Genomic DNA, 1,153,433 nt, shown 5'->3' with positions numbered 1-1,153,433 from the left:
GACGACAGCAGTCCTCCCTCAGCAGCAGCGGGAGCGAGCAGTGGGTACCATCGATAGCAGATAGCGGCCACAACTGTGGCATGGCTGCGGATAAGCGTAGAAGTTTCAGCGGAACTCACCATCGATAGCAGCAGGGCCAGTAGAAGCAGGTACAGCGGGTACCAATGGCGGCTACAACTGTGGCATGGCTACGGATAGCGTTGCAGTTGCTCAGCAGTTGGGCCAGCGTATAGCGGCCACAGCTGTGGCATGGCTATGCATAGCGTAGCTGTTGCAGCGGGTATATCAGCATCGATAAGAGCAGGGTCAGCTGATGCAGCGACACTCCCTTCACTAAAATGCTGTTTCAGTGTGGTAGCGGGAAGCATCAGCAGCAGGCTTGCATGAAGTGAATACATCAGCCAGCAACTTTCTCGAAGGCCTCTGCCATAGTAGACGCGAAAAGCGGCGCGAACCGATTCGCTCGGCCGTAGGTTGATGTACAGCTCTACTGATGGCTGTACATTAACCTACAGCTGAGCGAATCGGTTCGCGTCACTTTTCGCATCTATTATGGCAGAGGCCTAATGGGAAAGTTGTATCAGTTTGTTCAGAAGAATATTATTGTCGGTAATATTAAAGAGATGCGATTGCGTAAATCCGATTTTGAATTGAACATTTGTTCTTTTGAGAACAAATAAAACACTTATTTGAAGAGTTAATAGCTTTTGGTACCAATAGCAGTATAGTGACAGCCTCAGCGGTAGATGCAGATGCAGCCGGTGCTGCCCTGAGGCCGATGTTAAGGTAAATGGGAGCAGCACGGCGAAACAGCTCGGGTAATGCTTAGACGCGCGTCATTTTTCGTTCTTGATATTCCCCACATGAAACGACAAGCTTTCGTATGATAGCGGTGGTATTAGCGGTAGATGCATTTGCCAACACTTCCTCCAGTAAAGCCGTCTCTAGTTTTCAATGTGAAAACACCTTTCTCATTGTGTTGACCGTGCGCCTTAGCCCTCACTATCAATGATAAATTGAACAATTGTCCTTATAAGGACAACAAATGAATTAATGAAGATTTAATTTTGAATTAGAATACATCTCTCAGGAAGTTCGGCTACATAGGGATGTACAATGAAAATCTAAAACTGAGTAAAGTGAGAAAAATTTCAAATGCTAATAAATCGGTTAGTATTCGATGGATTTCCTTCGTTTTTGCAGCAATCGATTAGAAAATCTTCTAAGATTCCTACCAAATGCATGAAATTGCAATTTTATCATTCGAACTACTGTACTATTGAAAACTCTTAAGCCTTGTCAAAACACAAAATTCGACCTCTGATTGGTCGTTATACCGCGCTTTCCCAAGCACGGTCGGCAGAGTTATGGACCTAGTAAATTGGGAATGCATCATTTGGCCTATATAAGAGCTTCATCAGATAATAAACAAACATTTCATCGGATATTAAATTGAACAACTGAAATTTGAAGAACACAAGTGATTATTTGAAGAGTTAATATTTTCTCGTTTGGCGCTATAATCCAAAGTTAATTATCTTCATCTACATGCATACTCTGATTATTATTACGTGTTTGCGTCGCTTAGTGTTTGGCTACGGTCATGCAGAACGCAAATAACGGCGCGATGCGATTCGGCAAGACGAAATCTGTTGAAATGTATAGCTCTACTTCGCCTTAAAAAGAGCTGTACATTTCACCACGGTAAGGCGAATCGCATCGCGCCGGCATTCGCGTTCTGCATAACCGTAGCCTTTGTTCCCTTCCCGTTTAATGATGTCGTATTAAATGTGCATATTACAATTCGGCAGCACCTCAACTTCTCATTTGCACAAAATTTAAAAATATTCAATGAACTTCATTCAAAATATCAGACAAAAAGAAATTACAATACCGCCAATGAACGGTCAACGTTTATTTACTAGAAAAAATGACTGACGCTTGCGGAAGAGCAGCCAGGTTATCTTTCTTGTAAAAGTATTCTACTTCAACCTTGCGGTCGTGGCTTTGCATACAACCTTCTTGTGATTTTTCTACTTCTTATGAGTTTTTACAATTTTCCACTTTTTTACGAACATTTTCTTGCTTCTCGATTTGACCCTTTTGTATTGTTTCATAATATAGGGAGTGGCTACGAAGCGGTGATAATAAGAGATGAGCAACTAGGTATATTATTCGGTGCTACAGTTCTGCTTTCTGGTGGTCGATCCAGTTCACAGTAAACCAACCTTTTGTAACAGTTATCGAATATACCGCCGAGCTATCCGCTACTGCTATCCGCTGCCGCTGTCGCTACTGCTGCCACCCGCTGCTACTTAGTTAGGATCGTCCTAGCGGCCATCCACTAGTATGCTGATTGGTTTGAGCAAATGCAGGCTCTTATACAATCCAAAGGGTGCATTCTCGGTTAACTCTATTCCCGTTTTTTTTTCAGAGACTTGAATGAGTTTCCTCGGAAACATAACATTAAAGCGACGAAACCGGCGAGCGATTTCGATACGACACTCTCACGTAAGTTGACACGTTTTGGTAATGCCTAGGGGCACCAAAATTCATAGGAAGGCTATAATCTTTCGTTTAATTTTTTCATTTTGTCGATCAGTGTATTTAAGGCTTGACAATTTTCAAGGCTTGATTATGCTTTTTAGTGTTGTAGGGGGGGCAGATAACAGAACATACCGGATTCAGTTATGCAACATTTTGTTACGCTGGTGTTAGGTGTTGCATACTGCAGAAGTAAAAGAAAATTCAGTTCGTGCTGAGAGCTTGAGCTTGACGACCGCACATTTCGTACCTGCTCCTTCATGATGGATTTGAGCTAGTGAAGTTGCACAGGGAACCCAGCAAATGGCAACTAGAGATTAGTTTGCTATCTTCAATGTACAACAATTCAGTAGCTTCCGCTTTGTATAGATCCATAACGGCGCCAGCCACGTTCTTACGATCGTTAGGGTTATAAGGAAGGAGTTGTAGCAGTCGTTGCAGTCGGAGACCAAGTTTACTTCTGCATCTCCACGATTGCGACGGAGAGGAAGGGTTGCGTCATCGTGGTAAGTTACGGAATCAAACGATGTTGCGCGCGTAGTTAGCTAATTACGAAGGCGAACGAGGTATCTTTAATGTCAAACACCGCGAAAATACACAAGCGGCGCTAGCGTTAACTGTCCACCACCCGAAGAATCCAAATTTTAAACATTTGTTTATGTACAATTTCGAATGCTCTCGAGAACGCAAACGCACTTCGGAAGACGCTATTTTTTGATAGGTTTACATTGCGTAGTTATTAGATCAGTCATATATAATGATGTGTAATGAATGAACAAAAAAATATTGACTCTCTAATTAAGTGCTTAATTTGTCCTCAAAAGAACAATTTTGTGAACAAGTCAATATGAAATATGATGCTAAATTCACCTTTGTGGTATCTACGACAATGGGAATAAACTCTTCTGATAACACAATGTTTTCACAATGAAAATTTGAAAGATTTGTATTGCCAACACCCTCGTTTGTGTGTTGCCGAAATCCGGTATCTTTTCGCTGAATGAAGTAGTGCCGCTGTCGCACAAAGGTAGCTTTTAACTAGAGAAAGTGGTGCCGCTAACGTTTCTGATACAAATAGTGCGTGTCGACCGTGTTAAGGAAAGCAAGCGTTCAGCGATCAATCAGAGGACGAGATCTGTGTTTCAACAAGGCTCGAAAATTTCCAATACAGGTCGGACTCGATTATCCGGAATTCGATTATCCTGAATTTTAGACTCGATTATCCGGAATTTTTTTTTTTGTGTCCGTTTTCAATTTTTATTCCGAAATTTTGCCTTTACCACCCCTTCTGGCATATTTGTTACATGTTCGAATTAAGTAAAAATAATCAATGTCCAATTTATTTTTTTTGCTTCTTAAGATTTTACCCCCTTTCGCCTCAGAAGTGACTTGTGGTTACGCCACTTCGTCATACAAGTAACATAAAGAAAAGAAATATTTATTCTATGTTCGTTAATCGCAAAACTTCAGTATTTCAACAATTTTCTGCATTTGAGAGGGTGTATAGAGGATTTTTCAATCGGTTGCTATAAGAATGAAGGAGATCGGTTGAAACTTACCGAGTATTTAACATTCTAAAGTGTACAATTTTCATGACCCCTTGGATATTTTTGGTTTTCTCAATTTGTACCCCTATATATGTTGTCGTAAGACGTTATTCTACGTCAAAAACTTATTTTTGCAATCGTCGCCTGCTCAGCCCTGCTGCGCTGCAAATAGCCAATGAAGACTAAATTTCTGCATGCTAGCTTCCATACGTGGCCAGTTATGTTTTCGCAGGGCGTGTCGTTGTGTACTCGAGTGGCTGAAGAAACAAAACAAATCGCTTATAAAGTCAAATCCTTTGTATACTATAGTGTCGGCTGCAGGGGAAAAATGTACTGAGCGATGACATCTGAGAGCGTCCCTCTATGACAGTGTTGGTATTGGCAAAATGAAGACAGCCGGCAAATAAAATACTATCACGTTGCCGTCCAAATCCCCATACACGAATGTTTTTTTTCTTACCTGTTCATTTTGTTCCCATGTAGCATGTAGAATAGCATGCATGGTTGTATATGACATTCGGTATGCGATACACACATCCTTCAGTCCATAGCCGCTCTATTGCAGAGTTTGCTTTTCTTTGCACGAAGGCTGTCGGTACGGTGCCGAGCAGTCCTTACGCTCCTTCTTCGCACTGCCTTTTTTAACAGCCCTCACATGACATCCATGATAGGCAAATTAAAAAAAAGAGAGGGAAAATGTCTCCGGTGGATGCGGGCTGTTATCGAAACGCGCTGTTTGTGTAGTGTGGTTTTATACAGTCTGTATAGAAAACAGCTTCTTCTTTTTTCCTACATTCGCAATCCCGAAGACATTCTCCAAATATTGCCGAATCGACACACGGAGTACATTTTTCGTTTCTTTGTGTGATGCTCTGTTACCAATACGTTTGCAATGTGACTACCAGCGCGGATAGGTATCGCGAAAAAACAGTAACAGAAAAATATCTCCGGAAGACAGTAAAAAAAGACTATATCATTGGGATGCCTGTCTATGACTTCCCGAAATTGCTTTATTGCGTTCGAAAACATAGCACAACTGACAGGCAATCAACACCATGCATATTTGTGAGTGTATAGAGAATACACGAATTGAACGGGTAAAACACGCACTCGAATATATAAAACACGGTTTAAGTTCTGCTTATTGATTTGCTTATCCATTGACAGGAAACGTTCCAGGCAATTTTGGGAAAATTTGATACTTGATAGTTTTGTGTGTTCATTTTCTGAACTCGTAGGATCAAAAAATGTTTTACGTCAACCTATTCTGAACTTTCGACTTCATATGATATTGGCGTGTTATTTTGTTTAAAAAAAAAATCCACTTTCTGGGACTTGCAATTTTTCGAAAATATTTTTTTTTTCGAGGTAACATGAGATCTCGAGGTTACAGGCATTTCTAGGGCATTTGGTATAGAAAAATATTTTCGATTTCGACGATTTCGCGAACTACTACCTGTGCGATTTTTCCATCGATCAGAAACCGTTTTGAGGCACGTGTCCCCAGAGTCCGATTTAGCAGAAATTTGTGCATGAAAGCTTTGTTTGACATGACGAAACTTTTGAGTACAACTTCTAAGCAAAATTTGAAAAGTCGATTGTCATTGACACCTTTTTATATATACTAGGGGCGGCTGAACCAAAAACGGAAACGGAAGGCAAACAAACAATGACTCCGGGCTACACCGGTCGTCTCCATGTAATTGTAGATGAAGCATTATGAAAGAAATATGTATGCGGTTGTGGGGTGCTATTTTTCATTCGTTGCGTGCTGAACCGAAGACGAGCAGTAAGTATCACTGTACGTGCTTCGCCAAGTTTTCAGTTAAAAGAGGTTGTTACGAATTTTTCAGAAAAGTTTTACTTTCGAAGTATAGAAATAATCTAGGTTCATAGAAGCAAATATTAGTTGGCTTGTTGGAACGGGGAGGTTATGCCAATTTTTTTTTTGAGACTAATATAGAGGATATCACAGCAGACGGTGTCTATTCATGACGTCTGTACTAGGTGTGCTCGCGCGTGACTGGTTCATTGTTTGCGGAAATTCAACCTTGGAAGTCTTTTCGCTACTGAGTTAAGAAGTTATAATGATAACTGGTTTGTCGTAAAATTGTGCTTCGCCTTATCTTACCAACGACTTATTGACGTTGGACTAACGTCTATATCGAAGTTAGGCACCTGAATTTGAAAATCTAGTAATTCAACAGGGGAAAACCAGGGAAAAGTGGTCAGGTTTTGAGCGCTTATATATCAGTCATTTCTTTTCAGAATCTCGAGGTTTTGGTATCAACCGATCAGAAATTCTTTTACGGTTGAATTTATGTAACAGAAATAACCTATTGTTCGAGATACACTATTGAAAAATTGATAAATCACATCGATTGTCTAAATCATACCGAGCAACCAATCACCACCTCTCTTCACAAGCACAGTCGACACTAACGGATACAACCGATCTGACTTTGTAAACAGTCTCACAGCTTTCAACCAATAACGAGCTCGCTTTCGGTAGCTGCAACAGGTGTTTCAACACCGTTTTAAAATGCTTCTTTTATCATTACCACTGAACAGATTCTAAACACCAATGGCTTGATTGATAGGGGAAATATTGCGCAAGATTGTCATATAATAATTTAAATATGTTTTCGATACTAAACTAGTTAAAAGTTGTGTTAAAAGTCGTGCACATTCAACCAATCACAAGCTCGCTTCTTGTTTGCTCGCGGATGGATTTTTGCTTTGGGCTATATAATAGCCTGTGTCGTCTCATAGCAGTCATCAGTTAACAAGTGAAAGGCCACCAGGCCGGTCTTGTATAATCAGCAGCGGTGGCTGATTCCAGCGGCCAAACTGAGCTGCAGCAGAACCAGAGCGGTGGTTTCAGGCAGCAGCGGCGGAGGTAGTGGGAAGCTGCATTTCTTCATTCAGTTCGGTGCTCCTTCGATCTGAGTTGGACCCCACCAGCGGTAATCCAATTCAGATATCGTTGGGTGAAAACGTTGGGTGTGTGTGCAGTGTGCACATATAGCGTATGTGCATCTGTATTGCTATGACATTTGCGATGATAGGGATGGCGCTGTTGCGTGTGTATGGCTAGCTATAGCGTGTGTAAGACACTAGCATGTGTAGCATATTATGGCTATTGCGTGTATATCTTCAGCGTGTGTACGGATAGTTATAGCTCGTGTGTGGATAGCTGCTGCGTGTGTAATGATTAGTTATAGCGTATGTATGGATAGTAATAGCACATGGTTGCATAGCTTATGCGTGTGTATAGATAGTTGTATCGGATGTATGGAAAGGATTAGCGTGTGTATGGATAGCTATAGCTACAGCGTGTGTATGAATAGTTTTACCGCGTGTTTAGATAGTTATAGCATGTGTGTGAATAACTATAGCGGGTGTTTATCGAAGATTATTATTGTCATTGAAAATATTAAAACGTCTTAACGAACACAGTTGTGAATTTGATTTTACAGCAGCGATTTTAACTTCTTCAGCCAGTCTTTATTCATCGAGGAAAAATTACTACCTATGAATGATCAACACTTATTTACTAGAAATTTGATTTAGATCAAAACGGGTTCTTTTGAGTATCATAAATTATTGGTAAAAAGAGTTGCAAGTTTTCTCAATGAGCATTCATTAAATTTTCGTTTTTGTTTCTCGGTGCGCGGTTTTGATTTTGTTTCTCGCACACAGAGAAAGAAACAAACTTGTCGCTATCGTGAAAAATAACAAAACAATTAGAAATGCTCTAAATCACAACTGAAGGAGTTAAGATATTTTCCTGTCACTCGCCCAAACCTTGATAACAACTACCGAAAAACGTGTGATTGAGCTCTTGCTATATTGAGTTATTGAACCAAACGTTTTTTTTTTTCAAATACATGAAGTTATATGCTGGGCTGGAACTAATCTAGCATGAGTTTTATCGATTAAATGTCAAACAATTTTCAAATTTAAAATTTTCGGTTGAATCGTTCGGGCTCCAATTTCAGATAGTTTCGTAAAGTTTGCTTTTTGCTTAGATAGGAAAATTTTACCAATTCGCTCGATTAAATGATTGTCTTGGTAGTGCAGCAAACAAAGGGTTGATTCGAATATGTATGAAATGACAGTGATTAAATAAAAGATATCCATTCTTTTAGTATATATTATTATTTATAACGTTTTAACGTCTCAGCATTCAGAAATGCACTGTTAGATAAAATTGCAGCAAATACTAGAGTTGCAATTCTCTCTACTATTTGTTTTAATGGAATATAAGAATACCGTAGTCCAACGTCATGCGGTCGTGTCTTGAATACCACCCTCCTACTTTTATTTATCAAAATCCATTGTTTTTTTTTATTCTCGCTTATTTCCCGTGACTGGTTCATGGTTTGCGGAAATTCAACCTCGGAAGTCTTTTCGCTACTGAGTTAAGAAGTTATAATGATAACTGGTTTGTCGTAAAATTGTGCTTCGCCTTATCTTACCAACGACTTATTATTTATCAAAATCCATTGTGTTTTTTTTTATTCTCGCTTATTTCCCGTCGGTCTAGTTCCGCCACTGTTGTTTGGGTCAATCATCAACACCCGGATAGGCGACTTCACTCAGGACCCTAATTTACGACCCGTTGATTAATGGACCGGCGCACAGTGTGTCCAAATCGAGAAACGGCAACGGCCAACTGAAGTTACCGATTTTTACATGCATTTGTGTGCTCTTCATAGCACAAAGGCCGGCGCGTACACTACGTGTCCGTTTCTATGCCCAACGAACAGACATCACAATGGGGCTAAATCTAGAAACGGACGAAAATAGGAATTTTAGAGTCCAATGTTATCAGTATCTTCTAGAAAGTTGTTTCGTACACTGTTGTCCTTTATATGCTTCAATGCAACCCACTAGAATCATCACCATATAGAGGGCGCCACACCTAACTTTTGAACGTGACTTGATAGACGAATGGTTCCTTCTGCAAAGTTGTGCAGAATTTTATTACAAAACTGTTTGCCGAGTAACACGAACCTCTAAATATTGAGGTTTGTTTTTAAAAAAATTTTTTGTGAAAGGTACTGTATCTCCAAAATATCAATTCTTAGAGGTTTGAGTTACTCGGCAAACAGTTTTGTAATAAAATTTTGCAGAAGAATTTTTTCATCTAGCAACTCACGTTCAAAAGTTAGGTGTGGCGCTCTATATGGTGAAAATTCCTTCGTCCTTTCTAGATTTAGCCCAAGTGTGGTGTCTGTTCGTTTGGCATAGAAACGGAAACGTAGTGTACGCGCCGGCCTTTGTGCTATAGAGAGCACACAAATGCATGTAAAAATCGGTAACTTCAGTTGGCCATATATTCGAAACTACAAAAAACCAACTGTAGTTTTGTGTTTTTCTGTTAGTCAGAAAGGTACTCTATCTGATGGCTTCATAGAATCTTGAATTCGTTTGCGCCTTTTCGAGTTTCAACTTAAAACAAAAAAGCCTTTAAAACACTTTTTTCCAGTTTTTATTCTTGAATACTGTATATAATAACCAATATATCACTAGAAATTGTTCATCCTCATTTACCACGTCACTCTCATTTTTTTAACAGTCATGTTTTAGGCCTTAGAGTTGAACATATGGATGAAAAACTGCTTTAAAAAGAATTTTTAGAAAAAGTCTTGTAGTTATTCAGATCTAATCTAACATTGAGCCAGTTTCGTGTCCACTGTTACAGAATGCGGCACAGTATAGAAAACATAGACGTAGTCTTACGTCAAAAAGAAAGGGTTTTTTTTGAAAGCTTCAATGGTTTTTTTGATCGCTTTCGGCAACGTTGTAGATGCTGTTAACAGTTCAGTCCATCCGATAAATAATATTTACCATAAAAAAATTAAAGAAAATGTTTTTTTTTTAAATTTCTGACGTAGAACTACGTCTCTCAGGAAGTTCGGCTACATAGTGATGTAAAATGAAAATCAGAAAAATAAAAAATATGTCCAATTTCAGATGTTAATAAACCGGGTAATTTTCGATGGATTTCCTTCTTCCTTGCAGCAATCGATTGGAAATTATTCAATGCTGAAAGGATGCATTGCATCAAACTGTAATTTGATTACTCGAACTAAAGGGTGATTTTTAAGCTATTTGGTTTTTCGTGTATTCAGATTTGACAATTCACACGGGAATTCTGACAGCTGTCAAAGTATTAGACTACTCAGTTTGGTTTGCCATTTTACCATGAACAGACTTACGCCTGAACAACGCTTACAAATAATCGAATTTTATTACCAAAATTCGTCCTCTGTGAAAAATGTTTTTCGCGCATTACGACCATTTAATGGTCATGTCGTCATATTCGACCTACTGAGTAAGCTATTCAAGCTATTGTGACAAAATTCCAAACCAGTTTTACTCTGTTGGACATAAACCCACCAGCACGTATACATAGAGTGCGACCATGAAATGTCAATTCGACGCCGTTCGCAGCAATTGGGCTTGAGTTATTCGACTACATGGAAGATTTTACGAAAGGATCTTGGTGTAAAGCCTAACAAAATACAGCTCGTACAAGAATTGAAGCCGAACGACTTGCCGCAGCGTTGTATTTTTGGTGAATGGGCCTTAGAACAACTTGCCGAAAATCCGCTTTTTTACCGAAAAATTGTGTTCAGTGACGAAGATCATTTCTGGTTAAATGGGTATGTTAATAGGCAAAATTGCTGCATTTGGAGCGAAGAGCAACCAGAGGCAATATAAGAATCGCCAATGCACCCAGAAAAATGCACGGTTTGGTGCGGTTTACACGCTGGAGGCATTATTGGTCCGTTCTTCTTCAAAGATGATCAAAATCGCAACGTTACGGTCAATGGCGCTTGCTATCGCGCGATGATTTCTGATTTTTTTTCGCCGGAAATGGAAAAGCTGAGTCTTGTCGACATGTGGTTTCAACAAGACGGAGCAACGTGCCACACATCGCGCGAATCAATGGACATATTGCGGAATGAGTTCGGTGAGCAATTCATCTCACGAAATGGACCGGTGAATTGGCCGCCTAGATCATGCGATTCAACACCGCTAGATTATTTGTTGTGGAGCTACGTTAAGTCTCTCGTCTATGCGGATAAGCCAACAATGCCAGGCTTGGTAGACAACATTACACGCGTTATTTGCGAGATACCAGCCGAAATGCTCGAAAAAGTGACCCAAAATTGGACTTTTCGTATGGACCATTCAAAACGTAGCCGTGGCCAACATTTGAATGAAATTATCTTTAAAAAGTAAATGGCATGAACCAATTTATCGGCTCAAATAAAGATTTCATACAGTTTTGTAATTTTTATGCGTTTTTTTTAAAGAAAAACCAAATTCTTAAAAAATCACTCTTTACTATTGAAAATTGCCAAGCCTTTTTGAAACGCAAAATTCGACCTCTAATTGGTCGCTTAATGCTTACTTTCTCGAGCACGGTCGACAGAATCATAGACCTAGTAATTCGGGAATGTACTTTTTGGCCTATATAAGAACCTGCTTCAGCCTAAACTGGTGATGTTAGTACTAGACAGCGACTACAACATTCTTTTTTAGCAGCAACTGCAGTTGCAGCGGGTATAAGCATATAGTGGCAGGGCCAGCTGAAGCAGCAGTACTTCTTCTAGTGAAAAGCTGCATTTGTGCGGTAGCGGGCATCATCTCTAGTAGAAACATCAGCCGGAACTTCCACCAATGAGTAGATTCCTCATCAAATTTTCACCGTGAAAAAAGTTTGCATCAGAAGAAAGACTTATACGCATTGTCAGTGATGACGTAAAAATGCGGTCGGCGTCATATCCGATGTTGAATTGAACAACAATTGTCCTTATAGAGCAAAATCATTTCAAATCGCCTGAAAATACGCGGAAATTTAATCGACCATTTTTGATTTGAATGAAACTTTGCACACGTATTTGGCTTAACAAACTGAGCATTTTTCACAGGTGGAGCGATTTTTTACACCCATGAGTTACATTCTAAAAGGGCGTATGCCTTTTGGCATAGGTTTTATTCGAAGCATTGTAGCCCAGAAACCGTTGGTTGTATAGAAAAACAGTCTGAGAATGAGCTGTAGCGAATTGAAAATGCATCATAAAAAAAATATACACTGTACAAAAAAAAAATTTTAAACAAAAAAAATTAAAAATAAACATTAAATTTCAATTTAAAAAAAAGGGTTGAATTTTTTTTTGTTTTTTTTTTTTTCTAAAGAAACTTGACGTTAATACGCAACTTTTAAAAAAAAGTCCAGGATGAAGAAATGAAAAATAATTTTTTTCTATGGTAGATTAATTTTTTTATAAAAATTCTAATTCAAACATTTTTCAAAATATTTGTATTCTGATGATTTTAAAAGATGAAGAGAGTAATTTTAAATCAAAAAGCTTTTGGTAGTAAACATTCTAAAGGCATTGGTTTTCGAGTTATTTCTAATTCAAGCTCGAAAAATAATGATTATATAGGAAAATACACGTTTTTCTTAATTTGTCCATGATTCTCCAGCAAAAACCATACGTTCATAGAAATGCTTGATCAAAAATATATAATTCATTCTTTGACAACAAAACGATTGGGCGAACGGTTCTCAAGAAAAGAGTTAAATGTTCTAAGTGATATAAATATATACAAGAATCAAATATTTATTTTCGAGTTTTATTATCTTAGGAACATATTTGTTTATGACATAGATACTTTACAGAACTAGTTTCACCTTATATTTTATATACATCATAAGTAAATGATCCGTCATCTTTTGAAAACAGCTTCGTTTGTATCTTATTTTCTAAAAATGGAACAGAAGAGTAATACTTTTGTGCGGCAGCTATTATTATAGATTTTTTGAAAATATTGCTCCATTCTGTTACTCATTGTTCATATTCTTCATATGATACCCAACTAAATGACATTTTTGATGAATTTTTATTACTTTTCTGATTAGACCAATCATACATTTCTTTTGCGCTTGTAATGGGATGTTCATGTTCTTTAGCTAAACTTTCATTTCCTGCCATTCGTTTTAATATGCCACCAATTGCATCGCATGGGCCTTTACCTTGAGAAGTCGCAAAAAATGCCACTCTGCATCGACGTTATATTTTGTTTTAAATTTTCAAAGACTTGCAAAGTTTTTTCTATTTTTATATTGTGAGGCAGCTCCATCAGACATTAATATCGCTTTTTTCAACTCTATTGTTGTTTTCAAAAAACTCATTATTTGGCAATGAACACCTGAACCGCAACAGTATCATGATGGAGTACTTCCGATATTATGATGAAGCTGATATTCTTAAGTGTTCCAGATTCTGAATAGTAAACAACGAAGGGATGAATGGTGGCTTGACTATCATTCCAATAACTACACGAATCACAAATTGATAAAGACGTATTAAAATGAGCTTGACTGTTCAATATTTTTAATTTTGCAAGAAAGTTTTCGTTTAATTTGCGTAAGCTTGATGAGCACCGATGATCAGGAAAGGGTTTACAGCATTTGGGCTTGGTGTACTCCATTTTCACTTTATTCATCTTCACAAAATGCAAACTGTTACTAACACATCTGGAGTAGTGCAATCGTATTTATATACGAAAACAGATGTTATAGGTAACCCAGTAGTTATTGGTTGCGTACTTTACAAACAGTTATTATTAGTAAACAAGTAGGTAGTGTTGCACGACCAACATATTTTTTTATAAAACATTCGGCAAGGGGGAACGTGTAGGTAAGCTTTGTGCACTATCAGTAGAGCTGCGCTTCGCCATCAGGCAAATTATAAATCTTATCTCACACGAAGCCAATGCTAACTGGTTTGCTAGAGTAGAAGAAACCTCCTTCCTTTTTTATATTTTATTTTGAGGACCCGTAGTTTGTCACGTTTTGTTGCCAGAGGTAAACGAGTAAGAGCACAATACATTCGAGTTATATTGTTTCTAATTTGGGGAGAGCGTCTATTTTTTGATTTAGCAGTAGTTTCACAACGTCAACGTTTTGCAATCGAATCCCAAAAAGTGTTGCTAAGAAAGTTTTCTTATGTGATGCTCTTCTGTTGACAGACTTACAGAATAGATTCTTTGTTTAAAGATATTCTGCAGACTCCTTTCCGACGTTAACAAAATTAGTCAACCGAGCTTCAACCAACCTTCGTAATCAGTGTTTAATTTACTGCTGGATTGCAATGGCAAAAAAACGAGCTAAAACATCCGCAACAATCTGACCTCAATCGGGCAATGTCCATTGCTCACCTTTGAAGTGCATGAAAGAAATACCTCAGGGTATACGTTTCTCGTATTTCAAAAGAAAGTCCACCCGGATACTTTCCTACCTTCAGGGAATTGAAAACACGTAGTTTTTTTTCCTTCGTTTCCGCTTTCAATGGCTTCTCGAGTAGCGTTCGGTAAGCCAAAAAAAAAGGGTGCAACCTAAGTTTTTCCTAACTTTCAGTATTCTGCTGCTGGTGGGTTCGCATTTCATTGTGTTTATTTTTTCTCACCATCGAATGAAGAACGGTGTGTTTACAGTGATTTGACGTGTAGATCGAAACAGTGCCCGGTGCTGGCCGTGATTTATGGTTTCCTAAACCATGTTTAGCGTGGCACCTTTTTTTTAACTGATAGAGTAGTGAGGGGCAAAAGTACGCACTTAATTGTTTTTGAAACAGAACTATTGCAAACAACTATTATAAAATTCGGTTTTGTTCCCAAGCGGTACATGAACCTTTTCTCTTTAGAATGTATTACCAGAGTTTTTCGAATTTGGTTTGTAGCATAAGAATTTCACTTTTTAGAAAAAATACTCAAATGCGAACTTTTACCCAGCATGCGGGGCAAAAGTACGCAGTTTACGGGGCAAAAGTTCGCACTGCATGAACAGTGTCTTTTTTACACTATCCTCAATAAAGTTAATTGTTTTTTGCTAGTTTTGCACTGATTCTTTTAAGCTGCGTTGGAGCGGTGCCCCTAAACAATTTTCTTATTTCCGGAAATCTGGTTTTCGGGGGATATGTTCCAAATATTAGAAACTTTATGAATATTTGAACAGAATCTTACAATTATTGGTTCAAAGGTCATAAAATTACTTTCACAGGCCGGGTTTTGAGTGTTTTGGTGATTTGCCCCGAAAATGGGCCATCCGGAATAGATTCACTGGGCCCGAATACGACACCAATGCCACCCTATATGGGTATTTCTGGAATCGAATTGTTGCTCTGAGGTTAAAAATCAATTTCAGACGCTATTTTCAAATTAAAGATGGTGACTTCCGGTTTGCGGTCAACAGTGAAAAATTGACCAAATACCACCCCATATGAGTTATTTCGGATTCGAAATGATGCCAAGAGACCTGAACACGACACCAGACGAACCGAAAGTCACCATCTAGAATTTTAAAATGGCGTCTGAAGTCGATTTCCAGTCTCAGGGCATCAATTTATTTTCAGTAATACACATATTGGGGGGTACTCGACCATTTTGGGTTGTTCAGTCCAACCTGTTCGAACTGAAGCGACAGAGTGGCAGCGAGCGAACGCTTTATATCCACTAATTGCGTCGCAGTAGGTAAACAGCGGTGTGAGATTCAGCCCCGCCCCTTTGTATACTTTAGCACTGCGGAATGATATAAAAGAGCAACAGATGCGGCAGCATTTATTAGTATTTTTCCAACCGCGATACGATAAGCAGTAGAAAGCAGACAGTGAAAGGAGAACAATAGCAGCAATAACAGTAGCTGCAGTAGCGGTAGCATCGGTGGGCAAAGTTGCGTCACCGCGAAGAACTTTAACGCGAAGAATAGATATTAAGAATAAGAAGAAGAGAAAAATGAATAAGTTCGTGTAAACAGTAGTTCTGTGTTTGCACCTGACCGCCGAACATTCTGTCCTCCGTCTCCACCCGTAAGAGTTAATTGAAATTGAAGAGTTTTTTGAGAGTCTTTTTCAAGGCTCATATCTTCGAGTTTGATTGCTGCTAGCCAAGTGGGCTAGTCCAGGCCAATCACGTCGCGGCTTCATGAGGCGAAGCCGATCAAAGGAGTCCGGCCAATCTAGTTGCCCTCCTGGGAAGGAACGAAAGGGTCCTGCTCCCATCCGGCTTGGTTCCCGCTGGGAACGCAAGCAACGTTTACCGACCGGCGCAGTCACAGTCCACTGCAGCCCCAACATATTTGTTGGTCCTGCGAACCGGATACTCAACCGTGAGCGTATTCGGTTCATCTTTTGATTCGTCACCCGGCGATTGCGAACTGTTACATCGGAGTGTGGGATGGATGTTGGAGGTCGGAGGCAAACACGGAGATTGCAAGTGAAACAACGCTAAAAACACTCAAAGAACTCATAAGTGAAATTTAAACAATCAAAGAGACTAAAAGTGAAGTGTGAAAATGACGACGTTGCAGACGCCAGCCAAAACCAATAAGGGCAATGAAGAGGCAGAAGCTGCATTGAATACGCTGGTCCACATGCGTGGAATGGCTCAAGGAAATGTCACTCGAATCAAGAACATCTTGGCTCGAGCCGAAGCGGATCAGACTGAACTAACTCCTGCTCAAGTAAAGGTCTATATCAAGAAGGTGGAAACTGCATACACCGAATATCACCAGTTACATCAGCAAGTTGTGGCCAGTCTTCCAATCAACAAACGAGAAGAGCAGGATGCAAAGTACTTGAGTTTTGAAGCGTTACATGAAGAGGTATCAACTATTCTCGAAACCTGGCTCGGGAATCTGACAGCACCTCCACAGAATCAGCTCCAACAAATGGCCCCAGTCACTGGGAATCAGCAACCGGTGGTAATCCAGCAGTCCCTTCCTCGTGCGATTCCCACGTTTGACGGAAGATACGAGAACTGGGAAAAATTTAAAATCATGTTTCGCGACGCCGTGGACCGTACCAACGAAGCACCACGCATAAAGCTGTACCATCTTGAGAAGGCTCTCGTTGGTGACGCAATGGGGCTTATCGATGTGAAGACGATTAGCGACGGGAACTACGAACACGCCTGGAAACTTTTAGAGGAGCGTTTCGAGGATAAAAGGCGAATGATCGACATTCACATCGCTGGCTTACTCGGAACAAAGAAAATACCGAAGGATGATTATGCCGATCTGAGAACACTGGTCGAAAGTATTAGCGGTCACGTGGAGAATCTCAAGTTCCTCAACCAGCAATTCACAGGTGTGTCGGAGCTAATTGTCGTTCATCTTGTCGCTCGTTCTTTGGATGCGACAACGAAGAAAGAGTGGGAATCAACAATAAAGCGAGGCGAGCTTCCCACCTACGAAAACACCATCAAGTTTTTGAAGGACCGCGTCTCAGTTCTGGAGAGATGTCAGGGTTCAAACGAAGAATCTCGGTCCCAGCGAGGAACAGCCAAACAACTAACAGGGAAATTTGCAGTTTCGAAGGCCAACACCGCAACGGCCTCTTCGACATCGGATCCACATTGTGAGATGTGTGGAGAAAGACATCCTACGTTCAAGTGTTCGTCGTTTAACAGCCTTTCCACGAGTGAACGGCTGTCCAAAGTTAAAGAGAGGAACATCTGTTTTAACTGCTTGAGGCGTGGACACAGCGTGAAGAACTGTCCATCGAAGAAGTCTTGCTTTAGGTGCAACAAGAAGCATCATACATTGTTGCACTTGGAGGGTAATGCCAGCTTAAACTAAACGACGACCTACCTAGCCTTCATGACTCCCAACTGGGATGGTTAGTGGGTGGTAAGCTGCTCGAGAGGTCCTGTTCAAACCTTGCGATGAACTCCTGCGCTGTTAGCGTCGATCCAATGGAAGAGCTTATGCATAAATTTTGGGAAGTGGAAAGCGTTTCACCAGAGATGGTTCCTTCGAGCGAGAAGGAGCAGTGCGAAGCACACTTCACTGCAACATATCGTCGAGACGACAGTGGTCGTTTTATCCTCTATCTACCGCTGAAGGACAACGCTCCCCAGCTGGCAGATTCTCGTTCTATGGCCTTGCGGAGATTTTACATGTTGGAATCGAAGCTACAACGTAACCCAGATTTGAAAGTCCAGTACGACGCCTTCTTGGATGAGTACGAGACTCTTGGGCATTGCCACGAGATCAAGGAGCATGATGACCCCCCTGGAATATTGAAGTTTTATCTTCCTCATCATGCTGTTTTACGTCCCTCAAAAACGACTACCAAATGTCGAGTTGTGTTCAACGCATCGGCCAAGGTGTTTGGATTATCACTCAATGACGTGATGATGGTCGGTGCTACAGTGCAGAGCGATTTGCTGTCCATAATTCTTCGCTTTCGAAAGTTTCGATACGTTTTGAGTGCAGACGTATCAAAAATGTATCGTCAGATGCTGATCGACCCCGCCTTCACTCCATTACAGCGGATTTTCTGGCGGAAGTCCCCTCAAGATCCTCTGCGAGTCCTCGAGTTATCAACAGTGACATATGGTACAGCGGCGGCCCCATTCTTGGCAACGCGGGCTCTTCTTCAATTAGCTCGCGATGAACGACACAAATTTCCTCTCGCAGCGATGATCGTGGAAAGGAATTTCTACAACGATGATGCACTGTTTGGTTCCGACGATTATGGAGAAGCGTGTGAACTTCGGGACCAACTGATAGGCCTACTGAAATCCGGTGGGATGCATCTACACAAGTGGTCTTCCAACGATGATAGCCTTTTGGATCCTATTCCCAATGAAGACAGAGAGCGATGCGTTCCACTTGGTGACAGCGGTATCAACGACATTATAAAAACATTGGGTTTAATGTGGAACCCTTCTACTGATGAATTCCTGTTCCGATCGCAATCTCCAGAGAAGATCAAAGAACCAACAAAGCGACAAGTTCTGTCCGAAATCGCCAAGATTTTCGATCCTCTTGGTCTTATTTCTCCTGTGGTAGTAGTGGCGAAGATTCTGATGCAAAATCTATGGATTTGTAAGCTGAAATGGGACGATCCGTTGGACGATGGCCTTTTGTACCAATGGGAAAGCTTTTTGACATCGCTGCCATCTTGTGAGCAGATTCGGATTCCACGCCAAGTTATATCAAGCGAAGCTATCCACTACGAGCTTCATGGGTTCGCCGATGCCTCCCAGAAGGCATACGGTGCTTGCGTATACGTGAGGTCGATTTTTCCTGATGGCAGAGCATCATTGAGGCTAGTCAGCGCGAAGTCTAAAATAGCACCGATCACACCTGTGACGATTCCGAGAAAAGAGTTACTAGCCGCTCGACTTCTAACAAGGTTAAATAGTAAGGTTAAAGAAGCATTAGAAATGAACTTCACGTCTACGATATTGTGGTCTGATAGTCAGGTTGTACTGGCATGGCTACGAAAGCCACTTGATAGTCTTCAAGTGTTTGTTCGCCACAGAGTTGCAGAGATTACGTCCCACAAGCATATTGTCTGGAAGTACGTTCGGACCGACCAGAATCCAGCGGACAGTGTGTCACGAGGACAAGCTGCCAAGGAATTAGCAGAAAATGACCTCTGGTGGAATGGACCTCACTTTTTGCGTACCGTCGACTACCAAGAAGAGGAACCAATTACTCTTACGGATGTCGAGATTCCAGAGTTGAGGGTCCAGCTGGCAGCTTTGCCAGTGATGAACTACGAAGAATTCCCACTCTTGACAAAGTATAGCTCCTTCCGGAAAACGCAGCGGATTTTGGCATACGTGCTACGCTTCATATCGAATACTAGAAAGAAGAAGGAAGACCGGTTGCTTTCAGCGTACCTCACCTTACCAGAACTTCGAACGGCATTGCATTTTATCGTTGGAGCTGTCCAGCATCAGGAGTTCTCCAAGGAGATCGAGTGCATTAGGTCAGGAGAGTTCAACCATCGTCTAAATAACTTGAAACCGTTTCTGCACAATGATCTACTGCGAGTGGGTGGTCGACTTAGCCATTCTGATCTACCATTCGAAGTGAAACATCAGTTGATATTACCTGACAAGAGTCCCATCGTTCGTGGTTTAATCGCCGATATACATCGCGAGAATCTCCACACTGGATGCAGCAGCGTTCAATATCTTCTACGACAACAGTTTTGGTTGATCAACGCAAGATCTACCATCAGAAAGGTGTTGAGAGGTTGTGTCACTTGCTTCCGAATGAAGCCTACTACGATCGATCAACAAATGGGGGATTTGCCGTCATACCGTGTCACCTCTGCACCAGCCTTTGAGAGAGTTGGACTTGACTTTGCAGGTCCAATCTACGTGAAGCAACCTGGACGGAAAGCCACTTCAATAAAGGGTTACATCTGTGTCTTTGTATGCATGGTCACGAAGGCCATGCATCTGGAAGCAGTGGAAGATTTGTCAGCAGATTCATTCCTGGCCTCATTTCAGCGCTTCGTATCCCGGCGAGGCTTTCCGAAGGAAGTGTTCAGCGACAACGGAACAAATTTCATCGGTGCAAGATCAGCTTTGCGGGATCTGTATCTACTCTTCAAGGAGGAAGCCACCCAGAACAAGATCTTCGAGTACTGTCAAGCGAAGCAGATTGACTGGAGAACGATACCCCCAAACGCGCCACACTTTGGTGGGCTTTGGGAAGCTGGAGTGAAGAGCGTAAAGACAGTACTAAAGAAAGTGTATCAATCTACTTCATTGACACTCTTCGGACTTTCCACCCTGTTATGTCAGATTGAAGCAATACTGAATTCGAGACCATTGTATTCCTTATCAAGCGACCCAACGGAACCGGAAGTGCTAACTCCTGGACATTTCATCATAAACCGTCCACTTTTGGCTATTCCCGAACCATCATTGATGCATCTTCCGACCAATCGACTATCGCACTGGCAGCGCATACAGCAGTTGCGCGAACACTTTTGGAAGCGATGGTCTAAGGAGTATGTCACCGAGCTGCAAGTAAGTGGAAAGTGGACCAACAAAAGGAACAACATTCGACCTGGAATGATTGTCGTGCTAAAGGAAGATAATCTTCCCCCTCAATGCTGGAGACTGGGACGTGTTGTGAAGGTTTATCCTGGAGCCGACGATTTGGTAAGAGTGGTTGATGTCCAGACAAAAACGGGTACGTTTCAAAGGCCGATACACAAACTTGCGCCTTTGCCGATAGCTGATAATGAGTCTTCTTCTGCAATTTCCACTTCTTGCCTGGGGGAGAATGTTCAGTCCAACCTGTTCGAACTGAAGCGACAGAGTGGCAGCGAGCGAACGCTTTATATCCACTAATTGCGTCGCAGTAGGTAAACAGCGGTGTGAGATTCAGCCCCGCCCCTTTGTATACTTTAGCACTGCGGAATGATATAAAAGAGCAACAGATGCGGCAGCATTTATTAGTATTTTTCCAACCGCGATACGATAAGCAGTAGAAAGCAGACAGTGAAAGGAGAACAATAGCAGCAATAACAGTAGCTGCAGTAGCGGTAGCATCGGTGGGCAAAGTTGCGTCACCGCGAAGAACTTTAACGCGAAGAATAGATATTAAGAATAAGAAGAAGAGAAAAATGAATAAATTCGTGTAAACAGTAGTTCTGTGTTTGCACCTGACCGCCGAACATTCTGTCCTCCGTCTCCACCCGTAAGAGTTAATTGAAATTGAAGAGTTTTTTGAGAGTCTTTTTCAAGGCTCATATCTTCGAGTTTGATTGCTGCTAGCCAAGTGGGCTAGTCCAGGCCAATCACGTCGCGGCTTCATGAGGCGAAGCCGATCAAAGGAGTCCGGCCAATCTAGTTGCCCTCCTGGGAAGGAACGAAAGGGTCCTGCTCCCATCCGGCTTGGTTCCCGCTGGGAACGCAAGCAACGTTTACCGACCGGCGCAGTCACAGTCCACTGCAGCCCCAACAGGGTTGTTTCCCAAAAACCGGAATTCGATATCTTGGAACCCAAAATGGCGTCTGGTGTCATTAAATAGTGTCAGAGCATCGTCCCGATTCCGAAAATACCCATATTATTTTCCAGAAATTGGAAGTCGTCTCTTGAAATCCGAAATGTCGTTATCCACGCTCTGGACATCATCTCGGTTACGAAAATACACTTATTGGAGGGTATTTGACCATCTTAGGTTGTTTTCTAGAACCCGAAAGTTGACATCTTGAAATTCAAAATGGTGTCTTGGCCATTTTCCGATCTATGGGCATCATCCCGATTGAGAAAATAAATATTGGATTTGACCTTGTTTTTTCATTGCTTCTATGGTTTCTAAAAGCCCCAATCTATCGCGGAAGAACCATTCTGAAAATCAACAAAATCATTAAAATGGTTGAGAGATTCTATTAATTAAATCCTAAAACCAAAATTTTCCTTAGTTTCGTAGCATATTCGCATATCACTGGTTATTCTTGAGTAATTTCTGTACAAAAACATATTAAACGCATTTTTTCATTACGGTTAATGGCACTTAGTGCGTACTTTTGCCCCACGCTCAATGTGTACTTTTGCCCCACTATGAGTTTTCCAACTGGTATGAGTTTTATGACAAACTTCAAAATATTTTCGTCAAAACCAATTCACACTATAAACCACAATTATACAAGAGTTTTTTGGGTTCTGTTGATTTCAAGTTTCTGTAGTTTTCCAATAAGTCAATCATAGTTCACAAAACTAAGAAAATCAGATCAAAACAGCTCAAAACACAATTTTCCCCATAGCTTTGCACCATTTAAACGGAATCTTATGTGTTTACATGTGTGATTGCCTGACGTTATAATATTGCTAATTCATACAATGTTGCCAGTTTATTTCGCTCGTATGTTTCGAAAAGGCCAATGCGTACTTTTACTCCTTGCGTACTTTTGCCCCTCATTACTCTATTGATATACTTTCACGCTCCTGCGGCTGCCCAGTAAGCCAAACAGATAGTTTGAATGGCAATCTGCGAGAAGATGTAGGGGAAAGTACGTAAAGAAGGACACTGCGGGTAAGATGGACACTTTTAATATTTCACAAACTAGAATGTATTATGATAGTTTAGTGATGCAAATACCTTCTTTATAGTGTGTTAATGCTTTTGAGTTGCATTATCGGTTTTCAGCAAGCAAACTGTCAAATTTGTAAGTAAAACAAAGAATATTTTCGTGAACGCGCAATTTGATGTAATTTTTATACCACGGAAAATAGTGAAAAACTCGTGAAATTTACGTGTTTTCATTTGTTCACAATAGTAAAGTGATTAATTAATCTTTCCTCGGTTTTCTAGTGAAAATCCAGCAGATTTTTGATGTTTCGATGAAGAGCTACGATCGTTTGAAAAATTTACAACCAGGTCGGGCAAGACGGACACACTAAGGTAGGGAAAGATGGACACACGGATTTTACAAGAATTTTCACATGTAGCATCTGTTGTGTACTACAGATGTTCACAAGTACACTCGCGAGAGAAACCAGCAGATATTAATCACTTAGCAGTTAGAACAGGCCATATAGGCGAAGAATTTTCGCCTTCATCGAAACCCATCCTCTCAAACTGTTCACGTGATGTATAGATGGACTCTAACAACGTAGAGTAATGTATGGCCATCACTTAACACATAAATCAAAAGAATACTTAACGTACTACATCTTTTTTGTGAGTGTCCACCGTTACCTTCGTAGTGTCCATCTTACCCACCCCAAGTGTCCGTCTTCCCCAACCATGTCAAAAAACAGCAATTTGTAGTCTTATTTTTGAAGACCCAAAACACATGAAACTTGGAGGAAGTTCACTTATACCAAAAATGATTATGAAAACAAATGACCTTAAGTTTCAATTTGTATGACTACTGCGATCTAAATAGCAATACCTAAGTGATTATTTAGATTAAACCTTAGGGTGTCCGTCTTTACCTACTTTCCCCTATCAGTAACAACTTTAGCGAATCGTAAATGTGAATAATGATAGCTTAAGTCTTGACTGATTCCATCACTTGGCAGCCCCTTCGTATCGTTATTGTTTGTACACTCACGACTGAACATTCGAGGCAAACGTTGAATGCAATGCAACTAAGATGGATGGAAAATTTTTTAGCCATTTTAGAAACCAATTCGATTCGATAAACACTACATTTACTGCGTTGGGCACCGTGGGGAAATCAGAACAAAACACCTGTGCAACGCAGCGGATAAGTACTTGTTGATAACTGCTCTATCTCCCATTGATTACTTATGAGTGTGAGTTCGACCCGCACTCATTATGCATTCATTTAATAAATATCAAGTTCATCGTTGAACCGTACCGTTCAATTAAACCGGGTGCTGTAAATTTCACCGCTTCGTCATTTGCGAAACACAACGCATTCCTGGCCCCTCACCCTCACACAACACAGACACTGCAACCACATATAAGCACGAACGGATAATTGCCTTCAATTACCATTAAATTCAGTTGCCATGCCATGCGGAGACAGAGTCGAGTCCCAGCCATCGGCAGTCGACCGTAGGGAAGAAGAGCCCTTGTCCGGGGCAATGCAGCGTGCAGCAGCTATCGTGTTGATTATCAGCTTGTATTTAATTATTATTTTCATCTTCTCTGCACTCGTTTCCAGCAGCTAGCCAAAACTCTTACTAACATGGTCAACGTTAGTGTCCGGCTCGCGGGTGAATCTGATGGATCCGTTATCCGCTCGGATGGACAAGTGGAAAGGCGAACGGAGAATAATCAATCGTGAATTTGTGAAGCGTTATCCCTCCGATAAATTGCCAACCTTGATCCAACATCAAAGTTGAATCACATTCCAATTTATTTTCACCATTCCGTTCACAATGCTGGAAAGCACGTCTGGGATGATATAAAGTTATGCCAGGATGCTACACAAGCATCCGTATACGTATTTTTATTCCCCCGGGAGCTGCCATGGCAACCTTTCAAGTGCCCTTTCTTCCTTCCGCCCGCGATAGCAGCTGATACTAATTACCTCCTGTAACACTGTCTACTTGCCAGTTCCGATTGCTCTCTTGTGTGTGCAATAAAAGCGTATAATTTCTTATAAAGGCGTTAATTTGACTTCCTCACATCGACACCGAAGCGTGGAAGGGCCTGCCCTGGAAGCTCGGGCATGCCGTCGCGATGTTGCCCGCTGCGTCCAATTTGATAATATGGCACGTCCCGAGAGTGGCTTCACACATAAGTGGCGTGCGTAGTTTCCGGCATTCATTAATGCATAAATTACGTATATTACCTCAGCTCTGCGACGAACGATGGCGATGCTGCTGAAAGACGTCATACGGTATGCTGATGGCGGTGCAAAAATAACAGCTACCAATGCGGACCTCTCCCACCCCCCAGTAAGATCCTGTAACGTGACGAGGCGGAACAGTTTTCGCGCATCAAGATGAAAGTGAGTCAGGGAGATTGATTTTATTTTACGCCAATTATTACCGCTCGTGTGGAATGATTATGCTTCAAAGTGAATGTAACGAAAGGTTTGACAATATCGCTTCCGTCAATATTACACCACTGCGTTGGATATCTTAAGATGACACAAAAATATTAGCTAAAAATTTAGGAATTCTGAACTAAATCAAAATTTATCACTTATATTCCTAGTTGTAAATAAAAAAACCTAAATTAATCCACTTAGCGGTCAGACCCAGCCTTTCTCATTCAAATTTTATTTGGAAAAATAGATTTAATGGGATAATGTTTCATTTCGTTTACCACCCACGCTGCCATTTTTTCCATCGGTGTGGAGACATTTGATGAAATTGGTCTCATTGCTAACGGGTTTTTGTTTTTTTTTTTCGGTAAGCAGTATAACGAAGCAACCTTTGGTTTGGATACGAGTAATCGTCTTTCTAACTTTTCTTCCCCCATTAGGTGAGCAGTTCTTTGGCGAGTGATGTTTGCACCTTCGATCATCGCATTAAGTGGATCTTTTGGTTTTCCATTTTTATACAGGTATTCCTCATACGGACCTGAAGCAATCATCTCATAGACACGCGTATCATAATCTCCTTTATCCACAATTACTACAGCATTACCTTTATCTGCTCGAGAGTAGATCACATCTCTCTCTTTAAGTTGTCGTATAGTACACAACTCACCAGGCTCAGTGCGTTTTTTGCTGTTCTGTTTGCTTTCTGTTACTTAATGCGATGATCGAAGGTGCAAACATCACTCGCCAAAGAACTGCTTACCTAATGGGGGAAGAAAAGTTAGAAAGACGGTTACTCGTATCCAAACCAAAGGTTGCTTCGTTATACTGCTTACCGAAAATACACAAAAACCCGTTAGCAATGAGACCAATTTCATCAAATGTCTCCACACCGATGGAAAAAATGGCAGCGTGGGTGGTAAACGAAATGAAACATTATCCCATTTCCCATGGCGCCAGCGTGAAAAACTCGGTCGATTTGGTTGAGCAACTAGAAGGTGTAGAGTTGCGAATGGGGGAGATACTAGTGTCGTTTGATGTCAAAGCACTGTTTCCAAGCGTACCAGTACCAGATGCCATACAAAGCTTTCGTGGACATTTAGAAAGAAGCCAAGCTTCATCCATTCAAATTGAAGCCTACACATCGATAGTGGAGCGATGCATGGACCAAAATTTCTTCACCTTCAGGGGGTAATTTTACCGGCATGTATTTGGTCTTTGTATGGACAGCAAATTGTCGCCACTCTTAGCGGAGTTATTTATGAGTTATTTTGAGGAAAAATTTAAAGAGAAAAAATTTTTTCCCCGCGTGTGGAAGCGGTACGTCGATGATGTTTTTGCCATCGTAGAAGAACGTCATTTAGAACAAACACTAGAGCTGCTAAATACTCGACATCCGAAGATCAAATTCACCGTCGAACAGGAAGTGGATAAAAAACTTCCCTTCCTAGATTTGATCATATCTAGGAAACCTGACAACTCGCTAAAATTTGGCATCTACCGGAAACAAACATCCACGGACCGGTACATTACTTCGGACTCTAACCATTGTGGAGCCCAAAAACAAGCGGCTTTTCACTCCATGGCCCATCGCCTTGTTAGTGTACCGATGGAGAAAGATGAGTACACGATAGAGAAAGGAAAAATTAAAAAAGCGGCCAAGTTAAACGGATATGACGAAGATTTTTTGGAAAAAATTATCCGCACACACGAACGGAAACAACACAAACGCGAAGTCACCACTCTGCAACCAGAAAAAGAAAATTTAGAGAGGATCAGCATGCCATTCTACGCAAAAGTTACAAACTGGATCTAAAACGCCCTTAAAAGGCACGGCTACCACGTAGGTAATTCACAAAAGTAAAAACAGACTACGTGATCTTTTGTGTAACGCGAAAGATAAAATTCCGCTTAATGAGAAGTCTGGAATCTACAAAATTGAATGCCAGGATTGTGCAGCTGTGTACATTGGCCAAACACGGCGCAAGTTCAAAGTTCGTTTAAAAGAGCATAGGAAAGCTGTGGCCAACAAACGAGCCAACGAGTCAAGTGTGGCAAGTCATGCTATTTCCCTCCAACACAATGTCGATTGGGACAACGCGAAAATTTTGAAAAATATTAGGAAATCGTCGCAACTTAATGCATGGGAGTCGATGCATATCATGACACCGGAACAGCCGCTTATGAACGAGGATGATGCTCCCATACTATCGCCTCTCTTCCACCTCACCAAACTGAAATTGTAACTCTCTCCTACTAATTAGTTGGACATCGCCCCGTAGATGGGTAAAAGCTTACCCGAAACCGGTAGATAAAAAAGGTAATTTTTACATTGTAAGAACCATAAGTGTTTGTGTCCCGTTTAATATTTATTCGCGAGTACTTACGTTGCACTAAAATTTAAAATTTAAAGCAGTACGGTCTGTCTGTTTAACTACGGAACCGATCGATGTGAAAATTTGTATGTAGGGGTTTTTGGTGCCGATAAAGGTTCCTTTGATAGTTTGAGATCCCTCCCTCTTCTGGAAGGGAGGGGACCCATACAAATGAAACATAAATTTCTACACAACTCAAGAACAAACCAAGCAAACGGAACCGAATTTGGCATGTGGATGTTTTAAGGTGTAACAAATATGTCCATAATAGTTGGAAGCCCCTCCCTTTTCTGTAAAGGAGGGATGCTTTTGGAAGGGAGGGGTGTCATACAAATGAAACACAAATTTCTGCTCATCTCGAGAACTAACCAACTAAATGGAACCATATTTGGCTGGTAAATGTTTTTAGTGGTAACACATATGTTCCATAATCGACTTCAGGCAACATTTTGGATTGTAAGATTGCAAATTCCGGTTTCTGGAAAATAGCCAAAAAAAGTCGATTTCTACCCAATATAATAATATCCGGATCTAGAATGATACACAGGAGCTAAAATCGACCACTACTAATTGGAATTCTAAGATGGCGACTTCCGGTTTCTGAAAAACTGCTGAAAATGACCAAATACCACCTAATATGAATATAATCAGAATTTGTATTTGTATTTGAATTTGTATTTGTCTGTATTTCATCTGACATGGGTAGTGTCTTAATGAATAAATAAAAATTTACAAAATTGTCGAACGTGAAATCTTATTTCTAAAACGACTAGAAGTTTCACTAAAGTCGTAGTGATCCTCCACAAGCATGAAAGTCCGAATCATTGAGGGTATCGCCGCATCATATGCATAGGCAGTACGGTGGAATCTTTCCTGCAGCAGTGACCGGTACCGGAGAGGACGTTGAGCCACACGAAAATCCAGCATGGAAAGTAGTCGAGGGGAGTTAACTTCTCCATTGAGCAACTTCGCAACGAACAACGCCTGTTGAATTTTTTTCCAAGTGTGTCCATGTTTAAAAGTTTGCATCTGTTTTCATATTCAGGAAGAGCTAGGGGATTTCGCCATGGAAGGTGACGTAAGGCCAGTCGAATAAATCTTCGCTGAACGCCTTCAATTCTATCGATCCAGCACGAATCAACAGGATTCCAGACAATGCAAGCGGTCTCCAGAATTGGTCTTACCAACGCACAATACAAGGACTTCAAACAGTATGGATCATTGAAGCCTTTGGCAACTTTCGAAATTAAGGCGATGTACAGAAGCCAAAACTCGAGGAAGTTGTCATGTCGATAAAACCAATCATTTCAAACGATTTGTTACGAATTGAATTTGATCATATCCTATGGCCGATTTGTCGTGCATTTGCAGACTTTAAACACATCGCAAGGAACGTTCAAATAGTACGATACCACATTTAAATTATGTTGAGGCCACATATATCGATCAAAGCAGGTATAGTTTCAAATTGTCTTTGAATTTCTTTTCTTTCCATAACATTTGAGCCACATTGGTGATTGGTAAGTTTGAGAGATGACTCGTTCGTATGACACTAGTTATGTTCAAATAAGTCATACGATTATAATCGAATGAAATGGGAACGTATAGGGCAGCCAAATTTTGAAACCACGTGTTCAATCATAATTCATCTGTTAACCCTTAACTAGCCCGCTCATCTGATAATAATATTGATCAAATCGGTTGTGCAGTTTCTGAGATAATGAAGTTTCGTGATTTTCACATTTCGGTACATTACAGACGAAGTTACAGTTCGATTACAATGAAATTCAATAGGGTATTATGAGGCATCTAGACTTATTAATTGATACTAATTATGTGGAAATCGGGTCAGCCATCTCTGAGAAAAGAGAGTGAGTTAAGAATTCTTTGGAATATGTTCCTTTTCATAGCTGGATTTCACATTTTTAAACATAACAGGCCAAGTAATATTCCGATTGCAAAACAAATCAATAGGGTCTTATATGGCAACTAGACCTTCCATTTGACATTGATTTTATGAAAATCGGTTTAGCCATCTCTGAGAAACATGAGTGAGATTGAACAGTCTTCAGAACACGTTTCTGTTCATAACTTTTGAACCACAAGTTCAATCTTTATAAAATTGAAAAGTTAAGGGTTTTTGCGGTAGCCCGTTCATTTGAATCCAACTTTGTTCAAATCGATTATGTGGTTTTAGAGATAATGATGTTTCATGATTTTTACATTTTGAACCATAACCTCTAAACTAAAAATCCGATTACAATAAAATTCAATAGGGTCTTATGGGACAACAAGATCTTTTATTTGCAATTAATTTCATGAAAATCGGTCCAGCCATCTCTGAGAAAAGTGAGTAAGAATAAAAATCTGCACATACACACACACACATACACACACATACAGAAAATGCTCAGCTCGTCGAGCTGAGTCGAGTGATATATGCCATTCGGCCCTTTGGAGCACTTTAATATCTTCGGTTTTGCAAGTGATTGCTATACCTTTCTATGAGAAAAGTAAAAATATGAATATTCATTTAATTTTCGTAAATTATATTTGCTGTTTGTTAGTAGCTGGTTTACCTTATAAAATTTTTGTTTTGGTCATAGAAAACGTATTGAAAATTGCTGGAAATTCCATAGAAAATACTGAAAAAAATAGGAAACGCATTGAAAAATAAAAGTTTTACAAATTGAAATTGATTTTAATACGAAACCTATGAACAGTTTATACAATCACGTCCATTCATTGCAAAATGGATGAAGATGTTTGACTAATCGAAAAACGATATTTTTCTATGAAAAAACTTTTTTTGAAGTAGAATACTTCTCACGGGAAGTTTGGCTACATAAGGATGTGGAATGAAAATCTAAAACCGAACAAAGTGGAAAATATGTCCAATTTCAAATGCTAATAAATCGGTTAGTATTCGATGGATTTCCTTCGTTCTTGCAGCAATAGATTGGAAAATCTTTTAAGATTCTTCCCAAAAGAAGATAATTGTAATTTTATTATTCACACTATTGTACTATTGAAAATAGTCGAGCCTTGTCAAAACGAAAAATTTGACCTTTGACTGGTCGTTATATGATTGCTTTCCAAGCACGAACGACAAAATCATATACCTTGCAATTTAAAACATGCTATTTGGCCTATAAAAGAACCTGTTTCCGAAGCCGAAGCCGAAGCCGCTCATAATAGTTCTAGACAGCGACAGCAGCAGTCGTCCTCCCTTAGCAGCAGCACTAGCAGTGCAATGGATACCAGCGATGGCGAAAAGCGGCCACAGCTGTGGCGTAGCAATGGATAGCGCACTAGTTGCAGCGGATTCCAGCAACGATAGCAGCTGGGCCAGCTGATGCAGGGACAGTGGATACCAATGGCAGCGTATAGCGGCCACAACTGTGGCATGGCTATGGATAGCGCACTAGTTGCAGCGGATCTCAGCATCGATAGCGGCTGATGCAGTTAGGCACTTTAGTGGAATGCAGACCCTGTACGATAGTGGGCACTAGTAAATGCATTCAATGAAAAGTTGACTCATTTTGACAACACTTGAGCCGTCTAGTTTTGAGTGTCATATCAGCATTTCACTGTTTACTTTATCACAACGAATACTTTGTTCGCACTGTCAGTGATAACGCAAAGATGTAATCGGCATCTTATCCGATACTAAATTGTCCTTTTCAGGATGAAATTAAAACCTGATGATTAAAGCGTTAATGTTTTCTCTCGAGTTAATTTACATTTTTAAATTTGTAAAAGTAATAAATTTTACTTTATTTCCGTGTCTCAGAAGGTACTGAATTATCTTTTCCTTCAGTCATGAGCACGACATCCGAAAAAACTTCATCTCAAAATTCAAAAATTGTCAAGCCTTAACCATGACAAGCAATCTACTATATTATTGAAAAAGATCAATCCTTGTTAAAGCGCAAAATTCGATTGATCTGATTAGTCAACGTTTATTTACTAGAAAAAATGACTGACACGCAAGCAGCCGGGTTATATTTCTTGTAAAAGTATTCTACTTCAACCTTGCGGTCGTGGCTTTGCACACAACCCTCCTGTTATTTCTCGACATAATCTCCACCTGGAGTAATTAACTCACTGTAGAGGTACTCTAACATTTCAAGTTCTATAGTGCTGCGCGTCAAGAAGGATTAATAGGCACCAACCGTATGCTGTTATATTCTTTATATCAGTATCAGAAACAAATTGACAGAACCTTCCCGTCCCAACAGGTCAACAGGTGTTTGTTTCCATGAGCCCAGACTATTGTAATGTTTCGAAAGTGAAACTTTGCTGAAAATTTCGTCACAAACTCCTTCAACAGAAAAATTTATGATATGCTTTGAGAATGAAACTGATGTCTTGAAAGAAAATATGGCGTGGTACTTGCTGCTCGTCTTCGACTCAGCACGCAACGAATGAAGAGCAGCTGTCGTTGTGTTCTATAAACAGTTACATAAAGACGTCCACTGTGGTTCCGAGTCATTGTTTGTTAGCGTTTCTCCGTTTTGTGCCACTTTGGTAAATCGCATACCCTAGAATATGAATAATATCGAATTCGTGCTTGTGGTGTAGCTTCGCCACTTTTACACTGCAGCTGATCGTTTCTAGACTTGTGCCTGGAGACGGGGTCTGTTTCTAATAAGTTGTTCATTTACTAAGATTAATTAGAGGCTTTTAGTATTTTTCCTGCCACAAATAGAAACATTGAAAATCTATTAGAATTTTTTTTCTTAGCCTAACAAAAAATGTATCTATATTAGTTGCTTGCATAATTCACGTGAATGTAGTCCTAAGAAAATTGCAAAAAAACTCATTCGACAAGTTTGAAACATTACTACGGTTGTTTGTCGGGATTTCACGGTAATTTTTTTTCTACATATCTTCGAATGTTTCTGCATAGTAAGCCTATGTGGGCGCTTTGAATTTATTCTTCATTTTTTTTTGTTAGGGAATAAGAATTACGTTGTCCATTGTGAACTTTTGTAAAATATCCCAGTCAATCGCTATACGTGTCCCCTTGCAATATACAATGACCACTATTGTTGAGTGATCAGGTACCTGCACCGCCACGCTCCCAGTCAGGTGAAATATGGTTTATGAAGCCAATCACCTTCCCAGGATTCAAAGACCAAATCTCTTTGGGCTGTAAACAGCCACTGCCAAGAAACCTTGATCTGCGTTTAAGTTTTGCACAGCAGATGTTCCGATGTCTCGCTTTCCATATTACAAAAGCGACAGATATTATCCTGAACCCGGCCAATGTTCTTTAAATGATATCTACTCGGACAGTGCCCCGTTACTAGGCCGACGTATGTACAAAGAGCTCTTTTGTTGAGCTCTAGGAGCTTTTTCAAATGATTCTCGTTTGGTGTTATAAATCTTTTAGATTGGGAACACTTTTTGACATCCAACCAATTGGTTATCACCTTTTGTTCCTCCCAGCGTTTAAGCTCCATTTTCACTGCACAGTTTGATATACCGCAGAAAGGTTCTGGGCCGATAAACTGTGAGTTAGATCCTTGTTTTGCAAGTTCGTCTGCCTTTTCATTCCCACCAATGCCACAATGTCCTGGAACCCAATACAAATTTACTGAGTTTGTTTGACATAGCTGTCGCAATGTGAGAATACATTCCCAGACAATCTTGGATGTACATTTATAAGCATCAAGTGCTTTCAGTGCTGCTTGACTGTTAGAGAAAATACAAATATTTGCATGTTTGTATTTCCTAGTCAGACACACATTCGCACATTCAAGGATTGCAAAAATCTCTGTTGGCCAGTGTCCCATTGCCACTGAAACATTAATTCCAGGGCCGAAGATTCCCGCACCAGTTTTGTTACCTATTTGAGCCATCTGTGAAAAATATCGTTGAACCGGGACGGACATCAGGAACTCCGACTTCCTAGTCTGTACGCGACGTTTCGCATACCTTGTAGGGAATATCATGATTGTCCTGAGGTGCCATCCAGTCTTTATTCATACACATCACTGGCCCTCTTTTGAAAATGTTCAGTATAGTCAGGTAACCCACAGATCACCTGACAAGATAGTTTTCGTTTTTTTGAGCCTCAAGGCACTCTTTTCTGCTTCTAGTTGCACTTATTCGTACAACAGCAGTAGATGAAGAATTGCATCAAGAGCTCTTGACGGGGTGCTTTTCATTGCTCCTGTTATATGTAGCAATGCACGCAAGTCGTTGAACTTTATTTAGCTTTGTTCTAGCGGTGGACTATTTGGTTTTGGCCACCACACTAACGCAGCGTAGGTCAGTTTTGGACGTATAATAGATGTGAATATCCAAATCACCATTTTCGGTCTCAAGCTCCACTTTCTCCCAACGGTTTTGGAGCACAACCATAATGCACTGGTCGTCTTGTTGATTGCGTAGTCAAGATGTGCATTTCAGTTTAGCTTGGCATCAAGGATAACTCCTAAGTATTTAACCTGTTCACTGAATGGAATTTCTACTCCTCCAAGCTTGAGAGTTTTCAGATTGAATTTCCTCTTTCTAGTGAAAGGTATGATAACAGCTTTTGTTGGATTAATACTGAGACCCTCTTTTTTACACTAAGACTGGGTATACTTCAGAGCCTCCTGCATTCTTTCCGAAACTATGTTGTCGAACTTTCCTCTTACCATGATGACTATGTCATCTGCAAAGCCCACAACTTCGAAACCTTTTTTCTTCTAAGCTTCCAGCAAACCATCAAAGACCACATAAGTGGCGAAAGAACACCTCCTTGCGGACATCCTTTCGTTGCCCTTACTGTAATAGACGAACCTCCCAACTCAGAAGTGATTTCTCTTTTTGCAAGCATGGTATGAATCCAGTTTACAATACTCGTGTGAAATCCTTTGTTCTTCATTGCACTAGACATTGAAGAATAGGACGCATTATCAAAAGCACCTTCAATATCCAAGAAAGAGCACAGAGCAAATTCTTTAGCTGAAAGTGACTTTTCAATTTTCATGACCAGCGTATGATGCGTTGTGATAGTGGATTTTCCAATTTGACAGGCAAACTGGAACATTGAAAGCGGTTTTGTTTGCATGTAAGATGTATGAATGAAATCATTCAGCACTTTTTTCATTGTCTTCAACAAAACCGGAGAAAGACTTATGGGTCTGAATGATTTAGGATGCGTCTTATCACGCTTCCCAGTTTTAGGTATGAAGATTTATCCTACTACCCTCCATTTTGATGGAATATGATTCAACCTTAAACTGGCCTTGAAAATCTCAATGAGAGAAGGAATTAGTATTGCTTCACCTTTTTGAAGCAATGCTGGAAATATTTTATTTACACTTGCAGACTTGAAAGGCTCAAAGTATCGCATAGCACTTTCCACCCTGGTTCTCGTAAAAATTTCATCCGCCACATCTGATACAGTACTTTCCGTTTTAGTAGACCCAGAGCTAGTCTGCGTAGAACAACTCTTTCAACTTAATCAGAGATGGCTGAGTCCGTCTTTTCAATAGAACCGGGAAAATGCGTTTCCATCAATAGCTTTAAGTTATCACGAGGACCACTAGGATAGATTCCGTCGTGGCGCTTTAGATTGCCAAGCTCGATGGTATGATCCTTGGCAAGAGTCTTTTGTAATCTGGAAACAACTGGAATCCTTTCTATAGATTCACACATTTGAACCCAAGACCTTCTTTTAGATTTCCGGGTTTCATTGCTATATTCAGTTAAGGCTCTTCTATATTGAGCCCAATCTGAAGTACGTTTTGCTTTATTAAAATGTTTCCGACTATTTTTTCGAAGACTTTCTAGCTTTTTGTTCCACCATGGCACGTCCCTATTTGAACTATAATTGAATTACAATTTTATGCATTGCATGCGTACTTAATTTTTCCTTCGAATGCTGCAAAAACGATGGAAATTCGTTAAAACTTAACCGTGTGATAAGTATTCGAAAAAGGACAATTTTGGTCTCCTGTTCCGTTCCCGTTCTTCGATCTTCTCAGACGAAGTTCTATATCAAAACGATACATATCTAGCAACGGTGGTTATCTCAATCGATAATGCTTTCAAGGAGCTGTGGTCAGTCTTTATTAGTTAAACTTGGAGGATTACACTGTTGAGGGTCTACGCAAACAAATTATTTTACGAACGGACGGTGCGACGGACGGTCATATCGTTGTAGCAGCAGCAATCTTCCCATTCCTGTCAGTGTCGTTAAGCACTTGGGGGGCTATATAAAACTGTTTTAGGTCAAAGAATCATTTCACTAGCGGATGGTGTGACAGACGGTCAGATTTTAGCAAGAGATGAAACAGCAAACTGCCCATCTCAGGATAACCGAACAATGCATTGAAAGAGCTATGGTTATTTTCTGTACCTACTGGTTTTGTGCTAGCATTTCAGCTTGCAATGTGACTGTTAAAGTTTGTTAAATAGTTCTATATCAACCTTGCGATGCTTTGCGAGCAGCCCTTCGAGAATTTAATTAAATACAAACAATACCCAATATCGATATACCAAATCTTCGATTGTCGGTTCTTCTTCCAAGTCATCTTCGTTGTGGAAATTTTTAAAGACTGATTTTTTTCCTGCTGTAGGCGAGTGGTTTTCAAACAACAAGTTGCGCGTATTTTGTCAGTATGATTAGGAACAGTTGTGGAGCTAATTGATGAAAAGTATGCAGCGAGCTGCGGGGTCATGTTCGTGAGTTTTGAATTTTTTCCGCTTGGAGTGATTAATTTTTCCAAAAAAATAACGCAAAACCGAATCTTTTCGCCCTATTTGCTGTAATTCTTCTGCGTTTTCAGGGAATTCAAAACTTAAGCACCAAATGTTAATCTCACAACAAAGTTGTCAGAATGCGTGATATATACTCAAAATATTTTTCACGTTATTGTTGTTGCCATTTCCTATACTTGTTCATTCTCCGTCATTTTGCCTGATATATGTGACAAACATAACTTCCACGTGAAAATCACATGTATACCATGGTTTATCACGTACCATCTCCGTGAACTTGATAACGTCAAACAGGATGCATCTCGTGATTTCTTTGTGCGAGAATATCCAGAAATCAAAAAAGGCGAAGACTGTTTCAGTGTCAGAACATAAAACAGAATTTCTCGATGGCTTGCCAATAAGTTAATTTTACGAAAAATCTATTATTATGATTTTTCGTAAAATTAACTTATTGGCGAGTCTTGAACTCACAGGTTTCACACAGCTTCAGTTCCGAGGTGGAGGAGTTACCTGAACACAAACAGTTGCAGCGAACAGTGACAATCGCCGACGAATGTCGTAGTACTTATAAGTTTTTATTCATTTACGAATTCGCACAAATTTGCATAATTGCTGAAAACCATTTCCTATCTCTTAAAAATTAGAGAAATAATTGAAAATTTTACGTTGCAATTAGCTTGATAGCTATCAGATACTCAAATCCTTCATTCAAACAGGAGATGAATTCTACGTGAGACTCACATGAGATGTACATAACTGCTGATAGTTATCAACAGGTCACGATGAACTCAATTGACAATCATATAGAATCGACGCGAAAACGAGAGTTTAAAATATTCACTTAACTTTTCCCGGTAACTATAACGTGAAAAAATTTTTGAGTGTGACATCTCAGCATATGGCTACTACGTTGATCGCGCGGTGTGCCTTAAATATTTTGCTACTTAGCTCGAAAACTAGGATCAATTGACGAGTGACACTGATGCTCACCTAAGTTTTTCTTGCATCTTATTTCTCAGCTTTCCAATGCTAGTCTCAGATCAAAAATCGGTAGTAGCGAACACGGTCAAAATCGCATTTTTCCGATATAATCCACGATGGCGGCCGAAATCAAGATGGCGGCCAAAATTCTGATCTTTCCTATTAACAGAAAAGTGTTATTGGTGACCGAGGGGCCAATAAATTCGATCGAACAAAAATGGCAATATAATTTTTTCTCTATTTCTAATAACTATGTGTAATTATATCGAATTTGAGCGAGAATTGCTCTTCTAAACAGTATGTGATGATGACTTTGATACTTTGAAAAAAAAAAAACGGACGACTTCGAAAATTCACAGGCCAAAGTTTCACTTCTTATTTTAAAAGCAATAACAAAAAAATCCCTTTTTTGTAACAAATTTGTTACCTAAAAGGTGTTACGGTCAAACATTGGTCAAACAGGATTGTGTGTAAATTGGGCTTTTTTTTATTAAAAAATCAAAACATGTTTCTTTGTCAAGTTAAATTCGTACAGAATAAAGGAAAAATATTGACTCAAGTTTCCTTTTTAGCGAATGCCGGACCTCTCATGACTCTTTCCATCAAGCTTTGCACAGCTTTCTTGGTCACTTTATTCGCCGCCCAAGGCTAGTTAACCTTGAACTGCGTTTCCTTGACAACTGTCAACTCCGAGTCTTCTTGAGGTTCAGGGGCGACGCTTTGATGTGTTGGGAGGGTTCATGTCCTTTGGCACCACCTGGGCGTTGCTCGCGTCATACCACTCCATGGCATTTTCCCGTAATGGTAAGATGCCAAGTCCGGTCAAAACAGAACGGAACAACTGTGTTGCTTGAGGAAGGGCAAAAGATGTTTTTAGGCACTCCTGCGCATAAATTTCCTGGTTGACGGAGCCTTTCGCGATGAAAATGTAGCTCTTCAATACAGGAACAGATGGCCTGCCACACGCGATATTTCTTTGCAAACTTCGACTGATAAATGTCTTTGAAAATCTCTGACACCTTTCCTCTTCCAGTTGCCGTATAATGTTTCGGTTCAGGAAGCTGTTAAAAGTCTGCCTTGACGTAAGTTTCATCATCCTGTAGCACGCAATCTAACTTCGCCACCATCAGCGATCGTTGTCTGGCAGACTTGATTTGCTTATCGTCATGATTTGGAGTCACCATCTTTTTGTAAGTCGGCAGCCCGGCTCGTTTTTTTGCTAGATTAACAGTTGTAGACGACACTCCCAGTTTGCTTGCGGCATCTCCTACGAAAAGGTTATGATTCCGCTTGAAGCTTCTGGCCAATAGTTTCGTCGTTTTTTTGCAGTTTTCGGATTTCGATTTTCCCCCGATCCTGTTTTTCTGGCATACTCCAAACACTTTTTATTACGTTGGTGACGGTTGATTTGGCCACATTCAACAATTTGGCCAACTTGGCGTGTGAGTAGTTTGAATTTTCGCAAATTTTGATGCATTACTTTTTATGCTTCGACGCCATTTTCACAATTAAAGAGCGAATGTTTACATCAAACATATGGCATGATACTGTATACACAACTTTAAAATGAGGGGTGCTCAGTTTTTTTTCTGATACACGATAAAAAGAATACGACAAATTGCTGCTGACCATATGTTGACCGTAACAACCTTCATTCAAAGAACTTGATTACAAAACAAGCATGTAAAAATATATCATACGTATTGTGTAGATAGTACCGTGGTTTATATTTTCAAAATATTGAGTTTTGTAGCACTAAACTTTGGTTCACATTAGGGTACCGTATGGAAAAAAAGTGACCAGAAAATTTAAAAAAAAAAACCCTTCACCAAATGTTCACCTGCACGAAAAAACACCCTGTGCAAAATTTCAGCTCAATCGAACTTAAAATGGCGTGGCGCAAAGCGATTGAAGTTTGCCTTTTTTGAAAACCGAAAAATCACCCAAGGGGGAGGGGTACATGAATTTTGGGGTTTCGAAATTTTTTTTGATGCCAAATGACTAATAAACGCATGAAACGTCGAGAATTGGTGTCATCTGAAATTTTTTTTTTTGCAAAAGTCGACTCTCTGGGACTTTTTTCAATTGTGGAAGGCGGAGCTCAAAATGTTAAGAATTTATCTTTTGAAATTGATCACTAGTCTCTCGAAATAGCCTGTATAATGATGTACACTGTAACTAGCAACGAATGCATTATGTTTCATTAGGGTGGTTCATTTATTCGACATAGGGTAGTGTAAAAATTAGTATAAAATAAAAAAAGGACTTCGGTTCGTTTGATTGGTGTGACGTCTTCAACTAAGTTGTAGATAAACTATCTTTCCAAAAAAATTACACTCAAAAAAATTGTTTATTCAAAAAAAAAAATTAAAAGGAAAATTAAAAATTAATTATTCAAAAGGGCTCATTTTTTAAAAAAATTATTTTTTAATAAAACCTACAAAATATTACCAAAACAATGAAACCAGTTCGATCATTTAGAAATAAAAAAAAAGTTATAATTTTTTGAAAAAAAAAAAAGAAAATTTTTAAAAAAAAAAAGAATATTTTTCCAATTATTTTTTATAAAAGGCATATTTCTTTGGAAGGACAAAATATTAGACAGAGTAGATTTTTGCAAAAAAAAAATTTAGATGACACCAATTCTCGACTTTCATGCGTTTTAAAATCATTTGGCATCAAAAAAATTTCGAAAACCGAAATTTCACGTACCTCTCCCTTGGGTGATTTGTCGGTTTTCAAAAAGGCCAAACTTGAATCGCTTTGCGCCACCCCATTTCAAGTCTAATTGAGCAGAAATTTTTCACAGGGTGTTTTTTCGAACAGGTGAACATTTTGTATAGGTTTTTTTTCTGAAATTCGAGATGACCATTTTGGCTGGCACCCTGGTTCACATCAAAAACAGTTTTTAGAAATTTCAGAAAACGGAAGACTTTCATTTTTTTCCCGTTGAATGACGGAACAATTAAATCGAATAGAACTCTAAAGGTGGCATTCTCTTTAAAACGCTTTTAAGACGTTGAAGTCCCAATTAACAAACATGTTGCAATTTCTGAACTTTAATTATTACCAGGAAGCAAAAAGTTTATAAGAGAACAATATTATTTACAAACAGTATGGTAAAACTTTGAAACCTTACATCTACGGGACTGTTACGCGCCAAAGTTTTACTTCTTGCATTAAAAGCAATAACGAAGAGAGTCCCCTTTTGTAAGAAATTTGTTACTTAAAACAGTAAGATTTATCTCCGGTTCAGTAACAACACATAAGGGTGAGCGGGTTGAGACCGCCCACTTGAGCAATTTTGTTTATAGAAAAAAAAGTTGGGACTGCAATTTCATTTTTTTCTTCGCTAAGAGGTTCTTTTATTCAATACCCGCATAAAAAAAAGAACTGAAATATTTTTGTTTATTTTCCAGCCTTTTTTTAAATTTTTAAAGTTAATTGAAAATGTGCAGATCTTTTTCATGAGGGGTAAGCCCGCCCACTGACAGGGTAAGATCGCCCACCAGTTTTTGAGGATAACAAATATTTTTAAGATCAGAACGGTTGATTGTATCGGTATATTGTGTTTGACAAATTTGTAGATGGTATATTTTTTTCTTTAAAAAAAATATACACTGTGACAAATCTGAAGAAAAAAAATTCACACCGAAGTATTCTCCATTCAAGCTATTTCTCGTTCTTTCTCGCTGTCTTCGTTGCTCGCATTCGCTCCCTAGATCATATGCACACGCGCGCGCTACTCTTTTACTCGCGTGTAGTCCCCTTCTCGCGAGCACAACCAGCCGAGTACATTTGTTCCAAGATGCATTACAAATTGTAATTTACGATAGGGGAACTGCTCCATTATTCATCTCATTAAGCCGATATTCACGAAAAATGCACGGATTAAACACCAAGTTTTCACGAAATCATTGAACAAATAAGCTAAATATGCTTACGTACTCTTATGGAATCGTTTAGCATTGTATATTTAGTAAAATTAGCTGAATTTATCCTGAATTTTGAGAAACAAACCATTTTTCACAACGCTTCCATATCCATCTCGAAACTTGAATCACTGCTCAATTATTCATCTCACAATGCCACTATATTCATCTCACTGTTAATCATGAATGAATCACATTATATTGAATGAACGTAGCCGCAGCCCGTCGTAGTAGGTTACCTAGATATCCGCTGCAGTTGTTTACGTGAAAAACTGGTTACCCAGGTAACCACTACAGTGCTGTAGATTTATGTCAATTATGTCGGAATAATCCAACATTTTCAGTATGATTTTTTCGTATTAACTGAAACTGATTTGGCAACTCTTGATTTTCTTCAACGCAGTGAAAACAGATGAAAATACATACAGTTGAAATTCAAGAATTGCAGAAACTCATCTCATATATTTCTGCTAATTCAAGCTTGTTTTAGGAAATTTGAGGTGAACATTTCAAACATTTCAAAGATTAAAGTATTCTTAGTGTAGTGAGTGATTTTGTTTAGTGATTAAAATGAAAAGTGGTCCGCTAGTGATAAAAAAAAAACTTTAGTTGGCTGCTGAACTGCGGATTTTGTTTTCTGAGGTAGGTGATTGAATTAAATGAGTTTACTTTAGTTTACGTTTAATTAAGTTTACGGAGAAAATATGCTTTTTTTCCTGTTTTCAATTGTGTTTACATGTTGAATGAGATGAATATACGGGCTGAGATGAATAATGAGGCAGTAGTTGCGGCGGGACAAAAAAATTATTTAATAAGGTAACGGACTACTCCGGTAGCAGTTTGCTTCGGCATTAGACTGCTATAAAAAAATTACCAAATAAGTCCGGTATCCTACACGTTCCAGTATGCGATACTTTACAGATTCTTCCTCCACGTTCGGCTGTTGGTGCACGAAGCAAAACTGGGTAGATAGAGAAAGCATTTTTGTTTTCGAGTTTTTCAAGCATTCCTAGTCGAGCAATTTTAGTCGAGTACTCCAACTCGCTTGCAGGAACTCGCGTACTCTTTTACAGTCACTGAGTAGCAATACAAAAAAGTAGGAGGGTGGTATTCAAGACACGACCGCATGACGTTGGACTACGGTATTGTTATATTCCATTAAAACAAATAATAGAGAGAATTGCAACTCTAGTATTTGCTGCAATTTTATCTAACAGTGCATTTCTGGATGCTGAGACGTTAAAACGTTATAAATAATAATATATACTAAAAGAATGGATATTTTTTATTTAATCGCTGTCATTTCATACATATTCGAATCAACCTTTTGTTTGCTGCACTACCAAGACAATCATTTAATTGAGCGAATTGGTAAAATTTTCCTATCCAAGCAAACTTTACGAAACTATCTGAAATTGGAGCCCAGATCGATTCAACCGAAAATTTTAAATTTGAAAATTGTTTGACATTTAATCGATAAAACTCATGCTAGGTTAGTTCCAGCCCAGCATATAACTTCATGTATTTGAAAAAAAAAAAAACGTTTGGTTCAATAACTCAATATAGCAAGAGCTCAATCACACGTTTTCGGTAGTTGTTATCAAGGTTTGGGCGAGTGACAGGAAAATATCTTAACTTCTTCAGTTGTGATTTAGAGCATTTCTAATTGTTTTGTTATTTTTCACGATAGCGACAAGTTTGTTTCTTTCTCTGTGTGCGAGAAACAAAATCAAAACCGCGCACCGAGAAACAAAAACGAAAATTTAATGAATGCTCATTGAGAAAACTTGCAACTCTTTTTACCAATAACTTATAATACTCAAAAGAACCCGTTTTGATCTAAATCAAATTTCTAGTAAATAAGTGTTGATCATTCATAGGTAGTAATTTTTCCTCGATGAATAAAGACTGGCTGAAGAAGTTAAAATCGCTGCTGTAAAATCAAATTCACAACTGTGTTCGTTAAGACGTTTTAATATTTTCAATGACAATAATAATCTTCGATAAACACCCGCTATAGTTATCCACACACATGCTATAACTATCTATACACACGTTAAAACTATTCATACACACGCTGTAGCTATAGTTTTTTATACAAACATGCTAAAGTTATCCATACACACGCTATTCCTATCCATACATCCGATACAACTATCTATACACACGCATAAGCTATCCAACCATGTGCTATTACTATCCATACATACGCTATAACTAATCATTACACACGCAGCAGCTATCCACACACAAACTATAACTATCCGTACACACGCTGAAGATATACACGCAATAGCCATAATATGCTACACAGTCTAGTGTCTTACACACGCTTTAGCTAGCCATACACACGCAACAGCACCATCCCTATCATCGTAAATGTCATAGAAATACAGATGTACATACGCTATATGTGCACACTGCACACACACCCAACGTTTTCACCCAACGATATCTGAATTGGATTACCGCTGGTGGGGTCCAACTCAGATCGAAGGAGCACCGAACTGAATGAAGAAATGCAGCTTCCCACTACCTCCGCCGCTGCTGCCTGATACCACCGCTCTGGTTCTGCTGCAGCTCAGTTTGGCCGCTGGAATCAGCCACCGCTGCTGATTATACAAGACCGGCCTGGTGGCCTTTCACTTGTTAACTGATGACTGCTATGAGACGACACAGGCTATTATATAGCCCAAAGCAAAAATCCATCCGCGAGCAAACAAGAAGCGAGCTTGTGATTGGTTGAATGTGCACGACTTTTAACACAACTTTTAACTAGTTTAGTATCGAAAACATATTTAAATTATTATATGACAATCTTGCGCAATATTTCCCCTATCAATCAAGCCATTGGTGTTTAGAAACTGTTCGGTGGTAATGATAAAAGAAGCATTTTAAAACGGTGTTGAAACACCTGTTGCAGCTACAGAAAGCGAGCTCGTTATTGGTTGAAAGCTGTGAGACTGTTTACAAAGTCAGATCGGTTGTATCCGTTAGTGTCGACTGTGCTTGTGAAGAGAGGTGGTGATTGGTTGCTCGGTATGATTTAGACAATCGATGTGATTTATCAATTTTTCAATAGTGTATCCCGAACAATAGGTTATTTTTGATACATAAATTCAACCGTAAAAGAATTTCTGATCGGTTGATGCCAAAACCTCGAAATTCTGAAAAGAAATGACTGATATATAAGCGCTCAAAACCTGACCACTTTTCCCTGGTTTTCCCCGGTTGAATTACTAGATTTTCAAATTCAGGTGCCTAACTTCGATATAGACGTTAGTCCAACGTCAAAAGTATTTTCGTGTTGGTGCACACTTGCTGCTACTCAGGGGAATGCATAAAGAAGAAAGAGTATCTCGAAAGCGTGTGTGCAACAGACTAGAGAAGCGTCGCAGATGTCCCGTTCTAGAGCAGAAAGGGGGAAACGGTTTTGCTTCTCACTCGCTTTACAATGTTGTTGATTTCATGCTCATTGACAGGGTCAATTTTCAATAGAGAATAAACTATATTAGTCAATGTCTGAATTTGTATACTCAATAAATGGCTTGGTATGATATTCGTCTCAATCGATCGACACACGAAGTTGAATCAAATGCTGAAAAACATCGAAAATCAGTTATTTTGAGGTCAAACACTAACACTTGCTTTTTCCACCCATTTGTACAAAACTTAAAACAATGATAATGGTTTAATAGGCCAGCATAGGTAGAAAAAAAAACTATATAAAATCATGTCCAAGATATTTTTCTTCTAGAGGAATCAAAAGAAATCGTTTAAAACGTTCAAATACCTAGTGAAGATGAAGAACCAAAATATCTCCAATATTCGGTTCTAAAGACAACAAATATGAAATATGGGATGTGACTTCGAGCTTGACCTAGTATCAAGATTCAGAAATCAGACATTCTTGAAAAAATGTGATGATGCAGCAGTGCAGACAAATAAAAAATAGTTACAAACTAGGCCCAGAGTCATCCAAAAATGCTTCTAATGACTAGCAAGGTAAAAAGAGTATTCAATGTACTCAAAATCAGTTTTAAATCTAACTTTGGTTAGACTGCCAAAAATGTTTTGTGTAAAAATCGTAATAATGAGAAAAATGGCTCAATCGTACCCTGTAAGAATAACCTTGATATGGAGTAACAGGAAAAAACTATTTTTGTTCCGTAACCTTTCGCCTTAACATCAAGTCTGATAATTAACTATGCCAATAAACATTTTATAAAACTTCCCGTATGTCGTGGAAGATGCTCGACCTATCCAATGAAGAACTCGTGCATAAGTTCTTCTGTAGACAGTTTAGTGGTTGGTCTGAACAATCCAATAACATTACCGGATGGATATATTTTTTACTTCGTTTTGACCAGCGATCGATAATGAAACAAATAGTAAACAAAAAGATAAAAAGATGCGATCCAACATTTGATTGCTTCATTCGGGAGCTCCTCTGCCAGCCTTTCTCTTCCCAGGCTCAGTAAAAAAAAACAACAATGAAGTCTATATTTCCGCGATAATCTGAATGCAAATTCAGACTCGAAAATATATTATTCGATTTGTTATGGTTTGGCAGCAAATATGCTGCGGTTGTGGAGTTTGGACCGGCACCGCTGGGGTTAATTTTTTCCGACCGGAGGAATAAGTTGGAAAACTTTTCCTACTTTGTGACCCGGTCAGGAATGGCTCGGTGAAGGTTCAAAATTGCGAACACCAGGTTAAACTTCCCTCCGACCATCCCTGCTCCATTTTGGGTGGTCGCGAAATGTTGATGGAATTTTGCAAATATAATTCTCGATACGATTGACTTGATTCTTCGCTTGATCTCCATTCAACGGTTCAAGGGTGCTGACTTTTAGAGTTCTTTCTGTATTTGTGTCTTTCATTATTTTAATCGAGTGGAAGACACAGAGAGTATTTTAATATCTTCAACTTTCAGCTACAAGACTGTTGATAAACAGATTTTGTAGTTGAACATACCGGATATACTCAATTTTCCCACATCCACAGAACAAGATGAGGGTGATTTCACCAACGATAACAGATTTTTATCTTCAACTTCAAGGCCAATAAACGACCACAACTGCTATTATTACTACCTGAAATCAAATCGTTCAGACCATCAACAGTGCGCCGCCCGAAGGCCCGCCTTGAGAAGAGGCTTTTATGTTACCCGAAAGTGAGCGACTTTTTCGGCCGTAAATCACGAATCCTTCGAGCGTGCGGAAGAAAGTTAATTTTACATTCGTTCGATGATTTATGTGTGACATAAGCTCTACCCCTGGTGCCTTCTGGCGTGCAAAACGCGAGCCAAAAACCACTTGCAGGACGTCGACGGAGTTGATGTTCGCCAAGCACTTTCTTCCACGGTGGTTATTAGATTTATGCTAATTAAATTAGGCGAACGGGTTTTCCGCTTCGAAAAAGTTCCGGATCAGGAGCATAATTTCGTGTCAGTCGCCAGTCCACCGAGGGGCGAGCGATTTGTTCCGCGGGGAAAAACCAATTGTCGAAAGTTGGAAATTTATTCCCGCAAAGTTTATGAACTGGAGAAATTAGTGTCAATTTTAGAACGAGGTGCTAATGAATGAAACTTTTAGTTTTTCTCTGTGCGCAGTATTTATACTGCATTCGTCGCCAGCTTCATTTCTGTTTTTTTTTTTTAATTTTCAATTAATTTTGCGTATGCGATACAAATCCGTTTTTGTCGTTGAGATTTGAAGTTGTAAAACCAACATTATCATTTAACGATGCAGAAACCAGTTTTGGTCATTCCTAAAAAATAGTTCCTCGTAATGGCAATCAAATAAAAGCGTGAAATTAGCTTTGCTTTGAATCGAGACGGGCGCTTAACTACATCGTGACACTTTCATTGTAGGAGAATCCCCCAGCGAAATCGGGCAATTCTATCCTATTTCCCGGCAAAATCTTTATCATCACGATGAAATTAAATACCGCTTTAGCTTACTGCCCTGTTGCCTCCTTTCGAGTCGGGCTTAAATCCGCATTATATCCCGACAAAGGGAGGGAAGTTGGGCGAAGACGTATGAAACTCGTTAAAATTAAAACTAGCTTTGGCGGGTGCTTTCTGCTTTCCTTACACTTTGTCACGGCGGTAATAATCAGCTTGTCATACGGCACATGCGGACAAAATCCGGAAATGGAATGGAATGCTCAAATGGCTCGCCATCTTCGTCAGCCTTCGTCACCAAGCGGGCGCTACACGCTAAACTGTTCGTGGGATTTTTTTGCTTGGCCCTGGAAGCTTGCTTCCAGCAAAGAATTTTTCGCGTGTGGATCACATCAACATCAGTGGCAATAGTTCTTCGCTGCTCGACGGAATGCAAATAAAACTTTCAGTTATTCGACGCGAGGACGCAGTTCGGGGGCGGGACGGCGAAAATGTTTGCTAACTACAGGTATTAACCGATTTGAGAAACCCTTAACGTGTTCTAATGTTCATAATTGTGAATCAGAGGTGAAAATGAAAGGTTGATTTTATTTCGGCCATTCTAAGCTCAATTTGTGATCATTCTTTTTTCGGCCTTTTCTGGCCTTTAGAAGGGGTTTTCGACAATTCTGAGCTTAATTTAGGATCATTTCCTTTTTTGGCCATTTCTGGCCTTTAGAAGAGGTTTTCGGCCATTCTGAGCTCAATTTGGGATCATTTCCTTTTTTGGCCGTTTCTGGCCTTTAGAAGGGGTTTTTGGCCATTCTGAGCTCAATTTGGGATCATTTACTTTTTCGGCCTTAAGAAGAGATTTTCGGCTATTCTGAGCTCAATTCGGGGTCATATCCTTTTTTGGCCTTAAGAAGGGGTTTTAGGCCATTCTGAGCTTAATTTGGGATCATATATTTTTTTGGCCCGTTCTGGCCTTATGAAGACATTTTCGGCCATTCTGAGCTCAATTTGGGATCATTTCCTTTTTCGGCCTTTTCTGGCATTTTGAAGAGGTTTTCGGCCATTCTGAGCTCAATTTGGAATCGTTTCTTTTTTCGGCCTTTTCTGGTCTTTAGAAGGGGTTTTGGCCATTCTGAGCTTAATTTAGAATCATTTACTTTTCTGGCCTTAAGAAGGGCCTTTTGGCCTTTTCTGACCTTTAGAAGAGGTTTTCGGTCATTCTTAGCTCAATTTGGGATCATTTCCTTTTTCGGCCATTTCTGGCCATTAGAAGGGGTTTTCGGCCATTCTTAACTCAATTTGGGATCATTTTCTATTTTGGCCTTTTTCGGCCTTTAGAAGGTGTTTTCGACCATTGAGGCTCAATTTGGAATAATTCTTTCTTTTGGCCATTTCTGGCTTCTAGAAGGGCTTTTCGGCCATTCTGAGCTCAATTTGAGACCATTTCCTTTTTTCGGCCTTTTCTGGCCTTTAGAAGAGGTTTGCGGCCATTCTGAGCTCAATTTGGGATCATTTTCTTTTTCGACCTTTTTTAGCCTTTAGAGGTTTCCGGCCATTCTGAGCTCAATTTGGAATAATTCTTTCTTTTGGCCATTTCTTCTAAGGGGTTTTCGACCATTCTGAGCTCAATTTGGGATCATTTTTTGTTTCGGCTATTTCTGTCCTTTGGAAGGGGTTTTCGGCCATTCTGAGCTCAATTTAGAATCATTTCCTTTTTCGGCCTTTTCTGGCCTTTAGAAGAGGTTATCGGCCATTTTGAGCTCAATTTGGAGTAATTTCCTTTTTTTGGCCTTGTCTGGCCTTTAGAAGGGGTTTTCGGCCATTTTGAGCTCAATTTGAGTTCATTTACTTTTTTGGCCTTTTCTGACCTTAAGAAGGGCTTTTCTGCAATTCTGATTTCAATTTGGACCATTTTCTTTTATGGCATTATTTTCTTTAGAAGGAGTTTTCGGTTATTCTGAGCACAATTTAAGATAATTTTCTTTTTTGGCCTTTTCTGTCCTTTAGAGGGGGTTTTTGGCCATTTTGAGCTCAATTTTATTTAACCATAGATCAGATAACAAGAATGCAAAGGTTGTAGAGAGTTTTGACAAATAAATTTTTCTGATGTTTTCCGGTTTCAAAACTTATTCTTAGTGCTAAGCAACATGAAATATTAAAACTAACAAGCAAACCATTTATATAGTACTTCGAATGATGAATCAATATATGAATTTATTGCCTGTCGGTAATTTCAATTAAAAATCTTGGAATGGCATTTGATGGAAATAAAAGAGCTATTGTAATTAGTTATTAAAACTAGTTCTGGTTGAGGAAATCGAAAAACGCCTGTATGTTCTGCGTTCTCTTGGACCCTTGAACCGTTATCAGTTGCTTCCACAAGCCCAGAGCCAGGCGCCACCCGGGCCACTTTTCTTTGCTAATGTTAAAATCATTGGACAATGAAATTAATACCCAAGCTATCGGGTCGAAGCGAGTGTACTTTGTGCTATTCGGTGAATGTTTGTGTGAAAGTGGAAATTAGCATTTTCTGTAGGAACGTTTCTATGCATTTTTTGATTATTACCATTGGCCCGAGATGACTATTGCGAACGAACAATATATTAATATTAGTGTTGCAGTGGATGCAGTTTTTAAATGGCTTTCTATCTTAATAGAAGAACGTGAGCAAAATTCATGAAAATATCTCAAGATTTCTCTCCATCGTCTGTGCTGGTAGTTTGATTTGTGAACTCAAATAGAGGGTAAGTTTAGCCAAATTGTAATTAAGACAGCCCATTCCGGAGTTCCATTTGCGTCATCGGATCGGTGGGAATTCAGTCACCCGGGCGAGAAACGTCACAACGTTGCGCAACATTAATCCGGACAACAGCATGATGATCGCATTTGGCCACGCAAAGCGAGCCCCGTTTGACAGCCGACAACGACACAATTTCACGCTCCTTTTAGCTACGGATGAGGCGTGCCTGCCGAAGTGCGCTGGCTGGTTGGTTCCGGGCACTATTTTGGTCAACCATCCGATATAAAAAATAATTTATTTCATTACCTAGGCTGCTACCGATATCGATGAAACCGGCAGCCTTGGCTGCGTAAAGCTTGCCGGGTTCTCTCGTTCAACGATCCGGACAGCTCCGGACGACTGGTGGAAATTCCATAGCATTACCATTTAATTAGATTTTTGCTCCCTATCGGGTTGTTGATACTAAACACAATATCTTTCTTTTCGCTGGTGCTGTTACTGGTGATGCTGATGTCGTTCTCCACTCTTTACAGCAGTAGCAGTAGCAGTAGCAGTACCAGTAGCGGAAGCGGTCTAGCCGGTACGTCCTTCGCTAGGTGCGCGGCTAACGATGAGCCGCCAGCACTGGTTAATATATGCGTAATTGTTACTTCCTTTCCTCCACGTCGGTTCCGGGGGTTTTAGGTGTGTATTAACGAGTGGTGGCGCAAGAGTTGCCCGACTCGACTCATCATCGACGTTGAGATTCTCATCGAAGGCTGCTGATTTCCATAAACGTTGCTTATATTGTTGTCTAATAATAGCTGGTTTGGTTCTGCAGTCTGAGGTCTGATAACGGGGAAGACTGTGGAGGCCTAAAATTACTCTCGCTTTTATGAAATTAAGCGAGATCCTGTTTCCGATAAGAGGTTTTTTATAGACAATATTCAAAACGAAAAAATGGGATTTCCTTTAGTCTTGTGTAGAAAAAAAGTAGGAGGGTGGTATTCAAGACACGACCGCATGACGTTGGACTACGGTATTGTTATATTCCATTAAAACAAATAATAGAGAGAATTGCAACTCTAGTATTTGCTGCAATTTTATCTAACAGTGCATTTCTGGATGCTGAGACGTTAAAACGTTATAAATAATAATATATACTAAAAGAATGGATATTTTTTATTTAATCGCTGTCATTTCATACATATTCGAATCAACCTTTTGTTTGCTGCACTACCAAGACAATCATTTAATTGAGCGAATTGGTAAAATTTTCCTATCCAAGCAAACTTTACGAAACTATCTGAAATTGGAGCCCAGATCGATTCAACCGAAAATTTTAAATTTGAAAATTGTTTGACATTTAATCGATAAAACTCATGCTAGGTTAGTTCCAGCCCAGCATATAACTTCATGTATTTGAAAAAAAAAAAAACGTTTGGTTCAATAACTCAATATAGCAAGAGCTCAATCACACGTTTTCGGTAGTTGTTATCAAGGTTTGGGCGAGTGACAGGAAAATATCTTAACTTCTTCAGTTGTGATTTAGAGCATTTCTAATTGTTTTGTTATTTTTCACGATAGCGACAAGTTTGTTTCTTTCTCTGTGTGCGAGAAACAAAATCAAAACCGCGCACCGAGAAACAAAAACGAAAATTTAATGAATGCTCATTGAGAAAACTTGCAACTCTTTTTACCAATAACTTATAATACTCAAAAGAACCCGTTTTGATCTAAATCAAATTTCTAGTAAATAAGTGTTGATCATTCATAGGTAGTAATTTTTCCTCGATGAATAAAGACTGGCTGAAGAAGTTAAAATCGCTGCTGTAAAATCAAATTCACAACTGTGTTCGTTAAGACGTTTTAATATTTTCAATGACAATAATAATCTTCGATAAACACCCGCTATAGTTATCCACACACATGCTATAACTATCTATACACACGTTAAAACTATTCATACACACGCTGTAGCTATAGTTTTTTATACAAACATGCTAAAGTTATCCATACACACGCTATTCCTATCCATACATCCGATACAACTATCTATACACACGCATAAGCTATCCAACCATGTGCTATTACTATCCATACATACGCTATAACTAATCATTACACACGCAGCAGCTATCCACACACAAACTATAACTATCCGTACACACGCTGAAGATATACACGCAATAGCCATAATATGCTACACAGTCTAGTGTCTTACACACGCTTTAGCTAGCCATACACACGCAACAGCACCATCCCTATCATCGTAAATGTCATAGAAATACAGATGTACATACGCTATATGTGCACACTGCACACACACCCAACGTTTTCACCCAACGATATCTGAATTGGATTACCGCTGGTGGGGTCCAACTCAGATCGAAGGAGCACCGAACTGAATGAAGAAATGCAGCTTCCCACTACCTCCGCCGCTGCTGCCTGATACCACCGCTCTGGTTCTGCTGCAGCTCAGTTTGGCCGCTGGAATCAGCCACCGCTGCTGATTATACAAGACCGGCCTGGTGGCCTTTCACTTGTTAACTGATGACTGCTATGAGACGACACAGGCTATTATATAGCCCAAAGCAAAAATCCATCCGCGAGCAAACAAGAAGCGAGCTTGTGATTGGTTGAATGTGCACGACTTTTAACACAACTTTTAACTAGTTTAGTATCGAAAACATATTTAAATTATTATATGACAATCTTGCGCAATATTTCCCCTATCAATCAAGCCATTGGTGTTTAGAAACTGTTCGGTGGTAATGATAAAAGAAGCATTTTAAAACGGTGTTGAAACACCTGTTGCAGCTACAGAAAGCGAGCTCGTTATTGGTTGAAAGCTGTGAGACTGTTTACAAAGTCAGATCGGTTGTATCCGTTAGTGTCGACTGTGCTTGTGAAGAGAGGTGGTGATTGGTTGCTCGGTATGATTTAGACAATCGATGTGATTTATCAATTTTTCAATAGTGTATCCCGAACAATAGGTTATTTTTGATACATAAATTCAACCGTAAAAGAATTTCTGATCGGTTGATGCCAAAACCTCGAAATTCTGAAAAGAAATGACTGATATATAAGCGCTCAAAACCTGACCACTTTTCCCTGGTTTTCCCCGGTTGAATTACTAGATTTTCAAATTCAGGTGCCTAACTTCGATATAGACGTTAGTCCAACGTCAAAACCAAGTGGATTTCCTGATGTTCGGTAAAAACTATTCTAACAGTTATAATAATTTAGTCATTGGGTTATTTTTTTATGGAGTTATTTGAGCTTTTATCTTATTGATGTTAGCTCAGTGTGAAGAAAAATAAATTTCAGCAATCGTAAGCGAAAGAAATGAAGACTGCGTAACAGGCCGTTTATGGCTGTCGTAAAGCCGTAATATAAACGATTAGAGCCAGTTTGTTTTTACTTACCAAACCGCAATTAGTCCTCTTGTGTTTTGTACTGCTTGTTAAAAGTGGGTAATGAAATAAAATGGAGAGTTTTGCATAACTTTGCTTTAGTAAAGCTATCAATTATTCGATTCAATTTTGCACTCATTGTAAATTTGAATTCGTGTTATAGCATTATCATGTGGCAGGGTTAACTTATATTACGCAATACTGCGATGACTTGTCAGTTTTTGTTGGTCAGAGCATATGTTATATTTAAATTGTCACCCTTTTCAAATTTTGTTACATAAATTTCTTTATACTCTCCTGCCTTCAATCTCATACATTTCTTTGAAATATTGTAAAAAAATGTAAACGAGCAAAAACAACATATTTAAGGGAGGATGAAAACTTCAACATTACCTTACATATTAGTAGTTTTTTAACCGAACAATAAATATCGAGACTAATAGATCATTCTACCTCACATATAACGTACATTGACAGTTGGTTGGTTTTAGCTCAGTGTTAGAGTTATGAAATTGCATATTTACCCTTATCGGTGGGGTTGGAATTTTTATGAAGGAATGTCATCCAAAAATATTAAGTTAAGTAAGATTGTATATAGATTGTGTTAGTTTTATTAAAATTTCAGTTATTTCAAATATTCACGTTTTTTTTTAATTTCTCATTATTCTTAAGTAATGACAAGTAATCTTTTGTGGGAGCTCTCAAAGTGTGGGGACCCGGAGACCATGAGACCTTCTCTCAAAACAGAGATTGCTAATAACAGCAAAAGGAAGGGTAACCTAGGCGATTTTACAAAAAATCATTGTCGCAGTAAATGCTTCCACATAGGAAAAATGCCTATTAAGCGTTTTATGTGGGTAGTATCAGGAGTCTATGTATTATCGCCCATGGTAATTAAGCAAATTAATTGATCAAATTCTAGAAGGATTGTAATTGTAGAACGGTTGATAAAATAACAAATAATAGGAATGGCCCAAGGTTGCTTCTCTGAGGTACCCCCAATAAATTAATACTAAGGGCAAAATCTATTATTTTATGATATACGGCCAAAGGGCCTGATGAATCCAAAATTATTATCGGTTAAGAACCAGTAAAACAATGCTCACTCTGTAGTGGACCTTGCACTTCACATATAACCTATTAAGAAAGGCACCTATTATTTTTAACGGTCACATTCAAAATCAAAGGGTTTCATGATCTATGAATCCAGTCATTTTTCGATGCCCTCATATGAACAGAACTGCCGATCAGCAGCGACCATGTGCCATCGAACGGAACAAGAAACAATTGGACGGTGCAATATCTGGTGAATATGGCGGTTTAACAACTTTGTCAATATGAGGCCGAGTGTTCTCATGCAGTAGAATCACTTTTTCCTGTCTCTGCTCGTATTGTGGCCGTTTTTCACGAGTGCTTGCCTTAACAGCATCACTTGAAGTCTATACCGTTCCTCAGCGATGGTTTCGCTAAGCTCCTAATAATCAACACCGATTTGTTTCTACTAAATATACAGCATAACGTTCGCAGCGTGTTTATGCGGCCGAACCAATGACCTAGAAACATGGCCGCGCAGTTTTCATGACGTTATTTTCTTTGAGTTGATGTAATAAATCCATTTTTCATAACCCGTCATGATCAAAGAGGACAACCGCCGTTCTTTTTTTGCCGCTAGAGCATTTGTTCACGGATACAAACGGCATTCAACATCCAACCATAGAACCATTTCCAAAGCCTGCAATCGTTTGGAAATACTTTGGTGAGTAACTTCTAATAGTGAAGCAAGCTGTTCCTGCGAGTAAGTCTTCTGATTCAGCGACTTCGAAGGTTCTTAGCCTTCCTTTACGCGAACAGTGTTCAACATCAAAATAACCGTCTTCAAAGTGACGGAACCAGTGACGCTACAATGTTTCAATTAGAGTGCATTTCCGTCGCAGTTTTTAACTCTCGATGCGCTACAACTGCCATTAGCATTTAATGAAATTTGAAAAGTATGAATCACTTTCCAGAAATTAAGGAAGCCAGAGGGGTTATTCAGCATAGCACGACCGCATAACTGACGTAGAACTACGCACACTATTAACAAATGCATTGTTGTAGGTGTTTCATTAATGAGTCATAAAGTCTACTAATGCTTGCTTTGTGCTGCCTCAATAGTGGGGTAATAAAGACACTGAAAACACGAGCTGTAAAAGCTGTTTCCCATTCTGTAAATTAGACGGCTGCTACAGATTTAAATTGCTACTATCCAGCACAGATTGCTCGCTTGAGTTGTCAAAAATTATTAACTTTCAATGACTTGTTTATTTGCCTTGAAAAAGGCATTTTGCTGTTAAAAATTGGATTAGCTGATGGCAATCTTTATGCTGTCCCAACAGTGGGGGAGTAATGGCAGTCTGGCGAGACACGCTAAGAAGAACCGCGCTGCTACTGAGTCATGGTGACCAACCACAGCGCAAGTGATTTATTTAATTTGAAGGCAGCCACAGGTGCAACCCGCTGTTACTTCTGAGTGCTGTATCTGCTTCTACTGCTGTCAACGTTATGGACGGTCCATCCAGCTCACCTTCTGACTAATGAATGTAGCTAGTTTTCCCAGAAAAACTCTTTTATAGCCGAAGGGTGCTACGTAATAGGCCACGCCTTTCAGTTCAGTTGTCACTTTCTCTAATCTTTTTTAGACGAATTATTCCACAATTCACGTTTGATTTTTGTATCCAGCTAGTAAACACCGATGGTGCTCTCACACACGCAACGATATTACCCCTATCGTATTACGGCTTGTAATATCTAGCAAGCGATTTCGTTTGTCGCTGTCACGTGTTGCATCATGTTGCAACTGAGCAGTTGAGAGACGACGCAATTCTGTTCATGCTGATCGATAGAATCGACTTTATATCAGTACTGCATATTCGCATTAACTGCCTTTGTGAATGCGTTCTAACAGGGCAGTTTGTTATTCAAAATCGGTTATGTTGATCGCAGCCTTTGTGCTGTCGCAACAGTGGGGGTATTACCTAAATAAACTACAACAGAATTTGATTGCTAGGATCCCACGAAGAATGTTTGCTTGAGTTGATACTAGGAAATTTTCACCCTTCAATTACTTGTTTGTTTGCCTTGAAAAAAGGCATTTTGCTGTTCAAAATAGGATTTGGTGATGACGATCTTCATGCTGCCCTAACACGGGGGAATAATGGCAGTCTGGCGAGGCACGCTGAGTAGAACCGCGCTGCTACTGAGACATGGTGACCAACCACAGGGCTAGTGCTGCTGCTAGGGAAGGACGACTGCTGTTGACAACTTGTCGCTGTCCAGAACTATTATGAGCGGCTTCGGCTGAAACAGGCTCTTATATAGGCCAAATAGCATGTTTTCAATTGCAAGGTATATGATTCTGTCGACCGTGCTTGGGAAGCAATCATATAACGACCAATCAGAGGACGTAATTTTCATTTAAACAAGGCTTGACAATTATCAATAGCACAATAGTTTGCATAATCAATCTATTTTCTACATTTGGGTGGATGCGTGTATAATTTTCCAAACAATTTCTGCAAAAATGAAGGAAATCGGTTGAAAACAAACCGATTTATAAGCATTCAAAAAGGGACATATTTCGTCCCCTATTCGTTAATAGTTTACATTTACATCCCTATGTGGTAGGCTAAAGAAAAACGTAGTTCTACGTCAAAAATACCCGCCAACACCACCCAGAACCCTAATTTACGACCCGTTGATTAACGGACCGGCACCAACAGCTTTACTTCCTCATGCTACGGAAGGCGTGATCCCAGAGATTTTTGCCTCAGAAAATCATCCGGTATCGGCTAGCATTAAATTTAGACAAGTTTGGTTGGTTGTGCCACCCTACAATCATCGACAATGGCATTGGGATTCGAACCCAGGCCACCAGCTTGGTTGGCGGAGATGCTACCTAGTACACTAGGCCCCCCGCCTATTTTGAAACTTTGTTAAGGGTAAAATTAGTTTCAGTTTGAATTGCTCAAAACATGGAATTTTTCTCCAACACGGCGTTCAAAAGATCGATTATTACCTGTTGCAGAAAAGATAGCTTACTTGCCGTAATGGGTCCCAGGTAGTTGATATTAGAAAATATATTCTCAGTAGCAATGCTAGTTGAGTTACCCGACGTATTTTTGTTTTCCACATTTTTTGTTGATCTACATTAACGGTCTTTTTCGAACTAGCATTACGTTCGAACTACCTACAATATTTGCATATGATTGGTGGTCCAGAACATTAGTAAAAAATTAGGCGATACAACTGGTAAAATTGGGGAACTAGCACTATGTTTTGATTTGGAAATAGAATTTTATTTACCTTGCCTTGCCTTCACAATGGCTAAAGGAACAGGGCATTTGTAAAAATTTGACAAATGGTTGCCGTTACAATTGTAACAGTGAAAATTTTTGCTTAATTTCACATGACATGTGCTCTTTTTATGAGAAGAGTTTCCACAATAAAAGCATTTTTGGTCCATGTTACAGAATTTAGATCCATGATCGTTTGCAAACACGGCATTAAGTGATCTGCTTCTCACCCTCGCTAAACTTCCGATACAACTCCCACCCCAGTCCACACTAACGACATGTTGGTGATCTTTAAGGGAAGATCCGTATTCGTATAAAAATATGTTCTGTAAATAGTCAGGAATCCAAAAAGAAGCGTCGAGAAGGTAAATTCAATTTTTGGTAATTGTCATAAATATGTTAGACATATTATACATATCTTCAAGTAGGTGATGTCTATGAAAGATAGCAGAAACGTTTCTTATTTCTCTAAATCATCACCGCGAGTCGTATTTTCATTAATACATTCATGGATATTTTTCGTGACAAAGTTCAAAAATGAAATATTTTATTTGTGACTAACTCCAACAGTAATATGAAATAATAACGCACGATAAGTTGAAATTGCGATAAATGCTAAGAACTATTTTCAAATGCAATCCCATTTTCATGGGGATAGTTTATCGCCTACCCCTTAAAATTTTCATGTGCCTGCAGAAAAAAATAGTATTTGTTAAAATTATATATTTTCTTACGAATGTCACAGTGACTAACTAAGGAAACTATTCCAATGAAAAGTCACCATTAATTTATCAAAAAAATTTAACCGTACCTCTCATTAACCTGTTAACTATTCTAAGACAAAATGCCATTTGTACTTCAAATTATCGCCGTGAGTACTTAGTTTGCATTAAGTAATACTTTTACTTAATGCTTTTGTTTTTTTTTTTTCAAAGTAAAATAATACCGCCTGTGACTCTTCAGAGAAAAATTAAAAAAAATGTAGGTAGTTCAATTGTCACAGAGACAAAGCAATAAATTTTTGTTTCTTATTCATAGTTTTCGTGTCTTTTGTGAGAGAATTCACTTAAGTATTTCTATAAAAAGTTATAGTTACTCGATTACAAAAACTGTTTCCACATTATTTCTAACACATTCGAGAGACAATTTAAGTATAAAAAACCCTACTTTATTTGTGACTTTCGTGTGGATTGGGACTTTACCCGCTCGTTATAGCATGTGCTTTTACGAAAAAAATCCAATCGTTAACCTCGGTGCGGTTGAAATGAATCAAATTTAATTAACATGGGAAATTCCACTTTTGTTATTATATTGTGTTTGAAGTTGTTTTTCATCAGTAATACAATCGCATTTCGAAAACAAGCTCGTTTTTTCTGGTTTTTGAGATGTTTTTGATAACATGAGTTCAAGAATGACAACCACTATCACTTGGTCTTTTCGTAAGACATTACACCATCTAATAACAACACTACGTACCTGTAAAATGCTTTTCCTTAGTACAATAGTCGTAGCATTCAACACCCAACTTAAAATTACTTGATCAAATTATTATTTAAACTATACGAACGATTTCTATATTTATTCGAAGCGGGTCAAAACGCGCCATTAAAAGATAAACAAAACGCTTGCAGTGTAACCAATATCACTCCAGATTTTTGTTATTGTATATCTAACAACGTTTTCTAGTTTTGTTAGATTTTATATCCAGATAACGTTGAAACTATGCGAAAACAATTTGAATATTCAAGCGAAAGAAACAACTCTTTTTGAAAGGTTGAATATTATTTTTTGTCATCATTTTATTATTAATAAAAACTGCCACTGATAAAAGAAATTGCCGATCTAGTTGCACTGCGCAGAAACAACACATTTGCGCATGCGCTGGTTAACAGTTGTCATAGCAACAGATTTGCGCATTGCCGTATTAGTACTCGAGATGTATTTTGCCACTCAATTATATCAAGTTGGCTTGCTTTCATGCAGTTATCGGTACTTGTTCTACTAGCCTTCATGTTTTGCGCTTTTCTGGTTATATTGATGTCATGGAATATGTAACGTCAACTATTCTATACCAACGTGTGTTACTTGGGTAAATAAATTCATAGGCAATAACTTCCATTTCACCGGCTTTTGGCTCAGGCAAAATATCAAATACATTTTCGCTGAAGACCGAGATAGAATACTTTCTCTTTCTCCTCGTAGTGATGCGCAGTTTCTTTTTTCGCTCTGTCATTTCAGGTGAAACGAAAAAAGTCAAACACGAATGTTAGATGCAAAAATAGGTAGTCTTCAAAATACGCACTTACAAAGCATAAACTTTGAAGCTATAGACAGTCGAAGACCAGTCCACAAGCAACCGAAAACACGTCTGACCTGTCGGGCAGCTCCTGACGCACCGAACATTTTTACTTTGTATTCCTTATTTCTCCTTGGCCGGCTAACCATCAGTGGTTACACACTTAGATTTTGTGGCTGAGAACTCAACAGCTAGAAATCTACACGTTTTTGGCAAAATTTTCAAGAACAAAATGTCAATACATGCCGGTTTACGGTAGATCGATATATTTGTTGAATGGTCGTCGAAATATATTGCTGACATTTGTTAAAAAACAAACAAAAACAAATAGAATTTTGGAGAATGAATTCTTTCAGATTACATATCTTTAAATTTTTCTCAACTTCTTTAATTTTTTTTTTTTCATGACGTATAGTTTTTCGGAGAATTATTTTATACAACTTCACCGAAGACATCACACCTATTGAAAACATTTGTAATCATTATTTTTTTTTACATGAACCCTTCTCAAAAGTGAGTCGTGATTTAAAAAAATTCTTGCTATTTTTTTTAACCTCGACACAAAAATGACATTTCAAATCCATAGGAACAAAGTTGTGCAAAGTTCAAGCCAAATAAAGAATGACAATGAAAAGCTAATATCAAAACTGAAACCTTATTTTCAGTATACCTCCGTTCGTTTCGAGATTGAGCTCAATTTTTGTTTTCATCTTCATCGCCCAGTGTAGTTAATGAAATAGAATAGCATGGAATTCAATAACACTAAAGTCGCTTTTTACGCGGGGGATATGTACCGCGTAAAAAAACCGCGTAAATTCCGGCATCCGCGTAAAAAAAAACCATCGTTAATTTTGCATTCCGAGTGAAGGGAAACCGAAATCCTCGCAAAAAAAAAATACCGCGTAAATTCCGGAATCCGCGTAAAAAAACCGCGTAAATTCCGGAATCCGCGTAAAAAAACCCGCGTAAAAAGCGACCTTAGTGTATTCTGCTTTTGACTTTCTCCTGTTGCCTTTGTGTTATTAGTTAAACTTTAGTTTTTTATTTCTAAGCTCCGAGTTTGTCACGTCTTATCGTTGGGTTCGACATTTGACCTAACTTATTTTACCGTTACAATTTTTAAAGGTTAGGTTCGTATGTTTTACTTATACTATGAATCTATTTTATAATTCTATGTCAAGGAACTGATTGCTTGTCAATGGTTAATTTAATTTTACTTGTTTCATTGGGGTGTTGTACAATAATGACAATAGATAGTATAAAATGAGTCTAATTTTCTGTGATGTGATTTTTCCAGCCATGCATGATCTCCTATATGAATATTAACTGGGTTTGAATTTTCTGCTTGTTAACATATTCTGTCTAACTTTGATTTTTCTAGTAAAATTTTCTCTTTATGAGTTGCTAGTTGTAATAAAATATCACTTTTTTTGGTATGTATCGTACTTATAAAGTAGAATTATACATATCTAAGACTCTCAGTAATTACATTATTCATTGACGAATTACAGAGTGCAACAAACATTTACTTTTTCTTCTGCCTTGACTTCTATACATGATTTTTCGATGTATTTTGACGCAAAAACAAATTTCCTCTAGCTTGAACATATTTCAACTTAGGAAGCATGCATAGATGACGCAGCTTTTTTTTGGGTTTTTAGAACCATCGTTCTAAATTCTAAGAGTTTGTTGACATATTAGCATCTTTTTAACCATCTTTAAAAAAACAGATCTCAAATCGGACAAAAACTTAACTCAAAACAGTGATTCTACTAAAACGGTTCTGGCAAGGTTTTAGTATATTCCACAAAGTAGAATGATATTGAGTAGAGCGTTAACATTCCTTACATCGGAATCATGGGCGTCCTCTATAAGGTATCCTGGTAAAAGAATCCCCCCTGTATTTGGGACTAGGATTCTTGAATGAGAATCGTGTTATGAGAAGTCTTCGGATTCCAATGACGAATCCTGCAGAATCCGATGGATTCTCACTACACGATTTTTAAGCAAGAATCCTAGTCTCATATACAGGGCATTCTTAAGGATTATTTTTTCAGGATTTCTTATCGAGGACGCTCACGATCCCAATGTGAGGAATCCTGGGGAATCTATGCGAATCGTATGTGTTCGTCCAGGATGTGTTTGTTGTGGAGTAAGAGAGCCTCAAAAAATTCCAAATTTTTAGTTGTCACCCGTTGAAATGTCGCGTTCCGACCGGGAGTGCATAGTAAGGAACCAAGGAGAGTCAATTTCTCCACTGAGCAACTTCGCAACAAAGATCGCCTGTTGAATTTTACACCTTTTGTCAAGTGTGTCCATGCTCATCTCGAGGATTTCGCCAAACGATAAACAGATTCAACTGATTTCGCAACAGGGCCAGTCTTCAATCTAACTAACACGTTTAACACAGTTTAACACGCATTTCACGACCAGTCAGGGAAAACCTTTTAAGCCTCGAAGAAAACTCAAGACGAGACAGTTTGGCCAAAAGTACATTGTGATCGATTTTGTCGAAAGCCGCCTTCAAATGTGTGTAGACAACTCGAATTTGGTTTTTCATTGAAGTAATACAGGCGCTAGAAATCGTGCTGATAATTAGAAATGTGGGTTAATTTCGAATAGCTTTGACGCTGCAGATAAGCTTGTTGCCATACCTCGATATTTCTATACGTTTCTTGTGTCGCCAGTTTTGAACAAGGGAAATTTAAACGATTGTTTCCAAAAAACTCCATCGTTGAGCGAGTGGGTGAGAATGGCTGCGAGAGGCGCAATAAAATCAATATCACAGCGACAGAACGTAACTGGCGGTATACCGTCAGGTCCCGGTGAATGTGAACTTTGGAGCTTTTTCGCAGCAGAGATACCCATAGCTGGAGTAACCACAAACGTCGTCAAATTGATGCAGTCCACAGTACGTCTAATGCAGCAGACAATAAGCGAAGAGCTCGCCACTTTCAGCGGGATGGCTCAAAATCCGCTCAAAAACTGGTGCGAAAATGGTCCTGGAAAACAGATATTAGATATATTCAATTCCATTCTACTTAGACGCTCAAGAACAAATTTATTTGATCGAGAATAATGCCAAAATTTACACGAGGGGTGATAATCTATAAAATTACATCACTAAACCAGAAATAAATATATAGATTTATGGAAAATACAGCAGAAAACAGAAAAAAATAATTGAGAAGAGATAACTTGATTCCTCTTATTTGAAAACAGAGTATTAATATTTATTTCTAATCAATTGTCAGAGTATCGTATAATAACCTAAAATCAAAAGTTACGTCATCAGCACATTCAGCTATTTTGAAACTTCATTTGGTTGAAATTTCTATCAAGAGGAATCCCGCCAATGGTTATGGAACAAAAAATGTTATATTTTTACTTGGGTACTGGACATGTTGTTTATCCGTTTGATACTGGAAGGGTAACGATCTGTTGCCATAACCAGTTTTATACCGAATTCTCACAATTCATGACTTATTTCTTCCTTCCAGAGCTTACGCAAAATTTACTCTGAAGGCAGTTGAGAATCGCGACAATCGTCTTGCACCATTTCTTGGCAATCCCAACCCTTGCGCTTACTGGTGGAACAGTCTTCTACCAAGTGACAGGGGAGAAGCCGGGCGCGGTCTCATTACACTAATCTCAAAGCCCAATTGAAAGGTAATGAGTTCGCAATTGCAAGTCATAATTAGATCATCCAGCTACCGCGTCTCGGTTCGCTGGTAATTATGTCGCAACAACCATCTTGGCGTGATGTTTGATTTATTTTAACTACCAGCCAAGCCAGGCCAGGCCAGGCCAGGCCAGGCCAAACCCGGGGCAAAATGGATGCCAATGATGTCATCGTAAAATATTATTTTTCTGTTTTTATTACGAAATCCCACGTTCCGTTCGGCAGCGACGCAGCGGCGGAAGGTTGCCGGGCAGAGCGCCAAAGCCTTAATTGCACTCTTCGCGATGTCACTGCAGTTGGGCCTAGATAATTTTCCGCCTTTCGACCAGGTCTTATTACGCGTTCGACGCACCAATCTGTTCAGGTTGAAAATTTTCTTAATGAAACACAAACACTGGACCGTTTATTCGCCGGGGTGCCGGGGTTTACTGTGGTTGAAGGAGGGAGGGATGAAGTACAGCTCAACTGATGAATGAAAACGCTTCTTTACTGACTCACTTACTCCGATCCACGACAGTGATTGCGCTTGGAAAGCTGCGAGAGTGAAAATGAACGGCGGCACAGGTGCCGCTTAGACCTCAGCTTCACTGTTGGGCGCTTGGGTGGGTTCTTTCCAACATGATCGAGGTGCACCGCGTATGAGCCACATACGCGTAAAGTTAATAAGCTAATGAATATGTCTTGCTGATATTCGTGACTAAACTGGAAGCCGGAGTTTAAGGTAGGCTCAGGGCTCTTTGCCTGATAAGACTGATGGTTCAGACCCGAGTTTTAGGTTGAGAAAGGATTGTGAAATATTTTTCTTCTTATATGAGATCACATTCATCTAAGGAATGCTTTTTTGCAATAACGATATACTCTCTTCAAGAAGAATTTACAAATTTAGGCATTTCGATTGATGAAATAAACAAATACATAAATGATAAATAATTTTATTTTATATTGCATATGAGACAAATAACCCGATTAATCGTGGCACATCCCTCCGATCGGGTTATTGTTTACAGTAGCCCTTCCATGCAGATAACTGCCTCGCCGCTTGGCCTGAGCACACGCTACTGCCGGCGTACAGCGCCTAATCAGCATCGCATATCTCCGCTGGGCAGCGTGTAATTCTTGGCTGCATAATCGTCTGCTGCTGCCGATAGCGAGCGCTGCAAAAATAAACGATCTGCAGAGATTTAAATTGCAGCTTGGGCGCTGTATCGCATCACCTCGTTTGTTCGTTCGTTCGGTCGGTTCGGTTTGATTGCGGTAGTGAGAGTGAATTGGCCCCCGGAACCCACCGCATGCACCACCGGGTTCGGCAAACCGCTGGAAGGGAGCCCTCCGTCGACTTTAATGCTTCTCGTGCAGCAGAAGTGGCAAAAGTGTTATTAAAATATATAAAACTCAAAGGCTGGGAAAATTCGATTTTAGTCTATTGCGGTGCCCTTCTCGAATGCGTTGAAACGACGCTTTTCGGAAGCAATAACAAAAAAACAGGATTCGGGGTTTGCCCGGTGCGGTACGGTACGGTTCTCAGAAGTCCAACGAATAAAAAACCTCACTAAGCTAAGCCAATCGGGTCGTTTTTAGTATCGAGACACGCATCAATAATTCGGTTTTGTTTTCGGTCCTCGGATAGCTGCTGCTGATTGGAAAATCAAATTTCGTGTCCGGTGGTCCGGTAGTGAGTGTGTAAAACCGTTTGGTGTGCGCTTGTGCTACATACAGTTGGAGGTGATTTTTCAGTTCGACAAAGTTCAGAGCACGGCTGGGCAGCAAGAATGAAGTTTACGGTACGTGTGCTGGAAAAGTGTTGAATAGAAACTCGAAATTGAATCAACTATCCGGATGGAAATCAGTGTCGGAAACTGGGGAACGGATAGCGTTAGGGAGTTGAAATCACGGTTCGGGGGTGGTAGAAAGGGCAGTGAGAAAAAGTTCATCATCGCTGCTGTTATTGGGGGTGGACAAACAATTGCGAATTGCAGCGCAGAGTGTGGAGAAGACAATGACGGTTCGGTGCAAAGCATGACCACCGTACGGGAAGTTTTTGCTTACATGGACAAGACGATGGAAAACTACGAAAATCGCTCCTGTCGGAGCGCAGATGTTGTTTGTCCCAGTGGGATTAGTGCTGGATCCGGTGAATCCGGGTTGAAACGATTCGTTTCTGTTATTTATCCACTTTTCTGGTCAGGATTAAACTAATTCCTTGATAAGTATTCACAAGTCTAAACAAAGAGGAGAGGGTGTACCGGATTTCCTGATCAAATTAGAATCAAATTAGAATCTAATGTCTCAGCAGTTGATTGGAAGCACTGAATACTAATTAACCAGTGCAGACAAGCGAGTATCGTGTTCTTTTCGAGCTTCAACAGAAAATTTCAGATTGTGTCTTTGGATAGATCTTTTTTTTCTGGTCATTTAGAGGATAAAATGCTGGAATGACAATATCAAATTCAAATGCGTTAAAACCTTCTAATGAGATACAATGATCTAAAAACCTGAATTCCGTTTGTAAATGCTATCTTCCAGGGCTGATTTTTTTTATAAAACCAGCTGAGTGCTCGATCGTGCTCGGGGTTGAATTTCATATTTTATCATGTAGATTTGATTGTAGATTTATACCGTTTATCAAATAAAACCATAATCTTGTTTTAAACCCTCGATACTTGGAAGCAATTCAGCTTCCTTAGTATTCGCTGTATTTATGATCAATACAGTGAGTACTAAGGAAGCAGAATCGCTCTGGATGAGAATTAAACCTTGCAACGTCTTGCGTAACAAGTACGTCGATTAACACAAGTAGGTTATTAGATGTTTGGCGAATTATAGGGTACTAACGAACGATAGGGTAATTCATCTTAACATTTATAAATTCCTATTTATATAAAAAAAAATAACAGTTTTTTTTTGTCGGAGGGGTCCACTGAAGGAACTGGTCCCTCCAATGTAGCCCTACCCTACATGTTTTCACTAGTGTTCGACATCGGAACGAAAACATTGGGTCCGCGTTCTGGTCCGGTAAAAAATCGGAACTAGCTCGTTCCGGTCCGATTTGGGTCCGGTCCGATTGGCTTCGTTCCGGTTCCGGTACGGAGTCCGGTCCGAAGTCCGGGAACAAAAGTTGCCAGATTTTTCGAGAGCGTTATTTCAGTGAAAAAATTATCATAAAGACTTTTATGCATGTTGGAAAGTGTTTGACTAAATCAGAACAATACAAACTATATTTTGCAATTTGTTTTTCTATCTTTTTTTTTCTAATTGAAAAATTTGAAGTGTAGTAACAAAAAAAGCTGGTTCTACAATTTTTCTAGTTTTGGAACATTTATTTGAGCAGAGCTGGTAGCGACTGAGAGACTCGAAAATATGAACTTTAGAGACCAAATGTCTAAAAAAAAGAGACCAGAAAGAAACCGAAAAGAGACCAAAATCTGACCATAAAAATAACTTTATAAAGAAGAAATTCAGACTCAGAAGCGAAAAAAAAAACTATAAAAACTAGTGTTATAGAACTATGAAAACAATTTCACCTTTATCGCTTTTGATTGTTCGTCGACTTGAGCAAGTTCCTGCATAAAGTTCTGCACAACTTTCGCTCTTTTTAATTCCAAACCGTTTGCAACCTTCTTACGATTTCTTGCTTCCATAAATTCATCCGACACATTGAATAAATGATTTACAGAAAGTATTATTCGAAATATTTCGAAAAAACCTAAAAATCCGCGTGATAAACCACAAAAAATTCGATATTCGCGTTAAAAAGGCGCGTAAAAATCACGCCAAACATTTCGTAAAAAGGGAACGGAGTGAAAGTTTTTCAAGAACTCGCTAAATCTGAGAAGGATTTCGCGTCAACTCGACTGAGGTGATGCTAGTAGCCTCTCAAAGTCAATGAAACTTTGTAGGTGTGAAGCCTTACTACCCGAAGTAACTTTCGAGAATGTTTGCTGTACTAACAGTTGTAAAGGGCTGATGTTTTTTTTAAATAAATCGATATTTCTGAATTACAACACGAGATATAGAAAAGTTGTTAAGGGATGACTTTTAGAGAAGTAACTAAACTTTTAAAGAAATATATTGTTAAAATTGAATTCAAGATTCTATGCTAATTTTTTTAAACATAAAGTTATGTTAAAAAACGGGTTTTTTAGATTTATTTCAAAATAAGTTTTTTAGATTGACAATTAAGTTGCCCAAAATTCATTTGAACAAAGAAAAAAGTTTTTCTAGCAATTTTTTCTCTGTCCTTCTGGAAGTACGGTAAGGTACACGGAGGCAAGCTGATATCCGGGCAAGATGAAATAAGAGCCATCATTTCGGTCGTTGATGGTGTATCCAACTGTCAAAGTCGTTCAAAGACATTGAAGTTACTATGCGCAGAATTCAATGAAAACATTTTTACAAAAGGTTAAATTTGCTGGGGAAAGTATTATGTTATACATTTCTACCGAAAAACAGGTTGTCAGTTGAACATTCTGTGTTGATTGAGTGTAATTATATAAAAAAAATGCGCAATAAGTCTTTATTTCGGCAAGAATTTTCATCATTTTAGTTTATTCCTTACATTTTCGCCTCTGGGGCAAGTTTAAACGAAGATTTGAATCTACTATTTCTACATCGTAATTGGTTATCTTCATCTAGAATCCATCATGGCCCGAATCGATTTGCGAGATTTAGTGTTGCTATTTGCCCTACTATTTTTTCGATAGCTAAGAAGCATCATTAATGTTTAGAACCAATAAATTAAACTTCCTTTATCTGGAGTTTTTTAGGTAACCTTCAAGTTGAAAATTAAAAATTGTTTCAACGAGCCCCGTGTTACCTTAATGAGTTAGATATAAGTTGTTCATGAATGCCTTCTAACGAATTGTCTGAACGTTCTTTTGAAAATATTGAAAAAAAAAACTAATTTGAGATCCTACACTGAAAAAAAAATTAACACAAAATTAACACATTGACCTCAAAAAATTGGTCATGTCATATTTTTTCAAAATAAGTTTTTTAAAAAGAAAATCCATTTGCCTAAAACACTTCTGAAAAAGCAACAGTGAGCACTCTTGAAAAGAAAAAAAACTCTGACATTTTTTTTCTTTTTTTTGCGGTTGCACGTTTTTTGCCTCTGAAACCATGTCCTTTCTGTGTAACAATAGTTTCTAGGGAATTTCTGAACTTTTATTTAAAAACATTGGAAAAATAAATTTTGAGATCCTACACTGATTTGTTTTTCAAAAACAAAAAGTAGTATTTAAAAATTATCCGGTCATAACAGATTTTTTTCAAAATAAGTTTTTTTGATTAGATAGACAATTTCGTAGCTTAAATTTTTTTGCACAAACCAAAGCGGGCTACTGTTTGTTTTTGTTATATAAAATTCTGAATTGACGGGAAGTGCTTGGTTGTAAAATGATACGTTAAACATATTATTGGGAAGGGAAAGAACAAAAAGTGATTCCAAGACCCCCAATGTTGGCGCCTATGATTAGCTGTTACAGCAGAATTAAGTTTGATTACGCAGGTAGTGCTGTTAAGCCGCTGTCGACTTTAATTGAAACCAACAACCAGCTTTTTCAGAACAAGCAGAATCAAGCCAATTGGCTCACAGGTTTTCACGTTGATACTTCCGTTGAAAGAAATGTTTCAATCAATAAAACCAAAGACATGCAGAAAGATGATTTTCCCGGTGTGACGTATAATTTCTCAGTTTGCATGTCTCGGTGATTAAAAAATTTCAATTCCCATTTCGGTCTCAGTGATTTGAAATATCCTTTTTTTTCTGCCTTTTCGATAGAGTGGCCTGACCTAAATTATATCTTTTGTCACATGTTTTTACTGTTCTCAGAGAGTCTGCTTTTTCCAGAATACACTAAAGTCGCTTTTTACGCGGGGGATACGTGCTGCGTTAAAAAAAAACGCCTGAAAAAACCGCGTAAATTCCGGAATCCGCGTAAAAAAAACCGCGTAAATTCCGGGATCCGCGTAAAAAATCTGCCGTGTATCTGCCGTTTTTTTCCCGATGTCATTTTCTGTTGCACAACAGATACCTCTTTCAAAATCGCCAGATTATTTGAACGAGAAATAGAAAAGAGACTTTAAGGTGAAAAAGCGACTTTAAAGACCTTGCGTTGATAAAAACACTTTTTTGAGACTAGCTTAAAAATAGAGACCAAGCCTCTAAACAAAAACCTGCTACCAGACCTCTTTGAGCTAATATTTTAGTGAAAGTAGCTGCCGGATTCTTTGACTACTTAAACTATTTCTGCGTGATGTGAAGAACGTCCCGTCCCGAAGAAAATTTGTTTTCGAGTGGAACACTCGACGCAGAAACACACAGGACGTCTTAAGGGGTTATATACCTTTTTGGTCGAGAAAAATGAGGGAAGTTTGAATCTATTTTTAAGTGCATAGCACCATTTTCATTGCATCAAAGGGGTATTTTTCTGAAAGTACAGTTTATCAACAACAACAAAATACGTTTGATTTTGAGATATACTAATTATTACTGGAGTAATGGCCGTTTTTTCGAAACGCTATTTTTTTGCAGAGGCTTGCGGTGATCCTGATAGAGACTCAGCGGGTCAACCGAAATCAAAAAACTCATATAATTTCATTAGTTTAGAAGTGTGCCGGGTCTTTGAACGATCGCTTTTATGAGTATTTTGTTTTCAGCACCCAAAAAATGCACTTTTTGAGCGCTAAAAATTGCATTAAAATTTTTTTTTGCGGCAAAATGTAACTGTATGTTTCGAAAAGCGATCATTCAAGGACCGGCGAATTTTATAACGAAAATTTAAAAAAAAAGATGAAGGTAATCGGTTCAGTAGTTTTCCCGCAATCAGGATCACGGCAAAGTCATTTTTCGGAAATCACTATTCCGAGATAATCGCGTGTAAAGTTTCAAGTTTAGCTTATGCGGCCGTGGCGAGGCGCGCTGCAAATCGCTCTAACTTTCTTCCTATTGCTCAGATCCTTATGAAAATCTGTGAAAATGTTCTCAAGATGTTGTATTTGAAGATAATACAATAAATTTTTTTTCGGTTTTTTGAAAACTTAAAAGGTTTATAACCCCTTAAACTGATTAAGCATGTATGCCGATGGCATTCAATTAAGCACAAACTCAGAACAAGTTGTGCGAGTCTATCAGTTGTTCACTAGTTTCGAAGTGATAGCAGGAGCAACATTAAAATAGCAAAAAAATGTAACAGTCAATGTCTTTCTAATATTATAAGAACCATGTGATTAATTAAAGCATATGTTACATGTTAAAAAGTAGTGCTGGGACTATCCGGATTAAAATATCCGGATATCCAACCTCGGATATCCGACAAATATGCAAAATCCGGAACAATCAGTTATCCGGATATTATCCGACAGGATTTCCGGATTTTCGGATAGACGGATATCCGGATATCCGGATTTTGTATCCGACCATAGTTTAATGAGAATCATGTAAATAATTACTTTCGAGGAGATGGAAAATTGTGTGAGAAGCCATTTTTCGCGTTACGTTTTAGTTGAATGGGCTTTAAAAGTCAGGAAAAAAATTGCGGATATCCGAATAGTAAATATCCGGATATCCGAATTTCCGACTATTCGATTATCCGTATCCGGATATCCGGTCATCCGAATAGTATTCGTTCACCCATCCGTGATCCGACCTTCGAATAACCGGATCACGAATATATCCGGTTAAAAGTCACAGCACTATTAAAAAGGCGAACAAGGCCATATGGGTTGACAGTAATAAAAGCGGCAAAGAAAATCAAAAAGAATGACTTGCTGCGTTCTATGACCTAAATTGAATAATATTTTTTTTTTTCAGCGAAAATGTCCGGGGTCCGGAAAGCATTACCCGGTCCGTTCCAAAGTCCGGATGGCTCCGTTCCGGTCCGGTCCGGAAAATAATCGGACTTTAAAGGTTCCGGTCCGATCGGACTTCGGACTGGACCGGACCGGACTTTTACCGGACCCTACCCGGTCCGATGTCGAACACTAGTTTTCACCGTCATTTATTGGTTGATATCGACGGAACTCTATTGAATCGAAGAAAAATGGATGTGATTTTTAATGAGTGGCTCCAAATTTCGCAGTAGTTTGCAGAAGTTGTAGGCGTAAGAGTATTTTATTTTCTCGAATAGTTGATTCTTTTCGGTGATCAACTATCCAGTGAAAATAAAATTATATGGTGACCGAACTCCAAAATCCAGGCAATCTGTATTAGAATCACTAGAAACCTACTTATTCCGATTAATGTTAAGAGAATATGGAGTGGTCCACTTAAGAAAGGGGTTCACAATAGGTTAATTGACTCTAAATTTTAAGTTTCGTATCCAGGTAAAATGTACACACCACAAAATCTGCACGCCGTTTTTGTATAGAATAAAGTTAAAAAATGTCCAACAGTCATCGATGGAAACAACGGGTGTAATTATGGGAACGTAATTTGGAATGGATTAGTTTGGTTGGAAATGGGAGCATTTACTTACCATCCTTATCAATATCCGGACATTATTCGTCAGCCTCTAGGAGTCATCCAGCTTGTGAGAACATCGATTAAGCTTTCTAACGACTAGAAATCACCAGGTTCGAAACAACGTTTCAGTTTCATACGTTCTGGTTCTGGAAAAATTAATATTGGAAAATATTTGAATATTTTCTGCAGATTTTCACAGTTTTCAAGAAACAGAAAGTCGGCGTTTTTGATATCAAAATGGTTTTGAACACCAACTCTCAATTTCTGGGCACCTATAAATATCAAAGTTTGGAAGTGTTTCAACATTTTCTTAGTTTTACACGGATTCGCAAATACCATTAACCGCCGTGTCAGATCGGTTCTAGTAATAATTACATCGGGTAGCATTTTTCAGAACAATTTCCTCAATTATATCCATTTTTCACAAACTTGAATCTAGGTATTAAAAATAGTGTCGAATGTCGATATTTGGTCTTTAGATATAATTCTGATTTTGCAGAGTACATGATCAACTTTCTTAGATTTCCAAAAACCGCATGTTGCCTTTTCGAAATTCAATGTGGCATCGGACCCCGATTTCCTATTCATTCCTGGTTCCAAAATTACAATATTGAAAGGTTTTGAACTTTTACTTAGCTTCCCAGAAACCGTCACAGTCTAGGCTATGAAGCTGGCGTCGAAAATCATGATTTGGTCTCTGGACCTTAACCTTCGGTTTCCAGACATGACCCAGGGTCTGAAAATACTCATATTCATCGAAAAATTGAAAAATCTCAGCTTCTTCACAAATAAAACTCTCTCCTTAGATTTCGAAACCTACATGGTTGTCCACCTTCGTTGTATAGGAAACATGTATTCCAAGTTAGAACGAATTTGCATTCTCTAACTGTTGGTATTAAAAGTAACTCTGTGAGATTATTATTATTATTATTATTAATTTTCTGTTCATCCGACTTGTAGTCTTAATGAAGTTATACTAATAGAGGGTTTGTGGCTGGAAAACGCCACCTTGATATGCGCGAGAACCAGATTTCAAGCCGGCATAAAAACCCAACATCTTTTTCGCACAAATACATAGCAGTAGTTACAAGTCAAACATAAATCGTACAATAGGACAACACTTACAATGTAAAATAGTTAAACTAACATTAAAAATTAAAATTATCGTTAAGATTATAACCTAAAGCCATTCGACGAATAGGTTTATGAAGGCCATAGTTCGTGCGGTGCGCATTTAACTGCAATAGTCGCTGATGGCGTTGCGGGCGAAGAGGGCAGTGCAGTTGCAGCATAGTCAGAAGAGCTGGGCAATCATATCCACTTTTCAAAATTTTGTGTGCTGTTCTAGCCATGATATCCTTGCGTCGTTGTTCAAGAGGTGCGATACCAATCAATAAACAGAGGTTTTCGTAGGGCGGCAGATTATCAGGATTACTCCAGGGTAATGAGAGACAAATCCTTCGTATGAAGTGCTTTTGAATGCGCTCAGTTCGTTGAATCCAATGATCATAGTATGGATCCCATACAACACATGCAGGTTCCAGGATCGACCGTACCAAAGAGCAGTAGAGTGTGCGGAAAGTGCCTGGGTCTTCAAACTCCTTTCCGATCCTATAAATCAAGCCAAGTTGACGATTGGCTTTATCTATAATTGTCGAGTAGTGCTGTCTGAACGTCATTTGCGTGTCTAATGAGATTACTAAATCAGTGACAACTTCGCTTCGTTGCAGAGCTGTTCCATCGATGGAATAATCAAATAACAAGGGCTGTTTTTTACGCTGGAAGCTGATCACGGTACACTTTGGGACGCTTATCAACATGAAGTTGCGATTACACCAGTCATCAAACAAATCGATAAGCTCTTAAAGCCTGCTGCAATCCTCAAGTGTTTCAATAAGGTGAAAAATCTTAGTATCATCCGCGTAGAGCAGTCGTGTACCAGGTGGTAAAATCCGAGTGACATCATTGATGAACAGTGAGAAGAGCAGCGGCCCAGTATGCTGCCTTGAGGCACACCGGAACTGTTACTAAACCAAGTAGATTGCGATGTACCCAACTTAACAGCAATCTTACGATGGCGTAGACATGAGTTCAACCATTCAACCATTCCAGCGGCGACTCCGAGCTTATAACATTCGGCACAAAGTAACCCATGATCAACACGATCAAAGGTAGCTTTCAAATCCGTGTAGATGGCATCGATTCGAAGACTCTGTTCCATGTCACGAAGACAGAATGAAGTAAACTCCAGTAAGTTTGTAGATACAGATCTGCCAGGATAAAACCCATGCTGCGCAGTAGAAATATATTTTTTTACGCTGAACATAAGATGATGATGAACAATTGATTCAAAAACTTTCGAGCAAGCGCACAAGCAAGAGATTCCGCGGTAATGTTCAATATTTCGTTTATCGCCTTTCTTAAATACCGGGAACATAAACGATTCCTTCCATCTACGGGGATATTGATGATTTTGCGAAGAAAGGTTCAAGATTGCAGTTAGCGGAAATTTTAAATTTTCGATGCATTCTTTCAAAACAATAGCAGGAATACCATCTGGTCCAGGGGAGAATGACTGTTTCAGACTGCAGGTAGCGTTAGCAACTTCGTCTGGGGTAATTAAAAACGTACCAACACTGAGTACATCATCGGGAACCAGAGACAAAGCTGCGGAAATGACGTCAGGTGAAGCGCATCCGCTATTGAAGACGTTTGAAAAGTGCTCAGCAAACAGGTCGCATTTGTTACGATTCGTAGACGCTTCACTGTTGAGCAAAAACATAGTGGAAGGTAAGCCTTCCTCCTTACGTTTCGTATTTACAAACATCCAGAAGCTTTTCGGGTTCAAACGTAGGTTATATTCGGCTTTACGTACAAATGCCGCATACAGACTTTTGTTCAGGGCCTTGTAAGACCGGCTAGCACAAATAAAGCGGATGCGATTAACAGGGTTTCTATTCCTTTGATAGGCACGCAAGGTTGATTTACGAGTGCGGTTAAGTCTAGTAAGTTGCCTGTTTCCCCAAATAGGTTTCGGACGAGGACGAACTTTTGGAACATGCTGAAGTATAAGATCCTGGATTATATCGGTGAAATATGACACGGCTTCGTCCACAGGCCTAAATCGGTTGAAAGAGGTCCAGTCGATATCTCTCAGTGCTAAATTGATAGCATCATAATTTCCTCGTCGAGAGTTAAAACTATTAGGATCGAACTCATCTATGAACTTTGTTTTAACAGGTTTGTTGACGGTGACCATTATTGGTGGGTGATGGACGTCAAAATTACAGAGGGGAGCAGGAGCAGTGGTGACTGAGCACGCTGGCAAAACATGCAAGTTAGCGAAGATCAGATACCTACCACTCGGGTTACAGACAGAATTGATCTGGTGCATACTGTGAAAAGCCATGCCGTCTAACAAACGAGAACTGCCGATGTTAACAGATGATCGCAAAGCGTCGACTACTAGGTAATTGGTCGTTGGCTGCACAGCCCAGGTTAAACCAGATCGGTTTTAGTCTCCAAACAGAAGAAGATCGTCGTTAATACCAATCGAAGTAACAGCTTTTTCAACAGATGCGATATGGCGATCAATAACATCCACTTCATTCCGCAAATTAGGTGGGGTATAAATAGCACCGATTACAAAATTTGACTCGCCATTCATGATCGTAACCCATAACTGCTCAAGCGACTCATCTGAGGCTTCAACTAGCAATGCTAATGACAAAGAGCGCCGAACAGCAATAATAACTCCGCCACCCCTTGCCTTTGTGCTGCTCCTCGATCATCGGTCAGTCCGATAAACGGTATAATCACTCCCAAATAATTGGACAGAGGGAATTTGCGAATCGAGCCAAGACTCAGTTATGACGATACAGCCAAATACGCACTGGACCGGGACGGCTGATGATCGCAGGTTGCAGTGGCTCGACAGTGGAGGGGGGCTCAGGGGTTTCCATAATGCCAACTTTGTTGCGTCCCAGTATCCGGCAGGTAGAAGTAGAGAAGCTTGATGACGTAGTAGTGGAAATTTTGTCGCTAAATGGCACTGAGCGTGCGAATTGCATAGTCCTTCTATCGGTCACCGAGACTTGAGAGTAAAAAGATGAAGCAGCACTGCAAATGGGAAGGAACTCAGGACACGAAGAAGCTCTAGTTAAATTATACTTGCCTGAGCGAGCAAGTTGGATAGCCCCCTCACCAATTCCGAACACAGGAACGGAACGACATGGATGGCCGGAACAGACTGCTGTAAACGAGGACGAACGGTAATTGTCGACTGCGTCGGGTGGCTCAGGGGCTTCCATAATGCGGTATGACGTGCGTTCCGTGGTCGGCAATTCTTGGTAGGTGAATAAGGTATTTAATTTTGCGTTGAAATCATCCGGGGGTCCCTACATCGGTTCGTGGAATTTTCGCAGGTCCCCAAAAATCCCGCTCAGCTTTTAAACTCTCAAATTCCCTGGAGAAAATCTCTTTCGGCCATACAGAAGGGTTAAGTGCTTTGTCCTTCAGCTCCTTATCTACTCCAACTTCAAATGAAATAAATGCAAACTGGTTCATATCAGCATCTTTACGCACAAGCTTCCGTACATCAAAAGGCTGTGTAATTTCCAAACATTGTTTGACGAGCTCGGAAATATCATTTTCAGTGACATGACGAGCAATTCTGGATAGATAAAGCCAGAATTTTTCAGCTGGTTTCGCAACAGTTTCGACTAATGTGCTTTCATGGTCAATCGATTTTGTTCCACCAACAAGCTTGAGATCGGGGCGAGATTTAGGAGTAGTATCACGAGTGCGCTTAATGCTTGACCAAGCAGTGCGAGAGCATCCCACAGCAGCGAAATCATTGGACTGACGATTGTCGACTAATGTCTTGGTAAGCTCTTTGGTTTCCTGAAGCTCAATCTTCAATTCACCCAGTGACTCCCGAAGGGCATCCGAAACAACTGCTACAACATCCTGTGAAGTCTTCATGGGATTTTGCTTTATATATTCCAATTGAGCGATACAGTGGTCACAAAACCACAAAATATTATTTTGCTCATTCACAAAGTCGACATGGGGCCTTTTCAGACCAACGCATTTTAGGTGCGCTGATTGATGACAAAAACCGTTACATTAAATCACCTGAATGGTTTTGATCGGCTTAGAGCACTGGTAGCAGTTTGAATCCTTGCTCCGTTCAGTATGTGGTGTGTGTCCGTGCTATGTTAGGTTTTCAATTACAGCCACAAGATGTCGCTTCGATCGAAAAAATTGAGCGTGACGGTAGTACGAGAAGCGAAAATATAAACAATGCACTACACTTTCACAGAAAATAAAATCCAACTAAACTTACTTGGAATGTCTTATCAAGGCACTTCCAATCGCGTAAACCGAAAAGAATCACAATATTGTCGTTTGGAGAAACACGTAGGCGGCTTGCAAACAATATAACTCGCAAAAATAGGCAAATTTGCAAGCGAAAAAAAAAGCAGCTCTGTCTGTCTGATCCATTTTGGCTTGGAAACTACTGAACCAATCGGCGTGAATTTTGTACATGACGGTTCTAGAGGCCGAGAAAGATGACTAAGTTAGTTCGAAACCCCTCCCTTTTCTAGAAGAAAGGGGTCCCATACAAATGAAACACAAATTTCTGCACATCTCGAAAGCTAACCAAGTAAATGAAACCAGATTTGGCAGGTAAATGTTTTTAGGGGTAAAATATATGTTCATAATGGTTTGACACCCCTCCTTCTTCTGTAAGGAAGAAGTCCCATTCAAATGAAACACAAATTCCTGCTCATCTAGAGAACTAACCAACTGAATTGAACCAAATTTGGCAGGTGATTGTTTTTAGGGGTAACAAATATGTCTATAATAGCTTGACATCCCTCCCTCTTCATGAAGGGAGGGAGTTTCCTACAAATGAAACACAAATTCCAGAACATCTCAAGAAATAATCAAGGGAATGGAACGAAATTTGATGTGTTGAGGTTTTTGAGAGCAAAAATTTTATTTGCTGGTTCGAAACCTCTCCCTCTTCTGGAAGAGAGGGCTCATACAAATGAAACTCAAATTTCTTCACAACTCAAGAACTATTGAAATAAATTGAATCAAATTTGGTATGTGGAGGTCAGGGCTCCACATTTTCGAAATAAAACAATGAAACTGATATACTCGCGATGTCATTTCGATTCGAACAGTTTAATTTTCACTTGATTCCGTTCGGCTACTATCAACGAATTACTTTTTTCTCTCTTTCCCTTTTTCTTCTTTCGGATCATTTCAAATGAAACTAATGACTATTTCAATCGACGGAGAGCGTGACGGAGGGAGAGACTCTTTCCATTCATTCAGCGTCTCATTTAGCACCGACTCGCGTCGTGTGATGGTAGTTTTCTAATGCCGCAAGCCGTAGTTAGAACGGCAATGGCATCCAATAAATACGTTACGCAAATTCCGATCAATATTTCCTTCCTCTTTCCTATAGATATGCGTGAAGTACTGTATGGAAGCTGTCTCCGTCAGCGCTCATTGCCATTTTCAATTGATAATCGTCATGTGAGAGTGATGGTGATAATCTCCGCTTTCAATTGAAAAGCGTTTGTATCAATTTCAAGCCCTTCAGTTGTCAGAATCACAGCAAGTAACAAATTAAACAGATATTTCAACCAGGTTTTCCGAAAACCAGCCTAAAATGGTCGGGTCGATGTACAGAAGCAAAAACTTGGTTCCTGAAAATCAACGGAAAGTGATCAAATACCATCCAATATGGATATTGCCGGAATCGTGATGATGCACTGAAGCGACGAATCGACCTCAGACAACATGTTAAATTGTAAGATGGCAACTTCCGGTTTCTGGAAAACAACCGAAAATGGCCGATTTCTACACAATATTGTCAACGGAATTTACGACGACGTAGAACTTCTGGTAACCAAACAAGGTTTCAGCAAGCTAGTACGTATTACGGGTACAAATGAGTTTAACAAGAAATCCACGTGGTTTCTGGCTTTTCATTGATTCTAAGCGGAAAAGTTCTGCGATACCAAAAAATGTCTATCTGAATGAAACTACATCAAAAAAAAAAAAAAGACAGAATTATTATCTACAACTTTGTCGAAGACATCACACCAATCAAACGAACCGAAGTTCTTTTTTTATTTTATACTCGTTTTTCGCAATATTATGAACCACTCTATGCCGAATAAATGAACTACCCTAATGAAACATAATGTATTCGATGCTAGTTATAGTGTATATTATTATACAAGCTATTCCGAGGGACAAGTGATCATTTTCAAAAGATAAATTCTAACATTTTGAACTCCGCCTTCAACAATTGAAAAAACGTGTCCCAGAGAGTAAATTTTTTCAGATGACACCAATTCTCGACGTTTCATGCGTTTTTAAGTCATTCGGCATCAAAAAAAATTTTCGAAAACCGAAATTTCACTAAAAAATCTCGAATTTCACGATACAGATATATAAAAAAAAGTAAAGGTATGCGTAACCTGCTTTCAATATTTGGGTAGTGGCCGCTTGCCCGTCGCACGCTCGTTTTTGTTTTTGATATTGTGAACGTTTCAGCGAAAATTGCCCAGAAAACTTTCTTGTTCCTATCACTATGAACACGAGGGAACATTTTAGTTTTTGAATGAGCGCCTGTAACGGCGGGGATACCATTTAAAACACTACATAAAGTTGGAGTGCCAAGTATTTTATTGTATTTTTTTGTGGAGGGCTTATTTGCATGAAACAATTCTAAAAAGGATATCTGAAGTTGTTATAATGCTTAAGTAAGGCCATATAATCAATTCGACATTATTGTAACATTCATTTCTACTTCTGCATTCTGTAATAAATCACTTGGGTAAACAACGTAAAAATAAATAAGTCTCAAGTCCACAAGAAGCCTACTTTCTCAACTAAGTTAAATGTGTGACAACATTAATAATCCGAGCTTTCTGGTGATTTTTCACTAGCTTAAACCCTGTAGAAATGATTCCCGAAGAGGGCTTGCTCGATGAATAATTTGAAAAATTGACTTTTTTCCGACTTTATGCAGTTCCAGACCCTTTCCTGAGAGTTTTCCTGATTGAGTTTCGTCGATGGCCGACATAAAACTAAATTTGCTTTAAATTATTTTTTTCATCAAATTCAAAATCGTTCATCCATCATTTATTGTAAAACCCGTTGCAAATAATTCAACAAAATACAAAAAAAAAATATAACTTCAGACGTGATGGGAAACGCATAAAGCTTGAAGTTCGATCTCCAAGCCCCAGCAGAACAAATTGGGTCTGCGATTTCATAAATCGAATATCGCGCCGCTGGAATGACGAACATGGGTTGGAATTTGGCCCATTTCGTACACCATTTGAGCCGACCAAAATAATCAAATATCAGCGCCCGGTCGACGGCGTTCTAGATCGCACCCCACGTAATCCCTCTAAAAGCTCACTAAATAAAAACGATCCTGCAATAATCCTAACCATGGGAAACCCAAAACAACCGGGAGAGAAGAAAAAAAAAACACCCAATAGACAGACCGTCGGGAACGATTCTACGAAGCCACACCGGCGGGCATCGCAAACCGAACCGGGTAATCGTATTGAAATGATCCCCCTATTTACGCCGCTAGTAGCTGAAATGGAACAGGATGATGCCAACTATTATTTGATTTCACATTTAACCCGTTGAAGAACAAAAAAAGAATGTATTCCCAGTGTCACAGAATTAAGCGGAGAATGAATACAAATCCAGGCGGGGTCGAATGTCGCCTCCCCCGACCCGGAATCGTTTCCGTAGTGAATCTGCCATTTTGGGGTGTCAATTGATGCTTTTCTTCTTTTTTTCCTGCGGATATCATTTTCTCCCCGTAGAGTGTCTTCCTTAGAGCACGTACGGAGAATATCGGTTCGTGTAGCAAACGATTGCAGAATGGAACTAACGAGGCATTGTGTGAGATGTGAATTGTCAGATGAATCTTCTACTGCAGACATTGTTGGGGAAGTACTTTCATGGGGTACTCGACCAAATGTAAGGAAATATCGGTTTTATACTGTCCGATGTGTTTGAGATTAGAATCAAATGGAATTTGGAATTTAGTCCAGTTATGCACTGTATGGGAGCTGTTAGTGTTGACAAGAAGGCCAAAAAAGACATGACGGGTGAAGTAAGTTGTGATAAATTGTGTTGGCAATCGCTCAATCAAAATTCAAACATTTCTTGTTCCATTTACATTTTACATCTTTCCAATCTTCTACTGCTTGAACTTTAGTTTTTTTACTGACAGTAAGCTGAGAGGTAGGATGGGTTACACCCTTGACAAACTTTTCTTTCATCAAGCGTTCAGGACGTCGTCGTGATCTGAAATAGCTTTCGTTCCATCACAAATGGATTTAGTGCCCGAATAGAGAGCTGGGAATAGATCCGTAATGGAATTCGTTTTTAATCGAGCTACGCTTGGCAGCATTTCCCTCATCGGCCAGTGAATGCCGATTTCCGCTTCTTCCTGGCTTAGGCAGCTAGCCGGAATTGGGCTGCCAGTGGGAGCAGCGGAGCGTAATGCTTCAACAGATGGCGAGCTTGTTTGCGGATTAACAAACCATATTTTCCTACAATTCTGTTTTCATCCGTTCGGGGGCAAACGGAGGATTGTCCGCCGGTATCATTGTTCTGCGAGTTGACTTCGTGCGGAAAATACGGGATGAAGTTTGCACGGGAAAACAGGCTGTCGGTGTTATGAACATTAGACAGGAAAGCTCGCAATCTGGACGTTACATCTTGAGGGGAACGGGTTTTCCAATGTTTTTTCGTCATTTTTGTTTATTATCCTGTTGTTTCTTGTTATTGTCCATATTGATTTTTTTTTCTAAAGCTGTCATTTTCTTCTATATATTTTTTTTTGCGATCCACCCAACCCATTTTAGGTTCGCCCTTCGTCACACGCAGCTGACTTCTCTCCCAACAGTAACCAGCAAAATAGTGTTGTAAAATATGAGTTCAGAAAACGATTTACCATCACCGCCCTGCCAACAACCAGTGAGTGGTATATCATCCTTGCAGCCTTTATCTTCCACACCGGCTTACCGAATAGGGCAACCGAAGCGCGCAAACATGCACATACACACATACACAATACGGCAAGCCAGTCGTACGGAAAAGGGGGGCCGTCTGTCAACAGTATGATAGCAAAGTAAATAGGATTAAGTTTTGATTCAAAATAATGGCCAATGCTGACGATGCCGATTTACCATTCTGTCAACTTCTGCCCCGTGTCGCTGCCTTGTCGTGCCATCGACCGCAGCCGGGTGAAAGGAGAGGGGTAATGCATTTCGTGAACGGAATTGATTATCTCTGGGTGCAAATCTGATGCCCTAGCAGCAGCTGCTGCCATCCGTCCTGGTGGTTAGGGGTTCTAGGAATGTCCTTTTCGTTTCGCAATGCTGTGGACCATTTTTTCGAACAAAGGAAGATCCAATCAGAGAAAAGTTTTGTAATTAGATTTCACGGAAGGTTCTCTCATTCTATAGGTTAGATACCTACAAAAAATCAAAAGAACAGAAATGTTACACAATTATTTTTACCTATAGCAAAAAGGTAATTGATTTTGTTAGTTCAGCTTGAAGAGTTGTCTTTTGAGCAGTTTTTAACCCATATTCAGGTTTTGGTGAAAAAAATTCTCCGTCAATTAGTCATTCAACAAAATCAAGTCGTAGACGGAATATTGTGCCAAACTGGATTGCCAGATTTTTGTGCTCGTTTACTTTTTAGGCACAGTACTATAAGTGCACATTAAAATATCGTAATATTTGCTCAATAATTGACAAAGAGTATCTCTAATGCATTCAAAGAACAAGTGCTCAGAAATGTCTAAAGGCCGACTGTTTTCAACGTTTTAATTTTTAATTTTTGCAATCACAGATTGCAACTTCATCAACTTTACCAAGCTGCAGAACTTTGGTTTTGATATTTCTGTAGCTACTTCCAACTAAAAATTTTCAGACTATTTGGCGAAATTTTAACTTATGTTTATGTCTGAAAAGGTGGTAACCCGTTGTATATGTTCTTGAGGGTTTCCGGACAAAATAAACTGTCGAAAAAGTGTGAGTGGTTCCGATTTTAATAGCCCTTCGCACACGCATTTCGCTTAGCAATCTGAGTATTTTCTGTGGCAAAAACTCTTGGACTCAAAAATATTTTTTCAAAAAATCTCGAATATGCATATTTTAATATTTCAATTTTTAATAATATTTGTATTTCAATGAATACTAGCTGTCTAGTAGCCACAACGCGGCCATACGGTTTACAGTGATCACCTTATAGACGCATCTGTTCTTGAAATATTTAAAATTTAAATTTAGACAATCTGATATTCGGCAATACACTTGTTTCCAGAATTTTTCCCTTTCACAAAATTTACTTTTTGAAATCAAAACAGTTCACAAGATTTGATATTCGTTCTGAAATATCTTTTAAATGCTGGAATGACGACATGACTTTTGTAGCAGATGGGGTCACTCCCATGCTGTGATCTGTTAAGAATGATTGGAAGTCCGAGATGGGATTGTGTGGATGCTTATCGATATCAAACTCAATTTCCGTGGCTGGAAAAGTAATAAGCATGAATGCTAAAATACAGAAACCGTTTAAATTTAATTTTCTTGAACAAAAATTTCACCGCCTGCCAAATATACTCAGTTTGCTAAGTTAAAGACGCTCTATTGATAACAGTGTCCTATAATTCGTTTAATTTTTTACTTAGTTATGAGTGCAAATCGAAAATCGGATAATAACTGTATAATTTTGAAAAATGGTCATTTCTACTCAGATTCTAGAGTTTTTGGCCTTAAACATCAGAATTTTTTATGGTTGAGTTCTTTTAACAAGAGCACCAAAAATTGATAAATAACAAGGATTGCTAAAATCAAACCGAGCAACCAATCACTGCCTTTCTTCCCCGCACAGCCTGGGACACTTAAGTATACAGACGATTTAACTTTGTAAAGAAAAATTTGTTGGTTAACTCACTCAGGAGTCACGTATGGAAACTAACATGCAGAAATTTGGTCTTCATTGTTCATCAAGCGATGAAAAGCGATTCGACTGTAAAAGTAAACGTTGTAGCTCAATGTTATGTAACACTGGGGTGTAAAATTAAATCGATCAAAACGGCTGATGCCGATCAACGAGAGCGATCGATCGATCGTCTCTGCAAAGAGCACTCGCGTATTTATTGCTCAGTTGAAATTGTACCACCAATTAGACTAGACATGAAATAAATTGTGTGATAAACTTAGTAGCGTTTTGTCGATTCAGCCCGTTTCGGAAATATCCCCCCATTTCGCAACCGTTCGCAACTGGTCCCAATATAAATTTTCGCTTTTATATAAAAGGTAGCATGCAGGAAAGTCACCTTCATTTTCGTCCCTAAGATTCCCACTTGCCGGTGTCATTTTTGTGAAACATCTATGGCACTTTTAAGCGCCACAAAATCATTTAATTGAAGAAGTTGATATTCTTTTATTACTCGTCAAAACGTTGCTGATAGTGATAAAATTATAATACCGTTTTCCTCAAAGACAATCGATCCCTGCTTGAATTTCTTTTTCCCGATCTATACTTTTAAAGCACCAGCTTGCACATATGGAGTAGAATCACTCACGCTCCCGCGGCGGCCCTCTGTAGGATTTAACGTTTTCTCATTTTCCCGACGGTACCGGATTTCTAGGACAACACTTAAGTGCTGGATTGTCGAATGAAGAGCTACACCATCTTCTCAAGTCGCGGTACACCGTCGAAGAAAAGGGTTTCTAGGCGAATTTGATACTGGAATCATACGATGATCGAAAGGCTCGAGAAATGTTGTAGGAGTAATTTGTTCGCGTCGGCGATAGGTTTATGACCAGACTGCCATGCAAGGAAGACAACCCAACGTTTCCAGACAGCATACCGATGGCACTGCGGCGCATGTAGAGCTTGGAGAATAAGGTGTCGATCAACCCTAAGTCGAAAGCTGCAGTGAAGCAGTAAACAGTCCAGTATCTGGAAAAAGGCTACTGTCATAAAGCGACGAAAGAGGGACTGGCAATTGCAATCCCTGGGATGGCATTTGGTAGTCGACGTTGAACGTTGTCGTCATTCCGAAAAAGGATAAAATTCGCATAGTATTGGATGCGGCGACCAAAGTGAATGGTGTGTCGCTTAACTCCAAACTAATATCGGGAACGTCTCTTCTCAAAGTTCAGTCGGAGAACAGCCTAGCAAAACTGTTTGTATTCGGAAACGAAATCTACGTGATGGATTCCGGAGACGCCAGCTCTTCTAGTATAGCGATGTTCGTGAAGGATAAGAATATTCGGGACTACGCTGAGCAGTTCCCAGAAGCTTATGATGCGATCGTCCACAAGCACTACATGACGGTTACTTCAACAGCATGTAAACCGTTGTCCAGTGGGCTTGCAAAGTAAGATTCATTCATTCCAAGGGCGGCTGCGAAATCAGGAACTAAGCGTCTAACTCTCTTGAATTCGTTGCACGCATGGATGAAACAAAGATGCAAGAAACAATTCATCTCGACTCAGCCAATCAGGAACGCGTTTTGGGAATAGTGTGGTACACAAAGGATGACGTCATCACATTCACAACCAAGATGCGTGACTCGTTACTGCCGTTCCTAAACGATGGAAAGGTACCCAGGGAAAGCGTAGTGCTCTGCAACGTCATAAGTTATTTTGACCCACTAGGACTTCACATTTTCGCGAAGATGCTGATCCAGATCCTCTGGAGAAAGAACTGTGATTGGGACCGAATCATCGAAGGAGAAGCGCTGGAGAACTAAAAATGATGGATGAGTTACTTGAGGGCAGCGGAGTCGATAAAGTTCACGCGGTACATCTTCGGCGACGGTCTTGCGCTCGATCACTCAACGTTCCAGCTGCGCAGTTTTGCAGATGCCAGCGATAATGCATACGGCCGCGTGGCATACTTCCGCAGCTTGGCTTGGGATGTTTCTCGATGTGCGTTGGTGATCAAGCAAGTATCGATCCCGTGGTTGGAATTGATAGCGGCCGTACTAGGAGTGTGTCTAGCGGACAACATCAAAGAGAATCACAGTCTGAACGTAGAACAAGTGTTCTACTGGATGGACTTCCGCACCGTTAACTCATGGGCTGTTTCCGATCGAAGGGAATATGAATCTTCCGTAGCATTTTGGATTAGAGAGATAATCAGCCGGTCGCGGTCTTCAGGGTGGCGGTGAGTGCCTGCTGAACAGAATGTTGCGGACCAACTAATGAAATAGTCCACAGCATGATCCAGACAGTTCTTGGTTCCGGGGTCCGCACTTTTTATACAAATCAGAAGTTGAGTGGCCATTACAGCAAGTCCCGAAATCGAATTTCGATTGGGAAGAGCATCAAGTAGCAGAGAAAGCGTTGCTGAAGCTAGCACAGGTGGAGGCATATCCAGACGAATCCAACGCACTGAGGATGTCATCGTTACTGACACAGCCCACACCCAATCTTCGTCCATTCAGCTTCACTGGAGTCGACTTTTTCGGTCCTCTGTTGATAGCTGTCGGTCGTCATGTGGTCAAGAGATGGGTAGCATGTCTCGTCACCAGAGCAATCCACCCAGAAGTATCCCAAAGTTGGCAAGTCAGTTTTGCTTGATGGCGATAAAAAGGTTTGCGTGTTCAGCAAAGTTCTTCTAGTACTATAAGTACTTACCACTCGTCAACAAACGTACGAAGTGGCACACAGTAGAGATTGTCGGGTTCGGGTCGGATTCGGGTTATAAAGAAATAAAATTTTCGGATTCGGGTTTCAATTGAAAAAAAAAATCGGGCTCCGGTCGGATACGGGTTTGGAAAACATCAAACTCGACCATCTCTAGTAGCAAGTTGAAAGCTGTAAGTCTGGCTCTAATACGGGCTCAACATCAGAATTACGGGACAGAGCTGTTGCGGCACCGCTGGGCACACTGCCGGACTCCCTAACCGCTCCCCAGCAGTGACCGAGAGAATCATCCTGACGAATCGACGGTCAAGCGCTCCCATCAGTAAGCGAAAGATCCAGCACGGTGAATTGTCATTGATGGATGGACAGATAAGCAATACTGAACAAAAACAAATCATTTGGCAAAGCGAGAAGGTTGTGTTTGAAAAGAACTCATGTTACTCATATATGTAACTAGAATATAATATTTTGTTTTAAAAAGCCACTAAGATAAAATAGAATGTAAATATATGTTTTACCGTAACAATGCTGCAGTGTCATGGATATCACTCTCCTACTATTTAGGAAACATTTTGGGAGTAAATTAAAAATATTTATTATAACCAACATAGGGCTTCGAATTCTTCGTCGGTAAATCTATAAGAAATGGAATACTGTTTAATTGCCAAGTAGACCACAATCTAGAAATAATGGAAATCGTAGCAAAAATTGAGTAAATGGAAATTGCCAGGTGTTGAAAAATTAAAAGTATTTATGGGAACAATAAAATATCCTTGAAATTTTAAAATAAGATTGACTTATTCAGCAATAAGTGTAAACACACTACGCGATTTAAAACAAAAATTTCGAAAATCGGGAGATGCAGGTAACCAGCGTGGAATACGCTGGTATTTGGCTTTTTCGTGTTACAATCGGGGCTTGATTAGGAAATTTGAATTAAAAATCGTCAGGCGATAGTGACGCCGTTAACCTTCGTTATCAATTGAAAATAATTTGTTTCCTTTCCGATCCTTCTGTGAGTCACACGAAAACTAATAGAATGGTCTTGCATTGATATTGACAACTGAAATGCTCGAAGAAAAGGAAAGACTCACAGTTTGCGTCAGTCATTCCGTCATGTGAAACATTCAACAGCTTTGTTTGAAACAAACCGTTGAATACCAGAGGGGAAGATACCCGCTACATGTTCAAACTTTCGACAGCAAAAAAGTTGATCGTGATGACAGTAGTGATAAGAAATGAAATGAAAATAAAATTGATCGATTCGAAATGGTTACGCGAAATGTTAAATTTAATTTTCGCACTTCGAAAATATGGAGCACAGTTCTTAATAACCTCATAACCAAATTTATTTCGTGTTGGAATTAGTAAAATGAAGACTGTAACTAATGGGCTGATAGAGTCAGCAATGCTGAGACTCCACTCTTCACAGCCTTGATGTTGGCTAACGCTCTAAGGCAGAGCCGGATTTACGATTGTGGGGGCCCGGGGCCCAGTTTGCAGTGGGGGCCCCAAAATAAAACAAAACCGTTTTTTATCGTACGAGCTAAAAAACATTTATTTGTTCTTGAAAAGTTACCAAAAATTTTTTCGAGTTTTTTTCTGAGAACTTAATTAATTAAATTAATTAAATTATCAACATTCAACTCCTTCAGAACATCGTACTCTCAACATGACAATGCTAAGTTTGACAGCCTTTTATTCTTCATAGTCGTACGCAACCCATTTTCAATCATCTGCATCTTCGTCTTCGAAAAAAACTTTTCTTCAGTTGCGTTCAATATCATTATGCCTTGTTCAGACTACGCCGCATATCACCTAATATCGCCAAATGATATCGGATATCACCTCGGGTGTTCACTCTACAGTCAGATGATATGGTTTGACATTTACTTTGGTAATTGAAAAGAGAAGAAAACAAAAACAGGTCAAGGCAAAAACAAGACAACAAAAGCAATGTAATTAGGATAGAGATTTCAGCTAGTTTCACGATTTCACGGGAATTACCTTTTCCCGGGATTCCCGAATCCCGGGAACAGAAATATCGATTCCCGGGATCCCGGGATTCCCGAGTTCATCGAAAAATTTCGCAAGATTTAATATAGTTTCCCATACAATTGTGCAATCAAATTAAATATACTGTAATAACACGAAACTTAAGACGTCAAAGTGTAAAGCACCTTTAAAGTAGACATTATAAGAAGCAAATATTTTGTCGAAATGACGGTCAATATTTGCTGGCCGTGTTATATAAAATTATTTGCTTCAATTATTTGTCAAAAATATTTGTTGTCTTACTCAGTCAACGAGAAACTAGGCAAATAAAACCACAGGGTTCGAAATGTTTTTATACCAATTAAAACTAAACAACAATTACGCAGTTAACAGTTACGCAGATTATATTACAAAAATAAATCGCATCGTGTGGTGGTATAGCAAATAAATTCGGTGAAATATGAGCGAATGGGCTTTGCTATTGTTTAAGCAACAGAGTTTTGAGCAAATATTGATTATAGTGCAATACTATAGCATATATAATAGCCCGAAGAAATATTTTGCTAAAAACTGCAATACCAAATATAGCAAATATTTGTCTTGTTTAATGCCTGCTTAAAACTCAACTTACTTTTCAACAAACTGAAAGTATCGGGAACTCCAGTTTCGAATGTAATGTAGCAACAGATGGAATCGGTGATTTAAAAGTATTATGGAAATCAAACACCAGCGGTGATTCAGCGGACTTAATTAAGGGTTAAGCAAAATTTTACAGAAGGAAATTGGGTTTAACGGAAAATTCTCAGTGGATCTGAAGCGATTGTTTAACGACATAAAAACCCTGAAGCTACTCTTCTGCAATTTCTGATGTGAACTTGAATAAGTTTTGTTTTTCAATTCGTTTTTCATGCGAATTGATAATGAAATTATAAACGATTTTTTGATACCTTTTATTAATACACTTCATTTGAAATGCCATTTTTGCTAAGATTTTTTTTCCATTCCCGGTTCCCGGGAATTCCCGGGAAATGAGATTTTTCATTCCCGTTTTCCGAGAAACCAGTTCCCGGGAATATTGCAAACTCTGGTTGGCTCGCACCGACGTTAACTCTCATATGCAATTGTCAAAATGTGCGGGATGACAAGAGTAAAAATATTTCCTTCCTTCTTTTTCGCATGCAACGTGAATTTCGAAATTTGTAGGGTTGCGTCAAATGTCTTTTGGCCGTGTTGATAACTGCTGCAAACCTGGTTTTTATTGGTATTCGAACATGATATCCGCGATACCATGTAGCCGAGGTGATATCCAATGACAGCTCGATTGTATGGGATATCAGGTGATATGCATCGTGATATGGCCTCGACAGCACGAATCACCTGATATCAGGTAATATGCAGTGTACTGTGAACGGGGTATTAGGCTCTTATGAATTCTCAAATAAAATAATTTTTGCAAGGTACTAACGAGTTTTTGATTGTTTTCTTCATGTAATCTTCTTTTTTGAGCTCCACACGCGGGGTTTTGTGGCGATCGCACATTTTGAACAATTGTATTAATAAATTCGGTGCTTGCTTACTGTTTACAGCCAGATCTGACTGTCGAATGTTTTGGACCAGAGGTGCCAGATGTTTTTGAAAGATACTTGCAACTAACTCGAAATTGCGATCCACATGCAAAAATTTGCACACAATTTGAGAAAGGCTGCGCAAAAATAAGGTGACCCTGGCTACAGAAACTAGGAAAAACTACACACATCTGCAGGTCGGTAAAATCTGCACACGGACTCTGAAAATCTGCATTTTGCAACGCACTTCTGTTATCCCCGATTCGGACAAGTAAGCTTATTTTTATTTGGAATCAACAGCAATGCATTAAAAAAAAATGTGGATTATTTTCTTTCTCTACTTTACCTCCCATGCGCGCTGGTTCGATTCAAATGGTGAGTTAATGTGGGTCATTCCAAGAGAATCGAAGGTGAACTCTTATGGATGTAGCTGTGATATTGGCGCTCGCGAAAAAATAACACTGAAGGAAAGTTTCATATTGGAATGGTCTGTTCAAATTTTCTTGCTGTAAATTAAACTTTTGATTGAATCTCATTTTTGATAGCGAAAAGCACTTTTTCTCGTTTTGTGGGGGGCCCAAAAATGTGGGGCTCTGCTCTAAGGGTCAATCATACTCTTGAACTTCGTCTCAAGCAACTCTTTTTATTCTGTTTTCACTCCCACTTTCTTGTTTTCCATTTCCTACCCCGCCTTTTCACTGTTTTGTATCCGCTTAGCAATCGTTGCCACTTTTCTTCACGGTGCCAAAGTATATTCTGACGCTCCATGGGACAGGTTCACTCCAACCGCTAAGGTCATTCTCAAAATTATAGGGCTGGATTCGAACAACTTTCATACAGAAACATGGGGTCCTAATCAATCAGTCTCTTTTTTCAGGATGACTTTACTTAACTTTCCGAACTACTTTTTTTTTCTAATTTTGTCCGCATTCAAATTTTTACAATATTATCCCAGAATGGGCAATATCGCTTCTACTTCTTTTCTGTTTTTATGGAACAACCTTTCTCCTCGATCTTTTGTAGATTAGTGAAATCCTAAGATGATTGGCGGTTAATTTTCGGCGTTCTTCACCAGTTCACTCATTAATTCCACCCGATTTCCAAAGGATTTTCGTCTCAGCCCCCGTTTACGTATTACTGAGTGCGTTTCCTGGTGGCCACTAGCTACATCTCGTAGACGTCTGACTGCTCAGAATACCGCTTCCGAATGATTAGGATTTACTGAACCATTTTTTCATATCAACTAAATTATTCTCGTAAATCGTGGCATTTTTGACCCGAATACCAATACCAAATACCAATTCTGGCTGGAGTTAGCCCACTGGTAACAGGCGGTCTTTTAAAAGTGATATTTATGTGTTCAAATAATTAATAAAAGTAAATAATTAAAAACAGCGAATTCGTTTTGTTCAGTCCAAATTGATGGATCGCCCAAGAGATCGAATGGTTTCGAAACAGTTTAATTTAGTTATCAATTATGAATCTTTTTTCTCTATATCTCTAAAACTTGTCAATGAATCATCCACAAACAGCACGTTATTTTGATGAGGAATGATAGAGCTTTCACAAGAAAAATTGGCCGCCATCTTAAAATCTTCGAGCTTCAAACAGATCAACGCATGATACGCTACCAATATCTAAGCAAGCCTGTGGTGTGCATATCATGTGGACAGTCAGTATCCTTAGTTTGCAGGAAGTAAGGCACAGTTATTTATAAATGGCTCGATTTGTGAGCGCCAAAGTGGCTGATTTGTGTTTTCTGCAATTAAACGATAGAACACACAAAATTTGACCTATAGGCGCCGAAATTTGATCAAAAGTGTACAAAATAGCGTCAGTAATTCACGAAAACGAAATGACCTAACCGCCGTTTCTACTCTGCGTGGCGAAAATCCAGCACAACTATGTATGCCATGCGTTTATTACATTCAACAACTCGAAAACAAATCAAGCAAATGGAACCAAATAAGGAAATATTTCCATGGTGGTACGACACCTCTTCACTACAAGAAAACGGTTTCGTACAAATAAAACACATATTTGGAACAATTTTTCCGGAGAACAGCTTAAAATGATCGAATAATGCACAGGAGCTAAGAATCGACCGTATTTAGAATTCTAAGATAGCAACTTCTGAGGTCTGAATAACAGACCAAAATTGCCAAATACCACCCAATATGAGAATTTCCGGAACCATAATGATATCCAGGGGCCAGGAATTATGCATGCCTGTTTGAAAACCAAGATGACGACTTCACTTCTGCTCTCTGGAAAACATCCCAAAATTGTCGAATACCACAAGCTTACAATTGACCCCAGAGAAGAAATCGAGGTAGTTGGCAAGTGCGTGCACCTAAGCTAACAGGTGGTTACTGAGAAGGACATTAGCAGAGAAATTCGTCGAGATCCTATGCCGGTAAATTGTGTCTTTTCTGGACTCCGGAGGACGCTTTGCTTGAATTAAATTCGTCGCAGCACGAAGTTGACTATCTACAAAACTTGGATCATACTGTAGCCGTCGAAGACCACGAAGCTTACCACATTGTATCTAACTAATGGTAGCAATGGTCATAGGTTCCTATAAGGAGAAACCACGAAGCTTGACCCATGCTCGTGGACAACTAATGCGCACTTGTGATTTTTGTACGGAAGAAGTGCAGATGGAAGTTGTCAGAGGGCACGAATGCTATGGAATATATCCAAACTAAACCCATTTCCGAGAACGTATTCTCGAATCGCGGCTGTTTGACTGAATATGAAAAAAAAAGTATGAGGGTGGCATTCAAGACATGACCGCATAGTTGACGTAGGACTACAATAGGCTCTGTTTAATTTGAGCGAGCTCGTCTTACTTTCGGGACGGTTCGGTTTTGGCACAGCGATTATGTTTAATCAAATTTTTTAGTTTTCTTGATCTTTTTAACCAATTTCAGTTTAACATCCTGCAAAAGAAAGGTATTTTTAATCTTTATGTTACCGAAACGGATGACCGGAATCGGTAAAACGATACCTGAGATATGACCGGAACATGCTCCGGTAATATAATGATCATCAGCATCGAAGCAGTACTATACCTCTAATTACTCGGGTGGTAATATGAAGTATCTAGACCGTCAGCTTCAATTCAACAAGCGACATCTCAAAAGACTTAGATGAAACTAGTTCATTGATGGCCATATCTACTGGTAAGGTCGTCTTTGTCCACTTAGAAAGTGAAAAAGTCATGGAAAAACAACCGTTCAATTTTGGCATGGTTCGGTTTTGACAACAGAAACAATTCTGGCGTGTTGCAAAAATCGAACGGGGTCTGTATTTTGATTATTTATTTGCAGCACTCTATTTTAAAAGAAAAAATATTCTCTTTAACATTAATGAATACCTTTGATTCTAATACAGTCAATTTTCTTCAATAAGCGAAAAAGCAAGCTTCTATACAGATCTAAATTGAGTACGATTTAGTAGAAATTAAACTTCCTTCTATATTTATTTAATTTGTGAAAATAGCTCACTCACCGGTCACGAAGCGTGAAATATGTCACATATAATTTTTTCCTGCAGTTACAAGTTCGTGGAAAAAAAAACATAAAGAATTGCAGTTTTTAGCCGAAAATGTATATTCACAGCAAATTCAAAATTGACTAGAATTTTATTAAAATGTTAACATTCAATTCAGGTCATTTTGAACATTTTATCAGTAAATAGAATCATAAAAAAATTTAATCTGTTTCAAAATAACAAAAACCACAAAGATGTCAATTTTGAAAGTCATATGTTTGTTAATTAACTTCAGAAACAAACAGGGCTAGAATGATAAACAACATTAGCCTAAGCAATTATTGTTTGTATAGTGTTGTTCAATTACAAGTAAGGTTATGGACAGTAATATTTTCATTCAGCATCTTGCTAACGTGAAAAAAATTTTAATTGAAGATGCTAACGTGAAAAAAATTTTAATTGAAAAATATATATATATATATATTTACATATGTGGGAACTCTGAAATCAAGATTAAATGAATTTAGTTTCTATACAGCCACCGTGAGATGCAACTATGATTGTTATGTTGAACTAAATTCATTTAGCTCGCAAAATAGTATCTTCAGTACAACACTTTTAACCCTCTAGTGCCCAAATTTGTCAGCATATTTTCCTTCAAGACATCAGCTTTGATAACATTCTAACAGCAGATCTTTGAACTGTCTGATAGAAGAGGTCGTTACGAACTTTCCGAAAAAGCTTCAATTTCAAGAGGCTCATGAAAGCAAACATTAGTTGACCTATTGGGACGGGGTGATTCTGTCAATTTTTTTGCCACTGCTATACAGTACATCACAGCAGGCAGTTGGTGTCTACTCATGAAGTCTGTGCCAGGCGTGCTCGCATGTGATTGGTACATTGTTCGCGGAAATTCGACCTTGAAACTTTTATGAAATGTTCACTGTTTAAAAATGTAATGATAATGATAACTGGAGAATCACAAAATTGTCCATCATTTTATCAATCCAACGACATACTGATTATTGTGATCTATCAAGTGGTTACATCAGTATTATCGCTTGAAATCTTTCATTCCGACGTCACATCTTGGTGCGGTTAGACGTAGTCCTACATCTGGTACATCTTCATTTTGAAAATATTAGTGCTCCTGTAAAGACGCAAAAGCTTAATAGTCGATTTATTACTCGCACCGATTTTTTAAGGTGTTCACTCGAATTACAGCCAACTTTAAAAATTTCAATGAGGACGTCTTTACAGAAAATTTTGTAAATATGTATTTCTTTTAAAAATATAATAATGAATAATCTACATACCACTGAAATATCGGCGAGAGTTCAAATTTTTTGCACTCACCAACAGTAATCCGATGGCAGTTTTCCCGTTTCTGTAGCCCGTGAATAGGTGCACTCTTTCAATCACAATTAAAAGTTCACGCAAAACAGATTTTTTCTTTTCACCACACAGCAACAGTAAGGGTACTTTTTTTGTTTCTGTAGCCCGTGCTTCACTTAATCACTTTTTAACACACGCGTACATTAGTGAATCAAAATTTCGTTCACGCAAAATCGAAAGTTTATTTTCCACTAATCGCGGCCGGCGGATCGCAAACAAAAGCGCGTTGCTTTACTTCGAGTCTGTAATTGAGTTGGCTTTCTTATGTTTGCGCTACGATGACAATAGTAGGAGGGTGGTATCTGGGATACGACCGCATAGTTGACGTAGGACTACAATAGTTTTAAATTTCCCTTTGAGGCTCTGTTTGTTTGAGCTCGTTTTACTTTTGGCACGGTTCGATTTTGGCACAGATGTGCCAAAACGAGCGATTATGTCCAAACACATTTCTTAGTCTTCTTGTTTATTTCAACCAATTTAATCTCAACATCTCCAAAAGAAATGTATTTTGGTTCTTTATGTTGCCGAAGCGAATGACCGAAATCGGTAAAACGGTTCCTGGAACATGACCGGAACTTGTGCCGGTGATATGTATAATGATCATGATCTAAGCTGTACTAAGCCTCTAATTACTCGGGTAGTAATATCAAGTATCTAGGTCATCAGCCTCAATTCATCAAGCGACACCTCAAACGACTTGGAACTAAAACTAGTTCATTGGTGAAAATATCTATGAAAAAACGTCATGAAAACCGTTCATTTTTGGCAAATTCTGCCATGTCGTGTTTGGCAAAATCGAACGGGGTCTGTATTTGGATTATTTATTTGCAGCACTCTATTCTAGAAGAAAAAATATTCTCTTCAACATTGATGAATACCTTTCATTCTAATACAGTCAATTTTCTTCAATACGCGAAAGGGCAAGCTTCTGTACAGACCTAAATTGAGTACGATTTAGTAGAAATTAAACAATATTTATTTGTCTTGTGAAGGATGGCTCACTCTCCGATCACCAAGCGGCAAAGATGTTATAAAATTTTCCTGCAGTTACAAGTTCGTGGAAAAAATAACGATAAAAAACTACAGTTTTTGAACAAAAATGTATATTCACAGAAAATTCAAAATGGACATGAGAAAAACAGAGTGTAGAGTTTAAAAATAAACAACACATTTTATCTGTTATTTATATAATAGAGGCAGATAGCAGATTATATAATTCATATACCCTGCTATCTGCCTCTACCGACACGCACAGAATTTTGTTGTCCCCGGTAGCGCAGTGTATTTTGCGGCACCCGAATAATCATATTGAATTCTGATATTTGCTACTACATATACGAAACAAGAAGAAGAAGACAATTCAAACGGCAATTCGATTGTGTTCCAGATCGCAAAACGATACCTACGCGTTAATCCAACACGCCCCACTTTGCGTCGACAACGGCAATGTAGTCTTCACTTGGCTTGGTTGCACACAAATGAATATCGAGTTCTACTGCACTGATAGACGACGAGTGACCAGTATTCATACATTGCTCGGTGCAGTACTGTTGCTTGTGCCGGCATGTTTTCCATCAAGACATCAGTTTTAATAACATTCTAAGAGCAGAACGTGAAACTGTCTAATAGTGGAGGTGGTTATGAACTTTCCGAAAAAGCTTCACCTTCAAGACATCAATATAGTCTAGGCTCATAGAAGCAAACGTTAGTTGACCTATTGGGACGGGGAGATTCTGTCAAATTTTTTTTTGCCACTGCTATACAGGATATCACAGCAGAAAATTGGTGTCTATTCATAAAGTCTGTGCCAGGGGTGCTCGCATGTGATTGGTACATTGTTCGTGAAAATTCGACCTTGAAACTTTTATTTAATTTTCACTGTTAAACAATGAAATGATAATGATAACTGAGAAATCACAAAATTGTCCATAATTTTATCAATCCAACGACACATTGATTATTGTAATCCATCATGTGGTTACATCAGCATTACTGTTTGAAATCTTTCATTCCAACGTTAAACCTTGGTTTTAGTTTCCGCAGAGTGTATCTCGATATAGTGCGGTTAGACGTAGTCCTACGTCAAAAAACAGTGTTCAGCACATACACATCGTGTATCTGTTTTGCGCATACGTTTATTACTCGGCGAGAATGAAGAGCGTTTTCATGCGAACCACTGCCCGGCGCCGAAAGAGAAAGACAAAAAAACAGAAATAGAGCGTTCAGCGCACCCACCAATACAAGAGATCGTGTGTTTCGAGCGAACTTCGTTCAACCCACATGAATTTTGAGAGAAATGGGTCCGATGGTCCGACTCTCGTTCCATGGAATTCTGACTGGGAATTCAACGAGCGAGAGAGAAAATTTCTCTCGTCGCTTGAGGAAAAAGCGCGTGCACAGGATGACAAATAATAATTATTCACAACTTACAAGTGTTGCCATAAAAATCATCAACGCTTCAACGCATCAACGTGGCTTTGTAGAATGGAGGGGTTTTCGGTGAAGCTAGCGTGGATTACTAAATGTTTTGAATGTTTTGTGAGAAATAAAGTGTTGATGTATGAGACATATTCTGATTTCAATCTATGTCAATGTATTCGCAGTACAACTGTTGCGTTATCCTTTTCACACATTCGTTGTGCGATTTTAGTGCAAAATTTGTGCGAATCGGGAAGTACAGTGGTTGTACAAGACTTGAACTTTTGCGTGTTGGATCGTAGCGCTAGCCCCGCAATTGTAGTGTACACTCAACGGTTGCCTGTGAAGTTTGTGTATAGTAAACAGAAGGTCAAGTTCAAATCGAAATGTAGCACCAAGACTTTGCTTTGCTTTTACATGTTGCTCAAGCGAAACAAATTCTCCCCAATCGAAACACGTTACGGTAGTTTATATAATGTAAACAGTTACTGCCTCTGCATATGATATTTTTTCAGATATATTTTTAACCTGTTTCAAAATCTTGTTATTACGAATACGACAGGAAATAAAACGAATCTTCGCCAAGCACATTTCAACTAACTTATTAATTACAGAACTAATGCTTGACTAAATAGATGTAAAAACTAAAGCTTAAAAGGCCACCTAAAATCAAAATTTTTCATACAGGAACTGAAAAAAAAAACTATATTATGATGATTTTCGATATTTTAATTGTTACCAAGGGGCGCATTGTAGTGACATTTCAGGATGAACTCTGTAATGAGCGACCGTGGATAATAAAAATCCGAGAGCGAATCTAAATACGGAAAATATTGAAACACGTGTCGGATCTTTTTGCTTGCTTTGATACCTTTACTTGCTATTAATCGAATAAATCGAAGCACTAAATATAATCACTTATTTTTTAAATAAGGCCTACTTACTAAAAGCACTAATTCATCATTACTTTTCATTGAGACCCTAGAGTATAAATTGATTGTTGGCATTACTCAATCATAATTGGTATTTTTCTATTTGTAGTGCGATCTCTTGCCGCTTGTGCTTTCACTGCTATTTCTGGTGGCACTGGTCAGCTCCGATCCATCGAAAGACAACGGCCAATCGAAACAGCACAGCCTCACCAAGGCCAGTATCGTTGAGGACGACGGCGGTAGTGAAAAGTCCTCCGCGCTGAACGCTGACGCCGATCATGGTCATCAGAACAAACGTGGAGCTCCGATTATTCCGACGATTGTTGGTGAGTCACAATTATTCCCTCACAATATGTGCGTTAGATTCTGCTGCTTTTGTGTTAGCACTTCATAAACTTGGATTTGTCAGAAGATAAAAAAGCTGTAAACCTCTAACAAAGAACCCAACAAAATCCCGTAACCTTTTGACTTTCTATATATCAACTTGATAAGAATATTTGTGACTCTAATAAAAGTACAACATCATAAAACATGACCCCTTTGAAAAATAGCACCACCAACAAGGCACCGCGATAGAGTAAAATTTAAATGAATGTCATACATAAATCCCATTTCTCACTCAGTTACTAATTTATATTGACTGCAAATATGATTACAATCTATATTCAGTTCATGTGTTTCTCATTTTACCGCTGTCGTGCTTTGTTCGTCCGCAGGGACCCCGCAGCATAGCTACATTAATCAAGCGGCAGTCCCGGGAGCAGCGGGAATCATAACGACATCGGTTGGCAACCCGCTAGCATACGCGACCAGCTACGGGCAAACTCATCATGCTGCCGCTGCCGGTCAGCTGGTACAGGCAGGAACCGGATCACCTCAGCAGGTAGGTGCAGTGCAACCATTCTAACGGAACTAGCATATAAACTAAACTGACGTTAGTTTACATAAACTTCGTCAGGTGAAACAGTATCCCGATTGTGTTGCATTCAGTAAGAATAACCGCAAACTTAGCACTCCATTATGGGACCGGGCTCAGCTTACCCGGAACGAGATGATATCTTGACACAAAGTATCACCATAAACGGATAATATCCGCTTTCACACAGTTGCTGTGTTCATATACAACCCATTTAATGGGCGTCCATTTAGCTGCTCCATTGCTTGGAGGGATTGCCCCAGAATCGAGGCAAAAGGCTCATATCGTTCCGTACGTTTTTATGTGGACCACACACCGGCCGTCAGCAGCATTGCTGCTGATGGACTATATAAATGGAGCGCACAAGCGTGAAAGGTTTTATTTGGGCCAACTTCGTGCTGCAATTAGATTACGACGGTTAGAGTCTGGTAGTATGTAAATATTTGATTGGTACTATTTGTATGATGATGGTAGGTAAGCAGTATACGTTTCGGTGTGAATATGAACTGAAGGCTTTAGAATAGAAGTGAACAATCTGGCAGATTATTTTTCTTCGTGGGTAAGACATTAGAATGTCCCACGAACCAGATAAGTTGAATTATTTGCTCCCAACAAAACAGTTATCTCTTCACATTAATTCACGACCTATTCGTTAATTCGACAGGCGAAATGTGGTTTAAAAACCACCTTTTATCACAGTCAATTAGTGTGAGCTGTTGTACAAGCCAGTAACATTTTCTATAAATTTTGGGCTGCGAAAACTTGTGAAATTATTGTTTTTTTTAGCAATAACAGGATAATTGGATTTTATTTCGATTGACGGAAAATCGAGTACAATATTTTAAACCAGTTCCGACAAAGGGCACCGGAATTGTTTCCAGATGTCAATTTATATTAGAGTACTATCTACTTAGACTAAAGGTACCGTCGGTAACTCCGATTCAGCCACTCATGTACCTTTAGCCCATTTTGGTATACCATATTCATTATTTCTCTCTTGCTGTGTGCATTCCAAGAAATAACAATTGTCAATTTTTGCTCGTCTATTACATTTTTCATATTCTATTTTATATACCAAAACCAAATCGAACCCAACACCGTCCTTTTCGTGGTTAAAAAGTTTTCCCACCTCCCCACAGGAACCGTCATTGCCGGCGCTAAAACAAAATGTTACAAAAAGCAACAGTTCAGCCAGGGCCAAGTTGCTGTGAATGATAATAAACGATAATGGTGCTTTCGTGCACGAATTTCACACATGAAAACACTTGAAATTGTTCTCGTCTGTTTTGAGGCATTGCGCGTTTTTTGTCTGCCCTTTTCCGTTAGGTGCACACTCCTGAACCACGGCAACATTGGCTAGTCCCAACAACTGAGTTCTTATTTATGGATGGCTCTTCGGAGGTGTGGAAAAATGTACAAGACAGGAAAAATCACTGACGCACCGTCCGTCGGACGATTCAGTCAATGATGTCTGCACAAAATAACTTTTTAACTCTGTGCCGTGACTTGAAGTTAACTATCATCAATCTTTGAGCAAGGGTTTTGCAATACAACCCCTCTTCAAACAGAACATTGGTAAAGTTACGGAAGTTGTTTACTGTTCCCTCTGCTTGTGAACGACCATCGAGTTTTTACCCGTAACCCCAACATCGATTGTGGAATTGCGCCAGTTTTCGTTTTTCATTCAAAATACAATTTGTTAGCGCACAGAAAAACGAGAACCAAGTTTGAATGTAATACGGATCCGGGAAAAGATGCATGTTGAAAAATTTATCCACTCAAGCGCGGAATAACTCTTTTCTGGTGATTTCCACTGTTTCCTTTCGTGCCACATCCGCATGATATCGAAATGGTGGGTGGGTGGTGTTGGTAAAAGCTTTCCCAGCCCGACGCGCACACCTTGTTGGTAACGCAGGGTGAGTGGGGCGAAGTGCGAGAAGGAATACAAGTGATGCTATCATTTTATGTAATACTTACAAGTTCATATCACTTTGCTGCATTATTTTTTTTGCGCGTGTTGCTGCAGACACTTTCGAGGGTGTGCAACAACAGCTGGTAACAATTTTACAGCGCCAAACATTCTTCCCAATCCCGAAGTGTCTGTATCAAGTGGAAATGTTGCACTTTTTTCCGCTGCACAGCTCCGTGTCAAGGCACCCGAAAGACCTGTCAGCGTCAGCTCGAAGTACGAAACAGGATGAAGCTGTTTCGAGACACGAATAAGATAAAACTAAGAAACTTTTTTATGAACTTTAATTACTTCAATGCACTTCTTCTGTTTGCATTGCTCTTGCGGGTATGGATGTGAGCTCGTTATGGACGGAGACGAAGACGGTCGTATGTGTGCATTTTTGTGCCATATTCGGGCGCAAGTTTTTACTGTGGATGAAGCACCAGCCAGCGTACAGACGTCCATAATTGATCGCATTACTAACACATTTTAATTTACTTTATAGTTTTTGAACTCTGGTAGAACTTGCGTGTAACATGAAATGGCGAAAGTTTTCGGATAAAAACCAAGTTGGGTGCGAAATGGCGAAATAAATCTTCTTCGAGTGGTACGAATTGCCACTTGCATCGCGTCTCAAACCGGAAGGAGAGTAAGAGCTATTCATTAGTCTTGTGTTTAATTTTCGCTCGTTGCCTCTGCATCTGCGGCTTGCATACACCGTCGAAAAAGAGAGGAGAATTTTAAAACCTGGCTCGAAATTAAAATGCAATTATGAATACGAATTAAAGATAATTGTAATTTAATTTAAAACCAACACTTGAGCGCAGTGATTAAAGTCGGGTTTTCATTCGAATCAATTTGATTTCATTTGTGTAACACAGGATGACAGCTGGATTACTTATACTAAAATGTAATAAGAATTTGTGAAGATCGTCTTAAAAAGTGAAGACAATTTGAATCTTACTGTCATTTGCATAGCTTTTGTCCGTCTTATGCAATGTTGTTAACTCGCATTGCGTCCATGCAAGATTTCAGCTCAATTGGACTTTGGGAACACGTGTCTCAAAACGATTAAAAAAAAGGGATCTGATAATATAAAAATGACTGCAGCATCATGTGTAAAAACATTCTAGGAGAAAGTTTCTCTCTAAAATACTGCTATTGAGCTCCACATACAATTTTTCACCTGAACTCATTCCCTAGAATACTGTGCAGCTTTAACTAGGCGTCTCCACTGAATCAAAAGTGAAAGGAGGCGCATGCTTAACGTGCGCGTTGGAGTGGGTGGGAATTTTTGACGCACTGAAACGATGGCTAGAGGAACCGAAATTCCAAGAGACGGTAAAACAGCCATAATCTTTCATTTCTTTGAATTTCAGCATTGGGGCCGCCTTTTTTACGTAGAACTACGTTTTCTCTAGCTTGGTCTAGGGGTGTAAATTGAAAATCTTTAAACGGAGAGGGGACAATGTTCCGGAAAACGGAACGCTAAATACTTTATGGACCCAGGTGTTCAGCAGGTAAGCCAGCTGCAAAACCATGGGTATAAGGGAAACGCAACTGAACCAGAAGCACTGCTACGAGGCTCAGCAGCTGCTCTACCAAGCAGTCACTGAGTCGCTTTCGGACATCGCCATCGTATCGGACCCCTACCGCATTCCTCCCGGAAACAATACCTGGGTTGCGGATGAGTTCAGTATGGCGGCCGTATGGACGATGAGCAGGTTCCCGGTTAAAGAGGTTGTTTCAACCTCAAACGAAGGGTAAGCGGTTGTCGAGGTGAACGGAGTGTTCTACTGCAGTTGCTATGCTCCGCCACGTTGGTTTACCGAAAGGTTCACCTAGATGGTCGAGTTACCTATGGAGCTAAAGAACCGAACGGGTATGGCGGATGACTGTAATGCTTGGGCTGTTGAGTGGGGAAATCGCTCTACGTACTAGAGAAGTCGGATCCTGGTAAAGGCTTTGGCAAAGCTCAACTTAGATTTGGTCAACGTTAGGATCAAATGGACATATGGGTCATTCCATACGAAGTGTACATGCGACTTGGACACGACCATCACAGATTTTGTTCAAAGTTGGAGGAATTATTCATCTACTGTCTCTTTGGAAAAATCCCAATTTTGGTGTCGATTGGAATACCCCCGCTCTCCAGGACCCCCTTCTTTATTGCAATGTCGCGCAATTTTTGTCGAAAATCTCTTTTTTCTTTTCCTTACAATTCATAGACGTGAGATGTCCGAAAAATACTGATAGATGATTTTTGTAGAAAATAAAACAAGGAATCCAGAAAAAATATAAGTATTGACCGGAAGTGTTGCCAGATAAATTATTTTTTTTATTTGAAAACTAAACTTATTTTTTCGGCGAATGCAGCCATTTATTGTTGAATTTGATAATTTCATCGTGTTCCTTGAAAAATTTCACATAAGAAACAACTATCATCTCGAGGTAATATAGGCCGATCTCGAGATATAACATTTTTACAAAAAAAGTTGTAAATTTCGTAATTATTTTATTTTATAATTTATAGACGTAAGACACCCGGAAAATAGTGATAGGTGAATTTTGATGAAAATAAACCAAGGAATCCAGAAAAAATATTGTTTTTGCCCGGAAGTGCTGCCAGATCGATTATTTTTGAATTTTAAAATTAAATATTTTAATTTGAATTTGATGGTTTTATCGTGTCTCTCAGAAAATTTTACGTAAGAAGCACTTACCACTCCGTGGTAATATGAGCCAATCTTGAAATATAACATTTTTACAAAAATTAATTACGAAATTCAGAACTATTTTCATAAAAATGCTATATCTCGAGATTGGTTCATATTACCACGGATTGATAAGTGTTTCTTACCTAAAATTTTCTAAGAACTGCGATGAAACCATCAAATTTCAAATGAAATTTGCTGCATTTGCCGAAAAATGTAAATTTAGTTTAAAAATACAGGAATAATCTATCTGGCAACACTTCCGGTCAAAAATAATAGTTTTTCTGGATTCCTTGGTTCATTTTCTTCAAAATTCACCTATCACTATTTTCCGGGTGTCTTATGTCTATAAATTATAAAATAAAATAATTACGAAATTTACAACTTTTTTCGTAAAAATGTTATATCTCGAGATTGGCTCATATTAACTCGGGATGATAGTTGTTTCTTATGTGAAATTTTCCAAGGAACACGATGAAGTTATCAAATTTAAAATAAAAATGGCTGCATTTGCCGAAAAATTAAAATTTAATTTTCAAATACAAAAATAATTTATCTGGCAACACTTTCGTCAAAACTTATAATTTTTCTGGATTCTTTGGTTTATTTTCTTAAAAAATCATCTATCAGTATGTTTCGGACACCTTACGTCTATGAATTGTAAGAAAAAGAAAAAAAGAGATTTTGAACAAAAAATGCGTGACTTTGCAATAAACAGGGGGGTCCCACAGAGCGGGGGGTATTCCAATCGACACCAAATTTGGGATTTTTCCAAAGTGACAGTAGATGAATAATTTTTCCAACTTTTAGCAAAATCTGTGATGGTCGTGTCCAAGTTTGTGCCTTTTCATGGTCACTTCGTATGGAATGACCCATATAGCAGAAATGGTGCGGGGTCGATAATCGTAATGCCCAAGACCAAAGGCCCGCTGGCGCCTGCAGAGCAATCACCAGCGATGTGGAACGTATCATCGGGGGACTCTTTCCACGCCACGAGCCCAGTACTTGGCCTCTGGCAGTCGAGACTCACGTCCAACGTTCCAGTATCTTAGACACAGTCTGCCATCCAATCCATGAGCGACGACAGCCGTGTCGAGATCTAGGGAGAGGTAAGGGTTACGAATGAGGAACTCATCGTGATTGCTAGCTCCCTAAAGGTGAGCAAGACACCGAGACCAGGCAGATATTGGTCTTACTGCCTAGGGCTGGAGACCCATCGGCATACATGCCTATCCGCCTGCTGGGCACTGCGGGCGAGGTGCTTGAGAGGATTATCCTCAACAGACTGGATTGTGTAAACGGTCTGGCAAGTAACCAGTTCGGTTCCCGGAAGGGCAGAAGGATGCTATCCTCTCCGTCATCAAGACGGCTGTAGTAGCATTCCAGCGCAAGAGAAGGGTCATACGCCATTGCGCAATCGTCACGCTTGACGTGAAGAATGCGTTAAATACCGCCAGCTGGGACTTTATAGCGCCTGCGCTCAGGAGCATCCATGTACCAGTGTCGCTGTACGAGATTCGAAAATCACTTCCATAATCGAGTACTCGATTATAACTCGGAGGAGGGTAAGAAGTGTATCCCAATTACCGCAGGAGTTCCGCAAGGTTCTACCCTGGGATCAATGTTGTGGAATGTCATGGATGACGTGGTGTCGAAACTCAAGTTCCCTGTTGGAGTTGTGATCGTCGCCTTTGCAGACGACATAACGCTAGTGATCCCCGACGAGTCAATCGAAGAGATCGAGTTGACGGCCGTGCACTGTATACGCAAGGTCGAAAACTGGATGCTCTCCAGGAAACTGGACTTGGGTGTTATGGTTGACGACAAGCTTACGTTCAAGAGCCACATCAACTTTAACTGCTTCAACAGCTATTGCAGCACTATCTCGAATGCTGTCGAAAAGCTCAGCAGTGAATGGTAGCAAACGTAAACTTCTTGCCAAAGTGGTCCGAAGCGCAAGGTATCATAAGTAATCGTGGTAAACTGGAAAGTACCTACAGGCTCATGTGCCTGAGGGTTGCGAGTAAGTTTCGTACAGTGTCATACGACGCAATCTGCGTCCTGTCCGGCATGATGTCTATTAGGGAAGACGTAGAATGTCTCGACCAACATGACACGAGGGGCATACGATGTACCAGAAGATAATTCGAAGGGTAGATGGACGCACCGATTTATTTCGGTGGTATCCGGATGGGTCAGGAGGCGCCACTGTTAAGTTAACTTCCACCTGACACAGATCCTGTCAGGTCATGGTTGCTTCAAGCAGTATCTACACGGGTTCGGGCATGTCTTCTTCGTATGTCCGTTGTTCAGAGGATATGTGAAGAGCCAAAGGCGGTTTGTGCAGCCGCCTCTCAAATAGTCCTAGAGTTGCAAAGTAGGCGACAGATTGACCACCGACACGCCAGTGTTAGCTAACTGCCAGTCTCCAGGTTTTTTTTTCTGTGTGGACTCATCACTGCGACCACAGCTTAGATCTATTGTGATATTGCCCAGGTGTTTTCTGTACTCCGCACTTCATATTATTAGTAGTAACACTATTCAACTAAATGATACGCTTGTCATTCATATCAGTGCTTATGTGTAATTACCTTTCCGTTTGAAGCTTACTGCTCTGCTATACCGAGCCTCCGTCCATCCTAACAATTTCGCCTAGTTACACAATTCCCTGGAAAGAACTTTGTTACTCACCCCAGTTTTATTATAATAGGGACTTATTTTTGTTAGGAGGAGAGTCAACAAGGATACTGTCTCCAGGTTAGTTAGCTAATTAGCTGAGAGACTTGATAGAGCCAGAAGGTTACACAAAGCATAAAAACCGCTCCCAAAAGCAATACCTAGCGGTCGTCCTGGAGAGTATTATGAAATGGAGACTGGAGGGTTTTTAGTGGATCAAACCCCACACTACCTTGGGCTGGTCTCTCAGGTTTCCCTGTACTTGGAAAAAAGCTTTGTTGAAACGCAAAAAAAAACGCTTGCCGGCTTTCTCTAAAACGGTCAACAGAATGTTATACCTAGTTAGCCGTAACATGGCGGGTCGCGTCAGTGTCCGCTGGTTTCCCGAATTTGCTTTCGGCTTGAACAAATCAGTTACTGGTTGACCACATATCTCTGCAGTAGCGCGGTAGCCTTCTTCCCGCGATGAAACTTTGCTTTATTTTGGCAACAACGCTCTGTGCTGGATACAATCAAAATCTGCCACGGCCATTTAATTTTCTAAATGTGAAAACAGATTTTACAAGCAGGGGCCTAGCGTGGTTGTAACGTCTCCGCTAACCACGCTCGACGCCTGGGTTCGAATCCCACCGCCGACATAGGTGTCGATGGTTGTGAGGTGGCGTGATCCACTCACAACCAACCCAACTGGTTTAGATTCAAACCTAGCCGTCACCGGGAGATTTTCTGAGGCGGAAAATCTCTGGGACCACGCTTTCATCGCATGAGGAAGTAAAGCCGTTGGCGCCGGTCCGTTAATAAACGGGTCGTGAGTTAGGGTCCTGGGTTTGGAGTCGCGTCCCTGGGCGTCGGTGATTGGCACAACAACAGTGGCGGAACTAGACCGACGGAAAAAAGCGAGAATGAAAAAAACAGATTTTACAGTATGTTGTCAGAGTGCCTTATTCCTCCTTTAGAGTAGCATATCCGATTTCGAACATTAAGCTGTCCTTTTCAACCCCGGCAAACATGAACCTTATTGCAGATAAATTTTTTTTTTCGAAAAGTCGTGAGTGCTAGACTTAGTGATATCGAATGTTGTCGACTCTTAGCTGCTCAAGCTGCTCAAGATCGTTGAGTGTTTGAGAACACCATCTGGTCTTTTTTCGCTACTTACAAAAAATAAATGTGAATTATGGAATCTTTCTTCTAAGGAAAATGAGAGAATGTGGTAAAACTTAACAAAACGGCGGAGCCTGTTTCAGAGTACCCTTCGGCTATAAAAGAGTGCTTCTGGTCAATTTAATTACACTCTTTCGGCTAAAGGTAAGACGAACGGACGGTCATATATTACCAGTAGCGTAGCGGGTTGTGACAGTAGCAGCAGTGGATTGCGCGCCAGTATCAGCTGGCTTCCCGAATTTGCTTTCGGCTACGACAAATCACTTGTCCGGTTGGTCCCATGTCTAAGCTGCAGCGCGGTATTTTGCAGTGTGTATTGTCAGTGTGCCTTTTTTCCTCCACTGTCGGGGCAGCACGAAGGTTGCGGAAAGCGTATCTGATTTTGAACAGTATATCACCGACCCTAGGGTAACCCAACAAGCAATGAGAGAGATTTGAGCAACCAATAGTAGATTTTACGACTCGAATAGGAAACACTTTCAATAATGTATTTGATGATTTTGTGCGTAGTTCTACGTAAGTAATGCCTTCGTGTCTTGGATGAAACTTTCTACTATTTCATTTACTCTTCAAATAGGGGTTCTATTGACACATCTCTTCAGAAGATATTTAGTTTATAAAAAGCGTGTCTTTCATAAATGTTATTCGTAATTTCGAACCTAATTTTCTCTATTTTGATCACCCTCGTTCTACTCTCTAACTAAACTAATTTTATTTTTTTTTTGTTTGGTCTCTTAACTTTTTAAAATTATTTTGCTATTTTGAGCTCAAATTGGGAGAGTTTTTCTTTTTCGGCTTATTCTGCTTTACTAGCCAAGTTTTTTCGCTATTCTGAGCTCGATTTCGCATCCTTTGGAAGTGAGCCTAATTTGAAATCATCTTTTTTTCGGTCCTTTATGACCCTTAGAAATAGTATTCTATTTTGATCTTTTCTTATTTTGACCTTTTCTTATTTTTTGAAGTGTTATATTACTTTATTCTATGCTGAACTTGGGTTTACTTTCTTGTCATTCAGTTTCTTTGGAAGCGTTTCAATTAGGGACTATTTCTACTCTGTCTCTAGCCTTATAGGTATATTTCTATCACTCTCAACCCATTTTGGGATCATTTTATGGGTATATGTTTTTGACCGTGAAAATGCTTTAATTTTTGATTCATTTTTTATTCTGCCTTTGTCTAAAAGTCCAATATCTCAATTTGGAGGTAAATCTTAGTTTTTTCAGTCCAGCAGAAGCAATTTTTCATATTGAAAGTTTTTTTTTGCCTTCAGAAATGTTTTTGCCATCTTGAGTAAAATTTGAGGCCAGTTTTTTGGGGCGTGGTAGGTTCTTTTAAGATTCTTTCCCAAAAAAAGTCTTCAGAAGCACGTTTCTGGGTTATTCTGTGCTCATTGTTGTTCAGGCCGATCAAACGATTTTAATAAACGAGTAACACAAATATATCTGAACTTGATAGAAAAAAACAAAGAATATTACCGTGCTGGATCGAAATCCGTACACTTAAGCACATGATAATCTTCAACGGTCAATATAAAATCAAGAAATTACATATTGCTTTGAACTGACATGTTAACTTATAGGTCTACTTATATTTTATCACTATTTTCAAGCGAAATGATTTAAACTACTCTGAAATTCGAAAAAATCATGTTTGAATAGAGCATGTTTTGAATCGAAATCCGTACGCAGTTTTTCGTCTGAATCGAAATCCGTACACTTTTGAATCGAAACCCGCACGCACGCGATATAGACTGGATTAAAGACCGTACAGCAGTGAATCAAAATCCGTATAGTTATAGAAGTACGTAAATGAATTTTATTTTTCAATTTATCTTTAAATTTACGAATAAATATATTATATTTATTTATTATTTGTTTATTTGAGCATGTAGAGTAAGAATTACTTCTTATAAAATTCTACACTAAGCAAAAAAAAATTGTGGCGGTCAATTGGTTCCTAAAGTTTTACACGATTTTCTAATTTTTATATCAGCTGAAATAGTGCAGCTTTCTGTGCAAAACTTGTTTTTTAAAAAATGTTTATCGTTGTCCTTCAAATTTTGAATGAAGAATAAAAAACTGCTCGAAATGCCCTAAATTTCGAGCAATTTTTTGTTTTTCGTCTAAAAATCGAAGGAAAACGATAAACTTGTTTTGAAGTTTTGCTCAGAAAATGCGGCTTTCTTTAAATGATATTTAAGAACTGGAATAGCTTTAGGTCCCAATTGAATGATTCGAGATAAAAAACATAAATTTTTCTCAACTACCAGCTGCGAGACGCCTTCTTCCAGGCCCAGATTTAAGGAGGGGGCAAATGCCCCGGCCCCCCCGATTGCTATACCCCACTTCATGATCCAAATCTTACTCTCCAGCAGTGAAGGTTGGTGGAACTCCTTTTGATTGAGATTCGTAGCCATAAGTTACGGCTCTTTTATCGTAGTCACTAGAACGCCGGAACCTCTCGAAGCTTCCCGGTACGACTTTTCCTCGCGCACTTCTGTCACAGCTCTTTCGGGGTTGTTTACCGTATATTTATGCTTGTTTTCTTTCATAAAATGCTGAAAACAAGGATGAAAGTTCCACAAAATATGCATGATACACACGGCCCCGGACTCCGGTGAGTCCCATGAGGAAAATTTTCATACGTGTCACCTTCAAAAGGGTGACATCCGTAATATTAATTATCAAATAGGGTAATCGCTCCTTATTCATGTCAGTACCTATACTCATCTCATCACACCTTTTTGATCAATTTATTGTCAAATTTCACCATATTTTCAACGTAAAACTTTCAACCACTTGACAATATCGAGAAGCAAATAGATTTACTTTCAAAAAGTTCTAGAAATTTGACGGTAAATTGGACAAATGAGAGAAATAAGATGAAAATAGGTGCACTTAGCTGTTGAGATGAATAATGGAGCGATTACCCTAGGTGGAGGTTGAGCTGAAACCCTCAAAAATTGTAGAAATTTTTCGAAAATGGGTAGATTTAATGCAATTGAAATCGAGCGTGCTAACTCTCACAATTTTTAATAACAAGATAATTTCACTGCAACCTGGTGAGGGTGACAACCAATTTCCCCGTCCCGGGTGTCACCCGGTCACGTTACGCCGCTGGTTCGAACAGTTTCGTATATTTTCGCTACCCTGAGCTGAATTGTGGATTGTGTTCAGGCTTGTAAACGATCAACACTTTCATTAGATTTTACTGATTTAGTAAAACGACCGTTGGCTCTCGTACAGAGAATAGATGGTCAATTGACATTTTCGCCTCTAAGAGGTGCACACTGTCAGTCAATTGGCGATAATAATAATTTGTTTTATTTCTGGTGACTTAACTCCTATTTTTGTTGGGAAAACTTGTTACAAGATCAGATAAAAAAAGTAATTTTCAAAATCTCCGCACACAACGTGTGTAATTCTTATTTCTAGAAAAATGTCAAAATATGTTAGGGAAAAAACGTCATGGTGGCGACAACTCGTTTGACATTTTTGTTCACGAAAGTATTCATACAGCGTGCCTTACCACCGTCAGAAGCAACAAGAGACGATTATAGTAATGAAAAGTTGTTCTATCGGTACCATTTACAAGCCTGATCATGTTCTTCCGTCTTATAGTGAAGCTTTCTTATTAAGATTTGGGGCCATTATGTTTTTCAGTTTCTTCTGGTTATAAGAAGCTTTTTACTCAGTTTAGGACGCCTGTAACCAGTAAAGACTCGGGACGGAGCTTGTTTTTTGAAAATGCTCGTTCTCAGCACTGGAACGGCCGATTTGGGAAAACTTGGACTTTTTTTTTGGAGAATAGTTGCTCTAAGTTTTGGTGAAGGTGCCACTCCTCTGGACCCCTCCCCGTTTTTGTGAGACGCTAATATGTGTGTGTTTTTTCCTAATTTTTCAAACAGATTTAGCAAACACTGGAAATTTTCATACGTATCAATTGCTCCATGTATCAAACCATGTCAGGTGGATGAACTATGGTATGTAAAAGTGAATTTTGGAGTTTCCAAATTATTTCAGTACAAAATCACAAAACTACGTATTTTTATAAAAAATTCAAACAACAAAACCGTTCTTCAAATTTTAAGCTCTACATTTTTGCGGTGAGGTCTCCTGAATCCATACGTGATGAAATATTTATGTAAGCATGCAAACATTTTGAGAAAAACCAGTTTAAATTCACCAAGGTACCTATTTTCATGGAAACCTAATTTTCTCAGTCTCCAACGGTAGGTTACAACTTAGCTCTTCAATTGTCAAGCTCTATATTTTTAGAGTAACGTCTTCTGAATCCAAAGATGCTGAAAGATTTATTCTAGCATACACAGATTTAGAGAAAATAAAGTTTTCATAAGAGCTCGTACTTTGGTGAATTCAAACTCGTTTTTCTCTAAATCAGTGCATGCTAGAATAAATCTTTCAGCATCTTTGGATTCAGAATCAGGTTTCCGTGAAAATACGTACTTTAGTGAATTTAAACTAGTTTTTCTCAAAATATTTGCAAGCTAAAATAAATATTTCATCGCATATTGATTCAGGAGACCTTACTTCAAAAATGTAGAGTATGAAATTTAAAGAACGATTTTCTTATTTAATTTTTTATGAAAATACGTAGTTTTATGATTTTGTACTGAAAAAATTTGAAAACTCCAAAATTCACTCTTACATACCATATTTCATCCACCTGACATGATTTGATACATGGAGCAATTAATACGTATGAAAATTCCCAGTGTTTGCTAAATCTGTTTGAAAAATTAGAAAAAAACACAGACATATTTGCATCTCACAAAAACAAGGAGGGGTCCAGAGGGGTGACACCTTTACCAAAACTTAGAGCAACTATTCCCCTTGAATAAAAGTTCGAGTTTTCCCAAATCGGCCATTCCAGTGCTGAGAACGAGCATTTTTAAAAAACAAGTTCCGTCCCGGGTCTTTACGGGTTAAAAGCGCGTTGAATTGAAAATTTGTTCCTATTTTTTCTTTGGCAGTGTTTTTAATCATCTTTACCTTGATTAAGGATAACTTATCTGGTCCTTAAAAGCTTATTTTACTATTTCGAGCTCTTATTAGTAACGTTTCCTTCTATCTGTCTTTTTTGATTTTACGAAGAAACATTCCGCTATTTGTCGCAGAATTGGTTATTTTTGTATTTTCCTTTCTTGTCCATGAAAGTGTTTTTATTTTGTTATTGTGATTCAAACGTGCCGTTTTTTTCTATTTCAGTCTAGTACGTAGAAGCATTCTTTTCTCTACATTTTGGTCTCAATCTTTGATCTTTTCCGGACTTGTAATCCTCGGGTCTTGGAGGTGTCCTGTGGGGTCTAGTTACTAAGGTTTCGATATGTTTCCAGTTTGGCATAAAGAAGTCTTCTGATCTTTACGAACTTTTTTCTTATTGTTTTTTCGCACATTGAAGCTTTTTTTTTAGTTTTGTGTTTTCAAGTTGACCTTTTATTTTTGAGCTTATCTGTAATTTTTGAGTAAAAGTTTTTTCAATTTTAAAAAGTTTCATTCTTTGGTCCTTGAATTCTATTTTTTCGCTCTTCTGAACAATGTTTGAGATTATTATTTATTTTGATTATTTCGAGTTGAAATTTTGCGTTGCTTTTTGGTTTTGGCCCTTACAACGGGTAGTCAGGGATGCCAATCTTAGTAGAATTGGGCCATTCGATATCAAAAGGATGAGTTTATTCTCAGGCTCCTTCAGGCCAAAATCTTCTCTCAAGACTAAAAAACTCCGGCTCCTAAACTTTCGAAATTTTTTTTGTAATTTTACCAAATTATGGATTTAATTGAACTTTTTATTCAATTTTCATTGAAGGGATTCTGAGAGTTTGGGATTCAAGTACTAGGATTTCACCATTTTACGAGTATGATTTTGAGATTTTAGGATTTGGGATTTTTGGATTAGATGACTCCAAAATTTTAAAATGGTAGTATATGAGGATTCTTGAATCTTTGGATTTTAGGATTTTACATAATTGAGCTTGCTTAATTATGAATCTGATATATTGTCAGATGTGGAGTAGCACCTCGGATGTGTACTGTTTGGAAACTACTCGTCTTTCAGTGCAGAAAGTATGAAACTCGATACGTTAAGCTTGAATTTGCTTAACGGAAGACGAATGAAGAAAAATAATTCTGCACACTCACGTCGGGAACCCGTCTTGGTCCGCTCTGGAAATCGGAAAAACCCTGAAATTTGTCAAAAATTACCAATAATTTTTCAATTCTATAATCGTCAAAAAGTACCAAGATACCAAGATTAACATGCTTCTTCCGTACCGAAAGCGATAATAGAAGAACCACATCCCAAAATATCGTACCCAAAATCACCATGGTCACTATGCATTGTACATATTAGCTAATCCGGCAAAACAAACTCATCCAATCTCGAAACATTGCTTCGTTGTGGTACCTGTAAGTGATGTATATTTTTTCACTCTAGTACCAGCTAACACGATCAAAGGCGTACGAATCCACTCTTCACAGCATATTAAAAAATTCCTTCCGGATGATTCTCGGCCGGCCATATATGCAACAGGTTCTAAATAAAGGTACACTTACAGGTGCACATACACACAAACACCGCACCACTTTTAGCTTTGGTCGCCAGCAATTTTTTTTCGTTATCCTCTTGATAAGGTGGTGAAATTTGCTGCTGCACGGTTGACATGCGATTCCAGTAATGGGCTTGTTAGCGTATTGCAGACAGACGCTCGGAGAAAAACAACGACGAGGAGAAGCCAAACAGTGGGGCAGAGGGGAAGGGGGTGTCTGTGTGGCTTGAAATAACTCTTTGTTCCCGTCAGAAAGTTAAGCACATGTCAGTACTCGGGGATGAATATGTAATTATTTTTGCAAGCCGTCCCTGCTCCTCTCGCTCTCCCTTACATCCGGTTTGAACCGAAGAAGGAAGCGGAAGGTCGGGTAAGTTTTGGCGCTAGAAAAACTTCTTCATGGAAATCTCATCAAGCTGTTGCACACTCGGTGCGTCCCGCGGCGTATGTACCGGGAATGTGCCGTTAAGGGAGGCGTTTACATTAATTACAGTCGGTAGTTCTAACAGGATGTGCGGTGGAACGCTTGTCGCCAGGACCAAAGTTAATATTTCAAGCTTATCTTGATGCTCTGGTTGGCGAAAAAAAAAAGGATTGGAACGGGTGCACGTTTAAAGTTAGTTAGTTTTAGTGAAAATAGAGCCCGAAATTGAGAGGTTCTGGTCAACAATTTTGATCCGCACCTAACTGCTATGTTTATTTTTCCAAGAATTGAAGTGTTCCAGTGTTGCTGTGCTTTATAACAACGGATTTTACTTCTAACTCAATCTCCCGTTGAGGTCATATTTGCTCAAACTGTTCAATTATTTTCCAACTCTATGATTTAAGGTGTAATGTAAACCATTCAATTCCTCCTTCCGTGCACACGCGGTTCAATTTATTTCCACATCAGGAAAACCTGATTAATAACGGAACACACGCGACTAGTGAAAAGTGCATCAACTCACCATCCAACTGAATAGATTCCCGAATCATGGCAGATTAATATTCGGAAGGGGACAATGAAGACATCGCAACCAACCAACCGGAATCCGCTTCGATCGGAAATTTCGGTTAGACCGCACGCAGGAGTTATTGTTTTTGCAGCCACACGCAACGTGATTTCTAAACCATTACACAGGAATGACACAGACACGGCGAACGCACGGGACGCAGCTGTAAATGCGGTGGTCCGGCGTCCAGGAAGAAAGTCCCGAACAATAGAACAAAACGATAGCCACAGTCACGCCCGGGCTGCAAACCAGTTTTCCGGACCGACCGTCAAACCCGTATCAAGTCGATATCGAGCTCGGCGCGGGGAAGCACGCGAAAGCTAACGGTGCGAATCTATACGGCTTTCGGCAGAGCGAATCGGAATCCTATTCTTGCACACGCTACTTACATTTCGACTGCAGAAGCCAGCCAGTGAAAGCCGGCAACGGCGATGACATCTCAATAATCGCACCGGAAGCATTCAACCGACGCGGCCAACAGACCAGCGGGCGTAAATTTTTGTTTCAAGGGGCCGGGTTTAACTTCGACAAGAGCTGGGGGAATGGAAGGAAGGGATGAGGAGTTGCAAAAAGAACGAACAAACATGAATAATTTTACCCATATTGAAAAGGATCCTTTGTCGGTACGTGCTACCGCCCGTGGCGTGTGAAATCGCATTGCGCACCTGAAATAAATTTTCAATAGGGGGCTTCACCTGATGCTCCTGTTTTTTTTTTTTGTTTTTTTTTGTTCATATTTGATTGAACCATGGCAGGAGGTTACTGTTGTTGTTTAGCTTGGTATCAGTAGAGACAGCTCCTAAACACAGTCAAACCCTTGTTCGAGGAAAATAAAAAAAAAGGATGAGGGTTACTAGGTGAGTTTCGATTACCTCCTACAAAAGTTAAAACATGTAGCCAAAATAAACGTGTTGGGAAACAGTGTTCGAGAGCGTTGTTTATTCGGGAATCGACAGAAAACAAAAACCAGAAAAAAAAAACGCCAGAAACATTTTGGCTCCGAATTTCAAATAAACTCCACTGATGATCCGTTTCGATTTATTTCGGCAGAAAACACCGCCACCACCGTCCTCGTTTGATCATCGTGTGCGGGGAAGCGAAAGTTTCCATACCGTTACGAGTCCGACCGACTGTTGAATGTTTAATGGTTACGATATTCGTAACAACAAAAGAAGGCAGCAGAGATTTTCCAAGAAGCGGAACCTGTAAAAAAAATCCGTAAACTCAGCTGCGGAAAATGTTCAACTTGCCTACGGCCGTTCGTTTAACTGGCATTTGATTCCGGGATGATTTTTATTCCTCGGAAATGCTGTGTTTATTGTAGCGTTAACTGAACATCGTTCGGAATGAAACCATCATTACTATGCACATTTTTAATAACCATTTTAGATTGTTTGTAACTTGATGAGTAAAATATACCGAGAGTTGTGATTTCAAGTGACAAATTGGGAGCTATTAGGAACTGTATACCAAATCGGGGGTATTAAAAGATTAGGATAAATTCTGTTGAAGCCTCTTCTATCCTGGGTATTATAATTCTTGCCAACGACGGGGGCTTACTTTCAGTGTATATATTGTTTTATAACTCCGAAGGGTTTTCTATGTCTTCATTAAAGTATTGTAGTTTGTTGGAACAATTGAATTTTGAGCTTAGCAAATCACATTCAAAATGCCATTTCTATTCCTATTTATGACTAGAATATAATATGGCTAGAACGCAATACAAATTTTTATGTATCCCGATTTTTTCCTCAAGATGTTTCAAGAAGAAGTATTAGAATTTTACTAACTCTAATTTCAAAACTATGAATCTATTTGAATGTTCTTTTTTCAATTGATAACACTGGTGGACGAAAGTAGAAAAATATTTTGCATTAGGGGTAAAACTGGAAAGCGAGAAAACTTATAGCTTTTCCATCGTTCTTGCCCCTGGCCGTCATGGAAGTGTATCATGTCTTTAGAGACTTCAGCTAATAACGCAAACGGTAAGCAAATGGAAAAACGACAAACCCAGCGAGCAGCAAAAAACAAAGAAATGGGTAGAAAGCGATATTCTAATATTTTTTACATTTTGAGCTCAATGGCTATACCTGTAATCAGGGCCGGTGTTTCATGTGGGTAGAATGGGAAGTAGTACCCACTCGGGAAATATCCATGTGGGTACTTACCACACAGAATTACCGGACGAAACCAAAAAAAAAATGTAATGTTGCGAGCGACTGATATTTCAATGAATATCGTTTAGCGAGAGGTTATAAATCTATAGATTTATGTACAGTTGTAACGTTTCTCAGGGAAAAAGATTATTTTTTTAATTGTTTTATTTACAATAGAGTTCTAAAGTTTTGCTTTCTCGTAAAAATTTTCCATGTCAAATTTGAGCTCAATCGGACTTCGGGAAGAAGAGTCCCAAAACGGTCAAAGTTACAGTTTTTTTATCGATGAAAGAAATGTTCAAGCTGGGAGTGTCTCTTGTGTGTTCGGGTGTAGCTCGAGTCTCCTAACGCAAAAGTTTCCATGTCCCTGAAATTGAATTTTTGTTTTAAAAACAATTTGTTATGAAACAACATCAGATCTCGACATTTCATGATTTTCTAAGAGATTTGCTATCAAAAAATAAAAAATTCGATTTCGGAAACTTTAAGAACTACTCTTGTGCATTTTTCGGTTGGTCAAAAATGTAAAACTTTCACCACTTAAGTGAAACTTTATTAAAAGCTCGATTAAGCTCAATTTTTGGATGAAGACTTTTTTCGAGATTACAAAATTGTTGAAATGCTCAAAAAATGCCGTTTTTTCATGAGTTTACCTTTGAACGCACTCACAAAACTACCCATGCAGAATCAATCATAGTAACCCATGAGTCAGCAGAAAAAAAATTGACTCGAACTCTAACCGTAATGGCGAAAACAGTGAAGCTACTCCATTCAGAAGTGTGCGCGATCAGAGAACGTTACCCCGCCTCGTCGAAAACAGACATCGTACGGAAAAGGGAAGTCGGTTACGCTTGTTCCAGTATCTACAACACTTGGCATTGTTGAAATACAATCAGAGCATCGAAGAAAAGACCAGTTCCGGACGGCCGACGACCCTGAGCGACAAGAAGCTCCAAAGAATGCTGAAGAGGAAGACATAGGGGAAAGTGGCTAAATCGCTGCGTATGCTTGATCGGGAGGTCGGTTTAATCGGCCAGACAGAGAAATAGTACCTGGCGAACAGAAAGCGGCAGTCCCGGTCATTGGTCTCGGAGCTGCAGGCAATGACGCAGTGTCAGCGGCTGAACAAGATGGTCGAGTCAATTTTTCCGGCGAATCGCAACGTGATGGTGGTCGACGCCGAGACCTATCTCACCCTGGATGACAACGACTGGCAGGGCAATCCGTATTTTACATTCCCCACCAAGGAAGTGATTTCACACACTAGCTTCCCAAAGAAGGTGCTGCTGTGGCTGACAATAATTCGTGATCATGCTTTGTAAATGCTTAGTAAAGTAAGAAAAGATATGAAGTTTCCATGCCAAACTGTGGCTCAAAAGTGCTTTTCCTCAACTTGAAACAATCATTCAGCCACCCCGGAAGCTCCGAAGGAACCTGCAGTGGGAACATTTACATTTTTGCATAAAAATATAGCGTGTAACACCTCTATCTCCTGGATTTGTCATAAGCAATCTTCCAAAAGACATATTCCTGTATTGTGCCGTGTCAAATAAATGTTTTGTGAACAAAAAAAAAGACATATTCTTGAATACAGGTTGTATTTTCTACCCAAGGAGCAACTTGGATGCTTCGAATGAACCCGTAGTAGGGTTTGCATTTCTGCATCAAAATAAAGAGTGGAACGACCAAAAGTGCCAAGACAAAATAACGTTTAGAATATGTTTATTCTTAATTTAAAAATTTATGTTTTGCTTTTTCTTTTTGAAGGTCATATATTGCATTATTTAAAAAATTGATTAGTTTTCCTGCGGCGAAAAAACGAATGCTCCGGCCTTCCTTTTCACTTGCTGCTTCAGATTTTGTATAGTCGATTTGTCGACCTTCTCAGCTGCTACATTTCCAGGGCCGGATTCAGACGCTGGGGGCCCGGGGCATATTTGTTTGTGAGGCCTTACTTTCTTAAAACAGAGGTATCGCTATGGAAGGTGACGAGCAAAAACAAAGGTCACCCCTGGATTAGGGGGGCCCTTGACTCGGGAGGCACGGGGCATTTGCCCTTTTGCCCCCCCCCCCCTCAAACCTGGGCCTGTACATGTCAGTCCACCATGAATTGCTGCTCGCTCCCGACGATTTTTTTCCGTAAGTTACGCTTTACTATGGCCCAGTATTGTTCGATCGGGCGAAGCTCTGGGGTGTTGAGCGGGTTTCCATTTTTAGGCACGAATTGGACGTTGTTGATCGCATACCACTGCAGGATCTTTTTATCGTAGTGGTATGAGACAAAATCTGGCCAAAACAGCACGGAACCCGTGTGCTTCTGCAGGAACGATAGGAGTCTTTTGGAGGCACTCGTTGACGTAAACTTCGCCTGCCAAACCAGATATTTCTTTGCGACTTTCGACAATTTAATGTTTTTGAATATCTCTGCCAGCTTGCCACTTCCTGTCGCCGTGTAGAATTTTTGCTTCGGAAGGTGGTTATAGTCGGTTTGACGTATGCCTCGTCATCCACAACGATACAGTCGAAGGAATTTCATTTTTTTCTAATAATCTAATAATCGATTATATATTTTATGTTAGTTTTATCAAAGCATTACTGAATATATATATAGTTTTATCACAAGGTTTTTTAGGAACTTGTGGTTTTTATTTATCAGCAGTTTCCAAGAGTAATTAACGAACACTTGAAGAGTCCTCCGTAATACTTCTTCATCAAGAAGTCTAATGAACCTGAGGAGCGGTTTTAAACCTACTTAATATCCCTTTTAAAATACCTTATGAGAAACTTCCATACAACTTCATGAGAGTTTTACGATAGCTTTATGGTACTTATCTTTAAGATGAATCTATCTTGAAAATGTGACTAAATTTTTTTCTTAAGCCCATTTTGTCTCATGAAAGAGAAAACATTCGTGAAAGAAAAGAATCTAATATAAACAAACATTTTTCAACTAACTCCTTAAATCAAGTCAACCTACATCATATTGAATCAAATCATTTGAGCGTGTATACTTTTGTTGAGAATAAGCATCAAAAAATGATATTTATGCCCTTGCTTCATGCATTTTGTTGCATTTCTTCATTTTGCCCATTCATGTTTCAAGGCTCTAGCCTATAACCGATTTGAAAAATTAAAAACCATGCAAAGGAACAAGAAATTTAAGTAATTAACCATGGGCTTGGATGCAGCAATCATTCCTATGAGTAATTCTTCCTCTCGTGTTTCCCCCCCCCCCCCCCTTTTGCTTGTAAATGTTGTTGAAATCTTTCACTACATAATTATTGCTTGGGAGCTTTGATAACTTGCGTTTCTTTGGAGGCGGCACTGGATTGTTTTTCACTTCAGTATAGGGATACCATCTGGTCGAAGTTAGAAATCAGGACACCTTTTCTGGTCACAAATTTGTCTAAGTTATTCTATTCTTCGAAGTATGAGCAAATATAACTCGTAATATTTGATTTACTCAGTTTTTTATACGCGGGGATACGTACATCGCGGAAAAACGAGTTAATAAAAAAATCCGCGTATAAAAACGCGTAATTTGAAAATCCTTCGATTTAAAAATCCGCGTAAAAAAACCGTTAATTCGAAAATCCGTGTAGAAAAATACCTAGTAAAAAGTAGGAGGGTGGTATTCAAGACACGACCGCATGACGTTGGACTACGGTATTCTTATATTCCATTAAAACAAATAATAGAGAGAATTGCAACTCTAGTATTTGCTGCAATTTTATCTAACAGTGCATTTCTGGATGCTGAGACGTTAAAACGTTATAAATAATAATATATACTAAAAGAATGGATATTTTTTATTTAATCGCTGTCATTTCATACATATTCGAATCAACCTTTTGTTTGCTGCACTACCAAGACAATCATTTAATTGAGCGAATTGGTAAAATTTTCCTATCTAAGCAAAAAGCAAACTTTACGAAACTATCTGAAATTGGAGCCCAGATCGATTCAACCGAAAATTTTAAATTTGAAAATTGTTTGACATTTAATCGATAAAACTCATGCTAGGTTAGTTCCAGCCCAGCATATAACTTCATGTATTTGAAAAAAAAAAAAAAAACGTTTGGTTCAATTACTCAATATAGCAAGAGCTCAATCACACGTTTTCGGTAGTTGTTATCAAAGTTTGGGCGAGTGACAGGAAAATATCTCAACTTCTTCAGTTGTGATTTAGAGCATTTCTAATTGTTTTGTTATTTTTCACGATAGCGACAAGTTTGTTTCTTTCTCTGTGTGCGAGAAACAAAATCAAAACCGCGCACCGAGAAACAAAAACGAAAAGTTAATGAATGCTCATTGAGAAAACTTGCAACTCTTTTCACCAATAACTTATGATACTCAAAAGAGCCCGTTTTGATCTAAATCAAATTTATAGTAAATAAGTGTTGATCATTCATAGGTAGTAATTTTTCCTCGATGAATAAAGACTGGCTGAAGAAGTTAAAATCGCTGCTGTAAAATCAAATTCACAACTGTGTTCGTTAAGACGTTTTAATATTTTCAATGACAATAATAATCTTCGATAAACACCCGCTATAGTTATTCACACACATGCTATAACTATCTAAACACGCGTTAAAACTATTTATACACACGCTGTAGCTATAGCTATCCATACACACGCTATTCCTTTCCATACATCCGATACAACTATCTATACACACGCATAAGCTATCCAACCATGTGCTATTACTATCCATACATACGCTATAACTAATCATTACACACGCAGCAGCTATCCACACACAAGCTATAACTATCCGTACACACGCTGAAGATATACACGCAATAGCCATAATATGCTACACATGCTAGTGTCTTACACACGCTTTAGCTAGCCATACACACGCAACAGCACCATCCCTATCATCGCAAATGTCATAGCAATACAGATGTACATACGCTATATGTGCACACTGCACACACACCCAACGTTTTCACCCAACGATATCTGAATTGGATTACCGCTGGTGGGGTCCAACTCAGATCGAAGGAGCACCGAACTGAATGAAGAAATGCAGCTTCCCACTACCTCCGCCGCTGCTGCCTGATACCACCGCTCTGGTTCTGCTGCAGCTCAGTTTGGCCGCTGGAATCAGCCACCGCTGCTGATTATACAAGACCGGCCTGGTGGCCTTTCACATGTTAACTGATGACTGCTATGAGACGACACAGGCTATTATATAGCCCAAAGCAAAAATCCATCCGCGAGCAAACAAGAAGCGAGCTTGTGATTGGTTGAATGTGCACGACTTTTAACACAACTTTTAACTAGTTTAGTATCGAAAACATATTTAAATTATTATATGACAATCTTGTGCAATATTTCCCCTATAAATCAAGCCATTGGTGTTTAGAATCTGTTCAGTGGTAATGATAAAAGAAGCATTTTAAAACGGTGTTGAAACACCTGTTGCAGCTACCGAAAGCGAGCTCGTTATTGGTTGAAAGCTGTGAGACTGTTTACAAAGTCAGATCGGTTGTATCCGTTAGTGTCGACTGTGCTTGTGAAGAGAGGTGGTGATTGGTTGCTCGGTATGATTTAGACAATCGATGTGATTTATCAATTTTTCAATAGTGTATCTCGAACAATAGGTTATTTTTGATACATAAATTCAACCGTAAAAGAATTTCTGATCGGTTGATGCCAAAACCTCGAAATTCTGAAAAGAAATGACTGATATATAAGCGCTCAAAACCTGACCACTTTTCCCTGGTTTTCCCCGGTTGAATTACTAGATTTTCAAATTCAGGTGCCTAACTTCAATATAGACGTTAGTCCAACGTCAAAAATCTGAGTGTATCTCTGACGATCCGCTTTCATCAAACCACTTTGAATTATTACGAATTAGTAGATACTTTAAAAATTCAACACACGTAACTGTTACAACTTTAACCTGACAAATGCCAGATGTTTAATGGTAACGGTCAACGCGTGAGAGATTATACCACAATATATCTAACTAATGGTAGCAGTGGTCATAGGCTCCTACAGGAACGCGTGAGAGATTCGTCTTATTACTCTAGTGAGATTCAACCAATGAAAAATTTCGATCGCAGTGAGCGTTGTGACCTTGAATCGAAAACACTTATTGAGCAATTTTTGAAAACTCTGCTCATTGCCACACACCAAAGGTAAATATCTCAAGAAAATCAGGACAAATGCTAAAATATAAAAAATAAATCAGGACATGTCCTGCTAAATCAGGACGGATGGTATCCCTACTTCAGTATCAGGCCATATCTTCATCCGTTGGAGCTCATAATCAGCTCGATGCTGGACTGTAAACAAACAGCTGTCAAACGGGAGAGGGAGCTATCCCAAATAAAATTTGTTTGTCTCGAAAAGTTCGAACAAGTTTTATTCAAGCGCAAGTATTCTACTCCGAGAATGCAATAAGTGAATGCCAGCTTATCGAGATACTAAAAAAATTCTATCAGTCTTGCACAAGAAGTTTTAGTTAGAAGCCGTCTTATGAGGGATTAATATAAAACCATCGACAAATATGGCGAACAGACTGTGATTGACTCCGTCAAAATAATAGCCATTTGTAATTAAACGATAATAAAAGAGCGTGATTCTCAATGCTACTAATAGTTCTGGCAGTTTAGTAGTGTATGTTGACCATGATGAACACAAAGTTTAGTAAAATTTTCCATAGTCCAGCAAACCTGAACTTAATGAAAATTCCGATATTTTTCTTATTTTCTAAATAAATTATTTATTTGGCAGTAATATCGTGGCGCGTTGAAAATTACAAACTTTTTTGCCTCATAACACGTATAAACTGAACTCGGCAATCAAAAATTCTTATATATGAAGTTGAAAATACGTGACGATTTTCATACCTATTTTATTTAACGACTACGATGACATTCATTTTGGAGAAGGCATAGATCGATGGGGTTTGTTTCATAAATTGCTCTATGTGAATAATAAATAGATCCTGTTCCAAGCGAAATAAGCTAAAAAGAAGGATCGCGAACCTAATTTTCAAAACTCTCGAAATTTGTTATAGTTTTTTCATGGCTGTGAGTAACTCTTAAATGCTATTATGAGTACATATCGATAAAAATATAGAGTTTTAAGCGAACTTTAGGAACTATTCTCGAGCACCTTCTCTAGTATGGGCCTCCTCGATCTTATGAGAATTCTACGACTGATTTGTAGCAGTTTGTGAGAATAATAAGATTTATACACTGTTTTAAAGGACAAGCAATCAAAACTTCTTCAAGTGCATCGTAAAACTGATATTGTTACTTGGGCTGGCTGCTCTGACATGTGAAACCCAGTTGCCAAATAGGCAGTTTTTCATCGCCTATCTCTCTCTCTCTCTATTTCTCTCTCTCTCTCCCTCTCCCTCTCACACTCTTTCTCTCTCCCTCTCTGAGTATTTTTAGTGGAAACAGCAGCACTGTTTTTCCAATCAGCCATGCATACAAGCTTTCATGCATTTGTAGCAAATTCAATGCTTAATAAAAACCGGTTAAATTTTAATCAGCTCTACCTCCTCCATACACTTCTCCCTCAGCACTTTTTTCTGGCTGCAGCAATCATTTGCCGATGTGTTTCACTGATTCTGTATTTTTTCACTTCTGCTTTCTAAAATCTTTTTCCAAAATTGCAAATATAACGCATGGCTGTTCGGTCCAATCCACATACCCAACAATTCCACCATTTTTAAAATAAACGTATATCCGTCGTTAAACAAACTAACTGCTGAATAGCTGGCAAAGTTTACAATACATTTACCGTTATGTTTTGATTTAGGATCTGTTGACCAAATAACGGTATTTATTATTCTACTGCTTCTTTGTATGTATGTGTGAGTTTGAATATAACGGTGTAAATATATTTGTGAATTTGGGTCCGACTCAGTAGTCAGGAAATTTGCCTGTTATGCTTGAACAGAGCAACATAAAACGCCTCCGTTAATACTCCCTAGGTAACCTCATACTTTTGGTTGTTACTTTTGAACGCGATCAGATATCGAAAAATCCTTTCGGCACAACATTTCTGAGTGTATAAGTATCTCAACAATGCAAAAAAGTCGATTTTTCCTCCTTTACTGCTACTTTTGATTGTCACTTCCAATAAACAGGATGTCGAAAACCTGGAAAAACCTGGAAAATCAGGGAATGTCAGAGATTTCATTTTTTCGATCAGGGAAATCTGAGAAATTTGTTTAATCGACACGTTGTTCTTTTTGAACGGCTCTTTAGCGCAAAAACTTATTTTTTAACTTGAAAGGTGTATATATGAAGAAAAAAAAAAAACTTGAAAGGCTAATTCAGGACCGCTAACGTTCAGTTTTATATCTAATCGAGCTCCTTTTCCATTGAGATTTTAGAGTTGCATTCGTCTACGTTGCACTTTTTTTGTGCCGAATACTGAAAAATATCAGGGAAATTCATGTTATATTTCAGGGAATATCAGGAAATTGGATTTTGGAATTTTTTCGCCACCCTGAATATAGGTAATTTTTGCAAGTAATGAAATGATCATTTTTAAACCGCCTGATGCTTGTGCACTTTACTCATCTTTAGAAGTAGCGTTTCAGTGTTCATTTTCACTATCGCACGAGCCGATGGAGGATTGATTGTGCACTCAGAAAAGCAGTGTTGTCGTTTCAGCGGACAAATTTGAAATCCACTTCCAAAATTCATAGAGTGACATGTAGCATTCTTACTACTCATATCACATGTAGCAGGCTGCCTTTCTAGTTCACATAAATAACTATTTACGCATGTTGAGTGTGAGTTTTTTTAAAAGTGCCTACCATTTTGTCGATCGTAGAACTTCTACCATGAGATGGCCTATTTCAATTAGAACAACTTACAATTAACTGAACTAACGAAAAATGTCAGCGGATCTGAGGCGATTGATCTTAACTCCATTGATGACACTCGGCGCAGAAAATAGTCCCAAAGTTTTATTTAAATTAGTGCAAAATCCAGAAAGTTGCAGATAATAATTTTGTCAATCCACAAAAAAAATTACACTGTAAAAAAATTAGAATCAAATTGCTGTTTTAGGGGAACTGCTCCATTATTTATCTCAGCCCATATATTCAGTTCATACAACATGAAAACACAATCGGAAACAGGAAAAAGCATATTTTCTAACTTAACCAACCTGATAATCCATGGAATGGACTCTTCTTAGTTCACTTTAGATTCCTCATAAAGTATAATCCTCAAAAACTCACTTAAAAGGACTAGATTTGATATTATAGTCGGGCATCTATACTCGGAAACTCATTTAATTCAATCACCTACATCAGAAAACAAAATCCGCGCATTGCTCTATACGGCTATAACGGGACTCGTTCATCACTAAACAAAATCACTCACTACACTAAGAATACTTTAATCTTTGAAATGTTCACCTCAAATTTCCAAAAACCAGCTTGAATTAGCAGAAATATATGAGATGAGTTTCTACAATTCCTAAATTTCAACTGTATATATTTTCATCTGTTTTCACTGCGTTGAATAAAATCAAAAGTTGCCAATTCAATTTCTTTTTTTTTTTTTTATTCTCGCTTATTTTCCGTCGGTCTATTTCCGCCACCGTTGTGGCCAATTACCGACGCCCAGGGAGGCGACTCCACACCCAGGTCCCTAACTCACGACCCGTTTATTAACGGACCGGCGCCAACGGCTTTACTTCCTCATGCGATGGAAGGCGTGATCCCAGAGAATCCCTCAGAAAATGATCCCAGAGAGCCTCAGAAAATCTCCCGGTGTCGGCTAGGATTGAATCTAGACCAGTTGGGTTGGTTGTGAGTGGATCACGCCACCTCACAACCATCGACACCTATGTCGGCGGTGGGATTCGAACCCAGGCGTCGAGCGTGGTTGGCGGAGACGTTACCAACCACACTAGGCCCCCGCTCAATTCAATTTCTGTTAATACGAAAAAAAATTATACTGAAAATGTTGAATTATTGCGACATAATTGACATAAATCTATAGTACTGTAGTGGTTACCTAGGTTACCAATTTTGCACGCAAACAACTACAGCGGATATCTAGGTAACCTACAACGACGGGCTGCGGCTACGTTCATTCATAATAATGTGATTCATTCATGATTAACAGTGTGATGAATATGGGGGCGTCGTGAGATGAATAATGGAAGCGTTGTGAAAAATGGTTTGTTTTACAAAATTCAGAATAAATCTATCTGATTTTACTAAACATACAATGCAGAACGATTCCATAATAGCACGTTAGCATATTTAGTTTATTTGTTCAATGATTTCGTAAAAAATTTGTATTTAATCCGTGTATTCTTCGTGAATATCGGCTTAATGAGATGGATAATGGAGCAGTTCCCCTAAAATTGAAAAGCTACTTTAGGTTAGCAAATTGGTCGATCTGTTCGAAGCTCCAACACGTATTCCCGATAAAATTCAAGATGGCGACAAGATCCAAGATGCTAGCCATTTTTTTCTACTTGGTCGGCGTGCAGCCAAATCTAACCATGTACCGAAAATATTATTCTGAGTATTTGCCTTTTAAAGCTTACCCACCCCGTAAGATTACTGCAAGCTGCTACACAGAATTCCAATTATAATATCATAATCAACTGTGATGAATTACATCCACTGGTGCTGATAACTCAATTAAAAAAAAAGACGCTTCTTTTGGTCTGGTCGCATGTCGGCCACTTCAAACGAAAGCTCTGTTATTCCTTTGAAACGAGAGAAATACAACTTTTAAAAAACTGTTTAAATGCTTGGTGCTCGAGTGGTCCATCAAAATGAACTACCTAAAATGATTTTCTCATTTTTCCATTACTTTCAATCACTTAGACATAAAATTATACTTTTTGATGACCTCGGGTCACCAGCAGCGTGAGTTGCTAATATAAAAGTGGTCTATTATCAAAGCGGCAGCTCTATCGCTTGTCCAGCTTTCCTCCCTTATGAAAAGTTTCCAGTCCGATCTTTCAAATTTTCCTCAGTCGTAAAATTTTTAATGGAATAAGTTTCAATATATTGTTTCTCGAATCGTTTGTAGAATCCCACCGTTAACAGGTAGAGTAATGCATTTCTTGTGGATTAGTTTGAGATTGCTTTCGAAATGCACAGAATTTCATGTATTATTTTGTCGTAGAGCTACGTCTCTCTGGAAGTTCAGCGATATAGGGATGTGAATTGAAAATCTAAAAAAGAAAGAGGGAACGAAATTTATCCCGTTTTTAAATGCTTATTAATTGTCGAATTTTTCAATGGATGAACTTCGTTCTTTCAACAAACGATTGAGTAATTATTCACCCATCCCACCTAAATGCAGAAAATTGTAATTTGATTATTTGAACCATTGTTCAATTGAAAATTGCCAAAATTTGTTGGAACGCATATTTCGACCTCTGTGAGGTCACTTAATGTTTCCTTTCCCTAATACGGTCGAGAGAATTATATAGCTAGTAAACCGCGAATGCACTCTTTGGGCTACATAAAAGGCTGTCTCTGCTCATACCAATCAGTATATTAGCGGATGGCCACTAGGATGGCTCTAACTGTGTAGCAGCGGTAGCAGCAGCGATAGTGATAGTTTTTGATTAATTCATCTAATGTTCTTGCAGTCAAAGATTGAAATGTGGTATATTTACTTTACTTTGCTATAAAGTTCTGGTTGCTGCTAGGGAACCAGAAGTAACTCACAAAAAACGTATTTTTAAGGAAAACTGCAAACTTTCAAACTTGAGTTTGAAACATCTCAGAAACAGATGTATTTATAAAATCTACTGCTAGGAACTTTATTATTTGAAATAACTATTTAAATCATTCTGCATTACTGGAATCTAATTGTTTTCTACATAATAGAAATTAGTAAAATTGTGTAATATTTAACATTTAAGTAAAAATTTATTTTCTTTTTTACTTTCCTTTCTGGTCTTCTTATCAGAAGCTTTGGAATAATATTAGGTTTCAAGTAAAAATAAATTTGATGAGAGCATCTAATGCTTTTTAGATTTGATGTATGATTTATTGTATATTTTCTAATTTCCCTGACCCAAAATCTTAATAACTTGAAAAGGAAGTTATTAATGAAGTAAATCATCATGATCTTTTCGATTTAGAATAAATTTTTCAAATCATTCAACATCATTAAAACATGATTATTTTAAAAAATTACGGAATTGATAATTATTTCTAAAACTTTTACTTCAATGAAAATGCCTGGACTTTTTACCAAAAATGTTGTTTTAACTTCAGATTTCTTCAAAAAAAAGTGTAAGAAAAAATGACCTCTCTTTTTTTGTGAATCAAAATTTAGTGTTCATTTAGAAATTTGTAAAATAAATGACGGTGTGCCATTTTGAATCTGAACATTTTTGTTTTATTCAGCGTGTATACTTTTTTGCAAGGTTAAATGTGATCTCTATAATTCTCTCTCAGTCAGCATTTCTGTCCAATCAAAGGTCTACGATGCTTTGAATGCTTTGAAATAATAACCTGTGCCAAGATGCATACACCTTTTTAGAAAATTATTCTTGAGTCTAAAAAATTCCTCACCCTGTGAAAAATACGCAGTTTGATAAGCCAAATAGGTGAGCAAAGTTGCCTTATTTCCACAGTCGAAGATAAAACAGCGATGCGATTAGTATTCTATCCGATATTGAATTGGACCAATTTTGAGGAACAATTGAATATTCTATTGAAATGGTAATATTTCCGGGTACCGTAAACTGGGGTGACTTTGATCACTTTTTTGATTGTATCTCAAATATTTTCAGAATATACTGAAAACAATATTATTCGATATTTTTAAAATGAGTACTGGCATGCTTTGAAAAAGATTCAGTCACTACTTCAAAAGTTTAACAACATTTTTGCTGTTTTTAAATATGCTCTAAAAATTTTACACCAATCATCATTCCGGGGTGACTTTGACCACTTCATTATTTTGATGAATTTGGTGTAACACTTTGCTACTTTCACTGAATTGAACAGTCTTAAACGGCTTAAACGAGTTTATAAATATGGAAAGCAATTTGGGGGCCATTCACATTCTACGTGAACAGTTTATAATTGCGAATGTACAAGATTCATACAAATTTTTCAGAAAATATATGAATTGTTATCCACTGAGAGAGAAGGTGATCTAAAATCATCAAAAACTAGTCCACGAGGAATATGACTTATGAAATTGGCCAAATTTGCATGTTACTTCACGTCTTAGGTTTTTGTTAAGAAGAAATATGTAATACGCTGTGGAGAATATTGGGACTCAACATTGCCTTTAAGTAAAAACTTGCAAAAATAACAATAGAATGTATTGTTATAATATTTGTTCATCTTAAGAACTAATCTAGGAACAAAATCAAAAAACTTTACGTATTGCAACTTGTTGTTTTGAATCTGCTTGAACCGATTGTTTGTATGCAACAAAAATCGCCAAAAATACACTTTATTTTCAATTAATATTTTAGCAAGAAAAACACTCTTGAAATAGCAGGAAATGCATGAGTAATGCGAACATATATCCACGCATTCAGTGAAGATTACGACAAGTCCCAACAACTACGAGCGCTTTTTTACCACATTTTGAAAAAAGAGGTACAGTGATCAAAGTCACCCCGGTGATCAAAGTCACCCCAGTTTACGGTACCAGTAATGGTGTAGTAGCACTTTCTCCAGTAAAAAACTGCCTTTGTGCGGTAGCGGCAGCATCAGTGGCAGGTTCATTGGCCGGTGCTTCCTCCAGTGGAATAAATGCCTGTGTGTCATTTTGAATCTTTTCAGTGTCATTACTTCATTTCCAGCCAATTATTTCATAAGCGTCATTGATCACTCTCGAATACAACAATATAACAAACATGTCACATGTTGTCATAAAAAAATACAACAATCAAAGCAGGCTGCCTTTATAGTTCACAGAACCAATGATTTACGCATGCCTAAATAATGTGAATTTTATCTAAATGAACCTTTTTTTTTTCTGATCGTAAAATGAGTTGATCTAATTTTGACGTGAGATGATGAAAACATTCTTTTGAAATTCTATCAACGAGTTTTAAATTCTATTTCTATCAATTGGATTTTTCACAACCCATGATTTTAGCACTACACAATTCAAATTCTATGTTTAACGGAGGCAATTGAGATTTTACCATTATATTTTACTTCACTATTAAATTTCGGATTTTATAACATGAATATTAGTTTATAAACTGCATATTAGAACCTCCCATGTCATTCAAACTTGACCAGCAGTACTGGTAGCACCCAAACCAGTTGAAAAAGTGAAGTTTCGGCGGCAAATTTTCACATTTTATCTATTATACAAACTTTAGAATTACTAACACACGAATATAAAAATAATATAGAAGCAACTTACTGGAGCTTTCCTTCTATCTTCGAATCTTCCGGCTGCATGCCGAAATGAATTTTAAAATATCGATGTCGATGTCGTTCACTGATTGTCATGTCTTTTGATGGTATTAAACGCAATACTGTGTTCTTGATTTACATTAATTAGTCTAATTAATTGTAGTTCTAGGTTAGCTATCATAAAAGAACAATCTTCAAATGTAATTTTGATTTTTTTTCCACAATGTAGTGACTTTTATTGCCCTATAATAAAAGAAAACAAGCCAACTCGGTGTGGGACAGTCTTTCGAGAAATCTTTTCCATATCCCAAGCACTAATCGTTTCACACAGCAGATCCAACCAACTGATCGCATTCTCTTTAACACCCTCATGAATGGTACGAATCGTTCCACTCGTCTCGTCTCGCTCCTCTCGAGCACAACAATTTTGTCAAGCATGTAAAGCACGTGAGACGTTCACACCTGCTTGAACGATGCAAATGGTCCATGCAACACTTTCGCCTCGAGCCCCATAAATTGTTGCACTAGTGTTTACCGGTTGTCTTGGCTGGGACGTCAACGCAAGCTTCTCTCCAGGTACGTACCGTGGAACGTCATTTCTTACCTTCCAGCGTTACTGCTCCCACCTTCTAAGCCCGGCAAACTGCGGGTGTCCTGTTACGATAGGGCACCAGTTTGCACACTCCCTTCTCGGCAAATATTCATCGACATACTTGTCACCCCGTTGCGAAGGCAGCAGCTGACTTGATCTTGTGTTGTGTGTGTGTGTTAGCAGCAGTAGCACTTAGCCAGGAGAAAAACAGGTGGGAAAGGTGTAAAATTACGTGCTCAAGTTCGCGCGAAAATAATTGAACAAACGCAAATTGGTGCAGGTTGTTGTGTGCTCTAACACCATGTCCTATCCGACAGTTAGAAGAGGGCTTTGCCTTCATTACGACAGCCTCAAAATCATCTACCGTTTCGCCGACTGTTGGGACCGGAATTGGGTGGCGTGGCGGAAAAGCTCCCTTTCTAAATTCACGTCGTACACAGTCGGCTTCGTTTGTGCGTTCATGCCTTCTGAGTTCGGCAGCGAATTGAATGTGATTACACACGGTGTGAGACGTTTGATTTCCCGTGGTGGCGGAAGCGGTGGATGACTTGTTCCCCTCCCCCCGGAGGATTTGGTACGATTTTTCCTTGATTTGCTCGGGGATTGATATAAAATACGTCGGATTTGGCATCATTTGCGCTGCTTGCCTGCCTGCCTGCCTGCCAGAAAGCACTTGGGGACTCGTTCTAGCTCTGGGAAGTACGTTTTGTTTGCCTTTACGCACGAGATGCTAAGCCATTCGTACGAGGTTTTGCGCTAAGAGAGCTTCAAATCGACCAACTTATCGTCATTGAGTGTGGAAAAATTTGAGCAAGTGTACTTCCGGCAAATTTGCCGCAGTTCAATGCTTTTACTTTTAAGCCTGTAAAAGGAGGGTGTATTTTTACGCCAGCTGAAAATAGAAATACATCGTAATCATGCTCAGACAACTTGTTACCATGTACCGATTCCCTAAGGTTTTACCACTGAGTTCAGCTTTTTCCGCGGGTGGAAGAATTTTTTAGATTCAAGAGTAAAGTTCTAAAAGGGCATATGCATTTTGGTATAAGTTTTATTCAAGCACTGTAGCTGAAAAACCTTCAATTGTATATAAAATCTTTCTGAGAATGGATTATAAGGAACTAATGATACCTTGAGGAAAAAAAACCATCTCCAAAATCTTCTTTTTTTACTTCGAAAAATTTTCAACAACCACTCAATTTTATTTCACAAAAAAGTTGGCGCGAAATCAATCTTTGGATAAAACCCCTAACAAAAAAGTACTTCATACAAAACTATGAATGGCGTGCTGTGAATCAGTAATCAGCATGAAATCTGAACTGAACCCGGTGGTTTGAACTAAAATTCAACCTATTGGTTAATTATTGGTTTGTTTAATTATAATTTCTCAATTGAGCCAGCGCTGAGCCCACTTTTCCATGGTATGAATATAACAAGCACCCAATCCGTGTTTCGCCAAACGCCAGATAAACAAACAATATTTCGACGATAATACATGATAATATAATTTATATGATACACTAACGAAATCAAAATAACACTGTTGTATCATTGCAGGCACTGTATCACAAAATCAACTACGTTGCCCCGAGTTCTGCCCTCAAAGTCGCAACCTACGCCACACCGGTTCATTACGAGTACGCTGCCGCTGCGGGTCCCGCACTGAGCAAGGTGAGAAAGTACATCGAAATCACATTTCCGTGTTCACGTTGCACGTGGGAAAATTCGATTCAAATTCGATTGAACCTCGTTCTCTCTGTCTCTCTCTCTCTCTCTTTCTCTTCCTTTAAAACCAAAACAGTATCAGTACGGCACGGCGATTCCCCAGTACCAGTACGCCCACTACCCTCAGTATCAGGTCTACCAGCACCATCAAACTCCAAGCGGAACGATCATCACCACCGCGGCCCAACATCAGCCAGCAACGATTTATGCCGCCCACCAACCGGAAGCAGCAGCAGCAGCGGCCGCCACAATTCACTACGCGCTGACTGCGGCTCACCCGTCATTGATTCACCATCAACAACCGCAGCAGCAGCAGCAGCAAGCTAATTTCCATCACTCGGTCATTCAGACCCATCAAGGTCAAACGCCGGCAAGTACCTTCCACTATCAGCAGCAGCAGCATCCGCAAGCGACGCTGGTAGGAGTGCAGCCCCAGGTGCCGGTCATTCATCAGGCTCCAATCGCGGCCATCAATCAGGTTCAGCAGGCGAATCAGGTGTATGCAACGCAGGGCCAGCTCGCAAAGGTAACGGTTTACATGCCTAGAGTTATGATTCTTTCAGTCAAAAATTAATGACGGGAATAAAAAAAACAACACTTGCCTGTCCGGCGGCCGCACACGGGGTGATGCGATGGATGCATTTTTCCGATGGTTTGATTTTTAACGATGGGTTATAAATAGCGGAACGGAAGGCAAAAGTCAGGTTTCACCCACAATTAACGGAAATTATGGTTTCTGGTTTAAAAGTGGCGGGAAAATATTTTCAACAGAGAATAATTTTAATGCACTGATATATGTTTTTTTTCATTGCTGCATCCTGATTTCTTGTATCTCACAATTCGGTGAACCGAATGGCAAATTTTTATTGCATTGAAATGGTTCAAACAAATATGCACATTCTATGAAATGGTCAACATTTCCTGAATCACGTATTGAATAAAATTTAAAGTTACCTCTTACGGTAATTCTATTTATGTAAATCTATTTTTGAAAACGCCATTATGATTCACTTCAATCCTGAGACTTTCAAAATTGAACTAGGATTTTTCTGCTTTTTTTCTGAACATTTGTTTTTTCTTTTTTTTTTTTCAACTATAATACAATTTTATGTTGGAAGAATAGTTGCCGGACAGAGCTCGAATGTCGTTACGACAGAAGTGTTCGTCTTTTATGGCCATCCACAATTCTAGCCATTATTCAATGTTTTCATATGAAAAAATAGCTGACCAGCCAGACCACGTGACATCGACCGAAACAAGTGATAACCGAACGGCGCTATATCAGAGGTATCTGGCAGGCGTGTTGAAAAACCTCATTTGAGCGTTTTTATGTAAGTTTTAACAGTTTTCGCAGTATGAGGACAAGCGTTGTCATGCAGTAGAATCACCTTTCGGTGCTCCTGATCGTATTGTGGCCATTTTCCCTGCAATGCTCGGCCTAATAGCATCAATGGAAATTAATATCGTCCCCCCGGTAATGGTTTGATTTAGTTCAGCAGTTCATAAGAAATAACACTGACCCGATTTCACTAAATACACTGCACAACCTTCACCGGGTGTATACTCGGCCGAAGCTGACGACGTAGCTTCTAATACTGAAGCAAGCTTTTCTCATGTTTTGCATGGATCCTCATCGAGCAGCTCTTCCAATTCAGTGTCTTTTAAAGTTTTTGTCATTTCCTAACGCGGTCAGTCCTTAATATCTAAATTACCGTGTTCAAAGCAACGGAACCGATCACGACTCGTCGCACGGTGAGGAACACGTTGGCCATCAACCCACAATTGAAAATGAGAATTTCTTTTAATTCTATGGGCACATCGATAGTACACTTTTCTATAAATTTAATGATTAATTTTTACTAATCAAAATAATCCAAACGGGTTCAAGTAGAGAACCCGCCGGGTTCGGGTTTAAAAACTGTTGAAAGTGTCGGGTTTGGGTTTGAAAATTTTTGAAGGTGTCGGGTTCGGGTTTGAAAATGTCGGGTTTAGGTCCGAAAACCCGAAACCCGACTATATCAAATGTGCATTTTTATAAGATAACTAGCTGATGCCCGGCCCACGTTGCTGCGCCATTAAGTTTACGACCACCGCATATCTCTCGAATGTACATAATTTTGAACAAAAATTAGCATCGCCATGTTATATCTTTAAGGCTGTATGTATTCTCCCCTAAAAACTGTTTTTCTGAATCTACAACGTTTCGATTTCTATCAAAACTCTAACAAATACATTCGGAAAGAACTTAAAAACTCTACGGAACGTTCTGTTACTAAGTTTATTATTTGGGCTAGGAAAAGCTAAAGCATTCTCTAATCAAGTAACACGTGCAAAAAACCCACGGACGAAACATGAACAAATTGAAATGGTTATTTTGATTACAAATAATTTGAGGAGTGTATTCGTTTTACAAATTGAAAGGGTATCCATTAATTTTGATAACTACCTCAACCTGTTAATGTTGGGTGGTAAACAATGTTTTCCGTCAATATAAGATAATCCATTAATAACAATATTGGTGCCTATACAGTCAGTGTTTTTTCACGTGGGGTATACGTACCTCGTAAAAACACGCGAGGAGAATCGTGGTAAAAAAGCGTTAATTAGAAAATCTGCGAGAATCAGCAAAATCAATAGTATCAGTAAAAGTCAATCACTCTTATCACTTATCATTTTGGATGTTTTCCAGAAACCGAAAATCACCATCTTGGAATTGGCGCCTAACATTCGGTATTTGGTGTTGTGAAAATCGGATATCATTATATCGCTATCTTGGATTTTAAAATGGCGTCGGATTTGATTTCCAATCTCTGGGTATCGTATCAATTCCGGAATGATCATTTTTGGCTGTTTTTCAGCATCCTAACGCTGCAACGTTGATTTCAAACGTCTGTAATCATTTTTTAGCTTCTATGCAATTCCCATATTGGGTGGTATTTGGTATTTCCCAGTAGCCGGATATCGTCATCTTGAGTTGCAATAAGGCGTCTGGATTTGTTCTCCGGTCTCCGGGCATCATCTTGACTACGAAATAAATATTTTTGGCCTTTTTCCCATAATCGGAAGTTACCTCTCTGGATTAAGAAATGGCGTCAGGGGTCGATTTTTGGCCTAGGCACATCATCTCGATAACAGAAATACCCATTTTGGGTGATGTTTGGTGATTTCTGAAAACCGGAAGTCACCATCTTGGATTTCTAATCGGCGTGTTATGTGATTACAGGTGTCTTGGCATCATTTTGATTCCAGAAATACCCATATTTGGTGGTGTTCGGTCATTATAGGTTGTTTTCCAGAAACCGGAAATCTTCATATTGGACTTGGTCTGTGAAGTCGATTTTCGGCCACTGGCTATCATATATGGTCATTTTCGGTAACCGGATGTCGCCATCTTGCATTTTCCAATAGTGTCTGGATTTGATATCAGGTCCCTGGGTGTCATCTCGGTTCTGGACTGTCGATTTTTGTTACCGGAAGTTGCCACTTCGAATGTCAAAACAGTGTCTGGGGACGATTTTTGGCCAATGTGCATCATCTTGATTACAGAAATGCCCGTGTTGGGTTGTTTTTGGTAATTTTCTGACACCAGATATCGCCATTTGTTTTAAAACGGCGTCTGGATTTGATTCACGGTCTGTGGGCACCATTTTTATTTGGGCACCATTTGCAATACCGGTATTGGGTGGTGTTTTGCCAATGAAGGCTGTTTTCCGAAAGTCGGAAGTCGCCACCTTGGATTTTAAAGTGGCATCATGATTTGTACTCCGATATCCGGGCATCATCTCGATTCCGAAATGATAATTCTCGGCCGTTTTCCAATAGCTGGGAATGGCCACTTCGAATTAAAATTAAAATTCGTCAGGGGCTGTTTTCTGGCCTATGAGCATTATCTCAATTACGGATATAGCTATTTTGGGTGGTATTTGGTGACTTCTGGAAAACGGAAGCCACCATCTTGGATTTCGAATCGGCGTCTTGAGTTGATTTCAGGTCTTTTGGTATCATTTCGTTGGTGTTCGGTCATTATAGGTTGGTTTCCGTAAACCGGAAACCATCAAACTGGATTCTAGAATGGTCTGTGAAGTCGATTCTCGGCCGAAGGCTATCACACAATGTAGTAATTGGTCTTTTTCGGTAACCGTAAGTCGCCATCCTGTGTTTCGTCTCGGTGCTGGAATGACTATTTTTGGCTGTTTTCCAGCAACCGCAAGTTGCCACTTCGAATTTCGAAATGACGATTTTTGGCCTATGTGTCTTGATTACAGCAGTGCCCATATTGGGTGATATTTGATCATTTTCGGAAACTGGAAGTCATCATCTCGGATTTCAAAGTGGTGCTTAAAGTTGATTTTAGGTCCCTGGGAATTATCTAAATTTCAAAAATTCCCAGTATTTGATCATTTCAGAATGTTTTCTGAAAACCGGAAATACACCATCTTGAATTTAAAAAATTGTGACTGGACTCGATTTTGGGCTTCTGGGTATCATTTTGGTTTTAAAAATAACAAAAATGAGTGGTATTAGATAATTTTCTGGAACTGGAAATCGCCATATTTCATTTCAAAATGGTTTCTAGATTGAGCCATTTTAGAATGTTTCCCAAAAACCGGAGAACGTCATATTGACATTTTGAGTTGATTTCCGGTCTCTAGATAAAACCTCGGTTCCGAAAATACCCATATTGGTTTTTTCAGCTCTAATTGGTCGAAATATGAGTTCAAAACATGTCTCGACATTTTTCAATAGTTGTTGTCATAACATTAGAATTTTGCCGCATGTTGATGGAGGCGTGAAAATTTTTGGCGTGATTGTTGCAAAAAAACAAAGAAAATCGGAGAGGGAACAATATCATGGAAACACCCTTTAGGTCTAAAACCCTTTACAATTAAATTAAAATGATGATAGAAGTTAACGACGGTTTCAAAATTAATAAACAAACAAACCGCAAATTCGCCCCCCCTTGCCTACGCTTATGAGGTACAGTAAAAATAATGTTTTAGGATTACCCCCCGTACTCGAAAACTCCTATGTACAATTTTTCACGGTAATCGGTTCAGTTGTTTTTGAGTCTATAGGGAAGAAACACACAGATAGACAGACAGATAGGCATTCGCTTTTATAGATATAGAAGATAGATAGAAGATATATGCTACTACACGACCTGTATTTACCGAATTAAATGATAATCGGTTAAGAGTTTTTAAAATTAATTAAAAACATTTATACCCCCCCCCCCCCTCCTTCCTCTTAACTACGCTACTGAATATTGCAAAGTCTTAAATGACAAAGTTATGTTGCGAGAAATGTATATAAATGTATATAAATATTCATGAAGAACTTTTTCATTATTCACAAATAATGAAATTTAATACACCCCCTCCTTTCTACGCCACTGAGATACAGAAAAATCAATGTTTTAGAATCTAACATACTTATTGAAATTGGCACGGTCTTTGAGTTAGGTGTTGAGAAGTTAGCAAATATTGGATGCTGATCGGTCCAGCAGTTTCAAAATCATCAAAGGTTTACATTGTTTACCCCCCTCCCTCATCCTTGCAACGCCTCTGAGATACACGAAGGTCTAACATGACAGAGTAACGTCGTAAAACTACATTTCAGACACATAAACATTCTTGATATAAATTTGAACGGTTATCGGGGAGGAAGTTTTCAGGTTCATGAACCACAAATTCACCCCCCCCTTGCTTACGCTTATGAGATAGAACAAAACTAATATATTAGGATTACTCCCCGTACTCGAAAACCCCTATGTACAAATTTTCACGGTAATCGGTTCAGCAGTTTTTGAGTCTATACGAAACAGACAGACAGACAAACATTCGGTTTTCGGGGTTCGGTTCTCACAAAAATAAAATTTTCGGGTTCGGGTCGGGTTCGCGTTTGATCGAAAAAAAAGTTTTGAGTTCGGGTCGGGTTCAAGTTTCAACCGAAAAAAAAATCGAACATTCTGGTACAGGTTTGAAAATAGCCAAACCCGACCATCTCTAGTTCAAAGCAAGCATTTTTTCAACAATAATCGATTTTTCAGTACACCGTATTTTTAAAAATTCTACATGGACCAAGCATTTGACCGGACACAGAGATGGCGTTGTCAATCTAAAATCTTTGGGGATGCTCGATTGTACCAACTCGTTCTTAACATTGCTTGCTGATCAAAAAAAAAAGAACTCTTCAAGCATAGCAATTTCCTTTGTTTGACAATCAAAAAAGCGGTCAGGCCGAAAAATAACCAAAAATATTCGTAAAATCGTGCCAAATGATTGCAAAGTGAGTTGAGTGATCAACTTTAATCCAATTATTAATGATATTTACACATGAAAAAGCTGTGCGCTCGATGAAAGCCCCATTTCTTAACAATTGATGACACGCGCAAGTTTTACGAAACGGTAAAGCAAGCCCGTGAAGACTACACACGGAGTCCAGATGTATGTAGGGAATATAGACTGTTCCGAAAATTATAAATACATCTTCTTTCTTGAATAAAACAAAAAATACAGGATTTTTCGGGTAATTTTATTCTGAAATATAGATAATAAGTGTTTTCTTTCCAGTTTCAATTCAAGTTGGGATTATTTTTCGTAGGATACGCGAGTTCTCTAACTTTTCTCTTAACACTACCCATAAGCTTTTACACAGTGTGTTCTCCGACCATTTTTACCACTTATGGTCTACTTATCTTTTTTAAATTTTTCAACATTGTCCGCTGGTTTGACATATTTCCTCGGCTTTGCCTTGGTCAAAGCCCAAAAAGTTTTCGAATTTCAGAGCAGTTTGGAGGATTCATCTCCTTTGGGACACATGTGACATTATTTGTTTTATACCACCCTAGTGCATCCTTAGAGTCATGACAGGAAGCAAGATCGGGCCAAAAGATTGGAGGATTGTTATGCTGCTTAACCATGGGTAACAACCTTTTCTGCAAACACTCTTTCACGTAAATTTTACCATTCATTGTGTCATTCGTAATGAATGGACGAGATATTTTCCCACATTCACAAATGGCCTGCCAAACCATTACCTTCTTGCCGAATTTTTCGGTGTAAATGGCTTTCACTGGTCCAGGGACATCCTTTCCCTTCGGTGATGTATAAAATTGCGGTCCTGGCAGAGTCTTAAAGTCCAGTTTTATGTATGTTTCTTCATCCATGATAACACACCCCATTTTTTTGGTCAGAAGTTTGTCATAAAGCTTCCGAGCTCTCGGTTTCACAGATTCAGCTTGTTTTGGATTTCGTTTTGGCTGCTGCTGCTTCCGACGGGTCTGCAGACCTATTCTTCCCTTGGCACGCATAACGTTACTCGCCGAGGTTCCAAGCTTTCTCGCCACATCTCGTACTGATACTGAAGGATGCCGCTTGTAGTATTCCTTAACCTTTTCGTCCATTGTGGGATCAACAGGCCCGGGTTTTCTACCACGTCTTGGGGCATCAGTAAATGTGCACTCTTCACAATACTTCCGCAATGCGGTTTGAACTGCTCCGACACTTATACCACAGACTAACAAACGTAACACTGGAACCCAGCTCCATCGCCACAAAAAACGTTCATTTCAAATTTTGAATCGAATAGCAGTCGTCGCGCGAAAACGTCGTCTGGGGCGCTGTCATACAATCTCATACATATTTTGTAGTTACCCATTTGACACATACAGTAGCGCTGGCGCTGATGTCATAATACGAGACGCAGCGCGAACACGACAACAGATGGTGCTAGTGTTACTAACGTGAAGTACTGCAATCATCCAAACGATGATTTTATTGAAAATTTGTTCGAAGTGTTATGCCTGTTAGTCTGTGCTTATACCTGCTTCTCTGGCTAATTTTCTTATAGAAAGACCACTCACGGTGCCCCATTTGTGCACAATTCGCTTTCTTTGCTCGGGAGAAAGGCCACGCATTTTCAAAATTTCGCACTAAATGTTAGAATAAATGACAGCATCTGTTTATTTTGGATGTAAACAACAGGACGCAGCCAACGTTTGGTTGAATACTGCACGTTATTTGAAATGACGGTTGATCGTAAGTTAATTTTTATAATTATCGGAACGGTCTATAGGAGGAAAACTTGATCACAAGCGAGCGCGAGGTGGTCGATAGGTGGAAGCAGTTTTTTTATGAACTCCTCAATCGTGGAGCAACGGAAGGAGGCGGAAGGAAAGGTAACCTTGGAGTGCCTGATATGATAACAGTGTCAGAGAGGCTACCGGTGGAATGGATGACAAGAGTCTTATGCCCCATCTAAAAGAGGGCAATTGACTACAATGCAGAAACAAACGCGGCATAACGTCGATCAACTCCGCCTACAAAGTCCTCTCCCTGATTCTGCTCCGCAGTCATTCTCCTCTAACAAAAGGATTCGTAGGGCAGTAGCAAGCGGGCTTCATACAATCAAATCGAACGAATCTTCACTCCCCAGCAGGTCCTACAGAATTGCCGGAAGTATAACGTGCCCACACATTACGTCTTCGTGGATTTCAAGACAGCGTATGATATAGTCGATCGAGACCGGATATAGCAAATAATGCACGACTACGGTTATCTGGAAAAACTGACACGACTTACCAGAGCTACCTTGGATCGAGTGATATGTCACGTGTGCGTATCGGGGACACTGTCTAAACCCCTTGTAGTGCGCAGAGGGTTGAGACAGGATTGAGAGACTGTTCTGCACGTTGGTCAACATCGCTCTTGAGGGTGTTTTACGACGAGCGAGCATCGAAACGAGAGGACCGATTTTCAGCAAAAGTACTAGAAGGCTTCGCAGACAACCTCGACGATATTACGAGAGATTTTGGGGCGGTGGAGGCAATCTACGCCAGACTAAAAGCGGAGGCTAGAAGTATTAAACTAGAAATTAATGCGTTGAAAACCAAGTATATGAAAGGGAGATACTGGAGAGAAATCAACACGCGCGTCCCACGGACGGCGATCATTGACGGCGATGAACTCGAAGTGGTAAATGAGTTCGTATACTAGGGATTGCTGGTAACCGCCGACAATAACACAAGTTAGAAGATCCAAAGTTGTATTCATGTTGAAAATCGGGCCTACTTTGGCCTTCGCAGGACGGTTCGATCCAGAAGCATACGGTGCCGCACGAAATTGACGATGTGCAAAACCCTTTTTAGACCAGTAGCACATAGGGGGAACTGGATGAAAAAATTGGGTCCAGCTGAGCTCTTCTCTGTGGCCTAATGAGGCATCGAAATGTCAAATTGTTTATACCAGCATTAATATTACCGAGGGGCTATACAACGATGCAATAGCATTTTTATTTTTCGAAGTTTTTACAACATTTCGTGAAAATTTTAGGGAGAACCCGAAAAGAAGAAGTCGAGCAATTGATGATAAGACTAGTATATACTGTTCATACACTTGTTCATACTGTTCATACAAAACAGTGACCAGACCCGACTGCTTCTGTTGGATAAAAAATCAAAATCTTTTAGTTTTATTACGAGTGCGGTATAGTTTGTACTTATATACGAAATGATAGTATGTAGGTTACTTAACCATGACTAATTGGAAGGAACATTTGCATCTTTTTGGAAAATGAAACAAAAACCTGTCGAAACACCCAGAAAGAAGAAAACAGTAAACCACACTGAATAAAGTTAATAATACTTTGAGCCCAGTATGTTTTAAAGGTTTTGAATGATACAGCGATGTTCGCACATAACACGGTTGTAGACCTTTTCGAACTTTATGAATTTCACGCGTCAGCCGCAGAAATAACACCAAAAGCGTGAACATATTCATGCATTAAATACATCTTTGATTATAATCTCCTAACAATATTTGTGCTCACCAAATTTACTTATCAAAAAAAATTTATTGGAGAATTTGAATTTTGGTTTTCAAAAAAAATTCTCAATTTACAACATATATAGTTTTCGATGGTACTAGAGTTTCCAAAAACATAGCCCTTTATCTTATTTAAACATCATACCACAAGCGGTATAAAAATCTAAAATCAGTATTCTATTTTCGGCAGTATTTTGATGATTAATCAATCAATTTATGGAAATATTTTTTAGTAAAATTATTTTATTGAAAAGCTGAAAAAAATTCAATTTTTGCACCCCTCAGATGATTGATGCCTTCGGATGATTGATGCCTTCCACTACTGAAATATTATTCAACTCGCAAGCAGTGCCGCCAGGTTCACAGAATAACTCATACTTAACCGATGGTTCAAAACCAATAATGATGACTGTCTTTTGTAGCAGATGACGTTTACGGTATACGGATTATAAACTACTTGTAATCGTTTAAAGGGTTAAGCTGAATTAATGTATCCTAATTGGGTGCTTCATAGCTTATTGAACTACTGTATAAATGTCCAAAAATATGGAGTTAACAGATAACTTACTAACGTCTAAGGCCTGATCACCAGACATATATAATGCACCTCAGTATTGGTTACATATGTCTAATGATAATGGTTACTTGAGTTTTAATGAAAAGGCAAGAACAGTACATCACTGTGGACTTACTGTAAAATTAGCTTAGGAACTCTCAAAGATTTTGCATCGGGTGCACCGGTTTATTGGGTTATATTGATGAATTCCACAAAATGCTAAGTACTTGAGTATATCGTTTTACTTTTTTGCGTGTAGCACACACTATTACAGATTTTGTACAAGAACCGGTTTGTTTTAAATTTTAGTATAGCTCATTTTGTTCACTTGTCCCGCACCTGAGTACACCCGCACAAAGAAGAAAACCACCAATACTGCCAGTCGAATATCGTCAACAATGGTTTGTTTTGATTCTCGTTCGGCTGATTCATCGCTTTTAAAGGTGATTATCCATCTTCTACTGTTAGAATCAACCACCGCCGTTCACTGTCAGTTCAAAAAACTTCATTTTACGTTAAAAACTGAACATATGATATATTTGACAGCAGCTTTACTAGAGTGGTTCGCGAACACTGCATGTACAGAAAAGTTGTACCCTCAAAATCGAAAACGACATTAGTGATGTACTTATGTTTGATCTTTTTGTTGAAATCAAAACTGTAAAACCCAAACAATATTCTTCCAGTTTAAAAAAAAATATTGTGAGCAACACTGCTCTTGAACGATCAACGTCAAAAGACAAGTAAAAGGGCATCTTCAGCGGTGGTGCAAAGAGATGTTTTGTTCTATAACTCAAATTCACTGAAGCACCGCTAGTGCAAATTTTGTTTTATAAGTACCAGATCTAAACTGGGGCGACATTGCGCATCTCGTTTCGAGTAACTCGTACAAAAATAAATGATCACTGATGAGTGTTATGTTAGGTTATAAAATAGAAAAAAACGTTCGAATCGAGCTGCACAATGTCACTCCTGAAAAATTTTGAAACTCGTATACGTTTTGATCTATTTCTTGTCACTTTTTGATCTAAAATTTGTAATAAATCGTTCTAAAACCCTTTGCACGCTTCCACCAAATACGAGTGGATAAAATGTCATATTTTAATTGAATATAACATTTTCGCTATTTCCATATAAGCGTTTTGCGAGATATGTGGGATAAACAAAACAAAGACTTTTCACACAATTCACAGTTCATTTTTGTGTTTTTTCCTAAGAATACGATTAACAGCTCACGCCTTGGTTCAACTATTTGGTTTGCAACGATCAGCCACTCGATAGCCAATTAGCAATTTGGCAATTTGGCTATAAAGTGGCTTGCCGTTTGTTGAATATTGGGTACTTTTTGTAGTCAAGTAAGTCTCATGGGAAACTAAAAGCATGGGGTATTGTATCATTCACAGGGTGTCTGCGGTTTAAAATAACAAAATATACAACACCAGTGCGGAGAACGCAAAGTTGGTCTATATTAGTTGGTTCTTTTTAGGTTTCGTTGGTTAAATTTAATATAGAGTTTTACAAAACTAGACCGCTGAAGATGCTCTAACAGGAACAAGTGCTGTATGAGTTTTTTTGTCACAATTCAAATTGACAGATTGATGCCCTGTTATACTAGCTATACCACTTCCATAGGTTGTAAAAGGGCAGTCCAGTCCAGTCCAGTCCAGTCCAGTCCAGTCCAGTCCAGTCCAGTCCAGTCCAGTCCAGTCCAGTCAGAAATCAAAGTAGTTTTAAAGATTTTAACCATCCCTAACATTAGATAATAATTAAATCATAATAAACTTTCAATCGATTTAAAATCGATGCTCAGTTCAATCAACGCTAACAAATTGTGCATATAATCATATCGTGCAGCTCTAACAAAATCTGAATCGATCTAATTCAAATAGGTACGCCATAAACGCTCTGCAATAATTCGAACATAAATTTTCCAAAAATGAAATCCCCATCGCATAGTGATTAAATTAAAAGCCCACATTCTTTTTTTCTCTCTCTCTCTCAACTCAACACCGTTGCATTTTTCACCGTTCCCCGCTGTTTAGAGCAAGAATGATTTTCAATCATTTTCCACACTTTCCGGTCGAACAAATATCAAATAGATCAGCACACAGCTGTTCAAACGGACGATTTATCGCTAGCGTTCTGCTCACAGGAAGTACGCACTACGAGATGAAAAGTTCGGTTCGATTCAAACTGTCATCAGCATATGTGAAACGTTTTCCAATATCCTTGTATGTTTTTTTTTTTCTTCTCTCGTAGTTCCCGTTGGCAACGGTGGCACCCTTGTATGCGACCCCGTCGGCTGGCAACCAGATCTACCACCAGCAAACCAATTACGGTGAGTACACACTATTTATTCATTTGGGTGTGATTCGTTTCTTTTTTGTTTGGCTGACCTTCACTACCATACCTGCATCGTTTATTTTTCCTTCACCACGCAATAGTTGAAGAGAGAGTTTTTCTTCCACTACGTGGATGGAAACCAATTAATAAACATAATTACGCTTGCTGACTCATAGTTATCTGGGAATGCAACACGAGGTTAGAGTACGAATGAGTGGTTTTTGCGTTCTCAGGATCACCTGCAAACGAACGAAAGGCTGAACGATTGCACTGAAAAACGGCCACACTATCTCATCAACATCCGCACCGGAAATTAATCATCGTCCAATTGGAATTTTTCGCTGTATTTCCAAATCGGTTGTTCATCGTTCAATTTAAATTCCAACTTTCCTCGCTGCAGGTGATCCTGACACGCTAACCAATTTCGGTACGAATCCGCAAACTGGCGGACGGGATGACGACCGTGATTCGTCTGATCGTGGCTACGGTACCAGTTATAAACCATTTTACAAAAATACAGACATCAAACCGGTCGTAGAGTACGAGTATGATCGTCCCGATGATCAGAACAGTCCTGTGGGAGCAAGCGATGAACCGTGCGATGACGATGACTACAAACCGAAAAAGAAAAAACCTTCTTCCTTCGATCGAAATCTGTTTAATCTGTGGCGCAGCTACGGGGTGGCCAGTTCTCTACTGCGAGCGTCCATCGAACAACGGGCCAAAGAGGAAGAAGAACACCTGAAGAAGAAAAAAGGGCCGAAAGAAAACACGGATCGGATCCAGCTTATCCACCCACCCACAGAGGATGACAAAAAGTTAAAACCGACGAAGGGAAAGTCCGGTGGGAGGAAGTATAACTATCACTACGATCACGATCATGGTCATTTCCACTACTACCATGATGACCATGATCGATACGATAAGCACTCGTATCGACGAAATTTGGATCCATGATTCTCAGTGGTACGTATGTGGCAAAAGCAATTTCGATGGAATATATTTAAAAAAATGTCGACATGAATTCTTTGAATCACGATAACGAGTCACCATAATGAACGCTTCGAAAATCTTTTATTCTTAAATCCAATTAATTTTGCGGTTGTTCAAATATTCATAGAATGAAGTAAACCAGCCTTGAGGTTGAAGCGCCAAACAAAATAAAAAATAAAAAAACACATTCCAATCCACATACATTCTGTTCTACAAATTGAAGGGGAATTTATTTCAACGCTCGTACATCATTCTATCCACTTGCAACGGGAAGCCACCCACTCTGTGCATGTCTCGTAAATTATACCGTCAAATTAAATTAATTCAACCCATGTTGGTGATGGTGAAAAGCCTCGCAGCGGAGTCTAAATTTGGTATTCAAATGAATGTCACTGTAATGCTATTGAATTGGGTTGCGAGTTTGCAAGTGGATCTATTTTCATGCATTCGCAGGCCGTGAGAGTCGACTGGAAAGAACTGAAACGATTTCATGTAATAATCAATTGTATCCACAGTTTTACCCTGCACTTTATCATCTTTCTTTAATGAGAAGATAGATTACTAAATTAGAGATAATGTACTTAATGGTAATATGCTGGCACTTTGCTCCCTTTTTCACGGATTCCGAAATCAGCGTGGTTTTTGTACATATTTGGATTCCCCAGAAATGTTGGTTTCAACGCGATTTGTTTTTATTAATTTTTCTTCTTTGAATGGTTTTCCGGTTTAACATGATTTTTTTTCTGAACTTTATTTTGATTCGCAGATGGCTAATATTTTCGAAGCAATAAAATTTTGGAAACTTACCATAAAGTTTGTAACATTCGGGTCAGAATATTTCCAATTTATTTTTTGAACAAAATAACTTCACTTTTGCCATACAACAAAGGCAATCCTTCTCGTTTGCATCGGAAAAGTTTCTCTGATACACCTTGTTAGCCATAGAGCTGGACTTGAGCCGGCAAGAGGATTGTTTCTTACCCAAGCTGCTGCAACCATTCCCGGAGCACTTGATTAGCAACAGGGGATTTTGCCAATCCTGTAATTCCGGTGCTGTGGTTAGAGGAATAATAAATATCATTACTGGCAGCCGGTGCGGTGGCTCTTCCAGCCGGCAATCTTGCAAAGCTTCGACCCCTCGCTTCCAGGTAAAGTGCAGAACGAGCAGAACCCAGGACGGCACGGATGCAACCTGATAGTGTAGAGAATGCACCGGATCAGGTTTGTTCATTTGCTGCCCCGGGTGACGACGCTGCCACAGCCGGTGCGTGGGCCGTCCTGGTGCTCATCTCCAAGGTGATGCCCCCTGGTTTCGTTTTCTGCAGCCAGGAAATCCAGGAATTTGTGGATTCACTATAAAGAAGTATTCGGAACCAGCTCGAACTGAATCCCGGTACACTCTCAATAAGTTTTACTAACTTTGGAACATATAAATTTTAAATTTCTTAACTAAAATCAATAAGTTTAAAACCATTTGAATACCTACTATAAAACCAAAAAAAGTTCGATTACCAGTTAATGATTACCTATTCACGAGTGTACTTTGAAATGTCTTACAGATCGAGATACGGATTTTGCCACCATTGTTACTTTCTAGAGAGAGAGAATGAGGAAGCGTCCGAGCTAACCTGGGGTAAATTTTAATTACTCCCTAGCCAGGGGACTTCTCCTGGAAACTATTTCGGCTTACATTGCACTTGGTGCACAGAATGTTAATGCCGTCTTACATTTAAGTTAACCGGTATGTCTAATTACAAAACAATGCGAACCGTACCTGTTTAATCCCACCAGTAATATTCTGAACGTTTCAAATACCAAAAATTTTAATAAGTCTTAAAATTATGACCACATGCGCCTTGATGGCAACGTCTAATTTTTTTTTTCAAATTGATTTGTTGAATTTTAGTTTAAGAGAATTTCAAGCCGTTTTCCTGTTTGTTTCCACTTTTTTTGGTTTGAATAAAACTTAATTGAAATTTTGAGTTATTGGGGGGCACAGAGTAACCGTTTTTACAAAACAAGAATATCTTTTCAAAGAGACGGTTTCTAAAATTGTATTGTATTGCATTCCTTAGAAAATTAATAAAAATAAGTATCTTTTTAACATGTATGTCTTTTTTGATAAAGAGATAATTTAATGATATCAGTTGTTCATGTTGACTCACACCTGCTGTTTCAAAAGACCTATCCAAAAATGTGACTGATTATTTGTAGTGGCTGATGAATATAATGCTGACAGCCGCTGAAGAACCATTTAAGTCCTCGAATTAAAAATAAATGAGTGAAAAAATTAGGGTATGAAAAAACACTTGAATTCTGAAATTATCGTGAAAATTGATGAATTTTAATATCTACCTCTGAAAAAATATGTACTATAACTTCCGAACTACGAGTTTAAAAAATACAACTCGAGTAATGCCTAAATGCGACTAAAAACCACGCTAGTTCTAACATCCACGGATAAAAAACCCCAAAAATTTTGAAATCAGCATAGCAGAGAGGCGTTAAGTTTAAAATCCTTTTAACAGAAAACTATATAAATTCAAAAATCCACAAAAAAGTGTGAATTCAGAAGTCTATGTTAAAAAATAGCGTGAATCATTGGAAAATCTTAAATTAATTCTAAAATCCACCAATAAAACTATGCTGTGAGAATTTTGAAGCCCAGCTAGAGCAAATTCCATGAATTTCGAAATCCGCTCAAAAAACACGTTAGCTCTAAAAAACGCTTGAATTCTGAAATCGAATGAATCGCAAAATCTGCCTCCTAAAAGCTGTGTACTATAAATTCCGAAATGCGAGTACAGGACGGACTCGATTATCCGGAGACTCGATTATCCAAAAACTCGTTTATCCGGAATTTTAGACTCGATTATCCGGAATTTTACCTTTTTGGTGTCCGTTTTCAATTTTTATCCCGAAATTTCATCATTACCATCCCTTCTGGCATATTTGTTACCATTTAAGTCACTTCCGGCATGTTTCGGACATGTTAGAATTAAGTGTGTTAGAATTAAGTGAAAATAATCAATGTCCAATTTTTTTTTTGCTTTTCAAGATTTTACCCCTTTTTTGCCTCAGAAATAACTTCTGGTTACGCCACTGCAGCGTACAAGTAAATGAAGAAAAGAAATATTTATTTCATGTTCGTTAATCGCAAAATTTCAGTATTTTTTGTGTGATTCGATTATCCGGAATGAAAATTCGTTTGATGTTCCGGATAATCGAGTCCGACCTGTATACAAACCTCGAAAAAACAAGAAAAGATGCATGAAAAATTATAGTTTTACGATATCTGAATTTTCCAATGTTTTAAATAGTGATTTTTCACGAAAAATTAAATAAAATTTTACAAAAATGACCACATTTGGGCAATTTTTGGAATTTTTGAAAACAACTTTGTGGCAAGTTATACAATCCATTTTTACAAGGTAAAAAAAATCAGGTCTAATTGGTAGATGCTGGGAAAACGTACCATCATTTAGGTACTAATTTAGAGAGATCATCAACGTTCCCAGCTACCAACACAGTAATTCTCACTGTTTTTGCATCTGTCACATGCGAAATACATCTACAAATATTTTTTAATCAATAGCAAAAATACCTGAGCACTTCACTTCACACCAAATTTTTTTACTGAAATTCAGTAAACTTTTACTGAATTTTGCCACGCTGAAACTTAGTAATCATTTCAGCAATGAAATATTATTGAATGTTCCAGCAATGTGAAATGTCATTCGTTTTGACGGTACTTTACTGGATTGTCAGCAATGTAAAATGTCATTCATGTTTGACGGACTATTACTGAATTTCCAGCGAACGTCCGTTAAATTACTGAAATATCAGTTCAGTGGGAATTCTTCTTGTAGATTTTAAAACACATTGGAAGTCGATTTTTGCTCATTATTTATTAACTTTTCACCATGTCACAAAAATAAAATTGCTCCTCGAGTAATGTGTCGCCCAAGTCCGATCCGTTCATTCGATTTCCTTTCGCCATCTTCCTACGCTGAACTAAAGAAAAAACAAGCTTAATTCATTTTTTCACTCACCAAACACTTCCTTCACGTCTCAACGGTCGGCGTTCAAGTCCTTCAAGCCTTTTGTCGCCTTTTTTACGCACGCGGGCCAAAAATATTGATAACAAGCACCATTTTTTCATTTTGACAGTATATTGCCGTATATTCAGTAATCGAAGGAAAGATTGCTGAATGTCGTTGAGCCTAAACGTATTGCTGAATTTTCAGTACACATGTAAATTGCTGAAATTTCAGTACATGGTTTTTATTGTTGAATTTCAGTAAAGATTGCTGAATCTGACTTCGAGAATTTGGTGTGTTCACTCTAAATATCTAGAAAAAAAAGTCAAGTAAATTCATTATTTTTCGAACTTCCAGAAGAGGGTCCCCCCCCTTCCCCCTTCACTTTTCAAGCAAAAAAGAAAGTGACAAAACTTTGAGAAAAATAATTCAATCTAATGTTTAAATCCATTCATAATAATTCATTTGCATTGTTCGATGAAATATATAACATCTGTAGTCCGAGCCAATGAGGTTTAACTTCGCCTCATCCGACCGCAGCATAATTCGACCGATCTAATCGAAGTGGTCTTTCACGAGCTTTAACCGCGCCTTCAAATGTCGTCATCATCGGGACATTCCGGGGTCTTTTATTGCCTAGCCCCTGTTCCACCTGCCGCCGTTGGACAGTCCGACAAGTTCAGTTCGTCCTGGATCTTTTTCGAGGCCTTAAGGGGATCTATCTTGGAGGCTCGCGAGATTTTGACAGCAAAAATAAAAACAAAACATTCAAATACAGTACTTCCAGCTGTTAAGTTTTCTTCGTTAGAGTCTAAAGAGCTATTCTAATGAATTATATTTTTAAAAAATACTAAAATACGTATATTTTAAAACGTTTTAGTAGTATTGTTTCAAAACAACATTGCGCATTTAAGGGTTAAAAAAATGGGTTTCTATGATTGCGTTACTGGTATAAGAGCTCGCCGCCAGGTTTCGCATATACTGTTTATGAATTGGCTGTTAAAAGCTAATTTGAATATTTTGCATTAGAGTTATGGATTCTGCGTATAAAACCATAGATAAATTTCGAAATTACAAGAATCAAACAACCGAATATTATAAAATTTCGTAGATTCTGAAATCCCTGTTAAAACATAAAAACTCCGAAAATCACGTGGAAACCAATACAAATTCCAATACAGTGCTTTTTCGATTTCATCAACAGTCGTTTTTATCTTTTCTTGCCAAGTTCACACTAAACTTTCTTACGTTTTTTTTCGTTTTTGTCACGCTTTTACAAAATAAATTCTAAATCAAGAATTCCAGTTGTAGAAAGTGTTTTTGAAACATCATTTCCACTCGTACTTCGTGTCCTTGAATGTGTATAGTATTCAATCAATTTTCGGAGGCAGGCAAGTGTCGTACCTGCTACAATTTATTTGTGTTATAATTTTGAGACAAATAAATCGTGAAATACGTATTTCATTAACTTTGGTACTACAATTATGTGTTATTCGAGCAGCCCTATAGTTTGGTGCCCTTAGAACGTAGATTTAAAAATTGAAAAACCTAGGGGTTCCACAATTTCACACAAACAAACATTAGACTCTCCTGGCTATATAAGTGATCAGTTCTCACTCAACCCAGCTAGCTCTTTATTGGGTTATCTCAGGGTCGGCAACCGACTGTTGGGGGACTCATGCAACCCGACGACTTACCGTTAGCGAAGCGGAACGACCAAGAGACGTTTAGGAAAGGGTAACTGGCTCTTTATATACAAAAAAAGGGAAATTCATGCTATATACTATTTATTACGCATCATCGATACAGCGCAAACCGACGAACGTTGGAACCCATTGATGAACGACGCACAGAAAAAGAGGAGAGGGACATACCTTGATGACACGATGATGATGACACGCGTTCCGGTCGATGATGGAAGGGTCGGGAGATTCCCACGGCTCGCACGGGAAGTCCGAAGTATCGCCTGGCTCACCCAGAAGATCCGCCGCAGCAGGGCCTCAGAGCCAGGTGGACCGCCTCCACAACGCCCACGTGTTCGATAGACGATAAAAATGTAAACGCCGGGGAGTTGATTCCGGCCACTTGTGGTCTTGTGCTGAAGTCCACGGGGAAGAGCCGGTCGGCTCACGGTAGTCGCCCTCTGACGAACGTCGATCCTCGGAACTCGGATGGATGACACTCCGGCTTAACTGCCAACTCTTGCTGACAAAACTTGTCACAAATTCTGCCAGTTACATACTAAAATTTTACATCTAACATTTAACTCTACAAAACCCACACCAAAACGTCTCACATTCGTTACCGTTGCATGTTAACTGAATGTCCGGTAACAACTATGCTATAGAATGTGCGGTATAGATACTTAACTTACTTTATGCTACGGATACGTTTTTAAAAAATAACTACACGACTTCACTGCTAAAACTAGACTGACTTTATTGAGGATAATTTTAATTGTTCTGGCCCTACACACTTGGCTAATCATTTGACCTCGCATTCCTGGTAGTGTCTCCATGTGGCGATGGTTCGGTGATCGAAGTCTGGCACCTTTGCTGATGAAAGCAGAACAGGTGCCGGTCACGTTAACGGGTTGTTGCCAATCGACATACTTCCAGCCGGGTTATGGTTGCTTCTGCTGACGCTGCTGCACGTGGTGCGTTGAGGTGCAAAGTTAGTTGCGTTGTTAACTATTCCATCCCTTGAAAGGATTCGTCCCGAATCTCCATAAGATTTGTCTTTGTCTTTAGGGATGAAAACCGGGGGAAACCGGGTCTCTTCGCAGGTGGTTGTGACTATAGATGTTTTACGCTTGGAAGTTTTGCATAAACGTTTTGCTAAAATTGTTAATATTGATAAAACCAGAATGAAACCTCCGAATGATAGCTTTTGGAAGGTTTCCTGATTTAATTTCAGTTGTTGAACGTGGTTGAGATTCGTAATGTGCATTAGGTTTAATTTGTGCACGTCAACTTCTCTCTGTATAGAGGTTTCTTGGAAGGTTATTCCGAACATTGGGATTAACGTCAACTTATGTTCGCTCATAGTCTCCTCGGCTTTATACAGCGTGCCGTTAATGACCAGAGAGCACCTTTCGAAAGTCACCATAACAGTTCCAGTGATATTTCTCGTGCTTAGGCTGCATTCATCTGAAATTATATTGATCGGCTCTATTGCATTCTTGATAATTACCGTGTGACTGTTTATCTGTCGGACTTCTGCTCTGTCTTCGATCTCCTTATAATCGCAGGCCGCTTCGGTGCCTTGAAGTGCATTAGCAATGCATTGGTCGTCGTTGATGTCCAGGAGGTCTTTTCTCGTACACACCCTGTACTGCTCTACTATCTGACACTCTTTTTCTGAAACGTAAGTTATATTTTTACCAACTATTGCTATTTTGAATTGTGTTATAATGGTTTTATTGTTTTCTGGTATATCTTCAAATAGTACATAATTGAATTTGGCTTCGAGAAATTTTGGAGTTTGGATAGCAAAAATTATGTGAGTTCCATTGTGTAATGTGTGAACTACTAAGTATTCAAAAACTTGGTCAAGGTTTGTTATTACTATCTCTTGCTCTTCTAGAAGTTTAAGTATAAAAAAGGTTTCGTTTCCTGACAACATGGCTGTTGGTAATATCCCTAATTTTGACATTTGGACATTTTCGAATATTTCTCTTGTTTGTCTTTCTAATGTATCGATGTTAAATAGCAATTTATGAAATAATTGTCTGAACAATAAATTACTGTCGTTCGAAAGATGGTTTTTGAGAGCAGAGATTTCTTTCATGACTAGTATTTGCTGAGCATTTACGTGCTCTATTACTGCATTAATTTTTGTCTGAAAGTCGTTGTTAATGCGTATTTGTCTTTCGTTGTTACGTACCAGTTCGTTAGTTTTAGTTTCGTGTTCGTTCAAGGTTTTGTAGATGTCTTGTAAGTCGTCGTTATCCATGTTACCTGAGAGTAGCTTTATGAATGAGCCGAGTTTGCTAAAGGATTCCAACAATCCATTCATCCTTATTTGCAGGATTTCTTGTAATTCTCCAGCTTTGTCGCTGTGTTCGAGAGATTTCAAAGTGTATTTCAAATTATCTATGTAACTTTGAAATGTCTCTAGTTTGATGACGTGTAAGTGTAAATGATGATTTTGGATAATTTTTGCCTCGCGTTCCTGGAATGCCACTATCCCTGGATGTCTTGTCAAGTCAGTCAGAACCACCTCGGTCCGAGTGGTTTGTACTAGTCCGATGAGTAGGAGGATGAAGTTGAACATCTAAAATGAGAAAAGATAAAGTGTGATTATGGATGGACATTCAGGCTTTTTGCTTTCTTCTAATTTTCGATTTGTGAATCTCTCTTCTGGCGTTATCCTGGAAGGACTTCCTGTAACCATGGACTACCTTATAAGGCTTGAACTTTGCCTTGGTTTTACTTTTGATTCCTTGCCGTGCCACATACACGGTCTCGTCAGGTTGTACGCATGGTTCAACCTCTCGGTTTTTGTTGTGCCACTGATGGTCTTTCGATTGTTTTTTCTGTAGTGCCAGCGTTGCTTCGTCATAAACTTTTCGACTATTTTCTGAAATTTTCGCAGCATCCAGTGGTCGATCTTCTCCGTCCTTTAGTCCGTAGAACACCTCTCTTGGCTTTAGTCCTGTGCTGGAATGAATCGTGTTATTATAATAGCCTATGCTTAATCGGAAAGTTTCTTTTGGGATAACTCTTCGTGCTTTTCACGTACGCAGCGATAGATTTCGCTTATTGTCGAATGGAATCTTTCGACAATACCGTTCATTCCACTTTTATTAGAAGGTGTGTAATAAACTTCGACACCAGAATCGTGAAGCATGCCACGAACTTCTACAGATTTCATCGCTGGTTCGTTATCGGTCACGATGAGTTTAGGGAGCCCGAAGGTGGAAATGAGTTTAGTAAATCCAGAACGAATATCGGGTACTGTTCTGGACTTGATAGAGATCAAGATACCGTATTTCGAAAGTTTATCTACTGCTGATAAAAAGATATTAGGTTGGCATATGAAGATTTTTTTTTCTTCACATAACATTTATTTGACACGGCACAAATACAATTTAATGTTTAACGGCGCCAATTATATCTGATGACTTAAAAACTAAAGCAAATTTTTTATCCTCGCTGCCGACTACGAGCTGAAATTAAGTCTAACTTAAAACTAGCATGGGATTTCCAATCAGTGTTTTGTTGTTCAATGGTCGTCTGATAATCGTCGAATGGCATGTATGGATTCGTTCTGCTGAGCCACGATGTCGTGAGTTGGGACAGAGGCTCGTAGTCCTTGGGTCCTGGTTCTGTTGTGCGGGGTCTGGTTGCTGGTTTTGTGCTTAAGGTTCAAACGTGTTCTTGTCGTTTTGTTGGGTGTAGACGGAGGGGAACGGGACTAGACTGGGGCGTGGATGGATTTCAGGAAAACGTATATAAGAGACATGTAGGATAGGTCACGGCTCGCCAAGACATCACGAACAGGAACAGCCGGCTGTCTACCCTCGGCCTGCAGGGAAGCTATTAATTTAGACCTGGCGTCACGGTGTACAGGGCATGACCAAACCACATGCTCTATGTCGTGATAACCTTCACCACAGGCACAGATACCACTTTCCCCGAGCCCAACACGACGGAGGAGCGCGTCAAATCTATAGTGATTGGACATAAGCCGGGACATCACGCAAATGAAATCCCGACCTACATCCAACCCCTTGAACCACGGGTTCGTCGATACTTTGGGGATTATGGAATGTAACCACCTTCCCAATTCCCCTCTGGTCCAAGCATTTTGCCAACTGATGATCGTATTCTGACGTACAAGTGCGAAAAATTCATTAAAGGCAATTGGTCTTTCATAAATATCACCGTTTGTTGCGCCCACCTTAGCCAAAGAGTCCGCTTTCTCATTACCCGGTATCGAGCAGTGAGAAGGGACCCACGCTAAGGTAATCTGAGTAGATTTTTCGGATAAAGCACTCAGATGTTCCCGTATTTTCCCCAGGAAATACGGAGAGTGCTTAACATCTTTCATCGATCGGAGAGCCTCAATGGAACTGAGACTGTCCGTAAAGATGAAATAATGGTCCGTGGGCATTTTTTCGATAATCCCTAGGGTGTACTGAATTGCAGCTAATTCTGCGACGTAAACAGAAGCAGGATTATCGAGCTTATGGGAGACGGTTAAACTGTTATTGAAGATACCGAAGCCAGTGGACCCATCAAGAAGTGATCCGTCAGTGTAGTACATATTGTCGCAGTTGATGTTTCGATATTTATTGGAAAAAATTTTAGGGATCTGCTGCACGCGTAAATGATCCGGGATTCCACGAGTTTCTTCTATCATGGATGTATCGAAAAACACAGTAGAATCAGAAGTATTTGATAAGTCGACACGATTTGGAATATTCGAAGAAGGGTTAATATTTTGGGACATGTGATTGAAATACAATGTCATAAAACGGGTTTGAGAATTAAGTTCGATTAACCTTTCAAAATTTTCAATCACGGGACGGTTCAAGACCTCACATTTGATTAGAATACGAGAAGACAGGCTCCAGAAGCGGTTTTTCAATGGTAGTACTCCAGCTAAAACCTCCAAACTCATCGTATGGGTCGACTGCATGCAACCTAAGGCGATACGCAAACAACGATATTGTATTCGCTCCAGTTTGATCAAATGTGTGTTTGCTGCGGAGCGGAAGCAGAAACACCTGTATTCAATAACAGACAATATCGTTGTTTGGTAAAGCCTTATAAGGTCTCCTGGATGGGCTCCCCACCATTGTCCGGTTATTGTACGAAGAAAATTCACTCTTTGTTGACATTTTTTCATCAGATACCTCACGTGACAACCCCAGGTGCCTTTAGAGTCGAACCAGACACCAAGATATTTGTGTACCAAAACCTGAGAAATCGTTTTACCCATTAATTGTGTTTGAAGCTGAGCAGGTTCATGCTTCCTAGAAAAAACTACTATCTCAGTCTTCTCCGGAGAGAATTCGATACCTAGCTGTAAAGCCCAAGCAGACAAATTGTCCAAGGTATCTTGCAATGGTCCTTGCAAATCGGCAGCTTTGGCTCCTGTAACAGAGATTACACTGTCGTCTGCAAGTTGTCTTATCGTGCATGAATTTGCCAGACATTCGTCGATGTCATTTACATAAAAGTTGTAAAGAAGGGGGCTTAAACATGAGCCCTGGGGAAGACCCATGTAGCTAATGCGAAAAGTTGCCAAATCGCCATGCGTAAAATGCATGTGCTTTTCGGACAACAAGTTGTGCAAAAAATTGTTCAAAATTGGAGAAAATCCTTGTCGGTGAAGTTTACCCGAAAGAATGTCAATAGAAACGGAATCAAAAGCCCCCTTAATGTCCAAGAACGCAGACGCCATTTGTTCTTTACGAGCATACGCCAGCTGAATATCTGTTGAAAGCAACGCAAGACAATCATTCGTCCCTTTGGCACGGCGGAAGCCAAATTGAGTTTCTGATAGTAGACCATTTGATTCGACCCAGTGGTCTAAACGACGGAGTATCATTTTTTCCATCAATTTCCGGATACAGGATAGCATTGCAATCGGCCTATAAGAGTTGTGATTAGAAGCTGGTTTCCCTGGTTTTTGGATGGCGATCACCTTCACTTGCCTCCAATCCTGCGGTACAATGTTTTGCTCCAGGAACTTATTGAACAAGTTCAACAAGCGCCTCTTGGCATTGCCGGGTAGATTCTTCAACAAGTTGAATTTGATTCTATCTAATCCAGGCGCGTTATTGTTACAGGACAGGAGGGCAACTGAGTTCTGCCATCGTAAAAGGTGATTCTATCGCGTCGTGGCCCGGAGACGCATCGCGAACAATATTTTGCTCAGGAACAGAGTCCGGACATACTTTCCTGGCAAAATCAAATATCCACCTACTTGAAGACTCCTCGCTTTCGTTGACCGTTACGCGATTCCGCATTCTTCGGGCTGTGTTCCAAAGAGTGCTCATCGATGTCTCCCTCGACGTCTCGTTCACGAACCGACGCCAATATCCACGTTTCTTTGCTTTAGCCAAGCTTTTAAGCTTGGTATCAAGCTCCGAATACCGTAAATAGTCGCCAGGTATACCTCCCGTCTGGTAGGCCTTAAACGCGTCGGATCTTTGCGTGTAGACATCGGAGCACTCTTGGTCCCACCACGGAGTGGGAGGCCGTTCTTTGATCGTTACGCCGGGATATTTCTTCGTTTGGGCTTGCAACGCGGCGTCGAGAATCAAGCCCGCGAGGAGGTTGTATTCTTCAAGTGGTGAATGATGTTGAATCGACTCGACCGCTTTTGAAATCATTTCCTCGTATAACTTCCAATCGACATTTCGTGTGAGGTCATACGGAATGTCAATTGGTCGCATGCGAGTTGACCCGTTAGTAATTGAAATAAGAATAGGCAGATGGTCGCTACCGTGAGGATCGAGGATTACCTTCCATGTGCAATCCAACCGTAGCGACGTCGAACATAAGGATAGATCCAAAGCGCTTGGGCGCGCTGGAGGTTTCGGGATACGTGTCATTTCACCGTTGTTTAAAATAGTCATGTCGAAGTCATCGCAAAGGTTATAGATTAAAGAGGAGCGGTTATCATTGTATGGGGAACCCCAAGCCACGCCATGAGAGTTGAAGTCTCCCAAAATCAAACGTGGCGAGGGAAGAAGTTCTATTAAATCAAAGAGCAGCCGTTGCCCAACCTGTGCTCTGGGGGGAATATATATTGAGGCAATACAAAGCTCTTTACCTTGTATTGTCATTTGACATGCGACAACTTCGATGCCTGGAATCGAGGGGAGGTTAATACGATAGAAAGAATAGCACTTTTTAATCCCTAAAAGTACTCCTCCATATGGGGTGTCTCGATCAAGGCGAATAATATTAAAATCATGGAAGTTGAGATCAATATTTGAAGTAAGCCAAGTTTCACAAAGGGAAAATGCATCGCATTTGTTTTTATTTATCAAAACTTTAAACGAATCAATTTTTGGTAAAATACTTCTACAATTCCACTGTAAGACAGAGATAGAATCCTTCATATACGCAGTTGAATTAGGCATCGAAGGATACAATCGCTGCAAGGAGAGGCCATTGGGCAGTCAACTGCTTCAAAAATGATCTAACTGTTGGGAGGAATGCTGTAAGAAAAATTTTAATTGGATCGGGTACATTGAAAGTTTCAAAAATCCAGTCCACAATGTCAGAAAATTTCACTAATCCAGAGTTTGTTTCATCAACTGGGAGTGTAAAAGGAGCAACTGGGGTTTTAGATGTTCCTGGCAGTGCTGGGAACTCCTTCTGGGACTTTAAATTTGCCAGCCCAGGAGGAGTTTGCTTCGGTTTTTCCGCAGCACTGTTTGGTTTGTTTGTAACCTTCATTTCACTTTGAGAAATCTTAGGACCTTTTCTGGGAAGTTTAGGAGAGGAAACACTTTTCCTCTTTCTAGACTCCCCAGGATTGGCGTAAGATGCTCCCGCTGGTGAATCGTCAGAATCGGTTTCCTCAGAGGGCAACAGATCGAAGGGGTTCGAAGTAACGGGAGAAGTGGTAACGGTCTTCTTCAGCATGTCAGCGTAGGAACGCTTTGAACGCTCTTTGAGAGACCGTTTTATTTTATCCCTGCGCTGCATGTACACCGCACATGTCGAGAGCTCATGCAGATTTTCTCCGCAGTGAATACACTTTTCAGCGTTAACACTGCAAGAATCTTCCGCATGAGACTCCCCACACTTGCCACAACGTGCCTTATTGCAGCAGTAGGCGGCTGTATGGCCTAACTGCTTGCAATTCAGGCAGTTCATGACGCGGGGCACGTAGAGCCTCACAGGGAGACGAACCCGGTGGATCGAGACGTGGCTTGGTAGTGCAGACCCGGCGAACGTAACTCGAAACGAGTCTGACGGAGTGTATACTGTTTTGCCACCGATGATCGATGCTGACCGCAATTGCTTGCAGTCGAGCACCTTTACTTCGGGACACGTTTTGTTCTTAAAGCACCCTTTGGCACTTTGCAGTATACACTCGACGGACAGACTCGAATCGGTTATGACACCGTCGATCTCCACGTCTCGTGCGGGTATGTAAACGCGATACTCGCGTGTGAAGAGCTCAGAGCAAGCTATATCGTTGGCCTCTTTCAGGTTACCGACCACGACACGGAGCTTGTTAGGCCGGACCTTGGAAATTTCGGTCACGCCCTTGTACTCCTTCGTCAGGTCTTTAGAAATCTGCAAGAGGTTCAACTTTTTCGATTTCGGTCCTGCCTTTGGCCGAAAATAAACAGTATAGCTGCCCTGGGCTCCGTCTGGGTAAAGCCTGGGGCGAGGGGGGACTGAAGAATGAACAGGGGAGGGGGTAACAGAAGGGTCAGGGTCAGAGGGGTTCGGGGATGGTGGCGCGGGAGGCGAGGGATCTACATCCATCGCGCTATGTTTAGCGCACTAGCGCTGACAAGAACACGTACCTTTTTATTTCTCCCTTCCAGTAAGGTTGGTTGTCCGATCGTTCGAAGTAGCAGCCGTTACAGCCAGCAGCACCAATACAGCAGCACCAAACAGCCACCAGCAGCGAGCCAGGTGTGAGATCACTCCACACAGCGATACGACTCGCTGACACTGATGGCTTCTTCTTTTTCCTCGTTTGTGTCTCGTCCACTGCTGTAGCACAATCCAGCCAGCAGCCAAATCGGCTTACGCACCAGCTGGCAGTCACGATGCGAAACAGTTGCACAAAGGAACGACCTTGAACCCGGATTTATTTCACTCGACCAGGCAAACAATGCCAACACTTGTTCACACGTCTTTTGTTTTATACTCTATCGGACCGATCACCAAACACGTCCAGTACTGATGCGTGTTCGGCACAGAATGGCATATGAAGATGTCAACATGTACTATGTCTAGAGGTTGTTTCGGCAGTGGAGTTTCGGCCAAAGTAGGTTTATAAGGTCGTCATTCATACTTCTCGCACCGACAAGTTTCGCAAAGCAGAACAAATCTTCTAACGCTTTGGAAAATAATATTCTCTGCATAATTGGGCTACATTTTCTGGGATACCTCTATGTGCGCGAGTATGAATTTTTTCGATAACATCGTTCTGTTCTACCGCGGTTCGGAGATCAGTTAAAATTTTCTGACTTATTTTGATGCGAAATGTTTTACGTCTGCTAAAATAATTGCGATAAACTATTTGCAGTGTATTAATTAATGTTTCGTCGCACATTATGCAGTTTACTCTTTTTGGGTCTAAATATTCCTTGAAAATATTATAAATTATAGCAACTGAGAAATGAGCACGTGTCACTATTCTTCGATGAACTCTGGGAAACACTTGTTCGTATTCGTTTTTATCTTCCGGTCCGGTTTTTAAAATTAGTTGATTTGAAAAATAGTTAATGGGGTGCAATGTCATACTTATAAACTCACCGTCGTCCGTATCGGCTGAATGGCAAGTAGCGTCGTCGGACGAATTTTCGAGTTCATTAGCATTCAACTCACTTGTTTTAATACGGGACAGTCCGTCGGCTACGACGTTTTGCTTACCGGGGCGATATTTCACCTCATAATCGAATTCTTCTAGGCGGAGGTGCCATCTAATCATCTTGTCATTCGGATCTTTGAGGCTAAATATGTAGGTCAACGGTTTGTGATCGGTAAAAAGGGTGAATTTTTTTCCAAACAAATAGGGTCTGAAATATTTGCAGGCCCAGAAGATAGCAAGTAATTCCTTTTTTATTACTGAATATTTTTCCTCTGTCTTCGTCAGATTCCTCGAAGCGAAAGCAACGGGTCTATCTTTACCTATAGGTCCTTGTGAAAGCACAGCGCTTATAGCAAAGTTACTGGCATCCGTTGTTAAGATAAACGGTTTGCTAAAGTCGGGATATTGTAAAACGTGGCTGCTTGTGAGTAGCGTTTTACACTTGTTAAAAGCCGTGACGAAGTCATCTGAATGATTAATTTTCTCTCCTTTTCGCAACTGATTTGTAAGAGGTTTTACAATACGAGCAAAGTCTCGGATAAATCTTCTATAGTACCCTATTGTTCCCAAAAATCCTCGGAGCTCTGTCTCGGATTTTGGTAGTGGCCAATTTTTTATTGCTATAATTTTATCTGGGTTGGGTTTCACTCCCTCGGACGTGACAACATGTCCTAGGAAAGCTACTTCTTTTCGTAAAAATTCTGATTTATCGAGTTGTACTTGGAGGTTGAATTTTTGAAGTGCGTCGAACACTTTTCTTAGATTAATCAAATGTTCTAGCAGTGAAGAGGAGAAAATAATTATGTCATCCATATACACTAAACAAACGGTACCAATCAAATCGCGTAGAACGTCATCCATAACTCTCTGAAAGGTTGATGGTGCGTTCTTAAGTCCAAAAGGCATTCGAACGTATTCGTATTTGCCATGATCTACCGAAAATGCAGTTTTCGGTATAACTTTTGATTCGACTTCGATCTGGTGAAATCCAGATGCGAGATCGAGAATTGTGAAATAATTATATCTACCGAGTTTATCGAGAACTTCGGTGATGTTAGTAAGGGGGTATTTGTCATCTACCGTTTTAGAATTTAATTTCCGGTAGTCGACGACAAGTCGCCACTTTTTCAATCCAGAAGCATCCGCTTTCTTAGGTACCACCCAAATAGGTGAGGACCAAGGCGAATTAGAGGGTCTTATAATGCCCTGATTGAGAAGTTCTCTTATCTGTTTCTGGACTTCACCTTTCAAATGGTGAGGGTATCTATAGCTTTTAGAGTGGATAGGCATATTGTCTACTGTTTCGATACTGTGTTTTACGGCGTTCGTGAAACCTAGTTTTGTCTCTTTCAGGTGAAAAAACCGAGTGATATTGGCTGATTAATTTTGTTAGGTGCGATCTTTCTTCGCTGTTCAAATGTTCTAGTCGTAGCTGTCTCAATAGTTCGTTTTTTGTTCTGTTGTTTTGTGTGGGTGGAGGAGGAGGAAGATCGGTTTCGTAATTATTTATTTCTATTTCTGCGGCTGGTAATTCTAGTTCGATGGAGGTGTTTGATAAGTTCGAGATCATTACGGTGGCTTTCGAATTTTCGGCTGTGTATACGCCGGAGTGAATGAGAATTTTGTTTTGAAGTTTATAATTTTTGGATAGAAGGAAATCGCCAGACTCTTTGAGAACTTGCAAGTCTACGGGTTTCGTCTCGTGTGCATTTAATTGAATCTTAGTTGAGGCTGGATATTTTTTTAACATTTTTAACCTCGTGTTTCCTAGCTTCAGTTCATTAGAGCTTGTCAGGATTTCGGCTTTCAGCTGTCTGAGAGCTTCGTAGCCTATCAATCCGTCGAAATAAGGATGAAAGTCAAACACATAAAAAGCAAGTTTGTTCGTTTGAATACTCGGGAATTTACATTCGGGATTTTACATTTCGAACCTTTACTGGGTATGTGACTCTACATTCATTCAAGTTTACGTGTTTTGTACTGATGTAGTTTTTATTCGCACCAGTATCAATTAAAAATTTCCTTTGGACGTTCCTATTTCTACGTACGGAATGAAATTGTTTATGTTGTTAACTGTATTGTGGTGTCCAGCTGAAAATTGAAGTCATCTTCCGTAACGTCTACTTGTACGTTTGGGTCTGGTTGTTGATCTGGGATTGCGTCGGCGTCTTGGTTGAAATTTTCAGCCAAATCAGGATATTGGTTATGTAGTTGGTAGTAATCATAGTCAGTGTATTGGGCATGATCGTTGTACTCGTTCTGATCGTCTTCTACTACTTGGTAGATAGGACGATTCATATAATTTACATTTCCAGAACGTATGGATGGGTCGACGTCCATTGGTTCTACTCTTGGTCTGGGAGGCTGTTGTTGTTGAAAGTTGTTCGGGGGGTTTTGTTGTCGGTACGGGTACGATTGGTTGAAGGGTTATCGATTCATCTGTGGATTGTATGGTTGTCGGTTTTGTTGAGGGTTATATAATTGTCGATTTTGTTGTAAATATGGTCGAAAATTTTGTGTAGGTCTTTGATTTATCGCCAAAGGTATAGGTCGAATGTTGAAATTATTGTATAACGGTCGCATCTGAGGTATTTGAGAAGTAAAATGACGATTTATAGTCGGTTGTGGAATGAGCGGTTTGGTCTGGTAGTTGTTTCGTGGTGGTATTATTGGTTTTTGCTGTTGTTTTCCAACATCGTATTGTCCTGTTTTTCTAGCAATTTTATTGGCTTTATCAATAGCATATTGAAAGGCTTGATTCAACGTTGTTGGTTGCATCAGGCCGACATGGTTGGCAAATGGTTCTTCAAGTCCATCGACAAATTTTTCGAGGCATAACTTGTCCACAAATCTCACAAGTTCAGCGGGTTTTTCCCACTCGTGGCTTGTCTGGATGTGTGTAGATATGCCGGTGAAACAATCCCTGATACTGGAATAGAATTCATTTACAGATTGTCTATCTTGACGCAAGAAAAATAATTTTTGCAGTAACGTGGATAACTCTCGTTTGTCACCGTATAATAAAACTAATTGAGCTTTTATCGCTGACCAGTCTAAAGGAATTCCGTTCGAGGCTAGCATATCACCTTCGCTTCGCCAACGATTTTGTTGCGGATCTCTTGCAACCACAATTGATAAATATCTGTTTTCTCTAGAGATTTGAAATGATGCAAAATTCTTTCAACGGACTGAGTCCAGGTACTAAGTTGAAATGGACTTCCAGAATATTGGGGAAGACCTTTCACAATGTCGGGCACTCTACCGCGCGCGAGATCGTCCGTAGGCATGGGGATTTGTTCGTCAGGAATTTCGGCTAATTTTTGTTGCAACTGAGCAATTTCTTGCTCCCTACCTTCCAGTTTTTGAAGCACCTCTTGTAACTGGGTTTGCATCTGCGTAGCTTGTATTTGCCCCTGTTGGCTAAGTTGAGCTAGCTGGCTCTCTCTCGCGTTCAATCTTTCTGTTAGAGCGGCGATCTCTAGTTGCAACTGTTCTATTTGTACGTGAGCCATGTCTCTATTCTTGTTAAATCTATCGCTTCTACTCATAAAATCTACTTCTGTTGAGAATCGTAGGAAATCACCGAAGTGGGTATCGAAATACTATGGCTCTATGTTTTTAATTACGTTCTTAAATATTCAGTATCGAAAAACTATTCACGGTTGATTGATTTGATTCGATAAAATTACACTACAATACGTTACGCTCCAATGATTAATTCTGATTCGATTACGATTGCACTTTAAATATTATTATTGTAGTACTTTTTAATATTTCTTGATTATAATTAACACTTTTTCACTTAGTTGGTTACAATCTTAAGACCAAATTGACTCACCTCAAATCTACGATATCCCTTCGTGGACGGTTTCCCGGATGAGATCTATTAGGATGCGCGGCGTACACGAAAGATCGCGAGAAATCTGCACTGTACTACAATGATTTTCGATGCTCGAGAAATCTACACTTAATCGCAATGATTTTCTTTGTCCGAGAAATCTATAGTCGTCACAATAATTTTTCGCTAACACTCGCGGATACTTAGCGCATCCTACCGACTGCGCCACTTAACTTACTTTATGCTACGGATACGTTTTTAAAAAATAACTACACGACTTCACTGCTAAAACTAGACTGACTTTATTGAGGATAATTTTAATTGTTCTGGCCCTACACACTTGGCTAATCTGTTGACCTCGCATTCCGCATTCGCATTCGAGTGTCTCCATGTGGCGATGGTTCGGTGATCGAAGTCTGGCACCTTTGCTGATGAAAGCAGAACAGGTGCCGGTCACGTTAACGGATTGTTGCCAATCGACATACTTCCAGCCGGGTTTTGGTTGCTTCTGCTGACGCTGCTGCACGTGGTGCGTTGAGGTGCAAAGTTAGTTGCGTTGTTAACTGATCATACTGATATTCCATGTTTAATTGCCGTGAGAAAGTTAGCGAAAATGCTATGAAGAAAAATATTATGACCTATTTTTTTTGTCTATACATTTGTATCTTGATCTTATATTTCACTAGCTGACCCGGCAAACTTCGTCCCGCCTATTTTTGTGTTTAATTTAATAATTTTAAACATCCCAAATCTATTGGTTTCTTGCGATTTGTTTATATCGTTTGAATTGATTGGTTTTATCGGAATGACAACAACCTCGACTTTAGCCGTTAGTACATACTCTCTATTCCGGAAATACTCATATTGGGTGGTATTCAGTTATTTTCGTTGTTTTCCAGAAACTGAAAGCGGTCATCTTCGAATGTCCAGGGTCAATACTTGGCTTCTATACATTATTTCGATTACGGAAATAGCCATATGTAGTAGTATTCGGCTGTTTCCCAGAAGTTGCCATCTTATAATTCAAAATGGTGTCTGAGGTCAATTTTCAGCTCCATGCATCATTCTGGTTTAAGAAACACTCATTATGGGTGGTATTTGGTCACTTTAGGCTATTTTTCAGAAACCGGAAGTCGCCATCCTGGATTTTAAAATGGCATTTGGAGACCATTTCTGGCTCTTGAGCGTCATTCTGGTTTAAGAAACACCCATAATAGGTGTTATTTGATCTTTTACGGCTGTTTTCCAGAAACTGGAAGTCTCCATCTTAGAATTCAAAATAGTGTCTATGGTCGATTCTAGCTCCTGTGTATCATTCTGGTTCCGATCTCTTATATTGGATGGAAATCGGTCATTTTAGGCTGTTTTTCAGAAACCGGCAGTCGCCATCTTGCATTTCAAAATGGCATTTGGTGACAATTTCTGACCTCTGAGCGTTATTTCACCCATATTTGGTAGTATTTGGTAATTTTCGGCTGTTTTCCAGTCACCGGAAGTCACCATCTTACAATTCGAAATATTGTGTGAGGTCGATTTGTGGTTTCAGTGCATCATAACAATTCCGGAAATTCCCATATTGGGTGGTATTTGGTCATTTGCCGCTGTTTTTCAGAAACCGGAAATCGCCATATTGGATTTCAAATGGCCTTTGAGGCAACTTCTAGCCTTTGAGCGTCATTCTGGTTAAAGAAACACTCATATTCGGTAGTATTTGGTCATTTGCCGCTGTTTTCCAGAAGCCGGAAGTCGCCATCTTGAATTTCAAAATGGCATTTGGAAACAATTTATGGCCTCTGAGCGTCATTCTGGTTAAATAAACAGTCTTATTGGGTGGTATTTGGTCATTTTCGACTGTTTTCCAGACACCGAAAGTCGCCATCCTACAATTCAATGTGTATGTGGTCGATTTGTGGCTTCAGTGCATCATAACAATTCCGGAAATACTCATGTTGGGTGGCATTTGGTCATTTGACGCTATTTTTCAGAAACCGGAAGTCGCCATCTTGGATTTCAAAATGGTTTGTATTTGGAGACATACCAGAAGGAAGGATGTCGAACCATTATGGACATTTTTATTACATCTGAAAACATTCACCTGTCAAATTTGGTTGTATTTGCTTGACTGGTTCTCGAGCTGTGCGAAATTTGTGTTTCATTTGTGTAGGATCCCTCCCTTATAGAAGAGGGAGGGGTATCAAACCATTATTATGGATATATTTGTTACCCCTAGAAACAACCACCCGCCAAATTTGGTTCCATTTACTTGGTTAGTTCTTGAGATACGCAGAAATTTGTATTTCTTTTGTATGGAACCCCTCCCTTCCAGAAAAGGGAAGGGTGTCGAACCAATATGGACATATTTGTCACTCCTTAAAACATCCACATGCCAAATTTGGTTCCATTTGTTTGGTTAGTTTTCGAGATGTGCATGAATTTGTGTTTCATTTGTATGGGACGATGATTTTTTTCTCGAACTATCTTAGTCAGTGGATACCAGCGATAGCGGACAGCGGCTAAAGCTGTGGCATAGCAATGATAGCGCACTGGTTGCAGCGGATCTCAGCATCGATAGCAGCTGGGCCAGCTGATGCAGGGACAGCGAATACCAATGGCAGCGTATAGCGGCCACAACTGTGGCATGGCTACGGATAGCGTAGCAGTTGCAGCGGGTATTAGCATCGATAGCAGCTGATGCAGTGAGGCACTTTAGTGAAATGCAGTCTCTGTGCGATAGCATATTTTTCCGGAAATACGAAATTTTTTATCTAAATTTTTGCCGTATACGTCACACAAGGGTCGAAGTCCGGAAAAAAACCTAGATTTTTATGTCAATATTTTTGACGTTTTGCATTTTTCCGAAGATTCTTCGAATATTGCTATATCAGGCAATTTCGATGATTTTCATGTTTTAAATCATAATTTTTAGCTCAACTTCAAACACCCGTAACTCACTCAGTTTTGATTCAACAAGTTACATTTTGAAGGGAAATTTATGTACTTTTTTGTTGATTCTCAAAAATATTACCGATTTCTCAATCGAGGTGAAACATATTGTAGGGAAGCCAAAAAACCGTACAATCTTGGGAAACAGTTCGGAACGATCGGATAACCAACAATCAATGAGAAATTTTTTGTACTTTTCAGATTTTTGGGTTCCGTTTTGCACATCGTTGCTCAAAGGGTGTAACCGATCGTTACAGTAAAATAAAATGTTTTTTTTTAATTGCATGAAATGTACCTAGTAAACGCTCACCTATTTTTCATGTAACGTACTAAGCTTTCACAGTTCAACTCTTACACAAAATCGATGGGCTGTCGCATACGGGGCGAAATCTAGCCGCCATACCAAATTTGAACTACGAGCATTGGCGGCTATCGAGTACGCGCCAACAGCGCATTTGAATTCAGGCGAGCGAGTGATATAGAGGTACGAATTTTTTTAAAAAAAAAAGGTAATTGGTGGTAAAAGATTGTTGAACCGGAGAAACCGAGGAGTAAAAGAGGACAATCATAAGAATTATTCAGGTAACCACGGAAATAAGTGATTAATTCATCCGCCACCGTAAAATACCTCTGAACCTGGCTAATTTTGGGAAAATTTCCCGCCCATAGGACCTTTTTTGTTGCATTTAATAAATTTGCGATTGGCGATCGCGATAGCACTCGGCACCCGCTTCGGCCTAGGCAGCATTAAGTTGTCTACGTCTAACCGTAAAAGACCAACGAGCTCTCGGGCAACGGCCCTTACCGTAAAGGAGAGGATTCCCTTCTCGGTTCGGCAGAAGTCGGTATCGTCCGTCGCCAACCGATCCACGCCAACGAAGGAAGCGCCTGAGAAGACCCTTGCCTGGAACGCCTTTCCAGGTCGCCTACACACCACCCACGCAGTTGCAGCCGCCCTGTCGCTGACCGGCGGAAAATCATCGTTCGACGCGGGACGCCGCACATCGAGCCAGGAGAGTCGAGAGAAGTAGCAGTACGTACCTGTCGCGGCACCCGTCGAAGCACACACCACACCGTTCAATAAAACACTTTTTAAGGAAGTTGAGCGTTTCAGTGAAATTTAGTATCGCGAAATCCCTCCAGTTTGCCAAGTAGCGCGCCGGCCTTGTGGCTAAGTCCAGGTCTCGTGCTGCTGAAGTTTGTCGGGAAGCTACCCTACTTGGAGGGTAGTGACAAGGGAGATATTTTGAAAATGAACTCGTATATTTAAACAACATGATTGACCTCCCAGATGGTCTCGAGGTACAATGCTGGCCTTACAAGCTAGTCGTCGTAGGTTCGAGTCTCGGCTCGGGAGAGACTGTTAGTGTCAGTAGGATCGTAGCGCTAGCCCCGCAATTGTCCTGTACCCTAAACAGTTGGCTGCGAAATCTGTGTAAATAAACAGAAGGTCAAGTTTCGAATCGGAATGTAGCACCAAGGCTTTGCTTTGCTTTGATTGACTGGGAAGTATACAAGTTTTTTCCAGTAATCTCAAGCATTTTTATGAAACTTGTAAACCGCTTTCAGTACTGCAAGATGTATAAAGAGAGAATAAATTGAATTGATGAGAAAAAAAATATATCGTCTTTTATAATTCCAATGACGTTAAAATAAACTACCATACAATCTCATAATTTTCCTTAAAAGACTTCTAACTTGTCGCAGAAAGATATTGAATTGGTCAAACGGCTTAATAGCTGAAAAATTTTCAAAATAAAATAAATTGAGTTATGACGATTCTTGCACCACCCTAATGCACCCTAAGAACCAAACAAAAAAATGCGACTCCAAAATTTTCCGATGAAGAACAAGTGTGAGGTCCACCTCAATATTCATCTTAGCACCTGATTCATGCCATGTCAAGTGTCCGAGTAAATGCATCGACCATCTCCGATTACGACCAAAATTAGTGAGTCGATGTAGTTTGGCCCGGAACTCATAAATACAAAGTGTTGTACCGATTGGTGGACCCCTCGGCCAATGAGACTGCCTCTACTTTTTGCGAATTTGGCAGAACATCTTTTTTCATTTGCGGATATCTGAAGAGCCTGAAGAGCTACAGGTGATTTTGACATATCATCTTGAAGGGTTTTAGATGTAGATTCGAACTGCGTAGTTTATTTTTTTCTGCAGTGTTACCAACATTGCATTTTTCTCAATTCAAAACTTATTTTGCAATTTTCTTGAAACACTCCCCCTTCGATTTTTGTTTTGACCACGCCAGTGTGTTTAGCAGACGATTTTACATAGGAATCACTTATCAACAAAAAACAAAATGTGGCGTTCCAGAGATACAGCATTTTCAAACTTGCGAGACTTAGGAATTTGTACGTACACACGAAAAGGTTTCTGCAAATAATGCTGTAATCGTAATGGTATCCTAGCAGGCAGGGTTTGTGTAAAATGATATGTCAATATCACCTGTAGCTCTTCAGGGTCCCGAGATATCCGCAAATTAAAAACGATGTTTTGCCAAATTCGCAAAAAGTAGAGGCAGTCCCATTGGCTGAGGGGTCCACCAATCGGTACAACACTTTGTATTTATGAGTTCCGGGCCAAAGCACACCGACTCACAAATTTTGGTCGATATCGGAGATGTTCGATCCATTTCCTCGGACACTAGACATGGAATGACCCACCTACATATATTCTTACCGTCGCTTTTATTTCGCTCTTCTCATCGATCTTAACTTGCGACTACTGGACTGAATCGAGAGGTAATATCAACTACTTTTACTTAAAAACAGTAAAATTTTACAGTAAACTAAACAAATAAGAGCAATGAGATGAATATAGGTGTTAAGATGAATATAAGAGCGGTTCTCCTATCAAAATTTTAAGCAAGATTGAAGCAAAAAAAAAATCTGATCATGAGAAAAGTCTAACGGCACTTTAGGTGCGTAAATTACTATTTTCAACATTTTCTGACATCAGAAATGATTTCACCACCACAAAATTGTAAGAATATGTAATGAAAAAGACTTTTAGTTTTTTTCCGACTTTTGTATAGAGATCTGCGACTGTGTGTCATACCGATCAAGCAAACCGCTGGTTCTAAAAACATTTGTCATCATCGATACCTGTTTCCATAAACCATTCTCAAAATTTAGTCGTGATTCAAAATATATAAGAACAAGTATGTTTCAGCCAGATCAAAAATGGTTCAATAAAATCGTTGTCATATGTTTTGCCTTTCTCCTAGAAAGGTATAGCAATCACTGGAAAAACCGAAGGTATAAAAGTGGTCCCAATGGCCGAATGTCATATACCACTCGACTTCTTTCGACGAACTGAGCATTTTCTGTATGTATGTATGTATGTGTGTATGTGTGTGTGTGTGTGTGTGTGTGTGTGTGTGTGTGTGTGTGTGTATGTATGTGCAACTTTTTTTTCTCACTCACTTTTCTCAGAGATGGCTGGACCGATTTTCATAGAATTAATTGCAAATGAAAGGCCTAGTTGCGCCATAGGTTGCTATTGAATTTCATTGTAATCGGATTTTTAGTTTAGAGGTTATGTATCAAAATGTAAAAATCACGAAACATCAATATCTCAGAAACCATACAACCGATTTCAATAAAACTGGTTTCAAATGATTGAGCTGTCCCCAGAACCCTTAACTTTCAAATTTCGTTATGATTGAACATATGGTTCAAAAGTTATGTAAAGAAAAATTATCCTGAGGTTGTTTAAACTCACTCATTTTTCTCAGTGATGGCTGAACCGATTTTCACAAAATTAGTGTCAAATGAAAGGTCTAGTTGCCCCATAGGTTGCTATTGATTTTCATTGCAATCGAATTGTAACTGTGTCCGTTGTTCATAAAAATGTGAAATCACATAATGAAAGTAAACATAATGACTTTCTCCTAACGATCACTGGCTAATTAAAAGGTAGAAAAATGATTGAAATGGCCGAATGTCATATACTACTCAACTCAGTTCGACGAATCGAGCATTTTCTGCATATATGCATGTATAGGTGTATATGTTTGTGTGTGGGTGTGTACGTGTATATGTGCACTTTTCTTTCGCACTCATTTTTCTCAGAGATGGTCTGACCGATTCTTTCTATCTTGGTGTCAAATGAAGGGTCTATTTGCCGCTTAGGTTGCTATTGAATTTCATTGTAATCAAACTTTTAGTTTTGGCGCTGCGTCAGAATGTGAAAAACGCTCTTATATCTTAGAAGCTATGAACATAGTTGAGTTCAAATGAATGGGCTTTCAAACCCTTAAACAATGAATTTCATAATGTTTAAACATGTGGTTTGAAAGTTATAGAAAGAAACTAAACCCGCAGACTGTTTAAAACTATAGCTACGATCAAAATATGTGGCCTCAACATCATTTAAATTTAATATTGTACTATTTCAATGTTGCGGCCTTGCTCAGGATTTAAGTTGGAATTAAAAGTCATTTATATCATTTCACTTTTTGCCTTTCTCCTAGAAAGGTATAGCAATCACTGGAAAAACTAAAGGCATAAAAGTGCTCAAAAGGGCCGAATGTCGTATACCACTCGACTCAGTTCGACGAGCTGAGCACTTTTTGCATGTGTGTGTGTGTAACGCTCTCCCAATCTCACTCGATTTTCTCAGAGATGGCTGAATCGATTTCAATGAAATCAATTGCAAATGAAAGATCTAGTTGCCCTATAAGACTCTATTGAATTTTGTTGTAATCTGATTTCTAGTTTAGAGGTTATGTATCAAAATGTAAAAATCACGAAACATCAATATCTCAGAAACTACAACCGATTTGAACAAAATTGGTTTCAAATGAACGGTCTACCTAAAAACCCTCAACTTTTGAATTTTATGAAGATTGAACATATGGTTCAGAAATTACAGAAAGAAACGTGTTCTGGAGACTGTTTAATCTCACTCATGTTTCTCAGAGATGGCCGGACCGATTTTCATAAAGTCAGTGTCATATGGAAAGTCTTGTTGCCCCATAAGACCCTAATGATTTTTTTTGCGAACGGATCATTACTTTTCCTGTTATGTTTAAAAATGTGAAATCCAGCTATGAAAAGAAACATATTCTGATGACTAATTGGGCTCACTCACTTTTCTCAGAGATGGTTGACACGATTTCCACAGAACTAGTATCAAACGAAAGGTCTAGCTGCCTCATAACACCCTGTTGAATTTTGCTGTAATCGGAATGTAACTTCGTCTGTAATGTTAAGCGTTGTTTGACCAATAAATAGTTAATGGGTTCGATGATGGCAATTTCGGTCACGGGTTACTTCAACACACGTTTTATTATGTCAAAGCCGAAATATATCCTTGAAACGTCAGCTTTGACATAATTAAACGTGTTTTAAAGTAACCCGTGACCGAAATTGCCATCATCGAACCCATCTTCGTCTGTAATGTATCGAAATGTGAAAATCACTAAACTTTCATTATCTTAGAAAGTACACAACAGATTTGAACAATATTGATATCGAATGAACGGGATAGTTAAGGGTTAACTGATGAATTATGACTGAGCACTTGGTTTCAAAGTTTGGCTCCCCCATACGTTCCCTTTTCATTTGATTGTAATCAAACTTAAGCAACTGTTATGTTTTAATTTGTAAAACAACGAAAATCTGTTATCTCAAGTATTACACGACTTATTTGAACATAACTAGTGTCATACGAACGAGTCATCTCTCATACTAATAAATAACAAACTTAATAAAAATTTTATATACTGTTCAAAAGTTTTGTAAAGAAAAGAAATTCAAAGACTATTCAACACTATAGCTGCTTTGATCAATATATATGGCCTCAACATGATTTAAATGTGGTATCGTACTATTTGAACGTTCCCGGTATCGCTCGTGATTAAATTGTTCGAAATTCAGAGTCATTTCTTATATTTCGCTATTTCAGAAGCACTAACATTACGTCAAATTTCATATTTTATGCTTTAATTACAACATCAATATTTTTGAACCCAAAGAGTGAATATACCTTTTTGGATTTAAGCATTCATGTAAATCTATTTTTACAAATAATAAGTTTGAATGAGAAAGGCTGAGTCTGACCGCTAGGTGGATTAATTTAGGTTTTTTTAGAATTGATATCTCAGAAAAGACCAGAGATCAATGATGGAATCTTCTAATTGAAATAAATTTTTTTTTCTTTTGAACCTTTGAATTAATTACATAAAATTCGCCAGTTAGCCGTACTTTCAAAAATTGTTTGTTATCAGCGGTAGCAGTCATAATGTAATTCAATTTTTACTTCAAAATTTTATAACAATTTTGGTAGATGCTATGTTTTTGTGACTTTTTCAAATATCACTGCTAAAAAATGTTAGCATTTTTCCAACAAAAAAGCTTTTAAGAAATTTTTTAAATGCAATTTTACATAAATTTAAACATCTCTTCTACTATTCTCTTTTTCTTCTTTTCAAATTCAGGCCAAACTTTCTAAAGACCAACTTAGATATTTTATGTTAGATGTAAGAATATAGTATTGATGCGAATAGTTTGCTAATACCTGAGCTACTGTTATGCGTGCCCATTTTTGCATCAGCATCCTTAACTCGCTTCACTACGATAGGATTGACGGGACCCACCTCTCCAGAGTTGCAGCAAATCTCGTATAAAACAATTTAAAAGAATCTCATCTGACAAAGAAAAGCAGATAACTTTCTTTTTTTTCGCCATCTGCCTGTCGTCGACATCGAATCTTCACAGCACATCGAATTTTCTTTTTTTTTTTTGCTTGCCTTGCCCTTTCTTCTTATCTAGTTTGTATGCGGCAGATAAGTGCCTGTGGGCGAATGAAGATAGGAACTTTTGTTATGCTCTTGCAAACTTTCGCTTCGTGCGGGTTGATTCCTGGTTGGCACTTTTTGTCCTCTGACAGAATCGGCGGGCAGCTTGCCGACGGCTTCCAGAGCGAACGGAAGCCCGGAAATATCCTGGATCTTTCGAATGAAACAACACAAATTAACGAACGAACCTCGGTTAGCATCTTTGCTTTTTTTTACTTCTTCCGTAAGTAAGCGCAGCAGCTGCTGCATCTTTTTTATTACGATAGTTGTTTAGCGAGATGAACAGACTTTTTTCTTTGTTTTTCCGGTGAGCCACGGTTTAAGCGTTTTATGGAGATGCACAGAAATCTTTCTTCTCTATCCTCAAGTGGTGAAAGGTATGCTTTATTTTGCATACTTCGGTTTATTTTCATCTTCTGCTGGTGATTAATTTCAATGAATTTGTAAAATGCTTTCCAAGAAGGGTCAAATAATCAAAGAGTTCTGTCGAGTATTATTTCTACTTTGACTCCTCTTGGTCAGGTGAATTCACATCCCCGAGGGAGTATAGTATTGTTCAGCGCCGCTTTGTTTTCGACTTCAGAAAATGGACCGCAGCTCAACCACCGTGAGCTGAAATGAAAATGATGCTGTTGTAAACCTTGGCCCCACAATTCCTCCGGTTGGCGCCGTTGGCTTTAATTAAGGAAACCTCTAGCCACATTTTCTTTCTCTAGTTTTTATGAAGAAATAATATTGTAATTTCGTGCGTCTGTTGTCTTCCGCAGCAGAGTATTATGAATTTCCAACTAAAGCTCAGCAGCAGCTTCTCCTCGGGTGGCGAACAATTCTCTTGAACCCTAGCGCGATCAGGCACTGGCAAACAGTAATCCCTGTCGGTGTGGGAGTTCCTCCTGGACCAGACACAGACAAGGACTACGCTTTTGTTTTGGCGCAGAATTGAAATTTATGTTCGAATCGTACTGATTTATAGTTTCTATTGTTGGAAGTTTTACCGTTTGCAGTCGGGACGGGAGCAATTAAAGTTCAATGTGATTGCACTTGACGTGTTTCGTACGGATCGATGGCAGACGAAAATGAAATTTGGTAGCTAGCGGACAAAAGCTTACTTTTACGTTGCGATTGTTTATTCCGTTGCGTGAGTAATAAATGGGTTCAGTAATTTTCAAACTGACTGATTTATTGGTAAAATTTTCGGTTCAAAAATTTCTTTCTTTTATTTTTTAACTGTCGAAAATATACAAATTTCGAATCAGTTATTTGTACAGTTACTACTTTCTGATAGTGAAGTTAAACCCTATACATTTTCGAAAACCCTAGGCATTGCCACTACTATGTAGTGTATGTCAGCGAATCAAACATGTTTGCAATCAACAAACAGTGATCATCACGTATGTATGTACACGATTTTTCCACACTCGACCCGGAAGTATGCAAATAAAGAGCACGTACCGAACTAATCCCGCACTGATGCGATAACAAATTGTATCACGATTGGCACGTTTTCACATGTACTGAACTTTGTTTCGCATGCAGTGATAATTATGGAATACTTCCGGCAAATAATGCGCCAACAATCAAGTGTACGCGTCGGTGTGCGGATTAGAACCCCAGTTCATAACCCTGTCAGCCAATTGACCCCTTTCCTTCCACTGCAAGCAAGCGAATAGTAATTGAATTTAATCAACCCCTGCGTGGGTTTTTTCCTTCTCTCCGTCTCTCTCTTATTACAGCCGCATATCCTGTTCCTCTAGCTGCCAAGCAAATCGTGTCAACAGTGGCAGCACCAACCATCGCCCCACCTGCTGCTCATGTGAGTACACTGTTTGTAGTGATTTTAAATGTGCATAAAGCAATTTGTTAGAGTTCTGATACCATACAACAAATTGCACTTCATAATTGTGTAAATTGTGCAAACTCATGCTTTTGGATGGAGCCATTTTTCAATTATCCTATAACACAAAATAATGGTGGATGATCTGTTTAAATACGAGTATTAAGCATCGAGTTACATTGACCACTATCCCTATTTGTTTTCAGATTAAGCAATTAATCCCTGTAACTACTGCCACCAGCACCACCCATCACGGGAAGGGACTCAGCTATGCAACATTTACGCAGCAGGTGAATCCCGCCGTATTGCAGCAGTTGCAAACACACGTTCCTTACTACAATACGGCTGCCTCAGCTTCGAACTATCAGCAGCATCATCATCAACAACAACAGCAGCAACAACAACAAACTCAACAGCAAGCCTACCACTATCAACAACCACGATACCAAATCTACTCGACAGTGGCAACACCGGTCCAGAAGTCGACTCTCTTCTACCCTGCCCAATATGCCCAAACCTCGATTCCAGCCACCATCTACGCCACAGCGGCATCACCTATGCAGCAGCAACAGCAGCAACAATCGCAGCACTACGGAACGCATCTTTATCAGCAACCCCAATCATATACACCATTGGCCAAGCTCACGTACACTCCGGGGGCTGCCTCCCTCCAGAAAGGATTCTATCCGATTCAGTAAGGTGAAGATGCTTAATAGGGGAGTGGTGACAGGCCGCGGATGTTTTCTTGTTGATTTCTTTCTTGCTCGGTTTTTAATATTTATTGGTTCTCGTTAGGTTTATTGTTGATAATTGCCAATTAGATTTTAATTATGTTGACTGATGAATAAATATGAAGGAATTGCAATTGTAGATTTTTTGTCGATGAAAAGGTAAGTTTTATTGATTTTTTCTATTCGAATGTCCGACAACAATTTATTTTAAAAAATTTCCAACTGAACCAAAATCGTTATTCGTTTTAATGTATAAGCGGTGCGCTGTTCACTGCTGAGTTAAATTTTTTCTATTCACCTCAATCCTTTTATTTCCAGATTCCAATCCTATTTCCTATCGTAACGTGGTACAATGTTTACACTTTATCAATTTAACAACACGTTTTTGTGATATAACAAATTTGAAATTTCTTCAAGCTGTTCTTACAAGGGAAGTAATATCATTCAAAACTACTCAAACAAATGAACCTAGAGGTGTGCTTTAATACCTGTAACGCTCATCTATTCTTCCCGCGACTTCAAAGTGGAAATGCTTTTCGCTTAACTAATTACTAACGTTTTCGATTACGCTTCTCAGACTGCATTCGTTTCACAATGAATGCAGTCAATTTTGAAGAACGACGGAGCTCCATCGCTGGAAGCTGCAATCGATAAAAATGATTGCAGCTATCAGTGTGGAGTCCAGTAAGCGGAGTATTCAAGTTTTGAGAATATGCCGTATAATTGGTTACTTCCTAAGACCTAAGATAAAGTCTTATCGCCGTACCCAAACAATGTTAAAAATTCACACTACAAGGCCGTGACCGAAATCTTAAAGGCAAACCAAACAAGCTCCGTGTCTTGATCAGTGATCTAAAACAGGCCAACGATATAATCTTTTTTCTCTGTGTGAGACATTTAATCTATTTATGTTTTCTGTACTTCGCACTTCACATCAATTGCAGTACCACTATTGCAGTAAGTGACACGCGTACTATTTATATCCGTACGTGTGTGTGTGAGGTTTTACTCTTTCTTCTTAAGCCTACTTCTGCTCCTCTATATTATACATCCTGAACTGAAGCGGGGGGATGCGCCCTCTAAATTACTGTTCAACATCGCCCTTGAAGGTGCAGAACGAAGTGCAAAGGTGAAAAGTAACGGTACGATCATCACGAAATCTCACATGCTCCTTGGTTTTGCGGACGACATTGATAGCATTGGTATCAACCGTAGAGCCGTGGAGGAGGCCTTCGTGCCTTTCAAGAGGGAAGCAGCGAGATTAGGCTTGTCATTAGCTCTACCAAAACGAAGTTCGTGGTACCTGATAGGGAGCGTGGGAGTCCCCGTGGTGTTGGTGCTGAGGTGGAGATAGATGGGGAACGATTTGAAGTGGTTGACGCATTCGTTTATCTTGGTACGCTTGTGACATGTGACAACGATATGAGCCGTGAAGTGAAACGACGAGTTGCAGCTGCGAACAGGGCCTTCTACGGACTACGTAAACAGCTAAGGTCCCGTAGTTTGCAAACTCGCACAAAACTAGCGCTGTATAGGACGCTGATACTCCCAGTGGCCCTTTACGGACATGAAGCATGGACGCTGAAGGAAGCTGATCGACGAGTGCTCCGAGTTTTTGAGTGTAAAGTTCTGCGGTCGATACTAAATTGGAAGATGGAGCGTGGCGCATGAATCACGAGTTGTACCTGTTATACAAACATGCTGATATAGTGAAGGTATAGGTACAGCGGGGCAGGTTTCAGTGGGATGGACATGTAGCAAGAATGCCTGACGAGAGAGCTGCCAGAACTATCTTCAGTAGAGAACTAGAAAGAGGTTGTCGACTCCGTGGTAGGCCTCGCACGCGGTGGAAGTAGATGCATGATCTGCTGGTGTACGACGAGGAGACTGGAGAACGGTTGCCCAAGACAGAAGAAGCTGGGCATCTCTAATTCGTTCGGCTTTAGACCGTTGAACGGTCTAAAGCCGTTCGGTAAAGTAAGTAAGTATAATTCCCTGGAGAGAGACTCTATCTAACATTCCTCTTTGGTCAAGGTTTTTCTAAGATGGTCTTAAATGTTATGTAAAGAGAAAGGAGTCCTATCGAAACCTCGTTCACCGTGCCAATACCGCCAATTACAATTCCCCCGACAGGAATCATATTCCTCTGATCAGTTTTACTTGAAGATTAACTTATTTTGTCAAGTGTAGGGAGTCTGAACGAAACCTCGTTCCTTTTGGCAATACCGCATAAAACCACTGCATTTTTCAATTCCTATTGATTCAATCATAAAACAAAAAAAAATAAACATGCGTTCTTCTCAGGTGAATATATATGACAGAATAATTTTATTGGCAATAAAGTAACTGTTGTTCAGAATAGTACACTTCATTTGGTCTTTAAATGATAGTTAAATGATAGTTACTGAAACTATAAGATGCCCTTAACGTTAAACCTCTGGTCAGTTTTGTTATGATAAGGATTTATATTTTATTAAGAGGAAGGAGTCTTATCGAAACCTCGTTCCTGCAGCCATCATCGCGCCACAATTTCAATTCCCTGAAACAAACTATTATGCGATACTCAGACCATTTTCATAATGAGAGGGACTTACTTTCGTTAGAAGAAAGTCAAGGTATTGTAGAATTCGGCTTGAAGAAATCCCTATTAAAGTTCTTTTACAGCGGAATGACCTGATATTCTAGTGATTGCATCTGAGTTTTAAGTTCTTCGCTCACTCGCTTGACATGGACGACCGCACAGTGGAGTGACTTCATACAAAGGCTGGCCAAACAAAAAAAATGTCGATAAATGCGACAAAAACTTGGTATTTACATAATTTTGGGGTGCTGAACACGAATTTGGCATCAATTTTTTGTTTAGGGCCGTCCATAAAGCACGAAATCAAATTTTTAATATATGATCTTTGACCAGAAGTAGTGCCACCGGGTGTCCTCCCCATTGAAAAAAAATACGTTATTTATGGATGAAACCTCGAACTAAATAAGTTTTGCCGAAATATATATTATTGTTTTAATAAACTAAAGCAACATAAGTAATATAAAATAATCACAAATTGAAAAAATCAGCATCATTATCATCTTCCGCTGTGATTGCTGAAATCTCCTGTTGAATTGTTTCCAGAAAAATTGAAATTCATTATTCTTATCAGCAGGAAAAATGTCTTTTGCTGCAATTTTCATTTCTTCAAGTGATTTTCGATGTTTTTTTTAAAGGGGAGGATTTGTATTTATTAAGAATTTATTATTTATTTTTTAAGTATTTATGAGGAATATTAGTAAATAATGAGCATGTGTGTCCAATCACAAATGGTGCCTTCTCAACACTGTTATAAATTTGTAATTTTAATTGTTAGGATTTGTTTGCTTTCGCAATTAGGACTTATCATTCGTAGGGATTTAAACCTACTTGTCAGAAAAGGGGAAGTAAACTTACTTTGCTAAACTTACTTTGCTAAACTTCCTTTGCTAAACTTACTTTGCTAAACTTACTTTGCTAAACTTAATTGCTAACTTATTGGCTATAAAGAGAGCTTATCGTAGCAATTGAGGATTGCAACGATTTTTGTCGAAAATTGTTAATAATTTTATTTGACATAGCTTCTAATGTTTCAACACCAGTAAGTCTATGTAATTAGAGTGTACCAAACCAAGGAGGACGCATCAAAATCATTTTCAGAATTTTATTCTGAATCCTTTGGAGCATTTTTTTCCTTGTTGAACAGCAACTTGACCAGATCGGTACAGCAAAAAGCATTCCTGGTCTAAAAATTTGTTTGTAAATCAAAAGTTTATTCTTTAAACAAAGTTTGGTATTTCTATTAACGATAGGATATAAACATCTCGTGTATTCGATGCACTTTTCTTGTATACATACAATGTAAATTGCGTTTTATTACAATGTTAATATAAGTTTTTTATCATAAATTAGTTCCAAGTACTTAATCTTGTCAGACCAACTTAAAATAACCCCATTCATCTTGACAACGTGATTATTGTTTGGGTTGAGGAAAGAAGCCCTAGTCTCATGAGGGAAACTTATCATTTGAGTTTTAGAAACATTGGGAGAGATTTTCCACTTTTGCAAATAGGAAGAAAAAATATCTAAACTTTTCTGCAATCGACTGCATATGAAACGAAGACTTTTCCCTCTCACGGAAATGCTTGTGTCATCGCAGAACAATGACTTTGTGCATCTTGGATCTGAAGTGAATATATTGTACAGGACTGGACCCAAGACTGAACCTTGAGGTACACCTGCTCTGACAGGAAATCTATCAGATTTTGAATTCTGATAGACAACCTGCAGAGTTTGATCAGTGAGATATTTTTTTTTTAAATTTTGATTAGGAAAATTGGAAAATTAAAAGTTTGCAATTTCGCAATCAAACCTTTATGCCAAACGTTGTCGAATGCTTTTTCTATCTCTGAAAGAGCAGCTCCAGTGGAATAATCTTCGGATTTGTTAGCTCGTATCATATTAGTAACTCGGAGTAATTGATGAGTAGTTGATGATGACAAAATCCAAATTGAATTTTCGTTGATGTGTGATATTCTGTTGAGAATAATTTTCTCAAAAAGTTTACTTATTGAAGAAAGCAAACTGATTGGTATAAACCCCCCATAAGCTGATCCATCGCGTGACGTGGTACCCAGAAGGATCGGAAGGACTGTAGGTTGCATTTTACCGGCCTAAAGCAAAGGCTTTTAGTTTTTTTTTATTCTCGCTTATTTTCCGTCGGTCTAGTGCCGCCACTGTTGTGGCCAATCACCGACGCCCAGGGAGGCGACTCCACACCCAGGACCCAAACTCACGACCCGCTTATTAACGGACCGGCGCCAACGGCTTTACTTCCTCATGCGATGGAAGGCGTGATCCCAGAGATTTTTCGCCTCAGAAAATCTCCCGGTGTCGGCTAGGATTGAATCTAGACCAGTTGGGTTGGTTGTGAGTGGATCACGCCACCTCACAACCATCGACACCTATGTCGGCGGTGGGATTCGAACCCAGGCGTCGAGCGTGGTTGGCGGAGACGTTACCAACCACACAAGGCCCCCGCGAAAGGCTTTTAGTTCAATACAGGGTAAATTCTACCAGAGACATCAGAAGCTTGAATTTTTTTAAACAAATGAACTTAGAAATTCACGTAAGGTTCAGATTTAGTTCCTCGGACGTATCCTACTGTACATTAAGACAATTGCTTACTAACCGAATTTCATTCTCGATGAACTATCTTTTTTTTTTATTCTGTATTTTTTTTTTATTCTAATTAAATGTAATAAGATAAAGGCCCAATTGCAGATAGCATAACGGGGCCGAAATAATTATTGGAGTAGGGAAAAGCCTGCTTGAGTAAAATTAATAAATATTTCTCCTCAAACAGGCATAAAAACCCTCTCATCTTTTCATATACAATAATACAATTATAAATAAGTTACAAATCATTAAACACAATCTTGATAAGTATGGTTCCTGCAGCTTCAAGAGCCAAATATATTTTCGGGAACGTCTTATTCCTGGTTAAGCGCGTAAATAGAATCTGAAATGAAAACAAAAGTGTACTAAATAGGAACATCAATTGATTTAAGGAAGGAATATAGAAGACGCATATATGGGAAATCTAAAATTGCTAAGACATCACGAACAGGGACATTTGGTTGTTTATTCCGAGCTTTAAGAGAATTTTCTAAAATGGATCTAGCTTCACGATATAACGGACATGACCAAACAACATGTTCAATATCGTGGTAACCCTCGCCACAGGTGCAAAGGTGATTCTCTGTGAGTCCTATACGACGAAGGTGAGCATTAAACCAGTAATGATTGGACATAAGCTGAGACATCATACAAATGAAATCACGACTTACGTCCAATTTGTGGAACCAAGGTTTTAAAGAAACTTTAGGAATAATTGAATGACACCATCTTCCTAGATCTCCGTTGTCCCAAGAGTTTTGCCAGTTCATGAGCGACTCTCGACGTATAGAACTAAAAAATTCATTGAATTCAATAGGTCTTTCATAAATGTCACCATGTACCGTACCGATCTTAGCTAATGAATCTGCCGTCTCATTGCCCTCAATTAAAGAATGAGAAGGGATCCATACTAATGTAACCTGTGATGCGATTTCGGATAAAGTACTCAAATGGTCGCGTATTTTATTCAAAAAATACGAAGAACTCTTTATACTTTTTATCGATCGGAGAGCTTCAATAGCACTGAGGCTGTCCGTAAAGATGAAGTAATTGTCTTTAGGCAAATTTTCAACAAAACTTAATGTGTACTGAATAGCAGCCAGCTCTGCGACATAAACAGAAGCAGGGCTTTCGAGTTTGTAAGCGACGGATAAATTATTGTTATAAACACCGAAACCAGTAGATCCGTTGAGAAAAGAACCATCGGTATAAAATGAATTATTACAGTTTATATTTTGATATTTTTCACGAAATAGATTTGGAATCTGTTGTATACGTAGTTGATCAGGCATACTACGAATTTCATTTAACATTGATGTATCAAAAAATAGGGTACAATCAAAGGTATCTAATGAGTAAATATTATTTGAAGGAAATGAAGAAGGGTTGATATTTTGAGACATGTAATTGAAATAAACAGTCATAAAACGAGTTTGAGATTGAAGTTCAACAAGTTTTTCAAAGTTATTTATTATCATAGGATTCAAAATTTCACTTTTCACAAGAATGCGAGAAGTGATAATCTAAAAACGATCTTTTAAGGGGAGAACGCCCGCTAACACTTCTAAACTCATCGTATGAGTTGAATGCATACAACCTAAAGCAATGCGTAAACTGCGATACTGTATTCGTTTTATGATATGAGTTTTTGCGGCAGAACGGAAACAAAAACATCCGTATTCGAGCACTGATAGAATTGTAGTTTGAAAAAGTTTAATAAGGTCCCAAGGATGTGCTCCCTACCATGATCCAGTTACTGTGCGCAAAAAATTAACTCTTTGTTGACATTTCTGTATTAAATATCGAATATGACTTTTCCAAGTGCATTTTGAGTCGAACCATACGCCAAGATATTTATGAACTAAAACTTGAGTAATGGATTCACCCACTAACATAAGTTGGAGCTGAGCTGGCTCATGTTTTCTAGAAAAAACTACATATTCAGTTTTTTCAACTGAAAAGTCTATACCTAGTTGTATTGCCCAATTGGATAAGTTGTTCAAGGTATCTTGTAAAGATCTTTGTAAATTGGATGCCCTGGGACCTGTGGCAGAAATCACACTATCATCTGCAAATTGTCTGATAGTGCAATTTACCAAACAGTCATCAATATCACTCACATAAAAATTGTAGAGCAGTGGACTTAAACATGAGCCTTGTGGAAGACCCATGTAGCTAAGTCTAAACGTTGACAAACTACCATGAAAGAAATGCATATGTTTTTCTGATAGTAGATTGTATAAAAAATTATTAAATTTAGGAGGAGGTCCTTTTTGATGAAGTTTATCAGAAAGAACATCTATAGAAACAGAATCAAAGGCTCCCTTAATGTCTAAGAATACAGAAGCCATTTGTTCTTTTTGAGCAAATGCAATCTGGATTTCTGTTAAAAGTAATGCGAGACAATCATTTGTTCCTTTAGTTCTACGGAAGCCAAACTGGGTATGTGATAATAAATTATTACTTTCAACCCAATGGTCTAAACGATATAAAATCATTTTTTCAAACAATTTACGAATACAAGAAAGCATCGCAATTGGACGATATGAGTTATGATTAGAAGCAGGTTTTCCAGGTTTTTGGATAGCAATCACCTTTACTTGTCTCCAATCATGTGGAATGATGTTTAGTTCAAAAAAATTATTGTATAAATCTAACAATATTTTTTTAGCAATGTCAGGTAAATTTTTCAGTAAATAAAATTTTATTTTATCCAGACCAGGGGCATTATTATTGGAAGAGAGAAGAGCGATAGACAGTTCGGTAATAGAAAATGGTAGTTCCATCACCGATTGTTCAGAAAAATTGTCACGATTAATTTTTTGAGCAGGAACAGTGTCTGGACATACTTTTTTTGCAAAATTTAATATCCATTGATTTGAATATTCTTCATTTTCATTAGCCACTACTCGATTTCTCATTCTTCTAGCAGTGTTCCAAAGAGTATTCATAGATGTTTCTCTGGAAAGCTCATTAACGAATCGTCGCCAATAACCACGTTTTTTAGCTTTGATCAAGTTTTTAAACATGGATTCTAACTTCATGTATCGTACAAAGTCTTCGATTTTTCCTTTTTTCCGGAAAATCTTATACGCGTTTGATTTTTTAACATAAATTTTTGAGCACTCTTTGTCCCACCAAGGAGTAGGAGGTCGTCTTTTAGTTGAAACGCCAAGATATTTTTTCCTTTGGGCTAGTATTGCAGAATTTAAAATTAAACCCGCAAATGAATCATATTTTTCAAGAAGTGGAAGGTGTTGCAATGCCTCTAAAGCTTCTGTAATTTTTAATTTATAAATTTCCCAATCAATATTTAATGTAAGGTAATACGGAATGTCAATTGGTCGAGTACTCTTTGACCCAATATTAATTGAAATTAAAATTTGTAAATGATCACTACCATGGGGATCATAGACAACCTTCCAGCTACAATCTAACCGTAATGACGTTGAACATAATGATAAATCCAATGCGCTTGGACGAGCCGGTGGTTTCGGAACACGTGTCATATCTCCATTGTTCAAAACAGTCATATTAAAATTGTCACAAAGATTATAAATCAAAGTGGAGCGGTTATCGTTGTAAGATGAACCCCAAGCTACACCATGAGAGTTAAAATCTCCCAATATTAAACGGGGTGAGGGTAGAAGTTCGACAATATCAGAAAGCATTTGTTGTCTAATTAGTGCTTTAGGAGGGATATATACAGAAGCAATGCAGAGATCTTTGTCTTGTATGTTAATTTGACAAGCTACACATTCGATGCCTTGAATTGAAGGTAAATTAATTTTATAAAAAGAATAACACTTTTTAATCCCTAAAAGTACACCTCCATAGGGAATATCTCGATCTAATCGTACGATATTGTAATTATTGAAATTGAGATTGATATCTAAAGTGAGCCATGTTTCACAAATAGAAAACACATCACATTTCAAATTATTAATCATAGCTTTGAATCAATCAAGTTTTGGTATGATACTTCTGCAATTCCATTGTAAAATATGTATAAAATCATTAGTCTCAGACGATAAGTTAGTCATCGAAGGATATTAAAGTAGAAATGAGGGGCCATTGAGAGGTAAGCTGCTTTAAAAATGTTTTGAAAACAGGGAGTAATGAATGAATAAGTTTGCTGAAAGGGTCCGGCATGTTTAATGATTCAAGAATCCAGTTTATTACATGAGAAAATTTCAGAATTCCTGATTTTGTTTGTTTATTTGAAAGTGTGAATGAGCTATCACAGTTTTTGGGTGATAGTGGTGGAAACTCTTGTGTTGACTTTAAATTTAAAATTCTAGAGGAAGTTTGATTTGATTTTTCAGTATCGTGATTAGACTTGGGAACATTACCATTTCTATTAAGTGATATTTTAGGGCCCTTGTTGGGAAGTTTTGGGGAAGAAAGATTTTTCCTTTTTTTAGACCAACCAGGGTTTGAAAAAGAAGGACCAGCAAGAGGAACATCGCAGTCCGTCTCATCAGAGGACAATAAATCATAAATATTAGAAGAAATAAGAGAATTTGTTTCCGATTGCTTAAGGAGATCAGAATAACTGCGTTTAGCGCGGTCTTTAAGAGATCGTTTCATTTTAATTTTATGTTGAATGAATAAGGAACAATTCAAGAGTTCATGTTTAGTTTCACCACAGTAATAACAATTATTATTTTCTTGATTGCAAGAGTCATCAAGATGGTTACCCCCACATTTACCGCTTCGACTTTTATTGCAACAGTAGGCAGAAGTATGGCCTAACTGTTTGCAATTGGTGCAGTTCATGACTCGTGGAATATACAGGCGAACGGGTACAAGGACATTGTGAATCGAGATGTGAGATGGTAAAGCAGATCCAGCGAATGTGACACGAAATGAATCTGAGGGGGAATATATTTTCTTCCCTTCTACAAAGGACACGGATCTCAATTGTTGACAATCGAGAATTTTAACCGTTGGAATGGAAGTGTTCTTGAAATATCCAACACCGTCTTTTAAAAGAAATTCACTGGATAAGCTGGAATCGGTAACAACATCGTCAATTTCTACATCTCGAGCGGGAACATAAACATGATATTCCCGGGTGAAAAACTCCGAAGTAGCAATTTTATTAGCTTGAGTAAGGTCTTTAACCACAACTCTCAATTTGTTAGGTCTGACCTTAGAAATTTCAATGATAGACTTGAAATGAGACTCTAAATCTTTAGATATCTGAATGATGTTTAAGGGCTTTGATTTGGGCCCTATTTTTGGTCGGAAATGAACAACAAATGAACCAGTCTGTTGAGTCACACCATCCGCACTGCAAAAGGAACGACTGTCCGCAACGCTGTGAGTGACTCGAGAACCACGCCAAGCTAGTTAGCGCGCGTTAGTATATAACAATTAGGCTTTATTTGCGCCTCTCGCCAAAGCTGGTCATTGTTTGCGACCAGCTATAAAAGTGTACTTGCCATCTCAATCCGGGGTTAGTCGATAAGCGTACGGCGGCAGCGCCGTCACGCTGCCAGTTTGTAAATAGGGTTCAAAATAAATGTGCTTAGTGTAGTAAAGATTTGCGTTTGTGTCGTCGGAGAAAAGAAAACTTCTCCATGGGCCGTAATTGCCCACTGTGGTGCCAAAGGGCGAAAATTAACACAACGTAGGGCCGTGCGCGATCATATTTGGTGCCGTGACCAGGATCGCGCCAATTTGGCATCACCCGCGAGTGTTCGAGCGCCAATTTTTACTAACGGGACGCCACCCGCATCGAGCTAAACCTACACGGCTAAGTAAAGCGTTAAAGTTTTTTTACATTTTCGATTCACTCCTCACGCGCTGAATGTCAGCCGACAGTTAGCAGTCCGCAGTCGGCCGTCGGCAGTGTAACAAAGCCGCTAGCCTTGCCGCAACGGCAATAAGAACAATAAAAATGTGTGGAGAGTGGAAACAATAGCCATTTGTACGTAGAAAAGTGAGTGGATTTCGGACTACAAGGTTGTGTGCAGGTCAAACGAACGAATTTTACCAATTTGCAACCGACAACGTAACAATTAGTAGTGTCAACCAGCTTCGGGCAATGATTTCCGTGCGCCACTCAGTGCAGAGACAGCGACGCACAAGAAGTAGGAATTTACCGTTACCGTGCCGTCTGCTAGTTTCAAAGAATGCTGATCAACGGGACGAATCGACATTCATCCGTTTCATCATGGGCAGCCACAAGCTAGAAGTGGCCAGGCGGTTCCAGTAATCGATGCCTCTAGGGGTAGCGCGTTTAGGTCAACCGCGGCGACCGAAAACTGCTGCCCCACAATCCTGTTTAGTTAAGTATTTATTCTACATGCAACAATGCAGTACGTTTACGCCATGACAATTTTCAGTTCATATCAGTTACCTGATTGTTCTCAACGGAGTCAAGCCTCCACCCGGACCGCTGCGTCCACGAGATTTCGGAGTCGAACCTCCGTCTGGACCTCTGCGTCATTATGTGTGTTTGGAGCCGTGCCTCCACTTGGATCCATGCGTCCCCGTCATGGAATGGTTAGCAGCCGTGCCTGCTTTCGATGGAGCTGTGTATTCATCCCGGACCAACGCGTCTGTACAAAGTGATGTTTATGGAACAGTGCCTCCATTGACGGACCTCTGCGTCCACGCTACTTTCGGAGCCGTGCCTCCACCCTTTCGGAGCGATGCCTCCAGGAGCCTAGCCTCCTTTGTGTGAATATTCGGAGTCGTACCTCCACCTTCCGGAGCCCTGCCTCCTCGTGCACATAGTCGAAGCCGTGCCTCCACCTTTCGGAGCGATGCCTCCAGGAGCCCTGCCTCCTTGTGTTGATATTCGGAGCCGTGCCTCCACCTGTCGGAGCCCTGCCTCCTCGTGTAAATAGTCGGAGCCGTGCCTCCACTCACCAGAGCGATGTCTCGCTCAGAGCCGTGTACATTTAGAGCCATGCCTCTACCCTTAGGATAAGTAACAGTCGACAAGCCACAAGCAAAAAGTGGCTACCTGGTATCCAGCAGCAAAGCATCAGGGGCAACGCGATTCTGGTCAACTGCGGCGACCGAAACTGTTGCCCCACCCCCACCTCAAGTTAAGTATACAGCAATACGATTTGAAGATAGACATTTACGCGGAATAAATTTCAGCTATAATCCTATCGACGACAGGAACCGCTTTAAAGTTTACTGGCGCATGTTTCGTCGCATGCTTCTTTGTATCATCGACGTTGCTTGGATGGTTGTTGCCACTATCACCTTTGCGTCAGGTCAACTTCGTTGCATCGCTTGACCGGCAGTCGCATTCAGCATCGCTGCTGTTGCTGACCCACCCCGTCATCATCGTCGCTACCCGCCCTCGCTCGCAAACGAAAATTGGAACCTGGTGGTTCCAAGGGGGGGAGGATGTTGAGTCACACCATCCGCACTGCAAAAGGAACGACTGTCCGCAACGCTGTGAGTGACTCGAGAACCACGCCAAGCTAGTTAGCGCGCGTTAGTATATAACAATTAGGCTTTATTTGCGCCTCTCGCCAAAGCTGGTCATTGTTTGCGACCAGCTATAAAAGTGTACTTGCCATCTCAATCCGGGGTTAGTCGATAAGCGTACGGCGGCAGCGCCGTCACGCTGCCAGTTTGTAAATAGGGTTCAAAATAAATGTGCTTAGTGTAGTAAAGATTTGCGTTTGTGTCGTCGGAGAAAAGAAAACTTCTCCATGGGCCGTAATTGCCCACTGTGGTGCCAAAGGGCGAAAATTAACACAACGTAGGGCCGTGCGCGATCATATTTGATGGCTCTAAATGTACACGTTGAGACAGGGCTCTGGAAGGTATTATTTGGAGTCGTACCTCCACCTTCCGGAGCCCTGCCTCCTCGTGCACATAGTCGGAGCCGTGCCTCCACCTTTCGGAGCCCTGCCTCCTTGTGTTGATGTTCGGAGCCGTGCCTCCACCTGTCGGAGCCCTGCCTCCTCGTGTAAATAGTCGGAGCCGTGCCTCCACTCTTCGGAGCGATGTCTCGCTCAGAGCCCTGTCTCAACGTGTACATTTAGAGCCATGCCTCTACCCCTTACGCTAGGTAACAGTCGGCAAGCCACAAGCAAGAAGTGGCTACCTGGTATCCAGCAGCAAAGCATTAGGGGCAACGCGATTCTGGTCAACCGCGGCGACCGAAGCTGTTGCCCCACCCCCACCTCAAGTTAAGTATATATCATTACAGTTTGGTTTGAAATCATTCATGCGAAGCAAATTTCAGCCGAAATCCTGCAGACGACAAGAACTGATCGGAAGCTTCCACTCATCATCATCGCAGCTGGGACGATTGTTGCAGCTTCCAGCTTCGCGTCGCTTCTACTTGGTGTCATCAATTGGTATCGTTTTGCTGCCTGTTCCGCAGTAGCAGCAGTCGCATTCATCATCGCTGCCTTGTCTGCACCAGCAGGAATTGGATTTTTCATCACGGTTAGCTTCATCGCTACTCACCTCATCATCATCGCCACTACCCAATAACCGGTAACATCGTGCTTGCGTCTGCCGGACCCCTGCCCCTTCGATCGGAGAATGTTGAACCCATGGGGTTTCAAGGGGGGGAGTATGTTCGGTTCGGACAGAAACTCCTGCCTCGGCTGGGGATCACTGTAAATTGTGAGTGACTAACTGAGGCCCAAGCGACGCTGGTTTGCGCGCGATTATTTTACGTTTTGTTCTGCTTGACAATGCTGCCGTTCGAGAGGCAGCTTATAAAAGCGCTCTCCACAGCAGCGCCAGGTTTTTCAGTTCGAGTTAGTCGATAAGCTTACGGTGGCAGCGCCGTCACGCTGCCACTGTTGTAAATAAATACATAGAATAAATGTACCTCGGTGAAGTGAAAAAAAAAAAAAAAAAAAAAAAAAAAAAACAAATATGATCGCGCACGGCCCTACGTTGTGTTAATTTTCGCCCTTTGGCACCACAGTGGGCAATTACGGCCCATGGAGAAGTTTTCTTTTCTCCGACGACACAAACGCAAATCTTTACTACACTAAGCACATTTATTTTGAACCCTATTTACAAACTGGCAGCGTGACGGCGCTGCCGCCGTACGCTTATCGACTAACCCCGGATTGAGATGGCAAGTACACTTTTATAGCTGGTCGCAAACAATGACCAGCTTTGGCGAGAGGCGCAAATAAAGCCTAATTGTTATATACTAACGCGCGCTAACTAGCTTGGCGTGGTTCTCGAGTCACTCACAGCGTTGCGGACAGTCGTTCCTTTTGCAGTGCGGATGGTGTGACTCAACATCCTCCCCCCCTTGGAACCACCAGGTTCCAATTTTCGTTTGCGAGCGAGGGCGGGTAGCGACGATGATGACGGGGTGGGTCAGCAACAGCAGCGATGCTGAATGCGACTGCCGGTCAAGCGATGCAACGAAGTTGACCTGACGCAAAGGTGATAGTGGCAACAACCATCCAAGCAACGTCGATGATACAAAGAAGCATGCGACGAAACATGCGCCAGTAAACTTTAAAGCGGTTCCTGTCGTCGATAGGATTATAGCTGAAATTTATTCCGCGTAAATGTCTATCTTCAAATCGTATTGCTGTATACTTAACTTGAGGTGGGGGTGGGGCAACAGTTTCGGTCGCCGCAGTTGACCAGAATCGCGTTGCCCCTGATGCTTTGCTGCTGGATACCAGGTAGCCACTTTTTGCTTGTGGCTTGTCGACTGTTACTTATCCTAAGGGTAGAGGCATGGCTCTAAATGTACACGGCTCTGAGCGAGACATCGCTCTGGTGAGTGGAGGCACGGCTCCGACTATTTACACGAGGAGGCAGGGCTCCGACAGGTTGAGGCACGGCTCCGAATATCAACACAAGGAGGCAGGGCTCCTGGAGGCATCGCTCCGAAAGGTGGAGGCACGGCTTCGACTATGTGCACGAGGAGGCAGGGCTCCGGAAGGTGGAGGTACGACTCCGAATATTCACACAAAGGAGGCTAGGCTCCTGGAGGCATCGCTCCGAAAGGGTGGAGGCACGGCTCCGAAAGTAGCGTGGACGCAGAGGTTCGTCAATGGAGGCACTGTTCCATAAACATCACTTTGTACAGACGCGTTGGTCCGGGATGAATACACAGCTCCATCGAAAGCAGGCACGGCTGCTAACCATTCCATGACGGGGACGCATGGATCCAAGTGGAGGCACGGCTCCAAACACACATAATGACGCAGAGGTCCAGACGGAGGTTCGACTCCGAAATCTCGTGGACGCAGCGGTCCGGGTGGAGGCTTGACTCCGTTGAGAACAATCAGGTAACTGATATGAACTGAAAATTGTCATGGCGTAAACGTACTGCATTGTTGCATGTAGAATAGATACTTAACTAAACAGGATTGTGGGGCAGCAGTTTTCGGTCGCCGCGGTTGACCTAAACGCGCTACCCCTAGAGGCATCGATTACTGGAACCGCCTGGCCACTTCTAGCTTGTGGCTGCCCATGATGAAACGGATGAATGTCGATTCGTCCCGTTGATCAGCATTCTTTGAAACTAGCAGACGGCACGGTAACGGTAAATTCCTACTTCTTGTGCGTCGCTGTCTCTGCACTGAGTGGCGCACGGATATCATTGCCCGAAGCTGGTTGACACTACTAATTGTTACGTTGTCGGTTGCAAATTGGTAAAATTCGTTCGTTTGACCTGCACACAACCTTGTAGTCCGAAATCCACTCACTTTTCTACGTACAAATGGCTATTGTTTCCACTCTCCACACATTTTTATTGTTCTTATTGCCGTTGCGGCAAGGCTAGCGGCTTTGTTACACTGCCGACGGCCGACTGCGGACTGCTAACTGTCGGCTGACATTCAACGCGTGAGGAGTGAATCGAAAATGTAAAAAAACTTTAACGCTTTACTTAGCCGTGTAGGTTTAGCTCGATGCGGGTGGCGTCCCGTTAGTAAAAATTGGCGCTCGAACACTCGCGGGTGATGCCAAATTGGCGCGATCCTGGTCACGGCACCAAATATGATCGCGCACGGCCCTACGTTGTGTGTTACTTTCGCCCTTTGGCATCACGAGGGGGCAATAAGGGCCCAGAGAGAAGTTTTCTTTCGGAGTGCAACGACACGACACAAATGTTCACTATTTTACTGTACATTTATTCTAAACGGAAAATATTTACAAGTGAGCAGCGTGCCGGCGCTGTCGCCGGACGCAAATTGACTCACCACAATGAACTGAACACAAGCGCAGCTGTAGAGAGCGCTTTTATAGGCTGCCTCTTGGACGGCAGCATTGTCGAGCCAGAACAAAGCTGAAAATAAGCGCGCGCAAACCAGCGTCGCTTGGGCCTCAGCTGGTCACTCACGGATGACAGTAATGCCCAGCTGAGGCGGGAGTTTTGGCACGAACACAGTCGATCCGTTTGGATACAGTTTAACGCGTGAGGGAATTGAGGAAACAGTGGAAAAAGGGTCAGGAGGTTTAGGTGTAATAGAAACAGGATCGGCTAAATTTTTTTCATCCACTTCCATTGTGTGTAAAAGAGCACACTATGGTAGGGCAACAAAAAATGCAAATGGATACAAATATAATAAATTAAGTTCTATACTTAGCTGTTATAATAAAAGAAATCTTGATCTTTAAATTTCTTGGTGTACTTGAATCGACGTTGATCTTTCGAAACCTTCGAACCCCTTGAAAACTCTGATTCCTGTATCCTGTAGAGCAGCAAATCTTGAATAGCTCTGGATCTCTTGGAATCTTCAAATCTCTTGAATACTGTGGGCGGTATCTTGTAGAGTTGCAAATCCTGGTATTTCCAATATTGAATCAATACTTCAGATCTGCAATTATGAAGAAAATTAATGACGATAGCAGCTGTAAATAAATGCGACACTTCCCAAGCGAAGGTTGCTGAGCAATGATGAGATGAACTATCGTCAATACTTGAAAGCAACTTGAAAATTCATGAAAAGCTACTTACTCCTTTTTTTAAGGTATTCTTTTTGATCAAGAAAGAATGTGGGAAAATTTTTAATAATTTTTCGACCACGAAATAAAAAGAATTAGTTCATAGAAATGTTAATTATTAGTGGAGTTGGAGTTAGAGCTGGAACACGGCTATTCCTGAAACCCAGTTTTCTTGAAGAGGCTTGCGGTGTTCACAATGGAGATTCATCGGTTAAACTTTTCATTAGCTTGTACCGGGTTTGTGGATGATCATTTTTATAAGTACTTCGTTACTGTTGCAAACGCAAACGTTTTTCACGTAACGCACAATAGTGGTAGAACTAGACCGACGGAAAATAAGCGAGAACAAAAAAAAAAGATGAAGAAAATCTATACAATAGTTTTCCGGCAATCGTGAACACGGCAAAGTCTGGGGGAGCTGGTAGTCGCTTGCTACATTGCACATGTATTCCAGTTGGGCAACGCACTTTGTATGAAGTTTTTTACCTCGCCGGGACTTTCCCTCCGAATTTCGGTAAAATCTATGTGTTCCTTACCGAAGATACCCAATCTGCGTTGTGTTAATACTCGGCTTTCGCAGAGTAGATGTTCTGAAGTATCGATTTCGATGCCACACAGGCGGCATTTATGACATTGGCTTGTGACATCCCAGTTTGCTTTGATGGTCGCTTTCTCCCATTCACCGAGTTCAGCTTTTAGAGCGCCCGGGGAGACTCCACAGACAGGTTCAGGGCCAACAAAGTTAGTGGATGAGCCTTATCTGGCTTGTAAATCGGCCTTCTCGTTTCCTTGGATTCCACAATGACCAGAAACCCAGTATGAGTTAACCTGGTTTTTCATAGCTAACTGCCGGAGCGTCAGGATGTATTCCCACACTTGTTTAGAGTGGCAGAAAGGAGAATTTAGAAAATGCAAATATTTGCGTGTCGATAATACACGTATTCGTGCATTCTATTATCGCGTATATTTCCGCCTGGAATACTATTGGCCAATGTCCCATGGGAAAAAATGAACTACCTGATGAAATGGTAGAAGGTGAAGTATTGCATCTAGGGCTTTTGATGGAGTGCTTCTCATAGCTCCACAAATCGATGCACATGCCAATCTTTGGATTTTACCTAGCTTAGCTTGAGTGGATGTTTCAGTGGTTATGGGCCACCAAACTAACGATGCGTAGGTTATTCTGGGTATGATCATTGTTTTATATGTTCAATGTATCATGCTGGGTTTGAGGGTTTGAGCTTTTTCCAATAACAGGGGAGATAATATTCCTCCTTGAGGGCATCCTTTTGTAGTTTTTCTTGTTAGGGACATGCCACCGAGTTTAGCCGGTATTTCGCGACTTATTAGCATGGCATGAATCCACTTAATTGTGTTCCTGTCTATGCCATGCCATTCCATGGCTATTTTCATTGAGTTGTGAGACGCATTATCAAATGCTCCCTCAATATCAAGAAAGGCTGCCAGGGAAATTTCCTTGGCATGAATGGATTTTTCGATTTTTCCCACTAAATTATGTAGCGCGTCGGTGGTTGATACGTTGTTTTTGTTAACAAATTTAAATTTGCGTAATGGATTGGATTTCATATATACTGTTTTAATACAATAGTCGATTAGTTTTTCCATAGTTTTCAAAAAGATAGAAGTTCAACCAATTGGGCTAAACGCTTTCGTTTTCCGGCTTTTGGTATGAAAATAACACTAGTTTGTCTCCAACTAGATGGGATGTAATTTAGTTTTACACTTCTCCGTAATAATTGGAATAAACAGTTGCTTGCTCTTTTGGAGCATAACTGGCTATATTCCATCCATTCCCGGAGACTTGTATGGTTGGAAAGAGTCTATTGCCCATTCAACCTTCGATTTACTGAATATAGAACAGGTAAGTTCCTGGGATTCAGTCCAAGTCGCATGTGAGCTTAGCTGCTCTCCAGTTTGATCCTGCATTTCATCAGTATCCGAATATGACCCTGGGAAGTGATTTTCCATCATAATTTCCAGTGTTTCCCGAGAATCTGTGGTGTAAGTACTGTCAGTTTTCTAAATGTACCTGAACCGTAGGAATGTTCTTTAGACAGGGCTTTTTGCAACCTGGCTCCAGTAAATGTGTTTTCAATACGTTCACACATTATTTTCCAACAGTTTCTTCTGAATTTTCTTATTTCCTTGTTTTATTTTGTTAGTGATGTTCTATACAGTTCCCAATTACCTGTTAGTTCCGCTTCATTGAACATTTTCCAAAAAGGTGAGTCTTTATTTGACACTCGCGTCTTGGTAGGACAACTTTCGTAGTATGCACTAATTATCTTACTTGTGATTAAATTAAAGCAGGTTTCCAGCTCATTTTTGATTTTAATTTCTCTTTCGACAACAGTTTACTGTTGGTTTTCCTGGGGTCTCTATAGGTTTCTTGCAAGATTTCTCCTGCACAGTAATCGAAAAGAGTTTGCCTGTGATCTGAAAGTGAAATTTCTTCAGACGCATGCCAATTCTTTATATTGTCTGAAAGTTTGTTGCTGGAAATAGTCATATCCAGGACTTCCTCACGTATAGCATTTATAAAGGTGGGTTATCACCTTGGTTGCATATATCTATGTTATTTGTTAGAATATATTCTAAAAGGCACTCACCCCTTTTGTTTATATTTGTACTACCCCAAACTGTGTGATGAGAGTTCGCATCACATCTTACGAACTGTTTATTGTTGAGCAATTCTCGCTGAAACTAGGCCACTAGGTGCACAAGGTCTTTCAAATTTGATATAAATGCACATAGTTATTAGAAATAGAGAAAAAATGATAATGCCATTTTTGTTTGATCGAATTTGTTGACCCCTTGGTCACCAAGGGGCGAAACAGTTTTCAGAAAAGTTGAAATTTTAGCAATTCTTGATGTATTATTTGAGCTATATCTCTAAAATTCGTAATGTAAAGTACTACAAAAAGTACTTTTCTGTAAAGAGGAATGATAGGGCTTTCATTTGAAGTGATCAGAATTTAGGCCGCCATCTTGAATTTGGCCGCCATCTTGGATTATATCAGAAAAATGCAATTTTGACCATGTTCGCAACTACCGATTTTCAATCTGAGACCAGCATTAGAAAGCTGAGAAAATATGCTATAAGATACAAGAAAAAAATTTGGTTTGCATCAGTGATAACCCATCAATTGTAGCTGTTTTCCAAGCCGAGTTTCAAAATATTCATCGTACATCGCGCGATTAACGTAGTAACCTGTCTATTGAGACCAAGTGGATGCACATGTTATGTCCATATATGTCCATATATCATAATCGATTGATGCTACAACTAGTACGCCACTACTGTTTTTTATGTTTAGTGAGAATAATGAGTACATACAACACTAGCATGTGTGATACTAAGAGAGCGATAGGTTTTTTAATTCTGAGCAGTTCCACAAAAACTGTCCCAGTTTTAATATTTAATTTAAATTGTTATTTATAATTTGGCTGGAACTTTGCATAGACGTTTCTATAGGCAAAAAATGTCCTTTTATGCTATTGGTTTAATTTTTTGGAGCACGACTCATTTTTGAGAAGCTACTGAAAATGCTATTTTGGGAAGGTATTTATGATTACATATATTTTTAGGGCCATAACGGTTTGTTTGATCGGTATGACGTCTTCGATAAAGTTGTAGATAATACTTTTGTCTTTCCTCTCTATTTTTTTTCATAAGAACTACAAAATATTACTGAAACAATGCAACCAAAGAAAAGTTATATGAGAATGAGTTCTTGTATCTTATAGCATTTTTTCTCAGCTTTCCAATGCTGGTCTCAGATCGAAAATCGGTAGTTGCGAACATGGTCAAAATTGCATTTTTCTGATATAATCCAAGATGGCGGCCAAATTCAAGATGGCGGCCTAAATTCTGATCACTTCAAATGAAAGCCCTATCATTCCTCTTTACAGAAAAGTACTTTTTGTAGTACTTTACATTACGAATTTTAGAGATATAGCTCAAATAATACATAAAGAATTGCTAAAATTCCAACTTTTCTGAAAACTGTTTCGCCCCTTGGTGACCAAGGGGTCAACAAATTCGATCAAACAAAAATGGCATTATCATTTTTTCTTTATTTCTAATAACTATGTGCATTTATATCAAATTTGAAAGACCTTGTGCACCTAGTGGCCTAGTTTCAGCGAGAATTGCTCTGTTCTGTTTGCAGTAGTTGATAAGTTCCTTTACTTCCGTGGGAGGGGCTTCGTCTTGTTCCCCAGGAAAGTACGCCGAGGCGATGATGAGCTCGGCTCTTCCTCTAGCCATAGGAACTTCTATTTGTATGGTTGCTAAGTCTCTGTTGATAAATTCTGTAATTGGAGTGACATTAGTCAAATCACTTACCATAATGGCTGCTCTAGGAAGAGGCTGCCCATTGTCAAAGATCAGCTTACCGGTATTACTGGGGATCCCAAGTATTTTATTTTTATTGGCCCATGGCTCTTTTATAAGGGCTACGTTTATATTTTCTTCGGTGAATCTTTGGCAGAGGATTTCAGTAGCACCACTCGCATGGTAAAGATTCACTTGAATGAATAGAATGCTAAGTTCTATGTTCGGATTATTGGGATTTTCTTCGATTCCCCAAGTCAGATTGACGACCTTTTTCCTCCTTATACTCACTGTTACGTGACTTTTGGGGGGGGGGGGTTGATTTGTCCGCTTCAGGCTCGCCTCTCTTCTCCAATCTCTGGGTTTATCTTTTTCCCACCCAGTAATATTGCGAGGTTTCTGTCTCATCGTTTCCTCGCGTTCTGATTCAAGTTTTATATCTCCTCGATTTTGCCTTGATTCCTTTTCAGATGCTGTTTTTACTTCGCGTTCGGATATTTTCTTTCTAAGCCAATGGTTGACACCAACCTTCTTGACGAAGATTTGCCCAAACTTGAAGTTCAGCTTTAGTGTCTAATCAGTAATCTTACGCATAGAAGCATCATCCACTGACAGCGCTAGCTGAGCGTGTTCTTATATTGTATTCCGCTTTAGGATCCTCCAGGCGTCATTGTTGATTTTGTTCTTGCTTTCTACAAAGTCAAGAATCGTTTTATTATCATTTACCGCGCTTTTCAGAAAAATAGGAGATGGGTTTTGGGATGTTTTTCTCATTCACTACAGTTCAGTCGTTTCCCAAGGTTTAAGATTCGGTGTGATTATTTTAAGCCAGTCGGCTGTATATTTGTCCTGGCATCCAATAACCGTAAAGCCCGACTTAAACTGTATGTTTACAAATTTCGGTTTAATTTTCTCTCTCCTCTGTTCCATAACCTTCTCGAAGATGGGCTGTTCTATCAGTTCTAAGTTTGTTGTGGAGGGTTCATTTCCAGGGTAGTTTTTTGGAAGAATTCCTTCCCTAACACATTCCAGTGTTTCGCTATAGGTTGGAGGACAATTAGTTCTGGCGGCTGGTTCTTTTGAAGTTCACGCTGCTCCTGTCCTTATATCCTCCAACATTGTATTACCCGAGAAACGGCTAGCATTTGAGCGTTTATTTTTCCTCTGTGTGGACTCATCACTGCGACCAGAGACATTTTGATCTATTGTGATATTGCCCAGGTGTTTTCTGTACTCCGCACTTCATATTATTGGCAGTGTCACTATTAAAGTGAATGATACGCTTTTTCATTTATATCCGTGCTTGTGTGTGAGAGTTTACCCTTTCATTTTAAACTTACTGCTCTACTGTACCGAGCCTCTATTCTATCCTACCAATATCGCCAAATTACAATTCCCTGATCTGAGGCTACACCTAACGTTCCTCTCTGGCCAGGTTTAATCTAAGAGGGACTTGTTATGTCAAGAGGAAGGAGTCTTATCGAAACCTCATTCCTCGTGCCAATATCGCCATTTCAAATCCCTGTAGTGGGTAAATATTTCTGAGATCAGTTTTATTATAAGAAGGACTTATTTTGTCAAGAGGAAGGAGTCTTATCGAAACCTCGTTCCTCCAACCAAGACCGCGTCGTAATTACAATTCCCTGAAGTGAACTATTATACGTTACTCAGAACAGTTTTATTATAGAAGGGGCTTTTTCGTTAGGATGAAAGTCAGCAAGGGTACTATAGAATTCAGCTTGAAGGAAGGGTATGTAGTGGAGAGCCTGAGAATGAACCCATGTTAAAGTCCTTTGACAACCAAACGGCCTGATTCTACTAAGATTCGAACCCACGACCACTCGCTTATTAAAGCGGACTCTGTAACCTTGCGGCTACGAAGCTCTCTAGCATTTGAGCGTTAGTAATCCCTTTTTATTTTCGGAATACGATTACCATCACTACTGTTAGATGTATCGAGTGGTCTCGGTCTTTTAATGGTTTTCTGATTGAACCCTCCCTGTTTGGGATTACGTTGAACGGTTGCTAATTAATTCTCGGGCTTCATTTACGTCGTACCCCTGTAGAACCATTTTTTTAACCATTTTTTCCCGGCTCCGCTCAGGTAATTTGGATTTTCACCTTATTTCATTTTGTAACACACATAGCTTTTTCTTGTGATTTTTCGGGAGCACAAGTAATGTGAAGAAATTTCTGAGGCCTATCTTAAAAGTGATGATAAATCTTATAGGCCTGTTATACATTTACAGTACACTTCCCAAGCGAAGATATCCCCATTTGAAATGACAACCACTTTAAAAGACACAGGAATCAAACCAGTCCTGTTGAAAGCTAACTTTTCCTGGAATAACGAAACTGAACTCCCGTACGAAGTTCCCAGCACTGCCAGGAACATTAAAAATCCCAAATTCTTCTTTTTCGTTTAAAATTTCGCCAGAACTTGAACTGCTGAGAATTTTCTGATATTTTGGATTATATTTTTGAAAATTTCAGTATTACTGATCTTCAGTGGTGGGCACCGCTAACCGAAAATTTAGCGACGCTAAACGCTAAGTCGCTAACCGGAAAATTTAGCTCGATAATCGCTAAACGCTAAACGCTGAACCCACATTAGCGGAACTTTCGCTAATCGCTAACTTTTTAATATGTAAATAGTCATATCGCTATATTTATTGCTCGTGTTTTGTAAGATTTGATTAGAGTAGATTTTTGCAATTAAGGCGTGGCTACGTAGCTTGGAGAAAGAGGAACAAACCAAAACACCTTCGATACTACTGAGTGATTTTCATAAGCATCAAAAGAAAGTTTTTGCTTTCCCGATGCGAAAATCACTCTGGTTCTCAGATTAACTAATTTTCGTTTCTAATATTTGACTGATAACGGTGTTCGAGTGGGCACAAACATACAATTAAACCGGAAAATCACTCAATTTAGCAGTGAAAATTCTTAAAATGAGGGTTATATCTGGTTGTGATAAACTATCCATAAGCAACACTACCGTTTATCTTTGGTGCGCCCTGGTCGTTATTGTAAAAATAATTATTGAGAAATAGATGAAGTAGTTGTGAAAATTCTCGTAACTCTTACCTTCACGCATTTATAGTTCTAAAAAGAACCGATTCGATAATCTTCAGCTCGAAATGTATGCTTTAGAACGCTGATGATCGCACCACCGGTACCATTGAATATTTTGTTGGCCGCGCATAAAATTTGCTCTCCACTGTGCCCTCCAGTAGCTGTGCCAGCAAAATATCCTGCAGCGAACGATGGTAACTGTTGCTGCCGTATGCAAAACAAAGGTGTAACATGTTCCGCAGTACCTGGAAGTTGACTCGTATGCAGCTCTCGTTTCTCAATGTCGCGTACCTTTAACAGCTGCTCGCTTATGTGTAACAAACTAAACTGAAGCTGAATTTTCTACACGCAGTCTTTTGTATCGAGCTCAGAGTAGATTTTTGCCATTAGGGCGTGGGCACGCAGCTTAGACAAAGACAAACAAACCAAAACACTTTGTTGAGTCAAAATATGTAAAGTATGTTCATCTTTCGAAGCAATTTACGTACGCCATCAGCAATTCACAGTTTTTCTAAATATTTTTATTGTCGCTTCTCTACAAAATTTAGCGAATTAGCGATTAGCGTTTCGGAGGCCAAAATTTTAGCGACGCTAACAGTTTCGCTAACCAGCTCAAAAGTTAACGAAATCGCTAAATCGCTAACTGAATTTTAGCGTCGCTAATTAGCGAATTAGAGAATTAGCGGAATGGTGCCCACCACTGCTGATCTTCTTAAAAGTCTTCTGCTGGCATTCTTCCCACAGTTGAAACGGGTTTAAAAGCAGTTGACCGCTGAATGGTCTCTTCTAGCCGCGATCGTATCCTTCGATGGCTAATGTATTGGCTGAGGTGAGAGATTCTGCCTTAAAAAATTGTTCATTACCATCCATGACTTTAGTATTATTCACCTTGATTGAGATACCCATTACGGAGGAGTACTATCAGATTCACCTCGCATCAGTTCCAGCCATTAAAATTGTCGCGTGTCAAATGACAATACAAGACAAAAAACTTCGTATATTCTTAATTGATATTTCTCTTCCCGCATAAACAAATGCAGACCAAACCATTTCTATGTTAAAGTATAAGTCAAACAGTATTCAGTCCAACATCGGCATTTGTCTCTCGCTGTCTCCTGCATTCCAGAACATGCGCTCAAATATCGACTACACATCGACAATCGGCATTTGTCTGGATTGAATACTGTTTGACTTATATTTTAACATAGAAATGGTTTGGTCTGCAGATATTTGCAGATTTGGTAGATATTTGTCAGTGAAATAGTACATTGTTCTAATAAAAATCTTCAATAACTAAATAAATATAGGAGATAAAAATGAACGTTCTTAAGAGAAATTGTGTGTTTTGTTATAACAAACAACATTGTAGAACATTTAAAAACTGTAGAAAATCACTATAAAAAGTTATGTGGTAAAAATATATTTTAAGGGGCTTCTGTAGAAAACTCCACAAAAGTCCATTTTAGTAGGCAGATAGAAATAAGGTATCTTCAGCAGAGACATTTCTTAAAAAATTTGCCACAACTTTGCCGAACAAAGTGGATTTTTATATGCAAAAATGAGCAAAGTAAAATTCGTACCTCACTTTGAGGTGGATTAATCACAAAATCGCAGCTTCTATAACATGGAGAATAATTAATGGAACCTCTTCTCCGAAGACACTATATCTCTAAAATCATTTTTTCTGGGTCAAAACAATTTCGATCACGTTTTTGCTGCTTTGGAAACAATGTGAGGCGTAGGTATTTCATGAGAAATTTTAATAGTCACCAGTTGTTTTGTTTTTCACATAAAGGAGTGTCCCCAAGAAATCTAAGATCCGTGTTCTGCTTGGGACTGTTATTTAGGGTATAAAAAGATTAAAATTACTGTGAACTGCACATTATTTTAATTTCGAATTTAATTAATTCATCCTAACGAAATTTTTAGAAAATATTGTTTAAAGAATGTTTTCACCTAAGTGCACAAAGGTAGGCTTGACGTAGAAGTACGGTTGTTTCAGCTCTTTGAATGACCGAAATCTCATAACTAACTTCCGATATTCCAGTTAGTGGTCTTTTAAAGGACCGTTCGTTTTTTTAGCAATGTCATTTCCAGACAAAGAATTGGAGTTGCATAAGAACCCAGAATGCTGTTCATGATTAAACACTTTTAGTTGGAGCACTTACACTTAATGCCCTATTCCAGCACACGTTTTAAGTACCTATGGAAATAACGCACTACATTACATTACAAAAACTTTTTTTTATTTAGACTAGAACCTTTCCTAAACTCTTCAGCACGTAAGATAGCCAATTTAAACTGACTACGAGCATCACACACGTTTGCACGAGTCAACAAAAAAATTTCAACTACCGCAATTTGCGAAAGAAGTCTGCTAGAAATCTAGTTCCATCTTAGGTATCCAAAAGTTTGTGTAGCGCGTATCCAAATTAAAATGATATGTGATATTACTTGTTATAGTTTTGAAACCGATATAAAACCTCAAAGCTGTGGTTGAAAATATGTTGGTTGAATTTTTTTCAAAACCTTGCATTACAGACCTTTTGACGCATTTGTTTGGGTTTATTGTAATTTCTAAGTGTTCTTCGCAAAGTTTATATTAAAAGAAACTGACTGTACATAGTCTAGGTCGAAGTAGCAATGCAGAGTTACATCTTTGCATCTTTGCGAATGTTTTGGCATCTTTGTGAATGTAATGCAACCGGAACTGAGATTGAACAAAGCTATCGTTTATTTTTCTTAACCCTCCAGTGCCCAAATTAATTTTCAGACGGACTTCAAAAAATCACTTTGAAACTTCAAAAGCTTTTTTTGAGTATTGATTGAAGCTTTTTTAGTCAGCCTATACACCAGAGAGACGCCGAGACACTCACCGTTAAGGCAGCTGTCAACATCAAAACGGGCGATCTGTGTAATTTTGCATTGCCGTTATCCGTTTTGATGTTGACAGTTGCCTTAACGGTGAGTGTCTTGTCATTTCTCTAATGTATAGGTTCGCTAAGCTTTTTAGAGGTTCAACTGAAGACCGTTTAAAGGCGGCACTGGACACTAGAGGGTTAATATATGCTTCGTAATAGTTTTGCTGACGTCACGCAAGATTGAATCAGTCATAATTTTTGTAATTTAAAACTTTCTAAATTGAGTTTACGCATAGCTCAATTATCCCATCATGTCAACAGAAAATTATAACTAATTATTGTTAGTTGATTTTTTTCAACGGGAAACCATAAAATTTTTAGATACCTACATCGGAGCAAATGCAATCTAATGTGACAACCAAAGTATCGACAACGAGTTTCATTCCAATCAGAGCAGTTGAAATGCTCTGTTGAGTTATATTTTGTTGAAACAGAAAGAAAGAAAATATCGAAAATCAATAATAGCTAGACGCCGGAGTTTCAACATATTTAGCACTCCCGCAGTGGTAATTTAAATAAAGACTGAAAAACTAAAACCATTAAGCAACTTCATGGTGGTAATTGGACACTACTTTTCCTCACTTGATAACCGCACCATAATAAGCATGTTTACCAGTGACGTTTTCCAAACCTCTTCTGACTCCTGTTGCTGTTCTTCGCATTTTCAACTGCAGTTTCCACCACGGTGCGCAAAGTTTTCTTGTTTACGAGCGCTTTTCCGGTATGAAGTTATGCTCGCAATTCTTAGTGCTTGTAGTTGGAAGCGGAAAACTGGGGTGACAAGTAGCGATGGCCGATAGCCAACGTGTTGATGGTATTAAAAAAATATTCATGCCATTATGTCGGTCGTTGAAGATTCAATTCAGAAAATTTTCGGATTAGAAATTCTCACGTGTTTCTTAGGGGACATATCTTTTCATTTACTATCAGATAACAAACTTCACCAATACTGTCGGACGGTTGGTTCCACCCGTGGTGTTCAATCGATGCTCTTCGGTGGTTTGTAGTTCATAAACATTAATCCCGACTCCTTGGCCACGTACAGGGTCATACCGAAGGTGATGATACCCACCGCTAGCCACATGTTGTAGATGCGATTTTTGCGCCGATGTTCATCGAAGAAATCTCCCTCCGGCACCGGATAGTCGTTCATCGTTTGCGGGCGGAAGTTGGGATTCTTCTTCTTGTGGTAACTGCGAGCCAAGAAGGCGGAATTCCGCACCGCCAAGCTGGTCAATAGGGGGCGCACCGTTGGAAGCATTTCGTGGGCTGAGAAGTTTCCCTAAACAGATTGTATAGTGTTTCGATTAAGCCAAAGTCTTCCGATAAAAATCTACCTGGGGTTACACGCACAAGCACATCTTATTATATAAGACTAGTGAGCATGATAAGAATTTTGGACCAGGTTACTAAAATTAATAATAACATTAGGTATTAGTAAATTAATGAAAGCATGACGTATTTTACTGTATCAAGCTATAAAAACATTTTCTCTACAAAGGGTTATACTATTGAAGCCTACCCTGAATGAAAATTAATTTTCGCAACAGAAAACATTCACTCTCTCGCAAAAAAAAATATTTGTTCGCCATTTTTTCAAATTATTCCGAAGAAAAAAAAAACTCTCATGAAACTAATAATTCAGCACATTGAAGCACAACATTAATGCAAGCGAATATTGAACCATCTTTCACTTACCTTAATAAATGCAACTTGTGAGGTAGAAATTTCGGGTACCCGCAATTCAATTCCTGCTTATCGAACCAGCCAACAAACACTACCGAAGGCCTGTTATCGAGTGTTGGTCCACGGGCCGCTACTACCGGGTTGGTAGGTATAGGGTGCGTCTTTCTATGCCGGTACAGGGAAACCAAAAATAAAAGAGCGTACAAGCTTTTACGCATACGAAGAAGGAGGCCTCAAGTTTCTGTGTTGGGTTGGGATGGAAGTACGTTTACCCAACAGGTAGGTTCGGGTTAGGGTGGATTTCTGCTTCACAGTTCTACCAGATAATAATTTCTGTCAGAAGCAGAGAAACGGTTGACCGTCTGTGGAAACGCAACCGGTCAGTCCGCCGTTAAGCGGGGTTCTTCGCTGACCATTTTACGATTCTTTTTCACATTTTGTTTCTATACACATCTACTGCTCTGCCTCTGACGATGTTTCTGCTGCCCTGCCTGGCGGTGTGTTTATGTTTTAGCTATCGCACAACTGTGTTGATCATTGTTGTTCTTCTACGCAGCAGATGCGAGCTGTATAAATATTTTTTCGTGGATTGTGCGTGTGTATGAGTGTTAACCTTGGCGGGTCGCTGCTTAGTTTCGGGAGTAGAAATTCATGATATGTTTAATGTTTGAACGATTTATTTTACCAGTGATTAGAAAATTTGGATAAAAACATAATAATTTTAATTACTGAGTACTAAAATATGATTAGAGACCTTAACAGTGATATCATTTCACTTTCACATCCCTCACACACCATGAAAAAGTGACATTGAATTATATTTGACCTGGTAGTGGTATCGGTTAAATTTGGCTGGTGTGTAACTTTAACCTAGAACTTCTCAGAGGGAGAGAATATTTCTCTTTTACGCTCTAGTCTCGCTGTCAATTAGGGAACCTGTATCTTAGAGAAATGACAAGACACTCACCGTTAAGCCAACTGTCAGCATCAAAACGGATAACGGTAATGCAAAATTATACAGCTCGCCCGTTTTGATGTTGACAGTTGCCTTAACGGTGAGTGGCTCGGCGTCTCTCTGGTATATAGGCTGACTACTGTCAATTGTGTCGCGAAAAATTTCCTGATTTAAAGGCAACTGTTACAGATCAGATGAGCACTATTGATGCAAAAGGAAAACACATGACTTGAAATGACGTTAAAGAGCAATGCATTTTGAATTTGCTGGAATTTTAGTTTCAACATTTACCTTTAATTTCTCGTACCTAGACGTGCAACATAACCGATCAGAGCCGTAGCTACTCCGTTTTGCGTGAGGGGGCAGAGAATCTTTTTTAATGAAACGTTTTTCTGGAGAGGAAGCCGTTTAAAGCGTTATGTGCTCGACAAAAAAGTACCTTTACGCGTCCAACGGAGTACCTGAGTACTCACAAATTCAAATTCTTATAAGTTTTGCAGTTTTCCTCCTATTTCGATAGTTTTAGCACCAAAAGATTCAGAAGCTCATCTATGTTTTTTCAAATAAGCGTTAGTGGTGTCCCGTAAGAATTTTCTTATTCCCGAAAATCTGGTTTTCCGGGTATATATTCCGAAAAAACACCAAACTGCGAATGTACGAATCGTTGAAAGGAAGCAGGGATAAAAACTTTATAATTTCTGCCTTGCAGTCACGAACCCGCTATTCGACCAATTCAATATTTATTAAACAAATGATTAAACCATCAAGAGAAGCAATGCAAGCACGAGTATTTCAATACAACGATTCTATGACACTTATTAGAGCCATTTACACAACGTTCGAAAAACTAAGAACAGAAGAGAGTTCTAAAAAGTTCCAATCTGAAGCAACAAATGCATTGAAGAAATTACAGCGTTAGAAACCCATCTTCGAGGGTTGCCTCATTCAAAATCGACGTAACTGAGAGATTCTTTTCGCGAAGAAACACTGAGGGAATGGAGCGATTCAACAGTTAGCCTGAATTCTAAATTTTACGATTCGCATTGTTTGATCAATGTTTATGTCCAGTTTTATTTTGGACCGAACTGTAACATAGTTGTCCGGGCTAGGTTATGCTTCCGAGGTGGGAAAAGTCCGGCCAAAATAAATTGAACTGAACATAAACATAAACATAAACAATCACAAGAACCACATTGCGAGAAGTTTAGATACTGACTGAATATTTAATATTCAAAAATTAGTCTTGTGTGTCATTTTTTGCCCACGATTTGTTCAATCCAAGAAATCAAAAAGTGGGAAATAAAAACCTTCTGAAAAAACTGGTCAAAACTTGCAGCAAAACTTGTTTCGCATTGTTTTTATAAAATCAAAGATATAAAAATGTGATTGGTTCTTTCAATAAAATGACACAGTTAAAAAGACTGACATTTTCACTCCCAGCTGGTCCGGACATCCGAAACGGAAGTATGCGGATCGTCAGTTTCAACTTCGTCGCGAATCAAGCGGGCTTACCAAAAGATTGAGTAATTTAACTTTTTTGTCATATGAGCTCGACCGTTTTCAATGTTCGGACGTGAACATGGATCTTTTGAGATTTAAAGAACTACTACTGGAGACTATTCAACAATGCTTATTGCTCATATTACAGATTTTTCATTTGGTTTTTTACCTAGTACCAATCAAATATATAAGAAAATTGCGTGGTGGGGCAATGAAAACGCGTGTTGGGACTAAGCCCCAAATAGCCCCTCTGGTAGCTACGGGCCTGTAACCTATAATTTGCAGGAGAAAAATTCAGCCTGAAAGGTTTACCACAAAGGATTATTATTGTATGAATAAGAAAAAAACTAAACTTCTTTATCCTAGGGAGAAATATTTTCTTTAGGAAGGAAAATGCAAAAACGTTGGTTTTCCAATACAATTCTCCATATATAGACCGTTCCGATAATTATAAATACACTTACGATCAACCGTCAATTCAAATAACGTGCAGTATTCAATTAAACGTTGGCTGCATCCTATTGTTAACATCCAAAAAAAACAGATGCTGTCATTTTTTCTAACATTTAGTGCGAAATTTTGAAAATGCGTGGCCTTTCTCCCGAGCAAAAAAAGCGATTTGTGCACAAATGGGGCACCGTGAGTGGTCTTTCTATAAGAAAATTAGCCAGAGAAGAAACTATAAGTGTCGGAGCAGTTCAAACCGCATTGCGGAAGTATTGTGAAGAGTGCACATTTACTGATGCCCCAAGACGTAGGAAACCCGGGCCTGTTGATCGTACAATTGAAAAAAAGGTTTAGGAATACTACAAGCGGCATCCTTCAGTATCAGTACGAGATGTGGCGAGAAAGCTTGGAACCTCGGCGAGTAACGTTATGCGTGCCAAGGGGAGAATGGGTCTGCAGACCCGTCGGAAGCAGAAGCAGCCAAAACGAAATCCAAAACAAGCTGAATCTGTGAAACCGAGAGCTCGGAAACTTTATGACAAACTTCTGACCAAAAAAATGGGGTGTGTTATCATGGATGACGAAACCTTCATAAAACTGGACTTTAAGACTCTGCCAAGACCGCAATTTTATACATCACCGAAGGGAAAGGATGTCCCTGGACCAGTGAAAGCCATTTACACCGAAAAATTCGGCAAGAAGGTAATGGTTTGGCAGGCCATTTGTGAATGTGGGAAAATATCTCGTCCATTCATTACGAATGACACAATGAATGGTAAAATTTACGTGAAAGAGTGTTTGCAGAAAAGGTTGTTACCCATGGTTAAGCAGCATAACAATCCTCCAATCTTTTGGCCCGATCTTACTTCCTGCCATTACTCTAAGGATGCACTAGGGTGGTATAAAACAAATAATGTCACATGTGTCCCAAAGGAGATGAATCCTCCAAACTGCCCTGAAATTCGCCCTATTGAAACTTTTTGGGCTTTGACCAAGGCAAATCTAAGAAAATATGTCAAACCAGCGGGCGATGTTGAAAAATTTAAAAAAGATTGGCTTAAAGTGGTAAAAATGGTCGGAGAACACACTGTGCAAAAGCTTATGAGTAGTGTTAAGAGAAAAGTTAGAGAACTCGCGTATCCTACGAAAAATAATCCCAACTTGAATTGAAACTGGAAAGAAAACACTCATTATCTATATTTCAGAATGAAATGACCCGAAAAATCCTGTATTTTTTGTTTTATTCAAGAAAGAAGATGTATTTATAATTTTCGGAACAGTCTATAAATTTGAAATGCAATGCGCCAAGCGGAGACTAAACCAATCGACTTCCGATAAATTTAGAATTGTTTGGGGCTCCAAATAGAACAAAAAAACTTGGTTCTTGCTTTCTGCTATCAAGTTTCATTTTTTCCATATAACGATTCCCCACCATTGTATATCCATTTCAAACATCTTCTCCGGAGCGAGGAGAAGCTTCTCAGTCAGGCGGAGGGAAACTTCTCAGTAATACGGCGATTAAAAACGGGACTTAGTAAGGTCAGCAGAAAAGTACATATTACAAAAGTTCACATCAATGGACAACGTAATTCTAATTCCCTAACAAAAAAAAAGGTCAGCACGCAGGATCAATTCTCATGTCTAGCTCTACTCAATATTGTTTGCTTGTATAATTTTTTTCTTTTGAATAATTCATTGAAACAATCAAAAAAACATGAAAAGCTTCTCTCCGCAACTTGGGAAGAAATTTGAAATGGATATACCGTTTTGATTCAAATTTCAAACACTTCAGAATAAAAATAGAATTATTATAATTAGTGTAATCAAATGTATGATTATTATATACCACTTTGTTCCTTGAATGTTCTTTATCCAATGATGTGTAACCATTGGCGGTAACTTTGGGGGGCACTTTTGCCCTTCCAATATTTTTCCCGAGGGGCAACGCATAATTTTGCCCTCTCAAGAATCCTAGAAAGTTGGCGTCTTTTTTTACGTTTTCCTTATTTGTTATTTTGAGGGTTTGCAACTATTTTGCAAAATTGTGGTCTATGATAGTTACTATCAAAACTGCCATTCCAATCACTAAACGTCAAGACGTATCGCACGCAATTTTTTTTTCTAGAATTGGATAAATCAGATTTTTTCGAAACTTTCGCCTCCCTCAATAATTTTTTAAAGTCGGCGCCCATGTGTGTAGCTCTTTACTGTAGGACCACTTCCAGGGAATCAACAGACGTTGAAAAAAGTAACAGTCAGTGTTGAGACCGTTTGCCTTTCTATTTCTTAGTGATTAGTGTTCGTAATTTGAATCAAAGCCGTTTTCTGAATTCTCGTTATTTACATATACAAAACATGTTTAAATCTATATAACTAGCACTTAATTGCAACGAAAATAAAATAACCTACATGCTAAATATCTGAAGGCCCAAATACACACACGACGAAATGACGCCTTCTCCATACAAAATGGAAGGCGGGGTAGTGATCTTAAGATCGATGATAAAATTCATTTGTCGTTGATTTTTTAGTGCAATAAGTTACATCATAGCTTATTTGCTCTAAACTTGATGCAATACGGTATATTAAATACAACCATTCGGTGAAAAATACTGGGGAGCTAAAAAATTCCTTGTGTGAAATGGGAGCGCTCTTTACGACATTTGAAAGCTCTTGTTTCTGAAAGCGAAATAAAACAATTTTTGGCGATGATTTAATGTTATTAAAATTAGCAATACAGCAATAGACTGAAAACATTTTGTTTTGCTTTGCTGAAAGAGGTTTGCGTTGAGGCTGTGGTTAACATTTTCAACTCATTAGTTCGGAGAGTTAATCTCGCTTTAAGTGGTCTTTTTACTTGAATTTGTTTTTTTTTGTTACGATACTATACTACACAATTAAAAAAAAAAAATAAGCGTTAACCGCTTTGGATATTTTTTCCAATAAAAAAATAATTTTTTCCAATAAAAAAATAAGAACAATAGAGCCCTTAGATTTTGCTAGTTGCGCCTATGTGAAAATTATATGACTACAGTATCTCTCCTACAAAAAAAAGTGCAAACAATATCAGCAAAAGCAAAAGTTTACTAATAGTTAATGATATTTTTCCTTACTGATAACTATATATATAAATAGTTACTGATGGTATTCCTATCCTAAGCATAGTGCATTTCTCATCCGCTTGCGCCCATTACCAATCGCTGCTGGCGATGCAACATGCAAATAGTCGCAAGATAGTTCTGATGGTGTACCTCGAGTGCCAACTTTTACTAACCGGGACTTCACCCTAAACAAATAAAACGTTACGTAACAATGTTGACCGGGAAGCACTAATACCAAATTTCGCTTTAAACTTACTTTTTGTTCACAGAAACAGTTTTTGCGCCTCCCGAAGGAAGAGTCCGTGCATGTGATTCGGCTCCTCGATGTCCTCGCGAAGCCGACAATTCCAATGGAGCTCCTCGATAGATTGTCGGTCTTCTGCGGGGTCATGAGGACCTACAAGAGTAAACAAAGAGCTGAAAAAAATCGGAATCTCTTTCGATGCGCGAACACCAGGCCGCGTATCGGAGCCTGACGAGTGAGAAGTTGCGGGCCATAGACGATAGACTGGCCCGAGCCTTCGCGGAGGTTTTCGGTCAACCGAACAAGGAGCCGGATTCTAAATTCTTCAATTTTCTCATAAAAACCAGCTTCTGTACAGTTCTCATGTAAAAAAGTGTGTCATAATGACTAAAATACTCAAAAACTGTGCAATTGGCTGTGGCTCTGTCCAACATGTAATTATTCATGAATTTTATTTAAGCTTTTATGATTAACTGACTTGGTGTTCGCGCATTTTTGTTGCGCATCGAGAGAGATTCCGATTTTTTTTAGCTCTGTTCACTCTTGTCGGTCCTCATGACCCCGCAGAAGACCGACAATCTATCGAGGAACTCCATTGGAATTGTCGGCTTCGCGAGGACATCGAGGAACGAAATCACGTGCACGGACTCTTCCTTCGGAAGGCGCAAAAACTGTTTCTGTGAACAAAAAGTAAGTTCAAAGTAAAATTTAGTATTAGTGCTTCCCGGTCAACGTTGTTACGTAACATTATAAAGATTGTTACGTAACAGTGTTACAATGTTATGTTAGTTTAACGTTAGCTGAAAGTAAGTGGAAGGTTTCTATTTCCCACTTTTTACAGAACATTATATATATATATATATATATATATATATATATATATATATATATATATATATATATAAATATACATTTACCTATATTTACCCTGTAGATCAAGTTGAATATTAAGAAAAAATATAAACATGTTAGGCTAAATCAGTAAACCTTTAGTACCTAATTAAATTAAGTAAACTTTTCGGGTGGTCTAAATAAGCGATTTGAAAATAAAAAACAACTTCTCTGAAAAATCCGCGTGAATTCCGAAAACCGCCTAAATTCTAAAATCCACGTAAAAGAACAAAATCGGGTAATAAGACCGTGAATATTCTTTACACTACACTACTTATTCCCTTGTATATTTTAATTGTTCCTGCGGCTTTGTTTCACTGCCGACTACCGACTGGCAATAAGCATCCATCGCGAGAGGTACAGATCTAAAACCTAACAGTATTAAAAACGATTACGCTTTGCTACAGTTTTATTTGTTTAGGGTGAAGTCCCGGTTAGTAAAAGTTGGCACTCGAGGTACACCATCAGAACAATCTTGCGACCAGACTTCCTGTGCACGCGCTTTTTTTTCAAGCGACGAGAGAAATCTTTCTCTCGCTCGTAGAATTTCCATGTATGTGCGACGAGACGAGACAAGTCACATGCAATTTGCAGGTTGCTCTTTCGCTTCTCTTTGGGTTCGGATATTGGGATGCGCAAGGCGATGTTTCACCGCACTACGAACTGAGCGAGACGCCCGTACTGTACATACTTGATACAGCTCGTGCGCTACAGCTCGTGAGACTTTCTCGTGTACACAGACTTCCTGTACACGCGCTTTTTACTGAAGCGACGAGAGGTTTCTTTTCTTTTTTTTCGGTAAGAGACTGCGGCGCACAGCGTTGCCAGGTCATTTTTTTAAAAATCTGGACAAGGCAAAAAAAATCTGGAAAAAAATCTGGAAGTCATTTCGTGGGGTGAAAGTTAAATTCTTCGGATAAAAGTCTAGAGGTACGTAAAATTTAAGGTGACAAAATTGCAAAATTTCGCGCCAAATTTGAAGTGATGACCTTTTTGCGGAACAGAGAAAATGAAATCTGGATAAAATCTGGATCATTCATGAAAAATCTGGATAATTGGACATCAAATCTGTTTACCTGGATACATGTTCAAAAATCTGGATAATCCAGCTAAATCTGGATACCTGGCAACGCTGGCGGCGCACCACACGATGTCTTACCGCTTTACGAACTGAGCGAGACACCCGTACTGTACCTTAGTGAAACTGTATATTAGAGAAATGACAAAGCACTCACCGTTGAGGAAACTGTCAACATCAAAACGGGCGAGCTGTATAATTTAGCATTGCCGTTATCCGTTTTGATGTTGACAGTTGCCTTAACGGTGAGTGTCTCTGCGTCTCTCTGGTGTATAGGCTGCCTACCGTACCTACATACGATATATGCCGTCAGACCCTTCTGAAGGTGTATTAATCGGAAGAATTCACAAAACTATATTACTACGATCAGATTATCACGAACCGAACCTGAACCTGAGAACCTGATTTGCAATATCTATACACTAAGGTCGCTTTTTACGCGGATTCCGGAATTTACGCGGTATTTTTTTTGGTGCGGATTTTGGTTCCTCTTCACTCGGATTGCAGAATTTACGCGGGTTTTTTCACGCGAATTCCGGAATTAATCGGCATGTATCCCCCGCATAAAAAACTACTTTAGTGTACTCAATTCGAAAATTCTATCCAACATCAACATGTACTCGAAAATAGAAACAATTTCAATGGTTTTACTATTTTTAACTTCCGAAAAACTTATGTTGTAATTTCAAACCACATTTTTTATCTTAGAACTACGAAACAGAGTTCTATCATAAGATAGTCAATGACATCTAAACCGACGAAAGAAACACTTCTGTTAACCAACGTAACACTCTGCATCCGGTGCATTTTCGTACCGTTAGCATAATAAGTATAGTAACAAAACGTTCTTAATTCATGTTAACAAAAGTCGGATGAATTAATCATAGAATTTCGAATTGATAAATAAATGAACTAGGTTATATCATTGATAATTCTAACGGTGTTTTGATGCATGCTGCTAACACCGTAAATAAAAAAAAACATAAAATCCCCTGCCTGTATCCTTCTGCGCAAAATCAATTTCCTTCTCGCACCATTAGCGCAAAGCAACATGCGAGGCAAGCTCGCGAGACGAGCTCACGAGAATTTGCACGCAAGCAGTCCTAAGTACGCGACGCCCATGCACCGCACTCGTTGAGTTGAGAGACGAGATATCTTCGTGTACGTCGCAATAAAAATTCCCATGCGACGAGACATGGCCAGTGCTGATAAAAGTCATTTTCCCCAGCGAAATTCTTCGAAAATTACAGCCAATCATTTTCAATTTTCACTTCCAATGATCGCAGCACTCTTTCAGATTCACTAGATTTTCGTCCTAGTAACGTGCTGTTATACTCAGATGGAATAGATCGCGCGCATCGTTCACGATTACGGAATAAAATTTGACGACAAATCCAACCAAATGATCTTCACTTCAAAGCGAAAAAGAAAACAAACAGTCCACTCAACCAAAATAAACCTCACCGAAACACTTTTTCACTGACACTGACCGATGCCTTGACAATCTTCGTTAACTGATAAACTGATTTTGTTGTCTTGCTTTCATCGCATGAAATATAATGAAGTGTTTTGACAGTGCACTTCCATGCAAAAAGCGGGAAGGGAGAACTCTGAAAGGATTGTAATAAAATAACGTTTATGGATGCTTTTTTTCATTTTCACTCAAGAGTGTCAACAAATATCAACCCTGGACATGGCTCGTACGAATGGTAAGTTTTCTCGCTCGCACGCTGCACACAGCACGAAGCGGCTGAATGAGAAACGAGACTTGTAGCGCAAAGCACACTGTCTCTTCTTTGTGCGAGCGAGATTTCAGGAAGTCTGCTTGCGACTATTGGCATGTTGCATCGCCAGCAGCGATTGGTAATGGGCGCAAGCGAAATGAGGAATGCACTATGCTTAGGATGGGAATACCATCAGTAACTACTTATAGTTGTCAGTAAGGAAAAATATCATTAACTATAAGTAAACTTTTTCTTTTGCTGATATTGTTTGCACTTTTTTTTGTAGGAGAGATACTGTAGTCATATAATTTTCACATAGGCGCAACTAGCAAAATCTAAGGGCTCTATTGTTCTTAATTTGTTATTGGAAAAAATATCCATCGCTTATTTTTTTTTAATTGTGTAGTATAGTATCGTAACAAAAAAAAATCAAGCAAAGAGATCACTTCAAGCGAGATTGACTCTCCGAACTAATGAGTTGAAAATCTTAACCAAACCTCTTTCAGCAAAGCAAAACAAAATGTTTTTAGTCTATTGCTGTATTGCTTATTTCAATAACAATCAATCATCGCCAAAAAATGTTTTATTTCGCTTTCGTGAACAAGAGCTTTCAAATGTCGCAAAGAGCGCTCCCATTTCACACAAGGAATTTTTTAGCTCCCAAGAATTTTCCACAGAATGGTTGTGTTTAATATACCGTATTGCATCAAGTTTAGAGCAAATAAGCAATGATGTAACTTCTTGCACTAAAAAATCAACGACAAATGAATTTTCTCATCGATCTTAAGGAGATCACTACCCCGCCTTTCATTTTGTATGGAGAAGGCGTCATTACGTTGTGTGTGTATTTGGGCCTTCAAATATCTAGCATGTTGGTTATTTTATTTTCGTTGCAATTAAGTGCTAGTTATATAGATTTAAACATGTTTTGTATATGTAAATAACGAGAATTCAGAAAACGGCTTTGATTCAAATTACGAACTCTGATCACTAAGAAATAGAAAGGCAAACGGTCTCAACACTGACTGTTACTTTTTTCAACGTCTGTTGATTCCCTGGAACTGGTCCTACAGTAAAGAGGGGCGCCGACTTTAAAAAATTATTGAGGGAGGCGGAAGTTTCGAAAAAATCTGATTTATCTAATTCTAGAAAAAAACTGCGTGCGATACGTCTTGACGTTTAGTGAATTGTGGTCTATGATAGCAACTATCATAGACCACAATTTTGCAAAATGGCGTGAGGGTTGTAAACCCTCAAAATAACAAATAAGGAAAACGTAAAAAAAGACGCCAACTTTCTAGGATTATTGAGAGGGCAAAATTATGCGTTGCCCCTCGGGAAAAATATTGAAGGGCAAAAGTGCCCCCCGAAGTTACCGCCTATGGTTACACATCATTGGATAAAGAACATTCAACACGCAAAAGTTGGATGATGCGAAACCAGTACAAAATTGTGCGTTTTCAGCGCAATTGTTGATGTAATTCGGAACCAGTACAATGATTGCGTGCTGGGCATAACGCAATTAATGCTCTAGCGTTTCTCCAATGTATTTGGCAGCTCTAAACTACTACACCCAAACAGTTTCAACTGGTATCAAGCAGCATTGCAAAGCGAGCGAGAAGTAAAACCTTTCTCCTCCTTTCTGCTTGAGGACGAGACATATGGTACGCTTTTCAAGTCTTTTGCACACACGCTTTCGAGATACTTTTACTTCTTCATGCATTCCTCTGAATAGCAGCAAGCACGCATCGACAGTATGAGTGAGACTAACAACACTGGCATCTAGTATTAACAGCACGGGTGTCTCGCTCATTTCGTAAAGCGACGAGACATCGTCTTGCGCGTCGCAACCCGAACCAAAAAAGAAGCGAAAGAGCAACCTGCAAATAATATAGTCTCGTCGCACGTACATGGAAAATCTACGATCAAGAGAGAAAGAGCAGTCACTAATACGCTCGATGTAAGAAATAAAGTGTCGGTATACGATACATATTCTGATTTCAATCAATGTATTCGCAGTACAACTGTTGCGTTATGCGTTCCACACATTTATTGTGCGATTTTTGTGCAACATTTGTGCGAATCGGGAAGACACAATGATTGTACAAGACTTCAACTTTTGCGTGAAGGAACAAAATAGTATATAATAATCATACATTTGATTACACTAATTATAATAATTCTATTTTTATTCTGAAGTGTTAAAAATTTGAATCAAAACGGTATATCCATTTCAAATTTCTTCCCAAGGTGCGGAGAGAAGCTTTTCAGCAACTTTTTTTTGATTGGTTTAATGAAGTATTCAAAAAAAAAATATAGAAGCAAACAATATTGAAGAGCTAGACATGAGAATTGATCCTGCGTGCTGACCTTTTTTTTGTTAGGGAATTAGAATTACGTTGTCCATTGATGTGAACTTTTGTAATATGTACAGTCGAATTCTTCTATTACGACAATTTTTATAGCGACAAATCTCTCTATAGCGAAATTTTCAATGATCCCTTCTACTCTATATTCATAAAAAATTTTCGTTCTATTGCGGCATTTCTTTATAACGACGGTCGCTTGCGATGTCGCTATAAAGCGATTCAACTGTTCTCTTGTGCTGACCTTACTGAGTCCCGTTTTCAAACGCCGTATTACTGAGAAGCTTCCTTTCGCCTGACTGAGAAGCTCCTCCGACCGAGAAGCTCCTCCGACTGAGAAGCTCCTCCGACTGAGAAGCTTCTCCTCGCTCCGGAGAAGATGTTTGAAATGGATATACAGTGCCTCCATCCACAATCATAGGTCAGCTACAATTATGGGTCACTTTTACGCAAATACGTCTATTCTCATGAAACTGAACAATTTTCATTGGCAGTGGTATTTTTGACGTAGAACTACGTTTTTCTTAAGCCTACCACGTAGGGATGTCAATAGGAAAATTATTAACAAAAAGGGGACGAAATATGTCCCTTTTTAAATGCTTATAAATCGGTTTGTTTTCAACCGATTTCCTTCATTTTTGCAGCAATTGTTTGGAAATTATACACATTTCCCTTGTTTGGAAATTATACTTCCCTAAACCCGGGTCCTGACGGGATTCCGTCGAAGTTTTTGAAAACGCAGATTGCTAACCTGATTTCTCCGCGTCAGCATGTCTTCCAGCTATCTGTCACTTCGGGTATTTTCCCGTCCTGCTGAAAATTGGCTTACATGTTTCCAGTACACAAGAAGGGAAACAAACACGATGTGAACAATTACCGTGGCATCACCTCACTCTGTGCTGTCGCAAAACTGTTCGAACTTGTCATCATGGAGCCTTTGCTCGCTCACTGTAAAGCTTTCATAAGCACTGACCAACATGGATTCACAGCCGGTCGCTCCAAGCGCTACTAATTTGCTTTGTCTCACTTAGTACATCAGTGACAGTATGGTGAAACGTGCTCAGACGGATGTCATTTACACTGACTTGACAGCTGCTTTCGATAAAGTGAACCATCGCATAGCCGTCGCAAAACTTGACAATCTTGGAATCAACGGGAATTTGTTACTATGGCTCCAATCGTACCTTACCGGTCGCCGTCTAACCGTTGCTATTGGGGATTGCCAATCCTCTTATTTTGACGCTACGTCTGGAATACCGCAGGGAAGTCACCTAGGACCATTTATCTTCCTGCTCTATTTAAATGACGTGAACCTAGTTATTAAAGGACCACGGTTGTCTAACGCGGATGATCTCAAACTCTATCTTGAAGTTCACACAATTGAAGACTGCCACTTCCTTCAACGACTGCTAGATATTTTTGCCGATTGGTGCCATCAGAACCGTATGGACGTTAATCCATCTAAATGCTCGATTATATCATTTTCGAGGAAAAAACAGACCTTACATTACAAATACGCTTTGCTAGGAACTGAAATCGAGCGCGTAAACCAAGTTAAAGACTTGGGGGTTATTATGGATTCCCAGCTAACATTTAAGCCTCACATTTCGTTTACCATCGACAAATCCTCTAGAGTTCTGGGATTCGTCTTCAGGACCGCCAAGGAATTTACAGATATTTACTGCCTCAAATCATTGTATTGCGCAATATCTCGCTCTATATTAGAGTACTGCTCGGTTGTCTGGACCCCTCATTACAACAATGGCGCGAAAAGAATAGAATCAGTTCAACGGCGCTTTTTGAGATTTGCTCTTCGTAAACTGCCATGGACGGATCGTTTCCGCCTACCATGCTATGAAAGTCGCTGCTTACTTATACGTTTGGAGCCTTTGTCTGTCCGTAGAGACACGGCCAGGGCGTTGTTTACCACAGACCTTTTGCAAGGCCGCATAGACTGCCCCGCTCTTTTGGAACAAGTGAATATAAACGTGCAACCTCGTGCTCTGCGAAACAACTCGATGCTGCGATTACCTGCTCAACGAACTAACTACAGCATTTTTGGCGCAATAGTTGGTCTCCAAAGATTATTTAATAGAGTATCCGCTCTATTCGACTTCAATTTATCTCGAACGCTTCTTCGTCGGCGATATCGTTTATATTTTTTTAAGATCTGACTAGTTGTAATGTCATATTGTTGTATTCCCGTTTCGTTATATGTATTGACTCCCTAAAGATATTTTTTTATTGTTAGCTTTAAGTTATACCATTGGGGCACTTGCTCGCCTGTTGGTGAATAGACCAAAGTATATAAAATATAAATATATACACATTTCCCCAAACAGGTCGACAGAATAGTATAACTAGTTAGCTGCAGTAGCGGGTTGCGCCAGTACACAAACAACAGTACACAGCAGCAGCGAGGTAGCACCAATCGTCTCGATTTGCCAGTTAAGGGTTTAGGCCTTCTGCCCGCAATAAAGTTTTGCTTTATCTTGGCAACAGCACATTCTGTGCTGAATCCAAGAAAACACAATCTGTCGCGGCCGTCTTATTTACTGAATGCGGAAACATCAATCACAGAGTTTGAACAGCGACATGCTTTTCTCAAGGCGAATAATCAAGTAATTGAAGTTAATAATTTTTGGCAATAACACAATCATGCTGTGCTGGATTCTAGCAATCAAATTCTGTCGCGGTAAAAAAAATCACTTTATTTACCTAATCATCACCACGGTTGGGGCAGCACAGAGGCTGCGATCAGCATAACCGATTTTAAGCAACAAACTACCCTGTTAGACCGCATTCACAAAGACAGTTAGTTCGACTATACAGAGCTAATATGAAGTCGTCTCCCAGCTGCCAAGTTGTCACATGATGCAACACGCAACAACGAGCAAACGAAATCGCTTGATGTTACAAACCGCAATAAAATACGGGTTAAAACCGTTGCGTGTGTGAGAGTACCATCGGTGTTTATTTGCTGGAAACAAATATCGAATGCGAATTGTGGAATAATTCGTCTAAAGAATATTAGAGAATTAGACAACTGAACAGAAAGCGTGGCCTATTACGTAGCACCCTCCGGCTATAAAAGAGTGTTGCTGGGAAAACTAGCTACATTCATTAGTCTGAAGGTGAAATGGATGGACCGTCAATATCGTTGACAGCAGTAGCAGCAGATATCAGCACTCAGAAGTAACAGCGGGTTGCGCCTGTGCCTGCCTTCGAATAAAATAAATCACTTGCCCTGAGGTTGGTCACCATGTCTCAGTAGCAGCGCGGTTCTTCTCAGCGTGCCTCGCCAGACTAACATTATTCCCCCACTATTGAGGCAGCATGAAGATCGTCATCACCAAATCCAATTTTGAACAGAAGATGTCTTTTTCAAGGCAAATAAACAAGTCATTGAAGGTTAATAATTTTTGACAACTCAAGCGAGCAATCTGTGCTGGATAGTAGCAATTTAAATCTGTAGCAGCCGTCTAATTTACAGAATGTGAAACAGCTTTTACAGCTCGTGTTTTCAGTGTCTTTATTACCCCACTGTTGAGGCAGCACAAAGCAAGCTTTAGTAGACTTTATGACTCATTAATGAAACACCTACAACAATGCATTTGTTAATAGTGTGCGTAGATCTCCGTCAGTTATGCGGTCGTGTCTTGGATACAACCTCCTACTTTTTTACTCTAGTTTGAGCATTTTTTTTTTCTTCGCCGTCAGATTAGTCTTTGTAGGGAGTGAGCAAATACTCGCGTATGGGGTATGCGGCGTCACCCAGTAAGTGGTACTGTTGGCCACAAATGTCAGGCAATTTTGAGCAGATACTGGACATTGCGAATATTCTAGCATCGTGTACTTTGCTAGGCGTTCCCAAAAATACATCCAGGAACCTCTTGTCTGCATCGCACACCACCTGAAGTGTTATCGACAACAGATCATGTCGATTCGCGTAAGTTGATCGAATTTTTTGGGCCTGCTTCCGTATGTAGACATAGCATCCATCGATGCAACCGAGGACGTCAGGGAAATGCGCAATCTTCTTTTGCTGCTATTCGTTTTTTGACATCGTTGGTTGATGGAAAACAGATAAACTCCTTGGCGATTTCGTGAAAAAAAATCAAAATGTTTTCAAGGTGTTTGTAAAATGTTGACGCTGAGAAGTAGAACACATTACACACCTCACGATAAGAGTTTTTATTAGCAGCGAACCTGTAAATAACAATCCAAAGTACAAAATAAAGTTTTATTTCGATAACTCGAAAAAAATATTAATCGTTATGTGCTCGACAAAAAAAAAACACCCTTACGTGTCCTACGGGGTACCCAGGTACCACGAAATCAAAATTCTTTCAACTTTCTCAATTTTTATCCGATTTCGAAAATTTTAGTACCAAGTGGAACCAGTTTAGTCTCAGTGGAATCTGTTCCGGAAAGACCATATTGAGGACTTCCACCAATCCTCTCAAAACCATCAAAATGACCTGTGGAAGAGATATTATGAGCTTTGATCCAATAATTGTAAGATACTGTTCAAATATTTATAAGACCACTGACGTTGACGCTGACTTTCATATAAGTTACTGAATATTTTGGTACTAAAATTATCGAAATCAAATGAAAATTGCGGAAGTTACAAGGATTTTAACTTGCGGGTATCAGGGTACCCCGTCGAGCACATAACGAATAAATCGTTTTAGTTTTGGTAGCAAGAGAGTTTATCTATTTGGAAGGCTTTACTACCTGAAAAAACCTGAATTTACTGGGGCGACAATATTTATTTTACACATCGGATGCGCTATACAGCGCACTATTTCCAGCGTTAGGGTCTAAATACACGCCCGGCGTAAGAACGCCTTCCTCGCGAAATTTGTTTCATACTCACCACAAGAATGCTAACATCAGTTTCCTGGCATCAATGGTCTTCCGCCCCCGGTTTATATTTTTGCTGTAATAATCCGACCTTCTATACCGCTCAATCAAATAGTTTGCCGTATTCCGCGTTAGTCTAAAGTTTTTCCTGAACTATAAAATATTCAACAAAAGGCAGAAGAACTAATTCCTATCTTATCTTTAATGATTTTATGAAAAGCAGTTTTCTAAATCCAACTTTCCTCCTCATCTGTGTGTTTATCGACCACCTCCGTGATGAAATTTTCCACGCGAGGAGTACGGTCACTTCCACAGTCAGCGTCAAAAATAAAAAATAAATCATCATCGGATTCGAACGATGATAATTCCCAAAGTTTAAAAATTTCCTCCATTTCACAAATGTTTTGACAAAATAAAATCCAACCTGATGTTAGTCCGGGAAATGAAAAATAAAACAGTGATAGGACAAAGTGTAGTCCGCGGGGTAACTAAACCGCAAAAACGAAAACGACATAAGTAACGCAGACTCAACCCCCATTTTCATTCGTTGTGTTGCTTTCGTCTTGATTAGACGCAAATTGTTCATCTCCGTTTGATTCGCAAAATAACAATACACGAGTTATCGTACGGGTGTTTTTTTTGACGTGGGACACGTCTTTGTTTACTATACTGGGATGCATTCTGTAAAATTGGAAATGAAACGGGCAAATGTTGCGTCAGATTTTAAACGTTAATAACAGCATAACCACATGATGGATAATAATAACCAATATGTTGTTGGATAGATAAAATGTATAACAATTTTTTAATATGCTAATTATCACTCTAATTTCATTGCTAAGCGGTAAAATTGATGAAAAATTTCAATAACAAATTTACGTCAATAGTGAGCCAATTACATGCGAGCATTCCTAGCACAGACAACGTGAATGGACACCATCCGTTCCCAGTGATATTCCCTGTATCAATTTCAAAATAAAAATCGACAGAGTCTCCCCGTCCCAATAGGTCAATTTATTTTTGCTTCCATGAGCTTAGACTAATGTGATGTCTCGAAGGTAAAAGTTTTCCTAAAAGTTTGAAACAATACCCATCCTTGAACAATTTTTAAACCTGCGTGTTAGGTTCTGAAGAACCTTATAAAAACTGATGTCTTGAAAGAAAACATGCCGGTAAAAGCGACAGTACCAGTGGAGTAAAGAACCGCAGGTCTCTCGTCGTCTATGATTGCAGTGGTACTCTTCTATTCGTATATTTCAGCGGTACACTTCTATTCGTACTGCAGCGGTACTATTCGTATTGCAGTGGTACACTTTCGTTCGTACATTTCTATTTGTATGCAATTGAGGAAAAACTGCAATGCTGCTGTTGATGGTGATTGAAAGTTTATCTCATTAATATGATTGCCATAAATTACTCAACAAGAATTATAAATTTTTGCAACGGATATTTATTTAATTTTATCTTCGATATTCACTAAATAATCTTGACCGGATAGTATCGAAAGAGTAAATTCCTAAATATATACATTTATAGAAGAGTAAGAGCCTGCGAATGCTTGTTATTTTTTTTTTGTTTATTTAGTGAGATTCGTACAGAATCTCTTTTACATTTCAAAATTGTTAGATGATATATGATTATTCTAAGCTTTACCATAATAAACGTATATTTCCTGTCTCCGTAATACAGCGAATGTAGTTGTAGGCAAATAAACAAAATTGTCAAGCAAAAAAAAAATGTAATTGTGGCTTGCTACGATTTTTTGCTGGAACTTGTTAATAATTTTGTTTAAAATATTGTCTTCTGTTTGCTAATTGATGAACCTTTGTAAGGGCTTCCATATTATTTTGAAAATAAGATCCATACTATAGATTTGATTTAATTACAGTTAAATAAAACAAAACCATTCATTATGTGACGTAAGTATTAACGTTTGAGGATATAGAGTTAATTCTGACTTTGACGCATTACGAGAAATTCTTTGTGCTTCTTCAACAAGCACGATATGTTTGTACCTTGTCAAATACATATTTTTCTGCACAAAAAAATACTACAGGCATAATATCGCCAAATATAAATGATATTCTTTTGAGTGTTGTTGAATATATTCCAAATATTGATTTCCAGGGAGGCTGAAAATAAAAATACGTACAGTCGCTGAGCAAACACATTGATTCTGTCTGCAGACTCTGTATATTTTGTAGCAAAAAATCCCCTAATTACAGTGTTTAGTCCCACGTCACCATTTCATACAACCCTAGGACTGTATACCTTGTAGTATTTTGGTTTTTTCGATTAGTTCTTGTATTCGATAACAATAGCCTGCAATATATCGGCAGAAACATCTTCTGCACACTGGTAGGGGCAGGCTATCCCGCCAGTGATCTGATACGCAGCTGATATATCAGCAAGAATAATTCTCCCGCACCGCTGTTACCCCGCTAGCAGCACGGTGCATCATACGATCGAGCGAGTGGAAGTCAACTACAAGTGGCATCTTCAAGGTCGAGTGTAAGATACGGCCACTGTGTCACAACACGAAGCTGGATCGTCATTGTTTGTTCTGCGGAGACACTCGATTAATCCAACTATCAGCCGTGAGGTCGTGACTTAGACGTTCGGTGAAGTATTCACTTAGAATTTTTATCATTATTATTAATATTATTATTATTATTGTTATTATTATAATTATTATTATTATTATTGTTATTATTATTATTATTGTTATTATTATTATTATTGTAATAATAATAATTATTATTATTACTATTATTACTATTGTTATTAATATTAGTATTACTTTCTTTTTTTATTTTGATCCATTGTAGTTTGAAAAATTGTTTTTAAAATTGAATATCAACTACTACTTCAAGAATCCCCTGATTCAAGATGTAAAGATACTGGATGTCAAGCAATTACATTCAGTATCCATCGAAGAAGGGAAGAAGAAACTCCTTCCCCTTCAAAACATTCTTCTTGCCCTTCTCCCTACAGTGATAACCTATTTGAAGCAACTCACAGCAACTTGGCCCCTCATTTCAGCTATCGTATCTTTCGATGACTAATACGTCGAAAGAGGTTAGGAATTTTGTCACTGTGTTACAGTGGAACTGCAGAAGTATCATCCCCAAATTCGATTTATTTTCACATTTGATAAACACATACAATTGTGATGCGTTCGCGCTCTGTGAAACTTTTCTCAATTCAAATGACCAACTTAATTTCCACGATTTTAACATCATTCGTCGAGATCGAGACTCACACGGTGGAGGGGTACTTTTAGGGATCAAGAAGTGCTATTCTTTTTTCAGAATCGACCTCCCCTCGATCTCGAATATTGAAGTTGTCGCCATTCAAACGAATATGAAAGGAAAAGACGTTTGTCTTGTTTCGTTATATTTTCCCCCATCCGCGCCGATTGAACAGAAGCAACTCCTTGATATAGCAGAATTGCTTCCCGCACCTTTTTTGGTTTTGGGAGATTTCAACTCTCACTGTTCGCTATGGGGGTCGCTGTACGACGACAACCGATCTTCTTTAATCTGTAACTTGATCGACGACTTCAATATGACAGCTTTGAATACTGGGGAAGCGACACGCGTAACTAATCCTCCAGCACGTGAAAGCGTACTTGACCTATCCCTCTGCTCGACATCACTAGCGTTAGATTGCCAGTGGAAAGTAATCAACGATCCCCACGGTAGTGATCATCTTCCAATCGTTAAATCAACTCCCCCGAACCCAATCAATATTTCCTACGACCTTACACGTAATATTGACTGGAAGTGTTATGAGTCTATTATAGCGCAATCTATCGAGACTCACGAGGAACTTCCTCCGGAGGAAGAATACGCGTTCTTAGCTGGCTTGATAATCGACGCCGCGACTCAAGCTCAGACGAAACCGATACCCGGGGTAACGATTAGACAGCGCCCTCCCAACAAATGGTGGGACAAAGAGTGCTCTGAGCTGTACGTGCGAAGGTCCGCGGCGTATAAGGACTACCGGGAGTACGGCACTGTCAACCTGCTTCGAAAGTACGAGGCACTGGGCAGGCAGATGAAGAGCTTAGTAAAGGCGAAAAAACGCGGATACTGGCGGCGGTTTGTGAACGCGTTGTCGAGGGAAACAGCGATGAGCACTCTTTGGGATACCGCCAGGCGCATGCGGAACCGTGACGTTTCGAATGAAAGCGAGGAGTATTCAGATCGCTGGATGCTCGATTTTGCCAAAAAGGTCTGTCCGGACTCTGTACCGGAACAGTAAACCTTTCGCGACGCGTTATTAGTAACTACGGAAGAGCCTCCATTTTCGATGTTGGAGTTTTCAATGGCTCTTCTGTCGTGCAACAATAAGGCTCCAGGGTTAGATAGAATAAAATTCAACCTGTTGAAGAATCTACCCGACTCTGCAAAAAGACGCTTGTTGAATTTGTTCAACAAGTTTCTTGAGCTAAATATTGTTCCGCATGACTGGAGGTAGGTAAAAGCCATTGCTATTCGGAAACCCGGGAAACCTGCCTCTGATCACAATTCATATAGGCCGATTGCGATGCTCTCTTGCCTCCGGAAATTAATGGAGAAAATGTTCCTCTTACGGTTAGACAAATGGGTCGAAACAAACGGGTTACTTTCAGATACTCAATTTGGCTTTCGCCGGGGCAAAGGGACGAACGATTGCCTAGCGTTGCTTTCAACTGAAATTCAACTAGCCTTTGCTCGAAAAGAGCAAATGGCTTCTGCGTTCATGGATATTAAGGGGGCCTTTGACTCTGTCTCTGTAGAAGTTTTAAGCGCGAAACTTCATTCGCAGGGACTTTCACCAAATTTGAATAATTTTTTGCTCAATTTGTTGTCAGAGAAGCATATGTATTTCTCACATGGCGATTCGACTACTTCCCGAATTAGTTACATGGGTCTTCCCCAGGGTTCATGTTTAAGTCCTCTCTTATATAATTTTTACGTCAATGACATCGATGAATGTCTTGCAAATTCATGCACGCTAAGGCAACTTGCAGACGATAGCGTTGTATCCATTACTGGTAGCGAGGATAGCGATCTGCAAGGACCATTGCAAGATACCTTAGACAATTTGTCTGAATGGGCTCTTAAGCTAGGTATCGAATTCACTCCGGAGAAAACTGAGCTGGTCGTTTTTTTCTAGGAAGCATAATCCAGCTCAGCTGCAGCTCCTACTAACGGGTAAAACGATCTCTCAGGTTTTAGTCGCTAAATATCTCGGGGTCTGGTTCGACTCTAAATGCACCTGGGCTTGTCATATTTGGTATCTGACACAAAAATGCCAACAGAGGATTAATTTTCTTCGTACGATTACCGGAACCTGGTGGGGAGCCCACCCAGGAGACCTTCTAAGGCTTTACCAAACAACGATATTGTCTGTAATTGAGTACGGGTGTTTCTGCTTCCGCTCCGCAGCAAACACACATTTGATCAAACTGGAACGAATACAGTATCGTTGTTTGCGTATTGCCTTAGTTTGCATGGAGTCGACCCATACGATGGTCGACCTTCAATCTCAATCCAGATTTATGACTTTATATTTTGACTATATGGCTCAAGATATTAATCCTTCTTCATACGATTCCTCCAATGTCGCACTTTTAGATACTTCTAATAATGCTATATTCTTCGACACCACCATGAAACAAGACATTTCTGGTATCCCGGATCAATTGCGACCCCAAGAGATCCCTAAAAATTTTTCCAATAAGTTTAAACATGTTAGTTATGATAAAAGGTTTTACACTGACGGATCTAATCTAGATGAGTCCACTGGCTTCGGTGTTTTACACGAAAATTTTACCGCCTCCTACAAACCCGATGCTCCTGCTTCCGTGTACGTCGCAGAACTTGCTGCCATTCAGTACTCTCTTGGGATCATCGAAACCCTGCCCATAGACCACTACTTCATCTTCACAGACAGTCTCAGTGCCATTGAGGCTCTGCGATCGATGAAGACTGTGAAGCACACCCCGTATTTCCTAGGGAAAATACGGCGGTTTTTAAGTGCTTTAACAGATAAAAATTACCGGGTTACCTTAGCGTGGGTCCCTTCTCATTGCTCGATTCCGGGTAACGAAAAGGCTGACTCTTTAGCTAAGGTGGGTGCTGTTGATGGTGATATTTATGTAGGACCAATCGCTTATGATGAATTTTATAGCATTTTGCGTCAGAGAACACTCAACAGTTGGCAATCATCATGGAACTCAGATGAACTGGGACGGTGGCTACATTCAATTTTTCCTAAGGTATCGACGAAAGCATGGTTCAAGGGGTTGGATGTAGGTCGGAGCTTCATTCGCGTGATGTCCAGACTTATGTCCAATCACTACACGTTAAACACGCATCTCTTTCGTATAGGGCTTGTAGACAGTAATCACTGCGTTTGTGGCGATGGCTACCATGACATAGAGCATGTTGTTTGGTCGTGTGTTGAATTCTGTGGTGTTAGGTCCGAGCTTATAGATTCCCTTCGGGCCCGAGGAAAACAACCGAACGTACCCGTTAGAGACATTCTGGGAAGCGGTGATCTCCAGTACATGACACAGCTATACGGGTTTATGAAAAATGCTGGCATTAAAATTTGATTTCTTTTATCTATTTGTTAGAATACAATTCCCGTCACAAACTGGAAGAGAATGATACACCCGGCTGGGGACACTAAAACGAAGACTCGGCATCTCTATGTTTACGCAGACACCTCAGACCAAAACTGCTCAAATAGAACATCACTGGTTAGCCACGTACAAATGAATACATTCTGTATTATAAAATAGTTAAAAACAAAATTGTAACACCCCTCCTCTCACCTTAAATCCCCACTAGCTCGTAGTCGGCCGCGAGAATAAAGAAAAGGCCTCCCTCTTTTCCCTGCTAATTTAAAATTTAAAAAAAAATGTAGTTGGCTCAGTTAAACATAAATTGTATCGTGCCGTGTCAAATAAACTATTTAAAAAAAAAAACCATTTTCATGTGTTACGTAATTTGTGTACGACGCCAAAGCTAATATGCCCCTACTACAGCTCAGCACGTGAATTGAAACAGCACTTGAAGTCTCAGAAATAAACTCTAAGGCAGGCAAAACAGATCAACACGACTAGAGGTGTAACATATTGTTAGGAGCTGTAGTGTAGCAGAACACATCAAATATTTAAGCAGATTCTACAATTCTTACCGTTTCTTCATTTGAAACAAAGGCTAATATGTTCATTTAAGGTATAAAAGTGCAAATACGAGTTTATAAAACTTATAAATTGGTTAAAAAAAATCTTGCCGCAATGCTTCAGAAGTTAGATATGAAGTTATCGTTTGCTGCTAGTGACAACTACGCTCTCTTCAAATGGCATATGCACGCGAGTCCAAATGGACGCGAGGCCGACTGGACGCAAGGCCGAATGAACATAAAATTTAGCATGGGGACTTTTTTCGAGAAGACGAAACTTTAGAGTCCTACAGCTAAACGATATTCGAAAAATCGATTTTGATTGGCACTCTAGTATCCATTATGCCTCGCGTCTGTATGCCTAGCATACTATGCCTAACATCCGTATGCCTAGCGTCCATATGCCTCGTGTCCCGTCCCCAGTTTTATTTATAACGCTGTATGCTTCCGAGAGATTTTGGTAACATTTGTAAGAAAACTGCTTGCAAATATTTTGAGTGTTCATCGATTAGTTGGAGCGTAACTGAGCCAATGAAGCACCATCATCCCGTGGAGTATCAGTAATAAAATGTAAGTTTACAGCAGGAGAATCGAGATCCGGATTCATATTCTCATACTGGGTTATGTTTAAATATACCCTAAGCAAAATGTATATTCAAACATAACCCAGTATGAAAATATGAATCCGGATCTCAATTCTCGTGCTGTAAACCTACATTTTATTGCTTATACTCCACGGGAGCTTATTTCTGCACAAATCCAAAGGTACACCTTATTCAATGATGGCTTCTAAAGTAAAGCAATCACAAAATCGTATCTACAGGATCAATAAATTTGTAACCGATTTGACATCTGCAACCATGCTATGATTTTTTATTTATTTATTCGTACGACGGGCTGATTTTGCGATTCATATCTGAATCCATTAGAAACTCGAACAAAATTGAAGTAATCAGAAAAGTGAACGCAATTGGTTTGCTTTTGATTGATCAACATCTTCAGACAAAATGGAAACTTTTTTCACTCCGGTTTCTTCGCGTGCTGCTTTTTTTTTCAACTCCGATAAGCTTTTGCAATGGAATAAAGCAAGCAAGGTAGAGAAGTTTATAAATTATTCACGGCAAGAAGCAAGAAGGTCCCATCGATATCCTTTCCTATGCACAGCTCGAAGGTTAAGGCCTCTCTTCTTACTTCTTTCTTGTTTCAGTCGGCTGAATCCCACCGGAAGCTATATTTATAAAGTGCTCCACTTGCATTGTGTTCCTTCAGACAACAACAAAAATTCAGACCGACTGACTCCGACGTGATTCAATATTATTTCATAATAATAGATATGTAGAAATTCCTTCCTTCAGCTGCCTGGACCAAACATTGCACTCGTGGGTTACTCCTCCGTAATCCGGGCTCCGTGCCGGCATCCGTTGCCATGACCCATTCGACCAGGCTTTGATCATTTTTCGTATCAATTAGATCCAATTTCCTCCCAGCTGAAGGAAGGAAATGATATTTCCGTCTGTTGGCACCAGCTAATGTCTGATGTGTCTGTGGCCTGCCAGCTCTAGCTAAGAAAACCCAAACTTCTGCTGCAGAGCCAAGGATTTTTTTTTTAAGGGGGGATTTGTTAGTAGCTAAAGAATTTATGATAAATATTAGTAAATAATGAGTATGTGTGTCCAATCACAAATGGTGACTTCTCAACACTGTTAGAAATTTGTAATTTTAATTGTTAGGATTTGTTTGCTTTCGCAATTAGGACTTATCATTCGTAGGGATTTAAACCTACTTGTCAGAAAAGGGGAAGTAAACTTACAACTAACTTAATTGCTAACTTATTGGCTATAAAGAGAGCTTATCGTAGCAATTGAGGATTGCAACGATTTTTGTCGAAAATTGTTAATAATTTTATTTGACATAGCTTCTAATGGTTCAACACCAGTAAGTCTATGTAATTCGAGTGTACCAAACCAAGGAAGACGCTTCAAAATCATTTTCAGAATTTTATTTTGAATCCTTTGGAGCGTTTTCTTCCTTGTTGAACAGCAACTTGACCAGATCGGTACAGCATAAAGCATTGCTGGTCTAAAAATTTATTTGTAAATCAAAAGTTTGTTGTTTAAACAAAGTTTAGAATTCCTGTTGATGAGAGGATATAAACATCTCGTATATTTGATGTACTTGGCTTGTATACTCTCAATGTGCTCTTTGAAAATAAGTTTTTTATCATAAATTAGTCCCAAGTACTTAACCTTGTCGGACCAACTTAAAATAACCCCGTTCATCTTGACAACGTGATTATTGTTTGGCTTGAGGAAAGAAGCCCTAGGCTTATGCGGAAAAATTATCATTTGAGTTTTAGGAGCATTGGGAGAGATTTTCCACTTTTGCAAGTAGGAAGAAAAAATATCTAAACTTTTCTGCAATCGACTGCATATGACACGAAGACTTTTTCCTTTTACGGAAATGCTTGTGTCATCGCAGAACAATGACTTTGTGCATCCTGGAGGCAAATCAGGAAGATCTGAAGTGAATATGTTGTACAGGACTGGACCCAAGACTGAACCTTGAGACACACCTGCTCTGGCAGGAAATCTATCAGATTTTGAATTCTGATAGACAACCTGCAGAGTTCGATCAGTAAGATAATTTTTCAAAATTTTTATTAGGAAAATTGGAAAATTAAAAGTTTGCAATTTCGCAATCAAACCTTTATGCCAAAGACTGTCTTATGCTTTTTCTATGTCTAAAAGAGCAGCTCCAGTGGAATAACCTTCAGATTTGTTAGCTCGTATCATATTAGTAACTCTGAGCAATTGATGAGTTGTGGAATGCCCATGGCAAAATCCAAACTGTTCATTTTCAAAAATTGAATTTTCGTTGATGTGTGACATCATTCTGTTAAGAATAATTCTCTCAAACAGTTTACTTATTGAAGAAAGCAAACTGATTGGTCGATAACTTGAAACTTCAGCTGGGTTCTTATCCGGTTTTAAAATTGGAGTAATTTTTGTATTTTTCCATAATTTGGGGATATATGCAATTTTGAAGCAGCAATTGAAAATTTTCACTAAAAATTCCATTGTGCTCTCAGGGAGATGTTTGATTAGTATATTAAAGATTCCATCGTCACCAGGTGCTTTCATATTTTTGAAATTTTTAATAATTGATTTAATCTCATTCAAGTTAGTTTCAATTATTTCTGCAGGTAAAAAATTCTGGGAAGAAATTAAATCAAATTGACGTGTGACTTCATTTTCAATTGGACTCACAAAATTCAAATTTGAGTTATGAACACTCTCAAACTGCTGAGCAAGTCTTTGAGCCTTTTGTTCATTGGATACAAGAAAACGTTGACCATCTTTTAAAAGTGGAATAGGCTTTGAAGGTTTCTTAAGAATCTTCGACAGCTTCCAAAAGGGTTTTGAATATGGTTTCAATTTTTCAACTTTAGTCTCAAAATTTTGATTTCTCAGAAGAGTAAATCTATGCTTAATCTCTTTCTGTAAATCTTTATAAATAGTTTTAAAAACAGGGTCACGAGAACGTTGATATTGACGTCTGCGGACATTTTTCAAACGAATTAGAAGTTGAAGATTTTCGTCAATTATTGATGAATCAAATTTCACTTGAGCCTTTGGAACAGAATAATTCCTGGCATCAACAATTGCACATTTTAATGCTTCCAAAGCGGAATCAATATTCACTTCGTTTTGCAAATCAAGCTCATTATTGAAATTTCTCTCAATATGAGTTTTGTAACTTTCCCAATTAGCCTTGTTATAATTAAAAACAGAGCTCATAGGGTTTAAAACTGATTCATGTGATAAAGAAAAAGTTATTGGAAGATGGTCAGAATCAAAGTCAGCATGTGTGATCAAATCACTACATACATGACTTTGATCTGTAAGCACCAAATCAATTGTTGAAGGGTTTCTTACAGAAGAAAAGCATGTAGGACTATTCCGAGACAAAATAGAATAGTATCCTGAAGAACAATCATTGAATAAAATTTTGCCATTGGAATTACTTTGAGAATTATTCCATGAATGATGTTTAGCGTTAAAATGGCCGATTATAAAAAATTTCGAACGATTTCTGGTGAGTTTTTGTAAATCACCTTTAAAATAATTTTTGTGCTCGCGTGTGCATTGGAATGGTAAATATGCTGCGGCAATAAATAAAATCCCAAGTTCAGTTTGAACTTCAATTCCCAAAGTTTCAATAACTTTCGTCTCAAGATGGGGAAGAGCACGATGTTTGATTCTGCGATGAATAACAATTGCAACTCCACCGCCGGAACCCTGAATCCTATCATATCTATGAACCACGTAATTGGGATCATATTTTAATTTTATGTTAGTTTTCAAAAATGTTTCAGTAATAATTGCAATATGCACATTATTTACTGTTAAAAAATTAAAAAGCTCATTCTCATTGGCCTTCAATGAGTGAGCATTACAATTTAATATTTTAATTGTTTTATTTAAAATCATTGCTAAATTATAAATTAGAAACAATTTTAATAGTAAAATTTGTGCCTATTTGAATGGCTTCAAACATTGATTTTGCCTGCAACATGGCGTTCATAAGATCGAACATTGCCTGTTGCAAAAAAGAAAGTTTACCTGCCGTAATAGGCCCCAGGCAGTTGACATTAGAAAAAACATTTTCGGCAGCAATATTAGCAGGAGTAATAGGTGTACAATTATTTTCTAGCGTGTTTTGCTTACCCATATTAACGGTCATTTTCGAACTACCAACACTAGGCGGTAGAATGTTCGAACTACCTGTAACCTGTGCATAAGTTAAACGGGTATGCAAAGGAGTAGGTAAACTATGCGTCACTGGTACGCTTGGAGAATTTTGTTTTGAATTTTGTTTGCCTTGCCTTGCCTTAACAATTGCTGCTTACCGTTACAATTCGCACAGCGAAAATTTTCACTCTCTTTCACAGGACATGTTTCCTTTTTGTGAGAAGAGTCTCCACAAATGAGGCATTTTTGGTCCATGTTACAAAACTTTGAACCATGGCCATAACGTTGGCAAACACGGCATTGGGTGATATGCTTTTCACCTCCGCCAAACTTTCGATATAATTCCCATTTTACACGCACGTTATATAAAGCATGTGCTTTTTCAAAAAAATTTAAGTTATTAACCTCACTGCGGTTAAAATGAATTAAATAATTTACAAGGGAAATTCCAGTTCGCTGACTGTTTCCGCCTCGTGATTTTTGTTTCATCAGAATTGCTTGGGTAGGGGATATACCAAGTAATTCTGTCAAAGTAATTTTGATCTCATCAACGGTTTGATCGTTGGTGAGACCTTTCAATACGACCTAGAACGGCTTGGCGCTCTTCGTATCATATGTAAAAAATTTATACATCTTTTCAGTTAAATACTGAATAAGACGATTCCAATCTTTCAATGTTTGGGCCAGTAAACGGCATTCGCCTCTTCGGCCAATTTGATAAGTAACTTTGACGTCGGAAAGAAACGTAGAAAGTTTTCTTTTAAAAATATTAATTTCAGAAGCAATAGTTACCACAATAGGTGGAACTTTCTCCTTTTTTACAGAAATTTCACTTTGAATAGTTTTACTTTCGAACATTTCAATTTCGCCGGCTTCTTGCTCAGGCAGAATATCATATAAATTTTCACTGCATAAGCTAGTTTTAGAAAGAGATGCCTCTCTTTCCCTCCCCGTAGCGATGCGTGGTTTCTTTTTTCGTCCTGCCATTTCAGGTGATACGAAAAAAGTTCAAAAATAATATCAAATTGCAAGTATTGAGAAAGAAATAAAAAATAGGTAGTCTTGAGAAAGACTGATGTAAGTTAACTTCCAGGTAATCTTTAAAAGACACACTGACAAAACACAAACTTTGAAGCTATAGGCAGTCAAAGACCAGTCCACAAGCAACCGAAAATACGTCTGATCCGTCGGGCAGCTCAAGACGCACTGTGCCAAGGAATTTTTCCTTTTTTGCTTACCAGAGTGCTGTTTTTTGTGTCCGTTTTGTGTGTGTGTGAGTGACTGACTCGTTTGTTCCACCTCTGGGGTCCTCGGAACCCGCCTTCGATCAGGCCCCGACTGTGTATATCATCATAACCGGAAACGTTTCGAACTTGTTTGAAATTGGAAATGAAAAACCCATTTCAACCATAGGATCTATAGGGTCGGATGGTACCGTGCTGAATCGAAACCCGTACAGTGGGATATAAGCGTTTTACTCTGTAAATCTTTTTGAATTCGATTGAAAAGGTAAGTCTTTGTCATTTTCCAGTTGCATATTGTCTGGTGAATAATGTAAATTGTATTTATTCATCAAAAACTGTGCCGTACGGATTTTGATCCTCGTTAATCGCTTGAATCAAAATCCATACAGTGTGTGTATCATGCATATATTGTTGAACTTTCACTCTTGTTTTCAGCATATTATGGAAGAAAACCATCATAAATATACAACAAACAATTTCGAAGAGCTGTGACTGATTCGCGGAAAGTCGTATAGGGAAGCTTCGAGAGGTTCCGTCGTTCTGGTGACTACGATAAGGGATGCCGTAACGAATCGCTACGAACCTCAATCAAAGAAAGTGCCACCAATCTTCACTCCTGGAGAGGAAGATAGGAAGAAGGCGCCTTGTAGCTGGTTGTTGAGAAAAATTGTATGTTTCTGTGGTCGAATCATTCGCTTGGGATCAAAAGCTATACCAGTTTTTATCATTTTTGTACTTCTATATCCATACAGATTTCATTGCTGTACTGACTTCGATTCAGTCTATGCGGATTTCGATTCAAAAGTGTACGGATTTCAATTCAGACGAAAAACTGCGTACGGATTTCGATTCAAAACATGTTCTATTCAAACATGATTTTTCCGAGTTTCAGAGTGATTTGAATCATTTTGCTTGAAAATAGTGATAAAATATAGGTAGACCTATAATTAAACATGTCAGTTTAAAGCAATATGTGATTTCTTGATTTTATATTGACCGTCGAAGATTATCATGTGCTTAGGTGTACGGATTTCGATCCAGCACGGTATAAGTTTGCAGGTTATCACTGGCATCGCGTCGTTCCAAGCGAGAATGAGAAATTGATTTGTACTTGCTTGGGACAGGATGTACTGAAAGAGGTAATCGAACATTGAAAAAGTTGTTGAATTGTAACACATAAACTAATTGCAGAAAATTGTTTTTTGTTTTTTCTCGGTACAGTGAGAATTGACCCAAAAAAGCTCAGTTCCCTTTAAGATTCCACATGTCGGAGAGTTCTGTTTCATTTTCATCAGCTTTTCCAAACGTGCGTTCTGCTGGCAAATTTTTCCTGTCCGTCTCATGAATTAAACAAACGCAACCAAAAGCAAAACTAATACATACTTCACTCGGACATCCCTCAAAGGTAAGTCCATCCAGATGAAGACGACGATACTTTGCGGTTCTTTTCAATTGAAAAGATTTTTCTTAGATCTCTTACTGCTAGTTGCTGCTTGGCTAGCTGTAAGCTGCTCGATGAAAGTCAAAATTGATTTTCCCAGTACACAGAAGATTACTTATGCATCAAGATTGATTTTTTTTTCTGAGCATGATTTGAGTTGCTGGCTTATAAATCCCCTCATACGATTCTTAGGGAAGGACAATTATCCCAAGACAAAGACATATCGGAGCACCTTTTCCCCTATAATCAAAAAGAACTATAGCTATGCAGGATGGAATGTTATTTAATTTATCCACAGTCACATCTTGTATGCTGATATAATTACCAGCCGGGTGTTTGACTTTTCTTGCTCTGGTGTTCTCTGGCTGGCCGGATGTCGACATATCCGATTCCGGTAATTAGCCTTTTTCGGTCGAAGCCGGCTCCAATGTTTATCATCTATTCATTGCCTTGTTAATAAGAGGTCTCTGGTTGAATAAGGCAGCAGGTTTTCTTTAGTACGTACTTTATGCCATGCTGATGCCTCTTGGATAAGTCAGCAGAAAAAAAAGTGGATCCCTGTTCTTTCTCAACTAAGGATAAATCTAATTTCTAATCCGAAGATTCTACTGTCTCTCTAGTGTATACGGCAAGAGGAAGCGACCGGTCGATGGGTGAAACGAAATATTCAACAGAAATACTTTTCTGTGTTTATATTTTTAATCCTTGCAATCAATTTTACGACAAAATATTTGTTTAAATCTACCATCTATACTAAATTGGTATTTCGGATTAACATTTATGATTTGTATTTGGCTCTATACATAGATATGTGTGAAATGAGGGAGTAGGTTGATCTTAATCTGTTGTAAAAATTATTAAGAGGTGATTGCCTATATTAGGAAACTTATAGCTGTGAGAAATGAGAATTTGTTTCTAGAGAAAGTAAAAAAACGTTCCACTGCGATGTTTAAACATTGAACATTGAAACTTAATAACTCCAAGTTAACAAAAAACTGTTTCTTCTTTGACATCCAAGCAGCTGGCAACACTGTCGCCCTGAATTAATATGACACATTCCAAGCTCTTCTACGCCAAGATATCAAAATTTCAAACTGCATATTTAATCCAGAATTGTTGTGTGAGTGAAAAAGGATATATTGAACTTCACGGAAATCGTTTGTTTCATTAGAATTGACATGCAACACTTGATTCAACGATTAAAAAAAAAAACCCCATGAAGGATTGAAAAATCATCGTTCTGACACTATTTTTTAAAAATATGCCTAATATCACTTATATTGAAGCAATGGGCATGTGATACTTCAGAAAGTTAAGGGTTTTTCTGGACGTATTTATGGGCTAAGCGCAGTTAATACTGCTTTTTAGTAGATTTAATTGGTAGGTCATTATAAAACAGTCCCATTATTATGGTGTCACGTTACAAAAAGGGTTGTTTTTTTCGTATTGTGTAAATGACACACACTGTAGAAAAGTAGTAATTTACGCCGTTTCTGAAGCAGATTACTTAATTAATAGGTTTAGTTTATAGTTTTTTTTTATTTTTTGGCGTGAATACTGCGTTTTGCATCCATGTTTTTTGCGAAAAATACATGAATAATAAAATAATTACTTTTTATTAACATGCTCAATAGATTTTGCTTAAAGCAACATTTTGAAACTCATAGCGCTTTGGCGCTCTACTGTTGAATATTAAACCAACAATACTTGTCTTCGATTTCTGTTTCTATTTGATAAAAAAAAACTCGTTCAATTACCTTTGTTTTGATGCACCAAGATTGAAAAACGGATGAGCAGATTTTGAGTGAGAGTTATTCAAAAATATTGTTTCTCTTTCAGGGACCACAATTGTTGTCAAAAAATTTAAATGAAAATCATGACTTTTTATTACAAAAACCCTAAATTCATCCACCTAGCGGTGAGACCCAGCCTTTCTCATTCGAACTTATTATTTGATAAAATAGATTTACACCAACACTTAAAAAATGCACCTTGATAATTCCTGCTGTATTTGTTATTCATTCTAAACAACAAAATTTTGGTATCCAACAGCACAACTATACCGAACATTTCAAATATAACATTTACACACATATGAACATACATTAACACATATACACTAAAGTCGCTTTTTACGCGGGGGATACGTGCCGCGTAAAAAAAAAATAACAGGAGGGTTGTGTGCAAAGCCACAACCGCAAGGTTGAAGTAGAATACTTTTACAAGAAAGATAACCCGCCTGCTTGCGTGTCAGTCATTTTTTCTAGTAAATAAACGTTGACTAATCAGATCAATCGGATTTTGCGCTTCAACAAGGATTGAGCATTTTCAATAATATAGAAAGTTGCTTGTCATGGTTGGGGCTTGACAATTTTTAAATTTTGAGATGAAAATTTTTCGGAAGTCGTGCTCATGACTGAAGGAAAAGATAATTCAGTACGTTTTGAGACACGGAAATGAAGTAAAATTTATAACTTTTCAAATTTAAAAATGTGAATTAACTCATTAGCAAATATTAACTCTTCAATCAAGTTTTTATTTCATCCTAAAAAGGAGAATTTGTTGTTCATTTTAGTATCGGATAAGATGCCGATCACATCTTTGCGTTATCACTGACAGGGCGAATAAAATATTTCTTGTGATAAAGTAAACAATGAAATGCTGATATAACACTCAAAACTAGACGGCTCACGTGTTGTCAAAATGAGTCAACTTTTCATTGAATGCATTTACTAGTGCCCACTATCGCACAGAGACTGTATTTCACTAAAGTGCCTCACTGCATCAGCCGCTATCGACACTGAGATCCGCTGCAACTAGTTCGCTATCAATAGCCATGCCACAGTTGTGGCCGCTATACGCTGCCATTGGTATCCACTGTCCCTGCATCAGCTGGCCCAGCTGCTATCGTTGCTGGAATCCGCTGCAACTAGTGCGCTATCCATTGCTACTCCACAGCTGTGGCCGCTTTTCGCCATCGCTGGTATCCACTGCACTGCTAGTGCTGCTGCTAAGGGAGGACGACTTCTGTTTTCGCTGTCTAGAACTATTATGAGCGGCTTCGGCTAAAACAGGCTCTTATATAGGCCAAATAGCATGTTTTAAATTGCAAGGTATATGATTCTGTCGACCGTGCTTGGGAAGCAATCATATAACGACCAATCAGAGGTCGAATTTGTCGTTTTGACAAGGCTTGACTATTTTCAATAGTACAATAGTGTGAATAATAAAATTACTATTATCTTCTTTTGGGAAGAATTTTAGAAGATTTTCCAATCTATTGTTGCAAGAACGAAAGAAATCCATCAAATATCAACCGATTTATAAGCATTTGAAATTGGACATATTTTTCACTTTTTTCGGTTTTAGATTTTGATTTCACATCCCTATGTAGCCGAACTTCTAAGAGAAGTATTCTACTTCAAAACCGCGCAAATTCTGGAATTCGCGTAAAAAAAACCAGCGTTAATTCTGCATTCCGAGTGAAGGGAAACCAAAATCCGCGCAAAAAAATATCGCGTAAATTCCGGAATCCGCGTAAAAAAACCAGTGTTAATTCTGCATTCCGAGTGAAGGGAAACCGAAATCCGCGCAAAAAAGTTGAAGAGGTTGTTTATAAGACACGACCGCAGAGGTAACGTAGAATACGACAGCCTGTCTTATGTCAATGTCTTTCTTGGAATAGGTTTGGGAATACACTCAATTGGGGTTAATTGATTTAATAGTCTCTTTGCTCCAGACGACGTTTACCTCTGTAGCCGGCACCGCGGTTTCACTTGCTGCCGTATCCAAAACAAGAATGAAATTGAATTGTTTTGTTGCTGTCTTTTGTATCAAGTTGCACTAAGATATCTGAATTTAGGCAGTGGCTATGAAGAGGCTATAGACAAGGGCAAATAGTGCATTCTCCATCTATGATATAACAATTCAAATAACAATTTTCTGCATTTTATGATAGCGTAGATAATTTTACAACTGATTGCTGCAATTAGTAAGACTTGCGCGAAAAATTATGTGATTCAGGCTCACTAGCTCAGAAATTCTTCAGATAAACCTTGAGGTTAATTCGTCCCCTTAATGCTAGAACTAGATAACTCGAAATTTGTCGATTTTGGGTTAAGTATGCCATCATATTAATCGCGTCGAGCTCTATAACATATCCAAAACTCGTTGAAACACGATTACAAGAAAAAGTGTTATTCATCAATTAAAAAACTAGATATCTCAACGAAAAACAAGCTTATTTTGTAGTAAAACTAAATAGTTCGGTTTTTTGTTGATTTTTACGTTGCTTTAACGGGCCTGAAACGATATGGATGCGTTTCATAAAAGCTGAACCTTTAATAATTGCATTTGAATCGATTAATGAATAGACATTAAACAAGCCTAAGATGCGTTGAAATCGTCGTCAGTATGCGAAAAACAAAGTATCGGTGCTGGTGCACTCTCTTTGCTTTCCTCTTTACGATATATTTCTATTCATTAGTGTACACCACAACACGTGGTTCTCAATGTGCACAACTCGGTATATGAAGTTATTCGTCTCTGTTACACAGAGGGATCAGAACTTGTTATATCCTTATTCATTTGACTCATGAATATGATTTTTTGTCAGAAAAAGAAAGAGATGACATTGTATGCCCTCCTACTCTCGCTTAAACTCAACCGCTGCCAAAGTAGTCCCTTCCCCCACACATTCCCTCTCACCGCACCCAACCTCTGCTGCTGTTCAGGCGACATGATATTCTCCAGTTGCTATCCTTTCTTCCCCTAGCTACCGGCCTATGGAGAGACAAACGCAACGATCGAATCGCTTCTCAGAGCTGATGTAGTCTAGTCATGTGTTTGTTTTCTCCCAGAAACCTATGCACAGTATCATCATTTCATTATGGGTTGAGAGGATTCAAGTTTAGTCCCGGCCTGTACACTTCGTGAAGTGCACAAGTGATGAATAAACGACGATTGCATCATATTCGCGTTAACGGTGTTGCTGATATTTGTTTGGTTTCTGCGTGCGAAAAAGAAAGAAGGAAATATTTTTGCTTTTGTCTTCACGCACCTTTTGACAATTACATACGAGAGTTCACGTAGGTGCGAACAGCCTTCGAAATCTCTTTCAACGCGAATAAACCGAATTCGTTTCATTTCCATCACTGCCCACTGGGGAGGGATATTAAATTTTATTCACGGTTGCGCGCCCCGGTTGGTGTTTCCTGAAGTAGGTGTTTGATGATATCCCATTAGTGCGGTTGAGCGGAATCCAGGCTGGGAGTGGAAGTGTGATAGTTGCCGTTTTTGTTTTCGTCGTTGTTGTTGTTGTTGATGATGTCATTGTTTGTAGCTCAATTTAATCTGGGTAATACGTGAACTGAATCGGACAAGCAACTGCTGCAAGGCGGATGTAATGAACCAAATTTTTACTGGGCAGTTTGATTGACCTGATTTGACTTATTTTAACAATTTAGTCACACGTGATATTGTTAACATTTTCGACATTTTTCACATATTTGGCATTTTTGAAAGTTCTCGTTGACATTTTTTTATCTTTTGTTATTTTTCACATTTATGACATTAGCTGACATTTTTATGTTTTTTTAAGTTTTTTGACATATTCGATACTTTTAAATTTTTGACATTTTTTATATTTTAGACATTTTTATATATTTGATATTTTTCATATTTGGATGTTTTCGACATTTTTGGTATTTTTAAGATTTTTAAGACGTGAGATTTTTAACATTTTCAAAAATTTTCATATTTTTGACACTTCAAACATTTTTGACCTTTGTATATTTTCGGTATTTTTTTAGTTTTTAAATAGTTTATTTGACACGGCACGATACAATTTATGTTTAACTGAGCCAAGTACATTTTTTTTAAATTCTAAATTAGCAGGGAAAAGAGGGAGGCCTTTTTTTTATTCTCGCGGCCGACTACGAGCTAGTGGGGATTTAAGGTGAAAGGAGGGGTGTTACAATTTTGTTTTTAACTATTTTATATTACAGAATGTATTCATTTGTACGTGGCTAACCAGTGATGTTCTATTTGAGCAGTTTTAGTCTGAGGTGTCTGCGTAAACATAGAGATGCCGAGACTTCGTTTTAGTGTCTCCAGCCGGGTGTATCATTCTCTTTCAGTTTGTGACAGAAATTGTATTCTAGCAAATAGATAAAAGAAATCAAATTTTAATGCCAGCATTTTTTATAAACCCGTATAGCTGTGTCATGTACTGGAGATCAACGCTTCCCAGAATGTCTCTAACGGGTACGTTCGGTTGTTTTCCTCGGGCCCGAAGAGAATCTATAAGCTCAGACCTAACACCACAGTATTCGGTACACGACCAAACAATATGCTCGATGTCATGGTAGCCATCGCCACAAACGCAGTGATTACTGTCTAAAAGCCCTATACGAAAGAGATGCGTGTTTAACGTATAGTGATTGGACATAAGTCTGGACATCACGCGAATGAAGTCCCGACCTACATCCAACCCCTTGAACCATGCTTTCGTCGATACCTTAGGAAAAATGGAATGTAGCCACCGTCCCAGTTCATCTGAGTTCCATGATGATTGCCAACTGTTGAGTGTTCTCTGACGCAAAATGCTATAAAATTCATCATAAGCAATTGGTCTTACATAAATATCGCCATCAATATCGGTAATTTTTATCTGTTAAAGCACTTAAAAACCGCCGTATTTTCCCCAGGAAATACGGGGTGAGCTTCACAGTCTTCATCGATCGCAGAACCTCAATGGCACTGAGACTGTCTGTGAAGATGAGGTAGTGGTCTATGGGTAGGGTTTCGATGATTCCAAGAGAGTACTGAATGACAGCAAGTTCTGCGACGTACACGGAAGCAGGAGCATCGAGTTTGTAGGAGGCGGTAAAATTATCTAGATTAGATCCGTCAGTGTAAAACCTTTTATCATAACTAACATGTTTAAACTTATTGGAAAATTTTTTAGGGATCTCTTGGGGTCGCAATTGATCCGGGATACCAGAAATGTCTTGTTTCATGGTGGTGTCGAAGAATATAGCATTGTTAGAAGTATCTTAAAGTGCGACATTGGAGGAATCGTATGAAGAAGGATTAATATCTTGAGCCATATAGTCAAAATATAAAGTCATAAATCTGGATTGAGATTGAAGGTGGACCAACCTCTCGAAATTGTCAATTACTAATGGGTTCATAACTGTGCATAGAATTAGCAACCGGTAAGAGAGATTCCAAAAACGATGTTTCAACGGAAGAATACCCGCTAGCACTTCAAGACTCATCGTATGGGTCGACTGCATGCAACCTAAGGCAATACGCAAACAACGATACTGTATTCGTTCCAGTTTGATCAAATGTGTGTTTGCTGCGGAGCGGAAGCAGAAACACCCGTACTCAGTTACTGTAGCAAACGCATTATTTAGAACTTGACAATATAGTCATTCAGCAACTCATTTAATATTGTTCTTATAAAAGGAATTAGAATAGATTTAATAATCGCAATAGGTTCCCTTCATAGAGGAGATTGCTACATAGATAATCCCCGACCGACCCTTCGTGCGGGTGCTAGATTAGAAGCAGGTATAGAATATCTAGATCCGTGCGAGTGCACTGATCGTAAGCGGTCTATTTTCTCAGTCTGTTAGGTTTAGCCAGCGTCAATGACTATGTGAATTATGGCCGGACAATGCTCAAAGAAAAGGGCGATAAGTCCTATTATCAGCCGGCGCGTCTGCGTACGCATTATCATCTTAAGTAGGGAAATAGGGAATGCAAATCCGGTGCTTTGTAAAACATTGTAACTACCTGAATGAATGTTGCCGTAGGCGCGTGTAAAGAAAGCCGATAACGTTCGAAACCTTTTTCCCGTTCAGGTACCGGATTAGGGGAAGGCAAATTTGACCTGACTAGGCGAATGGAAATTCTGTCGCGTTCTTATTTGTTCCCTTACGAAGATTCGGAGAATCTTCTCTCTCATTTTCTCTTCCATACGTAGGCATAGTTCGTAAGATTACAATTTGTAAATTTTTGTATATAAACCCGATTTGCTACCAAATAAAATCATACCACTAGCAAATACGAACTCGCACAGATCTTTCTTGATCCGAACGCTAGATTTCAGAGGTTGTCCCTTGTGTGTTTAAGCCTTTCGAATGCGAAAAGGACCTTTGCACACCGGTTAAGATAACCCGAGGAATCTAACCCTTTTAAAGAAAGACGTTCATTATTCTTAACTCCTGAAGTCGACAGTTACAGACAATATCGTTGTTTGGTAAAGCCTTAGAAGGTCTCCTGGGTGGGCTCCCCACCAGGTTCCGGTAATCGTACGAAGAAAATTAATCCTCTGTTGGCATTTTTGTGTCAGATACCTAATATGACAAGCCCAGGTGCATTTAGAGTCGAACCAGACACCAAGATATTTAGCGACTAAAACCTGAGAGATCGTTTTACCCGTTAGTAGGAGCTGCAGCTGAGCTGGATTATGCTTCCTAGAAAAAACGACCAGCTCAGTTTTCTCCGGCGAGAATTCGATACCCAGCTTAAGAGCCCATTCAGACAAATTGTCTAAGGTATCTTGCAATGGTCCTTGCAGATCGCTATCCTCGTTACCAGTAATGGATACAACGCTATCGTCTGCAAGTTGCCTTAGCGTGCATGAATTTGCAAGACATTCATCGATGTCATTGACGTAAAAATTATATAAGAGAGGACTTAAACATGAACCCTGGGGAAGACCCATGTAACTAATTCGGGAAGTTGTCGAATCGCCATGTGAGAAATACATATGCTTTTCTGACAACAAATTGAGCAAAAAGTTATTCGAATTTGGTGAAAGTCCCTGCAAATGAAGTTTCGCGCTTAAAACTTCTACAGAGACAGAGTCAAAAGTCCCCTTAACATCCATGAACGCAGAAGCCATTTGCTCTTTTCGAGCAAAGGCTAATTGAATTTCAGTAGAAAGCAACGCTAGGCAATCGTTCGTCCCTTTGCCCCGGCGAAAGCCAGATTGAGTATCTGAAAGTAACCCGTTTGTTTCGACCCATTTGTCTAACCGTAAGAGGATCATTTTCCTCCATTAATTTCCGGAGGCAAGAGAGCATCGCAATCGGCCTATATGAATTGTGATCAGAGGCAGGTTTCCCGGGTTTCCGAATAGCAATGTCTTTTACCTCTCTCCAGTCATGCGGAACAATATTTAGCTTAAGAAACTTGTTGAACAAATTCAACAAGCGTCTTTTTGCAGAGTCGGGTAGATTCTTCAACAGGTTGAATTTTATTCTATCTAACCCTGGAGCCTTATTGTTGCACGACAGGAGAGCCATTGAAAACACCAACATCGAAAATGGAGGCTCTTCCGTAGTTACTAATAACGCGTCGCGAAAGGTTTTCTGTTCCGGTACAGAGTCCGGACAGACCTTTTTGGCAAAATCGAGTATCGAGCGATCTGAATACTCCTCACTCTTATTCGAAACGTCACGGTTCCGCATGAGCCTGGCGGTATCCCAAAGAGTGCTCATCGCTGTTTCCCTCGACAACGCGTTTACGAACCGCAGCCAGTACCCGCGTTTTTTCGCCTTTACTAAGCTCTTCATCTGCCTGCCCAGTGCCTCGTACTTTCGAAGCAGGTTGACAGTGCCGTACTCCCGGTAGTCCTTATACGCCGCGGACCTTCGCACGTACAGCTCAGAGCACTCTTTGTCCCACCATTTGTTGGGAGGGCGCTGTCTAATCGTTACCCCGGGTATCGGTTTCGTCTGAGCTTGAGTCGCGGCGTCGATTATCAAGCCAGCTAAGAACGCGTATTCTTCCTCCGGAGGCAGTTCCTCGTGAGTCTCGATAGATTGCGCTATAATAGACTCATAACACTTCCAGTCAATATTACGTGTAAGGTCGTAGGAAATATTGATTGGGTTCGGGGGAGTTGAACCATTAGCAATTGATATAACGATTGGAAGATGATCACTACCGTGGGGATCGTTGATTACTTTCCACTGGCAATCTAACGCTAGTGATGTCGAGCAGAGGGATAGGTCAAGCACGCTTTCACGTGCTGGAGGATTAGGTACGCGTGTCGCTTCCCCAGTATTCAAAGCTGTCATATTGAAGTCGTCGATCAAGTAACAGATTAAAGAAGATCGGTTGTCGTCGTACAGCGACCCCCATAGCGAACAGTGAGAGTTAAAATCTCCCAAAATCAAAAAAGGTGCGGGAAGCAATTCTGCTATATCAAGGAGTTGCTTCTGTTCAATCCGCGCGGATGGGGGAATATATAACGAAACAAGGCAAAGGACTTTTCCATTCGTTTGAATGGCAACAACTTCAATATTCGAGATCGAGGGGAGGTCGATTCTGAAAAAAGAATAGCACTTCTTGATCCCTAAAAGTACCCCTCCACCGTGTGAGTCTCGATCTCGACGAATGATGTTGAAATCGTGGAAATTAAGTTGGTCATTTGAATTGACAAAAGTTTCACAGAGCGCGAACGCATCACAATTGTATGTGTTCATCAAATGTGAAAATAAATCGAATTTGGGGATGATACTCGAATTTGGGGATGATATGGGGATGTTACAGTTCCACTGTAACACAGTGACAAAATTCCTAACCTCTTTCGACGTATTAGTCATCGAAAGATACGATAGCTGAAATGAGGGGCCAAGTTGCTGTGAGTTGCTTCAAATAGGTTTTCACTATAAGAAGAAGGGCAAGAAGAATGTTTTGAAGGGGATCTGGTATGTTGAATGTTTTGAATATCCAGTCCACAATATCAGAGAATTTTATGAACCCTGTTTCATTTATGTCTTCTGATCGAGAAATGGGTGCACGAAGGGTTTTTGGTGCCCCAGGATGCGGTGGGTACTCCTGGTTTGATTTGAAATTAAAACCGGGGGGTACTTGCTTCGGTTTTTCTTCACCGCTTCCTTTCTGTGTTGTCTTATTGGTCATTCCGCTAGGGGTTATTTTACGACCTTTGCGAGAAAGATTAGGAGAGTTGAGCATTCTCCTCTTCCTAGATCCCTCTGGCAAGGCATAAGAACACCCTTCGACGGGATCGTCAGATGTACCCTCATCGGTTGGCGAAAAGGAAAAGATGTTTCCTGTCGAGGGTGGCTCAGCCCTTTTAAGCATTTCTGCAAAAGAGCGCTTTGATCGTTCCTTAAGGGAACGCTTAATTTTTTTTTCCTCGCGCTGTTTGTACGCGGGACACGCCGAAAGGTCATGCCGAGTTCCCTCGCAGTAAAGACACTTTTCAGTATCCTCACTGCAAGCGGTCTCAGCATGATTGCCTCCGCACTTGCTGCAGCGTGCCTTGTTGCAGCAGTAGGTGGCTGTATGACCTAACTGCTTGCAGTTTTGGCAATGCATGACCCGCGGTACAAACAGGATCAAGTAGTTGATATTAAATTTTAAAAACAATTTTTCAAACTACAATGGATCAAAATAAAAAAAAGACAGTAATACTAATACTAATAACAAAAGTATTAATAGTAATAATAATAATAATAATTATAACAATAATAATAATAATAACAATATTAATAATAATAATTATTATTATAATAACAATAATAATAATAATATTAATAATAATGATAAAAATTCTAAAGTGAATACTTCACCGAACGTCTAAGTCACGACCTCACGTCTGATAGTTGGATTAATCGAGCGTCTCCGCAGAACAAACAATGACGATCCAGCTTCGTGTTGTGACACAGTGGCCGTATCCTACACGCGACCTTGTAGATGCCACTTGTAGTTGACTTCCACTCGCTCGATCGTATGGTGGTCCGTGCTGCTAGCGGGGTAACAGCGGTGCGGGAGAATTGTTCTTGCTGATATATCAGCTGCGTATCAGATCACTGGCGGGATAGCCTGCCCCTACCAGTGTGCAGAAGATGTTTCTGCCGATATATTGCAGGCTATTGTTATCGCACACAAGAACTAATAGAAAAAAAACCCGTACGATAACTCGTGTATTGTTATTTTGCGAATCAAACGGAGATAAACAATTTGCGTCTAATCAAGACGAAAGCAAAACAACGAATGAAGGTTCGGTATTTTTGTTTTGTTGAATTTTTTTTTATACCTTTGCTATTTTGATTTTTTCTACAGTTTTTACGTTTTTAACAATTTTGATATATTTGACAGGGGACGAATTGTGTTTGTCAATGCCATTTATTGACAAGTGAATATTTTTTCAACATAGCAAATTTTTTATTTAGTTTTGGATGATTTACAGTGATAATTAAATTCTACATAAGGTGATTTATAAGAAATTATGTATAAATGAAAATTTTAATCGCTATACTGCTAGCCACACACGCTATATAGCAAGCCACACAAGCTATAGACATGCACATACACGCTATAAACATACACACACACGCTATACAGCTAGCACAAGCTAGTGGTGGTGGCGGTGGTAGTGGCGGTGCCACACGCGCTATAAACATGCACACACGCGCTACAGACATGTATACACGCCATAAACATACACACACGTTCTGAAGTTAGTCACAAACGCTATATAGCAAGCCACGTACGCTATATATCAAGCCACACAAGCTACTGACATGCTGCTGCACAAGCTGCTGGTGAACTGATTTGCTTGAAGAAAAATAGTCTCTTATATAGCCCGAAGAGTGCATTCCCGGCTAACTAGGTACTCCATTCTGTCGTCTTTTTTAGGGAAAGGCAGCAAGCGACCAATCAAAAGTCGAAATTTGCGTTTCGACAATGTTCAACCATTTTTAATATTACAATAGTTTAAACAATCAGATTACAATTTTCTGCATTTGGACGGGTGCTTAAATGATTTTCCAATCGATTGCTACAAAAATGACAGAAATCGGTTGGAAACTGACGGGGTTAAAAACGTTTGAAATTGGACAATTTTTGTTACGCTCTCGATGTTTTCGGTTTTGAAATTGGATCCCTGTATTGAAATTGGGTCCCTGTAATTGTTGCCGTAAGACGTATTCTACGTCAATAATTTGTAACTAGTGGGCCCGTAGTGGCTAGCCTTTTTCAAATGCATGTTGGACTATTGAAAGTTGTAAAGGGGTATATCGAGTTGAAGTTCAAAATGTAACTATGACACTATCTACAATTCGATGCAGATGGCCAGCGCTGGTTCAAAACTTAATTAATTATCTAAACTGCGATAAATCCTTCGTTCAGTAGTTCATGAAAACGCGTGGATTATTTGCTACTTGAAAACGAATCTGCATCTCGCTTCTTATACGGATCCACTGCAAAGCTGTTTTCTCCAATACCTAAAGACTTTTTCTCCATTAATTGATTATTTTAGAAGAATTGTTTACTAACGATTTATTTTTTTTTAAATTTCATAACTTGAATAATAGTTGATTTTCTCAATTGTTTGATGTTACATATGTTATATTCAAACTAAACTTACAAAATAACTAAAAATTAATGTTATTAAAAAAAAAACAATTTACAAAAACCATTGCTCATGAAAAAATATTGGATTGCTCAAAAAAATATTTACACATGCAAAAGTTTGTCTCTGCAATTTGTTGTTAACAATAGCAAAGCTTGGAATAACGAAGTACTGTCCTCTTTTAATAATTGATAGGTAGCTCAAACCCCTCTCTAAAACTCCGACATAACTTCACACATGATAGATGACGCACATGAAACATCTGTCATCTGTCAACAATCCTCATCCCATCACCGAAATTGAAAATTTTATGTCGATATTCCAAAGTATCTTAAATCAAAATAGTTGATCAGATTTGACATAATGTTTAAAAATAATGACCAACAGCTTAACCTGATCCCGGCGGAGAGAAATCAGTTTTGACCTCAAAAAATGAACTTCAAACTCTTATTACTCATCAACTATACACACAATTAACACAAATCCATCTGTTCTCTAAACTTACTAAATCATTTCATCGTGAAAATTTTCAAATATAATAGTGGAACTTGAATCAAATTTGAATGCCACCCGTCGGGAATGGGTTTATCATATACTTTAAGTTTTTTCTTAAACAGCTAAAATTTTCACGTATCAGCAAAATAATTATGCCTTTCTCCGTACATCTTGAACGTCGTAGTATAGGTAAAGAATTAATTTGGGGTACAATATGTGCAGCATGTCTTGTGTAGGTTAAATGTCTTTTCTATTTTTAAAAATATCGAAAAAAAATTGTATTGCTCTATCTTTAAGTATAACTTCTTGAGAACATTTTTGTAAATTTTGCTAGAGCTTTGAGTAATAGGGAGAAAGTTGGATAGATTTCAAGTGCGGGTTGTTACGCGCCATAAGCTAAACTTAAAACTCGATATGGTGTTTTGCATAAAATGGCTTTGCCGAGTTACAGCCGGTTTTCTTCAATTTTTTATAAATGTTCGTTATTAACGTCTTCGGTCATAATTGATTTTTTTAATAAACGAACAACTTTTTTGCCATCGAATAACTGTTCTATTGAAAATTACAGTTTCAATGCATATAAAAATTGCTACAGACTTAACAATAATCCAAACTGCTTATTTTCTCGCGCAAAAAGGTTTATAATCCCCATCATGTTCCTGACTTTTTCATAGTGTATCCTCAATGAATTACAACAGGTACAGCCTTATTCCATCACTTGACAACCTAATTTTGATGACAATGCCATGACATTACAGAACTTATTGGACATGCAATTATGAAGTAACGTTCATAATCAACTGCCAGTGGTTTGGCTAACTTTAAATTTCATTTACATGCTTGATATCTTTGATACTATGTCTTTCTTACAACTTAAAATTGCCTTCCACCCTTTATTACGCTTTTGACGGTTTTTGCCAATGCACCTGCATCAGAACCTATAGCCATGTGCTAATTTAACACGTGTTTCGAATATTAGTTAAGACGCAGTTAGCTTTGATTTCCTTACGACTGACTTCATACCAGGCGAGAGGAGGTGAGTGGAGGACTAAAAGCAAAGGTAACTTGTAGTCAGAACAGGAATGTTTGCGTTGCTACACTTACAAAAATAACAAACTTTAGTGTACCTCAGGTTCAGAGTTCGCTTGGGAAAAAGGCAATTTGAGTAACTTTCGTTTGTCGTGCGCGTGACTGAAAGACAAGCAAACTATATATATTCCGATGTCCATTGTTGTAAAAGCTCCAGAGATATAAAGCAAAAACTGGAAAAGAAATAAAACCAGAGAAAATTTGATTTTGTTACTTGAAAATGCTGTAACCTGAGTTTTGTTCTCGAAACCTCGGGGTGACAAGTTTGTTTCGTGTCATTTTTTTTTTCAAAACACAATGAGCTTATCATATTTGAATTCATTTATTTGCTGAAAAAGCAATTCAATTTTTTAAATATGAAAAGAAACCCTTTCTTTTTATATTTAAAAAATGAGAACTAAAATGAACATGTACATTTATTTGACGGAATGGAAGTTTTTGAATACCAATAGCTCTCAAGCAACTGTACCGATTTCAATAATTATTATTCATTACCATCAGAATGTTATATGGTGAAAATATTGGAATAGTTTCAAGGTCAATTATCGGTTATCAAGGTAAGGATTGGCTTATTCCGCTAACACAGACATCAAAAAGGTAGAAGCAATGATTTTAAGCGTTCATTCGTTTGCTTGCAATGTCAGCCAATTAGCAACGCAATCATTACCCAACGTGAGCGACATGAAATGGGAGTCGAGTTGCTACCATATGATTGGTAGCAGACAAACAGCAAGGCTGTTGTCTGGACCACGCTAAAAACGCTAAAAACAATTTAAAATGGTAATTACTGAATGTCATTATTTTATTAAAAGTGACCGCGAAAGCTAAACTAAAAGCCGCGGAAATGTTTAGATCTTTGCACTCGGCAGCAAACCGGTGGAGTATGTGACCTGACCCGATCAGAAAGGCAAAACAAAAGTGTAACAGAAGCTGTTAGTTTGTTTTGAGAAAAACCTTTCAAATTGTGTTTTCAATTTGATCCCGTTAGGTGTTAAAATAACAGAAATTATAACAAAAATGAATCTACTTCTATCAAACCTTTTACAAACTTTGCAACTAACATTTCAGCTTTCTAACAAAATAAGATATCATACAGAACCAATAATAACAACCATTGTAAGAAACAAGAGATTTTGATAGAGAAAAAATTTTGTTTACTTGTTCCAGAAAAACTTCATTTCAGGATTTGTAATAACTATATAACTCATTCAAATTCAGTTTTGTTATAAAGAGCATATGAGAAAATATAAAATCGTATCAAAATATGTTTTTTTTTTGTATCTGCTGTTGATAGAATTTTGTATTTTTTTAGTTATGCTCTTCTGATCGGGGACCTATAAATTTTTATATGTCATCTTTATGCCAGCGATACCCTTCGTTTTTGTTACAAAGCAACTTCGATTCTGCTGCTCTCTCGAGCGGCTTTTTTTCGGCAGCTTGCACATATTTTGTCAGTAAGATAGGGAATATTTAGTTGCTAAGTTTATTGATGTAAAATTAAGATTCGGTGTTAAGTTCATTTGTTTCGAAGATTTTTGGCTGCTTTAGTGACTTGTTTTCCCAAACGGATTGCAACAGAAATGATTTGTTGTGGTTTGTCAATGCACATATTTGTTTTCTTATGTTCAAATCCAACTAATCGTCATATCAATGACAAAGATTAATTCTCTCTGTCGTTTTTTCAACCACCAAAAATTTCAGAAACCCGCTTTTTGGGATACTGATGAGGAGACTCCCTCAAACACACCGGAAACATACACACACAAAATTTTTTGTCGAGTCTCGGTAATTTATTGACGAGAACGGCACCACTGACAGTATGCATCCCTAAGGTTGTATGAAATGGTGACATTGGACTAAACACAGTGATTAGAGGGATGTTCATATACAAAGGGTAAAGAGTCCGTTGACAGAATCAATTCGTTTGTTCAGTGACGTATATTTATTCTCAGTGTACTCTTATTTTTTTTTTTTTGAAATTTATTTGACAACTTTCGAAAGAATTTCATTTACACTTTTAGATATTGTGCCTGTAGTGTTTTTTTTATGTGCAAACAACATATATTTGGCGAGGCTCAATCGAATCGTTGTTGTTGAAGAAGCACCAAGAATTGCTCGTAATGCGTCTAAATCAGTTTTCACTCTATCTCCTTAAAAATCAATACCAACAATTTTCACGTTATCATAATGAGTGGTTTTGCCTTATTCGCCTCTTATAAAAAAATTCATTACATCTTTCTTATCTGTATTACAAAGGCTTGTTGGAATAGAAGTGGTATATTATTTTTAAAATAAAAATAAAAAATATATCTTCTAACCAAATGCCAAAAAAAAACTGAAGAAATCTTAGTAAAAGGTCAAACAATTCACAGGCATTTGCCGCTTTAACTCTTTTACAAATTTGTATTTTTAGAGTTTCACTCTTCCGATCTAGGGGCCTTCATTTTTATGGAAAATATTTCGATAATATTTCTCGATATTCGTTGATATGTTTTTGTATTTATCGTTTATCTGTCAATTGACAACCCTCCAACGATAATAAAACGTCAATGAGCTATGATTCATATTTCATGAGATAAACTTTTAATCGGCATCAGCAGAAGCATTGCAGTTTATTCTTTGATTGCTCGCAAATAGAAGTCGTGTACCGCCACAATGATAGCAAACGAAAGAGGCGCTCTGCTTCTTATATACTACATGGTACATGGTTTCTTTAACTAGCATATTTTCTTTCAAGACATCAGTTTTTATTGCGCTCTAACAGCAGGTTTAAAAATTGTTCAAGAAACTTTTCGAAAAATTTCGCTTCCGAGACAATTAATTAGTCTAAGTTCATGGTAACGATCGCTAATCGACCTGTTGGAACGGGGAGACTATATTTCTCCCATATTTTTCTTGACATTTACTCAAATAATATCTTAGAGAATGGATTGTGTCTATTCATGTCGTCTGTGGTAGGAATGCTCGCATGTGATTGGTTCATTGTTTGCAAAAATTTGTCCTTGAAACTTTTTATCAATTTTTACCGCTTAGCAATGAAATATCAGTTATGACTGGCGTATTTAAAAATTGTTCTACATTTTATCTATTCAGCAGAATATTGGTTATTGTAATCGATGATGTGGTTATGCTGTTATTATCGTTTAAAATCTAACATAACATTTGCCAGGTTCATTTCCAATTTTACAGAATGCATCCCAGTATAGAAAACAAAGACGTCAAAACAATGACAGCTGTCACATTTTTTCGTAAACCTAGGTTCACCTAACTGAAATTTTGGCACACAATATCCGAAATCTCGGTTGTGTAGTGATTGCTCGGTAATATATTGTGCCGAAATTTCAGTTAGGTGAACCGAGATTTACGGAAATGTGACAGCTGTCATCTCTTTTTTAACTCAGCACTCAGTGGTGCTATTCTCGGCAATGATTTACCGAGACCCGAGCATCAAAAAATAATAGTTCCACCTGTTGTAGTTGGGAATTGGGGGCATAGCAACTCCAGAGTACTTGATGCGCGGTCTATATTCCGCTTTCCAATATACTTTCCCGATCCTCGTAACGGCTTTCAATTCAGCTTCAGATTTTTTTGTAGCATCCGTAACAACCAATTTGAGTGTATGTGCTCCACATCGCACACAATCGGTCTTGTTGATCTCTAGATTTTCCGTGCATATCGCAACAATTTCGTCGAGGTTGTCCTCAGAGATGCCAAAGTCATCTTCATCATCTGTGTTTCAAAACGCCGTGTTCATTTGTTTCTCTTGTATGGGATGAAGTGCTTTTATCCCATTGGTGGCGTTATCAATCGTAGTCAAGTACCGCTGTCACGCTTGGCAAAGTTTCAAAAATTCCGTTTTAAGTATTCAGCCGTGTGACGCTCGACCAACTCAATAGCACTTAAAAATAAATCAAAACTGAAATAATACGGAGGTCATGTGGAAATAGGTTAGAGTGTCTCATAGAAATTCATAGAAATAGGTCAACAATGATAAAAAGTTTTCTTTCTAGGAATTGAAAATAAATTCTCCATTGTAATTTAAAGAAGTTGATCAACCCCGCTCTGCTCGTCCTCTCGATCTGATTCACACATATGTATGTGGTCCATTCAGGCCTGCTTCCTGGAATGGCTACAAGGTGTTTGTGAGTTTTATTGACGACTACACGCATTACTCTACGCTATTTACCCGATTAAGCAAAAAGTGATATACTGGAAGCATTTAGAAAGTATGCAGCAATGGTCACCACCATGCTTGGTTTCGCTCTTTTGCTCTTTGAATGCTCATTAGGCTATATTTTTTCGAGGAGGCAGAATTCGAAGAAGTCATATATGAAGCATTTGTAGAGACACTCTATCTTTACAATTTGAGCGGGGGCCTAGTGTGGTTGGTAACGTCTCCGCCAACCACGCTCGACGCCTGGGTTCGAATCCCACCGCCGACATAGGTGTCGATAGTTGTGAGGTGCCGTGATCCACTCACAACCAACCCAACTGGTCTAGATTCAATCCTAGCCGACACCGGGAGATTTTCTGAGGCGAAAAATCTCTGGGATCACGCCTTACATCGCATGAGGTTGGCGCCGGTCCGTTAATAAGCGGGTCGTGAGTTAGGGTCCTGGGTGTGGAGTCGCCTCCCTGGGCGTCGGTGATTGGCCGCAACAGTGGCGGAACTAGACCGACGGAAAATAAGCGAGAATAAAAAAAAATCTTTACAATTTGTCTGAACATTGAAATGTTGAAATTGCTATAGTTCCATAGCCAGAATTGTTTCATTTTCGTAGGTACCAAAAAAGCAGCTCTTTCATGTTTTACAACCTTGGCCTGACTTTTACGCTGTACCTATGGCAATTTCAACAATACAATGTATGGACAAATTATAGAGATAGAGTATCTCTACAAGTGTTTTATTTATGACTTGAGCATTCAACGAGCAAAAGAGCAAAATCAAGAATGCCTGCCACTATCGCTACTAATACCACAGCTACTGCTGAAGCTATCCGCTGCCTCAGCTGCTGGTGCTGCTTAATAAATATTGTTGTAGTCGCTGTCCAGAACTTATATGACCAGTTTCGGCTGTAACAGGCTCTTATACAGGCCAGCTGCTACATTCCGAATTACTAGGTCTATAATTCTGTCGACCGTGCTTGGGAAAGTTGTCAAATAACGACCAACCAGAGGTCGAATTTTGCGTTTTAACAAGGCTTGACACCTTTGAACAGTTCAATAGTTCGAATAATAAAATTACAATTTTCTGCATTTGGGAGGATTCTTAAAAGATTTTCAATCCAGTGTTGCAAGAACGAAGGAAATCCATCAAAAACATACCGATTTATTTGAAGTTGGACTTATTTTTCACTTTTTTCACTTTTTTCGGTTTTAGATTTTCATTTTACATTCCTATGTACCCGATCTTCCTGAGAGGCGTAGTTTTTCGTCAAAAAACGATCACTTTCGTAAACGTAGAGGCGAGAATGACGAAACTTGAAAAAATGTGTAGTTGTATGTGCTTGATATGCATATCTCACGGTAGATATTCAAAAACTGCTGTTTATGCTTCTGTTCCAGAAGCCAGATTGGAAATGAACGCAAGCTGCAAGCCTGTGCTGGAAACAGTGGGATGATTGATAAAATGACCAATCACGTGGTAGCGATGAAGTGTTCTCTAAAATCTGTGTGTTGTAATTGATAGCTCCTCGTTGTCCTGTGTCAATAATGCGGTTGTGTCAGATATAACCCTCTGCTTTTTGGAAATTTCTCTTGACTAATATTTGAATAGGTTTGAAATTTTTAAACCTCTTTCCTATAAATCAATATGTCTAAATAATGACGAAGGATAGAGAAGAGTTTGTCAATGGATAACTCATGGAAAATTATCCGAACTTTAATTGAACTCCGAACTTTTTATTGCTACGATTTTGGCCAAACGCGTGCTGTTTGAGGGGCATCCACTGGTCTTCATCGACAAAGGTGCCAAACCTAATGCTCTTTGGCCTCGAGTTATCGAAAACTCTTCGACGATGTGTTCCAGCAAGATTATGCAACAGCGTATACAGGAAACTTGGTTCAGAGATTTTATGGACAAAAATAAATGGCCGCTAGGCCATTGAGCCCAAATAATTTTTTGTCCAGTCATACAGGATGTCGAAATCTGCGGATTGCAAGATCTCTGGTTTGGATCAAAACACTGTAATTACTATAATTACAGACACAATAAATTCGTTTGTTCAGTGATTTACGTATTTTATTTCTCAGCCTCCCCTTCATTTCTTAAAAAAATATATCTAATTACACTCGAAAAAATCTCATTTACACTTGGTGATGTTGTGCCTGTAGTGTATTTTTTGACGTAGAATTACGTCTCACGGCAACATATACAGGGGACCAATTTCAATACGGGGATCCAATTTCAAAAACCACAAACATCGAGAGCGTCACGAAAATTTTCCAATTTCAAACGTTTTTCAGTCAGTTTCCAACCGATTTTCGTCATTTTTGCAGTAATCGATTGGAAAATCAACCAAACACCCGTCCAAATGCAGAAGGTTGTAATCTGATTGTTCGAACGATTGTACTATTGAAAATTGTCAAGTCTTGTCGAAACGCAAATGTCGACCTTTGATTGGTCGTACAATGCTTCTTTCTCTAACAAGGTCGACAGAATATACCTAGTAGACTAGGAATGCGCGCTTTGTGTTTTATGTACAGTCATCCCAGTATTATGGGTCAACCAGTATTATGGGCCACTCTGGCGTTTGTATTGCTTTTTAACGTATGTCAATAACTTTTAATAGTCAAATTGAAGTTTGATGGACGTGAACAACATTTATCTATATGCGTTTTGTGCGAAACCCCTGCACTAATGAGCTGAACTCTTAAGTTTTCAAATAAATGTCGGAAGACTCTCATCAGCTGATATAATTTGTTGTTGTTTTCACCACATTCGCAAAAAGTCAGTCGTGGAAAATAAGGCTAGAGTTCGTGTAAAACATCGTTATTTTCATCAAAATGAAAGGAACTATAAATAATTCCTATGTATTTATCGAATTATGAAGTATCCGCTGTGGATATCGCATTTTCACCATTTTTATACGCTGCTAAATATTGGTCCATAATACTGGTCACGAAATTTGGTTTTCCAAGTATTATGGGCCACCCAGTAATATCGGCTGGGCTATATTTTGTATTAGTTTTTGACGCATATTAATGACTTTTGATAGTCAGATTGAAGTTTAGTGCACTACTGAGCATTACTTTTGAATATATTTATTAGTGAAGAAACTGGTACTAACGTTCGTTTATCCTGAATTTTCATAATCTTGCTTTAAGGTCAATATCAACCCTGCAAAACAGTGATTTCTAAACTTTGGTTACTGTAGCCAGTTTGGAAATTTAGGCTTCTTATTGGTTTTATAAGCACTCGCTGATCGTTCAGCTCGCATTTCCACAGTAATAAATTACGCTTATGCTCTAAGGCAGCCGACCGAATTTCAGGTGACAGGTGACTGCATCGGTAATCGAACTCCTGCCTTCCAGCTTAGATTGCTGTGCTTTTTCCGACGGAGATATAAGATCCCTATTGTCAAAACATAGAAAAGCAAAGCAAAGCCTTGGTGCTACGATTCGGAACTCGATTTGGTTTATTTATACACAGACTTCGCAGCCAACTATTTTAGTGTACAGGACAATTGCGAGGATTGCGCGAGGATATTCCCGGTGGCCCGTTACGGACATGAAGCATGAACGCTGAAGGGAGTTGATCGACGAGTGCTTGGAGTTTTTGAGCGTAAGGTTCTGCGATCGATACTTGGCGGTTAAGTAGAAGATGGAGTGTGGCGCAGACGCGTGAACCACGAGTTGTATCAGGTATACAAACATGCCGATATAGCGAAGGTAATACAGCGGGACAGGCTTCAGTGGGCTGGATATATAGCCAGAATGCCTACGGGAGAGCCGCCAAAATTATCTTCAGTAGAGAACCAGGAAGTGACCGTCGATTCCGTGGTAGACCTCGCACGCGGTTGTGCGAGGTGGAAGAAAATGCACGATCTGCTGGTATACGAGGAGATTTGAGAACGGCTGCCCAAGACAGAAGAAGCTGGACGTCTCTAATCCGTTCGGCCCTAGACCGGTGAACGGTCCGTTAGCCAACAAACAAAGAACAACAGTATTACGACATACGAAATAAAATTTTACGAACGTTGTAGAATGGTATAACTGGAAATAATTAACTCACACCTTTTTTCAATTATATCATTCCACAACGTTCGAAAAATTTATTATGTCAGAGCGGGTATCGCACGCTATCTGACCATGAAGCATTTATGCGATAATTGAATGAAAATTGCAATTGCAGCAACCGGCCTTTTTCAAGGCTACTAAATGTATTTGGAAGAGCATAATGAATGGTTATTATTAACACTGCAACAGCAGTGTGATATTATTACGATTCGTTGATACTGTGCATAACAAGCGGTATATACGAAACAAATCCGATTTCAAACAGAAAAGTTCGGCACGTTCTGCTCACGATGCTGTATCCGTTTTAGAAAATCCACAACACTTCATCAACAAGGATATAACGTCTTGAACAAGACGGTTATAGTTTGACATCACAGCAGCATTTCGATCTTCAAACAAATATAATAATATACGAACTGTTTACGCTTCACACCATTAAATTGATTAACCCTAATCGAGTGTATTTCCAAAGCCATTGCAGAAAATTTATTGACATAAGACAGGCAGTCGTAATTCTACGTTAACCTTGCGGTCGTATCTTAAAAACAACCTCTTTTTTGTGCAAACAACATTTAACAATTACAACAAAGTTGAAGTTTAAAAAAATTCAGTTTTGTTTTTTGCTTCAGAAGTTTGTTTCATTTGCCAACCATCAGAGTCACTGTATTATGAAGACAGCTAATATAAGTATACTATTTTATTCGTAGTCAAAAATAAAATAAATCTAACAATGTTGAAATGTTTTAAATAAGATTCTGAATAGATCTTAGTAAATAAACAAAATATTACAAGGTATACAGACCTAGGGGTTGTATGAAATGGTGACGTAGGACTAAATGTATATATTATATGCTGCGATAAACTGTTCATAGGCAACACTACCGTTTATATTTGATGGTCGTTATTTTAAAACTAACGATGCAACATGAAAATTTTACCCTAGTAGTAGTTGTGAAAATTTTCATAACTCTTATCTTCAAGCATCTATAGTTCTAAAAAGAACCGATTCCATAATTTCCAGTATGAAATTCATGCTACAGAACGCTGATGATCGCACCACCATCGCCCGGTAGTATTGAATATTCTGTTGGCCGCGCATAAAATTTGCTCTCCGCGGTGCCCTCCAGCAGCTGTGCCAGCAAAATATCCTGCAGCGTACGATGGTAACAGTTGCTGCCGTATGCAAAATAATGGTAACATGCTCCGCACTGCCTGGAAGATGACTCGTATGCAGCTCTCGTTTCTCAATGTCGCATACCTTTAACAGCTGCACTGCACTAGCTATTGTGTAACAAACTAGACTGAAACTGAATTTTCTACACGCAGTCTTTTGTATCGAGTTTATAAAAGATTTTTGCCATTAAGGCGTGGCCACACAGCTTAGAGAAGGACAATAAATCAAAACACTTTGTTGAGTCAAAATATGTAGGCAGTGGAATTTATTTCGTCCGTTGTATTGTTATCTGTGCTCGGGAAGCAAGCCAATAGCGAGGGAAATGTATTGGAAAGCTTGACCTTGGAGCTTCTCACCCTGTTCCACTATTAAGCAGTAAAGCAACAATGTTGAACATTATATCAAAAAAATGTTACACATTTTATCTATCCACCGACATATAATGCATTGAGTCGTTCACTTGCTATAATCGTTTGAAATCTGACAAAACATTTGCCAGTTTCATTTTCAATTTCAAAAAGTGTAATCTAGTATAGAAAACAAAGACGTCAAAAAATTCACAAGCACTCGCCGGCTCTTACTCATCTATAAATTTGTGCTGGGACTATCCGGATTGAGATATCCGGATATGCGACCTCGTGTATCCGACAAGTATCCAAAATCCGGATTAATCGGATAGTATCTGACAGGATATCCGGATTTTCGGATAATCAGATATCCGGATTCTATTTCCGAACATAGTTAAATGAAACTTATTTACATAAATAGTTACGAGGGGGTGGGGGTTGTGGAAAAAGCCATTTTTCGCGTTACATTTTATTTAAATGACCTTTAAAAGACAGAATTTTTATTTCGGATATCCGGATAGTAAACATCCGGATATCCGTGTATCCGACTATTCGTTTTTTCGTATCCGAATATCCGGATAGTATTCGTTTACCTATCCGTGATCCAAACTTCGAATAACCGGATCGCGGATAAATCCAGTTGAAAATCCCAGCATTACTATAAATTAGTGTTTTTAAAAACTTACTCGTTCGATATTATGTTGGTCACGATTATTTAGTGAATATCGAAGATAAAAAATTAATAAAAATAACTTATAACCGTTGCTGGAATGTTGAATTCTTGTTGAGTAATTTATGGTTTTTCTGGTTATCATATTCATGCGATAAACTTTCAATCCCCATCAGTAGCAGTAGGGGTAAGCGGGGTAAAACCGCCCCCTCAAGCAATTCTCTTTATAGAAAAAAATCGCAGGAAGGTTGTGTGCAAAGCCACGACCGCAAGGTTGAAGTAGAATTCTTTTACACAGCTCTACTTACGGCTGTACATTAACCTACGGTCGGGCGAATCGATTCGCGCCGCTTTTCGCGTTTAGCCTGGCAGAGATCTAATGCGCACGGCCAACACAATAGAAAGGTGTTTTCACATTGAAAATTAGACACAGCTTTACTGGAGTGAGTGTTGGCAAATGCATCTACCGAAAGCACGTCGTTTCATGTGGGGAATAATATCAACAACGAAAAATGACGCGCGTCTAAGCACACCTGAACTGTTTCGCCGTGCCGCTTCCATTTACTTCCTTATAACATCGACCTTAGGGAAGTACCGGCCAGTGATGGAAACGAAACGAATATGATGCAATCGTCGTTTATTCATCATATGTGCACTTCACGAAGTGTACAGGCCGGGACTAAACTCGAATCCTCTCAACCCATAATGAAATGATGATAGGGTGCCTAGGTGGGAGAAAACAAACACATGACATCATCAGCTCTGAGAAGCGATTCGATCGTTGCGTTTGTCTCTCCATAGGCCATAGGATAGCAACAGGAGAAAATAATGTCGCCTGAACAGCAGCAGAGGTGTGGTGCGGTGAGAGGGAATGTGTGGGGGAAGGAACTACTTCGGCAGCGGTTGAGTTTAAGCGAGAGTAGGAGAGCATACACTCTCATTTTCTTTCTTTTTCTGACAAAAAATCATATTCATGAGTCAAAAGAATAAGGATATAACAAGTTCTGATCGCTCTCTGTAACAGAGACGAATAACTTCATATACCGAGGTGTGCACATTGAGAACCACGTATTGTGGTGTACACTAATGAATAGAAATATATCGTAAAGAGGAAAGCAAAAAGAGTGCACCAGCACCGATACTTTGTTTTTCGCATACTGACGACGATGTCAACGCATCCTAGGCCTGTTTTATATGTATTCATTAATCGCTAGAGGTGATTTTTTTCCTTCGCTGGTACGGCTGCACCTACCGCTGAGGCTGTTACCATACTGCTACTGGTACCCAAAGCTATTAACTCTTCAAATTAAGTGTTTTATTTGTCCTCAAAAGAACAATTGCTCAATTCCATATCGGATATAATGCAATCGCATCTCTGTAATATTACCGACAGTAATATTCTTCTGAACAAAATGATCCAACTTTTCCATTAGAGGAAGTGCCGGTTGATGTACGGCAAAAATCTCACCCGAATGCTCGCGTTGGCGTTCAGCCTGGCAGAGGCCTGAGACGTGGTGACCAACCACAGGGCAACCAGGGCAAGTGATTTGTTTAATTTGAAGGCAACCACAGGCGCAACCCGTTGCTATGGTCTGTTACTGCTGAGTGCCGATATCTGCTGTTACTGCTGTCAACGTTGTGGACGGTCCATCCAGTTCACCTTCCGACTAATGAATGTAGCTAGTTTTCCCAGAAACACTCTTTTATAGCCGAAGGGTGCTACGTAATAGGCCACGCCTTTCAGTTCAGGTTTACCATTTCCTTATGTTCTTTAGACGAATTATTCCACAATTCGCATTTGATTTTTATATCCAGCGAATAAACACCGATGGTGCTCTCACACACGCAACGGTTTTGACCCGTATCGTATTGCGGTTTGTAACATCAAGCGATTTCGTTTGCTCGCTGTTGCGTGTTGCATCATGTTGCAACTTGGCAGCTGGGAGACGACGAAATTCTGTTTATGCTAATTGATTGAATCGACTTCATACTAGCTCTGCTTTTGTGAATGCGTTCTAACAGGGCAGTTTATTATTCAATGTCGGTTATGCTGATCGCAGCCTTTGCGCTGCCCCTACAGTGGGGGGTGAGACGTGGTGACCAACCACAGGGCTAGTGCTGCTGCTAAAGAAGGACGACTGTTGTTGTCGCTGTCTAGAACTATTATGAGCGGCTCCGGCTGAAAAAGGCTCTTATATAGGCCAAATAGCATGTTTTCAATTGCAAGGTATATGATCCTGTCGACCGTGCTTGGGAAGCAAGCATATAACGACCAATCAGAGGTCAAATTTTTCGTTTTGACAAGGCTTGACTATTTTCAATAGTTCAATAGTGTGAATAATAAAATTACAATTATCTTTTTTTGGGAAGAATCTTAGAAGATTTTCCAATGTATTGCTGCAAAAACGAAGGAAATCCATCGAATATTAACCGATTTATTAGCATTTGAAATTGGACATATTTTTCACTTTTTTCGGTTTTAGATTTTCATTTCACATCCCTATGTAGCCGAACTTCCCGAGAGAAGTATTCTACTTCAAAAGATGCGGCTGCAATTCCATTTTATCTTTGTTAGGAGGTTCTTCTATTCAATACCCGTAAAAAAATAATAACTGAAATATTTTTGTTTATTTTCCAGCTTTTTTTTCATGCGGGGTAAGGGTAAGATCGCCCACCATTTTTTGAGGATAACAAACATTTTTAGGGCCGAAACGGTTGATTTCATCGGTATAGTGTCTTTAGAAAAGTTGTAGATTGTATTTTTTTTCTTTTTTTTTTTTGATTATCCAAGTTCAAATCAATATTTAGGAAACTTTTTGTGGTTTTCAAAATGAATAGATTTTCCAGAATTGAAGAACAAAATTACCAAAGACTCTATACTAATCAAACAAACCGCCCAAAAAAAATTTTTCCTCACAACTTTCTCCATGATCTAACAACTATCAAATTTTAGCCATAAACTTTGATGAGTTTTCGACTGTTGGGATGTTGTGGACTTATGTTATACGTTCGGCTGAGCAGTCACAAAAATTTAGAACTACTTATTTTATACTATCCGACGTTTCGTCACTGGTCAGTGACATCTTCAGGGGAAACTGCGGGGATTTATTACAAAATTAGAGGCTTTTTAGCATAGTTTTACAAAAAGTTATAGTCTAGCTGATTGTCTGTGGTTATTGTGTCTGTGACTTACATATTATTTGTTCGTTCCTTGTCAAGATGCTTTTTAAAGCTAATCGTCAATACTGATTGGGGCGATTTTGGGTACATGCTATAGTTTTGGTGGTAACAAAATTGTTTTTTATATTAAATTATTTTCGACAAACCAATATTTTAAATTAGCTTACAACTCTGTTTGCTGTGGACCTATTGCGATGGCGGATGGGAACTGATGGGTACTAGTTTGGATTTGAGAGGGGTAGGAAATCGATATTGTTGGTGGGGAGATTGAAAGAAAAGAGAAAGAACTAATTGGCTGAAGTGTTTGTGTTGGGTGCGATACTTGACAAAACTGCTGCGTAAGCTGTGTTGAGTCCGTCGAGATCAACTCGTTTGTTGACTGTGTTGGGTGTGTTGTGTATATGGCACATTTCTAGGAATGGGAGTATATGGGTACGGTTGCTATGGTCTACTATCACTGTTCCACTGAAGTCGAAGTTGTGTTTGTATAGTATGCAGTGATTGATGAGTGCCGTCTTTTCCTTCAACTCATCAAGCTCTCGTTTGGTATTAGTGTTTGTGCTAAGAATTTGTTGCATTTTGTTTACATTCGATTTGTGTCCTGATATTCGCATGCATAATTTGTTCTGTGTCATTCCTATGTAGCAATTATTGCAATCGTTGCAAGGAATCTTGTAAATTATTTGGCTGTGATCTTCTTTTCGTATCGGGTCTTTAACTATTGTGTGCATTCGCGAGATTGTGTTGTATTGTCTGCTGCTAATGGTGATGTGTGAATAATCCGGAATTAGTGTTTTCTTGAGCCTTTCAGAGAGTTTTGGAATGTAAAGTACTGAGCGATATGTTGGCCGTTGTGATGATAGTGTTGCTGCATTTGGGCTTACTTGGTGAGGTGTTGGTTGGATGGCTGTTTCTTGGTGCGGTGGTGGCTGTCTTGAAGATTTTTGGTGAGGTGTTGGCTGGCTGGGTGTTTCTTGGTCTTGTGCTGGTTGGCTGGTTGTTTTTTGGTGCGGTGGCGATTGACTTGCTGTTGCTTCTGTGGTAGCTGCTTGGTGGTTTGCGTTGGATGGTTGACTCGGAATGTTATGATGATTTTTGTTGCTATGTTGTACGTTGTGTGGATGTTTTGGCTGGTTTTCTATTTCTGCTGTGGTTGATGCTTGGTTGGATGGTTGACTAGGAGAGATCTGGTGACTTTTGGTGCTATGTTGTATGCTGCGTGAGTGCTGTTGTGCTGTATAGGCGGCAGGGTTGGTTGGTGGCTGGTTGGCTACTATGTGTTCGCGATCTGGGTTATTTCTCCGTGCTCTCTGTTGCAGTAATCGGCTAATCAGGGTTCTCGGATAGCAGTTTTTTGTAGTTGTTTGTAAATAATTGTTTTTTGTTCGTTGTAGGTGCTTGCTGTGGATAGTGTTGTGACTCTGTTGATGAAGTTGCTGGCTGTGTTTACTTTGTATCTCAAGTGGTGGAAAGAGTTATAATTCAACATCCTTCCAGATGCGATTGGTTTCGCGTACCAGTCTGTTGCTAGTGTTTGGTTTTTGTTCCTTATTACCATCAAGTCTAAGAATGGTAATCGTCGGTGTTCCTCAGCTTCCAGGGTGAACTGCAATCGAGTTTCTTGTCGGTTAAATGTATTTAAAACGATTTCGCTGGCATCTTCCGGTATGGCTAGTATCAAGTCGTCTACATATTTTCTAATGAACGGAATGCTGAATGGTAGTTCATTGATGGCTCTTTCTATAACGGAGTCTAGTACTATGTCTGCGAGGATTGGCGAGAGAGGACTTCCCATAGCGGTACCGTATACTTGAGAGTAATGTATGTTGTTGTATCGGAAATAACAGGTATTCATACAGAACTGTACTATCTCCAAAAACAAATCCAGATTTATGTTAGTTTTGATTTCGTTCCATCGGCAAATAATAGTACTTGTTACCAGAGCCCTCGGGATGTTGGTGAAAAGTGACACTACGTCGAGAGAGATAAGTGTGTACCCTGAAGGTAGTGTTGTACGGTTTATCTCTTCACATATCTCGAAAGAGCTTTTAGTACTGTACTTGCTGGATAGCGACATTTGGAGAATTTCTGCTATAAACTTTGATAGTTTATATGTTGGTGATGTGATGTTAGGAATTACTGGGCGTACCGGTAGGTTTGCCTTGTGTGCTTTAGGCTGGCCATATATCCTAGGGCAGCTGGCATTGTATACTGTTAGCTGTCTAGATGTTGTTCTGTCGATTAAGTCTAGGTTTAAGAGTCGTTTAACGAAGTTATTGTTTTTAGTCTGGATACTGCTGGTGGGATCTCTCGGTAGTTTCTTGTAGGTAGTTTGGTCGGATACTAGTTCTGTCATTTTTTCCTGGTAGGCACTGGTGTACATAATCACTGTCCTATTGCCTTTGTCGGATGAAAGCACGCTTATTTCAGGGTGGTTTTTCAAAAAAGCTTTGGTTTTACTGCAAGCGGTCATGCAGAATTTGTTCAGCGGTTCGTTAGCATCAGATTGTTTGTGAAAACCATTGATGTAGTTTTGAATAACGTTAATAGCTTTGCAACGGTTTCTATCTTGTGTTTTTTTATCTGGATGTGTAATAATAACTTCTTCGATGTCTGCTAATAAATGGTAAAAGGGAATCTGTTTGATGTTGCTGGGGGGTAATGCGAACTTCGGCCCCATACTCAGAAGTGTTATTGTTTCATCTGGAATTTGAACATTGGTGGCGTTAAGTATTGCGCCGCTGTTTCGTTTTAATGTTGCAACTTCGGGTTCTATATAGGTGAAGGCCTTATGCAGTTTTTTGTTAGTAGATTTCGCTCGGTCGTTGAGAACCTTACTGTACGCTGTTTCTTGGGTAGAGAAAAATTTTTGTAACGTGTCTTCATCTATTGTATTGTTCAGTTTGATTTTTGATTGGTTTATGTTTTGCAGCAACTCTTTTATGGTATAAAATGTTTGTTTTATTTCTATGTTTAGCAAAGCTTTTTTGAACTTCGCTAGTACACGGTTTAGTTTGTTCAGGTATGGACTGTTTTGTGCAAGTATTTCGTGTGTACATCTCAAAGAACGAACAAAATGTGGTGGTGATATACCTTTATGTTTGCATTTCATCAAGTAGCGTTTGCGTGTAATCATGTGAGCCAATTTTACTTTGTTTCGAGCGTAACTTTTCATTGCATTTACCACCTCTGGTCCAAAGCATCTTTCGACGTACCGATAGAAACCGCCTTCTATTGAAGCCATAAACTTTGATGAGTTTTCGACTGTTGGGATGTTGTGGACTTATGTTATACGTTCGGCTGAGCAGTCACAAAAATTTAGAACTACTTATTTTATACTATCCGACGTTTCGTCACTGGTCAGTGACATCTTCAGGGGAAACTGCGGGGATTTATTACAAAATTAGAGGCTTTTTAGCATAGTTTTACAAAAAGTTATAGTCTAGCTGATTGTCTGTGGTTATTGTGTCTGTGACTTACATATTATTTGTTCGTTCCTTGTCAAGATGCTTTTTAAAGCTAATCGTCAATACTGATTGGGGCGATTTTGGGTACATGCTATAGTTTTGGTGGTAACAAAATTGTTTTTTATATTAAATTATTTTCGACAAACCAATATTTTAAATTAGCTTACAACTCTGTTTGCTGTGGACCTATTGCGATGGCGGATGGGAACTGATGGGTACTAGTTTGGATTTGAGAGGGGTAGGAAATCGATATTGTTGGTGGGGAGATTGAAAGAAAAGAGAAAGAACTAATTGGCTGAAGTGTTTGTGTTGGGTGCGATACTTGACAAAACTGCTGCGTAAGCTGTGTTGAGTCCGTCGAGATCAACTCGTTTGTTGACTGTGTTGGGTGTGTTGTGTATATGGCACATTTCTAGGAATGGGAGTATATGGGTACGGTTGCTATGGTCTACTATCACTGTTCCACTGAAGTCGAAGTTGTGTTTGTATAGTATGCAGTGATTGATGAGTGCCGTCTTTTCCTTCAACTCATCAAGCTCTCGTTTGGTATTAGTGTTTGTGCTAAGAATTTGTTGCATTTTGTTTACATTCGATTTGTGTCCTGATATTCGCATGCATAATTTGTTCTGTGTCATTCCTATGTAGCAATTATTGCAATCGTTGCAAGGAATCTTGTAAATTATTTGGCTGTGATCTTCTTTTCGTATCGGGTCTTTAACTATTGTGTGCATTCGCGAGATTGTGTTGTATTGTCTGCTGCTAATGGTGATGTGTGAATAATCCGGAATTAGTGTTTTCTTGAGCCTTTCAGAGAGTTTTGGAATGTAAAGTACTGAGCGATATGTTGGCCGTTGTGATGATAGTGTTGCTGCATTTGGGCTTACTTGGTGAGGTGTTGGTTGGATGGCTGTTTCTTGGTGCGGTGGTGGCTGTCTTGAAGATTTTTGGTGAGGTGTTGGCTGGCTGGGTGTTTCTTGGTCTTGTGCTGGTTGGCTGGTTGTTTTTTGGTGCGGTGGCGATTGACTTGCTGTTGCTTCTGTGGTAGCTGCTTGGTGGTTTGCGTTGGATGGTTGACTCGGAATGTTATGATGATTTTTGTTGCTATGTTGTACGTTGTGTGGATGTTTTGGCTGGTTTTCTATTTCTGCTGTGGTTGATGCTTGGTTGGATGGTTGACTAGGAGAGATCTGGTGACTTTTGGTGCTATGTTGTATGCTGCGTGAGTGCTGTTGTGCTGTATAGGCGGCAGGGTTGGTTGGTGGCTGGTTGGCTACTATGTGTTCGCGATCTGGGTTATTTCTCCGTGCTCTCTGTTGCAGTAATCGGCTAATCAGGGTTCTCGGATAGCAGTTTTTTGTAGTTGTTTGTAAATAATTGTTTTTTGTTCGTTGTAGGTGCTTGCTGTGGATAGTGTTGTGACTCTGTTGATGAAGTTGCTGGCTGTGTTTACTTTGTATCTCAAGTGGTGGAAAGAGTTATAATTCAACATCCTTCCAGATGCGATTGGTTTCGCGTACCAGTCTGTTGCTAGTGTTTGGTTTTTGTTCCTTATTACCATCAAGTCTAAGAATGGTAATCGTCGGTGTTCCTCAGCTTCCAGGGTGAACTGCAATCGAGTTTCTTGTCGGTTAAATGTATTTAAAACGATTTCGCTGGCATCTTCCGGTATGGCTAGTATCAAGTCGTCTACATATTTTCTAATGAACGGAATGCTGAATGGTAGTTCATTGATGGCTCTTTCTATAACGGAGTCTAGTACTATGTCTGCGAGGATTGGCGAGAGAGGACTTCCCATAGCGGTACCGTATACTTGAGAGTAATGTATGTTGTTGTATCGGAAATAACAGGTATTCATACAGAACTGTACTATCTCCAAAAACAAATCCAGATTTATGTTAGTTTTGATTTCGTTCCATCGGCAAATAATAGTACTTGTTACCAGAGCCCTCGGGACGTTGGTGAAAAGTGACACTACGTCGAGAGAGATAAGTGTGTACCCTGAAGGTAGTGTTGTACGGTTTATCTCTTCACATATCTCGAAAGAGCTTTTAGTACTGTATTAAAACGAAACAGCGGCGCAATACTTAACGCCACCAATGTTCAAATTCCAGATGAAACAATAACACTTCTGAGTATGGGGCCGAAGTTCGCATTACCCCCCAGCAACATCAAACAGATTCCCTTTTACCATTTATTAGCAGACATCGAAGAAGTTATTATTACACATCCAGATAAAAAAACACAAGATAGAAACCGTTGCAAAGCTATTAACGTTATTCAAAACTACATCAATGGTTTTCACAAACAATCTGATGCTAACGAACCGCTGAACAAATTCTGCATGACCGCTTGCAGTAAAACCAAAGCTTTTTTGAAAAACCACCCTGAAATAAGCGTGCTTTCATCCGACAAAGGCAATAGGACAGTGATTATGTACACCAGTGCCTACCAGGAAAAAATGACAGAACTAGTATCCGACCAAACTACCTACAAGAAACTACCGAGAGATCCCACCAGCAGTATCCAGACTAAAAACAATAACTTCGTTAAACGACTCTTAAACCTAGACTTAATCGACAGAACAACATCTAGACAGCTAACAGTATACAATGCCAGCTGCCCTAGGATATATGGCCAGCCTAAAGCACACAAGGCAAACCTACCGGTACGCCCAGTAATTCCTAACATCACATCACCAACATATAAACTATCAAAGTTTATAGCAGAAATTCTCCAAATGTCGCTATCCAGCAAGTACAGTACTAAAAGCTCTTTCGAGATATGTGAAGAGATAAACCGTACAACACTACCTTCAGGGTACACACTTATCTCTCTCGACGTAGTGTCACTTTTCACCAACGTCCCGAGGGCTCTGGTAACAAGTACTATTATTTGCCGATGGAACGAAATCAAAACTAACATAAATCTGGATTTGTTTTTGGAGATAGTACAGTTCTGTATGAATACCTGTTATTTCCGATACAACAACATACATTACTCTCAAGTATACGGTACCGCTATGGGAAGTCCTCTCTCGCCAATCCTCGCAGACATAGTACTAGACTCCGTTATAGAAAGAGCCATCAATGAACTACCATTCAGCATTCCGTTCATTAGAAAATATGTAGACGACTTGATACTAGCCATACCGGAAGATGCCAGCGAAATCGTTTTAAATACATTTAACCGACAAGAAACTCGATTGCAGTTCACCCTGGAAGCTGAGGAACACCGACGATTACCATTCTTAGACTTGATGGTAATAAGGAACAAAAACCAAACACTAGCAACAGACTGGTACGCGAAACCAATCGCATCTGGAAGGATGTTGAATTATAACTCTTTCCACCACTTGAGATACAAAGTAAACACAGCCAGCAACTTCATCAACAGAGTCACAACACTATCCACAGCAAGCACCTACAACGAACAAAAAACAATTATTTACAAACAACTACAAAAAAACTGCTATCCGAGAACCCTGATTAGCCGATTACTGCAACAGAGAGCACGGAGAAATAACCCAGATCGCGAACACATAGTAGCCAACCAGCCACCAACCAACCCTGCCGCCTATACAGCACAACAGCACTCACGCAGCATACAACATAGCACCAAAAGTCACCAGATCTCTCCTAGTCAACCATCCAACCAAGCATCAACCACAGCAGAAATAGAAAACCAGCCAAAACATCCACACAACGTACAACATAGCAACAAAAATCATCATAACATTCCGAGTCAACCATCCAACGCAAACCACCAAGCAGCTACCACAGAAGCAACAGCAAGTCAATCGCCACCGCACCAAAAAACAACCAGCCAACCAGCACAAGACCAAGAAACACCCAGCCAGCCAACACCTCACCAAAAATCTTCAAGACAGCCACCACCGCACCAAGAAACAGCCATCCAACCAACACCTCACCAAGTAAGCCCAAATGCAGCAACACTATCATCACAACGGCCAACATATCGCTCAGTACTTTACATTCCAAAACTCTCTGAAAGGCTCAAGAAAACACTAATTCCGGATTATTCACACATCACCATTAGCAGCAGACAATACAACACAATCTCGCGAATGCACACAATAGTTAAAGACCCGATACGAAAAGAAGATCACAGCCAAATAATTTACAAGATTCCTTGCAACGATTGCAATAATTGCTACATAGGAATGACACAGAACAAATTATGCATGCGAATATCAGGACACAAATCGAATGTAAACAAAATGCAACAAATTCTTAGCACAAACACTAATACCAAACGAGAGCTTGATGAGTTGAAGGAAAAGACGGCACTCATCAATCACTGCATACTATACAAACACAACTTCGACTTCAGTGGAACAGTGATAGTAGACCATAGCAACCGTACCCATATACTCCCATTCCTAGAAATGTGCCATATACACAACACACCCAACACAGTCAACAAACGAGTTGATCTCGACGGACTCAACACAGCTTACGCAGCAGTTTTGTCAAGTATCGCACCCAACACAAACACTTCAGCCAATTAGTTCTTTCTCTTTTCTTTCAATCTCCCCACCAACAATATCGATTTCCTACCCCTCTCAAATCCAAACTAGTACCCATCAGTTCCCATCCGCCATCGCAATAGGTCCACAGCAAACAGAGTTGTAAGCTAATTTAAAATATTGGTTTGTCGAAAATAATTTAATATAAAAAACAATTTTGTTACCACCAAAACTATAGCATGTACCCAAAATCGCCCCAATCAGTATTGACGATTAGCTTTAAAAAGCATCTTGACAAGGAACGAACAAATAATATGTAAGTCACAGACACAATAACCACAGACAATCAGCTAGACTATAACTTTTTGTAAAACTATGCTAAAAAGCCTCTAATTTTGTAATAAATCCCCGCAGTTTCCCCTGAAGATGTCACTGACCAGTGACGAAACGTCGGATAGTATAAAATAAGTAGTTCTAAATTTTTGTGACTGCTCAGCCGAACGTATAACATAAGTCCATCAAATTTTAGCTTACCTTTTGTAGATTTTGCAGGCAAAAACATGTTTTTTTTAAATATATTCATAATTATTTATAGTTAATAATTAAATTATTTCTAATTCTACTTTTTTATATTTCCTTTCAAATTTTTTACAGTGTATACTTTTTTCGGAAGGAGAAAACTACTATTTTCAACTCTCCCGGAGAAGTCATACCGATCAAACAAACCGTCCTGGCTCTAAAATTATTCTTCTTTATTAGTACCATTTTTACACAAGTTTACTTTTTTCAAAAATTAGTCTTGTTAAAAAAAACATTACTAAAAAAGCTTCAACCAAACCGAATATGGTCGATCAACATCGTTGTCTTATGTGGCTTGAAACCGCTTCACCGATCCTGTAAATATCCCCTTATTAGTGTCGAGACTTTTGGGTCTTAAATAAAAAAAAACAGTTGTATACGTGGCGGTCTTACCCCATGTATAGTGGGCGGCTTTACCCCCAGTGGAACATTTTCATTTTCCACCAGAAAAGTAGTCGAAATCACAAGATTACTCTCGGCTTTTGATATTTCCAAAAGAAGACAGATTCAGGCAAGCGATTAAGCGTATATTCACAAATAAAACAATAGATCTTTAGACTGAAAACCCAAAATCCCATCGAGGCAAAACAATAGCGCATTGACTGGTTGCCAGCTGAAAGGTTTTTTTGATTATTTCTGATTCGCGCACTATAAAAACAGAAAGTGGTGCAAAATGTTATGTAATTATACTGTAATAGACACGTGCAAGAAATTTTTCAATTATTATATTACTTAGTAGTAAAACTACGGTGGGCGGTCTTACCCTGTTTACCCCTATTGCACATTTGATTGCACGCAAATAAAAGTCGTGCCCGCTGAAATGATAGACGACGAGAAACTAGCGGCGCTCTTCTCCACAATAACTCTACGGTACTGTTGCTTTCACCAGCATGTTTTCTTTCAAGACATCAGTTTCTATTACGCTCTAGATGCAGGTTTGGAAATTGTTCAAGAAAAGGGGTTGTTTGAAACTTTTCGAAAAACCTTTACCTTTGAGACATCAAATTAGTCTAGGTTCATGAAAGCAAACATAATTTGATCATAATTTTGGGATGGGGAGATTCTGTCAATATTTTTATGATATTGAAACAGAGAATATCACAGAGAATGGTTGGTGTCTATTCATGTCGTCTGTTGTAGGAATGCTCGCATGTGATGTGTTCATTGTTCGCGTGCTTTTGTCCTTGACACTTTTCATCGATTTTTATCGCATTGCAATGAAAATATAATGATAACTAGCGTATCACAAAATTGTTCAACATTTTATCTATCCAACAACATATTGGTTATTGTTATCCAGCATTTGGTTATGCTGTTATTATCGTTTGATCGTTTGGGCTTCAAATGGTGAGTCGACAACTTGGAAGGAGCGTCAAACTTAGCTCCGGTCCTCACAAGTTCCTATCTCACGCCTCCACGAGTCATATGATACAATAGACTACCAGTTAAAACATGGACACAACTGGTTGGCGTTGCCTGGGCAATGTTGTCATCCGACAATAGCTAAGTGAGAAGGTGCAACGCGATCGTTGGCGCGGTAACCATATCTCGGCGGTAGAGGAAATGCTTCGCCAACCCGAGCGTCTGTCCACCAAGATGGTGCGGCTCAAAACAGCGTCTGATCTCCATGTTAGGAGCGGCTGATCAACGTCCTGGTGTCAGCATGGGACTCTAATCAGAGCTGACACGATGGCCCTCCGGCGAGACAGGGGGTTGGGGAAGGCCCAACAAGCCGCCCCGAAAAACACCAAATGTTGCAAATATCGAAGAAGTTAATACGGATCGGAACAATCGGCACAGACCTAGGCGACGAAATAAGGACTACGATTGGAAACTCGGTAAATGGAACTGCAGATCGTTAGGCTTTCATGGCTGCGACAGGATCATATATGATGAACTAAATCCACGCAACTTCGAAATCGTAGCACTGCAGGAACTTTGCTGGTCGGGACAGAAGGTATGGAAAAGAGGACATCGAGAGGCTACCTTTTATCAGAGCTTTGGCACTACCAACGAGCTTGGAACGGGCTTTATAGTGCTGGGTAGGTTGCGTCAACGCGTGATCGGGTGGCAGCCGATCAGTGCGAGGATGTGTGAGTTGAGAATTAAGGGCCGGTTCTTCAACTACAGCATCATCAACGTGCACTGCCCACACGAAGGAAGAGCCGACGATGAGAAAGAAGCGTTCTATGCGCAGCTGGAGTAGGTGTATGATAGCTGTCCGCAACGGGACGTTAAGATCGTCATCGGTGATATGAGCGCTCAGATAGGACGGGAAGCAATGTACAGACCGGTGATAGGACCGAATAGCCTGCACGCCGCATCAAATGATAACGGCCAACGATGTGTAAACTTTGCAACCTGCCGCGGTATGGTAGTCGGGGGGACGCCGAGATTGCACGGGAGTACGCGCAGCAGCTGGAAGCAGCATTACCAACGAAAGAGCAGCTTGGCGCAGCTACTCTTGAAGATGGCTGGAGGGACATTCGATCAGCCATAGGTAGTACTGCTGTAGCGGCGCTTGGTACTATGGCTCCGAACAGGAGAAACGACTGGTTTGACGACGAGTGCAAACAGTTAGTGGAAGAGAAGAATGCAGCACGAGCGAGAATGCTGCAACACCAAACGAGGGCGAACGTGGAGCGCTACCGACGCGCACGGAACAGGCAAAACTCGGTCTTACGGAAGAAGAAGCGCCAGGAGGAAGATCGAGATCGCGAGGCGATGGAGGCACTGTACCGTGCGAATGACACACGAAAGTTCTACGAGAAGCTGAACTGTTCCCGCAAAGGCTATGTGCCACAAGCCGACATGTGCAGGGACCTGGGCGGCAACCTTCTCACGAACGAGTGTGAGGTGATTGACAGGTGGAAGCAGTACTACGATGAGCACCTTAATGGCGATGTAGCAGAGGACGACGCCGGAGTGGTAGTAGATCTCGGTGCACGCGCAGATGACGACAGAATCCCAGCCCCTGACCTCCAGGAGGTTAGAGAGGAGATCGGCCGGCTGAAAAACAATAAAGCCGCTGGAGCTGACCAACTCCCCAGCGAGCTGTTAAAACACGGTGGTGTATCACTGGCTACACTGGGTGATTGCCAAGATTTGGGAGGAGGAGGTAGTACCGGAGCAGTGGATGGAGGGTACAGTGTGCCCCATCTACAAAAAAGGCGACAAGTTGGATTGCTGCAACTACCGCGCAATCACGTTGCTGAGCGCCGCCTACAAGGTACTCTCTCAAATTCTGTGCCGTCGACTATCACCGTTTGCAAGGGAATTCGTGGGGCAATACCAAGCAGGATTTATGGGTGCCCGCGCCACCACGGACCAAATATTCGCGGTACGGCAGGTCCTACAAAAGTGCCGTGAGTATAACGTGCCCACACATCACTTGTTCATCGATTTTAAATCGGCATACGACACAATCGTTCGAGATCAGCTATGGCAGATTATGCACGATAACGGCTCTCCGGATAAACTGACACGGTTGGTCAAGTCGACGATAGATCGTGTGATGTGCGTAGTTCGAGTCTCGGGGACACTCTCGAGTCCCTTCGAATCTCGAAGAGGGTTGCGGCAAGGTGATGGATTATCGTGCTTGCTATTCAACATCGCTTTGGAAGGTGTGATACGTAGGGCTGGTATCGACACGAGTGGCACGATTTTCAGAAGGTCTGTTCAGCTCTTTGGGCTCGCCGATGACATTGATATTGTAGCACGAACCCTTGAAAAGATGACGGAGACGTACATCAGACTGAAGGCTGAAGCCGGATGAATTGGACTGGCCATAAACGCATCGAAGACCAATTACATGAGAGGAAGAGGTTCCTGAGAAGACAGTTTCAACCTCCCGCCCCGAATTCATATTAGCGGTGATGAAATCGAGGTGGTAGACGAGTTCGTGTACCTGGGCTCACTGGTGACTGCTGACAACGACACCAGCAGAGAAATTCGTCGACGCCTTATGGCAGGAAATCGTGCCTACTTTGGACTCCGGAGGACACTCCGCTCGAATAAAATCCACCGCCGCACGAAGTTAACCATCTACAAAACACTGATCAGACCGGTAGTCCTCTACGGCTACGAAACCTGGACTATGCTCGTGGAGGACCAACGCGCCCTTGGGTTTTTCGAACGAAAGGTGTTGCGTACCATCTGTGGTGGAGTGCAGATGGAAGATGGATCATGGCGGAGGCGGATGAACCACGAGTTGCATCAGCTGCTGGGAGAACCACTCATCGTTCAAACGGCGGAAATCGGGAGACTACCGTGGGCTGGGCATGTCGTTAGGATGTCGGACGACAACCCGGTGAAAATGGTTCTTGATAACAACCCGACTGGAACAAGGCGACGGGGCGCGCAGCGAGCAAGGTGGCTCGATCAAGTGGAAGACGACCTGCGGGGCCTCCGCAGACGACATGGCTGGCGAGCTGCAGCCATGGACCGAGTTGAATGGAGACGACTTCTTCGAACAGCAAGGGACACTTCGGCCTGGAGCTGACTGGTAAGGTAAGGTAAGTAAGATATTATCGTTTGAAATCTGACGCAACATTTGCCAGTTTGATTTTCAATTTTACAGAATGCATACCAGTATAGAAATCAAAAATTTTCTCAAATTTCTCCATCCAGAATTTTTAACATAAAGTATTGGAACGATGTCTTCAACAAAAAAACATCTCTTATTATAAATTGAAATTTAGTGCTTATTCAAAATTTGTTTTGGTCAGAATCTTTTTGAATTGTGCATGTTTTGTTTGTAAAGCACCAATAGTTCTAAGCAATTCATCCTCAGACATTTTTTTCTGTACAACCAATGCACTATAGGATTTCAGGCGGACAAAAATCGGAAAAATGACTGTCGCCAATCTATTTCTCTATATTTTTTATAGAAAGTAGACACTCTAACTAAGAAAAGTTTCAAATTTCAAGACTGTAGCAGGTACTATGCCTGAGATATCGAGATATGAAGATGAAAAATGTAAAAAAAATGCCTTTTTCTTCGAGAAAAAGTAAAATATATAAAAACAATATTTCGCACATATTAACAGAATAACTATTGAGTGTACTATATTTTTGTAAACGTTATTGATTGGGCTTTCATGGGTGAAAAAAGAAGATGAAGCACAACAAAAAGAAGAAAATGAAAAAAAAATCATCATTTTCAACTTTGTTGGACGGCATCTTTTTACTCCCAAGAGCTCCCGGGTTAGGTACCTGGTTTTTTTCAAGTTTCAGGTGTCTACTAACGAATTAAGAAGAGTCTAGCTGCGACCACCTGCGACCAAGCGTTTAAAACCAGCTTAAAAATTTTTGATTTTCATAGGAAATATTAAAAATCTGCAAAAAAGTATTTTGATCATAATAAGATAATTACTATTGAGTGTATCATATTTTCCTTAACGTAAGTGATTAGGCTTTCAGGAGAATGAGTGAAAAAAAGATAAGCAATAATAAAAAGAATAAAAAAAGAAAAAAAATAGTTATTCTCAACTTTGTTGGCCGGCATCTTTTTACTCCCAGGATTTCCAATGCTAGGTCCCTGTTTTTATTCAAGTTTCAGGTGTCTACTAACAATTTCAAAAAAAGTTAGCTGCGATTACCTGCGACCAAACGATTAAAACCGTTTGACAATAAGAAGAAAATGAGAAAAATCTTTATATCATTCATCAGGCTCGCATTGCTGATGTTATTCTTTACGTAAGAGCAGATTGTCGAGTGTTTTAACGAAGTTAAATCCCTCGGCTCCGGTGATTTTACGAAGCTAAATCCCCCGACTTGTGTGTTGCCGAAGTTTAACCCTCTAGTGCCCAAGCCCGTCATTTGACGGGGTTCAGTGAAATAAATAAAAGACTTTGATAAATACTTGACACATGTTTATGGGGGTTTATAGTGATTTTAAAAAACCCGTCCAAAAATTAACTTGGGCACTAGAGGGTTAATGCACGGTGCAGGGGATATAGCATTGCACACGCCCACCGGTGAATTGGCTTTTACACTTTGTGCGGTCGTTCTTACACATCACGCAGTGCAAGTTGCTCATTGCTCACAATGATATGCGTACGAGATAGATGAATCGTGATGTTTCGGCAAACTTCGGTTTTTCGCGAATCAGTTTTGATGCGCTCAAAGAACCGTTATTCATATCCTTGAGCCGTTCGCTCTTTTGTATGAATCACTATCATAACCTAACTCACCTGTTATTACCTACACTTATAGTTTTATTGATGTGCCGTAATGCAGCAGCCATTATCAAGTAAGTTAAGTGCAAGTGAAAAGATGGACAATCGAAAAATTGTTTTATTGTGTGAAGCGAATTTAAATACAGCAGAAAATGTGGCGAAAATCTTAGAATTCGTGTGCGGAAGTTATACAATTAACGTGGATAAATATAAAAGTCTTAGTGACAAAATAAGGAGGGCGGTATTAAGGTATAAATCAAAATGGCAGGAATCTTTCCGCAATAAGACGAGATTTAACGCACGTTTTGGAACTTGGCTCGACGGAGACTTTGGCATCGAGGAATTCATCGAAATGGATCACAACGATAACCCAGTAGCATGTTCGTCTTCGAGCTCAGCGGCAAAACGGGGACGGCCTTTGAAACCTTTTTTTGGAGCTAAGCGATAGAGGAAAACGCCGCATCATCGACAATGAAACAATCGATCCAAAAGTGGACAGCATTGAGAAGGCATTACTAGTAGCCAGACGAACGGCCTATCATCAAAATGAAGTAAATCTGGTTAAAGTCATTGGCCACATCTTAAGAAATCAAGAAAGTTCTAACAAGATGCTAGCCCAATTGACTGATCAACGTGGGAAAATGTCAGCAGAAGAGGCCTTTAGTATACTCTTAGAAACAGGATCGAGTAAATTTCAATACGAAGTTTACCATACAGAGTCACCATCGAGGTTTCCTTCTTACTCGGTTATAGGAGCAGTAAAGAAGACATGTAGCCTTCCTGCAGAGTTCATCGAAGAAACAGGGTCAAAAATAAAAGTAAAATTGCAGGCATTATTGGAAAACACAGTGAACCGAATAATTAAAATAATCGACGTAGAGATCAGTAAGTACCTGGACTCCAACGAGCTAGATTCTACAGAATTGGTTCTTTCAAGTAGCTGGGGCATGGATGGTTCAACTGGATATTCACAATACCATCAAGCGCTCCCAGAAGGTTGTAAGGATGACTCAGATGTGTTTTCATCAACTTTAACTCCCATTCGGTTATATGTACACAATAATCAGAAGCAGATACTGTGGTTTAATCCCATGCCTCAAAGCATTCGATTCTGCAGACCAATCATTCTTGAATTCATTAAGGGAAGTAAAGAGATAATACTTGCCACAAAACAGGAGTTAGAAAAAGAAATGGGTGAGTTGGCACCAGTTGAAGTAGAACTTTCGAATGGCAAGTCAATACTTGTAGATTTCGATTTTGTATTGAGTATGATCGACGGAAAGGTTCTTACCTACATCACAGGAAACTCATCGATGTCGAACTGTCCAATTTCTGTGGTTGGTAACGTCTCCGCCAACCACGCTCGACGCCTGGGTTCGAATCCCACCGCTGACATAGGTGTCGATGGTTGTGAGGAGGCGTGATCCACTCACAACCAACCCAACTGGTCTAGATTCAATCCTAGCCGACACCGGGAGATTTTCTGAGGCGAAAAATCTCTGGGATCACGCCTTCCATCGCATGAGGAAGTAAAGCCGTTGGCGCCGGTCCGTTAATAAACGGGTCGTGAGTTAGGGTCCTGGGTGTGGAGTCGCCTCCCTGGGCGTCGGTGATTGGCCACAACAGTGGCGGAACTAGACCGACGGAAAATAAGCGAGAATAAAAAAAAAAAAAGAACTGTTCAATTTGTGGAGCGACGCCCAATATAATGAATAGTGCAGAAAAATTAGATGACAGCTTTATATCACATGAAGGTGCATTGTATTATGGAATATCTCCACTTCATGCATGGATACGGTTCCTTGAATGCCTACTACATATATCATATAGAATGGATGTAAAAAAATGGAGAATTGAAAAACCATTGAGACCTTTGTATGACAAAAGAAAAAAGTATGTACAGGTACAGCTGTACGAAAAATTTGGAGTAATAGTAGATCAACCAAGATCGGGTGGAGCTGGAACTAGTACTACAGGCAATATTTGCCGACGAGTATTTTCCAATCCTAAACTTTTAAGCAGCGTCCTGGGCATCGATGAAGAGTTGGTTATGAGATTTCGCAATATTTTGATCACTATCAACTGCCAAGAGGCTATAAACCCGGAGAAATTCGATATATACTGCAAGGAAACATATCGACTATACCTTCAAATGTACAGTTGGTATAAGATTCCAGCAACTATACATAAAGTTCTTGCTCATGCTGGACAAATTATTATGCATTCTCCAGCACCACTTGGTACATTAGCGGAAGAGGCAGCAGAAAGTCAGCATAAACAATTGAAAAAATATCGAACCCATCATGCAAGGAAACGATCAAGACTAGACAACTTACATGATGTTTTCATTCGTGCCATGAATGAATCGGACCCATTCATCAGTTCAATTTGGATAGCAAAAGGAAAACAGAAAAAAGTATCCCTGACTCATCCAGACGTCGTTAAAGGTTTTTTAATATTCGAAGACTCAAAAAGCTGTTCAACAGAGGATATCAACGAATGCAATGCACTAGAAGAACTTATGGAAGCTGTGGATGAAATTGAAGAAAATTTCGTAGAAGACGTTATTGAAAAATATTCTAAAGAAGATGAAAGTGAAGAAGATTGAAACAATATACGAAAGAAATTAAAACAACTATTGACAAGACTTGTTTTATTTTCACAATAAAAATAAAAACTTTGGCGTTTTATTTCATTCCTTCAAACTGTGTATCCATCAGAAAATTAAATTATATTATCTCTGTCACATAGTTGGAAATCCCTCAAATTTTAGATTGCTGCTAAAAATATTACAAAATAAAAAAAAATAATATGTCGCTTTTTCATTGTCACCCTATTGCAAGACTGGCAAATAAAATTATACGGATATAACTTTTCCGGCAAGTGATCAATCTCTGCTTTTTGGAGCATAATTGAAGCACATTATAAAAAACGTGTTTTTCGCATATATTTCACTCTAGAACGCCTTGATCGGTATTCACCAAACTTGACACACAAGTTCCTTACACACTAGAGGTTGTCAAAAGTCTATTAGAAATGGTGGGGCAGCCACTGAAAGGGAGAAGCGCTGGATTCCAAACGAATCCATCTTTTATTTCCTCTTTGCATATAAAAAAATACTCCCCTCTATTTAAATTTAACCGTAATATAGTCACAAATGATCCTAAGTAACTTGTTTTGTTCATAACAAGTAGAAAAAATACCAGAAGTGTAGAAAAAATGATGAAAATATTTTTGTCCGCCTGCTTGTATGGAAACGTCCCATAGTGCAATGGTTTCTGAGCTACAGGGCTTTGAACAAAGCCAACGCCAGAATGCATACGCCCTTTTAAAAAATTAGTCTGAAGTTCCTCCATCTGTAAAAAATCCTCAAAGTGCAAAGTTTCATTCAAATCTAAAATGGTCGAGAATTTTTTTGTGTATTTTCAGATCATCTGGCATGGGAACGCTCACATGTGATTAAGTTTCTACTGGAAAATTGCATGTTTGAAGTCTCTTCAAAGTCGAAGTGATTACCATGCAAGCATTGCATTTGTGCATTTTCGACGATCAATTTGCGTAGTCACGTGCATGCATCATAGAACCGACTTTTGTATCAAGTGGTTAATCCCACCAATTTAGTCCTATTATTTAATCGATGAACGAGAAACCCCTTTCAGCACACCCTCTGCGGTTCGTATCGACTAACTAACGGTACCCAATAAAGATCATTGCTCGTTAGAGGAAACAACTTCCGTTCATGGCAATCGAATTACTTCCAGACGCTACTGCCGAATTATTATCTTGTGGCGACAGATTCATCCTGCTGTGCCGTGTCCCAGTTCCATGGAATCTCGATATGAACCCCGATGTGTGTTCCCAAAAATGAAGAGTATCAACCGAGTGCAAAAGTTTTATTTTGTTTTGCTCTTTCTGGCAGACTTATGTTCATATCTGTTACACAGTATCAAACAGCTTAGGGTAGAGAGAAATATGGCAGTTATCCTCTCAATGTCGGCATCGTCATCATCGTGCCCAATTCTGGGAACCGCCATGTGGATCAAAATAACGGCTCAACCACCCACAAATCACTTCTCGGAAAAGGATATATAGTGCTTTCGGTGTTGGAGGCGTACACGGTAAACCCGTTTCCTATTCCGTCCTAGCGCGCGGGGAGAAAATATTGAATCCAACCGCGGCGTGGCAGCAGTTGATACATTGCTGTGCTTTTTCTTTTTCTGGTGGGCGGATTAAGTTGTTAACGCCCGCCGCGTTCATATAAATACCCATTATTCGAAACAAACGGCCTAACGTTACTGCGGGGCGGTTTTCTGCTGTGACGGAAGTCGACTCGTGCCGGAAGGTAGAGCCTGAAGCGGTTACTAAGCTAATCATTCTTCGGGGGTGCTGCGATCGTTGACACACACACACCCAAGACCCGAAATAGATGGGTAAGCATGCTGAGCGAGTTGAGTGCCGTTGATTTTCGTCGAACCAATCAAACCATGGTGTTCTTTAAGCCGTTAGAAACGCTTAACGTTGGTGCTAAATCTATAGGTAATGAATAATCTTATTGCAAAGGAGGAATGAATCATTTCGCAACTTGTAAGTCTGTGTTATAAAAATAACGTTGTAACGATGTAAATGTCATGAGCTAAAGTATAACGCAACTATGATTTAATGATTTCAAAGCTTGATGTACTTTTCGTTATATTCCTCAAAGGAATTATTGGGATCAATAAAAAGTTGGACTACTTGCAAGAGGGGGATGTTAATTGAAAATATAACAACAGTCTAGACTGCCGAAAACTAACAAAATTCTACGAGGTGAAAGGTATTTTTCGAATGGAAGAGCGCAGGTAAAATCCAATTACAAAAACCGAGCACCTAAGTATCTCTTTACAGCGCTCAATTCAATACCTCAATCATCAGCAAACTCTATATCAGAGCTGCAATGTTTTTCACTGAGGCGCAGCCACCGCCGCCACCACCACGAGGGACATTGTACATACCAGAAAAAGGATGGGACACTTTGATCTTTTCGTCGGCCAGAGAAGTGAAAGCGCGCGAAACCGACTCAATGTTTGATGTTTGAACAGGTGCTGGACGGGACGATTCGAGATGAAAAACACGAAGCTTTGCTTCGTCCTGTCACCGCACTGACGGAGGTTCGAACACTACACTTAGTCACATCACAGTGAATTTTACGCGTTCCATACAAACTGACTGCCAGTACTCAAATGAGGAAAATTTTGACCAGTAAATCGTACGCAGTTCGCTCGCTTTCAACATGTGTTCGAAAATCTCCGTCGATGGTACCAGTTTTCGTTGATGAAACGGCGGTTAACGGGTAACGCGTGTCGTTTACTACACTAAGCTTGGAATCCGTCCTCGTTGCTGACGATGATGAGATTGCTTCCAGCACACGTTAGCCGGCTAAAGAGTATTCTTTATTTGTGCTGAGCGGGCATACAAGCCACTGTAACCATTTTCGCTGCCAAATGAGTAGCCAGCTAGCCTCGCAGTCGGTTCCGGGTGTGCTGTTGCGCTGATACCGAGGGATTTATTGGCCACTGCTGCTTTTACGCTATCTCCGGTGACGTCGGTTGCAAGCGTATGGAAATTTTGTCCGGTGCCAGTTCCACAGATTGCAGCGAAACGAATGGATCCTGTCAGTAAGTTAGAAAACGTACACGACGGGCCATTGTCAGTTGTGACCGAAACGAGCATCGCACTTAATGACGGCAGTCGACCAGCAGAAGCCGCTACTGGGTTTGGCGTCAGGAAGTTTCGCGTTTTTTGGCGGAATTGTTACGCTTGGTTAATTTCTCCGAATTTGCGTCCCTTGGGGGGAAAATGAAATTAACGTAACCACCCTAGTGGTCAGCGCATGCCTCGTAGAACGATATGTGGCCAAAGATTGAATTTAAATTAGGACGGATTTCGCGATTTTTATTATTTTAACATTTTTTCAAGAGAGATAGAGCGATCACTGCGACAATCGAAGTTCTACATTCTAAGCCAAAACAACCACAGACGGAATTAATTTTGCAAAACTGGCTGACAGTAATAATTAAGTGTACATGCCTCAATGCATTTCACACTTGTTCAGGCATAGCAAATTGTTGCTGCTAGAGCGCTTTATTAGTAATTTAACCTGTTTCAATTGACAGTAAAATTGCAAAAGTCATACTACGAATGCAAACTGGCACATTAAAGTTTTTATCTAACATCTTTTGGTTAAATCGTGGATGAGTAGCTATACAGAGCTTCAGTGCAAATTACCTTCTTAGAAGGAACGGAGACGTACAAGTTTTCCTCACTTTTGTCTTGAGATGACGTTAAATTGCCACCTTTATTAAATCGATGACATTCTAGTCGAAGACGATTATCTAGTAAGCCGCCCCCGACCACGCATAACACTCAAACATAGATACGAGCTTCCCGGGCATTCTTGGTCACTTCGATGGCATTAAGTCAGGCAACCATTTAACGGAGATACAGAGTGCCACTATGAATGCAAATGTACGACCCTGTGGCGAACCCAAAGCTGGTTCAGAGAGAGAGAGAGAGAGAGAGAGAGAGAGAGAGAGATAGAGAGACAGAAGGCAGAGATAGAGTGGTATATATTAAGTGCAAGATGCAATACCTATTCTACGTTGTTGCGAGCAGCTTGTGCCGTGCCACGCACAGTAGAGACTCTCCGAACAAAAATTGGACAAAAATAGTTGAAAGGTGGTTTATAAGACACGACCACAAGATTAACGTAAGATTAGGGCAGCCTGTCTTACGTTCATTTTTTGCAATAGGGTTAGGAAGTCACTCGATTGGGGTTCACCTTCAAGAAACATTGTTTATTTGGAGTCATTCAAAAATAATGTTGAAGGTTGCTGGAACACAGGTAGAGTACCACTTCACCGTCAAATCAAAACAGCGTGGGTGGAGTTAAATTCTGCTCTATGAAAATGTTATATCAAATTTTGGATCTCAATTAGAGTCAAAAACTCCTTTTTACTGCTTCAATTGATACAAGGACGGTTGGATTAATGCTCTACAAAGCTGGAAATTAATCGAATCATGCTTTCATTTCTATTTTTATTCAGAAGCAAAACAGCTTAAATATTCGCCAGAACACCTCCGTGGACAATAGTGACACCGGAAAAAGGTTTGTTCAGTTTTTCGTTATTGCGGGTAGCCAACTGTACACGGAGTAATTCTCGTTTCATTATCTATAGCTGCGTTCCCCGCCAACTCTAACGTTTCTGCAGTAAGGTGCTCCATTACAGCCGCCAACTTTTTTCCACATCAACACACATAATTTCTATCACGCAGCTGATGATGAATTCGACCTACCGAGAATTGGAGCCCAACACAAAATGAACGGGATTTTGCCTTTCCATTGACTTTACCTCCTTTTCGCACGACCAGGCGTTGTAACTTGCAAACTCGATTGAAGGAAATAGTGATGTGAAGATGAACAAAATTGTTGCTGGTATGGTGGAAAACACGTTGATTGTCTTGAATACCTTCGGAGAAAACTAATGCAACAATCAAGCGGCACGGCGTAGGTGAGAGATTGCGGGAATTTGAAAAAGAGGACGGACGGCGTCACCCAAACTATCCAACGAAAACGGGTTTGATTCTTTCGACAAAGATCCATCCTGTAATTTTGAGCACAATTATAGCATTTTGAATGGCAATTATGAAATAACATGACCCGAAAAAAAACTACTTTATTCAATGTATTTCATTTTCAAAAATTTTCAAAACAATTAAACAAGTAGCTCGAATTTCGATCATTTTGGATCAAACAAGAGGTAATCATTTCTGGCCTCAAGAGGAAATACTAAAAAAATATTCTGTATGCTTTTCAATCAAAATACATAAAATTGTTTGAAATTTTTGTCTTGTTTTCAATTACATTTACTCAAATTTAAAAAAAAAAACATATTTTTAAAAAAAAAATCCCAAGACCAAGAGATGTTTTTTACGTTTACTTCAAGAAGAACGACAAATATATGAAAATTAATAACTTTGAGTACAATCGAGATATTTACGATGTAGGTATTGCAAATTATGTCTTTCCAAAAGCCCTAGAAGTCGTTCACACTTCTAATGTGAAAATGAAAATAAAAGAGCGAAAAATGTGTTTCTTCAATTTTTTTCAACCGGTAATTTTCAAAGATAGAGAAAAAAAATTCTACAAAGTTGCTTAAAATTAACGAAGCTTCAACATTGTAGAACAACTTTTACTTCTATCTATAAAATAATATTTAGAAGATAAGATAGAGATAGAAAGTTAGAAACTCTATTTCATCTAAATTTTGGGTCACCCTAATATTTGATAATTTTTCAATTGGTGCTTTATCATATGTAACAACTTTGTATAAGAAAGTCTTTCTCTAAAATATTGCTATCGAGCTCTGGATCCCCCTATATTCAGTTTTTGGACCATTATGCAATGATCGGATAGATAATAAAGACTAATATTTTTGAGGATAAATTCTATTTAATTTTAATTCTTTATATTTGTATACATTTGTTTTACATTTGAAGTTTAGCAAACTGCTGTGCATCTTAAGTTTATGTGAATCCCCTTTTTGGACAGTACCAGAGGAAAAAAATGTACTGACCAATGACAGTTCTTTGATGACATCTGAGAGCGTCCCTCTATGACAGTGTTGGTATTGGCAAAATAAAGACAGCCTATAACTGTGACAGCCTATAACTGTGACTATAACGTCGCCGTCTAGTTCCGCATACACGAATATTTTTTTTTACTCGCTTCTCACCTTATTCCCATGTCGACGATAGCATGTATGGTTGTATATTAGGGTGGGGAAAAGTGATTGATTTTCCGGAACCAAGTTTTTGGTTCCTTTTGGGGTCCCAAACAACCCTAAACTTACCTGAAGTCGATTGGTTTTGTCTCTGCTTGGCGCATTGCATTTCAAATTTGTATGAAAAGTCATATGGGAAAACCTTTTTTTTTGCATTTACCGTTCTAGAGAGCTAAATAATGCTCTAATAATGCACTACATTATGCTAAAGTATAGTATTTTATCCAGTGGGAGAGTTCGACTGTAGATGGTATCAATAATTGGGATTTTGGCTTCGCAGTCATTCATCGCAAATTTAGAACGAATTTATTGTCATTCGTCCCAACGTTTCCTGATGAAGGCACCAATAAGTGCTGAAACGTTGAGACGAATGACAATAAATTCGTTCTAAATTTGAGATGAATGACTGCTAAGCCGAAATCCCTATTATTTATAGTATTTTAGATGGCTAACAACTTCGCAGAAGACACTGAAGAGCTAGAATGTCCCTAAGAAGAGCTATAGCTGTTCAAAGTTGAGTATGTCGATTTAAATACAGAAAATCTTGTTTTCTACCAACATTACCAATGTACCGGCGTCAGTAGGATTACCATCAGAAGTAACCTATCGTACCGAGTTTATACACTCAGTTGGACCAAGCAAAAAAACTTGGTTCTGGCTTTTTGCTATCAAGTTTCGTTTTTTCCATATAACGATTCCCCACCCTATTGTATATAACATGCGGTATGCGATACACCCATCCTCAGTGCACAGCCGCTCTATTGCTGAGTTTGCTTTTCTTTGCACGAAGGCCGTCGGTGAGTTTCCGAGCAGTCCTTACGCTTCTTCTTCCTGCAGCCTTTTTTAACAGCCGTCACCCGACATCCATCTTAGGCAAATAAAAAATAGAGGGAGAGGAAGAGAGTTTGTGTAGTGTGGACACGAACGTCTGTATAAAAAAAACAGCTTCTTCTTTTTTCTACATTCGCAATCCCAAAGACATCCTCCAAATAATGCCGAATCGACACACGGAGTACATTTTTCATTTTCTTTCGTGATGCTCTGTTGCCAATACGATAGGTACCACGAACCAACAGCAACAACTAAAATACCCCCGGAAGACAGTGAAGAAAGACTGTATAATTGGGATGCCTGGTCTATAGTAGAGCCTCTCAACCCCTTACATCATCAGCCGTAACGTGAGTCATTCCCGGGGGCCATGGCCCCACTGCACGCTCCCCATCTCCACCAAATCCGGCTATGGTAATAAATACAAGGTCTTCGATAGGACTTGAAAAACTGTTACCCAATTGATAAGAACTTGAGAAGCGGTTTCCAAAGGCATTTGACTTTTCAGCCGGTGTTAGTTAGTGTCTACTATCAGAGAAGAAGAGAGGAATTGGGTTTGGTTTGTTTTTAGGTATCTTGGTGAGTTTACAGACGGGTTTTGAGTATCTTTCTATACCACTAACTAATTCAAAGAAGTTATAGTTACACAATCCTTCAACTTCAACTCCAACAGTTTTGGTAAGATTATCAGAAGAAATTTTCTTTTTACAAATACGAGTTCTTCACCATTGCCTCCAGAACACATTACGTAGCCTAACTAATTTGTTAGCAGTGGAAGCAAAATCGAAGGACTTACGGAGGCTGTCTTGGATCTCCTCGACATCCCCATCGATGTCTTCGGTAGACTCGAATTGCCGATTAAGGTTTACACGCTGATCGACACTCCGCCTTCGGGCCAGCCAGTCGACGTGCTGATAGTCTCGTTGGGTTTGCTGGTAGACCTCTGACTGAAGCGAAAATTCAATTCAACGCTTGGATGGTTACTGGTGGCAACACGTTTAAAGATTTTATGTTGCCAAAATTGAACCGTGCCAAAAAAAAAAACCTGCCAAAATCAAACGGGGTCTGCATCAGCAAAATATTACCCAAATCCATTCATTAGTTTTCATTATTACTATATAACACGTTTTCAATGCAAAAAAGAAAAAATGAAAATAATTATGATCACGTTTGATGTTTTAAGCGTTCCATTTGAGTTGGTTTGTTGATTAGCGAAAGCGGTGTGAGGTTTGGAACCACATGGTGTGATAGTGTCGACTGTGCTATGGACGAAAAGTAGTGGTTGTTGTTTTAGGTTGATTTAGACTATCACTGAGAGTTTCACTTTAATATTGAGCTCTGATTTCAGCTCTGATTGGTCGAAAAATGGGTTGGTTTGGCATTTTTCAACAGTAAAATAGTTCACAAAATGACAACTTTTCGCATTTTAGTGAAAACACAGCTAATTCGATTGCTGTAAAAATGCAGGCAATCCGTTGGAAACTGACTGAGTTTTAAGCATTTGAAAGTGGGCAATTTTTGTAAAACTCTTGATGTTTTTGGTTTCTCAATTTGCACTCTCATCCTAAAATTTTGACGTAAGACGTAGCTCTACGTCAAAACTGCAAATAGAGTAAATCGGTTCCATGATCGGCCTCGATGCTACATAATCCCCTTCAAAATTGTGAAATTGCCATCAAATTTAGGGAAAAAATTAGGTGTTTCGAGGAAAACGTAATTTAAATTTTAAAACGGCAACATCCATGCTGGTAGTATTATACGCAAAATCTGATAGCTTCGCTTGAGAATTTTAAATCCTTCAAAACTAGTGTCTAATGTTGTCTGTAGCTCTAAATGCACCTAAGATATTTAAATTTTAATTTCTGTCAAGAATGGAGCACTACCTATATAAAATTTGACGTAGAGCTTCGACTTTCGGGAAGTTTCATTACATAAGGTGTAAAATAAAATTCTTTAAATGGAAAATAGGATTGAATTTGACCTTTTGACGTGGAACTACGTTTTGGTTTTCTATACTGGTATGCATTCTGTAAAATTGAAAAGGAAATTGGCAAATGTTGCGTCAGATTTCAAACGATAATAACAGCATAACCCCATGATGGATAACAATAACCAATATGTTGTTCGATGGATAAAATGTTGAACAATTTTGTTATATGCTAGTATTCATTATTTTTTCATTGCAAAGTGGTAAAAATCGATGAAAAGTGTCAAGGAAAAAATTTACGCGAACAATGAACAAATCACATGCGTGCATTCCTAGCACAGACGGCATGAATAAACACCAACCATTCCCTGTGATATTCTCTGTATCAATATCCAAAAAAATTGGCAGAGTCTCCCCGTCCCAAAAGGTCAATTTATGTTTGCTTCCATGAACCTAGACTAATTTGATGTCTCGAGAGTAAAGTTCTTTCGAAAAGCTTGAAACAACTTCTTTCCTTGAACAATTTCTAATCCTGATGTTAGAGCATTATAGAAACTGATGTCTTGAAAGAAAACATGCTGATAAAAGCAACAGTACCGTAGAGCTTCTGTGGAGCAGATCGTCGCTAGTTTCTCGTCTGTTATTGCAACAGGCACTCAAACTATTCGCGTGGAATCAAAACTGCAATGCTGCTACTGATGGTGATTATGGTTATAAATATATGATTACCATAAAAACCATAAATTACTCAACAAGTTTTTCAACGTTTATAAGTTATTTTTTATCTTCGATATTCACTAAACAATCGCGATCGACCTAATATCGAACGAGTAAGTTCCTAAAAATACTAAATTATAGAAGAGCAAAAGTCGGCGAGTGCCTATGAATTTTTCATTCATTTACTAAGATCTATTCAGAACCTATTTTTTATATTTGAACATTGTTAGATATTTTTTATGTTTAACTTTACAAATAGATTAATATAATTATATAAACTGTCTTCGTATTACAGTGAATGTAATTGTTGGCAAATGTAACAAACTTGTGGGGCAAAAAAAAAATGTATTTTTTTTTCAAACTTCAACTTCGTTGTAATTGTTAAATATTGCTTGCACAAACAGAACACTACAGGCACAACATCACCAAGTGTAAATGAAGTTCTCTCGAGTTTAATTCAATATATTTCTGGAAAAAATGAAGGGAGGGTGAGAATTAAAATGCGTAAAGCACTGAATAAACGAATTTATTGTGTCTGTTTATACAGCAATTACAGTATTTAGTCCCACGTCACAATTTCATACAACACAAGCAGCAGCAGCAGCATATGAAGAAAAAAAAACAAGTAAGAAAATAAAATTTTATCAACGATACAAGAAACATTTTCGTTTGCTCTGATGAAATTTAAAAGAATTAAGCAACATTGCGTTATTTATGTGTATCCTCGTAATACAACACTAGAAGTTGATAATTAGTTTTCTGCAATTTAGTTCCAACTGCATATTTCATGATGCTTTTGAATAACGATAATGTCACATCTTTTATGTCTTTTATGGAACGCAACCTTGTGATGAAAATGTATAGCAACATCGTGTTGAACAACATATTTGCTAGAAAAAACAAGCAAAAAACGGCCATATTTAATATAAGTTATTGATACATGGATATTGTTGGAAATATAGTCGGTTCTTATATTTCGCATTTAAATCACTGCATATCCACTGAGCATGATTTTCTGAACGACCTTTGTTTATTATTTAAACTTTTATTATATGAACTTTGTTTATATTTTGGTGAGTTTAAATCATGAAATTTAGTTTAAAACGCTTCATAAGAGGCACGTGAATAATCACGGAATATAAACATTTTCTGCACGGTAAACTTTTAATCGCAAGTAAAATTGCATTACTATCAAAAGTGAAAGTAGAGAAAAGTTTAAATAAATTTGAAAGATTTAGATTTTCTATAATATGCATAGACGAAGCCAGAGGGTAGCAGGGGGGCCGTTGCCCCCCCCCCCTCCTAGTTGTAAACATTGGTGCAGAATTTTGTTTTCATTAACTCTAATAGAACAAAACGACATTTTTAGCCCATAGAGACATCTGTGTAAAGTATCAACCAGATCAAAAATAATTGATTGAAATGTTTGCCCTCTGTTGCGAGGAATTGCACAGGTTTATCAGTTGATTTACCAAGGAAATTGCAGCGGCGAAAGTACCGGGCAAATCCGCTTGCATCAACTAGCTTGATGTATTGGAACCGAGATATGACAATTCCTTACCTTGATTCTCTTGTAATCTCACTGGAAACACGGTTCGGTGAAGATGGTGCACCTGCCTACGCGTTGTCTTTGCTGCATCCCGCTAACGTCATACGCATATGAGCGGAAAACCGAAGCTTTCTTAATTTTTTACGAAGTTGAAGAGTTGGCGAGGTGGAAGTTTAGTATCAACATTGCAGCAGCATGAGAGCAGACCGTAAGAACTTGGAAGAGCAGGATCTTATAGACTTGCTAGTTGAAGCCCGTTTTTTTCTTTCCTGCGACTAAGAAAGCAGTCAAAATTGCACTTGCTCTACCATGTTAAACATGCACGATCGAACGCTCGTTCAGCACATTACGTCGAGTGAAAACCTGGTTGAGGTCAACAATGGTTGAACAGCGGTTGAGTGCTCTCTGCTTGCTGAGTGTTACTGAGAGAGAGTGTGAAATGAGGCACTTGAAATGGTCCGGTGTTAGATTCTGAAACTGAAAATCTTCACAGGCTCGATTGACGTTGCCGCCGTAGCTGATATTATCTTCAGATTCGCATTTCACTAACAGCAGACACATGAACCGCTTCCGGAAGGTTGACGTTTGTTGCCCGAAGATTTTATTGAAAATCTTGACTGTGTCTCGAACGTAACTCTGTTTTCTTCGTCGGAGACAAACTCGGTGATGTTCGATGAGAGGGACTCTAAAATCTGCTGATACTGAGACTGCTGCTGCTGGGCCGCCATCTGCTGTTCTTGAATGTCTTGAATTCCCGGTTGCGGCTGCTGATCAACTCTATTTTCTGCCATGTTCGTGGGTTCTTGAGATCCTCGTCGCTAAAATGAGATGTTCAAAGGTTTTAATGAACTTAAGAGTTTTTACTGGTGCTTATTACGGGAGTCACTTCACGGTGAAATATATTTCACTCTCACCAAATATCTTGAATACCAATATAGTTCACTTACGTGAAATTATGAAGACAAATTGAAAATGACAGAAGCGTTAGTCACCTTTTCGACCGCTAGGTGCGCTACTTCTGATTTTGTTCCACACGACATGCGAAAAAGAGTAACTTTTGACAATAATATAACCGTAATGGGTACACTGAAAAAAATGCACATTTTATTGTGAAGTGGACTCGGCCGATATTTTATGTTGCTGATTGCATCTGAAACGCGAATTACAGACAACTTGCAAGCAAAATGCAGATAACGTGCACGCCAGATTGATCGTATACCAGTCAACTAGAGCAAACGCGACAGAATGCCTTCGTTAATCGTATCTATACAGTCTATCGCGTTCACTCTCGTATGCTGGTATACGATAAATCTGACGTACAAGTTGTTTGCATTTTGCTTGCAAGTTGTCTGTGATTTGCGTTTCAGCGGAAATTTGCAATAATAATAAAGTTCGCCTATGTATGAGGCAATCCATGGGTGGTGTTCCACACACTCAATCAGATAATAAATGTTCGGTAATTATTATTACAATTTCGATCGGTAAGTTTGAGAAAATACAGAGTAGTTTGTAAAATTGATATAACTTTACATATTTTCTGTATTCAGCAAATGATTTTACTGAATACAGCTATATTTTCTACTGAACGGTTCGGTAAATTAAACTTTTACCGAATATTGGTAAAAAACTACTGGACCAACTATAGTGCTGTCAATTTTTTTCTATTCGTTGTTCTCGTTCTGGTTGTCAAGTCATATTCTCGGTTCCGTTTGAACATTGAAGTTCCCACGAAAAAATGGAGGACTTTCTCCAACAACTTCAGCTAAAAGATGATCGCATAGTACAAATTTTTCGTAAGTATATAATAACAAAATTTGTAAATATTTAAGACATCAAACCATTACATAATTTGCCTCTACTTCCGAGCATCTGTTGCATGCTACGTAAATAGTTTACATCACCACCCGGAAGATCTTCGGCTTTGAAACTATGAGCACAACTGGCATGAAGGTTGATTGATTTTCACCCTGACAAATTCGGTGCGGTGAGCGGCGATTTTTGATTTTTTTTTTTATTTTTTATAGGTAAAATTTTTCATAATATTTGAATAAAAATATTTTTTTATCAAAACAATGTTACATCATATTTCTGGTTTACTTAAATAATTAAAAGTGAACAAATAACAAATATCACAGATCTTCCGGTATTGTCTTACACAACTTACAGATTTGATCGGTGGTTTTGGCAACTAATTGCATTTGCCGTTTTCACAAATTAGGTCGGTAATAATGACAGAAAGCAACAAAAATTTGATAACTGATCGATCGGTAGTGGTTTATATTACCGAACATTTTACCGAGCGCTCACCTGTTGAAAAGTCGGTGGAAAAAAGACGAATTCGGTGATTTAATATAAGTGTGCACGGTTTGTACGTTTGTCGACCTCCGACAATATTTTGAGTTGTAAAATGGCGACTTCCAGTGATTGGAAAAGAGACGAAAATGACCAAATACCACCTAACATGGTTGTTTCTTTAATTAGAATGACGCTCAGAGGCCAGAAATTGTCTCTGAATACCATTTTGAAATCCAATATGGCGACTTCCGGTTTCTGAGAAACAGCGAGATATGACCAAATACCACCCAATATGGGTATTTCCGAAATCGTGATAATGCACTGAAACCACAAATCGACCTCAGACAACATTTTGAGTTGTAAAATGGCGACTTTTGGTGACTGGAAAATTGCCGAAAAAGACCCAAAAACAACCAAATATGAGTGTTTCTTTAACAAGAATGATGCTCAGAGGCCAGAAATTGTCTCAAAATGCCGTTTTGAAATCCAATATGGCGACTTCCGGTTCCTAAACAACAGTGGCAAAGACCAAATAACACTCATTATGGGTAATTCCGGGATTGTTATGATGCACTGAAGCTACAAATCGACCTCAGACAACATTATGAATTGTAAAATGTCGACTTCCGGTGAATGGGAAACTGCCGAAAATGACCAAATACCACCCAATATGGGTATTTCTTCAACCGGCCGATTTCCATCCAATATGAGATGCTTCGATACCAGAACGATACACAGGAGCTAGAATCGACCACAGACACCATTTTGAATTCTAAGATGGTGACTTCCGGTTTCTGTAAAACAGCCGAAAATGACTAATTAACACCTATTATTGGTGTTTCTTAAACCAGAATGACGCTCAGGGGCCAGAAATTGTCTCCAAATGCCATTTTAAAATCCAGGGTGGTGACCTCCGGTTTCTGGAAAATAGCCTAAAGGGACCAAATACCACCTAATATGACAGTTTCTTTAACCAGAATGAAGCATGGAGCTAAAAACTGACCTCAGACACCATTTTGAATTGTAAGATGGCATCTTCTGGGAAACAGCCGAATACTACTACATGTGGCTATTTCCGTAATCGAAATAATGTATAGAAGCCAAGCATTGACCCTGGACACCTTCTTGAATTCGAAGATGACCACTTTCAGTTTCTGGAAAACAACGAGAATAACTGAATACCTCCCAATATGATTGTTTTCGGAATAAAGGTGATGTACTAAAAGCAAAAGTCAAGGATGTTGTCATTCCGATAAAACCAATAATTTCAAACGATATAAACAAATCGCAAGAAATCAATGAGTTTGGAATGTTGAAAATTATTAAATTAAACACAAAAATAGGCAGGACGAACTTTGCCGGGTCAGCTAGTAAATACATAAATATGCTGGTTAAAGCAAAGCTGCAAGTGATGAATACGTAGATTAGAACTCGAGAGCAAAAAATTCGGAGGGATAAAAAAAAACAAAAAGTACTTTCAAAACAAAGAAAACTAAACATTAAATAAAAGTTTTTGCATAACAGTTGTTATCACTAATTATGTTTGTTTTGTTGAATATCTCTTATATATAATATAATAAAGTTTTTAAACCAATTACAACATGATATGTATCCATACTTAAATTGTTAAATTGATAGAACATTCAAGTGTTATCTAAGCTAAAAGTTGCACAACAACCATATACGACTATTGACAACCATTGTGCGGTTTCTCTTTTTGTATTTTCCACGAGGTAATTGAAACATTCATTTCATTGTACACTTCGTGGCCTGATCATTGAGCTTGAGCTTGACGGCCGCACATTTCGTAGTTGCTTCCCGTGATGGATCTGAGCTAGTGAAGTTACACAGAGAACCACGTCTATAGCAACTTGGGATTAGTTTACCATTTACACGTCGTGGCCTGATTATTTTCTTTTTTCGTGCCTCGATAATCTACATCTATTATATTATTAATATTTAACTCCCGGAATGGCGTTAGTTTTACATACAAACAATATACGCACGAAATCTACAGCATATTTTTTTCTGTGAAAGTATGAAATTGAGTTAACTAAAGCTAAAATTGAGTAAATTCAGTTTCGTGTGTGAGAATGTCACACGCTCACAGAAATTCAACAACAATGCACAGTGGTACAGTAAGGTAATGTAGGCGGACATGAGGTTTTCGATGCGATTTTGTGGTTTTAGAGTAAAATTTTTTTCTAAGAACTTGTTTCTTATATTTAGTCTATTTTTTATGTGCAAATGAAAATTAGGGTGGTCCTGAAATCGACTAAATAAAAAACTAACTTTTTTATTTGCAGAAATAAAAGTATACATTCATCAGCACAATTGTAGATCAACTAATTTTAAGCAACTTTCGGTATTTCTTCACAATATTTATACAATATTTGTTCTTTCAAATGATACCAAAAAATATTATTTATGTTTGCCCTAAACGGACACATCAATATTTTAAAAGGGCCTATTTTTAAAATAGAAATAGTGGAAACTCTTCACCTGTACAATATACCGACAATGTTTTTTCGTCAAAATTGGCGTATTTTTGATTTAAGTTACCGAAGAAAACTTTGTTTTTAAATTTGAATTGAAAAAATAGAGCGAAAAGACTGTTTTTGGAAACCAAATTTAATGTCTACAAAAAAGTTTTTTACAAAGTTACTTAGAATTAGTTGATCTACAAGTTTGCCAAAAAAAGTTTACAATTATTTATGCAAATAAAAACAAGTTAGTTTGTTTTTATTTCGTTGATTTTAGGACCACCCTAATTTTCATTTTCGCATAAATAGAGGACTATGTATAAGAAACAACTTTTTACAAAAACTATGGCTTCAAATCGCAAACCAAATTCGCAACGAAAAGCTCATGTCCACCTAAATTGCCTTACTGTACCACTGTGCAATGAGTTTAGTTACCTTTTTCACCACAAGAGGGGGTGTTCCCTGTCTGTCCTCACGGAAATATATGGGAAATTTGAAAGTGAACTATATTGTTATTTTAAGATATTTGCTCTCACGCTCACTTCACCTTTTGCGACCTACTCCCGATTCCACCTCAAGTGAGGTGACAAAAATCACCTCCGTGGAGTGAGATTGACAGTGAAGTGAAATTGAGAATAGGACAAGTGAAATGAGATTGTTTCCCAGCTTAAAAATCTCTAAGTCCCAAAAAGTCGTTTTTTTAGATAACACCAGAACTTGACGTGTTCTGCGTTTCTAAGACATTTGGCATAAAAAAAAATGTTTTTTTCGGTATCGAAAATTTCTTGAACTAGTTTGCATTTTTTTCATCGGGCAAAAAAATGAAAAATTGACCGCTTTAAGGCACGGATCAAACTCTGATTCCCTTCGTTACTGAAGAAAAAATCCAATATTTACCATTAGATCACAAATCAATCAACTTTAAGACTTATGGCAGCTTCGTGGTATCATTTCACCGTTCAAAATGGTCGTGAAATAATTCCACGCGAAACGTCGCTTTTTCCGTTCTCACTTCACTGATATGGCACTCATAGTAACCCAGATTCCACGGCAGATGTCACTTCGCGACGTTTTTCTCACTTACGTGAGTCCCGTAATAGGACTTTGTTCACTTCACTCTGATTTCACCGTGAAGTGACTCCCGTAATAAGCACCGCTAAATAACATCTATTCATATTCGGGGTTGGATAAGGAATAATCAAAATTTCCACTCTGATGTCAAGTATAACTTTTCACTGGCTGCCTTAATGTAACAACCACTAAACATTAGTATTTATTTCTATTTTTCAAAATACCATTTTTTTTACCTCTAAAATTTTAAAGACCTTGACCATCCCCCCCCTCCCCATATTCGAAATTCTGGCTACGCCCATGATAATATGTGTAGTAATATGAAGCTTTGCGACACAACAACCGAAGAGCAATGAGAGTGATTTTCAATGCTTATAAATCGGTTAGTATTCTACGGATTTCCTTCGTTTGCTCGGCAAGCGAATGAAAAATTATCCACTCATTCGCTCAAATGCAGAAAATTGTAATTTGATTTTTCGAACTATTGTACAATTGAAAATTGTCAAGCCTTGTTGAAACTTATATTTCGATCTCTGACTGCTCACTTTCCATAACACGGTCGACAAAGTACTGTACCTAGCTAACCTCTCTTTGGGCTATATAAGAGCCTGCTTTTACTCAAACTAATCATTTTAGTATCGGACGGATTCTACGTTAGACATAATTCAACAGCAGTAACGGTGGTGGTAATGGCATCAGCAGCGGCAGACTGCGGAGTCCGCTTTCGGCCCAAATAAATCATTTAGTTATCGAATGATAGGTCGGACGGTCCCTCTGGTGAAGCTCTGCCTGCTGACTAATTTTCAACTCGAAAACAATTTTTCACTGTCGCACTCTGCCTTGTTTCCACTGACGGGGTGTAGCATATTCGATATTCATATTCGATTGTAAATAGAAGACAAAAAACAAACGAATTTATTGTTTTTGAGGAGGTTTTGTACTAGAGTTAAAAATGAAATGGTAATTTATTCTGACTTTTTATGCAACTGAAATTATTCTCGGCTTGAATTGATGTTCAATATTGATTTTTGCAGTCCAATGAAATGCGTTAACTGCTATTTGCTCATCACCGACGTTTCGGTCCTTTTATGAAACCATCATCAGGGCCCGCAATTTATTGAATGTTTTTTGTTACAATTAGACTAACATTAGAACAAAAATTACTCAACACTACATTGAAGTACTGAAATAGTAATCAACAAGTTGAAAACAGTTGAGATTAACAAGGGATCAATACTTCACATCCAGGCCGCAAAAAAAGATCAGTTCGTTCTGGTTTGCATTACAGTACCAAGCGATAGACTTCGCCTCAATAAAAGATTTTCGTACTTGATCTGCCTAACTTCAACCAAACGTAAACATAGAAATCACAGAAGACCTAATCAACAGAAGAATTATTTGCTTCGTTGGTGTCGCACAGGATTCGACGAGCTGCTTGTCATCGTTCCGCTCTCAGGTGCTCTACGCTTGTTGCCAGGCAACTGTATATAACGCGATTGCCATCAGTGTCCGTACGCCGATTGACCATCTGAGGAGTAGTGCACATCTCCAATACCGCACTTGTGTCCTGAAGCTGGTATTGACGATCGATGGATTTCTTATATCGATACGCTGTTGTTTATCTTTAGAGTACTCCATCAAGGCAGATTTCTCTCTCAAGAGTGTTTTTTAAAGACTAGTGAACCATATAACATAACGTCGCTGATATTTTCTGCGTGTGAGGATCTAGTCACAAACATAACTTTCATAAGGCAGCTCGTGTTGTTGATCGGGGTGTGTTAGGAACAGGACGCAATAGTGGAGGGTGATACGATGTTGGATTCTAAAGAACGTACATTCTCGTACCTTGCGGGTTCGAGTCCCGTCTGGATGAGGTATAACTTTTCCAAACCCTTATTCCCATCCGCAGTTCTCATTGTTTTTTGAATTTTTGTTATATTACATACACTGCCTGCTATGTAAAATGTTATTTATCATGAATCTCTCCCAGGCAACAAAGTTATTTACATAAATTTAATAGATGTTACTGAATAATTTTCTAACCGCAGTTGGAACTGATTTGAATCCACTTCACATGTGCAATGGTTGGTAAATGGTTGGACACTTGTCTCCTGAGACCCTATTGTGGTCATTCACCTTTGTCCAGCAACTCCTATCCCAACCTCCACGTGGTGCCGACCGGAATACGAGTAACCTTAGCGGAGATCGGGTAACCAACTCCCGGTGGAAACTTTGGTCGTATGCTGACTGGGAAGGGGGAACGTACGCGGCTGTTTCCCCATGTTAGGGACGGCGTACAACAGCGTCTGACCTGGAGCGGGCGGCTGAATCATGGAACGCGGTGTCTCGCCAGCTAAATCTAAGACGGCAACCCCGTCGCGAGACTAGCCATCGCCACCCTAGTAAGGTAGCATGGCAAAAACACTTTACTACGAATAATCAAGAAGAAAGACGACTTCTTGATACAGCACGAGCCACCCCGGCTTTAGCTTGCTGTGCAATAGTGGACGGAGTTATCAAAAGTCGATACTGCGCATACCAAGCAGTAATCTAATTTTAATCAAGGGAGGTGGATTCTGCTTTTTCGTATATTCTCATTGTACACGGAATAGAAAGTCATACACCAAACAAAAGCAAAGCAAACCAAACCTTGGTGCTACATTCCGTATCGGAACTCGACCGTCTGTTTTATTACATGACGGGGCTAGCGCTACGATCCTGCTGACACTAAGAGTCTTTCCCAAACCGAGACTCGAACATACGACGACTGGCTTGTTAGGCCAGCACCCTTCCTCGAGACCAACTGGGAAGGGAAGGGGAGGGAACACAGAGTTGTAATTATCTAGGTTTTTTTTACGGTATCACAAATATTTTGTTCTGCTTTCAAATCACATAAGCTGTAATTACGGAAGACAGATCTTTTTTTAAATAGCAGGCATTTTCTTAACCTGAGAGAATGTTGGACTCTTACCACTCAAGCTCAGGAGAAAAATAAAATACCAATAATAAGAACGTAGCTTTTGTCCGTCCATTAGCCATTGTGCCATTGTGTCCGTCCCTTACGCCTGATACCACGTGGTCCATGCCACCAACATCCAGCAGCACCAGGATCAGAGCGTTGTTCTCCGGAGTAGTTTCGTAATAAAATGCAGTCAGCCAGACATGGTCTCGGTTTTAGACTTACGTATACGCGAAGTTACTACTGCACCGGGTTGACTTCCTTCTGGCTTCTTCCAAGTGGGTGTTGTTTTTCATTCGATTACTTAGTCACTCGTGCTATACTTGCCCTGCGTTTCACTCTTCTACCTTCACCACATTCCGGGCAGCTTTTTGCGTACATTCTGGTTTACGCCGCTTCTAGCTTGTAGTTTTCGCAGGAATTGGATGGCTAGACCAGAATCCATTAGCCAAACACTTGTACTGCACTGGAGATTGGATCACATATCTGACAGAAAAAAAAAACTAAAGGCCCTGATCAGCGTGGGAAAGTCGTAATTTGTTCCGAGATGGTGTTGATTTTATACACGCAAAACTTTTCCTTATTACTTTAAAAGCAATAGCGCAAAATTACTTTTTAAGTAACAAATCCATTACTTAAAAAGCAATAAAATTCTTCCCCAGTTAAGTAACAACACATACTGTCATATATTTAGCACGTGTTATGAGAGTACGACTATCTAATAATGGTCGTTTCAACCACATGCAACGTTTTTTCTGTCGAAAAATGCTCCCTTTCCACCTCAAGTCAAAAAAAATCACACACCGTCGCATAAGTTGCACATGTTACAGGTTTTTTCAATCTCCAATTCATCCGGTGGGCGTGTATTAGTTCGCTCGTTGTATGCATACGGAGTAGCGAAAAAATTTGACAAGAGCTGCCAAGCAACATTTTCCCCGTCATAGAGTATGCAAACGTTGATGATTTCAAAGACTTGAAATGCGCCTTAAAATGACATCACGATCTGTAAACTGCGTCAGAGAAAAATAAAAACATTCGCTTTCTTTTAAGCTATTTACAGCACATAATCATTGGTTCATGGAAACTCATTTGGACCTGTTTGAATATACAAAACTCGTGCCCATCCAGAACAATATTCGCAACTTCGGCAACTCTGGTCAGACAGTATTACATATTTCCATTTCAAGTAAACACTGGGGGACGAAACGAAAGTGTTTCTAATTGGACATTTGAGGTTGACGGTTGAGATTCTGATTATGTGTGGATTAAGGGGAAAAAATGAACCAGATCATTGCATCAATACAAATGCAGCGAGTGAAGTCTTGCCAACACATGCATTGCGGTGCTTGGCTGTATGTTCTCCTGCAGAAACACATACAAGCGTGTGGCCGTCATAATTTTTATTACTTTTTGTTTGTAACTTTTTGTGTATAATGCGCAGTCATAAGACACAAAAAGTAATAAAAAATTGCCCAAAAGTAATAAAATATTCCCCGTTTGCGTTGGGTCAAGAACGGGAAAAGAATATTCTATGTTTTTCTCGAGCATCTATGAATCGAATAATATTTTCGAAACGCTTTCTATGTGAAAGATATGCTTAGAGATATTTTTTTAAATTTAAGATTAAACATAAACGAGATTTCGAGCATTGCAGCGATAATTTCAATAGCGACAATCAAATAAAATGTAATCACTGCTGCTTTTTACCTAATTTTCACTCATCCAACTTGAATTAGCATAGCGAAAAAAATTCTATTGAATCACTTTCAATACAAATTCTTTATGAGTCATCGCTTCCCATTGAACAATAGCAGCGATTTCGCATGGAAATGAGGGCAATTTTCTAGCTGAGTGCAAACTAAAAATTTCGATGCCATTGCCTGCATCATGCTACAAACATATTTACTTTATTTCTACTTTCTGAAATGCCTATAGGCAGGTAAAAGTACCGGCTGTCGAGCACAGTTAGCTTAGCAACTATGTAGCAGATAACTTAGAGTTGCTTTATTTCATCCAATAACAGTTTGACGTCTCGGGGCGGCAAATTGTATTACCTCCGGTATGAGCCGGATTAATTACATTTGAGATGGTCTTTGCCGCGAAGAATATTCCCTCAAGCTCAAAATGCTACGTTCAATTAGAGATACAGACGAGCGCTGCTAGCCGGTTTTACTGCTACGGCCGACGAAGTTTCCGTTTGTATAATATACACTAGCGAGCAGCACGTCCTGCCGTTTATTTGTGCGGGAAAGTTTATTTATTCGCCAAGCCAAAATGCGGAAGCACTACAAAAACAGTTCTATCCGTGTTGCCTGCGCACGAACGCGATGCTAATAAATATTACTCCCAGAGTTAAGAACACCCTTCGGCATGAACGAAAATTTAAAGCCACTTCGTGCGGAGAGCAAAAGTTCAAACCGTGCGCTACCGGGAAAACTATAATAATCACAAGCCAGAGTATCGTGCAGCCAGGAAAACCGCCTCTCTCATGATAGTGTGGTACTGCATCAAAGCGGCAGTTTTTCATATCGCAATATCGAGGAAAAGGAAAGGAAGTTAATATTTTCGTTGCATCCGAGGTATACCATCAAGAACGGGAAAAGAATATTCTATGTTTTTCTCGAGCATCTATGAATCGAATAATATTTTCGAAACGCTTTCTATGTGAAAGATATGCTTAGAGATATTTTTTTAATTTAAGATTAAACATAAACGAGATTTCGAGCATTGCAGCGATAATTTCAATAGCGACAATCAAATAAAATGTAATCACTGCTGCTTTTTACCTAATTTTCACTCATCCAACTTGAATTAGCATAGCGAAAAAAATTCTATTGAATCACTTTCAATACATATTCTTTATGAGTCATCGCTTCCCATTGAACAATAGCAGCGATTTCGCATGGAAATGAGGGCAATTTTCTAGCTGAGTGCAAACTAAAAATTTCGATGCCATTGCCTGCATCATGCTACAAACATATTTACTTTATTTCTACTTTCTGAAATAAACAACCTCAAACGTTCATATTGTGGAAAAATAAAAACTTCACTGTATATTTTTTTTTTCATTACTCAATCAGAGTTGCATCGTTCCGATTCTTCTGATCCATCCATCTGATCCATTCAATCCATTCAACCGCAAGAGAAACATATTTCCCAAGTACCAGCCAGTCCAATCAACATGTTTACCCATTTCGCGCAGGTAAGAAGGTACATCAATGCAAGTGTCATTACACAAGTCACAAGTACGATAAATTTCCCCGATGATACGCGTGACCCCCACAACCAGTGACAGCGACCGGCAAACTGCAGTCGTAACAATTCCCACATTTTCTGATGTATCTTGTTTGTTCCAGGATCGGAGAGTTGTTTACTCATTTACTGCAAACTGCGGCCCCGTGAGAAATTATGCTGTTTACCGGTGCATCTTTACTATTAAATTATTATGCGGTCCAGAGGACCAGGACGACGAACGAATGAACAGCTCAAGCGTGTATTTGTTTTTCCACAGTAAAAAGTGACTGCAATTCATTCTAACTTTAGCGAGTTAAGTTGTCCCATTACCCGGCAAACTTTTTGGCCACTCAATCGAGCAAAGTAATTCTGTCAATCTTGGTCAAACAACAGCCACGGCATGCTACTTTATGGGGACATCTTACACTTGAGATAAAAATAAAAGAAAGGAGCTTCGGCCTGTTCCACTGCTGGACGCCATGCGGCGAGCTCAATCATTTATCAATTTGTCAGATTGCGTAAAACAATAATAGATAATGTGCTTTTATCGTCTCAGTCACGCTCCATGGTTCATTGAATTGCTAACCGCTCCCTACCCCATCGATGTGATAGAAGCACGGGAGAGGAGGCGGGAATCTTCAAAGAAATTCACGGCGAATTTGAGCAGCGTTTTCTCTACTGCTGTTGCTATTTTTTGTGAACTCGAGAAAGTAACCGGAAAGAAAATTGATACTCACCATGACCGTTTTCGCTTTTCCGACCCCGGGCGGTGCAGAGGGCGTAGCTAGCAACTGACGTTGAGTAATTATTACACTCTTGGCAAATGTTCACGCATTTCCGGGGATCCGTTGCCGATCGGGCGAACGGGCAAAACCCGAACGTTGGTTTGAGAGCTGATGGGAAATAATCGATGACAATTAGCGTTTTCATTGCACTGACGGTGATATTTCATGCTGACTGACACTATTAATGGGCTGGAAACTTAACAATGTCGTTGGTTTGACCGGGTAAGTCTTAACTGTACAAGATTGAACTGTAAATTGTAAGAAAACCGTCCATTTCAGTCTTGATGAGCTGATAATTTGTCACAGCCGACAACTGAATGGACAAAATTCCACGAACTGAATTGTCGTTTTGATAATATTTGCCATATTTTAAATTTTTTAGAGTTAAAAGATCCCAAAAATACTGCTGCTTTAAATTCGTCAACTGACAAACATGCCACTGAATTCAATCAACGCGTCCATCAAAATCTCCTCATCTGGAAATCTCGATCTTCTTTGTTAGTAATCGTAGTAATCGTGTTAGAATCAGTTTCACCAAAGCGTTAATCCATTTTCGTTGCCTTCACTCAAGAAGCTCAACATTCTCACAAGTGATCTGTTTGCAAATTTAAAAGAAAATTAGAGCGTTAATATTTTCTTAGAATTAGAAACGATTTAAAGCAAATCTAACATTATAGCAAATGTCATCACATGAAGCAAACTTGAATAATTGAACAACTATATTTTCATTGTTTATTTGCGCAAAATTACGCGCAGGGAATTATGTTTGAAATATACGTAAATAATTACGTTCGAATAAATTACCCGCCACTGACCCAGTACGGAGTTAATGATCCTGGTGGATATATTTTTTTTCCCCCGGTCTCCCATCCTGGGTGTTCATGTTCCTGGCATCACACATAAATCCTGACCATAATTGCGACTATTTGTGTCGGCTAGAGACCGCCCGTTTCATTAATGGCATTGTATTTTTTACCCGGCAACCAACTTTTTCAGCAACAGCAGCAGCAGCATCAACAGCCGCGCCATGAATTGTTCAATAGGGTTGCGGATTGAAACTTAATATTGTAGTTACCGCGAACGATGTGGCATAATCTAATTAGTGGTGGAAAAAAGTGGCACAAACTTTCGCTCTTTCCACATTTGTGAGCAATGCAGGAAATTATTCGGTAGGCCGATAGGCTCCAGTGGGTGGAAATTATCACAGGTAATACATGAACATTTTTCATAAAACAGTTAAATATCGTATGGGCTGTATTATTCAACCTGCACAAGGTGGGTTCTCTCCGGCATTGTTTCTTTGAATGAACCGTGAATCAATACAACAAAGTTTCAAAATGGGACAATAAACAAATTAATCAGTTCATTCATGGTGTATTGAATTGCGTGATTAATGAAAAATATCTTACCTAGTACCTAATTATAACAGTGATATAATTAATATATTGTTGAATCCAAACGATACAGAACAAAAAAGCTTTAATTGTTTCTCAGCATGCATTTAATTGTTTCTCGTTCTTTTTGCAACTCTGATTCCAATATATTGTTCACAAACAATGGTGCTTATTACGGGTGTCACTTCACGGTGAAATCAGAGTGAAGTGAACAAAACCCTATTACGGGACTCACGTAGGTGAGAAAAACGTCGCAAAGTAACATCTGCCGCGGAATCTGGGTTATTATGAGTGTCATATCAGTGAAGTGAGAACGGAAAAAGCGACGGTGGTTATTAAGGGAGTCACTTCACGGTGAAATATATTTCACGCTCACGCTCACTTCACTTTTTTAGACCTATTCCCGATTCCACCTCAAGTGAGGTGACAAAAATCACCTCCGTGGAGTGAGATTGACGGTGAATTGAGAATAGGACAAGTGAAATGAGATTGTTTCCCAGCTCAAAAATGTCTGTCCCAGAAAGTCGTTTTTTCCGTTTTTTTAGATAACACCAGATCTTGACGTGTTCTGCATTTCTAAGACATTCGACATCAAAAAAAAAAAAAAAATGTTTTTTTCGGTATCGAAAATTTCCTGAACTTTTCCTGCATTTTTATCATCGGGCAAAAAACTGATAATTTCACCGGTTTAAGGCACGGAACAAATTCTGATTCGTTTCGTTACTGAAGAATTAATCCAATATTTACCATTAGATCACAAATCAATCAACTTTAAGACTTATGGCATCTTCGTGGAATCATTTCACCGTTCAAAATGGTCGTGGAATAATTCCACGCGACATGTCGCTTTTTCCGTTCTCACTTCACTGATATGACACTCATAATAACCCAGATTCCGCGGCAGATGTCACTTTGCGACGTTTTTCTCACTTACGTGAGTCCCGTAATAGGATTTTGTATACTTCACTCTGATTTAGCCGTGAAGTGACACCCGTAATAAGCACCGACGTTTGCGTGGAATTATTTCACGACCATTTTGAGCGGTGAGTGAAATGATTCCACGAAGATGCCATAAGTCTTAAAGTTGATTGATTTGTGATCTAATGGTAAATGTTGGATTTATTCTTCAGTAACGAAACGAATCCGAATTTGATCCGTGCCTTACACATTTAATTTATCTCGGAAAACTTCCCAACAGCTGGTCGAGCTCGGCGAAGCTTTTAACAAATATCAGCGATATATTTCGACGAACTTTCAGCAAATATATCGATCTACCGTAAAGCAGCATGTATTGATATATTGTTTGCCGAAGTTCTTGAAAATTCTGCCGAAAACTTGTAGAACATTTCGCTGAATTTATCAACTGTTGAGTTCTCGGCAATAAAATCTAAGTGTGTAAAGCGGTAAAGTTTTCAGTTTTTCGCCCGATGAAAAAAAATGCAAACTAGTTCAGGAAATTTTCGACGCCAAAAAAACATTTTTTTTATGCCGAATGTCATAGAAATGCAGAACACGTCAAGATCTGGTGTTATCTAAAAAAACGAAGAAAACGACTTTCTGGGACTTAGACATTTTTGAGCTGCGAAACAATCTCATTTCACTTGTCCTATTCTCAATTTCACTTCACTGTCAATCTCACCCCACGGAGGTGATTTTTGTCACCTCACTTGAGGTGGAATCGGGAATAGGTCTAAAAAAGTGAAGTGAGCGTGAGAGTGAAATATATTTCACCGTGAAGTGACTCCCGTAATAAGCACCAAGAGCTTTCGCAAATGAACTTTCAGTAAGCTGAAACAATGACGGAAACAAATTAATGATTGTGGGGATAAAACTCAAATTGAAAGAGAGTAGGAGTGTTTCTCAAAACTGAGCCTAACACAAGTAATTGAACGTCTAAAATCACGGAAGCTATCGAAAAGGGATGAAAATAATTCCAAAATCATTCTACAACTATTTTCAAAAGATTCTCGAATAGTTCTTCAATTTTTTTTAAATAAATCCAAAGTCAATATGAAACAATACTAAATAATAATAGTCTGATTCTAATTACAATAATGATCATTATCGTTTGATGATTAGCAATGATTTGGGAATGACCCTTAAATGTTATTAAAATGATACTACAATGATTCTACCGTGATTTTGAATTGATTCTAAAATGATTTTAATTCCAAATTTACAAATTCGATTCCAAAATAATTCTATAATGGATTTTATTGTCATTTTAAACAAATTCTAAATGGACTCTACAATAATTGGAAAACGATTCAAAAACGATTCAAAAATGAATTAAAAAAACTCAAAATTGATTCTAGAATAATTCGAAAATAATTTGACGATCACTGTACAATGATCACGAAATGATTTTAATGTGAATACGAAAAGATTCCACAATAATTATAAAATCAATCTGAAAATATTCACAACTGGTTCTAAAACTATACGAAAATAATTCGGAAATAAAATTCTTCTTAAAACGATTCTTGAATAATTCTAAATTAATTCTAAACTTGTTTTGAAACGATTCTGAAATGATTCGAAAATAATTTCAAAACGATTTATTAAATCAAAATTGATTTGAAAATAATTATAAAATAATTCTGAAATGATTTCAAAATGAATCTGGTATGATTTCAATTCTATTCTGAAATGATTTTGAAATTATTCCAAAATAATTGTAGAATGCTTCTAAAGTGATTATAAACAGATTCTGAATTGATTCATAAATAATTTAAAAATAATTCGGAAATAATTTAAAGAAATTTATAACTAATTCTAAAATGATTCGAAAATAGTTCTAAAATAATTTCAAAGCGATTCTAAAATCATTCTTAAAAGATTTCAGATCATTTCTAAAACGATTCCAAAATTAACGATTCTAAAATTAATCTGAAATGACTTTAAAATTATTCTACAAAGATTTTTAAATGATTCTGAAATAATTTAAAAGGATTCGAGAATAATTCTAAGCGACTAATAATTTTGAAAAGATTTCTGAATGATTCTCCAATGATTCTAAATCGTTTCCAAATGTAGATCTTAAATATTTTCAAAATGATTCTTAAATTATGCTAAAGTTATTCTTAAGGGATTCTAAAATAATTCTAAAACTATTTAAAGGATTTCACAATCATTGACTCTCAAATGTATGTGTGTATGTGTGTTTGGAAACCAATTCCTAGATCCCATTGTCTGGCAGTGATATTATGAAAAAAAATCACAAGGGTTGTATGCAAAGCCACGACCGCAAGGTTGACGTAGAACTACATATGGTTGTTTGTTGCACTACTTGTATTGAATATGTTTAAAATTTTGTACAAAAGAGGAGTTGAAGTGCTACCGAATTTTAGTTTGCACATACATCACTGAACAGGAATGAAACAAACACTATCCAGCTTTTTACACACCATAATGGCGGGTGCTGCCCTCCCAGCTGGTCTCGAGGTACGATGTTGGTCTAACAAGTCAGTTGTCGTAGGTTCGAGTCTCGGCTCGGGAGAGACTGTTAGTGTCAGTAGGATCGTAGCGCTAGCCCCGCAATTGTACGCAATTGTACGCAATCGAGTACATCCAACAGTTGGCTGCGAAGTCTGTGTATAATAAACAGAAGGTCGAGTTCCGAATCGGAATGTAACACCAAGACTTTGCTTTGCTTTGCTTTTAATGTCGGGTGCTATAATGCGTGTTCGTAATTTGCGCATCTCTCTGCTTACGTCAGTTTCGTGATATCTGGAGTTTTGTCAACACTAATGTTGCCAGATTTATTGGTAACCTTGCGAAATACATGAAAAGTCTAACTGACGTAAGCAGAGTTGTCAAAAGGGTAGATAAAATATTACGAATTTTTCATTATAGCGTCCGCCATTATGGCGCGTAAAAAGCTGGATACAACGCAAACAAGATTCAACACCCAAAGTGCATGCAGATTAAGAGGTTGTATAGAGGTTCTCCGATCGGACTAAAACTTTCAGGGTTTGTTTATGCATATAATAGAACAATGTTTTGCATAATGTCAGGTTTTTTAAAAAGGGTTAAGTGGGGTAAAAAGCACGTCAAAAATTGATGTCGAAAAATTGCTAAAAATTTAAAATTGATGTAACTTTGTGAAAACTAAATCGATTTTCATGACAATTGGCATGTTTATTATACTTTTTAAAGGGAACAAAATGAAAGTCATTGAAAGTTGCTATCGAGAATACATGATGAGATATTCGCATTTTTCTAAAAAATAAGGTGATTTTCACAGCAGTTTTTCTCTTGACAACAGATCTAGAATTAAAATCCAAATAATACGTTTTGTAGTGCAACTCAAGAGCTTTCATTAGATGTATTTGAAAAATGCGCCGTTACAAAGATGCCTGAGAAAATCCAATTTTTCTATAACATGTCATTGACCATCATTTCTAACCCATTGTGCGAGAAGCGAAATTCCGTTTTGCGTCATTGTTCTTCCATTGAGCTATAGTTTTCAGGCTATGTTTGTTTATGGGCTAATGCAATAGTTTGAAGAATTTGAGGTTTTTGGAAAAGGGGTTAGTGGGGTAAACAGGCTCTTCAAAATCTTATATTTAGAAACTGCTCAAATCGTAAAATAATTACTCTCGGCTTACATTCGAAGTTACACGATGGAATGAGAGGTTTTTTTGAAGCCAACTAGAGAATGAATGAATGCCAACAAAGCCACGCGATACTTTTTGTTGAGCTTTTTTTTTTAATGTGCCCTTTAAAAATTAAATTACCATAAGGAAAAAAGCTTCACCGGAAGATGCTCATAAAGGAATGAGGTCAAAAGTACACCCTTCTGCAGGAATAAGGCAATTCAAACCGGAAATGTATTTATCGGTAAAACAAATAACCAGAACTAACCTCTCATTTCATCGTGTAACTTCAGGAATAAGCCGATTTTGCGGATTGAGCAGTGTATTCAGAACAAGATTTTGAAGAGCCGGTTTACCTCACTAATCCCTTTTCCAAAAACCTCAATTTCCGCAAACTATTGCATTAGTACGTAATTATTTACGATTTGAATTTGAACCCCTTTTCCAAAAACCTCAAATTCTTCAAACTATTGCATTAGTCCATAAACAAACATAACCTGAAAACTATAGCCCAATGGAAGAACAACGACACAAAACGGAGTTTCGCTTCTCGCACAATGAGTTCGAAATGATGGTCAATAACATGTTATAGAAAAACTGGATTTTCTCAGGCATCTTTATAACGGCGCATTTTTGAAATATATCTAATGAAAGCTCTTGAGTTGCACTACAAAACGTATTATTTGGATTTCAATCCTAGATCTGTTGGCAAGAGAAAAATTGCTGTGAAAATCACCTTATTTTTTAGAAGAATGCGAATATCTCATCATGTATTCTCGATAGCAACTTCCAATGACTTTCAATTTGTTCCCTTTGAAAAGTAGAATAAACATGCCAATTTTCATGAAAATCGATTCAGTTTTACAAAGTTATATCAATTTTAAGTTTCTAGCAATTTTTGGACATCAATTTTTGACGTGCTTTTTTACCCCACTTTTCAAAAAATCTGACATTATGCAAAACATTGTTCTATTATATAGATAAACAAACCCTGGAAGTTTCAGTCCGATCGGAGAACTTCGAAACAAGACCTAGTTGCGGTCTTCGCGAACTGGCTCTTAATTGCAGTGCAAAACGAGAAAATATTGAATCTATAATAATTTGTTTGTTGTCCTCATAAGGGCTGTTGTTGATTAATTTCATATCGGATATAAAGGTTAATTCGGGACATCTACTATTGGGTTTCATATCCGATTGAATACTTTATTCACTGTGATTTCAGATTTGCGTTGATCTACGTTGTACTTTTTTGTGTCAAATGTTGAAAAATATCAGGGATTTTTGTGCCGAATGCTGAAAAATGGGATATTGATGTTAAATTTAAGGGAATATCAAGGAAAATCAGGGAATCTTATTTTGAAATTTTTTTCGCCACTCTGTGTTAAAAAATGTTATAATAATTTATCAATCTACGAAATTTTCGTTTTAAAAATATTTCCGAAAACCAAACGGAGCTTGAGTGAATAAAAATACTGGATAAAACTGGGAGATTTTGGGAATAAACTGTTTGACTGGATCACTTGAAAAAAACTGGAGGAATCCAGTTTAAACTGGAATATTGGCAACCCTGGCTACTGATATCCGCTTTCACAGCTGTTGCTGTTAAGTAAGGATTATTGTAGTCGCTGTTTTGATTTTATATGAACAGTTTCGGCTAAGACAGGCTCTTATATAGGCCAAATAGTACATTCCGAATTATTAGGACTATAATTCTATCGACCGTGCTTGGGAAGCAATCATATAATTACCAATCAGAGGTCGAATTTTGCGTTTCGACAAGGCTTGACAATTTGGAATACTAGTATAGTTCGAATAACAAAATTGAAACTTTTGCATTTGGGAGGAATCTTAGAAGATATTCCAATCTATTGTTGCAAAAATGAAAGAAATCAATCGAAAACTAACCAATTTATTAACATTTGAAATTGTACATATTTTTCACTTTTTATGTTATAAAGTAGGTCTTTTTCACTTTTTTGAGTTTTAGACTTTCATTTCACATCCCTATTTAGCCGGGTATGTAGCCGAACTTCCTGAGAGGCGTAGTTCTAGGTCAAAAAGACAGTTGCAGTAATCTTTCATTTTTCAAGCTATCTTAGTTTCAGAACCGAGAAGGTGTTAGCTCTACCGACCTTCCAGAGACTCTTAAAAGAATGACTGAGTACTTCCAGTACATTCCAGTGTAATGTTCCATTCGGTAAGCCTCGCCCCAAAATTACGACTTATAGTTTTTTTTTTATTATTTTCAGATTTTTAATTCTTTTAATACATTTATGTCAAAAAAAAAATGACCCGTGTTCAATATTATGCCACTTTAATGGAATGAAACAGTGTAAAGGTAATTAAATGAATAACAAAATGAATAAATCTTAAATTACATGTGTACCGAAATATAGCCTAAAATTTATTGACAAAGTGCCAATAATAAATGAATAATGTGTTAATCAATCGCCTTCAAAAATTAAACTAAAGATAATGATTGAAAATCAGAACAAGTAAAGAAAAAAAAAGATGTTTATTTGCATTGCAATTGCTCTATTCGCGGTGAAAACAGCAGCACTACAGGCGAACTTCGATACAAGGAACCCTCGTTATAACGTACCTTTGACATAGCGTCACTCGATACAAGGTACATTTTACCTCGATATAAGATACACATTTTTATTATATTACAAATAACTCCGATATTGGTATGGAAACTTCTATAAACAATATAATGATTATCTTGTCAACGTCTCTGTTTACTGTTGATCATTGTGAGTGTCCATAAAATACGTTACACTTAGCGGAAGTTTTAAAACCCGTCCAAAAAATTAAATTAAAAAACATGATACAGCGTGGTTTACAATGGATGGAAACGGAGGAGCTGATAAAAATTAACTTGAAGATTGATCCCTGGAGAATCTGTCTGTGAAATTTTAAATCATTAAATTTATATTAAAACTCGAATTGCTAGAAATCTTTAAAAAGTTTTTTTTTCAAAAACCGCATTTGTACATCCTAAGCAGAAGCGAAAAGTTTTGATTCGAAAAGCATTTTAATAATATGTGTCTAAACCAACCTGTATGTGATCGATTTTCAAGAGATAAAACCAAAGCGTCTTTCGCAAAATTTTTCTACATAAGACTACCTACAACTTTGCCAAAGACTTCACTTTGATTTGACAAGTAATAAAAAAAACTCTCTCACTTTCAGGCAGAATAATCAAAAATATATTTGCATCAAAAGTTTCCCCTTAAGATAAACAAAAACTTTGTCGAATACTCTACAGCATTCAAATAAAATTTGGGCCACCCGGGTAGTATCAATTCATATACATCCGGTCGAACATATACGATTCGCATAGATTCCCTAGGATTCCTCGCATTGGAATCGTGAGCGTCCGTGAAAAGAAATCCTGAAAAAAGAATCCTCAGGAATTCCCTGTCTATGGGACTAGGATTATTGAATACAATTCCTGTAGTGAGAATCCATCGGATTCTGCAGGATTCCACATTGGAATCCGAAGATTTCTCATAACAGGATTCTCATTCCAGAACCCTAGTCCCATATACAGGGCATTCCTGAGGATTCTTTTTCCAGGATACCCTAAAGAGGACGCCCACGATTCCGGTGTGAGGAATCCTAGGGAATCTATGCGAATCGTATGTGTTCGACCGGATGTATAAGAATTAATTCCACCCGGGACGTCAACCGGACGAACACACAGGTTTCGCATAGATTCCCTAGGATACCTCACATTGAAATCGTGGGCGTCCGTGAAAAGGAATCCTGAAATAAGAATTCTCAGGAATGCCCTGTCTATGGGACTAGGATTCTTGAATGAATATCGTGTTTTGATAATTCTTCGGATACAAAATCTTCACTTTAATCATTATGTGCTCGATAGAGAAGCTGGGTACCGACAAATTAAAATTCTTGCATCTTTTGCAATTTTAATCCGATTTCGACAGTTTTAACGTCAAAATATTAAATAATTAATCTATTTTCAAATGAGCGTTTGGGAAGCCCCGAAGGGATTCTTCTCTCCCGTGAATCGGTTTTCCGAGGATATGTTCCAAAAACTGAGGAATTTCATGAGTATTTAAAAAGAATTTCATAATGATTGGTTCAAATTTTTTTAAACGGAACTGCAGGTTCCACCGAAGTTCGTAGTCGTCAGCGAGGATAAAAAAATTGCCTCTTAGTTTATAAGATACTTTTATAAAGTAAGACACTAGATATGATTGGCTCCGTAAAACATTATTATGTATTGTGCCGTGTCAAATAAATGTTTTGAACAAAAAAAAAACATGATTGATTCGAAAATCTGCGTAGAAAAACGAAACGATTCCTCGCACGATTCATTTGGACTCTTGAGGCATCAATTAGAAGGTTTTTCAAATGCGATTCGTACAGATTCTGTTCGTATCTCAGAAACGATTTCTCTCACGATTCCATCACCGAGTTATAGGTATCCTGGGAATTCCTACTCAGGATTCTCGGCGTGTTAGTTAGGGTTTGTGTGTAAAGAAAAATAAGTTTAAACGGTCACGCGGCAAAAGGTCTCATAAAAAGGCAGAAAAAAACTATGTGATTCAAATTGTACTTAAAACGAGTTGATTCACACTTTTAGTTGAATCCTATTTCCAAAATAAACTATACGTAGACAAATGACAACAAAATAAAGTATTTGAGGCCCTATTGTTGAAAATGTTTCATGATTCGATATAAGAGCAATTCTCGCTGAAACCAGGCCACTAGATGCACACGGTCTTTCAAATTGGTATAAATGCACATAGTTTTTAAAAATATAGGAGAAATGAGATTGCCATTTTTTTTTCTTCACATATTAATACAATTTTTGTTTGATCAAATTTGTTGACCCCTAGGTCACTAAGAGGTGAAATAGTTTCTAGAAAAGTGGAAATTTTAACAATTCTTGATGTTTTATTTGAGCTATATCTCTGAAATCTGTTATGGAACCTACTACAAGTAGCACTTTTCTGTAAAGTAGAATAATGGGGCTTTCATTTGGAGTGACCAGAACTTAGCCACCACCTTGAATTTGCGCATATTTTTTTTCCTGTATGGACTTCCTCACTGCGATCAGAATTGTTGATCTATTCCGAGATATGCCCGCGTGAATGCTGTATCCCGCACTTCAATTATTAGCAATACATGCTTATTATTATATTTTATCAGTGCTTGTGTGTAATGTGCTACCGAGCCTCGTTCCTCCAACCAAATATCACCAATTGCAATTCGATGGAGAAGTTTCGTCAAGCGTCCTTCTGGCTGTTTTACAGATAAGAGAACTTCACCCTTATTCTTGTTTACGGCCGTATCGCTTTCGTACGAAAGCAGCAGCGCCGTACGAATGCGATACGAACGCATAGAATCCGATTCGTTCTAACCAATTCGAGCTTTCGAACATCGTTGCTTTCGTACGAACGTGTCATTCTTGTTTACGTACGTATGCGTATCCGTATTCCTTTTGCTCTCGTTCGAAAACGTCAGTCAAAAGTTGCGAATCGCTGTACGAATCGCCGGCGCCGGTAGTTTTTTTCTGGTTTTTCTGCTGTTTGGTGTTAGTTTTTTGACAAAATTGAATAAGACGAAGAAAATGTATTGTTTTGTGAAGTGTTTAATGCAAAACATTTGTGACAATCGATTATTTTTATATCCAGTTTTGGTATCGGAACAGCAACGTCAGTCGAAAGTTGCGGATCGCTCTACGAATCGCCGTCGCCGCGGGTTGTTTTGGTTGTTTCGCGTAAAAAAAATCGGTTAAGTTGAATAAAACTTCTTTTTCGTGAAAACCTCCTAGCTTGAAAGCGAAGCACAGAGCGATAGTAAGTGATTGAGGTTTACCACTAGCTACGGGGAAATTCTGAGCGGAAGAAAAGCAAAAAAGTCGCTACCATCAAGAAATACTACAAGGTATACAGCCCTAGGGTTGTATGAAATGGTGACGTGGGACTAAACACTGTAATTTGGGGATTTTTTGTTACAAAATATACAGAGTCTGCAGACAGAATCAATGTGTTTGCTCAGCGACTGTACATATTTTTATTTTCAGCCTACCCTGGAAATCAATTTTTGGAATATATTCAACAACACTCGAAAGAATATCATTTATATTTGGCGATGTTATGCCTGTAGTATTTTTTTTTTGTGCAAAAAATATGTATTTGACAAGGCACAAGCATATCGTGCTTGTTGAAGAAGCACCAAGAATTTCTCATGAATTTCAGTGCGTCAAAGTCAGAATTATCTCTATATCCTCAAAGACCAAATCCAATAATACTTACGTTATAATAATGAATGGTTTTGTCTTATTTAACTCTAACTAAATCAAATTTATAGTATGGATCTTACTTTCAAAATAATATGGAAGCCCTTACAAAGGTTCATCAATTGACAAACATAAGAAAATATTTTAAACAAATTTATTAACAAGTTCCAGCAAAAAATCGTAGGAATCCACAATCACATTTTTATTTTTGCTTAACAATTTTTTCATTTGCCTACAACTACATTCGCTGAATTACGAAGACAGAAAACATACGTTTATTATGGTAAAGCTTAGAATAATAATATATCATCTAACAATTTTGAAATGTAAAAAGAGATTCTGTACGAATCTTACTAAGGCTGATACAAATTTCGAATTCTTTTTATGTCCAAGGTTATCAAAGTTAGCAAAGGGGGTGGCAAAGAATAAATAACACTGAGACGAAAAAATAAGAAATATCTTTGATCAAAGTTTGTGTGCAAGTTATGACGTTTGTAACTTGCACTCAAATAAATGTTGAAAAATAACACTTTATTATTACTAGTATTTATTCCGCTTGCCTTTCGACGACACTTTCGCTGTCACCTGACTTGCTTGTTGCTAAATTAAGCATTTATGCTGTTGGAAAACCAATGAAATGAACATAACGGATTGAGCTTTTTTTTTCTAGCCCTCCCAATGTTCAAGGTTTTTGAAGGGGGGGGGGGGGGGGGGGGGGGTGACATTAAATGAAAATAAAATTTGTAACGGCCTAAATAAACAAAAAAATCACAAGCATTCGCAGGCTCTTACTCTTCTATATATGTATATATTTAGGAATTTACTCTTTCGATACTATCCGGTCACGATTATTTAGTGAATATCGAAGATAAAATTAAATAAATATCCGTTGCAAAAATTTACAATTTTTGTTGAGTAATTTATGGTAATCATATTTATGAGATAAACTTTCAATCACCATCAACAGCAGCATTGCAGTTTTTTCTCAATTGCATACGAATAGAAATGTACGAACAAAAGTGTACCACTGCAGTACGAATAGAAGTGTACCGCTAAAATATACAAATAGAAAAGTACCACTGCAATCATAGACGACGAGAGACCTGCGGTTCTTTACTCCACTGGTACTGTTGCTTTTATCGGCATGTTTTCTTTCAAGACATCAGTTTTTATTAGGTTCTTCAGTACCTAAAACGCAGGTTTGGAAATTGTTCAAGGATGGGTATTGTTTCAAACTTTTAGGAAAACTTTTACCTTCGAGACATCATATTAATCTAAGCTCATGGAAGCAAAAATAAATTGACCTATTGGGACGGGGAGACTCTGTCAATTTTTATTTCAGAATTGATACAGGGAATACCACAGGGAACGGATGGTGTCCATTCACGTCGTCTGTGCTAGGAATGCTCGCAATTGGTTCATTATTTGCGTAAATTTGTTATTGAAATTTTTATCAATTTTACCGCTTAGCAATGAAATTAGAGTGATAATTAACATGTTACAAAATTGTTATACATTTTATCTATCCAACAACATATTGGTTATTATTATCCATCATGTGGTTATGCTGTTATTAACGTTTGAAATCTGACGCAACATTTGCCCGTTTCATTTCCAATTTTACAGAATACATCCCAGTATAGTAAACAAAGACGTGTCCCACGTCAAAAAAAAGTGTTGGTGACGGTGCCGGGTAATTAGATGTTGGTGATATCAGCAAGAGTCGGTCACCAAACAAATTGTGATTAGTGCAAGTAGTATATGGGCAACAGGATACGAACATCACAATGAAAGTAGCTAAGGTTGCTGCAGTGGCCGTCGGAGAAGAAATCATTTTACTGCAACTTGTTAACCAAAAAGTACTCCCTGATCTAGCTGCGTTGAATCGATCCATAACCGCTCTTATTGGCCTAGAGAAAATCAAGTTGTTTATAAGCCAGCAAACTACCTACGTTAAACCGTCATACTAGATTTTTCAAATTGTTAAAAACCTGTTCACGTGGTATGTGGATGGCCCTTAAATAATTTCAGCAGTTATTCAGAACCTAAAAGCTTATGATGATTGACTTCCCAAATAAACCCGTTTTTAAGGGGCTTTGAATTTAATTAAAAAAAGGAGAATGAACACTAAACTTAAATATTGGAATTGAAACAAAAAAAGCTAATTTCCTCCTAAAATTCTGTATATATAGGGTAGGGAACATATTTTAAGCAGTTTTAGGAGCCGCCTGTGTATTGAGATGATATACTCGACATGTGTTGGGTGGAATTCAAACATGAAAATACCAAATTGTTCTCTATCTTTTTGTCTGTTAGCACTTGTTTTTAGATTGTAAAACTGAGTTAGCAAACTTTAACAATAAACCATCAATGTTTCCAATCGAGGGACACTATTCCGTCGAACGAACCTATTCTAAGCAGTTTGCATCGGTTTTGCAGGGGATTTTTTTTAGCACCCGAGTTGCCTGCAATTTTGTTAGATTTTTTTAATTGATGTTTATTCAACGATTTTTCTGTGTTAAACGGTATTTTATGTGTTCGTAAGACAACTAGGTAATCGGAGTGTTTGTTCAAATCATTGAAATTGTCCATATTGATTAAAATTCTGGTGTTTGAGGGTCGTTTTCTTTGACTGAAAAATAGGCGCCACTGCTTGAACCGTCCCTTACCCTATATACAGGTCGGGCTCGATTATCCGGAACATCAAATAGTTTTTCGTTCCGAAAAATCGAATCACAGAAAAAATATTCAAATTTGCTATTAACGAACATAGAATAAATATGTATTTTTTTTTATTTTACTTGTATGATGCAGTGACGTAACCAGAAATTATTTCTGAGGCGGAAAGGGGTCAACCCTGAAAAACGGAAAAAATTGAACATTGATAATTTCAATTCATTTGAATATGTCCCAAACATGAAGGGTTGGTGAAAGTAAAATATCGGATAAAAATTTAAAACACAAAAAAAAATCCCGGATAATCGCTGTTCATTGGCCCAAAAAAATGATCTGTGCAAAATTTCAACTCAATCGGAGATGATTAAGGGATGCCTCAAAGCACTCAAAATTGTGATTTTTCGAATCTCGAAAATCTACCAAGGAGGCAGTACATTTAATTAAAAAAATCGAAACAATTTTTGATGCCAAATGACTTAAAAATGCATACAACGTCGAGATCTAGTGTTACCTAAAAAAAATTGGCTGAAAATCGACCACCTTGGACTCTGCCGTTATCTGGGTAACCGAAGAGTTAATATGGAATATTCTAAAACTGGCTTCTAGTCATTTTACCAACTCGTGCTAAACATGATTCTAATGTTCATTAGATATCTTAAACTTGGTTTTCATTAGTGTGGTTAATTTATTTTTTACTATGGTGGTTCCAAAAATAGTTAGAACGAAATTTATTGTTATTGAATATGAAAAAGCAATCATAGTAGGGAACTTATGTCATTAACATTGCGTACACGCACCATGACTAGCGATATTTTTTAAATGGGAAATTACAGAGAATTTCGTACGAAATATAACAGCGCGTGTAACGGAAGGTTAAGAGGTGGCTTTTTTTTTCGTTTAAATATTAAAAAATGTCATGGTTTTCTTAGTTGACATGGTTTGGTTTTCTAACAGTTGGTCAATCTTCGTGGTACATCAAGTATAGGATGTCAAGTAGGCAAATAAACATGAGGGTTTTTCTTACTTATCAACGTCAAATTCAATTTTAATTTTGTTTGGAACCACCCTGGATAAAAATAAATGAACCACTCTAATGAAAGTCAAGTTTGAGATACCTAATGAACATCATAGTAATTTGCATTTGGTTTGGAACGAGTTGTCATAAGCCAGATCTAAAATATTCCATATTAAGCTTTCGGTTGCACAGAAAACGGCACAGAAAAGTCCCAGAAGGTCGATTTTCCGTTAAAATTTTTTCTCGAGCTTACACCAGATCTAGACGTTTTATGCATTTTTTAGTCTTTTATATATATATATATATATATATATATATATATATATATATATATATATATATATTTTTTTTTTTTTTTTGTTTCAGGTGGAGGGGAAATTTGCATCCAAACCCCTGAGGTGACCAACCTCAGGGAGTGTGGGGTTGGTTCGAATCAGTGACCGGACCCACTAAAACCCCTCCAGTCTCCAGCCCATAATACTCCCCGGGACCACCGCTAGGTATTGCTTCGGGGAGCGGCTTTTGTGCTCTGTGCACCCTCTTGGTTCTATAGATCTCTTTGCTAACTTAGCTAACTAACCTGGAGACTGGCCGTTAGCTAACACTGGCGTGTCGGTGGTCAACCTGTCGCCTGTTTTGCAATTCTAAAACTATTTGAGAGGCGGCTGTACAAACCGCCCTCCAAATGTTTGGGTCTTTACACATCCTCCGAACTAGGTTGTCCGGAGTGGTGTCTGGCCCGCTCACTACCATCATGTCGCTCCGCGCATGCACAAAACGAGGGCACACGAAGAAGACATGCTCAGCAGTTTCTTCCGCATCCGCGCACTCGGGACACATGGGGGACCCCGCATGCCCGAATCTGTGTAGATACTGCCTGAAGCAACCATGACCTGACAGAATCTGTGTCAAGTGGAAGTTAACTTCTCCATGGCGCCTCCCGACCCATCCGGATACGTCCGGAATAAGTCGATGCGTCCATCTACCCTTTGCGGAATTGGACCATTCCTGCTGCCATCTGATCATCGAGAATGACCTTCTGGTGCCTCGTATACCCCTTGTGTCACGTTGATCGAAGTATTCTACATCCTCCTTAATGGCTATGCTGATAGGCATCATGCCGGACAGGACGCAGATTGCGTCGTATGACACTGTACGGTACGCGCTCACAACCCTCAAGCACATGAGCCTGTAGGTACTTTCCAGTTTTCGACGATGACTGTTGGTACCTAACGCTTTGGACCACGCTGGCCCACCATACCTAAGTATGGACTAAACCACGCTGGCAAGAAGTTTACGCTTGCTGCCATATACCGCTGAGCTATTGGACATCATTCGAGATAGTCCTGCAGCGGCCGTTGAAGCCCTCTTACAGGCATAGTCGACGTGACTCTTAAATGTGAGCTTATCGTCAACCATAACCCCCAAGAGCTTCAAGGAACGCCTTGAGGTAATGGTGCAGTCACCGACTCTGACCACCGCCTGTTGCTCTAATTTGCGGTTGTTCACAACCGTAACCTCCGTTTTATGGTGCGCTAACTCCAGTTTCCTAGAGTGCATCCAGTCTTCGACCTTGCGTATGCAGTGCGCGGCCGTCAACTCGACCTCTTCGATCGACTCGCCGTAGACCTCTAGCGTGATGTCGTCTGCGAAACCGACGATCACAACCCCTACAGGGAACTTGAGTTTCAACACCCCGTCATACATGACATTCCACAACACCGGGCCCAGGATGGAACCTTGCGGTACCCCTGCGGTGATTGGGACGCCCTTCTGACCCTCCTCCGTGTTGTAAACTAGTACCCGATTCTGGAAATAATTTTCCAAAATCTTGTACAACGACACCGGTACGTGGATGCTCCTAAGCGCGAGCGCTATGGAGTCCCAACTGGCGCTATTGAATGCATTCTTCACGTCAAGCGTGACGATTGCGCAATAGCGAATGCCCCAACTCTTACGCTGGAGTGCTACCTCTGCCGTCTTGGTGACAGAGAGAATAGCATCCAGCGTGGATCTACCTTTCCGGAAGCCGAACTGGTTACTTGCCAGACCGTTTACACCCTCTGTGTATTTCACCAGTCTGTTGAGGATAATCCTCTCAAGCACCTTGCCCGTAGTGTCCAGCAGACAGATAGGTCTGTATGCCGATGGGTCCCCTGGCGGTTTCCCAGCCTTCGGCAACAGCACCAATCTCTGTCGCTTCCACCTGTCCGGAAAGAGGCAGTCATCCAGGCACTTCTGCATGACTGCTCGAAATAGATCGGGGGCCACTTTCATGGCCGTCCTGATGGCCAAGTTCGGGATTCCATCCGGTCCCGGTGCCTTGCTCACCTTTAGGGAGTTGGCGATCACGATGAGTTCCTCATTCGTAACCCTTACCTCCTCCACAACCTCTGCACGGCTGCCGTCTCTCACGGATTGGATGCCCGGCAGGTTGGCCGAACATCCCTGGTCTGTGTCTGAGATACTGGAACGTCGGACGTGAGACTCAGCAACCGGAGGCCAAGGATTTGGCTCGTGTCGTGGAAAGAGTCCCTCGATGATACGCTCCAGCATCGCTGGTGATCGCTCTGCAGGCGCCAACACGCCTTTGGTCTTCGCCATTACGACTCTGTAGGCGTTGCCCCACGGATTCGTATTGGCACTCGCGCATAGCCTATCGAAGCAGGCCCTGTTGCTCACCTTTATCGCACTTTTAAGCGCCGATCTTGCAGATCCGAATACTACACGACGCTCTACCCTCTGTGCATCGGTACGTGCACGTTGCAACATCCGTCTTGCACGGAGGCACGCGCTACGGAGGTCCGCTATCGCGTCGGTCCACCAGTATACCGGTGACTTACCATTCCTAGGTTGGCGGGTCCTAGGCATGGTGGCGTCGCACGCCCGCGATAATGTGGCAACTAATTGGTCAGCACTCGGGCGGAGCCAACTGCCCCCCTCGCGCTCTCTTCTCATTGCTTCTGCAAATACCTCAGCATCGAAATGCGATGTCTTCCACCCGCGGACGGTCGGAGTATTGGCTCTACCCGTCGCCTGCCGCCTCACGTTCCGGACTACGCTATAGCAGACCGACTGGTGGTCACTATAGGTGTAGCCATCGTCTACCCTCCAGTTCACGATCAGTCCTGGGCTGGAGAACGTCACGTCGATGATCGACTCCGCACCATTTCTGCTGAAAGTACACTTGGTTCCAACGTTGGCCAGATCTAGGTTGAGCTTTGCCAAAGCTTCCAACAAGATCTGACCCCTCCGGTTCGTGCGGCGGCTTCCCCACTCAACAGCCCAAGCGTTGAAGTCGCCCGCCACTACTAAGGGTGTTAGTCCCGTCAGCTCCATAGATAACAAATCGACCATCTGGGTGAACCTTTCGATAGACCAACGCGGCGGAGCATAACAACTGCAGTAGAACACTCCGTCCACCTTGGCAACCGCGTATCCTTCATTTGAGGTTGACACAACCTCCTGAACCGGGAACTTGCTGGTCGTGCATATGGCCGCCGTACTGGACTTATCTGCAACCCAATTACCGTTTCCGGGAGGAATGCAGTAGGGGTCCGATACGATTGCGATGTCCGACCGCGACTCAGACGCTGCTTGGTATAGCAGCTGCTGTGCCGCATAGCAATGGTTCAGGTTCAATTGTGTCACCCTCACGCCCGTGGTTTCGTGGCCGCCTTACCGGCTGGGCACCGTGGGCCTCCCATAAAGTGCTTGGCGTCCCGTTTTCCAGTACATACCAAGCACCTGGGAGGCTCCCCGCAGTCTTTAGCTTTATGGCCAGCACCACCACAACGCCTACATAACTGGCTCCTATCGGGCCCCTTGCAGGTCCAGGACTTGTGTCCTCCCTCGAAACACCTGAAGCAAACGTCCGGCTGCTGGAGTATGCTCAGGGGACATACTGACCAGCCAACCTTAAGTTTGGCTGTCTTCAGGGCCAGAGTTGCATCGACCGATGCAAGCCGGAAAGTGGCCACCTGGGTCCCCGCTGGACCCTTTCGGAGGCGAATTACCCCAGTGGCTACTACCACTCCGCACTTCTCCTTGAGGGCCTGTGCAATATCGCACCTCTCGGTGATTTCATCCAGGTTTTTGAGCTGGAGAGTCACCTCTGAGGTGAGTGCCCGAATTTGCACATCTTTCCCGAGGACCTGCTCGGCTACCGTCTTGTAGGCAGCGCCCTTGTTTTTAGCATCCTTACGGAGCTCAAGGATCATCTCGCCGGTGCGAGAACGACGGATGGTCCGCACATCCGCTCCCAGATCCTTGAGCTGGGTTTCGCCTCTCATTTTCTTCAAGACTTCGGAGTACTTGGACCCCTCCGTCTTGAGTATGAGGGCGTCGCCCCTGCTTCGCGCCTTCTTTCCCATTTTTGGGCGATTTGTCGCCTTCTCGTCGTTGCGCTTGCTGTCTTTTTGGCGCTTCCTTCCTCCCACGGTAACCCAAGGGTTTCCCGTAGCTGCCACTTCGGCAGACTTTTCGGCGGACTTGGAGGCCGTTGGTGTGCTATCTCGCGGGCTTAGCACAACCAACCGTTTCTTGCTGTTCTCGGGGGCTTCCCCCGGAGACTGCCTTGCTCTTTTTGCGGCTGACCCGGAGGCGCAAACCGCTGCAAACATGCAGGTGTCCGTTTGGACCGACTTCGTCGCCCTTCCGGTCACCTCCGTTGCATTCTTCTCTGCAGCCACCGCTCTTGCCTTGAGCTCGGCGTGCTCCTTCTTCGCAGCATCGACGGAGGACCGAAGCATGTAGAGAGCCTGCTTCAGGTACTTCGTCGTGTTGGTGCGACTTTTCGCAAACTCGATTATGGCATCGAGCTGCTCCGACAGCGCTACTACCTTCGGTAGCGTGTCTCGCTGTCTTCCGACCGCCTTTATCAACAGTGGACCAGCCACTGCGATGTCTTGCGTCGATCCGGTAGGCGTACTGCCTTTGCCGTCTTCGCAGGCGTCCTTTACTGCATCCATCTCCGCCTTTCTCGGCGGAGACCTCTGGATGCCTCCTCGTGCAAACGGGTTTTTCAACCCATCTGCGCCCAATTGTTGATCTTCATTATGTTCATTATTCATTTTTGTTAAGTGGGTCCCCCTTCCAGCCGCTATCCTTATCCATACTGGAGTGGTCGCCTATCTGGTCCCATGGTAGTCTATGCCGAAGCAGTGAGGCCATGGCTAGGGGCGGCTGCCATAGCGCCTTATGAGCAACTATGACACCCCCGACCGGCGCAAGTCAGGAAAGGACATCTGATCCCACTCCTGCCCGGTTCCCACCGGGCAATGAATTTGGAACGTACTGGAAGGCCTGCCAGGTTTTACGGGACGGAGACCCCTGCACCGGTTGTTGTCTCGCCGTTTCAAGCCGTTGTCACACGACCTTACTAAGAGAGCTCGGCGCAGGTGCCAGCCCAGAATCGTGGTACGAAAACGAAATCCGACTCTTATCATATGGCGTTGCGACCAGTTACCGTAATTGGGAACTTACTGGCATCAATCCCAATGGGCGAATTAGTGCATTTGGGTGGTGGGAGCGGCACTATTCGCTCCGTCAGAGCTGCTTCCGGATAATGTGGCTTTTGTGAGAATTCGGCGGCCCAATGCCTGAGTCTCACCACAACCTAGGCTAGCTCTCGCTGATGGTCCGGGACTGCGTTCTTGCAGTTAGCACTTCCGTGGCCTACGGTAATCGCCAAATACAGCTCTGCCATATATATATATATATATATATATATATATATATATATATATATATATATATATATATATATATATATATATATATATATATATATATATATATATATATATATATATATATATATATATATATATATATATATATATATATATATATATATATATATATATATATATATATATATATATATATATATATATATATATATATATATATATATATATATATATATATATATATATATATATATATATATATATATATAGATTGATTTTTTTAAGTTTCTTCAGGAAACTTTACATGAAAAATAAAATTTTATTGTGATTTGCTCTCAATGTGCGATAAGATGAAGTGTGACGTGTTCAATGATAATACATGTAACATGTAACAAATCAATAAGTTTTTTATGTAACTTGATGGGAAAATTTTATTCTGGAATTTTTAAAATTTTCAATGCCACTAAATATGTCAGATGTATCTCCATTATTTGTTGCAGTGACTCTTCGATGGAGAAGCATGGTGATTTCATTATTCTTACGGATGTTATCCTCCTGACACGCAACAAATTATTCTCAATGGGGTCATTTTCCTAAGGGAGACATCCGAAGTGAACTGCCCCCTGCCCCCCGCACTCAAAAAGAAACTTATCTGGATCAGCACGGTTGGTGGTGCGATCTTTGCTTTACAAATACGCGCACGATTTGGTTACTGCTTATTCTTTGAGCATCTGCCCCCAGGGAGGCAATAAAATGACACCGTATAATAACCGCTGTATCGGTATACAAGGAAATCTAAATATTAAATTAATTTCGGTTACCTAATACCTAATCGTTAATAATTTGTATCACAAAAAAATTCCCGTTTTAATTTGTGCACCATCTCACGCATTGATTTTGTAGAACGTAAGCCAAGTATTACGCCATAAGCAAATTATTGGCAACTGTCCGGGAAACAAAAATTATAACGAATTGATTTTGAGATATGATAGGTTATGGGCTTGGAAAACTGGTGAAGTGAAGAATAAACGCGAACGAAGTCACTAACTAGAGAGCCATCACGAGACACACCCAAAAACTTCACTATTACATCATGTGGTCATTGAACTTTGAAGCCGTTGTATTGAAATAGTCATATCGGGCGCAAAGATAATAGAGCGTGAAATCTCTGTTAAATCACCCTTTCCAAGAGTAAACTGAATCGCGCTTGAATGAGTTCCCTGAGACGGCGAAAAAGTTTAGACACCTGCCTAATAAAAAAACTGGCAAAGTTCCATCTATTCAAAGCCTGAATACTTGAAAAAAGGGCATATATGTACATATATTACGAACAGGACTTATCTTCAAAGAGCGAAATGCTTCGAGTAAAAGGGCTTAACAATTATGTATTTTATTTTTCATCATCTTCTACTCACAAAGTACATGACGAAAATTCTCACATTGGGCTGTATTACAGAAGCTTCGAAGAGCAACATGCCTCATTTGAAATACATGGGCGAGTCGAATCGATTAAACTTCTGTAATAGGGCCCTATTCCGGTCTACCTTGAGAGCAAACCAACACCGTCTATCCCAAAAATTGGCTGATGCCTGCTGATACAATCACTTCTATATTTTGTAATTTTTTATTACATGTGCAATTAAACTAAGTCTAACTAACACATTGCTCACGATAAATCGCGGTTTTACTTGTTGTAAAATATCTGATTTGCCCAACAGATCCGAGTTTCCAATCGTTACTCCATTTTCGTTCCGGTTCCGGTCTGTATTTACATTTGTTGCTTCCTGTACAAAAGATTTTTACGACTACTGCACGTAAAGCTTTCACCAATCCCGTGTTTCACACTGGATCAGCCACCCTTAACAAGGTGAACAGACGCTGTTTTGAGTCGCACTATCTTATTGAACAGCCGCTCGGGTTGTCGAAGCATTTCTTCTGTCGCTGTAATATGGTTAACGCTCAAGTGATCGCGTAGCGTCCTCGCACTTAGCTGTTGTCGTATTGACAACAAAAACTTATGAGGCCCGCAGCTTCCGCTCCTTCGAGGTTGTCAACTCACCATTTGAAGTCCAACAATTCACATACAATATGAAATAAAATCTAAAGAAAGCTTAATGGAGCCCAAATTTACGCAAAACATGAAATTGCTGAAACTTAACACTAGTTACATTTGGCTATTATTGGTTTTTATTTATATAAATATTTATACAACAAAATCACATCATTCTTGCCTACGCTGTCGCCTGAGATGTTAATACACAAACCATTATATAAGCGAATCAGTTTAGATTTCACTTTCCCCTGCGGAATTGCGAGGGTGAAGCAGTTTTAAAAATTAGAGGCTCCTCAAGCGTGTGTAATAACACATTTCCCGTTCTTAACCTAAAGCTGAAAATAGTGTTTCGGCGATCTACCGTCGGACGACGAGTCGGTTCTGGGATAGGTCGCCGCCGTCATATCGTCATTGTTATTGTTGCCCTCCCGTGAGGCATTATCACTTTCACTATCATTGCCTGCCGCAGCGGCTTGGGTCGCACTGCGGCGATTCCGTAGCGAATGAATACACGCCAGCGTTCGTATCATAAACGAGGCCGGCGCCGTAATGGTGTCCTTGGCTTCTTCCAGCATCACTGCGTTGCGTTCTATGAGCTAAAAAATATATTACTAGGCAAAAAACACCTTTTGATTTTTTTTGTATGAAATTATTTACATTGGTGGCTGCCTCCCGATCGAAACGAGTCATATCTTTATCCATTGAGGACCAAACTTTAATTGTCGTAATCAATTCCAGATGTAGCCAGAGCCCATCACTGCTGTTGGGTCTTAAGTCACACGTTGTGCGACGTCGAGATTGCGATCGGGACCTGAATGTAGATGAAGAACGTCGTCGACTGTAGGTTCTGTAACAAAAAAAAATTTTCTTATCAACCATGCTTATCAGTCTCCTATATGAGAAAAAACTATCACTCCTGCCGAATCACAGTTTGAATCTATCGGCTCTCACCTGACCACACGTCTAATTATTACAAATAATTACTAGAACTAAGCAGAGTCAACTTCCTATAAAACACAACCCAAACTGCACAAAAAATGTAAATAGTTTAAGTTTTATTGCTTCACGCAGGCCCATGACGATCTTATGTTTTTGCACCAAATTTGGTTCCATTATCATATTTCGCTTGCAAATTTCATTCCTGGAAAGGTAATTTTGAGTAGCCGGAATTTTCTTGTGTTTTATGCTTACGTTTACCGACGATATTTTTAAGAACAAAGTATTTTTATGATGCAAATTATAATAAAAAAATATTCAATTTTCATTCAGTGAAAAACTGTTTGCCGTCAGGAGCCTCGCTCAATCGGCTTGACACACTTGACATTTCTCTCCTGACGTTCAAACTTTTTCTAACCCTTAAGTCTAGACATCAACCTTTTTTGCATAGACATCCACCTTTTTCGTATACGTATCGCATTCGTATGCGATACGAATGGATTCGTATGGCCTTTGTTCGTAAACAAGAATGGCATTTTCGAACTCATTCGAATCCATACTTTCGTACGAATGTTGGATACGAACGTAAACAAGAATGAAGGTGCCTATTTTTTGTTGAGTGGAAGTCATGCAAAGGCATTGTAGGTTTCAGCGTAAAGGAAGGGTAACTGGTGGGGAGCCTGAGAATAGATCATTACACGATGACGTCACAAAAACAGATGAAGAAAGAGATTTGACAGTTGTTGCGGGTTTATTTGGTTAGACTTGTCAAATTTTCAGGTTTACGTACCTGACAGACCTGATTTTTTCAGCGTTTACTGCCTGGTGGTAACGAACGATTATAAGCGGAGAGTTGTCCGACCTTTTCCGTACTCGTATCATTCATTTTCACTCCTATCACTAAACGGTCAATAGAACAAAAATTCTAACACCTTGTAAACAAACCAGTGGGAAGTGTCAGAAACCGCAAATCGATCACATTTTAACTGAAGGAAGGCACTTCTCGGAAATTATCGACGTCCGAACCTATCGTGGCACTAACGTCTAGTTTGACCCCTTTTCCTGATGGTCAACATGCGCCAAATCTCTAGTAAAAGGCGAGTTATTTATTCGACAACTGAAGAGAGATCAGAGGAAAAAAGGAAAAACTAAACGTTCAAAAGCGTGTTACTATGATACAGGGGAACTGTTCCGTTATTCATCTCAGCCCATATATTCATCTCATACAACATGGAAACACAATTGAAAACATAAAAAACGCATATTTTCTAACTAAACTAATCTACTAACCCATGGAATGGATTCTTCTTAGTTTACTTTAGATTTCTCATAATTTCTCATGGCTTTTTCATCATTAGCGGACCACTTTTGACGTTGACTAACGTCTATATCGAAGTTAGGCGCCTGAATTTGTAAATCTAGTAATTCAACCAGGGTAAAGTGGTCAGGTTTTGAGCGCTTATTTTTTAGTCAGGTTTTCTAGGTTTTGGCATCAATCGATCAAAAATTTTTTCACGGTTAAATTTATGTAACAAAAACAAATTATTGTTTGAGATACACTATTGAATAATTGGTAATTAATATCGATTGTCTAAATAATACCGCGCAGCTAACCACTACCTTTCTTTTCAAGCACAGTTGACATTATTATTGTTGTTGTTGTCACTTTCTGTTTCCGATGCTTATTTACGTTCCTTGTCATTCCATTTTCTGCTTAGCCACCTCCTTCTTTCTAGCTAACCGACGAAGCCTGGGTATAAAAGGTACCGTTCGAACACCCCATCTCCCCATCAGTTTCATTACTAAACCTTACCGGTTACATACGGACGCTAGGTGTTAGCAGCTGAAAGGAGGAAAGACAAAATAGTACCGGTCATCTCGTGCTGGTTTCACCCGTAATGCTGGTGGCCTTAGTAGTACATTGCTACTGCAAAATACTAAAATGGCTGGAATTCTGGACGGACTAACCAGTAAACAAGTTCTCGAAGTTTTGTAAAAGAAGCGTTGCAATTCCCTCTACTATTTGTTTTAATGGAATATAAGAATACGGTAGTCAACGTCATGTGGTCGTGTCTTAAATACCACCCTCCTACTATTTATTTTAATCACTAAACAAAATCACTCACTACATTAACATTACTTTAATCTTTGAAATGTTTACCTCAAATTTCCGAAAACAAGCTTGAATTAGCAGAAATATATGAGATGAATTTCTAAAATTCTTAAATTTCAACTGTATGCAATTTCATCTGTTTTCACTGCGTTGAAGAAAATTAAAATTTGCCAAATCAGTTTCTGTTAATACGAAAAAATCACACAGAAAATGTTGAATTATTACGACATAATTGACATAAATCTACAGCACTGTAGAGGTTACCTAGGTTACCAATTTTGCACATAAACAACTACAGCGGATATCTAGGTAACCTACTACGACGCAGTGTGATGAATATGGGGGCATCGTGGGATGAATAATTGAGCAGTGATTTAAGTTTTGAGATGGATAGGGAAGCGTTGTGCAAAATGGTTTGTTTTACAAAATTCAGGATAAATCTTGTTAAGTTTACTAAATATACAATACTGAACGATTCTATAAGAGCACGTAAGCGTATTTCGTTTATTTGTTCAATGGGTTCATGAAAATTTGTAGTTTAATTCGTGCATTATTCGTGAATCTTGGCTTAATGTGATGAATAATTGAGCAGTTCCCCTATTTATCATTAGATCAAAAATCAATCAAGTTTTAAGACTTATCTCATCTTCGCGGAATCATTTTACCATTTAAAATGCTCGTGAAATAATTTCACGCGCAACGTCGCTTACTCCGTTTTCACTTCAGTGATATGACACTCATAATAACCCAGATTTCACAGCAGATGTCACTTTGCGACGTTTTTTCTCTTACGTGATTCCCGTTATAGGGCTTTCTTCATTTCACTCTGATTTCACCGTGAAGTGACTACCGTAATAAGCACCAGAGACAAATCGCGCGAAATGACCGATGGTCTAATATCGACCATTTTTGATTTGAATGAAACTTTGCACACGTATTTGGCTTAGCAAACTAAGCATTTTTCACAGGTGGAGAGATTTTTTACACCCATGAGTTACATTCTAAAAGGGCGTATGCCTTTTGGCACAGGTTTTATTCGAATTCGAAGGAATTAAAAATGCACCATAAAAAATATACACTGTACAAAAAAAAATTTTTTTTGACCAAAAAAATTAAAAATAAACATTAAATTTCAATTAAAAAAATAGAGTTGAATTTTTGTTTTATTTTTCTTAAAGAAACTTGACGTTAATACGCAACTTTTACAAAAAAGTCCAGGATGGAGAAATGAAAAATAATTTTTTATGGTAGATTAATTTTTTTATGAAAATTCTAATTCAAACATTTTTCAAAATATTTGTATTCTGATGATTTTAAAAGATACAGAAAGACATTTTGAATCAAGAAAAGAGTTAAGTGTTCTAAGTGATATAAATATATATAAGAATCAAGTATTTATTTCCGAGTTTTATTATCTCAGGAACATATTTTTTTATGACATAGATACTTTACAGAACTACAGTTGAATCCCTCTATTACGACAGTTTATATAGCGATAAATCTCTCTGTACCGACATTTTCAATGGTCCCTCCTGCTTTATATTCATAAAAATTCTTCGTTTTATTGCGACAATTCTCTATAACGACGGTCCCTTGCAATGTCGCTATAAAGCGATTCAACTGTAGTTTCACCTTATATTTTATATACATCATAAGTAAATGATTCATCATCTTTTGAAAACAGCTTCGTTTGTATCTTATTTTCTGAAATCGGAACAAAAGAGTAATACTTTTGTGTGGCAGCTATTATTATAGATTTTTTGAAAATATTGCTCCATTCTGTTACTCCTTGTTCATATTCTTCATATGATACCCAACTAAATGACATTTTTGATGAATTTTTATTACAATGATACAATTCTTTTGCGCTTGTAATGGGATGTTCATGTTCTTTAGCTAAACTTGCAATTTCTGCCATTCGTTTTAATATGCAACCAATTGCATCGCATGGGCCTTTACCATGAGAAGTCGCAAAAAAATGCCACTCTGCATCGACGTTATATTTTGTTTCGAACTTGCAAAGACTTGCAAAGTTTTTTCTATTTTTATATTGTGAGGCAGCTTCATCAGACATTAATATCGCTTTTTTCAACTCTATTGTTGTTTTCAAAAAACTCATTATTTGGCAATGAACACCTGAACCGCAACAGTATTATAATGTAGTACTTCCGATATTATGATGAAGCTGATATTCTTAAGTGTTCCAGATTCTGAATAGTAAACAACGAAGGGATGAATGGCGGCTTGACTATTATTCAAATAACTACACGAATCACAAATTGATAAAGACGTATTAAAATGAGCTTAACTGTTCAATATTTTTAATTTTGCAATAACTTTTTTTTAAATTTGCGTAAGCTTGATGAGCACCGATGATCAGGAAAGGGTTTACGGCATTTGGGCTTGGTGTATTCCATTTTCACTGTATTCATCTTCACAAAATGCAAAGTGTTACTAACACATCTTGAGTAGTGCAATCGTATTTATATACGAAAACAGATATTATAGGTAACCCAGTAGTTATTGGTTGCGTACTTTACAAACAGTTATTATTAATAAAAACATATTTTTTTTATAAAACATTCAATTATAAACATATTTTTTTTTATAAAACATTCGGCAAGGGGAAACGTGTAGGTAGGCTAAGGTTTAGCGCTTGAGTTATTTATCCAATCGTTTCGTTGTCAAAGAATGAATTGTATATTTTTGATCAAGCATTCCAATGAACGTATAGTTTTTGCTGGAGAACCATGGACAAATTAGGAAAAACGTGTATTTTCCGAAATATTAATAATGTTTAAATTAGAATTTTTATAAATTAATCTACCATAAAAAAATTATTTTTCATTTCTCCATCCTGGACTTTTTTAAAAAGTTGCGTATTAACGTCAAGTTTAAAAAAAAATATATAAAAAAATTCAACTCTTTTTTTTTTAATTGAAATTTAATGTTTATTTTTAATTTTTTTTGGTGTATATTTTTGTTATGGTTCGTTTCTCATTCTCAGACAGTTTTTCTATACAACCGACGGTTGCTGGGCTGCAATGCTTCGAATAAAACCTGTGCCAAAAGGCATAAACCTATTTTTGAATCGCTTTATATCAAATGTCCTGGTTATATTTAGATTTGATCTCATGAGAGCTCTGCTTTTTTGAGACTCTTACTTCATCATGAAGAGAAATCTTCGGAAGTAACCTCTCTAATTCATACCATCTCTACCAATCCCAAAACTATATAGTACCGAATTACGAAACAGAAAACTAGAAAGTTAAGCTAAATTCTTTAGTGTATTCCAGTGAGAAATCTGTGACGTAAACATTCCCCGTTTAGTAGGAGTAAGATTTTATTTTCTCAAATTCATCCCTTAAACCTTGTTCCGTACCGCGTTCAACGGTAAGCAACGATTCTTTTCTATTAGATTTACATTGACGTCAGTTGAATCGGTTTATTTCGGCTTCGCTTAGCAGGGCTAAATCCCCCGACAAACGAAAGCCTGTGAGTCTGCTATTTGCCTTCGAATATCGAAAGCAATAACAACATCAGATTGTGTATCTTTCACCTTTCCGAGGCACTGAAACGAAACCTAAGGCACTACGACCATCTGATCTGATTCCTGGCAAAGGAAAACAATTCTTAGAGTAATGATGGTGCGCAGCGTACGCGCTTGAGGAGGAGGAGACTCCGTCTCATGTGGTAACCCGACTGAGAAATATATTAAATTGCGAAACGCACCTCGAAACCGGTTGTGTCAATCAAAGAATACGGGCCGGGTTAACCTTCCGGGAACTGCTCTGACTGTTCTTCACAGTGCGGTACCGCCGATGAAAGCGGTGCTGACATCCCTCAATAAAAAAGGGTCCCATTCGAGTCAAAATGTTTCTTTGTGCCAAATCAATCAAACGAAAACAGACGCCAGTCTGGGGAACAGAACGAAGGATGATGGTCCAACCATAAAGTATATATAGAATTATGGACACGTTTACAGAAAATTATTCTTTTTTATTGAAAGTAGGCTGCAAAGCGGACAAATAATTCGTTATTTCAGCAACCAAAATGAGACGAATTACACTGTCGGAATTGTTTTCAATAAATACCCCTTTTCTGCGCGTTATCAATGATCTCTGAACAGAAAATAAAAGTGATATATTTTGCTGCTACGTGCCTTTTACTAGCCGCTATCATTCAGCGTCAGTGTGAAAAAAGTTTATAGTAAATTGACTCGCGCTTTGCGCTGCTGATTGATGTGAAAATCGAGACTGATTTATGGCGACGATGAGTTGATGACTTTTTTTGCGAGAACACACGTGGAACATGAATATGAGTGATGACTTCTCGTCACTACTTAACAAACCAGATCGAGGTTTACCTCACAAAAAGCTTCAAATGTAACCTATTGACTCTCCTTACGCAGCGACATCTGTTGATGAAATATTAATTATTTTTCCACAGGTTTGCTCGGCTCTCTGTTGCTGTTGTTTGCTGTTATCAAATTAATTCGATCTTGGTGTAGCTGTATGACTATAATGAGAAAAAATTAGATCGAATCGTGTGATATGACAGAAACAAGTGTCTCAGCGCAACAGCTCTACTAGTAACCTACACCATCTTCTCCTGTTTACAACTTAATTGGAAAATCGTTACCAAGCCCCCGGAGGAAAATCTCTTCATCGAAAATGCTCCCAGCTGACAACAACAACCAGTTCACAGAAAAAAATTAGAAATCCCCATTTCCGAGCAACCATTGTCCGACGCTGATTAGAATCTAGCAAGATCCTCCAGCTGGTGCTAATTGAATCAAGAGAGCAAATTTTTAATTTGAGTTTGGCCCGTAGGTTTTTCCCGTAGTCACAATTGGGTTTTCAGTATCCACCCGAACGACGAACAGCCGATTTGTGTGGACCGAAATGAAGTCGTTTGACCTTTTTCTTATTTATTCCCTCCGTTTCTATTTTAATTTTAACAGAAAACGTTTGCTTTCCAGAATTGCCTTGTGGTAAGAAGAACTGATACCAATTGTCATGGGATGGTCTTGTTAGTGTAACGTTCTTCTCTAGCATTTTACCTTACTTTTCGAGTGATAAACAATGCGAATAATTTTGAATTTTATTAGTTTCGAATACTCAACAATAGACAGAAAAAAATCATAATCTCTTCCAGTAACCGGTGCAAGCTGTGAAAAAACTTAAATTAACCCTTTTTTTAGAACACCAACCGGAAATTGTTTTCGCTGAATTTGCATTAATCGCTGGTACGTCCAATGGAACGGTACAGCAACATTGTGTATTGCTGCATTTGTGCTGTCGTCACAGGGTTTGCGAAGTCATTAGGGAAATGCGCGACCTCTATTGTAAAGTTTACATTACAAGTAACATTTGGCAAGGAGTGATTATATCGAGCGGGGGCCTAGTGTGGTTGGTAACGTCTCCGCCAACCACGCTCGACGCCTGGGTTCGAATCCCACCGCCGACATAGGTGTCGATGGTTGTGAGGTGGCGTGATCCACTCACAACCAACCTAACTGGTCTAGATTCAATCCTAGCCGACACCGGGAGATTTTCTGAGGCGAAAAATCTCTGGGATCACGCCTTCCATCGCATGAGGAAGTCGTAAGTTAGGGTCCTGGGTGTGGAGTCGTCTCCCTGGGCGTCGGTGATTGGCCACAACAGTGGCGGAACTAGACCGACGGAAAATAAGCGAGAATAAAAAAAAAAAAAGGAGTGATTATATTAGACAAAGCAAAGTAGTAACAGAAAAGAATTCACTAAAAGAGCCATTAACAATATGAAAACTTTAGACTCAGATACCAAGTTTATGATCTGCAATTTTCTGTTCGGTTTTTTGTTTAATTTTGGGATTCGCAGTTTTTGGATTTGCTTTTATAATAAGGGAAAAACTTGGCCCTAAAACTACTCTCATTGCAGCTTTATCGTTGTGACTGTCAAAACATACGGATGCACGCCCTTTCATTAGAGCAAAACGACATCATAAATTTGCTGCTAAGAACAAACAATTATACCTACTCGCGCGCCATTTGGACAGCTCCCGACTCGACTTCATCTGCATAATCTGCACAATCTCTTCTCGAAATGGCGCCGACTTTCGCAACTCCTACGATACTGCCAGCTGAGGTGATGCTAGAGGGCCAAAGTCAATCTACGCCGCTTGTTTAGGGCACGTAACATAAAATATTCAAAAACAAATCTAGTTTCAACTCAAATCAACAGACGACGGTTGTAACGTTTGTGCGTATTGTATCGGGCTTGGAATCCGCTTAGTCTCCAGCACCCCAATCATGGAGGCAAAGTGTAACATCACCAGCCCAACCAGAATTGGTCATTGTTTCGTTCCGTTTGAATGCCAGCCAACGGAGTAGCTTCAAATCAGGAAGAGGCTTTTCATCGGCGGCAGGCACAGCGATGATGCTCGGGGAACAGTGAACTAATTAACTCGACAAATAGGATCATGAATTTTCATGGAACAGCAGGCTTTTCCCCTTGTTTCCGTGAATGTATAATAAATGGATTTGTATGGAAATGTGGAGCTTTTCTTTGTTTGAATGTTTTTGATTATTTCGTTTCAGATTTTTAATGACAGTCGAATTGAAATCAAAACGTTGGAGAACTGACTTTGAGTTTTAATTTCATTTGTTCAACCTAATTTACGGCTTAGGCCGAAGAGAAGTGGGAAAAAGTACTTTGTTATAATACGAACAGATACAAGCAATTTCGAGTGCGAATTTTTGATCCAGTCTTCGGTCTTTTGAACATTGAACCGACACCGACACTTGAATATTTTCCAACTGATTAGCAACGTTTTTTGACAAAGCCGAAAAAATAAAAAAAAGTGTTAGGTTAGGTTTTCTGAAAGAAGAATCTTTACAGCAGCACAATTCAATATAGCGACAGCTTAAAGATGAAAGAAATTTGTAATACAGTGCCGGTTCGATTTTATCACGGTCAAAGAAACACTTTCCGGTGAATCTAGCAAGACTGGATTCAAAGAAATGATGGAGATTTGTATTGTTTGTTGAATATCCTTAACATTTATAGAAAAATACTGATTTTTATCATTTCACCAGGTCCACAGTTTCGTTGGAATCACGAGAGGATGTTTTTTGACCGTGATAAAATCGAAACACTGCAATTACAAAGTATAGTGTATCAAGTATAATGTACCAATGAGTCATTCTCGCTTACATTTGTCTTTCTTTCGTGAGAAAACCGTTGCTAATCTAGTCCTGTGAATTTAGCACGATATTTCAATCTGTTTGTAAATCGAATTATTTACTTCATCAAAGCTTCATCGAAATGTACTAGCAAAATAACACGCTTTATCTACTCTAGTGTCTATCCACTTCAATCAAAGTTTTCTGACAGCTTTCTAGCGATCAATCGTGTATGTATGACAGAGCTAGTTCCACCGTGCTGCCAAAACAACCGGTTTCCAGATCATAGGGGAGAGGGGGACAGTTTCGGACACTTTTTCTATCTTGATTTTTATTATTTTTTTGTTAACTTAGAAAAAACCTGAATTCATCCTGCCTGTTACTAGAACATTGGAGTATCATATAAGCGTGTTAGTAGTGTGCGTTGATGCGATTTTGATTGGTTTATTTGATTTTTTCGAAATTGCTTTTTTGCCTGAATGTGCCCCGTGTTTGGGGTAGTTTCGGACAGTCCTGGGGCACTTTCGGACAGTGAAAAAAAACTTTGCTAGATTAATGAAAATTTTGTGTTTTGCAACAATTTCTCCCATATAAGCAGAGACTGAGATCAGATGCATTGCAAACCTTAAAACTTATCATTTTATTTCAAGTTTAACTCTTACAGAGCAAACTGACAATGAGGGGAAAATGATACAAGAACTATGTCATTTTCTCGACAATATTTGATTGGTTCAAAGTGCAACTACTTTCTTGATTGTCGAGCAACAGCAAAATTGATTCACTTACGCTGCTTTCTTATTATTCTTATAAAGGGAACATCCTTAAATGAAGTAGCTTTTTAAGTTTTTTTTGACACCCCCCTCCTCCATCTTAGCATTTCGTCATAAAGTCAGACTTTCCTCTAGATAATTATGTAGTTTTATTACAAGATGTTTGTTTCCTCGTTGTTATCACGTTTTCTCATTGCCTATTAGCTACGAACTGAGGTGGTGTACTTACATTTCAACAAAGATATTAGGGAAATACTTACAACTTCAAGCTCAACAAGTTGAGAACATGAATGAAAAATAGCATTGTGTTGTTTTCGTAAGTAATAACAGCCAAGAATTGTCAAACTATATGACAGCTGTTGGTGGCTGCCAACTTACTTATATATTTAGTTTGGTTGGAATTCGCACCATTTGTTTTTTTTAAGCTCTGTCCGAAACTGCCCCCCTTTCCCCTACTATAATTTGCTTCTTCAATTTTCAATCAAATATTTCGAACCCTTTGACCTTTCCGGTATCATCGTCAGTAGCGTGCGGAACGTTTGTTGTGCCGCTCAACGTTTCTACAATCGAGTGTATCGAACACGATTTCAAGGTTGAGATATTATTATTGGTTGAGATAAAATGATTCGGACTGAGGTGCGGATCGGATCTTTCTATCAATCGGCTAAACGAAGATAAGTGGAAACCCTTCATCATTTTATTGTTCCACTGTGATAGATTGATGACGACAAGCAGGCTTCCTCTGAACCTCTGCATCCTAATACTCTAGTTCAAATACATACTACCCCCGGCTCAACCCTTCCCTCACTCATTTTCCCTTCTCCTAGGTTTTTCCGGCCCCAAAGCAGACCCTACATAGAAATCGTTAAATATAATACAGATTTTAAAGGGTTTAACTTCACGCTTCTCGGCCCTAAGAGAAATTTTTAAAGTAAGGCCAAACTAATTGCGGGTTTTGGCTAGCGATCTCTAACAGGCCAACTGGATTAATACCTCTGAGTTTTTTCGAGGGAGTACCACGTTTATGTAACCTGGCGAGATGTGGAGATCGACGGTGATGCTGTTGGCTGTTTTAAGAACAGCAGCCTTCTTGAGGTAAAACTACTGGACTGCAAACAATTGTGATCAGTGTAACTCGTATAGAGTCATATTTGCCGGCTCTGCGTTGCCCAGCCACGTCTCGATCCATCGTGTTCGGTTTGCAGTACAGCCGTAAAAAAATACCCTAAAAAAATAACCCTAAAAAAATACCCTACATAAAAATTTCACCTGCCCGAAAAACTCCCTGTGCAAAATTTTAGATCGATCGGACTTAAAACGGGGTTGCCCGAAGCGATTGAAGTTTGACCTTGATTTTTAAAGGCCAAAATTGCGTCACCCCATTTCAGGTCCGATTGAGGTGAATTTTGCACAGGGTGTTTTTTTCGCGCAGGTGAGCAAATTGTATAGGGTTTCTCAAAATGACCATTTTGGTTGACACCCCAATACTGCGAGGAGACTCAGCATGATCTACTGACATGCTCGATTTACAAACAGTGCAGGGATTAGGTCAACTCGTCTTTCAAAGAGCGTTTCAAGCGTTCTTATTCTGGCGTCTTGAAGAAGACTACGACCACTTCTACCTTTATATCAAATTCATTTAATATCCTGTCATCTTACGAAGCAAACTCAGACGGTCTGCCAGCGAGAACATCTTGTTCCAATCTTGAAGAGTTTAGAGAGAGGGAAAACCTTAAGTGGAATGGATGGTTGTACTAAACCGAAAAGTTCTGCGTAAAAACCAAAGTGAACTCGTCCTGGACTTGCAAATTTGAATCCTGAGAATCAGTTCCCAGCTCTTCTAGGAACATACGAAGCCTCGAGAGTTTCTCTTGCACATCCAGCTGATGAAACACATCCTGGATTGATGAAATTCATTGACAGTGTGGACTAGATTGTTGTAACTGTCAATATACCTGATCCAATTCAAAACTTTCTTCTAGCACCCCTCCTAACAATAAATCATTTTTGAAGCAATCGAATGCCTAATGGCTAACTCATCTGCCTTGCAGCGTTCATATTCTTTGATGGCTAACTCATCTGCTGAAGTGAAGAACTTTACTACCCATAAAAGCATAAGAGTCCCATATGGTTCTTTCATAAAAAAATAAGAAAGATAAATTTGTCTTCAATTTAAGCTTAGAACTTCATTTACAATTTTCTCGAGTGTGAACATTTCCATATGGGACTCTTATGCTTTTATGGACAGTTTATCTCTCTTGTAAAGTAGTAAAAAAATTCCAGTTTCCACATCGGACATAACGGTCGACGGTCCATTGCTAGTCAAGGCCATCGAAAAGAGTAGGGACAAGCGGCCAAGGGTGGAAGCGTTGCCCGAACAGCTCGATGCGATCTCAACGCAACGCAAACGTATCCATTGTGCTTGGGCCTAAACAGCTTCAAGGGCTGGAACGTCGACCAGAGCGGCGACTGCGGGATACCCATGGGTTACCGTAGTAGCAAAAGGACGTCTGGAAGGTAGGAAGCGCCAAGTCAGAGCACCGACAAAACGACAGCCAAGGATCAAGAAGGCGAAGAGCAGGAGGGACGCCTTCATGCTCAAGCCTAACGGGTCTTAGTACTCTGAAGTCTTGAAGTTAACAAGGAGCGAACCCTGCTCAAGGGTTTAGAGACGGATGTACTGAGTCGATCTCCCACTGGCGAGATGATTCTTGAACTCTGAAAGGATGCGAAAAATAAGGCCACCTCCTAAAAGGTAATAGCCGAGCACAAACACGCACGCCTAGACAAAGAGGTGCAGATTTGGGTAATTATTCCCAACTGGACAAAATCATCGAGGAGTGCGATGTTGCCCAAGCACTCAAAGTTAAGTGCAGGCTGAAGGTGGGCACTGAGTCAATCCGCCTCCGAGAGGGTCCAGCAGGGACCCAGATGACCATTTTCCGACTAGCGTTGGCGGATACGAACCTGGCTTAAGCAAGGCTTAAAGTCGACTGGTCAGTATACCCTCTAGGTATACTCCAGCAACCGGACGTTTGCTTTAGGTGCTTTAAGGGAGGACATAAGCCCTGGACTCCTAGACAGCCATAGGTCCTGGACAGTCGGCAACCCTGCTACGAAATCACGAGCGTAAGGGTCACGTAACTGAACCTGAACCACATTTACGCGGCTCAGCAGCTGCTATACCAAGCAGCCACTGAGTCGTTGTCGGACATCGCATCGTAATAAACCCCCACCATATCCCTCCCAGAAACAATAACTGGGTTGCGGATGAGTTCAGTATGACGGTCATATGAACAACGAGCAGGTTACCGGTTCAGGAGGTTTCTTTCAACCTCAAAAGAAATGTACGCGGTTGCCAAGGTGAACGAAGAGTTCTACTGCAGTAGCTATGCTCTGCCACGTTGGTATACCGAAAGTTAATCCAGATGGTCGGTATCCATGGCGCTAACGGGCCTAACGCCGTTGGAGGTGGCGGGAGACTTCAATGTTCAGGCTGTTGAATGGGGAAGTCGCTCTACAAGTTAGATGGGTCGGATCTTGTGGAGGCTTTGGCAAAGCTCAAGTTAGATCTGGCTAATGATGGGACCAAATGTGACGTTCTCCAGCCCAGGATTGAACTGGAGAGGAGACTAGAGAGTAGTAGAGAGTATAGTGTAGACAACAAAGCAAGGCGGCAAGTGACGGGTAGAGTCAACACTCCGACCTTCCGTGGGTGGAAGACATCGCATTTCGATGCCAAGGTATTCGAAGAGGCATAAGAAGAGAGCGTGAAAAAGGCGTAATGGCCAAGACCACAGGCGTGTAGGCGCCTCCAGAGCGATCACCAGCGATGCTTGAGCGTATCATCGAGGGACACTTTCCACGCCACGAGCCAAGTCTTTGGTCTCCGGCAGTCGAGTTTCGCGTCCTGCTGAGCCTCCATAGCGCTTGCGCTCAGGAGTATCCATGTATCGGTGTCACTGTACAAGATTATGGAAAATTACATCCAGAGTACTTGTTTGCAATAAGGAGGGAGGTCAGAAATGGGTCCCAATCACCGCAGGAGCTCCGCAATGTTCTACCCTGGGGCCAGTCTTGTGGAATGCCATGTATGATGGTGTGTTGAAACTCATGTTTCTTGTAGGAGTTGTTATCGTCGTCTTTACCCTAGAGGTTTACGGCGAGTCGATCGAAGAGGTCGAGTTGACGACTGTCAAAGACTGGATGTGCAACAGGGAACTGAAGCTAGCGCATCATAACATGAAGGTTACGGTTGTGAACAACCGTAAAACGGAGCTACAGACGGTGTTCAGAGTCTAAGACTGCACCATCACCTCAAAGCGATCTCTGAAGCTCTTGAGAGTTATGGGCGGCAATAAGCTCACATTTGGGAGCCTCATCGACTATACCTGTAGGAGGGCATTATCGGCTATTGCAACACTACCTCGCATGATGTTCATTAGCTCAGTGGTTTATGGCAGCAAGCAAAAATTTCTTGCCAGCGTGGTTCCGTCCATACTTAGCTATAGCGGGCCACAGAGCTCTAGGTATGAACAGTGGCCGTCGCAAACTGGAAAGTACCTACAGCCTGTACACGTGTTTATCTTTCGACGTGTTTTATCTTCTGGATTTTGAAAGCATTTTGCCGATACGTTGACCTCATATTGGGATATTTTTTACTTATTGCGACTTATTCTTATTCTGAAATTTATTCCATTTTTTGCTGAGCTTTGGGCTTATTTCTGGATTTGAAAACCGTTTTTTGGTGATCTGAGTTTAAGGTGAAACCTCATTGAATCCGAAAACGGTTTTCAAATCCAGAAATAAGCCCAAAGCTCAGCAAAAAAATGGAATAAATTTCAGAATAAGAAAAAGTCGCAATAAGTAAAAAATATCCCAATATGAGGTCAACGTATCGGCAAAATGCTTTCAAAATCCAGAAGATAAAACACGACGAAAGATAAACACGTGCCAAAAAATATTAACACCTAGTTTGCTCAAAATATCGAAAAAAAAAAATTAATACCAGAAAAACCCAAACGAAAATATGAAGACAAAAAACGCTTTGAATGTCAAAAATAAAAATACTTTCGAAGAACAGAAATAGCTCAAGCAGACAATGAAAAAAGTTCGTTAGCCATGGTGAGGTTATGCAATTCAACGCGTGATTTATCAGCCATCTCTTCCGGGTCAGAGGACTAGTATTTCTTGGCTATGAATCGAGGAATCTTATTCAAGGAAGTTTAGTCTTGTAATCGCCATGAGATGGCTAACAAACAGTGGGTTTGTATGGCGCAGTCTCACCCCAGCTTACAGTACTCACAAAATTTGCCCAGAATATCAAGATAAAGACAAACAAGAAAATTATGCTCTAGATATCAAAAAAACACTTTCAAAGACCACAAACTGCCTATTAAGAAATAACAAACACACAGGTAAATACAAGTTTTGCCCTAGAACTCAAGATAACTAGCAAAGAGAACTTTTTCAGAGACTTTAATGAATTTTCCCGCAGGCAAACGTAGAAGCGACGAACCCGGCGAGCTATTACTCTGCGGCCTTTTGACGCATTTTTGCATTTACTAGAGGCCCAAAAATTCACAGGAGTGATATAGAAGCTATAACCTTTTTAGCACAGGTTGTTTGAGCTTCAGGGCAGCTTTTCTTTTGTTTTTGTCAATCAGTGTAATCTTAAATTAAGATCAAAGTATGCAAAGAATGCTTCTATATAACAAAAAAAAAGCAAAAGCTTTGCGAGGCCAGAACGGACAAAAAATTTTGCCAAATTTTGCTCAAAATATCAGAAAAACATTTCAAAATGCAATAAAGGAAACGTTTCTCAAGGGCAGAGGTAAACAAAACAGAGAGTGAACTCAAATAGTGCCTGGAATATCCATCTCATGTTCAAAAAAAAAAAAAATCGAAGAAGGAACATGATATCACAGACTTACAGACGTAACACTGGAACCTAGCTCCATCGTCACGAAAAACGATCATTTCGAATTCGCAATCCAATAACAGTCTACGCGCGACAACGCCGCTTGGGACGCTGTCATGCAATCTCATACATATTTTGTAGTTCCCCATTTGACACACGCCGTAACGCTAGCGCTGATGTCGAAATACGTGACGCAGCGCGAACACAGCATCAGATGGTGCTAGTGTTACTAACGTAAAGTACTGGAATCGTCCGAACGATGATTTTATTAAAAATTTGTTCGAAGTGTTATGTCTGTTAGTCTGTGATGATATCAAAAAAATTTCTGAATTCCGAAAAAAAAATGAAAACAAATTCCAGCATAAAGGCAATGTGGAGCTCGGAATTTCGATAAAATATGAGCGCAAGCGCAGAGTAAAATTAAAGAGAAGACAAAACAAACAAAACGCTTCCAAAGGTTAGAAAATAAAAAATAAAAAACACAGAAAAAACTTAGGGGGCCTGAAAAGACCATAATAAAATGTATGCGAAATTCTGCTCAAAGTAATTAAAACTCGTTCCGAGTTCCTAACACGTTTCCATTATCAGAAAATAGAAAAAGATCTCAATTTATCTAAAAGTATCGTAAAAACACATGGTAATTTAAGTTCAGAATATAAAAAAAATCTTCTAAATACCATAAATAGCTCAAAACATGATCTTAAAAACTTTCGAAACAGAAATTCTTTTAAACGAGAAAAAAATAATAATATAGGTTATAATCAAACTACTATCGTTCAGTTCAGTACTGTACAATACTGCATAATAGGAACGACCTTTTAATCCGGGCCAGACAACTCAATGTGATACCGCTGAATTAATTCGCAAAGAAAAGCAAATATGTTGGAGTAGATAATATGTTATTTGTAGTTTGATTAGGTACCTCGCGCCTCCTTCAAAGAGACAATGTTTTCACAGGAAGTGCATTTGAATTGTTATGTGTATGGAAAGGAAGAGTGGGTTTTATGCCTCTATGTTTCTAGGTTTAAAAGAACGCCACTCCCAAAGGCTTTTCTTAACTTCAAATAAATTAAATGGAAAATAAATAAATAAATAAATACTTCTAAAAACTAGAAAAACCGAAAATAGAAAGATACCAAAGCGGATTAATAATCTCTAAAAAATAAAATTATTAGCGGTAGAAAAAAACCAGATATAATAATCTTCATAGTGGAGTACTCTAAGTATCGAAAAAACACTTCTAGATTCCTAAAAAAACGCTTCATGGGTTGGAAAAGATCGTAAAAGACGATCCGAAATTGTGTTAAAAATATAAAAAAAACACTTCTGAAAACCAGAAAACGCCTTAATAAAAAAGATCGCAAAATAAGCTTCTGAGTCTACAAAAAGTTTCTTCTATTCGAAAAAGAAAGAAGCGTTTCCAACGGTCAGAAAAAAAAAAACAAAAAACCGTTCCAGTCAGTATATTGAGAAATAATTTAAATGCTAGAAAAGATAAAAATATTCCAATTTGAGCTAAGTATATCAAAAAAGCACTTTTTAAGTCCTAACGAGGATGGCGTTTGAAGGCAGACAAAAAAAATGAATTTGTGCCCGAATCCTAGATCGAAAGCAATTACTACATGGAGAATAGTTCTCCCGCTCATTCCAAATGCTCTCTACGCATGAATGCCGATAAACGAACCCAACCATTTTATCATTTCGAACCATATGTATTTCACGTAGATATGAAATTCCTCTAATTCCACTAATTAGCATAGATGTAAATGGAATCCACTTAGCAGTAACATGTTGATTTTTTATAGAGTAACCACCAGGAAAACCCAAAAAAAGACCCCAAAATCAGCTCAGTATTTGAAAAAAAAAACTTCTGAATGCCAAAAACAAAAAAAACGCTCCTGAAGGCTAGAAAAGACCAAAAAAATAATTCCAGAAAATAAATCTGACTTCGAAATGCAAATGACTCCAATTTGGGTTCGGAGTATCGAAGAACGTTTCTTAATACCATAGAAAATAATCAAAAAGCTGGAAAATGTTACTGAAGGTCAAAGATCCAATGACAGGCCCAGAATCAATGATACCGAACAACCCGTTAACATTACGATTTATGATAAATTCTAAACCAACAACAAAAAACAACACTAAACCAATAATATCACAATATCAATCGGAAATACTTCGTGTAACAATCACAGGGTAGAAGATCGGGTAATTGAACTTTTGCATGCCATGGCGAAATAAAAATAAATAGAGTAATCCTGTAATACGGCAATTCCTTTCACAATTAATGATCTTATTATTTTCTTTCCTTACCTGGTGAGTCGGCTCTCGTTGTCGTAATATATATAGAATTCTCATGCAAGCAATAATCCACTCAACAACATAATTTCTTCAGTTCAGTCGTGAAATCATAGCACCAAAAAACCAAATCGTAATATTTCATCCATAGTTACAGATTTATTCATGTGTTTTAGTACTTTATCTGACCTTCCCTTGTGTAGTAACCACTTTTTGTGCTCTTTCGCCACTAGTTTCCTACCGCTTGCTGGAAGTAGTTTCGTTTCATTGTTTTACTAGCATAAATACGATTTCTTCTTCTGCTTGCTGCTGCAGGTTGTTGTTTTCCAGTAGTGCTCTTGTTTGTTGAGTTCTAAAGCCTAGGGGAAATGTGCAACAGAAAACATGCACGATAGCCGATGGCTTCTTATCCTGACGCTGCTCGCGTTCCCTTCTGGTCGGTCGTTTTTGTTTTTGTTTGCTTGTTTCGCTTTCCCATCCCCGCTGCCTTTGAGTGGCGGATTGGAAGAGCCGTGAAATGAGGCCTTGAGAGCCGAGAGGAGGTCACACTTGTGATTGCCGGACTACCACCCGGACCCAAGGGTGGACCAAGTGGGGACAGAAAAAGAAAACACACGGAAGCGCGCTATTTGGGGGCTCAAAACAAATGATTAACTCTGCACTCGGATCCAGCCGGAATGGATTCGATTGCTGTGTGGGTGTGTCTTTCTCTCTCTCTCTGTGTGCGATTTTGAGTCTGGAGTCGAGTGCAAAATTCGTTCCGCGCTTATGTTGGTTTGCTCTGCTAGCAGTTGCTGCTAACTTCAGGCATTTTAATCACTAGCAACCTTCTCTCGGCTATCGGCGAACGAAGGAAGTTGTAGAAAAATATTTAAAAAAAGGCTGCTCTAATAGGCTAACTAGTTGAGTAACAAAGTTTGGTACTAGTTCCACTCGGAAGCCTGCTGCAGTACACTTAAAATGGTCAACTTCCAGATAAACTACAATCGTGAATAACTCAACCATGCATACAATCAACCGTCAATCCGTCTACCTTACATTTGCTCTCAGCAAAGTTTCCTTCAATTCCTTTTTAGTTATCATTTGCTCAACCGGTTCGATAAGCTGAATTCTTTATATATAATTTTATTAGTTTTGATTTAGTGATAATTTGTACTGAAAGTCTAGAAATTTTCATTCTGCTGTTTGATTATTGGCTATGATTTTTCTCCCTTTTTTTACTCTTGTTGCTTTAAAATTGTCTGATCATATTTCGTAGCCCCCCTTTCCCCCTTTCATGCCACAAATCTCGATTGTTGGTAATTATAGGGATCATCCTCCGTTCCATTACACACTACTATTAGTTGCTTTGATTAGTTTGTTGGTTTATTTGCTTTGTTCTACTTCACTAACGATAGAAACAGAAGAAGCTCTCCTTCGCGAGAATATTTTGTTGCTCTTTTGTTTTTGCAATGGAAGTCGAAAAATATGTATCAACCTAGAAAAGTAATTTTGGTAGAAAAATAGCACTAACTTCGTGAGTTGTTACTTTTGGTTTTACTCCTTAATGGTTTTTGGTTTTCTTTATCAGAGTTCTAAGCTATACATACACCGTTTTTCTCCACCTCTGCCGAGTACGCGATGGTACCGCTATGTACAGATCGATTCAGCCTCTTTGCAAATAGACTTCCTAACAGCTACGGAATTTTGTCTGACCGTGTGGGTTTTGATATTTTTTTTTGTTTTGTTTAGTTTTGTAATGAGTTCGTGTATGAGTAGGTAAGCTGGCGCCTTTTTTTGTTAGTTTTATTTTCGTTTCTTGGAATGCATTTTTTTCACTTTTACGTCTTCTTGTAGTTGATGCGAGAGTTGAAATGTACATTTTTGTCTGGCCTCTCCCCCAGCTTCTTTGTTTTGCTAGTTTATTCGCTATCGAGTATTTTTTTTTTGTTAATATAATTTCATATATCTGGAATCTCCCGTTAATGTTGCTACGTATGTACATAATACTGAAAGTTTGCTACGATTAATGCTGTTGCTTTTAAGTACAAAAATTTGACTACCTTCCAGTGCGATACACTTACTACTTAGGTAGGAGTTACCTTTATTTCCAGCGATACTACGAGCTTTGTACAGTGGCTCCTTGTCTCGACAAGTGAGTTTGTAGTGGACACCTATTGTACGAATAGCCTCTCTATAGTTTCTAATTTTGATTCTTGGTCTAGGTTTGAGTTCCGTGTAGTTGTTGTTCTGATTTTTTTTTTCTAGTTTTGTTACGGTTTATTGAGTCTTTGCCTTTGCTTGGCTGCTGGAAGCCCTTTTCTTCATCCATTTGTTCACCATCTGCCGCAATTAGTTTGGCACAACTATTCCCCAGCCGGATGTGCTTGGGCTGAGCGCTACGAATGGCTGAGTTTTTCAGTGAAGCAAAACTTTGAGCTTCTCTTGTTAAATTGTATACAACGGCGAAAAAATTGAACAAAACTCCTCTAGTTTGCGTTCAGCGAACTTTTCTTTTGCGGAGAAAAAAGCTGCTATGAAAACAATTAACTTTTTCGACGTCTTTTTCGAAGATTGTTAGTTGCTGGCGAGAAAGATTCAAACCAACTCCTGTAATTAAGAAACAACATTGGACTTTTCGTTTCATTTCCCAACTGTCTCAAAAGTAAATACACGGTGGAAAATTAAAAACTCCTCCAATATATACATTCGATGTGCGATTCTGAACCATCGACTCGATCGCAAGTGCTGTGAATTTTATGATTTATTCTTCGTTTTTTGTTGGAATATGTTGGACATTTAATTCATAAATGTTCACACATGAAAAGCTATTCGAGCGACGAGTGCGGCGTTCCTCAACAATTAATCAAAGCGACAAACATTCAAACATTCGACGGAGAATCTGACATTGATCATATAGGAAACAAATTTTGAAATGATTCGTGAGAATGAAAGAAACATGGATTTACTACTACACTTCAGAGTTGCTTTTACCTGGTGAGAGTCTTTCAAAACGCTCCATAACGCAACAATCAGTCTATAAAATATTGGCTACTATACGGAATTTGTGATAATCATGGACTACTTGAAACACGGTAAAACAATCAATAAACCGTATTATTGTACATTATTGGATGAGTAAGACGTTGAAATTAGGGTGCAAAGTGCTCTTTCACCAAGACTCCAACCTCGCTAATTCTGCTCGCAATACTCAATTGCGCTACGAATCAAAGTTTGTAATAGAACGATTTAACGCTTATTTGACTGAGGGGCTGGTAACACCCTTTCTGAATTCAATAAATCTTTGTGGGTGTGAAGGTAAGCAACTTTGATTTTTTTTACAATTTATTTGTACTAATATTTGAAACGGGTTTTCTTCTAATAAATCCATATTTCTTAATAATAACAAGAGATAGAGAAACGTTGTCAGGGAATAGCTTCTAGTGAATGGTGTGAGCTCTTATTCTAAAATATAGAAAAAATGAATTTGAGTAGGTACTACTCAAAAAAAGAATTCATTCCGTAAACAAAGTGTGATTCTAAAAAAAGTCCGTCATCTTGAACTTGTTTGAAAATAAATACTTTTAGATAGACAATTTAGCTACCCAAAACTCTTTTGAAAAAAAAAAAAACTGAAGAAAAGGTTCCAACAAAAAATGTTTCATGTTTGACGCGGTTTCACGTTTTTTGCCTCTGAGACCATAACCATTCGGAAATGACAAGAGGTACAGAAAAGTGTTCAAGTAATAATTTTCAGGAAATAGACTGAACTAGTTATTGAAGAAAATATTCTGTGTTCCTACACAAAAAAAAAATCAAAACCAAAAAATGATAGTGAGGCAATTGGTCTTCTCAGATTTTTTTAAATAACATTTTCAGATAGACAATTTTGTTGCCTAAAACACTTCTGAACAAAGTGATCTTTCTTTCTACCATTGAGATAGGTTAAGCTAACATTGTACATCTATTATATAAGGGCAACATTGTGCAATAAAGACAACACATAATAACGTACATCTGAGCAGTTCATGTCTTTCAGGACGGAGGTCCGTCCTGCTGGATACCCTTAAGGTCTTTACTTCCCCGGTCTAGCGTAGTTCGGAAACCAGTGACCCGGTAAAGAATTCTCCGAAAGTACTCATGACAAGTAACGTAACAGTACGTCGAGACCAACTGGGTAAAGGTCACTGGATGTAAACCATCAAAATTCGAGTTTTTGTGTTTCGACTGTATCATCTCGTGAGGATCATTGATCAACTCAACGAAATAACTTTTTATTTTTTGGCTAATGCTTAAACCGTACTTTTCATGAGATGCCATATGCTTCATGCCTGTTATATCTGATATTCTTAGGAGCGCAATCGTTTTCACACGATTCATTAGATCTAATGTTGTATTCGGCCGATTTCTTAGCGTAAATAGCAACCGCCCCTCTCCCCCCTCTAATATGCCCAGAATGTGAAAGCCAAGCGCTTTGTAACCCTGAATGCAATTTGGTCAAGAATATCAGCTGTTACTAAATGATTGTTTTGTGTTTTGGTCACAGAGTAGTTTTATTTATTCTGAATAGCTGATTTTGACATAGAATTACGTCTTATGGCCACATATACAGGGATCCAATTTCAAAAACTGAAAACATCGAGAGCGTCACGAAAATTGTCCACTTTCAAACGTTTTAAACTCAGTCAGTTTCCAACCGATTTACGTCATTTTTGAAGCACCCGTCCAAATGCAAAAAATTGTAATCTGATTGTCTAAAATATTGTACCATTGAAAATCGTCGAGCCTCGTCGAAACGCAAATGTCGACCACTGATTGGTCGCTCAATGCTTTTGAAGTAGAATACTTCTCTCAGGAAGTTCGGCCACATAGGGATGTAAAATGAAAATCTAAAACCGAAAAAAGTGAAAAACATGTCCAATTTCAAATGCTAATAAATCGGTTAGTATTCGATGGATTTCCTTCGTTCTTGCAGCAATAGATTGGAAAATCTTCTAAGATTCTTCCCAAAATAAGATAATTGTAATTTTATTATTCACACTATTGTACTCTTGAAAATAGTCAAGCCTTGTCAAATCGAAAAATTCGACCTCTGATTGGTCGTTATATGATTGCTTCCCAAGCACGGTCGACGGAATCATATACCTTGCAATTGAAAATATGATATTTGGCCTATATAGGAGCCTGTTTTAGCCGAAGTCGCTCATAATAGTACTAGACAGCGACAACAGCAGTCGTCCTTCCTTAACAGCAGCACTAGCCCTGTGGTTGGTCACCACGTCTCAGAAGCAGCGCGGTTTTTCTCAGCATGTGTCGCCAGACTGCCATTATTACCCCCGTGTTGGGGCAGCATGAAGATTGCCATCAGGAAATCCAATTTTGGAAATCAAAATGCCTTTTGAAGGCAAATAAACAAGTCATTGAAAGTTAATTATTATTGACAACGCAAGCAAGATTCTGTGTTGGATCCTAGCAATTTAAATTTGTCGCGCCCGTCTTATTTACTGAATGTGAAATAGCTTCCACAGTGCATGTTGTCCGTGTATCTTAATTCCTCCTTTGTTAGGGCAGCTCAAAGGTTGCGATCAGCAACCGATTTTTATTCGCAAAATGCCTTTTTCAAGGCAATTAAACAAGTAGTTGAAGGTTAATAATTTTCTGGCATCAACACAAGCAGACATTCTGTGTGGGATGCAATCAAATTCTGTTGTAGTTGTCTAATTTTTACTTTATTTAGTAAACCCCCCTCTGTAGGGGCAACGCAAAGGCTGCGATCAGCATGACCGACTTCGAATAACAAACTGCCCTGTTAGAACGCATTCACAAAGACAGTTAGTTCGACTATGCAGAGCTAATATGAAGTCGATTCAATCAATCAGCATCAACAGAATTTCGTCGTCTCCCAGCTGCCAAGTTGCAACATGATGCAACACGCAACAACAAACCGCCATAAGATACGGGTTAAAACCGTTGCGTGTGTGAGAGCAGGTGTTTATTCGCTGGATACAAAAATCAAATGCGAATTGTGGAATAATTGGTCTAAAGAACATTAGGAAATAGTAAAACTGAACTGAAAAGCGTGGCTTATTACGTAGCACCCTTCGGCTATAAAAGAGTGTTTCTGGGAAGGTGAGCGGAGGAGTTACGAAATCATCGGTCAAGTAATTAATGTACCCGTGGATGTTGATCAGATGGTGAAGGATCTCCCGCGCCAGCTGGACGACGACAGGGCAATCAATGTTTCCATGAAGAAGCACATAATTCATAAATCCAGTTACTTGTCTGGATTTGTGAAAAAGCAGACTGTCAAGGTCTGCTTGCAGTACTTGCAGGATACTCCCCTGTATCGTCGGTACGGAATCACGTACAACGAGGATAATCTGCGTGCCGTTGATTCTGATCTTCCACACCTGGCAATGCTGATGCTATCGAGACGGTTGAAGGTGACAATGACGTCGAGTTGCTGATAGGGCAGCAGCAAACTCTTCTCTGGAACGAAGACAAATGTCTAGAGATAGCACCTGGCCAATCAGAGTGCCATTGTCAATTATTTTCGATGAGCACGCTGAGGAGCTGTCGTTTCCAGACATTTACCTGGGGCGCCCGAGAACCTTCAACCCAGAAGTGCGAGTTACACCGTTTATGGTAGCCACCAGCGAACTGCGCCGCCGTGATCGACGAGCAGCGGCGCCGAAACATGTACTGTATGTTGCCATGAAGATACTACGTTTGCGAGTTAGTGACGGTCTTCAATGCACCTTTCGGTGTATGGCAACAGCAAACATTACGCGCGCCATGTTTAATGATAGGCAGTTTCTGGAGCAGTGACCGGAACTTGTCATTTTTGAAGTCGATCCAGAATTCGGTGCAGTACTGGCAGCAACGCAAGCACGATGTGTTCGCTTTGATCCGGCAGCTGGGCAAGCCGACGATGTTCCTCACCTTGAGTGCAAGCGAAAAATGTGGCCCCATTTGTTGCGAACGTTGCAGAAGTTATCGTCAGGTGGATACAACAGAGTCTATTTAACTGATATTCAGCATCTAACGGCACTACAACGAGCGACTCTTGTAAACCAGGATCCGGTGACTTGCTGCGTTTACTTCAAAAAGCTGGTTGATGTTATCATGCAGCTCCTGCAGTCGTCAAGATATAGCCCGTTCGGACAGCTTCGCGTTGTGGAATATTTTAAAAGAATAGAGTTTCAACATCGCGGCAACCCCCACGCACATATTCTTCTGTGGTTGGACATGGATCCAAAGGAGGCGGTTTCGGAAAACATGCCCGCTACTGTTCAACTCATAGATAATCTATGTCCGGTTGAAGCAGTTGATTTGCCTGTTCAATATGCGAATCAGGTGCATAAGCACACTTTCACCTGCTTCAAACGGGGCGAGAAAAGTTGCCTTTTCAACATCCCTTACTGGCCCATAGATGTGACGATAGACGCCGTAACCAGCTAAGGAAACGGGCCAGCGAGATTCACGGTGTTCTGGAGACCAAAAGTTTTGATACGTTCCACCAATTTCTGGACGACTGCGAATGTTCGTATGATTGCTACCTCGATGTCATCCGCTCATCGATGAGTCGGCCCACCGTTCTGGTCAAACGATCAATGACGGAGTTGTGAACGAATACGTTCAACCCGTGGATCGCCAGCGTCCTCCAGTCGAACATGGATCTCCAGTTCAACCTTGATGAGTACTCTTGTGCTGCCTACGTCGTCGAGTATGTGAACAAGACCAATCGTGGTATAAGTAGTCTACACCGTGATCTTGTAAAACTGCAAGAAGAATTCCCTGATTTGGACTATCAGTCACTGCTCTAGAAGGTCAGCATCAAGATGCTCAATTCCGTTGAGATATCTGCTCAGGAAGCAGCCTGGTATCTTCTTCGCCAGCCAATGTCCATAGCTAGCAGGTATGTGGAGTTCATTCCGACTACCGTGCTGGATCGAAACCCGTAAAGTATCGAAATCCGTACACCTTGATGTTTTCCTTCAGTTTTAAGCATTATAAAAGTGAAAATTCATATGATAGTTACATGTACATATCCGTTGAGTTGTTGGCCTTCTGTTAAATTAAACTATGCGCCAGTAGGCCATGAAATAAAAATATTAAAAATGAAAAATCAATCGTGTATCGGTTTCAGTTGTCATTTCGTTGTATCGTTAGAGAATTTACTAAGGAAACGTTCTTCAGATAAAAACGGTTTTCAAGTGGGATATAAGTGTTTTACTCTGTGAATCTTTTTAAAATTGATGGAAAAGGTAAGTCTTTGTCATTTTCGAACTGTATATTGCCTAATAAATAGTGTAAGTTGTATTTATTCAACAAAAACTGTGCCGTACGGATTTTGATTCTTTTTATTTGCTTGAATCGAAATCCGTACAGCGTGTGTATCATGCATATATTGTTGAACTTTCTTCTTGTTTTCAGCAAATAATGGAAGAAAACAAGTATAAATATACGGCAAACAATTTTAAACGAGCTGTGACTGAGGTGCGCAAGGGAAAGTCGTACCGGGAAGCTTCGAGAGGTTCCGGCGTTCCGGTTACTACGAAACGCTACGAAAATTGCTCTATTTCAGCTGATATCAAAAATTTGAAAACCGTGTGAAACTTTAGGAGCCAGTTGATTCTCAAATATACTTTTTCGGTAATTTAAAGATTAATTACAAATAAAAGATGTTCATTTTTGTACTTCTTCATCTATATGGAGTTTGATTTATTGTTGTATGGACTTTGATCCAGTCTATATCGCGTGTGTGCGGATTTCGATTCAAAAGTGTACGGGTTTTGATTCAGACAAAAAACTGTGTACGGATTTCGATTCAAAACATGTTCTATTAAACCATGATTTTTTCGAGTTTCGGAGTGATTTCAATCATTTTGCTGGAAAATAGTGATAAAATATAAGTAGACCTATAAGTAATCATGTCAGTTTAAAGCAATATGTGATTTCTTGATTTTATATTGACCGTCGAAGATTATCATGTGCTTAGGTGTACGGATTTCGATCCAGCACGGTATGTGGCCTCAAGAGAGAACTAAAGTCAGGAAACGCACGAAGCGGATGGACGAAAAAGGCATTGTCGATGATTCCGTCGACATCTGGACAACGAACATCATTCGGAAGTATGAGGCACGCGTGGGATTGGATGATGTCTGTCTTGCTGATTTTGCATCGTGCTACTCGAAAGTGCAGAAAACAGCAAATACGTATAGCCGCCGAGCCACTGCCCGCGTACTGCGCTGGCGCACGTATTCCATGACGGAACAGGTCGACTACAAGCGAGAGATGGTTCTTTTTTTTCTTCCGTTTCGCAACGAGGTGTGTGATGTAATTGATTGCAACAAATTTCTGGAGTTGTTTAATCAGCACGAACCAGCGTCGATGAGGAAGCGAAAGGAATACGACTGTGAGTTAAACCTTGAGCACACGGTTTAAGAGTATTTCCGTACGTGTATTGCAAGCGCAGATCAGGAGCAGTATGCCGCAACTGGGATGAATGACGAACGTGTTCGTGCGAACGTTATGCAGCCGAATGATGATGACATTCAAAGCTTGCCGATCCATGCGTTAACTGCAGTTGTCAAGCAACGAGACAGTGTGATGAGCAAACAAGCTTACTGCGAAATGGTGCGAGCTACGAATCCCGAGCAGCGAGCTCTGATTTTGCATGTAATTCACAGTTTGCACTGCTTCGATGACTCCCGAAAACCGCTACAAATTTTCTTCACTGGTCCAGCTGGAAGCGGCAAAACATTTACACTGCGTGTCATGATGGAAACGTACAATCGGTTCAGTCAAGCACATAATACGCAAAACAACGCGTACGTTGCGTGTGCTTCGACTGGAAAAGCTGCCGTTGCGATTGGTGGAACAACAGTCCATTCTGCATTCAGCTTAACCATGTCACGCAGGCACAACGAAAAGCTTAGCTTCCAGAAGTTGCAGTGGTACAGAAATGCTTTTGCGAACGTTCGGGCCATCATTGTCGACGAGATGAGTATGATTAGTGCACATGTGTTGAACTCGATGCATTCCCGACTACAAGACATTACCGGTGGATACGACGATGCCTTCGGTGGAATAGACATCATACTGGTTGGTGACCTTCGCCAGCTTCCACCAGTGAACGCCACAAATATTTTCCGTCGTCCCACAAATTCGATACACGGTGCTGTGCTCTGGCAATCGCTGCAGTTTCATCCCCTCGTTCGAGTAATGCGGCAAAGTGACGAACAATTCTCTTCTGCTCTAACGAAGATCGGGAATGGCGAACGATTGTCAGATGACGAGAAGAAGCTCATCGAAAGCCGCTTCCGCTCAGCTCAATGGTGTAAGGAGAATGTGCCCAACGCCGTGAGGATCTTTCACCAAAACATCGATGTGGACCGGTACAATAAGGCAATCCTACAGGATAGAGAAGGCGAAGACTGTGTCGTAGAAGATGTATTAAGCGGGTATCGGAGCGACGAACAGCTTGCAAGTGCTAGAAACCAGCTGCATAGAATGAGCGTTGTTGCTGCCGGTGGTTTGCCGTATCTGTTGCATCTCATCATCGGAATGCAATTGTCATTGTCACTACGAACAACGATGTCGAGGCTCCATCGTCAATGGAGCGATAGGCCCGGAACAGCAGATTTTCCGATTGTGGTTCCAGTTCGAGAGCGATGCGATTGGTGCGATGCTAAGAGTGAAATCCAGGCCCCTAGTTCAATCTAAGCCAGGCATCTTGCAGCCAAACTGGACACCAATCAAGAAAGGTCCGCCAACATACCTAAACCTAAAAGTCGATGTCGTTGGTGTAAAATGTTGTGCTCAATTCCCAGTTGTTAGTGGATGCGCTCTTACGGTGCATAAGTCCCAGGGAGGAACCTATCCTCAAATCGTATTTCACTACGATAAAAGGCAGGAACAACAATTAGTCTATGTTGCCCTCTCGCGAGTATTGTCCATCGATGGGTTGTTCTTGACAAGTGCCAAGGACGATTCCAAATTTCACCATGCCAGGGGATGCAATAAGGAAAAGATGTTGTCCCTTCGAACCGAATTGCAGCGGTTGTCCAATCATCGCCTGCGCACAATTGCGGATGAATTGGTGGAGTTTGTTGCCAATAAAACCGCAGGCGTTGTACTGATATCAGCAAACGTTCAAAGCTTAGCTGCACATGCACTAGATATCGCTACCGATCATGTGCTGATGACCGGAGATCTCTTAGCGCCCAGTGAAACGTGGCAGGATGACGAAAATACAGCTGAAATAGAAGGATATACCTGCATCTCTCAATCGAAACGGCCCAATTTCAGAGCTGCGGGTGTGGCCATTTACCAGAAGAATGAAGCAAGTACAGTAGCGGCTCCCCATATGATCCAAAAGTTTAGTAATTGTCGGGATAGTCATGTACCTATCACCAAGCACAACCACCGCACAGAAGAAATACTTCTTGGTGTGGGATCTAATGGTGTATACACGATGTACAATGTCGATCATCTCGTCACCGGTGACTTCAACAAAAAAAAAAAATCAATCGACTTTATGAAGAAGTTTATCTACCTGGACTTAGTCTCAGACCGAACTCAAGCGACCACTCTCGGAGGATTATGCCTTGATCTAACGTTCGGCCGGAGTATCCGTGCTGAGTGTAAAAGATACTGTTCTTACTTTTCGTACCACCGACCGACGCTGTCCATACTCACAGTACCTGGTAAGTTTATTCATAACATAAAGCAAATTAATAGTTAACGATTCTGAATTTTACTTTCTTTTCTTCGCCATCCTGCCAAATCGTTTTGTTCCACCTATAAAGTGGCCGAAACAGACAGTACAGCCCGTGTGAAGTATACATCAAAAAGCACATATTTTCGCTGTCAGGACATCTTTGCCGTTGAGGGTTTCGGCCTTCCTCCAGTAAATTTCTGCTTTGTTCTGGCATTAAAGTTGGAAAAAGTTCTCCACGGACATCTGCCTAACTCTTAACCCTTAACAACGATGCCGTTCCTGAATGCGAAACCACTATTTATCTGCTATCGGAGCATCTTTGCCGGTTGAGGGTTTCGGCCTTCCTCTGGTGAAGCTCTGCCTTATTTTGGCACACAAGCATTCTGGATATTGGCAATCAAAACTTCTGCTGGCTGTCTGTTTTTCAGTGTGGAAACAGCCTTCAACTTTGTTATCAGAGTGCCTGACTACGATTTGGTAATATTGTTTGAGTCAAATGTTTACAAAATTTTACAATATTCCTCTTTTTCCCATTCAATAAAACAGGTAATACGATACCTTCGTATTACGCGAGCTCACCATAACTCCCGCTATCGGCGTAACACAGAGATGCAATCAGCGTCATATCCGATTTTAAATTCAACAACAAACTGTCCTTTTTAGGACAACCAAACAAATGAATTGAAGATTTAATATTTTCTTGTTCTGAGCTTTAACCAAAAGTTAATTATCTTAATTTGAATTCACATGTACATATACTCTAACTGTTGAAACTTGTTTGCGCCGCAAAGAGTTTGTACTTTTCCTGTTCAGTGAGGTCGTATTTATATGTGCAAACTGAAATTGAGTAGTACTTCAATTTCATTTGCACAGAATTTTCAATACTGCTAATGAGCGGTCAACATTTATTTACTAGGAAAAATGACTGACACGCAAGCAGCCGGTTTTATCTCTCTTGTAAAGGTATTCTATTTCAACCTTGCGGTCGTGGCTTTGCACACAACCCTCCTGTGATTTTTTAAGAGAACAAAATAAAATTATTATCTACGACTTTGCCGAAAACATTATAATCGGTTTAAAACAATCCGTTTTATCCCAAAACATATTTTTTTAATAATCGGCACTCGGCTCAGTAAATTTTGTTCATATATCAACACAAAGTACAGTAAAGTTCTTTTTTACACGATCCTACGTACCGTGCAAAAAAAACCGTGTGAAAAAAAAAACGCGTTAGTTGAGAAAACGTCGTAAAAAAACCACGTTATTTGGAAGAACGTCGTAAAAAACCGTGTGAAATAAAACCGTGTAAAATAAAACAGTGTAACAATGAAACTGTGTAAAAAACAGCCTACTATAGTTTGTAACCGTTACTGTTACTTACTGTAACAATTTTACGCGAAGATGAAAAAAAGTGCAAAAAACCGTGTAAAAAAATCGCGTTATTTGGAAAATCGTCGTAAAAATGAACCGTGTAAAATAAAACCGTGTAAAAACAAACATGTAAAAAAAGACTTTACTCTATTTTGTGCTAACGGGTATATAATTTTGGGAGTATTTAATGAGCCATTTTAGCCTTTTTTTTCTTTTCAAGATAATTTGACTTTTTTTCTCTTATTCCTCCATAATTAAATAACCAATAACTTTTCAGCTAACTGTTCGAAGTTATCAAACACAGAAAAAGTTTGAAAAAAAAAATGTTCTAGATACAAGCAAGAAAACCTACAAAAAAGCTTAAATGTGTCAGCATTTTTAAATTCATTATCTAAAATGGGTAAGATCATATGACAAAACTATGGTTTTCTGTTTTCACATTATAAAGAATAAATTATTGCACTAAGAAACGGGTAAAATCATTCAAAACTGGATTGAGTAGTAGGTACCTAATTTGAATAATTCAAAAAATCTTGAATTCTCGAGCAACTACATACATTTTTAGGTTCAAAATTCAAAATTTACCTTCAATCAGCGACATTTTAATATTCAACGACTCGTATTTAACTGTTTGTAGGATAGTGTCACGAGCAAATTAAACTCAGGGTGACTTACTTGACCATTTGGATCAGCTAACTTCACTGGTAAACCATTCCGGTATATGTAGAAAACAAGCAGTCAATTTTCTCTTCTAAATGGTAAAAAATTTCATTTGTTAGTGCTTCCGCAAACCAGGATCAACGTCAGGGAAGCATTCTATCGTTAAAATCTCCCGGATACTTTCACTTCCGAGCACTTCATTCTTGGAATTTTCATCTTTCAGTACCTATGTTATCCGGTTGCAACAGCTTAAAACTAACCAGAAGAAGAAGCAACGAAAAACACACACAGCCATCCGTTTGCCCTTCTCTAAACACATTCAGCTAACAGCCCTTCCCATTGTCCACCCAATCGCTCATCGCTTATCTCTCATCGATTCTGTCCGTGTTCTGATGCCAGCCAACCGCAGCCGAACCGTGCCCATCGATGGCTCCACTGGACAAACCCATCGTGTCCATCCCGCCGGACGACAGCTCTCGGGATACTCCTCTCTCGTCGCTACGTGGCCCCCGGCCGGGACCGCCGCCCGGCGCGATTTGCCGCACTCACTCGATGTGCATGATTTTTTTGAACGCCTTCCGGAACTCCGGGTTGAAGATGGTGTAGATAACCGGATTGACGAAGCTGTTCATGTAGCCGAGCCAGGTGGTCAGGATGAAGGCCGTCACACCCGGCTGGCAGGTCATGTCCAGCTTGGTGCACATTGCGTCCATGATGTTGCAGGTGAAGAACGGCACCCAGCAGATTAAAAATACCCCTGCGGAAGAAAGAGAAAGGTGAAAAATAGGAAACTTCGTTTAGCTGCACATCGGAATAGGGTTTGCGGGGTGTAAATATAGCTGCGAGTGTGAGTAGGTACGGTTCAAATCAACACCATGATGATACACGAAACACAAAACATTAGAGTTCGTTTTGCACCCGTTAACTCCGATCTGGCAGCAAATGGACCTGCTATCGTACCTCCAGCCGGTGCAACAAAAAGCACTAATCCACTTGCTGCCGACAACAATCCGGACAGTGTGTTGAATGGTAACGCAGGTTGAAAACAAAAACCAATACGGTGTACATACAGGACTGTTCCGACCTGTTGACAGGAAGTGTCAGGCTGTTCTACAGCTCCTGGACTCCTCTCGAGCAGTGTTTGTTCGAGTAACCCGCGTGGAAAATTGAATTTAAATAGGAAACAACAACGGAGAATTGTTTTCTGGATGGAACTGTGAATAGCAAAGGATTATATTCCAGGTAGCATTCTTTTTGTCCATTCGATGCCGGCTGTCATGTATTGTTCTTCGATGAGTAAACAATCTATTATTTGACAATGGAAACTAGTTCATTGAATCGAGAAGGATTACTTTGCGAATAAATCGAAATTTAAGCCTTTATTTGTTTGTGATTTGACTAGCAAAGAGTCACTTTGGAAATTTTGGTACCAAAAGACTAAAAATGTTTGATCCAATAAAATAAATTGATCATCGTATTTCAAACAAAAATATGATTGCTTGAATCGACTGAATGTAATATATTACTTGCAAATCATTCTGGAAGCTGAGATCAATTTTGATGTTGAGAGGACATAATTAGTAATTAATTACAGATAAGTAACAGTAATTAAAATTCTGATTTTAGAGGACTCTAAAGATTGATGGTACAGGACGTTATTGGTTCAAAAAAAAAAAAGCTTGATTTAATATTGACTCTAATCGGATGAACATTATCGATTATAAATTTATATTTCACAGTCGAAAACCAAAACAGATTTGAGTTAGCAGAATCACAGAACATCAACAAGGTATCTATAAATTTTAAAATACAAATCTTAACAAATGTAAACGGTGATTATTTACGATTTTTTTTTTCAAGTTTGCAGCACTAATGTGTAATGGCGTTCAAGCATCATTGGTCAATATCAAACTTGTTCAGTGTACTATGTCATTCAATCATGAAAAGACTTACAAGCGAACAACGATTGTAAATCGTAGGAATTTGCTATCAAAATTTTCGGTATGCTCGGAGAGAAATATATTTAACCTCTTACGACCATTCATTGTCGATCTAGTAAAACCACAATTAAAGCGCATCAAACCGGGTTTGCCATTAAGAAGAACCTAAATAAAAGAAAATATACAAAATATTTAAAGGGATTCAACACTCATAAAAAATAACACACAATTGAAATGATGAAAACTCTATGCGTTGAAAATGAATATAGTTTATGCGTAGGCCAGTAGAGCAATCCCAAGCACTACTACTGTGCTACTAGTAAGGACTGGGAAAATCACCATTAATTTTTGAAAAGGGCTTGTATAAAAACGGCAATCATGATTTTTTTAAATTTATTTTAACACGAACACTTTTTTAACAAATAGTTAAGATTTAAAAAAATGTACCAAAAGCGCAAAATAATTCCCAATGCAAACATTACTCAACCGAAGACAGCTGTAATTTTGTAACATGTAGCATTAGGATATTAAACGGCTTCCTCCTTCATGTCGTATGTACTGTCAGCCGGACTCAGCTTGATTTGCTCTACTGCTTTCGATTCACTTGAAAATTGAATATAATTTCACCTTCAACATTGTTCAACAAAGTTTTGTGAAAAAAACTTTACACATATTCGTCGTTAGCAATCATTGATTATCGTTTTCTTCTAAAATATACAATTGATTATTTTCGAATGACCCTGCATAGTGTCTCTGATCAAAGAAACTTATTCACAAATAAAAGTATCGCCCTAATACTCGTTATTCGAAAGCTTAAGGTGTCACTTTTGATATGCTACCAAACTTGAAATGTTTTATCGGCGGGTTGTTAACAGTTCTTTTTCTAACATTTTTTCAAGGGTAAGAAAAGTTCTCATGAGTATACGATCGTATTGATACTTTTAGGGTTTGTTTTTTCATTGAATGGAACGATGTTTTGCATAAGTTAAGATTTTTTGAAAAGAATTAGGTAGAATAAAGTGGGACTCTCGAAAGTTCCGAGTCCAGAATCTGCTGAAAACAGAGAAAAAAAGTCTTATAGTTGGGGAAGCAAAAACTTGTATTTCTATTATTATTTTCATACACAAAAAATCGCATTGATTATAATTATTTAATTCACTAAGGTCGCCTTTTAGCGGTTTTTTTACGCGATTTTTTTTACGCGGATTCCGGAATTTACGCGGTTTTTTTACGCGGATTCCGGAATTTACGCGGTATTTTTTTGCCCGGATTTCGGTTCCCCTTCACTCGGAATGCAAAATTAACGATGGTTTTTTTTACGCGGATTCCGGAATTTACGCGGTTTTTTTTTACGCGGCACGTATCCCCCGCGTAAAAAGCGACTGTTGGGGCAGGTCGAGGTTCACCGTTGTTGGTTGGTGGGAATTATTTATCCCAAATTAACAATTATCGGCCTGAACGCTAATCAGCAGGCCACGTATAGTTCTTCTCTTAAATGAGACACCGTAGTGGAATGATATCACAAAAGTAACTTTATTTTTTAACTGCACTTGGTATATTTCGAGCAATAAGGGGACTGTGGCAAAGCTGATCTATACTTATCGGACGTCGCTTATCAACTGAACTGGTGGCGACGATCACGATCCAGCATCGGCGCCACGATCGAGTAATTAATAAATAAGAGAGAGAGAATTAAATTCAGTGCTGATGGGTTCGGATCACATGATCGAAGAAACTAAATAATCTGAATCAAACAGCGACTTTAGTGTATATGTATTATTAATTTATACAGTAAATCATATTTTTCGGTAGATATGGGAGCACTGATCGTGTATAAAATTTTTGATTTCTTTAATACTCACACAGTAAATGACAATAGTGTAAGGAACGGCTTGAGCAGCAGCGCCTATTTTAATCAGTCAAAGAAAACAGGCCCAAAACTCTTGCATTTCGATCAGAATCGACTATTTCAATGATGGAAACGAAAACTTTGATTGTCCAGCTGTCTTACGAATTTAAGAAATACCGTTAATCAAAAAGAAATCTGTGAACAAAGATCATTTGAAACGATTCGACCTATATTGCAGCCATTCAGGAGCCACTTCGGGTGCTGAAGAAAAAACGCCTGCAAAACAGATAGAAACTGCTTAAATAGGTTCGGGGTGATTGGAATAGTGTCCCTCGATTGGTAACTTTAATTGATTATTGTTGAAGTTTGCTAACTTAGTTTTACAATCAGAAAACGAATTCTGACAGACAAAACGTTAGAGAACATATTGATATAATTTTGTTTGAATTTCACCCAACACATTTAGAGTATTTCGTTTGAATACACAGGCGGTTCCTAAAGCTGCTTAGAATATGTTCCCTACCCTACCTACATATCAAACCCTAGACAATCGCAAATACAAACGCGCATCTTATGCACGTTCAGAAATGATAACTGGTATGAATTTGTCTTAAAGAAATTGTAAATGACTCCACTTATACTTTCAACGACACGGTGATTTAATAAAATACGTTTATATCCAAAGCCTAACAATTAAAGTAAGCAAAACAAGTCTAGTTCCACACTTGCGTACGTCCACTGCCGAAAAAATGAAAATTCTTTTATCTTACCATTCGGCGAGAACTCAATGGAATTTGATCCAACCTTTTACAAAAGAGCACAACTTTATCATAGTTTTTGGGACAGTGAAGACATTTTGAAATTTTCCGTTGTTCCGTATTTATTGAGGGGAACCGTGATGTAGATACCCTTCCAGGGACACAGGCTAGCTTGAAAACGATATGGAAACCTCGCTTGCTATATGTCAAACTTAAATTTTTGCAAAACAACACTGTTAGCGATCGGTATTTGGCCACCACGAGACGTCCATATGGTCACTCCTAGTCGGGTTCCGGGAATGGGGTGTTCTGGTGTATTTACAATGGTTCCGAATATTGGCGTGCAACATACCAATCTTTAGAACCATACCATTGAGGATCACTTTAAGTATATTTGGTCATACAGACCCCTATCGCCTGGTTAATCTGGTCGAATTTACAATGGTTCTGAAGCCTGGCTTGCGACATATCAAACTTTACAACACGACCATTGATGATCAGGACCTCTTTTGGTCACTCCTGGTCGAGGAGTGACGGAATGGAACCGCGAAAGATGATTTTTAACAGTTAAAATTCATAGCTCTGTTCGACTTTCAGAAACTTTTCCTAATAAATTTATTAAGATTGAAAAGAAAAACTATGATAAAAATTATTATCACGAAATGAAGGAGGATGGCAATTTTAAGTATATCAACTACTTAGACTTAAAGTTAGACTAAATACTCTATATGAGAACTAAATAAATAAAAAAAATAGCAGCAGTTAGGAATCGGCTCATTTTTTATTAGGTATTAGGTAGACAATATGTCAACAATGAGACAATTATCACCGATTTCAACTATCTTCAGGACAAGTAACAGGTCCAAATGTCTCATAGGATGATATCGAATTTCAATACTCTGTCAGAGATTTCGTGACCGATTTGAGTAAAATTCGTAATCAATAAACGGGCTGTTGTTTGAACCCTTACTTAATGAAATCCACGAAGAAGTAGCCTGCGATTCTAAAGTTGTGGATTAAAAAGACATTAGGGTTAGTGGTTATGTACATAAACGCAGATGATGTAAGCTGTATTCCTACGTCAAAAATCGGTAATAACACTGGTAAACACAGGTTTTATTCAAGAGCTCAAGCTGGAAAAATGAGAGATTATAGCATTTTAACCATTCCTGTGCACTTTGGTACCCCTAGTAAAGATAACTTTTTTGAAAACTTAAATAAGTGTAAGCCAACGTAGAAGCAACGAACCGACTACTCTATGACCTTTTAATGCAATTCAGCATTCACTTGAAGTACCAATATTCACCGGAATGATTAAAAGCTATAATCTTTTTAGGGCAACTTTTTTGGACTTAGGGGCAATTTTTTTTCGCTTTTGCCGACCAGTGTAGTCTTAGCTAGGAAGTGAGAATAGTAGCTTAATAAAACTTCAAAAGCTGAGAGTTTATTTAGACAGTTTACCGGAAAACTAATGGTCAAGTATTAAGACAAAAACTGAAATCTAGTGAATTATAACGCATATCCAAAACATAATAATTAGACTTTGACAGTTTTAAACAATTAAAATTCATCATCAAACTCATCAAGATGCCGACAAAATTTCAACAGGTAGAAATTTCAAAAAATAAATTATATTTAAATTCAGAATGCGTAATTTTTTTTGGAGCTCATATCATCAAGGTTACAGAGTCCGCTTTGATAAGCGATTTGCAATGAGTTCTACGTTCGGTGTCAGAGAGCGCCCTCCCACCCCCTGACTTCCCTAACACTAAATTTAAAAAAAATCACAAACCGTTGAATGAATACCTTTCCAGGCAGTAATAACTGTCGATCCTTCAGCAGGGTAACTAACAAGCCTCGATAATGAAAAGCATTAGAGCTTGGCGTAGAGGGAACGGTGACGGTATGAAAATCTGTCATTTACCACGGTGGTTACTTTCTATAACAGTCGTTAGAGATGCAGAGGTAAACTTGGTTTCTGGCAACAACGATTGTAACACTTCCTTCTTTCCTTCCCTAACCGATCTTAAGAACGTAGCTGGCGTCGTTATCGATCTATACAAAGCGGAAGCTACTAAATGGTTGTACATTGAAGATGGTAAGTTAATCCCAAATTGGTCATCTTACGGTGGATCTTTGTGCAACTTCACTAACTTAGATCCATCACGGAGGATCAACTCAAGCTTAAGGCTTTAAAAATATATCTGAAAAATGCTAAGCTGTGGTTTACGATGCGTTATCAGATGAAACAATTTAAAAAAATCACACCGAAGCTTGAAAATAACAAATAGGGTATTTGAACAATATACAAAAAATCGGTTGGAAGAGAATAAGTAAAAGTTAACAGTTGTTCTTTTTTCCTAAAACTCATCATCACGCTAACAATATGAAATTTGAGAATAGTATTAGATACAGCGGCAGTGTTTTTTTGGCTATGAGATAAACTACCGTAGAAAATCTACCAAAGAATACCGTGAGTTTTCCAATAATACAGCCGTTTTTTGATCTTCAAAGCTCGTATTATTTGTATTTATTGTATAAGTCACTAGCTGACCCGGCAAACTTCGTCCTGCCCATTGTTCCTTTGTTCAAATAATTTCAAACATTACAAATTGATTGATTCCTTGCGATTTGTTTAAAGTCTGCCAATGGATGACGAATCGCATATTGGATACGATCAAAGTCAAAAGACAAATCGTTTGAGATGATTGATTTTATCGGATTCTGTACATAACCTCGATTCTACAAATATCCAATTCTGTGCATCATCACGAGTTTGGAAATATTCATATTGGGTTGTATTCGGTCACTTTGGGCTGTTTCCCAGGTCGTCATTTCGGACTTCACCCACACACTCTTTACATCTTATTTAGATCGTAAATGATCAGATAAAGAATTGAAATAAATAAAATAAATAAAATAAAATAAAATGGAATGTGAAATTATGTTTATGGTTCCGGAAATAATTATGTTGGATGGTACTTGGTCATTTTTGGTTGATTTCCAGACACCGGAAGTCACCCTTTTAGAATTCAAAATGGTGTCTGAGGTCGATTGGTGGCTTCAGTACATCACTACGATTCCGGAAATTCCCATGTTGGGTATTTTTTGGTTACTTTTGAATTTCAGAATTGCATTTGAAGAATACCATATTTTGAGGTCTTTGAGCGTCATTCTGGTTTCGGAAACACCCATAATGGGTGATATTCGGTCATGTTCAGCTGTTTTCCAGAAACCAGATGTTTCCATCTTAAATTAAAAAATGGCATCTGGAGTCGAATTTTGGCTCCTGTGCATCATTCCGCTCATTTAGGTTGTATTCCGGATAAACTGGTTGGAATATCTGTTTGAATTTTCTGGTAGAGTATGGAAAGGTGCCAAACCACCATGAAAGTTCATGTTCGATTTGTAAATGAGACTTTCCTCTGTGAAGAGGGAGGGGTGGCAAACCACCACTGAAATATTGTTTTGCTCCCAAAAACCTTTAAATGCCAAATTTGGTTCCACTTACTTTATTAGTTCTGGAGTTGTGAAGAAATATGTGTTTCATTTATATGGGAATTCTCTCTTTCAGAAGAGGGAGGGGTGTTGAACCACTATGAACCTATTTGTTATCCCTGAAAACATTCGCTTGCTAAATTTGGTTATATTTGCTCGATTGGTTCTCGAATTGTGCGAAATTTGTGTTTCATTTGTATGGGACCCCTCCATTCCTGAAAAGGTAGAAGTATCGAACAGATAGAGCAGATAGCGTATAAAAGGAAGAGTAAAATCTCATTACACACAAGCATGGATGAAATATTAATATGCATACAACTTCTCAATAGCGGTATTGTTAGTAATAGAAGTGCGGGATATAGCAGCTACCCGGGCATACCTCACAATAGATCAATGAATCTGGCCGCAGCGAGAGACTCCGTACAGACTGAACGCGTCACTGATAATTTGGTATTAGTTGTTGGCATTAGAAGCGTGTTGATTATTCAGGACAAAACCAGGGCGATGCTGACTAGTAATCAACTCGAAAGACGGGTTCATGCGAATTTTCTTACCAGAAGTTAGTTTTGAAAAAGAAGTAAAAATCTCTGATTTCGATTTAATTTGTTTTGAAATGCTTATCATTCTAGGTTGTATTTCACAAACCGAAATCTATGGAGTCGTTACGTTACTTCTCTCAGGAAGTTCGGCTACATAGGGATGTCAAATGAAAATCTAAAACCGAAAAAAGTTTAAAATATGTTCAATTTCAAATGCTAATAAATCGGTTAGTATTCGATGGATTTCCTTCGTTCTTGCAAGGAAATCTTCCAAGATTCTTCCCAAATGCAGATAATTGTAATTTTGTTTTTCAATCTATTGTAATATTAAAAATAGTCAAGCCTTGTCAAAACGAAAAATTCGGCCTCTGATTGGTCGTTATATGATTGCTTCCCAAGCACGGTCGACAGAATCATAGACCTTGCCATTTGAAATGTGCAGTTTGGCCTATATAAGAGCCTGTTTCACTCGAAGCCACTCATTATAATTCTAGACTGCAACAGGAGCAGTCCGCCCTTAGCAGCAGCAGTGGATACAGCAGCAGTAGCAGTGCAGCGGATAACGGCCACAGCTGTGGTATGGCAACGGATAGCGGAGCGCGTCTCAGCATCGATAGCAGGACCAGGTGATGCAGGGCAGCGGATACCAATGGCAACGGAAGCGTCCACTACTGTGGCAACGGGGATAGCGCAGCGGTTGACGTTGGTCTCAGCATCTATATAAACAGGGCCAGCTGATGCAGTGCGGCTTTTTAGTGAAATGCTGTCTCTAAGCGATAGCAGGCACACTAGCAAATGCATTCAATGAAAAGAGCGAACGAACATTCGCTGTAGCTTAAGACGTCTGTCGGATAAAGTTTCCAAGCCAATCAATAGGCAGCGTGACGGGTACGGTGGCAAATCTGTAGAGTTGGCCCATGGAAGCTGACGGAGCGCGAATCGTATGAAATGCTTCTGTACTCGTTCTAACGTCAGACCATGCGAAATCTGATACGGTGTCCAGACCGGTGCTGAATATTCTAGGATACTTCGCACTAACGAGCAATATAGTGATTTGAGAGCATACACATCTGTGATGAATGCAGCGTGGCGACGGATAAATCCCAATACGGTGAACGCTTTGGCGGCAGTTGACGCAACATGCTCAACGAATCTTAGCTTGCTGTCCAATATTACACCTAAGTCCCGTATAGAATCTACTCGATCAAGAGTGATCGAACCGATCTTGCAGTTAAATTCTACGGCTGTTTGGCGACGCGTGAAGGAGATTATTTTACATTCCTTTATGTTCACGTTCATCCCATTTTCGTCACACCACGACAGGAGTTCGTCGTTGTCAAGCTGCAGGGATGCGCAATCCAGAACGGATGAAATTACTCGGAAGATTTTAAGGTCGTCTACGAAAAATAGCTTTCCTGATGACAAACGGTAAACGAGGTCGTTTATGTACAGGATGAAGATGAGAGGTCCGACGATGCTCCCTTGTGGTACACCAGATGTGACATCGAATGTTGCGGAGGCTACAAGATCTACTTGGACGAAAGCTTTTCTCTCTGTGAGGTACGATCTCAGCCATTCAACTATACAGCATGGGAAGCCCATATGTAGCAGTTTTTCGATTATTAGAGTGTGTGGGACCACATCAAAGCCCTTCGAAAAATCTACATAAATAGCATCTACTTGGCAACGGCCTTCTACAGCAGGGAACATTGTGTTGGTATAATCCATCAGGTTGGTCGTAGTTGAACGGCGTGCTACAAAATCGTGCTGAAACTCGCTGATTAACGGCTTAGCGGCGTTGTTCAGGAGACCATGGATGATTGTTTCAAAGACTTTTCCCAGACAGCAAAGTAACGATATTCCACGATAGTTTTCAACTAGATTTATACTACCTGATTTGTGGATTGGAATCATCTTGGCAGTTTTCCACAATGACGGGAACGTACGCTCACCCAAGCAGCAAAATTTGTTTCGATTATGAACTTTGTGCATCACAGCAACAAATTCTTATGCGAAACTAAGTTGCAGCTACATCTCAGTTTCTTATACAATGACAAAAAAAGCGCAGGAGGCAGAGCCTTGCAATTGCAATTGCATTTTCGTTGTTTCTTCACAAGTTTCAAGAATGAAACAGCAATGTGTATGAACTTGTGCGTGGAATTTGATAACAACATGGTAAATGCTGCATGGTCAAATTTCAGCAACGAGAATGTATCGTAGCAGCAACTAGGGTGTAATAAGATTATAAAATGACAAATGGTCAGAATGGAAAAATTTTGTCTGTATAGCGATTTATCTTTGATTTCCAGAAATTTGATGAGGGTTCAACTCCAGTTATCAATTTCTATCAAATTTTCTCGTTTTTATTATTCACGTCATTTGCTGTAGAAACACTTGCTAGTTTATGGCTCAGTTTTTAATTTTGCTCCCCCAATCATGCTCATTCTCAGTTTTTTAATTTTGCTTCTTTAATTCATCAGCACCTCAGCGTGTTAAATAAATTCACAAGCAATTTATTTATTTCGTTCTGAAGACCCACACTGTTTGGACGACTTCCAAACCAAGTATCCAAAAGTTACAACGCAGTAAATAACCTCATCTCAAAAACAAATATAAGGCAAACGATCGAACAAAAGTTGCTGTTACATAGCTTGAGTACATGACAGCAACTTTTAGAAGTATTGTTTTGTGTTTGTTTTGTGTATCTCGCAAGCATCACGTTGGCAACTTATATGCTACACCCACTAGATCTATTCAGTGAAGGTTAGGTTTTCAAACGCCGTTTAAACGTTTCAACAACAAATCCAACCTCGTGAATTACGTTGTTGGTGTGAAGATTTTTGAAGCAGCGATGCAACTTTAGTTGTTGCTTGTATTTTTACAATTCCATCGTAGTAACAAAAAATGTTTCTTAAAACCTCGGAATTTCATTGGTGCAACAAATAATCACAATTTATTTTTTAGTTATGTTTCAATTGTTGCTTGGGCAGCGAATAAACGATTGAAAATTATCGTTAACGGTATAACTAGTCCGGGAACACAAATCTTTAGCATGTGTGGCGTCAATCCATCAACACCAGGACCTTTTGAAGCATCCAGGTTGTTCAGTGCTTCGAAAACGTCCCTATCAGAATCAAGTCCAAATCATGACAAGCAACTATACTATTGAGAATGGTTAATCCTTGTTGAGGCGCAAAATTCGACTGATCTGATAAGTCGTTGATATGATTGCTTCCCAAGCACGGTCGACAGAATCATAGACCTTGCCATTTTAAATTTAATAAGTAATGATGGGAAATATCGGCTGAAATGGCTATCGATATTTATCGATGATTTCCTACTACTTTCGATAGGTTTTTCATCCCTATATAAGAGTCTGTTTCAGTCGAAGCCACTCACCAGAGATCGATTCACGAAGCAATACGAACGTTGCCAATTTAGTTTTAAGTTAGTATTAGTTAGGTAGGTTATCTAATTTTATTTCATAAACTTACCATGCCCTTAAGGCAAAGAAGTATAATTAATCTCCAAGGTGATTCAATAATTAATCTATGGGCACTGCTATGAACAAAGATGATGAGCCATTAGGGTTGTGCAAATATCCTGTCAAAAAATTATACCTTTGTAAACAAATTCGAAATAATTTTCTTTCTTGTAAAAAAATTCTACTTCATCCTTGCGGTCGTGGCTTTGCACACAACCCTCCTGTGATTTTTACCAGAAGTTAGTTTTGAAAAAAAAAAACCTAAATTAATCCACCTAGCGGTGAGACCCAGCCTTTCTCCTTCGAACTTATAATTTGTTAAAATAGATTTACTCCAACACTTAAAAATACACCTTGATTATTTCTGCTGGATTTGTTATTCATTCGAAACAACAAATTTTCGGTAGCCAACAGCACAACTATACCGAACATACAAAATTTAACATATCATCGGCTTCGTGCAACACTGGCACAACTCAAAATTTTGTATTTTTGAGTTTTTGATGCAAACGATGCCAAATACTGTTAAGTTTCATCACACGAAATCCCATTCCGAAAATCACAAAAATTCCAGAGTTATGAGTGGAAGTGCCTTTGCTGCACAAATCGAAATTTCTCCATAAAGTTAGTAAAAATAAGGTTTTAACTTGGACAACGTGAGCACGTAATATGTGAATGATAGACCCAAAGGTGATAAATAAGGATTGATGAACTTAAACTTCAAAGTTTACTTGAAAATCGAAAAATAAATTTTCGACGCAAATTTTTAAACGCGTTTTTCTCGAAACTATGTTTTTTGAGTTGTTCCAGTGTTGCACGAAATCGACGATATGAATATAAATTAACACATAAATAACATAAAATTCATTCAACTTTATGATGCGATTTTGTTTTTGATTGTGGTATAATCGATTTGTACTCATATACTGCCTATAAATATTCAGATTCTTTAAGTCAACGTTAGTCAGTAGATTTCAAACAATGTATAATTAAATGTTGTTCCTTATACATTAATTTGAATGATCTTATCAGTGAAATTGAAATCCTTAACGCAGTTGATATTACTGATCGTTTCTGAGAGACATCCAATGAATGGTCAAATACCAATCAATGTGGGTTCTTGAAACCTGGATTATACCCAGTGGCCAGAATCCGACCTAAAACCCAATTTTCAATCCAGTTGACCACTTCTGATTGCCTGATAATCATAAAATCATAAAATCCATCATAAAATTGCCGAACTGCCTAATCTGGGTATTTCTATGGCGAAGATGGCGACCGTTTCCGATCAACAGCCTAAAGTGACAAATATCATCCAATACGATTTGGAGAGGCGGTATGATACCCTGAGGCCAGAAATCATCTTCAGACGCCATTTAAAATTTCTAGACAGTAGCTTTCGGCTTCTACCAGTCTAAAAGGGACAAACATTACCCAATGTGAGTTTTTCAGTACCCGGGATGATGCTCAGAGACCAGGAATCAACTTCATACTTCTTTTTGAAATCCGAATTTGCGACACCTGTTTTCTTTAAATAAGTCATGTAATCTTTGAAAGAAGAGATTTTCAATATTTTTACAATTTAACACATAATGGATAAAATAAAAATCGGATTACACTGGTCAACACAAGTGTTGCCCCGAAGGTCAACTAAGAAAAAATGAAAAATTATAGCTTTTCCTGTGAATTTTTTTCATTTCTAGAGCTAGAGCAACTATTATGAGCTTTAGAGCAGCATTTTTTTCGATTTTGTCAACCAGTGTTATAATCAAATTAAATTGGTACCAAAAAAGCAACTAAACCTTCAATTTAAAACTAAGATTGTTGAAATCAGCCTTTCTTTCTCTTCAGTAAATCTTTGGCAAAACGAGTGAATTTGATAAAGTTTTCTGAACACGTTTCTTTTCATAACCTTCGAACTACATGTTCAATCATTAAAAAATTCGTTATTTAGGGATTTTAAAGACAGCCCGTTCATTTGGTACCTATTTTGTTCAAATCGGTTGTGTAGTTTCTGAGATAATGACGTTTCATAACTTTTACATTTTGATACATAACAGACAAAGTTACAGTCCGGTTATGATAAAATTCAATACGGTTTTATCAGGCAACTAGACCTTTCTATTGCAACTTATTCTAAGGAAATCGGTCCATCCATCTCTGACAAAAGTGGGTGAGTTCAAACAGTCTTAGAAACATGTTTCTTGTCATAGCCTGATTTCAAGTTATAAATATTATATATATATATAACGGACAAAGTTAAAGTTCAATAACAATAAAATTCAATAGGGTCTTATGGGGCAACAAGACCTTCCTTATGACACTAATTTTGTGAAAACCGGTCCAGCCATCTCTGAGAAAAGTGAGTGAGTTTAAACAGTGTTTGAAACACGTTTCTTTGCATAACTTTTGAACTACATGTCCAATCATTATAAAATTATTCCACAAATGGTTCAAAAAACAAGCCCGTTCTTTTGATACCAATTTTGTTCAAATCGGGTTTGTAGTTTATGAGATAATGAAGTTTTGTGATTTTCACATTTTGATACACATACAACATCGAAACTAAAAGTCCGATTACAATAAAATTCAATAGGGTCTTATGGGGCAACTAGACCTTTCATTTGCAATTAGTTTCATTCAAATCGGTCCAGCTATCTCTGAGAAAATCGAGTGAGATTGGGAGACCGTTACATACATACACATACACACACATACACACACACACACATACAGAAACTGCTCAGCTCGTCGAACTCAGTCGATTGATATACGAGATTCGACCCTTTGGAGCACTTTTATATCTTTGGTTTTTTCAGTGATTGCTATACCTTTCTAGGAGAAAGGCAAAAAGTAAAAGTCTCTGATCTCGATCTAATTTGTTTTGCAATGCTTATCATTCAAGGTTGTATTTCACAAACCGAAATATATGGAGTCGTTTTCCAAATGCTGAATGTCTTGAAGTCGTATTCGGCCATTTTTATTTTTTATCAGGGATAGAAGCTCGATTCGTTTTGCGATGAAGCAAATTTATTTGGGATATTCACAATGAAAATCCAACATGGAGAGGTACAAAAATCACTTCGTGATGCTTGTGTCCGCAAGTAACCAATCCGAACTATGATGCTTGGTGAAGCTATGAACCAAACAATTCTAACAAAGTACCTGGAAAGCTGATGGACGACGATACTCAAGAAGATGTCCTCAGCAAGGGTTTGTTAATAAGTCCGCCAGTAAATTTCTAATCATGATAAGAGATTTACAGCTGTCAATTCAAGACTATCGTTACAAACAAGACAACGCAGTCGAAAATAAAGAAGGAAGAGTGCATTCTCCTGTGTGTAAAACTTACAAAAGTTTTGTGATGTTTTATCCAGATTTCAACATACAGTCGAGAGTTACTGCAATGGTACAGTAACAATAATCATTCCTTCGAGCTCCATAAGATAGATTATATCTTTATAGAGTATATTTACGTCCATGTTTGAGTTTATGATTCACCCCTTCGACACAATTCATATTCGTCCATCGTCTAGTTCTGAACAATTTCCGAAATCCAACCGTGAATAATCATGATAAACTGCCGTTACCACAGCCACTCGGCATATGTAAAGCCACCAGGTCTAGCACCGAAATCCCCTTAGTAATTCACTTTTATCATAAACTCGAAAAAACACAAAGACTGTAAAAACACACCGGCAACAAAAGCTTAACAGTCAGCACCGTCATTCAAACAAAACAACACTAGTCCCGTCAGCCTGGAGGCGTGTCGGTTGACGCTAGCCCAACATCGCCGGACCTACAGCTTCCGATTCACGAGCGGAAAAAACCCATATGGCACAACACCAAAGAGCTCTGGTGAGTTGCATGCAACCCATAGAAGTCGGATGGCGAACGCTGCCGGCCTAAAACAAAAACAAAAAACACGTGAAATTTGATTAGCAGAACAACTGCCGCTCGTTTCGCTGCCCTTCTCGTCCTGCCTGACTGCAAAACGGAACAGTTTCGCGGAATATGTGTAACTTCCAGTACTGAATTCGTAGCAGCAGAAGAGGAGGTCGATTAGCGTTGTTGGAGAATGAGTACCAGACTTTTGGAACAGAGGTTGTGAATGGATGTAGCCCTAAGGCTGTGGCTGTGTGTAAACTTTTTTTTTCGTTCTTGCTTTGTAGACTGCGTATTTGGCAACAGAGCAGGGTGAAACTCTACTCGTCCAGCCGCCCTAATAGGGCTCCAAACGAAACGAACTCCGTTCGTGGCTTATGGAGTTGCCTCCTGCATCACAGTATTATTAAGGTCAAGCCTTTCAAGTTCTGTAAACCGACGGCAAAAATGACATCGCCAAACCAATACAATACGAAATTAACTCACCACAGAACGCAGATGTGAACCCGATATAACCGACCAATAATTCGCATGCAACCAGTAATCGTCGAGCGGAAAAAAAACAACACACCACAGAAACCACAATCGAAATAAAGCCTCGAAAATCCCTCACCGTTGCACTGAAATGTAAAAACCATTTTTTTTCACCACATCAGTGAAAAAGCTGTTGCATGTTAAACGATGCCCGCGCCATATCTCTCTTTCGGTGAGTTGCACTGTCAGAAAAGTACACCCGAATTATAGCGATGCGAGCAATTTGTCACCAGCGAAATCTAGACGGATAATTCTGTCGCTGGATTGTTATGATCGTGGGATCGTTAGGTGCATTCTCGGGCTGTGAATTTCCCCGGAATTGGTGCTGAAGTTAAATGTCAGAAAAGTGGGAGGAAAGCAAGAAGGAAGCAGGCAGTATTTCTTTATTCCACATAATACGTGAACCAACAATACAACGAATACTAAAAAAAAAACAGAAAACAGTTGGATGAAATATTGTCCTCCCGTGGTACGGAAAGTTGCGCCAGGGCAAGACAGCGACAGTAGCAATTTTCGATATGGAAATACGTGCACAAATCCTTGTCAAATGGTTTCAGTGCATATTCTCAGTTTGGATTATGAATAACCTACTCGTGAAGCGACGTCTATGCAGCTTAAGTTCGAGTGACATCAATAATGGATATAGGATTGGGCGATCTTCGGGGAAAGATCGATCTTGAGAATCGATTAATTCAAACGGTCCTTGGATCGATACACCCAAAAGATCGGAGCTGCGGAATCGATCTCAACTGGATCGATCTTTTATAGCACTTTTTTGCGGCGCTGAGCAATTCATACTAACTGATTGGAACTAAAGTTTATAATGTTATAGCACCGTCCGTGGTTATAATGCACAGGAGATAGAATAGATTGTTTTATCATGTTTTATGTTTGTTAGCGTGTCGGAACATCATTCAAAATACATTGCAGAATCATACGTCAAAATATCACACTTTTTCTCTATTGTGTGTGGAATGTGATACAGGATAGCAATGATTATGAAATGGTCGGTGTGCGATCAGTCCGAACCAAGCCCCATTTTTTTCGAAAATTAAGTCACTGACGAGGCGGGTAAAATGTTGTATTAGGGATCGCAAGTGAAACTTGGCTGCTGACAACTGAGTTGAACAGTTTCGCAGGCGAGCTATTTGTCCAAAACCCAGCCGACTCGCCATCTTTTGTTTTTAAATAGTTTATTTGACACGGCACGATACAATTTATGTTTAACTGAGCCAAGTACATTTTTTTTAAATTCTAAATTGGCAGGGAAAAGAGGGAGGCCTTTTCTTTATTTTCGCGGCCGACTACGAGCTACTGGGGATTTAAGGTGAGAGGAGGGGTGTTACAATTTTGTTTTTAACTATTTTATATTACAGAATGTATTCATTTGTACGTGGCTAACCAGTGATGTTCTATTTGAGCAGTTTTGGTCTGAGGTGTCTGCGTAAACATAGAGATGCCGAGTCTTCGTTTTAGTGTCTCCAGCCGGGTGTATCATACTCTTTCAGTTTGTGACAGATATTGTATTCTAGCAAATAGATAAAAGAAATCAAATTTTAATGCCAGCATTTTTTATAAACCCGTATAGCTGTGTCATGTACTGGAGATCACCGCTTCCCAGAATGTCTCTAACGGGTACGTTCGGTTGTTTTCCTCGGGCCCGAAGGGAATCTATAAGCTCAGACCAAACACCACAGTATTCGGTACACGACCAAACAACATGCTCGATGTCATGGTAGCCATCGCCACAAACGCAGTGATTACTGTCTACAAGCCCTATACGAAAGAGATGCGTGTTTAACGTGTAGTGATTGGACATAAGTCTGGACATCACGCGAATGAAGTCCCGACCTACATCCAACCCCTTGAACCATGCTTTCGTCGATACCTTAGGAAAAATGGAATGTAGCCACCGTCCCAGTTCATCTGAGTTCCATGATGATTGCCAACTGTTGAGTGTTCTCTGACGCAAAATGCTATAAAAATCATCATAAGCAATTGGTCTTTCATAAATATCGCCATCAATAGCACCCACCTTAGCTAAAGAGTCAGCCTTTTCGTTACCCGGAATCGTGCAATGAGAAGGGACCCACGCTAAGGTAACCCGGTAATTTTTATCTGTTAAAGCACTTAAAAACCGCCCAGGAAATACGGGGTGTGCTTCACAGGTTTCATTGATCGCAGAGCCTCAATGGCACTGAGACTATCTGTGAAGATGAAGTAGTGGTCTATGGGTAGGGTTTCGATGATTCCAAGAGAGTACTGAATAGCAGCGAGTTCTGCGACGTACACGGAAGCAGGAGCACCGAGTTTGTAGGAGGCGGTAAAATTTTCGTGGAAAACACCGAAGCCAGTGGACTCATCTTATATTCTATACATTATTTCCAGTAGTTAGTCGTTTTTTTATTTGATTTCTGCCCATGGTGATGTCGATATTTTCGCAGTGCTGGTTATAGTGACGCATCATGCGATTTATTGGGCCATTTTTAGAGTAGTTTGTTCTGTGAGAATTTTCCGAAAATATTTTACGATTTCTTAATTGACGACTGGGTGCATAAAAATTTAGTTGTGATAATAATTGAGTAGATTGCACGCGTTGAGAAATAATGTCATTGATAAAATAAAGCATTGAAAGATCGCGGCGTTCTTTAAGTGCTTGTATGTCTATAAGCATGCAGCGTGCTTCATATGATGGTAAGGGAAATGATGTCCAATTTAGCTTACGAAGCGCGTACAAAAGAAATTGTTTTTGGACAGATTCAATGCGTTCTTCATGTGTGGCAATATAGGGATTCCATACAATGCTACAATATTCCAGAATTGGTCGGACGTATGTAATATATAATAGTTTGATTGTATATGGGTCTTGAAAATTGTGGCCGAAGCGTTTTATAAAGCCCAGCATACTTTTTGCTTTGTTGATAATTGTATTATAATGTTCTATGAATGTAAGTTTGGAGTCTAAGATTACGCCTAGGTCCCTAACGATTTTGCATTTTTCTACTGGTTGGTTTCCTAAGAAAATGTTTGTTGGTGGTGTTACTGTTTTTCTGCTAAAGGCTATTGAATTACATTTTTTAATGTTGAGTTGTAATAGGCTTTTGTTGCACCAAGTGTAGAATACATTAATTTCATTCTGGAATATTTCGAAGTCTTCTGCATTGGTTATTTCTATAAAGAGCTTCATGTCATCAGCATATACAAGCACATGTATTGACTTAAGAAGAAAGGAAATGTCATTTACGTATAATATAAAAAGAAGAGGGCCCAGGTGGGAACCTTGAGGAACCCCAGAAGTTACTTCTATTGGGTTTGAAAAGGAATTTTGAAAGCGGACTATTTGTGTTCGTTTTGTTAAGTATGACTGCAGCCATTCCAAAAATGTTGTTTCAGTTCCGTATTTTTCTGTCAAATGCCTTGCTAAAGTCCGTATAAAGAGCTTCTACGTGGTTACCGTTGTCCATTACAGTCAGAGTGAAAGTTATGAATTCCAAAAGATTTGTGGTAGTTGATCGGCCTTTGTAAAAGCCGTGCTGTTGAGTTGTAATTTGGTGTTTTACTTGTTGAAAGATTTTTTCATTAATTATTGATTCAAATAATTTTGGAATGCATGAAATAATGGCAATTCCACGATAGTTACGAATGTCAGATTTAGCGCCAGATTTGAAAATTGGCACTAAATATGAGGTTTTCCAGAGTTCTGGGAAAATTCCATTCTTCAGGGACATGTTAAAAAGGTGTTGTAAGGGTGTAGATAGTTCTTCTGCCAAATTTTTGAGAAAAATTGGAGCTATTCTGTCAGGTCCAGGACCTTTCGTAGCGTCTAAATTTTTAAGTGCGTTTTGAATTTCGAATTCAGATATTTAATTGACAGATAAAGAATTCGAAAATTCAGGAAAATACGAGAAGTATTCGCGGTCGCGATTTGTTTCTTCATATGTGGTGTAAATTTCTTGAAAAAAAGTGGCAGAAAGACTACATATTTCATTACTAGTTTGTCCTACATTACTGTCAAGATACATTCGTGATGGAAAGTTGTTACTTTTTAGTTTGGTTTTTACGTAATTAAAGAAGTTCTTAGGGCAAGACTTGATTTGATGTTCGATTTTACGATTATGTTCTTCATGTGCAATTTTAATGGCTGCGTCAAGTTGACAGCAAATTTCTTGGTAATTTTAAAGATTTTCGCTATTGTTGTCTTTTTTGTATATTTTATGTGCTTTTTGTTTTCTATTTTTTAGGTTCTTCAATTGTGGATTAAACCACACTGGATATTTGTTGGTGTTCGTTCGTCTTCTTTTCTTTAGAGGTACATTTTCTGATATAATTTGATTAATTATTTCATAAAATTTTGTTACTTCTTCGTTGACATTTCCTTCTTTACAAATTATACTACGCCAATTTATTATGCGAAGTCTACGTTTGACTTGTTCGAAGTCAGTTTTGTGGTATGCCGGTACATCCTCGTACTCGCAGTCGCTGGGGTACGAAGTGTTATTCATTACTATTGAATATTCAATTGCTGTGTGGAATGCTTCATTTTTCCAGATGGGAGTCAATGATGCATCTACACAGAAGTCTTCAGTGCAGTTTGTGAATAATAGGACTAGATAAGATCTAGATAAGATCCGTCAGTGTAAAACCTTTTATCATAACTAAAATGTTTAAACTTATTGGAAAAAATCTGAGGAATCTCTTGGGGTCGCAATTGATCCGGGATACCAGAAATGTCTTGTTTCATGGTGGTGTCGAAGAATATATCATTATTGGAAGTATCTAAAAGTGCGACATTGGAGGAATCGTATGAAGAAGGATTAATATTTTGAGCCATATAGTCAAAATATAAAGTCAAAAATCTGGATTGAGATTGAAGGTCGACCAACCTCTCGAAATTCTCAATTACTAATGGGTTCATAACTGTGCATCGAATTAGCAACCGGTAAGAGAGATTCCAAAAACGATGTTTCAACGGAAGAATACCCACGAAAGAATAAACACTTCAAGACTCATCGTTTGGGTCGACTGCATGCAACCCAAGGCAATACGCAAACAACGATATTGTATTCTCTCTAATTTTATAATGTGTGTGTTCGCGGCGGAGCGAGAGCAGAAACAGCCGTACTCAAGAACTGACAATATCGTTGTTTGGTATAACCTTAGAAGGTCTCCTGGGTGAGCACCCCACCAAGTTCCGGTAATCGTGCGAAGAAAATTAATCCTCTGTTGGCATTTTTGTGTCAGATACCTAATATGACGAGCCCAGGTGCATTTAGAGTCGAACCAGACCCCGAGATATTTAGCGACTAAAACCTGAGAGATCGTTTTACCCGTTAGTAGGAGCTGCAGCTGAGCTGGGTTATGCTTCCTAGAAAAAACGACCAGCTCAGTTTTCTCCGGAGAGAATTCGATACCCAGCTTAAAAGCCCATTCAGACAAATTGTCTAAGGTATCTTGCAATGGTCCTTGCAGATCGCTAGCCTCGCTACCAGTAATGGATACAACGCTATCGTCTGCAAGTTGCCTTAGCAGCATGAATTTGCAAGACATTCATCGATGTCATTGACGTAAAAATTATATAAGAGAGGACTTAAACATGAGCCCTGGGGGAGGCCCATGTAACTAATTCGGGAAGTTGTCGAATCGCTATGTGAGAAATACATATGCTTTTCTGACAACAAATTGAGCAAAAAGTTATTCAAATTTGGTGAAAGTCCCTGCGAATGAAGTTTCGCGCTTAAAACTTCTACAGAGACAGAGTCAAAAGCCCCCTTAATATCCATGAACGCAGAAGCCATTTGCTCTTTTCGAGCAAAGGCTAGTTGAATTTCAGTAGAAAGCAACGCTAGGCAATCGTTCGTCCCTTTGCCCCGGCGAAAGCCAAATTGAGTATCTGAAAGTAACCCGTTTGTTTCGATCCATTTGTCTAACCGTAAGAGGATCATTTTCTCCATTAATTTCCGGAGGCAAGAGAGCATCGCAATCGGCCTATATGAATTGTGATCAGAGGCAAGTTTCCCGGGTTTCCGAATAGCAATGACTTTTACCTCCCTCCAGTCATGCGGAACAATATTTAGCTCAAGAAACTTGTTGAACAAATTCAACAAGCGTCTTTTTGCAAAGTCGGGTAGATTCTTCAACAGGTTGAATTTTATTCTATCTAACCCTGGAGCCTAGCGCTAGTGATGTCGAGCAGAGGGATAGGTCAAGCACGCTTTCACGTGCTGGAGGATTAGGTACACGTGTCGCTTCCCCAGTATTCAAAACTGTCATATTGAAGTCGTCGATCAAGTTACAGATTAAAGAAGATCGGTTGTCGTCGTACAGCGACCCCCATAGCGAACAGTGAGAATTAAAATCTCCCAATATCAAAAAAGGCGCGGGAAGCAACTCTGCTATATCAGTGAGATGCCTCTGTTCAATCCGCGCGGATGGAGGGATATATAACGAAACAAGGCATAGGTCTTTTCCATTCATATTCGTTTGAATGGCAACGACTTCAATATGCGAGATCGAGGGGAGGTCGATTCGGAAGAAGGAATAGCACTTTTTAATCCCTAAAAGTACCCCTCCACCGTGTGAGTCTCGATCTCGACGAATGATGTTGAAATCGTGGAAATTAAGTTGGTCATTTGAATTGAGAAAAGTTTCACAGAGCGCGAACGCATCACAATTGTATGTGTTTATCAAATGTGAAAATAAATCGAATTTGGGGACGATACTTCTGCAGTTCCACTGTAACACAGTGACAAAATTCCTAACCTCTTTCGACGTATTAGTCATCGAAAGATACGATAGCTGAAATGAGGGGCCAAGTTGCTGTGAGTTGCTTCAAATAGGTTATCACTGTAGGGAGAAGGGCAAGAAGAATGTTTTGAAGGGGAAGGAGTTCTTGACATCCAGTATCTTTACATCTTGAATCAGGGGGTTCTTGAAGCAGCCAACCCCGTGACGCAAAATGTCATCGACCGTGAGGCTTCCTTCGGTAACCACACCGTCGATCTCCACGTCCTTGGCAGGGATGTGCACGCGGTACTCTCTCGTGAAGAGCTCGTAGCTAGCAATTGCGTTTGCTTGCTTCATGCTACTCACAACAACTCGCAGTTTGTTCGGTCTAACCTTCGTAATTTCGGTTACGTCCGAAAACTGTTTTGCCAGGTCCTTGCCGATTTGAATAATATTTAGAGGCTTCTTTATGGGCCTGAAGTAAACTACGAACGGACCTTTCGAAGCATCTGGGTAAGCTTTCACCCGTGTTGCCGGTACCCTTGGTACGGGGCTAGGTAGCGGGGAAGGTAGAGGGGAATTGATGGGGGAGATCTCAATCTCTTCCCCATTTGTTTCCACATCCAGGAATAGTTGCACCTGCATGTCGTCCATTTTGCGGGAGCGTTAAGCAATTTTTCAAACTACAATGGATCAAAATAAAAAAAGGCAGTAATACTAATACTAATAACAATAGTAATAATAATAATAATAATGAAAATAATAATAATAATAATAATAATAATAATAATAATAATAATAATAATAATAATTATAATTATAATAATAACAATAATAATAATAATAATATTAATAATAATGATAAAAATTCTAAAGTGAATACTTCACCGAACGTCTAAGTCACGACCTCACGGCTGATAGTAGGATTAATCGAGCGTCTCCGCAGAACAAACAATGACGATCCAGCTTCGTGTTGTGACACAGTGGCCGTATCCTACACGCGACCTTGTAGATGCCACTTGTAGTTGACTTCCACTCGCTCGATCGTATGGTGGTCCGTGCTGCTAGCGGGGTAACAGCGGTGCGGGAGAATTATTCTTGCTGATATATCAGCTGCGTATCAGATCACTGGCGGGGTAGCCTGCCCCTACCAGTGTGCAGAAGATGTTTCTGCCGATAAACTGCCGGCTATTGTTATCGCGCAGCACAAGAACTAATCGACAAAAAAAAAACACCCGTACGATAACTCGTGTATTGTTATTTTGCGAACTCAAACGGAGATGAACAATTTGCGTCTAATCGAGACGAAAGCAAAACAACGAATGACTCGCCATCTGTAATACCAAAATAGCTATGCGTATTTTTGAAAGTATTTGAGAACACGTTATTATTGAGCACTCATTTTTGGCTTCAAATGTGAGATGTGTGGCTTAAATGAGCCAATTTCGAATTTGGCCCTATAATGCACTTTTCATATTTCTTTGCAAATTTGACCTTGTGCATGGCATCAAACGAAGCTCTATTAATATAAAAAACATTGAAGAAAATCCAAAAAAGTAGGAGAGAAATTAGTACAAGCAACATCATTCTCAACGAAGGGTTTTGAACTTTTGCGGATTGTCAACCAACTCAACGGTTTTATAGAACTTTTCTGCGTTCCCAGTTGTAGTCCTAACAACAAGAAACAATCGGTGTGCTCTTTGATCGATTTGCAACTTTGACAGCTCAGCCCGACGACTGAAAGTTTTTCACTAGATGAGCTGCGGGTTCAGTGCAACTAGCGAAATTCGACTGTATAACAAAAATTTCCTAGAACTTTGAGCGCCGATTACTCTAAAAAATGTTTTTGGAGCTTGGTTCGCCGATCATATCATATTTGCTAGTTCGTCACCAGTTGCATTTTTTTGCAGGAATGGAATGGACTATAAGGAGGCATAATAATGTCATAATCGCACGCAACCATTCAAAACCCGATAAAACAACGAAACACGATCACTGACAATGACTCAAAATCTCTAAAAAAATCTAAAAAAAATGCTGCATGCTGAAACATAAATTAAATTTTTAAGAGATCGAAAAGATCAAATCGAAAAGTAAACGATCTTTTCGATTTTTGCAGGGCTGATAAAAAAAATCGAAGATCGGAGCGGAAAAGATCGATTCTCTTTAGATCGATCCAAGATCGACCAATCCTAAATGGATAAGATTACTGGCCAAGACAAGCGACAGTACCGGGGAGAGGATTGAGTGCAAGTGTTTAAGCTATTTTCGCGGATTGCTAGCATTTTATTCTGGTTTACAGTTTAACTAAGTCCTAATATTCAACGGAAGCATTATTTAAAATGATTATTTTTAAAATCAACTGTATATTTTGGCTAAATACGTTTTTTATCGATTTTTGATCCTGGTCGATTACATTGTAACAAAGTAAAAGTCACGGAAATTATATTAGATATAAATGAGTGTTCACACAATCACTAGATATTAACCTGTTTAGGAAAAGCTCCCAGCTCCCATCCATAAATTTCGCATCTCTCTCCTGCTTTTAGTACACCAATAAAGCATCAACTTTTTGTACGTTTTATACATACTGTAACGAATGAAACCAATTCTGGATCCCGCACCACCCGGTGAATGTGGAAAGATTATTATTTTCCGCAGAATACCGCTTTTTTCCCATTGCACACGTGGCGTGCATCCAAGAACATTCATGACGCTAAATCGACGGAAGCCATATAGAAAATATTTTTCAGAGCAACCCTTCATTGCTTCTATTTTGCACGGTCGTCATGGTGTGCAGTGCAGTGCACCGAGCTCTGGTTCTGCTCGTGTACAGGGAAAACCAGCATAATGAATGTCTGTTCATTACTTCTCAGTCTATCCATGCAAAGAATCGGATAGAGCTTCGGTGGTAGAAGCTCACACCAGGCGGATGTTTTTAGTTTACGTTCAATTTTAAAGGCACTAGTTGTGCAGCAACTGAAAGCATAAGCTTTAATGGCAATTTTGAACGATGATAATGTATTCGAAATTTGCTTCAAACAATATTCATTTGGATTGAGATCCCCAATAGAGCAGGTAATGTGTGCAACAATGTTATAACTCAATTTTTGACTTTTGGAAGGACGAACTTCTCATAGGAAAATTTTATAAGCGTTTGAGTAATTTGTACTAGGGAAAAAATATCAGTAATTTTAGTAATTATGACTATAATACAAATGAAATTATTGATGGCAAATAATGCATCAGCACCTTTTTCGTTGCGACACAGTGTGATAAATTCTTTCAGGTTGTGAGTGAAATGAAACAATAAAAAGATTAAAAATAATCGCAACTGACTTTAACGACTAATAAAATCACAGTGCCCCGCTGGACCATTATTATAAAAAAAAAATGTCCATCAAATCCAAGTATAGGGGTCAATTCTTGAGGTCATTTTACACCTCTGGTTTAAATTTAAAAAAAATCTACCGACCGGATCTCGAGAAATCTCGATTTTAGGGTGTTAGTTAATAAATATCAAAATAATCCGTATTCGATTCATGCAATATCATCGAAATTCATCCAAAAACTTGCCCAAATCATTTTATACCAAAATATACTTGTTGGTGTTGTTACAATTATGATAATTCACCACTGACTTAACTCTCCAAATCGGCTTAAGTATGTTATTATATGGCTTAGTAGCTCTAGCTTAATTTAAATGGTTTTACTCCGTGCGGAATGCAATTGTTTAAAAAATCGTATTATTCGATACACAAGCCAGGAAAAAGAGGCTAAATTCTCTATATTTTTTTTTAAATCACTCTTTCTAATTAGGAAAATATAATACATAATTTTCGAAATTTGTGTGTAATATATATGTATACGTGTGTGAATATTTGTTTGTGTATGTGAGTGCGTGTTTGTGTGTGTTTGTGTGTGGGTTTGTATGAAACACAACAAGTTTAAATTATTTTTTTCCCATTCACTTGACATAACGTAACATTCAAATTAAACTAAAGCCAATAAGTCATACAAATAACACACTTAAGTCAATTTGGAGAGTTAAGTCAGTGGTGAATTATCATAATTGTAACAACACCAACAAGTATATTTTGGTATGAAATGATTTGGGCAAGTTTTTGGATGAATTTCGATGATATTGCATGAATCGAATACGGATTATTTTGAAATTTATTAACTAACACACTGAAATCGAGATTTCTCGAGATCCGGTCGGTAGATTTTTTTTAAAATTTTAACCAGAGGTGTAAAATGACCTCAAGAATTGACCCTCATATTTGGATTTAATGGACAATTTTTTTTTATAATAATGGTCCAGCGGGGCACCGTGAAAATGCTTGAGCTCTTACGAAAACCGCGATGAAAAAACCATCTCGAAATTTGAAAACTTACTTAGTTTTATGACGACGGATAATTAAGATCCTATGTCGAACACACTCGAAGACTCCAAGCGCTCGGCCTTTTTTATGTCCACGACTTATGTCTGTAGAACACTACCGGAAAGATCAGTGTCCTACCGAGCGCCAATTTCGGGCGGATCTCAGTGGCTGCTTGGTGTCACCGCGTAGTAGTGGTTCAGGTTCAGTTGCGTCACCCTTTGGCGTCCCGTTTTCCGGAGCATACCCTGCACTTGGGAGACTCCTTGCAATCCTTCGCTTTATGGCCTGCACCATCTCCTGCACCTGAAGAAAACGTCTGGTTGTTGGAGTATATTTAAAGAGTATACTGACCATCCGAGCTCTAAGCTGGCTACACCATCCATAATCTAGCTAACTTTATTATCACACGTTACGTGTACCAAAATAGACAAATTCTTCAACCACTTTGAAAATTTAACCATCCATCGACACCACAACACCAAGCGTCGTAGGACTACCACACGCTTGCTGCTGGCCACCATATACTTCGTGTACACAAACAAAGGCTTCTTGCAACGGCCCAAGTCTGAAGAACAGGATGCAGTAGAAAAGTTTTTTGAGCTCCGAAAGGATGCGAAGAACGAGGGCGCTTGCTACATGGTGGTAGCCGAACAGGTCCTTAGCCTAGAGGTGCATGTTCCGGTACTCACATCGGAGGTGACTCTCAAGCTTAAAAACCTGGATGAAATCACCGATGGGTGCGACACAAGCCCTAAAAGAGAAGTGCGGGGTGGAGGTGGCCACTGGTGTCCGCAGGACTATCTTCGGCAGATGCGAACCTGGCACTGAAGGAAGGTAAGCTAAAGCTCGGATGGTCAGTATACTCTCTGGGTATACTCCAACAACCAGACGTTTTCTTCAGGTGCAGGAGATGGTGCAGGCCGTAAAGCGAAGGATTGCAAGGAGTCTCCCAAGTGCAGGGTATGCTCCGGAAAACGGGACGCCCAAGGGTGACGCAACTGAACCTGAACCACTACTACGCGGTGATACCAAGCAGCCACTGAGTCGCTGTCTGACATCGCCATCGTATCGGACCTCTACCGCATCTCTACCGGAAACGGTAACTGGGTCGCGGATAGGTCCGGATTTCAACCTCAAACGAAGAGTACGTCGTTACCAAGGTAAGTGTTCTACTGCAGTTGCTGCTCCGCCACGTTGGTCTACCGAACGGTTCACCCAGATGGTCGACCGGTTATTCATGGAGATACCGGGCCTAATGCGGTTGGTGGTGACGGGTGACTTCAACGCTTGGGCTGTTGAGTAGATCAGAGGAATCAGTTCTTGTTGGAGGCTTTGGCAAAGCTCAATTTAGATCTGGCCAACCTTGGGACCAAATGTGCATATAGCAGAAATCGTGCGGAATCGCTCATCGATGTAACGTTTTCCAGCCCATGACTGATCACGAGCAGGAGGGTAGACGATGGCTACACCAATAGCGACCACCAGTCAGTTTGCTATAGTGTAGTTAACAACGCTAGGCGGCAAATGACAGGTAGAACCAACACTCATACCGTCCGCGGGGGAATAACATGTCAAGGTATTCGAAGAGGCAGTGAGAAGGAAGCGCGAAGAAAGCAGTTGACTCCGCCCGACTACTGACCTACTATTGCCATACTATCGCGGACATGCCTAGAACTGGCCAACCTAGTAATGGGAAACCACCGGTTCACTGGACTGACGCGAAAGCAGACTCGTTGTGTGTGCTTCCGTGCAAGACGGAGGATTGAGCGCCGCGGAGCATTCGGTTCTGCCAGATCGCCACTAAGAATGCGATCAAGGCAACCAAGAGGGCCTGCTTCGATAGGCGTGAGTGCCAATACGAACCCGTGGGGTGACGCCTACAGGATCGTAATAGTCAAGACCCACGGCAACTGCAGAGCGATCACCAGCGATGTTAGAGCGTATCACTCTTACGTCCGACGTTCCAGTATCTTAGACACAGACCAGGGATAGTCGCTCAACCTGCCGAACATCCAATCAGTGAGAAATGGCAGCCGTATCGAGATCGAGGGAGAGGTAAGGGTTACGAATGGAGAACTTTTCATGATCACCAACTCCCTAAATGTGGGCAAGGCACCGGGACAGGGTGGCATAAATGGCACCCGGGCTGTTACGGGCTGTCATGCAGCGGTGCCTGGATGATCGTCTCTTCTCTGTAAGGTGGAAGCGGCAGAAATTGATCTTACTGCCAAAGGATGCGAAACCACCAGGGAACCCATCGGCATACACGCCTATCTGCCTGGTGGATACTGCGGAATCAGCCTCTACAGACTGGTGAAGTACACGGCGGGTGTAAAAGGTATGGTAAGTAACCACTTCGGTTTCCGAAAGGGCAGGTGCACGCTGGAAGCTACCTCTTCGTCACCAAGACACCGAAGGTAACACCCCAAATAAGAGAAGCGGCGCACGCTATTGCGCAATCGTCACGCTTGACGTGAAAAATGCGTTCAATAGCACCAGTTGGTACTCCATAGCGCTCGTGCTCAGGAGCATCCATGTACCGGAGTCGTTGTACAAGATTATGGAAAATTACTTCCAGAATCGAGTACTTGTTTACAACACGGAGGAGGGTCAGAAGTGCGTCCCAATTACCACAGGAGTCCGATGTTGTGGAATGTCATGTATGACGGTATCTTAAAACTCAAGTTTCCTGTACGAGTTGTGATCATAGACTTAGCAGTTGACATTATTTTTTTCTTTGTGTGGACTCATCACTGCGACCAGAGACATTTGATCTATTTTGATATTGCCCAGGTGTTTTCTGTATTCCGCACTTCATATTATTGGCAGTATCACCATTGAAGTGAATGATACGCTTTTTAATTTTTTTTATATCCGTGCTTGTGTGTGAGAGTTTACCCTTTCGTTTCAAGCTCTCTCTTTCTATCCTACCAATATCGCCAAATTACAATTTCCTGAACTGCGGTTACACCTAACGTTCCTCTCCGGCCAGGTTTATTCTAAGAGGGATTTATTATGTCAAGAGGAAGGAGTCTTATCGAAACCTCGTTCCTAGTGCCAATATCGCCAATTACAATTCCCTGTAGAGGATAAATATTCCTGAGATCAGTTTTTAAGAAGAACTCATTTTGTCAAGAGGAAGGAGTCTTATCGAAACCTCGTTCCTCCAGCCAAGACCGCACCATAATTACAATTTCCTGAAGAGAACTATTATACGTTACTCAGAACAGTTTTATTATAAGAGGAACTTTTTTTGTTAGGATGAAAGTCAGCAAGGGTACTATAGAATTCAGCTTGAAGAAAGGGTATGTAGTGGGGAGCCTGAGAATAAACCCATGTTAAAGTCCTTTTGACAACCAATGGCCTGATTCTACTAAGATTCGAACCCACGACCACTCGCTTATCAAATCGGACTCTGTAACCTTGCGGCTACGAAGCTCCCTTCAGCAGTTGACATAACACCAGAGGTCTACGGCGAATCGATCGGGGAGGACGAATTGACGGCCGCTCACTGTACACGCAATGTCGAAGACCGGAGGCATTCCCGAAAACTGGAGCTAGCGCATCATAAGACGGAGGTCACGGTTGTGGATAACCGTAAATCGGAGTAACAGACGGTGGTCAGAGTCTCGGAAGCTTTTGGGTGTTATAGCCGACGACAAGCCTACGTTTTGGAGCCACGGCAACTGGGCCTGTAGGAGGGCCTCATCGGCTATTGCAGCACTTTCTCGTATGATGTCCAATAGCTCAGTGGTTTATGGCAATAAGCGAAGACATCTTGCCAGCGTGGTTTTGTCCATACTTAGTTATGGTGGACCAGTAGGGTCCAGAGCATTAAGTACTAACAGCTACCGTCAAGGAGGACAGAGAATGCTTCGACCAACGTGGCACAAGGGGCATACAAGGTACTAGAAGGTCATCCTCAATGTCCCGATAGCATTGGGAGTGGTCCAATTCCACGAAGGGTAGATGGACGCACCGACCTGTTCCGGAGGTATTCGAGTGGGTCGGGAGGCGCCATGGCGAAGTGAACTTCCACCTGACACAGATCCTCTCAAGTCATGATCAGGCAATCTCTGGACAGGCTCGGACAAGCGTGGTCCTCAATGTGTCCCGGAGAGACTACTGAACACGTCTTTTTGGTATGCCCTCGTTTTGTATGTGCGAGGAGTGATCTGTTGACCCGGGCATATGGAGCATAGCCGCCTCTCTGGATGTCCTGGAGTTGCAACGTGTGTGGCGGGTCAACCACCAACGCGCCAGTGGTAGTTAGCTGCCAGTCTCCAGGTAAATAATACTTAACCGTCGTCCCGGGAAGAAAAATACTGGAAACTGAATGGGTTTTAGAGGGTCCTGAAGGTGTTTGGAGGAGTGTTTCCTAGTTTCATCTCCACACCCTGAGTTCTTTTCTCAGGTGTCTGTTAGCAGATTTCCCCGCTAACCTGAAGAAAAAAACACACACACACAGACCGAGCTCCCATGAAGGCTTTTAGATTGCCAAAATCAAGGGCGTTTTTTTTTGTGGAACTTGGAGCAGCCCCATCAAATGTAGGTTGTACTGACCGAGAACTGCGCAATCTCGGGGACTTGAACTTGTGTCCTGGAATGAAGTAGTAGATGTACAAACGCTAGAGGGTACAGCTTGGTAGAAGCTTTGCAAAGCTTAAAGTCTCATTTTGTATTGAAGGTGGTGTAAAACGTGTTAGAAAATAAAATTCATAACCTCTTTCATACTGGAAAATTAAAAGTGAAAGTCTTTGATACCACGAAAGACAAATATAACTATACTAAGGCCTGAACTCAAAAAACAAGTATTAGACAAAAGTGTTCGCCAAAAATTTATTTTAGGTCGGTTTTTCTTGAAACTTTCAGGGAATGAACTAATACACACGGATTATGTTTCGGCAATTCCAATGAAATCAGTCATTTCAAACGATTTTTCTTCTGAGTTTGAACGTATGCAATATCCTATAGGTGGGCTATAGGTGTGACGAAGTTTGCCGGGTCATCTGCTTGTTATATAATCCTGAAAAGAAATTTAAAGGCCCAAGAAACTTTTAACAATAACAACCAACAATTTACAAAAATAAACAAATACAGTTATTTTATAATTTGATCACTGGTCTTTCATCTCGGATAGACTTTACCACGGTGAACACCTCACTGGTACAGTTAAATCGCTTTATAGCGACATCGCAAGGGACCGTCGTTATAGAGAAATATCGCAATAAAACGAATAATATTTATGAATATAGAGCAGAAGGGATCATTGAGAATGTCGCTATAGAAGTTGTCGTAATAGAGGGATTCAACTGTACGATGATTTTTGAGCATGAGGTGTGTTTCTATGATATTAGTTTTGCCTAGACATCTAAATTTGATTCAGTCACATTTATAGCGATAGACAGAAACAGTTGTATTTATATAGTTTTTTTTTGCCATCACTTGGACGGGGGCAACAGAGAAGGTTTTATAAATATAAATTTTGTAAATTCCTCACTAGGCTGTCCCAAAAAAATAGATGTTGAAAAAGTCAAGGTGCTCAACCGAAAATTGAAAGATAATGTTATTTATAGCATTTTTGTAGTACGTTTCGGCTTTCTAAAAAATTGTTTTCGGGTTGCCCAAACGTGATTTATGAAAAAATGACTTTTTCTAACACCAAACCACTCTTTTGCACTTTTTTCAATGCTGTTCGATTCCCACATTTTTTAATCCTTTTTTTTATTTTTGTGAGGCTGTTTTTGGATATTTTGCATGGTTTGGTTCAGCATAGCATTCAATTATTTGGCTCACAAAGCCCATTGTACATCGTAGAAAAGTGAATTTTGCTCATAATTTTTAGATAAAACCTTGCAAAACACATATGAAAGTTTTTTTAATAAAGAACTGAATTTTTAACTGCAAAGCGGGACTCAAGACGAAAATTTGCATGGAAAAAGATCCTAGATATCTTATCGGGGGGCTGAGATATTGACGTTTTTACATCTGATGGGAAACTGAGCAATTTCACAAAAATGTTACTATTCTGTCGTTTTTGTATGATAAATTGAATAGTGATTCAAAAGTTAATTATAGCCATAAGATATGTTCGGAGAAGTTTCAGGATGTTTAAAAATGCATCTTTTAATGTAGAAATATGGGTGATCAATTCACCAATTAGTGGGATATAAGAATTTACTTTTAATCAGATTAAGATAGACGCAAGGTACCTTCGACAAAGTTTTAGATTATCTTAAAACAAAAAACTTTTCCGAAGACATCATGTTTCTATCTCTTACATATTACGAACAACATAAAGTTTTCTATTAGAAGGCACTAGAAATGCCATTTTCCGTTCTAACTTTTTTCGCAGATTTTCCCGAATTTTTAAACCTTCGACTAAGTTATCAGCCATCTAAAAATTCGTTTGTTTTCTGAACATTGTCTTTTTTACCTTCCAAAATAAAACAGTTATTTGACATATTTGTAAAAATGCATAGTTTTCCATCACATATAAAAAGGCCAATATCTCAGCCCGATAAGATATCGAGGATCATGTAAATTTCCGTCATAAATTCCGCTTTGCAGTGAAAATTTCAGTTTTCGATCGAGGTTTTTTTATTTTTGTTTTGAAGGGTTTATCTAAAAATTATGCGAAAAATTATTTTTTTCTATGATGTTTAATGGGCTTTGTGAGTCAAATAACTGAATGTGATGCTGAGCTAAACCATGCAAATTATTCAAAAATAGCCTCACAAAAATGAAAAAATATATTAAAAAATGTGGGAATCGAACAGCATGGAAAAAAGTGGTTTTGTAGCTAAAAAAAGTCATTTTTTCATAAATCACGTTTGGGCAACACGAAAACACCTTTTTAGTAGTCGAAATGTTCTACAAAATGCTAAAAATAACATTATCTCTCAATTAAGTGCTGAGCACCCTTATTTTTTCAACATCGGTTTTTTTGCACCCTAATCCTCACTCTATTTTCTGGGCAATCTGTGGGTTTGCCAACACAGGTATCTCTATGTAATATTTATTTAATGTATCTCAGTGGCGTGAGCAAGGGGTAGATTGTTTTTTGCATTGTAAATTTCAAACCTTGAAGTACGATAACCATGGAAGTTTATTTTCTTTTTATTTATAATGCGGTGTGTGATTTTATGATATTAGTTATTTCTCAGCCTCGAGGTTAGGATGAAGGACGATGAAATCGTGGGTCATTATTTATTTTCTACATTACTATGTACATGATATTTTCAAATTCAATTTCATTCACAAAAATAATCGAACCATTTTTTCTAAACAAACACCTAGTGGTGCAGATACCTTTGTTATACTAACTATTACTTTATACATAATAGTCTAGTCAATTACAAATCGTATACCAACTTAAGTCCAATTTCAATAATGGATGAAATGAATTTAAAAGATAATTTTCAGAGAGTTAACCAAAGACGGTCATTGAATTAAAGCTTGACGTGGTTTTCGCAACGGCTATGGATGTTATCACTGGGATATATGAGTCTTATTTTCTCGCTCATAAACCAATTTTCAAATGCTGGCTAAAAGCAACTAATTTTTTTTCAAATAATCGAACGTGGGAAAACAGTGATAGAAAACAATGATGCTAATTTCCCACTAGAACAGTAAATATGCAAGTTAGTTCGAAGCAGTTTTAATTTTTTGTTTCTTCATAATCCAGGCTTGGATAGCACATTCGCTTTATTTTCAGAAATCGCAGGACCTAGTTTTATGAATCAGCATCAAGTATTTTTTACGAATTGAAACAAACTTCTACAAACCTGTTCTCGAAAAATTATAGTTCAGAATTATACAGGAAAAAAATATTACTATTGATGAAAGTTGTCAATTAAATTCTATTTCAAATGCATTATCTGAAAATGAAGGTTTTCCACGACCTTTGAGAATTTTGAACTTTCAGAGTGCAGTCGAGAACATTTTTCTTTTCGAAGGCCAAAATAAAGACTTAATAAAACTTGCAGCGATAACGAGAGGTGGAACAACATGGATACTCTGTTTGCACTTAGTGTTAAATTAGAAAGCAATATTTATATCTTACATGAGCATAGTGTATCATATCATAGAGATAATTGACTTTTAACCTGCGCACACTAGTAAACGTATATAGCCATGTAGAGTTGCTTTAGTTTCATCCAAACTGTAAATCATCGCATCTCGATGTTCACAATTTTCTAACACTTTTTCCTTATTTTGCCGATTATGTTCACCAGCTACTTTAGATTCCTGGTCACGAGTGAAAAGTATATTCAGAACCGAATTCAAAACATAAAATAAGTGTTCAACTGAAGATTTTTCCAGCTGTTCAAAACGTAGCATTTCAAACAAAACAGCGAATTATTTTTTTTTTTTTCTCAACGGGTGGCACTAACACATTTGTACGTAAATAGCGCTATACATCTTTGGTAAAGCTTTTCAAAATATCTGCATCGCTAATTGTGTTACATTTGCACACTGTGGGATCTGATTTTGCTTCAATGCTTGGCGCCAGGAAGCTGTAAAAGTTTCTTATTTTTCGCAAATCTGGGTTCAACGTACAATTTAATATATCTTTAAAAAAAAGTGAGGACGGATGCTTCGGAAGCCATAAAAGGGGCTGAGGAAGCATTGCTGTTTCCTCTAAAATTTAATCCAAATTTTTAAGAAAAAGCTAAAGGGTAATTTATTTACATCAGTTAAGACGCACTACGAAGTGTGTAAAAATTATGCGAATGCAATTATGCAAATCTATGTCAATGATTGTTGATTTTCTTTGAGAAATAAATAGCGATACGAAAAAAAAAGGAACAGAGAAGAAGAAAGAGCAGGGATAGAGAGAGAAAAATTACTCAGAAAGTAGAATATCCCATGTCTAAAATATACTTTGGTCAAATCTCTACAGTTCAAGCAACCAATAAAAAATCGCACCCAGTATGATTTTCAAAGAGCTCTGGGGATTTCATTCGAGCATGCGAACAACAAAATCGGAATATGCGCTCTGTAAAAAGAGTGTTTTTTGTAATTTTTTTTCGTTCGGTTCTGATATACTACACATATAAACAACATATTTACACATACAAACGTACAGGCACACATACACAAACATTCAGAAATTGTTCAGTTCACCGACCTGTGTCGATTAGTATACAACACATGGCCCTCCGTGCCATTCATTTTGCCTTAAAAGTTAAATGTCTCATATAAAAAATACTCTTTGATCAATAATTTAAAATCTAAGCCACTAATCAAAAATCCACTCGGTAGCATTCTGGGGGAGCACAGTAGCTTTCGTTTGCGTATAAGATTATCAAAATCGGATATTGCGTTCTGTAAGAAAGCTGCGTTAGTATTTTGCGGCACATGCATACAGACAACACACATACACACAAACACACACACACACATACATACGAACCTTGGTTCTATTTTGCGTTTTTCGACCGATCTTATAACCTTTGTTTAGTATAAACAAAGGTAAAAAGGCTTCTCAATTTATTTTGAATCGACAATGTCCGGTAAGTAAATCTTTAATTTGTTTATATTTGGAACCTGGATCGGTCTGCACATGCAATTAGATTGAAGATTAAGCCAATGACTTAGCTATTCCTGGCCAAAATGAATAAACTTAGTATTAGATCGTTCCGTCAATTTCCTAACATTTTTCGCCTATGGATATTTTAGTAGTGTTTTAATAAAAGTTGTAATTTGTTTGCAGTGAACTGTTTTTGGGTAGAATACATAAAGCCCCATCTATGTAACATGGTAATGTTAATATTTGTTTGAAACTATGGCACATTTGAGAGAACGCGATTGTCGACGTAAACTAAATGGCACAGCAACGCAAGCCGGGTGCCACCTACTGTATAATAAATTATGATTCTAAAAGTTTGTGTATCATGGCAAACAACCTCAAAACTGTTTCCATATTTTTATCCTTGAAAATAATTGTTTTATTTTGTTTTTATGGTAAAAAAATATAATCAAAGAACCTCCCAAGTGCGCGTGATGGTACTGCTGTATTATAATATTTTAATAAGTCACAAAAGTAGCGAGACTACAAAAGAAACGATAGTATTGCAAATGAAATCTGACTTATTCCTGAGCATGAACTCGCCAAACCAAATTCATTAAATTTGCATCGCCATATAAAGCCAATCAGATCGAGCACCACGTCCTAGCAGCGCCCTCAGCAAGACGGTCCACAACGCGACACCCAACCGAGTTGCAAGCTCATATTTAATGCAATTGCGCTGTCTACCAAAATGTGGAACATTCCCTCTCTTCAGCGCTGCACAGCTGGGTGGTAGTGAATTCAAATTTCCACTATTTGCCGGCTTGGTGACAGATTCCAAACCATCCAATTCTGCTTTCGAAGGAATGTCGTAGCCGCTTGCACCTGCACCTACTCTTACACCGCTTGGTAAAAGATGTTACTTGACGATATGTCTGCACGGTACTTACCTAACACTATCGCTAACGTTTTCGTCGCCTTCCGCTCCTTTTTCGCCGAGGATTTTTCCCGCTTTTTCTTGGATGCCTTATTCACCTTGTAGATCGTAAATCTGCTGCACGTTCCGCACCGGCAGACCGGTGTAAGTAGAAGTGGTTCAACAAGTTTTACCATATGGAAAGAAAGATAGAAAGTTGGGAAAGGATTTCCTTAGTTTCGTGTGATTTTTATGCATGAATTTGGAATGACATTAAATTGATACGGTTTCTTTTTTGATTCGATTGCTCGACAATCCGTACCACATCTGGGCACAGATTAAATCATGTTAATTTGGTAAGATTTTTTTTTTAATATTGTCGCTTCAGGACCGTTCGTTTTGCATGAATAAATTTAATATTTGCAGTAGTAAATTAATCAAAACCTGAACCACAAGACCGCATAAAACAAACATAAAATATGACTAACGCCAGCAATTTTGCAATGACAGGATTGACCCAAATTCAAGAGATATTTCACCATCCTAATCGGACTCCACTGCTACGAAACACGGCACCGTAAAAAACGAACATCTACGCATCAAAACTCCCCCGCCGTCAGTCCTGGAAACGATGGGCAGTGAAAAAATAATAACGCAAATACAAAAACAAAAAAAAACCTCCTCACCGCAGCTTGACTCTAATAAATGATGTCCTGTTTCGAGCAGAAATTATGACAGTCATAAAAAAGGCAAAGGATTAGGACTCATCCTTTATTCAAGAATATTTGGGCGTAACGTTAAGATTCATATTGAAGAGTAGAGCAGCAGAGGTACCCCCTAGGGTACAAATCAAATGCAGCACTACCGCTCTCTACTCACTTATTCCTACAGTTGGCCGAGTGAGAACTCGAACGTGCTTTTGATGGCCTTTGCGCGCCTTCCGTTATGATGTAAATTTTTGCTCCCCACGGCCATCATCTGGATAAGAGGTGTGAAAACCGTCTGGGTGACATGTCCAAATGTTGATCAATAAAAGTGAAACTTTTACGCTTCATAATATTTTATTCCGGGCATGGCTGCTTTTATAGCCCGGCCGGAGCTGAGTGATGGACCGACAAGAATGTGTTCATATTTTATCGTCGAAATTTACTGAACATTTTTGCGAAATGGCTACTTTGGGGTACTTGGCAGACGGCTTAGCACGTGTGTTAGATAGGAGAGTTCATTTAATAACGTGGGTGAGCATTATTTGGCAGCTAACAAAGTTCGCACTTTGCGAATAAACTTAGATTTGTCAACTTGTATTAACTTTCGAATGTATTGCTGCGACTTTTACTGCAAGTTACAAAAACAATCGTCTCTGTAGAACTGTGTGTATAAAAAATTTAAATTATTTGCACAATTTATTTACCCGTGAATTAGACCCAATTGTTGGGTTGTTTAATGTTTTCATAATCATCATGAGATATTTGTCATCCTAATAATGTTCATTCTTATTTAAGCCTTTTACAATTTTTAAGAAATTGGTACTTAGTTTCACCAGTTCTTGTAGTTCAGTGTAGCAAGTGTACAATTGTATATGTGGGAGAGAGGCCTTTGCCTTAGATTCCACTGTCTGGTAGTGATATTATGAAAAGAAGATAGTGCAGGTGTCTTTTATTTCTGCAACTGTTTTAGTTACAGAATCTAGAAGGTGATCAATTACTCAAAATGTAAATACGAACCGAAACAGTTGGCAACGACCTATCTAACGAAATAAGAACGACGACTGAACTGTAGATCACTGAACGTCCTGGGTGGCGACCAGATCCAACAGGATCTGCCCAAACATCGCCACTTCGACATCGTTGCGCTTCAGGAACTTTGTCGGAAAGGTGAAAGTACAAATAAAATACAAACAGGCACGAAACGACATTACCACGATTCTCAGACGAAAGAAGCGCCAGCAAGGGGATCATGTACTTGATGAGCTCGACCTGCTGTCTTGTGCCAACACAGGATATGTGCCGCAATATGACCCTGACCAAGGAGCACCAGCAGTAGATGACCGAGTACCAGTACCATGAAATTCGTTGTAAGATCGGGAAGTTGAGGAACAACAAGACCTTTATCCAGAAGAGTTGTAGACCAGTGCCAGGCGGGTTTCATGTGAGCCCGCGCCGCCATGGACCAGAACTTTTCAATCTGACAGCCGCAAGGTTACAGTGTCCGCTTTGATAAGCGGGTGGTCGTGGGTTCGAATCTTGGTATAATCAGGCCATTTAGTTGTCAAAGGACTTTAGCATGGGTTTATTCTCAGCCTCCCCCCCACGTACCCTTCCTTCAAGCTGAATTCTACAGTGCCCCTGTTGATTCTCCTTCTAACTAAAATAAGTCTTTATTATAATAAAACTAGTGTGAGCAACGTATGACAGTTCTCTCCAGGGAATTGTATCTGGGCGGTGTTTCTAGGTTAACAGAAAAAAAATATGGTGATACTCTCAAGTCCCAAATGATTGAACAGAAAGAACAGCAAACGGTTAATGCCGTGCAATATTGTCGGTGTTATCCGTACACCGGGCATAGATACGAGGGGCATGATTTTCACAAGGTCGGGTCAGCTTCTGGGCTTCGTGGATAGCTATGACATTATAACACATAACTTTGCGACGGTTAAGGAGACCTACGTCCAACTGAAAGCCGAAGCGTTGAAAATGAAATGCATGCGAGCGAAAGGCCCCAAGGAGAACAACATCAGCCTTCCAACTCAAATCTCCGTAGACGACAATGAGCTTGAGATGACCGATCAGTTTGTGTATTTGGGATCACTGGTAACCAGGTTTAAAATTCTTCTCAATAGGTGGAAACAGCGCAGTTCAAATTCACCGCACACTACAGCATGAGCGCGTGCAGTAATTTTTTACACAACGCTTATATCTTTTGTTTTGTAATATTATTATTGTTCGCACAAAAAATTAACACATTTGTGGCTCTCCTTACAGCTGAGCGAAACAAGAGCGGTGAGTCACTCTCGTGAGAATACACATAAGTACACTGCGAAACTTAGCTCAGCTTAGATAATACAACAGAGGCAACTTTAGTTTTCTCATGGAAGAATATGATGCGGAGTGTGTGTGTAGCAAACGCATTATTTAGAACTTCACAATATAGTCATTCAGCAACTCATTTATTATTGTTCTTATAAAAGGAATTAGAATAGATTTAATAATCGCAAATAGGTTCCCGTCATAGAGGAGATTGCTACATAAATAATCCCCGACCGACCCTTCGTGCGGGTGCTAGATTAGAAGCAGGTATAGAATTTCTAGATCCGTGCGAGGCCACTAATCGTAAGCGGTCTATTTTCTGTTCTGTTTTCTTAGTCTGTTAGGTTTAGCCAGCGTCAATGACTATGCGAATTATGGACGAGTAATGCTCAAAGAAAAGGGCGATAAGTCCTATTATCAGCCGGCGCGTCTGCGTACGCATTATCATCTTATGTAGGGAAATAGGGAATGCAAATCCGGCGCTTTGTAAAACATTGTAACTATCTGAATGAATGTTGTCGTAGGCGCGTGTAAAGAAAGCCGATAACGTTCGAAACCTTTTTCCCGTTCAGGTACCGGATTAGGGGAAGGCAAATTTGACCTGACTAGGCGAATGGAAATTCTGTCGCGTTCTTATTTGTTCCCTTACGAAGATTCGGAGAATCTTCTCTCTCATTTTCTCTTCCATACGTAGGCATAGTTCATAAGATTCGAATTTGTAAATTTTGTATATATACCCGATTTGCTACCAAATAAAATCATACCACTAGCAAATACGAACTCGCACAGATCTTTCTAAATCCGAACGCTAGATTTCAGAGGTTGTCCCTTGTGTGTTTAAGCCTTTCGAATGCGAAAAGGACCTTTGCACACCGGTTAAGATAACCCGAGGAATCTAACCCTTTTAATAGAAAGACGTTCACTATTCTTAACTCCTGAAGTCGACATTTGGCGTCACTCCAGAGAGGAGCTAGTTGGTATCGGTCCTTTCTTTCAACCTTGCGACGATTCTTTCTACGGCGATCAACCTTGGAAGTCATCAGGATGATCAACCCTACGAAGCCACAGAAAAAATCATCAGAAAGCCGCTACCGCCCTCATTACTCAACGATGAGTTATTTTGTTAACAATCCTAACGGTAGTTGCCGCTTGTGCAAGGAGAAAGATTCTAAGGAAAACATGGTCGCATGTGATGAGTGCGATCGCAGATTTCATTTAAACTGTGGACACCTTAGAAGGCTACCATTACCTGAGGAACGATGGATTTGTGTTAAATGCACAAACATCGAAATGGGTCTTGCAATAATGCAATGTTTAAAGACCAGCGATACGATATCGCAAAGATTTAAAGACCATGGAGAAACTATGGCAAGAAAGATGTATTCAGTTTATCAAACGAAGACTGAATCATCACAGATTCGCTTTAGTGAAGAAGCAATTCATGTTCCAGGAGAGAACAGGCTAGCAGATCCAGAATGTTTGGATCAACTCACCCGGTACGAGGATGAGTTGGAATATAAAAACCTGCTCAATGACATCCGTAAGACTTCGAATCTAACGGGTTGCTCCAATGCACTAGACAAATTTGTGTCTAGTATAAAGGCCATGAATGAAATTCGCCTATTAAATAATCCTCAGCTGATGGAGGATATTATTGGAAAGTTTTCTTTCGGCATACAAATCTGTTGGACTAAGGAAAAGTCTCAAGTCAAAGACTTAGATGAATTAAACCACTGGCTGAAACCACATGTTGAAGCGCATGCAATGAGGCGGAGATCAAGACAACCGCCAGGAATTCCTATGTGTGCCAGGAAAAGCGCACAAGATGAACAGTCACTCAAAGACAAGGATACAACATCTGTTGTAATTTTCGGAAATCGCCAAAGAGTTGATCACCACGAATCTAATCCAAAGCCTTTAAAAGGAAATGAAGAAATATTCAAAGCAGTTAAAAGAATAAACATTTCTGAAGAATCAATAGAACCGCGAAAGGTTCTTGTTAATTCCCCAAAGATTGTGGAAAAGAAACCTGCACGAGCTAATGCCACTAAAGTATGTCCAGTAAAACAAGGCTATCAAGATTGCCAAAAATCAGAGATAAGCTCTCAAAAAGGGAAGCTCAAAAGTAAAAAGAAAGACCCTAAAATTCATCAAGTAAATGAACATAAGGGCATAAAACTCTCATCGAATAATAATAAATTGTTGAGATGTCCTTCGGTTTTAAAACGAAGACCTGGTAACATTATTAAACCGAGAGTATCACCTGCAGATGCCATCAATTCCAAAAACGGAAGATATGCTCCAGGATCACCATGGAAAATTAGGCGCAACAAACCGATAGTAAGCTACAACTACGCTGAAAACAACTTAGACACTATAAAGCAGTGTGTGGCCAGAAATGATGTTTTGAATAACTACGTTACTCGGAAGCAACGATCAGTGGAAATCATAAAAGATCATTTGATATTGAATTTTCGTCGAAATTTTACAATTGTCATGAAGGACAATGTATTCTTTGATGCAGCAATGAAATTTTGGAGCTGCAATGGTTTTAAATGTCCTGAGGAATTTTCCTACGCAGAGAATGCAATAGTTAAACATCATAATGCGGATATAAAACTCGAGAATCATCTTTTGAGCGCGGCTGTCAAGAGCCTCTATGAAAATGGGTTCAATAGTAAAAGCAAATTCCTATCGAATAATATTGAAATGCTAAGATGTATCTCAAGCCCAAAATATTCGTCGGAAATTGCAGAATCACCTAACGACAAGGTGAAACAATTTGGAAAGTTTCCAGACATGCTTTGGAACACGATACGACGAATTGGCCAAAAGGATGAACATATTGGAATATTCAGCTGCAATAGAATATCAACAAGGAAAAAAATGATGCTAGAATCCACTAAATTTAAAACATGTTCAACGCAGGATGAAGATGTTAGCAAGAACGTCATATCGCTAATAAATGTTAAAGTTGATGGAATTCAGGAAGACATCGAAGAAAGGCGCTGGATACAATGCAATGCAAGTTCAGTCGATGAAACTACGAAGAAGGTTATTGAAAAACTTACATGGCATAATAAATCGAGGATTCTCAAACTTGTTAAAACTCGTTGGAAAAAGGTTCAAGAGTTAACTTTTTTGAATCGAAGACGTATAAATTTGAAATCTTCGGCAAAAGAACGAAGTGAATGGAATAAATTGGTGGAACCGTTAAAGGTCAACGGTTGCTAATTTGAATGCTAAAGGAATACTTATGCAACCTTCCGTAAAGGTTGCAAATTTGGATGTTTTGAAGGAAAATAAAGAACAAACCCTAATACATCAAAAATTCATCAAGCTGTCAACAAACTTTGCAAGCGTTTCGTTTTTAAATTGGAGAAACGATGAGACATCAATAAAAGTTAAAATCTTCAACATAGAAGTTATAGAAAAAAATTATTTAGCGAAAAAAATGATTCTATCGCCGTAGTACATTAAGAAGAATTGAAAGCGACAACAAAAAGCTTCTCATCTGCGGAGAATTTGAAGTAAAATTGTCAGAAGTAACCGAAGTAGTAACCGAAGTCTGCCTGTGAATTAAAGGCAGTGAAATTATAAGAAGATATCCACAAATATAAAAAGTGCTAGTGATTACACGTTCAAAGGTTGAACTGTATGAAGTTAAGCCAATACCTTCGATGATTATAAAACTAAAGTATTCTATAGATAAACTCGACCCATCGGAATTGCAACAACACGCTTTGAAGACAGTAAACGCTATTGAGGCCGAAATACGATTGAACGTTATTAGAACAGTATTTTGGTCAGCCTCTTAAACAGTTCTTCCGTGGGTAAAAATCTAAAAAGAAGAAGAAAGATATATTCGTAAGCTCAATCAACAGGAATTGCTACGAAACTTCCAACTTTAAATTATCTTCCGCACTTCATCGTTTTCAACAAAACAAGTTGCCACCGAAGCCAAGATAAGTTTTCGACGCAGCTGCAAAAGTAAATGGAGTATTTTTGGACTCAATGTTGCTGCCCGGTCCAGATCAACTGACTTCATTATTTGGGACTCTTCTATGAATTCGAGAAGGAAAAATACCTGTATGTGGAGATGTTCCATCAAGTGAAAATACGCCGTGAAGACAAATGCGCAACGTTTCTTATGGCGCGACTGCAACAGTAGTAAAAAACCGGATATTTACGTCATGCAAGTCATGACTTTTGGCTCGACTTGTTCACCGAACTGCGCGCAAGCTGTAAAAAACCATAACGCAGAGAGATACTTGGAACAGTTTCCTGAAGCCATAAATGCAATAATAAAACAACATTACGTCGACGATTACGTTGATAGTTTTTGGGATCCAAAAAAGGCAAAGGAGCTTGTACAAAAGGTAACCGAAATTCATCAGTAAGGAGGCTTCCATATTAGAAACTTCTCTTCGAATAATACTGAATTGCTGAGAAGTATACCTGTAACAAGACGGTTATGCGCTGATATAAAACCGTTCCAAGATAAGAAATCTCAAATTGAGAAGGTATTAGGTGTGTATTGGAACACCAGTAGAGACATGCGAAGTTACCGATTTAATCATAATGATAAAGGAGCAGGAATCTTCAATATTGACGAAATACCTACGAAGAAACAAGTATTATCCTTGCTTATGAGTATTTACGATCCACTGGGTCTAATTTCTCATTTAGTTGTGCATGGTAAGATACTAATGCAGGAACTACACAAATATTCCAAACAATGGGATATACTTGTTCCGGATGAGCTGTATGATCAATGGCTGAACTTCTTACGTAAACTCAAACAAGCGGAAGGCTTATCGATCCCGAGATGCATTCTAACAGAGCACGCTCCGATAAAGTTACATTGACACCTCTGAAAAGGCACTTGCAGCTTGTGTATATGCTAGAACTGAAACAAGCTTTGGAATCAATACGCAGTTAATAACAGCTAAAACAAGAGTTGTGCCGATTAAACCAGTATCTATTCCACGTTTGGAACTCCATGCGGCAGTCATGGGGACAAGGCTATTAGACGTCGTTCAAAAGGAGATACGTCTGGAAATAAAATCTGCAACATTATGGACAGATTCGAAAACAGTGCTAGCATGGATAACAAATACGAAAAGAAAATATCCATCATACATTAACGTCCGAGTCGGCGAAATATTGGATACCACTGCCAAAGATCAATGGCGTTGGGTATAGTCTGAAAATAATACGGCAGATGAGGCTACTATAGAATATGTCGGAGAAATTAAATGGTATAATGAGCCAAAACACTTCGAATTACGGTTCGACGGTTGAACGTTACCCGGTAATCAACCTGTTACAGAAATAGAAGAAACCTTATTCAACGGCGAGTGTGACCTCGTAAATAAAAACGATTTCTCCGATTGGCGGAGACTACACTACCAAATTTATCATCAGATTATGGCAGAAGAGAATAAATTTCAAAGCCGCTCATCTGAGGTACATCGAAATACATTGTACAGGAAGGATCCTTCCTGATTAAGTTGAATCCGTTTTTTGACGAATTCGGCGTGATGCGATCAACATAGAGATGGCAGAAAAAACTGTCCACAACATTCAACTATTTGTCTCGATTGGGAAGCCTACGATACTGCCACTGAAAATAGCGATAGCAGCAATGTATATCTACGTTAGATACAGTCATGGCTAATCGTGAATTAAGGAGACCGCCAGAAGACGCTACACGGCTGCGAAACACACCACAGAAGATGAAGTGTAGTAATATGTTAGTAATTTATTTGAACCGTAAATGCAATATGTTTACTTTGAGAAGATGTATAATTTTGAAATAATGCGTAATAGTTTTTTGATAAATCTTAGTAGATTTATGGGGCCCAGAATGTAGCAAACGCATTATTTAGAACTTCACAATATAGTCATTCAGCAACTCATTTATTATTGTTCTTATAAAAGGAATTAGAATAGATTTAATAATCGCAAATAGGTTCCCGTCATAGAGGAGATTGCTACATAAATAATCCCCGACCGACCCTTCGTGCGGGTGCTAGATTAGAAGCAGGTATAGAATTTCTAGATCCGTGCGAGGCCACTAATCGTAAGCGGTCTATTTTCTGTTCTGTTTTCTTAGTCTGTTAGGTTTAGCCAGCGTCAATGACTATGCGAATTATGGACGAGTAATGCTCAAAGAAAAGGGCGATAAGTCCTATTATCAGCCGGCGCGTCTGCGTACGCATTATCATCTTATGTAGGGAAATAGGGAATGCAAATCCGGCGCTTTGTAAAACATTGTAACTATCTGAATGAATGTTGTCGTAGGCGCGTGTAAAGAAAGCCGATAACGTTCGAAACCTTTTTCCCGTTCAGGTACCGGATTAGGGGAAGGCAAATTTGACCTGACTAGGCGAATGGAAATTCTGTCGCGTTCTTATTTGTTCCCTTACGAAGATTCGGAGAATCTTCTCTCTCATTTTCTCTTCCATACGTAGGCATAGTTCATAAGATTCGAATTTGTAAATTTTGTATATATACCCGATTTGCTACCAAATAAAATCATACCACTAGCAAATACGAACTCGCACAGATCTTTCTAAATCCGAACGCTAGATTTCAGAGGTTGTCCCTTGTGTGTTTAAGCCTTTCGAATGCGAAAAGGACCTTTGCACACCGGTTAAGATAACCCGAGGAATCTAACCCTTTTAATAGAAAGACGTTCACTATTCTTAACTCCTGAAGTCGACAGTGTGAGTGATGCTTTTGTGATTATTTACTTCTACTTCCTCACCTTGGTGCTCCCTTCATTTGAATGCTTAAAAGACACCCTGTAAAAGCACTGCAGCGAGCTGTATTGTGTAGATATTGAGCGTAATGCCCTTCCGTGTGAAAAAGCTGAACTTAAATTATCACCTCTCAAGAGAGATATATTAGATTCCACCACAGTGTTTTTTTTTTGTAAGCTTCACAGATGCTAACGATTCGCTGCTCTTTCCAAGCAAGTACGTCGGTTTGCTTACCAGTATAAGTGCACTTGTTTTCGTAGTGAAAGATATTCTCCTACACGCTAGTGATTCTCTGAGGAGAAGCGACATGCCTGATGGTAACTTCCGAAAGCGATCCAGAGACCTTTCCAGGTTGGAAATCGTGCTTTCTTGTCCCTTCGTAAGACGCTTCGATCGAATCGGGTGTGATGGCGCACAAAGTTGACGCTGTACATAACCCTGATCAGGCCGGTAGTTTTCTATAGAATCGATACAATAATGCTTCTTCCGGAGAACATGAACGTTTTTGAATGAAAAAAAATGCTGTCGATTTTTTGTCGATTTGAATCTTCCCTCTCGCTTTATTGCGAATATCCTGATACATCATAAGATAGACAGAACGATTCGATTTTGAACAAGGATATTGGTTAGCAAATCTAACGAAACGTTGCAGCAAGCTGACCGTGGAAATAATATAGAAATAATACAAAATCCCTTTCGCAGTGCGAATATTGTAGATTCGCTTTTTTCTGCTGACCCGTAGAGGCACTGGTGTGTAATTTGAAGATTGCAACGTTTTTTGTCGAAAATTGGTAAAAATTTTATTTGACATAGTTTTTAATGTTCCAACATCAGTAAGTCTACGTAATTCGAGTGTACCAAACCCCGGAGAATTTTATTCTGAATCCTTTAAAGTGTTTTTTTTTGTCGTATAACAACCTGAAAAGATCGGTACAGCATACAGCATTGCTGGTCTAAGAATCGTTGAAAAGTTTAATCTTTGAACAAAGTTTAGAATTCCTGTTAATTCAATGAAACATTGTGGTGCCTCTTGCAAAACTGTTTAAAATAGCTCTACCACAAACATGTTTCCTGCCGGATGGAAAAATTCACTGCTCACCCCGGTTCAATAGAAAGGGGGACGAATGTAACATAGCCAGCTAGCGAGAAATCACATAACATAACGAAATATGTGATTGTTCCAAAATTATCGAGATGGTAGTCAAAACAAAGCTGTTTGAATCTTAAAAGAATTAAATTTCTTGAGATCAACATGGAATTCGCCTCAAAAGATCCGTCACCACCAAACTATCGAAGCTCTCTCCGTTTTTTACTCGCTCAATAGATACCGGATTGCAAGTGGATACTGTGTAGACAAAATTCAAGACAGCGTTCGATCGTGTGAATCATGATTTAGGTACTTCTACAGAAGCAGAATAAACTGAGGCTGTCTACCGCGCTTGTAAGATGGTTTCGATCAGACCTGACTGGCAGAATTGTTTATGTTAGTAGGGTGTTAGTTAGTTGTCACATTCTACACCGTTCACATTTTTTTTAGTGCCCCAAGGCGGTAATCTGGGCCCACTTTTGTTCTTACTACTTATCAAACGACGTTGCTGGTATATCACCGTGAGATACAGTTTTTACCTACTTTTGGCGGATGATGTGGAAATCTTCAGGGCTTGTAGCTTGCCTGGGCAAGCTCTCCAGCGCGAATGCTAAGTTAGAATTCTTGGTTTAACATTGGATAGCCAGCTCAAGATCCAGCAGGCAGCTGGTATTCATCTCGGGCGTTCGAATCGCGGTTGTTTCGGCGAGTTACCGCGTTTTTGCACGCGATACCGTGAAGTTTTGGGTGCACCGTCAATATATGAATTCGAAAGTGATTTACGAATTAAGCTGAAAAGGTTTCGTCACGATCGCCAATATTTGCGAAGCACCAAAAAGTCGAGTAATCCTTGGAGGAATTATAGGCCAACACTAGCTTCTTGACACTAGACACTAACTTCGTCTCGCCTATTTTAGTGTTCAATTTAATAATTTTAAACATTTCAAATTCATTGATTCCTCGCGATTTGTTTATATCATTTGAAATGATTGATATTATCGGAATGACGACATCCTCGACTTTTGGCTTTTGTACATCACCTCTATTCTGGCAATATATTGAATTCATTTTAATTATTTCGTTGTTTTTTAGAAACTGAAAGTGGTCTTCTTCGAATTCAAAATGGTGTCCAGGGTCAATGTTTGGCTTCTGTACATCATTTCGATTACGGAAATATCCATATGTTGTAGTATTCGGTTATTTTCGGCTGTTTCCCAGAAGTTGCTATTTTACAATTTAAACTGGTGTCTGAGGTCAATTTTTAGCTCCTTACATTATTCTGGATCCGGAGATACTCATAATGGGTGGTATTTGGTCACTTTAGGCTGTTTTCCGGACACCGGAAGTCTTTTCAAAATGTTGTCTGAGGTCGATTTATTGTTTCAGTGCATCATAACAATTACGGAAATACCCATATTGGGTGGTATTTGGTCATTTGCCACTGTTATTCAGAAACCGGAAGTCGCCATCTTGGATTTCAAAATGGCATTTGGAAACAATTTCTGGTCTCTGAGCGTCAATCATTTTGTCATTTTGTTTTGTATTTTGTCATTTTTGGCTGTTTTCCAGGCAACGGAAGTCGCCATCTTAGAATTGAAAATGTTGTCTGAGGTCGATTTGTGGCTTCGGTACACCATAATAAACCCGGAAATATCGATATTGGGTGGTATCTGGTATTTGAATGTGTTTTTCGGAAACCGGAAATCGCAATCTTGGATTTAGAAATGGTATTTGGAGACATGCAGAAGAAGAAAGAGTGTTGAAATATTATGGACATGTAACAAACATGTGAAAACATTTACTTGCCAAATTTCGTTATATTTGCTTGATTGGTTCTCGAGCTGTGCGAAATTTGAGTTTCATTTGTATGGAACCCCTCCCTTATAGAAGGGGGAGGAGTGTCAAACCATTATAGATATATTTGTTACCCACAAAAACATCCACGTACCAAATTTGGTTGTATTTACTTGGTTAGCTCTCGAGATGTGCAGAAATTACCCTAAAATACCCACATACAAATATTCACGTCGATCGGTGTGGAAGTTTCCGAATCTATATGGATCAGACAGACAGACAGACAGACAGACAGACAGACAGACAGACAGACAGACAGACAGACAGACAGACAGACAGACAGACAGACAGACAGACAGACAGACAGACAGACAGACAGACAGACAGACAGACAGACAGACAGACAGACAGACAGACAGACAGACAGACAGACAGACAGACAGACAGACAGACAGACAGACAGACAGACAGACAGACAGACAGACAGACAGACAGACAGACAGACAGACAGACAGACAGACAGACAGACAGACAGACAGACAGACAGACAGACAGACAGACAGACAGACAGACAGACAGACAGACAGACAGACAGACAGACAGACAGACAGACAGACAGACAGACAGACAGACAGACAGACAGACAGACAGACAGACAGACAGACAGACAGACAGACAGACAGACAGACAGACAGACAGACAGACAGACAGACAGACAGACAGACAGACAGACAGACAGACAGACAGACAGACAGACAGACAGACAGACAGACAGACAGACAGACAGACAGACAGACAGACAGACAGACAGACAGACAGACAGACAGACAGACAGACAGACAGACAGACAGACAGACAGACAGACAGACAGACAGACAGACAGACAGACAGACAGACAGACAGACAGACAGACAGACAGACAGACAGACAGACAGACAGACAGACAGACAGACAGACAGACAGACAGACAGACAGACAGACAGACAGACAGACAGACAGACAGACAGACAGACAGGTACCCGACGGGTTCGGGTCGGGCTCGGGTTTGAAAATTTCGGGTTCAGGTCGGGTTTGGCTATGAAAACCCGAAACCCTACTATAAAATCAATGAAATCTCGGGTTCGGGTCGGGTTCGGGTTCCACAATTTCGGGTTCGGGTCGGGTTCGGGTTTCATAGAAAAAAAAATTTCGGGTTCGGGTCGGGTTCGGGTTTGAATGAATAAAAAAATTTCGGGCTCGGGTCGGGCTCTGGTTTTGACCGAAAACAAAATTCGGGTTCGGGTCGGGTACGGGTTTGAAAAACATCAAACCCGACCATCTCTAGTTAATAGCGCACCCGAAATGAACCTACAAAGGCAGCCAGACGAGATCACAGCGGTAGCAAAAGTACCCACTCGCGGACACAATCGAGAACAGAGAGCAACGGAATGACAGCAGCGACGACAACAGTAAGGCGGTAGACGACAACGGGACTGCAGCAGACGGCGGGTTCAGACACGAACATACACACACACGTAACACGTAAGTCATTTTATAAAAAAATACATAGATTAGGGAAATACCATATTAATTGATAACATATTTTCCGGTGAACAACTGAAAAAAAAACTTTGATTTTGCGTGACGTTTCGGCTTTCTGCCACCTTTCAGCAATTCTATCACCGCAGTTTTTTTTCACCTCTTTACAGCCAGTGTTTTATTTGTTGTTCACCGGAAAATATAAATTAAATGATCCATAACGATTACGGGGATTTTACTAACAAACTTCACTTCAATTAAACAAACTTACTTCAATTAACCAAAATTGAGGCACTTGTCACTGAGCAGCGGAAGTAAATAAAGCATAAATTACACTGCTGTTGTTACTTGGTGTTTATTCAACAAGACTCAAGTTGACCTTATAGAAACTGTTCAGAAAAGCTTCGTGCGTATGTTACTAAGGCATATTCCCGCATAAAGTTACAAACCTGTCGCATGTTACTAGAGATTGAGACATTAAAAAAGCGAAAATCCAACGCACACGTCATGTTTGCTCCGAAGGTTCGTGCGAACGAATTTGACTCGCGTGCTATTATCTGAGCTTGTAGGTATGCTCCGGATCAATGAGTACCAACGAAGCTGCTGATCTGTTCGAACCCATCAACACGTATTTGCGTCGCTTAAGGGGGAACCTTACTCACGAAAGTTGAAAAAGAATGATTTTTTTAAATTTGTTTTTCGGATGTTTAGAGTAAGGTAAGGTAATCACATAAAAACGCGACGGGCTAACGGACACAACACTTATTGTTCTTACAAACGTAAAAGGACAACAAAAAATTACCTTTTAAGTCGACCGGTTTCGGTCCCCGTGTGGACCATCTACTGGACAATGCCCAACTGATGACATATAGAAAATTGCACAGCTTCATACTGGTACAGTACACATCGGAAAGGGGGGTGGTGTTAAATTATCTTCTGTTTCGTCAATTGGAATAAGGCAGAAGTTATTGGGGCATCATCTTCGTTCATCAGTGGCTTTTCAGCAGTCTCGATGAACATAGATTCCCAAGCGTTCAAATGTGAAGGTTTTCTGACACATTTTTTCAGTTTTGCGTTATCCCAGTCTATCACATGGTTGTTCTCCTTAGAATGGACGGCCACGCTGGATTCGTTGGGTCTATCGTTGTCAACAGCGTTTTTATGTTCTTTTAATCGGACTTTAAATTTCCTGCGGGTTTGGCCAATGTATATTGCAGGGCAACTTTTACATGGGATCTCGTAGATGCCTGACATTTCGTCCCTCGGAATTTTATCTTTCAAAGAGCATAAGAGGTCCTTCAGCGTATGATTACTCTTATACGCTGTCCGAAATCCATGTTGCTTCAGATCGTTTTGAACTGTGTTGGTCAGTTTTGGAAAGAACGGTAAACTTATTCTTTTAATCTCCTCCTTCTCTGGTTCTAATGTTGTAGCGTTTCGTCGATGTCTTTTCCTTTCATGTTTCCGGAGAATTTTGTTCACGAACTCTTCATCGTAACCATTTAAATCGGCCGCTTCATGGATTTTCTTCCTTTCTGCTTCGAAATCCTCTTTCTCCATCGGTATGCTGTACAACCGATGTGCCATCGAATGAAACGCGGCTTGTTTTTGGGAGCCGTAGTGGTTAGAATCGCATGTGATGTACCGGTTGGTTGACGTCGGTTTTCGGTAAACGCTGAACTTTACGGAATTGTCCTCTTTCCTGGTAATAGTTAAGTCCAGGAAAGGGAGTTTTCCTTCCGACTCTTTCTCCACCGTGAACTTTATTGAAATATATTTGGAGTTCAACAACTCAAGTGTTTGTGCTAGATGTCGTTCTTTCACAGTGGCAAAAATATCGTCAACATACCTCCACCAAACACGAGGGAAAAGTCTCTCTTTTTCTAAATCCACTTCAAAATCGCTCATGAACACATTAGCCAAAAGGGGTGACAGTTTATTACCCATGCTGAGTCCAAAGGTTTGCTTATAGAACTTACCTCTAAACGTAAAGAAGTTCTGATTCATGCAAACCTCTGCCACGGTAAGGTAGGCCTCGACGTGGTTTGGTGGTACTCGGTAGCGTTCCAGGTGTCTTCGCAAACTGCAGAGGGCGTCAGTGACAGGGACGTTTGGAAAAAGTGAAGTAACATCAAACGACACTAATATTTCACCTCGTCGCAAAACCAAGCCCTTCAATTTTTCCACCAAATCAACGGAATTATTCACACTTTTCCCGTGAATCACCGGGTACCGTTTCATTTCGTCAACTAGCCATGCTGCCATTTTCTCTGTCGGTGTGCGAATGTTGGAGGAGATAGGCCTCATTGCCACCGGATTTTTGTGGATCTTCGGGAGGCAATATAATGAAGCCACTTTCGAGTTCGGAACATAAAACTTTCTCTCAAGTTTAGTTTCTCCCATCAAATGGGCTACTTTTTGCCGTGCTCTATTAGCCTCCTCGATCAAGTTGTTGAGAGGATCTTTTGGTTTTCCGTTTTTGAATTGATTCTCCTGGTATGGACCGGATTTAATCATGTCTAAAACTCTGGCTTCATAATCCTTCTTGTTCATAAGCACCACGGCGTTGCCCTTATCAGCGCGGGAATAAACTACATCACGATCACTTAATTGACCATCAGTTCCGAATACTGATAGCGTGCTACGACAATTAAGAGATCGTGATGTAGTTTATTCCCGCGCTGATAAGGGCAACGCCGTGGTGCTTATGAACAAGTAGGATTATGAAGCCAGAGTTTTAGACATGATTAAATCCGGTCCATACCAGGAGAATCAATTCAAAAACGGAAAACCAAAAGATCCTCTCAACAACTTGATCGAGGAGGCTAATAGAGCACGGCAAAAAGTAGCCCATTTGATGGGAGAAACTAAACTTGAGAGAAAGTTTTATGTTCCGAACTCGAAAGTGGCTTCATTATATTGCCTCCCGAAGATCCACAAAAATCCGGTGGCAATGAGGCCTATCTCCTCCAACATTCGCACACCGACAGAGAAAATGGCAGCATGGCTAGTTGACGAAATGAAACGGTAACCGGTGATTCACGGGAAAAGTGTGAATAATTCCGTTGATTTGGTGGAAAAATTGAAGGGCTTGGTTTTGCGACGAGGTGAAATATTAGTGTCGTTTGATGTTACTTCACTTTTTCCAAACGTCCCTGTCACTGACGCCCTCTGCAGTTTGCGAAGACACCTGGAACGCTACCGAGTACCACCAAACCACGTCGAGGCCTACCTTACCGTGGCAGAGGTTTGCATGAATCAGAACTTCTTTACGTTTAGAGGTAAGTTCTATAAGCAAACCTTTGGACTCAGCATGGGTAATAAACTGTCACCCCTTTTGGCTAATGTGTTCATGAGCGATTTTGAAGTGGATTTAGAAAAAGAGAGACTTTTCCCTCGTGTTTGGTGGAGGTATGTCGACGATATTTTTGCCACTGTGAAAGAACGACATCTAGCACAAACACTTGAGTTGTTGAACTCCAAATATATTTCAATAAAGTTCACGGTGGAGAAAGAGTCGGAAGGAAAACTCCCTTTCCTGGACTTAACTATTACCAGGAAAGAGGACAATTCCGTAAAGTTCAGCGTTTACCGAAAACTGACGTCAACCAACCGGTACATCACATGCGATTCTAACCACTACGGCTTCCAAAAACAAGCCGCGTTTCATTCGATGGCACATCGGTTATACAGCATACCGATGGAGAAAGAGGATTTCGAAGCAGAAAGGAAGAAAATCCATGAAGCGGCCGATTTAAATGGTTACGATGAAGAGTTCGTGAACAAAATTCTCCGGAAACATGAAAGGAAAAGACATCGACGAAACGCTACAACGTTAGAACCAGAGAAGGAGGAGATTAAAAGAATAAGTTTACCGTTCTTTCCAAAACTGACCAACACAATTCAAAACGATCTGAAGCAACATGGATTTCGGACAGCGTATAAGAGTAATCATACGCTGAAGGACCTCTTATGCTCTTTGAAAGATAAAATTCCGAGGGACGAAATGTCAGGCATCTACGAGATCCCATGTAAAAGTTGCCCTGCAATATACATTGGCCAAACCCGCAGGAATTTAAAGTCCGATTAAAAGAACATAAAAACGCTGTTGACAACGATAGACCCAACGAATCCAGCGTGGCCGTCCATTCTAAGGAGAACAACCATGTGATAGACTGGGATAACGCAAACCGAAAAAATGTGTCAGAAAACCTTCACATTTGAACGCTTGGGAATCTATGTTCATCGAGGCTGCTGAAAAGCCACTGATGAACGAAGATGATGCCCCAATAACTTCTGCCTTATTCCAATTGACGAAACAGAAGATAATTTAACACCACCCCTCTTTCCGACGTGTACTGTACCAGTATGAAGCTGTGCAATTTTCTATATGTCATCAGTTGGGCATTGTCCAGTAGATGGTCCACACGGGGACCGAAACCGGTCGACTTAAAAGGTAATTTTTTGTTGTCCTTTTACGTTTGTAAGAACAATAAGTGTTGTGTCCGTTAGCCCGTCGCGTTTCTATGTGATTAATACAGCTCTTACGTTAGCACTAAATCGAAAAATGAGTAAGGTAAGGTATTCGGGTATTTTAGCTATTGATTAAGGTATATTTGAAGATGTATTCTGCATGTCGTGGATGCAATTATACTAAGTATTACGATGTTGACAGCGTTTTTTCAACTGGTGGTGAGTTTTTTTCAGCATTTACTGAATCGATTTAGCTGGAATTTTGTTTTAGCATGTAAAAATGAATTATATAACTTGTTACATAGCCGTTTTATGACATCTGTATCTTTCCCTCGTAGGAACTTATGACTACTGTTACCTGTCATTCACAATTTTTATGATTTTTTGAATAGTTATTTTTCATGAAAAAAATCGTTTTTATAAAAATGGCCGCCATTTTGGCATTTTTCGGAAATAAAAAAAAGGCTACGTAACAAGATAGATAATTCATTTTACAGGATCGAAAAAAATTTCAACCAAATCGGTTCAATAGATGCTGAGAAAAACTTATTACCAGTTAGGTATTAATTAAGAGAGAGCATCCACGTTCCCAGCTGCCAACATCGTTATACTCACTATATTTGCATACACGATATGCAAAATACATCTTCGAATATACCTCAATGAATGGCCGAAATACTCGTACACTTCACTATACTTTAATGATCTGAATAATAATCACGAAAATTCATTATTTTTCGACCTCCCACAGGATCGCTAAAGGTAATCTTTGTTTAGAAAACTATAATATTATTTACTAATTTAATTTACTAAGAAAAAACATTGTCAGATGAAATTTTAAATATAATAACAATAAACATATTGTATAAAAGTGTTATAATGTAGACAATTAAGATCAAAAACATGTACATACAGTTAAAATGTATGAAATATTATTCATATCATTTTATATCTATTTCTTATGAATTCGCCTGGTAGTCTTGATGTCAAAAAATTCGATAACCATGGGTTATGACTCGAAAAACCATCAATAATTTAAGACAGCCGTATTTTTGCAAACAACTCAAATTTTCTAGAAATAAATTCGTACCTACCTAATTTGCATGCATTTAAAAGGCTGATCACTATGAGCTTTATTATTAAAAATGTCCACTAAAATCACCTAACATCGTCGGAATACAAGCATTCTTGAAGTAACCTGAATTTTTTCATATCCAAATCATCCAATTTATATTCTTTGATATTTTTATCCAGCATTTTTTACCAAAACTTTCGATATAATTTTAAGTTTCCACCAAAAAGAATAATTTAATGATTCAAAACTTGCTGTTCAGCTTTAATTCATTTTGTTTAGACTTTGTTTTTCGCAACTCGTGAACAATATGGAAACGATTTTACCCTTGCACACTGTTTGCACACTGTTTGTTGAATCGTTTAGTCGTTCTAGCGAGGTAATTTGCCACGTATAGCATTGTGCATTACTGCGCTACCCAATTAAAGCTGCAGCACGCGTGGTGCTTCGAACAGATGATCGATTCGACTCCCATCGTAGTCGTAGCAGCAAACTAGCATGTAAATTTTTCTAATAATATATTCCATAGTTATTCCCCATCGTTTCGCGCTATGATTAGCATTACGCTTCCGTTGAGCGACCTACACTTCGCATTTCGATCAGTAAGAAGATTGGCAGATTGTTTTTCTTCCAGCTTAGGGTGAAAAAAAAATATATAAAAAAGTGTGACGAACACAGTGACGATGAAAATGGAATCAAAATTTAATTTATTTTCCCAGCGAATTAATTAATAACCTGATAGCACATTGTTGGGGCATCAAGCTGAGAGAGTTCCCGCCACCGCAATAACCAGTTGCACGGTATGCGGCAGTCTGCCTCGAGATGCAACCCGACTCAGAGCAGCAACAGCACTTTGTAGCTCCCCGCTGGTTGAACGATTCGTTTTTACAGCAAATAATTCGAGCCGCTCGGAACGATCCTTCGGTGACGCTGTGTCACAGCTGTAAATTTCATCCGGGCAGCAAACCGGGACGAAACTATGCCAGTGTGCTGTATCGAACGACGGTGCATTTTCGTTCCGGCCGGTCCCACCACCAAGTGGAGCAAGCAATCAACCTGATGCTGAAAACCGAAAAGCACAGCGTGGTGCTTCGCGATCGATCACTGTTCGAAACGGAGATCCGCATGTACCGGGAGGTACTGCCGGCGATGGAACAGCTGCTAGGAAGCATTGGTGCCTCGCTGGATACGCCCAGGTATGAAAACGGTTTGATAAAATCACAATTTGGAAGTAGAAAATGTCAATTTTATTTCAGATTTTTCTACTCGTCGGATCATCCCCACGGATTGATAGTACTTCAGGATCTGTTTCCCTCCGGATGGATAGAGAAGGAGCAAATTCATCAGCTTGAAGATGCTCATCCGATTATTCAATCAATTGCGAAGTTTCACGCTGCTTCCTGGGTATTGAATGACTCTGTTAAGGTTTGTGAATTTATTTTGCCTACAGCGTCACTTAACTTACAGGAAAAAAAAAACAGTCTTTACAGTTGGCTAACATCAGCAACGCCATTATGGAGAAGAACATCGCAGGTCTCGGGGAGCTATTCGGAACCTTGTTCAGCATGTTTATCGAGTCTGTCAGCAGTTGGGACGAATATCGTTCGCTCCGACCCAAGCTACGTACGTTGAATGAACAGTTCGAGCACAGGATGAAACAAATCTACAGTGCAAATGTCGCTACTCACGGTTCTGCTGGGTACAACGTTCTGAATCACGGGGATTTACACGCACGTAATCTACTACACAAACTGGAAACACTGGAAGATGGATCGGATCGGATTACCCGTACTGCACTGATCGACTTCCAGCATTGCCACTGGGGTTCACCGGCTATCGATTTACTGTATCTGCTGGATTTGATTATCGATCGAGAGCTGAAGTACACCCGAAGGGATCGAATCATCCGCGAGTATTACGATAATTTTGTGCTTCATTTGAAACGCCTGGGTCATCGTGGATGGGTTCCAAGCCTACAGGATTTGTTGGCGGAACTGGATCGCCATTCTTTTCTGGAGCTGGTGCATGATGCTATTTTCGAACAAATAAAACACGTTGATTTGTCGAGAGGAAGCTGGGAGGACTTTCTCGCGGGTCGACTGCCAGGGGCTGGCTTTAACAATAGCAGGTATCGTGCCCTCGTTCGGAAGGATTTATCGGATTTCTTGCGCCGAGGTGTGTTGGAATAATTCCAGTGCGGTGAAATATTATGAAGCAAGAAAGGCACCGTTTCAGCACCGTTAGAACAATCTTGAAAATAAAGGCAATTTTTCCTTTGCACTCTTCTTACCACGGTCAATATAATTATAATTAATTTTATGCCCGCGAAAGTGCCAATATACGCAGTGAATAAATCAACAAAATGGGAAAAGTCGACCCGTTTTGATGCAGTATTCTACCATCAAGAGTTATTGCACTGGTGGTAAAAATATGTAAATTTGGTTTCGTTCCATTATTTTCCACTTTCCCGACCCTTCAGGAATGAAAAACAGGTACAATACCGCTACAATACCAACAAGCATGATTAATATTGACAATGATTACTCTCGGTGTAAGAGCACTGAACGTGTTTCTGCAAGGAAAACGCTAAAGTGCCAACCATCCATCACCGAGTACTTTTCAAGAAAGTCTGTCAACTTTTCGAAGGGGGTTTTTATGTGTTGCCTTTCATAGGGTGAGGTGTTGGAGTTGAACCAATTTCGGTGAAGGTGCTTTGAAGTTTATGTTGCGTTTTCACTATTTATCACAGGTAGGCTTCAAATTATCCATCCATTAGAATTGTTAAATGTTTCAGCCTAACTACTCACCTGATAATTGATGCATCCATCCATGTGAATTAATCAAAATATACCATTTTTTGCGATCCCCAAATTTTACATGTCGAATAAAGTTTAAGAGTAAAAAAAATAAAACGACTAACAGTTCATAGATATCGCCTCTCTCGAGCAATGTGTCAAACACTGATTGATTCTTTACAGCCACTAGGTGTACAATCAACATGATTCCTCCGTTTTTCATTAAATAAAAGGAATTGGAACAGATGACAACAAAAATCGAAAACACAAAAAACTATGGAATTTACCAATAAGCTCCCATAGTTTTTGACTAGAATTAATGAAAATTTTATAAAGAGAATTTTGTGCACCCTCGAAAAATTTTACCAAATTTTAATATTGAAAGTTATATCCATACCAAATAAATTACATGATCCGTAAAGAAATATAGGCGAAGAAGAATGTGTTAAAAAATTTAAACCTCGTGGAGTCTTATTACTGACGAGTCAATAGTTTAACTGGATCAAAGTGCTATTTTCTAGCGTTTCGGTGGAGGAAATTATAAACATCTTAGAAGACTGATTTCTCTTCAAATGATGTGAAAATGTTTGGAAAGTAAACGCACGCAGTTTTTTTTTGTATGCTCGAAGGGCATTGGGCAGAAGTGCCACCGCGACAAGAATGATTGTCTTTTGTGGCTGGCCCCGATTGCTTTACACAGATTACAGGATGCTCGAACTCATTGATGGAGTTGAGTTAGCTGGTTGCAAGCCTGTGCCCCATACCTGGTGTGTAGTTGAGAGGTAACTTCCAAAGAAGTTAACGCACGCAGTTACTTGAAGTTTAATCGAATGCAAGATGACTATTTTACATTTCGACGAAAATTTAAAAAACAAACGAAGGGTGCCCAAAGGGTGACCTACTATTGCCTATACTACTTAAGTTAATGATGGCAAACTTGGAAAATATGTTGGTTATGTTCTTCACTGCTTTTTAATAAACAATATACAGCAGAAAGCATCAAGTTAACGCCGCACACTGTTTCTAAAGCTGCAAAAACGTGATCGAAATTATTTTGACTTATAAAACTTGATTTTAGAGCCACAGAGTCTTCAGTAAAGTTGTTCCATTAATAATTTCCATGTTACAGAAGTTACAGTTTAGTGATTAACCCACTTAACAGTGCAAAGCGAATTTTACTTTTTGACGTTGACTAACGTCTATATCGAAGTTAGGCCCCTGAATTTGAAAATCTAGTAATTCAACCAGGGCAAACCAGAGAAAAGTGGTCAGGTTTTGAGCGCTTATTTTGCAGTCATCTATAATCAGGTTTTCGAGGTTTTGGCATCAATCGATCAGAAATTCTTTTACGGTTAAATTTATGTAACAAAAACAAACTATTGTTTGAGATACACTATTGAAAAATTGGTAATTAATATCGATTGTCTAAATCATACCGCGCAGCCAATCACCACCTCTCTTCCCAAGCACAGTCGACACTAACGGATACAATCGATCTGACTTTGTTGTTATTGTTGTTGTCATTTTCTGTTTCCGATGTTTATGCTGCTGTTAGCGGAAAAAACCTTGCTTTAGTAGTAAATGGCTACTGCAAAACACTTGAATGGCTGGAATTCTGGACGGACTAACCAGGAAACTATAATCGGCAACTGGCACCTTTTGGTGCCTCGAAATTTTGGTACAGAAGCGGCTAGTTGAATTTTCTGTTTTACCAAATGCTGCTGCTAGCGGAAAAAACCTTGCAAGAATGCATGTTTTTGTTGGTGTTAATATTACGACAGCGGCCGGCGCAGCCTTCAAGAAACATTTTTCTCTACCATTCCATCATCTATGTAGCCCCTCCTTCTTTCTAATTATCTGACGAAGCTTGGTATAAAACGTATCGTTCGAACATTTCACCCCATCAGTTTCTTTATTAAACCGTACCGGATACATACGGACGCTCGGTGTTAGCAGCTGAAGGGAGGAAAAACAAAATAGTACCGGTAATCTCGTGCCGGTTTCACCCGTAATGCTGGTGGCTACTGCAAAATACTAAAATGGCTGGAATTCTGGACGGAAACCAGTAAACAAGAAATCGGCAACTGGCACCTTTTGGTGCCTCGCAGTTTTATAATAGAAGCGGTTAATTGAATTTTATGTTTTACAATTGCTGCTGCTAGCGGAAAAAAACCTTGCAAAAATGCATGTTTGTGTTGATGTTAATTTCACGACAGCGCTAGGTGTTAGCAGCTGAAAGGAGGAAAAACAAAACAGTACCGGTCATCTCGTGCCGGTTTCACCCGTTATGCTGGTGGCTTTAGTAGTAAATGGCTACTGCAAAACACTTAAATGGCTGGAATTCTGGACGGACTAACCAGGAAACTATAATCGGCAACTGGCACCTTTTGGTGCCTCGAAATTTTGGTACAGAAGCGGCTAATTGAATTTTCTGTTTTACCAAATGCTGCTGCTAGCAGAATAAAAAGGAGGAAAGACAAAATAGTACCGGTCATCTCGTGCCGGTTCCACCCGTTATGCTGGTGGCTGTTGGTAATAAATGGCTACTGCAAAATACTAAAATGGCTGGAATTCTGGACGGAATAACCAGTAAACGAGAATAATCGGAAACTGGCACCTTTTGGTGCCTCGAAATTTTGTTACAGAAGTTTTGTAAAAGAAGCGTTGCAATTCCCTCTACTATTTGGTTCAATGGAATATAAGAATACGGTAGTCAACGTCATGCGGTCGTGTCTTGAATACCACCCTCCTACTATTTTTTCATTTTTGCACATAAACATTCATCGTGTTCGGCAAAGTTGTAGCACATTTTATAAAAAACAACTTTGTCAAAGACACCATACATCTATCTGTCTATTTTAATGGACTTAGATTGCCACTAAAAATCAGATTTTTCAAGGTAACCTTTAGTAGTGATTTTTTTTTTAATTTTTCATTGTCCTACAATGTTGTTTGCTATAACAAAACATACAATGTTTGCGAAGAAAGTTTATTTTTATCTCACATATTTCTCTGGTTATTGACGATTTTTATTTAAAAACAATGCAATAATTTACTAACAGATATCGTTAAAACCTGAAAATATCTACAGACTTAACCATTTCTATTTTAAAGTATAACTAAAACATCAGTCAATCCAGATATAGGCATTTGTCCCTCGCTGTCTCCTGTGTTTATAACTGTAAGTAAATTGGCGTACTATTTTAATAGAAATCTTCAATAGCTAAACAATTATAGGAGATAAAAATAAGCTTACTTCGGTGAACTCGTGTGTTTTATTATACTGAAAAACATTGTAGAACGTTGAAAAATTTTAGAAACTCACTATAAAAAGTTATATAAAAAATATGGTTTTCAGAAGGTATTCTAAAGGAAACTTCACAATAGTTCATTTAAATTGGCAGATAGAATTTTGGTGTCTATGACAAAGTTGTTTCTAATAAAATATGCTAAAACTTTACTCAGCAAAGTGGATTTTTATATGCAAAAACTAAAAAAATAAAATTCGTTCCTCTCTTCTGGGTAAAATGATCACAAAATTCTAACTTTCATTTAATGAAGAATAATTAGCAAAACAACTTCGCAGAAGACATCAAGGCTCCAAACTCAATTTTTTTAGTAAAAAGTAATTAGTGTGAATTAATGCATTATTTAAGTAAAAATCGTCAATAACTAAAAAAATATATGAGATAAAAATAAACCTACTTCAAATAAATTGTTCGTTTTGTTATAGGAACAATATTACAGAACATTGAAAAATTGTAGTTAATCACTACTAAAAGTTATATTGAAAGAACTGATTTTTAGTGGCAATCTGTAAAAAACACCATATAAGTCCGTTAAAATAGGCAGATAGAAGTATGGTGTCTTTTGTCAAGTTTCTTATAAAATGTGCTACAACTTTGCCAACGATGAATTTTTATATGCAAAAATGAAAAAAGTAAAATTCGCTTTTCACTGTTAAGTGAATTGATCACAAAACTGTAACTTCTATAACATGGATAATATTTAAAAGAACAGCTTTACTGAATACATTTGCTCTCCGCGGTGCCCTCCAGCAGCTGTGCCAGCAAAATATCCTGCAGCGTACGATGGTAACTGTTGCTACCGTGAGCAAAGTAGAGGTAATATGTTCCTCGGTGCCTGGAAGTTGACTCGTATGCAGCTCTCGTTTCTCAATGCCTCGTACCTCTAACAGCTATACTCCATTCGCTATTGTGTGACAAACTAGACTGAAGCGATTTTCTACACGCAGTCTTTTGTATTGAGTTCAGTGTAGATATTTGCCATTAAGGCGTGGCCACAGACGTGGTCCCCGTGGTTCTGTGGTTAGCGATGTCGGTCGGCTAGCTCTCCCACACGGTTGTGATATCGGGTTCGATTCCCGATCGAGTCGAGGATCTTTTCGAGCTGGAAATTTTCTCGACTCAGCACTGGGGCACGGTGTGTCGTTGTACTTATCCTACACATGCAAAATGTGCCAAAAACAATATCGATAACGAATTCTCTCAACTAATCTAGTTGATCGAGACCGCTATTAGCCCCAAGGCTAAGCGTGCGATATTGTTTGTTGCGTGGCCACACAGCTCGGAGAAAGAGGAACAAACCAAAACACTTTGTTGAGTCAAAATATGTAGGCAGTGGAATTAATTTCGTCCATGTTATTGTTATCTGTGCTCGGGAAGCATGTCAATAATAAGGGAAATATATGGGAAAGCTTGGCCTTGGAACTTTTCACCTTTTTCCACCATTAGGCAGTAAAGCAACAATGTTGAACATTATATCAAAAAATTATTACACATTTTATCTATCCACCGACATATAAATGATTAAGATGCATCAAGTCGTTCGCTCGCTATAATCATTTGAAATCTGACGCAACATTTGCCAGTTTCATTTTCAATTTCGCAAAGTGTAATCTAATATAGAAAACAAAGACGTAGTCCTACGTCAAAAGATATAACTTGGACAGAAAAGGTGGAGCCACTTACAACAAAAGTCTAAAATTAACATCACGAAGAGATATAATATTATGATTTAAATCCCTCTGAAACAAAACCCAGACAAGAGATGATATTGTGTCAGTACGGATATCGTATCGTGAATGAAATTTGCAAGGTATCGCACAAATCAAATATCATCATTAGTAAATGATTTTCACAAAATATCAACTGATGTAAAAATCTGCAACAGATACGCAGTAGTTTGATTATAACTCGATAATCTTGTGCATAAACAGGTATGTATTTACAAAATTAACTCGATTGTAACCAAAGTTCATCGTGTTCTACCGAATATGCTGAATTTTTTTCTAAAAATAAATTACACTTCCACTTCATATGGATTTTGGTACGTCTTAAAGAAGACGGTTGATTCGAATTCACAGCAGTTTTTCGATCTCCGTTCCCATGTCTTCCACGAACAGAATTTTGTTGTCACCCAGGTCGCATAGTTGCAATATGCAACACGCAACAGAGTAAGTTGATTGTAAGGCACCTTCTGCTGTCTGCTTTTACCCAACATGAGAAGAATTTAGTTGTCTTCTTTCCAAGTTGCAACAGGATACAATGTGTTAAACTCGTAATACATACGGAATAAAATTTTTTGCGTGTTGCGAAACTAGGGAAATGACATAACTTGAAAAAAGGCGAGGCCGCTTACAACATAAGCGGCATATAGCTCTTTTCAGGATTTTTACATCCCTTTCCTCGCTTGTAGCATTTGATTTGATTAGAATCTCAATCTCCCTCTGAAGAAATGTAGCATATAGTTTTGATAAAAACGTACAAAAATACATGCTGACACATCCCATATGAACAGGAACGTTTCGCACAAATGTGTCCAAAAACACAATTATTCGAAATTTTTTTGAGCTGGAAGATATAGAAAAAAAACTGTTGATAATAATATATTCTAGTGGTTAACAGATAAAATAATTTTTATACTAGTTACCAATGTTCTGCAAGAATTGGGGACACTGTTATAACAATAACAATACATGCCTGCGTCATGAAAGCGTTTGAAAAATACTACAAGGTATGCAGCCCTAGGGGTTGTATGAAATGGTGACGTAGGACTAAATATATAATATATGCTAAACTAAATATTATTATATGCTGCGCTAAACTGTTCATAGGTAACACTACCGTTTATTTTTGATAGTCGTTATTTTAAAACTAACGATGCATGAATACATAAAAATTTTACACTAGTAGTAGTTGCGAAAATTCTCATTACTCTTATCTTCAAGCATCTATAGTTCTGAAAAGAACCGATTCCATAATATTCAGTTAGAAATTCGTGCTACAGAACGCTGATAATCGCATGCTCTCGCTTATGTGTAACAAACTAAACTGAAGCTGAATTTTCTACACGCAGTCTTTTGTATCGAGTTCAGAGCAGATTTTTGCAATTAAAGCGTGGCTACGTAGCTTCGAGAAAGAGGAACAAACCAAAACACCTTCGATACTACTGAGTGATTTTCATAAGCATCAAAAGAAAGTTTTTGCTTTCCCGATGCGCAAATAACTCTGGTTCTTAGATTAACTAATTTTCGTTTCTAATAATTGACTGATAACGGTGTTCGAGTGAACACAAACAAACAATTAAACCGGAAAATCACTCAGTTTAGCAGTGAAAATTCTTGAAATGAGGGTTATGTCTTGTTGTGATAAACTATTCATAGGTAACACTACCGTTTATATTTGGTGCGTCCTGGTCGTTATTGTAAAAATGATTATTTAGAAATAGATAAAAATTTCACACTAGTAGTAGTTGTGAAAATTCTCATAACTCTTATCTTCATCATCTTATAGTTCTGAAAAGAACTGATTTCATAATCTTCAGCTCGAAATGTAGCTACAGAATGCTGATGTTCACACCACCACCGGTAGCATCGATTATTTTGTTGGCCGCGTATAAAATTTGCTCTCCGCTGTGCCCTCCAGCAGCTGTGCCAGCAAAATATCCTGCAGCGTACAATGGTTATTGTTGCTGCCATGTGCAGAATAAAGGTAACATGCTCCGCGGTGCCTGTAAGTTGACTCGCACTGTGGGGCAGAACCCAGAAGGTCGCGACAAAACAAAAAAAAATGAAATTCAGTTTTCATGCCTCATTTTATTTTCTACTTGCAGTAGACATGTTATCGACTGGAAATCATGACAATTCACTTTGAGGAATAATTTAGAAAGAGTGCAATAATATTGCGAAAGTGATTCACAAGGCTTGTAAAATGGAAAAAAAATTTTCACAGATATTTTCATATTATCTATATTAGGGCATGCAGATACTTAGAAATGAATTAGCTAACTCATAAGATCCTCATAAAACAGAGTATAAACTAATAGGTAATGTGATATTAAAACAGTTTTGTTGAAAATAGGTTCGTAGGAGGCATAGTGTGTAAAACAAGTTTTTTTTTGTAATTTTTCCTCATTTTCGGCAATATGAAAAAAAAAAGTTCTACGTTGTTCTGCTATGACACTATTATTGTACTAAAATACAAGGTATTGGCTAGTACTAAACCAAATTCAGCTGCTACTAGTTGCGACTTACCGAGTAATTCGAGTTTTCGCAACGATTGTTTTCATGTCAATTCATGTAAAAAATCGTCAATCAGCAGTGTCCATATCGATGTTTTTCCTACAATAGGCTTTGTTGAATGCCGATGTATGCAACACGACCATGATTGTGTTCGGGGGTCTTTCGGAACTGACGTCCAGTAGTATTAAGACCCCTCGGAAATACATAATTATTAGTACTAGGAAAAAGTTTGTTATTGGGTGAACAGTGTTTTAAACATAAGTAAGCGTTTAGTATTCATGTTAAATGGTATAAAATTAAACGAGAGGAGCTCTTAGAAAGGGAACATGACCAACTAATCTTTAATTGAACAATGTTCCTATTTGAAACATTTTATCACAAACATCAACATTAAAACTATATTTTATATTCTTTCTCAAATATGATGACACATCATAGGTTGACAAAAAACTATACAAGAGCAACTACAAACCTTCAATAATTCATTTCATGATGACTCGAAAGTTCGAATAAATCTCAAATTGAAACATATGCACTTAAGTCCCATTTATAATTCATTACTGAAATTTTGGGTTTATGAATAATGAAAATAATTTTATCTCGATAACGGTCAGTCCTACAGTTGTAATATGTTCGAAAACTTTATGTCAATTGATGATATAAACAACTTTCCCGAAGAAACAAAATGGCTAGCACCATTTATTCAGAAGATAGATGACAGCGCCATATGTAGAAAAAAAAATTAAAGCTTCCTGAAAACATTTTCCAATAATATGTTTTTATGGTGAACAACATTGCCGATAATATGAACACTGTGGAAACAACTGTTAAGGAGTTATGAGGTTTTGTCGCGCCAACGGACCGATTTGCCCCACTGTGACTCGTATGCAGCTCTCGTTTCTCAATGTCGCGAACCTTTAACAGCTGCACCGCACTCGCTATTGTGGAACAAACTAAACTGAAGCTGAATTTTCCACACGCAGTCTTTTGTATCGAGTTCAGCGTAGATTTTTACCATTAAGGCGTGGCCACGCAGCTTAGACAAAGACAAACAAACCAAAACACTTTGTTGAGTCAAAATATGTAGGCAGTGGAATTTATTTCGTCCATGTTATTGTTATCTGTGCTTGGGAAGCAAGCCAATAACGAGGGAAATGTATGGGAAAGCTTGACCTTGGAACTTTTCACCTTTTTCCACCATTAAGCAGTAAAGCAACAATGTTGAACATTATATCAAAAAATTGTTACATATTTTATCTATCCACCGACATATAAATGACTAAGATGCATTAAGTCGTTCGCTTGCTATAACCCTTTGAAATCTGACGCAATATTTGCCAGTTTCATTTCCATTTTCACAAAGTGTAATCTAGTATAGAAAACAAAGACGTAGTCTTACGTCAAAACTAAGATCTAATTCCGGTCTACAATGGGAGAAAAGCTTTTAACTTTAGCAGAAAATTGTTTCCAAAACAAATTTTTGGGAAAAAATGACTACCATGAATTGATCGAAAAACATTTGGAATTATACTATTATAGTATTAGTGTATACTATTTGTTTGAATTTGTTACTTAACTCATTCCCCGAACCTGCCTGGCATCTAAATTTTGGTTACAGTTTAACAACCATGCTCGAATTTTTACCGATGAAACTATTCAGCACGGTTAGAGAAGAGATCGATCTTCACTATGCAATAGAGTTTGTACCAATTGTATATGTGGTTGCTGAATAATAAGAGTTTGAAAGTCATTTTCGTGGTAAAAACGAGTTTCTCTCCGCGGGAACAGGGTAAAGTTCGTTCAAAAAGTTGCGTAAAAATAAAATTCGCCTTAAAATAATCAGCAGAAATGAAAAGAGTAGAAATACATCCACAACAACCTCAAAATTTAAAATTATCATTGAATAGACCTGAAAAATAACAGTAATTTTTTGGATGTCTTCTCCCATTCTTCTGGCTGATGCAATCCATCTCATTGTGATATTTTTAAAAATAATAAAAATTATCTGAAACAAGAGGCTTCTGAATTAGATTATCTGCAGCGAAGTCTAATCGATCACATTTTCATGGTTTATGCACCAATCAATTTTTCTCATTACAAGTTTTTTCATTAGCATCAATAGTTGTCACAATAGTTCTCATATTCCTCTTGCATAAATATCACAGAGGATACGCAATCTGCACACTGGAAAAAATGAGTCCAAATTTTCACTAGATAAACGCCGTTAAACCGGTAATCTTTAATATATCATTTCTTATGTAAAATTGGTCAAAAAATCGATTGGTCATGATTTCATCATGTGCAGGGTGCGGAGAAGGATCAATTTTGCCCTTTCCATCATATATTTACATGTATTTTGGTTTCTTCTGTCGAAGCTACGATTCCCACTGAATTTTTTGCGTAATAATGAACAAAATCCCCTAATACATTAGCGGGAGACTCAATAAAGAAGGTTTTATTTAGTACCTGGTCAGTGCTGTTTCTATTTTATCACGGTTTCAAAAACACCCTTCCATAAATCCAACGTCATCCATTTCACCAAGTCCACAGTTAACTTGGTGAAATGACTAAAATCAGTACTTTTTGTTAGATTTCAAAGCTATTCAACGAAAAATGCTAGCATCCAGCGTTTCCTTGAATCCACGATCTCGGTAGATTAACCGAAAAGTCTTTTTTTGACCGTGCTACAATCGAAATGACACTGTATTACTCCCCATTTCACCATATTTATGTGATTTTCATGCTGAAACGTGCATAACAACCAACGCCGCTCAGCTTACTGTTAAAAAGTGGATTTATCGTAGGTATGTGAAAAGTTTCAGGAAATCGAATGGTGATAATTTCATTAAGAACCAGACAAAATGTCGTACTTAAAGTAAGTGCTCACCGGAATCGTCGCTTCTTACTTTTTTTTTTTTTCTTCACATAACATTTATTTGACACGGCACAAATACAATTTAATGTTTAACGGCGCCAATTATATCTGATGACTTAAAAACTAAAGCAAATTTTTTATCCTCGCTGCCGACTACGAGCTGAAATTAAGTCTAACTTAAAACTAGCATGGGATTTCCAATCAGTGTTTTGTTGTTCAATGGTCGTCTGATAATCGTCGAATGGCATGTATGGATTCGTTCTGCTGAGCCACGATGTCGTGAGTTGGGACAGAGGCTCGTAGTCCTTGGGTCCTGGTTCTATTGTGCGGGGTCTGGTTGCTGGTTTTGTGCTTAAGGTTCAAACGTGTTCTTGTCGTTTTGTTGGGTGTAGACGGAGGGGAACGGGACTAGACTGGGGCGTGGATGGATTTCAGGAAAACGTATATAAGGGACATGTAGGATAGGTCACGGCTCGCCAAGACATCACGAACAGGAACAGCCGGCTGTCTACCCTCGGCCTGCAGGGAAGCTATTAATTTAGACCTGGCGTCACGGTGTACAGGGCATGACCAAACCACATGCTCTATGTCGTGATAACCTTCACCACAGGCACAGATACCACTTTCCCCGAGCCCAACACGACGGAGGAGCGCGTCAAATCTATAGTGATTGGACATAAGCCGGGACATCACGCAAATGAAATCCCGACCTACATCCAACCCCTTGAACCACGGGTTCGTCGATACTTTGGGGATTATGGAATGTAACCACCTTCCCAATTCCCCTCTGGTCCAAGCATTTTGCCAACTGATGATCGTATCCTGACGTACAAGTGCGAAAAATTCATTAAAGGCAATTGGTCTTTCATAAATATCACCGTTTGTTGCGCCCACCTTAGCCAAAGAGTCCGCTTTCTCATTACCCGGTATCGAGCAGTGAGAAGGGACCCACGCTAAGGTAATCTGAGTAGATTTTTCGGATAAAGCACTCAGATGTTCCCGTATTTTCCCCAGGAAATACGGAGAGTGCTTAACATCTTTCATCGATCGGAGAGCCTCAATGGAACTGAGACTGTCCGTAAAGATGAAATAATGGTCCGTGGGCATTTTTTCGATAATCCCTAGGGTGTACTGAATTGCAGCTAATTCTGCGACGTAAACAGAAGCAGGATTATCGAGCTTATGGGAGACGGTTAAATTGTTATTGAAGATACCGAAGCCAGTGGACCCATCAAGAAGTGATCCGTCAGTGTAGTACATATTGTCGCAGTTGATGTTTCGATATTTATTGGAAAAAATTTTAGGGATCTGCTGCACGCGTAAATGATCCGGGATTCCACGAGTTTCTTCTATCATGGATGTATCGTAAAACACAGTAGAATCAGAAGTATTTGATAAGTCGACACGATTTGGAATATTCGAAGAGGGGTTAATATTTTGGGACATGTGATTGAAATACAATGTCATAAAACGGGTTTGAGAATTAAGTTCGATTAACCTTTCAAAATTTTCAATCACGGGACGGTTCAAGACCTCACATTTGATTAGAATACGAGAAGACAGGCTCCAGAAGCGGTTTTTCAATGGTAGTACTCCAGCTAAAACCTCCAAACTCATCGTATGGGTCGACTGCATGCAACCTAAGGCGATACGCAAACAACGATATTGTATTCGCTCCAGTTTGATCAAAAGTGTGTTTGCTGCGGAGCGGAAGCAGAAACACCCGTATTCAATAACAGACAATATCGTTGTTTGGTAAAGCCTTATAAGGTCTCCTGGATGGGCTCCCCACCATTGTCCGGTTATTGTACGAAGAAAATTCACTCTTTGTTGACATTTTTTCATCAGATACCTCACGTGACAACCCCAGGTGCCTTTAGAGTCGAACCAGACACCAAGATATTTGTGTACCAAAACCTGAGAAATCGTTTTACCCATTAATTGTGTTTGAAGCTGAGCAGGTTCATGCTTCCTAGAAAAAACTACTATCTCAGTCTTCTCTGGAGAGAATTCGATACCTAGCTGTAAAGCCCAAGCAGACAAATTGTCCAAGGTATCTTGCAATGGTCCTTGCAAATCGGCAGCTTTGGCTCCTGTAACAGAGATTACACTGTCGTCTGCAAGTTGTCTTATCGTGCATGAATTTGCCAGACATTCGTCGATGTCATTTACATAAAAGTTGTAAAGAAGGGGGCTTAAACATGAGCCCTGGGGAAGACCCATGTAGCTAATGCGAAAAGTTGCCAAATCGCCATGCGTAAAATGCATGTGCTTTTCGGACAACAAATTGTGCAAAAAATTGTTCAAAATTGGTGAAAATCCTTGTCGGTGAAGTTTACCCGAAAGAATGTCAATAGAAACGGAATCAAAAGCCCCCTTAATGTCCAAGAACGCAGACGCCATTTGTTCTTTACGAGCATACGCCAGCTGAATATCTGTTGAAAGCAACGCAAGACAATCATTCGTCCCTTTGGCACGGCGGAAACCAAATTGAGTTTCTGATAGTAGACCATTTGATTCGACCCAGTGGTCTAAACGACGGAGTATCATTTTTTCCATCAATTTCCGGATACAGGATAGCATTGCAATCGGCCTATAAGAGTTGTGATTAGAAGCTGGTTTCCCTGGTTTTTGGATGGCGATCACCTTCACTTGCCTCCAATCCTGCGGTACAATGTTTTGCTCCAGGAACTTATTGAACAAGTTCAACAAGCGCCTCTTGGCATTGCCGGGTAGATTCTTCAACAAGTTGAATTTGATTCCATCTAATCCAGGCGCGTTATTGTTACAAGACAGGAGGGCAACTGAAAATTCTGCCATCGTAAAAGGTGATTCTATCGCGTCGTGGCCCGGAGACGCATCGCGAACAATATTTTGCTCAGGAACAGAGTCCGGACATACTTTCCTGGCAAAATCAAATATCCACCTACTTGAAGACTCCTCGCTTTCGTTGACCGTTACGCGATTCCGCATTCTTCGGGCTGTGTTCCAAAGAGTGCTCATCGATGTCTCCCTCGACGTCTCGTTCACGAACCGACGCCAATATCCACGTTTCTTTGCTTTAGCCAAGCTTTTAAGCTTGGTATCAAGCTCCGAATACCGTAAATAGTCGCCAGGTATACCTCCCGTCTGGTAGGCCTTAAACGCGTCGGATCTTTGCGTGTAGACATCGGAGCACTCTTGGTCCCACCACGGAGTGGGAGGCCGTTCTTTGATCGTTACGCCGGGATATTTCTTCGTTTGGGCTTGCAACGCGGCGTCGAGAATCAAGCCCGCGAGGAGGTTGTATTCTTCAAGTGGTGAATGATGTTGAATCGACTCGACCGCTTTTGAAATCATTTCCTCGCATAACTTCCAATCGACATTTCGTGTGAGGTCATACGGAATGTCAATTGGTCGCATGCGAGTTGACCCGTTAGTAATTGAAATAAGAATAGGCAGATGGTCGCTACCGTGAGGATCGAGGATTACCTTCCATGTGCAATCCAACCGTAGCGACGTCGAACATAAGGATAGATCCAAAGCACTTGGGCGCGCTGGAGGTTTCGGGATACGTGTCATTTCACCGTTGTTCAAAATAGTCATGTCGAAGTCATCGCAAAGGTTATAGATTAAAGAGGAGCGGTTATTCTTGTAAGGAGAACCCCAAGCCACGCCATGAGAGTTGAAGTCTCCCAAAATCAAACGTGGCGAGGGAAGAAGTTCTATTAAATCAAAGAGCAGCCGTTGCCCAACCTGTGCTCTGGGGGGAATATATATTGAGGCAATACAAAGCTCTTTACCTTGTATTGTCATTTGACATGCGACAACTTCGATGCCTGGAATCGAGGGGAGGTTAATACGATAGAAAGAATAGCACTTTTTAATCCCTAAAAGTACTCCTCCATATGGGGTGTCTCGATCAAGGTGAATAATATTAAAATCATGGAAGTTGAGATCAATATTTGAAGTAAGCCAAGTTTCACAAAGTGAAAATGCATCGCATTTGTTTTTATTTATCAAAACTTTAAACGAATCAATTTTTTGGTAAAATACTTCTACAATTCCACTGTAAGACAGAGATAGAATCCTTCATATACGCAGTTGAATTAGGCATCGAAGGATACAATCGCTGCAAGGAGAGGCCATTGGGCAGTCAACTGCTTTAAAAATGATCTAACTGTTGGGAGGAATGCTGTAAGAAAAATTTTAATTGGATCGGGTACATTGAAAGTTTCAAAAATCCAGTCCACAATGTCAGAAAATTTCACTAATCCAGCGTTTGTTTCATCAACTGGGAGTGTAAAAGGAGCAACTGGGGTTTTAGATGTTCCTGGCAGTGCTGGGAACTCCTTCTGGGACTTTAAATTTGCCAGCCCAGGAGGAGTTTGCTTCGGTTTTTCCGCAGCACTGTTTGGTTTGTTTGTAACTTTCATTTCACTTTGAGAAATCTTAGGACCTTTTCTGGGAAGTTTAGGAGAGGAAATATTTTTCCTCTTTCTAGACTCCCCAGGATTGGCGTAAGATGCTCCCGCTGGTGAATCGTCAGAATCGGTTTCATCAGAGGACAACAGATCGAAGGGGTTCGAAGTAACGGGAGAAGTGGTAACGGTCTTCTTCAGCATGTCAGCGTAGGAACGCTTTGAATGCTCTTTGAGAGACCGTTTTATTTTATCCCTGCGCTGCATGTACACCGCACATGTCGAGAGCTCATGCAGATTTTCTCCGCAGTGAATACACTTTTCAGCGTTAACACTGCAAGAATCTTCCGCATGAGACTCCCCACACTTGCCACAACGTGCCTTATTGCAGCAGTAGGCGGCTGTATGGCCTAACTGCTTGCAATTCAGGCAGTTCATGACGCAGGGCACGTAGAGCCTCACAGGGAGACGAACCCGATGGATCGAGACGTGGCTTGGTAGTGCAGACCCGGCGAACGTAACTCGAAACGAGTCTGACGGAGTGTATACTGTTTTGCCACCGATGATCGATGCTGACCGCAATTGCTTGCAGTCGAGCACCTTTACTTCGGGACACGTTTTGTTCTTAAAGCACCCTTTGGCACTTTGCAGTATACACTCGACGGACAGACTCGAATCGGTTATGACACCGTCGATCTCCACGTCTCGTGCGGGTATGTAAACGCGATACTCGCGTGTGAAGAGCTCAGAGCAAGCTATATCGTTGGCCTCTTTCAGGTTACCGACCACGACACGGAGCTTGTTAGGCCGGACCTTGGAAATTTCGGTCACGCCCTTGTACTCCTTCGTCAGGTCTTTAGAAATCTGCAAGAGGTTCAACTTTTTCGATTTCGGTCCTGCCTTTGGCCGAAAATAAACAGTATAGCTGCCCATGGGCTCCGTCTGGGTAAAGTCTGGGGCGAGGGGGGACTGAAGAATGAACAGGGGAGGGGGTAACAGAAGGGTCAGGGTCAGAGGGGTTCGGGGATGGTGGCGCGGGAGGCGAGGGATCTACATCCATCGCGCTAAGTCTAGCGCACTAGCGCTGACAAGAACACGTACCTTTTTATTTCTCCCTTCCAGTAAGGTTGGTTGTCCGATCGTTCGAAGTAGCAGCCGTTACAGCCAGCAGCACCAATACAGCAGCACCAAACAGCCACCAGCAGCGAGCCAGGTGTGAGATCACTCCACACAGCGATACAACTCGCTGACACTGATGGCTTCTTCTTTTTCCTCGTTTGTGTCTCGTCCACTGCTGTAGCACAATCCAGCCAGCAGCCAAATCGGCTTACGCACCAGCTGGCAGTCACGATGCGAAACAGTTGCACAAAGGCACGACCTTGAACCCGGATTTATTTCACTCGACCAGGCAAACAATGCCAACACTTGTTCACACGTCTTTTGTTTTATACTCTATCGGACCGATCACCAAACACGTCCAGTACTGATGCGTGTTCGGCACAGAATGGACGCTTCTTACTTGTCGTTTGCTTACGGAAAAACTCATTTATGTAAGTCTTTGAAAAAGTATATTTGTGAGGGGCTCCAAAATTGACAGAAATTAACCATGATGCCAAAATTTACAGGAATGGTTTTCTCCCATTTTTTCCAGTTTGAGCTCTAAAGTAAAACCTGTGTTCACCAGTTTAATTGAGTTGTTTAGCTATAACAGTTTTTTATATCATCTGAAAGAGCTGCATTTTCTGGGCAAAACGTGATTTTCAAAAATTTTCAACTGTTATCCGTCGGTTTTCAAATCACGAATTAAAACTACTCAAATCATGAAGATTTTGCATTAAAAAGTCGAAGTACAATGATATAAAATTTTAGAAAATTACGTTTTGCTCAGAAAATTCATTCTTCAGCTGATATATAAAAATCAGAAATCCGTGAATAGCTAAAGAGCCCAATTCAGGTGCTAGAGAGTTTACTATTTAAAAATTATTCCAGTGTGAGATGACCGTTTTTTTTTGCGGAAGTAGCTTAATACACTCAAAATATGATCAATTTTTGCCTAGGAAAACTAGCAACGAAAACGAAAAAAAGTTTTGGTGTCTGTTCCCAATGTTTTGTTTGGTGTAATCCAATTTATTGTATTTTTTTTTTTTTGAATTTTTTTCGTGTTTTTTCACTAAGTATTACGCGTTCCGAATCTGCTTGCTTCTTCTTCCCACCGCAGCAGCAGTGGTTGGGTCCCGCAACAGTGGCCGCAAACGGTACTGGTGGAGACAGAAAGCAGCTGGCAGGTGATAGGAACGGAGACTGAAAACGATGGATGATAAGAGTTTGCAGTAGAAATTTGGACAACCAGTGGATGGTGCCTGTTGTGTTCGTTTTCGATTTGATTTGTTGTTTCGTTTTCAAATAAACTCGATAATAGCTCGAGTATAGGTAAACTGTTCTTTTCAGCACAAACAGTTGGTAGCTGAAGAGTTTACTCAAGTCTGTAGAAAAGTTCCACCTATTGCAATAGCTTAAAATATGCTCAGTTTAAATGTGTACAAAAAGTTTAAAAATCCTCTGTTAAGCTCAGGTAGCCTTACGTTCGCTTCTGACTTTACCCTTCAGCTTTTCATAGTTGAGCCCCCAGGAGAAATTTTGAGGCTTCAAAAGGCTTGTAGAGCATAACTTTTGTTCATTGATCTGAGTATTGACATGTGTAGTATCTTATGACTAATTGGCATGAATAGTAATTATGACTAATGACAGTTCAAAACTTATGAAGGTATTAACGTAATAAAATATTGCAATACTGTAATGATTCGAGCGCTTATATTTATAGAGCTTTAAAAAACTGGTGAGAGGTTCGAAACAATCGGAATCAACTCCAACTATATCTAATATATCACTGACAATCAGAATTATCAATAACAGTTATATGAACACTCGAATCGATGCATAGCATTCATTGTATTCATATTTAATAATATTACAAATTAGTGTGGCTTGAGATTCGAAACGATAATCATGCACGCGATTAATTATTTTTAATCAGATTTCAAGATTTTTGATGTCCCATTTGAATTACGTATAATTTTTTTTAAAACCTTATTTACATCCTCAGTTTTCGCTCATTTGGTGAATTCTCGTAAAATGACATATACTGCCTATTTTTGCTTTTATTTTCAAGTGAATTTCTTAAAATAGAACACCCCGAAATTATTCAAGAACAACTTCGTTCTATTCAGGAATCTTAACGCATACAATTTTCGGGCATATAGAAAACTACACGAACATAGTGGAGCAGCGGAGTCTTAGAAGTAAATGCATTTAATCATGATTCAACGCCAGGCCAATTATGACAAATAAAATTTATTATTTCACAGTGTTTATTAACAAACATACGTTTTGGGTGAACTTTTGCTCAAAAAATCTCACTCTCACTCTTGTATTGGAGGTATTTGATTATACAGAAAATACTTCAATCTACCTAAATATTTATTCTAACTATCATTGTTTAAAAATAAATTTTAACCTCGAACTAGATGGCAAATTGTGTTCGAAAATTAATGTATTTCCGAAATTTAAGAGGTAATTACAGTTTTACAAAAACTAAATCGAAATTTTCACCGGAAAGTTTTTTTAAATCTTTAGATATTGGAATGATTCTTATTGGTCCATTTTTCTTACTGATCCAATCATGATACGCAACCCTATATTTCCCAGCAACAGCGCACCAACTGCCGTCTAGAAATTCATGATTCACGGCTCCCACTGTAATAGGTACAAGCGGTCAGTATCCTTTGGCCTTGGTTAGCAGTCAATAAAAGTCCACCTCCCCGGATCTCACAACCGGTGATTTGAACCCGACAAGGTTCCACGGTTTCCCGGCAGTGCCGGCGGTGACGGCGGCTTCGGCGGGACAGGAAGTGATTAATTCGTTCTCTTTGAAATTAGAAATTTCCAAAGCAATCGACAGCAAACCCCGGTTGGTTGGTCCTGTTGCAGCGGGGGCCTGGAAAAATTTGCCTCTTCGGGGAGTCTGACTTTATGATTTCTGCCCCGTGGAAAAAGGTTAATCCCGGGATAACTTTTCCGGCTTACGGCTTGATTCCCGCTGCCGCACGCGAACGTCCGGCTGGGTCATAATTTTAAATAATTATTTTAATTAGTCGGAAACTTGTTTTCGGGGATCAGCAGAAGTCGTTATTTTCGCGTCCGGGTGGGTTGATGAATTTCAATTAAAGCTCAGTTTGTTAGTGGAATTTGACGGTACGGGGGGGGGGGTGAACCTGACCGGGCCGTGTCTAACCTTGGACGGTAATGACCAAACCACGGCAGCGCAAAAACCGTTTCGGCTGATTTAGGGTTCATTTTCGGGAATAATCAGCCGTTGTTAACGAGAATGAAAAAAGCCTCAAAATAGAGCTAACGAAAAGTGCAAACGGAATCGTTTCTAGCTTGAATAAAGATATACCAATTTACGGGTGATCTATAGGGGGTCGTAAATCTTTTTGAAAGCTTTGTGTAATCCTGTAGTGGTACTATCTACCTGTACTAAAACATCACACGACGTCGGACGAGACTGGAGAAAATATTACTAGTAAGCTTAGTAAGGAGCATTTTCGGAATTTGTTCTCTTCCAAATGAAATCTGTAAAATTTATAGAAACATTTCTCTCTTATTATGATACTTGATGAACATAATGATGATTTATTTGTTAATCAACTTTTAAGATGGAAATTGGTAAGAAATTTTTACGCTATGTTGTTTTTGTTGAAGACTTAACATAAATCTGTTCTGTTTAAAAGTTCAACTGTTCCATCCAAATTAAAGTACCGTAATTAAAATTAAAAACAAAACCGTAAAGCCTGTAAAAGTTCGCTTATACTCGTACAACACTTGGCATAATTGCAGCAATTTGCGTGGATGATAAGAGTTTGCAGCAGAAATTTTTCATCCCAACGCCAGCTCGGTAAAGTTTGTTCATCAACAAAACTTACCTCGTTGCCTGCTGGGTGTTCTTCTTGTCCTTCATCGTGCCGTCCCTCGTGTTGGAATTCGTTGATAGCGTCGAGTCGTTTCGATTGAGCGTTAAGGCCTGCTGCACCCCGCACCGGACCAGCGACAGAGGTTTCAGTGTCACACTGCGAGAATAAAAAAATACAAGCAACAATGAATAAATTTTAGAAACACAAATTGTAACTGTAAAACAAAAACAAACTCAGCTACAAAACTAATCAAGCCATACTTTAGGGGAACGTTTCGGTACCTTGCTTCCTTCCTTGGTGAGCCATTCCTACTCCTAAGCGTAGCGTTTTTATTTACAATTACGGTGGCGGCCACGTTGGGGCTGCCGGGCGGGGTTGCGTTCACTGCCAGCACATCCCCTATACTGGAGGCCGCATAGCCCGAGTCGTGATTTCCGTTCGGATCGGAGGGAATCTGCGTTGTCGTGATTTGCGCTACCACGCTGACCGTTGGGAAAATGCAAAGGTAGAATAAACAAACAGATAGCACAATTAGAAGAGGAAAAATTGAAGCGACTCTGCAAAAGGATTTAGCCAACCGGAAGGAAATCAACAAAACTGGGTAAGGTCTAGCGTAGCAAAAATCTTTTAAACGTGCAAAGGACTTCTAGGAGAACATTTTATTTTAATTTTGATGCAGTTTTTGATTTAACATTTTTCACTCGATCTGAAACAGATTCTATACTATGGGTGTTCCAGTGTAAAAAAATACTAACAAAGCTTTGAGTGAATGAGGGAAAATGCTACATACGTGCAGTGCTGATAAAAAAATTTTCACCATCGTAATGTTTCGAAAACTATAACCAATCATTTTCAATTTTCACTTCCAATGAATACACAAGGTTTTCATCCATGTAAAGAGTTGTCATGTTCCGATGAAATATTTCATGTGCATCGATCACGCAATAAAATTTGCTGAAAGTCCAACCGAATCATTTTTACCGTTCCTTTGGTAAAACGATAACGAAAATCATCTTACCAAAATGAAACGCCAAAGTTAACCCTAGAGTGAACATTCTGGAGCCGGTTTCTTTCGGGGTAAAATTGCTTTTCTAATCATTAGTCGCGTAACGCCACTGTACAGTACACGAACCGAACTTACAACACGACAGTTCACACTACAATACTTAGAGTAATAAATTTTCGGAAATATTAAAATGGTGAAAATCAACCAAACACGTTTTCTCTGTAATGATTCCTTGTAATTTTAAAACTAGCAATACATGCACAGAATTGAAATTAACACAATGCGGAGCAAACAAGTTTTAACAGTCAGAGTGTGCATGCATATAGAGATAATTAGCTTTTGGTCATTCCGACAAAAAGCGTTGCAATCCTCAATTACAACGATTATCTAACTTTATAGTCAGTAAGATTAGATTAAGGTTTAATTTTATATTCCTTTTTTTTTTCTTGACAAGTAGGTTTACAATTTTCTTACAATTATATTCACTTAACTGCGGAAGCAGTTACAATCTTTTAATGAAACATTCTGCCGTTTCACTCTATTTTCGATTTTTCGGAATCGCACCCTACTAAAGTAAGACGTAATTTTACGTCAATAAAGCTTACAATATATGTAATAGTGTTGATATGTCACCGTTTCTGGCAGAACACACAATAAAAATTCTGAATAAATATTAGTAAACAATTAATTCATCAAAAAACATCCCCCCTTTAAATAAAAAAAAAAATTTTTTGGTCATAGCGTCAAACGAGAGAATAATTATTAAATCTTCATTTGTTGTCAAAGGACAATTGTTTTATTTAATATCGGATGTAATGTTTATCTCACATCTCTGCTACATTGACAGTGGGGATTAAGGCGCACGGACAACACAGGGGAAAGGTGTTTTCACATTGAAAACTAGACACGGCTGCACTGGAGGAAGTGTTGACCAATGCACCTACCGCGATACACGTCGTTTCATGTGGGAAATAATATCAACAAAGAAAAATGACGCGCGTCTAAATACATCCCGAACCTACTACCGAACTGTTTCACTTCGTAACGCTTCCATTCACTTTCTGTATAGCATCTGCCTAAGGAAAGTGCCGGCTGCACCTACCGCTGATGCTGTCACCATACTGCTACTGGTACCCAGAAATATTAGATCTTAAAATAAGTATTTTATTTGTTCTCAAAAGAACAATTGTTCAATTTAATGTCGGATATAATGCTGATCCTATCTCTGTGCTTTTTTTTTTTTTGACGTGGGACTACGTCTTTGTTTTCTATACTGGGATGCATTCTGTAAAATTGGAAATGAAACTGGCAAATGTTGCGTCAGATTTCAAACGTTAATAACAGCATAACCACATGATGGATAACAATAACCAATATGTTGTTGGATAGATAAAATGTCTAACAATTTTGTAATATGCTAGTTACCATTCAAATTTCATTGCTAAGCTGTAAAATTGATAAAAAGTTTCAATGACAAATTTACGCGAACAATGAACCAATTACATGCGAGCATTCCTAGCACAGACGACGTGAATGGACACCATTCGTTCCCTGTGATATTCTCTGTACCAATATCGAAATAAAAATTGACAGAGTCACCCCGTCACAATAGGTCGACTAATTTCTGCTTCCATGACCTTAGGCTAACATGATGTCTCGAAGGTAAAAGTTTTCCTAAAAGTTTGAAACAAACCCCATTCTTGAACAATTTCTAAACCTGCTTTTAAAACCTAATAAAAACTGATGTCTTGAAAGAAAACATGCCGGTGAAAGCAACAATACCAGTGGAGTAAAGAACCGCAGGTCTCTCGTCGTCTATGACTGCAGCGGTACTCTTCGTTTCGTACATTCAGCGGTACACTTCTATTCGTACTGCAGCGGTACTATTCGTATTGCAGTGGTACACTTTTGTTCGTACATTTCTATTCGTGTACAATCGAGGAAAAACTACAATGCTGTTGTTGATGGTGATTGAAGCTTTATCTTATAAATATGATTGCCATAAATTACTCAACAAGAATTGTAAATTTTTGCAACGGATATTTATTTAATTTTATTTTCGATATTCACTAAATAATCGTTACCGGATAGTATCGAAAGAGTAAATTTCCAAATATACACATTCATAAAAGAGTAAGAACCTGCAAATGTGAATTTGTGAATTTTTGGTTTATTTACTAAGATTCATTCAGAATCTCTTTTTATATTTCAAAATTGTTAGATGATATATTTTTATTCTAAGCTTTTCCATAATGAACGTATATTAGAGGTCATCGTAATACAGCGAATGTAGTTCTAGGCAAATGAAAAAAATTGTCAAACGAAAAACAAAAATGGAATTGTTGATTGTAACAATTTTTTGTTGGAACTTGTTATTAATTTTGTTTACCATATCTTCTTCTGTTCGCCAATTAATGAACCTTTGTAAGGTCTTCCATAATATTTTGAAAGTAAGATAGATTTGATTTATTCGGAGTTTAATAAGACAAAACCTTTCATTATGATAACGTCAGTATTATTGGATTTGGTTTTTGAGGATATAGAGTTAATTCTGACTTTGACGCATTACGAGAAATTCTTGGTGCTTCTTCAACAAGCACGATATGCTTGTGCCTTGTCAAATACATGTTGTTTGAACAAAAAAATACTACAGGCATAATATCGTCAGATATAAACGATATTCTTTCGAGTGTTGTTGAATATATTTTAAAAATTGATTTCCAGGGGAGGCTGAAAATAAAAATACGTACAGTCGCTGAGCAAACACATTGATTCTGTCTGCAGACTCTGTATATTTTGTAACAAAAAATCCCTAATTACAGTGTTTAGTCCCACGTCACCATTTCATTCAACCCTAGGGCTGTATACCTTGTAGTATTTTGTTAGGGAATTAGAATTACGTTGTCCATTGATGTGAACTTTTGTAATATATATCCCAGTCAATTGCTATACGTGTCCCCTTGCAAAATACAATGACCACTATTGTTGAGTGATCAGGTACCTGTACCGACACGCTCCCAGTCAGGTTAAATATGGTTTATGAAACCAATCACCTTCCCAGGATTCAAAGACCAAATCTCTTTGGGCTGTAAACAGCCACTGCCAAGAAACCTTGATCTGCGTTTAAATAATGCACCACAACTGCACAGCAGATGTTCCGATGTCTCGCTTTCCATATTACAAAAGCGACAGATATCATCCTGAACCCGGCCAATGTTCTTTAAATGATATCTACTCGGACAGTGCCCCGTTACTAGGCCGACGTATGTACAAAGAGCTCTTTTGTTGAGCTCTAGGAGCTTTTTCGAATGATTCTCGTTTGGTGTGATAAATCTTTTAGATTGGGAACACTTTTTGACATCAAACCAATTGGTTATCACCTTTTGTTCCTCCCAGCGTTTAAGCTCCATTTTCACTGCACAGTTTGATATACCGCAGAAAGGTTCTGTGCCGATAAACTGTGAGTTAGATCCTTGTTTTGCAAGTTCGTCTGCCTTTTCATTCCCACCAATGCCACAATGTCCTGGAACCCAATACAAATTTACTTAGTTTGTTTGACATAGCTGTCGCATGTTGAGAATACATTCCCAGACAATCTTGGATGTACATTTATAAGCATCAAGTGCTTTCAGTGCTGCTTGACTGTCAGAGAAAATACAAATATTTGCATGTATGTATTTCCTAGTCAGACATACATTCGCACATTCAAGGATTGCAAAAATCTCTACTTGAAACACTGTTGGCCAGTGTCCCATTGCCACTGAAATATTATTTCCAGGGCCGAAGATTCCTGCACCAGTTTTGGTACCTATTTTTGAGTCATCTGTGAAAAATATCGTTGAACCGGGACGGACATCAGGAACTCCGACTTCCCAGTCTGCAAGCGACGTTTCGCATACCTTGTAGGGAATATCATGGATATCCTGAGGTGCCATCCAGTCTCCATTCATACTCATCACTGGCCCTCTTTTGAAAAAGTCCAGTATAGTCAGGTGACCCACAAGATCACCTGACAATATAGTTTTTGTTCTTTTTAGCTTCAAGGCACTCTTTTCTGCTTCTAGTTGCACGTATTCGTACAACGGCAGCAGATGAAGAATTGCATCAAGAGCTTTTGACGGGGTGCTTTTCATTGCTCCTGTTATAGCAATGCACGCAAGTCGTTGGACTTTATTTAGCTTTGTTCTAGCGGTGGACTCTTTGGTTTTTGGCCACCACACTAACGCAGCGTAGGTCAGTTTTGGACGTATAATAGATGTGAATATCCACATCACCATTTTCGGTCTCAAGCCCCACTTTCTCCCAACGGTTTTGGAGCACAACCATAATGCACTGACCGCCCTGTTGATTGCATAGTCAAGATGTGCATTCCAGTTTAGCTTGGCATCAAGGATAACTCCTAAGTATTTAACCTGTTCACTGAATGGAATTCCAACTCCTCCGAGCTTGAGAGTTTTTAGATTGAATTTCCTCTTTCTAGTGAAAGGTACGATTACAGCTTTTGTCGGATTAATGCTGAGACCCTCCTTTATACACCAAGACTGGGTATACTCCAGAGCCTCCTGCATTCTTTCCGAAACTATGTTGTCGAACTTTCCTCTTACCAAGATGACTATGTCATCTGCAAAGCCCACAACTTCGAAACCTTTTGCTTCTAAGCTTTTGAGAAGATCGTCCACCACCAAAGACCACATAAGTGGCGAAAGAATACCTCCTTGCGGACATCCTTTCGTTGCCCTTACTGTAATAGACGAACCCCCCAACTCAGAAGTGATTTCTCTTTTTGCAAGCATGGTATGAATCCAGTTAACAATGCTCGTGTGAAATCCTTTGTTCTTCATTGCACTAGACATTGAAGAATAGGACGCATTATCAAAAGCACCTTCAATATCCAAGAAAGAGCACAGAGCAATTTCTTTAGCTGAAAGTGACTTTTCAATTTTCATGACCAGCGTATGATGCGTTGTGATAGTGGATTTTCCAATTTGGCAGGCAAACTGGAACTTTGAAAGCGGTTTTGTTTGCATGTAAGATGTATGAATGAAATCATTCAGCACTTTTTCCATTGTCTTCAACAAAACCGAAAAAAGACTAATGGGTCTGAATGATTTAGGATGCGTCTTATCACGCTTCCCAGTTTTAGGTATAAAGATTACTCTTACTACCCTCCATTTTGATGGAATATGATTCAACCTTAAACTGGCCTTGAAAATCTTAATGAGAGAAGGAATTAGTATTGCTTCACCTTTTTGAAGCAATGCTGGAAATATTCCATCTCTGTGCTACTCCTGACAGTAATATTCTTCTGGACAAAATGATCCAACATTCCCATTAGAGGAAGTGCTGGTTGATGTATCTTCTGCTGATGCTGCCCGCTACCACACTGAGACAGCATTTTAGTAAAGAAAGTACCGCTGCATCAGTTGACCTTACTACTAGCGATGCTGATACCCGCTGTAACTGCTGCCGCTATCCGTTGCAACAACTGCGGCCGCTACCGCTGCCATTGGTATCCGCTGCACTGCTGCTGCTAAGGGAGGACTGCTGTTGTCGCTGTTTAGAACTATTAGGGCATCTTAAGCGGTGGTCTATTTTTGGAACAATTTTATACTAGATTCACACCGGCGAAACCTGAATAGAACTAGCTAATATAGATCAAATTCGTGTTTCCAGCACCGGTGATGTATATCTTGGTGTTTTAAACCGCTGACATCTGTCACCCTGTCAACAATTAAATACTCCATGCTAACAGTTGCCTATGAGACTAGTTAGAATATAAAGCACTCAATAACCAACAAATGGAAATTCGATCATTTTTACGATTATTCTGGCAAGACACTTAACATTTTACAGTTCGAGCCAAATGCCAGTGAAATTTTTCAGGATGGATTGATATGAAAGAAAAATTATTGCTGAAAAATATTTGATTGCGGAGATATTCGTCCTCCGTTTTCGTTTAATCAATTTCTCTGAATTTCGCCGTTCTTTAATCTTGGACTCGTTTTTGAGGACAACAAGCCTGCATTTTGAACGTTTTTATTTCAGTGTCTTTGGGCAACATTTTTCTGGCCTCTCGAGACCGATCGTTCTTGGTAGTCCCACTACAATTAGGGCGGTTAACGAAAGCTAGATAGCCAACGTATTTGGCAACCTGATGGCTGATGGTTGCAAACAAAATAGTTGAAACTGGGCCGGCCTTTCAGAATTCTTTCTTTTGCTGGTTGGTTTGCATAATGGAGTCTTTAGTTATTTTCAGTCAAGAACGACAAAGTTGTTTATTTTCCTCTCCGGAAAAGTCACAAAAATGAATTGTGAAATTGATGTGAAAAATCTTTATTTTGTTTACTCGCAAAATGTTTATATGGAAATACCTAAATATTAGGCATTCAATTAAAATATTACATTTTACCCACCAGTTGGTAGCGTGCAATGTATTTTAGAACGATCTATTTCTTGTTCCAAAAAGTGACAAAAATAGATCAAAACGTATACCAGTTTCAAATTTTTACAGTTTAGACCTGGTATAAAACAAAATTTAAAACACCGGTGCAGCAGTGAGTTTGAGTTTGTTCCAAAAAAATAGAACAAAACAACGATTTGGACCACCGCTGAAGATGCCCTCATGAGCAGTTTCGACTAAAACAGGCTATTATATAGGCCAAATAGCACATTTCAAATCACTAGCTCTATAATTCTGTCGACCGTGTTTGGGAAAGCAATCATATAACGGCCAATCAGAGGTCGAATTCCGCGTTTTGACAAGGTTTGACAAATTTCAATAGTACAATACACTGAATTCTGTTTTTACGCGACTTTTTTTTACTTGATTTTATTTTACGTGATTTTATTTTACGCGATTTTCTCGAAATTACGCATTTTTTTTTACGCGATTTTCTTGAAATTACGCGATGTGTGACATGGGATATATTGTTTATGAGCCAAGATGTAACACACACAAACATACACACACATACACATACATAGACATACATACACACTTACACACACACACACTTACAAAATTTTTCAAAATTTTTTGCTTTTTGTCGGCCCAAAAGCGTTAACCGCTTTGAGGCACAACTTCCGGAAGTCCGATTGCAAAGACTAAGTAATCCCATAGACCTTTGGCAGAGACTTGTATTACCGAATTTTTCATACGTGCGAAGGAAATAGAGACCGCTCGGATCCAAGAATGTTGCTAGATTGATTGAATGAAACAAATTCTATTGAAAGCCTGGAGATTTTTTGCCTGTCCTTTCATGAGTTCAAAATTCTCCGCCTATCCTTTTATGGCTTTTTATTTCTTGACTTTAAAAACTTTATCGCTATTCTTTTTTTATGTTCCCTATTCATTCCGCTGTCTTGCAGTCGACGTTGTTTCTCCCGTGGAAAACATGGTGTCTAGTATCAGCACTTTATTCTGGCGAAGGAATGTCGGGAAATATACTATTTTAAACTATGCAACAGAAGGTTGAATCAAATATATGTATATGCTAAACGAAATCCCAAAAGTTGTTTTGAACGTTGTTTTCGAATTGATCGATGACTGAACTACGCAACGGTCAATTCAAGCAGCACGTGCGTTGCACGGTAAGCGGCATCGATAATGTTAGCAAAAAACACTCAATTTTCTAATTTGTTCTCTCCCGTTTTCTCTCTTCAATATTATCTTGCACTCATTTCTCTACTGCAACGCACCTCTTTGTAAGTGAGTAGTGTGAGCGCGCCAAACCATTTTTTTTTTTTAAGGGGGAGATTTGCTAGTAGCTTAAGTATTTATGATAAATATTAGTAAATAATGAGTATGTGTGTCCAATCACAAATGGTGACTTCTCAACACTGTTAGAAATTTGTAATTTTATTTGTTAGGATTTGTTTGCTTTCGCAATTAGGACTTATCATTCGTAGGGATTTAAACCTACTTGTCAGAAAAGGGGAAGTAAACTTACAACTAACTTAATTGCTAACTTATTGGCTATAAAGAGAGCTTATCGTAGCAATTGAGGATTGCAACGATTTTTGTCGAAAATTGTTAATAATTTTATTTGACATAGCTTCTAATGGTTCAACACCAGTAAGTCTATGTAATTCGAGTGTACCAAACCAAAGAGGACGCTTCAAAATCATTTTCAGAATTTTATTCTGAATCCTTTGGAGCGTTTTCTTCCTTGTTGAACAGCAACTTGACCAGATCGGTACAGCATAAAGCATTGCTGCTCTAAAAAATTGTTAGTAAATCAAAAGTTTGTTCTTTAAACAAAGTTTAGAATCCTTGTTAATGAGAGGATATAAACATCTCGTATATTTGATGCACTTGGCTTGTATACTCTCAATGTGCTCTTTGAAAATAAGTTCTTTATCATAAATTAGTCCAAAGTACTTAGCCTTGTCAGACCAACGAAAAATAACCCCATTCATCTTGATAACGTGATTATTGTTTGGTTTGAGGAAAGAAGCCCTAGGCTTATGCGGAAAAATTATCATTTGAGTTTTAGAAGCATTGGGAGAGATTTTCCACTTTTGCAAGTAGGAAGAAAAAATATCTAAAAGAAAAAATATCTAAAAGAAAAAATATCTAAAAGAAAAAATATCTAAAAGAAAAAATATCTAAGCGCCAAACCACTGTTTTTCTAATGCCGTTTTGTAACATGGTAGATTACTCTCGTCTCTCAACCTGCCTCCCTCTTTAATTCTCTCATTTCATGGAACGCCACTGTCAACAGGGATCACCGAGGCTGAAGATAAACCGAGGGGCTCTTATGTTGTGTATAAGCATTTTATACAAAATTTTGATGCCATGATAAATTTATGATTGGTAGGCAAAGTTTTGACGGCACCATTCCCCTAGATAAAGCAGAGTAGAAGAACAGTTGTCTTTTCTTAGGGTACCACTATCGTTAATGGTTGCTATCTTTCGCTCTCATGTAATAACGCTGAAAATAACAGCTCCACGTGCGAGTACGCGAGCCATTTTTCCGCCCTCCCAAACTGCGAAAGGTCAAAGAAGGTATAACATCACTCTAAAAACTCTAATTCTAAATTACAGAAAAAATCAAACTTTACTAGAAAAATTTATATTATCAATTCAAAACAGAATTAAAAGGATTATTAACAAACTGACAAATTTTCAAAAAGACGACAAACTTTTGTCTTAACAATCGAAGAGATGACAGCTAAAAAGAATAAGTTTTGACATAAATAAATAAACAAATCGGAATAGACAAACAACGGAAAATCAATATTATCCTTCAAAACGACGAGCTATAAATGTCAAGAAATTTACAAAATAACAGAAAATTACACTTAATATCAATAATGTGTCGAAAATGTCAAAATATGTATCAAGGGGTGGAAAACTAACATAAATGTCAAATGAAATACTAAATACAGGTCACACTCGATTATAGTTTGAAACTTTTAGATTGTAAGTCTGTAGTAGTTTTTTTCTATTTCAAATATGACTTATCTAAAGCTAAAATAACGTGAAGGAACTCTATAAAATACGCTTCAAGAGACAGGAGCGGGGCTATCTGACAAAGCACTATAACCATGCGGAAAAAAACAAAAGCAGAGAGTGTCAAAAATAGTTATTTTTGCGTTGGATGGATGTTCCCTAATTAATTCATAAAATAGAATTTTTTTATTATGGAGTTTTATTCCTGATGCTTCACGGTTGTGAATTAAATTCTGGATGCACCTGTTACAATGGAAAAGCTGATTAGGAAAGGGGAGACATTCGAATATATCTCCCATTTATATCTCCCAAATTCAGAAAATAGATTCACGAAAAAAAGTACCAAGTATTTTGCATTTAGAACGGAGAATTGACAATGTTTTTCGTTGTAACCACAATAAACAAGGTACTTTTACTGTGAGCTTCCAGTCGTTACCATGTTTTAATAATGTGTTTTGTTGTTAATTCCACCACCGACAATAGTTCTACCATGAAAAGTAATGTCAGCGGCTCCTAAACGTATAGAAAAAATGTCTGCAAAATTGCTGTTAAGGTACACAATATCCCCGCCCCTCATCTTTAATTGCAAAAATAGCAAGTCAATTTTATCATTCAGGATAATGATATTTGAGATTAAATTGATATCTTTACAAAAAAATAACGCGGTTAAACATTGGAATAGCTACAATAACATTTGTTGTGAGGGTTTTTCGGGTGAGCAAAAAACTTAACAATTTTTGATAATAGTCGTTCATTTGGTAGTCATGTGGTAATTCACAACTCCTTTAACAATCTGTGAATATTCGAAACTCTTCAAAAATGTGCACACGGATTCAATCTGGTATCGCTGATTCAATGGCTTGTAGGTACACAGACACATACATACAAAAAGGATACCCATAGCAGCGTTATTCTGTATTGTGATTGTCGACATTAATAAGACGCGCACTGCATATACAGCGGGTTGACAAAATGGTTGAGACAGGCAAGATTTTGTCAATTTTTAAAAAGCCAATTTAAAATAGTAACAAAAATTTGAATCAATTATGATGTAACCGGTTTCATTTTACTGGAAAACTATTTTAGTTTCCAAAAATTAAAAAGGAATTTGACGGGACCAACGGACACCGGAAGTGTTTTGAAAATAGGAATTGTGTGTCAAAATGTGCATTCTTGCAACGTTAGAACTTTTTCTGACATCTTGTTTTTTTTAGGTTTATATATTTCCAAAAAAAAACTAGAATTTATTCCGAGTTCATTGCTACCCAAAGGTTGAAAATCTGTCGAGGAACCATCGAGATATTAATTAATTACCTATGTTTTTACAGTTTTTTGCTGTTGGGTACATAGTACACAAAAAAAAAATTATCGATATTTTTAAAATCTCTTTTTGGTTTTTCAAAATTAGGTTTTTTCATTGTAGGACCTGAAATTCAATTTCAATATTTTTGAATAAAGACTAGAGATTTTTCTAGAAGTTATTCATTGACAACCATTCTCTATCTCTTGTCATTATTTAGATGTGTTGATTTATAAGAAACAGGTTTAGGTACTTCATACCTTTTTAAATGTTCATCCAAATAAATTGTCAAAAAGAGTTTACAAATTTGTTTGATTAAATGAAGCCTATACACCCACGAAGCTTCACTGCGTTCTACTAGGGTGCCCAAGAAAAACTGTACCCAACAAGAGAAAAAACTGCCAAAATGAACACTCACACTTAACTGATTCATATCACAACTGTTCTTCGACAGATTTTCAACCTTTGGGTACCAATGAACTCGGAATGAGTTCTAGTTTATTTTTAATAAATAAACATAGAAAAAACAGGATGTCAAAATAAGTTCTACGCGTTGCAAAAATGCTCATTTTGATACAGACTTCTAATATCCGGAGCATTACCGGTGTCCATTGGTCACGTCAAGTTCTCAAGTAATACAAAAGAACCAGGATAGTTTTATCGACAAAATTTTGCACGTCTCAATCATTTTTTCTACCCCCTGTACGTGAAAAGGTAGCAGACATACAATGATCATAATTTCTCTCTTTTCCTCTATGTAACTCGTTCTTTAATTTTAAGAATTTTTTTTTATTCTCGCTTATTTTCCGTCGGTCTAGTTCCGCCACTGTTGTGGCCAATCACCGACGCCCAGGGAGGCGACTCCACACCCAGGACCCTAACTCACGACCCGTTTATTAACGGACCGGCGCCAACGGCTTTACTTCCTCATGCGATGAAAGGCGTGATCCCAGAGATTTTTCGCCTCAGGAAATCTCCCGGTGTCGGCTAGGATTGAATCTAGACCAGTTGGGTTGGTTGTGAGTAGATCACGCCAACTCATAACCATCGACACCTATGTCGGCGGTGGGATTCGAACCCAGGCGTCGAGCGTGGTTTAAGAATTTATATTCCTGCAAATTGATTGAATTCATTATCAAATTATTCTATCAACTCCAGAGAATCGACATTACGGCTAAATCGAATGTGGAGCAAGGTGTGCTTTTGACGGCCAAGTCCAGTGAGACGAAAATTTATTTTCTAATCCAAAAAAGTGGTTCCGCCGTAAATGAAGGTTCCCATGGTGGTCTGTCTGTCTGTCTGTCTGTCTGTCTGTCTGTCTGTCTGTCTGTCTGTCTGTCTGTCTGTCTGTCTGTCTGTCTGTCTGTCTGTCTGTCTGTCTGTCTGTCTGTCTGTCTGTCTGTCTGTCTGTCTGTCTGTCTGTCTGTCTGTCTGTCTGTCTGTCTGTCTGTCTGTCTGTCTGTCTGTCTGTCTGTCTGTCTGTCTGTCTGTCTGTCTGTCTGTCTGTCTGTCTGTCTGTCTGTCTGTCTGTCTGTCTGTCTGTCTGTCTGTCTGTCTGTCTGTCTGTCTGTCTGTCTGTCTGTCTGTCTGTCTGTCTGTCTGTCTGTCTGTCTGTCTGTCTGTCTGTCTGTCTGTCTGTCTGTCTGTCTGTCTGTCTGTCTGTCTGTCTGTCTGTCTGTCTGTCTGTCTGTCTGTCTGTCTGTCTGTCTGTCTGTCTGTCTGTCTGTCTGTCTGTCTGTCTGTCTGTCTGTCTGTCTGTCTGTCTGTCTGTCTGTCTGTCTGTCTGTCTGTCTGTCTGTCTGTCTGTCTGTCTGTCTGTCTGTCTGTCTGTCTGTCTGTCTGTCTGTCTGTCTGTCTGTCTGTCTGTCTGTCTGTCTGTCTGTCTGTCTGTCTGTCTGTCTGTCTGTCTGTCTGTCTGTCTGTCTGTCTGTCTGTCTGTCTGTCTGTCTGTCTGTCTGTCTGTCTGTCTGTCTGTCTGTCTGTCTGTCTGTCTGTCTGTCTGTCTGTCTGTCTGTCTGTCTGTCTGTCTGTCTGTCTGTCTGTCTGTCTGTCTGTCTGTCTGTCTGTCTGTCTGTCTGTCTGTCTGTCTGTCTGTCTGTCTGTCTGTCTGTCTGTCTGTCTGTCTGTCTGTCTGTCTGTCTGTCTGTCTGTCTGTCTGTCTGTCTGTCTGTCTGTCTGTCTGTCTGTCTGTCTGTCTGTCTGTCTGTCTGTCTGTCTGTCTGTCTGTCTGTCTGTCTGTCTGTCTGTCTGTCTGTCTGTCTGTCTGTCTGTCTGTCTGTCTGTCTGTCTGTCTGTCTGTCTGTCTGTCTGTCTGTCTGTCTGTCTGTCTGTCTGTCTGTCTGTCTGTCTGTCTGTCTGTCTGTCTGTCTGTCTGTCTGTCTGTCTGTCTGTCTGTCTGTCTGTCTGTCTGTCTGTCTGTCTGTCTGTCTGTCTGTCTGTCTGTCTGTCTGTCTGTCTGTCTGTCTGTCTGTCTGTCTGTCTGTCTGTCTGTCTGTCTGTCTGTCTGTCTGTCTGTCTGTCTGACTGACTCAGAAACTGATGAGCTAATTTGCACATAGGGGTTTTCAAGGACGGGGAGTAACACTCAAATAATAGTTTCGCTCTTACTAATAAGCGTGGACAAGGGGGAGGTGAACTGTGGTCTATGAACTCGGAAACATTTTCCCAGGTAACCGTGCAAATTTATTTTCAAATATTTTGACGTTGCACTTACGTTTATATCGATTTTAGACGTCTGAATTTGAAAATCCAGTAATTCAACCAGGGAAAGGTGGTCAGGTTTTGAGCGCTCACATATTAGTATTTCTACTTTTCGGAATATCGAGGTTTTGGCATCAACCAATCAGAAATTCTTTCACGGTTAAATTTATGTAACGAAAACAATTTATCGTTTGAGATACACTATTGAAAATTTGGTAAATAACATCGATTATTTAAATCAGTGGTTCCCAGCCTTTTTGCCTCCGCGACCCCTTTCACTGAACACAAAGAGCTTCGCGGCCCCCCTAAAAGAATTTCAGATACAGTTTTTGCAATACGAGGCTGCATTTTTTAGTCTCATGTCATCCTGCAAGTCAAGTTTGTTTCACGTTTTGTTCTTAGTACGCAGAAAAGTCGAAAGTCGGCTTCCACAGAGGTATCTATAAAGAAATTTTAATTATTTGTCAAATTTGTCAACAGCTTCGTGGCCCCCTTACCGGCCACTGATCCCCGATTGGGAAACACTATTGTTAACGAGCTGTTGTTGTTGTTTTACTCCAGGTCGTTCTCTCTTCATGATTTTTTTTTATTTCTTATCTTGCCATTCCCTATTCTTCTACGCTCTACCCTTGATTTTCTCATTCGTTCATTGACCGGTAAAGCGGACGGTACTTTCTGGAGCAGTAAAAAGCGGGTGGTGGCAAATATTTGTCGGTTATAAAAGCGTTAATATTAGTCGCTCATAAAAGCGCACGCCATCGAATTAAATTTCTCATTAGTTTGTATGTATGAATTGATATAGCACGCGTGTTGGTTGCTATAGCGGGTGTTCATCGAAGATTCAGTATTTTCTCGTTTATTCATTAACACTTTATTAAAAATATTTAAATGCCTAAACGAACGCGGTTGTAAATTCGACTTTACAGCAGCGATTTAAACTTCTGCAGCCAGTCGTTATTTATCGAGAAAAAATTACTCCCGATGAACGATCAACACTTATTTGGTTAAAATTTTATTTGGATCAAAACAGGTTCTTTGGAATATAAAAATACCGTAGCGCAACGACATGCATTCGTGTCTTGGATACCACCCTTCTATTTGGGTATGAGATGTGTTTTTGCGACGTCACATTGTCATGTTAGACAATATTTTGTATCTCAGTGATGTTGTAAGGTTGAGGAGGGGGGGGGGTTCTTGTGTCAATCTTTAACGATTTCAAAACTGCTGCACCGACCATCATTGAATTCTATCCCATTAGCGTGGTAAAAGTGAAGGTAGATTTGTTATCTGTATTCCTACAGGAGAAATGTAACAGCCTATTTAGTGAACGAGATCAAGGGGTTTAGCGTCTTCTACAAAATATTAACAAACCGAAACCCAAATTGCTCAAAAAATCCGCTTGTAGCTTGAGGCATGAACGAAAACGCTCACATTTTATTGTAATTTTTATAGTCGTATTAATAATGCGTTATGAGTAAGATATCCAAATTTGCCGATTAATGAGGGTTGTGTTTTTCAGGGCCCTAAAAACTAGAAAAAATTTGGAAACAAATATATACGGGACTAAGCTTTCTATACAAATGAAATTTATTAAGATACTCCTAAACATCAAAACTTTTTATTATTAAAATTGCAACATGCTTAGAAATTTTAAAAAAACCAAAAAAAACGATCAGTTTCTATATTTTGATTAGTAATAAGACTCGATAACCCAAACAACTCAATTTGTTTAAAACTCGTTCAAGCGGAAGTCCTATGCACCGCTCACTCAGAAGTATAAATAAGTTCAATGTCGATTTGATCTTTCTAGCTCGTAGTATGCTAACGTAACAACATTTCGAACGATCTATGAAGAACAAGTTTAGACAGTAAATCATTTCAGCTGTCAACCACAACAAAACATGCAATCAAATGAAAAGATTAGGTAATTTTTCTAATTATTCATGACGAATCATTCAAAGAACATGCACAAACGAAACCACACGCGCAAATACAAACACACACGCACACAGATGCACCGCGCAAAGAAGTAGGATAGTAGAAAAAAAAAAACAAACTAAAAGATCACACTCGGAATGATTCATACTTTCCAGCTTCTTCCACGACCGTGGCCAACATAAATTCTGTTGATTTATCGTTCACAATCACATGACAGTCATCAATGTCAGGGGACCTGTGAAGCGACCGGGAGAGATGAATTATCATTCATTTGGCTTGACACTGGTGGAGGGATAACTGCTGGATTAGTCTAAAGGTGGGCGGTGGGAGCAGAGTGCATCGTGTGGGTACACGAAGGTGCTAAGAAATTACAGGAGTTTTTTTTTGTTCGAGCGCCAATAACATCGACCAGGTTAGGAAGCGTGTTGTGGTTTGTGTTTTGGGGTTGGTTGTCATCTACTTTCGGCTACAGTTGTTACATATTTTGTGTTAAGTGATTGTTACCATCATAGACACCTGTCGCTACGGGAAGCCTACAGTAATTTATATTTATTACCGAACAAAATTAGCTGATTTTGCACGAAACTGCGGAAGATTGATGACAAAATGGCAGGCTCAGGCGGGATGTGATAAAGCCGAGGAAAAATTAATACTCGGTGTGTGGCCATCAGTCATGCAAACATTGGCACTAGTAGCGGTTCCGCATTTCCAGACACGTACATATTTAAACCGACTGTGTTGAACATAAGCGGGGCATAATGCTAAACGTCTGTCCGCGATGGGAGAATTTTAGTGTTGTTGGGGAAGAACGGGGATGATGATGGCTAGTGAACAACCGCTTGAAGACTTACCCAGCATTATCGTCGTCTTCCTCGTTCGAACCGGACGCCGTATTCGTTGGCGGCTCGTCGGGCAGAATTTTGCACGAGCCGCTCTTGGTGCTGCCGTCCATTTGTGTTTCCGCTGCTATCTTCGTTTGAGCAATGTTCTCGATCAGGCTACCGCCAGCGGTGATTTCCGATATGTGGGGCTTGCGGGCGGCCCGTTGCTTTTTCGCTCGAGTTCGGAGAGCCTGCAAGCGTAGAAATGTATCAATCAAGGTTCACCTTTTTTTATTTTTTTTTTTTTGCAGTTTTTAAATTTTCAAAGGGGGAAGAGCAATACAAAGCTCTTTTTTAATTTTTAATCTCTTTCCCTGTTCTTCGTTTTACTTTTTATGAACCATGTTATATTTCAATCATATTATTTTTCAGTAAATATGGGTTATTTCATTCCAAAAAATGAATCATCTTTTGAAGCTATTGCCGTTTCTTATGGTTATTAGCACTATGTACACACGGAAAATAATCTCGCTTTTTCAACTTTACAAAATTTCAAATTCAATCAATATGCCTAAATTGGAAACTGGGAATGGAAAACCTACACTTTGAAGTTTGTCACGAAAATAATTCCGCTCCGTTTGTGTTTTTGAAATCACCTTTTTTTTTCAAAATAGAGCTACCAGAACAATACAAAACATATAATTCAGTGTATGTTATTTGCAGCTGTATCCACGGGTGATGTTATTGTTGTATGAAATCCGACCAACTGTCTGTTTGATATAACCATTGTAGAAAATGAATTTTTGCAAAATAAATTTTTGCTATGCATTTTATCACCTGTGGGAACAACCAACATCCGCTGGATGTCGAAACTCGTTCGCGCGACTCTTACGAGGAATCGAGTACGAAACTATCCCTCTCTCTCTGTCTCGTTCACCCAGCAGCACTGGCTGCGCCTTGTTAGAATGGCGCTGACGTTGCCAACCATGGGGGATAATAATGATAGTTTATGAATAATAAAATTTCAATTCGAATACCACCGCTACATAATTTTCGAGATTTCGGGCCAACGAGCGCCGGCAGCTGAACCAACAACATTTTTCCGCAGCAGCAGCGGCTCCAAGCGAACACGCGAAACAAGGATTGTACCGTTTTGCCATATACATACTCTCTTCCGACCGGCATAACGATAATAGAATTTGAAATCATAAATAAACTGAACGGTTGCTTTCCTGCTTCAACTATATCAGCGACTGGTGGAAATAAATCTTCTAGCCAGGCATGCACGGCAACAACGCGGCTAGGGTGGCCTCTCGAACAAGAAAACGAAAGCTTTGTTTGATTCAGTCCTCGATGGGAATGCTATTAGCTCAAAGCTGGTTCGGATTTTCCGGGCACACTTTAACTTCTCTTGTGGGATGCTGGCTGCAACCACTGAACACTATTCAAGTAGGTATTTGTTTCAGCATCGCAACACAACATAAACAGATGGGATTTCAGCAGAAATCGGGCAGTGCTTCACGGTAGTATGATAATGTGTAAACAAATTTGATTTCGAAAAATATTCAGCATATCAACTAATTCCGTTCCCCGGGAGGGAGGAACGGAAAATCTGGTTGGAGCGAGATGATGTATGGTTGTTTCGATTCCGATTGCTTACCTTAAAAATATTCCAGTATAAAAAGACCATTATGATACACGGTATATAAAAACTACTTAGCGACGAGTACACTATAAAATCACTATTGTAGAAAACGCACAGATCGGGCACCCGGTCGGGTGTATTGTTTAATCCTAACACGATCGGCGACCCGATCGCCGCCGAAATCGCCCACACCAGCAGGATCGTGAGGCACACGCGGCGGCTGTTTTTGTGCTTCGCGTACTTGATCGGCTGCGTCACGGCGATGTATCTGCAAGGTGAGAAGAGAAGGTGGAAATGTTGAATTAACTGCAATTGAATTTGATAAAAAAATTGGTACGATTGCACTGGTATACAAAAGAGATTACAATTTTCTGTTAATGCTTTCAAATTTGGGAAATATTTTTTTATATTTACCGAGTTATTCTAAAGATGGCCTTAGTTTTTATTCCAAGTCTTTAGGAAATTCAAAAGAACGATCTTTGAGAACAAGTAAATGATGATGACCACACCTCATACATAGATTTATTTACATGTTCATTGATTCAAAACTCAACCAAAACGATTCTAATCCGAAAATTATACCGACTTGATAGATGTAATTGATCCTAATATTAAAAGGGTTTACTAGTAAGAGTTGATTATAGATAATGAACCACAGCTACAACAGAGAGACCCTGCGCTGCAAAATGATAATTATTCGAACAAACAAGAAACAATTTGAATAAACAATGATTATTATTTGACCATAAAGAAATAACAACTAAAATGTTTGAATGGTTCTGCACAGTGTACAAAGCTTTTAGTTTATTTTCACAACCAATATCGATTTCTTACATATGAATTTACACAAAAAACATTAGGCACTTTCAGTCTTCTAGAATTTATTAATTTTTTTGGACGCGAAAAAGTCTACTCACATTGTACGTTTGTTATCTCCAATCAACGAAAGTATGATGAAATTATTACAACGGAACTTGATTACCTACTAAAGCGGAGTAGCGAAACGAAACAAACTAACAGCCTAGACGAGTGTAAACTGATATAACACCCTATGTTTTAATACTGAGTGTTAAGGTTCTATACCGGCAAATGTGCTTTAGGTGAGCCCATAGCTATGGATGATTTTTAATTGACTTGAAACTGTGTATGAAAATAGATTAAAAAATCACTTGTTTTACACAGGTCTTACGTATATTTTTTACGAAACTTCAAGTACAAACCGGTTCACGGTTCACCCATTAAACTGATAGAACATAAATTCGCGCAATAATCCGTTGAGTAGAGTTTGATCTCTTATTTCCACACCACCAATACCTACCCAATGAATAAAACTCATTCGTGAATGATGGTGTGGTGTTCAACTGTTGAAGTATGAACAGCCAAAACAACACCAAAAATAGAATTGACATTATATGAGTCGTTTGCTGATATGTTTTCCATGTATAGGAACGGTCGATGGTTTATCTTAACACGCCGTTCACGTTCGAAAGCGCACAACTATATTTAGGGGTAAGCGGGGTAAGACCGCCCCCTTAAGCAATTCTGTTTATAGAAAAAAAAGTTGCGGCTGCAATTTCATTTCTTCTTCGCTAAGAGGTTCTTCTATTCAATACCCGCATTTGAAAAATAAGAACTGAAATATTTTCGTTTATTTTCCAGCTTTTTTTTAAATTTGAAAATTCATTGAAAATGTGCAGATCTTTTTCGTGCGGGGTAAGCCCGCCCACCAGCGGGGTAAGATCGCCCACCATTTTTTGAGGATAAACAATATTTTTAGGGCCGAAACGGTTGATTCTATCGGTATAGTGTCTCTGACAAAGTTGTAGATGGTATTTTTTTTCTTTTTAAATAAAATATACACTGTGATAAATCTGAAAAAAAAATTTTTTTTCTAAGTTTTAACTTATTTTGTTTTCTGATTATTCAAGTTCAAATCAATGTAAAGGTAACTTTTTCGGTTTTCAAAATAAATAGATTTTTCAGAATTGGGGTTTTTCAAGATATTGAATTCATAATATACCTAAGCTAAAAATTAAAACTCATAAAACCTATCTGTATGATTCTTTTGAAGACTTATTATGTATAGAAAAATACTAATAATTATTATTTCTTTTATTTATATTTTCAATTTTCTATGTTTTTTTTGAAGAACAAAATTTCCAACGACTCTATACACCAAATAAACCGTAAAAAAAATCTTCACAAAAATTGAGCTATTGATATTTCTATAACTCCATGATCCAACAACCATGAAATTTTAGCTTACCTTATGTAGATTTTACAGTCAAAAACATGTTTTTTTCGGAAAAATTTGAAAAAAAAAATATTTTTAATTCTATTTCTATATTTTTTCATTAAATTTTTTTAGAGTGTGTACTTTTTTCGAAAGTAAAAAACTACTATTTTCAATTCTGCCGGAGACGTCATACCTATCAAACACACCGCCCTGGCTCTCAAATTATTTTGGTTCATTAACACCATTTTCACACAGGTTTACTTTTTTCAAAAATAAGTCTTGTTAAAATATATTACTAGAAAAGCTTCAACCAAATCGAAAATGGTCGATTAACATCGATGTCTTATGTGGCTTGAAGTTGCTTTACTGATCCTGTAAATATTCCCTTTGTAGTGTCGAGGCATTTGGGTCTTGAAGTAAAACAACAAGCAGTTGGATTCGTGGCGGTTTTACCCCTTGACTTTACCCCCAGTGGAACATTTACATATTTGACCGAAAAAGTAGTCAAAATTACAAGATTACTAACGGCCTTCGATATTTCCGAAAGAAGATAGATTCAGGCATGCGATTAAACGTATATTCACGAACAGAACAATAGATTTTTAGACTGAAAAACCTTAAGTCCCGTTGCCGCAAAACAATAGCGCATTGACTGGTTGCCAGCTGAAAGGTTGTTTTTGATTATTTCTGCGACCGTTCGTGCACTATCAAAACAGAAAAACGTGCAAAATATTATGTAATAATACTGTAATAGACACGTTAAAGAAATTTTTCAATTATTTTATAACTTGGTAGTAAAACTACGGTGGGCGGTCTTACCCCGCAGGGCGGTCTTACCCTGTTTACCCCTATGTCGCATTTCAATCAGAATTTTGCAGTCAAAATAGCCAACTGTTGGTAAGCGAACGTGAAAAGTTGTTGATTGCGATACAGCAATTTATAGTGCCAACGCGAAGATAATCACGTTGGACAACGTTTGATAGGAAATTATATAAATGTTATAACATGCAAGTGAGTATATTAAAATTAACGTTAGAAAATAAACTAATGGTAATATCCAAGGTTTTAACCTTCATTGAACTCTTTTCGTCGAGAATAAGTTAACATAAAAAATATATTTAGAAACGAAATTATTTTTCTATGAAAAATGACAATTAAAAAATCATTCAATCGGTCAAAACTGCATTGAAAAATAAGTTATATGAAACATATTTCCAGAAAAAACTGGAAGAGAAGGGAGAAGCTTGCACTCCCATAAAACCAAAAAACGTTATGTACAATATGTTTCTTCTGTTAGGAAGAAAACTTCCCGTTTCAAAGTAGTTTTCTAGTGAAAATGACACGTATTGGATCGGACATTGCTTTGAAAAAAAAAATCACATTTCACTGCGTTTTTTGTTTTTAATAAATATAATCAGGGAGATGAATAAGAAGATTTCATCTTAGTTGTATGTAATATTATTCCTTAATAAGTCCGTTTCAAAATTTATTCTCGCCAAATTTGCTTCATAAAAATTGAAACCTTGAGTAGTAACTATTATATCAGGAAAAATTCACAATTATCAAACTGCCGCTATTCGTATAATAGTCCTAAGTAAAAGTTGCGAGTCCTGTGTAAATTTTGCGAAAATGGGTTTATTTTGGCATGTTTTTCAAGAATATATTATATATAGCCATTAAAAAAGTGAGATTTGATACCCACAACCTCGATTTTAATGGCTACTCTTGTACAGCATACTGAAATGGTCCCATTTCCGCAAAAAAACAAAAAAAACATAGGACTTTTACATAGGATTGTTATATGAATAGCGGCAGTAAAAGTCGATGCACAAATGGCTTGTTTTCAGTGTTCTAGGTTGGAAATATTTTACAGTAAGAAGAGATAACGGTTTATACGGATTAGCTTGCATCAACTTGAAAAATTATTGAGGACTAAACCCAAGTGAAACAAGGTAGGCTTCTTTAAAAAACTTAATAAAGCATGTATCGTTGAGAGGGCTAACTTTAATTTGAAATAGTTTTCATATTATTGCATAGAATATAATAACTTATGTATCGTTTCTGCATATAAATACATACATTTTATGATATAATAATTATCATTATCATTGTTATTATTTGCTGCGTGCTGGAAATCGACGAAAACCTAAATGCATTGGAGGTACTCTCCGCAGAGTTCTGGATTTATATTGAATTAGCGAAGTATGTCTGGACAATCAACCCGTGCTGTCAGCAGGTCCGGCGTCACATTCTTTTCCCGTGTGGGTGGGTAGTAAGGAATACGGAAGGTTCATGGGTGACAAAGGCGTAGCCGGAGGGGCGAACTACCGATACCTGTACATAATTTTACGAAAAATCAACAGTGCATCAACAATAGGGTGCTCATGGAATGTTTAAGAGAAATTAGATTTTCGAATTTCGTTCAGAAGAAATGGTTCCCATGGAAGCAAATTAGGTAGGCTCTTTTGCAAAAGCAATTCCACGCCCTTGCGAGTGGCTTTCCGAGAGTTTACCGGAACATTCGTCATGGTGGACGAAAACACGCGAAACACAGGCATGTTTTTGATTTCTTTCTTCGCTTTATTTATCAATTCCTTCTCAATTTTCGCGCCAAAATTGTTGGAGTAGGTACTACGCTTCTAATTTGCTCAGAAACTCTGGATGGGACACAGCTGGGGAATATTGGGCTATTGTTCTAGATTACATTCTTCTTGAGTTTTACTAACGTGACGAAACCGAGTCCTCGCCCTTATGGTATTTCTTGATGAGCGACGCAACTTCCGGCAGGCACTTCGTCCTTTAAATTTCCCCGTTCACGGCCAGTACGGAGCTTTTCGCTGATTGTCAGCCACAGCAGCACCTTCTTTGGAAACTTGGTGTGTGGAATGAATTTTACCTCAGCGGTCACTTCCTTCGTAGGGAAAGTAAAATACGGAATGCTCTGCCAGTCGTTGTCATCCACGGTGAGATAGGTCTCGGCGTCGAGCGGATCGCGACGTGATAGCCTAAAGCAAGCCTTGGGTGCTACATTCCGATTCGGAACTTGACCTTCTCTGTTTATATGTACACAGACTTCGCAGCCAACTGCTGAATGTACAGGGCAATTGCGGGGCTAGCGCTACGATCCTAATGACACTAACAGTCTCTCCCGAGCCGAGACTCGAACCTACGACGACTGGTTTGTTAGGGCCAGCATCGTACCTCGAGACCATCTGAGAGACGTTATATTCGCCGGAAAAATCGACTCGACCATCTTATTCAGCCGCTGACACTGCGTCATTGCCTGCAGCTCCGAGACCAATGAACGGGATTGCCGCTATCTGATATCCATGCTCACCAAGTATCTTTTCAGTTTGTCCAGTTGAACCGACCTCCCGTTCAAGCGTACGCAGCGATGTAGCCACTTTCCCCTTGGTCAATCATTCTTTGTAGCTTCTTGTCGCTCAGGGTCGTCGTCCGTCCGGAACCGGCCTTTCTTTCGTTGCTCTGATGTTAGTCCAACAGTGCTAAGATGTTGTAGATACCGGAACAAGCGAAACCGACGTTTTCCGTACGATGTCTGTTTTCGACGCGGCGGTGTAACGTTCTTTGATCGCGCACACTTCTGAACAGAGTAGCTTCACTTTCACTTTTCACTTTTCGACATTACGATTAGAGTTCGAGTCAATTTTTTTCTGCTGACTCATGGCTTACTATGATTGGTGCTGCATTGGTAGTTTCGCTAGTGCGTGTAAAGGTACTCTCACGATAAATCGGCATTGCTTCACCAGAACACACAAGAGACACTCCCAGCCCGTACATTTCTTTCATCGATCGAAAAACTGTAACTTTGACTGCTTTGAGACTTTACTTTCCGAAGTCCGATTGAGCTCAATTTGGCATGGGGTATTTTTACGAGCAAATAAAACTTTAAAAATCAATAGTAAATCCAATTTAGAACTCTATCGTAAATGAAACATTTGAAAAAATAATCCTTTACCTTGAGGAAGGTTACAACTGTACATAAATCTGTAGATTTATAACCTCTTGCTCAACGATATCCATCAAAAATCTGTCGCTAGCAGCATTACATTTTTTTTGGTTTTGTCCGATTGTTCTGTGTGGATAAGTACCCACATATTTTCCGAGTGGGTACTACTACCCGCACTGCCCATAATTCAAAAATTGGCTAATAGGCCATAGGCATCAAATCGAGAAAAACGCATCTGAAAGTTTTTTGTCGGTACATCATATTTTGACTGTTTATGACAACTTTTTTATTGAGTATATCACCCTTCATATATGTTGGAACCTTGCCGTTGAGTTGAAACAGAGAAATCTGTAGAAAAATTCCATCCGCCACGTATTTTTAACACAGTAGCCGTTTTTTCAATTATAAACGAAAGGTCAGTTGACAAAACGGTGTGCAATTTGGCTAATATCCATACGATGTGAATTATATCGTACTCGTTGGTGATGAAAATGGTTTTAAACTTATTAAAACAACACGGAAGCACAAGTGAGGATGAAAAGGACGACGAGACAATTGTAACGTGCAGCAATATGATAATATAACGAAAATATTATTATTCATGGTAATTTCACAATCCACTTTCCTATTTTTTCTCATCAAATCGAAATGAAATCTGAATCTCCTCTTTATTAATATAACTCCCAATCAAAGAGCTAAATATCATTTTTTTTTCAATGTAAAGATTTATGACAGAAGGAAACAGTCACACGTTTTGATGATTGGGCTTCGCAGTACAACAAATAAATTCTTGTAGCATCAAATATTCTTCTTGAAAAATCCATATTTGATGCAAGGGCCTTACGATCGCTCATCTGTCGCCAGTAACCACCAAGCTACAACACACTTTTGAAAGTTAGAAGAAACACAGTTCAGTAATAATACACTGGTTCTTGAACATGCCACAGGTTCATATTGGATATTGGATATTAGCCAAATTCTCAATTATTTTGGATATTAGCCAAAATTGTTTCACGTTTGCTGCCTTCCTAAATGCATTTTTTGACAATCGACTTCCGTAGGGACCTTGTTTAGGGCGTGTACCATCACGAGAAACTGTTTGCTCGATTTTGGTAAAAATGGCATATTAGCCAATTTTTGAATTATGGGCAGCGTACTATCCACATGAAATGCTGGCCCTGGCTGTCATAGCACGAGCAGTTTCACGCCGAATTTGGACGATGCCAATGTGGAGAAGTTGACAACGATCCTCATAACGAGTGTTCCTCATAGGCTGTCTCCATAGAAAAAAGCGAAGAGCGAAGCGGATGAACCGGCCGGTGTCCCTTTTCCGTACGATGTCCGTTTTCGACGCGGCGGGTTCTTCGATCGCGCACACTTCTTAACGGAGTAGCTTCACTGTTTTCACCATTACGATTAGAGTTCGAGTCAATTTCTTTCAAATTCAAATTTTTTCAAATTTTTCAATGCAAACGTTAGGGCTCAACAATTTTGTCTTCGGACTTCTGATAAGGTTTCACTTACAGTCGTGAAAGTTTTATATTTTTGACCAACCTAAAATGCACGAGAGTAGTCCTTGAAGTTTCGAGGAATCGATTTTTTTTATAGCAAATCTCTTAGAAAAGCATGAAATATCGAGATCTGATGTTATTTTACAAAAATTTGTTTAAAAATAAAAAACATCAGAACACACACGACATCAAAACACTGTAACTTTGACCGCTCTGAGGCTCTACTTCCCCAAGTCCGATTGAGCTCAAATTTGGCATGGGAAATTTTTACGAGAAAACATTGTTAATCTTTAGAACTCTATCGTAAATAAAATTTAGAACTCTATCGTAAATAAAACAATTGAAAATATAATCCTTTTCCTTGAGAAACTTTACAACTGTATATAAATTCGTAGATTTATAACTTCTCGCTCAACAATATCCATCGAAAAATCTGTCGCTCGCAACATTACTTTTTTTTTGGTTTTGTCCGATAGTTCCGTGTGGGTAAGAACCCACATAGATATTTTTCGAGTGGTTACTACTACCCATACTACCCACATGAAACGCCGGCCCTGGCTGCAGAGATTACTTCTGATGGGAATCCTACTGACACCGGTAAACTGGTAGTGTTGGCAGAAAAAACAGATTTTGAGCATATAATTTGACATACTCAACTTTGAAAAGCTCTAGCATTTTTAGAAACATCCTAGCTCTTTAGTGTGTTTAAAAAAGTTGTTCTCTAGAAACGGAAAATGCAAAAAAGTAGGTTTTTCCATACAAATTTGAAATGCAATGCACCAAGTGGGGACGAAACAAATCGCCATCCGATAAATTTGGGATTTGTGCTATCAAGTATATTTTTTTCCATATAACAACGCCCCACTCTAGTACACATAATAAAAATCACTTTTGGAAAATGTTTAAGTCGACAATACCGAGAGTTTGCCTGAACATATTTACCGACATGTTATAGTCAAATGAGGCTAGTGTCCATGAGATACATCATCATTTACTAAATATGACCTGGCGGGCAGGATACCATGATCGACGCGATCGAACGCAGCTTTCAAATCGGTATAAACTACGTCGATTTGGGTACCTTCAGTCATGTTCTATATGCATGTAATAAAGATAGTAATTGGTAGAACGATTTAGATAAAAACCGTGTTGGTCTATAGAGATAAAATGCCTGTGGCTAGCAAAGAGTGCGTTGTTATTGATAATTTCAAATATTGTTGAACAAGCGCAAAGAGAAGTCCTCGAATTGAACTAGCACCGTTTGATGGATCGTTGAGTCCAACGCCTGCCTCAGATAGTTCACACCGGAATTCGTATCAACTGCCCATCGGAGTATTCATTCCACCTGTCGACCACCTCGCTGGTATCTGTAAGAAGGTTTCCCTCCGCGTCGTTGCAGATCGGTGTGCGGCAAATAGCCTCTGCCAGACAGGTTCATCTTCCGCAGAGCTGCATGCCACCGCGGGTCGACGTGTGGCGATCTTCGGGGACACACAATACATGTGCGACCACTGACAGTACCTAACAGTCCCGGACCAGCAGCGGGAGGTAGCCTAGGGGTGGTGAGGGTCGGACCAGGGACAGTCGATTCCTCGCAAAAGCCACAAGTACCCGGAAGCACCTCTGACGGAGCGAATAGAGCCGCTCGCCCATTGGGACTGAGGCCAGTAAGGTCCCAATTATGGCAACTGACAGCGTAGTAAATGGATAAGAATTGGATTTCGTAATGATACCACGTCCTCTTGCTGGCACCTGCATCGAGTTCCCTTAGTAGAGTCGCGTGACAACGGCTTGAAACGACGAGGTGGTACCCGGTGCAGGGGTCTCCGTCCCATAAAACCTGGCAGGCCTTTCAGCACGTTCCGAGTCCATTGCCTGGTGGGAATCAGGCAGGAGTGAGATCAGATGATTGTTTCTGACTTGCGCCGGTCGGTGGAGTCATAGCTGCCCATAAGGCGCTATGACTGCTTACCCTATAGCCATGACCTCACTGCTTCGGCATAGTCCACCATGGGACCACATAGGCGACTACTCCATTATGGACAAGGAAAGCGGCTGGAAGGGGGACCTATTAACCTTCAAGATGAATCCTTCAAAAACGAAAGAGACGGGTGCGGAGGGATTACCTATCCGCCGATCTCGCACTGCCGAGATGATTCTTGAGCTCCGGAAGGACACCAAGAACAAGGGAGCTACCTACAAAACGGTAGCGGAAAAGGTCCTAGGCAAGGAGGAGCAAGTGCGGGCACTCACTTCAGAGGTGACTCTCAAGCTTAAAAACCTGGATGAAATCACCGAGGGGTGCCACATTGCACAAGCCCTCAAAGCGAAGTGCGGGGTGGAGGTGGCTAAAAAGTCGATCCGCCACCGCAAACGTCTGTCGTGGACCCAGGTAGCTACCTTCCGACTACCGTCCGAAAGTAAGTTGTTGCTACACCAAGCAGCGCTGAGTCGTTGTCAGAGATTGCCATCATATCGGACCCCTACCGCATCCCTCCCGGAAACGGTAACTGGGTTGCGGATAAGTCCAGTATGGCGGCAAGTTCCCGGTTCATGAGGTTGTCTCAACCTCAGAAGAAGGGTACGTAGTTGCCAAGGTGAACGGAGTGTTCTACTGCAGTTGCTATGCTCCGTCGCGTTGGTCTACCGAAAGGTTCACCCAGATGGTCAACCTGTTATCCATGGAGCTAACGGGCCTTGGTGCCGTTGTTGGTGGTGGGCGACTTCAACGCTTGGGCTGTTGAGTGGGGAAGTCGCTTCACGAACCAGAGGGGTCAGAGGGTTGGAGGCTTTGGCAAAGCTCAACCTAGATCTGGCCAACGTTGGGAACAAAAGTACATACAGCAGAAATGGTGCGGAGTCGATCATTGACGTAACGTTCTGCAGCCCAGGACTGATCAAGAACTGGAGGGTAGACGATGGCTACACTAATAGCGACCACCAGCCGGTCTGCTATAGTGTAGACAACAACGAGAGGCGGCAAGCGATGGGTAGAGCCAAAACTCCGACTGTCCGCGGGTGGAAGGCATCGCACCTTCATGCCGAGGTATTCGAAGAGGCAATGAGAAGAGAGCGCGAGAGGGTCAGTTGGCTCCGCCATGTTATCGCGGGCGTGCGACGCCACCATGCCTAGGAGTCGCCAAGGAATGGGAAGGAAAGGGAATGGGAAGCCACCGGTTTACTGGTGGACGGACGCGATAGCCGACCTTCGCAGTGCGTGCCTCCATGCGAGACAGAGGATGCAGTGTGCGCGAAACGAAGTAGAGAGGACAGAGCACCGCGCAGCATTCGGTTCTGCAAGATCGATGCTAAAGAGTGCGATAAAGGCGAGCAAGAGGGCCTGCTTCAATAGGCTATGTGCGAGTGCCAACACGAATCCGTGGGGTGACGCCTACAGGATCATTATGGCCAAGACTAAAGGCGCGCTGCATCGGCATATAGGCCTATCTGCCTGCTGGACACCACGGGCAAGGTGGTTGAGAGGATCATCCTCAACAGACTGGAGGGTGTACACGGTGTGGCAAGTAAACAGTTCGGCTTCCGGCTTCCGTGGACCTGTCACGCTGGGTGCCATATCTTCCGTCACCAAGACGGTGGAGGTAGCACTCCAGCGAAAGAGAAGGGGAATACGCTATTGCGCAATCGTCACGCTCGACGTGAAAAATGCGTTCAATAGCGCCAGTTGGCACTCCATAGCGCTTGCGCTCAGGAGCATCCATGTACCGGTGTAGCTGTACAAGATTCTGGAAAACTATTTCCAGAATCGAGTACTTGTTTACAACACGGAGGAGGGTCAGAAGTTCGTCCCAATCACCGCAGGAGATCCGCAAGGTTTTATCCTTGGTCCGGTGTTGTGGAATGTCATGTATGACGGAGTGTTGAAACTCAAGTTCCCTGTAAGGGTTGTAATCGTCGGCTTTGCAGACGACATAACGCTGGAAGTTTACGGCGAGTCTATCGAGGAGGTCGAGTTGACGGCCGCGCACTGAATACGTAAGGTCGAGGACTGGATGCGATTCAGGAACTGGAGCTCGCGCATCATAAAACGGAGGTCACGGTAGTGAACAACCGTAAATCGGAGCAACAGGCGGTGGTCAGAGTCGGAGACTGCATCATCACCTCGAAGCGATCTCTGAAGCTCTTGGGAGTTATGGTGCACGACAAGCTCACGTTCGGGAGTCACGTCGACTATGCCTGTAAGAGGGCCTCATCGGCTATTGCAGCACTATCTCGTATGATGTCCAATAGCTCAGCGGTACCTTGTGCCGTGTCAAATAAATGTTGTGTGAACAAAAAAAAAATAGTTCAGCGGTTTATGGCAGCAAGCGAAGACTTCTTGCCAGCGTGGTTTCGTCCATACTTAGGTATGGTGGGCCAGTGTGGTCCAGAGCGCTAGGTACTAACAGTTACCGCGGTGAACTGAAAAGTACCTACAGGCTTATGTGTCTGAGAGTTGCGAGTGCATATCGTACGGTGTCATACGATGCAATCTGTGTCTTGTCCGGCATGATGCCTATCAACATCGCCATCAAGGAGGACAGAGAGTATTTCGACCAACGTGACACAAGGGGCATACGAGGTACCAGAAGGTCATTTTCGATGCACTAACTCCACAAAAGGCAGATGGACGCACCGACTTATACCGGAGATATCCGGCTGGGTCGGAAGACGACATCGTGAAGTGAACTTCCACCTAACACAAATCCTGTCATGCTATGGTTGTTTCAGACAATATTTGCACAGGTTCAGACACGCTGGTTCCCCCATGTGTCCCGAGTACGTGGAGGAGGAGGAGACTGCTGAGCATGTCTTCTTAGTATGCCCCCGTTTCGTAAGAGCGAGGAGCGACATGATGGCTGTGAGCGGGCCTGGCACTACTCCGCACAATCTAGTCCGGATGATGTGCGACGACCCGGACATCTGGAACGCGGCCTATGCGGCCGCCTCCCAGATTGTCCAGGAGCTGCAACGTGTGTGGCGGGTCAACCACCAACACGCCAGTGGTAGCTAATTACCAGTCTCTAGGTAGTTAGCTAGGAGGTTATAAGAGTAAAGAGGGTGCATCCCGCACAAAAGCCACTCTCCGACGTAATACTTAACCGTCGTTCCGGGAAGACCAGGGCTGGAGACTGGAGGGGTTTTAGTGGGTCGGGACAGAGATCTGTAGGTGCTTCTGAGAATTTTTGTCATGCCGTTCCATGCTCTTGACTACGTTCACCTCCATAGACTTGCCCAGGTACATCGCCCAAGTCCGGTTCTTTTCGTTCACCGTTGCATCGCATGTTTTGTCATACCAGTCGTTTCTGCGACTCCTAGTGTCGCCGTTATGATCTTCCTAATAGCTGTGCGAATCCTGCTCCAGCTGTCTCTGAGAAGTGATTCACCTGGATCCTCCACCGCAAAACCTGTCGCTGATCGCGTGCCACTAGATCATACGACTTTTCATCTTGTTCACTGTGCCCCGCGGCCACAAGCCCTCTTCGTGTCTTCTCTTATTTGCGGCAAAATTCCTAGAGCGCAACGATGTCGATGCGGCGGGGTTTTAGCTGATTCTGCACGATCCAGTCGCCACCTAGGACGTTCAGCGATCTACAGTTTCTTGTGCCGAGCTTCCGATCGTTGTCCTTATTTTTCGGTTTCCATTTACCTCCGTGTTCGTAGAGTTTATATATTCGGCACACTGCCTTACTAGGACTGCGAATGTCTAGTCTCACGGCGTGGCTGTTGGCGAGACACCTCACCATCTGCAACGAATCAGTCGCCGTTGGCGCCTTACCTGACATGGGAAACAGAGGCTCAGACAGGCTGCCCTCCAAGGGTACAGCCCCTCCTTCTCTGTCAGCATACGACCAAGTTCCCATCGGTTCATCGATCTCCTCTTGGTTGCTCGTGTCCCAGTCGATACTTCATGGACTGGGGTTATTTTTCTTACCCCAGAAGAGCAATGTTGAGAGGTTAGTTGTAGATGGGACGGTAAGAATCACTTTGTTTCTGAATAGCACCAAGATCATTCCGACAATTAGGTGGCAAATACAACTCTTCAATGTTTACGGATGACCTTTTCAGTTTGATTTTTATCCACAGGTGGTCATGCAGCAGTAATGTCTGGAGGAAACGGTTATTAAGACTCCACCACGACGCGATTTTCAACTGTTCACTCTACTGCGATCCTTTCGAAAAATGTGCATGAGCTCCCAAAAATCTCAGGTGATGAAATGCTTTCGTCCAGCCATGTTTTCATGAGAACGATAACGTCGTACTCAGGTTCTGAAGCAGCCATGATCTTTTTTTTTCATGCGTAGTCACGTACGTTTCGGTATTCGGTAGAAACTACGTAGCTCTCGTGCATTGACAATAGAACGCCTGGAGGCGGTAACGGAGAAAGGCTGGAAGTGATACGCAGATCTGGTCTCCCCGGGTTTAAAATCCCTTCTTCCATCGCCACACGCTGGTCGCTGGCTGTGGCACGACTGCGACGGGGATCCAGGGTCTCCGTAACACCAACTACAGTGCATCTCTGTCCTTGATTTTTTGATGAGAATAGGTGATAAACGTCCGAGGAATTTGGAATGTGCTTAATGTGCTTAATGTGCTTGAATCATACCTGGCCGCGTTGGGTTTTAGGAAGACTCCCATCTTTACACTCTTGGGGATCAGGGGTTAATATTACTAATTTCAAAATGAATTAGAAGGATTTAATATCCTTCTTCTCAGCATCAAATCCAAAAGCTTCAACGTCGTTCCTGTCAAATCTTTGTTTAGCCAGCTCTCAGGCTTGATCAGTAGAGGTGTCCCATGAGATTCAGAATAGATCTAGAATATCTGACTAAGCGGGGGCTCGGTAACTGTGATAAATCCAGATGAACATAAAACTATAGAATTGCTTCTATAACAGTGTTTCCCAACCTTTTTTTGCTAAGTACAAAGTTCTCCTCTCAACGTTACTTATTCAGTGAAGTTTTCACAGAATATACCCAGGTTTACTTCACCTCACAGCAACTGTTCCCATCTTACAGAATAACTGAAACGATGAAAGCTGTCAACCAACTCTCAGATGATAAACAAAATGTTTCGCCACCCGATGACATGCTTCCCGAGGCGAAAAAGCGTTCGGGAACTATAGAAGGAATGGACGGATTTTCGTTCGAAATCACAATACTCACACTCGTGCTGCATCGAGCGAAAGAGAAAAAGCTAAGCTCATTCCGCATGGCCGCCAACATGGAGGGAATCGGGGCCTGTGACGATGTGGTGTTTTTAGATTACTCTGAACCACGCTGGGGTCTGTTTCTGCAAGCCAAACACACGAAGAAATCAATCACGCACGAGACGCTGATGCAAAGGACTGGCGATTTTAGTCTCAGTAAATATCTGGATAGTTTTCAGAAAGTTAAGAGTAAGTTCAAAGGCATAAACGTGACTTGCATTTTGTATAGCACCGGTGGTTTTGACAGAAAATTGAGCATGATAGAAAACGATATGAATCGATCATCAATTTTCAGGGATCGAGCATACAATTTAGATGATTTAATTTCAACCGGAACTAGGGGTACAAAGTTTCAGTTGAGTAAAGAATCTTACGAGGATAGTTTGATGGAAGTCGCTGCTGAACCGCGTATTCAAAATCTGGCGAATAAAGTTATTGAGCTGGCTTTTAACGAAAATGGTTTGCTAGATAACAGTGTTGACGAATACCAGTTTCTATTAGCCAAAGAGGTGATAGATATTAAAACGAAAGAAATCAAACCCGATTTTTTTGAAAAAACTGAACCATTGTGGTTACTATTCAGGGAAACTATGGAGAAAAAAATACTGTTAGAATCACGATCAATTTTAGAACCTAGTAAAAAAATTGAACTGCTTGAAGACATAATCGAAACACAGTCAGTAGAATCTATAAGTAAAGTAATCAAATTAGAGATCAGATATAAACCGGACAGGGAAAGACTGGAATTAATCACAAAGAGCCAAAAGTGGCCCCAGCAGTTCCGAAAAAAAGTGTCAGAAATTGAGAAACGATTTGAAACCTTACCATTTAAAAAGGCAACAATTGATCACGCATTTGAGCTAGCGGGCATTATTCGCTTAAAATCGCTTAAGTTTGAACATCTTCCCAAAAATTTTGGCGAAATTGATAGTGTTTCGTGGGAGGACAATGAACAATTGGTAGAATTGGTAGCACAGTTCAAGAAAGTGATTGACAGCACCGAAGTGAGACTCTCTCAACTGCTAGTTGGTGTTAAAATGAATAGAATCTTTGGGTTGGTAGACAGTTTGCTAATTATGGACAGAGAAAGTAAATCTTTTAAATTTAATCTTAATTCAGAGAAGTGGGAACCGTTTTTTAAAGTTTTCGACCAAGATTCAAAGAGAATAGAAAACGTTCGATTCGTGAATGATGTTATAGGTTTTACCTTGACTAACAACATCGATCGGGAACTGGTAAACGAATTTCTCGAATACCTGTGGATTTACGTTGAACAGCCTAAAGTAGATGAGTTAAAGAAAGAATTGAGCATCGAGATATCTAAAAACTGTTGTGGATTTGCTGATTTACACTTGAATTCTGAAGATGACTCAATTTTGCGGTACGTTCACAAGCAGGTTCAACAATGGTGGAAAAATCCTAATGGAGGATGGTTAACCAATGATCACCAATTTTTCGAAGAGGCAATTCTGACTATTTTGAATGGTCTCTTCAACGAGCGAAATCAAAGTTATAAAGCACTGAAGTTTGGAAGCGAGGCCATGAATGATTTGAAACCAGATTGTTTTGCGAAAGGTGTTTTCAACATTGTAACTAAACATTCTTTAATTGTAAGCTCGAAATTATCACAACTTTACGAGGAGCAAACAAATTGCTATTTCATCGATTGGGATATAGTAAAATCCCGCGGTTGCATCAATAATTTGAAAAAGGTGATTGAAAGTTACGTTCACAATTCGAAAGATAAATCTTCAAAAATAATAATAGTCATTGATAGTAATGCAGATTTTACATTGGATTGCTCGTCACTTACAAAGTGTATTCTAATAAGCAGAAATAAAATTTTACAAAATACAATTACTGATAATTTAAACGGTTTGGTAGACTTAACACTAGAATCGCAAGACCGAATTTTAACGAACGGAACGATAAACTTTCAGAATGAGAAAGTTTCTCTCAAACAGCTCATAACGACTGAAGAACTTAAAAGGGCAATCGATACAACAACACTTTCAATGCTGCTTGCTACGAACGTAATAAGTATTGGTAAAACGCCAGCAACCTTTATTGCCGAAGGCGTTGCGAAATTTTTTATTCCACGCATTTTCCAGCGCCAAGCGTCAGATAGAACTTTGACAGAGGTTAATAATCTTGTTCCAGACTTCAAGCAGGAAAATAATAAACTGTCGCCGGTGGAACTGCTAATAGCAGAACCTGGAATGGGGAAGTCTACGATTTTCTCATTCATGGCAAAAGCAATGAAACACAAAAATCCAACATTCTGGGTGTCAAATCTGTGCCTTCATGATCATTCGGGAGTTTTCTTAAAATGGTTGAAAACAAAAAATAATAACGATCAGGAAGTCATGCAACGTTTTTTGTTTGACGCATTAAGAAGTGTTCCAACCAGTAAAACCAGCCGAGTAGAAAGCATATTAGTTGGACCAGCTTTGCTAGAAAAAGAGATATTCTATCATTTATACCGAGAAAAAACGAATTATTATATACCTTGACGGGCTCGATGAAATCAGTCCAAATTACGAAAAACAAGCGTTAGCCTTAGTGAACATGTTGAAAGAACAGAATATAAAAAGTCTGTGGATTTCAGCCCGGTCGAATCTCCAACGCAAGCTGGAACAAGAACTAGACGTCGTTTCTTTGAAACTAAAACCGCTCGAGAAAAAGGATCAAATAGAATTTCTCAAAACCTACTGGAAAGTAACCATCGAAGCTGACCTGAGCGACGATCGTTTGGTTGAATTTTGTGCTGAAATTTTATCGCAGTTTTCCCACTCAATTGGTGATCAGCAAGCGCAATTTTCCGGCATTCCACTGCAGCTACGAATGGTTGCTGAAATATTTACTGAGCTGTGTGAACAGTTTTGTAGTCCACCCTGCTGTGGTACAGCTGAAGAATTGAAGGGTAATATCAAACTTAAAATGAATTTAATAGATCTGTACGAGGAGTTTTTCCGAATTAAATTCGAAGTTATACTGAACGAAGAGAAAGAGCGTATGAATCTTGCGTCGATCAACGTGCAGCAGCAACTTGGAGCGGCGACTCCTGGTATTATAGAAGCTCATCGAATATTAGCAGTTTTTGCACTTCAAGATGAGGGAATGCGAAGAAAGATTCTCTCGCCGGATGAAATAGTGCAGGGCAACAAGTTGTTGGAGAAGGTATCCGATTCACGCGAAAAGACCGGAATCGTCTATCGAATCGTGAATGGTCAGCCAATTTTTGTGCACCAAACCTTCGCTGAATATTTTCTTGCTGATTTTGTGGGGGAGAAAATCAACCAATTCACTTTCGAAACCGAAGTACTAGTTGAAGATTTTATGCGAAATGATAGAGAGCAAGTTTGTCGCTTTTTACAGCAAAAGATTCACAAAATAACGATCGAAAGCAAGTTGTTGAAACAATTATGCAAGGTAATTGTTTGTAAGAGTGTTAAATATATGTGGAACTATGCTACGGCGGTATTACTAAAAACAGTCGATGTTTTAATGAACGACCAAAATTGTGACTCTAGCACAATACTGGACGGTTCTTTGCCTGCCAACCGTGAAGGTTTATATTGTACATCAGAACGATTAGGTATAATAAATTTAACGAAGTGTTTTAAGGTTACTTTTGCACCTTGGAACATCGATGTTTTTTATGGTCATGAACAGTTAATGCTAGGCCCTGTAGCTTTTAATAGTCGCACTGTTCTACATGATGCTGCCAGCAGAGGTCATAGTGAATTGGTTACTCATTGCATCGGACGTGGAGCGGACATTGACGTCACTATAAAACCTGATCTAGAAACTCCACTAATGTATTTATCACGTTTTGGTCATTCTGAAGTTGTAGCAAAACTTTTGGAAAGAAACGCAAATGTTAATGCTGTGAATGATTCAAAAAAAACGGCACTGCATATCGCTGCAGAATCAAGTATGCATAAGTCAAGCAAACAACGGCTTGCAATTATTAAAATGTTGGTGAACGCAGGAGCTGATGTGGAAGCTATTACGAAGAGGGGTGAAACACCATTGATGCTTGCGTCCAAATGCGGTCATGTTGATGTGGCAGACATTTTGCTGTCCAAGAAAATTGATATTAATACTGCCGATTTAGACGGATGGACGGCATTACACTGGGCTGCTTTCGAGGACCATCCGCAAATAATCGAAAAACTGTTGAGCGCAGGGGCAAACGTGAACGCTACTACCAACAGTGGAGAAACAGCTTTAATGCTTGCCACGAAACACGCTCAGTCTGAAGCTATTGAGTTACTACGGTCGAATGCATCCATTACGAATGCTACAGGCTGAAATTGTCGAACTACTTTATGTTTAACAGGTCAACTTAAAACGTTTCTCATATATAATATTCGTCTGGTCTTGAAATGCGATTCCCTGCGTTTAGACCGATTCAAAGCAGAAAGACAATACAATGCTGTTGGGGCCACGCACAAGTGTATGTGGTATATATCAGTGAAATTCAAAATGTTATATGGACGATTTAAAACAACATACCATAGGGTTGGGATCACCCCCAAATGTGTGTGGTTTATTTGATAAAATATGAAAATTATCATATTTTTATTTAAGGAACCTAGTTAAACCAACAAGCAATAAAAATGTTGTTGGGGTCACGCACGAGTGTGTGTGGTTTTACCAGTAAATTTCGAAAGAATGGGTTTCTTTTTTTCTCCTCTATGGACTGCCTCACTACGACCAGAATCGTAGATCTATTGTGAGATATGCCCGGGTGTCTGCTGTATCCCGCACTTCTATAATAAGCAATACTGCTATTGAAAAGTGGTATGCTTATTATTATCGTTTATCAGTGCTTGTGTGTGATGTGATACTCCTCCTTTTACACGCTTACTGTTCTACCATACCGATGCTCGTTCCTCTTGCCAAATATCACCAATTATAATTCCCTGGAGAAGTTTCGTCGTGCGTCCTTTTGGCCAGTTTTATTAATAAGGGGGACTTATGTTTTTGTTAAGAGGAAGTCACGCAAAGGTGTTACAAATTTCTGCGAAAAGGAAGGGTGTGTGTAGGTCACTTATTCGACCACTACTTCACTATAAGATCATTCCCAAAAATGATATTTTCAGGAATGGTGACATACCAGTAGACAAACAAGCCTGGGAATGAACCCATACTTAAAGTCCAGTTATGACATCGAATGGCCTGATTCTACTGAGATTCGAACCTCGACAAAGCGAACTCTGTAACCTTGCGGCTACGCAGCTCCCTAAAAAGAATGGGTTATGCATCGTCCCACCTTCTTCATGGGCCGCTTTATTGGCCAATTCCTCTATCCACGGCGATGACGTTTCGAGCTTGCTTTATTTTACTTCCCGGTCGGAGTTTTTTCGTGCCTAGTCTAACTGATCTGAAAACAAACAAAAGACTTCAAAAATATAACGATACTAATCCTGCCCAGAGAGGTCCGGTGCTTCACTTCTTCTACTATTTGCATAAATTCTTTCTACTAACTGGGGAATTCGAGCTATGCGATTTTAATAATTACACGGTTTTATTCGCGGGAAACAGCTTTCATCACTGAAACTTTACATAGAGGCAGTACGCGTACAGCACAGGTCAGAAGTTGAAATATTGTCTGCTCTTGATCTCGAGGTGTCTGTATCTATATCATTCTGATAACTGTTATGTGTAATTGAGAGAATTGAAGAACTGGATTTATGAGAAAGGAAATTCAAATGATTGAATGCTATGAACTGCCATGTATGTATCAAGAAAAGCAAAATAAAGTTGAGACACAAGGTCAATCTTGCATATTGTTAAGCCGAAATGCCAGCGAAAGAGAGCCTACTGATTCAGATAACGCGAAGAATTGCTTGAAAGATCTTATTTGTGTTTCTCTTTCTATCTCTAGTCTCTACACAGATGCATGATGCACAGCTTGCAGATGAAAGTTTGATCTCTGTCACCAGAGAGAGAGCTGCGAACTTGGAACATTGCACACTGTTTCCAGAGCTGCAAAACCGTGATCGAAATTATTTTGATGCTAAAAGCGAGGGGGGGGGGTGCCTTCTATAGAAAACTCAACAAAAGTCCATTTAAAAAGGATGTTCAAAGTATTAGTCATTTCCGAAGACCAAAGATGTTTATTCTAAAAAGTGCCACAGCTTTGCCGAAAAAGGTGATTTTAATATGCAAACTAGCTGACCCGGCAAACTTCGTCCCGCCTATTTTAGTGTTTAATTCAATAATTTTAACCCGTAAAGACCCGGGACGGAACTTGTTTTTTGAAAATGCTGAAAATGCTTGAAAATGCATTTTTGGCCGTTTTTTAGAAACCGGAAATTGCTATTTTACAATTCATAATGGTGTCAGAGGTCTATTTTTAGCTCCTTTCATCATTCTGGTTCCAGGGATACTCATATTTGGTGGTATTTGGTCATTTTTGGCTGTTTTCGAGACACCGGAAGTCGCCATCTTAAAATTCAAAATGTTGTCTGAGGTCGATTTGTGCCTTAAGTGCATCATAACAGTTCTGGAAATTCGCATGTTGGGTGGTATTTGGTCATTTGCCGCTGTTTTTTTTTTTTTTTTGAAATCGGAAGTCGCCATCTTTGATTTCTAAATGGTAATTGGAGACATGCCAGAAGAAGGAAGGGTGTCGAAACATTATGGACATGTTTGTTACACCTAAAAACATTCACTTGCCACATTTGGTTACATTTGCGTGATTGGTTCTCGAGCTGTGCGAAATTTGAGTTTCAACTTGTATGGGACCCCTCTCTTATAGAAAAGGGAGGGGTGTCAAACCGTTGTGGATATATTTGTTACCCCTAAAAACATTCACCTGCCAATTTTGGTTTCATTTAGCTGGTTAGTTCTCGAAACAAGCAGAAATTTGGATTTCATTTGTTTGATATCCCTCCCTTACAGAAGAGGGAGGGGAGTCGAACCATTATGGACATATTTGTTACCTCATTCACATCCACATACCAGATTTGGTTGTATTTGGTTGATTGGTTCCAGAGCTGCAAAACCGTGATCGAAATTATTTTGATGCTAAAAGCGAGGGGAGGGGGGTGCCTTCTATAGAAAACTCAACAAAAGTTCATTTAAAAAGGATGTTCAAAGTATTGGTCATTTCCGAAGACCAAAGATGTTTATTCTAAAAAGTGCCACAGCTTTGCCGAAAAAGGTGATTTTAATATGCAAACTAGCTGACCCGGCAAACTTCGTCCCGCCTATTTTAGTGTTTAATTCAATAATTTTAACCCGTAAAGACCCGGGACGGGACTTGTTTTTTGAAAATGCTCGTTCTCAGCGCTGGAACGGCCGATTTGAGAAAACTTGGAATTTTATTCAAGGAGAATAGTTGCTCTAAGTTTTGGTAAAGGTGCCACCCCTCTGGACCCCTCTCCGTTTTTGTGAGACGCAAATATGTCTGTGTTTTTTTTCTAATTTTTCAAAGAGATTTAGCAAATATAGTAATTTTCATACGTATCAATTGCTCCATGTATCAAATCTTGTCAGGTGGATAAAATATGGTATGTAGGAGTGAATTTTGGAGTTTCCAAGTTATTTCAGTTCAAAATCACAAAACAACGTATTTTCATAAAAATCAAACAACAAAACCGTTTTTCAAATTTTAAGCTCTACATTTTTGCGGTAAGGTCTCCTGAATCCATACGCGATGGAATATTTATTTTAACATGCAAACATATTGAGAAAAACCAGTTTAAATTCACCAAAGTACGTATTTTCATGGAAACCTGATTTTCTCAGTCTCCCACGGTAGGTTTCAACTTAGCTCTTCAATTTTCAGCTTATTTTTAGAGTAACGTCTTCTGAATCCAAAGATGGAGAAAAATTTTTTCTAGCGTGCACAGATTTGGAGAAAATCAAGTTTTCATAAGAACTCGTACTTTAGTTAATTCAAACTCGTTTTTCTCTAAATCTGTGCATGATAGAATAAATCTTTCAGCATCTTTGGATTCAGAAGACGTTACTCTAAAAATATAGAGCGTGAAAATTGAAGAGCCAAGTTTGAACCTACCGTGGGAGACTGAGAAAATCAGCTTTCCATGAAAATACGTACTTTAGTGAATTTAAACTCGTTTTTCTCACAATATTTGCATGCTAAAATAAATATTTCTTCGCGTATTGATTCAGGAGACCTTACTTCAAAAATGTAGAGCCTAAAATTTGAAGAACGATTCTCTTATTTTAATTTTTATGAAAATACGTAGTTTTGTGATTTTGTACTGAAATAATTTAGAAACTCCAAAATTCACTCATACATACCATATTTCATCTACCTGACATGATTTGATACATGGAGCAATTGATACATATTAAAATTACCAGTGTTTGCTCAATCTGTTTGAAAAATTAGAAAAAAAACACAGACATATTTGCGTCTCACAAAAACTGGGAGGAGTCCAGAGGGGTGGCACCTTTACCAAAACTTAGAGCAACTATTCTCCTTGAATAAAAATTCAAGTTTTCCAAAATCGGCCGTTCCAGTGCTGAGAACGAGCATTTTCAAGAAACAAGTTCCGTCCCGGGTGTTAACGGGTTATATATTTCAAATTCATTGATTCCTTGTGATTTGTTTATATCGTTTGAAATGATTGGTTTCATCGGAATGACAACATCCTCGACTTTTGGCTTTTGTACATCACCTCTATTCCGGAAATACTCTATTCCGGAAATGCACCCAATTCAGTTATTTCCGTTGTTTTCCATCATTTCCATCATTCCGATTACGGACATATCCATATGTAGTAGTATTCGGTTATTTTCGGCTGTTTCCCAGAAGTTGCCATTTTACAATTCTAACTGGCGTCTGAGGTCAATTTTTAGCTCCTTGCATCATTCTGGATCCGGTGATATTCATATTGGGTGGTATTTGGTCACTTCAGGCTATTTTTCAGAAACCGTAATTCGCCATCTTGGATTTTAAAATGGCTTTTGGAGACAATTATTTGGTCATTTTCGGCTGTTTTAAGAAACCGAATGTCACCATCTTCGAATTCAAAATAGTGTCTGTGGTCGATGCTAGCTCCTGTGTATCATTCTGGTTCCGAAGTTACTCATATTGTATAGAAATCGGCCATTTTTGGCCGTTTTTTAGAAACCGGAAATTGCTATTTTACAATTCATAATGGTGTCAGAGGTCTATTTTTAGCTCCTTTCATCATTCTGGTTCCAGGGATACTCATATTTGGTGGTATTTGGTCGTTTTTGGCTGTTTTCGAGACACCGGAAGTCGCCATCTTAAAACTCAAAATGTTGTCTGAGGTCGATTTGTGCCTTAAGTGCATCATAACAGTTCTGGAAATTCGCATGTTGGGTGGTATTTGGTCATTTGCCGCTGTTTTTTTTTTTTTTGAAATCGGAAGTCGCCATCTTTGATTTCTAAATGGTATTTGGAAACATGCCAGAAGAAGGAAGGGTGTCGAAACATTATGGACATGTTTGTTACACCTAAAAACATTCACTTGCCACATTTGGTTACATTTGCGTGATTGGTTCTCGAGCTGTGCGAAATTTGAGTTTCAACTTGTATGGGACCCCTCTCTTATAGAAAAGGGAGGGGTGTCAAACCGTTGTGGATATATTTGTTACCCCTAAAAACATTCACCTGCCAATTTTGGTTTCATTTAGCTGGTTAGTTCTCGAAACAAGCAGAAATTTGGATTTCATTTGTTTGATATCCCTCCCTTACAGAAGAGGGAGGGGAGTCGAACCATTATGGACATATTTGTTACCTCATTCACATCCACATACCAGATTTGGTTGTATTTGGTTGATTGGTTCTCGAGCTGTGCGAAATTCGTGTTTCATGTGTATGGGACCCCTCCCTTGAGGAAGAGGGAGGGGTATAAAACCATTATGGATATATTTATTACCCCTAGAAACATCCACTTACCAAATTTGGTTTTATTTACTTGATTAGTTCTCGAGATGTGCAGAAATTTGTATTTCATTTGAATGAAACCCCTCCCTTTCAGAAGAGGGAGGGATGTCGAACCAATATGGGCATATTTTTTACTCCTGAAAACACCCACAAGTCAAATTTGGTTCCATTTGCTTGGTTAGTTTTTGATATGTGCAGAAATTTGTGTTTCATTTGTATGGGGGCCCTCCCTTCCAGAAGAGGGAGGGGTCTCAAACCATCCTAGTCTCCTTTCCCGGCCCCTAAAACCCCTACATGCAAATTTTCACGTCGATCTGTTCAGTAGTTTCCGAGCCTATATGGATCAGACAGACAGACAGACAGACTGGACCGCATTTTTATAGGTATAGATATGAGAAGAGTAAAATTTGTTTCTCACTTTTAGGGGGATTTATGACAAAATTGTAACTTTTATTAAACGAAGAATAAATGTTAAAAGAACTTTGCTGAAGACCCTACGGCTCTACAATCAATTTTTCTGGGTCAAAATTATTTCGATCACGTTTTTTGCAACTTTGGAAAAAAAAACTGCAGTCTGTGCAATTCGCAAGAGACAGCGAGAGACAAACGCTTGTCTGGATTGAATGCTGTTTGATCTATATTTTAGTATGAAAATGGTTTGATTTGCAGCCATTCGCAACATTCATGGATATATGTTATTAAATTAGTACAATATTTTAACCAAAATCTTCAATAACTGAAAAAAATACAGAGGATAAAATTTTTCCTTCGATGAAATTGTGTGTTTTGTCATAGCAAACAACATTGTAGTACATTGAAAAATGGTTCAAAAGCATTTCGTTAAGTTATGTTAAAAAAAAAATTTATAGGGCATTCTTTAAAAAACTCCGAAAAAAACAATTTAAATAGGGGAACTGCTCCATTATTGATCTCAGCCCATATATTTATTTCATACAACATGAAAACACAATTGAAAACAGAAAAAACGCATATTTTCTCTTTTTAAACCAATCTGTTAATCCATGATATGGATTATTCTTGGTCTACGTTAGATTTCTCGTAAAGAAGAATCCTCAAAAACTCACTTAAAAGCACTAAATCTGATAATAAAGTCGGGCATATGCACTCGAAAACTCATTTAATGCAATCACCTACCTCAGAAAACAAAATCCGCGCATTGTTCTATACGGCTACAACGGAACTCGGTCAGCAGCCAACCAAAATTTTTTTCATTACTAGCGGACCACTTTTTATTTTAATCACTAAACAAAATTACTCACCACACTAAAACAAGCTTGAATTGGAAGAACTAGGTATATGAGATGAATTTCTACAATTCCTAAATTTCAACTGTATGTATTTTCATCTGTTTTCACTGCCTTAGAGACAAAACCACTAGTTGCCAAATCAGTTTCTGTTAGTACGAAAAATTCATACTGAAAATGTTAAATTATTCCGACATAATTGACATAAATCGACAGTACTGCAGTGGTTATCTAGGTTACCAATTTTGCACGTAAACAACTACAGCGGATAACTAGGTAACCTACTTCGACTGGCTGCGACTACGTTCATTCATCATAATGTCATTCATTCATGATTAATAGTGTGATGAATATGGGGGCGTTGTGAGATGAATAGTTTAGCAGTGATTCAAGTTTTGAGATAGATATGAAAGCGTTGTGAAAAATGGTTTGTTTTACAATATTCAGGATAAACCTAGCTAATTTTACTAAATATACAATGCTAAACGTTTCCATAAGAGCACGTTAGCATATTTAGTTTATTTGTTTAATGATCTCGTGAAAATTTGGTGTTTAATCCGTGCATTCTTCGTCAATACCGGCTTAATGAGATGAATAATGGAGCAGTTTCCCAGGTTGGTTTAGAGATTGTGGTACTATACAGAGGTTTCTTCAGCCAAGTTGTCGAAATCAAAATTTTTTATTGAGGCCAAGTGTTTTGAAGCGGTTTGAGGCCTCGGGATTTGATGTTTTCTCAAAAAAAAGGTAGTCTTTCTGCGAAAACATTATTGAAAATTTTCTGACTCCTAGAAAGTCGATTAAAAAAAAAAACTATAGACAACAACAAGTTTCATTCCGCGTCGAACACTCGACAGAAACGGACGTGCAAAGTGGTCGTTCTATTACAATCCGGTCCGTGTGTACGAATAGCCAAACAAAAGAGTGTTTTATTCGCGCTAAAGGCCAACTAGATTGTGAGTTGTGTCGCTACGTTCTGTACCCGGCTCGCAACTTTGGCTGTATTGGTGCAAAATACCAGCTGCAGTTTTGATCTGTGCACAGTGAATAGATCTTTCTAATTCAAGGCCATCAGTTGACAGTCGAGTCGTGTCGCTGTGCTGAGTGATCTCACACCCGGCTCACTGCTGGTGGCTGTATTGGTGCTGCTGTACTGGTGCTGCTGGCTGCTTTGGGTGCAGCTTCGAACGATCGGACAACCACTGCTGGAAGGAAGAAGTAAATAGGTACGTGTTCTTGTCGGCGCTAGTGCGCTAGTGCGCTACATTTAGCGCAATGGATATAGATCCCTCGCCTCCCGTGCCACCATCCCCGAACCCCCCTGACCCTGACCCTTCTGTTACCCCCTCCCCTGTTCATTCTCCAGTCCCCCCTCGCCCCAGGCTTTACCCGGACGGATCTCAACAGGGCAGCTATACTGTTTATTTTCGTCCAAAGGCAGGAGTGAATTCAAAGCGATTAAACATACTGCAAATTTCTAAAGACCTGACGAAGGAGTACAAGGCCGTGACCGAAATTTCCATGGTCCGACCTAACAAGCTCCGTGTCGTGATCAGTGATCTGACACAGGCCAATGCTATCGCTTGCTCTGAGCTCTTCACACGCGAGTATCGCGTTTACATACCCGCACGAGACGTGGAGATCGACGGTGTCATAACCGATTCGAGTCTGTCTGTCGAGTGTATCCTAAAAAGCGCAACCGGTTGCTTCAAAAATACCGAAACACAGGCGAAGATTTTGGATTGTAAGCAATTGCGGTCCATGTCTCTCGTCGGCGGTAAAAAAGTTTACACTCCGTCAGACTCGTTTCGCGTTACGTTTGCCGGATCTGCACTCCCTAGCCACGTCTCGATCGACCGGGTTCGTCTGCCTGTGCGATTGTATGTACCCCGTGTTATGAATTGCACCAATTGCAAGCAGCTAGGCCACACAGCCGCTCACTGCTGCAATAAGGCACGATGTAGCAAGTGTGGAGAAACTCATGCGGACGATTCTTGCAGTGTAAATGCTGAAAAATGTATTCACTGCGGGGAAAATCAGCATGAGCTCTCCACATGCCCGGTGTACATGCAGCGCAGAGATAAAATCAAGCGGTCACTTAAGGAGCGTTCAAAGCGTTCTTATGCTGAGATGCTGAAGAAGACCGTGACCACTTCTACCATAACATCGAACCCCTTTGATCTGTTGCCCTCCGATGAAACCGATTCTGACGATTCATCAGCGGGAACATCTTATGCCAATCCTGGGGAGTCTAGGAAGAGGAAAAATGTTTCTTCTCCTAAACTTCCCCGTAAAGGTCCTAAGATTTCCCAAAGTGTAATGAAAAGTACGAACAAACCAAACAGTGCTGCGGAAAAACCGAAGCAAACTCCTCCTGGGCTTGCAAATTTAAAGTCCCAGAAGGAGTTCCCAGCACTGCCAGGAACATCTAAAACCCCAGTTGTTCCTTTTGCACATCCAGTTGATGAAACAAACTCTGGATTAGTGAAATTTTCTGACATTGTGGACTGGATTTTTGAAAATTTCAATGTACCCGATCCAATTAAAATTTTTCTTACAGCATTCCTCCCAACAGTTAGATCATTTTTGAAGCAGTTGACTGCCCAATGGCCCCTCCTTGCAGCGATTGTATCCTTCGATGCCTAATTCAACTGCGTATATGAAGGATTCTATCTCTGTCTTACAGTGGAATTGTAGAAGTATTTTACCAAAAATTGATTCGTTCAAAGTTTTGATAAATAAAAACAAATGCGATGCATTTTCCCTTTGTGAAACTTGGCTTACTTCAAATATTGATCTCAACTTCCATGATTTTAATATTATTCGCCTTGATCGAGACACCCCATATGGAGGAGTACTTCTAGGGATTAAAAAGTGCTATTCTTTCTATCGTATTAACCTCCCCTCGATTACAGGCATCGAAGTTGTCGCATGTCAAATGACAATACAAGGTAAAGAGCTTTGTATTGCCTCTATATATATTCCTCCCAGAGCACAGGTTGGGCAACGGTTGCTCTTTGATTTAATAGAACTTCTTCCCTCGCCACGTTTGATTTTGGGAGACTTCAACTCTCATGGTGTGGCTTGGGGTTCCCCCTTACAATGATAACCGCTCCTCTTTAATCTATAACCTTTGCGATGACTTCGACATGACTATTTTGAACAACGGTGAAATCACACGTATCCCGAAACCTCCAGCGCGCCCAAGCGCTTTGGATCTATCCTTATGTTCGACGTCGCTACGGTTGGATTGCACATGGAAGGTAATCCTCGATCCTCACGGTAGCGACCATCTGCCTATTCTTATTTCAATTACTAACGGTTCAACTCGCATGCGACCAATTGACATTCCGTATGACCTCACACGGAATGTCGATTGGAAGTTATATGAGGAAATGATTTCAAAAGCGGTCGAGTCGATTCAACATCATCCATCCATAGAAAATCCTAGCTACGACACTGCTTCATACAATTTGTTCGCTTGGGTTATGCAGATAGAAATCGAAGCATTTTTTTTCTAATGCTTGGTAGGGTAACGGGGGTATTTTGGCCCACCCGGTAACATTTTACCCATTTTATCTGATAATTTCAATGAATATTAGAAAACTATGCATAACTAACATTGAATAACACACCTAAGAATCATACGAAACTATAATTTTCGGCGAAAACAGGCTCTAGGTAGTGTTATTTTGGAATTAGTTGATACATATTCAAAGTCATGGCTGAGTCAACCCAAAGTCAAGAGGAAGTGGTAATATACAAGTCAATGTCCGGAAGCTATTGTAACAAATATGTATGCTTTTGAAACAATTCGTTGTTGTAGTAACATCAATGAAATGACATAGAAACAGTTTGTATACTCTAACATGTTGGAAAAAGTTGAAAAAGTGGTTAAATGCATGGCCGAAATAAGTTTCCCCTTTTTCTGAAGCGAACATATTTTGACCATGCCAAGTTTTGACATCTCTTTGTTTACCGTCCGGCCGTTGCACGTGAACAAAGAAGCAGCTTGTGACAATTTACAGGTAATTACTCCTTAATTTATCACATTTAACAAAATGAAATTGGATGAGAATGCCTGTCAAACCGCTATAAGCCAAATCATTTCATTTTTAAATGCCTACAATTTACAAAAAATCACAGCAGAAGGATGTTCTCCTCAAACCCACTATTTTTACTCTAAAAATACCGATGATGATCTTAAACATAATTAGTTGCATTGTTGAACGGTGTATATTTAAATAGACACTCAGCTTTTAACAATGGTATGATAGAGTAGGTATTTATGTTGAAAAAATGTGTTTGTTTTGAATGAACTGTGCGAACACTTCCCAAAGATGGCCAAAATACCCCCGTTACCCTATACTGCCGGTGCCCGCATAACTGTCCCATACTGATTTTGGTCACTTTTGAGTCATCATCGAGAATCGACTTAATTGTTATCATATTTTCTGGAAAAAAATTAAAATTGATACTTCTGTATGGAAAAACATGGAAAAAACACCAAGTTGTTTTTGTCTCATATTGAAAGTACCCGCATTACAGTCCCACTGCATAGTGGTACAAACTGCAAACATATAATTATGCTCCAGATTAGTGTAAATTGGATTATTTTAGGCCTATAGAAACTATGTCATTTAATTAACTAGACTAATGTTGTTTTTCTGTAGTACAATCTACGTTGCCAATGATACTGCCGATTGCTGGTTGAATTTATATGTAATGGGACAAAATATGCGAATACTTTTGAAATGTACCCGCATAGTTTGTCCCATTTTGTCTTTTTTTTTTAAGTTATATAACGTAAAACCAATCCCATCCATGGTTTTTTGTCCTCAACGATAAACTTGTGCTGCCATGAAACTCTTATGGTCATTGGTTTTGGATGTATTTGCTGAAAATCCGAAAATTCACGAATAATATCAAATCGCCGTTTTCTCAACATGTTGTTTTTCATTATGGGACAGTTATCCGGGTACCGGCAGTATAACGTGAAACCAATTCCATCCATGGTTTTTTGTTCTCAATGATAAACTTGTGATGCCATGAAACTGTTATGGTCATTGGTGCTGGATGTAATTGCTGGAAATTCGAAAATTCACGGATAATAATAAATCGCCGTTTTCTCAACATGTTGTTTTTCATTATGGGACAGTTATCCGGGTACCGGCAGTATACAAATATCCTAACGCATAGAGCACATTCTCTGCTGACCGTTCATTCGCCATTGTATCGTGTACATACCGCTACTCCCTGCAATTAAGTTGCATCTAGATGGAACATCGGGACCGAGGGTTGTATTTTTTCGGCTTAAAGCGTATACAATGCAAATTTGTAACGACTTAGTTAGAATACCGATTCAGCTGTTATCGGAATCACCAAAGTCCGCCCAAATAAGTTGCGTGTTTCTGTGTCTAGCCAAAAAATAAAAATTCCTGCTTGTAAGCTTTTTACTCTGAAGTACCACATGTAAAGGGTGATTTTTTAAGAATTTGGTTTTTCTCTAATAAAAACGCATAAAAATTACAAAACTGTATGAAATCTTTATTTGAGCCGATAAATTGGTTTATGCCATTTACTTTTGAAAGATAATTTAATTCAAATGTTGGCCACGGCTACGTTTCAAATGGTCCATACGAAAAGTCCAATTTTGGGTGACTTTTTCGAGCATTTCGGCTGGTATCTCGCGAATAACGCGTGTAATGTTGTCTTCCACGGCTGGAATTGTTGTTGGCTTATCCGCATAGACGAGAGACTTAACGTAGCCCCACAAAAAATAATCTAGCGGTGTTAAATCGCACGATCTAGGCGGCCAATTCACCGGTCCATTTCGTGAGATGAATTGCTCACCGAACTCCTTCCGCAATATGTCCATTGATTCGCGCGATATGTGGCACGTTGCTCCGTCTTGCTGAAACCACATGTGAACAAGATCCAGTTCTTCCATTTCCGGCAAAAAAAATTCAGAAATCATCGCGCGATAGCGAGCGCCATTGACCGTAACGTTGCGATTTTGATCATATTTGAAGAAGTACGGACTAATGATACCTCCAGCGTGTAACCGCACCAAATCGTGTATTTTTCTGGATGCATTGGCGATTCTTGTATTGCCTCTGGTTACTCTTCGATCCAAATGTGGCAATTTTGCTTATTAACATACCCATTTCACCAGAAATGAGCTTCGTCACTGAACACAATTTTTCGGTAAAAAATTGAATTTTCGGCAAGTTGTTCTAAGGCCCATTCACCGAAAATTCGACGCTGCGGCAAGTCGTTCGGCTTCAATTTTTGTACGAGCTGTATTATGTAAGGCTTTACACCAAGATCCTTTAGTAAAATCTTCCATGGAGTCGAATAACACAAGCCAAATTGCTGCGAACGGCGTCGAATTGACATTTCACGGTCTTCCACTACACTGGCTGATACGGCAGCAGTATTTTCTTCTGTACCCACTCTATGACAGCTGTCAGAATTCCCGCATGAACTGTCAAGTCTGAATACACGAAAAACCAAATGGCAAAAAAATCACCCTTCATAATAGTAATTGAAATCGAAGAGAATAATATATCCCATTCCGGGGCTGGAAAAGTTACTAGCCTCGCATCTTTTCCTTTCGGATTCTGAGTACCGAGAGTAAAAAATAGAGCCCATTACAGACCTATCGCGTGAAACTGTATCTGGAAGTAACAACGGGATCGTGGGTTGTATTTTTTCGGCCTAAAGCAAGGGCATGATATACAACGAAAGTTTGTAAGGATTTCTAAAAAGTCAACACGAACCAAAACAACCGGCAACGACCTGGGAAACATAATAAGAAAGATGAATAAAAAACGATACATGGAACGTTCTGGGTGGCGACTAGATTTTGCCGGCTCAGGTGAAATCCTACCACTTTGACATCCAACGGAGACAAGGCACAGAGGATTTGTGGCCGCAGGGTACAATACTACTAGAGCGGCAGCACTACCGGCTGGGCAGGATGCAAAGTCGGGTGATCAGTGCTATGTACGTTGAGGATAAAAGGCCGGTACTACAACTACACCATCCTCAATGTTCGAACGAAGGAAGACCTGATGTACAGAAAGGATTTTTTACGTGCTACTAAAGGAACTCTACGATAGCTGCTCGCGTCGAGACATCAAGATTGCCATCAAAAACATAAGCGCTTAGATTAAAAGCGATGAAATGTACTAATAGGTGAGCGGAGCGCACAGCCTGTACATCGAGACGAACGGCAACGACCAGCGCACAGTGGTCCAATAAGGCAAAAAGTGGAACTTAATTCCATAGCGCCTTTCACCTTCATCCTAGCTTAATAGTGTCTTCAGAACAATTGTTTGTAAGAATGATCCGCATCATTGCAAAAAATATAAAAATATAAAAAGTTTACTATACTAAAAATAAAAAAAAATACTTTTTTGTGTTAAGAGATAGAAGAATAGTTTATTCAGCAAAGTTGTGGAAGATGCAAAAATATGAAGCTTTGTTGAACAAATAAAAATCCTATCTTTTCTCGGTACAAAGTTATGAAGTATATTACATGGAACTTGAAAAATTAGTTTTTCGTACTTAACTTTTGTCAGTTTCATTTTACACGGAAGTGTTGTTCGGAGAAATTGTTAGGGCATACAAAACATACATTTTTACTTACAACCGACCGAAAGCCAGACGGAGCCTTTCGACTAGAGTCTCTGTAGATGACGACGGCTTGAAGTTGTCGACGAGCCCATGTATTTGGGGTTACTATTAACTGCCGAAAACAACACCAGCAAAAAGCAAAAAAGACGCATCTAGGATGGAAGGCGTGTCTACTTTTCACTTCGGAAGACACGAAGTTGACGCTGTACGGGTCCATGATGAGGCCGGTAGTCCTCTATATAATCAAGAAGAAAATGTGGAGACCTTGAATGCCCTTGGGATTTTCGAACGGAAGGTCATGCGAACTACCTACGGTGAAATACAGGCGGGCGAAGCCTGCTTGGAGAGAACCCCATTGGACACGTGACGAAAGTTAATAGGCTGCCGTGAGCTGGACAACCTTGTGAAATCGCATTTCACAGGGTTGTCCCAGAAATAGAGGGACGTAGCGTGCATGATGTCTCGACCAGAGACTTAGAAACTGGCGTAACATCGCCCAGAACCGAGCAACATGGCGACTAAATTGAAATTATTTCCGGAAACAGCAACCAAAAATATCCGGAAATAAAAGTATACCTACTCATTTATGTTATTTACGAAACGCGGTCAACTTAGCCAATCGTGTGCCAATCTATCTTCACGATGATGACGTAGCAGCGGAAATAGTTACGGCCATCAACACTTTCCTAATTGATCAAATATATCGCCAAGAATTTACTGCTATATTTCTACTTTCACCCAGATCAGCCGGCAGAGACACTGAAAATCTACACGCAACAGTGGTTAAGCAGGAACGCAGCCCGGAGAAAAAAACTTCAAAGAAATGATAAATTGCCGCCGGCCAGGCAGCAGCAGTCCTCGGGGGTCGATGATTATGATTGATTGTTTTAATATTCCTACCGAGCGCCGTCCGTCTTCGAGCTTCGTTCAAGATTTCGTACAGCTGAACTAGAAGCCTCCGGTCCTTACTGTCGCCCGATAAGTTTCAGGAACATCACCACTGTTGCTCTTTGGTGTGTTGAATAAAGTTGCGACTGATGGTGACGCCCATCTCAGTGTGATCGATTGAGTTTCCCCGCTTCTTCCGATTGGAAACCGCTCGAGAAGGCAAATAAGGATAAATTAAAATTAATCGCACATGCTAAGCTTAATTAGGAAACGGTTGCCTTGAAAAAGGTCAATATTTGGGGTCTTTCGGCAGTAATTAGCCAGCTCCCTGCTGACCTTTCGACGTTTAAGTCGTTGTAATGATCCAAATTTTCATTGGAAATTTCGTCAAAGAATTAGTTCAAAAGCTGGTAACGCACGGTACCATGCAATTGATTAGAAAAGTTATCCCGGCGATTTGGATTAATTAGACTGTTTTACAAGATTTGGGTTCGATTAAAGATGCCTAGAAAGTTTTGATTGATGCTAATAGAAGAATTGTGAATTTATCTTCCTGTTTGATCTTTTAAATATGAGTTGAAAACTTTAAGACAACTTAATATGCGAGCAAAAATAGTAGGAGCTATCGAAAATTCAACAAAAGCTAGAGAGAATAACTTTAGAAAGTGTCTTCAAAAATAATCCACAACTGAAGAGGGCTGCTCCCCTTTAAATGTAAAATTCAATATTGGAACTTGATCTGCTTCATAGACAAGAGCTGAAATATGTGTCGTTAAACTTTACTCTCTTTCAATTGCACACGTTTTTTCATTCAAACATTCGAATGGAATTCCCTGGATGTGGAATGTCAATGAGAAAAAGTATTTTTATTTGGAAATGGGACACGAGGTCCGCCCACCCGTGGGCTAGCGTGGAATGAAGCAGCAGCAGCAGCAGCAGCAAGAAACAAAGAAAGCTTGACATGCCAGGGATCGAAAACTGTTTAATTTGGAATTTAATTTACTAGCGTGACGCCCGTTCAAGAGTGAAACAGCTGTCAAGTCAGGTTCTCGCACTCGACAGCTTTAAATTATTAGCAGAAAGCAGTTTAAAGATTTTTTTCTCCTCAAAAACTTTAATGGGTATATAAATCTACGTGCGTGAACAACACTAGCAACTAGTCAAAATTTACCGGTGCCACTTACCAAATCATCACAAATGTTTTCGCTTTCGTAATGCAGAGTAAGACCCAAAGCCAGTTTCATCTCTCTATGCTCGGCCCATGCGAACCAATCGTCAAAAAAGTGCTTCCGTACTTTTTTTCTGCTTTCTACGAGAGTGAAAATCCTTCAAAAGCTCCAATCAATAAAAATAAGATCCCCCGCAGTCAGAGGCATGGGCGGATCACGATGAAAGCTTCCCGGATATATCTCCGTAGAACCTTCCGGTGTTCAACCGGTGTCTGCTTGTGTAAGCCACGCACATCAATCATTACCGGGGTACAGCTTCCTGTGCCAGCAAGCAGTTCCAGGGAAAAAGGCTTATCTTTTTTCGTCCATATGGTGGAGATAATATGCTGTACGTACGAGCCGGCAAAACAATTCCGAGAGCTTATTCCAAGGTCGTCTATTTTTCGGTAGTAACTTCAACCGAAATCCAAGCTGAATTGTTTCGACAATTCAGAGTAGCAATTCAGTACAAGTGGAGAAGTCTAACGTATGCGAAAACAATAGCTATCACCAGTCGAGACTATCTGCGAAATTGAGGCTTCGCTTCTGACGAAATCGAATGAACCAGAGGACACGAAATCCATTATCAATCCGTTTGGTTTAAATCTATTTGCAGAAGGCCTAAGATCCTACTGCAACCACGAGAGGTTCAATTACGCGGCAGTCGTCGGTTCGTTATTGGAAATTTGAAAACATATGTTTCACCACTCCACTGTGCCGCACCCGTAACTACACTCGAGGGGACAAAGACAAGACGCGCCGACACGTGTTACACTAGGCGACAGCCGAGTTTTGTACGGTTTTCGTGTAAGACACACTGAATTAGAAGTGACTGCGACTCGGCTGATGTTTTCGGAATTGGAAACTGTCATGCCGACAGACGTGCGTGAATTGTCTGGGAAGGAGAATAAACCAGCGAATTTAAAGCTAACGATGTTTTGACAAACAGTTTTTGCTCCGTTAGGAAAAACAGATGTCTACAATTTATGTTTTGAGAAAGTTTTCACGAATTACTCGAATAGATAAAGTTTAGTTATGTTTCAGAACGCTGCCAACGTAAGTATTACATGTAAAATATTTTGTGCCATTCATTTTGCTTATTTTTGTATCAGTTTAATTAATTTCGAATTCCAAAAATATTATTACTGAAGCGGTAAAACTCTAGAAGATGATAATGTGTTGCAACATTATCAACCAAGTATGGAAACAAAACCTTTAACATTCAACTTAAAGGAAGATAACGACAACGTTGACAACTGCGAAAATTTCACCAATCGCCAGCTAGAACAAAACGAAGTGTCACGAAATGCACAAAATATTCTTTTTTGGTAGAAGAAGAGAAATGACAGCCCACGACAGCAGAAACGTGCGTTCTGCGTTTTAGGGGCTGTTCGATAATTACGTAAGCATATTTTTCCACTTTCTCAATCCCCCCTCCCCCCTTCTAAGACATCGTAAGATTTTTTGATACCCCCCCTCCCCCTTAGTAAGATCTTACTGTATATACTATAGATAGACTTTAGCACCCAAAGTGGCTCCTGAATGGCTGCAATATGGGTCGATTTGTTTCTAATGCTGTTTGTTCACAGATTTATTTGTGATTAACGGTATTTTTTATATTCCTATAGACAATCTAAGTTTTCGTTTCCATCATTGGAATTGTCGATATTGATTAAAATTCAGGAGTTTGAGGCCTGTTTTTTTCGACTGATTGAAATAGGCGCTACTGCTTAAGCCGTTCCTTACCCTATAATAGGGTCATTTTTTAGTTCTCTTATCCTGCTTTAATTTCCGTCAACGACTGTATGCCAATCACAAGAATTCGGGTTTGGGAGCCAGGCGAGTTTGTATTTAAAGGCAATATACTTTATCTAATCGACATGGTGTCCCACTTAAACAACTTATATAGGTATTGAACTTAAAATTAAATCCAGACAAGGTACTGTTTTACAACTAGTTTTCATGATCCAAATTAAACAGCATTCTTACTCTTTGCCAGAAGATCTCCAGCGATTTTAACATGTGTTCTGAAGGTTTTGAATTAATTTTAATGCATAAAAATAATTGAGGAGTAGACAGATAAAGTTATCTACTCAGCCTTTCTGGGTATCTGGTTTTTCCATTATTTTTTTTAAGTTTACGTTTCTATAAAAACATTTTCGTTGGGCTACGTAATTTTGCAAAAAGCAAATTATCCACGCACTTTATTCGAGGGATTTCAACCGCGCCGATCACTCCAATCACTACTCAGAATTACAATAAAATATCATTTATGTCACCTTACTTACGTATTTCAGTAATATAATATGACAAATTTTAAAGGTGGGAGAGTACTGAAAAAACCCCAAGGCGCGTTTGCCTTCACGTAACATTTCAATAGTATCGTAATAATATTCGTGTAATCAGTGAAAATGCTATCTGTAATTGTAGAGCAGGGGACCAGCGGATCGTTCTTAGCAGATTAGGAGATATTTTATTAATTAGTCTCTTGTTAGTTCTGTGGTAGGTCAGGCTAAACACGAAATAAACATCGAAAAATTAGGTACGATAGAAATCCGCCGTCTGAAGAGTCTGAAGAAGAGTTGCCCATGACAAAGATGAATTGGTTCGAAATTGTATGTGATTGTTATTCAATTTGGTTTTTTAGCTGTATACGAATTTCTGACTTTTATGTATCAGCGAAAAGAGAAACTTTTTCTGAGAAAAACTTGATTTAGAAATATATATTTTTTAGTTTTTAAGGTGAAACGGCCGTTTGTGGCTTGGCCGACTTGAACCCACCACTTAGAATTTTCTGATGCACAAGACTGAGAAATAGATGATGCGTTCCCAGTGAAAACGCCATTCTATGTTTGCTTCACCGCAGCAAACAGGAAATAGCGTTTTCATAGGTGACACATTAACTGATACCTAGTCTTGTGCCCTTGAAAATTCGAAGTGTTGGTTCGAAATCGGTCACCTGTGGCCAAACGGTATTTGGCCTTAAATGAAGAATAAAAAAATCATTTAAACGATTTCGGGTAGTTTCAATTCACGATTTTGAACCAGAGGACAACGATATTGTTTTCTCAAAATAACATTTTGCTCAGAAAACACAGCTTTGTCAATCGATATGTAAACACTAGTATAGCTAAACAAGCCAATTGCGAGACAAATGAAGAGATATAATAAAACTTGCTTCGAATAGCATTGGAACAAAAAGAAATGCGTGTATTTCAGTAATTTATCATTGAATTCAAAAACTTTTCTCACACAAATGTAGTATTTTCTTCATACTTTTAAGAAAAAAAAAACCGAATAAACTTATTCGTCCCGGTTTTGAACCAGAACTTTTCGTGTAATGCCACTCATTAGGCAGCGAACACCTTCTTCGTCCCGAACTCGAAACTTTTTTTTCGTTCGAACCCGAACCCGAAAATTTAATTTTTGTGAAACCGGAACCCGAGATTTTTTTAGGGCGTCGATTTTTTGTACCAAGTTGAAGTTGCCCTGAAGCTTTAAGTCTCGAATGGTATTGAAATTGGTTTAAAAAAAACGGAACCCGACCATCTCTAGTCTTTTCATCTGATTGATGTCTTTGACAACTTTTTCCTTTGCCTTGAGTCTTTGCTTCATGATTACCCAATATTTCTCAATAGGGCGGAGCTGGGGCCAATTGGGTGGGTTGAAGTCTTTCAGAACAAACTGGACCTCTCTCTCTCTGCATTCTATTCTTTAACGACTATGCTGTAATCTGGATTGTCATGGGATCGAATGAATGGCAAAATTCGTTTTTGAAGATTCACTTTTTGGTACACTTCCAACGTCATTATACTATTAGTAACGAAAATTTTCGTTTTTCAGCTACAACAGCTGCAAATGTCTCGCCAAATCATAAATGTTCTTGCCAATTTGTCGGCAAAAACGTCGAACTTGGTCAGCACTTGGTCGTATAGCTTCCGATCACAGATTTTAGCCACAATATTCTGTTTTATGGTCCGGTTTGGCTGTTTGCTTGCTCGATTTGTCTTTATCGCTTTCCGGAGTCGGATTCTCCTCAAAGTACTATGGGCTGCACCGAATTTTTTGGTCAAATTCCTCTTGATGGACTTCAAAATCTTACTACGATGTTTTCGGCCGATGGATGATAAGCTTGAGGCTTCCAAATCGTCTTCAACGTTTGCTTATACCGTTTTATAACACGATATACGGTATTTCTGGGCAATTTCAGCTGTTTAGCTAGCTTAGATGCAGACCACAATGATTTTACAAATAACTAAGCATATATTTTCAGTTCTTTCAACATGGAGTAGATTGTTTACAACATACATAGGGAGAAAGTAAGCGTTATCTCGGAATGATGTTTCTCAAGAAATGACTTCTCCGTGTTTACGATTGCGGTAACACTACTGAACCGATTTCCTTCATCTTTCTTTTTTTTTAAATGTTCGTTATGAAATTCCCCGGTCGTTTAATAATCGTTTTTTGATACACGAAGTTTAACTTTGCGAAAAAAAAATTAATGCAATTTTTAGCCCTTGAGGGCAACAAGTTTTTTCGGGAAAAATGTTCCCGTTTGCACTGAAAACAAAATACTTACGAAAATGATCGCTCAGATAACCAGAACACTTAAAAACTAGTGAAATAATGAGAGTTGTTCGATTTTAGTTGATCTGCTGAGTCTCGGTCCTAAACACCGCAAACCTCTGCAAAAAAACAGCGTTTCGGGGAAACGTCCATCACTCCACAAATAATTGGTATTTCTTATGAACAAACGTGTTTTTTTTTGTTGTTGATTAACAGAACTTTCATAAAGTTACTACTTTTATGCAATGAAAAAAGTGCTGAAAAAATTCAAACTTTGCTCGTTTTTCTTGAGAAAAAAGGGCTTAGATAAAATTATCCCTATCCAGACGGGACCCCTGTTTTGACAGGGCTTTCGCTCGTAAATATAGAATTGACAATTGACATTCGCACATAGAAGAGATGCACATTGTCATTCGATTGGCGATGTTGTTTTGTTTCATTTCGGTCTACTCATACCTATTTCTATAAATAAATAATTTCCAGAATCTCCGCCCACAACGTAAGAAAAAATGTCAAAATATGGTTAGGAACAAAACCTCGTGGTGGTGAGTACTCGTTTACACAATGTATTCAGACAGCTCGTTTCACAAATGTATTCAGACAGCGAGCCTTGCGACTGAAGTAAGTAAATGGCGGGAAACTTAAAAGCCTAATATGGTCATTCACCTCTGTCCAGCATTTCCTATTCCAACCTCCACGAGGTGCCTACCGGGACAGAGTAACCTTAGCGGAGATCAGGTAACTAACTCCCAGTGGAATCTTTTGTCGTGTGTTGATTGGGCAGTAAGAGTCGTACGTGGCTGTACAACAGCGTCTGACTCGGAGCGAGTGGCTAAATCATGAAATACTGTATTTTACCAGCTACATCTAAGACTGCAGCCTCAGGATGTAGGTAACGCGAAGGTGGGAGAAGTATTTACAAAGCCATTGAAACGACTGCGAGAGAGGTAGTAGGTATGACGCGTAGAAGACAGCGTAACAGCTGGTTTGATGCTCAGTGCCAGAGAGCGACGAATTAGAAAAACCGTGGCAGGAGCCGCATGTTCACTGCGAGATACAGGGAGGCAAGAGCTGCCAAAAATTTAGTCCAAAGTCGGAAGAAGCGTGAGCACGAGGGACAGGTGTTCGCCAGATTAGAAAACAACTTTGCTATAAACGACTTGCGGAGATTCTATAAAACAGTCAACAGAATAAGAAACAGGGATTTACCTGAGCCGGTGAAGTGTACTGACAGGGTCGGTGCTTCTCGGTTGCAATCAGGTGGAAAGAACACTTTTAGACGATATACAACGGCGAGGAGCTAGATGAGCAACGAACATGCTGTGGAGCACAAGAGGAGATCAGAAAGACGATTAGAGAGCTAAAAACCGGCTAGGTTGCTGGAAAGGATGGTTTCTCAGCCAACAGCCAAGGCAACTTCCGTAACCTGTTCTTTAGATTGAGGCCGTTAATGGAATTCTTCGTCGGCGAATACCGGGTGGGTTTTCGACAGGGGTGTTCCACGACGGATCAAATTTTCACTCTGCGACAGATCTTCGATAAGTTCCGGGAGTATAACTTGCATACTCACCATCTGTTTGTAGATTTTAAGACAGCATACGATGAAATGCAAAGACACGAGATTATGCTGGAACACGGTTTCCCAACGAAACTAATTGAGCTGATCTGTATGACGCTGCAGGGATCGAAATCATGCGTGCAAAGAGCTGGTGAGACATCAGTCGCGTTCGTAACGTTAGATTGAAGGGAGCTTCGTAGCCGCAAGGTTACAGAGTCCGCTTTGATAAGCGAGTGGTCGTGGGTTCGAATCTTAGTAGAATCAGGCCATTTGGTTGTCAAAGGACTTTAACATGGGTTCATTCTCAGGCTCTCCACTACATACCCTTCCTTCAAGCTGAATTCTATTGTACCCTTGCTGACTTGCATCCTAACAAAAAAGTCCCTCTTATAATAAAACTGTTCTGAGTAACGTATGATAGTTCTCTTCAGGGAATTGTAATTATGACGCGGTCTTGGCTGGAGGAACGAGGTTTCGATAAGACTCCTTCCTCTTGACAAAAATATAAGTCCTACTTATAATAAACCTGACCAGAGGTGAAGCATTGAGTGCCTCTTCAGGGAATTGTGATTGTGACGCGGTGTTGGTAGGAGGAACGAGGTTCGATAAGACTCCTTCCTCTTGACAAAATAAGTCCTTCTTATAATAAAACTGATTTCAGAAATATTAACTCTCTACAGGGAATTGTAATTGGCGATATTGGCACGAGGAACGAGGTTTCGATAAGACTCCTTCTTCTTGACATAATAAGTCCCTCTTAGAATAAACCTGGTCAGAGAGGAACGTTAGGTGTAGCCTCAGTTCAGGGAATTGTAATTTGGCGATATTGGTAGGACAGAAAAGAGGCTCTGTATAGTAGAGCAGTAAGCTTGAAATGAAAGGGTACTCTCACACACAAGCACGGATATATAAAAAAAGCGTATCATTCACTTCAATAGTGATACTGCCAATAATATGAAGTGCGGAGTACAGGAAACACCTGGGCAATATCACAATAGATCAATATGTCTCTGGTCGCAGTGATGAGTCCACACAGAGGAAAAAAAAACGTTAGATGGACTGCAGCAGAGCATCCGGAAGTGGCCGTGGACGCCATGGTGGGCCTCGCACTCGATGAATGTACGCGGTGTGGTGCTGGTGGCTGCCCAAGACAGAAAAAGCTGGACATCTCTAATTCGTTCGACCTTAGACCAGTAAATGGCCCGTTGGCCAACAAAGTAAAATAAGTAAGTAAGTAAGCCTTGCCACCGTCAGAAGAAAACAGTTATCGCAGTGAATAATTGTTTTGCAGTGACCAATTGCAAGCCTGATTGTGAATTGATTTAGCTGAAAATTTGCCCAGATAATCCTATAGGGCCAGAGACATTTGGTCTTTTGTGATACTGCCCAGGTGTTTTCTGTACTCCGAACTTTATATTATTAACAATATTGAAGTATGCGATACGCTTATCATTTATATCCCTGCTTGTGTGTGAGTTTTACACTTTAGTTTCATGCTTACTGCTGCTCAACTATACCGGGCCTCTTCCCATCCTACCAATATCGCCTTATTACAATTCCCTGTAGAGAGCTTTCATAAGTTACTCAGACTAGTGTATTATAAGAGGAACTTATTTATGTTAGGAGAGAGTCAGAAGAGGTACCCTAGAGTTCTGCTTGGAGAAAGGGGATGTGATGGGTAATCGCGAACACAGACGGAACACGACGAGTGATCAGACAAGACACTTATTGCTCTTACAGATATAAAAGGATAATATAATAATTACCTTTCGTCTACCGGTTTCGGGCTACATATTGCCCATCGACAGGACGAGATCCCATGTCCAACTGGTTAAAATTCTCGTACGTTATATCGCACGCGTCGAAGAGAGTGAGCTGGAGATTACTTTCTCCCCGTTGTCAAGTTGAAGAGAATTGAGTTGATCGGTGCATCGTCGTCGTTCATCAATGGTTGTTTGGCCGTCGCAATGTACATTGACTCCCAAGCATTGAGGAGACCAGTTTTATTGATGCTTTTGATCAGACCCGCCTTATCCCAATCGATCTCGTGTTGGTTACTCACTGTATGTGTTGCTACACTGGATTCACTCGTTTTGTTCATTTCTACTGCTCTTCTATGCTCTTTAAGCCGCACTTTAACTTTTCTTCGTGTTTGCCCGATATATACCGCGTCGCAGTCTTTGCACGGTATTTTATAAATTCCAGCTTGTTCGTCTTGTGGAACTTTGTCCTTCAGGTTAACCAGAAGTTCACGTAAAGTGTTAACGCTTTTATGTGCAATATTTATTCCATATCTGCGGAGGGTATGCTTCAGTGGATTCGTGATGGTAGGGTAAAACGGGAGGCTGACTCTTCGAATCTCCTCATTTTCCGGTATTAAAGTGGTAGTGTCTCGTCTGTGTTTCTTTCTTTCGTGCTTACGGAGGATTTTGTCGACGAACTGTTTGTCGTACCCGTTCAATTCGGCTGCTTTATATATTGTTTCTTTTTCTGCTAAAAACTCTTGTTCTTCCATCGGTATGTTGAAGATGCGATGGGCCATGGAATGAAAAGCGGCCTGTTTTTGACCACCGAAATGGTTCGAGTCAGCTGTGATGTAACGATCTGTTGAAGTTGGCTTTCGATAGATTCCAAATTTTAGCTTATTGTTATCCTTCCGTGTAATAAGTAAATCAAGGAAAGGAAGTTTCCCTTCGACTTCTTTTTCAACCGTGAACTTGATTGTGGTGTGCCGTGAGTTAAGAAAGTCGAGAGTTTGTGTTAGCGTGCGTTCCTTCACCAAAGCAAAAATGTCATCCACATACCGTTTCCATATCCGAGGGAAGAGTTTATTTCCTTCAGCTTCAACCTCGAAATTGGACATGAAAATTTCGGCTAACAGTGGAGACAATTTACTACCCATACTTAGACCGAAGACCTGTTTATAAATTTTTCCTCTGAACATAAACAAATTTTGTTTCATACATAATTCGGCCACTGACATATAGGCCTCAATGTGATTTGGGGGGGCACGGTAACGTTCTAGGTGTGTGCGCAAGTATTTTATGGCTTCATTCACAGGTACACTTGGGAACAGGGCAGTCACATCGAAGGATACTAGGATTTCCCCCCTACGGATTTCCAGATTCTCCACCTGCTTAACCAATTCTACGGGGTTTTTTACGCTTTTCCCCTGTGTCACCGGGTACTTTCTCAGCTCATCTACCAGCCATGCAGCCATTTTTTCAGTGGGTGTGCAGATATTGGACGAAATAGGCCGCATGGCTAACGGGTTTTTATGGACTTTTGGTAGGCAGTAGAGGGATGCTACTTTAGGATTCAGAACATGTAGTTTTCTATCCAACTTCTCCTCTCCCATCAGGTGTGCTACTTGTCGCCTAGTAATATTTGCCTGTTCTACCATAGTGTTTAGTGGATCTCTTGGTTTTCCGTTTTTATACTTACATTCCTCGTACGGACCCGAATTTATCATGTCGGAGACACGTGAATCGTAGTCTGAGTAGTCCATAATTACGATCGCGTTTCCTTTGTCCGCACGGGAGTAAACCACTTTACGGGACTTCAACCTTCGTACCACGCACCACGTATCAAAATCAATATTTCTAGATCTGTTTTGACTATTTATTGAGTGGGAAATGCATTTTTCTACGTCAAGGCGAACCGCGGATTTCATCGAGTGACACTGGTACTGAATGGCACTTTCAATATTATTCACTACATCGGCTATTGGTGCACTAGCGGGTAAAATTGCGAAATTTAGCCCCTTGTTAAGCAAATGTAGCTCTTCGCGAGTGAATTGTATGGACGAGAGATTAATCACAAAATTATCGATCATCTGCGGGGATCGGGTTGTTTTTTCTTCTTCCTTTTGCGTACGTGCTAGGCAATGTAGCTTTTTTCGGTGCCTCTGCTTTGTTAGTTTAACGCGTTTGCGCAAATTTCTTTGCACACCACATAGCACTTGTTGCCAACACTTTTTTCTCTTCTCCATACATCCAAACACAATACATTCTGCCGCGGTATGGTATTCAACCAGCTTAAGCAACTGTAAATGCAGCGAGTACAACTTTTCTTCTGCGATGGACCTGTGAATGAAGCCATAAAATACTTGCGCACACACCTAGAACGTTACCGTGCCCCCCCAAATCACATTGAGGCCTATATGTCAGTGGCCGAATTATGTATGAAACAAAATTTGTTTATGTTCAGAGGAAAAATTTATAAACAGGTCTTCGGTCTAAGTATGGGTAGTAAATTGTCTCCACTGTTAGCCGAAATTTTCATGTCCAATTTCGAGGTTGAAGCTGAAGGAAATAAACTCTTCCCTCGGATATGGAAACGGTATGTGGATGACATTTTTGCTTTGGTGAAGGAACGCACGCTAACACAAACTCTCGACTTTCTTAACTCACGGCACACCACAATCAAGTTCACGGTTGAAAAAGAAGTCGAAGGGAAACTTCCTTTCCTTGATTTACTTATTACACGGAAGGATAACAATAAGCTAAAATTTGGAATCTATCGAAAGCCAACTTCAACAGATCGTTACATCACAGCTGACTCGAACCATTTCGGTGGTCAAAAACAGGCCGCTTTTCATTCCATGGCCCATCGCATCTTCAACATACCGATGGAAGAACAAGAGTTTTTAGCAGAAAAAGAAACAATATATAAAGCAGCCGAATTGAACGGGTACGACAAACAGTTCGTCGACAAAATCCTCCGTAAGCACGAAAGAAAGAAACACAGACGAGACGCTACCACTTTAATACCGGAAAATGAGGAGATTCGAAGAGTCAGCCTCCCGTTTTACCCTACCATCACGAATCCACTGAAGCATACCCTCCGCAGATATGGAATAAATATTGCACATAAAAGCGTTAACACTTTACGTGAACTTCTGGTTAACCTGAAGGACAAAGTTCCACAAGACGAACAAGCTGGAATTTATAAAATACCGTGCAAAGACTGCGACGCGGTATATATCGGGCAAACACGAAGAAAAGTTAAAGTGCGGCTTAAAGAGCATAGAAGAGCAGTAGAAATGAACAAAACGAGTGAATCCAGTGTAGCAACACATACAGTGAGTAACCAACACGAGATCGATTGGGATAAGGCGGGTCTGATCAAAAGCATCAATAAAACTGGTCTCCTCAATGCTTGGGAGTCAATGTACATTGCGACGGCCAAACAACCATTGATGAACGACGACGATGCACCGATCAACTCAATTCTCTTCAACTTGACAACGGGGAGAAAGTAATCTCCAGCTCACTCTCTTCGACGCGTGCGATATAACGTACGAGAATTTTAACCAGTTGGACATGGGATCTCGTCCTGTCGATGGGCAATATGTAGCCCGAAACCGGTAGACGAAAGGTAATTATTATATTATCCTTTTATATCTGTAAGAGCAATAAGTGTCTTGTCTGATCACTCGTCGTGTTCCGTCTGTGTTCGCGATTATTGTGCTAGTTCTTACGTTAGCGTTAAATCATTGTAAAGTGGATGTGATGGGGTGTCTGAGAATTTATTTTGAATTCATTTATTTCGTCAATCAGAAGTAGACAATTTACAATATTCCAATACATAAACCCATGTGAAAGTCCTTTGACAACCAAATGCCCTGAACCTATTAAGATTCGACTCCAAGACCACCCATTAGTCAAATCGAACTCTGTAACCTTGCGGTATAGTACACCTTGAATTAAAGATCATAAAGAAATTTTTGTCGAATTAATATTATTATTTTTCTTTTTGAACATTGATTTCTAGTATGAGATCAATTTTCTATCAAGTATAAACTGACTGATATTAAGTTGAAATTACTGTTGGCTTCACTGATTATTCTGAAGCATAGCGGGATTTCATTAGATATTATCGAACACACATTTGAAGGTTGGTCCCTGAGACCATATTGTGGTCATTCACCTCTGTCCAGCAACTCCTATCCCAACCTCCACGTGGTGCCGACCGGAATACGAGCAACCTTGGTGGAGATCGGGTAACCAACCCCCGGTGGAAACTTTGGTCGTATGCTGACTGGGAAGGGGGAACGTACGCGGCTGTTTTCCGCAATGTTAGAGGCGGCGTACAACAGCGTCTGACCCGGAGCGGGCGGCTGAATCATGAAACGCGGTGTCTCGCCAGCTGAATCTAAGACGGCAACCCCGTCGCGAGACTAGCCATCGCCACCCTAGTAAGGTAGCATGGCAAAAACACTTTACTACGAATAATCAAGAAGAAGAAACGGACCGGATCAATCGGCAACGACCTAGGCGACGAAAAAAGGACACTGATTGAAAACTCGGAACATGGAACTGTAGATCGCTGAACATCCCGGGTGGCGACAGGATCCTACTGGATCAGTTGGAACCCCGTCACTTCGGCATCGTAGCGCTGCAGGAACTTTGTCGGAAAGGAGAAACTGTACGGAGAATGTGTGGCCGCAGGGCCAAGTACTACCAGAGCGGCGGCACAACAAATGAGCAGGGTACCGGCTTTATTGTGTTGGGCAAGATGCAAAGTCGTGTGATCAAGTGGCAGGCAATCAGCGTCAGGATGTGAGTATTGAGAATTGAAGGCCGGTTCTACAATTACTCCATCATCAATGTGCACTGCCCGCATGAAGGAAGACCCGATGGCGAAAAGGAAGCCTTCTACGCGTAGCTGGAGGACGTCTACGACGGCTGCTCGCAGCGGGACATCAAGATCGTCATCGGGGATATGAACGCTTAAATCGGAAGGGAAGACTTGTATAAACCGGTGATCGGACACGAAAGTCTGCACACCAAACGAACAACAACGGCCAAAGATGTGTCAACTTTGCAGCTTCCCGAGGAATGGTAGTCCGAAGTACATTTTTCCCCCGCAAGGACATTCACAAAGCCACTTGGAAATCACCTGATCAAAAAACAACGAACCAAATCGACCATGTGCTCATCGAAGGACGATTTTTCTCGGACATCACCAACATACACACCTACCGAGGTGCGGACACTGACTCGGACCACTACTTAGTGGCGGTTTGTATGCGCTCAAAACTGTCGACTGTCTACCAGTCACGACAGAGCCGATCCCCGCGGCTCAACATCAAGCAGCTACGGGACCCGCAAGCTGCCGAAGTCTACGCACAACAGCTTGAAGCGGCACTACCCACGGCAGAGGAGCTCGGCGCAGCATCTCTCGAGGATGGCTGGACCATGATCCGCACGGCCATTAGGGAATCCGCGACAACGACACTAGGAACAGAGGCGCCGAGTGGCAGAAACGACTGGTATGATGGGGAATGCCAGGCAGCGGTGTCAGAGAAAAACCGGACCTGGGTAAATTACCTGAGGGTAAGGACGAGAGAGAACCTGGTCAAATATAGACGGGCAAGGAACGACATGACCACGATCCTGAGACGTAAAAAGCGCCAGCGAGAGGATCGTGACCATGAAGAGCTAGAAGAGCTAGAAGAAGCTGTTCACTGCTAATGAGACGCGAAAGTTCTACGAAAAGGTTAACCAATCCCGTAAAGGCTATGTGCCGCGAGCCGACTTTTGCAAGGATATGGCAGGTAACCTCATCACGAACGACAGCGAGGTGGTCGACAGGTGGAAGCAGCACTTCGATGAACATCTGAATGACGATGCAACAAACGGAAGCGGAACTGGGACGAACCTGGGAGTGCCAGCAGTAGATGACCGGGTATTAGCCCCCGATCTCCACGAAATTCAGCGGGAGATTGGGAGGCTGAAGAACAACAAAGCCACCGGCAAAGACGGCCTGCCGGGCGAGCTCTACAAACATGGTAAAGAAACGCTTGCTAGAGTACTACACTGGGTCATTTCCAAGATCTGGGAAGAGGAAAAACTGCCGGAAGAGTGGATGGAGGGAGTCGTCTGCCCCATCTATAAGAAAGGCGACAAGCTGGAGTGCTGCAATTATCGTGGCATTACGCTTGTCAACGCTGCATATAAAATACTCTCCCAAGTTCTATTCCAACGTCTAACACCTTTAACAAGGAGGAGAACAACTATGGCAGATCATGCACGAGAACGAGGATATCTTCCCGGATAAACTGACGCGGCTGATCAAGGCTACCATGAACCGTGTAATGTGTTACGTGCGTGTCTCGGGGATGCTCTCGAGTCCCTTCGAGCCATGCCGAGGGTTGAGACAATGTGATGGACTCTCTTGTTTGCTTTTTAACATCGCCCTCGGAAGTGTTATACGAAGAGCGGGCATCGACACGAGTGGTACGATTTTTACGAAACGGGTTCGCTGATGACTTCGACATAATAGCACGAAACTTTGCGACGGTGAAGGAAACCTACACCAGACTGAAAGCGGAAGCTAAGCGCATTGGACTGCTGATCAATGCGTCGAAAACTAAGTATATGAAGGGAAGAGGCTCCAAGGAGAACAATGTCAGCCTCCCACCCCGGATCACCGTAGACGGCGATGAGCTTGAGGTGGTAGACGAGTTCGTGTACTTAGGATCGCTGGTGACCGCTGACAACAACACCAGCAAGGAGATCCGGAGACGCATTCAAGCGGGAAATCGTGCCTACTTTGCACTTTGTAAGACAATGAGATCCAATCGAGTGCGCCGCCGTACAAAGTTGAAACTGTACAAAACACTAGTTAGACCGGTAGACCTCTATGGGCTAGAGACGATAACACTGCTCTCAGAGGACCTCAACGCCCTTGGAGTTTTCGAACGGAAGGTGCTGCGAACCATCTACGGTGGAGTACAGATTGAAGACGGAGAATGGCGTAGACGCATGAACCATGAGCTGCACGCGCTGCTAGGAGAGATCCCCATTGCACATCTGATCAAAGTTAACAGATTGCGATGGGCCGGACACGTCGCAAGGATGCCGGACGACAACCCGGTTAAAACGACCCTTTTCAGTAACCCCTCCGGCACCAGAAACAGAGGAGCACACCGTACACGATGGCTTGATCAGATTGAAAGTGACCTACGAGTGATAAGACGCCTGGGAGCATGGCGCCAAAAAGCAAAGCAAAGCCTTGGTGCTACATTCCGCGTATCGGAACTCGACCTTCTGTTTATTATACACAGACTTCGCAGCCAACTGTTGAGTGTACAGGACAATTGCGGGGCTAGCGCTACGATTCTACTGACACTAACAGTCTCTCCCGAGCCGAGACTCGAACATACGACGACTGGCTTGTTAAGCCAGCATCGTACCTCGAGACCAGCTGGGAGAGCTGGGAGCATGGCGCCATACAGCCCAGAACCAAGTTGAATGGAGACGACTTCTTGATACAGCACGAGCCACCCCGGCTCTAGCCTGCTAGGGAAGGTAAGGTACATTTGAAAAACGAGATTGTTGCAAAAATAAGTACTCTTAACTGTTTGCAACATTCTGGCGAGTGGCCGAAAAATAATTATTACTTAAATTGGATGATTTTGAGGCCCTGAAAAGTGTCATTGGTGACTCGCTCTTATGAAGATAAGTCAGAACAATACGCCAGTGGCAGAAATTTATAACTCTTTCACAATCAAATTATATTGGGGTGCTAAGAAGCACCATTAGTGTTTTATAATAATGACACTGGGCAAGTTTGATTTATTTCTCATCATTGCGGATTGCAAATTTGTATTTGACCAACGCGTTTACGGATTTCCTTCGCGCTGCAGACGAATTGAAGCCCGGAACGAGGTGAACGGGATTTTGTCTTCCCCTTCTTTGCCGCGATGTTCGCTCATTTTTATAGCAGAAAACTCTCGGTGGAGAAGGAGTTTCGTAAACTAGGAAATGGCAGAGAAAATACTTCGCAAAATCATTCAAATCGGTTGTATACTTTAGTGAGTTTAGGCTGTATTGGAAATGAACAGCCGGGAATGGTTGTTTAGTTTGATTTAGACTGAGACTAATATTCGGCTGATATTTGACCTTGTTTCCAGCTCTAATTGGTTGTCATATACGTATAGCATATTTCAATGGTACAATAATTTGCATGACAAAATCAAAATTTTCCGGATTTTGGTGGACGCATAGTACATTTTCTAATCGGATGCTGCGAGAGTAAAGGAAATCTGTTAAAAACTGACTGAGTCTTAAACAGTTGAAAGTGGATTTTTTAATACGCTTTTGATATTTTTGTGATAATGTTCTAGTTCAATTTTTACTTTCATAAGTGTTTCCATTTTTTTTTCAAATGATATTTTGATTGCAGTTTTCTTCATTTTTAAAACAAATTTTTATATGATATTAAAACAGGAAGGATCAACCTCGAGCTTCGCCAGTTTTTTCCCCGAAATTAAAATCAAAATTATGCAGACAACATATCAAACTAACATGAATGTTGCTGATGTTAAATTAACATACTACCTTAGTACACCCATGAAATGCGAAAACCACGTTCTGTATAATTGAAATGCACCAAACTGACTGCAAACCATATTGAGATACGACAGTCGTAAACAACCCACAGAACAAGAGCCTCAGGCAGATGTACTGAATGAGAGAAAATTCCAGACATTCTTCCATCCCCTGTTCCTGGGTACCCCCCACAAACTGAACGGTACGGACGAAAATAATTGTTCGAAACTGGATACCACCTAACCGCAGCATTATGATCCCTGGAGCTTAGGGGATCACCATTTTCCGGGGATTCAGTGCAATTGTTTTGCACTCTGTGAAGCTATAGATTGCCGCATGCTCCGCTTGGCGCAACCGGCAACTGTTGTAGTTTGCAAATAAACGCTAATATGTGCGATAAAATTATCCAATCGGCCCACACGATGATTGCAGAACATTATGACCCCAATAATGCTGGCTGCCTTCATGCGTGAAATTGTGTTGACAAGAGTCGACACACGTCGATAGCTTTAGGAACAAAAGATGTGCGCAACTCTTTTTGTGTCATTTTTCTGTTTTTAAATAAATGATAATATAAAGCCGCCCGCAAAATATTCGTTCTAGGGGTAGGTTAATATTTTAGACCTTCAGAAGAAGCTGGTAAATGAATACACTGCATTTCAAAATTTTGGGTAGTAAATATAATTTCAATTAGCTTTAGTTTAGTTTTCACTCCACTCTCTCATCAAAACTTTTTCTCGAGCAAAACTTTTTCTCGAGCACGAGCAATTGTGTTGTTAAAAGTTCGCTGCCTTAATGTTTAAAAATTTATCTAAATTATAAAAATTTTTGGAGGTCTATTTCAACCTAATTGTTTCCGAGCTTGGTCGAAGCATGTTTTCGATTCCATTTCACCAGTAAGCTAATTAGCAAATTTTCACAAAACACACTGTTCCCTGTGCAAACGTGGGAGCATCTTCTTTTCCTTCTTCTGAAAACCAATCAGGAAGCAAAAAATTACTTTCGCAAAATTTCCATTCCGCAACGCAAAGGCATACCCGCGCCCCGAATGCAATAATAATAATATCCACCACCCTTTGTACGAGAGGAACAGCCGACCGAACGAACGAAGGAGTCCGCCCCCCTTCTCGATAGAAAACGTACCAAGCGCGGCACTGGCACGTAAATGTTTTTATCTTTTATTCATCTCGCCATGTTGAAAGTCGTAATTGGCTCGACATCACCACTTTTATGGCACTATAACAATTATTGTTATAGCCGCTGCTTACTGTTTCGTACTGTGCCGCCAGTAACACAGCAGCATGCAACATACAATGTACACGCAGCGTAAAAACGATGAAAGTTATGTTTTTCACATAGCGCTCAGCTTAATTAAAATACGTACTCGCAAGCCCTTCGCAGTGCGTCCTAGCACAGCGCTGCACTGTTCTGGAGCGGCCATTGCGCCGAAACCGTTTTCCACATTGTTCACCGTAAAGCTTACGTTTTATGCTTTCTTTTTCAATCTCCGATGCTTCTTAGAGCTGTCCGATCACGATAAGCAACCGTTAAGTTTGGTATGCTCCAGTGGATCGTCAAAACCGAGAGCAGGATAGCGACGGGGCAGATTGTACCCAGAGCTCACGATCTGATGAAATGCCACGCTGTATCTTAATTGATATCAAAATTACTCTACTCTTTTGTAGGGAGAAAAAATCCACTCCCAAATTCGGCGCTGCCAGCAAACAATAGTCAGGCAATGGGTTTATTAAACGTGAACTCATCTCGTCTTCAACAGATTTTATTATTGCTCGGGTACAACTGTCGAATCTGCAGAGTCTGCAGCAAGGACTTTCGTATCTGATTCTGGTGTATGATTGCGCGGCGAATGATTTTTTTGCCGGCTTCAGCACCATACTTCTAGCTCATAGAATTTAATGCCTGTCGTTCGACTCTAAATGGCTGTTTCGTAATTGCGCTGATAAAGGGCAATAGAAACCGACCACTGTTTGCTCATATGGTGAAAATTTGGCACTTGGTGTGAGCGAAATTGTATACGCGAAATGTCAGCTAAGTCGATAAATAAATAAGTATTTAGCAGAAATTTGTTTATGATAGAAGCAATTCATGCTGTGCTGGAGAATGAGTAGGCAAATGCCGAAACTGAATGGCAACATTACTGAAACCGTGCTGAAAGTAACTTGAAACTGAGATGAAGTTAAACTGGAACGGAGTAAAAATAAAACTAGAACAGAACTGTCATTGAAATACAAAACTTAACTATAACTGATACAAAGCATATTTGAAAATAAACTGAAACGAAATTGAAATTAAACTCACACTAGAACTGTGTTTGAACTGCATTGGAGCTGAACTAAAACTAAACTTGAATTGATTCGCAACTGTGCTGAATTTAATTAGAAACAAAGCTGAAGTTGAAGAAGAACTGTTAATTGAAAAAAAATTGCAACTGAACTGGACTGAACTGATACCGTGCAGAAACAAAATTTAAACTGGAGTGAAACTTTACTCAAATTGAGCTTAACCAAAAAATAAACGGAAACTACAACAAAACTGGATTGAAACTGAACTAGAATAGCATAGCATAGCATATTTGATCGCCCGTGTGTTGCCCGCGATTGACCAGAATCAGCTGAAATTGCACAAAGAACCGTCAAAATGGTGCCTAGGAGTAGCAAGCCATTTTCAGTGTACAACTCCTGGTGATCTTTTTTTTTCACTGATCAATAACGTAGCAGAAACGAATGGATTTTGTAAAACGCAAAACCGCACGCCGAACGCTAACAACGCAAACTACTGGTACCAGTGGCAAATATCATATCGCGTTGATTTGTGACATGATGGAAAAATGGATAATGCGCTCAAATAACCGATAGAACAAGTAAGGAGAAAATAAAACCCTTCGCGAGCAAAGTCTCTGACCAGAAAGCTACCACGAGGCACACCCGAGCATAGTACGATGTAATGGTCATTGATGCGTAGTTATTGAACTTCGAAACCGTCGTATTAAGATAGTCACACTGAGTGCAGTCAAAATACCGCGTGCGAAACTGAACTGCCCTCTTCGAAAGCAAACAAGAGCGTGCCGACCACTGGTATGACGGAAAAGCCAAAACACACGCTTTGTTTAAAAAAAAAAATTATAATAATAATAATAATAATAAAAAAAAAAGATTACAAGGGAACTGGCGAAATTCCATGCATCCAAAGCTCAAAACATCAAACATCAAATATAAAACCCGAACAAAATAGTCGCAGCCGTCCGAACAGGATTAATCATGGTGAATGAAGCGATCTTTCTGATGAAATCTATCTCTCGTCGCGAATTTCCTAGACAAAACTGGCAAAGTTCCATGCATTCAAAGCCATAAGAATTAAAAAAAAAGGTACACATGTTCGCCAAAACAATATGCATAAATGTAGGTATTAAAACCGAACAGAATTCTAAGTTTATTTGAAAAATGCCAAACCAATCACAATCGAAGTAAGTTTGGAAATTATTGCTTGGAAAACATATACAGAAATATCTATTCAAAAGCTAGGAAAATCATAAAATGAAATCAAGTTTCACCCGTGGAATCAAAACTGGCGCAAATAAAATTCGCTTGGTCATCGCCGTTCGAATCGATCGACAAAAAAGGCATGTGGTGTTATATAATTGCAGAGAGAAAGAGAAACAAAAGCAGAAGAAATAAAACACTCACAACAGCCAAGCACGCACTGTGCCGAGGTCATAAAGGAAACGATGCGGCACGAACATCGTCTTTCCTCACTCGAAGGAATAATCTTGAATTTGACGCGCTTCCGAACACATCCCGAACTGTTTCGGCGCTACTGCGTCGCATCACCCTCGGCCCAAGCCTCGAGGACAAGAAACCCGATCGAAAGCAAAGTGAACAAAGCTGCTCACCCTCGACTTATTCATTCTGCCATTCGATTAGAAAAAAATACAAGCAAAATATCCTCATTACTAGTCTAGTACTTATCTTTTGCTGTGTCTCTTTTCTGATCCCTGGTGTTAGTGCGTGAAACGTCGCATGGGTGACGCTCTTCTTGCACACAACCTAATTGCTACCTAAGTTCACTTTACGCACACTAACACAAACTCATGGCAAGCGCTTGCGGGAAACGCGCTCCGCCACCGAAAAGAGGATTTTAGCATTGGCATCACTTTCACCGGCTCAACGAAACTGCCTTATTTCGTAGAACCTTTTTCTCCAACCTTATTAAAACTTATTGAACTTTTTAAAATTGTGACCGCACCACAGGAACACTAAGGGAAATGCGGTTATGGCACTTTTCACTATTTTGCTGGGCGCTGTACAGCAATCAAGAACCTAATTAATCGGCGCGGAGCATTCGGAAAAACGAACCGCACTAGTCGAGCGCTCGCATCAAAAACTCTCAAAAAACACTTTTAAATTTAATAAATAAACTCACTTCGCGATAACATCTATAACTAAATTAAACCATTTTTCTTCGGATATACCAACGAGCGAAAATTTGTACGTCCGATTTCGGTCATGGCTTGCTTCGATCTTTTCCAAAACTGGATTGAAACTGAACTGTACATAAACTAACTAAACTATACATAACTAAACTTGACTAAATCTTAACTTAAATGGGATTTAAATGAACTCAAAATGAGCATGAGCATGAGCATGAGCATGATTGACCGCCCGCGGTTGCTATTCCATTATTGCCAGATCAGCTGTAATTACACAGAGAACCAACAGATGATGCTTGGGACTAGCATGCATCCTCAATGTGTAAAAACTGATGACCTTAATCTTTATGTTAGGCAATACCAGCGCCGGCCGCATCCGAATGCAGGTCAATGGAGGAGTGTGTATGGGAATGTGTTGACATGATACTCGCTTTATTGGAAGCCGAGAACACCTCTGCACTTCCACGAGAAATCACTGGGATGTTGGAGAGAAGGGTAAGGTATGCAGCATGGTTCGTTTTGGTAAACGATGTGCTGAGGTCGAGTGCCGGGTTCAGAAAAGCAAACTTCGCGCTTTCAAGTTCATAATAGTCATCCGCAACGAAAATCATAACGCGATTTAAGCTCGTTTTGTTTGATAATGTTTCACCGCACAAACGCACGCAAGGATACCGTCTTTTGACCAAATTGGAACTTACTCAATTATTCAGACATCTCCTTGTAAACATACGAACACCGAAAACTATCGTCCATTGATTTATTTAGACCGTCTACACAATTTTACAAAAGCCTTGAAAGTTGTTTCCGAAATTACGCCTCATTACTCATATTCCTCGTGAAGTGGCCCTTTTTAATACCGAAAACTTTTGCGCGTTACACTACTTAGAAGGTATCGATGTGAAGTCATCTGAACTCCTGGCTTTTTGCCAAACTGATGGACTTACGACCTCTCTTGTATACGACTGTTCTTGAAAGGTAGGATTACTATGTAGTCTCTATCAAGTTATAATGTATACGATCCCCCGAAAATTCTGCCTTCGTTGTTCCGATGTGGAAACTATCAACGAATCCGCGAAATTATAATATTATCTCGTAAATATTGTGCGCGACGTGAACATGGGAAACAATAGAACAATAGTCGTGAAGTTTCTGAAAATCCTGCGATTCTCGCGTAGATTGGTAAAGAAAAATTTCGACGGTTTTTTGTGTGTAGATAATATGTTAGCCTCTAAAATGGGATTTAAATGTACTCAAAATGTACAGAAAGTAAATTGAAACTGATCGAAAACTATACTAAAACCGAGCTGAAGCTAAATGGAAATTGAACTGTAAAATACTTATATATAATCGGATATTGAGAGGAAATGGTAAAAACAAAGGTAAAACTTTTGAAATAAAAAAAATTTATTTAGAAACACAACAACTCATTCATTGTGTCCTTCTTTAGCTCGGAGATGCTTAGGATAAGACTTGACGGCGGGCCGAATGTCATTTTGAGGAATTTCCCTCCAGCAAATTGAAGAAATTGATCGCAGGCTGCTCATTCATTATTGTTCCTTTTAGGTAGGCCTTTGCGATGCTCTTAGTTGACTTCTTAGAGTATGACTAATTTAAGAACCGCGTTGATGTTTGCTATTGTTAGTAAACTAAAGCCACCAGATCCATAGACACTTCTGTACAAACCCGCATAATTTATGGGTACTGGCCGTCACGGATAGGCTGTGCGTGTTTTTCAACGTTTATCACAAGCGTGAAAGCCAGTGGTCGAATGATTGATTATGTAATGAAATAATCCCGAACGATTGTCTCAAATATTTACGGAGAGAACTAACGCGAGAAGTGGGCGGGGCTACGCACACGGTACCATAGAGGAATGTAAAAAAAGGTTAGGCTGCGCTGCGCGTTGTTTTTTGGGTATAAAGGTTGCGCGTGTAGTGCAGTGGTTTTCGTCAACTGTTCAACCGTATACAAACTCGCCACTGACAAACGGCAGAGCAACCAAGCTCAGCCTACCATACTATTGCTGGTACCAGGAGAGCTAACCAAGTACAATGGGTCCGAAGCTGAAGCTATAACGAAGTACACTAGCTCAAGGTAAGTTGTTTCGTTTCTCATACCACAATTACAATTGACCTTTTTCAAGGCCACAAATACGTTCTCAAAGCGATACTGACTTTTTCACCTTTCAAATCATGAAATATGCAGTTCTACATTTATTTCAAGCGTTCAGAAGTGACGCTCAAATTGTTTTTCACTAAATGCGATCTTATTTTCAATTTCGAGCTAGTTTGAACTGTGTTTAAAATTGGTTTGTTGATGTTATTGAGTCGTTTTGTAGGTGTAATACATACTCGGGAAAATCGTTGGAAAAATAAATTTAAAAAATGCCATTAGTGTATCACAAAATGAAGACAATATGAAAACAGTATAAAGATAAAGACTGAGAAATAGTGGAAAAATAAAACATTTTCGATTATTAAATTTAATCAGATTTTAAAATTTTTATCGCTAGTAGCAACGGTCTGACGAGTGGCAGAAAAATAATAACTACTTCGATTGAATCATTTTCATGCACTAAAAAACAAGAGTCCGCTACGGAATATTGCAATCAAATGAGCGTCTGTTGCAGTAAAACCATACAAACATAAAATCGTCGCCTGCTGCGCTGCGGCAAGTCTGCTCGCTACTGGTCGATCCGGTTTCCAGTACCTAACTAATCCTTTTGCCACAGTGATCGGATGAACAATTAGCATTGGCCGATATCGTATCGATACTTACGGTATCGATACCTTGGGCCCTAAATATTGCTATTTTTTATCGATGCAAGCGACTTCGATATCGAGCTGGATCGATACTTTCACCCCGATATTTTTTCGATACTGAAGAGAAACTATAAAATCGGGAAATATTGTTGATTGCTACAAATTGTCTAACGGAAAAGCCTTGTAGGGGTGCGCGGATATGATCCATCGCGTTTAAGTCTTCTACAAACAGTGCATAAATTTGGTTTGTGCTCTTTTTGTAAAAGACACCAACAGGATTGAATATACCCGCTCATTTCTAAGGCGGTTTTTCAATGCTGCCGTATTTGGTAATACTGTCTGTGCAGAGCAAAATCGTAAGCGCCGAGTTTTTGCAAAAAGGCAGGCAATAAAGAATAAGAACCCAGGATTATCGTGCTGCCCTATATTTCAAATAAGGACGCAGACGCGCGTATGCTATTGCATTGATTTGTGTGTGTGACATATAATTCTGTCACCACTGTCCCATTCTGGTACCATTAGTCCATTGACCGCAGGGATACAAAATATGCAGATTTGTCTTCAAAACGCAGATTTTTAGAGTCGGTGTGCAGATTTTTATTGATTCGCAGATAATTATATATTTTCCAGAGTCTCTGCAGATTTTTGTCAGAGTTTCTTAATATTTACGCAGACTTTCTCAACATCTGTGAAAATTTTTGCAGACTTTTGCCTGCCCGAACGTATTTTTCAAATCACAGACAAATTGTCTGTTTTTCGAATAGTTGCTTACATTTTTCAAAAACACCTGGCATCTCTGATTTTCCGTAAAAATGATCAAGAAGATATGGTAATCTTTCATAGACCTGTTCCAAGTAGCAGGCAGAGTATCGATACTGCTGGTATAGATGCTCCTTCCTCGATAACGACCTAGCATCGATACCGCCGGGGAAAAATTATCGATACTCGAGTATCGATACTTCTACAATTTTTGGCCTATGCTAATGAACACTGAATTGTTACATGCTAGCGTTATATGTTACTAATGACAGTTATACTTTTCCGGTGGGCGTGTCGTCGTGCACTCGAGTGAACAAAACATCAACAACAACAAATCGTTTGAAAAGTCGAATCGTTTGTATACTCTAGCGTCGGTTGATCTGGGAATCTGCTTGGATTGCAATATTGCGGACGCGCGATTGGTTGACCTCTACTCAAATTGGCTATGAATTTTAACCTCTCTGCTCCCAGCTGGTCTCGAGGAACGATGCTGGCCTAACAAGCCAGTCGTCGTAGGTTGCGAAGTCTGTGTATAATAAAACAGAAGGTCGAGTTCCGAATCGGAATGTAGTACCAAGGTTTTGCTTTGTTATGGAAAAATGATTCAAAATTTTTTTTTCACTAAATCAGTTGGAGGTGCTCTTTTGTCCAGAGATTATAATCAAGTTCTGACAAAACTTTCGAAATTCGGCATGAATACAGTAGTGGTAGACATGCGAAACGTATTCTTATAAAAAAATCCACTGAAATGATTGAACATGGAAGTACAGGATGGAAACTCAGAGTGTTATTTATATTTATTGAATTTCTTCTACATTCCTGAATTTAACCATGTAAAGATACCTAAACTATTCACATAAAAACCAGTTTTAGGCAACTTTTAATAGAGACTAAAATTCTTTTACCGGTGCCAATACCCACGAAGTTGAAATATTTTCCACCATGTCAAAAGCACCGCATTTTAATCTACCGAAAACCCCACGCTCCAATGAGACAAAGACATTTTTCTGTATTACTAGCAAAAATTAGGCAAAAAACACATGCTTTTGGGTTGAGACGTAGATCTCAGTCAACGAGAAAATGCCAGTTGAAACGATATTCCGCATTGTTTAATGGCGCAGGAAGGCATTTCCAGCCTGAGACTTTAAAATATGTGAAAATATCTTGAAAAAATATTTTTTTTTTCTCAGAAAGTTTTGAAGTTCTATGTCATCACTGTTAACAAAAAATAAGCCTTTAAACCCGAGATTCAAACCATCTCCATAACTTTCTTTATTCCATTGCCATCGCTCCACTCACAAACACACCACAGAGGGGATTTCGTGTTAGTTTTCGCTGCAAGCTAAAGACTGAACACGCAACGCCGTGTCGGCTTACTTGCAAACCGAGTGGTTCTGACTTCAGTAAATGGTGCGTTCGAGGAAACGGGTGTAAGCTCCATCATACACCCGAAATGTATACACGAAGTCAAAAACACTCGTCCTGGTGGTTGTCGAAGTCGTGTTTCAATTAGAACACTGGGCGTTTTTGATTTGTATTCACACTGAATTGTAGTGAAAAAAGCATCGATAGAATAGTTTGGGACACTCATGCGCCGTTATTCTGAGTTTCAAATTGTTTGACCACAACTGGTGGCACTAACCGAAGACCGCAACTTTCTAGGTAGTAATTATCGCGCAATTAGTTGAAGTCAAATACGAAAAACACTACTCCCGCATAGCGGGGTAATTCTATACTGAATTGTCTACCAATCATAAGCCTTAAGCCTAATCTACACAGTAAGATAACTGTATATCGAATCGCACGTAAAAAATTACCTCCATTACTTATGATGAAAAATTTCATAATATTCCACGCAAAGTTAAATGATATTGCCCATAATTTCCAAACAATATCGTGATTTACGTCAGAATTAACTGAAATCTAAATGAAATTGCACAAGATTTTTAGTCAAACTCATGGTTAAAGTCAGGGGCAACTGAAATTTGAATGAGACAATATTTTACTTGGCGTGTACTGTTCAGATTTTTTACTGTGTAGCCTTTCTGGCAGGTCGGAATCGCGAGATTAGTTAAGTTCAAAATACGTCAAATTGTGTGCCCACTAGCGCCAAATAGCGTTAAAATTCTACACTGAATTAGCCAACATACAGTAGCCTATAACCTTCTGAACAAGTTTGTTGAAAACCGCACCTTTCTAGGTTGTCAAAACACGAGATATCCGCTTATTCCAGGTGATGCTAAACTTTTCGTGGGGCAATACTCAGTGAAGCGATTCCAAACTTAGGTATGGCGGTCAGCGTTGCAAATCGACCGAGAAGCAAAAACGTTCTTCTCCTTTCTGCTTGATAACGAGACATATGCTACGCTTCTCAAGTCTTTTGCTCACACACTTTGGAGATACTATTTCTTCTTCATGCATTCCCCTGAGTAGCAGCAAACACGCACCGACACGAACAAACTCTTTCATATTGCTACTCAGATACCGTAAAAGAGTACGCGAGTTTCTGCTAGTGAGTAGGAGTACTCGACTAAAATTACTCGACTAGGAGGAGCGCTTGAAAAACTGTGCACGAAGCGAACCGCTGCCGAAGTAGTCCTATACCCTATCATTTTTTGTCCCTCTGCAACCATCGCAAAGCATCTTGTAACAATTGTCTTCGGCTGGTCGTTCTCGCGAGTTGAGGAGTAGGTGCACACGAGTACACACGAGGAGAGTAGACGGGAGTGTGAACATATGATCTCGGGAGTAAATGCGAGCAAGAAAGAAAGTAAGAAAGAACGACAAACAGCTTGAATGGAGAATTCACTACTGTGTGAAAGCGGCATCACCGAGAACCTCACTTGAGGTGTTGCATGCCACTTACGAGCGAGACTAACAACACTGATGGCGGTAGTGTATATGATTACTTGAGATTAGTATGCCATCTTCAGTGTACAACAATTCAGTAGGTACCGCTCTGAATGGATCGATAACGGCACCGGCCACGTCGCTACGATCGTCAAAGTAAGGAAGGATGTTGTAAGGAAGATGGTGTAAAAGCCGTTCTTGTCGGAGATCAAGTATACCTTTGCATCTCCACGACTGCGACGGAAAGGAATGGTTGTATCACCGTGGTAATTGATAGAATCGAAGTGTTGCATGTTAAGCACCGCGAATATATACAAGCGGCGCGCGCGTAGACTTTCCACCACCCGAAGAATCTGAATGTTTGAACATTTGTTCATGTCCCATTTCGAATTCCGAAAGCTAGAGCACTTTTGAAGACGTATACATTGCATAGTTATTAGATCAATCACGATATTTTCCAACCGAACTCGATTTGCGACACGCTTATGCAGAAGCAACGAGCAGGCAAACCTCGGCTGAACGGTCATGCCAAGACTTTGACTATGCCTGCAACTCTTCTCTACGACGGACAGTTATTATGTGTCCGTTGCAAGTGATGGAATCTAGTGATGATGCGCACGGGGCTCACGTATCACGAATACGAACGATACATATCTTTCATATCAACCCTATGCCAATGACGCGCGCGAAAGACATTAGCCATACGAAGCATCTACGAATTTAAATTATTGTCTATTACCAAACCCAAAACCCTGTAAGACAGCAAACGTACTTTAATAAATGCCGTTCTCTCTGTTCTCAAAGGTATCGCGTATATTTTTGATATTTACTTACTTTACTTTACTTTTAAGGCGACATACCGATTATCGATCCAGTGCCGAATCCAGAATACGTCGCCATGTCCCTCGGTCTTGGGCTGCTATCCTCCAATCGCCCCTAACACCTATTTCGCGTGCATCCTCGTCGACAGCACACATCCAACGAGTGCGGGGTCTACCTCGAAGTCGACGACCTCTATCGGGATTCCTGCTAAATATAGCCTTCACTTGACGCTCATCCGGCATTCTCGCTACATGTCCAGCTCACTGAAGCCTGCCGTGTTTTATCCGCTTGACTATATCCGCCGATTTGTATGCCTGGTACACTTCATGGTTCATGCGTCTGCGCCAAACACCATTTTCTAATTTGCCGCCAAGGATTGAACGCAAAATCCTACGCTCAAAAACACCAAGAGCTCGCCGATCAGCTTCTTTCAGCGTCCATGATTCATGGCCGTAGAGAGCCACCGGAAGAATCAGTGTTTTATAGAGTGCAAGTTTAGTACGGATTTGCATCTCTTTATCTCTCGGCTAACCTCGTTGTCACAAGTCAATAATGTTTCCAGGTAAATAAATTCGTCGACTACTTCAAATGTTTCCCCATCTAGCACCACCGCAGCACCAACCTCCGACGGACTACCACGCACTTTGCCAGCCACCATGTATTTCGTTTTGGCAGAGTTTATGACAAGCCCTAATCTCGCAGCTTCCCTTCTGAGAGGTCCGAAGGCCTCTTCCACAGCTCTACGGTTGATACCAATGATGTCGATATCGTCCGCAAAACCGAGAAGCATGTGCGACTTCGTAATGATGGTGCCGCTTCTCTGAACACCAGCCCTCCGTATAGCACCTTCCAATGCGATGTTGAACAATAAGTTCGACAGCCCGTCACCCTGCTTCAAACCATCTAACGTCACGAACGAGTCCGATACCTCACCGGCTATCTTAACGCTTGATGTAGAACCTTCAAGGGTGGCACGTATCAGCCTAATCAGCTTTGTTGGGAAGCCATGTTCAATCATAATCTGCCATAACTCATTTCTCTTGACGGAATCGTACGCTGCCCTGAAGTCTATGAACAGATGGTGCGTCTGCAAGTTGTATTCTCGAAATTTATAGAGGATTTGTCGCAAGGTGAACATTTGGTCCATCGTGGAGCGTCCCCCTCGAAAACCGCATTGGTACTCGCCAACAGAGATCTTCTGCAACGGCCTCAGTCTGTGGAACAGGATGCGGGAGAGAATTTTGTACACGGTATTGAGAAGAGTTATGCCCCGATAATTGCTACAGTCCAGGCGATGGCCCTTTTTTTGGGTCGGGCATTTGAGACCCTCCAACCAGTCCGAGGGCAATTCTTCATCAGACCACACTCTCAGCATGATCCGATGGATGGCACGATACAGCTGTTCGCTCCCGACTTTGAAGAGTTCAGCGGGAATGCCGTCCTTCCCGGCTGCCTTGCAGTTTCTCAGCTCTTTCACTGCTTTCGTCACCTCGTCCATGGATGGTGGATCCACAGCTTGACCATCATTCTCAATAGTCATCCTGCTCCTTTCGACTCCACTGTTTCCCTCGCCGTTCAACAGCACATTGAAGTGTTCCTTCCAACGCCTGGCCACCTCTGTTTTATCGGTTATCAGGTTCCCCTCCCTATCGTTGGGCTGACATGTTTCGATTCCTGATTCCGTTGACTTTCTTGTAGAAGCTCCTTGCATCGTGCCTGGAGAAGCAACCTTCCGCCTCCGCATGAATACGCTCCCAATGCTGTCGTTTCTTCCGGTGATGGAGTCTCTTTTCAGCGGCTCTTGCATCTCGATATCTACCCGTGCTCTGACGAGTCACAGCCGTGGCCAACATGTGACCCCTGGCGCGATTCTCCTATTCCGTCACTCGCTGGCACTCAGCGTCAAACCACTCATTGGGCGCAGCTGCCGCAGTTGTACCCAACACTTCTCGCGCTGTAGTGCTGATCGAAATTTGGATGTTCAGGTTCCCTTCAACTCTTTCCTCAGTCCGTTAATCAACCTTCTGCGAGTACTCTGCAGCCACTCCTTCAGTTGATAGCCGCTGGATGTTCAACTGCATCCTCCTCGTTGTCTTGGATTTCAGCACGTTGGACAGCCGGTCGCGGATTTTGGCTACTACGAGATAGTGATCCGAGTCAACGTTCGGTCCTCTGAACGACCTCACGTCTGTAACGTCTGGAAAGTGCCGTCCATCAATCAGAACGTGGTCAATTTGAGAGCTAAGCTCTCCATTCGGGTGCATCCAGGTGTGCTTACGTATGTTCCGGCGTGCAAAATAAGTGCTACAGATAGCCATCCCCCTAGGTGCAGCGAATTTAACAAGCCTCATGCCATTGTCGTTCGTAGTAGAGTAGAAGCTTTCCCTACCAGTTACGGGGCGGAAGAAGTCTTCCTGCCCGACCTGTGCATTTGCATCTCCGATGACAATCTTTATATCGTGTCCTGGGCACTCATTGTATGTCTTTTCCAGGAGCTCATAGAACTCCTCCTTTCCGTTATCGGGTTTCTCGTTGGACGGTGCGTACACATTTATTAGGCTGTAGTTGAAGAATTTGCCCTTAATTCTCAACACGCATATACGGTCACTGATCGGCCTCCATCTAATGACACGCTTCATCTGTTTTCCAATTAGCACGAAACCGACGACTCTTTCTGCTTTCACGCCGCCGCTATAGTAGATGTGGTCCTTAAATGAAGTGCCCGCAATAGGATCTACTGCTCGGAATTCGCGTTCTCCCGATTTCGGCCACCGCACCTCTTGGATAGCTGCAACCTCCACATTCACCTTTCGCAGCTCTCTAGCCAGGATACTTACGCGTGCTGGTTCGAGTAGAGTCCTTACATTCCAAGTACCGAGTTTCCAATAATCGTTGTCCTTTTTCGTTCACCTAGGTTCATGCCGATTATTCCGTTCCGTATTTATATCTGGATTGTTCGTAGTATTTAATATTCAGTATGCTGCCTTACTAGGGCTGCGATATCTAGTCTCGCGACGGGGCTACCGTCATTGATATAGCTGGCGAGACACCGCGTTTCATGATTCAGCCGCCCGCTCCGGATCAGACGCTGTTGTACGCCGCCCCTAACATGGGGAAACAGCCGCGTACGTTCCCTCTTCCCAGTCAGCATACGACCAAAGTTTCCACCGGGGTTGGTTACCCGATCTCCGCTAAGGTTACTCGTATCCCGGTCGGCACCACGTGGAGGTTGGGATAGGAGTTGCTGGACAGAGGTGAATAACGACAACAGGATCTCAAGTGACACTTGTCCAACCATTCGTCCAACCTTTTTGATATTTATTGCGAATAATTACGATATTTTGTCGCGAATCATTAATTATTTACGATGTTAATCGAACGAATGAAACCTGAACGATTAAAAATAAATACTGAGTGTTATCTTTTTATTAGAACGATTTTTGGCCGGTTGGAGCATGTTTCTACTTTACCAATTATTTTTTGCAGTAGTTTGAACTACGTTTCTGTCCCCTAAATTAATAGGGGTCTTCACATCGAGCTCGTAAACAAATACCCAGCCGTAAAAATACTCACCTCCATTGACGAGTAATGGAAGATACACAGTTTACGGCTGGGTATTCGTATACGAGCTCGATGTGAAGACCCCTAATATCTTTTCGGTTGATGTTACCATTTCAGGCTGCATTATACTTTTTCGTACCTATTAGTAGTTTACTTTCACACTGTTCCGTATTTTTCATATTACGTTGGTTCCGTTTGTTACATTATGTGCCTAAATTATTCGTGAAATTGTAAAACTTTGTGACAATAAAAGGTATCTGATAAGTTTTCGAATCACGTTTGCTATTCTATTGAACGAGAATGTTATTTTTTTATTGGACTAAACTATTATCGAATTAGAAAATTGAAACTAGAATAACACAAGTTTATCCTCAAAGACAATGTCGCCGTCTGAAAGCCACCCATCGAAATAATATTACCTAGGTCACGTTATTACCTATTCAGATACAATTTCGTTTGCGATGAGACATTGATTGCTACTAACGAGCTGATTGCATCAATCCCGTCACCGGAGGAGCGGAAAATAGAGAAAAAAATCTCAGGATATGAAAAATGGCACTTAAGGTCTGGCAAGCCGTCGTCCTCGCCCGTGTGGAGCAACATGTTTTCACCGGTGCATCCGTGTTCGGGATACCGTCTTCAACGTCACCAGCAGCAGCGGAGTGCCTTGTCATCTTTTCAATCAAATATGTATGAGAGTGTGCAATAACGATTGCAAATGAGAGCGGGAAAAAAGTGCAATCTAGCTTCTTACCACCCGCCATATAACGGGCCGAGATTGTTCTTTGCAATTTGGATTTCTCGGCTGCTGCTGCTGCTGCTGCTGTGGCACGTGCAATTCGAATAAATAATCTTTTCTCACGCTTGAGGTTGATGTCATCGAACAAGGAACAACGCAAACACAGGAGGTATTCCGGTATCGAGCAGCTGCAGCTGCCATTGTGCTTCGCTAAACTGCTCCTGGATATAATGGAATCATTTGTTGCAAATTGTTGAAAACTACGTGAGCGTGCGTCCCCGGTTTTGTGAATAACAATGCATTTTTTGTGACTGAGCAAGAAAACTGTTGACGTTAGTCAACTTGATGACATCACATAAATGTCAATATTTTCTGCAGAAAGTTTTATTACCAACCTGAAGTTTCGGAACGCTCGAAATGTTCCATCTAGAAGATGAGTTTTTCTGTCTAAAGCACGGAAAGTAATGTAAACATTGTATTGAATTCCAGCCTTGACCTCTGCGCATAATCAAATCCTTCAAAATCCGTGATGCCAGAAATTTAACCTTTTCTAGTGCCAAAGATTTAGTAGAATGATGCCAAAACTAACAGCACTGCCTACAACATTGAAAGACAGCCCTCACCGTTTGACGAGCAGGTTTCTTTACCGCAACGAAAATCCAGTCGCAATCAGAAGCCGCTCGCTCTGTTCTAGCTTGTACTCGAGCCAACAGAGACGACGACGACGAAAGGAGCAGACGTCGTCGTGCGATCGTCATCAATTTTACAGCCAAGCACCAGGCCAGAACTGACGAGAGGAGGAGTTCAATCTAGGAAAGTGCTTACCTGTCTATTGATATTGCAACTAAATTAAATATAGATGACGTTGAGCATATCACATCCATTGCTATGTAGAAATCACACACGAAATTTGGCAGCGTCCACGCTCCGTTCACCTGCAAGTGGAGGGAGAGAGAAAGAAAGTCGTTTGGAAATGAAATTTATGGTAGTGAACATCTGTTATAAAATCTGTTAGTTTTTCGTTGGTCCTAAACAAAAATAATGAACACTCTCCATCGTTTCTACATGTCGGTCAGATATAATTAGCAACAACAGAAATACGATTGTTTTAAACAATACTTTCTTATAAGAGTTGAGTTGAGTATAATATAGTTCAATACTAACTAAGTTATCTTCCAAATCAGACGTTTTGGTAGAATAAAAAGGTTGTCCTTTTAACCAGCAGGTGAAATTTACGTTATTTTTATGAGATTTACTATATGCTTCTCTATTCCTGTTTCATCAACCGCCATCTGTTTGGCATGCAAACCCTGTTCAGCCTATGCCTATGAACGAAATCGTCAGTGAAATTTTACGATCTGACGCAACACAACACCATTTCCCACGCCCTTACCGAACACCGGAAAGCCTTCCGGTGGAAGTTTAAATCGACTCTGGCGGACGCTCCCGACATTAAAGCTTATTTTATGGAGGTGCAACTATAAACCTCCCAAACGGCAAAACGGAAAAGCAGGCAGGAAAGGCGCGCTTTCGAATGTCCTGCCGAGAATGAAAACGAATCCGACAGAATTTATTGCGTACTTGTCCAAATCGTAAATTCGCAAGTTTTAGTGATTATTGATGGAGCTACAAGGCCTGCCTGGTGGCCCCTAGCTTCCGGCCCATTAGTTGACGCTTTCTTCCGCTCATTCGAACTTCTTGCATAGTGGGGACTTGATCGAGCGAGTGAAATGCGAGCCAATACCATGCCGGTCTGTTGGTCGGTGCGAGCGATAAAGTTTAGCTGTGCTCTCGATTAAGCCCCGCCCTTTCGATGTTTCGCCATCATTCTGAAACGGCCCATTGTCTATCCGAAGTTCGCTTGTGGTTGATTACAGTGATTTGCGGTTTAATATGTGTATTAATAGTTAAGTGTAGCTTTTGAGCAAATAATCGACACAGTTTAATACCGTGCAATAAACCCACTGAAATGTTCAGTTTTGCTAGAAATTCGTTCTGTGTGAAAGAAGAAAACAAATTTTTTCAACCCATTCCCGCTTCTGTCGAGTTAGATCATCATCAAATTTCCATCAAATTCCAGCACATGTTACATCGTTTTCGGATCGACCGGCGTGCATAACGGATCAGTTTCAGTTAAAAGTTTCCCCGTTGCCGTTCGCCAAATGGTCCCGTCGGAGCTTTCATACTGTGGTGGAAAATATAAACCCTAGCTAGTAACACAGTTGAGTTACCACCGCTACTGCTGCCGCCGGGAACGAGGGGACAGGCGAATTAAATGTGGAACATATGTTTCTGTCTACCTGTTGGTTACGCTGCTTGTGCTTTCATTTTTGCCCTTCCCCGAGTCGTCGGAAATCGACTGTGAGACAAAATAGCACCATCAGCGGGAAGTTGTTACAAGAATTTACAACCTCTTCAACTAATTCAGCAGTAAAGTTTTGGGTCGTTTCGGTGCGGCAACACTTACCGGTAACCGCAGAATGCGGGTCGAAGTTTCGATTCGTTTTAATTCTACCTGTCTATTGCTACAGCTAGGAGATATTTTCTCTCCCCAGGTCATGGAATGTTCGAGAAACTACAACCACAATATGAGATATTTTACAGGATAATAAGCTTGAAAATTTATTCATATGGGTGCAGATTAGAATGGGAATTAGATTTTCAAATGGTGTTTCGAATTTTAATCAGCCAGAGCCAGCATTTATGGCATTTCACTAAGAACTGGAACCCTGTTCGGAACAATACGACACTGTGCATTTATTGGTCTGTAGCTTTTATAACCACATACAATATATATACAAAAGGATATTTCACTTGAGTTCAAGACATTAAATACTGACGGAGTTACGCAGAGCTTCGGCAAATGATTAGCATACCTTTAACATATTACATACGATCGATCAGAAAGTGCAACACTCCAGTAAAGCAATTGATTTGTTTTTTTTTTTTTTTTTTTAAAGCAGGTAGTCGTGTTGCAAAACAATGAACTTTGGGACGGATCTGATTGAACCATAATATTGTACATTGATAATGAATCATTCATACTTTTTCGTTTATCTCACTTCATTTTATGTGAAATTTAAATACTTGTTGTCGACAAGACTGTAGCGGTTAATTTTGTAGATTTATCGGCTTAATCAGTCCGTGTATAGAAGCAAAAACGATTTTTTGTTTCTTAATCCGACAGTTTCGGTGACTTTATTTCACCTTTTTCAAGGAGTCTAAAAATATACAATACGTGTAGTTTTCCTTTTTCTGTTACTGTTTTGAGTTTTTTGTATGTGTTTGTACTTACAGAAAAGATTATCGTTTTATTGTTCAATGTGTTGGTGTCCGAAATAGGTTGTCTGGTGTGTATTGCAAATGGCGTCTTAATTTGGCTATGTGTAAAAATAGATTTTCTTAAATTTAAATTCGACTGTTTCTTAACAAACTGTACTCATTGCATATGTCTCTATTTTTGTGTGCACTATACTGTATAACAGTTATCACTATTTTCTAGCACTGCTTTTTCTAGCACTATATAACTTCGAGCGGTATTTAATTAATCAGAGCAATAGGTTTTGTGTCTTTTCCAGTAGTCTACTATTTCATGACAGTTTGTTGTGAGTGTGTTGGAGAGCTACGCCTAAAAACTTCAGGTTGTGGTTGCATATTGGTTTTTGTGTTTATCGGTTTTGTTGTGATTGATATTTCTTATTGTGTGTATAATACCAGCATATACAGTGTTGAGTCCCTCAGTGTCTGTGCGTTTGTTGATACTATTTTCTGTGTTGGCAATATGGCACACTCAAAATATTTTCCACATTATTGTTACGTGAAATTTCCTGTACTTATTCATTTTCTGTCATTTTGCATGATTTATGTGGCAAACATAGCATCTACGTGAAAATCACACGCATATTATGTTTTATCACGTAGCATCTACGTGAACTTGGCAACGTCAAACAGAATGTTATAGAAGATGTATCGCGTGAACTCTCTGTGTGAAAATATACAGAAATCAAAATGGCGAAGCTGTTGTCTAACTCAGTCTCTGAAAATAAAATAGAACTTCTCGACGGCTTGCCAATAAGTGAGCTTTCGAAAAACCGTACGAATTTGACATCGAGTCTTGAGCTTACAGGTTTCACACAGATTCATTCAGTTCAAAGGTCGAGGAGTTTCCTTTACATAAACAGTTGCAGCTTACAGTAGTTATCGCCGGCAAATGTCGTAATATTTGTCAGTTTCTATGCCGTGATTCATTTACGAATCGGCAATTTGGCATGATCATGCGATTGTTCAAGCAATATATTTGGATAATTTCTAAAAACTATTTCCCGTCTCTTAAGAATTGGCAAAACAAAATTGGGAAATTTTACGTTGCATAAAACGTAGCAGCTAGCAGATAAACGAATGCTTTCCTCTTTACCGGCAGTTGAATTCTACGTGAAATTCACATAAAATGCATATGTCTACTGTATAAGATTCACAGGATAAATCATCTCACCAGTTCATGATGAGCTCAAATGACAATCACGTAAAATCTACGTGAAAATGACAGTGGAAAATATTCACATAACTTTTCCGGTAATTATAACGTGAAAAATATTTTGAGTGCATACTCTGTGTCTGTCTGTCTATAATTTTCGTTTGGTGAAAATCGAATGTGTGGTTTTGTGTGATGCTATGGTACATAAGTGCTGTTTTTTCTTTTGGTGAACTAATTTGTGGATTTGTTGCGTTGTAGCCTTGCTGTAGTAGTTTGTCCCAAGTGTTGTAGTACGTTCGGTGTCCGCTGATTCTTGTTTTAAGCATGTTTGTTGTCATTCCGACGTAGCAGGCGTCGCAGTTTTTGCATGGTATCTTGTATATGACGTTGTTTTGGTGCTCCTGGGGGACGGGGTCCTCAACTTTTGTGAGTAATTGTCCAACTGTTTTTATGTTGCGGTGTGCTAGTCGTATGTTTTTGTATTCGTTTTTCAGGTGTTTGTCGATTCGGTTCGACAGGTATGGAATGTATGGTATTGAACGGTAAGTATATTTCAGGTTTTCATCGGATGATTCTTGTGGTGTAATAATGTTTTCTTGCCTGCGGTTTATGAGTCTGTTCCTGAGCGATTTTGGGTAGTTGTTGAGACTCAATTGTTGATGGATGATACGGGCTTTGTCGGCGTCTTGTAAATGAGTGGATAGTCTGTCGACTCGTCGAATGAAATTTTTGGCCATGTTTATTTTTTGATGGAGCGGGTGGAACGAGTTATAATCCAAGAACCTGCCACTTGCTATCGGTTTCATATACCATTCTGTTTGAATTTCTTATCTTATCAGTGTCATGTCTAGGAACGGTAGTCGTTTGTTGTTTTCATTTCATATGTAAATTGAATATGTTCATTATAGCTGTTGAATGTTTCTAGTACATGGCCTTTTTGACTTTCAGGAATTGCTAGTAGGAGATCGTCTACATATTTTTTGATGAACGGAGGTTTGAAATTTAATGACTGTGTTACTGTGTCTAGTAGTGTTTCCATAACTAAGTCTGCTATTATGGGCGAGAGAGGATTCCCCATTGCAGCTCCAAACACTTGTTGGAAATGTTGTTCGTTGTACTTGAAGTAACTTGATTCGATACAAAATTCAGCTATTTCGATGAACAAATCTAGGTTTATGTTTGTATTAAATTTGATCTTCTCCCATTGTGTTATTATGTTGTGTGTGACTAGGGCTTTAGGAATTGATGTGACCAGCGATATGACGTCTAGAGAAATTAGAATATAGTCTGGTGGCAGTGTAACTGAGCAGATAAAGTTGCAGAACGTGAACGAATCTTTTATGTTATATGGACTATCAATGGAATTTTGTATGATTTTTCCGATGAATTTCGACGGTTGTAGGCGGGAGCGGTCATGTTTGGCACTACTGGCCTTAGTGGTTAATTAGATTTATGCGCTTTGGGTTGTCCGTATATTCTGGGGCATATGGCATTATATGTAGTTAGTCGTGTTGCTGTCTGTTTGTCGATGAGATTAAGGTTACCCCAAATCGCTCAGGAACAGACTCATAAACCGCAGGCAAGAGAACATTATTACACCACAAGAATCATCCGATGAAAACCTGAAATATACTTACCGTTCAATACCATACATTCCATACTTGTCGAACCGAATCGACAAACACCTGAAAAACGAATACAAAAACATACGACTAGCACACCGCAACATAAAAACAGTTGGACAATTACTCACAAAAGTTGAAGACCCCGTCCCCCAGGAGCACCAAAACAACGTCATATACAAGATACCATGCAAAAACTGCGACGCCTGCTACGTCGGAATGACAACAAACATGCTTAAAACAAGAATCAGCGGACACCGAACGTACTACAACACTTGGGACAAACTACTACAGCAAGGCTACAACGCAACAAATCCACAAATTAGTTCACCAAAAGAAAAAACAGCACTTATGTACCATAGCATCACACAAAACCACACATTCGATTTTCACCAAACGAAAATTATAGACAGACAGACACAGAGTATGCACTCAAAATATTTTTCACGTTATAATTACCGGAAAAGTTATGTGAATATTTTCCACTGTCATTTTCACGTAGATTTTACGTGATTGTCATTTGAGCTCATCATGAACTGGTGAGATGATTTATCCTGTGAATCTTATACAGTAGACATATGCATTTTATGTGAATTTCACGTAGAATTCAACTGCCGGTAAAGAGGAAAGCATTCGTTTATCTGCTAGCTGCTACGTTTTATGCAACGTAAAATTTCCCAATTTTGTTTTGCCAATTCTTAAGAGACGGGAAATAGTTTTTAGAAATTATCCAAATATATTGCTTGAACAATCGCATGATCATGCCAAATTGCCGATTCGTAAATGAATCACGGCATAGAAACTGACAAATATTACGACATTTGCCGGCGATAACTACTGTAAGCTGCAACTGTTTATGTAAAGGAAACTCCTCGACCTTTGAACTGAATGAATCTGTGTGAAACCTGTAAGCTCAAGACTCGATGTCAAATTCGTACGGTTTTTCGAAAGCTCACTTATTGGCAAGCCGTCGAGAAGTTCTATTTTATTTTCAGAGACTGAGTTAGACAACAGCTTCGCCATTTTGATTTCTGTATATTTTCACACAGAGAGTTCACGCGATACATCTTCTATAACATTCTGTTTGACGTTGCCAAGTTCACGTAGATGCTACGTGATAAAACATAATATGCGTGTGATTTTCACGTAGATGCTATGTTTGCCACATAAATCATGCAAAATGACAGAAAATGAATAAGTACAGGAAATTTCACGTAACAATAATGTGGAAAATATTTTGAGTGTGCCATATTGCCAACACAGAAAATAGTATCAACAAACGCACAGACACTGAGGGACTCAACACTGTATATGCTGGTATTATACACACAATAAAAAATATCAATCACAACAAAACCGATAAACACAACAACCAATATGCAACCACAACCTAAAGTTTTTAGCGTAGCTCTCCAACACACTCACAACAAACTGTCATGAAATAGTAGACTACTGGAAAAGACACAAAACCTATTGCTCTGATTAATTAAATACCGCTCGAAGTTATATAGTGCTAGAAAAAGCAGTGCTAGAAAAAAGTGCTAACTGTTATACAGTATAGTGCACACAAAAATAGAGACATATGCAGTGAGTACAGTTTGTTAAGAAACAGTCGAATTTAAATTTAAGAAAATCTATTTTACACATAGTCAAATTAAGACGCCATTTGCAATACACACCAGACAACCTGTGTTGGACACCAACACACTGAACAATAAAACGATAATCTTTTCTGTAAGTACAAACACATACAAAAAACTCAAAACAGTAACAGAAAAAGGAAAACTACACGTATTGTACATTTTTAGACTCCTTGAAAAAGGTGAAATAAAGTCACCGAAACTGTCGGATTGAGAAACAAAAAATCGTTTTTGCTTCTATACACGGACTGATTAAGCCGATAAATCTACGAAATTTAAATAGTTATGATAAAAACAATTATTAGAACAATTATTTTGGTTGGTAAACGGCTGGACAATACGTACCAGCAGTACAATCCGTACTAGTTGGCATGAAATAGACCCCAGTTCAGTTCAGAGCATAATGCCCAGAAACTCCTATCCTTACCTCTACGTGGCAACGACAGGAATACGAGCAACCAAGGCAAAATCGGTGAGCCGGTGGAAGCTTCGTCGTATGCTGACAGTGACAGTTCTCCTTGGAGAGCAGCTTACCTGAGCGTCTGTTTCCCAGGTTAGGGCGGCTCAAACAGTGACTGATCCGGAGCGGACGGCTGAACTATGAAATGCAGTGACCGAGCAATCGGTACAGAGCTAGACATACGAAAAAGGACAACGATTGGACTCTACTGGAAGCGGCAACCGCCGGATTCTTGGCCAGAGAGCTATGGAAGGCAAAAGTGGAGGTAGCAGCCATACAAGAGGTGCGTTAGCCTGAAACCGGAGAGCGTGAATTTCCGGTAGGCATTACATTCATGTACCACATCTACTACAGTGGCGGTGACAGAGCGGAACAGGGCGTCGGTTTCGTGCTACTAGGAATCCAAACGAAGCGTTTTATTAGGTGGAGGCCTATTAATGACTGTCAATGCGTATAGAGAATTACGGGGAAAACCTTCGGTTACAGCCTTATCAACGTGTATAAACTATAAGACTGACGACATAAAGCTCCTTGAGAAAACGTATGGAGAGCGCTCACAATACGACATAAAAAACGTCATCGGATCATCATCGGTCATTTCGCATGTCGAAACATTCGGAAGCATACCTGGAGACACCCCAATAGAGAGGACTGCTACCAGATCGCATACATGCTGATCGACGGTCGGCATTTTTCAGACGTCATAGATGTGCGGTCCTTTCGAGGGCCAAACATTGACTCGGATTACTATCTCGTGGTAGGCAAGATTCGCGCCAGGCTGTTCAAAGTATTTAAATCAAATTCGGTGAGAAAGATACGAACATTCCCTCCCATATCCTGTTTCAGCGACTGATTCCTGTTGCAGGAAGCCTTTGTTGGAGAAAACCAATGTAGGTTTTGAGTGGGACGATCTACAACGGATCAGAAGGTTAACCTTGAGATAGATCCTCGACAAGTTTCGAGAACACAACTTGCAGACACTAGTGCTGGGGCTATCCGGAATTATGTAAATAATTACTTACAAGGGGATGGGGGATTGTGGAAAAAGCCATTATTCGTGTTACATTTCATTCGAACGGGCCTAAAAGACAGAACAAAAAAATCCGGATATCCGGATATCCGACTATTCGATTATCCGTATCCAGATATCCGGACATCCGATTTATATTCGTTTACACATCCGTGATCCGAGCTTCGGATAACCAGATCACGAATATATCCGATTAAAAATCCCAGCACTAGCAGACACATCATCTGTTTGTTGACTTTAAGGCGGCGTACGATATAATGAAACGTAACGAGATGTGGCAAATAATGCTAGAACATGGTTTTCCAAAAAAACTATTTAAACTGTTACATGCGACGCTTGACGGTCAGTATCAAATCCCGGAGCAGATTTTAGAGTCCCTCTCTTCGAACATCATCGAGTTTGTCTTCGACGAAGAAAACGGAGTTACGTTCGGACGTTGTTGTTTAACCGCTACCAGGACCTCTTCGAGAACGATGCAGGCCAGCTGAATGATACGGCAAAGGTACGTTTACTTCTCCGAAAGCTGGACACCCTTTTCGCACAGCCGCTTTCTCAACTACATCCTGTCAAAGCTTCTCAAGGACGTGAAGATTGAAGACACAGTCAAGATTCTCAATAAAATTTTCGGGCATCAAACATCAAACGTTCCGGAAGCGGTTCATGTGTCTTTTCACGATTGTTGTTGACCATCTGCCGATGAACATTCAGCAAGCAGAGAGCACTCAACCGCTGTTCAAATATTGTTGACCTCTGCCAGGTTTTCACCCGACGTAATGTGCTGAACGAGCGTTCGATCGTGCATGTTTCCATGGTAGAGCAAGTGCAATTTTAACTGCCTTCTCAGTCGCAGGGAAGAAAGAACGGGCTTTAGCTAGCAGGTCTATAAGATCCAACTCTTCCAAGTTCTTACGATCTGCTCTCATACTGCTGCAATGTTAATACAAAACTTCCACCTCTCCAACAAAATGGTCAACTTCATAAAAAATTACGAAATTTTCGGTTTTGCGCTTGAACTCTTCCAACGACATGCGTATTACGTTAGCGCGATGCAGCAAGGACAACGCGTAGGCAGGTGCACTAACATCATCGAACCGTGTTTCCAGTGAGGTTACAAGAGAATCAAGGTAAGGAATTGTCAAAGCTCGGTTCCAATACTCCAAGCTAGTTGAAGCAGGCGGATTCGCCCGGTATTTTTGCCGCTGCAATATCCTTGGCGGATCAACTGAAAAACCTGTGCAATTCCACGCAACAAAGCGCAAGCATTTCAATTATTTTTGATCTGGCTGTTAATTTACACAGATGTTTCTATGGGCTAAAGATGCCGTTTTGTGCTATTAGAATTATTGAAAGCAAAATTCTGCACCGATGTCAACGTTTAGGGGGGGGGGGGCAACGCCCCCCCCCCCTGCCCCCCTCTGGATACGCCTATGAATTGGTGTTAACCGAAGAGCAGTTGAGGAGGCCTTTACGGCTCTCAAAAGGGAATCTGTGAGAATTGGACTCACCATAAACACTGCCAAAACGAAGTTCATGGTGGCTGGCAGACAGCGTGATGTTGGTGCTGCGGTGTAGATGGGTGGGGATACTTGCGTGGTGGTCGACGAATTTGGTTATCTTGGTACTCTCGTGACATGGGACTACGAGATGAAAAGACGGATTGCGGCCGCGAATAGGACTTATTACGGGTTGCGTTAAGTTTGCGCTCTATAAGACTCCGATCCTTCCGGTGGCACTTTACGGACATGAACCGTTGACGTGGAAGGAGGCCAATCGACGAGCGCTTGGGGTCTTCGAGCGTATAATCCTGCGAATAATACTCGGAGGCAAACTAGAAAAAGAAATGTGGCGCAGGCGCATGAGGTGGCCCCGTAGCACGGATGGCGGATGGGTAACCGGCATAAATAATATTGATAATGTTGACAAGGATGTCCGAGCAGGAGCAGCCCTAGACCAAGTTTTGTGGAGGCGTATTCTGAATTCGGCATAGGATCTCAAACAATCTTTCACAATGAAGGTAAAGTAAAGTAGTAATTAAAAGATAGAATTATCACTAAAATTTGATTAATTAGTTGAAGGCTAATTTTGTTTCAATTCGTGTCGACATCGAAAAAGCCTATATCGCACACCCCTGATATTCATAAAAACATCCGGTTTACTTGGAAATTGAACAAAACAATAGACTCCCTTTTTTGGATGTGTCGTTGTTTGAAACTCCAACCGCTTTGAATTTGAAATCTATAGAAAACCCGTCCATACACAATGGGTAATACCTAGCACTTCTAGCCACTCCTTCCAACATAATAAAGTGGCTGCTTTTAACCATATGATCCACCGCATGGAATCTTAACCTCATAGTAATAAAGAAAAGAAAAATGAAACGTCATATAGTTTTGAAATTGATGAGCAGAATGGATATAATAAAATAACCATTCAAGCTGTTTGTTATAAAAAGAAACGAATTTTACACAAGAAATCCTTCACAACATTCATACCGGTAACAAATGGTCATAAAAAGCAGTCAACTCCGTAAAAAAATGAGTAAACTTGGTTTGGATATTATCTACAGTAGTAGAAATAACCAAAGTAAAAGAAGATTGGGTTCTACTAAAGATACTTTTGACAAATTACACAGAGCAGGTGTTTATAAAGTAGCATGTTTACATTGTGATAACGTTTATACTGACCAAACCCATAAAAATTTAGACATCTGGCTTAACCCATTCCCGGTGAAGAGAAATCAGATTTTACTTCGAAAAATGACCTTCTACCTCGTATTACTCAGCAACTACATGCATAATTGACACAAACTGTATTGCATATTGTAGACCGATTTGTTTTCTAACCGTATTAAATAGTTTCGTTGTTCAAAACAGCAAATATAATTGTTAATCTACAATCAAAGTTTAGATGTCTGGTGATGCCCTATGGCATCACCCGCCGGGAATGGGTTGAGAAACATACTTCAGAGCTCATAAAGGCTAAGTAGACAAAGAAAAGGAAATGACTCACCGTTTAAGATCCAAAATAGCCGAATATATATTTCACGAAGACTACGCTATGACTACAATAACATTCCCTTGGAAACTAGATGTCGCAGAACGTATGGAAATTTTCAAACAAAACCCAGCTACCCTCCTTAACAGAGATCAAAGGTCATGTCTACCAGAAATTTTCCTACAATGCATGGACCGCAGTTTTCCCTACCTAACTCAAGTTGTTAACGTTCTTTGACTACAGATTTGTCCCATTCATTTACCTACTTAGATATAAAAGTTTTGGGGTTTCGCTATTTGCTCCACAGTCCATAAAAGCACTGATGAAGACGCTAATTAAGCGTCAAAATACGTATTTGCATATCATGAGAAGTGATAAGTTATCAAAACAATATCGCACGCTTAACCTTGGGACTAATAGCGGTCTCGATCAACTAGATTAATTGAGAGAATGCGTTATCGATATTGTTTTTGGCATATTTTGTATGTGTAGGTCAAGTACAACGATACACCGTGCCCCAGTGCTGAGTCGAGAAAATTTCCAGCTCGAAAAGATTCTCGACTCGATCGGGAGTCGAGACCGATATCACAACCGTGTGGGAGAGCTAGCCGACCGACATCGCTAACCACATAGCCACGGGGACCACAAGTGATAAGTTAAAGTGATAGAATAAAAAAGAAAAGTAGGTTACATGTATGATATAAAGTTAATATTGATTCTATCAAAAGCACAAACGAAAATTAATAACACTTTAAAAAATACCTAAAACTCAGTCAGTTTCCAAAAAATTTCCTTCATTCTTACAGAAACCAATTAAAAAATTAGCAGTGCGTGCACCAAAATGCAGAAAATCGTGATTATGTGATGCTAGTTATTGCACTATTGTATTTTGGATCTCTCGTTTGTGTGGGAAATACCGTCATACAGGCATATCCCCAGGTTTGTGAAAACTAAAACTAGTAGATTAAAATTTGTTTTTAATACATGTGAAGAAAAAAAAATCCTCTAAAGTGTTATGAACATAAGCGAGTGCTACCACAATTCGCAATATTTTGACGAGAGGCAGAAAGATGTTAACTACTTCACAATAAAATAATTTTAAGGCGCTAAGAAGTCGCATTAATGACACCCAGCAATTTTGTTTAATTTCCTATCATCATAGATTGCCTTTGGATATGGCAATGATTCTCGTTGTGATGATATCTCCGCAGCATTTTCCATCATTTTAAGAACTTTATCAGGTAGGTACTAAGTAGTCCATAGCAGCTATCAGGTAGACGCGCATTCCAGCATCAAAGCAATTTTCTAAGGATAATAAATTCGAGCTACCGCAAATTTTTAAAGCCTGACACGAGATGAACGGGATGTTACCTGGTTTTTCTTTGCGCAACCAGAGTTCGGAAAAAGTGACAGAACTGTGTGAAGGCGAATAATAAGAGCATTCACCTATTTCATAGCATCATAGCATGCTCTGACAAAAACTTTTACCGTGCCGATAGTGGTAATAGTTCGATAGTTCGAATATCAACTACAGTCCCTCTACAATTATGGGTCAGTCAACGTGTTGTCTGAATGTTCAAAAATGGATATAAAATCGAAAAAGAGATCCACTACGAATGTGTTTTTTTTTTTTTTTTTTTTAAAGGGGGGATTTGTTAGTAGCTTAAGTATTTATGATAAATATTAGTAAATAATGAGTATGTGTGTCCAATCACAAATGGTGACTTCTCAACACTGTTAGAAATTTGTAATTTTAATTGTTAGGATTTGTTTGCTTTCGCAATTAGGACTTATCATTCGTAGGGATTTAAACCTCCTTGTCAGAAAAGGGGAAGTAAACTTACAACTAACTTAATTGCTAACTTATTGGCTATAAAGAGAGCTTATCGTAGCAATTGAGGATTGCAACGATTTTTGTCGAAAATTGTTAATAATTTTATTTGACATAGCTTCTAATGGTTCAACACCAGTAAGTCTATGTAATTCGAGTGTACCAAACCAAGGAGGACGCTTCAAAATCATTTTCAGAATTTTATTCTGAATCCTTTGAAGCGTTTTCTTCCTTGTTGAACAGCAACTTGACCAGATCGGTACAGCATGAAGCATTGCTGGTCTAAAAATTTGTTTGTAAATCAAAAGTTTGTTCTTTAAACAAAGTTTAGAATTCCTGTTAATGAGAGGATATAAACATCTCGTATATTTGATGCACTTGGCTTGTATACTCTCAATGTGCTCTTTGAAAATAAGTTTTTTATCATAAATTAGTCCCAAGTACTTAACCTTGTCGGACCAACTTAAAATAACCCCATTCATCTTGACAACGTGATTATTGTTTGGCTTGAGGAAAGAAGCCCTAGGCTTATGCGGAAAAATTATCATTTGAGTTTTAGAAGCATTGGGAGAGATTTTCCACTTTTGCAAGTAGGAAGAAAAAATATCTAAACTTTTCTGCAATCGACTGCATATGACACGAAGACTTTTTCCTTTTACGGAAATGCTTGTGTCATCGCAGAACAATGACTTTGTGCATCCTGGAGGCAAATCAGGAAGATCTGAAGTGAATATGTTGTACAGGACTGGACCCAAGACTGAACCTTGAGGCACACCTGCTCTGACAGGAAATCTATCAGATTTTGAATTCTGATAGACAACCTGCAGAGTTCGATCAGTAAGATAATTTTTTAAAATTTTGATTAGGAAAATTGGAAAATTAAAAGTTTGCAATTTCGCAATCAAACCTTTATGCCAAACACTGTCGAATGCTTTTTCTATGTCTAAAAGAGCAGCTCCAGTGGAATAACCTTCACATTTGTTAGCTCGTATCATATTAGTAACTCTGAGCAATTGATGAGTTGTGGAATGCCCATGGCGAAATCCAAACTGTTCATTTGCAAAAATTGAATTTTCGTTGATGTGTGACATCATTCTGTTAAGAATAATTCTCTCAAACAGTTTACTTATTGAAGAAAGCAAACTGATTGGTCGATAACTTGAAACTTCAGCTGGGTTCTTATCCGGTTTTAAAATGGGAGTAATTTTTGCATTTTTCCATAATTTGGGAAAATATGCAATTTTGAAGCAGCAATTGAAAATTTTTACTAAAAATTCCATTGTGCTCTCAGGGAGATGTTTGATTAGTATATTTAAGATTCCATCGTCACCAGGTGCTTTCATATTTTTGAAATTTTTAATAATTGATTCAATCTCATTCAAGTTAGTTTCAATTATTTCTGCAGGTAAAAAATTCTGGGAAGAAATTAAATCAAATTGACGTGTGACTTCATTTTCAATTGGACTCACAAAATTCAAATTTGAGTTATGAACACTCTCAAACTGCTGAGCAAGTCTTTGAGCCTTTTGTTCATTGGATACAAGAAAACGTTCACCATCTTTTAAAACTGGAATAGGCTTTGAAGGTTTCTTAAGAATCTTCGACAGCTTCCAAAATGGTTTTGAATATGGTTTCAATTTTTCAACTTTAGTCTCAAAATTTTGATTTCTCAGAAGAGTAAATCTATGTTTAATCTCTTTCTGTAAATCTTTAAAAATAGTTTTAAAAACAGGGTCACGAGAACGTTGATATTGACGTCTGCGGACATTTTTAAAACGAATTAGAAGTTGAAGATTTTCGTCAATTATTGGTGAATCAAATTTCACTTGAGCCTTTGGAACAGAATAATTCCTGGCATCAACAATTGTACATTTTAATGCGTCCAAAGCGGAATCAATATTCACTTCGTTTTGCAAATCAAGCTCATTATTGAAATTTCTCTCAATATGAGTTTTGTATCTTTCCCAATTAGCCTTGTTATAATGAAAAACAGAGCTCATAGGGTTTAAAACTGATTCATGTGATAAAGAAAAAGTTATTGGAAGATGATCAGAATCAAAGTCAGCATGTGTGATCAAATCACTACATACATGACTTTGATCTGTAAGCACCAAATCAATTGTTGAAGGGTTTCTTACAGAAGAAAAGCATGTAGGACTATTCGGAGACAAAATAGAATAGTATCCTGAAGAACAATCGTTGAATAAAATTTTGCCATTGGAATTACTTTGAGAATTATTCCATGAACGATGTTTAGCGTTAAAATCGCCGATTATGAAAAATTTCGAACGATTTCTGGTGAGTTTTTGTAAATCACCTTTAAAATAATTTTTGAGCTCGCGTGTGCATTGAAATGGTTAATATGCTGCGGCAATAAATAAAATCCCAAGTTCAGTTTGAACTTCAATTCCCAAAGTTTCAATAACTTTCGTCTCAAGATGGGGAAGAGCACGATGTTTGATTCGGCGATGAATAACAATTGCAACTCCACCGCCGGAACCCTGAATCCTATCATATCTATGAACCACGTAATTGGGATCATATTTTAATTTTATGTTAGGTTTCAAATATGTTTCAGTAATAATTGCAATATGCACATTATTTACTGTTAAAAAGTTAAAAAGCTCATTCTCATTAGCCTTCAATGAGCGAGCATTCCAATTTAATATTTTAATTGTTTTATTTAAAATCATTGCTAAATTTTAAATTAGAAACAATTTTAATAGTAAAATTTGTGCCTATTTGAATGGCTTCAAACATTGATTTTGCCTGCAACATGGCGTTCATAAGATCGAACATTGCCTGTTGCAAAAAAGAAAGTTTACCTGCCGTAATAGGCCCCAGGCAGTTGACATTAGAAAAAATATTTTCGGCAGCAATATTAGCTGGAGTAATAGGTGTACAATTATTTTCTAGCGTGTTTTGCTTACCCATATTAACGGTCATTTTCGAACTACCAACACTAGGCGGTATAATGTTCGAACTACCTGTAACCTGTGCATAAGTTAAACGGGTATGCAAAGGAGTAGGTAAACTATGCGTCACTGGTACGCTTGGAGAATTTTGTTTTGAAGTTGGTTTTAATTGAGAAATTGAATTTTGTTTACCTTGCCTTGCCTTAACAATTGCTAAACGGACTGGGCATTGATAAAAATTTGACATATGGTTGCCGTTACAATTCGCACAGCGAAAATTTTCACTCTCTTTCACAGGACATGTGTCCTTTTTGTGAGAAGAGTCTCCACAATTAAGACATTTTTGGTCCATGTTACAGAATTTGGAACCATGGCCATAACGTTGGCAAGTACGGCATTGGGTGATATGCTTTTCACCTCCGCCATACTTCCTATAAATTTCCCACTTTACACGCACATTATACAAAGCATGTGCTTTTTCAAAAAATTTTAAGTTGTTAACCTCATTGCGGTTAAAATGAATTAAATAATTAACAAGGGAAATTCCAGTTCTCTGACTGTTTTCGCCTCGTGATTTTTGTTTCATTAGAATTACTTGGGTAGGGGCTATGCCAAGTAATTCTGTTAAAGTAAGTTTGATCTCATCAACGGTTTGATCGTTGGTGAGACCTTTCAAGACAACCTTGAACGGCTTGGCGTTCTTGGTGTCATATGTAAAAAATTTGTACATCTTGTCAGTTAAATACTGAACAAGACGATCACGACCCTTTACTGAGTCGGCTAATAAGCGGCATTCACCTCTACGGCCAATTTGATAGGTAACTTTAACGTCAGAAACAAACGTTGAAAGTTCCTTTTTGAATATATTAAATTCAGAAGAAATAGTTACCACAATAGGTGGAACTTTCTCCTTTTTTAAAGATTTTATATTTTGTATAGTTTCATTATTAATAACTTCCATTTCACCAGCTTCTTGCTCAGGCAAAATATCAAAAGGATTGTCACTACAGACACTCGATGTGTCAGAAAGAGATGCCTCTCTTTTCCTCCCCGCAGCGATGCGAGGTTTCTTTTTCCGTCCAGCCATTTCAGGTGATACGAAAAAAGTTAAAACAAATGTTAAATTCAAAAGTAGGTAGTCTTGAGAAAGACTGATGGGAAATAACTTTCAGGTAATCTTTAAAAGACACACTGACAAAACACAAACTTTGAAGCTATAGGCAGTCAAAGACCAGTCCACAAGCAACCGAAAAAACGTCTGATCTGTAGGACAGTTCAAGACGCACTGTGACTACGAATGTGTTACTATTTATCTCTGTGTTCTGATGTGTACTATCGATCAACAATTAGTTTCACTGCAGTTGATGCATGTAAATCGGTTGGGAAGAAAAATATCACTTACATAGCAGAAAACACAATTATGGGTCCAAATACCAAACGCAATTTATTTCATTGTTTTAAAAGCTTGATAATAAGTTATCTTATTCAGTCTTGATGCATTATCAAGTAAAAGTAATAAAAATAGCCAAAATATGGACTGACCCACAATTGTGCACCGCAAAATGTAACATTACTATAATTATGGGTCACTTCACTTATTGCACCGAGCAAAATCATAGTTTTTAGTGACATTTTCAACTGTAAATCATTTTAATCGCATAAATGAGGTTACAAATGAGTTATAAAAAATACCACTGCTAATGAAAATTGTTCAGTTTCGTGAGAATAGACGTTTTTGCGTAAAAGTGACCCATAATTGTAGCTGACCCATAACTGTGGAGACAGTGTACTTTGCGCTTGCTTGATTGAAGTCTCTGTTCCAAATTCTAATAATTCGATGGATTGATAGTTATTTTCCAATCCCTGGAGCTGAAATAACTATGAACCATTGGTTTCTTGTAAAAAGGTTCTATAGTAACACTAATAACAGGAATCATGCTTCATCCTGTACAGCTCCCAATGCTTGCTCTAGCCTGACGAAATTAAATACCTAAGCGCTATAAGTTTGATAACATACATTACTTTCGTGAACGAATGAATGGCAAAGCGTGAAAAATACTACAGCCCTAGGGTTGTATGAAATGGTAACGTGGAACTAAACACTGTAAATAGAAGGATTTTTAGTTACAAAGATTACCGAATCTGCAGACAGCAACAATTCGTTTGTTCTGTGGTTTAAGTATTTTTTTTTTTAATACGTAGCCTCCCCATAAATTTTCTTTTTAGAAATATATTGAGCAACACTCGAAAGAACTTCGATTACACTTAACGATATTGTGTAGTGTTTTTTGTGCGAACAACATTTATTTAACAAGGCACAAGCGTGTCGTTGTTATTGTAAAAGCACCAAGAATTTCTCGCAATGCCTCTGAATCAGAAATAACTCTATTTCCTCATAAACCAAATCCAACAATACCTACGTTATCATAACACATGATTTTGTCTTATCGTATAAATCTTATTATGGAAATAATATCGAAGCCGTTACATAGGCTCACTCATAGGGAACATTAGAAGATATGTTGAACAAAATAATCAACAAGTTCCAGTGAAAAATCAAAACAGTCAACAATTCAAAAGAAGTTAAAGTACGAAATGATTAGTTTCTGTTTTTTGTTTGACAATTTTTTTTTTATTTGCCAACAATTACATTCACTGTATAACGAAGCCAACTAATATACGTAAAAATATTATTTGTTAAGTTGAAAACAAAAATATATGATCTAAAAATATTGAAATGTGAACAAATATTCTGAATAGATCCTAGTGAATCGACAAAATATTCAGAAGCATTCGCTGGCTCTTAAGCTTCTATAAATTTGTATTTCCAGAAATCTACACTTTCGATCACGATCATTTAGTGATTATCGAAGAGAAAATGCAAAAAAATCTTATGACCATCGCATAAATGCTCAATTCTTGTTGAGTAGTTTACTTTTTTTTTCTAACGTAACCATTAGGGTGGGGAAAAGTGATCAATCATTCAGAACCATATTTTTTTGGTTACTTTTGAGGTCCCAAACAACCCTAAAATTACCTGAAGTCGATTGGTTTTGTCTCCGCTTGGCGCATTGCATTTCAAATTTGTATGAAAATTCATATGGGAAAACCTACTTTTTTGCATTTAACTTTCTAGAGAGCTCAATAATGCTCTAATAATGCACTTCATTGTGTTAAAGTATAGTATTTTAGATACCTAACAACTTTGCAGAAGACACTGAAGAGCTAGAATGTCCCTAAGAAGAGCTATAGCTGTTCAAAGTTGAGTATGTCGATTTAAATGCAGAAAATCTTGTTTTCTGCCAACATTACCAATGTACCGGCGTCAGTAGGAATCCCATCAGAAGTAACCTGTCGTAACGAGTTTATGCTCTCAGATGGACAAAGCAAACAAATTCAGGTCAAAAGTCTAGGCGTAAATAGAATCTACAACGTGTTTCAGAGGTTACTTCTGATGAAAATCCGACTGACGCCGGTACACTAGCAGTGTTGGCATAAATTTCGACATAAATTTCGACATACTCAACTTTGAACAGCTCTAGCATTTTTTGGCACACTCTAGCTCTTTAGGCGGCATCCATAAATCACGAAACGCTCATAGGGGGGAAGGGGGGTATCCTCTAGCGTTACGATTTGTTACACAGGGGGGGGGGGGGAGGTGAGTTAAACGTTACGTAACGAAAAATCTCTGGAGAGATACGAGCATTTTAATCAAGAAAATCCTTTTGCAGCGTTACGTAATTTTTATGGGGGGTAGGTGTTGGCGTTACGTTTCGTAACATATGGGGGGGTGGGGGTCCAAAAATCGGGTTTTTTGTGTTACGTAATTTATGGATGTCGCCTTAGTGTCTTCGGCCAAGTTGTTAGGCATCAAAAAACCTACCATTTGAAGTTATGAAACCTATGGTTTGAGCCATTTTTAGCTCTTTGGAATGGAAAATGAAAAAAAGTTGGTTTTTCCATACAAATCTCCATATAAATTTGAAATGCAATGCGCCAAGCGGAGACAAAACCAATCGACTTCCAATAAATTCAGGATTGTTTGGGGCCCCAAATAGAACAAAAAAACTTGGTTCTGGCTTTCTGCTATCAAGTTTCGTTTTTTCCATATACCGATTCCCCACCCTAGTAACCATATTCATGAGATAAACTTTTAATCACTATCAATGCAGCAACATTGCACTTTTTCCTTGATTAGAAATAGAAGTCGTGTACCACTGCAATGATAGACGACGAGAGACCAGCGGCACTCTGCTCCACATAATATGTATTTTATACTGTACGGTATTATTGCTTTTACCAGCATGTTTTCTTTCAAGACATCAGTTTTTATTATGCTTTGACAGCAGGTTAAGAAATTGTTCAAGTAAAAGGCTTGTTTCAAAACTTTTCGAAATATTTTCACCTTCGAGACTTCAAATTAGTCTAAGTTCATGGAAGCATACTTAAATTGACCTGTTGGAATGGGGAAACTCGGTCGATTTTTTTTTATATTGAAACAAAAAATATCACATGGAATGGTTAGTGTCCATTCACATCGTCAGTGCTAGGAATGCTCGCGTGTGATTGGTTCATTGTTCGCGTAAATTTTCTTGTAACTTTTTATCAATTTGCACCGTTGAGCAGTGAAATACTAATGATGACTAGCATATTATAAAATTGTTACACGTTTTATCTACACAACAATATATTGGTTATTGTTATCCATCATGTGGTTATGCTGTTATTATCGTTTGAAATCTGACGTAACATTTGCCAGTTTCGTTTCCTATTTTACAGAATGCATCCCAGTATAGAAAACAAAGACGTAGTCCCACGTCAAAAATAACACCAGCCGAATCTGTAGAAAGTTAAATTTGAGGTGAGGGCAACTAGATTCAATTCAGTATCACTGCAAAGGGTGAGAGTGAGTGCACACTAAGCTTCACTCCAAGTGTATTCCAAGTATTGAATGTGAAATTTCGGAGCTCTGGCCGCGACCTTCCATCTGTATGAAATTGTCTTTGAAAAAAAAAAAATCTGTTTCCTTCCTTTTATACTTGGCTTAAGATAGAAATTTTTTGGGGAGGTGACGCCTTGTAGACAACAAAATTAAGAATAAAACGAAACATTCGAAAAATAAACACTAAGAGGAAAAGTTTAAGTCCAATGCGCATGTGGCAGAAAAAACTGAACTGCTTCACAATGGAATAATTTTGGGGCGCTTTTTTTAATTTTCTTGTTAATTTTTAATATTTTTCTTCAAGTTAATGTTACAGTATTAACTTTCACTCCAGATTTTATTCACGATTTTTGACGTAGAACTACGTTTCTCAGGAAGTTCCCCTACGTAAGGGGGTAGAATTAAAATCTAAAAATGAAACAGGAGAAATATATGGCCAATTCCAAAAGTCTATGAGTCGATTAGCGTTCAACGGATTTTCATCATTCTTGCAGAAGTCTATTAGATAATCATTTAAGCATCCGGCAAATGTAGAATTATGCAGATTATGAGAACTATTGTGCTATTGAAATTCGTCAAGCCCTTAATACTTGCTTTCCTTAACACGGTCGATAGAAAGTTGTACCTAGTTACCCGGTAAAGCACTCTTTGGGATATACAAGACCCAGCTTCTGCTCAAACCAATTATTTTACTAGTGGATTGTGGGAAGGACGGTCCCAACTAAGTAGCAGCTGGTGGCAGCAGCGGCAGCGGGAGCAGCAAATTTGCTGAATTTTCTTTTTGCTAAACGAAATCATTATACTACCAGATGGTAAGAAACAGATGGCCACTAGGGTGTCCCAAAAAAATCGATGTTGAAAAAGTCAAAAAGTTATTTATAGCATTTTTGTAGAACAATTCGACTTTCTAAAAAATTGTCTTAAGGTTGCCCAAACGAGATCTATGAGAAAAATAACTTTTTTAACCCACTCTTCTGCACTTTTTGCAAATCTGTTCGATTCCTGTTTTTTGACTCCCAGAGTTCATTGAACTTCACAAAAAAATGAATTTTTCTAGTAATTTTCAGATAAAACCCTTCAAAACACAAATAAAAAAAATATGCTCAAGAACTGAAATTTTCATTGCAAAGCGGGATTTACAAAGAAAATTTAAATGAAAAAGATACTTGATATCTTATTAAGGAGCAGAGATATTGGCATTTTTCTATGTGATGGAAAACTATGAATATTAACAAATATGTTAAATAACTGTTTTATTTTGGAAAATAAAAAATAACGTTCAAAAAACAAATGCATTTTTGGATGGCTGATAACATAGTACAGCGGTTCTCAACCTTTTTTTGTCCGCGTACCCCTTGGCGATATTTTCCATATCGATTGTTTGGAATGTTCTCGCAGAATGGGAGAAAATAGTGGTAGATCATGTTGTGGTAGTCTAGTTCAGGTTTCAAATTGAACTAAGGTTTGTTTGATTGCTACAGTCATGTTTTAAGAGCAAGATTGAACAATAAATGAAGTATTACAGTGATAGACATTCGTTTAGCCGAGCATTGATAATTTTAAAAATGCTCGAGAAAAAATATCAACTGCATTTTCTATTCGATGTTACTTTAGTCGTAGCGGTAAAACACTTCAACCGCTTTCACGAAAACGATTCAAGTCGCGCTTACACACACACTGTTCGCGTTGCGGTGTTTTTTAAACATTTAAGCAACGTTTTCGTCCTAGACATTCGTTTAGCCGAGGCACGTGGAATATTTGCTTTTGTACAACGATCGTGGTTTTTTAAAGAGGTTTACAGTATATTTCGACTAAACAACGTTCAATCTACTAGGTGAGTAAAAATTCACAGTTCAATTTTGGTTTATTGATGATAAACATTGGAATATCAGCAATGGCGAGAGATAATCGGTTGACGGAGGAAGAACGGCGTATTATAATGCTTTTTAAGGTGGACGGTCACTCCAATGTCTCAATCGCGCGAAAAATTGGTCGGTCTGTGAAAGCGGTACGAAATGTCCTCAAAAAAGGCTCGAAATATGGCATTAAGCGTCCTACCAAAGGGAACACCAAAGTTTCGTTGAGGCTGAAAGGTCAAATAAGACACGAAGCTACACGGAATCGATTGTCGTGCTCCCAGATAAAGGTAAAACTGGATGTTCCTGTGACTCCCAGACAAATTGCCCGAATTTTAAATGAATTACCGAACATAAAATGGAGGAAACTTCAAGGGAAACCGAGGCTCGCCCTCATACATAAGCAGAATCGGCTCAAGTTCGCAAGGAAATACATGGAGTGGAAGGCGGAATGGCGTAATGTCGTGTTTTCTGACGAGAAGAAATTCAATTTGGATGGACCGGACTGCTACAGTTTCTATTGGCATGATTTGGATCAAACCAGTGTTGTCAGATCGAAGCGAAATTTTGGAGGTGGAAGTGTAATGATGTGGGGCGCCTTTTCTTACCATGCGAAGCTTCCGATTTGTTTCATTTCAACCCGAATGAATTCCGAAATGTATCTGGAGCTTCTGTATGACGTTTTGATCAGCCATTATAAGAACAACGCGAATGAGGACGTTATTTTTCAGCAGGATAATGCGTCAATTCACGTCTCCAAGCAGTCGAAGACTTGGTTTGCTGAGAAAAGCATCTCATTACTGGACTGGCCAGCTTGTAGTCCTGATTGCAATCCCATCGAAAACCTCTGGGGAATCAATTCAAGGGGTCAATTTGAATCCGTTTCCAGCCTTAAGTCAGCAATTAAAGAGTGTTGGGCTCAGGGGGAATCTATCTGTCAAATATCGTGTAACCGTGACCAGCATATTTGGCAACAAGGCGTCCACTTGTTTTGGTTTTTGTTTTGATTGAAGTAAAATTTAGTAGAATTGTAACTCCAGAAATCGTGGAAAACTTTTATTCATACTGCGTTGCGTAGTGAAATTTGGTGGCAGCAGCCTGCAATTAGCTGAAAATCATGAACTTTCCTCGCCACACAGGAAATCTTTTAAACGTCATGGACCAACAAACTTCATGGACCAGAGTTGATCTGCGATAACGCACACATATATGAATTTTGACAGCAGTAAATCCCCCCTGGTTGGGCTAAAATAAATTTGGCGACACTGCAAAAGCTGTCCGATTTGATGCCAAATCGTATTTTTGAAGTAATTCGGAACGATGGTGGTCATACTAAACATTAATTATAAATTCTCTTCGAAATTATTTGTTAAAACTTTTATTCAGATTAAATTTTCATTATTCGGCTAAACGAATGTCTACCCATTTTTCCTATTTTTCCCATTCTGCTATGAAAATCCGAACTAATGGTTTGTTTCAATATAAAATTGGCTGTTAATGGAAGAGATCTATCCTACAACAGCAAAGACTGCTTAAAATTGTGTTTTAATTTTGAGCCACAGAGAAAAAAGCGCCTCGGCTAAACGAATGTCTACCACTGTATAAAGAAAAATTGCTTTGTCCGCCATTACTGATTTTTTTTTCGCGTACCCCCTGAAGGCCTTCGAGTACCCCCAGGGGTACGCGAACCCCAGGTTGAGAACCGCTGACTTAGTAGAAGGTTTTAAAATTCGGAAAAATCTGCGAAAAAAGTTGAAACGAAAGTTGTGATTTTTAGTGCATTCTAATAAAAAAAATCAATGTTTCTCGTAATATGTAAGAGATATAAACATGATGTCTTCAATAGAGTTTCTTGTTTTAAGATAACCTAAAACTTTGTCGAAGACACCTTGCGTCTATCTTATTCTGATTGAAAAATAATTTTGTTATCTCACTCATTGGTGGATTGATCACCCATCTTTCTTCATTAAAAGATGCATTTTTGAATGTCATGAAACTTCTTCGAACATACCTTATGGCTATTCCAACATTAGAATCACAATTTAGGAAATTATACGCCAAAACGGCAAAATTAAATACTGTGCAATGGAGATATTGAGCTTCAGTGGCGTTTTTGACAAAATGCATAGTTTCGCATCACATGTTAAAACGCCAATATCTCAGCTTCCCGATGAGATACCAAGGATCTTTTTTCATAAAAAATTTCGGCTTGAAAAAACTACAGTTCTTGATCAAAAAATTTTTTTATATGTGTTGTATATATATGTATCTGAAAATTATGAGAAAAATTCACTTTTTTGTGATGTTCAATTGGCTCTGTGAGTCAAATAATTGAATGCGATGCTGAACCAAACCATGCAAAATTTTCAAAAACAATCTCACAAAAATAAAACAATATATGGAAAAATTTAGGAATTGAATTGAACTTGAAAAAGCGCAGAAAAGTGGTTTTGTAGCATGGAAAAGTCATTTTTTCATCAATTCGTTTGGGCAACCTGAAAACGATTTCTTAGAAAGTCGAAATGTTGAGCATGAGCATGATTGACCGCCCGCGGTTTCTACTCCGTTATTGCCAGATCAGCTGTAATTACACAGAGAACCAACGGATGATGCTTGGGATTTTTTAGAAAGTCGAAATGTTCTACAAAAATGCTATAAAAAACATTATCTTTCAATTTAAAGCTGAGAACCTTGACTTTTTCAACATCGATTTTTTTTTTGGGGCAGCCTAATGGCCACTTTCTCTAATGAAGCTTTGAATGACTAGTTTTGGCAACAATGCTTTGGTCCTGGCAATCAAAACCTGCCGGCCATTTAATTTTCAGTGTGAAAACAGCCTTCTATTGTTTGTTAGGGTACCTCAATCCCCACTGTCAGGGTAGCACAGAATTGCGATCAGCTAATTCATCAGATAATTTCTTTCTTTGATATGCTTTGGCTTCGCACTAGAACTTAAAGTGAATTGTTATTTCAAACTGCAGGCACTCTGACTGTTGCAACTTGTTAGCACCGCATAGTGTTTGTTCCACTCCTGTTCAGTGATGCTGTATTTATATGTGCAAATTAAAATTCGGAAGCACTTCAACTTCTCTTTGGCATTAAACTTCAAAATAATATACAAACGATTTTACGGTTGTAAACATTACTTTTCAGTAGCCTTTCGAACTCCATCTTTATGTTTGTCAGTAACACGCAACAGAGTTATCAAATCTCTCCCTTAGAAACGTTACGTAATTCATGGATCTGGAATAATTTATGGAATTTTACCATACAAGTTTCGAACAACATTAAAGCACTATCAGTTCTTTTTTTGAAATTATTTTCAATCAATTTATACCTGAAAGACTTTTGCGTAAAAAGCTGACCTATTTGTGAACTTTTTCTGACCATTAAAAGTAGTTTTCGGTTCTACTGTCCTCTTGAAACGTTCTCAAGGAATATATATAATAGTTGAGCAATTTGTTGGGCCTATGTTATCGCTACATCGCTCTTCCAATCCTTGGAAACTTTTCACAAAAATCTAGAACTTTTTTATTTTGGATTAGTTTTCTTTTCATAATCCCAGAAAAAATATTTTCACAGGCATACCAAACCTATTTTATTTTCTACCTTCCATGACACTATTTTCCATTCGAATAAACATTCGCCAGTATTAAATCTATAATCTCCAATATCAGAAATCAGTGATACCCTGCTCCGATTCGCTACCCAACGAAAGCTTGCCGAGGACGAAAACGAAGCTGTGATGCAGCACCCAAAGCATTGTACCAACAAACCTCGGAATCTATCGAAATCACAAACAACCCATAAAAATGGCTCCCCAGCCGGTGGACTTAAGCCGACGATCGAGGAAGTGTTTATTTGTTTGTTTTTTCAACCAGTCGAGAACCGAAGTGCGAAAATCGTCACGGACTGAATTTTCCATTTCCCTCCTCCACTCACAACTGGAACTTAGAAGAGCACTGTTGGGCATGGGCGTCAACATCAAAAGGGTTGTGTATGAAAGAGTACAATTGTTCTGAAAAATCATTTTTTAATTCAACAAATGACTAAAACTAGGATTAATTTTCAAAAATGTAAAGGACATCACTAACCACTTTGGCTACGCTCATGCAGTTGTAGTGTTTTGGGAGCGAAAGTTTTTTGTGTGCGCCATCTTACATCATGATGATGTTGTTCCCAGGTCTAGGAGCCGAGAATATTGATCAATAATTCACAGCAAAACTTTATTAAGCACCATTCGGGGCCGGAAATGATTGTTTTTTCTCTCTTTCTTTCACTCTCTGGTGTGGAATGGTGATGAATTATAATTAAATTTTCTCACGAAACACGGAGTGGGCAAAGAAACGAGTTCGAACTTTGCGTGTCGCATAATGACTTTTATGCTAATGCAAACGGTCCGCGGAAAAGTTTTTGGATTTGCAGTGTTTTCAGTTTGTCGTTCAATTTTAGCGACTTTGACGAAAGCAGTTTGAAAACATCTCGATGGCACGCTTAACCGCTTCTCAGTCGGTTGTTCTAGATATGGTAATTGAGTTTTTTTTTTAAGTTTGTCATCTCGTAATTTTAATTTTATTGGCTAGCTATATGATTGCGTCTATCAACAAAATCAAATACCTTAAAAAACTCATGAGTTTGAAATAGAACACTCAGTCTACTCAATTAACTCTCCGAGTTGCAAATGACTTTATTTCCCCAATGACAGTAAGCATGTAGAAAACTGATATCGCACAGAACCAGCCATCATAAAACCTCAGTACTATTGAAATAGTCCTGTCATTAAGGCCTGTTGCCTGAATATCCTTTTACCAACGTAATCCGGAAAGACCGACGAATAATAATTACCCGACTCTTCTACCCAAAAACCGTAAACGGGAGTCTTTTCAAGCCGCCACTGCACTGTATTGGTAAGAACGGTAAAGTTCGGCTGAGAAATCAAAATGTACCCATCCGAACATTTATGACCCACCAACGCTCGTATCATTTTATTGCTCCAGCTGTATTTATTTATTTACTCTAGGAAAAAGCAAGGGAAAAAATCTTCCGTAATTAATAACAGCGCAGTTTTCGCAAATTACCGCACGAATCGAGCTGTACGATAATAACATTCAATCAGCAAGTCTCTTTATTGGTGCGTATGCCCCAGCAGCGAAACATTTCACTTTCGACCAAACTCCCTAATTGCTAATTTAAGTTAGGCCCTCCACACCGGTGGCGATGCTGCTGCGGAAGTTATAATCGCATCACATCAGTGATAAAAGTCAGCGCAAATTTCGGGAAAACAAATTTATCTCCCCTCCGGAGTTATTTAATTCGCCGCCAGAACGTTCAATTATGAAGAATTCGCTTTCTTCATCAATTATTTGTAATAAAATTGTTGCCTTCGCCTCGCTCGGCTGTGTGCGACGATCTTTACGGTTCGTTTGATGCTTCGGTACAGCTTTTGCAAATTGTTTATTCTGGCACTTTGTTGCTGCTGCTGCTGCTTGATATAATTTAGTCAATCCTGCTACCGAAGGGTCGTCGGTTATTGTTGTTGACGTTGCCGTTGTGGCAACCACTATGAATTTCTTGCTAGACATAAGTTGGAGTTTTACGACGGAAAGTGAGTAATTTTTTAGAAGAATTCTTAGTAAGTATTTATTTATTTTTTTTTTAAAGGGGGGATTTGTTAGTAGCTTAAGTATTTATGATAAATATTAGTAAATAATGAGTATGTGTGTCCAATCACAAATGGTGACTTCTCAACACTGTTAGAAATTTGTAATTTTAATTGTTAGGATTTGTTTGTTTTCGCAATTAGGACTTATCATTCGTAGGGATTTAAACCTACTTGTCAGAAAAGGGGAAGTAAACTTACAACTAACTTAATTGCTAACTTATTGGCTATAAAGAGAGCTTATCGTAGCAATTGAGGATTGCAACGATTTTTGTCGAAAATTGTTAATAATTTTATTTGACATAGCTTCTAATGGTTCAACACCAGTAAGTCTATGTAATTCGAGTGTACCAAACCAAGGAAGACGCTTCTAAATCATTTTCAGAATTTTATTCTGAATCCTTTGGAGCGTTTTCTTCCTTGTTGAACAGCAACTTGACCAGATCGGTACAGCATAAAGCATTGCTGGTCTAAAAATTTGTTTGTAAATCAAAAGTTTGTTCTTTAAACAAAGTTTAGAATTCCTGTTAATGAGAGGATATAAACATCTCGTATATTTGATGCACTTGGCTTGTATACTCTCAATGTGCTCTTTGAAAATAAGTTTTTTATCATAAATTAGTCCCAAGTACTTAACCTTGTCGGACCAACTTAAAATAACCCCATTCATCTTGACAACGTGATTATTGTTTGGCTTGAGGAAAGAAGCCCTAGGCTTATGCGGAAAAATTATCATTTGAGTTTTAGAAGCATTGGGAGAGATTTTCCACTTTTGCAAGTAAGAAGAAAAAATATCTAAACTTTTCTGCAATCGACTGCATATGACACGAAGACTTTTTCCTTTTACGGAAATGCTTGTGTCATCGCAGAACAATGACTTTGTGCATCCTGGAGGCAAATCAGGAAGATCTTAAGTAAATATGTTGTACAGGACTGGACCCAAGACTGAACCTTGAGGTACACCTGCTCTGATAGGAAATCTGTCAGATTTTGAATTCTGATAGACAACCTGCAGAGTTCGATCAGTAAGATAATTTTTTAAAATTTTGATTAGGAAAATTGGAAAATTAAAAGTTTGCAATTTCGCAATCAAACCTTTATGCCAAACACTGTCGAATGCTTTTTCTATGTCTAAAAGAGCAGCTCCAGTGGAATAACCTTCACATTTGTTAGCTCGTATCATATTAGTAACTCTGAGCAATTGATGAGTTGTGGAATGCCCATGGCGAAATCCAAACTGTTCATTTGCAAAAATTGAATTTTCGTTGATGTGTGACATCATTCTGTTAAGAATAATTCTCTCAAACAGTTTACTTATTGAAGAAAGCAAACTGATTGGTCGATAACTTGAAACTTCAGCTGGGTTCTTATCCGGTTTTAAAATGGGAGTAATTTTTGCATTTTTCCATAATTTGGGAAAATATGCAATTTTGAAGCAGCAATTGAAAATTTTCACTAAAAAATCCATTGTGCTCTCAGGGAGATGTTTGATTAGTATATTAAAGATTCCATCGTCACCAGGTGCTTTCATATTTTTGAAGTTTTTAATAATTGATTTAATCTCATTCAAGTTGGTTTCAATTATTTCTGCAGGTAAAAAATTCTGGGAAGAAATTAAATCAAATTGACGTGTGACTTCATTTTCAATTGGACTCACAAAATTCAAATTTGAGTTATGAACACTCTCAAACTGCTGAGCAAGTCTTTGAGCCTTTTGTTCATTGGATACAAGAAAACGTTCACCATCTTTTAAAACTGGAATAGGCTTTGAAGGTTTCTTAAGAATCTTCGACAGCTTCCAAAATGGTTTTGAATATGGTTTCAATTTTTCAACTTTAGTCTCAAAATTTGGATTTCTCAGAAGAGTAAATCTATGTTTAATCTCTTTCTGTAAATCTTTATAAATAGTTTTAAAAACAGGGTCACGAGAACGTTGATATTGACGTCTGCGGACATTTTTCAAACGAATTAGAAGTTGAAGATTTTCGTCAATTATTGGTGAATCAAATTTCACTTGAGCCTTTGGAACAGAATAATTCCTGGCATCAACAATTGCACATTTTAATGCGTCCAAAGCGGAATCAATATTCACTTCGTTTCGCAAATCAAGCTCATTATTGAAATTTCTCTCAATATGAGTTTTGTATCTTTCCCAATTAGCCTTGTTATAATTAAAAACAGAGCTCATAGGGTTTAAAACTGATTCATGTGATAAAGAAAAAGTTATTGGAAGATGATCAGAATCAAAGTCAGCATGTGTGATCAAATCACTACATACATGACATTGGCCTTCAATGAGCGAGCATTCCAATTAAATATTTTAATTGCTTTATTTAAAATCATTGCTAAATTTTAAATTAGAAACAATTTTAATTGTAAAATTTGTGCCTATTTGAATGGCTTCAAACATTGATTTTGCCTGCAACATGGCGTTCATAAGATCGAACATTGCCTGTTGCAAAAAGAAAGTTTACCTGCCGTAATAGGCCCCAGGCAGTCGACATTAGAAAAAATATTATCGGCAGCAAAATTAGCTGGAGTAATAGGTGTACAATTATTTTCTAGCGTGTTTTGCTTACCCATATTAATGGTCATTTTCGAACTACCAACACTAGGCGGTATAATGTTCGAACTACCTGTAACCTGTGCATAAGTTAAACGGGTATGCAAAGGAGTAGGAAAACTATGCGTCACTGGTACGCTTGGAGAATTTTGTTTTGAAGTTGGTTTTAATTGAGAAATTGAATTTTGTTTACCTTGCCTTGCCTTAACAATTGCTAAACGGACTGGGCATTGATAAAAATTTAACATATGGTTGCCGTTACAATTTGCACAGCGAAAATTTTTACTCTCTTTCACAGGACATGTGTCCTTTTTGTGAGAAGAGTCTCCACAATTAAGACATTTTTGGTCCATGTTACAGAATTTGGAACCATGGCCATAACGTTGGCAAGTACGGCATTGGGTGATATGCTTTTCACCTCCGCCATACTTCCTATAAATTTCCCACTTTACACGCACATTATACAAAGCATGTGCTTTTTCGAAAAATTTTAAGTTGTTAACCTCATTGCGGTTAAAATGAATTAAATAATTAACAAGGGAAATTCCAGTTCTCTGACTGTTTTCGCCTCGTGATTTTTGTTTCATTAGAATTACTTGGGTAGGGGCTATGCCAAGTAATTCTGTTAAAGTAAGTTTGATCTCATCAACGGTTTGATCGTTGGTGAGACCTTTCATGACAACCTTGAACGGCTTGGCGTTCTTGGTGTCATATGTAAAAAATTTGTACATCTTGTCAGTTAAATGCTGAACAAGACGATCACGACCCTTAACTGAGTCGGCTAATAAGCGACATTCACCTCTACGGCCAATTTGATAGGTAACTTTAACGTCAGAAACAAACGTTGAAAGTTCCTTTTTGAATATATTAAATTCAGAAGAAATAGTTACCACGATAGGTGGAACTTTCTCCTATTTTAAAGATTTTATATTTTGTATAGTTTCATTATTAATAACTTCCATTTCACCAGCTTCTTGCTCAGGCAAAATATCAAAAGGATTGTCACTACAGACACTCGATGTGTCAGAAAGAGATGCCTCTCTTTTCCTCCCCGCAGCGATGCGAGGTTTCTTTTTCCGTCCAGCCATTTCAGGTTATACGAAAAAAGTTAAAACAAATGTGAAATTCAAAAGTAGGTAGTCTTGAGAAAGACTGATGGGAAATAACTTTCGGGTAATCTTTAAAAGACACACTGACAAAACACAAACTTTGAAGCTATAGGCAGTCAAAGACCAGTCCACAAGCAACCGAAAAAACGTTTGATCTGTAGGACAGTTCAAGACGCACTGAGTAAGTATTTATTGTTGATGTTTTTAACCCACCTATATAAAAAAAATTGATTGAATTGATTGATGAACAGAAGAATAAATGAAAATTTTGTTTCTGTTCATCTCAAAACTTCCCAAACAATTATTAGATATTGTTCACTCAAAACTGTACATCTGAATTATCTAAATACAGTCCGCTAAGTTAACCAGCATTCCAGCCAATTTCCCGACGAGAAAGTCCCTGAGCTGGTAACCAGCAAAAACGATTTTTTCTGCAAACAAAGAAATGAGTAAGGGAGTCACTGGAAAAGAAAAATGAACAAGTATAGTAAAAGTAAAAGTAAAAGTCATTATTGTAATTTTCAGCTATGCCGAGCATCAGATTCCCGGACTGTGGAAATAATGAATAGAAGAGAAAATTATGATGAGCGGAAACAAAACTTTCCATCACGATTTTCTTCGGGGAATAGAACCAGAAAGTTTTGGAATCTACGTGGGGAGAGCGCTAAATTTCTCATAGAAACAATATGTCTGATTCTGGTTTAGTTTCCGCTATGATTGAACTGGAATTGTCCATGACCACGAAATTAGCCAACGATTTAATTTCAGTAACTGTGTTATCCCAATAAGCATAAAAGAAACGATTTCGATCGAGTATTTATAATTTGACTGAATTAATTTGACTTTGTGCTGTTAGTAATTTTTGTTTCTTCACGACTACAATTTTTGTTTGTGTAAAATATTATGTCTTTCGCCCAATTGTACACGTAGAATTTTTCCTTGTTACTACGAAAGCATCAACGACAACCGTTCGCGTTTGTTACAAATTAGTTACTTAAAAAGTGAAAACATTCATCAGCAGTCAAGAAACAACACATATTTTGCACACGGTACTAGTTTCTTTCATCTCCAATCAGCTAGCTGGCATCTCTATTCCATTAGCTTTGCTTCATTGCAGCTAACATCGCAGCGCATCCACGAGTTGCGGGCCCTACTGAAAGATGCTATGTTATGCATAAGAAAAAGTGGCGGTGATATGCTATCTCGTTTACACACACGCTGAGATGTTAGCTCTTCAAACATGGCGCGATGCCAGCTAGCTGTCTCCAATGCATCCGGTGTGGGTATATTAGAAAGAATATGACAAGAATTGTCAGGTCTATACAGTATGCAAACTTTGGTGGTTTCAAGGACTTCATATACTTCTTGAAATCACATCGCTATCTATAAACTAGGTTAAAAAATGGCTGGGCAGTGCGTACACCCGTACTAGTTGGCATAAAATAGACCCCAGTGTGGTCCAAAGCAAACTGCCCAGCAACTCCTATCCCTACCTCTACGTGGTCTGGAATACGAGCAACCAAGGTAAGATCGGCGAACCGGTGGAAATTTGGTCGTATGCTGACAGCGAAGGGGGATTTTATATCCAGCGTGATACACTATAAAAACACGTCTTTACTCTTGGAACTTACGTTTACTTCTGAGATCTTGTTCGGTGTATATATCGGGGTGAATCCGAATGTCACGGTTTATAAAGGTGGGGTGAATTGATACACTGAACCATAACAGGGGAGCTATTCTCCTCGGACAGTAGCTTGCCTGAGCGTCTGTTCTTCATGTTAGGGGCGGCTCAAACAGCGTCTGATCCGTAGCGGACGGCTGAATTACGAAATGCGGTGTCTTGCCAGCTACACCCAAGACGGCAGCCCCGTCGCAAGACTAGGCATCCGCAGCCCTAGTAAGGCAGCATGCCCTTACCTAGACGATGAAATAAGGACGTCGATTGGAAGCTCGGTACATGGAACTGTAGATCGCTGAACACCCCGGGTGGTGACCGGATTTTGCTGGATCAGCTAGAACCCCGCCACTTCGACATCGTTGCGCTCTAGGAGCTTTGCTGGAAAGGAGAGAAGGTACGGAGGATTTGTGACCGCAAAATACAGTACTACCAGAGAGGCGACAACACCAATGAGCTGGGTACCGGCTTTATAGTGCTAGGCAGGATGCAGAGTCGTGTGATCAAGTGTCAAGCTATCAGCGACAGGTTGTGTTTGTTGAGAATTAAAGGCCGGTTCCACAACTACACAATCTTTAATGTATAGGGTTCCCATTTGGTCGGAGTTAAAAATCAGGACAACTTTTTTCCAGCAAAAATTTGACCTAAGCTAATTTTATTTTTTTAGGTATCAATAAATAAAACACGTAATTTGAGATTTGCACTTCAAAATACGCCATAAGACTTAGATTTAACGTATTTCTCGAACGATTCAATTTTTCAACTTTGATTTATTAGGCGTTAGTAGATACCTGAAAATGCAACACTAGTAAACTGTTTGAAATAAACTTAACAATTGTCAAAAAACGTTTAACATTCTGTGCCGAACACGCATCAGTATCGGACGTGTTTGGTGATCGCTGCGATAGAATATGAAACAAAAGACGTGTGAACAAGTGTTGGCATTGTTTGCCTGGTCGAGTGAAATAAATCCGGGTTCAAGGTCGCGCCTTTGTGCAACTGTTTCGCATCGTGACTGCCAGCTGGTGCGTAAGCCGATTTGGCTGCTGGCTGAATTGTGCTACAGCAGTGGACGAGACACAAAAGAGGAAAAAGAAGAAGCCATCAGTTGACAGTTGAGTTGTATCGCTGTGTGGAGTGATCTCACACCTGGCTCGCTGCTGGTGGCTGTTTGGTGTAGCTGGCTGTAACGGCTGCAACTTCGAACGATCGGACAACCAACCTTACTGGAAGGGAGAAGTAAAAAGGTACGTGCCCTTGTCGGCGCTAGTGCGCCAGACTTAGCGGGATGGATGTAGATCCCTCGCCGCCCGCGCCACCATCCCCGAACCCCTCTGACCCTGACCCTTCTGTTACCCCCTCCCCTGTTCATTCTTCAGTCCCCTCTCGGCCCAGGCTTTACCCAGACGGAGCCCAGGGCAGCTATGCTGTCTATTTTCGGCCAAAGGCGGGACCGAAATCGAAACAGTTGAACCTCTTGCAGATTTCTAAAGACCTGACGAAGGAGTACAAGGGCGTGACCGAAATTTCCAAGGTCCGGCCTAACAAGCTCCGTGTCGTGGTCAGTAACCTGAAAGAGGCCAACGATATAGCTTGCTCTGAGCTCTTCACACGCGAGTATCGCGTTTACATACCCGCACGAGGCGTGGAGATCGACGGTGTCATAACCGATTCGAGTCTGTCCGTCGAGTGTATGCTGGAAAGTGCCAAAGGGTGCTTTAAAAACAAAACCTGTCCCGATGTAAAGGTGCTCGAATGCAAGCAATTGCGGTCAGCATCGATCATCGGTGGCAAAACAGTGTACACCCCGTCAGACTCGTTTCGAGTAACGTTCGCCGGGTCAGCGCTACCAAGCCACGTCTCGATCCACCGGGTTCGTCTCCCTGTGCGATTTTATGTGCCTCGCGTCATGAACTGCCTGAATTGTAAGCAGTTAGGCCACACCGCCGCCTACTGCTGCAATAAGGCACGTTGTGGCAAGTGTGGGGAGAATCATGCGGATGATTCCTGCAGTAAAAATGCTGAAAAATGCATTCACTGTGGGGAGAGTCAGCATGAGCTCTCGACATGTGCGGTGTACATGCAGCGCAGGGTTAAAATAAAGAGGTCTCTCAAAGAGCGTTCGAAGCGTTCTTACGCTGAGATGCTGAAGAAGACCGTTACCACTTCTCCCATTACATCAAACCCTTTTGATCTGTTGTCCTCTGATGAAACCGATTCTGACGATTCACCAGCGGGAACATCTTACGCCAATCCGGGGGAGTCTAGAAAGAGGAAAAATATTTCCTCTCCTAAACTTCCCAGAGAAGGTCCTAAGATTTCCCAAAGTGAAATGAATGGTACAAACAAACCTTAAAGTGCAGCGGAAAAACCGAAGCAAACCCCTCCTGGGCTTGCAAATTTAAAGTCCCAGAAGGAGTTCCCAGCACTGCCAGGTACATCTAAAACCTCAGTTGTTCCTGTTGCACTTCCAGTTGATGAAACAAACTCTGGATTAGTGAAATTTTCTGACATTGTGGACTGGACTTTTGAAACTTTCAATGTACCCGATCCAATTAAAATTTTTCTTACAGCATTCCTCCCAACAGTTAGATCATTTTTGGATCTATCCTTATGTTCGACGTCGCTACGGTTGGATTGCACATGGATATATATATATATATATATATATATATATATATATATATATATATATATATATATATATATATATATATATATATATATATATATATATATATATATATATATATATATATATATATATATATATATATATATATATATATATATATATATATATTCACTGGAATCCTCGAATCCAATCTTTTCTGAGAGGAAATTTCAGCAACGATTGCATCTTTACTTGAAGAACTGACCTAGTTCTCTCTGTTGTCTCCCGCGTGGCGGTTCATTTTGTTTCATGGGTAATATAGAGCACTGCATTCTGATTCTGTTTATGCTTCTTATGGTGAATATCGTGTACAGCACATTATCTCCCTTTTATTGTATGATGGAGTGAAAATTGAATATATACGAAGTTTTTCATTAGGAAGCCTGCATCTGAGTTCTTTACAGTTTTTAAATTTTCAAATAATTTTTTTTATTAAATTTTGATCAAATTGCTTTTTTTCTTTGATTCTAATCTGCTTAATGTTCGTTAGTGGAAAAACTCAGGTATTCATTGAAACACCTGTGATTTCTTCCCAAAGAACCAATTGACTGTGGATGATGTGGTATGAAAAATGTTCGGTTAATATGATGTTCAAGAACTTCTGTATTATGTTTTTGCCTTTCTCCTAGAAAGGTATAGCAATCACGTGCAAAACCGTAGATATAAAAGTGCTCCGAAGGGTCGATCGGCATATATCACTCGATTCGAATCGACGAGCTGAGCATTTTCTGTATGTGTGTGTGTCTGTGTGTGTGTGTGTGTGTGTGTGTATGTGTGTGTGTGTATGTGCAGTTTTTTTTCTCACTCACTTTGCTCAGAGATGGCTGGACCGATTTTCATTAAATTAATTGCAAATGAAAGGTCTTGTTGTCCCATAAGACCACATCAAATTTCATGGTAATCGGATGTTTAGTTTTGAGGCTATGTATCAAAATGTAAATATCACGAAACCTCATTAACTCAGAAACTACACAACCGTTTTGAACAAAATTGGTTTTTAAAGGAACGGGCTATCTTAGAAACTCTTAACTTTTGAGTTTTATAAAGATTGAACTGGTGGTCCAAAAGTTATGGAAAGAAACGTGTTCTAAAGACTGTTTAATCTCACTCATGTTTCTCAGAGATGGCTGAACCGATTTTCATAAAATCAGTGCCAAATGGAACGTCTAGTTGCCCCATAAGACCCTATCCATTTGTTTTGCAATCGGAGTCTTACTTTGCCAGTTATGTTCAAAAATGTGAAATCTAGCTATGAAAAGAAACATCCCGGACGAACACATACGATTCCTCAGGAATGCCCTGTATATGGCTCTAGGGTTCTTGAATAGGATTCTCTGCGTGTTAATAAGGGATGAGTATGAGGATACTCAAACTCACTTACTGTTCTCAGAGATGGCTTAACCGATTCTCACAAAATTAGTATCACAGAAGGTCTAGCTGCCTCATTACATCCTATTGAATTTCATTGTAATCGGACTGTAACCTCGTCTGTAATGTATTAACCCTCTCCCGCTCACAAGGTTTATCATTAAAATTTATAGCTTCACGTGAAAATTCAAGCTGAACACTTTGTAGACTAACTAAAATTACTGTCAACTGTAGTATTTTGAAGAAAATGCCCAGTTTATGGAACAATCGTAAGCACAACAAACTATTTTATGTCAAGATATGATGATTATAATTCTTGGTGCTTTAGAGTCACCATGAGCGGGAAAGGGTTGAAATGTGAAAATCACGAAACTTCATTTTCTCACAAACCACACAACCGATTCAAACAATATTGGTATCAAATTAACGGGCTAGTAAAGGGTTAACTAAAGAATTTTATAATAATTAGGCATGTGGTTTAAAAGTTGTGAAAAGAATCATGTTCCGATGACTTTTCAAATTCATTCAACAATTTCAACAATCTCAGTGTCAAATGAACGGTTTGGTTGCCATTTCATTTAATTATAATCGGACTTTTATGTCAACCATTACAGTTATCCCAGTATTCTGTGCTAGCCTACACTTTGTATTGATTTCTAACATATTTCATTAACTTTTAATAGCCAAATTTAGGTAAAGTGATCGTGAACAACGTTCACCAAATTTAATTTTGGCTAATACATGTTATTGACATATGTTAGAAACCAATATAAAGTCCATTGGCCCATAAGACTGGTTGGCCCATAATTCTGGGATGACTATATGTATTAAAATCTGAAAACAACGAAAGTCTATTAACTCAAAGACTACACGACTTATTTGAACATAACTACGGACTGTCTCTCAAATGCACAAATAACAAACCAAGGAATCCAGAAAAAATATAAGTTTTGACCGGAAGTGTTGCCAGATAAATTATTTTTGTATTTGAAAACTTAATTTACATTTTTCGGCAAAGGCAGCCATTTTGATTTTAAGTTTGATAATTTCATCGTGTTTCTCGGAAAATTTCACATAAGAAACAACTATCATTCCAAGGTAAAAAGAGCCAATCTCGAGATATAACATTTTTACGAAGAAAGTTGTAAACTTCGTAATTATTTCATTTTATAATTTACGGACGTAAGACATCGGGTGTCTTACGTCCATAAATTATAAAATAAAGTAATTACGAAGTTTACAACTTTTATCGTAAAAATATCATATCTCGAGATCGGCTCATATTACCTCGGAATGATAGTTGTTTCTTATGTGAAATTTTCCGAGGAACACGATGAAATTACACTGTGCTACAAATGAAAAAAAAAATGCAAGAACTTCTGAAGTGACCTAGTGTAGGTTGTAGGTCTTGTTGAGTGTAACATTCGCTCATACTAGAAATTTTCCAAACACCCCCAAAATCTGAAGTTATGGTCAAAATACGGTTTTTTGGACCTCAGCGCATGTAACATTTTTTAACTCAGTCATTTATCAACCGATTTTCAATATTAAAGCAGTTTTAGAAAGAAAACAAATAGAGCTTTCAAAATATATACAGGTTTGTTCTAATATTCATAAAACATGTTGAGTTATTTGAGTTTATATCTAATTTTATAGACTTTTTCACGTAATTTTTCAATTTAATTTTAAATTTGCCGTCTATTTTTGTGAGAAACATACCACAAATACACTATAATTTCGAAAGTTTATTCAATTCCGAATCAAATGAAATCAGTTTTGTGGAAATCGGTAGATATTTGGCTAGGTTATAATTTTATAAGAAAACCAAAATTTTTGACTTCTATCGCACATTTATTTCACGGTGCTACCAATGATGAAAAAATGCAAGAACTTTTGATGTGACTTAGTGTGGGTTATAGCTTTAGTCAAATGTTACTTGCGCATTTACTTGAAGTTTTTCAAATACCCCGAAAATTATAAGTTATGTTCAAATTTCTGTTCTTTACCTGAGCTCACATTTTTATGTTTAATACGGTTATTTTTCAACCGATTTTTTATATTTTGGCTGTTGGAAAGGCGAAAAATAGAGCATTTGAAACATATAAATATGTCTTAATATTGAAAACATATTAGCATTTGAAACATATAAATATGTCTTAATATTGAAAATCGGTTGATAAATGACTGAGTTAAAAAATATTATATGCGTCAAAGTCCAAAAAATCGTATTTTGACCATAACTTCAGATTTTGGGGGTGTTTGGAAAATTTCTAGTATGAGCAAATGTTACACTCATCAAGACCTTCAGCCTACACTAGGTCACTTCAGAAGTTCTAAATCGTTGTAGCACAGTGTTATCAAATTTAAAATCAAAATGGCTGCATTTGCCGAGAAATGTAAATTTAGTTTTCAAATGCAAAAATAGTTTATCTGGCATCCCTGCCGGTCAAAATTTATATTTTTTCTGGATTCCTTGGTTAATTTTCTTCAAAAATCATTTATCAGTATTTTTCGGACATTTTACGTCTATGAATTGTAAGAAAAAGTAAAAAGAGATTTTTGACAAAAATTGCGTGACTTTGCAATAAAGAGGGTGGTCCTAGAGAGCGAGGGGTATTCCAATCGATACCAAAATTGGGATCTTTCTAAAGAGACACTAGATAAATAATTCTCCCTACTTTGAGCAAAATCTGTGATGGTCGTGTCCAACTTTGTGCTTTTTCGTGGTCAGGCTTGTAAACGGTCACCATTTTCATTTGATCTCGCTTCCTTAGCGTGCGTCACAGTTGGCTTCCGCTCATAATGTTAAATAACCAAACCATCACCGCTTAGCTCACAGAAAGAAAAAGATAGTCAAACGACACTCGCGTATCCAAGAGATGCACACTGTCAATCGTTTAGCGACGTTATTTCGGCCTATTTCTGTCTACTTTGTTCATTTATGTTGAGAAACATTATTACAAGATCAATGATATAAATAATTTTCAGAATACACGCACTCAACGTGCGTAATTCTCATTTCTAGAATAAATGTCAAAATACGTTTGAGGAAAATAACGTCGTGATGGCGATACTCATTTGACATGTTTGTTTAAGAATGTATTCAGACAGTGAGCCTTGGTAGCGTCAGAGGAAGAAGAAGACGATTATCGCAGTGAAAAGTGGTTCTATCGTGACCATTTTGAAGCCTGTTCGTGGTCACTTCGTATGGAATGACCCATATATAATCCGACCTATATATGAGTACAGTGACGTTTCGAATATACCAGGAACAAAAAAAAATTCGCATCATATATTTGAAATATATTTATTTCATAGTTATGCTGTTGGCTACCAGAAATTCGTTATTTAGAGTGAAAAATAATTCCTGCAGAAATTATTAATGTGTATTTTTTTCTACTAATTGAAGGTTTTATGCAAATCTATTCAAACAAATGATAAGTTCAAAAGAGAGGCTCGATCTCACCGCTAGGTGGATTAGTTTTGTTTTTTTTTTTGTGGAATTTCTCAGTTGTCTTCTTGTTACTATTTTTTCCAATTTTGGGTGAATTTTGCGCGAAAAGAAGATAAAACAACGGATGAAATTTTCACTCATCCGAACTCCGGTATTCAAGTTGATAAAAATCATCATAAACTGGCAAGTAGAAGCAAAGCAAAGCAACACCTTGGTGCTACATTCCGATTTGAAACCCGACCTTCTGTTTTTTATACACAGACTACGCAGCCGCAGCAGGGCTAGCGCTCCGATCCTAATGACACTGAAAGTACTTCCCGAGCCGTGACTCAAGCCTACGACAACTGCCTTGTTAGGCCAGCATCGTACCACGAAACCAGCTGAGAGGCAAGTATTTGAAAAAAAAAAAAAACTGAAACTGTTTTAATGAAACATTGGCATCTCTGTCGTCGACCAGAGTAACCGCACCCATACTGTTCTATTCCTAGGAATGCGCCATATACACAACACGTGTTAATCTAGTGAGTGATAAGAGTAGGCATCGTTTAACTTCGATTTACTCCAGCCGTGGTTGGTTGAATTTGACAACAATGGCCGGTGTTTCACTTCATACTTCTACATACACAAGTAATTTGTACACTGGGGTCTTTTTTCACGAGGCTGATTGTACCGCGTTGGGAAGATTAAATTTACTTATACTAAACTTATTTGATACAAATCTTCCAAGTCGCGTTAAAATAATCTGCGTTATTGTAGAAAAATCGCGATTGAAAAAACGCATAAAAATAACTCGCGTAAAAAAAGACTCCAGTTTACTCAATTTTATTGCCAAACTTGTTTGGTTGAGCAGTGACTGAACGTCATACGGTAATTAGGTAACATCGTTCTAAAATATTCGAAACTGATAAGCCGACGAAAATAACAATTCGTGCTTTATGCCTTCACACTCTTCGGCGGGATCACCCTATCAGCAGTGGGCCGTGCGCGGTTGACGTGAAGAAGCGATCATTTCGATTTAGCCTTTTTCGGTTGCAAGTGTCCCTTCACCTCAGTGTGGAATTTTCCATCAGGGCCCACGAAATCCAGTTTCGATTTTTCGTTAGCCACCAAGGATCGAGATTGTGACGTGGCTTCCTCCGATCGGTCGAGGTTCGTTTGCCTCGTGGCGCGTGTTTTATATAAAACCTAGACAGTACTATATTTGATTACGTGTCCCAAAAGCAGACAAACTGGTTCTCCAGCGATGTACACGGCCGAATTCGCGTGCTACGAACAAACATATGAGTCTCGGCCCTAGCGGGAGGTTTTATGTTTGGAAGATCTTTTAGTTCTGCAATTAAACGTTCAGCTACCGTCGCGATCGGTTCACAGTTGTGAGTTCTCTTCAGTTAAAAAAGTTTAAATTTCCATACCATTGGTTAAAGTTTTGAAAAGGAAAAATGCAGTGCATAGTGAGTGATTGTTTTGTGGTACCTGCCACTGTAAGCTGTGATCGAAACAAGTGTAATGTTCTGAAAAACGGGGGCGTCAATTTGATCGTGAATGGTGAACTGCCCGAAAGGGTTAACCGTAGCATGCGGCCATTAATCATAGAAAACGACGTTCGAATGATAACGCCTGTGGTGGAACCATTAATAATCAGCAACTCATTCTGACGAAAGCACATTGTGTAATTTATGCAGTAAAACAGTGAATTTGTGAGTGTGGGAGTTCACGATTCAAATGTAGTGAATCCATTATTTGTCCAGCAGCATGAAGAAGCGAATACTTACAAATTTTAAAACTCTACTCAATCAATAAATCACATTGCGCTGATTGAATTCAGTGATCTTAATCGCTTTAGCAACTATGACGTACCGGCGTGCACGAGTTTGGAAACGAATATTGTCGGAGAGTTCGGCACTGTAGTCGGGTGGGAATGAACGGAAGATGACGAAACGTGTCCAATATTGAAAAATGCGCTAATGCCGATGGTCGATCCAGTAACCTGTTTGTGTGTTTGTGATCGAATTCTGCTCGGTTAAACTTTGGACGAAGGCGTATTCTGCGCTGGATATAGAAACGGAATAAGCGTCTGTAATGGGGATAGTGGAGGAGGTTTGGCTTTGGAAAGAGCCGATACGTGGTTTTTAGGCGGCATCGTATCATTTTCACACCAGCGTTTACGGAGGATAAGTGAAATCACAGGAATGCGTTTTAAGCGTAAGTATTAGCGTAAAATTGATTTAGAATTTCAGTTTAATAACGGTTGATTTTTTCTACGTTATTACAGAGAATGACAAGTGAAAGTTTGTGTAGCAGTTGAACCAGATGAAACGAAAACGTATCCCGATCTACTGCCTCGACACTGCGGCGTTTATATTCCAAACTGAATCTTTAGAAGAGTAACAACGAAAGTGTTTGGATTCCCTTGGATCGCGTTGCTGTTGGATGACGACTTGGGAAACTGAAGCTGTTTTTCACCGTTCGAGATTCTAGCATCGAGTGGATCATGTTCTAGGATGGCATAAATCTTATCACTCTAATACGCTGAAGTGAAGGTAATGTATGAAAAAAATTAATATTTTGTTATTCGATAAATTAACTACTAGCATTCGAGTAGTGTTTATGAAATATACTCAATTAATGTATTTTTTCACATATTTACCGGCAGATCATATGCAACCAATTTGCGGAACTGGAAAACTACTGACCATCTCGGTATATCATCACAGGATGGGATTTGATGGATTTCGAAACCACGGAGACCTCGGAAACCAGGTTACAGTTCTACCGCTACCGGAGGTCATAGGAAGTTTTCAGTTCGGTAGAAATACACTAGTTTTAATTTATGCTCTGAGACTTCAGCTTTTATACTGTTGCTTTAGCTAACTGAACCGTTTGCTGTCTTAATATTGTATTCACGAATGCGAAAAAGCAGGTTCAGAATAAGATTTATCAAGAATAGAATTGAAAATCAGCTAGGGATCCCCAAAAACCGCCAGCACGAGTACTGGCAAGTCAGTCAAGTCAGAAGTATATCTTGCACTGACATCCAACCAATGTAATTTCTATAAACGTAATTATCCACCAGCATAGCCATCCAAGGAAACTCAAACACTTTCGTTGTTACTCTACTAAAGGTGCGACCACAGTGTCTAGGAAATAGATCGGGATACGTTTTCGTTATATCTGGTTCAACTGCTTCACAGACTTTTGAACCGAAAATTTCTCTCATACCAAATCCGCTGAAAACTCATTCCTGTGATTTTACTGATCCACGGTAAATAATGCTGAACCTTCGTAAACGCTGCATAGCTCTTCGTGTGACATTTATTAGACCCGTCAGATCGAAGGTGTGACAATGATACAATGCCGCCCAAAAACCACGTATTGGCTCTTTCGAAAACCAAACCTCCTCCACTATCCCCATTACAGACGCTTGTTCCGTTGTTCCTTCGTTCAAAGTTTGACCGAGCAGAGTTCGATCGCAAACACTCAAACAGGTTATTGGATCGATCACCGGCATTATCGCCTTTTTGAACATTGAACATGTTTCATCATCTTCCGTTCATCCCCACCCAACTACAGTGCCAAACTCTCCGCCAAAATCCGTCTCCAAGTTTATACCCGCTGGTACAACATAGTTGTCAAAGCGAATAGCAGTACTAAGCTCTATCAACGCAATGTCGTTTAGCGATCGAGTGGAATTTCCAAACTTATAAATCTCCGCCAGGTCATGCTGTTGAGCAAATCGAGGATTTGACACATTCAGATCCAACGTTCGAACGTCGTTTTCTATGAGAAAAAGTCTTTCTCGTATAAACTTTTAATTTGTTAAAATAGATTATTAAACAGAGTTGAACCTTTTTTTTTTTCAAAGTCTAGCGATATCTCGGGAATCTCAATGTGTATTAAATAATGTTTACAACACAATTTTCTAAGGTTCTCAAAATAATTTTAAAAAAATAATCAAATGAACTAGATTTGAAACGAAATTGAAGATATAACAGGCATTATAAGCGTGTAAAAATGTTATTACTACTAGAGATATTTTACTTTCAAATCTATTGAAATCAGCCGAGAATATGAAAATAATTTAAGTTCTAAGAGATCATTCAATAAGATTTTTCTAAAATATAAGTTTTATCAAAGTAAAGTGAATTCGAACAGCCTGCAATATGGATCTATTAATATGCATAAAATTATTTGTTGGTTGAATAAGAAACTATTTTCGCAAAAACTCTACGTCTTTTAAAACAAATCAATCTTATTGAGAACTTTCTTCCCTATGCTAGGTCTGCATTTTGCTTGAAAGATTCTTGAAGCAGTAATTTTGTAATTATTCTACTAAGCCCCGCAATAAAGTATGGAAATGATCAATATATGGTTAGCAAATGCCTCATTAGACATTTGAAACTTCGTAAGTAAGCAGGTGACTTCAATGAGTATCAAGTGGCGTTAACGAGGATGATGGACCCATCGCTGATCCACACAAAGATTCCAGGTAGGCGCTTTATCTATTTGGCAACGAGTTTAAATCACTTTTAAAATATTCTACAGCTTACGCCAAGATTACTTTAATTATTCTACCCGGTGAATTTCTACACTTAAATTCAGAATATCTTGACAACGGATAAAGGAATCTATTCACTATAGGTTTTTGGATCCGTAATAAGGCCAATACAAATTTTATTTTCATTTTATGTCACTTCCCCCTAAAAAATGCTGAAAATTGGGAGGGGAAGAAAAAAAAAATAATCTGTTTTGTAATATTATTGGCTATTCGACAACGTATACACTAAATCTAGCAACAAACAAGTCCAACGCGAGTGTCGTCAAAAGACAAGCCAAATATATATCTATAAATGCGTCTGTCTGTCTGTCTGTCTGTCTGTCTGTCTGTCTGTCTGTCTGTCTGTCTGTCTGTCTGTCTGTCTGTCTGTCTGTCTGTCTGTCTGTCTGTCTGTCTGTCTGTCTGTCTGTCTGTCTGTCTGTCTGTCTGTCTGTCTGTCTGTCTGTCTGTCTGTCTGTCTGTCTGTCTGTCTGTCTGTCTGTCTGTCTGTCTGTCTGTCTGTCTGTCTGTCTGTCTGTCTGTCTGTCTGTCTGTCTGTCTGTCTGTCTGTCTGTCTGTCTGTCTGTCTGTCTGTCTGTCTGTCTGTCTGTCTGTCTGTCTGTCTGTCTGTCTGTCTGTCTGTCTGTCTGTCTGTCTGTCTGTCTGTCTGTCTGTCTGTCTGTCTGTCTGTCTGTCTGTCTGTCTGTCTGTCTGTCTGTCTGTCTGTCTGTCTGTCTGTCTGTCTGTCTGTCTGTCTGTCTGTCTGTCTGTCTGTCTGTCTGTCTGTCTGTCTGTCTGTCTGTCTGTCTGTCTGTCTGTCTGTCTGTCTGTATGTTCCCTATAGACTCAAAAACTACTGAACCGATTACCGTGAAAATTTGTACATAGAGGTTTTCGAGTACGAGGAGTAATCCTAAAATATTAGTTTTGCTCTATCTCATAAGCGTTGGCAAGGGGGGTGAAGTTGTGGTTCATGAACGTGAAAACTTCCTCCCCTATGACCGTGCTTATTTATATACAGATGTTTTTAAGTCTGAGATGTAGTTTTGCGACATTATTGTGCCATGTTAGACTTTTCTGAAAGCTCAGAGGCGTTGCAATAATGAAGGCTGGAGCGGGGGGGTCACCGATGTCAATCTTTGATGATTTGAAAACTGCTGACCGATCAGCATTGAATTCGGTATGAAGAATCTATGGTATCTGTTATAATTCTACGAATATATAAAATATATATTCCATTAGCGTGGTAAGGGGTGGGGGGTTTATTTACTATTTTTAAACTCCTCGAGACGTAACTTGATCACCGCACTAATTTTGATAGATGAGTATGTTTCTATAACATTCATTTTTCTGTACCCGGTGGCGTAGCAAGGGGGGATGTACTTATTTCATCTATATTTATAAATGCGAATGTCTGGCTGTCTGTCTGTTCCCTATGGGCTCAAAAACTACTGAACCGATTGCCGTGAAAATTTGTACATAGGAGTTTTCGAGGACGGGTTGTAACACTAGAATATTAGCTTTGCTCTACCTCATAAGCGTAGGCAAGGGGGCTTAATTTGTACTCTGTAAACTTGAAAACGTCTTCCACAATAACCGTGCAACTTGAAATGCAGAGGATTTTCAGTATGAGGCGTATTTTTGTAACGTTAGTGTGTCATTTGAGACTTTCCTGCATCCCATTGGCGTAGTAAGTATGGGGAGAGAGAGGAGCCATGTCACCCTTTAACAACTTTGAAACCGCTGAACCGATCATCATCAAATCCAATTTGTATACGTGGGTTCTTAAGTATGTTTCTACGACATTGGTTTTTCTGTACTTTAATGGCGTAGCCAAAGGGGGTAAGTTTATTATTATATATTAATTGATGATAAATTCATCATAAAATGTATATACAGGTGATTCGAGGCTTTCGCGACATTAAGAGGAGGAAAAGAAAGTGGATGAATGTTGTCAACCAATATCAATTTTGAAACCGGCTGGAAAACAACCTAAAATGGCCAAATACGACATAATATGATTCCCAAAATCGGAGTGATGACTAGAGGTCGGAAATCTACCGTTTGAAATTCAAGATGGTGTAACCTCCGGTTTTAAGTAAATAGGAAAAAATGGTCAAATACCATCAAGTATAAGTATTTTCAGAACGAGAATGATGCACTAAGCTCGGAAATCCATATTATATGCCATTTTGAAATTCACAATGGCGTCTTCCGCTTTTCATGAAACTGCCTAAAATGCTCAAACTCATTCCAATATGAATATTGCCGTAATCTCTTTTATTTCGGTTGCGGTAAAAATGCCAAAAATATTGATTCCAGAATCGAGATAATGTCCGGAAACCGGAGAACAAATTTAGACGTCATTTTTAAATTCAAGGTGGTGACTTCCGGTTTTCGGAAAACAGTCCAAGTGGCCGAATACCATTCAATATGGGTATTTCTGGAACCAAAACTGTGTCCAGAGACCGAAAATCAAATACAGACGTCATTTTGAAATCTAATATGGCGACTTCCGGTTCCTGGAAATGGCCAAATACCACCCAATATGAGCATTTCTGCAATCGAGATGATGAACATAGGCCAAAAATCGTTCCCAGACGCCATTTTGAAATTTGAACTGGCAACTTCCGGTTGCCCAAAAACAGCCAAAAATATTCATTCTAGAACTGAGATGATGCCAAGAGATCAAATCCAGACGCTATTTAGAAATACAAAATGGCGACTTCCGGTTATCGAAAACGACCAAATACTACAAAATATGGAGATTTTTGAAATCAAAATGATAGCTAACGGTCAAAAATCGAAATAATTATGAAATCCAATATAACGATTTCCGGTTTTTGGAAAACAACCAACGATGACCGAACACCACCTAATATGAGTGTTCCGTCGTTTCAAGATCCAAAGCGGTGACTTCTGGGGCCCCTGACGCCATTTTTACATATGCCATCTGAAATTGCAACTTCGGGTTGCTGAAAAATAGCCTAATATGATCATTCTGGAATCGATATTGTAGATTCACGGTATGGAAAGGGCTACTGTCAGTAACGTAGTTTTTGATAATCGTTGGTAGCAATTGTAGGGTAGGCGTAGTTTAGCCGAGACACATCATCTGCCATACTTAGCCAAAGACACGATTACAAGCAAATCAACCAATCTCTCTCAGCCCAATATTTCAATGCTTCTGGCCTCGTTATAAAAGGGCATTCCACCATCATAGATCCCTCTTTCTTACTATCGATCAACCCAATAGCAAGTGTCACGGCCGGTCACCAAAATTAATTATAGATTAGTTGTAAAACTCTAGTAGTTAGTTTAAATAGTTAATAAACGTTGTTAGAGTGTAAAATCTTTTTGAGCCAATAAATTAACAGTAGAACAAAAATCGTATAGTGGGTGCTTGAATAAAAGGAGCTACTCGCATACTGGCGCTTTGGTGTGAAGTTAGGCAATAAGCTCGACTAGATAGGGAGAGCGCAGTTTTATGCTACTAGAATTCGGGATTCGCGTCGGAGTCGCGGAATATCGCTATATTGGAGGTCAACAATATCCAGAGATCGGAAATCAAATCCAGACGCCGTTTTGAAATTCAAGATGGCGATATCCGGCATCCGTAAATAACCGAATACCACCCATACGTTGTTGGAACCAACCCATACTCAGAGGCCAGAAATCGACTTAAGGAGCCATATCCAAGATAGACATTTCCGGTTTCTGGAAAACAGCAAAAATGATAAGGAAAAGTTATTGACCTAAATATAATGATACAAGATTGTCGAAAAATGGTAGCTAACTATGCATAGGAATCAAGTCCGCGTTTATATCCACTCCGATCATTTCACTCTTTTGTTGTGTCATTTAGCAAGATGTGTGGATGAAAGTTAGCCAAATTCTTCCTTTTTGGACTATCGTGTGTGCCAGTAGTGAAATATATTTAATAAAAGTTAGAAATAGGGTGAAAATTCACTCAGAAGATTCGTGATTCGTGATTTGTGAAAAAAATGGCTGAAACAAGGGAAACCGTTTCGTTGCGTGTATGAGTTTCGTATTCGTGGTGAAGGAGATGGGAGAAACTTGTGTGTGTCGACTTGATGGCATATTGCTCATCTCATCGTCAAAGCATAACACCAAAAGATAAGTAGAAGTAATATTGTAGCAGGTTACATAAGTAGTAATTTTGTATTTTATAGTGAAATGATTTTATTGACGTGTCCTGAGAACTCATTTTTCATCTGATCTCATTTCATTACATTTCCGCTTATTGATACACGAGTGTAGTATGAGTAACAAGTACTACCGCTTTCCAATTAGAAACGGTTAACTGTCACACTGCTATATTCTTAGACTAGTTTTTTTTTCACCTCTCTCACACACTTGATGAACGTGTGAAAATGGAGATGGCTGTATATTACTGTGTACTTGACGTGATTGTGTCGCCTGCTGTTGTATAGGGGAAGATGACAGGCGATATGATTGTATCCGTTCTCGGTCTTAGGTGATACTGTTTTCTTTTCACCGCTCGCGAATTTATCGTTTGAGGTGTAATACCGGTTATGCCTCGCGATTCCTATAGCGGTAGGTTTGTGCGATATTTTTTGTTAAATTCGCTACTTTGGTGTAATACTCTTCCACTGGAATTGTTCGTTTGCGGTTTTGAATTGCGTCAGAATTTAACTTACATCGCTTAAGTGTAGTACGCAAATTGAATAGTTTATTTTGTTATACAATATCAAATAATGCCATTTACTTTAGATTGCTATTTGAGTGTTTGTTATATATGTTTTGAGCGCATGGCGAGTCGGTCCCGTTAGTATTTAGAGCAAGCCGAGAAAAATTTAATTCAATGTATAATTTCATATCATTGCTCATTACGATACGGGACTATGTGTTTGGATGCTTTCCCGAAGTTTTTCAGAACAAAGTTGTTGAATTCATTAGTTGTTATAGGGCTATGCCTCTTTAGCTACCATTTCCGCCTAATATTTTAGTTTTGGTGAGGGTGCGAATGGGTCGGACTCACTATGCGCGGTAATATTATGCTTTTAACTTTTCTATGACTTCTTTAGTTTTTAAATAAATTTTGTTGCTTCCAAGCGAGTTCTCAAGAATTGAGTTTTGGTTTTTTTCTGCAGCTTGCCCCGATTGCCTTAATACGTGTGATGTTTTTCAATTTTTAAACACGCTTACTTTGATGGAATTGGAAGCATAACAATTTAAAAATTTATCATTTGCGTTATGACCAGACGGTTACGAACAATTTGCTTAGTTTTATGTACTTGTTTTATGGTTTTTTGAGCTATTGAATGAATGTTGAAACAATTTTATTTAATCACGTTGGTATCTTGTCGGTCGGCAAGACAACTAACTCTTGATTGCGATTGTTTTGGCATTTTATAAATCAACTTAGAACTCTGTCTTGTTCGATATGCATATTTGCATTTTTTTCAATTTTTTAGCTATGAATGCATGAAACTTTGCCAGGTTTTATACTCAGTAGGTATTTTAGCTTAATCATTCGAGAAGTAAGAAATAATCACGGCAAAACTCCGTGTCCCTGCGCGTCTGCGTCGGTATAAGAGAATAGAGATGTCGTTTATAATGCTCCGTTGTAAACATGTCTTCGGCCCGAGATTTTCGGTGTGTTTGTGACTTCCCGCCTGTTGGTTCTATTCCAGAACGTTGCGACTCAGAGTAAGTTTCGTTCGTTCAGTAACTATAGCATCGTTCGTCAAAAAAAATTAAATTATTCGCAATAATATATACGCGATGTTTACCTCTACTGAAGTGCGCTTGCTTTCTTGCAGACGCGCCTCATTCGCATAGGATCGCGGGGTTGATAAGGAAGATACACACCGTTGGTATTCGTAATACGCAAGCCTCGCGCGAATCATCATTCGATTCCATTACTGGCCACGGAGACATAATTACACAAACCATTCTCTCCATCGCAGAATAGAGATGCGGGATAAACTCAATCTTGGTATGACCGGTCAACCAAAGATTCACAGCTCGTTGACAAGCGTGTCGCAAATCGAGTTCAAATGTTTAAACACGATGGATGGTTTACGAGCGCTCCGTTCCTGAATATTCCCGATGTTTGGCATTAAAGATACTTCGTCCGCCTTCGTAATAAGCTAACTTCGCGCGCAGCATTGTCTCTTGGTCTAAACCGGTACAAAATATAAATAAGCTAATTGTGCTCTTCTAGTCAGTCGGCTGAATTTAGAATAAACTGAAAATAGCTAAATAGAGACGGGTAGGAGTAACAAATATGATCGCATCACTTATCAAAGTGAATCCTGAACCAACGAGCCCTCCCCTACTAACAAAAACCTCCTTCCTGTGACCTTTGTGGAGATGCAGAGGTAAACACGGTCTCCAAATAGCAAGGGTCACAATAACATCCCTTCTCTCTTCCCACCTGATTGCAAGGACGTGGCCGGCGTCGTTATTGATCCTTTAAAGTATTGAGTCACTATAACTTGTACAATGAGAATGGTCGGTCACTCCCAACCCCATTCAGTTGATTCACTGTGCAATTTTACTGATTCGGATCAATCACGGAGTGCAACCATTGATATGTGCAGTCAGTCAAGCTAAGCAAGCTAAGCTAAGCTAAATATAATGATACAAGATTGTCCATTGTAATCTTATTGATTATTATCATTCACAGAATTATTGAAAAAAAAGTTTCCTTCGAACATATCCTTTGCGATTATTTTCGAATGCAATAATGTAAGCAATGTAACGAACAGTAATATGTATCACTACGTCAACCTTGCGGTCGTGGCTTTGCAACCCAATCTCCTAATTTTACCTTACCAGATCAATACTCGATTAAAACTTAGTAAATTGGGCTTATAGTGATTCTATTGATTTTGCTAATTCTTAAACAACATTTTGAATACTGGACTTTTAAAGGTTTTTTTTTTAAATTACAAAAACATCTGTTTTCACTCAACAATAGCAGGCCTTAAGTACAGGTAGTCATCAAAAATGATGGATAGTGTTTTCAATTGTAAAACAAATACACATCTCGAATCGTTTTTAATAAGAATATCCGATTTTGATTTGTTGACGTTACGGAGTCACGGTACGTGGGTCTTTTTGCATGTGTTGCTTGATTTGGACAACGCTATACCTAGCTAATATAATAAACTTATTATCAGAACGCTCCGTCAAGTTTATAACAATTATATCTAGTACTATTTTCCCGAATGTATTTGTTAGAGTTTTGATAGAAATAGGAACAAGAAAATGGATTCAGGAAAGCAGATTTTTGGGCATAATACATAAGGCTGTATGTACATTTAACATGGTAATGTTAATATTTGTTTGAAATAAGGTACATTTGATAGGTATGCCGTTGTCGTCTTAAACTTATTGGCTCAGCAACGCGAGCCGGGTATCAGCTAGTAATTGATAATAATGAAGAAGTGTTATTTTTCAACATTCATTTGAATGCAAGATATTTCTTTTTTTCTTCTCAGTTTTATTCATTTTTTAAAGTTTTAAGGTTAAGCAATGTCGAAAAAGAACACCCCTAATGTTAAAACAGCAAAAATATGAAATAATGAAAATAGATATTTAAATTAATCTCAAATCATTTTAAGGGGTTGTGTCACATTTCCCCGAAAGTCATTTTTCCGAAACACAACTTCCCGAATGATATTTCCCCAAATGTTATATCTCCGAATGTAATGTTTCCCCGAATGTACCACTTCCCCGAAATTCATTTATCCGAATGTATCATTTCCCCGAATGTACCGTTTTTCCGAATTTAGGTTCCCCGAATGTAACATTTCCCAGAAATTTGATTCTCCGAGTGTGAAATTTTCTCGAAATTTATTTCCCGAAAGTGCGTTCTAAGCAATACTACGATTTTCCCCCGAGAAATTCGGTTTGTTATTTCACGACGCAGGTGCGATGATGAGTAACTAATTAATCACGCTTTCTTATAGGTCATGAAATTTTCGTAATACACTAATGTCGCTTTGTACGCGGTTTTATACGCAGGTTTTTTTACGCGGTTATTATTACGCGAATTCCGGATTTTACGTGTTTTTTTTTTACGCGGATTCCGAAATTTACGTATTTTTACGCGGGTTCCTTTGACACGGCACGTATTCCCCGCATAAAAAGCGACTTTGGTATATGAGACATTTGCGCGATTCCATCGATGCGAGAGCACCGCGTGACCATCTACCAAAACAAAAGCATACAACGAATGTTAACATAATTGATTTATGACGAAACCGCGCAGCGAATGTCGCGCGTCCCCAGAGTTAATTTATGAGTATGAGAGTATGAGAGACATACAAATGTATCGCGATTTTATCGATGCGAGAGCAACGCGTCCAATCATGAGAAAGCCAATTATTTTGGATTAAGCGAAGTGGTGAGTGGGTGGTGAGGAGCTGAAATATATGAAAGTCATCTTTTTTACAAAAGCTCAAGTCAAAAATTCATGTATGTATTCACCTTAAACTTTTTAGCGTTTTGTATGCTTAAACAAATTTGAATTCTTTAACTACAAAAATAACGAAAGTTTAAATCTTGTGTTTTTTAATAAAATTATGCAAAGATTAACAAAAAATAAACCAGAGCGAAAATTGGTGTTCCATTTACTCAAGACTCTTCAGAGTTTTGTTTATTGAACAGTTTGAGATAAATCATCGAACTATTGTCAAGATTCAACTTCATATTTAATTTATAGAAAACATTTAATTGATAAAACACTTATTTCGTCGCCTTTGTTTCAGTACGTCCGTTTTCCTAGTTTCACTGACTCCTAGAGACTACAAAAGCTACAAAACTACAAAATATGTTTGAGATTACATAACAGCACCCCAGGCGGTGTTGTCGCGCGATAACTATTATTAGATGGAATATTTGAAATGATCGTTTATTGTGGCGTTGGAGCTGGGTACCAGCGTTACGTCTGTTAGTCTGTGATAAAACTATGTAGAATGAGTGAATTGGTAACGAAAGGCTGATACTCAAAAGACTGAAACACGAAAGGCTGTAAAGTATGTATCATATACGAAAGGCTGGATCATAAAAAGCTGAAAGTTTTGTAATTTTAATCAGAATTAAAAATTTTCCTAAGGTGACAAAGTATAATTGTTTTGGTCGCATCTCGATAAACCAAAAAGTAGTTTGTTAAAAAACGTGCTTTTGAGGCAAATAAAGGATTAATGGCAATGGAATAGATTAATGGAGGAATAGAAACCTGCCACAAATATGTGAAATAACTAGTTTTTCCGTTGAACATACTGATTTGAAAACAATATCAATGCGGTTCTACGAAGAATCGACAGCCTAGTCTCCAAGCCTCACCAGCCCTAGGCAATTTACCGCTTCGTATATCCATATTCATAGGTATGCTCGTACCCATAGGTGTATACCTGATGCGGCTTAGCGGCATAATCGAGGGCAAGGGACTGTGGCGGCCCCCAAGGCCGGCACTGCTCTCGTAGCCCGAGCCGGCCGCCGACCCGCCGTCGGAAGCGGCGGCCACGTGCACTTAAACAACTGATCTGTTGGATTTCCTAGGTCTATTCCAAACATAGGGGTGATCCCCTAGTTTACGTCCGAACGAGCGTCAGTGAGTAACGACAGCATTCACCCCGGACAATCGAGTTGGCCAAAGGCCACGAGTGTGTTGCATCATATGTAGTTTTTACTGTGAACTTATATTTAAATGCAGAAATTGAGCTATTGAAAGTTCTCATAGACCGGAAGATGAAAATAGGGATCACTAAAAATCGCGATGTCTCATTTTTTCAAATAAATATCAAAAACTTCAAGAGTTTTGCCCGGGAAGTTGATTTTTCAATTTTTACTGAATTTGAACAAGTTTTAAGCTGTTATTGTCTTTGAATTTATGCCAATAGGTTTTCAAATAATCATATCTTTAATAATATTGCATCGATTTTAATGAAACCTTCACAGCAGATGCATCCTAAGTTGTAGTTTCTAAATATATTTTTGTTTGAACAAAAAAAAATTTAATAGTAACTATTTGAAACAATATGTTGAAAAACAATGTTCTGGGGCACTGAAAAATATTAAAAAAAATCATAAGTATTTTCGACCAAATTTCGAAACGGTCCCTAAAATTTCGAGTTGGTGATATTCTTTGTTCAAAAGATATGGGGTTTCAAAGTTGGTGCCGCCACGCATACTCAAGCGAGAAACGCCCCTAAACCCATCATTCTTCAGTTGTGGTTTCCGGAAAAATAGTACATAGGCGTCGTACACAAATTACGTAACGCTAAAAATCTAGATTTCATACCCCCTCTCCCCCCTATGTAACGATAGGTAAGGTTCGACATGACTCCCCCCATCTAAAATTACGTAGCGATGATCAGCCTGATCCCCCTCCGAAATTTGGAATTTCGGGCAAACATCCGGTTACGTAACTGTTTTTATTACCCCTTCCCCCTCCCCCCTACGTAACAATAAGTAACTCATATTGAACCCCTCTCCCCCCCCCTTCATGCGTTACGTAATTTGTGTACGACGCCATATGAGAAACATCCTCTGGGAAAATGATACATTCGGAAAATGATACATTATTTTTCGCGGAAATGTTACATTCGGGGAATCGTTTTTCGGGGAAGTGTTACATTCGGAGAAATATTTTTCGGGGAAGTGTTACATTCGGGGAAATAATTTTCTGAGAATTGGTACATTCGGGAAAAAATCATTCGAGAAAATGTTTTTCGGGGAATCGGTACATTCTGGGAAAATGGGTTTCGGGATAATGGTTTTCGGGGAATTGTTATACAATCGTCATACTCATCCCGTCGGGTCATACTATACGGCTAATTAGAGAGGACAATCTGTGCTACAAGTGACGTTTTGACAGTGTTGTGATCGTACATTTCAGTCTCAAGTTATAGCGCGCCAAAGATGGAGTCCACCAAGCAAGAAATTCGTCATGTTTTACGTTTCTACAACCTGAGAGGTAAAAATGCAACGGAGGCGTCCAAAAAAAATTGCGAAGTTTCTGGGCCCGACACTGTAACGATTCGCACAGCACAGCGTTGGTTTGATCGATTTCGTTCGGGTGTAGTGGCTGTCGAAGATACACCCCGTACTGGTAGGTCAATCGTCATAGAAACCGATAAAATCGTGGAAATCATCCAAGTAGACCGGCATGTGAGCATTCGCTCGATTATTCAGGAGCTGGGTATATACCATAAAACTGTTTGGAACCATTTGCAGAAGATGGATTCCAAAAAAAGCTGGATGTTTGGGTGCCACATGAGTTGACGCAAAAAAACCTCTTAGACCGAATCAGCGCCTGCGATGCACTGCTGAAACGGAACGAACTCGACCCAGACGGTGACTGGTGATGAAAAGTGGACGACGTACGACAACCTCAAGCGAAAAAGATCGTGGTCGAAGTGCGGTTTTGCTGTGTGTTTGGTGGGATTGGAATCATCCACTGTGAGCTGCTCAACTAAAGCTAGACCCTCAATTAGGTTCTCTTTTGTGAGCAGCTCGACCGTTTGAAGCAGGCGATTGACCATAAGCGGACATAATTGGTCAATAGGAATGGTGTTGTTTTCCACCAGGACAACGCTCGGCCTCACACAGAAGCTACGGGAGCTCGGATGGGATGGCTTATCGCGACCACCCAGTCCGAATCTGGCACCGTGTGATTACCATCTCTTCCGGTCCATGCAAAACGCTCTTGGTGATACTAAGTTGGCCTCAATAGAGGCCTTCGAAAACAGGTTGTCTGTGTTTTTTTTTGCAAATAAGGAGGGAGGGTTTTATAAAGGGGGTATAATAAAGTTTCCTTCTAAATGGCAACAAGTTTGCGAACAAAATGGCGCATATTTGACTTAAATCGGATAATTCTAGGTATGGTAAATAAAGCGTCAAATTTCGATCAGAAATACGACATTTCTTTTTCCCCAACATCGTGAACATTAGCTGTTGTACCCGTAGAGGTTACCCTCGTATAACACTACCACTTGGTTCAGTGACATTAACCGAAAATCCATTCCACACATAATCTTGAATTTGACTCTGCCTTATCAAATTCTTATATTTTGGTTATTCATCAATTATGTACAGATTCCGGTTTATTCCAGCTCTTTCAAGCATTCTTTCAGCTTCTTCAAAACAGTTATTGGCAACTCTGGTGTACGACCATCGTTCGACTTAAAAAATCGCTGCTGTTTTTTTTTGCTGATAAGAGCTGTTGTTTGTACTCGGTCCTCTGATTTTAGTCTTTTAGATTGCTACTCGAAAAATTTGTTCATGTTCGTTTACATTCACTAGTCGCATGTTTAATTTGTGCTGGGTCATTCTTACGTAACCTAACCGCCAGCGGCGGTCGTCTAATAATTTGGCCTTGTTCTGCTTTGCTTTGAGGATCTTTAACTATGTATAGCGTGACGCTGGGAAACTATGTTATACACTGTCTTCTGATAATAATGCTAATATATGCATAGTCAAAACCTGATACTTGCGTCAGCCAGTCAGTGAGCTTATGAATGTAAATTATACTGGGCGATATGTTACCTGTTGTGTTGGTGGTTTTTGGTGAATTTAGGCTTACGTGGAAAGGTTTTATTGGCTGGTTTTTTTTTCTGACCTTTTGCTGATGTTTCGCTGGTTGATACGGAAACGAATGCTGAGATGCTGCGCTATGTTGAACGCCACGTGTTTGTCGTTTTGTTGTGTAAGTGTGCAGCTTCCCAGATTCAATGCTGTGAGATCGTCGGGCTGTGCTTTCTGTTAGGGTGATTGTTTTGTTGTTGTTTTTGCAGGCTTTTTACTTCATAATTCAGATGATGCAATGAGTAGTAAATCAACATCCTGCCTAATGCAACTGGTTTTGCGTATCAGTTTTTTGATAAGGTTTGACTTGCGTTACGTATTATTATTTTCATTTCTCAAAATCATCTTTGCTCAATGGTCCCACATGGTATCTAAGTATATTATTTCGTTCGTTTCCATGAGTTGTTATCGCTTTCTAATGTCAAATTCGGCAGATACCTATGAGAATTGTGTGAAAGAGTGCGCAAAAACTAATTTCGCACTGAAGATAAATCGTGTTTTTTTATATATTTTTTTTTTTTTTGTTACTTTTAGACATTGCCATTTAATACCACTTATTGCTAAACAACAAATCAGGATCGCATGAAGTTTTTGTTATTTGTTATTCGATTAACTGATGGAAACTAATCTATGTGGTAATACAAAGTACAGGTCGGACTCGATTATCCGGAGGCACGATCATCATATCCGTGGTTGGATTATGCGGAGAAAATGGCTCGATTATCCGGAGTCATCTAATTTTCTTCAATTCTGGATTTTTGTTCACATTTGTGACGCTTGTGTTTCAGTCGATTCTATCTAGAAATGGCAAATTTAATGCAATATTTCGCACTTTATACTGCGTAGTCAATTCGGTGCATAAAGAGAGGTAACACGGTTTACTTATTTTATTATAATTGAATTTTCTACATTTGAGAAATATCGACATACAGTTGCTAGATAATTTGTACATTTTATGCCGGCGTATTTACCGACTACAATATTGTTTGGCTTCCAGGGAGCTGTAAATCTTTCGACCGAAACTTCATGTTTTCCATAAGTCATTGTTGGGTCAGATTTGACATATGGCGCTTCATCTTGTTCTTCAAAATAACGATACAGCATCTCTGTTGTACAGCACTCGTAGCCAGCGTTGCCAGGTCATTTTTTTTCAAAAATCTGGAAAAAGCAAAATAAAAATCTGGAAAAAACCTGGCAGTCATTTCGTGGGGTGAAAGGTTAATTTTTCGAATAAAAGTTTTGGGGAACGCAAAATTTGAGGTGACAAAATTGCAAAATTTTGCGCCAAAATTGAAGTGATGACCTTTTTGCGGAACAGAGAAAATAAAATCTGGATAAAATCTGGATCATCCATGAAAAATCTGGATAATTGGACATCAAAGCTGTCTACCTGGATACATGTTCAAAAATCTGGATAATCCAGCTAAATCTGGATACCTGGCAACGCTGCTCGTAGCTCATATATCCGCTCCATAATGAATTGGTGTTTTGTTTTGGTAAATGCGTGAAATGTTTTATGATGATTCTTCACATCGGTTTTACAGAAATGGTGGATTCCTTAGCAAGCTTTCATTGGAACGTAGCGGGATGCGAGGAATCTTTGCGCGGACCTATATCATCACGTTGATCACGGACCTTCATTAGCAATCCTCGCTGAAACCAGGCCACTAGGTGCACAAGGGTTTGCAAATCTAAAAATATAAAAATGCAGTCCTGTCTGTCTGTCTCTCTGTCTGATACATATAAGCTCTGAAACTACTGCACCAATCGGTGAGATATGTTGTATATAGGGATTTTAGGGGTCAGGAAAAGTTACTAAGATAGTTCGAGAGTCCTCCCTCTTCTGGAAGGGAAGGGTCCCATACAAATGAAACACAAATTGCTGCACATCTCGAGAACTAACCAACTTAATGGAACCATATTTGGCAGGTGAATATTTTTAGGGGTAACAAATATGAGGTCAATCATACAAATTGAACAGATATTTCAACCAGGTTTTCCGAAAAACAGCCTAACATGATCGGGTCGATGCACAGGAGCCAAAATTCGACTCCAGACGCAATTTTTAAACTTAAGATGGAAACTTCCGGTTTTCAATATGGGTGTTCCAGGAACTAGAAGACGCCCAGAGGCCAGAAAATGTTTCCAAATGCCATTTTGAAATCCAAGATGGCGACTTCCGGTTCCTGAAAAATAGTGTAAAGTGCCCAAATACCACCCAACATAAGTATCTCCGGAGCCAGAATGATGCACGGAGCTTAAAATTGACCTCAGACACCATTCAGACACCAACAGCAGAAAATGACCGAATGCTAATCAATATGGATATTTCCGTAATCGAGATGATGCATAGAAGCCAAGCATTGATCCTGGACATCATTTGAATCCAAAGATGACCCCTTTCAGTTTCTGGAAAACAACCAAAATAACTGTATACCACCCAATGTGGGTATTTCCGGAATCGAATTGATGCCGGAAATTTTTTTTTCTTGTATCCTTTAGTATTTTTTCTCAGCTTTCCAATGCTGGTCTCAGATCAAAAGTAGGTAGTTGCGAACACGGTCGAAATTGCATTTCTCTGATATAATCCAACTATTTCACTCCTTCCTAACCGAGAGGTCAACAAATTCGATCAAACAAAAATGGCATTATCATTATTTCTCTATTTCCAATAACTATGTGCATTTATAATTTATTAGGGACTTTCGGCTCATCAGTCAGCTGACCCTAATAAATTATACATTAGTCACAGTCGAGAGTACTTTCCGATATGTGCATTTATATCAAATTTGAAAGACCTCGTGCACTTAGTGGCCTGGTTTCAGCGAAAAATACTCACTTTCCAGGTTTCGCTGCTTATGGACATCCTGTAGAAACTTTTGATGTAATAAACGTGTGGCCCTGGAAACCTTCTTTGGCGTCTCCTGAGTAAGTAGCAAACTCGTGACACCTTCTTTGGCATACTTCTCTCAAATGATGATAATTCCAATGTTCTGATGCATCACTTGAAAGTAACCTAATACAGTGCTAAAAAACGCAAAAACCTCCATGCTACTCAATCCAACAATGAGAATGGGCTGTGGCTGGTAAACTTCACCGTAGCCAGAGGTTTGGCAGTGTGTAGCACATATTTTGCAGGACAGATATCAGGAAGTACACATGGCAACACCCTAATACCGAAACCTGCTCTCAGGTCGACCATATTTTGGTTGATCAGTATTTCTCAGATGCCACCGATGTACGGTCCTTCCGAAGACCAAATTTCAACTCAGATCACCATCTTGCGATAAGAAGAATCGCGCTCAGCTGGCCAAAACATGCATATAAAGTCAGGTGAGCAATACAGCGCGAGAGACGTGACGACAGCAGGAACTACACGTAACGAATGGTTCGAATGTGGAATGTGACACACCAGATAAGCAAAATATTTACAACAACTTTTCCCTTGACGTCGAGAAAATCCAAGCTATCATTAAAGCTACAGAGCGTTTCAAAGTAATTTACTTTTTTCAAAAAAATGTCAAAAAACGTCAGTATGCCAAGCTTTGAAAAGTCATAAAAAATTGCGCCCAAATTTTGGATTTAGATACTTGAATGTTATAGCAATAAAGGAATAATGTTATTTGTTTATTTTTTTGTTCATTTATTTATTTATATCATCTGACGTAAAGTTTTAATGGATGTTAAAAAAGCCATTAAAAGTTTCTACAATTAATTAATCTATGTTTAAAAATATGACTATGGTTTACCATATTCAAATAAATGCTCTACACTCGTGAAAGTTCTTACACTAAACGCAGCAGGTTCATAAAAACCAAAGTTTGTACGATGGTATTGGTTTACAAGCATAGAAAAGGGCCTTAGCATGCGTTGTGATGCACGAAAATTTATCATGGACAGCAGCTTCGGGGAATCCAGTTCAGAATTCAAAATCTTGGCGATAAATACAGCCTGCTGTAGCTTACGGCGGCGTCAAGAGTGTCAAGTCCAAGTAGGCGGCAACAGTCCGGATAGGGTGGTAGGTTGGAAGGATCACGCTAAGGTAAATCTCTTAGGGCCAGTCGAATGAATCACCTTTGTACGCGCTCAAGGCGCAGGTTCCATGAAAGTTTGTGCGAAGTCCAGATCACACTAACTTTTTCAAGTAAGGGGCGCACTAGCGAATAATACAGTGCTTTCATACAGTGAGGGTCCTTGAAGTCACGCGCAACTTTAACGATGAATCCCAATTGTCTACTTGCTCTCGAAATAACTGCAGCGCGATGTTTATCAAAAGTAAGCTTTCGGTCAAGAATTACTCCAAGATCAGTTAAGCAATCTTCTCTACGTAGCACTTCTTCATCGACAGTATAGTTGAAAATGATTGGCTTTTGAATGCGATGAAATGTTATCATTTTACATTTTGCAGTAGAGTAGTGAGGGGCAAAAGTACGCACTTAATTGTTTGCAGAACTATTGCAAACAATTATCATTAAATTCGATTTTGTTTCCAAGCGGTACACTAACCCTTCAAAATGTAATACCAGAGTTTTTCGAATTTTGTTTGTTGCATAAGAATTTCACTTTTTAGAAAAGATACTCAGATGCGAACTTTTACCCAGCATGCGGGGCAAAAGTACGCAGTTTACGGGGCAAATGTTCGCACTGTATGAACAGTGTATTAATGCCACTATGCTTGAAAAAGTTAATTGTTTTTCGCTGGTTTTGCACTGATTCTTTTTAGCTGCGTTAGAGCGGTGCCCCGAAATATACAGAAACCCGAAAACGACTCCAGATGCCATATTAGATTCCAAAAAAAGCGACTTCCGGTTTCCGAAAAACAACCAAAAATGGTTGAACACCACCCAATACTGGTATTTTCGGAATCGAATTGATGCTCTGAGATCAAAAATCAACTTCAGACGTTATTTTTTAATTATAGATGGTGACTTCCGGTTTGCGGTAAACAGTAAAAATTGACCAAATACCAACCCATATGAATTATTTTGGAATCGAAATGATGCCAAAAGGCCTGAAAACTATCCCAGACGCCATCTTGAAATCCTAGATGGTGACTTACGGTTTCCGGAACACAACCTAAAATGGCCGTATACCAATATGGGTATTTCAGGGATTAGGATGATGCGCAGACACAAGAAATAAATTCCAAACGCGATTTTTAAATTCAAGATGGTGACTTCCGGTGTCTGGAAAACATTGAAAATTGACCAAATACCAACGCATATGAGTATGATGCCAAGAGACCTGAATACGACACCAGACGAACCAGAAGTCATCATCTAGAATTTGAAAATGGCGTCTAAAGTCAAGATCGGAAGGTCTCAGGGCGTCATTTGATTTTAAGATATACACATATTCGGGGGTACTCGACCATTCTGGGTTGTTTCCTAGAAACCGGAAGTCGACATCTTGGGATCTAAAATGGCGTCTGGGGTCATTCAGTGGTCTCAGAGCATCACCCCGATTCCAAAAATACCCATATTACCTAGTATTTGATCACATTTTGTTGTTTTCCAGAAACTTGAAGTCGCCTTTTGGAATCAAAAATAATGTCTGGGTTCGTTATACAATCTCTGGACCTCATCTCGATTACGGAAATACACATATTGGAGGGTATTCGAACATCTTAGGTTGCTTTCCAGAAACCGAAAAGTCGCCATCTTGAAATTCAAAATGGCGTCTGGGCCATTTTCCGATCTGTGGACATCATCACAGTTGCAAAAATAAATATTGGATGGTATTTTGCCTTGTATTTTTCATTGTTTCTTTGGCTTCTAGAAGCCCCTTTCTATTCCGGAAGGACCATTCTGAAAGTATATCAACAAAACTATTAAAATGGTTGTAAGATTCTACCACAAAAGATCAAAACTACGGTCGCAGTGGTCCAAATCTTACAAAAAAAGATTCCATTTAAAAAATTATGAAACCATAATATTCCTTTCCTCAGTTTCGGAGCACATCCGCATCTCACTAGTTATTTTTGAGTAATTGTTGTACAAAACATCGTTAAAAACACATTTTTCATTATGGTTAATGGCACTTAGTGCGTACTTTTTCCCCGCGGTTTATGCGTACTTTTGCCCCACAATGAGTTTTCCAACTAGTTTGAGTTTTATGACAAACATCAAAATATTTTCGGCAAAAAATTCACCCTACAAACCACAATTATACAACAGTTTTTTGGGCTCTGTTGTTTTCGATTTTCTGTAGTTTCCGAATAAGTCAATCATAGTTCCCAAAACTATAAAAAATTAGATCGAAACAGCTCAAAACACAACTTTCCTCATAGCTTCGCCCCATTTAAACGGAGTCTTATGTGTTTACATGTGTGATGAACTGACGTTATAAATCTTCAAATTCATACAATGTTTATTTTGCTCGTATGCTTCGAAAAGGCCAATGCGTACTTTTACCCCGTGCGTACTTTCGCCCCTCACTACTCTACTCATAATCAGAGAGTTAAGTTTACACCACGTCAAAAATGTATTTTAAAGTGATTGTAAACGATAACAATCCTCGATGTTGCGAATCGTCAAGTATATTTTCAAATCATCGGCGTGAACTAACCTGCAACCGATCCCATCAGCATCAGCGACATCGTTGAAGAAAATAATGAAGAGAAGTGGCCCAAGATTACTACCGTGTGGTACACCAGACTTGTTCGTGAACGCAGACGATACACCGGATCCCAGCTTGACTTGTAAAATTCTATCACGCAGGAACGATTCAAGCCACTTAACGAACCGAGATGAGGCACCAAGACGGGAGATTTTATTTAGCAATATTTTATGGTCGATTCTGTCAAAAGCAGCTTTGTGGTCGAGTTCTGAAATGCAGTAGATTTGTTGTCACAGATCGTTTGGGGAGAAAACCATGCTGGTCCGAAGAAATGTAGCTGCGTGCGCTAGTCAATACAACAGAGCTTACAACGATCTCGGAAAGTTCAAACGCGGCAGACAATTTGGTTATTCCACGGTAATTTTTGACATTACGACGGTCACCACTTTTGAAGACCGGGAACATATAGGAGTGCTTCCAGACCTCGGGGAACTTCTCTTTTACCAAAGACTTGTTGAATATGGTGCAAGGTGGAGCAGCTAGAATATAAATGCAACGGCACAAAAGCACGGCTGGTATTCCATCGGGAACAACAGTGTACGATTTTTTGAGTTTCTTAGCGGCGGCAGTAACCATATCATGTGTAACTTCGAAGATGTCAAGATCAACAAGATCTGCAGGCACATTCGTAGCGGCGCGAGCAGCATCGTCATTCAAGTCACAATCAGAGGCGAATACAGAAGAGAAAAACTTCGCAAACAGTTCGCAAGAATCAGAATCCGAGCAGGATACCATTTCCTCCAAATACACGAACGGAATTAACGAAATTCCAAATTTTTTTCGGGTTTCTACGCAGGTCTGTTTGAACTCCCAATACGTATGACTTGTAGAGACTTGAGTTCAGCCGTTGATATTTTTCACTCGAACGTTTAAAATCATGCTTCGATCCAACATGCGTTTCGTTTACGTTTCAAAACTCTCAAACTATGATTACTCCAAGCAGGGGAAGATGGTCGTCTAACAAATGGCAAATTATCCGCAAGTCATGATCCAATAAGTGCGCAAAAAATTGCTGCCATTGAGTCCGCATCGTTACTGCCTGGCCACAGTGCTGGCCAATCAATGTTCGATATAAAAGCATTGAAAGCTTCAAAATCAATTTTTCTATAATTTAATACTCGCCTTGCGGAAGGGAGACTAGAACCAGCATTCGCATTTTTAGTGGTGGGCGCCCACAAGCTTGATAATCTTGCTTCTATTTACGTCACATAACTAACTGCAAACCGGTACACTCTAAGGATTTTCGAAAAAATGACCACGGACTATTACTCCATCTTTGCAGAGGCTCTCCGATAGATCAAGGATGTTAATCAGAAAGCGAAAACTTTTGCTGAGGTGGGCGCTAAAACGATGAAATTTCTAAAGGATCAATGGCTTTGTACGTCATTTGTACGTCAGAAATCGATCATCAGTTGGAAAAATTCCTGTACCAAAAGGGGAACGGGAAAATAGTTTCTTTTTATTATCTTCAAGGTATCAATCATATCAATCTTTAGTTTCGCAATGCGTGTAATTTCTTTTGCCTGATGTCTCGCCTTACTTCCAATCACTATAGATTTAACGTACATCTTCGTCGTATAAGACTCAGGGAATGCAATACCTGAGCCTGTTATGAAAGTGTTCACGGCATGATTATGTCCTGTACATCGCGACGCTAGACTAATAAAATCCCTTCAGCGTCTAGCTGTTTCTGTTCGCTATCTTCAAATTAGAATGCTGCAGGAAACAACATCGGTTAAGATGAGAACAAAAATCATTGGCTCCGTGAAAATTTATGATTCTCCAGCCGTCTTAAAGAAAATACGACTAATTCGCATAGCTTCGAGATTACACACTAGAGATGGTCGGGTTTCGGGTTTTCAAATCCGAAACCCGAGCCCGACCCGTACCCGACGGGTTCGGGTCGGGTTCGGGTTTCAAAATTTTTGAAAGTGTCGGGTACGGGTCGGGTTCGGGTTTTGTGAAAAAAATATTTTCGGGTTCGGGTCGGGTTCGGGTCTGAAAATGTCGGGTTTGGGTATAAAAACCCGAAACCCGACTATAAAATCTATGAAATCTCGGGTTCGGGTTGGGTTCGGGTTTCAGAATTTCGGGTTCGGGTCGGGTTCGGGTTTTAAAGAAATAAAATTTTCGGGCTCGGGTCGGGTTCGGGTTTGAACGAAAAAAAAGTTTCGGGTTCGGGTTTCGACCGAAAAAAAAATTCGGGTCCGGGTCGGGTACGGTTTGAAAAACATCAAACCCGACCATCTCTATTACACACGAAACAAAAATGCCTCCATGATTATTTTTGCCTTTCTCCTAGAAAGGTATCACTTGCAAAACCGAAAGTATAAAAGTGCTCCAAAGGGCCGAATGGCATATATCACTCGACTCAGCTCGACGAGCTGAGCATTTTCTGTATGTGTGTGTGTATGTGTTTGTGTGTGTATGTGCAGATTTCTATTCTCACTCACTTTTCTCAGAGATGGCTGGACCGATTTTCATGAAATTAATTGCAAATGAAAGGTCTTATTGTCTCATAAGACCCTATTAAATTTCATTGTAATCGGATTTTTAGTTTAGAGGTTATGTACAAGGATGGAAAAACTCGTATCGCATAACAATCATTCGGGTATCACTTCTGAACGTGCTATTTATAAGCTTTCAATCCTAGCAAACCATCGCTATTAAAAGTTACACATTCTCAAGCTTGCAAGAGACAACTTAGAGCAAAGAAATATATGGTAGATTTCTTTGATGATTTTGTTTCAGTATTGCCTGCTCTAGGCGGAGCGAGCAACATATAGCGAGTGTTTCACGAAAGAATCGTAAACGATTGCACTCAAGCGATCGCAATGGTTCTTTCAAATGTTGGTTACCTGTAGGCGGAATTTGGCTACTCCACGTCGTGCTTTCACCGTGATATACCATGATGATTCTTGGTGATTTCAAGTATCAAATGCTAATGCACCATGCTTCAATTTCCGTAAGCATTGATGATACCTATTTGCTCCGGCAAGCAAACAATTGAACGCAATCTAACGTTCATTTGGATTCATAATTTTGTATCACTGGCGATAATACCTCAAAGCTTCTCGCAATAATGTTGAATGCAAGTGAACTTGGATACAATAAATACTATCGTGTTTGAATCATTCAGTCTCCTTCTATGGTATTCGGAACTCTTAGAAGCGAAAAACAATCAGCAGCGTTTCTATGGAAAACTTGTACGCGAGTGGAAATAGTGGAACGACAACTGATAAATCAAAAAACACATTTGCATGAAATATTGCTAGTGAGTGAACTTTTCCATGCTTGGTTATGTATCCAAATGTGAAAATCATGAAACATCAATATCTCAAAAACTACACATCCGATTTGAACAAAATTGGTTTCAAATGAACGGGCTTCCTGAAATACCCTTAACTTTCGAATTTCATAAAGGTTAATCATGTGGTTCAAAAGTTATGACGAGAAACGTGTTTTGAAGACTACTTTATCTCACTCATGTTTCCCAGAGATGGCTGGACCGATTTCCATAAAATCAGTGTCAAATGGAAGGTCTAGTTGCCCCATAAGACCGTATTGATTTGTTTTGCAATCAGACCATTACTTTGCCTGTTATGTTTAAAAATGTGAAATCCAGCTATGAAAAGGAACATATTCCGAAGACTACTTGAACTCACTCACTTTTCTCTGAGATGGCTGACCCGATTTCCACAAATTAGTCCAAAATTTCCATCCATTAGTGTCAACTAATAAGTCTAGCTGCCTCGTAACATCCTATTGAATTTTACTGTAATCGGACTGTAACTTCGTCTGTGAAGTACCAAATTGTGAAAATCACGAAACTTCATTATCTCAGAAACTACAAAACCGATTTGATCGATATTATTATCAGATGAGCGGGCTAGTTAAGGGTTAACTGATGAATTATGATTGAACACGTGGTTTCAAAGTTTGACTGCCCTATACGTTCCCATTTTATTTGATTATATTTGAACTTAAGCCACCGTTATGTATTAAATTGTTGATAAAACAACGAAAGTCTATTATTTCAAAGATCACATGACTTATTTGAACATAACTAGTGTCATACGAACGAGTCATCTCTCAAACTTACGAATAACAAACTTCATAACAATTTGATATGTGGCTCAAAAGTTATGGAAAGAAAAGAAATTTAAAGGCTATTTAAAACTATACCTGCTATGATTGATATATGTAGTCTCAACATAGTTTAAATGTGGTTTTGTATTATTTGAACGTTCCAAATTCATTGATTCCTTGCGATGTGTTTAAAGTCTGCAAATACACGACGAATCGGTCATAGGATATGATCAAAGTCAAATAACAAATCGTTTGAAATGATTGGTTTTATCGAAATGACAATATCCTCGACTTTTGGCTTCTGTACATCGCCCTAATTCTGAATACAGGCCCTGTCCGATTTTGGCAACACGTCCAAATTGAAATTTTTTATGATGCCTACCGGACTAAAGAGAAAATTCAAGAGCCAATTATATAGCCAATCCGAACAGTGTTGTCCAATGCCTACCGGACTGAAGCGAAAATACAATTCAACGCTTGGATGGTTGCTGGTGGCAACACGTCCAAAGTTTTTATGTTGCCAAAATTGAGCCGTGCCAAAAACGAAACGTGCCAAAATCGAACAGGGCCTGTTTATTCATATTGGGTGGTATTCAGTCATTTTCAACAAATTTTCTGGCATCAACCTGACACCGGAAATACTCATATTGGGAGGTATTTCTAGATAAACATTTCAAAAGGTCCTATCTGCTTCCATAGTTTTTCCGAAGCGTCTTTTTATTTTGGTAATGGTTCAACTTTAGTAGCTCTCCCAAGCGTAGTTTTCGTTCAGAAGGCTAGAGTGATCCCTCCGCTATCAACTTGTGCAAATAACGTGTCATGAAAGGTGTTTGATAAGTTGTGGTGATTGAATGAAAGTGATCGATCAAAAAATCGATCAAGCGGATAGGACCTTTTGAAATGTTTCTCTAGATTTAGTTATTTTGGTTGTTTTCCAGAAACTAACAGTGGTCGTCTTTAAATTCAAAATGGTGTCAAGGGTCAATGTTTGGTTTCTATGCATCATCTCGATTACGGAAATATCCATGTTGAGTATTATTTGGTCATTTTCGGCTGGTTCTTATATGTTGGCATTTAGCATTTCAAAATGGTGCCTGAGGTCAATTGTTAGCTCACTGCATCATTCTGGTTCCAGAGATACTCATATTGGATGGTATTTGGTTATTTTAGGCTGTTTTTCCAAAACCAGAAGTCGCGATCTTGGATTTCAAAATGGTATTTGAGATAATTTCTGGCCTCTGAGCGTCGTTCTGGTTTAAGAAACACCCATATTGGGAGTTATTCGATCATTTTCCGCTGTTTCCCAGGAACCGGAAGTCGCCAGCCTAGAATCCAAAATGGAGTCTGTGGTCGAATTCAGCTGCTGTGTATCATTCTAGATCCGGAGATACTCATGTTAGACGGAAATCGGCCATTTTTGGCTGTTTTTCAGAAACCACAAGATGCCATCCTACAATTCATAATGGTGTTTGAAGTCGATTTGTGGCTCCAGTGCATCATTACGATTCCGGAAATACCCATATTGGGTGATATTTGGTCGTTTGCCGCTGTTTTTCCGAAACCGGAAGTCGCCATCTTAGAAATCAAAATGGTATCTGTGGTCGAATTTAGCTCCTGTGTATCTTTCTTTATCCGGATATTATTATATTGGGTGGAAATTGTCCATTTTTGGCTGTTTTCCAGAAACCGGAAGTTGCCATCTTCCAAGCCAAATTGTTGCCTGAGGTCGATTATGGAACATATTTGTTACCACTAAAAACATTCACCACATGCCAAATTCGGTTTCATTTGCTTGGTTTGTTCCTGAATTGTGCAGAAATGTATGTTTCATTTGTATTGGACCCCTTCTTTCCAGAAGAGGGAGGGGCCTCAAACTATCATAGGAACCTTTATCGGGACCAAAAACCCCTACATACAAATTTTCACATCGATCGGTTCGGTAGTTTTCGAGCCTATATGGATCAAACAGGCAGACAGACCAGACTACATTTTTATATGTATAGATTACAACATCAATATTTTAGAACCTAAAGAGTGAATATACATTTATTGGATTTAAGCGTTCATGTAAATCTATTTTTACAAATAAAAGTTTGAATGAGAAAGGCTGGGTCTGACCGCGAGGTGGATTAACTTAGGTTTTTCATCGAGCGATCACCTTTTAAGTGAACCGTGAACAAAACCAGAAAAGATTTCCGCTGATTGTTGCCATGACGTCTAGAAGCGTCGTACGATAGAACATCGACAGCAGTTGCCACGGCAGGCAGGGCTTTCGATTCTATTCATAGGGGAGCTGCATGTTTCGATGCAGCCATAATAACTCGAGCAAAGGTCACAGTGCGATAACCTTGTTGACGAAATATAATGTTTTAGCGTCGAAAATACAATGGTGCTTATTACGGGAGTCACTTCACGGTGAAATATATTTCACTCTCACGCTCACTTCACTTTTTTAGACCTATTCCCGATTCCACCTCAAGTGAGGTGACAAAAATCACCTCAGTGGAGTGAGATTGACAGTGAAGTGAAATTGAGAATAGGACAAGTGAAATGAGATTATTTCCCAGCTCAATGATCTCTATGTCCCAGAAAGTCGTTTTTTTCGTTTTTTTAGATAACACCAGATCTTGACGTGTTCTGCATTTCTAAGACATTCTGCATAAAAAAAAATGTTTTTTTCGGTATCTCAAATTTCCTGAACTAGTTTGCATTTTTTTCACCGGACAGAAAAATGAAAATTTAACCGCTTTAAGGCACGGATCAAATTTTGATTCGTTTCGTTATTAAAGAATAAATCCAATATTTACCATTAGATCACAAATCAATCAACTTTAAGACTTATTGCATCTTCGTGGAATCATTCCACCGTTCAAAATGGTCGTGAAATAATTCCACGCGAAACGTCGCTTTTTCCGTTCTCACTTCACTGATATGACACTCATAACAACCCAGATTCCGCGGCAGATGTCACTTTGCGACGTTTTTCTCACTTACGTGAGTCCCGTAATAGGATTTTGTTCACTTCACTCTGATTTCACCGTGAAGTGACTCCCGTAATAAGCACCAATGTAACACGCGTGAAATACGGTTCGACAAAGCAACTGATTGAGTAACCAACAGGTTTATTTGAAGCAGTGGCTATCCGGGCCTAGATTGTATTTTTCGCTTTTCAACAAATTTTATTATTATCAATATGCAATCGTTAACATTTACGTGAGAAGATTTTAATTGAAAAAAAGCTGTAAAAATAGTTGAAAAATTGAAACTTAACACATAACACAGCCAAACTTCATTCCATCGTTTGGCAAATTACTCGGTTTCATCGTGTACTTAATAAATCAAAAGAAGCAAAAGTACGACGAACAACTTCCCGTGCGCGTGCATGTAAGCGGAAAATTTAACTAAAAGGTTCCCCGCTTCCGGTGGTGGCACACGCCAGATGCGGGCGACGACGCTTGGTAGCTGGAACACGCATGCAGGTTTCTCCGTTAGTGATACCGATTTCAAGAGTAGACAGAAAACTGCCACAAACAATGCTCCCGGTTTGTGCTGTTGACTGAGTGTGTGTATGTTCTTTTTTTTATGCTTTTTACTGCAATGTCAAATCTACGTTGAACAAGTTTCGTTATGCGATACGTAATGTCAAGGATAAGCGCAGAGTCAAGCCGAAACTAGAAGTTTCCCGCGATGTCTGATTTGGAAGCAGACGGATGAATGCAAGATGGCTTGCGTGCCGAAGGGCAGCACTCCAGCTGTATCACTAAACGCACCCACTGCAAAAATAAGGAATAATCCACCCTCAACTGTCGAGCGCAAAGGATTTACCAGAGTCACTATCCGTTGCCGGTGCGTCGTTCGCTACAACTAAACCGCCGTTGACGGGGCGATGTTCCCGGACTGGAAGATATACAAGCATATCCGGGCTAACAATTCCCCTCGTTTATTAACTATCTAACTTTGCTCTCCACTCTACACCAACGCTAATGGAAGCTGGGAGCAAAGAGCCAGTCAAGGGTTTTAGACACTAACTCTTTTCCATTTGGTGCCCTCCGGGATGGCGTGTGGGTTGAAGCAACCAAGGCCCGCGCTGCTGCTGGTTGCTTTGAAGTGGCCGGGTGGAAACGATGGCAGAGAGAGAGAGAGAGAGATAGAGCCACGGATAGAACCAACCAAGCCACCACACGCGGTCGTAAACTAGTCATCTCCGACTTTAGTATTAATAAATAAAGGCACTCTTCAGAGCCAGTGAGCGGTCTCATATTTGCCACTCTTCTTCTTACATTCCATGCATTGGTGCGTTGGTATGCACTAAGGTGGATTGGCGGGAGGGGGGTGGGTGAGATAAATGCCCTGAGGGAGTTCTATGCTTTTTGAAGTAGAATACTTCTCTCAGGAAGTTCGGCTACATAGGGATGTGAAATGAAAATCTAAAACCGAAAAAAGTGAAAAATATGTCCAATTTCAAATGCTAATAAACCGATTAGTATTCGATGGATTTCCTTCGTTCTTGCAGCAATAGATTGGAAAATCTTCTAAGATTCTTCCCAAAATAAGATAATTGTAATTTTATTATTCACACTATTGTACTATTGAAAATAGTCAAGCCTTGTCAAAACGAAAATTTCGACCCCTGATTGGTCGTTATATGCTTGCTTCCCAAGCACGGTCGACAGAATCATATACCTTGCAATTGAAAACATGCTATTTGGCCTATATAAGAGCCTGTTTCAGCCGGAGCCGCTCATAATAGTTCTGAACAGCGACGACAGCAGTCCTCCCTTAGCAGCAGTGGGTACCATCGATAGCGGAAGCGGCCACAACTGTGGCTTGGCTGTGGATAGGCCAGCGTATAGCGGCCACAACTGTGGCATAGCGTAGCATCAGACAGCGACAACAGCAGTCGTCCTTCCTCAGCAGCAGCACTAGCCCTGTGGTTGGTCACCACGTCTCAGGAGCAGCGCGGTTTTTCTCAGCGTGTGTCGCCAGACAGCCATTATTCCCCCCGTGTTGGGGCAGCATAATGATTGCCATCAGGAAATCCAGTTTCGGAAATCAAAATGCCTTTTTGAAGGCAAATAAACAAGTCATTGAAAGTTAATAATTTTTGTCAACGCAAGCAAGCATTCTGTGTTGCATCCCAGCAATTTAAATTTGTCGCACCCGTTTAATTTACTGAATGTGAAATAGCTTCCACAGTGCATGTTGTCCGTGTATCTTATTTCCCCCAATGTTAGGGCAGCTCAAAGGTTGTAATTAGCAACCGATTTTGAGCCACACCATGCTTTTTTCAAGGCAAATAAAAAATAATTGAAGGTTAATAATTTTCTGGCATCAACACAAGCAGACATTCTGTGCGGGATGCAATCAAATTCTGTTGTAGTTGTCTAATTTTTACTTTCACTTTATTTAGTAAACCCCCCACTGTAGGGGCAGCGCAAAGGCTGCGATCAGCATAACCGACATTGAATAATAAATTTCCCTGTTAGTACGCCTTCACAAAAGCAGTTAGTCCGACTATGCAGAGCTAATATGAAGTCGATTCAATCAATCAGCATAAACAGAATTTCGTCATCTCCCAGCTGCCAAGTTGCAACATGATGCAACACGCAACAGCGAGCAAACGAAATCGCTTGATGTTACAAACCGCAATAAGATACGGGTTAAAACCGTTGCGTGTGTGAGAGCACCATCGGTGTTTATTCGCTGGATACACTATCTCTATACTGTCTACTGAACGCAATAATCTGCTTACATGCGACACGGGGACGGGAACATTTTCTTCAACCAAGCTGCACAACACGACACAAAACATGTTATTTTGTTGCTTCAATGAGAGTGCTATCGGTCCGGCTCGACAAGAAATCATTTTTGTGCATCCGTGCTACGAAACTGAGGAAAAACTTTAGAAACTGAAAAAAGAGGTGGAGCTTATCAAATGATCGCTATATCATTCCACCACGTACGTGAAATAATTCATTCCTATTTTCATCCCTATATAAGAGCCTGTTTTAGTCCAAGCCGCTCATACATCATCTCATTCACATACATTCGCTCTCAGACTGTTGAGAAGTACAGTTCTATTTCTGAAAAGCCGGGTTAGTTAAAAATTTTATTCCGTTTTGTGCGACAGTTCGTCGCTTGCATCGCTGTGTGATGTCAAAGAAAAAGAGAAGAGCAGGCTCGAGCCCTGCGAAACAAAACTCTGCTGCTGAAGTAGGCAGTAAAAAGAAGAAACCAGGCGGAAGCAGTTGCACTTCGAAAAGCGTGGCTGACTGCGACACGGTGACAAACGCTAGCGACGTTGGAGATTTTGGCGAGCCGACTGATGTTCCGGATTCTGCCAGCCCCAATACGGTGAAAGTGAAGCTTCCCCCGCTGGTAGTGAAAAACGTTCCTCTCAACAAGCTCATTAGCGACTTTGCATCGCTGGGCGTAGCAGCTGAATATAAGTTATGCGGCATCGGTACGAAGGTTATGCTCCACACGAAGGTGGATTTTGAGAAGGCCACGAAGTTTTTGAAAAATTCTAAATCTGAGTTCTTCACCCACGACATTCCTGGGGAAAAGCCTTTCAAGGTGGTCATCAGAGGCTTGCCAGGTTTCGACCCCAAGCTGATCGGTGCCGAAATCAAGGATCGGTACAAATTGGCCCCAATTGCTGTCTATCCGATCAAACGCAGAAATGAAAATGAAAGGAAATACCCGGACTGCCTCTTTCTGGTTCATTTCCCAAAAGGGACAGTTACACTGAGCGCTTTGCGAGCCATCCGCTCTTTGTTCTCCATTATCATCCGTTGGGAGCCCTATCGAGGAGGCCGCCGAGACGTTACGCAGTGTCAGAGGTGCCTCAACTTCGGTCACGGTACCCGAAACTGCAACATCAAACCGCGTTGCAACATTTGCGCCAAGGACCACTCTACATCGGATTGCCCTGTGGACGGTGCCGGTGCGGTACAGTTTAAGTGTGCTAACTGTGGCGGTGATCACCAGAGCTCTGATCGACAGTGCCCGAAAAGGGAGAGCTTCAAACATATCCGCAAGCAGGCGTCGTCAACCAACCAGCCGAGCAGGAAGAAAGACAAACCACCGGTCTTCAGGGCGGAAGATTTTCCTCCTCTGCGTTCATCCCAGCAAGCAGGGCACCCAAGTACGCGTACGCAACTTGACCTTCCACACTTACCATCCGGCGGGTCAGCCGGTCAACGGTCGCCTCCCCCCCCTGGCTACTGGCGTCCACCCACAACAACACCACCGAGCGCTGAGTCCGAGAAGTACTCTGCGGATGAGCTGCTAGAAATTTTTAGCAGCATGACCAATGCCCTTCGTGCGTGTCGCAACAAGCCCGAGCAAATCCATGTGCTCGGTAAATTTATTATCCAATATGGATCCTAAACCCATCTCCATCGTCACCTGGAACGCTTGCTCTATTAGAGCAAAAAACATTGAGCTTGCTGACTTTCTCCGCAAGTACAACATCGACGTGGGTCTACTCACAGAGACCCACCTAAAGTCCGGCGACAGTTTTTGGCTGCCGGATCACAACATCATCCGTCTCGATCGCACCAACTCCAGGGGGGGTGGTATAGCGATCATCGTTAGAAAAGGGATGAAATACAACATCTTGCCGCACATCCACACCGCCATCATCGAAGCCCTTAGTGTGGAGGTCAAATCAGCTACCGGGTTCATCCGGTTCATCGTCGTCTACTGTCCTCGCCAGTGTAGTATCAGCAACGGTACAGCAATGCAGTTCAAGAACGACCTGGCAACCATCACCAGGACCAACTCCCGCTTCGTCGTTGGGGGAGACCTAAATGCTCGGCACGAGGCTTGGCGAAATTATCGGCAGAATCTGAACGGTCGTCAACTCTTCGAACACTCGCAGCATGGGTTTTATACGGTGCAGTTTCCGGATGAGCCGACTTTCATCTCCCCAGCGGGGAACCCTTCAACCCTGGACTTCTTCCTGGCCAACATCGAGCTCTCCAAACCAGTGGCCCTCAACGATCTGAGCTCAGACCACCAACCTGTCGTTGCTGAGGTGGGGTTCGGTGTTGCTCCTGTCAGCTGTCTGCGGAAAGATTACCATCATGTCGACTGGGAGCGCTTTGCTCGAATGGTGGACAACAACATCGACGAGGCGCCGCCGCTCGACAGCGTGGAAAACATCGACCAGGCGTTGGAGGGTCTCCAACGAGCCATAAACGTGGCCGACGAGGCGTGTGTGCGACGTGTTCCTGTGAGGGGTAAGTTCCTTGCTATTGATTCCCATACCCGGCTGCTAATTAGATTGCGGAATGTGCGTAGACGCCAGTTCCAGAGGACCAGGGATCTGGACATTAGGCTCGAGGTGACCGATCTGAATAGGCAAATTGCTTCCAGGATGGTCTCACTCCGGAATGAAAATTTCGGACGCTTAGTCCAAAGTTTGGACGACCGCTCCAGGCCATTCTGGAAAGTAGCCAAAGTGCTGAAATCGCACCCCAAACCAGTTCCTCCCCTCAGGGTCGGAGAGAGGCTTCTTGTTGCACCGGTCGAGAGAGCAAATGCGGTAGGCAATCACATTGCCTCATCGCATTTGCTTGGCTCGACCATGGCTAGTCCAATGGAAGACCAGGTCGAGCAGTGCGTCCGCGACCTCGAAAACTTCCCCTGTACCGTTCCTCAAGAACATAAAATCACAGCAGAACAGGTTTGCTCAGCGCTGATGAGTACTAAGAACATGAAGGCCCCTGGGTTTGACGGGGTCTTCAATATGGTCTTAAAAAAGCTCAGCAACAGGGTTCACCTGTTGTTGAGCTCTATCTTCAACAGATGCTTGGAATTGCACTACTATCCAAGCATTTGGAAGATAGCCAAGATCATACCGATCCGCAAACCCGGGAAAGATCCGACGTTAGCATCAAGCTACCGTCCGATCAGCCTACTCTCATCGCTGGGTAAACTGTTTGAAAAACTGATCCTCAACCGCATGATGAAGGTGGCTGAGGAAAACAACATCTTACTCCCGGAACAGTTTGGGTTTAGGAAGGGTCACTCCACCACGCACCAGCTGGTGCGGGTGATGAACAACATCAGAAGGGACAGGGCTGTATCCAAGTCCACAGCCATGGCATTGTTGGACGTCGAAAAGGCGTTTGACAATGTCTGGCATGACGGTCTGGTATACAAGCTCTGTGTCTTCAACTTTCCATCATATTTGACGAAAATCATCTGCAGCTACCTTCGGCAGAGGTCGTTCAGGGTATCGCTGAATGGTTGTTTATCAAATACTTTTTCCATCCCAGCAGGGGTCCCGCAGGGCAGTCTGCTGGGCCCTTTGCTATACAACATTTACACCTCCGACATTCCTTCCCTGGGAGATGGCTGCGTGCTCTTTCTGTTCGCAGATGACACTGCAATTGCCGTCAAGGGATGAATGCCTCGTGAGATCACCAACAAACTTCAGCGATGCTTAGACGCCTTTGTCGAGTATGCTAACACCTGGAAAATCAAGATCAACGCTTCCAAAACCCAGACAATAATGTTCCTTCATCGACAATCCCCCAAACTGAAGCCCCCTCCATCATGCGTTGTGGTTATGAACGGTACAGGGGTTGAGTGGTCTTCCGAAGTTACCTATCTTGGACTGCTATTCGACGAGAAACTTCTTTTCCGATCGCATGTGGAGAGGACACTGGTTAAGTGCTCAGCTTTGGTTCGGTCACTATACCCGCTAATTTGTCGCAGATCTCGCCTCTCAAGAACAAACAAACTGGCAGTCTACAAACAAATAATTGCCCCCGCGGTCTTTTACGCAGCTCCGGTGTGGGAGTCATGTGCACAAACTCACAGGAACAAAATACAGATTGCGCAAAACCGAATCTTACGGATGATCCTCGATTGTCCCTATGACACCAGGATCACAGATCTCCACCAAGAAGCAGTTACTCCAAAAGTAGATGCCAGAATAACAGAAACCAAAACCAAATTTGTACATAAATGTCAGCATTCAGAATACGCTTTAATAAGCGGTTTGTACATAGTAGGTTAAGTTAGTTCTAAGCTGTAAATAGTAATTTTAAGCTGTAAATAGTAGTTTTAAGTAGTTTTCTTTCAAACAAGCGCCACCAAAGTGGACAATCCAAAATTCAAAATCTCTACAATTAGAAAGCTTAGTAAAACAAAAATCAAAACTCGCACATCAAAGATGAAAACAGTAATGTGAATCACTTATACTTTAAAAACATGTATTATACCCTACAAAAGCATAAAAATACAGATAAACTTAAACAACAACAACCAAGCCGCTCATAACAGTTCTGAACAGCGACGACAGCAGTCCTCCCTTAGCAGCAGTGGGTACCATCGATAGCGGAAGCGGCCACAACTGTGGCTTGGCTGTGGATAGGCCAGCGTATAGCGGCCACAACTGTGGCATAGCGTAGCATCAGACAGCGACAACAGCAGTCGTCCTTCCTCAGCAGCAGCACTAGCCCTGTGATTGGTCACCACGTCTCAGGAGCAGCGCGGTTTTTCTCAGCGTGTGTCGCCAGACAGCCATTATTCCCCCCGTGTTGGGGCAGCATAATGATTGCCATCAGGAAATCCAGTTTCGGAAATCAAAATGCCTTTTTGAAGGCAAATAAACAAGTCATTGAAAGTTAATAATTTTTGTCAACGCAAGCAAGCATTCTGTGTTGCATCCTAGCAATTTAAATTTGTCGCACCCGTTTAATTTACTGAATGTGAAATAGCTTCCACAGTGCATGTTGTCCGTGTATCTTATTTCCCCCAATGTTAGGGCAGCTCAAAGGTTGTAATTAGCAACCGATTTTGAACCACACCATGCTTTTTTCAAGGCAAATAAAAAATAATTGAAGGTTAATAATTTTCTGGCATCAACACAAGCAGACATTCTGTGCGGGATGCAATCAAATTCTGTTGTAGTTGTCTAATTTTTACTTTCACTTTATTTAGTAAACCCCCCACTGTAGGGGCAGCGCAAAGGCTGCGATCAGCATAACCGACATTGAATAATAAATTTCCCTGTTAGTACGCCTTCACAAAAGCAGTTAGTCCGACTATGCAGAGCTAATATGAAGTCGATTCAATCAATCAGCATAAACAGAATTTCGTCATCTCCCAGCTGCCAAGTTGCAACATGATGCAACACGCAACAGCGAGCAAACGAAATCGCTTGATGTTACAAACCGCAATAAGATACGGGTTAAAACCGTTGCGTGTGTGAGAGCACCATCGGTGTTTATTCGCTGGATACACTATCTCTATACTGTCTACTGAACGCAATAATCTGCTTACATGCGACACGGGGACGGGAACATTTTCTTCAACCAAGCTGCACAACACGACACAAAACATGTTATTTTGTTGCTTCAATGAGAGTGCTATCGGTCCGGCTCGACAAGAAATCATTTTTGTGCATCCGTGCTACGAAACTGAGGAAAAACTTTAGAAACTGAAAAAAGAGGTGGAGCTTATCAAATGATCGCTATATCATTCCACCACGTACGTGAAATAATTCATTCCTATTTTCATCCCTATATAAGAGCCTGTTTTAGTCCAAGCCGCTCATAACAGTTCTGAACAGCGACGACAGCAGTCCTCCCTTAGCAGCAGTGGGTACCATCGATAGCGGAAGCGGCCACAACTGTGGCTTGGCTGTGGATAGGCCAGCGTATAGCGGCCACAACTGTGGCATAGCGTAGCATCAGACAGCGACAACAGCAGTCGTCCTTCCTCAGCAGCAGCACTAGCCCTGTGGTTGGTCACCACGTCTCAGGAGCAGCGCGGTTTTTCTCAGCGTGTGTCGCCAGACAGCCATTATTCCCCCCGTGTTGGGGCAGCATGATGATTGCCATCAGGAAATCCAGTTTCGGAAATCAAAATGCCTTTTTGAAGGCAAATAAACAAGTCATTGAAAGTTAATAATTTTTGTCAACGCAAGCAAGCATTCTGTGTTGCATCCTAGCAATTTAAATTTGTCGCACCCGTTTAATTTACTGAATGTGAAATAGCTTCCACAGTGCATGTTGTCCGTGTATCTTAATTCCCCCAATGTTAGGGCAGCTCAAAGGTTGTAATTAGCAACCGATTTTGAACCACACCATGCTTTTTGAAGTAGAATACTTCTCTCAGGAAGTTCGGCTACATAGGGATGTGAAATGAAATTCTAAAACTGAAAAAAGTGAGAAATATGTCCAATTTCAAATGCTAATAAATCGGTTAGTTTTCGATGGATTTCCTTCGTTTTTGCAGCAATCGATTAGAAAATCTTCTAAGATTCCTACCAAATGCATGAAATTGCAATTTTATCATTCGAACTATTGTACTATTGAAAATTCTTAAGCCTTGTCAAAACACAAAATTCGACCTCTGATTGGTCGTTATACCGCGCTTTCCCAAGCACGGTCGGCAGAGTTACGGTCCTAGTAAATTGGGAATGCATCATTTGGCCTATATAAGAGCTTCATCAGATAATAAACAGACATTTCATCGGATATTAAATCGAACAACTGAAATTTGAAGAACACAAATGAATATTTGAAGAGTTAATATTTTCTCGTTTTGCGCTATAATCCAAAGTTAATTATCTTCATCTACATACTTACTCTGACTATTATTACGTGTTTGCGTCGCTTAGTGTTTGGCTACGGTCATGCAGAACGCAAACAACGGCGCGATGCGATTCGGCAAGACGAAATGTGTTGAAATGTATAGCTCTACTTCGCCTTAGAAAGAGCTGTACATTTCACCACGGTAAGGCGAATCGCATCGCGCCGGCATTCGCGTTCTGCACAACCGTAGCCTTTTTTCCGTTCCTGTTTAATGATGTCGTATTAAATGTGCATATTACAATTCGGCAGCACTTCAACTTCTCATTTGCACAAAATTTAAAAATATTCAATGAACTTCATTCAAAATATCAAACAAAAAGAAATTACAATACTGCCAATGAACGGTCAACGTTTATTTACTAGAAAAAATGACTGACACGCAAGCAGCCGGGTTATCTTTCTTGTAAAAGTATTCTACTTCAACCTTGCGGTCGTGGCTTTGCATACAACCTTCCTGTGATTTTTTTTTAACGATCGTTGGTTGGAGCTTTTTTCCCTTTCTGCGTACGGGTTGCAGTTTTTCAGCTATCATGTGAATTATGAGTGCTAAATTGTACGATCCGCGTATGATGCAGTGGAGATTTGTAACACATAAAACTCTGAAATGATAGAGTTCAAGGAGACTTGAGCGGCCACAGGGCTTAGAAGGATTTTCGGTAACCGTCCGACTTGGTTGTTCTTCTTGTGGCTAGAAATAAAAATTCATACTGCTTCGCAAGAAAGAAGTTCCAACAAATCCGGTTATTCAGTAACTTAAATCTTGAGTTTATTCATTTGAAAATCTATGCCACCCTAGCACACAAACGGATATATGAGTGCATAACGGATAAAACTAGGGACAGCAGTCTGAAGATGAACTGCTTCGACTCAATTTGCAAAACTGGTTAGACTGGACGTTGACTTGCCCGTAAGCCGGGCTTCATACACGTACTTGATTGAATGAAACTTTATTTTCAAAGAGCTCAGAAGGAAAGAAAATCGGTGGTCCATATTCGTGTGCCAATCTATGTTAGAACTCAAGTTCATGGCATTGAAATCAAAGACGCAAAGCGCTTTCCCTCAGTCGGTGCAGATTTGTAAGGTTAGAACGACCGCCGGCTCTCGCACAAAGAAAAATTGGTACAATAACAATCGCGCATCGAAAAGATGCACATAGTCATTCGTTTGGCTTTATTTGTTTTATTTCTGTCTACTTATGTAAATAAAAGTTTCTGTTGAGGAATATTATTTCAAGATCAATGATATGAATAATTTCCAAAATCTTCGTACACATCGTGGGTAATACTGATTTCTAGAAAAAAATGTCAAAATACGCTAAAGGGAAAAAACGTCGGGGTAGCAAACACTCACAGCAGAGCTTACCATCATCAGAAGACAATAAAAAAACGCGAAGAACCCACCTAGCGATGAGGCCAAGCCTTTTTCATTCGAAATTTATTATTTTTTGAAACACATTTCCATCGAGCTTTGGTAATAAGGAAACACTAAACCGAACTGTCCCAGAAAATTGATGATTTTAGTATCGAACTTAACTGTGCGTACGAAATGTGCAGGATTACCGTTTTTATACGATAGCGTCAACATCAGTTTACTTTCATGCTAGTAAATATAAACATAAAATATGATTACACCACAATGAACATCGAAGTCGACCGATGACGGTTTCCACGCACCCTGCAAACGAAGTAGATACGTAAAACTTCGATTATCGATTCAAGAAGGCCATATTTTTTATTCGCCTCCTGCCGCAATTCCACATTGTCCACAAATCCACAAACCATAAAACGTGGAATATTGCCGTTGGAAAACTTTACTACCAGGTTCCTAGCATTCATTCTGGAGTTTACTCTTGCCGCCAACTCATCCCATCAATCGCCTAAAGACGCTCGATAAACAGCCGTAACTATTGCACAGGTACTTCACCGGCCTCGGATTTGCATCCATCTAGGGAAAAGTTCGATGCAGCGTGGGATAAAAAATGGCTGGATCAAAATAAAATCGTGCATAATTTGGCACCATTCGGTTGCCTTTCGATCGCCGTCGTCGTTCTTTGCGTGATACGATAATTTTCCCATCGCACCCCGCGAGCTGAAGATGATAATTCGAAAACTTTTGATTAAAATTTCCCGCTTCCCACGTAAACTGCCTGGTGGTCCGTGGTTAGCAGTAAGCTTTTTTATTATCGTTAGTTATGGAGCAAAAAAAAAAGAATTACCTTAGCGTCCGGGGGTGTACCCTTGACCGGAACACCGAATAATCCAAAAAAAAAAACGAAAAAAGTTGGCAGACTAGTCAAGGGCAGTCCAGTCACGTGCTCACCCCGGGAGCATTCGTTTGATAGTATTCGTTCGTTCGTTCGTTTTCACCACGGCTCGAAGTGGCACGGGACTCATGACTTACCTGCAAATAAAAGGAAACAGACGAGAAAAAACAATGAATTAGAACCGTAATTCAGGTTCAGCTATCTTCTTTGCTATCGAACCCGCAAAGAGGTAACATAAAAATTCAGAGAAATCAGATTCTGCAGAGATATCGAATTTTATGTGATGTCGAGGAATGGAATTTACAATCGAATAGGAAGTTTTCGAGTTTTATTTTTCGATGGTTGACTTTATTCGTTTATTCATAGTGGTGTTTGTTTTATGTGTAGTCGCATTCGAAGATATGAGGAACCGAAATGTTATTGATAGCCAAAATGTTGCTGTAAAGAGCATGTTAGCCAGATAGTTTACAACATTCTGTTCACAAATTTTTTGTAAAAGCTGACAGTAACACTAGAGTATAGCTTTAGTCAATTCATCATATTTCGTTATAAAGGGATTCAACCCCGACACTCTCCGAATGTTTAAATTATATTTGATTGTCGTTTGTGTCAAATCCATTTCGATTAACTTGTGAAAAGGATCTACTCTTGATATCTGTGCTTACATGTGGTACGCTATGTTATGTGTTTAACAGAACATTATTGCTCGAAACCTGATGTAAAATCTGTGGCGTTCACAAAATGTACAGTATAGAAAAGTTTTTTCTTTTTGCTAGAGTAAAATTAATTTCCACGCTCAAGCAGAATTAAATCTCAATCAACTAATCATTAACCAATTTGCTAATGAATAGCGCTAAAACATTCAATATTAATCCTCTGTTACAATGGTAATCGGACAGATGAAGGTTATTTTCAGTTTTTCATATGGTACACAGTGAGAAAACTTTATGCCGAATCACATATAAAAAATTGCCTCCATCGCTTATAATAAAAAATTCAATTCCATAATATTCCACGCAAATTTAAATGATATAGCAAATAATTTTCAAACAAAATCGCGGTTTACGTCAAAGGCAACTGAAATTTGAATGCGACAATATTTTACGTAACGTGTTATATTCAGAATTTTTTACTGTATATGAGCAATTCTCGCTGAAACTAGGCTACTAGGTGCACAAGGTCTTTCAAATTTGATATAAATGCACATAGTTATTAGAAATAGAGAAAAAATGACAATGACATTTTTGTTAGATTAAATTTGTTGACCCCTTGGTCACCAAGGGGCGAAACAGTTTTCAGAAAAGCTGAAATTTTATTAATTCTTGATGTATTGTTTGAGCTACCCGATCAGAAGAGCATAACTGAAAAAATACAAAATTCTATCAACGCGAGATACAAATAACATATTTTGATACAATTTTGTATTTTTCCATATAATTTCAATAACTAAATTGAATCTGAAAGAGTTATAATAACAAAACCTGAAATGAAGTTGTTCTGAAACAAGTCTAGCTAATTTTTCGTTTTTATCAAAACCTGTTGTTTCTACCAATGTTTGTTATTATATTGTTCTATATACTATCTTATTTTGTTAGAAAGCTGATACATTAGTAACAAAAATTGTATATGTGTTTGAAACTAGTAGAATCATTTCTGTTATAATTTCTGTTATTTTAACACCTAACGGGATCAAATTGAAAACACAGCCTGTAAGGTTTTTCCCGTAACAAACTAACAGCTTCTGTTACATTTTTGTTTTTCCTTGCTGATCGGGTATGACTCTAAAATTCGTGTTGTAAAGTACTAAATACAAATATCACTTTTCTTTAAAGAGGAATGATAGGGCTTTCATTTGAAGTAATCAAAATTCAGGCCGCCATCTTGAATTTGGCCGCCAACTTGGATTATATCAGAAAAATGCAATTTTGAGCGTCTTCGCAACTATCGATTTTGGATCTGAGACCGGCATTGGAAAGCTGAGAAAATGAGCTATGAGATGCAAGAAAAAAATTAGGTGAGCATCAGTGTTAACCCATCAATTGAACCTATTTTCCAAGCTGAGTATGAAAAAATTTTCAACGTACACCGCGCGATCAACGTAGAAACCTGTCTGCTGTGACCAAGTGGATGCACATGTTATAACCCTACTAGCTAGAATAACATAATCGATTGACAACTAGTACGCCACTCCTTTTTTTTCTTGAGTTTAGTGAGAATAATGAATACAACACTAGCATGTTTGTATAATTTGCTATTGCTTTTAATTTTATAAAGAAAATAAGTTAGCCACACGAAAGACAAACATTTCCAAACAATATTATACACGAACAAAAGATAAAATAGCAAAAGACGACCACACCAATGCTATTTACAGTATTTCATGCAACGACTGCAGTTCACAATATATTGGCATGAGTACAAATAAGTTAAAAACATGAATTAGCGGACATAGATCGAACTTGAATGCACTGCAAAAACTTGTTGACACAGGCACCGACATAAAAGATCCACAATGTGCAACACTAAGTGAAAAGACAGCACTCTTGCACCACTGTATTAGAACCCAACACATTTGATCTAAACAATGTTGAAATACTCGACCAACACAGAAACACAACAGCACTACCGATTCTGGAAATATGCCACATAGCAACGAACAACAATACAGTTAACAAGAAAAGTGATACAGACGGGTCAAGTTCTATTTATGCAGGTGTGTTCAACACAGTAAAAAACAATAATAAACATCATAAAATTCATAGACGTCATGAAACTGACAATCATGCGCACTCAGACAATCTGATCTAGATAAAATTTCGACAACACACTAGTAGAAGATTAATATTTGTGACCATAAATAAGGTTTTTTCGAGTACACGATTTTTCAGATTAATCAGTGACAAAAATTATTTTTTTAGTTTTTGAATAGTTTATTCGACACGGCACGATACAATTTATGTTTAACTGAGCCGAGTACATTTTTTTTAAATTCTAAATTAGCAGGGAAAAGAGGGAGGCCTTTTTTTATTCTCGCGGCCGACTACGAGCTAGTGGGGATTTAAGGTGAGAGGAGGGGTGTTACAATTTTGTTTTTAACTATTTTATATTACAGAATGTATTCATTTGTACGTGGCTAACCAGTGATGTTCTATTTGAGCAGTTTTGGTCTGAGGTGTCTGCGTAAACATAGAGATGCCGAGTCTTCGTTTTAGTGTCTCCAGCTGGGTGTATCATTCTCTTTCAGTTTGTGACAGAAATTATATTCTAGCAAATAGACAAAAGAAATCAAATTTTAATGCCAGCATTTTTTATAAACCCGTATAGCTGTGTCATTCCTCGGGCCCGAAGGGAATCTATAAGCTCGGACCTAACACCACAGTATTCGGTACACGACCAAACAACATGCTCGATGTCATGGTAGCCATCGCCACAAACGCAGTGATTACTGTCTACAAGCCCTATACGAAAGAGATGCGTGTTTAACGTATAGTGATTGGACATAAGTCTGGACATCACGCGAATGAAGTCCCGACCTACATCCAACCCCTTGAACCATGCTTTCGTCGATACCTTAGGAAAAATGGAATGTAGCCACCGTCCCAGTTCATCTGAGTTCCATGATGATTGCCAACTGTTGAGTGTTCTCTGACGCAAAATGCTATAAAATTCATCATAAGCAATTGGTCTTACATAAATATCGCCATCAATAGCACCCACCTTAGCTAAAGCGTCAGCCTTTTCATTGCCCGGAATGGAACAATGAGAAAGGACCCACGCTAAGGTAACCCGGTAATTTTTATCTGTTAAAGCACTTAAAAACCGCCGAATTTTCCCCAGGAAATACGGGGTGTGCTTCACAGTCTTCATCGATCGCAGAGCCTCAATGGCACTGAGACTGTCTGTGAAGATGAAGTAGTGGTCTGTGGGTAGGGTTTCGATGATTCCAAGAGAGTACTGAATAGCAGCAAGTTCTGCGACGTACACGGAAGCAGGAGCATCGAGTTTGTAGGAGGCGGTAAAATTTTCGTGGAAAACACCGAAGCCAGTGGACTCATCTAGATTAGATCCGTCAGTGTAAAACCTTTTATCATAACTAACATGTTTAAACTTATTGGAAAAAATTTTAGGGATCTCTTGGAATCGCAATTGATCCGGGATACCAGAAATGTCTTGTTTCATGGTGGTGTCGAAGAATATAGCATTATTAGAAGTATCTAAAAGTGCGACATTGGAGGAATCGTATGAAGAAGGATTAATATCTTGAGCCATATAGTCAAAATATAAAGTCATAAATCTGGATTGAGATTGAAGGTCGACCAACCTCTCGAAATTTTCAATTACTAATGGGTTCATAACTGTGCATCGAATTAGCAACCGGTAAGAGAGATTCCAAAAACGATGTTTCAACGGAAGAATACCCGCTAGCACTTCAAGACTCATCGTATGGGTCGACTGCATGCAACCTAAGGCAATACGCAAACAACGATATTGTATTCGTTCCAGTTTGATCAAATGTGTGTTTGCTGCGGAGCGGAAGCAGAAACACCCGTACTCAATTACAGACAATATCGTTGTTTGGTAAAGCCTTAGAAGGTCTCCTGGGTGGGCTCCCCACCAGGTTCCGGTAATCGTACGAAGAAAATTAATCCTCTGTTGGCATTTTCGTGTCAGATACCTAATATGGCAAGCCCAGGTGCATTTAGAGTCGAACCAACCCCGAGATATTTAGCGACTAAAGCCTGAGTGATTGTTTTACCCGTTAGTAGGAGCTGCAGCTGAGCTGGGTTATGCTTCCTAGAAAAAACGACCAGCTCAGTTTACTCCGGAGAGAATTCGATACCCAGCTTAAGAGCCCATTCAGACAAATTGTCTAAGGTATCTTGCAATGGTCCTTGCAGATCGTTAGCCTCGCTTCCAGTAATGGATACAACGCTATCGTCTGCAAGTTGCCGTAGCGTGCATGAATTTGCAAGACATTTATCGATGTCATTGACGTAAAAATTATATCAGAGAGGGCTTAAACATGAGCCCTGGGGAAGACCCATGTAACTAATTCGGGAAGTTGTCGAATCACCATGTGAGAAATACATATGCTTTTCTGACAACAAATTGAGCAAAAAATTATTCAAATTTGGTGAAGGTCCCTGCGAATGAAGTTTCTCGGTTAAAACTTCAACAGAGACAGAGTCAAAAGCCCCTTTAATGTCCAAGAATGCAGAAGCCATTTGCTCTTTTTGAGCAAAGGCGAGTTGAATTTCGGTAGAAAGCAACGCTAGGCAATCGTTCGTTCCTTTGCCCCGGCGAAAGTCAAATTGAGTATCTGAAAGTAAACCATTTGTTTCGACCCATTTGTCTAACCGTAAGAGGATCATTTTCTCCATTACTTTCCGGAGGCAAGAGATCATAGCAATCGGCCTATAAGAATTGTGATCAGAGGCGGGTTTCCGGGTTTTTGAATAGCAATGACTTTTACCTCCCTCCAGTCGTGCGGAACAATGTTTAGCTCAAGGAACTTGTTTAACAAGTTCAACAAGCGTCTTTTTGCAGAGTCGGGTAGATTCTTCAACAAGTTGAATTTAATTCTATCCAACCCTGGAGCTTTATTGTTGCACGAGAGGAGAGCCATTGAAAATTCCAACATCGAAAATGGAGGCTCTTCCGTAGCTACTAAAAACGCGTCGCGAAAGGTCTTCTGTTCGGGGACAGAGTCCGGACAGACCTTTTTGGCGAAATCGAGTATCCAGCGATCTAAATACTCCTCGGACTCATTCGAAACGTTACGATTCAGCATGCGCCTGGCGGTATCCCAAAGAGTGCTCATCGCTGTTTCCCTCGACAACGCGTTCACAAACCGCCGCCAGTATCCGCGTTTTTGAAGTAGAATACTTCTCTCAGGAAGTTCGGCTACATAGGGATGTGAAATAAAAATCTATAACCGAAAAACGTGAAAAAAATGTCCAATTTCAAATGCTAATAAATCGGTTAGTATTCGATGGATTTCCTTCGTTATTGCAGCAATAGATTGGAAATTCTTCTAAGACTCTTCCCAAAATAAGATAATTGTAATTTTATTACTCACACTATTGTACTATTGAAAATAATCAAGCCTTGTCAAAACGGATAATTCGACCTCTGATTGGTCGTTATATGATTGCTTCCCAAGCATGGTTGACAGAATCATATACCTTGCAATTGAAAACATGCTATTTGGCCTATATAAGAGCCTGTGTCAGCCGAAGCCGCTCATAATAGTTCTAGACAGCGACAACAGCAGTCGTCCTTTCTTAGCAGCAGCACTAGCCCTGTGGTTGGTCATCTCAGGAGCAGCGCGGTTTTTCTCAGCGTGTGTCGTCAGACTGCCGTTATTCCCCCCCGTGTTGGGGCAACATGAAGATTGCCATCAGGAAATCCAATTTTGGAAATCAAAATGCCTTTTTCAAGGCAAATAAACAAGTCATTGAAAGTTAATAATTTTTGACAACGCAAGTAAGCATTCTGTGTTGGATCCTAGCAATTTAAATCTGTCGAGCCCGTCTAATTTACTGGATGTGAAATAGCTTTCACAGAGCATGTTGTCCGTGTATCTTAATTCCCCCACTGTTAGGGCAGCTCAAAGGTTGCGATCAGCAACCGATTTTGAACCACAAAATGCCTTTTTCAAGGCGAATAAACGAATAATTGAAGGTTAATAATTTTCTGGCATCAACACAAGCAGACATTCTGTGCGGGATGCAATCAAATTCTGTTGTAGTTGTCTAATTTTTACTTTATTTAGTAAACCCCCCACTTTAGGGGCAGCGCAAAGGCTACGATCAGCATAACCGACTTTGAATAACAAACTGCCCTGTTAGACCGCATTCACAAAGACAGTTAGTTCGACTATGCAGAGCTAATATGAAGTCGATTAAATCAACTAGCATCAACAGAATGTTGTCGTCTCCCAGCTGCCAAGTTGCAACATGATGCAACACGCAACAGCGAGCAAACGAAATCGTTTGATGTTACAAACCGCAATAAGATACGGGTTAAAACCGTTGCGTGTGTGAGAGCACCATCGGTGTTTATTCGCTGGATACAAAAATCAAATGCGAATTGTGGAATAATTCGTCTAAAGAACATAAGGAAATGGTAAACCTGAACTGAAAGGCGTGGCCTATTACGTAGCACCCTTCGGCTATAAAAGAGTGTTTCTGGGAAAACTAGCTACATTCATTAGTCGGAAGGTGAACTGGATGGACCGTCCACAACGTTGACAGCAGTAACAGCAGTTATCGGCACTCAGCAGTAACAGAGCAGCGGGTTGCGCCTGTGGTTGCCTTCAAATTAAACAAATCACTTGCCCTGTGGTTGGTCATCACGTCTCAGGAGCAGCGCGGTTCTTCTCAGCGTGTGTCGCCAGACTGCCATTATTCCCCCCGTGTTGGGGCAGCATGAAGATTGCCATCAGGAAATCCAATTTTGAACATCAAAATGCCTTTTTGCGATCAGCATGACCAACTTTGAATAACAAATGGTTAACGTTTATTCACTAAAAATTCATCCAATTCAAAACAGGTTTATGTCTGAGTACAATAATTTGCACAAAAATAACAGGAGGGTTGTGTGCAAAGCCGCAAGGTTGTAGTAGAATACTTTTACAAGAAAGATGACCCGGCTGCTTGCGTGTCAGTCATTTTGAAGTAGAATACTTCTCTCAGGAAGTTCGGCTACATAGGGATGTGAAATAAAAATCTAAAACCGATAAAAGTGAAAAATATGTCAAATTTCAAATGCTCATAAAGCGGTTAGTATTCGATGGATTTCCTTTGTTCTTGCGGCAATAGATTGGAAAATCTTCTAAGATTCTTCCCAAATGAAAATAATTGTAGTTTTATCATTCAAACTATTGTACTATTGAAAATAGTCAAGCCTTGTCAAGACGGAAAATTCGACCTCCGATTGGTCGTTATATGATTGCTTTCCAAACACGGTCGACAGAATCATATCCTTGCAATTTTTAAAATTTATGCAAAATATGCTATTTAAAATAGGGGATACCAATATAGCATAATAGCAATAGATAGCACACTATCGATAGCAGTTCGGCCAGCGGATGCAAGGGCAGCGGATACCAATGGCAGTATATAGCGGCCACAACTCTGGCATGGCTACGGATAGCGTAGCAGTTACAGCGGGTATATCTAACCATGACACATTTATGCAATAATTGAATGAAAATTGCAATTGCAGCAGTCGGCCTTTTTCAAGGCTACTAAATGTTTTTGGAAGAGCATAATGAATGGTTATTAATAAACTGCAACTGAGGTTTGATGCTGCTGCAAATGCACAGCAGTGTGATGTTTATTACGATTTGTTGATACTGTGCCTAACAAGCGGTATATACGAAACAAATTCGATTTCAGAATGACTGACACGCAAGCAGACGGGTTATCTTTCTTGTAAAAGTATTCTACCTCAACCTTGCGGTCTTGCTTTGCACACAACCCTCCTGTGATTTTTTGCTTTTATCAAGCTCTTCATTTGTCTATCCAGTACATCGTACTTTCGGAGCAAATCGATAGTGCCTTGTTCTCGGAAGGCCAAATACACCGAGGACCTCCGCGCGTACAGGTCTGAGCACTCTTTGTCCCACCGCTTGGAGGGAGGGCGCCGTCTAATCGTTACCCCGGGTATCGGTTTCGTCTGAGCTTGAGTCGCGGCGTCGATGATCAAGCCAGAAAGGAACGCGTATTCCTCCTCCGGAGGTAGTTCCACGTGGGACTCGATTCTTTGCGATATTCTGGTCTCGTAGGACTTCCAATCAATGTTACGTGTGAGGTCATACGCAATATTGATTGAATCCGTTGGAGTTGACCCATTAGCAATTGAGATAACATGGTAGGTGATCACTACCGTGGGGATCATTGATTACTTTCCACTGGCAATGCAACGCTAGTGATGTCGAGCAAAGGGATAGGTCAAGCACGCTTTCGCGTGCTGGAGGATTAGGTACACGTGTCGCTTCCCCAGTATTCAAAAGTGTCATATTGAAGTCGTCGATTAAGTTACAGATTAAATAAGATCGGTTGTCGTCGTACAGCGACCCCCATAGCGAACAGTGAGAATTAAAATCTCCCAATAGCAAAAAAGGCGCGGGAAGCAACTCTGCTATATCAGTGAGATGCCTCTGTTCAATCCGCGCGAATGGAGGGATATATAACGAAACAAGGCATAGATCTTTTCCATTCATATTCGTTTGAATGGCAACGACTTCAATATTCGAGATCGAGGGGAGGTCGATTCGGAAGAAGAAATAGCACTTTTTAATCTCTAAAAGTACCCCGCCACCATGTGAGTCTCGATCTCGACGAATAATGTTACAATCGTGGAGATTGAGTTGATCGTTTGAATTGAGAAAGCTTTCACAAAGCGCAAATGCGTCACAATTGTATATATTTATCAAATGAGAAAAAAAAATCGAATTTGGGGATGATACATCTGCAATTCCACTGTAATACAGTGATAAAATTCCTAACCTCTTTCGCCGTATTAGTCATCGAAAGATATGATAGCTGAAATGAGGGGCCAAGTTGCTGCTAGTTGCTTCAAAAAGGTTTTCACTGTAGGAAGAAGGGCAAGAAGAATATTTTATAGGGGATCTGGTATGTTGAATGTTTTAAATATCCAGTCCACAATATCAGAAAATTTTAAGAACCCTGTTTCTTTTATATCTTCTGATCGAGAAATGGGTGCAGGGGGGGTTTTTGGTGCCCCAGGAAGCGTTGGGTACTCCTGGTTTGATTTAAAATTAAAACCGGAAGGTACTTGCTTCGGTTTTTCTTCACCGCTTTCTTTTTGTGTTGGCTTATTGGTCATTCCGCTAGGGGTTATCTTGCGACCTTTGCGAGAAAGATTAGGAGAGTTGATCATTCTCCTCTTCCTAGATCCTTCTGGCATGGCATAAGAACACCCTTCGACGGGATCGTCAGATGTACCCTCATCGGTTGGCAAAAAGGAACAGATGTTTCCTGTCGAGAGTGGCTCAGCCCTCTTAAACAATTCTGCAAAAGAGCGCTTTGATCGTTCCTTAAGGGAACGCTTAATTTTTTCCTCGCGCTGTTTGTACGCGGGACACGTCGAAAGGTCATGCCGAGTTCCCTCGCAGTAAAGACACTTTTCAGTATTCTCACTGCAAGCGGTCTCAGCATGATTGCCTCCGCACTTGCTGCAGCGTGCCTTGTTGCAGCAGTAGGTGGCTGTATGACCTAACTGCTTGCAGTTTTGGCAATGCATGACCCGCGGTACGAACAGGCGTACAGGCAGACGAACCCTGTCCAAAGAGATGTAGTTCGGCAGTGCGGATCCGGCGAATGTTACACGGAAGGAATCCGAAGGGAAGAATTTCTTCTTCCCTTCTTCGATGGATACTGAATGCAATTGCTTGACATCCAGTATCTTTACATCTTGAATCAGGGGGTTCTTGAAGCAGCCAACCCCGTGACGCAAAATGTCATCGACCGTGAGGCTTCCTTCGGTAACCACACCGTCGATCTCCACGTCCATGGCAGGGATGTACACGCGGTACTCTCTCGTGAAGAGCTCGAAGCTAGCAATTGCGTTTGATTGCTTCAAGCTACTCACAACAACTCGCAGTTTGCTCGGTCTAACCTTTGTAATTTCGGTTACGTCCGAAAACTGTTTTGCCAGGTCCTTGCCGATTTGAATATTATTTAGAGGCTTCTTTATGGGCCTGAAGTAAACTACGAACGGACCTTTCGAAGCATCTGGGTAAGCTTTCACCCGTGTTGCCGGTACCCTTGGTACGGGGCTAGGTAGCGGGGAAGGTAGAGGGGAATTGATGGGGGAGATCTCAATCTCTTCCCCATTTGTTTCCACATCCAGGAATAGTTGCACCTGCATGTCGTCCATTTTGCGGGAACGTTACGCTCTACCGCACACAAACGATAAATATTCGAATGTGGAGGGGGGGGGTCAAGTAGTTGCTATTAAATTTTAAAAACAATTTTTCAAACTACAATGGATCAAAATAAAAAAAGGCAGTGATACTAATACTAATAACAATAGTAGTTATAATAATAATAATAATAATAATATTAATAATAATAATAATAATAATAATAATAATAATAATAATAATAATAATAATAATAATAATAATAATAATAATAATAATAATAATAATAATAATAATAATAATAATAATAATAATAATAATAATAATAATAATAATAATAATAATAATAATTATAATAATTATAACGATAATAATAATAATAATAATAATAATAATAATAATAATAATAATAATAATAATAATAATAATAATAATAATAATAATAATAATAATAATAATTAATAATAATAATAATAATAATAATAATAATAATAATAATAATAATAATAATAATAATAATAATTAATAATAATAATATTAATGATAATGATAAAAATTCTAAAGTGAATACTTCACCGAACGTCTAAGTCACGACCTCACGGCTGATAGTAGGATTGATCGATCGTCTCCGCAGAACAAACAATGACGATCCAGCTTCGTGTTGTGACACAGTGGCCGTATCCTACACGCGACCTTGTAGATGCCACTTGTAGTTGCCTTCCATTCGCTCGATCGTATGGTGGTCCGTGCTGCTAGCGGGGTAACAGCGGTGCGGGAGAATTATTCTTGCTGATATATCAGCTGCGTATCAGATCACTGGCGGAGTAGCCTACCCCTACCAGTGTGCAGAAGATGTTTCTGCCGATAAACTGCAGGCTATTGTTATCGCGCAGCACAAGAACTAATCGACAAAAAACACCCGTACGATAACTCGTGTATTGTTATTTTGCGAACTCAAACGGAGATGAACAATTTGCGTCTAATCGAGACGAAAGTAAAACAACGAATGACAAAAATTATTTAAAATAGTACCATTTTATGTGATAAACGCAAACAGACCACAGTTGATTAGGTGTATTATATAAGTTACAAATGAAAACAAAACGAAAAGCTTTAGTAAGTACCAGACATACGAGAAAGGTTTTAGAATATGGAAAACACATTTCTGCTTTGTTTTTTGTAGACTTCTTGATAAAGTCAAAATATATTGTCGAAACGTTGAAGGAAAAGTAGCAGTACTTCGTTTAGTTCAGCTTAAAGACTGATGAGCTGAAAATCCAAGCAATAATGAAAATAACAATGTTAGGGGAATTTTCAACTTGCTTTATTCAAGTATAACAGACTCTAACTTCATAATTAGCTGGCACAGAGTGATCAGACTTCAACTACTTTTCAATTTCAAAAGAATCAAACAACTGTTTACTTGTAAATATTCAAGCATACTTTCTTATATCCCTTGTAAATGAATGTTCAGCAGCCAGGATTGTTCATCGACCATTGGTTAGTAAAGATGTTAAAATTTAAGGTGCACCACAGTTTGTAGGGTTGTGACGCCTACTATTGCTCAAAAATTTGACGATTTTATCCCAAACAAGATATACATAAATTTAGACTTTTGATAACGATGTAAAGCAATGCCTTGGTGCTACATTCCGATTCGGAACTTGACCTTCTGTTTATTATACACGGACTTCGCCTGTTAAGTGTATAGGACAATTGCGGGGCTAGCGCTACGATCTTACTGACACTAACAGTCTCTCCCGAGCCGAGATTCGAACCTACGAAGATTGGCTTGTTGGGCCAGCATCGTACTGCTTATAATTGAAAAATTGGCTAATATGCCATTTTTACCAAAATCGAGAAAACAGTTTCTCGTGATGGTACACACCCTAAACAAGGTCCCGACGGAAGCCGATTGTCAAAAAATGCATTTGGGAAGGCAGCAAACGTGAAACAATTTTGGCTAATATCCAAAATAATTGAGAATTTGGCTAAAATTCAATATCCAATATGAACCTGTGGCATGTTCACGAACCAGTGTATTATTACTGAACTGTGTTTCCTCTAACTTTCGAAAGTGTGTTGTAGCTTGGTGGTTACAGGCGACAGGTGAGCGATCGTAAGGCCCTTGCATCAAATTTGACTTTTTCACGAAGAATATTTGGTCGGCGTGCGACCAGACCGAACCAAGCGCCATTTTTGAAAAAATTGAGTTTTTAACACCAGGTGATGTTAAAATTGATAATCTATCTTTCATGGAAAAAAGGAATCGTTAGAACATTTTATAATGGTATTACAACAAAATTTTTCTGCAGAAGCTTGCAGGAAACATACGGAGTAGTAGAACTTTGATCACCGATTACTCGAAATAATGTTTTTGGCGCTTGGTTCGGTCTGGTCGCACGCCGACCATTTGATGCTACAAGAATTTATTTGTTGTACTGCGAAACCCAATCATCAAAACGTGTGACTGTTTCCTTCTATCATAAATCTTTACATTCAAAAAATAGGAAAGTGGATTGTGAGATTACCATGAATAGTAATATTTTCGCTATATTATTATATTGCTGCACGTAACAATTGTCTCGTCGTCCTTTTCATCCTCACTTGTGCTTCCGTGTTGTTTTATAAAATTTGAAACCATTTTCATCACCAACGAGTACGATATAATTCACATCGTATGAATATTAGCTAAATTGCACACCGTTTTGTCAACTGACCTTTCGTTTTTAATTGAAAAAACGGCTACTGTGTTAAAAATGCGTGGCGGATGGAATTTTTCTACAGATTTCAATGTTTCAACTCAACGGCAAGGTTCCAGCATATATGAAGGGTGATATACTCAATAAAAAAGTTGTCATAAACAGTCAAAATATGTTGTACCGACAAAAAACTTTCAAATGCGTTTTTCTCGATTTGATGCCTATGGCATATTAGCCAATTTTTGAATTATGGGCAGCGTACCTCGAGACCAGCTGGGAGATTTTTTTTGATAACGATGTATGTGAGCATATAATATACTTTATTTCATTTTTTTTGAGGGAGCTTAGAATATTATTCATATAAGATCTACTAAAAAATAACTAGTGGTTTTTAAAATCTCAAGATGTTGCACATGATTAAGTAGCAGTACTTCTACATAAAAGGTGCAACGAAAACGTTGGCATTTTTTGAAGTAGAATACTTCTCTTAGGAAGTTCGGCTACATAGGGATGTGTAATGAAAATCTAAAACCGCCAAAAGTGAAAAATTTGTCCAATTTCAAATGCTAATAAATCGGTTAGTAATCGATGGATTTCCGTCGTTTTTGCAGCAATAGATTGGAAAATCTTCTAAGATTCTTCCCAAAAGAAGATAATTGTAATTTTGTCATTCAAACTATTCTACTATTAAAAATAGTCAGCCTTTTTTTTTACTCTCGCTTATTTACCGTCGGTCTAGTTCCGCCACTGTTGTGGCCAATCACCGACGCCCAGGGAGACGACTCCACACCCAGGACCCTAACTCACGACCCGTTTATTAACGGACCGGCGCCAACGGCTTTACTTCCTCATGCGATGGAAGGCGTGATCCCAGAGATTTTTCGCCTCAGAAAATCTCCCGGTGTCGGCTAGGATTGAATCTAGACCAGTTGGGTTGGTTGTGAGTGGATCACGCCACCTCACAACCATCGACACCTATATCGGCGGTGGGATTCGAACCCAGGCGTCGAGCGTGGTTGGCGGAGACGTTACCAACCACACTAGGCCCCCGCTCTTATAGTCAAGCCTTGTCAAAACGAAAAATTCGACCTCTGATTTGTCGTTATATGATTGCTTCCCAAGCACGGTCGACAGAATCATATACGTAATGCATATATCATAACACATATATCATAATACAATTTAAAATATGCTATTTAGCCTATATAAGAGCCTGTTTCAGCCTGAGCCGCTCATAATAGTTCTAGACAGCGACAACAGCAGTCCTCCCTTAGTAGCAGCAGTAGTAGTGCAGTGGATACCTGCAATAGCGGATAGCGGCCACAGCTATGACATAGCAATGGATAGTGCACTAATTGCAGCGGATCTCAGCATCGATATCAGCTGATGCAGTGAGGCACTTTAGTGAAATGCAGTCTCTGTGCGATAGCGGGCACTATCAAATGCATTCTATGAAAAGTTGATTCATTTTGACAACACATGAGCCGTCTAGTTTTGAGTGTTAAATCAGCTTTTCACTGTTTATTTTATCTCAAGAAATCCTCTCAGTGTGATCGGTATCTTATCCTCTATTGAATTGAACAACAAATTGTCCTTTTCAGGATGAAATAAAAACCTGATGATGAAAGAGTTAGAGTTTTCTCTTGAGTTAATTCACATTTTTGAATTTGTAAAAGTTATAAATTTTACTTTATCTCCGTGTCAGAGAACGTACTGAATTATCTTTTCCTTCAGTCATGAGCACGACATCCGAAAAATTTTCATTTTCTGCACACAAATTAATTTTTCACATAAACAAAATTTAAAAATTGTCAAGACCCAATCATGACAAGTACCTTACTATATTATTAAAAATGGTCAATCCTTGCTGAAGCGCAAAATTTGATTGATCTGAATAATCAACGTTTATTTACTAGAGAAAATGACTGACACACAAGCAGACGGGTTATCTTTCTTGTAAAAGTATTCTACTTCAACCTTGCGGTCGTGGCTTTGCACACAACCCTCCTGTATTTTTTTAATCTTAACAAACGCTGTGTTTTCACATCATGTGTGCCGCAGCAGATATTTTGATTCCAATGTAAAAGCACATAATGAGCTTGTCGCCAATGGAATTTATAAGAAAAATTTAACCTTCGATTTCCGCCTAGTAGCCATTCAAAAACTGTCTCAAACTTCGTGAAGACATGCCTCGAAGCGGTCAAAATTTTACTAGTGAAAAAAGTACAGCCTAGTTCATGGAATAGCCGATACCGATTTTTTCTGGATGCCAAATTGAACACTATTTTCATTGCAACCTAAGGATTTTGTTCAACCTTCATGTATTCGTTCCTTTCGACACAATTTGGCTCTCTTGGAGTGGTCTCAAAAATAATTGTTTTCATAATAAACTGTGCGTTTTGAACCAATGAGCCAATATTCAAAATCTTGACAGCAAATGAAAGGTGCTTAAACACACAATGTGATGTAATAGAAAAAACTCACCTCTAATTTTTTTTCTGCGAAATCTGATAATGTTTTGCGTTTATATAGATTCAACCTAGGAAATCAGGTTGATACGAGACAGACTAAACATGGAAATTATTCGTTTACTTCAGCTCTTATTGAGTGATATTCAAAACGGCCATAGTCTAATATACGGATATCACTCTAATTTTTTTCTCATCGAGGACAGCCAGTTTGTTGAAGAATGTTGTATCCGGTAAATATTGCGACATAAAATATAGAAATTATCTAGGGACTGCATTTCAACGTTTGTCAAAAAAAGAAAATTTAATCACAATTAGATGAATCAAATGTGTCACATAACTTTATGCATTGAGTTGACTAGGCAGCATTTAGCGCTAAATACTGGGAAAATTTGGCATTTATAGATAAAATCGACAGCAAGACAAACGTCTCAAATGTGAAAAAAAGCCCGAAATTGAAGAACAGAAGCGACTCCGGATAATCGTAGCAGTTTCTCCGTATAATTGAGCCCCGAATTATCCAGACTCCGAACCACTGATCGACAAAATGAAAAAAAGTACATTACAAAAGCTCAAAAAATTAAAGACTATAGCTATTCAACCATTCCAATGAATTTTGGTGCCCCTAGCCATTACCAAAACGTGTCAACTTACATGAGAGTATAATATAGAAATTGCCCGCCGGGTTCGTCACTTTAACGTTATGTTTACGAGGAAAATCATTGAGGTTTCTGAAAAAAACAATAATGGCTATGGGCACCAAAATGCGCAGGAGTGGTTCAATGCTTCATTTTGAGCTTTGGAGTGCACCTGTGTTGACTCTCGAGTGTAATCTATATTGCGCAAATCCATCGTTTGACATAAATTCGACTGAAAAATGTCCAAAAACCACTCGAAACGAGTGTTTACATAACCTAAATGATGCACAGGGGCTGAAAAAAAACTTCAGACACCAGTTTGAATTTCAAAATGACGACTTCGTTTTGCAGAAGAGCAGTCAAAAGTTGCCAAATACTATCCAATTTGTGATTTCCAGAAACTTAATAATACCCATAGACCATTTCGAATTCCAATTCAAATACAAAAATGGTGAATTCGGCATCTTTAATAATCTAATTAAAGGTCCCTCTCTCTCTCTCTCTCTCTCTCTCTCTCTCTCTCTCTCTCTCTCTCTCTCTCTCTCTCTCTCTCTCTCTCTCTCTCTCTCTCTCCCACTCGCTCTCTTTCTCTTTCTTTCTTTCTCTCCCTCTTTCTCTCTCTCTCTAACTTTTTCTTTTTCTTATCTCTCTCTCTTTTTCTTATTTCTCTCTCTCTTTATCTTTCTTTCTCTTTTTATGTTTCTCTTTCTTTTTCTCTTTTTTTTCTCTTTCTCTTTCTCTTTTTCTTTCTCTTTCTCTTTCTAGTTCTCTTTCTCTTTCTCTTTCTCTTTCTCTTTCTCTTTCTCTTTCTCTTTCTCTTTCTCTTTCTCTTTCTCTTTCTCTTTCTCTTTCTCTTTCTGTTTCTCTTTCTCTTTCTTTTTCTCTTTCTCTTTCTCTTTCTCTCTCTCGTTTCTTTCTCTTTCTTTTTCTCTTTCTTTTTCTCTTTCTTTTTCTCTTTCTCTTTCTCTTTCTTTTTCTCTTTCTCTCTCTCTCTCTGTTGCTTTGGATATATTTCTTGCTTTCTGATCCCTCTTTTCTTTCTTTATTCACTTTATTTTTCTGTTTTCTGTTATTCCAATTCTGTTTTTCTTTTAATTTATCTCTCAAAATGAATAAATTAGGCTGTCATGTCCTAACGAACAAACATGTGCCAGAATGAGCTGTCGTGTGCAACACAAGCTAGCTTTCTGTGAGCTTTAGCTGTAGGTGAGCTCTCATGAATAACCTTTTAATGAGGCTATTATATTAAAAAGAGAGCTTAGTCATCAGTATAGTTTCACACGGTAGTACTTTATTAAAGTCACTTCTCAAATCAGCCATCTACTCAACTACCCACCTCCATCACAGACACGATCGATCTATATTTTTGATCAAATTTTTTCTCAGTGATAGTTCTGCGTCAGTAACTTTTTCAAACGTACTTTTCATCTTGAACGCTATTTTGGACTCTTCGCTATCAAATTAAGCAAGTAATAATGGTTGTATCCGTAATAATCTGGCCACCAAAAAATGTAATGAAAGACTCGGAAAACATTTTTCTTCTTACATGACTATTTATTTCATAACTTCATCAACTTTCAACAACATCAAAGTATCATTATTCTATATTCACTAGGTTTTGTAAAGTCTCTTCTGTGATCTCGCTGACAGCTCTCTTCACCGGAGCCCAATATCTTCCGATTGGACGTAGGTGTGGAGCTGTGGGATTGGCGGTTTTCTTGTACAGTATTGACTTTATTGGCTTTTTACTACTCCTTCACGGTGCCAAATAAGGCCAAAACAAAGAAATAACATCATGGCTCTTCAAGGAAGGCAGGAATGGTTTTTGTAGACACTTCTCCTGGTAAATTTCCTTGTTGATTGTGCCTGTGATGATAAAAGATGAGCTTTTCTTGCAACAGGTACAAACTACTTGCCAAACAAGATATTTATTAAGGAAATAGCTTTTTTGTCCTAAAATACTTTTGTTACTTTTATCGTCCATTAGGACGCATGAAACTTTTGTCAAAATATCACAATAAAACGTGTGAGGAAAAAAATCCGAACAACTTTTAAAATGATCTAGGATATCGAAAATCGAAACGAATCGAAAAATCCTTTTCCACAAAATGAACTGGCAACACGACCAGTCGATTCTGTCAAGTGATGTTTAGTTGACAAAATGGTGTTGTCGAAAGAAGACCATCGTAAACTGATTTTCAATTTTTTGTGAGCAAAATAAAGAAAAATCTAAAAGCGAAGTGTTCCACTATTTTAAAAATCTTGGATATAAAAAACAATTATATACATTACTGTCAAACTCTTCGAGAATGGAAATAACTTCAAAAGAAAATTTGGTTTCGGACGAAAATGCAAGAGCGCAAAGTTCAACCGAAATTGAGGGCGGAAACGACTGGTCGGTCGACGAAATCATATCGTGAGCTGGGCAATAAATCTTAGGTTGATCCAAAAACGGTGGAAAAGTATCTGCATGAAATGGGTATAAAACTTAGGACATACCTAAGTACCATAAAAACGTCAAAGTAGTGTTTTGGCCAACCCTTGCATTGTCACACTATGCTAATGCCACTTTAACGGATTTGCGGCAAGGCAATATCGAGTTCCTATTCCGAAAGAATGCAATTCTCAAAATGTGCCACAACTTTCTGGGCAAACTTGAAGCGAATGGTCTACCATGAAAGTTACAGAGCAAAAAACGTCGTTTGTTTGATCGAAAAATCAAAAAGAAGCTCAAAGCAATGGAAACATCCGGAATTCAGGAAACTATGAGGCAAATACCTCAGAGGATCAGGAAATCAGCACGATGTGAAGTTGAGTTTTCTTTATGAGGTTAGTTAATGAGTTAAATTACTTGAATAAACGAACAAGTTTAGAAAAATGAGTTGCGCAAGATTTTTATTTGAAATTCAAAGTTTGTTTGGATATTTTTCCTCGTACGTTAATTCACCGGCACGTGTTTTTTCCGTCACGGTTGGACACTCGTGATTCTGTGGTTAGCGATGTCAGTCGGCTAGCTCTCCCACACGGTTGTGATGTCGGGATCGATTCCCGATCAGGTCGAGGATCTTTTCGAGCTGGAAATTTTCTCGACTCAGCACTGGGATACGGTGTATCGTTGTACTTATCCTACAACATACAAAATGTGCCAAAAACAATATCGATAACACTCAACTAATCCAGTTGATCGAGACCGCAAACGCTTCTTTGATTTTTAAACAAAACTTTTCGAGCCACAGTTCGGATAGAGAGGTTCGGATTCCTCTCCGAAATCCTCTTTACCTCCCCTTCCATAGAACTATCCGCACGACCTATATTTTAGTCACTTTTTGGTTTCCTTTCGACTGCCACACGTTCAAAAAACCATTTCAATACATCGAGAACTGTGGTTTTGGGAAAACTGAGCTTTTTTGTGAATTCACGGATCGAGAAGTGAGGATCTTCGGTATGGATGTACAAAATCTGTACGCGCACGTCTTTTTCGTTCGTAGACATTTTGAGTTCTGTTTATGAAATGTAAAAACAAATCAAAGAACACGAAGTATAGACCTTCAGTTATGTTTAAGTGAAAAACGACGAAGAAGCATTCGATATAAATCGAATGGAGTGGACACTCTGTTGAATGGTCTCTGGAGCAGGGCTGATCAAAGTCATTTTCACTACCGGAATTCTGTAAAAATGTCAGCCAATCTTTTTCAATTTCCACTTCCAATGAACTCAGCGCCCTTTGAAACACACTACAATTTCATCCTTAAAACAAGTTGCCACAACCCGATGAAATAATTCACGCGCATCATTACGGGCACGCAATAAAATCTTCTGAAAATCCAACCAAATGGTATTCACCGTTCCTTTGGTAAAACGAAAATGACGTTTCCAACGTAACGCTTACTGTCGTTATCATAATGTACACGGTGACAAAAAAGTTCGGTCACACTTTTTTGGGGTCGCCTGTAGCCTACACGTTGCATCTATATGTCAAATGAAAGGGTTAACTTTGCTGCCCAAAGTGGCAGAGTTTCATTTCTGTGCAGTTTGTTTACATTGAGTTGTGAGCCATGGCAGAGTTAAGAGCAGCTGTTATCGCTGAATATGTGAAAGGGTACAAACCCGGACACATATTCAAACACCTAAAACCGCTCGGAATCAACCGGAAATTCGTGCACCGGACCATAAATCGGTACCTAGAGACCGGATGCACCGAGGACAAGGCACGTTCTGGACGACCGAGGTCTGTGAGAACTCCAAGGCTGAAAAAGATTATACGAGACCGGATTCGCCGGAATCCCGCCCAATCTGCACGGAAGCTGGCCAGGAACCTTAAAATGAACCGAGAATCAATCCGCCTGCTTCTGCGCAAGGATTTAAAACTTACACCGTACAAAGAACAGGTGGTTCATGGGGTTACCAGAGCTACAGAGGACAAGAGGTACCAACGGTCGCGGGAGTTGCTCGGTTGGCGCGCAGATGACGAGATTATTTTTTCGGACGAGAATCTGTTCGTTTTGGAGCTAACAGTAAATCGCCAAAATGATCGAGTTTGAAGTGTGAGCCTCCAGCAAGCTCCTGCGGACAAGCTGAACGTTTCCCGGTTCCAAAATAAGACGTCAGTGATGGTTTGGGGAGCCATTTGTAACTCTAAAATTTCTTTTGTGGCAGCATTCTTCTTATCCATCACTAACGTTTGCGGTAGAAAAATGGACTTTTTTCAGATGGTGATGAAAAAAAAAACTAAGACAGATAACAGAGTTGGATAAATTTCTCATTAATGGCAATTATTTTAATTGGAAAAAAATTCCACGCCCTTGCGAGCGTCCTTCTGGCAGTTCACCGGAACATTCGCCATAGCGGAAAACATGTTTTTAAGCTCTTTCTTCTTTTTTTTTATTAATTCCTCCTCCGTCTTCGCGACAAAATCGTTGGAATAGATCTTGCCCTTTGCCCAGAAATACTCGATGGGACGCAGCTGAGCGACGTTGGGTGGATTCACCGACTTCGGTACCACATCGATATTCAGACGCTCCATCTCCTCCAACAATCGCTTCGAGTAGTAGGCCGACGCCGAATCTGGTCAGAACACTGTTTCTTCGCCCTTATGGTATTTATTGATGAGCGATGCAAATTTTGGTAGGCACTTCGTACTATAAATTTCCGCGTTCACGGTCAGCCCGGAGCAAAAAAAGAGCGGCTTAGACATCCCCTTCTTGATGATTGTCAGCCACAGTAGCATTTTCCTGGGAAACTTGGTGAGTGAAATAAATTTCATCTCAGAGCTCACTTCCTTCGTGGGAGAAGTGAAATACGAAGTACCCTGCCAGTCGTTGCCATCCGGGGTGAGATAGGTCGCGTCGTCCATCACCACTGCCACGTCGCGATTCGCCGGGAAAATCGACTTGACCATCTTATTCAACCGCTGTCGCTGCGTCATTACCTGCAGCTCCGAGACCAGTGGACGGGACTGCCGCTTTCTGACATGTATGTCCATGTTTTCCAGATACTTTTTCACTGTTTTACCGCATGCACCAACCTCTCAGTCAAGTGCACGAAGCGATGTAGCCAGTTTTCCCTCGATCTTCCTATTCAGCATCCTCTGAAGCTTCTTGTCGCTCAGGGTCGTTGTTCGTCCGGAACCGGGCTTTCTTTCGATGCTCTGATCGTTGTCCAATAGTGTCAAGATGTTGTAGATGCGGCGGGGTACCGTTCTTTGAACGCGCACACTTCTGAACGGAGAAGCTTCACTTTTTTCGCCATCATAGTCAGAGTTTGACTGATAGAGTTGTCAAATTGTTTTTGCTAACTCATAGGTTACTATGATTGATGATGCATGAGTAGTTTCGTCAGTGCGATTAAAGGTAAATCCATGAAAAATCGGCAATTTTTGTCCATTTTTTTCCGCAAACGTTAGTCGCGTAATGCTACTGTACTGTACACACACCGATTTTACAACATTACTGTTCACACAATGAAACTCAGAATAATAAATTTTCAGAAAATTTAAAAGAGTAAATATTCAACGAACACGTTTTCACTGCGCCTGACGGCTGACTTGGTTTTTTTCAACAAATACTGCAAAAACGGAAGGAGAGAAAATGAACATTACATGAAATATTTTCTTGTGGTGGTAGAAAAAAGCACTGATATTCATGGCGGCTATTTTTCACACTCATGCAAAAACGCCAAAATTTTTCAGTCCTGGCAGAAGTGCTGTGTTTTCTCCAGGCCTCATGCTGCACTATCAACCATGCCACAACACATCACGCTGATGCGTGTTGTGTGGAGCTGCGAGATTAAAAGATCCTGTTCTGAGTTTGAAATGGTGCTGTGAAATCTCACTGTAACCGTCGTTCTTGAAACTTTTCAATATTTGGTATAAAGTGTGATCACTGACCATCGCTTTTGGAAGCAGCCTTTATTGTTTTTGTTCACATGAACAATTAAAACGGTTTTTATCAGGACCACCAAATATATATCTGAGGAGTATGATGTATAAATCTAACATTCGGTCGTGTCTTGGATACACACCTTTTATATTGTTCAATTTTTAAGCCAGAAAAGCTTACTTTTTTTATTTTTGAAGAGAATTATTCCGCAGTATTTGCAGTAATTTAGCAAGCCGCATTTCGCCACAATTGTCGGAACTGAAAAATAATACTGAACAAGGGTCAACTATTCACATTTGTCATTCTGTGCCGAACACGCATCAGCATCGGTTGTGCTTCGAAATCGCTCCGATAAATTTCAATACGTGTGTGCAAGTGGTGGCATTTTTTGACCGGTGGCTTTTGTCTAGATTGCTGTATCGCAAGGTCAAGCGCCTTTGTGTTACTGTGTCGCTTTGTAGCTGCCTGCTGTCGAACGATTTGGTGGTGAGTGCAGTGCACTCCAACACGAAGGAGAAAAAGAAAGGAAGGTACGTGCTTCTTGTCTGTCCCATCGGCGCGCTAGGTTTAGCGCGATGGATGTAGACCCCCCACCTCCCGCACCTCCATCCTCGAATCCCCTCGACCCTGTCCCTTCTGCCCCCCCTCCTTATATTAATTCCTCAGCTCCCCCACGTGTCAGATTGTATCCAGATAGATCGACTCTTCCGGTGGCAGTTTACCTCAGGCCTAAAGCGGGGCCGAAATCGAAATCTTTAAACATTCTACAGGTTTCGAAAGACCTGACGTCACACTTTAAAGCTGTGACTGAAATTTTAAAAATCAGGCCGAACAAGCTCCGTGTCGTGGTCAATGACCTTAAAGAGGCCAACGATATAGCTTGCTCCGAGCTTTTTACACGGGAATACCGTGTCTATGTACCCGCTAGAGATGTGGTGATCGACGGTGTCGTGACCGATTCGAGTCTGTCCGTCGAGTGTATATTGAAAAGTGCTAAAGGGTGCTTTAAAAACAACACATGTCCCGATGTTAAGGTGCTCGACTGCAAGCAATTGCGGTCGGTATCGATCGTCGGTGACAAAAAAGTTTACACTCCGTCAGACTCGTTTCGAGTTACGTTCGCCGGGTCTGCACTACCAAGCCACATCTCGATCCACCGGGTTCGTCTCCCTGTGAGGCTATACGTTCCCCGCGTCATGAACTGCACTCATTGCAAGCAGTTAGGCCATACAGCCGCCTACTGCTGCAATAAGGCACGTTGTGGCAAGTGTGGGGAGACTCATGCGGAAGATTCTTGCAGTGTTAACGCTGTAAAGTGTATTCACTGCGGGGAAAATCTGCATGAGCTCTCGACATGTGCGGTGTACATGCAGCGCAGGGATAAAATTAAACGGTCTCTCAAAGAGCGTTCAAAGCGTTCCTACGCTGACATGCTGAAGAAGACCGTTACCACTTCTCCCGTTACTTCGAACCCCTTTGATCTGTTGTCCTCTGATGAAACCGATTCTGACGATTCACCAGCGGGAACATCCTATGCCAATCCTGGGGAGTCTAGAAAGAGGAAAAATATTTCCTCTCCTAAACTTCCCCGAAAAGGTCCTAAGATTTCCCAAAGTGAAATGAATGGTACAAACAAACCTAAAAGTGCAGCGGAAAAACCGAAGCAAACCCCTCCTGGGCTTGCAAATTTAAAGTCCCAGAAGGAATTCCCAGCACTTCCTGGAACATCTAAAACCCCAGTTGTTCCTTTTGCACATCCAGTTGAAAAATCAAATGCTGGACTGGTGAAATTTTCTGACATTGTGGACTGGATTTTTGAAACTTTCAATGTACCCGATCCAATAAAAGATTTTCTTACAGCATTCCTCCCAACAGTTAGAACATTTTTGAAGCAGTTGACTGCTCAATGACACCTCCTTGGAGGAGTACTTCTAGGGATTAAGAAGTGCTATTCTTTCTATCGTATTAACCTCCCCTCGATTCCAGACATCGAAGCTGTCGCATGTCAAATGACAATACAAGGTAAAGAGCTTTGTATTGCCTCAATATATATTCCTCCCAGAGCACAGGTTGAGCAACGGCTGCTCTTTGATTTAATAGAACTTCTTCCCTCGCCACGCTTGATTTTGGGAGACTTTAACTCTCATGGCGTGGCTTGGGGTTCCCCTTCTAATGATAACCGCTCCTCTTTAATTTATAACCTTTGCGATAACTTCGACATGACTATTCTAAGGACTGTTCATTTTATCAAACGGACACTTTGTTTTGGTGATATCTTTATTATTTTTCAAGCAATTTCTAGACGGTTTTTTGCAAAATGAAGGTTTAGTTTTCAACAAAAAGTACAAAATGTAAAACCTAACTAAGTTCATCTAACTATAAAACTGGTGAACTTTTCCTCGAACTCCACTCACAAGCCTCTTTACAGTTTCTGGCTTAACTTTTCGGCTTGCAGATGACCACATTTTCTTGAACTCATCAATTGACTGTGTTTCTCTACCATCCTTTCGAAGATACCGCTTGATAATTACCCAATAGCGTTCAACCGGACGTAGCTCTGGACAATTTGGTGGATTATTCACCTTTTCGACGAATTTAATCGTATATTTCTTCAGCATTTCAAGAGTGGCAGCAGCGTAGTGGGCGGATGCAAGGTCTGGCCAGAACATTGGTGGGGTCTTGTGTTGACGATACACAGCAACAAGACGTTTTTGAATGCACTCCTTCCGGTAATTCTCAGCGCTTATGGTTCCTATTGTGAAATATGGCAAACTTTTTTTCCACAAGAACAAAAAGCTTGCCATACAAGCACTTTCTTACCAAACTTGTCCATTCTAATCGATCGTTTTACATCTGGTACTTCCCTACCTACAATAGAATTGAAAAATTGTGGCCCCGGAAGTGTTGTTGCGTCCAGTTTTCAGTAAGTCTCGTCATCCATTAAAATGCAACAGTTTCATTGCTTTTTCAGTATCCTATCCAACCTCTGACATCGTTCCTTTGCCCGTTCATGCTGTTCCTCGGTCCGTTTCGGTGTCTTCTGTTTTTTGTAGGTTCTGATGTTATTCCTTCGTTTGATATTTTGAACCGTTCCTATACTAACTCTGAGTTTTTAAGCAATTTTTCGCACAGAGTCACATTCATTGGACAGTAAAAGCTTCACACACTTCTGCTCGATTTGTGGAATAGCCGCACCTTTTCTGGTTTTGGATCTTGGCAAATCTTCAAGATAATCGTATTCTCCAAACTTTCTGATGATCTGGTACACAGTAGACTTAGACCTTTTCACAAGTTTTGCAATATTTCTACAGGATAGTCCCTCGGAACAGTACTTTTGAACAATCCAAAAACGAGTATCTTGATCGATTCGTGCCATTTTCCGAAACTTAACCGTTCCGACACCAAAACCAAAACACCGGCACAATGTCAACAAACTCAACTACACGATAAAGGAAGATTCATCAAATTTGGAGTTAATGTTTAGTTTTTATCGTCTATTCAAAATGTCCGTTTTATAAAATGAACATTCCTTAAACAACGGTGAAATGGCACGTGTCCCGAAACCTCCAGCGCGCCCAAGCGCTTTGGATCTCTCTTTATGTTCGACGTCGCTACGGTTGGATTGCACATGGAAGGTAATCCTCGATCCTCACGGTAGCGACCATTTGCCTATTCTTATTTCAATTACCAACGGGTCAACTTGCATGCGGCCAATTGACATTCCGTATGACCTCACACGGAATGTTGATTGGAAGTTATACAAGGAAACGGTTTCAGAAGCTGTCGAGTCGATTCAACATCATCCACCACTTGAAGAATACAACCTCTTCGCGGGCTTGATTCTCGACGCCGCGTTGCAAGCCCAAACGAAGAAATATCCCGGCGTAACGATCAAAGAACGGCCTCCCACTCCGTGGTGGGACCAAGAGTGCTCCGATGTCTACACGCAAAGATCCGACGCGTTTTTGGCCTATCAGAAGAAAGGTATATCTGGCGACTATATACGGTATTCGGAGCTTGATACTAAGCTTAAAAGCTTGGCTAAAGCAAAGAAACGCGGATATTGGCGTCGGTTCGTGAACGAGACGTCGAGGGAGACATCGATGAGCACTCTTTGGAACACAGCCCGAAGAATGCGGAATCGCGTAACGGTCAACGAAAGCGAAGAGTCTTCAAGTAGGTGGAGATTTGATTTTGCCAGGAAAGTATGTCCGGACTCTGTTCCTGCGCAAAGCTTTGTTCGCGATGCGTCTCCGGGCCACGACGCGATAGAATCACCTTTTACGATGGCAGAATTTTCAATTGCCCTCCTGTCCTGTAACAAAAACACGCCTGGGTTAGATAGAATCATATTCAACTTGTTGAAGAATCTACCCGGCAATGCCAAGAGGTGCTTGTTGAACTTGTTCAATAAGTTCCTGGAGCAAAATATTGTACCGCAGGATTGGAGGCAAGTGAGGGTGATCGCCATCCAAAAACCGGGAAAACCAGCCTCTGATCACAACTCCTATAGGCCGATTGCAATGCTATCCTGTATCCGGAAATTGATGGAGAAAATGATACTCCGTCGCTTAGACCACTGGGTCGAATCAAATGGTCTACTGTCAGATACTCAATTTGGTTTCCGCCGTGCCAAAGGGACGAATGATTGTCTTGCGCTGCTTTCAACAGATATTCAGCTGGCGTATGCTCGCAAAGAACAAATGGCGTCTGCGTTCTTGGACATTAAGGGGGCTTTTGATTCCGTTTCTATTGACATTCTTTCGGGCAAACTTCACCGACAAAGATTTTCTCCAATTTTGAACAATTTTTTGCACAATTTGTTGTTCGAAAAGCACATGCATTTTACGCATGGCGATTTGGCAACTTTTCGAATTAGCTACATGGGTATTCCCCAGGGCTCATGTTTAAGCCCCCTTCTTTACAATTTTTATGTAAATGACATCGACGAATGTCTGGCAAATTCATGCACGATAAGACAACTTGCAGACGACAGCGTGGTTTCTGTTACAGGAGCCAAAGCTGCCGATTTGCAAGTACCATTGCAAGATACCTTGGATTTATCTGCTTGGGCTCTACAGCTAGGTATCGAATTCTCTCCGGAGAAGACTGAGATAGTAGTTTTTTCTAGAAAGCATGAACCTGCTCAGCTTCAAACACAATTAATGGGTAAAACGATTTCTCAGGTTTTGGTACACAAATATCTTGGTGTCTGGTTCGACTCTAAAGGCACCTGGGGTTGTCACGTGAGGTATCTGATGAAAAAATGTCAACAAAGAGTGAATTTTCTTCGTACAATAACCGGACAATGGTGGGGAGCCCACCCAGGAGACCTTATAAGGATTTACCAAACAACGATACTGTCTGTTATTGAGTACGGGTGTTTCTGCTTCCGCTCCGCAGCAAACACACATTTGATCAAACTGGAGCGAATACAATATCGTTGTTTGCGTATCGCCTTAGGTTGCATGCAATCGACCCATACGATGAGTTTGGAGATCTCAGCTGGAGTACTACCATTGAAAACCCGCTTCTGGAGCCTGTCTTCTCGTATTCTAATCAAATGTGAGGTCTTGAACCGTCCCGTGATTGAAAATTTTGAAAGGTTAATCGAACTTAATTCTCAAACCCGTTTTATGACATTGTATTTCAATCACATGTCCCAAAATATTAACCCTTCTTCGAATATTCCAAATCGTGTCGACTTATCAAATACTTCTGATTCTACTGTGTTTTTCGATACATCCATGATAGAAGAAACTCGTGGAATCCCGGATCATTTACGCGTGCAGCAGATCCCCAAAATTTTTTCCAATAAATATCGAAACATCAACTGCGACAATATGTTCTACACTGACGGATCACTTATCGATGGGTCCACTGGCTTCGGTATCTTCAATAACAATTTAACCGTCTCCCATAAGCTCGATAATCCTGCTTCTGTTTACGTCGAAGAATTTGCTGCAATTCAGTACACCCTAGGGATCATCGAAAAAATGCCCACGGACCATTATTTTATCTTTACGGATAGTCTCAGTTCCATTGAGGCTCTCCGATCGATGAAAGATGTTAAGCACTCTCCGTATTTCCTGGGGAAAATACGGGAACATCTGAGTGCTTTATCCGAAAAATCTACTCAGATTACCTTAGCGTGGGTCCCTTCTCACTGCTCGATACCGGGCAATGAGAAAGCGGACTCTTTGGCTAAGGTGGGCGCTACAAACGGTGAAATTTATGAAAGACCAATTGCTTTTAATGAATTTTTTGCATTTGTACGTCAGAATACGATCATCAGTTGGCAAAATTCTTGGACCAGAGGGGAACTGGGAAGGTGGTTACATTCCATTATACCCAAGGTATCGACGAATCCGTGGTTCAAGGGGTTGGATGTAGGTCCAGATTTCATTTGCGTGATGTCTCGGCTTATGTCCAATCACTATAGATTTGATGCGCATCTCCGTCGTATTGGGTTCGGAGAAAGCGGTATGTGTGCCTGTGGTGAAGGTTATCACGACATAGAGCACGTTGTTTGGTCCTGCCCTGTCCACCATGACGCCAGGTCTAAATTAGTAGCTTCTCTTCAGGCCGGAGGTAGACGTCCAGCTGTTCCTGTTCGTGATGTCTTGGCGAGCCGTGACATACCCTACATGACCCTTATATACATTTCCTAAAATCCATCCATGCCCCAGTCTAGTCCCGTTCCCCTCCGTCTACACCCAACAAAACGACAAGAACACGTTTGAACCTTAAGCAGAGGTTTTGGAATCAACAACTGCACCCCACACGAATTCACCAGGACCTGAGAACCCGAGGCCTTCAGTGATATCTTGGCTCAGCGGCGCATACCATAGGCCACTTGAACACCAGCGAACAACAACAACGAACCATAACCAGCAACTAGCCCCCGCACAATACCTTCAGGACCCGAGAATTACAAGCCCCTCTTCCAGCTCATGACATCGTGGCTCAGCAGAACAAATCCATACATGCTGCATATTCATGACCATTCGAAGAGCATCAGACGACCATCAAACTACAAAACAGTGATTGAAAAATACATCCTAGTTTTAAGATAGACTTAATTTCAGCTCGTAGTCGGCAGCGAGGATAAAAAATTTGCTTTAAGATTTTAAGTCTTCAGATATAATTGGCGCCGTTAAACATTAAATTGTATTTGTGCCGTTTCAAATAAATGATATGAGAAAAAAAATATTTACATTTGTCGAAGAAACGGAACTAAACTCTTGAATTTTGATCAATATTGACGATTTCAATAACGGGAATGAAAACTCGGGGTAATTGAAATAATTTTTCTTGACAGGGATTCACAACTGTTTATTGTAAAAGTTTGCCAAATTAATTTTATAATATGAAGATAAGTGCTGGCATAGAAAAAAATCGTGAACTAGCTGACATGCTAACGTTTGTACACTAAGGTCGCTTTTTACGCGTTTTTTTTACGCGGGTTTCTTTTTACGCGGTATTTTTTTTTGCGCGGATTTCGGTTTCCCTTCACTCGGAATGCAGAATTAACGCTGGTTTATTTTTACGCGGATTCCGGAATTTACGCGGTTTTTTTACGAGGCATGTATCCCCAGCGTAAAAAGCGACTTTAGTCTATTTCTTTTTGCTAATTTTGAGTATTTCGTTTCAATGCACAGGAAGCTGTCTTAACTGCTTAAACTGGTTCCCTGCTTCAGAATTATGAAAAAAATAATCGAATATTCGATTGAGTTTGAAATTTTCATAATATCTAACATTGTATTGTAATATTGTACTGGGGAATAGATTAAAGAATTCAAAAGATTTATAATCATACCTCAAAAAAAAACGAACTCTTTAATTTTAAGCACAGAACATTAATCCAACACCCTGTAGTGCAGATTTAATTACCGGTGTGCTCACAAAAGAGCGTAAAGAATTAAGGGTTTTGCAGATATGCAAATAATCCGTGAAAAAAAAGGGTGTAAAAAATTAATAAGTGGTCACCTGAACAAACTCCCTGGCGGGGAAACAAACGCGGTGAACCACAAAACAAACATATTGGTCCAGTAAAACAAATATATTGGTCCAGTATAATTACCAAGGTGATGAGGAAAAAAGCTCGTTCGGGGTTTCCGGGCCGTGCGTATTTTGATTATACATACAAATTATTATTTTATGCCGAACTGGAATGGCCAACTGCCTAACCCCTTCCGTGCTGCTACTCGGTATACTATTTCACAACATTTTCGACGAAGGCAAAAGGAATAATTAGCTTACTTTATGGTGACTAATTGGTCACAGAAATAAACGCTCGATGATGTGGCCCGCTTGGTCGTATGGTAATTAACCAGAAACTTGTTAATAGACGGCTAAAGGTCACTTGGGAATTATTGCGCAACATTCGTCACACACTAAATAAAATCTTGATTGAACTCTCCCCTGCCCATTCCCATTCCCACCTTACCCACGTTAGCCCTTGCACTAAGCGATGGGTTTTGCGGAAAAGATTTACTTCCTTCGTAACTTTTTATTCTCGCAGTCAAACGGACCGAAATACCCATCACATCCGGCAATTTATCTCCGGCTTAGGAAAACAAACGTGTTCCAGCAATCCGGAGACTATCGCTTCACGGAAGGCCGACAGCCGGAAAACGATTTGCCGTATTTCTATCCTGCAATCCCCTTTGAGTTATAACTTTTCAATATCGACGGATATTGTCTCTTTGTTCTGCCTGCTCACGCTTACACAACCCACTCATGCCCCCACACAATGAAACTAGAACAGAGATCCACCTTAATCCACCTGGCAGTGGACGTGTGGCCTTTGGTACGGTATTGTCCGCGAGTCAGGTTGGAATGGATGCCACCGCTCCAGGTTAAGGTTTTAGTTTAATAGTCTCCCATAGAATTTGATGCGCTAGCTTGACTTCGATTGCAATTGCAAGTGCCGCTTCTATGCTTTTATGTTGTGATTAAGTCGAGATGCTAGTTTACCTTTCCCAACCAATTCAATTCATACTAAATCAACTGGCTTGGAGATCTACAGAAATAAATTTTTTTTCTGGTGAAATAAGGACCTTTCTTGGGTTTAACAACACAGTTGGTGGCTGCGACAAGAAGCAGGAAAGGCCGAAATGTTCTTTCCATTCATTTCACTTTTTGTTCTCTTCCGCTTTCGCTAGAATAACGAGAAATTTAACAACCCGAAAGTAAATTGACATTCGAATCATTGGACCAGGACCGGGCCGAGGAAACCCAATTCACGGTAAATATTTTACGATTATTGCCTTTTGCCGAATGGCGCGATTTCGGCTATCCACCAATCTTAGCCGGTATAGGAAGGGGGGGGGGGGGAGGATCTAACATACAGCGTAAGACAAGGCGAAATGGAAATTCGAGATCATCAAATGGCAATATACTTGTTTGGTTAGATGAAAATTCCGCGCAGTTTTTCGGTTGGCGCAACAAATGAACAGCACAAGAAATAGGTTGAAGCCGGGTGTAGGGTGGAAATTACATTTCAGTTGTTTCGAGAAATTTATGGCAACGAATTGAATGTGCTCCAATTTCCGAGTTATGTTCGTTTGAATATTAATGAAAACGGAGGACGCCACCTTTCAGTTTTATTGAGGTTAAAATTTTCAAACAGTAATACTGCCCCGGTTCGCTTGCGATGATACGAAATCGATTACGGTTGATCGAAATATCTTACAATCAATTCGAAAGCGTTGCCGTAAACAAAATGGCTTTTTCTCAATTCCTATGGCATGTTCTCAAAATTTGAATGCTAAAATTACTCGGTGCTCAATGCTTAGAGAGCTGCAATCATTTTTAACGATTGCAGCTTCCAGCAATTGAGTGTTTATTATCCGTGTTGTTGAAATAAACTCTAGCTTTGCTCCATGAAACAGGACTACATTCATATTGAAACGAATGCAGTCCTTTTGCGTCATCACACATATAACACCCTCATCTACGACTCGGACAAAGTAATTTTTATTCTGAAGTCGCGGGAAGAACTGTTATGATCAATTTAGATTCCAGAATTGTGAGAACATAGAGATGTTCGAATTTTTCCAACTTCCGGAGTGTAGGGTGGAAACTTTAACAAGACAAGAGTTCAATTTCATTCCATCAAATTTACCTTTTTATTTTTACAAACAATAAATTAAGGAACAAAATTTTGGATTATTTTAATAACTCATCAATTCACGCATTTATCGCGTAACAAATGCAGTAATGATGCGTTTTTGCTATCGATATGATTTCATTTAGTGATTTTTCAAATCTTTCATTATGCCATTTTTTATGAGATAGTAACAATATAAAGACCACCGCATCGCATTTTTTTATCCTACTGTTTTGAAAAATCGTGGTAACTTTGTTCACATTTTGGACTTTATGATCTCTCTAGCGAAGCCAGCGTGTGCGTAGTGAAAATGCTGCTCAGTTTATAATTGTTCTTAGTGGCCATTTAAAGGACATTCTGCTCACGATCGAACAAAACTGCTTCGCTCAAAGACAAACAAAGGAATCAGTATCTGTCAAACTCAAATGCACGACATCACCGTGCAATGGTCTATAAGGCTATGTTACTCAATGTTCGGCTATAGCTGAGTGATTTATTCACGACATTAGTGAACAACTGTCGTCATAAATCGATCACAAAAAAAGATTTGATGGAGCGCTTTTTTTACTTCACTGATGAAAAAGACACCAACTATAGCCGCCCACAAAAAACGATTCTTTTGTTCGCTGTCAGCCAATAAGGTGACACAATTTGCTAGATCTGAATCCGAAACATTGGTTGTTTGACCTTCCGGTGCCTCCAGTGTGAGGGTATTTGTGATAACGCGACATATATTTTATTTTACTCAAACCACTGATTGCTGGGTGACAATTTCAAACAAACGCGTTCTTGATTAGCGTTCACAGAATGGTACATAATAAAAACGCAAAGTGCAACCAAAGTTGAAACAACATTTCCATTGATTGTCACGAGAGAAAAAAAGGCACGCAAACAGAAACCAAAACGGCTATTATTTACGTTGTTTTATTTATTTTTTTGATAGAGATGAATTGCTCTCGTACGAGACAATCACGGAACAGGCAATCATCCGATGTGATTTTATTCCCGGCGTTCGTCATTATAGTCCACTTTATCTATTTGTCCCTCCATTCGGGGACAATACGGGATGATGTCTGCAATAGACGAACAAATGCCTCCTGCCTATCTGTCGCTATAAATTAGCTAATGTCAACTCGGCGCTAGTGAACAATATCAACCGGTAACGGCTGTGGCGCTTCCGATAAGAAGATCAAAAACAGCCGGTCGCCGTTGATCGACCCACCACCCTCCTGGGTCAGTGGTACGAGGTCTTTGTCTGTCTGTCTGTCCTTGAATAGACTAAGCATTCCGTAATACCACCGACAAGCAAACGGTTCGGAAGATTAGTGGTTTTTGGAACCGACATTGCACTGGTGCTGGCTTCCTTTCGAGTCACCTGATATCTGTTTTCGATCGCTAACATTGACTCGATGTCTGTATGTAACGACGGTTTGCAGCACTAATTGAGCTTATTTTACGCTGCTTTTAGCTGTCTTTGAGTTTTTATACAGGCAAGCTTAAGGTGAAACGGTGTTGAAGCCACAAATGGCCGACGTCGAACCACCACTTCTATTTTCAATGGTACAAGACTTGGTAATAGTTGATGCGTTTTTTATGGTTTATGTTGGCGCGAGTGAAGGTAAACCCATAAAAAATCGGCAAATTTTGTACAATTTTTTTTAATGCAAACCTTCAAATAATATCGAAAAACCAGGTTGTAGATAAGCAACCAAAGTAATTCAAAGTTGGAGGCAATAAGGACAGGAGCAGCGGGGACTTCAAAAGAACCAGCTGCCAGAATAAATTGTCCTCCAACCTTTAGCGAAACATTGAAATGTGTTAGGGTAGGAATTCTCCCAAGAAACTACCCTAGAAATGAACTCTCCACAACAAACTTAGAACTGATAGAGCAATCCATCCTCGAGAAGGTTATGGAGCAAAAGGGAGAAAATTAAACCGAAATTTGTAAACCTAAAGTTTAAGTCGGGTTTTTGGTTATTGGATGCCAGGACGAATATTCAGCGAACTGGCTTAAAATAATCACACCGACTCTTAAACCTTGGGAAACAGCTGAACTGATGGTGGTGGATAAGAAAAACATCCCGAAACCGGAAATCATCTCCGTATTATTTCCGAAAAGCGCGGTAAATGATAAAAAAACGATTCTTGGCCTTGTAGAAAGCCATAACGAAATCAACACTAACACCTGGAGGATCCTAAAGCGGAATACAATAAAAGAACACGCTCAGCTAGTACTGTCAGTGGACGATGCTCCTATGCGTAAGATTACTGATTGGGGACTAAAGCTGAACTTCAAGTTTGGGCAAATATTCGTCAAGCGGGTTGGTGTCAACAACCACAATCAAGACAAAATCGAGGAGATATAAGATTTGAATCAGAACGCGAGGAAACGATGAGACAGAAGCCTCGCAATATTACTGGGCGGGAAAAAGATAAACCCAGACTGGAGGAAAGAGGCGAGCCTGAAGCGGACAAATCAGCGACGCTGAAGGGTAGACCCAGCCCCCCGAAAAGTCACGTAAGAGTGAGGATAAGGAGGGAAGGGATCGTCCATCTGACCTGGGGAATCGAAGAAAATCCCATGAATCCGAACATAAAACCAAGCATTAAATTCATTTAGGTGAATCTTCACGTGAGGGGAGCTACTGGGATCCTCTGCCAAAAAATTTTCAAAGAAAATATAAACGTGGCCCTTATACAAGAGCCATAGGTCAATAAAAATAACATACTTGGGATCCCCAGTAATAGCAAAGTAAAGCCTTGGTGCTACATTCCGTATCGGAATTCGAACTTCTGTTTCACTATACACAGACTTCGCAGCCGACTGTTAAGTGTACAGGACAATTGCGGGGCTAGCGCTACGATCCTACTGACACTAACAGTCTCTCCCGAGCCGGGACTCGAACATACGACGACTGGCTTGTTAGGCCAGCATCGTACCTCGAGACCATCTGGGAGATCCCCAGTAATACCGGTAAGCTAATCTTTGACGATGCGCAGTCTCTTCCTAGAGCAGCCATTCTGGTAAGTGACTTCCTAGAGCAGCCATTCTGGTAAGTGACTTCGCAGCCGACTGTTAAGTGTACAGGACAATTGCGGGGCTAGCGCTACGATCCTACTGACACTAGCAGTCTCTCCCGAGCCGGGACTCGAACATACGACGACTGGCTTGTTAGGCCAGCATCGTACCTCGAGACCATCTGGGAGATCCCCAGTAATACCGGTAAGCTAATCTTTGACGATGCGCAGTCTCTTCCTAGAGCAGCCATTCTGGTAAGTGATTTGACTAATGTCACTCCAATTACAGAGTTTATCAACAGAGACTAAACAGAGAAAAAGCCGAGCTAATCATCGTCTTGGCGTACTTTCCTGGGGAACAAAAAGAAGCCGCTCCCACGGAAGTAAAGGAACTTATCAACCACTGCAAACAGAACAATAAACAGTTCGTAATATGAAGTGATGCGAACTCTCAGCACACAGTTTGGGGTAGTACAAATATAAACGAAGGGGGTGTGTGCCTTTTAGAATACATATATGCTAACAAATAACATATGCAACCAAGGTAATAACCCTACCTTTATAAATGCTATACGTGAGGAAGTCCTGGATAAAACTATGTTCAGCAACAAACTTTCAGACAATATAAATAATTGGCATGTGGCTGTTAAAAATTTTACTATCAGATCACAGGCAAATTCTTTTTGATCACTGTGCTGGAGAAATCTTGCAAGAAACCCAGGAAAACCAACTGGGATCTCTACAACAGTAAACTGTTGATCGACAAACATATTTTTGAAAGAGAAATTAAAACCAAAGATGAGCTAGAAACCGGCTCTGAATTGATCACAAGTAAGATAATTGGTGCATACTACGAAAGTTGTGACATCTTGGTGGAATAAGAGCCCTAGAAGGGCTTAGAAACACTAGCAATTATGATGGAAAACCACTTCCCAGGATCATATTCGGATACTAATGAAGTGCAGGATCAAACTGGAGTGCAGCCGAGCTCCCATGCGACTTGGACTGAATCCCAGGAACTTGCCTGTTCTATATTTAGTAAATCGAAGGTTGAATGGGCTTTTTCCAACCATACAAGTCTCCGGGAATGGATAGAATACAGCCAGTTATGCTCCAAAAGAGCAAGCAACTGTTTATTCCAATTATTACGGAGATGTGTAAGGTGAGCCTAATACTAAAAAACATTCCATCTAGTTGGAGACAAGCTAGAGTTATTTTCATACCAAAAGCCGGAAAACGGGATAAGCCAATCCCGAAAGCGTTTAGGCCAATTAGTTTAACTTCCATCTTTTTGAAAACTATGGGAAAACTAATCGACTATCATATTGAAACAGTATATATGAAATCCAATCCATTAAGCAAATCTCAAAAGCAATCACTGACGCGCTTCACATGTTAGTGGGAAAAATCGAAAAATCCATCCATGCCAAGGCAATTTCCCTGGCAGCCTTTCTCGATATTGAGGAAGCATTTGATAATGCGTCTCACAACTCACTGAAAGTATCCATGGAAAGGCATGGCATAGACGGGAACACAATAAAGTGGATTCATGCCATGGTAATAAGTCGCGAAATGACGGCTAAACTCAGTGGCACGTCCCTAACAAGAAAAACTACAGAAGGATGCCCTCAAGGAGGGATATTATCTCCCCTGTTATGGTCATTAATCGTAAAAGATCGTCTTCGGAGCCTATCTAAAAACGGCTTCCAAGTGATAGGTTTTGCAGATGACGTAGTGATTTTAGCTAGGGGGAAGCACGACTGCGTTATTTCTAATAGAATGCAAACTGCACTTAATCTCACAGCTCAATGATGCAGGCGAGCGGGGTTGAGTGTAAATCCATCCAAAACAACTATTGTTCTTTTCACTCGAAAAAGGGAATACATTATTCCTAAATTGCGATTGGAATGCACCGATGTAAAGCTTTCCACTGAAGTTAAATATTTGGGAATCAAACTTATCCAGAAACTAAGCTGGAACACTCAAATCGAACAAATAATTCACAAGGCCACAAACGCCCTATGGGAAACAACCGAAGTAAACCATGAACGCGAACGGACGCGATTTTTTTTCCTGCGTCACATTTTTTCGTTAAATATTTTTCTTTTATTGTTTTCGGATAAAATAGTGTTACTAAATACCAACGGCATTGGTTGATTGTCTAGTTTGTTGGAGTTGATTTTCACCAAAAGCCTCCAACATTCCATATCTAACTATGAGGAAACAGCCGATGTTAGGCAAAATAAAGGTCGGTGCATGGAGATCGAGCTAAGAAGTGGTGCCTTTGGACACTTTTTAAGCAAACATCTGAACCTGAGGCAGGAACTTCTGAAGCCCTTCCCAAAAGACCTTGAAGTCGCCTCAAAGAGAAGGTACCGCAACAGGAACCAAGGATACTGTGTGTACAACAGGTTTTTTTTACAACTACCTATATCCAGGCTGAGTGATGCTCGACAGACGGATATGATCGATTAGGGTCGCACAAAAAGGGATGAATGAAAAGGATCTGGATCGCTTTAGAACTGGTGAGAGCGTTTTTTTTTTAGTTTAATTTTTCACTATAATTATGTTCAAAATGAATGCATTGCGGACGCCGGATTCCTGCAGATCTGTATCGCGCTGTATCGCGTAGTTTGTAGAATTTATTAATACCGACACTCAGAAGGCTAAATGACAAATTAAAAATTTTTCCCTAGACTTCCGAGTTCCGCAAATCAAGCTTAGTCGACCATGATTATCAGTTTAGTCTACGGCTTTGCTTGTACATATTGCATGCAACGGATTCAGATTCATAATACAGTTCGAGATTGTACGCGTTACTAAAACAAATTTTTGTTCACATAGTATACAACGACAAATCCTTAAATTATCTTACCTTATCTTACTAAAACAACCATCGGTTTCGATCGCGCAACAGGCTTCCTAATATTCAAATTTTTATTTCGGTTAATATAGTGAGCAGAGCTGAGCCCTTTCCTTTTAATATAATTCTTATCCTGTGATACTCGTAGGGCTGCAGTGGTACCCGCGGTCTCTTTCCCTAGTCCTAGAAGGTCTTTCCTTCCCTAGTAGTAGTTGGTCGTGGCCGGCGTTGTTATTGGTCAGTGGTAAAAGCATGAGCTAGTAAAATTGCACAATGAGAATGTAATGCTAGTCCCAAGCACCATTCATCTGGTTTATTTTGCGATTTTGTTGGTTCGACCTATCACGGAGAGCAACTACGGGCAGTCTACGTATGCTAAGCTAAGTTTTTTTTTAATAGTATCAAAGAGAATTACTTGCGTTTTCCACGGACATAAATGTGATTACGTCTTTAATCAGTGATTTTCAAAATTTTTAGTAAAACAGTCGCCTTGATTTGTTTTAATCCGAAACAATCAAAATACCGGTTTTTCCGGTTTTCTATTTCATGAATACCGAAATACCGGTCGGTAATACCAACTACCCTAAATTATTCTCAGGCTCCCTCCCTTCTCCCTACTTGACCTTTCCCTCACGCCGAATTCCAGGAAAAACAGGAATAAAACTTTTCCAGGCAGTTCTAATTGCCGAAAATTAGAAGAATTTATATATAGGCGTGTAGAAGGAAAGATAAAATTATAAAAATCCGTCACTGACCACGGTGACAAAACACGGTGACGTTACAGTCGTTAGAGAAGCAGCGGTTAATTCGGTATCTGACAACAACGAATGGAGCACTTCCTTCTTACCTTCTCTAACTGACCTCTAACTGAAGCTGGTGCCGTTATCAGTCTGTACAAAACGTAAGCTACTGAATTATTGTACATTGAAGATGGAAAATAATCTCAAATTAACCAACTTACGGTACTTCTTTGTGCAACTTCATTGGCTTAGATCCATCACGGAAAAGTTACTACGAAATGTGCGGTCGTTCAAACTCCAACTCAAGGCTGAAGGGTATACATGGGTATAATAATGTGTGTAATGGGTAGTGATACTAATAATAGTGTGGAATACAACAGTCACTCGGGCGATATCACAACAGATCAGATTTCTGGTAGCAGTGACTGGTCTATAAATGAAGTACATATCGTAAAACTGATATTGTTCCTTGGGCTAACTTGGTCCTAAAATTCTCTATATCATGTTCGAGCATAGTGAAGTTGTAGAAGCTCAAGTTCTAAACCTCAGAATAATTTTAGTATTTGAACCTTTAGTAGAAATACAGGGGAATAATTTTTTGTCTTCCAACAACTAGAATATGATAGAAGAAACAACTAGAATACGAAGAAGAAAGACTCCGACATAATACATAATCTGGATCGGCTGCGGTTGCCCTACAGAATGGAAAAAACACACTCTTAGTATATATTACTTTCTAATATATTTCCTTTCAGAGAGCGAGTAATGGCGCTATAACCATAAGCAAAAATGCTAGGACTAGGGTTAGTACTCAAGTTCCAACCGTAACAGTTGAAGCGAGTAAAGGCGCTATATCCTTGGTTTCTAAACCCGGACATAAGGAGGAAATACCTATGTTCCATCCCAGGAGATTGGTCAACAAAGGAGTGTACTTTCTTAGCTTTATCACTCCCAACGAATTAGGTATATTACTTCTTACACACGGTTCGGTTGGTAAGGATTGTCCCCGATCTTAGATTATATTGTATTATATTGCGCTACACAGTAGGCTTGGCCGTTGACAAGAAAAATGTATGGAAACCATTTTTTTTTAAATGGTGAAAATCATTTTCCAGGATCCTTTCACTAACACTGGCAGTGTTAGTGTAGACTAGACTAGACTAGACTAGACAAGGCCACAAACGCCCTATGGGTATGCAGCAGAGCCATTGGAAAAGCTGAGGTCTCAAATCCAGCATGATACATTGGATATATAAAACAATAATCATACCCAGGATAACCTACGCCTCGTTAGTTTGGTAGCCCAAAACCACTGAAATATCCACTCAAGCTAAGCTAGGTAAAATCTAAAGATTGGCCTGTGCATCGATTTGTGGAGCTATGAGAAGCACTCCATCAAAAGCCCTAGATACTTCACCAATACTTCACCTTCCTCCACTTCATCAGGTGGTTCAACTAAAAAATAAATCAACAGTACAACCTAAAAGAAGAAGATCTAACACCTGAGAATACTGAAAGATTTCCAGATAAATAATCTAATAAAAAGTAAGGAGGATTGGCTGAAGAGGAAACTAAATTTCGAAACTCCCTACAGAATATTACAGATAGAACGAGAAAGTTGGCAACAAGGTGGACCCACAATTCGGGACTTCGGGTTCACTTTGCTTCTACACAGACGGGTTTAAAATGAATGGTTTCGCGGGTGCGGGATTCACAGGACCAGGATTCAATAAATTTCTTCCCATGGGACACTGGCCAACAGTATTCCAGGCGGAAATATACGCGATAATAGAATGCACGAATACGTGTCTGAAAAAAAATTATCGACACGCAAATATTTGCATTTTCTGTGATAGTCAGGCAGCACTTAAAGCCCCGAATTCTCCTTTCTGCCACTCTAAATCAGTGTGGGAATGCATCCTGTCGCTCCGAAAGTTAGCTATGAAAAACCAAGTTAACTTATACTGGGTTCCTGGTCATTGTGGAATCGAAGGAAACGAGAAGGCCGACTTACCACTAACTTAGTTGGCCCAGAGCCTTTCTGTGGAGTCTCCCCGAGCGCTCTATAAGCTGAACTCGGAGAATGGGAGAAAGAGACCATCAAAGTAAACGGGGATGTCATAAGCGGATTACGACAATCGAAAGGATTTATAGAGCCAAATCGCGAGAAGAGCCTCGTGCTGGTCAGGTTAAATAAGACAGACCTGAGGACATTCACAGGTCTCATTACAAGGCACTGTCCAAGTAAGTATCATCTCAAGAAGATAGGCGAACTTGATGATGATAAATGTCGCCTTTGTGGCATCGAAAGCGAAACTTCAGAACATCTACTCTGCGAATGCCGAGTATTAATAAAACGCAGATTGCGTATCTTCGATAAGGGACACATGAGCAAGATCGCGCCAAATGACCTATGACAAATTAAGAAAAAAGTGTATTTTCCTAAATAATTATAATTTTTCGAGCTTAAATTAGAAATAACTCGAAAACCAATGCCTCAAGAATGTTTACTACCATGAGTTTTTTAATTCAAAATGACTATCTGCATCTTTTAAAATCATCAGAATACATATATTTTGAAAAATGTTTGAATTAGAATTTTCATAAAAAACATAATCTACCGTAAAAAAATTATTTTTCATTTCTCCATCCTGGACTTTTTTTTAAAGTTGCGTATTAACGTCAAGTTTCTTTAAAATTAAATATAAAAAAAATTCAACTCTGTTTTTTTAAATTGAATTTTAATGTTTATTTTAATTCTTTTTGGTAAAAAAAAAAATTTTTTTTTGTACAATGTATATTTTTTTCATGATGCATTTTCGATTCGCTACAACTCATTCTGAGACAGTTTTTCTATACAATCAACGGTTTCTGGGCTACAATGCTCCGAATACAACCTATGCCAAAAGGCATACGCCCTTTTAGAATGTAACTCATGGGTGTAGAAAATCTCTCCACCTGTGAAAAAGGCTCAGTTTGCTAAGCCAAATACGTGTGCAAAGTTACATTCAAATCAAAAATGGTCGATTAAATTTTCGCGTATTTCCAGGCGATTTGAAATGATTTTGCTCACATAGAACTTACCGAAATTTGGAGGAAAAGTCCCGGTGAGGTAATAAACTTTATACGAAGTGCGTTGCCCAACTGGGATAAATGTGCAATGTAGCGAGGGCATCAACTCGCCAAATAGTGATGTACCTGCTCGTACGCACTGGAGTAAGTTGAAGCATACCACAATAGATAAAAAAAATGATCGCAGTGGTTCAGTCTTCTACAAGGAAAAAAAGGCAACGAAAGTCTAATTCAAAGCAATTTTATTTGTAAAATACTACAAGGTATACAGCCCTAGGGTTGTATGAAATGGTGACGAGGGACTAAACACTGTAATTGGGGTTTTTTTTTGTAACAAAATATACAGAGTCTGCTGACAGAATCAATGTGTTTGCTCAGTGAATGTACGTATTTTTATTTTCAGCCTCCTCTGGAAATCAATTTTTGAAATATATTCAGCAACACTCGAATAAATTTCGTTAATATTTGGTTAATATATCCTAAAAACCAAATCCAATAATACTTACGTTATCATAATAAATGGTTTTGTCTTATTTAACTCTGATTAAATCAAATCTATAACATGGATCTTACTTTCAAAATAATATGGGAGCCCTTACAGAGGTTCATTAATTGGCAAACATAAGAAGATATGTTGAACAAAATTATTCACAAGTTCCAAAAAAAAAAACGTAGCAATCAACAATGCCATTTTTGTTTTTTGCTTTACAATTTTTTCATTTGCCTACAATTACACTCGCCTTCAGCTAATGTACGTGTAAAATGGTAAAGCTTAGAATAATAACATATCATCTAACAATTTTGAAATGTAAAAAGAGAATCTGAATGAATCTTAGTAAATAAACAAAAAATATACAAGCATTCGCAGGCCTTTACTCTTCTGCAAATGTGTATATTTAGGAATTTACTCTTTCGATACTATCCGGTCACAATTACTTAGTGAATATCGAAGATAAAATTGAATAAATATTCGTTGCAAAAATTTACAATTTTTGTTGAGTAATTTATGGTAATAATATTTAATAGATAAACTGTCAATCACCATTAGCAGCAGCATTTCAGTTTTTCCTCGAAAAGGAATGTACCATCAAAAGTGTACCACTGCAATTTGAATAGTACCGCTGCAGTACGAATAGAAGTGTACCGCTGAAATGTACGGATAGAAGAGTACCGCTACAATCATAGACGACGAAAGACCTGCGGTTCTTTACTCCACTGGTACTGTTGCTTTTACTTTTTTTTTCTTTCAAGACATCAGTTTTTATTAGGTTCTTAAAGCAGGTTTAAAAATTGTTCAAGAGTGGGAATTGTTTCAAACTTTTCGGAAAACTTTTACCTTGGAGACATCATATTAGTCTAAGCTCATGGAGGCAAAAATAAATTGACCTATTAGAGCAAGCGCACCCGTGAGTTGCCATTTGAGTTGCTATTTTCACAACGCTGGCCGTTGCTATTTTGGATAGCAACCGATTTTCGCACCGGTCGATGCTAATGGGGATTACCTATTCCACTATTTCTTTTGAAGTAGAATACTTCTCTCAGAAAGTTCGGCTACATAGGGATGTGATGTGAAAATCTAAAACCGAAAAAAGTGTCCAATTTTAAATGCTAATAAATCGGTTAGTATTCGATGGATTTCCTTCGTTCTTGCAGCAATAGATTGGAAAATCTTCTAAGAATCTTCCCAAAAGAAGATAATTGTAATTTTATTATTCACACTATTGTACTATTGAAAATAGTCAAGCCTTGTCAAAACGAAAAATTCGACCTCTGATTGGTCGTTATACGCTTGCTTCCCAAGCCCGGTCGACAGAATCATATACCTTGCAATTGAAAACATGCTATTTGGCCTATATAAGAGCCTGTTTCAGCCGGAGCCGCTCATAATAGTTCTAGACAGCGACAACAGCAGTCGTCCTTCCTTAGCAGCAGCACTAGCCCTGTGGTTGGTCACCACGTCCCAGGAGCAGCGCGGTTTTTCTCAGCGTGTGTCGCCAGACAGCCATTATTCCCCCGTGTTGGGGCAGCATGAAGATTGCCATCAGGAAATCCAATTTTGGAAATCAAAATGCCTTTTCAAGGCAAATAAACAAGTCATTGAAAGTTAGTAATTTTTGTCAACGCAAGCAAGCATTCTGTGTTGCATCCTAGCAATTTAAATCTGTCGTACCCGTCTTATTTACTGAATGTAAAATAGCTTCCACAGTGCATGTTGTCCGTGTATCTTAATTCCCCCAATGTTAGGACAGCTTGTAATCAGTAACCGATTCTGTACCGCAAAATGCTTTTTTTTAAGGCAAATAAAAAAATAATTGAAGGTTAATAATTTTCTGGCATCAACACAAGCAGCCATTCTGTGCGGGATGCAATCAAATTCTGTTGTAGTTGTCTAATTTTTACTTTTACTTTATTTAGTAAACCCCCCACTGTAGGGGCAGCGCAAAGGCTGCGATCAGCATGACCAACTTTGAATAACAAACTGCCCTGTTAGACCGCATTCACAAAGACAGTTAGTTCGACTATGCAGAGCTAATATGAAGTCGATTCGTTGGCTTAAACGACTATTCTACTGAAAGCTGGCGAACTTTATTAGTTGTATTCTGTATTCTATGATGTCTTGGTTTGGAAATTTGCCACAAAAAAAAACTTGAATATAGAACGTTGAACGGTTGATTCTAGTGTATTCTAGTGTGGTTGATTCTAGAAAGTGATTTCGCAAAACAAATTTCCTTATACGCGATTAAGGATAGGGTTTTTGGAAAGATTCGGGGCGGCTCTCAGCCTAGTAAATAGCCAAACATTGATCGCCATACGGAGGAAGGTGCCTTCCAGCGTTTTAACAATATTTTTATGGGAAACACCGGTCAATACAGATGACCATTTCCAACGCCGCTTCCGAACGCATCTCAGGTTGTTTTTGAAGATTGAAACAGCGGTAAAGGAGAAAAATGGTTTTTTATACAACGACCGAACTAAACGGAAAAATAGTTGGTAATACTCCCGAGCAGATTTGCTTAAACCTTCCAGGTATATTAAATAATATTGGCCAATCTTGTGAGGATTTGCGGATTCATTAATTGCACACCAAAATGCCAACCAAAATGGTCATTTCAATAAAAAACCTATACAAAATGTTTACCTGTCCGAAAAAACACCCTGTTAACAAGCGAGGCAAAACATCTCGTCTTCCGTGGCCGACAAATTGAGTCCGCATTCGAAACACTCATCATCTTCGTAATATTATTACGAACATTCACTATCGAGCACAAAAAAAAAACAACAGTTTGACATTTCATCAAATAGCAACGATTCGGCTCGTTGCTATCGCGTTGCCAAATTTAATAACTCGCTACTACCCGAGGTGGGGATTGCTATTTCCCAAACCAACATAGCAACGCCCGGTGCGGTTGCCGCGTTATGGTGGGAGTTGCCAAACTAGCTTTAGAAACTCAATTTAGCCACTGGTGGGCTTGCTTATAGGACGGGGAGACTCTGTCAATTTTTATTTCGATATTGATACAAAGAATATCACAGGAAACTGATGGTGTCCGTTCACGTCGTCTGTGCTAGGAATGCTTGCGTGTAAATGGTTCATTATTCGCGTAAATTTGTCATTGAATCTTTTTATCAATTATACCGCTTAGCATTGAAATTAGCGTGATAACTAGCATATTACAAAATTGTTCTACATTTTATCTATCCAAAAACGTATTGGTTATTGTTATCCATCATGTGGTTATGCTGTTATTAAAGTTTGAAATCTGACGCAACATTTGCCAGTTTCATTTCCAATTTTACAGAATGCATTCCAGTATAGTAAACAAAGATGTGGTTCCACGTCAAAAATGGGGATGCTTTATAACGAAAATATATTTTGCAAGCACTCTAATCTCGAATAACTGGATCTAATATTACTCGGGATTGTTTGAATCCAGGATCAGAAACCCCAATTCAAAATACTGGGTTTTAGATTCCACATCTCAATAAAGTTTTGAGAAGTTACTGTTTTAACTTTTTGTGTTTTTACTGAGAGAGATGGAAAGAGATATTAAATGTTTTGTTTATAGCATTAAATAGTGCCGTTTGTATAGTTCAATCTTTCTAGTGAATGATGCTGATACCATCAAAACGCAGATGTTAAGCGAAAGACTACCCAACTTTACCAACAACTTTTCGACAATGAGAAGTCAATCACCGCCGCCAGCCTGCGAACCCTTCATCCAAAAGTGTTCGAGTTAATCACAATCGATTTTGTCAAAACTAATGAATAGCCTGGTTTCCTATTACCAATCGCTCTACAAATTGTTAATGATAGGTGTGTGTGTGTGCGGGCAAAATTTCTCCGCACGAGAGAGAGAAACATTAGCAGCGCTGTCGACAGTACCAGCATTAATTCATTAATTCCTGGCTTTCAGCGGCACCCAATGGCAGCCAATCCGGCGACTCGGAATCGGTCCCGGCTTTTAGACCCAAGTCAGTCAGCTGCTTACATTAAGATATGCGTGCCTTTCCGCTTCCGATGGACGCATTCAGTAAAGGCAGCTAAGTGACACATCTTGCTATACGATGGCAGCGCCTTCAGTGGAAAAGTCGCACCTCCCCACCCCGAAGTTACGAAGCCGTGCACAAATTAGCTTCCATTATTCATGACGAATCGGCACATTTCCGACTTTCTACCGGGAAAGCGTTTGATACAGTCGCTCGCTTCTTCGCATACGTTTGTGCTGCTGCGGCTGCCGGAAGACACACCTGTCGTCATTAATCTTCGGCAGAATTATTGGGGCTGTTATTTCGGCAATATCTTCTATTCGATTTCGACACGACCCCCGGGAGCCGGTGCAGACACTCGAAATACACGCGTCATCAATGCCATCATCATAATCATCATTACCATTATCATCCGAAGGCGTTTCAGATGGTAATCCCGAGGATAACAGGCTCACATTTGTTTCGATTCCCACTGCTACGGCACGGCACAGTGCTTATACTGTGCGACCAGAGGCACCCAATTGCCATCCGTTGTGAATGTGTGTTACCTGGCCAATCGAACACGGTCAGCTCGGTTTCGGTCCTGTCTTGCTCGATTTTTCCGTCATCGATTCACATTGTAGAGACCATACTACAACCCCAAAGGTGGAAAAATTCCCAATGTACCGGGACTGGAATCTCATGAATTTTACTTCGGGGCATTATCGTGTTCGGCTAACAAGAGTCGACTCCACTGCCAAGCTGTCGTGCATGTGGGAGCACTGAAATAATGGCCATTGTCTAAATTGATCCGATTATTGCCGTTTGTTCGACTTCGCCCGAGATGGACCGAAAGTGCATAATGGTCAAAGTTGATCCTTGTCGAAAAGAATCGAGCGAATCACTCGAGCGTTGGAATGTGTTTTAATATTCCTTAAGCTGGTTGGAAGTGCAAGGCAAATAGTATTAAGATAAATTAGCATTATAACGCAAAGTTTCACAATTCTACGGTTCAATATTTCTGAGATATTAAACTATTTAATTTTATTATTTGAATTATTCAAATTCCTCGTTGGGGACCATCCATATACCAGGCGGACACCTTCCTCTTCGTCGGCAGATAATCGTAGACATTGACTAAATCACAAACAAAAGTTAAAAAACATTTCTCGCTAAACATGTGAAAAGGGCCCATGTGCTATATGTAAACAAGCCACAATTTCACGTTTTTAATGAATACAAGCTTAATCTACCCGTACAAATAAGATTGTTTGATTAAGAGTAAATTCTTTTATCAATGAAGCATATTATCAAGGGCAGATTTCGCTTATATTAATCAAAAAACGAGAAAATTTGGCTTGTTCACATATGGCACATGGCCCCTTTTCACATGTTTGGCGTGATTTGATTCTTTCATTCTGATCTTTTTCCGTCGAAAACCTAACAAACACTCGCTATAAATCGTAATAATCAGTAAATGAACTCGAGTCGTGAAGTGAAACGACGAGTTGCAGCTGCGAACAGGGCCTTCTACGGACTACGTAACCAGCTAAGGTCTCGTAGTTTGCAAACTCGCACAAAACTAGCGCTGTATAGAACGCTGATACTCCCGGTGGCCATTTACGGACATGAAGCACGGACGCTGAAGGAAGCTGATCGACGAGTGCTCGGAGTTTTTGAGCGTAAAGTTCTGCGATCGATACTTGGCGGTAAACTAGAAGATGGAGTGTGGCGCAGACGCATGAACCACGAGTTGTACCAGGTATACAAACATGCTGATATAGTGAAGGTAATACAGCGGGGCAGGTTTCAGTGGGCTGGAAATGTAGCCAGAATTTCTGACGAGAGAGCCGCCAAAACTATCTTCAGTAGAGAACCAGGAAGGGGCTGTCCACTCCGTGGTAGGCCTCGCACGTCCGTTATCCAACAAAGTAAAAAAGTAAGTAATTTGCTTGTGTATGTGTTAATGTATGCTCATATGTGTGTAAATGTTATGTCTTGAATGTTCAGTATAGTTGTGCTGTTGGCTACCAAAAATTTATTATTTAAAGTGGAAAATAAATCCAGCAGAAATTTTCAAAATGTATTTGTTTTTTTTTCTAAAAATTAAAGTGTTCGTGTAAATGTAAATTTAAACAAATAATTAGTTCGAATGAGAAAGGCTGGGTTTCACCGCTAGGTGGATTTATTTCGGTTTTTGAACCATTTCATGCAGTTTCCTTCTAAACGTTCAACAACCAAAATAAATTTGACTACGCAATTCTAGCATTCAAAAGCAGAAGTTTTCTCGGAACCGTGCAGAATCATGTAAACCACAATTGATTGAGTGCATGTGTAATCCTGGAAGCGACAAACACGACAGTTTGAAATTTATTTTTCAAAACGAAATTCTTGAAAACCAGTGAATTGTATGAATAAATCAGTAGCAAGAAGAGGTAACGAAGTCTCTTGAGATTTTCCAGGAATGCCAAAACATAATTTGTGGTTTTTTTTTTCTTCATCTATAATTTATTTGACACGGCACAAATACAATTCAATGTTTAACGGCGCCAATTATATCTGGTAGCTTACTTTCTAAAGTATCTTAACTAAAAGCAAATTTTTTATCCTCGCTGCCGACTACGAGCTGAAACTAAATCTAACTTAAAGCTAGAATATTTTGCATTAAAAGCACAGATTTGCTGTTTGATGGTTTTCATTGCCATAGGTAAGCAGCATGTTAAATTTGTTCCGCTGCTGGGCCAAGGTATTACGGACTGGCATATTAGGTTGTTTCCATCGGGCCTTGAGAGTATCGTGCGGGTCTGATTGCTGTTTCCGGATCCGGGGTCTTAACGTGTTCTAGTCGTTTGGTTGGATGTAGGAGGAAGGGAATAGGACTAAACTGGGGCGTGGATGGATTTCAGGAAAACGTATATAAGGGACATGTAGGATAGGTCACGGCTCGCCAAGACATCACGAACAGGAACAGCCGGCTGCCTACCTTCGGCCTGCAGGGAAGCTATTAATCTAGACCTGGCGTCACGGTGTACAGGGCATGACCAAACAACGTGCTCTATGTCGTGATAACCTTCACCACAGGCACAGATACCACTCTCCCCGAGCCCAACACGACGGAGATGCGCGTCAAATCTATAGTGATTGGACATAAGCCGGGACATCACGCAAATGAAATCCCGACCTACATCCAACCCCCTGAACCACGGGTTCGTCGATACCTTGGGGATTATGGAATGTAACCACCTTCCCAGTTCCCCCTCTGGTCCAAGAATTTTGCCAACTGATGATCGTATTCTGACGTACAAATGCGAAAAATTCATTAAAGGCAATTGGTCTTACATAAATATCACCGTTTGTTGCGCCCACCTTAGCCAAAGAGTCCGCTTTCTCATTACCCGGTATCGAGCAGTGAGAAGGGACCCACGCTAAGGTAATCTGAGTAGATTTTTCGGATAAAGCACTCAGATGTTCCCGTATTTTCCCCAGGAAATACGGAGAGTGCTTAACATCTTTCATCGATCGGAGAGCCTCAATGGAACTGAGACTGTCCGTAAAGATGAAATAATGGTCCGTGGGCATTTTTTCGATAATCCCTAGGGTGTACTGAATTGCAGCTAATTCTGCGACGTAAACAGAAGCAGGATTATCGAGCTTATGGGAGACGGTTAAATTGTTATTGAAGATACCGAAGCCAGTGGACCCATCAAGAAGTGATCCGTCAGTGTAGTACATATTGTCGCAGTTGATGTTTCGATATTTATTGGAAAAAATTTTAGGGATCTGCTGCACGCGTAAATGATCCGGCATTCCACGAGTTTCTACTATCATGGATGTATCGAAAAACACAGTAGAATCAGAAGTATTTGATAAGTCGACACGATTTGGAATATTCGAAGAAGGGTTAATATTTTGGGACATGTGATTGAAATACAATGTCATAAAACGGGTTTGAGAATTAAGTTCGATTAACCTTTCAAAATTTTCAATCACGGGACGGTTCAAGACCTCACATTTGATTAGAATACGAGAAGACAGGCTCCAGAAGCGGTTTTTCAATGGTAGTACTCCAGCTAAGATCTCCAAACTCATCGTATGAGTCGACTGCATGCAACCCAAGGCGATACGCAAACAACGATATTGTATTCGCTCCAGTTTGATCAAATGTGTGTTTGCTGCGGAGCGGAAGCAGAAACACCCGTACTCAATAACAGACGGTATCGTTGTTTGGTAAAGCCTTATAAGGTCTCCTGGGTGGGCTCCCCACCATTGTCCGGTTATTGTACGAAGAAAATTCACTCTTTGTTGACATTTTTTCATCAGATACCTCACGTGACAACCCCAGGTGCCTTTAGAGTCGAACCAGATACCAAGATATTTGTGTACCAAAACCTGAGTAATCGTTTTACCCATTAATTGTGTTTGAAGCTGAGCAGGTTCATGCTTCCTAGAAAAAACTACTATCTCAGTCTTCTCCGGAGAGAATTCGATACCTAGCTGTAAAGCCCAAGCGGACAAATTGTCCAAGGTATCTTGCAATGGTCCTTGCAAATCGGCAGCTTTGGCTCCTGTAACAGAGATTACACTGTCGTCTGCAAGTTGTCTTATCGTGCATGAATTTGCCAGACATTCGTCGATGTCATTTACATAAAAGTTGTAAAGAAGGGGGCTTAAACATGAGCCCTGGGGAAGACCCATGTAGCTAATGCGAAAAGTTGCCAAATCGCCGTGCGTAAAATGCATGTGCTTTTCGGACAAAAAATTGTGCAAAAAATTGTTCAAAATTGGAGAAAATCCTTGTCGGTGAAGTTTGCCCGAAAGAATGTCAATAGAAACGGAATCAAAAGCCCCCTTAATGTCCAAGAACGCAGACGCCATTTGTTCTTTGCGAGCATACGCCAGCTGAATATCTGTTGAAAGCAACGCAAGACAATCATTCGTCCCTTTGGCACGGCGGAAGCCAAATTAAGTATCTGATAGTAGACCATTTGATTCGACCCAATGGTCTAAACGACGGAGTATCATTTTTTCCATCAATTTCCGGATACAGGATAGCATTGCAATCGGCCTATAAGAGTTGTGATCAGAAGCTGGTTTCCCTGGTTTTTGGATGGCGATCACCTTCACTTGCCTCCAATCCTGCGGTACAATATTTTGCTCCAGGAACTTATTGAACAAGTTCAACAAGCGCCTCTTGGCATTGCCGGGTAGATTCTTCAACAAGTTGAATTTGATTCTATCTAACCCAGGCGCGTTATTGTTACAGGACAGGAGAGCAACTGAAAATTCTGCCATCGTAAAAGGTGATTCTATCGCGTCGTGACCCGGAGACGTATCGCGAACAAAGTTTTGCGCAGGAACAGAGTCCGGACATACTTTCCTAGCAAAATCAAATATCCACCGACTTGAAGACTCCTCGCTTTCGTTGACCGTTACGCGATTCCGCATTCTTCGGTCTGTGATCCAAAGAGTGCTCATCGATGTCTTCCTCGACGTCTCGTTCACGAACCGACGCCAATATCCGCGTTTCTTTGCTTTAGCCAAGCTTTTAAGCTTGGTATCAAGCTCCGAATACCGTAAATAGTCGCCAGGTATACCTCCCTTCTGGTAGGCAAAAAACGCGTCGGATCTTTGCGTGTAGACATCGGAGCACTCTTGGTCCCACCACGGAGTGGGAGGCCGTTCTTTGATCGTTACGCCGGGATATTTCTTTGTTTGGGCTTGCAACGCGGCGTCGAGAATCAAGCCCGCGAGGAGGTTGTATTCTTCAAGTGGTGGATGATGTTGAATCGACTCGACCGCTTTTGAAATCATTTCCTCGTATAACTTCCAATCGACATTCCGTGTGAGGTCATACGGAATGTCAATTGGTCGCATGCGAGTCGACCCGTTATTAATTGAAATAAGAATAGGCAAATGGTCGCTACCGTGAGGATCAAGAATTACCTTCCATGTGCAATCCAACCGTAGCGACGTCGAACATAAGGATAGATCCAAAGCGCTTGGGCGCGCCGGAGGTTTCGGGATACGTGTCATTTCACCGTTGTTTAAAATAGTCATGTCGAAGTCATCGCAAAGGTTATAGATTAAAGAGGAGCGGTTATCATTGTATGGGGAACCCCAAGCCACGCCATGAGAGTTGAAGTCTCCCAAAATCAAACGTGGCGAGGGAAGAAGTTCTATCAAATCAAAGAGCAGCCGTTGCCCAACCTGTGCTCTGGGAGGAATATATATTGAGGCAATACAAAGCTCTTTACCTTGTATTGTCATTTGACATGCGACAACTTCGATGCCTGGAATCGAGGGGAGGTTAATACGATAGAAAGAATAGCACTTTTTAATCCCTAAAAGTACTCCTCCATATAGGGTGTCTCGAACAAGGCGAATAATATTAAAATCATGGAAGTTGAGATCAATATTTGAAGTAAGCCAAGTTTCACAAAGGGAAAATGCATCGCATTTGTTTTTATTTATCAAAACTTTAAACGAATCAATTTTTGGTAAAATACTTCTACAATTCCACTGTAAGACAGAGATAGAATCCTTCATATACGCAGTTGAATTAGGCATCGAAGGATACAATCGCTGCAAGGAGGGGCCATTGGGCAGTCAACTGCTTCAAAAATGATCTAACTGTTGGGAGGAATGCTGTAAGAAAAATTTTAATTGGATCGGGTACATTGAAATTTTCAAAAATCCAGTCCACAATGTCAGAAAATTTCACTAATCCAGAGTTTTTTTCATCAACTGGATGTGCAAAAGGAACAACTGGGGTTTTAGATGTTCCTGGCAGTGCTGGGAACTCCTTCTGGGACTTTAAATTTGCAAGCCCAGGAGGAGTTTGCTTCGGTTTTTCCGCAGCACTGTTTGGTTTGTTCGTACTTTTCATTACACTTTGGGAAATCTTAGGACCTTAACGGGGAAGTTTAGGAGAAGAAACATTTTTCCTCTTCCTAGACTCTCCAGGATTGGCATAAGATGTTCCCGCTGATGAATCGTCAGAATCGGTTTCATCAGAGTGCAACAGATCAAAGGGGTTCGATGTTATGGTAGAAGTGGTCACGGTCTTCTTCAGCATCTCAGCGTAAGAACGCTTTGAACGCTCCTTAAGTGACCGCTTGATTTTATCTCTGCGCTGCATGTACACCGGGCATGTGGTGAGCTCATGCTGGTTTTCCCCACAGTGAATACATTTTTCAGCATTAACACTGCAAGAATCTTCCGCATGAGTCTCCCCACACTTGCTACATCGTGCTTTATTGCAGCAGTAGGCGGCTGTGTGGCCTAACTGCTTGCAATTGGTGCAATTCATAACACGGGGTACATACAATCGCACAGGCAGACGAGCCCGGTCGATCGAGACGTGGCTAGGGAGTGTAGATCGGGCAAACGTAACGCGAAACGAGTCTGTCGGAGTGTAAACTTTTTTACCGCCGACGAGAGACATGGACCGCAATTGTTTACAATCCAAAATCTTCGCCTGTGTTTCGGTATTTTTGAAGCAACCGGTTGCGCTTTTAAGGATACACTCGACAGACAGACTCGAATCGGTTATGACACCGTCGATCTCCACGTCTCGTGCGGGTATGTAAACGCGATACTCGCGTGTGAAGAGCTCAGAGCAAGCGATAGCATTGGCCTGTGTCAGACCACTGATCACGACACGGAGCTTGTTAGGTCGGACCTTGGAAATTTCGGTCACGGCCTTGTACTCCTTCGTCAGGTCTTTAGAAATTTGCAGTATGTTTAATCGCTTTGAATTCACTCCTGCCTTTGGACGAAAATAAACAGTATAGCTGCCCTGTTGAGATCCGTCTGGGTAAAGCCTGGGGCGAGGGGGGACTGGAAAATGAACAGGGGAGGGGGTAACAGAAGGGTCAGGGTCAGGGGGGTTCGGGGATGGTGACACGGGAGGCGAGGGATCTATATCCATCGCGCTAAATGTAGCGCACTAGCGCACTAGCGCCGACAAGAACACGTACCTCTTTACTTCTTCCTTCCAGCAGTGGTTGTCCGATCGTTCGAAGCTGCACCCAAAGCAGCCAGCAGCACCAGTACAGCAGCACCAATACAGCCACCAGCAGTGAGCCGGGTGTGAGATCACTCAGCACAGCGACACGGACTCGACTGTCAACTGATGGCCTTGAATAATACACTCTTTTGTTTGGCTATTCGTACACACGTCCGTTTCTGTCGAGTGTTCGACGCGGAATGATAATTTGTGGTTGTAAGTTGGAAATGTGTTATGCTCAGAAACATGGATCAACCACAATGATGTAATGAAACAAGATTGGTTGTTAAGCATCTTAAGAACCAATGTAAAACGAGTGACGATGCTTTGGGGCCAAATTCAAGAGCGAGGATGTTTTTATACTGAGAGTACTTATCCTTTCAGTTGAATTTCTGCGAACCTCAATATTCATTTACTTAATAACGAATAGTGTCATCACAAGCTGCTCCATTGTAGAATAAACTAATTTTGTACGATTTTTCATGGGTGAAAAAAAAAACCATCATGAAAGTACCAGCATTTCTCGATGTCTGTGATTTCCAGATTTATGGATCGTATTAATGGATGGGGACGAACGCTTTTTCCGGCAGCATCACACGAATGTCCACCAAGCGCTGGACACATGGCTATAATAATAATCGGTGGGATGTGGTCCGAATCACAGGACGAAAAAAAAGAGTCTCTAGTGATTGCCCGGTTATGCTGTTCAGATATCATTCATTTTTATTGCTTTGTGGGCGGTTAACACATGCTTTTCCCCGCTGGAGAGTAGCCAGTGTGTATCCTTGGCAAATTACGGCCCACAACTCCTGCACACGTGTAGGTTGATGCTATGGGTAAGTGTTTGTGTTGTGTCTACGTGCCGACCCACACGGAAAAAGCAATAAAAACGCGGGACGAGTGATGCTACAAGTGAGGTATCATAAATGGGCTGCAAGGTGAGTTAATTTTAGGATAACTTATAGCTCACCCGTGGTGCGGCTAATTGAAACCGGAATAAATGGCATTCGCCACTCGGTCAGCCCACATTCCACGTACTCACACGGGTCCAAGGCGGGAATAAACACACAACCAAAGTGGCATAAACTTTTTTTCCGAATTTGGCACGAACCCTCTGCTCAGGGATGGGTTTATTGGTTCAAACCAGAAGGTAGTTTCAATTGGTTTTTGTTTCGCCAAAGCTTTTTTTCTGTCGGTTATTGTTATTTATGTTCGGCAGCAATGGTTTTGTCGGTTATACGATACTGTGCGCACGAAAAAATCGCCAATTAAGTAACAATTAGGAATGTAATAAATAAACTCAATTTGTGCACAATGAACGAACTGTGTATTTCATTCACCACATGCTGAATTGGAATCCTTTTTCACTCATCCACAAAAACAGGAAAAGGATTATACAAACGTCCCGTTTTTCATCATCTACATCACGACAGCCACCCGGTCTGACATTCGATCTTAAGCCTGTCAGTCAGCCTGTCGGCACTGATCGTCTGAGCCCTTCGGAAGAAAAATAAAAAAAAACACAGAACCAGTAAAAGTAGTATCACTCACGCTCTGCCTGGCAGGAGGAGAACATAAACCCATTCGACCCTATACACAGAAGAGATAACTCATTGAGCTTTTCGGCCAATCATTGTTGCTTGTTTTCCCCCCTAACCTTCGCTTCCGTAAAATTATCATTCCATCAACACAATCTCTAGGCTGGTGCGGTGTAGAAGGTCGATTTTAGGACGATTGTCATTCTGCTCCGTCTCCCGACCGGGATGGGGAATTATCGTTTTTCTTTCCCCTTCTGGCCGCCAACAACCACATAATGAGTGGTCACAGCCGTGCTGAAAATAATAATGAATTTGGCAGGCGTTATTTTTTTTTGGGTGGGAGGAAGGCGGTTCATCTTTATTTTCTCTCTTTCTGGTCTCTGCCGAATCGCTGCCGGCCACCCGCCGCCCTTCGGGTGTTACAACGAGCGATAATAGTGTTTTGATGTGGTAATTACGGGATTTGTTCGGTCATGGCTTTTAAGATTTATATGTGATGGCCATAATTGTCTGGAGAAAGAGGATGGCAGCAAAAAAAGAAGAAATTGTCTATTGCCAACAAGTTGTTATGGTTGTGAGAAGAAATGGTGCGCAGAAAGAAATTTGTTTTTGGTTTGTGTCGGTTGTTAGCACATTCGGATATAATAAAGTGATATAACTAAGCTCATCTGTTCTACTTCCCGGTATGAATAAACAAAAGAGCTTATCTAAAAAATAAATAAAACTTGCCTCTTTTGGAACGCTGTTTCAATTTATGTTATCCAGGGCAGCAATCTTTATTGGGCAGGATATTTTTCTCCTGTCGTTCGACAGTGCAGAAGCTAATTTCGGACGCTATCCCGCATGCAAATCCCTGGTGATTGATTATTCTATCCTTTTCTAATGCCCCTTGTTTTTCGCTTCCATTCTGTGGTTTACGACCAATTCGCCGGTGACCGATTGCTCCACTGACCTGAATCTGAACCTAATCAACACGGTAAGTTGAGTTTTCACATCCTTTGTAAACAACAACTCCCCGAAGGCAATGTTTTTTTTTTTTTGTCGGACCTTTGTTATCATCGTGGCGGGTTGAAAAAGGTGTGTCCAGATAAAGCAAAGAAAGCGAAAATAAAATATATAATTGTTTTATGAGTTGGATAACGGATCCGTTTGGTACGTTAGGGAAATGGAGTGAATCAATTTATACCGTGAAAACCCTTTATGTATACAGCGATAGCAATATTTGCAGTAGGTCGAGAAATTGGACCTTGTTGGCTTGAATCTAACTTACTGTGCTTGTTAAATCGGTTTGTTCGGTCGAAAAAAAGGGTTAAGAGAATAAGAAGAGGTGGAATAAATACATCATTTACGTGAAACCAACTAACTTGTATTGAGTTATTTTACCATTCGGAAATCAATAAGCAGAAATCCATAAATCTAAAATCGGGATCATGCAGTCTCAAAGTTGAAATATAGATATGGGTCATTCCATACGAAGTGTACAAGCCACTTGGACACGACCATCACAGATTTTGTTCAAAGTTGGGGGAATTATTTATCTACTGTCTCTTTGGAAAAATCCCAATTTTGGTGTCAGTTGGAATACCCCCCGTTCTCCAGGACCCCCCTCTTTATTGCAAAGTCGCGCAATTTGCGTCAAAAATCTCTTTTTTCTTTTTCTTACAATTCATAGACGTAAGATGTCCGAAAAATACTGATAGATGATTTTTGAAGAAAATAAACCAAGGAATTCAGGAAAAATATAAGTTTTGACCGGAAGTGTTACCAGATAAATTATTTTTGTATTTGTAAACTAAATTTACATTTTTCGGCAAATGCAGCCATTTTGATTTTAAATTTGACAACTATCATCCCGAGGTAATATGAGCCAATCTCGAGATATAACATTTTTACGAAAAAAGTTGTAAATTTCGTAATTATTTTATTCTATAATTTATAGACGTATGACACCCGAAAAATAGGGATAAGTGAATTTTGAGGAAAATAAACCAAAGAATCCAGAAAAAATATTGTTTTTTCCTTGAAGTATTGCCAGATAGATTATTTTTGTATTTAAAAATTAAATTTGCATTTTTCGGCCAATGCAGCTAATATTATTTAAAATTTGATGGTTTCATCGTGTTTTTCAGTAAATTTTACGTAAGAAGCACTAACCACTTCGTGGTAATATGAGCCAATCTTGAGATATAACATTTTTACGAAAAATTAATTACGAAATTCAGAACTTTTTTTCGCAAAAATGCTATATCTCGAGATTTGCCCATATTACCACGAAGTGATAAGTGTTTCCTACGTGGAATTTTCCAAGAAATACGATGAAACCATTAAACTTGAAATAAATTCAGCTGAATTTGCCGAAAAATGTAAATTTAGTTTTCAAATACAAAAATAATTTATCTGGCAACACTTCCGGTCATATTTTTTGGATTCCTTGGTTCATTTTCTTCAAAAATCATCTATCAGTATTTTTCGGACATCTTACGTCTATGAATTGTAAAAAAAAAAAAACAAAAAAGAGATTTTTGACAAAAATTGCGCGACTTTGCAATAAAGAGGGGGGTCCTAGAGAGCGGGGGGTATTCCAATCGACACCAAAAATGGGATTTTTTCAGACTGACAGTAGATCAATAATTCTCCCAACTTTGAGCAAAATCTGTGATGGTCGTGTCCAAGTTTTTGCTCTTTCTTGGTCACTTCGTATGGAATGGCCCATATCTGATATCCTGAAATTCAAGCTGATTTCAAAAAATACCCCAGATCAAACATAGTTTTTAAAACACTCACCAAAAGTCTACAGTCGACAAATGATAGACGAGGCCTGAGATCAGAAGATTGAAATCAGATAGCTCAAATCCATAAAATTGTATCCAATAACCAATGCGAAAACAAATCTCAATATTAAAAGTACTAACTCTTTAATTCATCTATCAATCACCCTTAAATAATTTAAAAATCTAACCGGGAAATTATAAATCTATGATCGGAATCTAATAATATTAAGCTAAATAAAGTAATCGAACCGAGCAAACCGTAATTTGAAAAACAGGCCGACAAAAGCGAAATACTACAAGGTATACAGCCCTAGGGTTGTTTGAAATGGTAACGTAGGACTAAATACTGTAATTACTGTTATTACAGACACAATAAACTCATTTGTTCAGTGATTTACGTATCTAAATTCTCAGCCTCCTCTTCATTTTTTATCCTACGTTTTTAGTTCAGAAATTTTTCAAAATAATTTTGATCAGGTTTGATGTTCTAAGTGCTCCACTGTGCGGGGATGGGTTGTTTCGTTAGCGCGTGTGAAATACACACACACACACACACACACACATACATACATACATACAGAAAATGCTCAGTTCATCGAAAGGGGTCGAGTGGTATATGACACTGGGTCATTGGGACCACTTTTATACCTTTGGGTTTTCCAGTGATTGCTATGCCCTCTAGGAGAAAGGCAAAAACATCGGGTAAAATAACTTATAGTGGACAACTCTTCAGCTTAACTATATCTCTTAACATAAATCGGAATTTTTAAATGTTTCTAGATGATTCTGATGTAGGTATCGTATTGACATGGTTTTTGTAGACAAAACAGAACAATGATGAATCAGAACGAATGTTTTTCATGACTACTGGGGAATGGTAACTTAATTCTATGAATATTTTTTTTTCTTAAGGGTGTTTTCGATTGCAAGCATCCATCTGTCATGATGACAACACACACTAAAGGAAGCTATCCAATTGGATAAAAATACCTTTACGAACCACAATTTTCACCTGCAGAACGAGTTTTATGCTCTTTTTCGCTCCATGGTTTTCTGAAAAAATATAGTACTTCGATATTACCGTAGTATCGAACAAGCGAAGTAAGAAACGGAGAAAACGACCAAAACCGTGAATCTGGCAGCTTGGCTTGCGAGTGAGCTGCAATCAAAACAAAGATGAGCTAGAACTACCGATTCACATTTAATTGTTCGACTCAAGATATTTTCAATCACTCAACATAAAACACCGATCACAATCCAAAATTGCCATTCCTATTCTTGGGAATAATTACGGAAGTTTCAATTAGTTTAAAAGATTGCAGCTGATCTAATCCGGAAGAGAGTGTTCAAAAGCGCAGTGCAAAATTAGTAAGTATGCAAGCAATACATGAGCCGTTGAGAGCAAAAATGGTACATGTCCAGTCTGTGCATTTTAGATGAATTGTAAGTCGAGGATCTTAGAATATAAAACAATCATGTCTTCAGCAAAGTCCTGTCTGGTTTGGAATTTTCTCACTACGTGGTGTTAGCGTTCCGTGACTTTTTTGTAACAGAAACCATTTTACCTATTTCAGTATCAACTCGTATGCTGTTACCAAATACATATACAGTAGCGCCACGAAGAGACAGAATTCCTTAACAAACAAATCATCATTTTATAGTACTCAATCACTTAGACAACTCTGCTGAAGACATTAATGTTCTATGTCCTAAGATTAGAGAGCTATAATGCATCCTTCATGCTCACACTGGACATGTACCACTTTTGCTCTCAACGTTTTTTGGTTGTCATTATTTTTCCTATAGAACAAAAGTGGTAATTGTTTATCCATTGAAGTTTGGGTAAGTTTCTCAACCAGAACTCGTTATGCTTTCATGTACTGTCTTTTGAAACCGTTCCAGCAATGATTTAGTGCAGTTATGATTTTATGAAAAAATTGTTGAAAATAATTTACTATTTGAGTGTTTTCGTTTATCGCGTCTCCTGAAAAATTTACTTAATGGCACATGTACCACTTTTGCTCTCAACGGCTCAAATGTAAGACCATTAAACATAGAACTTATTCCAATTTTTGGAGAGCTTGAGCGGTTCATGTTTAGTCATTCACAAGAGGAATCAAGGGATCCAGCTGAAAAACTCGCCGAATTTGTTCTGACAGTTTCTCCTAATAATCAGCGAGATGGAACTTATGCTCTCTCAACAAACCACACTGAGTGGATTCTAGAAACGACATAGCGCTCTTAGCTGCCTCAGGATTTGTTGACCGGACACGACGTGTCGTCTCGTATGAGTCGCCGTCAACGGGTCGTCGCTGTCATGATTGTCACGATGCAGTTTAACTGCGTTTGATCACACGTTAAGCTGAAACGATATTGAAGCCACAAATAGACGATTTCGACCGACCACTTCGAATTTTTAGAAGCACAAGACTCGGAAATAAATAATGCGTTTCCTGTGAAAACGCTAGTTTATGTTTGCTTCGCCGTAGCAAACGTTAAATAGCGTTTCCACAGGTGACGCATCAACTGTTACCGAGCCGTGTGATTTTGAAAATTCGAAGTGGTGGCTCGAAGTCTGCCGACCAAGATCAAGCCGGTACCCAAGATCAGAAAATCTGTAATTCAAAATCTGCATTTCTATTTTGGAAATTCTGAGCAATTTTTAGCTAGACATATACGTCTTGTTGATGTTTGCATCATTACGTCTTACGAATGACTATAACAAAACATGCTCGAGACAAATTCCCATTTAACGGATCATTCGAGAGAAATACAGTAGAATATGCCAGACGTTAGATTATTGTTTCGAGCCAAACTAATAAACTAGATAGTCTAAGCGAATCTGCATGTCTCACGGTTTTATCTAATTCCGAACTTGAAGAGTCGAATTACAGAAAGAAAAACTTTTCATTTTCGATTCCTGATTCAGCTTTTTGAAAATAGGATTGTTCATGTTGAATAAATCAAACATAACTATGCTTTTTGTTCCGAACACAATCGGAGGTCCATTCGTTGTTTTGCTCTCGTCTCGATTAGACGCAAATTGTTTATCTCCGTTTGAGTTCGCAAAATAACAATACACGTGTTATCGTACGGGTGTTTTTTTTGTCGATTAGTTCTTGTGCTGCGCGATAACAATATATCGGCAGAAACATCTGCACACTGGTAGGGGCAGGCTACCCCCCAGTGATTCGATACGCAGCTGATATATCAGCAAGAATAATTCTCCCGCACCGCTGTTACCCCGCTAGCAGCACGGACCACCATACGATCGAGCGAGTGGAAGTCAACTACAAGTGGCATCTACAAGGTCGCGTGTAGGACACGGCCACTGTGTCACAACACGAAGCTGGATCGTCATTGTTTGTTCTGCGGAGACGCTCGATTAATCCTACTATCAGCCGTGAGGTCGTGACTTAGACGTTCGGTGAAGTATTACCTTTAGAATTTTTACTATTATTATCAATATTATTACTATGTTATAATATTATTATTAATATTATTATTGATATTATTTTTGTTATTATTATTATTATTACTATAATTATTATTATTATTATTATTACTATTGTTATTAGTATTAGTATTACTGTCTTTTTTTTATTTGATCCATTGTAGATTGAAAAATTGTTTTTTAAATTTAATATCAACTACTTGAACCCCCCCCCCCCATATTCGAATATTTATCGTTTGTGTGCGGTAGAGCGTAACGCTCCCGCAAAATGGACGACATGCAGGTGCAACTTTTCCTGGAAGTGGAAACAAACGGGGAAGAAATTGAAATTTCTCCCATCAGCTCACCCCTACCCTCCCCTTTGCCAAGTCCTGTACCAAGAGTACCGGAAGTACGGGTAAAAGCTTACCCAGATGCCGCTGGCGGTCCCTACGTTGTTGATTTCCGGCCCATAAAGAAGCCATTGAATATTATTCAAATTGGCAAGGACCTGGCAAAACATTTTTCGGCCGTAACCGAGATTACGAAGGTGAGGCCGAACAAACTGCGAGTTGTCGTGAGTAGCTTGAAGCAAGCAAACGAAATTGCTGGCTACGAGCTCTTCACGAGAGAGTATCGCGTGTACATCCCTGCCAAGGATGTAGAAATCGACGGTGTGGTTACCGAGGGGAATCTCACTGTCGATGACATTTTGCGTCATGGAGTTGGCTGTTTTAAAAACCCCTTGATGTAAAGTGTAAAGATACTGGATTGCAAGCAATTGCATTCAGTATCCATTGAAGAAGGGAAGAAGAAATTCCTCCCTTCGGATTCCTTCCGAGTAACATTCGCCGGATCCGCGCTGCCGAACTACGTCCGCTTGGACAGGGTGCGTCTACCTGTACGCCCGTTCATACCGCGGGTCATTCATTGCCAAAACTGTAAGCAGTTAGGTCACACAGCCACCTACTGCTGCAACAAGGCACGCTGTAGCAAGTGCGGAGGCAATCATGCTGAGAACGCTTGCAGTGGGGATACTGAAAAGTATCTTTATTGCGAGGGAACTCGGCATGACCTTCCGGCATGTCCCGCGTACAAACAGCGCGAGGAAAAAATTAAGCGTTCCCTTAATTAATAAAACGATCAAAGCGCTCTTTTGCAGAAATGCTTAAGAGGGCTGAGCCACCCTCGACAGGAAACATCTTTTCCTTTTTGCCAACCGATGAGGGTACATCTGACGATCCCGTCGAAGGGTGTTCTTATGCCTTGCCAGAGGGATCTAGGAAGAGGAGAATGCTCAACTCTCCTAATCTTTCTCGTAAAGGTCGTAAGATAACCCCTAGCGGAATGACCAATGAGACAACACAAAAAGGAAGCGGTGAAGAAAATCCGAAGCAAGTACCCCCCAGTTATAATTTCAAATCAAACCAGGAGTACCCACCGCTTCCTGGGGCACCAGAAACCCCTCTTGCACCCATTTCTCGATCAGCAGACATAAAAGAAACAGGGGTCATAAAATTCTCTGATATTGTGGACTGGATATTTAAAACATTCAACATACCAGATCCCCTTCAAAACATTCTTCTTGCCCTTCTCCCTACAGTGAAAACCTTTTTGAAGCAACTCACAGCAACTTGGCCCCTCATTTCAGCTATCGTATCTTTCGATGAATAATACGTCGAAAGAGGTTAGGAATTTTATCACTGTGTTACAGTGGAACTGCAGAAGTATCATCCCCAAATTTGATTTATTTTCACATTTGATAAACACATACAATTGTGATGCGTTCGCGCTTTGTGAAACTTTTCTCAATTCAAATGACCAACTTAATTTCCACAATTTTAACATCATTCGTCGAGATCGAGACTCACACGGTGGAGGGGTACTTTTAGGGATCAAAAAGTGCTATTCTTTTTTCAGAATCGACCTCCCCTCGATCTCGAATATTGAAGTTGTTGCCATTCAAACGAATATGAATGGAAAAGACCTATGCCTTGTTTCGTTATATATTCCCCCATCCGCGCGGATTGAACAGAAGCAACTCCTTGATATAGCAGAATTGCTTCCCGCACCTTTTTTGATTTTGGGAGATTTTAACTCTCACTGTTCGCTATGGGGGTCGCTGTACGACGACAACCGATCTTCTTTAATCTGTAACTTGATCGACGACTCCAATATGACAGTTTTGAATACTGGGGAAGCGACACGTGTACCTAATCCTCCAGCACGCGAAAGCGTGCTTGACCTATCCCTTTGCTCGACATCACTAGCGTTGCATTGCCAGTGGAAAGTAATCAATGATCCCCACGGTAGTGATCATCTTCCAATCGTTATATCAATTGCTAATGGTTCAACTCCCCCGAACCCAATCAATATTTCCTACGACCTTACACGTAATATTGATTGGAAGTGTTATGAGTCTATTATAGTGCAATCTATCGAGACTCACGAGGAACTTCCTCCGGAGGAAGAATACGCGTTCTTAGCTGGCTTGATAATCGACGCCGCGGCTCAAGCTCAGACGAAACCGATACCCGGGGTAACGATTAGACAGCGCCCTCCCAACAAATGGTGGGACAAAGAGTGCTCTGAGCTGTACGTGCGAAAGTCCGCGGCGTATAAGGACTACCGGGAGTACGGCACTGTCAACCTGCTTCGAAAGTACGAGGCACTGGGCAGGCAGATGAAGAGCTTAGTAAAGGCGAAAAAACGCGGGTACTGGCGGCGGCTCGTAAACGCGTTGTCGAGGGAAACAGCGATGAGCACTCTTTGGGATACCGCCAGGCGCATGCGGAACCGTGACGTTTCGAATGAAAGTGAGGAGTATTCAGATCGCTGGATACTCGATTTTGCCAAAAAGGTCTGTCCGGACTCTGTACCGGAACAGAAAACCTTTCGCGACGCGTTTATAGTAACAACGGAAGAGCCTCCATTTTCGATGTTGGAATTTTCAATGGCTCTCCTGTCGTGCAACAATAAGGCTCCAGGGTTAGATAGAATAAAATTCAACCTGTTGAAGAATCTACGCGACTCTGCAAAAAGCCGCTTGTTGGACTTGTTCAACAAGTTTCTTGAGCTAAATATTGTTCCGCATGACTGGAGGGAGGTAAAAGTCATTGCTATTCGGAAACCCGGGAAACCTGCCTCTGATCACAATTCATATAGGCCGATTGCGATGCTCTCTTGCCTCCGGAAATTAATGGAGAAAATGTTCCTCTTACGGTTAGACAAATGGGTCGAAACAAACGGTTTACTTTCAGATACTCAATTTGGCTTTCGCCGGGGCAAAGGGACGAACGATTGCCTAGCGTTGCTTTCTACTGAAATTCAACTCGCATTTGCTCGAAAAGAGCAAATGGCTTCTGCGTTCTTGGATATTAAGGGGGCTTTTGACTCTGTCTCTGTAGAAGTTTTAAGCGCGAAACTTCATTCGCAGGGACTTTCACCAAATTTGAATAAGGTTTTGCTCAATTTGTTGTCAGAAAAGCATATGTATTTCTCACATGGCGATTCGACAACTTCCCGAATTAGTTACATGGGCCTTCCCCAGGGCTCATGTTTAAGTCCTCTCTTATATAATTTTTACGTCAATGACATCGATGAATGTCTTGCAAATTCATGCACGCTAAGGCAACTTGCAGACGATAGCGTTGTATCCATTACTGGTAGCGAGGCTAGCGATCTGCAGGGACCATTGCAAGATACCGTAGACAATTTGTCTGATTGGGCTCTTAAGCTGGGTATCGAATTCTCTCCGGAGAAAACCGAGTTGGTCGTTTTTTCTAGGAAGCATAACACAGCTCAGCTGCAGCTCCTACTAACGGGTAAAACGATCTCTCAGGTTTTAGTCGCTAAATATCTCGGGGTCTGGTTCGACTCTAAATGCACCTGGGCTTGTCATATTAGGTATCTGACACGAAAATGCCAACAGAGGATTAATTTTCTTCGTACGATTACCGGAACCTGGTGGGGAGCCCACCCAGGAGAACTTCTAAGGCTTTACCAAACAACGATATTGTCAGTTCTTGAGTACGGCTGTTTCTGCTTTCGCTCCGCTGCGAACACGCACATTATAAAATTAGAGAGAATACAATATCGTTGTTTGATTATTGCCTTGGGTTGCATGCAGTCGACCCATACGATGAGTCTTGAAGTGTTAGCGGGTATTTTTCCGTTGAAACATCGTTTTTGGAATCTCTCTTACCGGTTGCTAATTCGATGCACAGTTATGAACCCATTAGTATTTGAAAATTTCGAGAGGTTGGTCGACCTTCAATCTCAATCCAGATTTATGACTTTATATTTTGACTATATGGCTCAAGATATTAATCCTTCTTCATACGATTCCTCCAATGTCGCACTTTTAGATACTTCTAATAATGCTATATTCTTCCCACCATGAAACAAGACATTTCTGGTATCCCGGATCAATTGCGACCCCAAGAGATCCCTAAGATTTTTTCCATTAAGTTTAAACATGTTAGTTATGATAAAAGGTTTTACACTGACGGATCTAATCTAGATGAGTCCACTGGCTTCGGTGTTTTCCACGAAAATTTTACCGCCTCCTAAAAACTCGATGCTCCTGCTTCCGTGTACGTCGCAGAACTTGCTGCTATTCAGTACTCTCTTGGAATCATCGAAACCCTACCCACAGACCACTACTTCATCTTCACAGATAGTCTCAGTGCCATTCAGGCTCTGCGATCGATGAAGCCTGTGAAGCACACCCCGTATTTCCTGAGGAAAATACGGCGGTTTTTAAGTGCTTTAACAGATAAAAATTACCGGGTTACCTTAGCGTGGGTCCCTTCTCATTGCTCGATTCCGGGTAATGAAAAGGCTGACTCTTTAGCTAAGGTGGGTGCTATTGATGGCGATATTTATGAAAGACCAATTGCTTATGATGAATTTTATAGCATTTTGCGTCAGAGAACACTCAACAGTTGGCAATCATCATGGAACTCAGATGAACTGGGACGGTGGATACATTCCATTTTTCCTAAGGTATCGACGAAAGCATGGTTCAAGGGGTTGGATGTCGGTCGGGACTTCATTCGCGTGATGTCCAGACTTATGTCCAATCACTACACGTTAAACACGCATCTCTTTCGTATAGGTCTTGTAGACAGTAATCACTGCGTTTGTGGCGATGGCTACCATGGCATCGAGCATGTTGTTTGGTCGTGTACCGAATACTGTGGTGTTAGGTCCGAGCTTATAGATTCCCTTCGGGCCCGAGGAAAACAACCGAACGTACCCGTTAGAGACATTCTGGGAAGCGGTGATCTCCAGTACATGACACAGCTATACTGCTTTCTGAAAAACGCTGACATTAAAATTTAAAATTTTCTTTGTCTATTTGTCAGATTAAGGATACAAATATGCTATGCTGAAGACACGGAAACGAAGAGCCCGCATCTATGCTTACACAAATATTTTGAACCCACAACAAACAAGAATACAATTGCTCTACCAGTTGAAAAACAAAGTTCCAAAATAGTTTTAAGTCAAAATTGTATCTCCCCTCCTCTCACCTTAAATCCCCACTAGCTCGTAGTCGGCCGCGAGAATAAAAAAAAGGCCTCTCTCTTTTCCCTGCTAACGTAGAATTAATACGAATTGTACTTGGCTCAGTAAAACAGAAAATGTATCGTGCCGTGTCAAATAAACTAATTTAAACCTTAAAAAAAACAATCGGAGGTCCCCCTTTCGTGCCGCAGTGAAAAGGCTCTCGTAAGAATTACAACACATTTTGACATGTTTCTAAATCGGTAACGCTCGTACTTACACTGCGTAACTGAGAAAAGTCGCACCTTCCGACGGCCTCGTATAGGAATTTCAAATGTTTAGAGACTGAGTTTTTACATGAATAAGTGACAAGCAAAAGGAACACATTCACACGCCACAATTTCTCGCTTCACTGGCACAAAATATAACCGGTTTATTATGATTTTTCATGCGCACTGGGAAAAAGTTTCCCAAAAGAAATGGAAAATATAACCGAACTATGTTGTTGAATAAATAAACACGTAATAACGCGGAAAAACTGAAAGAAACAGAAAAAATCTGTTCAACTCATTCACTGTCTCGTTGCTCAATTAGACGGGTTTGGGGTAATATACAAAACCGGTTCTGGCGTTTTTACATTTCATAATTATGATAGATTCTTCAGACTAGACAAGAGGATGTCCCAGACCACTAGAAAATCCAAGTTTAGTTTCGATACCCCTTTTGTTACTTTACCCCACACTCACCCAACCTAAGCGAGATGGCGAATACGGAAGCCGAAAAACAGTAGCAACATCATTGTGACTCCCGCAGCCTCGCCGAACCTGCCGACAGCAGGAAGGACAACGTTTAGGGTCCTGAGGGGAGAGTGTTCGGGGGTTGAGGTCTCTTAAAAACATAAATTACCCACGTAGAACCGCCCCCCCCCCTCCGGTGGAGGAACGAGAAAAGAGCTGCTACATTCAATTTAATTAAGCGGGATTTTTTGCGGTACTTCCTAAGGCTCCGTGATGCGCCCGAGTACGGGCAGCCGGGACGGCAACGCGGTGACACACTACTCCGTACTGAACAAACCCCGGTGGAGAAACCATGAACCATGTACAATTTTGGCTGGTTATTTATGCGCTGAAGAGATTCCGGGATGCTTTTCATTGTTTGACATAATTAGAGTACGATGTTTACTTGACAGCGGAAGTCATTAAACAACGGCGTGCGCCTTTTCGGGCAGCAAATGTTGGAAGGATGGGAAGGGGGGTGATGGTAGAATTTGATTTCGATCGGTGACTTCGTGACGGCGCTCAGGATGGCCTTTTTTGGAGCAATTAATTTTGTAATTCTTTGAAATGATTTCAGTACGTTACTTATTTTTACAAATTAGCTGAACTGTCACGTTGAGTTGAGTTGTAACTCACACGTTTTACGTACCTGAAAAACAAAGAGAGAAAAAATGCCATTAGATATCGCTTATCAAGATGAATTATTGTAATACAATAAACTTATATGTAACTACAATATTCACTATTACTTCCGGTTGTCGTAAATAAATCCTTTTCAATAGATTTTAGAACATGCCTGCCTCCAGTGCACAAGTATAAGTTCAATTTACCGAATTTACCGCTTGAGTTAAGCCGTAAATTATGTCATATGTTATCGCTCTTCTTGTTTCAAGGAAACTCTTCGTAACAACAACAACAGAGGACTTGAAGACTTTTGCTACAAAACTTTCTGAACCCTTGGTTTATCGGTTTACCCCGTTTTAATCCGATTGACACCGAATGTACACGTCTTAGCGCCACAAATCTGGCACCTTGTGGTGATGATCCTTCATTATAGCACGTTCAAACCTTCGGCAGCAATCTTCCTTCCCAAGCAAGCCTAGCACCCAGGTGGGGAAGCCTGCTAGCTGGTGCTGGCAGGTGGTACGAGCATATTACTTATAATTTTCTTTTAATCTCCTTTTCTGTCCCGCTCTAAGAGGTACAAGCATACGGGTACGGGTTGAATCATATCGCACCCCTTGCCACATATGCACGGTGAAAAACATCCCCTGGTAAGAGCTGGAAGTGTAAACGGATTTCCGAGAAGTAAGGTCAAAAGAGCATTAGATCCACTCGAGTGAAGCCCTGGACCGAAGGACCGTCTAACCGGTGCGACTACATGGGTCATATGCGACGCATACACACGGTTTTATGGCTTAGGGTGGGTCTTACCGAAACGATTTGATTTTTTTGCAGCACATTTATAAAACAAAAAAATATCCACCAACAAAACCACAAATTTTATGAATAACAAACATTTTACAATTATTGCAAAGCATTCCAGAAATTTCAAGAGTTTTTAAATTCAATATATATCAAACAGATAAACAGAAACTAAGAGAAATAGGTTTTATTTCATAGATTACATTTTAGATTCGCAACTCGATGATAATAAAACCGATACCCGAAAATGTGGTAACCAAGCTGCGACACTTGGTGAACAAACTGCTTTGACACGTTAGTGTTTTTATTGTGGCGTCAAATACATTTAGTTCTGTGGAAATATCGGATTTGGTGCCACAAAATCGTCATTCACGATAAGTAATACTTTTCTCATTCCATGCAAAGAAAACGGCGGTTGAAACGCATCGAGAGTTAAGAAATAGGAGAGTATCATGCAAGACACAACCGCATGCCGCTGGACTATGGTATTTCTATATTCCATCAAAACAAATAGTGAACGGAATTATAACGTTAGTGTCCACTGCAAATTTATCCAACAGTGCAATTGGAGACCAGAAAGATTCGAGCGGAACTTCGCAAAATGGAAATTGTTTGAATGGATAAAACTCATTCTAGGTTAGCTTCAACCTAGCTTGCAACATCGCGTATTTTAAGAAAATACGATAATTTCATTGATATCAAAATAAACAGAAAGAACTCAATTATACACTTTTTTGCGTAGTTGATATCACTGACAAACGTTTGACAGAAATAAATATCAATTTCTTTAATTATGGTTTGTTTCAATGAAACCGTTTTAGTTTTTCTCATAATAGTGAAGAGTTCGTTTGATTTTGCATAGTTTTGGATTGTCATTTATCGATGACACGGGATGATTCCAGTTATCTTGTTATTTTCAGCACACACATAGCAAGCAAACAAGGCAATAATGAACGCTACCGCCGAAACCAAACGCGACGCGACAGTTTCGCACAATATTACTCACATGTCCGGGCGCGTTCAGCTAAGCTGTGCAGTCAGCCGGTTGGTTCATCTGTTGTAAAACGTCACGATCGAATGAATCGCCTGCCTAATCTTGATGCGCTAAATCAACTGATGCTCTGCCGGCTGCCAGTCGAACCAGTTTTATGATTTGGCGCCAAGGGAGCGTCGATTTTTCGCTTGTAAATAACTGCTCCAGCTGCAAAAAGGAAGTGTTTCCTTCATCGCATCGGGACGGGTGCAGGGAAATGAATTCTGTACAGCAACCCCAAAAAAAAGTCATGGCGACTGCCCGGTCATGCTTTCACGTCGTCGGCATGGCCGAGTATACACGCTGCGAAGGATAAGCTGTATATTTGGTGGGATCAGCTAGTTGTTATTTATTGTGAGCTGTTGGAACTTAACGAAACCTTCACTGGGGAACGATAAAGGCTTCAAAGAATGCGATTGGGCCGAGAACGGCGCGAAAAACGACCGCAAAACGAACCGAGCACGAATAAGTGATTCTACTGCATTACAACGCTCAATCTTATAAAGCTAATAAAATCGTTTAAGGTGAAACGATGTTGAATCTACATATGGCTGATTTCAAGCCAACACTTAAGGTGCCGCCACACGGACGCTAATTCCCTTAGTTTCTGAGTTGATTGAAAAAAGCATTTTTGTCATCATAACGCGGGATTGTACTGTCAAAAGCTATAACATAGAGACCCTGAACTGCTCCGTCATGCCCGAATAGTTCATAGCCTACTATTCAGTGATGAAAAAATGCTTTTTATAATCAACTAAGACTTAGAAACTAAGGGAATTAGCGTCCGTGTGGCGGCACCTTTAGAATTTTCAAAAACAGAAGACTCAGAAATAGTTCATGCGTCACCTGTGAAAACGCTATTATATGTTTGCGGTGGTGAAGCATATTTCCTTTTTCCTAAAAAAAGTAGGAGGGTGGTATTCAAGACACGACCGCATGACGTTGACTACCGTATTCTTATGAAAAAAAAAATATTCCATTGAAGCAAATAGTAGAGGGAATTGCAACGCTTCTTTTACAAAACTTCTGTAACAAAATTTCGAGGCACCAAAAGGTACCAGTTGCCGATTATTCTCGTTTACTGGTTAGTCCGTCCAGAATTCCAGCCATTTAAGTGTTTTGCAGTAGCCATTTATTACTAACAGCCACTAGCATAACGGGTGAAACCGGCACGAGATGACCGGTACTATTTTGTCTTTCCTCCTTTCAGCTGCTAACACCTAGCGCTGTCGTGAAATTAACATCAACACAAACATGCATTTTTGCAAGGTTTTTTCCGCTAGCAGCAGCATTTTGTAAAACAGAAAATTCAACTAACCGCTTCGATTATAAAACTGCGAGGCACCAAAAGGTACCAGTTGCCGATTATTCTCGTTTACTTGTAGTCCGTCCAGAATTCCAGCCATTTTAGTATTTTGCAGTAGCTATTCATTACTAACAGCCACCAGCATCACGGGTGAAACCGGCACGTGATGACCGGTAATATTTTGTTTTTCCTCTTTTTAGCTGCTAACACCGAGCGTCCGTATGTATCCGGTACGGTTTAATAATGAAACTGATGGGGTGAAATGTTCGAACGATACGTTTTATACCAAGGCTTCGTCAGATAATTAGAAAGAAGGAGGGGCTACATAGATGATGGAATGGTAGAGACAAATGTTTCTTGAAAGCTGCGCCGGCCGCTGTCGTAATATTAACACCAACACAAACATGCATTTTTGCAAGGTTTTTTCCGCTAGCAGCAGCATTTGGTAAAACAGAAAATTCAACTAGCCGCTTCTGTACCAAAATTTCGAGACACCAAAAGGTGCCAGTTGCCGATTATATTGTTGTTTTTTGGTTAGTCCGTCCAGAATTCCAGCCATTTAAGTGTTTTGCAGTAGCCATTTACTACTAAAGCCACCAGCATTACGGGTGAAACCGGCACGAGATGACCGGTACTATTTTGTATTTCCTCCTTTCAGCTGCTATCACCTAGCGTCCGCATGTCACTGGTGCGGTTTTGGAATCAGAATTATGGGGCGCCGGCCGCTGTCGTAAAATTAACACCAACAAAAAGATGATATTTGCAAGGTTTTTTCCGCTAGCAGCAGCATAAACATCGGAAACAGAAAGTGACAACAACAATAACAACAAAGTCAGATCGATTGTATCCGTTAGTGTCGACTGTGCTTGGGAAGAGAGGTAGTGGTTGGCTGCGCGGTATGATTTAGACAATCGATATTGATTACCAATTTTTCAATAGTGTATCTCAAACAATAGTTTGTTTTTGTTACATAAATTTAACCGTAAAAGAATTTCTGATCGATTGATGCCAAAACCTCGAAAACCTGATTATAGATGACTGCAAAATAAGCGCTCAAAACCTGACCACTTTTCTCTGGTTTTCCCTGGTTGTATTACTAGATTTTCAAATTCAGGGGCCTAACTTTGATATAGACGTTAGTCAACGTCAAAAAGAAGGTGGGGCTACATAGGTGATGGAATGGTAAGGAAAAATTTTTCTTGAAAGCTGCGCCGGCCGCTGTCGTAATATTAACACCAACACAAACATGCATTTTTGCATGATTTTTTCCGCTATCAGCAGCATTTGGTAAAACAGAAAATTCAATTAGCCGCTTCTGTAACAAAATTTCGAGGCACCAAAAGGGGCCAGGTGCCGAATATATTTTTGTTTTTGGTTAGTCCGTCCAGAATTCCAGCCATTTAAGTATTTTGCAGTGCCATTTATTACTAACAGCCACCAGCATAACGAGTAAAACCGGCACGAGATGACCGGTACTCTTGTCTTTCCTCCTTTCAGCTGCTATCACCTAGCGTCCGCATGTCGCTGGTGCAGTTTTGGAATCAAAATGATGGGGCGCCGGCCGCTGTCGTAAAATTAACACCAACCAACAGATGCATATTTGCAAGGTTTTATCCGCTAGCAGCAGCATTTTGTAATAAAACAGAAAATTCAATTAGCCGCTTCTGTAACAAAATTTCGAGGCACCAAAAGGGGCCAGGTGCCGAATATATCCATGTTTTTGGTCAGTCCGTCCAGAATTCTTTCAAGATAGCGTCCGTATGTAGCCGGTACGGTTTAGTAATGGAACTGATGGGGTGAAATGTTCGAACGGTACGTTTTATACCAAGGCTTCGTCAGATATATAAAAAGAAGGAGGGACTACATAGGTGATGGAATGGTAAGGAAAAATTTTTCTTAAAGGCTGCGCCGGCCGCTGTCGTAATATTAACACCAACACAAACATGCATTTATGCAAGGTTTTTTCCGCTAGCAGCAGCATTTGGTAAAACAGAAAATTCAATTAGCCGCTTCTGTACCAAAATTTCGAGGCACCAAAAGGTGCCAGTTGCCGATTATAGTTTCCTGGTTAGTCCGTCCAGAATTCCAGCCATTTAAGTGTTTTGCAGTAGCCATTTACTACTAAAGCCACCAGCATAACGGGTGAAACCGGCACGAGATGACTGGTACTATTTTGTATTTCCTCCTTTCAGCTGCTATCACCTAGCGTCCGCATGTCACTGGTGCGGTTTTGGAATCAGAATTATGGGGCGCCGGCCGCTGTCGTAATATTAACACCAACAAAAAAATGCATATTTGCAAGGTTTTTTCCGCTAGCAGCAGCATAAACATCGGAAACAGAAAGTGACAACAACAATAACAACAAAGTCAGATCGATTGTATCCGTTAGTGTCGACTGTGCTTGGGAAGAGAGGTAGTGATTGGCTGCGCTGTATGATTTAGACAATCGATATTAATTACCAATTTTTCGATAGTGTATCTCAAACAAAATTTTGTTTTTGTTACATAAATTTAACCGTAAAAGAATTTCTGTTCGATTGATGCCAAAACCTTGAAAACCTGATTATAGATGACTGCAAAATAAGCGCTCAAAACCTGACCACTTTTCTCTGGTTTTCCCTGGTTGAATTACTAGATTTTCAAAAAAAAAAGGTAACGTATGGGGCAGCCAAACTTTGAAACCACGTATTCAATCATAATTCATCAGTTAACCCTTAACTAGCCCGTTCATCTGATATCAATATTGTTCAAATCGGTTGTGTAGTTTCTAAGATAATGAAGTTTCGTGATTTTCACATTTCGATACATTACAGACGAAGTTACAGTCCGATTACTGCAAAATTCAATAGGGTGCTATGAGGTAGGTAGACCTTTTATTTGATACTAATTCTGTGGAAATCGGGTCAACCATCTCTGAGAAATATGAGTGAGTCCAAGTAAGTTGTCTTGGAATATGTTTCTTTTCATAGCTGGATTTCACATTTTTAAACATAACAGGCAAAGTAATAATCCGTTTGTAAAAAAAATCAATAGGGTCTTATGGGGCAACAAGACCTTTCATATGACACTAATTTTATAAAAATCGGGTCGGCCATCTCTGAGAAACATGAGTGAGATTAAATTGTCTCCAGAACACGTTTCATTCCATAACTTCTGAACCACATGTTCAATCTTCATAAAAGTCAAAAGTTAAGGGTTTTTAAGGTAGCCCGTTCATTTGAAACTAATTTAAATCAAATCAGATGTGTGGTTTCTGAGATATTGATGTTTCGTGATTTTTACACTTTGATACATAACCTCTAAACTAGAAATCAGATTACAATAAAATTCAATAGGGTCTTATAGGGCAACCAGACCTTTCATTTGCAATTAATTTCATTGAAATCTGTTCGGTCAGTCCATCTCTGAGAATAGTGAGTGCGAAAAAAGGTGCACATACACACGTACACACCCACACACAAACATATACACCTATACATGCTTATATGCAGAAAATGCTCGATTCGTCTAACTGAGTCGAGTAGTATATGACATTCGGCCATTTGGATCACTTTTCTACCTTTTAATTAGCCAGTGATCGTTAGGAGGAAGTCAATATGTTTACTTTCATTATGTGATTTCACATTTTCATGAACAACGGACAAAGTTACAATCCGATTGCAATGAAATTTAATAGCAACCCATGAGGCAACTAGACCTTTCATTTGACACTAATTTTGTGAAAATCGGTTCAGCCATCTCTGAGAAACATTAATGAGTTTAAACAACCTCAGGATAACTTTTCTTTACATAACTTTTGAACCATATGTTCAATCATTACGAAATTCAAAAGTTAAGGGTTTTGAAGACAGCCCGATCATTTGAAACCAGTTTTATTGAAATCGGTTGTGTGGTTTCTGAGATATTGATGTTTCGTGATTTTTACATTTTGATACATAACCTCTAAACTAAAAATCCGATTATAATGAAATTCAATAGCAACCTATGGCGCAACTAGACCTTTCATTTGCAATTAATTTTATGAAAATCGGTCCAGCCATCTCTGAGAAAAGTGAGTGAGAAAAAAAAGTTGCACATGCATACACACACACACACACACACACACACATACACACATACATACATACATACAGAAAATGCTCAGTTCGTCGAAATGGGTCGAGTGGTATATGACATTCGGCCATTGGGACCACTTTTATACCTTTGGTTTTTCCAGTGATTGCTATACCTTTCTAGGAGAAAGGCAAAAAAACATAATCAAAGAGGAAAATAAAAGTGCACTTGGATGAAGTAAAGACGGTGAGCAATAAATAGAGGAGAGTGAGACCCATCAGCTCATCGCTTTTCTAATCCTTAGTGAAGAATAAAACTACATGATAGCAGTGAATAGTGAGATTTAGTTTGATCACGGATGATCGTATACTATGTTTACGAAACGTTAAAGAATATCACAATTATTGCCACAAAAGCAACATTCTTTGCAAATACATTAATTTATTTGATAGCTACCACAGAAATAAATAAATAAATGAGAATAAGGTTGAAGTACCAATAGGGGTGTGTTGTGCGATGAAATGGAATCAAACGAAGAATCCTTCCCGACCACACTTCATGAAAAAAATGGACTCAGAAATTGAAGGATATGAAAAAGATCTCCTAAATAGTGGTTCGGTTGATGATGTAGAAGGAGGTGCTTCTGTATCGTCCTCTATTCTGGACTCGGACGACGACGAAGATGGAGTGAACGGTACGATTCAAATTGAATACCAGGATCACCAGCAAGACAACAAACAGCATGATCGAGGCAATTTCATATGTCCAAATTAAGTGAGATGAAGAAGAAAAAAAGAAGAATGAAAGGAGGATAAAAAAATACTTACTAAAGGCCACAAAGAACAAATCATCAAAGAACGAATCAACAACGAAAAGACTACGGAGCTTGGACCTTAGCAACAGCAGCGAAGGCCATTCCAAGAAGTCAAAAAAACCTCAAGCTAGTGTCTCCGTGAACGCCAGGATGAGAATCATCAGGCAAGGACACTCAGCAACAGCGCCAGTACGGCACTAACCTTACCTACGATGAAGTAGCCAAATCGATGAGGGTAGGAATACTGCCGAATAACTATCTGCAGACCCTGCTGACCCCGGACCAAAAGAGTACTGTACAGGATGCCATTCTACCAAATGTTGTCCAGCAACGCATCAACTGATGGCAGCGACCCAGAGACAGCGGAGTGGCTAGGCTCTGTAATTCATACAGGGGGTAGACAAAATGATTGAGACAGGCAAAGTTTTGTCAGTTTTTGAATAGTCAGAACTTCACGAAAAATGAATCAATTTTGATAAAACCAGTTTCATTTTACTGGAAAACAATTCTAGTTTCTAAAATTTACCAGGGAATTTGACGGAACCAACGGACACCGGAAATATTCCGAATTTTATGAGTGTGTGTCGAAATGTGCATTCATGCAACGCTTATAACTTTTTCTGACATCTTGTTCTTATAGGTTTATATGTTTACAATAAACAAGAATTCATTCCGAGTTCATTCGTACCCAAAGGTTGAAAATCCGTTAAGAAACCACCGAGATATGAATTAATTAAGTTTGTTTTTTGTAGTTTTTTTTCTGTTGGGTACATAGTACACGAAAAAGTTTTTGTTTCTTCAAGAGTTTGCACAGTGGTTTGTTCTGAAGAATTTTTGGGCAACTAAATTGTCCATCTACAAACCTTCATTAAAAAAAATCTCGAATAACCGATATTTTCAAAATCACTTTTAGTTTTTTTACAATTATATTTTTTTAGTGTAGAATCTGAAATTTAACTTTTTAATATTTTTAAATAAAAGCTCAGATAATTGACAATCATTCTCTATCTCTCGTCATTATTTAAATATGTTGATTTATAAGGAAGAGGTTTAAATACTTCAAACCTTTTCGATTGTTAGTCCAGATAAATTTTGAAAAAAAAATGTTTGCAAAGTTGCTTAGTTTACTGAGGCCTACACACTCACAAAATTTCATTGAGTTCTGCTAGGGTGCCCAAAGAAAGTAGTACGCAACAAGAAAAAACTGTCAAAAACAACACCCATACTTAATTAATTCATACCTCGATGGTTCTTCAACAGATTTTTAACCTTTGAGTACCAATGAGCTTGGAATGAATTCTAGTTTATTAGAAACATATAAAGCTATAAGAAGCCAAACTCAAAAAAGTTCAAAGACTTGCATGTCTTTCGGTTACCAGCGCTATGCGAACAACTCCAACTGCAGCCATGGAAGCTATGCTTTGCCTACTACCTCTACATCTTCATGTGAAAAAGGAAGCAGAGCTTGGCGCTCTAAGGTTGCAAAGGAGGAAAACCATACTTGAAGGGGACCAAATCGGCCACCTTCGCATACTTAGGGAGTTCAAACTAACTCCGCTATTAACCACAGTCTCCGACTGGATAGACGTTAGGTCCAACATGGATATTCCATATAGAGTGATTGAAACAAACCGCTCTATGTGGAACAATGGAGGGCCTAATCTTCCACCTGGCATCGTCAATTTTTATACGGACGGCTCGAAAATGGGATCCCTAACGGGATCTGGTATATACGGACCCGGTATCAGGGAAACGTTTTCCCTGGGAAAATGGCCCACCGTTTTTCAAGCAGAGGTATATGCCATATATATCTGCGCAAATATATGTCTGCAACGCAACTACAGACATGCGAAAATCGGTATATTCTCGGACAGTCAAGCAGCACTACTAGCACTTAAGTCCGTCAAATGCGCTTCCAAACTTGTTTGGGAATGCATTGAAACTCTACGGGAACTTTCCCGACAGAATTCAGTTTTTCTGTTTTGGGTGCCCGGACACTGCGGAGTCGAGGGTAATGAACACGCTGACTACCTAGCAAGACAGGGATCAGCTCAGCGGATTATTGGTCCCGAGCCGTTTCTGGGTACGTCCATTTCCGCTATCAAAAGCGAACTATTAACTTGGGAAAGGCTAGAAATAGTATCCCAATGGCAATAGGCACAGGGTTGTAGACAAGGCAAACAGTTTATCTATCCGAACCCTGGAACCGCCAGAAAGCTACGTAGTCTAAATCGTAGTGACCTACGGATAATCACGGGACTCCTCACCGGACACTGTCCCGCTTTTTATCATTTAAAGAAAATCGGCGTAGTGTTGAACGACACCTGCCGATTCTGCAAATCTGAACCAGAGAGTTCAGAGCATTTGCTTTGCTCTTGCGAAGCTCTTGCTTCCTCTAGGTACAACTTCTTAGGAAGTTACCTTTTAATTCCATACCAAGCATGGAGCTCCAATCCCAAGCAGGTCATTAGTTTCATCAACTATGTTGTACCTAATTGGGGTACAGGTTTACAACAAAACAGTTCTACTCCATCAATGAGTACGAACAATCCGTAACCTGTGCACAGCAATCGGGGCCCGCCACAAAAGACAATCAGCAAGAATGTCGCAGTGGCATTTCAGTACCCAGTGCCCTTCAGGCATACAGAGAGAAAAAAAAAGCTATAAGAAAGAAGATGTCAGAAAAAGTTCTAAGCGTTGCTAGAATCCACATTTTGACACACACTCTTAAAATCCGGATTATTCCCGGTGCCTGTCTCAATCATTTTGTCTACCCCCTGTACATTACAACTGTGGATGCAAAAGTTATGGTGTTTGACGCGATTAAGATCCAAAGACCAGAAGCTTCGATCGACTTTTTTCCTCAAAGCGAGAACAACGACAACAACAGCATTCGAGAATGCATTGCAAGCCAAAACGATGGTCTTAGTACCGACAACTGGACAATCATCCGATATAGCACTCTCTTTGAGAATCATGTTAAATGGTTGTTCGATGAGGAATCCATGCGACGTTTTAAAAAGTGCAACTACAGATTTGGACAAACAACATTGCGAAAAATATGTACGTATAAGACTAATTCAAATCACGAACAGGATCCCTCAGAAATGGCGATGGGAGAGACGAGTGTTTCGTGTGATTACCTATCCTATGCGGCAAAATCCGAAAAACTGCGAAAAATCCGGGAACACTCTCCAGGGCTCGGCTGATATTCTAAAATCCTCGGAACATCTCCAGCAGAGCGATTCAGATCCTGAACGCTCACAGACCCGGGACCCCAAAAATTTAACAGAACCGGACCGGAGCGTTTGAGAGAACAAAACACCTCTGGGGCTTCGGAATAACTTGACTTCACAAAGGAACAGAGTACCTGTAACAGTTAAATTAGTTTTGTATTCTCCCGCATTGGTATTCTCCAACAAAGGCTTCCTGCAATGGCCTCAGTCGCTGGAACAGGATACGGGAGAGAACTTCGTAAGCGGAATTGAGGTGGGTTATACCTCTATAATTACTACAATCGAGCCTATGTCCCTTCTTGTAGATAGGGAATATGAGTCCTTCCAACCAGTCCGTAGGTAGTTGTTCCTCAGACCATACCCTTAGAATAATCTGGTGAATTGCACTACACAGCCGCTCGCTCCCAACTTTGAAAAGTTCGACCGGTAAGCCATCCTTCCCAACTGCTTTGTGGTTCTTTAGCCCTTTGCAACCATTCTTCACCTCGTCCAATGTTGGTGGGTCCACAGCTTGTTCGTCCTCCCCAATTTCTATCCTGTTCCTTCGACGACTTCCTACCTTCCTTACCGTTCAACACCACTTTAAAATGTTGCTTCCAACGCCTGGCCACCTGCGATTTATCGGTAATCAGGTTCCCCTCCCTGTCATTGCACATGCAGGTACTGGCACAGTCCGGTTCCTGATTCCGTTGATCGTTCTATAGAAGCTTCTCGTGTGGTGCTTGGTGAAGCAATTCTCCGCCTTCGCGAGGACGCGATCGTAGTGCTCACGTTTCGCAGCTCTTGCCTCCCGGTATTTCTCCCGCATCTGACGCGTTACACGATTAGCTGCTACTAACGTCTTGACGTAGGCTCGGTTCTTCTCCTCCGTCAGCTCTAGGCACTCAGCATCGAACCACCCACTACGCGTGACCGCATCATGGATGTGCTTCCACTGCTCGTTCAGGTCCACTCCAGTTGGTTCACCGATCTGTCTATCAACTTTCCGAGTATACTCTGCAGCAACTCCTTCCGCTGATAACCTCTGGATGTCCGATTGTATCTTCCTCGCCGATCTCGAATTAAATACATTGGACAACCGGGCGCGAATCTTGCCTACCACGAGATAGTGATCCGAGTCGATGTTTGGCCCTCGAAAGGACCGCACATCTATGACGTCTGAAAAGTGCCGGCCGTCGATCAGCATGTGGTCGATCTGGGAGCAGGCCTCTCCATTGGGGTGTTTCCAGGTGTGCTTCCAAATATTCAGACGTGCAAAATAGATGCTAAAGATGGCCATTCCCCTGGCCGCGGCGAAGTTCACTAGCCTCAAGCCGTTGTCGTTGGTGGTAGAGTGAAGGCTTTCCCTACCAATAACGGGACGAAAGAACTCCTCTCGTCCGACTTGTGCGTTCGTATCTCCGATGACGATCCTACTTATCCATACGTTTTCTCGAGGAGCTCATAGAACTCCTCCTTTACGTCATCGGTTTTATCGTTTGTCGGCGCGTACACGTTGATAAGGCTGTAATTGAAGAATCTGCCCTTGATCCTCAATACGCATAGACGGTCATTAATAGGCCTCCACCTAATAACACGCTTCATTTGGTTCCCAAGTAGCACGAAACCGACGCCCCGTTCCGCTCTATCGCCGCCACTGTAGTAGATGTGATACTTGAAAGATGTGCCCGCGGTCGGATCAACCGCCCGGAATCCACGCTCTCCGGTTTTAGGCCAACGCGAATCTTGTATGGCTGCTACCTCCACATTTGCCTTCCGTAGCTCTCTGGCCAAGATGCCCGCGCGTGCCGGTTCGAGCAGAGTCCTAACATTCCAAGTACCAAGTTTCCAATCGTTGTCCTTTTTCGTTTGCCTAGGTCTATACCGATTGTTCCGATTTGTATCATTCTCTGGATTGTTCGTAGTATGTTTATCTTCAGCATGCTGCCTGTGAACCTCCAAAGAACTGGAATAGTTTTAAACCCACAAACAATCGGAATAATTCTCGGCTGTTACAGGACCGCAAAAACTCTTGGCTGTAAATAATTCTAGGACCTCAAAGCAACAAAGTACAACTGGGACGCCTAGGGACCAAAAAATGAGTAAGAGCAACTAACGCCAAACAAAACTATTTCCAGATCAGGGGAAAAATGGACCGAGCGATGACAGTTTTTTGATAACATCCGAAAGCGTCCCTCTATGACAGTGTTGGAATTGGCAAAATAAAGACTGCCGAGACATAGAATATATTGCGACTATAACGTTGCTGTCTAGTTCCCCATACACGAATGTTTTTTTTTTCTTTGTTGTTCACCTTATTCCAATGTCGACGATAGCATGTATGGTTGCATATAACATTTGGTATGCGATACACACAGCCTTCAGTGCACAGCCGCTCTATTGCCGAGTTTGCTCTTCTTTGCACGAAGGCTGTCGGTGAGTTGCTAAGCAGTCCTTATGCTTCTTCTTCCCACAGCCTTTTTTAACAACCGCCACACGACATCCATCATAGGCAAATGAAAAAGAGTGGGGTTACCGAAATGCGCTGTTTGTGTAGTGCGGACACGAACGTCTGTATAAAAAACAGCTTCTTCTTTCTTCTAAATTCTCTTTTCCGAAACATCCTCCAAATAATGTCGAATCGACACACGAAGTACATTTTTCGTTTCCTTTTGTGATGCTCTGTGCATTGCATTCTAAATGTGACTACCGGACCAGGGAGATCTAACCAACATATTTGGCAACATGATGACTGTTTGTTGTGGTGGTTATGAAATTGATCGATGTGAAATATTTTTTCAAATCTCGAGAGATCGCGGAAAAATTAATGAATTTTTTCCTTATTATTGTTCATAGTTACAAACGTCTTGGACCGACAAACGTCATGGACCAGAGTTGATCTACGATTCTACGATTCCCTTCTGTACCGGACTGCTAGCGCCGATAGGTTTCACGAACAAACATTAACAGAAAACGTAATCTGAGAAGACAGTAAAAAAATACTGTACCATTGGGATGCTTGATTGCGACACACCAATGGCGCTTCTAAGCGCCTCAAAATCATTTGATTGAGAAGTAATAAATTCACGAATACTATAATGCTGAAATGCGGAAAACTTATATTTATTAGGGTAAAGTGATACACTGATTTTACATCTGATACATCAAACGCTTTCTCACTTTGCGTGCTGAGTTTTGCTTGGGGCATACAAGCCTTCTGCATGCGCCATTTTATCCCAATAGATTAGAATATCTGTGAGTTGGAAATTTTCCTGTATGAAATTGTAGCATTTTGTGTAACACTAAATAATCTACCAAAATTCAAGGATGGTCAAAATCGTCTCTCTTTCGAAAATCATCGTCTTGCGATTCTTCTCTTTTGCTTGGACACTTAGCTTCTATCAATGAAAAGTGAGTCATCGCTTTTGGGAATTTAATTTCTGAGAGAAAAACAAATTATCTCAGCGAATCTCCGAATTTGTTTACTCGAACTGGCATATCATACGATAATTGTTACAATCGACTGCGAGACGAAGTTGACTCATACGCTGAAAAAGACCGAATAATTGCCTAAATTCAAAATATATTTGTTGTTTCCAAATATTTTGATGTTGTTTCTTAGGAGTGGTCGTCCATAAAAGGACGCTTAGTTTTAGTTTCCACAGAGCTGGAGAGATGCCTGTAAAACGATGCTTGTTACGGAAACGGGAAATCCAAAATCTAGCGCTGATCTACAACCACAAGTGCGTGGTTCTCAGTTTGTCCGTCCGCTATGGAAGACTATAAAATATTTTAAATTGCTGCCTACTGAAGCTTGCCGCAACTCTGTTTGCTGCTGGTCGATCCAATTCCTAGTGATTGGATAGATGATAAAGACTTAATTTTTGCATGCTAGCTTTGTCGAGCGAGTGAAACAACAAATTGTCGACTAGGCCAGGCTGCTCCGGTCTCGGTCGAAAAATGAATACTAAAAAGGAAAACGTAAACTCAATTTATGTTTGGCAACCTGTTTTGCTAGTGGTAGGAGAAAATATCAACTTCTTCAATGAGATGATTTTAGGGCACTCAAAAGTGCCGTTGATGTTCACATTGGCAACACCGATAAGTTCGATTAATTCAAAGGTTGCCATTTAGCAATGACACGGGAAAGTGGACAACGTCGTGACGCTCACGATGCTTTCGGTTTCTCAATTGGCACCTTTATGTTTCTGTAAGACGTAATTTCACGTTAAAATTTAGTTAAGTTATTTTTTTGAGGAGTATACATTTTTCAAATCGATAAATAAATTTTCTACAACTTGTCTACAATCAAAATATCAGTGGAGACCAAAGCCTCTGATATACCATTTGTCAAATATTTGACCTGTTGAACTAAAATGCTCTGTTTGAATTAAAAGCCTTAGGTTGGAAAGCATTAAATACCTGTGAAAAAATCATGTGTCCTTTAATCGAAAATATTCGTATCAGATTTCAGCATTTTCAGGATGATTTGACCTAGAATTGCTATTTTATAAGCTTTTATAAAATTCACAAACGTTTTCTAATATATCAAAACTTTTAATTTTTTATTATGTTCACAAATCTTCTTTCAACCACGCTAACCAACTCTCCAAACCACACACATTGGTGCAATTCCAATCTGCCCAAATCCACCCTAGGCCGTGGTCGCTCAGAAGCCACACGAGCTGGATCCTTCGGCGAGGAAACATTCCGGATCCTGTCGACCCAAGCGTTCATAAATTATGACGATAAATCAAATTAAACTTTAATCACCGTTTCCACACTAGCAAACGGCCTCCGGCCAACGGCAGATTATTGCGTGTTTAGCATACAGACCGACCGACCTGTGTGCAAGGCAACCCGGGTTCGGAAAACCCACAGGTTGGAGGGATTCTTTGTTCGCATTCTTCGAATGTGAGTCTTTCTTCGGCCGGCCTACAATCTTCCTCCCGCTGTTTGATGAAAGGTATCATGCCAGGAGAGTTCTCTACAATTCAACTGAAAACATTAACTTTATCAAAACGATTTGCATCCGAAAGTCATCGTCAGGAGATCCCGGCTTAAAAGTTTCAGTTCGCCTCAGAGCGGCAAAAGTTGCCTCTCTAGTAGCTGTCAAAATCCTTTTCGAAAACATTTCAAATAGCGAATCTCCCAGCTAATATTATGCAGAAAACTAAATCCCGCAGCGGAGGATGCCTACATAGTTTACCTTTTCGTGCTATTGTTGATCAGTGGAAAAGCTCCGATTAAAGTCTTCTCCTTTAGCTCGTGTTAGAGTTTACTTGGCAGCCCTGCTGAGTACATGTGTAAAATTCTCAAAGTTTATTCGAGTGTACATACCAAATAGAAATACTACAATCATCCCACACCCACACACACATGCCAACGCGATTTAACAATTATTCAAAGTTTCTTGTGGCGACGGTCTGTAAGTCAGCTGGTAAACATTGGATGCCTAACGCATTTGTAATGTTGTGATAATTACCTGTTAATTGAAGAGCCAAGTCTGCGTTTGAGCAACGTTCGAGTGGGCCGGGGAGGCAGCTGCGCTACAATCCAAACAATAAACAACGTGGGCAACATCGGGCGTTGACTGACAGGGATTGTTGGGGCGAAACTTTAATTAGAGTTTGATGGTTTGCTTGAGTTGCTTATCACTGGAAATCTAGGGGCGCCAGGCGGTAAACGGAAAAGTTTGCAATTGTACCGTCTGGCTCGCTACGGGCTAAATGGCGGAAAATTGTTTTTCACTTCAATCCCGAAACCAGACCAGATTCTTTGTCTTGCGTCTGAACACCGCTGCGCTTGGTTGTGGGCCTAGCAGCGGGTTGTACGGATTTCTCACAATAGGCAGCCCCCAAGGAAATATTTTACCGTTCTCCTGACCCGAAAATTGATGAAAGGATGCGATCGAAGTTTGCTATATCTCGTTTTAGCAAAAATCGGTCGATCTATTCTAATATAATAACCAACACTCATCAACTTCTACCACCAATCAATAAATATTCTTAACCTTGTCCTTACGCTACCGTTGCCATGAATTGCGCACATGAAAAAAAGCGATAGCGAAAAAAAAAACCTATCCTCTACTGTGTCAAGCCGAAGCTTACCGAGGTGTGAATTTCCACATTACTGTCATAGCCATCGCTTAAGCTGCCGCACAAATTGTGTCCTAGAAGCGTTTGCTTGTGCACACTATTCTCGCACTAATTCAAGCCGGCTTCCACCCCCGGACGGATGTGTAGGCGAGCAAGTTCGGCTTCCACGTCCGTTTCCTGCCGGTATCTGCGAAGTGTACATTTCTTTTCTCTCATCCTTGCCCGCGGGCTAGCGCAAACGTCCCTGCTTTACGTCGTCGTCGTCGTCGACGTCGACGTCACCGTGTTGTAAGTGTCGTAACAGCCGGAATCCCTTCTGAGTGGCATCCGCTCGGTTGCCAGAAGAAAGCCCGCACTGCTGGCAGTCCAAGAATTTACCGACGAACGGCACGCGGAGGATATCAAATCCACACCGTTTTTACACATACCACCCCCCCCCCCCCCCACATACACAGAGAAGCGCGCGATAAAAACCGACAGCACCGGCAGTGTGTCAGGATAGGCAGAAGACTTTCCAGCCTGACCGTTGCAGCACACGGATTTTGCACTGATTGGCCCACCGTTCGCCCGTTGTTGCACTTGTTTTCGCTGTCTCTATTGTGCATGCGGGTGCTTCAGTAATTTCTCGTCTCTATTGTGCTCCAGCTGTGTAGTTGTGCACACGAACACTAAAAGGCTGGCGGGGGGTGGAAGGTGAAAAGCACACAACTCAAAGTGCAGTTTAATATTAAATAGTCATTTCGTCGTTGTCGTAAGCGGGTAATTCGACGGTAACGGCGGCTGTGGCAGCGATGGCAGCGGTTGCAAGAGGTTTCGAAAGAGGAAAGCCGCGCGAATGAAGTTGTCAGCAGCAATTTCAAAAGGCTCTTTTCTCCCGGCGACAAGGCGAAAACTCGAGCAACCGGAAATGTGCACATTCTGGCTTTTCTTTCCTGTTCCCCCTCCAGTAGTAGCGAACCGGTAAGGGCAACAACGACAACAACAACAATAACAACGGACCTGGTATACAGGAGGCAGAAAACGATCGGTCCGTGTGCGGGTATCCTCCTAAGGAAGAGGGTAGAGCAGCGCATCAGAACGGGAAAGAAAAGAAAAGTAAAACCGGCGAAGATCAAAACGACTCAGTTTTTCCATTCGCCCGGATAACGGCCATAGCGCCGATGGGAGTGTGGTGGAAATGGAAGCTGAATGCTAGATGGTGATGATGATGATGATGATGGCGATGCCACTTCTTGGCATTAGCAAAGGTCACACCGAGTGGTATCTATCGAAATGGAGGGATTATTTGCGGAAATATTTCAGCAGAGATGATAAATTTACTGAACCATTTCTACCGGACGTATGTGTGAGGTTAATGCCTTTGTTCGCGAAGCGTTTTATTTTTTCTGCCTCCGTTTGAATGCCACAATGCAGAAAGAAAATTCTCATCGAAATCTATTGTAGGAAGGTCCCATTCAAGACGACAGCTTGTTTGGACAGATTTCCTCTTTAAGCGCCAGTCAATCGATACATCGTTTGGAGTGACATTTGTCAACATGCTGATAAGCCTTCCAGAAGGATCACTTCACCGGGCACCGAAGTCGCTTTTACAAATCGATCACATTGCCACCAGCGCGCTGCTAGGAAGCATAAATTGCTATAAATCGTCTCGTGTGACACTTAATCCCGACATCCAGCGATGACTGGAGGACGACATTTATGCGACAATGTGCACTGACAACGCGGTCCTCGTGTTTGCCTATTTATATATTGACAATAGACGACAGTCAGGGGTGTCATCAATCTTTGGCGGAGCGCTTCTTGCCTGCGTTTCCGGTCGGCAGCTGCGCTCGAAGTAGGTACCGACGGAAGCTCTAGAGTGCTCGCACTCAATGAACCTCAAAGAAGCCTCCACACAGTGGATATGGAGGGGGAAGGAGGTTCGCTGGTATCGTAATGCCAGGCTTCATCGCGCTGACCTGCGAGAAGTGAACTTTTTCTCCGGCAGGATAAATCGTGGGTGTTTGCTTCTCGGTGGATTTACTGCCACGAGCGTAACTTGTTTACAGTGCATTACTTGCTCGTTGTTGAGCTCTAGCTGGAATATTCTTTGCAGCTTTTGTATCAGCTGGATCGGATCGACGGCTGTTGACAGTGCGGAACAATCAATAACTAAGTAAACTTTATGAAGCTATCCCTTGTAAAAATAGCAACAATAATGATGTTAAAAGTAAGGTCAAGCGGTGAATCGATTTTAAGCGTTTAAATGAAACTGAATATTTTCGCAGCTGAACGAGTTTAATTACGGGCTTTTCTCCCGTCTGGTGTTCATTTCACGATAACAGAATGACTGACGCAGAGTACGACTCTCTCCTTTCCTCTGTCATTTAAAATTGGTACCGTATCCAGTCATTTAGTGATCCTTTTCGAACGTCTATGCCGTATGTTTCTAGTGTCGATGTCGTATATACTCCGAATAAAAACATGGTTGAATCGAAATGATCTACATTTTATTATACTGCGTTTACAGCGTCACTTTGGTTAGATGATTTTCAACTGCAAACATTTTTATCAATCTCTGATTCGTATGAGGTGACACCCTGCATATATTTTTTTAAATTAATGTTAAATAGCATCTAGGTTGCCAAGTATGGTCGGTTTTCATGGATTTGCAGATGTTGGAACCAAACAATTTTGAGTTTCAAAATGGCGTCGGACATTAGTGTGCAGGTTAAAAGGGTTATAATAATTGAAAAAAAAACATGACCATGTGGTTTAGGAACGGCCATCCATTAAAAAATATGTAGACGATATTCTACTAGCAATTCTTGAAAATCAACTGAGCCACACACTTAAAACGAAACAAAGTACGAAATGGAAATCAACAAACGACTATCGTTTCCATATATGATGCTGATAAGACAGAAAAACCTGAAAATCAAAACAAAATGGTACATGGAACCGATAGTAAAGTCGATTTTGTAAAGTATGTGTAAAAAATATACTTATATAAATAGAATATAAGGTTTTTACCTAATACTGGGATTGGGGCCGGTTAATCTCCCCCTACTCACGAGGTAAGCCATCAAGAAGAGATGTTATTAGAATTCTACACGCAAAAGTTGAAGTCTTGTACAATCATTGTGTCTTCCCGATTCGACACAACAACAGTTGTACTGCGAATAAATTGACATAGAATGAAATCAGAATATGTATCATATACCGACACATTATTTCTCACGTCGAGTGTATTAGTGACTAATCTAGACACAATGAGTATAAAAGAGAGGTGAGGAGGAAACTTACTAACACTTGCACGCGTCCCTCTGCTCGCCCCCCTTTGCCCATAGGTGATGCCAAATAGTGACGTAGCTATTTGGATTTCCCATTGAGTTCGTCTAGTTGTTTACATTGGAAGCATTTACTAATACTAGAAAAATTCACTCTCCTCCTCACCTCTCTTTTTTTCTCATTGGACTAGACACATCACATACAATTTGCAGGTTGCTCTTTCGCTTCTCTTTCGGCTCGGATTGCGACGCGCAAGGCGATATTTCGTTCCTTCACGAAATGAGCGAGACACCCGTGATGTACATACTTAATACCATAGTGTTGTTAGTCTCACTCATACTGTCGGTGCGTGCTTGCTGCTATTCAGAGGAATGTATGAAGAAGAAAAAGTATCTCGAAAGCGTGTGTGCAAAAGACTTGAAAAGCGTAGCATATGTCTCGTCCTCAAGCAGAAAGGAGGAGAATGGTTTTGCTTCTCGCTCGCTTCGCAATGCTGCTTGATACCAGTTGAAACTGTTTAGGTGTAGTAGTTTGGAGCTGCCAAATACATTGGAAAAACGCTAGAGCATTAATTGCGTTATGCCCAACACGCAATCATTGTACTGGTTCCAAAATACATCAACAATTGCGCTAAAAACGCACAATTTTGTACTGGTTTCGCACCATCCAACTTTTGCGTGTACCTCTCGATATTGATCATCCGTTGTTTTAGCTCTTCAGACGTCAACATCCGTCCGTCAATCTGCCCGCATCCGACTCCTCGTTCTTTGAGATATATAAAAGTTTTCCGGGAAACTCTCTCGTTTGCTTCCTGGATGTTTCGATCCGTCTCGATATTGGGCTCGGAATGGTGTCAATTCTATAATTTGAACTCTACTAGCCAAATTAGGCAAAGCCTTTTTAAAAACAAAAAAAACTCTACTTAACAAATGTGTATATTTTTCGTATGTAAATTCTTTTGTTATTTAGTTGGCCTACTTTCTGGTTAATTTAAATTGCAATCACGAACGGGCTGCAATGGTATTATTGTTCTATTATCTTTGCCCGATTCCACTAAACTTCTGTTGCGTGATTGACGTGTATATTTTCGCGTCACTATGCGATCATAAGAACAAAACTAAAAAAATATTAATAACAAATCCTGAGAAATACAGTGCTTTTTCGATTTCATCACGGTCAAAACAAATTTTTACCGTGAATCTGGTGAAACCGTGAATTTAGCGAAATGATAAAAATTGAATTTTTTGTGTTGGATTCAATTGAAATTTATGATATTTTGAGTAAAATGATGGACTTGAATAGTTGAATGAAATATAAGTTCAAGATGCAAATAAATAAACAAGAAAAGGTTCGTTTCTGATATTTTTCTCTATTGAATTTTCGCGGGCTTTTTCACGGCTATTATACATGCAATATCAATATGATTTGTACTGCCCATTCTTTAGCATAGCTAGCAGAGTCTAATGCTTGTTTATGTGAAATTGTGGAGCCGCTAGATTTTATAATTTTTAGAACCACGCTCTATGAGGACCGAACTGTAGGAATTTTTAAGTTGTTAACAGATCTTCTTTCTCAACTGCTCGAATAATACGTAATTTTTGCTTCAAAAACAATGAAATACGTATTTCACGGTACATTTCTCTCTAAATTATGCACGAACTATTTGTAACAGATATGACACTTGGTTGCCTCAGAAAATTGATCAAATAAATTGAGTTTATAAAACTATACACATGCAAGGACACAAGGCACAAATGAAAATGATGTTTCGAATACATTTTCTAAAACTGGAAGTATTCTTGATTTGAAGTTATTTCTAAAAAAGCGTGATAGAAACGAAAAAAAACGCGATAAAATCGAGCGTAAATTTGGCGAGTAGTGATAAAAACGACTGTTGATAAAAGCGAAAAAGCACTGTAATAACAAATTTTGGAATGAAATTGTTCTGAAACGATCCTAATTTTTTTTTTGTGTCTATCAAAATTATACTGTTCTTTGTGTTATTTTTCTTTTGTTAGAAAATTGATACGTTAGTAACAAAGTTTGATAAGAGTTTGATACTATCAGAATAATTTTTGTTATAACTTCTGTTTTTTTAAACACCTAACAGGATCAAACGGAAAACACTATCAAAAAGGTTTTTCCCACAACAAACTTATAGCTTCTGTTACATTTTTGTTTTGGCTTTCTGATTGGGTACTCTCTATTTCACTTGAAAAAATTAAGCCGACGTTTTTTTATTCATGTTGAACCGTAAGTTTTACCTTCGATAGTAACAGCAATCACATATGAATACAAAAAAATATATTTTTCAACAGATTTCGTATCCCACTTCTGACACCATATATGTAAAGTGTCTGTGCTTCGCCAGAGATTATTGATGCGCAAAAAACCTCTGTAAGTGCGGGCAAAAATTCGCGTCTACACTGAATCTCGTTATATTCATTAGTGGCTTTATTCACCAAATAAATTATTATTCTACTCTGCCATAACGAATCGAGGAAGACAATTATCCTCTTCGGTTCTTCACTTTTTCCTTCTCTAGCTCTATCGCTCTTAATTTCTTAGTTCTGTACTACGTTACCTCTACTCGCTCAACATAACCGCGGCCATACCGCCGTTACTAACCTTTTCGATTTAGGACATGCGGCCGTCACCGTTTCTTTCCCATGGGAAATAGAGTGTCGAATATCCTGATCAGGCTTGTAAACGGTCACCATTTTCATTTGATCTCGCTTCCTTAGCGTGCGTCACAGTCGGCTTTCGCTCGTAAATGTAAAATAACCAAACCATCACCGCTTAGCTCACAGAAAGAAAAAGATAATCAAACGACACTCGCGTATCAAAGAGATGCACACTGTCAATCGTTTAGCGACGTTATTTCGGCCTATTTCTGTCTACTTCGTTCATTTATGTTGAGAAATATTATTACAAGATCAATTATATAAATAATTTCCAGAATACACGCACTCAACGTGCGTGATTCTCATTTCTAGAAAAAAAGTCAAAATACGTTTGAGGAAAATAACGTCGTGATGGCGATACTCATTTGACATGTTTGCTTAAGAATGTATTCAGACAGCGAGCCTTGGTAGCGTCAGAGGAAGAAGAAGACGATTATCGCATTGAAAAGTGGTTCTACCGTGACCATTTCGAAGCCTGATCCTGATGGAAAAAAATACTAAAGTTATCGTGAAAATTAAAAAAAGGCTAACTACACTTAAAGGGCTAATAATTCAAATCGCAAACAAATAGTACGCTTTCTGAACAAACTATCAAAACCCATTTCAGTGACCTCTGCACAGTGGTTCCGTTTTCTAAGAAGGGCGGTCATAAATATTGTTTTCCTATGTTTTGAGTTCAATGTTTTGGTCAAACTTAGTGTATTTTTCGATGCTGAATTCGAAAATCACATCTATTTTGTAGTATTTTCTATAGATTCGTGGTCAAGGGTCATCTAAAATTACTGGTATTTTTTACCAACTTTAGCTTGACTTCTATTTTTTACTATGCAATTTTGCAAACTTTTATGGTTCGATGCCAGAAATTTAATGAGTGTATACATATAAAAAAGTGTGTTTTTCGATATGTATTTGAAAATTAGGGATATGTTTGGCTCACCACATTTATTTGATATGCTAATGCTAATACATATTGAGGAAATTACAATGAACGAAAAATATAATTCACATAATGTCATAAAAAGTGATAAAATAAAAATCTTTCTGCGTTCTCGGCTGACCACGAAAAAAAACTGTTCTACTTCGATAATAAAAGATAGATCTGCTCTATTCCATTCAACCATGTGGCATATCTTTTTATGCAGTTGCTCTCTGTTCTATTACATTATTTCAAAGGAACTGATAATCGTGTGCAACTGTGATGTATTCGAGCTTACTATTCATCTAGCTTCAAGTTACAACAATCCCATAGTGATGAGTGTATAGATTCTGAAACATTTTGTATCTCCTAATGAATTCTTCCAGATTTTTCAGCTCAAATTTTAAAGATATGCATTTTGGGAAATGTACATCTAAGCAATGAACCTAGAAATATATTTACGTTAAAAGGTATTCGTCGAAAAGGGGTTGCCAAATATAACCGCCGAAAAAACCCTCAAAAACAAAACAAAAACGAAGAATACATCCCAAAAGTGACCATTTTGTATTCACTTCACACAAACCAATGGGCAGGTCTCGGCGGCCAAATTGTGTTTTGGACATATATACGATACCTAACGAACATTTTGATGTATTGCTCTAACGTAAATTCGCTTAAGAACATTGTTGAATTGACAAACGAAAATACATTGATGATATCTATTTATATCAAAATGTACCTATTTTACCGTTGGCTCAGTCGTTAACAACACAATACAACATTCTTAAAACCACTAAAAAAGGCTCAAAATTCTTTGTTTTTGAACATCCATTTCAAAAAACCACTTTGGAATTCTTAAATTCACTGAAAATTGTCACTTAACCTAATAGCATACTTCTTACACCTGTTTAAAAGTGTAAACTATGCGCACTTCCGCAGTAAACAATTCCTTCGTAATACAACACAATAATTGATGCCATTGTTAGCTTCAGACTACAAAGAATGCTGAGAGGTGGAGAAATACCAAAATAATGAAATTTGATTTTTGGCTTTATGACCTATGGGGGAACCACTGTGCTCTGGGATGCCACAGGGTTTGAATTTGGGTCCACTTCTTTTCATTTTGTATGTAAATGATATTTTCTTCAAACTTAATAAAAAATACATTAATTTAAGCAGACGACATGAAAATCTTCATGAAAATCAGCAACTCTAGCGACGCGAATTCCAGAAAAAAGTCAATTTGTTCTATTGTTAGTGCATTAAATGTATACTTTAACTCAGTGTCAAAAAATGTAACGCAGTAATATTTAGTCGAAAAATTGAAATACTAAATATTGTAACATGTTTAGAAAACCAAACTGTAAAAAATGCAAGATTTTCAGGGACCTACGAGGGACACCAAGCTAACTTTTGTAGAACAATATAACTCCATCATAAGTATAGCAAATAGTATGCTGGGCTTTACTAAGCGGTTCAGCCACAGTTTCAAGACCCGTACACTATCAAATTATTATGTATTATAAATGTAGGACCTATTGCAAAATATTGTAAGCTCAAATAAAATCCTTATGCCAATCAGTTTTTAAACAAATTTTTTTATACGCGCTTCGCAACTTGAACTGGAATGCATTTCTTCTGCCATCATATGAGGCACATTGCTAGCTTCATATGATGGCAAGCACTCAAACAGTGAGATTGCAATGCTATTCTTCGTCAATGATCTCAATATTGTATGAAAATTTGTATGGGAAAACCTTTTTGGTAACTAACCTTCTCAGAGAGTTCAGTAATGCTTTGTTATTAAACTACATTACTCAAAAGTATAACGTTCTAGATGTCTAACAACCAAAGACACTAAAGAACTAGGATGTCCCTGATATAAGCTTTAGCTGTTCCAAATTGAGTATGGCGTTTGCGATTTGCGATGTGATTAGCTAATGTTTTCAAAATTTTCAAAGCCATGCTACATATTTGCAATTTATCAGAATGAATGATAACGGATAATAATATCTTTTCGATTTTAAAGAGGCTTTGCTTAATATGGCATTTGGCTCTAAGGAATAATTGTTCTATTTTGCTATGCGTTCAGATTTGTGACAATATTGCTGGAAGTGCATTTAAATACTAAATAATGATAGAAAAATCGAAAGAATTACCTTGAAAATAATAGATCTCTCTGGAAAAAAAACAGAAGAAAACATTTCCAAGACCTTGTGTTGAAATAAAAATTTTTGAAATGTGTTCCTTAGTTCAGAAACATTGTAAATATGGAAAATAGATCGTACTTACGTTAAAAAATGTAAGATAAAAAAATATGATCACGTGTTTTGTGATTTAGTTTATTTGACTTCAAACCTTCATACATTGAAAACATAAAGAAGATTTCCTACTAGCAATCCTTGAAAATCAACTGAGCCACGTACTAGAAAAATTCAATTCACATACGGCTTAGTTCATTCCTGTGTGATCACTTCGGGTGAAATTGGGAGCGTGCAGCTTAACTCCGTTCTTTAACTTGAGTGGTGTACCTCAAGGGAGTAACTTGGGACCGCTGCTTTTTACAATATTTTTAAATGATGTTAGTATTTTGCTTGGTGATGGATGCAAGCTTATATATGCGGATAACCTCAAACTATATTTCGCCGTAAAGTGCGTAGAAGATTGTCACCGTTTGCAGCAGTTACTGGACAAGTTTGTAGAATGATGCCATCGTAATATGCTGATTGTCAGCATCCCTAAATGCTCTGTAATGACATTTCATCGGAACTCGCAGCCTATAATGTTCAACTACTACATCGATGGAGTCGTGCTCAACAGGGTTGAAGAGATGAATGACTTGGGTGTGACAATGGATAAGAAACTCTTCTTTGATAGTCATCGATCGGCCGTCATTGCTAAGACTAATCGTCAGCTGGGCTTTATAACCAAAATAGCCAAAGATTTTAATGATCCGGTTTGCTTAGAAGATCTGTAATGCTCTTAAGTGCGACCCATCTTAGAGAATGCTTCACTAGTTTGGCTTCCACATAAATTGACCTGGAGTTTACGAATTGAAAGGGTTTAAAAGAGATTTTTCCGAATCGATTTGAGAAATCTGCCATGGCGTGACCCACAGAATTTGCCTCTATACGGTGATCGGTGCAAGCTTATCAATCTTGGCACCCTAGCTCGACTGCGGAAGATTCGGCAGGCAATATTTGTCGTTAAGCTCCTGAACAATGAAGTAGACTGTCCCAGACTACTATCTTTACTTGATTTTCGTGTTCCATAGCGTGCTTTAGGGACTTCTACTCTTCTCCAAAGACGGTTTCAACGCACAGCTTTTGTATTTAATGCCCCTATGTTTTCGATGATACGTGCATTTATTTCTGCTGAAGATTTATTCGAATTTGGAGAGCGTTCCAGTTGTTTCTCCAGTCGAGTAGCAAGATCTGCTTGTTTTACACTATGACGTTGACGATAGTGATATGTTCATATTCATTAAGACTTTATGTTAGATGGATAAATAAACTAGTCGATAAATAAATAAATGAAAAAATGATAATCAAAAAACAACTACCGTTCCTAGACATGACACTGATAAGACAGAAAAAAACAGAAAATCAAAACAGAATGGTAGAAAAAACCGATTGTAAACTCGATTCTGTAAACATACTGTCAGAAATGCTATGTGAGGTATTTACTAATTCTGGGAAGAAGGCCGGTTCATCTCCTCCTACTCACGAGGTAAGCCAACGATGTTGACCATTCTCCTCGTCAAATTCCCTTCAGCCAGTTATAAAAAAAAGTTTAAAAATACTAATAGGTGATGAGAAATAGGTTTTCACGCATCCTTCAGTAACAATTCACAGTCTTGCATCAATTCAAAATAAAAAAATTTTTTTTGCTTGTTAAAATTTTCTCTTAATGGGCTTAAGAATGGTATAAAATACTGATAGGTGATGAGAAATAGGTTTTCACGCATCTTTGAGTAACCTCTTGTATCAATATGAAAAAAATTTTTTTTTTCGCTAAGAAAGGTTTACAAATACTGATAGGTTATGGAAAATAGATTTCCGCGCATGTTCGAGTAACCATTAACATTCTTGCATAAATTAAAAATATTTTTTTTTGCTTCGGCATAACGTAATGAAAATAAAAATAAAGTTGCCTTATATCGAGGTATGACTGTATTGGAGTCTGGATGTTGTCACTTTTTAAATTCTAAACCTTCTAAACAAGCGGTTATATTCTTTTGTGTTGGCCTACTTGCTGTTTAATATTAATTGCTCTCGCAAATGAACTACTTTGCTGTTATTGGTCGTTCTATGCTTTTATTTACACATCTTCACCCGTTTCCATTTTCGACTATCGTATTAAAATTCACTGCACTGATATTCTTTGAGGGTTTTGAATGGGGCATACGGTTTCTTCCTGGTATCATTTAATCACTTCGTGGCACTTTCATCGCTTGGCTTTCTGTTGTGTTATTGACAGATAAATTTTCGCGTTGCTACTAAATATTTCACATTAAAAAATCACTCTACTTTCATGTTTCACACTTTAAGCTTTCCGTTCCACACTTGGATTACGGTTAAGCAGGCATATTTTATTTCACATTGAAACTTAAGTTTTATCATCGATAGTTACACTGCCGATAACCACAAGTCAGTCCCATCTGTAATTTTGTCAATTTTGAGTTAGCATCGGATTTTGGCCTAGCTTTGAGTATATTTTCAGATGTAACGATAAAAAATAGTGGTTTGTTCAACAAAAGTGAAAACCAATACCAAGTCGAATTGCCCCATTATGCAAAGTAACCGCAAGTCAGTCCCAGAAGAAAAATAACCGAAAGTCTGTACCGATTTACAAAAAAAAAAACATGCATGATACAACAGTGAAATGGATGGGGAGTGAAGAAAAGAAGTTAGATATGACCGTTTAGATGAAAATAAGTTATCTAATAAAAATTATCAATTATTGGGATTATTTTTTAGTTTGGTGACGAACTTATGTGGAGCAATTTTTTGCTAAAACGAATTCAAGTCAAATTTTTCTTCTTGGTTCGCTTCTTCGTGGATCTATCCGGAAAATCTTGAGTATCGAAAAAACTTCCATCAGAATCCCTGTTCCAAGAAATCTCCAAAAGTGATGCTCGAACCTCAAATGAATTTGGATCATCTTGACATTAGTTGTCGGATAAAACAACTGCAGTCCCAGTTTCAGTTTCTTTATCCGAGTCCTCACCGAATAAGCTTTCATCAGTTCCGTACATCATGAGATTTTTCAACGTCGACATTCTTTAAACGGTTCTCATGGACATACACTTCCTGACAGCGAAGGATTGACTTGACAATTTTCCACGGCAACGAATAACAACACGTCAACACGCACTATAGTTTTAATATGGCAATGTGACTGACTTGTGGTTACTTTTCTTTTCGGTATAAAATGTAACGGCAAGTCAGTCACACTCAAGGTTTTTATCCTTTATTTAATTAGTGCAGGCTAGTATGCAAACTATATTTTAGCATGAATATTATCAAGATAAGTCATCTTAAATAAGTGATAGCTGAGCGTGAATAAAATATCTTTCGAAGCTGTTTTCTCGATTTAACATTTTTACAGATGGGACTGACTTGCGGTTACCGGCAGTACAGCAATTACAAATTGATTCCTTAGTTACACTTTTCAATAAAATTTATGTTTTCAAAAGATTCCGTATCCCACTTCTGGCATCACATATGCAAATGGATTATTTGTGATGTTCACCAAATAAAACTAAATTCTACTCTGCCAAAAAGAATCGGCGAGAAACAACTCTACTGTCCGATACTTTTCCCTGCTCTAAATCACTTTACTCTGTACCTCGTTATTCTCTTACTCGCTTAACGCAATCGCGGGCATCCGAACGTGATTAAATTTGTCGATTCAGCTCTTGCGAACTTCGCTTTTTCTTCCCCAATGTTTCAGAATATGCAACTGAATATTGTATCTAGACAGGTAAATTTGTCACAACCAGTGAAGATATCGAAAGAGTCAATTATACAGAAAATGCCATGCATACTAGAACTGAGTTTTTGGGCTCCGAACAATTCTAAACTTACCGCACGCCAATGACTGCTGTCCCCGCTTGGCGCACTACATCTCAAATTTGTATGGACAAACCTACTTTATTGCAATTTTCTTCTCAGAGAGCTCAGTAATGCTTTATTAATGCACTACATTACTTGAAACTATAGTGTTTCAGATGCTTTGCCGAAGACACGAAAGAACAAGAATGTACCTGAAAAAGTTATAGCTGCTCAAAATTGAGTGTGTCGAGTCGAATATCAAAAATCATTTTTTCTGCCAACACTGCCTGTACACCGGCGTCAACAAAATTTCCATCAGAAGTAAACCGAAAACCCAGAAAAACCTACATTTTACAGTACATAATAAACGTATGATTTAAGCCATTCTGGGCTTTCTATAAGAAGAAATGCAAAAAGTAGGTTTTCACATGTAAATCTTCATACAAATTTAAAATGCAATGCACCAATCGAAGATAAAAACAATCGACTTCCGGTATGTTTAGGATTGCTTGGAGCTCAAAATGGAACTAAAAAACTCTTTGGTTCTAGCTCTGTGCTTTTATGTTTCTATGTTTCCATATAACGACAACAAATACAAAATATATCAACAATTTCAAAAATATCAAATATGTTAAACATATCAAATATGAGCAAATTTTATGACAAAAATTTCGAAAAATATCAAAAATATCGTCATTGTTAAATGTCCAACACGTTGACCAAAATCAACTCGAAAACGCCTAAAAACTAAGTAAAATAGCTAATATACCACAACCATTAAAAACGTCAAATTCCCACCGCTGTCACCACAGTGAGCGGACCAATCGGGGGTTCCTATCATGACTTGTGAAATTTACCATACCGAGGAAACAATCTACATGCAGAGGGCCTGGCGGCACCACCTCATTTAGGAAATTAATTTGCAAAAATCTTGACAGGCCGGTATAACTGTCCTGCTATCCTAACTTCCCTGCAGCTGTATTGCCCTCTTCGCCCTCGACGTAACCAGCATTTACTGCAAGCTAATGCTCACCGCACATACTACGACCTGAATAAACTGTTCACCGGATGGCTCTGCTCTAAAACCGTTACTACGAAAATTTGTAACATTCGTGAAAGATGCTGGGTTTTTCGTACAAGTTATCGCTCTTCTGCCACTCCGCCCTAGATAAACATAGCACAAGGCTGTGTACTAGTTCCGATTATTTTTGTTCGCTTTTTATCACCCGGCAGAAGACTGGTGGTTTTTACGCGTTCTAACTATGCCGAAAAAGTGACAGAACCCGAAAGGTTTAGGGGTGACGTTATGTCAAAATTGATGAAAATTTCGAATAATTTCACGAAATTTGAATCATGTCTTACCTTAGAAGGATGGCGTGCTGTGGAAAGTGTAAAATGCATATTATATTACTACCCATTGCACAATGGTCCAGAAACCAAATTTAGGGAGAAATTTGGGTCTAGAGCTCTATAGCAATGTTTTAGAGAAAAAATTTCTTCTACAAAGTTGTTACATATGATAAAGCGCAAATTGAAAAATTATCAAATATTAGGGTAACCAAAATTTTCGATGCAATCAGGTATCTAATTTTTTTATCTTTATAGATATAGAAAAAACTTAATCTACAGTGTAATAGCTACAATAATTTTATGTAAATTTGTAAAAAAAAAAATTTTCTCTATCTTTGAAAACAACCGATTTATATTGAAAAAACACATTTTGCGCTCTTACTTATTTATTTCAAGTATCAACTTAAAACTGTCTTTAAACGACTTTTAGAGCTTTTTAAGAGAAACAATTTGCAATTCTGATATCGTAATTATCTCAATTCTACTAAAAGTTATTAATGTTTTTCATAAAAACAACATGCGTTTTTCATTTGTTTGTCATTCTTTTTGGGACTACAATGAAAAATATCTCTTGGTCTCATTTTGAAGGGCCTATCAGGGGGGATTTTTTAAAAATATGTTATTTTTTAAATTTGAGTAAATTCAATTTAAAAACTTGACAAAAATTTCAATAATTTTAAATATTACGCATAGAAAAACACGCAAATTACTTTTCTGGTATTTTTTCTTACAACTAGAAGTAATCACCCTTAATTTGATTCAAAAAGATCGAAAATCGATCGACTGGTTCAAAAGTTATGAATTTTTTGAAATAAAATGAAATAAAATACATCGAATAAGCCGTTTTTTATGGTCACTCTATTTCGGAGCTCGTCCCCCTAACATCCCAACGGAAAAAATACGGGTTTGATTATTCTGAACATAGATTCATCCCTGCGATTTTGAGCACAATTGAAGCACTTTGCGTGACCAACTTCGAAATAACCTCCGCAGTGACCATGAAAAAACGACTTTGTTCGATGTAATTTATTTAAAAAAAATCATAACTTTTGAACCAGTTGATCGATTTTCAATCTGTTTGGATCAAATTGAAGGTAGTTATTTCTAGTTATAAGGAAAAATACCAGAAAAATAAAGCGTGCTTTTATATGCGTAATATAAAAATTTTTTGTCATGTTTAAAATTCAATTTACTCGAATTTAAAATATAACGTATTTTTAACAATTCCTCCATTTATAGAGTCAAATATGCCCTTCAAAATGAGACCAAGAGATATTTTTTATGTTTACCCCAAAAAGAATGACAAACATATAAAAAAGCCTGTTTTTGATGAAAAACATTAATAACTTTGAGTAGAATTAAGATATTTACAATATCAGCATTGCAAATTGTTTCTCTTCAAAAGCTCTAAGAGTCGTTTACATACAGTTTTAAGGTTAAACTTTAAATAAACAAGTTAGAGCGCAAAATGTGTTTTTTTCAATATAAATCGGTTGTTTTCAAAGATAGAGAAATTTTTTTTTTCACAAAGTTACTTAAAATTATTGTAGCTATAACATTGTAGAACAAGTTTTTCTTCTACCTACAAAGATAAAAAAGTTAGATACCTGATTGCATCGAAAATGTTGGTCACCCTAATATTTGATAATTTTTCAATAAGCGCTTTATCATATGTAACAACTTTGTAGAAAAAAGCGCTAGACCCAAATTTCCCCCTAAATTTGGTTTCTGGACCATTGTGCATTGAACGGCTTTTGAACGCCAATGTCTTGCCCCCAACTTGTGGTTTGATAATCGGCTTATCTTTTTAATAGTAAATTTGAGTTGAAATTCAATCATTTTGGTATAATTTCCCAGCATTCAACCAATCACCAGCTAGCTTTCAAAGTTGGGAACAGTTGGTATAGTGCAGAATTGCACTTAACATATGCCGTTTTAAATGCATGCAGTGTTACTTTTACTTAACAGCAACTTTTACTACCAGGAAGAAAGACAATCAAATTGTTCTTGTGTCGGATGGAAGCAGATTCCAAGAGTGAGGCGATTGCGTGTTGCATATTGCCTATGAGCGACAGGAGGAAAATTCTGTTCGACATGAGTAAGAAACTTGAAATTTAAAAACTCTACATCCTTCTTGATAGTGTACTGTGACTTTTCTAAAACAGATTCAGCATTGTTCGCAGCCATACCGCACTTTTCTGTTTTAAATCGGATTAGTTTCGTTCATCCACTGGTTATGCACAGTATCATCGAATTGTGATGAACATCACCCAACTGCGCAATTGCAGCGGCTAAAAATCACAGTTGCTATTTATTGCCATTTATTGAAAAAGGCCGGCTCATGCAATTGCAAATTCCATACAGTTACTGCATAAAACCGCATACGTTATCCACACTGACATAATTATATAACTGAAGAGTTTAATTCATAATAATTTACGTAATCCCATGCCTACCAAGCGGTCGTAATATTTTGGAAAAGCAAGGTTATCTAAAGTATAACCTACACAAGTTTGGGCCATATTTTTGTAGAACTGGAATACCGTTACGAAAAAAGTTTCAACGCGTCTGAAAGTATGAGGCCGAGCGTTGTCATGGAGTAGAATCCATTTTTAGTGCCTTTGCTTGTATTGCGGCCGTTTTATTGCTTAAAAAAGGCTTAGCGCGTATCTATAAATACCGAAGCAAGCAGTTCCTGCGTCCTCATCGAGTAATTCCTCCATTTGAGCGTCTTCTTCGAAAGGGGTTGGCCTTTCTTCGCGCGGGCAGTCGTCACCATCGAAACTACTATCTTTGGAGCGAAGGAACCAATCATGGCACGTTGTTTTACTTAGAGAAGCATTTCCTGTAACTTTTTCTAACTCTCGATGCCCTTCAGCCACCTTTCTTTGAATGAATTGAAAACAGTAATACTTTTCGCAATAACGATTATTTGGCACAAAATCAGACTTTTTAATACAACAAATATATGACGCCATAATAAAACCACTAACGTGTCAAAACGGTTTGTTTGCCATATGTCTCAGCTTGGTTCATCACGTTTTGGATACGTCAAAATTGATCAGCTCTTACTGCTGGTGCCATCTATTGACAAATATCGAGATCAAATTATTAAAAAGAAATCATTTTTTTTATATTGTATTTAAAACTAAATCATAAAGAATTTCAAACATCCCAAAAATCATATTTTAAAATGTAATTGAATTTATACCATGAATTTGGGTCATTTAAATACAAACACAATGGCTGTTTCTAACGCGTCAAATATATCCCCTATCCCTGGTGATACCACGAGAGCACATAGCAATGTCCCGAACAGCTGACTCCCGCAGCATCGTAGTAGATGCCTCGATCCAGAGGAATCAATACCGCAAACCGCACGCAAAGCTCCCGTTCGTTCCCCGTGCATAACATCGGATTAAACTTTCCCCGCAGAGCATGCTTCCGTAGTTGAGCGGAATAAAAGGCTTACGTTTTTTCTCCGTACGTGTCTATCAACTAAGATGAACTACCATTCAAGTAACTTAAGCCGGCCGAGACACGGGGGTGTGCTTGTGTAAATATATGGATATGTGGCTTCATCCCTGGCCAAAGTTGTGCCGGTTCCCGGAAACAGACACACACCCAGCATTAGAGGATCTATTCAGTGCTCTACACTCTACCTACACGGATTCAGTTCAGGTCGGTGTGCCACGGTTGAGGGATTTATGAGTTTCTTCCCGACCCCATAGAAGAAGTTCCGTGTACTCATTTGACATTTTTATTTCGCTGACAGAACACGCATACACTAAACTCGACGTTTCACGTTCGAGAATATTTAGCTCACGGCCATCCGCACAAACGCAAAGGTTTAACCTTATTTATGGAGGAATCACCGCACACTTTAGCTCAGCCCCGGAACCCGCAGGCGGTATTGAAAGCGAAAGGGTTGGCAGTTGAAAGCCTAAACAGCTTTTTACTCGCCGGTTGGGTGTGGAAATTCTAAGAGCAAACATTCTGTGAATCGATTCTGCGAATCGTCTCTTCTTGTGTCGAGTTTTGAGTGGTCCAGTCCGGGTGAGAAAGTCAGTTCAGTCGACACAAACTGAAAGGATTCGAAAGAGGTTTTCGTTTTTCATTCAAAAACAACACAACACTTGGTTAAAAAGTGGAGATCAAGTAGGGTTAAAATATTCTATAAACAAGAAAAAATCTAACGTCAAACAGACCGTCAATCTGTATTGGTCTTTAAAGAAACTGGTCAGGAAAGTATTTTCTGCATCTACAAACATTTTGATGTAAAATTTTTGCACCCTTTTCCCATTACATCTGATATCCGCGGTCGCCATGTTACAAAGCCTTTTTTATCGAAATATTTTCTTGAATACACTTTATATTTTTGTATTTCTATCGAAAAAAAACATTGAACTTAGCACACCACAAACGTGGTCTTAGTTACTTTTTGACATTTTCAACACATTTCTTCGAAACATAACGACTTCAAAAAACTCTAAACCATATAATCTCATGCTCACGAATTTAACACAACTGTATGGAAAGCTATTTCGAAAAGAAATTTCCTGCGAAAGTTCCATTGCACAGGATCATTTGCAAAGGATTACAGCGAATTGATTAGCCAAACGTGCCCTGGATAGCGTTCCTGACTCACGGGTAAATTGGGATCGATATTAACGTAGGAACATAAAATTTAACGCTTAAGTCCGCAGACAAGATATAATCCTTTTACACACTCGAAAACTTGCCTTCATTTAGCCGCGTGAAGTGTATTTTCTCGTCATGGTAAAAGCCTCGAGGGATGTGCAAATATCGTGCTTCCGATGGGTGAAACTTTAAACGGATGTGCATTTTTTACATCTCTAGCCGAAATCAGCTAACTGGAAGGAGGCCAGCGCTACATCAGCTTTGTAGAGATAATTGAACCCTTAAAGTGTCGTTTGCTGCGAGGCGATGACGAGCGAGGCAAAGTTTAACCGTACGAGGAAAGAAAAACCAACGACGATGATGAAGATGATGATGTTGGTGATAGCACTAGCAACGCCATCTTGCAGGGCTCTAAATAATGTCGTAACACCTTTATTACCAGTTGCAAAGCTGGCGGAGTGGAATTCAATTTTACGAGTCTGGTGGTTACGGAATTACGATCCGGAAATGTATTGGTGTCGGTAGCTCCGAGGGTGGCGAAGAGATTTGGCGAAAAACGATACACGGCACTGCAGGCGATTACTAATTGAAATAAAATTATACGAGCTGTTTTTGGCATGTTGGATTGCCGGGCGCTCCCATCGGGGAATTTTATCGGATCGCTGGAATCTGTTATTTAGTGGAATTGGATTGCTCGCCGTTGTTTTTTGCTGTCCGGCAGCTAATCGGAAGGAAAAGCTCAGATTTGTTTCTGTCAGAGATCGACTAAGAGTTATGCCAAATTTCAAATCGGAACAGTTGATCCAGAATACTGGAAAGTTCTCGTGCAGCATCCGGATCGTGAAAAAGTTTCCCTTATTTCAAATAACACAAAACTTTGTAGCATTGTGTGCTATAAACTCTGTTTTCAGCCCCCGGCTGATAGACCCACATTGATTGATGCAGATTAATTCCCTTAGCGAAACAGTTTGATGAACACTTTTTCACTCTGAAGCGCCGTCCTGAACATGAAAGTAACCGACTGTCAGTCGGAACCGTGCAGGGAATATGCTGTAATTTTGCTGCTGCTTCGAATGAACTGGATAGACATGAAAACTGGTTCATTATCACGGAACCTTGAGCAAATGGCACAGTACGTATGTTTAGAAGGAGAAAAAATGTCTGGAATAATTCCCGCCGGAATGGAAGATTCTTGGTTTCGTAGTGAGATTTTTTTTTTTCTGCACACGCAAAACAGACCAAAATTGATTGGCAATCCCTCAAGATAGAGGATAATTTGTGTACGTACTCAATATTTCGCTCAGATATTTCCCTCGCTGCTCAAGCAGGTCTGTTCAATACTATGAAAAACGAACTCACACGAATTGTTGGCTATTGGTTGCAATGTTCACTGTCGATATTAGGTAGAATGATTCCTAAAAAACAAGACCGAGCATCGGGATAGGTTTTTCCCGATGTTTTGGAACCTTAGGATAAACTGAGCCATTAAAATGTTTTATTTTGGTTATCACGCTATTTGGTAAAATTGTCATAAGCACCATCATTGTCAAAGCAACATCAAGGTGATTCAGATGAGTATTTGTTTCTGTGTTCAACGTTTGCGAATAGTTTAATTGTTATAGTGGTTGTCAGTGGGCTTTGGCCGGGTAAAAGTGTAGAAAAAAAAAATGTTATGTTGTTTCTCATAAGCATCGAGTAACTTTGATGTTTATAGCGCAGTGCGCATTAAGGTAGATATTTTATTTCGATTCATGTTTTCAGCCGAAGAGAGCGGCAGTTTATTTGTTTTATTTAAATATGTTTTCAGTGTGTTTTTATTATATTCCATTGCATGTTAGACCGCCGACATGTTAGACCGAAGCTGTAAAATACATCTCGAGTACCAATATGGTAGAAATACGTTGAAAATAGGTTATTTTTAGGTTGTAATTGCTAACTAATCAAAACATCGTTGACGCAAGCATAAAACTTCAAAATAAAAAAATCGCAGAACGACACTGATTTATATCAGGAACAATAATGGAAAAAAAGTGATTATGGCGTTTCGAATAATCAAATAAGAAACAAAAATGAATCAACCATTTGATGCTTTTAATGCAAAGCTTTACGTGCGCGTCAAATTTCATGGTGAAACATTACGTTTTACTTCTGAAAAAATTATGCGCCATTCATTGGATATGGTTTTCTATTTGTCAATCGGTGGAAAATAGATTTTGCATTACAAAATGTTCACTGATTTATTTCATTGCGAAGAGTCAGTTTACCCCACCACCGCATGGGCTTAGTTCGTAAACAACTATCTGGCATCTCTTTCTTACATGCGTAGTAAACCGCAATGTTCTTTCTTTTTTCTTGGGTAGATCCACACTGACCCAGTGTAATGAAGAAATTCGCGCAATCGTGGTTCAGAATTCGCCATCACAAAGCGCATGCGCGAATGCGTTGCTATGACAACATTTACCCAGCGCATGCGCAAATGTATTGTTACGCGCAGTGCAACCAGTTCGATGATCGTTTTTGTCAGTGGCGCTTTCAAATCAATTATAAATTGATGATGAAAAGCAATGTTCAACCTTTCAAAATTAATTGTTTCTGTCGCTTGAATATTGAAATTGTTTTCACATAGTTTAAACGTTATCTAGACATAAAATAATTCAAAACTAGAAAACGTTGTTAGATATACGGTAACAAAAATTAGAGTGATATTGGTAGCACTGTAAGCGTTTTGTTTACCTTTTCATGGCACATTTCGACCCATCTCGAATAGGTTTATTAAAATCGTTTAAATAATTTCATTAACAATTTGATCAAGTAGTAGTAGTTTTTCTAATACATAGTGAAAACATCTGGAGGACAACTTTAAGACAAGTGTCATTTGTGTCATAGATGTTGTTTGTTCAACTCATGTTATTGAAAAAACATCTCCAAAACCAGGAATAAATGAGTTTGTGTTCGAAATGTGGTTGAATTACTGATGAAAAACATCTCGCAAATGTTGTATTTTAAGTTGCTTTCTGTACTGTTTTGATAACATCATAAACACATGTTACAGATAAGCAGCAGCAGTTTATATTCGATAATATATTAAATACACTTTTGCTATGAAATAACATCTCGATAACAGGAATATAAAAACACAAGTTTTAAATTGCGCTTATAGTATTCTAATATGACTACTGTCATTGTGAATTATTTTCTAACATGTTTTGTGTGTTACTTGGGTCCGCACCCTAAGATGCGCTTGACGGCTTTCGTTCAGCCCTTCACGTTTACCGGACTAGACTGTTTCGGGCCGATACTGGCGAAGGTGGGTAGGGGCAACGTGAAGCGCTGGGTGGCACTATTCACGTGCCTCACGACTAGAGCAATCCACATGAAGGTGGTACACTCGTTATGTACGTAGTCCTGTATCATGGCAGTACAACGTTTTGTGGCACGCAGACGCATCCCAAGAGAATTCTGGGCCGATTATGCTACCTGCTTCTAAGGCACCAGCAACGAGATGGAGCGCTAAAAGAAGCTAGAGACAAGGCTCTATCCACAAAGTTCACGACCACCCAAACTACCTGGAAGCTTACACCCCCAGCGGCACCCCCAAACCATTTTTTGTTGGGCAACTCTTTTGGCACGAAGTTCCTACCCACCGTAAAGCTGGACAGTCGTTCAACACTTCGAAGCAGTTGGAAGTTGGCCAGGTACATCACCGATGAGGTCTGGCGCAGGTGGCTAAAGGAGTACCTCCCCGTAATCACACGAAGATGCAAATGGTTCAAGGACGCGAAAGATCTGGAGGTAGGTGACCTAGTTTTGGCGGCTGACGGAGCGGCACGGAACCAGTGAGCTAGGGGGAGGATCGAGAGGATGATTTCAGGACGAGACGGCAGAGTACGACAAGCGTTGGTTCGGACATCGTCAGGAACTCTACGTAGACCAGCGGTGAAGTTTGCTGTTTTGGACGTCGAGGTGAGCAGTACACCTGGCATCGGTGATCCCGGATCTTGAGACCCTCACCAAGGTTTACGGGCGGGGGTATGACACGACGGGTCCCTGGTCGCAACGCAACGCTTCATATTGTAGCGCGGCATTCGCCGCTGACAAAGCGACGTGAAGACCAACTGTCATTACTCGTCGGAACGTCAATACATGAGGGAATAGGAGAAATCAAAAACCAAATAATTCTTTATGCAGTGACAACGTGCAATTCATTTCTCTACGCAATTCAATTTATTATTCTTGTTAAAATCTATAAAATATAATATTAAATACTAAACTTAAAGTACCACAGCTCTTAAAACTAAATTTCCTATATACAATTTTCGGGAGTGATAGTTTCTAAAATATATTTTCTACACATGTAAGTACGGATCATTTGAGAGTTAGAAATCATTAACCTATTGCTTAAATGGCATTATATATCTACAGTTAAAAGTAAGGCATAGTGGGACAATAAAGCCAATACCACTTCCAGAATAATTACACCAAATTTGTAAGTAATCCTAAGCGAATCAGTTTGTAAAACTAGCCCAAATAAAACTTTTTCTGTAGCTTAAAGCTAAAACAATATAACACACGTGTTTGCTACCATAGAGTTGGTGAACTCAGCCCAACAGCAGTTTCGATTTCACGCGAATAGAAGTCGTGCCCGCTGCAATGATAGACGACGAGAAACTACCGGCGCTCTCCTCCACATGATGTGTCTCTACGGTACTGTTGCCTCTACCAGCATGTTTTCTTTCAAGACATCAGTTGCTATTATGCTTCAACAGCAGGTTTAGAAATTGTTCAAGACAAGGGGTTGTTTCAAATTTTTCGAAAAACCTTTACCTTCGAGACATCAAATTAGTCTAAGTTCGTGGAAGCAATCATAAATTGACCTATTGGGTCACACATAGGAGTATTTCAGTCAAAAACCTGGCCATAATACGAAAGCAAAAATATCAGTGTACCTCGTGCTATTCATCCTTTTTTGCATTCTCTGATACTTACTACGTTGTATGCTGGCCATGTTGAATTTATCTGAATTGTTTACAAACGACTGTAGCCATCATAACATTAGTGTTTCTCAGAGCGCATGAATAAGTAACAAATTGTTCTACGAAAAATAAAAACTTCCACTGATGTTATTATAACTTTAAAGTGATTCGTGTATGTAAATTTTATAAGGGCGGTGACAATAAAGGTATGTTAAGTTAATTTATACTGGTAATGTGTTGTATAGGTTGGAAAAATTGCATCGAAACAAGGCCTTGCCATACACATGTTGTTCAGTCTCTGTTGCTCAACAAAATTTTCACAAAAAGGGGTTTTTGTTTGGGTTCCCAGCAAGTCCCAGCAAAAATTCACCCACCATTGGAAAGGTTGTGTGTTTCTGAATAAGAACCAGGAAGAAAATCTGCCCCATCTTCACTCATTCGTAATTGCGATCAATGTGAAGTTGGCACGTTCAGATTTGCTGATTTTTTTCTATTGAATTAGTGCATTTATCATGCCTTTGTCATTCATCGATTGTAAAAATTTAAAATTCAATTTTGTAAAAATTTTAATGCTTTCTTCAGATATACCTTATTCGGGTTGATTACGCACTCTAACATTCGATTGATAAACGCTTTCTGTTTCTGGTGAAAAAACTTGAGAAATTCTCAAGTATTACCACAAGATATAAAAACAATGATCGCAGTGGTCCAAATCTTACAGAAAAAACCTCAGATGTCCTCTAAAAAACACTCGATCTTTAAGATGTCAACTGATTCGCTTCAAAAATTAGTTTGAACAAAAATTGACAGCTTCGCAAAACGCGAAAAATTGTTGAGCACAACCATACCAAGCAAAGCATTGATTGCAGTGATCGATTGCGTCTCTTGAGCAGAACGCAAATGATAAGAGAAAATGTACCATTGGATGAATTGTGTTACGCAGTTCCCAATTGGAACTTTTCAAGACTCAAAGATCTGCTGGGAGTACTACGATTTCCAACATTGTCAAGAGCATATCAGACGATCCTTCCAAAGCGAATGATTTAAAAGACGCTTGAAGAGCAGCATAATCTATAACTGGCAAAAAAGTATACACCAGAACAAGCTCTTACTATATTTGTTGAAGTTTTCTTCTTTTAATTACAGAGTAATAGCAGAGGTGAAGCAGCGGAACGGGGCGTCGGTTTTGTAGTGCTGGGAAATCAGAAAACAAGAGTCATCCGGTGGAGGCCCGTAGATGACCGTATATGCGTGTTGAGGATTAGGGGCAAATTCTTCAACTACAGTTTAATCAACACCTAAGCACCGACAAACGACAAATCCGATGAAGTCAAAGATGAGTTCTATGACAAGCTTGAGCGAATCTATGACGAGTGCCCAAAACACGACGTAAAAGTCGTCATCGGAGACGCAAACGCACAGGTTGGGAGGGAGGAATTCTTCCGTCCGGTCATTGGAAGGCATAGCCTCCACTCGTCAACCAATGAAAACGGCCTGAGGCTGATAAACTTTGTCGCGGCCAGAGGAATGGCCATATGTAGCTCCTATTTTCCACGTTTGAATATTCGGAAACACACCTGGAGGCATCCAAATGGAGAACCCTACTCCCAGATCGATCACGTACTGATTGACGGTCGGCACTTTTCGGATGTTACTGATGTTAGGTCTTTTCGGAGACCAAACATTAACTCTGACCATTATCTCGTCGTTTGTAAGATCCGCGCACAGTTGTCGAACGTGCTGAAATCTCGCACAGAGAGGACGACGCGTTTCAACATTCAGCGGTTGAAAGCTGATGGCGTGGCAGCAGAATACGCCAGAGAGCTGGATCAACGGATCGCAGAACAGCAGGAGGAAGGAGTGGAAGACATAAATGGGCTGTGGAGCAGTATTCACGGCGCCATCGAAACGACTGCGAGAGAGGTGGTAGGTACGACGCGTGGAAAACAGCCTAACGGCTGGTTCGATGCTGAGTGCCAGAGAGCGACAGATGAGAAGAACCGTGCCTGGAGCCGCATGCTTACTGCGGCTACGCGTCAGAACAGAGAGAGGTACAGGGTGGCAAGAGCTGCCGAAAATAGAACTCACCGTCGGAAGAAGCGCGAGTACGAGGAGCAGGTGCTCGCCAGCGCAGAGGACAGCTATGCTGAAAACGACGTGCGGAGATTCTATAGAACTGTCAACAGAGTCAGAAGCAGGAATTTCCCGGTGCCGGTCATGTGTAATAACAAGGACGGCAACCTGCTTACTGATAAACCGACGATTGCAGCCAGGTGGAAGGAGCATTTTCAGGCGCTATTGAACGGTGAGGAGCCGGATGAGCAGAGCAGGAACAGGATGACGATTATGAGTGACGAACAAGCTGTGGAGCCAAACGAAGTACATGGTAGCTGGCAGAGAGCGTGGGAGTCCCCGTGGTGTTGGTGCTGAGGTGGAGATAGATGGGAAACGATTTGAAGTGGTTGACGAATTCGTTTATCTTGGTACGCTTGTGACATGTGACAACGATATGAGCCGTGAAGTGAAACGACGAGTTGCAGCTGCGAACAGGGCTTTCTACGGACTGCGTAACCAGCTAAGGTCCCGTAGGTTGCAAACTCGCACAAAACTAGCGCTGTATAGGACGCTGATACTTCCGGTGGCCCTTTACGGACATGAAGCATGGACGCTGAAGGAAGCTGATCGACGAGTGCTCGGAGTTTGCTTACTGCGGCTACGCGTCAGAACAGAGAGAGGTACAGGGTGGCAAGAGCTGCCGAAAATAGAACTCACCGTCGGAAGAAGCGCGAGTACGAGGAGCAGGTGCTCGCCAGCGCAGAGGACAGCTATGCTGAAAACGACGTGCGGAGATTCTATAGAACTGTCAACAGAGTCAGAAGCAGGAATTTCCCGGTGCCGGTCATGTGTAATAACAAGGACGGCAACCTGCTTACTGATAAACCGACGATTGCAGCCAGGTGGAAGGAGCATTTTCAGGCGCTATTGAACGGTGAGGAGCCGGATGAGCAGAGCAGGAACAGGATGACGATTATGAGTGACGAACAAGCTGTGGAGCCACCAACACAGGAGGAGGTGAAAAAGGCGATTAGTGAGCTGAAAAACGGCAAGACCGCTGGGAAGGACGGTATCCCGGCCGAACTTCTAAAAGCGGGAAGCGAGCGGCTGTACTATGCGATCCACCAGATAATACTAAGGATCTGGGTGGATGAACAAATGCCGAACGACTGGTTGGAAGGCCTCATATGCCCTATCTATAAGAAGGGCCATCGATTGGATTGTGGCAACTATCGAGGGATAACGTTGCTCAACTCCGCATATAAAGTGCTCTCCCGTATCCTGTTCTTCAGATTGAGACCGTTAACGGAATCCTTTGTTGGCGAATACCAGGCTGGTTTTCGACAAGGGCGTTCCACGACGGATCAAATCTTCACGCTGCGACAGATCCTCGATAAGTTCCGGGAGTACAACTTACCGACTCACCATCTGTTTGTGGACTTCAGAGCGGCATACGACTGAGTCGTATGACACTGGAGGGATCAAAATCGTGCGTGCGGATAGCTGGCGAGACATCAGCCGCGTTCGTAACGTTGGATGGACTGAAGCAGGAAGATGCGCTCTCCAACCTATGTAACACCTCCAAGTTCAACGCTGTCAATAACTAAACGAGCGAAGAGAAGATCGGCGATGGTTCATCGACAACTGAGATCGATGCTCTGAGAAAAGAGATTAGTGTTAGGTTGGATGTCAAGTAGACCGGTCTGGGTACCGTATATTTCTCTCAAATAATAAATTTATATTTCAAGTTATAGTTGTTCCGCCTAAATTTGGCCATCCGAAATAAAAAGTCATTACACCTACTGTTTAACATCGCTCTTGAGGGTGCAGTACGAAGAGCAAACGTCGAAAGAAACGGTACAATCATCACGAAATCTCACATGCATCTTGGCTTTGCGGACGACATCGATATCATCGGTATCAACCGTAAGGCCGTGGAGGAGGCCTTCGTACCTTTTAAGAGAGAAGCAGCGAGATTGGGACTTGTCATTAACTCTGCCAAAACGAAGTACATGGTAGCTGGCAGAGAGCGTGGGAGTCCCCGTGGTGTTGGTGCTGAGGTGGAGATAGATGGGGAACGATTTGAAGTGGTTGACGAATTCGTTTATCTTGGTACGCTTGTGACATGTGACAACGATATGAGCCGTGAAGTGAAACGACGAGTTGCAGCTGCGAACAGGGCTTTCTACGGACTGCGTAACCAGCTAAGGTCCCGTAGGTTGCAAACTCGCACAAAACTAGCGCTGTATAGGACGCTGATACTTCCGGTGGCCCTTTACGGACATGAAGCATGGACGCTGAAGGAAGCTGATCGACGAGTGCTCGGAGTTTTTGAGCGTAAAGTTCTGCGATCGATACTTGGCGGTAAACTGGAAGATGTAGTGTGGCGCAGACACATGAATCACAAGTTGTACCAGGTATACAAACATGCTGATATAGTGAAGGTAATACAGCGGGGCAGGCTTCAGTGGGCTGGACATGTAGCCAGGATGCCTGACGAGAGAGCCGCCAAAACTATCTTCAGTAGAGAACCAGGAAGAGGCCGTCGACTACGTGGTAGGCCTCGCACGCGGTGGATGTGCGCGGTGGAAGAAGATGCACGATCTGCTGGTGTACGGGGAGACTGGAGAACGGCTGCCCAAGACAGAAGAAGCTGGACATCTCTAATTCGTTCGGCCTTAGACCGGTGAACGGTCCGTTAGCCAAAAAAGTAAAGTAAAGTAATAGCAGAGGAAAATTCTTATATCTCTGCCAGGTGATCTAACTTGATGAAATCTTGTTAATAATAAGTTTTTATGTCTAAATTCATAGCTCAACTTCTATGTGGGACGGGAAGGCTCTGTCAATTTTTTTTTTATATTGATACAGGAAATATCACAGGGAATGGATGGTGTCTATTCATGTCGTCTGTACTAGGAATGCTCGCATGTGATTGGTTTATTGTTCGCTTAAATTTGTCCTTGACATTTTTTATCGATTTTTACCACTTTACACTGAAAAAATAGTTATAACCATCGTATTACAAAATTGTTCAACATTTTATCTATCCAACAACATATTGGTTATTGTTTAACATCATATGGTTATGCTGTTATTATCGTTTGAAATCTGACGCAACATTTGCCAGTTTCATTTCCAATTTTACAGAATGCATACCAGTATAGAAAACAAAGACGTAGTCCCACGTCAGAAATGTCCGAATTGTAGTTAATGGCGTTATGCTAACGAAATTCATAGTGATTTGATCATGTGAATTTTATAGAACCATATCAGATACAATTTTCGTGAATTGAAAATTTCACAAACATATTTTACAAAGAGCCTTGTGGACGACAACCAAGTCGCTATTTATCCCGTGAAACTTTGGTTATCATTTAACGCCACATTTGCATCTCTAACATTCATATATCGTAATTTTTTTTTTGTAAAATTGATAGCGGATGGTTATATTTGTATATGAAAAAAGAAATAATTACGGAACTTGGGTAGTAGTGAGGATACTCCAGAGAAGCTATTCTTAAAACAAAAATTACTAACAAATCTAAACATATAAAAATGCAGTCCTGTCTATCTGTCTGATTCTCATTGACTCGGAAACTACTAAATCGATTGACGCAAAAAATTTTATGGAGGGGTTTTTGGGATCGGAAATGGTTCTAATGATGGTTTGAGACCCCTCCCTTCTCTGAAAGAGAGGGGTCCCATACAAATGAAACACGAAATGCTGCATCGCGAGAACTAATCAAGCAAATGAAACCAAATTTAGCATGTGGAACCTCCACGGAGCAATAAATATTTCTGTGATAGATTTGCACCCCTCCCTACTCTTGGCGGGAGGGGCCCATACAAATAAAACACAAGTCCCTGCATAACTCCAATACTAATAACACAAATGGAACCAAATTTGGCGTGTGGATGTTTTTGTGAGCAAGAATTTTGTCTGTGGTAGTTAGACACCTTACCTTTCCCTTTTCTGGATGGGTGGCGCTCATACAAATGAAACACATATTTCTGCATAACCTGAGAAGTTATCAAACAAATGGAACCAATTTTGGCTTCTTCTTTTGAAAAAAGAGGGCTCTCATACAAATGAAACACAAATTATTATTAAAAAAAAATAAATAAAAAAAAATAAATTTGGTATGTGGATGTTTTCAGAGGCAATAAACTTTCTAGTTAAGGTTCTATTCCCCTCCCATCTCTGGAAGGGACTGATTTTCATTGGTTCATAGAAGAAATCAGCTCTGCATCTCAGTCTCTTTGGAAAGCATTTAACAGGTATCGTGGAAGACTTTTCACAGGCGAGATTTTGTTAGTAGAATTCAAAGGTTTTTAATACGGATTTCGGTATTCACATGGTCTTCGGAGTAGAATAGGACTCCAGTAGGTTTTAGTATGGAATTTTTGGACCTCTAAATGTAATAATTTGAAACATATTTCATTCGTATTTCGGGTTAGAAACAAATTAATCAGGGGTCCACTATTTTCATGAGTGTCTCAATCTCCTGAATTTTGATCAATAACGACAATTCTAAAGATGAGAAAACGAGAAGATTTGGAGAAAAAAAAAATTGATATATTTCAGGTATTTCTTCTCAATGCACAAGAGGCTGCATAAGCTGTTTAAAATTGGTTTCTAGCCATACCTTGAAAATAGTCCAAATTGGTCTGATTAGGATACATTATCTGTTTATTTTCAATTTGGCTCCCGTGGCTGCAACATGCTGTTACAATGGTGGTATTGAAACAGAATAGGGCTTTTATTTTGATACATGATATTGATATCTAATCAAAATCTACTCGATTGAAGCCTGTACAAAAGTAGAGCATTTAACAAAACCTGTCCTTCTGAGAATGTAAAAAGAATTGGTTACTACTGGGAGGTTCATATTTTTTTATAAATAATAGAGGACACCATAATCAAGTGTACTTTAGAGCATGTACAAAAGATTTGCTCTCGTTAAGTATTGTGGTCTTTTCTCGGTAGTTTAAGCCCAGACGTACGGTAGAGAAAAAAATCACGGTAAAATAATTTTCCTTAGCCCTCCATTTAAATTGGTTTTCCGAAAAAAAATCCCGGGGTCAATTTCAATGGCACCAGAGAATAACTAGTTTATTGTTTGAATTGTTTCCTTCCACTTCAAAGTTTGGTCCATTGGGAAGCTACGGTTAAAAATAATTATAAAAATGAACGCGAAAGGTAAACAGGCTTGAACGCTAATTAGTGTGGCCATAAATGTGCTCAACAGGCACTATAAAAGCACTACAAAGTTCACCTCAATAGCAGCAACTTTAAAAAGGGCCGCCCGACTCTGCTGGGTGGGATCATGAAGGTACTGATTCGCATTAACGATGCCTCTCAATTAGAAGGTAAATACGAGCGGCGGCAGGGGTTTCAGAAGCAACCGACTGAAGGACCGTCTTTCCACGATCAAAGTCTAAGCCCGGGGTGAAAATACATACGGGATAGAAACAAAGGATTCTTTGTTTCCCGCTAACAGCCACTTTTTCTGTTAGTGATGTAAAAAATGGCGCTGAAAGCAAAAACATTGCGCCAAAATTAATTTCACACAATGAACAAGGCATTCTCTCAGGACTGAGAGAAAAAAAAAACAACGCTAAAGTTTCTTCTGCTCAAGTTTTTTTTTGTGCATAACTAATGATTACATCAGAGTTGTGGCAAAACCATAAACGGTTTTTGTTTACCAACAGAGAAAATCCTGGCTACCACCCTGCTGCCTGCCCTGCTTTCGTTCCTAAAGCAAGAAGCAATGTTTTGCTTTTACGTGTTTTCCTTCCCATCTGCAAGCTACCTTTACCTTAACGCATATATTTCCATTGTGCAGCGCTTAAATGGCTCATTTCCGTGACAAAAACTCACTTTCCGACGGGATTTCTTTGATTGTGAAACATTTCATTGGTAGGAATGAGGCAATTGCCCATTTCACGCTTCCACCGGAGTAATTTTGAATACATTATCAAGGGGGTGCTTTCTTTAACTCGACAGCATCCTCCGTTTGCATTGCGAGTTGCGAAGAGGTACCCTCGAGTGGTGAAGTACTCGTGAAGTTGTTTCCTTCATTGGAAGTTGCCATTGTTGGACTTGACAGCCAACAAGCTTTGTGGAAAGTACTAACAGCTGCGAAGGCTGCACTTCATCCGGATGAAATTTAATATCGATTAGTAGTTACAAGATGGCGCTTCGTGGGCTGTCCCCACTGCATAGCTAGGATATGTCATTATTGTTTTATTATTACGGTTGAACACGACCCGATAGAGTCGCAAGAACTCTCATCCAAAGATATGATTCTGTGTTCTCTGTCAGAAAGACATAACTGTCGGCCATTATTCTACCAAAGGGGTGCTTTAAGAATAACAATCCCAAGAGGGTTAAGTTTTATGTTCAACATCTCACAGGACCGATTGCAACAGACAAGCAAGGATCTGGAAGGAATTAACACAAGATAAAGCTCTTTCGGAGACCCGCATTGAAACGAGAGCAGTTCATCACTAGTGCAACAGCAATCATATCGAGCATTATCATGCGGATTATAGAAACAGGTGGCCTGTACGTATTGGTATGCAAATATTATGTACATTTCAATGCTTTGTTCTCTAATTGTTTGGACAATGAATATTCATTGCGAAGCAACAAACCAAACCAGGATTACAAATGAGGGCCCCCAAACTACAAACAGTTGCCTAATGCTAGGAAATAATTCAAACTATTATACAGATAGGAATTTATCGGTGGAAAATGTAAATTCAACTTAAACAATTGTAGCCACCAGAGATCTCATTTAAGGCCAGCCAATCTTCATTTCCACTAACAGCGGAAACTTTCTCTCGACAGGACTGGGTTTTTTTTTCTGCGACACACACGCGGGACAAAAACGCCATCACCGGTTGCGCCTGAAACACCAATGTTTAGAAACGACATATTTTACCGAGCGAGCGCACCAGAGAAAACATCATGTCATTATCATTCTTTTTCTTTCGCAACAAGGGAAAACTTTTTGCGGTGGCTGCTGGATTGTGCGGGCGTTTTTCTTTCGGCACGCACTTCCACGGCATCCCCAACGTCGTATCCTGCCAGGGAACCGAAACCACAGCATTCTTCCTTTTTGAAGCTTTCTGAGTTCGTTGGTGTAGGAAAAGTTTCTGGAAATGCCGAATTCTACGAAGGTGCTGATGGTGATTTAGTTCTTTACACCGAAAAATTTATATCAATTTGGTTTAAATGATTTGTGTTGATAACATCGCGACGATAGGAATAGAAATGTTTTATACCACCCGAACTTATCACAACCTGCATTTTCTCATTCGTTGGCCAACGATTCTGATTTGCAGTTTGGTTTATGCGACACTGAAAAAACTAAAGGTATGAAAGTGCTCCAGAGGGCCGAAGATCGTATATCACTCGACTTAGTTCGACGAGCTGAGCATTTTCTGTATGTATGCGTGTATATGTGTGTGTGTGTGTGTGTGTGTGTATGTGCAACTTTTTTTTCTGACTCACTTTTCTCAGAGATGGCTGGACCGATTTCCGTGAAATTAAATGCAAATGAAAGGTGTAGTTACCCCATAGGTTGCAATTGAATTTCATTGTAATCGGTTTGTAACTTTGTCCGTTATTTATAAAAATGTCAAATCACGTTATAAAAGCAAAGCAAAAAAAAAATAAAAGGTCCAGTGGCCACAAAACACCCTATTGAACTTCATTGTAATCGGATTTTTAGTTTAGGCACCGTGTATCAAAATGTGAATATCACGAAATTTCATTATCTCAGAAACTAAACAACCAATTTAAACAAAACTGGTGCCAAAGGAATGGCCTGTCTTGAAAACCCTTAACTAATGATTAAACATGTGGTTCAAAATTATGCATAAAAGATATGTACATATAAAAGAAGGAAATCATGTTTCGAAAAAAAACATATTCCAAAGACTGCTTAAGCTTACTCAATATTTTCAGAATGGTTGTACCGATTCTCACTAAATTAGTCCCATATAAAAGATCTAGTTGCGCAATAAAATCCTATTTAATTACACTGTTATAGGACTTTAACTTTATCCGCTATGTATCAAATTGTAAAAATCACAAAACTTAACTGGGTACCACAGAAACTATACAACCGATCTGAACAAAGCTGGATTCAATGGACCAAATAAACTAGTCTTTAAAACCATCATAAGACTGTTTAAAACTATAGCAACGATCAAAATATTTGGCCTCAACATTTTTCAACTTTTAAGTTGTACTATAACCAGATTAGGCAGAATTTAGCCATTTTAGGAAGCATTCCGGCAACCAGTGAAGTAGCCAGGGAGACTGCGGGTTCAAGTCCCGTCAAATCTGTATAATATTTTCAGTTCGCTTTATTTTCGCTTCCCCGGTTGCACACACTGTCTGCCTTTAATGAACTTGAATGTTAACGGGTAAAAGCAGTTGTTAAAGATAGAAATTAATTCGAAAAAATTTAGCCCTACAGAACACCTTCCGTTGTTGTGTTGCCCTCGCAGGCATGACTCAGACTGGCTTTGGTCTCGAACACACAGGTCTATAAGAGTTATCGGCGTCTGCACAGCAGTGTGTGTAGTTGGGGGTGAGCAATAGAATAAGTCTTCAGTGGATTTTTCGCGTGATGTATTTGAAACATATTTGGTCGGCGTGCGACCAGAACGAACCAAGCGCCATTTTTGAAAAAATTGAGTTTTTACCACCAGGTGATGTTAAAATTGATAATCTATCTTTCATGAAAAAAAGAAATCATTAGAACAGTTTATAATGGGATTACAACAAAATTTCCCTGCAGCAGTTTGCAGGAACTATACGGAGTGGTAAAACTTTGAGCACCGATTACTCGGAATAATGTTTTTGTGCGCTTGGTTCGGTCTGGTCGCAAGCCGACCATTTATTTCATGGTATGTGCATGTGTAAGTGTTAATGTGTATGCTCATATGTGTGTGAGTGTTAGGTTTTAAATGTTCGTTATAGTTGTGCTGTTGGTTACCAGAAATTTTTTTATTTAAAGTGAAAAATAAATTCAGCAGAAATTTTCAAGATGTATTTTCTTTAAATGGGAGTGCTGTGTAATTCTATTTGAACAAATAATAAGTTCGAATGAGAAAGGCTGGGTCTCACCACTAGGTGGATTAATTCGGGGTTTTACTACTGATCGTAAGTGAGAAGATGTAAGTAGATCAGAAAAAGATTTGCACCTTGATATGCCTTATCACAACTTCCAATTCCCACCGTGCAGTGAGCCAAGATAGAATAGTTTTAAAACCATGAAAATTCATGTGACACAGGGTGGCGCATGGATGTATCTATATGGGTCATTCCATATGAAGTGTACATGCCACTTGGACACGACCATCACAGATTTTGCTCAAAGTTGGGATTTTTTTTTTAATAGGGGGATTTGTTAGTAGCTTAAGTATTTATGATAAATATTAGTAAATAATGAGTATGTGTGTCCAATCACAAATGGTGACTTCTCAACACTGTTAGTAATTTGTAATTTTAATTGTTAGGATTTGTTTGCTTTCGCAATTAGGACTTATCATTCGTAGGGATTCAAACCTACTTGTCAAGAAAGGAAAGTAAACTTACAACTAACTTAAATGCTAACTTATTGGCTATAAAGAGAGCTTATCGTAGCAATTGAGGATTGCAACGATTTTTGTCGAAAATTGTTAATAATTTTATTTGACAAAGCTTCTCATGGTTCAACACCAGTAAGTCTATGTAATTCGAGTGTACCAAACGAAGGAGGACGCTTCAAAATCATTTTCAGAATTTTATTCTGAATCCTTTGAAGCGTTTTCTTCCTTGTTGAACAGCAACTTGACCAGATCGGTACAGCATAAAGCATTGCTGGTCTAAAAATTTGTTTGTAAATCAAAAGTTTGTTCTTTAAACAAAGTTTAGAATTCCTGTTAATGAGAGGATATAAACATCTCGTATATTTGATGCACTTGGCTTGTATACTCTCAATGTGCTCTTTGAAAATAAGTTTTTTATCGTAAATTAGTCCCAAGTACTTAACCTTGTCAGACCAACTTAAGATAACCCCATTCATCTTGACAACGTGATTATTGTTTGGCTTGAGAAAAGAAGCCCTAGGCTTATGAGGAAAAATTATCATTTGTGTTTTAGAAGCATTGGGAGAGATTTTCCACTTTTGCAAGTAGGAAGAAAAAATATCTAAACTTTTCTGCAATCGACTGCATATGACACGAAGGCTTTTTCCTTTTACGGAAATGCTTGTGTCATCGCAGAACAATGACTTTGTGCATCCTGGAGGCAAATCAGGAAGATCTGAAGTGAATATGTTGTACAGGACTGGACCCAAGACTGAACCTTGAGGTACACCTGCTCTGACAGAAAATCTACCAGATTTTGAATTCTGATAGACAACCTGCAGAGTTCGATCAGTAAGATAATTTCTTAAAATTTTGATTAGGAAAATTGGAAAATTAGAAGTTTGCAATTTCGCAATCAAACTCTTATGCCAAACACTGTCGAATGCTTTTTCTATGTCTAAAAGAGCAGCTCCAGTGGAATAACCTTCAGATTTGTTAGCTCGTATCATTTTAGTAACTCTGAGCAATTGATGAGTTGTGGAATGCCCATGGCGAAATCCAAACTGTTCATTTGCAAAAATTGAATAATTCTCTCAAACAGTTTACTTATTGAAGAAAGCAAACTGATTGGTCGATAACTGAAAACTTCAGCTGGGTTCTTATCCGGTTTTAAAATTGGAGTAATTTTTGCATTTTTCCATAATTTGGGAAAATATGCAATTTTGAAGCAGCAATTGAAAATTTTCACTAAAAATTCCATTGTGCTTTCAGGGAGATGTTTGATTAATATATTAAAGATTCCATCGTCACCAGGTGCTTTCATATTTTTGAATTTTTTAATAATTGATTTAACCTCATGCAAGTTAGTTTCAATTATTTCTGCAGGTAAAAAATTCTGGGAAGAAATTAAATCAAATTGACGTGTGACTTCATTTTCAGTCAAAGTTGGGATAATTATTCATCTACTGTCACTTTGGAAAAATCCCAAATTTGGTGTCGATTGGAATAGCCCCCGCTCTGTGGGACCCCTCTGTTTATTGCAAAGTCACGCATTTTTTGTTAAAAATCTCTTTTTTTCTTTTTCTCACAATAAATAGACGTGTCCGAAAAATACTGATAGATGATTTTTGAAGAAAATAAATCAAGGAATCCAGAAAAAATATAAGTTTTGACCAGAAGTGTTGCCAGATTAATTATTTTTGTATTTGAAAACTAAATTTACATTTTTCGGCAAATGTAGCCATTTTGGTTTTAAATTTGATAATTTCATCGTGTTTCTTGGAAAATTTCACCTAAAAAACAACTATCATCCCGAGGTAATATGAGCCAATCTCGAGATATAACATTTTTACTGAAAAAGTTGTAAACTTCGTAATTATTTTATTTTATAATTTATAGACGCAAGACACGCGAAAAATAGTGATAGGTGAATTTTGAAGAAAATAAACCAAGGAATCAAGAAAAAATATTGTTTTTGACCAGAAGTGTTGCCAGATAGATTATTTTTGTATTTTAAATTTATTTTGCATTTTTCGGCCAATGCAGCTAATTTTATTTTAAATTTGATGGTTTCATCGTATTTCTCGGAAAATTTCACGTAAGAAGCACTTACCACCCATATGAGCCAATCTTGAGATATAACATTTTTACGAAAAATAATTACAAAATTCAGAACTATTTTCATAAAAATGCTATATCTCGAGATTAGCTCTTATTACCTCGGGATGATAGTTGTTTCTTATGTGAAATTTTCCAAGGAACACGATGAAATTATCAATTTTAAAATAAAAATGGCTGCATTTGCCGAAAAATGTAAATTTTGTTTTAAAAAACAAAAATAATCCATCTGGCAACACTTTCGGTCAAAAATAATTTTTTTTTCTGGATTCTTTGGTTTATTTTCTTCAAAATTCATCTATCACTATTTTTCGGTTGTCTTACATCTACAAATTGTAAAAAAATAACTACGCAGTTTACAACTTTTGTCGTAAAATTGTTATATCTCGAGATTGGCTCATATTACCTCGGGATGATATTTGTTTCTTATGTGAAATTTTCCTAGAAACACGATGAAATTATCAAATTTCAAATCAATATGGTTACATTTGCCGAAAAATGTAAATTTAGTTTTCAAATACAAAAATAATTATTCTGGCAACACTTCTGGTCAAAACTTATATTTTTTCTGGACTCCCTGGTTTATTTTCTTCAAAAATCATCTATTAATATTTTTCGGACATCTTACGTCTATTTATTGTAAGAAAAAGAAAAAAGAGATTTTGAACAAAAAATGCGTGACTTTGCAATAAACAGAGGGGTCCCACAGAGCGGGGGCTATTCCAATCGACATCAAATTTGAGATTTTTCCAAAGTGACAGTAGATGAATAATTCTCCCAACTTTGAGCAAAATCTGTGATGGTCGTGTCCAAGTTTGTGCTTTTTCGTGGTCACTTCGTATGGAATGACCCATATGCATAATACGCCGGCCATCAACGGCATTCAAAAAATGGAAAGAAATTGCCGATTTTTCATGAGTTTATCTTTACATGCATCGACGAAACTACTCATGCATCATACAGCTTCGTAGCCACAAGGTTACAGAGTTCGTTTTGACAAGCAAGTGGTGATAGGTTCGAATCTTAGTAGAACCAAGCCATTCGTTGGCAAAAAGGACTCAAGTATGGGCTTATTCTCAGGCTCTTCCACACGTAATACGCCGCTAGAGAGATAGCTTGCAGGGATATGTTAAGGTCGATAAGGAAGGAAGTAGGTTACTAAGTCTGAAGGAGAAGACAAAGAGCACTTGAACACAGAGCAGGTTACATTTCAATAAGTAACACTGCAAAAGGGTATAAAATAGTGTGGACAGCTAAAACATCCGGACAATGCCACAAAAGATCAAAAACTACTGGGCGCAATAGGTTCCATACAGAAAAAAAAAGAAAAAAAAACATGAAAAATTTGGCAGCTCTATGAATTGAACTCCACCGTAATGGCGGAAACAGTGAAGCTACTTCGTTCAGAGGTGTACGCGTTCAAATAACGGTGGCCTGCCACGTCGGAAACATCGTGAGGCCGGATATGCTCGCTTTGGCATCTAATCTAATGGCATCTAATAGTGCCAAAATGTGTTATTGGACAATAAGCAGATCATCGAAAAAAAAGCCTTGTTCCGTATGGCCAACGGCCCTGAGCGAAAGGAAGCTTCAAATGATGCTGAAGAGAAAGACCAAGAAAAAGTTGACTTCATCACCGTGTGCGTCAAACAGTCGGAGCTGCAGGTAATGATGCAGCGGCAGCGACTGAATAAGATGATGAAGTCGATTTTCCTGGCGAATCGCGACGTTGCGGAGGTGATGGACGACGAGATGTATCTCACCCTGGATGGCAACGACTGGCAGGGCATTTCGTGTTTTCTTCCCTTATAAAGGAAGTGAGCTCCGAGGTAAGGTTCATTCCACACACCAAGTTCCCCAAGAAGGTGCTGCTGCGGCTCACAATCAGCGAGTAGCCCAAAGTCCCCCAAATGCGTCCTCAACTGAAGCGTAAGATATACTCTAACAATTATGTCCCGAAAACTAAGGAGGAATTGACAAATAAAAATAACAAATAACTCAGAAGCATGCCTACACACAAGTTTTCGTTCGCCATGGTGAGTATTTCGGTAATTTGCCGGAAAACCGCTTTCAAAAGCGTAAATTTTTTTGCTAGTAAGGCTGATACAAATTTCGAATTCTTCTTATGTCCAAGGTTATCAAGGTTAGCAAAGGGGGTGGCAAAAAATAAATAATACCGAGACGAAAAAAAGAAATGTCTTTGATCAAAGTTTGTGTGCAAGTTATGACTTTTGTAACTTGCACTCAAATAAATGTTGAAAAATAACATTTTATTATTATTATTATTTATTTCGCTTGCCTTTTGACGACACCCTCGCTGTCACTGAACATGTTTGTTGCTAAATAAAGCATTTATGCTGTCGGAAAACCAATAAAATGAACAAAACGGTTTGAGCTTTTTTTTTCTTCCCCTTCCAATTTTCAAGATTTTTGAAGGGGGGGGGGGTGACATAAAATGAAAATAAAATTTGTAATGGCCTAAGTTAATATAACTACCTTCCACAGGAAATTTATCAATCTCAATTATTTGTGTAATTTTTTATCACCATCCGAAAAGTCCATTTTTTAATACAAACGTTAAATTCTATTAAGGATTTACCAACTAAAAAAGAAATTAATCTAACCTATAATTGTAAACCTCCTTCGGGGGTTGAGGGTTGTCGAGAATCGCCTATTTTCTCGAACGGCAGCTCCAGTGGGCGTTTGTACCTTCATTACCTCCACTTTGTCATCGAGACCAGGGTAGATTTCGATGGTGCAAGGCAGTGGCTATTCAATAGCTGCAATTCCGTCTTTCTTGAGGATCACAATTAACCCACTATGAGCGGCTTGGCAAAGAAGAATCCTTTGTTTTGGTCGTGGAGTTGCGAAATGCTTTCACCACATCTAATGATGCTGAACCAGCTGGTGCAATTACTTTTCGTGTTGCAGCCGATTCGTGGGGACATCTCACAGTGGTCCAATAAGGCAAAAAGTGGAACTTAATTTCATGGCCGCTTTCACCTTCGTCCTAGCTTAAAAGTGTCTTCGGAACAATCGTTTGTATGAATGATCCGCATAATTGCAAATTGTAAAAAAAAAACAAAACGTTTACTAAACTAAAAATGAAAAAAACTTTTTTGAGTTGAGAGATAGAAAAAAAGTTTTTTCAGCAAAGTTGTAGAAGATTCAAAAATATGAAACTTTGTCGAACAAATGTAAATCCTATCTTCTTTCGGTACAAAGTTATAAAGTATATTAAATGGAACTTACCTAAAAGTTAGTTTTTTGTACTTAAGCTTTGTTAGTTACATTTCACACGAAAGTGTTGTTCGGAGGAATTGTTAGGACACACAAAACACACATTTTTGCCGAAGGCCATATATCTCCAGGACTTTTTCTTACAAAGCTATATCGTATTTTAGCTTATTTTTTCGATAACTTCAAGAACTTTTAGGTTAAAAAGGGGTAAATGGAATCATGATGTCTTTTGCTTGAAGTTAAGCTGAAGTACTATAAACTCCTTTAGGTTCCATTTGTCCCAATTCACCCATATTAGAGTACGGCGAGCATATGTTACAGTAGGTTTTCATTTATCAAAAATACCAACTTTTTTGTGTTAGGAGATAGAGGAATGCTTCATTCGGCAAAATTTTAAAACGTGCAAAAATTTGAAACTTTGCTGAGCAAACAAAATTCCTATCTTCATTATGTACAGAGTTACAGAATATATTCGATAAAAGTTACTTAATTTTTGTTCCGGAAACACTATTAAGCTAGGATGAAGGTGAAAGGCGCTATGGAATAAAGTTCCACTTTTTGCCTTATTGGACCACTGTGCATCCGTGTACACTGGAGTCGCTTTTTACGCGGTTGATTGTACCGTATTTAAAAGATTAGATTAGACATACCAATACTAAACTTATTTGATACCGCGTACAAATGATCTTCCTAATCGAGTAAAAATAATCCGCGTTATTGTAGAAATGTCCCGTTTAAGAAAACGCATATAAACAACCCGCGTAAAAAGCGACCTCAGTGTATCCGGGTCGAGGATTGCCAACAGCGATGTGCTCGTCCAAAAATAAACGAGAGTGAGCACGTCCAATTCACTCGGATCTTTCGACAGCGGGGTGAGTGGGCGTGGGCTCATATCCGCTTCGACCAGCTCAGTAGGATTGAGAAATAGCTACCTAATGTCTTCAGCAAAGTTTTTTGGTATGTTATTTGGAAAAACTTTGCCAAAGACGGCGATAAAAAATATTAATTTTTAAAGAAAATAATCTTTTTATCTCACTTATAGGGGTATTCATCACGGATCTGTTAATGTCCAAAGAAGGGTCTTTTTTACTCTAAAACTTTCCCGAAGACAGTATTGCTCTAAAATGTAACGTTTATGAGAAAATGACTTTTGACCACCTTTTTTCATTTCTGGACCACAGTGCGACGTCTCTGCAGATCTTTGGTGCTTGCGGCGGGATAAACTGCCAACTGTTTCTCGAAATCCGGTAATAACGAATCATTACAACCCTGAGCAACCACTCAGGGTAGCCCAAGCGATAACAGAAGCTGTAAAATCGGTAGCTTAGCCTAGTCCGCTGTCCGTTTACAGTGCGACCCAATAAATCGATATACAGCTAACGTCCAGTATTTTTACGCACTGCTGGTCGAAACCCTGAATGGACGATGTTCGCAACTCGCAATCGGTAGATAATTCTGCCAATACTATTTTCGGGTTCGACACCCACTTATGGAATCTGGAGCCACCTTTAGACAACAGCTCTACCAATTCTCACCGCAGCAAGATAGTTTCTTCTTCGGATCTCGCCCCTCCGATATAATCGTCGACGCAGAAATCAAAAACGAGCACCGCCTTCACTCGTGGAAACTGATCTCTTTCCTTGTGTGCCATTTGCTGTACGCATCATGTAGCTAGAACGATGGAGCTAACTCTGAACATCTCGTACGTTGAAATTGGTGGCGAGAATTTCCACAGAATTCGGAGTAAACGTGTGTTAACCGGGTTTACCTTCACCTGCAGATACATCTTTTCGATGTCAGCAGCGAGAGCCACTAAATGCTTGCGAAACCGAAGAAGCAGATAAAAGAGTGGATCCTGGATCACCGGACCTGTCATAAGGGCATCATTGAGCGAGCGACTGAGTGTCGTTAATTCAGAACCGTCGAAAACTGGTCGTGTCTGCGTTGTCGAGCTTGAGTTCCTAAAACCAAGATGATGATGTTGATATCTGGGACGATCGCCGAATTATTTTGGTCCAGAAACGCATCCAGGCTGGATCCCGAGACGCATCCAGGCTGGAAATCGTGCCTTATTTTCATTCCGGAAGGCACGTCGATCGAATCTAGAGCGACGACGCACGAAATTGACGCTGTACAAAACCTTGATAAGACCGGTAGTCCCCTTTGGAATCGAAACAACAACGCTTCTCTCGGAGGACCCTGACGCTCTTGGAGTTTTTGAACGGAAGGTGCTGCGGACTGGAAGTCGAAACGGTGGATTACAGACGGACGACGGAGAATGGCGACGGCGCATGCACCACGAGCTGCACGCGCTACTTGGTGAGAACACAATCGCACACCTGGCCCCACACCAGTCAATAGGTTGCGGTGGGCCGGTCACGTCGTATGGATGCCGAAAGACAACCTTGCGAAATCACTTCTTTTCAGCAACCCTGCCAGCACCAGGAATAGAGGGGCGCAAAGTTCACGATGGCTCAAGGGGCCATCCACATACCACGTGGACAGATTTTTAACGATTTTGATACAAATAGTGGATTTCGATTCCGTCTCTTACCACGGTGACAAAACCCATCCTTTCCGTTGCAATCGTAGAGATGCAGAGGTAAATTCGGTTTTCGGCAACAATGACTGTTACACCTCCTTTCGCACAATATCCTTCCCCGCCCTAAAGACCGTGAGTACGTGACCGGCACCGTTATCGATCTATACAGAGCTACTGAATTGTTGTGCATTGAAGATGGTAAACTAATCCAAAGTTGCCATATACGTGATTCTCTGTGCAACTTCTCTAGTTCAAATCCATCGCGGAGGAGCAACTACGGAATGTGTGGTCATTGACGACTCAAGCTAGATATTCTTCAATTAACTAGAAAACGGATGTTTTCAAGAAATTGATCACAGTGAGCTTTTCGATTTGAAATGGCTTTTTCAGTTGTTGAATGAAAATCATTGGAATAAAAAAAAATTAGAAATGTCGAAATTAATATATTTTTAGAAACTTAACCTATCATAAAACTTTTTTTTTTAATTTCTACATCGTCGACTTTTTATCATAAGTTGCGTAAAAACGTCTAGTATCTTTAAAAGAAAAATTCCAAAAAAATAACCCTCTGTTTCAAATTTAAATTTATTGTTTATTAAGAAATTTTTTTGCCTCTCATGAAAAAACATTCTAGTTTTATGTTAGATTTAATTTCAGCTTGTAGTCGGCAGCGTGAATAAAAAATTTGTTTTTAGAGATTTAGAGATCAAGACACCAAATATAATTGGCGCCATTAAACATTAAATTCTATTTGTGCCGTGTCAAATAAATGACAGATCAATAAAAAAAAAAAATTTTGATCAAAAAAAAATTTTCGTCACGTTTATTTTTTTTTTGTAAAGCACTATTTGTTTCCTACAATTTGTTTTCAAACAGTGCTTATGTACAACTAATAATTTCTGAGCAAAAATGCATACACCTGTTTAAAGAACTAGTCTTGAATCTTGGAAATTTCTCCATCCGCTAAAAATACTCAGTTTGCTTGGTCAAACACAATCGTCTTTGTCACGTTGTTCCAACACTTTGAGTAAAATGTAGTGAGAGAACGATAAAATATTGACTTTTCAATTAAGCAACTAATTTGTCCTCAAAAGGACAATTTAAGTTTCAATCGCATCTCTGTTTCATCTCCGACAGTGGAAAAGTGGGCCGTTTTCACATTCAAAATTTGGCAGCCGAAAGATATTTTGATTGCCAGCATCCCAAACCGTTTGTTTGTTGTCAAAACACGGCAGCTGTTCACTGGAGTGGTCCCCGTGGTTCTGTGGTAAGTGATGTCGATCGGCTAGCTCTTCGACACGGTTGTGATACCGGGTTCGATTCCCGATCACAATGGTTTAATTATGTGGTTTAATGTGGTTCTATTCAACTGAACATTTTCTCGACTCAGCATTGGGGCACAGTGTATCGTTATACTTAACCTACAACATGCAAAATGTGCCAAAAACAATATCGATCGAGACCGATCTTAGCCCCACAGGCTAGCGTGCGATATTGTTCTTATTCACTGGAGGAGGCCACTGGAGTATCGGCCGATGTACCCACCGCTGATACTGCCGCTACCAAACATAAAACGTTTTAGAGGGGAAGTACCGCTCCACCTACTGCTCTCACTACTACCATTACACTGCTGATACCCGCCGCAGCCTTCGCTGCTGCTATCCCCTGCTACTTAGTTAGGAACGTCTTAGTCGCCTTCCACTAGTAAAATAATTGGTTTGAGAAGAGACAGGCTCCTATATAGCCAGCAAAATGCATTTCTGATCAACTACTCATAACCTATCGACCGTGCTAGGGAAAGAAATTATTAAGAGCGACTAATCAAAGGCCAAAAAGTGCGTTTTGACGTGCGTTTCAAATTAGAACTTTCTTCATTTGAGGGGATACATAGATGATTTTCTAATCGTTTGCTGCAAGAACGAGGCAAATCCATTCAAAACTATAGATCAGTTATTAGCATTTGAAATCGAAAATATTTTTTTACATTGGCCGCAGTTTCTGAGAGATGTTGTAGCTCTACGTCAAAAATGTGTAAGATATAAATGCCAGCTCAAATCCTATCTAACCCACGAAATCAGAATCGAATTAAAGTTGTTCTTTTATCAATAGTAGAGTTAGACATTTTGTTTACCCCTCGCTCTCTTCGCAAAACTAACAAGCGGAAATATAAAGCTTTACTTTCAAAAGGTTGAAGATATTTCAGCAATACACAGCTGTAAAGATAACACAAAATAAAGAAAAAATATTAGAACCAAAAAAAAAAGAAACAATTCCGTCAAAAGCCTCCACCACTCAACAAAGATTAATCCTTGATTGAAACATAATTAAACCATTGTTGGTGCGCGGGGGTGGGCGTTCTGCTATTGACAAACTCGATGACACAGAATTCCAAAGCAAATGTCACCAATTTCAGTTCACAAAACCCGAGGGACGGATGTCCAATCGGGTTGTTTACACAGCGCTGTCACTTCTCATTCCGAACTGTCCGGAAGCCGCCAAGGATGGCGCGCCGGTGGACAATCTGCTTTATTGAGTGAAAATGCCGCCCCCTCGGCGGCGGAAGTAGGTTCGGGATTCCCTGAAGTATCCTTTCTTTGGCCTGCTCCAGCGGGTCGCTCTATTGTGAGGAATAGGAGAATCTTTTAGCCATTTTATCCACTTCTCAAACAGCTGCTCGCGCGTTATTGGTTGGGTGAGTGCGGGGAGGCGAAGGGCCGATATTGAGGAAGATCGTAAAAATGGTGACAAATTGGTGGTTAAGAGTTGGATGGGATTGCTTTTTCTACCGCTGATGCTGTCTTTTCGAACTTTTGATTATTTTGCTCGAGGGCTTGTTGCTGTGAGTTTGAGCAAACTGTCCGAAGGATAAAAAAATTAATGGAAAATTCGCACAAGAACACATGTCCGCATTTTTGGGCACTTAATCGAAATTTAAAAAAGAGAAAAAGTTTTTATGGAGCAAAATCGGAATATATATATAGTTTGCTTGTCTTTCAGTCACGCGCACGACAAACGAAAGTTACTCAAATTGTCTTTTTCCCAAGCAAACTCTGAACCTGAGGTACACTAAAGTTTGTTATTTTTTGTGTGTGGCAACGCAAACACTCCTGTTCCTTTAGTCCTCCACTCACCTCCTCTCGCCTGGTATGAAGAATGAAGCTAGTCGTAAGGAAATCAAAGCTAACTGCGTCTTAACTAATATTCGGCACACGTGTTATATTAGCACATGGCTAAAGGTTCTCATGCAGGTGCATCGACAAAAACCGCCAAAAACGTAATAAAGGGCGCAAGGCAATCTTAAGATGTAAGAAAGACATAATATCCACTGTCAGTTGATTATGAACGTTTCTTTATAGTTACAATAAGTTCTGTAATGTCATTGCATTGCCATCAAAATTAGGTTGTCAAGGGATGAAATAAGGCAGTACCCGTTATAATTCATTAAGGATAGACTATAAAAAAACTCAAGAACATGATGGGAATTACAAACCTTTTTGCTCGAGAAAACAAGCAGTTTGGATTTTTTCAAAGTGTGTAACAATTTTTATATGCATTGAAATTGTAGTTTTCTAAAAGTACAGTTATTCGATAACAAAAAGTTATTTGTTTATTAAAAATATCAATTACTTCCGAAGACGTTAATAACGATCATAAATCATTAAATTGAAAAAAACCGGCTGTAACTCGGCAAAGCCATTTTTTGCAAAACACCATATCGAGTTTCAAGTTTGGCTAATGGCGCCGTGACGAGGTGCACTTGGAATCTATCCAACTTTCTCCCTAATGCTCAAAGCTCTAGGAAAATTTACAAAAATGTTCTCAAGAAGTTGTACTTCAAGATAGAGCAATATATTTTTTTTCAATTTTTGAAAAATAAATAAGACATTTTAAGCTACACAGACATGCTGCACATATTTTACCCCAAATTAATCCTTTGAGTATACGTAGTAATAATGCTATTGGTCATGACTTTTAAACATTGTGTAAAATCTGATCAACTGTTTTGATTTAAGATATTTCGGAATATCGACATAAAATCTTCAGAGTTTTAAAAATAAATATTGGTTTACCTACTATCTTAAGAATGCGCTACTGTAAGCCAACTTTTTCTTTATTTTTTATCAGATGATATTTGTTTATTTATTTAGAAAAAGATGAAAACGAAGAAGTAGACAAAGATGGTTGTGATGGGATGAGGATTATAATGTCATTATAAAACACTAGAAAAAGGTTTTTGTGATCGAACGTAGATGACAGATGTTTCATGAGCGTCATTTATCATGTGTGAAGTTATAGCGGAGTATTAGAGAGTAATTTTAACTACCCATCAATGATTAAATGAGAACAGTACTCAGTTGTTCCAAGCTTTGCTAGGGTTATCAACAAATTGCAGGGACAAACTTTTACATGTGTGAATATTTTCTTCAGCAATCCAATATTTTTTCTTAAGCAGGTTTTTGTATATTGTTCTTTTTTTCAATCACATTCATTTTTAATTATTTTGTAAGTTTAGTTTAATTAGACTAACAAACAATTGAGAAAATCAACTATTATTCAAGTTATGAAATTAAAAAAACAATTTTAGAAAATAATGTTTCGAAAAAAAAAGAATTTATGGAGAAAAGTCTTTAGGGCCATCAACATTCCACGTGGACGTTTTTGTATAATGTCCACGGTCCATAAAAATTTTTTTAAAGAATTTATATGTGCAGTTGTACACGGAGGGGGATGGGGCCCAAATCGACAAAAATCTGTCCACTTGGAATGTGGATGGCCCCTTAGATATTGGAGAAAAAGCTGTGCAGTTGATCCCTATAAGAAATGAGATGTAAATTCGTTTTCAAGTTAGCAATCAATCCAAGCGTTTTCATGATTTACTGAACGAAGGATTAATCGCAGTTCAGATAATCAATTAAGTTTTACACCAGCGTTGGCCATCTGCATCGAATTGTCGGTAGTGTCATAGTTACATCTTGAACTTCAACTCGATATTTTATGTAATAATTTATCATTTAATATTAAATACCAACTTTTAATAGTCCAAAATGCGTTTGAAAGTGGCTAGCCACAACGGGCCAACTAGTTGCTTATATATATTAGATAGTTAGTGGATGTGAACACGATAAATAATAAATCATCGATTAGATTGGGCTTCAAAAGTGGAAGTTATTCACGCAAAACCACGTACAAAAAAAATAAAGCCATTTAATTATGTGGATTTTGATGAATAACGAACCTTGTTGAGTGTTTAGATTTAGAGGATAGCTAACATGAACGAAATCTGAAGCAAAGTTTCATGTGAATAGGCCATTTTCGCCACCGGTCATAACGGCTGGAAAGGAAAAACGTGTATGTTAGCCATGAATCTTTTCGCGTGAAAAGGTGCCTCAAAAATATTACCCTATCGTAAATTATCGTTGCGCACCCTTGGGAACACTTTTATGAAGAAATGAACCAATATAGCCAATGCCAAGGTTTTGCCCTAATGAAATGACCTTTGTGCTTTGTAGTTACCGTAATTAGAGGGGGTAAAATTTTCAGCTGTGGACGCCAAGGAAAACTGGTTGCGTAGTGAGAATTAAACTTCAATTTCCGTGTAACCCGTCAAAAGCGACGACTGCTGGTGGTGGTAATTAGCATGTGACCGCCAGTTAGTTGAGTCGTTTCTAATGACTATTTCAGAGCTGTTTGTTGCCCATGCCAGCTGACCTGGTCATGAGCAAAATTGTTGAATATGCAAAAACTGCTGTAGCTGTTTGCTGTGGAAAAGCAGTTGACAAAGCTACAATTTTGAGCCACTGGCAAAAACCTTCCTGGAAATAAACAACATTGATACTGAAGCTCAATTTAGACAGTGCCAAAAGAGTTCACTTCTCACCTCTATCTAGCGAGCGACGCGCCCTGACTTGGGATCATGTTGATTCAATCAGTGCAAAGCAGAACAAACGAAACAAAATAAAGGAAGCAGGAAATTGTATCATCACACTTCCACCGTGCTGAATCGCAAATGAAATCGATTTCCGGGGATATTACCGATCCTTTCGCGCGTTCGTTTGCCTTGCCTCTTGCTTGCCAGGAATCTGCTGCTACACGTACACACCAAATTGGAAGTAAGACACTCGTCTCGTGTGGCATACAAATTGCCGGTGAGGAAAAGACCTGGACCAACCGAGAAATCCATCTGCAGCATCATACTAATCCTGTAACAAGCTAATGAAATTTTGCACAGTTATACTCTCGTTCTCTTGCATGTGTTCGACTGCTGCTGGTCTCGTATTCTGGTGTCGAATTGACTTTATTTCTTTTGCTATGTTCTGGTGACAAATTTTGATTAGTCTGGCAAAAATTTACCGTCCGGGTGAGGGGTACACCATTGATTGTCACCTGTCGTTTTATAACGAATCGTTTGGAGGCGTGCTTATTATTTTGTTAAAACCATCATTCCGTCAGACTACGACATCGCTTGTAAAGCTTTCAGAGTAGCATAATTTTGAGATGCACAAAATATAGCAGTAATAACAGAAAGGAGGTTCGTAAATGTTACTTTTAAGTTTCGAAATGTCAAACCACGTATTTAAAAATTATTGTGAATGAATGCCACTTCTCGCAAGCCGATTTTTTAAACCACTTAGAGCATAAAAAATAACTTTAGTGGCCCTGAAAACCCCTAGGTAATCCTTGTTAATCATTTAATGTTCTCACCAGTATTCGGCAGAGTTATTTTTTTTTTATTTAATCCTGTTCGAATTGGGTAACTTTCAAATGATTTGGCTTAGTAAAACGAATCAAGGTCAACTGAATTACAAAATCTATCCATAAAGAGGTGATCCTATGTTTGTATATATGTCCCGTCATCACTCCGGAACGGCTAACCCAATCTCCACCAAACTATGAATATGATCATAAACATGGGCGCCGACTTCATTAAATTATTGAGGGGGCAAAGAGCTTCAAAAAAATCTGATTTATCTGGTTTTAGAAATATATTGCTTAAAACTTTTGCGTGCGATACGTCTTGACGTTAAGTGATTGGAATGGCAGTTTTGAAAGTAACTATCATAGACCGAAATTATGCAAAATTGTGTGAGGGTTGCAAAATTTAAAAATAACAAATAAAACTATCAGGAAAACGAGAAAACGTCAATTTTCTAGTATTATTGAGGGGGCAAAGTGATACGTTGCTGCTCGGGAAAAATAAAGGAGGGGCAAAAAGTGCCTTGCCTCCCTGAAGTTGGTGCCTATGATGATAGAGAATAATATAGAATGATATATGACATATAAAATATGTTGGAGAATTGTGATATGAAAAGTGTACTATTTACAAGTACTATTGTACTAGTTAAAAACGATGTTATCGCTATTACTATTTAAAACGATGCACTGTACTATTTAAGAACGATCGGCGGATTTTTGGGAGAACTACGACGGGAGGTTTCTCATTTAGCGGTGACGGAGTTGACGAAAGTCAAAACCGTTCGCATTGACAAGACCCTTTTGTCCTTCAAGCTAATCCGGTGAGCCGAACTGGAGTAGACCAGTCGCTTCGGAATGCTAAAAAATAATTATTGATTCTTTATTGAAAATTCATTGCTTTTATAGGCAAATGCAATTGCCGAAATGCTTTAACTCTATGAGTGTACATGTATGGCCAACTTGGGCTCCTACTGGAAACAGCTGAAGTGACGAGCATCAGAATTGCAACGCTGCATTTTGCGTGCTGTTTGAATCGCTACCATGCCTTGCGGAGTGTAATGTAACGCTTAGGCAACAGGCGTTCAGTTAAACACAGCTGAGTGTGTAACGGAACTTACCTGCGCGGGTCAATGATTTAATTTAATTTATTTGTTTATAGTTTACGGTGCCGTACGAAAGAGTTAGTATACGACAAGAGACAAAAGTGGTGACTGGGTTACTGGGTTAGTGATGACAAATCGATTTGTAAGAAAAAGATTAAACGATGTTTGGTTATAATTTCGGCTGAGCAGTCTTGAATAAGTAGAACGATCTGGTTTTTTTACTGTCCGACGTTTCGTCACTGATCAGTGACGAAACGTCGGACAGTAAAAAACCAGATCGTTCTACTTATTCAAGACTGCTCAGCCGAAATTATAACCAAACATCGTACAATTCCCAACAGTCGAACTCTCATACAACAAAAAGATTAAAAAGAAGAAAAGCGAAAAAAAATAAAAGGAGAAACAGAGGTGAATCAACTGCAATTCCACAGAAAAAGATGTACCAGTTTACTGATTTAAATTTTGAAACAGTACTTTTGTATTGCGCTTAGGTTGACTCTTTCTGAGTTCAAAAATTCGTCGGTTTTTCAAATGGACATTATTTCAAAATGTCATAGCTTTGAAAAATTTTGACAGCAAGTTAAAGTGCTTGAAAAATCTAACCTGAGTCTGTGCATGAAAACAAAAGCATTGAAAATATTGTTTACAATATTTTTTAAAACTGCTGAAATTTTTTTTAAAGCGTAATATGGAAACACCAAATGTTATATACAATTTAAAAATCCAAATGATTCCACCTAGCAGTGAGACTCAGCCTTTCTTATTCAAACTTACTTTTTGTTTAAATAGATTTACACGACACTTCAATTTTCAGAAAAAAATATACCTTGATAATATTTGCTGGATTTTTCATCACTTCAAATAACAAATTTTTGTTAGACAACACCTAAACTATACCGAACATTTGAAACATAACATAAAAACACATATGAATGTACATCAACACAAGCAAATAACATGAAATAATTATGTTTCAAATAAATGACGTGGAATTTTATTTTTTGCCTTTCTCCTAGAAAGGTATAGCAATCACTTGGAAAACCGAAAGTATAAAAGTGCTCCAAAAGGCCGAATGGCATATATCACTCGACTCAGCTCGACGAGCTGAGCATTTTCTGTATGTATGTGTGTGTGTATGTGTGTGTGTGTGTGTGTGTGTGTATGTGTGTGTGTGTATGTGCAGATTTTTATTCTCACTCACTTTTCTCAGAGATGGCTGGACCGATTCTCATGAAATTAAATGAAAATGAAAGGTCTTGTTGTCTCATAAGACCCTATTCAATTTTATTGTAATCGGATTTTTAGTTTGGAGGTTATGTATCAAAATGTAAAAATCATGAAACATCATTATCTCGCAAACTGCACAACTGATTTGAACAAAATTGGTTTCAAATGAACGGGCTATCCAGTAAACTCTCAACATTTGAATTTTATGAAGATTGAACTTGTGGTCCAAAAGTTATGAAAAGAAAGTGTTTTGAAGACTGTTCAATCTCACTCATGTTTCTCAGAGATGGCTGTACCGATTTTCATAAAATCAGTGTCAATTGAAAGGCCTAGTTGCCCCATAAGACCCTATTGATTTGTTTTGCAATCAGACCATTACTTTGCCTGTTATGTTTAAAAATGTGAAATCCATCTATGAAAAGGAACATATCCGAAGACTACTTGGACTCACTCACTTTTCTCTGAGATGGCTGACCCGATTTCCACAAAATTAGTGTCAAATGAAAGGTCTAGGTGCCTCATAACACCCTATTGAATTTTACTGTAATCGAACTGTAACTTCGTCTGTAATGTACCGAAATGTGAAAATCACGAAACTTCATTATCTCAGTAACTACACAACCGATTTGATCAATATTATTAACAGATGAGCGGGCTTGTTAAGGGTAAACTAATGAATTATGATTGAACACGTGGTTTCAAAGTTTGGCTGCCCTATACGTTCTCATTTCATTTCATTATAATCGAACTTAAGCAACCGTTATGTATTAAATTGTAAATAAAACAACGAAAGTCTATTATCTCAAAGATAACATGACTTATTTGAACATAACTAGTGTCATACGAACGAGTCATCTCTCGAACTTACAAATAACAAACTTCATAACAATTTGATATGTGGCTCAAAACGAAAAAACAGAAATTCAAAGACTAGTTACAACTATACCTGTTTTTGTCGATATATGTGGCCTCAACATAAATTACATAAATATCGTACGATTTGAACGTTCCAAATTCATTGATTCCTTGCGATGTGTTTGAAGTCTGAAAATGCACGACGAATCGGCCATAGGATATGATCAAAGTCAAATAACAAATCGTTTGAAATGATTGGTTTTATCGAAATGACAACATCCTCGACTTTTGGCTTCTGTACATCACCTTAATTCTGAATATATTCATATTGGGTGGTATTCGGTTATTTTGAGCAAATTTTCTGGCATCAATTTGACACCGGAAATACTCATTTTAGGAGGTATTTAGTTATTTTGGTTGTTTTCCAGAAACTAACAGTGGTCGTCTTTAAATTCAAAATGGTGTCAAGGGTCAATGTTTGGTTCTATGCATCCTCTCGATTACGGAAATATCCATATTGAGTATTATTCGGTCATTTTCGACTGTTTCCTATAAGTTGCCATTTAGCGATTCAAAATGGTGTCTGAGGTCAATTGTTAGCTCATTGCATTATTCTGGTTTCAGAGATACTAATATTGGATGGTATTTGGTTATTTTAGGCTGATTTTCACAAACCGGAAGTCGCCATCTCGGATTTCAAAATGGTATTTAGGATAATTTCTGACCTCTGAGCGTCATTCTGGTTGAAGAAACACCCATATTGGGTGTAATTCGATCATTTTCGGCTGTTGCCCAGGACCGGAAGTCGTCAACCTGAGGTCCAAAATGAGGTCTGTGATCGATTTCAGCTGCTGTGTATCATTCTAGATCCGGAGATACTCATGTTAGACGGAAATCGGCCATTTTTGGCTGTTTCCAGAAACCACAAGTTGCCATCCTACAATTCACAATGGTGTCTGTTGTCGATTTGTGGCTCCAGTGCATCATTAAGATTCGGAAATACCCATATTGGGTGATATTTGGTCGTTTGCCGCTGTTTTTCCGAAACCGGAAGTGGCCATCTTAGAATTCAAAATGGTATCTGTGGTCGATTTTAGCTCCTCCTCTTCATTCTTTATCCGGATATTATTATATTGGGTGGAAATCGGCCATTTTTGGCTGTTTTCCAGAAACCGGAAGTTGCCATCTTACAATGCAAAATGTTGCCTAAGGTCGATTATGGAACATATTTGTTACCACTAAAAACATTCACCTGCCAAATATGGTTCCATTTAGTTGATTAGTTCGCGAGATGTGCAGAAATTTGTGCAGAAACATGTGCTTCTGGAAGAGGGAGGGGCGTCGAACCAATATGGACATATTTGTTACCCTTTAAAACATCAACATGCCAAATTCGGTTGCATTTGCTTGGTTTGTTCTTGAGTTGTGCAGAGATGTATGTTTCATTTGTATTGGACCCCTCCCTTCCAGAAAAGGGAGGGGTCTCAAACTATCATAGGAACCTTTATCGGGACCAAAAACTCCTTCATACAAATTTTCACGTCGATCGGTTCGGGGGTTTTCGAACCTATATGGATCAAACAGACAGACAGACCGGACTACATTTTTATATGTATAGATTACAACATCAATATTTTAGAACCTAAAGAGTGAATATACATTTATTGGATTGAAGCGTTCATGTAAATCTATATTTCCAAATAAAAGCTTGAATGAGAAAGGCTGGGTCTGACCGCTAGGTGGATTAATTTAGGTTTTTTGTATAAAACATTGATGTTTCATATCACTCCTTTATATAAATTTATGTCGCAGTAACTTACATTTATTTCTAATCTTCCATTTTTTTCAAGATAATTACGTTGTTACGTTGAACCTTCAAAAATGTAGTTCTGTCTGTCTAATCCTCATAGATTTGGAAATTATTGAACCGATTGATGCGAAAATTTTTATATGGGAGCTTTTGGGCCAGGGTAGGTTCTTATGAAATTCAAAAATGTCTGTATAACTTGAGAACTGTTCAAGCAAATGAAGCCAGATGGGGCATGTAAAGATTTTTGGGTACGATAAATGTACCCAAAAACCTGATGGTTTATCTTGATCCTCTAAAAAGGGTTAAATGTTTTTGTGTAATGGAAGGTCTCAAAGAAATAAAACACATATTTCAACTAACTTTTCCGGGAAACAACTTGGAATGATCGGGATGTTGCTAAGAAGCCCAAAATCGACTAAGATGTTTGGGTTTAAAACAAAACTACCGGTTTCTGTAAAACAACATTAAATGACCAATTAACCCCATCATCGGTATTTTCGTAATCGGGAAAACGAGCAGAGGCCGAAAATCGACTCCAAACGCCACCATATGATTTGCAGAGAGTTATTTCATTGCATTTGTAGGTCTACGTCAACTTTAGGGTCGCGGCTTTGCATACACCCCATCTGATTTTTTTTTTTGTGACATCTTTACTCAGTAAAAATATTCAAGTTTACTTAGTAAAAATATTCAAGTTAGTAAGTACTTATCCAGGTTATACTTTTTTCCTCTTCACGATATAAACCCAACAAACCCCCCTCTATTCTGAGTGTTGTTTCTGATATTAAATTTATTTCGGAAAGCATTTTTGTTTTAATACGTATCTGCGTATCGTGAAAATTGATATGTGAAATTGATAGAATTAAAAAGTGAAGCGAGATTCGAATGTTCAAGAGTTAATAGATTGATATGAGCTCTAAAGTAGTATCGCGAACAGCCGCCCGATTGGGCGAGAACGATACATTTGGCAACACTAGTCGAGAAAGAAACACTGAAAAGAACATGTAAACAGTCGGCAGCGAGGATAAAAAATTTGCTCTTAGTTTATAAGATACTTTATAAAGTAAGGCACTAGAAATAATTGGCTCTGTAAAACATAAATATGTATTGTGTCGTGACAAATAAATGCTAATTGATTAAAAAAAAAGAACATGTAAACATCACTTGAGCCCGTTCGAGATAGAAAGAAGAATTTGACCCATATTAGAGAGGGAAGGCAGAAGTTAAATGAAATTATAGTGTCAACTGGAGAATAAGAAGAAAATTAGATCCAAAAGTAAAGTGAAGGTATGAATATAAGTTCAAATAGGAAAGATTAGTGAGCAGAGATAATAAAATATAGAAGATGTTGGAAAGCCGTTCTAACTATGAATAATTTGTAATAAATGAAATGCTTAAACTTAACCTACTATCACAGGAATTCTCACAGTCAATAGGTAGCGCGAGGCTACGCGTCAGACTGAGAGGAATTTATGAGAACATTAGAATTATAAAGTTGAAATCCTAAACTTATTAAAATACAATTTTATATTGGATTTGCTAACAAGCTGATACAAAGAAAGTTCTCTCGTGGCAAACCGAACAAGCAGAATATTTAATCGACCTTAATTTGGAAAAGATTTCAGCTCAAGTCTTTATATAAACAGAACTTATTTTAGTGCACCTTTGAATTCGATTCAAGAAAACTTGTAAGATTCTTCTATAATTAAATAAGTGCTTGTTATTTGATGCGGTCATTTAGTACAGTAATCATTCCAAAAGTTAATCAATACTCACATCAAGTTACATTGAGGTGGTCACAACTCTCCACTATTTCAAGCTAAAAGCATCAGTTGATTTTTACTCTGTCATAATTAACATTACAGTAAATTGCTGCCCTAATTGCTGACTAGTTCGTTCGATCCCCAAATAGACCACGTTCGATAACGAAGCCCAACTACACCGGACCACCGAGAACGAGAGTTTGTTAGCAGTTTTTTTCGATTCTCCCTAGGAACATCCCTCTCTTCCCTTGACCTCGCACTCCACCCAGTGATGTGGAAGCGACGACAAAAGAGTGCCACCATTGTATTCGCTAACAGCTGCCCTATTTCGAACATTTTGTAAAGGTGTGGTGTGAGGAGGAGAAAATCGGAATTTACAAGAAAGCTTTTCCATGTAATCAATACCACTTTCCTAACTTTGGTGCAAAACGATGTCATCCCACCAAGTATGTGTAGTTAGTAGTGTGTATTGTGTAGTATGGGTGTATGTGTTGGTAAGCAGTATACACAGTTTGAGTTTGCTGCAAATTGCAGCGAACGAACAAGCAGCTCGCGCGTCCTTTTCGGCAATCCCAAAGCATCCTTTCAGAATGAAATCAAAGGAAGAGCATCAATCGTTCGTTTCGCCACTAACCAGGCGGGCCTTCATCGTTACCGCTCTGGACGTCCGCTGCAAACTTGCTCTTTTGATGCGATGTGAACCGAAGAAAAACTCTACCACCCCTCGTCTACACCGGATGGACCGTTTTGGGTTGAGGAGGTGTGGCAGCACTTCTGCCACATCAGCAGCAGGGTGGTAAAATAAGCGACAAGAAACCTATCAAACACCGCGGCAATGACAACGATGGTAAAATCCTGGCCATAGCACCATGCTTAAAAGAAGGGGAAAAGTTTATTCCATATTACCGTTTTGAGTTCGATTCGGTTCGATTTCATCTGGGCAAGGTGGCAAACGGAAGTGACGATCGGGATAAGATTTTGCGTGGATGTACAAGTGTTGAAGGGTTGCCGAAAAGCTGTGTTGATAGCCCTCTATAGGGTTACCAAAATCAACCACTCGGGTCTTGTTAGTTAGATAACGCTTTTACTCTACTGTGTTAACCACCCGTTCTCAAAGTCACCGACCGGATGTGAAGGCTGCCAAAGCCACGTTTGGCAGAAAAATGACACCTTTTTATTATACTCCCCTGGCTCCATTAGGTGTACTCCACAGGGGAAAAACACTTGGCTGTGTGTGTGCGAAAGCAAAAGCCCCCCCAGGACCGTCTCGAAGCTGAAGCCTGTCAGTCTGTCAGCATAGGAAAAGTGAAACTGAATGATGCTGCTTGAATAACTCACCTCTGGAGTCACTTTTATTGCAATTAGAAGCAGAAGTATACTTTTCAAGTTTCGAGTGTGGCAGCAGGTGTCATTCAATATCTTTCCTTTTTTTTGTATGAGAAAATCACTTAGCTTCTACTTTTGAAATGTTACCTTGCCATTATTTATATTCAGGCTGTACACAGGTCTGCAGTGCTGGGTAGGAAAAAAATGCTTACCTGAAAGTGAAAACGAGAAAAAAAGGTTGTTATTGCGAATTCTAACTTTTTGAGCTCATTCTGTAAAGTTATGGAAGCATTCAGTGTTGAAAGTTAATGAATAACCATGTCGTCGTTCGCTGACATCCCTTATTCGCTCGCCACGGTTACACTCTATGGAAGATTCCAATGGGAAGCAACTTTTTACTCGAAAATAACAGAGCTTCAGGGCCGATACTACAAAAACAGCTTAATTGTTACGCAAGATGATGGATAAAGCTTGCTGGATTTTTCTGCTGAATATTTTATATCAATAAATTAACGTTTCAGGTGACGAATACGCAACCTTTCAAACGCTTTTCTGATTTTTGTTTTGTAAAAAAAAATTTCTATTTAAATAAATACAGTATGCGAAACAGGGTGAATTCAATCTGTATCAAGAAATGATAATTGTTGAAAGTTACGGTGTAGACTGCATAAGGACTTGACGCGAATAATATTAAAAATGACGATTATTAACAGGGATCATTTTGGCGCTGAGAAACAATTTGTGAACGCAAAATTGTAGGCCTGATTGGAGTGAAAATGTTGTCGAACGCAACAGAAACTGGCAATATTATTGTGCGTGACTCAATAAGTCACTTCCCATCGTTTGCAATGCTTGGGTTTAATCCAAAAGTCAGGTTATTGAACGGCTTTTCACAATTCGCGAAAAGCTCTTCCAATAATGACACAAAAGAAACGATGCATGAGAACGTTCGGCCGCAATTTTTGCATTGAAAAATACACATATTTTATTTATTTGTATTTGTTTTAAAAAACTGTATTAAATCTATAAATAATTACCTTAAATTTGATCTGAAAATATCGAAAAACTATCCACTGGTCTTAAAGAATGGATTATTGGAAACTAAATATATCGAATAAAGAAACTGTTTCGGTCATGCTCCAAATTACAGGTAATTGATTGCCATCGAAAATATTCTTTTTTTTTTTTGTTAGGTCGTTTGAGTGACAAGTTCCGAAACAGGGTGATCAGAAAACGGATTTTTTCGATATATTTCGTTTTAATTATAATAATTCGTAAAGTGAGAGATAGTTGATCGGTTTTGAATATTTTTAGATAAATTGAAGGTAATTATATCTATTTTTAATCAAAATGTCTAGCAATTATACAAACGATCAGTACTTTTGAGTGAAAAACCTATAAAATTATTATAGTTTTTTAAATTATTATAGCTACCTTCAAAATAAGGCTAAGAAGTATTTTATATGTTTGTTCAAAATACGACAAATAAACAAAAACGGCTTATTTTTGATGAAAACTATCATTTACTATAAGTAAGTTCGAAATATTGTATATGGTATACATAACAAAGCGACAAAACAAGATGGTAAAATAAAATTGTCGAAATGGTTTTAATTTCTTGTTTTTTTTTTAAACTATCTTAGAAATACATGACACTTCAAACCATATGGTGTTGTCTCAAAGAGAAAATGTTCTTAGGGGAAAAATTATGCTTTTCTTAAACATTTGCCGATAAAAAACTTTCAATATCGGGAATTTAATGCAATGACTTATATGAAACCGCGTATGTGTGGAAAAAATAAAAAAATCAAAATTCGAAATCAACTCTATTGCAAGAGTGATTTTATTAAACAAATGTTTCAGTAACCTAACCTACTTGAACTCCGAAAAAGAAATAAGAATTCTTTTTTTCGATTTTTTGCACTGTAAATTTCTAGCTTTTTGATTTTTGGGTTTGTCCCTGTCTACTACAGTTACCAAAAAAGGTTGCCTTCTCACTTCGCTGCCATGTTGCCATCGCTGTAGCGCCCACTTGAAACAAGGTGTCTAGTGTCAACACTTTATTTCGACGAAGGAATGTAGTGAAAACATATGCTTCGGACTACGCCACTGAAGGTTGCGTCGAATGTCTGTCTGTCTGTGGGAACGGAATTTTGTAACTATACCTGTTTCTGAAAAAGTGGTTGCTGAAACTTTTTTCGAGAAGACTTAACTTTTTGGATTCACCGATGAACAGGTTTCGAAAAATCGATTTCTATTGGTATGTCATGCGATAAACAACAATTAGATTTTTGTTCTCGAAATGACCGTTGGCAGTTTACGAAAGTATTAGGCAAAGCCTATGAATGATGACAATCCTACAAAATACAGTCAAGATCACCTGCGTAAAAATGAAATGGCATCTAACTCCCAAGAAAGCGTGAATAACGTGAACAGATGTGGGCCAAAGCTGCTTCCTCGTAGTACACCGAGCACTGAAGAAACACAAATCGCACCCGAGTACAAGTTCAACCATGTAATCAGCTACTTGAACGCTTCAAGTAGTGAAAAAGTGCAGAATTTCATCTTACCGAATGCTGTTTCCAGATCGGTATATGTTACGTCCAACTTCGCTTTCATCTCTAGTGCGTTGATGCAAGTATAGGTAAAATCTAAGATTATAGTAGTTACCGAGCGCCCGGGAATGAATCCATGTTGATCAGTTGAAACGTAGTTTTTAGAGCGATTTTTCATATACTAACTCTTTAGTACGACACACTGTGAAACGTAAATCCACAAATTCCAAATTAAAGTATTGAACTGCGCAGGTCAGTTCCGTTACGCACCCAGCTGTTCAAAACTGAACGCCTTTTGCCTATGTGTTGCAGCATACTGACTCCCGGTGTCGGCTAGGACTGAATCTAAACCAGTTGGGTTGGTTGTGAGTGGATCACGCCACCCCACAACCATCGACACCTATGTCGGCGTTGGGATTCGAACCCAGGCGTCGAGGAAGGTTGGCGAAGACGTTACCAACTACACATTTAAACACATATAGGTATAAGTATTCGGCAAGTGTCTTTACCTATGTATAAGAGCAATTCATTTTTAATAAACGATAGATAACACTGGTCGACAGAAGAGAAAAAATATGCGGCCCTAATGCTCGAACTAGAAAAATGAAATACTATAGCTGTTCTACCGTCTCTGTGAATTTTGGTGTTACTTTTGTATGCACAAGTGCGTCAAACCCCTCACCAAGTCACCACCCACCCACCCCGAAAGAAAACCATGCGCTCCCTTTCTTTGTCAAATCAATGGAGACGCCAGTTAACCTTTGTACAGCGTTCTAGAGAAAGAATTCAGAGGGAAACTCGATAACAGTGTTCTAGTGAAAAACAAAATTGTTAAGTATGAAGAGGTGTTTATTTTTATGTTGGCCCTAGTGTACTCACAAGTGCGTCAAAAGTCCGTCTACACCCGCTTACTATGGAAGTGCACCAGGGGCACATTCATTGTCAAAGCAATGAAGACGGCATGTAACCCTTTTTACAGCGTTATACGGAACAAATTTGAGGGAAATTAGGATCTCGAGCTCAATAGCAGTATTCTAGAGAAAAATTTTTGACGTAGGACGACGTCTTTGTTTTCTATACTAACTTAACATTGTTGCTTCACTGCTCTGGTGAAAATAAGTGAATTTACATTTCCCTCGCTATTGCCTTACTTCCCGAGCACGGATAACAATAACATGGACGAAATAAACTTAACTGCCTACATATGAGCCGTTGAGAGCAAAAGTGGTACATGTGCCATTTTTACACTTTTTGGGTTTTTTGCATAAATTGATGCAGAACGCAATAATGTACTACAATATCCAAGAAAACCCGAGATCTGATAACCTAAACCAAAATTATAGCCAACACAATTTTTGGTAATCAACATAATCATTATTTCGTTGAGAGCAAAAGTGGTACATGTCCAGTCTGTGCATGTTAGATAAATTGTATGTCGTGGATCTTAGGATATAAAACAATCATGTCTTCAGCAAAGTTGGTCAAGTGATTGAGTACTTTCAGATGGTGATCTGTCTGCTTTGGAATTTTCTCACTACGTGGTGCTAGTGTACCTGTGACTATTTTGTAGCAGGAAGCATTTTACCTATTTCAGTATCAACTCGTGTGCTGTTACCATATACATATACACCAGCGCCACGAAGAGACAGAATTCCTCAACAAACAGATCATCATTCTATAGTACTCAATCACTTGGACAACTCTGCTGAAGACATGAATGTTCTATGTCCTAAGATTAGAGCGCTATAATGCATCCTTCATGCTCACACTGGACATGTACCACTTTTGCTCTCAACGTTTTCTGGTTGTCATTATTTTTCCCATAGAACAAAAGTGGTACATGTTTTTACATTGAAGTTTGTGTAAGAACTCGTTATGTTTTCATGTACCGTCTTTTGAAACCTTTGCAGTTGTGTTGAAAAAAATTGTTGAAAATAATTTACTATTCGAGTATTTTCGTTTACCGCGTCTCCTGAAAAATTTACTTAAAGGCACTTGTACCACTTTTGCTCTCAACGGCTTATATTCTGACTCAACAAAGTGTTTTGTTTCGTTTCTCTTTCTCGAGACTGCGTGACCACGCCTTCAACACAAAAATCTACGCTCAACTCGATACAAAAGACTGCGTGTAGAAAATTCAGCTTCATTCTCGTTCATCACACAATAGCGAGAGGAGTATAGCTGTTAGAGGTACGCGACATTAGGGAACGAAAGCTGCATAAAAATCAACTCCCACGCATTGCGGAACACCTCACCCTTATTTTGAATACGGCAGCAACAAGCACCATCGTATGCTGCAGGATATTTCGCTGGCACATCAACCGGAGGGCACAGCGGAGAGAAAATTTTATTATGCGCGGCCAAGCAAAAAATTCAAAGCTACTGGTGGTGCGATCATCAGCGTTCTGTAGCACGCATTTCTAGCTGAAAATTATGGAATCTGTTCTTTTCGGAACTATAAATGCTAGAAGTTGAGAGTTGTGAGAATTTTCAAAACTGCTACTAGTGTGAAATGTTCATCTATTTCTCAATAATCATTTTTACAATAACGACTAGGGCATTAAAGATGAACGGTAGTGTTGCCTATGGACAGTTTATTACAGCAAGATATAACCATCACTTCAAGAATTTTCACGGCTAAATTGAGTGACTTTCCGGTTCAACTGTTCCTTTGCGTCTAATCGAACCCCGTCAACGGTCAAATATTAATAACGCAAATTAGTTAATCTAAGAACCAGAGTAATTTTCGCACCGGAAAAGCACCAACTTTCTTTTGGTGCTGATGAAAATCACTCAGTATTATCGAAGGTATTGTGTTTCGTTTCTCTTTCTCAAAACTGCGTGGCCACTCCCTCAATGTAAAAATCTACGCTCAACTCGATACAAAAGACTGCGTATAAAAAATTCAACTTCATCCTTTTTTTACCACGATAGCAAGTGGAGCCTTTATATCTGTGTGTGATACACGGTGTATAACAATCCTTGTAACTCGAGCGGGGGCCTAGTGTGGTTGGTAACGTCTCCGCCAACCACGCTCGACGCCTGGGTTCGAATCCCACCGCCGACATAGGTGTCGATGGTTGTGAGGTGGCGTGATCCACTCACAACCAACCCAACTGGACTAGATTCAATCCTAGCCGACACCGGGAGATTTCCTGAGGCGAAAAATCTCTGGGATCACGCCTTCCATCGCATGAGGAAGTAAAGCCGTTGGCGCCGGTCCGTTAATAAACGGGTCGTGAGTTAGGGTCCTGAGTGTGGAGTCGCCTCCCTGGGCGTCGGTGATTGGCCACAACAGTGACGGAACAAGACCAACGGAAAATAAGCGAGAATAAAAAAAAAACTGGCTTAGTGAAATTTGTTAAACGAGAGTTAGAATCAATATTTATGTTTGTCACGTCACCATTTCATTCAACCCCTAGGGCTGCATACATTGTAGTATTTATAAAGTTTTTACATATGATGAGGCGCTCATTTTTATGTTACCAAATAGCCCCGTTAATTTTGAGCAACTTGGAAGAAAGAAGTTCTTTTCATATACCTTTTGAAAAGGTCAATTTAGAGCTATTTTACTAAATATTTAAATGTGAGTGTCTGTCTGTTTGTTCGTTCCCTATAGACTCATAAACTAATTTCGATTACGGGGAGTTCCACAGACCTCCTCCTTTCCCGCTTGACTGTACTCCAGAGATATACCAAGTCTTAGTTGACACAGTTAACGTAACGTCGCAAAACTTCGCATATGGTCATATTTTATGTTAGAATGTAAGAATGAAATCTTTGCACTGTTAGAGACCGAGTAAACCTGCATCCCTACAAAGACTAAAAATGGAAGTTTTTGTTAGTGGGTTGGGTTTTTGATCAGGATTCACTTTGATAAGTGATATAACCAAGATTTAATTGGATTAATGTATAATATAGATATGATCACGATCATATCATGTGAGATTAAAAAAAACCTAAATTAATCCACCTAGCGGTGAGACCCAGCCTTTCTCCTTCGCACTTATAATTTGTTAAAATAGATTTACTCCAACACATAAAAAATACACCTTGATTATTTCTGCTGGATTTGTTATTCATTCTAAACAACAAATTTTTGGTAGCCAACAGCACAACTATACCGAACATTTAAAATTTACATCGGCTTCGTGCAACACTGGCACAACTCAAAATTTTGCATTTTTGAGTTTTTGATGGCAAACGATGTAAAATACTGTTAAGTTTCATCACTCCATGAAGTTAGTAAAAATAAGGTTTTAATTTGGACAACGTGACCACGTTATATGTGCATAATTGACCCAAAGGTGGTAAATATGGATTGGTAATCTTAAACTTCAAAGTTTTCTTGAAAATCGAAAAATAAATTTTCGACGCAAATTTTCAAACGCGTTTTTCTCGAAACTATGTTTTTTGAGTTTTGCCAGTGTTGCACGAAACCGACGATATGAATATAAATCAAAACATATTCATGAAAATAACATTAAATTCTTTCAACTATATGATGCGATTTTGTTTTTGGTTGTGGTATAATTGATTTGTACTCATATACTGCCTATAAATATTCAGATTCTTTAGGTCAACGTTAGTCAGTAGATTGCAAATAATGTATAATTAAATGTTTTTCCTTATGCATTAATTTGTATTATCTTATCAGTGAAATTGAAATTCTCTAACGCAGTTGATATTACTGATCGTTTCTGAGAGGCATCCAATGAATGGCCAAATACCAATCAATATGGGTTCTTGAAACCTGGATTATACTCAGTGGCCAGAATCCGACCTAAAACCCAATTTTCAATCCAGATAACCACTTCTGGTTGCCTGATAATCATAAAATCATAAAATCCATCGTAAAATTGCCGAACTGCCTAAGCGGGTGTTTCTATGGCGAATATGGCGACAGTTTGCGATCAACAGCCTAAAGTGACAAATATCATCCAAAACGATTTGAAGAAGCTGTATGATACCCTGAGGCCAGGTATCATCTTCAGACGCCATTTTTAATTTCTAGACAGTAGCTTCCGGTTTCTACCAGTCTAAAAGGGACAAACATTACCCAATGTGAGTTTTTCAGTACCTGCTTAGAGACCAGGAATCAACTTCATACTTCATTTTGAAATCCAAATTTGCGACACCTGTTTTCTTTAAATAAGTCGTGTAATCTTTAAAAGAAGAGATTTTCAATATTTTTACAATTTAACACATAATGGATAAAATAAAAGTCCGATTACACTGGTCAACACTAGTGTTGCCCCGAAGGTCAAACTAAGAAAAAATGAAAAATTATAGCTTTTCTTGTGATTTTTTTTTTCTTTCTAGGGCAATTATTATGAGCTTCAGAGCAGCATTTTTTTCGATTTTGTCAACCAGTGTTATAATCAAATTAAATTGGTACCAAAAAAGCAACTAAACCTTCAATTTAAAACTAAGATTGTTGAAATCAGTCTTTCTTTCTCTTCAGTAAATCTTTGGCAAAACGAGTGAATTTGATAAAGTTTTCTGAACACGTTTCTTTTCATAACCTTCGAACTACATGTTCAATCAATATAAAATGAGCACTTTTATACCTTTGGTTTTTTCAGTGATTGCTATACCTTTCTAGGAGAAAGGCAAAAAGAATTATAACAATGAGAAGTATTAGGGCATTTAAAAAAGATCTCGGTTGGCTGCCTTCCATAGCTGAAACATTCTTATTTTTAACGTATAAAACGCAAAAACAATAATAGAAGAGTACTATTCAAAAAACAACCATTCACCGTATGAAGCCATCCGAACAATATAGATATGATCATGTACATACAATGCGATATTAATAAAAATGAATCATAAAATATAATAAGAGGTATTAGGACATATAAAGAAGTTCTTGCCAACCTTTCTTTAGAAAAAACTAGAAGAATTCCAAATAAAAACTCACGGAAACTGGATATATAAATTTGAAGCTTCCACAGATTTTTTTTTTTGATTTTCTGCTCAAAATGCTGCTCCGTATTATTGCATGTGAACAAGAAGGGTGACGAGAATTATTGACTGATGGAGATTATAGTATAGTATAGTATTAAATACTGAAAAGACCGTACATGTGAGGGAAATGAATTCATTAATTGTGGTGACGAATAGAAAACTGGATAAAACTTGACCAATTTTTGAAAAAACTGGATATATTCAACCATTAGCTGTTTTGCTGGCGTTTTTTTAAAAAAAAAACCAGGAGATATCCAGGAAAAACTGGAGGGTTGGCAACGCTGATCACAACCACGAGCGTTATCGACAAAAAGTGAAAAAATCGGAGCACTGAGATACGACGATTCATAAATTGAGCTAAACAGAAACGACCCTACACGGCTGTAGACAAAAATCAGAACACTAAGGTGAACTAAGTTTACTGAATCAATTCAAATTGTTGCATATTCGAGCGCCTCTCTAGCCTGCAGCAACCACTCACACCAAACACACTAGTTTCAGGAACAAACTTATATAAAACACTTGAAATGTAAACAAAAAATAACGCAAGTCGTAGCCTTTCACTGAGCAACTCTACCGTTTTGTTCCTCTATCCGAAGGTAGATGGCGCTCACGAGCTCTTCAATCAGCACAACTTTTTTACTTAAATCATACGAAGAGCAAAACCGTGTACATCATCCAGTTGGCCTTGTTACCAATCATTCTCCTTTTGGTCACCCTAATTTTTGATAACATAAAAATAAGCACCTCATACTTATTATCATGCAAATGCAGGGACAGTGGTAAATCGCGATTTCGCGAAAGCCGCGAATTCCGCGAAATCCTTCATCGGCCGCAAAATTTACTAAATCTCGCGAAATGGCGCGAAAGTAAAGAAAAATAGCAACATTATAGTCAATTATAAAACATTTCGATTTCAAACCTGCTAAAATCATAAAAACCAGTAACACAGACAAAGCTGAAGATTAATGGCCACCTCGATGGCAACGGTACGACTTTTTCTAGGCAGTATTACTGCTCTCTTACAACGCGAATTTGTTAGCATGAATTGAATTTTCTTCGGACGGTTCGGTTACTAGATCTTCTTCGAGGAAAGATTTTGGCGATTGATGACCTGCATGATAGAATTCCAGAGTGCGCAGCCATCAAATCGAAGTTGTAAGCTGAACAAAGTAGAAGCAAGCATTTTTGAAAAATACCCATCAATGTGATTGATATTATAATTTTAGTAGATAGTCGGATCGCAGACATTTTCCTTAACTTTAACGGTTGGCAAATGAATGTTTAGCGATTTCCGGGAGTTCAGCAGAGCCAGTATATCTTGAATAATACGAGCCTGCCAAAACCAAAATGAGTGAAATGACTCAAGACAATTTGGCATTTGGTACTTTTAGTAAGTAATGCACCGTATTTCAAATTAAATAAACCAGTTGTTTCTTGTTTTTACAAATGAAAATCACTTTATTGAGTGTTTTCTGAAGAAGGTTGCCGCAAAATTATCGCGAATTTTGAATATTTTCTATTTTGCCACCCGCGAATTTTCATTTTTTTTGCCACGAACTACCACTGTCTCTATGCATATGCAACAACTTTGAAGAAAAATAAATTTCTCTAGAATACTGCTATCAAGCTCCAGATCCAAATTTCTTCCTTAATTCGCTTCTTAGAACGCTGTAAAAAGGTAAACTTGGCGTCTCCATCGATTTGAAACCGAAAGGGAGCGCATGGTTCGTTGTAAGTGGGTATGGATAGCTACACGAAAATTCACAGAGACGGCCATAATCTTCCTTTTTATCCAGTTTGAGCACTAGGACCGCATATTAAGTCATCGTCTTGGGATTTAGTAACTTAGCTCTAAGTCGGCTGTTTTAAATGATAAAGAAAAACTTTTTTCTTCAAAGTTGCCTTAAATTAACGGGGCTACAAAATTGTAGAACAATCTTCAATTCCATCTAACGAAACGTAACTAACATTTTTTTGGTAGTTCAACTCACATGTTTAAAGGAAAAAATGTTCGTTTATTATTTTGGTTTGCCAAATCCAAACTGCCGTGCCATCCGCTTAACCCCTTTCATTGAATTTTGTACAGTGGTCTAATCGACCTTATTCGTCGCCAAACGCCAGCTACACCCAACGCAAACGGGGAACATTTTATTACCTTAGGGCATTTTTTTATTACTTATTGTGTCTTATGACTGCGCATTATACACAAATAGTAATAACCGAAAAGTAACAAAAATTATGACGGGCACACGCTTGTATGTGATTCTGCAGGAGAACATACAGCCAAGCACCGCAATGCATGTGTTAGCAAGACTTCACTCGCTGCATTTGTATTGATGCAACGATCAGATTCATTTTTGTTCCATTCATCCACACATAATGAGAATCTCACCCGTCAACCTCAAATGTCTAATTAGAAACACTTTCGTTTCGTCCCCCAGTGTTTACTTGAAATGAAACATGTTGTACTGTCTGAACAGAGTTGCCGAAGTTGCGAATATTGTTCTGGATGGGCACGAGTTTTGTATTTTCAAACAGGTGCAAATGAGTTTCCATGAACCAATGAGTATGTGTTTTGGATAGCTTGCAAGAAAGCGAATGTTTTTGTGTTTCGCTAACGCAGTTTACAGATCATTTGAAGACGCATTTCAAGTCTTTGAAATCATCAACGTTTGCATACTCTATGACGGGGAAAATGCTGCTTGGCAGCTCTTGTCATATTCTTTCTCTACTTCGTATGCATACAACGAGCGAACTAATACACGCTCACCGGATGAATTGGAGATTGAAAAAACTTGTAACATGTGCAACATATGCGACGGTGTGTGTTTTTTTTTTACTTGAGATGAAAAGGGCTTTTTGACAGAAAAAATCTTGCATGTGGTTGAAACGACCATTATTAGATAGTCGTACTCCCGTAACACGTGGTAAATATATGACAGTATGCGTTGTTACTTGACTGGGTAAGAATTTTATTGCCTTTTAAGTAATAGGTTTGTTACCTAAAAGGCAATTTTGCGCTATTGCTTCTAAGGTAATAAGGAAAAGTTTTGCGTGTAGATTTATTCTGCTGCTCGTTTTCGATGGATTTATTAGTTTTTTTGATGTTTCGTTTGCCCAAGTCTCAATTCTGTTCGATAGAGCGGAAATCTGAGCTGTTAGGAGGGTTGTGGTCTAAGAAGTTCAACAACCACGTTGTTCGCATCGTACCACTCGAACGCCTTTTTCCCATAGTGGCAGCTTGCCAAGTCCGACCAGAACAGCACAGGCCTTTTATGTTGCTTTAGGAATGGTACTAGCCGATTTTCCAGGCACTCCTGGACGTAGATCTCTTGATTTACGGTTTCGTACTGATGAAAATGCCGCTTTTTAGAACACACGTACCTATGGCCTGCCTGACGAGGTATTTCTTCGGGAACTTCGATAATTTGATGGTTTTGAAATTTAGGCCACCTTTCCTTTTCCTGGTACAGTATAAAATTCCTGTCCCGGAAGCTACTTGAAATCAAATTTCACATAAGATTCGACACCCACGGTCGAACTTTGTAAGCAGATTACAGTTTTCCGGACCACCGCTTTGCCGAGGTGTTTTGTTCGTAATCTGGGTTCGCCACCTTCACCATCTTAAACGTCGACCACCCGACTTGTTTCTTGCCTCGCTACACATTATTATGGGAGACAATGAGCTTGCCAGTGACGTATTTGATGGAGAGGTTAGGATTCCGCTTATTATTCCCGGCCACCTTCTTCATCGTCGCTGCCACGTCCGAATTACGATTGCCGCCGTTTCTAGGCTTCCTGGCGGTCGATAGATGATCCCCGAACAGTTTTAAAATATATGTTACGGTCGATTTGGCCACATCCAGCAATTTTGCCAGTTTGGCGTGCGAGAACGTCGGATTCTCTTGCTGCGCGAGCAAAATTTTGACACACTGTTCCTCTTGCTTGGACGCCATTTTGAAAACTGGAGAGCAACCGGTGAAAACTTATTTTAGCAACCATTGTATATACACTCAACTTCCGAATGCAACATTTCATGTTTTTTTAATGCATTTTTAACAGAAATATACCAATTTGAAGTCGACCAATTTTTGCGCGTTCCAGTCTTTAACGTTGAACTTACCTCCCCCCCATCCCTATGGTAACAAATCGTAACGCTCAAGGACACCCCCTCTCTACGAGCGTTACTAATTCATGGATATCGCCTAAGGGCCTCACCTGTGTTGACCACTGTTATTAATTAGCTTTCCAAAGCGACTGGTCTGCTCCAGTTCGTCTCACCGGATTAGTATAGATATAGACTATTTATTGCACACGGGTTGGCTTTCATCAGTTCCGTTACTGCAACAAAAGAATGTCCTTATTCTAACGTCTGTCGCGAAGTTTTTCTTCCTCGGAATCAGTACGTTGGTCATGGTCACTCATGATGTTCTCGAAAAGCTTGGTGCTGAGTACCTGGTAAAACAGCGATAGTTTCTTATATCCAGCCATAAAGCCAGCCATCCAGACAGGAAACTCAAATTACACCCGCCCTCATGCTGGAAATTTGCTTTGCCCAAACGGTGCATTGAAAATCGGCTAAGGCAGCCGGAAATCTTAGAATCAGCATATTCTGCATCAACACGTGCAATGACTTATTAGAGGGATTTTAAATTCATATAATTCTGAGTTTTGTAATGTATGAATTTCTGAACTCCTGAACATGTATCTGGATTTCTATTTTTTAAATTTACTTCAACTCTTAAAATAAAAATTATCTAGATTTTCAATTTCACTGAATCATATCATCAAAATAGGGCAACCATTTTTATCAATTTTTTTTAATCTGGCTGAAGCTTCATACAGATAGTCGGTGCGATAAGCATTTTTTTTTTCAATCACGACTAGTTTTTGAAAAAGATAAATCCTTCGAAATGGTAAAAATGATAACAAATATTTTCAGAGTAAAAATCATAACGAATATTTTATATTAATATACACCGGTTCATTTAGCAGACAGTATGAGCAGTAGAGAGAGCGAAAAATAAGAGGACTGTAAATGTGTGTGTGTGTGTGTGTGTGTGTAGTTAGGGATGAGCAATAGAATAAGTCGGCAGTGGAATGTGATACGATATAGATTGTGGAACAGTACCACCGTCCCCCGTAGTTTAATTGGTCAAAACACCATGCCGGAGACAGGAGATTGCGGCTTCAAGTCCCGTCGGGATGCGGTATATTTTTCCAAATCTGTATCATATTTCCAGTCCGCTTATTTTTCGCTCTCTCTACTGCTCATACTGTCTGCGAGCACAGTATACCTGTAACAACATAGATAAAGTGCGATGCTGAATTTCGATCAAAATTACGTGAATCTACTCAAAGTTTAATATATAGATAGCGTGCAATAGAAATGGAACATTCCGGTGGTTTCCGATGGATTGAAATCTTGCAAGGAACGCAAGAAAACATTGACTAATACTTAGTTTTGTTTGAGCGTTCAGTGTGCGTTTTGGTAAAGATTTTCTGTACATTAATTGGAGGTTCCATGCCCCTCAGGTAATAAAGAGTTATGGTTCCTATAAGAAACTATCATCAATGGGAATGTGTTGCAGTATACCTAATTTGACATCTTGTGGGTTTTCAAATCAGTGTGTTAGTGTGACAATGCAGTGCTGGATTCTGGCGCAGCTCGTGGCCAAATGTTTTTTTTTGTTTACCTCTGACATCGACAGAAGCTGCGAGCAGGTTGAATGAGCCAGTGTCAGTTTTGAGTGTCATGCATCAGTATAGGGCGCGCTATGTTCGGTGGAATAACCACACAAATGAATAGGTTTATGTCGTTAATCAGGCTTCTGGATGGATATGGTGGATGTGTGAGCTCGAATAACAAATATCTGATAGTGTTGCCTGTTTGACTTTAGGTTGATGCACTTCGTGTTTGTTATGTTTATTAATTTCTATTTCATTACCTGCAACAAAAAATTGTCCCAGGATGGTGGGTTTGCCAAAGACATTTATAAATTTCAAATTTTCGACAGGTACGAACTAGGCCGGTTTTCTAATGTTTTTTTTTTCACCATATTTTCAATATTCCCGGAGCTTTAGAAATATAAAAATTTTTTGAACACTTTAATTTCTTTGCTTTTATTTTACGCTTTTTCTTGTTTTTGAGTAAATGTTATATCTAAACATTTTTATAATTACAAAAAAGGTGATATCAGTTAATCAACGCACGATAATTATGACACGTTAGGCATTATGTCAGTCAATTTAAGACAATATGTTGGTTCATATGCATATTTACTTTTTAATTTCTTAAAGCTTTGTATACATGGAACTTTGTCAATTTATACACCCTTAAAAAATAGTCTTTGCGTTAACATCGTCCACAATTGTGAGTCCCAGCAGGGCGGCGACATTATACCCAGTTCTATGTTCTTGTTTTATGATTTTCCTAGCTTTAGGACAAATGTTGATATACATAAATAACTTTTATTTAATTATGTTGAAATCGTTTGGGAGTGAAAATAGTTCATGACAACTGAATTTTATTTGTGATTGTTTTGGCATTTTAATGATAAACTTGGAACTCGGTTTTGTTTGATATGCATATTTGCATTTTTTTAAAGTTTTTTTGGGCTTTTCTTGCGTTCGGCGTGCGGTTGGTACGTTTTACGAAATCCATTCGTTTCTAGGCAAATTTATAAAGTTTACGGGTTGGAAAGCGAAGTATGGTGTGATACAGACTGTTAACATGCCGAAGATAACTTGAAACTTCGATTCTCTTGTATGCCGATACAGCGATCGTGGCACGGTTCTATTTATATCGTCTCCTGGTGGCCGGTTGCCTAGAGACCGAGTAGTAACCTTATAGTGCGCGAATTTGTGTAGAAAAGTTCGCACCATCATCCTCGATGGATCCAGATCAATTCCTTTCCACTAACACAAATTCCTTTCTTTTATACTTGTGGATGATGCAGAGGATTCCTCTCTAGTAGCAACAAGTATTAAACTAACACTCCCGATATCTCTTCCTCTATTGATCTGCATTGGCCCAGTGAAAAGAAAGATCACCAGGAATCGTACACTGAAAATGGCTTGCTACTCCTAGGCACCATTTTGACGGTTCTTTGTGCAATTTCAGCTGATTCTGGTCAATCGCGGGCAACACACGGACAATCAAATATGCTATGCTATGCTATGCTATGCTATGCTATGCTATGCTCTCTACTTCTCATACTGTCTGCTTAATGAACTTGTGTTTCAACGGGAAAAAGCCGTTGTTAAAAATAGAAATTCAGTTCGAAAAAATATTCAAATATTCCGGTTCAAAAAAAATGACCTAAAAAACTTTATTTTCATAAAAACTACGAAAGGTAAGTTGAAAATTAATGTTTATCCAATCATGGATATATGAAAAAAATTAAAGTTTTGAGAAAAAAATAAAAAGAAATGGTTGTTTTTTTTTTGTCGGACATACTCACTGCACTTCTATAGTTTATAATTGAATATCTTATTTATTTATCCAACCATTTTTCTGCAAGGAAAAATTTCTATACACGATTATTTTTTTATAAATTTTCAAAGAAAAAAAATTTTTTTTTCAAAGATTTTTTTTATTTTATTTCATTGAGAAAACTTTATCTTCTCCATGAGAATACAACCAACAATGTTTAGCAAACCTGGTAAAAATTAAGTTCAACTAATACGGATTTCCAAATTTATAGCGCTTTTTTAATAGCGAATTCCAGAAGTTATACACAATGTATCCCCCGCGTAAAAACGACTTTACAGTATAATATTTAAAGATTTCTTGTTGACCAGCAGAAAATAGAACCGAAAAAAACTACCTCTATTTGTTTAATTTTTCAATTGGGAATTCATGAATTGGCTTTCAAGATCTCTAAGGCTATAAAATTCTGCCACAAGTTTTATGATTTTGCAGTTGTCAGGTTATTTTCAATTAATAATTTAGAATTGAAGTGTCATCGATTTCTTGGATTCCTGGACTTCTAGGAATCGAAGACTACATTTTTTACCAGGAGATTTCGGGATTCAGATGCCCAGATTCCCGAAAATATCGTCTTCAGTTTGAAAGATTTCTGTTTGTTATATTTCATTCTATCAATTATAATTCACAACCTTCCGTTTCCTCAACAGGCTGTTAAAACTTTCGAGTATTCATGAATTTATGGATGTCTGCACTTGATTTTCAGGTCTCAAGTTTACTGTCCTTTTATGTTTTAAATTATGGATAATATATTACAATATTTCCGAATTAATTGACTTTATTTCCGATTATATGAATTTCATTTCATACACAAGATATTAAGCTTGAGTTGATGACTGTTCTGTTCGTGATCTCTTCTTTCTAAGTCAGGAACTTAGATTCATAGATTCTAAGGCTGTTCCATTTCTTGATTGTCTCGGTTCTCAAATCTGTAAATTTTCGAGCATCCGAATTTCTGGATTCATGTATTTTTTATTTTCTTAGTTGTTGAGTCTTTGGATTACAAATTTGTTATTTATCCAGAGTGATTTCCTTATTTGCTTTCCTTGCCTAGAAATACCAGAGTCTATGTGTATATAGAGTCCCGCAAAGAGAAAATCTATCGTTTCGGCAACACAGTTTTTGTTCCGTTTGTTCCCAAGAACTATACAGTTCTGTTTTTCACCATGCATAAGCGAATATCATTTTTTTAAATTCTTTACAAGGTACACGGTTTCGAAAGATTACACCGGTGATGTTATGTTAAATTTAAGTGAACCAGTGTGAAGGTTTAATGTTGGATTAAAATGTGTTAGTAAAACTTCGGAAAAACACATATTCTTTATTACGCTCAATTACAAGACTTTTCATCCACTCCTAACAGTATCACCTTGTTTATTTACATTGCTCGAGGGTACCTATCGACACTGATTTGGTTCCTTTGGTTTCATCTTTGCGGGACTCTTATTATAAACATAGACTCTGACAAATACTAATTCTGTTTCGTCCAGCTTTTTCTCCCCATTCGTATCAATTACGGTTCCCCGCGAGTCATAAATTCTCACCATCCAAAAGAGACCACCCTACAACTGCCAACAGCAATTCTATGTTGTAGATTGACAAATGGCTATAAAACCATTTCAAGAACATACAAATTTTCAAGGATTACCCACTATTTCCTCACATAAATTTGCTAGCTACAAGTAAAATTGAATGCAGAGCAGATAACAGTTGTTCAAACAGGAACAACTCTACCGTTTATTTTATTGGATGAAAACAAGACACAAGCAAAGAATTAATTTCTTTCAGTTTACTGACCATTCGTCTGCAGTTTGCAGTACAATTTCGTCGTTGCGGTTGGCTTCTAAGCCAACATCCATTTTACGTTTGCGGTAGGGAATTGGGCTGTTGTACGTTGTCCTTTCGAGATGGGGAAAATTTATAGCAGCATTAGCACAATGCGACTAAAAGTGTCATGATGTGGTTTTGAGATTGCAATTCTAGAAAAAAATCGAATGCCCAACAGAAACTAGTTTTCGGGAGAACAGTGAAGAATTGAAAAAGATTCCAGTGGGATGCACAGAAAATTATTTCATCTACTGCCACCGGGGGGATGGAAATAAATAGGTGCAATTAAACACGCAAAAATATTCATTTGCCAGCTGCAGCTTTATTTCGCGTAAAAATATCACACTGACACTGACATTTTTCGCCTTGCTTTTCGCTACCAGACTGTGGTTTTTGCTGTGCTGCAGCACAGCGAGAATAATAGGCACGATTAAATAGTATGTATCGACAACAGAAGAGCAGCCGATTAAGGTCATCCGGAATCTACCGCACAGCAAAGAGTACTTTTCTCACATCAATATTTAGTTGTCAATTCACCCTCCCAGCTGGTCTCGAGGTACGATGCTGACCTAATAAGTCAGTCGTCGTATGATCGAGTCCCGGCTCGGGAGATACTGTTATTATCAGTAGGATCGTAGCGCTAGCCCCACTATTGTCCTGTACACTTAACAGTTGACCTGTATAATAAACTGAAGGTCGAGTTTCGAATCGGAATGTAGCACTTAGGCTTTGCTTTATTATATCAATTATACTATTGAATTGTTGTTAGAATATTACCCACTGACATAAAAAAACAACTACCGTTTGAGCGGCTTTGAATGCTTGCAATAAAATATGAGCAATTTAAAACTGTCCTGCGAATGCCACTGCCGAGCAGTGAAAAAGCGCCTATTAAAATAATTGATTGCTGTCGGTTCATATACGCGATGTTTGGTTTTTATCGGTTTATTCTTTCCGATAGCTTTCGGCAAGTCGCCGTATCTATACTGCTTACGCTAATTTTGAGAGTCATTATCGTAAATTCTGCACGAATCGTTTGTTATAAGATTGCTCAATTTTGAATAGGTTGCCAAATTGATACTCCATAGGCGGCCATAGATTATTGGCAATTCTAGCCACGTTGTTTATGATATATAAACTATTCATAATGATTTTAGGACCGGCAATTTTGAACAAGGCGAGACCGCATATAAAAAATAATTGATGCTATGAACTATCAATCGAAACAGACCTTGGGTTGGCAAATTTTCAAACCACGCTATCGAAAGCATACGATATTTGTGTATTAGAAATACACAATAAATTCTGCGTAGAAAATCGCATAAATTCAGAAATCTGCGTGAAAAAGCACAACGCTCTCAAATACGAACACCGCTTCGTGGCGCTTTAAACAATTTTCTTTTCTTTTTCAGTGGTTGCGTTCAACGAAAATTAATAATTTGCACTACAGAATCTTGCCAAACTGGGAAATATGTTTTCTCAGAAAGGTGTGTGCAAAGTGACGATATTTGCTAGAATAGTTTTAAAACATGGAAAATAGATTGCTTACACGATTTTATAATTGAAAACAACTTGAAGTAATCAATCAAATCAAATGAACATCAACATTGAACTCTATCTACACCAGCTTTTACGACATGTTGCGAATCTGCACTCAATCTTTCCTGTGGTTGTCTTCGATATCTTCTCGGAATAAGCCATCAGAACGATTCGCGGTGCACATCATGAGCAAGTAGCAAGCAAGCACCAATAAGATCAAAGTTATAATCAACATCCCGAACACACGAACAAACACTCATGATTTGTCGTCCTGTTCCTGTTTATTGCTCCGTCGTCGTGTCTGTGTGGGTCCTTTGCAGAATCCGCCCCCACGCTCCAGTCTGCGCTCCAGCTGACTCCGCGCTGTGACGTTAATCCAAGCATAAATTTGCATCCCATTAAAATAATATATCGCTAATAACGCTGATTACCCGCGCTGCTTCGAGACGGTTTCGCCCCTCTTGGGAAGCATCCTGGCGGGCGAAGGCATATTCGTGCGTCGTGTGGTGAATGATGATGACACATGCTTATTGTATAAAGTCGGTCGCTCGTCCGCCCGGTTCTCCCACCCCACCAGCAAGGGAGTAGGAGGCAAGTTCTAGATTACAGAGAAAGCGATTATACAGTTATCCACTCTTTAGCGATTCCGTACCGGTGGGTCTGCCGGGGCAATTTTCGCGCTCCACTGCTGCTTCGCTCCAGTTTCCATTCCGTCTGCCGAAGCGGTGGAAAATGATTTGCGATACATGCAACACACGTTCGCGGTGAACGGTGTGGCTTCAGGTAACTGAGTTCGACCTGATGCTAATTGCTTGGCAGCGGATAAGAACTGATTGAGTATCCGGTTAAAATGATAAAATGATTTATCCGATCCTGTTTTCAATAACCCATCCGATCGGTAAACACCGTTGAACGGACTGGAAACGTCACTTGTTTATTCCGCACCGTTTAAGAATCGGAAATTATGAGTGTGTTGATACGTGTGGCGAATCACGTTCTCCCGTTTATTCAATGCGTACATAATTGTCATAGATAATTTCGCGATTATGATTTATGCATAATAAGGTTGCACTATAAATACAGAATTTCATCAGCGCAATCGAAACTCAAATCAAACGAAAATTGCGGAATCAATCAACGATCAAGCGAATTTTTTAATGGGAAATAAATGTGCCATAAAACGTTAAAAGTTAAATGGTAAAAATTGCACGAGAAATATCAATTCGTCGGAATGGTTTTTAACGACTTGCCTATAAATCGTTGCAGAAAACACAAATGAATGTTGCGGTTCTTATTGAATGATACCTTTCCGACAGAAACCTGTTGAAAATTCAGCACTCTTCAATTTTAGTCACATAAAAGTATAATATATACAACTTTAGAAGTTCAGAAAAGGTCTTTTTCAGAACACTTAGAGAAGCTCAGCTAGTGTCATGCAGAATTTTAAAGACCTTCTTATAAATATTGTCGGATATTTACCTCAGCAGTAAATTTTGATTTAAAATATCAAAGTTTTACATGCTTATGTATGGAAACTAAGAACTTAGCACAAACGAGTTGCTCTGAGTTATATTCTACCAACCGTGCAACACGCTGGAAAAGTTGTTGACATTAACCAAGTTTACGCGGCATGTCGCATAAAAACCTGGATTATTCATAACGACTCATGAATTAATTTTGAACAATAACTTTACTCTGCCAAGGTACAACAAAAACCCTCCCGAAATCCTTCCACCGGAACGTAAACGCAACCTGCGCTAAAGAAAGCTTTGTATTATCTAAAAGGAACATTCAAACAACATATTCGCCCAGAGACATAAAAACCTGCCTCCGAATTGCTGAGCACAAACACGATTTATGGCTGCATTTTTACGCCTGCCAGAGTTATTATTTATGACGACTTAAAAAACTACCCACGCACCCCTGCTAACTCATATATTTCATGTACACTAGCTCTTGAGTCATGAAAAGCATGTGCCTACAACACCCCCTGCACCAGGTGAATTTGACATCCAAACGAAAGTCGTCAACAAATGACACTTCTACGGGGAGACATAGCATTAAACACACACGGGTTTTAAGCTCTTGAAAAAAAAACTCACCCAAAATCAGAAAGCTGACTTTTAAGAAAACTGATGCTTGTGCACTTTGAACTTTCATTGTAGGTAGCTCTGGCAAGTTTAACCGTCACGCACGCGTGTACACAGCTTCGCTGACTGTACACAGGAGTGCGAATTAGGGACAGTTTCGTGTGGAATACTAATTTCCACCAAACATAATCCTATTCAATTTACAGTCAGCTTCCCTCCCTTTGTCTCACTTTAGGTTGATGCTGCATTTCGTTTGTAGGGTTGCCAACGTTGTCGTCTTCACAGTGCAGAACCGCAGACGGTCGGCTTTTATTTTCATTCCATTCTTCGCGCGGAAGGAGAAAATTAAAGCATGTTTATGAATGCGATAATAAATTGAATGAATTAGACTGCACGCAGAGAAATCGGCAAACTTCTCGCTAGGGTCTAGCGTTTGAAGCTTTGATTTTTCTCCATTTTAGGCTGTGTCTGTGGAAGTGCCTTAAGAATATGTGGATGGCATGCAGGATTGATTTATTAGTAAAATTTATGCCGTGCGGTCAAAAACTTAAATAATTTAGGTCGCATATTTTATAACAATTCTTTTTTTTGGTCTTTTCTGATCCAATGCTGATAAGTTCGTTGCACGACAACCTCATTTCAATGGAGCGTGAAATTTAATTTCTGAATGTTTTCGAATGCTTTAACATCAATTGAGCATTGATGTTTAATGATATAATGAGGCCCTAGCTATCAGACTTTTAGGTATTTCTACGTTTATCTATCTCGATAACGACAGCAGAATGGAAATCTAACTTTGTTAGATATTGCAGAAAAACTTCAGGCTCTACCATGAAACTTCACGTTGCACTTTTGTTCCGAAAAGTCTGGCAGTCTAAACTCGTGAGTAATATGACCCGATAGCTGTTTTTTTTTTTTTTCGTTGAAGTTTTGATTGAAATATTAAGTTTAATAAAAAAAATTATGAATAGGAGAACAGCTTTTTCCATGTTCTGCTTTGAGCATTAGTTCTTAGATTGTAGGTTTAAAGAGCTTTCCAGAGATTCTGTGAGCTGCTCGCAACTTTGCAATAAGCAAGGTTTCAACGAAAACTAATTTCATGATAAAATTTTAACACACGCGATCGTTGAATTGATTCTGAGTGGTGAACAAAAATCATTCTTCTGTTGAAGTTAAAATTCTAAGGAATATAAAGGATACTAATAAATGTACAATAGGGTGTCCCAAATAAATCGATGTTCATCATTCTGTGCCGAACACGCATCAGTACTGGACGTGTTTGGTGATCGGTCCGATAGAGTATAAAACAAAAGACGTGTGAACAAGTGTTGGCATTGTTTGCCTGGTCGAGTGAAATAAATCCGGGTTCAAGGTCGTTCCTTTGTGCAACTGTTTCGCATCGTGACTGCCAGCTGGTGCGTAAGCCGATTTGGCTGCTGGCTGGATTGTGCTACAGCAGTGGACGAGACACAAAAGAGGAAAAAGAAGAAGCCATCAGTGTCAGCGAGTCGTATCGCTGTGTGGAGTGATCTCACACCTGGCTCGCTGCTGGTGGCTGTTTGGTGCTGCTGTATTGGTGCTGCTGGCTGTAACGGCTGCTACTTCGAACGATCGGACAACCAACCTTACTGGAAGGGAGAAATAAAAAGGTACGTGTTCTTGTCAGCGCTAGTGCGCTAAACATAGCGCGATGGATGTAGATCCCTCGCCTCCCGCGCCACCATCCCCGAACCCCTCTGACCCTGACCCTTCTGTTACCCCCTCCCCTGTTCATTCTTCAGTCCCCCCTCGCCCCAGGCTTTACCCAGACGGAGCCCAGGGCAGCTATACTGTCTATTTTCGGCCAAAGGCGGGACCGAAATCGAAACAGTTGAACCTCTTGCAGATTTCTAAAGACCTGACGAAGGAGTACAAGGGCGTGACCGAAATTTCCAAGGTCCGGCCTAACAAGCTCCGTGTCGTGGTCGGTAACCTGAAAGAGGCCAACGATATAGCTTGCTCTGAGCTCTTCACACGCGAGTATCGCGTTTACATACCCGCACGAGACGTGGAGATCGACGGTGTCATAACCGATTCGAGTCTGTCCGTCGAGTGTATACTGCAAAGTGCCAAAGGGTGCTTTAAGAACAAAACGTGTCCCGAAGTAAAGGTGCTCGACTGCAAGCAATTGCGGTCAGCATCGATCATCGGTGGCAAAACAGTATACACTCCGTCAGACTCGTTTCGAGTTACGTTCGCCGGGTCTGCACTACCAAGCCACGTCTCGATCCACCGGGTTCGTCTCCCTGTGAGGCTCTACGTGCCCCGCGTCATGAACTGCCTGAATTGCAAGCAGTTAGGCCATACAGCCGCCTACTGCTGCAATAAGGCACGTTGTGGCAAGTGTGGGGAGTCTCATGCGGAAGATTCTTGCAGTGTTAACGCTGAAAAGTGTATTCACTGCGGAGAAAATCTGCATGAGCTCTCGACATGTGCGGTGTACATGCAGCGCAGGGATAAAATAAAACGGTCTCTCAAAGAGCGTTCAAAGCGTTCCTACGCTGACATGCTGAAGAAGACCGTTACCACTTCTCCCGTTACTTCGAACCCCTTCGATCTGTTGCCCTCTGAGGAAACCGATTCTGACGATTCACCAGCGGGAGCATCTTACGCCAATCCTGGGGAGTCTAGAAAGAGGAAAAATATTTCCTCTCCTAAACTTCCCAGAAAAGGTCCTAAGATTTCTCAAAGTGAAATGAAAGTTACAAACAAACCAAACAGTGCTGCGGAAAAACCGAAGCAAACTCCTCCTGGGCTGGCAAATTTAAAGTCCCAGAAGGAGTTCCCAGCACTGCCAGGAACATCTAAAACCCCAGTTGCTCCTTTTACACTCCCAGTTGATGAAACAAACTCTGGATTAGTGAAATTTTCTGACATTGTGGACTGGATTTTTGAAACTTTCAATGTACCCGATCCAATTAAAATTTTTCTTACAGCATTCCTCCCAACAGTTAGATCATTTTTGAAGCAGTTGACTGCCCAATGGCCTCTCCTTGCAGCGATTGTATCCTTCGATGCCTAATTCAACTGCGTATATGAAGGATTCTATCTCTGTCTTACAGTGGAATTGTAGAAGTATTTTACCAAAAATTGATTCGTTTAAAGTTTTGATAAATAAAAACAAATGCGATGCATTCTCCCTTTGTGAAACTTGGCTTACTTCAAATATTGATCTCAACTTCCATGATTTTAATATTATTCGCCTTGATCGAGACACCCCATATGGAGGAGTACTTTTAGGGATTAAAAAGTGCTATTCTTTCTATCGTATTAACCTCCCCTCGATTCCAGGCATCGAAGTTGTCGCATGTCAAATGACAATACAAGGTAAAGAGCTTTGTATTGCCTCAATATATATTCCCCCCAGAGCACAGGTTGGGCAACGGCTGCTCTTTGATTTAATAGAACTTCTTCCCTCGCCACGTTTGATTTTGGGAGACTTCAACTCTCATGGCGTGGCTTGGGGTTCCCCATACAATGATAACCGCTCCTCTTTAATCTATAACCTTTGCGATGACTTCGACATGACTATTTTAAACAACGGTGAAATGACACGTATCCCGAAACCTCCAGCGCGCCCAAGCGCTTTGGATCTATCCTTATGTTCGACGTCACTACGGTTGGATTGCACATGGAAGGTAATCCTCGATCCTCACGGTAGCGACCATCTGCCTATTCTTATTTCAATTACTAACGGGTCAGCTCGCATGCGACCAATTGACATTCCGTATGACCTCACACGAAATGTCGATTGGAAGTTATACGAGGAAATGATTTCAAAAGCGGTCGAGTCGATTCAACATCATTCACCACTTGAAGAATACAACCTCCTCGCGGGCTTGATTCTCGACGCCGCGTTGCAAGCCCAAACGAAGAAATATCCCGGCGTAACGATCAAAGAACGGCCTCCCACTCCGTGGTGGGACCAAGAGTGCTCCGATGTCTACACGCAAAGATCCGACGCGTTTAAGGCCTACCAGACGGGAGGTATACCTGGCGACTATTTACGGTATTCGGAGCTTGATACCAAGCTTAAAAGCTTGGCTAAAGCAAAGAAACGTGGATATTGGCGTCGGTTCGTGAACGAGACGTCGAGGGAGACATCGATGAGCACTCTTTGGAACACAGCCCGAAGAATGCGGAATCGCGTAACGGTCAACGAAAGCGAGGAGTCTTCAAGTAGGTGGATATTTGATTTTGCCAGGAAAGTATGTCCGGACTCTGTTCCTGAGCAAAATATTGTTCGCGATGCGTCTCCGGGCCACGACGCGATAGAATCACCTTTTACGATGGCAGAACTTTCAGTTGCCCTCCTGTCCTGTAACAATAACGCGCCTGGATTAGATAGAATCAAATTCAACTTGTTGAAGAATCTACCCGGCAATGCCAAGAGGCGCTTGTTGAACTTGTTCAATAAGTTCCTGGAGCAAAATATTGTACCGCAGGATTGGAGGCAAGTGAAGGTGATCGCCATCCAAAAACCAGGGAAACCAGCTTCTAATCACAACTCTTATAGGCCGATTGCAATGCTATCCTGTATCCGGAAATTGATGGAAAAAATGATACTCCGTCGTTTAGACCACTGGGTCGAATCAAATGGTCTACTATCAGAAACTCAATTTGGCTTCCGCCGTGCCAAAGGGACGAATGATTGTCTTGCGTTGCTTTCAACAGATATTCAGCTGGCGTATGCTCGTAAAGAACAAATGGCGTCTGCGTTCTTGGACATTAAGGGGGCTTTTGATTCCGTTTCTATTGACATTCTTTCGGGTAAACTTCACCGACAAGGATTTTCTCCAATTTTGAACAATTTTTTGCACAATTTGTTGTCCGAAAAGCACATGCATTTTACGCATGGCGATTTGGCAACTTTTCGCATTAGCTACATGGGTCTTCCCCAGGGCTCATGTTTAAGCCCCCTTCTTTACAACTTTTATGTAAATGACATCGACGAATGTCTGGCAAATTCATGCACGATAAGACAACTTGCAGACGACAGTGTAATCTCTGTTACAGGAGCCAAAGCTGCCGATTTGCAAGGACCATTGCAAGATACCTTGGACAATTTGTCTGCTTGGGCTTTACAGCTAGGTATCGAATTCTCTCCGGAGAAGACTGAGATAGTAGTTTTTTCTAGGAAGCATGAACCTGCTCAGCTTCAAACACAATTAATGGGTAAAACGATTTCTCAGGTTTTGGTACACAAATATCTTGGTGTCTGGTTCGACTCTAAAGGCACCTGGGGTTGTCACGTGAGGTATCTGATGAAAAAATGTCAACAAAGAGTGAATTTTCTTCGTACAATAACCGGACAATGGTGGGGAGCCCATCCAGGAGACCTTATAAGGCTTTACCAAACAACGATATTGTCTGTTATTGAATACGGGTGTTTCTGCTTCCGCTCCGCAGCAAACACACATTTGATCAAACTGGAGCGAATACAATATCGTTGTTTGCGTATCGCCTTGGGTTGCATGCAATCGACCCATACGATGAGTTTGGAGATCTTAGCTGGAGTACTACCATTGAAAAACCGCTTCTGGAGCCTGTCTTCTCGTATTCTAATCAAATGTGAGGTCTTGAACCGTCCCGTGATTGAAAATTTTGAAAGGTTAATCGAACTTAATTCTCAAACCCGTTTTATGACATTGTATTTCAATCACATGTCCCAAAATATTAACCCTTCTTCGAATATTCCAAATCGTGTCGACTTATCAAATACTTCTGATTCTACTGTGTTTTTCGATACATCCATGATAGAAGAAACTCGTGGAATCCCGGATCATTTACGCGTGCAGCAGATCCCTAAAATTTTTTCCAATAAATATCGAAACATCAACTGCGACAATATGTACTACACTGACGGATCACTTCTTGATGGGTCCACTGGCTTCGGTATCTTCAATAACAATTTAACCGTCTCCCATAAGCTCGATAATCCTGCTTCTGTTTACGTCGCAGAATTAGCTGCAATTCAGTACACCCTAGGGATTATCGAAAAAATGCCCACGGACCATTATTTCATCTTTACGGACAGTCTCAGTTCCATTGAGGCTCTCCGATCGATGAAAGATGTTAAGCACTCTCCGTATTTCCTGGGGAAAATACGGGAACATCTGAGTGCTTTATCCGAAAAATCTACTCAGATTACCTTAGCGTGGGTCCCTTCTCACTGCTTGATACCGGACTCTTTGGCTAAGGTGGGCGCAACAAACGGTGATATTTATGAAAGACCAATTGCCTTTAATGAATTTTTCGCATTTGTACGTCAGAATACGATCATCAGTTGGCAAAATGCTTGGACCAGAGGGGAATTGGGAAGGTGGTTACATTCCATAATCCCCAAAGTATCGACGAACCCGTGGTTCAAGGGGTTGGATGTAGGTCGGGATTTCATTTGCGTGATGTCCCGGCTTATGTCCAATCACTATAGATTTGACGCGCTCCTCCGTCGTGTTGGGCTCGGGGAAAGTGGTATCTGTGCCTGTGGTGAAGGTTATCACGACATAGAGCATGTGGTTTGGTCATGCCCTGTACACCGTGACGCCAGGTCTAAATTAATAGCTTCCCTGCAGGCCGAGGGTAGACAGCCGGCTGTTCCTGTTCGTGATGTCTTGGCGAGCCGTGACCTATCCTACATGTCCCTTATATACGTTTTCCTGAAATCCATCCACGCCCCAGTCTAGTCCCGTTCCCCTCCGTCTACACCCAACAAAACGACAAGACGCGTTTGAACCTTAAGCACAAAACCAGCAACCAGACCCCGCACAACAGAACCAGGACCCAAGGACTACGAGCCTCTGTCCCAACTCACGACATCGTGGCTCAGCAGAACGAATCCATACATGCCATTCGACGATTATCAGACGACCATTGAACAACAAAACACTGATTGGAAATCCCATGCTAGTTTTAAGTTAGACTTAATTTCAGCTCGTAGTCGGCAGCGAGGATAAAAAATTTGCTTTAGTTTTTAAGTCATCAGATATAATTGGCGCCGTTAAACATTAAATTGTATTTGTGCCGTGTCAAATAAATGTTATGTGAAGAAAAAAAAAAAAAATAAATCGATGTTGAAAAAGTCAAGGTACTCAGCCCTAAATTGAATGATAATGTTATTTATAGCATTTTTGTAGAACATTTCGACTTTCTAAATGGTCGTTTTCAGGTTGCACAAACGTGATTTACGAAAAAATGACTTTTTTAAGCTACAAACCCACTTTTTTGCACTTTTCTCAATTCTGTTCGATTCCTAAATTTTTTCGTACATTTTTTTATTTTTGTGGGGTTGTTTTTGAATATTTTGCATGGTTTGGTTCAGCATTGTATTCAGTTTTTTGACTCCCAGAGCCCATTGAACATCACAAAAAAAAATAATTTTTCTAATGGTTTTTAGAAAAAACCCTTCAAAACACAAATAAAAAAAACTTTTAGCAAGAACTGAAATTTTTATTGCAAAGCGGGATTTACGACGAAAATTTACATGAAAAAAGATACTTGATATCTTATCGAGGAGCTGAGATATTGGCATTTTTCCATGTGATTGAAAACGCTTTTCAGTTAAAATTTCAGTTCTTGATCAAAAAAAATTTATTATGTGTTTTGAAGGGTTTTATCTGAAAATAATGAGGAAAATTCACTTTTTTGTGATGTTCAATGAGCTCTGTGAGTCAAATAATTGAATGCGATGCTGAACCAAGCCATGCAAATTATTCAAAAAATACCTCACAAAAATAAAAAAATATATGGAAAAATGTAGGAATCGAACAGATTTGAAAAAAGTGCAAAAGAGTTGTTTTGTAGCTTGAAAAAGTCATTTTTTCATACATCACGTTTGGGCAACCTGAAAACGGCCATTTAGAAAGTCGAAATGTTCTACAAAAATGCTATAAAAAACATTATCTTTCAATTTGAAGCTGAGCACTTTGACTTTTTCAACATCGATTTTTTTAGGACAGACTAATGTACAACTAAGTTCTCATTATTTGTCAATATCTAAAACATGTCGAACCAAGCTGACGCTTTGACACAATAGTGGTTTTATTGTGGCGTCATATGTATAGGTACTTTTTGTTGTGTGAAAACGTTCGATTTAGTGCCAAATAATTGACATTTGCGGCAAATACTTTCTCGTTTTTAGAAGAAAGCGACGTCTGAAGCGCATCGAGAGTTAAAAAAAGTTTTCGGGAATGCTGCTCTAAGCGGAACATCGTATTGTGATTTGTTCCGCAACTCGCATTAAAGATGGTAATTTGATGTTGACGACTTCCGCGTGAAAGAAGACCAAAAATCTTCAAAGGCGCTGAATTGGAAAATTCATCCATGCTAAACGCAGGAACAGCTTTCGCCAATATTAGGAATTACCTACCAAGCCGTTTACGATTAATTGCATGCTTTGGGAATGATTCAAAAAACCAGAAATTTGGGTTTCTTACGATTTGAAGCAAAGGTACAATGAGATGTTTTTATACATGCGAGTGGCAAAAATAATCGTTACAATACTGTTGGCATTTTTTCTTTTTTTCTTTTTTCTATGATTCCAACAAGATGCTTAAGATCATTTGTGATTGTATTGCGGTCAAATTTTAATACATAGATTTGTTCGGAATTCAGCCTCTCCCTACCTTTCAGTGGCTGCCGTCCTATTTCTCAAACGCTTTTGATAACTTTTAAGGGGTTATATACCTTTTTAGTTTTAAAAAAATCGAAAATATTTTTATTGTATTATCTTGAAGTACAAAATCTTGAGAACAGTTTCACCAATTTTAATGAAAATTTAAGCAATAAAGAAAAAGTTAGAGTGATGTGCAGCGCGCCTCGCCACGGCCGCGTAAGCTAAACGCGTTTATCTCGGAATAGTGTTTCTCAAAAAATGACTTTACCGTGATCCTGATTGCGGGAAAACTACTGAACCGATTTTCTTCATCTTTGTTTTTTTTAATTTTCGCTATTAAATTCGCCGGTCCTTGAACGATCGCTTTTTGAAACATACTGTTATATTTTGACGCAAAACAATTTTTAATGCAATTTTTAGCGCTCAAAACGGGCATTTTTTTTTTTGGAAAAACGTTTCCGTTTGCACTGAAAACAAAATACTCATAAAAGCGATCATTCAAGGACATGGCACACTTCTAAACTAATGAAATAATAGGAGTTTTTTTATTTCAGTTGACCCGCTAAGTCTCTATCATGATTGCCGCAAGCCTCTGCAGAGAAAAAAGCGTTTCGGGGAAACGGCCATTACGCCAGTAATAGTTGGTATATCTCATAATCAAACGTATTTTTTGTTGTTGATAAACTGTACTTTCAGAAAAATACCACTTTGGTGCAGTAAAAATGCTAAATTCAAACTTTCCTCGTTTTTCTTGACCGAAAAGGTATAGAACCCCTTAATGTGTAAGGATCATGTATGTGAAGTTTGGTTAATATCGGTCAAGGCATTCCGGAGATGTGGTATAATATACATACAGCGATTCTAAGACAAAAACTAATTTTTTTCAAGTGCTTCAATTTTGCTCAAAAATTGCAGAGATTGGTCCCCAGCCTAAAAAAATAGACCCGCATTTTTTTTATTTACCTCTTCGGGTGTCTAGTTCAAAAATAATATGATTATATATTTGATTTTTTATAATTTTTAGAGGCACCAACAATTTTCAAAACGTTCCAAATCACTTGGTCGCAGGTGGTAGCAGCTCTTCAGAACTTGTTTGTAAACTATGAAAATAAAGAAGGACCCATTCCTGGCAGTGAAAAGATGACGTCCAACAACATTGTAAATGATGCTTTTTCCATTTTCAATTTTCCTTCACATCAGCCATTTTGCCACATATTTTTCTGGAAGCCTTATTATTAATGTTTATGAGAATATAATATATATATATATATCAGTTATTCTGTTACCATGATCAAAAACATAATTTCAAAATAAATGTATCCCATGAAAACCTAAAATTTTCAAAACTGTTATAAATGCTTGGTCGCAGATGACCGCAGCTAGACTCTTTTGAAATTGTTAGTAGACACCTGACACTAGGTATAAAACAAGGACTCAGCCCGGGAATTCCTGGGAGTAGAAAGATGCCGACCAACAAATTTAAGAACAATTCCTAAAGCCTAATCAATAACGTTCAAATGAATGTAACAGACTAAACACACAGTTTCCGTTACGCGGAATATGCTGATGTCGTTTTCCCCTAGGATAGTATGTGACAAGAGAAACCAAAAATCACCCAAAGTTCTGTCAAAGTGGAATCTCTCTCTGATTGGTCGATTATTTATTTAGTGCATTGTTAAGTTTTATTATTAGTCCGAATGGTTGGCCGTGCTGCAAAAATTTTCGATATTTTTGGTTTACACTGTTTCTGCAAACCAAGTGGATGAACTGTGTTTCGTTCAACAACTTTTCGAAACATTTTCATACACCGGATCTGTGAAAATTAACATTCGAAATATTAATCATGTTTTTTAAACTACTTATGTTGAACGATTGCAGATCTAATTCAAGAAAAGCAAAAGGAATAAGTTGAAATTATGACTAGATCAAATAAATCCAAAATATATTTCTAAATCAATTCAAGATTCATTGAGTAACTATTATCAAGTAACTAATTATAATTGTAACCCTGAACTTGAAAAATCCCAGGTATTGAAATTTCCATTATTAAATATTTTTGGCGACACTAACAAGCGTCGTGCCGAAAAATTAAAATGTTTTATAAGGGCTATTTTGAAAGAAAAGAAGAATAACTAGAAGCCACTTGTCACGTCCTGTCCTAGGTTTTCTCTTTGAACTCATTTGACAGTTGTCGCGCGCCATGTTGTCAGAAACAACAGATAAGGGGTATGGTTGCTAGTGATGCTGAAGGTTTAACTTTTGCGGAATAAGTCCAGTAGGTGTCGCATAAGTTAAGGAGTAATATCCACCAAATGCTCAAAAAAACAAGGCTTTTTTCATGATTTTATATGAATAATATATAAATAAATTTATAAACAATAAATCATTGGATTAAGCAACTCTAGGAGAATAGAAAAAAAAATTACTGCTATTTTTATACAAATTAGTGACTGTGCAGTAGGGTGTCCCAAAAAAAATCGATGTTGAAAAAGTCAAGGTGCTCAGCCCTAAATTGAAAGATAATATTATTTATAGCATTCTTGTAGAACATTTCGACTTTCTGAAAGACCGTTTTCAGGTTGCCCAAACGTGATTTATGAAAAAATGACTTTTTCAAGCTACAAACCCACTCTTTTGTACTTTTTTCAATTCTGTTCGATTCCTACATTTTTCCATATATTTTTTTTATTTTTGTGGGGTTGTTTTTGAATAATTTGCATGGTTTGGTTTAGCATTTCATTCAGTTTTATGACTCCCAGAGCCCATTAAATCACAAAAAAAAATATATTTTTTCTAATAATTTTTAGATAAAACCCTACAAAACACAAATAGAAAAAATTGTGATCAAGAACTGAAATTTTCATTGTGAAGCGAAATTGACGACGAAAATTTACATGAAAAAAGATACTTGATATCTTATCGGGGAGCTGTGATATTGGCATTTTTATATATGATGGAAACTACGCATTTTAACAAATATGGTTAATAACTGTTTTATTTTGAGAGATAGAAAATAACAATGTTCAGAAAACAAATGCGGTTTTAGATGGCAAATACTTCAGTAGAAGGTTTGAAAATTCGGAAAAATCTGCGAAAAAAGTTAGAACGAAAATTGTGATTTTTAGTGCCTTCTAATAGAAAACTCAATGTTGCTCGTAATATGTAAGAGATAGAAACATGATGTCTTCGGTACAGTTTCTTGTTTTAAGTTAACCTAAAACTTTGTCGAAGACTCCTTGCGTCTATCTCATTCTGATTAAAAAGTAAATTTTTTATCTCACTCATTGGTGGATTGATCACCCATCTTTCTACATCAAAAAATGCATTTTTAATATCCCGAAACTTTTCCGAACATACCTTATGGCTATAATCAACATTTGAATCACTATTTGGGAAATTATACACACAAACGGCAAAATAAAACACTGTGCAAAGGAGATATTGAGCTTTAGTGGCATTTTTGACAAAATGCATAGTTTTCCATCACACGTTAAATCGTCAATATCTCAGCCCCCCGATAAGATATCAGAATCTTTTCTCATGTAAATTTTCGTCTTGAATCCCGCTTAGGAGTAAAAATTTCAGTTCTGGATCGAAAAATTTTTTTATATGTGTTTTGAAAGGTTTTATCTAAAAATTAAGAGAAAAAATCACTTTTTTGTGATGTTCAATGGGTTCTGTTCATTATCGACAAAAAAAGTAGGAGGTTGTATCCAAGACACGACCGCATAACTGACGTAGAACTACGCACACTATTAACAAATGCATTGTTGTAGGTGTTTCATTAATGAGTCAAAGTCTACTAATGCTTGCTTTGTGCTGCCTCAACAGTGGGGTAAAAAAGACACTGAAAACACGAGCTGTAAAAGCTGTTTCACATTCTGTAAATTAGACGGCTGCTACAAATTTAAATTGCTACTATCCAGCACAGATTGCTCGCTTGAGTTGTCAAAAAATTATTAACCTTAAAATATTTGTTTATTTGCCTTGAGAAAAGCATTTTGCTGCTCGAAATTGGATTTGCTGATGGCAACTTTTATGCTGCCTCAGTAGTGGGGCAATAACGGCAGTCTGACGACACACGCTGAGAAGCGAGCAGAACCGCGCTGCTCCTGAGATATGGTGACCAACCACAGGACAAGTGCTTAATTTGAAGGCAGCCACAGGCGCGACCCGCTGCTATGGTCTGTTACTGCAACTGCTGAGTGCCGATATCTGCTGCTACTGCTGTCAACGTTGTGGACGGTCCATCCAGTTCACCTTCCGACTAATGAATGTAACTAGTTTTCCCAGAAACACTCTTTTATAGCCGAAGGGTGCTACGTAATAGGCCACGCCTTTCAGTTCAGTTGTCACATTCTCTAATGTTCTTTAGACGAATTATTCCACAATTCGCGTTTGATTTTTGTATCCAGCTAGTAAACACCGATGGTGCTCTCACACACGCAACGATATTACCCCTATCGTATTACGGCTTGTAATATCAAGCAAGCGATTTCGTTTGTCGCTGTCGCGTGTTGCATCATGTTGCAACTGAGCAGTTGAGAGACGACGAAATTCTGTTCATGCTGATTGATAGAATCGACTTTATATAAGTACTGCATATTCGAATTAACTGCCTTTGTGAATGCGTTCTAACAGGGCAGTTTGTTATTCAAAATCGGTTATGTTGATCGCAGCCTTTGTGCTGTCCCAACAGTGGGGGTAAACTAAAACTAAATAAACTACAACAGAATTTGATAGCTAGGATCCCGCGAAGAATGTTTGCTTGTGTTGATGCTAGGAAATTTTCACCCTTCAATTACTTGTTTATTTGCCTTGAAAAAAGGCATTTTGCTGTTCAAAATTGGATTTGGTGATGACGATCTTCATGCTGCCCTAACACGGGGGAATAATGGCAGTCTGCCGACACACGCTGAGAAGAACCGCGCTGCTCCTGAGACGTGGTGACCAACCACAGGACTAGTGCTGCTGCTGCGGGAGGACGACTTCTGGTGTCGCTGTCTAGAACTATTATGAGCGGCTTCGGCAGAAACAGGCTCTTATATAGGCCAAATAGCATGTTTTCAATTGCAAGGTATATGATTCTGTCGACCGTGCTTAGGAAGCAATCATATAACGACCAATCAGAGGACGTAATTTTCGTTTAAACAAGGCTTGACAATTATCAATAGTACAATAGTTTGCATAATCAATCAACAATTTTCTACATTTGAGTGGATGCGTGTATAATTCTCCAAACAATTGCTGCAAAAATGAAGGAAATCGGTTGAAAACAAACCGATTTATAAGCATTTAAAAAGGGACATATTTCGTCCCCTTTTCGGTGATAGTTTTCCTATTTACATCCCTATGTGGTAGGCTAAAGAAAAACGTAGTTCTACGTCAAATCGACTTTAATTGTTTATAACTTTTGTTGTTGTTAATCAATCGCCAAAATCGTGTGTACATCACTAGATTATCTAATAAAGAAGCTACAGTTAAAATTTCAAGTCAATCGAATGTAAACTTTTTCAGTTCTACTGCTCGCCAATTTTAAAAACATGGTTTTAAGAAAAACGCTTCTTAATGCTATAAATCTTAAGAATCGCAATAATAAAGCCCCTAATATTTTTTTAAGCTTCAGTCAGCTATCCCTACGCTGTATAATTGTCCTTTCTGGGCTTCATTTCCCTCTTCTTACTTTTTGTTATCTGATGTAAGGCTGCCCCTAGCCTCTTTCGCGATATCAGACATGTGATGCTCAGCGACTTTGACGCGGTTGGCGTCCGATATCACGCAAAACCCAAACTTGTCACTCATATTTAAGTACTTTTGAATACAACTCACAGTTAAAATCTATAGAAAAACTCAAACAAAGAACGTACACAACGAGAACGGCTGGTCGACTAAACAAAGGGAAATTGTGAGCAAACACGTGCTGTAGAGACGCTATAACGGTCGAAGCTTGATGCAGCGACCTTTATACTTCAAATTTGAATAACTATAACGATCATAGGTAACTTTTGCTAGTTTACAAAGCCTCGAAAAAAAAGAAAAACAACATCCCCAAAATAAACGAAAAATGTGATTTTGGAGCATAAAAGTTGTTCGATAAAAATTGATTTAAACGAGTTTTGAGTTTAGATCAGTACTTGGGCGATGCCGTTTGAATTTGTAAAAATTTTTGTCACGAGTTTTTGCAGAGAACTTATTAATTAAATAACAATCCTAAGTTTGGCAACCTTTCATTCTTCATAGTCGTTCGCGACCTATTTTGAATCAGTTTCATCTTCGAAAAAGACCTTTACCCAGTTGCGCTCGCGATCATTAGACTCAAATAAAAGCCCACAACGCAATTTTAGCGTTTACAATAATCTACAAAAACCAGGAAAAAAACTACACACATCAAAATCTGCATTTTGCGAAGCACACCTGGTATCCCTTATTCGGACATGTAAACAACAGCAATGCAATAACAAAAATCTGTGGGTTATTTTCTTTCTCTTCTTTACCTCCCATGCGCAAAAAAAAAAGATTTTAAAACTAAAAAAAACTACCTCCCATGCGCGCTGGCTCGATGATGTGTTAATGTGTGTCATTCCGAAAGAATCCAAGGTGAACTCTAATGGATGTAGTTGTGGTATTGACGCTCACGAAAAAATAACACTAACTGAAAGTTTCATATTGAAATGGTCTGTTTAAATTATCTTGCTGTAAATCGAACTTTTGATTGAATCTCATTTTTGATAGAGAAAAAACTTTTTTCTCTTTGTGGGGACCCGAAAACCCGGGCCCCCCTTGAATCCGGCTTTGCTTGCAAACAGCTACTCCAGAGGCAAAACAAAAGGCATGCTTCGTCACATCGTAACGGGTGTTGAAAAATGAATTCATTTCAGCAAACTACACAAATATACACACTGCACAGGTTATGCTGTGTATCTGGTAGAACCTGGCCTGTGTTACTCATTATGAGCTGTTCAAACCAAACAAAACTATCACTAGGGATCGATATGGACTTCAATTGAAGCGGTTATATCGTGCACTGCGTGAAAAACTACCATAATACGAGCAAAGACACGAAAAAGTGATTCTACTGCATGACAACGCTCTGCCTCATACTGCTTAAGTCGTTAACATTTACAAAAAGGCGCTCAAATTAAAAGTTCTATTTTATCCGCCATTTTTCCCAGTTATTACGTCGTCTGATCATAAATCGTTCCGTTGATGGCTGGCAGTTCTGCTCATATGAAAACTTTGAGAAATGGCTCGGCTCGTGGATAACTTAAAAAATTAAACACCTTAATGGCAAAAGTATTCGAACTCTACCAGAAACAGGTACAAAGTTTAAGCTAGTGATGGGCTAAACTTTGAATGATTTGTAGATACACGCAGAATTTTTACTGCTTATTTTAAAAGCAATATCGAAAAATTCTATTTATTGTAACAAATTTGTTACCTAAGGGAATTAAATTCATCTATACTCATACAGTAAAGAGAAAATTATCCCAATTACTGCAACATGTATGACGGATGCCCGCGTAGTTCGTTTTAGAGGCAACTGTAGAATGGCAGCCCCAGACCGAGTAACATGGTGACTTATTCTGGATTCGGCAATGGATCGAATATAATCGGTCTGTTACCGCAAAAGTTAAGTAAGTAACTAAGTTTAACGGATACAAATGTTGATGACTTCATATGCTTCTTGAAATTTCATCGCGATCTGGAAAACTGCGTTAGAGAATGCCACAAACCATTGCTTTCGGCAAGCGGATGCAAGCCATGTTGAGAGCACACACTTATCGCATAAAACTTGCCGCGTCTACTCAAAGAACCACTAGCGTATTGGTGAATATCTTTCACTGTGGACTCAACTGCTCTCATACTGGTAAGCAAATCGACGCACCTGCCTGCTGAGGACAGCGAATCGTGTGTATCTGAGGAACTTGTAGAAAACACCGTGGTGGCATACAAAACATCTCTCCTGAGAGACAATAAATTGAGGTCAGCTTCGTCCCACGAAAGGATATTACACACAATAACTACACAACAGAGCTCACTGCACTGCTTTTACAATGAGTCTCTTAAGCATGTATAGAATAAAGGGAGCATCTGCTAGGAAAGCAGATTGCGTTTGCTTTGCATCTCGAAACTTAAAAAAATGAATCACATTCTTCTAGGAGAAAACTCAAATTATCTCTGTTGTATTGTATCAGCAGTGTGCACTGCGGAGCACTTCCGTGTATTCTTACTAGAGTGATTCACCACTCTCGTGGTTCGCAACATGTGATGTAAGCAACAAGTAAGGTAATTTTTTATAAAATCGGCAAAAGCACAGCAAGAAACAGAAGAAAGAAGTGTGGTGCAAAAAACTGCTACATATTGCGCTCATGCAGGAGAAAAAGTGCGCGGTGAACTTTAACTCCGGTTTTTTCGCATATTGAGGAGAATAACCTTCATATTGAGAAGTCCTTCTTCAGAATTATTTTCCCTAAACTTAAACGTGTTAACCTCAAAAAAAAAACATTTGGATTTTTTTTCTTGTTTAAAACATTTACTTGATTTACGGCACAATACACAATAATGTTTTACGAAGCCAATTATATATAATTTTTATCCTCGCTGCCGACTTCTAGTTACAATTAAATCTAAAATTAAAACTAATATGCATTTCAAAGTCAGTGAATTGTTGTTAAGGGCGACATGTTGTTCTTCTAACAGCCAAAAACAATGAGCAGCATATGTGTTATGCAATGTTGTTTGACTCACTCGTAAGCAGCATGCAACACCTCATATGAGGCTCTTGTTGCTAGCACTATCACACACACTGAAGAATTCTCCATTCAAGCTGATTCTCGTTCGTTTTCGCTTTCTTTTTTGCTCGCATTCACTTCCGAGATCATATGCACACACTGCCGTCTACTCTCCTCGTGTGTACTCGTGTGTACCTACTCCCCTACTCGCGAGAACCACCAGCCGAAAACAATTGTTTCGAAATGCTTTGCGATGATTGCCGAGGGCCAAAAAATAATAGGGTATCGGACTATTTCGGCAGCGGTTTGCTTCAGCTGGTTTTGCATTAGACTGCTGTAAAAAACTTACCGAAGCAGTCCGATACCCTACACATTGCAATACTTTACATATTCTTTGCCCCACAGTCGGCTGTCGGCGCATGAAGCAAAACCGGGTAGATGAAGAAAGCATTTTCTTTTTCGAGCACAGTTCTTCAAGCTCTCCTCCTAGTCGACCAATTTTAGTCGAGTACTTCTACTCGCTAACAGGAACCAGCCTAGTCTCTCACAGTCGCTGAGTAGCAATACAAAAGAGTTTTTGCGTGTCGGTGCGCACTTGCTGCTACTCAGGAGAATGCATGAAGACTAAAGAGTATCTCGCATCAGTATCAAGCAGAAAAGAGGAGAAGGTTTTGCTTCTTGATCGCTAGTGTTATGTTCTGCTGAACCAAGGCACGACTGGGAAATAAGGTTTCTCGGGACTCTAGATACTGGTATCGTGCGGAGTCCAGTTGCTGTTTCTGAACAGGGTGTCCAAACGTGACCTTCTGGAATTGATTGACAGTACAAAACTCTTGCAAATTTTACTAGCAAATTTTTTTTATTGTTTTCAAGCACTGAATAATAAGCTTTGCTTCAGCCTCAGCCAACTTGACAGGTCAAAACAGTGAAGAAAACCAGACAGTGAGCTAGTAAATAGAACAGTGGTGTTTCCAATTGAACATTTGCACCTGGAGTGCTAGGAGAGAAATTCTGCATAGGTGTGAGATAAAAAAGGGCTGCAATGAACCTGAATGTCGCCTCAATACAAATGCGACGGGAGAAATCTTACTAACTCATACATTTCAGCTTTTGGTTGTACAATGTTGTTTGTTATAACTAAACACCAAATTTTATCGAAAAAAGTGTATTTTTATCTCTTATGTTTATTTAGTTGTTGAAGTCTTTAATTAAAATAATGGACTTACTAACTAACACAATCGGTACAAAAACCGCAGACAAAACTATTTCTATGTTAAAATATAACTCAAACAAATATGATTTTCGGCGAAATTGTGTTTTGAAAAACACTGAAAAATTGAAAAGCAACAAAAATCACAAATTACTTCTGTAAGATATTTATTATTTTTAGGATGTCATTGTTTTGTGAATAACTAAAACTTATTCATAATTAATGCAAAACCATTTTTTGGCAATACTTCGTTGCCCTGCGTGGTCTATTACCTATTGTGAATGAAAGACTTATATTATCAAAGAACATCTTCATCAAAAAAGAACACTGCTGTGTGGAGTTTGATTGAAATCGGAAATGACTGAATATAAGCAAATAAAACAAATTTTCATTCTCCACGTTCGCTTCTTCCCAAATTTGATGTTCTCTTTCTAGCGCAAAAGTGTAATGAAAACATAATTATTAAAATTAATAGCTCGACTAAAAATCACCTATTAGCAACTCTTACCGTACCGCACTCTATGCGCTATCATCTATTCTGGTTAAACGGCAACAAAGCACGCAATCAGACAGCTTTTGCTAGGTCCCGTGCGCGATAAACTTCGCCAGCTTATAACTGGATCGTATAAAGTGAAATAAATAGTGTATAATTTTACTGACTACCCCCCGTCGTCGAAATCAAGACAAAGCTTTACAAGAGGTTCACCGTCTGTTTGCGAACTTTCGGCCATTCCTGGGAGCGAGAGAATAAACTATCTGCAATACAACTCAACTACGAACCTAGGATACCACAACAATTCAACTAGTAAACTAATGGAAAATACTAAACACATTCAGTACCTGTTAACCTTGACCAAAAACAGCACAAACACCTGAAGTTGGCCCGAATTCGCAGGGGGATCGCAAACGCGTGCAAAGTGAATCGGGAAAGCCCAAATGGGGGTCGTAATTTACGTCGTTAGAGATGGTAATTTTTCTTACCATTTTATATGCGACCACCGAAAGTCTCGCGTGCTCTCCTACTCCGAGAGCTGCTGCTGCTGTTGAGTGTTTTACGATCCCACAGGCTGAAAGTTTTCCCGCCGTAGCCAGAAAGTGGAAGCATTGCTTTGACTTCCTTCTCCTGGGAGGAAGTCAATTTGGAATCCACCTAGTGGAGAGATCGGGCTAAGAAAGCCAGACCGATCCGGTCGTACGAACGACTTCAACTCTTTTCCTGGCAGCATAAACAAAAAACTAATTTGCATAATGTAAAATATGTGTCAAGGGTGGAAGTTGGAATGCCGGTGGATCGTTTGCTTTGCTTTTTATCGGCATCATTCTGACAGGGACATGGCTTTAAACTAATCATAAAAATGTGAAGTCTCGTAAACGTCTTAAGGGGGCAACCGGGAAAAGTTATTATATTTTCTATGCATTACCTTCTTAGGTGCTTCAGTGAAAAAAATTTTATGGGAAGCTCAAGCATCAATTGAAATAACAAACTTCGAACAAGAGATGATGACTCTTGTCGAGTTTGAAAGGTCCTCCAAAAGACCAACGAAGAAAAACCAACAGACCAAAGAGATTCGTTCGATTAATGAAATTGGATCATATTTTGCCGTAGTACGAAAAGAAGCTTCAGTAAAAACACCGTGTAATTTTCTGCTTCTTGATGTTCGACGCCAGCTTTTCCAGCCGGTTTCGCCTGGATTCACATCAATTCCAGCCAGTAATTGTTTCGTTACAATTTTACATTACTTCATCACTGCAACAGAAATCTGTGCCTGGCTAATAACTGCCTAATGCTGTCAGCGCATAGGAAGACAAAAAGTAAACTATCAGTTGTTGCAGTTAACTTCATTATAGACAATTTATTAATCGCTCCGGGAGCGGATACCTATAGGTACTTCCTTTGTCGACAATCTGTGCAGTGAAACGTTGAAGCCCTAATAATATCAGTATCATTTTTCATGCGAAATGCACTGCCATCCCCTGCGCGTCCCTGGTTATCATCAACCGAGCAAATGAATAATGAATAATAAAAGCTTGCTGCACAGTTTCCGCAGTAGGTCAAACAAAGGAGTGCCGCCTCTCATCTCTCCGTGTTACATCCCGCTCTTCCGGTGAACCTCTCGCCGTGCGAAAGCGGTCTGAAGGGTGAACGGGGGGGGGTACAATTATCACCCCTTCTGCAGCAATCGAGATTGCACTGGTCGGCTGATGCAGTCAGTGCCTGGCTTACAGCGCGTGTTACAATCCGCCTGGACCATGGATGGTGGAAACCAAAAGAGAAAAACCCGGAGGTTCTGGGCGGGAGATTGATATAAATGGCAGTGAAATTAATTTAGATGGCGCTTGCACCGACGGCTGAGAAGCAAAATGCACACTAGTCCGGTGGTAAAATTGTGTAGAGCTGCTTATGTACTAAGAGAGAGAAGAAAAATCGTCTGGTTTGAGAGAAGGGAGAATGGCAGCGTGATGCAGTGTCTTGCGATGATCAAACAGTGGCGTAGCTATTCGATGTCGAGTGGGGTGTTTAAAGAATTAAAATGAAATAGCATCACACAGGGTAGTAACATGGAGTCTCTTTCATTTTTCATTATTTTCTGGCTCGCCATACCTCAATATAAACGACATACACCACACTTACAAGAAGTTTTTGCTTGCTACCGTACACCGCTGAGCTTGTCGTTAAACAGAATGGGGGTTATAAGGTTTCAAAGTTCGCTTTGAGGTATTGGTGCAGTCTCCGACGCTGACAACCGCCTGTTGCTCTGATTTACGATTATTCACAACGCTGACCTCTGTCTAATGGTGCGATAACTCCAGTCTCCTGTATTTGTGTGTATGCAGTGCGCGGCCGTCAACTCGATCGACTCGTCGTCGTACATGACATTCCTCAACACCGGGCCCAGGATGGAATTTTGTGGTACTCCTACGATGATTGGGATGCACTTGTGACCCTCTTCCGTGTTGTCAACTAGTACTCGATTCCAGAAGTAAACGTAGACGTTCCTTTTCGAAAGTCGAACTTGTTATTTACAGGACCGTTCACACCCTTTGTGTACTTAACAGTCTGGGATCACTTTCATGGACGTTTTGATGGCCTGATTCGGTATTCTATCCACTTCCGGTGCCTTTCTCACCTTTAAGAAGGTTGGACGTGAGACTCGATAGCCGGAAGCCAGGTGTAGCCATCGTCTACCTTCTAGTTCATCTAGTTGATCAGGCAGGGCTGCAGAACGTCACGTTGATGATTGACTCGGCACCATTTCTGCTGATTGTGCTTCCAACAAGATCTGATCTTTCTAGTTCGTACAGCAACTTCTCCACTCAACAGCTCAAGCATTCGAAGTCAACCACCACCACCAACGGCGTTAGGCCCGTCTGTTTCATGGTTACGAGGTCGACCATTTGAACGAACCGAACAAAAGACCAACGTAACGGAGTGTAACAACTGCAGTATAACATTTCGTTGACCTTGGCAACCACGTATCCTTTGTTTGAGGTTGACCTAACCTCCTGAACTGGAAACCTGCTCGTCATCCATATGGCCGCCATACAGGAAAGCTCCATAGCTAGAAAGTTACAGAGTCCGTTTTGCTAAACGGGTGGTCGAGAGTTCGACTAATAGTAAAATATAGCCATTAGGTTGTCAAAGGACTTTAACATGGGTTTATTTCTCAGGCTACAGTATTGCTGTTGGCTTTCCTCCTAACAAAAATAAGTCCCTCTCATAATGAAACTGGTCTGAGTAACGTATACCAGGTTCTTTTCAGGGCATTGTAGTTATGGCGCGATATTGGCTGGAGGAACAATGTTTCGATAAGACTCTTTCTTCTCGACATAATAAGTTCCTCTTAGAATAAACCTGGCCAGAAAAGAACGTTAGGTTAAGCATCTCTCCAGGGAAATGTAATTTGGCGATTTTGGTAGGATGAAAAGAGACTCGGTAGAGGGGAGCACTAAGCTTGAAAGAGAACAGTAGTCTCTGGGTGCAGTAATGAGTCTAATCATAGAAAAAAAAAATGGGTGCAATACGATACGATGGCGATGTCCGACAACGACTCAAAAGCTGCTTGGTATAGAAGCTGCTGGGTCTCGTAGCAGTGGTTTAGGTTCATTTTTTATTACATTTACGCCCGTGACTTAGTAGCCGCCCTACCGGCTGGGCACCTCGGGCCTTGCATAAAGTATGTAGTAAGTAGTATTCCGTTTTCCGGAACATTTCAGGCTCTCAGGAAGCTCCCCGCAGTCTTTCGCTATATGGTTTGCACCTAAGGTTGAATAAACAATTAAGGAAACCCTGGACTCTCGGTTAACGACATCGCCAAAATAAAGGGTGCCCCACATCAAAGTGCATCTTTTTCAAATTTTCTGAATGTAAAATGTAACTCATTAGTAAGCTTTTGGCATATTTATTTCATTCAAATTCAGAACTGAACGCTCGCACCTCACGCTTTCCTACACTCATTAGGTTTTGTGAAACATCTGGCTGCAGCTTGTTCTGGAGATCGAAGCAAGCGTGGGCAGTAGTAGACGTCTTCTTTGTTTTTCGCGTTCGCGTTTTTTAAGAAAAAAAATAGATTCTGGAAGACAAAGCGACTAAAGATCGACAATGTGCAGATTAATTTATTCAGTCATTTATATCGTGAGAGCCTAGACTTGACATCTGGCTGCAGCTTTTTCAATACGGAAACCCACTTTTTTCCATGTCCTTCCCCGATTTAACCTCCTAGAGACGCTTTCGTAGTGCCTGCTCCATTAAAGCTTAGTATTTTTCGGTGCGTTGGGCGTGTTCATGTCATTGGCTACGAAAGTAGGGTTGGATTTGACGCACTGCAGGACATAATTTGAATGGTGGCCAGAATGATCCGGCCAGAAAATCGTAGGTCCCTCGTGTTGCTTCAACAAAGAAAGCAGACGCTTCTTATACACTCCTTGGAGTCTACAGAAACGTCTGTTTCCTCTGTGTTACTTGTAGACACTCCTTGGTCTCCCAGTTTACAGTCCCGGTAGTCACGAACGGAGCACTCCTTTTGTCAAGAGGACAGATCGCTTGCCAAATCGGGTATCTCTCGGAACGCTTTGAAAGTTTATGTTTCCTACTTCCTCCGGAACAATAAACCTATACTGGGCAGTAAAGAACAGTAGCCCCGGAAGCTGCCGGAAGCCCGCCTTAACGCAGGTCTCATCGTTCATGAAGAGACAATGAGGCTGCGTCAGTTTCTGGTTGTAGGGCAGTTTGGGGTAATTTGGACCCCCTAAGGAAAACTCCTGTTATTTCGTAACCTGTTTTTTCTATCCCATAAACGTAATGTATTATAGTAATATTGATCTGTTTTCTATGTTTCTGCACGAAAAAACCTTGATATTGAGGTCAAAAGAACAAAAAAAATAACGAAACTAAAAATTATGATTTTCTGACATAAAAAAATCGTTTGGGGTGAAAATGGACAGCTATTGGGGTAATATGGACAGTGTTTGGGGTGATGTGGACAGGGTAAAAAATGTGAGTTTTATAGTATCAATAGTTGCTTAATACACAGCAGAAGGTGGTATCAGGCATACGGAATGATAACTGCAATTCTTAGGCATTGCACAGTGGTTCCACAGTAGGCCAAAAATTATTCTTTTCTCCAATTATTCATACTAGAAACCGAGTATGCGATCGTGTGTCGCACACGCGCATTTGTGTGTGTGTGTGCATGTGCTTGCGTGCGTGTGTGTGTGTGTGTGTGTGTGTGTGTGTGTGTGTGTGTGTATGTGAGTGTGTGTGTGTGCGTGCGTGTTTGTGTGCGTGTGTGTGTGTGAGTGTGTGTGACTGTGACTGTGTGCGTGTGTATGTGTGTGTCTGTCTATGTGTGTGTGTGTTAACTCCGATTACCTAATTCCCTCAATTTTGATCTGATTTTGGATCAACGAGTTTCGTTTTGAGGGGAAATTCATGTTATTTTTCAGAATTCTTGTGTACCGTACAGTCTCCTGCAACAGTTCGGAATGATCGGATAATCAACAGCCTATATGAAATCAACCGTATTTTTCGAATTTTTGGGTCCCGGTTTGCATATCGTCGTTCTAAATCCGGTAATCCCAAATTCGCGGAACGGGAAAATATATAACGAATGTACGTTGAGGTACGATTTCTTATTTTTCCTTGAAAGGCCTATCAAATTCCTTAAATTTTCCATTAAATCTTTTAATCGGTCAAACGGCTCACAAGTTACAATTTTTTGAAAAATGATTGCCGATTTTTGGCAACTTTAATCCAAAATGGATCACACTAAGGACCAAACAAAAAAAATACGGGTATAAAGTTTTTCCATAAAGAACAAGTATACCAATGTTGAACATGATCTGAACAAAAAAATAAATCTGATAATAAAAAAGGTTTAACGGCATTTTGGGGAAACAACATTTTCGGACATCAGAAATGAGTTCAGCACCCAAAAATTGGCATTATACTTCATTTTCAAGCATTTTAGAAAAAAAATTAGGGTTTTCCAACTTTTGTTCAGAAACCCGCCACTCTGCGGGGCATTGAAAATTCTTTTGTACAGATAAATCATCCCAGATTGCCTGCAACACTTTTTACAGTTCATTGTTTGTACACCGCCGTCTATCCGTTTGTTTTTATATGCCCGCGGCATCAGTCCGACAAAAGAATTTACTTCAAACTCGCCTGACCATATCACCCCGAAAAAACTGTCCATTTTACCCCAAACAGGACGCCTTTCTAAAAACTCAATTCCTTGCACTATTTTCGATCAAACTTTTCGCAATCTTTCATTAAAATATACTCTTTTACTAGACAAACACGGCTGCAAAGCTCATTAGACTGAAAACATCGAAGAAGTTCTCAGAACACCTTATATACACGAGCCTTAAACTTACAGCAAAATCAACTTTTGATGTTTCCTTTGTTTACATTGGCACCGCGGTGAACCTGTCACAGCAAACCATGAAATTTTTATATTAGTTAGGGTTTAGTAGTTCAAGGAAATGATGAAGTAGTACATGGAACCCAAAAATGTAATACTTTCCAAGATCAAGCACCTGTCCATTTCACCCCAGGGGTCCAAACTACCCCAAACTACCCTACAGTTCCCGGGCCCATGACTTTCCCACCGTATTTTGCCGTTCGCTACGATTTGGAGCCTTCTGCACTTTGTACGTATGCAGTCCTTCACGGTCCTCCGCTCAGAAGACTAATAATATAGTGTAAACAATACACTTCAAACAGCTTCCAATGAGTAATTTTTTACAGGATTTTTCACACCTTTTAACATTACTCCAACCAAGATACCACCCGAAGAATTCGTATGTGGGAAGGCATGAAAGATGCTTGGTGATGGACGAAGAAACGTACGTGAGGATGAGTTTTGGAAAACTATCAAGGTCTGAAACATGAGCAAATTTAAGTACGTTTGCACTGTCAAATTTGCCCGGCAAGCTGCTATAAATCTTTCTTTTCAAGAACTTACACATAATATTGGAAGGGGAGCTCGCAGCCTCAGGGTTACTGACACCGTTCGGTGTCAGAGAGATTTTTACGCATGACTTTTTTTTCGGTCCCACTCCACTTTGATCTTTCCATCACGCTTAATTGAAAAAAAAGCAGACCCGACACACATTTGAATGAATACATTTCTATAGGCGATCATAATTGCCGATAATTGGTAAATGTAGCTAACGAGACCTGGTAAGGAAGAGCAGTAGAGGTAATCGTAGAGGGAACAATCCTTCACTTACCACGGTGACAAAGTGCCTTTCTTTCCACCACAGTTGCTAGAGTTGCAGAGGTAATCTCCGTCTCTGCAAAGAACGATTGTAACACTTACTTCCTACTTTTAACCTATCACAAGGACGTAACCGGCGCCGTTATCGACCTTTACAAAAAAATCACTGAATTGCTACACATTGGAGATGGTAAAATTTTACCAAATAGTCATTTATATGTGGTTCTTTATGCACAGCCCAGAACCGTAACTCAAGAAGAAAAACCAAATGCCAAAAGGGAGGAAAACTCAGAAGGCTCACATCATCTTGAAGTAGGGGAGGATGTAACGGCATCTATGTTCATCCCATATTACCCAACAAAGTTTCGTCATGAATTTTGAGTTGACGATATATTTTTGGGCCTTCTGATGTGTCGTTGTTAGGTGGAATTGTAGTTAAATTCTTGGCGAAGAACCGTGGAAAGCCCTACAACTATTTTATGCAATTGGTGCCACAGTTTTTGTGCAGCCTTTTACAGTACCACAGTAAACTTTAACGGATAGTTATTCTAGGATACATTAAAGTCGCGTAAATTCCGGAATCCGCGTGAATAAAAACCATCGTTAATTTTGCATTCCAAGTGAAGGAAAACCGAAATCTGGGCATAAAAAAAACCGCGTAAATTCCGGAATCCGCGTAAAAAAAACCGCGTAAATTCCGGAATCCGCGTAAAAAAACCGCGTAAATTCCGGAATCCGCGTAAAAACAGCCGCGTAAAAAGCGACCTTAGTGAATTGTAAACACAAAAAAGTCAAAAAAAATTTAAAGATAGAGTGTCTCTACAATTGCTTCATGTATGACTTGTTCGAGTTCTGCCTCCCTGACAAAACACAGCCTAATGAGCATTCAAAGAGCAGAAGAGCGAAACCAAGCATGGTGTGTACAATAGCATACAGCTTTAGGACGTCAGCATACACCAGTTTAGGACAGCGGTTATCCAACATCTAAGCAGCGTCATTAAAGAACAGAATAAATAGCAGCGGTCCGAGATAACTGCCTTGTGGGACACCGGACTCAATTGAGAAATGCCGTGTTACATAACCATCAATTTTTACTTTAAGTTCACGATCTGTTAGACAGGACGTTTCATCGTTTATTGCAACCGACATTGTTCAATAACCATATCGACGACAATTTACTTACAAGAGTTAGTGAAGTGACAGATGTAGGAATTTTGTTGGACTCAATGACCTTTGATTTACATCGTTCTGAAATGATATCGCAAGCAACATGACAATTAGGCTTTGTATCCAAGGTAACAAAGGACTTTTCTGACCCATATTGTTGGAAATCATTGTACTGCGCACTCGTAAGCCCAACTTTGGAATATGCCGCTATAATATAGCATTCCTACCAGATTACATGGAGACTAAGGATTAAACGTGTTCAGAAATGATTTATTCGCTTAGTACTTACCCAGGAGAAATCCTAGTTTACCATCGTATTCTGATAGGTGCCGTCCACTAGGATTAGAAACGTAGAAATGAAATACAGTAATCTTTGTTCATCGTCTAAGTTTCAAACGGAGAAATCGATACTCCTGGACTACTCCAAATCGTGAATTTTAGTATCCCGAGCAGACTGCAACCTATCAATCACCGTACCACGTTTGGAATAGATGAAGATCATTTTCACCTTTTTTTTAGTTAGTTAGGACCACTTTGAGTTTGACGAACTGACTCGATATTTTGTACATAGGCTTAGCGCTACGATTAAAATGTGATAGAACTGTAAACTAATTCAATTATTCAATTATTCATTAGGACTATTTATGTCAGATAGAGTATTTAAAATTAACTACAAATACAATGTTTTTTGTTTGAAATAAAGTTACAAACCAATCGGAAACCGCGTAGATGCCAGTATATCGACGATATTGAACGCTTTTATGATTGTGCCCAGTATGATATTAAACATTTCATCACGAAGCAATGTAAATGTAATATATTTTAATGTAACTTAGGGTAACTTTGGGCTAAAGAAGTAAAAACTTCTATGCCTCACCTTCATCTTCACCTCGAGTGCATAATTCATCATATCATGAGAAAAATTACGCATTCTAGGTTGCACTTTTCGTAAAATTGACAATTATTCGCGTTCAGCTCACGACCATTGGCTAGAGCTTTACGAAATAAAGCTATCTTTTTATACATGTGTAGATGGATAAAAATGTGCATGAGCAGGAAGAAGTTTAGTAGCTAGCCATAACTGATAATTATAACCTGATTCCATATTTTGGTATACCAATGCTATTTCCCGGTGGCTGGATGCCCAGAGATTGCAGAGGTTCATGATCGGAACAATTCAGACTGTTTTCATTGCATTGTTTTCATTCATTGATATCACATGGAATCATCAACAAATTAGGTTTATCGAAACAATTTGCCTGTCTAGTTATCATAATCAGCAGTTTATATTAAATCCGACGTAAATTTATCCAAATGTATCGTTTCTTCTGATCATGGAATATTTGTCATGATCGAAACAGAATGAATCATGATCTTAACAAAAAATGAATTTTATTTCAGATCCATTTGAATTCAAGTACTTTTTTTGTTAGCAGACTATTTCCTAAAACTCTTCTCAACATTTCAAAATGGGCGCTCTCGAAGGAAAAAAAGTTTTTCTAACGAAAACCCTTTCCTTGATTGTACCTACGCGAAATCATTTATCATGCACGGGCACAGTGAAGCGTTGAAGTTTCAGAAGTACGTAGTTTCGATCATGATACAATGATACAATTTTGATCATGATACTGGGCTTCGCATTCCATCAATAATTGCAACTTTAAAGCAAATATTTCACACAAGAAGTGTTCCTACATGAAACGTAGGTGTTATAGAAACAGGAAAATTTACTGTATTTTTAGAATATTTGATTCTATTATTGTTGCTTCAAAACAAGGCACGAAAATACTACAAGATATACAGCCCTAGGGGTTGTATGAAATGGTGACGTAGAACAAATATAAATACAGGTCGGACTCGATTATCCGGAGACTCGATTATCCGGGGGCCCGATTATCCGGGGCTCGATTATCCGGAGAAAATGGCTCGATTATCTGGAGTATTTTTTTTTTCTTCTGTATTTCTATAATGTACTTTTGTCTTCCGGGTCATTGGGAGTTTCCGGGTTGTTCAAAATTGTAACAACAATGCCCCGTTCTGTTTAGGTAGTTCGTTTTTAGCAGTTTTCTCGTCGTTCCCTCAACCAATTCTTACTCAACAACCTCCAAAAGCAAGGTACTATGGTTTTTAGTTGCCGATAAGGACAACCACTATTGGTCAACCGGTTTTGAATTTATGGCCGGAACATATTTCTGTAATATAATGGCCATGATAAATGCAGTACTAAGAATCACAAGCTGGCCTGTTTTGGTGGTGTTCCGGATACTCCTGGATTATTGATCCAAAACTCATCAAGCAAAATCAATAACGATTTGAAATCCGCAAAGTAACCCATTAGTGGCCATATCGAGCATCTAGATCGTTATTGGTCACTTAGGAAATAGAAAAAAAAATCATAAGTGTTGTCAAAATCGAACAGGGTCTGTATACTTAACACCTCAATTTTTTTAAATATTTAAGATAGTAAAACAGATAAATACCTAAATCAAATCAAATTCTATTATATTTTCTAGAAAATATTTCCTTTAATCTCTCGAAGCAAAAGCTGCCTTTCTAATGGTAGTTTTGATTTATTTTATTTGGTTTTTACATTGTCGAGATAATCTATATAACATAATTTATTACTACGTATGTATGTATAACAAACGCCGACAAACAGTCTAAAGGCCATTTTCAATTTATTTCGTCGGCACATGTATTGTTTACAACATACTGTAATAGAAGACTCACTGTTCTAAATGAGAGATATTAAAAATTAAAAAATTAAAAATGGCTCGATTATCCGGAGAATTTGATTATCCGGAGTGAAATGTTTTTCAAAACTCTGGATAATCGAGTCCGACCTGTAGGGGAAAGTAGGTAAAGACGGACACTGCGGGTAAGATGGGCACTTTTAATATTTAACAAACTAGAATGTATTATGATAGTTGAGTGATGCGAATACCTTCTTGTGTGTTAATGCTTTTGAGTTGCATTATCGGTTTTTAGCAAGCCAACTGTCAAATTTGTAAGTAAAACAAAGAATATTTTCGTGAACGCGCAATTTGATGTAATTTTCATTTCACGGAAAATAGTGAAAAACTCGTGAAACTTACGTGTTTTCATTTGTTCACAATAGTATAGTGATTAATTAGTCTTTCCTCGGTTTTCTAGTGAAAATCCAGCAGATTTTCGATGTTCCGATGAAGAGCTACGATCGTTTGAAAAATTTACAACCAGGTCAGGCAAGACGGACACACTAAGGTAGGGAAAGATGGACACACGGATTTTCCAAGAATTTTCACATGTAGCATCTGTTGTGTACTACAGATGTTCACAAAGTACACCCGCGAGAGAAACCAGCAGATATTAATCACTGAGCAGTTAGAACAGGCCATATAGGCGGAGAATTTTCGCCTTCATCGAAACCCATCCTCTCAAACTGTTCACGTGATGTATAGATGGACTCTAATAACGTAGAGTAATGTATGGCCAGCACTTAACACATAAATCAAAAGAATACTTAACGTACTACATCTTTTTGTGAGTGTCCACCTTTACCTTCGTAGTGTCCATCTTACCCACCCCAAGTGTCCGTCTTTCCCAACCATGTCAAAAAACAGCAATTTGTAGTCTTATTTTTGAAGACCCAAAACACATAAAACTTGGAGGAAGTTCACTAATACCAAAAATGATTATGAAAACAAATGACCTTAAGTTTCAATTTGTATGACTACTGCGATCTAAATAGCAATACCTAAGTAATTATTTAGATTAAACCTTAGGGTGTCCGTCTTTACCCACATTCCCCTATTGATTTTAACTGTTGTTCAACAAATTTCACTACGCCTGTTACAGGGATGGTATTCTACGCGATTTTCGGGACTCGTAAGTAACTTACGTAGAAAACTGTATTCTACGTTTTCTACGGTAAAAAACCTCTTGCAAGTAGAAAACTCTCAAACACTCGAAAATTCACAGTATGAGTCATAAAATGCCATTCGCTGCGCTGATTAAGTGTATTTAAGTAACGGGAGAATTATTATAACAAAAAAACGAAGAAGCAAGAATGTGTTTTTCCGGACTATTCTGTAATTATGGCGAAACAAGCAATGATAAAGAAACTCAAAAAAAATAGTTTTCACTTAATTATTTCAATCGTAATTCACGGGTCAACAACATATTTGTTGTCATCCAAAAATGCTAATAAAAGCAAAACCGCATAATATACGTCACATACAAAATCAGTGCAACATCAAAGGCGCATCTAAGGCTTGGTTTCTATAGAACTCTGCTACCGCTGTCGAATCTCATATAATTTTAGCGTACCCAACATTTCAATGGTTCATGGTTCCCCTGGCATATATAAAAAAGCCCACCAAAAATTCCATGCAACTTTAACGGTTGCAGGAAGAATTCTTTACACCTTCGGGAAAAACTAACTCTGAAATTAGTAAGATTTGATGCATTTTCGTAAAAAGTGGAACAACTCATAAACTGAGTAACTCCGTAAATACGCATAATTGAGAAAAAAGGCGTTTTAGTTACTCACTTTTTGAAAAATTTGGAAATCAAAAAGGTTGACCATCATCATTTCGTCGCTGTCGCTGCGGGCGTTCAAGGTCGAAGCATTCATGATTTCGATTTTAGTGGCAGTTTGGGTCCGTCAAGGGCGAACGTCGACAAGGACGTAATCCTGGATGGTGAGTTCGTTCCATGTGATCGTTCACATGCGAGGGGAGCCATATATTTTGCCTTAGAAACATCCCCTGTACACACACTCTTAGCATATATTGAACTCAAATATATTTCCTAATTCATATTTCTTTTAGAGAGCGAGTAATGGCGCTATAACCATAAGCTAAAAATGCTAGGGCTAAAGTACTCGAGTACTAAAGTACTCGAATTCCAAACGCAACAGTTGAAGCGAGTAAAGGCGCTATATCCTTGTTTTCTAAACCCAAACATAAGGAGGAAACACCTAAGTTCCATCCCAGAAGATTGGTCAACAAAAAAGTGTACTTTCTTAGCTTTGTCACTCCCAACGAATTAGGTATATTACTTCTTACATACGGATCGGTTGGTACGGATTGTCCCCGTTCTTAGATTATATTGTATTATATTGCGCTACACAGTAGGCTTGTCCGTTGACAAGCAAAATGTATGGAAACCATTTTTTCAAAATGGTGGATATCATTTTCCAGGATCCTTTCAAGTACTGACTGTGTTAGTGTAGACTAGACTAGACTAGACTAGACAGTATTACTCAGTAATGAGTTAGGTTAATTTACAAATTCATATAAAGCTTCGAAGATAACATTAAACATACCTGGGTTTGTCGTTTGTACTGGCTAGAAAGCCCCAGAATATTTTGCAAACGAGAGGTATTTTTGATCCGAAAACTCATGAAACACATCAAAAACAAATTCGGTCGATGGAGATTAAAAGTAACGATTTTAAATGTCAAATTCGTTCTCAATTCACACAGAATAATCATCACAATCAAAATTGATCAAAATTCATGTAATTCACTAAAAAAATCTCTTTGCAGGTTTTCGTAGAATACTCGTAAGAAAATCGTGTTTATTTAGGTATACTACCAGAGGTATTCTACGTAGAAAACTCGTCGAAAACTACATGAGGTTTTCTACATGACATCCCTGCCTGTTATACACCATGTATCTAACACAGTTATAAGGGCTCCACTTACTACCGTGTGACAAACAAGAATAAAGCTGAATTTTTTACAGGCAGTCTTTTGTATCGGGTTGAGCATAGATTTTTGCATTGAAGGCGTGGCCACGCAGTTTCGAGAAAGAGAAACGAAACAAAACACCTTCGATACTACTGAGTGATTTACATAAGCGCCAAAAGAAAGTTTGTGCTCTCCCGATGCGAAAATTACAATGGCTCTTAGATAAACTAATTTGCTTTTTTGATATTGGACCGTTAACGGTGTTCGAGTGGGCACAAAGGAACCGGAAAATGATTTAATTTAGCAGGAAAAATACTTAAAATAAGGATTATATATTGCTACGATAAACTGTTTATAGGCAACACTACCGTTTATCTTTTGTGCCCTGGTAAAATTGATTATTGAGAAATCCATGAGCAATCCACAATAGTAGTAGTTGTAAAACTTCTCATAACTCTTTTCTTCAAGCATTCCTAGTTCTAAAAAGAACTGATTCCAAAATTTTCAAACAGAAATGTGTGCTACAGAACGCTGATGGTCTTGGGCTTGGCCACACATAATAAATTCGCTCTCCGCTCAGCCCTCCGGTAGTTGTGTCAGCAAAATATGCTGCAGCTACGATGATATCAGTTGCTGTCGTGTGCAAAATAAAGGCGTTCCGCAGTGCCTGAAAGTTGGCTCGTATACAGCTCTCGTTTCCCAGTGTCGCGTATCTCTAACAGCCATACTAGAATGAAGCTGAATTTTCACAGGCAGTCTTTGTATAGGGTTGAGCATAGATTTTTGCATAGAAGGCGTGGCCACGTAGTTTCGAGAAAGAGAAACGAAACAAAACACTTTGTTGAGTCAGAATATGTAAGCAGTAGAATTTATGCCGTCCATGTTATTGTTATCGTGCCCGGGAAGCAAGGCAAAAGCGGGGAAAATGTATGGGAAAGCTTGACTTTGGAACAGCCAGCCACAAACGACAATCAGTAAGACTGTCGCAGTGGCATTTCAGTACCCAGTGCCCTTCAGGCATACATTGGTAATAAAGGGTTATATCTACCAAATGCTCAAAAAACAACGCTTTCTTCATGAATTTTTTTACCGGACATTTGAGATTTAAGGTATATGAGTAATATAGTGGTCCCCGTGGTTAGCGATGTCGGTCGGCTAGCTCTCCCACACGGTGGTGATATCGGGTTCGATTCCCGATCAGGTCGAGGATCTTTTCGAGCTGGAAATTTTCTCGACTCAGCACTGGGGCACGGTGTATCGTTGTACTTATCCTACAACATGCAAAATGTGCAGAAAACAATATCGATAACGGATTCTTTCAACTATAAACTAGTTGATCGAGACCGCATTAGCCCCTCAGGCTAAATCATTGGATTGAGCAACTCTTGCAGAATAGAAAAAATATTTTTATTGCTATTTTTGTTACAAAATGGCGGCTGTGCAGCGATTACCGTGATCCACTTTTTATAAAAGTTGTTCCGCGGCGAGCAGTAGAAGTCGTGCCCAACTCCACCTATAACCAAAACAAAATTTTTTTTACTCTCTACATAAGTGTCGCTAGTGAAGTACACATGATTATATATTTAGAATTTTTCTTCGCAAAATGACAACGGTTTGAAAAAAAAATCTGTTTCGACAAAAAAATCGACTTTAATTCTTTATAACTTTTGTTATTGTTAATCAATCGCCAAAATCGTGTGTACTTCACTAGATAATCTAATGAAGAAGCTACAGTTAAAATTTCAAGTCAATTGGATGTAAACTTTTTCAGTTCTACTGCTCGCCGATTTTGAAAACATGGTTTTGAGAAAAACGCGTTCAAAGTTTCAAATTGCTAAAAATCTTAAGAATCGCAACAGTAAAGCCCCTAATAATGTTTTAACCTTCAGTCAGCTACCCCTGAGCCGCAAAGTTGTCGTTTCTGGGCTTTATCTTCCTCTTCTTCCTTTTATTTCATCTGATCTAAGGCTGCGCCTACGCTCTTTCGTGGTATCAGACATGCGACGCTCAGTAACTTTGACGCAGTTGGCGTCCGATCCCACGCAAAATTCAAACTTGTCACTCATATTTAAGTACTTTTGAGTATAACTCACAGTTAAAAAGTAACAAACAACTCAAACAAAGGACGTACACAACGAGAACGGCTGATCTACTAAACAAATGAAAATTGTGAGTAAACACGTGCTGTAGAGACGCTATAACGGTCGAAACTTGATGCAGCGGACTCTATACTACAAATTTGAAACACGATATCGATCATAGGTAACTTTTACTAGTTTACAAAGCCTCGAAATTAAAAACAAAAACGAGCATCGCAAAAATAAACGAAAAATGTTTTTTTCGGAGCATGAAAGTTGTTCGGTAAAAATAGACTTAAACGAATTTTGAGTTTAGATTAGTACTTGAGCGATGTAGATTTTGATTCTTGGATAGTTTTAGCATTATTTAAGCCAATAAAAAAAATGACAAGAAAAATAATTTTTTGGTAGATATAACCCCTTTATCAGAACCTAATTGAAACATTGACATTTTCAAAGGTCACCAAAAATCTGCTTGACGGTATATTTTATGTAACTGAATTTCTAACTTCTTGCAAAATATAAAACAGTCAACATAATGAAAGCAATACTTAATAACACTACAATGGAAATCACTGTAATTTTTATGAAAAACTGATTTATCCGGCAACAAATACTCATTCTATAGTGAAACACTTTTTTTTCTTCATCTAAAGTGAAACACTTATGGTAAAGGCCTCTTAACAATTCGCAGATATTTTTGTAGTGCTGCGCATGAAGTTCTTCAAAATAATGTGAATGCTATCGACTGTGACGTGTATCTATTATTGCTTGGATTTTCGGCTCATCAGTCTTTAAGCTGAACTAAACGAAGTACTGCCTCTTTTCCTTCAACGTTTCGACAATATATTTTGTCTTTATCAAGAAGTCTAAAAAAACAAAGCAGAGATGTGTTTTCCCTATTTTAAAACCTTTTCCGAATGTCTGGTACTTACTAAAGCTTTTCGTTTTGTTTTCATTTGTAACTTATATAATACATAATTAACTGTAGTCTGTTTGCGTTTATCACATAAAATGGAACTATTTTAAATAATTTTTGTCATTGAATAATCTAGAAAAACTTGTACTCGGAAAAACATTATTTATGGTCACAATTGTTAATCTTCTACTAGTGTGTTGTCGAAAGCTTATCTAGATCAAATTGTCTGAGTGCGCATGATTGTCAGTTTCATGACGTCTATGAATTTTATGTTGTTTATTATTGTTTTTTACTGTGTTTAACACACCTGCATAAATAGAACTTAACCCGTCTGTATCACTTTTCTTGTTAACTGTATTGTTGTTCGTTGCTATGTGGCATATTTCCAGAATCGGTAGTGCTGTTGTGTTTCTGTGTTGGTCGAGTATTTTAACATTGTTAAGATCAAATGTGTGTTGGGTTCTAATACAGTGGTGCAAGAGTGCTGTCTTTTCACTTAGTGTTGCGAATTGTGGATCTTCTATGTCGGTGCCTGTGTCAACAAATTAAACACACATACTTCAAAATCCGCACACTTGAAAACACCATGAAAACTACCGTTGAACAACTTACAGAAGTGGTCCCAGTAGATTTCACTGAATTTTTTTCGAAAAGCAGAGTTTGTGTTACGAGAACAATTTTCAAAAACAAACAATAGTTACAAAACGAAAGTTTGATCGTCTGCATCAAAGGCTTTTGGACGGCATAGACAAACACCTTCCAAAAGGTAATACAAAAGCTGTCTGTAATGGAACGGCGGTCCAAATACCACCTGAAACTGAATTTTTGCTTAGCCTAGGTCCAAAGTTTGCCTTGCCGCAAACTGATCCCAGTAAAACGCCATATTTTCATCTCATTGCCGATATAGAAAGCATTCTGAAAACGAATCCTCAAATAGAAACCCAAAATCGCAACCGCTGCGGGTTAACAAATATCGTACAAAACTATATGTACCAGGCTGGCAATCATAGCAAACAGTGGGATCCACTAGCAAGAACATGCGAATAAGCTGAAAAAATCACTAGACAGTTTTTAAAAACTAATCCTGATGTTATGGTCTTACAATCAGATAAAGGTAACAAAACAGTGCTAATGCTCGCCAATGAGTATAGACAGAAGATGATGGTACTGTTGGAGGACACCAAAACATATAAATTATTAACCCGGGACCCTACCACTTCTTTTCAACGCAAAAACAATTTTTTGGTGGAGCGGTTACATAATCTGAAACTAATCGACAAAAAAACAGCTTCCAACCTGAAATCGCAGAACGCACTATGCCCAAGAATTTACGGGTTACCTAAAGCGCACAAACCTGGTTTACCTTTGAGACCTGTAGTACCTAATATGACGGCGCCTTCCTATGAACTTTCAAAGTTCGTAGGAAGAATTATTCAAAATTCCATGGATAGTGCATACAACATTAAAGATTCCTTCGAGTTTTGCGATTTCATCAACACTGTCACGTTACCTGTTGGATATTCGTTGATTTCATTGGATGTGGTTTCATTGTTCACATGCATTCCAAAGGAACTAGTATGCCATGACGTAATTTGTTACTGGGACCAAATAAGACCAAACGCTAAAAACATTTGCTTGGACCTGTTTCTGGAGCTGGTTGAATTTTGCATCGACGCTAGTTTCTTCAAATTTGATGGACGGTACCACCAACAGGTCTTCGGAACAGCTATGGGCAACCCTTTATCGCAAATTGTAGCGGAGCTTGTCACAGAGGTATTGCTTGATTGCGTACTCAAACAGCTTAAAATCAAAGTGCCGTTCATCAAAAAATATGTCGACGATTTAGTCACTGCCATTCCACTCGATCAGCTTGACTACGTGCTCAAGATTTTTAATAGCTACAACCCTAACATCCAGTTTACCTGTGAAACAGAGGAAAACAACCGGTTACCTTTCCTTGACATGCTACTTGTCAGACACGATGATCAACATATATCGACGGAATGGTACCAAAAACCGATTGCAAGTGGCCGTTTTCTAAACTATTTTTCGGCGCATCCACCTCACCAAAAAATAAACATGGCCATCAATTTTATTAGTAGAGTGAACAGGTTGTCCACCGGCCTATCGGAGTCTGCAAAAGTCAACATAATGAATCAACATTTGAAACTGAACGACTACCCTAAGACACTGCGACATCGTCTGATCAACCAGAGAAACTGTAGGAGTACCGAGCAACATAGTTCCAACCAATCGCCGAGTGAACACCTGGAATACACTTACCGGTCAATAGCATACATTCCGTATCTCACCGATAAGATCAGTAAGTTCCTGAAAAACGATTACAAAACAGTTAAGTTAGCCACACGAAAGACAAACATGGCCAAACAATATTATACACAAACAAAAGATAAAATAGCAAAAGACGACCACACCAATGTTATTTATAGTATTTCATGCAACGACTGCAGTTCACAATATATTGGCATGACTACAAATAAGTTAAAAACACGAATTAGCGGACACAGATCGAACTTGAATGCACTGCAGAACCTTGTTGACACAGGCACCGACATAGAAGATCCACAATTTGCAACACTAAGTGAAAAGACAGCACTCTTGCACCACTGTATTAGAACCCAACACACATTTGATCTTAACAATGTTAAAATACTCGACCAACACAGAAACACAACAGCACTACCGATTCTGTAAATATGCCACATAGCAACGAACAACAATACAGTTAACAAGAAAAGTGATACAGACGGGTTAAGTTCTATTTATGCAGGTGTGTTTAACACAGTAAAAAACAATAATAAACAACATAAAATTCATAGACGTCATGAAACTGACAATCATGCGCACTCAGACAGTTTGATCTAGATAAGCTTTCGACAACACACTAGTAGCATAGCATAGCAGCATAGCATATTTGATCGCCCGTGTGTTGCCCGCGATTGACCAGAATCAGCTGAAATTGTACAAAGAACCGTCAAAATGGTGCCTAGGAGTAGCAAGCCATTTTCAGTGTACAATTCCTGGTGATCTTTCTTTTCACTGGTCAATAACGTAGCTGGCCACGCCCAATGCAGATCAATAGAGGAAGGGATATCGGGAGTGTTAGTTTAATACTTGTTGCTACTAGAGACCGAGGAATCCTCTGCATCATCCACAAGTATCAAAGGAAGGATTTAGTGTTAGTGGGAAGGAATTGATCTGGATCCATCGAGGTTGATGGTGCGATCTTTTCTACACAGATTCGCGCACGATAAGATTACTTTTCGATCTCTGGGCAACCGGCCACCAGGAGACGATATAAATAGAACCGCGCCACGATTGCTGTATCGGCATACAGGAGAATCGGAGTTATCTATGGCAACTTGTCAATCGTTTACAGTCTGTATTACACCAAACTTCACGTTTCATCTCGTGAACAATCTGAATTTCGTAGAACGCAACAACCGCACGCCGAACGCAAACTACGCAAATTACTGGTACCAGTGGAAAATATCATAACGCGTTTAATTTGTGCCCTGATGGGTAATGCACTAAAATAACCGAAATGGTGAAAAAAAAAAAAAAAAGAAAAAAAAAAAAAATAAAAGAAAAAAAAAAAAAAAAAAAAAAAACCCGCGAGCGAAGTTTTTGACCAGAGAGCCACCACGAGACACACCCGAGCATTATACGATGTAGTGGTAAGATAGCCACAGTTAGTGCAATCAACATACCGCGCGCGAAAATGGACTGCCCTTTCCGAATGCAAACAAGAGCGTGCCGACTACTGGTCCAAAGACTCCCGCTCTAAAAAAAAAAAAAAAAAAAAAAAAAAAAAAAAACAGTCCATGTTTCTACAGTCCAAGTATAACCACCCCCCCTCCTTTCCCAAAAAGGGGGAGTGCCTATGTATACACAATACACCGAACCCACAAGTCTATTCGCAAAATGCCGAACCAGTCGATCGAAACAGGAATAGATTTGTCATGCATGATGCAGGTTTCAAGTGAATGTTTGAAAGCAAACATCGCTATAATTTGTACAAAAGTTCAGGCAGATTACATACTTAAAGCTCAACCCCAACCCAAAAAACAAAAAAAAAAAAAAAAAAAAAAAAAAAAAAAAAAAAAAAAAAAAAAAAAAACATGAAAACCATGCAGAGCCCCGAGTCAATTCGCGAAATAAGATTATTTGTCATGCATTCAACGTTCCAGAGTAAATAGTTAAAGGTTTATAAATATTACAATAATTTGTCCAACAGCCAGGAAACTCAAATACTGGAAATGAAAAAAAAAAAAAAAAAAAAAATAAGAAAAAAACTCCTACCAGAAAATGTACGGACCTTTTTTTTCTTCTAGATTTCGAGCAAACTTTCGTTTCTCGAGCAGCTGCAGAGATTTTTCAAAACATCTGACACCACTGAATTTTCTTTTTAAATCGAGTTTTTTTAGCTTCATTCGTGCAGTTCTTTGCTGGTACTCGGTTTTACATTCTAATATTATTTGACTATTCTTCAATTAAAAAACATTTCAATTTGTGATTAGAGAGCGTTGAAGTTGAGTTAATAACATTTATTATAGAAACCACTAGGCAAAAAAATCATAATAATGGTAATACAAAACCCTTTACCGCAACACATCAATGCCATAACATTTCGCATTTGTATAATAAAGGTTAGCACGGATCAGATTGTGGATCGTGCCGGAAACTACTTTTGGCTACAGGAGGTACCAGGAGATGGTGATTGTTTGTTTAACGCGTTGGCACACCAAATTTATGGTGTTACTCCAAGCCATCCGCAATTCAAGAATTATAGCTTGGATTTGCGACGTACAGCTGTGGAGGAGATAAGGAGCCGATCTGAGCTATACGCCCCCTACATTCTATTAAATGGTGACGCTATGGAAGGTGCTTCTGATGCAGAAAGATTTGGATTTTATTTAGATCAGCTGGAGAATCCGGGATTCTGGGCCGGCGAAGAATCAATTGCGGCGCTTTCGTATTATTATTCCATCATCATAATCGTTCATGAAGAAAATGGAAAAATCGAGTTCAAGGCACGATCCGAATGCGACAACCAACCTATCTACAATATTTTTTATCGTGGTCAGGGAGGAGTAAATACGCACTATGATAGTGTTATTTGCATGCGTCGTCAAAATTACCCTGGCCGTATCGATAATAACACCCGTCAAATCGTATTGTTGGGCGACTGTATAACAAGAGTAACCACCTTAACCTTTGGTGAGGGTTTGAATACTTTATTGACGTCCATATCCCATCAGCTGACTAAGTGTGTTCCGACCGATGAAGGATTAAATATTTTACGTTATTTAGCTGCTGCCGAAATTGATTTGCAATCGGTATCATTTTTGAATTTGTGTGGCATTCTTTGTACTACCGTGGAAGATGTAAATAATTTTACATTTGGTCTAAGGTCAGGAGAACATAATGGTGGGCGATCCACCATTGCTGCGCTTTCGTCGCAGCTTGGAGTTGTCATATTTTTGCACAGTACCGCCCAAGACAGTCTTCGATACGATCCGATCGGACAAAGGTCGCCCATTATTCTGCATATATTGGAAGATACCAGGATTACCCCTTCTGTCTATCGCAGTGTTGTTGATCTGGAGCATTCAGATTCTCATTCCTGTATTGCGTCACCGCTTAAAAAACGCACTCTCTTAGATCCGATTGTTGTAGCGAGAAAAATTTTGAAAACAGATGTCATGGGATCCCCAAATTGTTCGGACTATCCAAAAGTCACCGTAAGTGCTAAAAAAGGATTGCGCTTTGCGTCTTTGAACGTAAATGGTTGTCGGGATCGTAGTAAGCAAGAGGGAATCGATGGTTATCTCATGTCTCAAAATGTTCACCTGGCCGTCTTACAAGAAATGAATTTAGAGTGTTCGGAGCTCCTCACATCGAATTATAAATGGTATATAGGATGTGCGACCCGAAGAAGAAAGCGAGGCCTTGCTATTGTTGTACGAAATGGCTTACCAGTTGAAATTAAAAAACATATTAGTACGGATCCCTATCTTCAGATGATGGAGCTATCCTGCCTGGTAAAATTAGATTCTTTTCTTAAAAAAAAAAAAAAAAAAAAAAAAAAAAAAAAAAAAAAAACCCCGATATTTTATTTATAGGTTGAGGATTCTCCCATGTTACTTGTTGTTATCAATGTACATGGACCTAATCAAAACAACGGTCACTTTTTTGCTAAGCTTGGGACGATGTTAAACAAAACATTAAAAGATCACCGAACTATCATTGCTGGAGATTTCAATTCTCAACTGAGTTGTAATAACCTTTCGGAAAATGAGGCTAGTTTGTTTGGTAAATATGCTGGACATGATAGCTTCAACGCGAATGGGCAGCAAATGAGGGCATTCTGTAATCTTTATTCTTTTGCTGTTCGAAGTACCCAATGTAATGCGTCTTTCAAGCGAACATGGACTAATGGAATAAGTTCATCCCAGGTGGACCATTTACTTACTCACTTAAGCTCTTGTTTGTACCTTCGACGTTTACAATGCACCGTGCCGGGGTCTGTCTCTTCTGACCATAAAGTCTTGCTTTGTAATATCGTCGAAAACCGTAAATCGAAAGCGATTAGAGGAAGGCAGAAGCTAGGTTTCCAAGCTACCATGAATATTGATGCTAATCTGCTGCAGAATGAAGAAGTGCGCGAGAGATATCAGAGACAATTGGCAAACAGTGTAGCTAGCAGAGCTACAGATGTTGACATAGATCAAAACTGGCGCAAATTGAGCGGAAAGATTAGTGGAGCCGCAGCTGCTGTTCTGTCAAGACGACCTCGGATACTTCAGGACAGAGAGGGTCGGCTTATCGTAGCTAAAATAAGGCGTTGCCAGTTTTGGCTCAATAGATCGGATAACCCTATATGGGCACACAGGTTAGCAGATGCCAAGGACGACCTCAGAAGGAAGAAGAGAGAGTCAGAGGAGAGAGAAACGATGCTGTTCTTCCAAAACTTGGAAAAGTACCCTATAGGCGAACGGATTAATCAGACCTTTCGATATATAAAGCGTTTCAAGAGTAAAGTTAACCGTCGTGTACTACCTCGCATACGACTCACAGATTGGACAGATATGAACAGTACCGGTCCTTTGATGATGCCTGAGTTTCCTACTGAAACAGAGGACGATGTTCTCCCTCCACCTCCCACCTTGAGTGAGATCCGAGGTATCCTTACCCGAATGAAAAACCACAAGGCTCCTGGTGTTGACCATATATATATTGAGTACTTCAAGTATAGCGATGAGAACACCCTTGAGGAGTTGCATCGACTTCTCGTAAGTATTTGGACTGAAAACAAACTACCAAAAGAATGGAAACTCTCCATCATCGTGCCTATTCCCAAAGTTAAGTCACCGCAGACAATCGATGATTATCGTCGAATATCCTTGACAAGTGCCGCGTATAAGATATACGCTCTGTGGGTATTGGAAAAGTTGCGTGCAGTTGTTGGGCCGATAGGAGTGCATCAGGCTGCTTTCCTTTCAGGTCGGTCCACTATAGACCACTTGCATGTACTGCAGCGCGTATTACAAGAATACTGGAATGCTGGAAAAGCGCTAATTCTTATGTCGTTAGACATAGAGAAAGCGTTCGATTGTGTATCTCTCACTGCTTTGCCTGCTATTTTGAAGAGTAAGTCACAATTTATTTTGAATAACATAGATTTAATTAGTGGTACTATTTAGGAAAAGGTGTGCCGGTTTCCTTCATTAATCGCGTGCTGGAGTGTATTCGTGGAGAGCAGCAGCAAATCATGTGGCAGGGTCAAATGGGAGAGCGGTTCGAACGAGTTCGCGGGATCAAGCAGGGGTGTCCGCTTTCACCATTTATCTTCAATCTTATCATGGAATCGGTTCTGGAGTCTGTACAAGATGAAGTAGCTACGTTGCGCCTAAATCAGCTAGACCGCAGAACTCTCCCCATGATTTTGGCTTTTGCCGATGATTTGATCATAGTTGCAGAAAACGTTGAAGATCTCGAGATAATATTAACAAAGCTTACTGAATATTTGGGCTACGTGGGGTTAAATTTAAACAACAGCAAGTGTAAAGTACTGGTTCGAGAGCCTATAGGCGATGCTCCAGACAGAATTATCATCAATGGACAAGAGTATGCTACTACCGACCCACTGCGATACTTAGGAGTCTATCTCACCCCAAGATTGGATCGACCAATGACTGTACGCACGCGATGCCGAAATTCGGTCCGAGTTGCCAAAGCGGTTATGCAGTTTCTGAGAAAGTATAAGCCAACGTGGGAAGTTGCCCGTATTATTTATGAAACAGTTATTGCTCCCGCTATGATTTACGGGACTCAAGTGGCAGTTCTAACTAAATATAGTCGTCGTTCGATTCGGGAGTATGAGAAGCAGATCGTCCATGGAATGGCTAGCTTATGCCGTGCTTCAGATTCTGGACAGACGGCAAAGTCTGTAAACACCCTACTTCAAAAGAGACGAATCACCAAAAAAATACGGATTTACCAAATGCGATGGTGGGGTCACGTGCGAAGACGAGAGAGATCACACCCGCTTAGGGTAGCCGCTCGTCTACAAGCTAGACATTTACGGCGGTGCAGACCGTCCTTCACTTGGTGGGACAGTATCAAACATAACATGGGACTATACGAGAATATGACGTACCAGGATTGGTTACAATTGGCTAAGGAAAAAGGACCTTATCATCTAAAACTACAGGAGCTCTATGAAAAACAAGAATCGGATGATAGTGAATGGGGTATGTCTAATATTTGATATCATAGCAACTGACTGTCATAAATGCAAATCTCATTTCCAGAGACTGACCTAGACTCCTGATGCTTGAGACCAATCACTGCACTGCACAGTTGGGCCAGACTGTTGACAAACATCGGTCACTGTAGCACATCATCGACCACTAATCGCAGGGTTCCTCTCACCAACAATAAATATTAGTTCACCACGAAACAGCGTCGAATCTTTAAACCGAAAATTCATCTACTCCTATTATGCTGCAGGTGAAAACACATATTGACCCAGTAATAGCAGAGTAGAGTTGGACTTCGTGCTTAATAGGTAGGATCGCAAACGGCAAATAAAAGCCATCCGTGGTCTGTATATGACCTATATAGGCACACAACAGGTAAAAGAAATTATTTGCAATATTGTTTTTATTTGGTTCTACGTTGAAACTAGCCGAATCAAGAATCCACGGTTCGCTCTTGGAAAAAAAAAGTTTCCAGTTGCTGTATCTAACTAGTTAACTTGGAGCCGTCTACACCGGTGGCTTACTCGTTCGGTAAGCGGGTGAATGCATGGCTGAAATGCTTCCTCGAGCTCGCCTATACTTTCTGCTTGCATGTAAAGGTAACACCATTCCGAATGATATTGAAAAATCGGAATATCAACAAAAATATCACTTGCAAATATTTGAAACACTGTGTAAATAAAGCAAAAGCCGTCACTTCAAGCTTTCGACAACACACTAGTAGAAGATTAACAATTGTGACCATAAATAATGTTTTTCCGAGTACAAGTTTTTATAGATTATTCAATGACAAAAATTATTTAAAATAGTTCCATTTTATGTGATAAACGCAAACAGACTACAGTTAATTATGTATTATATAAGTTACAAATGAAAACAAAACGAAAAGCTTTAGTAAGTACCAGACATTCGGAAAAGGTTTTAAAATAGGGAAAACACATCTCTGCTTTGTTTTTTTAGAGTTCTTGATAAAGACAAAATATATTGTCGAAACGTTGAAGGAAAAGAGGCAGTACTTCGTTTAGTTCAGCTTAAAGACTGATGAGCCGAAAATCCAAGCAATAATAGTTCTTCAAAATAGTCGTTTGTTTCCAACTTCTTCAATTTATTCTAATAAAAAATAATCTGGGTAACCAAATCATAGCGCAATTCCTTCAATTTATGGGCCGTATCGCGAACAGCCATTTGCTAATTAGACTCAGGAGTACAGTGGGTGTATCTATGTTTGATCTATTTTCACTAATCGCCGCAAAAACTCGATCCTATTGCGTGTAATCCATGCCCGGTTCTTGGTCTAAAATGTGACTCAACTCAATATATTTTATCAACTATTAACAAACGCGGCAACTATCGCGCGCACATCCTCTTAATGTGCAAGCATTCATACATGATGTGACCAACGCGTTCCTTTGAGATGGTCTTAACTATTTTTTTTTTTTTGGCATATTCTCCAACATGACTGCCTTATTTGGTCCTCCTGAGCGTGGTTCATCGATTGCAGAAGTACGGTCTTGACAAAACTTAGCAAATCCGTACTTTAGAGTTGAATTAGCTGGAGCTGATATTCAACAACACTTATCAAGCCATTGCTTCCATGGTTACAAAATACAGAATAACGAAAGTAGCGTAACTTCGAGAGCAATAACTTGAAAACGAGTCATGAACCTCAAAGATTTTTAATTCTCAACGCCATCTCTGTGTCAAACCAGAGACTTCCCAGCCGTGATAGCAGAGCTTTCCTAGTTCCAATCAAACCCCGACTAAATCCTGACTACACCACCGTGACCCCAACCCGGTTCTCAAACCAGCACTGCTGGCTGGCGGCTCGTGGTTTCTCTCAGGTAAGCCTGTTTGTGCTGAGGGTTCCACCGTAAAATGAAGTACGCTTTCAGCATCCGGCAAGAAACACTTTTCATTACATCGGTGCCGGTGAAGCCAAGCCAACACACGTAAGCTAGCTGCTGCCGCTACTGCGGTGATGATTTGAAATTTGCTTCCAGAAGTGGAAAATTATCAATTCTGATTACTATGCCCGAGTCGTTGCGAGCGAAATGTACATTAATATTTCCCACAAGAAATTCGACATTCCTTCAGCTTCCGCTGTTTCAAGCACGGGCGGGAGGTGAGAAAACCGCCAGACAAAACAGAAAAAAACATTTCTCCACATTTGGAAACATTCCTCAACCGACCGTGATACAACCGTTCGCGTTTGCGGGCCGGAATCAGTAATATTATCTGTTTACTAATTACGCTATTCGGAAACGTGGGACACACGCCATGAATACCTAATCGCATACAGGCCCAAATTGATGACTGCGTGTTAGTTGCGCCCTTGTTAGAGAAGAAACCGGAAGCGCTGTAGGGTGGGTTTCGAATGAGACTCTGGGTAGTAGAAGCAAATCTCATCCACCCTCACGTTTCGTGCCAAGTTTTGCAGCAAAAGGAGAAAAGGATACCTTTCTTATCGGACCTCCGGCAGCGCTACCAAGGACTCGAACGTTCCGCAGCAGCTCGGCAAACAGCCATAGAATTATTCATTACCAGTGCCGTGGAGGCAATTTCGTGCTAACCCAGAGAGCAGGCAAATATTGCAATCGGAAGCAGGACGCGGTTTTTGGTCGGCTGGTGATGATGGGGAGGCAGCGGACGACTTCCGTTCCAGATTCAGGACACTAGTGGTTTCCTGCTTTTAAAGCGGATAAAGTCAGCCCAAAATCTCTGTGCTGTACGCTTCATTCATTCGCAGCAGCAGGCAGCCGCTCTCTAGGGAGTTGATTAGAACTTTCGCCGAATCCCGCCGGTTTTGGCTTTAGCTGAAAAATGTTATTGCCTTGCGGTACGCAGTTCTAGTGAATCATAAAATTTTAGTGGTTTTTGAAAGCTGTTTAATCTTCGAGCCGACAGCAGCGCTTTGGTTTTCAGGCTGGTGTTCGCTACAAGGACGAGTTGAAAGTTTCGCGCTAGAATCGATTATGCTGTCATTTTCCATTAGCTCCAGTTCGGAAGCGACTCGGCAAACGAATCATTCTATTAAGACGCTAGAAAATTGCTCCAGATGTCGATCTCAAACACGCAAACATCATTTGCATGAAATTAAATTATTAGCACGTACTCTCCGTCATTATGAAGTACTTTTTGCTTTTCGTTTATTGAAGTGCAAAGCCAGTGGCAGCGAGTAGCAAAATTATCCCGTAGCCGCGCACTTATTCTATAGGCTATGTTCAGGGTGGGACACAAAAATGCTTATGCTAATAAATTTTTCTTAGAATCGCGATTTCATGTTCCTAATGGAATCATTTGTATTCATAGGTCTTACTCTTGCTTTCGCTACAGTTAAATTCGTACGAAAGTATAGTAAATTGGTATTCTTAGTTTATTTGGAATCATTTTGTACTCTCGAACGTACTTTTATTTTACTCAGTCGGAAACGGAGATACTGTTTGCATATTTTAGAGTTAATTTTGCCGTACGAACTTTGAGCCGAACACAAACATGACAAACCTTTTTCATTTTCAAATTCTGGTTAAGTTTAAAGTGCAAGCAAAATAACACCGTAAAATCTCGTAAAACTCTGAAAATCAATTCAAAGTGCATTTGTATCATACAGGATTTGATCAAAAATTGAATTCAGGGTATAAAAAAATGCTGAAATGCATTTCTGTAAACCGAATTGAAAAAATTTCCAAATTAAATGGTTTTATCATAATTGATTCATTTTTCGTGAAGTTCTGGTTATTGAAAATTTAAAAAAAGGCTGTCTCAATCATTTGTACACCCCCTGTATGAGAAAATAATCCCAAATTGAGTTTACAATATAAACAACGCTTATACTATATACACAACATAGTGATCAAGAGAGTAGAAAACTAAAATTACCACGTCCCTAATTGTTACTTGCCAAAGTAATTGGTTTTAATTTTGTGGAGATGATCGGGTTTGATGTTTTTTAAACCTGTATACGACCCGAAACTGTCTTTTTTTCAGTTGAAAGACGAACCCGTTACTTTTCTTTTTCTATGAAACCCAAATCCGATTTTTTTTTGTGAAACCCGAACTCGGAACTGTAAAACTCGAACTTGACACGAACCCAAGCCTTTTTTGGGATCGATTTGAGTTCGAGTCTCGATTCAGGAGATTGGCAGTAGGATCGTAGCGATAGCCCCACAATTGTCCTGTACGTCTGTGTTTCGAATCGGAATGTAACACCAAGTTATGAAACGCTTAATCAAAATTAAACAACTTGCAGGTGCAGTATCTAGGAACCGGGTATCAGCTAGTTCTAGTATGAAAAGCCAAAATGCACGCAAAACATATCGTTGACTTTTTATGAGCAAACTATTTTAAAACGTAGTCAACATTAAAAAAAACAGAAAATATGTTTTTAGAATGCAACATTGGCAAATAAAGCAACGATCGTCAACCGTAAACCGGCTATTTTCAAGTCACATAAAATTTTCACTCAACCCCCCTCGAGCAGACCCGAGAAGCAGTTTGCCATAGAGGAAAGAAAACTTTCTCCGACGGATTTCTACATCTCGTAACCAGAGAAGCCACTAAACCGAAAATTAAACTATTACAGCACAAGCAACCGGAATCCGAAATATGAGAGGGTACGTGTTTATATGTTCAAATTTATATTATGATCCCATCCGGTATTATCACAAAGATGCAGCACTAGTTTCTCTAGTCTAGCGGTGGATTGCATCGGGGCGAGCGTGCGGAAGCAATATCAGCCTTCTCGGTAACGCAAGGCACTTGGCTCCTATTGCCCCATGTTTGGCAGCAAAAAACACCGAAGACCGGAGTAGCATTTTGAATTATTGCCTGAGCAGCATTCTCGCTTCTTCTATAATACTGTTGGTTCGATCGAGCAAGTCTTTTTTTTATTCTCGGAGTTCGAGGGAGTGGAAACTATTTTTTCACTAGAAATGTATCCGATGCATACCGACTGACCGCATTTGTGTGCATGCAACTCGATACGTTCTTGAAGTTTGTTCTTTCGAGTTTTCCTTTTGCTTTCAAGCAACTCGGTCTAAATTTTAGCAATATGAAATTTCCGAACGAGCAGCAACTCCATCCAGACTGGCGACGAAGGACGATGGGGTGCCAAAATTTCGTATGAATGCATGATACCGCAATCATGATGCTTCCGGCGCAGCATCAAATGCGGATGCGAAACCATTGCTTTGAGAGTGGAAAAACTCAAGCACACACCACCCTACGTCACACCCTCACCGGACAGCTCGGATAGGATGTTGATAATGACAGAAGAACTGTCATTGTGGGTGTAAACTTTTTCGGGACTACTGGACCGGGTGCAAGCAGCAGATATATTACATATTGTAGAGAAGTTGGAATATGAGAGCCGTACGTATCCGATGCATGATTTCGACGATTATGCTGAGCTGAAGAGGCGGTTTTCGGAGGCGTTGTCGGAGGGCGATGAAAACCATTATTTGTGACTTTGTGACTTCAAAAAATTTGCATTTTTTCATGGTTTGTTAGTTTGTTGTTGTTTCATAAGAAATTTAGTACATGAAAAGACTAACAGAATGATAAGTTTAAGTTCCAAACTCCAGCCTTGCATTTTAGGTGTGAAGGCGTCTTCAGCAAACTTGTAAGAAATGTTATCACGAAAAATCGTGCTTTTTGATAAGGTACTTTGAAGGAGACCATTCTGATAGCAATGACAACCCGATCAGAAAGACAAAACAAAAATGTAACAGAAGCTGTTAGTTTGTTATGCAAAAAACCTTTCAGGTTGTGTTGCAAATTTGATCCCGTTAGGTGTTAAAATAACAGAAATTATAACAAAAATATTCTACTACTATCAAACCCATATCAAGCTTTGATACTAACGTATCAGCTTTCTAACAAAATTAGATAGCATATGGAACAATATAATAACAACCATTGTTATAAACAACAGGTTTTGATAGAGACGAAAAAAATGTGAGATTTGTCTCAGAACAACGTTATTTCAGGATTTGTTTTTATAACTCATTCAGATTCTATTTTGATATCAAAAGCATATGGGAAAATACAAAATCGTATCAAATTATTATCTCGTGTTGATAGGAATTTGTAATTTTTTTGTTATTCTCTTCTGATCGGGAACCTATCGTAAAGCTTTGTACGCTGAACAAAAAACGGTACAACTTCATATACCCTGAGGAAGGCCAAGTCCAAAGGCCGAAACGTCGGACATATGACATAGTTAAGACTGAAAAAAGTCGTATTTCCTTTAGAATTTCATGTTGCAGACTTTTGTGAATATTGTTATTCAAAATAAAGCATTAAGAAAGCAACATCGTTCAGTATACGTTTGTACATCACCAAAACACACAACTTTGAAAAAGTCACAAAAAAATTGCTTGTACAAAAACCGAATTGTTACTAATAAAATGAAAACAAAAATTTAATTTTTTAAGTCCTTAGATCACAATTCAGCAAAAGCGAAATTAATTAACTATTTCGACATTTACTTCTCCATACTGATTCTGCGATAATGAATAAAATAATAATCTATTGAAAATGAATAAATTATTCAAAACTCAGTCAAGTAGCGTGACAATAAATGAAACAAAGATTAAGTCAACGAATTAAACAATTGTTTGGGATGCGGCGATACATCATCAGACAAAATAAGTTCGGATCGCGTTATGATTTTTCGGTGAACCCGTGATTTCTCGTGGTAGTACAATGGTGTTCCCAGCTTCCAATAAAGCGAGTATCACGTCAAGTCCACACATTCCTATTCGCACTTCTTCATTGACCTGCATTCGGATGCGGCCGGCGCCAGTTTGCTTAATGTATAGTTTATAGTCATCAGTTCTTACACATTGAAGATGTATGTCTGTTAGTTCTCTGTGTAATTACAGCTGATCTGGCAATAACAGAGCAGCAACCGCGGGCGGTCAATCATGCTCATGCTCATGCTTATCTCCGGATAAGGTAAATCAATAACCATTCTGAAAACTGTAATTTGAATCAAAAAATATATAATTTTTGAGTGGCAGTGTTGCCAGATATATTAAGTTGGCAAGTGTAAAATTCAATTGCATTTTTCAGCAAATGAGTTTAAAAGCAAAATTCTGTCTAGGTATGAATTCTCAAACCTTAAGAATATTTATTTCCCAATGTAGGTACTCACCTCTTGCTTAATTTTACAACAGATACATTATTGTCTGCCAACAACTTCAAATTTCTCATTTTCGGTTAAATTTTATAGTTTTCCTTTGGTTATATTTCCAAAAGTACTCAAGACCCAATGAATTTGAGTATGTTTCCGATAAATTTTGTTGACGTTGGACTAACGTCTATATCCAAGTTAGGCGCCTGAATTTGAAAATCTAGCAATTTAACCAGAGAAAACCAGAGAAAAGTGGTCATTTCTTTTCAGACTATCGAGGTTTTGGCATCAACCGATCGGAAATTCTTTTACGGGTAAATTTATGAAACAAAAACCACTTATTGTTTGACATACACTATTGAAAAATTGGTAGATAACATCTATTGTCTAAATCATACTGAACAACAATCACAACCTCTCTTCTCAAGCACAGCCGACGGATACAACTGATCTGACTTTGTAAACGATTTGTTGTTGTTGTTGTTCTACTCGAGGTCACTTTCTGTTTCCGATACCTTTCTTCATTCCTTACCATTCCATATTCTTATTAACTCCTTCCTCTTTGCAAATAACTGACGAAACCTTGATATATAAGGTACCATTCGAACATTTCACCCTAACATTTACCTTCCAAAACTCCACCGGTATCAAACCCACGTCATCCAATTGAATTTCTCATTTGTGCGTTGACCGACAAAGCGGACGGTTCTTTTTGAATTTCTCATATGACCGGCAAAGCGGACGATTTCTATTAAAGCAGCAGAAAGCGTGTGGTGGCAAATGTTAGTCGTTTATAAAAGCGCACGCCACCGAATTAAATTTCTCATTTGTTCATATGTATGTGTGTGTGGGTAACTATAGCGGATGTTTATTGAAAATTCAGTATTTTCTCGTTTATTCATAACATTCATTAAATATATTAAAACGCCTAAGCGAACACGGTTGGAAGTTCGATTTCAAAATAGCGATTAAAACTTATTCAGCCAGTCCTTATTCATCGAGGAAAAATCACTGCCGATGAATGATCACCACTTATTTGCTAGAAATTTTATTAAGATCAAAACAGGTTCTTTTAAGCACCATAAATTATCGAGAGAAGGAGTACCATAAATTATCGGTAAATTGAGAAAACTCAATGAGCACACATTTAATTTTCGGTTTTAATTCTCGGTGCGCGGTTTTGTCTTTGTTTCTCGCACACAGTGAAAAAAACAAACTTATCTCTATCGTGAAAAATAACAAAACATTTAGAATTGCTCTAAATCATAATTAACGAAGTAATGTATTTTCCTGTCACTCTCCAAAACCTTGATAACAACTACGCAAAAAGCATGAAATTGAGTTCTTGTTTTTTTTAAGTTATTGAAATTAACGTAATTTCTTGCAACACATGAAATTGTATGCTAGGCTGGAGCTAAAGTTTTTCTGAAGTGACAGCGCTAATATGAAAGTTCCATTCTTTTAGTATATATTAGTATTATTATTTATAACGCTCAAACGTGTCAGCATTTAGAAATGCACTGTTAGATACTAGAGTTACAATTCCGTCTATTACACAAAAATTTACTTTTTTTTCTGCCTTGGTTTCTATATATATTTTGAAAAACCAAATAACCCCGAGTTTGAACATATTTCAACTTAAGGGGCAACAATAGCGCCATTTTGAATTTTTGAAAAATTGAAAATTTTTGAGGTTTTTCCGACGCCATTTTGTTTAATCAAAATTCCATGTGTTTGACCACATATTAGCAACTTCTTACCCATCTTTTAAAAAAAAAAATCCTAAATCGGACAAAAAATGAGCTCAAAGCGGTGATTCTACGAAACCGGTTTTGGCATGGTTTTAGTATATTTCACAGAGCAAAATAATATCGAGTATGTATAAGCATTAATGGTAATGCGCTAATATCTAAAGTGGTAGTCGAATTATATCTTATATTGAGTAAAATAGTCTCAGAAATCGATTGGCAGGTGTCTGATCTACGCAAAATGTCAGCAACATGTCGATTTTGTCCCAATTCCTCTACAATATTGAATTAGGTTTATCTCGACGTTAAATTAACCTATTTGAAATCTATTTAATGTCATTTCAAGAGTGTAAGCGATACTCAAAGATACAATAACAATTTGGCATCACATGATCCTTCTTCTCTTGCGGGGAGCGGTTGCAGTTTTGGCCAGGACCGGTCAAATATAAAAATCTCGCTTCAGCTATGAGACGGAATCATCGCGTCTTCGTTAAAGTCAAATTCGACCTCCTCCCCGCAAAAAGGCCAGGATCATGTGATGCCAAATTGTTATTGTATCTTTGAGTATTACGTAGATACGTATTTTACGTAGATCAGACAGCTACCAATCGATTTCTGAGACTTTTTTACTCAATATAAAACATAATTTCACTGCCATTGTTAGATATTAGCGCATTACCATTAATGCTCATACATACTCGATATTATTTTGTTCTGTGAAATATACTAAAACCATGCCAAAGCCGGTTTCGTAGAATCACCGTTTTGAGCTCATTTTTTGTCCGATTTAAGATCTGTTTTTTTTAAAGATGAGTAAGAAGATGCTTATATATGGACAAACTCATGGAATTTTGATATTTGATCTTATAACAAAATAGCGTCGGAAAAACGAAAATTTCCGTTTTCTAAAAAATTCAAAATGGCGCCATTATTGCCCCTTATGTTGAAATATGTTTAAACTCGGGGAAATTGGTTTTCGCATCAAACTTCATCAAAAAATCATACATAGATGCCAAGGCAAAAAAATTATTGCACTGTGTTATTTGTTTTAATGAAATATAAAAATCCAACGTCATGCGGTCGTATCTTAGATACCACTTTCCTACATTTTCCAACAGCGGCAGTGTTATCATTTAACAGGCATTAATAAAAACCTTTGTTTGAAAGAGTCTGAAAATACCAAATGAATGAGAAAACTGTTTATTCGTCAATTTTCAAGCCACTAGCAACTCTCCCAGTCAAAATTTATATATTTCCCATATTCCTCGGCTAATTTCCCTCAAATAGCATCTTCTTGAGTTTTCAAAATCGGGACATTGATAATACCAAAATGAGAATAAAAATTATAAACAAATCAGATTAAATTTGGATTGATCTCTTCAAAAAAATTGTAACTTGAGGGGAAGGTTTTTTCATGTAAAATTTTTTTAATAACACGAATTTTTCAGATAAGATGCGTAAAATGTCAACGGGTGGGCCAAAATACCCCCGTTACCCTCTTAAATCAGTTTTAGAAAATTCACAACACTCCATTGAAAAGCAAGTAACGACTTAAAAAAGACGATTATAGTTTGATAGCAGAATTTCGAACCTCATACTTATACCTGCCACTAGTTATTGACAGCACGATTAGAATTTTCCTCTAGTCGCACATCAGCAATATGCAACACGCAAAAGTTGCACTTTTAGTATCTGCTTCAGTCCGACACGAGAACGTTTTCCTTCCAACCCGCAACACGATACGATACGTGTTATATTATTACGTTTGTGAGAGTTCTATCGGCGACAGACTGCGCTGTGTGCCAAAATGAAATGAGATTTATTTTTCGTGCATTAGTATTCCAACTTACGGAATAAATCTTTACGCGTTTTAAATTAATCTTATTTCAAACAGCAAAGCACGGTTTGTTCTGGTAACAATGCTAAATCCGTTTTAGATAATGCGAATATGTGAAGCAGTTAACGCCATCACGAATAGAATTTTCTAGCAGTCGCACATCGGCAAAATGCGACACGCAATAGTTGAACTCTTGGTATCTGCTTCCATCCACCATGAAAACAATTTATTTGTCTTCTTTTCAAGCCTCAACATGACACAATACGTGTTGTATTGTGTTGAATGATTGATAATCACATGTCAATTTTGGGGTGCTGAACTTATTTCTAATGTAAGAAGAAAAAAATTCACCTAAAATTCCATTAGAACTTTTTTATTAATAGATTTTTTTTGTACAGATCATGCTCAACATTAGTATACTTGTTCTTTACCGAAAATCTTTAGACCCGTATTTTTTTTTTGTTAGGTCCTTTTTAAATTAGAGTTGCCCAAAAATAGACAATACTTTTTCAAAAATTAGAGACTTTCGAACTGTTCGACCAATATAAAATCTTTTAATGGGAAATGGGAAGTAATTGATAGGCCTTTCAAGGAAAAATAGGAAGTCGTACGTCATATTATCTCCGTTTCACGGATTTGGGATTAGCCTTTATTCAGCCATAGGAGCAATGATGTGCAAACTGGGACCCAAAAATTTGAAAAGTACGGTAAATTTTCCAAAGGCTGTTGACTATCCGATCAATTGAAATAAAACAGCATTAAAAAATATGGTAAATAAGTATAACTTTCGAAGAATTATCAATCAGTGAAAAAAAACTTAACGCGCTGGGATCAGCTTCAGTTGAGATCACAAATAATGCTGGTTAAAATTTAGAAATATATATCAACAGTAAATTTAATTTACGGAGATAAAATAAAACTGAAAAAATCAATATACTCAACATTTAGTAATTATATTTTTCTTTTGATACATATGTATCTCAATTGAAATGGTTGATCTGATTATTTTTAAGCTTTCTTAAAGCTTCTATTTTCAAATGCTCGTCAAAGTTGTGATACAATTGCTATATTTTTTAAATGGCAAACTAGCGAAAAATTGAGTTGAGATTCAACTGAGTAGAGCAAAATTCCAATATTACTATACATTCGTCATAACAAACGCTCGTTCGCCTAATGCAAAACTAAGCAAAACAAGACGCAATGGTTTCAAGTGCAAACATTGCCAGTTTGCATCATCCTTTTCGGATGTGTACGGTCTTCGCAGCAACCTTCATTCACCAATTTGTTTATTATGCAAATTTATTATATAATTCGTAATTATCATAACACTTGGATCTTATTATTGCCATCAAATAGCTCTCCATCAAGTTCAGAATAACTAGTGTTATTGGGAAACATTGCTTTCATACTTGATTTATCGTCATATAAGCAAAGCGCAACATTCCGATTCGGAACTCGACGTTTTGTTTTTTTTTTTTTTTTTTTTGTTATTTGATGTACAGGACAATTGCGGGAGCAGCTGCATAACTCTGTAACGCCTGAGCTTATTCGCACCAAACTAGGTACACGTGTTAATAATATGAGAAAGTTGGTTATAGACGAATTCAAAGTGAAAAGAATTAGTTTTTGAAAGGGGAGAAAGTATAATTGATAACGTGGACAACTTTGGGGGGGATGTGGAATATCAACGTTCCATACAAGGAGAAAGAGAAGTCAAAATCATCGAAAATCTGTTCACGTAGAATGTTCATGACCACTGTAGTAGACTCAATTTTTTGCATGTTATGAGAATTTTCTGAAGAATCAAATCGATGAGTATGGGTATTTTCAGACCCCTGAATATTTTTGCGATCTCAGGTTTATGAATGCTGTAGAGACCTGAATACGATGTCCGACACCATTTTTAATTCTAAGCCTCTTTTGGAACCAGAATCGATGCTCAACGACATTCTCAAATTCAAGATGACGACTTCCGCTTTCACAAAACTTGCAAAAAATTGTCATTGTCATTGAAAAGCATGATAAAATTGAAAATATTTCCGAAGCTGATCTGACGCCTAGAAAATGTAAATCAATTTCTGATGCCATTCTAAATTCCAATTAGCGATTTCCTGTTTCTGCGAAACTGTGTGAAACTAATAAAAATGTTAAAAAGCCTCCCACACGCAAAAGTTCAACTGTCAATCGATCACATTATTATTTCGAAAAATTTTTGCTCTAACTTTGCACAACGAAATTGAGATAACACAACATTTGTACATATAGTGAAATCGGAATATATCAGAAGAATGAAAAATATGGTAGAGAAAGATTATTCATACAAACCAAAACGAGTTGCATCACTTGGGTCTGGTGTCAAATTTGAAGCCTTTGTATAACTAGTTGGCTGGTTTCAGCGGGAATTCCTCATATACATAAAACTAGAATTAATTCGCGAATAACATTTCTCATCTGTCTGAGATTTAGTATTCAAGCCATGATTTCATGGCCATGACATTGATATACACAATTTGAGACAGCAATCAGCAAAAGAATAAAATATCGAACGAATCGAAAAAGTTCGAGTCAACACAAACCATATTTGACCAATACTCCGCATGAATTGAAAGCTGCTCTCCGTTACCCAACCGGCGATTGTTCGAAGTGCACAGTTTACCAGCAGCAAACAGTTTTTTTTCCCATCCACCAATTGTGCAATTCTTCTCGTTCGCAGCCGGCAGCTGCAGAAGGAACGCAATCAAAATAAATTTATTCATGCCCATCGTTCCTGTTCCTGGTTCGAACAACGGATTCATTTGAATGGAAATTCGCCCGACGGCGGAACAACAACAGAAGGTAAGTGCCCCGTAACGGAAGCGATTCGGAGCAGAATTGGACCTCTGTTCGCAACCGCCCGACTGACCAACAAACGTTGCGTTACTTTGCGTTACGTACACTTGAGATTACGTGCATCAGGGCCAATGCTATTCAACCGTCAGAAGAAAGCAAATCCCTGCATTCTTGTCTGAAAGGAAAATCCGAAACGCGTAGTTCTACACTCACACACTCATGGAAGACGTTCACGTTCGACACTGTGTAGTTCTACTTGTGATGAATGAAAGCGCTCGCTTTATTGCTCGAACTAAAGAACCGTTTGGAAGTGCTTTCCGTTAAGCTTTTGGCATTCCCTTACCTTCGTTTCGATTCGAATTTCCTTGCTAGCATACTTTTATGTAACCTTTTGAAAGGAGGGGTGGAAAGGGGGCCACGGAACAGTACGGTCACATGCACATGCACAGAAGATGCTCAGCAAATGGAGCGAATACGTGAGAAGGGATTTAAGGAATTAACCCACTTGACGGGGTACGGTTTTTCTTCGCGAAGAAGCATGGGACAGCTCTTTTCGTAAAAAGTTAGTAGCGAGTGTAATTTTCATCAGACATGTGACTTCCACGCTGAAAATATTTAAGCAGATTGATTTATTTATTAATTATTGAAATTGAGTAGGAAAAAGTGTAATGGCCAATTATGGGCTTGTTATTTTCTATCGAACATACCTTTTGAAGTAACTAAATTCAGAGAAAAACCTACCAAAATCATCATCTACCCAAGTGAAACTCTTTCGCAAAACACCAAGAGTTGAAAAAAATGACCCACAAAGGAAGCTGTTTATCATAATAGCAAAAATCCTGAGGCTCTTCAAGTTGGCAGACAGCTTTCTTCTACCGAACCTTGCGTTCCACTTTTACGTTACGCTTGCAGGCACCACAACCGACAACATATTTTCAAACTATCTCCCGCCTTTCGCTTTCACAATCTAAACATATTACACGCTTTCGTTGTGTGGCACGAAGCATTGCGACAGTGTGTATACTTTCTAAGGATTATGTTCAGCAATCCATCAAAACGATGTTTCACAGCAGGTGAAGTTCATTTCGTGCGATTCTTGCATATTTTAACGGAGCATAACTTCTGTACTCGTCCGTGTGTGCTTGTGAATTTAAGTTTCATACCTTGCTAAGCCTTCTTGTAGGGTCAGATTAGTCACGATTTCTTACTGAAAAGAAGTAAACCACTCTCTGCTAGGTGGATTGTAAGTTGGTGTGCAGTGTTGCTACCTGGCACAGGAAAAGTCTTCAATTGTACAGCTAGCAACAGAACCCGACTGATAAAAGTATTAATACGATACAATATAGAGTAAAAACTTCTGCGAATTTCAATTCCAGCTGTTTCATATTCTTCTGTAACTTTGTCTCACTGAAGAGACAGAAACTTGCTGCCGAGCAATCCGGCCGCAGAAGGACGACAGACACGGAACGGCAAACTTTGGCTCAGCTGAAAGTTTAAAGAATAACGAGTATTTACATTTGATATTTTACTTCTTTCCATCTGCAGTGATTACTGTCCTTTTCATTACCGGTTTGCCGTGCCTTCCGTGCGGTCTTATGCAGGAAAAAAAGATCCCTCCCCAGGGCGACATACTGACAGTGCCGCTTGGCGAAGGACAAAAAATAGTTGCAGTCACGAATAAGTGAAACTCATTTCATATTTCATCGTTGATATTACAGGAAGTAATCTTATTACGCGGCTATTCGATAGTAAAATAAAAAAAAACTTTGACTCGCTTCTCTCTTGCGTTATTCCATCGAGTTGCAATGGCTCCAAACGTGGCAATTTTTCTGGAAAAAAATCAGACAAAAAGCTTCGTGACCGACTACGAAGTTACTATCAAGAGCCCGGATGCAGTTGAAACTATTTGTGAACTTGATGCTATAAAACCCTCTCCGTTCGGTTTAAACTACGGCTGCTGGTTGTTGAAAAATTTGATCGATTTTCGAACTTTTTTTCATGTTAAACATCTTAAGCGGAACCTATAAAAGCTGGATTTTCCCGACTACCTACAAACAGTTTAAGTATTTTCCTTGAAATCGTTTCTGCCATAAATAGTTCGAAGATTGCGTAAAAAGCAAAGAGCAATTATGATGATGGATTAAACGGACGCGGAAAGTGGTAAAATTATAACTAACTCCAGCAACGTTTAAAGTTGATATCGAGAATTAAACCTGCATTCATACCTAATCCTGCCCACAGTTACCATTACAAAGCCCATCCCTGCAGTCAGTACACGTCCGACTACTAAACCGTTCTGAGACGAATCACTCGTTTCAATCGTAAAGATATTCAATCCAACACACCTCGAACCTCTCACGGCTCCGAAGCTGGGTACAACCACCACACCACTGCAAATCCTGGAGTCCGGTTTCTTTTATTACGGTTCCACTTCGTTTTTTTTTTTCGCTTTGTCTAGGATTCACAGAATGCCGCATCGAGAACCGACTTTTAGCATCTTGCATTGTGCTGATGGCTTTGATGGCCTCTTGGGTGTCAAATAGATTTATCGACATGTTCTTTTCTTCCAGCAGCGCCGCCGGACAGTTCCAGGTTGCGCTTTCAGCGCGCACTTCTCACCAATTTCCGATTGCTTTGAAAGCTGAGATAGAGTGCACGAAAAATCACTGGCAGTATCAGTGTCGAAATGAAAATTTAAAAGGACGGCGATGTTATAGAAATGAGTACTTGAATTTCAGGTTTGAATTCAGATCTCTATATGTATGTACAAAAAGATATTGAAACAAGTACAAACGGTATAAAGGTATCAAGCACTTTTAGAGTTCAACGTCTGAATAAAAAATGCTTGGTGAAAAGTGGGAATATTGCGGTGAACGATAAATTTCAATTCGTTTTGAGTCATAAGAAAGTCGGTCGTCTCTACACTCCATTCGATCAAATTACTTGTTCTTACCGCTAAATTTGGGATAGATATCTTACAGCTGTTAAAGTGGGACGCTCAGTTTTCCCAGCAATGGAACGCTTACCTGAAAGGAGAAAAAAAGAACGACATTATAATTTAATTTCGTCACAACTGTATAGTAAATTATAAAGGAATCATAAAGTGTAAATTTGATCAGATTGAAATGGAAACGCAGTGCAATAACTGCTTGATTTTTAGAGTGTAAATAAAAAATATAATCACATAGAAGAGTTTAATCTGCAGAAAGAGCAATAAACAAATATGAAAAAACAACAAATTATTGACTTTTTGGACAATTTTGTTTTACGAAATGTTAATACTTTGAACGTGGAGCTAATTGTTTAACTAGAAGTAGTTCTCATAAGGACGACAAAAAATTGCGATATGCATGGATCAAATTCTAGTAATCAGACAAGTTTTGTCGAACGGATTTTTATTATTTTTTTCTTCCTCGCTGCACTTCGTATAGTCACAGCAGGAACGTTTTTCAACAACATATCTCCGCTCACGAAATGACAAACCGTTAGCCATCTCTTTTTGTGCTTCTCCTATCCCGCCCGGTACAATGTTTCCTCGCACACGCACAGCGCCGCACACAAACAACGACTGGTGGCTTCAGCCGTTTTACGAAGGGGGGCCCATGTTTATTAGTCAATTTATTTATAAAACCAGAAAAAATCACAATACTCATAACATATTTCTCGACAAACCCCAAAAATATTGTTTTAAAAAGATTTGAATTGACCCACTAAGCCATAGTTTTTTGCTTCACGAAGGCACGTGACCCCCATCCCTTCTAGAGTCGCCAAATAACACAATACGTTTTCAATATTTCAGTTAACTAACTCCCGGCGGGTGATGCCAAATGGCATCACCTGACAAACTAACTTTGATTTGAGTTTAACAATTATACTCGAGAATTTGTACGATAAAACTATTCAGTATGGTTGCAGAAAAGATTGATTTTCAAAATGCGATACAGTTTGTGTCAATCATGCGTATAGTTGATGAGTAATTAGAGTTTGAAGCTCATTTTTTGAAGTTAAAACTGATTTCTTTCCGCCGGGAATGGGTTAAGCTAACAAATTAATGATTGAAAAATCTAATGCTGGTATGCTCAGCAAAAAAAAAGTTTGCCAAAAAATGCAAATTTAGTTTCAAAAAAATAACACTGGTCGACAAAAGCAAAAAAAATGCTGCCCTAAAAAGAGTATAGCTTTTTAACGCTTCCAAACGCGCTTTTACCGCGCAGAAATGCATCAGAATGCCGCAGAGTAATTGTTTATCGCTTCTACGTTGGCTCAATTAGGAGTCTCAGAAAAAGATATTTTTGCCAGGGGCACCAAAATACACAGTAATGATGATCAAAATGCTATAATTTTTTCTTTTCTAGGACAAAACATGTGTTTACCAGTTGTAATCTATCTGGAAACAGCTCTGATCAAAAATAATATTTTTTCTGCTCTCTTCATTTATTTTATCCAAAAGTCGTCTATCAGTATTTTTGGACGTCTTAGATTGTAAGTAAAAAAATATGGGTTATCGTGCAATGTATGTGTATTCCAATCGACACCAAAATCAGAATTTTCCCAAAACTATGATTATCGTAGAAAGTTAAAGACAGATCCGTGAAGGTCGTGTCCAAGTGCTATTTAACCCTCTAGTGCCCGAGTTAATTTTCAGACGGACTTCGGAAAATCACTATGTACTTTTATAAACATGTTTTAAGAATTGTTTGAAGCTTTTCAGAGGTTCAACTAAAGACCGTCTAAAGGCGGCACTGGGCATGAGAGGGTTAATGACCCAAATGAGTTAAAGAAATGAAAGCATATGAGAATAAAATTCAAAAGTAATTTAAAATAGTGAAAATTATCAATAACAAGGTTAAAATCACATTTCAAAAAAAATGTCAGCGGGTAGCGAGAATTAGCAAACCATGATTTTTTCTAAAAATTGTCCATAAAAAAATCTTTATTTTCTGAAAATTTGAAAGAAGTGCTTCGACACCAACTTTTCATTCTTACACGCTAGAGCTCTGCAGTTTTCGACAAAGTTTTAGATTAAAACATTTTATGTAACTTTGTAGAAGAAACGAAATTTCTATCTCTTAATTTTTTTTGGAAATTTACGAGTTTTTGAAGAACTTGTTTGAGTTTCACGTTTTTCGCATACGTCGTTCACGTTTTTCGCATACGTCGTTGATATTGGATTTGGCTACGAAACAAACAAAGTAACATTTGATTCAATAGCAACGGATCTACTCTCAATAAGCCTAGCTTTACTAACGAAAACTCGACTCGACGAAAACGTATGCTGATTCAGAAAATTGCATATTCTTTGGTGATTTTAATGTTTCGAATAACAAAACTATTACAAAAAACGTGAAACTCAAACAAATTTTTCAAAAACTCGTAAATTTCCAAAAAAATTTAGGAGACAGAAATTTTGTTTCTTTTACAAAGTTACATAAAATTTTCCAATCTAAAACTTTGTCGAAAGCTGCAAAGCTCTAGCGTGTAAGAATAAAAAGTTGGTGTCGAAGCGCCATCTCTGCGGCCAAATCGCGAACTAAGCTGAGTGTCAAATTGAAGTTCTTATTACACTGAGAAACTTTGCTGAAGACTGCACATAGGTTGGATAGAGTATCAAAGTGCTGAACCGTGTATTTCATGCAATAAATACATAGCAATTGTATTTTTATATGAAACCTATGGTTATATTCAAACAGAAATATCACAAAAACACCAAAAAACACTTCTTTCAAATTTTCAGAAAAAAAAGATTTTTTGATGGACAATTTTTAGAAAAAATCATGGTTTGCTAATACTCGCTACCCGCTGAGATATCTATTTCACAAAATTATGTATTTTTTCAAATTTTGTGTATTGTTTTCACTTAACTACTTCAGAAACTTCTGTACTGGGATGAAAACGACGTAATTATTCAATTTCTATCGAGAAAAAATTTGTGACAAATTAATTCGGGTGAACTCATCAAATTTTATGAGTTTACCCGAATTAGAAATAGAAATTTCGTATGTTCTGTAAAGTTTCATGGAATTTAGAGATCTACAACTTTGTCGAATACCGAAAAGCTCTAGCGTGTAAGGGAAAGAAGTTGGCATCGCAACGCCACCTTTGCGGCTAAATTCCGAACCAATTCAAACATCCAAAATGACGCCCCCACCATACCAAGAAACTTTGTAAAGATCGGAAACCGATTGGTCAAACCCTAAGAGCGCTATTGATTTCGTTCTGCTAGATTCCATTTCTGGCCCAGTGTGCACTGCTCGCTATCGCACAAGAACAGCATTTCACTCAAGGAAGTGCCACTGCATCAGCTAGCCCTGCTACTATCGATGCAGATACCCGCTGCAACCGCTGCGCTATCCGTTGCCATTGGTATCCGCTGCACTGCTATAAATATACTGCCGTTCCAAGCATAGTTGTCCCAGCGTATATAAGGTTTGTGTAGAACCTCGACCGTGCTTGGGAAGCAATCAAATAACGACCAATCAGAGGTCGAATTTTGCGCTTGGCAAGACTGGACAATTTTCGATAGTAAAATTCTTGTAGAATTACAATTTTATGCATTTTGGAGGATTTTTAGAAGATTTTCCAATGTTTTGCTACAAGAACAAAGGAAATCCATCGAAAACCAACCGATTTACTAACATTTCAAATTGGACATATTTTTTACTTTTTCTGATTTTAGATTTTCATTTTACATCCCTATGTAGCCGAACTTCCTGAGAGACGTAGTTTTACATCAAAAATGATCAAAAGAAGTGAAATGAGTAATAGGTAAGAAACCAAAATATTAGAAGTTTAGAACAAAAGCATGCAAGAAAAAAACAAAAGACAGGGGCCAACAGTGTATTTTCGTACGCAAGTAAAGCAAGAAAAAACGTCGAAATGTGAAAATATGAAAATATTTATTAAACTGAAAACAATAACTAAAGAAACTTACTGTTTAACAAATTGAAAATAATGCATTTGAAAATAAGACTATATACAACAAAAGAAAATATAAAAAAAGTTAAATTAATTCAACTATACTGCCGCGCTTAGCATGTCAGTCCGACCTGCATTTTCAGCAAGCCGAGAAAAATGCGTTTTCATGTAATTTTATAACATTGCTTCTTACGCGATGGGACAATATGTTTGGATGTTTTCCAGCAGTTTTTCAGAACATAGTTGTTGAGCTCATCCATTGTTACGAAACTACCTTTACGCATTGCAGCTACCATTTACGCGTAATAACTCAATTTTACTGAAAATGCAAATGGGACTGCAGTATAGTACATGTAAAAAAAGATGTTATAACAGCAGAAAATAATCAAATAGCGACACGAAATGTAAAAGCTTAGGAGAATTGAAAAAACTTAGAGTGAATAAGTGAATCAAAATAGTTATCAAATGAATAATTATGAAATGAAAAACTACTAGCGGAAAATTATGAATTAGTAGAAATTAGTAGTAGAAGTAGAAAGAATTAGTAGAAAACTGAAAAGGAGAGAAAATGAAACAACAAAAGGCAAAGCCACATCAAAAACTATACCTATAAAAATGCAGTCCAGTCTGTCTGTCTGTCTGATCCATATAGGCTCGGAAACTACCGAACCGATCGACGTGAAAACTTGTATGTTGGGGTTTTAGGGGCCGAGAAAAATTCCTATGATGGTTTAAGACCCCTTCCTCTTCTGGGAAGGAGGGCCCCCATACTAATGAAACACAAATTTCTGCCTATCTCAAAAACTAACCAAGCAAATGGAACCAAATTGGATATGTGGATGTTTCTAGGAGTAACAAATATTTCCATATTGGTTCAACACCCCTCCCTCTTCTGGAAGGGAGGGGTTCCATACAAATGAAACACAAATTCCCGCACATCTCGAGAACTAACCAAGTAAATAGAATCAAATTTGGTAGGTGGATGTTTTTAGGGATAACAAATATATCCATAATGGTTTGTCACCCCTCCCTCTTCTACAGGGAGGGGTCCCATACAAATAAAACACGAATTTCGCACAGCTCGAGAACCAATCAACCAAATACAATAATATTTGGTATGTGAATATTTTTTAGAGGTAACATATATGTCCATAATGCTGCGACTCCCTTGCCTCTTCTGTGAGTGAGGGGTACCAAACAAATGAAACACAAATTTCTGCTTATCTCGAGAACTAACCAACTAAATGGAACCAAATTTGGCAGGTGAATATTTTTAGGGGTTTTCAGTGGTCCCCGTGGTTCTGTGGTTAGCGATGTCGGTCGGCTAGCTCTCCCACACGGTTGTGATATCGGGTTCGAGCTCTTTTCGAGCTGGAAATTTTCTCGACTCAGCACTGGGGCACGGTGTATCGTTGTACTTATCCTACACATGCAAAATGTGCCAAAAACAATATCGATAACGAATTCTCTCAACTAATCTAGTTGATCGAGACCGCATAAGCCCCCCAGGCTTGCGTGCGATATTGTTTTTTGTTTTATATTTTTAGGGGTAACAATTATATACATAATGTTTCGACACCTTTCCTTCTTTTTGCATGTCTCCAAATACCATTTCGAAATCCAAGATGGCTACTTCCGGTTTCAGAAATACAGCGGCAAACCAGAATGTTATGGCTCAGAGGCCATAAAGCCACAAATCGACCTCAGACAACATTTTTAATTGTATGATGGTGACTTCCGGTGTCTCGAAAACAGCTAAAAATGACAAAATACCACCCAATATAAGTGTTTTTTTAACCAGATTGACGCTCAGAGGCCAAAAACTGTCTCCTATTGCCATTTTGAAATTCAAGATGGCTTCTTCCGGTTTCTAAATAACAGAGGCAAATTACCGAATACCACCCAATATGGGTATTTCCGGAATTGTTATGATACACTGCAGCCACAAACCGACCTCAGACAACATTTTGAATTGTAAGATGGCGACCTCCGGGGTCCGGAAAACAGCCTAAAGTAACCAAATACCCCCCAGTATGAGTATCTCCGGAACCAGAATGATGCAAGGAGCTAAAAGTTGACCTCAGACACTATTATGAATTGTAAGATGGCAACTTTCGGTTTCTAAAAAACGTCCATAAATGGTCGATTCCCATACAATATGAGTATCTTCGGAACCAGAATGATACAGAGGAGTAAGACTCGACCACAGACACCATTTTGAATTCGAAGATGGTCACAATCGGTTTCTGAAAAACAGCCGAAAATGACTAAATAACACCCAATATGGGTGACACTCAAGGGCCAGAAATCGCCTCCAAATGCCATTTTAAAATCCAAGTTGGCGACTCACGGTTTCTGAAAAACAGCCTGAAGTTACCAAATACCACCCAATATGAGTATCATCGGATCCAGAATGATACAAGGAGCTAAAAATTGAACTCAGACACCAGTTTGAATTGTAAAATGGCAACTTCTGGGAAACAACGGAAATGACCGAACACTACTGGATATGTCCGTAATCGAAATGATGTATAGAAGCCAAGCATTGACCCTGGAAACCATTTTGAATGCGAAGATGACCACTTTCAGTTTCTGGAAAACAACGAAAATAACTGAAATGCATTAAATATATTTCCGGAATAGAGGTGATGTACAAAAGCCAAAAGTCGAGAATGTTGTCATTTCGATAAATGATAATGATATAAACAAATCGCAAGGAATCAATGAATTTGAAATGTTTAAAGTTATTAAATTAAACACCATAAAAGGCGGGACGAAGTTTGCCGGGTCAGCTAGAAGTAATTAAAAAACATTTCTAGATCATGTTTTTCAAACCTTCAATGAAGTAAAACAATGAGCAATTTACTACCTATAATCGCATACCAGTCCCACCTGCATTCTTTTCGTTTTTATAGAGAAGTTATGGTGAATGTCTATCTCATTGTATCATGTCGAATTAGGAGAATAAACCACGCTCAACAGCTGAAATAACTTAAGCAAGAAAAATACCTTTACGCGCTGTTTTCTAAACTTGATGAAAGTAAAGGAGGGACTGATATGCGATTATAGGCAGTTTAGCACTCAGAGGAAAAGATGAAGAACAAATTCAAGTAACTAAAAATAATACAAAAAATTTATTTGTATAAAAATTAAAACAAGCTGAAGTGAAAGCTGAAAATAATCAACAGTTCTCAACTGACCAATGAATACCCTAAACAAGTATTTAAAAAAAAAAACAGGAAACGTCAAAACAAAAGCAAAAGATAAACCAATAGAATAGTGATGGCTTAAACCCACTTACAAATACTACAAGGTATACAGCCCTAGGGTTGTATGAAATGGTGACGTGAGACTAAACACTGTAATTAGGGGATTTTTTGTTCCAAAATATACAGGGTCCGCAGACAGAATCAATGTTTGCAATGTTTGCTCGGTGACTTACGTACTTTTATTTTCAGCCTGGAAATCTATTTTTAGAAATATATTCAACAACACTCGAAAAAATTTCGTTTGTATTTGGCGATATTATGCCTGTAGATTTTTTTTGTGCAAACAACATGTATTGGACAAAGCACAAGCTTATCGTTCTTGTTGAAGAAGCACCAAGAATTTCTCGTAATACGTCAAAGTCAAAATTAACTCTATATCCTCAGAAATCAAATTAAATAATACTTACGTTATCATTTTTTTACGTTATCATAATGGATGGTTTTGTCTTATTTAACTCTGATTAAATCAAATTTATAATATGGATCTTACTTTCAAAATAATATGGGAGCCCTTACGAAAGTTCAATAATTGGCAAACATAAGAAGATATGTTAAACAAAATTATCAACAAGTTTCAGCAAAAAATCGTAGCAATCAACAATTACTTTTTGTTTTTTGCTTGACATTATTTGTTTCATTTTCCTACGATTACATCCGCTGTATTGCGAAGACAGCTAATAAACGTTTATTATGGAAAAGTTTAAAATAATAAAATATCATCCAACAATTTTGAAATATAAGAAAAAATTCGGAATGAATCTTAGTAAATGAACCAAAAATTCACAATCATTCACCAGCTCTTACTCTCCTATAAATTTGTATAATTGGGAATTCAATCTTTCGATACTATCCGGTCACGATCATTTAGTTTATATCGAATCTTAAATATAATAAATACCAATAACTTATAACCGTTGCAAAAATGTACAATTCTTGTTGAGTAATTTATGGTAATCATATTTATGAGATAAACTTTCAATCACCATCAGCAGCAGCATTGCAGTTTTTCCTCGATTGCACACGAAAATTTTTCTGAAAATTTTACCTTCGAGACATCAGATTAGTCTAAGCTCATGGAAGCACAAATAAATTGACCTATTGGGAAGGGGATACTCTGTCCATTTTTTCGATATTTATACAGAGAATATCACGGGGAACCGTTGGTGTCCATTCACGTCGTCTGTGCTAGGAATGCTCGCATGTAATTGGTTCATTGTTCGCGTAAATTTGTCATCGGAACTTTTTATCTATTTCACCGCTTTGCAATGAAATTAGAGTGATAACTAGCAGATTACAAAATTGTTCTACACTTTATCTATCCAACAACATATTGGTTATTGTTATCCATCATGTGGTTATACTGTTATTAAGAAGAATGCATCCCAGTATAGTAAACAAAGACGTTGTTCCACGTCAAAATCCCCTCCGTAGTCTTTGTAAGGAAGCAGAGGTATGATTGGTCTCTAACAAAGCAAAGACTACATTCTAACGTTCCTTTCTTATCGTAGGTTTTGTGTAGCACGGGCACAACTTGAAATTCATGGTTCCAAAAGTAACGAGATTGAAAAAATAGCATTTAAAACTACCTTTCTCACATCCATGAATACTATGAACAAGTAAAAATCTTTTTTCTACCTTCTTTGGTGCATGTTTTTGATTTGAATTCCAAAGACACATTAGTTTTTAACTCAGAATATTGAAACAAGTTGTGCCGGCGATATCCCCACCTAACTGGAAGGACGTGGCCGACGCCGTTATTGGTCTATAAAAAACGGGTCATTGAATGATGCAAAGTAAGGAAGATTTACCACTCCCAGTCGTTCTTTCAGTTTATTCATTGTGCATCTTGAGTGGCTCTGACCCATCATGGAGTATCAACCATGGATATGCACAGTCAGAACTAAGCTATCAGCAGTCAGTTTCTAACATTTTGTCAATGTAAATATTGTTTTCTCGAAATGTTCCCTAGTGTGGTAAGGACTTAAAATTGAATTTTTTTTTACAATTGACCAGGTTTTCAAGAAATTTCTCTCCAAGGTTTTAACATCCCATAATCAAAGAGGTAAAAATGTCTTCTATTCTAACAGACAGAACTGTTGTTTAATCAATCAGCCGTTCTGCTAGATTCCCAACATGTTTTTTCTTCTTTTGCTGTAGTTTTAATCCCACTCTTCCCACTCCCACTCTGTTCTATCACTAAAAACCGTAGCTTTTATGGTACCTTTCGGAGCCTTTCAAGTCGATGGCATGAATTTTATGGCAATTCCACCTTATAAAAAAATCAGACTCATCTAATCAACAAGTTTGTTTCGATTGGCCTCTGCGTGGGGAAGAAAAATCAACTACGCTCGTTCCCTACAGTTTTCATCCGGGGGACAGACTCCAATAAGGTAAATCAGCAGGACAATCTTCGCTCCACCATCTATTTCCTTTCCATCAAAACGCGATGAGCAAAGACGGAAGCTCCACGCTATAAGTAAGATTGAATAACACGTTCCTCGTCGGGCTGTTCACCTTCGGAATCATGAAATTACGTAGCGGAAATGAACCCTTGAATTATTCATGGTTGCATTGTGCGAGCCTCGTGCGTTCCGATCTCGGAAGGAAGAAGTCTTTCAGTGTTGTCTTCCGAAAAAGAAGTAAAAAAATCCTTCCAAACGTCGGCTTTTGTGGTCCGATGGAATACTGAAGGCCAAACTCTTCGGCACAAAAGCGAATCACATAACCAAGGTCTAATTTACGAGTTTTTGCTTCACTGAATAAATGGTTAGTTTGGACGTCTAGTTTGTTGGCCACCGAATGCCGGGCCTCAGATGTTTGCAGAAAAGATTAGGTTTATTTTTATGAAAAGTAGAATTGTTGGTGTTTGGAACGTTACCGACCGCCCCGTCAGCCTCAGGTTTGTTTGCAAACGAAACCAAGCAAAAATAGCTTGCATCGCGTGAGTAGAATAGCTAGGATGTTTATTTGTGGAATCGCAAGAAAAAAAATTTGCATTGGTGTTGTAAAGTCGACACAGGAAAAAAGCTGGCCAACAATGTCAAGTGACAGTACAGTATCTTCTTCGGTGGCACATATTTTCTCCTTCGTTAGAATTTCCTTCCCAGCTGGTGCTCGCGCGTATCCCAATTTAGCCGTCAAAAGCATCCTGTATTGAACGCTAATGATGGCCCATCAGAAGCAGCTGTCATCCTGGCTTCCCGAACCCGGGCCCAGCCTCTTCTCCGTCGGTTCGAAAAAAGGATCGACCCATTTCGCCTGTCGTCCTTTGCTCTAGCCGTACGCGAACATCAGCTGCCCGTTGCTGCTTCCGTTCTACGGTCCACCGTTAATTGGATTCTTTCTTCTTTATTACCGGTTCAAGTAATAACCAAGTGGAAACGTGGCGCAGGGCACCATAGGGTGAGGGGGAACCAAATCGCGTCTGCACGCTACTACTGGCATGAATACAACACAGCGGACCAACGAAGGAAGTGACTGCACTCCGGAATGTATTCTTTTTATGTCCAATAATTTTAAAAATACAGCATCGTCATCCGTTATTCATTGGGTGTGACAGATGAGGCATCCGATTTTCCTCCCTTTTTTTGTGTGCAATAATCCCAGCAGTGTGATAGGAATAAATTCTTCCGGAGGAAGGATTTCTGTGTCCTTCCTGAACACTCCCTAGGACGACACCCGGACGACGATGATGATGTCAGGAGATAGATGGGATGTGTGCCGAAGTGCTGATCGGTTCTCGCTATTTTTATTTTATTATTTTTTTTTACTTGCGCGACCCCGAAGCAACAAGTCGAAGTATGCAGCGAAGATGAGCTCTTCATTCGACTGGTATGATTTATTTTTAAACTGAGATAAACCAGATAAACGAGTAGCTCAGCGTTTGCCGGAATAAATTAATCCATGTTTAGGCAAATAAGGTTCATGGAATGAAATTTCCGTACCCACAGGTGGTAGTCGTAATCGATTGAATGTTGGATTATACACGGAACAAACATGCTTCGAGGCTGAATATTATTACGTTGTACTGTAAACATGAAGTATTTTTTTTATGCATCAGATTGATGATTCGTTGAAATATAATCTGTTTGAAGAAGTTCTATACATTAGGATATACAGTATTTCTATACTACATTTAATAACGCTGTGATGAATATTTATAATTTGCTAATGCGTATTTTTGGAACCTACTCTTAATAGTACAGTGGTACAGGAGATTGGAACAGGCTTTACAACCATCTAAGAAAACAAACAATGAAGAAAGCAGAGCAGTTCCACAAAAAAAATGTCCCAGTTTTAATAGAGTCTAAAGTATAACAACCTGAAAACTGTATTAATTCTGAATCTGATGGATCCAAAAAAAATGTTTCGAATTTTAGAATGTCTCCCTGCGCAGTACTCCAACAGCAAACGACTGGCTCGATGAACGTTAGGCACATAACCCTCAGCAGTCCCCCCCTTCCCAAATTCCAGCCGGCCTCTCGGAAAACCTGTATAAAAACCAATTTCAAGCACTTATTCGCGTGTTCCGATGCGATGTACCTCGGGTAAATATTTGCACAATTTTTCAACTTTCTCCTCACCACGCTGTCGCCCAAAAAACCTTTCATCACCGGCCGAAGCGAGACTGTACGGGTCGCCAATAAAACCGCTTATTGAACATTAATCCCAATTTTGCTTCTTTCCTTTCAAAGAATTACTCCTCTGAGGCAGGAGGCTTTTCCGTCCCACTTCCTGTTGACTGACGGGATTAAAAATAATATCGTTACTGACGGCATTCGATAGATGGAATAATCTAGCAACAAGCTGCCGTTAGTCGTAACCTCCAAAAGGGTGCGCACCTACGTGAGTCGCATACATAAACGAAGAGTATTGTTTTGTTTGCTAAAGCTCTATCAAATCTTGATGGCATAATATTAAAGCAAGTTTCACTTTCGAAATTGGGTTACCGAAAGTGGCCGGAAGCCATTTGATCATTACCATTACTGAATGACCAAAGCAACTAGCAATTAATAACGCACTTACATGACCATTTGAAAGCTTTGAATGTTGAACCTTGTTTAACTCTAATCGTGACATAGATAGAGCTTCCTGCAGTAAATGGCATGATTGATTTATTGTGATTTGCGTGTTTCCTAAGCGGCTCCGATTAAGATCTACCATACTGAGCAGTTCATCCTGTCCGTACAACAACACAATCAATCACCGTACATCGAATGCTAAAATTATCTGTCCAGCCTAGTAGTTCAGTCCACCTAGCGACAAGATTTATTGTGCTGAACCGCAAAAACTCATCATTTAAGCTGTGAGTTGATTTCCGAGAAGGCCACACACAAGTCATACGGTCTCGAATAGACCTACCGGGACGAGGAAAAACCGCCCGTTTAATCTCCGGTGGTTGTCGAAACGGGCTGGCGAATACGACACTGAACGGTCCCTCTGGTGGCATGCGTCTGAAATGAACAACATTCTTGTTGGTTGGGCCCCCCGAAATAAGTTTTTGTTTACATATGAGCATATTCAGGCGGCTTTTCTTATCCGAAGCAGACATTTGCTTGTCCCAATTGAAAGGACACCGTGCTGTGAATAACTTCGGTTATACAAGAAAACGTTCTCGTTCGTTGGGCAGCTCAATAGGGTCAGTTTTATCTACGGGATTGTTGGTTATCAAGCGTACACCTTGTTATGAATATGTCAGGCACGTATTGTCTGCCACCACAAAAACCAAAATTTGGTTGATAAACATTTCTCGAAAAAAAAAGGATTTGCTCACCATAAAAAATTACGTTTTGTCTGAAAAGTTTTGGGAAGATCATTCATAATCGTTCACATCTGATACATGTGACATTTGGAAGGCAATTTCTGCGTGTGTCAAGATTGTAGTTGCATTACTCTTTTCATTTAGTTATCATCATTGCACCGTTTTGTGTCCTTTTCCTTTTCAATTTTTCTTTTGACGTTGACTAACGTCTATATCGAAGTTAGGCCCCTGAATTTAAAAATCTAGTAATTCAACCAGAGAAAACCAGAGAAAAGTGGTCAGGTTTTGAGCGCTTATTTTGCAGTCATCTATAATCAGGTTTTCGTGGTTTTGGCATCAATCGATCAGAAATTCTTTTACGGTTAAATTTATGTAACAAAAACAAACAATTGTTTTAGATACACTATTGAAAAATTGGTAATTAATATCGATTGTCTAAATCATACCGCGCAGCCAATCACTACCTCTCTTCCCAAGCACAGTCGACACTAACGGATACAATCGATCTGACTTTGTTGTTATTGTTGTTGTCACTTTCTGTTTCCGATGTTTATGCTGCTGCTAGCGGAAAAAACCTTGCAAATATGCATCTTTTTGTTGGTGTTATATTTACGACAGCGGCCGGCGCCCCATCATTCTGATTCCAAAACCGCACCAGTGACATGCGGACGCTAGGTGATAGCAGCTGAAAGGAGGAAATACAAAATAGTACCGGTCATCTCGTGCCGGTTTCACCCGTAATGCTGGTGGCTTTAGTAGTAAATGGCTACTGCAAAACACTTAAATGGCTGGAATTCTGGACGGACTAACCAGAAAACTATAATCGGCTACTGGCACCTTTTGGTGCCTCTAAATTTTGTTACAGAAGCGGCAAATTGAATTTTCTGTTTTACCAAATGCTGCTGCTAGCGGAAAAAACCTTGCAAAAATGCATGTTTGTGTTGGTGTTAATATTATGACAGCGGCCGGCGCAGCTTTCAAGAAACATTTGTCCCTACCATTCCATCATCTATGTAGCCCATCCCTCTTTCTATTTATCTGACGAAGCCTTGGTATAAAACGTATCGTTCGAACATTTCACCCCATCAGTTTCATTATTAAACCGTACCGGGTACATACGGACGCTCGGTGTTAGCAGCTAAAAGGAGGAAAAACAAAATAGTACCGGTCATCTCGTGCCGGTTTGACCCGTGATGCTGGTGGCTACTCCAAAATACTAAAATGGCTGGAATTCTGGACGGAAACCAGTAAACAAGAAATCGGCAACTGGCACCTTTTGGTGCCTCGCAGTTTTATAATAGAAGCGGTTAGTTGAATTTTATGTTTTACAATTGCTGTTGCTATCGGAAAAAAACCTTGCAAAAATGCATGTTTATGTTGATGTTAATTTCACGACAGCGCTAGGTGTTAGCAGCTGAAAGGAGGAAAGACAAAATAGTACCGGTCATCTCGTGCCGGTTTCACCCGTTATGCTGGTGGCTTTTAGTAGATTAACCAGAAAAAAAAACAATGTAATCGGCAACTGGCACCTTTTGGTGCCTCTAAATTTTGTTACAGAAGCGGCAAATTGAATTTTCTGTTTTACCAAATGCTGCTGCTAGCGGAAAAAACCTTGCAAAAATGCATGTTTGTGTTGGTGTTAATATTATGACTGCGGCCGGCGCAGCTTTCAAGAAACATTTGTCTCTACCATTCCATCATCTATGTAGCCCATCCCTCTTTCTATTTATCTGACGAAGCCTTGGTATAAAACGTATCGTTCGAACATTTCACCCCATCAGTTTCATTATTAAACCGTACCGGATACATACGGACGCTCGGTGTTAGCAGCTAAAAGGAGGAAAAACAAAATAGTACCGGTCATCTCGTGCCGGTTTGACCCGTGATGCTGGTGGCTACTGCAAAGTACTAAAATGGCTGGAATTCTGGACGGAAACCAGTAAACAAGAAATCGGCAACTGGCACCTTTTGGTGCCTCGCAGTTTTATAATAGAAGCGGTTAGTTGAAATTTATGTTTTACAATTGCTGTTGCTAGCGGAAAAAAAACCTTGCAAAAATGCATGTTTATGTTGATGTTAATTTCACGACAGCGCTAGGTGTTAGCAGCTGAAAGGAGGAAAGACAAAATAGTACCGGTCATCTCGTGCCGGTTTCACCCGTTATGCTGGTGGCTTTTAGTAGATTAACCAGAAAACAACAATGTTATCGGCAACTGGCACCTTTTGGTGCCTCTAAATTTTGTTACAGAAGCGGCAAATTGAATTTTCTGTTTTACCAAATGCTGCTGCTAGCGGAAAAAACCTTGCAAAAATGCATGTTTGTGTTGGTGTTAATATTATGACAGCGGCCGGCGCAGCTTTCAAGAAACATTTGTCTCTACCATTCCATCATCTATGTAGCCCATCCCTCTTTCTATTTATCTGACGAAGCCTTGGTATAAAACGTATCGTTCGAACATTTCACCCCATCAGTTTCATTATTAAACCGTACCGGGTACATACGGACGCTCGGTGTTAGCAGCTAAAAGAAGGAAAAACAAAATAGTACCAGTCATCTCGTGCCGGTTTGACCCGTAATGCTGGTGGCTACTGCAAAATACTAAAATGGCTGGAATTCTGGACGGAAACCAGTAAACAAGAAATCAGCAACTGGCACCTTTTGGTGCCTCGCAGTTTTATAATAGAAGCGGTTAGTTGAATTTTATGTTTTACAACTGCTGTTGCTAGCGGAAAAAAACCTTGCAAAAATGCATGTTTATGTTGATGTTAATTTCACGACAGCGCTAGGTGTTAGCAGCTGAAAGGAGGAAAGACAAAATAGTACCGGTCATCTCGTGCCGGTTTCATCCGTTATGCTGGTGGCTGTTAGTAATAAATGGCTACTGCAAAATACTAAAATGGCTGGAATTCTGGACGAGAATAATCGGAAACTGGAACCTTTTGGAGCCTCGAAATTTTGTTACAGAAGTTTTGTAAAAGAAGCGTTGCAATTCCCTCTACTATTTGCTTCAATGGAATATATATTTTTTTTTTTTTAAATACGGTAGTCAACGTCATGCGGTCGTGTCTTGAATACCACCCTCCTACTTTTTTTGACGTGGGACTACGTCTTTGTTTTCTATACTGGGATGCATTCTGTAAAATAGAAAAGAAACTGGCAAAAGCTACGTCAGATTTCAAACGATAATAATAGCATAACCACATGATGGATAATAATAACCAATATATTGTTGGATAGATAAAATGTGTAACAATTTTATAATATGCTAGTCATCATTTTTATTTCACTGCTCAACGGTGAAAATTGATAAAAAATTACAAGAAAATTTACGTGAACAATGAACCAATCACACGCGAGCATTCCTAGCACAGCTGATGTGAATGGACACCAACCATTCCCTATGATATTTTCAGTTTCAATATCAAAAAAAATGGACAGAGTTTCCCCGTCCCAACAGGTCAATTTAAGTTTGCTTCTAGGGTTGTGGATATTTTATCGATATTTGATATTATCGATATTTGCTCGTCACAATATCAATATTTTTGACCGATATTGGCGCATTTGATATTATCGATGTTTCGATATTGCGACTCGATATTGCTGTCCGATATTCTCGGTTGCCATCAGGGGAGTGCTGCCGGCAAAATTTTGCCTACCGATCATAAATTCATCATGGCATCAAAATTAAATTTAAAATGCTTACACACAATATAAGATATTCATTGAAAGTGCACATTATACTGAAAACAAACGTTAGCAGGGTGACACTCAAAACTCGAAATTAAATTCCCGGGTTTTTCCCGGTTCGTTCAAATATTTTTCCCGGTTATTTGTACTTCAGAATTCTGCATTTTTTCATACAGTTAAGGGTTAAAAAAGCGTGACTGTCGATTTACATCCCATTATCGAATTACATTCTAATATAGTCACTTTTTAACCGTGTTCACGCTTATTATAATCCAGAGATATTGTTGTAGAAATTCGAAAAATGTGACGGACGTCATCTTTTTCCAGAGGATAACGTTTGCGGTAAAAAAAAAAAATGGTACCCCGCCACGTCAAAAACGGACATCGTGTGGCACTTTGTAGACGCCTGGTATGCCCGTTCCGGCATCTACAATATCTTGACACAATTGGACAACGATCAAAGCATCGGAAGAAAGCCCAGTTCTGGACGGCCAACGACCCTGAACGGCAAGAAGCTTCAAAGGATGCTGAAGAGGAAGACCGAGGGAAAAGTGGCTAAATCGCTGCGTGCACTTGGTCGGGAGGTTGGTGCATGCGGTAAAACAGTGAAAAAGTTGTTGGAAAACATGGGCATACATGTCAGGAAGCAGCAGTCCCGTCCACTGGTGCTAGTCTCGGAGCTGCAGGCAATGACGCAGCGACAGAGGTTTAAGATGGTCAAGTCGATTTCCCTGGCAAATCGCGATGTGGTAATGGACGACGAGACCTATCTAACCCTAGATGACAACGATTAGTAGGGCACTTTGTATTTTACCTCCCCTACGAAGAAAGTGAGCACCGAGGTGAAGTATATTCACAGACCAAGTTCCCCAAGAAGGTGCGGCTGTGGCTGACAATTAGCGAGAAAGGGATGTCAAAGTTGCTCTTCTTTTGCTCCGGGCTGACCGTGAACGAGGAAATTTACAGTACGAAGTGCCTGCCAGAAGTTGCGTCGTTTATCAAGAAATACCATAAGGGCGAAGACACGGTGTTCTGGCTACATTTGGCGTCGGCCCACTACTCGAAGCGATCGTTGGAGGAGATGGAGAATTTCTGGACATACTTGAAGCGCAAGATCTATTCCAACAATTTTGTCGCGAAAACGGAGGAGGAATTAATAAAAAACACAGAAAAAGCTTGAAAACATGCCTGCACGCAGGTTTTCGTCCGTCATGGCGAACGTTCCGGTTAACTGCCGGAAGGTCGCTCGCAGGGGCGTAGAATTTTTAAAACTTATGAACAACGCATATAATACTCATTACCGGGGACTCCTAGGCTAAATTAAGTTTGTAGGAACCGTTTTTACCTCAACCACCGAAGATTCAATATATAAAAGAATTACACTTAAACACATTAGCTTCAAGAGCACGGGCCGTGGCATTCTTCTTTCTGGCTTCTTCATCTTGATCTGAATTCTCCTTCTTCTTTGTCTTCAACAATTCAATATATCGGCTATGTGAAACGCGAGCGTAATAGATTAACGACTTGGTGATATCAATTTCGTCTTCACCACCGGCATCCTGTACTGCATCGTACACCAATCGCTGGATCAAAATCTCCTTAATAAACACGGTCAAGTTAGGACGTTTCTTGCCTAAATCAGCTATCAGATCTCTACAGAAAGCATCAAGGCGTTTTTCACTACGGCGGTAGGAAGTCAGCAATGTCTCCGTCGAATGCATACCCAACAGTTGTGAGTATTCTTGGCGAAATCTGTCAACTACAGTTCCCGCGAGATTATCTTTGTGAACCATTTGCTCTAGGCAAAATTCGAGCCGTTTGACTGCTACTTCCGGGGAGCTTACCGTGGTTAATTAATTTTCAAGAGAAAGATGAATAAAAACAAAACTGATATAAGCACTGTGAGAAATGAGTTAAATATACTGGCAGCCGGGGTGAGATTGTGCCATCCAGCCCGTGACCTGTCAGCCATCTCTTCCGGGTCAGAAGACCAGTCTTTCTTGGTCGTTTTCGAGAAAATTTATTCCAGGATTTTAGTGACCGCCATGAAATAGCTGACAATCTCACCCCGGCTTGAAATATTCAGTGAAATTCCCGGTTTTTTTTCCCGGCTCCAAACAATTCCAGGTTTTTTCTCGGTTGGGTGGCCACCCTGGTTAAGGCTTGGTTTTCCATTGATAAATATATTTATTCGAAAATAGGTCAATAGAAATTAAAGGACGTTTACTCTATTTCAGCTATTTTAGGGCAAACCAACTGAAAAGTAGGTACCAGAATTGTTGGTATTAGAATCATTAAGTGCTAGATGGAAAATGTAAGCAGTTCGACAAAAATATGGTTGCCATATTTCTTTTTTATTGACAGCATGTATAGAGCGAATTTCCAGAAATTTGGGTGTGAAACTTCTCGGGGCAATAACCACCACATTAAACCGATCAAATGCGATGCCTTGGTGTTACATTGGGATGGCAGGATCGATGAATTTCAGTAAAGAATCGGTGTTACATAAGCGATAACATGAATGTTCAGGGAGGATGCTTCAGTAACTGACTGCTGATTAGTCAATGGATCAGTGAAGATTAGGAGACGCGGCTCACGAAACGTCGGTTTAATCTGATTGGAAAATGCACCTTGCGTAAAGCGATCAGCAATCGGCCCGCTGTCCTAACGGACGAGATGAAATAGCAAACACTTCGCCGGAATATGCAATACTAAAGCAGGTATTAGACGACGAAAATATTTGCTATTTTTGGTACGATTTTTATTTGCACAAAATAAAATCTGTATTAAAAAATAGCAAATATTTGCTTCGTCTAATACCTGCTTAAGGTGAAACCTCATTGAATCCAAAAATGGCCGACTTCGAGTCACCACTTCGAATTTTCGAAAGCACAAGACTCGGAAACAGTTAATGCGTTCTCTGTGAAAATGTAATTTTATGTTTGCTGTGGTGAAGCAAACATAAAAAGAATTTTCACAGGAATCGCAATGAGTATTTCCGAGTCTTGTGCTTTTGAAAATTCGAAGTTATGACTCGAAGTCGGCCATTTTTGGATTCAATGAGGTTTCACCTCAGGGCATGAAACATGCTGAACACCAACGCGACCGATCGGGTGAGATTCTCGCCGTAGGTTAATGAACAACTCTACTCACGGCTGTTTGTTAACCTTCGGCAAGAATCTCGCCCGATCGCTCACGTCGGCGTTCAGCTTGTTTCAGGCCTAACTAAAATCCAAACAAAAAATATATGAAGGAAAATATCGATAAAATATTGATATCGACACGTAATATCGATTTTAAGATCGATGCCGCTCTTAATATCGATAAAACGAACATCGATATTTTATTTTCAATATCGACATCCCTATTTGCTTCCATGAACTTAGACTAATTTGAAGTCTCAAAGGTAAAGATCTTTCGAAACGTTTTGAAACAAGCCTTTTACTTGAAAAATTTTCAAACCTGCTGTCAGAGGATAATAAAAATTGATGTCTTGAAAGAAAACATGCTGGTAAAAGCAACAATACCGTACAGTATAATATACATATTATGTGGATCAGTGCGCCGCTGGTCTCTCGTCGTCTATCATTGCAGTGGTTTGCATTTCATGCAAATGTGTTCTTTGATTTATCAGTAATCGTTCAACTATTTCAACTCGCGTACAAGTTTTCCATAGAAACGCTGCTGATTGTTTTTCGCTTCTAGGAGTTCCGAATACCATAGAAGGAGACTGAATGATTCAAACACGATAGTATTTATTGTATCCAAGTTCTTTTGCATTCAACATTATCGCGAGAAGCTTTGAGATATTATCGCAAAATTATGAATCCAAATGAACGTTAGATTGCGTTCAATTGTTTGCTTGCCGGAGCAAATAGGTATCATCAATGCTTACGGAAATTGTAGCATGGTGCATTAGCATCTGATACTTGAAATCACCAAGAATCATCGTGGTATATCACGGTGAAAGCACGACGTGGAGTAGCCGAATTACGCCTACAAGCAACCAACATTTGAAAGAATCATTACGATCGCTTGAGTGCAATCGTTTACGATTCTTTCGTGAAACACTCGCTCTATGTTGCTCGCTCCGCCTAAAGCAGGCAATACTGAAACAAAATCATCGAAGAAAGCGACCATATATTTATTTGCTGGCAAATGAAAAAAAAAATTGGCAAATGAAAAAAAATTGTCAAACAAGAAACACCAACCATTTCGAACTTTAACTTCCTTGTAATTGTCGATTGTTATGATTTTTCGCTGGAACTTGTGGATTCAATTGTTCAACATATCTTCTTATGTTTCCCTATGAGTGAACCTATGTAACGGCTTCGAAATTATTTCCATAATAAGATTTATGTTATAAATTTAATTTTATCAGAGTTCAAGTAGACAAAATCATGTATTATGATAACGTAGGTATTGTTGGATTTGGTTTATGAGGAAATAGAGTTAATTCTGATTCAGACGCATTGCGAGAAACTCTTGGTGCTTCTACAATAACAACGACACGCTTGTGCTTGGTTAAATAAATGTTGTACGCACAAAAACACTACTATATCGTACAATATCGTTGAGTGTAATCGAAGTTCTTTCGAGTGTCGCTCAATATATTTCCAAAAAGAAAATTTATGGGGAGGCTGCGTATAAAAATATACTTAAACCACAGAACAAACGAATTCTTGCTGTCTGCAGATTCTGTAACCTTTGTAACTAAAAATCCCCTAATTACAGTGTTTAGTCCTACGTCACCATTTCATACAACCCTAAGGCTGTATACCTTGTAGTATTTCTATCATTTACTGCTTTAAAACCTAGTTACTTCTTCTGAATTTTGTTAATATCATAACTTATAATAAACTTTATTCCACAAATCTTTACTTTTCTGTAATTTTATTGATATAACAATTGTAATTTTTACTGTGCGTCTCTTTTCGCTGTTTCTTATGTTTTTTTTTCGTTGAATATTTTTTAAGCTATTTCACTTTTCTATTCTATTCCTCCAAATGGTGTTAATTGAATACTTTTAATTGCTCACATATTTTTCTGTTACGTATCTAGCTTTCGATGGGAGTAAACCAGCGTAAAACTGAAAGCTTTTCAAACAACAAAATAAAACAAAATTGTGTTCCTTAACATATCATATTAGCTTAAAATTCTTTTCTGTGGTCTTCCATTTTGAGCTCATTTCTAAACCATATTTTTAATCCTTCATTTCATTATTAAATTTTATTTATTAAAGCAGGGGATTTGTTAGTAGCTTAAGTATTTATGATAAATATTAGTAAATAATGAGTATGTGTGTCCAATCACAAATGGTGACTTCTCAACACTGTTAGAAATTTGTAATTTTAATTCTTAGGATTTGATTGCTTTTGCAATAAGAATTTATCATTCGTAGGGATTTAAACCTACTTGTCAAAAAAAGGGGCAGTAAACTTACAACGAACTTAACTGCTAACTTATTGGCTATAAAGAGAGCATCCTTCATTTCATTAATTTGCGCAATTAGTTTTGTTTTGATCGCGTTTATTTTCATACAGTTTTTATTGTGCCTTTTAACATATTTATAAGAGATCTCTTTTATTTTATTCAACCCCTATTTTATGTTTCTTGTATTCTTTCTTTGTATTCTTTTATTCGTTACAGGGTCGACTGTAGAATTTTAATATGTGGTGATTATGGCTTAGCAGTCAAAAATACTCATTTAGAACGACTCTATTTCAATTCATCCCGACGTTTCGACGCTTGGCTTGCGTCTGTTTCAAGGGAAAAGAATATTTTTCCCTAATGACTAATTATTTTTCCTAATAGTACTTCAATTGGTATTTATATGATAGTGATCATAATTCTATGCTAGTTATTTTCAGCACTGCACTTGTTTTGCGTTTATTTGTAACATGGGACTGACCAAAATTCATATTTTTCTAATCAATTTAGCAAACAAAAAGCTTTTTTTGCGAGTTTTTGAGAGCACCGGGTATGTGAAAAAGTTTTTGAGGTTTAAGCAAAAAGTGATGAGAAATTACATGGGATTGTTATGCATTTATGGGCAGTTCGTGTGGGTATTGGTATTTGAATGCTGTGGTTTATGACAGGTGTATGTGGTTTTTTGTGAAATAGTAATGGATTATTGTGTATGGTATTTGTGTGTTTGGTGTGTGGTTTATACTATGGCTATGGCAGAATTAAATCTACACACCCACAATAGTCCCACGGTAAGCCTACGTTTGTGCACTAAAGCACATACCCTTCAACTTTTTCAATCTCGTTACTTTTGGAACCATGAATTTCAAGTTGTTCCAGTGCTACACGAAACCTACAATAAGGTTAGAGACTAAGCATACCTCTGCTTCCTTACAAAGACTACGAAGCGGATTTTTTGTTTGTGGGTTGGGTTCTTGATTAGGATTCACTTTGATAAGTGATATGAACATGATCCAATTGGTTTAATGTAATAATATAGTTATAATCATGTTCATGTTTCTGTGGCTGAAAACATGAATTGAAACAAGTTGTTATGACAGCATTGCGTGCTTGCACAAACGAGTCGCTCCTTTCTACAACCATACACCTCGTAAAGTCATCCAAACAGAACAGCCACACGTTCACGCATCACGAACGTTATCGACGTTCGCAATCACGAACGTTATCGACAAAAATTGACGAAATCGGAGCACCGAGATACGACGATTCACAGGTTGAGCGAAACAGCAACAACCCTAGACGGCAATAGACCGTTTCAAGAGACGTTTCAGAACTCAATTTATAAAAAAAATTTTAACAGAAAACATTGAACTGCTGGCATAACGCACGTAAAAGCAACATCAATATCAGAAAATACCGTATATCCAGCCCCACCAGCTCGTAAAATGATCTATACACGTATGTACGACAGATGTCACACACCTTCAAAAGCAAACGCATAGAGAATGTATGATAGAGATAAAAAAAAGTAAAAACTGCAGGAAACAAAAAGAAATTGCAATCCACCCATACGACGATTATCGTGCGGCGTGAGATTAGGCGTTGAATATTTTTTTTACCAGGCATGGGTTCGAATATTAACACATAACAAAATCGAAATAATAATTTAAGAAATTATTGAAATAATTGAAGTCTGTCTGTCCTGTCTGTCTGTCTGTCTGTCTGTCTGTCTGTCTGTCTGTCTGTCTGTCTGTCTGTCTGTCTGTCTGTCTGTCTGTCTGTCTGTCTGTCTGTCTGTCTGTCTGTCTGTCTGTCTGTCTGTCTGTCTGTCTGTCTGTCTGTCTGTCTGTCTGTCTGTCTGTCTGTCTGTCTGTCTGTCTGTCTGTCTGTCTGTCTGTCTGTCTGTCTGTCTGTCTGTCTGTCTGTCTGTCTGTCTGTCTGTCTGTCTGTCTGTCTGTCTGTCTGTCTGTCTGTCTGCCTGTCTGTCTGTCTGTCTGTCTGTCTGTCTGTCTGTCTGTCTGTCTGTCTGCCTGTCTGTCTGTCTGTCTGTCTGTCTGTCTGCCTGTCTGTCTGTCTGTCTGTCTGTCTGTCTGTCTGCCTGTCTGTCTGTCTGTCTGTCTGTCTGTCTGTCTGTCTGTCTGTCTGTCTGTCTGTCTGTCTGCCTGTCTGTCTGTCTGTCTGTCTGTCTGTCTGTCTGCCTGTCTGTCTGTCTGTCTGTCTGTCTGTCTGTCTGTCTGTCTGTCTGTCTGTCTGTCTGTCTGTCTGTCTGTCTGTCTGTCTGTCTGTCTGTCTGTCTGTCTGTCTGTCTGTCTGTCTGTCTGTCTGTCTGTCTGTCTGTCTGTCTGTCTGTCTGTCTGTCTGTCTGTCTGTCTGTCTGTCTGTCTGTCTGTCTGTCTGTCTGTCTGTCTGTCTGTCTGTCTGTCTGTCTGTCTGTCTGTCTGTCTGTCTGTCTGTCTGTCTGTCTGTCTGTCTGTCTGTCTGTCTGTCTGTCTGTCTGTCTGTCTGTCTGTCTGTCTGTCTGTCTGTCTGTCTGTCTGTCTGTCTGTCTGTCTGTCTGTCTGTCTGTCTGTCTGTCTGTCTGTCTGTCTGTCTGTCTGTCTGTCTGTCTGTCTGTCTGTCTGTCTGTCTGTCTGTCTGTCTGTCTGTCTGTCTGTCTGTCTGTCTGTCTGTCTGTCTGTCTGTCTGTCTGTCTGTCTGTCTGTCTGTCTGTCTGTCTGTCTGTCTGTCTGTCTGTCTGTCTGTCTGTCTGTCTGTCTGTCTGTCTGTCTGTCTGTCTGTCTGTCTGTCTGTCTGTCTGTCTGTCTGTCTGTCTGTCTGTCTGTCTGTCTGTCTGTCTGTCTGTCTGTCTGTCTGTCTGTCTGTCTGTCTGTCTGTCTGTCTGTCTGTCTGTCTGTCTGTCTGTCTGTCTGTCTGTCTGTCTGTCTGTCTGTCTGTCTGTCTGTCTGTCTGTCTGTCTGTCTGTCTGTCTGTCTGTCTGTCTGTCTGTCTGTCTGTCTGTCTGTCTGTCTGTCTGTCTGTCTGTCTGTCTGTCTGTCTGCCTGTCTGTCTGCCTGTCTGTCTGTCTGTCTGTCTGTCTGTCTGTCTGTCTGTCTGTCTGCCTGTCTGTCTGCCTGTCTGTCTGTCTGTCTGCCTGTCTGTCTGTCTGTCTGTCTGTCTGTCTGTCTGTCTGCCTGTCTGTCTGTCTGTCTGCCTGTCTGTCTGTCTGTCTGTCTGTCTGTCTGCCTGTCTGTCTGCCTGTCTGTCTGTCTGTCTGTCTGTCTGTCTGTCTGTCTGTCTGTCTGTCTGTCTGTCTGTCTGTCTGTCTGTCTGTCTGTCTGTCTGTCTGTCTGTCTGTCTGTCTGTCTGTCTGTCTGTCTGTCTGTCTGTCTGTCTGTCTGTCTGTCTGTCTGTCTGTCTGTCTGTCTGTCTGTCTGTCTGTCTGTCTGTCTGTCTGTCTGTCTGTCTGTCTGTCTGTCTGTCTGTCTGTCTGTCTGTCTGTCTGTCTGTCTGTCTGTCTGTCTGTCTGTCTGTCTGTCTGTCTGTCTGTCTGTCTGTCTGTCTGTCTGTCTGTCTGTCTGTCTGTCTGTCTGTCTGTCTGTCTGTCTGTCTGTCTGTCTGTCTGTCTGTCTGTCTGTCTGTCTGTCTGTCTGTCTGTCTGTCTGTCTGTCTGTCTGTCTGTCTGTCTGTCTGTCTGTCTGTCTGTCTGTCTGTCTGTCTGTCTGTCTGAAATTTTGTGTATAGGTGTTTTAGGGGCCGGAATAGTTTACTAAGACAGTTCGAGACCTCTCGAGAGGGTTCCCATACAAATTAAACACAAATTTCTGCACAACTCGAGAACAACTACTACCAAAATCGGCATATAGGTGCTTTCAAGGGTAACAAACATGTCTAAGGTATTTTAACACCCCTCCCTTTTCGTAAGAGAGGAGTCCCATACAAATGAAACACAAATTTCTGCATATCTCGAGAATCAATCAAGTTAATGGAACCAACTCGGGCATATGGTGGTTTTTGGAAGTGAGAAATGTTTTCCTGGGGATACCACTCTCTTTTTTAGAAAGGAGGGCTCTTATACAAAACAACCGCAAATTTCTGTTTAACTCGGGAATTAATCATGCAAACATTGGCGTAACTGAGGAAAAATCCATGGTGGATTGGGGGTTAATTTTTCTTGTATAAACAGTATAGCAAGTTTACTTATTGTATTTCACGTGGGATCCGATTTCGACACTGCAGCAGTAGCTGGAGGAATTCGACAAAAAATAACAGAATATCTGCTCTACTGTTCTTTCTCTTTTTCATTCCTGGAATATATTTGGTTTGTGGTGATATGAACCGAAGTCCATAGTTAAAATCACTTCTTTTAGTCGCGATCAGGAGAACAAAATTTTAAACGATTCGTGAAAATGTCCGCTTTTGGATTTTGACTGCTGTTTGTTTACGAAATAAAAACGCGCGTCAATAAATATAGAGAAAGAGGTAGAGAAAAAAGGAAATACGTAAAGCGTCATTATGTTTGTTTTTTTTTTATTATTTTTTTGTAATAGGGGGGGGAATGTTTGTAATGATTTATTTATGTACTAATATCTATTCAGAATTATTATTGTGTGTTCTGCCACAAATGGTGACATTTCAACACTATTATATATATGTATATGTACGCTTTTTTATATTATTGAATGTTATTAGCTTTTGCAGTTAAGTTAATGTAATTGTAGGAAAATTATTAAACCTACTTGTCAAGGAGAAAAAAAAACAAAACTTAAAATAAACTTAAAACTATCTTACTAACTATAAAGTGAGCTAATCGTTGCAATTGAGGATTGAAACGATTTTTGTCGGAATTTGTTGATAATTTGGCTTGACATATTTTCTAATGTTTCTACATCAGTGAGCCTATGTAGCTCGTTCGTGCTAAACCAGGGAGGACGCTTCAAAATCATTTTCAAAAGTTTATTCTGAATCCTTTGAAGTGTCTTCTTCCTGGTTGTACAACAACTTGTCCAGATGGGAACTGCATATAACATTGCTGGCCTAAAAATTTGTTTGTAAATTAACAGTTTATTCTTGAGACAAAGTCTAGAATTCCTGTTGATAAGAGGATATAAACATTTGATATACTTATTGCACTTTGACTGGATATTTTCGATGTGCTCCTTGAAAGTAAGATTCTTATCATAAATTAGCCCTAAGTATTTAACTTGCTCAGACCAATTTAAGACCACACCGTTCATCTTAATAACGAGTTTATGGGTGGGTTTGAGAAACGAAACTCTTGGCTTATGAGGAAAAATAATTAACTGTGTTTTAGAAGCATTAGGGGAAATCTTCCATTTCTGCAAGTATGAAGAAAATATATCTAAACTTTTTTGTAGCCGACTGCATATAACACGAAGGCTTTTTCCCTTTGCGGAAATGCTTGTATCGTCACAAAACAGAGATTTTTCACAACCTGGTGGTAAATCAGGAAGATCAGAAGTAAAAATGTTATATAAGATTGGGCCCAAGATACTCCCCTGAGGCACACCAGCTCTAACAGGCAATCTATTAGATTTACCATTTAGATAGTTAACCTGGAGAGTGCAGTCAGTTAAATAACTTTGTATATCATTTTTGTGAGGTAAAGCGGAAAACTGAAATTTGACATTTTAGCTATTAAACCTTTATGCCAAACACTGTCGAATGCCTTTTCTATATCTAGTAGAGCTGCTCGAATAGCCTTCAGATTTATTAGTTCGAATCATATTTGTTACTCTAAGTAACTGATGAGTAGTGGAATGCCCATGGCGAAAACCAAACTGCTCATTTGCAAAAATTAAGTTCTCATTAATATGTGTTATCATTCTATTAAGAATTATTCTTCCAAAAAGTTTGCTAATAGAGGGAAGTAAACTAATTGGTCGATAACTTGATGCCTCAGCTGGATTCTTTTCGGGGTTTAAAATTGGAGTGACTTTGGCATTTTTCCACTTCGTAGGAAAATGTGCTAGTGAAAAGCATCTGTTAAAAATTTTTACCAAAAAATTTAAAGAGTTTTCGGGAAGTCTTTTAATAAGGATATAGAAAATCCCATCATCTCCTGGTGCTTTCATGTTTTTGAATTTTTTGAGAATAGTTCGCACCTCAGTCAAGTTTGTTTCCAATACCTCATCAGAAAGAAATTCTTGGGTGGTGATCTGATCATACTTTTGGTTTACTTTATTTTCAATAGGACTTACTACATTGAAATTGGAGTTATGAACGCTCTCAAACTGCTGAGCAAGTTTTTGAGATTTTTGTTCATTCGTTAGAAAAATGCAATCACCATCTTTAAGGACTGGAATGGGCTTCGAAGGTTTCTTAAGAACTTTCGAAGGTTTCCAAAAAGGTTTTGAATAAGGTTTTAGTTGTTCAACTTCTCTATGAACTATATAACTTGGGTTCTTTTTTAGTTTGATATTTGGCTTTAAAAGCGTTTCAGTCACAACTGCAATATGCACATCGTGGACTGTTAAAAAATTAAAAAATTCATCTTCTTTCGCTTTTGAAGAGCGAGCATTCCAATTTAGAAAATATACAGCATTATTTAAAATCATTGCTGAATTTCAATTTCATAACAATATTAGTTGTAAATTTTATACCTTCTTGAACAGCCTCGTACATCGAGTTACAGTTCAACAAAACGGACATTAACTGCAGTATGGATTGTTGTAGGTATTCAATCTTCTCGGGAGTTGGACTACCTAAATCAATACCGGCTGACTTTTCAGCACCAAACACGAATGGTTTGTTACTGTTTGAATTTGAAATATTACCTGACACTGGCATATGAACAGCCTGGCGTTGCCTGAACAGGATTTTTTGTCTGAAATTTGTTATCTGAATTTAAATTATTACCTACAGACACACCTGCTAATAAAATTGCTGGTGATGCCTGAACAGTATTGAAAGTATTTTGTATACCCATATTGACAACAGGTTGCTTAGAATTCCTACGTTGTCTGGAAGCAATAATTTTTGACCTTACAGGACAATTAAAGAAATTAGATTTGTGATTTCCCCAACAATTTACACATTTGAAACTATTAGTGGTCTCTTTCACGGGGCAGATATCTTTCGTGTGACCAGTGTCACCACAAATCATACATTTTGCTGCCATATGGCAGTTTCGAGTTCCATGAACATAGGCTTGACAATTCCGACATTGAGTAAGATTATGGATTTCTCCATGTCTTTTGAAATTTTCCCACTTTATTCGCACGTTAAACAAAACACGTGCTTTTTCCAAACATTTCAAATTATTTTCTTTGGTACGATCAAAATGTACTAAGTAATTTTCCTGGTGTATTCCAGTTTGATTAATTTTGGCATTTGCCATTCGTTTCATCAAAATTACTTGGTTGGGAGCAAAACCAAGTGATTCTGACAAACATTTTTTAATTTCCTCAATAGTTTGGTCATTTGAAAGACCTTTCAAAACAGCCTTAAACGGTCTCTCGTTTTTAGCATCAAAAGAATAAAATTTATACATCTTTTCAGTCAAATACTGTAAAAGATGTTTATCGCCATCAAGAGATTTGGCCAAAATACGAATTTCGCCTTGGCGGCCTATTTGAAAATTAACTTTCACATCCGACAGAAACGATGAAAGCTCTGATCGAAATGCTTTAAAATTTGCTACAAATACCACAATAGGTGGAACTTTAACCTTCTTCATAACGGCTTTATCCTCAGTATGAGAAGTTTGGATTTCTTGATCCCCAACGAAAGAAAGAATATCATACCTGTTAGTCGAAATTTCAGTGTCACTTGGAGGAGATGCCTCAAGTTTCCTTGAAGCCGCATCAAAGCGAGCTTTTTTATTTTTTCCAGGCATAACTGGAAAACTTCACTACACTTTCACTTCACTATAGAATTTAATTAGAAATATCTCAAACCAAATTTACTCACTAAACACTTGTTACCGTTAAAAACAAATTTATTATTTTGCGTTTCAACAGGTAGTCTTTCAAAAAGATTGCCTGTTGAAAGCGAAAAAAAAAATTTCAATAACTCTCGGTAGTCTAAGACTTAGCCTCGAGCTGTTGGTAAAATGCGACCGTACTGTAGGACAGTTCAAGTCGATCTGACATTATGTTTGTTAAATTGTTGCCTTGTTGAAGTAGATTCACAACTATTTTGGTGTGGTCGATGAATAAATTATTTATATTCAGAAATTCCCAATCCTTTAGTTCCAACTGTACAATTTTGAGAAGCAAAATTAGTAATGGTATGATCCACTCTAGTAAGGGCTACAGAAATCCTAGAGGGGGCTATAACCCCCCCCCCCCCCCTCCCCCTAGTCCTCCTGTAGTTACACCAATGCATGCAAATGGAATCAAATATGCCATGTGGAGTTTTTTTCGGGGTAAAAAATGATTCTATGATAGTTTGTCACTTCTCCATACTCGGAGACACGCATTTTTCTACTCCCAGAAGCTCCCGGGCTGGGTCCTTATTTATTTTCAAGGATTCAAGTTCAAGTATCTGCTAACAATTTCTGAAGAGTTTTCCTGAGATCACCGGCGACCAAGCGATTTGGAACGTATTGAAAACTTTTGGTCCCATTAGGAACATAACATCAAAAATGTTGTCACCCTATTTTAAGACTGGACACCCTTATACAAGCAAATAAAAAAATGTGAGTTTATTCTTTGGCTGGTGACCAATTTCTGCAATTGAAGCGCTTGATTTTTTTTTCTTTTTTGTATTACAATTGCTGTAGACAGTGACGTCTCGATTTCTTCACGGTTCGTTTTTTTCACGTTTCGTTTTTATCCCTCTCGAATTTATCAAGCAAAGCATTTCGGTTATATCACTTTTCTGAGAGATATAAAGAATATTATGGAAACACGAGTTAATTCACCTAGCGGTGCCATCTAGAAGCTAAAAATTGTCAGCAAGTTTTCAGGCCATTGCTACTTTTAAGGATAAGTTTTTTAATTGTCTGATAAATGATGATTTGATTGGCGATCAAATTTACCACTGGAGGGTTACGGTCTTTCGCAAATTTGTTCAGAAGGTCGAGAGCCTCTGATTGATGAACAATTCAGTGCAGAATTCTGTCACTGCGTGGCATTAGTGTGAACACAATTCTTCATATTTTGACCTTAACTCATCTTTTGTTTTTTACTCTCTAGAAAGCTACGGTCTTCAGCGAAGTTGTTCAAAATGTCGAGTTAAGTACACTGTGTGATGGTAGTGTGCTTCTAGAAAAACTGCGGTCTTCAGCAAAGTTTTCAACATGACCTTCTGGACAAATTATCTGAAAACCGCAGGAGATGATGTTCAAAATTTTCAAAGCTACATGCACACAAGCGCCGCGTTGCTGTCGAATTTAGAAACAAACTGCGTATCCAAGAAAGTCTTCTGACCCTCTGAACAACTTTGCTGAAGACTACAACTTTCTAAATGATCGGATATACGAGGTGAATGAGGTTCAAAATACAGAAAATTACCGGCACACCAGTGCAACCTTGTAGCCAAATTTCGAACAAACTGCGCACCAAATTAAAGCCTTCGTAAGTTTCTGAACAACTTTCCTGAACACCACAATTCTCTTGATTGTCGGTATCCGGGATAGAGTTATATGAACTAGCCCATATTAGATGATGATAAACTTTTCGAGGTGCTGTAATATTCAAACAGGGTGTTGCAGCACTTAGTGAAGCTATTCCAAACTTGTGGCAGGCTGTATATATATTATCATCGAAAAATACGTTAATTAGCCGTGAAGAAGTCACTAAGTGAATAGTTCATTAAAAATGATGAAAATATTATTGTCCGCTTTCTTGTATGAAAATGTCCCAAAGTCCGCTGTTTGTTTTAGTTTATCAGTGCTACACTCGTACTGATTGTTTCTTCTCTACCTGAGTCGCTGAGTTTCATAGTAGAGATGGTCGGGTATGGGAAATTTGTTACCCGTACCCGACCCGTACCCGACTCATCGAGAATTTTCAAACCCGTACCCGACTTGAACCCGAAGTCGGGTTTGTTTGAAATACCCGTATTCGACCCGAATCCCAAAAATTTTGTTTTCAACTACCCGTACCCGACCCGTACCCGAAAGAAAAATACCCCGAAATTACCGGTACCCGACCCGTACCCGACCCGTCCTGGATTTTTTTTTTTTTTAAATACCTGATTACCTCGCACGTTTTATGCACTGATTGTCATATGTGGCTTCTCGAGATGACGGCCGGAGTTGGGCTAGACCCGAGTGTTCATGTGAACGAATGTTAATGAACCAGCCAGAATCCAGCGTAGCATCTGTCACTGAGAACGTCCGCTCGTCTGATGTTGAAAAATTTGATCATTTTTATCACGCAGCAAAATATCTATTCATAACTGTGTACGGAGTTCCGCTAGTTACCTCATATTAAAATTGATCAGGGATTTCAATAATTTATTTTGTATGATTCATATAAACTGCTGAAAATTTTTATTTTGTTAATTCACCCTACTAGCACAACACGGAGAATGGTGAAAAATGCATGTCTGGTAGAGTTTGAATTAAGCGACGAGTTTCATGTTCACATCGTAGCAATCAGGAATCTAGAATTTGGTATAACACAGGTATTTCTGTACATGCGGCATCCCTGGTCACAGTGCAAACCATGACCTGGGAGGGAGAAACGAATACTACACTAAAATATTATCGAAACAGATGACACGCACACTCGTCGTTTTTGATAACGTGTAAAAATTTTCCTGCTGTAATCCGAGTATGACTTGAACATCACGAATACTAAATGTGCAAATTTGTATGCAAAACACAGATTTGTCGAGTCAGTTTCTGCAGATTTTTTAGTTTATTTATATTTACGTAGACTTGCGCAGTGTTGCGATAATTTTACAATTTCATACCTCACTATTTTGTGAAACTAAAATCAAAACTCAACCGTGATGAAGTGTATGCTGCCCTTCCAAGCATAGATGTCCCAGCGTGCATAAGATTTGTGTAGAACATGTGACTACTATGATTGGAACGGCAGCATAGTTCCAAACTGTTACCAAACGACTTCTTTTTGATACCCGAGTAATAATTACGTAGGAGGTCTGCGGAAAAGAGTTTATATGCAAACATTGCTTACACGTTTAAACAACATAAATGCCTTTAAAAAAATCGACAAACTTTCAAAACTCGTAGCTTACCTAAGGACAGAAATATTATGTAAAATATTGTTAATTTCATTGCTTGTGTGGATGCTATTTTTTATTTTTTATTGTTTATTTATTTCGTCAGGCAAATTTAGACTACATAAATATTTCATTACAGTTATTATTTATAGTGTTTACAATGTTTATAAATATTTCTAGTGTATTTCAGACAGTTTTTAATTTGGTTTTTTGACATTGTTATGCCAATGGTTTTGCAATGTAGATTATACTGACACATCATTCGATTTATGGGACCATATTTGCATAATTATTTCTGCAATTTTTTTCTGAAAAAAGTTTTCTCGTTCTAAGATGCCGTGAATGTGTATTAAAGTTGAGTTGTGATAGTAATGCGGATGAGTCTATACGATTTGAAATAATGTCATTGACGAAGAATAGCATTGCAAATTCGCGGCGTTGTTTAAGTGTTTGCAGATTAATGAGCATGCAACGTGCTTCATACGATGGCAGAGGAAATACAGTCCAATTCAAGTTGCGAAGCGCGTAAAGAAGGAATTGTTTTTGGACTGATCCATATGAGATTACAATATTCTACAATAGATCTAACATATGTAATATACAATAGTTTGATAGTGTACGGGTCTTGAAAATTGTGGCTGAACCGCTTAGCAAAATCCAGCATACTATTTGCTTTACTTATGATGGAGTTATAGTATCAGAATAAGTATTTTTCGAATAAGTCCATGGTCAAGAAAAAAATGCATTCTTCTGTAGAAATCAATGATACCGTTACCGATGCAACTTTGTGCTGCTTCGTATCCGTTTTTCTCTCCCGGACCAAGACTATGCTAAAACACCTAGGCTAGAAAAGTTAATAATTAAATTCTCATAATGCACGAAAATCGAATTACCCGTACCCGACCCGTACCCGGCCAGTTGAGAATTTTTCAAACCAGTACCCGACCCGAACACGAAGCCTTGGTTTTTAAATTACCCGTACCCGACCCGAACCCGGGAAATATTTTTTGGCGTTACCCGAAACCCGACCCGAACCCGTCGGGTACGGGTCGGGTTCGGGTATCGGGTAAAAATACCCGTACCCGACCATCTCTGTTGTTGTTCAGTGTATGTTAAAGTGACTGAACACATCCAAATATTACAGTGTCGAACCTCCGTCAAGATTGATAGAATAGCACCTATAGCGCAAAAAATGACCAACTGCTGGATCAGGCTAGTTTTGCCAGACGCCAACGCCACTGACCTCGAAACAGACAGAGAAAAAGTTTCCAATTCCAACCACAGTTTACGGTGTCACCCATAACATTTAAAATATTAAACAGTGTTCTTGTTAGGGAGTTTCAAGCAGTGTTGGTCACATGGCCAACGACCCACGAACTTTCGCCAACGCAATGATTTTAATAACTTGTTACATTAAAGTAACAAAAAACTCAACTGCTTTATTACTGTCAGTGTGTTTGCGGCTTAAAGATGAAGAACGTTCAAAGTTTTTTTTTTTTTTTCATTCGCAGTCCAACTGATGGTCAAAGCATCGAGAGAAAAAAAAACAATTTCCATGTGAAATCCTGGTGTATCAGCTATTAACGGTTCCGGTTCGCCCTTTTTCCCCCTCAATAGTACTATCGATTTCGAAATTCAATTCGCTGTGAGTGCGAACAAACAGGACTCACAAACGCGGGCAGTCAAAGTTTACATTCATTTAAATAGGCAACGACTTGGATGAAGAATGGCTGGCGGAAATGGGGCGGAGTGTTCATCTGCCAACAGTTGGAAAAATAAATAATATTTCTCGTGCATCCCATCCCATCGCGGCTGAAACAGCGCGGTGATGTGGCGGAAAACAGCTTTCCAGCCTCGAAAATAACCACGCAGTAAGCCTGCTTCTGCCGCCACTCTTAACCCACCACCACCGCCGCGGTCTGGAACTATCGGTTGAAGGCTAGAATGACACGGGCGGGAGAGTATCTGTTGCAGTCGACCGGTCACTGGCAGTAAATTTAAAAGCTCGTTGTAATTCAGCATCACATTGGGAATGGATGATGGGCTTGCAAATTCACCCGACTCAAATCATTTCCGCGGAAAATCTTTTATTTATTTTGTTTTCAGGATTTAATACCATTGTTGTGGAGCAGCAAGTTTGATTACACCCACACCGGGTGGGACATATGGACAGTTTTTCAAAACAATATGCATTTTTCATTCACGGTTGAGCCGTTAGAGATGGATTCGCATTAGTGACTATTCATCGGAATTAATTACTTTGCCGCATATTGACAATTACACAGGACTATGCTGCGCGATGGGGTGGGGGAATATTTGCTTAATTTTTGTGCGTGTTTGTTCGAGCAGAGAGTGTAGAGGGAAAACTGCGAGATGTCAGTTCTACCGAAATGAAAACGATACAACATTTTTTCAACTCATTGTATTGGATGATATCCAGGAGAATAGATTTCCGCGAAAGTACCTGTTCTGAATACGGTAACATTATAATTGTTAAACATAAAAAATATTGTTGAAATAACTATTGATTTTTGCCTTTCTCCTAGAAAGGTATAGCAATCACTTGCAAAACCGAAAGTATAAAAGTGCTCCAAAGGGCCGAATGGCATACATCACTCGACTCAGCTCGACGAGCTGAGCATTTTCTGTATGTGTGTATGTGTGTGTGTGTGTGTGTGTATGTGCAGATTTTTATTCTCACTCACTTTTCTCAGAGATGGCTGGACCGATTTTCATGAAATTAATTGCAAATGAAAGGACTTGTTGCCCCATAAGACCCTATTGAATTTTATTGTAATCGGATTTTTAGTTTAGAGGTTATGTTTAAAAATGTGAAAATCATGAAACATCAATATCTCAGAAACTACACACTCGATTTGAACAAAACTGGTCTCAAAAGAACGGGCTACCTAAAAAAACTCTTAAGTTTTGAATTTTATGAAGATTGAACTTGTGGTTCAAAAGTTATGAAAAGAAACGTGTTCTGGAGACTGTTTAATCTCACTCATGTTTCTCAGAGATGGCTGTACCGATTTTCATAAAATCAGTGCCAAATGGAAGGTCTAATTGCCCCATAAGACCCTATTGATTTATTTTGCAATCGGACTATTACTTTGTCTGTTATGTTTAAAAATGTGAAATCCATCTATGCAAAGGAACATATCCGAAGATTACTTGGACTCACTCACTTTTCTCAGAGATGGCCGACCCGATTTCCACAAAATTAGTGTCAAATGAATGGTCTAGCTGCCTCAGAAGACCCTATTCAATTTTACTGTAATCGAACTGTAACTTCATTTGTAACGTGCCGACTTGTGAAAATCACGAAACTTCATTATCTCAGAAACTACACAACCGATTTTGATTATTATTATCAGATGAGCGGGCTAGTTAAGGGTTAACTGATGAATTATGATTGAACACGTGGTTTCAAAGTTTGACTGCCCTATACGTTCTCATTTCGTTTGATTATAATCGAACCTAAGCAACCGTTATGTATTACATTGTTAATAAAACAACGAAAATCTATTATCTCAAAGATTACATGACTTATTTGAACATAACTAGTGTCATACGAACGAGTCATCTCTCAAACTTACAAATAACAAACTTCATAACAATTTGATATTTGGCTCAAAAGTTATGGAAAGAGAAGAAATTCAAAGGCTATCCAAAACTATACCTGCTTTGACCGATATATGTGGCCTCAACAAAATTTAAATGTGGTGTCGTACTATTTGGACGTTCCAAGTTCATTGATTACTTGCGGTTTGTTTGAAGTCTGCAAATGCACGACGAATCGGCCATAGGATATGATCAAAGTCAAATAACAAATCGTTTGAAATGATTGGTTTTATCGAAATGACAACATCCTCGTCTTTCGGCTTCTGTACATCGCCTCAATTCTGAATATATTCATATTGGGTGGTATTCGGTCATTTTCAGCAAATTTTCTGGCATCAATCTGACACCGGAAATACTCATATTGGAAGGTATTTTTGGTTGTTTTCCAGAAACTAAAAGTGGTCGTCTTCAAATTCAAAATAGTGTCCAGGGTCAAAGTTTGGTTTCTTTGCATCATCACGTTTACGGAAATATCCATATTGAGTATTATTCGGTCATTTCTGACTGTTGCCTATAAGTTGCCATTTAGCAATTCAAAATGTTGCCTGAGGTCAACTGTTAGCTCCTTGCATCATTCTGGTTCCAGAGATACTCATATTGGATAGTATTTGTTTATTTGAGGCTGTTTTTCACAAACCGGTAGTCGCCATCTTGGATTTCAAAATGGTATTTAGTGGTTAAAGAAAAACTTTGGAAAAAGAAAAACTTACACTTTGGACTGTTTTACAGAAGCCGAAAGTCGTCATTTTGGACTTTAAAATTGCCTGTGAAATTAATTTCTGTCATCTGGGCGTAATTCTGGTTCCGAAAACATTCATATTGAATGGTATTTGGTCATTTCCGGCTGTTTGCCAGACACTCCGGTGTCTTAAAATTCAAGATTGTGTCTGTGATCAATTTTAAGCTTCTGTGCATCTTTCTGGTTCGAGAAATACTAATATTTAATGGGAATCGTCCATTTCAGGCTGTTTTCCAGAAACCGGAAGTTGCCATCTTATAATTTAAAATGTTGTCTGAAGTCGATTTGTGGCTCCAGTGCATCATTACGGTTCCGGAAATACCCATATTGGGTGGTATTTGGTCATTTTCTGTTGTTTTCAGAAACCGGAAGTCGCCGTCTTAGAATTTAAAATGCTATCTGTGGTCGATTTTAGCTCCTGTGTATTATTCTAGATCCGGATACTATTATATTGGGTGGAAATCGGCCATTTTCGGCTGTTTTCCAGAAACCGGAAGTTGCCATCTTACAATCCAAAATGTTGTCTGAGGTCGATTATGGAACATATTTGTTACCACTAAAAACATTCACCTGCCAATATGATTCCATTTAGTTGATTAGTTCGCGAGATGTGCAGAAATTTGTGAAGAAACATGAACTTCCAGAAGAAGGGAGGGGCGTCAAACCATTATGGACATATTTGTTACCTCTAAAAACATTCACATACCAAATTTGGTTGTATTTTCTTGATTGGTTCTTGAGCTGTGCGAAATATTATTTCATTTTCATGGGATCCCTCCCTTAAATAAGAGGGAGTCGGGTTTCAAACTAAAAACATTTACCTGCCAAATTTTGTTCCATTAGGTTGATTAGTTCTCGAGATGTGCACAAATTTGTGTTTCATCCAACTATTATGGACATATTTGTTACCCCTTAAAACATCCACATGCCAAATTCGGTTTCATTTGCTTGGTTTGTTATTGAGTTGTGCAGAAATTTATGTTTCATTTCCCTCCCTTCCAGAGGAAGGAGGGGTCTCAAACTATCATAGGAACCTAAATCGGCACCAAAAACCCCTACATACAAATTTTCACGCCGATCGGTTCGGTAGTTTTCGGGCCTATATGGATCAGACAGACAGACTTGACTGCATTTTTATATGTAAAGATTACAACATCAATATTTTAGAACCTAAAGAGTGAATATACATTTATTGGATTGAAGCGTTCATGTAAATCTATTTTTACAAATAAAAAATTGAATGAGAATGGCTTGGTCTGACCGCTAGGTGGATTAATTAAGGTTTTTTTTTTTTTCGAACCTAAAATCGCTTAAAAAGATGCTCTGGAAGCTCCGAAGAGGTAAGCAACGCTGTTACTAGTTTGGCCTTTCTAGCGAAACGTTACTTGGGTAACGAGGTCTTCACTTGCACCTCGTGAAGTATGAGCTGAGGGAAAGATGGACTCTCCTCTGCAAATCCGTAATCGAAAGTTCGATTTTCATCTGAGCTACGCTGTTGGAGTTAGTAGCAGAATCCGTAACGCTGCATGCTGCACACTACCAGTAAGCAAGGTCTGTCGGATAGAAAAGGTCACATCTCTTGGGAGACGAGTATCATCAAGATAGAGAGCGAATATGTGATGCAGCAGAATTTAACCGCATCACAGCATCCACCCCCACCTCCATCTTTGATTTTCTTCCGTTTTTTTTTTTCCAACGAGCATATTTTCGGATGGATAAATAGTATGCATGGATTGACTTTTCTAGTTTCCGTTCCAATTATTCGCACATGCCACAACAAGCCACAGAATAAGGACAAACTTTTAATAACGGTGGCTGCACCTAACTGTGAACATTGTTGTTCCAGTTGATGTTTGTCGTGTCTTCCGACTGTGCGCGCACGTACACTAAACGGGAAATCTGTTATCGGTACTCCAGTTTACGATATCGGCCAAGTGTATCGCTATTGCGGTGCAAATCGTTTGCGACCGAGAAGTTGCTCCCTTCATACCCTGTTCTCATTGTTGCCACATGTTACAATTTCTAACAATCTGTTCGATACGATGACGACGACAGCGTCGACGGCGAAACCGGTAAAATTTTCAATGAGACTGACTTCGTGCGTCCGTCTTAGGGTGGAGTTTAGTCTAGTCCTTCAAACCGGGCTCCAATCATCCACCCTAAAGCTGACACCCGAAGCAAGACGGCGATGCTGAATCTTGAACGAAACTTTTGTGCAATTGGACGTTCGTTTTCTAAAAGCGAAGGACCCTTCAGCCGGAGTCCATGGGTGCGCTCTTTGCAGTTCTTCTTGAGGTAAAAAAGTTTCTCGACGAACAAAACGGAACGCTGCTGTTGTCGGCTTTTTTTCTCGCCTTCTCGAGCGTATCGATCGGCGGAGGGGATTGAACGACGATGAGGGACCGGATGTGGCTACCCTATGCGGTCTAGCACAGAGTGCTGTTCCGTTCCGATTGGAGTGGTTCCGTCCGTCGTTTCGTCGATCCGAGCACGGGAAACTCTCTGATTGAATGGAACGGGTTCTGAATAATGGGTGCGCGTCGTTAGACGGAGAAAACTGCTGCGGGTAATTGCGGGCTGGGCAAGCCCGAATGGAATGAAAGAGATAATGTTTAAGTTCTGCATAGTTTCAAGTGGTTTGGTACTTCCGCTAGCCACGGAGAGCAGCAGCAGCACAAGCGGCTGGAAGGGTTACCTAATGAGACATGGTTGAGTGGATTGTTACTTGAAGTACACACGGTGCAACGTGAGTTTTGACGCGGAGCTTCACGTAGCTGCAACGTTGTGGCAATAATTTGATTATATTTTCAGTGTTTTTTTTTTTTTTTCTTCACATAACATTTATTTGACACGGCACAAATACAATTTAATGTTTAACGGCGCCAATTATAGCTGATGACTTAAAAACTAAAGCAAATTTTTTATCCTCGCTGCCGACTACGAGCTGAAATTAAGTCTAACTTAAAACTAGCATGGGATTTCCAATCAGTGTTTTGTTGTTCAATGGTCGTCTGATAATCGTCGAATGGCATGTATGGATTCGTTCTGCTGAGCCACGATGTCTTGAGTTGGGACAGAGGCTCGTAGTCCTTGGGTCCTGGTTCTGTTGTGCGGGGTCTGGTTGCTGGTTTTGTGCTTAAGGTTCAAACGTGTTCTTGTCGTTTTGTTGGGTGTAGGCGGAGGGGAACGGGACTAGACTGGGGCGTGGATGGATTTCAGGAAAACGTATATAAGGGACATGTAGGATAGGTCACGGCTCGCCAAGACATCACGAACAGGAACAGCCGGCTGTCTACCCTCGGCCTGCAGGGAAGCTATTAATTTAGACCTGGCGTCACGGTGTACAGGGCATGACCAAACAACGTGCTCTATGTCGTGATAACCTTCACCACAGGCACAGATACCACTTTCCCCGAGCCCAACACGACGGAGGAGCGCGTCAAATCTATAGTGATTGGACATAAGCCGGGACATCACGCAAATGAAATCCCGACCTACATCCAACCCCTTGAACCACGGGTTCGTCGATACTTTGGGGATTATGGAATGTAACCACCTTCCCAATTCCCCTCTGGTCCAAGCATTTTGCCAACTGATGATCGTATTCTGACGTACAAGTGCGAAAAATTCATTAAAGGCAATTGGTCTTTCATAAATATCACCGTTTGTTGCGCCCACCTTAGCCAAAGAGTCCGCTTTCTCATTACCCGGTATCGAGCAGTGAGAAGGGACCCACGCTAAGGTAATCTGAAACGATTTTTCGGATAAAGCACTCAGATGTTCCCGTATTTTCCCCAGGAAATACGGAGAGTGCTTAACATCTTTCATCGATCGGAGAGCCTCAATGGAACTGAGACTGTCCGTAAAGATGAAATAATGGTCCGTGGGCATTTTTTCGATAATCCCTAGGGTGTACTGAATTGCAGCTAATTCTGCGACGTAAACAGAAGCAGGATTATCGAGCTTATGGGAGACGGTTAAATTGTTATTGAAGATACCGAAGCCAGTGGACCCATCAAGAAGTGATCCGTCAGTGTAGTACATATTGTCGCAGTTGATGTTTCGATATTTATTGGAAAAAATTTTAGGGATCTGCTGCACGCGTAAATGATCCGGGATTCCACGAGTTTCTTCTATCATGGATGTATCGAAAAACACAGTAGAATCAGAAGTATTTGATAAGTTGACACGATTTGGAATATTCGAAGAAGGGTTAATATTTTGGGACATGTGATTGAAATACAATGTCATAAAACGGGTTTGAGAATTAAGTTCGATTAACCTTTCAAAATTTTCAATCACGGGACGGTTCAAGACCTCACATTTGATTAGAATACGAGAAGACAGGCTCCAGAAGCGGTTTTTCAATGGTAGTACTCCAGCTAAAACCTCCAAACTCATCGTATGGGTCGACTGCATGCAACCTAAGGCGATACGCAAACAACGATATTGTATTCGCTCCAGTTTGATCAAATGTGTGTTTGCTGCGGAGCGGAAGCAGAAACACCCGTATTCAATAACAGACAATATCGTTGTTTGGTAAAGCCTTATAAGGTCTCCTGGATGGGCTCCCCACCATTGTCCGGTTATTGTACGAAGAAAATTCACTCTTTGTTGACATTTTTTCATCAGATACCTCACGTGACAACCCCAGGTGCCTTTAGAGTCGAACCAGACACCAAGATATTTGTGTACCAAAACCTGAGAAATCGTTTTACCCATTAATTGTGTTTGAAGCTGAGCAGGTTCTTGCTTCCTAGAAAAAACTACTATTTCAGTCTTCTCCGGAGAGAATTCGATACCTAGCTGTAAAGCCCAAGCAGACAAATTGTCCAAGGTATCTTGCAATGGTCCTTGCAAATCGGCAGCTTTGGCTCCTGTAACAGAGATTACACTGTCGTCTGCAAGTTGTCTTATCGTGCATGAATTTGCCAGACATTCGTCGATGTCATTTACATAAAAGTTGTAAAGAAGGGGGCTTAAACATGAGCCCTGGGGAAGACCCATGTAGCTAATGCGAAAAGTTGCCAAATCGCCATGCGTAAAATGCATGTGCTTTTCGGACAACAAGTTGTGCAAAAAATTGTTCAAAATTGGAGAAAATCCTTGTCGGTGAAGTTTACCCGAAAGAATGTCAATAGAAACGGAATCAAAAGCCCCCTTAATGTCCAAGAACGCAGACGCCATTTGTTCTTTACGAGCATACGCCAGCTGAATATCTGTTGAAAGCAACGCAAGACAATCATTCGTCCCTTTGGCACGGCGGAAGCCAAATTGAGTTTCTGATAGTAGACCATTTGATTCGACCCAGTGGTCTAAACGACGGAGTATCATTTTTTCCATCAATTTCCGGATACAGGATAGCATTGCAATCGGCCTATAAGAGTTGTGATTAGAAGCTGGTTTCCCTGGTTTTTGGATGGCGATCACCTTCACTTGCCTCCAATCCTGCGGTACAATGTTTTGCTCCAGGAACTTATTGAACAAGTTCAACAAGCGCCTCTTGGCATTGCCGGGTAGATTCTTCAACAAGTTGAATTTGATTCTATCTAATCCAGGCGCGTTATTGTTACAGGACAGGAGGGCAACTGAAAGTTCTGCCATCGTAAAAGGTGATTCTATCGCGTCGTGGCCCGGAGACGCATCGCGAACAATATTTTGCTCAGGAACAGAGTCCGGACATACTTTCCTGGCAAAATCAAATATCCACCTACTTGAAGACTCCTCGCTTTCGTTGACCGTTACGCGATTCCGCATTCTTCGGGCTGTGTTCCAAAGAGTGCTCATCGATGTCTCCCTCGACGTCTCGTTCACGAACCGACGCCAATATCCACGTTTCTTTGCTTTAGCCAAGCTTTTAAGCTTGGTATCAAGCTCCGAATACCGTAAATAGTCGCCAGGTATACCTCCCGTCTGGTAGGCCTTAAACGCGTCGGATCTTTGCGTGTAGACATCGGAGCACTCTTGGTCCCACCACGGAGTGGGAGGCCGTTCTTTGATCGTTACGCCGGGATATTTCTTCGTTTGGGCTTGCAACGCGGCGTCGAGAATCAAGCCCGCGAGGAGGTTGTATTCTTCAAGTGGTGAATGATGTTGAATCGACTCGACCGCTTTTGAAATCATATCCTCGTATAACTTCCAATCGACATTCCGTGTGAGGTCATACGGAATGTCAATTGGTCGCATGCGAGTTGACCCGTTAGTAATTGAAATAAGAATAGGCAGATGGTCGCTACCGTGAGGATCGAGGATTACCTTCCATGTGCAATCCAACCGTAGCGACGTCGAACATAAGGATAGATCCAAAGCGCTTGGGCGCGCTGGAGGTTTCGGGATACGTGTCATTTCACCGTTGTTTAAAATAGTCATGTCGAAGTCATCGCAAAGGTTATAGATTAAAGAGGAGCGGTTATCATTGTATGGGGAACCCCAAGCCACGCCATGAGAGTTGAAGTCTCCCAAAATCAAACGTGGCGAGGGAAGAAGTTCTATTAAATCAAAGAGCAGCCGTTGCCCAACCTGTGCTCTGGGGGGAATATATATTGAGGCAATACAAAGCTCTTTACCTTGTATTGTCATTTGACATGCGACAACTTCGATGCCTGGAATCGAGGGGAGGTTAATACGATAGAAAGAATAGCACTTTTTAATCCCTAAAAGTACTCCTCCATATGGGGTGTCTCGATCAAGGCGAATAATATTAAAATCATGGAAGTTGAGATCAATATTTGAAGTAAGCCAAGTTTCACAAAGGGAAAATGCATCGCATTTGTTTTTATTTATCAAAACTTTAAACGAATCAATTTTTGGTAAAATACTTCTACAATTCCACTGTAAGACAGAGATAGAATCCTTCATATACGCAGTTGAATTAGGCATCGAAGGATACAATCGCTGCAAGGAGAGGCCATTGGGCAGTCAACTGCTTCAAAAATGATCTAACTGTTGGGAGGAATGCTGTAAGAAAAATTTTAATTGGATCGGGTACATTGAAAGTTTCAAAAATCCAGTCCACAATGTCAGAAAATTTCACTAATCCAGAGTTTGTTTCATCAACTGGGAGTGTAAAAGGAGCAACTGGGGTTTTAGATGTTCCTGGCAGTGCTGAGAACTCCTTCTGGGACTTTAAATTTGCCAGCCCAGGAGGAGTTTGCTTCGGTTTTTCCGCAGCACTGTTTGGTTTGTTTGTAACCTTCATTTCACTTTGAGAAATCTTAGGACCTTTTCTGGGAAGTTTAGGAGAGGAAACACTTTTCCTCTTTCTAGACTCCCCAGGATTGGCGTAAGATGCTCCCGCTGGTGAATCGTCAGAATCGGTTTCCTCAGAGGGCAACAGATCGAAGGGGTTCGAAGTAACGGGAGAAGTGGTAACGGTCTTCTTCAGCATGTCAGCGTAGGAACGCTTTGAACGCTCTTTGAGAGACCGTTTTATTTTATCCCTGCGCTGCATGTACACCGCACATGTCGAGAGCTCATGCAGATTTTCTCCGCAGTGAATACACTTTTCAGCGTTAACACTGCAAGAATCTTCCGCATGAGACTCCCCACACTTGCCACAACGTGCCTTATTGCAGCAGTAGGCGGCTGTATGGCCTAACTGCTTGCAATTCAGGCAGTTCATGACGCGGGGCACGTAGAGCCTCACAGGGAGACGAACCCGGTGGATCGAGACGTGGCTTGGTAGTGCAGACCCGGCGAACGTAACTCGAAACGAGTCTGACGGAGTGTATACTGTTTTGCCACCGATGATCGATGCTGACCGCAATTGCTTGCAGTCGAGCACCTTTACTTCGGGACACGTTTTGTTCTTAAAGCACCCTTTGGCACTTTGCAGTATACACTCGACGGACAGACTCGAATCGGTTATGACACCGTCGATCTCCACGTCTCGTGCGGGTATGTAAACGCGATACTCGCGTGTGAAGAGCTCAGAGCAAGCTATATCGTTGGCCTCTTTCAGGTTACCGACCACGACACGGAGCTTGTTAGGCCGGACCTTGGAAATTTCGGTCACGCCCTTGTACTCCTTCGTCAGGTCTTTAGAAATCTGCAAGAGGTTCAACTTTTTCGATTTCGGTCCTGCCTTTGGCCGAAAATAAACAGTATAGCTGCCCTGGGCTCCGTCTGGGTAAAGCCTGGGGCGAGGGGGGACTGAAGAATGAACAGGGGAGGGGGTAACAGAAGGGTCAGGGTCAGAGGGGTTCGGGGATGGTGGCGCGGGAGGCGAGGGATCTACATCCATCGCACTATGTTTAGCGCACTAGCGCTGACAAGAACACGTACCTTTTTATTTCTCCCTTCCAGTAAGGTTGGTTGTCCGATCGTTCGAAGTAGCAGCCGTTACAGCCAGCAGCACCAATACAGCAGCACCAAACAGCCACCAGCAGCGAGCCAGGTGTGAGATCACTCCACACAGCGATACGACTCGCTGACACTGATGGCTTCTTCTTTTTCCTCGTTTGTGTCTCGTCCACTGCTGTAGCACAATCCAGCCAGCAGCCAAATCGGCTTACGCACCAGCTGGCAGTCACGATGCGAAACAGTTGCACAAAGGAACGACCTTGAACCCGGATTTATTTCACTCGACCAGGCAAACAATGCCAACACTTGTTCACACGTCTTTTGTTTTATACTCTATCGGACCGATCACCAAACACGTCCAGTACTGATGCGTGTTCGGCACAGAATGGATATTTTCAGTGTTTACGAATAATATTATTAAATTTTCGCTACCGATTATTTTGCGATGCGCAAGCATGGTATGTACTTGATACTTATATAAATGAATTGCCGTATAGTCACTTGGAAATTTATCGAGCAGACAGTGTTTTTACTTCCACATGACTACACGACTATCATATAAAGGAGTGGTATAATTGCGCACGATATGAGAAATTAACGGTTTCCGGGTATCCGGCCACCGGAAGACAGTAGAGAAAATCAAAACAGGTTATTAAGCTCAGAAAACTCTCATAATAATCGCTAATTATCCGTATCTTACGAACAATGGGTATTAACTCAAATGCAAATTTCAATCCACTAGTTATAAATAATTGGTAAAATTTGCTTAACCCTTATAAAGGAACTGCAATCCGAGCTCAAATAGTTGGCACTTATGCCGACAACGAAAATTGTGATGCAATTATTTGCGACATAGTGAATCACGCGCCCTCCAAGCTGGTCACGAGGTACGATGCTGGCCTAACAAGCCAGTTGTCGTAGGTTCGAATCTCGGCTCGGGAGAGACTGTTGGTGTCAGTGGTATCGTAGCGCTAGCCCCGCAATTGTCCTGTACACTTAACAGTTGGCTGCGAAGTCTGCGTATAATGAGCAGCAGGTCGAGTTTCATGTCGTAATGTAGCACCAAGGCTTTGCTTTGTATTACGCGCCCGAGATGTACTGTAGAAATAGCAATAACGCGGGAGAATCTTTCAGCGTTAACAGTAACCTGATGATTAAATTAGAAATGTTTGAATATTTCAGAAAAATGTTTCAATGTATTTTAGTATATAACCCAGAAGTAATGTCGGTAGATTCAATCGGTAATAATCTTTGGAGAGTCGGCTACTAATGGATTCCGGTCCAGATAGCCAATCCTGCTCCTCTTCGATCTTGGATACGCCAAAACGCAATGATAGCGACAGCGATGATGACATTAACGTCATCATAAGACCCGCCCCCTCTGGTAGGGACCCGTCGGAAAGCGAAGGTAGCGCAAAAATAAAATGGCGTCGTTGTGTTTCCAAGGGTCAACGCCAAAGAATGAGGAAAATGCGTGTTGTCGGGTTTACTAGCGATGAGGCTCGGTCAATAGTATTTTCGACCGACGTTCACGCGACTCCTGGCACTGATAAGCGTTCCAGAAATGGTGAGCATGGCAGTAGTGGAGAGAAACTCGACGCGAAAAGAACAAAATCCCTTCGTCCGAGGCAGCGCGCGAGGCATCTCTTACCAGTAACCAGGCTACTACAACAAGAATGGAGGCAGGCCAGAGTACAAACGGTGCCGCAGGAACCAGCGGCGTCCAAAGACGACCTACAAGTTCAGCGGCCAACTGCCACTCAGGTGGCCGCTCATTCAGGGATGAAGTTAGCTTGGTGAAAGTTGGGATAATTCACAGGGGATTTCCATCGAAACAAATGACAACAGCGAATCTGGACGCTTTGCAAGATGCTCTTCTCCTTAGAGTCGAAGAGCAAAGGCACGAAGTGGTCAAACCGAAGTTTGCAAAGGCAGCTACAAGAGTGGGTACATGGTTCTTTACTGTAAGGACCAAGAAACTGCCTTGTGGCTGAAGGATGTGACTCGGTCACACGTGCCTAGGGAGAATGCTGAACTGGTTGCCTTGGACGTGAAAAACATTCCTCGTCCGGAAATCTATCATGCATTCTTTCCATTAAGCGCTGATTTTAATAACGAAAGGAAAAGAGACCTCATTGAGAGCCGAAACAGTGGTATAACCACGCAAAACAGGCGAATAATAAACCGCACAAACGCAAACAGACATGCCGAATACGCTCTACATGGATGACGATTCGCTGCAGATTTTAGCTAAGCGTCGAATCATGTTGAACTTTCGCTTTGGCGAAACGCAACTTCGAATGTACCGATCCCACTAGTCTACCGCCTCGCGATTCGATAGCAGGACCTAGTGGTGCCAAATTGGTGACTCCAAGTCCAGCTTCTAAGGACAGAATCGATGGCGACAGGAAAAGCAATGGAAAACTAGTGAAAAACGATAACAGTTCCCCACGGGAAGGAAATGCTGGCTCTGCTCCGCCTAAAAGACATGAGGAGCAGACTCAAAGGAATAATGGAACCGATTGAGTTTCTACAGGTGAACCTCCAGCACGCTGAAGGTGCTTCAGCTGTGTTATGTAGAAGGCTCAAAAAAGAAGGGAGGGACATGGCTCTCATTCAGGAACTATGGTCCAATAAAGGCAAAATACTCGGAATTAAATCCAACAAATGTAAGTTATTTTATGACGAGAATCAGAGTTCACCTAGAACTGCTATTCTCGCTAATAATACACTGTAATGTTACTCTGTTACAGAGTTCATAAAACGCGACATCGTAGCGGTCATGGTCGAGGTACCAACCACCAGAGGAAGGACTGAGATCAATTTGGCCTCAGCCTACTTCCCGGGTGATGCTCCTGAGGTTCCTACGCCTGAGATCGCAGCGTTCGTCTACTACTGTCGCAGTACTAAAAGGTCCTTCAACTTCTGCTGTGACGCCAATGCCCATCACACTCTGTGTGGAAGTACCGACATCAATAGAAGAGGCGAGAGTTTTTTTTTATCAATATATCATTGGCAGAATATCATGATCCTAGGAAACTTAACTGGGATCGATATGCTTGTCACTTGATTTCTGCTGCTCCGACGAATGACAACAGAATCGGCTCAATAGAGCAACTTGAAATCTTCTCTGAAAAGCTGAACAAAATAATCTTAGACGCCTTAACAGTAGTTGCCCTGTCAAAGTCTCGTCTTCCAACAGGGATGTGCCGTGGTGGAACTCAAAGTTGGAGCGTCTAAGAAAAACATCTTGGAAAAAGTTTAACGAAGCGAAACGTACTTCGGATTGGGCGCAGTACAGGAAAGCTCTCAGCGAGTACAACAAAGAAATTAGAAAATCCAAGAGGAGAGTTCATTAAGCAGACAATATGTGCATCAGGGAAAGCGAAAAATAAGCGAACTGGAAATATGATACAGATTTGGAAAAATATACCGCATCCCGACGGGTTCTCCAAGAGGAGAACTAGGATTCAAACGTGTGAAGGTATAGACAACACACCTACGGTTGCTAGACTTCAAAAAACGCTAGCAAAGAATCGCACTACTGAATTTGGCAGTCTGAATCATCAGAATGGAGCCTTTATGAAGACTCCCGCTGACACGCTGAATCTGATGATGGAAACCCATTTCCCGGGCTCGGCTGTATGCAAGGTTTCCGAAAAAGGTGAGGCGGAAGACGACCCTCTGGAGATTCTGTCGGAACCTGAAGGAGAAGATGTCTCAACTTCTAACTTACTTGACGAAATTATCACGTCGACCAGAGTGGAAAATGCTGTTATATCTTTCCAGCCTTTCATATCTTCAGGTGTTGACGGAGTGTTTCCGGCTTTACTACAAAAAGGTGAGGCAACCCTGACACCGTTACTAACTAAGATTTTTAAGGCCAGTTTAAGATTTAACTACATTCCATCGAAATGGAGGGCAGTACGGGTTATCTTTATACCAAAAACGGGAAATAGATATAGAAATAACTCCAAATCTTTTAGACCCATAAGCTTGTCTTCGATCCAGCTGAAGACAAGTACTACAGTAAAAATAAGTGCTGAAGGAATATCTAAATGCAACAAACATCCTTGGATACCCTTTATCTAAATTTCAATTTGCATATCAAACAGGTACCTCTACAGTTACAGCGCTTCACACGCTGGTAACAAAAATTGAAAAATCTCTTTCAGTAAAAGAAATAGCATTATGCTCTTTCCTGGATATTGAAGGTGCTCTCGATAACACGACCTACCCTTCCATGGAGAAAGCGATGAAGATGAGAATGTTTCACACATGCATAGTCAACTGGATTCATACCATGCTTGCACAAAGAATAATCTCTTCGGAGCTCTATAATTGCTCCGACTGAGCGTGCGTAGTTAATATGGTCCGTCAGGGGTCAACGGTATTCTTCACGGACAGCTCAAAAATCGGCTCGAAAACTGGTGCGGGAACCTTCGGTCCGGGTGTACAGATATCAGTGGCAACTGGCCTACTGTATTCCTAGCGGAGATTCACGCTATAATCGAATGTATCAACGTTTGCCTGAAGAGAAACTACAAACATGCGAATATTTGCATTTTCTCTGATAGTCAAGCGGCACTAAAGAGCAGAATCATTTCAAATCGCCTGGAAATACGCGAAAATTTAATCGACCATTTTTGATTTGAATGAAACTTTGCACACGTATTTGGCTTAGCAAACTGAGCATTTTTCACAGGTGCAGAGATTTTTTACACCTATGAGTTACATTCTAAAAGGGCGTATGCCTTTTGGCATAGGTTTTATTCGAAGCATTGTAGCCCAGAAACCGTTGGTTGTATAGAAAAACTGTCTGAGAATGAGTTGTAGGGAATTAAAAATGCACCATAAAAAAAATATACACTGTACAAAAAAAAATTATTTGACCAAAAAAAAATTAAAAATAAACATTAAATTTCAATTTAAAAAAAAGAGTTGAATTTTTTTCTTATATTTTTAAAGAAACTTGACGTTAATACGCAACTTTAAAAAAAAAAAGTCCAGGATGGAGAAATGAAAAATAATTTTTTTATTGTAGATTAATTTTTTTATGAAAACTCTAATTTAAACATTTTTCAAAATATTTGTATTCTAATGATTTTAAAAAATGCAGAGAGTCATTTTAAATCAAAAAGCTCCTGGTAGTTAACATTCTAAAGGCATTGGTTTTCGAGTTATTTCTAATTTAAGCTCGAAAAATTATAATTATTTGGGAAAATACACGTTTTTCTTAATTTGTCCATGGTTCTCCAGCAAAAACCATACGTTCTTTGGAATGCTTGATCAAAAATATACAATTCATTCTTTGACAACAGAACGATTGGACGAACGGTTCTCAAGAAAAGAGTTAAATGTTTCAAGTGATATAAATATATATAAGAATCAAATATTTATTTTCGAGTTTTATTATCTTAAGAACATATTTTTTCATGACATAGATACTTTACAGAACTAGTTTCACCTTATATTTCATATACATCATAAGTAAATGATTCGTCATCTTTCGAAAACAGCTTCGTTTGTATCTTATTTTCTGAAATCGAAACAAAAGAGTAATACTTTTGTGTGGCAGCTATTATCATAGATTTTTTGAAAATATTGCTCCATTCTGTTACTCCTTGTTCATACTCTTCATATTATACCCAACTAAATGACATTTTTGATGAATTTTTATTACTTTTCTGATTAGACCAATCATACAATTATTTTGTGCTTGTAATGGGATGTTCATGTTCTTTAGCTAAACTTGCATTTCCTGCCATTCGTTTTAATATGCCACCAATTGCATCGCATGGGCCTTCAACATGAGAAGTCGCAAAAAAATGCCACTCTGCATCGACGTTATATTTTGTTTTGAACTTGCAAAGTTGTTTTCTATTTTTATATTGTGAGGCAGCTCCATCAGACATTAATATCGCTTTTTTCAACTCTATTGTTGTTTTCAAAAAACTCATTAATTTGGCAATGAACACCTGAACCGCAACATTATCATGATGGAGCAGTAGCGTAGCTACGGGGGTGCGGTTGGTGCGGTCCGCACCAGGCCTACCACTCAAGGGGGCCCCAAAGTCTTGCCAACACCGAACCGGTCAACATGCTCATCTGAACTCAATCTCATGTATTTGTGCTCGCCTCTCTGCTCTCGTGATCCACACGGATGGGGCTTATTTTCAAAAATGTTTCCGGGACCTGCTTTCCCAGGCAAAAAAACTCCGTGGGGTTTAGAAAGCAACATGTAAAAAATTGGTTGAATTTCATTAAGGTCTAGCGCAGAGGGTCTAAAGGTCATATTTGAAACGAAAGCAATTTTTCAACAAAACAAATACCTATATAGGTAAACATAGTGATTTTGGGACCCTTTTGGGCGTAAATTTTGTCCGTTTTGCGTTATACCTAACCGTTTTTGAGATATTCGTAATTTTAGTGTACACTTTTGCAATCTCGGGGTATGCGATTATAAATGCAGAAGGTGCCTGGATAAGTGAACACGCCCGGTCCTCGAATATATTCTCACAACAGACATCATTGTTTCTCCGTTTGTTTAAAAAAAAATGCTTTCGTTTCAGGCCCTCTGCACCACCTCTAGACCTTAATGAAATTTAAACATGTTGAATTTTTTACATGTTGCTCATTGAACCCCAAGGAGGTCTTTTTGCCTGGGAAAACAGGTCCCGCAAACATTTTTCAAAATAAGCTCCACTCTTATATATTGGAGTGTGTTGAGAAGTTAATGGCATCACATAAATTTTTGACCGATAAGCGAAAAGAAATTGAGGAATGTGATCTTAAGTATTCAGAAGAAAAGTGTACTGAGCTAGAAGTTGGCCCAGAACCATAAAAACGTGTTCGTCGAAAAAAGAGAATGCCAGGTGAAGAGGAAAGGAAATTGCCACAAGATCTCAATAGATTAATGAACTCGCAGAGGAATACGGCTTTTTAACACCCGACATTCTTTTGGATTCATTTAGGTGAAGCAATAGAGTTATGAAATTTTATTCATAGGTATAAATTGTTCGATTCGGTACCAAACGTAAAATTCGCTCTCAGAATTTTTTTCAACAATGGTAATTAGTATTGCAGCTTGCGAGAAAAGCTTCTCTAAGTTAAAGTTGATCAAGAACTATTTGAGGTCAACGATGAGTAACTTGAGGTTAACAAACTCTGCCATTTTATCAATCGACCGTGAAATCCCTGATTCCATTGATTTGAAATCTGAAATTTTTGATTTTACCGATTAAAAAGCACGGACAGTGAGAAGGTATCTAAATCAACCTAATTTTTGATTTTTCCGTAAACGGAATGAACAAGTAGAAAAATCTATTTTTTTTTGTTTGTCTCAATTCCTTTTCTGAACAAAAAACTGCGCAGTCATTTTCATGGGGGCCCCGTTTTTGTTACCGCACCAGGCCCACCAAACCGTAGCTACGCCACTGTGATGGAGTACTTCCGATATTATGATGAAGCTGGTATTCTTAAGTGTTCCAGTTTCTGAATAGTTAACAACGAAGGGATGAATGGTGGCTTGACTATCATTCAAATAACTAAACGAATCACAAGTTGATAAAGACGTATTAAAATGAGCTTGACTGTTCAATATTTTTGATTTTGCAATATCGTTTTCGTTTAATTTGCGTAAGCTTGATGAGCACCGATGACCAGGAAAGGGTTTACAGCATTTGGGCTTGGTGTATTCCATTTTCACTTTATTCATCTTCACAAAATGCAAACTGTTACTAACACATCTGGAGTAGTGCAATCGTATTTATATACGAAAACAGATATTATAAGTAACCCAGTAGTTATTGGTTGCGTACTTTAAAAACAGTTAGTATTAGTAAACAAGTAGGTAGTGTTGCACGACAAACATATTTTATTTATAAAACATTCGGCAAGGGGGAACGTGTAGGTAGGCTAAGTTTTAGCGCTTGAGTTATTTATCCAATCGTTTTGTTGTCAAAGAATGAATTGTATATTTTTGATCAAGCATTCCAATGATCGTAAGGTTTTTGCTGGAGAACCATGGACAAATTAAGAAAAACGTGTATTTTCCGAAATATAATTAATTTATCGAGCTTAAATTTAAAATAACTCGAAAACCAATGCGTTTGGAATGTTTACTACCAAGAGCTTTTTGATTCAAAACGACTCTCTGCATCTTTTAAAATCATCAGAATACAAATATTTTGAAAAATGTTTGAATTAGAATTTTTATAAAAAAATAATCTACCATAAAAAAATATTTTTCATTTCTCCATCCTGGACTATTTTTTAAGTTGCGAATCAACGTCAAGTTTCTTAAAAAAAATAAGAAAAAAATTCAACTCTTTTTTTTTTTAAATTGAAATTTAATGTTTATTTTTAATTTTTTTTTGGTAAAAAAAAATTTTTTTGTACAGTGTATATTTTTTTATGGTACATTTTCAATTCCCTACAACTCATTCTCAGACAGTTTTTCTATACAACCAACGGTTTCTGGGCTACAATGCTTCGAATAAAACCTATGCCAAAAGGCATACGCCCTTTTAGAATGTAACTCATGGGTGTAAAAAATTGCTCCATCTGTGGAAAATGCTCAGTTTGCTGAGCCAAATACGTGTGCAAAGTTTCATTCAAATCAAAAATGGTCGATATTCGACCATCGGTGATTTGGCGCGATCTTGCTCTAAAGGCTCTTTGTGCTCACAAGTGTACGTCAAAAATCGTGTGGGAGTGCGTGTGGGAGGCTGTGTCGTATGAACTCTGTCAATTTGTACTGAGTTCCCGGGCACTGCGACATTGACGGCAATGAAAAAGCAGACCAACTGGCCAAACAGGGCTCCAACTCGCAATTTGTTGGTCCGGAACCCTTTTGCGGTATCTCAAATTGCACTATAAAAATGTAACCTAAAAACTGGGAAGAACAGCGGGTGACAATCATTTGGAGGGCTGTCAGAGGGTGTCTAAAACCAGTCCAGGACCTGTCTAAAAGGGTGAAAACGCTAAACGGGAAAATTACTAAAAAGCTCCTAGAGCTCAACAAGTGGGCTCTTTGTACTTACACAGGACTAATAACTGGGCATTGCCCGAGTAAGTATCATTTAAAGAACATTGGTCGAGTTCAGGATGACACTTGTCGCTTCTGTAATATGGAAAGCGAAACCTCGGGAGCGTACCGAGGCATTTGGCCATTCACTCGATCAATAGTACCCACTATTCTGGTTTTCTGGATATACTACAATAGTTCTTATTAATGGACGCAGTAGTCTAGTTCCACTACAAAAAAGGAAAATCCTTGATGACACTTAAAGGATCCCGTTGACATGTTCATGGGGTGAATGTAAAATCTAGCAAAGTTCTACCCAAAATGCCAAACTATTGAAAATTAGAATAGGTTGTCATGGATTCGTGTCAGCTTTACTTAGAAGACTTTATTATAATTATTCAAAAAAAAAGTCAAAGTTTAGGTTACACAAATGTTGGAAATATGGTAACCTCAATTTTAGTTGAGCGAACCTGGATTGCGTATCAAATGAAAAATCAATGCAATTATTGTTAATATGTACAGGGTCCAGCAATTGAAATGCTACATTTGCACAAACAGATAAGTTTATCAAAACAGAAACATTTTGTTTGAAATTTATTTAATTTTACTTAAAAACATATTACCTTTTGATAATTCACTGGGCTAGTTCGACCCTTGAGTTTAACCACTCATCGCAAACGCGTTGCATAGATTTGATATTGGTCACGTGTCATGCGTTGAACTATTTAAAGCCCTATTTCGAAAGGTAATCTAACTGGGAGGTAAACACCATGCTCACCTAGTTTTTTGAATGTATTTTAAAAGCATTTTAATCAGCTTTCCAGTATAAAATTCAAAACCCAAAATAATCCACCTAGTGGTGAGACCCAGCCTTTCTCATTCGAACTCATTATTTGTTCACATAGAATCACACAACACTCCCATTTAAAAAAATACACCTTAAAATTTTCTGCTGGATTTATTTTCCACTAACGAATTTCTGGTAGCCAACAGCACAACTATAACGAACATTCAAAACCTAACATTCACACACATATGAGCATACAGTAACACTTACACATGTAAATACCATGAAATAAATATGTTTCAAATACATCACGCGAAAAATCCACTGCCGACTTATTCTATTGCTCACCTGTGCAGGCGTTGTTTATGCGACTGAAAGGAATGTCTCATCACACACAGGAGAGTCAGCTGACGCTGATAACTCTTATAGACCTGTGTGATCGAGACCAAAGCCAGTCTGAGTCATGCCTGCGAGTGCAACACAACAACGGAAGGTGCTCCGTAGGGCTAATTTTTTTTCGAATTAATTTCTATCTTTAACAACGGTTTTTACCCGTTGACATTCAAGTTTATTAAAGGCAGACAGTGTGTGCAGCTGGGGAAGCGAAAAATAAGCGAACTGAAAATATGATACAGATTTGGAAAAAATAACCGCATCCAGACGAGACTTGAACCCGCAGTCTCCCTGACTACTTCACTGGTTGCCGGAATACTTCCTAAAACGGCCACATTCTGCCTAATCTGGTTAGAGAACAACATCACATTTGAAAAATGTTGAGGCCACATGCTTAAACATTATAGACTGTTCCGAAAATTATAAATACATCTTCTTTCTTGAATAAAACAAAAAATACAGGATTTTTCGGGTCATTTTATTCTGAAATATAGATAATAAGTGTTTTCTTTCCAGTTTCAATTCAAGTTGGGATTATTTTTCGTAGGATACGCGAGTTCTCTAACTTTTCTCTTAACACTACTCATAAGCTTTTGCACAGTGTGTTTTCCGACCATTTTTACCACTTTAAGCAAATTTTTTTTTAAATTTTTCAACATTGTCCGCTGATTTGACATATTTCCTCAGCTTTGCCTTAGTCAAAGCTCAAAAAGTTTCAATAGGGCGAATTTCAGGGCAGTTTGGAGGATTCATCTCCTTTGGGACACATGTGACATTATTTGTTTTATACCACCCTAGTGCATCCTTAGAGTAATGGCAGGAAACAAGATCGGGCCAAAAGATTGGAGGATTGTTATGCTGCTTAACCATGAGTAACAACCTTTTCTTCAAACACTCTTAAATTAAATTATACCATTCATTGTGTAATTCGTAATGAATGGACGAGATATTTTTCCACATTCACAAATGGCCTGCCAAACCATTACCTTCTTGCCGAATTTTTCGGTGTAAATGGCTTTCACTGGTCCAGGGACATCCTTTTTCTTCGGTGATGTATAAAATTGCGGTCCTGGCAGAGTCTTATAGTCCAGTTTTATGTAGGATTCGTCATCCATGATAACACACCCCATTTTTTTGGTCAGAAGTTTATCATAAAGCTTCCGAGCTCTCGGTTTCTAAGATTCAGCTTGTTTTGGATTTCGTTTCGGCTGCTTCTGCTTCCGACGGGTCTGCAGATCCATTCTTCCCTTGGCACGCATAACGTTACTCGCCGAGGTTCCAAGCTTTCTCGCCACATCTCGTACTGATACTGAAGGATGCCGCTTGTAGTATTCTTTAACCTTTTTGTCCATTCTGGGATCAACAGGCCCGGGTTTTCTACCACGTCTTGGGGCATCAGTAAATGTGCACTCTTCACAATACTTCCGCAATGCGGTTTGAACTGCTCCGACACTTATACCTTCTTCTCTGGCTAATTTTCTTATAGAAAGACCACTCACGGTGCCCCATTTGTGCACAATTCGCTTTTTTTGCTCGGGAGAAAGGCCACGCATTTTCAAAATTTCGCACTAAATATTAGAAAAAATGACAGCATCTGTTTCTTTTGGATATAAACAACAGGACGCAGCCAACGTTTGATTGAATACTGCACGTTATTTAGCCATTTCTGAACAGAGTAGTTGATGTTATTTTGTGGTGATATATAATTGTCAATTTACGTGTGAAATAGTGAAGTGATTCACGGTAGATATATTCTTACGTGTGTCGGTAGTGAATCTACAAAAGGCTAACTACAAGAACAGTTGCTTTAAGCAGCAAGTTCGCGTTAAAGTTTGTTCAAATAAATTCCCCCCCGACGCTTTCAAAGCAGCGGTGGTGGCGATCATTTTTTTGCCTCTGTCTCTTGTTTCTCTGCATGTCTATTGGTATAGCGTCTCGTGTTAACGTGTGTTGTGTGCGATGATTTGCTCTGGCTGTGGTACGGCAATTGTCCTATCGGATTTGCCGTTGAAATATGTGGGCTTCAACTGTGCACGTTTGTTTCACTACAAGTGTACTGGACTCACCAAGGCAACGGCAAAGATTGTTACAGATAATGATAATCTTTGCTTCAAATGTGACGAATGTTTATCAAACCAGTGTTGTGGTGGGCAACATTTGATACCGGAATTCAAGCGTATTGAAGAAGAGATGAAGTAATTATCTTCTCTCTCTGATTCGGTCATTGAAATGCGGGATCAAATATCGGCCCAGATAAACAGCGCGTTGAATTTCGGTATGGAACAGTTGAGATTAAATGTGAATGAATCTCTTGAAAAATTATTTTGTGAGAAATTTGATAAATTGAACAATTTGGTTTTGGAATTAAATACGCGTCAAAATAAAGCTGCAATTAATGATGCCCGCGCGCGGAATGGGACGGTTCCTTCTGAATCGGACCAAATCGGCAAGAAGCGTAGAATTGATGACGCTAATAGTGATGATGTTTTTGATGACGGCGTGACTTTTGCGCAAGTCGTGAAGGGTCGCCGTAAAAGTATTAAAACGAGTATTAGTAATAATAATAATATTAATGATGGTTTTAAGCCCGTTAAACATAAGACTCGTCCGGTCATTGTGATCAAACCGAAAGAGTCCTAACAAGCTTGCGAGGAAACTCGGAAGTTTTTGAAAACAAAATTAGATCCAAAAACACACAAAGTAAGTAATTTTAGGAACGGTAAAGATGGTTCCATTATTGTTGAATGCGCTGTTGGCGAAAATATTGATAAGTTGAAAAATGGCATTGAAAGCAATCTGGGTGAAAACTACAGTGCTGTTGTTCCCACGTCGGTGCCGAGATTGAAAATAGTGGGCATGAGCGAGAATCTTTCTCCTGATGTTTTCATTGACTTTTTAAAGAGTCAAAATGAAGGTATCAAAATTAATGATGTAAAAGTAATAAACTCGTATGAAAATCCACGCTTTCGGTATAACAAGTATAGCGCGGTAATAGAGGTTGATTTGAAACGTATAACAGCTTGTTATCTGCTAAGCAAGTAAATGTAGAATTTGATCGGTGCTTAGTATTTCCCGCGGTAAATGTTTTGAGATGCTTCAAATGTGGAGAATTTGGGCACAAGAGCATGGATTGCAAAAATTGTGATACGTGTTCCAGGTGTAGCCTAAAACACAAAACATCTGAATGCACGTCTACTGTTTATAAATGCGTTAATTGTTTAAAGACGAATCAAGAGCGTAACATGAATTTGGACGTCAACCATGCCGCATTTAGTTCAGAATGCTTGATATATAAAAGATTATTCAATCAAAAGAAAAGCAGCTTGTGTTTCAATAAATAGCAAACAAGTTCCAAGAAGAATGTGAATAAGTTTGAATTTTTGTATTTGAATATTGCGGGGTTGACAACAAACTACGTTGCATTACGTCAGATTGTTGAAGATAAACGTCCACTTTTAGTATTCTTATCAGAGACTCATATTGTCGATATTGAAGCATATGATCAATATAGTATTCCGGGATATAATGTGACTGCTTGTTTATCACATTCTAGACAAACTGGCGGTGTTGCTATTTATGTCAGAGAATCAGTTCAATTCGAGCTTTGCCGAAACGAAGCGAAGGATGGCAATTGGTTCTTTGGCATAACAGTAGTACGTGGTATAAAGGTGGGTAATTTTGGTGTTTTGTATCATTCTCCCAATGCTAGTGATCACCGTTTCCTTGAAATATTGGAAAATTGGCTTGATGAATTTCTCGATTATAGTAAACTGAATATATTGACTGGCGATTTTAATATCAACTGGCGAGATAATACAAATTCGAATCATTTGAAGCGTTTAGTAGAATCTTTCAATTTAAAACAAAGCGTTAATGAATTTACACGTATTTCCCAGCGAATTTGAACTTTGATTGATCATGTTTATTCCAATTTGGATTCCATTTGTTTAGTAACGGATTCTGATATGAAATTAACCGATCATGAGACATTAGTAATCACTGTATTAGACAACTTGAGTGAGAATAATGATTTTAAAAAATTGAAATGCTGGAGAAAATATTCGAAACAGGCTGTTTCGAATCTTGTTGAAAGAAGCTTGGAATTTCCAATCGCGTCCGGTAATTTAGATGATTCTGCAGCTGTTCTTACTAGTATTTTGAAAAAGTGTACGAATCAATTAGTTGAACATAAATTTGTAACCTTAAAGAACGCTAACAGCTGGTACAATTTGGATCTTTTGCGTCTTAAGCGCAAGAGGGATAAATTGTACAAAAAAATTTGTAGATCAAATAGTCAGAGTCATTGGAATGAGTACACAATCGCGCGTAATAAATATTCACAAGCGTTAAAAAAGACGCGTTGTGAATATATTCAGAGAAAGATTACTCAGCATCAAAACAACAGCAAAGAGTTATGGAAAATTTTGAAATCTTTATTAAAACCTAGTAATTGTGAACCGCGGTCCATAACCTTTGATGGCACATTAGAACAAACAGAATAAATAATTGCTAGTTAGTTTAATGATTATTTCATCAATAGTGTTTCATTGATCAATCAATCAATTAAGCTGGTCGATGAACCGGATGAAATAAAACAGCCGACTAACGTTAATAGTAGATTTGATGTTTTTCACCCAATCACAATGGATGACCTTTGTTTTTCATTAGGTAAAACGGCTGGCGTAGACAATGTAAATGCTAGGGTTATTCAAGATTGCTTCAATGTTATTGGTCACACTCTGCTGAACCTTATTAATGAATCATTGCTAACTGGGCACGTGCCTAAAGTGTGGAAAGAATCGTTGGTTGTTCCGATTCAAAAGGTTGCTGAAACGATTAAAGCCGAAGAGTTTCGTCTCATCAATATGTTACACACGTTAGAAAAGATATTGGAACTTGTTGTTAATGGTCAGCTGTTAGAAAATTTAAATAGTAACTCGTTATTAACTCCGGAACAATCTGGCTACCGGGAAGGCCATTCGTGTGAAACCGCGTTGAATTTAGTTCTTGCAAAATGGAAAGATAACTTAGAAAATAGAGATACAATAGTTGCTGTATTTTTGGATCTGAAACGCGCTTTTGAAACAATTTCTAGGCCCTTATTGTTGAACACAATCAAGCGCTTTGGAATTTCGAGTACTGCATTCAGTTGGTTTGAAAGCTATTTGTCTGACAGAACTCAACGGACTGTTTTTAATGATTCTGTATCTGGTCCCGTGGAGAATGATCTTGGAGTTCCACAGGGAAGTGTATTAGGGCCCCTTTTGTTTATCATGTATATAAATGACATGCGGCGTGTTTTACGTTTTTGTGACATAAATCTTTTTGCCGATGACACCGTGTTGTTCATTGCAGCTAAAAATTTAGAAGAAGCTGTTTCACACTTGAATGAAGATTTACGTTCTCTAAGCAGATGGCTGAAGTATAAGCAATTGAAATTGAATGTTGATAAAACTAAATTTATGATTTTCTCGCGCACCGTGGTAAATGACGATGTCTCTGTTATAATAGATGATGGGACAATTGGTCGCGTTTTGTATTTGGCCAATAACACACAATTATTGAGGTTACAGCGTTTGCAGAATAGAATAATGCGTTTGATTTTAAATTGTGATAGATTAACTTCCGCTGCTTTTATGTTGGACGCTTTGCAATGGTTATCCGTGAAGCAACGAATTGTTTATTTGTCTATGGTGTTCATTTTTAAAATAATCAATGGTTTGCTACCTCAATATTTGTGTGATCGAATTGAAAGAGGAAGTGATTTTCATAGATATAACACTAGAAACGCGGATGAAATAAGAACACCTTTCTTTTTAATCAGAGCTTCACAGAATTCATTTTTTTATAAAGGTATAAATTTTTTCAATTCGATGCCAAGACATGTTAAACGTGCACCAACACTTGCGGAGTTCAAGAGACAATGTATTTCACACGTGAAAGTTTCTGTTGTACAGAACGAAATTTAAAAGCTTTTAACAATGACGAGAGTTTATATGACGAAGTTTAAACAACGGATTTATTTTGGATGAAATATTTATTTTTGAAACCTATTTATTTATTGATTGTTTAATTGAAGCCTGTAACTGACGAAGTTTTTTACGAACGGATATGATTGTGTTGTAAAATTTTATTTATATTTTATATTGGATCTTTTTTAACATATAATGACAAAACTGCTGTGTTCGTCGCGGTGGTGATGATGGATTTTTTTTTTCCTTTATTTTGTTGTAGCCTAAAAAATAATAGAAAGTGACTACATAAGTTTGAGCCTCGCGCGCGGAAGTCAGATATAAATGGATTCTTTCACAATTTAAACTTAATTGTTATCTGAATGCTTAGAGAATATACATGAAGTAGTTGTGGTTAGTCTGACTGAAGGTCATGAAAACCCTGTGCTAGCTTTGTGTAGCTCTACAGCAATTCACGTCTTTACAGATGTGAATCAAGTAAACAGTTTTTGAAGAAGTTTGTATTTGGAAATGGAATCAGTTCGTTTTTTTTTTTGTATAACTGATTGAAATTGTGATTACATTAATTATCTATAGATAAATCGTCCAGCTCAAACCTTTGTAGGGGTATGTGGCGGGACCATCCTCATCATCATCATAAATTTCTAAGAAAAGTTAGTGAGTTTAAGCAGTCTTTGGTATATGCTTAGCTTCTATAACGTGATTTGACGTTTTTATAAACAACGGACAAAGTAACAAACCGATTACAATGAAATTCAATAGCAACTTAAAGGGCAACTAGGCCGTTCATTCGAGTCTAATTTTGTAAAAGTCGGTCCGGCCATCTCTGAGGAAAGTGAGTGGGTTTAAACAGCTTCTGGAAAATATTTCTTTACATAACTTTTGAAACGTATGTTTAATCTTTATGAAATTTATAAGTTAAGAGTTCTGAAGATAGCCCGTTTATTTAAAACCAATTTTGTTCAAATCGGCTATAAAGTTTCTGAGATATTGATGTTTCGCGATTTTTACATTTTGATACATAACCTCCAAACCAAAAATCCGATTGCAATGAAATTCAATAGCAACCTATGGCGCAACTAGACCTTTCATTTGCAATTAATTTCACGGAAATAGGTCCAGCCGTCTCTGAGCAAAGTAAGTGAGAAAAAAAAGTTGCACATACACACACCCGCACACACACATACACACATACATACATACATACAGAAAATGCTCAGCTCGTCGAGCTAAGTCGAGTGATATACGACATTCGGCCCTCTGGAGCACTTTCATACCTTTTGTTTTTTCAGTGATTGCTATACCTTTCTAGGAGAAAGGCAAAAAACATTCATAATTGTATACCGATATGAGTCAAGATTGTTGCGATTAAATTTTGATTAAGGAACGAATGCTGAAGCTTTAAAATATGTAAAATCATTATGTAAAACTTATTGCCATGGTTTTTAATGTTTATTTTGATTTTTTGTTCATTTTAGATGCACTACAAAACGCATTATGTGTGTTTTGTACCCATTTTCATTTAATTATGTCAAGCATATATTTTCTTACGTATTATTATTTTCAATTGGATTTATGTAGGAGTTTTCTACGCAATTTTTTCAAACTATGCGGTAACGCGAATTTTTTCAACAAGACCCCAATGTAGTTCTTACGTAGTATTTGAATAGCGACTTATATAAGTTTCTTTAGACAGAAATTGGATAGTACGAAACCACATCAATATTGTGCGAAATTAGTTAAATTTTTTATTAAGTTTGGAACCTAGATAATGATTGTGTCAATGAATACCTTCTTTTGACGTTTCGATTAGTTTACCGGTGATATAATCGAAAAACACCACAACCTTCAAAATTATTGAATATTTTTAAAAAGGTTGGAGACAATCGAATGAAGACTTTTACTACTATGAACATTTTTCTAGATGCAGTGCGCTTCGGTTCTATTCTTATGTTTTCATTATTCGAAATTAGTAAAAGAATATTCTTGAATGCATGTAACTTACTCACAAACAGGATTCATTTCCGTTTATTGTTACATTTACAAATTCCCTAAGTATGAATTCTGTTCTGTACCGCTTTACATACTTTTCGCGTATTTGAAGCTCATTCATTCGAAATTTGAATGTGAAAAGAATAGGTCAAATACACCGTGAAAAATACCGCTTAGTACACCATTCAAAGTGTCGAACTATAAAAAATTGGACTGAACTTTGTTTTGATAATTTTTTTATCATCCTGAAGATCAATTTTCCATTTTTTCTATTCTATTTTTCACTGACAAAAAACTATCTAGGAAAACTCTTTTAAATTTGTTCTCAATTATTGAGCATATTTCACAGCTAGTTTTTTTTCTTTAATAACTATAATTCTACAATATGCATTGAGCATCAAATTGTCAAAGTATGTTAAATACATTCCGAAAAGACCTAGAGTTTATTTCGGTTTGTTTGAAAATTTCTGATAGAACTAACCCTGTGTTGATTTAATTTCTAGCTGTAGCGTTGCCATGAAAATTTACAACGCTGCGCTTGATTGCTGCATTTAACGATATTGGCCGCCCCTGGGCACGAGAAGATTGAATTTAATAATAAAAAACTCCTTCTTCGATTCCCATTATAAAACACAATACATCTGTGGCGATTCCATCCCGTACCATAGAATTAAAAAAAAATCATTTTATCTAAATGAACTTCTGGCTGCTTGATTTTGAGTTGATTAAATTCTCGTTCGTTTTTGCTGCTAGCAGAAAGAGAGAGAGAGCGCGCGCAAAAAAATACTATAAAACAAATTACACTAGGCTGCAGCCCAGTTTCGATTCAGCACTTTCAGCTGGGGCGCCAGCTTCAGAGCCCGGGTACGAGAAAGCGAATCAACAGAAAAACAACCGACGAAACAACTAAATTAATTCCTCATCCTGGAGGCAAAGATGACCGACCGACAAACCAATGTTTGCGTTCGGAATGGACGTTGGAAAATTGTTTCCATTGAGAGGAGCTTACTTGGGAGTTCTTTCGTCCAGCTGTCGGCCGGAGTCGAAACTGGACTGACGACGGATGAACGAACGGATAGCTGTAAGAGCAAGAAATTGCGGAGACGGATTTGGTCGCTACCGTTGTTACTATTGCTGCTGCTGTGTCTGGCCGCACCCGGTGCATCCATACAATCGTTTGTGTTGCACTGCGAAGAGTCGAAAGACAATGGAATCGACGATGGAGGATTTTTCTTCCCAGTCTTCTATCGACGCTCGTTTCCATTTCCATACCCGAAACCCAAGCACAATCAATGGGGCTTTCCAAAGGGATGATGGACCGGACAAAGTTCTCACTCCACCATGTTGGGAAGCCTTTGTTCTATTTTCAACGCCACAAGCCGCCTGCCAGCTTCCCTATCTGTCATCAGCCGACCATCTTCGTCATAGCCGCTTAGCCCTCAGAGACTCAGACAGGCAAACCGGCTGCCAATCGATTGCTGTCATTTCCGTTCCGATCTGTGGACTTGTGGTGTACATTGAGGACGCAAGCAGTCAGGTGCTGACGTGAAGCAGACTGGTGATGATGACGGAAGCACGGAAAGAGTCCCCCCATTATCTGGTCAGCTTGTGTCCGGCTGAAGTCCGACCGGGATTCTGCTGCTTCTGATGGGTTCAAGTGGTTCAGATTATTTCGGGTTAATAAATCGATAAAATTTATATACAATTCATTCGGTGCAGCACAGATAATGGTGCCGGGCCGGGCAACCACCGGGAGACCAGTCTACATAAATCGATTGAAAACCGTTCATCTGGGAGTGGTTCTGCAAGGGGTTGTGAAATATTACCACGCTTCGGGAGAATCCCTATGGGAAAGAGTCTAGCGAGTGGAACGGAATGCAGGGCCAGTGGAGGGAGGCAAACTCTAACAACTGCGCTTATTGAGTATTCAAACGAAATCAAGTGGGAACAAAGCAAATTTATCAGTTATGAAATATCGGTCTTCTGTTCCTTTTATTTTAAATAACGATTTCAGAACATTGAGAAGCTGAAGCTGTGAGAAGATAACTTTCGTTCTATTGCATTTTGATACAGTTTGAAACTCCGTTTGTTTAAGGGGATAAGTTTGCTTGAATCTCACAGTTAGGAACTCAAGTTTGATCAAAAAACTTGACATTTAAGATTAGCTGCAGACGTTTTGATGCGATTTTCAAAATAAGATAAATAAAAATAAGATTCATGTTGTATTAACATGTGCTCCCAGCTGGTCACGAGGTACGGTATTTTGATGCGAAAAAATAATCGTTGAATTCGAATTTATTGAAACTTCTAAATTATTTATCCAATCTGCCTACTGTCGAAGAATGAATTATGTTATAGTTATTATTTATTTCCAGAAACATATTTTTGCGGCTGAAGAACCGCATAAAAACTATTTCAATGAAGAACCGAAAATTTCTAAACTAAAGTTTGGAATATCTTAAAAACGAATGCATTTAGAGAGTTAATTCCCCTCAGCTAAATGCCTCTAAATTGCAATCAATATCGTATTACATCATTAGAATTTTTTTTTTTATTCTCGTTTATTTTCCGTCGGTCTAGTTCCGCCACTGTTGTTGTGCGGGAGGCGACTCCACCCAGGACCCTAACTCACGACCCGTTTATTAACGGACCGGCGCCAACGGCTTTACTTCCTCATGCGATGGAAGGCGTGATCTCAGAGATTTTTCAGAAAATCTCCCGGTGCCGGCTAGGATTGAATCTAGACCAGTTGGGTTGGTTGTGAGTGGATCACGCCACCTCACAACCATCGACACCTATGTCGGCGGTGGGATTCGAACCCAGGCGTCGAGCGTGGTTGGCGGAGACGTTACCGACCACGCTAGGCCAGCGCTCATCATTAGAATTTGGTTATTTTCAAAATATTTGAGTTTTGAAAAATTGCGTAAAATTTAACTTTTAAATAAAAATTTGTGTTATATTCCTCCATCCTGAACTTTTTATGAAAAAATATGTCAAAATAATAATGTCAAGATTCACAGTTTATTGGTATTATTATATTCGGCCATAGGTCATTTGGCACGGAAACACTCATCTTGACTGGGGGGCTGGCAGCACTCTCTCAGAACTCAAAGAAACTTTGCATATATTTACGGAAATTTTATCTGGACCAGCATTTGAAAAGGTCGAAAGTTTTTAAACCTATTTTTGAAAAATCGATATATTTGAATAATGACGAGAAATAGGAAAAAGTTGTCACTATATGACTTTTAGAGAATTGTCTAAACTTTCATTTAAAGAATCATGAAAAGAAATTCAAGATAGAAATCATTCTAAAAATATATAAAAATAACAAAAAAAGGTCTTCTCAGATTTCTATCCAAATTTCTTCATGGGAAAACTTATTGTATTTTTTGCAATGGGATAAGTAATGGGGATGATCAATTTGATGATCGTGTGGGGTAAATCTTAGTTAGTACTTCTCTTCAATTTCTCTCTTCTTTCAATGACTGATTTCGGATTCAGCTGATATTCGGCCGTTTTATGCTGTTGTCCACAAACTGGAAGTCACCATCTTGAACTTTAAAATGACGACTGGAGCATATTTCCGGTCTCTGGGCACCAACTTGATTCCGGTAATACCCATATTGGATGGTATTTAGCCTCGTTTTTAGCCCAGATCGATTGATCTGCATTCAAAATAAGGCTCTAGATATTTGAATAGTACAAAATAGTTTGCATCACAAACTCACAATTTTCCGCATTTTGATGAATTTATTCATTTATTTATGTCGTCCAGCAAATGTAGACTACAGTTACAATAATACAATGTTTTCTTATATTCTAAACATTATTTCCAGTAGTTAGTCGTTTTTTGATTTGATTTTTGCCCATAGTGAGGTCGATATTTTCGCAGTGCTGATTATAGTGACGCATCATGCGATTTATTGGGCTGTTTTGAGTAGGTAGCTAGTTTTGTGAGAGTTTTCCGAAAATATTTTACGATTTCTTAATTGGCGACTGGGTGCATAAAAATTTAGTTGCGATAAAAATTAAGAAGATTGCACGCGTTGAGAAATAATGTCATTGATAAAATAAAGCATTGAAAGCTCACGGCGTTCTTTAAGTGCTTGTATGTCTATAAGCATGCAGCGTGCTTCATATGATGGCAAGGGAAATGCTGTCCAATTTAGCTTACGAAGCGTGTACAAAAGAAATTGTTTTTGGACAGATTCAATGCGTTCTTCATGTGTTACAATATAGGGATTCCATACAATGCTACAGTATTCCAGAATTGGTCGGACGTATGTAATATATGATAGTTTGATTGTATATGGGTCTTGAAAATTATAGCCAAAGCGTTTTATAAAACCCAGCATACTATTTGCTTTGTTGATTATTGTGTTATAATGTTCTATGAATGTGGGTTTGGAGTCTAAGACTACGCCTAGGTCCCTTCCGATTTTGCATTTTTCTACTGGTTGGTTTCCTAAGAAAATGTCTGTTGGTGGTGTTACTGTTTTTCTGCTGAATTACATTTTTTTATGTTGAGTTGCAATAGACCTTCGTTGCACCAAGTGTAGTTGCACATTAAATTCATTCTGGAATGTTTCGAAGTCTTCTACATCGATTATTTCTATAAAGAGCTTCAAGTCGTCAGCATATGAAAGCACATGTATTGATTAAAGAAGAAAGGAATGCGTAGCTAATTTTCCAATCGATTACTGTTAGCATGAAGGAAACTCAGTGTAAACTTTAACGTTTAAGGCATTTGAAATTGAACAGCTTTAGTGATGCTCTAATGTTTAGATTTTCACCTTATGCCCTCTGTCAGAATGTAGCAGTAAGACTTAATTCTACGTCAAAAATTGCCCTTTTTGACGTAGAATTACGTATCACGGCTACCAAATAATTATGTGGAAATGTGATTTTTTTTATAAATTGCCCTGTTTTATTGCTCATCTGTAAATGTATACAATCAACAGAAAATTCACCAATCTGGTTTCATTCAGTTCAGCTCAGGAAATTCAAAACAAAACAAAATACATTGTTGGAATAAGTTCATGGTTTACCTATTACTTGTCTTCAAAAATTTTGATTCATAATAAATCTAAACGGATTCAACGATAATGGGTAGATTTTTCGAACTGAATTTCTATTTTTAACAACGGCTTTTACCGTTAACACACAAGTTCATTAAGCAGACAGTATGAGCAGTATGGAGTGCGAAAAATAAGCGGACTGGAAATATGATACAGATTTGGAAAAATATACCGCATCCCGACGGGACTTGAACCCGCAATCTCCCTGTCTCCAGCATGGTGTTTTGACCAATTAAACTACGGGGGACGGTGGTACTATTCCACAATCTATACCGTATCACATTCCACTGCCGACTTATTCTATTGCTCATCCCCAACTACACACACTGCTGTGCAAGCGTTATTTATAGACTGAAAGGAATGTCTCATCACACACAGAACAGTCAGCTGATGCTGATAACTCTTATAGACCTGTGTGATCGAGACCAAAGTCAGTCTGCGTCGTGCTTGCAAGTGCGACACAACAACGAAAGGTGCTCCGTAAGGCTAAATTTTTCGAACTGAATTTCTATTTTTAACAACGGTTTTTACCGTTAACACACAGTTTCATTAAGCAGACATTGCACAGCAGTTTGTGTAGCTAGGGATAAGCAATAAAATAAATTCCCCGTAGTTTAATTGGTCAAAACACCATGCCGGAGACAGGGATATTGTGGGTTCAAATCCCGTCGGGATGCGATATATTTTTCCAAATCTGTATCTGTATCATATTTCCAGTCCGCTTATTTTTCGCACTCCCTACTGCTCATACTGTCTGCTTAATGAAGATAATGGGTAGTTTTAATTTTTTTTGTGAAAAAGAAAATGCGTTTGAGCCAAATGATACGTACGGCAAGTAGCCCTTTTCAGAACCACAAAGGGGCCGTTCCTAAGCCACGTGGTCATATTTTGATCACATTTAATCATTTGACGTCATTTTTGTAATTTTTGTTATTTTTGTCATTTTTGTTATTTTTGTCAATTTTGTCATTTTTGTAATTTTTTCCATTTTTGTCATTTGTGTCATTTTTGTCATTTTTGTCATTTTTGTCATTTTTGTCATTTTTGTCATTTTTGTCAAAATTGTCATTTTTGAAATTTTTTGACATTTTTGTCGTTTTTGTCATTTATGACATTTTAACATTTTTGACGTGATTAATATTTTTAACATTATAATCATTTTAGACGTGTCTGACGACATTTTCTACACTTTTAAAATTTTTCTCATTTTGTTGACATTTTTGACAGTTAGCGTATCTGTACCTTAAAAGAAAATACACTAAGATCTTTTTTACGCGGTTTTTTACGATCTTTTTTAACCACGTAAAAGAAGACCTTACTGTCAAATAACATTTTTTTGTAAAACCTCAAAAACTAGCCTTGAAAGGTTGTGTGCGAAGCCACGACCGCAATGCTGACGTAGGACTACATAAAGTTGTTTGTTATTTGTTGTGAATATCTAAAATATTTCGTGCTGAAGAGAAGTTAAGACCCGAATACACACACGGAGCAATGACACCTTCTCCATACAAAATAGAAGGCGTGATCGCAATCCCGCCTTCCATTTTGTATGGAGAAGGCGTCATTACATCGTGCGTATTTTTGGACCTTCAAAGTTCTGTCAAATCTTAATTTAAACCTTTAATTACGACATCACTGGACAGGAATGGAACAAATGTTATGCGGTGCAAAAAGTTCCAACAGTTATAGTGCATGTATACAGATTAGGGGGGCAATGCGTATTATTTATTATTTATTGAAATTCACTAATTGACGCAAGACATACGTATTTTTGCTTGTCAAATTACGGTGGAACAAAGTTGTACAATAGTATTATTTTATCATTACGCTACAGTACAGTTTTTTTTCCTTAATACTATTATCATAATATAAACATTAGTTATTGAAATATAATAAGCAGCCTTTTTTAAACATTGCCTCCGAAGTTGTTCGTTTCAATTGCGTGGGTAAATTATTCCAGAGAACCACACTCCTCACATAAAAAGAGTTTCCATAGGATGTTGTTCTGTGCGAAGAAACTACGAAATTATTGGTTCTGCTGCTACGAGATGGAACAAGCTTTTGAAATAGGTAGTTCGGGGAACGCTTCGTTACAATTTTTTGCAGAAACAAATATGCTCGCATATTATAAAATTGTTGAAAAGGGCATCCAATCAAATTTTTCTGTAAATGCCACACTGACGTAAAACGATTTATATTATAGACATAACGTATACAGCTGTTTAGGGCCACTTCAAGTTTAATCAGTAGTGCTCTGCTCATTCCCATATACAGTCATACCTCGATATAAGGCAACCTCGATATAACGTAACTTTTACCTCGATGTAACGTAACTTTTTCCAATTTCACAAAGTTGAAAAGCTATGCCAAGGTTGTTCGCAACACTTGTGAACTCAATGCGGTTTCCTTCGAGTAACAGTTCCGGTGTTGACGAATTATCGGTGCGATTCTTTCCAAATAAGATGGCTTTCGTTTTGGAGTGGTTAATGTGTAGGCAGTTTTCCATCGCCCAACATGAAACAGCAATCATATCCTCGTTTAGACGAGCTATTAGATCCGAAGTTGTCATTCCTGGATGTATACAAATAAGTTGCACATCATCAGCAAACATTTGCATCTGCAATACTGCAACACATTTGGCAGGTCGTCTATATAAAGTGAGAACAGGACAGGTCCAAGGACAGAGCCCTGGGGCACACCGTAAGTTACTAGTAAACTTAGCGACCTTGTTGCCCCGCAATACATGGTTTGTGATCTGCCAGGTCAATATGAACGGATGAAAGCAACAGCAGAAGGATTAAAGTGAAACCGAGCACGGAGCTTATTGCATAGCCGATCGTGCCGATTGTATCGAAAGCTTTCGAAAAGTCTAGTAGGGCTAAAACGGCTTTGTTTTTATTATCTACCGCCACTGCAATATCATCATGAACTCTAAGTAGTGCTGTTTTTACACCTTGACCTTCCCGGAAACCGGTTTGGTGATCTGACAGCAGACTGTACCGAGTTAGGTGGGATACTGGTGCTTATTACGGGAGTCACTTCACGGTTAAATATATTTCACTCTCACGCTCACTTCACTTTTTTAGACCTATTCCCGATTCCACCTCAAGTGAGGTGACAAAAATCACCTCCGTGGAGTGAGATTGACAGTGAAGTGAAATTGAGAATAGGACAAGTAAAATGAGATGGTTTCCCAGCTCAAAAATGTCTTTTTTTTCATCGGGCAAAAAAATGAAAAATTGACCGCTTTAAGGCACAGATCAAACTCTGATTCGCTTCGTTACTGAAGAATAAATCCAGTATTTACCATTAGGTCACAAATCAATCAACTTTAAGACTTATGGCAGCTTCGTGGAATCATTTCACCGTTCAAAATGGTCGTGAAATAATTCCACGCAAACGTCGCTTTTTCCGTTCTCACTTCACTGATATGACACTCATAATAACCCATTTTCCACGGCAGATGTCACTTCGCGACGTTTTTCTCACTTACGTGAGTCCCGTAATAAAATTTTGTTCACTTCACTCTGATTTCACCGTGAAGTGACTCCCGTGGTAATAAGCACCACTATCTGCCTTTTCAATATTTTTTCTAACGCTTTCGAAATGGAACACAAAAGACTTATTGGTCGAAGGTTCTCTAATGAATTGACATGCCGTTTTTTCTCCAGGGGATAATTTTGTTCTCTTTCAATGTAGAAGGGAATTCCGAGTGAGCAATCGTTTTATGGAACAAAAACACAAGCGAGAATTCGAGAATAGCTTTGCGAATACTATCATTGAACCATGGATTGTGCATTTTCCGGTTTTTAGCGGTACGTAGAGGTATACAGGCATCGTGAACTGAAACCACATGTGTAGGGGTAAACAGGGTAAGACCGCCCTGCGGGGTAAGACCGCCCACCGTAGTTTTACTACCAAGTTATAAAATAATTGAAAAATTTCTTTAACGTGTCTATTACAGTATAATTACATAACATTTTGCACGTTTTTTGTTTTGATAGTGCGCGAACGGTCGCAGAAATAAATAAAAACAACCTTTCAGCTGGCAACCAGTCAATGCGCTATTGTTTTGCGGCAACGGGACTTAAGGTTTTTCAGTCTAAAAATCAATTGTTTTGTTCATGAAAATACGTTTAATCGCTTGCCTGAATCTATCTTCTTTCGGAAATATCGAAGGCCGTGAGTAATCTGGTAATTTTGACTACTTTTTCGGTCAAATATGAAAATGTTCCACTGGGGGTAAAGTTGTCCACTATACAAGGGGTGAAACCGCCACGTATACAACTGCTTGTTGTTTTACTTCAAGACCCAAATGCCTCGACACTACAAAGGGAATATTTACAGGATCAGTAAAGCAACTTCAAGCCACATAAGACATCGATGTTAATCGACCATTTTCGATTTGGTTGAAGCTTTTCTAGTAATATATTTTAACAAGACTTATTTTTGAAAAAAGTAAACATGTGTGAAAATGGTGTTAAAGAACCAAAATAATTTCAGAGCCAGGACGGTGTGTTTGATAGGTATGACGTCTCCGGCAGAATTGAAAATAGTAGTTTTTTACTTTCGAAAAAAGTACACACTCTAAAAAAATTTAAAGAAAAAATATAGAAATAGAATTAAAAATATATTTTTTTTCAATTTTTTTTGAAAAAAACATGTTTTTGCCTGTAAAATCTACAAAAGGTAAGCTAAAATTTTATGGTTGTTGGATCATGGAGTAATAGAAATGTTAATAGCTAAATTTTTGTGAAGGATTTTTTTTTTTTGACGGTTTATTTGGTGTATAAGGCGTTGGTAATTTTGTTCTTCAAAAAAAACATAGAAAATTGAAAATATAAATAAAAGAAATAATTATTATTAGTATTTTTCTATACATACAAGTCTTCAAAAGAATCATACAGATAGGTTTAATGAGTTCTAATTTTTAGCTTAAAGATAGGTATATTATGAATTCAATATCTTGAAAAACCCCAGTTTTGAAAAATCTATTTATTTTAAAAACCAAAAAAGTTACCTAAACATTGATTTGAACTTGAATAATCAGAAAACAAAATAAGTTCAAACTAAGAATAAAATTTATTTTTCAGATTTTTCACAGTGTATATTTTATTTAAAAAGAAAAAAAAATACCATCTACAACTTTGTCAGAGACAGTATACTGATAGAATCAACCGTTTCGGCCCTAAAAATATTGTTTATCCTCAAAAAATGGTGGGCGATCTTACCCCGCTGGTGGGCGGACTTACCCCGCATGAAAAAGATCTGCACGTTTTCAATGAATTTTAAAAATTTAAAAAAAATCTGGAAAATAAACAAAAATATTTCAGTTCTTATTTTTTAAATGCGGGTATGGAATAGAAGAACCTCTTAGCGAAAAAAAATGAAATTGCAGCCGCAACTTTTTTTTCTATAAACAGAATTGCTTGAGGGGGCGGTCTTACCCCGCTTACCCCTACTAAAGAACTCCGTTATCTGGTTGACGTCGTCCATTTGGTAGTATTGCTCCCACGGTATATTTGCCATCGCAGATTGTAGCGCCATTCCATCGAAATTAACGTAATCGCGGTATAATACATACCAGTTGGGTGTCAACATTATAATCGAAAGAGCAAAAGATCATGTCGTGTTTGGAGAGACCAGGTACAGAAATTTGATTGAAACGAATCATTTTGTCAAGTCTGTTTGTTGCTATTATGTCAAGCAACGAACTGCCACCGTTATGAAAATGCGTCGGTTCGGTTCCAACAATACTCAGAGATGCAGTTTCAAATACGTGTTCTAAGGTATCTCGTTTATCACTTTTTCGTAGCATGTCGGTGTTGACGTCTCCCACTAGTATAATGTTTTCATACGCTAGCAACAAGTCCGAAAGCTCAATCTGCACAAACTCAGATAAATCAGCGTTCGGTGGATTGTACACAGCAATTAGATGAATCAAATCGCTTCCAACGCTAATTTCAAGGGCTAAGCACTCCGTTATTAAACTTGAGTTTTCTGTTACGCGGAATGAGTACAAAACCTTATAACGTACACTATCTTTCACATACATAACAATGCCGCCTCCTCTCTTATAAAATCGATCGTTTCTCACTACATGGTAGCCTGGTATCGCTATTGCTTTATCCGTAACTGAATCACTTAACCAGGACTCAGTAAAACAAGCCACAGTCACTTTTGAGTCATTCAGCATACACCTTATTTCTTCTAATTTACTGCAGTTACGTGCACACAAGCTTTGTACATTCGCATGGCACATTTGAATTTGTCGATAGTTAAAACAGTTTGCATAACAATCTTCGGTATTAGGCAGCGTGGAAGTGTGGATGGAACTCTATCAGTCATTGCATTTTGTGCGAAGGCAACGTAATTTAAAAGGCAGCTTTATTCTAGTTATCAATATATCACACATTATAATTATCTTTTGTCACTATATAATCTTCGTACAAAATACTTCTTGTTTATCAATCATTAATTTCACATAACAAAAAAGTGTATAGTCAAATCTGAGCTAACTGTTCGACGGATGTTACTGCAAGCGATGGTCCATTCACAGATTTCTTCACGTATGCAACACCCAGCTTTGTAGACACCATCGCCAACGTCTTCTCCTTACGCATCCTCAGGGCAGTCCGTTTGGTTATCCTTGCATGGCTTGTGAGGTTCTCGTTTATGTAAATTCGTCTATCGGAGTTTATTCCAATATGTCTTAAGCACAAATCTCGTTTTAAGTGGTATTTAGCGTAGAGCTCGTCCCGTAAACTAGGCATCGAAAATTGCATAACTATGAAGCAAGCATCACCATCCGACAGAGGCTTAGAACGAAGCCGCTTGCAGTTCACATGAGACAATTTATTTTCATCGAACCCGATCGCTTTGGCCATAGACTTAATTTGTGCTTGTAGATCCTCACTGGCTAGAAAGGGTATGCCAACTGCGATAAGTTCCGTTCGGTTTTCAAGGCGACAGACACTTTCGGCAGCCAACGCAACACGAGCGTCAATATTTTCAATTTTATCACCAAAGGCGTTCAGTTCAGCAGTACAAGCAGCTTTAAATTCTTGCACATTTCTTTTATCTTATCGAGTTTGTCATTTAGTTCCGTCTTCATCACATCAATTTTGTCGTTGGTTTCATCGAACCGCCAGACCAGCAAATTAATTACATCGTCCAATGTTACTCCAGTCGGATTGTTCGTACTATTGGCCGCCACAAGTATTGCTCCTAAGACGTTTAGCATTGCGCTCATCAACAGACATTATTGTGGGTAGAGATAGAGAGCTGAATTGACGCACGGCAGCACAATAGGCGATGATTCAGCGATAGCACAATAATAAACCAGCTATGGCCAACGGAATAACTGCGAAATATGCGCAAAATTTTTAACAAGCACTTTTGAAAACACGTCCCGGGCAAACCGACTGTTGAATCTTGCTAGTAAGTATTACACGGTATCCGTCGAAATAGTTTCAATACACTATATTTGTTATATTCGAGGACAACTATTCCCAAAAAATGATCTGTGCAAAATTTCAGCTCAATCGAACAAGATTTGAGGGTGCCTCAAAGCGCTAACATTTGTGATTTTTCGACCTTCGAAAACTACAAAAAGGGGGAGTACAGGAAATTGGGAATCTCGAAAAAAATGTTTGACCAAAAATCGACCATCTGGGACTAAGCCGTTTTTGAGCAACCGAAGGCATAATATGAAATATTTTAAAACTGGCTTCGAAAATGACTCAAGATTTTAGTCATTCGGCAAAGAGCATCAATCAGTTTGGAATGATTTGGTCAAGTACTGTGAACTTTCATACAATCCACCCACAGATATTTAAAAAAAAGGGAACCATCCACAAGACAACAACTTGTATAACAGAAGCGTAGAAGACAAGAAAACATGAACAAAACTTAGTATTTTTGAAAAATGAAAACAGAAAAAACATTAGATTCATTCTATCTCGAACCGTTCGAAGATCAACCTGTATCAATATGTAAACAAAATCGTGAACCAAAAAATAAACCTACAGGAAAAACAATAATACCCAGCAAACAAATTGGCTCATTTAACTCGCGCTCAACCCGTATTTGGTAAAAAATAACTATAAAAGATGCATGAAACGTGCCTATGTATACAAATCTACAAAACGGGTCATATACGTACATTATAAAAAATTATTAAGATTTTGAATTACTTCGCAGGCTATCTTAAATGGCCATAACATAAACAAAAAGAGAGAAGAGAAGAAAAAAAAACAAAAAATGGAAAGAATCGAAATTGTGCATGACAATTGGGGAAGGACCATTTAAAATTATTCCACCCTGTTACACTATTCTTTCTTGGGGGTATGGTGTAGTATGAGATAGTAGTAATAAAATAATTTACAGGCAGCATGAGAAAAACCCACAAAAAAGTGTACAGGCAGCAAACTATGAATACTCCTAATGAAGCACACCTTCTGTGTCTCTATTTTTGGTCTTTCTACCCGTCATCACTTTTACCAAACACAGCAAAACCCATACCGGCATTTAAAAGACGTTGTCTCAGATTATACTCTTAAATCATATATTACTCTACCGCTGCAGCTGGCCTTGCTACTACGGATGCCGTCAGCGACGCCAACCGTTTTTTCTAGAAAATCTGGGAGTTGAAAAAAACAGGAGAAAGCAGAATATATAATTTTAAAGCTTTTACGGAAATATGTTGGAATTCGATTCAAAAATTTTGCGTAAATAAAAAATATATCCATATCTTGTACCGTATTATTGCATGTTAATCAGAAAAGAGAAATATAAAAAGCCTGGCAATTTTTAAGATGTGAGTGGAGTTCGATTCAAAATTAACAACCGAGGAGCATGAATATACCTAATACTGAAAAGAACATACGTGTAAAGGGAATAAATTCAATGCATGTGCTGACGAATAGTAAGCTAGATAAAACTGGAACAATTTAGGAAAAAATGGAAATATTCAATCTGCAACTGTTTCACTGATGTGCCCAAAAATAGCTCGAGATATCCAGGAAAAACTGGAGGATTTGCAACGCTGGCTGCCGCCACCGCATAAAGGCAACATAAAGAGAAAGTGCCGCTGCACCTAGGCAACTAGCGCTACCACTATTGCTGCTGATACACGCTGTTGCTGCTGCTTAGTTAGGACTGTCCTAGTCGCCATCCACTAATAATATGATTGATTTAAGCAGAAGCAGACTCTTATTTAGCCCAAATTTTACATTCTCGATTTACTGGGTGCATAATTCTGTCGACCGTACTAGGAAAAGCAAGCATTAAGCGACCAACCAGAGTTTGAATAGTTTCAACAAGGCTTGAGAATTTTGAATAATGCAATACTCATTTCGAACAATCAAATTATAAATTTCTGCATTTGGGCGGATGCATAGGGACAATTCCACAAAAAACGGGCTACCAATTTAATCGACCATTTCTGATTTGGCTGAAACTCTGCATAGATGTTACTACAGGCAAAACATGCCTTTTTGTGCTATTTGTTTGATTTTTTGGAATACGACTTATTTTTGAGAAGCGATTGAAAAATGTTATTATGGTAAGGTATTGATGATTACAAATATTTTAAGGGGTTGAAACGGTTTGTTTGATCGATATGATGTCTTCGACAAAGTTGTAGATAACAAGCTCATTTTTCAAAAATCTAATTTTTTTAAAACTACAAAAGATTACTTAAACAATAAAACCGGTCCGATCATGGAAAAAATAGTTCAAATTGGCATCGTTTGCCTATAGCAATGTCTATACGAAGTTTCAGCCAAATCAAAAATGACAATTTAAAAAAAATATCAAAACTTGGACATTTTTAGTGGAACTGCTCATAGATGATTTTTCCTGTTGATTGCTGCAAAAATGGAGGAAATCCTTCGAAAACTAACTAACCGACTTATTAGCATTTGAAATTGGATATATTTTTCCCTTTTTCCGTTTTTAGGTTATCATTTTACATCCCTGTGTAACCGAGCTTCCTGAAGGATGTTACGGTAGTTCTATATAAAAAAACTTCGTTAATTTTCGAAATCAGCAAAACAAAATTACCCAAAAATAACGTCTTTGCTGTTATGTAGCCTAGCATAGTTAGTCTGTCGCCGTGAAATAAAAAGAAAGTTAGTAATACCAAAACTAATGCTTACTTCGTAATGTAATTTTCCCAAGCAACTTTCATGCATTCAATTCAGATAAAGTTTTAATGTCAAGTCCTAGCACCTATCAACCCATTAGACCAGCATAAAAAAATATAGGTTACCATAAAATTAGCCCTTCATTTACCCAAAAAAGTGCATCAATCATTGGTCTTTATTGCCACTCTTCATGAAAACTTCCGGCAAACTTCTGGCAATAAGCAGCCATAACGGGCTTCCGTATAACGCGAACGTTCCTCGCTGTAATTACGGAGCAGTTACAATGAGGCCGTTAGTGCGGTAAATCAGCTTCCACTTCCACTTTCGCATGCATCCGGTGCCTAGCCGAACCTGGGACAGCCGGGAAGAAAACAACATAAATCAAATAAACTCTTCTGGAATCATGACTGCGGGCGGTCCGACAAGCAGACAGGCCCAAAAACCAATACTTCCGACAAAATCAAATTACGGTCGACGTCGGACAAAACACGGGATGTCGTACGGTTGGGCATTCCTGAGCCGCAAGTCAAAGAGAAAAAAGACCCAAAGTGACTTTTGGCACTTGAGATGAAATTTACAACGTTATAGCCTGCGTTTCCGTAACAGACGTTATAAATTATTCATGTTTGCTTACGCCACAACCGCAGCAGATATTCGAAAAGAAAAACCGAACGCTCCCGAAAAGTTCCAAATATTTAACGCAGGAACAGATGCAGGATTGTTGTAAAAAGCGGGTGGAATGCAGTTGGGTGAATTCAGATGTACGGTACGTATTCAAAACTTGCCCTCCAATTTCACCGCAAACAATGCGCATTCGCTCATCTAGCCGCCACCAGGAAAGCCCAAATTTGATTTTAATAATTTGAATTTTTGCAAGCAGAAAAGAAATAAGTCCTTCTAACATAACTTTTTCCATGGGGAGAATGGTAAACTTACACAGTTTCGGAAAGAAAATGAAAGCCACATTTTTGTGATACTTCACCGGATAAATGTTAGCGGGAGAGCAGCTTCTGACAAAAGTCGGCTGCTTCCCCCGCTTCAACCTTTTCGCTAGTCATTCTTATTACATCAACATTCCTGCTGCCAACCGCATTCCAACCTTTTTGCGTTCGTTCCATTTGCTACGACTGCACCGTTTTTCCAAGGATATACCAAAAAAATCTCTCGATTCACCGGGCTAGTTGTTGGGATTAGAAGAGGAAAAAAAACATAGTTTTTCCGTCTCACAGCAGCGGAATGCTCCACTTATCCATCAACCCGAATCTACCCCCGATCTCGGCTGGGTTGGGTTCGAGTGGGATCCCACAGATTGTGAGGCCATAAATAGTACGACCGACAGCGTTTGTGGGAGGGAAGAAATAATTTACAGGAAAAATTAGCACCACTTACCAGCACATAGACGGCAAACGGCATCACCACGACCGCAACCAGCAGATCGGCCAACGCCAGCGACACTATGAAGTAGTTGGTGACCGTCTGTAAAGTCCGTTCGCGGCACACCGCCAGTATCACTAGCACATTTCCGAACAGTGTCAGGATCGGGAACAGCACCAGTATCAGACCCCAGTAGTTGTAGTGAGCTGCAATGGAAGCGGAGAGAGAGAAAGAGACGAAAAGAGTTAGTTTTCGTAGGTGAAAAGCAGATACGAAACGAAAGTTAGCAGTTACCACATTTTATGGTCCTCATTTGGACGAATGATTTCGAATGTTTGTACGATTAATTCGGTAGATTTATTCGGAATCTGGGACAATTGGCCGGGGAGGGCTCTGATTAAGGACAAAGCATAGCACGAAAGACAAAACGAAAAACGTTCGTTTCTACCTAACCGAATCGGTTTCGGTTAGCTTTGCTAGAACTCACACCAATTTTCGACAGCTTAATCTGTGAAAGAGAACTAATTTTTTGCTTGGCTTAATTAGGTTTGGTCTAATGGGAGAGTATAAATGTGTTTGTCGGAGTTTTCGCCATTACTATTCTAACTAATAAAATATGGAACAATTTAATCCACCCGAGTGAAAATCCAACCAGCTGTTTCGTATGTGTCTTAGTTCATGATGGTTTTAGCTGATTTTTATTGAGCAAAAGTTTTGGTCAATCGAATGTTTTCTAGAACCTCGCAATAAACCGGCAATCATAGAGCATCAATTATCTAGTTATTATATTAAACTAGTACAAAAACTCAAGACAATTTTATGACCGGTAAACATTATGCTCCCAGCTGGTCTAGAGATACGATCCTAGTCTAACAAGCCAGTTATCGTAGCTTCAAGTCTCAGCTTGAGAGAGACTGTTAGTGTCAGTAGGATCGTAGCGCTAGCCCCGCAATTGTCCTGTACACTAAACAGTTGGCTGCGAAGTCTGTGTATCAGTAAACAGGAGGTCGAGTTCCGAATCGAAATGTAGTACCAAGGCTTTGCTTCGCTTTTTAAACATTATGCTAGTATAATGGGTTTTGCATACCAAAACATAGAGAAAAAAGTTTGATTATACACTTGAACAGAGTTGGAATCCATTCTATTCCATCGTCTTTTTATTTCTGTCGTATCCCGAGTCACGTTCTCACTCTTCGTCAACATCTGCTTTACAATTGCCCATTATTCCTCAATTGGGCGTAATTGTGGGCAGTTGGTTGGATTAATGTCTTTTTCGAAGAAATCCATTTCGTTTTCTCGATACCACTTCTCTTTAATGAAAATTTTCCATGACAAGCCAAAGATTAACAGGTACATTTGGAGCTTGAATGTACGGAAGAATACGTTTTTTTCAGGCACGCCTGCTTGTACATTTTGGATTCCAAAATGTTTAGTGTACAGAATTTGAGCACACGAACGCATGGTTTACTACTAGGGTATTTGTTCCATTATTCATCTCATCGGAATATCGGCTTAATTCACGAAGAATTCACGGATTAAACACCAAATTTTCACGACATCATTGAATAAGCAAACAAAATACGCCTACATGCTTATATGGCATCACCCAGCATTGGAAATTTAGTAAACTTAGCTAGATTTATCCAGAATTTTGTAAAACAAACTATTTTTCACAACGCTTCCATATCCATCTCAAAACTCGAATCACTGCTCAATTATTCATCTCACGACGCTCCCATAATCATCACACTGTTAATCATGAATGAATCACACTTTCATGAAAGCATGTAGCCGCTAACCGTCGTAGTAGGTTACCTAGGTACCCGCTGTAGTTGTTTACGTGCAAAATTGGTAACCTAGGTAACCACTGCAGTGCTGTCGATTTATGTCAATTAGGTCGAAATGATTCAACATTTTCAGTATGATTTTTTCGTATTAACAGAAACTGATTTGGCAACTTTTGATTATCTTCAACGCAGCGAACATGCACTTAAAAATAGGATTTATTATATTTCTGCTAATTGAAGCAAGTTTTTGGAAATTTAAGGTGAACATTTTAAATATTAAAGTATTTTTAGTGTAGTGAGTGGTTTTGTTGAGTGATTAAAATAAAAAGTAAAAAAACATTGCTTGGCTGCTGAACGAGTCCTTTTGTAGCCGTATAGAGCAATGCGTGGATTTTGCTTTCTGAGGGAGGTTATTGAAATAAATGAGAGAATATAATGGAACAGTTCTCCTACTACCTACAAATCCTACTTATCCAAAAATTTGATGCATATTTCTTATTCTATTTTTGTTCTAAAAATATTTCAAATCGAATCTGAAAAAATTTGAAACCATTGACATACAAAAGTTGATATGATTACTCCACACCTGCCATGTTTCTACACAATATTAAGGATGTTTACACAATTGTATACGGAAGAGACCATACATAAGCGTACTGATCCCGAATAACAATATTCGTACTGCGAAAACACTTGTCTATGGTTTTTTCTTCCCAGTTTCTAAAAAAGAAAACAATGCTGGTTCGCTGCCTGCCCACGGCTACATCAGTTCATCTCTGTACCACGAATATTTTCGCTCGAATCCGATGCCGATTGACTGCAAGCAAAAGTTTTACTTTTTACTTTGAGAGCAATAACAAAATATATACCTTTTTGTAACAAATTTGTTACTTGAATAGTTGAAAAAGTTGTTTGTAAGACACGACCGCAAAGTTAGCGTAGAGCTACGACAGCCTGTCTCATGTTAAAGAAAGATTGTTGTTAGAAATTGTGAAGTCATTTCATTGTGAAATTGTTAGGATTTTCTCTGCCACTCGCGCGTTTTGTTATATTCGGTTGTCTATTTGCTAGCTGTTATGGACAACTCAGTAGCTGATGACAACATCAGAACGAGAGTCATCTCATATGTCAAGCAAATGGCAGTCTGCAATCAAGAGAAATTAGTTTCTTAGTATTCATTTGATTGTGCGTGCAGCAGGTAAATTTTTTTCAATTTATCCTCACTACTAAAAAGGATATTATTTCTTCGCATGTACTAGAATTTGATACTTATTGCATGATTCATGGTTTACCTTTCTCGTGTTTTCAAAAGTATTAATATTAATAGACCCAAATAGGATAAATTAAAATAGGAAGTTTTGAACGAAAGCGACAATATGTCAATTTTGTGACAGTTGGTTCTCTATTAGTTTTAAAAAAATACTGTGAACCAATCACGGGTGTTGCATTTTCTTACTATGACGCAGTTAATAGCACTCCGGTTACTACTTCCGGTAAACTCATTTTACTACTTTAATTGAAAATATGTGGTCGTCCTTAAAAGGACGGCTGGTTTCAGTTTCCACAAAACTTGACAAACGGCGACGATACTACCCACAGACCAGAATCTAGCGCTAGGAGAGATGCTGTTCACTCTGTTGGTCCGTCCGATATTGAAAGTAGCTCGGTATTCGAAATCTCCGCTTGCAGGTAGCCGATTCAGTTCCCAGTAAATCATCCTCTTGCAACAGGGATAGGATATACCTGCTATTTAGTTAGGACCGTCCTAGTGGCCATAAATTAGTACACTGATTGGTTTGAGCAAAAGCAGGCTCTTATATAGCTCAAAGAGTGCATTCCCGGTTAACTAGATAAAACATTCTGTCGGCCTAAAGAAAAGCAAGCACCTAACAATGACGCTGCTATCGCTACCTTTGCTGAGCAGTTTCACAAAATATGTCCCAGTTTTGATATTTTTTTAAATCCTCATTTTTGAGTTGGCATAGACGTTTCTATAGGCAAAAGATGCCATTTTGTGCTATTGGTTTGATTTTTTGAACATGACTTGTTTTAGAGAATCTATTGAAAAATGCTATTTCGGGATGGTATTGATGGTTACAAATTTTTTAAAAGCCAAAACGTTTTGTTTGATCGGTGTGACGACTTCGATAAAGTTGTGGATAGTATTTTTTATTTCTGAAAAAAACATAGACTCCAAAAAAATTGAAAAAAATTAAAAGAAAACTTAAAAACTAAAAAGCTCACTTTTTAAAAATCTGATTTTTTTTTTACTAAAAACTACAAATAATTACCTAAACAATGAAACCGGTCCTATCATGGAGAAATCAGGATAAAAAAAATATAAACACGACCGTTAAATTAACGTAGAATTGCGACAGCCTGAAATTTTACATCAAAAAATTAATGCGACCGCCTGTCGCCACTCTTGTTTCACTCAGATGTGGAGTAAGCATCAAGTGTATTATTTTTTGTGCGAGCGGCAAAAATTCACAGCTATTGGCAGTGGCCAAATGGTTGGAAGCAAAGGTGACACGATAGATCCGGACAAAATTACTAGCATGTACGGACATGTTCAGCAATACTGTGCAGTGCTACGATCCGCCGGTTGGTCTGTTTGCTGTGAAACGCTGCGATCGAATAAGTCGCCTGCTCAGTAGAGCATCCCAAAATAACACTTTTTCAGATAGTCTGGGAGCTCAACCGGAAAAGAATTGGTTATGGTGTAACAAAAAAAAGTTTTGTATTGCGACAACTCTGGAAAATATATAGTCGACGTGCTAATTTGAGTTTTATGAGCAACTTTTATTTTTCACGTTTCTTTATTTCCAGTTTTTTTATCATTTGTAAATTCAGTAAAACCGAACCCAAATATATTTTTTGCGCATCTTTCGGGGTCTAAACTGAGATAGAAAAACATGTTACGGCTTGGCTCAAATTTCATTGTTACAAATTCCTTAGCTCTTCTGAAAATTCTTAATGTTGGTGTTTTCTGAAATTAAACCTTTAAAAACCGTACCAAACTTTACGCTAGCAAGCATCCTTCATCACAGAAATATGGGAAATTTTATGAGGAAAAATTTCCTAAAAGACACAATAATCCTATCTTGAATCGTCATTGAGCTATTCGATTTTCCCCCTTAAAATTTCGCATCTTTCTGTGCTATGGAATCGTTGCTAGCGTAAAGTTCGGTACGCTTTTTAAAGGCTTATTTTCAGAAAACACCAAAATTAAGAAATTTCAAAAGAGCTAAAAATTGTGTAACAATGATATTAAAGCCACAACAAGCCGCAACATTTGTTTTTCTCTTAGAGCGGACTCCGAAGGGCGCGCAAAAATATATTTGGTTCGGCTTTACAGGATTTTCAAGTTCAGACTAAACATTTTCCAGAGTTGTCGCCATACAAAAGTTTTTTTGCTAAACCATAACCAAAGCCCCCAGACTATCTGACAAAATGTTATTGTGAGACGCCCTACGGCTCAGCCTTGCTGCGCTAAAATGAGCTGCTGCTCTGCCGGTTGTTGGTCAAGCAATTTTCTAATAAAATTCAACCGTGCTCTTGCTGATGTAATAGATTCTATGATGAAGACTACATTTTTGCATGCTAGCTTTTATACGTGACTACTGAGAGTTGATTTTGTATGCTTTAGCGTCGGCTGTGCTGAGGAAAAAGGCCTTGTTTCAGCTCTGATTGGTTGAAACTCAGTTCTACATTTTTCAATAGTACATTGTACATTCTTGACTTCTCCACGATCGGACATCTTCATTGTTTAATCTTTTGTAGTTTTTATAAAAATAAATCAAATTTTTATGAAATTAGCTGTTTTAGATTATTAATTTTTAATTTTTCCTTTAACTTTTTTTCAAAGAAAAAAGCATTTTTTTAAGAGTGTACATTTTTTCGGAAAGACATAATTATTATCTGCAACTTTGCCAAAGACGTCACACCGATCAAACGAACCGTTTGTTATTACAATACCTTCCCAAAATAATATTTTTAAACAGCTTCTCAAAAATTAGTCGTGTTCCAAAACTTAAAACAATAAAAACGTCTATGCAAAGTTTCAACCAAATCAAAAATGACAATTAAAAACAAATAAAACTGGGATATTTTTTGTGGAACTGCTCATCTGGTGAAACCGGGAACAAAACACGAGCCCTTAATTGCTGCTATTCTAACTCATGTTGAGCTGACAACTTTAAATACGGCAGAAGAAGACTATTCCCGATTCCGGGGAAGATTGATGCCCAGCATCTTCCAACCAATAACTTGTTTGTCGAGTAAACTATTTTATCGAATTGCAAATGTGGGCAAAATCCGTTACAGATGCACAGTGGTGTGATTACTCGAAATTACTATGCATAAACAGCGGTACATACAAAACTAATTGGATTTCAATCTAAAGGTCGGCGTGTTCTACTGAAAATTCTGAATTCGTTTTAGAAAATCACACATTACACTCCATTCAAAATGTTGAAACGCCTTAGTAAAATCGGTTAGTTCGACTTTTCAACAGCATTTCAAACTTGATTCTCATGTCAGCCCTCCAGCCGCACAACTGCATTATGCAACACGCGACAGCCTAACCCTATCCCCGCGGAGAGAATTCAGTTTTTACATCGAAAAATGACATACAAACTCTTATTACTCAGCAACCGCATGCATAAAGTGGAACTTAATTCCATAGCACCTTTAACCTTCATCCTAGCTTGAAACAATTATTTGCATGAATGACCCGCATTATCCCAAATTGTCAAAAAATATGAAAAGTTTACTATTATAAAAATAAAAAAATCACTTTTTTGTGTTGAGAGATAGAAGAATAGTTAATTAGCAAAATTGTAGGAAACTCAAAAATATGAAACTTTGTTAAATAAATAAAAATCCTATCTTTATTGGGTACAAAGTTATAGAGTATATTACATGGAACTTACTTGAAAGTTAGTTTTTCGTACTTAACTTCTGTTAGTTGCATTTTACACGAAAGTGTTGTTCGGAGGAATTGTTAGGACATATAATACACACATTTTTGACAAAGCCCAAAAAACTCCTGGAAGTTTCCTTACAAAGTTATATCATATTTTAGCTTATTTTTTCGATAACTTCAACAACGTATAGGTTAAAAAGGGGCAAGTGGAATCATGATGTCAATACTATTTCTTGAAGTTAAGCTGAACTCCTCTAGGTTCCTTCCCAATTCACCCATATTAGAGTACGGCGAGCATATGTTACAGTAGGTTTTCATATATCAAAAATACTAACTTTTTTGTGTTAAGAGATAGAGGAAAGGTTTATTCGGCAAACGTGCAAAACTATGAAACTTTGCCGAACAAATGAAAATCCTATCTTTTTCGGTACAAAGTTACAGAGTTTTTTCTGTAAAAGTTACCTATAAGTTAATTTTTTGCACTTAACTTTTGTCAGTTACATTTTACAAGAAAACGTTATGCTAGAGAAGAATTTGGACATACAAAACACCCGTTTTTGTTGAAGGCCACACATCTCCAGGACTTTTCCTTACAAAGTTATAGCATGTTTTAGCTTATTTTTTCGATAACAGCATTTTTGGTTGTAACCAATGAACATTTAACGGGTTGTTTTGCGCAACTATCGTTCATTGGAATGGGGAAAAATAGAGTCTTTTTGTGCAAACATGAAAGTTGGTAGTCGTCATATTGAATTTAAATTTGCCTTAAAGGTTCTTACACGAGTCGGAAACCTATGCATTTACACATTTTGATCGATGAAAAAATGCACAGGTTACAGCAGTTCACGGAATTGTCGAAATCGATATTTGTTTATTTTTTTTTGTTTTTCGATGCCAAATGTCTTAGAAATACATCTCACGTCACGAGGTCTGGCATTATATCAAGTTTTTTCGCATTCCCTTTGTTTCTACTACTATATTTTTCAGTTAATTTAACTTTCTAGTTTCATCGCTATGTTTACTCCTTAACGTTAAAAATTAAAAATGCATGACAGTTCTTAGTACAACGAGAAGAATAGAAAAAAATATTTGTTTTTGGTCCGGATTGATAGCGGAAACAATAATGGAATCTTCCCACTAAAGATGTAATTGTTACCCACAATGTGTTGAGAATGGGAAAGATTTTGTTGTAAATCGGATAAAATTCAACTAGTAGCATCCTATATAATCAGAGTGATAAAAAAGTTGAAGAGGTTGTTTATAAGACACGACCGCAGAGGTAACGTAGAATACGACAGCCTGTCTTATGTCAGTGTCTTTCTTGGAATAGGTTTGGGAAAACACTCAATTGGGGTTAATTAATTTAAAAGTCTATTTGCTCCAGATGACGTTTACCTCTGTAGCCGGCACCGCGGTTTCACTTGCTGCCGTTGAATGAAATTGAATTGTTTTGTGGCTGTCTTTTGTATCAAGTTGCACTAAGATATCTTAATTTAGGCAGTGGCTACGAAGAGGCTATAGACAAGGACAAATAGTGCATTCTCCATCTATGATATAACAGTACAAATAACAATTTTCTGCATTTTACGATAGCGTAGATAATTTTACAACTGATTGCTGCAATTAGTAAGACTTTCGCGAAAAATTATGTGATTCAGGCTCACTAGCTCAGAAATTCTTCAGATAAACTTTGAGGTTAATTGTGTTTGTCAGTGCCATTTATTGACAAGTGAATATTTTTTCAACATGGCAAATTTGTTATTTAGTTGGATGATTTACAGTGATAATTAAATTCTACATGAGGTGATTTATTAGCAATTATGTATATATGAAAATTTCAATCGCTATACTGCTAGCCACACACGCTAGCCGCACGTTATATAGCAAGCCACACACGCTATATAGCAAGCCACGTACGCTATATAGCAAGCAACACAAGCTATAGACATGCACAGACACGCTAGACATGCACACGCTATATAGCAAACCAGGCACGCTAGCCGCACGCCTTATATATTAGGGACATACGCTACAGATATTCCACGGTGTCTCTGGTTGAAGAACTTATCCAAAAAAATTAGTATCGCTCTAACACTCGTCATGCGAAAGCTTGAGCTGTCCCCTTTAACATCCTACCAAAATTGAAATGTTCTATCGGGGGGTCTAGAACAATTTGTTTTTGAACTTATATTTGTAATTGAAAAACTAGTGAAATGGAAATAAATAGTATGTTTCAGAAATACAAAAAGTTATCAGAGTTGTCTAGTCGTACTGAAAAATTCAGGGTTATTTTTATTTATATAACAAAACACAGCTTTACATAATATCAGATTTTTTGAGAAGGGTTAAGTGGGGTGAAAAGACCCTTGAAAATTTGGAGTCGAAAATCAGCTGAAAACAAATAAAATGTTGTAAGTTTGATAACATTGATATTGATTGATGATTTTGATTGATGATTGATTTGATTGATTTCTTCAAAAATCGACATTCCGTCCTATAAAAAATATAAAATGCCGGTTGTTGAATGTTGCTGTCGTGGTTTCATTATAGGATATTTGCATTTTTCTTCAAAATAGTGATTATTACAGCTCTTTTTTGCTTGTCAACAAAACTGGACCCTGTATCTAAGCTACGCGTTTTGTAGAGCAACTCAAGAGCTTTCATTTGATGTTATTAAAAAATGCGCCGTTTTAGTAACGAAATGATGGCCTAAACCTTGTTGTGAAAAAATCGATTTTTTTAAACGGTGCACTTTTTGAATACGTCCAATAAATGCTCTTGAGTTGATTTATAAAACGTATTGTTTAATTGTAAGACCTAGTTTCGATGACAAAAAAAAACTCCAAAAATCACCATGTTTTTGAAGAAAAATGTAAATATCTAAATATGAAACCTCGACAGCAACTTTCAACAACCGACATTATATATTTTTATAGGATAGAATTACCATATCAGTTATCAGAAAATCGATTAAGCGTACAAAAAGTTATAGCTTTTTTTGTCTTTTCAGCAGTTTTTGGACTCAAAATTTTCTAATCTTTTTTACCCCACTTTACCCTTTTCAAAAAATCTAAGATTATGCCAAATATTGTTTCATTATATGAAAAAAAAAAACAAAACTTGGTTTCAACACTATCTGATCGGGCCCCCCAGCACCTTAATCCCTTGATAAGTATACATAGTTCCCATTCCACTTCAATTACAAAAAAAATGTCTGAAAAAAAATTGTTCTGAACCCGCCGATGGAACATTTCAATTTTAGTAGCATATTAAAGGGGACACATTGAGCTTTCGAATGATGAGTATAAGAGCGATACTAATTTTTTTCGGATAAGTTTCTTCTACCAGAGACACCGTGATTCACACACGTTATGTGCACACACCCTATATACATACGCTGGATGATGGTGGCTTCTCAAACCACCTGACGGTGCGAGTCTCTTTCAGTTTCAGGTTGTATTTACCCAACGATATCTGAATTGGATTACCGCTGGTGGGGTCCAACTCAGATCGAAGGGAAGCCGAACTAAAAGAGGTAGGAACTGCAGCTAACCACTACCACCGCCGCTGTTGCCCGATGCTGATCCACTCCGCCTATTGCCATCGGTGTTGATGTCCTCTGCTGTTGCCTGCTGCTAGTAAACTGATTTGCTTGAGGAGAAACAGTCTCTTATATAGCCCGGAGAGTGCATTCCCGGCTAACTAGGTACTCCATTCTGTCGTCCTTTTTAGGGAAAGCCAGCAAGCGACCAATCAAAAGTCGACACTTGCGTTTCGACAATGTTCAACAGTTTTCAATATTAAAATAGTTTGAACAATCAGATTACAATTTTCTGCATTTGGACGGGTGCTTAAATGGTTTTCCAATCGATTACTGCAAAAATGACAGAAATCGGTTAGAAACTGACTGGGTTTAAAACGGTTGAAATTGGACAATTTTTGTGACTCTCTCGATGTTTTCGGTTTTGAAATTGGGACCCTGTAATTGTTGCCGTAAGACGTATTCTACGTCAAAAAAAAACAACACGAATGAAAAAAAATAACACTTCAGCAGCAACATTTTTCAACTAACCAAGAAAAAAAACAGGAAAACGACCGTAGAGTCAAGTAGATGAGAATTAGCCCATTCTCGAGTGCTCTAGAATTATGCCTCAAGATTAGTAGGATTTCTCAACAAAAAGAGTCACATCATTTCAAAGTGGGGGCGAATGTAGTGTCACCCATCGTTCCCCCTCTTCCCATTAGTTAGAATATTTTAATAACACCAGATCCGGATTTTGAATTCCTCTAAGACGAAGCATCACTTTCCGACGTCCATAATCAAACCGTCGTTCGATGTTAACTTAGTTTGATTTTTTTATTCACAAAATACCATGCTTAAGGATCAAGTAATAGAAAAGGAAGCGTATAGTAAGTGAGCTACAAAACATTTTGCCATAGAACAGAAGCAATGTCTATCGTAAAAAGAAACGTCATACCCATCAGAATGTGAGTTTGATTGCATCAGAAATTAAAACGTATTTGAAACGACCTTGTAATGAAGTATATTTTCTTTGAAGTTTTTTTGACAGAAGTAAATGAAATAAGTACAATTTCACAAGCTCTCTTGCTTTCTTTTTAATTGACCAAATATTGACGATAGACCTGCCGATAATGGAACTAAAATGGCAACATTCTTAAAGTCAATTTGAATGCTTTGCTTAACTTTTCAACACCTTTCGTAAAGAAATAAATGAAATTAACTAATTTAACGAGACTCGACTTCTAACCTACGAAAGGTATTAATTAAAAACGGAACTGACGAAAATTGATAAAACCACAGCTCAGTTCAGACTTTTACGGCTCTGATCATGTTTGCTGTGAAATGGAAGCAAAACTTCCCATAACAAAAGCACAATTTACTGTCTCTGCCGTTGTGCGCATGCTATGAAATATGGAAAAACCTACATGCTGGGTAGGGGGTGCTCTACGCTGAAAACGGTGCTTTCGAGGCGGGAAGAGCAATAATTCAAACCGGTATTCAATGAAAAACATTCTCGATTTGCAGTACAAGTTGCACTTACTTGTTTGAAAAACGAAGCAAAATGAATGTTCTAGTATAGCATGTTTAAAATTAAACAATTTAAAGATGAATTTGAAAATACGGTTCACGAATCTTGTCCTGTACAGAGTGCCGGCGTTAGATGATGTGAGTTGTTTTAGTCATCAGCCAAAGCAAGAGGAAGCAAGCAACTGTGGATTTATGTTTGCTTATGGCATTCATATTTCAACTGGATCTTTGCTCAAATGGGTAGTCGAGCTTAAACCACGAACGAACACCAATAATCCTGTAGTTTACTCCCGGGCAGCGGGTAAGAAGAGCATCCGGATTCGGTTCGTGAAACCACGGCAGTCGTCGTGGCGCATTGTTCCCATTAACTTACCATCACACTTATACACTCATACTGAAACAGTTAGAAAGCATTACAATGTTTACATTCATAATGTCTGTTATCATTCTGCCAACAATGGTCAACCGCCATGGTATATTGCACAAACTGCCAGCGACCTGATGTCAGTTGTCTCTCGCGCATGCAAACACAACGCATTCACGCTCCGAGGATCCGTTCCTAGGTCGGATAGCAAACCAGAACTGGTAGACAGATACCGACGCTGCCCGTAACGGAAGCATGCAATGCAGTGAGTAAAATGGAAGTTAACAACCGGACCGAGTCCAACACAATGTTCGTACACTGGCGCGGTAGAACGCTCTCATAAATGGAATCGCATGTTACTGCAGAATTCTAAAGGTATGCTGAAAGCAAGTGCTGGTTAATAAACTACCATCCTATGCATGGTAGACCATGCGCCTCCACTGGAATATTCTTCAAGATTAATAAACATTTGACTCACAATGTGAAACATATATTCAAACTAGTAATTACGCAACATAGAGTAACATTTGTCAGCTTAGACTACACAGTCAGTGTGCTTTAACATACAAGCTCGACATCCTCCTTCAGTTCAGCAGCCTCGTTCGTTCCTTGGTACGAACGAATGTTTGCGCCCGGTAGCCGGTTTTCTAATTGCAACGAGTTGGTTTGTTTTCGACAAGCATTCCCGGGTTTCAGATTCACGATAGCGGCGCTGCTTACCGTGCGTCGCCGTCGGTGGCAGCAGCAGCAGTGGTAACCAAAAACAAATATCCGGAACTGTTCATATCTTGCTGAAACGGTCAAATTTACACAGACGTTCCTCGAGGAACCATTACCGTTGTCTCGTACGGAACAAGGCAAGGCAAGGTAAAACACTTAACTCGGGATATCTTCCTGTGAAACGGCAAACGGATGAACCTGAAGGGAAAATAAATTTGATTTTATTCCGTCCGGTATACAAACCGAGTTATGACATCTTAATATTAATAAATTTTGAAGCTGTAACAGCACCCAGACTTTGACTGCGGACCAAACCAGACAACGATGACGGTAAGGCAATGCAAACAAAACGAGCGCAGTGCGGAGCTTCTGCCCAGAAATAGTTTGCAGACTGGGACAGTAAAACTCGACCCTCGGTAATTTATTAATTAATTATGTCAGACATCCCAGGGCCTGAGCTCGGGTAATCAGACCGTCATCAGACCAGACTTCAAGGCGCTTCGAAACTTTCAGGATGCCGGAGGACTTAATAAAGGTGTACAGCAATTTGCAGGTTTGCTGTGCCAAATTAAGTTGACGATAAGTCGACATAAGTGGCTGCCACAGTTTTATAGCAAGGAAACCGCTTCGGATGCAGGAAAAAGTACGGTTGAGTTTCCCCCATCGGATAATGAAAAATTTACTACTCTTGCAAGATAATAAAGTCGGTTTTGGTTGGTTGTTCCACACATTGCCAGCATCCTACTGGCAAGCTATTTTAGCTGCCACAGCATCCACTCTAACGAGTTGTTCTTTATGGTAAAAACCGACACAGATCCTTGGTTTTATTTCTATTAAAGTTCGTCACCAAACGTAATCCCGTCGGAAAAGGTGGGACATTTTGCAAAAACAAAAACATTCGACGAACGAAGACCGTTTTTGAGACAAATTTTCTATTGAAAAGAGCTTGGAAAAATAATCTTCTCATGAATGTCTCGTCTAATTTTGTTGAAAGCAGGTAAATTAAATTTGAAATTACAACAGCAAAATGGAATAATATAATGAAGCATTCGTTTTCAGTTTGCTACATGAAAACACTAATTAAAACCGCAACGTCTGGTTCGTTCAGCGCATTTTGTGAACCGGTTCCAAAAAACATATCAAACTATCATACAAAACAAAGAACAAGCAGATGAAATGATTTAGAGGCAGTGACGAATGGCATGGATTTTCTTCAACAAATTTAAATGAACAAATTACTACTAATAAGGCCGTATATGCTAGTTTAAACTATTTTCGCATATGAATTTAGATATTCAAACTTTGAACTTTCAGTTTTAAATGTTGAACTCTAAATTCCTAATTTATAATTCTGAATTTTAAATTTCAATTTTCACAATTTGAATTTTGAGTTTTGAATTTTGAAGTTCAAAATTTGAATTTTAAATTTTGAATTTTGAATTTTGAATTTAAAATTTTTGAATTTATGAATCGAACATAAAATTTGAATTTAATACAAATCAAATCCAAATCCAATCCAATTCCAATCCAAATCCAATCCAAATTCAATCCAAATTCAATCCAAATCCAATCCAAATCCAATCCAAATCCAATCCAAATCCAATCCAAATCCAATCCAAATCCAATCCAAATCCAACCCAAATCCAATCCAAATCCAATCCAAATCCAATCCAAATCCAATCCAAATCCAATCCAAATCCAATCCAAATCCAATCCAAATCCAATCCAAATCCAATCCAAACCCAATCCAAATCCAATCCAAATCCAATCCAAATCCAATCCAAATCCAATCCAAATCCAATCCAAATCCAATCCAAATCCAATCCAAATCCAATCCAAATCCAATCCAAATCCAATCCAAATCCAATCCAAATCCAATCCAAATCCAACCCAAATCCAATCCAAATCCAATCCAAATCCAATCCAAATCCAATCCAAATCCAATCCAATCCAAATCCAATCCAATCCAGATCCAATCCAAATCCAATCCAAATCCAAATCCATTCCAAATCCAATCCAAATCAAATCCAAAACCAAACCAATTCCAATCCAAATCCAATTCAAACCCAATCAAATTCCAATCCAAACCCAACTAAAATCCAAATCCAATTAAAACCAAATCCAGTTTAATCAAATCCGAAATCTAATCAAAATCCAATCCGAATCCAATCTAATCCGATCCAAATGCCGGCGCGCCGACTAGGAAGCCGTTGCTGATTACACTGATTTTTCCTGATTTTAAATTAACGGAAATAATAACCGATGAGTGTAAAAAGCGTGTTGAATTTAAACAAAGAGTTAAGATTTTGTGATTCCTTTTTTTGATTTGAATAAAATAAAATTTATATATTTGTCATTAGTTATTATATTTTGCGAAGATATTTGCGATTCGACAACCTTCGTAAATAACAACTATGGCTTCCAAACACTGGTAACTGTAAAATACCTTTGAACAATACTAAAAAAATTTAGATTACTTGCAAAAATATATAAAGATTGCTAAGTGATTTTTAGCTAAAACAATGATATAATAAATTGCTGATTCATGCAAAAAGTTGCTGAAAATTGTGCAAATCATAATGTTTGTATCATTAAGCTTAAACAAAAGTTTTTATCAAACAGTTCTATAAACACATCGATAGTACACTTTATCAAAATCAGCTTGTGAGTTAAAACTTTGGTTAAGTAATGTCAGATTTCTCATTATATTTGCAAATGGAGAAGCCAGCCCGTATTACGATGGAAAATGTGGCATTGATTCCGCAGGTCGACAAACCGGAAAAAATGTTCCCCCCAAAACTCGAAAAAGCTACTCTAGGAAGATTATAAAAGTCATCCGAGCCCCAAAAAAAAACGCAACAATCAGTCGGTAGTTTTTGGGATCCACAAAGCATAAAATTCATCAACTACCATCAGCATAGTAAAACAATCCATAAATAATATCATTGTACATTAACGATCGATTAAACGTTCAAATCAAGCCAAAAGGATGGTCATTAGTATGGCGATGAAAAAAGTGCTTTTTCACCAAGACAACACTCCCGCTCATTGTGCTCGCGGTACGACTGATAATTTCAAATATTTGTTAGATTTAACCCCGAGCGTCTATTTTATGTGTCTCCGTTCAGCAATAATGCTATCTGGCAAGCGTTTTTACTTGAATGAAGAAATAGAGTTTTAAATAAACGACAGTTTCGAAGGACGCGACGCGCAGATTTACAAAACTGGCACCGAAATATTACTTAGAATCTTAGTACTGTTTATTTTATTAATTATCTATCAGATCTTGATTATAATTACTCTTTTTGTTTTAACTTTTTTTAAATAAGGTATAATTCAGTTAATAATACTAAAAGATACGGCGAATAAACATTTGAGTGTAAGAAAATAAAAAATGCTACTTTTTATTCCACAATAAATCACGAATAACTTAAAATCACGTTTTTCAGAGCCATACGGTCTTTGGCAAAAGTTTTCCCCATAAAACTTCCCATCTTTTGAAAGTCTGCAGTTGATGATAGCATTAGGCTTGATACCCACTTTAGATCATTGAAAGTCCAAAGGATAGAAAAATTTTCAACAAATAAAAACGGAAAATTAAATAAGAGCATTCTCGCTGAAACCAGAAAAACCAGGAAAGTGACAGGAGGTTTTAAAAAAATGATTTATTTGTATTAGTTCGATCAAACGGAGTAAAAAGTAATAAGTGAACTTGAATTAGTACCTGTTGTTGGACCCCCCATTCGCCAAGCGGTGGACAAGTTTTAAAAAAAATGAGAATTGAATATTTTATCGAGCTATGTTTCCAAATTTTGCTGCAAAACCCCTCCACAAACAGTGCGTTATTATACAGGAAACATCTAGGGCTCTCGTATGAAGTGTTGAAAATTTTAACCGCCATCTTGAAATCGCCATTATTCTGAATATGATCAGTAAACGCTTTTTTGGAAAAGTTGGCAACCACCGATTTCAATTCTAAGACAGTATTTGAAAGGTTAGAAAAAATCCTACAAGATACATTCAGAATATGAGGTGTTTCACGTTAAAACATGTCCATCGAGCTAATTTCCGAGTTCCAACATTTTAAGCGCACGCGGCGCCATCGACATTGGAGCAACACTTTTTTTAAAACGATGTCTAGTTACATTGAAATCAAACACATTTATATTATTTAGTAGGGCAAAACATCTTTCCAGTGGGTCATTTTGTCCGAATACAGTCCGGTGCGTAGTAGTCCGGAATAAAAAGCGTTGGCGAGATCGACGCGCTGGCGCATTGAAGTTCACCTGTTGCAGTAGGTCCGGGTAGTCAATATGGTTGCGTACCACGTCGAAGGCAAACATTCGTTGTAAGTATGCCCGTCTTTGATGCAAGGGTTCCAGTTTTATTAAACGGCATCGCTGGTCATACGGCGGTAATCTTTGTGGGTCGTTCCAAGGTAGTCGTCGTGCGAGCAATTTGGGTTTCGTGGTAAGGAGCCCAAATTTGAACAGCGTATTCGGGGACACTTCGGACAATAGAGCAGTAAAGCGTTTTGACAATAGAGCTGACAGTAAAGCGTTTTGACAATAGAGCAGTAAAGCGTTTTGAGAGCGTACCAGATGGTGTCGGAAACCGGCCTGACTTTACGGATTTATATTTCACGAAAGCGGATCTGTCCCGTAGGTAGGAGCGCAACCACAAAATAAGCCAGTTTGGGAAGCCCAGCTTCTCAAGCTTTTTCAACGTCAGCTCGTGGGGTACCTTATCGAAGGCTTTGGCAAAGTCTACGTAGATACTGTCCACTTCACAGCGTTTGTCCAAACTAGCGTTAAGAAAACATGCGTATGCCTTGAGGTTCGTAGCAGTAGAACGATTTTTTACAAAGCCGTGTTGGTGTTGGGATATTGTGGGCTTAGCGGCTGCGTAGAATTTATCGTGAATTAGAAGCTCGAGCGTTTTGGCGAGACAACAGAGAATCGAGATTGGTCGGTAGTTAGTGACGTTATGAGCACTTCCGGCTTTGTGAATGGGCGTGACAGTAGACATTTTCCATGCCTCCGGAAATATACCTTCTGATAACGACAGGTTGAAAATGTGGCATACCGGTAATGCAAGTACCTCCGCGCAGCGCTGAATGAATACCGGGGGCAGTTTGTCCGAACCAGGGCCTTTTAACGCGTCAAGTGATTTCAGCGCGATGGCAATCTCGGCTGCGGTGAAAGTTGGACGTGGCAAGTGTATATCGAACGATGGCAAGGAGTTTAACAGTTCCGGGGAAACAGCCGGAGGGTTAAAGTTGTACACCGATTTGAAAAAAGCGGCAAAAAGTTCGACTGAATCTTCATCGTCGTTACTGGTTGTGCCCTCGTAAGACATCACTGATGGGATTGACTGTGTGCCTTTTTTACTTTTGAAGCAGCGCCAGAAAGAGGACGGATCCACCTTAGCCTCACTTTCAATTCGGAAGATATAATTACGGTAAGCAGAATGGAGGCATTCATCGTACTCTGTCTCCAGCATGCGAGAGTTATTCTGTTTCCGGCGGTACGATGGCGCATAAATCGGCGGCGAGCTTTACGGAGGACATTACGTTTGTGTCGAAGTGTGGCGTTCCACCACGGGTGATTGTTCGAGTGTCGGATGCTAGTTGTACGAAAAGGTGTATTTCTGGTAATTATTTTAAATAGCTCGTCATGAAAAATTGCAACGGCCTCGTCAGTATTAGCTTCATAAAAAGCTTCATCCCAGTTTAGCAAGCTGAGCTCGGCAACAACAGCGTCATAGTTGCATCGATTGAAATCGAGGTTACGGTTTGCAGGAGTTACAATAGGATTTTCTGGTAAGCATGGCATTGTTAGGCGTAGAACGAAAGGTTTATGGTGACGGTCACAGGGTAGAATAGTAAAAGGCACGCAAGTTCGGCATGGAAAATTGAAATTAATAAATGACATAGAATTACGTAAACTATTAACAAATGCATTGAGTGTTAAATTACCCTGGTAACACAACTGGTTTTATCAAAGTTTTATAGCGCTTTTTTGGCTGTATTGAGCGCTATTAAACTTTGATAAAACCAATATTTTTACTTGGGTAATGAGTTATAATGTCTACTAATGAAGGGTTGTGAATTTCGTGAACCGGATTCAGCAGTTAGCAGAACGTGCCGAGTTAAAAACCATACACAGCACACACACACACACACACACACACACACACACACACACACACACACACAAATCATACCATATCATAGACACAGGCACATCATACCATATCATACAGACACATACACTGGCGTTCCAATCATAGTAGTCCCATGTTCTACACAAACCTTATGCACGCTGGAACAACTATGCTTGGAAAGGCAGTACACATTAAGGGTGTGCGAAACTGGCTTTTCTGGTGTCGAAACGAAACGAAACGAAATTTACCCCTCATTTCGGTTTCGCCAAATTAGTCGAAACGAAATCAAGGTGGATTTCGAGTTCTCTAGACGAAATAATGTTACTAAAACGTAGCAATCCAATGATTTGAATCACAAGATGCTTACCTGGTTGACGAAGAGTAACGTAGGTATCAGATATAGAAAAACCGACAATGACGAGAATATCAAAAATGGAAAACTGTAATCTTGAAGGTTATACCTATCCATTTATATTGATTATATTGCAGGTAATAAAAGCGCGATAGATACAAATGATTCAAAGTTAACACTTGAAATATCTTTGTAAATAATAATTTAATAAACTTCTGAACTGATTCATTTGGTTTGAATGAAACTATGTTTAAAATAGTAATCCTTCTTTCATAGCACTTTCATTATTCAAAATCCAAGTTGTGTCTTAGAGCTCAAACTGGAAAACATGAGAGATGGTAGGTAGGGTTGTCAACCATTCCTGTGAGTTTTGGTGTCCCTAGCAAAGATAACTTTTTCAAAGACTTGACTGAGTTTTTCCCTAAGCAAACGTAGAAGCGACGAATCCGATAAGCAATTACTCGGCTGCCTTTTGATGCATTTTTGTATTCTCTAAAAGCAGCAAAATTCACAGTAATGGTTAAAAAGCTGTAACACCTTTTAAGGGCGACCATGTATGTCACAAAATATCAAAAAAATGGTCGCAGTGACTAAAATACCCAACACGGAGATAAAAGGACAACCATTTTGAGCTTTAGGGAAACTTTTTTTCGCTTTTGTCGACCAGTGTTATTGATTTTTTTTAACACCGTTTAGTCAGACTAGACCAAGTGACATCTTCATCAATTCGAGGAAAACAAACTTCAACTTAACTATTCTGTAAACTTTGAGGTTGTCAATATTTTTGCGCAGTTTTTTAATTAAGTTAAAGTTACTTTTTAACTGAGCAGTTCGACAAAAATGTCCAGTTCCAATATTTTTTGTCATTTTTGATTTGGCCCAAACTTTGCATAGATGTTTCTATAGGCTGAAAAGCTATTTAAAATGCTATTTTGGGAGGATTGTTGTGATTACAAACATTTTCAGAGCCAAAAGTGTTTTGATCAGTATGACGTCTTCGGCAAAGTTTTAAATAGTAGTTTTATCTCTCCGATGAAAAAACACCAAAAAAATTCATTTATTTTAAATGTGAGAGAAAAATTAAAACTAATATGAAAAAGCTTATTCTTCAAAAATCTTATTTTTTTGTATAAAAATTACAAGAAAAATACAGGAACAATGAAGATATAAAGAAAAAAAGTTATATATTTTCAAAACAAATTTTTTTTTTCACAGCGTGTTTATTTTTGGAAGGACAATATTTTTCTCTACAACTTTGTCAGAGACACTATGCCAATCAAACAAACTGTTTCGGTTGTAAAAATATTTTAATTATACACAGAGTGCTCTACTGAAAATTAAAAATATTTTTCAGCTAAATCGATTTGTTTGACTGGCTTAACTAGTGTTGAATGTACACCCAGTTGCGAAAGGGGGGTCCATCCAAACTCCAGTTTCGAAGGGGCGCAAGATAGCCACGAAAGGGCACGATAGCCGGTGATAAAATAAAACAATAGGCAGTAGAATCGTTAGCGTGCAGTTGAGCAGTCAATAAGTGAAATTTCATCTGGAACGCATAGAGGCTGTTTGTTAGCGTAAAATTTGTGTCACAGTAAGTGAATTCGTAAAATAGTTTTTTTGTCTTACATAAAGCATGCTTAAGTTCAATCCGTATAGCATTTAGACAGGAAAGCCGGACTGTAGTTTGTAACGTGAGTCTGTTGTTGAGAAACTAAATGTAAGTAATTAGTGTGATATTTTTGTGGTTAAGTACAATTTATGTTAATAAATTTTAGTTCGAGTATTGGGAAAACCTTTACTTTGTGGAATCATTTCTCCGAAACGAAGGGTCGAAGCAACAACTAGTGTCTCTGGTAAAGTTGTAGAAAATAATTTTGTCCTAAGAAAATATGCCCTGTTAGTTTCAGCGATACCAAAAATAATAAAATGCATTTGGGGCCATTCCTAAACTACGTGGTCATATTTTGATCCCTTTTATTCCCACTACCCCCCCCCCCCCCGTGGTCGTTTAATGAGCCCCCTCCACCCATTCCCCCTTCAACTTCAACCAGGTGGTCTTTTTATTTGCCGAGTGCCTTACCGAAAAATTGTCTGATTATACATGTTTGGTAAAAATTTTGAAAAAGCAATTCTAATCAGACTGTTCCTGTTCGCAATACCGATTAAAATTGAATACCGTAAACTGGGGTGACTTTGATCATTTTTTTGATTGTATCTCGAATATTTTCAGAATATACTGAAAACAATATTATTCGATGTTTTTAAAATAAGTACTGGCATGCATTGAAAAAGATTAAGTCACTACTTCAGAAGTTTAGCAACAATTTTGCTGTTTTTAAATATGCTCTAAAAATTTTACACCAATCATCATTCCGGGGTGACTTTGATCACTTCATTGTTTTGATGAATTTGGTGTAACACTTTGCTACTTTCACTAAATTGAACAGCCTTAAACGACTTAAACTAGTTTATAAATATGGAAAGCAATTTGGGGGCCATTCACATTCTACGTGAACAGTTGTTTATAATGGCGAATATACAAGATTCATACAAAATTTTTAGAATATATATGAATGATTATCCACTGAGAGAGAAGGTGGTCTAAAATCATTAAAAACTAGTCCACGAGGAATATGACTTATGAAATTGGCCAAATTTGCATGTTACTTCACGCCTTGGGTTTTTGTTAAGAAGAAACGTATTACATCTTTGTGGAGAATATTGGGACTCAACATTGCCTTTGAGGAAAAACTTGCAAAAATAACAATAAAATGTATTGTTATAATATTTGTTCATCTTAAGAACTAATTTGGGAACAAAATAAAATAAGCTTTACGTATTGCAACTTGTTGTTTTGAATCTGCTTGAACCGATTGTTTGTATGCAACAAAAATCGCCAAAAATACACTTTATTTTCAATTAATATTTTAGCATGAAAAACACTCTTTAAATAGCAGGAAATGCATGAATAGTAGCAATGCGAACATATATCCACGCAATCAGTTAAGATTACGACAAGTCCCAAGCACTACGAGCGTTTTTTTACCACATTTTCAAAAAAGAGGTACAGTGATCAAAGTCACCCCGGAGATCAAAGTCACCCCAGTTTACGGTAATTGATTAGGTGAAGACGACAATATTTATGTGACTCGATGCGAGTGAAACTTTGGTTGTATGTTAGCTGATTCTACACTAACAATGATTTTTGAATTGGGCTTGAATTTATAATTTTTTGCCTAAAATGTATGACGAACGGGCTTTTAAAAAATGCATTATTTTATTACCGTAACTGAATAATTAAATATTCTTCAAATCTCGTTGTTTTTATTTTTATTGTATTTTAATACTAATTGTGGATAGGCCTGTTATCCTAAATTTTCCAGAAAAAATAAAGATAAATAAAGTAAAAAAAAACGCCACATCTAAGTAAAAACAATCAGAAACTTTGAAGAGCAAAATGTTACTCATTTTGATTTTCATAAAAGAATTGATTTATGATCTTATTCTGCAAATATATGTACAATAAAGTATGGAAAATTTATAAAAAAATGAAGGTCAAAGAAAACTGATTATTAGTCATTCCGCAAATTGTAAATAGAATAGTTCGTAGATTCAAACAACATTTTTCTGCATTTGGGCAGATGCGTGTATAATTTTCCAATCGATTGCTGCAATAATCAAGAAAATCGGTTGAAAACCAACCAACCTATAAGCATTTGAAAAAAGGACAAATTTCGTCCCAGTTGAATACTGTGATGTCCTATCTGTACGTTGAACACGACAAAATAGAGTTGTTTGTGGAACACCCCTCCTTAAAATCAGTTTTCCTCTATAATTTTTTCTGTGATTGTCAAAACAATGCAAAATGTTCTAAAAAATTTATGCATTCAACTAAGCTTTCCTCAAAAATTTGTAAAATTTATTGACAATCACAGGAAAAATTATAAGGGAAAAACTGATTTTAAGGAAGGGTGTTCCACAAAAAAATCTATTTTGTCGTGTTCAACGTACAGATAGGACATCGCAGTATCCAGCAATTGTTTTTCTTTTAAAATTTTCCACAACTTTGCTGAAGACAGCAATCCGGTATATTGAAAATTAGAAAAAATATTTTTTTTTATCTAACTGTTAGGTGGATTGGTCGAAGAACCAAAAATGCCAAAAGTAAGGCCTTGTTCTATGAAACAATTTTGCTGAAGACATTGAGTACATTGGAATGTGTAGAAACTATTTTAGAAGTTGTTTCATAAAATTGTGGCTGAAAAACGTGCTTTACATTGAGTATTTCGTCGTTTCAATATCACTTTTTTGTACTTTACGACCTTCAAAAGAGCATTACTCAAAAATTTACCGTACGTTGATTTTTAAATTTCAACCAGAGATTCTGGACGTAATAACGAATCCAATGGTGTACTCAGATTCTTTGGTGCATTTTTTTTTATAATAACAGTCTGTGGGAGCACCGTGAGCAGCGGTTGAAAGGTAGGTGCAGCGGCACTTTCTGTACCCTTTGTGCGGTAGCGGCTGCATCGGCCGGCACTTCCTTCAGTGGAAAGCTGTCGTATTTTGACAACACACAATCGTTCTGGGATGCTGACAATCAAAATATGTGAGCCGTCAAATTTTCTGTGTGAAAACAACTTTCCACTGTGTTGCCAAAAGAATGCTTTAGGCCGATGTTATACTCAAAACGATGCGTTTTCATATATTTTCACATTGTTGATATTATTCCTCAAGTGAGAGAAAACTTGTTTCGCGCCGCATCGCTTTCAGTATGAAGCCTGTGACATATGAAACGCAGATAGCGTCGCCTTGCCGTGGTTAAATTTATAGCCGTTAGTAGAACTGTACATTTAACCACCACCAGGTGAATCGTTTCGTGCCGCTATTCGCGTTCACTATGTCATCGGCCTTATTCCCACTGTCGGTGATAACACAAATATGCGATCAGGAATCTTTAAATTAAATAAACCCTCTAGTACCAAATGTCGCCTTTTGGCGTGCTTCAGTCATATCTCTAAAATGCTTCAATAAATACTTAAAAAGTGTTTATAATGATGAATGGTGATTTTACCGAAGCCCGTCTAGAAATTAACTTGGGAACCTTGGGCACCTCCTTTTTCGTAAAACATATAAATACATAGTTTAAGAGTTTACATTTGCTTTGCTCATTCATTAGACTTCATTCAAAATGTTGGAACGGTTTTAGATTCGACTTTATTTCCCTTTCTTTTCCTTCCGAATATGCGACACCCAACAGCTTCTGTTATCTGCTTCCAAATGACATTAAAACGCATGATCAAGCCATAAAAATTGTCAAGTCTTAATTATGCAACCAACTGTACTGAATACGGCGAGCCTTGTTAAAACACAGACTTCGATTGATTTAATTGATCGCTCAATGATTGCTTCCCATTACACGGTCGACAGAAATATATACCTGTTCAACCGGAAATTCATTTTCTAGGCTATATAAGATCCTGCTTTTGCTCAAACCAATCATTTATCTACTGAATGGTCACTAGGACAGTCCAAACTAAGTAGCAGCGGGAAGCAGTAGTCGTGCCAGTGGATTGTATCAGCGGTAGCTACAGTAGCTGGTAGCAGTGTCAGCGGTGAGTTTGTTGGTTTTAGTTTGGAAATAGCCTACCACTTTGTTATCCGAGTGCCTAATTGAGATTTGGTCATATTATTTGTATCAAATGTTCACAAGATTTCAAAATATTTTGTTTCCTCTTATCCTATTAAACAGATGATTCGATACCTATGTTGTACGCAAATTCACTTTTTTTTGTATCTCCTTACGGTTTTAATTAAATTTAATTGTTTTTTTTTTTTGAAAATATACACAAAACCTCAAAACCTAAATCAAAAAAGGATTTAATTTACTCATCAAATTTACTTTCTGTAGAAACTTGACATTATCTCATAACTTTTTATAAAAATTTCTAAATTATGATATGAGAGAAAATTGTTTCATAATAATAAAGTTTTGCAAAATTTTTAAAATTCAACATTTCAGGAATAATTAAATTTGAGAGATACAACATGATTTTAAATATAATTTCAAATCATAACGCTTTTGTCGAGTTTTTGAGTTAAACCAAAATCAATTTTCGAAAATTTGAGATTTTTACAAGAATACGCTCTTTTGTGATTTTTTTTTGTGGTTCTCCAGCATCAGACACAAGTTCATAAGAATGTACAATTAATATATCACAATTCATTCTTTGACAACAAAGACACTGGTTGAATGATTTACATGCTATCGTTATGTTTACATCCACGGAGATTTATTTCCGGGGATTGAATTATTCAAAGGTCTTCTAATTTGTTCTAGCCTATTTTTGGATTGAATACATACTTTCATGTTCATTTTCTAATTTTCTCAACCCCTATTCGAAATCACTTGAAAACGGATGCATTTACGAACTTAATCACCGTAAGTATATTGATTGAAATTAATTGCTCAAATCATTTAACATCATTTGATAAGAGCTATTGTTGAAAATGTTGGAAATGAAAAAATGCTTCATAACTTAACCTTTTATAAAAAAGTTAGTTTGTGGTTTTGCTCATTGATATCGCCAATATAATCATTTTGAAAATGTTTGTTAGTTTTCAAACTTATTAGAAACGTTCGTTTGACACTGTATTATAATTAAAAGAAAATCCATGAACTACAAGGTAATTAAAACAAACGAAATTTAAGCAAGTAGAGACAGCGAAGATGAAAGGCAAAAATAAGCCAGTATTAAAACTTAATCGAATCTTCTCCACAAAATTATATCGTTATATTGAACAAACAGAATTAATCCTTTTATCGCTCGTGGCCCTTATTTCACTAATCAGGGAAACCTTCAACATGCCATGAGCCATAATTCAGCGTAGTTTGAAACGAAATAAAACGGTTTATTTAGAGAACAAAGCGTACCCTCTGTCCAATCTCTATAATTTATTTTTTTGTCTATGGTATTAGACCTCCATCAAGCCTGTCATCATCAAATCGAATTGCTTACTCTACAGAAAGCAGGTCAACCTACTCCTCCTTCCCGTTCCTCAAGAAACCCAGGAATGTCGCCAATTTTGAGTGCGAAGCCAAAGACATTCCTAGGCTTAGTAATTAAAATTAATCGATAGTCACGAAATAAGGCCGTCGTCTGTCCTGTTCTAATTTGTGCCTGTCCACGTATCCCAACTTACTATTCTCCTCTTGCTTTCACCATACTCTGGGCTATATTTCCTGCGGGTGCCATTTCACACCCAAAAGTTTGACGCTAGATCACAATCATTCCGCCGGGTTTGGCGTTAACAGTCTCTACTCCAGTCCAGAAAGTTGCTTTTTCTTAGTTCTCTGCAATTATGCAAACCAAACTGAGTTACAAAAAACAGTTTCAAGTTGCTAAAGCTCGAAGCATTGCTCACTCGAAAGCTCGCTGATGTTCTGGATGCAGTTCAAATTTGTACTGATTTTTTTTTTTGAACACTTGTAACTTTTGCGTACAACGCACTGGGCGTGGCTCGTCGCACGAGGAAAAACGATAGCAAAAGAGAATAATAAACTTGACTTGTCCCTTTCGTATCACAGTGACGCAGTAGCAATGATGTGGTACGGTTACGGCGGGGGGGAGGGTTATTTTAGGCTATCGGACAACTTGGGCAACGATTGTTTCTGGCAGGTTTGCTACACAAATTAATGAAAAACTACTGGAGTAGTCTGAAACATGATATATAATATTTTTTTGTTTTATTTATTAAAAAAAAAGGCTGCTTAAGCAGGTAATACAAAAATTAATAGTTACCAAACTTTGCAATTATTCAATTAATCGAATTATCCTACGTTAAGCTTGCGGTTATGCCGAAGAATTTATCTACCTCTTGTTTTGGTTATGATTTGGTGAATGGAACATTTTCCTCATATTAATTTGAGTGGTAGTGCTAAGAGGAGAGAGAGAGGAGGTGGCTACCTGATATAAATAAATTTGAAAAAAACGCAAGCTTGGCATAATTTGCGTGATTGATAGTAGACATTCAAATGCTTGAGCCTATCTCCTAAAACTAAATTCTTTTTAGTCGTATTGAACTAATATTTTTGATAAACATAACAATAATTCTTTTCAAGCAACAATAAGTTTCAGGGTACGTGTAATATTTTATTTTTTTTATCGTTTCCTTTCGGATTGACTTTTTACAAAGAATCACTGCGTTACTCATTGTTACGTAGGAAGGAGGGAGGGAGGGGGAGGGGGGTAGTAGAGACAGTTACGTAACCATCATGTTTGCTCGAAATTGAAAATTTCGGAGGGGGTCAGACTGATTAGTGGTAAGTAAATTTAGTGGGGGAGTAATGTCGAACGCTAACTATCGTTACATAGGAGGGGGGGTCTGAAATCTCGATTTTCAGCGTTACGTAATTTGTAATATAACACGTCGATGTTGCACCATCATGTTTCATATCAGAGCAATTTCATCACAAAAACCTGAATTTATCCACCTAGTGGTGCAGAATCCTTTATTATACTAACTATTACTTTATACATATTAGGCCAGCCAATTACAAATCGTATACCAACATAAGTCCAGTTTCAATAATGAATGAAATGAATTTAAAAGATAGTTTTCAGAGAGTTAACCAAAGGCGATCATTGAATTAGAGCTGGAGGTGGTTTTCGCGAATAATATGAATGTTGATAAAAGGAGCACCGAGCAGGAGATAATATCATCATAATATCACAACCAGATATTGGAAACTGAATATATTATAAATAATCAATAATAGAACAGCAAACATGTATGTTATTCTAATGCGATTCTACTTATTCGCTTTATTTTCAGAAATCGCAGGACCTAGATTTATGAATCAGCATCAAGTTTTTTTACGAATTGAAGCAAACTTCTACAAACCTGCTCTCGAAATATAGTTCAGAATTATGCAGGAAAAAATTATAGCTATTGATGTAATTTGTTAATTCAGTTCTATCTCAAATGCATTATCTGAAAATGAAGGTTCTCTTCGATCTTTGAGAATTTTGGATTTCCAGAGTGTAGGCGACAACATTATTCTTTCCGAAGGCCTAGGCTTTGTGAAAAAATCCGGAATTAAGACTTTTTAAATCTTGCTGCCATAACGAGAAGTGGAATAACATGGATACTCTGTTTGCACTTAGACTTAAATTAGAAAGCAATATTTATATATATATATATATATATATATATATATATATATATATATATATATATATATATATATATATATATATATATATATATATATATATATATATATATATATATATATATATATATATATATATATATATATATATATATATATATATATATATATATATATATATATATATATATATATATATATATATATATATATATATATATATATATATTTCATATATATATCATATCGTTCATAGAGATAAGTGACTTTTCACCTGCACACACTAGTAAACGTGTATAGCCATGTAGAGTTCCTCCAACACTTTTTCCTTATTTTGCCGATTACGTTCACCAGCTACTTTAGATTCCTGGTCACAAATTTAAAACATAAAATAAGTGTTCACCCGAAAAATTTTCCAGCTGTTCAGAACGTAGCATTGCAAACAAAACAGTGATTTATTTGTGCTTTTCTCAACGGGTGGCACTAACACATTCGTACGTAAATAGGTCTATAGATCTTTGGCAAAGCTTTTCAAAATATCTGCATCGCTAATTGTTTTACATTTGCACACTGTGGGATCAGATTTTACTACAATGCTCGGCTCCCGAAACCAGTAAATGTTTCTTACTCTTAGCAAATGTAGGTTCAACGTACAATTTAGTATGTATTTTATAAGAAGTGAGGACGGAAGCTTCGAAAGTGAGAAAAGGGGCTAAGTAAGCATTACAGTTTCTTCTAAAAACTGGTTCAAATTTTCAAGAAAAAGCTAAAGGGTAATATATTTACACCAGTTAAGACGCACTACGAAGAGTGTAAAGATTATGAGAAGTTTACCATGATTGTTGATTTCCTTTGAAAAATAAATCGCGATACGAAAAAAGAGGGATAGAGAAAAAGAAAGAGCAGCGAGAGAGAAAAATTATCCAGAAAGTAAAATATCCCATGTCTAAAATATACTTTGGTCAAAATTCTACAGTTCAAGCAACAAATAAAAGATCACACTCAGTATGATTTTCAAAAGAACTCTGGGGCTTTCATTTGAGCATGCGAACATCAAAATCGGAATGTGCGTTCTATGAAAAAAATGTTTTGTATAGCTTTCGTTTGCATATAAGATCATTAAAATCGGATATTGCGTTCTGTAAGAAAGGTGCGTTAGTATTTTGCGGCACATACATACAGACAACATACATACACACACACACACCCACACATACACACGAACAGACATTGCTCAGTTAGTCGAGCTGAGTCGAATGGTATATACGGTTCGGCCCTCCGGATCTTGGATCTATTTTGCGTTTTTCGACCGATTTTATAACCTTTGTTTAGTATAACAAAGGTAAAACGGGCAATCAATTTAGTCGACCATTGCAAATACAGTGATCACCCGATTATATCACCCCCTCAATGATGTTTGGGGTGATAAAATAGGGAAAGTGATAAAATCGGGAAATTCTTTTTTATTATTATTTTGTTATAAAAGATGGAAAACCGATAATTTAATACGTAAAATCAGCGATTGAAATTACTACAAGAAATCTAATCATATGAAAAAGCAGTTCTATCCGTCTGTCTGCTTCTCTGATCCTTATAGACGTGGGAACTACTGTACTAATCGGCGTGAACATTTTTATGTAGGGGTTTCTGAGGCCGGAAAAGGTTATTAGAGTAGCTCGAGACCCCTCCTCCTTCTTAAAGGGAGGGTTTCCATACAAATATAACACAAACTTCTACGTAACTTGAAAACTAATCAAGCAAATGGAACCAAATTTGACATGGTGAGGTTATTAGGAGTAAGAAATATGTCAATGGTCCCTTGACACCCCTCCCTCCTCTGGAAGAGGGAGGGCTATCATATAAGTAGAACATAAATTTCACTACTAGTTCGTAGGTTAGATACTAGTGTTTGCATAAAGCTGTGAAGTTGTTCTGTTAGTGTCATACATATCTCAAGCAGCTCAAAAAATTAATTTCTCGTGATTTTCAGCTATTTTCTAAGGTTACGAAAGAGGGATCAGAAATGACCCAAAATGTGTTTACGTGGTTTACTGATAGCCCTTTCACAAAAAATCTTTTCAATACATTTCAAAACACATGAAAATTGAGACTTTTTGTACTGTTTCTTCATTCACCCGCAAGCAGAAACAAATTGATGACGTACGTAACGTATCTAACAGTCACAATCCCTGGCTTTTTGGGCCGATAGGCCTGAGCAAAACTAGAGAGGGAAAAAATCGATGAAGTAGTTGAAACAACACCGAACTTTTTAAAAATAAAAATTAATCGAGGATGCTGTCTACAGACATTAAAAGACGAAAGTTTGTATCTTAATTGACAGTACTTGTTTATATGTTAAAACATAATATTTTTTACAAAAATATCCATTTTTGAAAGGCTGGTAGCTTTGTAAAAGGTTCAGAAATTCGGAAAAATATGGAAAATTGGGATTTTTAGCGTCTTTTGAAAGAAAACTTCATATGGTTCGTAATATGTAAGAGATTTGCTGAAGACACTATGCGACTATCTGAATGAAATTTTCTATCTAACTTTTGAGTAAATTGATCACCCATTTTTCTATATCAAAAGATGCGTTAGTTAAAAGCTTGAAAATATATGAATATACGTTATGGCTTGAATCACTATTAAATTAATCGAACGAAAACGCCAAAAAAACACTGTGCAATGGTTGAGTTTTCAATGAATACTGCATCCAGAATGACGTATTCTACACAGAGCTGTGCAAAAATACTAAAATATTGAATCTAGATAGAAAATCAGTTCATACCGACATTTTTTTTATTAAATATTATATGATGATACAATTGGGTGAAAAAGGTGATAAAATCGGGTACTGATATAATCGGGTGATTACTGTATTTTAATAGCCAAAAAAAATCGGTTTTTGAATTTTTTTTGATGCCAAATGACTTAAAACGCATGAAACGTCGAGAATTGGTGTCATCTGCAAAAAAAATTGCAAAATCGACTCTCTGGGACTTAATCGTTTTTTCAAATGTGGAAGGCGGAGGTTAAAACATTTGGAATTTATTTAATGAAATTGATCGCTAGTCTCTCGAAATAGCCTGTACAATGATATACACTATAATTAGCGTCGAACACATCATGTTTCATTAGGGTGGTTCATTTATTCGGCATAGGGTGGTTCATAATATAGTGAAAAATGAGTATAAAATAAAAAAAAGCACTTCGGTTCGTTTGATTGGTGTGACGTCTTCGACAAAGTTGTAGATAATAATTCTGTCTTTCCAAAAAATTCATTTAAAAAAATCATTTATTGATAAATAAAGTTAGAAGAAAAATTAAAAAATCATTACTCAAATGAGCTCATTTTTTAAAAATCTGATTTTTTAAATAAAACCTACAAAAGATTGCCAAAACAATGAAACCAGTCCGATCATTTAGAAGTTAAGAAAAAAAAGTTATCGTTGTTTGAAAAAAAAAATTTTTTTTTAAATTCTTCGAATCGTTTTTCAAAAGGAATATTTTTCTTTTGGAAGGACAAAATATTATCTACAACTTTGCCGAAGACACTATGTCAATCAAACAAACTGTTTCGACTGTAGACATATTTTTAATTTTCAATAGAGGACTCTTCTATGAGGAATCAAGAATATTTTTACAGTCAAAAAGGTTTATTTGATTGTCATAGTGTACCTGGCAAAGTTGTAAATAATAACTTTGTTCTTCCAAAAAAGATGTAGCCCGTGAAAAAAAAAGCTTTTTTTCTGATTCCTCCATGACCGGTTTCGTTGTTCAGGTAATCTTTCGAAGTTTTTAAAAAAAATCGATTTTTTTTCTTCAAACGGGTTGTTTTGGATAATTAATTTTAACTTTCTTTTAATTTGTTTCCAAAAAATCAATAATATGTTTTTAGAGTCTATATTTTTTTGGAAGACAAAACTATTAGTTACAACTTTGCCGAAGACGTCACACCGCTCAAACAAACCGTGTTGGCTCTGAAAATATTTGCAATCATCAATACCATCAGAATGGCATTTTTCAATAGCTTTTCAAAAATGAGTTTTGTTTCAAAAAATTGAACCAATAGCACAAAAGGGCATTTTTTGCCTATAAAAACGACTATGCAACGTTTCAGCCAATGGGCACGTTCACGTTCTGATGATGTAAACTTGACAGAAAATGTATGGTCGAACTGTCAAAACGACGCAAACTCAGAAACAACGAGTCAATTGTATTGCCTATCTGATTGAGATCCCTGTACTCTCATTATCACTGAATAACATCGATAGTCTATTGTCCGATTATATAAGCCAGAGCACTGTGTGTTCGATCAAGTGTTGGCAAAGTACATTATTGTGGTAAATAAAACGAATAAATTGTCTGGTTCAACATTCGCAAAAACAAGTACAAGTGTCCTAGAGAGTAGATTTTTCAAACTAAATTTAAAACACATATTCCATCAGTTTCCACCGTTTCGTGTACTTCCAAGACACTTGGAATCGAAAACATTATCCACTTTGTGATTTGTGATTTTGTAAATGACATGAAAGCATTAAACATTTTCCGCGAGACACGATCTTAATTTTGGTTGAGATAATTTTTTTTGCACAGAGTAGTTTTTTGAAACATTTTGTAAATTTGTTTTGAAATATCTTGCCATTTTACATGGTATTTTTTCCAATTCAACATTGCCACCCTAACGACAATGATGAAACAAATATTATATTTCCAGGAATTTTTCTATTGGTATTGAGTGAAAAGTGATTTTTTTCATTTTATACTCATTTTTACACAATATTATGAACCACCCTATGTCGAATAAATGAACCACCCTAATGAAACATAATGTATTCGATGCTAGTTATAGTGTATATCATTATACAGGCTATTTCGAGAGACTAGCGATCAATTTCATTAGATAAATTCTGAATATTTTAAACTCCGTAATTTAAAATATCAAATTCAACGGGGTGCTGCTCCCGGAGATGCCGATGGCAGTTTGAATTTGCCGGCCAGCAAGTGCATTTCTCCGCCGCGATGCATCACTTTTCCACCTTTTTGTCCATCCTGACACATGTTTTATACGAGCAAGATCTCTAAACCAACTGAAAACTTTAACCTGCCACCAAAACAATCTCATCAATTTGCATGGGAGTAGGAGACTACGCACTTTTTTTCACACTCTTTTTGACAAAAATCACAATCATTGGCTGAATGATCATGAATGATCTTTGTTCATTATATGTACATATTGCGACTAACTCCATATACTCAGCTGTGCACATTTGGATACAGATGTTGTTGTTAGCACACACGAGAAGAAGTGAATAGTGCGAAGGAAGCGAAAGAGAGGACGCCAGCAGGGATACTATATACATGGTGCTCCTTTGCAATCCTCGTAACTCGTCTTACACATAGATCTGCTTACAAATGTGAGAAGAGTAAATGTATATCGCACACTGACAGCGATGTTAATGCATCACAGAGGGGATTTATATGTATTCAAAAATCGCTAGAAACGATTTTCTTCCATCGCTGCTCTTGACAGTATCGCGCGGTGACACGACGAGTCGAACGGCCACCCACCGCACCGGGTGGAACGAGGCAAATTGACGCTCTTTACGAGACCCCTGTGGGTAATTCTTCAAAGGAAGTTGAAAAAATAGCCATCGTAGGCGAATTAGCATTCGGGTGGCGTGTAATTTGTTTTGCCGGCTGGCAGTGTTATGTTGTGTTGCCAATGCAACCTTGTTGACGTACTGCGGAATGGAACAACGGGGAGGGGGTTTTACATGCGATGAATTTTGAACAGAAGATTAAAAGGCAATCTTCCGGCTATTCTGGATTCCAAATGCTAAGCGACCTTAAAGTTCCTCAATCCCATGATAGCACTTTGATTTACATCACTCCGTCACGCAGATTTTCGACCTCCCACGGTTCCATGGTCACCGTTCCATCCTTCCCGTTTTTCGAACCATCAAACACAAATCGTCCATCAACCACCATTACCTAATTGACAAAAGCGATAACCAACCACAAAAGTATAATAACGCCAACAGAGCCAACGCCACGAACCATCACCGCGGCCAACACTCAACCACTTCCGGCTGATCGCAACTCTTTTCCGCCCCGGTGCCGATGAAATGATTTTTTTCCGGGCCTTTTTGTTTTCTCCTCTACTTTACGACCGTTCCGTCGGCATCATCGCCATCAGCAGCACTGCCGTCACGTCCATCATCATCGTTGGCACTGGAGCGAATCGCCAATCCTGCCAAATGACCGGGGAGGTTCTTAGTTAATTCACTTTTCATTACCCCCAGCGGGACTGAGCTGCCCAGCCTCACTGCACATAGTGGGGCAAGATATGAAACACAGTTTTATAACGCGTGCAAAAAAGCGCCGTTCAGATAACAACGAAGAAATCGCCCACAATATTGAAAGAAGCCCCGTTGTTTTCATCTGCAGTATACAACTTGAATCCGAAGGCTTACATAGGTCGAAAACCCAAAAGGATCACAATCACCGCATTTTATCAGTCGGTCTGAGCCAATCCCGCAGTACTCCTACCGAGTCAGCATTGTAATTAGCTCGCAGATTCCTTTGTTATCTCAACCATAAAAGAAGCAAAAAAAAAAAATACACAGCCCTTACAATCGTAATCCTTATTAAGAAATTGGTTTATGAACGCGGAAATGTAAACGAACCGGGCTTTGCCCCGAAAAAAAGGCATTCTAACAGAGCGTAAATCATTAAACTAGATGCCGGGAAGATGAAAAAAACACAGAGAAAGGAACGCTGCCAGCTGTCGTGGCTGCCAGGGAAAATCAACAATCCCTGCTGAATACCGTCGACCCGAGAAATGTGAAAAATCATTTCCAACTGGCTGCTCGCTACTGCTGCTGCTGCTGGTGATGAATTTCCCATCATCACAAAGCCTGTCTGCTGCTGGCTGGCCAATCTGACCACCGCAGCGCCAGCATGAAATGGTTGATGAGCACCATAAAGAAGCTTTTCATCATGCCGGGTGCGTTCGCGGTGCCACGTAATTCCCAAATCTAATTTCAATTTGAGCATTCATTTGAAAAGCTTTGCCCATCTGTTGCTTGTCTGTCCGCCCACGCCCCTCTCCGCGCTAAGCGCTGGCTAGGCTGATTAGAGTCTGTTACAGGCGGGCGGAGACCATCTGTGGGGTCCGATAAGCTGCCTGTGTTGCTTCTTAGTTTGCACATGTAGGAAAATATTAATTTTTGTTTTGAGAAAACGGCTTTTACGCTCGACAAGTTAGTTGTCCTACATTATGAAGTACAATCACCATTATTGGTGAAACAGATGTACGAACCAATCCAAACCTTTGATTAAAAAAAACACACAAATTCTAATAGGGTATTTATTCCATTATTCATTTCACTAAACCGATTTTCATGAAGAATGCACGGATTACACACCAAAGTGTCACGACATCATTGAACAAATAAATACAATACGCTTACATGCTCTTGTGGAAGCGCCCAGTTTTGGAAATTCGGTATACTTAGCTTGATTTATCCCGAATTTTGTGAAACAAACCATTTTTCACAACACTTCCATATTCATCTCAAAACTTTAATCACTGCTCAATTATAATGCTGCAGCAGTATTGCTAGAAAAAATCAATGGTTAGCCGTTCGTCAGATATTCAATCAGTTTGAGGGAAATAACTTTTCCTACAAGCATCGTAGCGGCTTACGGTCTTCAGAAGAGTTTTTCCCAGTAAAATTTCCTACAAATATCATGTATCGATTATTTTTAGGAGCCAACTGGACATCTCTAGAGAATAAGTTTTGAAAAAGTAGATTTTCACATATAAAATCGTATGGAAACTTTAAAAATCGGGCGCAAAAATATGGTTTCACCGATCGATCTGAAAATTTACGCAGTTGTTGTAAAGAACACGAAAAGTGCATAGGAGGGGAAAAAAATGACACAATCGCTTTTTCCCATATAACCGTGTCCCAGTCTAATGCACACACACGCTATAGACATGCACACACGCTATATAGCTAGCCACACACGCTATAGGCGCTATAGACATGCGCACACACGCTATAGACATACACATGTACGCTATGAAGCTATAAACACACGCTATAGACATGAACAAATGCTCTATAGCTAGCCACACACGCTCTAGATATGCACACACGTTATATATGTACACACACCCTATATATATACATACACGCTGGATGATAGTGGCTTCTTAGACCACCTGGCGCTGCGATTCTCGTTCAGTTTCTGGCTATACTCACCCAACGATATCTGAATTGGATTACCGCTGGTGGGGTCCAACTCAGATTGAAGGGGAGCCGAACTGAAAGAGGTAGGAGCTGCAGCTAACAACTATCGCTGCAACTGTCCGCTGCTGCTGCCTGCTGCTAGTAAACTGATTTGCTTCATTTTAATTTTCACGCTTAAAGTACATTCCTATATATTTTTATATGGTTACATATGGTTTACATAATAATTGTTTAGCCTTTTAGGCTCTGCATCTTTGTTTTGAGGTTTGCTGGTTACTTAATTCTGTTTTTAATTGAAATAAAATTTTGATAACCTACCTAACTACGAAAAACTAACTTAAAACTAACTTAGAACTAAGGTACCAGCTCACAAATGATCTGGTGAGGTGACCTGGCTCTGGACTCTCTGAACCTAGTCAAGGATGTTGTTCTCCATTCTCCCAGCTCCTGAAGACCAGCCAGGCGATGGATCTCAGAGTTTCGTGTCCTCGGAGGGGTGTTTAGGATCACACGTAATATTTTATTCTGAACAAACTGGAGTTAAAGATAGTGGGTTTTAGCGCAGCCCTCTCAGGCAAGCAAAGCGTACTCTATGACCGGTAAAATTATTTGCTTGTGAACGGCAAGCTTGTTGGTGAGGGAAAGGGTGGATTTCCTATTAATGAGAGGATAGAGGGATTTGGTCAGTATATTGCACTTGGTAACAGTTTTCTCTACGTGTGAACGAAATAGAAGCTTTTGGTCCAGGGAGAGACCCAGATAGACAACCTCACTCGACCATTCGATGGGAGTGCTATCGAGATGGATTCTCACATTGGTAAGCGGAACAAGTCGAATTGATTTTGAACGCGGGGATATAAGAGCCTGGGTCTTAGCTGCATTGATAAAGATCTTCCTGTAGTCTACGCGTCAAAGCTCTAATCAATCGACCTTTGTAGATAATAGCAGTGTCGTCTGCAAACATAGACAGGATACCACCACCCGGAAGGGGAGGGGCATCTGAGGTAAATATGTTGAAAAGGATGGGACCAAGAAGGCTTCCCTGTGGAACCCCGGCATTTCCGTTAAACGTATCAGAGGGAATGTTGTTGAGGAAGACCTGGAATGATCTGTTCGATAGATAATTTTTGATACGAGGAAGATCGGGAAGTTGAATCTCTGCAGCTTGAACACCAGGCCATCATGCTAGACATTATCGAACGCCTTTTCGATGTCCAACAATGCCATGGCAGATGTTTTACTAACGGACTTGTTCCACCTCAGGATCTGAGTAACTCTAGTGAGTTGTTGAACGGTGGAGTGACCCTGCCTAAATCCGAACTGCTCTGGGAAGAAGATGTTATTCTGGTTTACGAATTCCAGTAAGCGACTAAGAATCAATTTTTCGAACAACTTCGTGATGCACGATAATAGGCTAATGGGGCGATAGTTTTTAGCGTTGGTAGGGTCCTTACCGGGTTTGTGGATGGGGATCACTTAAGCTAACTTCCAGCGAGACGGAAAGTAGCTGATCTCCAGACACTTATTAAAGATCGCTGCCAGATGTTCAAAAAATTCTCGACTCAAGTTTTTCAACTCAAGGTTGATGACCTAATCGACACCGGCGGCCTTCATGTTCTTGGAGCGCTTGATGGTAGCTATCCAAGAAGCACACGTTGTTACATAGCAAGCAACGTTACGCTTAATGCAACTTGCGTTAATGGTGCAAAATTACATCCACTACTTCAATTCAACTGTAATGTAACTGAAAATGCGCAAGAGGTGGAGTCTATATGTAACCAAAAGTCACAACGATGCTTCAGCGTACATCAGTATAACACAGTTTTAAAGTGTCATTCATGTTAATAATTAGTGAACCATAACATCATGTTGCTTAACTACAACCACAATCAAGTATCTTTTATTGCTTCATATCCATCAATGAAACAAACCAACACAAATCATCAATAACCTGTTGAATCATATAGTACGTGGATTTAAAAAAAGAAGAATAAAATTTCTTTTTTTGCGTTCCCTTTTTTGCGGTGCATCATGCAAAGTAGCATAGACATATTTACGTTGTTGAAAGTCTTAGGTATGGAAGTGAAATCCAACTTTAGTAAATCTCGTTCTGTAAGAAGTTAATCGTTATGCGATTCAAAATTTATCGTGAAGTTGAAGCATTTAGTGCGCATTTCTCCAAGCGCCTCTTTTAAATGGTAATTTGAAAGGTCTCGAGAATTTAAATATTATTTTGCAAGTTTGAATTTTTTTTATTATTTCTAACTGAAAAACCACTGCTGGCCATTTGCTCCATCGTTAACTTCTTATGTGAATTTGATTGTTGATTGCTGTTGCTGTTGTTCACTACGCGTCTTTTAATTGTTATCGTCACTAAATATAAATATCACTTATACGTAGCGAATATCTGAAAAATGTGTTGAAAAATCTTAAAAGTACCTAATATCAACATCGAGTTGAGCATTATTTCAGGATTCCAATATAGCAACCAGCGAAATTTCATGCAACTACAATACAACATGATTATAACAAATGTTGAACATTATCATTTAAAAAGATGTTACAAGTGCTGCTTGGGTAACACCTCATCAGCAGATGTTTTAGATTCGTCGGGAATGACTGAGGGAAGATCGTCGACTCTAGTTATAACTTCCTGGACGGCATGCTCGTGCGGGCTAACCATGGCATGACCCAAATTGTGAGTGTTGACAAAATTCTAACCATTGGCTTTTTCAGATGCTGCTAGAAAGAAATGACCAGGGATTGGTGTTGGGGGTGATAAAGGGGGAATAGGTCTCGGTTTGGTTTGCAAAATTTTGGTAAGTCTCCGGAACGGCTTTCCACGGACTTGGAGGGAGCGAGGATGTTAAGAAAAATGTTTGTTTCTTAGATCCATCAACCTACCTTCGATGATTTTGTTGAGACGATTGATATTGGTCTTCACGTGAGGCAGGCCTGAGCGCTGGTACTGTCGTCTAATAGTATTACGGAATTGGATATATCGTTTGGTTGTGTTGTCTAGGTTCAGAGAGTTACTCACCAGACTGGAAGCCGGCACATGTAGATCCCGAGCCTGGGATAACGCCTCTTCGATGTACTGAAGACACTGGTCGATGTTTTCTGAAGACTCCACCTGGACGCCGTAGTCAATTGCGTTGTCCACGCATCGCTGGAACCGCGTCCAATCGACTCGATGGTAGTTACGCCGAGAGACTTGAAATCGGTTAGCAGAGGATCCAACTTCGACTACCACTGGAAAGTGGTCCGAGCTGAGTTCTTGGTGAACAACCGGGTCGAAGATGTTGCCCATATTGGAGATGAACAGGTTGATGGTTGCGTGTACTCCGGATCTGCTCAACCGGGTGGAAGCGGTCGGATATAGGATGTTGTAGTGGCCTACTCGTAGGTCGTTGAAGAGGATCAGGCCGTTTTGGTTGCGTCGACAGTTGCCCCAGGCTTGGTGTTTTGCGTTGAGGTCACCCGCAATAATGAACTGCCCCTGCCTCCGAGTCAATTTGATGATGTCGCTTCTTAAGTTCGTTGCCGACCCGTCCCTTACGATGACTTGCTAGGGACAGTGGGCTGCGATGATGGTAATGAGACCGACTCCAGTGGTCACGTGGAAATCGGGAAGAAAGATGTTCACCTCAGGTTTGAGATGCGTCTCCGTGATAATAGCAATGTCTATTTTGTGTACGTTGAAGAAGTCAACAAGCTCGTAATTCTTGTTCCTCATGGAGCAAGCGTTCCAGTTAGCAATCTTAATGATTTCACGGTCGATACTTGGAAGCGACCATCACCGCGCATTGCAGTTGTTAAGCTCTACTTTTGCAAGTGCGAAAAGTGTTGATGCATTCCACGACCAGTGAACCGTAATGCTCCATGGTGAGCATGGATTCGTTGTCAGTTGTGCTTGGGAGCTTGGAAGAAAGTCATTGCGGACGAGTTTCCTTGGAGACCTGGTGGGGGTGAACAGCAACCGGATCTCGTTGCTTCAGCATACCTGTGACGGGTCTGGTATGGGGTGCCAGGAGCCAATGACAGGGAACTCCTTCGTGTTTTTTGGGGGCACCTTTCGGCGACCTTGCTGATTGTTGATGGAGACCCGCTTTCGAATCGCGATGAACTCCGGCGCACACCGGATCGGCGGTCTCCATCAGCTGGCAGGCATCAGGGGCGTGCGTTTGGTCACACTTGATATGGCAATTTTTAGTCCCGTGTCCAAACAGCAGGTCGTTAGAGCATTGGGTGACGTCACGATGCACTGGTTTGTTGCGCTCCCAGGCTACGATGATGTGAAAAAGTTCTCGGATGGACTGCAGGTCCGCCAGGCACGTTGAATTTTTCTCCAGGTTTACGTGATATAACTGATCACGGTACTTCCGAGTTTTATTGTGATGCGTCATTCTATGGATCTGGATTCGTTTGAGTCCTTTTGCCTTTAGTTCCTCCAACAGGGTGCACTTCCATGTCAGGAAGACCGCGGATAACAACCTTGGGGGGTTTTTCTGCTTCGATATCGTGGTAGAAATATTCCACCTTGTGTTTTTGCAGTATCACTTGCACCGCCTTGTAATGATTCAACGACGAAGCCATCAGTTTGTATCCCTCAGTGCACATGCGGATGATGCATTTCAGTCCTTTGTCAATATAAAACACTATTGCTTCACGTAGACCTTCCGGGAAGCCTTTCATATAGAAAGGTGGCATTTTCTCCTTCTTCACTATTTCGGGATACGTGACGTTCTCCAGGACAGCAAATCTGTTGTTGGCCAAAAGCTTTTTAGCCGCAGCATCAGGCGTATTGTCAGGCCGAGGCCGTTTCACCGTACTGGAACTGGAACTGATTTACCCATATCAGGGTTCACCGTAGCGTCGGTTTCCACCGCGAACACAGAAACTTACGAACGTACGTACGAAGCAAACGGAGCGAAAATACTTTACTGCTCAACACGCTAGCAGAGAATGATGATGTGTTATTCGCTTCATTGATTGATTGATTGTTTTTTTAGGGACTTTAACCCCAAACGGTAATTCGTCCCTGACTGATTTGCTTGAGGAGAAGCAGTCTCTTATGTAGCCCAACGAGTGCATTCACGGCTAACTAGCTACCTACTCTATTTTGTCCTCCTTTTAAGGGCAAGGCAGAAAGCAACCTATCGACATTTGCGTTTTGACAATGCTTGACGATTTTCAATAGTACAATAGGTCGAACAAATAGATTACAATTTTCTGCATTTGGACGGGTGCTTAGAGGCCATCCACATACCACGTGGACAGGTTTTGGGGGGGGGGGGGTTGGCTAATGTCCACGGTCCATACAATTTTTTTAGAATTTATATGGACAGTTGTCCACGGAGGGGGAGGTTAAAAATCTATCCAAGTGGTATGTGGATGGCCCCTTAGATGATTGTCCAATCGATTGCTGCAAAAATGACGAAAATCGGTTGGAAATTGACTATGTTCAAAACGTTTGAAAGTGGACAATTTTTGTGACGCTCTCGATGGTTTCGGTGTTAGACGTATTCCACGTCGTTGTCAAAGAAAAACCTAAATTAATCCACCTAGCGGTCAGACCCAGCCTTTCTCATTCAAACTTATTATTTGTAAAAATAGATTTACATGAACGCTTCACTCCAACAAAGATATATTCACTCTTTGAGTTCTAAAATATTGATGTTGTAATTGAAGTATAAAATATGAATTTTGACATAATGTTAGTGCTTAATAAATAAATAAATATATATATATATATATATATATATATATATATATATATATATATATATATATATATATATATATATATATATATATATATATATATATATATATATATATATATATATATATATATATATATATATATATATATATATATACATATATATAATAAATATACAAATAGTACGATACCACATTTAAATATGTTGAGGCCACATATATTGATCAAAGCAGGTATAGTTTTAAATAGTTTTTGAATTTCTTTTCTTCCCATATTTTTTGAACCACCTATCAAATTGTTATGAAGTTTGTTATTTGTAAGTTTGAGAAATGGTATGACATTAGATATGTTCAAATAAATCGTGTAATTATTGAGATAATAGACTTTCGTTATTTTAACAATTTAATACATAACGGTTTCTTAAATTCGATCATAATCAAATGAAATGGGAACGTATAGGGCAGTTAACCCTTAACTACCCCTTTCATCAGATATCAATATTGTTCAAATCGGTTGTGTTGTTTCTGAGATAATGAAGTTTCGTGATTTTAACATCTCGATACATTACAGACGAAGTTACAGTCCGATTACAGTGAAAATTCAGTAAGGTGTTATGAGACAGCTATACTTTTCATTTTACACTAATTTTGTAGAGTCGAGAAAAGTGAGTGAGTTCCATTAGTCTTTGGAATATGCTCCTTTTCATAGCTGGATTGCACATGTTTAAACATAACAGGCAAAGTGAAAGTCCGATTGCAAAACAAATCAATGAGGTCTTATGGGGTAGATCCATTGCTAGACCATCCATTTGACACTGATTCAATGAAAATCGGTCCAGCTATTTCTGAGAAACATGAGAGAGATTAAACAGTCTTCAGAAAACGTTTCTTTCCATAACTTTTGAACCACATGTCCAATCTTTTTAATATTCAAAATTCAAGGGTTTTTTAAGATAGCCCGTTCATTTGAAACCATTTTGATACATAACCTCTAAACTAAAAATCCGATTACAATGAAATTTGATAGGGTTTTTGTGGGACAACAAGACCTTTCATTTGCAATTAATTTCATGAAAATCGGTCCAGCCATCTCTGAGTAACGTGAGTGAGAATAAAAATCAGCACATAGACACACACACGCACACGCACACGCACCCGCACACACACGCACACACACACACACACACGCACACACACACACACAGACACACAGACACACAGTTGAGTCAAGTAATATATGCCATTCGGCCCTTTGGAGCACTTTTATATCTTCGGTTTTGCAAGTGATTGCTATACCTTTCTAGGTGAAAGGCAAAACGAATTATACAGTCATGGAGAAAATAATAAATACATTGCAGTGTTGGATAATTTTTCGTATTTGCGCAGTGATTTTAATTGTTGTATGATGTTATGTTACGTCATTATGATCCACAGACACTCTTTTTGAAAGAGGCACGGAGAATTGACTGGAGAAATTTCTTTGTCGGTGATTCCGAAAATTTTTGGCGTGAGTTAGTGTTTTTGAAGTGGCGACAAAAATACCTACACTATTGAAATATATATACAAAACAATCCAAATTAGCTTTAATTCTGTACATATCGTTAGCAAAGTGATTTTTTACGTTACAAAACTCACTTTCAAAATTTTGTGGCCTGTTTTTTTGTTTTGTAAAGCCATATTCAATCTTCCGGGTATGTTTACCGCCAGGTTTTCACGAGTAGAAACTGAACTAGCATTTCACGCTGCCTGTCCGACGTTCCATAAGTCTGTTTTATTCTTTGGATGATGCTTTGCAACCTAGACTTTCCCAATCTTCCATAGAATTTCTAAAGGATTTCAATTAGGAGTCTGCGCTGGTCAAACTAATAATTCTATATTTTTGTTTGAAAATCATCTTCGTGTTTTCAATGCTGTATGTTTAGGATCGTTATACTGCATAGAGATCCAGCAAAGTGGCATGTTTTCTTCGGCATATGGAAGCAAAATCGACCACCTAGGTACACAGCATCATCTAAAGAATAAACAGAATAAAACAGACGTCGGACAGGCAGCGTGAAATGCTAGTTCAGCTTCTACTCGTGAAAACCTGGTGGTAAACATACCCGGAAGATTGAATATGGCTTTACAAAACAAAGGACAAGCCACAAAATTTCGAAAGTGAGTTTTGTAACGTTAAAGGTCCCTTTGCTAACGATATGTAGAGAAATAAAGCTAATTTGGATTGTTTTGTATATATTTATTTTAACAGTGTATTTATTTTTGTCGCCACTTTAAAAACACCAACTCACGCAAAAATTTTTCGGTATCACCGATAAAGAAATTTCTCCAATCATTTCTCCGTGCCACTTTTAAAAAGAGTGTCTGCGGATCATAATGACGTAACATAACATCATACAACAATTAAAATCAGTGCGCAAATACGAAAAATTATCCAACACTGCAAGTGTATTTATTATTTTCTCCATGACTGTAACTAAAAGTTATCACTTCCAAACCTAATTGCATCAATTCTTTGACATAAGACAGGCTGTCGTAATTTCACGTTAACAAGTTCTTCAACTATTAGTTGTTATTCGTTATCAAAAACTCTTATATCAACATTTCAGAAAAAAATTTCATGCATACTCACCATTTCGGAGCCCTGTAATTTCCAAACAAAGAGTTTCAATATGTTATTCAAGTCTATTTCACTTTATCATATCTTTCAACAATAGTATAGCAATAAATTAATTTACATAACTCGCGCTCAACTCTGGTAAGTGAACCCTTATTTGGTAAACAATGACCATATAAGGTGAATGAAATGTGCCTAAATGTAAAAATCTGGACATTGTAAAAAAATTGGTTACGATTTTGTATAACTTCGCAGGCTATCTTAAATGACCTCATTTGAAACTTTTATTTGTATTGCACATAAAAGTGACTTAGAATCAACATCCTTATACGACTTCTGGTTTGCTGGGTTGCTATACGGTGGTATACGGTACTTCACAGGCGAAAAAACGATGCTCAACGTCGCACAGTGCAACGTTCCATAGACAAAAATCGAAAAAGTTGATTTCTCATTGAACCAATTCTATATGCTGATATGTTTTATACATGTTTGAGACGTACTGTTATGATATTATTAACCTCGTAAGTTCATCCATACGATTATGAAACGCATCTACTGTGAAGTGGTTTCAACTATTCAAAAGATACGTTATTTTTGAAAAATTCTCATAGTTGTCAAATTAATTTTTTAATATACTCTATATCTTTTCAAGTTAAAACCAATATGACAACGGTAGAGGCATGTAACTACTACATTATACATGTTTCTATTGAGACACAACGTAGCGCATTTGGAAGTTAAAGGCTTCTTGGTCATGCTCCTTTATGCTTGAAGAAAAAAGACACTTTCGATTTAAAATCGATCGTCAAAAAAAGTACTCCAAAGCACCTCTCTGAATTTCATTTTTCCCTCTTATTTGGGATATCCTTCAAACTTTGGAAGTGATTCCCATTGCTCAAGTTTGCTCTTTCAACCGGAATTCGCGTTTTCGAATGATACCTCTGGAACCAAGAGTGAGCAGTTTATCGTACATATGTCCCTTATTTTTATGTTCAAAACGTAATTTATGTGTAAAACGCATAAAACATTCCTGGCTTAATGATGTCTAAATGTTTTGCAACACTAAACCGTATATTAACATAATCAAAAGGGTATTAAATAAAAATAATAATAAAAACTAATCGTGATGGCGTTTAGGTCACTTTTTCATCGCCTATAAATTATTTGAATATGCTTTTTAAGCCTTTTATCTCGTAATAGATAATATTCTTGGAAAATTATCATTTTATGCCTATTTACAAAAAATGACGTTTGAGACATTTTTGCGATTACGTATTTGACATTCGCCAATTATGCAATTAGTAGCTCTCATCAGTACTAAACATTTTTAGTGTCACACCAATTGAAAAAAACTAGAATGGCTGTTTTGATTTTTGTCCCGCGCTCCCATACATTCAAACGCACTGTGCGTAGCACACCTATTTCCAAAGCTGCGAAAACGTGATCGAAATTAGTTTGACCCAAAATAATTCATTTTAGAGCCGCAGTGTCTTCGGTAAAGTTGTTCAATTAAATATTCTCCATATTACAGGAGTTCTGTGATTCTGCGATTAAACCACTTAAAAGTAAAAACGATTGTAGAAAAAAACTACACTGTTCGACAAAGTTGTAACAAATTGCAAAAGAAACAACTTTGTTGAAGACATCGTTCTCCATCTACCTATTTGAATGAACTTTCCTGGAGTTTTCTTTAGATTACTCATAAATATTAAATGTTTTCAATTTAACTTTTAGTAGTGATTTTATACAATAATGATTTTGGAGCCATACGGCAAAGTTGTTCTATGATTTATTCTCCATTCTAGATAAGCTCGAATTTTTTGATTAATCTACCTAAAAGTGACAAACGAATGTTATTTTTTCTCATTTTCGCAGATAAAAATCAACTTCACTGAGTAAGTTTGTTCCACATTTTATAAGAAACAACTATGTCGAAGACACCATACTTCTATCTGCCAATTTAAATGAACTATTGTGGAGTTTTCTGTATAACTTTTTATTGGTATTTTCTGAAAAAAATTAATGTTTCTACAATATTGTTATCTTTAATAAAACTATAATAATTTCATAGTAGAAACTTTATTTTTGCGTTTTAAGTTTATTTATTTATTGAAGATTTTCATTGAAATACTGCACTTATTCACTTAGAAATCTACACAGAGAGAATAGAGACAGCGAGAGACAAATGCCTATATTTGGATTGAATGATGTTATATTTTAATATAGACATTGTGCATGTGGATATTTGCAGATTTTGGGGATATCTGTCAGTAAATTAGTACATCGTTTTAATAAAAATCGTCAATAATCAAAGAAATATGAGAGATAAAAACAAACTTTTTTTAATGAAATTGTTTGTTTCGTTTTAGCAAACAACATTGTAGACCATAAAAAACTCTAGAAAATCATTATTAAGTGTAGTATTGAAAAAAAAAGATGTTTAGTGGCAATCTATAGAAAACTTCACATAAGTCCATTTAGGCAGATAAAAGTATCGTGTTATCGAAAAAGTTGTTTCTAATAGAATGTGCTACAACCTTGCTTAACAAAGAGCTTTTATTTTCTTATCCTTTTTTTTTGCTTTTTTCGGTGAGAAAAGCTCACCGAAAAAAAGCCAATAAAAAAGGATAAGTAAATACTCACGCTGATCAACCCAACCAAAAAAGAGCATTTTTATTTGCAAAAATTAAAAAAGTCAAATTCGTCACTCAATTTCGGGCGGAATAATTGAATTAATTAAAGGATCAACTTTGCTGCAGGCATTACTGCTCTAGAATCAATTTTTTGGGTCAAAATAATTCCGATCACGTTTTTGCCGCCACAGAAAAATAACGTAAGAAAGCGCATTTTGACCGCATATCGTCGGTTTCGTGCAACACCGGTAAAACTCACAATTTTGCATTTTTTAGTTTTTGATGGTGAACGATGGCAAATACTGTTCAGTTGAATCTCACGAAATCCCACTTCAAAATTCACAAAAATTTCAGAGTTATGAGTAGAAGTGCATTTGCTGCACAACTCGGAATTTCTCTATAAAAGTAGTAAAAATAAGGTTTTGTTCAACTCATAATGTGTGAATCATAGAATAGAATGAGGATTGGAAATCTTAAACATTCAAGTTTTCTTGAAAATTAAAAAATAAATGTTCGAAGATATGTTTAAAGCATTATTAGGTTTTACTTTTTTGATTTTTCAAGACTACGACCTGAAATTTAGTTCTTAGAGTTAAGACTTCGGTTTTGAGATCTGGGACGTAGAATTTGTAAATTGGAACTTGTAACTTGCGGGATTTGGAACATGAATCTTACCTTGAATATTGCGAAATTGCAATTTAGGATTGTGAAGTTCAGAATTTGGAGTTGAGATTTCGGACTTGAAAATTGCGATTACTTTCTTTTTATTATTTAACATTTAAACCTATCAAAGATAATGCAAACACTTCTGGAATGTTAAAGAAGCACCACGCACATACTATGAGATGAATAGAACAATAATTGAGAATAAAATTCGCTTTCCCACAAAATTCATAACCTAGAATTGATTTGCTAAAGATACCCTCGGCTTGGCATAATTCAATTAAGCAGCAACAACCCGGCTGCAACAGGTTGGCCGATTGTCCCACGGTTCGTAGATTTTCCCACAGGCAATTTCGAACCCCATTCCGTCCATCGGCAATCATTATAACCAGCCCGGATCGTAAATCAGCCGAGTCAGTAAGAATACTTCCCCAACCGATTAATTATTAATTGAATTTAATTTCATCAGAAAATCTCGCAAACTTTTCTGCACCGTAAGCCTTCCGTTTACTGGCCTGCCGCTTCGGATGGTGCCTATCGGAAATGGAGTCGGTTTCTATTGGTTTATCAAAACTTTAGATAACGACAACACCAAAACTGAGTCTACCCTCCCTTTGCTCTCCTCCCTTCGGGGGGTTTTGAATCCCATCTTGCCACTGTTTCATAATTATTTATGACTTCGAGACTCTCGAACTAAATAAATAGCATTGGCTAGAGCTCTCGCTAGCCAGACAGGAACGGCAACAGTGATGACCTGTTTCATCTACCGTCAGGAAAGACTGAGAGGGGAGCCATTCGGTGATAATGGCCTCTCGGTTCCGTTCACTTCACGCTCCTGTGACCAATATCCTAGCGAGGCGCACACGTACACAGATTGAAACACGATATTTCGCTCGGCTCGGTGGAAGGAAAATTTAATTTAGATTGCTTTTCAATTTTAGCAAATTGGAAATGACAGCATAGCACTTGAAAGCGGGCCACAAGAAAGACACTTCACGGAAGAGGGGCTCAGTGGAATTTCAGGAATAGACAGAGTGAAGAGATCAATAAGAGAAATGCAGCGCCAATACGCACAATAATAAAAACAAAATACTCCGGAAACGCAGTTTCCAGTTGAATGATGTATCACTTTTTTTTATTCTTAATTTAGACTCTTTTTAAGACTCTTTTTAATTTATTATCAGTAAAAATACGAAATAATGTGTTCAGTGCAAGATTGAAGCCAGGATGTAATCTAAAAACTCCATATACAATCAAAACAGTCTCCTCTATCTTCATGCATATTATTTCAGGTTGATAAAACGAATAAAGATTACTGTACCCCATTTGAAACATAATCAAATATAATTTGAAATCCAACGCGTAATTTCATTGCGCTTCTTACCGTACATTCAACTGCGTAATATTTTATTAGATTAACATACTGGCCGGTTCATAGTTGGGGTATAAATTATTTCCCATTCACAATCAGTACCCATTACTCTTTTGAGGCGGCAATGTTTCCGCAAGCTATCACTGCACCAACATTGCAAATTTAATTCCATTGGCGAGCGTATTAGAGGTTATTATAGATTCGCACGGCTGCACGGTACATAATGCAATAAATTTCCCACCCTGACAGGACTTAAATCTCTTTTCTGTTTGTGCCTGCAGTCCGAGAACCGATCGGCACCAACACTCGAGAGTGCTCTCTTTCCCCCTAGTGCCTGCCGAAAATCAACAAACAATTTAACTTTTTTAGAAGTCCCGATTTCACTTACCTTCACTTGGCACCCCGCAGGTAGCGTTCGCGAGCGTACAGTTAATTTGGTAGCCTGGCCCACCGGTTCCAAGCAGGGTGTCGTTCCCGGGACCACTTCCATTATAGTTATAAAAATATTCACCAAAATCCTCCAAGAGTAGCATAAAATTACTGCCCTCGGGAGCCGGGTACCCTTCCCTTGAACCAACAGCAGCACCGTCCGGCCCGAGGTGCGACTCGTTCCGGCTGGCTTCGTCTCCGTAGTACAGCTGGTAGGCGGCATTGGATGTCATAGCTGCCACCGACGAACCATTTTCGGTGACACCGTTGGCAGCACTGCTACCACCTGTGCCATTCTGATGGGTGGTTCCCGCCGGTCCAGCACTGCCCGGGAACGACGGGGACCGTCCCGGGCGGTTGTCATTGACAGGTGGCGATCCTTCACTAAACAACCGAAAATAGTCCGGCGAATCCCACCCGGCGGAATCATTAACCGTCACCATGGCGTTCGTCTGCCAACACTTTCAACCGGAACAGTGAAAAAACAAATCCCACACCCCCTTTCACCACACTACTCAGGTACCGATGAATCACTGAACCCCGTTGGAACCGGAACGGGACGGGTGGCACACTCACTCGAACCGCGCAACGACGATTTTAGCGGGCACTCTAGCAATATCAATGCGTGTTCGTTTTCTTTTTTGTTGTACGATATGAAGTATCACTCCTTATCTGAGGTTTCACGCACTTCACGTCACGGAACGACTCGTTCCCCGAAGTCAGCCTTCATATTGGGACACCACATGAGAAGAGTGCCAGTTTGTTTGAGCAGCAGCATTCCTGCAGCCGGGCGTTGTTCGTCCTGTCCCGTGAAGTGGCGGTCTGAAAATGATAGAAACAGACAAACATAAATGAGGGTTCGTCGATGGGTTACGAGTGGGGTCACTTTTAGCGTTTTGTCATCGCAGAAGTAGCCAGGGTATTTGAGGGGAGGGGAGAATGCGGCAAGTTCGCACTCGAGCACCTTTGCCTAGTCGGTTTTACGGTTTATTTGTAGGGAAAGGAGCATCAGGTGATTGTGTTCGGATTTTATAGCCAAGTGGCTTGTGTGAAGTTATGGACGAGCCGGTAAAAGTTAAGTATAATGTTTTGAGATGTTATTGGATGAGTTTTTCTCTTTACCTTAAGATACTTGGATAAACAAATCGCACTGTGCGATATCAACCACTCTGGAAGAGCGAGATCAATCACTCGGGAGAAATATAAATTGGATCTACCAATTAAACATTCGCACCAATCAGGTATTATTTTGATTGAATGTTTTTCGCAGACTGCTTGGACAATCTTGTATAGAAAAAAATGAGACTGAAAAATTGGTACAATCATGTGTTCAACATGTTTTTTGTTACTTTTTTCCAAAACTCAACTATTTTCTTAGAGTTGGTGAACAGCTTTAAATATTGATCGATGACTGACGAGTTTTAGAACTTTAATTTGTACCTTTGTGTTCTGTATTAAAATTAGGTTCCTGAGATATAAAGCTTGGCATTTAGGAATTGAAACTTAAGAATAGGATTTCGGACCTTCGGAGTTGAAAACTTTGAGTTTTTTTTATTTAATTATCAAGAATCTTTAGACATATAATGCGGAGAATAAGACTAAGGACACGAAGTCTTGGATTTCCAATTCCATTTCAAGTTTCCAATTCCAGCTTCTAAGTTTCAATTACCGATTCGCAAATCTGAAGTCTCTGGTTCTGGATTCCAATCTCAAATCTAAAATCCCAAGTTTGATACTCCAAGATATAGACGACTTGTCAATTGTATCTTAACAAGATTTGAAGCTTGTAGGACTTGAGGATTAGGAGTTTGATCTAGGGCCTTTAAACTTGGAAAACAAGTTAGTTTTTAAGACTCGGAATTTCAAGTTCCGGTAGACTCATGACTTGAAAATTGAAAATTGATATTTTATACAAAAAATATTAGGTTGTAGGTCTTCGCTCTTAGGATTTTAAACTTGGGGCTTAGATTGTAAAACTTCGAACTAAGAGCCTGGATTTGTGACAGAAGACTTGAGCTTTACGAGTTGCATTTTAAGAATTGCGATTTGAAAGTTGGAATCCAAGGCTTGGGAATTGAAACCTGAGATTGAAATTTGGAACCTGGGACTTGAAAATTGGAAAATTATAACTTAAGGTTTCAAACTTGAAACATGAGACTTTATTCTGGAACTTGAATGTTGAGACATTAAGTTTTTATCTGCAATCTACAGAGTTTGAGGCCTGCACAATATTTATGGCTAAAGGTTTGAATCTCAATTTAAAAGTTGCGTTCGCTCATAAAAATCAAAATAGCGACATCAAGCATAGATTTAAAAGTTCGGGATCTATTCGGGAGGTCGAAGATGGGACTGAAAACTGGAATCTGGGAACTTGATACTTCAAACTCAAGGTATGATACTTGAAAATTAAATTTTTAAGCTTACTATTTGCAACTTGGGACTCATGACTTGGTACTTGAGACACATAATTCGAACTTTTAATTTGAGGTCTGACATTGAAAACTTAAGTTTAAGGCATTAATGAAGTAGATTACACAACTAGTCGACAAGAGCTAAAACATTAGGTTGACCAGCGTTTTTTACACAGAATCTAAAGTGTTTGAAATTTTAGACATGGCAAATGGGTCTAGAGATTTAGTAATCGAATCCTAGAGCTTCAGTCTCGACACTTGAAACAGGAATCTTGAAACTTGAAGTTTGATACTTGAACATTTAAAATTCGTACAACACTAAGAACTGAAGGCTTCATACTCGTAGTTTCAATCTTGATCTTGCAACTTGTGAATTGAATCTTGAGATTTCAGATATAGATTTCCTGCTTGTAAGTAGCAAGGTTTTGAAGGTACTTTCTAGAAGCTCAAGACTTTCAGGATATAAGACTTGGGTATTAGAATTTTTGAATTGGGACTCAGGTTTTAAGCTTTGAGATTGGGAATATTGAAAACTTTGGATCATTGATTTGGGACATGAAACATTAAACTTGGGACTTTAATACCTAAGATTTTGGACATGATTGTTGATACAAATGTTGATTTTGAGTCTGGTAGTGGATTCTGAGTCCTGCAGGTTTTAACAACAATCTACAGACTTTTATACCTGGCGTGATTCTCATCCACAGGTTTTGATGCCTGACGTGATGCTTAAATGCCTGATACCGATTCTCAGTTGCAAGTTTCCCGCTCTTTTTTTAATGAGTGGGCTCATCACTGCGACCAGAGATTAGATCTATTGTGATATTGCGCAAATGTTTTCTGTACTCCGCACTTCATATTATTGGCGGTATCACTATTGAAATAAGTATATCATTCATATCCGTGCTTGTGTGTGAGTTTTACTTTTTCCGTTTCAAGCTTACTACTCTACTATACCGAGCCTCTGTCCCTCCTAACAATATCGCCTAATTACAATTCCCTGGAGAGAACTTTCATACGTTACTCATACCAGTTTTATTATAACAGGGACTTATTTTAGTTAGAAGGAGAGTCAACAGAGGTACTGTAGAATTCAGATTGATGGAAAGGTACTTGGTGGGAATCCTGAGAATAAACCCATGCTAAAAGTCCTTTGGCAACCAAATAGCCTGATTCTACTAAAATTCGAACCCACGACCATCCGCTTACAAAGGCGGACTCTGTAACCTTGCGGCTACGGAGCTCCCGCTCTTAGGTCCTGAGAATTGGAATTTCAGGCTGGAGACTTGGTATTTAAGTTTCGGGTTTTGAAGCTTGCAACATGGAAATTAGCTTCAGGGAATACAGACTCGGAGACTGAAAGCCCAGAACTTTATAGATGAAATTGAAAGCTAGAACTTAAGTTCCCAGATTCAGAATTTAGAACTGAGGAGTATTTTTTTCATGTGTGCATTCCTCAATGCGATCAGAATCGTTGATCTATTTTGAGATATGCTCGGATGTCTGCTGTATTTCGCATTTCTGTTATTAGCAATACCGCTATTGAGAAGTGGCATGCTTAGTACTATTTTATCCGTGGTTGTGCGTAATGTCATTCTAACCTTCCTTCTACTTTCAAATATCGCCAATTATAATTTCTGGAGAAGCTTCGTCTTGTTTCTTTCTGGTTAGTTTTATTGATAAGAGGTACATTTTATACTCAATAGGTATCTTTGCTTAAATATTTGATAAGTAAGAGATAATCTGTGCGAAATACCGTGTCCCCGCGCGTATGCGTCGGTAAGAGGGAATAGAGCGGTCGTGCATAATGCCCCGGAGTAAACGTGTCTTCGGCCCGGGTGAGCTTTGCTCATCTATAAATTTTCGGTGTAATGTGACTTTCGACGTATACCAAATCATTTATTCGTAGAATGCCCGTCCATTGTTTCCATACCAGCACATTGCGATTCAGAGGTGGTTTCGTTCTCAAAACATCGTAATCAATTAATCGCGAAAGAACATTTAAATTGATCGCCCTAAAATATCGTAATTTTTCGCAATAAACATCAGGATAATACGTGATGCATACCTTTTTAAGAACCGCATCTACTGAAGTGCGGTATTCGAATTGGGTAATAGACATTTATTTAAACCTCTAGTGCCCAATGCCGTCTTTAGGCGGGCTTCAGTGAAACATCTAAACAGCTTCAATAAATACTTAAAAAGTGTTTAGAATGATTCATAGTGATTTTACCGAAGCTCGTCTAGAAATTAACTTGGTTACTAGAAGGTTAAATACGTAGATGCTTCGCATAGTGAATGATCTCCACGCGCGTCATTTATAAAGAATCGCGGGGTTATTAGGAAACATACACTTCGTTCTTATTCGTAATACGCGAGTCTCGCGCGCATCATCATTCGTTCCCATCATTTGCCATGGAGACATAATAACACAAAACTTTCGCTCCATCGCAGAGTAGAGATGCAGGGATAAGCTTAGTCTTGGAATGACCGTTCAGTCGAAAATTGATTGCTCGTTGCTTTCATAAAAGCGTGTCGCAAATCGAGTTCGGTTGATAAATATCGTGATTGATTTATTAACTACACAATACATACCTATCAAAGAATTGCGTCTTGCGGAAAGCATTTGCTTTCTCGAGAGTATTCGGGATTGGACATAACCAAATTTTAAACAATTTGGATTCATCGGGTGGTAGATGGTTGACGCGCGCCACTCGTATATATTCACAGTGATTGACATTAAAGATACCTCGTTCGCCTTCGTAATGAGCTAACTTCGTGCGCAACATAGTTCGATTTCGTCACCGCGTACCGCGATGATACAACCTTTCCTTTCCGTCACAGTCATGGAGATGCAGAGGTAAACTCGGTCTCCGACAACAACGGCTGTTACACTTCCTTCCTTACAACATCCTTTCTTACCCTAACGATCAAACGATCAAAAGGACGTGGCCGGCGCCGTTATCGATCTATACAAAGCGGTAGCTACCGAATTGTTGTACACTAGAGATGGCAAACCAATCCCAAGTAGCCATTTACGTAGTTTCTTGTGCAACTTTATTAGCTCAGATCGATAACGAAAGAGCAACTACTAAATGTGCGGTCGTTCAAGCTCAAGCTCAAGTTTTATTGATAAGAGGGACATATTTTTTTAAAAGGAAATCCAACTGAAGTATTATAGAATTCAGCGTGAAGGAAGGGCAAGTGGGGGAGTCAGAGAATAGACCCATGTTCAAGTCCTTTTTTGACATCGAATGGCCCGATTCTACTAAGATTCGAAACCACTTGCGGTTACGCGGCTCCCAACTGAAGAGTTTGGTCTTGAAACTGTCAATTTTGATCTTCTTACATTACTTTAAAAATTCAGCATTAGAGGCTTCATGCTTGGAATTTGTTACTTAGAATTTGTTACTCAACACCAGGATGATAATCGAAAGCTAAGATTTGCAAACTAAAACTTTGAACTTTGACCTTGAGATGTAGTAGTCTGTTTGCGGTAAAAAAATTTACGAAAATTGCCGATTTTTCATGGGTTTATCTTCACATGCACTGACGAAACTACCCATGCAGCATCAATCATAGTAACCTATGAATCAGAAGAAAGAATTTGACAGCTTTATCAGTCCAACTCTAACCGTCATGGCGAAAACAATAACTCTACTCCGTTCAGAAGTGTGCGTGTTTAAAGAACGATATCCCCTCACGTCGAAAACGGACATTGTGCGGCATTTCGGGGACAACGGATACGCCAGTTCCGGCATCTGAAACATTTTAGCACTATTAGTTAACAATCACAGCATCGAAGAAAAGCCCGGTTACGAACGGCCGACGACCCTAAGCGACAAAAAGCTCCAAAGAATGTTGAATAGGAAGACCGAGGAAAAAGTGGCTACAACGCTGCGTACGCTTGGCCGAGAGGTCGGTGCAACCGGCCAAACAGTGAAAAAGTATCTGGCGAACATGGACATGCATGTCAGAAAGCGGCAGTCCCGTTCATTAGTCTCTGAGCTGCAGGCAATGCCGATTTTACCGGCAAATCGCAACATGACGGTGGTGATGGACGACAAGACCTGTCTCACTCTGCCCGGACGAACACATACGATTCGCATAGATTCTCTAAGATTCCTCACATTGGATTCGTGAACGTCCTTGAAAAGGATTCATGAAAAAAGAATTCTCAGGAATGCCCTGTATATGGCTCTAGGATTCTTGAATAAGCATCGTGAGTGGGAATCCTCCGGATCGTCTTTGCGATTCCTTTCACGATTCCGTCACCGTGTTAATCGGTATCCTGGGGATTGTTACTCAGGATTCCCTGCGTGTTAGTAAGGAGCAACGACTGGCAGGGCACTTCGTATTTTACTTCCCTGCCACTTCGTATTTTACTAAGGAGCAACGACTGGCAGGGCACTTCCTATTTTACTTCCCCCACGGAGGAAGTAAGCACCGACTAAGTTCCCCAAGAAGGTGCTTCTGTGGCTGACAACCAGCGAGAAGGGGATGTCAAAGCCGCTCTTCTTTCGCTCCGGACTGGCCGTGAACGGGGAAATTTATAGTACATGAAGCAGTCGGTTATCAGAAATATTATAGTGAAGACGCGGTGTTTTGGCCGAATCTGGCGTTGGCCCATTACTCGAAACGATCGTTGAAGAAGATGGAGCGGCTGAATATTGATGTGGCACTCAAGTTGGCGAACCCGTCCAACGTCCCTGAGTTGCCTCCCATCGAGAATTTCTAGACAAATCTGAAGCGTAAGATGTACTCCGTCTGCTATGGCGAATGTACCGGTTAACTACCGGAAGGTCGCTCGCAAGGGCGTGAAATTTTTTTGCAAGTACGCTAACATAATTACCTTCCATGGGATATTTATCAAACTCAATTATCTGTCTCAGAGCAAGATCGCGCCAAATGACCTATGGTCGAATATCGAACATTTTTGATTTGAAATAAAACTTTACAAACGTATTTGGCTTAGCAAACTGAGCATTTTTCACAAATGGAGAGATTTTTTACACCCATGAGTTACATTCTAAAAGGGCGTATGCCTTTTGGCATAGGTTTTATCCGAAGCATTGTAACCCAGAAACCGTTGGTTGTAAAGAAAAACTGTCTGAGAATGAATTGTAGGGAATTGAAAATGCACCATAAAAAAAAATACACTGTACAAAAAAAATTTTTTTGACCAAAAAAAATTAAAAATAAACATTAAATTTCAATTTGAAAAAAAAAGAGTTGAATTTTTTTTTAATTATTTTTAAAGAAACATGACGTTAATACGCAACTTTTTAAAAAAAGTCCAGGATGGAGAAATGGAAAATAATTTTTTTATGGTAAAATAATTTTTTTATAAAAATTCTAATTTAAACATTTTTCAAAATATTTGTATTCTGATGATTTTAAAAAAAGCAGAGAGTCATTTGAATCAAAAAGCTCTTGGTAGTAAACATTCTAAAGGCATCGGTTTTCGAGTTATTTCTAATTTAAGCTCGAAAAATTATTAATATTTCGGAGAATACACGTTTTTCTTAATTTGTCCATGGTTCTCCAGCAAAAACCTTACGTTCATTGGAATGCTTGATCAAAAATATACAATTCATGCTTTGACAACAAAATGATTGGATAAATAACTCAAGCGCTAAACCTTAGACTACCTACACGTTCCCCCTTGCCGAATGTTTTATAAAAAATATGTTTGTCGTGCAACACTACCTACTTTTTACTAATAATAACTGTTTGTAAAGTACGCAACCAATAACTACTGGGTTACCTATAATATCTACTACTCCAGATGTGTTAGTAACAGTTTGCATTTTGTGAAGATTTTTTTTTTTTATTCTCGCTTATTTTCCGTCGGTCTAGTTCCGCCACTGTTGTGGCCAATCACCCAGGGAGGCGACTCCACACCCAGGACCCTAACTCACGACCCGTTTATCAACGGACCGGCGCCAACGGCTTTACTTCCTCATGCGATGGAAGGCGTGATCCCAGAGATTTTTCGCCTCAGAAAATCTCCCGGTGTCGGCTAGGATTGAATCTAGACCAGTTGGGTTGGTTGTGAGTGGATCACGCCACCTCACAACCATCGACACCTATGTCGGCGGTGGGATTCGAACCCAGGCGTCGAGCGTGGTTGGCGGAGACGTTACCAACCACACTAGGCCCCCGCTCTATTTTGTGAAGATGAATAAAGTGAAAATGGAATACACCAAGCCCAAATGCTGTAAACCCTTTCCTGATCATCGGTGCTCATCAAGCTGACGCAAATTAAACGAAAACGTTATTGCAAAATTAAAAATATTGAACAGTCAAGCTCATTTTGATACGTCTTTATCAATTTGTGATTCGTGTAGTTATTGGAATGATAGTCAAGCCACCATTCATCCCTTCGTTGTTTACTATTCAGAATCTGGAACACTTAGGAATATCAGCCTCATCATAATATCGGAAGTACTCCATCATGATACTGTTGCGGTTCAGGTGTTCATTGCCAAATTAATGAGTTTTTTGAAAACAACAATAAAGTTGAAAAAAGCCATGATAATGTCTGATGGAGCTGCCTCACAATATAAAACAAGAAAAAACTTTGCAAGTTCAAAACAAAATATAACGTCGATGCAGAGTGGCATTTTTTGCGACTCCTCATGTTAAAGGCCCATGCGATGCAATTGGTGGCATATTAAAATGAATGGCAGGAAATGCAAGTTTAGCTAAAGAACATGAACATCCCATTACAAGCGCAAAAGAATTGTATCATTGTAATAAAAATTCATCAAAAATGTCATTTAGTTGGGTATCATATGAAGAATATGAACAAAAAGTAACAGAATGGAGCAATATTTTCAAAAAATCTATAATAATAGCTGCCACACAAAAGTATTACTCTTTGTTCCGATTTCAGAAAATAAGATACAAACGAAGCTGTTTTCAAAAGATGACGAATCATTTACTTATGATGTATATAAAATATAAGGTGAAACTAGTTCTGTAAAATTTCTATGTCATAAAAAATATGTTCCTAAGATAATAAAACTCGAAAATAAATATTTGATTCTTAAATATATTAATATCACTTAGAACATTCAACTCTTTTCTTGAGAACCGTTCGCCCGATCGTTTTATTGTCAAAGAATGAATTGTATATTTTTGATTAAGCATTCCAATGAACGTATGGTTTTTGCTGGAGAACCATGGACAAATTAAGAAAAAAGTGTATTTTCCTAAATAGTTATAATTTTTCGAGCTTAAATTAGAAATAACTCGAAAACCAATGCCTTTAGAATGTTTACTACCAAGAGTTTTTTGATTCAAAATGACTTTCTGCATCTTTTAAAATCATCAGAATACAAATATTTTGAAAATTGTTTGAATTAGAATTTTCATAAAAAAATTAATCTACCATAAAAAAAATATTTTTCATTTCTCCATCCTGGACTTTTTTTTAAAAGTTGCGTAATAACGTCAAGTTTCTTCAGAAAAAAATAATAAAAAAATTCAACTTTTTTTTTAAATTGAAATTTAATGTTTACTAGCTGACCCGGCAAACTTCGTACCGCCGCCTTGAGTTTTATTGACTGTTGTATTGCAAAAACTGAAATCTAGAGAAACATTTCAAAAGGTCCTATTTGCTTTGATCGATTTTTTGATCGATCACTTTTATTCAATCACCACAACTTATCAAACACCTTTTATGACACGTTATTTGCACAAGTTGATAGCGGAGGGATCACTCTAGCCTTCTCAACGAAAACTACGCTTGGGAGAGCTACTAAAGTTGAACCATTACCAAATTAAAATTACGCTTCGGAAAAACGATGAAAGCAGATAGGACCTTTTAAAATGTTTGTCTAGAAATGTCTAACTGCTGCTAAAAAACATACCTACGATATGTTTCGGCTCTGATTTGTTTTTAGTTTTTTTTTTAATCAAGCGCTCGTAAAATTCTACGTTTTTATTTCATTGAACATTATGAAGCACCTTTCAACCATAATCGAATCATTTCAATACATTTCTGAAAATAAACAGTCATTCTTTTAAATATTCTGAAGGAAATTAGACATAGAGCTGTCCATGTGAGAAGCATGAATACTCGGAGTTTATGCCACAAATTTTCAGTGACTGTCCTTGGGTTTTATCAATAGTCATCGCGAATGCGCGACGCACGGGAAATTGCAGACGTTTAAAATTTATCGGCAAATCGGTAGGAGTAATCGAGATACGCGGGATTATTACGACTTCTCCTTTGTAGTTTCCTGTCAGAATTGTCGCTTCAAGGACATTTGCCATCGGGTAGTGGCAGCAATGCATCTGTTCGGTGGTAAATTTGACCTTGAATCAATAAAGTAGTAGTATTTGAAAATATTTGATTAGCATTTTTCTCTCAATTGAGTGTTTAAGTTATTATACTTAATTTTTCTTTTGTTCAAGACTCGTTAAAAGACTATGGAAACTAAGTGTGTAACTGACGATTCTGAGATATATGGGGTGTCGAACGTCGGCGCATTTCGAGCTCGTCTTGTTCTTAACCGATCAACTTCCCTTCGGGACTCGTATATTTCCTGACTTTTTATTATTCTATCTTCAGTGTTGCGGAGCCTGACACTTTTATTGACCTGCTACTACTCGTGTCTTAACTCGCAAAACTGGAACAAAAACAACGAATTTAATTTTAATTCAACGGCATGTTAAGTATTTGAACATTCCACTTACAACAACTTCATCTGAACAAAAAACACTTCGACCACAGCAGAAATTTGTCAAAGTCAACTGGAAGATATGCAAGAATCAGTTTGATCATGTAGATTAGGGAACATTCCTTTTATAAAATACTCTTAGCGGCATCTTCGTTAGAAAGCATTCCCACTACATGTGGAAGAAAATTAATCGAAACCAACTGAAATCAGTATGAATACTCCTCAGAATTTTTGCAAAAACACATTATTATTTTCAATCTATTATGTTTATTACGTACCGACAGTGTTTTCTTCTTTCTTGACGAACAGTCACAGCACAAATTATCAGAAACCGACGTTGAATTTAAGTGGCAACAACAGAAACCAATACGAAAATCGCATAGAACTATTCCATAAAATATTAAAAAAAATGAAGCCTATCGTTTAAGTACGCCCCGGTGATGAAAACTTGTTTCGAATTTTTCCGATCAAAGGCAACAAAAAATCGTTATTCACTAAAACTCACAGAAAACCTCTCAGAATCTCAGAAGGGCGGGAAATATCAAGGGTTGGTTTTTAACGTTTTATAACTTTTCCAGTTGATTTTCGTTATTGCCATGGCATAGTGACAATATGGTTTTGTCCTGAACAAAAATTCTCGCAAAACCTAATGGCCAACCATTTTTCGGGTATCTTTTTTTTTTTTTTCAAACAAACATGATACTAATTGTTTTTCACGTGACCATGTGACATAAAGCTGTTTATGCGAGAATATGCATGTTTTAGGTTTAATGCCACCAGTTATCAGGGCTTTGGGCATTATCGAATATCACCCAACTGCGGAGCGCGAAGGTACATACAGACGTTTGAAATTAAATGGTAAATTGGTTGGTACACTGCCTGGTCTGCTGCCTAAGCACAGTGCAATTGACACTTCGCAACATTATAGTTTTCAGTTCAACAATTAATTGTAAATCCAGAGATTTGTAGGAATGCAATAGTGCCTATTTAACGAAACATGAACAGTAATCAATGTTTTTTGAGAAGCAAAAACTACCCGTTTCTTTTACCAGCTAACAGAATCATTGCAGCATGAGCAAATGTTTAGATCATTGACAGTCAGTGTGCATTTTAGAGAAAATTGAACAGGTTGATTAGATCCGAGCAATGGCAAATTAAATCATCGCACATGTAGTGTTGTTCTTGTTCTTTCTTTTCATTTATCAGATAAATAAAACGATTATATGCAACTTTGCTCAAATAAGCCAGAAATTTAATTTACATTATCAAGTATATGCCTTTGAATAAAATCAAAGCCACGTTGAGAGTATTCACATGCATGTTGAGTTTGCTGCTACCACGCTATAGCGCTTTTGCATAGAAAAGGTGTAGTAGGCAGCGAAAACGAATATCACCTAATATGTGAATCAATAATAGGTGCTTGTTTACTCAACTACGACGCCTCAATAACGACGCTACAACAACTTGTCTACCGGTCATAGCCTACAATCATAGTAATCTAATGACGTTGTTCTTGGAGTAAAAGGCGGGAAAAACCGAAAATATATTTCAATTTTTTTCTAACTTTATCAGTTGATTATTGTTATTTTTATGGCCTATTAACTCGTCGAAGATGAAGACAAAACAAACACAAAAAGAATCATTGAAATCCGTTGATTCTACTTCGAGTGAAACGCCGTTATACAGACACCAACTTATTTTTATTTAATAGATTTTTAATTTTTTATTGGTCAAAAAAAATTTTTTTTTGTACAGTGGATTTTTTTTTATGATGCATTTTCGATTCGCTACAACTCATTCTCAGACAGTTTTTCTATACAACCAACGGTTTCTGGGCTACAATGCTTCGAATAAAACCTATGCCAAAAGGCATACGCCCTTTTAGAATGTAACTCATGGGTGTAAAAAATCTCTCCACCTGTGAAAAATGCTCAGTTTGCTAAGCCAAATACGTGTGCAAAGTTTCATTCAAATCAAAAATGGTCGATTAAATTTTCGCGTATTTCCAGGCGATTTGAAATGATTTTGCTCCTTAGTCATTTTTTTACCAACATTCGAAAAAAGTCCATTTTTCTATTGGCCGCAACCGTTACGAGCGATTGGAGAGGAGCAGCCCAAGATCGAATTAATAGAGATGAATTCTGAACTCGGCATAGGATCTCTACGATCCACATAAGACGGTCCCCATATAAATGAGCGGCCAAAATTACCGAAATGCGAACTTCATATTCAGGATGTTTTGAGCACATCATTTTGTAGTTTTGGATCAATATTTTCATAATTGCACAAAGAAATCTTAATACATAGCACGGTGCATGTTGAAAAATGCCTCCAAAGTTACCCTTCTCAAAAGTTAAGGAATATAGTTTTTCTTAATATGTTGGAATACATTAAATCCTACTAAAGCTGTTATGATATATTTGCATACAATTAAAAGCCTATAAAATTAGCTTCATAAAACTGGAAGAATAATTGATTTTAACCCTACAGAGTCCACATAGAAAATATGCGAAATTTTTCTAATTTTGACCTTCAAAAACATGAAATGTAAGCACGTGTAAGCACAGTTCCTGATAGTGTGCCTAAAAGCCCTGATTGTGCTCTTAAAAAATCAATGTTAAAAGTTTGCGGAAGATTTGCGTTTTTGTAGAAAAAAATGATTGAAAGTTTTTCTTTTTTTATGTAAATTTTCAATTTTTAGGTGATTTATCAACGAAATTCATCGTATATTGTTATATTTTGGTCCAAAACACATCAGGAAAACGTGAAATTAGTATAAACTTTGAATTTAAAGCTAGGAACTTGGAACACGAGCCGGTAAATGCTAGAGTTTGTATTTGGTTATTGATAGTTGCAATGATTTTCGATTTTTGTCCTTCAATTTTCAACAAATGCAGTGACCGGGCGGAATTTTTTATGTAAAACTTTGAACGTGCGATTTGGCATTTGGGTTTAACGAAATCAAATCTGTTTGTGGACTTGAAACTTAAGAGCGTAATTTATTTTGGTCTTATATTTATTTTTGCTGTGTTGTAGGAAATCAAGCTGATGCAGTATCTTCTGCGATAATGCTTTATGAAAGAACGATGTGTGATTATACTTAGTATAACGCCATACACCTAGGCTTCAATGCTCAGTTCTTTCTCCAAAGCTCTATTTATTTGTGATGGAAAATTCTAGTATTACTCAAACAAAAAATGATCACACAAGTTCAAAGTAAGTTTTTCAAATAATTTCTGACACAACAATGTTTAATTCATATGATTGATTTATAATCATTGGTTTGAGTGCCTGTGATTACCTTCTCCGATATTTCAAAAGTTTTCTGAAAATAGCTTAAAATTTTGACAGTCAAAAAGTTTTCTATCAAACTTCAAAGTTTGAAAATTTTAAAGCATTTGAATCGCCCGATAAAATATATTCAAATTTTCAAAAGAATTAAATCTTACTCAGGAGAATACCAAGATCTATTTCTGGAACCCACCCTTTGCCAGAGGGGGTTTGTGGCTTCGAGCAAAATTAATTGCGAATTCTCCGCCATTTCATCGCCGACTGGAAATAAAACGGTTCAATTTATTTCCGTCCCGTCATCTGCATAATTGTCGGTTGGATTAGGTCACTAAACTGCTGACCAAAAGCGCACAAACGCAGCGGGTTTCCTTTCCCCCATCGCTTGCACGATAAGTCATTTGTCTGTTGAAATATCTACGTCTTTCGCTATTACTTTTCAGAAACTGTACCAAGCCAAGTACCGATTACCGGTAGATCGCACCCACAACTGTTCATTTTTATTCAATTTTCAAGCACCATCGTGGGCGGAGTAGGATTTTATTCATTTAATCAGCTTTTTTAACCTCAAGTATGTACATCCATTTAAATTAATGAGTTGTCCGCAGGAAAAAAAATATCAATCATAAAATTCAATTAAAATGCGTCCATCAATTATATCAGCACCAGGTTGGACCACGCACCGCACAAGTAAGTGCCATCCACTGGCTGCTTCGGGTATTAATTCCTCAGTTTATCAGCATAATTGCAATCCCTCGCGAAAAGCGGCTGGATTTTTACGTAATAATTCCAATTTAAATTAATTACCACACACTCGAACCGGACAGCGGAAAAATTACCTGCATTTTAGACACGTCCCGGCTGGGGGACCAGGATTCATTACAACCGTCAATCCGGCGTGAAATTGATCCGGATTGAGGAATCAAACCCGAAAGCACGAGGAAAAAGGAACTGAATGTCACCGCTATAAATTATCGAATACAGCGAGATCAGCATTGCGCTTTGGTAGAGCGACTTTATTGGTGGTAATGCTACAACAGCGATTGTCCCTAGCTGTGATTTGTAACTGCTCGGATGCTTAAGAAATATATGATGTCTGCGACATACTCTAACGCGCAACTTGAAATAATTTATCGAATCACGAATAACAGTTCAAACGATTTTCCGCTGCCCAACTATAAAATCAGTTTGCTGCAACTGTTGCACCATTTCATCACATCAAAACAGTGGCCCTAGGCTGCACTCTGCGCCCCGAAAATGGAACCGTAACATCGTAACGAAGAGGCGCTGAAATGAAAAATTCAACGCAATCAATAATTAATTATCGATGCCCACGCAGATGGACCGAGGACAACAAGAGGCACAATCTGCTGGCCATTGACTGTAACGCTAGAGCCATGGTTGCGATATTTCTGACACAAGCATACACACAGCTTCCTGCCGCTGCAACAGCCGGTTCCAGCCGCGAGGCAATGAAAAATGTATCGAATATTGAACAATAATTGGGCTGTCATGCCATGCTCCACAGTTTGAAGAGCACTCGAGGAGCAGCGATTCGGGAATATTCTATTTGCTGAAAAGGATACCATTGTCAGTATGGAGAGAATTGAATTCCCCCATAAGGTATGCTAGAGACCTTTTTGATTACATCACAGACCCGGTAACCGTAAATTGTTTTCATGTTATGATTTTATTGTAGGAACTCTGGCATGAGCCTGAGGTACTGAAAATAATAATTCTCAATGCCATTTGGACCCGAAAGTGGACCGGACGTTGATGAAATTTTCACCCCGAATCGGGCTCGCCTACAATGTAAATATGCATTAGATTAAATTGTTTGCTTTTCCCCGAGCTGTAATCGCTTGGGCAAATATTGCTCCTAAACGAGAAAGAAGAAATTATTCGTTAAACATCAGTTAGCTTGTTTAACAATTTTCCTCCCGGTAAATAAGGTTAGCAGCTTCACAAATATGAATTATGTTAAAAGTGACTGATTTCGCGCCAACTCGACTCAGAGCATGGCAGCACTCTCGTAGAATTGTAATGAAATGATGTGGGTGTGTAGGACTTACTAAACTGAGTATTTTTTTTTTTTTTTTTCAAATATTTATTTAAACTAATATTTGAAACTTCGGCTCATTCGATTCTCGTAAATATCAACTGCTTATCAACATCTAATTCATTCCAAATTAAGAGAGTTATGCAAGCAGAAGTGTAGTCATGTCTTAGTCACCTCACATGAGTTGAACAACAGTTTCTCATTATAGAATTTTGCTGTGCTATCAGTTGGCTTAGTAAATCAGTAATTAGATTTACCTTTATAAGCTGTTACTTTGACTAAACCGATAGTTGCAACTTAATATTTGAATATATTCAACTAACGCTCAAATCAGATACCAAAAAAGGGAATCGATGGCTAGTATGCAACGTCATATTGACACACGCACCACGTACCACGTTTAGTATATTTAGTTCGCTTTCGCTACAGTTTGTGCCTGATTATTAATTCGATTTCCGGCAATAAACTGCAAACATGCAGTACACGATGCATGCCATTATTTAAAATTCATTATGCAACATGAAACTATATTGATTGGAAAAAAACAAATGTACCAATTGTTTAATTAGGATCCCACCGGAAAGCACGGTCAAAATAAATGGCTGCAACGAAGCTGCACACAGTTCTACGCTAGGCCAGCCGAGCTTCTAACACCCACGTGAGAGTTGCTTTTATATGTCCTACTTTCGAATATACGAAAAACATTTTTTCCGCACGTATTTTTCGATGCAAAACCAATTCCACTTTTCGATTACCACAGAAAAAAAACAAATGTTAGCATAACCGAGCATCAGCTGCTTTAAAATTGTAAGGAAATGCTCGACCCGTACTTCTTATCGGTATCACACATGAGAGCACCCACTCAGCGTATCCCATTTTGTTGGCAGAACATTTCCCGTGTAAAAACATTCGCTACCCCTTTTCGTCTAGAAGAGCTGCCAAAAAAAGAAACTAGCAGACGAAAAAAAAACTTCTGTTTATACTAACCAAAAACGTGCCACGTAGTGGCTTAGGAGGCTTTCTCTGTCTCGCTTGAATAAAGCTGTAAAACTCAAATTTCCATGCAATCTTGCCTTCAAAACTGGTGAAAATCAAAGCTGAGTGTGATGACGGTGACGCCCTGCGAACATCAGTCATGCGTCACACCAAGGTGGAGAGGATTCTACCATCAAAAATTAATTCAACTGTGGGTAATTCGGAAAGCCAGTCAGCGGTGGATCCGGCAAGTGGCCGGAAGATTTTACAGTTCCCTCTGCGCGCCCGTATGTGTGAGCTTATGAAAAAATCAGCAGCTATCTGTCTGGCTGAGAGATGTGAAACCCGAAGCGCACATCAAGTGGAAGAAAAAATAAAACATAATTTAGGAGACGGTGCCGCATTTTGTATTCATGATCAGATATGAGGTGCTCACCAGAAGGCACGCGGAACCAAAGGAAAAACTCCCGCTATCACGGTCTATCTTGGTCGCTGAGTAGGCGGATAAGCGGACAGGTGATTTTTTTTTTCAACTCACTTTCCGCTATGATGAGGTCGATTATGACCGACGGCGCTACTAAGAGTGGTGTGATTCCGTCGAGCAGGAGCTATATTTTGTCTGCCGCCGCAAGAAGTGGTTTCGGAGTTTGTGGGCTAGGGGGAAGTCCACGAATGGCATCTCATGACAGCGACAGCTCTATCGGACTGCGACGCGGTGGTGAAGTATGATTAAGTGCATATGAATAAGCAATGATGAGCCGAATCGGAGCATTTCCGAAATGATGGATGAAGTCCAGCACCGATGCACAGACTACAGGGCTATCGAAACGAACCCGGCAGCATCGGACCGGACCGAAAAGCGCCTTTTGATAACACGTCAGCAAAATAAAAACATTTTATTTATCGTCCCAGACTGAACGGAGAGCACGTTCCCAACATTTATTATGATTTGCACTTGACAGCACTTCGGTTCGCTGTTTCCGCTGGCGACACAAGTGCAGCGATGCGCAGAGTTGAGAATATCGGAAACTATACGCTATACAACTTAATGGCGAACTCGATAGCGAGAGAGAGAGAGGAAAAGTTAAAAACAAGTTTTTCGCAAGCAATCATCGACGGTTTTCACACAGCTGCATTTAAAGTGAGCTTCAAAGTGGTGCACACGGATAACCGTGCGTCTCCATATGTTCACATGTGACGGGAACGCTTTATATGTTAATCACTAAGAGGCGTCACTAAGACAATAACAGTTTATGAGTATTTTAAGAAAAAACAAAAATTGACGATGTAAGAATAATTTGGTGATAGATAAATCATTTTGCTTCACTACTTTATTTTGCATTCTCCAATCAGAAAACGAGGCTGAGCCGCTCTCTCTTTTTGCCATGCAACCGGAAATGCAATCATTTTCAATATAATTACAATACATCAAGATAGTATAAACTGATCTAAACCTCAAAGCTCACAATCTAGCTTAGATAGAAAGACCTGGGGACTAAACTATATATTGAACAATAATGATTGGGTTTCGGCTCGGCAATCATAAATCTCTAAATTCAGAACGAAATTACATATATTCGTTCCAACGTTTAAGCGCTTGCTAAAAGGCCTACCTTTATAAAGGAAACTTTTAAAGAGTGTTTCTATTATAATTTTGATACTGATTTTAGTTTACAACTACGTCATTTGGTTTCGTGACTCAAACGTTGTACAACAGTTTTAATCTTTGGGAGGCAGTTCAGTTATAAATTGCACAAGCGTGTCATGCTAGTCTTGAAATAACAGAAGGGTTGTGTGCAAAGCCACGACCGCAGGGTTGAAGTAGAATACTTTTACAAGAAAGATAACCCGGCTGCTTGCGTGTCGGTCATTTTTTCTAGTAAATATACGTTGACTAATCATATCAATCGAATTTTGCGCTTTAACAAGGATTGACCATTTTCAATAATATAGTAAGTTGCATGTCATGGTTGGGGCTTGACATTTTTCAAATTTTGAGATGAAGTTTTTTCGGATGTCGTGCTCATGACTGAATGAAAAAATAATTCAGTACGTTTTGAGACACGCAGATGAAGTAAAATTTATAATTTTTACAAATTTAAAAATGTGAATTAACTTATTAAAAAATATTTACTCTTCAATCAAGTTTTTATTTCATCCTGAAAAGGACAATTTGTTGTTCATTTAAGCATCGGGTAAGATGCCGATCACATCTTTGCGTTATCACTGACAGGGCGAATAAAGTATTCCTTGTGATAAAATAAACAGTGAAAAGCTGATTTAACACTCAAAACTTGACGGCTCACGTGTTGTCAAAATCGGTCAACTTTTCATTGAATGCATTTACTAAAGCCCACTATCGCACAGAGACTGCATTTCACTAAAGTGCCTCACTGCATCAGCCGCTATCGATGCTGAGATCCGCTGCAACTAGTTCGCTATCCATAGCCATGCTACAGTTGTGGCCGCAATACGCTGCCATTGGTATCCACTGTCCCTGCATCAGAATCCGCTGCAACTAGTGCGCTATCCATTGCTAGGTCACAGCTTTGGCCGCTTTCCGCCATCGCTGGTATCCACTGCACTGCTGGTGCTGCTGCTAAGGGAGGACGACTGCTGTTGTCGCTGTCTAGAACTATAATGAGCGGCTTCGGCTGAAACAGGCTCTCATATAGGTCAAATAGCATGTTTTAAATTACAAGGTATATGATTCTGTCGACCGTGCTTGGGAAGCAATCATATAACGACCAATCAGAGGTCGAATTACTCGTGTTGACAAGGCTTGACTATTTTCAATAGTACAATAGTGTGAATAATAAAATTACAATTATCTTCTTTTGGGAAGAATCTTAGAAGATTTTCCAATCTATTGCTGCAAGAACGAAATAAATCCATCGAATACCAACCGATTTATAAGCATTTAAATTGGACATATTTTTCACTTTTTTCGGTGCTAGATTTTCATTCCACATCCCTATGTAGCCAAACTTCCTGAGAGAAGTATTCTACTTCAAAACACAAAGTATGATAGTACGTTTACACACTTCGTGATTTGAAAAAAAAACTAGTTGTCCATAAATCATTCAAATTGTTACCTATCGCTCAAACCATGTGTCATCGAACGAAACAAGTAATTATCGGGCGGTGCAATATCTTGAAAATGTGGCAGACGAAGTAGGACGCCCCATTTGAGTGTTTCTATGTAAGTTTCAACGACTTTTGCAGTATGAGGCCGAGCGTTGCATACAGTAGAATCACTTTTTCGCACCTCTGCTCGTATTGTGGCATGGTTTCGCGCAGTACTCGGCTTAATCACGCCACCATTTACGATGCAATGGAGAAAATACTTCCTTTTTGCTGCTGCAGCAGTTGCTCCCAGGTGAAAAAACGACATTTGACGTTCCTTGGCAAAACAAAAACAACTATCTTCTGAGACATGAATTTTTTAGGAGAAATTTCTCCAATTCAGAAAACTTCTGTTTATACTGACCGAAAACGTACCACGTATCAGATATGAGTAATTCTCGTTGCAACCGCCCCACTGGTCTGTCATAAATAACGTTTGTAGTAAAAAAAATGGACAAAAATTTGTCGATTTTTCATGGGTTTGCCTTCACACGCACTGACGAAACTACCCATGCAGCATCAATCATAGTAAGCCATGGGTTAGCAGAAAAAAATTGACAGCTCTATCAGTCGAACTCTAACGGTGATGGCGAATATAGTGATGTTGCTTCGTTAAGAAGTGTGCGCTTTCCAAAGACGGTACCCCGTCGCGTCGAAAATGGACGTCGTGCGGCAGTTCGTGGATACCAGATATGCCTGTTTCGGCATCTACAATATCTTGGCACAATTGAACAACAATCAGAGCATCGAAAGAAACCCCGGTTCTGGACGGCCGACGACCCCGAACGACAAGAAGCTCTAAAGAATGCTGAAGAGGAAGACCGAAGGAAAAATGGCCACATTGCTGTGTGCGCTTGGCCGGCAGGTTGGTGCATGCGGTAAAACAGTGAAAAAGTATCTGGAGAATATGGACATACATGCCAGGAAGCGGAAGTCCCGTCTACTGGACTCGGAGCTGCAGGCAATGACGACAGCGGCTGAAAAAGATGGCCAAGTCGATTTTCCCGGTGAATCGCGACTTGGTGGTGGTGATTAACGAAGAGACCTATCTAACCCTGGATGGCAACGACTGGCAGGGCACTTCGTATTTTACTTCCCCCACGAAAGAAGTGAGCTCCGAGGTGAAATGGATGTCAAAGGATGTCAAAGCCGCTCTAGATGTTGTGAAATTTGGTCATAGTAGGCCTGACATTAAAAAATTGATGAAAAAGCGATTTTTTGTAGAAAAGCAGCTTGAAAGTCTGGTTGCTGCAGTTTGTTACGGTTACGACTACATTCAAAATTTAGGTAAAAACATTGGCTTCCAAACGCATACTGTCCGCTGTAGCGCAAAACTGCGCAAATTGTTACTTTAGTGAGAAATGCAGTATTAAATTGGGCAAAAATCACAAAACATATCATTGAAAAGTTATAAAAAATACGTGTTGTCATTAGTTCATTCTCATTAAATATTTCTTACAATGATTGATGGAAATGCATCAATTTCATAACAAATACAACTTCTGCTCAACGTTTTTATGCTTGTGAAGCTACGGTATCGGAGTTTAATGACGTTAAAAATGGGGACATTGAACGTAAACGAAGATTATTTGAATTACGAAATATCTTCGCTTCATGGTTGGATACGTTGTTTTGAGTGCATGACTTATGCTTTATATCGGCTGGAATTCGAGCGCTGGCGAAAATCTGCGCTCAAAATACAGTATGAAACCACTTAGAAAATAATCAGGTTAGACCAAATCGATGTTTCAGGTCAGCAACATCAATTGAACCGGAAGAATTGCAGAAGAGGAAAATTATTCAATTTTTGGCATATGTAATTATTCAATTATCCGAAAGATCTCAAAAATAGTCTCTAAAATACTAATCATGATGAATTCAACCATCTTTTTATTTTCACAGATCCAATAGTAACCTTTATTTTGAAAAGGTGAAAAGTAATTGTAAAAAACTTCCAGATGAAGTAATATTTCTATTGCAGAAAACAATTGTTGAATTGGGAAGAGCTGATGATGAATAAGAGGAAGATGATGATGATGAAGAAGAAGATGATGATTGTTTTGATTCGTAATTAGTTTGTACTACCTGTGTTGTTTTAATTTCATTTTTTATAATTATATTCGTAAAATTTGGTTCATTTGAGGGGTCGTCCAAAAACAACGTAATATTTTTCATTGAGAAGGACGCCCGGGGGCCATTGTTTGTGGCGAAAGATCAAAAAATTCTATTTAATAAAACAATAGGAGGAAAAGTGTCAAAAAATCATTGAAAATTAGGTCACGTGCTTTATGGACGGTTCAAAATAAAAAAAATGGATGCCAGATTCGTTTTCAACACCACAAAATTAAGTAAAAAACATATTTTTAAAGCATTTATCGACACTTTTTGTGATTGGCCAGCCTTTGTATGAAGTCGCCCCACTGTGCATTGTCCTGGTAACTATTCGCTTGTTTGGTTTTATTATCATTTGTGTTCTATTGAAGTTCTAGTTCTTCGACTTTTGAAATTTTTGGTAGTTTCTTTTTTCGCCTTTTTATTTTATTAGCATTTCGATTTCCGCCTCTATTTCTTTTGACGTTTATGACTTTTGAAGGTTTAATCTTTTAATTTTGTGTGGCGACTTTAATCCATTTTGACGGTTTGAGAATTTGCTGTTTATTTTTCAAATTTTAGATTTTCTAAATTTTTCAATTTTTGTTTTTTTTTTTCTGTACCTTCCTTTGTGACTCTATGACTCTTTAGTTCTTTTACTTGTTGACTTCATGATTTTTTGGTTTTGGCTGTTTTGGTTTTCTGACTAATCAACCTTTAGACACTTTGACTGATCGATTGTTTAATGTTTGCCTTCCTTTACATTTTCAAGTTTTTGTCTTATTGGCATTTTGGTTGTTGTAATTTGGACCTATTGACTTTCTGACGGTTTATCTATTCAATTTTTTTGTTTTTTGACTGTTTAAAATTTCGACTGGTTTATTTGTTGAGCTTTTAACTCCAGGTGTTTTGAGCTCTTGTTATCTTTTCAACAGTTTAGTGTTCTGATTTTATACATTTTAATTTTTAGTTTTTGACTATTTTATGTTTTAATTTTTGAATAATAAATTTTTTGACGCTTCATTCGGTAGCTCGTAGCCTCAAGGCTACAGAGTTCGCTTTTACAAGTAAATGGTCATGAGTTTGAATCTTAGAAGAATCAGACCTGTTGGTGTGAGAGGGTCTTTCACTCATGGGTATATCCTCAGGCCTCCTTCTCTCCTCACATCACCCGTTACCTTCTCGCTGACGCTGAATTTAAAAAAAAAAAGGCAGACTCGACACACAGTTGAATATTCATTCAACTTCTCTCCAGGCAAAAAAAAATTGCCAATACTTGCTAGGTGAGCCTGACAAGGTTCGGTAGAAAAGAACAGTCGATTTTAGACGTAGAGGCATGTATAAAATCGCCATTTACCACGGTTACAAACTGTATTCCTTTTCGTCACAGTCGTTAGAGATGCAGAGGTAATTTCGATCTCAGGTAACAGGTAACAACGAAGTGTTAAATTCTTCGCTTCCTTTCCTAATCGACGTAAAGCGTGTGACGATTTCTACAAACAGCAAAAGCTACTGAATTGTTGTACATTGAAGAGACTAGCCATCTCACGCTGATTCTTTCACTAGCTCAGATCTATCACGGAGAAGCAACTATGACATGTGCGGCCGTCAAGCTTGTGAATCTCCTCAATAGGTGGAAACAGCAGAGTGAATATTTACCGCTCACTTCTTGCCCAGTACTTGCGCTACGTGTAGCAATTGCTTGCATCACCATTCTTTCTTCTTTTTGTGTTATGTTTCTGCCGCCCGCAGAATCACAGCTGATCGAAACAAGAGTGGTGAATCACTCTAGTGAGAATACACACAGAAGAACACCGCGGTGAGCACTGCTGAGGTAAATTCGAAAACATTCGAAAAGGAAACAAGCGTGACGTGAGGCTGAATTTTTTTTATTTTTCATTTCGAGATGCAAAGCAAACAACGCAATTTACTTACCTACCTGGATGTTCTCCTCATTTGATATATGTTTGAAAAAAAAACCGTAAAAGCACTGAAATGAACTCTGTTGCGTAGTTATTGTTCGCAATATCATTTAGTGTGAGAAAGCTAATACCACTTTTTTATATCTTTGAAATTCTTATTTTTATTATATGACTTTTCGATTGTTTTTACCTTTTCAGTGCTTGTCTCTTTATGGTTTTACCGCCTTCAACTGTTTCGACTCTGTGACATTTTAGCTTCTTAACTTTTTGATATATGGGTCATTCCATACTAAGTGTACATGCCATTTGGACACGACCATAAAAGATTTTGTTCAAAGTTGGGGGAATTATTCATCTACTGTCTCTTTGGAAAATTATGGTGTCGTTTGGAATACCCCCCGCTCTCCAGAACACCCCTCTTTATTGCAAAGTCGCGCAATTTTTGTCAAAAATCCCTTTTTTCTTTTTCTTACAATTCATAGACGTAAGATGTCCGAAAAATATAGATAGATGATTTTTGAAGAAAATAAACCAAGGAATCCAGAAAAAAATATATGTTTTGACCGGCAGTGTTGTCAGATAAATTATTTTTGTATTTGAAAACTAAATTTACATTTTTCGGCAAATGCAGCCATTTTTATTTTAAATTTGATCAATTCATCGTATTTCTTGGAAAATTTCACATAAGAAACAACTATCATCCCGAGAATATATGAGCCAATATCGAGATATAACATTTTTACCGAAAGAGTTGTAAATTTCGTAATTATTTTATTTTATAATTTATAGATGTAAGACAAACGAAAAATAGTGATAGGTGAACTTTGAGCAAAACATATCCATGGAATTCAGAAAAAATATTGTTTTGCCCGGAAGTGTTGCCAGACACATTATTTTTGTATTTTAAAATTGAATATGCATTTTTCGGCCAATGCAGCTAATTTTATTATAGATTTGATGGTTTCATCGTGTTTCTCAGAAAATTTTACGAAAGAAGCACTTACCACTCCTTAGTAATATGAGCAATCTTGAGATATAACATTTTTACGAAAAATTAATTACGAAATTCAGAACTATTTTAAATGCTATATCTCGAGATTGGCTCAGATTACCACGGAGTGATAAGTGTTTTTTACGTAAAATTTTCCAAGAAATACGATGAAACCATCAAATTTGAAATAAAATTAGCTGAATTTGCCGAAAAATGCAAATTTAATTTTAAAATACAAAAATAATCTATCTGGCAACACTTCCGGCCAAAAATAATATTTTTTCTGGATTCCTTGGTTTATTTTCTTCAAAGTTCACCTATCACTATTTTCCGGGTGTCTTTCGTCTATTAATAAAAAAAAAATTAATTACGAAGTTTACATCTTTTTTCGTAAAAATGTTATATCTCGAGATTGGCTCATATTACCTTCGGAATGATAGTTGTTTCTTATGTGAAATTTTTCAAGGAACACGATGAAATTATCAAATTTAAAATCAAAATGGCTGCATTTGCCGAAAAATGTAAATTTAGTTTTCAAATACAAAAATAATTTATCTGGCAACACTCCCGGTCAAAACTTATATTCTTTCTGGATTTCTTGGTTTATTTTCTCCAAAAATCATCTATCAGTATTTTTCGTACATCTTACGTCTATGAATTGTAAGAAAAAGAAAAAAGAAATGTTGAACAAAAAATGCATGACTTTGCAATAAACAGGAGGGTCCCACAGAGCGGGGGGTATTCCAATCAACACCAAATTTGAGATTGTTCCAAAGTGACAGTAGATGAATAATTCTCCCAACTTTGAGCAAAATCTGTGATGGTCGTGTCCAAGTTTGTGCTTCTTCGTGATCACTCCGTATGGAATGACCCATATTGAGTTCTTAGTTTGTTGACCTATTGATTGTTTGACTTCCTGATGGTCTGATTTCCGAGCTCTTTGACTTTATGACATTCAGAATTTTTTTCTTTCCGGCTTTGAATAACTCTTTATTATTCGTTGTTTCCTCTTTTTTCTCTCACACAGTTTTTTTGGTTCTATGGTACTGAAGAATTTTTTGATGCATCGACTCTTGACTCTTTTTCAAATTGGTTTCTCGATTTTTGTCTCTTTTATTATTAGATTCGATTTTTTCTCTTTTTACATTTTTGTACTTTGATTTGCTGTTTATGTTCTTTTAACTATTTTATGTTTTCACTTTTTGATTTTTTATCTATTTGACATTTGTAGTTTTTGACTACTTAGATCGTTAATTACATTGACTCAAGCTCAAACTGAAAAAATAGAGAAAAATACTTATAGGGTATTTTTACTGTTCGTCAAAAATCAATTTTCGAATTTTCGATTTATTTAATTTTAACTTTTGAACATTTCGGTTTTGTGACTTGATGTGTAGTCAACTTTGTTATATTATGGTTTTTTTACTAACAAACCTTTTGAAATTTTGGCATGAAACTTGACCTTTTTGATTCATTGACTTATTGATTTGTGGACTTGCTGACCTTTTTTGTTTCTGATTTTTTAATTTTATGACTTTGTGACTCTTTGAATTTTTTACTTCTTGGTTGATTGTCTTTTTGACTTAAGTCTCGATTTTTTATTTTTATACTCTTTAAAACTCTGCTTTTTAAATTTATGTCCTTTTGAATTTGTGTTTTTGTTTATCTTTTTACTGCTTGTGTTTTTGACTTTTTGATTGGTTGACTTCTTAGCCTTTTGGCTCCGTGACTTTATGTCTCACTTGAAATTTTGTTGAATTTCCTGCATATAGATTTTTGGGATTTTCAAACAACATCTTTTAAGAAGTTTTATCTTGCGATTCTTTGACCACGCAATTTTGTAGTTACGTGACTTGTCAATTAAAAATTTTTCAAACTCCATTGTATTGAAATTTGTGCAAATTCTGAATGTTACCTTTTCGACATTCTGATTCAATAACTTTTCGACTTTGGATCTCTGATTTTCTTCCTTATGCAACAGGTCCATAATTTGTAATTTTACAAAAGTGCGATTCGTGGTTTTGTGTGTCGTCATTTATGGAAATTGTTACTTTTCACATAACCATGGCGGCTGAAGCGCATCGTGAGTTAAAAAATGTTTACGGAAATGCTGCTCTAGGTCAAGCAACGTGTCGTGATTGGTTTCATCGATTTAAAGGTGTTTATTTCGATATCTGGGGTGTCCGCGTGGAGCAACCAATCTTCTTCGAAGACGCTGGATTTGAAGTATTACTCGCTAAGGATGCATACCAAACACAGAAACAGCTTGCTATTGTATTAGAAGATACCATGATTCAAAAACCAAGGAAGCCAAGAGACGCTGAGCGTCGTTTTTTCACCTGTTAAAAACTAATGTAGTGTGAGAAATGGAAAGGGTTTCTTCGTTGCATTGTGACGGATGATGAAAAATGGATTCTTCACAGCAACCCCAGAAAATGTCATGAGGACTATATGCTTTTACATCGTCGGTTCGGCTGATATTACAAGCTGCGAAGGTAATTCTGTGTATTTGGTGGGGCAAGTTCGGTGTTAGTTATTATGAGCTGTTGAAGCCAAACGAAACCATCGCTGGAAAACGATATCGGTTTTAATTGATCTGATTTAACCAAGCGCTTAGCGAAGAAAGGTCACATACTAGCAAAGGCAAGAAAAAGTGATTTTACTGCATGACAACGCTCGACCTATCAGTTTGTTGGTTGATTAAGCCCATATGAAGACACCGATAAACGGCGTGTTTCGTGGATAGCCTCAAAGACAAACACTTTGATCGTCACAGTATCGAATACTTCTGCTCTACCAAGAAGATTTTTTTTATTTGTTCCAGAGTAGCTGTTGGTGGAAGGGCTGCCAATTTCCTTTTTTTTAAGTACAAAGTTGTAGTTAGCCTAGGGCAATATTTTAAATAATTTATAGGTACCTTCAATTTCAACATAAAGTTGAATTTGGATATAACATTACATTTTTCTAGCAAATCTTTGTGACATTTTGCTTTGTATTCGAACATATTTATTTTTATCAATACAATGCTGAAGTAAGTTGAATCTCAGGCTCATTTGAAATGTAAACTTGACCACATCTAGTAAAATGTCATCAAAAATACAATAAATAAAATAAATAAAACTAAATAAAATTTTTATTCTATTGGTTTGTGAGTTAGGAGGCACTTCAATTCCGATAAATCGATTGATAAATAAAATTTCATCATCATTGGTTGTAACATTAAATTTATTAATTTTATTTCGGCAGTTCAACACGTGTCGGAAATTCAAGCGAAACAATCCTAATTTAAAAATTTCCTTCGAAATGTTTATAAGTTAAGCTCATCAGCTTTTAACGACTAATTTACTTCAACACCATGATAAAATGCTTTCGTTGCGTTATTTTCTCCTGAACGGGATGGCGCTCATCAATCATGTACGCTGAAGGAACCGAAATAAAGTACATAGGCAACATACAACTCACAGATTGCGAGGATGTAAATACATCGCGTTACACCGCCATCATTGTGCCGTTCGGAGTCATGTCGTGCTGTGTTCTGTGATGCTCCATACTGGGACATGGAGACAACTACCATACACACACATACAACGAACTGCAGGCAATATGCGTTCGTAAATCTCAGCCAAAGGAAATCAGTCAGCAGGCAGAGCACTGTAAACTGGAACTGAAACAGCGGTGATGGTAATTTCCGTGAACTACTGCCGGCGGTCCTGATTGATCCCTCGAGGACCTTGAGTACAGCTTTTACCATCCGTCACGGAATGTCCAGAGCGCGCGCGGTAGCACTGTGTATGGCAGCCGAAAGAACACTGGGTGCTTGGTCACGTACTTGCCCCCGTTTCTGCCCGGGTTGATGATGGATCGAACGGTTTCACTTGGCGAGGGCAGTCATTAATTATTGTTAGTCGTAGTCGCAGCAGGGCGCGACGAGAGGAGTTTCGTGTATGATTTCACATTTTTATTTGGTTAGAGTACAACTTGAAACAAGATTTTTTTTATTCCTGCTTTGAGGGGTCGGTTATGATGCATTGCTTGATGCACTACGATGATTGATTTACGTACGCTTCAACACCTCGAACATATGGTCGGTTGAGGCGGGCGCCGGCTGATTTTTGATAAATCATCAGATTTGAGGCAATCTTTATGATTGATTGATTCCAGTTGGAGCTGGGCAGAGAAAAGACGATCGATTATGATGATCAAATACTAACTTATATTAATAATCATCTTCTCGTCAAGGCTTCTTTCTATAAAAAATGTTTTTTTAATCAACATTAAGAGGAAGGAATATTTTCACATGAACAACAAAGTGGCTGGGCTGTTGTCAAAAAGTATGATATTAACTTGCTTAACAAGATTTTTCCAGAACTCGTTTTCTGCTCATATGAATCACCAAAACGTGCAGTAGATGCTGCCATTCTGGCTAAACAGAATTCAACCCACCATGTAATGTATATAAACAAACAAGTGAAGAGCCTATTGACTAGAAGCTTCATACGAGCAATTTTTCTAGAAAAGGTCCCTTTACCAGGAAACGATTACCGCTTGGAGTATAGAAACATCTGCGACAGAGCTTCGTCATTCGTCAGAAATATGGGATCCTTTCCGCCTTAAAGCCTGTTTTCCCGGAAATTAATTCAATGGCACGACCGATGATGACGAACTGCCGGCCGGGCGTCGTCGTCATCGTGCACGAAAAGAAGACGACTGCTGAGTTTGCGTTATCTTGAAGCATTCTCTCACGCCGTAAGCATTTACAATGGAATGCCGCCGCTGCCTGGCTGCTTGCCGGTGTGGAAGAAGGGTTCCCGGCCGGTGTTTCATCCAGCCATGCGTCGTGCCAGTTCGTTTAGCCTCAGATATCTGGAACAGTTGACCCGAAAGGAATTGCAAACCGGCGGTGCCGGAGCTAGGCTCATGACTGATGTCACTGACGTTCTACTCACTCAAAAAAGGCTAAGCCACGCCCGCGCTGGCAATTGCCGCGAAACTATTTCACGCGCATTGCCGCACCCTACTGTACCGCGTACCAGCAGTCGAACGATGCCAGACCGAATAGAGAGGGCCGGAACTTGATAGAACAGCTCATCATGCCAGGCACCAGAAAACGCGGTCCCAGATGACGGTGTTTTTTGAGCGAATCAATTTGCATGCAAAATGATTGCGCCACTCGCGCTCCTTACTCACCACACCATCAGATGAAGAGGCTTCAAGCCGTAGATTGAAGTAAAAATGCGACTTCATCATGAGTTTCAGTCCTTATCGACCACCTCCCGCTAACGCTTTTGGAACGTGTATTACCAGCTGATATGAATGGTGCTGGCGGTGAGGTTGCTTACGATTGCGTCATGCGTCTGCAGTAATAGTTTACACGTTTGCGGGCAAAAACAGTTGCCATTGTCAAACGCAAAAACGCGACAGCGTCTTTAGTTTTGGGTGGCAGCTCGCGAGACATTTGACCCAGATCACGTTCCAACAGAGGAGCGGCAGCAGAGGTGAGAATCTGCAAGGATAACAAAAACACGTTCCGCTGGGCTTAAGGGCGGCGGGAATGGGCATGCTTTCCCACTGTATGGGAAAAATCAACTGGATGGAAAATTAGGTAGCGATGAGTAAAACGAGAAGAGAACGGTTCCACACACTAACGAATTCCCGTAATCCATTCACCAGCGAGCGATTCGTTAGGATAATTGCATTCGGTGGAGAGCTACGCGGGAGCTTGGATAGCGCATTTGATTTGCCACAAGATCAGATGGACAAAACTAATTACTTATTCTTTCCTGTGACTTTAGGGTTTTTTTTTCAGCTCTACTAACCACACAAGAAAGGTTAATGTATACAAGCAACAACGGGATAATCAGTCTTTTCGAACTAATTAGTTACTGCGGATCGTGAATATTTTAGTGATTGTTCATTTTCGATGCACTGCCCACAGTTTGTGTTTCACGTTTTTTTAAAAACCTTTATAAGAATAGTTTAGAAACAATCTCTAAAAACATTCACGATCCGCAGCACCTAATTAGTTTTGCAGTAACTAATTAGTAAAAATTTCGATAAAACTCCTTCCTTTTGACATAATAAGTCCCTCTAAGAACAAAACCTGGCCAAAGAGGAACGTCAGGTGAATACTCTTTCCAGGGATTTGTAATTCAATGATATTGGTAGGATTGAGAGAAGTTCGGTATAGTAGAGCAGTACGTTTGAAACGGAACGGAAAAATCTCACACACAAGCACGGATATGAATGAAAACGGTATCATTTACTTCAATAGTGATGCTACCAATAATATGAAGTGCGGAGAACAGAAAACACCTGAGCAATGTCACAATAGGTCAAATGTCTCTGGTCGCAGTGATAAGTCCACACAGAAAAAAAAAATTGATCTTCCCGGAATCGGGATGATACCCAGACACCAGAAATCAACATCACACGCCATTGCTAAATTCAAGGTAGTGACTTCCGGTTCATCTGGCGTCGTTTTCAGGTCTGTGGGCATCATCCCAATATCGTAAGTACTGGTGGAATTAGGTCATCTTAAGTTAATTCAAAATGCTGTGTTGTTGTTCAACTCTCGATGCGCTACAGCGCCGTTATTTTAAGAAATGAGAAAATTAATACTTTCCGCTAATGACGACTATTAGGCACAAAATCAAACATTTTCACTCAACCTAAAATATATGACGCAACAATAAAATCACTAACGTGGCATAGCGGTTTATTTACCATATGTCTTTGTTTCGTGTAGTACGTTTTAGATATTTCAAAATCGACCAGCACTCACTGATTGCGCTATCTCACAGCGGGAACTTAGTTGCGCACCTAATAGTTAGCGCGAAAAATCTACGGGATGAAACGTCTAGAATGATGAAAATTGAAAATCCTTGATTGTTTGAATATATAAATATCAAAAAAAGAAGCCGTCAAAAAGTCACAAAATTACAACGTTACAAAACCAGAAAGTCATGAAGTCAGATAATCAAAAATCCAAAATCTAACAGTTATAGGATTAAATTGCTACAAAGGCAAACAAGCTAAAATCATAGGGATATAAAGTCAAAAAGTCTAAAATTTAAAGAGTCAAAAAATTTAAAAATTTGAATAAAGGAAAAGCAGAAAGTCAACAAATCAACTTGATTGAAATTCACAATGTCAACTAGACGAAAAAAAAGTTTAAAATTTTTTGAAGTTGACAAGACAGTAACTAAAAAATTGTGAGGTCAAAGAATCGACGAGATGAAACGTCTCAAAAGTACACAGTAGAAAAAATTATATTGCTTTAAATGCAGATGAATGGAGCATTGGAAACCATGTAATGTTCCGTGTGGCATTATATTTAAAAAAAAACGTTTAAAACGATTCTGTATTGTGCATTATTAACGGTGTGAAATTGTATATGTTTTTCACTTTATGTGCTGGAAACCGTTATGTGCTTTCATTTGTATTAGTTGTGAATTTCATTTTTCAAAATCAAAAAAATGTTTAAGAGAAATCAACGGAATATCAAACAAACACCCCATAAATCACAAAGCCAAAAGGTTAGCAAGTCAACCAGTTGGACTGGAAATTTGAAGTGCCCTTTGGAGCACTTTTATACCTTCGGTTTTGCCAGTGATTGCTATACCTTTCTAAGAGAAAGCAAAAAGAGAGGAGAAAAAGTAGAAAAAGAGAGATAGTGAGAGATATATAGAGAGAGAGTTAGAGAGAGATATAAAGGAAGAGATATAAAAGAAGAGATAGAGAGGTAGTGAGGAGGGGGAAGGAAAGGAGGAAGAGAGAGAAAAAAGGAAAAAAAGAGAAGTTGAGAGAGGTAGAGAGAATGTAATGTAACAAAATAAAATACAAGTTGGAAATTCAAAAAACAGAAGGTATCAAAGAGTGAAATAGTCAAAAAACCAAATATGTATTCATAAAATTTTAAAAAGCAAAAAGTCATAAACTCAACCATTCAATGATTTACAAAGTCATTTTCTTTTCTTCACATATGATTTACAAAGTCATAAAATTAGAAAATCAGAAAGCAATAAGGGAATCAGAGAGCCAGTCCAGAAAAGAGCAAACCAACGAATTACGCCCCTAAGTCAGAAAAAGCCAAGGTAAACTTCTAGCTGAATCATGCAATCGAAACTTTATGAATCAAACATCCAAAATTAAAAAAAAAATAGAATGTTGAAACATTGAAAAGACAAAAAGAAAAAAGTTAAAAAATATGAAAATCATCGATCAAAATTGTAAAAATCCAAATGTAAAACAGATTGAAAATCAAAAAATTAAACTCTCCTAAAGTTAAAAAAGAGATATAAAATCCGAATGAATCAAAAAGAGAAAAGTTAAAAAATCGAAGATTAAAAGAGTCAACAATGAAAATATCAAATAGTTAAAAATTCGAATAGTAGAAAGTAACCAAAAAAGAGTTTCTTACTTTTTAAAATAAAACTTAAAAATAAAACTAATGAAACATATTAAAGGTAGAAAAAGTAGAAGATTAAAGTTTAAAAAATAAAAAAAAACAAAGAAGTCAAATAATCTCAAAATTAAAAAGTCTCAAAAAGTCAAAGAACAATTAATCAAAAAGTTGAAAAGCCAAAAAAAATCTGCAATTCCAACTACCACAATAAAATCTTCAAATCTTACAGAAAAAACTACTAAAAATCAGCCAATCAAATAGTTAAAGAATTAAAAATAAAAAAAAATAGTAGAAAAGTCAAAACATCACAAAGGAAAAAATTAAAAGTTTACTATTCAGAAGAAAAAACACCAAATAGTCGATAAGTCTGAGAGTAAAATATCATAAAGCTATAAAAATCGGTTCTAAAGTCGAAAGGTCAAAATTTCAACAAGCCAAACATTTAGAAAGCCAAAAAGTGAAAAACTTGAATAGTTAAACAGTCATAAAGTCAAGAAGGTAAAATTTCAAAACGGCAAAAATTCCAAATACCAAAAACTGAACTGAAAATTTATATTTTTCTTTATCACTCTTTCCTATGATTTTCTATATTTTTATGAACTTCTACAAAATTGTGCGATTTTTATTGGTTTATATTTTTGATGAAGATTATAAAACGTGGTGGTCTTCAGGTTGATGCCATCTACACGGACCTGAAGGCTGCTTTTGATCGTGTTGATCATGGATTACTTTGTGCAAAATGCGACAGGCTTGGAACTTCAACTGGATTGGTAAAATGGCTCAGTTCTTATCTACGCAACAGACAGATCGCGGTAAAGTTGGGAACGTCGCAATCCGTTTGGTTCAGCAACAATTCTGGTGTCCCTCAGGGCAGCATTCTTCGGCCGCTGCTTTTCTCTTTGTACATTAATGATGAAACTAAAGTTCTACCTCCTGGCACACGACTCTTGTACGCTGATGATACTAAAATATTTCAAATTGTTGAGAATTATTATGATTGATGTAGACTTCAAACGTTACTCGATTCTTTCAACGACTGGTGCCTACGCAACTATATGATGCTAAGCATTCCCAAATGTACCGTGATCAGCTTCCAGCGCAATAAACAGCTGTTGCTTTTTGACTATCGTATCGCTGGCACTTATTTACATCGTAGCGACGTTGTCACTGATTTGGGTGTTTTGTTGGACACTAGTATGTCATTTAGGCAGCATTATTCTGCGATCATCAATAAATCCAATCGTCAACTTGGTTTAATATTTAGGATTGGAAAGGAGTTTCACGATCCTGGTACTCTACTGCTCTCTGGTACGCTCAGTTTTAGAAACTGCCTGCGTTATTTGGGACCTGTACTACGATTTTTGGATACAGCGAATCGAGCGCATTCAAAAGCTCTTTATCCGAAGGATTTGTCGCAAATTGCCATGGAGGAATTTTGATAATTTGCCGCCATACGAAAGCTTTTGCCTGTTGGTTGGGATAAAACCTCTTGAAGAGCGTCGTACGGACATACTGGCCAGGACAGTGCACAAAATCCTCACTGGTTGCTATGACTGCCCAGCCATCTTGACAATGCTTCAGCTGCAATACCCTCTCCGTCCACAACGTCATCAGCGGTTACTACAGACAAACGCACACCGCAAAAACTATGGCCAGCATGAACCTGTTCGTCGGATGGCCCTGGTTTATAATAGACTAAACGATAATTTTAATTCCTAGTATAGTTAATTAATGTGTATTGTTTGTTTTGACTTTATTTATGTTATCAGTATTGGACTTCTGTAATATCTCTGCATATGTTTTTGTTTTCTAAAAAGATGCTGGGTTTTAATGCCGCCTTGATAGTTGCCTACCAGTGACTTTCAAGGTGGCTTTTCTCAGCCTTACACTCACTTATTCATTAAGACTGTTAGTCGGATGGATCTAATTCAATAAATAATCTTAATAAAAATACGCTTTATTTGGAAATACCAAAGTTATTTGAAAAAAAAAGAATTTTCATGCCAAATAATTACTTCATTGAAACTATCGAAAAACTCTATTAGTTACTACAGTGCTTTTTCGATTTTATAACGGTCAAAAAAAATTTAGCGAAATGATAAAAATTTAATTTTTTGTAATTGATCCAATTAAAATTTATGATACTTTGAGAAAAATGAGGCACTTTCATGGTTGAATGGGATATAAGTACTAGATAAAAATGAATAAACAAGAAAATGTTAGTTTATGATATTTTTCTCCACTGCATTTTCGCGGACTTTCTCCCGGCTATTATACATGCAATATCAATATGATTTGTAATGCTGCATAGCTAGCAGAGCTTGTTTATGTGTAATTCAGGAACCGCTAGATATATAATAATTTTTAAATCTACGCTCTATGAGGACCAAACTGTGGGGCTATTTGAGTTGTTAACAGATCTTTTTTCTCAACTGCTCGAATAATTCGTAATTTTTGCTTTAAAGTCAAAGGAAAAACGTATTTCACGGCTCATTTTTCTCAAAATTATGACACAAATTATTTGTAACAGATATGACACTTGGTTTCCTCACAAAATTGATCAAATAAATTGAGTTCATAAAACTATACACTTGCAACGACAAAAGGCCCGTATGAAAATGATGTTTCGAATGCATTTTCTACAAATGGAAGCAGGGCCGGATTTAGACGCTGGGAGGCTCGGGGCAAATTTGTCTGTGAGGCCCTCTTTTCTTAAAACATTTAGAGGTAACGTTATGGAAGGTGACGAGCAAATAAAAGTCGCCCCAGGACTAGGGGGGCCCTTTGAATCGGGAGGCCCGGGGCAGTACATTATTCTTGATTTAAAGTTTTTTTTTTAAATGGAGATAAAAACGAAAAAAACCGTAAGAAAATTGAGCGTGAATTTGGTGAGTAGTGATAAAAATGACTGTGGATAAAAGCAGAAAAGCACTGTATTAGTTATATAAACCATTTTAAACATTTTTTAACATAAGAGATTATTTACATCGTAGCGACGTTGTCACTGATTTGGGTGTTTTGTTGGACACTAGTATGTCATTTAGGCAGCATTATTCTGCGATCATCAATAAATCCAATCGTCAACTTGGTTTAATATTTAGGATTGGAGCCTACGACAAAGTTGTTAGCAGAAACATTTGCCACAACTTTCTTGAAGACACTGGATGTCTATCCCACCTAACTAAACTAAATCTTTAAAATCAAATTTAAGTACTAAAATCTAAATCACTAAAATCAAATTTAAGGACGCCATTAATTTAGCGCGCGAAATCGGCAGAATAAAACACCGTGGAATGTTGGAATAAAACACCGTTGTTATGAAAATAACAACAAATCAAAAAGATAAAGAGTTGAAAATTAAATACTCAAATAAAAACCACAGTCAGAAAATCAAAACATCACAGAGATTCAAGTGCATAAAGACGAAGTAATTGACCTCAATAAGGCATAAAGGCAATATCTAGAATTAAAACTTCATCAGGCCTCAAAAAAAATCAAGAGGTCGAAAGAGTCAAAAACTCTTGAAGTTATATAATCAAAATGTGAAAAACTAACTAATAAAAAAAATCAAGAACTGAAAGAACAAAAAAAAATCAAAAATCCAACAGTCAAAGAGTTGAAAAAAAAAGTTACGAAGCCCAAAAGCTATAAAGTAAAACTAAAATTCATCCACTAATGTGAAATGTACCTATGTTATACCATCACATCACTCCAGTTCTCTGCTACTACAATGAAAGTATACGTTGCTATATTCGTAACATTTGTTATAAATTTTCATAATTTCACAATTCATAACTCCAATACAGGTCGGACTCGGTTATCCGGAGACTCGATTATCCGGAATTCGATTATCCGGAATTTTAGACTCGATTATCCGAAATTTTATTTTCTGGTGTTCGTTTTGCCTTTCTCCTAGAAAGGTATAGCAATCACTTGCAAAACCGGAAGTATAAAAGTGCTCCAAAGGGCCGAATGGCATATATCACTCGACTCCTTTCGACGAGCTGAGCATTTTCTGTATGTGTGTGTGTATGTGTGTGTGTATGTGCAGATTTTTATTCTCACTCACTTTTCTCAGAGATGGCTGGACCGATTTTCATGAAATTAATTGCAAATGAAAGGTCTTGTTGTCCCATAAGACCCTATTAAATTTCATTGTAATCGGATTTTTAGTTTAGAGGTTATGTAGCAAGATGTAAAAATCATAGAACATCATTATCTCAAAAACTATGCAACCGATTTGAACAAAATTGGTTTCAAATGAACGGGCTACTTTAAAAGCTCTTAACTTTGAAATTTTATGAAGATTGAACTTGTGGTTCAAAATTTATGGAAAGAAACGTGTTCTGAAGACTGTTTAATCTCACTCATGTTTCTCAGAGATGGCTGTACCGATTTTCATTAAATCAGTGTCAAATGGAAGGTCTAGCTGCCCCATAAGACCCTATTGATTTGTTTTGCAATCGGATTATTACTATGCCTGTTATGTTTAAAAATGTGAAATCCAGCTATGAAAAGGAACATATTCCGAAGACTACTTGGACTCACTCACTTTTCTCAGAGATGGCTGAACCGATTATCACTAAATTAAAGTTAAATGAGAGGTATAGCTGCCTCATAACACCCTATTGAATTTAACTATAATCGGACTGTAACTTTGTCTGTAATGTGTCGAAATGTGAAAATCACGGAACTTCATTATCTCAGAAACTACACAACCGATTTGATCAATATTATCAATATCATTATCAGATGAGCAGGCTAAGGGTTAACTGATGAATTATGATTGAACACGTGGTTTCAAAGTTTGGCTGCCCTATACGTTCCCTTTTTATTTGATTATAAACGAACTTAAGCAACCGTTTTGTATTAAATTATTAATAAAACAATTAAAGTCTATTATCTCAAAGACTACTTGACTTGTTTGAACATAACTAGTGTCATACGAACGAGTCATCTCTCGAACTTACAAATAACAAGCTTCATAACAATTTGATATGTGGCTCAAAAGTCATAGAAAGAAAAGAAATTCAAAGACTATTTAAAACTATACCTGCTTTGATCGATATATGTGGCCTCAACATAATTTAAATGTGGTATTGTACTATTTGAACGTTTCAAATTTATTGATTCCTTGCGATGTGTTTATAGTCTGCAAATGCACGACGAATCGGCCATAAGATATGATCAAAGTCAAATAACAAATCGGTTGAAATGATTGGTTTTATCGAAATGACAACATTCTCGACTTTTGGCTTCTGTACATCCCCTTAATTCTGAATATATTCATATTGGGTGGTATTCGGTCATTTTCAGCAGATTTTCTAGCATCAATCTGACACCAGATATACCCATATTGGGAGGTGTTTAGTTATTTTGGTTGTTTTACAGAAACTAACAGTGGTCGTCTTTAAATTCAAAATGGTGTCCAAGGTCAATGTTTGGTTTCTATGCATCATCTCGATTACGGAAATATCCATATTGGGCATTATTCGGTCATCTTCGACTGTTTCCTAGAAGTTGCAATTTAGCAATTTAAAATGGTGCCTGTGGTCAATTGTTAGCTACATGCATAATTCTGGTTCCAGAGATACTCATATTGGATGGTATTTAGTTATTTTAGGCTGTTTTTCACAAACCGGAAGTCGCCATCTTGGATTTCAAAATGGCATTTAAGATAATTTCTGGCCTCTGAGCGTCATTCTGGTTGAAGAAACACCCATATTGGGTGTTATTCGATCATTTCCTAGGGCTGTTTCCTAGGAACCGGAAGTCGCCAACCTAAAATCCAAAATGGGGTCTGTGGTCGATTTCAACTGCTGTGTATCATTCTAGATCCGGAGATACTCATGTCAGACGGAAATCGGCCATTTTTGGCTGTTTTCCAGAAACCAGAATTTACCATCCTACAATTCATAATGGTGTCTGAGATCAATCTTTAGCTTCTTGCAACATTCTGGCTCCGGAGATACTCATATTGAGTGGTCTCAGGGCTGTTTTTCAGAAAACGAAAGTCGTCATTTTGGACTTTAAAATTGCCTGTGTGTGGGCGGAATACTGGTTCCGAAAAGATTCATATTGAATGGTATTTGGTCATTTCCGGCTGTTTGTCAGACAGCGGAAGTCACCATCTTAAAATTCAAGATTGTGTCTGTGATCAATTTTTAGCTTCTGTGCATCTTTCTGGTTCCGGAGATACTCATATTTAATGGGAATCGTCCATTTCAGGCTGATTTCCAGAAACCGGAAGTTGCCATCTTACAATCCAAAATGTTGCCTGAGGTCGATTATGGAACATATTTTTCACCACTAAAACATTCACCTGCCAAATTTGGTTCCATTTAGTTGGATAGCTCTCGAGATGTGCAGAAATGTGTGTTTCATTTGTATGGCATCCTTCCCTTCCAAAAGAAGGAGGGGTGTCAAGACATTATGGACATATTTTTTACCCCTTAAAACATCTACATGCCAAATTCGGTTTCATTTGCTTGGTTTGTTCTTGAGTTGTGCAGAAATTTATGTTTCATTTGTATGGGACCCCTCTCTTCCAGAAGAGGGAGGGGTCTCAAACTATCATAGGAACCTTTATCGGCACCAAAAACCCCTACATACAAATTTTCACGTCGATCGGTTCGATAATTTTCGAGCCTATATGGATCAGAGAGACAGACAGACCGGATTGCATTTTTATATGTATAGATTACAACATCAATATTTTTTAAGAGTGAATATACATTTATTGGATTGAAGCGTTCATGTAAATTTATTTTTACAAGTAAAAGTTTGACTGAGAAAGGATGGGTCTGACCGCTAGGTGGATTAATTTAGGTTTTTAATTCTTATTCCGAAATTTTACCTTTACTATCCCTTCTGGTATATTTGTACCCTTTTTCGCCTCAAAAATAATTTTTGGTTACGCCACCTCATCATACAGGTAAAATAACAAAAGGAATTATTTATTTATTGTTAGACTAGTTGAACGTTCCCGGCGATGCTCGGGATCAAAGGTTTTAAATTTAAGAATCATTTTTTTGTAATTCATTATTGCTTTAGCACAACTTACTTGAAAAATATTTCACATCTTATACGTTCAATATCACTTTAAATACTTCAATATTTTGAGAACAGAACACACATAAACTGGAAGTCGCCATATCGGATTTCCAAACGACGTGTGGAGTTCCACTTTCGGAATTATTGAAATGGTTGGCCAAATACCACTTTAGGTTATTTTTCTGAAGCCGGAAGTCACCGTTTTGGAAAATGTTGTGTGGAGTCATCCCAGTTTCGAATATACCTGTACTGGATGATATTCGGGCTATTTGACAATCGTTTACAGTGAAACCTTTTTTTAGGAAATTAAAGTAAGTAAGAAGAATTGAGCCTGACCATTCATGCTTATTTCTCCTCTATAATGAAATCTAAAGAGATGCTTGTGATTTTTTTCAAAACGAATATGTTTGTTGGTGTCCAAGGAACACGTCTGAGAATAAGTGAAGGTTTTCTGATAACTAACAATTGTGCTTTAATCCACACAACTATGTAGAAAATAAAAAATGACTTTCAATGCTTAAGTCGCCTCTTAATCTATGTTCAAACCAATGAAATGGGACCTTTCCTCCAGGTAAATGTTCAAAGATCTAGTTTGGGTAAACGTAAAAAAGTAAATCGAATCCCGTAATGTGTTACTATTCACAAATCTACGAATACATCAGAAATGTAAATTTTTTATGCTCGACTCGCACTGATTCAAAACATGGGTTTTTCTGCAAAAAATTATTTGGAAATGTTAAAGAAACAACGAACATTTTATTGAAACAAAAATCACATGTCATTGTTTTGAATTTTGATTTAAATGCGATTTGAGCTTATGCTTAAAAAGTCAAAGTTTTGCATGTATTATATGTTTTTCAAAAAAAAATCAAAGCAAGTATTTAAAGGTGTTTCTTCGTATGCAGAAAATCATCTTCAAAAATGCTTCGAACATACGTAGTTTTTCGAGTTGTATGCCAACTTTCAGCAATTTTTTTTTCTCAAATGTGTTTCTTGAACATTAACTAACATTTTATTGGCAAACAATCACATATCATAGCTTTGAATTTTGATTTACAGACAAATTGAGCCTAAATATTCATGATTTTGCACGTTTTACTTAGCTTTGTGAATAATATCTACATTTTCAGTAATCAGATACCTATCATTTCTTCTCAAATGTCATTCCTGAACATGAACGAAGATCTCATTGAAAAAAATCACATGTCATCGCTTTGAATTATGATTTAGAGAAAAGTTAAGCCTAAAAATCTTGGTTTAGCATTTTTCACGTAGTTTTATTAAAATTATTTAAATTTCAAATGATCAGGTACTTATTATTTTCCTTTAATTTCATCTTCAAAAAAATCGCAGATCATAGATTCGAATTTTGATTTAGAGGCAAATTCAGTATGAAACGTCATGGTTTCGCTTGTTTCACGTAGTTTTGTGTTTATTATCTCGAGTTTTTGTAATCAAATACCTGTTATTTTTACTCGAAAGTCTTTCTTGAACATCAACGAACTTTTGTAATGAAAAAAAAATCACATATCTTCTCTTGAGTTTTGATTTGGAGACGAATTGAGTATAAAAAGTCATAATTTTGCATGCCTTACGTAGTTTTGTGAATAATATTTCAAGTTTTAGTAATTAGCTATTGATTATTTTTCCTTGAATGTCTTTCCTGAACATTAGCAAACATTTTAATGAAAAAAGGATCTCATGTCATCGCTTTGAATTTTGGTTTAGAGGTAAATTTAGCACAAAAAGCCTCAATTTTGCATGTTTTACGTAGTTTTGTGAATGATATTTCAAGTTTTTGTAATCAGATACTAATTTTTTTCTCTAATGTCTTTCCTTAACATTACAAACATTTTAACGAATAAAGAATCACATGTCATTGCTTTGAATTTTAATTTAGACGCAAATTCAGCTTAAAAAGTCATGATTTTGCTGTTTTTCTCGTAGTTTTGTGAATAATATCTCAAATTTTAGTAATCAGCTATTAATTATTCTTCCTCAAATGTCTTTCCTAAACATTAATAAACATTTAAATGAAAAAAGAATCTCATGTCATCGGTTCGAATTTTGATTTAGAAGTAAATTCAGTATAAAAAGTCACAGTTTTGCATGTGTTACGTAGTTTTGTGAATAATATCTCAAGTATTAGCAATCAGATACTAAATATTTTTCCTCGAATGTCTTTATGTACGTAAAAAAAAACATTTTAATGAAAAAAGAATCACATGTCATCGTTTTGAATTTTGATTTAGAGGCAAATTCAGCTTGAAAAGTCATAATTTTGCATGTTTTACGTAGTTTTGTGAATAATATCTCAAATTGTAGTAATCAGATACTAATTAATTTTTCTCCAAATGTCTTTCCTGAACATCAGCGAACATTTTGCGGTCAGAAAACCTCTATGTCACCGCTTATTTTTCTGATTTAGAACGATTTTAAATAATAATGATTACTGTACACCACAGAGACGGAGGGAATAATATCAATAAGATCAAGCGTTACGGAATTCCATTTTTATATAGTAGATTATCGCAAATTTGATTATTTTTTCTGTGTTTCGATTATCCGATAGACTCGATTATCCAGAATGAATTTTTTTTTATGTTCCGGATAGTCGTGTCCGACCGTACAATTAAAAAAGAGGTGAAAGAAAGAACAAAGGGAGAGGTAGAGAGAGATAGAAAGAGAGATATAGAGAGACAGAGAGACGGGTAGAGATAGAGAAAGAAAGAGAGATAGATAGAGAGAGAGAGAGAAAGAGAGAAAGAGAGAGAGAGAGAGAGAGAGAGAGAGAGAGAAAGAGAAAGAGATAGATAGAGAGAGAGAAACAGAAAGAGAGAGAGAAAGAGAAAGAGAGAGAGAGATAGAGAGAGAGAGAGAAAGAGAAAGAGAGAGAGATAGATAGAGAGAGAGAAAGAGAAAAAGAGAGTGATAGAGAGAGAGAGAGGGGGGGGGGGGTAAAGAGGTAAAGAGCGGTGGAGGTAAAGGTAGAGAGAGGTAAAGAGCGGTAGAGGTAAAGAGAGGCAGAGGTAGAGGTAGAGAGAGTTAGAGATAGAGGTAGAGGTAGAGAGAGGTAAAAAGAGGTAGGGAGGGTAGAGAAGTAGAGAGATAGAGAGAGGTAGGGAAGTAGAGAGATAGAGAGAGGTAAGAAGTTAGAGAGAGAAAGAGGTAGAGAGGCAGAGAGATAGAGAGGTAGAGAGAAGTAGAGAGAGGTTAAGACAGAGAAAGATTGAGAGAGGTAGGAAGGTAGAAAGGTAGGAAGGTAGAAAGGTAGAGAGGTCTAGAGGTATAGAGGTAGAGATAAGTAGAGCAAAGTAGAGAGAGGTAGAGAAAGAGAGGTAGAAAGAAAGTAGTATAACAAAGGTAAAAGGCAAAGAAGGAGGGTTGTGTGCAGAGCCACGACTACAAGGTTGACGTAGAAGTACATAAGGCTGTTTGTTTCATTACTTTTCTTGTTGCATTCGAGAGTGATAGCAAGTTTTGCGCTAGCCTAATGATTCATAGCTCTAAAAAGAACTTGTTTTATGAAAATTTTCAACGGAAAATACGTGCTGCAAAACACGATCATGAGTGTCATTGATAACAATATTTCTCTGACGCACATAATTAGAAATTTGCTCTGCACCGTATAAGGTGTACTACTATTAGGTAACAGTAACCGCAATGAACAAAAAAAAGTGTGATTTAAATAAAATTCAATTTTCTACACGCTTTAGGAACCGCCTGCGTATTCAGACGAAATACTCGAAATGTGTTGGGTGAAATTCAAACAGTAGTATATCATTCAGTTCTTTATCGTTTTCCCTGTCAGAGCTTGTTAGCAAAGTTAGCAAACTTTAACATTCATCAATTAAAGCTACCAATCGAGGGACACCACTCCAATCACAAGTGGCTCCTGAATGGCTGTAATATAGGTCGATTTGTTTCAAACGATGTTTGTTCACAAATTTCTTCGTGGTTAACGGTATTCCTTATATTTGTTAGACAGCTAGACAATCAAAGTTTTCGTTTCCATCATTGAAAATGTCCATATTAATCAAAATGCAGGCCTATTTTTTTCGACTGATTATAATAGGCGCTACTGCTTAAGCCGTTCCTTACCCTAATCAGAGACGAGCCCAAAAAGTGCATTCCTAGTAAACTAGGTATAATATTCTGTCGACCGTGTTAGGGAAAGTAAGCATTAGGCAAATATTTGTATTTTCTCTGACAGTCAAACAGCACTGAAAGCACTTGATGCTTATAAATGTACATCCAAGATTGTCTGGGAATGTATTCTCACATTGCGACAGCTATGTCAAACAAACTCAGTAAATTTGTATTGGGTTCCAGGACATTGTGGCATTGGTGGGAATGAAAAGGCAGACGAACTTGCAAAACAAGGATCTAACTCACAGTTTATCGGCCCAGAACCTTTCTGCGGTATATCAAACTGTGCAGTGAAAATGGAGCTTAAACGCTGGGAGGAACAAAAGGTGATAACGAGAATCATTCGAAAAGCTCCTAGAGCTCAACAAAAGAGCTCTTTGTACATACGTCGGCCTAGTAACGGAGCACTGTCCGAGTAGATATCATTTAAAGAACATAGGCCGGGTTCAGGATGATATCTGTCGCTTTTGTAATATGAAAAGCGAGACATCGGATCATCTGCTGTGCAGTTGTGGTGCATTATTTAAACGCAGATCAAGGTTTCTTGGCAGTGGCTGTTTACAGCCCAAAGAGATTTTGTCTTTGAATCCTGGGAAGGTGATTGGCTTCATAAACCATATTTCACCTGACTGGGAGCGTGTCGGTGCAGGTACCTGATCACTCAACAATAGTGGTCATTGTATTTTGCAAGGGGACACGTATAGCAATTGACTGGGATATATATTACAAAAGTTCACATCAATGGACAACGTAATTCTAATTCCCTAACAAAAAAAAAGCATTAGGCTCAGGTCTTATTGGTCAGAATCTCCGTTTCACCAAGACTTGACAGTTTTCAATAGTACAGTAATTCACATAATCAAATTATGATTTTCTGCATTTTGGCAATTGAGTAGCTAGTTTTTCAATCGACTACTGCAATAACGAAAAAGTTCCGAAGGAAAGTAATTAATTTTTAGGCATTTGAAAACGGACAAATTACACCCCCTTTTAGTTTTAAAATTTTCATTTTTCACTCCTGTACAACCCTATATATCAATCCCATCTGAAAAAGTTTCATTATTGGGTTAAAAAAAAACAGCGCTTGAAGGTGTTTTTCTTGTTTTGGGGATTTCACATGCATGATATAATAAAATAAACCTGTATAATAACTTTTTAAAAATTGTCAACTCTCAGGGTCGCCATACTCTTTTCAACATCGCTAGAAAGAATATCTGAATAAAGCGTTTTGTAGAGCAACTCAAGAGCTTCAATTTCATGTATAAGCCAAGTGGCCAAATGGGTTTCCAAAAACCGTCAAAATCACTAAAATCTCAATAATTCCTGCTAGACTTAGAAGATTTTGCTGAAAATTTGTATAATCACTCTTTCTTACCAGAACTACTGGTAGTAGCCAGAAGAAAAGCTATTTGAGGTAAAACGTTTCATGAAGATTTTTTTTTTCTCAAGAAGCCAAAATGGCAATATCTCAGCCCCCTCGCGAAGATTTGATAAATGGACCTTTTTATGTAAATTTTGGTCATGAATCCCGCTTTCCAGCGAAATTTCAGTTCATGACTCGAAATTTTATTTATATGTGTTTTACACACTTAATTGCGTAATGTTTTCTCGGTAAAGTAAAATACCGAGCTACTTGAAAACATTTTAGTTTACCGTTGTTCGGTAAGAACATTACTGAGAAATCGAAAACCGTACGTGTTTACCGGAAAACCGTAAATTTTTTTACCGAAAAAATCCGAAAAACCGAAAATTCCGAGTTCAGTAAACTAAGATACCGAATCTCGGAACTCTGACATCACTGTCAAAATAACGAGTGCTTCACTAACAGTTTTTTTCGTGTTTCGGTGTAGAAAGAAAAGGAGCAGGTTTTGCGGCTGATTATTATTATGGAGAATTCTGCAATGTTCAGATCAACTAAAATATTGAGTGAGTATAGAATTTTTTTTTCTCAGATTTGGTTTTTTCGCTGCTATTTGAAGAAAACGATTAATTCTTTCTACAATCAATTTTCTTGGTTACCAACTTGCTTCGAAGGATGGAAGTTACAGAGTGATAGATGTTACTTTATTTCCTGGAAGCAAAACAACACTCCAGTTTTTACCAAAGCTGTGTTTAGTTGAATCAGTTATTAAAAAAATAATTTGTATATTTAATCGTTTTAATCATCCCCAGAATGGGTTATCTGACGAACAAAAATCGCAAAATACGTACCTAACTAAATTTTACCGAAGTTCTCATAATACTTTGACAGACACATTACCGAGAATCTCGTTAAAGTTGACAGGTTTTTGATTTTTGCTTTTACAGAATCTCGGTGTTTTAATGTATTACCGAGATTTTTACTGAGATCTGTTGAAATCTCGGTAATTTATTTTACCGTACTCGGTGATAAAATCTAAGTGTGTAGAAGGTTTTATGTAAAAATTATGGGAAAAATTAACTTTTTTACGATGTTTAATGGACTCTGTGAGTCAAATAACTGAATGCGATGCTAAATCAAACCATGTAAAATATTCAAAATTTACCCTATAAAAATAAAAAAAAATGGAAGAATGTGGGATCAGAACAGATTTGTAAAACAGAGCTTAAAAAGTCATTTTTCCATAAATCACGTTTGAGCAACCTTAAAACAGTTTTTAAGAAAATCGAAATGCTCTACAAAAATTCTATAAATAACATTATCTTCCAGTTTAGGGCTGAGCACCTTGACTTTTGCAACATTGATTTTTTGGGACACCCTAAGTCAATAGTAAAGTAAGAAATAGATAGAATGCGATTATAGGCACAATAGCGTAAAACCCAGAGAGACGTTAGAAATTAAGTCAAAAAGTGAAAATAAAAATATCCCAAAAAAGTAAACAACAACTAGCAGTCAAATGTGAATAATCAAAAGCGCAAAATATAGAAAAATCAACTATAACTGCAGCTTCTTTTTGTTTAGCATTTGTTTCAAGCTACAATTAATATTATGTCCATAGAACTTTGACATATCTAAACCTTTGTCCCTTGTTAATGCAAGCTGCATCGTCCGAAAAGAAAATGCTTCTTCAAATCAAACAATGCTAAATTCCCCCTCCATCGTTCAGCTTTCGCTACAATTTCGGTTGGCAAAAATCATTCAAAACAAACAGCCCCCATCCCAGCCAGGTCGGTTCCCCTGGGAAGGCCGAAAAACATCAATCAGTATGACGCCTAGTCTGGATAAAAGGAAAAATAGAAAAAAAATCTCAACCGTTCAAACAAAGGCAGAGCTGCTTGTCAACATGACAACTTTTCAAACAGGCGCCAACCGTGTCCCGCTTTTCGCAGCCGTGGCCCTCTCGGGGAATCGCTTCCCAGCGGGTTTGATCCGTCGCTTGAACAACGCCTACAGGTGAAACTGCACTTTGACTGCCGCTGGCCCTGCTCTTTGTGGACATTTCTTTTCGGAGGGTATAATAAATAAAAGGGGAGGAGAGTATATCTACTTTCGGTGTGTTTCTCCCCCACCGGCCCTCGGCCGGAGGAGGTCTGTAAACACCGCAAAGAAGTCAGACAGTACAGCTTTACTTTGCACCAGAGTCGCCCATCAGAGTCGGTTAGGTCATTTCAACACGTAGAATATTTGGGTCACTTTGCCCGCCTTCCCTTACTCACCCCGTTCCGGAGCGATAACGAATGCAAAGGACCGAAGGAATTCATTCGGTTTTTTTCCGCTATAGACCCATTTTTTTCTCCGTAATCATTGTGTCAGATCTCTTGGGGTAAGAAAGAGTTTTCTTCCGAAATGGGTCTACAAAACAAGTGTTTCGGGGGTGCACCTTGTAGACTTGTTTACGGATAAAGGCCGCCAACACGACCCACGCTGCTGGGTCGGTTCGCTTCGATTCAAGAAACATCAAATTCCTGTTTTGGCCTGGCGCAGTAAAAGTTATAATCCTGGTCGTACGTGCCGATGAAATGCGCCATTATGCAGTGCAGCGTTTGTTTCTTGCACACAGAAGGCACAAATGGGCTGAATTATGTCTCCCCAGAGGTGATAGAATTTGGTTGGGTTTATTTCGCACACACATATGTTATCAGGGTGAGATTGAAATCGCGGTGACCTCATATTTAAAATCCCCAAAAAGGATATTGGTTTTTGTGTCGTATTCTGTGAGGGTAATTTTTCACAGCTAGAGGTATTCATTGTTGGAATGAATGGGATAATTTCACTTTTTAAACAGGATGCAAATATATACACTTTAAATAATGTCTGCTGATTACACTTTTCATTCACAAATCATTTTTTTTCTTCAACCCATAAAAAAGCATACATTAAATTTAGCCCAAAAAGGTCATTTCATTTCGACTGAATGTGTTTGCCCACATGTTGGCAAAAGGCCCCCGAACCCGGTTCAGCAGCACATTTTGCAAATGGAAATTTCGCCAATCCGAGAGGAGGATAAATATTTGCTTGCTTCTTGACTGCGCCAGGTAGAGAGCGATTTCGTGAACATGGAATTTGAGGTGAATTTTTGAACTCGATTCTACGGTTCGAATTTTGCGATTGCATTCTAACCGGTGTGGAAGGGGGATGGAAACAATAGAAAATACCGTTAGTCTGGGAAAAAGTAAAGCCAAAGTAATATACCTATTCGATTGTTATTTTGCTCGATGATTAAAAAATCGACCCTATCTCAAACATTACCTAGATTAGTGTAGTCAGAAGCCGGCATAGCATTCCTTTTACTGGCATAGCTTCCGTGCTATGCTGAAAATTTGTGCCAGCAACGGCCATCCTCTCATCCTCGGATTTGAAACTATCCTACTTCCTACTATTCTGGATTTAACTTCATTTTCATGGCCGCGACTGGTTCACACTCCGTTTCGCACATTCACTGCTGCCGGTTTTGGCAAGTGTTGATAAATGGCTAAAAGGCAGTAAGCTAAAAGCACAAGGACAAACCTCTGATAGAGAGGGAGGCCACCTTCCGCACTGTTTTCACCAAGCATTCGATATTGCTCGTATCGAATTTCCCCGGGAAGAAGGAACATCTAGCAGGAAGCTGACAGGCTATGCGGCTGACAGCAATTGCCCATTTCCGAAGGGGGTGAGAGGGGCTGAGCGACGGGGACCCGAACGGAGTGAAGACAAACAGCACGTTTCGTCTGTACCTTCACTTTCGGACGTGAACTTGATGAAATTAAAGCCGAGGAAGATTTAATTAATTTTGGGTTCCATATCGTGGGCCCGGCTAAAGCAGCAGCTCCGTATCCAATGGCCAGTTAGGGATGATCTTTCGGCGTGCCTTTTTCCGGAAGTGAGTCCACTTTCGAATCTGTTTTATAGATGGGGTAGTAATTTGAGTTGTGCCTAATTGAATTTTTAGGTACCCACGACAAGCTTTCACAGGTTGAGTTGAGCGATCGGTTCAATAGATTTGGCTAGTCAATAGGCGAAAAGATGTTCGGGTGTGAAAATGTCGAAGGTGAAACTAATCTCGGTTCGGAAATGTTACCAAAAGTAAGGTTTTAGATTGAGGTTGCTGTAGTTTGTTGAATTGGGTAAATTTTTTGGGGATTAATTCATCAGTTCCGTGCGGGATACGAGTCCGCAAAAGTTTTTTGCATTAATTTTATGTAAAGGATAGTCTTTTATTTTAGTAAACAAATGTTAAAACTAAAATTTGGATTGGATTGGATATCACTTAAAACCAATTTGTTAATTGCTACTTAGTATAGTTTGATTGTATTTATCTATGTAAATAATTCTAATGCAGATAAATTTTTCGTCGAGGCAATTTTTGACGTAGGACTACGTCTTACTTTAGTAGGGTGTCATGCTGTATAATTTTATAGTATCTCGCTTTGCAATGTTCATTTAAGACCAATGTTGTAAGTGGCCCCGCCTTTTTTTCTAGTTCTGTCATTTCTACAGTTTCATGAGATGCAAGGAGATTTTATTCCATATCTAATGCGGTTGCACGAAACATGAATCTCATTTGGTGTTGACAACCAGTGAAATTGGCACGATGCAGCCACGCAACAAAATAACGCGTTGTATCTAGTTGCGGCTTAAGACGAAGACCATCAATTTCTTCTTGCCAGATGGAAATAGATAGTGAGAGCTCAGAATTTTCAGCCACGCTACTGTTTACTCAACTGTTGCGTGTGGCATACTGCAGTTGTGCGGCTGGAGGACACCATAAACGCAACATGATCAGATCGCGCACGGAATCTGCACTAACATAATATTACCATTTGCCTTGTCTGGTTTCTGTTTCAAAAAGTTGTAAACCCTAAAATCATCTCACTCTGCACTGTTTATTTTAGATGAGTGTTGTAAGTAGCTCCACCTTTTTTCTGGTTCTGTAATTTTCCCAGTTTCACATTGTACGATTGTATAAAAACTGGTCTCATTTCGTATTGACAAAGTGGAACCAGACCGATAGAGCTCTCAATTACGCAAGAAGATAAAACGTTGTATCATTTTGCGGCTTGAAATGAAGGTCAACAGAAGCAAATAGCCAGAATGCTATACTCTGCGCCACATCCATTGCATCCTGCGGCTGTGACTAACAAAATTGAGTTATGAGTTCAAAGTGTTGCTGTAAAGTCGAAATAGACGTTTCTTTTAAGAAGTTTCAATATTTTGAATAAAGTGACTGAAGAGTTTCCGTCCACAAGAACGACAAAAACGGTACTTGTGAGGACCACCACATACATAACTAAGAAGTTTGATGAATTATAATTTTCGTAGTCCAACGTCAACTATGCGGTCGTATATCGGTACCTCCCTCTACTTTTTATTTTTTTTTCTCGTTGGTATATTAACATGGTATAAACATAATAAAATCTGGATATTGGTCAACTTGTTTTTTTATGAGTTATTTAAAAAAAATCAGACAACCTTCTTCGCATCAGTTTTTCAATTGAGGTGGTCGATAACTGTTCACTCGCCATTTTCCTACTGAACGGCATCAATTGGAACATAAACCTAAAGTTGGGACTCCCCAAGTTAAAGTTAAAAAACACGTAGCTTAAGAGGTCCGAAATAAGCTGAAACAAAACATTTCAATTTGAATTATTACTAAACAACAAAAATAAACCTTGTTAAATATCAAAAATTTACTCATGATTTTATTTACCCTAAGAAAAAAATTGCATTTTGACGTAGAATTTCGTCTTCCAGTAAAGTGTCCAAACGATTTGACTTTGTGAACGATTTGTTGTTAATGTCGTTGTTTTACTAGGTCGAGTGCACAACGATACGCTCACCGGAAGTATAACTCTCAGTAGTCACGTATAAATGTTAGCATGCAGAAATTTGGTCTCTTTTACCTATACGATCACTGTAGCAAGAGGTTGATTTACTGCAAATTTGATCGACAGCAGCAAGCAGAGCTACGGCAAGTCGCTTTCAAATATTATATGTTTGCATGATTTTTGATGCAACACCCGCTCATTAGATCGCAAATTTTCACAGCAGACAGACCAACAGAGGAAATCGGCGGATCGCACTGGTGATTGAATATCATCTTCCACAGATTTTGAATCTCCCGTCTCTGTGAGAAGCAGCATGTCTGCAGCACTGCTGGCGCGTTCGCTTTCAGCCATTTGGCCACTGCTAATAGTTGGTTGTGCGTGCGCCAGTAGCGTGTGTTTACCATACGGACGCAAAGTTCTGATCGTGACCATGAAAAGAAAAGCAATGTCCCGTTCATCTCTTGCCGGCTTCAATTTTAATTTTCCTAGCTATCTGGCGACTGTTTTGGATTTCTACAAGATTGCTGGAAATGGTAGGAAATACTGCTAGACTACAGTTATCCCGTGTCATCGGTAAACGGTAAATTAAACAAACTTGCCAGTGTCACTCTTGTGATACACCAATGGCACTTTTTAGCACCTCAAAATTATTTGATTGAAGTAGTTATTATTTTTCAGCCACTCCCCGGTCTCCGTGGTTTTATTAATATTCGTATTTGCCGTTTGCTTAGAAATGGAACTTTGCTGAGATTGATGTCGCTAATGCAACCGTATGCCAGGCCGCTGTGATGTAATATTTAGTTACTTTAGGCCCGAATTATTCCACACCATCCGTGACTGTCTTTTCATGAACAAACTCCTTCCTTAGTCACCTTCACCCGTCCAAAGTGTCACGTATTCAATTTGTTGCTTTACTGAAAAATACCGAGAAGAAGGTTTAATTATTTGTTTTGACTTGTACTGTACTACGATCCTAAGCTTTTCCAATTCGAATACCTACCAAATGGAAGCGCTGATCCATTTATTTAATAAACATTTTTGTTACTTTTACTCAAGGTTGCATATTCAATTGGAGTGCTTTTTCGTCGCGTGCCGATAGTTCGTTTAACAAGCATTATTTTGAGAAACAATGTATAACAAACTTGTAGTCCATAAGTAGAACTACAATTTTGTCGAATAGTGCAATGTCATACCTGAAGTATGAGAGCCCATATTCAACGTAATATTCAGCCATCTTGATATATGCTGAATAGCGAACTGAATATGGGCTCTCACACTTCAGGCATAGAAGTTAGAGTACTGCTTTCTTTGACAAACTTATAGTATAACTTAAGGACTGCCAGTTTGTAGTACATAATGTTTAAAAATTGTACGTGTGGAGAGAATTACCGACGGGCGACCAATGGAATAGTATTCACAACATGAAATGGAATATGCAACCTTGCTTCTACTTCGTGATTGTCTAGATAACAAATCTCTATAACTCCATCTGCTTTTTTTTCTGATCAGGTATAAAACTATCGTAGTCTTACCTTAACCATGAGGACGTATTTTGGTGCCACCCTCCATCTATTAACGGTGAAAAGGGGCTCTACCGACAACAGTGTTCCAGCAACCGTTTACATTATTTTTGAAAGACTCCCAGAGATGAAAAAGAATTACAAATAACTGAAATTGACCGGTCGTAATGCTACGTTAACCTTGCGGTCATGTCTCATACACAACCTCCTCAACTGTTTAGATGTAAAATATTTTAATGAATTCTGTGAAATAAAATGTATTTTCAAACGTTCATCTCAATTTCAGTTGAGATTTATTCCAGCTTCAGTTCAGTTTCAGTTGGGTTTCAGCTTAGCTTCAGTTCAGTTTCCGTTGAGTTTTGGTTAAATTGCAGTTTAGTTTCAGATCAACTTTAGTCAGCTTCTTTTAAGTTTCGGCTAGGTTTCAGTTTAATTTCGGCTTAGTTCCAGTATAGTTTCAGTTTAGTTCAAATTCAGTCTCAGTTCAGTTTCAGTCCGGTTTCAGTTCAGCTCCAGCTCAACTTCAGTTTAGTTTCAGTTCAATTTCCGTTCAGTTTAGTTTAAATTTAGCTTCAATTGAGTTCCAGTTCAGTTTCTGTTCAGTTTCAGTTCAGTTTGAGTTTAGCTTCAATTCAGTTTCAGTTTAGTTTTAGTTTAGTCTCATTTCAGTTTTAGTTTAGTGCAAGGTTAGTTTCAGTTTAATTTCATTCAGTTTCAGTGTAGTTTCAAGTCAATTTCAGATCAGTTTTTGTTTAGTTTCAATTTAATTTCTGTTCAATTTTAATTTAGTTAAATATCAGCTTCAATTCGGTTCCAGTTTAGTTCCAGTTTATTTTCAATTCAGTTTCAGTATAATATCTATTCAGTTACAGTTTATTATCATTTCAGTTTCAGTTTAAGTTTAGTTTCAGTTAAGTTTAGGTCAGTATCAATACCGTTTCAGTTAGGTTAAAATATAGTTTCAATAAAGTTCTAGTTAAGTTTCAATTCAGTTTTAATTCAGATTCAATACAATTTCAATTCAGTTTCAGTTCAGTTTGAGTTGAGTTTAAGTTGAGTTTCAGCTGTTTTCTCTGTGTGGACTCATTACTGCGACCAGAGACATTTTGATCTATTGTGATATTGCCCAGGTGTTTTCTGTATTCCGCACTTCACATTATTGGCCATTATTGAAGTAAATGATACGCTTTTTTTAATTTGTGTCCGTGCTTGTGTGTGAGATTTTTTACCCTTACGTTTCAAGCTAACTGCTCTACAATACCGAGCCTCTTTCTATCCTACCAATAACGCCAAATTATAATTCCCTGGAGTGAGACTTCACCTAGCGTTCTTCTGGCCAGGTTTATTCTAGTGGGACTTATTATGTCAAGAGGAAGTAGACGTATCGAAACCTCGTTCCCCGTGCCAATATCACCAATTACAATTCCCTGGAGAGGATAAATATTCCTATGATCAGTTCTATTATAAGAAGGTTTTATTTTGTCAAGAGGAAGGAGTCTTATCGAAACCTCGTTCCTCGCGCCACAACTACAATGAAGAGGCACTGAGTGCTTTACCTCTGGTCAGTTTTATTATAAGTAGAACTTTTTTGTCAAGAGGAAGGAGTCTTATCGAACCTGGTTCCTCCAGCCAAGATCGTGCCATAATCACAATTTCCTGAAGAGAACTATTATACGTTACTCAGACCAGTTTTATTATAAGAGGGACTTATTTTTGTTAGGATGAAAGTCAGCAAGATACTACAAAATTCAGCTCGAAGGAAGGGTATGTAGTGAAGAGCCTGATAATAAACCCATGTTAAAGCCCTTTGGAGCCATCCACATACCACGTGGACAGCTTGGGAGGGGGGGGGAGTTGTGGAATATTCACGGTCCTTACAAAAAAAAAGAATTTATATGGGCATTTGTCCACGGGGGGTGATACTCATTAAAAATCTGTCCACGTATGTGGATGGCCCCTTTGACAACCAAATGGCCTGATTCTACTAAGATTCGCACCCACGACCACCCGCTTATCAAAGCGGACTCTGTAACCTTGCGGCTACGAAGCTCCCCTTGAGTTTCAGTTTAGTATTAATTCCGTTTCAGTTAAGTTTTAGTTCGGTTTTAGATCAATTTTAATTCAGTTTCTGTTGAGTTTCGGTTAGGTTTCAGTTTAATTCAATTTCATTTCAGTTTCAATTCAGTTTAAGTTCAGATTCAATCCAGTTTCAGTTCAGTTTCAATTCAGTTTCAATTCAGTTTCAGTTGACTTTCAGTTTAGTAACAATTCCGTTTCAGTAAGGTCTCAGTTGAGTTTTAGATTAGTTTCAGTTCAGTTTTAGTATAGTTTCATTTCAGTTTCAGTTGAGCTTCAATTCAGATTCAGTTTAGTTTTAGCTTAGCTTTAGTTTAGTTTCAGTTAAGTTTTAGTTCAGCATCAATAGCATTTCAGTTAGGTTTAAGTTAAGTTTACATTAAGTTTCAATACATTTTCAGTTTAGTTTCAATTCAGTTTTAATTTTGATTCAATTCATTTCCCATTCAGTTTAAGTTCAGTTTGAGTTGAGTTTTAGTTTAGTACCAATCCCGTTTCAGTTTAGTTTTAGATCAATTTTAAATCAGTTTCTGTTGAGTTTCTGTAGGATTTCAGATCAATTCAGTTTTATTTCAGTTTCAATTCATTTTTATTTCAGATTCTATCCATTTTTAGTTCAGTTTCAAATGACTTTCAGTTTAGTATCAATTCCGTTTAAGTTTAAGTTTAGTTCAAGGTCAAACTCAGTGTAGTTTCAGTTCAGTTTTAGTATAGTTTCAATTCAGTTTCAGTTTAGTGTTAGTTTCATTTCAATTCAGTGTCAGTTCAGTTTTTGTTGAGTTTCGGCTAGGTTTCAGTTTAGTTTTAGTTCGGTTTCTATTGAGTTTGGGTTAGGTTTCAGTTCATTGTAAATCCAGCTTCTGTTAAGTTTCAGTTCAGTTTCAGTTCTGTTTCTGTTCTGTTACAGTTCAAGTTCAGATCAATTTCAATTCGGTTTCTGTTAAGTGAAGTTAAGGTTTAGTTCAGTTTCTTTTCAGCTTCAGCCCAGTATCAATTCCGTTTCAATTCAGTATAAGTGTTCAGGTAAAGTTCAGATGATGCTCAGTTTAAATTTAGTTCAGTTTCAGTTCAGTTTCAATTGAGTTTCAACTCAATTTCAGATCAGTATCTAGAAAGTTTAAATTTATGTTTCGGTTTTACTGCTGTGTCAGTTGAGTTTTGGTTCAGTTTTAGTTTAGTTGCAGTTCAACACAAATTGAGCTCCATTTCAGTTTTAGTTTGAGTTTCAAATCAATTTCCAATGATTTTCGGGTAAGTTCCTCTTTAGATTCAGTTTCAGTTCATTTTTTCAGCTCTGTTATAGTTCAGTTTCAGCTTCAGCAGTTGAGCTTAGTTTCAGTTTAGTTTTAATTTAGTTTCAGTTCAGTTTCAGTTTAGTTTCAATTAAGGCTGTGCGAAATTTCGAGAAATTTCGAGTTTTCCGAAACTAAACGAAATTTTTCTCTAAATTCTTTCGAAAAATGACTAGAATTTAGAAATTTTAAGTAAATCTATTATTGATTCATCTTTCAACAGAAGGCTTAGAGATATTTTGAGTCTATTTAAGTGGAAAATTTTCAAGAAAATCCCGGAAATTAGGAAATTTATAGTAAACTATAGTTTTTAAAAACATTATACGGTCATAGCCTAGAAGCGTTTCCGGATCCTCATAAGAGCTCATATCAGCAGAAAAATTGGTTCAGAAATCATAATTTGTATCTATTTGTTAAAAAATATTTTCTCAATTTCGATAAATTTCGTTGAGTTTCGTGAAACTTAACATTTCGCGAAATTTCGCACACCCTTAGTTTCAATCCAGTTTCAGTTTAGTTTCAATTTAATTTCAGTTCAGTCCCAGCTGAGTTTCAGTTTAATTTCAGTTCACTTTTTATTCAGCTTCGATACAGTTTTGTCGAGTTTTGGTTAGGTTTCAATTTAGTTTCAATTTTATTAAATTCGATCCAGTTTCAGTTCAGTTTTTTTTTAAATTTCAGTTTAGTTTTAGTTTATTTTCAGTTCAGTTTCTGTTGAGTTTCGGTTAGGTTTCAGTTTATTTTCTGTTCAGTTCCAGTTAAGTTGGTTTAAGTTTAGTTTTATTTCAGTAATATTTCAGTTTCAGTTGAGTTTCAGTTATTTTCGGTTTAGTTTTAGTTCAGTTTTAGTTTAGTTTAGGTTCAGCTTCAGTGCAGTTTCCGTTTAGTTTCAGTTTATATTCAGTTCAGTTTTATTTTATTTTCCGTTCAGTTTCAGGTTCAGTTTAGTTTCTATTCAGTTTAAGTTCATATTAGATCCAGTTTCATTTTTAGTTTCAGTTTAGTATATATTCCGTTCCAGTTGAGTTTCAGCCTTAAATTTGATCGGTTTCATGTTCATGCTCATGCTCAGTTTAGTTTTTGTTTAGTTTCAGTTGAGTTTTGGTTAAATTTCAGTTTAGTTTCAATTCAGTTTCAATTCAGTTTCAGTTCAACACAAGTTCAGTTCCTTCCAGTCTAGTTTAGTTTCAAATCAGTTTGTTTTGAGTTTCAGTTAAGTTTTTGTTTAGTTTCAGATTAATCACAGTTAAGACTCAGTTTAATTCCAGTTTAGTTTCAACTCAGTTTCAGTCAAATTTCAGTTCAGTTTCAGTTTAGCTTCGATTTAGTTTTAGTTCAGTTTCAGACCACTTTCTAAAAAGATTCAACTCAGATTCGATTCCAGTATTAGTTTAGTTTCAGTACTTTCAGTTCGGGACAACACCGTTGGACCACGCGTAGGGTTTACCACAGGGATGATAGCGTCACGTGTTGGTAGCGAAGCGTCACGGGAACAGGGAAACGGTAGCAAAACGTCATGGGATCAGACAGGTAGCAAATGAGATGGCAGTCAAACACGTCATACAGTTAAAATTGATAAATCACGAAGGAAATTTAGAGGTTAAAAAGTAAAAAGTCAAATAAAGATAAAAAAGTTCGCAAATTATTTCTACAAATTCTTGGATTTTGGATCGGCGGTAGTTGTGAAAAATAAGTGAGGCCTAATCAGGTATTAAAATTAGAACAACTTAAATTATAAAACTGAAATAACGTTACATAAAAACAGCACGACAGGACAAACCGAGTTAAAAACCATGCAAGGCTGAATTTGTAGGATTGACGAGTGAAAGTAAGTCGATAGCTGAAAGGTAAACCTAAAGGGAAATAAAACATTGAAATATTTAAATGTTAAAATATAGAAAATTCGGAGTCGAGTTGAGGAAAAAAGTCGGCTAGGGAAAGAAGAAGAAACCCGCAGGAGGAAAAGAGAAACCAAATATAAGTTTGTAAAACTTTTTTTTTTGTTAGTTAAATTACTAAAATTAATAACCAAATTCTAGCTTTGATCTACTTAGAATTAAAAGTGGATTCATGGCTGGTGTCTTGTTCCGAACAGTACGCGAAGACTCAGGAATTACAACTTTGCAAAAAACCTTAATTTAAATAGCATTGATCATGTAATTAGGAACACAAAATAACTAAGAGCAACTTTAGGTTGTTGCGTTCTTTCGAAATCACTTTGTTTTTAAAAAAAATATTTTGTACAGTAAAAATTTCAGTTGACTAGCTATTTTTTTAAATTTTTAACTGTTATTTAAAAACAATAAAATCAATACTAAAAAAAAGCTTGTCTCAGATTTCCACCCAAAAAATTATTGAAAATTGAATTGGAAAAACTTTTTTTCATCCCTTTAATTTTCTACACTTCTAAATCTAGAGCAAAAAAACTTGATTGTCACCAATGAACCTTCCTTTATCTAAGAATTAATAACAAGGGCTTACACACGGTCACAATCGCAAATTCTTATCTCTTGCGAAGAGAAAATGTCTTTCCCTTATCGCACGCAATTTCATCAAAGGGCGAAGGAAATAGGTCCAACAATATTTAACCCAAACCTAAATAAAGACCTGTTAACCTACCGGCTTTCGGCTGAATCTTTTGCTGCGATCAAACACTCGTACATGTGTACAGATTCCGTTTTCCGGGATAAGATTTATTCCGGAGATGGGTCGTAAGCAGTTGGAAACTTACTAGCTAAACGATTTTTTTTTTGTATTTGTTTTTTTCTACACTGAAATTGGTCCGCCACCGTTCGCACTGGAAAACGGAGAATTTATGAATGCGGATGGGATTTAGCACTGAGCTCCTAATAATATAAATTCGCTTAGGCTACCCTGCGTTCGCTGCGGGGTCCCTTCCCATGCCGGCGGTCGTATTTAACGTAAAACACTGAGGTAATTTTCCAGGCCGTTTGGGCAGATTTTGGTATATTACTTTTCCCATTGCGGCAATCGTTCACCTGCGTTCTCCAAAGTCCTGAACCCTTGGCTAAACGACTAATTTCAAAGATAAACAAACCCGAAGTAAACATTTTAGTAGCCTTGTGCCTCCTGAATCCTGAATCAAAGGAATACGGACGAATTAATCTGGTCGAAACGCACGATCCGATGCTCCTTTTTTCCGTGGTACGCTACGTGGTATTTCATGCAAACCAGAAAAAAGTTATTTTTCCTCGTCGGTTTCTTGGTAGAACGGCTAGTAGCTCGAAGCTCGGTTGCTTGCCACTTCTCGCCGAGTGGCTGCTTGCTGTGGTTTGGGGGAAAAATAACTTTGTATCATTAGCTCACTTCAAGTGTCTAGTCCGAGACGACCTACCCGAGTGGGTTTCGAGTGGATTTTGTGTGCCGGTATGTGTGTTGCGAAAAAGTTTTCTTTTTCAACCGAATACGTTACGCTCTGCTTCGTACGCCACCTAGCAAGCGAACAAGCGAGCACAACTAAACAACACGGACAGAAAGGGCTCCCAAGCGGAAAAAGTTGCAGTCAAAATTAAATAGACTGTCAAGTGAAGGGATCCGAAGTAATCGCTGAATTGAGCAACTTGTGGGAAAAGTTTGCTAGGACTACGAGCGGTAAATTCGATCCACTTGAGTGTGCCCGGAAGATATAGACTAAGACAGGGGAGGGGGCGGTAGGGAAATCTAAACTGCTGATGTTTGGGAGCGTTTCCAGCCGAAATGACGAGAAATTGAAATTTAATTCAAACTTTGAATAACTCAAAATAAATTAGTTCAATTCCGTTTTCCCGCCCAACTTCAGAATTCTATGTCACAATTAAGATTGACTTAATTGAAAAATGTCTAATCGAAACTGGTCACTCGACGTGGATTTAGTCTCATCGAATCAAAGTGTTTTGCACAAATACACGATGAAAATCGGGCCTCCAGCGGTAAATTCAATTACGGCATGCCTGAAAGGTACCTAAACCATCAATTGGCCTGATAGTTGCTGGTCACATGCGGCAAGCAGAGATAAATAATTGTAACTTTCGGGTGTATTCAATTACTCCATAAGTCAGTCAGTACAGCAGGTTGCGGTTAGAATTCGCTGTCCCCCAGGTAAGCAGCTTACTCGAAATATTGTTAAATACTAGCAGAGGATTTTGTAGTACATAATATTTGACGTGCGTGAGGAAAGAAAGTTTTCTTGTGCGCCAATAATAATGTCATGAATTTGGTCTAATCAACTTTTTCAACCCGAAGCCGAGCAAGCAGACGTGCCTTCTATTCTGGTATGGGAGCAAAAGTATTGCCGGTGAAAGTAAAAATAGACCATGAAAGAAAATGTTCAACGAACCGCCCGCACCCACGTAAGGTTTCGTTGCTTGGTTAGTCGGTTTCACAGGTCTCGGAATAACAGCACTAGTAGAGTAATCCTTCCTGCAACGGTTGATGTTGGGGGAGCCTGTTATTCAGCTGATCACCCTAACGGCACTGAACCTAACGTCTAACGCCATTTTTGCTGGAGGGGCCAACTTTTCTGCTACCTATTAAACCTTGAAGTACCCACTAGATGTCGAAATTTCCAACTCATTTCATCACATGCCCAGCTGCAGAGATGGAAGAAGGAAGGGCGGGGGTGTGTGTCAGTTCTATGGGTGCCTAAACCCCCTTTAGGGGAGGCAGTAAAAGTGATCAGACCAAGTGGTTCGGTAGAGATTGACGTAACGTGATGCTCAACGAAACACTCGACTGTGAGTGAGTGAGTGAGTGAGTGAGCGAGTGAAGTGCGGCAGAATGATGCCGGCATTGAGGAGGACAATGCTGCTGATGATGATGATGCTGGCGATGACGAGGATGATGGTGATGATGTGTGAGGTTGTTGACAAGTTCGGAAAAGTGCCGAACAAATCCTCCCCGTATCCCTGTCGGAGTGATGTAGGTGCGTTAATATCCGTAGAACGAACGGGATTTGTTATTTTTTGTTCTGCTATTTGAGCGACGCTCGAAAACGCACGGTCTGTTAAACAAATTGATCGTTGGCAAATAGATATAGTACCGAAGCTGCCAATCGAAGGATTACAGTTTCTGAATTGTGTTTGTTTAGGGCTGAATATTGTTTTCTGGGTAGAGGTTTTGTGCGACTGGCTTCAGCTCGAGTTGGCTGAAGAAGTAACTGATGGACGGAAGGATCAAATTGCGATAGAATTTTATGAGAGACCGATAGTTTACGGGTTGGTTATAACCAGCAGTAAAATAATTCATAAAACCAAGTTTTAATATCAACGTAAACAGAACTTTATATTGATTATGGAAGCAATGATAAACACTAACCCTTGACACTGAGACCTCCTGGTGGTATGATAGTAGTCTAATAAGGCATTCAATTCAGGTAATTTCCATCGCATTTCCATCAAAAATCAGAAAAATTATTTAGGAATTGGGAACTAACTGAGAGCCCTTCTTCCTGTCAATAGGGGTTACTGTAAACTAAGGTATTTTATAATACATAATCAGCTAATTATTCAGTACATCTGTGACTTGTTAACCCTATAAGAGATGTGAATGGTCATTGTAGATTTGTTAACTTTACAATTAGCATTTAACATTCGTGTGAATTTGAGCCCTCTCCCCAACAAAAATGAAGTTAGTTCACAACTATCATAACTGCTAATCGATTGATTATACAGAGAGCTTGTCGTAGCAATTGAGGATTGCAACCGTTCGTGTTGAAGATTGGCAATAATTTTATTCGACACCAATAACTCGAGTGTGCCAAATCAAGGAGTTCGCTTTAAATTCATTTCTAGAATTTTATTCTGAATCCTTTGTAGCATTTTCTTGTTAAACAACAGATCTGTATGGCATAAGGTTTTCCTCATATAAATATTGTTTGCAAATCAATAGTTCTTTAAACATTGTTTCTGTTAATGTGATGGTATAAACATCTAATACATTTAAGGCACTTTGCTATACTTTCAATGTGCTCTTTAAAAATCAAATAAGTTCCAAGCACCTAGCCTTAGCAGACCAACTTAAAATAACCCCATGCATCCTAATAACGTGATTACTGTTTGGTTTGAGTTTTACGAAGACACTCGTAAAGAAGTAGTCATGTCATGTTTTTTTTTTTTTTTTCAAATAAGGTTTTTAGAAAGAAAATTCAGTTGCTTAAATTCGGGAGCTGACAGAAGCGTCACAATAATTATCCAAACAAATGTGACTTTATGATGCTAACTAAACTAATGTACTATTGAAAAATGTAGAGCCTTGTTTTAAACGCAGCTTATGACTAATCAGGAATAAAGCCAATTAAACAACGTTCCTCTTCGGAAAAAGGAGTTGAAAGTTGAACGGGAATTAATACTGAAGTTTATCGCACCAGACCATACAATTTATTAACTCAATCGAGTGTATTCCCTAACCTATGGTTTATTTCCTTCAAAATTCACCTATCACTGTGTTTCGGGTGTCTTACGTCTATAAATTGTAAAAAAAAAATAATTACGATGTTTACAACTTTTTTCGTAAAAATGTTATATCTCGAGATTGGCTCATATTACCTCGGGATGATAGTTATTTCTTATGTGAAATTTTCCAAGGATCGTGTTAATCATCAAATTCAAAATCAAAATGGCTGCATTTGCCCAAAAATTTAAATTTAGTTTTCAAATACAAAAATAATTTATCTGGCAACATTTCCGGTCAAAACTTATATTTTTTCTGGATTCCCTGGTTCATTTTCTTTAAAAATCATCTATCAGCATGTTTCGGACATCTTACGTCTATGAATTGTAAGAAAAAGAAAAAAGAGATTTTGAACGAGAAATGCGTGACTTTGCAACAAAGAGGGGGATCCCACAGAGCGGGGGGTATTTCAATCGACACCAAAATTGGGATTTCGCCAAAGAGACAGTAGATGAATAATTCCCCCAATTTTGAACAAAATCTGTGATGGTCGTGTCCAAGTGGCATGTATTTTTCGTATGGAATGACCCTTATTTATTTTTTTGTTCATTATGAATTATACGACGGTTAATCATGACAAATCACAGATATTAAAGTCAAGTCTACAAAATATTTGATTCATTCAACTCATATACAAACGGCATTGAATAAAGCTACAATTTTTTAATACTGGTCGTCATTGTGAGCAATCAAAGCTTTTAGACAGAGAGATTCTTTGGTGTCACGGCTAATTTTTGCAATAAATTCCAGCCTAGCTTCAAGTAGAATGTCAACTTATCTTAGCTCCAGTCCAATAATGCGACATTCAAAATTAGTCAAGTTCAAAATACAGTGGAATGTCATGACTTCACATTTTACAATACTAATTACTATCCAGTTTCTAGAACAGCAGCCAACGGAAACATCCATCAAATCATGCCAACGACGACAGTCGTCGATTGTGCGAACTACCAGATACAACTTTGACCCCCTAGTGCCCAAGCCTGCCTTTGAACGGGCTTCAGTAAAATCACCAAAGCAAAGCAAAGCCTTGGTGCTACATTCCGTATCGGAACACGACCTTCTGTTTATTATACACAGACTTCGCAGCCAACTGTTATGTGTACAGCACAATTGCGGGACTAGCGCTACGATCCTACTGAAATTAACAGTCTCTCCCGAACCGAGACTCGAACCTACGACGACTGGCTTGTTAGGCCAGCATCGTACCTCGAGACCAGCTGGGAGAGTTAAAAGAGTTAAAGTAAAATCACCATCAATCTTTAATACATACGTACTTGAAAAATGTTTATAAAGATTTATAGGGATTTTACCGAAGCACTTGAGCACTAGAGGGTTAAGTCATCAGCATATACCAACTTACAGCTAGTCTTTAACCGCAACATTTCATCATTGGAGAATAGTGCGAATAGTAAAAACCCCATACTACTACCTTGCGGAACTCTATATTCATTTTTGAACTGCGACGAAACACAAGAGCGAAGTTTCAGACCTAGTATCATTCCATATAAATACAATCCAACCATTCACCAAAAGATACTCCTAGTCGTGAAATTTTATGCAATAATATACCATGATCACTTCCATCGAAAACTGCCTTCAAATCAGTGACATCAATTTGCGCTTTATGTTCGATATGTAAAATGCACATTCAAGTGAATTCTAAAAAATTTGTACGAACTGAGCGGCTTGGCATGAATCCATGCAGCGTGGTGGGAATTTAGTTTTTAGTGGAATGAAGCACTCGAACAATTTAACAATGCCCCGATTATTCCTGACATTAGCCAGACTTTAGCACTCGAATGGCCTGTTTGCTGCATTTGATTTGCCAACGCACTAAAACAACCGCTGAAAATTATAACAGAGAAGCCCTAGGACCCCGGAGTATAAGAGTTTTTTTGTGACATCCAGGATCAAGTTGGTCCTAATTTCAAATATGCCCAGGTCAATCAAATCAACCAGAACATTAGCCGCCACTATATTCACCTGCCGTTTTCACCATTTTTGTCGTTTATGTCATATTTGGTTATATTTGTCATCTTTTCAGTCATAAGTTATTACTTAACTTGAGAAAAAATTTACGTTGCCTTTGGTGTTTTTGTTGCAGGCACGACTCAGACTGGCTTTGGTCTCGACCACGCAGGTCTGTAAGAGTTATCAGCGACAGTTGACTCTTCGGCGTGTGATGAGGTATTCCTTTCAGTCACAAAAATATCGCCTTCACAGCAGTGTGTGTGGGTGATAGAGGTGAGCTAAAGAATATCCGGCAGTAGAATGCGATACGAATATAAGGTAAATTAACCTATAGTGGACTGCTTTATTTAATTACCCTATAGGGAACCACTCGTCAGATTAACTTAATTTATTTTAACATTACATCGGAATTCCTCGATGTTGATGCATATTGGCTGGATGAGATATTTCCCGATGATAGTTTTCTGAAAATCCTTCGAGTTTACACATAAATTGAGTTAATCTGGCGGGTGGTCCACTATAGGTTAATTTACCCTCGATTTTAGAACAGTACCACCGTCCTAGTAGTTTAATTGGACAAAAAACCATGCCCCAGGGAAGGAGATTGCGGGTTCAGGTCCCACCTGGATGCGGTATATTTTTTCCAAGTCTGTATCATATTTTTAGTTTAGCTTGTTTTTCGCTTATGCAGCTACACACACTGTCGCTGTTAATGAACTTGAATGTTTTATGGTTTTGGTCGTTTGAATCATTTTTGTACTTTTTCAAATTTATTGGGTTATACATAATTTTCAATAATGTTCGTGGTTTGTGTCATTTTTGTAATGCTGGTCATCTTTATCACTTATATTGTTTTTGGTATTTCTTGACAGTTTTGCAATTTTCGTCATTGATGTCATTTTTGTTTGTTTTGTCAGTCTCTCGTAATCATAACCTTCTATTTTTATCAAGTTTTCCTTATTGGTTATGTTTTTATTCTTGTAGTTTTTGTATTTTTCGACACTTCTTTCGAATGTATTAATTTTTTTTTATTATACGCAAATTTGTTTGTACCCTTTGTAATTTTTGCAATTGTGATCAGTTTGTAATTTTGGTCCTATTTGTTGATTTTGGATTTTATTTTGTAAAATTTATCTCAGTATTGGCATTTTGTTATTTTTCTTATTCCTGAAATTGTCTTTTCCATCATGTTGCCTCTTTTGTCTTTTTGGGATTTTTTTTCATGTGTGTCATTTGTGTTATTGTTTCGTAAGTTTATCTTGTTCTGGGAGGTATCTCCGTCATTTGTGATTTTCAGCATTTTTTGTCATAAGTGTTTTTTGAGCGCCGCTTTTGTTGTTTTATTAATTTTTGTCATATGTTTTCGCTTCCAACAATTTGATCGTGTGTGTTTTTTTGTCATTCTCTGATGTTCTTCTGTCTTTTTGTTTTACTCTTCTTGCTTCTATAATGTTTATTTTTTGCCATCTCTTTGATTTGTTATTTTTATCATTTTAATTTTTGAAGTGATTACCATTTGTTTTAGTTATATCCTTGTATTTTTTTTTCATTTTTAAATTTTTATTCAATATATGATTGCTTTATCATATTTGTCTTTTTGTCATTTTTAACACTTTTTTGTATTTTATGGCATAATAATCATTTATTTGCTATGACATTTTTGAAATTTTTTGGCAGTTTTTGTCAAATTTGTGATTTATGCCATTCAAGTTTGTAATTTCTGTCATTTGATCGATTTTGTGATGTGATTTTTATCATTTTGTAGTTTTAACAATTATCTCAGTTACCTTTCATTGTCGTTTTAATCAATTTTTATCGTTTCTTTTATTTTAGACCCTTTTTTTATTTGTATCATTTCAGTAATTTTTGTTACTTACATTTTTATCAGATTGTGTTTTATGATTTTTATACTTTTGTCATATTATAATTTCAACCATGATATAATGATATGATTTTAAAAATTCAACTCGTAAGTTTCAATTTTTTTTTATTTATTTTTAGCTTTTATGACTTTTTTGTCACTTTTTTTTATCAATTTTTTTCTAATTGGTTATTTTCATTATTCCTATGATTTATGTGATTTTCTACATTTTATTTCATTTTTAAGATTATTTGCATTTTCTGTATCTTCCGCCATTTATATCATTTCGGTAATCTTGATAATTTTTGTCTTATTTGTTGATTTAGATTTTTTTTTTTTTTCATTAACTTGTTTTGTTGAAATTTGTTAACTTCTGTTCGAGCATCTTGATAGAATATTTACACTACACATTACACTTTTATCCACTTGCACTATTTAACCCTTTCCCGCTCATGGTGACTCTAAAGCACCAAGAATTATATCATCATATCATGACATAAAATAGTTTTGTTGTGCTTACAATTGTTCCATAAACTATTATATGCTGCCTAAGAGCATCACTGGGCATTTTCTCCAAAATACTACAGTTGACAGTAATTTTAGTTAGTCTACAAAGTGTTCAGCTTGAATTTTATCGTGATGCTATAAATTTCAAATGATAAACCTTGTGAGCGTTAGAGGGTTAATTGTATCACTTTTCACTTATCACTTGCATATACCTTTTTCAACGCTTACTTAGCGCTTTCGTCAGTGCTTATTCGGACTGTGACAATTCAAATAAGCACTGACGAAGGCGCTAAGTAAGCGTTGAAATACGTATATGCAAGTAATAAGTGCAAAGTGATAGAATTGAATAGTGAAAGTGGATAAAAAGTGTAATGTGTATTGTTTTGTTACTTTTGACATTTATGTCATGTTTATCATTTGTAAGTGTTGCCTTACTTCTGTACGGTATATCCACATTTTTGTATGGTAAATCCACATTTGTGTACCAAAGCATTTCTCCTTATTCTTTTTTTGTCACGCCTTTTTTGTAGTTGAAGTAATTTTTTCGCTTTGGACAGTTTTATCGTTTTTGTTTATTTTTTGTCCATATTTGATGTAATTCTTCACCTAATTATAATTGTCTTTTTTAATACTTCTGTCATGTTCGCCATGTTTACCTTTTTGTGATTTATACCATTTTTGTAAATATCTTTTTTATCATTTTTGCTATTTCTGCCATTTTTCATTTTTTAATTGAATAAATTTTTAATCTTTTGTTACATATTGGTATCATTTGTGTCATTGTTGCCTGTTTTACCTAATTTGTCGTTTATTATACATTTTTTTATTTTAGATGATTTTTATCATATTTCAGCATTTGTGTTATACATTTCCTTCTATCATTTTATTCAATTTTGACACGTCATTTTGTTTACATAATCTTGTAATTATTACGATTTTTGGCACATCTCCTGAATATTAATTTTTTTTTTAGATTGTATGTATTTGATTGTTCCTTTTGTCATATATGCCATTTTTGTAATCTTGATCATTTGAAAGTTTCGTCTTATATATTGATTTAAGACTTATTTTCATGATATTTCTCTAAACGTTAACATTTCATTATGGTTTTTGATCATGCTTGCTACTTCTGTCATTTTTGACATATATGTCAATTTTGTCATTTGAGTTTTGTCTTTTTTTGTCATATTGAAACCTTAGTGTCCGTATGATTATTATAGTAATATATGCCATTTTAATCATTCATGTACTTTTTTATGTTTTTCAATGTTTTGGTATTTTTTGTCATTTCTGTGATTTTTATCATACCTTTCATTACTGTCGTACTTTAGTTTGTGTTATTTCTGTCGTTTCTTTTATGTAATTTTTGTCATATTTCGTAATGCAATTTTTGCCAATCTTGTCTCATCATTTAGGGCAACACGTTATAGCTCCTATCTACCTACATTTGTTTGCTTAATCCAGCTAAGTGTATAATCTCGATAAGACAAGTTAATTCTGTTACTAGTTACTGGTAGTATTGGCAGAATAATTAATTTTTGGCATTTAATTTGATATAGGTACTCAAATTTGAACAGCTCAAGGTTTTTTTTAGGGACAGCCTAGCTCTTCATTGTCTTTGGTAAAGTTATTAAGCATCTAAAATACTATACTTTAATTCAATGTATTAAAATTTTCAGATATTTTGCCAGAGTTCAAAACAAATGTCATACTTCAAACAAATAGCCAAGCTAAACTAATTGGAGTTGTAGCTTCAAAGATAGAAACAAACGTTGGAGATTCTTTCCTGAAAATACTAAATTCTGAAGAAACTCCAAAAGGAACTAAAAAAAGAACTACGAGGTGTTTGTTTATTTTGTTCCCTCGTTGTTTAAAGAAAAGGTTTGCGAAATGGCACAGGAAGATGTTTTTGTTTGTCCGCTCGCTAATGGTGAAATAATGAGAGGATATCTTTTAGGTTTTGAGCAAGTGAACAAAGTCGAAGAGCTTGAAGCTGCGAATCCACAGAGCAGAAATGTTCCAGTGCCAGAGGATATTGTCATCGTGCTGGTTTATAAACCGTATTTGTTTGCAATCCGTTTAGGTTGATGAGTATAAGGTGAGATTCGAGATCTTACTTACATCCGCCCTGAAAGGTAAATAATGAGATGACTTTTGCCCCACTCTGGTGGAGCAAAGTAACTTTTCGTATGATCCAATCACAATTCTCTTCAATCATTATTATGATTTAATAAGTATCACAACGCTCCTGCACGGATTCTGCCCACTCGGACACAGCCTAACACCGGAACTTTCCAACCTATACAGAAGCTTTCATTAATCATACGAAAAAGAAATCCATTTTGCAACTGTCACCTTTTTATTTAAAAAAATTAAATCTCTGCCTGGCCAAATCCCGGTTTCCGTCGCGTACTTACACCGTGTAAACCATGTGCCGCTCGATCGGGATGAGCCGGACACCGTTTTCGCCAAAATAATGACACCCATAAATTAGCCTCCAGCTTTCCTTCCGTCCGTCCGGGTCGCACAAAATGCATTACATCGCGCCACACGCACGGTTTCGTCGACTTTAATTTCCCGTCCTGAATTCTTGTAATATTTCACCGTCAACTTCCAGTTAGCCATCGATTTTTTTTTCTCCTACTTTCTGCGGTGTTACGTACAGTTACACACCTGAGGCATATATAATCCAGCACGACACAGCCGAATGGGGTGGGGAAGAGTGGGAGGACAAAATAAACGTTACGCTAGGCTCTCGTAGTGGTTTACTACACGGTAAGTTTTCGTTTACACCCCGGGGCTCGTAGGTAGACCGCAGCGACGACCTCACGGGTACTCGCCACGGACAGGTGAAGCAATACAGCAGCATCCGTGGGCTCGGTCTCAGTTAGCTTACAGTCTACTAGTCCGTCTGAGCATGTCGGATTTCTCCGAAACAGCAGGGTGTGCTTTGTCTACAAATTTTGGTCCCGATCGGATGCTGTTAGTGTGAGGTAAAAGACACCTTACCCTGTGTGTATGTGGTTCGAGCAATGCAGACAAGAGAATGGTGGGAGTATGATATAGAATAGCACGATTTTTTGCCTGTGTTTGCTCCCCGTATAAACACACTGAGAGGAAAACAGAGAAATGGCATAAAACTGAGACTTGATCCACGTACTGTACAGTGGCTAAATGCGGTTGTTGTGGCGTGCGCGACTGCAGGGCGCGGTGCGGTGGGAAAGGTACTCCAGCGGCAGGTGATGTGTGCACATCACATTATGCTGTTGATGAGTATTTATGTATATAGGCGGCAGGATGTTCGCCCGGGGAGTGAATGAGTGGAAAAGCCGCTCACGTCGGAATGACGACGGCGATATGCAGACGACGACGACGACGCTAGCGTATGCATAGCACCACCGGGAGATCGAGCAGCAGAGCTTACACAAAAGGCGCATATGTTTTTCGCATGAAAATTTTATAATCCGGTGGCATTTAAACAAACTTTGTCAGCTTCAAATCTGACGAGGCAGCTCGGAGACGTCATTTGGTACGTTGTTCATAACTAAATTATTTCGATTTGTTGCAAAACGTATTTGTTTTATTTTCTTTTTTTTTTCGAAACAAGCTTGAATTCAGCGTATAGACCGCAGCGATTGACCCATATCCTTGCATAAAATATGAATTTAGTTGGCCATTAAAGTGACTTTTTATCCCAACCATAAAAATCATCATATTAATCTGAAGTTGTCTCAGAGGTACACGCTAGTATATTTTCACTTTGTATTACAGCATCATTAAAATATAGCTTTTAGAATTAATAACTGAATCTGAGAACGGAATATGCAATATGATGACAACGATTCAAAATTATATTCCATCAATGTATTAGATTTTGTACAACAGTAGACACCGGCAGGTATACAGCAGAAACAATTTTGTACTCTTGATAAAGTGAAATGTATACCAAACTGTACAGTCGGGATACATTTGTTGATTGACTCAATGATCACAACCCAATAAACTTCAACCTAGGTTACAGCCCATTACCCACATTAATATCACTAGAGCAAAATCATTGTGCAATCCAATCGCCAGTGAACCAAAAAGCAGAGAGAAAATAAACTGCAACCATTTCTCTCATCACATTTTCGCACAGTCGATCGCTTCCAATGCTGCCAATCTCGGCCTCTGATTTTCCACTTCCTGCTAGCGTTCATTATGCCCACACACGCCCATTCAATCGCGGTCGACAATACAATCAAAGTTCAGCCATTTTCAACGAGCGTCAAATTCGTCGTGTCGGGTAAAGGCGCCAACCAAACACGCAATAATTGTATTCTGCAAATCTGCATAAAAGGTTCGTATTCTGTTTCGCTTGACATCGGACCCCAAAGCGTGCATAAATAGTCGGCTATCAAAGCCGGTTTTCCATTTTCACCTTTCCAAAATCTAGTACTTAATTGCCGCCGCTCGCGCGGCAGGCGTTATTTCACTCCTAACTCCGTTGAAGTGCCCCGGCAGGCCGAGCACCGGCGTGATTAATTTGATTACGATGCAAATTCGAACACTCGCTCCGTAGTGTCGCCAGCTATCGTACGAGGGTGATGACGCCAGGATCTGGAATTTTATCCTGATTCTTTTCCCAATTGAGTTTTTAACCTTTTTATACTATCTAAAAAAACAATGGCATGAAAGCACACACACACACACCCTAGTTGAAATATCACCAAACGTCCTTACATAAAGTACAGCGTGAAAAAGCTGTAATTTAACCATGAAAAAAGGTCAAGTGCGATCCGAACCGGTTCGTATGTTGGGTCAGAGCCTGGTCGACTCGGGTGTGCTTAGTAAAAAAAAGTGTACTCCATTAGCAGCTCCCAATTGAATTATTTATTAATCCCTACGATACTGCAACCCCCCACACCCACACTACCGTCCTTCGGCGGGGGAGAAAAGTTCGACGGTAGTTTCCGATAAAACCACAAGGGATTAGGAGCCTCGTGCCTCACAGTGACAGGGCAATGCTTTAATCGTCGCGTTGTCGGTAAAGTGCGAGACCGGAAGATTTAGAGCAGTTTCGATTATCATAATCACTGCATGAACTGGGAACGCCTTTTAGCGGTTGATGAATGTTTTTTTTTTCTCGTGTTTTCTCCTCAATTGTAGTTTAAAAAGTTGCGTTTCGTACCTATATCTGTGAAGTATCAAAATTCTTTAAATTTATTCGATATTAAGAAAATCTCGCAAATTTATAAGCGATAGCAATAAGAAAAATTGTTGAATTAAAATGACTACAAAAATGTAAAATTAAAAGAATGACAGAAATGATAAAACCAACCATAAATGAAATACATGACGAAAAAGATTAAAAATGAAAATTACACAATAACAAAAATCACAAAAAAGAATATGAAGACAAAACTGACACAGAAACGGAAAAGCACAACAATATCAAAAGTGATAGAATCGACAAAAAAGATAGTTAGCGATGACAAAAATTACAAAAAAAAATACAAATACAGTGCTTTTTTAATTTCATCAACGGTAAGTTTTATCACCACTCACTCAATTCAAGATCGGTTTTCGTTCGCGTTTTATTTGATCTTTTATTATCACATATTTTCAACTTATTTCTTAACTAACGTTGTTCTATTGTCATTGTTATGAATTTTGCAAGGTGCTGTGGGCTCATTTATCTGTTACAATTTAGTTGTGTTATAATTTTATGAAAAATAATCGTAAACAGAGTATTTTATTTTCTTTGGAGCAGCAATTGCGTTCTAAACAAGCAGTTAAGAGAGGAGAACATTAAAACATTAAACAAAACATTAAATAACAATAACTGTGCGAAAATCATTTTGCCATCCGGAGGATTCATGACCTAAAAGACCCAATCGTTTGATGTTTTTTGTTTTGGTTGCTCATGTGCCTTCACTTAAAATTCAAAATTTTGACACAATTTTTTTTATTTTACTTTTTTATATTTTGGAGATATAACTTGTAAATGTTTCATTACCCCTTTCCCGCTCATGGTGACTCTAGAGCACCATGAATTGTATTAACCATATTTTGGCAGAAAATAGTTAGTTTTGACTTCTTTTTTCTACAAAATGTTGCATTTTTAATACACTTTTAACTTGGCATATCGAATTACAGCTTAATTCAATGTTTGGATTGTTATCAAGAAAACTGTAGAAGAAAGTCTGGATTTTTCGATAAAAAAATAATGTGTGTTTTTGACAACCGTTTTTATATAACAATAATCAATCGATTTCATAATAAAAATAAATTTTACGTAGATCTATTGTCTATTGAGTGTAACAATACACCAAATTAGCATTTTTCATTCCAATTCGCTTGACCCATAAATTTGAATATGGTGCCTCAGAGCACCACTGGGCATACAGAAGACAAAAATTTACAACGTGTGCTGGCTAAAAATATCCGTTACGATGGAGTATCATATTGGCCAGCATTTAGAGATGCGCAGAGATGTTTCTAACGCAATCATCGTGATCACTTTACACTCTTTTGGTGTTCGAAGTGTAATGTTCGTCTTTTCATAATGAAAGTGAGATTTTTTTCTTCATTTTCCATCATAAAAAATCAATCAAATGGTCGTAAACGTAGTCTTTTTTTTCGAAAACTACATTGTTTCTCTTTTATTTTTATTAATTTTTAAATAACTGCTTTCAATAGTTAAATTTTACCAAAAAAAATTTTCTCGTGTATTAAAAATAAGTCCCTTCTATGCTCATAAGTGCTCTGGAGCACTATTTCAAATTTAACTTTTTACTTCAAAATATAACATTTCCCAGTAATTTAAATAAGTCTACGAAGTATTTTGCCCAAATTAACCCGTTAAGTATTTTTAAATCATGAAAAACCTCGTGAGCGGGAGAGGGTTCAAATATATCAGGTGCGTCCCCATCACGCGTTGCCTTGCCTTTTGAATGGAGACGCATGGTGATTTAATTAAACTTAGTAACTTGGCAGTGGTAAAAAATGTGACTGATGAACAAAATTTTCTAAGAAAAAGAGAAACGGTTTGTTTGATTGAAATGGTGTCTTCAACAAAGTGCAGGTAATAAAATTTCGGTTCTAAAAAAAATATATATACTGTGAAAAAAAAAAATCTGTGCCAAATTTTTCAAATTGTCACAAAATATCGAATATCTCAAAAAGTACCTTTTATAAAAATCTATTTTTTTACATATTGAAGATGACAATATATACTACTATCTGTACAAATTTGGTGATGGTAGAATGTAAAACAAAAAAGTTATGAACGTTTGAGTATTTTGACATTTTCACCCTGAACTTTTTTTTTTGAATATTTTCTTCTATCTGCACATTACAATGTTAAAAATTAATCACTAAGAACATGATACCAATCCAACGCGCTGTTTTTGTAACCTAATCGATCAGTTTTACACTGGCTCTGTTGAAATTGAATAGGCGTAACTTACCGGCGAACCCTGTTGTCAGAAGGTTGTAAAAATAATACGAACACACAAGGTAACCAATTTAGACAGTACGTGTTTATATCAAGTAAATCCGGATTTAGAGAACCAGGAGCAGAGAGGTCGAGCAGAGACAGGATTCGCTATTAAGCTTGCACCTGAGGCAGTCCACGCTGCTTCGAAAATTAATGCTGATCTATGATTTCAGATTTCGGTGAATCATTGTTCAATTGTTCCTTTTTTGTTAAAAAGCTTATTTTAGTGAGTAAGTAGTACATATTGTCATCTTCAATGTGTAAAAAAATAGATTTTTAAAAAAGGTAGTTTCTGAAAAATTCAATATTTAGTGACAATTTGGCAAATTTGGCACAGAGACTAAAAACATTTTTTACAGTGTATATATTTTTTCTAGAACCGAAATTTTATTACCCACAACTTTGCTGAAGGCAACATTTCAATCAAACAAACCGTTTCTCTGAAACAGAAGTTTTTATCCCTCAGTCACCATTTTGGATAGGCCCTTTTGAAATAGCAGTCAAAATTAGTTTTTTATTAAAAAGGAACAACTGTCAGAAGTTTCAGCGGAATCAAAAGTGACATGCTAAAAAAAAAAATTCTGACTTTTTTCATGGAATTCCTCTGATACTAAGTATATCAGATGCGTCTCCATCGAGCATTGCAGTAGCTCTTCAGTGGAGACGCATGATATTTTCATTCAACCGCACAGTGACAGTGGCTAAATTACATTGTAAGAACCAGAAGTGTTTGTGTCCTGTTTAATATATATTCGTTAGTTCTTACGTTGAACTAAAATTTAAAATTTAAAGTGAAAAATTCTTTCTCCAATATAAAAATTATACCTCATTCAAAATTTGATATTATGTGTTAAATTCCCAAAAAATTCCAAAAATCTATCAAACGATAAGGTCTACTGGGTCATGAACCGTTAAAAAAAGAAAATGCATATTTTATCATGTTTGTCGCACAGTTATTGTTATTTAAAGTACAGTTGGGTATATAAGCAAACACTGATAAAAGGATTAAAACGAAAAAATAATAACAATTGCGAAAAAGACAAGATTAGGAAAACTGAGGAATTAACAGAAATGACAGGACAGAAACTTTAAGTATTTACAGGAATGACGAAGCTAACAAAAATGACCAAAACAACAACAATTACAGAGAAATCAAAATTTACAGTAATTATAGAAATTACAAAAACGATGAATGACAAAATAAAAGCAGTTAAGACAAACAAAAAATGAAAGCAGAGAATTGACAAAACTAACGTCAAAAATGACATAGACGACCAAAATTACAAAAATGACAAAGTTACAAACATAACCAAAATACTACAAGGTTAACAGCCCAAGGGTTGTATGAAATGGTGAAGTGGGTCTAAACAATGTAATTAGAGGGATTTTTTTACAACGAAGTTAAAGATTTATTTTCGTTCTTTTGCTCGCCAAGTATTTTTTTTTTTTTTTTGCTAACAATTATATTCACGAGGACAGCTAATATACGTATATTATTAGTCAAGTTATAGATGAAAAAATATCATCGGACAATGTTTGAAAAATTGATTAATTTTAAAAAAGATTTTGAATAAATCTTAGACAAAAAATTCACAAGCATTCGCCTGCTCTTACTCTTCTATAAACTTGTATATTTAGGAATTTACTCTTTCGATATTATCCAGTCACCAATATTTAGCGGATATCGAAACTGAAAAGAAAATAAAATAACTTATAACTTATGACCGTTGCAAAAATGTACGATTCTGTTTGGGTAATTTATGGTAATCACAGTCCTGAGATGAACTTTTTATCACCATCAGCAGCAGCAATGCAGTTTTTCCTCGATTGCGCACGTATAGAAATGTACGAATAGAAGTGTACCGCTGCAATCATAGACGACGAGAGACCTGCGGCTCTCGGCTACACATATACTGTACAGTACTGTTGCTTTCACCAGCATGTTTTCTTTCAAGACATCAGTTTTTATTACGTTCTAACAGCAGATTTAGAAACTGTTCAAGTGTTGTTTCGAATTTTTCGAAAAATCTTTACCTTCAAGACATCAAATTAGTCTAAGTTCATGGAAGCAAATAGGGATAGGCAATACTGGCAAAAATATCGATACTTATCGAGTATCGATATTCAATGTTTTGATAGTATCGGTAACAGACCTACAATTTTTTTTTTCAAAAAGCATCGTTTAGGCTGTATCGATACCGGTACTCATCTCTCGGGGTGAGTATCGATGCCAAAATACTTCATACCATTGGTATCGATGCCAGTATCGCCCATCCCAAACATAAATTGAGCTATTATGACGGGGGAACTAAATTTTTCTTTTGATATTGATAAAGAGAATATCAGAAGGAATGGTGGGTGTCTATCCATGTTGTCTATGCTAGAAATGCTCGCATGTGATTGGTTCTTGTTCGCATAAATTTGTCCTTGAAACTTTTTATCAATTTTCAACGCTAAGCAATGAAATAATAGTAATAACTAGCGTATTACAAAATTGTCCAACATTTTATCTATCTAACAACACATTGGTTATTGTTATCCTTCATGTGGTTAGGCTGTTATTATCGTTTGAAATCGGATGCAACATTTGCCAGTTTCATTTCCTTTTTTACAGAACGCAATCCAGTATAGAAAACAAAGACGTAGTCCCACGTCAAAAAATTACATTAATGACCAATGAACATATATGGCAAAAATGAAACAGATGCTCCCAGATGGTCTCGAATTACGATGCTGGCCTAACAAGCCAGTCGTCGTAGGTTTGAGTCTCGGCTCGGGAGAGACTGTTAGTGTCAGTAGGATCGTAGCGCTAGCCCCGCAATTGTCCTGTACACTAAACAGTCGGCTGCGAAGTCTATGTATAAATAAACAGAAGGTCAAGTTCCGAATCGGAATGTAGCACCAAGGCTTTGCTTTTGAAACAGATGCTAAATCAACAAAAATTACAAAAAACAGATAGGATAATAATGACATATGGGTTGTTCCATGTCCATACCACTTGGGACACGGCCATCAGAGATTTGGCTCAAAGCTGGGGGAAATATTCATCTAGCTTCACTTCGAAAAAATCCCAATTTTGGTGTCGATCGGATTACCCCCCGATCTGTGGAACCCTTCTCTTTGTTGCAAAGTCATGCATTTTTGGTTCAAAATCTCTTTTTTTTCTTTTTCTTACCTTTCACACACGTATGATGTCCGAAAAATACTGATAGATGATTTTCAAAGAAAATAAACCAGGGAATCCAAAACAAAAGAGTTTCGATCGGAAGTGTTACCAGATAGATTATGTTTGTATTTGAAAACTAAATTAACATTTTACGGCAAATGTAGCACCTTTTTTTTGGAATTTGATTATTTAATCGTATGCCTTAGTAAATTTCACGTTAGAAACACTTATCACACTGAGGTAATATGAGCCAATCTCGAGTTATAATAAAATTTTTACGAAAATAGTTTAACATTTCCTAATTAATTTTTCTTACAATTTATAGACGCAGGATATCTTAAACATACTGGTTGGTGATTTATAAAGCAAATAAACCAAGGAATCCAGTAAAAATATTACTTTTGAGCGGAAGTGTTGCCAGATAGATTATATTTGTATTTAAAAATTAAATTTGAATTTTTCGGCAAATGCAGCTAATTTTATTTTAAATTTAAAAATTTCAAAGTATTTCTCGGAAAATTTCATGAGAGAAACGCTTATTACTCCAGGAAAATAATGAAAATAAAAACAATTTTCATACAAATCTTATATCATATTTTTTCGGAGTGATGTCTTTCTCGCGTAAAATTTTCCGAGGAACACGATGGTACTATCAAAATTAAAACAGAATTATCTAAATTTGACGGAAGATAAACATCAAGTTTCTAAATACAAAAATAATCTATCTGGCAACACTTCCGGTGAAAAATAATATTTTTTCGATTCTTTGGTTTTTGTTCTTCAAAAATCACACATCAGTATTTTTCGGACGTCTTGCGTTTATAAATTGTGTAAAAATCAATTAAGCAATTGAGAACGATTTTCGTAAAAATGTTATAACTCGAAATTGGCTCATATTACCTCGGGATGTTAGGTGTTTCTTACGTAAAATTTTTCGAGGAACATGATGAAATTTCCAAATTTAAAAAGCAAAAGTGGCTACATTTGTCGAAAAATGCGAATAAACTTTTCAAATACAAAAATAATCTATCTGGCAACACTTCCTGCTAAAAATTCCTTTTTCCTGAATACCTTAGCTCATTTTATTCGAAAATCAACTATCAATGTTACGTCTATAAAATGTAAATAAGAAAACAAGTAGGTTTTGACCAAAAAATGCGTTATCTTGCAATAGAAAGTGAATTTCCACAGAGCGAGGTGGTAATCCAATCGTCACCAAAATTGGGATTTTTCCAAAGTCAACCTAGTTAAATATTTTCCCAAGCTTTGAGACAAATCCGGTCGATGCTAAGTTTGTACATTTTCGTGGTCACTTTGTATGGAATGACCCATATATAAAAAATAACACACATTTAAAACTATAGCAAAGATTACGGAGGTGGTGAAACAACATAACTGAAAATATATGACAAAAATGAAGAAAAAAATGAAAGAAATAAAATACATGGCAAAACTATCAAAAAACTACAAAAACCACACAAATAACTCGAATTTCAACAGCGACCAAAATATCATATAGAAAAAATATCAAACATAATAAAAACTATATAAATGATAAAAACGAAAAATACAAGAACAATGACGAAAATTTTAATACAAATAAAAATTACATAGGGTATCGAACGTCTACGGCAGTGGTTCTTTTCGGTAGAAAAAAGACGAAACTGAGAAAAACATCAAAATATGACAAAAATAAAATGTGTGCCACAAAATAACAAAAATGCAAAATAATTAAATGTGTTACACAAAATCATAGAAATGTCATAAAAGACAACGAAAATGGCAGATTAGCATGTAATAAATATTAAAACATGACAAAAGTGGAGGAAACATCAGGAAATTAGACAAACACAAGAATTTGAAAAACCGACACACAAAAAAAAATTACAGAAGTGGCGGAAATGTGAGTGACACAAATGCCAAACAGGTAAAAAGACGTAAAGCAAAAATTGATACAAATAACAAACCAAATAACACAATTGACAAGAAATAATAGAAATGAAAAAATATGGCGAACATAACAATATTGATGAAAATTAAGGAAACGACAATAAGAACAAATATAAGAAAGTTGAGAGAAATGATAAAAAAAATTTAGCATAATGACACAAATTTAACAAATGACATAAATGACAAAATAAGAAATGAATGACCTCAATACCCCAAAAAAAATATTGATTAGAACAGTTAAGAAGGACAAAATTAAGAAAAATGACAAAAGAAAAATGAAAAAAAAGAAAAATGACAAAGCCACAATAATGACACACAAACAAAACAAAAACAACCAAAACATTATATATGAACAAAAATGACAAACAAATTAAAAAGACACAAATATCCTAAAGACAAGAAAAAAATCAATAACAAAATTGACTAACAAAAATAACAGTAATGACAAATATGACAAAAAGGGTTCAGTGAACGGGAAATAAAAATCATACCGAAAAAGGTAAAAAAGCAAATGATAAAATGACAAAACAGACAAGACTGACAAATATGACAATAGTAAAAGAATATTCCAAAAATATTCAGGGCAAAAATTTTCAAAATTGACTAAAATGAGAATAATAACAGAATTATGGTCATAGAGACATAAATGACAGAAGAACAAAGAAGATGAGTATATTAAAAAATTTAAAAAACGACAAGACCATATAAAGCAAAGCCTTGGTGATACATTCCAATTTGGAACTCAACCTTCTGTTTATTATACACATACTTCGTAGCCAACTGTTAAGCGTACAAGAATAATTGAGGGGCTAGCGCTACGATCCTACTAACACTAACAGTTTCTCCCGAACCGGAACTAGAACCTACGACGACTGGCTTGTTAGGCCAGCATCGTACCTCAAGACCAGCTGGAAGGGACAAGAGCATATGAAGTTCATTAATTTTTCTTCGAGCTGCTGACAGAATCTACACTCTTTTACATTACACTTTTATTTCACTTCACTTTGTAATTCTATCACTTTTATAATAGAACTAACATGTGAAGTGAAATAAAAATGTAGTGTAAAAGCACATGAAATTGATAAAATTGATATAAATAAGAGATGACCAAAATGAGAATAATGAGAATAGTGAAACAAATGAGAAAAATGACACGAATGACAAAAGTTACCAGATTGAAAAAAAAATAAAAACAAATAACAAAATTAACAAAATTAACATAAACGACGTAAACGACGAAAATTGTGACAAAATGTCAAAAAATCCATCTAAAACTACATAAATGACGAATATGACAATAGAGAAGAAAAATAACATAAGCCTACAAGACTAAAAACATCGAAAAATGGCAGAAATAACATGAATGGCGAATAAAAACATATATGAATATAAAAAACCAAATTGATAAAAATTATGTAAAAAGCAAAAAAATGATAACATAGATCAACATGAGAAAATAAGTGAAAAAATGGAAGAGAAAAACATAAAAAATGACAAAAATGACAAAAATGATATAAATAAGACATAGATGGCATAAATGACAATATTACAAAATTAATCTCAAAAATGACAAAATTCATAAAGTAAAACCCTTGTCTAATATACGTTTTGATGATAAAAAAATCATAATATTTACAAAATGAAATTAAAACAAAATAATTAACAAAAACGGTCGGCAGAAGCGAAAAAAAATGTTGCCCTGAAGTTTAAAACAGTCGCCCTTAAAATATTACATCTTTTTGGCCATTCCTCTGAATTTTGGTGTCCCTAGCGTATCCAGAAGGCGTCTAAGTGCAGTAGACATTAAAACTGCTGAACCGATCGACATGATACACAAATTTTTGCGTAACTCGAAAATTAATCAATCGAGTAATGATGCCAAACTTGTCACAATAATGTATAATGTAAGCTTGTAACGAAAGGGTTAACTCTCACACACAAGCACGAATATAAATGAAAAAAGCGTATTATTCCCTTCAATAGTGATACTGCCAATAATATGGAGTGCGGAATACAGAAAACACTTGGGCAATATCACAATAAATCAAACCTCTCTGGTCGCAGTGATGATTCCACACAGATGAAAAAAAAACCATTTTTCAAAAAAAAAGCATAAAATGATGAAAGTCAATAACACTAGTTATCACAGGAGTGAAATTTGGTTTTTGGTCCCATTGGAATCCATGATTCCATAAGAAACCCATGATCACTTTTAGTTATGTCGCAATCATCTCCGGCAAATGCGACGAATGAAGTCCGACTAACACATGCATTATGGCTTCAACTATAAAAACACATATAACCGCATAGCTGCCATTTATTTTGTTACATTTAGTTCGTTAATTTTTTTTTCTTAAAAAAATATATATAGATATTCCCTTAAGGGAATTCCCTCTCGTTCACGGCTATAAAGTTTCTTTTTACATTATGCAAACGTAATACGGAAATCTAATTCGGATTGGAATTTGAATTGATTTCGACGGAAGTCCTGAATTTGGTTACCGTCTGTTTTTATTACCAATCAAAAACATTTTCACCAAAATAAATTAGCCACTCGCGCTTGCTGCCGTAGGCTAACACTGTTGCCTTTTGCATCATCGCCCAGCAGCGTCGCTGTCAGGATCAGACATCCGCTATCACTTTCTCCGACTGCAGACACGTAGTCGTAAATACGAAACAATTTTATCGCAACATCCGGGAATTGATTACGGTATCGTTCTTGTCATTCACCGGAAGATGCCAAACAATCGAGAATCGTGAAACAATTTGTTCAGTGTGTAGCAAATGAAAACTCTCGGAAAACCGCATAATTCAATCAATATATCGTTCGTCTCTGCTGCTTCATTGATACGCTTGTGTGTGTGTCCTTCACAGTTGGGGAACATCCATAAAATCGCACTCTTCGCAAGCAACAACGATTCGGTTCCGAATCGATGCAGCAGCAAGTGCGGAATCAGTGGCGGAGCACCATAAATAAACTGCGAACTTCCAGTGAGCGCTCGAGGACGGAACCGGCACGGTATTCGTCAAATGGTGGCAGATTTTTTATTACTGTTTTTTCTCCGCCTTCGACCGTGACGCAGCATCGGACGATAATCTGCTGTGGCCTGTCGCTCGCTGCTCGTGTTATCGTGTGTCGCTCCTGAAAGCTGCGGCCAGGGCAGAGAGTGGTTTTGCGAAGATCGAGTAGGCGAATCGTCGGGTTCCCATTAGGTTGACAGGCAGTGCTTTTAGGTTCGGTTGAAAGCGCTTCCTGAATGACGAACGGGAAACGTATGGCTGGGTTGGCTGCCGATAGGTGACGGGAGGGATGTCTTTGATGTTAGCACAATTCACTGAATAAACTTTAATATGCTGCTTGTTAATTCGCTGCTTTTTGCTTTTGTCGAGCAAATCTTGACATTCCGAAAGTTCAAATAGGCAATATGCTCTCTGAGTAGTTATAAATTAATAGCATTAATGATTAATTCCATCGCAGAGTACACTGGAATCTCCGCGCAGAAATTTGATGAGAAAATCCTTCTTATGGGAATGATGTTATCATCACTGAAGTCTTAAAACATCTTTTGTGTTTCAACTTATTCCTTCATCGTTACTGCGGGTAAGAGGTTGGGTGCAATCACTGAATTCAGACACAAAAGACACCGGTATTAAATATGAGTGTAATTTTTATCACTAATATCCAAACAACGGTGTGATTGTCTGTAATTCAAGATGTTTAAATTTCCAGTGTATCATGACGTCAATCGCCAGTTTTTAACTTTAAGTCCTAGACCCTGCAACAACTTTTTCGCGAAATAAAATACTTCAGCCGATGGAAATACTATCGTAGAAAAAAAATCCGATGCAAACGCCGCTCATCCTGTGAAAGAGAAAATGCCTCTAGATTCCCTTTTTCACTGGTTTGAAGTCCACGCGGTCTCGAGCGACCTACACGATAAATTTTGCCAATTATGCGGCATTCGCAGCACCGGTGAATGACTTTTTTTCCCCAATCGATATTCTCCGCAGAACCGTGCGCGGCGCAAATATTTCCACCTATTTGCGGCCTCCCTCCGTTTGTGAACCAATTCTGCTCAAGAAGCGGCAAGCGCTCGCTCTGTCTCTGCTTATCGGATTTGGTGTTATTATTTGCTCATCAGGTCACTGGACTGTGCCGTATGACCGCGTTCCTGGGTACAAACTCAAGCCTGTTCAGCCGGAAAAACAGACAGCATAGAGAGACAACGTGTGTCCGAGGGGTTTTACGGTGCTTCCGCCATCGTCGGTTGCGGTGAGGACTTCACAAAATCAGGTTAAACCTGTTCAGGCCCATTAAATCTACCTCATCCTGCCTTCCATCGGGCTTGCAGTCTATATTTTATGTCGGGACATCCACCACACAGGACGAAGGCGAGAAACGGCCGTTTGGAACTGGCTTGCGGTTATGGTGGTTTTCTAATTTTAGATAAACAAACCAGAAGCTCCAATACGTCTAGGAATAAAAGTTACCGAAGCGTTAAATTTAATATCAATCGGTGGGGGACAGTTTTTGCTTCCATGCCAAGCTGAAAACGAAACTTCCGTCATGTGTGCTCACATGAGTTACAAACAGAATGAAAAAAAAAAACTACCTATGTTCTGACCGATCCAGTGAGTTGCGGAAAATGTTGACCCAAAATTTGGGTTTTGTTTGGCAGCTCATTTAAATTAACGCTTGGTGTGAAACAACTCAATCCGGTGGGGGAAACTTTTCCCTTACAATTACGGCAGCGTGACGTTATTCTGGTCAATCGTGCCTGAGATAACTTCCATGAACCAAAGCGGGGCACCGAAAAAGTCTCTGGCGTGTTCGGTTATCACGAATGAATGCTCTACCGTAAATACCGACGCAAACCGGATATGAACTTAACACAAAACTAATCTGCCAGGTCATGTGGCAAAATGGTGCATTCGGACAGTTCGGTGTCACTGCAAATGGGACTTGACACTTTGCTATGTGTAGAACCTTCCGGAGTCACGACCGAGCGGAAGATGCTTGCCCTGTCATGCTAGATTTGTTAGTAAAAACAACTACGTTTATTGGGGGAATATTTTTCCGGGAACTAAAGACAATATGGAAAATCGTTGTTTGCCGGGCACATGCATGTAGGAAGATGAGATGATTTTTTTATGCATATGAGAACGCTTGAATATTTTAAATATAGGTAGTATACACTGGGGTCGCTTTTTACGCGGGTTGTTTTTATGCGTTTTTTTAAACGGGATATTTATACAATAACGCGGATTATTTCTACTCAATTCGGAAGATTATATGTACGCAGTGTAAAATAAGTTTAGTATAAATATATCTAATCTAATCTTTTAAATACGGTACAACCAACCGCGTAAAAAGCGACCCCAGTGTATTTTAAATAAAGGTAACTTTGAGATCTTGTGTTGTCGCGGAAATATTCTTTCCTGGAAAAAAAGACTTTCTGGGAAAGTCTTACAGCTCGAAAACTTTCTGAATCTTAAAAAGTCGATTCTGTAAAGATTTTTTCTATAGACAGCACCAGATCTCGACGATTCATGTATGTCTAAGACATTTCACATAAAAATTAATTTCGATATCGAAAATTTCATGCTTTTTTTCACCGGTTAAAAAAGTAATTAACAGCTTTGAAGCTCGGCTTCTCGAAGTTCGACTCCAAAGGCTATCTTCAAGACTTTCGCATATTATGCATAAATCTTGGGCGTGCGACAACGATCGCTCGCAATAAGGTCTGTTGCCAAATTGATTTTATTTAACAAATTATTCTTAAACCCAACCTTCTCAAACACCGGAACAACTCTCTTTCCGGTTTTTTCCCTATCATTCTCTAGATTTTTAATTCTTGGTTTTGTTTCTGTCACCTAATAGTTACCGAGAGGAAAACTATATAGCTATTCTTTTTCTCGTCGCCTAGTTATTTCGCTACCGTCAAACCGCTAGCCTTCGTTGTTTCTCCCACGGGAAACAAGGTGTCTAGTATCAGCAGTTTATTCCGGCGAAGGAAATATCGTGAAAATATACTATTCTAGACTACGCAACAGATGGCTTCGAATGTCTGTGTGTCTGTGGAAATGGAATTTTGTAGCTATACCTGGTTTTGAGAAGAAGGCTGCTACATGAAGAAGCTGAAATTTTCATGAGGACTGTTTTTGAGAAGGCAAAACTGTTGATACCTACCGCTTAACCGAAATTCGGAAAGTCGATTTCCATTGGTACCCTACTGTTTGTCATGCGATAAACAACAATTCAAATGTTGTCCTCGCATTGACCATTGACTAAACTACGCATGTGATGTCGGGTTCGATTCCCGATCAGGTCGAGGATCTTTTCGAGCTGGAAATTTTCTCGACTCAGCACTGGGGTACGGTGTATCGTTGTACTCATCCTACAACATGAAAAATGTGCCAAAAATAATATTGATAACGAATTCTCTCAACTAATCTAGTTGATTGAGACCGCTATTAGCCCTACAGGCTAGCGTGCGATATTGTTGTTGTTGTTGTTGTTGAGCCTCGCAACAGTTTATTTAAACAGCACGTGCGTTGCACGGTAAGCGGTATCGCTAAAGCTAACAAGAAAACATTTTATCAACGATTGAATATTGAGAGTGAGTGATGTGAGTGCACAAAACCTATTTCCTATTCCCGTTTTCCTACATGATAATCATTGATTTAGATTATTCTCTTTTTACTATTCTCGAAACTAACTTCTTTTATCAGAAAAAAAAGTTAAAATTTTTAAAATAAAAACAGTTTGTGCATAGAGCCATTTTCTCTGCTATTTTTCATACCTAGGAGTTAGCAGCGATCTGGAGACGCCGGTAACTGCTGTGGATCTCGCCAGAGAAGAAAACGTGGGGCGTAACGTACAAATTTTTACTGCACTGATTCTATTCCTGCAATCCAGTTTCACGACCAGATCGCACCAGAGAATAGAACAGCGACTTACTTACGGAAATTTTCCGGTAGTACTAACGACGAGTTATTTAAATACAACGCAAAAAGCAAAAATTCTATATTACTGCCCTGCGGAACACACGATATATTCGAAAAATGGGTAGATTGTGGAGACCTAATTCTGACACAAACCGTTTACCTACTAAATAGAACCTTAACCATTATACGAAAGCAGAAGCTACTCCTAGTTTTTCCATCTTAGCGAGCATAAACTATAATCTTAGCGGGCGTGTGAACTTCACATTTTCAATTCAACTTCACATTTTTTCCAGAACGCAACAAGGAATGCTATTGGGCACAGGATTTCAGGGATATTTGCGCAATGCTAAAGACCGTTGTAACTTCAGTTGTCGCAAGCGGATGCTATAACAAGAGGGCTTTGATATCGGTCGGCGTGAAGGGACACAATCGGTCAGAACATAGGTAGTGATGGCGTTAGTAGAATAAACTATCGCAGCATCCAATTTGAGAAATAGTGGCGCTCAAATTTTCGAAGTCGTTATGAAGATTGTTATGAAGTTGTTATGAAGATATTCAAAATACGCAACTATTCCATCATAGTTATCAAATACCAAATTTGTTCTCTCATTTTTATGTTTAAGTTTTTTATAACAAAAACTTGACATTTCCGACATGTTCAACAGTTTTGACGCTTATTGATATATTTTAGATATGTTTGACATTTTTGACAATCTACCAACAGTTGATTTACCTGCATAATGCATGTTGGGAACACTCTCACGTGCGTCACGATACCAGCCGTGGCCAACGACCCGCACGCATCGCAGCATGCGGTGCGATTCCAAGCGGTGTGAAAAATTTTGAAATTTTGTATTTTTAAGCAATACCTACATGTTTATTCTACCTGCAGTGTTTATTCTACGTACGTGTCATTTATCTACGGTATCTGCTGTGATATGTATGCACGTAACGAATCTGTTTTATAGCTTGATCAAATAACAACGCTATTCAATCAGCAATTGTGAAGAGAAGTTCGACTAAGTTTTGTTATCATGGATCAGAAGGATATATCAAAATTAATTGATTTCATGAAACAGAGAATTTTTTCTCTAACATTATTTTTATGCCAAACGGTGCAACTGATCATTATAGAAACAATAAAAATTGTCAGTCTGTGTGATTTCAAATTAGGGCATTAATGAGAAGCAGAGTGGCACTTTTTCGCAACATCACATGGGAAAGGTCCCTGTGACGCAATACGAGGTACTTTCAAACGAATAGTAAAGAGGGCAAGTCTTGCCCGAGATTACGGAAGTTTAACAAGACAAATGTAAAACTACATTAAATTTTTGCTACATAAGCAAAAAACAATACACAAAAGTGTTAGAGGAATTAAAAGTACTATTCTGTCAAGTAAAAGCTATACCTGGAACACAGTTGATAGTTTTAACCTTTAAGTGATAATCAAATAGCAGTTAAAAGATATTTTAGTTCAGAAGATGACCCAAAAATATTTACTGTATTTAGTAGTGGTAAGAAATAGATGCTAAGTGATTATGTTTGAAATCAAAACATATGTATTAAAAAAGTAAAAAAAATCGAACCTTTAGTTCACATTAACACCATTTGCATAGGTAAATTAATCAGGTAGGTTCATGACAAGTAAGCAGCATTCACACCTGTAAAACAATTAACTTTAGGTACATGTATACACATAATGTATTATTAATGTGTAATTAAGCACTGAATTTTACTTGTTTCCAATTGTTTAACAAAAAATCAAAATATAACAAGTATTTTATTCTATCACGGTGTTTTACACTCTATCAAGGTGTTTTACACTGAAAAAATGTTGTTTTACACTGAAAAAATATATCTTAATTTCAGTTTGCATATATTTTTTATTATTTTTGAGAATAACTTTTTTTCTTTAATATGCTCAACTAGCGATGTATGGACGAAAAGTAGCCAACAATGTTGCCTTTCACCAGAAAAAAAATTCAGCCAATTCGGAGATTTTTTGAATCGATTTTTGTGTTTAAATAGCATTTTTTCAGTATAGAACTTGACATATAATTTTTCCATATTTTTTAGGAAAATTCAGACAATTTCCTAAAAGTTATTCACAACACTTTAATATTGATTTACAAAAAATCGGCAAAAAAGTTTCGCCCTGTTCAGAAGACAGCCTAGACTAATTTTAGAAAAAATAAGTATGCAGAGATGCTTAAGGGGCCGTTCAATAATTACGTAAGCATATTTTTCCACTTGTTATACCCCCCTCCCCCCCTTGTAAGACATCATAAGATTTTTTGATACCCCCCCTCCCCCCTAGTAAGATCTTACTATAAATACTATATATAGATTTTTACTATAGTTTTATCATTCTGAAGCAAGCACAATACTTCGTTTTCTCTTTTGTCATTAATTCGAGTTTTCAGGTTGAGAAAGAAAAAATGAGAAAGAGTTGATAGAGATATATTACTGAAATTTTCTGCTTCAGAACATCACATTAATTAACCCCAATCGAGTGTTTTCCCTTACCGTTTGCAAGAAATACATTGACATAAATCAGTAAAAATAGTTCTTGATTAAAACATGGTCACGTAAGAGAAGAGTTTATAAGACAATGGTTTTTGCCTTTCTCCTAGAAAGATATAGCAATCACTGGAAAAACAAAAGGTATAAAAGTGCTCCAAAGGGTCGAATCTCGTATATCAATCGACTTAGTTTGACGAGCTGAGCATTTTCTGTATGTGTGTGTGTATGTGTGTGTGTATGTGTGTGTGTATGTGTGTGTGTATGTGTGTGTGTATATAACGCTCTCCCAATCTCACTCGATTTTCTCGGAGATGGCTGAACCGATTTTCATGAAACAAATTGCAAATGAAAGATCTAGTTACCCCATAAGACCCTATTAAATTTCATTGCAATCGGATTTTTCGTTTAGAGGTTATGTTTAAAAATGTGAAAAACACGAAACATCAATATCTCAGAAACTACTCAACCAATTTTAACAAAATTAGTTTTAAATGAACGAGCTACTTCAAAAACCCTTAACTTTTGAGTTTCATGAAGATTGAACGTATGGTTCAGAAGTTATTTAAAGAAACGTGTTCTGGAGAGTGTTTAATCTCACTCATGTTTCTCAGAGATGGCTGGACCGATTTCCACAAAATCAGTGTCATTTGGAATGTCTAATTACCCCATAAGACCCTATTGTTTTTTTTTGCAATCGGACTATTACTATGCCTGTTATGTTTAAAAATGTGAAATCCAGCTTTGAAAAGAAACATATTCCGAAGACTACTTACACTCACTCACTTTTCTCAGAGATGGCTGAACCGATTCTCACGAAATTAGTGTCAAATGAAAGGTCTAGCTGCCTCATAACACCCTATTGAATTTCAATGTAATCGGTCTCTTACTTTGTCTGTAATGTATCAAAATATGAAAATCACTGAACTTCATTATCTCGGAAAGTACACAACCGATTCGAACAATATTGGTATCAAATGAACGGGCGAGTTAAAGGTTAATTGATGAATTTTATAGTGATTAAACACGTGGTTCAAAAATTATGAAAAGACACATGTTCCGGTGACTTTTCAAATTCACTCGTTTTCCCAAAAATGGCTGGACTAAACTCAACAATCTTAGTGTCAAATGAAAAGTTTGGCTTTCCTATAGGTTCCCCCGGGTTGTCTCTCAAATTCACAAGTAAGAAATTTCATAGCAATTTGATATGTGGTTCAAAAGTTATGAAAAGAAACGAAATTCAAAGACTATTCAAAACTGTAACTGCTTTGATCAAAACATATGGCCTTAACAAAATTTAAATTTGGTATTGTGCTATTCGTACGTTCCCGGTATTGCTCGTGATTGAAGTGTACGAAATTCAAAGTCATTCCTTTATTTCGCTATTTCTTCAGCACGAATATAGCAAGTGCTCCAAAGGACCAAATGGCACATATTACTCGACTCAGTTCGACTCAGTGTGTGTGTGTTTCTGTGTGTGTGTGTGTGTGTGTGTGTGTGTGTGTGTGTGTGTGTGTGTGTGTGTGTGTGTGTGTGTGTGTGTGTTTGTGTGTGTATGTGCGGATTTTTATTTTCACTCACTTTTCTCAGAGATGGTTGGGCCGATTTTAATGAAATTATATGCAAATGAAAGTTCTAGTTGCCCCATAAGACCCTATTAAATTTCATGGTAATTGAATTTTTATTTTAGAGGTTGTGTTTAAAAATGTAAAAATCCCGAAAAATCAATATCTCAGAAACCACACAACCGATTTCAATGAAATTGGTATCAAATGAACGGGCTATCTTAAAAATCCTTAACTTTTGAATTTTATATAGATTGAACATGTGGTTCAAAAGTTATGAAAAGAAACGTCTTCTGAATACTGTTCAATTTCACTCATGTTTCTCAGAGATGGCTGGACCGATTTCCACAAAATCAGTGTCATATGAAAGGTCTAGTTACCCCATAAGACCCTATTGATTTTTTTTGCAATCGGACTATTACTTTGCCTGTTATGTTTCAAAATGTGAAATTTAGCTATGAAAAGAAACATATTCCGAAGAATACAAAATCTCATTCACTTTTCTCATAGATGGCTGAACTGATTTTCACGAAATTAGTGTCAAATGAAAGGTCTAGCTGACTCATAACACCCTATTGAATTTTACTGTAATCGAACTGTAACTTCGTCTGATATGTACCGAAGTTGAAAATCACGAAACTTTATTATCTCAGAATGTACACAACCGATTTGATCAATGGTATTATCAGATGAACGGACTAGTTAAGGGTTAACTGATGAATTATGATTGAACACGTGGTTTCAAAGTTTGGCTGCCCTATACGTTCCCATTTCATTTGATTATAATCGAAGTAAGCAACCGTTATGTATTAAATTGTTAATAAAACAACGGAATTCTATTATCTCAAAGATTACACGACTTATTTGAACATAACTAGTGTCATACAAACGAGTCATCTCTCAAACTTACAAATAACAAACTTCATAACAATTTGATATGTGGTTCGAAAGTTATGGAAAGAAAAGAAATTCAAAGACTGTTTGAAACTATACCAGCTTTGATCAATATATGTGGCCACAATATACTTTGTCCGTTATGTATAATAATGGGAAATCAGGCTATGACAAGAAACATGTTTCTAAGACTGCTTGAACTCACCTACTTTTCTCAGAGATGAATGGACCGATTTTCACAAAATAAGTTGCAATAGAAAAGCCTAGTTGCCTGATAAGACCCTATTGAATTTTATTATAATCGGACTGTAACTTTGACTGTTATGTATCAAAATGTAAAAGTTATGAAACTCCATTATTCCAGAAACTGCACAACCGATTTGAACAAAATAGGTATCAAATGAACGGGCAATCTTCAAAACCCTAAAATAACGAATTTTATGTTGATTGAACATGTAGTTCGAAAGTTTGAATTTCATAATGGCATTTGGAGACAATTTCTGGATTTGAACGTCATACTGGTTAAAGAAACACTCATATTGGGTAGTATTTGGTCATTTTCAGCTGAAACCGGATGTTGCCATCTTACAATCCAAAATGTTGTCTGAGGTCGATTATGGAACATATTTCCCGGACGAACACATACGATTCGCATAGATTCTCTAGGATTCCTCACATTGGATTCGTAAGCGTCCTTGAAAAGGATTCCTGAGAAAAGAATCCTCAGGAATGCCCTGTATATGGCTCTAGAATTCTTGAATAAGAATCGTGAGTGGAGATACTCAGGATCGTGTTTGCGATTCCTTTCACGATTCCGTCACCGTGTTCTCTGCGTGTTAGTAAGGATTGTTGCCACTAAAAACATTCACCTACCAAATATGGTTCCATTGAGTAGATTAGTTCGCGAGATGTGCAGAAATTTGTGCAGAACTTTGTGCAGAAACATGTGCTTCCAGAAGAAGGAGGGGCGTCGAACCATTATGGACATATTTGTTACCTCTTAAAACATTCTCATACTAATTTTGGTTGTATTTTCTTAATTGGTTCTTGAGCTGTGCGAAATTTGTGTTTCATTTGTATGGGACCCCTCCCTTATAGAGTAGGGAGGGGTGTCGAACCATTATGCATATATTTGTTACGTCTAACAACATCCACCTGCCAAATTTGGTGCAATTTAGTTGGTTAGTTCTCCAGATATGCAGAAATTTGTGTTTCATTTGTTTGGCACCCCTCCCTTCCAAAAGGAGGAATATTATGGACATATTTTTTACCGCTAAAAACATTTACCTGCCAAATTTGGTTCCATTCATTGTTGTGGTGGTGTTTCATTTGTAAGAACCCCTTCCTTTTAGAAAAGGGAGGGGCGTCCAACTATTATGGACATATTTTTTACCCCTTTAAACATCCACATGGCAAATTCGGTTTCACTTGCTTGGTTTGTTCTTGAGTTGTGCAGAAATTTATGTATCATTTGTAAGTAATCCCTCTCTTCCAGAAGAGGGAGGAGTCTCAAAATATCATACAAATACAAATTACAAATTTTCACGTCGATCGGTTCGGTAGTTTTCGAGCCTAAATGGATCAGACAGAGAGACAGACCGAACTGCATTTTATATGTATAGATTACAACATCAATTTTTTAGAACCTAAAGAGTGAATATACATTTATTGGATTGAAGCGTTAATGTAAATCTATTTTTTCAAATAATAAGTTTGAATGAGAAAGGCTGGGTCTGACCGCTAGGTGGATTTATTTAGGTTTTTTATTTTATTGTGGCGTCATATACTTTTAGTTGTGTGAACATGTGTTTCTGTGCCAAATAACCGTCATTTGCGGAAATGTAATTATTCCTATTTTTATAAAAAAAAGACGATGGGTGAAGCTCAGTGAAAGTGGAAAAAAAACGGAAATGCTGCTCTAAATGAATCATTCCGTTTGCGTCACGGAAGGCCAAAAGCCTTCGAAGATGCCGAATTGGAAGCGTTGCTCGATGAGGATCCATGCCAAACGCAGGAACAGCTTGCTTCGGTAGTAGGAGTTATTGCGCCGTCCAATTAGTTCTTCTGTTCGATGGTACATGAGTTGGCTGACTAGCAGTTCTTCTCAGATGAAGACATCGAAAAATAACTTGATTTGTGGACGTTTGTGGAGATTTCATATAGGTATTTTAATTCCTTTGCTCGTTGCACAAGTCATTGAAAACGAATGACGAGAATGTCAACAACTAGAGTGTTATATCTGAGGTACGAACGCATTATCGACTTGAGACTATGCAAGTTGTTTTTCTCCAAACTCTTTAGTGATATTAATTATGGCCCTGAATAGGACCTTTTTCGCCGTTTGCAGTTTTTCGCAGAACTCATCAATCTGAGGGTCAAGTAACAGGTTTTGTTTGAATTTTGTCGTGAAATATCAAGTCGAAAAACTATCCTAGAGATGATGAACAATTTCTTAAAAATATTTGGTATTTTTTCAAGTTACGAAAAAAAAACAAACATTTTACATTTAAATACAATGAAACAATTTACTGTAACCAGAATTTGTTTGAATTTCAATAAATCGTATCGATGAAAAAGGTCATTTAATTCAGGCCAATTTTTTAAGTCATTGGTTCAGTTCAAACATAATCCACAAAATAGCTGAACAATCAACAAAATCTCAATGTGTGCTGATTTGGAACGAACAATGTTTGGATAACCGAATATGCGAACCATTCTCTAAAGCAATACGCGCACGAAGAAAAAAAAATCTCACATGCAAGGTAATATATCAGCGCACATGTTTATTCATACTTCTGCTTTCAAACATCTAAAGAATGTTAATATTGGAGCAAACTTCGCACTGAAAAGCCCTTGCCATCATGGGAGCAGCAGAGCAAAATAATAAAAAAAAATATTGCTCGTTATATGAAACCTTTGATGTGAGCTCGTTTCGATGCTGCTTGCTTTGGCTCTGCAGGGCAACTTCCAAGCACCTGACAACCGAAGCGATGCGGTCTGAAGCACATGCCAATATACTTTGGATTAATTTAAATCTCAGCTACGCAAACACCCAGCGCCGAAAAATTTAACGCTGTACCGTTCGTAAACGAGCCACAAGCAACTAATAAACCAGTAAACATTAACATTATTATTTTTCATCATTCGTTGTTAGTAAAACCAAATTCTAAAACAATCTACTCTGAAAAAGCGAACAATTCAGCTAAGCTGTATATGAATTCAACTGAGCGCTAGCGTGACCTTCGAAAGAAAAGTACCCATTAAAGTTTGGTCGCAAACACGTTATTAGAACGAATTGCTTGCCCTTGGGCAGACACAGGCTTCCACTTCTGTTCTAGTTCGGCAACTCGATATTGGAAAGTTTATTCCCATCGGCGGCTCTATCACTCGGAACGGAACGCAAGGTCGCGTTCGGGTAATACACAATAAATTGAATCAGCCATTTTTAATTTCCGCCAGCTGCTTGCCCCGGCGACATGACCTGACACAGACTGGCTGAAGCTGGCAAGTATAAAACTAAAACGTTCTTCCAACTAATTGATTTAATTACACGGTCGTTTTTCACACTCTATTGCACTCCAGCAGCACGGGGAAGCGTGCTTTTCGCCGGTGGCGTACTTGAATTCTCGAGTTCCGTTTTCGCAGCCCGCTTCCGTGCAAGGGATTTGCAGCAATTAGAAGATTTCATCAAGAACGCGCGTTCTGCGTCATCAGTCATCTGGTCGATTCGGCCGGATCGTGCCAATTTTACGCATGGATCCTTTGGGATGGAAGTTGTTCGATTAAAGCTACCCGAAAAGAGTGGAAGATTGCTTCCCAGCTGGAAAAGGGAAGGAAATGGGCCATGGTGCGTGTTTTCACTCTTCTTATAGTCCAGTCGGTTGGAAAAGGGACTTGGTGAAAAACTTGGTCACGCACAGCAAACAGTCAGGAGTGACACGGTCCTTCGAAAGCGGTCAAGTTACCAAAAGTTTGTTCGGTAGCCAGAAAGTGAAGCGAGAGCTTACATTGAGTGAGGAAAATGTCGTACACTTTGGTGGCCTGTCATCAATCGGACAGTCACTGTCGACGTTTGATGCTCGACTATTTCACACAATTAATCAAAAAAGGGAGGGAGATGGGAGCCACTGAAAGGTCCGGTGTGATTGATGAAGTTGTGCCAAACACGAAAGGCAATTGATTCACTGCGCGTGAATCCAATTCGGGAGGGGGAAGGTGTGCTGTGTAGACTGTTCAACGATTTGGTTAATCGAAGAAAATCAAACTTCGTGATATGGGCCAATTTACGAAACGTGATTTAGCACGCAAACTGTACGGGGAAACTTAAGATTACTTATGGGATTGGGTTATCGGATAAACTCGTACTAAAAGATGGATTATTATGTTGCTCAAATATGAAATCAGCTCTCGGTTTCGAGACTCATGTTCCTCGCAGCTACATTTAGAGAGAAATCCTTAACGCATACCGTCTTGTATTAATCGAGGCAATTTTTCTCTAGTGTTGTGATGCTTGATCTCTGAAGTGTTCATTTTTTTGAAAAGTATAACGAAATATTACATTGATTTGTCACATATTGAATATAACTTTATTACAGATAAACTGGAAAGTAATGTTATTAGGGAAATCTTCAATTACCAAAGTGGATGAACAATAGCTGAAAGTTCACTTCTTCCTAATAAAATCGCTCTATTAATACAGAATACAGATAAAAATAATCCTAGTAATCCCGAAAAGAAAAGCACTAATCATATTCGATAAATCAGGTTAATGGAGACGCACAGTACTTTGACCCACAGACAAACAACCATCCCTCTTCCACAGTGGCTGCTTAGTGGTATTGACGTTCGTTTTTGTTTTTCACACCAACGAAAACAATGTTCTTACTTCCCTCACCTTCCATGAAACTTACCAGCTCCCCACCCTCCCCCTTCCAGTCCAAAAGTAGGTCATTCTTGTTGGCGCATTAGAAGGGCCGTTTTCCCGGTTCCTATTTATGAACATTTTTCGCATATCTTCAACCTTCTTTCTACGAATGGGGCCTCTAGCCACAGCTAGAGAAGCCTCCGTCGGCGGTCCATCCGTCCGGGCGGTTTTGGTTAATATTTACGACTCGGTCGAAGTTGTAGCGCTGCTCCCAAATGAGGGTGAAAAATATGTACGTACGGTTCATACGTACGGCATTTGGTCTCTCACACCACAACGCATTCGAATGCAATCGGCAAGCAGACAGAAAAAAAAAAGCAAAACGCTAAACTGTCGGTGAAAATTATTAGCTCCGAGGGAAATGCTCTTCGCACCTTGCGAGCGTGGGAGGCACTCGAAATTGAATTTGCTCGCTCGGCATCAGAAACGAACCGGAATGAAAATGTCTATCTTGAATCGTGTGTGTGTGTTTTGGGGTGGAGAGAAGTGGAGCGGGACTACATTCTAATAAGGTAGGAGAAAACAAACGTCGATATCAATCATGAGGGGACTTGTGCTGGCTTGATTAAAGGGCTTGCCTAAGTACGAACGTGCGTTCGTACGCGGCAGGGAAAGTCGCATGGTGGGAATGCCCGGAAGTTCCCAGTAACCCACCGGATGATTGCATTCCATTCTGGCTGCTTGGCTGCTGGTGCGGCGCAGATAAAAGCCGATTTACGAGGTGAAACTTTACGACCTCTGTGGTAGGCGGCGATGGAAGGAGCCTAGCATGTGTGGGCGAGCGCATTGCAAGCTCTGCAAATTAAGAAAGCGGGCGAAGGCTGATACTCGCGCAGCAAATACCGCCCGGAGGAATGTAGCTGAAGGAGCAAATTAATATTCGCGAATAAGTCGTATTTATTGTTTCTGCTACGGGGTTTCGGGGGCTGGCAGAATTTACGAGCTGTTAAGTTGAGCTACCCACAACAGTACGGCTTGTACGGGCTGTCAGAGCTAGTTCAGGGTAAACGGCAGTGTTTTTGTTCGTTCACATAAGAAATTTAATCTTTCAAGAACTGATTTGCGATTGGGGTCGAATTGTAATTTTACGCTTAACCCCAAATGGTGGCATCAATTACGTCAGTGTATATTTTAGGTGGGGGAGGTTATAATCCGAAAATTTCAAACGAGTATGAAATAAGTTACCCTCACTTTGTATGGCTGCCCGTGGATTAATCGCACCTACGTGTTATTTATTAAATAAACCGGGTGATACGAACACATATTAGATTTCGCTATGAACGTTCCAATGGAACGCCGGTGGAGCCTTGGCGCAAATTTCATGAATCACTCCAGGCTATTATTTGTATTGTGGAACATGATTACAAGTGGAATGATTCAGCAATGGGCTCGAAATATGTTTTCCCAGAAAGAGAGAGGTCGAGTCCAGTGAAAATATATCAGATGAATGTTTTTCCAGGGACCGGCCAACAGTGCATGTAACTTCCATTTGAGTATGATTTTCATGTAACAATTGAGCATTTACCTCTCACCCTTGATTTAATAATGATGCAGTGTGTGCCAATTCCACAGAGAGAGGTTAACAGTCCTTCGGATCAAGTGTAACTCTTGTATTTGAGAATGTAACGAGCAAGTATCTCTATCGGACCAACAAGTTGAAACAATATGGCAAGCATTTTCTCGAGTTTAGCACAACCAATGTTCCAAAGATTCAACCCAAGTGAATTTGCTTTTCCCTCTTTCTTCCAAATCTGTACTATCTCATTTGATAGCGATACAGAAGACAATCGTTTGTCATTTAATACACAATCCGTTTCTCAAAACATCATTTACTTTGAACTAGTAGAACGAAACTAGTAAAAGGTTTGAAAATTTAGAATTATTATTTTTATATTTCGCCAGTCATTCATTTTGGAATTCAAACTGGTGAATAGACTCTGGCATCATCTTTGATCCGAAAATGTTCATATTAAATGGTACTCTAGCATTTCAAACTGTTTAACATAAACCGGAAGTCGCCATCTTGAATTAAGAAATGGTGATTGGACTCGGATTCTAGCCTCTAGGCATTATTTTGGTTCTGAAAATACTTAAATTGGGTGGTATTTGGCTACTTTACTGTCGACTACACCCCACAAACGAGAGAAAGATATTGTTAAGATCAACTGTTCTACAGATTTTCGCATTTATATTTAAAATAAGTATTAGTGGGATATTTGATTTGATTCCTATACCTATGAACATGTTTGAGATTGGATGCTTGATCAAGAAAACAACGCTGAAAATTTTATTCCGGCACTGAGTAATTAAAAAATTCAAGATGCGAAATTTAAGGCATTTTATATTTTGCTTTTACAAAAAAAAAGTGGTCATATATGTATATGAAAGGAGGAGAATGGTTGTCTTAGTCAAGCTTAGGAAAATAACTGGAGAGCGACACTATACTGACGACTTTTCTCTCTCTTCACTCTAACAGCCTCATGCATGAGCTATTCATGAGAGCTCATATACAGCTACAGCTTACACAAGGCAAAGAACTATCTTGTGTTGCGTACGACAGCTCATTCTTGCGCATGTATTTTGTTCGTTCGGACACGACAGCCTAGTTTGCTCATTTTGAGGATGTCCTGTTCCTGTTGACAGCCTGCTGATCGGCTGCGGCTGTCATCGACTTGCATTTTTTCGTTTCTCCTTTTTCACAGGCCGGTGGCATATTGAATACAAAGCAAACCGTTTCCATTGTTGATATTGTTCCCTACGTAAGAAAAAACGTGCTACGCACCATCTCTCTTTCATTCTTTCATCGGCCTTACTGTCATGAATCATAATCACCAGACATCCCGCTCGGATTCGTGTTGAAGAAGTCGGAAGATTATAGGCTGTCATTTGCGACAGCTTGGAAATACCAACAGACATAAGGAGATGAAAAATAACAGCCCGTATGGAGTTGCATGTGTGCTGTCGTCAGTTGCTGTCGGACTGTTTACCGAACGTGTGGGGAGCAGAGAGAGCTGTGCAATACAATGAGAGCCGGATCAGTTGAAAATTTGCTGTCATTGTCTTGCAGTCATTTTCATAACACTGGCACGGAAGCTCTTTACTTCTTTATTAACTAAGATTCTTAGTTAATAAAGAAGTAAAGAGCTTCCGTGCCTTAAGGTAATATACTGACTGAATTCGACGATTTTCAGACACTCGGAACATGAAGTTCGACGCCATCAGTTTCTAGGTGTTTTACCCGGAACTAGCCCGACTCTTAGAAACCAAAAATCGATGTCCGACAAATTTTTGAAGTTTGAAATAATGACTTTCGGTCTCGGGAATTTTGCGAAAATCGGATCGAATCCAATATGGATACCTATTTTTGGATTTAGAATGGCGTCCAAAGACCAAACATTAATGTTCAACGTCATTGTTTAATTCAAGTTGGTGACTTCTGATTTCCGGAAAGCTAAGCAAAGTCTGAAGGAAATTAAATACTCCCAAATACTAGTATCCGTGTTCAACGACTTTCTAAGTTCAGAAATAAAAGATTCAATAGTTTAATTGAACATCGGTTTTTGGGCTCAACCACTTAGATCTCAGAATCTTCTAAGTCATCATAACAGCAAGAACTAATTTTTCAATCTTCGAAATATTATGGTCCAATAACTGGTCACTTATATTACCAAATTCCAGACCGGACTTACAAACAAAAAAACGAGATTCTGAAGCCTTTTTTCCCTCCGGTCCTAACGGATCAAATCAGAATCCACACTTAACATTTCATTCCGACGTCCGAGTATATCCAAATTTTCATCCGTACATCGGATAAAAAATCCTCAATAATTATAAACATTAAGGCAACAAAACTCCCATTGGCTATTATAAATATGTTTGAAATAAACAATAATAGTTCATATATTAGAATTTGGAGACCCTGATGAAGATTCAAGCTATAGTCGAAACGTTAGCTAACCTTAACGTCTACTTTATTTGGAATAAATGTATTGATTATACAATACCAATCGACTAATTCCCAGAGATACGCTAATAGATTTTCGATGGATGGATCAATGGATTCAATGAATAAGATGGAGGTAGAATTCACCCTCTGAGTTTTTGTTTTACTAAAAAATACTCATAGCATACTTGTATATAAAAATCCTTACACACTTAAATCATTTTTTAGGCGGCGAATACGCGACGAATTAAAAAAACATGAATTCCGAAATCTGTGAAAAACTGTAATAAATATCTGCTTAATGCTGAAAAGTTGAGTTAACTCAGGGAATAAAGTTCTATCCGGTAAGAATCCAGAACCAATCATTGTGTTGCAGCTGCACTGAAAATGATCGCTGCAAGAATTCTTTTACAGCGGTTTGTTTACCTAGGCGCCCACATTATGTGGTATTAATTTCACGGTGTTTCGTGCAGTGGGTCAAAATTTTTCCCAGAAGGAAGCCGAGAGAAGAGAAAAATTTCTGCACACCCACAGCGATAATCCAGTTCATGCGGTGATTGAATTTGCTTTTATGTACAAATTTGCCAAAACACTGATGATTTGACAAGGGATATGCGGCTACGGAGCAAAGACTAAAGTGTTCGTAACGAATAAGACGATGGGCTCGAGGCTGTACAAATAAAAATACCTCAAATATCGCGTACTACCTTTCATCAAAACTGATGAAGGTCCCGTGAAATTCTGGGCCAGATTTGGCTAGTTGCCTCTACAGCCGGGAAATCTTTCAGCGGTACCGCGATAATAACGTCGATTTCATCGATGAAAACATAAATCCACCCAACTGCCCGCAGTTACGGCCCATAGAGAGATGTTGGGCAATAATGAAGCGGAATCTTAGGAAAAGTGGAAAACGGCTGGGGACGCGACTCAGATGACCAAAACGTGGTACAAATGTGCCAAGGAAGTTGACTCCGGAGGTGTGCAGCATTTGATGGGAAAGTGCGAATTTTCACTAGAAACTACGAGAAATGATTTGTATGGATATTTTTTCTTCAAAGTACAGTGAATTACCTTTGTTTCAATGGATAAACTTTATTTGTACGTAAATCCCTTACCGAGATACAGATGATTTTATTATTCCGGATTCTTAATGGACATAGTCTTAATTAATATTTTAAACTTAAAAATTTACCCTACACTCTGAATGAACGATCTTAGGGACCGATTTTTATGAGAAACCCGCGTGCAAAATTCGTAAATTCCACAGTCTTTATTTAACGACTTGAGTCTCTCAACCCAGTACAGAAAATCCAATAAACATCCCAAAAGGTCCCCAAAGGTTATTTTCCAATTTAAAAATCATTTTTTCTATATTTACGTACTCATAGAATGTAATAAGACTGCAATTTTGGTAGTTTTCATATCAAGACGCAAGATCCGCGATTAGCTTTTTTAACAAGAAGCAATCCATCTTGAAAATTTTATCACAATTGAGCGTATTTGAGTTGAAAAATAGTTTAGAACGTGTCTCTGAAATGACCACTCCTAGAGAAAACAGTAAACACCCATTCTTCACCTATAAACGGCACACAGACAGACAAAATAATGGACAAAAAACTGATTTAAAGGAGGGGAGTTACAAGAAAAACTCTATTTTATCGTGTCCAACGTACAGATAGAAGATCACAGTATTCAGCAATTTGTTTTTTTTTCTTAATTTTTCCACAACTTCGCTGAAGAAAGCAATCTGGTATTATAAACATGAGCAAACATATTTATTTTATCCAACTGTTTTTGGGATGAATCGAAAAACCAGGCTCGTCAGAAGTAAGGCCTTGTTATATGATACAAATTTGCTTAAGACATTATTGAGTACATGAGAACAATTTTTCAAATCAAATCTAAAACAAACCCGATTCTTCGAGTTTAGACCACCACTGTGCACTGTGTAAATTGTAAATGTCATGAAAAATAAAACTTTGGATGTGTAGAAGATATTGTGGAAGTTGATTCACGTTCTTTACAATGAGTATTTCGTCATTTTTATATCACTTTTTGTATTTTACGACCTTCTAGAGGGGCTTTCTCAGAAATGTACTGTACGACGATTTTGAAATTTTGACTAGAGGCTCTGGATGTCATAACGAATCGAATAGTGTACTCAGATCTTATGATGCATTTTTTTATAAAACTGGTTGGTGGAAGCACCGTGTGGCTTGCTTGGTGTTAGAAGCAGGATTGTAACTCATTGTTCAAAATAAAGGTAAGACGCGAAGTAGAATACAAACAAATTGAGCTCTGTAGTCGCAAGTTAACGGAGTCCGCTTTAACAAGCTGGTGGTTGTGGGTTCGAGTTTCAGTAGAATCAGGCCATTTGATTGTCGAAGGACTCCAATATGGGTTTATTCTTAAGCTTCCATTCCTTCCTTCACTTCGAATGCTACTGCACTCCTGGTGACTTGCATATCAACAAAATAAGTCCCTCTTATAATAAAACTGGCCAGAGAAATGTGTAAGGTTATTTGATGAGACGCACTAAAGTTGTTTTTTACGCGGGGGATACGTTGCGCGTAAAAACGTGTAAATGAACCGCGTGAATTCCGAAATCCGCGTAAAACAAAAAACCTCGTAGTTTTCGAAAACTACATAAATCATTTTCCTTCGAAAAAAATATCAGTATCAGTGTGATTTCCACCTCGCAAATCGAGCTGAAAATCAAGGAAAAATGTAAAAATGTTTAGCTTAGGCCGAGTCAGTAAATATTCAGTAATTAGATTAAGTATACTCATTAGACACTCCAAATAAACGATTTGAAAATGAAAATCGATTTAATACCCTATATCGCTATATGTTGTAATCATAGACTTCGTATCATGATCGGAACAAAAAACGTATCATAATCGGACCAGACCTTTTATTTTAGATCCATTCAAATGAATGTTTTCTAGATAGACAAATTAATTGCCTAAAACACTTCTTAACATTTTAAAACTAGCGCTCTCAAATAGTAGAAGAAAGTTCTTCAAATAAAAATTTTTCTATGAATTGTATTTAGGGTAGGGAACAGATTCTAAGCAGCTTAACCCTTTCTCGACGGAGTGAAATCAGATTTTACCTCGAAAAATGACCTTCAAACTTTTATTATTCAGCAACTACATGCACAAACTGTATAAACTGTGCTGTGTATTGTAGATCGGACTATTGTCTGACCATTTTTAATAGTAAAATCGTTCAAAACTGCAAGAAAAAGTGGTAAACCGCAATCAAAGTTTAGATGTCAGGAGAATTTTCTTCGACTGATTAAAATGCGCACCACTGCTTAAACCGTTCCTTACCTACGTGAAATCCAACAGGTGAAGTGAAACAGTGATGTCTCAGAAGTAAGCTGGCCCAAACATGATTCAATGCTATTCCAGTTATTATACAAAACAGGCTTTTGCATTCCACCAAAAACTCCAACTTTAAAGCAGATATTTCTTACAAAAAGTATAATAAATGTTTAAGTTAAATGTTCAAGAAGCATTTTACTAATTAATATACCAAACATAAATACACTTCTTGAAAACTAGGCATGATAGCAATCATAAGGACGAATTGTGCTCGAGAATGGATCATTTTTATAATTTTTTACTAATAGTATTTTTTGAAAAATCTTAAAGAATCTTTTTGAACATCATCAGGAAATACTTCTCCTGATGATATTACTGAATATTACTAAATATTAAATAGCGAAGCAATCCCGCAAAATGACAGAATATTCCGATCACGGTATATTTTCGGACTGTTCTGATCATGACACAAAACCCTAATAGCTCTCTTCAGGGAACAGTAATTATAGGTTTCGATACGACTCCTTCCTCTTGGCAAAGTTTAAGCCCTTCTCATATTTGGTGCGCAACTAAAACCTCGCTATTTGTCAATAGATCGACAACTTTAATCAACGATCTCGAACGGACACAACCTGTACAGACCTCTTTGCCACTTTCCATCGCATTGCTGACGCTAAACACGACCGTTATGGCTTTAGCAGCAAGGCGTCGTACACAAATTACGTAACGTATAGAGGTTGGGAGGGGGGTTGAGTCTGCGTTACCTATTGTTACGCAGGGGGGAGGGGGGTAGTAGAGACAGTTACGTAACTGTGATTTTAGCTCGAAATTGAAAATCAGGCTGATTAGCGTTACGTAATTTTAGGGGGGGAGTCCTGTTGAACGTTACCTATCGTTACATAGGGGAGAGGGGGTCTGAAATCTAGATTTTCAGCGTTACGTAATTTGTGTACGACGCCCAACCTGCTTCGCTGGCTAGAGTCATATCTAGTGGGACCTCACCTTCAAACAGCGCTTATCTCACATCGTAACGAAAGCTTCCAGACAACTAGGCCTCATTTTCCAAATGACACGTAATTTTGAAAATACAAATCCATTGCTTAGTTACGCTCCAATGTTCGCCCTGTGGGGGGCCTGTGTGGGGGAGTACTGTGCTACAGTTTGTATCCTTTACTACAGCTAGCTGCCAGCTCCTCCAGATCGATACATTTTTTTTGTTATTGTCCCGAAGACCTTCATATTAGTGGCAATTAGAACAAGTTATATTCTGTTGGTAGTAGTGAATAAATAAATTATAATAGATGGCGCCAGCAGTAAGAGCTGGTCGTTTTTGACCTGTCTAAATTTTAAGGAACCAAACTGAGACATGTAGTAAACCGCTTTGACACGTTAGTGTTTTCATTGCTACACCATAAACTTTTTTTAGTCTGAATTTTTGCTAAATAATCGTCATTACCGGGAAGTGTTACTTATCTCATTTCATTCAAAGTAAACGGCGACTCAAGCGCATCGAGGGTTAATAAATGTTTATGGAAATGTTTTAGGTGTAATAAAGTGCCGTATTCGGTTCCTTCACTTCAAAGAAGGTAATTTTGATATTGACGACTGTCCGCATGAAAGAAGGCCAATGCCCTTGGAAGACACTGAATTGAAGGAATTACTCGATGGGGATCCAGTTACCCGTCAAGTTATTTCTAAGCGATTTCAAACTTTGGGAATGATTCAAAAGCAAGGAACTTGTGTTCCTTGTTATTTGAAGCCAAGAAACGTTAATCGTCGTTTTCCTCGGCAAAAGGAACAGTTTTCTTCATCGCATCGTGACGGATGATAAAAGGTGGATTCATTACAGCAACCCAAAAAAAAAAGAAAGTCAGGGGACTGCCCGGTTCCCTACGTCCTCGGGTCACAAAAAACAGGCTGCGAAGGTTTTGCGGTGTATTTGATGGGACCGGATCTATGTTGTTTATTACTCAATACGAGCAGGCACGTGGAAATTATTCTACAGCATGACAATGCTCAGCCTCATACTCTCAAAGTCGTTGAAACTTACAGAGAAAGGATCAAACAGAAAGTCGTACTTCACCCATCATATTCCATACTCGTACTTCACCCATCATATTCCATAGATATTATTATTACTTGTTACAAAGTTGCAGCAAGCGACGGGCAATACTTTTAATTAAAATAAATTCCTCTCATTCGTGTTTAGTATCAACACAGTCACTATTCAACAAAGAGAGCAAGCCTTGAGGGATGTGCCACTAGCAGTGTTTAATATTGATATTTTTAGTGTGAGCGAACACCGCCACGGAGAGCATTAAATCATCTTTTAAGCCTGAAAACTTACACTGTATTTTTCAACCTGGCTGGTAAATGATCACGGCAGAGCAACTTCAACTTCACTGCAATAATCGTCTTCTTTTTCTTCTAACGGTGGCTTGGCTTGTTTTCCTAATACATTCTTGGACTAACATGTCAAACGAGTACTCGCTACCACGACGTTTGTTTTTTTTCTTGAAAGATATTTTGACATTTTTTCTAGAAATGAGAATTACACACGTTGTGTGCGAAGATTACTTATATCATTAATCTCTTAATAATATTCCTCAACATAAAAAAAACGAAGTAGACAGAAATAGGCCAAAATAACATCGCCAAACAAGTGACAGTGTGCAACTCTTCGATGCGCGAGTGTCAATTGACCATCTGTTCTTTGTGTGAGAAGCAAAGAATGTTCTACATTTACGAGCGAAAGCCTACTGCGACGCATACTAAGGAGGCGAAATCAAATGAAAGTGTTGACCGTTTACAAACCTGCTCCCAACACGCAACTCTTACGATTGAAGCGGTCGGGGAAATGTTGAGTCAAAACGGAAGAAAGTGTTGCAATATAGAAATAGAGTGTGCTAGAGACTATTGTAGTCACCTATTCAGCCTGTTATAGACCATGCCGGAGTAAGCAATGCTTAAATTGTTGGTGTTCGTTTTATAATTTACTGTTAATCTTTCGCATGCAATGTGACACAGCTCTAATATCTTTAGTAGGGCGACAGTGACTTTTGGGAAAACAATTTGATTTTCGAATTTTGCTTAGAAGCAGTGCTCAAAAGTTTCGTTATCTCGAAAAAAGCATGCAGAATTTAGGCGGACTAAGGGAGCACGTGCATCAAAGCGGACAAAGTTCCACTTTTTAGATCTATGAAAAAGTACAAATTTTCGAGCTCGGTATCTTCATTATCTCGAAAAATTCTTAGTCCCAAAAAGTTGTTAATTTTCGATTTTTTTTTGTTCACACCAGATCTCGACGTTTCATGCATTTATAATCGATAAATTTCATAAACTACTCACTGCCTGTGCTTATAAGGGTGGGGAAAAATGATCGATTTTCCAGAACCAAGCTTTTTTGGTTCCTTTTGGGGCCCCAAACAACCCTAAACTTACCGTAAGTCGATTGGTTTTGTCTCCGCTTAGCGCATTGCATTTCAAATTTGTATGGTAACTTATATAGGAAAACATACTTTTTTGCATTTACCTTTCTAGAGAGCTCAATAATACTCTAAGAATGCACTACATTATGTTAAAGTATAGTATTTTAGATGCCTAACAACTTTGCCGAAGACACCAAAGAGCTGGGATGTCTATAAGAAGAGCTATAGCTGTTCAAAGTTGAGTATGTCGATTTGAATGCAGAAAATCTTGTTTTCTGCCAACATTACCAATGTACCGGTGTCAGCAAGATTCCCATCAGAAGTAAACTGTCGTAACGAGTTTTTACACTAATCTGGATCAAGCAAACAAATTTAGGTCAACATTCTAGGCGTAGGTAGAATCTACAACGTGTTTCTGAGGTCTTTTCTGATGGAAATCTGACTGACGCCGGTACACTGGCAGTGTTGGCAGAAAAAAATGATTTGCAACATAAATTTCGACCTACTCAACTTTGAACCGCTCTCTCTAGTATTTTTTTGGGACACCCTAGCTCTTAAGTGTCTCCGGCCAACTTGTTAGGCATCAAAAAACCTACCATTTGAGCTCTTTAGAATAGAAAATGCAAAAAAGTTGGTTTTTTTTTTTTCATACAAATCTCCATATAAATTTCAAATCAAACGCAATGCGCCAAGCAGAGATAAAACCAATCGACTTCCAATAAATTTAGGATTGTTAGGGGCCCCAAAACCCTAGTGCTTATCTTCATCAGCCGCAAAAGTGGAACTTTGATGCATGCATATTGCAAAGCGAACAAAAAAGTAGCTGCCATTGTGGGAACAAAAGAAAAGATGCTGCCAGATTTGATAGTTTCTTAACAAAGATTCGCTACTTGCGGTTAGTTTTTCGGGTATTGATTGTAAGATTTGGACCACTGTGACCATGCTCTGTTCCAAAAATATGGGAATTCTCAGGTATTACTATTTTACCACATAAAATCATGAATAGATGTAGGAACAGTTGTAGTTTTTTTTTTAGAAATTTTCGTTTTACTAGGTAAAGTTTTTCCCAATGTGCCTAGTTATCATATACTCATATCAACTGTAATTTTACGATGAATAGTTGAAAAGTTATGTGTTTTTTAAGTAGGTGATATCAAAGTAAATCGGTAAACGAATAAGAGTTATTCGAACATATTGAAAATTTCAAATGTTTTACTTCTGTAAAAAAGAATGAATATATAACGTTGAAGAAAAATTTGAATGTTTTGAAGATTTTAATCTGTAATAACTAGTAAATAAGACAGCAAATTATTTTATCAATAGTAATAGAATATTCAAACATTTTCTCACACACCGGCTTTGTCATTGATTCAATCTTCGAAATAGTGCTTTCTAATAACCCAGACTTTAGACCAGATTTACCAGCAAAAACAAGCCTTAGGAGCCGTTCTTCCCCCCGATCGAAACCGACCATATTGAAACCCGGAATTAACAATTCGTTTCGTGAATGATCATTGCTTGGCATATTTGAATTTTCTCCCGTACAATCATCGGATGGAAATCCTGAATTAATATAAATTTTAATGCAATAAGGCGCTAATTGATTTATGTATACATGCATAAGATGTCGGAAATACCCTTACTTGATAATATTTGACCATTCAAGGCTGCTTTCCAGACTCATCGAAAACTGAGGATCATGCTGGACTCCATATTGGATTAAATTTGGCAGCTTTTGGATGAATTCCTGAAAACGGGAGTCACCATCTTAGATTCAAAAATGGCGACTGGAGTTGATTTCCAGCCTATGGCAATCATGGTATTTGCTTATTTTGTGCTATTTTACAAAAACGGAAGTGGCGTCATACCTTAATCAAGTAATTCCCAGCCATCATTCCGATTTCGCAAATTGGATGACCATTTAAAAAAATATGATTTTTGGCCTTTCTGTAGTCGAGTCATTCTCAGAATAAGAATTTCATCAGCATTGAAACAGAAATTCAGACAAAATCGAAGACGTCTCCAAACTTTAGTACTAAGTCAAAATAATTTACCCTAATAATGTCCGGATGGTAGCGATGAATAATAATTACTGAAATTTTATTTTTATCTCATTTCCATTAGTCGTAGAGAAGGCAGAGTGCCACGAGCCCCACCGTTAGTTTTTGATGTTAGAGGGCATCTACATAATACATTTCCTACGAATGCTTACGTGGGAGGAGGAATAATTCTTACTCGAGATTCAGAAATTATGAAGAGAAACTCACATAACGTATCAGTTCTATAATCTTCAGAGGGTAAGTGATGCTTTAATTTTTTACATGATGCGCCGTGACGAAAATTTACGAAATATTTGGAAAAGAACTCAGAACCAGAAAGTTAGAGATATAAACAATTCAGGTGAGTGTTCGATCATTCGCGGAAAATTTTATTTGCGCAAGCTTTACTGTATCACCGTCACATTAACAACAGTTTTTTTTTTTCAATTTTTTTTCTGTGAAAAATGTAAAATTTTGAGAAATCGCTGTAAAAATGTATTTCACTTTTTATTCTGTTTCAATTTTAAGGGAACATTGGGTGAAATTTAAAAATGTCAGAGCCCATTCCCCCTATTTTGTATGATAAATTAAAAGAGGTCCGCGGCTTGATACCATTCAAATACAATACTTATCAAATTCGCTGATGAATAATTCACGAATTAACATTAATACTTCGTTTATTAAAATCGACGGATTATTGGATTATTGAGTCTATTATATTTGAATCTGAATGCTATTTTGCCGTTCTATTGTTACTGAAACCATAGTGGACAAAAAATAACATCTCAAGGATCCGCTGTGAAAAATAACTAGAAATACATAACAACAAACGCCCAAGGCAAGGCTCTCGTAGAGCTTCAGAAAAAAAATCTCAGAGCTACATTCTAGTAACGGAAACAAGCCGTGTAACGTTTCTCAGGACGCAGCTTCCTGGATAAACACTGCAAGGAAACACACATGGCGCTCATGACGCAGTCCACAGTCTGTGTTTTCAATTATTGCACAACTTCTGTAAGCGGCGAAATATAAATGGGCAGGAAGAATATGTTGTTTACCTTGGATTGCACAAAAAAACACCGATGGTAGGCTTCCCGCTTTTTTTGTTTTGATAACTTGAGCAGAGCAAACGAATTTTACCGGGTGGGTGGCTTGCCTCACTGAAAGTGTACTTCAATTTTGTTTACCTCACTATGCGCTCATTACGTTTGATGAAACACCCAACTTGAGTTGGGTTCAACCTCGCGCTGACAGAAACACAGTTTTTGGCTATTTAAGCACTTGTTTTTGTTGCACTGATGTTATACCCTTTTCACACTTTTTTTTAACAATCTCACGCAGCACTCACAGTTTTAATTAGATCTTTGCTCAGCCATTTTCAACAATCATTTCCTAGACGATTTTATTTTCTCGCTGTTTTGTGAAACACCGTGAAGGTAACGAAGGTTTCTTTATTTTTCTCAGCCACCATTCACGGCGGCTCATAAATAATAGCACAAGCACGTACACTTTCTTTCTCGAGCAGCAGAGATGATCTTTATCTTCGCCCTCCTACAACAAGCCACGATGCCGCAATATTTGCCAGCGAAGCTGTTTCACGTTCGGATCACTGTTGGGCCACTAATCAATCTTGGCTCCGATGAAGGAAAACACTTTGCTTTTTGCAGGTTTTCGTTTTTTTTTGTCGGCTTGCCTCATTCAAGCAGCTGAATGTTATTGACAACCATTTTATTGACCCGAATAGCTTCCGCTAGCAAGCTTTTTTCACTAGAAATATATGACATACGGCCACCGAGAATCTCCCCCCAGGGAACCGATGTTTATTGATTTCCATAATTCACGCACCTTTACGATGATGCGATCTCTTATTTTTTTGCCGCTTTTTATTGCGACCCACAGCAGACGGTACGCACGGGGCAATGGTTTTTTTTTCTGCCCGTTCACACACGGGTGGTCCGTCAGACACGTTACTGTGTGTTGTTATTTTTCGTCCCTGTCATCAATTTGCTTACTGTGGAGAACTGTATCACTGCGAGCCCTACAGCATGGGTGTACAATGACATCCTGCCAGGAGTTTATTTATACTGTTCCCGCTGCCTGATATTCATGCCGCGGATGGAACTCTTGTTGTGCGTAAACAACAAGAGACTGCACGGAGAACAATGACACCCACCTCGTTACATAATAATTTATTAAAACGGGCTGCGCTAGTTGGTCGTACTTTCACATTTTACCGAAAGAAAAACAACAACCGTTGTCAGCCAGCCACGGGAGAAGCTGGAGGGCTGGACTGCACACGCAAACACAAACACACAGCCATATTCTTTAGTTATCTCCCAGCATCCGCATGTGGTCTGTTCTGTGCCGACAGAGGCGGTGCGAAATTAAAGCATGACCTTTACATGATCAAAAAAAATTAACCGCTGTATTCGCCCTCCTATCTTTCCTCGAGAATAGTACGTTTCCGTTTTTTTTTTTTTTGCTTTCAAATTTCACACAGCCAATTGATAAAACACAAACCAGCTAACCGACTGTCCGACCGTTCAACCGACCGACCGCCCGAGCGAGCGAGTGACTAACCGACCGCAAAAACCAGAGTACAGGATATGAGCGTGTCCTCACAGCGACACGGATTCTGGCCAACTGAAGCCACGGTCACGGTTCCTCGCTAGACAGACTGGCGGCTCGTCAAAATCCACGACTTTACCACCTACTGAATGGGAAAACACCTTTCAGTATCCTGGCAGGAGCAGTGCGAATCGTGTCCCCGTTGATAACAAGTGGCTGTGACGATGACGAGAGGAGCGAACGAACGAACGAGCCCGACGGCTTCCAGTCGGCTTACCGAAGGAAGCTTTCTCTCTCCGGTGCTGGGAGCAGGATTTTCCCCGTAAGTGGAAATGAACAGCGATGGGGCGAGCTTTTTCGAGTTCATGCTCGTGGTTCGTCGATTTTCGAATCAAAACAAAGAGCAACTGGTCGCCGGGAGGTAGGTTGAGGGTAGCGTCCAACATGGTGCGGGAAAACAGTCGATGAAAATGTGGAAATGGGAGGATTAGTAGGAAGCGTGAAAAGCTGTTTAGAGGCCAGTCGAAAAAATCAGAAAAAATATTACGTTTGGACAATTGTCCAATTGTAATGCAGGTTTTTAAAAACGAACTTTTCAATAGAATGAACAGAAAATTTGTCCTGAATCAGTGACGCAATTTGACGAACAAGCTTTTTGGTTTTTAATACTGGGTAATTTGGAAAAAATAATAACTTTTTGTGCATTTTCTAACTACACCACAATATTCGGATGTGAATTAAAACTATTATACTTATTTAGATCCACTTTAATTTATCGTAATTTACTTATTCATAATAATTAGCTCAGGCAAATTCATACTCCATCATTATCTATCTATTTCGAAAGGAACATTGTGATAAGTTTTTCTTCACTCAATCGTACGATATACAGGATTTTAAATTATTGCCGAGTAAAAAGCTTATTTCTAGTAAACAGCAATTTCCCGGAACGGGCAAAAGTAATTTTGTTCAACAAGTGAACATTTTGTCAAGCGTTCAGGATAACGTGAAAATCAGTTCTACAGAATTCAAATGGTCTACAAAAAATGCTATCGCACATTAAACGAATATTATTTCAACCGAAACAGCTGCTCGGCTGTACTGGAAGCTCGAACGACTCAGTGCCGGCCAACGAACGGACGGATGGGGAAGTAATATTTTCTGCAGAAAACTCTACGTTTCCGTTTTCCTCAATTCAAATTTCTGATTTGTGAGCCTCAATTGTGTACTATCCGTATCATAACGCCGCCGTGCGAATGGCCGATGCCACGGCCGAAGCCTTTCAACAGTCAAAATCGATAAGTGTAACACCGAAGAAAGCCATTATTTATCGGCATTAATGTTCGACTTTTCTGTGCGGAAATTAATGCGAAATGCGTGTTGTTCAAATTTTATTCCCGCGATAAAAAAATAAATCATGCAAGCTGGGATTCGTTTTGTCATTTCTGGGTGACAACTTAACGACTAAGGGAGAGACTGCTGGCGGAGAAAGCTGGTGACTGGATTATCTCCATTTCTCGGCTTAACAGAGAAGCGGCATTATTCACAGAACCACAAATTATAAAGTTTTACGAGCGGATGGAGGTGAGATCTTTGCCGGGGGGAGTTTCGCTGAAGAAAAATTAGTCTTTATCTGTTGATTTTGTGAGATTATATTAGGAAGCTTTATTAAAGAACCAGTTGATGGTGTCTCTCTAGCGTTTCAATTAGCGATGGCTGGCGAGAAAATCAACCAACCTGAATATTTTACGGTACGTTTAAACTCGGCAGAAATAACCGATTGCTATCGTGGGATTAAAAGAGACCTAAAAATAATGCACACCAATTCGAATGGGAATAATTGGTACAAGGTTTGGATCGCATGAACAAAAAAGGATCCCATTATCGATAAGCCAAGCAAAAAAAACCGAAGCTCACTCACCACAATAATTAGCGGATCCGATGGAACACAATCCATCACGGATGAGAAGACCCGACGCAAACCCAGCTGCCCATTTTCCATATGGAGGGCGATTCAATTAATATCTGTGCTCTAATCAGATTTATCTAAATAAGCGAGATAATGGCTCACGCTTCAGTATTTTGCGATTGGATCGGTTCCCGTTCCATGATTTATCGCCGGGGGCGAAGCGGACGAGAAGCTTGCCCTAGCTGGCGATTATCGCTTTCCGTACTTGAATGAAAATTTTTAACCTTGGGAAAATTGTATCCCACTTGAATATCAATTGCGAAATTCTAATTTTGCTTTCAATCGAGTGGATTGTGTTCCATTCGTTAGCAATGAGTGAACATCTGCATGTATTTTAATCTCAAAGTACGAGAAATAGCATTTCAAATAGGCACTAAGCTGAATTTTTTTGAAGAACGATACAATGGATTGATTCAACATTTTCAACTATTAAATACTAGTTGGCCCGTAGTGGCTAGCCACTTTTAAAGTGCATGTTGGAGCATTTAACTTACTACAAATGCTGGTATTCAATCTAAAACGATGAATTTTCTTGAAAATATACAGCTTCTGATCAAGATTCAATTATGACAACATCGACAATTCGATGCAGATGCTCAACGCTAGTTTTAAACTCATCTATTAACCTTATCTGCGATAACCACCCTTCTTTCAGTATATCATGAAAACGCTTGGATTTATCGTTTGCTTGAAAACGAATCCACACCTTGCTTCTCACACGGAGCCATTGCATAGAGCAAAACTTTTTTTCCATAATTTAATCATTTTCGAAAAATTGTGCTTCAACAAACTTCATAACTTAAGTAAGAGTCCAAATTCTCAATTGCACGTTGTTACGTTTAGCGTAAAACTTACAAAATAAATAAAAACGAATATGACTGAGAAAAAGCCAAAATTTGCAAAACTACGCAAGAAAACATTCACACGTGCAGGAGTTTGTGTCCGCACTTTCCAAAAATCATAGCAAAGCCTAGAAAAACTGGGTACTACTCCCAATCATTATTGGGTATTCCAAATCACTCTATGATACTCTGATATAACCTCACACATGATCAATTTCGCACATAAAGTCTGTTACTCGCGTTCCGTCATAGAGCGCTTGATCCTGGTTCTAAACCTGAAATGTGTGGTGCAAGCCTTGAATGTGTATAATTGTGTCAACGGTAAATACGTTAATATCGTTTTCGTCCTTATTTTGAATCGAGTTCGTGTTGTAATTCACTTTGACAGTTTCCACCTGCTCAAAATCAGCAAGAAATTATCGTTTGGAAGCAAGGAAAGCATAACTCCTTATCTCATCACAAATCATCTTGTCTTCTTCTTCTTTTAAAACAAATCAACAAACGCATGTTTAATGGAAGGGTTTGCCTACTGTTGAATATACATTCAGCGAATTTTTTAAAACAATGCCTATGCTTGATTTTAAAACAATCGAAAACTACCTGGTGATATTCCAAAACATGTAAAATTAAAACCGTAGATCATACATGTTTAAAAAAAATGACAAATAGTCTTACGATTTATGCTTTATTGCCGTTATTGACTGGTGATATTTTCACGTATTTGAAGGAGAATTATCGCTTTTTCCGTACAGTTTATGCGTCGCAATTTGAACATCAAAATTTAAAATTTCAGATGCCGTATGGAAAAGCTTTCCATACGGCATCTGAAATTTCAAATTTTACACTTTAGAATCCGTAGAACTTCTTCGCTTGCCCACCTAAATTCACGTTTAATTTATGAATAACATTCCAATTTGAACATGTAATTGGATTTCGAGATGGGCTTTCGCTCATAAGAACATATATTCTGGGTTCTGAATTTTGGATTCTGCAATATAGACTCTACGTTAGGGTGTCCCAAAAAAAATCGATGTTGAAAAAATCAAGGTGCTCAGGCCTAAATTGAAAGATAATGTTATTCATAGCATTTTTGTAGAACATTTCGACTTTCTAAAAAATCGTTTTCAAGTTGCCCAAACGTGATTTATGAAAAAATGGCTTTTTTAAGCTACAAACCCACTTTTTTGCACTTTTTTTCAATTCTGTTCGATTCCTCCATTTTTCCATATATTTTTTTATTTTTGTGGGATTATTTTTGAATATTTTGCATGGTTCAGTTCAGCATTGCATTTAGTTTTCTGACTCCCAGAGCCCTTTAAACATCACAAAAAAATTAATTTTTCTAATCAGTTTTAGATAGAACTCTTCAAAACACGAATAAAAATTTTTTTTATCAAGAACTGAAATTTTCATTGCAGAGCGGGATTTACGACAAAAATTTACATGAAAAAGATACTTGATATCTTATCGGGGAGCTGAGATATTGGTATATTGGTGGAAACTATGCATTTTAACAAATATGTTTAACACCTGTTTTATTTTGGGAGATAAAAAATAACAATGCTCAGAAAACAAATGCGTTTTTGGATGGCTGATAACTTAGCAGAAGGTTTGAAAATTCGGAAAAATCTGCGAAAAAAGTTAGCACGAAAATTGTGATTTTTAGCGCCTTCTAATGGAAAACTCAATGTTGCTCGTAATATGTAAGAGATAGAAACATGATGTCTTCGGTGAAGTTTCTTGTTTTAAGATTACCTAAAACTTTATCGGAGACACCTTGCGTCTATCTTATTCTGATTAAAAAGTAAATTTTTTATCTCACTCATTGGTGGATTGATCACCCGTCTTTCTACATTAAAAGATGTATTTTTGAATATCCTGAAACTTCTCCGAACATTGGTGGCTATAATCAACATTTGAATCACTATTTAGGAAATTATACTCCCAAACGGCAAAATTAAACACTGTGCAATGGAGATATTGAGCTTTAGTGACATTTTTGACAAAATGCATAGTTTTCCATCACATGTATAAACGCCAATATCTCAGCCCCCCCATAAGATATCAAGGATCTTTTTACATGTAAATTTTTGTCTTGAATCCCGCTTAGCAGTGAGAATTTTAGTTCTTGATCAAAAAAAATTTTTAAATGTGTTTTGAAGGGTTTTATCTAAAAATTATGAAAAAAAATTCACTTATTTTATGTTCAATGAGCTCTGTGAGTCAAATAATTTAATGCGATGCTGAACCAAACCATGGAAAATATTCAAAAATAACCCCACAAAAAAAAATATATGAAAAATTGTAGGAGTAGAACAGATTTGGAAAAAATGCAAAAGGGGGGTTTTGTAGCTTGAAAAAGTCATTTTTTCATAAATCGTTTTTTTTTTGGGATTTTTTTTTGACACCCTACTCTACATGCTTAATTGCGCATTTCAGTATACAATTGAATCGCTTCATAGTGACGTCGCAAAGGACCGTCGTTTTAGAGAAATGTCACAATAAAACGAATATTAACGAATATAAAGCAGAAGGGACCATTGAGAATTTCGCTATAGAGAGATTTGTCGATGATTGTCATTATGGATGGATTCGAGTGTAATCAAAAATCCGGATTCTTGTTGGGGATTTGGGATTCTTAATCCTCTAGATTTTCGACTCTAGATTTTCGAAATTTGAATTCTAAAATCCAGATAAAATCTACATTCTTAAAGTTGCATTGTAAAATTTGGATTCTGAATTCAGGATTCAATTTCCAAACTCTGGATACGAAATTTTACAGCATGTATTTAGAATTCTGGAACAAGAAAAATTAATTCTAGTTCTCACTTTCTAGAATTTCGATTCTAGGTTAAGATTTATGAATTCTGATTTTCGAATTTTGGATTTTGTATTCTGCTGTATGATTTCACATTGAAGATTGTGAGTTCTGAACTTTGTATTTTATCCTCTGGGTTCTATTTTTAAAATTCTGTGTTCCATATTTAAGGTTCGAAATCATCAAATCTATACTTGGAATATACATTCTAGATTGCGTTACCTGCTGCCTTACAGATATTCAATTTAAAGTTCGCAATTACTTTGAGATACTCAAAAATTTGATTTCCGAATTATCAGGATTAAAAATTTCTTTAATGTTGGAATCTGAAATCTAAAATCTAACCTCGATATTAGACTGTTAACAAAAGATATTACATTCAAAATTTTAATTCAAGATATAGAGTATTATGGATTGTGGTTTAGGGATTTTAGACTTTGGATCTTAGTGTCTAGATTATGATTTAAAAATTCTGAGTTTCTGGTTGCTAGTTTCTAGATTATAAATTGTGAGATTCTGTAACTTGAACATTGAATTTAGTATTTTAAAAGCGATATGATTTGAAATCTCAATTTGGAATTCCGAATCCCGAAAAAAAATTGAATTCTAGATGCTACCGCGTGAAAAACGTGTTTTGGATTCCGGATTTTTGTCTAATCATTATATAATCGGATTCTGGATTGGGAATTCTAAAACTCTGATTAAAAATTTAGTCTTCTGGGCTTTGAAATTTAGATTTATAGATTCTAGTAACTTTCAGATTTTATTGGCACATTATTTTGTCATACTGGAAAAAAATTCTTGGTTTTAGATTTTGTATTTCTGGTTTTGCTTTCGGTGTCCTCAATATGATTCTTTTAGATTCTGCATCCTGAGTTCCCGTTTCTTAATTCTGGAAAAATAAAATTTAACATGGGGATGAGTTGGCTTTCTCGGTCTTGAAGAATTGAAACGACAAAATTACGTTTAACCTGACGTTTGCACCTTTGGTTTAGGCCTTTTATAAAGTGTACATAGACATGAACAAAAAGCACAAAAACACACAAAAAAATGTAACACAAAATCCAAAAACATACATTTTAGTCTGTCGTTCTTCATTAACAAACTTTGATTCTTAACGATCGGACGTTAACATATTGTGTGGGTTTCAGATGAGCCTGTTATAAAAATATATATAGTTGAAATAGCATAAAACATGATTGAATCCGGCATATTATCTGGGAAGACATAGGGGAACTGCTCAATTATTCATCTCATTAAGCCGATATTCACGAAGAATGCACGGATTGAACACCAAATGTTCACGAAATCATTGAACAAATAAACTAAATATGCTTACGTGCTCTTATGGAATCGTTCAGCATTGCATATTTAGTAAAATTATCTATATTTATCCTGAATTTTGTAAAACTAACCATTTTCACTACGCTTCCATATCCATCTAACTTGAATCACTGCTCAATTGTTCATCTCACGACGCCCCCATATTCATCACACTGTTAATCATGAATGAATCACATTATCATGAATGAACGTAGCCGCAGCCCATCGTAGTAGGTTACCTAGATATCTGCTGTAGTTGTTTACGTGCAAAATTGGTTACCTGGGTAACCACTGCAGTGCTGACTATTTATGTCAATTATGTCGGAATGATTCAACATTTTCAGTATGATTTTTTCGTATTAACAAAAACTGATTTGGCAACTTTTGGTTTTCTTCAACGCAGTGAAAACAGATAAAAATACATACAGTTGAAATTTGGGAATTGTAGAAATTCATCTCATATATTTCTACTAATTCAAGCTTGTTTTAGGAAATTTGAGATGAACATTTCAAAGATTAAAGTATTCTTAGTGTAGTGAGTGATTAAAATATAAAGTGGTCCGCTAGTGATGAAAAAAAACTTTGGTTGGCTGCTGAACGAGTCCCGTTGTAGCCGTATAGAACAATGCGCGGATTTTGTTTTCTGAGGTAGGAGATTGAATTCAATGAGATTTCGAGTGCAGATGCCCGACTATAATATCAAATTTGGTGCTTTTAAGTGAGTTTTTTGGGTAACTTGAGACCCTAATGTGGCCATTCACCTCTTTCCAGCGACTCCAATCCCAACCTCCACGTGGTGCCGACCGGAATACGAGTAACCTTAGCAGAGATCGGGTAATAAACCCCCGGTGGCAACTATGGTCGTATGCTGACTGGGAAGGATGTAGGTATCGCGACCCTGGTAAGGTAGCATACCGAAACCATTCTTCAACCACGAACAACGAATTTAGAAATACGGAACGGATCAATCGGCCAACGACCTAGGCTACGAACGCGGAAAAAGATTAAGGTAAACGATTGGAAATTGGATATTTGGAACGTCCGATCTCTCAATGAACCGGCGCGGGCTGATTTGCTTGCTCGAGAACCACAGCGGCAGGGAGTCGAAATCGCAGCGATTCAGGAGGTTCGGTGGCCAAATTCCGGAGAAAGGGAATCCGTGCAGTAGACCCTATTGCACGCACTTCTTTCAAGTACCACATTTACTACAGTGGCGGCAAAGCAGCGGAAAGGGGCGTCGGTTTCGTAGTGATGGGAAATAAAAAAACACGACGTAAAAGTCGTCATCGGAAACGCAAACGCACAGGTTGGGAGGGAGGAATTCTTCCGTCCGGTCATTGGAAGGCATAGCCTCCACTCGTCAACCAATGACAACGGCCTGAGGCTGATAAACTTTGCCGCGGCCAGAGAAATGGCCACATGTAGCTCCTATTTTCCACGTTTGAATATTCGGAAACACACCTGGAGGCATCCAAATGGAGAACCCTACTTCCAGATCGATCACGTACTGATTGACGGGCGGCACTTTTCGGATGTTACTGATGTTAGGTCTGTCCGGGAACCAAACAGTGACTCTGACCATTATCTCGTCGTTTGTAAGATCCGCGCACGGTTGTCGAACGTGCTGAAATCTCGCACAGAAAAGACTACGCGTTGCAACATTCAGCGGTTGAAAGCTGATGGCGTGGCAGCAGAATACGCCAGAGAGCTGGATCAACGGATCACAGAACAGCAGGAGTAAGGAATGGAAGACATAAATGGGCTGTGGAGCAGTATCCACGACGCCATCGAAACGACTGCGAGAGAGGTGGTAGGTACGACGCGTGGAAGACAGCCTAATGGCTGGTTCGATGCCGAGTGCCAGAGAGCGACAGATGAGAAGAACCGTCAGCCAGGTGGAAGCAGCATTTTCAGGCGCTATTGAACGGTGAGGAGCCGGTTGAGCAGAGCAGGAACAGGATGACGATTATGAGTGACGAACAAGCTGTGGAGTAGAGATGGTCGGGTACGGGTATTTTTACCCGAAACCCGTACCCGACCCGTACCCGCCGGGTTCGGGTCGGGTTTCGGGTGGCGCCAAAAAATATTTTACGGGTTCGGGTCGGGTACGGGTAGTTTAAAAAACCAAGGCTTCGGGTTCGGGTCGGGTACGGGTTTGAAAAACTTTCAATTGGTCGGGTACGGGTCGGGTGCGGGTAATTCGATTTTCGTGCATTATGAAAATTTAATTTTTAACATTTCAAACCTAGGAGTTTTCTTAATGTCGATAATCGGAAAGATCGGAGAATAAATTGCCCATTCTCACTCAACGAGAGATCGGCCAATACCTATTCTGACAGTTGTCGGCAGTGTTTGCACCAAGGGAATGACATCATACTATTTCTTTCTAATGTGAAAGTCAATAGTTCTTCTTGCAACCGTTTTGAGTTAAATGGAATTTTTGCCGGGCTTTTTTCATATCTGTGAGGGAAACCGCGGAGCATTGCACAGTAAGGCAACTTATTACAAAGGCTGGCCAAGTAAAAAAAGTGTGGATAAATGCGACAAAAATATGGTATTAACTTAATTCGGGGGTGCTGAACACCAATCTCCATTCAAATTTTATTTGGGGCCGTCCATAAAGCACGTGACCTAATTATTAAAATTTTGCAAAAAAAAGATTTTTTTTTAAATTAAAACAAAATAGGTAATACAAACTAACTACGAATCAACTTTTTCTTTGACACCAAAAAAATCCAAGCTACCATTGAAGCTGCGGAGCGTTTCAAAGTAATGTTTTTTTTTTAAACATATGTCAAAAAGCGTCAATATGCCAAATTTCGAAAAGTCATAAAAAAATCAGATCTCATGATATTGCACCCAAATTTTGGATTTAAGCACTTGAATGTTATCGCAATAAAGGAAAAATATTATGAAACAGCTGACGTAAAAAAATTCAGACGGATGGCCACCGATTTCCCACTGTGCATTGAGATGTTTGATACGAAACAAATATGTATATGAGATTTGACAGCGATTGCATAGTCTTGGTTTGCACTGTGACCAAGGATGTACAGAAATATCATCTGTTATACCGATTTTAAGATTGAATCGATGACACCGAATCTGCACTCAAAAATGACAGGTTTTTGGCAAATGCAAATGAATTATTAAATTTTTCTCACGTTATAAACAATATTAACTTTGACCTTATTATAATATTTAGATTTCAGGTTGCTGCGATGTTCACATAAAACTCGTCGTTTTTTTTTTTTAACTTTACCAGACATGCACATTTCATAGTGGACCTCTTCCTTATAGTGGACCATCCGCCTGGAACTCTGGGTTCATTAACATTCGTTCACATTCACACTCGGTTCTTGTCTAACTCCGGCCATCATCTCGAGAAACCACATATGACAATCAGTGCATATAACGTGCAAGGTACCCAGGTATTTTGAAAAAAAAAATCCAGGATGGGTCGGGTACGGGTCAGGTTCAAGCAATTTCGGCGAATTTTTCTTTCGGGTACGGGTCGGGTACGGGTCGGGTACGGGTAGTTGGAATAGATATTTTTCGGGTACAACTTACCGACTCACCATCTGTTTGTGGACTTCAGGGCGGCATACGACTCAGTGAAAAAAACGAGCTGTGGCAGATCATGCTGGAACACGGTTTCCCTACGAAACTACTTAAGCTGAGTCGTATGACGTTGGAGGAATCGAAAGCGTGCGTGCGGATAGCTGGCGAGACATCAGTCGCGTTCGTAACATTGGATGGACTGAAGCAAGGGGATGCGAAGCAAACGTGGAACGAAGAGCAAACGTGGCCGTGGAAGAGGCCTTCGTACCTTTTAAGAGAGAAGCAGCGAGATTGAGACTTGTCATTAACTCTGCCAAAACGAAGTACATGGCAGCTGGTAGAGAGCGTGGGTGTTCCCGTGGTGTTGGTGCTGAGGTGGAGATAGATGGGGAACGATTTGAAATGGTTGACGAATTCGTTTACGCTTGACAACGATATGAGCCATGAAGTGAAACGATGAGTGGCAGCTGCGAACAGGGCCTTCTACGGACTACGTAACCAGCTAAGGTCTCGTAGTTTGCAAACTCGCACAAAGCTAGCGCTGTATAGGATGTTGATACTCCCGGTGGCCCTTTACGGATATGAGGCATGGACGCTGAAGGAAGCTGATCGACGAGTGCTTGGAGTTTTTGAGCGTAAAGTTCTGCGATCGATACTTGGCGGTTAACTAGAAGATGGAGTGTGGCGCAGACGCATGTAACACGAGATGTACCAGGTATACAAAAATGCTGATATAATGAAGGTAATACAGCGGGGCAGGTCCAAGACAGAAGAAGCTGGACATCTCTAATTCGTTCGGCCCTAGACCGGTGAACGGTCCCTTAGCCAACGTAGCCAAGTAAAGTAAAGTAAGTAGTAAGAATCTTATGTATTTAAGGGCAGGATTGCAGATTTGAACAGGGGCAGGATTGTACTCTGTACTTTTTATTAAACGTTCTTGATTCTCGGAATCCTGACTTTTGGACCTTGGATTCAAGGTTGCAAATGCTAGACTAGAATTCTAAGCACAGATTATGGTTCCAGGATCTCAAATTCGGAATTCTCTATTCTACAATTTGCGTTTTAAATCTTGAATAGAGGATTTTGGATTCTGGATTGTAGAACATAAATACAGTAATCATTTATCTTGAGTTCTGAGTTTTGTATTTGACTTTCTGCCTTTTGGTTGCTGAAATTTACACTATGGGTTCTAGACTCAGAACCCTTTACTCGAAATTCTGCATAAAATATGGATTAATTTCAGGATCCGATTTCTGGATTGAGGATTTTAGAGTTCTAGAGTCTTGTACTACATTCCGGATTCTGCAATCAAGATCCGAATTCCTCGATTCATTATTCGCAGATACATTCGCTTTCCAGATTGATGAATATTTGTTCAACCTAGAACCCATTTTTTGTTAGGAGAATAGAATTAAATTGTACAACGGTGTGAACTTTTGTAATATAAAGCTTAAATCTTACTTCCATGCTCTAGTTTTTAGATTTTAATGTCGTATTACGCGTTTCAAATTCAGTTTTAATGACTACAATGATTTCGGGCTCTGGTTTTCTGAGTTGAATTTTGTATTGAGAATTTGAAAATTTACATTGCGGATTCTCGGTTCAGATCCTAGGGTCCAATGCTGGTTTCAAACTCTAAACTCTGGCTTCTGGATTCCGGTTGCTGAATTCTGCATTCTAGATGCTGATTGTTTGGGTTTTGAATCCTGGATACAGAATATCGAATTCTCGGGATTTTAAAGAACATTGTTATCTATAATTTGAGATCTAAATACTCAATTCAGCAATCTGCTATACTGTTTTTAAGTACTGCATTCTAAATTCCGTATTCTGTTTCCCAGATTCTGATTCGAAATTTTTCGTTCAAAGCCCAAAATCCGGATTTTAAATAGTGCATTCTGCATTATGATTTCTACATTCTGTGTTCCGAATTTTAGATAGTGGATTTTTGTGTACAGATATGGATGCTGCAATCTAGATTCTGAGGTACTGAATTTTAAAACCCTGGAATCCTTGCTCGGATGATAATTTTTGGATTCTGGATTCTGAATGCTAAATGTTGCATTACTCATTGCAATTTCTGGTTATAAACTTGAGCTCTGGTTTCTGGATTCTGCATCCTAGATTCAGATTGTGTTTCGAATCCTGAATTTCGAATATCGTCAAATATAACCTGAATTTTGAATGTCATTCCGCATCCTGTGTCCTGAATTATGATTTCTAGATTAAGGATTCTAATTTTCGAATGCTGTATCCCAGATTCTGGCTTTGAAATTCTCCATTCAATTTTTTTTTTCTCGCTTGTTTTCCGACGGTCTAGTTCCGCCACTGTTGTGGCCAATCACCGACGCCCAGGGAGGCGACTCCACACCCAGGACCCTAACTCACGACTAGAGCGTCCATTTCCCGACTGTTCTTAGCTTCCCGGGATTCGGGAAATATTAATATGATTTCCCGGGAAATCCCGGAATCCCGGGATGTAAAAGAAATTTTGAAAGAAACGTAAAATAACTGCAATTTATTTAATTTAGAATTTATTTTTGTCACATAAAATAAGAAAAGGAATCGAATTCCTAAAACAATATAAAAAGATGATCAATTCTCGAAAAATTTAATAAAGTTCATTAGTTTGGCTGGTAATTTTTGATTCACAAACTGCATCAACGATGATCCTGCAGGAGGACTACTTAGCTTCGACACTTTACGAGGATTTGGGTGTGTAGTTACCGCTTCTTCAGAGGATAGTCGTTTTATGGTGATTTTGTGTTTGTTCTGCAAGTGTCGTAAAAGGCCACTGGTAGATGAACCCTTGCACGAGAGTTGCTGCGGACATTTCAAGCAATGCGCTTCGTTATCGCCGGGCAGCTTCTTGAAATATTGCCAGACTCCTGCCATTTCTGCAATAATGAATAGTTAACTGTAATAATAGATTTGAAACTGCTGCTGGATGACAGACAAACCTTTTTCAAAACGATTTTTCACGACTTGTTTTTTACGGCGGTGACAAACTATTAACTGTTTTCATTCAAGTGCGGAATCTCTAATTAGAAGTTGAAGAAGCTGCAATCAAACTTATAAACTACGATCGCTTGTGCAAATCCTTTCATATTATACTTTCCCCAATCTAGTCTATGTGTTGTAAAACAATGGATTATTTTCATTAGTGCTACCATTTCTCCTACTCCTTGCGTCGTGGCGTGATGATGAAATGATGAATAATGAGAGTGCGTTGGTATGGCATATTCCATTCTTCAATCCTATGAACTACGATCACTTGTGCAAATCCTTTCATTTTTTACTTTCCCCAATTTTGTTTAATGTGTGTGAAACAATGGTTTCTTTTCGTTGGCGCAAGCATTTATCCTACTCCTTGCATCGTGGCGTGATGATAATTTGATGAATAATGAGTGTGCGTTGGTATGGAATATTCTTTTCCTCAATCGCATTTACTATAAACTACGATCACTTGTAAAAGTCCTTTCATATTCTACTTTCTCCAATCTAGTCTTTGTGCGTTGGAAGAATAGTATTTTTCGAATCGTCGCATGATGATGAAATAAATGTGCGTTAAATGTCTTCTAATGCGCAAATCGCATTTCTTACACGAATCAAAATATATTAGAGGGGAATAAAAGTAATTCTTGAGCACATGGCTATACAATTTCATTCACCATTGCACCAAAGTGTACAGAGTCTGTAATTTTAAATCGATTTTTCAATATTTCTTATTGAAGAAAATACTTCCCGGGATTTGAATAACTATTTCCCGGGATTCGGGAATTCCGGGAAATTGAAATTTCCCGGGAAATCCATCCCGGGACGTCCCGGGTAAGACGCTCTACTCACGACCCGTTTATTAACGGACCGGCGCCAACGGCTTTACTTTCTCATGCGATGGAAGGCGTGATCCCAGAGATTTTTCGCCTCAGAAAATCTCCCGGTGTCGGCTAGGATTGAATCTAGACTAGTTGAGTTGGTTGTGAGTGGATCACGCCACCTCACAACCATCGACACCTATGTCGGCGGTGGGATTCGAACCCAGGCGTCGAGCGTGGTTGGCGGAGACGTTACCAACCACACTAGGCCCCCGCTCTCCATTCAAGTTGTAGAATACGGATTTTAAGTTCTGCATTTTGAATTATGATCTCTGTGTTCCGAATTTTAGATACCGGATTTTTGGGTACAGATGTGGTTGCTGCGTTTTTGATTCCGAACACTAGAATTTGCATTTTGCTATTTAGATTCTACAATACTTGCTCAAATATTCTTGATTTTAACTTCTGGATTGTGTACCATGGATTCAACATTATGGATGCTGGATTCAAACTTCGTACTTCCAGCTCTAGATTCTGGTTTTCAAATGCGCGATTTAACCCTCTAGTGCCCAGTGCCGCCTCTAGGCGATCTTCAGTTGAACCTCTAAAAAGCTTCAATAAGAACTTAAAAAATGTTCCTAAAGCTTCATAGTGATTTTTTCGAAGTCCGTTTGAAAGTAAATTTGGGCACTAGAGGGTTAAGATTCTTTTATTTACGCTTTGAATCCAAGATATAAAATTTAAAAACCTAGATTGTACATTTTGAATATTCCAGTTTGTAACCTGAATTGAGAATCCTAGGGTACGGATTGCTTGTTCTGGATCTTACACTCTGCCTTCTGAATCCTAAGTTATAAACTTTCAATTTTAGGTTTAGGATCTTAACTCCGAATTAAGTCAACCACATTTTAAATTCGCAACTCTTGATTTTGAATACGGATTATGAACTATGGATTCTTAATTCATTGTCTCAAATTCTGGATGCTATATTTTAAATTGCAGGTCCTAGATCCTAGATTGGAAAACAAATTCGGCACGAAAACTCTGGATTGTGCAATCTAGATTGTGAGCTGCTGGATTTTTGTTTCCGGATGCTGAAAACTGCATTTTACTTTTCTGATTCTGGAATACTTGTTCGGATCAGGATTATGAATGCCGGATTTAGGATTTTAGATTCTGTAATTTAGATTTAGAATCCTAGACAGGATTTTAACTTCTAAACTGACGATTTTGAATGCTGTAACCTGAATTCTAAGTTCAGTATTCTGCCTGTTCTGAATTCTTTATACTACCTTCTAGAATCGAGATTACAGTTTCTGAATTATGGATTTTTGATTCTCAATTCCGAACCTTGTATTTCAGATTCTAAATTCGAAATTCTCAAAATTTTGAATTCAGAGTAAAGTTTCTGAATTTTACTCTATGGTTTTTCAATATTATGTTTCAAAATTCATATTCCGGATTTTGGAGCTAGGATTCTAGCCTCTAAGTAAATGCTGTATTCTGGTTTTGCAATCTAGATTCTAATCTCAAATTGTTGGATTTTGATCCTGAACGCGAGAATATTTATTCAGCTTTCCGAACCCTAAGTTCCCAAGTTATAATTCAAAATTCTTTTAGTTTAAATTTATTTTAATAGATTGATTTGAATTCGTACCTCCTATTTCAAAGCTAGATTCTGCATTTTATATTCAAGTTTTTTGTTTTTAAATACAGAATTTTGGATTCTAATTTCTATGTTCTAAATTCAAAATTCCTAGTCGCGTATTTTAAAAGTGAAATCTAGAATTTACATGATATTTTTTTCGAATTTTTGATGATGAACTCTGGATTCTGGATTCTACAAGTTTGAACCCTGAATAGAGAATTTAATATTTTCTTGGGTGTTCAATACTGTAACCTGTAAGATGTATTTTGAACTCTGAATTCAGGATTCCGCGAGACGCATCTCTGGTACTGTAATTTGCAAGTTATATTCTAGATTGTGTATTACGATTCCAAATTTCGCGTTTTGGATTTCGAATTAGAAATTCATATTCCGAGTTCTGTATCCTGCATTAAAAATTTCGAAATTCTGGCTTCTGGATTTTCAGCGCTTTCCTGTTGATTCAGGAATTTTAACCCTGAGTTTTTTTTATTATAAAAAACTATATAATAAGAATAGTAAAACTTGAGCAACATCTCTTATTTTGTGAAGCCAATTTTTTTGTATCCTTTCTGTGTGGATACAGTTGTACACAAATGTTTCTGCTTGGTCTGTTTAAAACGACCAAAGAAAATATCATGATTACAAACTGGAACCTAGCACCAACAATGACTTACTCTCGCAATTAACGCAACCGTCCATTCAAACCTAGAACAAACACCAGAAATGAAATCCTCTTTGGCATTCTAATTGAAACTCTAACCTACTTCTGCCACTAACGGGGCGCGGTATTTAGTGTATCACATCAAAACGTTCGCTCCCCCACGTTTGCGTCATTTAATATCCGTTATCCCGGACCGCATTCGTACGGCTAGCCATACAGGGACTAAGCATTCCTCTGTCCGCCTCTGCCACTAAGAAATTAGCACGAAGGCATCCAGAACATGTGAAACGGATGGCCTTGCCCTACTCCAAAACAGCATTGTATACGAGGAAATTTAGTGAACCACGTACATAAATGTATGATAAATTCGTAACATGATCCGTCGTCGTGCAAGGCACAAGAATGGTCAGTTTAGCAAGGACGAGGGAACGCACCAACTAAGCTGTCACCACCAGCCATCATCATCCGCTCCGGCGGTAAAACATCAACCACATACGCAGCTTGAAACAGGCAAATGGAAGGAAATCACATTTCGGTCACAAATTTCCCAAAGCTCCGGCCCTCGGTCTGGTCTGCTACTACAGAGAAAAAAAAAGCGGAAGGAAACGTTTATTTTCGGTTTTTTTCCTCTACTCTGTGTGTGTCATGAAGATGAGGAATTCGTCGATGGAAAAGCATCACGCACGGTATCTGCCGGACGTGTTTCGGATATAAAAGCTGCATTGTTGCTTCGAACCACGCGCACTTGGCCTTCACCAAGAAAGAGAGAGCTAGCGGTCTTTTGTAATTTTTGTCGCAAATATCCGCACAATGTAGAGCTTGTACTGCTGTAATCATCCATTTGTCTAAGGTTTCCCTAGATCACAATCTGAACAGTCAAACTTTGAAGCAGGCCAAAAAATATCTGCCATATGAGATTAGCTTGCAGGCTTTTTTCTTGAAAACTGTACCATCGTTTCTATTTGAATACGAAATTCCACAAAATTTAATCAACCTGCGTCATGAATATTCTTCATTCATATTTCGTTTCACTTAGACAGTAATGACGTACTCTGCTTAACAATACTTTATCGTCACCGCTGAAGCACGGACACTTCAATGGCGTCCACTCCATCATACGTAATTACGGTCGGCAGTTCGTTGTGATTAGCCGACAGTCGCACCAACTATTGTACTTGCTCGCAACAAAGCTCAATACTTTATGCCTGCCTACATCCCGAAATCCGGTGTCGTGCTTCCGGAACGGCGGAACCGTTCGACGTCCTGTTGCTTTCGGAATATCTGTCAGCAAAGTGTGGCACAATGTAGTCGGCGCTATCAGCAGAGACGGCATTCTTCTCATCAACCTAATCCATTAGAGCTGGCAGTTTAAGACGCTGGAATAAAAGCGCTTTACGAGTTTCTTTCAGACCGACAGCACCAGTAGCAGCAGCTTCATCCGACCGTCGCTCACTCGTTCGCTAGTCAGCGACGTTCTGCGTGGGACAACTCGGTTCCGCACAGGGGCTGGAGTTTCAGACCGGAAGAAGTTCACATATGATGTGCTGCAGAGTCTGGAAGTTTCCGCCTGCGTAGCACTGAAATTTGCGCTCGGGAAAGAGCCTAGAAGTAAGCCCGTGATATGCATGACATCAAGCGAACCGAATTTTTTTTATTGCGATGTCAGCTGTTAAAAATTGAAGTAGATAAAACACTTTTGTGTGTGTCGGAAGTCTCCAAGGGTGAATACTTTGACGTACTTTCAGAGTCACAATGCATGCTATCAGTGCTTTAGGTAGTCTGATGCCATGCGATTTTAATTATTTTTATACATTTCTTGCATGAAATGTGCTCGCGACTATGTACGGAATGGAGTTTTTGTCGAATATTTCAACGACAATTTCATATTATTAAGATTAGATTCTCGAAACAGTTGTTATCACTTGCTAATTCGAAAAAAAAGTTATATAAGGTTTAAGCTTACAGAAACTCTGAAGCAAGAAGCTTGCTTGAAAGCATTTCCAGTTAAAACGCTATGGATAATGTCATTTTTGTCTATACTTACTTTTTTGTACATTATTTTCCGTCGATAGTATCCACTAATGCTTTTAAATCAACAAAATCTGTTGAAGGATAATTTTTCTGATTACCTTTTGATTATAAACTATGTGAAAACTATTTTCCATGCGTCATTTTCTACAAATTTCCCAGTAGCAAAATGGGTTTTCCTAAACCATAAGCCATCCTCCAGTTAGTACTTCATATTAAGAATTTATTGCTTGAAATTTGCTTGAAAGTGTTGTATTTAGTATTGAGCATCCTCTCGTTCGCTACCCGGGCAGGAGAGTATAACAAAATTATAACTCATCAAAAATATATTTAGCTATAAGGACTTATCGTGTTATTCGAAAGATATTCACGTCTCAAACATGCATATGAAAATATCATAAAATTATCATATCACTGATTTTAAATATCTGATTAAAAGTAAATTTTTAAGTGAAAATTGTTCATCATTGATTATTTATAATATATTCAGTTAAGCATTCAGTGTTCAATAAATTGAAAATGTTGAATCGGTCATTTTCGCGATTTTCAATGCAAATTATTGGTTTGTTATTGAAATATCAAGCTTTGTTATTCATATAGTCTTGGAGGAACAATATTTTGGTATTATTTTTTGTTATTTTACCAACTATGTAAACCATATTAAGATCAAAATGAGGTGTATTTCCAATATCTGGTTGTGATATTACAATGATATTTTGTCCTGCTCGGCTAATCGGCGATTAGCGTTTATCGACGCTTTAATTTTTAGTTAGCAGATTAGCGGTAGCGCAACACTGGCACTACCCGAGCAGGACAAAATATCATTGTAATATCACAACCAGATATAGAAAATACACCTCATTTTGATCTTAATATGGTAAGACGTGGTAAGCGAGACATTTGTCTACCGTAGATAGAAAAGATGTCAAAACGCTCAGAGATAGAATTTAGTATTTTCAAGGTTAAACCTAAGACACTTCATCGTGGTGACAGCGGCGGGATTTTTTCCGTAAACTGAGCAAATAATAGATATGGAGAAAACATTGGTAACAGTTTTTTATGGCCTAGAACAGTCATAAAGAGTACTAAAAGGAATAAACAAACCATCCAGACATTGGAAAAACAGCAGTATAAACAGTGCTAATAAAAGATAGTGGTTAGTAAAACATATAACAAAAATAATAAATAGATATAACCAAATGGAAAAATGTAACCAGATATAAACATATTGACGAAAAATACGTTACGTTCAGAGCAGAAGGAAAGGTTTCACTTCTCTTGTAAAATTAATCTTTAAACCTCATATACTATGAGTTGTTCTAAGATTTTGTCAACAGCCTTCAGTAACTCTAGACTGCTATACAGTAAGCACTTTTTACATGGTTTTCAACGAAGATTTTTCGAACAACGCGGTCCATAACGCCTGTGTGATAAATACAGGTTTGAAATCAATAAAATTTGTTTTGGGTAGCAGCTTTCGAAGGAGCGGAGAATGGAGTAAGTACCAAAACAATTTACGGGTGTTGCGGCACCACTGGTAACATTGTCAGACGCCCTAAGTGCTTTCCAGCAGTGATCGAGATACCTAGCACAGCGAACTGTCATCGACGAAAAGAGAGATAAGAGAGATGCAGTAAAAATAAATCATTTGGCAAAGTTCTATGAGCAGTGAAAAAATCTACTTTTAACGGGTTTCGAACGAACATTCCGAAAACCAAAAAAACATGTCCAAATAGGTTTGTAAGTATGTTATTTTGCCCTTGCTGCCAATTCAACTTTTAGTATTTCGGTGACCAAACAGTTTCGCTAGCCGAATCAAAAATTAGCGAGATCAATTTTTAGTTGGCTAATTGACGGTTTAGCGAAATAACGCCTACCATTTGAAAGAATCGTTCCATGTCAAATGACCTATTATCCATATTCCATTTTTTATAATTTGAATGCAACACACGGCTTAGCATACTGAGTAATTTCCGCGGATGAAAAAACTTTTATATTAATGAAAAACTAAATATTAATCTTTTAAAAGGGCGTATGCAATTTAGCATACACTTTTCTGAATCCTCGTTGCTACAAAAACTTTTAATTATATTCGAAAACTTTCTCAGAAAAAGTTGTAGAGATTATGTGCCAAATAATCGTCGTTTGCGGGAAGTGTTATTTTATTTCATTCAAAGAAAACGGTAGCTGAAGCGCATCGAGATTTAAAAAAGTTTACAGAAATGCTGCTCTACGTGACACATCGTGTCGTGATTGGTTCCGTCGCTTTAAGAACGCTAATGTTGATGCTAACACCTGTCCGCGTAGAGGAAGGCCATCAACCTTCAAAGACGCTGTACGAGTTGCTCGATGAAAATCCATGCCAAACGCAGGAACAGCTTGCTTAGGAGCTACCCGCCAAACCATTTTCAGGCGATTACATACTCACACACAGAACAGAAGCATGTTGAAACAAACGGATCAGTTGATTATTTTTTTCGCACGCTAGAATCAAATGCACACTGTGTAGTTATGTTCCACACTCCCTACGCACAAAGGTACCGCTCAATAAGGTTGTGCTTTTTATTTGCTCATCACAATGCCTACTAATAAACTGATGTGGTAAGTAAACAAAACGAACGAAACCATCACTGGGTCACGGTATCGACTACGCGCAAAACGGCCACAAGGCCAGCAGAAGCTCAAAAATGTGATTTTACTGCATGACAACGCTCGGTCTCATACTGCTAAAGTCGTTAAAATCTACAGAAAATCCTGCCATATTTCTCAAATATTGCACCGTCCGATTATCATTTCTCCCGCTCGATGGCACATGATCTGGCTGATCAGCAGTTCTGCTCAATGAAAAATGGACTAATTCGTTCGCAGTTTTTTCGATTGCACACGAACAGAAATCGTGTACCGCTACATTGATAGATCAGCGGCGCTCTGCTCCACCTGTACTGTACGGTACTGTTGCCTTTACCAGCATAGTTTTTTTCAAGACATCAGTTTTTATTAAGTTCTGACAGCAGATTAACAAATTGTTTAAGAAAGAGGGCTGTTTCAAACTTTTCGAAAAACCATTACCTTCGAGACATGAGATTAGTCTGGGTACATGGAAGCAAACATAAACTGACCTGTTTGGGCGGGGAGACTCTGTAATTTTTGTTTTTGATACTGATATAGAGAATATTCAGAGTAAATGGTGATTGGTTAGTTGCACGCGTAAATTTGTCCTTAAAACTTTTTATCCATTTTTACTGCTGAGGACGAAGTTCTACATAATAAAACATTCCGGTATTCCGTTCCGTCGCTTTGAGAACGGTAATTTTGATGTTGATGACTGTCCGCGTAAAGGAAGGTCAACAGCCTTTGAAGACGCTGAAGAAATTGCTCGATTAGGATCCATATCAAACGCAGGAACAGCTTACTTCGGTATCAGAATAGGCTCCTTATTATTTAAGGCGGAGGGACGCCGAAGAATGTTGAACGTCGTTTGTTCGCCTGTGGACAACTGCTCCAGTGACAAAAAAGGATGAATATTCTTCATCGTGACGAGTGATGAAAAATGTATTCGTTACAGCAACCCAAAGAAAAGAGAGTCATGGGGACTGCCCATTCATGCTTCTACGTCGTCGGCCCAGCCTAATATACAAGTTGAGAAAGTTAGTCTTCGAATATGGGACCAGGTCGGAGTTATTTCTAATGAGCTGTAGGAGAGTATTTACTTCAATAGATGCAAAAATCGGCCACAAAGTCAGCAGGGGCACAAAAAGGTGATTCTACTGCAGGACAACGCTCGGCCTCATACTGCTAAAGACGTTAAAACTTACAAAGAAAACCACCATATTCCTCAGATAGTGCGCCTTCAAATTATCACTTGTTCGGTTCGATAGCACATGTTCCGACTGATCAGCAATTCTGTTTATCTAAAAATGACTTGATTTGTGGATAGCCTCAATAAAAGAACACTTTTATCGTAACGGTATTCGATCACTGCCAGAAAGATAGAACAAAGTTATAGCTAGCGATGATTTAAAAGTAACCATTCTTTCGAATTAAAGTTGTATTTTTATTTGAAAAAAAAAACAGCGAGAACTGAGTGGCGCACATCATAAAGTAAACATGCAATTTTTAATAAAAAAAATCACCATGCTATAGCAAAACATCTTGCGAAAAGTCAAGAATGATGAAATGTAAGACAAATTTTCATTAAAAGTCACGGTTCAGAGCATTTTCTGAATTTTAACATTCCAACGAATAACTGTATTCCAATATTGTTGGATGATTCTAGTGATCATTTTATTTTTCCTACAATAATTCAAATTTTTGACGTAGACCTACGTTTCTGAGGAAGTTACAATACATAGTGGTGTATATTAAGAGTCTTAAACCGAAAATAAGACAAATATGTCCAAAATCAAATGCTTATATTCGGTTAGTTTTCAATGGATTTTTTTCGTTTTTGCAGCACTCGATTGGAAAATTATGTTTGCATCTGAAAAATTCAGAAAATTGTATTATTTTTTTTCGAACTATTGCCCAATTCAATTTTTTTTTTAAACTTGTTGAAACGCAGATTTCGGACTCAGATTGGCTGCTTAATGCATGCTTTTCTTAGCACGGTTAACAGAATGTTATACCTACGTAACTGGAAATGCGCTATTTGAGCTATATAAGAGCTTGCTTCTGCTAAAACCAATAATTTCACTAATGGTTGGTAGAAAGGATGGTTCCAAATTAGTAGCAGATGGGAACGGCAGGAACAGCGTATACTAGTAGCGTAACAGACGTAACGAGTTTGCTTTTGACCCAAACAAATCATTCAGATGGTGAGACGCAGACGGCCACTTCCTCCGACCTGCCGGCCGTCTTATTTTCAGTGTGCATGCCATTTTTTATTGCTCTATTTTTTATTGCTCTATCGGGGTAGCACAGAGATCCAAGTTTAAATTTAACAACAACAATTGTCCGTATAAGGAAAAAAACAAAGATACGATCGAAAATTGAATATTTTCTCGTTTTGCTATCACGCAAAAGTTGGATGGTGCGAAATCAGTACAATGATTGGGTGCTGGGCATAACGCAATTAATGCTCTAGCGTTTCTCCAATGTATTTGGCAGCTACAAACTACTACACCTAAACAGTTTCAACTGGTATTAAGCAGCATTGCAAAGCGTTCGAGAAGCAAAACTATTCTCCTACTTTCTGCTTGGGGACGAGACATATGTTACGCTTTTTAAGTCTTTTGCACACACGCTTTCGAGATACTTTATCTTCTTCATGCATTCCTTTGAGTAGCAGCAAGCACGCACCTACAGTGTGGGTGAGACCAACAACACTGCACAGTGGTCCAGGAATGCAATCTAGCGGAACAAAATTAATAACTCCCGATCGCGTTGGTTTTTTGAGACAGTGTTTTCGGCAATGTTCATGAAAATCATTGAAGATGTCCAAAAAAATCAATATCTCATACACGATGACTTCTTGAATGGTTGTGACTTTGAAAGACAATCATATTATTAGCTAACGAACAACTTTGTAGAAGAAACCATCCTTCTAAATTGAAAAAATGAAGACAAAAAAAATTAGTACTAATTTAGTACAAATATTTTCATACAAAAATATTTCTTGATAATTCTGATAAACATTGCCGAAATCACTATCTCAAAAAAACAACACGATCCAGAGTTATTAATTTTGTTCCGCTAGATTGCATTCCAGTGTGCACTGGTAGCAAGTATGTACAGCACGGGTGTCTCGCTCATTTAGTGAAGCAACGAGAAACATCGCCTTGCGTGTCGCAATCCGAACCGAAAGAGAAGCGAAAGAGCAACCTGCATATTGTATGTGACGTGTCTAGTCTAGTCGCACGTACATGGAAACTCTACAAGCGAGATAGGAATTTCTCTCGTCGCTTGAGAAAAAAGCGCGTGCACAAAATTACAAATAATAACTATTCACAATTTACTAGTGTTGCCATAAAAAAATCAGCAAAGCAATGTTGTGAACATAATTTTGTTTCGTTATTTTTTGCAAATCATTCAGTGGTACTTTTAAATGACCAAATCCATCGAGATAAATCTAGTGAGTTCACAAGTTGTTGTTCGCTGCTTGCACAGCTCCATGAGTAGCAGTCACTAATACACTCGATGTGAAAATAAAGTACGGATATATGATACATATTCTGATTTCAATCTGTGTCAATGTAATTGCAGTACAACTGTTGCGTTATCCTTTTCACACATTTATTGTACGATTTTAGTGCAAAATTTGTGCAAATCGGGAAGTACAATGATCGTGCAAGACTTTTTTTTTCTTCATCTATAATTTATTTGACACGGCACAAATACAATTTAATGTTCAACGGCGCCAATTATATCTGGTAGCTTACTTTCTAAAGTATCTTAATAACTAAAAGCAAATTTTTTATCCTCGCTGCCGACTACGAGCTGAAACTAAATCTAACTTAAAGCTAGAATGTTTTGCATTAAAAGCACTGATTTGTTGTTTGGTGGTTTTCCATCGCCATAGGTAAGCAGCATATTGAATATGTTCCGCTGCTGGGCCAAGATATTACGGACTGGCATATTGGGTTGTCTCCCTCGGGACCTGAGAGTATCGTGCGGGTCTAGTAGCTGTTTCCGGATCCGGGGTCTTAACGTGTTCTTCTCGTTTGGTTGGATGTAGGCGGAAGGGAATAGGATTGAACTGGGCGTGGATGAATTTCAGGAAAACGTATATAAGGGACATGTAGGATAGGTCACGGCTCGCCAAGACATCACGAACAGGAACAGCCGGCTGCCTACTTTCGGCCTGCAGGGAAGTTATTAATTTAGACCTGGCGTCACGGTGTACAGGGCATGACCAAACCACATGCTCTATGTCGTGATAACCCTCACCACAGGCACAGATACCACTTTCCCCGAGCCCAACACGACGGAGATGCGCGTCAAATCTATAGTGATTGAACATAAGCCGGGACATCACGCAAATGAAATCCCGACCTTCATCCAACCCCTTGAACCACAGGTTCGTCGACACCTTGGGGATTATGGAATGTAACCACCTTCCCAGTTCCCCTCTGGTCCAAGAATTTTGCCAACTGATGATCGTATTCTGACGTACAAGTGCGAAAAATTCATTAAAGGCAATTGGTCTTTCATAAATATCACCGTTTGTTGCGCTCACCTTAGCCAAAGAGTCCGCTTTCTCATTGCCCGGTATCGAGCAGTGAGAAGGGACCCACGCTAAGGTAATCTGAAACGATTTTTCGGATAAAGCACTCAGATGTTCCCGTTTTTTCCCCAGGAAATACGGAGAGTGCTTAACATCTTTCATCGATCGGAGAGCCTCAATAGAACTGAGACTGTCCGTACAGATGAAATAATGGTCCTTGGGCATTTTTTCGATAATCCCTAGGGTGTACTGAATTGCAGCTAATTCTGCGACGTAAACAGGAACAGGATTATCGAGTTTATGGGAGACGGTTAAATTGTTATTGAAAATACCGAAGCCAGTGGACCCATCAAGAAGTGATCCGTCAGTGTAGAACATATTGTTGCAGTTGATGTTTCGATATTTATTGGAAAAATTTTTGGGGATCTGCTGCACGCGTAAATGATCCGGGATTCCACGAGTTTCTTCTATCATGGATGTATCGAAAAACACAGTAGAATCAGAAGTATTTGATAAGTCGACACGATTTGAAATATTCGAAGAAGGGTTAATATTTTGGGACATGTGATGGAAATACAATGTCATAAAACGGGTTTGAGAATTGAGTTCGATTAACCTTTCAAAATTTTCAATCACGGGACGGTTCAAGACCTCACATTTGATAAGAATACGAGAAGACAGGCTCCAGAAGCGGTTTTTCAATGGTAGTACTCCAGCTAAGACCTCCAAACTCATCGTATGGGTCGACTGCATGCAACCTAAGGCGATACGCAAACAACGATATTGTATTCGCTCCAGTTTGATCAGATGTGTGTTTGCTGCGGAGCGGAAGCAGAAACACCCGTATTCAATAACAGACAATATCGTTGTTTGGTAAAGCCTTATAAGGTCTCCTGGATGGGCTCCCCACCGTTGTCCGGTTATTGTACGAAAAAAATTCAGAATTTTTTCCCTGATGAAGACACCAACCGGTGTCGAAACGTTGGACAATATTAAATGGTTCTAAAATTATAGACCGCTAAAACGTTTTAATTTTAACTTTTTTCAACAAAAAAAAATGCAAGGTGTGTATTTTTTCCGGAAAGACAAAGTTATTATCTACAACTTTACCGAAGACGTCATACCGATCAAACAAACTGTTCTGGCCCTAAAAATATTTGTAATCATCAATACAGGTCGGACTCGATTATCCGAAAACTCAATAATCCGGAAACTCGATTATCCGGAATTTTAGACTCGATAATTCGGAATTTAAATTTTTTGGTGTCCGTTTCCAATTTTTATTCTCAAATTTTACCTTTATCATCCCTTCTGGCATATTCGTTACCATTTAAGTCACTTCCGGCATGTTTGGGACATGTTCGAATTAAGTGAAAATAATCAATGTCCAATTTATTTTTTTTTTCTTCTCAAGATTTTTCCCCTTTTCGCCTCAGAAATAACTTCTGGTTATGCCACTGCATCATACAAGTAAAATAAAGAAAAGAAATATTTATTTTATATTCGTTAATCGCAGAATTTCAGTATTGTTTGTGTGATTCGATTATCCGGAAAACTCGATTATCCGGAATGATAATTTTTTTGAGCTTCCGGATAATCGAGTCCGACCTGTACCTTCCCTAAATTGTATTTTTCAATAGCTTCTCAAAAATGAGTCATGATTCAAAAAATTAAACAAATAGCACAAAATGACATTTTCTGCCAATAGAAACGTCTATGCAAAGTTTCAGCCCAATCAAAAATGGTCGATTAAATTGGTTACCCGTTTTTGTGGAATTGCTTCGCAAGGACGTGGCCGGGGCCATTATCGATCCATACAAAGCCCAAATAACCATATACGTGGTTCCTTCTGCAACTTCGCCAGCCCAAATCGATCACGGAGGAGCATCTACGAAATGTGCGGTCATCAAGCTCAAGCTCAATGCGAACTCCATCCTCATTGCCGTTTCAAGCCGCAACATTATGTGTTGCGTTGACTGAAACTGGATTAAGACAAAACATAACAAAGGGAGGACCTATTTACAATAACAGAAGGGATGTATGCAAAGCCACAACCGCAAGGCTGACATGGAACCATATAAGGCAGATTCCTACATTACTTGCATTGTTGCCTTTCGAGAGTGGTCGATAACAATAACTTTTATCCAACACTAATCAAGTAACTATCTGGAAATAAAGTGATGACATAGAAAAGATTTAAAATGGCACCATCTACGGTCATTTTGAAATTCAAGATGTTGACTTGAAAAATAGCCAGAGATTTTTCTATCACTGCATTGAATTTCTAATTGTTTTCGGGTCCAAAAATATTGAAACAATTGTCCGCATACTTCGAGTGACTCTCAGAACTCAGAAGTTAGTCTGAAGTGTTGTGGAAAACAAAGTTGAAGGAATTCATTTTTTAACGTAGGACTACGTCTTTCTGCACTATACTGGGGTACATTCTGTGAAAACTAAAAGTAGCTCTTGAAAAACTATACCGATTTTGATAATATATTAAAGCCTTTGGATAACTGAAATAGACTAGAATTATTCCCAACTTTATCTTATTACATGGTGAAAATTACGAAAAAGTTTCAAGGTTAAATATCCACATACGTTTTCCATGCAATTGGCTTATTCCCTAACACAGACATCAAAAAAGGTCGACGAAATAGGGCAATCAAGCATCTTTCCATAGTCGACCATCAAGGCATCGTGGTTGGAATACATCTCGTAACTGAACGAGACCGCTTCTGGTGCCATTGGAAGACTTGGAAGCCGTTTGGTTACTACCGATAATATGTTGTGTGAATATGGTATACAGTGTGTGTGTGTGTTTGTAATGTGTTTTTATCCCTCTCAAGATTGATTGGGAATTATTTTGTATAGGGGCCGTTCAATAATTACGTAAGCATATTTTTCCACTTTTTCAAACCACCCCTTCCCTCCCTTGTAAGAAATCGTAAGATTTTTCGATAGCCCCCCTCCCCCCTAGTAAGATCTTACTGCCAGCATATATAGATTTTTATTTTAGTTTTATCACCCTGAAGCAAGCACAATACTTCATTTCCTCTTCTGTCTTTAATTCGAGTTAATCTTACCGTCCATTAATTTTACCGTCCACACTTTCATAAAGATGGTTATTTGAACAGCTGCATTAACAAAGATTTTCTTACGTAAGATAATCAATTCACCCCCCTCCCTCCCTTGTAAGATAGCGTAAGAAAATTGCACAACCCGTCGTGAATATACAGAGTTCACTCGGAAATATCACTGCAATGCAAATCAAGGTGGTTTTTGGAATATCAAAAATCGTTTCAGTAGCGTGATTATGTCAGTGCCAGCTTGAAGTTTGTTTTTTACATTTCTTGCATTTTTATATTTTTCAATGAGAGGCATGGTAGGATTTTAAGCACTTCTAAGCACTGCTTTGATCATCGTTACCATGTTACTGAAACATATTCCGGCCATATATCCGAAACCAGTCGATTAACTCCGGCCATCCTCTTCGTTAAAAGAAAATATGAATGAAAACTAGGAGAAAAGCAAAACCGTTCAGAACCGAAATTGAACAGTTTCAAAGTTAAACCGTGCCAAAATTTAACAGGATCTGTATATAAATATACATACCCAAACATATTTAAAAGTTGTCTGTTTTGCCACCCGCGATTCATTTTTTTGCCGCGAACTAACACTGTCTTTAGTTTAACCTACAACAAGACAATTCTCAAGAATCAGATTAATAAACTCATGCTGTCAAAAAAACAAATAAAAATGCAATATTATTTTTCAGATATGAGATCATTTAAAAAATAATAATAGAATTCTTTTTAATGCAATTGGTGTTATAAAGAAGCATATTCTCTACTGAGAATAAAAATGAATGATCATACAGATTCAAAATGTACCAAACTAAAATTCGCTCAGTTACAAAACGAAATAATAGTTGTTTATTGAAAATGCTTTTAGTCGGCGTGCAGCCAAACCGAACCAAGCGTCGAAAAACATTTACCGCCGCAATTGCTGTGTACAAGCTGTTACAGAGAATTTTCGTTATAATATCGTTATCAAATGCTCAAACAATTACGTTACTTCATAATAGATCGATTATTACTTTTCATATCCACTGGGTGTCAATAACTCAAACTGAGAGAACAGCGCTTTGTTCGGTCTGATCGCACGCCGACCATATATCAATATCATACATATCAATTGAAGAAAAATCATTATGGGTATTCATGTCGAGCTCGTAAACAAATACCCAGCCGTAAAAATACTCACCTCCATTGACGAGTAATGGAAGATACACAGTTTACGGCTGGGTATTCGTATACGAGCTCGATTTGAAGACCCCTATTGATTTTATGTGTGCTATCCTCATAACATCATGCTGTCAAAATGAACTTGATATTTCTGCTGGTTCAATCTCAGTACAGCCATACCCGAAATGATCGAGAAAGATAGCAAGAAAAAAATGAGAGTGAGAGTTGACGCTAAGAGAATCATTGTAACATCGCAAACTCTTTTGTAATGAACCATGCATCGTAGTTGGCTGATTCTGGTGTTGCATCATTTTGGCGTAATGTCAATAGTATGATATTGACTTTCCGCAGCTCTGATTCTGACAGTAACCTTTTGTTTTTCACCCCTACATTTAGCAAGGAGTTGAACTTCATTCGTCATCAGAGCTCCCGCATGTATTCAAGCTAGGAAAGTTAAGTTAGATATTTATTCAGGTGATTATAAGAACACATAAGTGATGTATGAAGGTTAAATCTGCCAATCCACATTGGGCTGACATTTTACGAAAGGGTGTCATCACGAAATGACGTAGGTTATACGCAATTCAACGCCTAACCAGAATCTGACAAGCTCGTGACAATCAATGATATTTTTCACCTGCTAACAAACGTCTATGTATAGACATGTGAATTACCACTTCAAACATCATTACATAATTAGAACTAGGGTTTCTAGTCTATTCTATAGGGTAAATGGCAGCTCGTTAAGCGACTTCAATTATTGAAAGTATTTTTGTATTTTTTTAAGAATAACTTTAAATTGATTGGGTTGAGCACCTTGTAATAGAAAGCTTAATAGAAACGCTTTTAAACACCTACAGCTCACAAGGCTAAGCAATTCGTGTCGACTGCTTAAAATTTATATAGAATTCGGCTTCAATTTTCCACGCAATGATTTTTTTCACGAGTAAATTTAAACAAAAATCGTTCTAGATATGAGATGTTTATTTTCAAAAATTATTGCTCAAAATATTACTTCCAACAAAACTAACCCGTGCATTTGTTGAAAATACAACTTCGTATAGTTTTAAGTCGATCGTAGTTCCTCCTGCTACTCATATATAAAAAAATATCACCACGCAATTAATTGTCACAATTTAAGCACACCGGCTTTTCAAACGTGACGTCAACTGTAGAAAAAAAAATCGAGAAATGCCAAACATCCAACACTCTGCCAACCAATTTCAATCGAAGATATTCTTTCCAACGAACGTAACAAAACGAAAACCCATCCCACAGGCAGTTGTCACCCGTCTCATGTTACTGCAATATTTCACTGATGGTATAATGTCAAACGATAGGGAAAAAATATTGCACAAAACCGAAACGTTAAAGCCGGTTGTGCTTTCAGCCCCACCAGCATCTCGTGCACAAAGTCGAACACAGGTCGCTCAAACGACTTGGCGTTCTAGTCGCTCCACCGACCGAGGTCTAGGACAGCATCCCTACACCACCCTGAAAAAAAAGAACCTATGCACACGTTTTTATTTTCCACATTACGAGTGCGTGCTTGCATATGTGTTTACATGTTTTTCATGCAACGGGAAAATCATCGTTCCCGCAGCTACAGCAGCAGTGTGCTCCCGAGTGTATTTTTTCCAGCCATAGCCTCGAAGAAGAAATTGCAATCAAGTGGAAAAATATCAACCACTCCCGGCACGGTTCGAGAGCTCCCCAGTCCAGCTCTAGCTTTACTGATAGTCTACTCAAATCAAGCTTCTAATTTGTGCATGTTAAATGGGTTAAAGTTATTGTTAGAAAAAAAGATTCTCTTAGCACGAACTTAGCACCAGTAATTGTGCGGTTATCCGGTCGATCGAATCGATGTAAGTGCCACAACGGCGCGCATACACATGTGACGTTCGTTAACTTCAACTCCCGGGGATTTGCCTCCGAGTGAAAGGCCCTGAAACAAAGATTGCTTTTTGATCGCAAACGGTTTTTTCCCTGCCTCGCATTCGCAACGTTCTTTGCAGCAGTATGAATGTCGAAAGGAAAATGTAGCAACAATTGTTCCCTTTTCCGATGAAGTATCAACAGTTACATTCTGAGCGATCTTGAGTGTGTGTGTGTTTGAGAAGTTTGATGTTTTCTGCGCCCTTCTACTCGGAACTACGTTGAGCCCTTTTCGCATTTAGATTGAAACTGCTGGAATTAATAAGCCCTTTGATCTGTTGATTAGTTGTTGTAGCAGAGAGAGAGGATTCCGCAAGTGAACGCACATCCGTTTGAGGAACAATAGTGGAAATCAGTACGAGCCCCTCCTTCCCATCTAGGCTCATGGCTTTCTACGTCGATTCAACTATTCTTTGGCTGCTGCTGACAGTGATCTAATCATCAATGATACTGGTGAAGAGAGTGAATGTTGTTTCTTTTTCACTTGAGGCAGCGCTAATTAACTGTCGGAGTTGCTGGCACTTTAGCAACGCCATTAATATTCAAGTGGCTATGCCTGAGCTAACTTTCGTTACACTAGAGAAATTCACTACTTGAAGAAGCAGAGTTTGGCCAACTTTAATAAAACTGACGGTGAATCGGAATTGGAAGAGACTGTTTATTTTCTTCGATTATGCGTCTTCGGCCCACAACGTCTTTTAAATCTTACAACTTAGTTCCCAATGGAAATTATGACTAAAGTTTTTTGTGCCCAACATCTTTTTCACGAAACGTTTATTATACCAATTGTCCATTAAGTATTATAAATTTACTTGAAGACAAACTAATAAGAACAAAAAATTTAAAAACAATGACTATTTGTAAAGTAATAAAATGGAATAAGTTGGAAATTAACTGTTATTTAGGGAAAAACACAATATCATGAGAACTAGGAAATGGTCATAAAAATATTAATGTTGATAGAGCAAAAGGGTAGAGAGGTGAAAAGATAAAATATTGGAGAGGAAAAAAGTGAAAACAAGTAAACAGGTAAAATGTTAAACAGGTAAAAAGATAAATAAGTTTATAAATAACAAGGCAAAAATTTAAAATATAAAGATGTAAGAAAATAAAAAAAGTTAAAAGCTATGAAGAAAAATATAACAAATGTAAAAAGGTAAAAAACCAAAACGGCAATAGGGTAATATGTACGCGGGGAGAGAGGTGAAAAGGTGAAAAATGATAAAATAAAAAAAGGAAAGATATAATAACGTGAAGAGGTAAAAAATTAGAAAGGTAAAATGATAAAAGGTAAAGCCGCACAAAAATAAAAAAATAAGAGACAAAAGAGGTGAAAACTTGAAATAATAAAAAGGAAAAAAGTAAAGAGGTAAAAGGGTGAAAATATGAAGAGATAACAAAGTAATAAGAAGTAATAAAATATTATACAGGTAAAAAGGTAACAGAAAAAAGCGGTGAAGAGACAAAAAAGGAGAAAAATTAAAATGGTGAAAAAAAATTAAGCAAAAGAGTAAGAGGCAAAAAGGTAAAAAGAGTAGAGAAGTGAAAAAGTAAAAAAAAGCGCGAGAGAGATAAAAAGGCGAAAATAAAACACTTCAAACTTAGAGCGGTAAAAGAATAAAAGAGTGGAAGGTAAACAAGTAAAAATAACAAAAAGGTAAAAGCATAAACTAGTAAGAAGGTAAAAGGGTAAAAATGTTAGAAAGCAAAAAGGTAAAAATGTTATAAAGTGAAAAGATAAAAAGGTAGAAGGTTAAAAGATAAAAAGAAAAAATGGTAAAATGGTAAAATGGTAAAAAGTGAAAAGGAAAAATAATATAAGGGGTAACAAGTAAGAAGTAAAAAGGTCAATTGAAAAAAGGTTAAATGCAAAGAATTTAAAGTGAAAAAAGGTAATGAGGTAACATGAAACGATAATTAAGTAAAAAACCTGATTAAAATGGAATATTGAAAAAAATACAACGGTTAAAAGGAAAAAGGTGAAGTTAAAAAAGCAAAAAAGAGAGAAAGAGATAAAACGGCAAAAATCAAAAGATTTGAAACTTAGAGAGGCAAAAGGGTAAAAGCATAAAAGGTAATAAAACGACAAAAAGGTTAAAAGGTTAGGAGGTAAAAACGTTAGATAGCAAAAAGGTAATACGGTGAAAAGATGAATAGATAAAAAGGTAAACAGATAAAAAAACTAAAGATGTGAAAGAATGTAAAGAGGTAAAATAGTGCAAAGGTAAAAAGGTGAGAAGTAAAATAATTAAAAACTAAAAAGTTAAGGAGCCAAAAAATATAAAAAGGTAGAAATATAAGAGGCAAAAAATAGATAGCCAAAGAGACAAAAAGTATGAAGGAGAAAGCTAAAAAGGTTATAAGGTAAAAGGATCAAAAGGTCGAAAGGTAGGAAGATAAAAGTGAAAAAAATTTCTTTTAAAACACTGGTAAAAAGAGAAAAGAGTTAAAACGTAAAAAGTAAAAAGGTAAAAAAAGAGATTAAATGCAAGTAGAGAAGTAAAAAGGTCAATTGAAAAAAGGTTAAATGCAAGGAATTTAAAGTGAAAAAAGGTAATGAGGTAAGGTGAAACGATAATTAAGTAAAAAACCTGATTAAAATGATATATTGAAAAAATTACAACGGTAAAAAGGTAAAAGGTGAAGTTAAAAAAGCAAAAAATGAGAGAAAGAGATAAAACGGCAGCTTAGAGAGGCAAAAGGGTAAAAGCATAAAAGGTAAACAGATAAAACGACAAAAAGGTTAAAAGGTAAAAACGTTAGATAGCAAAAAGGTAATACGGTGAAAAGATGAATAGATAAAAAGGTAAACAGATAAAAAAAACTAAAGAGGTGAAAGAATGTAAAGAGGTAAAATGGTACAAAGGTAAAAAGGTGAAAAGTAAAAAAATTAAAAACTAAAAAGTTAAGGAGCCAAAATATATAAAAAGGTAGAAATATAAGAGGCAAAAAGATAGATAGCCAAATAGATAAAAAGTATGAAGGAGAAAGCTAAAAAGGTAATAAGGTAACAGGATAAAAAGATTAAAAGGTAGGAAGATAAAAGAAAAACAATATCTTTTAAAAAACTGGTAAGAAGAGAAAAGAGTGAAAACGTAAAAAGTAAGAAGGTAAAAAAAGAGATTAAATGCAAGTAGAGAGAGAAGAAAGATGAGAAAATGAAGAGGCAAAAATATAATGAAACTTAAATATTTAAAAATTATAAAAATACAGAGAGAAAAGGCTAAAGGTAAAGAAGTGAAAAAAGCGGGAAAGAGATGAGAGGCAACAATGAAACATTGACATCTTGAAAGAATGAAGGGTAAAAAGATAAGCTACCTGAGACAAAACGTAAAAAAGGTAAAGAGGTAAAAAGGTAAAAAAGGCAAAAAGATGAAAGAGGTACAAAGCGTGAAAATCTAAACACGTTTCGTAACGATAAGAGAAAGGTAAAAAGATGAAAAAATGAAAAGATTAAAAGGGAAAAGGGTGAAAAGATAAAAAAGTAAAAAGGTAAAAAGGTAAAAAGGTAAAAAGGTAAAGAGGTAAAAAGGTAAAAAGGTAAAAAGGTAAAAAGGTAAAAAGGTAGAAAGGTAAAAAGGTAAAAAGGTAAAAAGGTAAAAAGGTAAAAAGGTAAAAAGGTAAAAAGGTAAAAAGGTAAAAAGGTAAAAAGGTAAAAAGGTAAAAAGGTAACAAGGTAAAAAGGTAAAAAGGTAAAAAGTAAAAAGGTAAAAATGTAAAAAGGTAAAAAGGTAAAAAGGTAGAAAGGTAAAAAGGTAAAAAAATAAAAAGGTAAAAAGGTAGAAAGGTAAAGAGGTAAGAAGGAAAAAAGATAAAAAGGTAAAAAAGTAAAAAAGTAAAATGGTGAAGAGGTAAAAAGGTAAAAGGGTTAACAGGTAAGCAGGTAAACAGGTAAAAAAGTAAAGAGGAAAAAAGGTAAAAAGATAAAAAAGGTAAAAAGGTAAAAAAATAAGTAGGTAAATGATAAAAAGGTAAAAATATAAAAAGGAAAAGAGAGTAAAACGCTTAAATTTTAAAAGGTAAAATGGTAAAAAAAGTAATAAGGTAGAGAGGTAAAAAGGTAAAAATAAAAAAAGTAAAAAGATAAAGAGGTAACAAGATAAAAAGGTAAAGGTAAAAGAGGTACAAAAGATAAAAAGAGGTGAAAAGGTTTGAGATAGAAAGGTTAAAAGAACAAAAGGCACAAAAGTAGCAAGGTAAAAAGATTAGAAACTAAAAACTAAGAAAGCCAAAATGATAAATAGGTAAAGCCAAAATGATAATAGGTAAAGAGGTAAAAAATAAAAGATAAAATTGTGAAAAGGTAAAAAAATTAAATGATAATAAGGTAAAAAATAAAAGGTAAAATGGTAGAAACGTAAAAGGTTTGAAAGTTTGAGAGGTGAAAAGTTAAAAAAAAGAAATAAAGGTAAGAAGGTAAAAGAAATAAAAAAGGTTAGAAGAAAACACATAGAAAGGTTGTAGGCTAAAAGGTAAAAAGTGACAAGATAAAAGGATGAAACGGTAAAAAGGTAAAAAGGTAAGAAATAAAAAGGTAAAAGAGGTAAAAGAGATAAAAAAGGTTGAAGATTAGAAGGTTAAAAGATAAAAAGGTGAAAACGTAAAAAGTTAAAACGATGAGAAACTAAAAGAGGATAAAAAAGTGAAAAGGTGAAGAGGAATTAAGGAAAAAAGATAATAATTAAGAAAGGTAAAAAATGAAAGATAAAAAGGTTAAAACTAGAAGGCAAAAAGGTAGAAATTTCAAAGGTGAAAAGGTAAAGAGGTAAAAAAGAAAAGAGGTGAAAACGTAAAAGAGGTAAAAACGTTAGAAGAAAAAAGGGAAAAAAGATAAAAGGTTAAAGAGTTAAAAGATCGAAAGGTAAAAAGATGAAACGGTAAAAAAGTAGAAAGATAAAAAAGTATAAAAGTCGAAAAGTTACAAAGGTTAAAGGGTAAAAATGTGAAAAAATAAAAAGGTCAAAAGTAAAAAAAATAAAAAGGTAAAAAATAAAAATTTAAAAAGGTTGAAAGGTTAAAATGTATAAAGGTTAAAAGGCGAAAAGGTAAAAATGTCAGAGGTAAAATGGTAAAAAAGTAAATATGTAAAAAGGTAAAAAAAAAAGATTAAAATGTAAAAAGGTAAAAAGTAAAAAAGTAAAAAGGTAAAAATTTCAATAGGTAAAAAGGTAAAAAATAAAGAAGTAAAAAGGTAAAAGGGTATAAAAGTATAAAGGCAAAAGAGGTAAAAAACATTATAAGAAAAAAGGTAAAACGGTTGAAGGTTAAAAGATCAATAGATAAAAAGATAAAACGGTAGAAAAGTAGAGAGATAAAAATGGGTAAAAAAATGAAAAAAAAGATAAAAAAATAAAAATTAAAAAAAGGTAAAAGGGTTAAAGGTTAAAAGGATGCAAAGTGAAAATTGGTAAAAGGGTATAAAGTAAACAGGTAAAAATCTACAAAGATAAAAAGGTAAAAAGGTTGGAAAGTAAAAAGGTAAAAGGGTATAAAGGTTTAAAGGTAAAAACGTAAAAAGGTAAAAAGTTAAAAAGGTTAAAAATAAAGTTGAATAAAGTTAAAAAGGTAATAAGTAAAAAAATAAAAATATAAAAAAATAAAAAGATAAAAGGATAAAAAGGTAAAAAGGTAAAAAAATAAAAAAGGGGTAAAAGAGATAAAAACAGGTTGAAAATTAAAATGTTAAAAGATGAAAAGGAAAAAACTTAAAAAGGTAGAACGATGAAAAACTAAAAAGTATAGCAGGCAAAAGGATAAAAAAGTGAAAAGGTAAAGAGGTATAAAGGTAAAAAGATAATAACTTACAAGGTAAAAAAATTGAGAGATAAAAAGGTTAAAGCTAAAAGGTAAAAAAGTAAAAATTTTAAAAGGTGAAAAGGTAAAGAGGTGAAAAGGTGAAAAGGTTAAAAGGTAAAATTGGTAAAAAAAAGTTAGAAGAAAAAAGGGAAAAAGGTAAAAGGTTAAAAAGTTAGAGGATCGAAAGGTAAAAAGCTAAAAAGATGAAACGGTAAAAAAGTAGAAAGATAAAAGAGTATAAAAGTAAAAAGGTCAAAAGGTCAAAAAATAAATAAAAAGGAAAAGAAATGTAAAAAGGTAAAAAGGTATAAAGGTTAATAGGTAAAAAGGTGAAAAGGTGAAAAGGTTAAAAGGTAAGAAGGTAAAAGGGTTAAAAGGTAAAAAGGTAGATAGATCAAATACAAAAGAGGTAAGAAAGATCGAAAGAAAAGAGATAAAAAGTTGAGGGTTGAAAGATCAAAAGGTAAATGGTAAAAATATTAAAAGGTTAAAAGCTAAAAAGGTAAAAATTAAAAAGGCAAAAAGGTAATAAGGCGAAAAATGCGAAATAGGAAAAGGGTAAAAATATTATAAAACAAGAAGGTAAAAAGGTAAAAAATTCGTTAAGTTTTTTATTATACCAGAAAATAGGAACCTCCCTGCGTTGCAAAGCCTAAACGAATTTCTTGAATGTGAAATCAATTAACTACATTACTAGAATATTCATATTTGTCCTACGAATTTAAGCCTGAGAAGAAATGTGCTAGGTTCCATAAAAAGCTATCCTTTTGGTTTGGCCCAAAACCTGTCTTTCATATAAGATGCCTGGTACCGACATCTGTGTTTTAGAATAGCTGTATAGAATTACTAATGAAGCCTAATATCGTTTATCGTTCAGTTTCTTTTGTGGTTCACGCTAACGAATACTAAACCCAACGAAGCTTTCCATTCAATTCCAAATCTGGTTTTTCATCAGTTGAGCCACCATGAATTATCACAACCACTAGCTCTTGTTTCGATGTACGGTTTATAATTGCGTTCTTAGGCACTTTTTCTTTTCCCCGATTCAATTTCTACATACTGAAATCGCCCTATCAATTTTCGTGAATAGAACCGATAACGAAGCATATTTTGGCTACCGTTCAAGTTCATAAGCTGTATCCGGCCTATCAAATCAACTTCCTCTGTTCTGATTCTGAAGTTTCACCATGCTGCTGCTTGTATAACTCTAAACCCTGGTATTGAGCATGATCCACCCGGAGTACGTGTTGCTTTCTCCTTCAAGCCAACACGGCCTGCGATGAATATAATAGTGGAACTAATAGCGGGTTGCAGCCCACTGGAGGATAATGATGAATTGAAAATTGGACGGTAGCTTGCGCAGCACGGTAAACACTAGCCTGTCAGAACGACTAACAAAGTGGATGTAAAACTTCCTAACAAATATCTACCACATGAATAAGACCTGCTGCTGTCGGGCATGGTGTAAAAAACATTGCTACATTGTGTTGCAAAGCGCCACTTAAATATGTAGCGTTCTCCAATCGAAAATTTACTTCCTGACGATGCACACCTCCCGAAAGTAGAGGTACGAAAAAAATCAGCCGCACCGCCTGCAGCTCTTCTGTGAAAGAAAGCGGAAATTGCTCCGATAGAAGTGGCTCGTTAAACAAACAGGAAAATTGTTTTATCATAGTGTAGAGCACAAGTGCCAGAAAATGCGGTCATAAACTGTCCCGGACCATTCATAATGCATTAGGAAGTAATCGACTTTGGGGGAAAAGTTTTTGAAACTGCACTAAAGAATAGTTTCAAAAGTTTCACTCCTCGATCAAGAGCTGATATATAATAATTTAACTTTGAAACTGTTCCCGTGAACAGCAAACGATGAGCTCTCTTAAGTACCCCCTACACCTCTTGTTGCATTTCACTCGGAATGCTGCAAATTCTTAGCATGTTTGAATTACACGAATATAAAATCAATGAAGCATTCGGAGCACGCAATTGCATCTGCAGACGAAGGACATGGCCGTCCTGCTGGTCTTCCTACCCTATCAAACTAATAAAACCTCTCGCATAATCTGGTTGAAACACAAAAAAGATGAAATTCTTCCAGTTATCGCCACTAACCAGTGGAGGCCGGAACCGGGTGACAATATTCTATCTTCACTTGCAGAGCAGACCCCGGCACTGTCATAGATTAAATATAAAGAGATTTAAAACAAGCATAAATTCTGTCGTAACTTTCTACGGAAACCTCTTTCAATATTGTGTACAGAAACGCGTCTGCAGTCGTCGCACGTTTCTCCCTCGATGACGCCCCAACGCTTCCCGGTAATCGGGATTTCGGAGCGGATTTTTATTTTCCATCACTCGGCTGTTGCAGATACTGCTATTGCTATCTGTCTGGTCCCATCGCCTCAGAACCAACAAACGCGAGGTGAGGTTAACCCTTCGTACGGATCTAACCTCAAAGCTCGGTCTTTCTCTCTCTATCTCGCTTTCTTTTCTTGCATTTATTAAATTTGTCTTGGCTTTTATTGCACATAATTCGACTTATCTCGATATGCTAGGATATTTCAAGGCGTATCCTTTCCGCCGTTGCTTGCGGATGGTTTCACTCGAGCGTGTGAGTGAAGCACGAAATAAGTCATTCCTGTTGTTCGCTCCGGGGAGTCCCGACTGGCACGAAATCGCTCCACTCAAGAAGTGAAAAGGGTTAAAAATCAATCGATCAAACTTAGATTCATCGTTGCACGGGATGCGGGGCACTGTGAAAGATTCTCGGAAGAACATAACTCAAGTGAGGATGCATCGGAGGAACAGAAGAACACCGAGAAATAGATACTCAGTATTCAAGCATTTTCCCGGAAAAGAATGTGCTATAGTTTCCTACAGCCGCTTCGAAGGTATTTATCGAGCAGGTGAACAAAAAACTTTTCGTTTTCAACACTTTCCAAAGTACTTTTCTGTGACATATATTGTGCCATGTGTGTTATGACAGCATTCATCCAACACATGTAATTATAAGTTATCATTCCAACGCGCGGACTTAGCGCAGCTTTAAATCAACAGCTAGCATTCGCTAAATGGAACATATCGAAAGAAATCACCTTTCTCCTATGTTTTATTTTCATTTTTTTGATGTTAACCTCAAACGCCTCAACAAACAAGAGAAAAAACCGGCAACTGTCGAAGCATAAACGTTTTGAAAAACTTTGTCAATATCATCATAAGTAAACAACTAACGAAAGTAATAACATTCCACACGACCACCACAGGTTTTCGACGAATCGACCCATGAAGAATCTCCACCTCCACTGATGGCGGTACGTGTGCGTGTATCCTCCGGCATAAGGCTTTTATCGTATCATACAACAAACAGAGCGTGTAAAATTCGAAATGATAGAAATGATTCTCTCCGCAAGAAATAAATTTCAACGGCCATCTATTTCCCCTCGGGGTCTGATGATTTGCGCTGGCCGGAATCAGGCAATGGCGCCGTACCTTGACACAGCTTAACATTGATGAACTAACAATAATAGTATCAAACTTCGTCCATCAAAAGTTCAAGTGCTTTTCTAGTGTACGGCAAATCATAATAAAAACAAATAACATCATCTTTTTTCATGTGAAAACAATCCTAAAAAATGTCAAACCAAATAAACTTTCCACACACACTTGATGCGACTCTTTCCTCTCGCGAACCGTTCAACAGACTTTGAGCAGGGCTTTATTTTTATTTTTTCGTTCTATTTGATGTGTGTCGCCCATTAAAGCTGTAGCTGTTCTCTGTTAAATCATTGCTAGTAACATCAGCGTAGCGGAATGATGGATGCGAAATGTAGAGAATAGCCGAAACTTTTCGATTTGCTGCTTCAAATGACAAGCAGACCGAATAATTATATCATTTTATAATTTGTTGATAAAACCGGTATGTTGTTGCACTTGACTGGGTGTAGCCAGGTGAATTTAGCATGGTAAAAAATAATATTTTTCGAAATTATTACAATTAGTTCTGAACATCAAGGAACACAACAATTTTACCATTTGTTTTATTTTGTTCCTTTTTATCTTTTCACCCTTTATTCTTATCACCGTTTTATCGTTTTTACCTGTCTCACCTTGTAACCATTTTACGTTTCTACTTTTCACGTTTAAATTGTTATGTCTTTTTCCTATTTTCCCTATTTCCCATTTTACCTTATTACCTTTTTACCATTCTACATTTTTACCTTTTTATTCGTTTTACCTTTTTATCTCTCTACCTCTTTTCCTTTTTCCCTTTTTACCTTTTTACCTTTTTTCCTTTTCACCTTTTTACCTTTTTACCTTTTTACCTTTTGAACTTTTTAAGTTTTTACCTTTTTACCTTTTTACCTTTTTACCTTTTTACCTTTTTATCTTTTTACCTTTTTACCTTTTTACCTTTTTACCTTTTTACCTTTTAACCTTTTAACCTTTTAACCTTTTTACCTTTTTACCTTTTTACCTTTTTACCTTTTTACCTTTTTACCTTTTTACCTTTTTACCTTTTTACCTTTTTACCTTTTTACCTTTTTTCTTTTTACCTTTTTACCTTTTTACCTTTTTACCTTTTTACATTTTAACCTTTTTACCTTTTTACCTTTTTACCTTTTTACCTTTTTACCTTTTTACCTTTTTACCTTTTTACCTCTTTGAATTTTTACCTTTTTACCTTTTTCTTTTTATTTTTTTCTTTTTATCTTTTTATTTTTATCATTTTCTTTTTATCTTTTCCTTTTATCTTTTCACCTTTTTACCTTTTTACCTTCTTACCTTCTTACCTTTTAATCTTTTTACCTATTTACCTTTTTACCTTTTCACTTTTTACCTTTTTACCTTTTCACCTTTTTACCTTTTATACCTTTTTAACTTTTTAACGTTTTACTTTTTTACTCTTTCACCTTTTTACCTTTTCACCTTTGAACCTATTTACCATTGACCCTTTCTATCTTTTTACCTTTCTACTTTTTTAATTTTTTACCTTTTTACTTTTTTCCTTTTTCTCTTTCTAACTTTTACCTGTTTACCCTTTTACCCTTTAACACTCCTATCTCTTTACCTTTTTACCGTTCACCCATTTTAATTTTTACCTTTTTGCCTCTTTCATCTCTTTTCCTTTGTTATCTTTTTATCTATTTACCTTTTACCTCTTTTTCTGTTTACCTTTTTACCACTTCACCTACTTTCACATGTATGCTTTATTTCCTTTTTTTCTACTTTTCCTTTATCTTTTTATTCCTTTACCTCCACTTTTTACTTTGTTTTATCTTTTTACCCTTTTATCTTATTAACATTTTACCTCCTGTTATAATTTTTTGCTCCTGTATTACCTCTTTACTTGTACTTATTTTCCTTTTAATTTTTTCCTTTCTGCCTTTTTGCCATTTTACTACTTTCCCGTTTTCACTATTTCACATTTTCCCTTTTTACCTTTTAACCCTTTTTACCTTTTTACCTCTTTATCTTTTTACCTTTTCACCTTTTTACCTTTTTACGTTTTTACCTTTTTACCTTTTTACCTTCTTGCCTTTTTATCTTTTTACTTTTTTACCTTTTTATCTTTTACCTCTTTACCTTTTTATTTTTTTACCTTTTTATCTTTTTACCTTTTTACCTTTTTACCTTTTTACCTTTTTACCTTTCTACCTCATTACCATTTAACCCTTTTACCCTTTAACACTCTTACCTTTTCACTTTTCACCCTTTTTAAGTTTTTACCTTTTTGCCTCTTTCATCACTTTTTCTTTGTTACCTTTTTACCTATTTATCTTTTACCTCTTTTTCTTTTTACCACATCACCTACTTTTGCATATATGCTTTTTTCCTTTTTTTCTACCTTTTCTTATCTTTTAATCCCTTTACCTCCACATTTTTACTTTGTTTTATCTTTTCACCCCTATATCTTATTAACATTTTACCTCGTTTTATATTTTTTTGCTCCTGTACTACCTGTTTACTTTTACTTATTTTCCTTTTTTTTTCCTTTCTACCTTTTCGCCATTTTACTACTTTCACTCTTTCACTATTTCACATTTTTCCATTTTACCTTTTTACTTCTTTACTATTTCACCTTTTTACCTTTATACCTTTTTATCTTTTTACCTTTTTACCTTTTTTCCTTTTTACCTTTTTATCTTATAACCTTTTTATATTTTTCACCTTTTTACCTTTTTACCTTTTTTTCTTTTTATCCTTTTACCTTTCTCCCTTTTCACCTTTTAATTTTATACCGTTTTACCTTCTTAATTTTATCTTTTAACCTCCTTACCTTTTAAACTTTTTACCTTTTTACTTTTTACCTTTTTACCTTTTAACATTTGACCCCTTTTTACTTTTTTACCTTCTTACCATTTTAACTTTTTACCCTTCAACCTTTTTACCTTTTTTCCTTTTCACCTTTTTACCTTTTTATCTTTTTACCTTTTTACCTATTTAGCTTTTTACCTTTTTACCTTTTCATTTTTTTACCGTTTGACTTTTTTAACTTCTTCTTTTTATCTTTTTACCCTTTTAACCTTCTTACCTTTTTATCTTTTCTACTTCTTACCTTTTTACTTTTTACCTTTTAACCTTTGACCCCTTTTTACCTTTTTACTTTTTCACTATGTTGCCTTTTTACCTTTTTACCTTTTTAATTTTTTACCTTTTAAACTTTTTACCTTCTCACCTTTTTACCTTTTTCCCTTTTTCCCTTTTTATCTTTTTACCTTTTTACCTTTTTACCTTTTTACCTTTTTACCTTTTTACCTTTTTACCTTTTTACCTTTTCACCTTTTCACCTTTTTACCTTTTTACCTTTCTACCTTTTTACCTTTATACCTTTTTACCTTTTCACCTTTTTACCTTTTTACCTTCTCTTCTTTTTACCTTTGACCCTTTTTACTTTTTTACATTTCTCACCTTTTTAACTTTTAACTTTTGTACTTTTTTACCTTTCTACCTTTTTATCTTTTAACTTTTTTATGTTTTTACCTTTACACATGTTTACTTCGTTCTATCATTTTATCGCTTTACTTTTTCTTCGCTGTACCTTATTTACCTTTTTAACATTTTACCTCTTTTTTACTGTTTTGCCTTTTATACTTTTTTCCACTGGTTAAGCTTTTATTCTTTTCTATTTTCCTTGTTTTCCTCTCCACCTTTTCACATTTTTGTTATTTCACTTCATCTTTTTTCATATTTTCAACTTTTTATCTTTTTACCTCTGTCTCTACACATTTTTACTTTTTTTATCTCTTTATTGCATTACCTTTGTTCCGTTTTACCATTTTACCGTTTGACCTTATTTTATTTTTACTATATCAGCTTCTTATCCTTTCACATTTTTTTTCCTTTTTATCCTTTTTTTCCATTCTAATCTCTTTATCTTTTCCTCTTCTTATCATTTTATTATTTTACCATATTATTTTTGCCTTATTTTTTTGTCTTATTACCTTTTAACCTCTTTTCACCTTTTGACTTTCTTACCTTTTCACCTCCTTACTGACATCCTTATCTTTGTACTTTTTATACATCCGAACTTCTTATTTTCAACATTTTTACCTATTTACTTGTTTAACTCTTTGCATTTTGTCTTTTTATATTTTCCTCATAATCTTCTACTTAGATACGTTTTTCTTTTCACCTTTTACCTTTTGACTAGTTCAATTTTTCAATTTTCGTCTTTTGATCTTTTACTTTTTTCTTACTTACTTTTGAACCCGTTATCCTCTTTTTTACCATTTCGCCTTTTTACCTCTTTTCATATTATTTTTTTTATTATTTTACTTTCTTGTGTTTTTTGTGTTACCATTTTTGTTTATAGAGACTTTGCTCAGTTTGGCATTCGCCAATGCATTTTCATTGTTGCTTTTCAATATTAATTTATTCTTACTTTTTTACTTGGTTTTAGTTTGATTTGCTCTGCTCATTTTTCACTTGACGCATTTCGCGCCTACTCAATTAGATGTTGGCCGCACTGGCCTCTCAGGATTGATCTGGACCAACATTTGAAAAGAACTGATATCTTTTTATAAATCGACGTATCTGAATAATGACAAGAGATATGAAAATGAATGAAAATGTGAATGAAAATGTTTTCCAAGAAATGGCTTTCATGGAATCATCTGAACTGTTTTTGAAAATTTTTAAAAACTAAAATTTTAAATTCTACGCCATAAAAAATTGAAATTACATATTTCAAAAAACGAACATCTTAGTTGCTCTCCAATTAGGGTATTGAGATACAAAATTTAGGTGCTTAAAACTATCCTGAGCTAATTAAATTGCACATACTGAAGGAAAAAAAGTTTTCCATGGCTTCTTAATTCTCATTTACAGTGGGAGGGGAAGTGTGGTGGAAGGGATTACTTCGGTTGCGGTTGAATTTAGTGAGAGTAGGAGAGTATATACTGTCATTTAGTCTCTTATTGTGGCAAAAAAATCATAATCATCAGCCAAATGAATACGAATAGATTGGATTTGTTCATTTGGTGTTGTGGTGCACACTCCTAACAAGAAATATATCATAGGAAGGAAGGCCAAAAAAGTGCACCAACACCAATACGCATACTGACGACGATGCCAACGCTGGGTTCGATTGATATGTAATCAAAATTACTGGAAGTGTTTTTTATCCATCGCTGGTAGGGGTTGGCTCTCTGATATTTTAAACAATGCTTCTGCACATTTTTCACCTTCCCCCTTATCATTAGATCCAGCCCTAGAGCTTAAAATTTAAGTATTATTTTTAATCCTTATCGTCCTGATTGCTGTCCATTCTAAAAGTTTTAATGATAACCGTTGGAATAATGTGGTAAATTTGAGAACCTGTCTCGAACAACCGGCTCACCAGTGATTCATTTTTCCGAACTGTTGTTTGCTGCGCTCAAATCCAATTAGTTCTGGTCCGGTATCTGTTGTTCCCCAAAGTCGTACTTTCAGTTCCAAAAATTCAATTTTCAAAGCCAATAAATAGCTCCGTACATAAAGTATGGTGAACTGATCGTAGCTTCTCCCCTGCTAGAAACACGTTGACTGCATGCCAGGAGCTAACAAAAAGTCTGGTGGACTGAAGAACGAGTGTCGGATGTGGCACCAGTATGCCACCCACGTTGCACACATCCACACATTCATACATTCATACGCACAGTCTCCATTTTTTTTTGTCGGAATGAAACTGTCAAGCTGAAAAGTTTTCTGAGGACCGGCGGCAGCACGAATTTAGATGCCAATAGTGGGTGCCACGAACCACGACGCGAAGCGGGATCAATTCTACGATGGTGACAATACAGTGTGGGCGTGTGTGTGTGTGTGTGAGTGGATGTGTAGTGATGATAAATAAATAGCATAAGTTGTTAAGTAGCGAAAATTGAGACACTGTTAAATTTTACGGTGCCAATTAGAGACGAAACCTACAATCGTGTTTGGCATATGAAATGGACCGATGGATGGGATTCATGTTTGCTGTCGTGCTACAGATGCTTATAACAACGCCGGTTGTTATTTGACAATTCTACACAAACATACGAAAAAAAGTTTCTTCGTGCAAGCAAGGTCGGGCTTTGATAAAAGGAACTCATGACCGTTACGATTTTTATTTAGTTTTTTTAGATAGACTTGTGATCGTATAAGATTGGAAAAAGGTATTTCGGAAAGCAACAGTGGAAAGTTTCTTTGAAATCGTACAAGTTCACAGTCATGGATGAATATTTTCGAGTGGAATCGCACGTCATGCAAACGCCTATTGTAAAAATTTCAGTGGCACCTGTTAAGGTAGCTCTCGAGTTACCGATTTGAACTCACATCCTGTCATCCTGTCATCCTGTCATCCCGTCTCTCTGTTTCATCATTATTCCAACTAACCAAGCGAAAAGCATATTGCGCAGTTTCAAAATACCGTTCTTGTACTGCATAAATAAATTTATTTGTCGGCTTCAAAACTGACAGAGTTATCCTTCGCTTGTTTGCTCGTTACTTGATTCCGGCAATAATTTGTCCTCCGTCACTCGGTAGTAGTGCGTCCGTCGTTTTCAGAACCCGGACAGATTTCAGTGGGCCGTAAAATTTGACCGACCCATGACTTTCCCAATGCCAAATGGATTGTTATAGCCCGAAGAGTAGTAATATCCATCAGAGAAGGAATGGCGTGGGCGTGTGTGTGTCTCAGAGTACACTGCAGACACTGTTGCTTGACCAAGTATTTATCTGTTGGGTCATATCCGAGACCGGAGTAGGATGAGGAAGCGGTACATGTGCATTTCGCACAACAGCTGGCCTGACTATGTGTGTGGATAGCCAGAAGGAGTTAGCAAAAAAAAATCCCTTATTTGCAAACGGATGTGCTCTCGATGATAAGAGATCAAATCAAACCCTTTTTTTTCTTGGAATCAAAAATGGCTTTCTGACCCGTCGCTCCGTCGTTGGATGAGTTGGGTTGGGTTACGATCGAAAGAGCTGATGGTTGGATAATCCAGAAACCATCGGCAAGATGGAAATGCACGATTGGTAAGGGCGCATTATCTATCAGCTGAGAGAGAAGCCGCACGATTTGATGGCCAGATGTGATGATTATGATTAAATTGGCAAAAAAAGTAATATTATGAAAACGCTGAATGGGTTGAAAAAAAAAGCGGTTCACAGTATTCAGAGTGTGAAAGCAAAAAGGTCGGATGTTCACATCCGGATTTATTCTGAAGTATGAATATTTCGATGAGCTTATAATCATTTACAGCTTAGAAACTAATTTTAGTTGTCGTAATTATTGAGTATATAATAATAATTATTCCAATAAGTGCTATTGGTTTTTATTAATGTGTTATCTAGTATGTACAAAATCTACATAAATAAATTTACTGGTTTTTACATTCGTTGTTTTACCTTGCTTGAAGCATTGTTTTTTTTTTTTCAATAAGATTTTCTAAAATCCAATTCACCAAATTTTTCAGAAACAAACCGAAAGTGTTTTTCCTTTTTTTTTGCTCGTCACCTTCCAGAACGTTACCTCTAAGTGTTTTAAGAAAAGAGGGCCTCACAAACAAATTTGGCCCGGGCCCCTACCGTCTAAATCCGGCCCTGATTGTTACACGTAATAATCTCAGAATGCAAATCCTCAACCCATCAATTGGTTGCGCAAAAAAAATCTTTTCCCCTCTAACTTAAAACGGTGTATAAAACTAGAGAGCGACGCCAACCACTGTTTTTTGATTTTCTGTAAGGGTCAAAATATTAGGAGATGTTCATTATACCAGTCTATCCGATTATTTCATGACGGAGCGAAAGCAGTTTCTTAATCTGAAGATTTATTTTTTTTTTTGAATTTTCAGCGAACACCAATTGCAAGCATTGCTTTTTACTCAGTGCCCGAATAAGCTATTTTTTTTTTTTTATTTTCGATATCCTGATGAATTTTGGTATTTTTTAACTGGTAATTCACATTTCAAGAATAACCAAAGTCTAAAAATATCTTTTTGGAATATACAGCGACGCTACAGCGATACCTTGCAGAACAAACCTGTCTGAATTTTGACGTAGAACTACGTTTTTCTTTAGCCTACCACATAGGGATGTAAATAGGAAAACTTTTAACGAAAAGGGGACGAAATATGTCCCTTTTTTAATGCTTATAAGTCGGTTTGTCTTCAACCGATTTCCTTCATTTTTGCAGTAATTGTTTGGAAAATTATACACGCATCCACCCAAATGTAGAAAATTGTTGATTGATTATGCAAACTATTGTACTATTGATAATTGTCAAGCCTTGTTTAAACGAAAATTACGTCCTCTGATTGGTCGTTATAAGATTGCTTCGCAAGCACGGTCGACAGAATCATATACCTTGCAATTGAAAACATGGTCACCACGTCTCAGGAGCAGCGCGGTTCTTCTCAGCGTGTGTCGCCAGACTGCCATTATTCCCCGTGTAAGGGCAGTATGAAGATCGTCATCACCAAATCCAATTTTGAACAGCAAAATGCCTTTTTTCAAGGCAAATAAACAAGTCATTGAAAGTTAATAATTTTTGACAACGTAAGCAAGCATTCTGTGCGGATTCCAGCAGTTACATCTGTCGCGGCCGTCTAATTTACAGAAGGTGAAATAGCTTCCACAGTACATGTTGTCCGTGTATCTTAACTCCCCCACTGTTGGGGCAGCACAAAGGTTGCGATCAGCAACCGATTTTGAACAGCAAAATGCCTTTTTTCAAGGCAAATAAACAAGTAATTGAAGGGTGAAAATTTCCTAGCATCAACACAAGAAAACATTCTTCGCGGGATCCTAGCAATCAAATTCTGTTGTAGTTTATTTAGTTTTAGTTTACCCCCACTGTTGGGACAGCACAAAGCTGCGATCAACATAACCGATTTTGAATAACAAACTGCCCTGTTAGAACGCAATCACAAAGGCAGTTAATTCGAATATGCAGAGCTAATATGAAGTCGATCCAATCAATCAGCATTAACAGAATTTCGAGCAAACGAAATCGCTTGATGTTACAAACCGCAATAAAATACGGGTTAAAATCGTTGCGTGTGTGAGAGCACCATCGGTGTTTATTCGCTGGAAACAAATATCGAATGCGAATTGTGGAATAATTCGTCTAAAGAATATTAGAGAATTAGACAACTGAACTGAAGGGCGTGGCCTATTACGTAGCACCCTTCGGCTATAAAAGAGCGTTTCTGGGAAAACTAGCTACATTCATTAGTCGGAAGATGAGCTGGATGGACCCTCCACAACGTTGACAGCAGTAGCAGCAGATATCGGCACTCAGCAGTAACAGACCATAGCAGCGGTTCGCGCCTATGGCTGCCTTCAAATTGAGCACTTGCCCTGTGGTTGGTCACCATATCTCAAGAGCAGCGCGGTTCTTCTCGCTTCTCAGCGTGTGTCGTCAGACTGCCGTTATTGCCCCACTACTGAGGCAGCATAAAGGTTGCCATCAGCAAATCCAATTTTGAGCAGCAAAATGCTTCTCTCAAGGCAAATAAACAAATATTTGAAGGTTAATAATTTTTTGACAACTCAAGCGGGCAATCTGTGCTGGATAGTAGCAATTTAAATCTGTAGCAGCCGTCTAATTTACAGAATGTGAAACTGCTTTTACAGCTCGTGTTTTCAGTGTCTTTATTGCCCCACTGTTGAGGTAGCACAAAGCAAGCATTAGTAGACCTTGACTCATTATTGAAACACCTACAACAATGCATTTGTTAATAGTGTGCGTATTTCTACGTCAGTTATGCGGTCGTGTGTGTGTGTTCTTCGTGAAAAAAATCGTGCATATCATAAATCACCATAAGTCTCCATTGAAAAAGTCATTATAATATTTGATGGAGACGCATCTGATATATTTAATGACATTGAACATTAAAAAATTCATGTTTTCGAAACAAAAAACAAATAGGAAAACTACACTGGAGCCTTTAACGCGGTTGATTGTACCGCTATGAAAAAACCACAAAAATGAAAAAATAAATCGAGTAAAATAAACCGTTTAATAAATAGATTATTAGATTAGAAATAATAATTGCGTAAGTATAAAAAATCATATAAAAATAGGTGGACAAAATGCATCCAAAATAAAACTTCACAGCAAATATTTTTTTATAATGATTTTGTTATATTTTTGAATTATACCATTGGTCCTTTAATCGAATGTTAATCGCAACGAGCTTAACTCAACTCGGTATAGAAAACCAAAATGCAGCAGTTGCGCTCACTATGAAACTGTCATCCTACGCGTAATTTGGCCACTGCACAATGGTCCAGAAACCAAATTTAGGGGGAAATTTGGGTCTAGAGCTCTATAGCAACATTTTAGAGAAAAACTTTTTTCTACAAAGTTGTTACATATGATAAAGAGCTTATTGAAAAATTATTAAAAATTAGAGTGACCAACATTTTCAATGCAGAAAAGTATCTAATTTTTTTATCTTTGTAGATAGAAGAAAAATTTATTCTCAAATGTTATAGCTCCATTGATTTTAGGTAACTTTGTATAAAAAAGTTTTTCTCTATTTTTGAAAACAACCGATTTACATTGAAAAAACACATTTTACGCTCTAACGTTTTTATTTCAAGATTCATCTCAAAACTGTCTTTGAACGACTTTTAGAGCTTTTTAAGAGTAACAATTTGCAACTGTTTTACCTCGCAGCAACTATTTGGTGCTGATTTCAATGTATTTCGTTGTGATCGGAGTCCAGATAACAGCAAAAAAGTTCGTTTTGGTGGCGTTTTGATCGCTGTTTCGCAACGATATGCCAGCCGTGTGGTGCACTTATCGTATGGCCAAAGCCTGGAACAAATATGTGTTTCTGCGACTATTAAAGGGAAAAAAATTTATATGTGTGCTATCTACATCCCACCGGACAAAAGCCACGACGTGAGAGTAATCAACGATCATAATTTGTCACTGAATGAGCTGAGCGAGAAATGTCTTCCCAATGACGCTGTTTTGGTGTGCGGAGATTTTAACCAAGCACGTATGCGATGGAACTCGATAGATAATAGTATTGTATGCGATTCTTCTCAGCTACCGGCGGCTAGCAGCACTCTTTTGGACGGTATGAATTATTTGTGCCTTCACCAAAGGAACCTTATTTGAAACGCTCTCAATCGGATTTTTGACTTAGTTTTTTGTTCGCCAAATTGTGAGGCTGCTGTGTATATCTGCTCCGTTTCTACCCGTTGACTCGCATCATCCCCCGCTTGAAATGTCGCTTCCCGTGCAAGTTGTGTGTGAAGGATCATCTGATAGGCGAAATGAACGGCCTTTGAACTTTCGTATGATCGATTTCGAGACCCTTTCGCAATATTTGACTACGGTTGACTGGAGTACGATTTTTACGAACGATGTTGACGAAATGGCAAAAACGTTTTGTTCTATTTTGAGCAATTGACTAGTTGCGAATGTTCCGCGGATTCGACCCCCTGTTTCACCCGCCTGGAGCACTTATCGCTTACGAGAATTGAAACGTGTGCGCAACGCTTGTCAACGGAACCTACGACGACGTAGAACTTCTGGTAACCAAACTAGGTTTCAGCAAGCTAGTAAGGCATATAGGTTTTTGAATTCCTGTCTCTACAAATCGTACGTATTACGGGTACAAATGAGTTTAACAAGTAATCCACGTAGTTTATAAGACTACATCTGACGCTATTGTTGAGTCTTGTCAGCTGTTTGCCGAGCATTTTTCTTCGGTGTTCTCAACGAATTTCTCATCCAGAACAGAGATAAATGATGCCATCCGTGATGTTCCCGCTGACTTGGTTGAGCTGCGTGCTTGTACTGTAAACGTAGATATGGTATTGTCAGCTGCGAAAAAGTTGAAACGATCGTTTGCTCCTGGTCCTAATGGTCTACCTGCAGTTGTGATATGTCGTTGTATTGCTGCTGTAGCTCAACCTCTAAGCGACATTTTCAACCGCTCATTTCAGCAAATGAAATTTCCTCGCATTTGGAAGCAGTCTTTTATGTATCCTGTTTTTAAGCGAGGTGATCGTTATAATGTGATCAATTACCGAGGAATTACGAGCCTCTCAGCCGCTTCAAAATTGTTCGAAATAATAGTGAGTAAAATTATTCTCGATGTCACGAAAAACTACATTTCTGTTGACCAACACGGCTTTTAACCTGGGCGGTTGGTAACAACAAACTTAATGAAATTTACCTCGGAGTGTATAACGAGCATGGAGAATAAAGTGCAGGTAGATACGATTTATACTGACTTGAAGGCAGCATTCGATAAAATTGACCATCAAATATTGTTACACAAATTGTCTCGGCTTGGGATTTCTACTCAACTGGTGACCTGGTTGGAATCCTATCTAACTGATCGTGAACTTCGAGTGATGATTGATGGTTGTGTATCACGGCCTTTTTCAAATAAGTCTGGTGTCCCACAAGGCAGCAATCTCGGACCGCTTTTATTTATTTTGTATTTCAATGACGCTGCTTTGATACTGGACAAACGTTGTCTGAAACTAGTGTATGCTGACGACCTAAAGTTGTATGCTGTAGTACAAACGCAGGAGGATTGTTGGCGTTTACAAACCTGTTTAAGTTTGTTTGCTGACTGGTGCCACAGAAACAAACTGATTATTAGTGTTGGAAAATTCCAGGTTATCTCATTTCATCGTAAATTACAACCAACAGTGTTCGATTACCATATTGACGGCAAATTACTTACTAGAGTTAGTAAAGTGATGGGGAATTTTATTGGACTCAAAAATGACCTTTGATTTGCACCGTTCTGTATTGATATCGAAAGCTACACGACAACTAGGTTTTGTATCCAAGGTTGCTAAGGACTTTTCTGACCCACATTGTTGGAAGTCTTTGTACTGCGCACCAATTTTAGAATATGCAGTCATCATATGGCATCCTTACCAGATTACTTGGAGACTTAGGATTGAACGGGTTCAAAAACGGTTTATTCGCTTGGCCCTAAGGAACTTAGCCTGGCGTAACCCCGACAGTTTACCTTCATATTATGATAGGTGCCGGCTACTGGGATTAGATACTCTTGAACGTCGAAGGAAGTTACAGCAATCATTGTTTATCGCTGAGCTCTTAAATGGCGAAATTGATGCTCCTGGACTACTCCAAATGTTGAACTTTCGTATCCCAAACAGATCTCTTCGAAACACGACGTTATTGCAACCAATTTATCACCGTACCTTGTTTGGAAATAATGAACCGTTCACAGCGTGTGTTCGTAGCTTTACTGATGTTGAAGAGCACTTTGAATTTGACGAACCAACCCGATATTTTGTAAATAGACTTAGAAATGTGATTAGCTAGTTTATTTATTCATTAAGACTATTTATTGTCAGATGGATTATTCAAATACAAATACAAATACAATGCTGACATCGTAAATATCTCAATTTTACTCAAAGTTATTAATATTTTTCATCAAAAAATATGCGTTTTTCATATGTATGTCGTTCTTTTTGGGGCAAACATAAAAAATATCTCTTGGTCTCATTTTGAAGGGCATACTTGACTCTATAAATGGAGGAATTTTTAAAAATATGTTTTTTTTAATTTGAGTAAATTCAATTTGAAAACAAGACGAAAATTTCAATAATTTTATACAATATGCATATAAAAGCACCCAGATTTATTTTTTGGTATTTTTTCTTATAACTAGACGTAATTACCTTTAATTTGACCCAAAAAGATCGAAAATCGATCAACTGGTTCAAAAGTTATGAATTTTTGCCTTTCTCCTAGAAAGGTATAGCAATCACTGAAAAAACCAAAGGTATAAAAGTGCTCCAAAGGGCTGAATGTTGTATATCACTCGACTCAGCTCGACGAGCTGAGCATTTTCTGTATGTGTGTGTGTGTGTGTGTGTGTGTGTGTGTGTGTGTGTGTGTGGGTGTGTGTGTAAGTGTGTGGGTATGTGTGTGGGTATGTGTGTGTATGTAACGCTCTCCCAATCTCACTCGATTTTCTCAGAGATGGCTGGACCGATTTCAATGAAATTAATTGCAAATGAAAGGTCTATTTGCCCCATAAAACCCAATTGAATTTCATTGCAATCGGATTTCTAGTTTAGAGGTTATGTATCAAAATGTAAAAATCACGCAACATCAATATCTCAGAAACTACACAACCGATTTGAACAAAATTTCAAATGAACGGGCTACCTTAAAAACTCTTAACTTTCGAATTTCATTAAGATTGAACATGTGGTTCAAAAGTTATGGAAAGAAACGTGTTCTCGAGACTATTTATTCTCACTCATGTTTCTCAGAGATGGCTCGACCGATTTCCATAAAATCGGTGTCAAATGGAAGGTCTATTTGCTCCATAAGACCTTATTGATTTTTTTTGCAATCGGATTATTACTTTGCCTGTTAGGCTTAAAAATGTGAAATCCAGCTATGAAAAGTAAAATATTTACAAGACTACTTAAACTCACTCACTTTTCTCAGAGATTGCTGAACCGATTTTCACTAAATTAGTGTTAAATGAGAGGTCCAGCTGCCTCATAACATTCTATTGAATTTTACTGTAATCGGAATGTAACTTCGTCTGTAATGTATTGAAATGTGAAAATCACGAAACTTCATTATCTCAGAAACTACACAACCGATTTGAACAATATTGATATCGGATGAACGGGCTAGTTAAGGGTTAACCGATGAATTATGATTGAACAAGTGGTTTCATAATTCGGCTGCTCTATACGTTCGCATTTCATTCGATTATAATCGAACTTAAGCGACCGTTACATATTAAATTGTTAAAACAACGAGTCTATTATCTCAAAGATTACACGACTTATTCAACATAACTAGCGTCATACGAATGTGTTATCTCTTAAACTTACAAACAACTAACTTCACAACAACTTGATATGTGGTTCAAAAGTTATGGAACGAAAAGAAATTCAAAGACTATTTAAAACTATACCTTTGATCAATATACGTGGACTCAACATAATTTAAATGCGGTTTCGTACTATTTATACGTTCCCGGTATTGCTCGTGATGAAATTGTTCGAAATTAACTCATGTCTTTTATTTCGCTATTTATTAAGCACTAACATTACGTCGAATTTCATATTTTATACTGCAATTACAACCTCAATATTTAAGAACCCAAAGAGTGAATATACTTTTATTGGATTGAAGCATCCATGTAAATCTATTTTTGCAAATAATAAGTTTGAATGAGAAAGGCTGGGTCTGACCGCTAGGTGGATTAATTTAGGTTTTTTAAATAAAATACATCGAATATAGCCGTTTTTTATGGTCACCCTATTTTGGAGCTAGTTTCTAACAACCCAACGAAACAATACGGGTTTGATTATTTTCAACATAGATGCATCCCTGCGATTTTGAGTACAATTGAAGCACTTTGCGTGACCAACCTTGAAATAGGGTGACCATAAAAAACGACTGTGTTCAATGTATTTAATTTTAAAAAAATTCAAAACTTTTGAACCAGTTGATCGATTTTCAATCTTTTTGGATCAAATTAAAGGTGATTATTCCTAGTAATGAGAAAAAATACCAAAAAATAAATCTGGGTGTTTTTATATGCATAATGTATAAAATTATTGCAATATTTGTCTTGTTTAAAATTGAATTTACTCAAATTTAAAAAATAACATATTTTTAAAAATTCCTCCACTTATAGAGTCAAGTATGCCCTTCAAAATGAGACCAAGAGATACTTTTTATTTTTGCCCCAAAAAGAAAGACATACAAATGAAAAACGCATATTTTTTGATGAAAAATATTAATAACTTTGAGTAAAATTGAGATATTTACGATGTCAGCATTGCAAATTGTTTCTCTTAAAAAGCTCTAAAAGTTGTTTAAAGACAGTTTTGAGAGGAAACTTGAAATGAAAACGTTAGAGGGTAACATGTGTTTTTTCAATATAAATCGGTTGTTTTCAAAGATAGAGAAAAACTTTTTTCATAAAGTTACTTAAAATTAATGGAGCTATAACATTGTAGAACAAATTTTTCTTCTATCTACGAAGATAAAAAAGTTAGTTACTTGATTGCATCGAAGATGTTGGTCACTCTAATTTTTGATAATTTTTCAATAAGCGCTTTATCATGTGTAACAACTTTGAAGAACAAAGTTTTTCTCAAAATATTGCTATAGAGCTCTAGACCCAAATTTCCCAATTCCCAATTTGGTTTCTGGACCATTGTGCACTGTCGATAACGTTTGTGCAGGACATTAGCCATCTACTTAGAACAGCAGTAAACACCAGTACCAAAGAAAATTGGTTTTATTTCGCATTAGGGGCCATTCCTAAGTCACGTAGTCATATATTAACCAATTGCTAGAACCGTAGTTGAACACTTTTTTTAGGAAAATGCACGTAAAAAACTCAAAAATTTCATTTTTAGAAAAAGTTTTCTCTTAGATGTTATTAAAGGATTTAATTTTCTAATTTAATTTTACAAACATTTGTTCAACATCTTTCGAAAAATTTGAATTGGAAGGTTTAAAATTTTGAAATTTCAAATTTTTAAACATTCTTAGCAACATCACACTGGTCGACAAAAGAAAAAAATCCATCCCTAACCAGGAAAAAACTAAAAGATTATAGTTATTTAACCATTCCTGTGAATTTTAGAGCCCGCTCCAACGCGAAGGTTAACGTGCGCCTCCTTTCACCGTTGAATCAATGGAGACGCCAAATAACCATTACACAGCGTTCTAGGGAACGACTTTAGCGGGAAATTTAGATCTAGAACTCGATAGCAATATTCTAGAGAAAAACAATCTTCCACAAAGTTGTTACATATGATAAGGCGATTATTTTTATGTTATCACAATATAGGGTGACCAAATATTTTTTTAAACTGTTGATCTATGGAAACAGCTGCCGCTGACATATAACTCCTGAAGATTTCCAGTACCCAAAACAACAACGTGATAAAGTACTATAGAAACACCCGCGAAAATTGCTTAACGATCTGCTAAAAGCTATATTTTCCATTAGTAATAATATATACTATGAAACTAAGATATCTTACATTGGTCTTTATTTCTCCTGACGACCGAAACTCTGAAGTTTCAACTATTTTTAAACCCCTGCACCAGCTGCGATAGAATTTATTGATTTAAAGTTAAACTATATTATTTCATTATATTTTGCTTACTTTTTACTTGTTTTCCAGGATTCCCACTTTTACCGCAACTACCCTGCTCGGTCCGTTCTGGATGGACTTGCCGTTAGCCAATCACGTTGTGGTTTGCCTCCGAATATTGATTCAATCGGAGGTTATTATTTGTGTGATTTCTCTACACTGTACCGCTAATAAATTTCTTCCTCTCGTCAATCCTGTATACTTTCACAAACTTTGAGCTACTTTTCTCTTCTCGTGATTTTCAATTTATCTTTTAAATTCTTCTGCTAACTCGTTTCCACATTACTGGCACTTTTTCTCGTCTTCTTCCTTTTTGTTTTTCCTCCCATCTGTCAATCCCTTATCACCATGAGTGCGTCGCACTACACCGTCTGCTTACACCACCCCAGTGGTCTTGGTGCCTTACTCCGCAACAAATTATTTTGAACCAGGTTTACCGAATAGTACTGTGAAATTTTTTGAAAGCAACTGAGAAGAGACAAAAAAAATTATCCCCGTTTAGAAAAGCTGGTAATGTTGGGTCTTAAAAAGTTTAAATGATCATCCTGCGTCTGTCATCTCAAGTGAAGGGAAGCGTGTTATCTTATCTCAGTAGTTGATATAGTAACACTATGTTCGCGGTGTTTAGCACTCCCTACACCACTTTGTGCGCTACCTGATTAAATGTAACAAGACCGAAATGATTAGTGAACCTAAGAGGGGAAAAAGTGAGTATGTAAAGTCAAAAAGTTCCTGCTGTTTAATTTTCTTTCTGAAACAAAAAAAAATCGTCCCGGGTCCATTGGATTGTTCAAAACTTGATTAACAATATTTGTTTACTTCATATAAGGATGGTGAAATTCAATTCAATTTTTTATCCGCAGTTAAATTTATTTTAACGGTATTGATTACATTTGAGCAAAAACTTGTGGTTATAGACTGTTCCGAAAATTATAAATACATCTTTTTTCTTGAATAAAACAAAAAAAAAGGATTTTTCGGGTAATTTTATTCTGAAATATAGATAATAAGTGTTTTCTTTCCAGTTTCAATTCAAGTTGGGATTATTTTTTCTAGGATACGCGAGTTCTCTTACTTCTCTCTTAACACTACTCATAAGCTTTTGCACAGTGTGTTCTCCGACAATCAACATTTTTCAACATTGTCCGCTGTTTTGACATATTCCCTCAGCTTTGCCTTAGTCAAAGCCCAAAAAGTTTCAATAGGGCGAATTTTAGGGCAGTTTGGAGGATTCATCTCCTGTGGGACACATGTGACATTATTTGTTTTATACCACCCTAGTGGATCCTTAGAGTAATGGCAGGAAGCAAGATCGAGCCAAAAGATTGGAGGATTGTTATGCTGCTTAACCATGGGTAACAACCTTTTCTTCAAACACCCTTTCACGTAAATTTTACCATTAATTGTGTCATTCGTAATGAATGGACGAGATGTAAATGGCTTTCACTGGTCCAGGGACATCCTTTCCCTTCGGTTATGTATAAAATTGCGGTCCCGGCAGAGTCTTATAGTCCAGTTTTATGTAGGTTTCGTCATCCATGATAACACACCCCATTTTTTTGGTCAGAAGTTTGTCATAAAGCTTCCGAGCTTTCGGTTTCACAGATTCAGCTTGTTTTGGATTTCGTTTGGGCTGCTTCTGCTTCCGACGGGTCTGCAGACCCATTCTTCCCTTGGCACGCATAACGTTACTCGCCGAGGTTCCAAGCGTTCTCGCCACATCTCGTACTGATACTGAAGGATGCCGCTTGTAGTATTCCTTAACCTTTTTGTCCATTGTGGGATCAACAGGCCCGGGTTTTCTACCACGTCTTGGGGCATCAGTAAATGTGCACTCTTCACAATACTTCCGCAATGCGGTTTGAGCTGCTCTGACACTTATACCTTCTTCTCTGGCTGATTTTCTTATAGAAAGACCACTAGCGGTGCCCCATTTGTGCACAATTCGCTTTCTTTGCTCGGGAGAAAGGCCACGCATTTTCAAAATTTGGCACTAAATGTTAGATAAAATGACAGCATCTGTTTCTTTTGGATGTAAACAACAGGACGCAGCCAACGTTTGGTTGCATACTGCATGTTATTTGAAATGACGGTTGATCGTAAGTGTATTTATAATTATCGGAACGGTCTATAAGATGGTCACAACTAATTAGATTATTGGATAAATTACGTGAATAATATAGAAAAAATTGTATCAACAACGGCTGCACTGAATGATCTTAGTTTTTTTTTATAAATTACTTTTCCAGTTGGATGTACAGTTGGAAAACTGAATGAACAAATAACACCTAATACGACTTTGGAGACTCAAGAACAATCTAAGAGTATGCTTCAGTTTTGCATACAATATTTCCAAATTTATTTCAACTACCCTAAAAATGCGAATGATCTTTTTTTTTCGTTCAATTCAGGTTTTAACTTTATCTACTACTAGACTTTTTTAATAAGATTTTCAAAAAACGTGAAACAAAACAGATAGAAGAAAAAGATTTTTCCATTTTTAATAAAACATTATCATTTTCGTACTTGAAGTTCATAACGGCAAAAACTGTTTCATTGTCACCTTATTATAATTTATGAATTATAAAGTAACTCTGAATCGGTTCTTTCGAAAGATAGAAAAACTCTTTTACAAAGTTGCTCAGAATTAACAGAACAGCAACATTGAAAAACAACCTTCAATGCTATCTACACAGATACGAAAGTTAGATATCTGATTTCATATTGAATTTTGGTCACCCCAATTTGTGATAACAAAAAAACAACCGCCTCATCATATTTAACAACTTTTACAATTACTATCGAGCTCTAGATCCAAAAATCCTGCTAAACTCATTCCCTAGAACACTGTA

General features: G+C 38.8%; 9 protein-coding genes, 2 long non-coding RNA genes and 1 pseudogene across 14 annotated transcripts; 7 read left to right on the top strand and 5 right to left on the bottom strand.

Annotated features, from left to right (window-relative positions):
- The first annotated feature begins 16,467 nt into the window (after positions 1-16,467).
- On the top strand, positions 16,468-17,751 carry LOC129729175 (uncharacterized). Its single transcript, XM_055687660.1, has one exon. The coding sequence runs from the start codon at positions 16,468-16,470 to the stop codon at positions 17,749-17,751; it is 1,284 nt and encodes a 427-aa protein (XP_055543635.1).
- Positions 17,752-17,837: 86 nt separating this feature from the next.
- On the top strand, positions 17,838-21,278 carry LOC129729174 (uncharacterized). The gene has a single exon (XM_055687658.1). It carries the CDS (start codon positions 17,838-17,840, stop codon positions 21,276-21,278), a length of 3,441 nt encoding a protein of 1,146 aa, XP_055543633.1.
- A 43,681-nt stretch (positions 21,279-64,959) lies between these two features.
- On the top strand, positions 64,960-180,102 carry LOC129731897 (box A-binding factor). 2 transcript variants are annotated; one of them, XR_008729119.1, is made up of 9 exons: positions 64,960-65,530; positions 98,855-99,071; positions 99,462-99,628; positions 134,389-134,502; positions 134,633-135,082; positions 147,196-147,274; positions 147,680-148,245; positions 179,170-179,249; positions 179,477-179,531. XR_008729119.1 is itself a non-coding variant. In XM_055692264.1 (8 exons), the coding sequence occupies exons 1-8, from the start codon at positions 65,519-65,521 to the stop codon at positions 179,966-179,968; spliced, it is 1,611 nt and encodes a 536-aa protein (XP_055548239.1). In that variant the 5' UTR covers positions 64,960-65,518; the 3' UTR covers positions 179,969-180,102. The 2 variants fall into 2 exon arrangements, 1 of the variants encoding a protein (XP_055548239.1); XM_055692264.1 differs by lacking the exon at positions 147,680-148,245 and having other exon boundaries at positions 179,477-180,102.
- LOC129731898 (uncharacterized) lies at positions 154,787-157,056 on the bottom strand. Its single transcript, XM_055692265.1, has 2 exons — positions 156,272-157,056; positions 154,787-155,671 (listed from the first exon to the last, which is right to left on the bottom strand). Exons 1-2 carry the CDS (start codon positions 156,585-156,587, stop codon positions 154,893-154,895), a joined length of 1,095 nt encoding a protein of 364 aa, XP_055548240.1. The 5' UTR covers positions 156,588-157,056; the 3' UTR covers positions 154,787-154,892.
- A 28,263-nt stretch (positions 180,103-208,365) lies between the features above and the next one.
- Positions 208,366-209,917, bottom strand: LOC129731901 (uncharacterized). Its single transcript, XR_008729120.1, has 2 exons — positions 209,169-209,917; positions 208,366-208,752 (listed from the first exon to the last, which is right to left on the bottom strand). It is a non-coding gene; the product is annotated as an uncharacterized LOC129731901 (long non-coding RNA).
- Positions 209,918-225,183: 15,266 nt separating this feature from the next.
- LOC129729173 (putative nuclease HARBI1) lies at positions 225,184-226,723 on the bottom strand (annotated as a pseudogene).
- A 108,021-nt stretch (positions 226,724-334,744) lies between these two features.
- On the bottom strand, positions 334,745-336,010 carry LOC129729999 (uncharacterized). The gene is made up of 3 exons (XM_055688939.1): positions 335,580-336,010; positions 335,286-335,475; positions 334,745-335,224 (listed from the first exon to the last, which is right to left on the bottom strand). The coding sequence occupies exons 2-3, from the start codon at positions 335,328-335,330 to the stop codon at positions 334,958-334,960; spliced, it is 312 nt and encodes a 103-aa protein (XP_055544914.1). The 5' UTR covers positions 335,331-335,475; positions 335,580-336,010; the 3' UTR covers positions 334,745-334,957.
- A 17,954-nt stretch (positions 336,011-353,964) lies between these two features.
- On the bottom strand, positions 353,965-1,092,287 carry LOC129731693 (dopamine D2-like receptor). Of its 3 annotated transcripts, none has more exons than XM_055691893.1 (11): positions 1,090,651-1,092,287; positions 979,306-980,168; positions 929,125-929,315; positions 535,828-535,937; positions 466,790-467,042; positions 465,160-465,380; positions 464,457-464,543; positions 448,192-448,392; positions 447,923-448,066; positions 405,625-405,728; positions 353,965-368,322 (listed from the first exon to the last, which is right to left on the bottom strand). In XM_055691893.1, the coding sequence occupies exons 2-11, from the start codon at positions 979,787-979,789 to the stop codon at positions 368,111-368,113; spliced, it is 2,007 nt and encodes a 668-aa protein (XP_055547868.1). In that variant the 5' UTR covers positions 979,790-980,168; positions 1,090,651-1,092,287; the 3' UTR covers positions 353,965-368,110. The 3 variants fall into 3 exon arrangements, with proteins under 3 accessions (XP_055547868.1, XP_055547869.1, XP_055547870.1); XM_055691894.1 differs by having other exon boundaries at positions 405,625-405,725; XM_055691895.1 differs by lacking the exon at positions 464,457-464,543 and having other exon boundaries at positions 1,090,651-1,092,286.
- LOC129731695 (uncharacterized) lies at positions 425,919-427,764 on the top strand. Its single transcript, XM_055691897.1, has 3 exons — positions 425,919-426,523; positions 426,584-426,752; positions 426,809-427,764. The coding sequence occupies exons 1-3, from the start codon at positions 426,150-426,152 to the stop codon at positions 427,514-427,516; spliced, it is 1,251 nt and encodes a 416-aa protein (XP_055547872.1). The 5' UTR covers positions 425,919-426,149; the 3' UTR covers positions 427,517-427,764.
- On the top strand, positions 469,892-484,211 carry LOC129731692 (uncharacterized). Its single transcript, XM_055691891.1, has 3 exons — positions 469,892-470,021; positions 470,858-470,962; positions 481,508-484,211. Exon 3 carries the CDS (start codon positions 481,521-481,523, stop codon positions 484,209-484,211), a length of 2,691 nt encoding a protein of 896 aa, XP_055547866.1. The 5' UTR covers positions 469,892-470,021; positions 470,858-470,962; positions 481,508-481,520.
- Positions 484,267-487,487, top strand: LOC129731694 (uncharacterized). The gene has a single exon (XM_055691896.1). It carries the CDS (start codon positions 484,267-484,269, stop codon positions 486,013-486,015), a length of 1,749 nt encoding a protein of 582 aa, XP_055547871.1. The 3' UTR covers positions 486,016-487,487.
- LOC129731696 (uncharacterized) lies at positions 578,162-580,463 on the top strand. Its single transcript, XR_008729056.1, has 3 exons — positions 578,162-579,470; positions 579,541-579,808; positions 579,922-580,463. It is a non-coding gene; the product is annotated as an uncharacterized LOC129731696 (long non-coding RNA).
- Positions 1,092,288-1,153,433: the final 61,146 nt, after the last annotated feature.

Source organism: Wyeomyia smithii, chromosome 3, assembly GCF_029784165.1.
Source record: "Wyeomyia smithii strain HCP4-BCI-WySm-NY-G18 chromosome 3, ASM2978416v1, whole genome shotgun sequence".
NCBI classification, from domain to species: Eukaryota; Metazoa; Arthropoda; class Insecta; order Diptera; family Culicidae; genus Wyeomyia; species Wyeomyia smithii.
This window is presented reverse-complemented; position numbering and strand designations above follow the sequence as displayed.

Excerpts from the sequence above, each read along its gene's own strand:
- LOC129729175 (XM_055687660.1), top strand. The coding sequence starts at position 16,468 with ATGACGACGTTGCAGACGCCAGCCAAAACCAATAAGGGCAATGAAGAG.
- LOC129729174 (XM_055687658.1), top strand. The coding sequence starts at position 17,838 with ATGAACTCCTGCGCTGTTAGCGTCGATCCAATGGAAGAGCTTATGCAT.
- LOC129731897 (XM_055692264.1), top strand. Across the intron at positions 99,072-99,461 it reads GATTATTCCGACGATTGTTG|GGACCCCGCAGCATAGCTAC; the intron begins GTGAGTCACAAT and ends GTTCGTCCGCAG. Across the intron at positions 147,275-179,169 it reads CCACCAGCAAACCAATTACG|CCGCATATCCTGTTCCTCTA; the intron begins GTGAGTACACAC and ends CTCTTATTACAG.
- LOC129731898 (XM_055692265.1), bottom strand. The coding sequence starts at position 156,587 with ATGTTCAACTTCATCCTCCTACTCATCGGACTAGTACAAACCACTCGG. Across the intron at positions 155,672-156,271 it reads ATTCATAAAGCTACTCTCAG|AAAAAGAGTGTCAGATAGTA; the intron begins GTAACATGGATA and ends CTTACGTTTCAG.
- LOC129729999 (XM_055688939.1), bottom strand. The coding sequence starts at position 335,330 with ATGGATAAAGATATGACTCGTTTCGATCGGGAGGCAGCCACCAAT. Across the intron at positions 335,225-335,285 it reads ATCGGGAGGCAGCCACCAAT|CTCATAGAACGCAACGCAGT; the intron begins GTAAATAATTTC and ends TATATTTTTTAG.
- LOC129731695 (XM_055691897.1), top strand. The coding sequence starts at position 426,150 with ATGCAACCCGACTCAGAGCAGCAACAGCACTTTGTAGCTCCCCGCTGG. Across the intron at positions 426,524-426,583 it reads GCCTCGCTGGATACGCCCAG|ATTTTTCTACTCGTCGGATC; the intron begins GTATGAAAACGG and ends ATTTTATTTCAG. Across the intron at positions 426,753-426,808 it reads TATTGAATGACTCTGTTAAG|TCTTTACAGTTGGCTAACAT; the intron begins GTTTGTGAATTT and ends AAAAAAAAACAG.
- LOC129731692 (XM_055691891.1), top strand. The coding sequence starts at position 481,521 with ATGAAAGCTGTCAACCAACTCTCAGATGATAAACAAAATGTTTCGCCA.
- LOC129731694 (XM_055691896.1), top strand. The coding sequence starts at position 484,267 with ATGTTGAAAGAACAGAATATAAAAAGTCTGTGGATTTCAGCCCGGTCG.
- LOC129731693 (XM_055691893.1), bottom strand. The coding sequence starts at position 979,789 with ATGGTGACGGTTAATGATTCCGCCGGGTGGGATTCGCCGGACTATTTT. Across the intron at positions 467,043-535,827 it reads GTTGCAATATCAATAGACAG|ATACATCGCCGTGACGCAGC; the intron begins GTAAGCACTTTC and ends CTCACCTTGCAG. Across the intron at positions 448,393-464,456 it reads GTCGTGGAAGAAGCTGGAAA|CGTGGTAGCGCAAATCACGA; the intron begins GTATGAATCATT and ends CCCAACGGTCAG.